We start from the raw sequence: 1,090,244 nt of genomic DNA on the forward strand, positions 1-1,090,244 counted from the left end.
AGGAGGGTTAGGCGCCATCTTCCCCGCGGTAGGAGACACCTTCGGCTGCGGTTTGTTTTTTATATTATTTCTATGTTGGCGGTGCATACCCGTGGGTGCCTGGCGGTGTCCGCGATCGTGGGCACTGGGATCGGCTTGTCTGAGAGGGAATGATGCTCCGTGAGCTGAGTTATTTGGGTCCGGTGGCGCGGAGCGCAGGGATTATGCTGCCATCACCAGCAACGTTGCGCATGCGCCCCCCAAACTATTTTCTAATGCTTGCAGCAAAAGGATTAAAAATAGTTAATGTTGATTAAGACAGTAAAGATCTATTTTAAGATATCTCAGTTTTCCAATTTGGGTAAACTCCATTTATATCTAAAAAATCTGGGACTTTATATGTAGCACTAGTCTGAGAATAGTGAGACAAGACAACTGTATCAAAAATGCCACATTTTATTTTATATACAACATAAACTTATTAGCCCAAATAGGCTTATTTAAAACCCAATTTGTACGTCTAACCACTGAACTCTGCAAGCTGTGCTGTGCAATTATATAGACCTGACTAGGGATGAGCTTCGTATTCGAGTCAAACTCATGTTCGACTTGAACATCGTATGTTCGATCGTTTGTCGAAATACGAACAAAACGGGTCGTTCGCGCCAAATTCGAGTTACATTTCACAGACCATAATTCACTGCGGCATCGATGGCTGATGATTGGCCAAGCATGCACTATGATCCGCATGCTTGGCCAATCACAGCTTGCAAAAAACGGAGAGCCATAATTGGCCAAAGCCAGGGTGGCTTTGGCCAATTATGGCTCAGGGGGTATAGTACACGACCCGCACTATAAAAGGCCGCCTGCAGGTCGGCCTTGTGTAGTGTGTTTCGGTGGTTAAGAGAGGACAGAGAGAGTATCATTTTTTGCAGGTAGATAGAGCAGACAGGCAGGCAGGCAGGGAGGCTAGTCAGTTAATGTTACAGTGTGTAGAGGATATATATACATCCCAGGTGTTGTACATATATTTATACACTGTATAGTTTAGCTAGATCAGTTCTTCCTAATTTACTGGCAGGCAGGTGAATGTGCTAGCTGCAGTATTCTTACGTGGTTTATTGCCTGTGTCCTCTGTAGTTTGCACCTATAGCTACTTGGTGTGTACTGGCCGTGTGCTCTGTAGTTTGCACCTCAAGCTACTTGGTGTGTACTGGCCGTGTGCTCTGTAGTTTGCGCCTAAAGATTCAGGAGCAGTGATTTTAATGATGCTTAAATGAAAATAAATAAATAAATGAAAAATTCCTTTAAATATTGGATACATGCACAGCTGAGGCTGTCAATCACTTTCTGTCTTCTGGGTTGGGTGGGGTCATCTCCCAAGTTTCTGTGGTGTCAAAATACCCTGTCAGTGGCTATTGCAGATAGCAGAGGGAAGAGAAATGAGACACCAAATTACTTTCCTTGATGTGTACCAGGGGTGGTCTAGGTCTTTCACAACCCTGGAAATGCCCTTGTTGATGTGTGTAAAAGTCCTAAATGAACCTTGGGCATTTTTAACACCTAACAGTAGTAAAAGTTATGCTCATAAATATTCAGTTCCATGATCATTCAGTGTAAACGGTTTACAATCTGGTTTTACGATTACAACATAGTATTTCTATTTCATCCTCCAATTCTGCTTTCCTCAACAAGTTTTATATCAAGACGAGAGATGGGACACTTATTGTAGCTAATTAGTATTCACAGACATGATACTCAAGGGCACCTTCCAATTAAAGGAATACCTTCCTTTGACATAATAATATGTACCTCCTATGGATTAATTAGTAATGCAAACATATGCAACTACAGGACACACATTGCTAATTAACACTTTTTTTCAAAAAACATGTTGTCACTCAATTTCTGATTAATGTAGCAGACCTTTGTTACGTCCATTTTAACACAGTTTCCATAGTAATAACAATTATTCTATAACGGGGCTTATTTGATAAAACAGTGCAAAAAAAGCATTGTATATTCACCTATGGTCATTGATCAGATAGCAGTTTTAGTAGTTTAGAAAGGCCAATCTAATGAAGGTGGCATTCTGACTGGTTGCTATGAGGATGTTCACACCAATGCTCTTAGCAAGGTGTTATTTAAGATCAGATTCATCATGCTGCTAAATCGAAGGTTGTAAGAACAGCAGGAAAATAATCAACATTAAGAATCTGCAGAATAATCAGCATTCTGAAGATAAGAGTAAATAGCCTAGCCAATGATGAGATGCTGAACATTTCCCATTGGACTTTAAGGATATTTCAAGGGCCTTTACAGGTATAAGGAACATATTAGGTAATAAGTAATAATATATTTGCTCTAAATGTTTTATTTAAAACTGAACTCTAGGCAAACAATTAAAGAGTAACTCCACATTTGTTGAGAAAAAATAAATAAATCCCCTCTGGGTGATCAATGTGCATTGCAGGGGTTTTAACATGCTTTGTTGCAGAATTTTACCTGTCTCCGCCCTGAAGAAAAAGCTGTTTGGTGGCTTCAGAGTGAATCTAAATAGAAGTGACTTTTTTATTATTAATCAGCTGATGCACTTGCAGTGACCCAATGAGAAAAGTTTGAGGGTTTGCATTCCTTTTAGAAGTGATCAATCCTTTGGGAGTACTTCACCGAAAACAACATTTTTGTTGCAGAGGATGCCTAAAATGTGACTTGTATTTTAGGATAAGTTCATTCTAGTATGGGTGGTTGCGGGTGTGGAAATCACACCTGTTTCCGCACCTTCATCCCCCCGTAGCTATAACGTTCTGCTTTCACCATTTCACCAGGGGCATTGCTAGGTGGCAAGAAGACCAGGCCTGAGGCTGGCACCGGGGGGGGGGGGGGGGGCGTCGGTGGGGCAGTTTTGGATCCGGGATGGTCATGGCGTGTTTTTTTTTGGCTGGGCGGTGGGGGGTAAGCTCACTTGCTGGTTGCTGCCTGGCATACCATTGCCCATCAATTTTGGACACTAAACTCACCTACCTGACACACTGACCATTACACTGACTACCTGACATATATACACCTACCTGACATACACTAACATACATACACCTACCTGACATACACTGACATACATACACCTACCTGACATACATACACCTACCTGACATACATACACTGACATATATACACCTACCTGATATATATACACTGACTACCTGACATACATACACCTACCTGACCTACATACACCTACCTGACATACACTGACCTCACCTACCTGACCTACATACACTCACCTACCTGACATACATACACCTACCTGACTTTGCATTTTGCATTTACATTTACTTTGCTGCCTGTTGGACCTAGTTGCCTTTTTACCTTGCTATCACCCGATCGCTCCTCCGCTGGCTTGATCTCTCCTCCGCTGGCTTGATCTCTCCCGATCTACACATCCCGCGGTCATGGCATTGGATCAGTGGGACTCCCATCATAGGCATTGCAGGCTCCAGAAGGCGGGACCTGCTATCACACTCCGCAGGACTCGGCCACAATCGGAGCGGCGGCACTCGGTCACATTCGGCAGGACTCGGTCTCGGCCACACTCAGCACTCGGGATCAGAATGGTCCCGATGCTCGATGCTCAGGGCTAACAATGGACAGCTAAATGCCCGTGACTCGGGACTTTACAGGGACCCATTCGGGGCTCCAGCCCCCTAAGCCCGGGCCTAACGATGCCCCTGGCTTTCACCAATGTGTGGGACTCATTCTTAATGGCACCCCCACACATCTAAACAAGCAGTGCGTTTGCGGGTGCAGGAAATCACATGGAGCAAAAGCCCCATGCGATTTCCTAGTGGCTGAAGTTTAAAAAAGGTGCAGGGATCTTTTTCCTGTGTTTCCCACAGGAAGAGCAGCCCATTCAAGTGAATGGGGTGCCGAGCACAAACGTGGGCCGAATATATAGGTAATAAAAGTCAACTCATCAACTGCATTGATTGGCACCTCATCCATTAAATTCGATAAATTATGAAGGTAAAGATGGGATTTTTAGGGTGCAAAAATACACAAAAAATATCAAAAAATATAAATTATAGTATCAAAATACAGAAAGATCAAATATCCATCCAATATACAATACAAATATGTTGAAAGTGCAGACTTTGTACAATTTCTCTCCATTCTATTGGCGAAAACATATGTAGAGAAATTGTTCAAAGTCTGCACTTTCAACATATTTGTATTGTATATTGGATGGATATTTTATCTTTCTGTATTTTGATACTATAATAAATGTATATTTCCTGGCCGGCCTCACGTCAGCACACAATGGGTTAACCCCTTCCTCCGGTCTTCCAGTACCACCATAATTTAGCTGATAAATAGGGGGCCCCTCCTCCCATGCCCTTGTTCCTTTTTTTTGGTCGGACGCCAGGCCACCTGACTCGTTGAAAGAAAGAAGTTGCAGACAAGAAAAAAAAAACTGTCAAACCTACCCACTCAGGTTCAAGCCTCTCCTGGAACTGGAAGGTCCAGAACAATAAAGGTAGTTCCTTTTTTATTACACTGGACGCTCTATGTGCAGGAGCTATGCAGGCAGATTAAGGCTTAAAGAGCTTACCATTTCCTGGGCTGTGGTGCTGCTGTATTATCATGCTCTCTAAATATCTGTGCCTTAGAAGCACGCTGGCTGCCTTCCCTGTGTTGTTCTGTTATGCGGGCGTCAGGTATAGCCTGACTATAAAACTTAGAGAGCTAGAGGATTCAGTGCTGTTTGCCACAGCTAGTGAGAAGAGTTTTTCTGATGAGTCTCCTTCACAGAGAGGGAGGGGTGGCTGGGCTGTGTCAGTGTGCACTAGGCTGTCTCCACCTAATGATTAACCTCATTTGTTCACACCTGCTCAGACATTCTCACAAATCCACTGCCACCCCGAGAGATTCCTTTACCAATGCAAGGTAAAATTACCAAAAAAAATAAATAAAAAAGAAGCTTATTGGCTATATCCTGTCTTTCATCAATAGAGCATGAGCTCACCACAGCCCCAAAATGCACGAAGATCATCGGAAAGGTAGGAGGGGTCTACAGGGGCCACAAAACAAAAGAGTGCAACACCAGGAGGTGTTTTGTCTTTTTAGGAGCAGAAGCCCTAAAACAAGACATTTGCGGAAGAAAAAGTCCCACCACCGTTCGAAATCTCTGCATGTGTCTGGATCACGCACAGGACATAGATCCCAATCAATGACCAGTCTAGGTCGCAAAGCTGATCAGACTGCGATGGCGGCAGAACCTAACACGACAAGAGGCCGTCCTCACGAGGGCCTCTGCTGGGCATGATTGGCGCCATCTGCCCCTGGAAAACTCTGATGCGCAGATCCACAGATGACTCTATGTTTCTGGCATCACTGTCATGATGGCCTTGTAGCAGTATGAAAATCTTGCAAAGATTTGGTGAACATAAAGTGGATGAATTAAGTGGTCAACTTTGGAATTCTCCACTGTGATCTGTTAAATCTGCAGCCTGCACCTTCTGAAGTTCGGTGGGCTTGAAGGACGGCGGCTTCCTCTTACTAGTCTGGGGCCACCGCCTGGACTTCCTCCTGTCCTTCGCTTAATTGCTTTGTTCAGTGTTTGGCCAAACAATACCTTCCCATTATAGGAAATGTCGAAGGCTTGTGTAGAGGTTCAGCCTGCCCTCCAGTGGCATAACCATAATGCTCTCATAGCAGTGACTGAGTGCGCCAGCACTTGTAACGGGTCTACCAAAAGTATCAGCCAAAAGTAAGTTGCTAGATTCTACTCTTTCTGGAAACTATGCCAAATCTTGTAGTTTCCTGTGTTGAATGCAATACCACTCCTGAAGTTTATATATAGTCTTTTGCTGATTGGTAGGCAAAACCTGTCACTGCATGGGTTCTGTGCAAGTCTGATGGCCAGATCACCACAATTACTGTGTGTTTCTGCATGAGTGTTTTTGATGCATTCTCAATGCGTTTTTGCCACTTTCCAGATGTGTTCCATACAGAAACAATGCAGCATTCTACTTTTGTTGACTAGAATGTGCTGTACTGGTGTGAATTAAGTAATTGGAATCAAAGTTTGCCACTGTCTATGCGTTTCTTGATGCAGAATAAAAAACACACTTGACTGCATCTGGTGTGAACAAGTACATTTTTTCACTTGCTGTCCCAGATACTATAGGGCAGCATCCACTCTGGAAGTGCAATGCATAAACATACATCAGCCATCCTATTTGGATAAAGTTCAGAGAACTTGTTGCTGTAAATTGGTCTTCTGACGAGGTCTCGTCATCCTTCATCCACAAGCGATTTACGCTCTGCCATAGTGGGAAAAGACCACCCTTCATGAATGAGAGATTTACGCTCTGCCATTATGGGAAAGGACCATCCTTCATGAACGAGCGATTTACACTCTGCCAGTGTGGGAAAAAAACATCCTTCATGAACGAGCGATTCACGTTCTGCCATTATGGGAAAAGACCGTCCTTCATGAACGAGCGATTTGCGCTCGATCGTTAGGGGTGTTGCTTGTTGCATGGATATTTTGCAGCATACTTTCTGCTATAGCGGCCTTAATAGGCCTTAGAATTTTGCACAACCACATACTTGTGAGGCAACCTGTGCGATTTCATTTCTCTGCCACTGCAGACTGCATGCAGGCCCAAAATGCACCCTGAGCTTGACAAGGCATCTTCTATCATGCTGGTAAAAACACATGTGCCAATCTCCTTGACCTGGCAGGACTTCAGAGGGAGAGAAGCCTTCCCAACTGCATACCTCCAAGATCATTTACTCCATTGCATGGTATCTGGCGATTCATAGTACGGAAAGACCATTTCCAATTCAAATGTCTACCCTTCGGGATCAGCACAGCACCTTAAGTCTTCTCCAAGATCTTGCTAGCTATCATTGACATTATGCGTTTGCGGGGCATACAGATCTTCCACTAGCTAGACGACGTCTTGGTAGTGGCCCATGCAAGCAAGGAGTGGACGGCACAACGCGAGGTGGTGCTGAACATTCTATCTGAGTTCAGCTGGATTTTCAACAAGCAGAAGAGCCAGTTGATTCTCTCCCAGGAGATGGAATACCTAGGGCCTGTTTTTGATACAAGCAAAAGGCCATGTGTCGCTACTAAGATGCAAAACAGCTGAGCTGGTAGCCTGTGTAAACAGCTTGAGGGACTCCTCATTGCTGTCGGCAAGGGACTGTATGACGCTTCTGGGAATGTTCACCGCAGCGATCCCAGCAAGATTCCATACAAGGGCATTCCAGACATTCTTTCTGAACCAGTGGGATGGCGTATCACTCCACTAAAAGATCCTCATACCAAGACGGATCCTTCGGGGCTTGGCGTAGTGGATTGCACCAGGAAATCTGTCACGGGGCGTGCCTTTCACCCCTGGAGATTGGATCCAGATAACCTTGGATGCCAGTCTCTGGGGCTGGGGCACTCACTGCCTCGGCAGATGGGTTCAAGACGAATGGAGCAGGATGGACCAGACACTCCAACCTTCTGGAGTTACAAGCAGCATACCTAGCCCTGCAGGCATTCGAGAACCGGGTTCATGGAGCTCGGGTCAAGCGATCTTTGTCAACCGAACGTCGGTTGCTTATATAACCAAACAGGGTCGAACCAAGAGCTTGCCGCTGCTGTTGGCAACCAAGATATTCGTCTGGGATGAAGCGCATGTGGAAGCCTTGTTGGCAGCCTACATTCCGGGCAGTCAAAATTACATAGCAGACCGTCTAACTCGGGATTTCCCCAACAAGAATGAGTGGGCACTAAACACAGAAGTCCTGGAGACAATCTTTTACAGGTGGGGGACACCCTCGGTGGATCTAATGGCGACCCCATGGAATGCGAAAATACCCCGGTTCGTATCAAGGTTCCGCTGCAACGAAGCACTAGTGCAAGACGCCATCTCAATTCCGTGGGATTTTCCCCTAGTCTACCTTTTTCCACCGGTACCTCTGGTAATGAAAACCCTGTTGAAAACTGCGAGGGAAAACGTCCATACAATTATAATCCTGCCCTTCTGGCCACAGAGAGCCATGGTTCCCTCTGCTCCTGCAGATGGTGGCAGTTCCCCCAATACAACTGCCGCTGAAGAGACCTTCCAGAGCAGGGCCAGTGGTATCATCCCAACCCAGGCAAGTTGCAACTGATGGCTTGGCTGCTGAATCAGCCAGACTGCAGTCGCAAGGCATCTCAGAAGAAGTAATTTCGACACTTATAAAGTCTACAAACAAATAGGAGTATAGCCTCATGTAGGAATTAGTGATGAATAATAACATACCATACACCTCTTCTCCACTTCTAAAATCTAGAAATGCCACAACCAATGTCATTTGCAACAGAATTTGGAAGAGGTTTACAGCGTTTGCTTTGCTACAAAACTTTGCCATGTTGTCCTCAAACATTGCACAAGTGCTGGACTTTTTAAAGCCAGCCCTAAAAGTGGGCTTAGCCTATGATACCATAAAGGTCCAAGTGTCAGCCTTAGCGTGCTTCACAGGTCACAAGTGGGCAGACGAACCACTAATAAGGCAATTTCTCAGAGCAGCCATAAAGTTGAAACCACCAAGGAAATCCCTGTTTCCAGCCTGAGACCTAGGAAGAGTATTAAAAGCTTTCCTCCTACACCCTACATCTCGTGCCTGCGGAGACATGTCCGCTTTGGTTCTTGACAGTCAAGCTTGTCTTCCTTACAGCCATAACGTCAGCAAGGAGAGTTGCAGAACTGGCAGCCCTATCTTGCAAAGATTCATATTGCATCATCCTCCCGGACAGAGTGATCCTGAGGCCCCCACCGACCATAACCTCTAAAGTGGTCTCCAAGTTCCATGTGAATTGGGAGGCGGTTCGACCTAGCTTCACACAACCGGCGTCAGCAAGAATCATAGCTACCTGGATCACCAAGGTGATAAGCCTTACGTATGAGAAACAGGGGCTGACGCCTCCACAAGTTATTGGGGCTCATTTTACAAGAGGGGTGACAGCCTCGTGGGAAGCTTCGGCTAACATACCGATCGAAGACATATGCAGGACCGCTAGTTGGAGCTCATGCGAAACCTTCGCTAAACACTACAGTTTAGATGTCACAGCGGCTAGTGCATCGAATTTTGGGAACACAGTGGTTTTGGCACCTTTCCACGCAAAATAAAATATTCCCTAAAGCAGCATTCTCAGTTGTTATTCGAGTCTTATGTTTTTTTCCCACCCTATATCAGCTAAATTAGATCCCATTGTGTGCTGACGTGAGGCCGGCCAGGAAAACGGAAAATTGTTATCAATTCCTCCTGTAATTTTCCTTTTTCTGGCCTGTCCTCACGTCAGCACAGCTCTTTTCCCTCCCTATAAGCCTGTCGTCCGCCAGTTAAGTGGAACAAGGGCAAGGGAGGAGGGGCCCCCTATTTATCAACTAAATTAATGTTGTACCGGAAGACCGGAGGAAGGGGTTAACCCATTGTGTGCTGACGTGAGGACAGGCCAGGAAAGGAAAATTACAGTAAGTATTGATAAAACATTTCTGTTTTTCTGAACGTATAGGTGTCAACCAAGCCTCGGTGCAGAATTAGTGAACCAATCACACATGCAGAAAATTACATTCCTGGGGGTTTTCTGTGCATTAATGGTGTACATACCACCTCCGGGTTGCCATATTGCATTGAATTTTACAGAAAATTTATAAAGTGTGCATCTAAAGGTGTAATTCAGGTTTATTTATTTTTTTTATAAGATGTCCAGTAACCCCAAAATAGCATTTGTGCTATTAGACAAACATAATTTAGATCTAGTGGCTACCTAATTGTCTTGTGGTGAATTTTTGAACTTTCTAAAAAAAAAAAGGCAATGAGTTAACATTTGAAAAACTGATCAAAATGTAATTTAGGATATACAGCAATCTTTTCTTAAAAAAAAAAACAGTTTGTGTGGTATATTTCATCCATGTTAGGATGAGCAAAACTGATGTTTATTTGCTTCACTGATTTGTGACAAAAAATTTGGAGACCTTTTGGAAAATCTTGCCAATGAAAGACAAACTTATTATTTTAGGGGTGAGCTTTAAATGGTGCAGGAGTCACTGTTTATGGCACAGTTCTGAAAGAACAGCACGGGTGCCCGTTTAGGAGATATTTACTATACCTTTAGGTCAACCTTATTAAAGGGTTACCTATAGGAAAAAATTATAAAAGGGAGTTCACTTCCACTTTCAGTGTTATAGAATCTATGTTCTATTATAATATAGACCACTTATTGATAAAACATGGCCCTTGATTTTTTCAGATCCTTAGATACTGTAGTTCTTTGCCATAAGGTGCCATGTTGAACTTCCAGTGACCAGTATGAGAGAGTGAGAGCCATAACACCAAATGTAACACTCCCGCTCCCTATTCACACCTGAGACCTTGTAAAATGAACAAATCACATGACACTGGGGAGGAAAAATGGCTAATTGGGCCCAATTTGGACATTTTCACCTAGGGGTGTACTCACCCAGCGGTTTTGACATTAATGGCTGTGTGTTGAGTTATTTTAAGGGGACAGAAAATTTACACTATTATACAAGCTGTACACTCACTACTTTACTACTTTACATTGTAGCAAAGTGTAATTTCTTCAGTGTTTCTTCAGTGTTGTCACATGAAAATATATAATAAAATATTTACAAAAATTTGAAGGGTGTACTCACTTTTGTGTGTATATATATATATATATATATATATATATATATATATATATATATTAGGGTTGTCCAGATACCGATACCAGTATCGGTATCGGGACCGATACCGAGTATTTGCGGGAGTACTCGTACTCGCGCAAATACCCCCGATACCTAAATAGAATACTTCCCCCCCCTTTCCCCCCCCCAGCCGCTGCCGCCGCATCGCGGGACATGGCTAGAGGGACATTGCTGCATATGTGAGGGACATGGCTAGAGGGACATGGCTGCATATGTGAGGGACATGGCTAGAGGGACATGGCTGCATATGTGAGGGACATGGCTAGAGGGACATGGCTGCATATGTGAGGGACATGGCTAGAGGGACATGGCTGCATATGTGAGGGACATGGCTAGAGGGACATGGCTGCATATGTGAGGGACATGGCTGCATATGTGAGGGACATGGCTAGAGGGACATGGCTGCATATGTGAGGGACATGGCTAGAGGGACATGGCTGCACATGGGGGGGACATGGCTGCATTTGGGGACACATTTAAAAAAAGTATCGGTATTCGGTATCAGCGACTACTTGAAAAAAAGTATCGGTACTTGTACTCGGTCCTAAAAAAGTGGTATCGGGACAACCCTAATATATATATATATATATTGAAACAATTGAACAAACACAGTAGAGAAGACAACAATGCAAGGTGCACAATTTTTTGATTTGGAGCTGTTTGGATTTGGAAATAATACACACATCAGGAACGTGTTCATTACTTTGAACACTGAACATTAGCCTAGATAGTTAACAAACATTCCTGGAGATGAAAAAGAATGTGTATGTGAGAAGAAATTGTACTAATACTAATGATTAAAAACCCAGTCAGATGTGTTAAAAATTAAGTTGGTGAAAAAGTGATATGATAAAAATGAGAGGTGTAATATTTAGAAAAAAGGGGAAAGTGGGGACAAGGGAATAGTAGCTGAGGCTAGACCCAACGTGACCCACTCAATTGGTTTGAGGGGACTATCTCGGTACTGATAAAATACAATAGACATAATAGTATAAAAGATTTATTTAAATATGATATTGCGGAACAAACCATTGTACAGATTGAAGATTGGTCGAGGTCGACTAGTTTCGCGGGATTGCCGCTTCATACAGAGTCATAGAGCAGTGATGGTTTGGAAAAAAAAAATAGAAACTCCCAGTACTGTGGTCATCAGGAAACAGACAACCAGGAAGTGTCCAGAACAGAGAAGAATTACAGCAACATCAGAGCAAAAACGAACAATGAGGACATGAAACCAGGACTGCAGTAAGGTAAAGGAAGCTATTTAGCTAAAAAAAAAAAAAATTCCTTTAGTGACCCTTTAATGCAAAGAATGCATTAGGGTAAAAATAAAATTAGTTTTCAAATCCACTTTAAGCATCAGTTTTGTAGACAGCATCCTAAGTTAAAAAATATTCTTTATGAACACTAAAAAGTTTTTAAAAAATGATTGTTAGAATAGCACCTAATCATAAAGATAAAATAGCTATTTTCTATGCCTGTAATATTTTTGGGTGTCCAAAGGACTGTAACAAATACCAACGTTATGTAAGTGAGTTTACTTTGGCTGATTAAAGTGGAGTTTCCATCCCTTTTTTTTTTTCATTATTGTGCTCATTAGACCTAAAAAAGTAAAAACAATTAAAACATTTTTTTTTTTTACTCATCTGGAAATGCCTGTTGCTATGCGGTCCCACGAAATCTGCCTTTGAAATAACCTAGGATTCTGACATCATCTCCCTCTAATGCTCCTGGGAAATGTGTGTCATCATTTCCCAGGGTGCAGTGCGCTGTCCAATTATCACTCCCCATCCAAGACTTCCAGGAAGTAAGTGCTTGTAGGCTTCACAATGCCCACAAGAAAAATGACAACGGTGTAGACATAGTTTATAAAACTATCTTTTCTGAATATCTATGCGGATCAGCGGCGGATTGTAAAATAGTAAGTGACCGGATTTATCTTATAAAAACGCAGGATGAAAGGACATACATTTAAAAAATGCTAATTGTGGTTTGAACTCCGCTTTAATTTTTCAGTGAACTATTAGCATGAAGAATTTATTTTATATATCTGTTTGATAGCTTCTCTGACATGAACTCTACTTTTTTAAGCTTTTTTTATTTGTACTTTAATAAAATGTTTTGCAAAAAAGGATCTCTTTTTTATTTGTTTACCTTGGTGGGGTGCTTTGATATGCTGGGACTTACTGCTCCTCTTCAAAAGAGTGGATCGGAAACGATTCCAGGATTGCTGTGACTGTGGTTGATCTGGAGAGATGCACTGCAGAGAAAACACTATTGCTTTAGTATCCAGGCTCGGAGGGGCTCCTCCATTAGCACATACTGACCTTACCTTGTGCTTGTTCACATCATTCCATTGAGTGTACTCCCTGTAGAGAGAGGAAAAGAAGGTGTGTGGCACAGCTTATTTGTGTGTTATATCTTTGATCTTGGGCTTGGAAGTGAGCTACAAAGCTGCTGCCGAAGCTACTATTTGTGTCAGAGAAAGTGCGGTCAATTACTCATGTGCCTGTGAAAATAATACAAAAGCAAGCAAAAAATCTATTCCATAAAATAATCATATTCGATTATGATATTTAGAAGACAACTCGCTATTTTTAGCAATAATATTAATACTAAGTATTATGTGTATTGCAGACCGCCCACAGTAAATATACGTCATTACTTTGACATTGAATAAAAGGTATTATGGCAGCAGCTAGCTGCCTTAACCTCAGTATCAGTATTTACTGTGGGCGATTTTCTACAAGATAAAAGTGGTCCTGCAGGTGCATTCACCACAGGATCACTTTTATAGGCGGCAGGAAAGGTGCACTCCCTCCCGCCGCTTCCTGGTAATTTATGAGCTTACTAGAGCTGATGCGGTCATTTGCTGGACAGGAAGTCATGTGAGGGCAAGACGGCCCCTACTAAGCTCTATGCTCTTGGAGGACCGAAGCGACCTCTGATGTCACTTCTGGTTCTCGGGCATTAACAAACGTTTTTTTTATTCTTAAAGCGGGGGTTCACCCTTAGAGGGCACTTTTTCCCCTTAGATTCCTGCTCGTTTTCTCTAGGGGAATCGGCTATTTGTTTTAAAATATGTGCAGTACTTACCCGTTTACGAGATGCATCCTCTCCGTCGCTTCCGGGTATGGGCTGCGGGAATGGGCGTTCCTTCTTGATTGACAGTCTTCTGAGAGGCTTCCGACGGTCTCATCCATCGCGTCACGATTTTCCGAAAGAAGCCAAACGTCGGTGCGCAGGCGCAGTATAGAGCCGCACCGACGTTCGGCTTCTTTCGGCTACGAGTGACGCGATGGATGCGACCGTCGGAAGCCTCTCGGAAGACTGTCAATCAAGAAGGAACGCCCGCTCCCGAAGACCCATACCCGGAAGCGACGGAAGAAGATGCAGCTCGAAAACGGGTAAGTACTGCTCATATTTTAATACAAATAGCCGATTCCCCTAGACCGAACGAGCAGGAATCTAAGGGGAGAAAAAAAAAATTTAATAAATGGGTGAACTCCCGCTTTAAGTCATAATGTAAAAAAAAAATGTTTTCTTTCATTTGCTTTGAGGCTAGGTTCACACCGTCCCCGCATGCAGCTCACAGCAGGGCTCCAGTGCGTGCTGGTTCACCGGTTCACGTCTGATTTCAGCCCGAATTTTGGGCTGAAATAGAACCTGAAATGCACCAAAAAGCACACATTTTTCTGACACACTGCACAGGACCCGCTGCGGAGATATGAGAGCCAGTCACATTCTCCTGCTATGCGAATTTAATGCGGGGAAACACATCATAGGTGTGAACCCAGCCTAAATGAAGATCTCTCAATAATGAGGACCTGTCATGCTAATTTCTATTGCAAGAAATGTTTACATTACTTTTAGAGCAGACGCTCTCACCTTAGTCTGCTCACCCCAGGGACAGTGAGAGCAGGACGCTCTCAAACGAGTCGGCTCTCCCCAGGGATAGTGCAGCCAGGCAGGGTCCTCCCAGCTCTCGGCTGCTGCAGACACAGCACAAACAACCAGGACTCCCATAGTTTAACACAGGAGTACATATCCCCCCACACGACCCCTAGGCAATTGATCCAGGGTTGCACTGATCGCCCGTTGAGGGGGTCAGGAAGGAATTTTTTTCCCCGGTCGCTGCAGATTGGCACAGCACGCCTGGGGTTTTTCGCCTTCCTCTGGACCAATCGGGGAGAGAAGACTCAACGAGTGACGGCTCACTTGGACAGTCTTCCGCCCATCACCATATAAGACCCCCCCAATCAACATTACTTCCCTGCGTTTTTTTCTGCGACCATGGGTTACCAAAAATACTCTGCAGAAACCATCCGGGAACTAAAACCATTTGCCTCTATACTCCCAGTTGTCACCAAAAAAGCTCTAAGGAATGAGCGACTGTTGAGAATCAATCGATGATCAACAGCCAAAAACTACGCGCAGGTACCCTAGCCCTAGCGCATAATATGTGCTTTGGTCAACACAAGATCGGCAGTAAAACACAGACAAGAAATCTATGATTTCATCCTTCAACACGATCTAGACTGCCTCTTCATCACAGAAAGCTGGCTCACAGCTGACTGCAACACCATTCTAACAGAATTGGTGCCAGCAAATTATCGCATTCAAATGCAAAACAGAGTGGGGCAAAGAGGGGGGGCCTGGCGGTGATCCACAATTGTCACCTCTCGATCACCAAACCAGTCCTTCAAAACTCGCTTCCATTCATGGAAACCCTTACTCTGCAGCTGCAAACAAATCCCCAAGCTACGGTCCATATGCTTCTTTGCTATAGACCACCAGGCCCAAAAACGCACCTTCTCACGTCGTTGACGGAATTCATTTCCACATATACCCTAAACATCAAACACCTTTTGGTGCTTGGGGATTTCAACCTCTGGGCCAACTCCTCGCTGGACCCCGTAGCCGACGCCTGCATCGACCATCTGGAAGGATTAGGTCTGCAGCAACTAATACAAGGCCCCACTAATGCCTCAGGCCATACGCTCGATCTCATTTTCAAACAAGATTTGGAAAATGACGTCCTGGAAAATGAACCGCAACCATGGACCGATCACCATGCCATCAAATTCACAATCACCAAAAACGCCAGCCCAAAAAAAACGACAAAACCGGTGACAACTCACTGGACTAGATCTCAGAAGAAGCTCGACTCGGAACTCTTCAAAACAACACTAGGGAACAAAATAAAAACAACCCAACAAAAACAAACAGCCACAGAACACTTGACGCCATCAACAAGGCGCTACTACAGTCAGCTGACTTAGTAGCACCAAAATGCAAAACTTGCATCCGGAAAAACAACTCCAGCTGGTTTAATGACCAGCTGACGTTGCTAAAGCAAGAGCGTAGAAGAGCAGAAGCTGCGTGGAAAAGGTGCTCTTCAGATAAAAACCACACCATTTACAAGATAATAACAAAGAAATATCACAAAGAAATCTTCACGGCCAAAAAAAAATAATTTCTCCAACATCGTCGCAAATGCCCTTAACCGCCCCCGAGAACTCTTCAAGCTGGTCACTCAGACTATGAATCCTGCTTGTTTAGAGGCCCCCACTTCTGATTCACAAGAATTTTGCAACGAATTATCGGATTATTTCATTAATAAGATTGAAAAAATCTGTGAAAGTATTCAGCAAAATGGAACCGTCACCAACTCCCCCCCAAATCACAAGCCTAATACCCACATAAATCAGCCGCAATCACCAAAATTCACTCTAAAACCCATTTCCATCGATGCCACTAAAAATATCATCGGGACTCTGCGTAACAGCACAGCACCCAATGATATCATCCCCACTAAACTGCTGAAAGAAAGTGTCGATATACTGGCACCAGCTATCACGCAGCTCATAAACCAATCATTCAAGGAGGGCATGGTGCCCACCTTGCTGAAACAAGGTACAATAAAACCAATTCTAAAAAAAACTACCCTCGACCCCAAAGACCCAAACAACCGGAGGCCCATAACAGGTCTAAATGTTTTCTCCAAGGTAATGGAGAAAGTAGTTGTACAACAGCTGCAACTGCATTTAGACACCCATAAATTACTCGACCCGTTTCAATCAGGATTCCGACCGGGTCGCGGAACAGAATCGGCGCTGCTCAAAATATGGGATGACGCTCTAGAGGCCGCAGACGAAGGAGAATCTTGTCTCCTGATACTGCTGGACCTAAGCGCGGCTTTTGACACTGTAGACCACGGACTACTACTGGCTAGGCTAGCTGAAGTAGCCGGAGTCGCTGAAGGTGTTTTACCCTGGTTCTCCTCCTTCTTGGAAAACCGATCACAAATAGTGAAACAGGGGTCTTTCACTTCTGAAAAACGTACGGTATCATGCGGAGTCCCTCAGGGATCTCCCTTATCGCCCGTATTGTTTAATATATATCTTCGCCCTCTCTTTGAAATCATCAGTAACCAGAAGTTACTTTACCACTCCTATGCAGACGACACACAACTGTATTTCCGCATCTGCAACAAAAAGGATCATTCTCTTGGACTAGAGAAATGCCTTACTCTAATAGATAACTGGATGACAAACAGTTATCTTAAACTCAACGGTTCAAAATCAGAACTTCTCCTGTTTCACGCTAACCGGAAAAATCACCCCGCGTCAACATGGACTCTCCCGCCCATTCTGGGTAAAACTATCACCCCTAGCACCAAAGTCAAAAGTCTCGGAGTCATTTTCGATACCGACATGACAATGGATGCACACATTTTTTTTTTTTTTAAAACCTATGGCGTGGGAACACACCCAAAAACTCCACCCGGTGCAGAAAAAATGTGCACACACATAAAGAGTGTTCACAAAAATGTGCAGACGGGTGCAACGTCAAGTGGTCCTCCTGTGAAGAGGGACCCAAACCCTGATCCCCCGGGGCGTTAGGCTCCAGACGGGGACTGAGGTACTGTGGTCCGAGCAACCGAAGCCGACACGGACCCAACTTTCTCGGAGGGACTGCCGAAACAGAACCCTCCCAGTACTAGGTGGGGCTCCCCCGAAGGGAGACCCCATGAGAGCAAGTGAACTAAGCCAGAAGGCCATGTCCACCTACTCCCAAGACGTTCAGGGCTGGCCCGAGGACCGGCACCCTAATAATCTCACAGTGAACAAAACGTGCACAAACAAAAATAAGACAAAAACGTGACAAACATAGGCTTAAAGTAAATAAAGTGGGGGAAAGGGATAGTGAAGAGGAGAGTGAAAGAAGTGGTCATTGTGATGAACAATGACCAGGCCCTCCGGCCAGGAATAAAAAATTCCTCCGGTCCTAGCCAAAAGGCCCGGCCCAGGATGCAGGTGCTAAAAAAAAAGCGTGTATCTGGTGCAGTGACCGTGGTATCTTAAATCAATGTGTCCCTCACACACAGTGATCTTCAGATACCCCTGGACTGCCACTCCAGGGGCACATGCACCATAGGCTTTTCGTTCCATATCCGACCCCCCGACCAGCCAGTGCAGCCCTCCACCCCTGCCAGCTAGAGAGCCCTTCAAGGTTTTCTTGGGGAGAGCTGCCACGCCAGTTAGCAGCCTCCACCAATACTAACCCCTCCAGACCCTCCGTCAACCCAGCGGATTTGCATGGTCCTACCCCGTTCCACCACACAGGGCATTACCAGCTCCTCCTACCGGATCACTGACAGAGATAGCACTTACACCAGCCAGCCAGAAGGCCAGACTAGAACTCGGCAAAAAGACCAAGACCAAGCGCAGCACCCATCCTCACCAGGAGCACCCTTCCAGATGGCTCAGACTCAACCATGGGCCGGCCCCCAGTATCTGTCGGGCAGCACAGCTTAGTCCCTGCTGAAACCATCCTTCCAGGTGCAATGACGTCATTGTATTGCATCCACCCTCCCCATGTAGGAGGTGCTTCAGCGCTCCGCTGACAACTGATAAGGACAGATACCACACCTAGTCCTAGCCAAAAGGCCGAGAAGCGACAGGGAAGACACCACAATCAGCATGGCCAGAGTGCAATAGCCAAGACTCGCCCTGGGAGAACCACCTTCATGATCATGGTGTCTCCCCTGCCAGGTAATGGATGCACAAATAGGGTCAGTAGTCAGCAGATCCCACCATCTGCTGCGCCTACTAGGCAGACTCACGCCCTTTATCCCGAAAGAGGACATTGCAGTCGTGGTGGGAACAATCATCAATTCCAGACTCGACTACGCAAATGTCCTCTATCTAGGACTCCCCAAATACCAAATCACTCGTCTGCAAGTCGTTCAAAATACGGCCGCTCGACTAGTGACTGGAAAAAAAACATGGGAATCAATCTCACCTTCACTGAGATCCCTTCATTGGTTGCCAGTAAAAGACAGAATCACTTTCAAGGCACTCTGTCTAATACATAAGTGTATTCAAGGCAACGCCCCCCAATATCTATGTGAAAAAATAAAAGCCCATAACCCCAATCGCATTCTGCGATCCACCAATCAAAACCTGCTCCAGATACCCAAAGCCAGATACAAGTCCAAAGGAGATCGAAGATTTGCAGTCCAGGGACCTCGCCTGTGGAATGCACTACCAACCACCATCCGACTGGAGTCGGACCACTTGGCCTTCAGGAGAAAGATTAAAACCCATCTCTTCTGAGGTCAAGGGGTTCCTTACCCATGAAATGGATACAGCGCCCAGAGGCGATTCAGTTTGCATGTGCTGCGCTTTACAAGTCTCTCACTCACTCACTTTTAATAGGAATAAAAGTATATAAATAAACAAGAGAAAAAAAATTAAAGCACCCCATACGCAACCGCATATGTAAACGGTATTCAAACCACACACAGGTATTGTTGCGATTGTTAGAGCGGGAGCAATAATTCTAGTGCAAGACCTCCTCTGTAACTTTAAACAAATAACCTGTAAATATTTTTAAAGTGTCGCCTATGGAGATTTTTAGGTACTGTACCGTAGTTTGTCATTATTCAATGAGCGTGTGCAGTTTTAAAGCATGACATGTTAGGTATATATTTACTCGGCGTAACATCATCTTTCACATTATACAAACAGAAATGGGGTAACTATTGTATTTTATTTTTTTTAATTCGTACATGTATCCAAATGTAACATCAGATGTAAACATCGGCATGTCTTGTGTTGCTATTTCTATCAGCCAGTATCTTTTTTCAGAAAGTACTGTATTACTTCTACATAACATTCTTTTAAGCTAGGGGTCCCCAAACTACAGCCTGAGTGTGGCCATTTTCTTACATAGAACCATCTCTGGGGAATCTACAGTATTCCTTCCACTGGCAACAATATGGGAGTACAGCTCTGTCCTCAACAATGTGGCTTAATTTCTCCCACTAGCTCCATTAATAGGGCACTATTCCACTCACTGAAACCAATGATGGGGCATTATTTTTCTCACTGACACCAACAGTAGGGGCAATTACTCCACCATTACTCCACATGTGGTCATTTTTTACTCCCATTAAACACCAAGCCTGGGGCATTGATCACACCCACTGACTAGGGAAATTTCTACTCCCAATGAGCACAGTCTGGCAGTCCTCATAAAGTCTACAATGATAGAGAATTGGCCCATTGTATAGAAAGTCTGAGGACCTCTGATTTAACCTAATCTTACCAGTTCACTCCTGTGTCTGTACACCTAGAGACAGTAAATCAAATAACCTTTATGAAAAGTCTTAAACACACTTATGCAAAACTGGGAGACCCCTACACAATACTCAGTCACAGTAGCGGCTGGTGCTAAAAAAAAACATCAATTGCAGCCTCACTGTTCCCATCAATTGCCACCACTGTGCTCATCAATTGCCACCAGTGTGCCCATCAAACACAGCCACTGTGCCCATCAAACGCAGCCACTGTGCCATAAAATTGTTGCCACTGTGCCATAAAATGTGCCATAAAATTGTCACCACTGTGCCATAAAATTGTCGCCACTGGGCCATGCTATCAAACGCAGTTACTGTGCCATGCCATCAAACGCAGCCACTGTGCCCATCAATTGTCGCCACTGTGCCATGCCATCAAACGCAGCCACTGTGCCATCAATTGTTGCCACTGTGCCCATCAATTGTTGCCACTGTGCCATGCCATCAATTGTCACCACTGTGCCATGCCATTGTCGCCACTCTGCTCATCAATTGTTGCCACTGTGCCATGCTAAACGCAGCCACTGTGCCATCAATTGTCGCCACTGTGCCATGCCAAACGCAGCCACTGTGCCATGCCATTGTCGCCACTGTGCCCATCATATGTCGCCACTGTGCCATGCCATTGTCGCCACTGTGCCCATCAATTGTCGCCACTGTGCCATTCCAAACGCAGCCACTGTGCCCATCAATTGTTGCCACGGTGCCATGCCATTGACGCCACTGTGTCCATCAATTATCGCCACTGTGCTATGCCAAACGCAGCCACTGTGCCATGCCAAATGCAGCCACTGTGCCCATCAATTGTCGCCACTGTGCCATGCCATTGTCACCACTTTGCCCATCAATTGCTGCCAGTTTGCCCCTAAAATGCCCCCCCCGGCCTAGCACTTACCTTTCTTGGTCAGCCATCCTCGGATCCTCCTTCACGATCCCTCAAAGTAGTCCCGCCTTCGATGTCGCTTCAGCCAATCAGGTTACCGGTAAACCTGATTGGCTGAGACACCTGTCAGTGTTAACCAGGGAACGCACACCCCCTGCGTCCCCTGGTTAACTATTTGGAAGCCGATTACAGCCCTCAGGCTGTAATCGGAAAGCCTATCAGAGCCGCTGGCTCTGATAGACACTTCCAAAGCCAACCAGCTGCTGTTATTCAGATGGCTGGCGCTCACCAGGGGGCCGACCATCTGAATAGTGGGCAGCGGCAACAATACATAGATTCATGCAATGCATGAATCTATGTATTGTTTTTCAGTGGCAGTGCAGGAGCGAGAGGGGGCGGCACTCCTACGCCCTCTATGGATGCACCGCCACTGCTCAATCATGAATGCTAAAGTGAACCTTCCACCTTCTGTTCTATTTCCTGGACAAAGGGCTACCTTTTTTGCTCTGCTGCAGACTCATAAAATGAATTCTCCTGTGGAGTGGTATATTTAATATTATTATTATTATTATTATATTATTATTTTGGAGACTGGGCCGCAGGGCAGTATTCCAATATGATAACGAGCCCAAACAGACCTCCAAGTCGACCACTGCCTTGCTAAAGAAGCTGAGGGTAAAAGGTGATGGACTGGCCAAGCATGTCCCCAGACATAAACCCTATTGAGCATTTGTGGGGCATCCTCTAACGGAGGGTGAAGGACCGCAAGGTCTTTAACATCCACCTCCATTATGTCATCATGGAGGAGTGGAAGAGGACTCCAGTGGCAACCTGTAAATGTGCTGGTGAACTCCATGCCTAAGAGGGTTAAGGTAGTGCTGTAACATAATGGTGGCCACACAAAATATTGACACTTTGGGTCCAATTTGGACATTTTCACTTAGGGGTGTACTCACTTTTGTTGCCAGCAGTTTAGACATTAATAGCGTAATAGCGTAATAATGTATTGAGTTATTTTAAGGGGACGGCAAATTTACACTGTTACACAAGCTGTACACACAGGCCCAGATTCTCATAGAACTTATGACGGCGCAGCGCCATGTACGCCGTCGTAAGTCCTAATCTGAGCCGTCGTATCTATGCGACTGATTCTTAGAATCAGTTACGCATAGATATCCATTAGATCCGACAGGTCTAAGTCTCTTACGCCGTCGGATCTAAACAGCAATTTTTTTTTACCGCTAGGTGGCGCTTCCGTCGGATTCCCCGTCGACTATGCAAATTAGCTAGATACGCGAATTCCCGTACGTGCGACCGACGCAGTAAAATTACGACGTTTACATAAGGCTTTTCCCCGCGTAAAGTCGCCCCTGCTATATGCGGCGCAGCCAATGTTAAGTATGGCCGTCGTTCCCGTGTCGAAATTTTAAAAAGTTACGTCGTTTGCGTAAGTTGTCCGTGAATGGGGCTGGACGTCATTTACGTTCACGTCGAAACCAATGACGTCCTTGCAACGTCATTTGGAGCAATGCACACTGGGATATTTTACGGCCGGCGCATGCGCAGTTCGTTCGGCGCGGGGATGCGCTTCATTTAAATGATACATGCCCCCTACCCGCCGAATTTGAATTCCGCCGGGTGATTTAAACTACGCCGCCGCAACTTTACAGGCAAGTGCTTTGTGAATAAAGCACTTGCCTGAAAAACTTGCAGCGGCGTAATGTAAATCGGATACGTTATGCCGCCGCAGAGGTACGCCCAATGTACCTGAATCTGGCCCTCAGTACTTTACATTGTAACAAAGTGTAATTTCTTCAGTGTTGTCACATGAAAAGATATGAAATGTTTACAAAAATGGGAGGGGTGTACTCACTTTTGTGAGATACTGTATATAGATATGTATGCATCAAGCAAAAATGTTTTTGTTAAGTTTAGATACAGTAGAGTGAGGAAGGATTATAACTCTTGACAGTTGTTACTGCTGTCCATAGCGATGTAAGATAGATTTTTCCTTGGTGGTAGCCAAGATCCTGGTTGAGAAGCATCGGCAACCTGGAAAAGAGCTTTGAAATTACCCAGCAGGTGCTGATGGGGGCCAGTGAAGAGGAGGTTGGAGACATGGATGCACAGGAGCCAGAGGTAGGTAGCTTGGTGACAGTTAGGAGGAGGGGTAGAGGAAAGAGCGCCAGGGAGGCCAGTCCTGACTTGGTACACCCCAACAAATATGCCAAGTTACATGATGTTGGGAATATCAGCTCAGGGATGGCATTGCTGTAGCAGGTGCCCTCCCCTAGATGCAAGGGGATTGACGGCTCCAAAAAGGAGGGGGCAGAGATACAGGAAAGGTTAGACAAGTGCTGGTAGTTGGGGTCACAATTATTAGGAGGACAGCGAGGGCAATCTGTCACCGTGGTCGCTAAACAGTATGTTGTTTACTGGGTGCTCGGGTTTGGCGCATCGTGGATCGGGTAGACAGATTATTGGGGAGGGGCTGGGGAGGACTCAGCAGTCATGGTACACGTTGGTGCCAATGACAAAGTGAAAGGAAGGTGGAGTGTCCTAAAAAAATATTTCAGGGACTTAGGGAGTAGATTGGGGAGAAGGACCTACAAGGTAGTTTTCTCAGAAATACTTCCTGTGGCTGGAGCCAAACCAGAGAGGCAGCATGAGATTAGGGAACTAAACAAGTGGCTGAGGAACTGGTGTAGAAAAGAGGGGTTCAGGTTACTGGAGAACTGGGCTGACTTTTCAGTCGGTTACCAGCTCTTTAGTAAGGACGGTTGCACCTTAACCTACCTAGAGGTATTCCCGAGTCTGGCTCAGGGTGGAATTTCAGCACCAATAGCGGTAACCCTGAGCCAGACTCGGGATCGCATCGCAGGATACAGGCAGGGAGTTACTTACCTTGTCCCTGGATCCTGCGATGCCTCCCCGCTGTGTGATCGAGCTGTCTCCTTGCTCGATTCACACAGTGCCGAGTGCCGCCGAGCTCCGTTCCCTGCAACGTTACGACGCACAGGGGCAGAGATCGGCGCCAAATTCAAAAAAGTTAAAACACAATACACATTCAGTATACTGTAATCTTACATATCACAGTACTGTATAAAATAAATACACAGACCCGGATTCTTAAAGCACTTACGCCGACGTATCTTTATATACGCTGCGTAAGTGCACTGATGCGGCATCGTATCTATGCGCCTTATTCTTGAAGGTAGATACGCCTGAATTGTGGCTTCATCCGTGCATATTTACGCTGGCCGCAAGGGGCGCTTCCATTGATTTACGTGTCGAATATGCAAATGACCGAGATACGCTGATTCACGAACGTACTTGCGCCCGTCGCTGTAATCTACGCCGTTTACGTAAGACGTACGTTCGGCATAAAGTTATTCCACATAAAGCAGGTGTAAGTCATGTTAGGGTATGGACCAGGGAACAGCCGTCGTATTTTACGTTGTTTACGTAAGTCGTACGTGAATGGGGCTGGGCGTAGGTTACGTTCACATCGTAGGCATTGAGCCGTCGTATCTTAGGGAGTATATGTGACGTGATTCTGAGCATGCGCGTGCATGCGCCGTTCGTTCGGCCCTTAATTTGCATGGGGTCACGCTTCATTTTAATAGATCACGCCCACTTACTTCCTACTTTGAATTAGGCGGGCTTACACCGGCCAATTTACGTTACGCCGGCGCAACAAAGGGAGCAAGTGCTTTGTGAATACTGTTCTTGCCTCTCTATGTTACGTCGGCGTAGCGCATATGAGATGCGCTACACCGCTCTAAAGATGCGCCGATCTACGTGAATCTAGCCCACACCCTCTTTGTCCCTAGTGGTCTGTCCAGTGTCCTGCATGCACTTTTATATAATAAAAACTGTTCTTTCTGCCTGGAAACTGTAGATTGTCCATAGCAACCAAAAAGTGTCCCATTATGTCAAAAGTGCTTTTAGACCAGCTAGAAAACAGCGATGATAAATTAGAATCACTTTCAGAATTGAGTGATAGCGATTTGTGGGGAAATTCTTCATCAAACACTAAATCTAATGACAGCGACAATTCTGCAACTGAGCAAATTTCAGTGTTTTTGATTTGATTACATTATTGAATAATTTGTATTATTATTATTTGTTATAATAATTTATAGTTATTTATTATATTATAATTTATGATTTTGTGTTTCAAACTTTACCATACCCGGGATGTCTACTAGACTCTTGTTTGGACAAAAAAAAGTGAGTTATTCCTAGGAATTACAGGCCTTCAATATAAAACGCCAAATTTCCATGCAAAATAATGGTACCACTTTCAGCACCTAAAATCTGACATAATCATACCTCCAGGGAGGTTAATGGGGATGGTGCAGCTCTATTGGGAAGACAGATGGCCACAAAGTTGGAGGGGCTTTAAAACTAGGCATTGGGGGGGTTGGGGGGTGGTCAGAGGAAGCAATAGCTGGCAGCGAGCAAAGAACAAACGGTAATAGTGGAGTCAGCAGTGATAATACAGCTGTAAAATCTAACCTTGGAGTGAATGCGTGGACAATTGGAAAACAAAGCCCGAAGAAACATAAGGAGGAAGCAATATGCAATCATACAACACTGAGAGGCATATACATAAATGCTAGGAGCCTAGCTAACAAAATAGAGGAACTGGAACTGGTATTAACAGGAGGAGGACTTAGGCCCCATACACACGATAGAATCCATCCGCAGATAAATCCCAGCAAATGGGTTTCTGCGGATAGATCCTATGGTGTGTACACGCCAGCGGATCTGTTTCCGCGGAGAAATCTCCTCTGGGATGGATTCCAGCAGATCGGATATTTGCTGACATGCACAACAAATCCATCTGCTGGAATCCATTCCAACGGATGGATCCGCTCGTCTGTACAGACTCACCGGATCCATCCGTCCAAAGGGATTCCCCGCACGCGTCGTAATGATTTGACGCATGCGTGGAATTCCTTATATGACAGCGTCGCGCCCGTCGCCGCGTCATAATCGCGGCGACGGCGCGACACGTCATCGCCAGAGGATTTCCGCGCGGATTTCAATGCGAAGGTGTGTACACTCCATCGCATAGAAATCTGCGGAAATCTTTGAGAGGATTTATCCGTGGAAACGGTCCGCTGGACCGTATCCGCGGATAAATTCTCTCGTGTGTATGGGGCCTTAGACTTTGTGGGAATAACCAAAACTTGGTTTGACAGCTCACACGATTGGCTGGCAAATATCCAGGGGAACTCCTTGTGTCAGAAGGACAAGGAAGGTAGAAGAGTGGGGGGGGGGGTGTCTATATGTTAAAAATTAGGTATGGGGTACACACCTCACAGGTTGCACCAGATGTCGCGGGCACACTCTCCGGAGTGCTGGCGTTGTTCCTGCCGACAGGGTGACTTTTTCCAAATTTTTTGGGTCTGCCCGGCAATCGAACATTATTGGAAAGAAGTTCTCCAGGTGATCAATAGGGTCACTGGGACTTGTGTTCCTTATAATCCTAAATATTGTCTGTTGGGGCTGGTGGAACAAATGTCAGTGATTAAAGCCAGGAAGATACTCATATCCCTGTTACTATATTATACTCGTAAGGCCATTACGATGACCTGGAAACAATCGTCTCCCCCTTCTGTCAGATTCTGGAAAAGCCTAGTAAATGCTAGTTTGCCCTTGTATAGGGCCACCTACTCGGGCAGGGGATGCCCACAGAAATTTGAGAAAGTATGGAACTAGATCAGCCCTCAAAATTTCCACTCGCCTACTAGCATTTGGCGAGTGGATTTAAGCTGGGGGCGAGTGATGACAGGGCTGCATGACCAATCTCCCTCCAATCTGTGCCTACACTTAGAGTCCAGATGAGATTGGCGGAAGAAGAGGAAAGGTGCATGCTCGGGAAAAGTAGTCTGGTGAGCCGCGCACAGGCAGAGCAGTACACAGGTGCTCTCCTTACAATTCTCATTAAGCCATGGGACCTAACAGTATGACCTCTCGGAGCCTGTCCCCCTCCCCTGGGCCCCAACCAATGTAGCTGGAGAGCAGAAAGTAATGAGTGAGGTGGAGGATTGCAAAAATTACCACTCCGGTGCAGCGCTCACTGAAAGTTGCCCTGACATGAGAGCGGCAGCCTTCTAGTTTGTGCAGTTTTCTTCTCCTTGTGCTCTATGTAAGTGTCCAACAGTTTAGCCTGAGCACTGTGAACAGACTGGTCTCAATGTGTGCTGTGCGCTGTCAGTGTGCGCTGTGCTATGGTGTCAATGGCTGTGCAGTTGTGTGGATCTCAGCGCTGGATTGTACTTCCTCCCGCTGTGCTGCAGCTCCTCTCCTCTCTGTCAGCCTGAATAAAAGGGGGAAGTGGGGACATGCAAGCGTGGAGCCGCACACACAGGCTCCTGATGATGAGATGAATGGGAGAGAGAGAGAGGATGGATGGGAGTTGCAGAGGAGACAGCAAGAGAATGGGGAAGAGACCCAGTTCTAGTGCCCTGTCCCTCTGGTCTGCCCCCAGTGCCCTGTCCCTCTGGTCTGCCCCCAGTCCCCTGTCCCTCTGGTCTGCCCCCAGTGCCCTGTCCCTCTGGTCTGCCCCCAGTGCCCTGTCCCATTTTGTTAAAGTTGTTGTTGGTAATATTTAATTTTGTAACTTGATTCTGCATAAAACATTGTCATTCCATGAGATAATCTATGAGGAGGTGTTTACGGGTGCAATTAGGCGCAGGGAAGTGTATGAATTACAGTAGGTGGGGCAACTGGTGGCGAGTAACTCTTGAGGCCTGGCTAGTAGCTCAGGACTTGAAATTTTGAGCCCTGGGCTAGATGACAACGCCACGGTAAATGATCCAATGCCTAGATAGATAATGTGTCTGCAGTTTGTTAGCTATTGACCCAACTATTTTCATGCTGCACTCTTTTGTCAATACCGATTTGAGCACAGATTATCCTGAAGTTACCCTCTCCCCACATAACTAGGGGATATAGTATAAGTTACATTAGGATGTTTAAGATGTGTGTTGTGCCCTGTTGCGGCATGTTGTCGCAACCGGGGTACTGCCCCTGCGTGGGCAACTGTTCGGCCCCTGCGTGGGCTAGTTTTGTATGTCAATATAAATCTCAATAAAAAAGATTTTGCAAAAAAAAAAAATTAGGTATGGGGGGCACAGAGGAGCGAAATTGTGAATGGGACGTGGGGGGAGGTGGGATGAGTGTGGGTAGAACTTCAAAAAGAAGAAATACGTAGGAAATTAATAGTGAGGGTATGTTATAGGCCCCCCAACCTGAAGGAGGAGGAGAAGCTGGACCTACTATCACAGCAAGACAGCAAAATGTCATCATAACGGGGGACTTCAATTATCCTGATATTGACTGGGAAGTGGGGACCGCTCACCCATTAAAGGCCCATCATTTCATTAATGTCTTACAGGACAACTTCATGTCCCAATTGTTGGCTTCCCCAACTAGAAAAAATGCCCTGCTAGATCTATTAATTATGAATGATACAAGTCTGATCTCAGATTGACAATACGGGACAACTTGGGATCTAGCGATCATAGGATGATCACATTTAGCGTAAAACATAGAAAAAGGAGGCACGAGGGGAGCACAAGAACACAAAATTTCAAACGAGACAATTTTTCTGAACTGCGGCCTTTACTACATGACATCAATTGGGACCAAATCCTAGAATCATTGAACACAGAAGAATAAGAGGAATGCTTTAGGAGCATATTAAACAAAGTGCATTCCAATGGGCAATAAATATAGAAGAGCAAAGATTAAATCTGGGTGGCTAAACCGTAATGTTAAAATCCTCATTAAAGAGAAAAAAATGACCTTTAAAAAATATAAAGGGGATGCATCACTAGCAGCATTCCAACCCTACAAGGAATGCAATAAGAGGTGTAAGACCGCAATCAGGGTGGCTAAAAAAAATGACGAGCGACACATATCGGAGGAGAGTAAAAAAAATCCAAATATATTTTTTACATAATAAAAAGGCAAGATCAGAGCACATTGCCCACATAAAAGACAATTTTGGGAGGATGGTTAAGGATGACACAGAGAAGGAAACTGTACTAAATGCTTTCTTCTCTTAAATGTTTATGCAGAAAAAGGAGGGGTATATTGACCGCAACAGCACTGTTAGTGACACATCACAGGGCATACCCTCGTGGCTAACAGAGGCTGGAGTGAAGGAAAGACTTATTAAACCTAATACAAATAAATAACCAGGACCAGATGGCTTACACTAGAGAGTCATCAGAGAACTCAGTCAGGTTATAACCAGACCATTAATCTTTGCGGACAGCATACTGACAGAAATTGAACCAGCTGATTGGAGAAAAGCCATGTGGTACCAATATTCAAAAAAGGACAGAGACAAATCCATGGAAACTACAGGCCAGTCAGCCTAACATCAATATTAAGTAAATTATTGGAGGGGATGATAAGGGACTATATCCAAAAATGTACTGAATAAACAAATATCATTGGTAGTTATCAGTGTAGCAGGAATCTGGTTATCATATCTGCAATATTAGAAGACATTCTGCAACATTGTTGCAGTGAAACTATTTCTCTCTAGTGCCAGCTAACATTCTGTGTCATCACATCTTGCCAGAAAACTTTTTACCAGCAGGGAGAAAAGCATACAGGGAATTGTGAACCACACTGCGGTTAGCAAGGATTTCAATGCACTTCTTTATGTGAGAATTCAGTATTGGACCCCAGGCGTCACTCCACACAAACAGGAGTTTGGGGGTTCTCTACATCATCTCTCTCTCACATAAAGAAAGGCGTTGAGCTACTAAGGATGGACGCATTACAACATGCGACCAGAGCTTAGTGTTTAAAATTATAATATATACACTTTGAAGATTCCAATGCACCTCAATATGCACGTGATTATCAGTACGGGACTTGAGGGTTCTCTACATCATGTCACTTAAACATATAGAGATGTATTAGGCCACTAAGGGAGTTGGTATGAAATACCATCAACCCTTAGCATAGAAAAGTTAGAGCGAACATGTTCAACAAGTTAGGGCAAGGCCCATAAGCAATTAGCATTTATGTCAGTTATGTAGTAAATAGGAGTTGTAGAGACAACTAATAGTTGCGTAAGAGAGGCAATATAGCGCAGGTAATAATAGTTGCATATAAGAGGCAAATATTGCTCAGGTAATAATAGTTGCATATGAGAGGCAAATATAGCTCAGGTAATTTGAGAGTAGATGTCCCTTTAAGATATTCCTTAGCAAGCAGTCATAAGCATAACAGTTTATCCCAAATAGTATGTTAATAGCCACAAGCCATAATATTTATCAGCAATTGTTTTAGATGGAAAATATGCAGCAGATGTTTCTATAGAACTGACACAATTGCTACTTATCCGTTTGCAGGGCTTCAGTGTAGCAACAAGGAATTCCACAGTGTAGGATGTCAGCAAGGAAGGTCTCAAAGGTTGTCCCCGGCAATGACATTCTGTTGCAGCAATTGTAGTAGCATTGATGCAGGAGTTGCAGGCTGGTCAAAGTTTCAGCAAGGGGAACGATGGCACCATTTGTTGTAGCATGGCCGAGCTATGGCTGATAATAATAGAACGGTGTGCAGTCAGCACACCGCTCTGTTTAAAGGATAGGGGCCAGGTGCAGTGCATTAGCACTGATTTAAAAAGTAAAACTTCCGCATTCCACAGTGAAACACATGCGGCGCCCCATGCGCTCCACGCTGGAACGCACCAGCGCAGCGCATGAAGCGCCTGTTACACTTAGATCTCTCTCTTGGGAAGCCAGCCTGGATCTGCAAGCAGGGGCTCTGTGTTGGAGAGTGCTGAGGCTGAGTTGCAGTCTGCACAAGAAGAGTTAACAGTGGGAACAATTGTTAACTCCAGGCTGGACTATGCAAATGCCCTCTATCTCGGACTCCCAAAGTACCAAATCATGCGCCTGCAGGTCGTTCAGAACACGGCCGTGCGTCTGGTGACTGGAAAAAAACCATGGGAATCAATCTCCCCATCACTGAGAAGCCTTCACTGGCTACCAGTGAAAGACAGAATCACTTTCAAAGCACTCTGTCTAACGCATAAATAAATTTGGGGTAATGCCCCCCAATACCTATGCGTCAAAATAAAAGCCTACAACCCCAATCGTGCTCTGCGATCCTCCAACCAAAATTTACTCCAAATCCCCAAAACCAGATACAAGTCCAAAGGAGAAAGAAGATTTGCTGCCCAAGGCCCTCGACTTTGGAACCCTTTGCCAACCTCCATTCGGTTGGAGGAGAACCACTTGGCCTTTAGGAGAAAGATCAAAACCCACCTCTTCTGAGTTCAAGGGAGAAGTGGTCAAACAAGCGCCCAGAGGCGATTCAGTTCGCATGTGTAGCGCTATATAAATTTTTCACTCACTCACTCACTCAACACGAGGCAGGAGAAGAAAGTGGACTTAGGGGAGAGGTGTTGCCTCCCAGGTCCATCCACTGCATTGGTCCAGGTATCCACAGCTGGTCGGGGACCTCCAGCCTGAGGCATCCAGCCTGGAGGGATCCCAGGTGCATATCCAGACGCACCTGCAACGACGGTGTACATTTTTCTGGTGTGAGGTGACCAGTCGGGTCACTAGAAGAGCCTGCCTTTTCTAGGATGTTCCTTTGGGTCTTGATCGTAGGATTGGGTGAGGGGGAATTTCCAGGAAACAAGGACACTGCACACAGATTTGTATGTTTTATGGACATGGTATACAGATATCATTGCTCTTAGTCACCTTGCTGACACCTGTAGTTCTACAGGACATAAGGCCATTTAGATACAGAGACACTGTATACAAAAACCATTGTCCTTTTACCCTGCTGAGGAAGATCTTGCATTGTTTACTTGATAATCCAGGCCAGTTGTGGTGTTTGGTCCTGCTATTCAGGAGTTTGAGGCCCCATGTACACGGGACGCTGGTGCAAACTTGCTATTTGCAACATATGTCTCAAGCGTATCTCGCGTGGCCAATACATCACCCGCTTGGGCACCACATACTTGACCAGACATATGTCGACCTGCCATGCAGTTCATTGGCAAGCGTACCTCAAAGACCCACACCAAAGAACAAAGCGGACCTCCCCTTGCCCCTCATCAGCTGGGATCTCCAACCCCACTATACCCTCAGTCCTCTCTGAAGCCTACACTGATAGGACTTAAGGTGTAGAATTAGGTGTGTCACAGCCTAGTACATGCAGGCAATCTACTATCGGTACACCGATGGCAGATTGTACCAGGCACATTTCCCTGCCCCAGCTGATGCAGCGCCAAAAGAAGTCCTCTCCCAGCCATCCACATGCCCAGCGGTTGAATGCTAGCTTAGCTAAATTGCTAGCACTTCAACTGCTGCCTTTTCAGTTGGTAGATTCTGCCCCCTTCCGTGAGTTTGTGGAGTGTGTGGTACCTCAGTGGCAAGTTCCCAAACGCCACTTTTTCTCACGGAAGGCGATTCCGGCTCTCTACCGGCATGTGGAAGGCAATGTCCATACCTCGCTGGACAGGGCGGTCAGTGGTAAGGTGCATATTACCGCTGACTCATGGTCCAGCAGGCATGGACAGGGACGTTACCTATCCAAAATGCTAATACTGGTTGTGACACACCTCTCTCCTCCACCCCCTCCTCTTCTTCTTCTTCTGTGGCCTCTTCCTGTGCTGATGTGTCCTCGGAACCAGCGGTGCTCCGTAGGCGTTCAAGGGGCTACGCAGGTACGCAGGCAAAGAGATGCCATGCAGTGCTTGAGATGGTGTGCTTGGGGGACAGGAGCCACACTGGGCCAGAGGTTCTGTCAGCTCTGCAGGGGCAGGCTCAGAGGTGGTTGACGCCACGCCAGCTTAAGCCAGGAATGCTGGTTTGCGACAATGGCACCGACCTCCTCTCCGCCCTGTGACAGGGACAACTGACCCATGTGCCCTGTTTTGCTCATGTCCTTAATTTGGTGGTGCAGCAGTTCTTGGGCAGGTACCCGGGCTTACAGGATGTCCTGAAGCAGGCCAGGAAAGTCTGTGTGCATTTCCGACAGTCATATAATGCCAGTGCTCGGCTGGCAGACCTCCAAAGGGAATACAACCAGCCCAAGAACCGCCTAATCTATGACATGCCCACCAGGTGGAACTCTACGTTGGCCATGCTGCAGCGGCTGCACACACAGCAGAGGGCCATCAATGAGTATTTGTGCCAATATGGCAGCAGAACTGGGTCAGGGGAGCTTGGTTTTTTTCCCCACGCCAGTGGGCCATGATCAGGGAATCATGCACTATCCTGTCACCATTTGAGGAGGCCACGAGGATGGTGAGCAGTGACAGTGCATGCATCAGTGAGACTGTCCCTCTTATTCACATGTTGGAGCACACGCTGTGTGAAATAATGGACAGGGCCCTTGAGGCAGAACAGAGGGAGGAAGAGGAGGACTTCCTTACCTCTCAAGGCCCCCTTTATCCAGACACTGTTCCTGCTTGCCCGCCTATCACACAGGAAGAGGAGGAGGATTGTGTTAGCATGGAGGTGGAGCCTAGCACTCAGCATCAGCAGCAGTCTTAAAGGGATCAATTACAGTCCCAAGGAACCTATGAACTTGTATGTGGCTGGGATGAGGTGGCTGCGGATTCTGTCGTCCTCAGTGATCCAGAGGACTCTGCACCGAATTCCTCAGCAAACCTACGTTGTATGGCCTCCCTGATCCTGCAAAGCCTGCGGAAGGATCTTCGTATTCGTGCTATCAAGGAGAGGGATCATTACTGGCTGGCAACTCTCCTTGATCCACGTTACAAGAATAAGGTTGCAGACCTTATCTTGCCGGCGCAGAGGGAGCAGAAGATGAAACATCTTTGGGAGGCCTTGCAGAAAGGTCTGTGCAGCGCGTTCCCAGAGACTGGGGGATTACAAAATCCAGGTCCTGGACAACATGTTGCTGAGGCTTCGGTCATTCACAGAAGGAGCGGTGGAGAAGGTGGCTGTCTGACCGATGCGTTCAGACAATTTTTTAGTCCGCAGCCCCAAGGTATGACCGGTTCCAGCAACCCTCGCCAGCGTCTGTTTTACATGGTGCGGGAATACCTAGGGGCAAGATCAGATTTGGACACCTTTCCCACATAAAATCCTCTGGCTTACTGGGTCTTGAGGATGGATCACTGGCCAGAGCTTGCATAGTACGCAATTGAGCTACTGGCTTGTCCTGCATCCAGCGTTCTTTCAGAACTTTGCAGCGGGCTCATTCCTGTGCTCCAACTAGAGTATTTGTAAGGGGTTGCAGTGTTGTGGCACCAGCACCAGTGCCTAAGGCCCAATTTTTCTGCCCCTGTTTAACAGGGCCGTGTAATTACAATTTTTGATGCAATCCTTTGCAGCGGGCTCATTCCTGCGCTCCAACCAGAGTAACTGTGAGGGGTTGCAGTGTTGTGGCACCATCACCAGTGCCTAAGGCCCAATTTTTCTGCCCCTGTTTAACAGGGGCATGTAATTACAATTTTTGATGCAATACTTTGCAGTGGGCTCATTCCTGCGCTCCAACTAGAGTATCTGTGAGGGGTTGCATTGTTGTGGCACCAGCACCAGTGTCTAAGGCCCAATCTACCCCTAGGAGGGAAATTCTCCTCTGTAAGAGGTGTCTCCTGTCCACTGATGCTTTATCACCAATCCTTGTTTCACTAAAAAACACAAATTTTCAAAACATCATTTGTCATTGTGACAGAAAGTGAATTGCAATCTTCTGAACAGATGCACACAGACAGCAAAACAAATGTTTACAGGGGTGATAACATTTCTCTATGTTTTTAGAAATGCTTAAAAATAGACTTTTTTTTCCACTTTAAGCATCATTAAAATCACTGTTCCAGAAAAAAAGACAGTTTTCAAAACTTTTTTACATGTTCCCTGGGGCAAGACCCGGGTTCTCAAACCCGTTTTCCGACAATAACTTGCATATTAGGCTTTAAAATGAGCACTTTTGAATTCAAACATTCGAGTCCCTTTGACGTCAATGGGGTTCTAAATGTTCGCGCGAACGTTCGGTCCGTTCGAAGGTTCTGGTGCGAACCGAACGGGGGGGGGGGCGGTTGTTCGGCTCATCCCTACCCAGCGCTCTTCAGCCACCTGGTTCCTACCAAGGCACAGCCAGCACTATCCACAGCATCGGCCCTCGTGCCACTCTGTGTCCTTCACTCCCTGTCATCACTATTAGGGGTGTTGGACAGGAGGTGCAAGAGAAGCCCTCTCTCCAGCTCGATATCCACCAGGTACGTGACACGTGCACCTACACAGGTTGACCTGGATGGACTATTGTCTTTTTTTTCAACCTTACCTACTATGTAACTATATATGATGCATTCTGAACTTGGATCTGTTTCCTAGGTCAGAATATTGACAGCATATCACTGGAGTTAATGAAATGGTGACTCATTACTGTTTTACTCCTTCATGGTCTCTTTTCCAGATGTTAGTGAGTTAACCACTTCGATATGGGGCACTTTCACCCCCTTCCTGCCCAGGCCTTTTTCAGCTTTCAGCACTATTGCACTTTAAATGACAAATTGCGCGGTCATGCAACACTGTACCCAAATTACATTTTTAATAATTTTCTTCACACAAATAGAGCATTGTTTTGATGGTATTTAATCCTTGCAGGGTTTTTAATAAAAAAAAAAAAGAAAAAGAAAAAAGACAGAAAAATGTCAGTAAACTTTGTAAATAAGTATTTTTTCTCCTTCACTGATGTTCACTGATGAGGCGGCACTGATGAGCACTGATAGGCTGCACTGATGGGCACTAATGAGGTGGCACTTATGGGCATTGATGAGGTGGCACTGAAGGGCACTGATTATGTGGCACTGATGAGGAGGCACTATTATGAAGCACTGATGGGCACTGATAGGCAGCACTGGTGAGCACTGATAGGTAGCACAGATAGGCAGCACTGATGGGCACTAATAGGCAGCAATTATTAGCAGGCACTGATGGGCACTAAAAGGCAGCACTGACTGGCACCAATAATGGACACTTATTCGTGTCACTAATGGGCACTCATGGGCACTGATTGGTGGCACTCATGGGCACTGATTGGTGGCACTGCTGCAGCTTTCCTGTAATCAGGGCACTGAAGATCAGTGCCCCGATTACCTCCCCTGTTCTCCCCTGCGAGGAGCTGCCGCCAATCGGCCCCTTCTTTGTCACACACTCTGTCAGTGTGAGGAGAGGAGAGACAATTTAGGGCACTTCCACAATTACATGTGACTGCCTGTGATTGGACACAGGCGATCACATGGTTAAAGAGCTGCGCCAGCCACAATAGCGGCCGTTCTGTTGTGCCATCATAAGATGTCCACCCAGAACGAGAGCCGCACATTTGAGAGTCGGCAGACGGCAAGTGATTAGAGGGTTGCTAAACCCAGGACCATGCATTCACTATATCTGGTCTCCCACAGTACACAGAACATGGAAATGCAATTATTTCAGTGAATATAAACTGCTAAACACCCTTTTTCATCAGCAGTTTGAAAAGTCTTGTGACTTCTATCAGTGTCTGGTAGAGCATGTACTATGAGGCTGCAGAACCCCTCACCCTCTGTATGGACAGTGCTGATTGGCCCGGTGCTGATCACATGCACCATCCCAAGAAAAAAAAGAAAAAACTTTCTAGTAATGCACACCAAACTCAGCATGTGAAGAGAGCCCCCACGGCTCTGTTCTATCAGGAGAACGAATGGGGACTGTGGAAGGAAGGGAGGTTTTAGAGAAGACAAGATCAAACAGCATTTTTACACAATGTGCAGGATTAAACCCTTAGGTTCCACAGTGAGTAAAACAAGCATGCTTTACTGTATATGCAGACTTATTTTACTGTTTTGGGTTTAGTAACACTTTAATGGACCTACAGTGAACCATTTATTACAATTATAACTTGGTGCATGGCATTATGGGTAACTTTTTAAAGTCTAAATAAGGGCATATAGGACAGTGTGACCGCACAATACTTCGGCCCTATGCTACACCATCATTCTTAAATGCAAACGACTATTGGACTATTTGCTTGCTGACCTCTGTTCATTGACCTGGGTTCCAATGGACCTCTCTACGAGTTCACTGAGAAGATTGGATCATCTGCTGAAAAAAATGAACAAGATTTGATGCAAAGGGCTGTGTTTAGCATACTGATTTATCCGTCAATAATTATCTATTTGAATTGCCAAAGTTTTGTCCAAGGCTTATGTTACAGTATAGCTACAGTGTAAAGGAGAAAGTACTTTACTTTTTTCAGCTGTTGACGTTCTTATTCCCTCCGGCCAAACAGACTCTGGCGATGGCTTGGTGGTCCTCTATACCAACCTCCAACCAAGTCAAAAATAAGATGACGTGGTATACTGTATGTCTAATGCAAAACTTGCTTCCATCTTTCACGATAAATCCCATACATTTGATCAAATTTGGTCTTAGATCGAATCCTATCTTCCAAAAGACTTTGATAGGTCTTTGTTATGCATATAAAACAAAAGATTGCTTATATTATCGTCCACATGTTCATTCCTTGTGTGTATTTGCCTCCCCAGACCCTCCTTCATTAATATTCTCTTTCTTTTCCTTTCTTTCTCTTCAATTGATCTCGCATCAACATTTATACATTTATGTATGCTAAAATAGTGCTACAATATGTATAACTACAGTATATGATTTCTATTCACTTCTAAAACCTTATTGCCATTTATACTATAATTTAACGTATGATTGATAGCAGGATAAGCATATAATATATCTTCATAGCTACTATTGTATAAATGTCTCTATATACATCATTTTTTCCTGTATTATTGTTTAATATTTTAATAAAAATGTATTGAACCAGACACTATAGCTATGTTTATTTGTCACAGTTATGTAATATAATACGTGTCATAAGTCAGGTAAGAGATCAGGTTTCGGCAGGCATCTGTCAGCATTTTCTGTGTCCTCTTCTCTTCTGAGATTACGACTGTTTCCGCTGTGCGTCTCCTCCCCTTCTCCTAGGCATCCAATAAGATTTCCTGACCTTTCAGCCAATCGGGAAATGGTATGAGACCCACGCTTCCTGATTGGTGGAGAGATGGTTCAGTGTTAGAAAAGCGAATATTCATTTGCTTTTCTAACACACCTGGGTGGGCTCCGAGCGCAATGCTCTGCACTCCGAGTCCACCCTAATTTGAAGCCTATTAGAGCCTATGGCTCTAATCAGGTGTTTCAAAAAAACACCCTTGCCACTGTAATTTATGAGCCCGATGTCCTGAAAGGGGCCAGATGCATAAATAGGGAGAGGCCACATAAGCTATACATGAATCTATCCATTAACCATATAGGGGGTGATGTTGATAGAGGGGGCGGCCCCCGTGCGCCCTTAATAGACAGATCGCTTTAGAATCTACCTTTTAGGCCTCCTTTTGAAAAATGCCAGCAGTTTGTAATACTTCTACAAAATGCAGTAACATTTGCTAAATCCTTGCAGTACAAATAAACTGTAAACATTCCAGTGTTATAATCAACTTTATGTCATCTGAACAATATGCATGTTCACATTTTATCGACAGAAAAAAGCAAGTAAAAAACGTCATGTTGAGACCAGGGGTCACCTGTTACACAATGAAATATCACAATCACAGCACAAATAGTTTACACCTCTTTTCAAACAGCAGCAGAGGTCAATGGGTGTAATAATGCCGGCAGACAGGTGAACTCAGATGTATGTGAACACAGTATTCAGCTGTCTGCATTTTTCTCAATACTAGAAAAGTCAAGGACAATGCTCTTATCAACTGAATAGATATCAGCAACAATAGATTATTAGTGCAGGGGAATAAAAAAGATGGATATGGTCACTGTACATTAAAGCAGAAAAAAATCAATAAACTTTATGGAGTTAACATTTGTGACTTGAATGTTCTTTCCAAAATGGATCTCAGAACAGATTTGGTGTCTAAAGCAAACCCTATACTAGAAATAATGGGTGAATATTACATAATTTATAGGGTCAAATACTACTGAATAAAGCAATGTTTTCATTAATATACGGTAAGTAATGTTGTATTTAAATAATATCTGAAGGTGATCAGCTTTACTGAGGAAAGTATAATGTTTTTTGGGTCAGTTTTATTCTAATTGTTTTCTAAGAATGTATGTTTTAAACTGATTTTCGCATCAATTTTTTTCAACTATAGTATACAGTTTATGTGAGGTGCGAGTAGATAGGTGCAGGCATCAGAATATTCAACCACCCTTAACTGCAATATTAAGAAAGAAAGGGCTGCAGCACTACTGGTTTGCAAATCCAAAGATGAATTTTCTTCTGTAGTGCAAACTATGGAACACTATCTACTTTCAGGTGCCCCCCCCCCCATCCACCAGGTTCAAAGGTACTGAATTCTTACTTTACGCTTGGCACCTTAGAGGGAAGTCAAAAAGTTTGAAGATTCCCTGAGAATTCTGTTGGGGCACAACACTAAAAGTCTTGGTGCTTGTGCATGTACCTGTCAGAGACAGACAAGTTCCCCAAAGCAGCGATTCTTAACCTCAGTCCTCAAGTACCCCCAATGGGCCATGTTTTCAGGTTTTCCTTTACTTTGCATAGCTGCTTTATATAAATATCAATGACATGGTTATTTCATTTAAGGAAAGTTCCCAAAAGATGGCACTTTGGGGGTACTTGAGGACTGAGGTTGAACTTGAGAACCACTACCCCAAGGGGTCTGCTTTACTTTTGATTGGCATAGCACTGTAGTCAGCAGATCTACAAACAATATTCATTCCAAAAGCTGACTTTTTAAATCCAGCAACTGCCATGTGCTGTCAGTTAAAAGTAAAGAAGATACGATGGCAGGGGCGGACTGACCATTGAGGCACTCAGGCACTGCCCGAGGGCCCCATGCCACTAGGGGGCCCCATCAGGGTTGCCAGGCTCATTAAAACCAGGGACAGTATGTAAAAATCTGTGTTTTTTTTACATCTGTCTCTGATATGTCCAAAACCGACATGCTTTTGATGTGAAAATCCTGAGATTTTAGCTGCCCCGCCTCTGTAATGCCTCCTGGCTTGGTGGCCATCTGTAAGCCCGGGGGCCCCATAATCTTCTATTGCCCGGGGGCCCCATGAGTTGTTAGTCCACCCCTGTATAATGGGGAACTAGTCTGTCAGTTCCCCATTGAAGGACAAGTCATTTCCACATTTTAAGTATTTCTATATTTGGGTAATGACATCACCACTATCCCCAGCACCTTTATTTACATTCAGCTTTTGGCCAGGGAATGTCACACATGGCAGCTGAATGCGGCTTGGGATAGAACACTGTGGAAGCTGTCACATTTCCAAAAGCATCTCAGCACAGACATGGCCCACTCAGAATACTGGCTTACCTCTGTTCCCCAGCTCAGAGCTGGTCTTAACTATTTCCAGTTTTCCAATCTGCAAACTGGTGGTATTTATTTAAGAATCTCCCATAGTGACAACTGCTTAAAGTGGCAGTACTAAGAACTACCTAAATCTGTCATCTGTGTCGGTAATAATACCAACACTGGCCCAAATGCTTACCTGAATTAGGTGCAGGTAATTCAACTACTACAATTAAATTGTCATTATAGTTTTATTGAATTCCACAGTATATGTCCACAGATATATGCTATAAAAGAATAAGTATTTGGCATTTTTCAGAGTGGAGTAGGGACTGGCCAGAGAGGGATTACTTTGGCACACTTGGCCAGATTGATCATGTATTGTAATATACCGTATGTAAACCAAGAATATACATTTTTATGCACAAGTTTGTGTAGGTGTATAGAGTGGGCACACCCCCCTTCACACGCCATGGCCCAGATTCTCAAAGGCGTTACGACGGCGCAACACCATTTGCGCCAGTCGTAACACCTCATCTGGCCCCGGGTATCTATGCAACTGATTCTCAGAATCAGTTGCGCATAGGTACCCATTAGATCTGACAAGCGTAAGGCTATTACGCTGTCAGATCTTAAAAGTAATTTTTTTTCCCGCCGCTAGGTGTCGCATCGTCGCTTTTCCCCGTCGTCTATGCAAATTAGGTAAGTACGGCGATTCCCGAACATACGCGAGGTCGACGCAGCGAATTAACGTCGTTTGCGTAGCGTACCCGACGCGTAAGGTTGCCCCTGCTAATTAGCAGGCGCAACCAATGTTAACGATGGCCGTCGTTCCCGCGTCGAATTCAATAAAAATTACGTCGTTTGCGTAAGACGTCCGTGAATGGCGCTGGACGCCATTTACGTATACATCTAGGCAAATGACGTCGGGGCGACGTCATTTAGCGCAATGCACGTCAGGTAATTTACCCGACGGAGCATGCGCAGTACGCTCGGCGCGGGAGCGCGCCTAATTTAAATGGTGCCCTCCCCATTTGAATTGGGCGGGCTTGCGACGAGCAATCTAACGCTACACCGCCGCAAGTTTACAGGTAAGTGTTCTGAGAATCAGGATGTAAACCTGTAGACCTGCGGCGGTGTAACGTAGATCTCATATATTACGCTGCCCAGGAGCAGCGCGAATGTATGAGAATCTGGGCCAAAATGTAATATATGTATAAACAATTTTTATTTAAGCACAGACTTTTTTCAGTTCTATTTCAAAGGCAGTAATGAGCTGAACATACCTAGGTACGTTTTGAGGTATGTTTTGGGAGAATCAACGAGAACTAAATCTTAGAAATCACTAAGGCTGCTTTCACACTGAGGCGTGCAGCCGCGGTGACGGTATAGCCGCGCTATTTGTAGCGCGGCTATACCGTCGTATTTACCGCGATATTCGGGCGCTAGCGGTGAGGTTTTAACCCCCGCTAGCGGCCGAAAAAGGGTTAATACCGCCCGCATTGATTTCAATGGGAAGGCGCGGTATAGGAGCGGTGAACACACCGCTCCTATACCGCGGTAAAGATGCGGCTAGCAGGACTTTTGGTGCGCTCCTGCTAGCGCACGCTTCAATGTGAAAGCCTTCGGGCTTTCACATTGAACACTACAGGGCATGATTTTTCATGCGGTATAGCAGCGCTATTTTTAGTGTGCAATGGGCCTAATTGCCATACTCTAGGTCAGGGGTAGGAAAGTGGAGATCTACCTGAACAACATGAAAGAGATCAAAGATCCTCAGTGTTTAGTGTAATTTTATTTAAAGAAATTAACTAGCAGTGCCTAAAAAATTTCTAAAACTTAGAAAAATATTATCAAACAATTGTCATGTAAAAATACAAACTTAGCCTACCTTAAAAGAGCGTGGTGTCAGTCAGAAGAGCAGTGGACGGTGTCAGAAGAGCAGTGGACAGTGTCAGTAGAGCAGTGAATGGTGTCAATAGGGCAGTGGACCATGCCAGTAGGGCAGTGGATGGTGTCAGTAGGGCAGAGGTTACATAGTTGCATACAGGCATACCACGCTATTAAGGACACAATGGGGTTTATTTACTAAAGCTGGAAAGCGCAAAATCAGGCTCACTTCCGCATAAAAACCAATGAGCTTCCAGGTTTTATTACCAGGCTTAATTGAACAAGCTGGGGTTAGAAGCTCATTGGTTTCTATGCAGAAGTGAACTTGATTTTGCGCTTTCTAGCTTTAGTAAATAAACCCCATTGTGTACTTAAAAGTGGGGTATGCCTGGGGTATGCCTGTAGTTAGTCAGGTTGAAAAAAGACACAAGTCTATCTAGTTCAACAAAAGAAAAATGCAGTCCCATAAGTTGATCCAGAGGAAGGGGAAAAACTCCAGCAAAGCATGCTCCAATTTGCTAAAGCAGGGGAAAAAATCCTTCCTGATACCCCGAGAGGCAATCGGATTTTCCCTGGATATACTTTATCTATAAATGTCAGTACCCAGTTATATTATATACATTTAGGAAATAATCCAGGTTTATTTTTAAAGCAATCTACTGAGCTGGCCAGAACCACCTCTGGAGGGAGTCTATTCAACATTTTCACAGCTCTTAATGTGAAGAAACCTTTCCGTATTTGGAGATTAAATATTTTTTCCTCTAGACGTAAAGAGTGCCCCCTTTTCCTCTGTGATGACCTTAAAGTGAATAACTCAACATCAAGTAAACTATATGGGCCACTTATGTATTTGTACATGTTGATCATATCCCACCCTAATCCACTCTTCTCAAGAGAGAACAGATTCAGTTTCTCTAATCTTTCCTCATAGCTGAGTACCTCCATGCCTCTTATCAGTTTGGTTGCCCTTCTCTGCACTTTCTCCAGTCCCCCAAAATCATATTTGAGAACTGGTGCCCAAAACTGAACTGCATATTCCAGATGATGTCTTACTAATGGTTTGAACAGAGGCAAAATGATATCCCGCTCTCTGGAGTTAATACAAGAAAGGACTTTGGGGGTTATTTACTAAAGGCAAATCTACTTTGCACTCCAAGTGCAAATTACAAGTGCAAAGTGAACTTGAAAGTGCAGTCGCTGTAGATTTGAGGGGGACATGCAAGGAAAATAAAAAACAGCATTTTAGCTTGCACATGCTTGTATGATAAAATTAGCAGAGCTTCCCCTTATTTCAGATCTACCCCTCAGATTTACGAAGACTGCACTTCCAAGTGCACTTTCAAGTGCAAAGTGGATTTGCCTTTCGTAAATAGCCCCCTTTGCTCGCTTTGGAAACCACAGCTTTGCATTGCATGCTATTATTGAGCTTATGATCTACCAAAACCCCTGGGTCCTTCTCCACTATGGATTCTCCCAGTTGTACTCCTCCTAGTATGTATGATGCATGACTATTCTTAGCCCTCAAGTGCATAACTTTACATTTATCAACATTAAACCTCATTTGCCACTTAGTTGCTCAATTAGACAGTGCATTGAGGTCAGCTTGTAAATTGGAGACATCCCGTAAGGATATTATTCCACTGCATAGCTTGGTGTCATGTGTTAAGACAGAAATGGTACTTTTAATCCCAGACCCGATATCATTTATAAGTGTATTAAAAAGTAAGGGTCCCAACACTGAACCTTGGGGTACACCACTGATAACCTTAAACCATTCAGAGTAAGAATCATTAACCACTACTCCCTGAATTTTTTTTTTTTTTTAGCTAGTTTTCTATCCATTTACAAATTGATCTTTCCAAGCCTGTAGATTCTACCTTACACATTAGTTGTGTGTGGAGAACTGTGCCAAACGCCTTTGAAAAATCCAAGTATCCCACATCCACAGTCACTGCTCTGTCCAAGGTTTTACTTACATCCTCATAAAAATAAATCTGTTTTGTTTGACAACTTCTGTCTTTTTAATGAATATATGCTGTCTGTTGCTTGAAATATTTTTTTCCAGCAAGAACTCATCTATGTGGTCTTTTTTAAACTCTTCAGTATCTTTCTGGCCTCGTACACACGACCGAGAAACTCGTCAGGCGAGACACATCTTTTTTCTCGACGAGTTGCTTGTTAGGCTTGTCGAGGAACTCGACAAGCTTGCTTTGCGTACACACTGTCAAGACAAAATCTCCTCCTTCTTAAACACGGTGACGTACAACACATACAATGGCAGGGGAAGTTCGATTCCACTGGCACAACCCTTGGGGCTACTTTTGCTAATCTCATGTTACTGTGTGTTAAGTAAAAGTTTGGTCGGAGACGATTTGCACTTTTCAGTCTGTTACAGCGTGAAAAATGTGTTATCTCCATTACAAATGCTACTTTTACTCCCGTCTCATACTTTATTCTGAGCTTGCAAGGGTTTCTTAGCATACACACGCTCGAGTTTCTCGTCGAAAACCAGCCCGACGAGGAACATGACGAGTAAATTGAGACTCCCGTCAAGGAAAAAGAGAACATGTTCTCTTTTTTCTTCTTCGAGTTCCTCGACTGTTTCATCGATGAAAAACATACACACGACCGGTTTCCTCGGCAAAAAAGCTCTCCCACCAAGTTTCTTGATGGATTCTGTCGAGTTTCTCGGTCGTGTGTACGAGGCCTCTGACTATAAAAGTTAAACTAACCGGTCTATAGTTACTTGGTAAAGGCTTTTTAAATATGGGCATCACATTGGTCCTACACCAATCCAGTGGTACGATTCCAGTCATTAATGAGTCCCTAAAAATTAGAAACAATGGCTTTGAAATGACAGAATTCATGTCAGTAGGGCAGTGAATGGCGTAAGTAGTTTTTATTTTTTACAATTTTATGTTTCGTCATATTTTGAAAAACGGCAGCGAGGTCATGGCTTGTCGGAGTTCTGTCGGCGTAAAGGATATATTAAGCACTTTCGATTTGGTTGGGTTAATGACTAGGCTGGAGATGTGGGCAAAGCTTCCCAGTATATAGAGTAGTTTAGGGGATGAAATGTGTGGGCAGGATAAGAAGATTAGTATATCGTCTGCAAAGAGACATATTTTATGTTGGTGTCCTCCCAGTTCTATCCCCTTGACATCGGGGTCCGATCTGATTAGCTGTGCCAGAGGTTCGATTAGAAAGGCGTATAACAGTAGGGATAGAGGACAGACATCTCTGGTCCCCCGTCTGATGTCAAACTTTGCAGATTTGTAGCCTGCATATTTGATGTATGCCTGTGTGTTGTTGTATAAGGAGGATATCCAGGAAATGTGTCCCAAATCCCCACTGCCGAAGGGTGGCCAGGTGACTGAATCAAATGCCTTCCTGATGTCAAGGGAAAGAAAGCTTGTTGGAAAGCTGTTGGAAAGAAAGCCTGGGAGAGGGCGCGCCTGATATTGTCCACTGCTTGGAAAATTGGAACAAAGCCGGGTTTGGTCACAGTGTATTAATTTACCTATGATAGTATTTAAACAAGTCTACATCCAAATTTCATACAGTACAGACCAAAAGTTTGGACACACCTTCTCATTCAAAGAGTTTTCTTTATTTTCATGACTATGAAAATTGTAGATTTACACTGAAGGCATCAAAACTATGAATGGGTGAAACAACTGAAAATATATTTCATATTCTAGGTTCTTCAAAGTAGCCACCTTTTGCTTTGATTACTGCTTGGCACACTCTTGGCATTCTCTTGATGAGCTTCAAGAGGTAGTCACCTGGCACAGCACCCCATCACTCTCCTTCTTGGTCAAATAGCCCTTACACAGCCTGGAGGTGTGTTTGGGGTCATTGTCCTGTTGAAAAATAAATGATGGTCCAACTAAACGCAAACCGGATGGAATAGCATGCCGCTGCAAGATGCTGTGGTAGCCATGCTGGTCCAGTATGCCTTCAATTTTGATTAAATCCCCAACAGTGTCACCAGCAAAGCACCCCCACACCATCACACCTCCTCCTCCATGCTTCACGGTGGGAACCAGGCATGTAGAGTCCATCCGTTCACCTTTTCTGAGTCGCACAAAGACACGGGGGTTGGAACCAAAGATCTCAAGTTTGGATTCATCAGACCAAAGCACAGATTTCCACTGGTCTAATGTCCATTCCTTGTGTTCTTTAGCCCAAACAAGTCTCTTCTGCTTGTTGCCTTTCTTTAGCAGTGGTTTCCTAGCAGATATTCTACCATGAAGGCCTGATTCACACCGTCTCCTCTTAACACTTCTAGAGATGTGTCTGCTGCAAAGGGTGGCTACTTTGAAGAACCTAGAATATGAAATATATTTTCAGTTGTTTCACACTTATTTGGTATGTATAATTCCACATGTGTTAATTCATAGTTTTGATGCCTTCAGTGTGAATCTACAATTTTCATAGTCATGAAAATAAAGGAAACTCTTTGAATGAGAAGGTGTGTCCAAACTTTTGGTCTGTACTGTATGTCAAAAAAAAAATGTGCGCATAGAATTAAAAAAACAACATAAAATAAATATAGTGACTGAAATAATCAAATAACGTACACAACTGGATACATTAGTAATCCTATGTGCAAACAGAAAAAGTGTCCATCAAAACATTTCTAAAGTACAAAGTGTTATCCACCAGACAAATGGACACTGTGAAATCCAAGTCTTGGATCTGAAGTAATCAGGGGTAGAAGGCCCAACACCTGGAGGAAAGTGTTCAGCTTACCAGAACATCTACCTCATGGATAGAGGCAGACATCATGGGCTAGATTCAGATACATTTGCCCTGGCGCAGCGTATCAGTGATACACTACGCCGCCGTATCTTACCTGGCGGAATTTCGAATCCACAGCGATTTTGCGCCATAAGATACGGCGGCGTAGTGTTTTTCTGGCGGCGTATTTGAAATTGGGCGGGTAGGGGGCGTGATTAATTTAAATGAAGCGTGTCCCCGCGCCGCTTGAACTGCGCATGCTCCGTTTTGAAATTTCCCGCCGTGCTTTGCGCGAAATGACGTCGCACCGACGTGATTATTTGAACGTCGACGTGAGTTACGTCCTTTCCTATTCACGGACGCAAAAAAAAAAAATTAAAATTCGATTCGGGAACGACGGCCATACTTTAACATGGCAAGTCTAAAGATAGGCCAAGAAATAGCAGCTTTAACCATACGCCGGGAAAAGCCGACTAGTGACGACGTAAGAGAATGTGACAGCCGCGCGTACCTTTGTGGATCGCCGTAAAAAACTAATTAGCATACCTGACGCGGAAAATGACGCGAACTCCACCCAGCGGGCGCCGAAGTATTACAACTTCGGCGCGGCAAATTTGAAAGTAGATACTCTGGCGTATTTCTTCTGTAAAACTGGCCCCATGTGTGTAACAAGCCCAGTGATGGATGGATCGCTCCCTCTGTTTTTCATTCACACTGCAGCTTAGATCACAACAGCTTTTGTCCAACAGTACTTGACTGGTGTCCTTGTCTTGCCAGCTATGTGCCACTCAGAAATGCGATAACCAAACAGGACAAAAAGAGGGCTCACCTAATGCAGTACTAAAAAGCTTTATTAAAAAGTATATACACACAGCAGCAAATCAAAAGGCTAAAACGACTTACAGCAGCATGTCTTGTCTGTAAGCTAAAAATTCTACCCATGTATGTTTCGTCCAATGGGACATCATCAGGGGCTGAAGGACTTATTAGTATTGGTCTGGGGGGTCCTTGTCCCCCCCTGCATTTGGATGGCTTACTTGATTTTTTGATCTGCTATATCCATTCAAGGTAACTTTTTAGTTCCCTAATCTGGAATGTTTTGTGTGACTTAGTTATCCAAATAATGAAGAAAGAGTTGGACCGCCCACCATGGATTTACATTGTTACTTTGATGTTAAATACTGTTGTTATGGCAGCAGATAGCTCCCATGACCCCAGGTTTTTCTTTAAAGCGGGCAGTCTGCTTTAAGATAAAAGTGGTCTCTGCAAAGGATTCGCTGCACTTTTATCAGCAGCGGGAGAGGTGCACACCCTCCTCCCACCGCATCCCGGGCATCTCCGTCGCTTACCGGATCTGTCTGTAGCGGAGACAATCCGATGCTGTCCCTTGAGAGGAAGGAAGTCAAGTGGGGGAATGATGGCCCCCACTCTACTCAATTCCATTGGATAAAGGAAGCAACGTCAAACGTCACTTCCGCCCAATGGCCTTAAAGGGACAATTTTTTTTTTTTTATTGAATTTTATTGCATTTAGGTGTAAATGTGAGAAGTCTTTTTGACCCCAGATCTCACATTAAAGAGGTCTTGCCATGATTTTTTTCTATTACAAGTGATGTTTACATTCCTTCTAATAGAATTAAAAGGACAGTGTAAAAAAATTAAATAAAAAGTAAAATAAATGAGAAAAAAATAAAACGTTAAGCACCCTCGCGCCTGCATATGTAAATGGTGTTCAAACCACACATGTGAGGTGTCGCCACAATCGTTAGAGCGAGAGCAATAATTCTAGCAAAATAGCTCCTCTGTAACTCAAAACTAGTAACATGTAAAACAAATTTAACCGCATCTGGAGATTTTAAAGAGTCAAAGCTTGTCACCATTCCACGAGTGGGCGCAATTTCCGTTCTGCTCTCCCCCTCCATGCTCTGTGTCCCCCCTCCATGCCGCTGCTGTTCCCCTCTGTCAGGATAGAGCCGCTAAACCCGGCTCCTACCTTTTCCGAATGAACAGAGTCAGCGATCACTGACTCTGTTCATTCATATAACTGAAACATTGTAACCTGTGTTTACGATGCTTCAGTTTATGAATGGATAGGAGCCTCTGTCTCCTGTCCATTCATTTTCAGTGCAGCTGAGAAAGGGACTGGGGAATCTGTGTCCTTAGTCCCTTTCTCTGTCTAAAAGGGGAGAGAAAAAAAAAACGTTGACATCCATGTGTCCGGTGCCCTGCATGTAGCTTAGGGGCCGGGCACATGGATTGGGGGGGCGGCACCCCTGCGCCCCTAATGGACGGGCTGCCACTGGAGTCACCCCTTGCTCCACCCCCTACCCACCTCTGAGCACCATCCCTTGTCTCCACCCCTCCAGCAGCCAGCAACAATAGACCCGACCCTTTAAAGTAGATCCCTCCCAGCAACTTAGACCCACAGCAACAATAGATCACTGCCAGGAACAATAGATCGCTCAGCAGCCAGCAGAAATAGACCCTCCAGCACAACCCAACACCCCCTGACATTACATACATTCAGTGCCAGAGGTGCTGAAACTGCTTTACCCTGCGTTCCTGCTGAAAAAAAAAACTTGCTTATATCTGTTATTACTCATATACTTACTTATTGTATACCGATGGCTAATAGGTTATTTTCAACCATTTACAGTGGCTTCCAATAAATGATACCTCATTAGAAATTGTAAGTAGGTGTGTGTATTTTATTTAGAGGAGACATCTTCCATCCATGCAACAGGAGCCCGCCACTAGGACATTAGTGAACTTAAGGGACCCCAAAATGAGCATGTTAATGATCTGCTAAGTGATGTGCTTTATTAGCTTATTTATTCTAAAATGTTTGCTTCTGGGATTTTGTAACTTGTAATTTACACTATGGGGCCCATTTATAAAGGCCCCAGCAAATTAACGAATGTTAACATACTCTAATTAATGCTTGTAGCTATAGGCAGCTTTCTATTACAAGCACGTAAAATAATAATAATTTGCTCTGCAGAATACAAATCATTTTATGAGCCAGGCATTACTTCTGTAACCTTTCCTTTAGGTGAAATTCCAGATTAGTTTAATGCACACTTGGTTTAAAAAAAAGTATGTTCTTTTTGGGGTAAAAAACGTCCATATAGAGCATTTTTTGTACAAAGTTTAGATGATTTTAGGAGAGTTTTATGTTTTTTCTGCCAGTGAGCTCCAATCAGAAACGCGAATGAGAAGGTTTTTTTTTCCTGCCTCTAAACGTTGTTCTCAAAAATATGCCTGTAAACGTCCTAATGTGTATGGAGACAAAGGGTAACATGAGTTGCTTCTACAGGCAGAACACAAAACTCCTGTAGAAGCAACATTTTTTATTCCAGTGTGCATGAAGCCTAAGAAAGTATTTCCACTCAACTGTTTCTGTTCTGGAAACATACATTTTCTTAGGCGGTATATATACCGTATTTATCGGGGGTATACCGCGCACTTTTTTCCCCTTAAAATCAGGGGGAAATCGTGAGTGCGCGATATACGCCGATCCCCGCTTCCCGTGCTGTGTTTTAACGCCGCCGCCGACATATATTCGCGAACGACTTACGCAAACGACGTAACATTTTCAAAAATCGGCGCGGGAACGATGGCCATACTTAACATTAGCTACGCCTCATATAGCAGGGGTAACTATACGCCGAAAAAAGCCTAAAGTAAACAACGTAAAAAAATGCGCCGGCGGGACGTACGTTTCTGAATCGGCGTAAATACCAAATTAGCATATTTCTCGCGTAACTATACGGAAGCGCCACCTAGCGGCCAGCGTGATTATGCAGCCTAAGATACGACGGTGTAAGACACCAGTCGGATCTTAGGGATATCTATGCCTAACTGATTCTCTGAATCTGGCGCATACATACGACCGACCGCACTCAGAGATACGACGGCGTATCAGGAGATACGCCGTCGTATCTCTTTTCTGAATCCGGCCCTGTGTGTCTAAAACTCCTCAGAACCAATCAGATTAATTTTAAAAACAAACACTGCCCTGTATTTGTTTGTTTTTGTTCTGCGTGTCTCTGTACTTCACAGAAACATGAAACTAGTTTAAAAACTAAACTAAACTGCAGGTACATTATATGATTGTTTTTTTATCTATTTTTAATCATTTTTAAAAGGAATCAGTTAACTATTATGTCTCTATACCCTGTAAACCAGTGGTCTCAAAGTACCGGCCCGCGGGCCATTTGCGGCCCGCGGACCAGTTATAAATGGCCCTCAGGCAGGGTGGAAGTGAGGGGAGCTGGTGCCATCTGGTGGTGAGCCGTTGGTATTACAAGTTATTACCACCAGATGTGAGCTGGCGCCATCTGGTGGTGGCCGTTGGTATTACAAGTTAAGCATTACAAGTTAAACAGCAATTCTAATGTCATTTTACACTATTTTCACTGCCATATTCTTCCCTCTAATTAGAACCCCCAAACATTATATATATTTTTTATCCTAACACCCTAGAGAATAAAATAGCGATCATTGCAATACTTTCTGTTACGCCGTATTTGCGCAGCGGTCTTACAAGCGCACTTTTTTGGGAAAAAATTACACTTTTTTTAATTACAAAATAAGACAACAGTAAAGTTATCCCCATTTTTTTTAATATTATGAAAGATAATGTTACGCCGAGTAAATTCATACCCAACATGTCACGCTTCAAAATTGTGTCCGCTTGTGGAATGCCGACAAACTTTTTTACCCTTTAAAATCTCCATAGGCGACGTTTAAAAAAATCTACATGTTGCATGTTTTAAGTTACAGAGGAGCTAGAATTATTGCTCTCACTCTACCAATCGCGGCGATACCTCACATGTGTGGTTTGAACACTGTTTACATATGCGGGCGCTGCTCACGTATGTGTTCGCTTCTGCGCGCAAGCTCGTCGGGACGGGGTGCGTTTTCTGGCTTACACCAGTGCTGGTGGTAATAATGCGCTCGCTGACACCAGTGCTGGGGGTAATAATGCGCTCGCTGACACCCGTGCTGTTGTTTTTGAAGTTTGAAAGTTTGCATGCGGCCCCCCATGGCATATGAAAACTTGTCTTGTGGCCCTCAGGTAATTTGAGTTTGAGACCCCTGCTGTAAACAGTCATTTCAGCAAACAAAATGTTTTCCTTTACTGCTCCTTTAAGTTCTCCTGCAAAAGGTCTTGATAAACTTGGGAATTAATTTTTCCTTTGATGATAACAATCCGTCCAGGCCCTGACTCAGCAAAGCAGCCCCAAACCATGATGCCCCCACCCAGGGCCGGTGCAAGGATTTTTGCCAACTCAAGCGAATGTGCATTTTGACGCCCCCCCCCCCCCAGCACGCACACACACGTGCACACGCGCACTGTACACATGCCAGCAATAGTACACTATACTATAATGTATTACTGCTGGGTTCTGATGTCTTCCTATATAGATGGCGTTATTCTGCATTGCGCTGTATAATGTACTATTGCTGGGATTTGTAGTCCTCTGTAACTGCTGGTGTTCTGCATTGTGTTGTATATAATGTACTATTGCTGGGATTTGTAGTCCTCTATAGCTGGTGGTATTCAAAATATTGTGTTATATTTGTAGGGGAAAAGGGACATACATTTTTTTGAGGTACAAGGTTGCATGACCGCGCAATTGTCAGTTAAAGTGACTCAAAAATGGCCTGGTCAGGAAAGGGGCAAAACCTTCTGGGGCTGAAGTGGTTAAAGTGGTGTTTAAGGATAAGTTCACAATTTTCAGGGTGGAACATGTAACAATGTTCCCACTGCTGCAGCAGCTCCCTGCTGCCCCCCCCCCCCCCCGTGACAGCAGTATGGGGAGAAGTTCCCAGTAATAGCTGTCACTTTCTGAAAGCAGTGATGCTGTGCGGTGCTCCATCCACATCACGTCATTCATTCACAGAGCTCTGTGTATGAATAAACTACAAGTCCCAACATCCTTTGCGGCTGTCAGCGCTGTTGATCATTGTGGTAGTTCATTGTGTATTCCTTTCAGTGTGAAACTGCCTGCCTGTACGATATATGGGCCCGACAGCTCACACTGACAGTCTGCAGGAGACCTGCATGGGATCAGCGATATGCTGATCGGGGAGCAATGCTTTTACAGGCTCTTAGAAAAAAAAAAAAGTAAATGCACATTTTGTGTGTGCAAAACTTATCTTTTTAACCCAAAACCAGAAATGTATTATCTTGCAGCTTACCAATTGATAGATGTGGTGGCTACATTTGGTTTCCCTTTTCAGTTTTTACCTGGTGATCAAGCCAGTAACACTCCTCCTGTATTAACATGCCCCCACTCTGGATGAAGGCGCACAGGAGCACCTTTGGACAGCAGCATTGTCAATTTGGGGGGAGGGGAGTGTTAGATGTATTAGCAGATTTAGATACACTATACAAATTGAAGAAAAGTTTTACATAAATAAATAAAAGCGAACCATTCCAAGCACCCCTGTCAGTAGTCAGTGTTCTTTCTCAAAAAAAGTAACAACTACGTCTACAGGACAGCTTGTGCTTCCCGTCGAGGAAATAGAGAACTTGCTCTCTTTTTGGCTCGTCGAGTTTCTCGACAGTTTGCTTGACGAAAATGTACACACTAAGGGCCAGATTCACGTAGAAGTGCGGCGGCGTAACGTATCGTAGATACGTTACACCGCCGCAAGTTTTCATCGCAAGTGCCTGATTCACAAAGCACTTGCAATGAAAACCTACGCTGGCGGCCTCCGGCGTAAGCCCGCGTAATTCAAAGGGGCGTGTGCCATTTAAATTAGGCGCGCTCACGCGCCGGACCTACTGCGCATGCTCCGTTTCGAAATTCCCGCTGTGCTTTGCGCGAAGTGACATCTTTTTTTTGAACGGCGACGTGTGTAGCGTACTTCTGTATTCCCGGACGTCTTACGCAAGAAATTATTTTTTTGAATTTCAACGCGGGAACGACGGCCATACTTTAACATGGGCTGTGTAAAGTTAGGGCAGCTAAAACGACGACTAACTTTGCGACGGGAAACTAGACTAGCAGCGACGTAGCGAATGCGAAAAACCGTCGTGGATCGACCTAAGTACTAATTTGCATACCCGACGCTGGTTTACGACGCAAACTCCCCCCAGCGGCGGCCGAGGTATTGCATCCTAAGATCCGACAGTGTAATTCAATTACACCTGTCGGATTCTAGGGCAAACTATGCGTAACTGATTCTATGAATCAGTCGCATAGTTAAGAAGCCCCTAAAACAGAGATACGCCGGCGTATCAGGAGATACGCCATCGTATCTCTTTTGTGAATCTGGCCCTAAAGGTTTCTTCTGCAAAAAAATATCTCCCAGCAAGTTTCTTGCTGGTTTTTGCCGAGAAACTCGGTCGTGTGTACGAGGCTTGACACAAGAAAACGAATGCGGCCATCACATCTAATAATTGGTAAGCTGCAATATAATTTAATAAATGTTTGCTTTTCGCTTTAATATCACATTAAGTTACAAGACTACGCATTCTGGCTTCCACAGAACTGCGGTTTGCTACACTTACAAATGTACTTCATAGCAAACATAACAAATACATTTTGATTATAAAACAGCGCAGGGAATAGCACATGCTCAGCTCAGACATGGAAGGCACTATCTGTAAATAACAAGAACTACATAAATAACATTTGAAGAGCATTATCTCATTATTGCTGATCAATCTTATGACCCTTTTTCATAGGCATGAAGATTGATCTTCCATTACTACGAGGCTTACACAGTCATCCAGCAAGATTGTATCTCCTGCTAATAATAATTAGTGATAGGAACTGAATGAGAGGGGCAGTCCTTCATATGTAAATGTCACTTAGGCCTTGAGAAATGTGACATTTTATTCCACTCAATTATCTCAAACAGCAGTTGGAAGTTCACTGGATGATAAAATCAAACCTATGAACAATAGCAAGTATCATGAGCTTAGATACCCATGAATGCAATCACGTTTTGTTTTACTTATTGTTAAAGCTGATTTGTCTCAAGTTAAGCAGTGTTGTGAGACAGAAAAATAATAATAATGTAGAAATCAGCTTTTACTTTTTAAATTTATCCTGCCATGGCAAAGTAATCAGCAGTGTAAATAATTGATTTTGGATCTTTTTATTTACATAATTCAACTCTACGGCAAGAAGCTGACAGAAGAGTAAGGAGCTCTTGACACTGCTATGTTATTTAAAAAATACCTTTCACTTTACCCTTTCATTACAAAGTGTCTCATGATAACTAGGGTTGTCCCGATACCATATTTTTAAGACCGAGTACAAGTACCGATACTTTTTTTCAAGTACTCGCCGATACCGATTACCAATACTTTTTTTTTTATGTCATGTGTCAGTGTTTTTATTTATTTTACAATTTAATTTTTTTACCTTTTTTTGTTGTTTTTTACAATGCTTTCTTAGGGGGGAGTGGATGGTGTCAGTGTGTTTTTTATTTTAATTTGTATTATTTTTTACAATTAATTATTTTTATTATTTATTGCAATTTTTTTTTCTTAGCCCTGTTGGGGGGCTTTGGTGAGATGTCAGGGGTCTTAACAGACCTCTGACATCTCCCCTTTGAGACAGAGAAAGGGACTAAGGACACAGATTCCCCAGTCCCTTTCTCAGCTGCACTGAAAACGAATGGACAGGAAACAGAGGCTCCTATCCATTCATAAACTGAAGCATCGTAATCACAGGTTATGATGTTTCAGTTATATGAATGAACAGAGTCAGAGATCACTGACTCTGTTCATTCGGAAAAGGTAGGAGCCGGGTTTAGCGGCTCCTACCGCCGCTCTCCATCCTGACAGAGGGGGACATGGAGGGTGACCCCAAGCACGGAGGTGGACAGTAGCGACACGGAGCATGGAGGGGGAGAGCAGAACGGAGGAGGACAGCAGCGGCACGAAGGGGAAGAGCAGCACGGAAGGGGGAACTAGAGGAGGATACAGGGACAGTCAGGTATCGGGTGAAGCATCGGATACTAGTATTGGTATAGGGACAACCCTAATGATAACCCAACATACTTAACCGATTCGGACCATTTTTTTGCGATTCGGCACTGCGCCGCTTTAACTGACAATTGCGCGGTCGTGCAATGCTGAACCCACACAAAATGTATGTCCTTTTCCCCCACAAATAGTGCTTTCTTTTGGTGGTATTTTTTTGTTTACTAGTAATGGCGGTGATCTGCGATTTTTTTGTGGTATTGCGACGTTGCGGCGGACAGGTCAGACACTTTTGACACATTTTTGGGACCATTGATATTTACAGAGCGATCAGTGCTATAAATATGCACTGATTACTATGTAAATGTCACTGGCAGGGAAGGGGTTAACACTAGGGGGCGATCAAGGGGTTAACTGTGTTCCGTATTTTGTGTTCTTCTAACTGTGGGGGGGGGGTGGGGTGGGGACTGACTATAGGAGATGACATATCGTGTTTTCTACAGGGATTTGTGTGTTTACACACACAAACCCCCTTGCTCCAGCTTGCCACGCGATCACGCTTGGCCGGCACAGTGTGCAGGGACCGCCCTGTCATCCGACGGCTCAGCGGGGATCAACGGAGCGATCTCCGCTCAGCATACGGAGCATACGGAGCATACAGAGGCGGATCATTACTGATCCGGCCCGTGTGAAACTTTAACCACTTGGAAGGATTTGACCCCTTAATGACCAGCCATTTTTTGCGATATGGCACCGCAGTGCTTTAAATGACAAATGTGCGTTTGTGCCCAAACAAAATTGACCTTCCTTTTTTCTCCACAAATGGAGCTTTCTTTTGGTGATATTTGATCACCTCTGCGTTTTTTTTGCGCTATAAACAAAAAAATATTGACAATTTTGAAAAAATATATGTTTTTCTTTCTGCTATAATACATATCCCCCCAAAAAATCTAAAAAAAAACAAATGTATTCATCAGTTTAGGCCGATATGTATTCATCTACATATTTTTGGTAAAAAAAATCACAATGGTTGGTTTGCACAAAAGTTATCACGTCTACAAACTATGGGATAGATTTAGGGATGTTTTTTATTGTTTTTACTTTTAATGGCGGCGATCTGCAATTTTTAACTGACCCCAAATTTTGGGGACCAGTGACATTATTACATTGATCAGTGATATAAAAATGCACTGATCAATGTATAAATTACACTGGCAGGGAAGGGGTTAACACTAGGGGGCAATCAAGGGGTTAAGTGTGTTCACTAGGTGTGTTCTAACTGTAGGGGGGATGGGCTACCAGGGACATGAGATAGCTGTTTCTGATCAATGGGAACAGAAGATCACATGGCAAAACAGGAATTGCCTCGTTTACATAGGCAGATCCCCGTTCTGCCTCTGTATGCCATGATCGTGGGTCGCCCGTGGACCTCGAGTCCGACGGACCCGTGGGCACGCTCCCACGGCAGGTGCGTGCCCGTTATCTCCTGTGCAAAGATCAACGTACACCTGCGGTGGTTTGAGCAGGAGAGCCATCCTGCTGCAGTGTAATGACGGTGGCTGGTCGGCAAGCTGTGAACTTCTGAAGATAGATTCCTCACATCTAGCTCTAAAAAGATCTTCTGATAACCTTCAAAGGTATATATATTAGGTTTTCAGGGTAGCTCAGGCTATAAGCACAAATTAGTCCAATAGTCATTCTCTCTGATACAAAATGAGAGTGCTATATGAAAATAAATACACTATACCGATATGTATGTTTTTCCGGCCAATGCAGCATAAATATGGTCTATTTGTTTTTGAAATGTAATAACATGGTGCAAAGTGGGAGGGGCTTTAGGTTACATAATCTAACATTGAATGTCCAATATCTCAAAAAGCGAACAAACAAATTTTGTATTTTTGGTATATCAGCACAAATGCAGCACAAACAAATTGTATAATTGTTTTTAAAATGTAATAACATGGGGTGCAAAGTGGGAGAGGTTTCATCAACTATAGTGCGCAATTTCTCTGAAACCAAACCAGCACATACATTCGTTTTTGCAGCACACATGCAGTGCAAACGAATGCTATATTTGTTTTTAAATTTGAATAACATCGGGTGCAAAGTGGGCGGGGATTGATGACACATAATCTGAATTTTTATTCCAATATCTCAAAAACCGAACTGGCTGAAACATTCATTTTTGTGGCACAAAATAGTTTTTAAGCTTAACAGCTGGCAGTCCCTCACCCTGCATCTTGGTTGCGTTCTGCAGAATGCAGTAAGCACAAACTTTGCGTGCGCACAAGTGAGTTGTGTCAATAGGTGTATACAACGGATGTATGTCCATTTATTATAAAATATTAATCTGAAAATAAAATAAACATTTTGGATGGTATGTTAAGTAACATTTAAAGCACGTGAACGATAATTTGTTCATTCTTACCTTTCAATGGCATTGCATGGCTTTGTAGTGACTTGGAAAAATTCTTGTCACTGGTGGCGCTCTTTTATCCTGATGGGCCTCAAATGTATGGGAACTGCCTTGTGCAGGTTTTCAAAGTTCCAAAAGACGTCAAACTCTTTAAAATATACAGCATCAAAATGCGTGCAATTGCACGTTTGGCAAATATGCATCCCGCAATTTCAGTCAAATTAATTTTTAAAGCGGAGCTCCACCCAAAAATGAAGCTTCCGCTTTTCGGAACCCTCCCCCTTCCGGTGTCACATTTGGCACCTTTCAGGGGGGAGGGGGTGCAGATACCTGTCTAAGACAGGTATCTTCACCCACTTCCGGCAATATGGAACTGCGGCAGCCACGCCCCTACCCGCAGCCCCCATTGTCTTCTGGGAAACACACTGGGCCGGATTCAGAAAGAGATATGACGGCGTATCTCCTGATACGCCATCGTATCTCTAAGTTCCGACGGTCGTATCTATGCGCCTGATTCATAGAATCAGGTTACGCATAGATATCCCTAAGATCCGACAGGTGTAAGTGACTGATCCTAGGCTGTAATCTCACGCTGGCCGCTAGGTGGCGCTTCCGTTTGTTTACGCAAGGAATATGCAAATGAGGAGTTACGCCGATTCAGAAATGATCGACCGCCCGGCACTTTTTTTTTACGTCGTTTGCGTTCGGCTTTTTCCGGCGTATAGTTACCCCTGCTATATATGGGGTAGCTAATGTTAAGTATGGCCGTCGTTCCCACGCCGAGTCTTGAAATTTTACGTAGTTTGCGTAAGTCGTTCGCGAATACGGATGGACGTAATTTACATTCACGTCGAAAGCAATGACGTCCTTGCGACGTCATTTAGAGCAATGCACTCTGGGATTTTTTTGGGACGGCGCATGCACAGTTTGGTCGGCGCGGGGGCGCGCTTCATTTAAATTATACACGCCCCCTACCCGCCGAATTTGAATTCTGCCGGGGGATTTACGATACGCCGCCGCAACTTTACAGGCAAGTGCTTTGTGAATAAAGTACTTGTCTGAAAAACTTGCGGCGGCGTAACGTAAATGAGATAGGTTACGCGGATCTAAAGATCCGCTCACCTATCTGAATCTAGCCCACTGTTCCCAGGAGAGAGCGGGACCAGTGACGCAGTAGGGAACTGGGCAGTGAAGCCGCAACGCTTCACTTCCCGATTCCCTAACTGAGGATGGCGGTGGGTGCAGCTGAGGGACGAGCGATTGCTCGTCCTCGGCTGACGACATCGTGGGCACGCTGGATATGTAAGTGTCCATTTTTTAAAAGTCAGCAGCTGCAGTATTTGTAGCTGCTGGCTTTTAAAAAAAAAAAAAAAAAAATGGCGGAACCTCCGCTTTAAGTAAACGTAACTCAATTAGAATATGGAAATGCAAATACCTTAAAAGTTTTGTCTAGATTACTCAATATTATACATTATTTTTGTAAATGTAAAAGGTGTGTTTTAAGAACTAATGAAAATTAAGTAAGGTACTTAAAATATCAAAGTAAATTAATTAACATTAATTTTTATATTGAAAATTATAACATTTTTATGTTGAAATTAAGCCAACAGAATAATTTTTATCAGTGTACTACAGCACAGGAAGATGTTGTGCCACACAAAGTAATATGGTGTGTTGTGTTATCTGCAATGAGTTGTGTGCTAACACTGCCATATTACTGAATCTTTTATGCTGCTGTTCAAATGACCGTATTAAATGATTTAGACATGCGCAATCAGCTTTTGTATTTGTGAAATGTATTCAGTGACATAGCCCACTTACTAACCCTGGCACAGCCATAGCATTATACTGTCACTCCCCATATACCCTTATTATAAAACTGTTTACACTAATGCCGCGCACACATGATCGGAAATTCCAACAACAAAACCGTGGATTTTTTTCAGACGGAATGTTGGCTCAAACTTGACGTGCATACACACGGTCTCACAAATGTTGTCGGAAATTCCGAACGTCAAGAACGCAGTGACGTAAAACACTACAACGAGCCAAGAAAATTTAAGTTCAATGAGTCGAACCATGTGTCAAATTGATTAAGAGCATGTGAGTCGGAATTGCATACAGACAATCGGAATTTTCCGACCTTTTCCGAACTTTGTTGTCGGAAAATTTGAGAATCAGATCTCAAATTTTTATGGTCAGAAATTCCGACAGCAAATGTCTGATGGAGCCTACACACGGTCGGAATTTCCGTCCAAAAGCTTAAATCGAAAATTTGTTGTTGGAATTTCCGATCGTGTGTACACGGCATAAGACATGAGAGAATCTGTTGCATGCATTACTTCACACATTAATAGGCATTGCAGTAAGGCAGCTTATTCATTATTAATGGTCTGCCAACACACCACACGCACATGGCCCATTTTTAGCAGAGCATCACACTTTAACACACAGTATGTACCGTATTTTTCGGCATATAAGACGACCTTTTGGATGCAAAAAAATGCCTCAAAAGTCGGGGGTCGTCTTATACGCCGGTACCTGTCTCAGTCAGGCTGCGGGCATCCATGATTCAAAAGCCGCGCCTCCTCCTCAGACTGTTCCGTGTTAGGCGGAACACTCATTTTCCCAGCAGGGCCTCTGTTCAGTGTTCCGCCTTCCATGGATGCCTTCTCATCCTCGGATGAGAGGACATCCGTGATAGGTGGAACACTGAACAGAGGCTATGCTGGGAAAATGAGTGTTCCGCCTATCACGGAACAGTCTGAGGAGGAAGCGCGGCTTTTGAATCATGGATGCATTCAGCCTGAAACACAAAATCTGAAAACAAAATAAGGTAGGAAGATCGTCTTGGCCAGCACAGTGAGGTCGGCAATGGCACAGTGGAGGCATGTGATGGCACAGTGGAGGAATGTAATGGCACAGTGGAGGCATGTAATGGCACAGTGGAGGCATGTGATGGCACAGTGGAGGCATGTGATGGCACAGTGGAGGCATGTAATGGCACAGTGGAGGCATGTGATGGCACAGTGGAGGCATGTGATGGCACAGTGGAGGCATGTAATGGCACAGTGGAGGCATGTGATGGCACAGTGGAGGCATGTGATGGCACAGTGGAGGCATGTGATGGCACAGTGGAGGCATGTAATGGCACAGTGGAGGCATGTGATGTAATGTAATGGCACAGTGAGATTTGAAAAAAAGCTGAAAAAAGCCTGTTTCTGTCAGCGGTTGTTCTGGCTACCCCTCAGCTTCCAGACAGACTAATAGGAAGGGGGTCATCTTATACGGCGAGTATATCCCAAAACCAACATTTTTCCTGGAAAAATAGGGGGTCGTCTTATACGCCCAGTCGTCTTATACGCCGGCAAATACGGTACATTGTGGTGTGTTGTGGTACATTGTTTGCTGCACTCTTTGTTCAATGAATGACACCGCAATTCTACACACATAGAGCAGGTGCGCTGCCATGCATAGCAGGAATGCATAGTAATATGCGAGTTTAACCGCAAATTGCCTCAGCGCAAACCTGTGAATAGGCCCTCAGGTTTTATAACATCTAAACCACAAATTAATGATGCTTTACATTAAAATTAAACACAATACTTTAAAAAAGTTGTTTAAAGAATGGAAAGCCTTTGCTAGTGTTTGTTAACTAACTGCATTTGAGAAAGTTTTGGCAATGCCTGGATACGTTTTATAAAGACTGGTCATAAATACTCATTGACAATAAAATTATTCATTACCATTCCATAGATATATGCACATTTTTACTTTACATTATTGTGTGAAGAGCACAAATTCCTGTCTGACATTTATAAATTCAAATGAAATGAAGGTAGATTATATTATTGTGTGATCTTGTGCCGTCAGCTAACGACCAACAAAGTAGTAATCTGTTTACTGTCACTAGGCTTGTGATTTATAGTATATATCGGGGGGTACTGAATTCAAAATCACGGAGGTCCAGTCAGTACAATGTTCTTCCAGCAGAGGTCTGAATGGAATGTTTGTGCAGTGATGCAGATCCTTCACATCACAGCCTCACTCTCCTCTTAGGTTAGGCTCACATCTCTGTTGCTGGAGAACATTTGCAGTATTGAACGTGTTCCTGACCTGCAGAGAAATGTGCTGCACTTTAGCAGATGGGGGGCAATAATTATTAAAGACACTTCCACCCTTCCTACCTATGACACATTTTTGCACGTACCACCGCATGATGCTGAAGCACCATGCAGCTTGGCACAGCGTAATTTAAAAAAAAGGGCTTCTTTCCTTGCCTTTCTCATGGGTAGAGCAGCCCTTTAAAACAAATGGGCTGCCACACCTGGGATATGCGCACACAAATGTGCCTGCACAGATCTGAACTGAGCCTCATATCACAGTCCCTCTCTTGTCATCAAAATCTCCCTTTCACATCACTGTCTTCAATCCCCCCATTACTGTCCCCAGGACCTCCTCACATTACTGTCCTTATCATATCATGCCTCCATTACTGTCCTTAGCCCCCCCCCCCCCACAATACTGTCCTTAGCACCCTCCATTACTATCCTCACCCCCCATTACTGCCCTCATCACCCCTTCCTTGACTGTCCCCAGCCCCCTTTGCATTACTATCTTCAGCCCCCACATGATTGTCCTCACCCCCCATTACTGTCCTCAGCCCCCCCGCTCCTTGACTGTCCTCAGCCCCCTTTACATTGCTGTCTTCAGCCCCCACATGATTGTCCTCAGCCCCCTATTACTGTCTTCAGTTCCCCTTTACTGTCCTAAACCCCTCTAACTGTCGTCAACCCCCACATAATTGTCCTCATCCCCCCATTACTATCCTCAGCTTCCCCTTTACTGTCATGGGCCCCTTATTATTTACTGCCCTCAGTCCACCATAATTGTTCTATCATGAGTGGAAAGAAAGAAAACTGATTGATTTTCCCATCAATACAGTCAGTGTTGATGGGGGAAGCTCTGCTGCAGAGCTATTTGGTGTGCAGGGAGCCTTTCCTGCTGATAGAACAAAATTATTAGTATTGCTGGTTAAAGCTGGTTGCAATAGATTATCTTGTGTATAACCATGATGCCCGTTCATGGATCGAAATTCTGCCCGTCCCTGTTGAACCTTGATCCATGTTTACGTATGTATATATGTATATGTATCCATGAAGGCTAGTTCGAAGACTGTAAATGGCTAAATATATTTGGTGAATGGGTGTAACTGCATTGGATATAATGGCTAGCTTGATGTTCAGTGTCCACAGAAGTAATGACTTGTCTTATGCCTCGTACACACGACCAAGTTTCTTGGCAAAAACCAGCAAGAAACTTGCTGGGAGATATTATTTTGCCGAGGAAACCGGTCGTGTGTACATTTTCGTAGAGGAAACTGTCGAGAAACTCGACGAGCCAAAAATAGAGCATGTTCTCTATTTCCTCGACGGGAATGGAGAAACTTGCCTTGTCGAGTTCCTCGACAGCTTAACAAGGAACTCGACGAGGAAAACGATGTGTTTCGCCCGTCGAGTTCCTCGGTCGTGTGTACGAGGCTTAAGACTTTAATTTCCTAATACTGTAATACATAATTAAAAATAAAAGGAACATTATTTTACTTCCAAATACAGTTTTTTTCCTTGAATATTGGATATTTATGATGATAGTTTTTAAAAGGAGCACTGCTTTGGCTACAGGGGTTGGCACAAAGAGGTTTGTGGCTGGTTGGTGATGTTTAGCATGGCATAAGCTATTCTTGTCCTTGTGTTACTGAACAAGCTTTATTAATTAATAAAATGAAGTCTTACAATATGAGTAGTTCTAATAAAGGTGTAGGTGGACAGAGATGACTCCTCGTTCCTGCTGAATCCACATGTAGGTGGTTCCTGTGCAATATGCTATAAAAGAAAGCAGTCATATACCTATATTATTATCATATTCATTTTAAAAAATACTTTTTATGTTAAGTTTGATAAAAGAAAAACATATAAAATCCCTTGCAAGAGAGATTGTGACATTTGCAGTGATGGCTAGTGTGTACCCATCCCACAGATTCCAATCACCTGTCGGTCACTGACTCATTGGTGTTAGGCCCCTCGGGTGCACCCTCTGGGTTGATCTGTGTATGAACCTTCGGCTAGCCAGACAATCAAAGAAAACCAATGACGCTGTGATGGGTTCAAAAAGATTGTAATCCTTTAAAAAAGACATCTTAACAATTTATAACTTTAAACCACAAAGTTTCCCTTATACCGCCCAAAAAACCTCCCCAAGGCTTAATACCCTCCCAGCATCCCTTTTAACCAATAAAAGTTTCCCAGTTATAAATGTCATATAAAGTGTTACAAGAACATGACGCATGTATCATCACACATCTCACACATCTACCACAGTATTAGCTATATTGGATATTGTGTGTCATGTGTGGCCTAATATCGACAGACTAGTTCCGCAATTCTCACGGTATAGATGGACCTGTGGTCACATATGTCTGCAAAGAGTCTTATCCCTATCTCTGAAAACCTACCAATAATTGTCCTACTTAAATCTACTTAAAGCTATATCAATGTATAAACTATAGCTGATATATTAGATTACATATGTATCAATGCGTATTGATACCTACCTACTTAAAGCTACATATTGGCAATATCCTCACAATTGGGATTGATTTTCTAAAACTGGAGTGATTGGCGTCTATGCAGAGCTGCACCAGATTTTGCAATCAATACGTATAGGACTATTTACTAAAACTGGAGAGTGCAAAATCTGGTGCAGCTATGCATAGAAGCCAATCAGCTCCTGAAGCATGTTTGAACAACCTGAAGTTAGAAGCTGACTGGTTTCTATGCAGAGCTGCACCAAATTTTTCACTAGTTTTAGTAAATCAACCCCATTAACCGCTCATATTTATCATCGACTGGGCTTTTACTGTTCACTATGTATGAAGCCTCGTACACACGACCGAGTTTCTCGGCAAAAACCAGCACGAAACTTGCTGGGAGATATTTTTTTGCAGAGGAAACCGGTCATGTGTACATTTTCGTCTAGGAAACTGTCGAGAAACTTGACGAGCCAAAAAGAGAGCAAGTTCTCTATTTCCTTGACGGGAATGGAGAAACTTGCCTTGTCGAGTTCCTCGACAGCCTAACAAGGAACTCGACGAGGAAAACGATGTGTTTCGCCCGTCGAGTTCCTCTGTCGTGTGTACGAGGCTTCACAGTTTTCAATAAAAATGAGATTCAATTAACCATACTCACCTCTTTTAAAGTCCCTTGGACGATTTCCTTGTTTTTTTTTACATATTATTGGGATGGAGGTGATCTATCGGTGAAACTGACCTTTTTAATATTGTTTTTTTTTTTTTTTTTTGCTCATAATTATTATTTAGCCTCCCTGGCGGTATGATTATTTCAGATTTTAGGTGCTGAAAGCGGTACCATTATTTTGCATGGAAATTTGGCGTTTTAAACTGTAGGCCTGCAATTCTTAGGAATAACTCACTTAAATTTGTCCAAACAAGAGTCTAGTAGACATCTCGGGTATGAAAAAGTTTGAAAAACAAAATCATAAATTATAATATAATAAATAATTATAAATAATTATAACAAATAATAATATAATTATAATAAAAATTATTAAATAATGTAATCCACTTTAAAATCACTGAAATTTGCTCAGTTGCAGAATTGTCGCTGTCATGACTTTTATACTTTGACTTATGACTTTTTACTTTATTTTTTTATGACAAATTTCCCCACAAATCGCTATCGCTCAATTCTGCAAGTGATTATAATTTATTATCGCTGTTTTCTAGCTGGTCTAAAATAACTTTTGACATAAAGGGACACTTTTGGTTGCTATGGACAATCTCCAGTTTCCAGGCAGAAAGAACAGTTTTTATTATATAAAACAACATGCAGGACACTGGGCAGATCACTAGGGACAAGGGGTGTGTGTATTTTTTACATACAGTATTGTAATCTGTAAGATTACAGTATACTGTATGTATTGTGATTATTTACTTTTTTGAATTTGGCGCCGTTCTCTGCCCCCGTGCGTCGTAACGTCGCAGGGAATGGAACTCAGCGGCACACAGGGACACTGTGAATCGAGCGAGGAGACACCGCTCGATCACACAGCGTGGCGGCATCGCAGGTTCCAGGGACAAGGTAAGTAAACCCTGCCTGTGGCTGCTGCGAGGCAATCCTGAGTCTGGCTCGGGGTTACCGCTTTTGGTAATGAAATTTAACCCTGAGCCAAACTCGGGAATACCGCCAGGGGGGTTAAAACACTTCAGTCTAAGGTAGAGTCATGGGGACTCCAGTGGAAGGTGTTTTCATTTCTCACTTTGTTGGCCACCGACTCATTAAAGGGGTTGTAAAGGTTTGTTTTTTTCACCTTAAGGCCCCTTTTACAAGGGGCGGATCAGTAATGATCCGCCTCCGTGTGCTCCGTAAGCTCAGCGGGGATCGCTCCGTAGATCCCGGCTGAGCCGGCGGATGACAGGGCGGTCCCTCGACACTGTGTCCATGTTCATCTGATCCGCTCTGCAGATGGAAGAAAAAATAGGGTTTTCTTCCGTCTGCAAAATCGGATGTTTGCGGAGGCGGACGATTACAGGTGTCAATCTCATTGGGACCAATGTATGTCCCTTTTTCATTCGCAAACGGATGGATGAAAAGGCGGACATACGGTCCACACGTGTGAAAGGGGCCTAATGCATTAAGGTGAAAAAAATAAAACTGGCAACGACAGCCCCCCCAGCCCCCCCGTTTTACTTACCTGAGCCCGTTCACCTGCTGCGCTCGCCCCCGACGTCCTCTTCTCCACTCAGTATGGCTAGATTGGATGGATTGATAGACAGGTATCTGCACCCCCCTCCCCCCTGAAAGGTGTCAAATGTGACACCGGAGGGGGGGGGGGGGTTCCGATCAGCGGGAGTTCCACTTTAGGGTGGAGCTCAGCTTTAAGTGTCCATAACTATTATTTGAGAAATGTTGGTCTTACAATAGGTGGAGTAGGTTGTTAAGTTATATGCCATGGGGACTCCCGTGGCAATATATTTTTATTCCGGACTAAACCACCCACCTTGAAATCTCAGTTACCCTACTACAGGTGCAGTATACTGTATACCTTATTACGGTTGCATTTTCTATAGTACAATGATTTATAATACCGCAGGCAGAGTGGTACCCCTTCATTATTCCTATAGCACGTGTGCAAACCTTGGAACGCATATGCTGAAATTAAAAACTTCAGACAATAGTATGTATTCACTTGAAAAAACAATTATATATAGAAAGTATTCTGTATCTGATCACCAGTAATCTTCCTATATATTACATTCCCATCATCCTGACATGAAATTGTATACCAGACAGCAAGAGTGTGTACAATGGCTGCTGAAATGACAAAGGAGTAAAGATTCACATCTTCCTTTCTCCAGCAAAAACTGGAGTCACATTTCATGCACAGAGAATGGGTCAGGAGGTTTAGGCATCCTCATACACAGGTCAACATTTTTCAAAAGGCAGAATTGAGAGTCTCTAGAGAAATAATTGTAGCTTCAGAGTGGGGAGTGTCAAGCTTCAGGGTAAGCAGCCCTATTACATCGGGGGCATTGAAAGAATCTGGGACTGGCTGTACACAAAAAATAATGGCCCGGATTCAGAAAGAATTGCGCTCTATTTGCGGAGGCGCAGGGCAACGATTTTGCCCTGCGCCCCCGCAAATATTTTGCGCTGCCCTCGATTCAAAGAGCAGTAGCTCCGTAAATTGCGAGGGCGCGCCGGCAAAATTGCCCGGCGTAAGCGCGCGCAATGTAAATGATCCCGCCGGGGGCGGGAATCATTTAAATTAGGCACGCTCCCGCGCCGAGCGTAGAGCGCATGCTCCGTCGAGAAACTTTCCCGACGTGCATTGCGGCAAATGACGTCGCAAGGACGTCATTTGCTTCAAAGTGAACGTGAATGCCGTCCAGCGCCATTCACGATTCACTTACGCAAACGACGTAAAATTCGAACGTCGCGACGCGGGAACGCCGGGTATAGTTTAGCATTGGCTGCCCCTGCTATTAGAAGGGGCAGCCTTACGCTAAACACGCCGTACGGAAACGACGTAACTTGCGTACGCAGGGGGCGCGCAACATTGTGAATCGGCGTAAGTATGCAATTTGCATACTATACGCTGACCACAATGGGAACGCCCCCTAGCGGTCATCGCAAGAATGCAGCCTAAAATCTGCGTGGCATAAGAGCCTTATGCCACGCAGATTTTAGGCTGCAGTCGGCGTAACGAGTTCTCTGAATCAGGAGAACTTGTTACGCCGGCGCAAGTCAGCAATTGCGCTGCGTAACTATGGTTACGCAGGTGCAATTGCTTACTGAATCTGGGCCACTATTTTTAAGATATTCGGTGACCATTGTAATTCTTTGAAACAAGGTTTTGCTTTTGAATAGAGTATTTCTTGTACTAAAGGCACACCTTAGATATTACAGGGCTTCAGGTAACCACATTTATTGTTTTTTTTTCTTTTTTATAAAAGGCAAATCCACTTTGCACTACAAGTACACTGAAAGTTCATATGGAAGTGCAGTCACTGTAGATCTGACGGGAAAATCTGAAATGAGGGGAAGCTCTGTTAATTTTATCATCCAATCATGCACAAGCTAAAATTTTGTTTTTTATTTTCCTTGCATGTCCCCTTCAGATATACAGCGACTGCACTTCCAAGTTCACTTGTAGTGCAAAGTGGATTTAGTAAATAATCCTAGGGTTGCCACCTTTTCTTCAAGTCAAACCCGAACACTTCAGCGTCACGCAGCAATTTTTTTTCATATTATGCATAGATGTTGCTATTAAATAACATTTCTAATCATATGAAGTTAATCACAAGAGTCACCTCTTTAGATCAGAGTCCACAGAGTCCCCCCTTTAGATCAGAGTCCACAGAGTCCCCCCTTTAAATCAGAGTCCACAGAGTTCCCCCTTTAGATCAGAGTCCACAGAGTTCCCCCTTTAGATCAGAGTCCACAGAGTTCCCCCTTTAGATCAGAGTCCACAGAGTCCCCCCTTTAGATCAGAGTTCACAGAGTTCCCCCTTTAGATCAGAGTCCACAGAGTTCCCCTTTAGATCAGAGTCCATGGAGTTCCCCCTTTAGATCAGAGTCCATGGAGTTTCCCCTTTAGATCAGAGTCCACAGAGTTCCCCCCTTTAGATCAGAGTCCACAGAGTTCCCCCCTTTAGATCAGAGTCCACAGAGTTCCCCCTTTAGATCAGAGTCCACAAAGTTCCTCCTTTAGATCAGAGTCCACAGAGTTCCCCCTTTAGAACAGAGTCCACCCAGTTCCCCCTTTACATCAGAGTCCACAGAGTTCCCATTTTACTTTTGAAACCATAGAGTTCCCTTTTACTGTAAGGGGTGACTTTGCAGACTCTGATGTAAGGTATAACTCTGGGGACTCTAACATAAGGGATGCTCTGGTGTACGGCAAGGACTCTGATGTAAGGGGGAGTACTGTGGCCTCTGGTGTAAAGGGGAGCTTTGATGTAATGAGTGCTCTGAGAACCCTGATTTACCTTAGCATACTTAGCAGGAGAGAGAAGGTGGGAAACTTAGTCTGGTCTAAATAATGTGTCCGGTCTCAGACAGTCTAAAACCCGGACGCATTATTCCAAACCCGAACTGTCCGGGTGAATCCCGAACAGGTGGCAACCCTAAATAATCCCCATTGAGAGTCCTGGAGTGGTTCCCGCATCCATTTTTGAAAGCCTCTGTTGCCATAGAGCAAGATTTGGCTCACGTGGATCTTAGGGCTCTATTGTGGGGATATAGGTCCGAGTTGACGCGCATGCCCCCTCCCTCCCCCCTAACGTTGGCCTCTCTCAGGATCTGGCATAATAGGGGTTATGCTCCCTTCTATCTTCAGATCCTTCCTCATTGACCTCCCTATTTGATAATCCTTCCTTCCCTCAGGGTATCGGAGTATCGTCGTTGGGTCCCTTCAGAGGGACCGAATGGCCACAGGCGCGCTCGTTTGTACACCCGATACTGGGGTCATCAGTGATACCGACGGGCTCACACGATTGGCTAACTGCTATACATCTCTCTACACTCACTAAGCACCTCTTCCCAAATACATCGCCCTAGTACTGAATTTGAACGGCTGTGCTCCCTTTCGGAGACCCCTAGACACCTTCTATCGGCCATATATAGCCTCCTTCAGACACTCACGCACACCGAACTACCCTCTTACACCAGGATGTGGTCCGCAGACTTGGGTGAAGACATATCAAATCCTGAATGGCAGACTTTGTTTCATTTTACTCATAAGTCCACGATTTCCTGCTATTCACAAGAAAAGAATTACAAGATTCTCTCGAGATGGTACAGGGCCCCCTCCTCGTTGCACAAAATATTTCCGTCCACCCCGGCATCTTGTTGGTGATGTGCTGCAGCTACTGGGACCTATCTGCATGTCTGGTGGGAATGTGAGAGGATCCGCCCCTTCTGGACCCAGGTATTTGAATGTTATAATAAGACTTATGGTGATTCGTTGGTTCCCTCCCCCAAGATTGCCCTCCTTTCTATACTCCCGGGATCACTTACGTCCCAGAAGCGGAGTCTCCTCCGCTTTTTCATGTCCTCAGCAAGGCAGCTTATACCTTCCTACTGGAAGTCGACCACCATTCCTCCCCTATCACATTGGGTCTCCATTATGAATGACACTATGAGAATGGAGGAGATGTTGGCTCTCGACAACGATACCTACGATAACTATAAGCAGCTATGGCTCACCTGGCTCCACCACTCTCCCTCTGATACCTTAGCTAGCATGTTGTCACCTTTGACGTGATCGTCCCCACATTTCCTTCTACCCTGGGTCGGGTTAGATTCCCGTTACTGGGTCTCTCCCCTTGCGCATACCCTATTTTACCTTTCCCGTCTGTCTAGTCAGCAGCCCACGCTCCCCTTCTATGTTCCCCTTCTAATCCCCTCTAACCTGTTTCTCTTTCTCCTCCCTTTTTCTCCACTTTTTCTCTATTCCTCCTCCCCCTCTTTTCTCGCCTTTCACTATTCTTGTCTCCTGTTCCCTTGTCTTTTACTCTAATTTTTTTTTTACTTTTTGCTCTGTTTATCATTTTTTCTACTTTGCTTTGCCCTTCTTTTGATTTTATTATTTCACTGTCATAGATTACAGTTGCAGTCCTGCCACACGGAAGAGCCCCTATTGTTTGCACATGCTTATTGTTATCAGTTACGGTTGTAGTGGCTCATACTGTCATGTTTCATGGTAAGAGTTCCGCTGTGGGCGATAGCCATTTGGCTGACTCAGATTTGGTGCAGATTGTAACATCTTATGTTGATTTCTCTTTTTTCTGTTTGTATTGTTAAAATACTAATAAATATATTTTCAACTCTAAATAATCCCCATTGCATGCTTGCTATTTTACCTGCCACATGATTTGTAATTTACTACATACCAAAATTCTGATTTAGCCCTGTTTCACATTGGTATGTTTTGACGTGCGATTTGACATGTCAAATCGCATGTCAAAACGGCGGCATTTGCCGGCAATTGCTGGCAATGGCACCGTCCTAATCGGTGCAACGCCGCATCTGTACTACTTTTGGCGATTTCGGCCCACGACAAATGTCCCTATAATCGCGGCCGAAATCAGGACTGCCAGCGGGAGAGAAATCGTGCGAGTTCAGCTGAACTCATACGGCTTCACTCCCGCAGCCCAGTGTGGCAGTAAGTCAGTAAGGATCAATTAACTACAGGCACAAATGTAGAAAAAAATACAGTTCCTATTTACAGGAGGGAGAGGGAGAGGGGGGAGGGGGGGAAAGGGAGGAAGGGATTGGATTTAGATAGAAAGAAAGAAGAAAAGATAGAAAATCAGCCAGTTGGCTTAAAGAGGATTACTTTTAGCAACACTATTATGATCAGTGGGAGGAGACAATGATACGTTTACATTATTTATTAGTATCAAAATTGTTTAAGGCATTAAAGATTACAAGTTTTATAAAAGTACTGTATATCAGTGGTGGCCAAAAAAATTGTTGTTCATGGCTACCTTTAAAAAAAGAATACAAGAAACATGCGCAATAAATAAGGACAGGACATAGACAAACATTTAACAATTAACGTGATCCGGACACGTTCTGTTCAGACCGATCATGTATCGACACTCAGAAGAAATATATTATAATAGATTGGATGCAAAAGTATAATAACAAAAAAGTACATACGGACAAGTATAGTCCCTAGACTGTTTGCATCTAGCCAATGGGGTGTCGATATAAGATGAAGGGGCTGAACATGGGCTAGGAGGGGGAGGGGAGAGGTGGGGATGGTTATTCCTAGATTGTTAGTAATGGGACTATAAATTAATAGTAGGTAGGCTTGAGCACCTATTAGTAGTTAGTCCTGAGGTTATTCAAGAGTCACAATAAAGTCCCAGCGTTTTAGGGGAAAAGGGCCTATTAATGTTGATCTCTGATCATTTAATAGTTCAAAATGGTACGGATGGCTTACTTTATATAAGCAAGTGTTTCGCTGTTGCTTTAAAGCAAAGTATGGCTGTACAGCATATGATAACAGACTGTGTCAGGGTATACCAGCAGCAAGTGTAAACATATTTCAGACAATGCATGTACTGAAACTAAACACCGAGTCCAGTATAAGAAGCCAGCATGAATTGAAGTGTATGGCAAGTTATCCCGGTTAAGGGAAGGTCAATACTTTACCAGACCATGGTGGGTAGAGTGTATGGAACGAGTCCGTCTTAGTGCTGCTGTTTGTGGTATGAACCGCACAGCTGAGATGGCTCTTTACAGCTTCCCCTGCTATGGTCGGTACTTGTTGGTCAGCTGAGACGTATTTGTCATCGTATCCCTTATTGTGATATTTCCTCTTTGCTGCCGGCTCATATGTACAGGTGCTGCCTGCGTTGTAGTCCGTGGCCTGTGCTGTGATCAGCGCAATCGGCGTGATCCATCCGTATCAGGGCAGTAGACGCCTCCTTTCCTCCGATCCTCCGTCCTCCGACTCCTAGCTTCCGGGGTCAGGCGATCACGCTACTAGGTGACGTCAACGCGTTTCGCCAGGCGCATTGGCGTAGCTTCGTCTTGGACGTGTCCAAGACGAAGCTACGCCAATGCGCCTGGCGAAACGCGTTGACGTCACCTAGTAGCGTGATCGCCTGACCCCGGAAGCTAGGAGTCGGAGGACGGAGGATCGGAGGAAAGGAGGCGTCTACTGCCCTGATACGGATGGATCACGCTGATTGCGCTGATCACAGCACAGGCCACGGACTACAACGCAGGCAGCACCTGTACATATGAGCCGGCAGCAAAGAGGAAATATCACAATAAGGGATACGATGACAAATACGTCTCAGCTGACCAACAAGTACCGACCATAGCAGGGGAAGCTGTAAAGAGCCATCTCAGCTGTGCGGTTCATACCACAAACAGCAGCACTAAGACGGACTCGTTCCATACACTCTACCCACCATGGTCTGGTAAAGTATTGACCTTCCCTTAACCGGGATAACTTGCCATACACTTCAATTCATGCTGGCTTCTTATACTGACTCGGTGTTTAGTTTCAGTACATGCATTGTCTGAAATATGTTTACACTTGCTGCTGGTATACCCTGACACAGTCTGTTATCATATGCTGTACAGCCATACTTTGCTTTAAAGCAACAGCGAAACACTTGCTTATATAAAGTAAGCCATCCGTACCATTTTGAACTATTAAATGATCAGAGATCAACATTAATAGGTCCTTTTCCCCTAAAACGCTGGGACTTTATTGTGACTCTTGAATAACCTCAGGACTAACTACTAATAGGTGCTCAAGCCTACCTACTATTAATTTATAGTCCCATTACTAACAATCTAGGAATAACCATCCCCACCTCTCCCCTCCCCCTCCTAGCCCATGTTCAGCCCCTTCATCTTATATCGACACCCCATTGGCTAGATGCAAACAGTCTAGGGACTATACTTGTCCGTATGTACTTTTTTGTTATTATACTTTTGCATCCAATCTATTATAATATATTTCTTCTGAGTGTCGATACATGATCGGTCTGAACAGAACGTGTCCGGATCACGTTAATTGTTAAATGTTTGTCTATGTCCTGTCCTTATTTATTGCGCATGTTTCTTGTATTCTTTTTTTAAAGGTAGCCATGAACAACAATTTTTTTGGCCACCACTGATATACAGTACTTTTATAAAACTTGTAATCTTTAATGCCTTAAACAATTTTGATACTAATAAATAATGTAAACGTATCATTGTCTCCTCCCACTGATCATAATAGTGTTGCTAAAAGTAATCCTCTTTAAGCCAACTGGCTGATTTTCTATCTTTTCTTCTTTCTTTCTATCTAAATCCAATCCCTTCCTCCCTTTTCCCCCCCCTCCCCCCTCTCCCTCTCCCTCCTTCTCTTCTTTTTTCCGTTTCCCACCTAACATTTTTTTGTGATAATAATATAGATTACAGCAACACAACCCACTTGGGTACACGATCAATATAGGCAATAAATACTATCGCCTATTTATAATAGTGGATCATTTGCGCCCATTCCCTTCCCTGACCGTTCCCCTTCTTTTTTTTCATCCTATTTACAGGAGACTACATAAAGCCTGACTTCCTTAAAGTGAGTGTGAACTTTCATATTTTTTTGTCAAAAATAACAAACATGTTACACTTTCCTGCTCTGTGCAGTGGATTTGCACAGAGCAGCCCAGATCCTCCTCTTTTTGGGTCCCTCTTAGCTACTCCTGGCCCCTCCCTCCTGTTGATTGCCCCTACAGCAAGCAGCTTGCTATGGGGGCACCTGAGCCAAGCCACAGCTCCCTGTGTCCATTCAGACACAAAGTCAAGGCCGGGCCTTGTCCCCTTTCTCTCTTCATTGGCTGACAGACTTTGATTGACAGCAGTGGGAGCCAAGGGCACTGCGCTGCTGTCTCAGTCAGTAAGGAGGGGAGTCCTGGGCAGATAACACAATCCTACAACATCGGTGAATTTAGATGGGCTCATGTAAGTATTAGGGGGGCGGGGGGCTGCTGCACACAGAAGGTTTTTTATCTTAATGCGCAGAATGCATTAAGATAAAAAAAAATACTTCTGCCTTTACGATCACTTTAAGCTTCTGAACCAATGGGTACTTGTCCCTATCTCCATGTACTTCCAACTACAGGGCCCCCTGTGTGATGCAAAATGTGCTATATATATATATATATATATATATATATATATATATATATACACACACACATACATATTACACACACACACATATATATATATATATATATATATATATATATATATATGTATGTATGTGTGTATGTGTAATATGTATGTGTGTGTGTATATATATATATATGTGTGTGTGTGTGTGTGTGTGTATATATATATATATATATATATATATACACACATATATCATATCTGCATCAAGGATGGCAACTGGAATCCTGAACAAGATCTTTGTCAAACTAGACACAGGCTCTCCCAAGATGGCACTAAGGCCGCGTACACACGGTCGGTCCAAACCGACGAGAATGGTCCGACGGACCATTTTCCTAGGTCCACCGCTGAAGTGGCCTGATGGTCTGTGTACACACCATCAGTTCAAAATCCGATTGGGTCAGAACGCGGTGATGTAAAACACAACAACGTGCTGAAAAAAACAAAGTTCAATGCTTCCAAGCATGCGTCGACTTGATTCTGAGCATGCGCGGGTTTAGAACCGATGCTTTTGTGTACTAACCATCGGTTTGGACCGATCGGTCAGCGGTCCATCGGTTCGTTTTTAAAGCAAGTTTTAACATTTTGGTCCGAAGGACAACAGTCCGATGGGCCGTACACACGGACGGTTTGGACCGATGAAACTGAACTTCGGTCCATTCTCATCGGTTTGGACCGACCGTGTGTACGCGGCCTTAGAATTCATGGCAGTTCATGGTCCTTTGCTAGGCTCCTCCTAATGCCAGTAGTAAACATCATCTGACTGTTTTGTTTACTACTGAAAAGAGGAAGTGATTTATCTGTCATATGATTGTAATATTTCTTAGCACCACAAACCTGACAGAACAGTAGCAACATTCCCTAGATTAGCAGCAGCTGCCACTGACCACTTATTGTTGCAGATTAACATTGCTAAATGACTGCCTCTCAATTAGCAGCAGCATTGTCAGTTTACTATGTACAGTATGCTTCCTCGGAAAGCCATTGAACTACCTTTTTGATAGACCTTGACCTTTGTCCCTTGTTCGACACAACCACTAACCCTGGCACTGACCCAGTATTTTTTCTTTATTTTATTTTTTATTATTTATTTGTTTATTTATTTATTACACACAGTTTTTTTTCTCTCTGCAAGGAGAGAGATACAATGTATTTCTCTCCTCCATTCACAGAGAGACAAACAATGGGCGGGCTTCACAGTGACTGATTACTGTGGTAGCCAATCAGAGGCTACCACAGTGATCAGGTGACCCGGAATCGGGAGTTCCAGATCCTGATCGTTAGTACGGGACACTGGGCTCTCTTTAAGACCCTGGTTTCTGTGCTGGAAGTGTGATGTGTGGCGTTCTCCGAGCCCAAAGGGAGATAAGCATATATGCGGACCCATGGAAAAAAACACGTCGCGTGAAGAGGTCAAATAAACTTCATACAATGAGACAGGATATCAAGCATACTGAGAAAAAAAAAAGGATTTTGGGTTTACGTACACTTTAAGCTTTCCATGTTGTCTCTCCCCCCTTAAAATCCATAGCAGCCTGGTATGCTCCTGTAGGGGGAACCCATGCCGGTTTTTTATTTGAAATTTGGCGTGGAGTTCCCCCTCAAGATTTATACCAAACGCAGCTGACACAGTGCACTGCGATTACCTGCGGTTATGTGCCGATAGCTGCGGGATTTCGCTGCTGGACGCATTGAGATCTATTTTTTCTATCCGCACAAAACCGTGGGTAACAAAACCACAGGTAACCGTAGTGTGTGAATGATGTCATAGGAAAGCATTGTGTGCTTCTAGCTGCGGTAAAATCCGCAGCTAAAAGCACCATTCTATCTGGCCGTGTGAAAGAAGCCTTAGCCTCTTCCTTGAATAATGAATCAGCATGATCACCCCTAGTAAGTGATCTGCCCAAGAAAGAAACTAACAGAATATTAAACCAGAAAATGCTAGTAATGTAATGCCCCTGAATAGCAAAGTAATGTCCCTGAATAATGTCAGTGAATAGCAGATGGAGTTTATCATTAATGCTGCTGCCAAACTCATCCACCTTACCAACTGTTCAATATTTTCTGCCACTCTCTGCCAATGCCTCTACTAGCTTCTGATCACCCACCAAAAAAAATTCAAATAACTAACAACAACATACAAAACCATCCACAACTTTTCCCCAAGCAACATAACCAACCTCATCTTGAAATATCACTCAAACCATCCTCTCAGCTCCTCCCAAGATCTCCTCCTCTTTAGCTTCCTCGTCACTTCATCCCATGCTCGCCATGAGGACTTCTTCAGAGTTTTTACCAACCTCTGGATGTCCCTACCATAAACTCTTTAACTATCTCCTACTCTGTCTTCCTTTAGGCGATCCCTGAAAACTCATCTCTTCAGGGAACCTTATCCATTCTCTATCATCTAATAAATTAAAGTTTACTTCTATACTTGAACCATTTGCCCCTCCCTTTCATAAGCAGGGCCCTCCTAACCCTCTTTTCTTGAATAATTTTGTAACTAACTATGCTGTCTCCCTTTCTGTTGTACTGCACTGTGAAAACTGGTGGTGCTATAAATACCCTAAATAATAATATATCAAAAGGATGGTTGGCCAAAAACACTACAACATCTATTGGTAGATAAGACTTGTTAACATACATGTATTTCATCTGTGTGAAATGAAAATACAGCATACGCAAAAGCTGGCCATACATCCATGCTAGGGATGGGCCTGATGTTCGAGTTAAACGTAAGTTCGACTTGAACATCGGGTGTTCGCCTGTTCGCCGAATAGTTAACCCTTTTGGGGCGTTCATGGCAAATTCGAGCGACGTTGAATGCCCCATAATGCACTGCGAGATCGCAGTGTGTTGATGTCTGATGATTGGCCAAAGCATGCACCTGACCTGCATGCTTTGGCCAATCACAGTGCGCTGCTGTGAGAGCCATGATTGGCCAAAGACAGGATGCCCCACACTATATAAGGCATTCTTACCCGGCTGCTGTATATAGTGTTATGATTAAGAGAACGTTAGCTAGAGGCAGGTTAGTAGGTGGCATGCAAGCAGTTTAGTACTGTATGTGCATTCAGTGTAGACTATATATACAATGCAGGTAGTCTAATATATATAAATAAATATATAAATATATATACATGAATACAGTGTAGTCAGTGTACAGTATATAATTCAGTGTATTGAAGTGGTTAAGGGGAACCCTATGACAGAATTAAGAAAAAAAACAGCATGCCCCCCCCCCCCCAGTCTATACCAGGTCTTTCGGTTCTGGTATGGATATTAAGGAGCATGGTTCTGGTATGGATATTAAGGAGAACTCCATGCCAACATTTTAAAAAAAATAGCGTGGGGTCCCCCCATAATCCATACTAGGCCCTCCAGGTCTGGTATCGATTTTAAGGGGAACTCCGTGCCAAAATTGTAAAAAAAAATGTGTGGGCCCCCCTTCCAAAATCCACACCAAACCCTTATCCGAACATGCAGCCTGGAGGATAGTATAGGGTAAGGACAAGCGAGCACCCCCCTCCTCCAGACCCATACTAGGCAACATGCCCTCAACAAGGGCCTCATCCCCACAACCCTGTCCCAGTTGTTGTGGGGATCTGTGGGCAGGGGGCTTATCAGAATCTGGAAGCCCCTTTAACAAGGGGGCCCCCAGATCCCGCACACCCCCCAATGTGAATTGGTATGGGGTACATTGTATAGAAAAAAACACACAAAGACAGTTTTTGACAATTCCTTTATTAAATAAATAAAAAAAAAAGTGTCCTGCGATGTCCATCCATCTTCAATCACGCTGACCAATGGACCCGAAAATTCTCTGCCTCCATGTGAGGCATCCACCGACTGCTTTGTTTTTGCTGTGACAGCTGTTATATAGGCAAGGGCAGGGCCACCCAGTGACATAACCCAATGACCCCGTCCCTTCTGACATCATATTTTTTAATAGAGGAATTGTTAAAAACTGTCTTTTGTGGTTTTTACTTTTTGCCACTTTTTTTGGTGAATTGGTAGGGGTACAATGTGTAACAGGCGCTCTTTCATCGCCGTATCGACTTCCGCGATGGAACGCTGGGAACGCAGGCGACAAAGTAAGGCATCACACGTGCGGACCAGGACATACTTGTACATTTGTATACTCCTATTTACGGCTGGATTAGCTCATTTCCGGCTCCCAGGCACTTTTATATGTGAGTGGAATAACTATATATGTTTTAATCATAATGAATTCTTTGATATACTACACCATGATAGTCTTTTATATGTTAAATGAGTGGATATAGAACAAGACTACAGCCAAAGCATTGGGAGTGATTGCTGATAAACCTGAGAGAGGGAGTGGTTATCCATATGAATCAAAGGCAGATTTCTGGGTCCATCTGGTGAGTGGCCATTTTATCCGGTGATGGTCTAGGCACTATTTGCGGTGAAGGTGGAAACATAGCTGGGCATCACTGCAAGAAATTATCTATTAAGAACTTTCTTAGCACATATACCGTATTTATCGGCGTATAACGCGCACCGGCGTATAACGCGCACCCTAATTTTAGGAGGGAAGTTTTAGGAAAAAAACTTTCAACAGCCCCTTTTATATTCCAAAGCCCCCTGCACATTACATACAGATCCCAGCACATTACACATAGATCACATCCCAGCACATTACATATAGATCACATCCCAGCACATTACATATAGATCACATCCCAGCACTTAGATCACATCCCAGCACATTACATATAGATCACATCCCAGAACTTAGATCACATCCCAGCACATTACATATAGATCACATCCCAGCACTTAGATCACATCCCAGCACATTACATATAGCCCCCAATCCTGTGGGAAAAAAAGATTTTTTGTTGTTTTGTACTTACAGTTTTGATGTCTTGCGCGGCGTCCATCTGCGGCCTCGTCGGGTCCGGCGTCCTTCTGCGGCCTCGTCGGGTGTCCTCTTCGGCGGGTCTGGCGTCCGTCTTCGGCGGGTCGGGCGTCCATCTTCGGCGGGTCCGGTGTCCATCTTCGGCGGGTCCGGCGTCCATCTTTGGCGGGTCCGGCGTCCTTCGGCGGCGTCCTCCCGCTCGTTTCCCGCCACGACTTTGAATACTGCGCCCGCATATAGCGAGCGCAGTACACTCGTGAATCTTCGGGCAGGCTCGGGCGCCTCTCGCACTGACGTCCTGTACGCTCAGGACGTCAGTACGAGAGGCGCCGAGACTGGCCGAAGATTCACGAGTGTACTGCGCTCGCTATATGCGGGCGCAGTATTCAAACTCATGGCGGGAAAGCGGGTATCGGCGTATACTGCGCACCCACGATTTTGCCCTGATTTTCAGGGCAAAATAGTGCGCGGTATACGCCGATAAATACGGTACATATATATATTTTTTTCCGTATACAATACATTTTTCTTGCTTTCTTGGGGCACATTCAATCTGTGGATTGTAACAGTAGCATATTTGAAATCTTTTTGGATTTATTTCACATTTTTTGATGGATTGAGAAATTCATATGTTATAGTTTGGCACAGGGCACTGTATTGGTATTTATTGAACACTATTTGTTGATTGTTTGCACATTAATTAATAACCATAGACACATGTACATACTTTTTGTTTTTTGAGTAACAAGTTCACGGGATCAGTCGTGGTAAACTGTTTATATAAATATAAGTTAGTGCAATTTACTTCACAAATACACAAATCTAAATCCAACCTTTGAGGTTGCACTTTTATTGCAGCAAGACTTAATAAGAATATTGATAATATCTTGGCGCCGGTAACACACAAAACTTTTTCATTGCTGGGAATACCCTAAAGATATCTTCCTTCACGAGACCCTGCACTACAGAATCCCTTGCTGCTAAGACACTACAACACTCATCCTCTGCAAACGGATAAGTAGCAATCATGTCACTTATACTGCTGTAGAATTACCTGCTTTTAATATTGCTTTAACCAAGTACTGTATTTAAATCTAGCTTACTTAATACTAACCTACTGCTTGGGATTACTTATGCCCAGGGCCTTTTTTTTTCTCAGAAAATAGGTGCAGGAACTCAACCACGACCCCGTTCAGATTTCAAAAACAGTAGAAGGGTCTTAAAGGGGCATTAAATACCAGGATTGCATTACATACAGAGTGCAGAGTTCAGGAGGGTTACACACAGAGTGCAGAGCTGTCACTTTTAAACACAGAAACCAGACTTCTGTGTTTACAAGTGATTGTGGTGAGCAGGCACCAAAGGGTCTGAGCCAGAGGTGGTAGAACTGAGTTCCCCCAAGTTCCCCCTGAAAAAAAGCCCTGCCCTGTACACACGATCGGTTTGTCTGAAAAAAACGAACCGATGGATTTTTTCATCAGGTATCCGATGAAGCTGACTTTCATCAGTCTTGCCTACACACCATCGGTCAAAATCCGATCGTGTCCAATGCGGTGACGTAAAACACAACGACGTGCTGGGAAAAATGAAATGCTTCCGAGCATGCGTCAACTTGATTCTGAGCATGCGTGGATTTTTTACCGATGGATTTCCCCACAGACGATCGTTTTTTTTCTATCGTTTTTTTAACCATACAAAAATTTTAAAACAGGTTCTATTTTTTTTCACAGATGGGAAAAAAACTGATGGGGCACACACACAAAATTCGGGGGATTCCGGCTGAACTGCTTCAATTCGTGTATGGCCAGCTTAATCACTTGCTGACTGCGCTATAGCCGAATGACGGCTACAGCGCAACTGGCTAGTTCTGAGACACCTTCATATGATGACATCTCGTGATCACGCCCGCCACGTGCTCGCTGTCCTTGACATTTTTGCTCACTGATTGAGGTAAAAAAACAGTCAGCGGTTCTTTACCACGTGATCAGCTGTGTCCAATCACAGCTGATCATGGATGTAAACAGAAGGCGATTATCGTCACTCCTTTCCTCATGCTGACAGCACGAGGAGAGGAGAAGAGAGCCGATAACTGGCTTTTCTAAAAGGGACATGTACACTGATAATCAGGGCACTGATCATCAGTGTCCTGATTATAAGTGCAGTCCCAACAGTGCCCACCAGTGCTGCCAATTTGTGCCCGCCAGTGCTGCCAATCAGAGCCCATCAGTGCCTCCTTGTCAGTGTCATCTATCAGTGCCACCTATCAGTGCCCATCAGTGCCTCTTTTCAGTGCAGCCTCATCAGTGCTCACCAGTGTCGCCTCATCAGTGCCCATCAGTGCAGACTGTCAGTGCCCATCATTACCTATCGATGCAGCCTCATCAGCACACATCATTGAAGGAAAACAATTACAAGGGTTTTTTTCTCCAAATTTTCTATCTTTATTTGTTTATTTAGGACCGTTTTCATCGGACAGATCCGCTGGTGTGTACGAGGCCAAAGTGCGACAGTGCTGAAAGCTGAAAATTGGCCTGGGCAGGAAGGGGGTGAAAATGCCCAGTAGGCAAGTGGTTAGTTCTATTCTTCTTGCATTTTTGGCTGACCTTCCTGACACTAATTTATCTGCTATAGACCCCCAACACCCACTATGCAGACCCCTCCTGCACTTCCAGACCTATAAACTTCCTAAGCCTTTTATTTACAACAGTTTTGTGTTCTGCATGCAAAATCCCTTTAAGCCAACACACACTGTTACTTATTTCTAATGTGTTTTGATTTATCCTCATATTACACATGGATAGAACCTAGAGTATAGGAGAATTTACCGTAGCACACAGCAAAACGCACATTTTGCCTTCCTTTTAAACATCTTAATGATGTGTTATCAGAATGGGTTGTGCATCATATTATGGAATTAGTAGGTATGGGATCTGGAGAGGCCAATTTGAGGTATTGCTCATTTATTTTTCATCCATTCATTAGACTGTATTTTCTTTTTCTCTACAGACAGACTGGGGATTGCAGTCTTCATTGTAAGAGACACGCATGAGCTCAGTGGAAAGAATATAAATGCTTCACTGGAGCCAGACTAATACTTAGGCACTTAATGTCAAGACACTGAGGTTGAGATACCTTGACAGAACTGTGTTGGAATGCTATCCTGTATTGTTGTCTGCGGATATTACTGCCCATGCTTCAACCCAGTAAATAGGAAGAAAGCTAAATGGACTGTAACTCCTTATTTACCAATAAGGAATAAGATTCAGTTGCAGACCTTCTGGTTAAAACTGCGTTGACTTTAATATTGTCTCTGCCTTAAAGTTGACCTAAACCATAAATGGGTGAAATTTAGCTTGCTAAAGCATTATGCCTCATAAACCATTGCCATTTTTTTTTTGCATAAACCACATTTTTTTGTAAAAACACTGCTGATCTTCTCCAGCCTCATCCAACCACTTTCTGTTTGTATGCACTAGCTTCAGCGTCAGCTACACACATAGGGTAGGGCAGGTTTGTAGGTCATCTGGCTAGCCACTAGATGTCCCCATAGCTAGAGATTGGGATTCAGTTTAGGAGCCACATGGATTAAGCCTCTGCCCTATCTCTGATGGGAAAGGGGCACCCTGGGTAAAGTTGGAGAGCTGGCTAGTTAGTTAGATGCCAGAGGGAGAATGATTGCTGGTTTTCCCTGTGGGTCCTATAATATGGACCAGCATATAGACAGAGAGCCAATATTGTTAGCTTTCCCTTGGGGGGGGGGGGGGTAAAGGAAGCTGGAAGGCTTGTGAACTCTGGGACACCCCTCATTAAGGTTCGGGCCTCTCATTTTCTTTCTGCATTATGGTTTCTATACCTTATGTAGCGCCCCCTTACTTTTAGTATGGGCACTACGCTAAAGTTAGTGGGGAATGGGAGAGTTACCTTGCTCTCATTCACTATTTGTTTACATTTTGGGACTTCTGTCATTCTAGAAATGTCCACTGGGTCAGTCTGTGGTCCAGGGATGCAATGTCATCCCTGGCCAGCAGTTGGCGCCAGAGGGGTTCTGGCAGAGTAAGTTTCTCCAGCAGCCAATCAGAGGAGTTTTTCCCTCACGGGGCGTGATGGAGAGGAGTATATCTGTGACAGGTGTCATGTGTTCTAAAATCTTTGCGGGTCCCCGTTCCAGGTGCGGCATCCACCTTCAGGGTGCGCGCATCCATGGACCCCGCCGGCGTGGCCCACCTGGCCATAATTGCAGACTACTTGGGACCTCATCCGGAGGTACAAGGGGACCCCAGTGACTGGCTGGGTTCCCGGTTCTATTGAAAGGATCTCAGGCTGGGTGCCGTTCGATTGGGGAGTCGGTTTGAGGAGGACCCGGAGGCAGGTCGTCCAACAGAGCCTGAACAAACCAATTGGGGATCCGATGACCGGAGTACAGACAGGTATGTTTGCTGTCATCTGGTGACCAATGCAGAAATCTACTGGGAGGATTCCATCTATCTATCTAACTCAGTTGTTGTAATTGGCCTGTGGCAGAGGCCCGAGCCGGGTCTGTGAGAGAGGCCCGTTCCTCCCAGAGATCCTGGGTGACATCTCGGCTGACAGGCCTGTAAAAAAAGGGTCTGTCCGGGGGCACTTTACCCACTCAGTTGGAGTGGCGACGAGTTACAAATTGGTACTACGCAGAGCAGTACTGACTGCTCTATTTAATATCCAGGCCTGATACTGCAAGGTTCTTCCTCTCTCTCTATTTATCAACTTTGCCCTTCCCAATTGATGTTGATGTTGGCCGTGTTAGCCTGGAAAATAAAGCATTGGAAAAAACCTTTATTCACTGTCTGGATCTTCTCTCACTGTTTGTCTCTACAATTGCACCCCTAGACAACGCCAGGGTAACTTAATAGGCCGATCCCAAATCAACCAGTGGCTCTTTCGGGGGTAGCGCTACACTTACGTAGTGTATTGCCCTCTCTGATCACTGCCATGAAACAGTTTTAAACTATAAGCAGGGCTTGGCAGGAATGGGTTAAAGAATGGATCATGTGCCGCTCTCCCCATAAACTGGTGGAGATCACCATAGTAGGGATGTCTAGTACTGTGATTTCCAGCTTCCTGAGCATTGTTTCTCAACCTTTTTCCAGTCAAGGCATCCTTTAAAAATATGGATGATCCTGAACCACACCCATTTAAAATGTAAAAGATTACAGTAGCACCCACACACACACCTTTGCACACTGATATTATTGACTTGTATTCCAGTATTTCACATGTTCTCCCCCCCTTGCAGCTAATGTGACCCCAGTGCTGACAGGTGGGGTCAAATAAAGATGTTGTGCAAAGGTGTCCAATGTCCTCTGTATAAACCAATGATGTCAGTGGTTGCTAGGACGCTGTGGCTTTGTGTTACAAAAAAGCAGGCTTAATCCATCCACTGGTTTGAACATAGTTTTTGGTCTATTTGGAGCATTTTTAGGCATTCTGCCAAGGCAATCCCGAGGAACCCAGGTACCTACCTGGTTGAAAAAGGCTGTTCTACAGGAATCCCTCGGGTATGGCATATACTGTACATAGTTACTGTACATTGGTCCAAGCTGTAAAAATATCCATACATAGGGTACAGAATTTTTCTTTAACCACTTGCCGACAGCCCGCCGTTTTAACGTTGGCAGTATAGGGGGCCGCATGACATAGGAGCCAATGCACGTGATGGCTGCCGGCTATATGCGATTGCTCCTGAGAAGGGCAGAACGAAGATCTGCCAATGCAAACAGACAGATCTCCAATCTATTAGGGGAGTAGAGACAGATTGTGTGTTGCCAGTACTTAGGAGCAGTGATCGTCTCCCCCCCCCCCCCAGTCAGTCCCATCCCCCTGCCAGTGACATTCATACAGTAACCAGTGGCTATTTTTAGATCTGATCGCTGTATAAATGTCAGTAGTCCCAAAATAGTGTCAAAAGTGTCCGATCTGTCCGCCGCAATGTCGCAGTCCTGATAAAAATTGTAAATCGTTGCCATTACTAGTAAAAAAAAATTGTAATAAAAATGACATAAAACTATTCCCTATTTTGCAGATGCTATAACTTTTGCACAAACCAATCAATATACACTTATTACGATTTTTTTTACCAAAAATATATAGAAGAATACATATCGGCCTTAACTAAGAAAGAATTTTTTATATATATATATTTTTGCAAAAAAATTCGAACTTTTTTGTTTATAGCGCAAAAAATAATAACTGCAGAGGTAATCAAATACGACCAAAAGAAAGCTCTATTTGTGGCAAAAAAAAATATTTGTCAGTTAAAGCGACTCAGTGCTGTATCGCAAAAAATGGCCTGGTCAGTAAGTGGGTAAATCCTTCCGGGGCCGAAGTGGTTAATGAAAGCTGCATATTTAATTAAACCTCAGAAGGTTTAAATAACAACTATTTGGCTTATCCAGTAATGAAAATTAACAAAACTGAAATACAAAGTATAGTAATCCCCCCACAAATTAAACTCATGAACTTGTAAATTGCTTTAGGGCTTGCAGAAGTATCTGTAAGGCCTCATTCACACTTGGCCGTTCGGGTCCGTCTGTCGGCGGACCTGAACGGCCGCTCCATGCATCGCTATGGAGCGTCGGATGTCAGCGGAGACATGTCCGCTGACATCCGACCCGATCCGACCCGCTAAAAACAGACGTATGGGGGCCACGTCCCCATCCGTCCATGCGGATCAGATCGGGTAAGATCTGATGAAAACGGACATGCTGTCCGTTTTCATCAGATCGCTCCATAGGGACACAGCGGTGCCCGACAAGCCCCTCCCCGCTCAGTGAGCAGAGAGGAGCTTGTCATCGTCAGCTCAGCGTAGATCTGCGGACTGATCTCCCGCTGAGCCGACGGGAGCAGGCGGACTCCGTAGCGACGGAGTCCGCCAAGTGTGAATGAAGCCTAAGGCCTCGTACACACGACCGAGTTTCTCGCCAAAAACCAGCAAGAAACTTGCTGGGAGATATTTTTTTGCAGAGGAAACCGGTTGTGTGTACATTTTCGTCGATGAAACTGTCGAGAAACTCGATGAGCCAAAAAGAGAGCAAGTTCTCTATTTCCTCAACGGGAATTGAGAAACTTGCCTTGTCGAGTTTCTCGACAGCCTAACAAGGGACTCGGCGAGGAAAACGATGTGTTTCGCCCGTCGAGTTCCTCGATCGAGTGTAAGAGGCTTAAGACCGTTGCTCTGCATAGATGGAACAATCTCCTTTCTCCTATGAAAGACTTGCCAATGGATTCACTGCATACAGGTGCACAAGCACAGTAGTCTATACCTTTCAAGCAATGTTTCATCATGTTATTTCTAAGCAGAGTGTTATCTAAATTTACTGTCAATAGCTGACTATTATTTGCACTGAAAATGTCAGTTGTTCTCTGGAACAATACAAAATTGACTGCTTTTATCATGTTTTTTCATTTATATATTTTTTCATGAAAGATAAACTTAAAGTGGTTGTAAAGTCAGAAGGTTTTTTATCTCAATGCATTTCAATGCATTAAGATAAAAAATCTCCTGTGTGCAGCAACCCACTAACACTTACCTGAGCCCCATCTCTGTCCAAGAGTTCCTCGGACTTTTGGGACTCACCTCCTGATTGGATGAGACACAACAGTGGTGCTATTGGCTCCTGCTGCTGTCAATCAAACTCAGTTAGCCAATTAAGAGTAGTTATCTTGGTCAATTGATAGGGAACTATTGATTTCTCCCTCAGCTTGGTCTTGTTGCACTTTTCTCTTTTACCACTAGGTGGCCGGCTACTTGGTGGTACTAGATACGAGAATGGGAACCTGAGGTCAGGTTTTGGGTATGTGGGTGTCCCAGCCAATGGGCAGGGGTTTTCTTTAATCCCTTAGCCTTTTGGGAGAGCCTATTTTCGGGCGAGGTCAGGTGATCTGTGTTCTGTGCCACCTGGACAGCTGTCTGGGAGGACGTGTGTCATACGCCCTGGGCTGCTAACTTGGAGATTGGGCCTATCCCGGAGGCATCTGGCTGCTAGGCTGTATGAGGGCCTATATAGAAGTGAGAGAGCAGAGCAGATTTCAGGGTTGCGGCTTGCAGAAGTGATGGTTCTCCCGACCGGAGAATCTGTCAATGGTCAGAGGTAGAAGGGACCAATTGCCTTTACCAGGGACCACAGTAAGTAACTGAAGCAAGTACCGGAACCATATTCTCACTGAACGTGGAGAATTGGGAAACTTCAGGCGGTGATCAAGTCAGGGACCCAACTAGCGGAGAAGACGCTTGCAGAATAGCCTTGTATGTCAAGCCAGGGACTGAGCCAATTAGCAGAGATGAAGCTTTAGGAGTATCTGGAGTGTCAAGCTAGGGACCCAGCAGAGAAGCATGGGTGATGCTTGAGGGGATACCACCTCAAACCTTGGGGGAGCTCATGGGATTCATAGTCAATGAATCAGTGGGTCTAGTGAGAGACCAGGAGCTCAGTATTGAAGAACTACAAGGAGCAGTTGTAGTGGAGCTGAAAGAACTGATACGTTTGAGTTAGGAACTGTTAAAGGACTGTTACCATAGGAGACAGCAATTCTGCATGTAATTGTAAAAAACTTGTATTGTTTTTATTCCCTTTTTGGAGAATGGGAAGGGTTACATTATACTCATTCACATGGGGGGCGGGATCTGGGGTCCCCCTTCTTTAAGGGGCTTCCAGATTCTGATAAGCCCCCCACCCGCAGACCTCCACAACCACAGTCCAGGATTTTGGGCAAGAGGCCCTTGTCCCCATCAAGAGGCCCTTGGCCTCCCTGCCCCAAAGCACCCCCCCCAAGTTGAGAACATGTGGCCTGGTATGGTTTAGGAGGGAAGGAATCACTTGCTTGCCCTTCCCCTTTCCTGGCCTGCTGGGCTGCATGCTCAGACAAGGGTCTGGTATGGATTTTGGGGGGACCCCATGCCGGTTTTCTTTTTAATTTTGATGTGGGGTTCTGGTTAGAATTCATACCAGACCTCACATTTTGTTCTGGCATTTTCTATTGCTGGCATTGTTTTTTTACATTTCAACTGTCAGTGGGAAAGCCTAACTGATTCGAATTCAAATCGTTTTGAAAATTTGGAATTTGTTAAAAATAAGAATAAACAAAATTAATTGTAACCAGTTTCAATGGAAAATTATCGACCAATTCAAATTTTGTCTGAAGAATAGCTGGTTGTTAATAAGCGAGTCATTAGCTGTCAGTGGGCTTCCCACTGACAGCTTAAATGTAAACAAAACAAGAAAATTTAGAACAAAAACCAGTGTGGTCTCCCCTCCAATCTATACCAAGCCCTTCGGGTCTGGTATGGATTTTAAGGGGAACCCCATGCCAAAATTGAAAACAAATGGCTTGGACCCCCCCACCCAAAATTCACACCAGACCCTTATCCAAACATGCAGCCTGGAAGGCCAGGAAAGGAGGGTCTCTTCCCCACAACCCTGGGCTGTGGTTGTAAGGGTCTGCAGCTGGGAGACTTATCTGAATTTAGAAGCCCCCTTTAAAAAGGGGGTCCACAGACCACGCCCCCTATGTGAATGAGTATGAGGTACATAGTAGCCCTAGCCATTCACCAAAAAAGTGTAAAAACTGAATAAAAACAGTACATGGGTTTTTGACAACTTCTATAATAAAACATAAAAAACTATTTACCCCAATGTAGATCCATCTCATGCTGCCCGCCACATTGCCACACCCAAAAACAAAACAAAAAAAACCCCTGTGGCCCCATTGAACGCTCCCTGCCGAATGCCTTCTCTTCCAGCTGACATTTCTTAAATAGCTAAGGGGCGGAGTCATATGATGACATCAGTAGGTGACCCCACCCCTTGTGACATCACCAACAGGGGGCATGCTGGGTCGATAATGTCACAATGGGCAGGGTGGTTAGCTGACATTTTGTAAATAAGTACGTTTTCTTCTTCAATGATGGGCACTGATATGGCTACACTGACGGGCACTGATAAGGCGGCACCGATAAGGTGGCACTAATGATGTGGCACTGATGAGATGGCACTGATAGGCGGCACTGATAGGTGCCACTGGTATACGGCACTGATGGTCACTCATAGGCGGCACTGATGGGCACTCATAGGCAGCACTGATGGGTACATATGGGTGGCACTGATAGGTGGCACGGATAGGCACTGATAGGCGGGCACTGATGGGCATGGATGGGCACTGATAGGTGGCACAGATGACACTGATGGGTGGCATTGCTGGGCATCACTTGTCTGATCTGATCCATAATGGTGCCAGTCAGTGCCCATTTGTGATCACTGATTGGCATATATTGGGCATATTTTTGCATTTTGGCCATGGGGTATGTACCTGGCCGTCCACACGTTGGGGGCTTCCCTGGTGATCCAGTGTGGGCATCTGTGGGGGGCTGTGCTGATAAACAGACCCCCCTGTCAGGAGAGCCACCGATTGGCTCTCCTCTACTCGCGGCTGTCAAACGCGAGTGAGGAAAAGCTCAACTGCTCTTCCTGTTTACATTGTGATCATCGTGACTGGACACGGCTATTTATGTGGTAGAGAGCCTCTGTCAGAGATCGGTGCCTCTTTACCGTGATCGGAGTCATACTGACACCGCACCACCGATCGCCGCAATGCGCGCCCCCACGGGCACGCGGTGGCTGTTATCCTGCTGGACATCATATGACGTCCAGTCAGGATAACTGAACCACCGCCCGGCTGTCATTTTGCTATAGGCCGGCATGAAGTGGTTAATAAAGGAGTTGTCAAAAACTCATGTACTGTCTTTATTCACATTTTACATATTTTTGCTGAATGGGTAGGATACTACCTCATACTCATTCTCATAGGGGGGATCTGGGAGCCCCCCACCTGTAGACCCCACGACCACAGGCCACGGTGCCCTTGTCCCCATAAACATAGGAACAAGGTGCTTTGGGGTTGGGAGTCAGAACGCCCCTGGCCCAAAGCACCCCCCAATCTTGAGGGCATGTGGCCTGTTATGGTTCAGAAGGGGGGCGCTCCCTCATTCACCCTACTTTCCTGGCTTATCAGGCTGCATGGGTCTGATAAGGGTCTGGTATGGATTTTGGGAGGGAAATTCATACCAGACCTGAAGGACCTGGTATGGATTGGGGACCCCGCACTGTTTTTTTTTCTATTGCCGGCATTGTTTTGTTTACATTTCAGCTGTCAGCAGGGAAGCCCACTGACAGCTGATGAGTCATCGGTTGTTAAGGATGCGGCCTTGCTGCTTAAGAAACAGCTAATCTTCACACAGAATTAGAATTGGTTGATTATTTTTCGACCAATCCGAATTAGAAAATTAATAAACATTGTCTGTGATTCTTGAGTGATTGTGACACCTATTTTACTATTTTAGATACATAATTTGTCCAGACTCTGTTTTGGATTTAACAATAACAATGTTGTTATTTTTAGTGACAGGTGAAGCTGTTGATTGCATTTTAGTGTGTTGCTTTTTGTATTGATTATAGTCCACAATAAAGTATTTTTGATATTACCTTTTGAGGATGCACTTTAAGGCTAAGTTCACCTTTGTTCACTTTTTTTATTTCTAAGTTCCATCCTCCCCTATGTACCAATATAGCATTAATGTACTAACTCTATTCATAGCTGTTTAAACACACTGCTCCATTACTTCTGCCTTACTTCCTGGACAGACTTTAGGTCATGACACAGTTGTTGACCAGCTGACCTATTTAGCACACACCCTGCACCATCTACCCTCAGCTGGTCAACTCCTTCCTACAGTCTGACCAAGAAGTAAGGCAGAAATATTTGAGCAATATGTTTAAACAGCTATGAAGAAAGTCAGGTAAGACGGAGTAGAATTAATCGAAAGCTGTTTTATTTTTGCAAAATAAGTACAGTAATGGTACATAGGGGAGCTGGAATTTAGAAAAAAAAGTACACAGGACATGGAAATGCAATTATTTTAGTAAATATAAAGTGCTAAATACCTTTTCTCATCAGCGGTTAGAGCAGTCTTGGGACTTCTATCAGTGTTCAGCCAAGCATTGGCAAAGCTTGTAGGAGGAGTTTTCTGACTGACCTATGAGACTGAAAGACCCCCTGACCCTCTGTCTGCACAGTGCTGATTGGCCCTGTGCTGATCACATGCATCCTCCCAAGAAAATCCTCTAGCAATATGCACAAAACTGAGCATGTGCAGCCTGACTCTATAGTGTCTGTTTTATCAGGAAATTATCAGGGGACAGTGGAAGAAGGGGAAACTCAGAGAAACCAGGATCAAACAGCCTTTTTACACAATTCGGAGGATTAACCTCTTAGGTTCCACAGTGAGTATAACAAGCATGTTTTACCGCATATACAGACTGATTTTACTGTTGTGAGTTTAGTAACATTTTAATATCTGCTTTTGTAGAAATCCTTCCCCCTTACATTTCTTTTGCTAGTATGCTGATCCGCACCTGACACGTAATATTGGAATCTAACTGGTGTCAGCTTTCTTGATGATACCACAATTTGTGTACCTAGAATCCTGCGCTAGGAGGGTGCTACATCTATTGTAGGTATCATTATATGACTATATGTAATGCTGATTGCTGTATTGTACATGTACTGTGTATGTTGATTAGCCTACTTGCTTTATGTTAAATATTAGTAACCTGTGGCGATTATTGTTGTATGATGTGCCTACTCAGGTAACTTACACTGCTTATATTTTAAAAATACATTCAATGATGTATTAATACAGAACTACATTAATTTGTCTTTTACATCTGCCTAAAATCCAGATTTAACATGAGCAATATATATGATGCTAGATTCAATTTAAAGTGGAACTAAACTGTATCTAAGCAGCACAAACTGAAAAAGCAATTTAGTTCATGTTTAATATTCAAAGCAATCATAAATGAGGTCAGATGATCCATGTAGTGTTTACTTCCTGTAATCCATCTACTCTTAGCTCAGGCATTCATGCAGGAATGTGTGTTTAGAAAGCACCTCCTCCAGATGAAAAAAAGGCTCATGAAGACTCCTGGGATGTGTGACATCATTTTAGCCTAGACAGAAACCAGGAAGCAACTGAGAGAATGTAAAAAAAAAAAAATAGGTTAAAACCAGTAAATATAATATACCTTCCTGTCTATTTACTAATGCTAGCAGCATAAAGATTAAAACTAGATAATGTTGTCTGAGAGAGTTTACTTTGGCTTTAACCACTTAAGGACCGGAAGGATTTGCCCCCTTAATGACCAGGCCATTTTTTGCGATATGGCACTGCGTTGCTTTACCTGACAATTCCGCGATTGTGTGATGCTGCACAGCCAAACAAAATTGATGTCCTTTTTTTTTACCCCAAATAGAGCTTTCTTTTGGTGGTATTTGATGACATCTGCAGTTTTTATTTTTTGCGCTATAAACAAAAACAATTTTGAAAAAAAAAGCAATAAACAAAAACAATATTTTTTACTTTTTGCTATAATAAATATCCCAATAAAAAAAAAAAAATCTTCATCAGGGCCAATGATTTAGGCAATATGTATCCTTCTACATATTTTTGGTAAAAAAAATTGATTGCAATAAGCTTATATTGATTGGTTTGCGCAAACATTACAGTGTCTATAAAATAGGGGATAGATTTATGGCATTTTTATTATTATTTTTTTTTTTTTACTAGTAATGGCAGTGATCAGTGCTTTTTAACCGGACTATGACATTGCGGCGCACAGATCAGACACTTTTGACACTTTTTTTGGGACCATTGACAATTTTAAAGCGATCAGAGCTAAAAAATAGCCATTAATTACTGTATAAATGTCACTGGCAGGGAAGGGGTTAATACTAGGGAGCCATCAAGGGGTTACGTGTTCCCTGGGAGGTGTTTCTAACTGTGGGGGCAGTGTACTGATTGGAGGAGGAGAGAGATCACTGTTTCTGATCCCTAGGGACAGCAGATCTCTCTCTACTCCCCTGTCAGAACAGCTGTGCTGCTGCCCGATCGCTTCTACACACCCCCAGGAATGGCACCCCCCCCCCACGAATGCTCGCTCCCGACACCTATCCCGTGCTCTGCTTGCCCATCAGTGGGGTCCCAAAGTGGGTGCCGCCAAGAAGAGGAGAGGGAGCAGAATGGAGCATACGTTCGCCCTTCTTGTTGCTGGTCCGGAAATCGACCTGTTTGATATCACTTCTGGGTTGCCTCTCGGTGTCCTTGGCCAGCATGACCCGGGGAAGAATATAATGCAGTGTGATCTGCATTGCATTACATTCAGTGGAGCACCAAGGAGACATGCAGGGTCTTTTAGGCCTCATACAGACGACCAGACATGTCCGATGAAAACGTTCCGCGGACCGTTTTCATCGGACATGTCCGCTGGGATCATTTGGTCTGATGTGTGTACACACCATCAGACCAAATTCCCCGCGGACAGAATACGCGGTGACGTGGCGGCGACGATGACGCCGCGACGTTCGCGCACCAGGAAGTTCAATGCTTCCACGCATGTGTCGAATCACTTCGACGCATGCGTGGGATTTCGGGTCAGCGGACATGTCCGATGAGTCGTACTGACCATCGGACATGTCCGATGGACAGGCTTCCAGCAAACAAGTTTCTTAGCATGCTAAGAAACTTTTTCCTGCTGGAAATCTGTTCGCTAGGCCGGGAAACTGTCCGGTCGGCCCTACACACGACCGAACATGTCCGCGGAAACTGGTCCGACGGACCAGTTTCAGCGGACATGTTCGGTCGTGTTTACAAGGCCTTAGACTCTGCATGTCTCAATAAAGAGAACCGGTCACCCAAAAATGATCACATAGGGGACTTTTTGTCCTAAAACTAAAGTATTTTCTTTTTTAAATAGCAAAAAAATGTAATTACACCCAAGCACATAACCCCCCCCCCCCAAAAAAAAATGTCGGAGGCCTCATTACTTCCACATACAGTATATGCATGTATTAATGTAATTGCTTGCTTTGAGGAAGCCTACTTGTGAAAACACATTTCGACACACATTACACAAATCTTATATATCACTGCGCACGTTAAAGTGAGAGCAATATTTCTAGCACCAGACCTCCTCCTTAACGCTAAACTGATGATCTATATGGGGCTGTCGCCAATTGGAAAACATATGGGCACACCCAAATTTCAGGTTTGACATGTTGGGTATTTATTTACGCAGTGCAACCTCGTATTTTATATTTTACCAAGAAATTGGGTAATTTATTGCGTTTGTGTGCCCTAAAATTAACATAGTGTTTTTTTACAGAAATGTTGCAGTAATAACGCGTAACATAAAAGAAAAAAAATCAAAACTACCTCTATTTTAATTCTCTAGGGTGTCTGCTTTTAGAAAATAAATAATGTTTGGGGGGTTTTATGTCATCTTTAGTGCTAAAATTATTTTTTAATTGATTCGTGTGTGCAAAAAATTCAAGAATGGGTGTGGCAGAAAAAGGGTTAAAGTACATGCAATTTAAATACAATGTAATCCTATGGAAAGATTGTTGTTGAAATTGGAGATCTGGTAACAAAATTTTACAATTAGCCTGCCTCATACGCACAACCGTTTTCCTCGACAGAATCCATCAAGAAACTTGGTGGCAGAGCTTTTTTGACGAGGAAAATGGTTGTGTGTATGTTTTTCATCGAGAAAACTGTCGAGGAACTCGATGAGAAAAAAAGAGAACACGTTCTCTTTTTCCTCGTCGGGAGTCTCAATCTTCTTGTCGTGTTCCGCGTCGAGCTGGTTTTCGAAGAGAAACATGTTCGTGTGTATGCTTACAAACCTGCACATGCTCAGAAGGGTGTCGCCAGTGGAATTAAACTTCCCCTTTATAGTGCCGTTGTACGTGTTGTACGTCACTGCGTTTGAGAACGGCGAGAATTTGTCTTGACAGTGTGTACGCAAAGAAAGCTTGTCAAGATTCTCGACAAGCCTAACAAGGAACTCGTCAAGGAAAACGATGTTTCATTTACGACGAGTTCCTCGGTCGTGTGTACGAGGCCGCAGATAGATTCTTTCCTAGGGACACTGACAGGAGCACCTGGAAATGATGTTTTTATACGTCAATTCTAGGGCAGCAACAAGAGGGGAAGGAGAGAAGACATGTGTCCGCTCAGCTTCCTCCCCCCCTACCAGGCGCCACCCACTATACTGATTCCGGCAGATGGCCAAGCAGAGCCTGAGATACATGGCAGAGGGGCACATGCAGTTTTCATGCATGTATGATGTGAATGATCCCTAAAAAATCTGTCATATGACACTAAAAATAGGTATCGGTAATTGGTATTGGTGAGTACTTGAGAAAAAGTATATTATTAAGTGGTCTTGCATAGCAAGAGCACTTACTATTCTCTCACATATATATTATTATTCTTATTATAGCCAAATTTGCCACCCTAACTCCTCCCACAGTTTTTATACTACATAGACAAGTAATATATTGAATCGTGCGGATTGTTTCCGATCGGTGGGCTATTACTTTGTGGAACGTTTCGCCGAATCATTCGCAAAATATTGTCATTTTTGCGGCGAAATTTTCCCATAGGAATGAATGGTGAGCGGTAGAGTGTGGGATTTCTAAAAATGAAAAATCATTACATGATTTGTAAACTGCGACTACTCCCTCATTTTCAAGCCGACCTACACAAATCTTATATAAAAACGTTCAGCTATCCCTGCTGCCACTACACGTGTTCACGGCTAAGCGATTGACCAAACCGTTTTCACAATACGACCATTTGTTTGCAACCTATGCCATCCATTATTTCAATGGAAGTCAATGGAGGTCAAAGTTTAGAAAACTAAGACTTGCTGGGCTTTCTATAGCTACTCCCACACAGCTGTGAGGGCTTTCTATAGCTACTCCCACACAGCTGTGAGGGCTTTCTATAGCTACTCCCACACAGCTATGAGGGCTTTCTATAGCTACTCCCACACAGCTGTGAGGGCTTCCTATAGCTCCTCCCACACAGATGTGAGGTGATATGGCTCTGTTTTTTTGGCTCTGCGTAACTTCTGCATGATCTGCATATAGCAACGATCCATAGCAACCAGTCCATAGAAACCATCCATAGCAACCAGACAATAGCAACCGTCCATAGCAACCAGTCCATAGCAACCAGTCCATAGCAACCAGTCCAGAGCAACCGTCCATAGCTACCACTCCATAGCAACCACTCCATAGCAACCAGTCCATAGCAACCGTCCATAGCAACCAGTCCATAACAACCAGTCCATAGCAACCACTCCATAGCAACCACTCCATAGCAACCAGTCCATAGCAACTGTCCATAGCAACCATTCCATAGCAACCCTCCATAGCAACCCTCCATAGCAACCACTCCATAGCAACCATCTATAGCAACCAGTCCATAGCAACCCTCCAAAGCAACCAGTCCATAGCAACCAGTCCATAGCAACCATCCATAGCAACCACTCCATAGCAACCGTCTATAGCAACCAGTCCATAGCAACCCTCCATAGCAACCAGTCCATAGCAACCAGTCCATAGCAACCAGTCCATAGCAACCATCCATAGCAACCCGTCCATAGCCATCAGTCCATAGAAACCAGTCCATAGCAACCCTCCATAGCAACCAGTCCATAGCAACCCTCCATAGCAACCAGTCCATAGCAACCATTCCATAGAAACCAGTCCATAGAAACCCTCCATAGCAACCAGTTTTTGATGAGGCAAATAGGATGGTGCAGTTTTGATGGTGCAGTTTTGATGGGGTAGTTTTTGATGGAGCAGTTTTTGATGGGGCAATGGACGGAACTGAATCGACACACTGTTGGATCACATTTATCTCCAGGGGCACCGTCTCCAGTCAGGAGTATTGGTGGAGGCAAAACCACACGGCACAATTTCCCCAGAAATTGTATCTTTTCTAGTTATTATTATTATTATTTTTGTTGCTATTTTTTTCCCATGAACAATGAGTTGCCCTTTCAAATGTTGTTTAGGCCTGTTACCTAAATGGAATCTCAGACATATTAACCACTTTCTGACCTTATAACTTACATTTATGGCAGCAAGGTGGATCTTCTCTCCCTTATCACGTACCTATTATGTGATCGGACACTTCTGGGTAAGGGGTGCATAAGCTATACATAGCAGGAGCTGATCTACAGGTATCACAGGTTTGAGCCAGATTGGCAATCTGCTTATGTAAACAAGGCAGATTGTCATTCTGAGAGAAGGAAAGGCATGGATCCTGTGTCTCTGCAAAACAGGGATTTGATTCTATATGTCTTCCCTTTAGTAAAAGCACAACATACAGTACACTAAAACACTATCTAGGCACACAGTTAACTCTTTGATCACCCCTAATGTTTTAACCCCTTCCCAGCCAGTCTCATTAGTAAAGTAACAGTGCATATTTTTAGCACTGATCACTGTATAAGTGTCACTGGTCCCCAAAATGTGTCAAAAGTGTCAGTTAGGCCCCTTTCACACATTATTGTCCATTTTCACGGACTCAGCTTGCTCTGCAAGGATCGATCCATTGATCCGCACTAAGACGGCGGATGACAGGTCCGTCTCTTCTCACTGTGCAGAGACGGACCTGTCAGAGCCCTGCTCTCCTCTAAGGGGGATTGGATGAAAATTAACTGCCTGTCTGTTTTCAACTGATCCGATCTGCCAGACGGATGGAAAATAGGGTTTCCATCTGTCTGAATTTAGCGGAGCGGATCCGATGTTAGCCGACATGTCACCGATGACATCACTCCATAGAGATGCATGGAGCGTCCATTCAGGTCCGCCTAAAAAAACTGACAGGTGGACCTGAACGGTCCGCAATGCGTAAAAGGGGCCTAAGTGTCTGACTGCCCGCTGCAATATCGCAGTACCGCTATAAGACACTGATTGTCACCATTACTAGTAAAAAAAAAAAAATATCCAATAGTTTGTAGACACTATGGGGATTTGCCTTTAGCAAATAACCCCCACAACATTTGCGCAGACCATTCAATATATATTTTTAACTAAAAACATATAGCAGAAAACATATTAGCCCAAATTGATGAAGAACTTAAATTTCTTTAAAAAAAAAATTTATTGGATATGTTTTATAGCAGGAAGTAAAAAATATATTTATTTTTCTCAAAATTGTCGGTCTTTTCTTGTTTATAGCGCAAAAAATAAAAACTGCAGATGTGATCAAATACCACCAATTGTGAATTCAGTTTGGTGGTCTCAGCCCGGCTCCCGGTGGGTGTGCTATGTGAGGTAAGCCTGCGCTTAGTACGCCCACCCCCCTCCCACAAAAACCACCACACTTCCACGCACTCGAAATTGGGTTAACATGCACGCACTTTGACCACACGGTCTCTAAAAAAGAGAGGCGAAGGACTAACGGGGCTGGTTGAGCGGGCAAATCCTCTCACTCCCTTATAGGGAGTCCCTCTTCCCCGTTGGGCTTCAAAGCGGAGCAGGTAGGGCGGGCTGTGTGGGAGGACCCCCTCACACACCCGCCATTGCCACTCGGGTGTGTGAGGTGGCAGATTGCCTCTGGGGGAGGCCTGCCTACTCCCAACTCCTGCAGTCCGGCTCCTCTCTCGAGTATACGCACAAAATACACTTAAAAAAAAAAATACCACCAAAAGAAAGCTCTATTTGTGGGGAAAAAAAGGACATACATTTTGTTTGTGTACAGCATCGCATGAGACTGCGCAATTGTCAGTTAAAATAACGCAGTGCCTGGCCTGGTTATGAAGGGGGGTAAATCCTTCGGAGGGCAAGTGGATAAATGGAATCGCAGACAGGCTTCTTTTGTGTCTGAAAGATGCGCTTTACAATATGTGACATTTTTCCAAAACCAAAACCACATTCTCAGTTAAAATTGACCATCCTGCTCCTTTGTAGTATCGCATCTCTACGGTCACCGATTAGACCCCACTACCAATGTTCTGAAGATGCAAATTTTTGAATAAATTCTACTAGTGTATGGCCAGCTTAAATGCATGGGGCAGCATGATAGTTTTCTGAAACCAGAGGTTCCAATGCTTGGAGGCGATCTTTCATTTAAAGCCAATCTTTTGTTAAGCCAATGACTTTGTATAGGGGTCCCTTTAGCACTCGTGTACCCACCTAGTGTATGAATGGAAGCAAAGGGTTATTGTACGCCATCAAGGCTTTATGCCCCATCCCTATCATACTTGGCTGAATGTTTACTGATGCAGGCTTTCACAACAATAAAAAAAAAGGCAAGCCTAACCTGTGCCTGGAACGCTGTGTCTGCCTTGTGATCAGCCTCCTCCCCCGGCCCCCTTGTTGTGGGTGCATTGGACGCATGCTTCCTGTGGCTTTGATTTTTGATGCCGCACTTACATAACAAGCAATGGGTGTCATTTTTCAAATTATAGTGACCACTCACACACCCAGGAGACTTGTCCTCAGATGCTACTGTATGGTTGGCTGCGAGGAAAAACCTATCCTCTGTCTCCTGGAGATGGGGGGGATGTATGCATCCTATCATCTCAACCCCCACCTTTCCAGACAGCACAAGCGATTGCTATTCTCTGCTCGGCAGAACATTCGATGCAGCGCCCAATCAGTAGCTACGGACGTCAGGACCTCGTTTTCTTTTTTTCTTTTTTTTCCTTCGCCTTCTACTGTCTTCCTGCATAGCCGACTGCAGTTGCTTACAGAGTGCAGCCTCCATTAGAAGAGCTCTATTGATTTCTGAATCGCACTGCAGCAGCATCAGACAGGCAGGGAGACAGCAGGACCTGACAGCAGTAAGGAGCAGAGGGGCGACATATTTAATCCGTGCCTCTCCAGCCTCCCTGACCATTAGAAAAGATATATACATTCTATATAGGGGGGTGATAGGAAGACACACTAATTGCGGAGGGAGGATAAAACACAGGAAAGCCAGCCAAGAGCTCAGACACTATATGGTGACACAGGGGACTGTCCTGCTGCTCTGCTCAACAGCCCTGTGTCTGCCGCTGCTACTGCTTCTTCTATTTTCCTAAACAAAGAAGAATAGGAAGTCATCTAGAAGGACACGTTTTATTTTGCTACCCTAGAATGGATTGCTGTCCACAGTGTTCTTTGTTGGGATAGCAGTTGAGTCTTGCTGGTGTAATGCATTGCTGCTGAAGCAGATAATATTGCATAGATACAGTAGATATTAAATAGGGAGATGTGAGATAGACAGATAGATAGATAGATAGATAGATAGATAGATAGATAGATAGATAGATAGATAGATAGATAGATAGATAGATAGATAGATAGATAGATAGATGGATAGATGGACGGATAGATGGATAGATGGACGGATAGATGGACGGATAGATAGACAGACAGACAGACAGACAGACAGACAGATAGATAGATAGATAGATAGATAGATAGATAGATAGATAGTAGGCAGATGGGTGGATATGCAAATGTGAATAAATGCAAACTAGAGAGATAATAAATAGGTAGGTTTAGGACCTTACTAGATACTGTATATAGATAGATAGATATACAGATGGATAGCAAGATAGACAGACAGATGGATAGATAGGCAAATGTGAACTAGATGGATATTAAATAGGTAGGTTGGTAGATAGATAAAGGTCGGTACATAGGTAATTTGGACATTGATAGATAGATACTGTAAAAAGATATATTACATAGGTAGGTTTGGGACTTAGATAGATACTGTAAATGGATAGATAGATAGATAGATAGATAGATAGATAGATAGATAGATAGATAGATAGATAGATAGGCTAATGTGAACTAGATGGATATTAAATAGGTCGGTAGATAGGTAATTGGGACCTTGATAGATATATACTGTAAAAAGATAGATAGATAGATAGAGAGATAGCTCTATTTGTGGGACATCAATTTTGTTTGGGTAGATAGATAGATAGATAGATAGATAGATAGATAGATAGATAAATAGATAGATAGATAGAAAGTAGGCAGACGGGTAGATAGGCAAATGTGAACTATTGTAGATAGATATTACATAGGTAGGTTTGGGACTTAGATAGATACTGTAAATAGGTAAATAGGTAGATAGATAGATAGATAGATAAATAGATAGATAGATAGATAGATAGATAGTAGGCAGATGGGTGGATAGGCAAATGTGAATACATGCAGACTAGAGATATAATAAATAGGTAGGTTTAGGACCTTACCTTGATAGATACTGTAAATAGATAGATAGATAGATAGATAGATAGATAGATAGATAGATAGACAGATGGATAGATAGGCAAATGTGAACTAGATGGATATTAAATAGGCAGGTCGGTAGACAGGTAATTGGGACCTTGATAGATAAATACTGTAAAAAGATAGATAGTAGGTAGACGGGTAGATAGGCAAATGTGAACTAGATAGATATTACATAGGAAGGTTTGGGACTTATATAGATACTGTAAAATAAATAGATAGATAGATAGATAGTAGGCAGATGGGTAGATAAACAGGTAGGTGGGTATATAGGCAAATGTGAACTAGATAGATAGATATTGTGGGGCAGATCCACAGAGTGAGTACGCCCGGCGTATCTACTGATACGCCGGCGTACTTTCAAATTACCCGCGTTGTATCGCTGTTTTGAATCCTCAAAACAAGATACGACAGCATCTGGGTTAGATCCGACAGGCTTACGTCTTCGTACGCCTTCGGATCTAAGATGCAATTCTTCGGCGTCCGCTGGGTGGCGTTCACGTCGTTTTCCGTGTCGAGTATGCAAATGAGCTATTTCCGACGATCCACGAACGTACGAGCGGCCGGCGCATTCCTTTACGTCGTCTCTAGTCGGCTTTTTCCGGCGTATAGTTAAAGCTGGTATTTCGTGGCGTATAGTTAGACCTGCCATGTTAAGAATGGCCGTCGTTCCCGCGTTTATTATGAATTTTTTTTTTGTTTGCGTAAGTCGTCCGTGAATTGGGATGGATGTAATTCACGTCTATGTAAAAAAAAAATGACGTCCTTGCAACGTCATTAAGCGCAATGCACGGCGGGAAATTTAGCCTAGCTATGACTAAGCACTAGTTTCAGTGCGAAACGCGTCAGCAGTCAGGTTTTATTTTAATTTGCTGTGACTTGTAGTGCTGTCCTTCTTTTAATAAAAGGCTACAATTTGTTTATAGTGCGGCTGTCCAGAGACAATCTTTGTTCCTGCTTTGCTAAGTGCATTGCCTGCACCTGAGTTGTCTGCAACGGAGGATATTCACCTGGAGCGGCTATTCCCTTTTCCCCTTCATTTAGAACCACATACTATTATTCGGTTTAAATTCAAGGTGCGCACATTACTTGGTTACATTTTGGGAGCATGCATTGTTGTTGTTAGGGCTACTGTAGGGGCATAGGCTTACATACTCCTGTGCATATAGTATACACACATAGAGACTTCAACCAAGACATAAACAATGATAGTCTATCTATTTACCTATTTTTCTATCTATCTATCTATCTATCTATCTATCTATCTATCTATCTATCTATCTATCTATCTATCTATTTACCTATTTTTCTATCTATCTATCTATCTATCTATCTATCTATCTATCTATCTATCTATCTATCTCAATCTCTATCAATCTTTGCATTTACAATAAATATTTATATATATATATATATATATATATATATATATATATATATATATATATACATTTACAGTAATATATATATATATATATATATATATATATTAGCATACATACAGCAAGATAGAGTGGATAAGTGCCCATGCATATATGCCATAATATAAAATGGCATAATATAACTTGTGCCTACAAATATCACACACACCTACATGCATGCGGTGCTTTTTCTGCTGCGATCTCTCAGTGTTTTTTTTCCCACAATCCTGGGGAAACAGCTTTGGGGACTGCAGCTTAGAGCAGAAAATGTCTAGGCATAAAGCCATTATTAGCAAAAGCTATATTGAGCATGCTTGCCAGACAGGCAGAAAGGCTGAACCCGAGGTCCGCCCAGACATGTGCCCTGCCATTTTCATTTTAATCAGTCTGCTCAGGATGGCTGCTGATTCATTTTGCAGGACAGCCCCCTGGGAGCCTAGGTGGGAGCTGCTCCTGCCTCACTGCAGTATTCCACATCACAGAGACTGGAAGCAGGTTGACACGGGAAGGATAGGCAGCCTAGTCAATGAGCACATCAGACTGCAGACCCAGAGCTTCACAATATCATTACATGGGATAACCCTTTCATTACCACGAGGCAACCAGACGCAGAGGATTCCGCTGTCTGCTGCATCCCTCTTGTGATATCCAGGCTTGCAAATCAAATTAGATCTCACGTAGAGACATGATAACCACATTGAACACAGAGTAATGCTAATTGTGTTTTTTTTTTTTTTTTGGGGGGGGGGGGGATTACGATATTTTGTTCAGCTGGACCATTATGTATCCCAGCATGTACAGCATCCATACATTCTAAACTCCCTTCCTTTTAAAATACAAATGAGCACATAGGCTTATTCCATAAGTCAGTGCAATGACCATGACAATTCCAGCTCCTCTTACGTCAGATCAGCGGTTGCTATGGGTTGCCACACTCCACATTTTGCGCATTGCTTGTCTCCTCATTGAACCAGCTTGATCTATTTGCCAGTATTTCCTCATCTACCTTGAAACACAGAGAGTTAAAAATAATCCCAGCAGCGCCTTCCTCTTGTAGCCCCCAAGGTGAAAATATATCACGTCTAAGTGTAGACTTAACAAATAACGGGGTTGTGGTGGTATACCTGATTTAGCAGGAGACTTTGATTCGTGGGATTGACAACCTTATTATGCAGCCAGCTTATTATTGATATTATTCTGCACTCGGTTGCTATGGCCACCTTGCGAGAGACATTCAATTTTCTCTCTTCCATCATCATTATCTATGAGGCCATCTGTTGTGGAAAATGAATTCAGGCTCATTTGCATGACTGATAAGCAATTTTTTTTTTATCTATTTAACAGAAGGTCATATGCCGGGGATTTAGAGCTGGTGAAAAAAAATGTGAAAAAAGCCTATAGAGAGCATGAGTGGGAGTGCGTGCATTAGAGGATGTGTGTGCAACTGAAGCAGATCCCTGAGGCCTGCTAGCCTATCGTACTGCATTTGTCATTCCTGCCAGGGCGACATTTTTTCCCCTAAGCTTCTACACACTAAAGAGAGAGTGAGTGAGAGAGAGAGAGAGCAAGAGAGACACACACACTAAAAGAGGACGAGACAGAGATTTCCCCTGTTGGCTTCTGGATGGTCTTTTCCCTCTTCTTACATGGAATATGGGCTCCTAATACAGATATTGGTGGAGGAAGGACACTAGTTTTCTTATGGTATGCTCATTCTTACTATTGTTTATCTACTTTAGCTTAGCAAACGTGTTAGATGACGTTTAAGTAGAGTTCTCGTGACATGGCTAACTTTGATATCATAATTCACTCTTGTTGATCCATGCTGTTGTGTATTTGTGTATCATGGTGGCTTTGTGATTTTGTGCATTTAAACAAACCCTATAGCAGCGAAGTTTAACATATATTAAAGTCTTATTGCAGTTTTTTTTTTTGTTTTGTTTTTTTGCATTTAATTGTTCTCAGAAAGTAGCTTGAAAAAGTGGCAACTACATAATGGTATGATAGCAGTAGTTGTATAATAATAGTATTATATATATCGTTTTCAGAAAGTAGCTTGAAAACATACTAGCTGCATAATTATATTATACTGTAGCAGTAGTTGAGCAGTAGTATAATTATTAATTAATTTTTATATATATATATATATATATATATATATATATATATATATGTATGTATATATATATATATATATATATATATATATATATATATATGTATATATATATATATATATATATATATATATATATATATATATATATATATATATATATATATATATATATATATATATATATATATATAATTTATATATATATATATATTTATATAATTATATATATATTTATATAATTATATAATTTTATATATATATATATATATATATATATATATATATATATATATATATATATATATATATATATATATATATATATATATATATATATATATAATTTATATATATTTATATAATTATATATATATATATATATATATATATATATATATATATATATTATATTATATATATATATATATATAGAGAGAGAGAGAGAGAGAGAGAGATAGATCTATCTCTCTCTCTCTCTCTCTCTCTCTCTCTCTCTCTCTCTCTCTCTCTATATATATATATATATATATATATATATATATATTCATATATATGCACACCAGCTATTTTATTTTATATAACTTAGACTCTGCTAACCCATATGAAACCGTCAAACTTTTAATTGTTTTTTAGCAAATGAGAGTTTTTATAAACTGTTTCAAACTAACTTAACGACTTTAGTTTATTTTTAAATGTTACCGTTTCAGTTTACTTTTATTTGCTCTGTTATATTATTTTATTTTCTATACACTAATACAGAGCGAAGTTCAAGTGATGAATGATACTTGTATGGTATCTCTTTGTATTGACCAATAGCAGCTAGGGAAAACATGTCATCTAAGTTATAATGAAGACTGATGGATTCACTGACACAATCAATCTCAAAGTAGACAGGGGTTAGTTTTTTTTCCCCCCTTAAATCTTTGTTGCTCTATACCAATTCAGGAACCTCAAGTCCGGAGGAAATGGCATATTATTATGTCATTGTCTTTCAGGCTGCACAGTTTTAAAGAGCCAATTATCTGGTTTATTGGATGCTTTGCCAAATAATAGAGAATGACTGATGCTTTTATTTTATTGCTCTTTATACACTGCAGTTATGAGTTAACTTTACAGTATTTTCATTTAATAAATAGACATGATATTTATTGCTTGATATATTACTATATGTTGTTCTACAATACTGATATAGCACAATTTCACGTGTGTATGTGTGTGTTTATCATAAGTTTTAGATTCTGAGGTGGTATGTTAAACTATTCCTGAGTGATAAGACATTGAATCTATAACCCCATCCTACAAAAAAAAAAAAAAGAAAGAAAAAGTTAATTACCAAGCTTAGATTCTGCCTTGCCACCCTGACATTTGACTGCTGCTAATTCACTGATTAATCTCATTAATGTGATTATAGTAGGATTTGGAGTTGGCTGCCATTGTTCTGTAGACAGTGCCATTCAGACGGAGACACTGCCACCTCTTTCTATTTTGCTGGTATTTTTTTCTCTCTCCTGTCTACTTTGTTAGTCTCTGCTGTGGTTGACTTTTCCCTGTTTCAGCACCAGGAGCTGTCCAGTGCTGAATGCATAGACAGCTTCAACAGTGTATAGCAGGGCTTTAGCTTGTTTATGGGGTGACTGACTATAAACAATTGCTACATGAATGTCATTATTGTATATCATTTAGGCTCACTGAATAAAATAGCAAAAAAAAAAAAAAATCAATTGTGTGCAACGTGTGTTAACCCATGACAACCAATCAGATTTCACTTTACACTTGACACATCAGTGAAAGATGAATTCTGATTGGCTGGTATGGCTAATATGTATTACTAGTAGCACACTGCTTTTTGACTTACTTATGTCTTATTGAAGTCTTCTCTGATAACATTTAAAGTTGACATTATGACTGCTTTGGGAAGTATTAATTGTATCAATTGTAAGAGATCTTTAGCCTTGTATCTACTCAAGAAAAAAAAAGAAGCTCCCAGGACATGCAGGACTTGTAGTTTGCCAGTAGCTGGACATATACTTGTTTACTACGCCTAATTTATATGTTTAGCCCAATGTTCTTTCGCTGACAATTTTTTATTTTTTTTGCTTAGAATACTATATGTTTGTTTATTTCCAAGGATCATGTCTTAGGGACTTCCACCAGATCCAGATCTCTATATTTTATTAAGTGTACAACAACATGCAAGTTTACACCTTATGCTATAACATTTTTGAAACTTTTAGTAGCCCTTCATTTAAATAGCGATTCTCCACCGTTAAAAAGCATGCATAGTCTATGTAACATTTATACAACATGTCATTCTGGAAAAAGATTTACTCTTGTGTAATGCAATAGCCAACTGAAGTTGGGTTGTTGTATTATTATATTTATAGTTTGTTCAAAACCCACAACGTAGCACTTGTAAAATGCAGTTTTATTTTACGTATATTTTTATAGTTCTTTCTTTATTTTACTTTGCTCTTCTTATGCCACAGTTTCCCCTCAAACTTACCATTGTTTATATGTCCTTTATGCAGTCCTACCTTTAATACACACACATGTATTTGCGGATATTTTTAGAAGTAAGTCCCCTTGCAGTCACATTATTGTCAAGTAGTGTTTTGCTAGGGCTTATTGTTAAAAAATCATGTGCCAAATGGAATTTATTTGACGTATGGTAAACCTTAGTGTCTTGGAATAACCCTTTTTGAAATGACAGATATTTGAATATCCACAGTGACTATGTACTGACCTATTACAAAAGAGTGAAAAGCCACTTCCAAACCTTTATATAAGACTTGGGGTGCCTGGTGTGCCCACCGCTCGAGCATGCTGGGCTCTGTAGTTCCTCAACAACTGGCAGACTGTGACTAATTACAGATCTTTATTTCTGGATCATCATCAGTTGCCTGTTTACAATGTATAGAGCTGAGTTGAGACTTATAGTTTGTGCAGTCCTAAATCTATAGAAAATGTGCTATAGAAGATTATAAATAAGCACTTTCTTTTTTTTAGTCAGTTCATTTAATAATATAGTTGTCATTTCTTTTAGGATTACTGGCATATTTGTTTGCCATTTGTTGGTTTGCTATAATCTATAAACACATTTGAGGGTTGATCCTGCAGAATTGTTCTTTTTTTTTTGCTAATGTATTTTAACACTTCAGGGAACTTTTTCAAAAGTTGATGATTGCCCTTACGCCTGCCCTAAAAGTGACACTGGCTTGCTCAGGGCAGGGATAATGTAGAAAGCAGATGTGTTGCAGAGAAATGAAATTTGATATCTGTTTTTTATTGCATTATTCTTTGAAAATAGGCACCAGTTATCCTAATCATGAATGTGAAACCGGAATTGCACCTTAGTTATGGTAATATACTGTCCTGTAGCATTACTAGAGATGATCAGCCACTGGCTGGCTGCAGTTGGTGGTAGCTGGAGGTCTGCAACAGCTGCAGTGCCCTATGTTGTCTAGCCACCGTATAGACTATAGAATAGTCGGCCTTGTGTTCTTAGCAGCAGCAGCAGAGCGGCAAAGGTAAATATGTCTCACAGGCAGTCCTGGAAGAAGATCCCGAGCTGTTTACAATTTTGTAATTTGACGGAATGTATGCGATTGGCTAAGGAAACACAATGTGACTTAATGGCAGTCACGTTTTCTGCTTCTAGACAGATTACATAAGTTATATTAGACATCCCCCTATGCTCTTATGCCAGGAAGCCCTGATCAGCTCCCAGCTGTGCCCCTTATCATACTGTATTGAAATAAGGCTGATAGATTAATCATACCATTTTTATTTTTGAAAAAAAAAAAAAAAAAAAACCCTTGCCTCTGATTAATCATGCATTGTATATATCTGAAATTATTTGAGATAATATAATGTATGGCATATGGAATTATTTCTCATGCAAGCTCTTAAGCACTTCTTTCCATTAGCCTTAATGCCTTCATTACATAAACCCAATCATATGTAAGAATCATGGAAAAGAGAAATAAAATAACAGCTCACAGCTTCAGCAGGCTATGGTGCTGAGTTCCCATCTATTACAATATATACAGTACTGCACACGCTACCCAGTCTGCTCTGGAGATTTAGGGGCCTGTGGGTACAATGTTAAAGCATACAGTACATCCCTATACTTGTCTGACTGTGCTCAGCAGCCCAATAAGCAAGAAGAGTTGGAGATCATTTGTTTAATCCAGAGGCAGAGCTGGCAAATTCTACAGCTCGGCACTGAAGTGCACCCACATGATAGGATTTGGGGAATGGACATGTCTTGCTCTTCTCTGAGGATGTCAGTGTGAGACCGGGTAAGTCAGCAATATACTACTGAATGATGCTGTTCTGCAGCAGTAATGTGGTCTCTGAGGGAGTTGGTGCTTCATGCATACTACACAGCTAAGCTTCCAAGCCCATTGCCTCGCAGACTGTCTACCGCTCTCATCACAGAGGATACAGTCAATGCTTCAGCTTCAGCCCTGCACGCACTTTGCCCGTTCATTCTCAGCCTTTAGCGGCGAGTCAGCCTCCTCCTAGCTAGCCTTGACTTCAGGTCGCTTACTTCCTTGTCTGAAAACATCATTACTATTGTCCATGTGGCACAATAATTAGCATACAGATGAGAGGTGCTCTTGTCTCGTCTCATCAGCTGAAGGAAGAGGTGCGGAGGAAAGTTGATTGGATGAATGAAGAGGAACGGAGGGCGTTCAAACACATTACAAGAGTTTAGTTGTCATGGAACAGGTCTGTCAATTTTCCTTGGTGCATCTCTTAAGTGGGGAGTCGGGATGTCTGCTTCTAAAATGATTGCTTATCCCATCACGGCCTACTAAAAAAAAAAGTGTCCGATTTTGGACTTTGTTACCTAAATGATTGACCTTCCTTTTCCTTTCAGCATCAGGTAAATATAGCAAATTGAGGGAAGTGACTTTTAATTGCAGGCTATGTTAAAAGGTTTGCATGTTGCTCTGCTACTGTAAGTTGCATGTATCTTAACTTCCAGCTTATTGATATATTGCAGTTGTTCCTTCAAGCTTGTACGGAGAGAAACTAATGTACCTAGTAGTAGTAGCAAAGTCTACCAGAGCTAAAATTAGCTAGCAATGGCTGCTTTTTTTTTTGTCTAGACAATAGAACTTGCCTGGCATTTTTTTTGCCATTGTAAATAGCTGAAAATTGACAGTCATTTAATCATTGCAGGCTAATTAAGGTAGATTTTACACAGTCTTCTGTTCTGCAGTGATAAAAGAACAAACAAAAAAGTGGATTTTGTTTCTGTTGTATGCTTGGTGTTGTCTGCATGTTGTTTGTGTATAGGCTTGCTAATTATAGAGCTAGCTATGAACTATTTCATAGTCTGGTGCTGTATAGGCTTGCATTTTATGTTGGAGTAAGGGTAGCCTGTTTTGTATCATACAGTAGTCTTCCCATGCAGACGTCTTCACACTGATTGACCTAATTTAAAAGTCCTGCATGTTTCAGAGAAGGAAGTGCCTGACAGCTAACTTGCTTCATACAGTTCTAGAAAGATGCATATATATATATATATATATATATATATATATATATATATATATATATATATAGACAAGAAGACATACCTATATCTGTGTGTACAGAGAGATACTGCTTATATTTGACTTTTATGATTTTTAACTAAAAGAAAAATTGGACACTTTATATGGTTTTTAATGACATTACCCATATCCAGACAGCATGCAACATCAAGAAAAATAATACGAAGTGCCCTTTTCCAGGTTTACTTGTATTACTCCCTTTTGTCTTTCAATCCAAACCACATATAAGTAAAGCTGGCACTTGTAGACGCTTGATAATCTATAGTAAAAAACTACAGTTTATTTTCTTACGTTCACTAAGAATATATGGTTATGGCTGTTACTTTATAACTAGTTCCTGAATTTGTTTTTGTATGCATAGTATCCTAGTACTATAATAATGTATATTAGTTAAATGCATTGTTTTATTTCACATATTGGTGCAAAGTGCAGTGAAGTGCAATAGCCCATGGCAACCAATCACAGGTGATCTTTTATTAGTTTAAACACACTACACTAGATAAAACTGGTATCTTGTTGCTCTGGGTTAAAGTTGGGGCTGCTCTATGTATTGTAGTACCAAATAATCCCCATTGACTGTTGTAGATGATGGACATTACAGTATGCAAGGAAGTTCTACATTAAAATAATAGAAGAGACATCATTACACTAGCAACAAAGAACAGAAACAAAGGCAGCCATTTCAATTAAGTACAGTTCCAGTACATCTAAGGTATAAGGCAGCGTCGCTAGAACTTGTTGGTTTGTATTCCATTTGGGATACATTTGCCTCTGTTGACTGTTTACTGTATACAAAACAGACTCCGTTCATCTCTGCATGTTGGAACCTCAACTTTCGTCCAGATGTAGGTGATATGTGCCATGATGGTGCCATGGACTAGCTGGCTCTTTGTACGGTGTTCAATGTCCATGTGTTTTTGTAGCAGGCTATTTATCAATAAACTTTGGGGAGGCTGCTGGTTCTTTTTGGCATTGCAGCATCCATAGATTAAAATTCCACACAGACTTCTGAACACTGCAGATCCTCTCCAGCTCATGCTGTCTGCTCACTGCTTGCCTATGGTCATTTCTAAAGGAAAACCCATGGCACCTATATACCTAGGAGCCCCCTATGTTGGCATTCTAAAGAACATAGGATGGTGCCATTGTGAAATTTGGTCATAGTTTGGTGTTTTCTGCATTCCAACACCCTTCTCTGGTGTTAAAGGACTTTCTTTTCATTGTGCTGTGTACAAATTCAGTTTAAATTAATTCAGATACTGAATTCTAAAGTATTACAAAGAGGCTGCATATAGGTTGAATATTCCAGTTCTATCATTCAGCAGATCTTATCTTTTTGTGTCTTTTTTTTTATATTATTCTGTTGAATAGAATCTATTCCCAGCTTCTACAATGATGCCAGCTAACCTGGTTTTAGAAATAATCAGGGCTGCAGGCAACCCATGGAGAGCTATTTAAATCAAGAGTCTGCCATGGCAGACTGTGAACAGGGACTGAAATCAATGCTGTGTCTTCCAGTAGAGCCTTTGCTGCGTTGAAATTCCCACCTGCTTTATGCATCTGGGCAATTGGCTACTGCTGAAGACGCGCAGTAATTCTCCTGGATGCAGCTTTGTCTGCAGTACATTGCAAAGGGGGTTTGTTGACTAGTAACCCTCTAAAACACAGATAAAGTTCATGCTCTGTTAAGAATAATATATCAAGTTTTGATTTTGAAGCGCCACATTTTTAATTTTGCAGCGATTTTCAGACAGCGCTAAAACTGCAACAATCTGTTCTTAGAATTCTGGGCTGCTAATATTTGTTAACCCATTGGCGGCTGTATTTGTTAAATTCGACAGTCTGTTTTGCCTCCTAGTAAAAAAGCACCCCGGAGAAGCTAGCAGTATGCTTATAGTTTGGTTTCAGTTGGAGGAGAGAAGAGAAAACAGCTTGCTCAGCGTCTGACTGTGTTATTGAGCTCTCTGGCTTATGCTTTAGAATTTATGTCACTCATATCTGAACAATGGGAAGTGGACTTCTCATGTGCTCTGGAATAACTAAGAAACTGCTGGGTTTAAATATATGGACTTTAACTTGTAAAAGCATGAAATTAAATGACCATAAGTACTGAAAAATGAAGACAAAAGTGATAAGCAAATGAATGCCTGAAGTAGTAAATATAAACTAATACACAGCATCTGCAGGTGAATATATGCGCAAATACCTTTGGACAATTACATTTTTTATTTTTATTTTTATTTTGGCTTGTCTAGCTACCTGTAGACATTTACTGAAAAAATATACTGAAATAATGGAGTATAGAGGTGCAGAGGAGAGTCACAAGCCTCTCTGTTGCTCAAATACACAGGCATCTAATTTCTTCTTGTGCTTGGTGGACTGTAGAGGGTAGTGAGAAAGCAGACTCATTTTGATTGCACTTCTTGGTTATAACATTTGTGAAAATGTATACAGTCAAATGACAGTGAAGTTTACACATGCAATTTGTCTTTATCTATCCTATCAAATTAGTCTTAATGGTGAGAGAAATCCCCCCTCCAAAAAAAAAAAAAAAAAGCTTTGGACTTTGGCTCCTGTTATAGAATAAGAACACTCTGTCCCTGTCTCCCTAATGGATGTTGGTGCTGTCATCCTGTCAACTGCAGAATTTAAGGCTCCTTTCACACTGGGGCGTTGAGGGCATCGGCGGTAAAGCGCTGCTATATTTAGCGGCGCTTTAACATAGTTTTTCGAGTCATTATTCGGCCACCAGCAGTGCGCATTTAACCCCCGCTAGCGGCGCTTTGCCAGTGGTTCAGCAGCTCCTTTCACTACAGTGTGAAAGCCAGACGGCTTTCACACTGGAAAGGTGCGCTGGCAGGATGGTAAAAAAAGTCCTGCTAGCAGCATCTTTGAGGCGCTGTAGGAGCGGTGAATACACCGCTCCTACAGTGCCCCTGCCAATTGAAATCAATGGGAAGGGGATGCTGTAGGAGCAGTGTATTCACCGCTCCTACAGCACCTCACACTGGAGTGAAAGGAGCTGCTTTATCAGGGCACTTTGCAGGTGTTATTTTTAGCGTTATAGCACCTCAGTGTGAAAGGGGTCTAAGGCCCCATACACACGAGAGAATTTATCCGCGGATACGGTCCAGTGGACCGTTTCCACGGATAAATCCTCTCAAAGATTTCCGCAGATTTCTATGCGATGGAGTGTACACACCATCGCATTGAAATCCGCGCGGAAATCCTCTGGCGATGACGTGTCGCGCCGTCGCCGCGATTATGACGCGGCAACGGCGCGACGCTGTCATATAAGGAATTCCACGCATGCGTCAAATCATTACGACGCGTGCGGGGAATCCCTTTGGACGGATGGATCCGGTGAGTCTGTACAGACGAGCGGATCCATCCGTTGGGATGGATTCCAGCAGATGGATTTGTTGTGCATGTCAGCAAATATCCGATCTGCTGGAATCCATCCCAGAGGAGATTTCTCCGCGGAAACAGATCCGCTGGCGTGTACACACCATAGAATCTATCCGCAGAAACCCATTTGCTGGGATTTATCTGCGGATGGATTCTATCGTGTGTATGGGGCCTAAGTGTTCATTTCAACACACATTAGACTGGAATGGACCAACAATTGTTTATGATACACAGTGTACATAGCAAATTAATGTTATTCAGTTAAGGCAGTCTTCCTCAACCTTTTTACCCCAGAGGACCCCTATAATCATTTTAGGCTCTTTGGGAACCCTTACTAAAACCATTGGGAGTCTTGAGGAATCCTAGGCTTCCACAGAACCCTGGTTGAGAAATTACTGAGTCAGGGTTTACAACTACTTTAAAGTGGTTGTAAACCCTTGCATATCCCCAGTGAAGTGAACACCCTTAGGCCTCGTACACACGACCGAGTTTCTCGGCAAAAACAAGCAAGAAACTTGCTGGGATTTTTTTTTGCAGAGGAAACCGGTCGTGTGTACATTTTTTGACGAGGAAACTGTCGAGGATCCCGTCGAGCCAAAAAGAGAGCATGTCTTCTTTTTCCTCGACGGGAATGGAGAAACTTGCCTTTTCGAGTTCCTCGACAGCCTAACAAGGAACTCGACAAGGAAAATTATGTGTTTCGCCCGTCAAGTTCCTTGGTCGTGTGTACGAGGCTTCAGATGATACACAGAAATGAAACAAATCTCTCTACATAAGTTTTACTTGTTTATCTTCAGTCTTCTCTCCTCTACACCCCTTCAAAAGTGCAGATTGGGTTAAAAAAAATGTCTTCCTCTGTCAGCAGCACAGAAGAGGAGGAGTGGAGGTTGCAGTTACAGTGTGTGAGAGCTGATTGGAGGAAAGGAGCACACCCCCTCCACACAGCAATAGAACTGTGTTGATAATAGACAAGCTCCGTTCTAAATTTCCCCCCTCCCGGCAAACACAAATTTATCTCACCTGTCGGGAAAACTTCTCAGGCCTTGTACACACGACCGAGTTTCTTGGCAAAAACCAGCAAGAAACTTGCTGGGATTTTTTTTTGGCCGAGGAAACCGGTCGTGTGTACATTTTTCGACGAGGAAACTGTCGAGGATCCCATCAAGCCAAAAAGAGAGCATGTCTTCTTTTTCCTCGACGTGAATGGAGAAACTTGCCTTGTCGAGTTCCTCGACAGCCTAACAAGGAACTTGACGAGGAAAATGATGTGGTTCGCCCGTCGAGTTCCTCGGTCGTGTGTACGAGGCTTCAGAAGTGACTCATACTGATAAGAGAGGAACAAAGCACCAGAGAGAAACAACACTTATGCCATGTACAGATGATCGGACATTCCGGCAACAAAACAATGGATTTTTTTCCGACAGATGCTGGCTCAAACTTGTCTTGCATACACACGGTCGCACAAATGTTGTCGGAAATTCCAAACACCAAGAACGCGTTCACGGACAACATGTACAACGGCAATATTAAAGGGAAGTTCAATACCTGTCGTGTTAGTAGAAGTTTGGTGACAGACAATTCGCGCTTTTCAGCCTCGTGCTTTTCAGTCCGTTACATCGTGACGAATGTTCTATCTCCATTACGAACGCTAGTTTTACCAGACCGAGCGCTTCTGTCTTGTACTTTATTCAGAGCATGCGTGGAATTTTGTGCGTCGTAATTGTCTACACACAATCGGAATTTAAGAGAATGGACATTGCTGATAACTGGGTTTCGCCAATCTTTTAGAAAACATTTATTACATTCTTACATCTTGCATAGCATTTTGGCTTAGTAATGAGCAATTGATCCTTGCACATGTGTGTGGTCTGTCCACGATTGTGCGGGTTTCCGTGTGACGTTTTTCCCACCATACAAAACTCTATTAGTTGGTCAACAAGATTCCAACTAAACTGATACTAAATGTGTATCAATCAGTGCAACCATAGTGGAGATCTATTGCATTAGATACATTGCGTATGTAAGGACATTTCAATAAAAAAAAATGTATCTTTCAGAATTAATTTACACAAATTGGCTGTTGCGATCGATATGTGATCGTTTTGTTAGTAGAGTATGATCAGCACTGGGAATAAAGCCAATCAAGTTTGACAAATTGATCTTTACTTTGTTGTTTCCCAAATGATCATTTTCAGGCGAAACATCATTTGAGATGATCAATTTATTGTTGATCATTATATATTCTCTGCAAGGCATTTAGAATAAGTCAGTTCTATAAAATAAATATTAGTTGATAAACACAATGGAGTAGGTGTTTTACTGATATTAGGTCTTTCTCATATTTTGCCACATATAAAATAATTCATCTTAAAAAACAAAGGCTGTTAGACCCCTTTCACACTGGGGCGTTTTTCGGGCATTTTTCAGGCGCTTTGGCGTAAAAAAAAAAAGCCTGTAAAGCGCCTGAAAGAAGCCTCATCTGCTATCTTAAAGTGAAAGCCTGAGTGCTTTCAGAGCCCTTTCACACTGCCAGTGCCCAAAAAACGATGGTAAAGCGCCGCTAAGACCCCTTTCACACTGGGGCGTTTTTCAGGCGCTTTGGCGTTAAAAAAGCTCCCTCAACGGGAAGGGGGCTTTAGGAGCGGTGTATTTAAAGCTCCTAAAGCGCTGCAAAGAAGCTGCTTGCAGGACTTTTTTTGATGCCCTGCAGCGTCTCAGTGTGAAAGCATACAGGCTTTCACATTGGTATTGCAGATGAGGCTTCTTTCAGGTGATTTACAGGCACTTTTTTTTAATGCTTAGACCCCATTCACACTGGGGCGTTTTTCAGGCGCTTTAGTGTGAAAGCACTCAGGCTTTCACATTGGGATTGCAGATGCAACTTCTTTCTGGTGCTTTACAGGCGCTTTTTTTTTAACGCTAAAGCACCTGAAAAACGCCCCAGTGTGAAAGGGGTCTTAATGTTCCCATCTTGGGAGCCCCTTCAGTTACAACAGTACTTTGCTGCATTCATGTCTGCTTTGTCTTCCCTTCTGCTCACACAATGTCCAATATATGAGCATCGAATCCTAAATCAGTCTCCTCTTGGGACATGCAGCTAGGTATGCTGTACTTTACAATGCTAAAGAAAAGTTTGTTGCCAGTATTTCGGATTTTTGCATGAGGCTGGATTTACATCCTTGGAGACTATAAGCACACAGGCTTTGAAATTTAAAGCTTAAGTACATTTTCTTGTTGTAATAAATGTTCTGCCACTGAAGAAAGAAATTTTTCATATTTTTACAGACCTTTTTTTTATATAAAGCAGTAGTAAAGTCTAGTACAAGAAAAAAAAATGCGGCCTTTCTGCAAGTTAGGATCATAATGCACTAGTATGCATCGCATACTCATTCCGGATTCACTGGCTCTGGCCAATTGAATGGCCGAGCTGCAATGACATCACTTCTATGCATGCACACAGGAGTCACGACTGTGGCACAGAACTCTGGATTTATGGCACATTCATTGTGCCCTCAATTCAGAGCGCAGTGCGCATGCACCAGTGATGTCACCAGATGCAAAACATGGGAATGCCAGTTCAAACCAGATGCAGTTCCATACAGTTTCGTATGCATTTTTTCTGCACTAAAAATGCATGCACAGTGTTTTCCATGTATTCCAATGGCTCTAGTTTGCTCTAGTTCACACCATGCAGTCAGTTTCCGGTGCAGAAACTGACCGGAAACTGACTGCATGGTGTAAACTAGAGCCAACTAGAACCATTGGAATACATGGAAAACACTGTGCATGCATTTCGTGCAGAAAAAAAGCACACGGAACTGAATGGAACTGCCTCTGGTGTGAACTGGCCCTTAATGTTGCACATCTCGAAGATATTAATTTTACTTACAGGTAGGCTTTATTATGAACTTACTTATAGGTAAAAGTGAACAAGCGGAGTTTACTACCACTTTAAAAGAGAACAATGTCGAAATCTCCACTCTTTTTATTATAGTGCAGACTAATGAATAGGCGTTTGTGCTGTACATTTGTACATTTTCTCTAAGAACAGAAGTGTCACCCCAATGTCAAAGGCTTTCATGGAGGTTGGGTTCCCACCTAAATTTAGTACAGATAACTGACACTATCTGGGCTGCTGGGCACGTCAATTAACATGGCTTTTTGTTTACTTGTATACCTTGTGATTGTGCTTTACTGCACCTTCTCATATGCAAGTCTTTGAATCAGTCAAACAACGTGGCTGACAATCGAACGCCAGTATCTGAATAGCAGAAAGGCACTAATTGCACTGAGCCACTGAGAGCTCTATGTAGTGGCTGATACATATTTAATTCAATAATATAATTATGAAAGGGCGAGCAGTAAACATCTAAAAGTCAAACATGGGTGTGCACTGCATATACATATATATATATATATATATATATATATATATATATATATACACACTATAATTTCCCTTTAACGAGAACACCAAGAGCACCACCTTTCAGCCAGTCATTTGTTGGTGAGGTGCCCAAAGTGTTCCTTAAATTATGGTTCAGGACCCAAATTGGGTAGGAGAAGTGTTTGTGACATGAATGTATAGTAAATATAGCCTAGTTCATCCAAGTGTGAAAACACTAGGGCATGCTATTGCACACTGTATCTATATTTCAAATCCCTCTTTGCCTTAATCTAAGATGTTGCTTACAAAGAGAGTGTTCATTTCTATTGGATTACAATATAATCCTTTATCCCACCCATGACACCATTATCCCTCCAAAACCTGTGAAATAATTAAACTAATATGACTGACAGCACAGAAATGTATGGGAAACTAGAGCGAATTACACAGACACAGCAGTTTGGAGAAGAGACCCTGATGCTAATTGTCAAAAAGATGCTTAAAAATAAGTTTAAGGAAGATTTTCTACCAAAGCTTACAAAATTCATGAAAAGTATCCACAAGATGGTATATGGCCCATTGGTATTACTCTTTGTTTGGATTTGCTGTAATCTTGCCAATAATTATTTTGGGTTCCACTATGGTAACAATAACAATTTCCTTATTTGTGTCCCCTGAATAAAACCACCTGGCAGGGGTGCTTAAAGCGGTGGTTCACCCTAAAAAACAAGTTCCTACCATGAAATTCAGCATACTAGCGCGAGCTACAGTATGACCTTATTTTTATTTTTTGGGCTGTACTCACAGTTTAATCCCGTAGTTAAGTTTCAGACTCCCCGCGGGGAATGGGCGTTCTTATGCAGAGGGAACATGATTGACGGCCGACTATGGCACGTCACGCTTCCCGAAAATAGCCGGAGTAGGACTCGGCTCTTCACGGCGCTATACGGCGCCTGCGCACAGACTAGGAGCTGACTGCGCAGGCGCTGTGAAGAGCCAAGTCCTATTTCGGCTATTTTCGGGAAGCGTGACGCGCCATAGCCGGCCGTCAATCATGTTCCCCTCTGCCTAGAAACACCTACTTCTGAAACTTAACTAAGGGATTAAACTGTGAGTACGGCTCAAAAAAAAAGGCATACTGTAGCTCGCGCTAGAATGCTGGATGGCATGGAATTTTTTTATTTTTTTTAGGGTGAACCCCCGCTTTAAATGATCAGCTTTTATTTATTCATGTAAAACCTTTATCCAAAAAGAAAAACTGTAACTAGTTTGGATACAGAAAGAACAAACCCAAAGGTGGATATGGACTTTAAATTGGTAGCCACCAGTAGGCCCAAATGAAAGAGAGCACTCAATAGAATACAAATTCAAATTTATTTAACATTAGACATGTGCACAATAAAATATTTAGTTTCGGAATTTCGTTTTCGTCTGAAAAATGTATTTATTTAGTTACTCCCGAAATTCGTTTTTATTTATTTTGTTTCGTTAAAAAATGAATTCGTCCGAAAATCTGAATTAATTAAGGTCAAATCTGTCATTGAAGGCTTATGGTGTCTGTCGAATGTTCTAAGAAGATTCGACGGAGCAGCTAAACTGTACAATGCCGCAATCATACATTTCCGGTCGAATGTTCCGCCTACAAGATATAGAAGAATTCTAATGTTGTATGACTAGTAATAATTATATTTATAAATTATTATTACTAGTCAACCAACATTTAAATTCTTCTATAGCCTATGGGCAGAGCATTTGACCGGAAATGTACGATTGCAGTGTCGTACAGTTTAGCTGCTTGTCGAATCTTCTTAGAACTTTCGACAGACACCATAAACCTTCAATGAAAGATTTGACGTTTCTATGTCTTTCGCAGCTTCGTTGAATCTTTGTCATTCATGTTGAATGGTCTACCCAACACTGTCTCTATAATGTCGAATCTTTTCTCTATAATGTCGAATCTTTCCTCTCTATGTAGAATAATCTTGGACTAATAGAGTTAAGGCTAGGCACATTTGACCGCTATTGTCAGTGTCATGTTGAATCTCCTATCTATATTGAACTGTTGAAAACTAAAATAAAGCATTTTTTTTTATGTTGGATCTTTCGGATTTTAGATTCTGCGTGAAAATACCCAAAGTTCGGACCAAAATGCATTCTGACGAAAACTAATGCACATGTCTAACATCATGTTAAAACCATTATAAAAAACAAACATAGAAAATTAGTATTTCAATGTATGGTATGGTGCCAAAAAAGATGTGTCCTAAATGAACACAAAAGAACCTGTGGGTATGCCCACGGATATGATGGACTCTGTGGTTGGTCTATAGAGAAGGTCATACATATCGGTGCCCTGCAGGAAATCAGGGTACCAAGGGATTGCTACGCATTTCGCTTTACAGCTTCCTCATGTGATCGTATTGGTACTAAAAAATACAATATACATTACAGTATGCAAATACATATATACATATTCAAAAGTAATTTATACACCAACATCAAAAATGAAGTATATTGTATATATTGCTCATGGGAGAATAGACAAAAGAAACATAATTTGTACTTATACTGTATATTGAATACTCAAAAACCTACCCAGATTGCAATTAGGAAACAATTGAATTTTTATTCTATTGAGTACTCTTTCATTTGGGTCTACTGGTGGATACCAATTTAAAGTCCATATCCACCTTTGTTTTTTTTTTCAATCTGTATTGATATCTCAATAGTCATGTCTCAACAATTTTTCATTATGTAACTAGTATGGAATGAGTGCTACACAAATATAATAGATAATTGTACCTACGCCCTATAAATTCAAGTACAGCGAAGAAAACATTGGATTGAGGCCCTTTCATGGTACGGTACGAACTACACAATACTTTTGTTTAAAATTACAAATATTTATTACATGAATTACAAATTACAAATTAATTGATGTAATAAATATTTGTCATTTTAAACAAAAGTATTGTGTAGTTCATACCATGCCATGAAAGTCCTACGTGCCTCAATCCAATGTTTTTCTCTCTGTTTGCTGTAACTTAACGTGTGAGCTGAAGTTTGGCTTTAATCTGTTAGTGTATTTAAATTTACTAGTCCATCTAACACCCCGCCCCCCCAGACTAAGACAATGTTGCTGTCTGCTGTACCCCTTTGCCCATTCATCCAGAGTTCTGTCTCACTAATACAGAAGGTGTGTCACTGGGTAGATCACCAGGTGAAAACAGAGGGGGAAAAAAAACAAGAGAAATAAAAAAAACTGATGCAGCCACCACATCTAATGATTGGCAAACTGCAATATATTACATTTTTGATTTTGGGCTTAATGCAGCTTTAACAAACCCTGCTCTAGACATCTGGGAGGCTGATGATTAATTAGGGCTATCAACAAGAGCAAAATTATTCTATATATATATATATATATATATATATATATATATATATATATATATATTTTACTGTTAGTCAGGGCATATGTATACATCACCAACTGTTTGTACAATGCTTTACATTTACAGTTAAAGTACGATTCGAGACAAAAGGGTTAGTAACACCCTGTTCATGAGAACTTAAAATCTAAAAAAATATGGGCAAGTGGTGCAAAAGGTAATAACTGTGTGGGGATGAGCTGATGAAGGAAGAATTGTTAGGTAGCGGAAGGATAAGATTCCTTGAAAAGATCAGTTTCCAGGGCTTTCCTAAAGGGCCTGCCCTAAAGAGATGAGTTTCCAGGGGATTCCTAAAGGGCTTCCCCTAAAGAGATGAGTTTCCAGGGATTTCCTAAAGGGCCTGCCCTAAAGAGATGAGTTTCCAGGGATTTCCTAAAGGGCTTCCCCTAAAGAGATGAGTTTCCAGGGATTTCCTAAAGGGTTTCCCCTAAAGAGATGAGTTTCCAGGGATTTCCTAAAGTGCTTCCCCTAAAGAGATGCGTTTCCAGGGATTTCCTAAAGGGCCTGCCCTAAAGAGATGAGTTTCCAGGGATTTCCTAAAGGGCTTCCCCTAAAGAGATGAGTTTCCAGGGATTTCCTAAAGTGCTTCCCCTAAAGAGATGAGTTTCCAGGGATTTCCTAAAGGGCCTGCTCTAAAGAGAGGAGTTTCCAGGGATTTCCTAAAGGGCTTCCCCTAAAGAGATGAGTTTCCAGGGATTTCCTAAAAGGCTTCCCCTAAAGAGATGAGTTTCCAGGGATTTCCTAAAGGTATACAGAGTAGGAGATAGTCAGATAGACTGGGATAAGGAGTTCAAGAGGATGGGAAAGGCTCTGGAGAAGTATTGGAGGGAAGTGATGAGGGGGCTACAGAGCTTGAGGTCTTGATAGAAGCAGAGAGGATGGTTTGGGTGATATTTTGAAACAAGGTTGTTGATGTAGCTCAGGGGAGAGTTGCAGATGGCTTTGTATGTTGTTGTTAGTATTTTTAATTGTATTTGTTACAAGTATTTGTTACAAGGAGAAGAAAGTGGAGGGATTGATAAAGATGTATGATGGACACTGAGCAGTCAGTAAGGTGGATAAAAATAACACCAGCTTCTGATCTGTAAAGTTGAATATGTCTGGATTGGAGACAAAGTAATGCATTTTTTCTTTAATGGGTCACTAAAGGAATTTTGTTTAGCTAAATAGCTTCCTTTACCTTACTGCAGTCCTGGTTTCATGTCCTCATTGTTGGTGTTTGCTTTGATGTTTCTGTAATTCCTCTTTGTTCTGGACACTTCCTGGTTGTCTGTTTCCTGATCACCACAGTACTGGGAGATTTCTCACTGTGGTGACTAATCCAGGAGGTGTGTCTAAAACCCCTCAGCACCAATCCAGTTTAGTTTTGCAAAACCTTCACTGCCCTCTATTGGCTCTCTGGCTCTGTACATCAGAGAACCAGGAAACAACAGCAAAAACGAAACTAAACTGCAGGTACATTATATGATTGATTTTTATCTATTTTTAATCATTTTTAAAAGAAATCAGTTAACTATTATGTCTCTATACCCTGTAAACAGTCATTTCAGCAACAAAAAAAATGTTTCCTTTAGTGACCCTTTAAGCATGGTTTGTCTGTGGATGGTCCAGTGGATGGATGGTGTGTCTAACCTCTAAATGCATGATACGTTTCAAGGTTGATATAGTTTATTTAAGAGATATGTACAGGTATAATATAGATAGATAGATAGATAGATAGATAGATAGATAGATAGATAGATAGATAGATAGATAGATAGATAGATAGATAGATAGATAGAATGTTTTTTATTGATTTCATTGATTCTTCATTAATTGTGGGAAGCAGCTGTCTTCTGTATATTGGTGGGTCCAGCCCACTCTGCTGAGGTGAGAAAGGCACACTATTTTAGGTATATATGTAATGCATAAATAAAACTATGACCAATCTGTTGAGCGATATCATTGCCATGGAGACTGCTGAGGATCTTCTTATATGCTAGCAGCTAATATAAAGCTGTAATGGTGTAGGAGGGTCACATAGAACGTTTAGGTACTGAATTAAGTCATTGCAGTATACAGTAGTAAGTTCAGGAACAGAAAAGTTTGTTCATACATTGAGTGGAGTCAGGTTGGACTTACGTTATTTTTATTACTAGCATACATGGGTCTTATACAATCTTCTTAAATTTATCTACACCCCCTACCTGCTCTCTACGGCTTTCAGGTTCCTTTGTTAGTTGTAAGTTGAGGAGCGTACCCCTTAAACGTTTATCATTATTTAGCCACACCTATATTTTGACTATGTCCTGCTTCTCAATTTGCCACTACATGACAAACCACCCCTTTCCCATAGGAAGAATATCATGCCGTGTACACACGACTGTTTTAATGTCATGGAAAAAACAACGTTTTTCTCGACGTGATTCTTGTCAAGCTTGCCTTGCCTACACACAATCGTGAAAAAAAATGCTCCAACAAAGCGTGGTGACGTACAACACGTACGACGGCACTATAGAGGGGAATTTCCATTCGATTGGCGACACCCTTTGGGCTGATTATGCAAATGTCCCTTCTCATAACCTGCTTCTGAGCATGTGCGTTTTTTTCCCCCGTTGTTAAAGCCCACACACAACCGTTTTTCACAACGTGAAAAATGCACTGGAGCCTACACATGGTCGTTTTTAATGACCAATTAAAAAAAATGCATTTTTCTCGTCATGAAAAACGGTCGTGTGTACGTGGCATCAGACTTGGGGTTTGACAGTCCCCAGGTATGCTTATCACTAAGTCAATGGTGGACAAATTATTATGGAATTCAGGAGCCAATCTGTCTACTCCAGGAGCACACAGAACTTTTTTAGGAGCCAGCTCCATTGACACCAACTAGCATAAACCTCAAAACTTAGGCACCAGTTATCAAGGAGCATTGGCTACCATTGGCTACCTGACTTTTGTAATTTGTCAAGCTCTACACTAAAGCCGCGTACACACGATCAGTCCATCCGATGAGAACGGTCTGATGGTCCGTTCTCATCGGCTAACCGATGAAGCTGACTGATGTTCCGTCGCGCCTACACACCAACGGTTAAAAAACGATCGTGTCAGAATGCAGTGACGTAAAACACAACAATGTGCTGAAAAAATGCTCAATGCTTCCAAGCATGCGTCGACTTGATTCTGAGCATGCATGGATTTTTAACCGATGGTTGTGCCTACTAACGATCGTTTTTTAAATTTAAAGCAATTTGGCTTTTTTTTAACCGATGGTTAAATAACCTATGGGGCCCACAAACGATCGGTTTTGACCGATGAAAATGGTCCATCAGACCGTTGTCCTCTGTTTAACCTATCGTGTGTACGAGGCCTAAGTTGTCACCAAGCATACAATGCCGCATACACACTATCGGAATTTTCAACAACAAATGTTCAATGTGAGCTTTTGGTCAGATATTCCGACCGTGTGTAGGCTCCATCAGACATTTGCTGTTGGTTTTTCCGACAACAAATGTTTGAGAGCTGGTTCTCAATTTTTCCGACAACAAAAGTGCTTGTCGGAAATTCCGATCGTCTTTATGCAATACTGACACACAAAAATACTACGCATGCTCGGAATCAATTTGACGCATGCTCGGAATCACTGAACTTAATTTTTCTCGGCTCGTTGTAGTGTTGTACGTTCTTGACGTTCGGAATTTCCGACAACATTTGTGTGACCGTGTGTATGCAAGACAAGTTTGAGCCAACATTCCGTCGGAAACAAAATCCAAGGTTTTGTTGTCGGAATGTCCGATCGTGTGTATGTGGCATAAGAATCTGACCGCCAAAAAAAGCAATATATTATTTTTAATTTTAGACTTAAAAATCTTATGAACAGTAGACAGAGCATGTTCTGGAGTGTTGGAGCAGATGCAGGCCTTTAATATACATATTTGTTCATCATTATGGTAGGCCCCTCTTATATTTCTCTCAGTTAACAATTTTCTAGTGTTAAGAAAAGAAAATAGGCTTTATTTATTATTTTGCATGATGCATCTTTAGATTCACATTGCAGGATTTGTTCAGGATCTCTGAGAATGAAACACCCACAATGTAAGACAAGAAGTTTACTTGAACATCTTTACGGGACAGGACTAAAGCACTTGTTTACAAAAATGATATGCCATCTGTTCTGACACTGCACCACCTAATAATGAAGACAAAGGCACATTTCTGTCTGCACAAAATACTGAAAGAATAGCTCTTAGGCCCCGTACTCACGACCAAACATGTCTGCTGAAACTGGTCCGCAGGCCAGTTTCAGCAGACATGTTTGGTCGTGTGTGCGCGCGAGCGGGCCGAATTCCAGCAAACATTTGCCCGCCGGGCCTTTTCCCAGCGGACAAATATTCCTGGACTTGTTTTAAAACAGTCCGCTGGAATCCTGCCTGCTCGGACATGTACGGTCGTCAGTACAGACCTACCGTACATGTCCAGGCGCCCGCCGTCCCTCGCATGCGTCGAATGACTTCGACGCATGCGTGGAAGCATTTTAAAGGCGGGCCGCCCACGTCGCTGCGTCATTGTCGCGGCGACACCGCGTCATCGACGCGCCGACACCGCGGACACGCCCCGCGTATTGTTTACGCGCGGACTTCTGTACGATGGTGTGTACAACCATCGTACAGAAGCCCTCTGGCAGACATGTATGGTGAAAACGGTCCGACGGACCGCTTTCACCATACATGTTTGTTCGTGTGTACCCGGCCTTAGACACAATTTTTTTTTGCTATTACTCATTAGGGCATTCTTTACATATTCATCTATTTGACATTAAACATATTTGATGAATGTTCATTTTCTTGAGCATTTTATGTATTTAAGAATTCCAGGGATACATATTTTATACACCTATATACCATACTTGTCCAATCCCTTGGAAGCTGCAAATCACTTAAGTAGGCACCGCTTCTCCAATGATATCGACTTGCCTCTGGGTCCTGTGCCAATCTGCTGTGCTGAATATAGGGGGTCACCACCCTTCCTCTCCAACCCATCCAGAGAACGCTTTGCATTGATTCTAAATTGCACACAATTGAGCAGCTAACCTCCTATGTTCAGAATGCAGCGGGGCAGCTACCCAGCATGGAACCTGGAAGCAAGACAAGATCACTGGAGTAGCTTTGTCTACTTCAGTAATTTCCAGCTTCCAGGGATTTGGACCAAGTAGGGTATATGCATAGTTACTGTGACAGAATCCACTGTCACTGTGTGTTTCGGAGGGGGCTGTGGGCTGGCCTTCTACCCATAGACTATGGACCAGCAGAGAAAGAGAGACTTGGGGACAAAATGGCGTTGGGATAATGTAATGGTGTCTCCATATACGTTGCATTCCTTTTCCCCCACCCCCCTCTTGTTATTGGGTTTTATTATGTTAGGTCATGGCATGTAGACAAAAGGTGTGGAGACACATCCCAGTGGGTTTTGTGTAAGGAGGGGCTGTCTGATTATCATAATCCCTTTGTGTGGTTCAACTGTAGTTGTTTGAATATACAAGTGTTAAGTTTCCATTGGCTGTTCCTTGTCCCCTACCCCCTCTATGACAAGGCTAAGGGGAGTGTCCCTAACTGTGTTTAAAAGTGTATGATTTGTAATTAATAAACAGTTTTATGCTCTGCATGTTCAACCCTCAACACCTGTGTGATTTGCCGTGTGATTGGGGGGGGGGGGTTAAGGGCTGGTTATGGCGAGTCTGCAGGCTGCGGGTGCATTTGGAGAACAGGATACACAGGTCTAGCGGAGGTGCCCAACCGGGGTATCCGAGATGCGTCACAGTTACATTGGTCCAAACTGGACCAATGTAACTATGTATAAAATATCCATTCCTGGATTTCTTCTATAAATTTAGCTGGCTGATCTTTTGCAATTGAGGACTCTATACAAGAATGACTGGGGGTAAACACACCATGCCAGCCATTGCTCTATTCCCCATGGACTCAAACAGTATTGACAGGGGAATCCCTTCCACTGAGCCATTGTGTTCTCCTGGCAGGGGAAGTCCTCCTAGCTAGGAGAACACAGTGATTATTCCTAGAGGCTATAACAGCCAGTAGCAATGTTAAATCTGGCAGGCTTGGTTGTATCCAAGTTGATTGATCCATCAACTTGGATTGAATCAGTCTGCCGATACATGGTTTGAACCGACCAAGATAAGAACTGTCTATGGCCATCTTAACTGGAGCCAGGTGTAAAAACTTCATGAGTATCTTTGCTATTAGGTTTCAGAAGAAGATTTAGACTTTGGCAGCCCTTGCATTGTTGACCCTGTATTTCACAATACACAATAGTGTCACAAGTAATGGAGCCTTGGTCTAATTCATTGTCGATGTTAAATATAGTTTTCTATTATTTTTTTTATTTAAACAGCACAATTAATGTAAATATCCATATTACCACAATTTGGCATATTCGAAAATCTGAATATTTTGCCTTTACTTATTCTAACTGTGCAGTCTTGCTTATGAAAGATTTTTTTTTGTTTACCCCCTTTATTTAGGTTTACTTGAAATACTAGCATTGAGTTTTATGGGATCACTTGTTACCTGAAGTCTGACAATCTGCTGCCTGATGCATACCACACTCCACAAAGCAGTGATGAGGTCAGGCAGTTGACAGCCAAAAAATGTCAGGCTTCTGGTGACCTTTGACCCTTTGATTGCCTTTGCAGTACCAACTACCGTAGTCTATTCCATATAGTGCCATTTGTGTTAATACTGATTCATCTGAAGACTTCTATTTTTTATTTTGAAAAAAGGGTCTCTTGTCATCAAACAGCCCTAAAACACCTCTTCTTTCTATGGGCCTTTATTTGTGTTTTATTTGTGCACCGTCTGGTGGGCCTCCTCCTGGGATAAGTGTCCCTGGATTATATTGTCCCGGATAGTAGCATGCTTTACACTTCAGGTCATGCACACTATTGTGTTAAAGCCAAATCTGGACACTTTTAAAGTTTTGGATAGGTATGGAAGGTTTTTAATTGCATCTGTACCCCCATTAGGGAAATTTCTCCTGACTTTTTTTGTCTGTTTGATTAGTGAGAGACAGGACAGGAAGTGATGCGCTATGAGTTATCATCCCAATGGGGACATAGGCAGCAATAAAAAATATATATTTCTAGTAGAATGACAAAGGTTTAGAACTGTTTTCTGGATTTTATTGCTGTCTGTGTCCCCGTGTGGGAAATTTCATGTCGCCTCTTGTCCAGGTGATGGGTGTCAAAAAGAACAGGAAGGAAAGAAAAATCTTCTTTGTTGGGACAAAGAAAGCATTTAAAATCTGACAGAAGAAGATCTTCAGTGTGGATGCAGACAGCATTTAAAATCTGATAAATGATCTATCCATTCCCTGCTTTGTCCAGCACTAAAATAAAAGTTGGGTTGTAAGCTTCAGACACTTGACAGATCCCAGTTATTATGAGGAATTAAAATGACAAAATTCTGAAGAAGTATTAAAAGAACATATGTTGTTGTATATCTGAATCCAGTGTATGAGATGATGAAGAACATCCATGGTTTTATCTTTATTTTTTCATGTGGGAAGTGTGATTTTCAGTTTAAAATAAGCAATATCCTTATTGTGAAAAATAATCCATACATCGACTACTTAATGACCCTTTAGACTATGTTTCACTACCAATCCCTAAGGCCATAATCCGTAGTCCATCTCAGAAGCAAACAAGAGAGGGTGGTTACATTTCTATATACAGTGGGGCCATGGGGTACAAACGTAGCCACCCTCTAACAGGAAGTCAGATAACAGAGGCAAAAACAAAAAAAAAAGAAGGAATTAAGCATACATACTTGAATATAATTTATTTTTAAAATCAGAGTTTAGTGTCCTTTTGCACTCTATAAATACATTAATTAATCCATCTGTACAGGTATCATAGGAAACAGGTAATAATGTGACAGAAAAGGAAATCATTTTAGTTTTGATTTTGTATCTTTTTTATTTTTGATTGATTTTTTTTTTTTTAAGGAGAAGTAGGGCTAAAGCTCTTTAGGCCCTACTTCTCATGGGGATCACTGGAGTCCACTTAGTTTTGCACTCCTGTGACTAGTATTCAGCCTACAGCGGACTAAAGCCCACTGTCAGCTGACGTCACCTCACTTTAATGTCGGGATGCACCCAGATGCATGGACTGGTAGCTCGCTCAACCTCTCAGCACCCCACTGAGAGTCTGAGCCAGCTGCTCCTTGCCCTCTCCACTGCCCAGCGCTACCGTGAGTGCTGGAGAGGCAAAGCACAGAGTCAGTGATTGACAGAGAGCTGGAGGGGGGTGTGTCCCTTTCCTCCAATCAGCTCCCAGGCATTATAACTGCAGCTCTTCACCCCCTCCTCTCTGCTTTTCACAGATGCAGAAGGTTTTTTTATCACAAATCTGTGCCTTTGAAGAGGTGTAGAGAAGAGAAGACTGCAGATAAACAAGAAAAGCGTATGTTGGCGGATTTGTTTCATCTCTGTGTATCATCTGAAGCTATTCATTTCACTAGGTATATGAGAGGGTTTACAACCATTTTAAAGTCTGGCTATGTGACATCTGCCAACAGCAGGTTTTAGCCTGCTGTCAGCTGATCGTGGGTCACAGGAGAGCACAAGTAAATGCACTCCCGTGACTCACATGAGAAGTATGACCAAAAAAGCTTTGACAATACTTTTTTTCTAACACACTTCCTGTCATATGGTGAAAACACTCGCTCATCGTAGATATGAAGGAGTAGGCTTGACAGCCTAGAATAGAAAGTTTTTTAGAATTTCATTACATCTCCCCTTCTCTTCTCCCTCATAACATAGGGTTGTGTCCTGTAGTCCACAAAGAGAGCTGCAAACAATGCTAACTGATAACAGCAGAGGCATGGAACACAGGAAGTTCTAAACTCACAAGATTTTAGACAGGATACTTTTTTGCACTTATTGAAAAGATATAGAAAATTGCTTTCAATTATATTTTTAACGGGTTGAAAAAAAGACACATTAGAGGAATTAAAGTTATGGCATTTTTATGGCATTTTTTACATAGTTACATGGGTCCAACTTGAACCAATGTAACTATGAACATACCATACCTGTGGGATCTTTTTAGCATATGGAAATCACTGTAATAGACACCACTACTCCAGTGATCTCCACTAGCTTCTAAGTTACATTCTGAGTGGCTGCCTTGCTGGATTGTGAACGCAGGAGGTCAGCCACTCTGAACAGGTGCCATTCAGAGAATGCTTTGCAGGTGTGGTATAGGCATAGTTGCATTGTTCCAAGCTGTACCAATATAACGTAATGTAAAAAATGCCATACCTAGAATTCTTCCTTAAAAGAGAAGCAAGGGAATTTTTTTTTGGAGATTCATACATCTGTGCCCCGACCCTCTGCACTAAGAGCCGAGCGATCGAACCCCGCCGAGCGCTCGATTTTCACAGCTCCATGAGCAGAGAGATGTAGACTGTCAGTCACAGCTCTCTGCTCTTCTCCATCCTTGCTCACTGGAGCGCTGAGCTGTGGAGGGGGCTCTCAGCGGCTTGCTGAGAGGCTGAGCCAGTTGTCAGTTCAGGCACCTGACGCTTCTAGATACCGTGGTAGGGATGACACGGTGCCTGGACTGACATTGGTGACGTCAGCAAAGAGCAGATTTTAGTCCGCTCTCTGCTGAAATTGGGTCACAGTAGTGCAAAACTAATTACACTCCTGTGATCCATAAGAGAAGTACAGCCAAATGAGCTTTGGTTATACTTCTCCTTTAAGGGATGTCTGTACAGAAATATATATGTAGTCTCCTACTGTTGACTTCGGAAAATGCTAGTTGAGTGACTATGTCTAGCGTCTCTATGTTAAGCCATTGACATAGAAAAAAACACACAGCACTTTGAGCCAAAAATAGCAAATAACTACTGGCAAGCCTTCTTGTTCCTGGGTCTGTGGCTCAAAAGGTATTAAATCTAGGGAATCAGCATGTAAGGCAGACCGTTATGAAAGGTAAACTAGGTTTTTTAGGAAGCAAGATCAGAAATGGTGAATTTTAAAAGGTCTATCCACCCACAAGTGACATTTTAGTTGAGGTATATGCTGGGCTTGATGGCAGATTGAATTGATCACAAACTTTATATGTTTATCTTGGTCTCCTGTGAGGTGAAAGCTGTTCCTGAGTATGACCACTTAAACGATGGACTTTCTATTATTTTACATTAAAGAGTTCATTAGTAGGACTGAAACTCCCCAGATTGTATTTGAAATATTGTTTAAGCTGAATCTGTGCTGCTGCTGGTTTCCAAGGACTCTCCTAGTGTACCCTTCTGCCGCAATGTGAGGTCCGTAATACACGTCCTCCTAACTCTGTCCCCATTGCTGCCATTTTTTTTACTGGTGTTCTTCCCAGTTAGGAGTCTTCTAACTTCAGACAATCTTTTCCATAAGTCGGCCAAAGATGATATGCACATAGAAGGATTCATCATTCAGGCATCCTGCTCTTAATACTATCATTTATACACTGAACTGTGCATGCACAATGTACAGGTAATAACAAACTGTAGCAGGAAAGAGAGTAGGTTTTATGGCAGAAAATACATCTGCCATAGTCCCTTGCCCCATAAATCTATATCTGCTAACATTTTTTTTTTCTCATAATTTGACTTTAATTCTCTTGTAAGTATAACTTTTGAAGGCCTCAATTCAGTCAGGTCCACAACATTATGGCTAGCATTTGTATACTAAGCAAAATATGTCTGGTTTGCACCTTAGAGCTCACACATTTTATTATCACGCCCACAGTTTTCCAGGCTGGAAGTTACTGTAACTTTATATGGGATATCTTGTTTTTCTGCTAGCAAAATGTCCAGGAAATCATTGGATGCTTTCAGAGTACTAATGTGCCTTCATCAGGACGATTAGCAGGACCTGAATAAGGAGCTTTAGTGGTCTGAAACTATTTCCCATGCAGTTAAATATTAAACAAATCACCATTAGAGACCTTTCCTAAAGCCTTTGACATTGGCTGTACTGGAGAACAAATGTATCAAAAGTTACTGTATAATCTTATAGTGTTGTCTATTGACTCATTGTTCTAGTACAGGGAAGCATTTAGAATAATAGGATATTGACAGTGGATAAAGATTTTAAGTGCACAGGCAATTAAGCTTATTCTGTATGGCATGGAGTAAAGTACAAGTGGTAGTCACATAAAGGACTACCACCTTTTGTTTATCTGACTATAGTAATGACAAAGCTGGTTGGTTATAGTGTTGCAGCAATGTATATTTTAGTTTAGGTCTGTGTAAGGTGTGATAATTCATAGAACCCAAACAGAAGTCATCTTAGATATCACAATTTATGCATCTTTACTGATGTCTGTATGCCATCTTTCATAAGCCTACACATTTTCTTTTTTAGGCCTCATGCAAGCAGGGCGTTAGAAAACACAAGCTGCAAAAGCCAATACCAACGCTAGGAAAAAGCGTCTGTAAAAACTTGCTTTTAGTAGCTTTTTGCATTGACGCTAATGCACGTTTAGCTGCGCTAGCTTTTAGCAGGGTTTCCTGCTAAATAGAAATCACATCCAAGTTAAATCATGATGGTGCAACTTGTGTGCTAAGAAACGCCAACATGAAAAAAGAAACCCTTCGGTCTGGTATGGATTTTAGGGGGAACCCTACACTAAAACAAAAAGGCGTGGGGTTCCCCCAAAAATCCATACCAGACCCTTATCCAAGCATGCAGCCTGGCAGGTCAGGAAAGGGGGGGAAACAAACGAGCGCCCCCCTCCTAGACCATACCAGGCCACATGCCCTCAGCATGGGTGGGTGGGTGCTTTGGGACAGGGGAGACTCTATGCCCCCCTCACCCCAAATGGTGACAAGGGCCTCTTCCCCACAACCCTGGTCGGTGGTTGTGGAGGTCTGCAGGGGGGCAGCTTATCATAATCTGGAAGCCCCCTTTAGGAAGAGGGCCCATCTATCCCACCCCCTATGTCAATGAGTAAGGGGTACATTGTACCCTACCCATTCACCCAAAAAGGTATCAAAAATAAATACAAACAGTACACAGATTTAAAAAAAAAACAGCACACAGGTTTTCCCTCCGGTCTTCTCCCCTCTCCAATGAAGTCTTCTCCCCTCTCCGGCTCTTCTCCCTCCTCCAGTGATGTCTTCTCCCCTTTCCGGTTCTTCTCCCTCCGCTGTCTTCTTCCGCTGTCTTCTTAGAGGTCACACACCGGACCTAACACAACAGTGGGAGCTTGCGTCGGGAGAAGACATCAGAGTAAGAAGAATCGGAGGCAGCAGAAGACCCCAAGGAAGAAGACAGTGAAAGAAGAAAGCAAAAGAAAACAGCAGAGGGAGAAGAACCGGAAAGGGGAGAAGACATCACCGGAGGAGGGAGAAGAACTGGAGAGGGGAGAAGATATTAGTGGAAAAGGGAGAAGAGCCGGAGAGGGGAGAAGACTTACTCATTCACATAGGGTGGCCTGGTATGGTTCAGGAAAGGGGGGGCTTGCTCGTCCCTCCCTTTACTGACCTGCCGGGCTGCATGCTTGGATAAGGGTTTGGTATGGATTTTGGGGGGACCCCACGCCATATTTTTTTCATGTTAGCGTGGCGCTCCCCTTCAAGATCCTCAGAACACAAGTCACACCACAAGTCGAATCATCATGATCCGACTTGGATGCGATTTTTATTCAAATCAATGGGCCCTCATAGAAAACCATTGATTTTGACATTTATAAATAAAAAAACTGGCGCGGCTTAATGCTATTTCCAGCGATAAGCCGCTTTTAGCAGCGCCAGACGTTTTTACAGCGGTAACGCTGGTCCTCAGAACACACTGTTTTTTTTTGCAGCATAAAAACGCCTATGGTTAGGTTTAGGGGTAGGGGAGCCTAAAGCTCCGAAAAGCCTGTGTGTGCTTAATGCCATAGAATAACATGGAGAGGCATTTTTAAGCTGCAAAAATAAAGTCTGACGCTGCTAAAAGCAGCTGTAAAAACGTCCTGTGTGCATGAGGCCTTATCTATATATTTTTCTTTATTTATGCTTGATTCAAAGTACTTTTTGTTTTATAAAAGACAGATTTTTGCCTTAATTTGAATACTTTGGAGATAGAGCTTACATGTGTCGGGAAACAGGTTTGGAGATTCAGCAAAGAAGCCAGCTACAGAGTAAAACCGTTATAGCGCATTGGAGGGGGACACCAGCAACACCATGTTCTAACCATTATATAGGCTTGTTAGGCCCCGTACACACGACCGGATCTGTCCGCTGGATCAGTTCCAGCAGACAAATCCGGTCATGTGTACGGCCTAGCGGACATTTTTCGGCGGACATTTGTCCAGCCGATAAAAATGTCTTAGCATGCAAGAAATCTATCCGCTGTAAACCTGTCCATCGGACTTATCCGGTCGTCTGTACAGACTCACCGGATAAGTCCGACCGATCCCCATCCCTCGCATGCATCGAAGTGATTCGACGCATGCGTGGAAGTATTTACCTTCCAGGGTCGCGCACGTCGCTGCGTCATCGTCGCGGCGACGGAGCGGCCACGTTGCGACACGTCACCACGGATGGTTTCCGCGGGGATTTTGGTCTGATGGTGTGTACAGCGGAGCGGACATATCCGATGGAAACGGTCCGGCGGACCGTTTCCATCGGATGATCCGGTCGTGTGTACGGGGCCTAAGAGTATCTTTTTAAATGTGAGCCGCAGCAGAGCTATGCACCCTGCTAAATAATAACCAAAGAAGAAAGAATACCCAATAGGGACAGAAATCTTTGGGATGTCCCTAGTGATTGACTTCTGTCTTTAGACAGATGGTGAGTCTGATTTGTGAGCATTTCTCAGCAGCTGAGTAATTTGAAAAATGCAGAAATCTGGATCCTTGAGTGGGTGTCAGGATAAAATTTATGGTGTGAGATCATTCTAAGAAACTGTGTTCCCTCTACAATTTAGACTTGTAAATAGTTTTTTCTTATCAGAGCACACTTAAGTATAGCTGCTATCTTGCAGCATAAAAGTATGACTTAAGCTTAAATTAAACTCATGACTGAGGCACTGCAGAATACCGAGGCACTAAATTACCTCCAACCCTGTAACCCATAACTGCTACACCTACCCCTATCCCCAATGACCATATAACAACTATCCATTTTTGGAGTCGAATGGCCATAGTAGTCCTTTATTTAATGCAAGAAACAGAGTTGAATACAACATTGAGAAAAAAACACATTAATTGCATAATGAATCAACAAAAAAAATGTGTATAATTGATTCTACTGTACCAGGTTTAAGGTCTATGAAGACACATTTATTATCAGAACAACCCGGCTGTATCTGCCACCCAGTGAAAAAGGCCCCCAGCTGCTACTCCACCACCTCTGGGACACTTAACCACCCTTTTATTCCCAGACACAACCTAATAATTACCCAATGCTACATGTTATTTATTGCTGGGAAGGAACACCCATACCCAAGAAGACAAAAACACTCCCAAAAAGACACAAAAAATTGGGCAAATTAAGAAGACTTAGCGCTAAGCATAATAGGTGTCATGGGGTAAAAAAGTTGATGGAACATGTCTGATGCTGGTAATGCTCCAGCTGATCCTTCAACCTGGTACATGGTCCCTCCTCTTCTCACATTTACACCCCTGGGGCCCCCCAACCCTCCAATCAGGTAAGTGTCATTTTATATTCACAAATGAACCCATGAAAACCCTGTACAACTCCTCCTCTCTCCACGCCCCAGTCATGCTGGCCCCACTCTTCGTTTCACTCAGCTCCAGGATAAATAGTTTACGTTAAACTTTTACTAACACAACTATAAAGCAGACACATATAGGACATTGAACTTGGAATTCTCAACTCTAATCGTAAATGTATATTTCCTGCACATCACTATTAGTCCATGATACCAGCAATTAAACTGAAGGATCAATAGTAAGTAGTTGGAGTGAGCAGACTACAGCTTAAATTTGTATGTGTATATCTTTTGGGCATACATTTCAACTTTGTATTGGTCCTTTATTAGATAAATCTGGTTGTTCTAGACCTTATCTGTCTAAAATGATCCAAGTATAATGTGAAAACACCTTAGCATTGCACAGAGTGGCCCCCGATCCTCCTCTTCTGGGGTCCTCAGTGGTGATCTTGGCTCCTCCTCTTCTTCTTAGGGACTACCCTAGCCAGTTTCTGGCTATGGGGAGGGCGTATTCTACACGCTCCCGACCTGTGTGTCTATGGAGCTCTCCATAAACTTACACAGTGGTACTTAGTCCCGAACCCCTCCCCACCCCCACTGCCTCTTCACTGCATCTGATTGACAGCAGCAAGAGCCGAAGGAAAACATTGACATGGGTTCGCTTGAATGAGCAGATGTTTTGTTTGCTTTATGCCATGGATTAATGTACAAAGCCATCCTACATTGAACTGTGTATTTTGTTGCCTTGATGAATAAAAATGCAGGAGAAACCTGCTTGAACTGTTTCTGGGTGTCTGTCTTGTGCATGGTTTATCGCTGCCAATACCAGCTAGCCCTGTTCTCTTTACATTGCTTACCTACAGTATTGACCACTGGGATTTTGAAGGACTGAACGCTCAGGTAAAAGACACATCTGTGCATGATATGATAAATTGTCAGAAAATTCCCCTGTATTTTGTGTGGCAGTTAGTGTGGGGCTGTGAGTGTGAACAAGTAAGTCCAGGACTAGATCTACTCTTATGTCTGTCCTTAAATGATCTACAAGGGGCCTGAGGTTTTGATATTTCTCAGATGTAAAGAACAATTAGTATTATTTAAATGGTAATGATGATCAGCTACTACTTAATGAGACTATTAAGCACATCAAAGGCATAAGGCTAAGTGTGGGGATAGTGACAACAGGGAAAGACTGCAATGGACCTCCTGAGGGTGGTTAGCTAGCCAGGGAGCAATTTATTGTTCTACTTATGAAATCAATCTAGGAAATGCCGATGTGAAATAAATGTTCACACTTACCTTTTACTGATGGACAAAGGCAGCTATGAAAATTAAGCAATTGACAAAGTAAGACTGGGGCTTTTGGCTTGTAGCAGACATTAAGATGATGTAGATCTTTTAGCAGAAAAGTGTTTACCCTTTTATGTTGTGGTGTCAAGCAGACTTCTTTTTTTTTTTTTTCTGGATTCCCAACTGTGCCATAATTAGATAATTAGATGAAGTGGTTCCCAACAGATTCCAGTGCAATAAATGTGATGCCTTATAATGCCATATTTAATGCAACACATTTGAAGGATATCAACAATGATTATTGTCCCTCAAAATTTTTGTTAGTGTTAAATTTTTTTGAGAAAAAACAAAACAACCTATGGCTGTCCATAGATCTTAAACGGTGGTTGAATGTATAAGCATGCAAGACTACCCTCAGGGCAACAGATTTACAGCACTGCAAGGCTTCTCAGCAGAACCAACCTTACAAATATACAAGTATTTCAGGGCTGGGGGAAATGGAAATATTTGGGCACAATAATTATTTGCCATCGCTGCTTATCTCAGATGTGAATAATTCCTCGCATGACCATAGACAGAAGATGACATCCCAATCCCAAGGACGGGATCACACAAAGTAACTGCTTGTACAGGCGGTCCTCTACTAAAGCCTCGTACACACGGCCGGACTTTCCGAGAAAAAAAGTCAGACAGGCTTTTTTTCTAAGAATGTCCGGCCGTGTGTAGCCTCCATTGGACTTTTTTTCTCTGAAGTTCGACAGACCTTAGATAGAGAACCTGTTCTCTATCTTTCCGTCGGACTTCTGATGGACTCACGGCGGACTTTTGCATGGTCAAAAGGCATTACAAACACCTGACTTACAAATAACTCCTACTTACAAACCGAGGGAGACAACAGGAAGTGAGAGGGTATCTACCCCTAGGAAGGGAAATTCTCTTCTGTCAGAGTTAATATGAGAAAAAGGTGTCTCCACTGATGCTGTATCACCAATCCTTGTGTCCCTAATAACCCCAAATATTCAAAATCCAATTGTCATTGGCACAGAAAATTAAGTCAAATCTTATGAACGGCGGCACAGACAGCAAAAAATATGTTACAGGGGTGATAACCCTTCCCTATGCTATGCAAAAAGCTTAAAAATAGATTTTTTGGCTGAAGCTACACTTAAAAAATGTACCTGTTCCAACAAACAGATTCAACTTAAGAACAAACCTACAGTCTATATCTTGTTTGTAAACTGGGGACCGCCTGTAAAGACCGCCTGTACATAATTGGAATATTCTGTGATCAAGCTAGATATTTCCCTGCTACATGCTATTTTGTAGCCTACTTCATTTAGAGCCTTTTGTTCCATCTATTTAGTGAACAATTGCTACTTCTAGCAATTCATTACTAGAAATTTTAATAGCTACTAAAAACATCTATGTGTAGCTTTAGTCTAATGAGGTGACTCCCACAACATTGGTTAAAGATGAAGTAAACCCTGATGGGTTTTTCTTCCTCTTTATTTCCCTGAAAGGGTAAAGCATCGCATAGTAGCCCATTATGTGTCACTTACCTGAAACCGAAGCCTGCAATGTCACTGCAGTCCCCACTAGCAGCGAGCATCCATCTTCACCCCTCATCCTTCTGGGGCCGTGAACTCCGGCCTGCAAACACCAATGGCGCAAGAGCCACCAATCACAGCATGACCTCATTTAGAAACGGCACGGTCGCCGTTTCTAAAGTGCGCCTGCATCGATGTCTATGGCGCATGCGCCGTAGACATCGACTCACGTCTCTATTGTTAATATCTCCTAAACCGTGAAGGTTTAGGAGATATTTCCAGCACCTGCAGGTAAGCCATAATCTAGGCTTACCTGTAGGTAAAAGTGGTTGTACAGGGTGTACAGCCACTTTAAATCTCTGTATCAAGACTAAAATTGCCCATGTAGCTTAAAGTTGACCATACAGTGAGCACATTTTGGTTGGTTTCTAATGAACCAATCGAACTTTGCTCAGTGGGTTGCCCTACTGGCTCAGTTTAATAAGGGTCAACATTTTTGTTGAAGAAGCCTGCTGGAAAGCTATAATTTGAACCGGAAGTGGGTGCAAATATCTGTCTTTAGACAGGTATCTGCACCCCCCTCCCCCCTGAAAGGTGTCAAATGTGACACCGGAGGGGGGGAGGGTTCCGATCAGCGGGAGTTCCACTTTAGGGATTCAATCAGATGCAGCCACTTCTTTCAAAATGCTTCCTTTAAGTAACTGAGAGCCTTGGCTAGGTTTACACAGTCTCTGTCTGTATGAAAGACTATGAGTGTTTCATATTATTAGATTTTGCATAGAATTGGGGTTGATTTATAGTACTAAGGGCTTTTTTAGACATGCATTGAAAATAGGCAGTTGGGTCTGCACCTCTCTTCTCTTTTATTCTCAGTTGTGACATGACGCTACTCTTATATCAAGACATTGCTTGTATATCAAGTCAAAATATATTCAAAAATGTAGCTTGTCTTGCAAACGCTCTCAAACCAAGTTACTCTCAAACCAAGGTTTTACTGTATATAATTAAACTATGCAAAAATAGGTTTCTTAAATTGAACTTTAGACACTAAAATACCATTTATATCAGTAAAACCTTCATTAGAAAAACCATTGAATGTGTTTGTGCATACAACTGCCATGTATACCTGAATCTGTATTGATATTATGCCCTGTGTGCTGTATTTCCCTGCACAGCAGTACTGAGGCTGAGAGACAAAGTACCTGCACATAAGGCTCTATTACTCTGTATAGTGTTGTCTGTGAACATGCAGAGGAAAGGAGGAAATTTGATTTTATTGGGGTACTGCTGTTGTTTTTTTACTGGGTGGACCAGAAAGTATTACCGTATTTATCGGGGTATTGCACGCTCCGGCGTATAGCACGCACCCCTAATGTTGACCCTAAATTCCTGTAAAAAAACATTTTATTACATTTTACTACTTACAGTTTTGGTGTCTTGCCCGGCGGCCTCGTCCGGTCCGGCGTCCGTCTGCGGCCTCGGTGGTATCCTCCCGCGCTGTCTCTTTGTCAAATCCCTGCTTCCCGTGCTCAGTTTGAACGCCTCCGCCAACATATACCGAGCGCAGTACACTCAGGTATATTCGGCCGCGCTCGGCTTCTCATGCATAACCGTCACAGAGTGTGACTACGAGTGAAGCCGAGCCTGGCCGAATGTACCCGAGTGTACTGCGCTCGGTATATGTCGGCGCAGGCATTCAAACTAAGCGCGGGAAGCGGGTATCGGCGTATATCGCACACACGATTTTCACCTTATTTTAAGGGGAAAAAGTGCGCGGTATACGCCGATAAATACGGTACTTAGCTGCAGGGTAGTCTGCAGAGAGAGAGTGAGATAGTATCTGGCTACGCTATTTGGAAGATGTCTGAATCACAAGACTGACCGAACAGAACTTCAAATACTTTGACAAGTATAGCTTTGCCACTCAAGCACTCATTTATAGATTATTGTTCTTTAAACATTGAGGAGGCCATAGTTCCTCTTTAAAGTGACCCTGTTATAGATCTTGAGCAAGCTGTAAAAGAAGATCAATACTTACCTGCCTGGGTGGTGGCTATACAATCTTATATTTCCTCAAGAGATACCAGAAGCTTCCTGATGCTCTAGCATGCTCTAGTTTTTTTGTTGTTGTTATGCTTACCTCTACGTACTATGTACTGTGCTTTGCAGTCGGAGGAACCACAACATGCGGTGAGGGACACGCTATCCAACGCTATAGCAGCAATGCCAGTATCTCACAAAAGTGGGACGTTTTGACTCTGCATCTGCAGAACCGTGTGCCCATGGTTGATATAAGGCTTCTTATGACAAATGCTGTGATATTATTATCACTTTATTTCATGTCTACTGAAAAAAAAATAGAAATGCATTCATGATTTTTAACAAAGTTGTGGAAAATGAATTGGTAACAATGCTGCAAAGTAAACAGTCCATCCGATGTGAACCTTGAGTATTTTATGAACACAATACAGGTAGTCACAATGTAAATGTGTTATGTGACAAAAGATTACTCGAATGCCCCGTACACACCATCACTTTATGTGATGAAAAAAAACGACACTTTCTGTGAAGTAAAAAATGACGTTTTTGAAACTTCAATTTTCTAAGACGAAGTTGCCTACACACCATCGTTTTCTCACAATGATCTTGCAAAGTGAGGTTACGTTCCACCACGTTTTACCATTGAAGCTTGCTTCTGGGCATGCGTGGATGAAAAAACGTCTTAGAAAACGACGTTTTTTGCTACACACGGTCAATTTCTGTGAAGTAAAAAGTGCACTTTTGAAAAACGACACATAAAATTGAAGCATGCTTCAATTTTTTTCTGTCGTTTTTTACAAGCCATAAAACGACGTTTTCCCCCACACACGGTCAATTAAAGTGACGTTTTTAAAAACGTCATTTTTTTTCATCACATAAAGTGATGGTGTGTACGCGGCATTATAGTGTGCTTGAATAGAACTCTTTTAGATTGGTTGCCACAATATGCTTTTTGGTCATCCCGGGAAACAATTTGATTCTAGCTAGATGCTCAAAGCGTATGTAAAGCATAACAATGTCTTTCTCTTATTTGCTCCTTTTTGGCATGTTAAAACACAATTTGTTATCTCTGTTTGATATGTAAAAAAAAAAAATAAAGTAAAAAGGATCTATACCAACTCTCCTAAGGCATCCTCGGGACTACAGAACAGTCATCTACCTTCTGTTATGGGGATGAGGAGGAAGGTGGGGTGTTCTGTACGTCTAAAAAATTCCTTTTGACATTGTTGCTCACCCTAGGACAAGAAACATAATACTGTCAGAATTACCGAGTTATAATAAAGTAAAAAAAGAAAGAAAAAAAAAAATGAAAGGTAATCCAGCCACAATATTTTACCACTTGCACACGACTAACTCCGATATACGTCGGCAGAATGGCACGGCTGCGCAAAGCAACGTACCTGTACGTTGCCATGAATTTGCCGCAGGATACAAAAAATGGAGATAAATGGACAGCCGCACTCCAGGGAAACTTAAAAAAGCAGTCTTTTATTCATAAAAACGGAACATGCAAATCCAAAAGTCCCTTCTTGTGACTGTATTTTTTGGATTTGCATGTTCCGTTTTTTTTTTATAAAAGACTACTTTTTTAAGTTTCCCTGGAGTGCGGCTGTCCATTTATCTCCATTTTTTGTATCCTGCCTTGTGCATTGCCAGCACCTTGGACTCCTGAGAGGCTCCTCTAATTGTCTGCAGAGATCCACCTGGAGCGGTGATCCCTCTTTCCCATGAATTTGCCGCAGCCGCAAGCTTTGTGACCGCGCCTGCGGGACCAGCGGACTTGATGTCCGCCGGTGTCCCGCGATCGTGTCACGGAGCTGCAGAACAAGGAGATGTAAACAAGGCATTTCCCTTTTCTGCCTAGTGACAGGACAGTGATCTACTGCTCCCTATTATCTGGAGCAGTGATCAATGTCGTGTCACTTGTAGCCCAGCCCCCCCACAGTTAGAATAACTCCCTAGGACACACTTAACACTGTTATCGCCCCCTAGTGTTTAACACCTTCCCTGCCAGTGTCATTTACACAGTAATCAGTGCACTGATCGCTGTATAAATGACGATGGTCCCAAAATAGTGTCAAAAGTGTCTGATGTGTCTGCCATAATGTCGCTGTCCCCTATTTTGTAGACGCTATAACTTTGCGCAAACTAATCAATATACGCTTTTTACCAAAAATATGTAGAAGAATACATATCTGCCTAAACTGAGAAAGAATTTTTTTATATATATTTTTTGGGGATATTTATTATAGCAAAAAGTAAAAAATATTGCTTTTTTTCCCAAATTTTCGCTTTTTTTTGTTTATAGCGCAAAAAATAAAAACCACAGAGGTGATCAAATACCACCAAAAGAAATCTCTATTTGTGGGAAAAAAAGGACGCCAATTTTGTTTTGGGAGCAACATCGCACGACCGCGCAATTGTCAGTTAAAGCGACACAGTGCCAAATCGCAAAAGGTTCTCTGGTCAGGAAGGGGGTAAATTCTTCCGGGGCTGAAATAGTTATCGGCTGGAAAACTGCAATAAATAAGTATTTTTTCTTGATCTTACATACAGTTTTAGACCTATATTCCATTGTTAGAGCCACTAATGTAGGGATGATAAAAATTAATCATTTTGATTTTGAAGTCAATACTTTGAGTCAATGGGGAAGGTATTTGGTGGTTAGGGTGCTGTGGTCTTTAAAAGAGAAGCATGGGATTTCAAAATAACAAACTTGCATACTTACCTACAGGTAGGTGGATGCAGCATCTGTGTGATGCTGCAGCTGTCCTCCACCGCCTCTAAGATCTGAGTGATGAAAGACCACTGATTGCTCAGTTCTTGGTTTAGTAACACTTTAACTCTCCTTTGGTATTTGCTTTGGTATTTTGAGTCAATGACCCAGAACAAGCATATAGTTAAAGATATCTCACTTAAAAGCCTCGTACACACGGCCGAGGAACTCGACGTGCCAAACACATCGAGTTCCTCGGCCAGTTCAGCCCTGAAGCCGCCGAGGAGCTCGGCGGGCCGAGAGCTCCCGTAGAACAACGAGGAAATAGAGAACATGTTCTCTATTTCCTCGCCGAGGTCCTCGTCGGCTTCCTCGGCCGAAAGTGTACACACGGCCGGGTTTCTCGGCAGAATTCGGCCAGAAACTCGGTCGGAAGCTGAATTCTGCCGAGGAAACTGGTCGTATGTACGGGGCCAAAGGCTAAGTTCACTTTTCTTTTTCTAAATTCTAGCTCTCCTATGTACCAATATACCATTAATGTACTTGTTTTGCAAATATAAAAAAGCGTTCCATTTATTATACACACGCTTACCTCACTGTCCTTAAGGCTGTTTAAAAACACGTCTCTATTACTTCTGCCTTACTTCCTGGACAGACTATAGGTCATGACACAGGAAGGAGCTGACCAGCTGAGCTCATTAGCACACCCTGCATCATACCCTCCTACCTAGCCAATCACTCCTGGAAGTGGGTGGTAGTAATAAAACGCTATGTCTGGCTCAAACCCAAAACATCACATCAACCAAAGAAGACCACCCCAATGAAACGTTGTAGTGGCAACATCATGTTGTGGGGATGTTTTTGAGCAGTCATGACTGGGAAACTGGTCAGAGTTGAGGGAAAGATGGACGGTGCTAAATACAGGGATATTCTTGAGCAAAACCTGTACCACTCTGTGTGTGATTCGAGGCTAGGACTGAGGTTCACCTTCCAGCAGGACAATGACCCCAAACACACTGCTAAAGCAACACTTGAGTGATTTAAGGGGAAACATGTAAATGTGTTGAAATGGTCTAGTCAAAGCCCAGACCTCAATCCAATTGAAAATCAGTGGTCAGACTTAGGCCCCGTACACACGACCGAACATGTCTGCTGAAACTGGTCCGCTGACAAGTTTCAGCAGACATGTTCGGTCGTGTGTACGGCCAGCCGGACAAATGTCCGGCGGATCGGACAGGTTTCCCAGCGGACAAATGTTTCTTAGCATGCTAAGAAACATGTCCGCTGGAAGCCTGTCCGTCGGACATGTTTGGTCGTCTGTACAGACTCACCGGATATGTCCGATCGGCCACCATCCCTCGCATGCGCCGAAGTGATTCGACGCATGCTTGGAAGCATTGACCTTCCAGGGTCGCGCGACAGCGCGGCCACATCACCGCGCTGTCTGTCCGCGCGGATTTCGGTTTGATGATGTGTACAACCATCAGACCGAAATCACCGGACCGTTTTCAGCGGACAGTCCGCTCGTCTGTACGGGGCCTTAAAGATTGCTGTTCACAAGCGCTAACCACTTAACTTGAAGGAGCTGGAGCAGTTTTGCAAGGAGGAATGGGCAAAAATCCCAGTGGTAAGATGTGGCAAGCTCATAGAGACTTATCCAAAGATACTTGGAGCTGTGATAGCCACAAAAGGTGCCTCTACAAAGTATTGACTTTAAGGGGGTGACTAGTTATGCGCATTAACTTTTTCTGTTATGTTGTCCTATTTGTTGCTTGCTTCACAAAAAAAAAAAACACCTTCAAAGTTGTGGGCATGTTCTGTAAATTAAATGATGCAAATCCTCAAACAATCCATGTTAATTCCAGGTTCTGAGGCAACAAAACACAAAAAATGCCAAGGGGGGTTAATACTTTTGCAAGGCACTGTACCTGCCTCGATCCTCCTCTTCTGAGGTCTTCAGCGGAGCTCTGGGCTCCTCCTCCATGTACCACCATAGGAGGCTGTTTTCTATAGTGGCACATGTGTGGTCTCGATCCCAAGCCATGTTCTGTGTGTCCATTGACAAACACAGTGCATCTTGGCCACTCCCTAGTCACTGGATATGATTGACAGTAGCAGGAGCCGATGGCTCCTGCTGCTCTCATTGAGTCCAGCGATAAAGAGTCCAGGAAAGAGAGAGCAGGTAAGTATTGGGGGGGGGGGGGGGGCTGGGTTGAGCTGACAATAGAAGTTTTTTTTACTTTAATAAAGAGAATGCATTAGGGTAAAAAGACCTTTGAATTTTACAACCACTATAACTCTAGTTTAACTGGCTGTTTGATTTTTCTGATTCACTGAGTTACTGCTAGACATGTGCACACTGAAATATTTTGTTTCGGAATTTCGGTTTAGTCCGAAAATGTAATTAATTTAGTTACTCCCGAAATTTGTTTTTATTTATTTTGTTTCGTTAAAAAATGCATTTGTCCAAAAATCTGAATTAATTAAGGTCAAATCTGTCATTGAAGGCTTTTAGTGTCTGTCTAAAGTTCTGAGAAGATTCGACGGAGCAGCTAAACTGTACGACGCCGCAATCATACATTTCCGGACCAATGTTCCGCCTACAAGCTATAGTAGAATTCTAATGTTGTATTATTATTATTAATATTATTATTATTACTAGTCAACCAACATTAGAATTCTTCTACAGTATAGCCTATGGGCGGAACATTTGACCATAAATGTCCGCTTGTGGCGATGGTATGTTTTTAGCTGCTTCGTCGAATCTTCAAGTCTCTATAATGTTGAATCTTTTCTCTCTATGTCAAATAATCTTGGACTGATAGAGTTAGGTTGGGCACATTTGACCGCAGATTCGATAGACACAGATCGCTATTGTCACCATCATGTCGAATTTTCTATCTATATCGAACTGCTGTGGCAAGAAACGAAAATAAAGCATTTTTTTTTATGTCGGATCTTTCGGATTTCGGATTCCGTGTGCAATCTGTTATCATTTGTTAAAGCGATCAAGAAAATCCACAAAAATTCGGACGAAAATGCATTCGGACGAAAACGAATGCACTTGTCTAGTTACTGCAATGCCGGAAAGGTTAGCAGGATGGACAAGTAGTTAACATTTCCTAAAGAGGGACAGTTATGAGACCTGGCATATATTTTTCAGAACACATTTTTTGATTGTTCTTAGTTAGGTGGACATTCACTGTCTTTTAGCAATCTCCTAGCATTGTATTTCTATAAAATGCTGAAGGGCTTGTACATATAAACAGTAAATGCCAGAAGTCTGCCATGCCTGCCTACAATACATATACAACTATATTGGAAGCATGGGAGAGCTTTACCAAGTAAATTGTTGTTAGCACTCACCATATTTTGACCCTTGCAATCAGCTTTCATTATAGCATGCAACAACGTAAAGGCTTTGAGCTGGGCCCATGAGTAATACAAAATGTGAATCAGAGAGAGAATTTTTATTTATTTATTTCCCCCAATGATAAAACATGAGCGTGTAGAACCATTAACACGAGTCATTGCTACAGTTTGATGTCTTACAACAGTATTACAAGCACTCACACATGCAAACACTGGGCATAGTTTGGTCAGAAGCCAATTAACCCATAGTTTTAGGGAATCTGAAACACCCATAGGAAACCTGCACAAATGTAGAGAGAATATAGATACTGAAAATCTCCTGCGTGGAGCCAGCTCTTCATGGTTACTGTGTTACCTACTAAGCTATTGTGTTATGAAAGAAAATTGGGAGGGGTCATTAAGAGGTTTCTAAGATAATAAATAAGATTTCTCTGCACAAAATCATTCTAGTCTGAGAGCCAGCTGGGGTGGCTTGGACAACTTACAATGGTGCCCTCTGGAGGCTTCTGCTGGAGCTACTCCAGGCTCGTCTAATTGGAAAGAGCCCCAGAAGCCAACATAGAATATTCCGGTGTAATTATATTCTGTTGTCTTTAGAATATCTTGAAATCCCTCCAAGAAAGGCTTAGGTCCCTTGCCAGACCTAGGGTAAGTGGAATAAAAACAAAAACAATGTCGACCAGTCGGCATCGAATGTTGATGTGGTTGTGTACATGCCATGACAGGGTGTCAGGTCACCTGTAGCCAGGTAACAAGTGCATCCCCCGTTGGGGTCAGGGATGCACCTCAGGGTGGTGAACCCTGTAGCCGACTGCTGCTATCAGTGACGAAGCGTGAACCTAAGATCACCCAGGGCACGGAGTCTAAGACCCAGTTTTGTATTCACCAGAGCCCCTGATGGTGGGGATGGCCTTGGCTGCAACTGGATCCAGGTCGCGACCCCGAGATTCCCCAGGTTACACTCCACAGGGAGAGAGCAGAAGCAGCCAGCAGGAAAAACGGTGGTGAACGGTGGTGATGGGTAGGCCGAGGTCAGGGCAACAGGCAGACAAGGATAACCGTGGGACAGGCAAATGGTCAGGGGCACAGGCAAACAGCAGAAGTCAGGAACAAGCCAAAACAGTACACGGAAAGATGATCGTAGCACACTGCAAACAGGAACTAGCAAACTACACTGCAGACAGGAACTAAGCAAAGGAACACTGTTGAACAGCCCTGCAGACCTGTAGAGCAATGGTTAATATAGACTTCCTGGAATGGCCTGGGTGGGGCCATACAGGAAGAGGAAGTGATAAAGAGGGGAACCAGAACAGGGTCAGGCCTTTAACCACTTGCCACCCGCCAATGACAGATTGACGTCGGCAAAGTGGTTGTAGAATCCTGACTGGACGCCCCGGGGGCGCGCATCGCGGCGATCGTTGTTGCGGGGTGTCAGTCTGACACCCCGCAACACCGATCTCGGTAAAGAGTCTCTCACGGAGACTCTTTACCACAAGATCAGCCGTGTCCAACCACGGCTGATCACGATGTAAACAGGAAGAGCCGTTGATGGCTCTTCCTCACTCGCGTCTGACAGACGCGAGTAGAGGAGAGCCGATCGGCGGCTCTCCTGACAGGGGGGGTTCGCGCTGATTGTTTATCAGCGCAGCCCCCCCTCGGATCGCCATATGGACCACCAGGGATGCCCACCAGGGAAGGGTAGGGTCGCAATTAGTTACGCCGTTTATGGAAGACATAAGCCGGCTTAAAGATAAAGCTGGTCTCTAGGTGGCGCAGCCCATGCAAAGTATGGACGTCGGAAAAAGCGTATCTTTTTACGTAGTTTGCGTAAGTCGTATAGGGCTGTGCGTAAGTTACGTTCACGTAGTAGGCAGTGTTCGACGTATCTTAGGCATTCTATCCGACGCATGCGCACTGGGATACGTCCACGGACGGCGCATGCGCCGTTCATTCAAAACGTCATTTACGTGGGGTCATGATTTATTTACATAAAACACGCCCACCTCAACACAATTTGAATTAGGCGGGCTTACGCCGGCCCATTTACGATACGCCGCCGTAACTTAGGACGCAAGTGCTTTGTGAATACAGCACTTGCCTCTCTAACTTATGGCGGCGTAGCGTATATGAGATACGATGCGCCTGCCTAACGTTAGGCAGGTCTTACTGAATCTGGCTAACATTGACTGCCCATCTTTTTGCCCCAATGTAATGTACTGCACTGCAGACAAATTTAAAAGCTTGCTAGAAGCTTGAGAAATGTGGAGTCTGAGTAGTCAGGGCAATAGGAGACAATAGACTGTTGTCTGGAGATAAGTGCATTACTAAAGACTTTGCAGCCAGGAAAGTGTAGAAAACTTTATTAGCCCACAGCGCACCATTCACAGACCACCCTGACAGGTCTAGATTCCATATTATCATGAGGATGGATGGATGTACAAATTCCACATGGTGACGTTAGAAAGTGCTGGTTTTACAGGTGTTATTTACAGACATGAATAACAGAAATAGTTCTTTTTTGTGACCAATTTAACAGTCATTGTACGTCTATAGACATTTTAGTGATTTTAGGTGAATGTGATGTTTTCAGTCACAGAATTGCTTTCTATTACAATGAGAATAACAGTGACAAGGCATTTTTATTTCCAACTGTCTAGTCTATGATAAGCCAAAAGCTAGCATCCATCTATTCATTCCATTCAAACTCGTAAACTGTATAACTCACACCTATTTTTCATACATTAGCCAGGTTATAGGTTAATGCATTTCAGCTTTTCATAGTACTTCCCGATACACGTCTGCTCCAATATAAAAATTGCAGAACGTCTGAATGCGTTGTACAATAGTCAGTACATCTTTCATCCAGACACCTACTGTGAATCAGCGCTGTACAATATGGCTAGATAGAGAACCCTTGACATCGGTTACTTTTGTTTGAAAATAAATCTTTTATGTGGTGTCGTTTTTTTAAACACACGTTTTAGCCAAAAAATCCATATTGAGAGTAATAATAAGACTGGATCCTGGTGGCTGGTCTCTGTTAATTGAAAGGAGAGGCATTGTACTCCAGTTGTAATATGTAAATGCCAATTTGTGTTAACAAAACGGGAAACGTGAGCCAAAATATTCAATGGTGGCACAATGGTTTCAAAAGCTAAAACTCAACCCCAGGTGGGGAAATAAAAGATCACCATTTCATTTGGCTATGTATTCATTAAAATAAAAAATCAATAAATATATTTTTAAATCAGAGCTAAAATCTCTTCTTATTGGCCCCCTGCCACCCCCTGTACAGTGCTGTCAATCTAATGCCAAATGCTTGCTGGCAGGAGGAGTGAGCACAGTGATACCCTCCTTGTTGTGGGAATGAATCTCAATTATCTGATCAGTACTCAGTGGGTAGTTGGTTGACCATCTGTGTTACATACAGTAGCTGCAGGAGAGAAGTGTGTGGTCACCAGCCTGGTCTTGTTGTCTGGCAATATATTTTGCATCACATAAAAGGCTAAACAGAATTACAACTCTTTTGGCAGTAAAAGAGTTCAAAAATATATACATGTCTTCTGTGTATTTAGCTGTTTTCTGGAGTCTGGCTTTAAAGCCTGGGAAAATAAAAAAAATGAGGGCTGTGCCTATAACAGCCAAACAGCCCCCCCCCCCCCCCCCCCCCCGTTGCTCAATCACCCGTCCGTCGCCCACCAGGCAACCTGCCAGCCCTACACTTACCCCATCCATGTTGCGGCTTCGGCAGCTTCCCCCCTGCGTCTCCCTCTGACTCAAGGGAGGACTTAGGGCTCGTGGACAAAAAGGTCTTATTAATTCACTTATGTCACACAACTGGGTGGGCTCCAGGCTCAGTTCTCTGCACCTGGAGTCCACCCTTTTTGAAGCCAATTATAGCCTTGTACACACGATCGGTTTTCTCAAGGTAATCGGTAAAATTCTGATTGTGTGTTAAAAAAAATAAGCCTGAAAAAGAATGCATCCACACACATAAGAGCGAATTGGCTGTAATATTTAAAAATGTTGCTCTTGAATTTAAATTATTATGTATTATTATTGAATTGTGAATTATTATTGCATTATGAATTATTATTGAATTGTTCATGAATAATTAAGGCTGTGCACATTGCCTGCTTATGTGCAGAAGAGTTGGCCTGAAACTTGGCTGGTGCATGTGCATTGCTTTTGTGATGAGCTGAGGGTTTTGTTCTGAGCCTGACACAGACCATAACGTCATAAAAATTAATGACCTGTGCCGAACCCGTGATAAACTATGCTATTTTGTTGAAAGAGAAAATATATATGGAGCTTGCACAAATAGGACTGACAGAGTAGCCAATAGCATTACCGTCCCTGGTAGAGAAATGAATATGTGTTCCCAATTAAGGGATAGGGCATGGGACTATACGAATGCAAATTGGGTGTGTCCAAGAAATTAACAATAGGTAAGAAGTAATTGCTCTGGAACCACAGAAACCATACAACTGAGACCAAATGTATATAAAAATATATTATTTTAATAGTACACATTACTAAATACAAACAAAGCTAAAAAGCATGTTCATATGAAAGATTGGATTTTACCATTGGTTGATTTATATGGTGTTATATACAGTAGGTCTGACATGTTTCACCCATTCGGGCTTCCTCAGGGACACATATGTATATAAGGTTCTCCAGAAAATGCCCCAGCATCAGTAAACAATGCTTCAGGCGTGGTGGACAGTGGCCATAGAAAAATACATAGTAGCTGTGGTCAATAAGAGGGGTAATAAAGCCCCATAATTGGGGCCCTATTACTGGTGTCAGCGAGAGGAATACTGCCCCATCCTTAGTGTTAGTAGAAGGAATCTATCCCCATTTTTGGAGTCAGTGGGAGGAATAATGCCTCATTGTTGGTGTCAGTGGGAAGAATTGTGCCCCGTCATTGGTGTCAGTGGGTAGATTTATGTCCCAATGTTGGTGACAGTGGAAAAAGTGGAAAAAATGGTTCCTCATTGTTGGTGTCAGCATGAGGAACTTAGCTCAATAGCTTAGCTGTATAACTTACACTTCTCTTTACATTGCTGCAGTCCCAATTGGCAGGCAGAACAACCAGCAAAAGCACCCAATTCAAGTTGTTAGGGCTACACCACAACCTCAGTGCACCCACGTCTAATGCACACGGTGCAGTGACATTTCCCCCTGAAAAAACATGCATTCAGGAAACTTGCATATTGCCTCCCAGCCACATGAGAACCAGCTCTACAAAATGTTATAGCTTGAAACCCCTGCTTGCCATAGCCGATCCTACTATGGATGTATATACAGTATGTGAAAGCCTCAGACAACGCTGCTCCTCAGGCAATGCCCCCTAACATATTTCATCCCACCTACAGGGGCTTAATCATAGGGTCGGGAGCTCTAAAAAATGATTAACTATGGATCTGTCTGTCAGAACTGTCAATGAATACAACTGGAAATGTGAAAAATGCCTTAAAAGGATGAGTTGGATGAGTGCTACATGTATCTCTCCCTGGAATGGTACAGTAAACTGGATTATCCCTAAACATGTAACACTTGTAGACATCCAGTTGAGTCAATTGGATAACCCATGAGAAAAATATTAAATGAAAAGAATCCTAAATAATTCATAAAGGAGTCACAAATTGTCTGCTCTAAGGGGATGGCTCTATTACTAATCAATTACTGTATATACTCGAGTATAGGCCAAGTTTTCCAGCCTTTTTTTGGGCTGCAAATGACCCCCTCGGCTTATACTTGAGTCAGCGTACCCGAGTCCATTGTTGCCTGACCTCACCGTGCCCATTGCAGAATCTGATCTGTGTACCCAAGTCCGCGCAGTGTTAAAAACGCAGGCTCCTCCTTGTGCTGTTCCATGATAGGCAGAACACTAGGTTTCCCAGCAAACACTGTGTTCAGTGTTCCACCTATCATGGACGCCCTCTCGTCCGTTATAGACAGAACACTGAACACAGTGTTTGCTGGGAAACCAAGTTTTCCGCCTATAACGGAACAGCACAAGGAGGAGCCTGAGTTTTTAACACTGCACGGACTCGGGTACACAGATCGGATTCTGCAATGGGCACAGTGAGGTCAGACTGCAAATTACCATGGGTGCTATGGTATTGGGACCTGCCGGGGGAACCAACTGGATCCTGCCATACTACAAGTACACCAAGGGAGACTCACATCCCCACAGTGATGGCACAACATTACAAACAGTAGAGAGAATGTAGGTGAGAGGATGGTCGAGTTTAAGAGCTGCAATGGGCACAGTGAGGTCAGGCTGCAAATTTGGCACAGTGAGGCTGCAAATAGGCACAGTGAGGCTGCAAATGGGCATTGTTGACCCTCTTTTCCGCTTACAGTAGCTGCTGCATTCTCACCCTAGGCTTATACTCGAGTCAATACGTTTTCCTATTTTTTTGTGGTAAAGTTAGGTGCCTCGGCTTATACTCGGGTCGGTTTATACTCGAGTATATACAGTATTTTCATTGAAAAGGAATAATCCAGTTTACATAAAATCCACTTGGGTTTGACCACATTGGTCTTTCTCTGTTTTGTCTTAAAAAAACTAACCTGAAAAGATCTCATCTTTGACCAAGTATTTTTTCATTGTTACGTGTGTATGAATGGCCAGAGTGACCAGAAGCACATTTCATATTATAGTTTCCAAAGAAATGAAACAAAGAAAATGATTTGCTACTATTGGAAATGTGTGCTCCATTTTTCTCCCATTTTTGCATCAGCGTGCATGTATCGTAAAATAAATCAAATCCTAATCACTGCCTATATACTTGCTATGTGATTATGTTTTTGTAATTCCTTTATTGTTCATCTTATATCTCTGGTAGCATGTTGGCTTCACTCCTTTTGAGGCTTTGTGTACTGTCAGATCAAATGTATACATTTAGCAACACATTTTCCCACTCAGTTGCTATGGTGCGTAGCACAGAATCCAGACTAGACTATATTTGCATAGAATCAGACAGTCATGTGGCAACCATAAAGACATAAATATACACTTGTATGATATGGCTGAGATGTATGCCCCTTATGCGCCCTTTTGTAAATGACACACTTTAAAAAAGATGGCTATACTGATTTGTCCAACCCCCACAGCTCCAATTACCATTATGCAGTAATAAGTCTGTGTCTAGCACAGCAGGATAAGCATTGGCAGAAGCTACCGTAACTGCAACCTTTGCATGTTATTTCCTTGACTGGCCATCTTGGGCACCTGTAGAATCCAACTGAAAAACTGAAAGGTTGAGGATTTTCCAGGGATATCTGGGAGGAGATTCAAGGCTCTCTGATGTTCAAGTACTGTGGAACTGCCTTTTTCTTAAAGCCCTGTCAGGTTAACAAAAAAACAAAAAAATAAAAAACAAAAAAACAAAAAAAAATCACTACAATAAAAGAGGAATTAGATGCATTTTTCTGGTGACCCATGTCTCCTATCATCTCTCTGTTTCAGCACTTTCAGCAGTATAAGATGTCGGTGTCCCTGTTGAAATCCCTGATTTCATCCTTCAACCCCCTACGTTACTGTTGAGTTCTGTGTCCTGACTCTCGGTAGTGTCAAATACTGAGCACAGTGGGCCTGATCCACAAAAGGGATACGGCGGCATATCTACTGATACGCCGTCGTATCCCTGTTTCTATCTATGGAACTGATCCACAGAATCAGTTTCTCATAGATAGGCAGAAGATCCGACATGTGTAAGGGACTTACAGTGTCGGATCTTAAGATGCAGTACCGCAGCCGCCGCTGGGGGCATTTCTTAGGGCTGCTTTTACAAAGTGTAAAGTTAGTACACCATGTAAAAGTAGACCCTTCTTTCCCGCGACGCTGTCAAATTTTTTTAAAAAAATGTTTTTTTCCCGCCGCATCTCTTTTTTTTCCCGATGCAACTTTTTTTTACCCGGCGCGATTCACAAAACTCGGCGTAACGTAATTTTGCGCAATGCACGTCGGGAAAATCGCGTAGGGAGCATGCGCAGTACGTCCGGCGCGGGAGCGCGCCTAATTTAAATGGGACTTGCCCCATTAGATTGGGCACGCCTTGCGCCGGCCGGATTTAAGTTACACCACAGAAAATTTCTAGGTAAGTGCTTTGTGGATCGGGTAGAAATTTTCCGGCGGTGTAACTTAAATCCGAATATTTAAGTTACACCCGCTGGCTGTGGATCTGGCCCAGTGATGGGTGCTGCAGGGACAGGAATGGAGGGAGAGAGGGGTCACTGTAGAAGTGCGTATAATACGGCATCACAGTGGGAGGGTTTTGGTAACAGGGACAGTGCTGTCAATCTAAAAAGCAGTGGGGCCACTGTAGAAGTGCGTATAATACATCTTCTTTTGTAGAGACTATTCAACCTTGTTTTTCGTAAGCCTGAACGGGACACCTTAACATTTTTTGAGAGTTATCACTGCGTAAGCATATTGGTTGGGCACAGCAAATTGAGCAATGTTACACAGATAATGCAACTCATGCCCCCTACACACAATCGGAAATTCCAAAAGCAAAAGTCTGATGTGAGCTTTTGAACGGAAATTCCAACAGTGTGTATGCTCCATCAGACTTTTGCCGTTGGAATTTCGTCCAACAAAAGATTGAGAGCTGGTTCTCCAATTTTTTTGTCTGAAAAAAAAACTAAAATCCAATCGTCTGTAGCAATTCCGACACGCAAAATTGAGACGTATGCATGGAAACATACTAAAGGATAGAAGATTGACAGTGTGTGTATGCTCGGAAGCATTGAACTTAATTTTCACGGCTTGTCGTAGTGTTGTACGTCACCGCGTTCTTGATGGTCGAAAGTTCAGAGAACTTTTGTGTGGCCGTGTGTACGCAAGCTAAGCTTGAGCAGAATTCCGTCGGAAAAACCATCCAAGGTTTTTCCGATGGAAAATCTGATCGTCTGTACGCGGCATCACAGTGGGATGGTTTTGGTAACAGAGACAGTGCTGTCAATCCAAAAAGCAGTGGGAAGAACTAGGTGCGACTAGGTGCTGATTGACAATCTACAGGCACAGTAGTGACAATGCTGACAGCCATGCACACTACAACATTTTTTCATCTCATCCTATTGTAGTGCATGTTTTTATCCCATCCCATTGTAGTGCATGTTTTCATCCCATCCCATTGTAGTGCATGTTTTCATCCCATCCCATTGTAGTGCATGTTTTCATCCCATCCCATCCCATTGTAGTGCATATTTTCATCCCATCCCATTGTAGTGCAGGCAGAGTGGACAACTGCTTTGACTTTAAGAGCAGAGCAGCATCCTTGCCACCTGGCAGGATCAACAGGTATGTGTGGGACTTTGCAGGGACACTAAGAGAAAACTGTAATGCCCCATTCACACGATCGAAATTTCCGTCGGGATAAACTCAGACTTTTCTGACGGAATTCTGTTCAAGCTCTCTTGCATACACACTGTCACACCAAATTCCGACTGTGCAAAACGCGGTAATGTACGACACTATGGCGAGCCGAGAAAAATTAAGTCCAATGCTTCCGAGCATACGTCGACTTGATTCTGAGCATGCATGTTTTTTCTCCGTCGGAGTTCCATACAGACGATCGGAATTTGCGATGGAACATGTTCTCTTTCTAAGTCTGTCGGAATTTCCGATGGAAAAAATACGATGGGGCATACACACGGTCAAAATATCCAATGAAAAAATTAATTTTTTGTCACCATCTGTGGTGATTTCCCTTCACTGCCTGTCTCCTAACTAGACAAGAAGTGAGAGGAAATCCCTGCAAATTAAGGGAATTCCTTGGGGACCCCCAGGTCACCAGAACTAGGGTTTCCATTGGAAGATTTCCTCTCTATTACTTTTCTGGGTACAACACAAAATTTGGGATTTTCCTTAACTTTCAATGATAATGGTAAACAGAATAAATTAATTATTCTCTTTAGTTTTACTGTAAGCCCTGCAGCACTGGTACACGTCAGAATCTGACAAAGATAGTGGAGCTATAATCAGTATTAAAACTCAAGGTTCCACTCCCTTCAAATCTGCAATGACCACTTCCATTAAGTGCTCTCATAGGTTTAGCCATTCATTTCAGCTCTTCTTCCAATCTCTCAGCAACTAAAGCTGCTGGTGCATAGGGTATGGTCAAAATTGTCTACAAAGATGGATTAATGATTACTTAAAGTAAAATTAGGGGCCCAGATTCAGAAAGGATTTACGACGGCGTATCTCCAGATACGCCGTCGTAAGTCTAAATGTGAGGCCTCGTATCTCGGCGCCTGATTCAAAGAATCACATACGCCAGAATTTGTCTAAGATACGACTGACGTAAGTCTCTTACGCTGTCGTATCTTAGGTGCATACTTACGCTGGCCGCTAGTTGCGCTTCCGTATATTTCCGCTTTGAATATGCAAATGAGGTAGATACGCCGATTCAGAAACTTACTTGTGCCCGTTGGATTTAGCTACGCCGTTTACGTAAGGCGTCGGTCTGGCGTAACTTTACCCCTCATAAAGCAGGGGTAAGTCATGTTAAGGTATAGACGTCAGGAAACGTCGGAACAGCGTCGTATTTTACGTCGTTTGCGTAAGTCGTTCGTGAATGGGGATGGGCGTAGGTTATGTTCACGTCGACTAAACATTGAGCCGGCGTAACTTTGGGAGAAAATTCGACGTGATACTGAGCATGCGTGCGCATGCGCCATTCGTTAAGCGTGTCATTTACGTGGGGTAACGATTAATTTCCATACAACACGCCCATTGCCTAGATCATTTGAATTAGGCGGGCTTACGCCGGCCCATATACGCTATGCTGCCGTAACTTCGGGCACAAGTTCTTTCTGAATAGGCTACTCGCCTGACTAAGTTACGGCGGCGTAGCACATATGAGATGCGCTACGCCCGCCTAAAGATACGCGATTCTTTCTGAATCCAGGCCAAGATTTTTACAATAACTTGTATATGGATGTTATGGGTATATGTCTTACTTGAAATTCTGCTTTAATAAGTACTAAAGTTTATATACGCTAACATATACAGTATAACATAGCAAATCAATTTTTTTTTTTTTTTTTTTACTTTTGTTTATAAATGTAAACATATGGCAGAGATTCAAAGTGTTACCTGCGTTAGGCTGGGTTCACACTACGGTTTTCCCGTCCGTCAGCCGCATACGATTTCAGTATTGAAAACGTACGGGCCCGGACGGGAAAACGTATAGATAGAGAATGCATTGCAAATCGTATGCACTCAGATGCATCCGGGTGCGTACGATTTGCTGGCAAAACGTTTTTTAAACGTCCGCAAAACCGTGTTCAACCACGGTTTTGCGGTCGTTTTTAAAACAGTATGGCAAACGCATACGTTTTCCTTTAACATTAATGTTAATGGAAAACGCACATGTGTGCGGTTCCATACGTTCCCGTCCGTTTCAGCCGCATACGGTTTTCCATATAAATCGTATGCGGCTGACGGACGGGAAAACCGTAGTGTGAACCCAGCCTTACTGATATATTTTCTGTTCACATCATTTTAGCAGCAAATCTACCAATAATGTTCCTCTGTTCCCTGATCATCTTGTCCCTCTATGCCCAGGTCTCTCTCTGTATGACTGTTCACAACACAACACTCTCCTTCCCTCATCATAGAAACACAAGTAAACATAGGAAACCATGGGGATAATTGTTTCCCTAAGGTGCATCTGCGGGAAGTGAGCGGCAGCGGCACATCATCTACTGGGAATGATCGTTGACGTCAGAGGCAGCGCTGTACATTTGGCCTAGTATTTAAAAACCCACAGGTTTCAGCTAAGAATCATATACCTACGGCATGCACCCTGCACAGTCTCTTCATAGCACTCTGCTAAGAAACTTTTAGATCACTTCTAATCAAGAATCAAAGTCATTTAAAAGAAAACTTTATTTCTACTCATATTGTTCATACTCACGCTCTGTAGTTAGCTGTAGACATTCCATGGTGGTCAGGCATGCAAGTGTGATTTGACTGTGGAAAGACCTTTTCATTTTCTTTCTGGGGTCAACCAAACATGCATGTTTATGCCTATGGAAAAGGTGGAAAGCCTCTCTATACACCTCCCAAGTCAGCTTATCCCAGGGGAAAAAAATAAAGGCCCAGATTCTCAAAGGGCTTACGACGGCGCAGCGCCATGTACGCTGTCGTAAGTCCTAATCTGGGCCATCGTATCTATGCGACTGATTCTTAGAATCAGTTACACATAGATATCCATTAGATCCGACAGGCGTAAGTCTCTTACGCCGTCGGATCTTAAATGCAATTTTTTTTTGTCCGCTAGGTGGCGCTTCCATCGTTTTCCCCGTCGAGTATGCAAATTAGCTAGATACGCGAATTCCCGAACGTACGCGCGGCCGACGCAGTAAAGTTACGACGTTTACGTTAGGCTTGTCCCGGCGTAAAGTTGCCCCTGGGTAAATGAGGCGCAACCAATGTTAAGTATGGCCATCGTTCCCGCGTCGAAATTTGAAAAGTTACGTTGTTTGCGTAAGTCATCCGTGAATGGGGCTGGACGCCATTTACGTTCACGTCGAAACCAATAACGTCCTTGCGACGTCATTTGGAGCAATGCACCCTGGGATATTTTACGGACGGCGCATGCGCAGTTCGTTCGGCGTGGGAACGTGCTTCATTTAAATGCTACCCGCCGAATTTGAATTCCGCCGGGTGATTTACGTTACGCCGCCGCAACTTTACACGCAAGTGCTTTGTGAATAAAGCACTTGCCTAAAAAACTTGCGGCGGCGTAACGTAAATCAGATACGTTACGCCCGCCCAGTTTTACGCCGATCTAAGAGGATCTGGGCCCAAGGATCTAACACAGCTGGTCAAGTTGAAGATTGCCTATACACAGCAGGTCATTTACTGATTAAACCACGATAGGCAGCATTTGGCAAAGGTCATATTATGATTGTGAACACTTTTTAACTTCAAGAACTATCTGAAACAATTCTAAGCTTGTCTCACCTTTTCTCATACAGTGAATCACAGCCTCATGCTGACAGGCTACACTATGGAAATCCTCAATATGCATCAAGTTTTTAAAATGTCAAATGTTATTATGGCCAGTCAAAGTGTAACTGAAGTTTTCTTTCCTTCCTAGAGGTCTCCACGTGACACTGACCATCTACCCCTGGGAGCCAAAAAACCCAAACTACCCAATTATGCACATACTTGCTTAGAAGATCAACCATGAGCTGGTCTCTAGTGTTTGGTTAAAAGCTGACGTGGTAAAAAAAGAAAAAAAAAAAAAAAGATCAAGCTTTGCCTTATCACCTCCCACCTCTCCATATTTTTCTTGGTTACTAAATGTGTGGTGTGGCTTTGATGGCCAATGTTGCAAAATACCAAAAAAGCCATTAGATTTTAAATCTTTTTATTTTTTTTAAGGTTTGCATTAAAAAGAAGCTATTCCCAACAATATACAGTATGAGATGAATGAACTTCTAAGAGGAAAGTGGAGTATTCCAAAAACATTTGTTCATTCAACAATGTAATAACACCCATCCAATCCATGTGGCTCTAACAATTGGTCACTCTATTATACTTATCATCTCAGTGTCCTATCCAATGGCTTATGAAGCACAAACAGGGGAATCACATATACTGTGTAATCTAGATATGGGAATTTTTCTCTATTGGCAGGGTACAGCGAGTATCTTTAAGGATTAACTGCTCCCTAAAGCCAAAAACTCTACTGACCCACCCACTTGCCTAGTATGCACTAGTGATTACTTCTCTATGTGACCAAGTAGAGACTTAGGCCCTGTACACACGACCGAACATGTCTGCTGAAACTGGTCCGCAGTTTCAGCGGACAGATCTGACCGTGTGTACAGCCTAGCAGACAGGTTTCCAGCAGACAAAAGTTTTAAAGCATGCTTTAAAACTTGTCGGCTGGAAACCCGTCTGTCCGACATGTCCGCTGGTTAGTACACCTAACCAGCGGACAGAAATCTCCCGCAAGCGTCGAATGGATTCGACGCATGCGTGGAAGTATTTTACTTCCTGGTTTGCGGACGTGGCGGCGTCAACGTCACCGCCACGTCACCACGCTGTCTGTCTGCGGGGATTTCGGTTTGATGGTGTGTACAACCATCAGACCGAAATCTCCGAGCGGACATGTCCGATGAAAACGGTCCGCGGACTGTTTTCATCGGACATGTTCTGTGGTGTGTACGAGGCCTGACAGGTAAGGGAAATGAGTGTGTCCAAATCTCCACTCAAAAAAGTCCTACGCGCTAACACCAGAAAAAAACATACCTAAGTGTTCAAAAATTAAACAAAAGATAGCCCAATATTTTTCACTCCTTAAAGCAGAGCTTAATCAGTGGTGCACTAAATGTGTAAAAAAAAAATATAAAGTGGCATCAGCTTCCTATAATGGTGTCCAATACGATGTGGCTGCTATCACGACATGGTCGAAATAACCAACAAAAAGGCTGTCCTTCCCTATTGACTCCTATATATAGCAACGATGGCCGCCAAGCCCTGCCCCTTCCTGGTTGGTCACAGATGCTTTGTTTGATGGCCAATGTTGTATAAGGGGCAATAGAAAGCAGGGAAGATGGTACTTTATAAAGATGTATGCTATTGTACTTAGCTGGCTATTTAGTCAAATACAGCCAATAGAATATACTTAAACAAAGCAAGGTTATTTGCATTTTTTTTTATTTAATAAGTCCACAAAATACAAAATAGTTTAAATCTTATTTCAAGTCATATAATGCTTCTAGCACTTCTGGCAAATCACTTGAGACATGGTTTACTCTCTAGGAACTGCTTGAGCTCCCATTGACTAAGCTTATACAAAGTACTATATCACACCCTCTGAATATTCCAACTACATCTCCAGGTCAGAACATAGTGCAAAGGTGAAAATCATGAATCGCTACACTCTATTTGGCCTCTTTAACACAGACAGCTCGGGCGGTGATAAAAAAAGGCCACAGTGTTACTGCCCCTGACTTCCAAACCTAAAATCCACCATACAGCCAAAGTGGGCTGTTCACACTGCACGTGCACAATACTTTGCATTATGGAAAATTGAATACAGCATGTTGAGTTAACAGACAGAACTGTCTGTCATCCCTGACTATTGAAGTCAATGGGGCCAAATGATTGGCCTACAGTTGTGGTGAATTAGTCCCATTATAAATTGCAGTTTGGCAAAAAAAAAAAAGCAATAGGGATAAAGAGGCTGCAGGATCACCTCCTGAATGCCTGACAGTGGAAAAGCAACCCAACACTAATTACTTTTTATAGAATGGGTCAGTGTAAACCTAACATTACTGAAGCAAGTGGTTGATTGTAGCCAGGTGATCTGGTGAGATTATTCTCCCCTTATTAGTGATACCTCTACTGACATGCTTATATGACCTCATAATAAGAAAGAACATGGCGGAGCCATATTCCAGTACATTAGAGGGGATAGACTTTTGGGATTGTATGGGCACACAGTACTTGATCCTGCTTTGTTGCACAACTTCCTCAAAGAAGAAAATGTTTCATTAGAAAGTGCGTAATAGTCTAATTATTTGAAAACGGAGATCAGGTGCTGGCTTCCTTACTTTTGATTTTTCTGAAGGGATCACATCCCAATGAGGATACCTACATACCCCCTTTATGTACAGAGATGAGGAGGGAAAGGTGTTCTGTACTTTAACGGGGGAGAGCTCAGGCACGCCTGACAATGCTGCTTTGGATTTTAGTGCAGCAGAGGCAGCATTGCCAGTTCACTATAGGAAGCTACTGTAGAATCTCACTGGATTTTTATCAGGATCAACAGGTGTTTTCTGTGTTTGCTGCTTAAAAAGACAGAACATATAGAAATGTGCATGCATGGTAGAGCTGTACTAAATAGGTTTTGTTAAATTTTGCCCAGACACACATTTGAAGGTGCAAATCTAGGGGATGTATGTTGTATTTCCACAATAATACTATTGGCTCTGTGCCTATAGCTTTGCACTGTCATGAATACTGTTGAACCCATAACTTGGCCAAACTTGTTCTGGCTTTGTATATACTGCACTTGCACTTTATCTAAGTGAATGAAATATTTGCTAATAATGATGACATTCACAGAAGAAGAAGATTTCCTGTCATAGATAATTTATATTTCTTTGTCTATGGTCCTGTTCCAAGTCATTCCTCGTTAGAGAAGAACAGATGGTGAGCGATCTGTATTGTGTGATGATTCAACAAATCGATCCAACTGCACGCCATCTGTTTTTTTTTTCTTTATAATTTTATCATCACTAATGTCTTCATGAGAAGTCCCTCCCTTTGCGATGTTCAAACCACAACATGACACTGTTTTATTGGCATCATGAACATGCAAGCTTGGTCCAAGCTATGTATCCTGAACCAGGCGTATCTAGTCTTAAGTAATTATTCATTCATACCACAGCTTGTCGATATGCAGAAATTCAATATATAGGTTTTGTGTCACCTACATTTCCTAGGCAACTGAATATAGTTCAATTGTAATTCAATACAAGCATGTAAATATATTAATATAGTAATACCAAAAAGTGTAAGTGGCTGTGAACCTCTGAAATTAAAAATGAACAAAGCATATGCCTCTCTATAGTAGTGTGTACTAGCCCCTGACTGTCTATACTCACAACAAGCAATCCTGGGAGACAGCCCCCCCTAGCACACAGCAGGTATTCGACAGCCTATGAGACTGTGCAGAGGGGTGTGTGTGTGTCAATTCACTCCACTCAGGTCTCAGAATACACTCAGCTCACTGCTCTATGCTGTGCAGTGTGTGACATCACATCCCCACACCTTGCTTCCTGAAGATCAGAAATTCTGTGTAAACTGTGCACTTTGAACAGCTGTAGAGAAGAGAGGGTTGCAAATACGCAGTTTCAACTTCTTGTATGTAGAAGTATTTATTTCTCCTCTGGTTTATAACTAGCTTAAGCTGGTCATACACAAAGCAAATTTCATTTAGTTCCTGATAAACCAGCCAAAATTCAATCCATGGGTGGCCCTATCGACACCCTCCCACCTGACATCCTATGATCTGAAAATTGCAGTTGCCGGATAGAAAACTGTTGACTGAACTTCTGCTGTATCCAATCAGGTGGAGCCACTTTTAGGATATTGTGACAACAAGAGATTCCAGCTTTCAGACTATAATAGCTAGCACTGTAGATTCCCCCACTTAATGCTGTTAAGTGAGGATGGGGAAATTATAGATTTTGGCTTGGTTCACACCTAAAACAGCCGCGAATCACACAGCAACGCTGTCCGTCCCTGTTCTCTGCTTCAGGGACCAATCAGGGCAGAATCTTTGCCTGAATTTGGCCCTGAAATGGAGGAAAAGCCACACAGTGTTTCTGTGCAGTGCGCTCCACAGCCGCCCCGGAGATATGTGAACCGGCTCCATAGAGAGCGGGTCACACTCTCCTGCTATGCAAATTGGATGCAGGAAAAGCTATATCCAATTCGCATAGGTGTGAACTCAGCCTTAAAGTAATATTAAACCCTAATTTTTGTATTAAAATAATAAACATGTCATACTTACCTGCTCTGCACACTGATATTGCACTAAGCAGTCACGATTTAATAGCCAGCCAGTGTATGGCCAGGTTTACACTTATTTTGTTCCAATTTTACACTAATTTACACTAATGCCCCGTACACAATCGGAATTTCCATTGGAATAAACTCTGACGGACTTTTCCAACGGAATTCCGTTCAAGCTGTCTTGCATACACACTGTCACACCAAATTCCGGCCGTCCAAAACGCGGTGACGTACAACACTACGACGAGCCGCGACAAAATGAAGTTCAATGCTTCCGAGCATGCGTCGACTTGATTCTGAGCATGCATGTTTTTTCCCTCCGTCGGAGTTCCACACAGACAATCGGAATTTGCGATAGAAATTGTTGTGTGTACAAGGCATAAGAGAGAAAATTATAGAGTTTGGATTAGAAGGCTGTAAAGGAGCTCACATTCCAGCCTCCAGTTGATCTAAGACACCTAGGGGACACAGTGCTGTAAGTGAATGACTTATTTCAGCTAATGAGATAAATGTGATCCTACATATACATGTATACATAAAGAAAATTATATGTGAAAGCATTTCTGTCCATCCAGTCCTTAAGGGCTAATAATGGATGGCATCTGTCAAAATAGACAATTCTTCAAAATCTCCAATCACGTCACTACCGGTTACTGTAAAGCATCTGTAATTGGAGATTTAGACGAGTTGCTGTTTCGACAATTCCGGTACACAAAGATTTTGCTGTTTTGACAGAACATTGGCTAAGGAGGAAAAAGTTGTCGCCGCCCTGGAGGCGGCCATGTTGTTGGTTAGTATCGGGTGGACTAACAATTTCCTCTTATAATATCATGTACCGGAGTGTATGCGCTTTGCCGTGTTGTGTCAAAACAATCAGGCCCTGTACACACGATAGAACATGTCCGATGAAAACGGTCCGCGGACCGTTTTTATCGGACATGTCCGCTGGGAGATTTTGGTCTGATGGCTGTACACACCATCAAACTGAAATCCCCACGGACAGACAGCGCGGTGACGTGGCGGTGACGTTGACGCCGCCACGTCACCAAACCAGGAAGTAAAATACTTCCACGCATGCGTCGAATCCATTCGACGCATGCGGGAGATTTCTGTCCGCTGGTTAGGTGTACTAACCAGCGGACATGTCGGACGGACAGGTTTCCAGCAGACAAGTTTTAAAGCATGCTTTAAAACTTTTGTCTGCTGGAAACCTGTCTGCTAGGCTGTACACACGGTCGGATCTGTCCTCTGAAACTGGTCTGCGGACCAGTTTCAGCAGACATGTTCGGTCGTGTGTACAGGGCCTCACTCGTCTAAATCTCCAATTACTGATGCTTTACAGTAACCAGAGGTGACTCGATTGGAGATCTCAAATTGGCTATTTTGACGGAACACCGATTCAATAGAAACTGCCCTGAATTCAGCCCTGTGTGCAGAAGGCCGTCCGACAGAAAAATGTCTGCTGATCTGCACTCGATCAGCATTCTCAGCCAATGGCTGAGAGACCTGAACGGTGTCTTCTCCCTGTCAGAACACAAACGCTCAGTGAGGGGTGATCGCTGTGCTAATATCGCATATCGAGTACAGCAGCTCCACCCGAGCTCCTCAGTTTCTTTGTTTTTTTGTTCAGCCCGCTGGATTTAATGAAAAAAAAAAAAAAAAAAAAGTGTGTACTAGGCTTTAGATTTACACAGCCCTATAAAGCCTCGTACACACGATAGGATAGCCAGAGGACAACGGTCTGAAGGACCGGTGTCCTAGGTTAACCGGTGAAGCTGACTGATGGTCCGCCACGCCTACACACCATAGGTTAAATAACCGATCGTGTCAGAACGCGGTGACGTAAAACACGTGCTGAAAAAAAGTTCAATGCTTCCAAGCATGCGTTGACTTGATTCTGAGCATGCATGGATTTTTAACCGATGGTCGTGCCTACTAACGATCGTTTTTTTCCCAACGGTTAGGAATCCATCGTTAATTTTAAAGCAAGTTGGCTTTTTTAACCTATGGTTAAATAACCTATGGGGCCCACACACGATCGGTTTTGACCGATGAAAGCGGTCCTTCAGACCATTGTCCTCTGGTTAACCTATCGTGTGTACGAGGCCTCACATAGCACTTGAGCACAGAGATCTAATTTCTCCTTTCTGCAAAAAGGTAACAATTACATCTGATGTCTCTCAATCAGCCTGTGACTGGACAGTAAAGGAGAAGCAGTAGACTGATTAGCTCAAATCTCTGTCACTTGATCTCTCTTCCTGTCAGCGTGTCCCTTACACTTGTTGGCATCTTGTGCTGCTTCAATCTCCCCCACTCCGAGCTCTACTGTATAGGGATCGCTAGAAGCTTATATTATGTTCAGTTCACGTATTTACAATGTTTGCATTTAAAATAAATACATTTAATGATGTATTATTGAATACAGAACTGCAGCCATTTGTGTCTTTTCTATCTGCCTGGAGTTTAGCTTTAAATGTAAGTCTTTGACTGTAAAACCTTAACGGTTTTATATCATTACATAGAACTGACAAGTACAGAATATCATACTAGAAAATTCAGCTTGATGTCGTTTTGGTGTTTTTCTCAGTCTTCCTCTGGCTTTTTGGCCAAACGAATGTCTGTGGAGACCCTCTGGATGATTAGCTACCTGTAACTCTGTATCTCCTCCGCAATTATGTTGAAATGTACGGGAAAAACATTTGCCACGGATGAAAGGGAAGTTTAGTTTTAGTTCAGGCTGCACCTTAAAAAAGAAGAGTCTCAGTGACTTTCCTCTGTGAAGTTTATGCTGTACACAATGTCACTATGACAAATGTCCCTGCAATGCTAAGGATTCATCTCTAACTATACCAAGTGCAGGAATGGAGCAATCATTTGTAGCTACAGCTAAGGCACACACCAAACGTATCACAACTTTCCATAGTAAATGTTAAGGTGTGCTTAAAGTGGATGTAAACCCACTCTCATCCTTTCTAAACTACTGCCATAGTGCTGATCTACAAGGATATAGATGCCTCCTGCATGTATCCTTACTGATCAAATGTCTCCCCTCTGTCTGTTATAAGAACTGAAAAACTGCAGATTCTGTGGGTGGGTCTGTTGTCTGGAGCTCTGTGGGTGGAGTCGTGATGTCAGTAGTCTCCCCGACCTCCTCTACACTTCCCTTGTTAACATGCATTTTTTCCTGGGTATTCCTTACACTAAATTCTGCTATGATCACTAACATCCAGTCAAAATCCAGAAAAGTATCCACATGACTTCAGAAAAGGAGTGGGGGTGGGAATTAAAAAATAATGCCTGTCTCCAGGCTAGTGCATGAGATATGTAAAAACCTGTCACTCACAGCAAGGGGGTGGAACAGACTAAGTTTTTTCTCTAAGTCCATTTTTTTCCCTCTGAACAATAAAAGAGGATTGCTCGGAGCTGGATTAACTCTGTGTGGCAAGACTGGGCACAGATGATAGGAAATATTATACTGTACATTGTGACATAAAAAAAAAATCAAGTTTGCATCCACTTTAAATATGGCAATTTTCAGTAAATTTTCAACCACGTTTCATTCTTTAGGTACGACACGTACCATTGTTATTGACATAAACAAAGCAATCTACTGCCTACCAGTTCAATCGACCCCCAGAATTCAATATGTTTTCTGCTTCAATACAATTTATTGAAAGATATAATCAAAAATGGCATAAAACTACAACATCATCAGCCATCAGATTTTTTTTTTCTCTGCCTGGTCCGATTGGGGCATTTTCAACCCTATGTCCTTGATGCTACTAAAAAACACCTTTTAATGGCTTTGATTGCTTTGGGATTTTGACAAAAAAAAAAAGAACCGCTCTACCAAATTGCCACATCTGCAGCCAGCTTTAGGCCCCTCTTAAAAAAGTTGTGTTGGACATACGGCACTGCATTACTTTAACTGACAATTGCGGTCATGCGACACTGTACCCAAATAAAATTTAATGTGATTGTAAAGGCTCTTTAAAAAAATAAAAAAAATAACAAACATGTTCTAATTAACTCCTATGTGCAGTTAGTTTTGCACAGAGCAGCCTGGATCCTCCTCTTCTCGGGTCCCTCTTCGCTGCTCCTAGCCCCTCCCTCCTTTGAGTTCCCCTTAGGCCCCTTTCACATGTACGGATCCTGTGAGGATCCATACAGTTAATATCCGCTTGCTCAGCGGGGATCGCTCTGTTGATCCCCGCTGAGCCAGCAATTGACAGGGCGATCCCTGCACACTGTCCGGACCGCCCTGTCAGATCTACGCTCTCCCCTATGGGGAGATTGGATGAACATGGACCATCTGTTCGTGTTCACCCGGTCCGCTCTGCAGACGGATGGAAAAATAGTATTTTCCTCTGTCTGCAGAATCGGAGCATTGCGGACACCGATGAGATAGGGTGTCAGCGGATATTCATCCGCTGACACCCGCTATTTCATAGGGATTAATGTATGTCCCTTTTTCATCCGTGAACGGATGGATGAAAAAGCGGACATACGGTCTGCATGTGTGAAAGGGGCCTTAGCCAGCAGCTTGCTACAGAGCACACCCAAGCCAAGTCAGAGCTCCGTATATCCATTCAGACAAGGAGCCCCGACCTGGCCCTGCCCCTTCTCTCCCGTTATTGGCTGACTGACTTTAATTGACGTCTCAGAGAGCCAATGGCGCCTCTGCTCTGTCTCAGCCAATCAGGAGGAGTGTCCTGGATGGCTGAGGGGATCGTGGACATCGCTGGAGAGAGATGGGACTCAGGTGGGTAATTAGGGGGGTGCTGGGGAGGCTGCTACAGACACAGAATGTTTTTTTTATCTTAATGCATAGAATGCATTAAGATAAAAAACTTCTGCCTTTAAACTCATTTAAGTGATTTTTTCCCCCACAAATGGAGCTTTGATTTGGTGGTATTTGATCACCTCTGGAAAAAAATTCTTACTATCTGCTATAAAACATATCCAATAAAAAAATGTAAAAAATCAAATGTCTTCATCAATTTAGGACAATATGTATTCCTCTACATGTTTTTGGTAAAACAAATCCCAATACGTGTATATTTATTGGTTTGCGCAAAAGTTATCGCGTCTACAAACTATGGGATATTTTTATGGACTTTTAATTTATTTATTTATTTATTACTAGTAATGGCGATGATCAGTGACTTATAGCAGGATTGCGATATTGTAGCGGACAAATCAGACACTAAGACCCGGTTGCAAATCACATGCAATGTCTGTGCGATGTCTTACAGATGATATGGCTGAATTCACATCGCATTCAGACCAAGCTCACACAGGACCCTTTTTTGGTCTGCACCAGAATCGGATTGCATGGGTGTTCACACCCATGCGATTTGATTCATGTCCGAACTGACAGTTCGCACTGCGATATGCAAACAGATTTGTGGGTGTCTTTAACTTTCTATTGACACTCCCAGTAGTTTGCATAGTGCAGTGCGAACTGCCTTGCGAGTCAGGTGTAATGCGGGAACCCACAGTGGATTTGCAGGGTTCCCTCATCGCATTAGTGTGAAACATTTTTTTGGAACCAGTGACACTAATACAGCAATCAGTGCTAAAAATATGCACTGTCACTTTACTAATGACACTCACTGGCTGGTAAGGGGTTAACGTCAGGGGTGATCAAGGGGTTAACTGTGTACCTAGCCAGTGTTTGTGTACTGTGTAGGAGGTGTTTTTACTAGGGGAAGGCATGGATTCATGTCCCTGCTTTGCAGTAACACAGGATCAATGCCTTCCCTACTGACAGAATGGCAATCTGCCTTGTTTACATAGCCGTTCTGCCTCTGTAACAAATTATTGGCAGGTGCATCGAGTCTGCGGTACCCACTGATCGGCTTCCACTGTATATAATCACAGCGGGAGCGAGCTGCCAGTGGCGCACATTCACGGCCGCTACCTGAAAGTGCAGATCATTTATATTTATACGTGATCCTGCGCACAGCGGCCACCCTGTAGCAGTAAAACTTCTATAGGGTGGTCATGGAAGTATTTTTAACAATTGACTTTTTTATTCTGTGTCATTCAAACACATAAAAGGTGCATTGATTTGTACTAGGAATTTTACTTATAACATGTTTTAAAAGGCAGAGGTGGGAAAATGGCCCTAATATACGCCTGTCAAACACTGGGCAATTTAAACAGAACATACAATGGAACACGGCCTGAAAAAGTAGTTTTTCTCAGGGAAATGATCAGGAGATCCTGAAATAACGGCAGCTGAACATTTATGCAAGTTTCAACTTTTCCTGTAAAAGCTGAGCTCAGTTCTACTACTCCTACCTAGTACCTCCTGTGTCTTCCTATTAGTCCTTGATTTATTTCTCACTTTTATATAGTGCAGACCTTTATAAAGTACATAGGTTCCCCCACAGTGGCGGAACACCACAGTACGCTTGCTATGGGGGCACTTGTGGGTTTCTCGCTACTGAGCTTCGCTCTACGTGTCCAGATGACACACAGAATGGGGCTCAGACCCTCCCCTCGCTCTCAACTCTCAATTCAGGGGCACAATAGGGAAACAGGGATACCGTGTTTTCACTCTATAACAGTGCTTGAACAAGGGCCTTTATTAGTGAATCACCAGATATTATTTTAAAGCGGAGTTCCACCCAAAATTGGAACTTCCGCTTAACCCACTCCTCGCCCCCCTTACATGCCACATTTGGCATGTAATTTTTTTGGGGGGTTAGTGGGGGCTTCAGGAGGAGTGGGACTTCCTGTCCCACTTCCTCCTTCCGCCGAGGGGCATCATAGGCGAATAGCTTAATCGCCTACAGAGAGGGGCTGCAGTAGGCGATCGCCTGGGACACATGACAGGTCCCATGCGATCGCCTGTCCAATGAGAGAGCACAGCGCCGCTCGCGCATTTGCAGTGGGTGCCCGGCCGTGAAGCCGAAAGCTGTCACGGCGGGGTGCCCACACTTAGGATGAAGACGCCGGCCGGGGAGGGGGGGAGAGGAGCAGAGCCCCGGTCGGCGCGTCGCTGGAACGTGGAGCAGGTGAGTGTGTGTTTATTAAAAGCCAGCAGCTACACTTTTTGTAGCTGCTGACTTTTAATAAACACAAAAAATGCCTGGAACACCCCTTTAAAGTCTAAGTGCAGTCAAAATAAAATCACAAAAATCAGCACAAGACAAATAACATACAGTCAGTAGCATATGTGCCTTGTGCTGATGCCTCCCCTGTTAGTTGAAATTCTCAGCTGTCCATGCCCCCCTTCTCCCTGCTACCTAGGGAGCGCATCTAATTTAAATGGTACACACCCCATTTGAATTGGGCGGGCTTGCGCCGGATGTGTTTACGATACACCGCCGCAAGTTTACAGGTAAGTGCTTTGTGGATCAGGCACTTACACTGAAAACTTGCGGCGGTGTAACCTAAACGGGTTACGTTGCGCCGCCGCAATTGTACCAGAATCTGGCCCCAAGTTCTTTTCTTGTTAGCATACTCTTCATACACTAACTTCCTATGTAAGCAGGGCCGGATTAACATAGGGGCTGCAGCGCCAGGCCCCTACGTCAGTAAAGGCCCAGCAGGGTTGGACTGACCATTTGCCCTACTGATGCCGTCCACTGCCAAACCCAGCCACAAATGCATAAAAAAAATAATGAAATTGTAAAAAATAATAAAAAAATTAAATAAAATTTAAAAAACTGCTGACACCCCACCCCCCCCCCCCCCCAAAAGCATTGCGAAAAAAAATAATTAAAAGTTAAACTGTAAAAAAAAATGTAAACAATAAAAGATTGCAACAAATAATTAACAAGATGTAAAGATGTAAAAAAAGTACCGTATTTGCCGGCGTATAAGGAGACTGGGCGTATAAGACGACCCCCTAATTTTACAGCTAAAATGTTGGTTTTGAGATAAACTCGCCGTATAAGATGACCCCCTTCCCCCCTCACTGTGCCATCGCATACCTCACTGTGCCACTGCGTACCTCACTGTGCCATTGCCTGCCTCACTGTGCCATTGCATGCCTCACTGTGCCATTGCATGCCTCACAGTGCCATTGCATGCCTCACTTTGACGATCTCCATACCTTATCCCTGGCCTCGAGAGGATGTTCGTGATAGGCGGAACACTGTACACAGGCTCTGCTGGGAAACTGAGTGTTCCGCCTATCATGGAACAGCACGAGGAGGAGGCGTGGCTTTTGAACAATGGTCATCCGCAGTCTGAGTGACTCTCCATCCGGCGTATAAGACGACCCCCGATTTTTGAGGCATATTTTTAAGTATAAAAGGTCGTCTTATACGCCGGAAAATACGGTATACACATGGTTTCTCTTGCACATACAGTGTGAATGAGCAGTTTGTTTAAAATACTTACCGTATTTATCGGTGTATAACACGTACAGGCGTATAACACGCACCCTAACTTTAAGAGGGAAGTTTCAGAAAAAAAACTTCCCACAGCCCCCTGTGTATAACACGCAGGCATTTTGCCCTCTTTTTTCAGGGTAAAAAAAGTGAGTGTTATACGCCAATAAATACAGTAATTTGTTTTAATAAAAAATTTTTTGCATTTCAATTTAAGTTATTAACCATAAAAACGTCCCTCCAAAATCCTCAGCACCAGGCACACGATGCTCTTAATCCGGTTTACCTTGTTGGTCTGTATCCTAACCACAAAATTCCACCTGCAAATGTTTTACAAGCAGCAAAAAAAATGGTCAAAGACTACGGATTCTTCAATAAAAGTGTGCAAACTGGTAGAAGATATATCAGTTATACATCAGACTTGCATTTCCTCAACTACATACTGTTCAGCTGAAGATAGTAAGAAATTGCAAATGTTTACAGAACTCTGTTAACAACAAATTAACTGTGAGAGACACAACCCTAATGTGATTATAACCATTTCTGTTAAAAAAAAAAAAAACAACAGGTTTATGGGACCCCCGTGCATTTAACAGTCAAACCTATGTGGGAAAATTACAAAAAGGAGCATCTGATTGTGGCCACTCCTCCAACCCGGCATGTCTTTAAGAATTGTTTAGCACGCCATCTATCCTGCGTATTGGCAACCCTCCCACCAAAAAAATGAAATATTTGCAATTAGCTTTGCTTTTGAGAAATAAATAGGTCTGCTCTTAAAGCTTTACAAAAGTTATGGTTTAGACTAGGGTTTTAATGGTTGCATGTTCTGTTTGTAGTGTATTCTTTTTTAAGCTTAGGTTTCTGCCTCAAAGAAGGACTGAACATTAGAACCTGTGTAGAGTGTAAGGAGCGAGTCTCCAGTATTGCCTGTGGGCTCCGTGAAGCTGATTTCCCCCCATGACTGATTTACCATGCCTTGTTCTGCATTGTGTCTTTGTGGGGGGTGGCAATCTTGGAGAAGGCAAGGTTTTGTTTCCTCATGTCAGAGCCGCTCGTGAAGCTGCAGCATGGGAGTTTGAGTATGCTCATATCCACAGAAAAATAAAGCAGAAGTTAGGGTCCTTTCACACGGAGCGGACCGTTTTTGTGTCCGCTCCGTGTGTCCGCAAAAGCTCAGCAGGGATCCTCCGTAATCCCCGCCGAGCTGTCGCCGGATAGGGCGGTCCCCGCACACAGTGCAGAGACCGCCCTGTCTCTCCTCCGCTCTCCCCTATGGGGAATCGGATGAAGACGGACCGTCTGTCCGTCTTCATCCGAACCGTTCCGCCGGATGGAAGAAAAATAGGGTTTTCTTCCGTCCGAAAAACCGGATCCTGACGGACGCGGACGTTAGCGGATGCTCCATAAAACAGACTTGTAATAAACGGACGAACGGTCCGCTAATGTGAAAGGGGCCTAAGGAGAACTTTACAATTCAGGTCCTCAGATACAGCTTCCTTATTTCTTTGCAGCAAGGAGAACAATAAAAAGCAAAACATTACCAAAACCCCCTCCAAATCTGGTAAGATTAGCAGTCAGAGGCAGCAGTGCCTTAGGTGATCTCACACTGCTGATATACAGCTATAAGGACAAAGCATACTCACTCAAGCACGGAAAGTGCAGTATTATATTTTTAGAAGTAATTCAAGACAGGGCAGATTTTCCAGGGCCCTGCTTAGGCGCATTTCACACTTTTAGTTGTTTCCTATGACGTACTAAACCTTAATTTTTGAGTTTTGGTCCACCTTAAATCTTTCTAATTTCTGCTTTTAAATTAGCTGCACTAAGAGGAGTAGGCACATTTGTTAGCCACATGATGACATTTCTGGACCTTTATGCTGGACTGTCATTGCTATACAGAGGTACCCATGCTGAACTGCCAAGTTCGGAGGAATCAGATGCTGCCTCTAAAACTTCTCTTATTTAGGTTAGCAGCTGATTATTTACTACCTCCCCCTCCATGCCGTAATGTAGTGATTGTGTTAATAGGCTGATGTCTATTCTCTTGGTTTCCTTATCTCTCTTCTCCAGCTGCCTCTTGGAACTAGAGAAGCAGAGCAATGGAACACAGCTGGGGAGAGCTTGGGCAAGATACCGTGGTCCAGCAGACCGAGACCGAAGGCTAAGGCCCCATTTCATTCCACCTTACCCAGCATGGGCTGCAGCCCTGCGTCACTGCTGGCAATGTGTTTTCTATTGTAATACACAATATTCCTTTTTTCAGCTCTGGCAGTCTAATTAGTTTTCAAAATGTATTACACGTAGCCTTAAGGTGAAGGGAGAGGTTTTTTTTTTCTAAAGATGTCATGCAGTTCTCCTGTTTTAAAATACATTTTTCAAAACTGTTACTTTACAAAATGTGATTTACAACAACTGTAGTAAAATCATGTTAAGCCAAAAAAAGCCTAAAAAAACTGAGAAGGGTTATATCTACTGGCAGTTTTTTGTATTACTTTTTTTGTCTCCTTTGATAAGATGTCCTTTAACTTCCTGTTCCAATGACAGAAGGTCACAGACAACAATAAAAACCTAACAAAGATGTTAACCTTTTTTCTATGTTAAAGAATAATGACTGAAGTCACTGGGGCAGATTCAGGTACCTGCGCTCCTAGTTACGGCGGCGCAGCGTATTGTATTTACACTACGCCGACGCAACTTACTGGAGCAAGTGCAGTATTCACAAAGCACTTGCTCCGTAAGTTGCGGCGGCGTAGCGTAAATGGGGCTGGCATAAGCCCGCGTAATTCAAATGTGGAAGGGGGGCGTGTTTTATGCTAATATGTGATGACCTGACGTGATTGACATGATTTACGAACGACGCATGCGCCGTCCGTGTACATATCCCAGTGTGCATTGCTTCAAATGACTTCGCAAGGACGTCATTGGTTTCGAAGTGAACGTAAATTACGTCCAGCCCTATTCGCGAACGACTTATGCAAACGACGCAAAAATATGAAATTTCGAAGCGTCCATACTGAACATTGGCTGCGCCACCTAATAGCAGAAGCAACGTTACGCCGAAAAAGCCTTACGCAAACGACGTAAAAAACTACCGCCGGGCGCATGTACGTTTGTGAATCTGCGTAACTAGGTAATTTGCATACTCTACGCCGAAAACGACGGGAGTGCCACATAACGGCCAGCGTGAGAATGCACCCTAAGATACTAGGGCGTAAGAGACTTATGCCAGTCGTATCTTAGGCTAATGTCGGCGTATCTTGCTTTCTGAATACAGAAAGAAGATACGCCGGCGCAGATTTGAATTTACGCGGCGTATCTATAGATACACCGGCGTAAATTCTCTCTGAATCTAGCCCAGTGACTTTAAACAGCAGCCCTACTTCTGTCTATTTAAAAAAAATACTAAAATCTAAGCGTAGGGACCGGTGGATGTTCAGATGAGTCAGAAGACTCTTTATAGTTCAGTAAAAAAATGAAGTAATATTTTCTTTCTCCTAATTTGTGTACTGTATATTTGCAAAGCAGTCCTTGATATAAAGTGGATAGCATACTGCCCCCAATAACATGCTCTAGTATATGCTTTTAGTAAAATAATGACATTACACATATAGTTACATAGTTAGTCTGGTTGGAAAAATACACAAGTCCACCTAGTTCAACCAATAAAAGGGAAATAATTAGTATCCAGTTATATTATGTACATTTAGGAAAGAATCCAGGCCTATCTTTCCCGCTGCCTATAAGAACGATCAAGCGGCGGAAGTGCCACTTTGATTGTTCTTATCATGCACAGAATCGGCGGCTGAAGACGGCAATATCTGAATGATGCCTGTAGCTGCAGGCATCATTCAGATATCACCGCACAAAGCCATCCTCGGTCGTCAAGAGGTTAAACATATTAATAGCTCCCCAATCGATCAGGATATCATTGTAATCACTTGCCTTATATGCTCCAGCTCATGTTGTGGCCGTTTCCATCATATGTGTGGGCATCTGAAGCCCAGTTCCTGTTTCTTCCTTGTTTTCATGGAGCGGTGCATGCTGGGTGATTTTTAGGCACAGTAATGCCCAGAGACTGCTGGGAAATGAGTGTCATAATTTCCCAGAAGTCAATGGGGTCTTAGGACAAGAAGTTGAACCGCCTAGGACTAGAAACTTGGCAGATTACGAAATCTGCCTAGTAACAGCCAGATAGAAGTGAGTAAAAATAAATGTTTTGACATTTATTTATTTTTTACATTAAAGGCAAGCTGTTCATAGAAAGTTCATTTTTAGGGTGGAACGCCGCTTTAAAGGGGTTGTAAAGGATTTTTTTTTTTCATAATAAGCATCCTTTACCTGCAGACATTCCTCTTTTCACTTCCTCATTGTTCGTTTTTGCTCAGAAGTTGCTCTATTTCTTCTCTGTTCTGTTCACTTCCTGTTTGTCTGATTGTTACTCACCACCGTGATGGGAGGCTTTACTGCGGTGGTCAGTAACGTGCTCACCCCCTCCTGGGAACTACATCTGTGCGGCAGGACGCTCTCTACGTGTTAGAGACTTCAAGGAGGTGTGAATAACTGGGCGTGCCGCAATGCATACTGGGAAATGTAGTTATTACATGAACGAGCGCCGCAAACCAGGAAGTGAATGAGAGAACAGAAACTAGAACGCTGGAGGTGATATAGATGAAGTAATTTAATAGGTATTTACTTGTTTTTTAACAGAATCATTACACTATTCTGTCTGTCTAACTTGCAGACATTGGCCCAGATTCAGGTAGATCCGTGCAATATTTGCGTGGGCAAAGGGCAACGATGTTTGCTCTGCGCCCACGCAAATATTTCGATTTGCCCGCGATTCACGGAGCAGTAGCTCCGTAAATTGCGCGGGCGATATGCTAAATAGCCCGGCGTAAGGGCGCCTAATGTAAATGATCCCGCCGGGGGCGGGAATCATTTAAATTAGGCGCGCTCCCGCGCCGAGCGAACAGCGCATGCTCCGTCGGGAAACTTTCCCGACGTGCATTGCGGCAAATGACGTCGCAAGGACGTCATTTGCTTCTAAGTGAACGTGAATGGCGTCCAGCGCCATTCACGAATCACTTACGTAAACGACGTGAAATTTAAATTTCACGAGCGGGAAGGGCGGCTATACTTTAGCATTGGCTGCCCCTGCTATAGCAGGAGCAACCTTGCGCTAAAGTCGCCGTACGGAAACTCCGTACCTTGCGTGCGCAGGGCCCACGCAACTTTTGTGAATCGGTGGTAGTATGCAATTTGCATACTATACGCCGATCACAATGGCCGCGCCCCCTAGCGGCCAACGCAAGAATGCAGCCTGGGATGTGAAGGCATAAGGAGGCTTATGCCTGTCATATCCTAGGCTGCAGTCCGCGTAACGATGTTCCTGAATCAGGGGCATTCGCTACGCGGGAGCAAAACAGCTATTGCGCCGCGCAACCTATGGTTGCGCGGGCGCAATAGCTTCTTGAATCTGGGCCATTAATTTTAGGCAAAAAAAATGTTTTCCTTTACAACTCCTTTAATGCTTGGAACTGTTTCAGGAGGGCAGCTTAAGCCAATGTTGGTGACTGCAACAAAATAACATAATGCAATAATAGGCTGCATTTCTTTTAGTTGCTCTGGGGCAATTTGCATTGTCTCCTCAATTACCACTGTCGTATTTTTCTTTTTACCTGAAGCTGTCCGTTACAATAAATTTGCACTTTGAGGCAGTTTGGATATCAAACCTGGGTACCTTAAGCTTGTGCATTAGACTGCAAGGAAGCTGTAGATATTACACATCTCACCTAGGAATACTTTGAAATCCAAAGAGCTTGAGTTTGCAGGCAAAAGGGAATTCTAAGTTGGCCTGCCTAATACCTGAAATAAGCACAATGCAAATGGCCAGTAGGATGATTGCATGGTTGGTAGGATAATGTTAGCTACCACAGTAATCACACAGATGTTTAATACATACTTATTGGATGAATGTTGGAAGTGTAATACATACTTATGCAGGGCCGTCATTAATATGGTTTGGGCCCTGGGCAAAACATTTTTTTGGGCCCCCCTCCAGCTTATTTTGGGCCTGGCTGGTTCACATGTATGTGTTTTGGCGGCCCTCATTTGTGCAGGCACAGCAGCCCATTGATTTGAATGGGCTGCCATGCCTTCGTATATATAAAAAATAAAAGAAATAAAGAAATATATAAAAAAAGTTTTTTTTATATAAAAAAATGGGGGTTGTCATCCGGGGCCCTGGGGAACTATGGGCCCCTGGGGACCTCTAGACCTCTAAAAAAAAAATTGTCCCTTTAATAAAAAATAAAATAAAAATATATTAAAAATATATATTTTTTTTAGTTAAAAATAAATAAAAAATAAATAAAAAAAGGGGGGCCTCCGGGCCCCTAAAAAAAATTGTCCCTTAAATAAAAAAAATATATATATTAAAAAAAAATATATATTATTTTTATTTAAAAATAAATAAAAAAAAGGGGGGTTGCCATTTTTTTTCAAAGGGGGTTGCTTTGGGCCCCCAACAGTGTCAGGGCCCTGGGCAGCTTCCCCTGTTTGTCCTATGGTAAAGACGGCCCTGTACTTATGATGAGTACAGGAGTTTTATTCAACTTTTTTTTATAAATACAGTCTATTGTCACATCCTAAAAAAGCGCGTCTAACGTAGTTGAACAAATGAGGAATAAAAGCACACCCTGTCTTTCTTTAACAGCCTTGTCAGGAGATTGATGTGGCATATATGGATGGTGGTGGTAACTGCCAGCACAGACAGGTTTTCACATGGCAGCTGAAATCACCTGACTTTGGTAATGGTGTGCCAGGAGGAAGTAATTGTCACAGGAAAAGAGTCTCGCTACTCTTGACAGTCATCAAGGAGTTGGGAGATGGTTTAGATTGCCACAAGTAGCTGTCAGTACACAGAGCTCGATAAGAAAGTGGCACTCTTAGCAGATTCAGCCGCAATAATTGTATATTAGGGTACGGAAGAATTCGATTAAAATTTGTCTTTAATGAAAGGATATTAAAGGATCATTGATAATGGTTAATGCGGAAAATGCATTACCCATAAAAACGCAAATCAGACATAATTTAACCACTTCAGCTCCAGAAGGTTTACCCCCCTTTATGACTAGGCCATTTTTTTGCGATACGGCACTGCGTTACTTTAACTGACAATTGTGCGGTCGTGCAACGCTGTACCTAAATAAAATTGAAGTCCTTTTTTTCCACAAATAGAGCTTTCTTTTGGTGGTTTTGATCACCTCTGTGTGTTTTTTTTTTTGCGCTATAAACAAAAAAAAGACTGACAATTTTGAAAAAAAACAATATTAATTACAATTTTCTAAAAAAAAAACATACCCAATAATTTTTTTATTTTTTTATTAACTACTTGCCGTCGCCGCACCGTCATAATACGTCCACAAGGTGGCTCTCCTAGGCGAGATCACGTATTATGACGTCCTACCCTTTAGCCGCCACTAGGGGCGCACGCGCGCCGCCGGAGGCGCGCGCACGCGCCCCCCGCTCGCCCCCGACTCCCGTGCGTGTGCCCGGCGGGCGCGATCGCCGCCGGGCACACGCGATCGCTCGGTACAGAGCGGGGAACGGGAGCTGTGTGTGTAAACACACAGCTCTCGTTCCTGTCAGCAGGGGAAATGCTTTTCTTCGGTTCATACACTGTATGAACCGAGGATCAGTGTTTCCCCTAGTGAGGCCACCCCCCCCCCCCACAGTAAGAACACACCCAGGCATACTTAACCCCTTCCCCGCCCCCTAGTGTTAACCCCTTCACTGCCAGTGGCATTTTTATAGTAATCTAATGCATTTTTATAGCACTGATCGCTATAAAAATGCCAATGGTCCCAAAAATGTGTCAAAAAGGTCCGAAGTGTCCGCCATAATGTCGCAATACCAAAAAAAAAATCGCTGATCGCCGCCATTACTAGTAAAAAAATATTAATAAAAATGCCATAAAAATACCCCCTATTTTGTAAACGCTATAACTTTTGCGCAAACCAATCAATAAACGCTTATTGCGATTTTTTTTTACGAAAAATATGTAGAAGAATACGTATCGGCCTAAACTGAGGAAAAAAAATGTTTTTTTATATATTTTTGGGGGATATTTATTACAGCAAAAAGTAAAAAATATTCATTTTTTTCAAAATTGTCGTTCTATTTTTGTTTATAGCGCAAAAAATAAAAACCGCAGAGGTGATCAAATACCACCAAAAGAAAGCTCTATTTGTGGGAAAAAAAGGACGCCAATTTTGTTTGGGAGCCACGTCGCACGACCGCGCAATTGTCTGTTAAAGCGACGCAGTCCCGAATCGCAAAAAGTACTCTGGTCTTTGGGCAGCAATATGGTCCGGGGGGTAAGTGGTTAAATTGCTTCATTAGTTTAGGCCAATATGTATTCTGCTACATATTTTTGGCAAAAAAAAATTGGTTGGTTTGTGCAAAATGTTATAGCCTCTACAAACTATGGGATATTTTCATGGAATTTTTATTTATTATATTTTTTACTAGTAATGCCAGCGATCAGTGACTTATAGCAGGACTGCGACATTGCAGCGACAAATCGGACACTAAATTACACATATTTGGAGACCAGTGACAACAATACAGTGATCAGCGCTAAAAACAATGCACTGTCACTGTACTAATGACACTGTCAGGGAAGGGGTTAACATTAGAGGCAATCAAAGGGTTAAATGTGTCCCTAGGGAGTGCTTTCTAACTATGGGGGGGTACTTTAACTGTGAGAAGACAGAGATCCATGTTCCTGCTTAGCAAAAACACAGGAACTTTGCCTTCCCTACTAGCAGAACGGCAATCTGCCTTGTTTACATAGGCAGCTGACCATTCTGCCTCTCTCTGTAACAATCAGTGGGTCCCGGTGGACATCGGGTCCACCAGACCTGCTGATTAGCTCCCGCTGTGTCCAGCTCGAGCTGGTCACCAGTGGCATGCATGCACGCCCAGGGCCCGTGCAAGGATTTTTGCAAACTCAGGCGAAGGTGGATTTTGACGCTGCCCCCCCCCCCCCGGCACGCACGCACACGTGCACACGCACACTGTACACATGCCAGAAATAGTACACTATACTATAATGTATTACTGCTGGGTTCTGATGTCTTCCTCTATAGATGATGTTATTCTGCATTGCGCTGTATAATGTACTATTGCTGGGATTTGTAGTCCTCTGTAACTGCTGGTATTCTGCATTGTGTTGTATATAATGTACTATTACTGTGATTTGTAGTCCTCTATAGCTGGTGGTATTCTCCATTGCGCTATATAATGATTATACTGCGCAATGCAGATTACCACTGACAAGTTATAGAGGAACTACATTTCCCAGCAATAGTACATTATATACAACACAATGCAGAATACCAGCAGTTACAGAGGACTACAAATCCGTGCGCGGCCAGGGGAACCAGGGGCGGGGCGTAGTAGGCACCGCCGCCCCATAGCCAAGGACACACACACTGAGACTAAGTAACAGTCAGAGTGACCGCACAGGTCAGCGTTGCTGCCGCGACTGGGGGGACAGGACTCGTCCTGCAGATGCTGCCCGCAGCGGCAGCCCAGCCACAGACACACACTCTACTATCTCGATGATTGGTCGGGCAACCGGTCAATTTTCCGCCCTGTTCCCTATCGCCGTAAGGCAAGTGCTCATGTTGCCTTGGGCTAGCGCCGGCTCTGTGCACGCCCCAGACCCAGATGAGGCAAATACGTAAAGGTACATGATTTTGCCTGTAGGAACTGCCTCCTCGCAGGATACATATGCGGGGTGGTTGGCAAGAGGTTAAATGTGATCAGATTACTTTTTTGTTTCAATAATTTTTAATTGGTATTTCAAACAGTACAGAGGAAGTTCATAGTCATATAATGAGGAGCATAGGCTTCTAAAACATAGAAGCGATGTACAACAAACAGATAACAATAGGGGAAGAAAATAGAACTGATTCATGCTACACAACACAGCGGATTATCATGAGTACAGAATAAAGCATAACTATCATAATACCAGTGATCATCAAAGAAAAATGTAGGTATCAAAATCTGTCACCCGAACCCCCACTCCAAGGCTGCCAGGTTCTTAGGAAAGAAGAGTAGAAGTTATTGCTAATGGCTAAAGCCATTATATAAAATAAACTAGTTTGGACCAAGGAGAGTGCCTCCTGAGGGGTTTGGGGACATCTTGGTAAAGTTTTCTTTCTTTTTGATCACCTGCTATTTTTGGGTTCTGAGGATGATCTAAGGTTTCTTTATTTTTGTTCTGTTTTATGTTTAGTTGAACGTGAATTAAATATGTATTTTTTCAATGTACATATATAACGGTGGTTGTTATGGGTTGGAAAGGCATGTGAAGGGCTAAATACATAACTTGTATTTTTATGACACAAGGAATGTATATAGGTATCCCAGTGGAAGCAAAAAACGTGATCTGTCAGTGATTAAAAGGATGCTGCAGAGATGTTGTCCCTGTATTGTTGTCTAATGTCTAGTGCCCCTACATATAGAAGTGAAAGGAGACACCACCCAACAGCAAATGAAAGGAAGGAAGGGAGCAGCGTCGTTACACTTTTCGCCATGTACAATTATTGCAAGTATGTACTACAATCACCAAGACAAGTGTAAGGCCGCGTACACACGGCCGAGTTACTCGTCGGGCGAAACACATCGTTTTCCTCGCCGAGTTCCTTGTTAGGCTTGTCGAGGAACTCGACAAGCTTGCTTTGCGTACACACGGTCAAGACAAAATCTCCTCATTCTCAAACGCGGTGACGTACAACACATACAATGGCAGGGGAAGTTCGATTCCACTGGCACAACTCTTGGGGCTGGTTTTGCTAATCTCATGTGTTTGCGTGTTAAGTAAAAGTTTGTTAAGAGACGATTTGCACTTTTCAGTCTGTTACAGCTTGAAAAATGTGTTATCTCCATTACAAATGCTACTTTCACTCCCGTCTCATACTTTATTCTGAGCAAGCGCGGGTTTCTTAGCATACACACGCTCGAGTTTCACGTCGGAAACCAGCCCGACCAGGAACTCGACGAGCCAATTTGAGACTCCCGTCGAGGAAATAGAGAACTTGCTCACTTTTTTGCTCGTCGAGTTCCTCGACAGTTTCCTCGATGAAAAATGTACACACGACCGTTTTCCTCAGCAAAAAATCTCTCCCACCAAGTTTCTTGATGGATTCTGTCGAGGAAACCGGTCGTGTGTATGCGGCCTAACACGTATGCAAGTGTAGATTATGCCATTGGTCTTGCTGAATTTGTTCAATGTATCTTGTTTATTCACACAGGTGGTGGATAAAAACAGCCGAGCTGAGAGACGTTTTCCATCTTTCTACTTGAGTTGTTCCTATTCTTTAGGATCCCCCAAAGATATTGTCATCATTGTCTAGTGCAGCCAAAATCAGGAGCTCATTCGTAGTGGGTTCATATTGTGGGGCATTAGCGCATCCAGTGACACATTACATAAACACACACTACCTATGAAGCTGTTATTTCTCACACAGAGCTTCTGCAATGTCTCACTTTCAGTTCACCTTATGCTTCAGTCAGCAACACCTGGAAAGAAGATTTGCATGTAACAAATATGTGTATCAATGTTCCTTTCTGTCTGTTGCAGCTCGTCAATGTATTTGGACAAATGAACTTCTACAGTGTCTTGAAGAAGTACCCCTTTTTCACATTTTGTCACGTTACAACCAAAAATGTAAATGTATTTTATTGGGATTTTATGTGATAGACCAACACAAAATGGCACATAATTGTGTAGTGGAAAGAAAAATGAAAAATGGTTTTCATTTTTTTTTACATATAGATATTTGAAAAGTGTGGCGTGTTTTTGTCTTCAGCCCCCCTGAGTCAATACTTTGTAGAACCATTTTTTGGTGCAATTCCAGATGCAAGTCTTTTTGGATATGTCTCTACCAGCTTTACACATGTAGAGAGTAACATTTTTGCCCATTCTTCTTTGCAAAATAGCTCAAGCTCTGTCAGATGAGCAGCAATTTTTAAGTCTTGCCATAGTTTCTTAGTTGTATTTAGGTCTAGACTTTGACGGAGCCATTCTAACACATGAATATGAATGAAATATAAACCATTCCATTGTAGCTCTGGCTGTATGTTTAGGGTATTTGTCCTGCTGGAAGGTGAACCTCTGCCCCTGTCTCAAGTCTTTTGCAGACTCTGAGGCCTCGTACACACGACCGAACATGTCTGCTGAAACTGGTCCGCGGACCAGTTTCAGCAGACATGTTCGGTCGTGTGTAGGGCCGACCAGACAATTTTCCGGCCGACCGGACAGGTTTCCAGCGGACAAATGTTTCTTAGCATGCTAAGAAACATGTCCGCTGGTAGCCTGTCCGTCGGACATGTCCGATGGTCAGTACGACTCATCGGACATGTCCGCTGGCCCGAGAACCCGCGCATGGCGTCGAAGTGATTCGACACATGCGTGGAAGCATTGAACTTCAGGGTTCGCGCACGTCGCCACATCATCGTCGCCGCCACGTCACCGCGTCGTCACCGCCTCATCTGTCCACGGGGAATTTGGTCTGATGGTGTGTACAGCCATCAGACCAAATGATCCCAGCGGACATGTCCCATGAAAACGGTCCGCGGACTGTTTTCATCTGACATGTCCGCTCGTCTGTACGAGGCCTAAGACCCCTTTCACACCTGTAGATCCCATCAGGATCCGTTTTTAACATCCACTTGCTCCACGGGGATCTCTCTGTTGATCCCCGTTGAGCCGGCAGATGACAGGTCTGTCTCTGCACACTGTGCAGGGACCGCCCTGACAGATCCCCTCTCTTCTCTATGAGGGAACAGATGAAAATGAACCGTCTGTTCATTTTCATCCGATCCGGTCCGGTACGCCACATTTTAGTATAGGGGATCGGATCGGGCTGATCAGGTGTCAGAGGACATGTCACCGCTGACATCCGACGCTCCATAGAGATACATAAAGTGCCCGTTCAGATCCACCTGAAAAAACTGACAGGTGGATCTGTACGGTCCGCAGGTGTGAAAGGGATGTTCTCTTTTCTTGTAAGATTGCCCTGTATTTGGCTCTATTCATCTTCCTATCAACTCTGACCAGCTTCCCTGTCCCTGCTGAAGAAAAGCATCCCCACAACATGATGCTGCCACCACCATTTTTCACAGTGGGGATGGTGTGTTCAGGGTGATGTGCAGTGTTAGTTTTCTACCACACATAGCGTTTTGCTTTTAGGCAAAAAGGTTACATTTTGGTCTCATCTGACCAGAGCACCTTCTTACACATTTGCTGTATCCCCCACATGTCTTCTCACAAACTGCAAAAGGGACTTCTTATGACTTTATTTCAACAATTTCTTCTTTCCACTTTTCCATGAAGGCTAGATTTGCTGTCCACAAGTTGTCTTGTGGACAGATTCTCCCTCCTGAGCTGTGGATCTCTGCAGCTCCTCCAGAGTTAATGTGGGCCTCTTGGCTGCTTCTCTGATTAATGCTCTCCTTGCTCGGCTTTTCAGTTTAGGAGGACGGCCATGTCTTGGTAGGTTTGCAGTTGTGCAATACTCTTTCCATTTTCAGATGAGGGATTTACCAGTGCTCTGTGAGATGTTCAAAGCTTGGGATTTTTTTTATAACCTAACCCTGCATTAAACTTCTCCACAACTTTATCCCTGACCTGTCTAGAGTGTTGCTTGGCCTTCATGGTGCTGTTTGTTTACTATGGTTCTCTAACAAACCTCAGAGGGCTTCACAGAACAGCTGTATTTATACTGAGATTAAATTACACACAGGTGGACTCAATTTACTAACTAGGTGACTTCTGAAGGCAATTGGTTCCACTAGATTTTAGTGAGGGTTACCAGTGTAAAGGGGACTGAATACAAATGCACACCACACTTTTCACATACCATATTTATCAGGGTTTTGCGCGCTCCGGCATATAGCAAGCACCCCTAATGTGGACCCCTAATTCCTGTAAAAAAAAACATTTTAGTACTTACAGTTTTGGTGTCTTGCGCGGCGTCCATCGGCGGCCTCGTCGGGTCCGGCGTCCGTCTGCGGCTTCGGTGGTGTCCTCCCAGCTTCTCCCGCGCTGTCTCCCCGTCAAATCGCCGCTTCCCGCGCTCAGTTTGAATGCCTGTGCCGACATATACCGAGTGCAGTACACTCGTCTACATTCGGCCAGGCTCGGCTTCGCTCGTGCTCACGCTCTGTGGCGTTTATGCGTGAGCACGAGCGAAGCCAAGCCTGGCCGAATGTAGACGAGTGTACTGCACATGGTATATGTCGGCGCAGGCATTCAAACTGAGCGCGTGAAGCCGGTATTGGCGTATATCGCCCCACGATTTTCCCCTTATTTTAAGGGGAAAAAAGTGCGCGGTGTACGCCGATAAATACGGTATTTATTTGTAAAAAAAAAACTAAACCATTTATCACTTTCCTTCCACTTCACAATTGTGTTAGTCTATATCACATAAAATCCCAATATATTTTTTTAGTTTTTAGTTGTAACATGACAAAATATGGAACATTTCAAGGGTTATGAATACTTTTTCAAGGCACTGTATGTCTCATCAGTTAATGGTTGGAACTCACAGATGCAAAAAGTGACTAGAAAATTGCTTTATGGTTTGACAAACCCAAGCAAGGTTCCTAACAGCACTGTTTTGGACTGGTGCCTATGCAATTATCTTAGTAGAGGAAGATCAATACAAAAGGGCTTTTCATGGTCGGCATATGCCGTGGTGATGTATTTCATTAACCTCTCTTGTACTTGAGGGTCCTGAAATGCCCTTTCTTGTAGATTTTTATGGCTTCCAGATTGATGGTGAAAGTATGATTGCTGAATATACAGGAGAGGAATAATTATAGAGTGGAAACAATATGTAGGAAAACACAAACGTGATTATTAACTTAGACCTATTTATCTCAATTACCTGCTTCTTCCTAATGCAATACACTATGCAAAAATCCTTTGCAAGCCTAGGGATCGCATTCATTGACATTTCACTTGGAGATAGAATTTACACAATGTCTATAGCATGATTTTAAGTGTGCAATATCATGTATTTTTCCACACATATTTTCCATGTCAGTTGTTATTGCAGAGTGACCTGTCTATAATCACACAATGAGGATAGAGATCTGACTTGTGTGTTAACATGTAGCATTATTCATGATAATTTTCCTTTAATTCTGTAGGCTTGGGTAATTTAGCATTATCTTCAAAGGTCCACAATTTATCAACAGCATGTTAGGAGAAATGGAAAAAAAAATCTATGGAACCTTTTCCTCAAATTCCAAGAACATCCCAAGGACATAGCTAAAACATAGCATTAATTCATTCAAATAAAGGTTTATGTACACTAAAACTGAAAAGATCTATTTAAATCACAGAGAGGAGAAAAAACAATGATGCAAAGCCGATAATGGGGGCTTTGATGCACATAAAGAGTACAGTGTACATCTACCAGCAAAATATGGCTAATACTGGCGGCTAATAACTGGTACATAGTAGGCATCATAGGATTCCAGAGCTTTCCTGCTGTGATAATATTGTTGACAACATCACCAAGTCCCAACAATGTCCCAGTGCTTATAATTTTCTAAAGGCTGGTGATGGATCATTGATCATTCAGTAAATTATTTATCTTTTGAATCACAAATTTTAGTGGTTAACTTTCCTACTTATAACTACTGTTATCACTATACACAGCCATGTTTAACTATCTGTTATATTACACAGCAGAGCGTATAACGACGTCGGCTGGTCGGCAAGTGCTTAAGTTAATGGAAGTAAACAAAATTGAACAAAAGCTTAATGTGTGTGGGGTAATCTTATAATATTTAGACGTAATCACCACCAAAACTGCTTATTTGTAATTATGTGTGTAAAAATAGAATACAATCTAGGCATAACAAATAACATAATCATGAAAAAGATGTTTAGTCAGCTTTAAACTGTATGTTAAAGTAGTTGTAAACCCTTACATATACCCAGTGAATAGACAAGCCTCAGGTGATATACAGAGATAAAACAAATCTTCCTACATAAACTATGTGTAATCTGGGACTTGAGTGGAGGGAAAGGACACACCCCCTTCTACACAGTCTTATAGGGAAACATGCACCACTGACACTGTCAATCGCAGGCTGTGGGCTGGAGCTTTTCTCCTGCCCCCCTCATCTCTTGTCAGAAATGACATGCAGATAGCAGAGGAACAAGACTGCAAACAGAAATCACACTAGGTGCTTTGGATTGCTTTGAATTGGATTGAATACACACTGTAGAAGGATATGTTTTCTACATTTTTCATGTCAGAGATTTACAACCACTTAAAGTTAAGTAATAACATTGGTCTTTGTGTGGCACCATTTAACTTGTACCTATTTGTAATTAGGTCCGACCTATCAGTTATAATAAATGCAAATCTAGTTTTGGATTGTTCTATTACAATATTAATATTACATTCTAGCATATTAGACTATATTCAATTTTTTTTTATTTGTGTTATCATATGTACAAACTTACTAAGTAAGACAGCCCTAAAGGTAGGCATAGGCCCAGATTCTCAAAGGAGATACGCCGGCGTATCTCCAGATACGCCGTCGTATCTCTGAGTCTGGGCTGTCGTATCAATGCGCCTGATTCTTAGAATCAGTTACGCATAGATTTCTATTAGATCCAACCGGCGTAAGTCTGTTACGCCGTCGGATCTTAACTGCATATTTACGCTGGCCGCTAGGGGCGTGTACGCTGATTTACGCCTAGAAATATGTAAATCAGCTAGATACACGAATTCACGAATGTACGCCCGGCCGATGCAGTACAGATACGCCGTTTATGTTAGGCTTTTCCCGGCGTAAAGTTACCCCTGCTATATGAGGCGTACATGCGGCGTAGCAATGTTAAGTATGGACATCGTTCCCGCGTCAAATTTTGAATATTTTACGTTGTTTGCGTAAGTCGTCCGTGAATGGGGCTGGACGTCATTTACGTTCACGTCGAAACCAATATGTCCTTGCGGCGTACTTTGGAGCAATGCACACTGGGATATTGAAAGTGTGAAAGAGGGCGCTAGGGAAATGTGGACTCACTGGTAAAGATACCCTCACACGGAAGGGACCTCTCAGTAGGTCTAATGAATTAGATATAATAAACACTCCTGTGACGATTAGCAAAAAAGAAACAAAAATAACACAATAATGTAGATAACTATATACAGACAATATGGTAGACTAGATACTGTGAATATAATGCTGAAAAAATGTATATTTCACGATCCCGTGAACATGCACAAAAAATGCTGTGAAAAGAAAATATTAAAGTGTCTCTCTTTGGCACTCTAATTATTGCAGTCCATTAAGTGTGATTTTCCCGATAGGATGAGTGATCATACGATACAAGGTGAATATTCATGCAGCCATCACCATCTATTACAGCTTCACCCGATGTGTTCTGATCTGTTAATGCTCTTACCGGAAGGTGTGGACCCCTTTAATTAAAAAGAATGGTCTGCTGAGCTGAACAGGTTAAAGTGCCTGCACACTTGAACACCATCTATTCAGACTGCTGTGATTGGCTCAATCGTATCTCAGGAATCCAACAACCAAAAAACAAAGGAGAGCTAATAGTGCATTATTGTTTATTAAAAAATGTATAAAAACAAATTGGCTGAATGGCCCCTTACTTTGTGGGTGCCTGCCTGGCACTAGGATGGCATGCGCTGGATAAGACTCTGGCTCAAGAGTACAGAGATCGTCCGCTGTGCGGGGAGTCCTATTGGCAGCTGTAGCGTCTATGTGTGGGATCAGCTGGGGAGCAGAGAAGTCAGACTGCCTCCGACATATGTTTCGTGGTCTTCCACGTCATCAGGGATATTCCACGTCGGGTCACAAGTTATTTACATAAAACACGCCCCCCTGTTCCAAATTTGAATTAGGCAGGCTTACGCCGGCCTATTTACTCTATGCCGCTGCAACTTACGGAGCAAGTGCTTTGAGAATACAGCACTTGCCCGTCTAAGTTGCAGAGGCGTAACGTAAATAGGATACGTTACGCCCGCACAAAAATACGCCGATCTACGAGAATCTGGCCCATAATGTTTCAGTTGCTTTAGTCTATTCCAGTTAATCAATAAACATATATTTTATCTAATCTATTTACAGCTAACTAAAATATGATTGGCTGTTGCTTTGCATTAATTTACTGATTAAGCCAATATTCTAAAATACAATAATAACAGCTTATAAATACATTGTCTGAATGATCCTGTAATAATTATAAATCTTTGAAATTATCTACCTATTAACAGAATTAATGAGCCACGTAAATGATGGTGCAATATGTGCCACTTATAACATATGTGCCTAGCTATTTTGGGCCTAATAGAAGAAGCTGCAGCCTACGCAAAAGATGAGAATAAACCTTCCATGTCACTTGTATTAGAGCGGAATCTAGTGTATGACTTTTACTTAATGATTTAATTGAGATAACAAAGGAGAAGCAGTGGAGCTCAGTGCAGAGTAAGCTAATAAAGGACTCTTTCTGTGTATGTATACCAAAGTTGGTGGAACCTGATTACAACAATTGGACATAATACAGTCTGGGATTTTGAGTTAATCTGGACAAACCCTAAATATAATAAAAACATTTCTTTCATTTTGTTGCCGTCATAAAGGAAAAGGGCTCGGCCAAGCAGTATAAGTCAATGTCATTGAAGGTTTGGATGCCCTTTTTAATGGAGTTGGCTTCTCCAGCTATAGAGAATGAATGTGATGTGACTGCTGTTCAGAAAAGATTTTTTGTATTAGGTAATGACAAATTGTCAGCTACATCGTTGGGGTTTCTCTTTTTTTTCTGCTTCTCTGAATCAATGTAATTAAAACAAAGTATAATGCCGCGTACAGACGGTCATTTTTTGTGATGAAAAAAAAATTAGTTTTAAGTGATGAAAAAAAACGACATTTTTGAAACTTCATTTTCAAAAACGATGTAGCATACACACCATCGTTTTTCAAAATGCTCTAGCAAAGCGATGTTACGTTCAGCACGTATGACGGCACTCTGTTCCATTGAAGCTCGCTTCATAACTTGCTTCTGAGCATGTGCGGGTTTAAAAACGTTGTTTTCAACGTCGTTTTGCCCACACACTATCATTTTAATTGACACAAAAAACGACATTTTGAAAAATGACACAAAAAATTCAAGCATGTTCGAATTTTTTTTTGGTCGTTTTTCTGAAGACATAAAACGATGTTTTCCCCACACACTATCATTTTAAATGACGTTTTCAAAAACGTCATTTTTTTTCATCCCAAAAAATGACCGTCTGTATGCGGCATTAGAATTAGAATTTTGAATGTAATGTAATGTGGCCATTTTTAACCTTACCTTCAGACATATCTATAAGACACAGATTGATGCATCACTGTATTCATTAAAAAAATCATCAGATTACTTTTTAAATGTAAATCTGAGGCCTGGATGGACAGAAATGCAAATATGTTGTCAGGTAAAAAAGCTCCTACATATGTACAATATTCCATATGTGTAGTTAAATGTTTGGAGCTTATCCTAAAGTGGAGTTTCCATCCCAATTTTTTTTTTTTTCATTTTTGTGCTCATTAGACCTAAAAAAGTAAAAAAAAAAAAAAGTTTTTTTTTACTCATCTGGAAATGCCTGTTGCTATACGGTCCCACGAAATCTGCATTTGAAATCACCTAGGATTCTGACATCATCTCCCTCTAATGCTCCTGGGAAATGTGTGTCATCATTTCCCAGGATGCAGTGCGCTGTTCAATTATCACTTCCCATCCAAGACTTCCAGGAAGTAAATGCTTGTAGGCTTCACAATGCCCACAAGCAAAATGACAACGGTGTAGACATAGTTTTATAAACTATCTTTTTTGAATATCTATGCGGATCGGTGGCGGATTGTAAAATAGTAAGTGACCGGATTTATATTATAAAAACGCAGGATGAAAGGACATACATTTAAAAAATGCTAATTGTGGTTGGAACTCCGCTTTAAATAGATCTCAGACCTTCTATTACTTGCCTGCCTCCCCATGCACTTTTGGATAGTAAATTGTGTTTTGGAGGGAGCTAAGTGTTTTTTCGACCTACTACCTACACACTACTTACTTTTTTGACTAGGTAAGAATGATGTCAAGCCTTTACAACCACCCCAACACCTGAAGCCTTATTGGTTACCCTTGAACTACACATTCTAAGAGGCTTTGTGCATCTTATGTTGCACTGAGCATGCTCTGCAAACTATTCAACACCAGGGATGTCTGGTGGTAGATTTTTTTGGGGGGGGCAAACAATCCATCCCCCAGTCAGTACGTTGGGTCACAGGCACCCCCCCCCCCAGTTGGTCAGTCATCAGCCCTGCACAGGACAAGGGCAGCGCTTCCTCTGGGCAGTGGGCGGCGTCTCCTCCTCCTGGTGCTTCACGACAGCTTTCCCTGCATCTCCTTTCTCCTCTTACTTGGCTGCCAATAGGATCGCTTCTCCTCTCGGCCAATCGGGTGATGGGTCTCACCAGATCAAAACACTGTCTAACATATAGAACAGCAAATTATGACATGTTACTTTATGGTTCTCTTCACGGGAAGTACATGCAATATCCACTTTAGATCCACTAAGTAACAACTCTCTCCAAAACACTTCTCATGGACATCAGAGGGAATGCTTGCTTGGATCCATTGAAACGAACCACCAATGTCAGAGATAAATCTTATAGTGTAGTATTTATTGGTGATGCTAAATGATAAAATCTTATAAAACTTATAAAAGCAATCCAATGCATATACATTTAATGCAAAACATGTGTGGCTGGTATCCACAAACTTACATCTGATGCCACCAAACTGTATCAGCTGGACCTCAGGCATGTAAATTTTTTGGCCATTTTGCGCCATGTGCATCATCAGGACAATATTGCTGCACATCCTCCGAGACACCAGGCCAGTAAACATGGCATTCCTGGGGGTAGTCATGTACCAGTAGGCTGGACTTACTTGGATTATAGGAACTGGGACTGCTAAACCACACTATATTCCACGACCACTGGTATAGTGGTGACCATTACAGTACATTGTTTTTGAGACAATTGGTTGCTTTATGTGATACACAAGATACAATGTCTGCTACATAATCAGTCCAAACAATGAAAAAGTTTCACGCATGCGGAATCACCACACTCGGGATGAGTAGCAGAATGTGCTTTGGGGTGTAATTCTAAGTATGCCCATGCTATGTGCGAGAAATATCTCACACTGTACACAGTATATCTGTATGCTGATTGCGGGACTTTTTCTAACGTCCCACAAGCGCACCGCCCAAGTGTGAAAGCACTCAGGCTTTCACATTTGGGCAGCATGGGAGGCAGATTTCAGTCGCTAGTTCTAGCGCTAAAATGCCTGAAAACTGCCTCAGTGTGAAAGGGGTCTAATAATAAGAAGAATCTAGTTCTACTTCTTGTGGCTTTATTTTTATTATGTGCTTTCTTATGTGAAGGGTATAAGTTCCTCTGTAGTGATGCACATGCTAATAGTAGTGTAGTTATTAATTTAATCCCCCCATCTATCTGCTACATTGTTTGTCTGCTGTCTTTTCCATGTTCTATATGCCAGTAATGGTAGACATGATTAGTATAAAATCTTTCCTTTTTTAATATCACTGTGTCTGTTTTACATTTTTCTTACTATAAACTCTTTTCTTTCCTCCTGTCGTGTATGAATTCTTTGTAACTTATGTTTGCCACTATTCATAAGCGCCAAACTCTTTCACATTCTAATCGTAACCACCGCCCACCCATCACACCGCCCTTCTCTTTCTTATTTGTTCATATTTTTCTCTCCCACGTTCCTCCCACCTGTATCTGTCTGTCTCTAGTTCTGTCATTTTCCCTTGCTAATGCACTGGGACTACGCTCTCTCACTCCCTCACTTATCGATCACAATTATCACATTATCATATGAGCTCAGTGCAGTGTTGTAATATATTTCACTGCTCTACTGTGCCATGAAACAAATCAAATCATCTATCTATCTATCTATCTATCTATCGATCTATCTATCTATCTATCTATCTATCTATCTATCTATCTATCTATCTATCTATCTATCTATCTATACATTTTTCTATCTATCTATCTAAATTTAAAGGGCAACTCCACTTTCATTGAAAAAAAATAGCAAATAATAATTAAAAAAATAGATATAGCGTATACAATTGCTACAAAAGTCATGTTGTGCTTGAATGTATGTCCTTTTCAATCTGCAGCACAGTAATATTCTGTAAAATACAATGCAATATGTCAACCTGAAGGCGGTCTGTACACAAATGGTGTACAGAACGTCCCTCCAGAAATGTCATTTCCTGCATGTGTGATTGGTTTATTGATTTTTCCAGAAGGCTGCACTAAGATACAAGTCAGATGTTTAGGCATCCCCTGCAACAAAAATGTAATTTTTGGTGGGGTACGACAAAATGGAAAGTCAGACCCAGACACTTTCCTCGTTAGAACCCTTTAAGTGCAGCAGCTGCTTGATATTGATAAAATCACTCCTATTCACATTCACCTTGCACATGGACAAAAAACAGCTATGTATATCTTCAGAACAACAAATGGTAGGAATCCACAACTTAGTTTGTTAAAATCCTTGTATAATGATGACTAGGAGGAGAATGTTTTTTTGTCAGCAAAAGTGTTACTCTTTAAGGTTCATATCATATCTAACTTTCTGTCCATCCTGACATTAATAATGATACATAGCCAACATATGCATAAAATACTTTAGTTTATATACAATCCTAATGATGCTTCTCTATAAATAAAGAAAACAAAACCGGTATTCAGGCTTGGCCCACTAAGCTTGTAGTTGTTGCTTTATCTACACCACTTGTATAAATATTCAGAGCTATTTTCCATAAATTAACATGTAATGTAGGTTTCAATTGCTTTTAATTAACACAAAGTTGTCTTCTATCTATCTATCTATCTATCTATCTATCTATCTATCTATCTATCTATCTATCTATCTATCTATCTATCTATCTATCTATCTATCTATCTATCTATCTATCACTTTGTTACCTTAATCTTCTTAAACTACCTTTTACAGAAATTACAACTAATGGTCAAAATAATCATGGGACATTCAATCTGATCACACAGTATTTACATTGTAATTAAGCTACAGAAACTGGCCACACAATGCACACAGGACCCAGGCAATGCCTGGCATGGCTTTCAAATTATTTTCAATAAAAATGTTCTTACACTTAAAAAAAATGTTTTTATCCTGTTCCCTTAAAGCATGAATGACAGCACAGTGTTTGTGCTGTGTAATTTAGCCCCTTGCATCATATAAAATACCTGGCTGATCCTGTCTGGTTCTGCCCCCTCCCCCGTAAACTGACCACCGTTTATCTTGGCTGCTGAGCCCTGACACCATGGTCAATTTGACGTGCCTCCATCATCCGCAGCTCTCCTCTGTCCTCCTCTGTTCTCCTCTACCCCTCCCCCTGCCTGTCAGCTCATACAAATGCCGCTCTTTCCATTCCTACTGCTATAAAAATATATTATGATCATACGATCCCCTGTGTTAAATAAGGACATGTGCCACACTTCATGTGTTTTAAAACAAATACGTTGATTTCTACCTGATTTCAGAGCGCCTCCTGGCGCTCACGTGACTGCTTGTTGCTCTCCACCTCTGGCTGACATCAGAGGGAGTTCTCGGCCCATCCTGCTGTAACGATCAGCCCAGCAGAGGAGAGTGGCAAGCAGTCATGGGATGTGCTCTGAAATAAGGTAGATATCAGCATATTTTTTTATAAAACACATGCAGTTCGGCACATGTTCTTATTTAACACAGGGGATTGTATGATCATATGATAGTGGCTTTCCAACCATTTAAAGTCTTGTTTTTTTTATTTTTATATATTAGCAAGGGTTGGAACTGCTTGTGTGCACACTCTTAGCTACTTCACGTGGCTGAGCCTCCCAGCTGGGCCCCTAGAGTCCAGTTACTTTGGGAGAACCGACTGCTAGGCAGAGCATCAACCCCCTTTTTACTGAAAGACCTATCACTTTTGCCAGGCACCACTCTTAATGATCAGCTGCTATACACTTCCCACAGTTTTTGGTTACCCATGGCAGTTGCTCTCCAACTCCAAGGCTCCTGTCGATTTAACCTTTCATAGTGGCCTTGCTTCATACTTCCTGTGTGCTTTACATTCCTTGTTCTATTGACCCCTTGAATAATTTCAGACCAGGCTCAAGAACTTTACTGAGAACACTTCAGGAACATTATAGCATTAAAGTGCATATCAGTCAATCTCCTAACTATTTTATGGCTGCCCAGGCATACCTGAAAAGGGTGAGATTTCGAAACTAGTAGTGTCCATACCGGGAGATTCCCTTGGGGTGGCAGACAAAGGCTACATCCTTACAGGTGACACGGACCCTCTGACTCCCATGCGGTTCTGCTCAACAGCCTCATCGAGCCCTGCCTTCCCCCTATATTTATCTATCAACTGGGAGAGAAGGCAGGACCCCAAAAACCCTGGGAAAACTGCAGAAGGAACTTAACTCTTCCCTTGCCTGGGCAGCCTAAGCTCAGTTACTGTAGCAGAACATTCCCCTTGTAGGCAGCTTCCTGGCACATTATACATCGAGAGGGAGTTACTTTTGCACCTACAAGAAGGTGACCACTTTGCCTAACAACCACAGCTCCAAGGTCAATCATATTACATAATAATATATTTATTCAGTGCTGCACTTTGCTCGCCTTTCCCTTGGATGTGTATTTAGATTATTTTTAAGCACATTACTTGGCATCTCTTACATGTGTGGACAATAATGAGTGATTGCAGAGGATTTTCATAAATTTTACAGAACATTCTGAAACAGTATACAGGGATCCAATTGCATAGTATACTTGAGAGAACCTTGTGATTGGCATATAGTCCCACAGCATGTGGCAGTAACAGTTCCAGATACTGGAAGCATACAGTTCAAACTTCATGGTAGCACTAATTTATGCCTAGGATTAGGCAACTTTAAACCCAAAATCTTTAGGTAACTGCATATATTATTTTTTACATACATAAATTACTGTAGATAGTTTATAGTCACTTTAACTTTGGTGAAATATTTTCCAAAAGACAAAAGTCTTCCTGCCTAGTAATGCCATGCAAAATTATGGCTGACACCAAACGCATTTAAATACTTTGTTCTTGTTAATTAATAGAAGGAGCTCTTTCATTGAATGTCAGAGGATGTCACAATCTATGATTTGTCCAATCAGAGAACACCTTGTATTCACTGAAAAAATTACAAGATGTTCTCTGAATGGTGGAGGTGCCGATTGAGAAATCCCCTTTGTGCAGTAAATAAATGGCAAGCCATTCAAACAGCACCCCAAAGAGTCCAGCACTGACTGTATGTAGCACAGGATTAATACAGTCAATTTCTGCATTATCAGCAGCTCTCTGGATGCAAAACGTGCTGGATTAGATGTAACCAAGCTGGTCGAAGGCTAAACAAAGATAATTCATGGAGTTCAACTTTAAGTTCTGTAGCATAAAATATATTTTTGGTGTTGATCCTTTAATGCAATTCAAAATGTAGAATGTACAAACATCAGACAAGGTCCTTCGTAATGTGACACTTTAATGTATGCTGTAAGAATCTATTGAGTTCTGCTCATAGTTGGGTCACCGAGCAGCGTACTCAGCCTTGTTTTAACCACTCAACCATATCCTTGTATACAGATGTTATTGATGTGCAAAATAAAGCCCCATGTTAATGGGTGTTTTAGCAAAATGTTTGTCCTTTCTACCATAGCAGTGGACTTAGTGAAAAAGTAATGTTTAAAGCTGAAGTTTAATCTGCTTATATATTGCATTTTATTTTTCCTCCTTTCCCCCCTCATTAAATGTGAATAGACTTTTTCAAAAACATCTTTCAGTTTTTATTGCACACTTTATTTTAAATCCAGTGATGTCATTACTAAGTTCCTATGCACAACATGCAGAGTATGGCTGGTGGGAAAGGCCAGTAGGCTGCTGTATATCCCTTCCTGAATACATCACAGAACCTTCCCTGAGTATTCCTCTCAAGAGCCCTCATCCCCTGTGCAAGTATTGGCAGGGGTCAAGTCCTGGGGAAAAAAGTGTGGGAACTCCCACCCAAGATCCACTCCCCCACCAAAAAATAAATAAAAATGATACACTCATATGCATAATTACTAAACCGCATTTGTTTTTTGTTTTTTTCGATCCACTGTACCTTAGTAATCCTTTATGTTACTAGCCGCTTCCTGTATATGGATTCATCGGGTAGTGTGCGGGTATTCCGTCACTTCCTCGATGCCGCAATGTCTCCTGGGAGCTTTTGTCATTGTTCCCAGGAGACATTGTGGAGGTCTGCCGCGAGTTATCGCGGGATTTAGAAAGTACTTGCTTGACATTGCGGCATCAAGGAAGTGACGGAATACCTCGCCGCTTAGTGATGGATTGGCTCGGGCGGCTCGGCTGCTCTCGTCCTGCAAAGGGAACTGAGTTCCTGCTGTGAAAAAAGTGGCTCCCGCTGTGGTCAATCAACACGCGATCACGGCTCCGGCGGCATGCGCACGCCGCCTCAGTGACTATTGTCAAAATCACGTACAGGTACGTGATTTTGCGCAATAGAACCACCTTGCCGCAGTATATGTATGGCAGGCAGTCTGGAATTGATTAAATATAAAGAAGCCACTGATTGGTTGCTGTGGGTAGGCACTTTTATTACTCCAATTTAGACATGTGGTCTATTGTAATTTAATAATGCATATTCATAACTTATGCCTTACACTGCATATACACACACTGTGCAATATTAGTATGCACAAAACCTGTCAGTCTGATGAATGATCCCTCTAAGCTACAATCATTTATAAGTGCTGATGACAAATGTGACCTAGCAATAAAGACCACAGATACATACAATCTTATTATCTGTATTGAATTCCTTTACTTAGGGCCACATTGTGTACAGAAACATAATCATTATAAATGGAATTTGTAAACAATAAAAATATTATTGGGAAGTGCTAGGCTAAAAAAATATACCTTATGATACTTTAAAACATAAAAACATGAAATGACAAAAATCAAGCAGATTTAATACTGTAAAAAAGGATAATTTAACATTAATTTTCCAAACCATGCAGCAATATAAAGCTTTCAGTAAGATACCAATGCTATCCAGGAAACACAGAAGCTGTGCTAAACTTGTATATTTAATTTCTTGCAGAATACAATTCTAGAAGCTCCATAGAGGGTCAGAGTAGCAGGTCCCGAGAGAGATAGGGTAGCAGGCATATTTGTAGGGGTTCAGGGTACCAGGTCTATATGTCAGAGTAGCAGGTCCATAGAGGGTCAGAGTAGCAGGTCCCTAGAGAGATAGGGTAGCAGGCATATTTGTAGGGGTTCAGGGTACCAGGTCTATATGTCAGAGTAGCAGGTCCATAGAGGGTCAGAGTAGCAGGTCCTTAGAGAGATAGGGTAGCAGTCATATTTGTAGGGGTTCAGGGTACCAGGTCTATATGTCAGAGTAGCAGGTCCATAGAGGATCAGAGTAGCAGCTTCAAAAAGCACCAAAGTAGAAAGTACATAGATGTTTAGAGTAGCAGGTCTGCAGAGGGTTAGAGTTCCAGGCAATGGCAGCCGCTCCATGAGGGGCGCAGAGACACAGCCTCCCTAATCCCTGTGTCCAGCCCCTAATCCACATGCAGGGTGCCAGATGCATGGATTTAAATTTTTTTTAAAGCACGGGATTAGAGCCCGAGGCTCTAATTGGCTTCAAAAATGGTGCACTCGGGGTGCAGAGCACTGCACCCAGAGCCCACCAAGTTTTATGACAATAGCTAATCTCCTAATAGCTTTTAGCTTATAGCTTTTCCTCTGGCCAATCAGGTAGTGGGACTTAAGACACGATTGACTGAGAGGAGAAACGGCCGTATTGGCCGGGAGCAGAAGCAGAGGGAAAGCTGCCAAGGAGGAGACACGGGGGAAGCTCTCTAAGCTGCCCAGGACCTGGATGGGGTAAGTGCGGAACTGGTGGGCGGATGTACAAACGACTGGGGGGGGCATGCTATCCACTGACACCAATGATGGGACACCATTCTTCCCACACACACCAATGATGAGGCACCATTCATCCCACTGACATCAATTATGGGGCATCATTCCTCCCAATGACACCAATGAGGGGGCACCATTCTTCCCACAGACATTAATGATAGAGCAGCATTTCTCCCACGCATACCAATGGTAGGGAACCATTCCTCTCACAGATACCAATGATAGGGAACCATTCCTTCCACAGACACCAATGATGGGGAACCCTTCCTCCCACAGATACCAATGATGGGGCGCTATTCCTCCCATAGACACCAGTGACGGGGCCAAATTCCTACCTTAAATACCAATTATGGGGCACCATTCCTTCCACAGACACCAATGATGGGGCACTATTCCTCCCATAGACACCAGTGACTGGGCCAAATTCCTACCTTAAATACCAATTATGGGGCACCATTTCTTCCACTGATACCAACAATAGAGCATTATTTCTTCCACTAAAACCAATGATGTGGCACTGTTTGCTCTCACAGACACCACAACAATTTCTAATCCAACTGGCTGCAGTCTGGCCTCTCTAAAGCCTCAAGGACAGTAAACTGGCCCTTTGTTAAGAAAGTTTGGAGACCCCTGCTCTAGAAGATCAGAGTAGAAGGGCAGGAGTATACTTCTCTCTGCACTTCCTGCATCATCAAACATATTCAAGATTCCAAGGCAGATTTCAATGATTGGTAGCATTTGTATGCAAGAGATGGCATAGAGAGTGTTCCTGCACTACCAGCAGGTATGTTCCAGGTTTACCAGGTTACAAAATAAAAAAAGTGGGGTAGACTAGTGAAATACAGCAATTTCAAATAAAAGAGAAAAAAAATCTATGAATCCTAAAGCTGAACTCAAGGCAGGTAGAAAATATGCCAATTAATGCAGCTCTGTATTCATGAACAAATTCCTAAATGCATTTTTTAAATGCAAGCTGTGTACCTACCTGACTTTGAATTGGTATTGGAGACTTGCACGCCTCCACATCAGTAAAAGAAGCCTGTTGGGTGCGTTAAAGTGAAAGGAGCAGGCTGATAGTAGGAGAGAGTAAAGTGACTGAGAGGTGACCTCATCAATGTGCTGCTAGTGTTACTGAACTGCAGCAAACACCTCTATAACTAAGCCTCGGTGGGTGGGGCGAAACATGTCTAAAGGGGGGGGGGCATATGTATGAGAGTGTTCTGAGGCAATTTCACATTGATATTCACACTTCAGTTGTGCTGGGAGTGTTGCTTTTTTCTTACATAAGGATCTATGGCTACATGATGGGTAAATGCCCAAGCCGGCACCCCTATCTCTGGCTCCAGTTCACAGTGCAGCAGAAACAAATCAGGTCTCCTATGTTGTCAGACAAAGCTGAGCTGTGTGGCAGAGATGATTAAATCTCAAGACCGGATGTAAATAATATCGTCCCAGAAGGAAGTCCCTTCTAAAGATGATGCACAAGAAATCCGCAAACAGTTTGCTTAAGACAAGCTGACTAAGGACATGAATTACTGGAACCATTTCTTGTGATGAGACCAAGATAAACTTATTTGGTTCAGATTGTGTCAAGCGTGTGTGGTGGCAACCAGGTGAGGAGTACAAAGACAAGTAAGTGTGTGTTGCCTACAGTCAAGCATGCTGGTGGGAGTGTCATGGTCTGGGGCTGCATGAGTGCTGCCGGCACTGGGGAGCTACAGTTCATTGAGGGAACCATGAATGCCAACATGTACTGTGACATACTGAAGCAGAGCATGATCCCCTCCCTTAGGAGACTGGGCTGCAGGGCAGTATTCCAACATGATAACAACCCCAAACACACCTCCAAGATGACCACTGCCTTGCTAAAGAAGCTGAGGGTAAAGGTGATGGACTGACCAAGCATGTCTCCAGACCTAAACCCTATTGAGCATCTGTGGGGCATTCTCAAACGGAAGGTGGAGGAGTGCAAGGTCTCTAGCATCCACCAGCTCTGTGATGTCGTCATGGAGGAGGGGAAGAGGACTCCAGTGGCAACCTGTGAAGCTCTGGTGAACTCCATGCCCAAGAGGGTTAAGGCAGTGCTGGAAAATAATGGTGGCCACACAAAATATTGACACTTTGGGCCCAATTTGGACATTTTCACTTAGGGGTGTAATCACTTGTATTGCCAGCGGTTTAGACATTAAAGCGGGAGTTCACCCATAAAAATTTTTTTACCCTTAGATTGATGCTCATTTTGTCTAGTTGTTTTAAAATCGAAGCTGTACTTACCGTTGTAGAGAGCGATCTTCTCCCCCGCTTCCGGGTATGGTCTTCGTGACTGGGCATTCCTATTTTGATTGACATTCTTCCGACAGGCTTCCGACGGTCGCATCCATCGCGTCGGTGCGGCTCTATACTGCGGCTGCGCACCGACGTTCGGCTACTTTCGGAAAATCCTGACACGATGGATGCGACCGTTGGAAGCCTGTCGGAAGACTGTCAATCAAAATAGGAACGCCCAGTCCCGCAGCCCATACCCGGAAGCGGCGGAGAAGATCGCTCTTTACAACGGTAAGTACAGCTTCGATTTTAAAACAACTAGCCGATTCCCCTAGACAAAATGAGCATGAATCTAAGGTTAAAAATTTTTATTTCCAGGTGAACCTCCACTTTAATGGCTGTGTGTTGAGTTATTTTGAAGGGACAGCAAATTTACACTGTTATACAAGCCGTACACTCACTACTTTATATTGTAGCAAAGTGTCATTTCTTCAGTGTTGTCACATGAAAAGATATAATAAAATATTTACAGAAATGTGAGGGGTACAATCACTTTTGTGAGATACTGTATGTCACGTTGGGAGAAGACCAGTGCAGTTGGGGTCATGGGAGCCGGATACCCAATCAGCATACAGAAGTAGTCAGCTAATGAAGAGGGCCCTGGCAGGGCTGCAGAACCAGATGAGATAGCTCTGCACCCAGAAGAGCAAGCTGTAGTCTTCCTGTCTCTTATGGTTTGTGGAAGCTAAAGCATTTTGCAAAAGGCCTTTCAGGCCAGGCCAGGCCAAGTGTTCTTTGCAGTGAGCAGTGAGTTCTATTCCCCCAGACGTGAACTGAAGCTAGATGTACAGCTGCAGAGATCCTCTCTTTTAATTGACAAGCAGGGAGTCATGAGCTGGATACATAGGCCCAGATTCACAAAGCACTTACGCCGACGTATAACACGTTACGCCGACATAAGTGCAAATGTGCGCTGGCATATGTGTGCCCCAGACCCACAAACTAAGATGCGCCTAAAAACAGGCTACACCCCGCCGACGTAGCTTGCACACGCTGGCGTAGGGTGGGCGCACATTTAGGCTGGACGCATGGGGCTGCTTCCATTGATTAGCCATTCAAACATGCAAATGAGGGAAATACAGCGATTCACGAACGCATGCTACACGAGATGCTCGTAAGTTGTACGTCCGGTGTAAAGTTATTCCCCATAAAGGAGGTGCAACCCAGCAACAGACATGCACAGGTCTGCACCAGGGAACACAAGCCGGCGTATTGTGCGTTGGACGTGTGTCTGGCTGGGCATACGTTATGTTCACAGCGTACGCAGTGATCTGGCGTAGCTTAGGCAGTTGTGCCGGCGTGGTTGTGAGCAGGCGCATGGGGGTGATGTGCTTGCGTCCACGTCGCGGCGCATGCACAGTTCGTGATACGTACCTGTCTGGTGCTCGTCCCATCATTTGCATGGGGTCACGCCTCATTTGCTACGGTTTACGCCCACTTCAACTTAAGCCGGCGTGCGACATTCGAAACCCACGGCACACTGGCACAGCGTTGGGAGCACTGGCTTGCTGAATGCAATGCTTGCCTCTCTGCACTGCATTGGCGTAGCGTACAGTGCTTGCTTTACGGCGGAGTATTGTGCGTCTTGCTCTCTGTGAATCTGGGCCATAGAGCCTATGACAAGTCAGAACCCCATGAGTTAGTACTAATGGCCCTGAGAAGAAGAGAGAGACTGTGCTAAAAAGGGGGACATGGCCTAAAGTGGATGTAAACCCAATTCATGAAGTTTGAGCTGGGCACAAATATCTGCAGTATTTTGTTATCTCATTTCAAAGAGCTAAGTCTCGTAGCTCTCTCCTGACCCGTTCCTCTGTTATCAGCATGAGAACTTCTGTCAAATTCTCGGACACAGATAAAACCAGCCTGACTCTTCTGTCAGTTGAGGTCGCTATAAATAGATTAGCAGGGAGCTGGCCCTGTTACAAAACACCTCTGAGAGTCTCTGCCTATGATGAGAGGGGGTGTGTGCCTTTCCTCCAATCAGCAGTGTTAGCTATCTTGGCTGTATGCCCAGACATCACACTCTGTGTTAAACAGGAAGAAAACATTTCCTAACACGATCTGAACTTTCTAAACAGTATATAAATGTGAAGACAGCAGATATGGATGTAAAACCTATATAGGGATATTTGGTTCATCTCTATGTATTATCTGAGGCTGTTCACTTCACTGGGTGTGTGGAGGGTTTACATCCACTTTAAGGGTGATGTGCTAGATGCTGCTTTCACATAATGACTGCTAAGATTTGTCCACTATATGTGAATGACAAAATAATGTCAAGTGACCATAGATAGATATGTCTATGTGAAGTGACTTGTCACTGCCATCTTCTGAAGAAACATCAGTTAAGTGCGGAAACTGTACTATTTGTGTGGACATTCCTGTAAAGGCTAATAGCAAGGGATGTTGTGGGAGGCCTATAAAATGGAGTTTGTGTCTCACTCTATGCCCTTGTTACCTATACACTTCCTTTTGGGTTTGCCTCTTATAGATATACCTAAATCATCACAGAAACTTATGTCCTTCGTTCTTCTAGCTGCCAGGAGGGCCATCCCTAGGTTATGGCTCTCCACTTCACCCCCCACCCTCCATCAAGTCCTCTCGATTATAGCTGACACACGTAGGATGGAACACCTAACTGCTAAGATTGAAGACACTTTACCTCTTTTTGATAAGATATGGTCCTTATGGGATGATTCTGATTTCTCATCAGACTCTCTATCTGAATCTCTTCACGGTACTTGATCCCCATGGTGCTTTTATTTGCTTATTTGTTTATTTGTTCATCTACTCATTTGTTTCTGTTTTTATCCTATCCATGCCTTTACTTTACTATTCCATATGCGGATTTGGCTAATCTTTACAGGTAATGTTTGTACTGAATCACGGTTAGTTTATGAAACTTTGATGTTTGCCGTTAGTTTATGAAACTTTGATGTTTGCCGGTCTTACATGATTTAGTTTAAACCTGCCTGTATATGCTGTTTTGTCTAAGATATGATTAGCTATGTTTGACTGATCGTTGAATTTATCTGTCTTACTATTGGACGCTGTATTTTGTTTTTGAAAATCTTTCATAAATAAACAATAAAAAAAAAAATGGAGTTTGGCACAATATGGCAGAGATAAAGGGTTACAAGCAGGTTGGTTATTGTTCTATCTAAATAGAAGTGGGGCAGAGATTTATACTCTTTGACATCAACACACACCCCCTTACATACCTCTGTGGGTGATTAGCTGTTAGTGGCCAGAGAGCTTGTTTAGCAACCCAGGGAATTAAAAAACCCACTCTTCTACCCCTTCTTTCTGCAGGGCTTCTGGAAGGGATCAGAGCAATTCTGATTGGTCTGTGCTGGCAAGTAGGGATGAGCCGAACCCCCCCCCCCTGTTCGGTTCGCACCAGAACCTTCGAACGGACCGACCGTTCGCGCAAACATTTAGAACCCCATTGACGTCTATGAGACTCGAACGTTCGAACTCAAAAGTGCTAATTTTAAAGCCTAATATGCATGTTATTGTAGTAATACAATAGTTATTTGAGAACCCAGGTCTTGCCCCAGGGAACATGTATCAATGGAAAAAAAGTTTTAAAAACGGTTGTTTTTTTCTGAAGCAGCGATTTTAATGATGCTTAAAGTGAAAAAAAATATGAAAAATTCCTTTAAATATCGTACCTTCTGGGTGTCTATAGTATGCCTGTGAAGTGGCACGTGTTTAGAACTGTCCCTGCACAAAATTAGATTACTACAGTATAAGAAAAAAGTAATTTAAAACTGCTTGCGGCTTTACTGTAATGTCTGGTCACATCCCGTAGCTTTAGGTGCACACTGCAGAGGACACGGGCAGTACACACACCACATAGCTTTAGGTGCACACTGCAGAGGACACAGGCAGTACACACCACGTAGCTTTAGGTGCACACTGCAGAGGACACAGGCAGTACACACCACGTAGCTTTAGGTGCACACTGCAGAGGACACAGGCAGTACACACCACGTAGATTTAGGTGCACACTGCAGAGGACACAGGCAGTACACACTACGTAGCTTTAGGTGCACACTGCAGAGGACACTGGCAGTACACACCACGTAGCTTTAGGTGCACACTGCAGAGGACACAGGCAGTACACACCACATAGCTTTAGGTGCACACTGCAGAGGACACAGGCAGTACACACCACATAGCTTTAGGTGCACACTGCTGAGGACACAGGCAGTACACACCACATAGCTTTAGGTGCACACTGCAGAGGACACAGGCAGTACACACCATGTAGCTTTAGGTGTACACGGCAGAGGACACAGGCAGTACACACCACGTAGCTTTAAGTGCACACTGCAGAGGACACGGACAGTACACACACCACGTAGCTTTAGCTGCACACTGCAGAGGACACAGGCAGTACACCACGTGAGAATACTGCAGCTAGCACAATCACCTGCCTGCCTGTCAGTAAATTAGTAAATTAGGAAGAGCGGATCTAGCTAAACTATACAGTGTATAAATATATATATGTGAGTTCGACTCAAAAACAAAGCTCATCCCTTCTGGCAAGCAGCATTACTCTGATCAGACCCGGAAGCCCTGTAGAAAAGAACAGGGAGAACAGCAGGGATTTCATAGACCTGGAGCCACTACATCAGCTGTGGTCACTGACAGTTTATCGCCTACAGAGGTAAGTATAGTGGAGATTGGGTGGGGAGTGTGTAGGATAATAGTTCACTTTTTCCTTTTTTTGAATAGGTGAACAAACCATTAAAAGTGCAATTTTCAGTTTTGTCTAGAGTGTATATATAGTCATTGTCACTTTTGTAAGTTTGATATTCACCGAACTGTTTACATTTTCAGTTTTGTAAATATACATTTTTTGTGAAAATGATTTACAATGATACCTCTTCCCACAGAAGCATCACGACTGTCATCTTAGGCCTCGTACAGACGACCAGACATGTCCGATGAAAACGGTCCGCGGACCGTTTTCATCGGACATGTCTGCTGGCAGAATTTAGTCTGATGTGTGTACACACCATCAGACCAAATTCCCCGCGGACAGAAAACGCGGTGACGTGGCGGCGATGTAGCGGCGACGTGCGCAAACCCGGAAGTTTAATGCTTCCACGCATGCGCCGAATCACTTCGACGCATGCACGGGATTTCGGGCCAGCGGACATGTCCGATGAGTCGTACTGACCATCGGACATGTCCGACGGACAGCTTTCCAGCAGACATGTTTCTTAGCATGCTAAGAAACTTTTGTCCGCTGGAAACCTGTCCGCTCGGCCAGGAATCCGGTCCGCTAGGCCCTACACACGGTCGGACATGTCCGCGGAAACTGGTCCGTGGACCAGTTTCAGCAGACATGTTCGGTCGTGTGTACGAGGCCTGAGTCATGACTTTTATGTTTAAAGCGGTAAGACATAAAATGGGAACTATTGATATATATATGATAGGGAAAAAAATAAATCCTCTGCAAGGCAATGTGATAACGTGCTAGTATGCATCACACACTAGCACATTATGAGAAACGTACCCTACAAAGAAACCCCCCAGTGCCATACTGTCACCGCTGAGAGGGCTGACATCTTCCCCTGGTCTTCCTTCCGGTTGCACTTTTGAAAGTGGGACTTTAGTTCTGCTTTAGCACATTTTCAAAATCTGCTATGCCAGTCTAGGCCTAATAAATGAAGAAAACGCTTTGTAGGTAGAACAGAGGTAAGCAGAAGGGATGTCTCATAATAGACTCCACAGCCCAAGCACTCAGCCAAGGTTCCGGACAAATATGTCTATGGAAAATGGTAGCTCTAAATTCTACAATTTTAAACAAATAATGTATAACAGTAAAATTCATAGCCTGCATAAAAGTGATTGATGAATAATAGATTTCAAAAGATATACATCTTCTTGAAATGTTTGCCAGATAAGGTTGCTAATGGCATGTTTCTACCGCTCACCTCTCGTTCACCCCTTTAATAACTTTGCTTGTGAATTCATGAAGTATCACGGCATACAGTCACGGAAAAACAACAGATCTGGTAATTATGAAAATTCGAAATGTGTAAATGCTTTTTTCATTGCTTTTATAAAGCAGGGAGGAAAACACATGCCAAATTTAAACCCACTACACATTCTTGGCAAATAAAACACCAGGTAAATATAATTCCATTAAAAATGAAAATCCGAAAAGGATAAGTTCACCCATATTAAAGCCCTGTACACACTATCGGATATCTGATGGGATCTAATCGTCGAGTATCCAATGAAGCTGACTTTCATCAGTCTTGCCTACACACCATCAGTCAAAAATCAGACAGTGTCCAAACGCGGTGATGTAAAACACAACGACGTGTTGAGAAAAATAAAGTTCAATGCTTCCGAGCATGCGTCGACTTGATTCTGAGCATGCGCGGATTTTTGACCGATGGACTTCCTCCACACAGACGATCTATTTTTTTTCACTGATGGAAAACAAACCGATGGGGCCCACACACGATCGGTTTGACCGATGAAAACGGTCCATCGGTTTGTTTTCATCGGACAAACCGATCGTGTGTACAGGGCTTTTGGGGTGTAACCAGGGCTTTTGTTTCTCAGAGAAAAGGTGCAGGAGCTTCCCCTCCTTCCCCTAGGTCATGCCTTTTTCTGCCCCCTACCCACCCCTAGGACCACCACTAGGACCACCCCTAGAACCACCTTGTGTCTCCACCCCTACACACCTAGCACTGCCCATTTTAGAGAATATGGAACCAAGTATGTTGTGGGGGAATATATAAGGTAATTTGTATTGAATTTGTTAATAAAAAGCAATGCAGTAAAATGTACAAAACATTAGAAATTTCCAGCGCTTGCCAAAGTAATCTCAGAGGCACTTCCAGATATCTCTAATATCCAGCAAGAGACACCCCCAACATCCAGCAATAGACAACACCAAAATCCAGCAACAGACAACCCCAATATCCAGCAAGTGACAGACTCATATTCAATAGGAGACATCCCCAATGACCAGCAAGAGACAGCCCCAATATCCAGCAAGAGACAGCCTCATATTCAATGGGAGATATCCCCAATAACCAGCAAGAGACAGCCCCAATATCCAGCAAGAGACAGCCTCATATTCAATAGGAGATATGCCCAATAACCAGCAAGAGACAGCCCCAATATCCAGCAAGAGACAGCCTCATATTCAATAGGAGATATCCCCAATAACCAGCAAGAGACAGGCCCAACATCCAGCAACAGGCAGCCCCTTATCCAGCAACAGAAAGCCCCAATATTCAGGTAGCATTAGTAGATATCCCCATATCCTGGCAGCATCCTCATACTGTATCCTAGCAGCCCCTACATCCATCCAGCAGCAACAATAACAATCAAACAATTACCAAAAGCAATGTAGTCTTGGTCAGGCAGTGAGCATTCAGGAGTCTATGTCTATGTCACATTATCCACTCTAATTCATCCCAAAGGGGTTATATCAGGTTGAGGTCGGGACTCTGTGCAGGCCAGTTTAGTTCCTCCACCCCAAACTCACTTATCCATGTCTTTATGGACCTTGCTTTGTGCACTGGTCCAAATCATTTGGTGGAGGGGGGTTATGATGTGGGGTTGTTTTTCAGGGGTTGAGCTTGTCCCCTTAGTTCCAGTGAAGGGAACTCTTAAGGCGTTAGAATACCAAGACATTTTGGATAATTTCATGCTCCCAACTTTGTAAGAGCAGTTTGTGGATGACCCTTTTCTGTTCCAACATGACTGCGCATCAGTGCACAAAGCAAGGTCCATACAAACATGGATGAACTAGTTTCAGGTGGAGAAACTTGACTGGCCTGCACATATACCTGACCTCAACCCAATAGAGGTAGCCTTCTCATCCAACATCAGTGCCTGAACTGACAAATGCGCTTCTGAAAGAATGGTCAAACATTCCCATAGACACACTCCTAAACCTTGTGGACAGCCTTCCCAGAAGAGTTGGAGCTGTTAAAGCTGCAAAGGGTGGGCCAACTTAATATTGAACCCTACGGACTAAAGGTCAGTTGTCACAAAAACAGGTCTCCACCTTAAAGGATATTCATAATAAAATGTTAGTAACATTTTAGAAGTCTACTGTACCTACTTTATGTCCCAGTGACCATAACGCAGTGGAAAATAGGACAAATGTCTCCAACCGGAAAACACAGACAGCAATACAAATCTGACGAAAATACTGTTTTATATTTCTTTGCTACTGAGAGATGTAACTGCTTGCTGGTTGTCATTCTATTTTCAGCACATTGAAATAATCGTGCTGTTAATGATATAACAGCCAACAAGCAGTTAAATCTCTCAGCAGCAAAAAAGCTTTAATTGTCGGTGTAGCCCCAGGCTCATAGAACGGGAAGAAGGACCACTTATAACACCAGTGATGTCATTTGCATTGATTCCTTTGATTAATCTACCACTGATAGCTTCAGTAGCTTTGAACAGCTTTCACTGTGAAGCGACCAACAAATTTTAATGAAAGGGAAAAAGCACAGTGGCAAAATAATAAAGAATTATCTGGATTATGTAAGGACCATGGTAAGGAAAGAACTGCAACTCTGACCACCCTGAGGGATTAAAGGAGAACTCCAGGCAAACAGAAAATACTTTACTTCCAATACATACCGATATATGTTAAAACCCTTCTCCGAGCGCAAACTAATCCCTGTCCCATACCACCCTACCCCCTTTTTAATACCACATGAAATGTTTAATACTCACTTAAAGAGGAACTCCAGCCATTTGCAGAAAAAATAAAAGTCAGCAGCTACAAATACTATAGAGACTTTTAATAAATAGGTACTCACCAGCCCATGGACCCAGCATTGTCATAACCCATCACTATCTTAGCCAGTCATCGGGTACCTGGCGCCACCATCTGAAGTGTGGAAAGACAGCTGTGACCTCCTAGGAGATCTGAGTGGAAGTGGGAGCAGGCGCCTGAGAAAAAAAAATACAAATATGGTAGAAGAGAAGGGGAGGAGGAGGAACTTTATTTTATTAGGTGAGTTTCTACTTTAAGGCTTCATTTCCATGGACGTTTTTACAGCCACTTTCTTTAGCCTTTTTTACAGCTTAAAAACACCTGTCCATGTTTATTTATTTATTTGAATTTTTTTTTTTGAGCTGGAGCTCAAAAACGCAACGGTAGCGTTTTTGAGCGTTTTCGCGCGTTTTTGAGCGTTTTTGAGCGTTTTTTAACGTCTGGAGTTTTTATAGATCTACTCTGGAGCTTCAGAACGCCCTGGTCCTGCGGGTTTTTTTACAGCTCAAAAACGCCTATGTGGGCGTGATGCCATAGAATAACATGGACAGGCGTTTTTAAACTGTAAAAAAACACTCAGAAAGGTGGCTGTAAAAACGTCAGTGGAAATGAAGCCTACAGATGAAGTCAAGGCAAAACCTTGCAAGACAAAGGCATAATGAGCTGGTATGCATTAAAACTCACCTCCGTTCGAAGCATCCGTCCTCTTACACCGCTTGGGCGGCCAACATCTTTCCCGGGGGTTACTTCCAGGTATCGCGGCTCCAGCGCTGTGATTGCGTGCGGGACCCGCCAATCACGGCACGGCCTACTTTAGGAACGGCACGATGTGACCTGCACTGATGTCTACGGCGCATGCACCGTAGACATCGGCGCCTGTGATTTTAGTACATATCTTCTAAACTGTGGAGGTTTAGGAGATATTTCAGGCACCTACAGGTAAGCCTTAATCTAGGCTTAACTATAGGTTAAAGTGGTTGTAAAGGGTTTACAACCACGTTAAGTTCATTGTCCAGATCCCTCGCTGGAGCTGGTCCTGTAAGGGAGGGACCAGTAATGCAGCTCTGAATCAGTTCCCTTGTGCAGACTTTCTTGTCAACCCTAAGAAGACCCCGACACTAGATAGCCAATAGACCCTAGAATGAACCCCACCTACTAAAAGAGAAGACATGTGATCTAAATGTCAAAGCACTGCAGATTTAAATTAGTAAAAGGGGCATTTTTTTTTAATGTTAGTGATTCATTTAAAGGGGGTGGAGGGAGGAGGTGTGGTGGCCGGGAGCAAAAGCCTGGAGATCAGTTTTAACATTTCGCTGCAAATGAGATCAGTTTTAACATTTTGCTGCATATATGCATCCATAGGAGCCCAAGGTTGTGTGCTCAAAGTGTGTTCACTGCTCACTCCCAGCACGCTGACTGAGCATTCACCATCAGCTTACACTCTCTGTTGGTGATTGAGAGCCAGCCGGATGAGCCCCCAATCATAGGGGCAATCACAGCAATCACTTGATTGGGACACTGCCTCCACCTCTCTGCATTAAAGTGGGACTAAACCCTTTTATTCTTTGCAGCCAAGGAAGTAATGTTTTAGCCTCTGTTTGATCTTCAGTTGCCATGGTGCTGCAGATGCGATCAGTTATGACACCAGCCATTTGATGACTTGATAGCTCATCTGAGAGCAGAAGCAACTGTGATTGTTATCATTCATGGCATGTCTTGACTATACCTGTTTTGGGAAACCATTAGAGAGCTTACAGGAGGTGGAGGGAAGGGGTCAACTGTTTACCATTATACCTGCCAAACAATTTGCTATTACCAGCCAATATTGTGATACATACAGCTCAGCCAATCACACTGTTTCCCAGTTTAGCATTACCACTTCATATGTCAGCATGTGCTTATTGGACACATGTGATGTTTATTTATTGTCTCATGATTCCAACGTACTCTTCTCAATGTACACAATCCTGAAAATGTGTAAATGGGTGCTGCAACAACTACCGGCTGGAAATGAATGTCACCAGCACACCATGGATCTCCAGAACGGGTCCAAAGCTTTATTCAGCGATCACATCATTATAGCAGAAACAATGTTTCGAAGCCTTGCAGGACCCCTTTATCAGACCGGTGACACAGGCCTGATGAAGGGGTCATGTGAGACTCTAAATCATTGTTTCTGCTATAATTATGTGATTGCTGAATAAAGCTTTGGGCCCGTTCTGGAGATCTATAATGTGATGTTGACATTCTCTCACTTTTATTGTCTAATGAGCATGAAAAGGCAGATAAGTAACACAAAATGCTGCATGCAAACCAGGGAATGTGTATCAATTATACCTGCCTGGCTGTGTAATTTGGCAAATTTTTCAAAATCACAAAACCGATAGGTAGAACAGTGTTTCAACTACTGTATGTACTTAGCCATAGCTCCCAACTGTCCCTAATTTCCGACAACAAATGTTTGAGAGCTGGTTCTTAATTTTTCCGACAACAAAAGTTCTTGTCGGAAATTCCGACCAATTCAACGCACAAAAATTCTACGCATGCTCGGAATCAATTTGACGCATGCTCGGAATGATTGAACTTAATTTTTCTCGACTCGTCGTAGTGTTATACGTCACCGCGTTCTTGACGTTCGCAATTTCTGACAACATTTGTGTGACTGTGTGTATGCAAGACATGTTTGAGCGAACATCCGTCGGAAAAAAAATCCACGGTTTTGATGTGGGAATGTCCAATCGTGTGTACGCGGCATAAGGTCCCTTTCACACGGGGCGGATCAGTAATGATGATCCGCCTCCGTGTGTCCGTAAGTTCAGCGGGGATCGCTCCGTATATCCCCGCTGAGCCGGCAGCTGACAGGGCGGTCCCCGCACACTGTGCAGGAACCGCCCTGTCTTTTCTCCGCTCTCCCCTATGGGGGGATCGGATGAACACGTACCGTGTGTCCGTGTTCATCCGATCCGATCCACAGATGGAAGAAAAAATAGGGTTTTCTTCCGTCCGCAAAATCGGATCTTTGCGTAGGCGGGTGATTACGGGTGTCAGCGGATGTTTATCCGCTGACACCCGCAATCACATAGGGACCAATATATGTCCCTTTTTCATCCGCAAACGGATGGATGAAAAAGCGGACATACGGTCCGCGCACATCTGAAAGGGGTCTAAGTCTCCAAAAATAATCTATACACATCCACTATTTTATGGCCCTGTAATTTATGTTTCATGAAACTGTTGTTGTATTTTTCTGCCTTCTTGTAACATCCTCTTAGGCCTCGTACACACGGCCGAGGAACTCGACGTGCCAAACACATCGAGTTCCTCGGCCAGTTCAGCCCTGAAGCCGCCGAGGAGCTCGGCGGGACGAGAGCTCCCATAGAACAACGAGGAAATAGAGAACATGTTCTCTATTTCCTCGTCGAGCTCCTCGTCGGCTTCCTCGGCCGAAAGTGTACACACGACCAGTTTCCTTGGCAGAATTCAGCCAGAAACTCGGTCGGAAGCTGAATTCTGCCGAGGAAACTGGTCTCAAACCTCTCCTTTTCCCCACTAACTTCCATTTGTTTGGAACGAGCAGTGCACATTAGTTGTTGTCATGTGCATTGAACAAATGTAGCCACAAAACAAATGTAGGAAGTCGGAATTTGCAGGAGGCTGAGAGTACTAGAAGGGTCTTTCTTGAGTTATAGCAGAGTTCTGGCCACAGTATTTTTATTTTATTTTTTACAGGCATCCCATCATAATTCATTAAAAATTCAAATACAGTATATATATGTTTGCTAGTGTATATGAATTATATCTTTTTTTAATACTTACGATTTAGAAAATCCTCTTCTGGCCGTTGCCATGATGATTGTGAGCATGTGAAGTCCAATCGCAACCTCTTCCTGGATTAGTGATGGAAATGTGCATGCTGGGCAACCAGCATGCACCTTTCGGTCTCGCGCATGTGCGATGTTCCGGCGGCGTATCGCTGATTGTTTACCAAGATGCCATAACAACGGGCGGCGACTGAGGAAGGTCCCCGCCCCATTGTAATGGAATCTAGATAGATCCGTTTTTAAATTGCATCATTTCCTGATGGGTAATAATGCCATTTTTTTACACACCCCCGCCCACTGATTCCTGGGAAATTATGACTCACATTTCCCAGGAGCACAGGCGAGGCAGGAAGTGATGCAGAGTGCAGCGGACACGGACGTGGCAGATTAGGAGCCACCACATAGCATAGGCATTTCTGGTGAGTAAAAAATATTTTTTTAATCCAAATGTTTGTTAATACAGACTATATATAGACTGTGATAATGTAAACATTTTTTTAGGGTAGAACTCTGCTTTAAAGAGAAGATCCAGTCTGTAAGAAAAATTTTAAAGTCAGCAGCTACAAATACTGTAGTTACTGACTTTTAATATAATGACATTTACCTGTCCAGGGATCCTGAGATGTTGAAATCCCAAGCCGATTCATCAATCGGCTTCAGGTGCAGGTGGCGGCATTGTAAGTAAGGGAAACTGGAAGTGAAGTATTCAGGGTTTACAGCCGGTTTCCTCCTGCGCATGTGCGAGTCGCGCTGTGCTGCGCTTTCTGAATGGTTCTGTCGTTTTCTGGGACCTGTGTGTGTCCCAGAAGGCAGTGGGGGAAGAAGGAGGGTCTGGAAATGTTGTAGATCACAATCGTATCCAAAAGTGAGAGCAGGTACCTGTCAAAACCAGGTACCCACTTCCCCTTTTGGGTGGAGCTCCGCTTTAAGAAAATATACTTGAATAAAATTGTATTTTTTTAATATCACTTTAAGGGGAGGATAGGCAAGCATTTGCCTTTCTTATAAGCATTTTCCCATTTTAACAACATTTTCTTTCTACAATAGATTAGCAGCAGGTACAGTAGACTTCTATTATATCATGCATGTGTAGTGAAAGTGCACCAAGCCCTCAGGTAATAACAGAAGTATATGGCTCAGTGCAGGTAACCTGCAGGTGCACTGCGCTACACCTGCGGATCAGTTTGAAAGCAAGCCCAGTAACCACAGCAGAACAGATATGCCCATATATACACTGTTTTAGTAATAAACTTACCTTTAATAACAGTCTTCCATTTGAGTATTGCCTGATGTTGCTTTCCCAGGCAGAGTGCATTTGGTATCAGTCTGCCTGTGACAGGAGCCGGCGCTATACAGAAAACATCTATTTATGTGGCTCTTCTCCACAACCAATTGCTCCCTCTACCAACAGCTTCATTCACAACACTGATGCTCTGGGATGGCGCATTTCGGTGACCTGCGATCTGGGCTTGACAACCAGCCATTCCAGAACAGGAGGTCATGGGCCACATCAGAGGGCTCTGCAGGCCACGTCTGGCTCCTAGGCCACTGGTTGGGCACCCCTGTACTAGAAACGTGCATACTATGTTCTTGCCTTTTATCAAGCATGTTTTATATTCACTAGTAGAGGAAAACCTATTGGCTATAATGCAGTGAAAGCTATGGCTTGTTGTGTTGCACTCTGAAATAACTGGGCTCTCCTAAAACTCATCCTGAAAAAAAAAACATGCTTGCTGTTGGTAAAACAGTGGAACCACACAGATCAGTGAACCTACATACTGTAGCTGTGGAGATCTAAGAATTCTACTATAACTACTTGCAGATCGCCCCATGCACATACATGTGTTGTGATTCAGCACTGTGACAGACTCACCCTGGACATCCCTGGACCCTCTTATGTCTAAAATCATCCTATGTCCACTAGGGGCATAGAATGACTGAGAAATGATATCTTGGACTACCTGAGATGGGATTATTATGTATTTATTATCCACAATTTATTCCAGGATATCTGTAAAGAATTTTTTCCGTTTGTTGATTCTGAACTCAACGGGTTAATTGTAAGAGTGACTCACTCATAATGTTGGGACAAAATTACCATCTTTTTTTTGTTATATAATAAAAAATTAAAAAAAAAAAAACAGTGGTGATAAAATAGCAACAAAGGTAACTCTATTTGTGTGAAAAAAATGACATAAACTTCATTCGGTTACAGTGTTGCATGACCGTGCAATCAAATAGCAAAAAATTTCCTGGTCATGAAGGGGATAAAATCTTCCAGATGTCAAGTGGATAATAGCAATTTTTCTCATTTTCAAATCCATCACTTAACCTTTCCCAATCATAGCCTCTGTAAATAAGGTCAATAAATCTGGGGTAATCGCAAACTGTGGCACCGTACAGTAAACATTCTGTGACCGTATACAACAAGCAACCCTAGTGATCAATGGTTGCAAAGACCACAGTCAATCATGGGGCAATCATGAGGCACTTCATGTCATGCTAAAGCATAAATGAGAAATTGTCTTTGTAGTAGTGTCTTAGGTGCATAATAGTTCAAGCAATGTGATGTAAAAATTCTCTCTTTTGGTGTCATGTATCAAAACAATTTTTATGAATAACTATGTTACCACTCAAAGCCAATTTTGTATGAGGCACCATAAACATCATGTGTCTTGACACAGTCACAAATATCATAAAATATAGCTTTAAATAATATATGGTAAAAATGGCCAAAAAGCAAAAGTAATTTTTCATGAATAATGGTCTTTTTTAAGTTCTGACGCAAATCACTTCTACAACCAGGTGTAAAGTGGCCTCAGCTTAAGCTCCACCTATACATACAGGGTTGCAGGGTGCCGTGAAAGTGTTCAGCCCATCACACATACTGTCATGTGAGTGGATGTTGATCCTTCCCCCATCCTCCTGGTCACTTTACCTTTAAATATCTTCCTGCCTTTAGTACTCATACACATAGGCCTATGCGTCACATGGTCCAGACAGCAGCTCCAGAAAGAGGTCATGGAAGCCCAGGTCACCTGGCGCATGGTACATAAGAGGGTTTTCTTTCTCAGGTGGAGGAATCCCTTCCCTCCATCTCCACCTACTCCGGAGCCAACCAGACTTGCACCAGTAAAGCATTAAACTCTCTTTATCCCAGGCATTGACTGCACGTTACACTTCTCTCCAAAAGTTCATCACTCAGAGGCTCTTTGTTGCTTTAAATGTCTTTACCTGGTTCCAATAAAGCAGCAAAAAACAGGACAGTCTAAATTCTGGAGACAATTTTCCCAAATCATGGCTTGCAACTGTTGTTTAACTATGTGTAGCAGCAGAGTTCAGGGAGCATAATTGAAGCATTGGGGTACTCAGATCCCATAATATTCCCCCCTCTAAGCCTTTACAGGTTTGTTGTTCTGCAGCCTGCCCACTGCCCCTCCCTCTGAGGGGAGGGCACATGAAACACCCAATATGGGACCTTTCCTTAGCTGCCTGACGATCCAGAAGACCCTGGAGCAATACTTAAGAGCAACTTTACCTGCCTACATGTGTCCTCTGAAGACGCCTCTCCAGGGTGATGTTAGGGCATTTGGCATCTTGTCTGTGTACCTAGCTGTCTTAATATACTTTCTTCTTGTGTCTCTTACAAGACCACAATCTGCTACCAAGCTCTCTTAGGCCTCGTACACACGACCGAGTTTCACTGCAAAAACCAGCAAGAAACTTGCTGTTTTTTTTGCCGAGGAAACCGGTCGTGTGTACATTTTTCGACGAGGAAACTATCGAGGAACTCGACGAGCCAAAAAGAGAGCATGTTCTCTTTTTCCTCTACGGGAATGGAGAAAATTGGCACGTCGAGTTCCTCGACAGCCTAACAAGGAACTCAACGAGCAAAACAATGTGTTTCGCCCATCGAGTTCCTTGGTCGTGTGTACAAGGCCTCACACATATTAGAGACTATCTGAACAATTCCATTATGGACTGTGGTGGGACCAACTCATTTATTTGTGTAGGGAACTGTCTGTTTTTTTTTTTTTGCAAAGACCCACACAGGGATACAGAAGCACGTATGTACATGCCTGTAGACTTACCTTTTTGGATTATTTAATTACCTCTGGATTTGCTTTATATACACCGGTATCAGTATAACTGGCCTCATTACAAGCTTCAACTACAAAGCAGAATGTTGCTGCAGTGCTTAGTGAAATCACCCAGAGTTTATTTTACCTTTATGTCATGAACTTAGGTACCTTGCTGTGGCAATTAAATGAAGTTTGTAGATGTACAATATGTGCATTCAACTGGAACTGATTGACCTATCGTGAATGATTTTTGTATGCACATAATACAGAATGACCACTCGTGCAATGCGATTTTTCAAAATGAGATTTATTTACCTATAAGATGAGAGCGTAGGATGCAGCAAATCTTGTGGTCAATTGGGGCTAAACCCACTTTTGCACTTATAATTGCGAGTTTGATCATTTACTGTATTTACTATTTGAATACAGACATTACATGTTTTTCCAGCTATATCAGGAGACTACACTTTACTGCAAGTACTGTATTTATCGGCGTATAACACCCACAGGCGTATAACACGCACCATAATTATAAGAGGGACGTTTCAGGAAAAAAACGTTCCACAGCCCCCTGCGTATAACACGCAGGCACAGTTTACCCTCTATTTTCAGGGTAAAAAAGTGAGTGTTATACGCCAATAAATACAGTATTTAGGATATACAGTACACCTGTTTTTGCAGTGGGGTTAGGTTGAAGACATTACACTGCAACTTTTTTTCAGAAAAGAGCGTAGATCTGATTTTTTGGACTATTTTTACACACTAAGATCTCATTGTCTATAGTACATAAGGCGATATTTTGTATACTCTATGTAGTATTTTATGACATATTGTAGTGCAATAAAAGGATTTTTTTTTTTTTTTTTTGCTCTCATTGATTTATATACTTTCTAGTGCATCACAGGGGCCTCGGAGTATTTTATATGTACAGTATGTTTTTGACCTTTTCTCCATTTTTACTATTTGTATTAAAAGCTATATTTTTGTGTTTCTAGATCTCGTGTTTATAGTACTACATAGGGATGTAAGGTGCTAGCATACAAAATCTATAGTATACCAATGAACAGCAAGGATTTTTGTAAGGGTGAACAGATTAGCAGGAACCTGTAATGATCTGAGTATGATTTTGGGTATGAAGTAATCATAACTAGGACTTATAAAAACAAATTTGATTGCCACATTTTCTTTAAGGTGAAAAGAGTATTTGTAAGAATACACTTGTATGCAATAGAAATGTCAAAGTAATATATGAGAAAACATCTTTTAGTTTTACTGTTAGTTAAAGTTTGAATTCCTGAAGAATGAACAGTAATTTTGGTCAAAATTCCATGTATAGTCCCCGCCAGTATACCATTTACATGTACACCTCTTATAACATTTCCACTATTTATGTTCTACACAGACTTAAATTTAAGTCACGTCAATCAAACCAATGCAGATCGGCATGTTCTTTTACCTTCTGTAAAGGGCAATGCTCTGTATGCTGTTGACCTCTTGATGTAATGCATTTTTATGTAGCCGCTGACTTCTGTAGTCCGGGGTGTAAGTGTCTAGGGATCAGCATGATTGACTTATTTGTGATTGACCTTTCTATTGGTGTCACTCTCTGCAATGAGCTTGCCATCAAGCAGAACCCAGAAAGAAAGCTAATACTTGTTATCCGTGAATGACATTGTACCGGTGTTTAAGGAATTCCATTTTTAAATGAATGCGGCGCTTGGAAATGTGTGCTTTTTTCGTGAGATGTTTGCAGTGCATTTAATTTACAGTGTAAACAATTTGGATGTAGCTAAAATTGTAAGAGCTATTTTCTCGCTTGACCTGTTGGCATATTTTTCTTTTCTTTTTTTCCGCACCCACTGTTCTATAAAAAATGCAAACATAAAGTATTTACTATTCCTCTTATTATGAGATTGTACCTACAAGGTATTCTCAAACAAAAGGATGTAATTATTTATTATTTTGTCATACCTCCAAGCATGGAGCAAAATATTTTTGTCCTTTTATTTTATTTCTAATTGTGGAAGTATGGATGCTGCCACTGCTGACCTGTCTTTTCTTTAAATGCTAGTTCCCTGGTTGTCCTGCTGACCCTATGATTTTTATACAAATTACTGACTTAGTGCATATTGGGAGTTCTTAAATGTATGCTATCACTTAAGAACATTACATACAACAAATTTAGGCAGAACTTTAGTTTAAGTAAATAAATAAAAAATAAGATGTTTAGCAGTAATAAAAATAAAATATTGCTGCACTACTAACCTTCAATTTGGCACTGCTCCTGCATAAACTCTTCTTCGCTACTAGATGTCATCAATTTTCCAGGTTAAATGACAGTCACTGTTATTTAACCCACTTATTTTGAGCCCAGGCTGTCAAGGACCCACTCTCTGGGGCAGTCTTATCACACTGGCCAGGGCTCAGAATTCTGTTGCACCTGACAGTGCTCACACATCATTGCATAAGTGCCAACTGCTGGAGTTAAAGAGGAAGAATATGTGATGTCAATGGCATAAGTTTTTTGAATTAAAGGGTATGTATGCATTTATGGTAAAACTGCAGGTGAGGACTTCAAGGAGGGATAAAAGCGACTGGCTTGGTTTTAACTGGTCTCTTATAGTGATGAGTGAGCTAGTTTTCCTAAAACTAAATTTGCTTTCAGTATGATTGATCTACTGCAAAGTTTGATGTAGATTGCTGTCTTTCTATGATGGATGAACTTACCCACATGGTCAACTGTAATGCCTTGTACACACGGTCAGACTTTTGATCGTGCAAAAGTCCTCTGTGACCCTGTCGGAAGTCCGACGGACAAAAAGAGAACAGGTTCTCTATCTAAGGTCCGTCGGACTTCCGACAAAAAAAGTCTGATGGAGGCTACACACGGCCAGACTTTCCGAGGAAAAAAGCCTGTTGGACTTTTTTTCTCTGAAAGTCCGGCCATGTGTACGAGACATACTAGGTATCCCTTGGATCTCTCCCAAGTTCACTTCCTATTTGCAATGGGCACAACAAGGTTCCTTCTTGTTTGCTCACCCTTTTCAAGCCTTGGTCTACTATCCTAAAGCCTTGTACACACGCACGGTTTTATCCAACAGAAACAGCAAGAAAACTGCTGGCAGAGCTTTCTTGTCGAGTAAACCACGCGTGTGTACAAGGCTTTGAGGTTTCTCGTTGAGAAAACTGCCCAGAATCTAGACAAGAAAAATAGAGAACCTGCTCTCTATTTTCTCGTCGTAATTCTCTGCAGTGTTTTCCTGCCGAGAAACCCGAGCGTGTGCAACTTTGACGCTTGCCCGTAGCTTCCAAGGCATAGGTAGCGTGAAGCAAGATGGCGGTGACAGCATCTAATGTGACGAGCGCATGCTCGTCGTAGTCAATGATGTCACCACGTTCGTGCCATTCAAAAGAACGGCGGCTCTTTTGAATCGTACGTGTGTACACTCGGCCGGCAAGAAAAAAAAATCCTGATGAGAATCCTGGCCGTGTGTACAGGGCTTAAGCCCTAATGATGGATTAGTAAAATTCAAATACAAGATCATCATCATGGCAGAGTTCCCCCAAAAGACTATTCATCTTGTTATCAATAAAATATGCACTAATGTGCAACTCAGTCAAGGGAACCAGGCACATTTAAAGTGATACAAAACAGAGTACACATAAATGAATTGGAATGGGGCTTAACGGAACATTCACTAATTAATTTAATGTAAGTAATTAATAGGTAAATCTCTGACTTACAAAAGAGATTGAAGATTCGGAGAAGTTGTTTACAATGAACCCCATCTTTAAGCAGTAATACTAGTTGGTCCCCCTGTATGAGCCGTCGTAGGTCGGCTCTTTAAGACGCTGTAGCAGCGTGTCCCCGGAGCTGATGCACATGCCGGGCAAGCGTGATTACCGCCGGGCACCCACAATCGCTTGTGACAGAGCGAGAACCGGGATCTGTGTGTGTAACACAAATACAAAGTAGGAGGAACAACGGTCTGTCTCCTCCTCTAGTCACCCCACAGTTAGAACATGTCTAGGGAACACATTTAACCCCTTGATCGCCCCCTAGTATTAACCCCTTTCCTGCCAGTGAGTATCAGTGGCTATTTTTAGCTCTGATCGCTGTATAAATGTTAATGGTCCCAAAAAAGAGTCAAAAGTGTCCGATCTGTCTGCCACAATGTCACAGTCCTGATAAAAATCGCCAATCACTGCAATTACTAGTAATAAAAAAAATAATAATACAAATGCCATAAATATATCCCCTAATTTGTAAACGCTATAACTTTTGTGCAAACCAATCTACGCTTATTGTGTTTTTTTTTACCAAAAATATGTAGAAGAATACATATTGGCCTGAAGGAAAATATATATATATATTTTTTAATTTGAGGGATATTTATTGTAGCAAAAGGTAAAAAAAAATTTTTTTAAAAATTGTCGCTGTTTTTTTGTTTATAGGCGCAAAACAGAAAAATTGCAGAGGTGATCAAATACCACCAAAGGAAAGCTCTATTTGTGGGGAAAAAAGGAACGCAATTTTGTTTTTGTACAATGTCACGCGACCACGCAGTTGTCAGTTAACACTACGCAGTGCTGTATCGCAAAAGTGGTTAAAGGGGTAATTCGCCCAAATTGACAAAGCTTTATGTTGACAAAGTAAACCTGTTGACTCACAGATTGCCTATATAATTTGTGAACTGTGTAGTCTACTGATGTCCTTAGTCAACAGAAACCCAAGAGGGGGTTTCTAACATCAAGTCTTCATTCTCTGTTGTGTAATGTGAATGAAGAATATGTTGGTAGTGGGGTAATACAACTCTAAAGTCTGGGGTGACCAAAGCTAGGATCGCAGGTATAAAACATTTTAAGCATTTTAGTGAATGATACAAATTTTGGACAGCTAGACAAAATAAAATACAATATAAAAAAAAAAGTTATTTTACCAGGATTTGCCATTTAATATATACTAATGTGAGATTAATGTTTCCTTACAACTTTTCACATTTTGTTCACCACAGATTTGCAAGATAAATAGATATGCACATTTTTCTTGTACCATTAAACATCACGTACCTAACTGTATAATAATATGCATGCAGCACTGAATGTTTGATTCATTCAGTCTATAGCTTCAGTAGCACACATGGTTTCTTCTATACTGCCTATGGGAGAAGAAAATAGAATGGATCATTTATCAACTGTATCAATGATCCCCAGGGTCAGCTCTGTGTAATGAGGTGACTAAATGTACATGGCATAAATTAAGAGTGTAAACCAAACTGTATGTACACACGCATTCAGTTCATGCAAATTATTTCTAAAATAGAGGCTATCCACATGCTATATGAATATGGAAGGAAATATCTCACTTCCTTATGTACTCAAACAATTATTATGCCTTAAATTAAACCTGCGGCCAGGATATGAACATGTCAGTATGTACATATTCTGGAAGAAGCAGTACCTGAGATTTAAAACAAGACCTTGACTACCTATGTAGCTGCAGACACTGTGGAGAAATTCATATTCAACATTCACAATGTAACTCTGAAATCATCCTTTTTTTCCTCCACTGTAGGGAGTGAAATTGAGTGTTTTAATGTTCCCTAGATTTTGGTTAAAAACTAAAAGGTTTTGGTGAAATGCATTTCTGTAAATGGGAAATGCAAAATCAAGAAGGCTTTCAAAGGTTCAATGAGCTTTAAATGGTTTCTCACACTTGTTCTGAACAACAGCAAGTCATTAACTTCATTCCCTTACAACAATGAAAAAGCAGCTCAGTGGGTGAAATTGAGAGTTTCTGCTTCTCTATATTCTCACCAAGATCACTTGACTCACCCCTACTCTGCTCCCTTTTGCTAGAACACCTGCTATTTGTTTACATATAAATATTATAGGGTTGTGCAGCCATTGCTGGTCATACACGGTTAGAATCCCGGCCAGTTCAGCAGGAACCAGACAAGATTTAAACCATTAACGGGCAGACTCAGCGCATCAAGGCACGTGTGTAAGACTGCGCTGTTGTTTTACAAGCATTTTAATAAATACCAAATTGATTGATCAATCAACTTGGGTACAACCAACCTGCTGGATTCGCTTTACGATTAATTCAAGCGGCTGCTATAGCAGCTATCAATAATCACTGCCTTCTCCTGGTGGGGACAGCTTCCCCCACCCACCCCCACCTGGAGAAAAAAAAGGTCTGGCAGGAGGTATTTTCACATCAGCACTGTTTGAATTGATGGCGGAATCAAGCAAAATTTGCTGCGTGTATGGCCCACATAAGGAGCATTAATAGGGTGGAAACCCTCTGCCCTTTATTGGACATTGGTAGAAAGTTCAGTGGCATAGTAAGGTGGGAATGTAGGTGTTACAAGAGTTCTGTTTCAGAATGAGCAGCGTGGGAAAAAAACTAGATGTAGAGGGCTGCTCCAGAGGCAGGGCTGGAGCCCTCTAACGAGTCCACATGCAGTGGTGAAAATACTGTCACAAACTCATCAATTTGCACTTAACTATATCCTTATCCAAAAATAAGTCATACACATACATTACATGATGGCCCTATAATCTATTTTTCTATGAAATAATTTATTACTGTGTTTTTCTCACTTCCTTGTAACTTCCTCTGTGAGCTCCCAAAACCTCTCCTTTTCTCCCTCACCTCTGGCTGTTTTTGGCACAAGCAATGCACATTAGTTCTGGTCAAGTGCACTGCTCTGTGCACACTACAAATCTAATCGTTCATAGTTTCTAATCCAGTTCCAGAAGTGAGCAGTGGGGGGGCTACATTCCTACATACAGTGTGCCCATAGAGTTTAGTGTCACTTTAAGTAGTGTCTTTTATTATAATTCATAAGAAATATTCTAAGAGTGCACGTGCAATGTAGAAGTAAGAATTCACCTGCAGTTAAAAATAACAAGTAGCCTCAGAAAGTTGCCTGCTCAATCCACTTTTGAATCTAAATCCAAATGTGATGCAAAGTCTCGTTCTGTGTAGGCAGCCCCCTGTTGTCATTTGAAGGTGATAGGCATGTTATGAGTACCGTAAGGCATCAACAATTTTTGGGCCAGCCGGTAGAGCTAGATTTCAATCATATGACTCCACAGGGCATTTTGCTTTGGTTGCCGCCATACTCCAGCAAATCCATGACGCTATAGATTAAATGTAGGTAAATTTTATGTGATAAAACATTCATTATTTGTTGGCTGACAGGAAATTGTGCTAAAAGAAGAACATATTATGAAATAAGGAGGCCTACTAAAATGTTAATGTTCCAGGTCTGGACCCGTTTGCATTTTCTATAATACTGGAATAGCTATTAGGTTGTTTCATCCCCATTATACATTTATTTATTTAGTAAGCTTGCAAGGAATCAAATAAGAATACTTTCAATTTAATACTGAATGTTGGTATGCATTTTAAAAGAAACATATTCTGTTGGCTATCGTTGTTAACTTCTCTTTCTGAAAGTTGCCTGGATGTCATGTTGATACACTGGCTTCAATACTATAAGTATACAGTTCATGTGTTTTCTTCTAAAGGTTCGTACACATGATAAAACTTTATGGCCATAATTGTCTGACGGATGTGTTGTGTCGGATAATCAGACTGTGTGTATGCTCCATCAGACAATTGTTGGCTGAATTAACAACAACAAAAGTTCACCAATTGTTGGGCAATAAATCTATTACGTCGATTTATCCGATCAAGGGTACTCAAGTCCGTCCAACTAAAATCCAAAGTACAAACACGCATGCTCAGAACCAATGCTAAACATCAGACAACAATAGCAGAAGTTGCCCAGGGGTGGCAGTAAAGAGCTGAAAAAACACGTGATTTGGTGATTGTTGGCTGAAAACGTTGGGCTGTGTGTATGCAAAAGAAGTTCAGGGGCAACGTCCTTCAGAGCAAAATCCACGGAAAAGTCCACTGGAAGTCCGATCTTGTGTATGAGGCTTTAAAGAGACAGAAAAGGGAAATATTGAGCTAATTTTTGAGATACCCAAGAATTACAACTACAGTATATTCATACAAACATACAAAGGTTTATTTCCCTGTATATTTCTATCTCTGTCCACTGTGCCTCAGAATTACATACATTAATTTCCTAAAGGCAATCCACACAAGTTAAGTTCATAAGTATATTTTTGGGGGGGATTTATGATTCAGTGTTTATACGTTGCTCTGTCTTGTAGTTTTCTAATTGCTGAGTTTATTATTTATATTTGGAAGGAGGTAAATAATTGTACAACTTTAATTTAATAAAGAAGGTTTATTGGAAATATGCGGCCAAAATATGTTGACCCAAGAACAGCACAGTAATCTGGAGCAATAACGCGTGTTTTGATCAGGTTGTAAATCCTATTTTGAATGTAGAAATGTGACAAAAATGTCAGTTATCAGTTTTACAGGAGAACAGATTGTAGCAATTGCCATTCGACTTAGACTAGATGAATAGGAATAAAGCTAACACCAGCAAATCCACTTAGTATTGCTAGCAATTTGAACTATAATATTTCCTCATCCTCTCTTCAGAAATTTCAATCAAAAGATGTGAGGCTAGACAAAACTTCTTTAGTTTTGGGTAGAATGTAAAAAGGGTTAGAACCTCACCGAATACAGACCCACAGGTCTCCTATCTCTCTTGGGCTCTCTGCACAGTTTCTACAAGGGTGCCTTTGCTATTAGGAGCAGGTATTGCATCGTCTTCTGTAAGGAAGAATCCACTGCCTGGGATGATGCAAAGAGAGATGCTCTGACAGACCACATCATTGGGGTACACAAGAGATATAGCATGCTGATGAGATTGTGCCCCACAGCAACTACTAATAATTAAAATATGCATTTTGCATAGATATAGTCATTATTTAGAATGGGGGGCCATGGCTCAGCTAATACATTGGTAATGGGCTAGAAAAAGGCATGAGACATATATGCAATATCTTGCTGTTTACTGTAGTGTTCGTAACAGCTTATTTCTGTATCAGTTTAGCATGTTTATGAATTTGCTCACGTTGTGCTCCCTGGCTGCCTAGAGTGGTAATGGTGTGCAAATGATGTTATGAATCTATTATTTCCACCTAAGATAACAGATGGAATAAAAACATGTTATAAGAGTGTGCATTACCTGCTTTCCACTGATAAGATGAGGATATATATCCAGATGTCTGCAATCACTAGACTGGTGTCTGGTTCACTGTATGTCGTCCTTATTTGACCTTGGTTATGCTATTGTATAGTATATTCTGGTGCTTACTCATACAAACCAGCACCCTGGGTAAATCCTATGCGGTATGGTCAACTGAGTTGTGTTAGTAAAGTTAGGTGACACTATGTTAGTACTGTACTGATTAAAAATCTGTATTTATGAAACATATATATATATATATATATATATATATATATATATATTAAAATATTTCAAACAATTTACCTACTTCCCCTATGTTTTTAAACAGTTTCTTAACAAAATGTTATTAAAGAATGTTGATGTTCCTCATGCACTAAAATATATCACTCTGGTCGTGTTAAGAATGCGGTTGGCTTTTATAATAAGAGGGTAGGTGTGTGGGCCCTTGTCCTGCTAATATCGGTTCAAATGCCTTTTAGCTTTGGGCAAGTGTTTTACTGGTATGTGTGGATACATATCCAAAACATAATCTCCCTCCTTAGAACACCAGCTGTGCATTGATGGGCACCAGATTTCTCCACAACGCTGATGTCCCCAAAGAATGTAACTTGGAAAATTAACTATACCAGCCCAATAAGATTGGTCATATTGTTGGAGGGTGGATGTGTGGGTTCTTGCAATGCCTATATCAGCTTGTATGGGAAATTGCTTCACGAGTTTGTTTGGAGAGAGGGGCCTCTTTCTTGTTCAATATTTTTAGCATTTTATCAAAGATCATGACTTTCGAAGTACAATTAAAGTCATATGTCATACAGTAAAAGTGCATAGAGTGCATAGAGTTGTTACCATTAACAGTAGCAAGTGGTGAATTAGCATACACATGTGCAATTAAAGCTCTAGGATTTAGGGTCTAGGGGGGATGCGTGGGGGTGCCTGGACAATCCAGCAGGAGAAGAAGAGTAAGGAATAAGTTGAAGAAGCAAGAGCAGAGGTGTTTAGAGAGTAGGATCGAGTCTTTAAAGTAGGGGGGACGGGGGTGTAGAAATGGTGGATCCATGGCTACCATAATTTTGTATAGTGGTTGATCCTATCTTGAAGGACTGCATCGCTATCTATTTTATCTTGTGTCATAGCTTTGGTAATCCTGTGTTAATTTTCCACTCTATTATAAGTCTTCCAGGCCTTTGCCATAGTTTATTTAGCAGACGTCTCCCTTCATTAAACACAAGCTGGGCACTGATGGTCACCAGGCACTTCCCCACCACTGGTGCCTCCAAAGAATGTGATCGTGGAAATTAAAGTGGAAGTTCAGGCTAAACCTATCTAGTCCTAAATTTGCTTCCACTCCCATTCTAAGTCCTTTACTAACTAGCCTGTGGAGGAACAATGTCAATATTTACCTATTCTCAGGGCACTTCGGAGAGCGACTTTATAACTTACAGTATACACAGCGAGAGGGTCATTTAAATATTTTAAAAGCAGAACTGACCTGCTTTAAAATGGCTCAGTGGAAAAAAATAACAAAAAACAAGAAAAGGAAGAGGTATAATAGCTACCGTATATATTCGAGTATAAGCCAAGTTTTTCAGCACATTTTTTGGTGCTGAAAATGCCCCCTTCGACTTATACTCAAGTATACTTTTTGCGCCTAAACTCCTGGACTTTGGGGACCCGGTATCGGCCAAACTTGGCACACATATAGCCCAACTCTTCCTCTACAAGTGTACAAGTGTGCAAAGTTTGTTGTCCAGGGGACCTAAGGCCCGGGGAGCACAGATTTTTCAAAGTCGGGCACTCCTTCCATAGACTCCCATGTTAAACAGTAATTTCTCCAGTAACTTTGGGGACCCGGTACTGCCTGGCTGTAGGTCCCCTGGCACACATGTAGCCCCAGTTCTCTTCTTCTATATACTCCCATGTTTAACGGAAGTCTAGTCATGGACACAGTGAGGCATGGGCACAGTGAGGCACAGTGAGGCATGGACACAGTGAGGCATCGGCACAGTGAGGCATGGACACAGTGAGGCATGGACACAGTGAGGCATGGACACAGTGAGGTATGGGCACAGTGAGGCATGGGCACAGTGAGGCATGGTCACAGTGAGGCATGGACACAGTGAGGCATGCACATGGACACAGTGAGGCAAAGTGAGGCACAGTGAGGCATGCACCCTAGGCTTATACTCGAGTCAATACGTTTTCCCAGTTTTTTGTGGTAAAATTAGATGTCTCAGCTTATATTCGGGTCGGCTTATACTCGAGTATATACAGTAACTGTCCCATCAACCATGTCTCAGATCTTTTAAAGCAATGTACCACCTTGGTGGGAATGTTTGTGAATACCTTTTTTTTTTACGTTTTTTTAGAAACATATTTGTTCTAATAAGAGGTCAAAAACTATTTTAACAAGAATAAAACCATAGCACAAGGTTTGTCAGCATTTTAGAAGCTCAGAGGAAATTCAGCAGTCGGCTATGTTTATTATCTGACTTCTGTTAACTTGTAAATGGGTCCTAACTCCTTCCCTACTCTACAATAAACAATAAAAAAAGAAACAAATATTCAATTCAGTTTGCTCATGTCTTTATCTGACAGTTGCTCATTTATATTGTCAGTAATTGTGATTGATAACAATAACCATATATGTATGCTAGTGGTTAGGAGTTCTGTTACAGACTTTCAGGCAGTTTAATTATGTTTTTATTTTAGGGCCAAAAACAGACATGTTATAATTTGTGCTGTTCAATTTGACACTATTTAGTTTAAAATAAGTTGCACAAACATGTCAAAAAGATTTAAGATTACAGTTTAACTCACATCTGTCAGATAAGAAAAAGACTGAACTATGTGGAAGCATAAAAACATAAACAAAATGAAAATTGACTACATTAAAATGGTACCGGGTTGTTTCTCTTTGTAATTATTTAGCCACTACCTAAAATGAGAGTACAGGTCTCTAATTTACCATTAGTTGGATCATGAGACTAAACAACAACATATATTTTTAAATTTGATTGATTATAAAACAGTTTGGAATTATAAGGATTCCCAGTACAGAGAAATTAGCTTGATTTGAGAAAGCTATTTTCATATACAGATATTTAGGTATTTACATATTGGACTTTCCCTCAAGAAACAATTTAAGGTCCCTAACTTCAAGAAATACAGGGTCCCCAGCCTTTCTGCTCTGAAATCTTTGCCTAGGACAGACCTTGCTGATGCAGTATAATTACCTTGTGTCTTGTTGCCGTGCTCAGTCTTACCGTGGTGTATGACCTGTGATATGAGGCCGTCTTCCACCATCTCACCTTAGTGGCAGAGTTTGACTGTTCCTTGCCCAGTTTTAGGCTTCCTACATAGCTGTCTTTTTTTCCATTAATGACTGTGTTTCAACCTACATATGAAATAGATGATCATTAGCACTTGCTTGGAATAATTGGTTAATCATACACCTGACTCCAATCCTACAAAATCCCTGAGATTGTGCAAGTGTACAAAGGTGTCCGTTTATGAAGCAGTGAAATAATATTCACTGCTTCATTCGCCGGAATTCACAGGGATCTATCTCCTCTGGATGCCTGTTTATGAAGCAGAGTAAAGTGAAGTGATCTACCAACACTTCCAACACTCGAGAACGGCCCCTGATACTGGAATCTCGTGAGACTTTACGAGATTACAGTACCAGAAATTCACAGAAACACAGAGATGTCAGTTTATTAAGCAGTGATAAATAATCACCGCTAAGTACACTGACAGACGGCGTGGTTAATGTTAATAAAATAACGAGTCCCCCTGCATAATATATATATGTATACACACACACACATTATATATACATGTATATACACACACATACACACACATTATATAAACATACATGTACACATTATATATATACAGTGTATATATATATATATATATATATATATATGTATGTATATATGTGTATACACATAATTATCACAGGGGAACGTGGTTACAGTGTTGGGGGGCCTGAACGAGGTAGAAGGAAGTTAAAAATCTCCTCAGATCCCTGGGATTCCCTCTTCACTCCGCGATTCTCCACCTCTGAGCTGGTGAATCAGGGAGTGTGAATTCTGACACGGATCGCCAGTGAAGCGCTGAGATCGCAGCTTCATAAACTGGCTGTTTCTGTGTCAGTCAATGTGACTTCTCAGGCCCCGTACACACGGCCGAGGAACTCGACGTGCCAAACACATCGAGTTCCTCAGCCAGTTCAGCCCTGAAGCCGCCGAGGAGCTCGGCGGACCGAGAGCTCCCATAGAACAACGAGGAAATAGAGACATGTTCTCTATTTCCTCGTCGAGCTCCTCGTCGGCTTCCTCGGCGAAATTGTACACACGGCCGGGTTTCTCGGCAGAATTCAGCCAGAAACTCGGTCGGAAGCTGAATTCTGCCGAGGAAACTGGTCGTGTGTACGGGGCTTCACTGTGCAGAGATAATTGGCAGGAGAACAAGTTCAAACACTTCTCCCCCGATTATCTCTGTTTCATAAACTGTTTATGAGCTGTGATCAGTGGCGATCCTTGGGATCACTGCTTCATAAATGGACACAAAAATGTGCAGGTATAATGCCGCGTACACACGACCGTTATTTATGTCATGGAAAAAAACAATGTTTTTCTCGACGTGATTCCTCTCAAGCCTGCCTTGCATACACACGATTGTGATACAAAATGCTCGAACAAAGCATGGTGACGTACAACACGTACGAAAGCACTATAAAGGGGAAGTTCCATTAGAATGGCGCCACCCTTTGGGCTGATTATGCTAATTTCCCGTCTCATAATTTCTAAGCATGCACGTTTTTTTCCCCGTCATTAAAGCATACTCACAACCATTTTTCACGAAGAGAAAAACGACGATGTGAAAAACGGCCAGAAAAAACAGAGCAGGTTCTAAATTTTTAATGCCCATTTTTCTCGTCGAGAAAAATGCTCTGGAGCCTACACACGACTGTTTTTTCACGACCAATATAAAAAATTGAATTTTTCTCGTCATGAAAACGGTCGTGTGTACGCAACATAAGAATTGATGCTGGTTTAAAGCCGAAGGGTAGTCACACCAATTAGTGATTTGCTTTAGATTTTTCTTCTGTTTGCTCACTTTGCATGTTGTAAAATTGATAAGAATAAACCATTAAAATATAAAAACATGTAAAAAGTCAAAAACACACAGATGGGGCAGTTTCTTTGAAATGTACAGATACAATTAAGTGCTACAAATGTGTTAAAGGTCCATTTTAATGATCTCTGCTCTGGACCTTCTTCTGTGTTAAAATATTTTCACAGCATAGAGCATTCACACTCCAGATAGACTCTCTAAACATGCTTTACATCTAATGTAGATGTAAACCCCGACTGCTTAACTTTTTACTTTGCTAAACCACTGTGTATCATCATCAATTGCCATAAACCCCCCCAAAAAATACCTGTTTTCAAGTATTCTTGCATTCTTTGTTTCAACTTGGTGCTGTTGATCTCCTGCATCCACTTCCTGTCCATGCATGCACTACAGCAATGGCTCAATGGCCTTATCTATGGGAGTTTTCCTGATACTGACAGCAGTGGACCTTGCTTGCACAATATTTTTGGAAAAAGATAAATGTATTCTCTGTTGGAAGCCCATGTGATGAGTTGACATTGCAGGATTACATTTGGGAGCCTGGGACAAAGCACTGTCATCCTATAATATCCTCAACAAAAAGGACAGGATCGCATAGTATTATTTTAGTGAAAGCGGCAACTTTAAAAATATTAAAAATTACTTTTTTAGTTAAATTTACATATTAAGGATTATATGAAGTTTTAATGAATGGGTTTATATTTACGTTATATATCCTGCATCAAAACGTTATTTTGTGCCATTTAAAACAAACTGTGCATTTAAAAAATAAACATTTCCGTGAAGCAGACTATGCTTTAGAAAATGCACTGTGGTCTGCAAAGGTATACGTATCTAGAAACATAATGATGTCTAGCACAGTTCAATTTTTCATTCTAAAGGAATACATGTATAACAGGTCATTAAACCAGACATAAGCTTTGTAAATTCCAAATTGGCCTTGTACTGACTAAAAAAAAAAAATGGAGTATTCACAATGTAAATTGGATAAAAGATCTATAAATCAGCTTGTGAGTGCTGGAAATGAAAGTGTTGGTTATGAACACGTTTTTATTAGTGATAATGGTATTGTAAACATGAAAAGATATCAGAAGTTCTTCAACTAAATCTATTTCCAAGTCGTGTAGGATGCAGCATTTCATTGCTTATGTACCTTCCTGTAACTGAGCATCTCTAATTGTTGTCCATATATTGGTGGTAGATATCTTACACAGAGCAATGTATCCTCTACCTTTATTTCAAGGTGCTTGGTAACAGAAACACTAACTGATCGAGCATTATCTCTCGAAAACTCAAAGATCTAAATGAACTGATTCAAGACTCATTTCCTGGAATTTGTAAAGACTGGCGCAGACAGATTTTACAAAAGTGTCTCTCGTGCATTCTAAAAGTGGTTCATCATGCCCAAAATTGATGCCCCTATCTAGAACTTGCACTTGAATTTGGCGCATGCTGCACCACTTTTAGAATGCATGTGAGACACTTTTGCAAAATTTGTCTGCACCAATTTTGCTGGTCGTAATTAGCTCCACGTTTCCATTTTCGTAAATTACGAACTGTCTGTATTTTATTTTGAATTTGGTGCATTCATTGCGCTAAAATTTTTTATAACAACCAGAATTCGGTGCACAAGTCGCTGTCAGAACCAGAAGTGTTGCAGAAGCTTCATGAATTTGGTGCAATACTTTAACAAGAGGGATAAATGCCAGAAAAGTAGGGGCAGCAGCTTTATTGAATTCTCCCCATTGGGGTTGAGTTACTAAAGAGTGAAGCCTCGTACACACGACCGAGGAACTCGATGGGTAAAATACATCGTTTTCCTCGTTGAGTTACTTGTTAGGCTGTCGAGGAACTCGACAAGCCAAGTTTTGCATTCCCATCGAGGAAATAGAGAACTTGCTCTCTTTTTGGCTCGTCGAGTTTCTCGACAGATTCCTCGACGAAAATATACACACGACCGGTTTCCTCGGCAAAAAAATATCTCCCAGCAAGTTTCTTGCTGTTTTTTGCCAAGAAACTCGGTCGTGTGTACGAGGCTTAAAGCATGTTCACTTTGCTAAGTGCTTCATCTCACTCTTCACCTCACTCTCTGAGCTAAGTAACAACTTATTTTGCAAAGTAACCATACTCTACTCTTTTAGTAAATCAACCACATTGATTCCCATGGTTGGTGTCAATTTAATGGATATCTGCAAACTGTGGTAGTTCTTACATGTTACTCCATGCTGCTCTGCAAGCCCTCCCAATCTTTCCTTTGACCACAGCCAATCAGAAATATTTACATTTAAAGGAAAACAAATGCTTGTGAGAGCCCAGCAGTCACCATTTTCTGAGTGCACAAGTGTAGGCCACTTTCTCAGTGCCATCATCTGTTTTAGTTAGTGACAGCACACAAAATAGTGCATTCGCTAATTCTCGGTGGGGTTGATTTACTGAAACTGGAGAGTTCAAAATCTGGTGCAGCTGTACATGGTTGCCAATCAGCTTCTTACTTTAACTTGTTTAATGAAGCTTTGACAAATAAACCTGGAAGCTGATTGGTTTCTATGCACAGTTGCTCCAGACCTTGCACTCTCCAGGTTTAGTAAATCAACTCCATGGCTCCTAGCCAATAATTCTCACTTCCCAGTAAGTGTGCTGTAAGTACACACAGTAGTAGTAGTTGATAATCATCTGTGCATTAAATCATGTGATTTCGAGTGAAGTTGCACAATTTCAAACACGCATTCAGTCTGAACCAGGGCTAACTGTTTTGTAAAGATGCCACTAATCTAATGATCATCCTGCCAAATAAAATAAAAAGTGTATTTATGAACGCTATCAGTTTGCCATTACAAAATTAAACAAAAAAAAGCACATGGAGTTGGTTTTCTAAAGGCAATAGAATGTTTACTTTTGCAAAGGAAGGTGCAATTTGCAAGTACATCTTCTTCCGAGATTTGTAAATGAGGTGACGGTATGCTGACTTCTATCAGTCAATAATCTGCACGAAAAAACTTCTGTTTTTTTTTTTTTGTACCATTTTCCTTGAACATGATTGATTATTCTTTGTAAAGTAAAATTTCACTCTATTTCCTATGCTCTGGGGAAAATGTTCTTGCAAACTGCAGCTTCCTTTCCAAACTCAACAGCCTAATTCCCTTTAGTAAATCCAACCCCACAGTGTGTTCTGTTTTATTTTTAAAAAGTTTTAACATGAAAATAAAGTTTCCTGTCCTATACATATCTCTTAGATTTTATTGTGAAATCGAAAAAAGAAATTATATATATATATATATATATATATATATATATATATATATATATATATATATATTTCTCTTGCAAACATACCTCTGCTGTCATTCGTTGTGGTGCATCCAACCATGTCGAAAATATTATCCTTATCTTGAAAGATGGGTGTCAGTGGAAGTGGGGTAACAACTTGTCATTGTCACCCCCATCCACTATTAGAATATTGGGATTGGTAGTAAAAGTAGCTTCAGTGCCAATAAGCAAATCAGCCAAAGCAAGAAAGTACGGCCTTTTCCAAACTTATCACAAAGTGTCAGCAGGCCAGTTCATCCCTGCCAAGTGCTTGACATTGTCTACCGCATAGCTTGTTCATCTTCACAGTCACAGCAGGATATTAATCTGATAATTTGACTTTGCGCCAGGGCACCACTTAATCCTTAACTGGTCCAAACACTTTTCTTCTACGTTCAAATATATTTTCTTCTCAGTCTCCTCAGTTCACTAATAGGTGTAGTAGCAGTGCATTAGTAATAGGATTTTTTGAAAATGAAAGCAGCAATCTGTTGGCAGCCGAAAGCATTTGTCCATATCTAAGAAACGTAGAAGCTGTATAAAAGCTTCTGATATGATGAGGGCATACATTTAGAAGACTTGTGCTATGCAGAAAGCACAAGGGTCAAACAGTTGCCTTCGGTGGTGATGGGGGCATTGTCCATCAAGGAGCACTTGATGCTATGTTTTTAATTTTTTTTTTATTTACTCTTGCATTACTACTGATGTAGTGGTAGATAGGATTTTTGAATCCATTCAGGAAGAAGACATCTCAGATGAAGGTAGTTTAGAAGGCATGAACTTATGTGAAGTAGTACCAAAAAGCAAAACTCTTCCGATTTAAAGTAGATGTAAAATATAAACTAAATGCCAAACGTTCAAACTTTTTTTCTGTGTCTGATTGGGGAGCTTTGATTGGGGAGCTCTCCTTTCACTCTCTGTCCCATCACCAAAACAGGAGATGAAAGGAAATCCCTCCAAAGTTAGGAAACCCTTGGTTGTCACCAGGGCCACCAGTACTAGTGTCCCTATTGGGTGATTCCCCCTATTCCTGTTCTGCTGACATTTAAAAATTTAGGATTTGCTTTCATGCTCAGTAATAATGGTAAACAGGACAAATAAAAAAAGTAAAACCCTGTACACACAGACAGGATTCCGGGCGGTATAAAGTCCCCTGGGAATCCCAATGGGAAAACTGCGGGCAGAGCTTTGGCCAGGAATCCCGGTGTGTACAGGGCTTATTCTACCTGGGCACTGCCTCGCAGCTTGCAGTGTTTTTCATTGGCAAGTGTAGTAAATCTGGCGAAAAAATAAATTACCGGGAATCCCGATGGAAAAATAGAGAGCGGGTTCTCTATTTTTCCCTTCGGGATTCCCGGCGAAGGAGCATACACACGCCCGCTTTTCATGGCAAAAAGCTCCCCCAGCAGTTTTCTTGCTGGGAAAACTGGTGGTGTATTCAAGGCTTTAATCTCTATAATGGGGTCACAGACAACAATAAAAACATGACAGGTGCTTTTAATTATACTTTAATGGCTAAGGAGGCACTTCACTGATGCATTCTAGCTCATTTTGCCGTTTTCTTGCAGGTTGTTTTATTTTTTTATTTTTATGGGTTTATAATCACTTTAATGTAAAACCTTTATCCCCCCCCCCCCCCCCCCAAAAAAAAATGATTGGTGTAACTGCAGTGTAAGTTGGAGTTTGACTTCAATTTGTTTAGAGTATCTAAATCTGTTAGTACATCGAACACTCCCCTCCCCCATACTGACAATGCTGCTGTCCAGAGGTGTCCCCTGTTTTCCTTCATCCAGAGTGGGGGCACTCTAATACAAGAAGTGTGTCACTGACCAGATCACCAGGTGAAAACAGAAGGAAAAAAAAGAAAACAAATGCAGCCACCACATCTAATGATAAGCTTCAATATATGACATTTTTGGTTTTGGGATTCATTGCACCTTAAAAGTAAACAATAAAAATTCACATGGCTTTGTTGATAAACAAAAGATTTAGGATATCATTAAGGCAGGCCATACATGGGTCATATTTCGAAAGAATTTTCTTTAAAAAAACTTAACTAAGAATTTAAGTTCGAGTTAAGCAACATTAGCGGGCTGCAGCAACAGCCGATTTTCATGCGGCCATCGATTTTGATTAATAGGGGATGTTTTTGAAAAACAAATGATTTTCTAATCAATGATGGGCGAAACGTGCAACAAATGTAATCAAAAAATAAATGCGCATGTGCAAGAAAAGAAAATTTCTGGAAAGAAAAGAAGATTCCCCACCACAAAAATTATTTTCTGTAACAACAGAAGGTGAAATCGAAGGCTTTGCTTGGTCGAATTTTTAAATCAATGGTGGCATCATCAGATCACAAAACGCACAAAATTTCTGATTTTCAAAAGAAAATAATTTCGAAATTCAACCATGTATGGCCAGCCTGAAGCCTCGTACACACGACCGGGTTTCTCGGCAAAAACCAGCAAGAAACTTGCTGGGAGATATTTTTTTTGCAGAGGAAACCGGTCGTGTGTACATTCTCGTCGAGGAAACTGTCGAGAAACTCGACGAGCCAAAAAGAGAGCAAGTTCTCTATTTCCTCAATGGGACACGGGAGTCTCAAATTGGCTCGTCGAGTTCCTGGTCGGGCTGGTTTCCGACGAGAAACTCGAGCGTGTGTATGCTAAGAAATCCGCACTTGCTCAGAATAAAGTATGAGACGGGAGTAAAAGTAGCATTTGTAATGGAGATAACATATTTTTCAAGCTGTAACAGACTGAAAAGTGCAAATCGTCTCTTACCAAACTTTTACTTAACACGCAAACACATGAGATTAGCAAAACCAGCCCCAAGAGTTTAGCCAGTGGAATCGAACTTCCCCTGCCGTTGTATGTGTTGTATGTCACCGCGTTTGAGAACGAGGAGATTTTGGCTTGACTGTGTGTACGCAAAGCAAGCTTGTCGAGTTCCTCGACAAGCCTAACAAGGAACTCGCCGAGGAAAACGATGTGTTTCGCCCGTCGAGTTTCTTGGTTGTGGTTCCGGTTGCAGGTGTGGGATTGCCATTGTTTCCAGCACCAGCAACCACCCGCAGCCGATGCGAGGCTGACATTCATTCTAAATTGAGCTCCATGCATCTCCCCCCGCAGCGTGATCCCAAAATTCCTTGCAGCCGCATTTTTAAAAAGATGTATGCACCTTTTTTGTTTTTTTTCCATGGGCTGGTGTACTGAGAAAATACAAGACGCATGGCCCGCGCCAGTGTGAGCCAAGCCTAAGATTAAAAATAGTTAAAAAGTAGCTTCCCCAACCCTCAAGAGCCATTCAAATGCCATTGCACTCTTAACCGCTTGCCGACTACGTAATGTATGTCCGTAGAGGCAAGGATGGAGAGGGAGTGTGCTAACACCCACACACTTGTACATATGCACCTATGGCAACTGATGTTTCTGTGCTGAGTGTGCTCTCACTGCATGGTCGCAGAAAAGTGACCAAACTGTCACTGGTAGCTCCTGGCCTCTAGTTATGATTGGGAGCCAGCAGGCTGGGCTCACAATCCTGTGACCACTGTGACAGCCAACCACTGTGGTCGCTTGACTGGGAAGTCTGTTCTACCCCCCTTTCCCCCTACCACCTTACAACCCAGTTTAAGGGCCATGGCAGAAGGACAGAAGGGATTAAGCAAACACCTTCAGTAAGGTTTCCTTATTAAGTCCAGTGCATTATGCAAGAATTGTTTAATTTGGCAAAAATGCCCAAACTTATTTTGCCAAAATTTTGGAAAAGGTTAAAACTCGCAATTTCATATATTTCTGTCTTGAAATGCAAGAAGCCAATGATTGGACCATGGCAACAAAACTGATCCATGCCTGAAACGTTTTGAGTCGACTTATTCTTTAAATCATTTTAACAGCAGGGTCTTTACTGAAACAAGTTATGAATGAAAATAAAATGTATTTGTTTTTTTCACGCTGAAAAGTGATTTGAAAATATGTTGGACTGTGTTTTACCAGAAAACTGTTAAATGCATTCTGAAACTCAACTTCAGGTGTCTTCTCTCTTTCCCTTAGTTGTGCTATCAAGCTGTGGAATCTCTGAGAAAATAAAGACACATCACAGGAAGATCAAATGAAGAGCCAGATACATTGTCCATTCATTTTCACCGCATGAAATCCCCAGCACGGAATTTCTTCATGAAACATTGAGATGTCACCAGCGCAGGAACTCTGCATGAAAACTTAAGGTAATGCCACCCAGAAGGGTGTTAGCTTGGGGTGGGGGTAGTGAGTGGGGGCGGATTAGTTGGTACCTCTAGAACAGAACTAATTGTATCTATTAATAATTATTAGTAGAAGATTAATACAACACTTTTGCGTACGAAATTTCATTCTCAATTCGTAAATATTATTTTCCTTATACTGGTACAAAATACACCCATTAGTATTGTTTTCAACTGTGGTCACAGTTGAGACTGGACTCCTAAATCCCAACTAAAGTTTAAAAGCCCAACTGAAGTTTTAAAAAAAGATTTGCAGTCACATAGACAATTCCATTTTTATAGTTTTACCTCCACTTATTTTTTACAGCAGTTTCTAAGGGTTTCCAAATATGAACGTGCAGTCCAATAGTCATGCGAGTTTGATCCATTGCTCTCAGTAATCAGCACTCAGTAACATAACTGGTCTGACTCCCCTCCTTGCTTTTCTGCTGCAATACAAGTATGTGGGAGGGCATTTGTGCAGTGTCAGCAAAGAGCATTGGACTGGAAGGCCAGGAAGTAGCATTGTCAATTGGGCTTTAAAGTAATTTCAAAGCTAAAACTGAATGGTTTAAACCTCTGTCAGATATCATTTAGCAATCTGTGAGGCCCCGTACACACGACCAGTTTCCTCGGCAGAATTCAGCTTCCGACCGAGTTTCTGGCTGAATTCTGCCGAGAAACCCGGCCGTGTGTACACTTTCGGCCGAGGAAGCCGACGAGGACCTCGGCGAGGAAATAGAGAACATGTTCTCTATTTCCTCGTTGTTCAATGGGAGCTCTCGGCCCGCCGAGATCCTCGGCGGCTTCAGGGCTGAACTGACCGAGGAACTCGATGTGTTTGGCACGTCGAGTTCCTCGGCCGTGTGTACGCGGCCTCACTCATTGGGATATTTGTCTGCACTTTGTGTCCTGTAGGCCCAAAAAGAAATAAGAGAAATTCTCTAGAGAAATTCCCTTGTATGCCCCGTACACATGTCAAGAACGCGTTGATGTACAACACTACGACGACCCGAGAAAATTAAGTTCAATGCTTCCGAGCATGCGTCGAACTGTTTCAGAGCATTCGTTGGAATTTTGCGCACCTGAATTGCTACAGACAAACGGTTTTCCGAAAATTTGAGAACCAGCTCTCAATCTTTTTTTGGCGGAAATTCCGAATAGCCAAAGTCCGATGGAGCATACACACAGTCGGAATTTCCTTTCAAAAGCTCACATCGGACTTTTGCTGTCGGAATTTCCGATGATCGTGTGTACAGGGCATAAGTCGGTTATCACAGAAACAAGTGTCCTCAAATTGACAAAGTATAAACAAATAGGGAGGATAGATCTCCCCAGGAGGCATACAGGAGGCATAGAGACAGCAATAAATACCTGTGATTTTGGAAGTTGGTGAGGAGCACTGTGTGTAAACAGAAAGTCTAGAAAACTTCAGTCAAATGAGGAATGATGATGACTTTATTAGTATTTGATATAAAACATAGACAATTCCTTAAGGTTGGATTGTAGCTCCCCCTTTTTAAGGGCTTTGGTAGCATTAGATCTGTCATTCCTGGACACTGCAGTCTGTATCCTACTATGATAATGATGTGATAACACTGTTATTATATATATTAGCACACACTGCATTGCCTGACACAGAAACAGATCTAATGCTACCAAAGCCCTGAAGAATGCAGAGTTGCAGTTCCCCAAAACTCATTGGTTGTGTTTATGTCATAGATTATTAAAGTTATCATTATTCAGCCAGCAGGAGCTTTCAGAACTTTCTACTTATGCATGATGGTCCACACCCACCTCCACAATCTTTACATTTTTGAAGGGACCCACATTTCGAAGGATCCTCCATCAGTTGAGCCATCACAGACTAACTCACGATCAACAAGGTCCAATCCTGCTTCAACCCGTTGTCAGAAATTCAGAGCTGTCCTGTGACCTCTGCATACTTCTTGTGTTAGCCCAAACCCCTCCTAGGTCCTTTTGTTGATTGCAGAATAATTACTCTTTATGCGGTAGAGATTTGTGAGTGGGAATGGTTAAGTAGTTTAGTAGAAGGCACTGGGAGGGCTGACTACACTCAGTCCACAAAGAAACTGTGGGGGTTATTTACGAAAGGCAAATCCACTTTACAAAGTGGATTTTTCTTTAGTAAATAACCCCCTGTGTGTAGTCAGCCCACAACAGGAGCTGAGTGTACTTCTAGGACTTTGGCAGGTATTTTTCCGTACTTGTGCTTTAAATGTTTAAAACATGGAGAAATGTGCATGTATTGCAGAGATATACTGTAGATCACACTGTATGTTTTTTGTTTTTTCTTTATTTTGTAGGCTTTAGGGGCCTGAACCTTTTCCCTTTCTTGTTACTTTTTTTTCGCCCCTTGATTACCTTCTTATCCTAGAGAAATGTTATCCTATATCTTATATATATATATATATATATATATATATATATATATATATATATATATATATATATATATATATTATTTTCTTTATTATTTATTATTATTATGATTATTGTAATATATTATTATTATCTTTATTTTTTATTATAATTATTTTTAGATATATTATTCTATAGAAATGCCACAATTGGTAATATATTTAGCGAAATGTGATCCACTCTGATGTGCCGCAACCCATAGGGGGCTCAAAATGTAAGACACTTAAAAAAATAAAAATAGACTGAAGCAATGCCTATGGAGGAGCGTACAGTAACACTATACTTCAAAACAAGACTCAAGAAGATTTATGCTTCTTGTGATCTATTCTATAGTTTTAGGCATTAGGTCAATCTACTTATTGCTGTCTAGGAAACATTGCAGCTGATCTGCAGTTATCACCAGTCTTCCTTTAGGGTTTTTCTTAGCACTTGTACTGTATAGGGCAGTCTTGCCCAGTGCAGTCCAAACACAAAAACAAAGCAATATGCCTTGTTTTCTATTAAGTAAGCTCATGCATGTGTTGTGGTGTTGTGCGCTTAAAAAATAGCGCTTGCAGTCCTTTTTTTCAGTGCAGTATGTTGCAATGTGACTGACTCAATTGCAATGCTGCTGCAGTGAATAGAACTAAATGCAATGTAAAAAAGTCTAACAAAAAAAGTGAAAAAAATAAATAAATAAACAACGCACTGCATCAGAATCAGTGCAGCAACACCCCTCCACCCATCACACGCCAGCACAGCTTGATGGTGTTAAAGAGCCCTTAATCTGTTGTCGCCCACATAAAATATGTGTACGATGGCGGGGGGGGGGGCTTTAACCACTTGCCGACCTCCTCATGTACATATACGTCAGCAGAATGGCACGGACAGGCACATGTACGTATCTGTACGTGCTCTGCTTAACGTGGGTCGGGGGTCCGATCGGGACCCCCCCCGGTACATGCGGCGGTCGGGTTCCCTCGGGGAGCGATCCGGGACGACGGCGCGGCTATTCGTTTATAGCCGCCCCGTCGCGATCGCTCCCCGGAGCTGAAGAACGGGGAGAGCCGTATGTAAACACGGCTTCCCCGTGCTTCACTGTGGCGGCGCATCGATCGAGTGATCCCTTTTATTAGGGAGACTCGATCGATGATGTCAGTCCTACAGCCACACACCCCCTACAGTTGTAAACACACACTAGGTGAACCCTAAATGGTACAGCGCCCCCTGTGTTTAACTCCCAAACTGCAACTGTCATTTTCACAATAAAGAATGCAATTTAAATGCATTTTTTGCTGTGAAAATGACAATGGTCCCAAAAATGTGTCAAAATTGTCCGAAGTGTCCGCCATAATGTAGCAGTTACGAAAAAAATCGCTGATCGCCGCCATTAGTAGTAAAAAAAAAAAATGCAATAAAACTATTCCCTATTTTGTAAACGCTATAAATTTTGCGCAAACCAACCGATAAACGATGATTGCGATTTTTTTTACCAAAAATAGGTAGAAGAATACGTATCGGCCTAAACTGAGGAAAAAAAAAATTATATATGTTTTTGGGGGATATTTATTATAGCAAAAAGTAAAAAAATATTGAATTTTTTTCAAAATTGTCGCTCTATTTTTGTTTATAGCGCAAAAAAATAAAAACCGCAGATGTGATCAAATACCACCAAAAGAAAGCTCTATTTGTGGGGAAAAAAGGACGCCAATTTTGTTTGGGAGCCACGTTGCACGACTGCGCAATTGTCTGTTAAAGCGACGCAGTCCCGAACTGTAAAAACACCTTGGGTCTTTAGGCAGCATATTGGTCCGGTCTTTAAGTGGTTAATGCAAACGCTGTACTTATGCATTGCTGGACAGCCATTTTTTCTATGTTGAGAGCGCACTTACTGCATGCTTCCAGCACAGAGAAGGAGACATCTTTTGTTGCACTCTGACAAGGATCGATCCTTCCTGCCCCTGGATGTTCAGAGCTTTTTAAATGGATGCCGGGGAGGTGGGAAGGGGTTAAATAGGAACTTTACTTGTTTTTTTTATTAAGTCAGCAACTGCAAATACTGTAGATGATGACTTTTATGAAGTAGAGACTCACAAGCCCATGGAGCCCAAGGCTCTCTCCTTCGGAACTGGGCTTTGGCTCATTGGTGACGCCATTTTGGATATGGGAGCCAGCTGTGACTTCCTGAAGTCCCACAGCCATGTCTCCACTGCACATGTGCGAAACACGACAGTGCTGTGGGACTGGTCCTGCAGCCTTCCGGAACCTGAAGGCTGCAGGACCCGAAAGTTGCAAGAGGAAGTTGGACTGAGCCCAGGTAAGAATTGTGGAAGTGGGAGCTGGTACCTGTCATAAAAATGTGATACCCATTCCCAGGAATAAAAACAAACAGATTTGTTTGGCGAAGGAGGGGAATGAGAGAATGAGTGGTACTTTAATTTTTAAGTCAAGGTCTGCTTAAATCTGCATTTTCAGCCATATTAGCAGATTGTTCACATTGTTGACCCAGGGTATAAAATCAGAACCGTCTGGGTACCAAGGAACACACTGACTTTTAATTTTACAGGTTCATGGCAATTCATTACATGGGGATGCCATTAAATAAAAGGATAACAAGAAAATGAGAACTAGAATACAAATTAGCAGGTAGGCATTTTACAAGCCATTCTGAATGCTTGACTAGAGTATACTTTTAAAGGTGGGAAGCTTCTAGTAGGAACATAAGAACTGTAGAATAGTTTTGCTCACAGATATGAACAAACATTTCCATTTCCAGTACTTTTCTACCAGATTGCAGAAGAAAAAACAAGAAATGGGCTGTTAGGATTTTTGGCATGTTGCCTGCGTATGTCCTTCATTCTAGATGATTGAAGCCACTCCCCATGGCTTCTTATGGTAATGAGTTCATAAGGTAAAGTCACTTCTGACGCGGGGTGACTCATTCACCATGTCATTATACGGACACACGCACTATCTTCTTATAGAAGTGGTCTTGCTTTCAGTTGCCAGGCAACCGCAGCTGTTTCCTCCTGGGGAACTCAGAGTATACACTGCAGTATACTGCAGAAGTTTCAGTAGGGAAGACAATGGAATTAATAGGATTACTTAAATAAAACTGTCCAGGCATGTGCGAAACAGCAGGTGTGGAGTTTATGTAATAAAACTTTATCTTTATACACACTGATTAAAGCTCATAGCAGTGTTAACTTGCATGAACATCAATTGGACAATAGACGATTCCAATCCTTCTATAGGTAAAAGCATATGTTTGTAGATTTACATTTGGGTTAGTATTTCCTTGATACATTTAATGAACAGAGGAATTTGTTATAGAAAAGGTTATAGTAATCTTATGCTCATTAGACATGTGCACACTGAAATATTTTGTTTCGGATTTTAATTTTCGTCGAAATCAATTTATTCAGTTACTCCCGAAATTCTTTTTAATTATTTCGTTTTTCGTTGGAAATTGCATTCGTCCGAAAATCCGAACAAATTAAGGTTGAATCTGTCATTGAAGGCTTATGGTGTCTGTCTGTCTGTCGAATGTTCAAAGAAGATTCGACAGAGCAGCGAAATTGTGCGACACTGCAATGATACTTTTCCGGTCGAATGTATCGCCTACAAGCTATAGTAGAATTCTAATGTTGTATGACACTAGTAATAATTATATTTATTAATTATTATTACTAGTCAACCAACAATAAAAAATTTCTATAGCCTATGGGCCGAGCATTTGACCAGAAATGTATGATTGCAGCGTCATGCAGTTTAGCTGCTCCGTCGAATCTTCTTAGAACTATCAACTGACACCATAAGCCTTTAATGACAGATTCAACGTTTTTCGATGCTTTGTCGAATCTTCGTCATTCATGTTGAAATGTAAAGTTAGGTATAGCTATTTTACTGCTCCTCCTCTTTGGTTACAATCAGCCAATAACATTCATCATCATCATTATTTTTATTTTACTTCCCCCACCCTATTCCAGCAGCGATCTTTTCTCTCTATAATGTCAAATCTTTTCTCTCTATAATGTTGAATCTTTCCTCTCTATAATGTCAAATCTTTTCTCTCTATAATGTCAAATCTTTCCTCTCTATAATGTCGAATCTTTTCTCTCTATAATGTCGAATCTTTTCTCTCTATAATGTCAAATCTTTTCTCTCTATAATGTCGAATCTTTCCTCTCTATAATGTCAAATCTTTTCTCTCTATAATGTTGAATCTTTTCTCTCTATAATGTCGAATCTTTCCTCTCTATAATGTCGAATCTTTTCTCTCTATGTAGAATAATCTTGGACTAATAGAATTAAGGTTAGACAAATTTGACCGACGAAAACAAAAATAAAGCATTTGTTTATGTCGCATCTTTCGGTTTTCGTATTCTGTGCGTTCATTTTTGTTTGTTAAAACGATAACGAAAATACCTGAAATTCGGATGAAAATGCATTCAGACGAAAACAAATGCACATGTCTAATGATCATCAATGTAAACTGTAGAATAGGATGTGAGGTTGATTTACTAAAACTGAAGAGTTCAAAATCTGGTGCAGCACTGCACAGAAACCAATCAGCTTCCAGGTTTTATTTGTCAAAGTTGATTTAAAGAAACTGAAGTTAGAAGCTGATTGGCTACCATGCACAGCTGCTATAGATTTTGCCCTCTTCAGCTTTAGTAAATGAACCCTATTATACCTTTTATTAAAACTAATCTCCAGACAATTAAAAAAAATTGGTAATGTATTGTAATGCAGCTGTGTTTAACCACTTACGCCCGGAAGGTGTTACCCACTTCCTAATCAGGCCATTTTTTGTGATACGGCACTGTGTTGCTTTAACTGACAATTGGGCGGTTGTACCCAAATAAAATTGATGTCCTTTTTTCCCACAAATAGAGCTTTCTTTTGGTGGTATTTGATCACCTCTGCGCTTTTTATTTTTTGCGCTATAAGCAATTTTGAATAAAAAAACTATATTTTTTACTTTCTGCTATAAAACATTCCAAATAGAAAAATTAAAAAAATATATAGAATTTCTTCATCAATTTAGGCCTATGTCTATTCTGCTACATATTTTTGGTAAATAAAATCCCAATAAGCATATATTGATTGGTTAGCGCAAAAGTTATCGTGTCTATAATTCATGGAGTATTTTTATGGCATTTAAATTTTTTATTTTTACTAGTAATGGCAGCGATCAGCAGTTTTTTAGTGGGACTGTGACACTGTGGTGGACAAACTGGACACTTTTTAGCGACCACTGATCACAGTATAAATGACACTGGCAGGGCAGGGGTTAACACCAGGGGCGATCAAGGGGTTAAGTGTGTGCCTTGGAGGTGCTTTCTAACTGGTGGGAGTGGATACACTGCAGGTTAGGTAAAACACAAGATCTCTCCTTTGCTCCCTGACAGATCAGTTGTTTGCCTTCTTTACATAGCCACACCGCTGCTCCGCCTCTTCACAGAATGATTGGTGGGTTTCGGCGGCCATCGCGGCTGCTGGACCCACTCATTGGCTCAGAGTGGGACCCCTTTTCCGCATTCACAAAATCACGTACAAGTAAGTGAATTTGTGCAGCCTGGCTGCCCTGCTGCAGTATATATGCGGTGGGCGGTCCGGAAGCGGTTGAAGGATTAAAAAAAAAAAAAAAAAAATGAAAAGTATTTTAGATGCAGCCAGCATAAGTACCTAATTGTGTTTTAACTGCTTGACGACCAGCCACCACCGTTTTATGGCGGCAGGTCGGCTCTGCTGGGCGAGAGCATGTAGCTATACGTCACCTTGCCCAGCAGCCCCCCGCTCGTCCCTGACTCCCGTGCGCGTGCCCAGGCATCGCGATCGCCGCCGGGCACCCGCGATTGCTCGTTACAGAGCGAGGACCGGGAGCTGTGTGTGTAAACACACAGCTCCCGGACCTGTCATGGGAGAAATGCCTGACCGTCTGTTCATACAATGTATGAACAGCGATCAGTCATTTCCCCTAGTGAAGCCACCCCCCCTACAGTTAGAACACACCCAGGGAACATACTTAACCCCTTCCCCGCCCCTAGTGTTAACCCCTTCCCTGCCAGTGGCATTTTTATAGTAATCAATGCATTTTTATAGCACTGATCGCTATAAAAATGCCAATGGTCCCAAAAATGTGTCAAAAGTGTCCGAAGCGTCTGCCATAATGTCGCAGTACCGAAAAAAAATTGCTGGGTGGGTGATTGGTGGGTTTCGGCGGCCATCGCGGCTGCTGGACCCACTCATTGGCTCAGAGTGGGACCCCTTTTCCGCATTCACAAAATCACGTACAAGTAAGTGAATTTGTGCAGCCTGGCTGCCCTGCTGCAGTATATATGCGGTGGGCGGTCCGGAAGCGGTTGAAGGATTAAAAAAAAAAAAAAAAATGAAAAGTATTTTAGATGCAGCCAGCATAAGTACCTAATTGTGTTTTAACTGCTTGACGACCAGCCACCACCGTTTTATGGCGGCAGGTCGGCTCTGCTGGGCGAGAGCATGTAGCTATACGTCACCTTGCCCAGCAGCCCCCCGCTCGTCCCTGACTCCCGTGCGCGTGCCCAGGCGTCGCGATCGCCGCCGGGCACCCGCGATTGCTCGTTACAGAGCGAGGACCGGGAGCTGTGTGTGTAAACACACAGCTCCCGGACCTGTCATGGGAGAAATGCCTGACCGTCTGTTCATACAATGTATGAACAGCGATCAGTCATTTCCCCTAGTGAAGCCACCCCCCCTACAGTTAGAACACACCCAGGGAACATACTTAACCCCTTCCCCGCCCCTAGTGTTAACCCCTTCCCTGCCAGTGGCATTTTTATAGTAATCAATGCATTTTTATAGCACTGATCGCTATAAAAATGCCAATGGTCCCAAAAATGTGTCAAAAGTGTCCGAAGTGTCTGCCATAATGTCGCAGTACCGAAAAAAAATTGCTGATCGCTGCCATTACTAGCAAAAAAAATATATTAATAAAAATGCCATAAAACTACCTCCTATTTTGTAAACGCTATAACTTTTGCGCAAACCAATCAATAAACGTTTATTGCGATTTTTGTTTATGAAAAATATGTAGAAGAATACGTATTGGCCTAAACTGAGGACATTTTTTTTTTTATATATATATATATATTTTTGGGGGATATTTATTAAGGCAATAAGTAAAAAATATTATTTTTTTTCAAAATGTTTTTTTGTTTATAGCGCAAAAACTAAAAACCGCAGAGGTGATCAAATACCACCAAAATAAAGCTTTATTTGTGGGGAAAAAAGGAACTTTGTTTGGGAGCCACTATACATGACCGCAGCAATATGGTCCGGGGCTTAAGTGATTAAAATTAACTTCCAGTAATTACCAATATGGGCACATGCACACAGATGCAAAAAGGCAGCATTTTTATCAGGAAATTCTTATGGATCTGAACACTGCTATATAATTATCTATGGGCCCATGCCATGCCACAAGCTCTGTAATGGTCTGTAATTTGTGCATTTATGTATGTAAAGGGTGTGATAACATTTACATGCCTACAGCATACAGCAAAAATGTACTTTGTCAGAGCCTTCTGTGTCCTAGCAACAGAAGGATAGCCAAATTCATTGAGAACCTACCGGCATACTAGCAATGAAAGAACGCTAGGCAGCTTAAAGCGGAGCTCTACCCAAAAGTGGAAGCTCGCCTTATCTGCCTCCTCCCCCCTTCCGGTGCCACATTTGGCACCTTTTGGGGGGATACCTGATTTTGTGATCTGGGTGATCTGGCTGTGGCGAGATGCAGCGAGATCACTCAAAAGTTTGGCCCCCCTCCTCCTTTGCCTGCCACTGGGCCATTCACAAAGTGCAGCGCACTTCACACATGCACAGTAGGGAACAGGCTGTGAAGCCGCAATTACAGGCAACGACTGGAGTGCTGACATCGCTGGATTCCAGGACAGGTAAGTGTAATATTAAAAATCAGCAGTTACAGTACTGTATTTGACTTTTAATTTGTTTGTTGGGGGAAATGGAATTAACCCTAGGCAGCTTTAATGATTAGCCACCTGCAACCTAGCAACAGAACAACACTACTGTAGATGGCTTCACTGAGAAGCCATTGGCATCCTAGCAATGGAAGTATGCTAAACAACTTCACTGAGAAGCTGCTTGCATCATAGTAACATGTATGTTGCCTGTATATGCATGCAAACACTCAAATGTCACATGGATACAGTGTACAAAACAATTTTTAGGCTGGAGCTTACGGCTAGCTCCTACCAGCAAGATCTTGTACATTAGTTGCCATATTTTCATAAAATTGTGTGCATGATCCATTAACAGAACTTTGGATATGCTATGTATTTTGCAGTTTTCCCAGAAACTGCGTGGGTTTTCTCCGGGTACACCAGTTTCCTCCCACACTCCAAAGACATGCTGATAGGTTAATTTGTCCCTAGTATATGAATGTGAGTTAGGGACCTTAGATTGTAAGCTCCTTGAGGGTAGGGTCGGATGTGAATGTACAATGTATATATAAAGCGCTGTGTAGTACCTAAATAATAATAAGTTGCCTGTTTGTGTCTAGTGTTGCTCACGAATATTCGCATTGCGAATATTCGACTCGAATATAGCATATTCGAGAAATCGCGCTATATTTCGAATTTCGCGGTGAATATTCGCAATTCCGAATATTCGCATTTTTTCAATTTGATTTTTAAAACAGATCACATCCTATCGACGTCTAAAAGCATTGCTGGTATGATTAGAGACCCTGGGCCGAGTAGCTAAGCTGAGGCTATCCTTTTATGTTGCCAAATTGAAAAAAAAAAAATTGCGATTTTTCGCTATTGCGAATGCGAAAATTATTGCGAATTTTCGATAACTGTGGTAGGAGAACTCTGATTGTCTCTGATGCAAAAGGGGGGGGCTTTGTGTATGTTTCTGTTATGAATATTTGTATGTTTGATATTATTTTTTTTTGTAAGAAGGAAAAAATTGCGCATACCTTAAAAAAAGGGGAGAATACAGCAGCAACTCAAAAATGTTATACAACATAATTTAATACAAGACAGAAAATGGAGTCGCTCTACAAGAATAAAAAATAGTGACAAGACATGTGGGCAAATTATAAAATAAGCAAGCGCAAATAACTTGTGAAATACACAGTGAAACAAATATATAAAGAAATATAGTCCCAATAATAGAAAAATAATCTTTCATAAAAATGTCTGATATGTGAAGTGAAAAAAAGTCCAAAGCATGCAGCATGAACGTGTTCAATCTTCAAGGTGTTTGATTGACAAACGGCTGTGACAGATGGATAGAGTAAAGAATCACCACCAATGCAAAACACTTTTTATTTTCTATTGTAAAATATCAAGAATATTCTGAGCCAATCAGAGTGCTCCTTCTGCATTTGCCGAATATTCGCAATTATTTTGTATTGTAAAATATCAAGAATATTCTGAGCCAATCAGAGTGCTCCTTCTGCATTTGCCGAATATTCGCAATTATTTTGTATTGTAAAATATCAAGAATATTCTGAGCCAATCAGAGTGCTCCTTCCGCATTTGCCGAATATTCGCAATTATTTTGTATTGTAAAATATCAAGAATATTCTGAGCCAATCAGAGTGCTCCTTCCGCATTTGCCGAATATTCGCAATTATTTTGTATTGTAAAATATCACGAATATTCTGAGCCAATCAGAGTGCTCCTACAGCATTTCTCGAAATTGCGCAATAAATATCGCATTCGCATGTTGCGATATTTCGATAAAATATCACGAATATTCTGAGCCAATCAGAGCGCTCCTCCAGCATTTCTCGAAATTGCGCAATAAATATCGCATTCGCATGTTGCGATATTTCGATAAAATATCACGAATATTCTGAGCCAATCAGAGCGCTCCTACCGCAGTTATCAAAAAATCGCAATTATTTTCGCATTCGCAATAGCGAAAAATCGCAATCATTTAATTTCGATAAAATATCACGAATATTCGAATTTAGCGAATATATCTCGAATATTCGAATATATATTCGAGATATATCGCGAAATCGAATATGGCATATTCTGCTCAACACTATTTGTGTCTGACTTCAAACTAATCAAAGTCATGGTTTTGAAGAAGCACAAACATCATCACCCCTTGGTCCGTTGTTTTAGTCCTGGTGGCTGTCTTTTAATAAACCTGTTAGACGGATGTTGGTGTGCAGCTAATTTTACTCACTTGGTCTACATGTTCATGGATGCCACCCGGAGGTAGCACCCAGCCATTCCTTTCTGGTGGATTATTATACTCACCTGGAACAGCAAACTGTCTCATTTTTCTAGTCAAAGTCAATGGCCCGGATTCACAGACAGCGGCGCACATTTATGCCGCCGTATTGTATCTCCTGTACGCTACGCCAATGCAGCGCAGAGAGGCAAGCACTGAATTCACAAAGCCAGTGCTCCCAAAACTGCGCTGGGTTTCCTAGGCATAAGCCGGCGTAGGTGGAAGTGGGCATGAGCTATGCAAATGAGGCGTGACCCCATGCAAATGATGGGCCGAGCGCCAGACAGATAAGTATAAAGAACGGCGTATGTGCCGTCCCGTAGGCGCATCCCAGTGCACATGCTCAGGATCACGTCGGAACTACTCCCTAAGATACGTCGGATCACTGCCTATGGCGTGAACGTAACCTACGCTCAGCCATATTCACGTCCAACATAAACTACGTAAAATACGCCGGCTTGTGTTCCCTGGTGCAGCCCTTTGCATGGATGCTGCTGAGTTACACCTCCTTTATGGGGCATAACTTTACGACATACGTATAACTTACACGCATTTGCGTCGGGCGCACATACATTTGCATATTTGAATAGAAAATCAATGGGAGCGCCACATGCGTCCAGCGTAAATATGCGCCCACTCTACGCCGGCGTAGGCAAGTTACATCGGTGGGATGAAGCCTGTTTTTAGGCGTATCTTAGTATGTGGGTCCGGCGCACAGATACAACGGCGCTAATTTGCACTTACGCGATGTATCTGGACATACGTTGGCGCAAGTGCTTTGTGTATCCAGGCTATAGTTTTTATTTTTAGATTTCAATAGTGTTGAGTGTTTAGACCATCTGTTAGGTGTTTATTGCAATAACAATTAGGATAAAACCAAAATGTCAAGTTGAACTGTTTAAGAGGGGATATTCTTCACATTGGAAAGATATCTTCTCACTTCTGTGAAGTCTACAGGACAAGAAGTGGAGAGAAATATCACTGACAATTGACTCTGTTCTCTGTGACATCAGCGGGCTTTGGCCATACATTAGGGTTAGCTTTAAAAAAAAAAAAAAAAGTATTAGAGCTGGTACTTTATATGGTACATTAAATGAGAAGTGTTCCTTGTGCTGGTGGATGCTCTCTTCAGTGAACTTGATACCCAGTGGCGGTGATCTTGCAGTCCTTCATGGGTTAATATAAGCCACTGGAATTGTAACAGGTCTACAAGTGAAGGAGGTAGACCTTTCATTCATTCTCCTGTCCTCCAATGTTAGAGCCCTTTTCACTGTGTGAATAAATAGCATGGCTTTTTATCAATGGAGCAGGGGGCAGAAAGAGCAGGCATAGTCTGAACTTTTGCAGAGTGCCTGTGACAGGTATAGTGGCTTGTATTAAACCCCACACTATGGAAGATCACAGAGGTTGAGGTATCGGAAAGGGGAACGGGGTCAGAGGAATAAGGAGAAATGAGAGCAGCCAGCAGCACGAAAAGTACTTGTCATTTAATATAAGTTCCATCCCTTGTGCTGATTTACCCACTTTACTACCAGGCCAATTCAGATATTCCTAACATGCATGTAAAATCTGCATTTTTTTTGCTAAACAATTACTTAGAACCTCCAAACATAAACTTTTTTTTAAGCAGAGGCCCTGGAGAACAAAATGGTGGGTGTTTCAATTTATCATGTCACATAATATCTGTGCAACGATTTATCAAATGCAAATTTTCAGGAAATAATACACTTTAATGAATTTTATGATGATTTAATGAACCCAAACACATTGTACTACCCAACTTTTTTGTAAAATAAAAAATATGATGTTATACCAAGTAAATAATTACTTAACATGTCATGCTTTATAATTGTGCATGTCCGTGAAATGGCAACAAATTACGGTACATTATATTATCCACAGACAACACTTTAAAAGCCTTTACAGGTTACCAGTTTAGTGTTACACAGGAGGTCCATGGCGATACCTCACACAAGATCGTTGTGATCAACTGTTTTTCAATGACTTGGTAATGGTAACGGCTGGTAAACACAAACAAATGGAAATGATGAAATCCTTGCTGCTTCTGGTTTCTGACATCACATAAGAAGGGAAGGAACTTGAGTTCCTTCCAACCTTCACGGTGCATCTGATGCGATTGGTCACATTGGTCCTGGGCTCTCCGTCCACCGGGGCGGCAGGAGGTGGTGGTAGGGGGATTACCCCCTTCCACCGCCAGTAAAAGTGATCGAGCGACTGCATAGTCACTCAGATTATGTTTACTTCAAAGAGAATCGCTGACTGAAAAGAGAGGTAGCTACAACCATGATCCTGGTATAACCACCTCAATTCGAGTCTGTACACATATGGCAGTATTGAGGTCTTTAAGAATGAAAAATTAACTATACTTAAAGTAATTGTAAAGGCAGACGTTTTTTGTATCTTAATGTATTCTATGCATTAAGATAAAAATCCTTCTGTGTGTAGCAGCCCCCCTCAGCTCCCCTAATACTTACCTGAGCTCCATCTAGATCCAGCAATGTTGTGGGAGTGTCTCGGCTGCCCAGGACTCCCCTTCTGATTGGCTGAGACAGCAGCGCAGTGCCATTGGCTCCCGCTGCTGTCAAACAAAGTCAGTGAGTCAATGAGGAGAGAGAGGGGAGGGGCTGGGTGGTGGCTATGTGTCTAAATAGACACAGGGAGCTGTGGAGTGGCTCGGATGCCCCATAGCAAGCTGCTTGCTGTGGGGGCACTCAACAGGGGGGAGGGGCCAGGAGCACTGAATCGGGACCTGAGAAGAGGAGGATCCAGGCTGCTCTGTGCAAATCCACTGCAACAGAGCAGGTAAGTATAACATGTTTGTTATTTTAAGCTGAAATTAAACACAACTTTAGTATTACTTTAAGCTTGAGGGGCATAAGACGTTAGAAAAATGTCTGAATTTCTTCTCTCTATATGTGCTCTAGGTTAGCAACTCATAAACTATAAAGACAAAGCTTTAACAAAGTCATAGAACAAACATTTTCAAAAGGGAAGTCAACAATGGCAGCCTGCTGATTTATCTCATGCCAAGTGTGCTTTAAATTTCCATTGTTGTATAGAATTTTAGAAAGCCTTTGAGAAAGGAGTTTCTTTTTGGATGATAAGTATAATTTTTGTGGGACTGCTTTGGTTGGAGGACTTTATGAGTCATGCGTTTGTTTGTTTTTTATTTTTTTTATCAATAATTTTTTTTCTAATTAAAACAGGAATGATGCACAATATACAACTTGTTTATGAAAAATAAGCATATTGTATCAAGGTTATACTAAGAACATTTAGAAAGAAAAGTAAAATAAACTTCTCAGTCAGAGTGAGAAGTGTTCAATGAACGTTTTGCTCTGGTTTTCAAGAGTATACAAAATAAGAACCAGCCCATAAAAAAAAAAAAAAATGAAATAAATGCACTTTTTGTAAGTTAAAAAAAATAAATGTGCATTTACAATTTTTTATAGGAGCTTGCAGTGGTGCAATGTTAGGCTCTGGCAGACTCTCAGTACAGATGTCTGCCTGTACCTCTCATACAGGCAGACAGTTACTGAAGTCCAGGAAGAATGAATGAACTACAAGAGCATTCACCAGCACAGTTAATTGAGAACTACAAGCCATCTGCCATGGTGGAAGACGGTACTCCCAGAGCTCTGTAAATGAATGATGCGGTTCTGTGGGTGGAGCCCTGCATGGTGCACTATTTTTGAATTGTGACATCAGATGTGGGGAGAGGATCCCCCTCCAGCTATCACAAGGAAGAGGGGGGATCAGAGGTGTGGGGGGAGGTAGCTGAACATGTTACACCCTAAATACAGGTGTACCATCTAACTTGTTCAGAAAGGTGAACTTATCCTTTAATTCCTTCTGACCTTAAAAGGTATACTTTCTTACTCCCCAAGCTTTATTCCATAGAAGTCTTGTTTTCCATGCCCTGAACTGATGGTGCCCAACAGGCCTGAAACAGTTTGAAACAAGTGGATGATATTAGGCTATATCTGCACTACAAGCAGCAATTCTGGATGTGTGGTTAGCCATGGAGCCTTATGCCCTGTACACACGATCGGTCAATCCGATGAGAACGGTCTGATGGATTTTTCCATCAGTTAACCGATGAAGCTGACTGATGGTCAGTCGTGCCTACACACCATCAGTTAAAAAACCGACCGTGTCAAAACGCGGTGACGTAAAACACAACGACGTGCTGAAAAAAACTAAGTTCAATGCTTCCAAGTGTCAACTTGATTCTGAGCATGCATGGATTTTTAATCGATGGACGTGCCTACAAACGATCGTTTTTTTTCTATCGGTTAGGTATCCATCGGTTAATTTTAAAACAAGTTTCACATTTTTTAACCGATAGATAAATAACCGATGGGGCCATAAGGCTCCATGGCTAACCACACACGATTGATTTGGTCTGATGAAAACGGTCCATCAGACCGTTCTCACCGGATTGACCGATCGTGTGTAGGCGGCATAAAGGAATCATTTGCATGGCTCTGCCCACTATCCTGAAATAAGGAACACATATCTTGTTTTTGTGATATGTGATGGATCAAGGCATTTGAATACCCTTTTATATAGAAAGGCTCCCCAGTTATATGTAGATTCAGTGGGTTTTTTAAGCACTTCGGTACCAGCCTATATTACCCCATCATTACCAGGCAATTTTTTAGTTTTCATTACTGTAATAGTTTGACTGATAATCACTCAGTCATGCAGTACTGTCCCCTAATACATTTTATATAATTTGTTTAAACAGATAAAGCTTTCTTTTTGTGTTAATTAATAGCTTTTTGTATTGGTATTTAATATTTAAACTGGGTTTATAATTTGTTATTATATAAATAATAATACAAAAATATTAAAATGCAAACATGTAAATAAAAAATGCCAGGACTGTAGGAACACCCCAAAAATTACACCAATGTAATATCATTTTTTGCCACAATTTTTAGAGATGAAGAAAAATACTAGTATTGAGGGGGTTAAAACACGAAGCTTGGTAATGGTGCACTAGATACCTTAAATATCCAGGTGATAAACAAAGGGAGTAGGAGGTAAAGAGGTTAATATACAGGTCCCATACAGTGAGAGTAAGAAGATAAAGGGGTTAATGTAAAGATGCACAGAATAAGAGAAGTGAAGGAGTTAATATAGAGTTCACCTAGGAAACTGTATGGAGCTGTAATCTACTGGTGGTGTGGGGGGAAGGGGGGTGAAGGTGAAAAAAAAAATCCACGACCATGGGATCCACTGATTCGCTGATCTGTAATCTTCATCCTGTTATCTGGAGAGCCCGAGATCACTAGCCAGCCACCTTTAAAAGTAAACAATGCTCTTTCAAAACATGTAGACAAAAACAGCTTTCTTCAGTAAAAATAAAGCCAACAATCCATAACCCAGGTGCCCTCAAAACAAGAGAATGGCTCACTGCCTATATCCCAGCCCCACATAAGATTTTAGGGTTCCTGTCTGCTTCATGGGTACTGCAATGGCCACAGGAGCTCAGCAAACCAGTGTCACAGTCTCCAGACTTCCTCACATCTTTGAACCCCTCCACGGTCCCTCACAGATAGGTGCTGACTCATTCTTGCCCCTTTGCAAGCTTTCCTTGCAGGTGGGTTAACCCTTCATGGACCAAACCCCCTATAATCATTATTTGGAGGCTTTTTCCCACCCAAAGCTCTTCACACATCCAAATCCTGGGTCCCAAATGAGAACTTACATTTCTTGAGTGCACTGTAAATCAGTCCCCTCCTCTCCAAGTGGACTACCCTGGAACCCCACCCTGCATGGATGAAAACTCCTGACTACTCAAACTGCACACACGTTGTCCCCTGTAACCTGGACCACAACTAAAATAAGGGGAAACATACCTGCCAACCAGGACACATTCCTGGTGTCCTGTACACTCCCTTGCATGTGGCAGGGACAGGCTCTCCAATGTAAACTCTACACTGTTTCTGTTAGTGATCATTGTGATTGGTCATCACAGCGATCGCAGGCCACTTGAGGGTGAATTGGCTGCCTGAATATGATATTTTCAGTACTGTTCATACACAGCCTTGCATAATAAGGCATCCACCACTTTGTCATTATAGCTGTGTGTGATACCAAACTAAACAAAAGATATATTATAATGCCCTTTCTGGGAAAAGATGGAAGGTAGGCAAGGTAAAGTTGAGAAATGTCAGTTTAAAAGTACAAGTACATCACAGAAAAGATAACGTATGTATTTTGTGTGGAATAGGAGAAGGGAAACAATTAGTTTCCCATCAATATGGGAAGGAGACGGAATGACAATTTAGTTAGTAAAAATAATATAAATAAAAAAAAAAAATGTAGAGAATTAGGATTGGTTACCTACCGAGGCACGAACAAGTTGACAGTTGGTGATGAGAAGCTATAAATAAGAGTGACCGACAGCAATTCTTCAGTGAGCGGCAGTGACAGATTGAAGACACGCCCTCCCTCCTTTGTCGTGGCTCTGATTGTGTGGTGGTTAAGTCCCCTCTTATGAGGGGGATGTTCTTGTAAGGTGTTTAGAGGTTAGTTCGAGCTTTTATGGCTGGACTAAAGTATCATAGTGATTGTTATGTAAGTACTGGAAAGTAGTGTTTGATAGTAAAGTAATTAAAAATGTATACCAACAATTTTGAGCTACGGCCACCAATATATAAATGTATTTAATAAAACATTTTATTAACCTTTAAAACCGGTCTCTTTGTTATTTCAGTATTCATTCCCATAGATTGAGGCCTCTTTAGACAAAGAAACCAGGGTTCAAAAATTCTTCGATATTTGCAAGTCATTTATCCCAAATTTTCCTTTATCCAAGTTTTAACTATTGGTCAACAACAACCAATAGGACAGTGTTTCATATATACACAATAGTATTTAACTATTTTACTCTCAAATGACCCCCCAATTGACGTCACATTTTCCCACCAATCCATATCGGGACCTCCCCCTTATTGGTTGTACGACATCCATTCACTGTTCTTCAACTGTAAGGCTGGCTAGCGAATTTGTTTTTTAACGGCTGACTCTTCTAACAGCTACTGAGCTGCATGCTGCTAGCTGGACCTTGTTATGTGTCTATTTCACTGTGTTATTTTACTGGCCAAATGTTGTGGATATTCTTCTCAATTGCATTCTTTCTTAACATATAAAAAAAAAGTTACTTTCACGTGATTGGCTCATAGAAGTAATCAGAGCTTCTCCTCATTTTCTAAGCCCTGGAGCAACTGAGCTTGCAAAGTGCACACTCTATTTGCCTTGAGTAAATCAACCCCTTTGTCTGCAGGAACCACCCTCTATTTAAGCCTACTGCAGCTTTACCCATACACAATGAACTATGAGAGGGAGGTTTCATTTTGCTAAAATGTGTAATAACAGGCTCCAGAAGCACATATGAAAAATTTGCTGAAAATTGCCATTTAAAGATAATTAGCTGGACTATCTGACTTCAACACATTTCCAATTGTACCTGGATATCCCTGGCAGTTCATATAAGAACTTTACAAGGGTCTGATTTCTTGTTTTAAATAGTTCATTCTTCTCTGTATAAGACTTAAATTAGAATTTTTTATTTTGGTATTTTGATCGTTTTACTATGGCTAATATTCAAGGCTGTCATTTCTTCGTGCTCTGCTTTGACGAGAGAATAATGAAGAGAAAAATACTCTCCTGGATATGACTGATCTTGGTGAAGAGACGGCGATGCGGTTTGCGCAGCCGTCTTACCAAAGCAAGTGATGGAACAGGGACAGGAGAAAATAGGACATGCTCTGCTTCCCACATCCATGTTCCGTCACCCACTTTGATAAGACAGCCTTGAGCTCCGCACCAGCATCTCTTAAATGTAATTCTCAGTGCCGTGGTGAACGCATGGTTTTCTCTGGAGTTAAAAAATTGTAGAGCATTGCCAAAAAAGAAAAAAATATATTCATGAAAATGTTCAGAAGTGTTATGTTAAATGTTTAAAAGTATTTTTGGATGGAATGATATGTTAACTGTTTTTTTGTAGCAGTTATTTCATGGTATTAAAGCTGAACTCCAGCATTTATACAGGATTCATATTCTTTACACTTACATTGGGCCAGCTTGTAAATATCAATATCTGATATCTGGAGGGAACTGTGTTTCCTACCAAAGAATTTATTTCTGTAGCCAGTTTTGTTACATAGTTACGGTAGTCAGGTTAAAAAAGTCAGGTTCGCACCACACGTAAATTATTACCGTTAATATTAGAGTGACAGCAATAATTCTAGCACTAAACCTCCTCTGTAATTCTGAACAGGTAACCTATAAAATAATTTAACGTGTCTTCAAAATTACCAGGATATTGCTTTCCCAGGATCTTGGGATTGCCCTTCTCTACCAACGTATACCTAAGGTTCCCAAATCCACTCAGGCCTTGATCTTCTTCATTTTACTCGGAACTAAAATCACGATTGCCCATGCGTGGAAGAGCCCTTTAGTCTCCCTCATCCTGGCCAAGCACAAAATATCTTGGATTATGTCCCAAGAAAAGATTGTTAGCATACTTCAGAACACTAGTGAGAAATTCAAACTGATTTGTGAACCCTGGACTTGTTAAATGAAGGTACCTCTTAAGTCTTAATTGTTTATAACTCTCTGTTAGCCTAGCATATCACGCTTGGAACTCCTGCATAGGTGTTTTCCCTTTTCCCCATCTTTCTATTTTTCCTTCCCTTTTCCTCCCTGTTCTATTCCTTTATCCCTTCCCAGATCCCCTTACCCTTTTTTCTCTCACCTCAGTATTTATAAACTCAGTTTTTATTATATTCACTTCAGATATCTAATGTATTCATCCTTATATAGATATAAGTGGGGGTAAAGACTCTTCATTGTCATAGTAGTCCCCCACCAGTGGGCATATCATCTGTGCCACTTGGGACAGGATACTTTATCACCAAAGCTCAGAGGGACAGATTAATTCGATAGAAACTTAGCATTTTTTATTTCTGTATATTATGTCTAATGTCAGGTTTCTCTGTGGGGTACTTTAAAGGTAGCTCCCTCCCAAGTCTTTTGGTCAGCGCCCCTGATATAGTTTCTCCAGTCCTGAGCCCCTTTGTGAAGATGTCTTGGTCGGGCTGTAAATATATTTTGGTTTAATTAGGGGTTTGGTATCTTTTAAATCTAGACATATCGATACTTGTACCCTACGGAGTAATGTTGCTGGCTCAGTAGTCCTATCATCGCCTCACCCACAGAGAGTGGAACATCAATTCCATTAGACTTTTCTTCCTTAAGATGTTTCCTCCTACATATTTTGATACTTACTTGGCTTATCTTTTCAATTTGAATTGTATTTTGATACCATTGTGTTTGTATTGTTTGTCTACAGTACCTATTTTTTTGCAATACAAGAGGTTGAAGCATTAAAAAATATTTAAAGTGTTGCCTATGGAGGTTTCTAAGTATTGTATTCCATGACGTGTGCAATTTTAAAGCGTGACATGTTAGGTATCTATTTACTTATCATCATCTTTCGTATTCTCCCCAAAAAATTAGGGTATATATTACATTTTGTTTTGTTTTATATTCATTAAAGTGTATTATTTTTAAAAAAATTGTGTTTGAAAAACCACTTTGCAAATACCGTGTAACATAAAATATTGCAACAATCACCATTTTATTCTCCAGAGTCTCAGCTAAAGAAAATATAGATAATGTTTGGGAGTTATAAGTAATTTTCTAAACGAAAGTGCCAGAAAGGGCTTGTTTGGCAAGTGGATATACAGAACTCTATACACAGAGTTGATCTAGGCACCCCTGTCCAACATCAATGATCGATCCATGCCCCCCACCCCACCATTGTCCCAGCAGGACAACTTTGTCACAAATCCCAGATAGCAAGGATAAAGTGCCACAGATATGTGGCAGTGTTGACTTGTAAGTCTGTTAACTTGCTGCATGTTTTCAATGGCAGGTTGTACACTTGCAGAGCACATGAAACACAAGTTATAGTTAACACTTTTCCAATTTGTAGCAAATTTGCATGGCAAGTCCCTAGCAAGAGCAAAGATACAGTGATGAGTCTACAGCAAGAAAATTCAGCCACAATGATTCCTGTGGTGGGATGACTATTGCACAACATAACTGAACCAGAACTTGCAGCAAACTTGCAGAATGTTTGCAAATAAAGTTGATCTGGAGTCATGCAATATGGATTTGCAAGTCTAGCAATTGCTTAGCAAGTCATTTGCTGCTGATTGGACAATAATAGGGGTAGTAGAACCCACTCCCATATTTCTTTCCTCAAATGTGCAAATTCTGATTGGTTTCTAGGGCTGGCTGTCCCTCAGCCTGTATGAGGCTGAAATCAAAACAGATCCCGGTAATGAATAACATTTCTTAGACTGAGGGAGAGGAAAATAAAGTAGGTAACTTCAGGTCAAGATCCACTTTGTGACGGCTGGCTGCTTTATTGGTGATCCACATTAACCCTGTGTGCAGCTTGCAAGATACCTGTAATTGTAGGTGTATCTGAATAATGTGTTACTTGTTTTTACTATCACACTGACCCAGGCCCCCTCTTTATGCTGTTTTTGTATGTGTCTGAGGGAATTCCCATTCCTGCTGAGGAGCTTCCAGTGACTATGTGTGCTATCCCTATCCACCTGTGGATCCATCCATCCTGTGGACTTCTCCTTGATATTCCTTACTATTATGGGCTCATGGAATAACTCTTATCTAATTTGGTTTGAGTATACCTGGTTGTTCCCCCCCCCCCCCTCTGTTATTGATCCCTTACGGTCCACATTTTAGTTGTCAGTATGCAATGACTCACACACTACCTGCCAGTTCTGTGTGATATATTGCTTGTATGGCTTACATGGACGCCTTTCCTTCTACCCCACTACTAGTACCTGGCCCATCATTTGGGTGTACTGTGCTGCTGGTACTTGCCTCTTTACCAAGATGTACAGTGCTGCTGGTGGTTGACTGCTCATCCTCTAACCACCTGAATATTTTTGTGGGGGATCCATTACTCCCCTTAATTAGTTACAGATGTTGATGTTGCACTGGGACACTATTGCAGATGATGTTGGTACATTGGGACACGACAGGTGTTAATGTTCCACTGGGACACGGCAGATGTTGATGTGCAGCGGGGATACCAACAGATGTTGATGTGCACTGGAATACTATGCAAGATGTTGTGCATTGGGGCACTGTGACAGATGTTGATGTGCACTGGGACACCGATGTTGATTCACTAGGACACAATTGCAGATGTTCTTATGCACTTGGACACTGTGAAAGATGGTAATGTGCACTGAAATACTATTGAATATGTTCTGCATTGGGACACTGACATATGTTGATGGTCCACTGGGACACCAACAGATATTGATGTGCACTGGGACACTATTGAAGATGTTGTTGTGCACTGAGACAATGACAGATGTTGATGTGCACTGGGACACTATTGGCAATGTTGTGTACTGGGGCACTGTAACAGATGTTGATGTGCACTGGTACACTGTGACAGATGTTGATGTGCGCTAGGACACTATTGAATATGTTCATATGGGACACTGACAGATGTTGATGTGCACTGGGGCACTATTGCAGATAATGTTGGTGCACTGGGACACAATTGGTGATGTTGTGCACTGGGACACTGGAACAGATGTGTCCCCAGATGACACAGATAAATGTTGACAGTCCACTAGGGACATCGGCAGATGCTGATGGTCCACTAGGGACACTGATAGATGTTGACGGTCCAGTAGGGACTCTGACAGATGTTGACAGTCCACTTGAGACACTGGGAGATGTTACTGTTTTACTGTGACAGTGACAGATGTTGATGTTGCGATGGGAATCTATTGCAGAGGTGCACTGGGACAGATGTTGATGTGCACTGGTACACTGTGACAGATGTTGATGGGCACTGGCACAGATGTTTATATTCACTTGGACACTGTAACAGATGATGTTTTGTGCACTAGTGACGAATGGCTGCACTGTGTGTGATATTTTGTAACTGCATAGTAAATCAGCTGTTACACACCCATCCCTGACAGGCTGCACAGATCTTCCCTCTGTGTGAGGAGAAGTAGAGCCGATCAACAGCCATGTGCTGTTTGTTTACATTGTGTGATGGCTGTGGCTGTAATTGGACACAGCCATCACATAATCACAAGGGTCAATCAGAGAGTGTATCTCCCAATCAGGGATGTCCTGTGTCAGAGGACACATCGATCATAAGGCCATGCTGCTGCATGGCCCCCAGGAGTGGGAGGTTGTAGGGGCATGTCCTCCCAGATCGACACTTGTCCACCCAGCAGTGGCTGTGTGGGAAGTGGTTATTTTTTTAAATAATCACAGGGGCAATACTTACATGAACTTGAACTTATAGTGAAGTATCCCTTGTGCTGGTGCCTGCTTCATGTTGAAATTTTCAGTCCTATGCACCCCCCCCCCATACCCCCATGGTGGTAAACTTTGTTGCTGCTGGGTTACCATGAGCCGCTCAACAGTGCCTACTATACCCACCCTTTCTTCACCATTCATAGAGTAGAAGCTGTACTATGGCTTCCAGCAATGAAAAGCACTCTGTGAATGGAGAATGTGCATATACATGAAAGGTCTTCCTCCCCTATTCATAGAGCACTTTTCACATACTGTCTTTTTTGGAAACACTGACTTTTGAGCTCTAACTATTTACCAGGGGTAATCTATGCTCACATATTACTATAGACCTCACAATTTTCTGTATCTACCGGTTATACACAGTGCAGCCCACAACAACCTGATGAGAAAAAGGGTGTTGTGATTTTTTTACATTATAGCCTGCAAACTAAATAAAAGAACATTGTAAGCACCCAAACATAGACAGCAACTCATTTGAAAATATAGAAGGGTATGAAAATATCAAGCAATGGTTTCATTTCAAGGTGCAAATGTAAATTGTGTAAATTGTACACTTTAACTGCATTTTAATATTTTCATAAATGAGTGATAAATTAGTCAGCTGCACCTACAAGCCTTCCTTTTATTTTGTCACTGTGGTGTCTTTATTGTATGGCAATACAGGTCGTAGTAATGACATGCTTTCCTAACACTGCCTTGCATTAGCAGGCTGTCAGTTGTATCATTTGTCTCTAAATTATTTATGATGAGTTTTTTTATAGACCAATTTCTCCGGTCTGGCATACCTATACGTGTTTTCCAAAATACTCCACTGCTAAGTAGCAGACAGTGTATCTTCCTGTGGAAGCGGATAAGTTAATGGACTCTGTCTTGTTATAAAAATAGATGCAGACAGTTATGTTATGACACAGCTGGTCAGTTTGTCATTTATTTATTTGGGTTATCTCGCTGATAAATTTAGTAGAATGGCTGAGCAAATACAGTTAACTTCCCTGCACTGATGTTTGGGTAGTATTTTAGGATGATGGTTCTCAGGTCCTTTTTACATAGGATGTCTGAAAACCCTTGTACTGTGTAAAACAACCAGCACTTCCTAATGCAAGGAAGAAAAATAAAAAGAGAAGATGAATGATGGGAGCAAAACTGAGGCCTACCATTGCTTTTACAGAGCATTAATTCTAAATGATGAGCACTATTGTAATGATGCATGATCTTTATTTAGAATGTATGTTCTCCCCATGTCTACGTGGGTTTCTGATATTCTGGGTTAAGCCTCGTACACACGATAGGTTAACCAGAGGACAACGGTCTGATGGAACGTTGTCCTAGGTTAACCGATGAAGCTGACGGATGGTCCGTTGTGCCTACACACCATCAGTTAAAAAAACGATCGTGTCAGAACGCGGTGACGTAAAACACAGCGACGTGCTGAAAAAAACGAAGTTCAATGCTTCAAAGCATGCGTCGACTTGATTCTGAGCATGTGTGGATTTTTAACCAATGGTTTTGCATACTAACGATCGGTTTTGACCTATCGGTTAGCAATCCATCGGTTACATTTTAAAGCAAGCTGTCTTTTTATTAACCGAAGGTTAAATAACCTATGGGGCCCACACACGATCGGTGTTGACCGATGAAAACGGTCCTTCATACCGTTGTCTTCTGGTTAACCTATCGTGTGTATGAGGGTTTAGTTGTGCTCTTAAAAAAAAAAACATACAGGCTGGGTAATCACCTTCCACTCGAATTGGCCTTTGTTGGCTGATCACTAAAGATGAGCTTGAGATTTGAACAACATTGTGTATAATAGCTGTCAAAGATTGTTAAGGGCGCAAGCTGGTGTAGGCACTGCCAAGTCCTGAAAGCAGAACTATACTTAACTCCACTCCATCAATGCGGTGTCCAGGAGCTCCCCCCGCCAACGCAGACAGCCAGTCTTCTTCTGGGTTCAGATCTTCAGCCATTTTAATTGGCTGGGCTGAGATGACCTATCTTCAATGCATGCACAGGAGTTCATTCATCTCAGCAGATGTGGAAATTGTACATTAAGCTACCAGTACTTTAATTCGGAAGAGACATACCTGTCCCTGTCTGCAGTTAAAAAAATGAAAAACCATCTGTCCTGTTAAGTTATTTACTAACATTTTCTTGTGTAATTACACACAATAAGTAACATTTTTTACAGGCAGCACATTTATCATAGCTTTCATATTTATCATCTTGACATCTGAGCGCTATTCAGTGAGCTTTATTACTTTGCACCTTGCGATGGGTTTTTACTTTCAGTGATCAGCGGTCGACAATTGGAGGGCATTGTTTATTAGGACTGATGCTGAATTTACAGTGCTGGATTTATTTATTTAGTTTTTGGTGAGGGTTATTTTTTTTCATAAATAAAAAACTTGTGTGTTTATTTACATACTCCTTGTTCATTTACAACCCTTCATTCATGAAATGGGGGCCATATATCTGGGGCCACCCTGTCTTAAAGGGGACTTGCAGAATCCCATAAGCCCCTCACTCCCCAACACAGACCAGGCAGCGTTTTGGGCAAGAGGCCATTGTTCTCGTGCCCCCCAATTTTTCAGGGTATGTGGCCGATATGGTTTAGAAGGAGGGAGGGCAGTCCCCTTGCGTGCTACCCCCCCCACCCCCAAAAAAAATCTATGCCATGCATAACAGAAGAGACATAAAAAAATACATTTATTCACTTTTTTCTTCACGCTGTCATTTTGTAAATTAGGCAATGGGTACCTCCTTAAAATACACACCCAACCCTCTTCCTCCTTGAACAGGGTCTGGTAAGTATTTAGAGGGATGCCCATTGCATTATCTATGAAATAAAGGAGGTTTACAGAGAAAGGTCAATTTGCAGCGTTTTAGTTTGTCTTCCTTTGTAAATGTCATTTATCTATACCACTTTGTTTATATGGTTGAGACATTGCACTTCACATGCAGGTTTAGGGGACCCACCCCCCCCCCCTCCCAAGCTGTTTTTTTTATGGAATAGTGCATTTTTTAATGTTGTTAATTTTTTAATTCACTTCACTTTTACAATTTTTTGTTTTTACATGTGTACACGCATCCCGCCCCACATGCATTTTTCTTCCAATCCCTTGGCTATGAGGCCTCGTACACACGACCGAGAATCTCGTCGTAAATGAAATGTTGTTTTCCTCAACGAGTTTCTTGTCAGGCTTGTCGAGAACCATGTCAAGCTTTTTTTGCATACACACTGTCAAGACAAAATCTTGTCGTTCTCAAACGCGGTGGCGTACAACACGTACAACAGCACTATAAAGGGGAAGTTTGATTCCACTGGCGCCACCCTTGGGGCTGCTTTTACTGATCTCATGTTACTGCGTGTTAATTAAAAGTTTGGTGAGAGACGATTCGCGCTTTTCAGTCTGTTACAGAGTGACACATGTGCTATCTCCATTACGAACGCTACTTTTACCGAAGGTGCGCTCCTGTCTCATATTTTATTCTGAGCATGCGCGCGTTTCTAAGCATACACACGAACGTGTTTCTCGTCGTAAACCAGCCCAACGAGAAACACGACAAGGAAATTGAGACTCCCGACGAGAAAAAAGAGAACATGTTCTCTTTTTTTTTCGTCGAGATCCACGACAGTTTTCTCAACGAAAAACATACACACGACCGTTTTCCTCGGCAAAAAAGCTCTACCAGCATTTTTCCTGATGGTTTTTTTCAAGGAAAACAGTCGTGTGTATGAGGCCTTAGCCTAAAAAAAATTGACATTTTTTTTGACAGATCCAGCTTCCATTGATTCAGCGGGGTACAGATTCAGTATCCAAACTTTTGATATGTTCGCCCGAACTTCCGCAAACCAAACCCATGTTTTTGTCTCATCCTTATTGATTACCATAGTAGAGCTATTATGCTCAGGTTCTGTGGAATTTGCTGAGTTTTATCTAAATTAAACTAATGACTGCTTTCATTTTTACAGCTGTAACTCACACTTATACTGTCAGTATCTGTCCCTGAAGAAAATTACATTCTAATGTTTCTCATAGTTTACTTCTAGTAGGACCAAATTAGGCATTAGCCATAACATTCAAATTCCATGACAAGTGTGTCTTCAGTGGAACTTAAACCAAATGTTTCAAGTAGATTTGGATTTCCCATTATACATGGAAGGCAGAATTGACAAAGATTTTTTTTTTTTCATCCTATTATGGGCCACCCATATTATTTTCAATCATAAAAAGGGAACAGTCATCCCATATAAGGTGCAACTTTAAGAAAAAAATAAAAAAATACACATATTTTTACAGGAAAAAAATTGCATTTATTATTTTTTCCACAGAAGCCTGCAAAGCATTATACCCGGGCCGTGATCAATGGATTGCAGGTGCAATGTAAGTCTCCTACAAACACTTCCTTCAGCCTTCTGCCCGTACCTCTGTACAGCCTTTCAGTTAGAAAGCTGGAGGAGTTATCAATGGACTACAAAAGTTCTGTTTACAGCACACATAGTCCATTGAGTACTACAAATCTGTCTGTCAAAATGCAGATTACTGTAAATGATTGAGCCCTGCACAGCCACACCAGTTTTAAATGTTAGATTTTTAGACAGCTGCAGGGGAGAGGAACCCACACATGCTGTGATGGGGGGAGGTCTGGGGTGGGAAGCAGGTGATAATCAACATGTTACATATTACACCCTAAAAAATATAGTGTAACATGAAACATATTGCTAAAGGTGAACCTAACTTTTAAGTGTTATCACAGTCTTCTAAAACAGGTAGGGACAAGAAAAACTTCAGGGCTTCATGGCTTGAAAATGCTGTTCAATACATAAAGAATAATTGCTGCGAACACACCTCCAACTTTAATAATATTAATCTTGTAATTAACTGATTCTAAAAAAAATGGGCAGTAGTAGTAATAAATTGAACTCTGAGTTAGTAGTAATAAACTAAACCCAGAGGTAGAATAAGTCATTTTCAACTGATGGAAGAGAATTGTGGGCCAAATCCTCAGCCAGGCGGCGTAACTTAACTTTCAGCAGTTAAGTTACACTGACTTAAAGTTTTTACCTAAGTGCCTGATCCACAAAGCACTTACGTAAAAATTTCAAGCCGTGTAAGTTAAGTGCCGCCGTCGTAAGGCGTTCCTCCTCTCCGGGGGGCGTTTACAATTTAAATGAGGCGCGCTCCCGCGTCGGCCGTACTGCGCATGCGTGTGACGTCATTTTCCCGACGTGCATCGCGCGAACGTAATTGACGCCGGGCGGCTTTGTGGATTGCGACGGGACGCTAAAGTTGCGACGGGTGAAAACAAAGACGCGCCGGGAAAACAAATAATTAAAAAAAAAAATGACAGCGTCGCTCAGCATGCATTCCTGAGAGGGAGAACTCCATGCCAATTTTCAAAGAAAAAACCGGCATGGGTTCCCCCCCCAGGAGCATACCAGGCCCTTAGGTCTGTTATGGGTTGTAAGGAGACCCCCCTCCGCCGAAAAATCGATGTAGGGGGTCCCCCTACAATCCATACCAGACCCGTATCCAAAGCACGCTACCCGGCCGGTCAGGAAGGGAGTGGGGATGAGCGAGCGTCCCCCCCCTCCTGAGCCGTGCCAGGCCGCATGCCCTCAACATGGGGGGGTTGGGTGCTCTGGGGCAGGGGGGCGCACTGCGGGCCCCCCCACCCCAGAGCACCCTGTCCCCATGTTGATGAGGACAGGACCTCTTCCCGACAACCCTTGCCGTTGGTTGTCGGGGTATGCGGGCGGGGGCTTATCGGAATCTGGGAGTCCCCTTTAATAAGGGGGCCCCCAGATACCGGCCCCCCACCCTAAGTGAATGGATATGGGGTACATCGTACCCCTATCCATTCACCTGTAGGCAAAAAGTAAAATGTAGTAAACACACAACACAAGGGTTTTTAAAATAATTTATTATTCTGCTCCGGATGCCCCCCCTGTCTTCGTTATTAGCTCAATTACCAGGGGGGGCTTCTTCTTCCACTCTCCGGGGGTCTTCTTCCACTCTCCGGGGGTCTTCTCCGCTCTCTGGGGGGGATTTCTTCTTCCGCTCTCCGGGGGGGGGGCTTCTCCGGACTCCGGGGGGCTTCTTCCATCTTCTCCCCTCTTCCGCTGTTGACTCGGCGAACCCCGGTTCTTCTGCAGATGTCCGTTGCCTTCTTCTTCAGCGCTGGCTGCCTGCTATCTTTGTGTGTTAGCTCAATTTCTAACAGGCAGCCGGCGCGGTCTTCTGTGACGTCAGGGTCTCCTCTTCTGTTCTTCTCCCCTCTTCCGATGTTGCCTCGTCGCCTCTTGTCGCTGCAATGATGGAAGCGCGCCTTGCATCCCATTTATATAGGCATCACCGTCCCATCATGCTCCGGTAGGTACCCACATGGTGGGTGCACGTGGGTAGGCACCCACCACGTGGGTACCTGCCGGAGCATGATGGGACGGTGATGCCTATATAAATGGGATGCAAGGCGCGCTTCCATCATTGCAGCGACAAGAGGCGACGAGGCAACATCGGAAGAGGGGAGAAGAAGAACCTGACGTCACAGAATACCGCGCCGGTTGCCTGTTTGAAATCGAGCTAACACACAAACATAGCAGGCAGCCAGCGCTGAAGAAGAAGGCAACGGACATCTGCAGAAGAACCGGGGTTCGCCGAGTCAACAGCGGAAGAGGGGAGAAGATGGAAGAAGCCCCCGGAGTCCGGAGAAGCCCCCCCCCGGAGAGCGGAAGAAGAAACCCCCCCCGGAGAGCGGAGAAGACCCCCGGAGAGTGGAAGAAGACCCCTGGAGAGTGGAAGAAGAAGCCCCCCCTGGTAATTGAGCTAATAACGAAGACAGGGGGGGCATCCGGAGCAGAATAATAAATTATTTTAAAAACCCTTGTGTTGTGTGTTTACTACATTTTACTTTTTGCCTACAGGTGAATGGATAGGGGTACGATGTACCCCATATCCATTCACTTAGGGTGGGGGGCCGGTATCTGGGGGCCCCCTTATTAAAGGGGACTCCCAGATTCCGATAAGCCCCCGCCCGCATACCCCGACAACCAACGGCAAGGGTTGTCGGGAAGAGGTCCTGTCCTCATCAACATGGGGACAGGGTGCTCTGGGGTGGGGGGGCCCACAGTGCGCCCCCCTGCCCCAGAGCACCCAACCCCCCCATGTTGAGGGCATGCGGCCTGGCACGGCTCAGGAGGGGGGGGACGCTCGCTCGTCCCCACTCCCATTCCTGACCGGCCGGGTAGCGTGCTTTGGATACGGGTCTGGTATGGATTGTAGGGGGACCCCCTACGTCAATTTTTCGGCGTAGGGGGGTCTCCTTACAACCCATAACAGACCTACGGGCCTGGTATGCTCCTGGGGGGGAACCCATGCCGGTTTGGATTTTACAAATTGCCGTGGAGTTCTCCCTCGGGAATGCATACCAAATGCCGTCGCTTGAATGGGCCTTTACAAGGTGTGACTAACTTTACACTTTGTAAAAGCAGCCCTAGTTTTACACCAGGCAAACTAACACTTACGGCGAAAAAACTAAGCACAAAAGCTTTGAGGATCGCCCTAAGTGCTAATTTGCATACTAGAAGAGGCATTTCGACTCGAAATGCCCCCAGTGGCGGATGCGGTACTGCATCCTAAGATCCGGCAGTGTAAGTCCCTTACAGATGTCGGATCTTCTGCCTAACTTAGGAAAACTGCTTCTGAGGATCAGTTCCAAAGTTAGAACCAGAGATACGACGGCTTACGCCGGAGTATCTCTTTTGTGGATATGGCCCTTTATGTTTAATTTAGGTATTTTTTTAAAATATTTTTATTCCAATTTTTCATTGTTTTTTTTTATCATTTTTATAATGTGCATTTTAGTTAATCTTTAATGTAGTACATTAATATATTGTCCAGTGAGCATATATACATACAACAAAGTTTCAGTAAATACATACTTAGATAAAAGCACAATATATGTTTTCATTATAAATACCCAGATGGCATATTATGATGTTAAAGGTCAGCTTCATTTGCTATGCATCAAGTTATGACATAACTTAAGTTATTTTATCCATTACTATTTTTGAATAGTACCTCTTGCTTCCTCTAAATTCTAGCATTGTCATGCACCTAAATGAAATGAACTATCTCATCTTTGTGGAGGGGGTAAGATCCATGGTGGGTTTAGGTACTGTAGAGGAGAATGGGGAAGTAGCAAAGGAGGTATAGGGTAGGAAGTTAAAAGGGTATGGGGAGTAGAGAAAGAGGGTACCAAACCAAGGGTTTGGATCTCATTCCAGAATCCCCTGAGTAGAGCACTCCCAAATTATATAAAGGATTGTGCCGAGTTTATTTTGGCATTGCCAGCACAACCTACATAGAAACAAATAGAATCTATATTGTCTTAATAAGATCTTGATTACCGACTCTTGTTTTTAATGGCTATTGACAATTTGTTTCCAAAATAGAGAATAGTGTCCCGTTGATCATTAGAAAATGAGAGCCTAATGTGTCATACCCACTTGGACAAATGGCTACTATTTGTATGACTTGTTTGTTTATTTATATAACTTAATAATAAATGCTTGTTTTTAATTAGTAAGCAGATTTTCCATTAATATGCAGGAAGGCTGCACTGATTAAAAAATAGATCATTAGGAACATTTACCTGGACCACAAAACATTCACTATGATGACCACAAGGGTCATGAATATTTACCAGAACCACTAAGGGTTTTGATTAGAGTATGGATAATAATAGAAGACTGGAACTCTTCCATGCTTCATTCTCACAAAGGAAATTATTTTATCTCTCTCAAAACGCATTGACTGATAGCTGCAAGGAACAGGTACTGATGCTTACATGCATGTGTAAGTGCGGATTTTCTCTTTGACTCATAAACTCACTGGCCATAAGTAAGAGGTGTCTTATCAGCCTACACATCCAGCTATCCTACTGTTTTAAAAAGGCAAGCAATACTTGGATTAATATGCAGCAACTAAAAAGGATTAGATAGTTTCTTCCACTGGATTCAACAGACAAAGTACAAAGGAGTCTTTTTTTTACTTATTATTCTTACTTGTAAAATTGAAATACTTTTTTTACTTTTTGCTTTTTTGGCTACACCAGCTGTTGTTTTAATTCAAAATAACTTACTGTAAGCTCCACATTTCATTTCTTGTTTCTAAAATTACCTATATACTGCATTGTTTAACTGTATTAGTTACTTACCATCATTCACAATAAGCCTGCATTTACCAGCCAAGAATTCTTCCTCTGTGGTTTAGTTACACTAGTGAGTTCTAAGTTCTGCATCTCCTGTTTACTAGTTAGTTTGACAAATCCCCAAACTGATGCTTGCCAATAAAATCTCAGGGGATGTATGTCAGGGATTGCATGTTGCACTAAACAAAAAACAGGCACTAATCACTGCTGGGGCTTTGTTAGTAAGAATGTACATAAAAATAACTTTACTAAATAAGCTGGCACTCACTTGACTTATTTAAAATGATTTAGCTAGATTGTTTTTAGATCTAGTAAAAGGTTGTAGGTTTTTCCATTCTTAGCGAAAAGTTTTCTTTGGAAGAAATACGGTCCCACTTGGGACCCTTGGAGGTAACCCTAGGGGAACTTGTGACCTTCTCCCCTACCAGGCTAAAGCACTTTCACTTGGGCTTAGGGGATAGGTCCTTAGCCTTATATAACCTCACACACAGATACACACAAGCTTTTTAACTCATGGTGCCGGAAGCCAAACTAGGTCACAGAAGAAACACAGTAACTCTAAGCCTAAGCAAGTAGGGTGTGGGTTGTCAAGAGAGCCTGTCACTTTGCCCCAAAAGGGGCAAAGTCATGTGTTTACCCTAAGGAAAAATTGGTCATGTAACATGTTCCATATTTGACTTTCCAGTTTTGTTAAAATTGTAGTTTCATTACTGATATCTCAGTAAAGTGTGTGTGTGTGTGTGTTTTTGCCACATTGAATTATATATTCAATCTGTAGACAAAAAGAGAGTGTCACCCCCCTAAGTGGGACTTTAAAGGCCAAACAAAGTTTAGAAGTAAAAAATCTTTTTAATAGAAATTGGTACACATAATGGCACTTGATGATGGTACACGCAGCAAGCACCCAAGGTTGTAGACCGTCATCAGGGGCCACGGATGAAGAGTAGTACAATCGTGGTTCTTTTTACACGAACCACGTCCCTTTCTGGATACAGACCCTTCCTGGCTGATGGAGTTTTATAGAGATAGGGTAGCGTCTGAGTGTTCCTCAAGCCCAGAGGGATAGGGAATAGATGGACCCAGGGCCTTCCGGTATAGTAATAACCAGGTCACGTCCTGCCCAAATACAAATCCAGCAAACCTGAGTACCTATTGGAGTCTTAATAGATCCACTGGCTCTCTAAGTCCAGAGTTCAAGGGTAAAGAATGGTGTTTCCCCCAAGTGTCCAGGTGCCTCTTTTTGTCTATTGATTGAGGGATGTGGCCAATACAAGTGTTTGACATGAGTCAGTGAGTACCTCCTCTTTTAACTATATTCAGTCTGGCTTATAGTATCTTTCACAAAAACTGGATTTGAAATACCTCCACAGGAATCACCAGTCCATCCCAACTATCACAACTATCACACCCATTACCAAGCCAAATATTGGTGTTTTTTTTGTTTCCTCTTTACATTTTGATGCTATTTTTCCCCATTGAGTCCTCCATAATAAAGGACATTACTGGGATCAAACTAAGTGATTAAAATAAAAGGGTAAATAGCGCACTCATTCTATCCAACTGAAATGTAAAAATTTTACCATAACAATCAAAGTAATAACAAAAAAAATGTAAAAATACCAGTAAAAAAAAGTTGAAAATAAGTGAATGTGTCCAATAAATATCCACCAATGGGTACACCATGCTAAGAAAATTCTTTCAAAGTAAAGCAAGAAACGTAACAATCTTCAGCGGTTTCAAAAGGCTGGATAGACAATATATATGCTGTAATCAGATGAATAATCCTTCCAGATAAAAGGTATAGATACTAGCAATAGAGTTGTTCACAGTTCAAATAAATGGAAAATGGGATAAATCCACACTTTAAGGTGAAATGGCTGCTCCACCTCAAGTTTTTGACCATGATGGTCAAACAGCACTTGCACATTGACACATGTTAGCCATTGATGGATCTTCTCCAATATATGTGACATTGCTCCCCAGCATAGTCCGGATCAGATATCTTCCTATGGGGGTTTTAATCTGCAACGCTTATCTCCCAAGAGAGTGTTTTCCTGATTGGGACTGGATGTCTGTGATGCCTTTGTCATGTCTTGACTTGTGGGAAAGACTGTGAAGGCAGAAGCTACTTTGGCAGAATATTGCTACGGTCCTCCAAACAAAACTAAAAAAAAATAGAATTTAGAATGTGTGTGGTCGATATTGCAATGCATAGCCTTATAGTCTGAATCTGATTTCTGCTGTGCAGGGAAGCAAGGGACATGACATAACATGCCTGTTTGACTGATGGTTGTGCATTACAAGAAACGGGGGGCAGAACTTTGGAGCGGAAAAGTCAATATTGGTATATTGAATGCCTCAGGTTCAGGGTACTCAGGTAGGTGTACATATATACACCCTTCCATGCCTTCTATTAAGTCCTCAGGCCAGCTTTTAGTATTTTACGCTCACTACAGGTTTATTTTCCTGGTCCTTTAATACTTTTAATACAAACAAGAATCCTCCAGAATCCTTAAAATAAATTATAGAAGAATTAGACATTGGTTTTTGGAAAGTGAATATTCTTCAGACTGTAAATTATTTTTGCTCTAGTTACTATTAAATTAAGATTTTCCAGAAGCTAGACTAACATCCTGAAGTATTAATCAGATAATGTTTGTAGCTGAACTGCAAAAATATTTACTGTGGAGGAAAAGAAATCTATTGCTTGAGTATATTTTAATGGTTGGTTAAACTTTCTTTTCTGGTTATGTAGGCAGTAGATTTGGATAATAACATATATTTTGACTGTAACTAAACAAATTAGTATTTCAAGTTAACGAATTTTCAGTTTTTTCTTGTTATGTTCCTAAACTCCATAGAAGGCCTCTACAGAGGTTTCTTAAAGTAACAATAAACCTTAAATGCAAGTTGGCTACTGTAAAAGAGCTAATAATAATCGTAAAATAGATGTTTGTACATTATTATTATTATTATTATTATTATACAGGATTTATATAGCGCCAACAGTTTGCGCAGCGCTTTACATCATGGTAGACAGTACAGTCACAATACAATTCAATACAGGAGGGATCAGAGGGCCCTGCTCATTAGAGCTTACAATCTAGAAATACACTATATTATCAAAAGTATTGGGACGCCTGCCTTTAAACGCACATGAACTTTAATGGCATCCCAGTCTTAGTCATTAGGGTTCACTATTGAGTTTGCCCACCCTTTGCAGCTATAACAGCTTCAACTCTTCTGGGAAGGCTGTCGACAAGGTTTAGGAGTGTGTCTATGGGAATGTTTGACCATTCTTCCAGAAGCGCATTTGTGAGGTCAGGCACTGATATTGGACGAGAAGGCCTGGCTCACAGTCTCCCCTCGAATTCATCCCAAGGGTGTTCTATCGGGTTACTCTGTGCAAGCCAGTCAAGTTCCTCCACCCCATGTCCATGTCCATGTCTTTATGGACCTTGCTTTGTACAGTGGTGCGCAGTCACGTTGGAACAGGAAGGCGTCATCCCAAACTGTCCCCACAAAGTTGGGAGCATAAAATTGTCCAAAATGTCTTGGTATGCTGACACCTTAAGAGTGCCCTTCACTGGAATTAAGGGGGCCAACCCCAACCTCTGAAAAACAACCCCACACCATAATCCCTCCTCCACCAATTGACTACCTCTTTAAGAAGAAAAAAAAATACACCCACCCTAACCTCTAGCTAGTTTACCTAGATACATGTGACATTGCTTCTGAGATCCTGGGGAATCTGCCCAATGCCTTGTTAAAAGTTGTGATCCCCAACTTTTCCAGGGTAACAAGAAAAGTCTGAATGACATCAGTGCATACAAGTAACAAACAGCAGCTAGGATAGAAGATCCATAACTAACTTTTTCCTTCCATTTTTATTTTTAATTTATGTAGCTATGTTTTTATTTTTTTACATGGGAAAGTGAAGTTCACAAGATAAGCAGACTTTGTATTTTGATACAAGACAAACTTTAAGTGCTGGAAATTTTTCTGTTGTTTCTATATGAGAGGGACAGCACAGATTCACCAGCAGATGTGTTTAGGAACAACTATCCTAAGCTAAACAGGGGTCAAAAACCATCAAACTGCTGGAAAAATGATGTTGAATAAATTGCTACATCACATGTTAAGACAAAGTGAAGATCAGTGGAGAAGATCGGTGCAGACATGTATTTTAGGGGGGACAATACAGGACAGGTTCTTCCATGGGAGAGTTAGGTGGTCATTAGGGATGAGCCAAACATACCCGGGTTCGATTCGCACCAGAACGTTCAAACAGACCGATCGTTTGCGCGAACATTTAGAACCCCATTGAAGTCTATGGGACTCGAACGTTCGAATTCAAAAGTGCTAATTTTAAAGCCCAATATGCAAGTTATTGTTGAAAAACATCTTTGAGAACCCGGGTCTTGCCCCAGGGAACATGTATCAATGGAAAAAAAAAGTTGTAAAAACTGTAGTTTTTTCTTGAGCAGCGATTTTAATGATGCTTAAAGTGAAAAAAAAAATTCCTTTAAATATGGTACCTGCTGGGTGTCTATAGTAGTGGCACGTGTTTAGAAATGTCCCTGCACAACATGAGATTGCTCTCAGAAAAAAACTAATTTAATACTGCTTGTGGCTTTAATTTAATGTTTGGTCCCTGCAATATGGATAAAAATCATTGAAAAAAATAGCATGAGTTTCCCCGCCACCACTCCCCCCAAGTCATTACAAGACCCAGTGCCGATCCTGACCTCCCTGGGGCCCTAAGCAAAATGACATGGCACATTAAAAATGAGAATCGGGGGGGGGCACTGACGACAGTGACATGTCACATTAAAGAAAGTTGAGAAGCGGGGTGAGGGGGTGTCCTGCTGTCGGAAATGACTCAGCCAGCGAGTTTAGAAGCGGGGTGAGGGTGTGGAAATGACTTCTCACCAGGCGGGGCCTCTAGTAATTTGGGGGCCCTTTGCAGCTTTGCGGGGCCCTAAACGGCTTGCATAGTGAGCCTATAGTGAGGATCGGCCCTGACAAGACCGTTTGGCCCTATATATTTTGAACAGCAGTATACAGGCAGTGCAAACAAGATAAGGACTGTAGGTTTCTTAAGTAGAATCAGAACCATGTAATACTTTGCTCCTGCATATTGCACAATTTCCTAAAGAGACCCTCAACAAACTACATGACACTTGTGCCTGATGAGGCAACTGATGTTCCAGTGGTGGTGGCCCGTGAGACTGTCCATACAGGCTTGGCCCCCCAAAGTGCACGTGCTGTGTGGCAACAATATGTCGATTATCTTAGGGGTGGGGGGGTGGGGGACCATTACAATGCCAGATCTTGGCTCAATAAATTATTTTTTTGGGAAAGAAAAATTCTAGAAAAAAGGGGGGTTGCCATCCGGGGCCCCCTTTGAACAAATTCTGTGAAGAACTCCTGTTCTCTGAAGGCCTCCATTATTTCTGCAAGTCAAAATGTATCCAAAAAAAACTAATGTCAGTCAAGCCTTAGCTTTCTCCCCATATCTAACCCACAAACTCATCCACTGATCATAAAGTCCAAAAATCAAGTTTCGTATCGTCGTACTGCATGATCGTTTTCACAACGTTTTCTACCGACTGCGAATGACGTTCTCACTCACGCAATATCCCTTTTTACACTATTAAATAGCCCACGTGCAGTAATAGCTAATGCGTTTATGGGCAATTAAATAGCACACGTCCACTAACACTGAGTACTATGTTTAGGTGTAAACTAAACACTATGCAGGCAATACAACACGTTAGAGCACTGAATCTAGCACAATCTACTGCCTAACAATAGGAATAGCTGATCTAGCTAAGCTATACAGTGTATAAATATATGTACAACGCTAGGATGTATATATATCCTCTACACACTGTAAATTTAACTAAACTGACTAGCCTTCCTGCTCTATATATATCTATCTATCTATCTATCTATCTATCTAGTAGAAAAGACACTGTGTCTCTATCTATCTCTCTCTCTAACTGTCTGACTGTTCTTTTCTTTAACAAAGCTGGAACACACTACACGCGGCCGCCTTACAGGCGGCCTTATATAGTGTGGGGCGTGTACTAAACCCCCTGAGCCATAATTGGCCAAAGCCACCCTGGCTTTGGCCAATTGTGGTTCTTCGTTTTTTGCGCCTTGTGATTGGCCAAGCATGCAGGGTCATGGTGCATGCTTGGCCAATCATCAGCGCGCAATGCCGCAGTGAATTATGGGCCGACGCGCGTCACTCGAATTTGGCACGAATGACCCGTTTTGTTTGAAATTCGTCGAACGTACGAACAGACGATGTTCGAGTCGAACATACGTTTGAGTCGAACACAAAGCTCATCCCTAGTGGTCATCTTTCCTATCCAAAGACATGATATATTTTTTAGATCTAGGCATACTTCCACTGTGGGAAAGGATAGACTGTGATGTAAAAAATGACTATTTGTTGTAAAAAAGTTGTAAAGCATCTTTTATAAAGACGTCCTTCATAGTCGGTATTTCCGCAGTTTAAGCCATGCCTCTGACAAACTATTTTATGTGTGTAGGTATCTTAAAGTAAAATGTTTTGCAAATTTAACAATACATATATTGCAAATATTTGCAATGTTGTACATGGGTTTCTACTTATTCCTATGCAGTAGGTGAAAAATCTAAGAATATTTCCAATTCACTGCAAATTAAGTCAGAGTCAAATTTGCACCAACTAAATGTCTGATTTGTTTCCATCTGTCTTGTTAATTCCACCATAGTCTCAAAGGGAAACTTCGCTATTGCTAAAAAAAGAAGAAAATTGATATATAATCACTACATTATTTGGCAATGTATTGTTAATAAAATATCTATCCATTCCAATCTACAAACTGCTATGATTTCCCTAAAAACAAACAAACAAAAAACAGACATTCGATTACAGTCATCCTGAGAAATATGAGTTCTATTTTTGCTGATTTGCTCCCTAAGTGTCGTGCATACCTAATGAAAAGTCAGGTGTGTAGCAATTCTTATTGCAACATTGAGACTGATTAGATGGTGGGGTTATAAAGCATAGCCTACCACTTGGTATTCTGATTATGTTATTAGAATCACCATCTTTATGTAAAGCCACATAAAAGAAGAACGCGTACGATATGCTTAACTGTCTAGTAAACCGTGTGTTAAAACTGCTAATCTTTAGCTAAGTGACCTTCTTATGTTTACTTTTAGGACCCATACTTTAATGATAATAAATGAAACAAACTTTATTTTATATAGCATCTTTAAAGATTACTTCTCTGTGTGCTTTACAAGGAAACATAAGGAATACGTGGGGTAAAATAGAAGAAAAAGGGTAATTAAATGAAAGTTTAGAGAAGATGATTCTCTGATGTTCTTAGGAAGTGAATTCCAGAGTTTTGTAGCATAGCAGGAGAAGGCTCTGCTCCTATTAGGTGTAGGTGAGTAGGGGGGACACACAGCAAACCAGAATTTGAGGATTAGAGGTTACGAGGGGGGGGGGAGTACGTTGATAAAAGTTCAGAGAAACAGTTGGGTGCCAAGCCATGGAGAGCCTTCAAGAATTTAAGATAGGGCTACATAAGCTGGATAAGAGATGATGTATCATTCAGCAGTTGGAACATTCTGCCTTTGCAGAAGAGCCATTAATAATGTATAAATAGGACCCTCAATGATATTGGCACTTGGAAAAATCTCAGCTATTTTTTAAGTTTCAAAGTGTACACGGTACTGTGGAAGATGATGAAAATGGTTTAGGTTCGTTTCCCCATGCTCATAGAAATTTAATGCAACATGTGAGCACTGCACAAATATATTCTATTCTTAGTATCTACATTCCTGGCAATGCAACTGCCTTTTGTTCTAGTTTTTTATATACAAAAACAATTGTTCATACCTTTAATAAGAAGAACTCTGGCTGATTACATTCCGTGTCCAGGGCAGCATTAATAACATGATCTGAATTATGCTTACCTATCTCCCCCCAGTTCAGTGATCTTAATTTTTCTAGCTGCCTAGCCAGTACAGTTTTTCTTCTGTTCTGTGTTGTAGCTGATTGGTTGTTGGGGGAAACTTAATAAACATCTATAAGACAGCTAATTCTGGCCAGCTGAACAGTGAGTGTAATGCCTTGTACACATGATCGGTTTTCCCGGCGGTCAAAGGTGCGCCAGGAAAACCGAGGGGTAAACTGAGAACATGCTTGTTTGCTTTTCCCCCTAGTAAACACGGGCGGTTTTCCCGACAGGAAAACTGCCATGACAGCTTTGGTCAGGAAAACCGGCCGTGTTCCCATAGGAAAACTGCTGAGCAAAAAAAAAGCAGAGAATCACGGCGGGAAAAAAGACAACAAGTTCAAATTTCTTTGCTCGCAGTTTTCCTGTCGGGAAAACTGCTATGGAGCATACACACGGCCGGTTTTCCCGACTAAAAGCAAACATGGCAATTTTCCCGTCGGGAAAACTGGTCGTGTGTACGAGGCATAAGGAGCAACAGGATATCTGCTAGACAACATGAAGAACAAAGTTCTCTGCATTTGGTAACATAAAGGTGAATGTATTGTCGATTTTTAGGGCCCCTAGTTTTTATGACAACCAGGGATTCCCTCACTTTGGATGGATTTCTTCTCACTTCCCATTTTGTCTATTGGATGAAGAAAGAAAAGAATGTCGGGCACAAAAGGCAGAGCAAAATTTACATGAATTATAATCTCCTACAATAAACATTCCTGGTCCAACACAACACTCAATACTTTCCTCTTTTGACCCTGTTACTACTGAGAAAGTTGCCAAACTCCTTCTAAGGCCCATCTCACCACCTCCCTCCTGGACCCTGTCCCCTCACAACTACTACAGCCCCCTTCCTGCTCTATCCTACACTCTCTAACCCACATCTTCCAACCCTTCTCCACCTGCACCTTTTCCTCCTCTCTCTGTTTGAACAACTTACGACCCATCTCTCTGCTCCTGTTTGCCTCCAAGCTTTTTTAATGTCCTGTTTATAACTGTATGAGTTTCTACCTCACTGATAACAGCCTTCTTGACCCGCTACAGTCTGGCCATAACTCCATACTCATACTCCTAGACCTTTCTACTGCCTTTGACACAGTTGACCACACACACCTCCTCAATAAATTCCACTCCCTTGGCCTCCACAACTCTGCTCTGTCCTGGGTTCTTCTTCTACCTATCGCATTGGTGTCACATATGTCTCTTTGGTGTCACCTAAAACTCTATCTTCTCCGCTCCTCTTCCCCTTCTGTACACCTCTTCTCCGGACCAGTTGATAATCTTCCATGGCTTCCAATACCATTTCTATGCTGACAACACCCAGATCTATATCTCTATTGACCAGATCGCCCCCTTGATCTCCTCGTGTATCACAATTTTACTAAGCGACATATCAGTATGGATGTCACACCATATACTCAAACTTAGTCTGTCTAAAACTGAGCTTATAATCGTTCCTCCTCCTGAGTTCAATAGCATATTTATTGGTTTCTCCACACATGCCAGGGTGCTAGGTGTAATGCTAGAATCTGACCTCTGCTTCTTTTTTTTTTCTTTTAAAGTGTATTTTGTGTGTGTACTCGAGAGAGGAGCCAGACTGCAGGAGTTGGGAGTAGGCAGGCCTCCCCCAGAGGCAATCTGCCACCTTTCTCCATGCCCCGGGTCAGCCATAAAGTAACTAGTTTAATCTAGATTAGGACATACTGTAAACCATTTGACGAACCTACAGCATAAAAATAATGCATAAATATACTTTTTTTTTATAAATCTTGTTTTAACAGAATTATTTCCCCCTTCTCCATAGAGTTTTACATGTACATGTGTAACATAGGTGAGAGTTTCTGTCTGATTCTGCCATCTCCTGTTCTAACTTTGCTGGTGCAGCACTTCCCTTTGACTAGAAAATAATATAATGATTAACTAAAAAGGCTTTTCCACTTAGATCAGCAAAGCTCTATTCACTTCAATCATGTGCAAAAGGAAATTCCTCTTTTTTAATTACAGTTTATTGTTGGGTGTTCAAAGTGAATACAGGTGCACCTGGCTAAGATGCATTGCTTTATTTAATTTCAAAAGTGTCAATGATTTTTAAAAACTGAAAGAAAAGTAAGAGTGTTTGCTGTTAAAACCAGACAGGGTCAGGTTGCCATTTTTTTAGAACATGGTAAAAAATAGAAAAGATGACTACAGGTCTTCTCTAGTTTGCATACATGAAACACAGCTGCGTTTATTTACCAAAGGGTCTAAGAAGGGTCTAAGAAGTATCTTGCCCCAAAGCAACCACTGAAATTCAAGCATTTTATAAATCACACAAACCGGAATCAGGAAGAATGTGTGCAGGAGTCATTGCCCAATTTTTTTTTAACAATCTGCTTACACCATTGATTCATTGACCGGCCCTATATGTCCACACATTAGCTTTTCAAGTACTTGTGCCTCTCAGTGCCTCTTCAAGGCACTGTATACAGTTGCAGCATCAGTATGATGCTTCAGCGGTACACCACTGGCTCTAACACCGAGAACTGAGCACTCATTTTTCCGTCCACTCGGAGGAGAGAGTGGTGACTGTCAGTCACTGCTCTCTGCTCTGCCCCTCCAGTTTTCACTGGAGTTCCAGGCTGGGGAAGGGGCGGGAGTAACTGGCTCAGGCTCTCAGTGGCCTGCTGAGAGGCTGAGCCAACTGCTGTTCAGACATCTGGGTGAAATCCTTCCAGAGGCTGGAGCAGCTCTGTGACATCAGCTGTCAGCATGTTTTAGCTTGCTGTTAGCTGATTCTGGGTCACAGGACAGCACAAGTACGTGCACTCCTGTGATCCAAAAAAGAAGCATGGCCAAAAAAGCTTTAGCCATGTTTCTCTTTTTAAAAATGTACTTTAACAAACAGTCCGTGGAGTCTAGCTCCTATAGTTTACTTCAGAGTCAATTCTTTGCTGGGCCTCAGATCCCTGGTGGTGTTTTCTTGGATGTGAGAGTCTGATGTGACTTCCTGTTGTCTCCTGTTGTCTCACAGCTGACTTCGCACTGCACATGTGCATGAGCATGTGGTTCTATGAGACTAGCTTTCTAGTGACCTGTCCCAGGAGGCTGTGGGTGGGGAGAAGTTACTGTCTTTTTAGTTGCAACTAGTAACACTGATGATATATACTATGAGCATGGATGTGATTGTAGTGATTTTGATGCAAAGTACCATTTCTGTATTTTGCCAAAAGACACAAAGAGCTACAGTATGTAGTGGAATGTTGTCCATACATGATGTTGCATGATGTTGCCAACTTCCAAGCAGACCTGAATGGACAGTGTGATTGGGAAGCTAGAAAGCAAATGAGGTTTAATGTTGATAAATGTAAACATACACGCTTGGGAGCTAAAAACAAAGTGTTCTGTAGAACTGTGAAGGGCAAAAATATTAATAAGGTGTATAAAGGATTTCAGCTTTGAGGAAAGATAAATTTACCTGAATTTATTCTCCCCTGAGAGGAGGGAATTAATAGGGGGAGGTTTGATTACCTCATAACAATACACATATGGCCCCATGTATGGGAATCCAATTAAAGTAGTGCCATCAGATAGTAGCATTGGTAACCCACCTCATCAATTGCTAACAATAGAAGATGATTGACACTCACTGGCACTCATTTTAAAAGATTTCAGCAAGAGTATTAGAATGGTCTATTAGATACTTGAATTGTTGTCTAAAATGCTTGCAATTTATATATTTGACTAAATTATTTAAAATTATTTTAAAGAATAGTTATAACACCCACAAAATCAGATAAAAAAATAAAATAAATTGTTCTCTCATGAAAACAAATACTTATGATCCTTAAATATAACCCAAAACCTAATGCCTAATCTCAGTCTAATTCCTAACGTTAAGGCCTCGTACACACGATAGGTTAACCAGAGGACAACGGCCTGAAGCACCGCTGTCATAGGTTAACCTATGAAGCTGACTGATGGTCCGTCGTGCCTACACACCATCAGTTAAAAAAACGATCATGTCAGAACACGGTGACGTAAAACACAAGGACGTGCTGAAAAAAACAAAGTTCAATGCTTCCAAGCATGCGTCGACTTGATTCTGAGCATGCGTGGATTTTTAACCGATGGAAGTGCCTACTTAAAATTAGTTTATTTTCCTATCGGTTAGGAATCCATAGGTTAATTTTAAAGCAAGTTGGCTTTTTTTTAACCTATTGTTAAATAACCTATGGGGCCTACACACGATCGGTTTTGACCAATGAAAACGGTCCATCAGACCGTTGTCCGTTGGTTAACCTATCGTGTGTACGAGGCCTAACTCTAAATCTTAGAAGAAACTTATAGTATCAGAGCAGTAAAAACTTCACTATCATGAAAGGACTCCAGAATTAGAGAAAATAACCCAAAGATATGCATTAACTTACACCTGGGGGGTTGTTTCAAAGCTCTCAGTAACCATGAATATGGCTTGTGTAGAATACAATATATCTATTTCTATGCAAAAGTTTGGTCCTTGTTTGGCCATTCTCGAGATGTGCATGGGGATGTCCAGAAACATATAGAAGCATTCAGTGTGGAGATAATGTATTAGACATGTAGAGAAAAATGACCCCAAACTTGGTCGAACCACTCCCATTAAAAAGGAGCCCCATGGAATGCAGTGTGACTAGATTCTAACTTTTAAAATAAATAAATAAATAATTGGTGTATTTTTTATTTAGAAGAGTAATTTAAATGACCACATATTCAAATATTTTAAATTTCTTTGCATCTATCTACATTCCATTTCATGGGGGTCATATTTTTATGGTATCCTTTACACCATTTTCTGGGTCATGTTTCTTTATTTTTTGCCACAATTCCAGAACCAAAATGTATGTGTCCTTATCAAATGATCTAACTGAGCACTGAAACTGAAGTTCAAAATAATTCTAAAGGTCCATGAGATTCACTTGCCCCAAAGAACTCACTGCGCTGACTTATAATGAGCATATATGGATGTAGAAATATTTATATATTAATAAAGTTCTTGATTTTTAAAGATACTCCATGAACTCTGTCTGTGCTATTTCTTTATTCTAGTAAAACCGAAATCCCTGTTCATTTGTATTGTGTGCACAGAGCTAAAAAATCATTGAATACATTTGCCTTGTCACTGACCTTTAGTAACAACTCCTCGTTGTCATTTTTTAGCACTTTCAGACTTTAACTTTCCTTTACTATAAATGTAGCATATTTAGAAGTAGTTTTTCTTTATTTAGCAACTTACTGTCAATTATGTATTTTGGTCAATTGGATTGTAGTTTTGCAATTTCTGTTGTATTCTACGTAGCTTTCAACGATGATTGCATCTGAAGTAGCTTTGTAGGTTTTCTTTTTTACTCTTGCATGTTTGCCCATGTGCTTATATTTCCTTGTTGGAATAAAACTGTGCAATATATTTGCCTAAAACTGATTGGAAAATCTTCTATTTCTGAATCAGTGGATTGCCTATATCATTTGGTGTTGAAAGGGCTGATTTTAGGCACATATGATCACACACTTAAGTTGAGTTGAGAATACAAACATAGAGTTAGGCCTCCATGAAGAAAGGGGGGGGGGACGTTAGGTTTACATGGAGGATTATTCTTAAAGTGGATGTAACCCCTCGCATATATCCAGTGAAGTGAACAGCCTCAGGTGATACACAGGGATTTTACATGTATATCTGTTGTCTCCAGCTTGCTATATTCTTTAGAAAGTGAACATTGTGTTAGAGATTTTTTTCTTCCTGTTCAGCAATGAATTCTTGGCATACCCTGTGTGACAGTTGATTGGAGGAAAGGCACAAGCCCCTCTCCACATAGGCAAAGAAAGGAAGGAATGTGCTGTGAATAGAACTGCTAATCTATTTATAGCACCCACCCTGACAAATTTCAGGCTGGTTTTATCTGGGTTGTTGGACAACTTGTCAGAGGTTATCATGCTGATAACAGAGGAATGGAGCAGCAGAAAGTAGACATGTGCAGACTGGAATATTTTGTTTCGTTTTTTCGTTTTCGTTTGGAAAATAAATTTATTTAGTTACTCCCGAAAATCATTTTGATTTATTTCGTTTTTCGTTGGGGAATAGCTTTCGTCCGAAAATCCAATAATACTTGGTTTCTGTCGAATGGTCAAAAGAATATTCACCGGAACGTCGAATCTTTGTTGGTTTCGGTCTAATGGTCAAAAATATTCGACGGAACGTCGAATCTTTACTTCGAATCGTACATTTCCGTTTGAATATTCCGCCTACAAGAATTCTAATGTTGTATGACTAGTAATAATGTCGAATCTATTCTCTATAATGTCGAATCTATTTTCTCATAAATCGAAATCTATTCTCTGTAATGTCGAATCTATTATTTCTATAGTGTCGAATCTTTTCTCTATAATGTCGAATCTTTTCTCTATGATGTCGAATCTTTTCCCTATAATGTCGAATCTCTCTATATCGAATTTTTACCGCAACGAAAACGAAAATAAAGCATTTTTTATGTCGGATCTTTCGGTTTTTGTTTCTTGCTCTTCCGTTATCGTTTGTCAAAACGATAACGAAAAAAACAGATTTTCGGACGAAAATGCATTCTAACGAAAACGAATGCACATGTCTAGCAGAAAGACACAAGACTTAGGGCTTTGGAGAGAGATACGAAAACAGTACAGATATATGTGCTTAGGTCAAATTTCATGAATCAGGTTTACATCCACTTTAAGTTTAGGGTAAAAAAAAAAGCATTAGTGTGATGGTTACTGGGAAAGTTAGTTTAAATGTTAGCCATACTGGGGTTACAGGTAGAGTTAGTAAGAAGGTTATTGTTAGGTTATAATAAGAACTATTGTGTATGTGTATGTTAAGGTTACAAGGAGCATTAGTGTCATGCCTAGTACACACGTACAGGATTCCCGGTGGTAAAAAGTGAAGGTTATGATTAAAGTGAGAGTTAGTATGTGGATTAGGGTTACATGATTACAGGTAATTTTAGTTATACAAAGAGGGTTAATTTGAAACTATAAGTGATAGAGTGAGGGTTAGGATTATGGTTACAGTGTTAGTGTTCAGATTGCAGGGAAGGTTTTGAGGATTAATGTTATGTTAGGCCCCTTTCACACGGGGCAGGCGGTGCGGTGACGGTATAGCGGCGCCGCTATATCATCGTATTTACCGCGATATTCGGATGCTAGCGGTGCAGTTTTAACCCCCACTAGCGGCCAAAAAAGGGTTAATACCTCTGGCAATGCGCCTCTGTAGAGGCGCATTGTCAGCAGTATTACCACGGTTCCCCATTGATTTCAATAGGAAGGAGCGGTATATGAGCGGTAAACACTCCACTCCTATACCGCTCCAAAGATGCGGCTAGCAGGACTTTTAGCGGTCCTGCTAGCGCACCGCTTCAGCGTGAAAGTCTTCGGGCTTTCACATTGAAGCCTGCAGAGCACGATTTTTAAGGGGTATAGCAGGGCAATTTTTAGAGCTGAACCTCCTGAAAAATGTATCAGTGTGAAAGGGGCCTTAAGGTTTCAGGTGCAGCAACTGTCTTTGCTCAAGTGATTAATGCCAAAAGCTACCAAAACTGCCTGCTTCTGTTGCTGAAAGCTAATTTATTCCTTATTTGAATTCTAGGGCTGTTAACAAAACTTGTGGCCATGTGCTGGGAGGGTTTATAAAAACTAGAGGACAGAAAACCAGAGCAAAGTTGACTATATAGTCTAATGCCGCGTACACAGGATCAAATTTTCCATCGAAAAAACCTTGGATGGTTTTTCCGACGGAATTCCACTCAAGCTTGGCTTGCATACACTCAGTCACACAAAAGTTCTCTGAACTTTCGACCGTCAAGAACGCGGTGACATACAACACTACGACGAGCCAAGAAAATTAAGTTCAATGCTTCCGAGCATGCGTCAAATTGTTTCTGAGCATCCGTCTGAATTTTGCGCGTCGGAATTGCTACAGACGATCGGATTTTCCGATATTTGAGAACCAGCTCTCAATCTTTTGTTGGTGGAAATTCTGACAGCAAAAGTCCGATGGAGCATATACACGGTTGTAATTTCTGTTCAAAAGCTAACATCGGACTTTTGCTGTCAGAATTTCCGATCGTGTGTACGGGTCATCAACAGCTGCTGCATTCTAGCTCCAGATTTTGTAAATAAAGCCAATTGTGTGTTAAAGCACTGCGATTAAAGTGAAATTGTGCCCAAAAGGGTAAGTTCCACTCTTCCTCCTCCTCCCCCCTCCTCTGCTATATTTGGAACATAATTTTTTTTTGGGGGGGGGGGAGCAAGTACTTAGTTCTGTCAGTTACCCACTCCCACAGGGATCGCCTAGGTCAGGGGTATCCAAATTTTCCAAACAAAGGGCCAGTGTACTGTTCTACAGACTTTAGGGGGCTGAAGTGTGGCCAGTCAAATAAGAAAATGCCCCAGTGTCAGCGGAAGTAAACAGCGTCTAAGTCTTAGTGGTTAGAGGGAATAAACAAATTACATAGCACCCCATCATTGACATCAGTAGGAGGAATAGTGCTCTATCATTGGTATCAGTGAAAAGAATAGAGCCCCATCATTGGTGTCAATAGGAGGAATAGGTCCCCATTGTTGGCCTCAGTGGAAGGAATAGTGCCCCATTGTTGGTATCAGTGTTTTTGTAGCTGTTGACTTTTAATTTTGTAAATCTGACTAATAAACCATGTTAACAAAGATAAGTTAACCTTTTAATATTTTCACCTTTATATATAGTCCCTGTCCTTTTCCATCTAGAAGGTATTATTATTTATTCTTTATTTTTATTTTTTATTTTTTATTTTCAGTAAACCACCCTAAAACACTCCTGATGAATGGCTGCAATGCCAGGAAACGCGTAGAGTGCCCCTAAATGCCAACAATCATCTGTTCACATTTCATATATTCTCCAATTTATCAATTTTATTATGTATATCTGCCATGTCTGTTTTTGTTTCTGTATTGCATGCTATGTAGCAGCATATCTGGAGTAAGCCTTGTGACTGCCTACCTATTTGATACAAAATATTTGACATGTATTTAAGATTGTAAAAAATAAATCATGTACTGTAACTTAATTTTTATGGTATTATTCCTTGTGACATGGCGCTCCCTCATTTAACCACTTAAGGACCGCCGCCTGTAGATATACGTCCACAGAATGGCACGGCTGGGCAGATGGACGTACCGGCACGTCCTGTACATCTACCCAGCCGTGGGCCGCGGGCGCGCGCCCGAGGCACGCGCCTGCGACCCGGTCTGAAGCTCCGGGACCGCGGGACCCGTGGACCCGATCGCCGCTGGGGTCCCGCGATCGGTCCCCGGAGCTGAACAACGGGGAGAGCCGCGTGTAAACACGGCTTCCCCGTGCTTCACTGTGGCGGCTGCATCGATCGTGTCATCCCCTTTATAGGGAGACACAATCGATGACATCACTCCTGCAGACACACCCCCCTACAGTTGTAAACACACACTAGGTGAAGCCTAACTCCTACAGCGCCCCCTGTGGTTAACTCCCAAACTGCAACTGTCATTTTCACAATAAAGAATGCAATTTAAATGCATTTTTTGCTGTGAAAATGACAATGGTCCCAAAAATGTGTCAAAATTGTCCGAAGTGTCCACCATAATGTCGCAGTCACGAAAAAAAAACGCTGATCGCCGCCATTAGTAGTAAAAAAAAAAAAATTATAAAAATGCAATAAAAATATCCCCTATTTTGTAAATGCTATAAATTTTGCGCAAACAAATCGATAAACGCTTATTGTGATTTTTTTTACCAAAAATATGTAGAAGAATACGTATCGGCCTAAAGTGAGGGAAATTTTTTTTATATATGTTTTTGGGGAATATTTATTACAGCAAAAAGTAAAAAATATTGTGTTTTTTTCAAAATTCTCGCTCTATTTTTGTTTATAGCGCAAAAAATAAAAAACGCAGAGGTGATCAAATACCACCAAAAGAAAGCTCTATTTGTGGGGAAAAAAGGATGCCAATTTTGTTTGGGAGCCACGTCGCACGACCACGCAATTGTCTGTTAAAGCGACGCAGTGCCGAATCACAAAACCTGGCATTTAGCTGCCTAAAGGTCCGGGGATTAACCGGTTAAAGTCCCACAAACTCCTCTCTTCTATATATCAAATTAGGGATGGAGGCCGCCATGTGTCTTACTTTTATCATAGTGTGTGTCAGGTCACATCCATTTACTGTATATATATATATATATATATATATATATATATATATATATATATATTTTTTTATCTTTAATGCATTTGTTTTTAAGACAAGTCATAAAAACAATATTATGAACACTGTTACCCAGCTGTTTCTCAATTTCTAACATTTACAGTTACCTCTGTGTCATCTGAGATTAGATATTCAACAGAAACATCTTTTCTAGTTGGGGCTTTAATGAATTGTCCCATAGAATGGTCTCCTGGGACAGTTCTAAGCATAAATTGTTCTGCTCCCCTGGGAGAGTGTTTCTCCATCCTCTTTACATAGCTTTACTGATACAGGGTTGTGGTGGTTAAACAGTTAAAGAATTTGCTAGAGCTTTCCCATCTTACCACTAATGTGACCTATTTAGTCTTTCAGTCCCTATGTCTTTGTCGTGAATCCTGACCCGATCTTCTTATTTCCGCAGTTCATCAATATTAGGCTGATTTAAGGCCACGATGTATAATAATACACCTTACAGCAGCTGGTCCTGACACTTGCCATGTAATTAAGGCCATGATAGTTTTTGTTGATGGCAAGTGAAAGAAAATGGCTTTGTTCTCAATTCCAGAGGCTTGATTGCTGGTTCTCATTCTCACCTGAATTCGACCTATTCTGCATTGTGCACATGATTGGTAGAGTGTGAGTAATTGGCGTCCTGGAAGATGACATTTTCATGAAGCACACTTCGTGCTGCTCCAGACTAGAGGGAATTTACTGAATTTATAGCGGAGGAATCTCATCAAACATGGATTTAGGAAATGCCTGTGTGAAAAGTAGAAGCCCACAACCAAATATCAGAGATTTTCTTTTGACATTTGCTTAAAATAGCCTCATTGCCCTCAGCCCTTGTTATCTCATGAGTGTAAAACTGTTTTAGACTGTTTTTTTCTAAGTAACCCATATTTTAATAGGCAATTTTCACGTTGACAAATTGTTTTCACAGCCCTTCCAATAATGGTGCAAAGTGAAGTAACCTAAGGATGTAGTGCTGATTTATTAGTAAAAAAACTGCTCAAATGTATTTGTTTTTGTGGACAAGCAGCTGCCCTGTGACAGTAAAATATATAGAAAGCATCACAAGTTTATTCCTAGCAAAAATGTGTGTGATGTGTCTTACCTGAACACAAAAGAATATTTCATTGTATAGCCAGTATCGTAAATGAGGCATCTCTGCATCCATGAACTTTTCCCAACTGCAGTTAAAGCTGAATTTTGAGCTATATTTTTGGCCAGTCAATAAATTCTGGCAGAGGCGGCTCTAGGCTTTGTGAGGCCTTAGGCAAAACTTGACATGGGGCCCCACTCACGCACATGATAAGAACATTTTTTTTCCCACAACCCTGGCCAGTGGTTGTGGGGGTCTGCGGGCAGGGGGCTTATCGGAATCTAAAAGCCCCCTTTTAACAAGGTAGCCTCCAGATCCTGCTCTTTAATAGCTAAGGGGTGGGGGCCATCCGGTGATGTCACCTGGTGAACCCGCTCCCTTGTGACATCATTGACTGAGGGCATGCTGAGTCATTGATGTCACAAGGAGTGGGGTCACCGATATTCACTGTTTGTTAGGGTGGCTCCCCTCCTGAGTCGGTGCTCTTAACACTGCCTGAGCACAGCAGCGTTAAGGTACCCTGTCCCTCAAAACTGGGGTAAAGCATTGGGTAAGTTAGGCAGCCGTGAGGCCCCTGTGAGTGCGAGGCCTTAGGCGATCGCCTAATTTGCCTAATTAAAGAGCCGCCTCTGAATCCTGGACAAGGTCTGTCTCAGACTCTGATTGGATAGAAATGAGCAGCAGATCACAGGTGAGATCATCCTTGAGATCTCTTCCTCTGCCAGCGAGCTCTCATTGTTAGACCCAAGCCACTGTGCAATGCAGTAGAGTCTTCCTGTCCAGCTGTACATGAGATAACAGGACACTAATAATATAACAAGAAATTGAGGGATTATTAAAAAATGACATCCCACTTCACCTCTAGACAGTAACGCACGCAGGTTAACACTTGATACTGTACATCATGTTAATATGTATTGTGTTAAGGCAACCTATCCCTTTTGAATAGCACTCCAGCACACAAGAAACTGCACTTGACCCACAGGTGCATTGGTTTAGTGTGTACGATATGGTACTGTGCGTAACAACACAAATGTGTGATGTCACCCTAACGCTAATTATTAAACACATACTAGTAACAAATGAGTATCTTTTACTTTTGCCTACAGTTCTGTTTTAAATACACTTGTAAACTTAAAATGTTATTGTTCTCAATATAATAACAATAATATATTATTTACATAGCAAAAATGTATACATGTATGCATACATAATACACACTAGGGGGAGTACAACTGCGGGAATCAATAATGGAGAATGATCAGTTTTTTGTAGAGCATAAGCTTAATGACAGCATGCAATGCCAAGCTGCGGTTTCCAAAGTGAGCAAAGTCCTTACTTGTATTAAGAGAGGTATGGGCTCCAGAGAGAGATATCATTTTGCCCCTGTACAAATCATTAGTAAGTCCTCATCTGGAATATGCAGTTAAGTTTTGGGCACCAGTTCTCAAAAAGGATATCAGGGAACTGGAGAAAGTGCAGAGAAGAGAAACCAAACTGATAAGAGACATATAGGAGCTCAGCTATGAGTAAAGATTAGAGGAACTAAATTTATTCACTCTTGAGAAGAGGAGATTAAGGGGGGATATGATCAACATGTACATGTACAAATACATAAGGGGTCCATATAGTGAACTATAATAAATATCCCCCAAAAATATATAAAAAAAAGTTTTTTTCCTCAGTTTAGGCCGATACGTATTCTTCTACCTATTTTTGGTTAAAAAAATCGCAATAAGTGTATATCGATTGGTGTGCGCAAAATTTACAGCGTTTACAAAATAGGGGATAGTTTTATTGCATTTTTATTAATAATCTTTTTTTTACTACTAAAGGCGGCGATCAGCGATTTTTTTCGTGACTGCGACTTTATGGCGGACAATTTTGACACATTTTTGGGACCATTGTCATTTTCACAGCAAAAAGTGCTATAAAAATGCATTGTTTACTGTGAAAATGACAACTGCAGTTTGGGAGTTAACCCCTAGGGGGTGCTGTAGGGGTTAAGTGTGACCTCATATGTGTTTCTAACTGTAGGGAGGCGGGGCTGGACGTGTGACATCATTGATCGTCTTTCCCTATACCAGGGAACAGACGATCAATGACACTGCCACACACCTCTTCCCGTTCTTCAGCTCCGGTGACCGATCGTGAGACCCCGGTGGATTCCGCGGGCGCGGTCACAGAGCTTCGGACCGGGTCACTCGCGACACCACGACTGGGCTTAAAGAGACACGTACAGGTACGTGATTGTGCCCAGCCATGCCATTCAGCCGACGTATATCGGCGTGAAGGGGTCTTTAACCACTAGTCAACCGCGCACCGCCGTTCTACATCGGCAGGTTGGCTCGGCTGGGCGAGAACACGTAGTATAACGTCCTCTCTCTCAGCCGCCACTAGGGGCGCTCGCGCGCCCCCCGCTCGCCCCCGACTCCCGTGCGTGTGCCCGGCGGGCGCGATCGCCGCCGGGCACACGCGATCGCTCGGTACAGAGCGGGGACCGGGAGCTGTGTGTGTAAACACACAGCTCTCGGTCCTGTCAGCAGGGGAAATGCTGATCTTCTGTTCATACAATGTATGAACAGAGGATCAGTGTTTCCCCTAGTGAGGCCACCCCCCCCCCACAGTAAGAACACGCCCAGGCATACTTAACCCCTTCCCCGCCCCCTAGTGTTAACCCCTTCACTGCCAGTGGCATTTTTATAGTAATTCAATGCATTTTTATAGCACTGATCGCTATAAAAATGCCAATGGTCCCAAAAATGTGTCAAAAGTGTCCGAAGTGTCCGCCATAATGTCGCAATACCGAAAAAAAAAACGCTGATCGCCGCCATTACTAGTACAAAATATATATTAATAAAAATGCCATAAAAATACCCCCTATTTTGTAAACGCTATAACTTTTGCGCAAACCAATCAATAAACGCTTATTGCGATTTTTTTTTACGAAAAATATGTAGAAGAATACGTATCGGCCTAAACTGAGGAAAAAAAATGTTTTTTTATATATTTTTGGGGGATATTTATTACAGCAAAAAGTAAAAAATATTATTTTTTTTCAAAATTGTCGCAATATTTTTGTTTATAGCGCAAAAAATAAAAAACGCAGAGGTGATCAAATACCACCAAAAGAAAGCTCTATCTGTGGGAAAAAAAGGACGCCAATTTTGTTTGGGAGCCACGTCGCAGGACCGCGCAATTGTCTGTTAAAGCGACGCAGTCCCGAATCGCAAAAAGTACTCTGGTCTTTGGGCAGCAATATGGTCCGGGGGGTAAGTGGTTAAAGGGTCACTAAAGGAAAAAATTGTTTTTGCTGAAATGACTGTTTACAGGGTATAGAGACATAATAGTTAACTGATTCCTTTTAAAAAAGATTAAAAATAGATAAAAAAACAATCATATAATGTGCCTGCAGTTTAGTTTCGTTTTTGCTGTTGTTTCCTGGTTCTCTGATGTACAGAGCCAGAGAGCCAATAGATGGCAGTGAAGGTTTTGCAAAATGAAACTGGATTGGTGCTGAGGGGTTTTAATCACACCTCCTTGATTAGTCACCACAGTGATAAATCTCCCAGTACTGTGGTGATCAGGAAACAGACAACCAGGAAGTGTCCAGAACAGAGAGGAATTACAGCAACATTAAAGCAAAAACGAACAATGAGGACATGAAACCAGGACTGCAGTAAGGTAAAGAAAGCTATTTAGCAAAACAAAAAATTTCCTTTAGTGACCCTTTAAGTGGTTAAGGTCATTACTGAGGGCAAGGGGACACTCTTTACGTCTAGAAGAAAAGAGATTTCTTCTCCAAATACGGAAAGGTCTCTTCATAGTAAGAGCTGTGAAAATGTGGAATAGACTCCCTGCAGAGGTGGCTCTGACCAGTTCAGTAGATTCTTTCCTAGATCCACATAATATTACTGGGTACTAACATTTATAGGTAAAGTTGATCCAGGGAAAATCCGGTTGCCTCTCCAGGGATCAGGAAGGAATTTTTTGCCCTGATGTAGCAAATTGGATCATGCTTTGCTGGGGTTTTTCGCCTTCCTCTGGATCAACTGTAGGTGAGTATAGGATTGTGTATATGGGATTGTATGTTTTTAATTTTGGTTTGGTTAAACTAGATATCTTTTTTCCAGTTGTCTTTTTTCAATCTGACTAACTATGTAACATTTGTAGTAATTTTATAATACAGTGCTGTAAAAAATTACCCTTGCACTGCAAGGTGTAAATGCTCATAATGGCTTGTGCGTAGAGGAACAAACAGGATTACTTCCACTTTCTCTGGCTCCAACCAGTTCCAGTGCTGCCTTCTCTTCCCCAGAGCTCCGGTCTGTGGGTGGTTCCTTGGTGACTGCGGCTTAGAGAGTAAGCTGTGGTGGACCGGTCATACTGCTGAAGAGACCCTGCTGGAGTATCTCTTATTCTGGTACTCCTAAACATAACAAGCATTTAACCCTTGCAGTAGTTTTTCATTCTTATTCCTGGAGTCTGGCTTTTAAAAAATGTAACATTATTGTAATTGCTTATTCAATTCACAATTTTTCATAAATGCACATATATTATTTTATTTAATATTTAAAATGGTTAAACTGATGAGTTTAGAAATACTGTGAATCGTGATAATTAATAATGTATTATGAAAGTCATTCAAGCCAGGGTACTTGTTTTCAGTCAAATTGGATTTTATACATCACAATGTATGAAGAAGGAGCACCCAACAAGTTTCCCCTTATAATGCAGTGCAAATGACAGTGAATTTGACAATGGTTGCAATATGCGGTAATAACTTTTCTTCGTGCGATGTCATATAGAACCATCACATTATTTACCACTATCAAATCCAATTCAAGATAATCACTGTGCCATTGACTTGTGAAATGTTTTCAGTTATGCCTGGAGAATATTCTAACTAGTAAATGCAATAAGTCTCAGTATAGTTAAACTATACATGTGGTCAGGTTTATGCATATTCATAACAAGCAGTAAAGAAGTCTTAAGCAGACTTCACGTCTCTATGCTTACCTGTCCAACAGTCCTGCACTGGCATTTTCTTCTAAATGCAAGTCTTCAGACCTCTTAATTGGCCAGTGGTGGTGGGTGGGGGGGGGGGGGACATCGCTCCTGAGCATGTGCAGGAGGCCATCATCCCAGCACTCGAAAACTGTCCGGCACTGTAAGCTAAGCTGCGCATGCAAAGCACAGTTTACAGTGTTGGAGGAGACAGCAAGCATTCAGGTGGGGACATTTTATTGCAGAAAAGACAGTGCATGTGTCTTCTGCAATAAAAGCCTACCTGCTTGCATTTTTTTAAAGCAGGGCTTTAGTTCCGCTTTAAAACAAGCTAAGTGACCTATGTAGCTCTAGCCAATGTGGAGCAATTCATCCTCAAAGTTCACATTCTCAAATGTTCTGAGCTTGTTCAAGTCATTCTCTCAGAAGCTCAACTCTACCCCTCTGAAAACAAAGCATCCATTCAGCCCTATGTTTGTGTGACAGTGTAGACAGGACCTAGGACTGCAGTAACCAGTCTGAGAGAGATTACACACACAATCCTTAATGTTGTATTTTATCATGTGTATTGTATTTGGTTTAGCAATGATGTATACAGACAGATTTTTCTGGCCCAGATATTCAAGCACTTGAGCTGTGGATAGTTATACAGTATTGCAATGTTGTAGTTGGTAGTTTTACAGTATTGCCAGGCCAAAGTCTGCTATACCAGAAGATGGCTTTTGTTGGTTTGAATGGATTTCTGTTATTAGAGCCAAATAAGGATTCAACATTAGTTTAATTGCTAGTCAAGAATATTCTGTTTCAGAGAAAGTCAGCATAGAACGTTGGGGTTTTATGGAGAGGAGCCTTGTTTATTCAAATTGTAGCAAAGGATTGTATAGATCTTTAGTGAGACCTTTAAGTGATTGTCAAGGCATAAGGTTTTTATCTTGATGCAGCAGCCCCCCTAAAGCCTCATACACACGATCAGTCCATCCAATGAGAACGGTCCGAAGGTTAACCGATGAAGCTGACTGATGGTCCGTCGTGCCTACACACCATCGGTCAGAACGCGGTGACATAAAACACAATGACGTGCTGAAAAAAACGAAGTTCAATGCTTCCAAGCATGCGTCGACTTGATTCTGAGCATGCACAGGTTTTTAACCGATGCTTTTGCATACTAACGATCAGTTTTGACCTATCGGTTAGGCGTCCATCGGTTCAATTTGAAAGCAAGTTCTAATTTTTTTGACCGAAGGTTAAATAACCTATGGGGCCTACACACGATCGGTATGGATTGATGAAAACGGTCCTTCAGACCGTTCTCCTCTGGCGATCCTATCGTGTGTACAAGGCTTATTACTTGCCTGAGTCACTCTCTATTCAGCAATGTTGTAGGAATGTCTTGGCTGCCTGGGACTCCCCTCCTCATTGGTGCCATTGGCTCCTGCTGCTGTCAATCAAAGACAGTCAGATAATGGGGAGAGTGCTTTGTGTCTGAATGGATACACAGAGCTGCGGCTCGGCTCAGGTGCTACCATAGCATGCTGCTTGATGTGGGGGCACTTGTCAGGAGCAAGGGGCAAGGAGAGCCGACATTAATGTTTCATTAGATGGACTGCACACTTTATTTTGTACAGAAACTGTGTGGATACAATCATGTATGGGTGTTGTAATTGGTGCAGCATATAGTAATCACATCTGTGAGCATGTAAGTCAAATACAGTCTTGATGTAATGTAACCTACTGATTCAATAACAGTTGTGCAACAATATGTACAAATCAACTAACTGTTCATATAGAAACACACAGGAAAACAGGATAGGGTGCATGGAGGGTAGGATGCATGGAGAGTTCAGTTTGCCAATATGCACCAATGAGCTGTTAGAACTGTAAAACAAACATAATTTCCCTTTAAGGCATCACAGATATAACTGCCTTGTAAAAAGTGATATATGTATAAAAGCTACAGTGACCCAACAGCATAACATAATTTTTACTGCCACTAGACTAAACATAGAAGCAATATGTTTTAGCCAATAGAGTGTGCATCAATACCTGTCAGACCAGAGAAGTACAGCCATACAGTGATGCAGGCTCCATGATCACATTTTATCACTACTAAAAGTCTGCTTTAAAAAAAAATATATATATTATATATTCTTTGACCTATATTTAATAGGATAGCAAAAGGAGAAATAACGTACACCAGTATAGGGCATCTTCTTCAGGATTCTTTCTTACAACCTTATCTCATGGTTAAGATGGTTAAGATGTTGGTTTCCTAAATTCCCTTCTGTATCCAGATGTTTAGAATTGTTTTATAATTCTTTATTTGCACTCATGTTCTTTATTTTGAAATGTTCCTCCTTTAATCCTCCACTTACTTATTCAGCTTAAGATTTTACATTATCCTCATCCCCACTTCCAAACATAGTTGACTGCCTTTTAGAAAACTCCATGTGGAGTTTGCTGTCAAATTGAAAGTTTTCTCTGAAATGCCCTTTGCTTTGCTTCTTTAGGTTATATCTTTGGTGAGTTAACTTGCACAGGGTGATGCACATCTGGAAGGATGCTGGAAGTGCTGTGGTCTGTGGCTAATTGTGTGATTATAGTGAAAGTACAATTCCACTTCAGCAAAGTGGCTTTGTGGTTAGCACTTCTGCCTTCCGGGACACTACCCACATGGAATTTGCATGTTCCTCCTATGCTTGCATGGGTTTCCTCCAGCACTCAAAATACATGCTGGTAGGTTAAGTGATTCCTATATAAATTGGCTCTAGTATGAGTATGTATGTCAGATAGAGACCTTCCATTTCAAGCTCCTTGAGGGCAAGGAATTATGTAAATGTACAGTATGCAAAGAGCTGCATTAATTGACGGCGCTATATACTGTACATACCTGTAATAAAGAACTGCAAGGAAATGGCTTACCTCAAAATCTGTCCTTGGTTACATGCATAACCTGCCAGTTACTCTTCTTGTGGTCAGTGGTATCTGGCAAGTAGACTCCATGGATCCTTAAAAACAAGCTAGTCTTCTGACAGGCATTCAAAGACTGATAGAGCCAGTAATGAGGTTCTCCACAAGATGAAAAAAGCAAATAATGCTATCAGGGTAGTGTTCTGACCATTTATTTCTCAAAGCTAAATTGCCTAAATGTGTATGTAAGGCCAAACCCTGTTTTATAGTTCTAGAGTAGTGGAAGAATAAAACCCCAATCTGGTTATTTTTTGAAGCCTATGTACTGCTGGGAAGATGTTCCTTTCTATCCTGGAAACACAAAAGGAAACTAGAGGAAATCAATATAAAGTGAAAGGAATTTCCATCTAAATCCCCGTAAACACGGTCGGACCTTTGTCCGACCAAAATCAAATCAGAAATCCGACAGAATTCGATAAAAGAGTAAAAGAGAACATGTTCTCTATCTAAACTCTGACGGAATTCCTCGGAATTTACATTGGAAATAATCCGATGGGGCATACACACGGTTGGAATTTACGATGGAAAAAGTCCGTCTGACTTTTTCCATCGGAAATTCCGATCGTGTGTACGGGGCATTAGAGAGTAGTCATAAGGATACATATTCCAATAGGAGAATGTTCCCTACCTTGCTGTGGTGACAGCTTATACCATTCAACCCTAACTTCCCCATTTTATTCAATGTTTATATACATCTTAATTAATTTTCTGAAATGATCGATCATTTTGGAAAAGTATTGCCTATTTCCTGCAGTCATTCATGGATTTTACCGTATTGGACCCGCTACTCTTTCTCCAACTTAACTGCAAGCTTCAGTAATTTTATTTTGTTACAACTGATATCTGCTGTCTAGTTCTGCTACCGGTCAACTTATTACAGTAATTTATTAATACTAGCATAGACAGGTGACACCGCAACTCAACAAAGCATGCATACAGTAGTTCTATCATAGAACCAAATGGACTTATAGCAAGCATATAGGTGATGAAGCAAGTAACAGCTCATATTTAAATGATAAATAGTCTTGGGTGGACTTACCATGATTTCAGTTTTGTAATATATATCATATACAGTTGCCGTACTAGTCACTTTAACACAATTGGGGTTATTTATGAATGGCAATTGCACTCTGCACTACAAGGGCACTGCAAGGGCACAGGGTAAGGGCAAAGGGGTATGTGGCAAGCACAGTGATAAAAATGAATACCCTGCTTGTACATAATATAGTTTTATTGAATGCTTTTTAATAATATGCTTTTTATATGAAATGTTTACATAAGTGAAGATCTGAGGATAGAACGTTACATATGTCTATGCATAACTCAGGGATGTAAGTAAGGGGTCTGTAATGATCCTAAGGCCTCGTACACACGATCGGTTAACCAGAGGATATCGGTCTGATGGACCGTTTTTATCGGTCCAAACCGATCGTGTGTAGGCCCCATAGGTTATTTAACCTTCGGTTAAAAAAATGGCAACTTGCTTTAAAATTTAACCGATGGATTGCTAACCGATAGGTCAAAACCGATCGTTAGTACGCACAACCATCGGTTAAAAATCCACGCATGCTCAAAATCAAGTCGACGCATGCTTGGAAGCATTGAACTTCGTTTTTTTTCAGCACGTTGTTGTGTTTTACGTCACCGCGTTCTGACATGATCGTTTTTTTAACCAATGGTGTGTAGGCGCGACGGACCATCAGTCAGCTTCATCAGTTAACCTATGACAACGGTCCGTCTGTCCGTTCTCATCGGATGGACTGATCGTGTGTATGCGGCATTAGAGTCTTGAAGCCTACAGTGCTAAAATGAAACCTCTGCAAGTCTCTACAAATGTCTGATGGGAAAATCTAGAACTGATCATTCTTATCATTCAGATTCATTAATAATGACCCACTGAGTTCCAACTGATTGTACCGATTCTAAGGCCAGGAACTAAATAGTGAAGCTGGAAGATAAGCACGATGGCCAAGCAACTTCCAAAAGAGACCAGCAATCTATCATAGAACCTTTATTTTAATGTCATGACAAGTTAATTTTAATGTACCATAGTTAGTTACATTTCTGAATGCTTACTCATAATAGTTATACAATTCTGAACTGGGCATTTACTGTATTTATAGTAAATCTCCATCTTGGCACTCATATTTCATTGCAATTCCATGTTTCCTAGCTTTTTGTTACCTGCGTATCAAGTTGCCCATAAATGACTGAGTGGTAAGGATTTCCATGCCTTGCATTTATCTTGCTACCTTAAAGTGAAACTATAGGCACAACTTTTTCTTCACTTTAGATCAGTGTTTCTCAACCAGGGTGCTGCACCACCCTGAGGTGCCAAGAGGTGTCCTCAGGGGTGCCGTGACAACAGCCTGATCTGAATATTTATTTTATTTTCTGTGCTACAGGAAGTTAAAGATTACTGTTAACTCCTGTGCACAGAGGAGACAGAGAGCTCAGCCTCCCCACTCATCTTTGTATTCTTGCTGGCAAATCTAAAAACTGCTGAGCTGGCCACCCGACCACATCCTACCAACCACTGATGTCATCAGTTGCTAAGGACTTGCTGGCAATAGTACAAGGAGCAGCAGAGAGTGGGGGAGGTGCAGACTGAGCTGTGAGCTGAGCTCTCTGCCTCCTCTGTACACAGGAGTTAACAGTGTTACTCCCTCCTGCAGTACAGGAGCTAACAGGTTCACTCAGATCCAAATGTACAGACAGAAAAGGACTTGGGGGGGGGGTTATAGAGAGCACAACCCACACCTCCTCCTGGCTCTCCCCACCTCTCTGCTGCTGTCATTCTTGTAGGGACAACATTTGTGCTAGGGGGGTCGGATTTTGGAGGGTTGTTCTGGGAGAGTGATTTTGGTGGGGGTTATGCTAGGTGGGGGGATCTGGGGGGTTTCTGTCAGGAGGGGGGATTTGGGGGGGTTGTGCTGGAAGGGTGTTTTGAGGTGGGGAGTGTTGTGTCAGGAAGGGGGATTTGGGGACGTTATGCTATGAGAGGGGATTGGGGGGGGTTGTCCTAGGGCAGAGGATTTTGGAGGGTTTCTGCTAGGAAGAGAGAATGGGGAGGAGGGGAGTTTACAACCTACAGACCACTGAGCTCTGCCTCACAGAGTACATTTTAGGGCTTGTTCACACCAGGTGCAGTATGGTAACAGATGTAAAATTGCATGTTTTCCCATACCGCACAAAAATGTGGTGCCTTTTACAGACGTGTGTGGGTGCCATTAATTCCTAATAACATTTCCATGCATCTAGCAAATGCACACACATTTGTACTTGCTAAAACACATGGTACCATAGTACCATGTGTTTCAGTGCTGCACAATTAAAAAAATCATGGTGGCACCCTTGTGCATTTTCTAATGCTGGAAGTGCCAGGGAAGCAAAGGAACAATGCTCCACATATTTTGGGATTGCCCTATGTTAAGGAGCTTTTGGTTAGAGATCAAAATAGTTCTTCAGTTCTGCTCAGAACATGAAATTAACCTTTTACACGTAAATCAAATATCAGAAAAAGCCTACAGGGAGACAATCATAAGCCACCTCCTAGACGCGGCAAAGGCCTGTATAACGAAGAAGTGGAAGTCACCACTCCCACCAACAGTGGAGATGTGGATATGTAAAGTTAAGGAAATTAGTAAATTGGAAGAGTTAGTACTGACAGCACAACATGAAAAGGAAAGATATCTAAGAACGTGGACCACCTGGAAGTCCTATTTGGATGTCTGAATGTCTTAGAAGATGCTTGGGAATCTTAAAGGGTCACTAAAGGAATTTTTTTTTTAGCTAAATAGCTTCCTTTACCTTGCTGCAGTCCTGGTTTCATGTGCTCTTTGTTCGTTTTTGCTTTCATGTTGCTGTAAATCCTCTCTGTTCTGGACACTTCCTGGTTGCCTGTTTCCTGATGACCACAGTACTGGGAGATTTCTCACGGTGGTCACTAATCAAGGAGGTGTGAGTAAAACAAAACTGGATTGGTGCTGAGGAGTTTTAGACAAAGTATCACTGCTCTCTATTGGCTGACTGCCCTCTAGTGGCTCTCTGTACATCAGAGAACCAGCAAACAGCAGCAAAAACAAAACTACACTGCAGGCACATTATATGATTGTTTTTTATCTGTTTTTAATCATTTTTAAAAGGAATCAGTTAACTATTATGTCTCTATGCCCTGTAAACAGTCATTTCAGCAAAAAAAAAATTTCCTTTAGTGACCCTTTAAAGGGATATGTGTATGATTATCTGAAGAACTACAGAACCATAGAGAGGGGTCGGGGGGAGAGAAAACCTCTGACTTGTTTTCTTCTTTTTTTATTATTATTTTTCTTGTCTTGTTTTCCCCTGGATGCTCTTCCCAGGATATCGGGGGGGGGGGGGGGAGAGATATGTATGAAAGAGATATATGCTTGATTTTAACCATAAGTTAACAGGGAATGTCTAACAATAGGTAGGACTGTTATTGTTATGTTGTATTATTGTATTCGTATGATGTGTTGTATTATTTTGTTTTATAATAAAAAAGGAAGTATAATAAAAAAAAATAAAAAAAAGCGTTGGGTGTGAGAACTTGCAAAAAAGCATGTGCGCTCGGATAAACCTCCTGGTGGGAATGAGCCCTCAGACTGGCGTGCCTTGGGATTGTGTGCAATTCTAAAGGGTGTCTTGTCTGAAAATTCATTGAAAAACACTGCTTTAGATAGAGTAAGGGTGGGTTATAACCCCTGTCAGGTTATTTTTTGTTGCCTTCTGGTTTCCATTGGGTGGATTTACTTCCACTTCCTGTCCCATTGCCAGAACAGGAAGGGAGAGGAAATCCTTGCAATTTAAGGAAATACTTTGGGCCCCCCTCAAGTCACCAGGTTCCCCTTAGAAAATGTCCCTGCTAATACTGTTCTGAGGACAACCTCAAATGTGGGATTTTCTTATACTTAAACAGGAAAAATAGAGAGGGTAAAACCATCATGTGTTGTAATCAATCTCTACCGTGTTTCCCCGAAAATAAGACGTACTCCGAAAATAAGCCGTAGCGGGATTTCGACGCAAGATCGAAATATAAGACATCCCCCCGAAAATAAGACGTAGCGATGGCGTGTCGAATCCCCGAAAATAAGACGTAGCGATGGCGTGTCGTATGCGTAGCGGTGCGGGCGGGAAAACAAGACGTGATAGGCGTACTGTACTGGTGCGGAGCTCAGGAGCTGTAAAGAAGTTGTGCAGCCCTTCTCATCTGCTCCACGGTATCTCTAAGTGACTGGAGAGGTGTCGGCAGCCCCATTAATACGGTAAGGTCGGCTCCATACTGTTGTACCATACTTGCCGGTAAAAAAAATAAGACGTCCCCCGAAAATAAGCCATAGTGTGATTTCTGGAGGAAAAATAAATATAAGACGGTGTCTTATTTTCGGGGAAACACGGTATTATGTCCAAAACAAAACAAAAAATGTTTTTCTCGCAATAACATGTTTTCTCTATAAGCTAAACCAGGTATGGGTTACAAACATATTTTTTACAATATTAAAAACATATTTCCCAACCCAAGCTTAATGTAAGATGCATCTTTTGCTCATTAAATGTAAATTGACATCTGAAAAGAACTAACTCATTGAATTATTGATTATGTTCGAGCTAAACTTGTCATCAGGAGTGAGATGTCTACCCGTGTTTTTATCTTTAGTGCCAGGTTTATCATACTTCAGTGCACTACTAGGTCTTTGACACCAGACAAGTTCTCAGATTGTTGCACCTAGCACTCATACGTCAGATTCAGCATGCATACATTTTCCATATGCAGGATACAAATTAGGAATTTGTTTATGTTTACAGTTTTCACAGTGGAGCCTATGGCAAACCATTGAGGGTGAGTTTGATGCATGTTAGGGCCTGCAAAGACCCCCCCCCTAATATTTTGTTTTGCATGGAAGTAATATTAACCACTTGAGCGCTGGAAGGTTTTATGAACCAGCAGAATACACGTTGGCCAACACTTATAAAAAAAAAATACATAAAATTAGGTGGCTAGGTTTTCTCGGGTGCATTGAATGCTGGGTCTTGTAGATCACAGGATAGTACTTACTGTGTACCAGTTTGTGAGTGATCATATAAGACACAATTTTTTCATTTTAGTAGCAGAGCTCGGCGCTACCCCCAGAGTAACCACTGGACAGATGGGTCCTTCTATAATCCCCAACATACCTGTAGACTAAAGTGGGCTTTATTAACAAGCCAGGGAAAAAGTCAGCAGTCTCACCCTTGGAAGCCCTGGATACTGCTATGCAGTTCTGGTCATTGTTCTTTGTGGATCTACCCTTTATAGCTCTGCCTCAGCAGTTCCATGAAACTAGTCTTTCTCTCTCTCTTCTCTCTTTGCATCTCTGCTCATAAGAGTCTGACAGGCCAGTCTCTCTGCTTTCCTCCTTGTGGTCCTCAGCTGCACTGCAGTACAGTTTCGCTTGGCAGCACAAGACAGGACTCCTGTACAGCAGCAAGTGGGCATGTCATGTATGGGCTAAGAGTAGGTATGACAGCATCACAGGGACTGTCACTAGTGTGTTGGTAAGCAGTTAGTGTGTGAGAATTCTTGTCACATACCTGACTGTAGAACCCAAGTTGACAAGGGTGGCCTCTTGCACAATTCCCATCCAAACATCCCTGTCAGTGGAGATAGGGACTGCTAGAGCAGAGGAAGGGCACTGGTGCCAGGAAGCTGCAGCCATGAACTTGAGCTTAGAAACAGAGGGATCCACCCAGTGGCAGTACAAAGTCAGGTCAAAAGCTGTGTTCAGTAGCAACCAGGCAAATGGGTACAGGATCACATTCAGGTTCAAGATTGGGGATAGGCAGAAGTCGGAACAGTTAGGAGGCAGAGTCAAGGTCCAAAGTTTAGACCAGGATCAATAAGAAAGATGAGCAGCAGACATAACCGGCAAGGCAAATCCTAAGAGAAGTGTCAGATATAGCCATGTCATTAGCAAGATCAGCGGGTTTTTAGGAACAGACAACTCAGGGTTCAGAGCTAAAGGCAATCCATCAATGAGGCTAGACAGACCTCAGTTTAAATCAGCTACTGAACACAGGGCCTGTGGGCAAGCCTGTGCGTAAACATGTGCGCCTTGCCATGTACATGTTAATGTGCATGCATGTTCTTGCGCTTGCACATCTTGTTAAGCTCCTGTGCTCAGTTCCCTGCACATGCACAGAGTTTGTTTAAACCATGAGAAATATATTTAGGTACTTTTTTTTGTGCCCAGAGTTAAGCGTTAAAGGACGTACTTCTTATTTTATGTGGTTTTTAGAGATCCAACTAGGTCTCACATTAGAGAGTACTAAAATGTTTTTGCTCAGACCAGAGTTCAATCGGTGTGGATGGGCTTTGGGCTTGTGTAGATTGAGAAGCTTATGAGATCATTTAGAATTCATTGACAGAAGCCTTTGACCTGCAGTTAGCCTCCTTCTGACTTGCATTTGTCCTGCTTTAACTTGGTTTTGCATCTACATAGACTTGTATGGAAATTAAGCAAACAAAAGCCCATTGACACAGGTGCTAAGTGTGCGCCAATTTTGAGGTGACAATGAGATACAGTAAATACACCTGCTCATTTTTCTATATTTCAGTATGATATATTTCGGTCACAGTTTTATATTGCAGAAACCTACTGTATATTGTTTGTTTATGTTCCCACATATTTCCCAGCGGGAGGTCTTAATCATCATTCACCCTATCCATCTTTCCTGTAATATCATGGTAACCCGATTGCCTTTGCTTTGACCCACGTAAAGGACAAATAACATTAACCTACTATATTCTTTTGAGCCTTTGACATAGATAGATAAGGTTCTGAATACATCTAATATATGCAGCTGGTGATACTTCGGATTACCTAGGGATTACTTGGCCAAAAGGATGCAGCAATAATAACCTCATTAATGTCATACACATAAATAACCTTTGGCTTGGAAGGATGTAATGTACTTAAAATGACCTTGCCCAGGTGGAGATGACAAAGACAGATCATGAAATAGTAGGGGAAAGACACAGTGTCACAGTTCTAACCACATCAAAGGAAATATAGGGTTATTTCCTTTAGAATTAGGCAAGTGTCATTGGTGAAACCCTGAATCTTAGTGGTTACAGTACCACCTCTCTTTAAATACTAATTCCAGGAAAGGAAATAAATGTACAGATGAATTACATAAAAATATGGGAGCTCTTTTGCCTGAATTTTCTGCATGAAGATATAAACCATCAATGATCATCTCCCCCCAGCCCTCCAAATACCCACCTGAGCCAGATCTCAATCCAGTGCTGTGTTTGAGAAAACCAGCACTACTCTTTCTCTCTTTCCTCACAGGCTTCAGAGGCAGCAGTGGCATTCATTGGCTCCTGCTGTTGTAAATCAAATTCTGTGAGCAGAAAATGGGGGGGTGGGCCCGAGTTGGATGAGCCTGTGTCGTGCTGTGTGTGTGTCAACGCACACAGCCCAACTCAGGACTAAGCCTGCACGAGTGCCCCCGTAGCAAGCTGCCAAGAGCATGGGTGGGGACCCCAGAAGAGAAGGAAAGTGACAGTTAGTTTTCATCCAGAGTGGGGGCAGGCTAATGCAAGAGTTGTGTTACTAGCCAGATGACCATATGAAAACATAGAAAAAAAAGCTCAAGAAAAAAAATGCCCTTTTGGCATTGGGTTTAATGCCTCTTTCAGAAATACATGATGTAGAGGAGACAATAAGCTAGTTTGAGACTCTGTATCAGCGTTCACAGTCCTTGTAACAACCTCTGGTGTCTACTGGCACACCTGGAGTACTAGGCAAACAGTCCTACTCACAGTGTCCAAAGACTGCACCCAACCAATTTCTCTTTAGTGCAAGGGTTCCCTACTACAGCCGAGCTTTCACGGGCAGTGCTATCCATTAAGTTTCTTTAACTCCAAGTTCCTCCAAGTCCCTCAGCCAAGCACACTCTGAGGCCTAGCAGCAACAGTTCTTCTGTAACATACAGCCTGCCTCCCATGGGTATGAGAGAGAGTGGTTTACCATCCTACTGGAGTTCGGGAAGCTTCATTTTTGGAAGCAGGCAGGTGCAATTAACCACCGGGCTCAGGGAGATATGACAAGACCTGAAAAATAGTTGCTGCTCAACTAGGTATAGCAGAGCCAAAAAAAAACATTTAACCAGCCTAGGGGAGGGCGCTACGGTAGCATTATGTTTTTCTTAGGGGCTAGACCTGAAATAAGATAAACTATATTTTGTATGCTGCTGAAATTTGTTGTTAAATCTTTAATCAATGGATTTGATTTTCTAGTATAAACAGTTATTCATTTTAACTTTTCTTCTTAAAGAAACCATTAATGGTACGCCGTTCTGTTAATGTCGTATGCTATTGATATAGATGCATTTTATTAGCATCTTCAAATTTTAAGGTCCTTGGGAGAAAGAATCATTGAAGCAGCTAATCAGACTACCTTTATATTCCTCAGTGCTCATTTTTTTACAAGGCAAGTGTAAAATTGTCTGTGAATGATCTATGCTCAATAGACAGAACTAAAACATTTATTTCAAAAGTGTTGAAGTTTTTACTAGTAAGATGTATGAAGGCCAGATTGGGATTTATAAGATTTACCAGGCATACAAAGTACACAACAGATTTGGCCAATTCAGGGTATAATGTTGCAATGATATATAGAGTCCACTAGAAAAAACTCATGTGTTTGTTCAACTTCCCCTTGGATCAGAATATTCAGACTGCTAAAATGTATGTCACATATGCAGTATGTCTCTACAATACGTGCACATTTTCCTATGTTTGATCCTTTAGGGCCCGTTCACACCAGCCAGGTCCACTGCGGTGACAGGCATTGAGTTAGGGCAGCTCATTTGCTTGAATGGGCCACCCAATGCAATGCAAAAGACCAAATCATGTATGCAGCATTGTTGGTGCTGCAATGTAAGTGCATTGAGTAGGTGCATTGGGGTTACCATATCGCAAAGGTGTGAACAGGTTCGTGAAAACCCTCCAAGTACAGAAAAATACCCATTGATGTGGCAGAAATGCACTCATAAATTTGTCCTCCAAAGACATTGAAGTCCACCACAAAGTTTGCAAACTCTAATGCCGCATAATAATTTTTCAGGTTGTAAAAAACAAAGTTTTTTAAAAATGTCATTTAAAAATTTCGTATGTGGGCTTCAGAGCTTTTTTTCTGAAAACGGGCAAATTTTTCTTCGAACATGCTCTATTTTTTAACGACGTTTTAAAAGTTTTCGTTTTTCAGGTTGTAAAAAATGGTCGCGTGTGGGATTTAACGACGTGAAAAATCTGCGCATGCTCAGAAGCAAGTTATGAGATGGGAGCGCTCGTTCTGGTAAAACTACCGTTTGTAATGGAGTAAGCACATTCATCATGCTGTAACAGACAGAAAAGCGCGAACCGTCTTTTACTAACACAAAATCAGTTAAAGCAGCCCCAAGGGTGGCACCATCCGCATGGAACTTCCCCTTTATAGTGCCGTTGTGTTGTACGTCACCGCGCTTTGCTAGAGCATTTTTTTTAACGATCATGTGTAGGCAACGCCGTTTTAATGATGAAGTTTAAAAAAACATTGTTTTTTCTAGAGCCTGAAAAACTTTGTTTTTTAGATCCCGCAAAATGATTGTGTGTACGCGGCATAAAATTCAAGCAAGATCAGTGACCCAAATTTGGTCTATCTATCTATCTATCTATCTATCTATCTATCTATCTATCTATCTATCTATCTATCTATCTATCTATCTATCTATCTATCTGTATATCTATCTATCTATCTCTGTTTCCATACCATTCCTTTTATGACGGTCTAAATTTATTTTGCCTAGAGCTCTACACTATGAGGTATAAAATATATACATATGGAAGTATACTTTTGAGATACAGAAATGAATACCACTTCTACTGTATGCCTGGGCCAATTAATGTTATCATTGCAATGAGTAACATTTAAAATATAGTCCCGAATACAATACATGTCCTTCTGTCTTTGATTCTGGCCTTGTCGCATTAATAGCTTTTTTTTTTCTTACGGTATACTGTTGTATTTCTGTTACATTTAATGATTATTAATATTTTTAGAAAATGAATGAGAATTGCAGAAGATGAGGACCTTTTGATTCACCCCTCCCCCTAACAACTCAAAGCTTGAGGTCTGGAAGAAAAGAGCAATTATACCGCCAGGACACACCAGGTATGTTTAGAGTCTCGCAGTACTGTTCTTGGTTTTATTGTGTCTGTGCACTTGGCTTTTCATTTATGTGTGCCATTATAGGATGTAAGCTTTGGTGATGCCATGTGGGGGTGGCTGATGATACTGATTAATCACGTGTCCATGAAAAACAAAGCTAGTATGAGCACTCTTGTCATCTATTTTGTAAATTGATCTGATATTTAAGAAAACACAGTTCTTTAGGAATCAGTGAAATGCATCAATTACAGTTTGAAGTATATCATTTAGGTCACTAATAATGTTTCTAGAAACCTGACTCTTCCATATATACTGCTTGAAACCACAAATGTCATTTTGGGATAGCGAGTGGTAAGATCTATTTCCCAGCATGAAATTTCTCCAGGTCAATATTCCATTGTTTTGTTTTTTGCCTTTTAGTACAGTTTAAATCTCGGTGTAGGAAAATGAAGCTTGTTCACATCTATTATGGACTTAGGGGGTGGGGTATAGAGAACTCAAGGGAATTTTAAATCCTAAAGCTGGCCATATATGAAGCAAAATTTGTCCAGAATGGCTGAATTTCGAGCTATGTATGGGCACCCTGGTTGTACACAAGTTGATCTATTAGGTTAGGATTTTTCTTTTTTTTTTTACTTACAACATTTTATTGTTGTTTGAATGTATAAATTACATGAATTAATACACCAGCGTGCAAACACTTAACATATTACATACACAAACAAACAGGCCTTTTCACCCCACACCCTCCCCCTACCCCTGAATCATTGTCGTTAAATAGAAAAAAGCCTACTAAATTCCAAATTTACTTCCCTAGTGTCTCCCCTCCCCACCCCTCCACCCCTCACCCACCCCTCCACCCTCCCGCCGCACCCTAGATCAGTTTTTAAAGGTTGTCCCCTCTCCCCCCTTCTGTTTGCGCTGGCGATGGAACCATTGGCCATCAAGATCAGAGAATCAGAAGTTATACAGGGGTTCCGCAGACCAACCATAGAGGATAAGATCGCATTGTATGCGGATGATGTCCTGTTTTTCTTGGGAGACACCGGAGCATCATTAAAGAACGTGATTAAAACGGTGGGCGAGTTCGGGTTATGCTCCGGGTTGGTTATTAACTGGGAAAAGTCATCATTACTGCCAATTGATTCCCCTGGCATCCAGATACCCCACGATATTCCTCAGTTAAAAGTAGAAACAAAGATGAAATATCTTGGAATATGGATCACGCGGGACATCAATAGCTTTGTTCCAAATAACTTAGCCCCTCTTCTGGATAAATGGGAACACAAAAGAGACATCTGGTGTAAACTACCACTTTCTATAGCGGGGCGATGCAATCTAATAAAGATGTTGTGGCTGCCCCAGCTACTTTACATACTCCACAACTCCCCAGTTTGGATAGACCCAAAATGGTTTAAAAGGATAGAATCCATTTTTAGAGACTTAATCTGGAAGAAGGGACAAGCCCGGATTTGTCTCCAGACCATGCAGCTACCAGTTAAAGAGGGTGGAATGGCAGTTCCACACCCGAAAACATACTTCCTAGCTTCGCAGCTACAACATGTTGCGAACTGCGGATTGGAGGGAGATGGGAATCTTGGGACATTGATGCTAATAGGGGCACCACATAGGACAATACTGGAGGCACTTGAGGCTGGTTCGTTTTTTCATAAATGTCCAACCATAAAACTCATCCTTAAAGTATGGCAAATAACAAAAACACTGCTGGGCTATGAGGGAATAACAACGTTTGCCCCTCTTTGGTGTAACAAAAATCTAAAGGAATTAAAAGACATTGAGAGATGTAAGGAATGGGAGAGACAAGGGATAAACCGTTTAAGCCAATTATATGAGGGAGAACATATGAAATCATTCGCAGACCTGCGACAGGAATTTAATATAGCAAATAAAACATTTTATAGATACCTCCAGATCCGGCATGGCATTCAAGCCCAGTTTGGGTCACAGCCCATTGTATGGTCCTCGGCTCCTACTCTTCTGAAAATAATTTCTTCAAAAACAACTAAAGGCCTGATCTCCGAACTATATTCCAGAATAGGAGCTAGAACAATAAGCAGGGCAGGCCCTATTAAGAGCAGGACAGGATGGGAGAGAGATTTAGGGCAAATGTCTACGGAACAGTGGAATGCGATTCTAAGGAGGGGGGTACTGGTTTCGATCTCTCCATCACAGAAAGTGTCACACCTGTTCCTCTTGCACAGAGTATACTACACCCCCAGGAGAATGTTTAATCTTGGGTGGAGAAGAACTGATGAATGCCCCAGGTGCAGAGCGACAGGCAACCTTATCCACATGATGTGGAAATGCCCTAAACTATTTAGATATTGGGAGGAGGTGATAGATACAATAAATAAAGCCTTTAAAACTAATTTGGAAACCGAGTCAAAGACATGCCTATTGGGCAGTATTGACGAGGATAGAGTGCCTGCTGGGACCCTTGAGGTGGTGCTGAGATGCCTTTTCCAGGCAAGGAAGTTAATTGCGTTGAGGTGGCAGGCCCAGATTCCACCCACTGCTAAATCATGGGTTGAGACCATTAATACAATGATCTGGAGCGAGAGAGTGACACTCATTAGACAGGGCAATTATAGAAAGTTTGCCAGGATGTGGAAACCTTGGCTAGACATAACAGGATGCTCTATATAAGAAAAGGACTTTTTTCAAACTTAATTTAAATCAACACATGTTTTAATCCGTTAATGGACGCCCCTCTATGGGGAGGATCTATCCAATAAAGTAAATTAAATCTATTTAGGATTTTTCTTAATCAATAGTACCTCTGGTTATATCCATCAACACTAATCACTGCCTCTCAGGGGATCAGGAAGGAACTTTTACCCCTGCTGGAGCAAATTAAATCGTGCTTTGCTGTTGTTTTGTTTGTTTTGCCTTCCTCTTGATCAACTGTGGGTATAGGATTGTGTATATGGGATTAAATGATTTTTTATTTTTTCCTTTTCCTTTTATTGGTTGAACTTGATGGACTTGTGTCTTTTTTCAACCAGACTAACTATGTAACTGTGTTTTGCCTACAGGGAAAGTTCCCCGCCAGGAAAACACAATAGCACTGGGGGAGGGATTTACCTATCAACACAGACTGTGTTGATGGGGGAATCGAGCAATCATGGTGGAAATAAACAAAATTGCCCACCTTAAGCCCCGTACATACAATCAGAAAATCATATGAAAAATACAGATTTCGTAGCGATCGTACGATAATTGTATTGTTAGTACAGAGCTTTCAAGAGCCGATCAGGACAGTTTAGCCGATATTATTCGATAGGACATGCACAAAAACATTTTTCATGCAATGCCAGATTTCAGTATAATCAATACAGTTGTCGTTCGAAAATGCAATACAAATACACTACAACATTACTTCCAAATTTTTATTCTGTCGTACGAGAATTTTTGTGACTTTAGTAAACTCTTTAACTCATGGAGGGGGACGGGTTAGAGCCTCTACAGTTGGCTATATACAAGTAAAATATTGTTAGAAAAGATTGATTTGAGAATTATCATTCTATTTTCTAATAGTTAATGGGGTCAAATTAATGACCATTTCCAAACATAATGGCCAAAAAAAAAAGGAGCAGGATGGATTTTTTTTTTCCGAATGAACAAAGTTTTATCAGTGAATGTTGTTTGGGAAATTCTATTGTTCTAAAATCATAGGGTAAAATCTAACTTAATTTTGAAGTGTTTTCAAATTACATTTGTTAAGTCTTTGATGGCATTATCAAATGTGGAGATGATGGCCCGGATTCACGTAGAGCGGCGCATCTTTAGACCGGTGTAGCGCATCTCATATGCAATACGCCGACGTAAATCAGTGAGGCAAGAACAGTATTCACAAAGCACTCGCTCCCAAACTTGCGCCGGTGTAACGTAAATTGGCTGGCGTAAGCCCGCCTAATTCAAAGTAGGAAGGAAGTGGGCGTAATGTATTAAAATGAAGCGTGACCCCATGTAAATGAAGGGGTGAACGAACGGCGCATGCACGCGCATGCTCAGAATCACGTCGCATATACTCCCTAAGATACGACGGCTCAATGCCTATGATGTGAACGTAACCTACGCCCAGCCCCATTCACGTACGACTTACGTAAACAAAGTAAAATATGACGGCTGTTCCGACGTCCATACGTTTGCTTGTGAGGCGCCTCCTATATGGTGGAATAACTTTATGATGGACGTACGCCTTTACGTAAACGGCGTAGATTTACGTCGGATTTACGTCGGGTATGCAATTTAGGAGTTACGGCGATTCCCGACGGTTTTTCGCGTTCGCTACATCGTCGCTAGTCTAGTTTCCCGTCGCAAAGTTTTTTTTGGTGCCTTAACTTTACACAGCAATCGTATTGCTGTATAAAGTATGGCCGTCGTTCCCGCGTTGAAATTTAAAAAATAGCGTTGTTTGCGTAAGCCGTCCGGGAATACGGAATTACGCTACGCACGTCGCGGTTCGAAAAAATGACGTCACTTCACGCAAAGCACGGCGGGAGTTCGGAAACGGAGCATGCGCGGTAGGTCCGGCGCAGGGGCGCGCCTAATTTAAATGGCACACGCCCATTTAAATTGGACCACCTTGCGCCGGAGGCCGCCGGCGTAGGTTTTCATCGCAAGTGCTTGGTGAATCAGGCACTTGCGATGAAAAATTGCGGCGGTGTAACGTATCTACGATACGTTACGCCGCCGCTCATCTACGGGAATCTGGCCCATGGTCTCTATGTAAACTCCGATGGAATTACTCCGATGGGGCATACACATGGTCGGAATTTCCGATGGAATTTTTCCATCAGAAATTCTAATCGTGTGTGCGAGGCACAACACACCTCCTCTATTAAGTTGTCCCCACTCTGGAGGAAGGATAATAGGGTCACCTTTGGACAGCAGCATTGTCAGTCTGAGGAGAGAGGAGTGCTAGATCGACTAGCTTTAGAATTAAACCCAAAATTTCAGCTCACACTTTATAAGCAGTTACAGCAGCAATTTTTTTCCCTTCTAGGATAAAGGTCTTACATAAATATATAAAAGCTGAACCTTGTAAGCATAGTAAATCCTTGTCCATAGTAAATGGTTTGTCTTAACACTAACTGATACATTTGCTTGTTCGGTTAAAAAACAACAGACCTATTGCCCAGATCACCTGGTGAAAATAAAGGACAAATCCACAAAAGGGATACGACGGCGTAATTGCTGTAACGCTGTCGTATCCCTGTTCCTAACTATGGGACTGATACACAGAATCAGTTTTCCATAGTTAGGCAGAAGGACCGGCATGTGTAAGGGACTTACACTGCCGGATCTTAGGATGCAGTACCGCATCCGCCGCTGGGGGCATTTCGTGTCGAAATGCCGCCTCGGGTATGCAAATTAGCACTTACGGAGATCCACAAAGCTTTCAGCTTCGTTTTTTCTTTCTTTCTTTAGTTTGCATACGCAAAATTAGGGCTGCTTTTACATGGTGTAAAGTTAGTACACCATGTAAAAGCAGACCTTTCTGTCCAGCGACGCGATTTTTTTTTAATTTTTAATTTTTTTTTTTCCCGCTGTATCTTTTTTTTTTTCCGACGCAACTTTATTGACCCGTCGCAATCCACAAAGCTCGGCGTAACGTAATTTCGCGCTATGCATGTCGGGAAAATGACGTCACAAGCATGCGCAGTACGGCCGGCACGGGAGCGCGCCTAATTTAAATGGGAATCGCCCCCATTTGAATAGGAACGCCTTGTGACGGCGGAATTTAAGTTACACAGCCCAAAATTTCTAGGTAAGTGCTTTGTGGATCGGGCACTTAGGTAGAAATTTTAAGGCAGTGTAACTTAAATGGAAAAAATTAAGTTAGGCACGATCTTTGTGGATTTGGCCCATAAATCCTAAAAAAAGAAAAGTAATGCTGCCATTACATCTATTGGTAAGCTGCAATGTAATAAATGTTTGCTTTTGGGTTTCATACCACTTTAATAGAAGAAAAAAAAGACTGTGAATTCCAATCAGTTTTCAATGATATAAAGATAGAAGACATGTCAAATAAGAGGGGTGGTGTTTGCTTCAGAAAAATTCTAGGTAACCCAGAGAACCTTTCAACTTCTCAGTAAGATACATTTGGGAGTATTTAAACAATGAAATTGTTTCTATAATTTGAGTGGGTGTCAAGGTATAGAGCAAATAAAAGGTCCAAGAATTGATGAACCTTTAAGTGAGGGCATCCTGTGTTTGAGGCTTCCTAAGTGTCAAGAAGCATTTGTTTGTTTAATTTTTGTGGTAGATCTGCTTCTGAGGAAAGATGTGGTTTAATGCTATTCATTTGGATTATTGTTTTTGTTGTTGTGAAAATAGTTCAAAGCTATTTAGGAAGGAGGTTGCCCTGTCTGAATGAAAAATAGTTTGGAATTGGAATGATGGAGCAGCAAGGGGGCATCATGGGGTCCCATCAATTGGGTCCAATAGTTTGTGGTTTGAGTCCATACAAGTTGGATATGGGGACATGACCACAGCAAATGGCCCAAGTCAGATGAATTGGAGTTGCATATTAGGCACTTAAGGCCAGATCCACAGCCAGCCGCCGTAACTTATCTTTTCCCATTTAAGTTACACTGCCGGAAAATTTCTACCTAAGTGCCCGATCCACAAAGCACTTACCTAGAAATTTTCGGGTGTGTAACATAAAATTCCGCCGGCGCAAGGCGTTCCTATTCAAATGGGGGCGAGTCCCATTTAAATTAGGCGCGCTCCCGCGCCGGACGTACTGCGCATGCTCGTGACGTCATTTTCCCGACGTGCATAGCGCAAAATTACGTTACGCCGAGCTTCGTGAATCGCGCCGGGTCAAAAAAATTTCGTCGGGAAAAAAAAAAGATACGGCGGGAAAAAAAATAATAATAAAAAACAAAATAACAGCGTCGCGGGTAAGAAGGGTCTACTTTTACAAGGTGTAAACAGTTTACACTTTGTAAAAGCAGCCCTAATTTTACACATGCAACTTAATACTTACGGAGAAAAAACGAAGCGTAAAAGCTTCGTGGATCTCCGTAAGTGCTAATTTGCATACCCGAAGCGGCATTTCGACACAAAATGCCCCCAGCGGCGGATGCGGTATTGCATCCTAAGATCCGGCAGTGTAAGTCCCTTACACATGTCGGATCTTCTGCCTATCTTTTGGAAACTGATTCTGTGGATCAGTTCCAAAGATAGAAACAGGGATACGACAGTGTATCAGTAGATACGCCGGCGTATCCCTTTTGAGGATCTGGCCCTTAGTGTGATAAATAATATTAAGGGAAGCTGAATGGCTATAGTAAAGGTTTAACATGCTTTATGTATAAGTTTGCATTTCGCTCCAAGTTTCATTTGGGGTCACATTATGCTACGCTTTATGGTCCAACTCTTTTGCATTAGGTGTTCTATCTCCTCCTCTGGAAACTTTAGTTCTCAGAGGTAGGATTCTTAGATAGTTAGTGTTGTCTTAAAAAGTTGCACAAGCCAGATATACATTTTTGGTGGTAAAGGGGATTATTTATGCTTTCAGCAGGGACGGGAATGCAATTGGCTCCCAAGCTTTGGCCTTACTACGGATGAAGTACGAAGTGCATTTATCAGAAGAAATGACGAGATGGGATAATGTGATGAGATACAAACGTTTGTACAAAAATCTACCAGTGTATGGCCAGATTAAGGTTTAGTTTACATGGTTGGTGGTTGAGATGGGGGTTGTAAAAATGGGCTCATTCTTATACCACAACCACCCCCTAAGCTGCAAAGGCAGCCATATGGGGTATACTTATGCTATGACCCGGTGCCCGGTGCATTAAGGTGCAGCTAAATTTATGTCAGGTGAATGGGAACTCATGCAGTTGCAGTGGTGTGGGCTTTTAGGGGTTAACACAGGTAGTAAGGAAGTGACACATTGCCTCCTCATTGCCACGATCACTCTTCAGTTGGCAATGCTTGTGTAAACAAGCCCTAAAAGATTTTTGATGCTGCCTCTAACCCCTTTTAGACGATTTAATTTTCTTTCCTATGCCCTTTCATAAACCACACTATATATACCTGTCCAGGAGAATGATTTTTATTGTTAATACACAGCATATACATTTGTATATATATATATATATATATATATATATATATATATATATACAGTATATACAAGGTTTAGGAGTGTGTCTATGGAAATGTTTGACTATTCTTCCAGAAGCTCATTTGTGAGGTTAGGCACTGATGTGGACAAAAAGGCCTGGCTCGCAATCTCTGCTCTACTTCATCCCAAAGATGTTCTATCGGCTTGATCTCAGGACTGTGTGCAGGCCAGTCAAGTTTCTCCACCTCAAACTTGCTCATCCATGTCTTTATGGCAGAACAGTGGTGTAGTGGTTCGCACTTTCACATAGCAGCAAAAAGGGTCGCTGGTTCGAATCCAGACCAAGACACCATCTGCCTGGAGTTTGTATGTTCTCCTTGTTTCTGCGTGGGTTTCCTCCGGGGTACTCCGGTTTCCTCCCACACTCCAAAGACATGCTGGTAGGTTAATTGGATCCGGTCCAAATTGGCCCAGTATATATATATGTGTACAATTGTGTGTCCCAAGCGTGTCGAGATCCTACGGGGTAAATGACCACACCAGCCAGGAAGACACTGGCTGCAAAAATCACCTGGAGGCGATTCAGTTCGCCTGTGTAGTGCTATACAAGTCATTCATAAATTCTTGTTTGTGCACTGGTGCGCAGTCATGTTGGAACTGGAAGGGGCCATCCCCAAACTGTTCCCACAAAGTTGGGAGCATGAAATTGTCCAAAATGTCTTGGTATGCTGACGCCTTAAGAGTTCCCTTCACTGAAAATAAGGGACCATGCCCAACCCCACACCATAATCCCCCCTCCAAATGATTTATACCAGAGCACAAAGCAAGGTCCATAAAGACATGGATGAGCGAGTTTGGGGTGGAGGAACTTGACTGGCCATCACAGAGTTCTGACCTCAACCTGATAAAAAATCTTTGCCAGGCCTTCTCGTCCACATTCGTGCCTAACCTCACAAATATGTTTCTGGATGAATGGTCAAACATTTCCATAGACACTCCTAAACCTTGTGGACAGCTTTCCCAGAAGAGTTGAAGCTGTTATAGCTGTAAAAAGTGGGCCAACTCAATATTGAACCGTACGGACTAAGACTGGGATGCTATTAAAGTTCATGTGCGTGTAAATGCATGCATCCCAATACTTTTGGTAATATAGTGTGTGTGTATATGTGTGTATATATAATAGTATAAAAGTACGGAAACTTTTTGAAGACCCCTTATATACCGTATATATATATTTGGGAATTATTTATATCATTTAATTTTGCATCACTCCCCTTAGCACAGACTTGGTATAAGTTCTGAGGTTTTTATTGATGTCTGCGCCCATGTTCCTTACATGTCTCTGTGACACATTAATCAGGGTATGACAGGGTGTCACTGAGGCAGATAATTTATAGTACTGATCAAACTGATGATGCATTCCTGCTGTAAATACATTCATATTTGCTAATTGTACTGCAGAACCTTGGAGGACGTAGCTCCTCATTTGGAAAGGTGGGGAGGATTTTGTTTCAGCATCGGAGAGGAATGCCACCTGCAGCAGGGTTTTATGGTACTGTGAAGTACACGTCCAGCTTTAAGTGGTAAACCCTTTTTAAATGTGTGTCACGGCGAACTTATCCTGAGAACAGTAACACTCGCAGACGCCGATATTCATAAATATTCACAGTGCTCAGAAATGTAATTCTGTGTTTTCATACAAATATATTATATGTTTACCTATACTCCAACACTTGGAACTTGGAATCTACAGAAAGCAGCCCACTCATTTACATGCATATGCCAGCTTTATGGACTCAATTAATCTTCTTAAGTCTGATTTAGTGATTCCCAAGTGTGCCTGGAATGTAAGCACTGGTTACCACATAGTCAAGGGCAGACAGAGGTAGAGATTTTAAAAGCAGTGCTGATATACTTAGAAAAAAAATCAGTTTAATAAATAAGGGACTATTCACAAACTAAGGCAAGAAATCTGAGGCATTTACTGATATAGTCATAAAAGTCATAATAGTCATTTAAATATACCTTTCCGATACAAACCAAAGCCACAAACACTGGGATGCATTTGTGTTTTTTTCTTCCTACTTCCTGCTTCCTGCTGGCAATTCTCCACCAAGGAAGGGGATTACAAAAAAATCATATAAGACCCTTTAGGTCTGCCATGAATTTTAAATGGGACCACACACAAAAACATTTAAAAAAAACATTTTGAAAAATTGTGTTAGGCCCCGCCCCCAAAAAATGTATCACAGACAAAAGAAATGTGCGAGGTCCCACTAAAAATCCATACCCTACCCGTAATCTGAAAATGGCCAGGAAAGGAGAGGATGAGCATGCAACCCTTTCCCACCTTTTGGACCAAAACAGACCACATGCCCTCAACATTGCATTATACTGGTACATGTTTCCCAGGGCAGTGCCCCCCCCCCCCCATAAGCTATTTTTGAAAACCATTTGCCTATTAGCCCAACAAATGGCCATTTTTGATTTGATAGATTTAGCTTTTAGTGGGGTTTGGCATCTGAACTTCTTTGAAGTTTGTCAAACCTTACTCAAACCAAACCCAGGGCAGTTCGGCTCATCACTACTCCATAGACAGGAAGATATAATACAAGAGAGCTCTAAACCCTGTATCTCTTTCCCAACGGTCATAGATCTGCACACATGGTATCTGCCTTCTTCACACTTCTACAATGTACATACAAAATAAGAAATGAGACTTCAAGGGAGGTCCACCAACAATTTGGAAAAACAAGCACCTGATTGCTGAAGATGCTCATTAATGTCCTTTGGGAGGTCAGAAATAGCACAGTTGTGGTATGTAATTCTTGAAATCAAGAATCCAGGTCTGCTGGTATTGGGACATGACAAGCACTGTATGTATGTATCTACAGTAAAAGTCAGTATGTGAAAACCTTACAGTGATAGTACAACATTGGAAGCCCCAGAGGGGGAAAATTTGGCCAGAAATTTGAAACGTCTTCTCCTCATTGGGTGATGCAGTTTTCTAGAAAGACAACATATGGTGCGGCTAGGTTGGCAAGAATTATATCTGGGGAAGGGGTTACTGCTTTTTTTCCAACCCTTTTTTCCACATATTTCTTAAAGGGGCTGTAAAGGTTTATTTTTGATTTTTTTTTTAAAACAAACACAGAGTGGCCCGATCCTCATTCCTGGGGTCCCACGGCGACTGTCTCGGCTCCTCCGCGCAAGAGCTAACCCCCTCTGGGAAGCGTTTCTCCCAAGAGGGTTAGCTTGCGGGTGCGCTCTTATGTGATACAGCTGGTGGCCATAGCCGCCGAGTGTATCACTCTGCCCCACCCCCGGTGCGCCACGTCATTGATTTGATTGACAGCAGCGGGAGCTAATGGCTGCGCTGCTATCAATAATCCGATGAAGAGCCGCCACAAGCTGGGGGAAAGCATCGCGGTATAGGGATCAAAATTGGAGAGTTCATCTGTAATAAAAATGTAAATATTCAATAGCAAACATTAAAGCTGAACTCCAGGTAAACAGATAAATACAAAGATGAAATACATATATGACCACTTTTACCTGCTAAAGTATTTGTGTTTCCGTGCATCTGCCACTGCCCTATCTAGCAAGGCAGAAGACATGAAGCAGCAGACTGATGAGCTAATCTCTATGTTATTTGGCTCTCTCCTCCTATCAGCATGCTTCTTATTAGCATAGGAATGCTGCATAATACCTCAATGAGTCCTTGTCCTGCTTCTCTCTCTGCTGTACAGAGAGTGTATGAGTCTGAGATCAAGTCAAATTCTGGTACTTGCTATGCTTACATTTAAATAAATATATTTAATGATGTATTAATGGTTACTAGGTTTTATTAATTTATGTTTTTTATTGAGTTCATCTTTAAGAAAATACAAAGTTGCAGTAAGGGGAAAAAGTTGAGGTTTAGCGGTTCTTCTTGCACCTCAACAGATGCTACATATACAATACAAATAAAATACACACATTTACATATTTAAAGCTAAATTCCAGACTACACCTAGCCACTGCACTCTGTATGCTGGGCTGTATATGACATACTGCTGACCATTAAACTCTATACACTGGGCTGTTTATGACATACTTCTGACCACCTGTATGTTGGGCTGCATATGACATACTCCTGACAACGGCACTCTTTATGCTGGACTGCATTTCACATATTCCTGACCAATGCACTTTGTACATTGGGCTTTATATGACATACTTCTGACCACTGCACTCTGTACACTGGACTGTATATGACATACTCCTGACCACTGAACTCTGTACGCTGGGCTTTATATGACATACTTCTGTCCACTGCACTCTGTAAATTGGGCTTTATATGACATATTCCTGACCACTGCACTTTGTACATTGCGCTTCATATGACATACTCCTGTCCACTGTACTCTGTATGCTGGACTATATATGACATAATGCTTACAATGCACTCTGTACACTGGGCTGTATATGACATACTTATGACCACTGCACTCTGCACCCTGGGCTGTATACGACATACTCCTGACCACTGTACTCTGTACATTGGGCTTTTTGTGACATGCTTATGTCCACTGCAATTTGTATGCTGGTCTGTATATGACATACTTTTGTCCACTGCACTTGGCATGCTGGACTGTATATGAAGTATACATGCTCAGTGTGGTCAATGCTAATATAATCAACAAGAGAATGCCAGCAGGTCCTGCTGCTTTTCTTGCACTTTAGCAATGGCTAATAGAATCATAATTTAATACATTGATAAAATTGCATTTTTGAGCTTTTTTTTTGTCTCATTGTCCATGCTGTCTCTTTAATACATTATCATTCCTTAGCATCAAAATGTGACTGGAACATCAGAAGACCTCCAGGCAATGCATACATTTGATGGAAGCTGTAGTCCCACGCAGTGTCACACAATGAGGAAGATTACAAAGTAGCAATATTTGTGCAGACTCAAAGAGGAGACGCTCGCCATGCAAATGTAAGATAAACCAAACCTTCAGAGCCAGGTAGCAGGCTAGACCGTTTTTCTATAAGTTTCACTGGGGGTGTCAGTTTCCAGCAGAGCCATTTTACCTCTCCGCTGGGAGCAGAAAATGGCATGTAAGATGAGATGCTTCAAAACAAAATAGTGCATCTTGGCTTATGGCAGCCTGCCTGCTAATTAGACCACTCATAGTACTGCTACCATGAATTTCTGCTGCTTCTTTGTTTCACTCTTCTCAACACCTCTCAGTAAGTCTAGTCTCTCGTTCATAGACGCCCCCCCATACCAATTCACAACTATGTATGTAGAAGATCTTGCCGCTGTTATGGGCCCAGAAGTCTAGGGGGCTTATTTTGTGTTTAGTAACATAATGATTTTTCTTGGTAGCAATTTTACATAGAAAAAAAATCTGTGATTAAATTAATTGATATTAAAATGTATAGGCATTAAATCCAAAACCCCCCAAAAATATATAATATATTGCAGCTTACAAATCATTAGATGTGGTGGCTGCATTCATTTCCTTTTTTAAGATTTTTCACCTGGAAATCTGGCCAGTTACAGATCTCCTTTATTAGGGTGCCTACACTCTGGATAAATGAGAACAGGGAGGCACATCTGGACAGAAACATTCTCAGTCTGGGCGGAGGGGTGTGTTAAAATGTACTAAGAGATTTAAATACATTAGCAAATTAAAGTCAAACGCCATTTTTTTTTTACTTTTGAGATAAAGGTTTTACATAAATAAACAAAACTGATGGTTTTAAGCACCCCTGCCAGTGTTGAATGGTTTGTCTAATCACAGTAACATTTACATATTCAGGAGAGCTTGATCTTTTGAAAAACAACAGACTTACTGGACAGATTACCAGATAAAATAGAAGATGGAAAGCCTAAAATAAAACGACCACAGGCATCGCATTTAAGGATTGGTAAACTGCAATACAATAAATGATTACCGCTTTAATTCAGCGAATATCCAATCCTTGCCTTCAAGAGATCAGAAGGATTTTTTTCCCCCATTTGAGTAAATTGGACCATGCTTCATATGTTTTAGTTTTTTTGTCTTCCTCTGGATCATCTTTGGTTATATGGTTCTGTATATGGAGGATTTTATTGTATTTATTTAATTTATTTATTCTTTCTATTAACTGAACTATATGGACTTGTGTCTTTTTTCAGCTCGGCAAACTATGTAATTATAAATCTATACATTTCAATGTAAAAAGAACATCGCACCGATCAAGTGCTGCTGCACTCCTCTCCTGCTGGCTTGAACACTGCTACCAGGTGCTGGTTTCCTAAAGCACATTTTACTTTATAACAAATCTCCAGGTTCAAGGATAAGGTTACACTTTGTTACTGTTAGCCACCATTACAGAAATCCAAGACTGGCTTTAACTATAGGTACAACTTTTTTTTTTTCATTTGGCTAGAGTAAAAGAGGGGTATAACCCCTGATGGTTTATTTTCTACCATCTGTGTCCTGGTGGAGAGATTTCCCTTTACTTCCCGTCCCACAGCCCAAATAGGAAGTGGAGAAAAAACATGTAAAGTTGTAAAGGAAAAAAATTTTTTGCCTAAAATTAATGTCTGCAAGGTAGACAGACAGAATAGTGTAATGATTCTGTTAAAAAACAAGTAAATACCTATTAAATTCCTTCATCTATATCACCTCCGGCATTCTAGTTTCTGTTCTCTCATTCACTTCCTGGTTTGCATCGTTCGTTCATGTAAGAACTACATTTCCCAGTATGAATTGCGGCACGCCCAGTAATTCACACCTCCTTGAGGTCTCTAACATGTAGAGAGCGTCCTGCCGCACAGATATAGTTCCCAGGAGGGGGTAAGCACATCACTGACCACCGCAGTAAAGCCTCCCTTCATGGTGGTCAGTAATATCAGACAAGCAGGAAGTGAACAGAACAGAGAAGAAATAGAGCAACTTCTGAGCAAAAACGAACAATGAGGAAGTGAAAAGAGGAATGTCTGCAGGTAAAGGATGCTTATTATGATTTTTTTTTTCCTTTACAACCCCTTTAAGGGAATCCTGTGAGGACCCCCAGGCCATCAGAACTAGTGTCCCCATTGGAAGAATTCCCCTCTCTAACTTTTCTGACGACAACCCAAAATGTGGGATTTTCTTTTATTTTCACTTTCAAAGCTAATGGTAAACAGGTCAAATAGAGAAGGTCAATCGCCCTAATGGGGGCATAGACAACAATACCAGCTGAAAGAGTTCTGATCCGTCTCCACTCTGTCCAAAACCAAAGAAAACGTTTTACCTTTAATTATACTTTATTAGAGCCCAGGTTGGGTGAAGCGTGTTAGAGGGTCATGTCCCATAGAAGGAGATTGAGTTAAAACCAGACTTGAATTTCTGTAATGGTAGTTAACAGTAATATAGTGTGGCCTAATCCTTATACCTCAGAGATATGAATCTATGCATAATTCAGAATCGTTTTTCCGAATGCTATAAAACCAATCACAGTGCAGCAGTGGTAGTGAAGTTGTACAATAAAATAGGCCCCTAGTGGAATTGCTTTTCAAGTATAACTAAGACAATTTTATTTTAGATTTGTATAGTAGAGTAATGAAAGGTTAGAAGCACAGTCATGATTTTATTTGCTGTCTGTGCCCGTTAGAGAAATTCACTTTATCTAAATGTCTAGACCACTAGTGTCACAGAGGGGACTGAAAGTATGGGCAAACCTAACATTTTGAGTTGCCATCAGAACAGGAATAGAGGGGAAATGATCCAAGGACAACTCTCAAAGAAGGGATTTCCCTCACTTCCTGATGAGTTCCAGAGACTGGACATGAAGGGAAAGCTCCATAATGAGACACAGATGACAAGAATTAAAGTTAACCGCAGAAAAAATGGTTTACTCTTTCTAATTAGGAATGAGCCCGATGCTCGAGTCGAACTTAAATTCGACTCAAACATCGAGTGTTCACCTGTTCGCCGAATAGCAAACAATTTGGGGTGTTCGCTGCAAATTCGAAAGCCACGGAACACCCTTTAAAAGTCTATAGGAGAAATCAAAATTTTAAACGTTAATATGCGAGTTATTGTCATAAAAAGTGTTTGGGTACCTGGGTCCTGCCCCAGGGGACACGTATCAATGCAAACATGTTTTTAAAAACAACAGTTTTTTCGGGAGCAGTGATTTTATAATGCTTAAAGTGAAACAATAAAAGTAAAATATTCCTTTAAATTTCTATAGTATGCCTGTAAAGTAGCAAATTGTTCCTGTGTTTAGAACTGTCCCTGCACAAAATGACATTTCTAAAGGAAAAATAGTAATTTAAAAATACTCGCGGCTATAATGAATGTCAGGTCCCAGCAATACAGATAAAACTCATTGAAAACAATTGAAAAAAAAAATGGCATGGGTTCCCCCTAGTCCAATGCCGAGCCCTTTGGGGCTGGTATGAATTTTGTTTTAAAAATGGCGAAGGGGTCCCCCTTAAAATGACAAAATTAAATTTCTAAAGGAAAAAAAGTATTTTTTTTGTTTTAAAAATGGTGAAGGGGTCCCCCTTAAAATTACAAAATTTTATTTCTAAAGGAAAAAAAGTCATTTAAAACTACTCGTGGCTATAATGAATTGTCGGGTCCCGGCAATACAGATAAAAGTAATTGAAAAAAAACGGCATGGGTTCCCCCCCAGTACATTAGCAGGCCCTTTGTCATTTTTTCAATGACCTTTATCTGTATTGCTGGGACCTGACAATTCATTATAACCGCGAGTAGCTTTAAATGACTTTTTTTCCTTTAGAAATGTAATTTTGTGCAGGGACAGACCCTTCAGGTCTGGTATGGATTTTTAAGAGGAACCCCATGCCAAAATAAAAAAATTACCCATCAAAAATCTATACCAGACCCTTATCTGAGCACACAACCAGGCAGGCCACAGGGAAAGAGGGGGGACGAGAGAGCGCCCCCCTCCTGAATCATACCAGGCCACATGCCCTCAATATGGGGAGGATGTCCCCATGTTGATGGGGACAAAGGCCTTATCCCCACAACCCTTGCCCAGTGGTTTTGGGGGTCTGTGGGCAGGGGGCTTATCAGAATATGGAAGCCCCCTTTAAAAAGGGGACCCCCAGATCCCAGCCCCCCCTGTGTGAATTGGGGGGTGGGGTCACCCATACATGTCACTGGGTAACCCCGGCCTTTCCCCGTTGCGTAAGAGGGGGGCAGGGTCACCCCCAGATCCAGACTCCCCTACCATTTCATAAAAAAATGTGTCAAAAATGTAAAAAACCACAGCAGACTTTCTCCGTAGTCCCAGTCTAGCACTGGTTCCTGGATGTACCACTCCATGTCACAGAGTCTTTTTCTTCCATTTGCCTCTATGTAAAATAACAAAAAATTCCAGCAGGTAAAGATCAACATAGTGGTTTTTGTAGAGCTCATGAGAGCCCACATTCAGACATGCTGACCTAGGAATCGCAGAGATACAAGAAGCTAATAGGTGGTTTATCTAAAATATGGACTGACCCTTTAACCTCCCTAGCGGTGTGATTATTTACGATTTTAGGTGCTGAAAGCGGTACCATTATTTGCAAGGAAATTTGGCATTTTATATTGTAGGCCTGTAATTTTTAAGAATAACTCACTTAAATCTGACCAAACAGGAGTCTAGTAGGCATCCCGGGTATGACATTTTTTTAAAAACAAAATTATAAATTATAATATAATAAATAATTAGAAATAATTTTAACAAATAATAATATAATTATAATAAAAATTATTCAATAATGTAATCAACTCAAAATCACTGAAATTTGCTCAGTTGCAGAATTGTCGCTGTCATTACTTTTATTTTTTTATGATGAATTTCCACACAAATCGCTATCACACAATTCTGCAAGTGATTATAATTTATTATCGCTGTTTTCTAGCTGCTCTAAAACCATTTTTGACATAAAGGGACACTTTTGGTTGCTATGGACAATCTACAGTTTGCAGGCAGAAAGAACAGTTTTTGTTATATAAAAGAACATGTAGGGAACTGGGCAGACCACTAGGGACAAGGGGGGTGTGTATTTCTTACATACAGTACTGTAATCTATAAGACTCGGGAATACCGCCAGGGGGTTAATACAGCCATTCTCAACCAGGGTTCTGTAGAACTCTAGAGTTCTCCCAAAGCTTTCTAGGGGTTCCTTTAGCTCTGGTTGATTGACCTCCCATTTGATGGTGCCTAAATAGTTCCAGTGCCAACACCACTTGGCAGAGCCAGCGGTGTGATCTTTTTAGCTGTCTGTAAGGGTGGCTTTCTGACCACCAGTGTAAGGTCTACAGTCTTCCTACTCACCACCAATGCAAGGGACATTTTTCCAAATGACCCCCAATGATTTTGTTTCAGTAATGAATTTGCAATATCTTTAATTCTTTTAGGGGTTCCTCTTGGGTAAAAAGGTTGAGAAAGGCTGCTTTAAAATGACTACATGTGAAAGGCCTGGATAGAAGAAAAGCTATAGTCTTATATGGTCTTCATTTTGTTAGGCATACTTATATGTGAATGGGATCAACATAAAGCGAATTACATTATCAGTGTGTGTTGGTTCAATGCTTACATTTAACAACATAATCATTTTTACAATGCATGAAATTGGGATTAGCCATACTTTCTTGATTGAGTGGTGCCTTCAAATATCTGTTGCTCTCTTCCCTAGAGCCATGTTAACCTCAAAATCTGGCTGTTCATGTAAACAAATGTTGTATTGAGGAGTTTTGACCCACCAACTCCCACACCTCTCTATTGCACCATCAACATGCTGCTCTTTTTCATGGATCAAACTAAGAAAAATAATAATAATGGACTATCCAAAACATTTTAATGTTAAAATCAAATTCTTTTTATTTATATGATAAAATACCAGTAGTTTTAACCCTCTACTATATTTAAAAACTCTCAATAGAGAAGCCTATCGAAGTAGAACTATATGTAATTATATATTAATATATATATATATATATGTAATTCATTTTGGATGGATTTTTTTTGCCAACTGTGTCCCATTGGATCTACCTTCACTTCCTGTCCTATAGCCAAAACAGGAAGTGAGAGGAAATCCCTGCAAATTAAGCAATGCTTTGCCCCCCCCCCCCCAGATCACCAGCACAAGTGTGTCTATTGGAAGATTTCCCCTCTGTTACTTTTCAGGGGAAAATCTAAAGTTAGGGGGGACACCTACAGTAAAGTTATCTTCAACACCCCCTCGCCTAAGGGATCCAGTCAGTAAGGACTGCAAGGCATCTGGATGAATTGATATGGGCACAGCTGCACCCTGGTCTAATGAGTATTGACTGTTTTACAAGATATCCTTGACTGAGTACTACTGAAATATTGGAGCGTAGTTCTTCTTGTATATGGTCCCTACTTCTGGCCTTAGTCTCTTGAGGGGAACTGTATTCTGAAGAGTAGCAGAAGGTTTGTATCTAGTAGTATGGCACAGGGAAGAGTGTCCTTCTATAAAACTTTACAGATTGGAGTATGTCATACCCTCCACCCTCTTCCATTGTTCAAGATTAGCAATATATTATAAAAAAGACATTCCCTAGACTGTTCTCTTGTGTCATTGTGCTTTGAACTGTACTTTGGTGTGCTGGCAGCCTCTGTACATTATCTGTGCTGCTCTCATCATTACCATCTACTAGGGTTCGGCAGATGGAACCATAGAGAGCATAGGGGGGCCAGAAATCGAACACATCCACAAGTGTTGAATGCAGAAAGTTCTTCAGTAAGCTTAGCTTTTCAACAGAGTGAGGATCAGTGGCAGGCAGGAGTTTTTATATTATTTTATATTTTCATAGAGTGTCAAAAAAATGATATCATCAGCCTGCTAAAGGCAGGAGGAAGCATTTCCGCTATCTTATCTTCGTAGTGATTAAATCGCCAAACTGTAAACTTGGCTATGCACCTGACTGAGAATTATCTTCCCTACAACTTCAGTTTTGAGATTAAAGGGGGTATGGTGGTAAGGTGCCAACAGGGCCAGCCACTGCTCAAATTGCATTTTGGCTCATCAGAAACCAGGCAAAATTTGAGTAGTGTATGGCAAGCTTAGTTCTGTAGCAAGTCACAAAGTGTCAGACATTTGTAAACAGACACAAGAGCTGCATAGGGTATACGTGGTCATATCATCTCTGAGCCAGCATCCCAGGCCACAAAGTAGATGATAACCCTGGATGATGTCTGATTAGAAATGTTTCTAATCTTTTGGACATAAGACCAATATCATTGTCATCTGTAATCTCTGTGAGAGGTAATTTGTATTATATTATTATTGTACAGGATTTATAAAGTAACAAACAGTTTGGGCAGAGCTTTACAATATAAATGGAGACCAGACAGCAATGGTACTATTCTATATAGGATTAGGAGGGCCCTGCTCTTGGGGCTTACAATCTAAACTAATGGGGTAATACCTGTGGAGGGTGAGCTAATAGAGGTGGAGGCGGAATAAATTTGTTTTCAGGAAACGCCTAAAGGCAGACAGGGTAGGAGTTAACCAGACAGATTGGGGTGGGGGGTTTTAGAGAATGCGAGAGGTGCTGGAGAAGTCCTGGAGGCCAGCATGGGAGGAGGTGATGAGGGAGCTAGACAGAAGGAGGCATTGGGAGGAGTGGATGATTTGGGCGATATTTTGAGATGAGGTGGTAAGTATTTAGAATGTTAAATGTTGGGCTAGTCAAAGCTACAGATTGGTTACTAAGGTGGATGAGTCTATCAGCAGTATTCATGATGGACTGGAGGGGGATAGCCTGTGTAGGTTCGTGAGAGAAGTTACAGTAGTCAAGGCTGGAGATAATCAAGGAGTGGATAATTTACCAAAGGGATTACCATAATATACAATCTCCTTCAAAATAAAGCCTCATTTGTCAAAACAGCAGCACTAAAAAGGTGGGAAAGAGATCTACAAACTTCCTTCTCTGATTCTCAATGGTGAAAAGCTATACAACACAATTACATAACATCCAAATGCGCTAACTATTGGAAAATGTAAAAAAAAAAATCATCCATCCTTACCCCCGTTCAAATGTGCAAATTTGCGAATCTGGATGATGATCTCTGTTGGAGGGGATGTTCACAATCAGGTTCACTATTACATATTCTTTGGGAGTGCCCCCACATATATCCCTTCTGGAAAAAGGTATTCTCCTTAATCTCCGAAACTACAGGTATCCTAACCAAACCTTACCCTTCATTAGCTATTCTCAGCATAGGAATAGAATCCTTTCCACATAACCTTAGAACCCTGGTCATGCAAATACTATTTGCCACCAGATTACTCATCATGTGTAAATGGAGAAAGTCATTAATCCCGAATATCTCTGATGTTAAGCTCCAACTAAACTCAGTCAAAGATTTTGAACTTTTTTCTGCTCTGAAGAACAACACGTATGTCAAATACATCAATGCGTGGAAACCCTGGCTACAAATCCAGAATGTATGACAGTATGACAAGTGTATGTCTGTAACAAATTAACTAATATCTGATGTTGTGTTTTTTCCTTTGTCCTCTCTGATCGATGTAACCCTCAGGCCTCATACACACTACCGTTTTCCTCGACAGAATCCATCAAGAAACTTGGTGGCAGAGCTTTTTTGCAGAGGAAAATGGTCATGTGTATGTTTTTCATCGAGAAAACTGTCGAGGAACTCGACGAGAAAAAAAGAGAACAAGTTCTCTTTTTCCTCGTCGGGAGTCTCAATTTCCTCGCCGTGTTCCTCGTCGGGCTGGTTTTTGACGAGAAACACGTTTGTGTGTATGCTTAGAAACCCACGCATGCTCAGAATAAAGTATGAGACGGGAGCGCACCTTCGGTAAAAGTAGCATTTGTAATGGAGATAGCACATTTGTCACGCTGTAACAGACTGAAAAGTGCAAATCGTCTCTTACCAAACTTTTACTTAACACGCAGTAACATGAGATTAGCAAAAGCAACCCCAAGGGTTGTGCCAGTGGAATCGAACTTCCCCTGCCGTCGTATGTGTTGTACGTCACCGCGTTTGAGAACGACGAGATTTGGTCTTGACAGTGTGTATGTAAAGAAAGTCTGTCAAGTTTCTCGACAAGCCTAACAAGGAACTCGTCAGGGAAAACGATGTTTAATTTACGAAGAGTTCCTCGGCCGTGTGTACGAGGCCTCAGAATGGAATCTTAGACTGTAACCATTGATATTACTTCCTACATATATGTTACTGTGTTAATGCACTGTGTTTCTATTTCTTGTTCTTGCTCTTGAAATACACAATACACATTATAAAAAAAAAGAAGGGAATTTTTTGGGGGGGATTTTATAGAAGTTAAGGTGGCAAGATTTAGCTAGTGGTTGGATGTGGGGACCAAACAAAAAGCTCAAAATCTAGGATTACACCTAGAACCCTGGCATGCATAGAGGGGCCAATAATTGTGCTGGTTATCTCAATGGTAAAATCAAGAGGCTGGGATCGGAAAGAGGAAATATTACAAGCTCCCTTTCAGACAGAAATAAATTGAGTGGTGTGGCATCCATACTGATATCTCGCTCAGTAAAATCGTGATACGTGAAGAGATCGAGGGGGTGATCTGAGGAATAGAGAGATAGATCTGTCGGCATAGAGGTGGTATTGGAAGCTGTAGGAGGTTATCAACTGGCCCAGGGAAGAAGTGTAGCGTTAGAATAGGAGGGACCCAAGAAGCAGAAAGAGGAAGAGGAGCAGAGGAGATAGAGTTGTAGGTGATACATACCTGTAAGTATTGTACTTAAACATTATTTGGCATGCATGCACTTAACATAAAAAAATATCTGATGCAAGGTCCACTTTAAAAAAAAAACACCATGACCAATTTGCAGAGCAAAATATGCAATAGTAAATGAAGAGTGTGTATTGACTGCAATTCCCTTTTATCAATTTCAAGTGATATAAGATGAATGATATTTCAACATATATTGAGCTTGTTTAGTAACTAACAAAATCAGCTGCTGAACAACCCCATGAGGAGATGTGCAAACTATGCCGCCGGGCCTAAAATGTCGACCATAAAAACATGGCAAAAAGGAGAGTTGGTGTGTTGTGCAGGTATTTATATGTCCATAAATTGCAGTGTTAGACTTACATTTAGAGATCTCCCTGGGTTTTTTTTTGTTGTCTTTGTTTATGTGAGCTATTTATCAATGAAACACTTTACAGCAGAGGAGCCTGCTTGCACCATTCAGAGATAATTGAGCCAGGAAGGCATTGTGGAAGAAGGAGCCACTGACACATTCAGTACCAAGGAGATTTACAAGGTTATGTGCTATTTAACCAACATCCAGGACGTGTGATCTGTCAATGACCTTGGCAGTGTAGTCATGCTGGCATCTTAGTGTTATTTACCTGGCAGGACAGCAATAGCTCCACATAAGAATCTTCTTTATTTCTCTAAATCGTGCTGACCTGCAGCTGTCAAGGTACTGCTAGAATGCCGTGGCTGGCCAAGAACACTCAGCAGTGGGGCATGCTGTTGTTTGTAGTGCCTTTCCTGATGTAGAAAAAGTGGATGCTTAAGCAAAGTGGCCACCTGTCTCTAAGTTTCAAATGCATTCCTGGATTTTGATGAACTGTTTATATTCCTGGTTTGAAGCAAGTTAGCATAAAATCTGCTGTGTTCTATGTTATATGCATTTTGTATCAGCGGTATATTTCTTTTGAGCTTTTAAAAATATTTGTACATGTTTTTTTCAAAGCCTATATAGTCTAAAGGCATCATTGCGTTTATTAAACATAGTTCTCTGCTGCAATATGTTAGGGTTCATTTACTAAAGGTAAAAAGGCTTGACTTTTTCACTTTGCAAGTGAAGTTGCATTTTGTAAGGGAATATTCCCCAGAACTTAATGAATGAGGTGAAATTTCACTTTGCATAGAATAACCCATCCCATGCACCCATGTGCAAGGAAAATTAAAAAGAAAAAAAAGCTTTTTGTTTAAGCATGACTGGATGAAGGAAGTCAGCCGTTTGGCTGGAAAACCAGCAGCCGACCGGCTCCCAATCAGTACTCTCAACCAGCGGCGGAGGGTGCTGATCGAAGTTTTCTGGCGGGGGGCTTGTCCCCCTGTTAGAACACAACAGGTTAGCAGGGGAGATTGTTGTATAGAGGCTCCAACCGAAGTTCACAGTTTTTCATTCGTTTAACCTTCTGGGGGAAAAAAACTCATAGGGCCAGATTCACAAAGGACTTACGACGGCGTATCTCCACGTACGCCGTCGTAAGTCCGAATGTGACCCGTCGTATGTCTGCACCTGATTCTTAGAATCAGTTACGCATAAATTTGGCCAAGATACGAGCGGCGTAAGTCTCCTACGCTGTCGTATCTTGGGTGCATATTCACGCTGGCCGCAAGGGGCGCTTCCGTAGATTTACGTGTCGAATATGTAAATTAGGTAGATACGCCGATTCACAAACGTACTTGCGCCCGCTACGCCGTTTACGTTAGGCTTACGTCCGGCGTAAAGTACACCTGCTATATGAGGCGCAGCCAATGCAAAGTATGAACGTCGGAACAAGCGTATCTTTTTACGTCATTTACGTAAGTCATACGTGAATGGGAATGTGCGTAGGTTACGTTCACGTCACAGGCATTGAGCCAGCGTATCTTAAGGAGTAAATTTGACGTAATACTGAGCATGCGCGCCGATCGGCGCTTCATTTGCATGGGGTCACGGCTCATTTTAATAAAACACGTCCACCTCTTCCACATTTGAATTGCGCGGGCTTACGCCGGACGATTTACGCTACGCCGCCGCAACTTACGGAGCAAGTGCTTTGTGAATACTGCACTTGCCTGTCTAAGTTGCGGAGGCGTAGTGTAAATAGGATACGCTACGCCCGCACAAAGATACACTCTCCTACGTGAATCTGGCCCATAGTGTGTACCAGACTTAAAGCAGAGGTCCGCTCAAAATAAATAAATAAATAAATAAAACCAGCAGCTACACATACTGCAGCTGCTGGCTTTTAATAATAGGACACTTACCTGTCCTGGAGTCCAGCGATGTCGGCACCGCAGCTGATGTTTCCATCAGCTGTCGGGTGCTGCCGCCGCCATTGCGGGTAAGGGAACCCGGCAGTGTAGCCTTTCGGGTTCACGCCGGCAACCATACTGCGCATGCACGAGGCCCCGCTCCTCTCTCCTACTGGTCCGGCGACAGGGGATGAAGGAGGAGGGAGCCCCACTCAATACCCACGGCTGAGGCTCCCAGAAGTGGGAAAGGATACTGTCACCCCCACCCTGAAAGGTGCCAATTGTGACACCGGAGGGGGGGAGGAATCAGATGAGCGAAAGTTCCACTGTTGGGTAAAACTCTGCTTTAAGTTCTCTCGCAAGTACAATGGGGTTGATTTACTAAAGGCAAAAAAATAGCTGTTCACTTTGCAAGGGTAAGTGCCCCAGAGCCTAGTGAATGAGGGGAAGCATTGATGACTTCTGCTCTTCTGCTGACTTCCATCATCCAATCATGCGCAAGCAAAACTACTGTTTTTTTTTTCCTTGCGCATAATTGGGTATTTTTTTGCAAAGCAGAGCTACACAACATTTATTGAGCTCTGGGGCACATTCATTTGCAAAGTGTAACAAGTGAATAGCCTATTTGTCTTTAGTAAATCAGCCTCATGCCCTGTACACACAAGCAGAATTTCCATCAGAAAAAGTTGGATTCCACTCAAGCTTGGCTTGCATACACACGATCACACAAAAGTTCTCTGAACTTCCGAGTGTTAAGAATGTGGTGACATACAACACTATGATGAGGTGAGAAAAGGAAGTTCAATGCTTCCGAGCATGCGTCAAATTGTTTCCGAGCATTCATGTTTTTTTCCCGTTGGAATTCCATACAGATGAATGGATTTTCCGATAGGAATTTTTTCTGTCCGAAAAATTGAGAACCTGCTCTCAAACTATTGCTGGCGGAAATTCCGACAGCAAAAGTCTGATGGAGCATACACACGGTCGAATGTAAGATGAAAAGCTCACATCAGACTTTTGCTGGCGGAAATTCCACTTGAGTGTATGGGGCATTAATGTCACACTGTTGGCAACAATAGAAAGGACATATTTTTTTTAAATGAAAGAGTAGATTTCAGCTCTGGTGCTGGTATTTTTGCAGACAGGATGGGTTGATATTTGGCACAGAGGATCCCAGCACTCAAGAGGCAAGTGTGCCCACACTAGGTAATCAAATTCACCTCCATGATACATGTGAGACTGGTTATAAATTAATGGATGTCCTGATCTCGTCTCACACCCTGTTGTGTTATAAGTATATGAAAGAAAAATGTCTTTGTTGGCATAAGCAACCAGACAATGTTGTTTCTTATTTAGAGATTTCCCCCAAATTTCCACAAATAATGAGATTTTGGCTAAGTGTCACTATTTTTGCAAAATGCATTGAAGTCAATGGGGAATGAGAAAATAAGGTGTCTTTTCATTTTTAATGGTGTGTTGGCTCCTGATTGTTAAGGAAGCTTCTTTCGGCTATTCTGTACTTGTTATTGTGCCAATATATAACTCTCAGTTAAACTCAACATTTTCAATTTTTCACACAAAGAAAAATCTGAAAAAATAATTAGATAAAAAATACAAATAAAGTGTCACTACACAAATAATAATCAAATACAAAAAAAAAAATACAAAAAAAAAATATATATATATATATATATATATATATATATATATATATATATATATATATATATATATATATATATAAAATTTTGCCTAAGCCGGTTAAAAAGTAATGCTCAGAGGTCATACTTCAGCAACATTTTACGGACAGCAAAATTGTTAAAGTGATTGTAAATACTTTTTTTTAACCACTTTATACACCTTACTGCCCAGACCAATGTTCAGCTTTCAGCACTATCACATTTTGAATAACAATTGCTTGGCCATGTGACGCTGTACCCAAACAACATTTTTATAATTTTTTTCCCCACAAATAGAGATTTCTTTTGGTGGTATTTAATCACTACTGGGGTTTTTTATTTTTTGCGCAACAAATAAAAAAAAGACAGAAAAAATACTTTTTTTGTTTCTGTTATAAAACTTTGTAAATAAGTACCTTTTCTCCTTCACTGATGGGCACTGATGAGGCTGCACTGATGGGTTCTGATGAGGCAGTACTGATTGGCACTGATGAGGTGACACTGATTATGAGGCACTTATATGCAGCACTGATAGGCACTGATAGGTGGCACTGATGGGCACTCATAGGCAGCACTGATGGGCACTCATAGGTGGCACTGATAGGTGGCACTGGAGGACAATTATAGGCAGCACAGATGGGCATTGATGGTCACTGGTGGGCTGATAGATTGCACTGATAGGCAGCACTGATCAGGAGGCCCTGGCAGGTATCACTGATAGGCAAAGAGTGCCATCCCTAATGGGCACTGATTGGCATCCCTGGTGGGCTCTACAGGGATTACCTGGTGGTCATGGGTGGGCATCCCAGGTGGTCATGGGTAGGCATCCCTGGTGACCATGGGTGGGCATCCCTGGTGACCATGGGTGGGCATCCCTGGTGGTCCTGGATGGGCATCCACAATGGATATGCACTGATAATCAATGCACTCATTATCAGCACAGACCCCCCCCCCACCCCCCTGTCAGGAGAGCAGCCAAACGGCTCTCCTCTACTCTGGCCTGTCAGTGTGAGTAGAGAAAAAGCCGATACGTGGCTTTTCTTGTGTACACTGTGATCAGCTGTGATTGGACACAGCTGATCATGTGTTAAAGAGCCTACGTCATAGGCTCTTTACCTCGATCAGAGATGCAGTGTGTCAGATTGACACACCACTCCATAGCCATGCTGTGCGCCCATGTGGGCGCGATATTGCGGCTTATCCTGCTGGACATCATATGACGCCCAGTCAGGATAAATTAACCACTTTTGGCCGTCATTTTGCTGGTTAAATAACAAACATGTTATACTTATCTGCTCTGTACAATGATTTTTCACAGAGCAGCTCAATCCTCCTCTTCTCTGGCTCCTCACCCTCGCCGAGTGCCCACCATAACAAGCTGCTTGCTGTGGGGGTACTGGTGTGGGATAGCTCCCGAGCCGGCTCTGTGCTTCCATAGACACACAGAGCGCGGCTCAGTCCCCGCTCTCTGCTCCCTACTCACTGGCTGTGATTGACAACAGTGGGAGCCAATGGTTCCCACTGCTGTGTCTGAGCCTTTGAGATGGGACAGAGCCAAGAGAGCCGCTGCTCTTGTGAACCTTGCTGAATGGAGATCGGGCTCTGGTAAGTATAAGGGGGGATGGGGGGACCGTATTCAGAAGGGTTTTTTTTTGTTTACCTTAATGCAGAGAATGCATTAAAGGGGTTGTAAACCCTCGTCTTTTTTAAATGAAATTAACAAACATATCTATACTTACCTGTTCTGTGCAATCACTTTGCACACAGCAGCACCGATTCTCTTCTTCTGGGGTGCCCTGCCGGTGCTCCAGGCCTCTCGACTTCATCGGTGTGCCCCCACAGAAAGCCGATTTCCATGAGGGCACCCACGCAGTCCTGCTGCTGCGTCCATTGAAACAGACATTGGGAGTCTGCCCTGCCCCCAGGTCCGGTGTCACTGCATTTGATTGACAGCAGTGGAAGCCAATGGCTCCTGCTGCTATTAATCTGTCCAATAAGGAGAGAGACAGAAGCTGAAACTGCTGCGCTTGTGCAGATCGCTGGATCGTATTGGGCTCAGGTAAGAAAAGGGTGGGGGGAGCTGCAGTACAGAAGGTTTTTCACCTTATTGCATATAATGTATTAAGGTGAAAAACCTTAAAGCTTTACAACCAATTTAAGGTAAAAAAAACTCCAGCCTTTTGAACCACTTACATTTTTTACCAAAATAATCCTCCTCCCGCTGAGCGTACGCATATATGCGTCCTCGGCTTTAGGGGGTTATACCGAGATGATGCCAGCAGCTGCAGGCATCATCTCAGTATTGTTTTTTAGAGCGGGCGATCGGCTTTCCAGGGATAACAACCGATGTGGCTAAATACCGCTAGTTTGTTATCCTGGTGGAGCGGGAGGGGACACCCCCCCCCCCCACTGCCTCCCGCCGCTCTGACCGGGCCTCCCGTCCCATTGGGAGACCCTATCCGCGATCTGGTACTTCTGGTGCCTAGAGACAGTAAACGGCTTCATTCCAGTCTCCTGAATGTAAACACGGAAAGCGACATCACAACTACATTTCTGGTTTACTCGGCTGCCAATGCCACTGGATTTAAAAAAATATACAGTAGTCAGAATCACTGTTTTCAGCGGTCTGAATACTTTGAAGTGCAAAAGAAGAATTGGAGGTCTTTTAGACCCCCGGTCCCTTCATAAAGAGTACCTGTCACCACCTATTACTGTCGCAAGGGATGTGACAGTAATAAAAGTGATTAAATTATTTATTTATTTTTAAACACAAATTAGTAATATAAAAATAAATAAAATAAATAAGAAAAATAGAAAAAAGATTAAAGCGCCCCTGTCCCTGCGAGCTCACGCAGCAAAGAAAATGCATACAGAAGTCGCGCCCGCATAAGTAAACAGTGTTCAAATCACACATGTGAGGTTTTGTCGCAATCGTCAGAGCGAGAGCAATAATTCTAGCACTGGATCTCCTCTGTAACTCTAACCCGGTAACTGTAAAAAAAAAAAAAAATCGTCGCCTATGGAGATTTATAGGTACTATAGTTTGTTGCCATTGCACCAGTGCGTGCAATTATAAAGCGTCTTAGTCAATATTCCAATCGCACACCTTCCTGGAAAAACAGACAATAAATGCAAAAATGGGTGCTGAAGCGATCACCAGCTGGGAACTGGAACAGCAATCATACAAACATATTCGCCAGCACACCCCGGATTGTACAAAACGCCCAAAAGTTTAATGCAGTGAAAACAGCAATTCTTTTGGACGTTTTGGACGATCCGCGGTGTGCTGGCGAATATGTTCGTACAATTATAAAGCGTGACATGTTTGGTATCTATTTACTCTGCGTAACATCATCTTTCACATTATACAAAAAAATTGGGCAAACTTTACTGTTTCATTTTTTAATTTCATGAAAGTGTCCCTTTTCCCCAAAAATGTGTGTTTAAAACATCGCTGCACAAATACTGTGTGACATAAAATATTGCAACAATTGCCATTTTATTCTCTAGATTCTCTGCTAAAAATATATATATATATAATGTTTGGGGATTCTAAGTAATTTTCTAGCAAAAAATATGTATTTTAACTTGTAAACACCAAATGTCAGAAATAGGCTTAGCAATGAAAGGGGTATAGACTGGTAATAAGTATTGATATACATTTGTGTTTCTCTAAAATATGATACCTTTCTATTTAGTTTTGTTAACTTCTGAATTGAATGGATCTCAAGAGATAAAAATATGCAACCTCACTAAACTATATTTGGTATGCACCCTGCAATACAGGTTAAGACACAGCAATACAAATACCAGACACATGTTCTAAGCTTCCATTTGGATTCTTGTCTACTCTACTAAATAGGGTTCAGTGTGGCCGTGAACATACAACACCTACAAATCTGTGAAGGTGTAACGCTGAGGGCAGAGAAAATCTTGGTATGAAAAGAAGACCTGCAAATAGCGCTGATAAATCACACTGTTCGGATGATCATACTACAGCACTTAGATGCAGATAAATGCTTTATCTGAGCTCTGTGTTATGGGATATCATTTTGATAAAGAGGGAAGCAATTGGCTACATAGATGTTCAAAAGTTTACTCATCTTTAAAAATTCTGTTGCTTGCCTCCAAATCCCTCTGAAAAGCACAACATTACCATTAGTGGGAATTGAATGTCAAAGAAAGAGCCCTGCCAGTGTTTTCTGGGTCTGAAAAGACATCGGTGTCATTTTCACAGAAGTCACAGGCAACGTGTCACAGGTGTGCACAGCGAGAAGAAAAGAATTCTCAAATATTATATAATCATTGGAAGTGTGAAAACAGATCTAGAGAAACTACAGACTCTCAGGAAAATATATTAAAGCATTATCATGACTTTTCTGGAGGAATTGTCCCTTTGACATGGCCTGTGCCTAATTCATAAAAGCCTTGTGCCAGTTTTGGTACAAGTACTAACACCGCACCATATTCAGGTAGTTCTTACTACCGCCACTTTTAGAATCTGTCACAATGGCTGCAACAGATTCTAAAAGAATTACTCCCAGTTCACAGTAATTAAAGAAAAATCAATAAATGCAAATATTTTTGCAGTAAATTTCCTATAGGTGCCTGGAAAGCATTGCACTCCTGATCAGTGGATTAGAGGTGCAATGTCAGGCCTCTGCAGACAGGACCTGCAGCTTTCTGCCTGTACCTTCATAGATCTGTCTGTTTGAAAGCTGCAGGGCTTGTAAATGAGCAACCAGAGTGCTCATCAATTTAGAACTACAAGCTGTCAGCCTTGGTGGATGAAGATACTTGTAGTTCATTTATTCACAGGAAATTGTGAATGAATGACATGGCTGTATGGGCAGAGCCCCACACAGCTATGTGGGCAGAGCCCCACACAGCTGTGCTCTTTTCAAAAAGTGACAGCGGGTGCGGGGAGAAGATTTCCTGCCCTCTATCATGCTGAGGGGGGATCGGAGAAACTGGCAGTAAGGGTTGGAACATGTTATGTATTCCACCCTAAATATGGGTCAAACATGTAACATGTTCCAAAAGGTGAACTGAGGCCCCGTACACACGACCGAGTTTCTCGGCAGAATTCAGCCAGAAACTCGATTGGAGCCGTATTCTGCCGAGAAACCCGGTCGTCTGTACACTTTCGGCCGAGGAAACCGACGAGGATCTCGTCGGGCCAAATAGAGAACATGTTCTCTATTTCCTCGTTAGTCAATGAGGAAACTTGGCTCGCCAAGATCCTCGGCGGCATCACAAGGAATTCGACGAGCAAAACGATGTGTTTCTCGGACGTGTTTATGGGGCCTGAGCCTTTAAGGCTAGGTTCACACTGCTGCAATACAATTTTGATCCAACATTCTGTGCGACTATGTGATGCAGCTTGGATGCTACTTTGATGCGGCTTGCATTTCATATGGGGCCAAAATCAATCTGAAATCACGCCAAAGTAATACAGGAACCTTTTCCAAAATCATGTCATGCTGAGTTGTGTTGATTTGCATAGGCACCATAAAAAACACAGCTGAAATTTACTAGTTTATGCCCTGATAGCAGTTAAAAAAACAATCGCTAAAGCCTGAAAGGTACCCACTCTCGCTATTCAGCTAAAACTAGGTCTAGTCATGCTTTATGAGAAAATAGAAGCCAGGCTGACTGATACAATTTATAAATATATGACTATCTGGTACCCATAGGCCTTGCATTATCTTAGAATTTAAACGGTGGGGTTCACTTTTCCCCATTCCTCTCTTCCTCTTACATTCTCTTTTCATTTTTTCTCTTATCTTATTTCTTATTTTACTATTTGCCTTTATATTCCCTCTATAATACTTTTGCTTATTGTTCTTAGCTTGCTACATTGGTAAACCTAGGTTCCCAGTAGGTTACTACAAATTAGACCTCTCATCAAACCACTCCTTTGCTCTTATGCATGCTATTGTGATATAATACCTGTAATTATACTTACAGATGTTACCATACTTACAGATGGTAACCACTATATATACTGTATAAATAGGTATATAATCTCTTTCTTTCTTTCTCTCTCTCTCTCTCTCTCTCTCTCTCTCTCTCTCTCTCTCTCTCTCCCTCTCTCTCTCTCTCTCTATATATATATATATATATATATATATATATATATATATATATATATATATAATCTTTTATTTCATGTACGTCACAGTTGACCCTCTTTTTCACGCATTGTGTGTTCCTGTGTGTTCCACGCATTGCTGTGCAGTTAAAGTCAATAAACGAATTGAACAAAAAATTATAATAATTTAGTGATGTATGAACAAATACAGAGCTGCCTTAGCGTGTGTATCTTATGTAGCACTACCACCGAAGGAGCTGCTGGTTTAGATTTGGGCCTGCACGTTACCTCACCATTCATTGTCTAGGGCAGGGGTCTTCAAACTACGGCCCTCCAGTTGTTCAGGAACTACAATTCCCATCATGCCTAGTCATGTCTGTGAATGTCAGTGTGTTACAATGCCTCATGGGATGTGTAGTTCTACAACAGCTGGAGGGGCGTAGTTTGAGGATCCCTGGTCTAGGGGAATGAGAGTCTGTCCACACAAGTTGCAAATCCTTTTTGTTAATCTTTATTTACACAAACTTGCACAGGTAGAGGGATGGAGGATCAGGGGAAGGTTAATACAATGTTAATGATAAGCTGATTTATGGTTGTCACAATCACTATTTTATTGTAAATGTTTAGAAACTTTTTTTACTTTGTAATAAAAATATGTTTACATTATAATTTTGACTGTCCATCAGTTGCTCATACAATGCCATTATAGTCCAATACAGCCTCCCTTTTCTTTACAATACTAAATTTAACATAGCACCTGGTCATCAGGAGCAGGGTGCTACACTTATAGCTGAATTCAACTTCAGGGAATACTCTAGTCAAAATAAAAACTTTGCATTGAGACACATTAAAGTGGAGGTTCACCCGAAAAGTTAATTTTTAACATTAGATTGATGCTCATTTTGTCAAGGGGAATCTGGTAGTTTTTTTTAAAATCAAAGCAGTACTTACCGTTTTAGAGAGCGATCTTCTCCGCCGCTTCTGGGTATGGGCTGCGGGACTGGGCGTTCCTATTTGATTGACAGGCTTCCGACAGGCTTCCAACGGTCGCATACATCGCGTCACGATTTTCCGAAAGTAGCCGAACGTCGTTGCGCAGGCGCCGTATAGAGCCGCACCGACGTTTGGCTCCTTTCGGCTACTCGTGACGCGATGTATGCGACCGTCGGAAGCCTGTCGGAAGCCTGTCAATCAAATAGAAATGCCCAGTCTCGAAGACCATACCCGAAAGCGGCGGAGAAGATCGCTCTCTAAAACGGTAAGTACTGCTTCGATTTTAAAAAACTACCCGATTCCCCTAGACAAAATGAGCATCAATCTAATGTTAAAAAAAAAATTCGGGTGAACTCCCGCTTTAAGGACTTGCTACTCAGTGTCTCTAATTTTCACCCAGACATTCTTTGTATTATTAGTTTCTGCCTTCATCTTCTATATTTACCTGAATTTGAGCCTTTGAAATGTGGATCATTATGTTCCCTGATTCTAGCACCACCCTCTCTCTAAGTACACTTATACTGCAAAGAAACAACGCCTAGCAATGCGTTCATTCATACTCATATATAAACCCCACCCATTCACATAAAGATACTAAACATATTAGTGGAAAAGAATAGCTGAATCAGTAATGGCCTAGATACCAAAAGAAGATCACCTCATCTAGCCTCTGTGCTCCATTGTGCTTTAATACTTAATAACTAACATTAACATGCACAGGTTATTAGCAGCCTGGGTACAGTAGCGTCTAACAATATGGGACGTACTTATGATCAGAATAACCCCTTTCACTCCTATTAGACACCAAGGATCCTTTACTGATTTAAATGAGTCCAGAGGGGACCAAGGAAACAGATTCAGGTTTCCGAGGCTCTCTTGGTTATTGTAAAGTAGGATATGTTGGCTGCTGTTAAAAAGCTAAAGAAAGAAATTATTCCCTAACTACAAACCTACAGTTAAATAATGCTAGCTGTGCATTCCGTAGGAATTTAACATTCAGCCTCTTCGCTTAGGAAAATAGAAGCCAACAGTTACAGGTGTCAAGAGAGGTCAGGCTAGCATGCTGGATTTTACGAAACAAAAGAAAAATATGCAACTGTCACCTATTCATAAGAGAGACTTGCTTATATGAAGCACACCTGTCACCACACACTCCATATTTAATTAAGCTTATATTGTGTATAATATAATTCCAGCTTACCGCAGCTGCCAAAATTACAATGTGTTTTTTGATTAATGTTACATAAATTCTCACACTGTTCCTCCAGAATACCTCACTTCCCTTTCTGCCACACCACTCAGGCCCATTCTACATAGCATCCCGGAGGAAAATAAACTTTCATCAAGTCCTAGGCAAACATAGGAGAGCCCATGGACGTTGAAAGTGCATGGGATTCCAACACTGGAGTGACAGCCTGAGCAATTCTCCAAGCACTGCTGGTACTGTATGTTCAACCAGGGCTCTATTATTAGAACTGGGAAAGGCTTTCATACGTTACATGTGTGCCTTGGTAAACGTATTCACACAATAAGCAAATATTGCTTCTGCTGCTTTGGATTGTAAGCATAGGTTATGCATAGGGTCTCGTCTTGTTTATGAGTAAGCATTAAAGCAGAACTAAAGTCTGCAATACTTACCTTAGCTCCAAAGAATGAACACCCAAGAGGTCCCTCACTGGCACGGGCACCTCCCAGCCTTTTTCTGGATGCAGGTCTGATGTCATCTTGATTGGTGGGCGCGGTATGATGCATGTGCAGGAGTTCAGTCATCCCCTCAACACAGGGACAGTACCGGAATGTATACTGAGCTTCTCATGCACATATCAGTGTACATTTTAAAGAAGACTATGAGCAAGCATTGCATGTCTCTTTCACAATAAACAGTCTGCTTGGCCACAATAAAAAAAAAAAAGACTTTAGTTCCACTTTAGGTCCACTTCTCTTGGAGCCAGGCCATGTCCCCATCATCCAGGCAAATTCCAGAAATGTAGTAGTAAATAGAGGTTCCTGAAATTGACAGTTTGTTTGCAGTAGGGTGGGCTTTTGTCAACAGTGGAGTCACTTTATTCCAATGTGTAGAGATGTGGAGGCCTCATGTATAGGCTGGGCCTAGGATCCAAGGGGTCTGCACAAACAAATAAGGATAAGGTTGAAGACTTAGGCTGCGTACACTCGATAGGATCGCCAGGGGAGAACGGTCTGAAGGGCCGTTTTCATCAGTCCAAACCGATGGTGTGTAGGCCCCATAGGTTATTTAACCTTCAGTCAAAAAAATGAGATCTTGCTTTAAAATTGAACCGATGTACGCCTAACCGATAGATCAAAACCGATCGTTAGTATGCAAAAGCATCGGTTAAAAATCCACGCATGCTCAGAATCAAGTCGACGCATGCTTGGAAGCATTGAACTTCATTTTTTTCAGCACATTGTTGTGTTTTACGTCACCGCATTCTGACACGATCGGTTATTTAACCTATGGTGTGTAGGCACATCAGACCATCAGTCAGCTTCATCGATTAACCGATGAGAACGGTCCTTCGGACCGTTCTCATCGGATGGACTGATCGTGTTTACGAGGCCTAACTCAAGCACTTGCAGGAACTACGAGGAGACTATATTTCTTGCTGTTGTTACCTTATAAACGTTTTACATTAGATAATTTTCAGTCATATAATATTGAGATCGGCCATTTGTACATCGGCAATGTCATTATAGATTATCTGTTCAATTGAGAATAATGCAAGATTTATTTGCCATATAGTTTACTTTCCCCCACATATTTATGTTATGCTTCCTGTGTCACATCCCTGATCATCGAGCAAAGGTTATTATGCTGATTCACTGGCAGCTTTGAGGTGGAGAGGTGATAACAGAAGCTACAAAGCTAAACCAGGAAATATGTAGGTGGATATATTGTCTGGCAGGGGTGTCGGGATCTCTAGAATGACATAGGACAAGTAAAACTGCTTTGACAGGTAAGACAGCACAGATTAATTGCATTTGATTGTAATTGTATTTAGTGGCTTGCCTGTAGTTCCACTTTACATTAATGCATAAGCAATTTATTTTCAGGAGAGAAACGCTATTAAAAAAAAAAAAAAGCAGTATCACTTGTGCCATTTTATCGTGCTAGTTCCATGAGATAATCTTTATTGGCGATGCTAACACTTGAAATTACAGTTCACTAGTTCCCTGCTGGATTTCAAGTGGTGGAGCAGGTTATGAAAAAATATGACAAAGTGTGGTTTTAGCAGAATAATAATTGCTCTGCCTGGCTGTGCTCTCAGAAAGGAAGTGATAATAAGGGCTTTTAGCCACCTAAAATTGTGATTTTTATGCATGATGGAGCCTTTCCTCCTGTCGCCTGCTTGAAAGGTTTAATCCAGGCTACGGATGTCTCCTATTTGTAATAATATTCAGAGTTTTGAATGCAGAAGTGAAATAATAGCGTTGATAATGTACTGATGCGTTTGATGTTTACAGGGGACCAGATTGTGCGTGTATGTCAAGCGTGCTTACGCTATGATGACTGAGTAGTATTACATGCGTCGTTACAGTGTCCTGTTGTAAATCACTCAACGCTACAGGCAGTTATTCCAGCATACCAAAGCTTGATAATGATACATGAACAATATCCATAGCCCCGGGTCAATTATTATGGATACTGATTGCTCATGTACTATGAATTGTTATTTTGCATTAATTATAGATATGGATGTGTCTGTCACTAACATCTGATAGCACACTGTATGGAGCTGCAGTCTTCCATAAAAATACGATGTCTAAAGCAACTCTTGCCCTAGGCATTTGTGAGTGGCAGCTCTTAAAGGGGGCTTCTACTTGCCCTTGGATACAATCCCACCTAATTCTTCTAAATTGTAAATAAAATACTTTTTTTTTAGTTCCAACCTGGGTGACAATCATTGCTCCCCCTATGAATACAATGCAGTGTGTGCGCATAGCCACCATAAGGACAGGAAGCGTGTTATTTGTGGGATCCCCAGGTGATAATAAAGTCTGAAAAAAACGAATGCAGCCACTGCATCTAAGGCCTGGTAAGCTGCAATAAATTTTTTTTTGTATTTTCAGGTTAAATACGCTTTAAGCTGGTTGCATTTCTTGTTATGATCAGGTTGTGTATGGCAAATACTAAAGATCACACCTGAGTTACAAAATAATGTGTCCCAGCTGGTTGTTTTTAACTGCAAGTGATAACATGAAAACCTGAAATCTCAAGCTGTGGATAACTTTATATTCTCTCTTCATCTCTGTTAGTCTGGCCATACATTATACAAATTTCTTGTACAACTCACGTTTAGATTAACCAAAACCATATAATCTGAAGTCAAACCTAAACACTTTGAATGTGCATGCAGGCAGGCAAGCCCTTACACTACATAGTTGAAGGTAAAACTAAAGGAAATTGAATAAGAAAATTGTATAATGTATGGCCAACCTTACACTAGGGGAAATGGGGGGGATTAGTAAGTTACATAAGGAAGATAACAGTGTTTGTGCTTTTAGTTCAGCTCCCAGGAAGTGACAAGGGCAATGCATTCCTGGAAAGGTCAATGTGTTTCTGTACTTTTACGTTTAAAATGTTCTTAACCTGAAAAAACGAATGCAAATGCATGTAAGACTGGTAAACTGCAATGGATTATATTGTGTTCTTGGGTTTATATATCCTTTAAGAATCTCATGTGACTGTAAGGCCTCGTACACACAACCGTTTTCCTCGACAGAATGCATCAAGAAACTTGGTGGCAGAGCTTATTTGCCGAGGAAAACGGTTGTGTATATGTTTTTCATTGAGAAAACTGTTGAGGAACTCGACGAGAAAAAAAGAGAACAAGTTCTCTTTTTCTTCGACGGGAGTCTCAATTTCCTCGTCATGTTCCTCGTCGGGGTGGTTTTCGACGAGAAACGCGTTCGTGTGTATGCTTAGAAACCCGCGCATGCTCAGAATAAAGTATGAGACGGGAGCGCACCTTCAGTAAATATAGCGTTTGTAATGGAGATAGCACATTTGTCACGCTGTAACAGTCTGAAAAGTAGAAATCGTCTCTCACCAAACTTTTACTTAAAGCGGGGGTTCACCCTATATAAAAAAAATTTTTATTTTTTTTTCCTCTAGCATTAAATTCGGCATAGTAGCGCGAGCTACAGTATGTCTGTCTGTATTTTTTTATCCCTGTACTCACTGTGCAATTGTATATTGAAGATTCCGGGGAATGGGCGTTCCTATGGAGAGGGAAGGTGATTGACGGCCGGCCCTGGCACGTCACGCTTCTCCGGAAATAGCCGAAATAGGCTTGGCTCTTCATGGCGCCTGCACATAGCCTGTGCGCAGGCGCCGTGAAGAGCCGAGACCTACTCCGGCTGTCTTCGGGGAGCGTGACGTGCCAGAGCCGGCCGTCAATCATCCTCCCTCTCCATAGGCACGCCCATTCCCCGCGGGAATCTTCAATATACAATTGCACAGTGAGTACGGGGATAAAAAAATACAGACAGGCATACTGTAGCTCGCGCTACTATGCCGAATTTAATGCTAGACTGTTGTTAAGGAGGGTGAACCACCGCTTTAACACGCATTAACATGAGATAAGCAAAAGCAGCCCCAAGGGTTGTGCCAGTGGAATCGAACTTCCCCTGCCGTTGTATGTGTTCTATGTCACCGCGTTTGAGAACGAGGAGATTTTGTCTTGACCGTGTGTACGCAAAGAAAGCTTGTCGAGTTTCTCGACAAGCCTAACAAGGAACTCGTCGAGGAAAACGATGTGTCTTTTCCGAGTGTGTACGAGGCCTTAGGCTTTGTAGTGATAACGGTCACAAAAATCAGCAGTACTTGTTCTGAAAAGGTATCTTCGAATAAGCTGGAAAATCTCTCCCTAGCCAATGACATCCTTTTCTAAGGGAGAGACGTATTCTAATCCATGGATGCGGCATCCATCGGTTGAATTGGGAAAATTGCTGCAAGTCCCAGCAGAAAGTGAGTCATTTGAGGACAGGAAGATAACTCACCTCCTGTCACTCTCAGTGTGACATCTGGCTGCCTAACAGGCTGGTAATCAATCACTGTGCTGGCTTGGTATGACTTTTATAGCTTCAGAATGTCTTATCCTTTCAGAAGGAGAAGGTCACATGGGGCAGCACTGACCAGAATCAAGCAGGGTTGGCCCTAAGGCTATTGAAAACAATAACAAACCGGTTTCTGGTTGTGCTATAATTTTAAAACCTTCAAATAGCTTAATTCAGTTAACCAGATATACTGAATAATAATACCAATACAAATAAAATGATTGCTATTATGGTATGGTTATTCTTTTAAAAACAACAGGGTAAAACAGAGGGTGGCATTTGAAAGAAGAATTATTATGAGCTCAGTTTTGAAAAGATTGAGTTTGAGGAAGTGGTGTGACATTTAGACTGATATGTCAGTTAAAAAAAAAAGATGCACAAGCTAATGAGGGAGAGCAGAGAGTTGTCGCCAGAATTGAGATAGTAGACGTGAGAGACCCAGGGAGAAGGTGTAGACAGAGAATAGACGCTGTCTAAGGACAGCACCTTGATAGACCCCTATAGATAGAGGAAGAGAAGTGGAAGCGATAGAGTTGTAGATGACACTGAAGGTTGTCAATGAGCCCTCAAAATGTGAGTATGGAGTAGTGGCCATTGGATTTAGTAGTTAGTAAGTTTTGAAAGGGCATTTTTTGTGGAGTGTCGCTGGCAAAAGTCAGACTGAAAGGGGCGAAGAGGGTTTTTTATGTATGGGGTTGATCAGTGAGAAAATGACAACATGAGATAGAGAGCATAGAATTGAGCAAGAGGGTAAGTGGAGTAGTCACGAACAGTCATTTCTCCCCCTGACATGACCGGGAGCTGTGTGTTTAAACACACAGCTCCTGGTTCTCGCTCTGTAATGAGCGATCGCGAGTGCCCGGCGGTGATCAAGCCTGCCGGGCACGCGCGTCGGCAGCAGGGGCGAGCAGGGGGCGCGTGCGCCTCCTTCTGCGTGCACGCGCCCCTAATGGCTGTAATGCAAAATGACGTATACCTATGTGATTTCGCGCAGCGGAGCCGACCTGCTGCCGTATAACTGCGGCGGCAGGTCGGCTAGTGGTTCTATAGAAAAATTAAATGGCTGACATGAGTGCCCCTTTAAGTTTCTCCCTAGAATTGTATATGTTACATAGTTACATAGTAGGTGAGGTTGAAAAAAGTCTATCAAGTCCAACCTATGTTGCGGTCGTTCAGGTGCTTATCTAATAGTTTCTTGAAACTATCAATGCTCCCCGCTGATACCAACTCCTCTGGAAGGGAATTCCACATCTTTGCCGCTCTTACAGTAAATAACCCTTTACATAGTTTAAGGTTAAACCTCTTTTCTTCTAATTTTAATGAGTGGTCACGTGTCTTGTTAAACTCCCTTCCGCGAAAAAGTTTTATTCCTATTGTGGGGTTACAAGTATGGTATTTGTAAATTGAAATCATATCCCCCTCTCAAGTGTCTCTTCTCCAAAAAGAAGAAGTTCAGTGCCCGCAACCTTTCTTTATAATATGTCTTTATTACTGATAATAACAACATGTTTTTTGTGCTGGGTAGAGCATAGAAAGGTTCCCATTTGGGAGAGATCCAAAACCAGACAGAGATTCTATTCCCTTCCCACTGCATCGAAAGCTAAAAAGAAAAGGTGTGACTGCAGTTCAGATTTAATTACCTTAAAATACAGTTGTCTGTCGTACATTATTACATTTAATATATGTAATTATTTAGAAAATATATTACATTATATTAGTAGAATATTGTGGGGAATAGGGAGTCTATAAAAATAAATAATTCCCAATGATAAACACACTGAGGACTCCTATTGTTTGCTTTTCTATGCTCAGCAGGGGACAGCTCCACTGAAAATTCTTGAATATCTCCCAAAATTCACTCCTCTCTTTCTGTTTGCTCTGAAAAAACCAACAAGAACATGAAAATTCAGATAAGGAAGGAGAAAGGTTATAAAATGCATATAACATATTAGAATTCCCACACTATACACATGACAGAAAACATAAATATGTTAGATGTTATTGGGGGGGAGGCTTTCACTTTTACAGAAAATTGCTTTTTATTTAATTATGTCCCAGATTAAGCTGTTAATTTGTTTAACCAAACAACATGATAGTAATTACAGCAATAAAGTCCAAATCGACAATAGACAGAAACACTAAATATGCATACGGTCATTAGAGACCATTAGTATAACCAGCAACAAGGGAATTTATAAGAGTGATAGGCATAACTAACCACAGTCCCAAGGCTGCAACACTTGTCCATCTTTAAATGTCAGCAGAAAGCTTCTCTTTTGCATAGCTGCCCTAATTATGGACCATGTCACCATGATGGCTCTTCCTTGTCAAACTGTACTTTGTTCATCTGTATCTAGTCTCCAGAAATCTCCTGATATTAGATAAAGATCAAGGACTGCAGTCATATAGCAGCTCACAGGATGGCTTTAGGACCTGTAGAGCTTAGTGCATTCTATCTATATTGCTGGCCCCCAGAAAAGTTTACTTCATAGTCAGGTGCAGGAAAGACCTGTGTTGCTGTGTATTCTGAAGTTCACTAAGAGCCCCACCAGCTGTTTTTACTATGCTGTGACCAGAGGTATACAGTCAGATGATACCCTCCATTACAGTATATTGTCACACCAAGCGCACGTCTACATTGCCTTTCCGGAGATTCAGTGGCTGGTAACACCTAGGGGTCCACGTACAAAGAAGCAGTATGGTCTTACTGCAGTCATTGCTTTATGCCTATGCCTTACCAAGAGTTTTAGTAAATACCAAAATTAGCGCTTGGCTAAAAAAAACTTTTTTGAGAGTGAAAAATAAATTGTCCTTGCAACAATGTTGTTTCTTTCTCATCTATTTTGTTTTCTAGAAAGCTATATTGTGGAATGTTTTCATGTTTTGGTAAATATATAATATTTATCTTTCTCTGTATTTCAAAATCCCTACCAGACCCTTATCCGGGCATGCAGCCTGGAATATGGCCAACTTTCAAGACACAGGTCACTGTGTATTCCTCTTATTGACCCCATAGTGACAGGGTTGCTTTAAAATAAATATAGTTTATGTTTTTAATGATCAAAGCACTGGGCAAGATTGATTTTTTACTACACCCTCCTGAGAGGGACTAAGCAGACGTTTTTACATAATTTCCCTAAGTTCTTTCAGATGTAGGTGGACCTAGGCATGGTTATTGTTGATCTCCCTTCTAGATTGTAAGCTCTAACGAGCAGGGCCCTCTGATCCTTCTGTATCGATTTGCATTGTAAGTGTACTGTCTGCCCCTATGTTGTAAAGCGCTGCACAAACTGTTGGCACTATATAAACCCTGTATAATAATAACAATATGGTCTTTAATGCTGCCAATGACTAAACAGCTACAGCAGCAATAAGGGTGACAACAAAAAGCAAAACAAAAGCAAAGAAATTCCTGGCTCAACTTAACAACCAACAAAATTATCCTGTCTATTAGCATGTGTTACAAACAGGGGTTTAGTAAGTAGGGTGTTGTAAGGGTGACAAGACTGTAGTAATTATGTTGCAGACAAAGAGTGTTGTCACCAGGGCTTTTTCTCAGAGAATAGGTGTTATGCTGCAGAGGAGAGGGCTGCCTGAGGTGACGGAACTGCATTTATCCCCCACACCTTTCACCATTTTTGTTACCCATCTCTGAACTCGTTCTAGCTTATCAATATATTTTTATAAGCAAGGTCTCCAGAACTGGACACAGTATTCTAAATTAGGTCTCACTAAAGATCTATATAGGTGATCAGATCCCCCTTCCTCCAGCTGGTGATCCCTCTACTGATGCATCCTAGAATTCTATTTGCTTTTCCCACTGTTCCATGTGATACTTAGCTCACTCTCACAGACATGGGCAGCCTACATCACATATAGTATTTAGACCATAGTTCTACTTTAAATGAGGAAAGGCCGATTTTCATCAGATAGTTTTTGGAGAATCTCTTAATAACACCTGCCACTCTTCCCCAACTGGCCTATTTTAATCTAGGTTGTGTACTTTACATAATTTCCAAAAGGGTGACGGGAACCTACTTTTTAGTTCTTCTGCGATCTCATGTCATATCTCACTCTGGGCACTTTTGTTTTCAGTTATAGTAACAACATTATTGGTGAAGTTACCATGGCATCTATTTGTATCTTCTTGACCAACTCTTCTTTTTAGTTGTGTTTGTTTTGTTCAAGTTTTAATAATCCGACAATTATTAGCTTTTTTGTACTTTGTGCGTGTGCCAAAATTTGCCTTGTATGATTTTTAATTTATAGCATTTGCAGAAACAGTTTTAATATATTATAGTGGGGAGAAAATAACAGATTCACTGTGTGTCTGTTGGAATAACAATAGTAATGTTTTCCTAGGCATTAATGTTATAATGGAGAAATTGTCAACCCTACTACAAACATTAGAATTGGTTTACTGCTGCTAAAGGAAATACATTGTAATAAAAATAATGAAATAATAGATTTCTCTTTTTACTTTTGGTACCACTCACACAACTGCCTATAAATTTACTGTCTAACCAAATATATTGGATTCTACCTTCCCTAATGTGAACACAGCTTCTGTTTAATTGATGCAAAGCAAAATAGCACATATTTTCCTGCAACACCTATATTTCTTCATCCCAGTGTAAACCCAGGTGGGACCAAAGGGAGAATATCATCACTGATGAACTGACAAAGGTGCCAACTGACAGGGTTCTCACTTTGCCACACGCCAGACATGCACATCACTGCTTGCTATTCCACCATTTTCATCAGAGGTTTAGTCTTTGAGCTTTAAATGAACTATGCCAACAGATGGCGTCTTTTAAACTGCATATAACTCTACCTATTTGATTTCATTGTCCCACCTTCAGATTTACCATGCTTTATTTATATATTTTGGGATACATGAGGTTTTAGATAGATGGATAGATAGATAGATAGATAGATAGATAGATAGATAGATAGATAGATAGATAGATAGATAGATACACTAGATAGATACACTAGATAGATAGATAGATAGATAGATAGATAGATAGATAGATAGATAGATAGATAGATAGATGAGTATGACCTGACCTAATTCTATATTACAAACTAGAAGAGTATGCTTCCTAGCTGTGTTAAATGTGAGCTGTGTTTATGTGCTAGCAGAAGGGGGTCCCAGCATCCAACTGACCCACATATAGAATGAATGGATCACTAAGTCTCAGGTTGCCCATGTGCAGTTGCAGAGCCTGCGTATATGGTATGTTCCCCTTGGATGTCAATCTCTCCTTCATTCATTTCAGTTCAATTCTGTGGATGCATAAGTATAGGTGCAACTCTTGCGGATAAAGTACTGCAAAGTCATGACATATATTCAAAGCCTGGCACCAACCCAAAACCAAAGGCTAGAGCTTTAAGATCTAATCAGACAATGCAAATATAAGTTTCAGCAGCTAATTAGTACAGTAATATCAGGCAACAATAGCATTAGGAAATACTGTTAGATACATAAATACATACAGCATACAGTTAAGGCACCTTTAACAGATTGTAATATGTTTACTGAAGTACAAGCTATTGTTTTTAAACTGATAAAGATCTTAGTAGTTTACCTTTCAGAAAATGGCTGAGAATGAGGGGACCCTAATGTCCTGTGACCTGTACATATGCAATCAGTTGAAAAAAAGTTTAAAGTTGAACGCCATTCAAAAAGACTTCCATTTAAATATATTGCTTAAAGCGGGGGTTCACCCTATTAATAAAAAAAATAAATATTTTCTTCTAGCATAAAATGAGGCATAGTAGCGCGAGCTACAGTATGCCTGTCGTTATTTTTTTAGTCCCGTACTCACAGTGTAATCGTAGAGACAATATTCCGACTCCCCGCGGGGAATGGGCGTTCCTATGGAGAGGGAAGGTGATTGACGGCCGGCTCTGGCACGTCACGCTCCCCGAAGACAGCCGGAACAGGTCTCGGCTCTTCACGGCGCTATACGGCGCCTGAGCACAGACTATGCGCAGGCGCCGTGAAGCGCCAAGTCCTATTTCGGGTATTTCCGGAGAAGCGTGACGTGCCATAGCCGGCTGTCAATCATCCTCATACTGTAGCTCGCGCTACTATGCCTCATTTTATGCTAAAATGATGTTAATAAGGGTGAATCACCGCTTTAAAAGCAACAATGAAAATAATTCCCCAAATGCCTTATATAACAAGATATTACCCTGTGAAGGTGGTGGTGATCAGGTTTGCATACATCTCAGAAGGGATTTCGGTTCACTCTTTTTTACAGATCTTCTCTAAATTCGTAAGGAACTCTAAGGCCTCGTACACACGACCGAGTTTCTCGGCAAAAACCAGCGAGAAACTTGCTGGGAGATATTTTTTTGCCGAGGAAACCGGTCGTGTGTACATTTTCGTCGAGGAAACTGCCGAGAAACTCGACGAGCCAAAAATACAGCAAGTTCTCTATTTCCTCGACGGGAATGGAGAAACTTGCCTTGTCGAGTTCCTCGACAGCCTAACAAGGAACTTGACGAGGAAAACGATGTGTTTCGCCCATCGAGTTCCTCGGTCGTGTGTACGAGGCTTAAGATCTCATACACACGATCGAGTTTCTCGGAAAAAAACAGCAAGAAACTTGCTGTGATTTTTTTTTTGCCAAGGAAAACGGTCGTGTGTACATTTTTCGACGAGGAAACTGTTGAGGATCCCGTCGAGCCAAAAAGAGAGCATGTCTTCTTTTTCCTCGACGGGAATGGAGAAACTTGCCTTGTCGAGTTCCTCGACAGCCTAACAAGGAACTCGACGAGGAAAACGATGTGTTTCGCCCGTCGAGTTCCTCGGTCATGTGTACAAGGCTTAACTTTCAGCTTCCTCCATACATTTTCTATAGGATTAAGGTCTGGAGGCCTGCTAGGCCACTCCAAAGCCTTAATGTGCTTGAGCCACTCATTTGTTGCCTTGGTGGTATGTTTTGTGTCATTGTCATGCTGAAAGACCCATTCATGCCCCATCTCCATTGTTCTGGCTGAGGGAAGAAGGTTCTCATCCAATATTTTCCAATACATAACATTACACGCACAGGAATTTTAAAGGCATACCAGTCTTAGTCCATAGAGTTCAATATTGAGTTGGCACACCCTTTGCAGCTACAGCAGCTTCAACTCTTCTGTGAAAGCTGTCCACAAGGTTTAGGAGTGTGTCTATGGGAATGTTTGTCCGTTCTTCCAGAAGTGCTTTTGTGAGGTCAGGCACTGATGTTGAACAAGAAGGCCTGGCTCACAGTCTGTGCTCTAATTCATCTCAAAGGTGTTCTGTCGGGTTGAGGTTAGGACTCTGTGCAGACCAGTCAAGTTCCTCAACCCCAAATTCACTCATCCATGTCTTTTTGGGCCTTGCTTTGTACACTGGTGCTCAGTCATGTTGGAACAGGATGGGGCTATCCCCAAACTGTTTCCTCAAAGTTGGGAGCATGAAATTATCCAAAATGTCTTGGTATACTGACACCTTGAGTTCCCTTCACTGGAACTCAGGGGCCAAGCCATACCCCTGAAAAACAAACCCACACCATAATTCCCCCTCCACTAAATGGTTTGGACCAGTGCACAAGCAAGGTCCATAAAGACATGGATGAGCGAGTTTGGGGTGGAGGAACTTTCACAGAGTCCTGACCTCAACTCGATATATATATATTTAGTATCTAACAAATTGAAATTTCACCCTGATAAGTTCTATGCTGGTTCTTGTAATGTGAAACCTTGTCACATGGAAATATACTCAGGGTAGTTGATATTATGCTCAGTTCATAGGGCATAATAAAATGTTCCAGCACACCTTCAACACACCCCTCAGACCCTTTTATTGAGTTGAATTATGCCTTGTACACACGATCGGAATTTCCGATGGAAAAAGTCAGACGAAATTTTTTCATCCGATATTCCGACCATGTGTGTGCCCCATCGGACTTTTTTCCGTCGGAATTTAGAAAGAGAACATGTTCTCTTTTTTTCCTATGGAAAAAAATTCTAGTGGAAATTCCGATCGTCTGTAGGGAACTCCGACGGAGAAAAAACCATGCATGCTCAGAATCAAGTCGACGCATGCTTTGAAGCATTGAACTTAAGTTTTTCTCAGCTCGTCGTAGTGTTGTACGTCACCGCGTTCTTGACGGTCAGAATTTGGTGTGACAGTGTGTATGCAAGACAGCTTGAACGGAACTCCGTCGGAAAGATCAGTCGGAGTTTATCCCAGCGGAAAATCTGATCGTGTGTACAAAGGCATTAGTTCTGCAGCAACCTCTCTGAGGAAGAAAATACTACTGTACTAATTTTTAGATACATTTTAGCATCATAACATTTCATAGTTCTCATTTATGGGAACCAGTGACTTTTACAACATCAGAGTGGGCTTGGCCTTCATGTGATTTGAACTTTGCACTGTACCAAAGTGTTCCACTTTCCAGGTGTTGCTCCCATCATTAGCATTTAGGATAGCAAAAAAAAGACAGTTCATTGCATCTAGCTACAGAGAGGGAGTGGGTTGATTTACTAAAACTGGAAAGTGCAAAACCTGGCACAGCTGTACATGATAGCCAGTCAACGTCTAACTTCAGCTTGTGAGTCCATAGGGAAAGATTGCTAGCTTTTTTAATGCCAATGATTCGTCTCTAGTGGCAGAATTACCTGTCTAACATCAGCTTTATCCTTCATCAGTCTCTGTGTTGAATTAGTCTACAGCTCATTAAATGAACTGGGCAATACATTGTATACCTTTGTGGTGTGACAAAATCTCCTCATTATGACTCTTCACACAAATAATTACACAACACACAACTCATTTGTAGACTCTTCGTCTGAGAGTAAAACAAGGGAATGAAGCCTCCTTCTGTGCTGAAGTCTAGTTAGCAAGGATCAATATGACATATACCTCTCCATGTAGGAGTTTTAGGTGGTTGCTGGTTCTCTGTGCAACTTAGGGTATAGGTGTCCCCTTACCTTACCGCTGTAAGGTAATAGCGTATGAGTGTGTCTTTCAATCTCCTGGTGGCTCCTGGCGTCTCAGGCTCCGCTGGTATGTATTTTTACTTTGGCAGCAAAGTCCCCTTTAAGTGTCCCTGGTGTATCTGTATCAGATAGCCTCACATTGGGGCATGGGGGAATGTAAAGAGGGATGCTCGATAGTGTAGTAATTAAAACATTTATTGGAATCAGCAGCCATAATAAAAACAGATACTCACAATGTGAAGTATCAGACAGACATATAAAAACAAGTCGCGAACTTGTCCAATTTCACTTCTGGGGGCCCTGCGTTCCCGCACGTGTTCGTTACAGTCACGTAACTTCATGATGACTTCCTCTGTACTGGGAACACACATCGGTCTCCTCTCCTCTGACATGTTTACACACACAGATCCACGGTCCTGCTGTAATAACTGGCAATCGTGGGTGCCCGGTGGACATAGCCGCCACCGGGTACGTGCACCAGGTCCCGAGCGATGCCGCGGGCGCGCGCGTGCACCGCCGGCGGCACGTCCCCTAACATATAAGGAATTTTAAATGTTGGGGTAACTTTTGCAACAAAATTTGGGTGACACCCACTTTATATTAAAGATTACTGTTTACAATTTTTAGATATGTTTTTCTGATAACTCCACCAGTGAAAAAATCATATTTAATTTTCTTTGTATATTGGGGGGGCTGGGAAAAATGTGTTTGCCCTAATTGACTGTGTCTATACTGTGTTGGCACGTCTTGTTTTCAGTAGAAAACGATTCGAACACCATCCTAACAAATTGTTAAAGATTAGAAGATGGGCTTCTCCATCGTATGTTTATGAGAGGAAACCGTCTATCCCTAGTCTTTTGGCATAGACTCATGTTGAACATGTTCAGACATTTTTGCAGTCTGCTATGACACCTTCTCTTAACAAACATCTAGCGATAAGATTTTTGGTTTAGGTGTGCTGTGTGAATAGGAACACATAACAGCCATATGTACTGCCAAAGTGGAAGTAAACTTTAAGGCTTGTTTATATCCTACCTCTACAGAACTTTCATATTTTTCCCAAAATCAAAAATACTGCTTTTTAAGGCTAACTTTGTTTATAATAACTTTAATATTGTAAGGCAGGACAGTGAACTCCCCATGCATGTATTGTCTTTCTTTATATTCATTAAAACTATGTAGCACCTGGATGTTCTGCGGTCTTTTATGAAGGAGGTTGAACGCGGTTGAATCCCAGCCGTTGAGTATAGGACAATCTAAGGTCCCAACCACTGCTGTGCATGTTCTAATGACAGTTGGGTTTATACCACATAACCACAGTGACATACAGTTCCATACAGATATTTTCCCTGCTCTGAGCTGACCCCCAGTGATGCAAAGCCACATTGCTAACTACTATGTAACCATATTGTCCATTCTTGTTGTTAGCCTTAATTGAAGTCTGGTTTGTGAAATGATTTCCTTGTTGCCATGGAGTATCTGACACATTAGCTGTATCAATCACTATTTCATTCTCAGGTGTATATATATATAATTAAATAATATATCCCCACTCTGCTCTAGCAGATTTCTACTGTTAAATTACAGAGCAGTTAACTCCCTTGATGAATCACACAACTGTACCTCAAATGTTAATAATAATAATAATAATAATAATAATAATAATAATAGTGCAGCACTACTTATCAAAATATATATAATGCAAATAACTAATTGTATACATTCTTATATAAAAATAAATAAAAATATACTTTCTCTTAAATATAATAATGTGAAATAAATATAAAAAATATATACCTCCTTATACGTAAAAAATAACAATATCACAATCACCACATCTGTTAATAATTAGGCCTCGATCACAAAAAACTATATACAGTACATATATACTGTATTTATTGGCGTATAATACTCACTTTTTCACCCTGAAAACAGAGGGTAAACTGTACCTGTGTGTTATCCGTAGGGGGCTGTGGAAATTTTATTTCCTGAAACGTCCCTCTTAAAGTTAGGGTGCGTGTTATATGCCTGTGTGTGTTATACACCAATAAATACAGGTAATCAATATACTGAATATACTGAATATACTCAATATACTTAATACATAAACAATACAAGATCGTGAGTTTAAATTGTGCAAATACACGTAACAATAACACTCCCCAAATGACAGTCAAGAAAATTTGTACATGTGCTAAACAATCCAATCTTCCTTTAGTGTCAGAAGCTACACATGGCCAGTGCACCACTCTGTTACACCCCGTGCTCTTCAGGTGTGCTCTCACCTACTTAGATGGACCTTAGTATTATTAAGAGATTATAACTAGCATAAGGTCAAGCACTCCTCTTTGGCAGCCAACTCCTTACTCCGGAAATTTCTATCCCCCGTTACGGATGAAATGTTGCTCATAGAGAGATACAAAGAAACTTCATAGTGCTCACTGTGTATATTGCTTTTAAATCAATAAAGTAAAGCACTCACATGATTAAAAGCATCAAAATATGTATGCAATCACTGTATTGTTACCATGTACCAATCTCTGTGTACCCTGCGGTGTTTAGACTTTCATTTGGGGAGTGTTATTGTTAAGTAAGTTTGCACAATTGAAATTCACAATCGGATATTGATAATTTATTCTTATAATACGTTCAATACATATTGATTATATATTTATATTGTCATTGGAGCACTTTTATGTTTTTATGATAGAGGCAGAATTATCAACAGATGAGGGGATTGTAGTATTCAAAATGTTTCTACGTTTAAAGAGGCATATTTATTGTATTGTACATTTATTTCACTTAAGATAAACTATGGGGTTGTTTACAAAAGGCAAATCCACTTTGCACTACAAGTGCAAAGTGCACTTGAAATTGCGCTGAAAGTGCACTTGGAAGTGCAGTCACTGTAAATCTGAGGGGAAGATCTGAAATGAGGGGAAGCTCTGCTGATTTTATTATCCAATCATGTGCGAGCTAAAATGTTGTTTTTTAAGTTCCTTGCATGCCCCCCTCGGATCTACAGAGACTGAACTTCCAAGTGCATTTTCAGTGCAATTTCAAGTGCACTTTGCACTTGTAGTTTGCACTTGTAGTGCAAAGTGGATTTGCCTTTAGTAATATATAGTATATTTTTTAAGAAGCGTTGCACCATTATTATTATTTTCATTCTCAAGTATAGATTGTTAGAGACAGATGAAAAATAAGCATTAGAACACCCAGCTTGTGCCAGCATAGATCACAGGCTGGAATGAATGCTATCCTTGCTACGTAGGATTTTATTTATAGCCAGGTACAGTCCTGTGGAATTGGGGACAGTTAAGTGGTATGCTATACCTGTGGCATTTGTATGCTGCCCACTCTTATAAGTCTTTCTAAACAATTGTCACTGTAGCTCCAAGTGTAACAACATCCCCACAACAATACAGTGCATTGTAAGAGTCAGGCCGCATACACACAATCAGTCAAAACCAATGAAAACGGACTGAAGGACCGTTTCATCGGTTAACCGATGAAGCTGACTGATGGTCTGATGTGCCTACACACCATCGGTTAAAAAAACGATCGTGTCAGAACGCGGTGATGTAAAACACACGACGTGCTAAAAAAAAAACAAAGTTCAATGCTTCCAAGCATGCGTCGACTTGATTATGAGCATGCGCGGCCTTTTGACCGATGCTTTTGCATACTAACGATCGGTTTTGACCCATCGTGTAGGGGTCCATCGGTCAAATTTTAAAGCAAGTTCTCTTTTTTTTGACTGAAGGATAACTGACCGATGGGGCCCACACACGATCAGTTTGGACTGATGAAACGGTCCTTCAGTCCGTTTTCATCGGTTTAGACCGATCGTGTGTATGCAGCCTAAGTGTACATAGGCATCAAAAACAAGTTAAATGCTGCTACAAAATCAACTGCCTTTAAAATATAGTTATATAAAATAAGAGAAAGTAATGATGTACTAGTGATGTTTTTGTTATGTGTTTGTGGTGCATTTGTGATGTATTTTCACTGATTTATATACTAGAAAACAATTAAAACAGAAGAATAGGATACATAACATGATGCATGCCAAATGTAAACAAATGTACAATTTACCGATACTTCGAAACCTCCAGTTTAAACACTGCACTCAAGATCCCTCCAAATCACCTCACATATGTATTTTGGAAACTTCAGGTTTTGATTAGAGTGGAGAAGGATGGGATTATCTGTCATATTTTAATTACTGACTGTGTCCCCGCTAGCGAACTTTCCACTCACTTCCTATCTCCATGTATCCAAGGACATGACTTTAGTACAACAGATGTCCTACTCCACTTAACTTACCACCTTCCCAAAAACCTTAGTATCCCCCCAACCTCTGCCCATTAAATTGAGACCACACCATTGCTTGTTGGGGAAAAATAGGCCGTAGCAGCCTGATTTATTAAACATAATAGATTTTAACACAAACTAAGCAAGAACATCTGCTAACTTAAACTACCTGAAGTTGGTCCCCGCAGGCAAAGCCTCTATCCTTCCGTAAACTATATATATATATATAAACATATATATATATGCCCTTTTTGATGCACTCCGGTCTTCGGATTCCTCTGCAGGCCTCAAGCCGAACAGGCTCAAAGGCGTCTCACGACCGTAGTGCTCCATACTCCATTCTTCCAGCTAACCTCCGTTAACTGGCATCACCCTCATCATCGCCTGTCACCGACAGGTCATTAATTCCATTTTCAAAGTCTATTCCTTACCCGCAGGGACCAACCAACGCTGCCACGACAATCCCATTTCTGAACCTGTAACAGAAATTAAAAAACAAACACAAACACACAAATCACACATACTACAACCCCCCATGATGCTCTACCAATACCATAAGGGGTGGGTGGGCGGGAACTTTCCTCCACGCTGTGTTGCCGGGAGGGCGGGAACCAACCCTTAAATAAACTCCCCTCCCCGCCCCCCGGGGTACTGACCGCCAACCATTGTTTTGCTGTCCCCTGTGACGTCAGTCATGCCAGCCCTCCACCGAGTCCACTGCGTTCCCCTGCTCTGGGCTTTTCTTGACTTTAGTACAACAGATGTCCTACTCCACTTAACTTACCACCTTCCCAAAAACCTTAGTATCCCCCCAACCTCTGCCCATTAAATTGAGACCACACCATTGCTTGTTGGGGAAAAATAGGCCGTAGCAGCCTGATTTATTAAACATAATAGATTTTAACACAAACTAAGCAAGAACATCTGCTAACTTAAACTACCTGAAGTTGGTCCCCGCAGGCAAAGCCTCTATCCTTCCGTAAACTATATATATATATATATATATATATATATATATATATAAACATATATATATATGCCCTTTTTGATGCACTCCGGTCTTCGGATTCCTCTGCAGGCCTCAAGCCGAACAGGCTCAAAGGCGTCTCACGACCGTAGTGCTCCATACTCCATTCTTCCAGCTAACCTCCGTTAACTGGCATCACCCTCATCATCGCCTGTCACCGACAGGTCATTAATTCCATTTTCAAAGTCTATTCCTTACCCGCAGGGACCAACCAACGCCACCAGCACCCAAAGTTAAAACCTTACCCTTGGGTGCCCCTCCACACCCTAATGGCCCTCTGGATCCCATCCTGTAACCCCAACACCCACATGTCGATCCCAACTGGGCTAAGGTGGACCCCGTCTCCTCGCAGATACCTCCAGGTCTCTTCCATGTGGCGTACCACCAATCCTCACCACAAAATTGGCCACGTCCCTATTGATTTTTCTCCGGGCCCTGTTGATTCCCGCTACAGACCTAGCCATACGCCATGCCGTCCGAGCCACGATGTCGGACCACACAACGATCATATCCGGAAAGGCCATCCGAAGTCTCAAGATATCAAACTTGATATCCCGAGTGATGTCCATCATTGCCCTGACCCCTAGGTCGTTGCCCCCCACGTGCAAGAGTAAGACGTCGGGGGGCCTGTCCAGCCGCGCAAAACGATGCACTTCCGGGACCACCCTGCCCCAGAGCATTCCCGGAATCCCTAACCAGTGCACGCTTGCCTCTTCCCTCGGGAAACCCAACTGCCGACCGCTATGTCTAAGCTCAGCCCGTTTTGCCCCCCAAAAGACATAAGAATGTCCCATTATCCATACTAGTGCCGGGGTCCCACCTGAAAGAAAAAAGACAATTGCACCGGGTAATCCACCGCATAACCCAGCAACACTCAAAACAATAACACACGTACCCCAGACTCCCTCCCCACCCCCACTTGACGTGACCGTCCTATACATCCAATAGGTGGGGACGGACATAACTTTGAAACCTCCTCGATTCCCATCTGCCTATACGCTGTATGGCTTCCGTACCCAATCCCCAACGGGCCGCCTCTGAGGCCGCCCCTATCCTAAAGGAGTGGGAAGAAAAACCCTTGCCATCCAACCCCATGGCCAACAAACACTTCCTAAAAACAGCCCCGAACTGATATTTTGACAACGGCAACCCATCCCTATGTACCAGAAACGACCCCGTCGCCTCAGGACGTTCGGCCCCGAAGGCCCGTACCGCCTGAACCGGACATAAAGGAGAACCCGTAATCGGAAATACATGTATGGACTTGCCCCGTCCCCCCTGGTCCGTCTTTGACTTCCGCAGCCAAATAGATACCCTGTCCTGCCCACAAGCCACATCCTGAGAGCCCAAGCCCCCTTGACATTTGGTAGACGGGCTGACCAGCTCACTGATCCTGAAAGCCCCGAAGAAAGCTAACGTGAAGGCCGCCCTGTACAGCAAAAACTCATATTCAGAAGAACAAATGGCCGGCAATTTTTTCAGCATTCCTTCCAGTAGTGCAAACGACACGGGGCGCCTGGAGTCCCTTGTCGTTCCTGCCTTTCTATAACCTCTCAGCGCCTGCCGCACCCAGAAGTCCTTAGTAAAGTCCTGACAACCCCGCAATTTAAAAAGGAACGCAAGACCTGCCATCTTCTTGTTCAGCGTGGCCACCGACGTGCTGTCCTCCATGTTCCTAGCCACGAAGTACAACACCAGCCATCGTGTCTCCGACCCGAACGGGTCCACAGCCACCATTCTCGCCAAAGCCTCCCATTCCAACCACACCTTGCTGTACGCCCCCCAAGTGGCCTCACTCACCGACCTCCTGAGCCATTTTGATATCACGCCAATGCAACCCTCCACAGCCAATCCGGACAAGGCTCTCCGTGTCGTTCCGCCTCCGGGGCCAACTCTCGGAACCTGTCCCACTGAAATCGAGACAGCGCGTCAGCAATGACATTCTCAACCCCGGGCAGATGAACTGCATGGACAAAAATATTCAACTGTAGGCACCGTAGAACCAGATGCTGCAACACCCGAACCACCGGCGGTGACGAAGCCGATACCCTGTTAATGACCTGAACCACTCCCAGGTTATCCCCATGGAACCTGACCTTCCGATCCCTGAACTCCGAGCCCCACAACTCAACCGCCAGTACCACTGGGAATAATTCCAATAGCACCAAATTCTTAGTGAAACCCGCGTCCACCCAGTCTTGCGGCCAAGGACCCGCACACCACTTGCCTTGAAAGAATGCCCCAAAGCCTGTGGCGCCCGCAGCGTCCGTGTACAGCTCCAAGTCAAAGTTACTGACCGGGCCCGCCATCCACAGTGCCCGGCCGTTGAATGACTCCGAAAAGGAGTGCCACACCCTCAGATCCTCCCTAAGAACCCTGCCTAGCGTGACAAAGTGGTTAAGGGGAACTCACGCCCGCGGTCGCCGCCGACAGCCGTCGGCTAAACACCCGCCCCATGGGCAAAATACGGCACGCAAAATTAAGCTTACCGAGCAACGACTGTAGCGCTCTCAGCTTCACTTTCCTGACCCCCAGCATGCCCCTGATTTCTGCTTTCATCGCCTCAAGTTTGTCCTCCGGCAGGTGGCATTCCATTGCCATGGAATCCAATGTTATGCCCAGGAAAGTCATCTCCGTGCTTGGGCCCTCCGTCTTCTCGGGTGACAGGGGGACCCCGAAGCGCTCCGCCATGTGTTCCAGCGTTGCCAGCAGAATCGCCGCGATCCGTGACGCCGCCGGTCCAATGCACAGGAAGTCATCCAGATAGTGGATGATGGAACTCACCCCGGACACGTCCCTAACCACCCATTCCAAGAATGAGCTGAACATCTCGAACAGTGCGCAAGAAATGGAACACCCCATGGGCAAGCACTTGTCCACATAAAACTGCCCCCCCCAATGACACCCCAACAGCCGGAAGCTGTCCAGGTGCACTGGCAATAAGCGGAACGCCGCTTCAATGTCCGATTTTGCCATCAAGGACCCCCGCCCATAATGTCGCACCCAATGGACAGCCGCATCGAATGACGTGTAGCTCACCGTGCACGCCTCCTGGTCTATAGCGTCATTAACCGACCCCCCCTTTGGGAAGGAGAGGTGGTGTATCAGCCTAAACTTGTTGAGTTCCTTTTTGGGCACCACCCCCAGCGGAGAAACCACCAGATCCCCCCAGGGTGCCACCGAAAAAGGACCTCCCATGCGCCCCAGAGCTACCTCCTTCCGCAGCTTCTCCGAAACCACTTCTGGATGTAGGAGCGCAGACCGCAAGTTGCGCGGGACCGGGGGTACCACCCCCAGCGCGCACGGTATTTGAAAACCCTCTGAGAACCCCCTTTCCAGTGCCCGAGCCGCCCCCCTGTCCGGATACCTACCGAGAAACGGCCGCATCCTTTCCACCATCACCGGCGTCGTCCCTCTTGCTCGCAAAATCTCCGGAACGTCCCTTACCCTGTTTGAAGCACTTGGACAACGGGTGGGAGCCTCCGCAACCAGAGCACTCGTGTTTGTATCTGCAGGTGCCTCCGAATTTGCAAGTGCCGGAGCTAAACTGCCAACACACCCCTTTTGCCCGACCGGCCGGTTGTCCAAGGGAAGATGGACCCCCGGCCCCCCCTTGAAAGGACTGCCCCGGAACCCTCGCCGCCGTCATCAAACACTGCCAAAGGTTCATATCCTTTTGATTCCAGCGCAGGTCCTGCCGCACCGCCATCCGCTGCCGGAATTGTTCATCGTATCGCAGCCAAGCGGATCCTCCGTAGATCCTGTGTGCCTCCCCTATCGCATTCTGATATATGAAGAGCCCTGAGCAGCATTCCGGCTTTTTCTCCCCTATCACACACGCTAGGATGCTGAAAGCCTGCAGCCAATTGGTAAATGTCCGTGGAATCAAGCGATACCTGCGCCGTTCCTCCTCCTCCTTCTTGGATTCGTCCGGCTTACCCCTGTCCAGGTTGAACTTCTCTAATGGGAGTAACGCGAAAATCTCCACATACTCACCCTTCCATATCTTCTCCCGGACCTCTGCCTTCAAATGTGTCCCCAGTGACGCCTCATAGCATAAGTACACCTCACATTTCGCCGAGTCAGCGAGGCGGATTATTTCCTGTCGCGCCGCCTCACTTGCCACCGCCCCTTTTTCCCCTGTTGCTGCCGCCGGAGCCGCAGCTGCTCCCGAACCCCCGCTCACCGCGGGGGCGGATGCCACCACCGGCCCAGCCGTCACAACCGCCGGCAGAGTGTTAGGCGTAGCGACCACCCCTCCCCCCACCGGAACCGCAGGGGGGACCCAAGCCGCAACCGGGACCGCAGTCGCCCCATCTGAGCCCTCAAATCTACCCACTAACTCTTTTATGCCTGCCAAAAAACCTGCAAAACCACCCCCCCCAGGGACCCCCCCCCGCCCGGTGTCACAGTCTGAGAGCCCCCTGCCCGTGTGAACGCCCCCACCGAGCTGACACCCCCCCCCCCGCTGCCCCCAGTAGCCATCATACCCCTCCCCACAGTATAAGGCAAAGATAAAATTGACTTACCGGGCTGCCTAGGTGATGACCCACCAGCCGATTGTCCCGTCTCCACCGCCGCTGCCACCGTCCTGGATGGTTGGTCGTCCTCAGAATCCGTCAGCTCCCCTTCCGACCGTAGCGTGGCTGGATCCTCTTCCTCTGCTGATTGCACCCCAGGGGAAGGATCCCTGGCTGCCGTGGGCCTGGCGTCCGCCTGGTCACTCCTCCACGCGCCAGACCCGTTCACCGATTTCTGCGCCGCTTTCCGTGGGCCTGGGGGGGTCTCCCCAGCCCTGCTGCCCCCAACTAGGTCGCCGGTGGTCCCCTCCCCCTCCGTCCGCACCGCGGCAAGGCTGTGGGCCGAGGAAATGGAAAGCCCAGCAGCCGGGCCTCTAGGTCTCCCCCGCTGAGGCGCCGCACCCCCCACGGTGGAGCGGGGGGCAGGGCCCGCCGCATCCTGTTCCGTACGCTGCGCGGGCCCAGGTGCTGCTCCAGGGCTGGCCGACCAGCCTGCTGCCGTGCCACGGCCCCGATTGGGATTCCTCCCGTTCCCCCCCTCGTGGGCAATGCTGCGCGCTTGGCGGGGGGGCCCGGAGGGGCCCGCGAACGGGGACTCCCCTGTTTTCTTTGGGCCCTGGGGGATGTGTCCGGGGAAAAGCGTTCCGGCGGGTGAGAACGCCGGGCGCGTCCTGTGTCCCTCCCCCCGCGTCCTCAATAGCTGCCGACCTACCGAAAATAGGCCGCAGCTGGTCCCGAAGCCACTCAGGGCCGTGCGCCGACGCCTCCGCCTGCAGCTGAGCTAACATGAGCTCCACTTCAGACATCCTGCACTGAACTTTCCTCCGCGCTGTGTTGCCGGGAGGGCGGGAACCAACCCTTAAATAAACTCCCCTCCCCGCCCCCCGGGTACTGACAGCCAACCATTGTTTTGCTGTCCCCTGTGACGTCAGTCATGCCAGCCCTCCACCGAGTCCACTGCGTTCCCCTGCTCTGGGCTTTTCTAGAACTCAGACGAAATCCCCTAAAGTGTTATGCAAGTCAAAAATGTGACTATATAAAGTGTTACCTGTAGGTGCCTTAAAAAATGACTTAAACTTCAGGCGTTTAGTAGATAGTGACATTGGCTTAAGCCGATGATGTAATTGGCATATGGAATACAGAGGGTGCAGTGGATACAGAGAGTGCCTTGCTTATATGGCTAATCCCATGTGCTTGTGAAGGAGTGACGTCATTGTGGCCTGGCAATGCAAATGGCTGGAGAGCGTGAACCCAGAAGGAAGACCATGCAAAGATAGATGTGCATGCAATAGTGAATGAACACTGCTAGTAGGTATCGTTTGAAAGATAGGACTGTCGTAATGTACTAGTATGCAATGCTAATGCACTAGATTTTCAAACAAATCATCATTTAACCACTTGAGATCCGCGCTATGGTCGAAAGACGTCCACAGCGCGGCTCTCAAGTGCCGGGTGGACGTCCCTGGACGTCCTGTTGTTGTTGTTCCCTGTGCGCGCCGCTGGGGGCGCGCAGCGGGGAAACAACGTGCCCGGCGCATCGTTCGGGAGCCGATGCGTGTGCCTGGCGGCCGCGATGTCCGCCAGACACACGCGATCATCGGTGACACAGCAGAGACGTGGAGCTCTGTGTGTAAACACAAAGCTCCACGTGCTGTCAGGGAGAGACCGATCTGTGTCCCTTTACATAGGGACACAGCATCGGTCACCTCCCCCAGTCAGTCCCCTCCCCCCCACACAGTAAGAACACAATGAGGGAATACATTTAACCCCTTCCTCACCCCCTAGTGTTAACCCCCTCACTGCCAGTCACATTTATACAGTAATTAGTGCATTTTTATAGCACTGATCGCTGTACAAATGTGAATGGTCCCAAAATTGTGTCAAAAGTGTCCGATACGTCCGCCGCAATATCGCAGCCCTGACAAAAAAAATCGCAAATCGCCGCCATTACAAGTAAAAAAAGAAAAAAAAAAAATCATAATTCTATCCCCCATTTTGTAGGCGCTTTAATTTTTGCGAAAACCAGTCGCTTATTGCGATTTTTTTTACAAAAATACGTCGAAAAATACGTATCGGCCTTAACTGAGAATTTTTTTTTTTTTTTAAATTGGGATATTTATTATAGCAACAAGTAAAAAATATATATATATTTCTTAAAATTGTCGCTCTTTTTTTGTTTATAGCGCAAAAAATAAAAACCGCAGAGGTGATCAAATACCACCAAAATAAAGCTCTATTTGTGGGGAAAAAAGGACGTCAATTTTGTTTGGGAGCCACGTCGCACGACCGCGCAAATGTCAGTTAAAGCGACGCAGTGCCGGAAGCTGAAATTTCGCCTGGGAACGAAGGGGGTTTATGTGCCCAGTAAGCAAGTGGTTAACCACTTAACCCCCGGACCATATTGCTGCCCAAAGACCAGAAGACTTTTTGCGATTCGGGACTGCGCCGCTTTAACTGGTTGTGCGACGTGGCTCCCAAACAAAATTGGCGTCCTTTTTTTCCCACAAATAGAGCTTTCTTTTGGTGGTATTTGATCACCTCTGCGGTTTTTATTTTTTGCGCTATAAACAAAAATAGAGCGACAATTTTGAAAAAAATGAATATTTTTTACTTTTTGCTATAATAAATATCCCCCAAAAATATATAAAAAAACTTTTTTTTTCCTCAGTGTAGGCCGATACGTATTCGTCTACATATTTTTCGTAAAAAAAATCGCAATAAGCGTTTATTGATTGGTTTGCGCAAAAGTTATAGCGTTTACAAAATAGGGGGTATTTTTATGGCATTTTTATTCATATATTTTTTTACTAGTAATGGCGGCGATCAGCGATTTTTTTTTCGGTACTGCGACATTATGGCGGACACTTCGGACACTTTTGACACATTTTTGGGACCATTGGCATTTTTATAGCGATCCGTGCTATAAAAATGCATTGGATTACTATAAAAATGCCACTGGCAGTGAAGGGGTTAACACTAGGGGGCGGGGAAGGGGTTAAGTATGTCCCTGTGTGTTCTTACTGTGGGGGGGGGGTGGCCGTACTAGGGGAAACACTGATCATCTGTTCATACATTGTATGAACAGAAGATCAGCGTTTCCCCCGCTGACAGGACCGAGAGCTGTGTGTTTACACACGCAGCTCCCGGTCCCCGCTCTGTAACGAGCGATCGCGTGTGCCCGGCGGCGATCGCGCCCGCCGGGCACACGCACGGGAGTCGGGGGCGAGCGGGGGCGCGCGCGCGCCTCCGGCGGTGCGCACGCGCCCCCTAGTGGCGGCTCGCCCAGGAGAGCCGACCTGCCGCCGTATAATGACGGTGCGCGGTCGGCTAGTGGTTAAAGGACTTTAAAATGTCATTTACTTTTAACATTTGATTTTGGAATGAATGAACTTTCCCAAATGAAAACCAAATACGCTGTTAGGAATTAGTTTGTTTAAAAACTATTCCCTATCCTGCTCCTTCGAATTTTCTTATCAATGCGGTCTAAAGCAAATGTCGGTTCAACCCCACTAACAATTAGAAAATCAGACAGACATTCTTAAAGCAAAACAATTTTGAATGATATTCTACTGGTGCATGGTTAGCTTTATTCCGAGATACAAGCAGCAATAACATCACCCTTTGTAAACAGAGTACGAAAGGATGAGAAGCTTAGGAGGCTTTTATTGCTGTCTGTACCTCTGTTAGTGAATTTTAACCTCACTTCCTATCTTCCTGTCGTTCGGAGCGAAAATGTTTTTTTTCAGAGACACAAACAGCAATAAAAATACCCTTTGTTAGTAGAGTCAGTAAGGATGAGAAGCTCTATCTGCTTTTTAATGCTGCTGGTGGGAGAATTTCTCCTAAATTCCTGTCCTAATGACATTCAAAATTTAAGGCTATATCAGAGTTTAAAAGCATCCAAAGAAATGGAGGCCACGCAACAGACACCCACTTTGCATAACATTTTAATGTTACAGAGATCACTGAAACAATACAGTATTATGGAAAGTGGGTGTCCGGTGTGTGACATTGTTTTTATTCGGATGTTAGAAAATGAAAGTATAACTTTTCTTTTCTAGCTTTGGACAGAGTGGAGATTGATTAGAACACCTATTATTTCAATGGGTCTTATGAATGCTGCATATTGTTGTTGCTACAGATAAAGAGAACAAACAATCCTTGGATGGATAAAAATGACATACAAAATGTGTCAGATATCAAATACATGTAGATTATATACATTCCATTAGGTCAGCCACCATTTAATACATAACAATAGTCAAACTAGGGAGATGTGCCTACCAGGATGCTCAAGAAAAAAGAAGCGCTGAATTGATTGAATGTGAGATTCCCAACGGAAGACCAAAGTCATAAGGTAATGTGTGACCGTAAGAGGAACATAAAATTGATTACCTAGGATATCAACACATTGCCATATTGTATAGAGGTTATACCCAAGTGTTGGTTCTCATCCAGGGGAAGTCATTATCTATCAATTACCTTAACCACTAAGGACCCCCTACCGACGATATACGTCGGCAGAATGGCACGGCTGGGCACAATCACGTACCTGTATGTGCCTCTTTAAGGCAGGCGGTGCGCTCGCGACCCGGTCCAAAGTTCTGTGGCCACGGCCGCTGGTGTCCCGCAATCGGTCACTGGAGCTGAAGAACGGGGAGAGGTGTGTGTAGACACACCTTCCCCGTGCTTCATTGTGGCAGTGTCAGTGATCGTCTGTTCCCTAATATAGGGAAAGATGATCACTGACGTCACACATCCAGCCCCGCCCCCCTACAGTTAGAAACACATATGAGGTCACACTTAACCCCTACAGTGCCCCCTAGTGGTTAACTCCTAAACGGCAATTGTCATTTTCACAGTAACAAGTGCATTTTTATAGCACTTTTTGCTGTGAAAATGACAATGATCCCAAAAATGTGTCAAAATTGTCCAATGTGTCCGCCATAATGTCGCAGTCACGAAAAAAATCGCTGATCACCACCATTAGTAGTAAAAATTAAAATATTAATAAAAATGCAATAAAACTATCCCCTATTTTGTAAACGCTATAAATTTTGCGCAAACCAATCGATAAACGCTTATTGCGATTTTTTTTACCAAACATATGTAGAAGAATATGTATCGGCCTAAACTGAAAAACATTTTTTATATATTTTTGGGGGATAATTATTATAGCAAAAAGTAAAGAATATATATATTTTTTTAAATTGTCGCTCTATTTTTGTTTATAGCGCAAAAAAATAAAAACCGCAGAGGTGATCAAATACCACCACAAGAAATCTCTATTTGTGGGAAAAAAGGACACCAATTTTGTTTGGGAGCCACGTCGCACGACCGCGCAATTGTCAGTTAAAGCAACACAGTGCCGAATCGCAAAAGGGGCAAGGTCCTTAACCTGCCTTATGGTCCGGGTCTTAAGTGGTTAATTAGGTTATAAAGAGTGTCAACCAATTGTAGTTTCCTAGGAGGATATGTCCAGATCCTCTATAGAAAGAAAACATATAGAGGGTCCTATAAAAACATCCTTATTTCCAATAGTTCTAGTTCATATTGGAATATGCCATCAATTTTAATCTCATCTTACCCAAACAATCAGGGTTGGGACTTCAAAGGAAAACCTCCAGTAGGGAGCTATTAAATGGTCCTGGACCCTGGTTTAAATGAAGCTCCTAGCTTCAAACCCTTACTATAAGCATCAATATTGATATTTGATTGACTCTGGCACCTTAAAACGTCTGTTTTGCTTCACTAATTTGATTATAACACCTATTAGGTTATTCTTGCTGTCTGTGCCCCTATTAGGCAGATTTACCCTGTCTGTTTTATCCTGTTTGCCATTATCATTTAACATTTTGAGTTGTCCCCAAAAACCCCTAATGTCCTCTAATTCAAGTAAGCTGGGAGGCCCCAATGGTTTCCTGTATTTTGCAGGGATTTCTCTTACTTCCTGTTTGGCTATTTGACAGGAAGTGAATTTAAATCTCTCCAATGGAACACAAATAGCAAAAAAAAATAAAAAAATCTGACAGGGGTTATGACCCTTCTTTGCTCTTAAAAAAAAGTTTCCCTGTAGTTCTACTTTAACAACAGCATTGGAAGGGCTGAGAAGTTATCCTGTACCCAATGTCTGGACGAGATATGGAGGGAGCCTGGAGTGAGCCATTTCTAACTGTACACTGTACAGACTCTATACAGTGTTCCACACAGGGTGCCACATAGATATCTGTAACTTAAATGTATTTTTGGGTACCCAACTTAATGTTCCTGCCAGTCTCTGAATTAAGTCTCAAATCTACCATATGGTTCAAACTTACAAATCTGGAAATTAAAAATGTCTTTCTGATTGGTGCTATAAGGATTTATAGTCTCTTCTTAATTTAAACTCTTTAATAAATTAGGCCTTGTATTTGATGAAAAGCATTCCAGGAGATACTAATTAGATCTTTTTTCCATAAGAAACATGTTGTGGTAGGTCCACATTTTCACATCAAAGTCCTAAATGCAGGTGAATGAAAGATTAGGCATAATTTATGCTTGGCCCCTCTAGGCAACTCTTTTCTGGGGAGTAGTTTCATGAAAGGGGGACCTCGCTAACAGATCAGCGTGCGCGCTATAGCAGAACCACAACAAAGGAGCGACTGCATTGTGTTTATGCCTCCAGCTGACTGACACAGTCGCGTTTTGGAAATGAAAAGGCAGGCCGATAAATCCTAGATTGCTTTGTGAAGGAAAAAAATAAATGAAACACGCCAGCTTAATACGGTGTATCCGACTGAACTGCAGCCAATTAGTCACACGGGGAAGTTGGGCATGCACTAATTAGGGAAGGGAAGAAGATGACCGGATTAGGTTAGTGTCTTTGCCTTTTCTGTCCTAATTGCCGGGTGCATCTGATTCAGCTCTGGTGGAATTTTCGCTCAATAAACCTATGGATGAATAATTAAGTGTTGCTATATAGATTCTCTACTGTAGATTCCCCCTATTCTTTCATGGTACAATTTCATATTTTGCAGTCTATCCATCTTGACTATGTATTGGAGCAGAAAAACAGATTGATATAATACAATGAGTACTCCTCCATCTACTATTAAAAGCACCTTTACTTAAGTAGCTCACTGCAATTCAGTGACAAAAAAAGAAAAAAAAAAAACGTACTTATTATTGAAATCCCATATTTCCAATAATTAGGCAAATGTAGAAAAGTTAACCTATTTATTAAAATAACATGTCACAAGTGAGAAAATCTTAACCAGAAAAATGTTTTATCTTCCATGGTGCAATAGGAGCTTCGTCTATTTTAGTTGTAATCAGTACTGTCTTGCAAGGCATGCCATGGGGAAAGGCATAAAAACAGGTCCTGCAAAGCTGCAATTGTGTTTATTGGCTGTACTTAGTTGTTTTAGCAGCTCCTTGTTTTAATATAATATCCTGCTTTTCCATAGACCTGTGTTGCAACATCTAATTGCATTCACTGAAAAGCAGGGACAAGTTGTAGAGAGAGTGCGGACCTGAAGCATTAAGTTAATGGCACTGCTGCTCTCGCTGCACAGTTTTTGAAGAGACATAACTTAGGAACGATAGCATGGAAGCAATTGACACTTCACCACATGTAATTTTTTTTTAGTTATAGATGCTCTCCATTATAGTTGGGTGTTCAGGTAGACATGGAAAACACAATGTAATACAGTTATTTATTTATTAGCTAAATCAAAATGTATTTTAAAGTGCTAGTGAACCTGAATTTGTCTGCTGTACAGCAGACACTAGGCTAACAGAAGGATAAATGAGAGTGAACAGAGGGATAGACTCATTATTCTTCTACTCCTTTATTGTCCAACCCATGGGCTGGGGTTCCATTATTGACTAATCTGTGCTGCTGGAGTAGAGGTTGACATGAAGCAGCAGTGAAGGTTGAGGTGGCTATGCTGTCTGGCAATAATTACAAATGATTTTCAGATTATACACTTTTATTTATGTATTTTAATTGTATATTTAGCTCCCTGCCTGAAATTCAGCTTTATTAAAGGGGTTGTAAAGGTAAACATTTTTTTCTCTAAATAGCTTCCTTTACCTTAGTGCAGACCTCCTTCACTTACCTTATCCTTCTATTTTGCTTTTAAATGTCTTTATTTCTTCTGAGAAATCCTCACTTCCTGTTCTTCTGTCTGTAACTACACACAGTAATGCTAGGCTTTCTCCCTGGTGTGGAGAAAGCCTCTTGAGGGGGGAGGGGACGAGCAGGAGTGTTAGGATGCCCACTAACAGACAGCTCCTTTCTCTATCAGTAAAGTAGAGAGTGTCCTGACTTGCCTGCTGCTTCACCCTTACAACCCCTTTAAGTAACTAGATTGACAGGGTTACTTTAATATTTTTGCTTTCTAGTCCAGGCACTTTTATTATGTCCTTACATACCACCAGGCTACCTAAATTATCCCTGTGTGTCTTGTGGTCCTGAAAAAGTACTAATTTTACTGTCATCCACAGGAATAAGTATTCTACACCCCGTAAAACAGCCGGCTCAGAGCAAATTAGAAGATTCATTAAAATCCAGTATAGCTGAATAGCTTCCTTTTGCTGTGTAGACAAAGATGTAAACAGCAAAATAAGTCTTATTACAAGGCAGTAGAAGGTTAACCAATGAGCCAACAACTCTATTTTCTGGAGCACAATCAGTGTAAGTTCTCACAATGGACAATTACCCTAAGTGTGTGCCTGCGGCACCAACACAGTTGCATAATCAGTCCATTGCTCAGGGTTCAACACCTCCCACTACTTGATTAACTAATTTCCATTATGCTGCATTAGCTCTGATAACCTGAATATCTTCTTTACCAAGTTCTAGGATATCTGAAAATAAAATCAGCACATTTGATTTCTATGTGTCCTATGCTAAAAATGCACATGTGAACTAAGCAGGGATTGCAAAATGCAGTATATTCAGACAATGTTTCCAGACAATTTACACATATTTCTTCTAAAGGCATTAAAAATTAAGGTAAAACACTCTCAGAATGTTTTTAAGAATTAATACAGGATTAAAGATGACAGTACTTTACTCAATGTATCTATAAAACTAGTGTTTACGCAAAGTTAGCCATGGAGAGGCAACCTGAGAATAGCAGGAAGAGAAGCAGGTATTAGGACATCCTCGCAGGTCAGTACAGTACTAGACATGTGCAGTCGTTTTTGTCCAAATGCAGTTTTGTCCGAATTTAGGGTATTTTCGTTATCGTTTTACCAAACGAAAATGAACGCACAGAATCCGAAATCCGAAAGATCCGACATAAAAAATGCTTTATTTTCGTTTTTGTTGCTACAACAGTTCGATAGAGATAGAAGATTCGACGTGAGGCTGACAATAGCAATCTGTGTCTATCGAACCTGTGGTCGAATGTGCCTAACCTTAACTCTATTAGTCCAAGATTATTCTACATAGAGACGAAAGATTCGACATAGAGAGAAGAGATTAGACATTATAGAGACAGTGTTGGGGTAGACCATTCCACATGAACAAAGTTCTAAGAAGATTCGACAAGCAGCTAAACTGTAAGACGCCAAAATCGTATATTTCCGGTCAAATGCTTGGCCCATAGGCTATAGAAGAATTTGAATGTTGGTTGACCAGTAATAATAATTTATAAAAAATAATTATTTCTAGAATTCTTCTATAGCTTGTAGGCGGAACATTCGACCAGAAAATGTACGATTGCGGCATTGTACAATTTAGCTGCTCCATCGAATTTTCTTAGAACATTCAACAGACACCATAAGCCTTCAATGACAGATTCGACCTTAATTAATTCGGATTTTCGGACAAATTAATTTTTGAATGAAACAAAAAAAAAAAAATTCAATTTATTTTTTGGACGAAAACAAAATTACAAAACAAAATACAGTAGGTGCACGCGATATTGTGTCAATCTCGCTCCCTTTCTCGGCGAGATTGACCACCTACGAGCCCCATCGCGGGAGCCAGCGCGATGGAGACAGATGTCATGTTCTTCACTTCTCTTCTTCTCCCGATGTTGACACGTCGCCTTTCCTCGCTGCAATGACGTGTGCGCGGCTTGCATCGGATTTATATAGACCTCACAATCCCATCATGCTCTGGTACCTACCCATGTGATACCTACCCACGTGGGTAGGTATCACATGGGTAGGTACAGAGCATGATGGGACTGTGAGGCCTATATAGGTCCGATGCAAGCCGCGCACACGTCATTGCAGCGAGGAAAGGCGACGTGTCAACATCGGGAGAAGGAGAGAAGTGAAGAACATGACGTCACAGCACGGAAGAAGAACTCACAGCACGGAAGGAGAAGAAGACGTACAGCACGGAAGAAGAAGGCACCGGACAGCGAGAGGAAGAACCGGGGTGCGCCGAGTCAACAGCGGAGAGCGGCGAACATAGAAGGAGACCCCCGGAGAGTTGAGAAGACCCCCCGGATAGCGGAGAAGACCCGTCGGGATAGCGGAAGAAGAAGCCCCCCCGCCGAAGACGCCGGAGGAAACCCGCCGGGGGTGGGGGCTTTTTTAAAAGCGACCCCCCCCCCCGGCGGTGGAAGAGAACCAGACGGCGGCCCCCACCCACCCGAAGACGTCAAAGAAGAAGCTCCCCCTGGTAAAAGAGCTAATAAAGAAGACAGGGGGAGCCTCCGAAGCAGAAAAATAAATTATTTTAAAAACCCTTGTGTGGTGTGTTTATTAACTTTGACATTTTTCCTACAGGTGAATGGTTAGGGGTACGATGTACCCCATATCCATTCACTTAGGGTGGGGGGCCGGTATCTGGGGGCCCCCTTATTAAAGGGGGCTCCCAGATTCCGATAAGCCTCCCGCCTGCATACCCCGACAACCAACGGCCAGGGTTGTCGGGAAGGGGCCCTGTCCTCATCAACATGGGGACAGGGTGCTCTGAGGTGGGGGGGCCGCAGTGCGCCCCCCTGCCCCAGAGCACCCAACCCCCCCATGTTGAGGGCATGCAGCCTGGTACGGCTCAGGAGGGGGGGCGCTCGCTCGTCCCCACTCCCTTCCTGGCCGGCCGGGTAGCGTGCTTTGGATACGGGTCTGGTATGGATTGTAGGGGGACCTCCTACGCCGTTTTTTTCGGCGTAGGGGGGCTCTCCTTACAACCCATAACAGACCTAAGGGCCAGGTATGCTCCTGAGGGGGGAACCCATGCCGGATTTTTATTTAAAATCCGGCGGGGACTTCCCCCTCAGGATTCATAACAAACGCCGCACACGTGTAGAATTGGCGGGAATCCAAGTCGGATCTCCCGTCGCTTCTATGACGCGCTTGCTGGGATGTGCTGTCACTATTCCAGTGAGTGCGAGATGTCGGCGAGATCTCGGCACCATGTCGCCGAGAATCAGCGCGATGCTGTCGTGCTAAAAACACAATATCACAAACACCTACTGTATTTCAGTGTGCACATACAGGTATACAGTACTGGTACCTTGCCGCAATGCTCACCCAGTGCTATGATCCTTTACACCTCTATCTAGAACAGTGGTTCTCAACCTTTCTAGTACCGTGACCCCTTTATAACATTTCCCAAGTTGTGGGGACCCCTAACAGTAGAATTTTCGTAGCGTGGGTTGTCAGCACCCAAGGCAAGAAAAGTAATTTGCGCCCCTAACCCATGGACATTTAGGGCTCCCTGAATGATGTATCAGAAACTGCTTGTAAGGAGGTTATCCAACAGGTTGAAGGCTCTCCACATGTGATAATAAGCATGATTAACTACCTGAAGCTTCTTATATAAGATATTTTTTCACTTTGCCTATTTAGGGCATATTGACAACGTTTCTTTAAAGCCCACTCTCCAAACCAACCTATACTCATTTTTCTTGCACTCCCCATCTATCTCTTCCCCTGCAGTCCTATCCATTTGTAAGCTCAATGTCAGAGTTGATGGTGTCTGCTCAGGCCTGCACTGCATTATGTGAGGAGGCCACATAGTTCCCATTACGAAGTGCTGGGTAATTCTAGTAGATTAAATGGACCACCCAGATGGCAGGGGGTTGCTGGAAATGATAGACTCTGTCATCTTACCTTAAGTTGAAAAAAGGGCTCAGTAATTGCAACAGATATTCAAATTGGTGAGCATTACTTGTATTTATAGAATCATTGATGGGGAGGTTACAGTTTTATGGGTTACTTGGCTCAGTTTCTGCCCACACAAGAAATAAATAGAAAACTACTGAATGGGGGGGAAGAAATGGCAGTAGAATCATGTAAAAATATGTTTTTCTGGAGTAAGGCTTTAAATACCAGAGCTGATTTCTATGAGCAGTCTATTTCAGCTATATATGGACATTACACAGGGCCAACCAACAGAGTGTGAGTAGGAGAAGTATGGTCTACTCTTATGTTACTTGCCGTCTGCTCATCCTTTTTGGCTTTCCTAAAGTTTTTTGGCTTTCCTAAAGTTCACGTTTTTTAAAAATTCACTATATAAGAATTGCTTTCTGTTTCTGTCAAGATGCCTGCATATTCCGTATTCCGTATTCACCTCTACTGAAATTCATGAAATAAAACGTTAAAACCGTGTATTCTTTCAGTCACAAAACATATTGAAAAGGACTCTTATACAAAGAGGTCTAATGCAACTATAAGGAAAAATGAATTTCACAGGCTCATCCAGGTATCAAATGTAGGTCAGAAAGTGGCATACAGGTCTTAGGTTTAGAAAAAAATATAAAGTATGAGTCAGGCAGGGCTGAGCAAGGGAGGCAACATCTCATAAATAACTACACCTAACACTTGTTAATGTTGGAAGAGCAAGGCCACATATTTAAATTATACGTAAAACCTTAAAAAATGTGTATCTTAAATACATTAGTCTTAAATACAATAAAATCCTTTAATATAAATACCATTACAACATATTTAAAACTATACCAGTTTTACAACAGTAAAGCAGGTCCTTGACAGTGCCCCCTTTTTAGTAAACCACATTGAAGATCAATATCAGACACTAATCACACATAACCAGCTCAGTGGGAAGTGGGAATACATATCAATGATATCATCATTCATCATTGATCTATCTATCTATCTATCTATCTATCTATCTATCTATCTATCTATCTATCTATCTATCTATCTATCTATCTATCTATCTATCATATAGATATATAATATCTATATGTCAACAAAGTGTAAAGCTAGCCTCCCCAAACAAATACATTGGGAACCATTGACTAATTAAAAGGACCCATCTGTCCCCCGCTGTAACAAAGATTTCAAACTCTAAAATCACCACTCTCATAACTATGACAATAGATTTGCAGGACAACAATCTATGTGTCAGCAGATTAATTGTGATTAACACTGGGGTTGGTTAACTCTGCAGTTAACTTTTTACACAATATACAATCACTGTTACCACATGTTTTTAAATGAAATATGCGCTGTAGCAACTCTGCTTTTTAAGAAATGTCTGCAATACACACTGTTACACCAGACAGGGATATGCCAGAGGTTAAAATATGTTAACTTATTTAAACAAGCAATAATTGTTTAAACTTTTGTTTAAAGCATTTACAGATAAGACTTAAAAAAGGAGTTTGGAAATTAAAAAAAAAATAATAATACTCACCTAGTTAGATGCAGCATTGGTCCAACGCTGCATCTGTCCCCTGTCACCTCTAAGACTGAAAACTGTAGCACAGGGCTGTGAAGAGATGGGAGTGCTTGGCTCAGGCTCTCAGCAGTTTTAAAATCAGGATTTCTCCAGAGCCTGCACTGGCTAAGTGACGTCAGCCAACAGCAGACTTTAGCCTGCTGTTGGCTGAATACAAGTCACAGGAGTACAGAACTAAGTGGACTTCTGTGACCCATAGAAGTAGTAGGACCAAAAGGGCTTTGGCCCGACTTCTCCTTTAGTAAATTTAAAATATTGTTTAATGCAAGAAAAGGAAAAAAGACTCAGGTAAAATTTATAAAGAAAGGGGTATTACAAAATAGACAATATTATCAACAGTAAATAATTGGAACAAAGATGAAAAGTACTTAGCACTGTGTTGCCTTATCTGTGGTTCCACCAAAGTCAAATTCAATAAAACATACGTTTGGTTCTACTGTATTACAATAATTGGCCTTCTAAATGACTCTCTGCATATGTAAGTAATTTCAATAGAAATGGAGAGCTACTGAGCTTCAGATGCTATGATCTTTTCAGGACACTGAGGAGGATGTTTACAGAGATGACATGACCAATCAGAGAGTCTGAGGAGGGACTGAACGGTGTGTAACTGTATCGTGATACTTCAGCAGACTTTCTTTCAGATACAGTTTTCTAATTGTATGAATATTTCCCCATGATCACATGCTTCAATATAAAAACAATATTATTTTTTCGTATAGCATGAAATTATCCTTTGAACAAGACCGCTCCTGATAAAGGTTTTTAATGTGCTCTCTTATCTCCCTGCAACTTGCAATATAGGAGTATTCTTTTTTAGAATGATTGTAATCCTCTTCTACATTTAGGTGGATGATCATTATTAACATAATTTAATCATGTCAGGAGTTAGGAATAATGTGTAGATTCTGGTTCTGTAGTAAGAGATAAAACACCAGGAATATGTCTGACTGTTCGCTAAAATATTTATGGCGTACCATAAAGCCGCTGCTACTAGGTTGTTGGCTTTGGAGATGTCAGCCAAATGAGTTTAATTACCTGCGTCAGGTTTTAATGACAAATCTCTGGGTTTCAGTGGGATTTTGTAAGTGCTGGTGACTGTGTAGATTACTGCTAAAAGTCTTAATGGTATGAGGCTTTTTGGCGGTCCTTTGAAACTTAATGAACGGTCTCTGTGTATCTTTTTGATTGTATTCCTTTTAGACTGTTGAAATGCATTCTATTACTAATGTACTACTGCTGTGTCCCAGTGAGAGAGGGAGTTAGACAAGGGTGTTTGTTAATATCACTGCCTGGGCACAAGCAACAGATTCAAATCTAAATGTTCTATAGCAGACTTGAAAATCCTAGAGAGTGTGACACTGTTTGCAACCAGACTCCCCCCTTCAGTTTGGGGGTCCTCAGACCTCATTGTTTTCACAGTAACCTAATAGTATTTTTCCTTTCCAGTCCTACAATATCATTCCAGCATTCACTAAAACTATTGAAGGGTCCAAGAGCTTTAAAATAAGTTTGTTTTAACTGTTTATTAAATACAAAAATATGTGTTGATTCTGCAAGTATTTCAGTAGTATTCTGTGTCCTGTGCACACTGCATTTTTATCTCAGGTCTTTCCAGTTCATTTATGCAGACTACAGAACACTTCCTTCACAATACGGATATGAGAAGAGGAACAGGTGTACTGTATTTCTATCAGTATCTGTCCTATGGTGACAATGCTGATTCTCCATAGATACTCTGCAATGAGTTAGCATTGTCGCTCTAGGACAGGAGGTGTGCTAGTGGTAGGATCACTAGGTGAATAAAAAAAACTTAAAAAAACCTGATGCAGGCGCCATATGTAAGAACTGGTAAACTGCAATATATTACATTTGTGTTGTTGGATTATCTTAGCCCCAGTTAGGGTTGAAACATAGCTGCCACTTTAATTCCCTATAGTAAAAATCAGTACTTTGTGCAATATTTTAAGTTCTGCTCTTATTATTTTGTTGGCTACTAGAACAAACATTGGTCTCACAAAAACCTGAGTTTTATGTATGACATCTTTTTAAATGATTGTCTGTTACAAGAAATCAGATTTTACTAATATTTTGAAACCTGAGTTATGCCTTGTACACACGAGCGGAATTTCCGACGGAAAAAGTCAGACGGAAGCTTTTCATCGGATATTCCGTCCGTGTGTATGCCCCAACAGACTTTCCCCATTGAAAATTCCGACGGAATTAGATAGAGAACATGTTCTCAATTTTTCAGATGAAAATATTTTCTATCTGAATTTCCGTTCATCTGGATGCAATTCCGACAGACACGCATGCTCAGAATCAAGTTAACTCATGCTCGGAAGCATTGAACATAATTTTTTTTGGCTCGTCTTAGTGTTGTACTTTACTGCATTCTTGACAGTCGGAATTTGGTGTCACCATGTGTATGCAAGACAGCTTGAGCAGGATTCTGTCGGGAAAACCGGTCGTGTGTACAGGGCATAAGAAGGAAAAAAAAGGAGCGTTTGATTGGTTGCTGGAGGCAAAACTTTTTTTTCTTTACATGTCCTTTTGCAGTGTCTGGCCCAAGGGCAAGATATCCACCTTGCCTCATTTTAGAAATAGCCCAGTAAATGGAAATGTGGAGCAGCCCAGTCTGACTGTTCAATGGCCATCTGATTTCCTATCATATCAAACATCTGAGAATATCTTAATAGCTCTTATGTTGTACAAATATTTGTTGTGTATGTGCTTTATTTGCAACTTTCTTTATGTTTTCACGAAACAGCTGTGGACCAAATACTTTCTGATACCAGTGATTTAAAAACTGTTACTACAATACTGTGGTCTCTTTGCAATTGCATACTGTTCAATATATGCCTCAATTTGCATGTATTGGTTAAAACGGCATTCCCATCCATCAAGACAGCTTTGTTATATTTTTATGAATGAATAATTCATAGAAAACAGTTGCCATGTTTTTTAAGATATGTCAGGAATTGTGCTGATTACTGTATTTGGTGTGACAGGAAATCAGATGACCATTGAACAGTCAGACAACGCCTGAGCTGCTCCAGAATGTGACGCTGACACAAGGAAGCTTTAATCGCATTACAGTTACAGTTAAAAAAATTGATTCCTTTATAACAGAGTATTCAAGGAAAATTAATAAAAAAAATGCATTTATGCATGAATGCATTAATTAAATGCATTAATAAAAAAATGCATAAAAAATACATAGCTTAGTTGGATTGCTGAGTGTTCTGTTTGGTAATTTCCATCCTATATTGTTTTTCAGGTGGACAGGTTTTAAGTTCTACATTGTGGGAAATTCTGTTCAGTAACCCTTGAAGGCTAGCCATTCATGATTCCGCTTTTTATTTTGGTTTAAAAAAAAACTCAGTGTCTTTGTATGATAAGTATGAACTATATCAGGGGTGTCCAACCATTTGACCTTCCTGGTCCACATTTGAAGAAGAGAAGTAGTCTTGGGCCACACATAAAATACACTAATGCCGCGTACACACGATCGGAAGTTCCGACAACAAAACCGTGTTTTTTTTTCCGTCGGAATGCTGGCTCAAACTTGTGTTGCATACACACGGTTACACAAATGTTGTCTGAAATTCCGAACGTCAAGAACACGGTGACGTACTACACTATGACGAGCCGGGAAAAATTAAGTTCAATGATTCCGAGCATGCGTCAAATTGATTCTGAGCATGCGTAGATTTTTGTGCGTCGGAATCGCATACAGACGATCAGAATTTCTGACAAGAACTTTTGTTGTCAGAAAAATTGAGAACCAGCTCTCAAACATTTGCTGTTGGAAATTCCGACAGCAAATTCCAGATGGAGCATACACACAGTTGGAATATCCTATCAAAAGCTCACATCGAACATTTGTTGTCGGAAATTCCGATCGTGTGTACGCGGCATAACAATAAGGTTATCTGATGAGAAAAATCAAGCAGATCACAAGTTAATGATCACTGATATAGATCATGTACCTACAGTATCTGAAAATAAAACATATTATTTGACATGGTTTTTGATAATTTAACACAGGGGTAGGCAACCTTGGCACTCCAGCTGTGGTGAAGCTACAAATCCCATCATGCCTCTGCCTCTAGGAGTCATGCCTGTGATTGTCAGGGTCTTGCAATCTCTCATGGGACTTGTAGTTTCACCACAGCTGGAGGGCCGAGGTTGCCTACCCCTGATCTAACACATCAATATCTGGTTCAATTGATGTAGTACCAATTCTTAATGAATGCTCAGTCTTCAAATGTTTCCCTTCTTGTGCTTCATCCTTGAAAATAGTTACTCACAAATATAGGTGCTGCTGAAAACTGATGACTGATAAAGCGTGATTGTGAAGAGTGGGAATTTTTTTTCGGCAGAAAAAAATAATAAAAACCCAGTAAAGAGACACTGTCAAGTTTTTTTTCTACCGCATGTGTCCGCTAAGTGTAAACACATAAGGACAAAAAATTAAAAAATTTAAATCAACATTTTTAAGTAAGATTACGATTTTGTGTTGGGGGTCATTCAAAGCCGCCTTGTGCCACATGTGGCCTGTGCGCCGCAGGTTTGACACCCCTAATCTATATCATGTAAGATTGGTGTCAAGATCTAAAATTGAATAGCAGAGTGTCCCTGTCTAAGAGGAGTTTGTACTCTCCTTGTTCTTCATCTCATGCTCACCCCATAATCTCAGCTTTGTAAAAGCCATCTAACCATTCACTGCAAAACTGTTACCCAATGGGCACGTCAAAAATGATTTTCTCCTGCTGAATGATTTCCACCACCTTGATTTGCAAATGTCAATTTCATGATAATTTTACAAAGCAACGGGGATGAGTGTATGGAGGAGGTGAGAGAGATAGCAGAAGTTCAAGTTGCATGTAGGCCAGATGTGCTAATGCCTACCAAACCAATAAACAGAGAGTCCTTTTCACAGCCTGCTCTACATCTGCTACTAAGCACCATGCTAAAATTACTTTGCTTTGTCTGGATGGAATACTGTCAGGATGTGTTGGAACCTTTGGCAAAGCTCTTTTTATAATTTCTTGGACTCCCTCTATCTCTCTCTTTTAATCAAGGTAACGATACCTACTGTACCACCCCATCGACTCAGACCTTCTCAGCAATTAGGGTGTTAAAATTGCATTCAAAATTAGGTTAGCTACTTGGATGCCACCAAGAAAAAGCTGGGTCATTAAATATAGATCTGGAGTTGGTAACAGAAAACCCTAATTATTTTAGAAAATGTTCATCCTAATGCTAAAAAAGGTTTTGGTAATGTCAGCTGGCTGTGAATTAAAACATTACGACAGCCTAAGTTCCTTAGCACCTTCTCTTCCTTCACCATTAATAGAGACAAATATATATATTTTTTATAGTGATATAGAAGATCTATATGTTAGATGTACCCTGGCCCAGTCCTTCATTAAATACCTGAACCTGAAAAATGGCTGATCCCTAGGCTCCCTTTATTGACTGAATATTAGCTCCTGAATTAATTGAGAATAATAAAAAAAAACTGCTATACTTTGGACATATTAAAAAAGCATCTCAGAGACATAGGGATCTTATCATTCACTGTCCACTTCGACAATAATATTTCTGGAGAAATTTGGCTAGCGTCTCCTCCAATTTTAATTTAGAAAGATTGGCTAGATACCCTCCAACAAAAATTGATATTTTTTTTTTTTTTTGCAAAACACAGAAACAGTTTATGCTGTACACAGACACTGAAATTGCAACATTCAGGGAACTGTTCAAGTGCTCTACTTGGTATGCCGTGGAACAGCTCTCTGGTACTCTTGGAAGACTTTATTCCATGCATTAGAGTGTCAAAGTGCTTGGATTTCCCCAGATTCTTTCTCCATCAAACAAGAACTGTTTGTTTTGACAGCCCTGTAGTGATTTGAATTGCACTTAAGCAAATATAAAGATATTGGAAAAGGGCCATTTTACATTGTAATTTGTGTTATTTTGTAAAACGTTTTTCTAACAGAGCATGTGTTTGGCACATCAGATCTGCCATAGACTGTCTTCTGGGCTCAGATGAGGATCAGCCTTTATGCAACTTTGATCATTTAAAAGCCGTATTTGAAATATTGATTGCAGCACCCATAGCTGAAACACATATTTTAACTATTAGGCTCAACTTTGATACTGTAAAACAAATATGTATTTAGAGTACAGTTTAGTTATTATTTATTTAACTTATACATCATTATTTACTATTCATTTATACATCAATTTGAAAAAATAATGAAGTACGTTACAAGAGAAAACAACAAAATATAAAAAAAAAACAAAAGGTACCTTTTAGCACCAAATATTTAAAGCTTAAAAATTCCAACCAAGTTTCTTATCAAAGTCTGGTATACTTTATTAGTGTTAATGGACTAATAGGTACAAAAGAGTTAGAAACACCTACTAGGTATTAACCACTTCAGCCCCAGAAGGTTCACCTCCCTTTAACTGACAATTGTGCAGTTGTGCGACGCTGCACCCAATTAAAATGTATGTCCTTTTTTTTTGCCACAAATTGAGCTTTATTTTGGTGGTATTTGATCACCTTGCAGTTTTTTTTTTTGCGCTATAAACAAAAGAAAAGAGCGTCAATTTTGAAAAAATATATATTTTTTACTTTCTGCTATAAAACATACCCAATAAAATATTGTAAAAAATCAAATGTCTTCATCAATTTAGGTCAATATGTATTCTGCTACATATTTTTGGTAAAAAAAAAAATCCCACTAAGCGTATAATGATTGGTATGCACAAAAGTTATAGCGTCTACAAACTATGGGATTATTTTTATAGAATTTGTATTTATTTTTTTACTAGTAACGGTGGCAATTTTTAGTAGGACTACCACATTGTAGCGGACAAATTGAATACCTAACTGACACTTTTTGGGGACCAGTGACATTATTACAGTGATCAATGCTAAAAAAAATGCAATGTCGCTGAACTAATGACACTCTCAGGGAAGGAGTAAACATCAGGGGAGATCAAAAGGTTAAGTGTGTTCCTAGGAGGTGCCTTCTAACTGTGGGGGATGTGCTTTGACCATGAGAAAACAGAGATCCGTGTTTTTGCTTAGCAGAAACACAAAATCTAAATGTTTCCCTCTGGCAGAACGGTGTTCTGCCTGTCCTAAGAATGATCAGCGGGTCCCGATGGACAACGCGTCCACAAGACCCCCTGATTGGCTCCCACTGTGTCCAATCACAGTAGGAACAAGTCACCGGCGGCACGTGCACACTCCTCAGACCCATGCATGAAATTATGTACAGGTACATGATTTTGCGCAGGAGGGCCACCTTGTCGCACTATATCTGCATGGGGCGGTCTTAAATTGGTTAACTGGACATTTTGTATTGATATTTGAACTTAGCACAGAATATTCAGCAGGAAAGCGGAAAGTTGCATACCGATGACATGTGATCACATTCAACTTTATCAAAGTCGAACAAAGCACAATGCAGCCCTGTCTAGGACTTCCTTTCTCTAACAAATTTAGGCTGGCCGCTAGGTGGCGCTTCCGTATATTTATGCGTCAAATATGCAAATTTGGTAGATATGCCGATTCATAAACGTACGTTTGCCCAGCGCATTTTTTTACGTCGTTTACGTTAGGCTTTTTCTGGCGTAAAGTTACCCCTGCTATATGAGGCGTATCCTATGTTAAGAACGGACTTCGTTCCCGCGTCGAATTTTTTTCTCGCCGTTCGCGAATAGGGATTTGCGTAATTTACATTCACGTCAAAAGCATTGGCTTTTTGCGGGTTAATTTGGAGCATGCGCACTGGGTTACATTCATGGACGGCGCATGCGCCGTTAGTCAAAAACGTCATTTATGTGGGGTCATGTTTTACTTACATAAAACACGCCCACCTCTTCACAATTTGAATTAGGCGCGATTACGCCGTCAGATTTACGCTACGCCGCCGTAACTTAGGGCGCAGGTTCTTGGTGAATACAGAACTTGCCTCACTAAGTTACGGCGGCGTAGCATATCTGAGATACGCTACGCCCACACAAAAATAAGCAATTCTACCTGAATCTACCCCTCTGTCTTTTCTCTGTATAATACATTTTCCGTGTCCTGTTTGCAGTTAAAGCTTATTACAAATTATATGAGTAGACTGCAGTTATTCTTTAAGCAGCACATAAAACACATATAGACTATGCACTGTCTGCTCTGTAGGATTATATACAGAATTTCAAACAGGTTATGGTCTCAGGCATAGCCCAGACACCCAGAGAAAAGCTGAGAACCCAGTCTTAGCAAACTACAGCAGATAAGTGCAAGATATAGCAACAGAAAAAGACTGCAATAAAGGAAAATAAAAATAGCCAGTAACACAGCTGCAACAAATTTTTCCTTTGTAAATCTGACAAACTAGAACTAACAGTCTTGGAAATTCAAGATGAAAATACTGATAAAAAGAGAAAGGACATGTATAAATGAAGCCAAAATACCCTTCAGATGAGGGGATAGACAACGTCCAGAAAGCTTAGAGCACAATCTCTCTTAGCACGGAAGATGATCAAATCATACATAAGTGTGGAACTGCTAAAGAAATGTGGGAAGGATTACAAAACGTGCACAAAAGAGCTAATCTCAGCAATAAACTGTATTTGATTATAAAGCTATACCAAACCAAGCTGATGAAAGGCCAGGATATGCAGGATTACATAAGGTACACTGTGGCATGGTTAAACGCCTGAGAGTTATTGGAGAAGAAATAAAAGGTTTTCATGTTGCAGCAATATTACTCAGTGGTTTATCAAAAAGCTATGAAACACTTGTCACAACGCTTGATACACATACAGATGATGGGCTAACATTGGAATATATTAAGAGCAAGCTTGTGGATGAATGTAAGTGTAAAAATAGTGCTTATGTCACAGAGTCTGCTTTAAAGAGGAAATAAAGGAATACAAACAGGAACATGCAACAAGCAACATGTGAATGTTTTGTATGCAAGAAACAATGTCATGTAAAAACACATTGCAGAATCTGGAAACCTAGAATGCAAAAACAAACTAAACTACAAAAGGCCAAAGTGTGAAGGAAAAAAAATGATTTTGCTTCAGATAATGAATATGTTTTTTCAATCCAAAAGTTGCACCCCATCTTTGCAGGCATGGTGTGTTGATTCAGGAGCTTTGAGTCACATGAAATAAAAATGATAGAAATTACTTTATGCACCTTGACCAGAGTAAAACAAAAAAATATCACCAGAATTAATGGGCAAATAATGTAATCAGAAGGAATGTGAGACATTTTCTTTACTGCCCTATTTCCCAGAGTGTCACCAGAAAGATACCTGTGAAAAATGTCTGCTATGTCCCTGCTCTTAATTTTAGTCAGTGAAGAAGCTCCCAAAACTAGGCAATGTAGTGACCTTCCAAGGTGACAGTTGTGCCATCACAAAAGGAGATATTTTACTTGCAAAGGCTAAACTTCATTCACACATGGCACAGAGGAAACATAATAAAGAAATTGATTGAGAATGATCAGTGGAATAAAATATAGTCCATGTGATCAAACAATGAAATGCACCAGATGTATAACAGGAAAAATCACAAGACAAGCTTTTGGCATGCCTGTGCCTCCTGCCCCTCCACTCTGCTGTGTGCCCTTGTGAGGTAGGATAGTGAAGGGGTTAGAACATAGCTGTGAAGGATTAAGAGGGGGTTATGTGAAAGGGGACAGAGAAGAACAGCCTACTGTGGGTAAGTAAGGAAGACAATGCTGGGGGGTGAAGGGGGTCAGAGGAGGACACTGCAGGGTGGATAAAAGGGGCAGAGGAGGATACTGTTGGGATGGAGGGGTTAGGGGGAAGAGGAGGACCTTGCTGGGGGGTGAAGGGATTGCAGATGGATACGCTGCTGGGGAGGAGGGGGGAGCAGAGGAGGACACTGCTGGGGGATGTTGATATGAGGGGGGGGGGGAAGACACTGCTGTGAATGAAGTGGGGATGTGATGTGAAGGGGGGTTCAGAAGATCACTGTAAAGGGATGAGAGGGTAATTTGAATTGGGCATAATGAGAAGGGAGGCTGAGAACACTAGTATGAAGGGGGAACTGTGATGTGAAGTGGGGGACTATGATGTAAAGTGGGGATTGTGATATGCAGGGGGAGCTAAGGACACTGATTTAAGAGCAGGATTGTGATATAAGAGGAGGTGGGCTGTAATGTGAAGGATCTCAGTTCTCGTACAAACATGCGATTCAGACTTCTGCTGTAAGAAAATGTTTCAGACTGGACATCTGTGAATTGTAATTCAATACCCTAATATAGGCCTTAATGGTTTTTACGCTATTAAATATCATGAATTTGACTACATTCATAAGATATTTGTGCTAAATGAAAGACTATGTACAAAGTTTTCCATGTTCAAAAATTCTCAGTGATTGTTTCTTTTCTGTAATAACTCTTTAGACATTCATACATTGTTACTGAATTGTTCCTTTCTCATATTAATGAACTTTAGATAAAAGTTGTGATACTTGACTTGTGTGTTGCTTAGTTGTTTATATGATAACCTTTAGCTGCATATCATATCTTTCATCGAGATCATGGTGTGTTTTTTCATGTTACCCCCTATGTATACCATAGTACTTTTAACACCTGGATTGTTTCTAGATACTATATCAGAGATGTCAACCATACAATGCCCATGTATAGATTCATTACACATTGTCGTGCTGATACAGCCATGTCAATACATTTTCTCACAATCACTTCATGAAAGCCTGGAGATCTTGTGATGCATCTTAAATTGGTGTGACAATAATTTCAGAATTGTGTTAAGAAAGATGTTAAAGCTCATTACACAAAAAAAAGAGCGTATTGGGCAAGTAAATTTTGTTGTGTTAGAATCTCTTCTATGCATTTGTAAAAAAAAAATATAGGAAGTTAAAGTGACACTAAACTCTGATTTTAAAAAATCAAATTAAGTATATATTCTTAACAAGTACCTTCTATTGCGCTCAGACTCCTCCAAATTTTTAAATTCCTTTTATTTTGCTGTGTCCAAACCTCCTTTAACCATTTCATTACCTAGCTACTGTAATATGAGGTCCGCAGGAGGGATCTCCCATCCTGGAAGGGCGTCATATGACGTCCTGACTCCTGGGCTTTTTAGCCGTCTAGGGGGCATGCGCGTGGCGGGCGCGATTTCTGTTGGGCACCTGCGATTGCCCATGAACACAGCAGGACCGTGGATCTGTATGTGTAAACACACAGATCCACGGCCTGTCAGGTGAGACGAGACCAATTGTGTGTTCCCAGTACAGAGGACTCCCCTTGTGAGTCCCCACCCTACAGTTAGAATCACTCCCTAGGATACACATTTAACCCCTTGATCGCCCCCTAGTGTTAACCCCTTCCCTGCCAGTCACATTTATACAGTAATCAATGCATTTTTATAGCACTAATCGCTGTGTAAATGTGAATGGTCCCAAAAATGTGTGAAAAGTGTCCGAGGTGTCCGCCGCTATGTCACAGTCACGATAAAAATCGCAGATTGCCATTACTAGTAAAAGAATAAAAATAAATAAAAATGCCATAAATCTATCCCCTATTTTGTAGATGCTATAACTTTTGCGCAAACCAATCAATATACGCTTATTGAGATTTTTTTTACCAAAAATATGTAGAATAATACATATCAGCCTAAACTGAGGAAAAAACATTTTTTTTTAAATTGTGATATTTATTATAGCAAAAAGTAAAAAAATATTGTTTTTTCTTTCAAAATTGTCGCTCTTTTTTTGTTTATAGCGCAAAAAAATAAAAAACTCAAAGGTGATCAAATACCACCAAAGAAAGCTCTATTTGTGAGGGAAAAAAAACATAAAAATCATTTGGGTACAGTGTTGCATGACCGTGCAATTGTCATTCAAAGTGCGACAGCGCTGAAAACTAAAAATTGGTCTGGACAGGAATGGGGTGAAAATGCCCAGTATTGAAGTGGTTAAGAGGATGGCTATGTTCGTTCTCCATGGTCCCATTGTATGTAGATAATGTAGTCATCTTATCTTTCTCACTGCTGAGTTGGACTTTGGAATGTGTACTGCGCATAGAGCATTGCACATGACTGCAACTAAAATGCACTGCTTGTTCCAAACAAACAGAAACGAGGGGGGGGGGGAGACATTACAAGGAGTCAGAATAACACAGTAAGAAACTATTTCATGAAATATAGATTGCAGGGCCATTATGTACTGAATGTGTATGGATTATTTTTGGAGAATAAGGATATTGTTTAGTGTCACTTCAAAGTCAGCCAAAACATAAAATTCGATTTTAGATATAACATGGATATTCTGTATATTCTGTAGCATTTTACCTTCAATTGCTTTATATAATTATATAGTGTATAATATTTTTTTTCTATTTCTGAATATAGAAAAAAAAAAATTCAACAATGATAATCTGCTTGTGGCATCATCCTCTCAGTGTGTGGGTGACCCCATCTGACCTTTTCAACAATGCCATTTCAAGCACATACAGGAAGTCCACGACTATGCACACCTGCAACAGATTCTATGTGTACAAGTTTTAGGAAATCTCCCTCAAGGTGTCCTCGGCTTACTGGTTTGAATGACACCTGTCACTTAACCTGAAAGACTGAAGACTGGTTGAAAGTGTACGATTTCACCCCTCCCCCCCCTCTTCCTGGATACCACCTCCTATGCTCTCAGTGTATAGAAGCAAAGAGTGACAATGAGAACTTAAAGATAAAAGTAAAAAAAAATAAGCATACTTCTGGGAAGGGGGATGGGTACTTTTTTCTGGATCATATAGTCAGTATATGCAAGCCGAGGGGTCATTGTAACAACCAGGCAACTAGCATTCTCAGAATGTGAGGTCAGCAGTGGCAGCTTCTCGAGACAGGTTTCCAGGACATTTGGACATCTTTCCCAGGTGTCAGCCAATGTGAAATAGGGTTACCTCTGATATTTACAAGAAATGGCAAGTTAGATACACTTACCGCTGATTTTGTTCTGACGGGTGTTGTCCTTTAAGTAATGGGCACACTTTAACATTGGCATGCTTTCACTGTTTGACGATGCTTTGACTATTCCAATTCAGCTGCGGATGTTATAAGCTGCACATCGGCTGCAGATTGATGCCCTGACTGATACTCTGTAGCTTGGCAGGCTTCAGCGACAGACGCCTTGAAGAATTTAATTTGTCGCTTTCTTAATGGACCATAACCTTCCATGACAAGGTCATTTGCTGCATATTCATTTAGGACACAACAATTGTCAGCAGGAAAGCAGTGCAGACTGCAAAATAAAACATGGATTCTTTTTGTCCATCTGAATCGTTCTACCCTACACATTTCTTGAGAAAACATGTTTTACATGTTTTTTAACAAAATACATTTCTGATGCATCTTTGATGTATGGTTGTACACCTCTCTGTCTGGTAGGCACTACCCTAGCTTGAATAGACAAACAGCACCCTTTTTATTGAATTATATGTCTCTAGTTAATTATAGTTTTGGTACAGCAGTATGTATCCATATCATTTTCTTTGTCCCTAACTATACTATAGGCTTGGCAGGCTGTGTTGATCAGGTGTGAACATTATAGGGGGTTATTTACGAAAGACAAATCCACTTTGCTCTACAAGTGCAAACTACAAGTGCAAAGTGCATGTGAAATTGCACTGATAGTGCACTTGGAAGTGCAGTCGCTGAAAATCTGAGGGGTAGATCTGAAATGAGGGGAAGCTCTGCTGATTTTATTATCCAACCATGTTCAAGCTAAAATGCTGTTTTCCCTGCATGTCCCCCTTGGATCTACAGCGACTGCACTTCCAAGTGCACTTTAAGTGCAATTTCAAGTGCACTTTGCACTTGTAGTTTGCACTTGTAGTGCAAAGTGGATTTGCCTTTATTAAATAACCCCCTTAGTTCCATACCTGTCTATATTGGTATAATGTGCCAGATTCACATTCAAGGCAACTCCCCCAGCCCCACCCTCCTCTTTAGGAAAAAAAAATTAAAAACATATATAAATTATGGGTTACTTTATTAAAGTTTATCTTGGAATGCAATTTGTTGCCTGCAGTTATCTCTAAAAATGTTTACCCTTGTATATTATATTGGTTGGGAATGAATATTAGTGGTTCACGCTTACAAAGGTAACCTACGACTGCATGTGAACATGCATGCAGTGACCTCATAATGATGTTATGTCACACATTTGCAAACTGTGTGGCTGACATTGAGAAAGCAAACCAACTCCATAGTTATTAATTAGTTAGTGACAAACGTTGATTACAGAGGAAATATTGTGTAGTAGTAGGTCTAGCCAGCATCATCAGTATAGACCAACCTCTATTATTATTATTATTATTATACAGGATTTATATAGCGCCAACAGTTTGCGCAGCGCTTTACATCAGGGAAGACAGTACAGTCACAATATAATCAATACAGGAGGGATCAGAGGGCCCTGCTCGTTAGAGCTTACAATCTAGAAGGGAGGGTCAAGTGGAACAAAGGGTAGTTAGCTGTGGGGGATGATCAGATGGACTCAAATGAAAAAACAGTTATGTGTGGGAAGGGTAGGCTTCTCTGAAGAGAAGGGTTTTCAGGGATCCTCTAAAAGCTGATAGAGAAGGAGATAGATGGATAGATTGGGGTAAGGAGTTCTATAGGCTTGGAGAGGCTCTAGAAAAGTCCTGGAGACGAGCATGGGAGCAGGTGATGAGAGAGCTAGAGAGTAGGAGGTCTTGAGAAGAACGAAGAGAACGTACAGGTTGGTATTTAGAAACTAGGTCAGTGATGTAGCTGGGGGCAGAGTTGTGGATGGCTTTGTAGGTAATTGTAACTCATTTAATATATACAGTATCTGACAAAAGTGAGTACACCCCTTACATTTTTGTAAATGTTTTATTATATCTTTTCATGTGACAACACTGAAGAAATTGCACTTTGCTACAATGTAAAGTAGTGAGTGTACAGCTTGTATAACAGTGTACATTTTCTGTCCCCTCAAAATAACTCAACACACAGCTATTAATGTCTAAACCGCTGGCAACAAAAGTGAGTACACCCCTCAGTAAAAATGTCCTAATTAGGCCCAAAGTGTCAATATTTTGTGTGGCTACCATTATTTTCTAGCACTCCCTTAATTTAACCCTCTTGGGCATGAATATCACAAGAGTTTCACAGGTTGCCACTGGAGTCCTCTTCTACTCCTCCATGACAACATCATGGAGCTGGTGGTTGTTAGAGACCTTGCGCACCTCCACTATTCATTTGAGGATGCCCCACAGATGCTCAATAGGGTTTAGGTCTAGAGACATGGTTGGCCAGTCCATCACCTTTACCCTCAGCTTCTTTAGCAAGGCAGTGGTCATATTGGAGGTGTGTTTGGGGTCATATTCATGTTGGAATACTGCCCTGCGGCCCAGTCTCTGAAGGGAGGGGATCATGCTCTGTTTCAGTATGTCACAGTACATGTTGGCATTCATGGTTCCCTCAATGAACCGTAGCTCCCCAGTGCTGGCAGCACTCATGCAGCCCCAGACCATGACACTCCCACCACCATGCTTAACTGTAGGCAAGACACAATTGTCTTTGTACTCCTCACCTGATTGCTTCCACACGCGCTTGACACCATCTGAACCAAATACGTTTATCTTGGATCATTAGACCACAGGACATGGTTCCAGTAATCCATGTCCTTAGTCTGCTTGTCTTCAGAAAACTGTGTGTGGGCTTTATTGTGCATCATCTTTAGAAGAGGCTTCCTTCTGGGACGACAGCCATGCAGACCAATTTGATGCAGTGTTCTGAAAGACAACCTCTGGATATTATGCTGAGCATGTGCACTCAACTTCTTTGGTCAACCATGGGGAGGCCTGTTCTGAGTGGAACCTGTCCTGTTAAACCACTGTATGGTCTTGGCCACCGTGCTGCAGCACAGTTTCAGGGTCTTGGCAATCTTCTTATAGCCTAGGCTATATAGTAGATGTAGAGAAACAATTCTTTTTTTGCAGATCCTACACAGGGAAATCCAAACTAGCAAAGCAAGATAGACAGGGAGCTCGATCAGGGACAACACAGGTATCACTCACTATCACAAGCAAGGGACTGAGGACTGAGTGTTCGGCTTGCTTATAACAGGTGACAGACCATATCAATCACCTTGAAGGTGGACACTGACAGGAAGAATGCAATAGCCAAAACCCGGATGCTGGAATTAAGTGATCCTGACAATTACTGTGCTGTACATTGTCTGTGCAGAGACCAGAGCTGTGGAAGGACTCAGCAAACTCACCCACTACAGGCTGTCTCCAGAAAACTACTGGAAAGGCAGATGCAAGACCAGTCACCCTAAACAAGAAGAGAGAGCAGTAGTGAATGTTCTTTATTATAGGAAACTCCTGAAAAAAGGCAGATTTTCATGCTGGACTAATGTACAGATCTGGAAGAATAATACAAAACACACCAAGATTCAAGTAAGAATCACTTGTCATGTCACTTGTATTTGGATAGTATTGACTTATACCCTAATACAACTTTAGACTTCAGTTTCATTTAACATTGCAAAAAATGTTGATGTTTGAAAATCTCAGACTAACTCCCAAATAGATATGAAGTCGCCAACATGTGTTTCATGTGTTTAGTGTGAACACAGCGCTACAAAGAGCATAATAAACTGATGTTTCTGGGTCTTGCAGGTTCCCTTTGTCAAGACAACATCGTGACATAGCCATCTTTGTATCTAGTTCTGGCACGGTACCATCTGTGGCTTTCACGTGGAGCACCCATCATTAGTCAAGGAACTGTGAGGAGCGCAGCTTCTAGTTGGATGTTATAGAGTAGCTCCAAATTAGAACACACTAGGCTTGATCCTTCGAAGTCTTTGTATATATGGATTCTTTAGAGGATAGGAAATTGGAATGTTTGTGTAAACATGGACAATTGTGAGTTTTTTTCATATGTTCAAGAGAAGGCAACATAATCCCTTAATGAAAGACAGGACCATGAGGTAGAACTTATCTTGCTGTACCCACAGATCAATCTGTGATGAGGTTTTATCAGCTTTGAGCATTTATAGTAAAGGTGCTTATAAAATCTTTAGATATCCATTGCCTAATATTTGTGCCTTCCAAAGCAGACAAACACCACTATAGCTAGTTTGGATAGTTTTAGATTGTGGTACTTTTTTTCTAGTGTTGGGAAAAGGGAACCATAGACGTTTGCCATGTACATATTTGAATATGCAGAAAGAACAACAGGAGTTCAGCCTGCAGTTATCAGGGGTGGAACCCCATTTATCAAGTGCATGTTATGCCTCGTACACACGGTCGGACTTTTGACCATGCAAAAGTCTGCCGTGGGTCCGTCAGAAAGATAGAGAACAGGTTCTCTATCTAACGTCCGTCTGACTTCCGACCAAAAAAGTCATATGGAGGCTACACACTGCTGGACTAAAAAAAAACTGACATTTTTTCTCGGAAAGTCCGACCTTGTGTACGAGGCATTAGACAGAAAATGTGCTCAGGTGATATCTTTTGGAAAAGCTTTGTCCTTCATGGCACCTAAGGTGACCTCCAAAAAAAACATTAGCATTTCTGCCAGTCTGTGTTCATTGAAATTGGTTTATACCTTCTTTTTCTTCAAGTGGCACTAGCCCTTCAAACAATGGCTTTCAGTGTTGTAAAGGTCCCTCCTTCTACATTTATGGTTGGAATTAGGCATTCTTCAGTGTGACATAATTGTAGATGCATGGAATACTTCATGCTTGTGGTAGAGGAACCTTCTCTGGGTACCTCAAAGATCATTGGTTTACCCTGATGGATATGCCCAAACAAGAGAACACCTTTAAACATATATACTTTAAAAAAAAATACAGCATGTACACACACATACACCCTGCTTGGATTTTAATATAGAAATTGTTAATACCTAAACAAGATTTTGTTATTTTTATCATAAATTTGTGGTGCTTGTGGTACCCCTTTCTGTTCCAATATGTAACTTGCTCTGTGACCTTTTGTTCCTCCTTTACCTGTCAAATTGTCCTCTGCTCAGAGATATGACTGGGAAAGCTTTGAATGAAGAGCTGTCATTCATTTAGAAGAAGTGCAGCATCAGCTTCTAATGACTGTCAACTCCCCACCCTCTGCATGGCTCCCAGATTTATTTCTCCCAAGCAGATGTAGCTGTAAAGCAGTGGGAGAAGGGAAGGGATCAGCCTAAAATGCTTTAAAAAGAAAGGAAATAAATAGAAAAAAAAATCCCTTTTAAGCTGAAATGATTGAAGTTCTAAATATGTTACAATTAAGTTTCTTGTGAAGGTCTACAAAGCATGTTTTCCCATAATAATTCCCCACTAAAGTCCAACCACACATGGATTTTTGTGATATCAATAATTAAGTCTCTAGGATATTGTTCTTCACACCTTGTGGATTGTTAGATTTCCTTTGCTTGATATTCAGGACAGTGTCCACTGTACTTATTGTTTATTATTCTTTGTAAGGCCACTGGGAGATAGCATGAATATTTCATATATTTTTTTTTTTTTTTTTTGTAACTATACAATACATACCAACTGTGAAAGCATGTTCCTCATCTAAAGAGCACAGTCAGTTTTTTCTTTAAATCTAAAGTATATTCTGCTTATATTTCCCTTCACTGGCTCCTTAATTCCTTCCAACCCCCCACTTCATCAACATGCTATTAAAAAAAAAAAAAAACTTTTAATCCTCATTACATACTATATTTTAGACCCAGTCACATCATCACTGGTTCTCTGTGCTTCTCTGGACAATGCAGACAGATCACGCCTGGTCGGAGTGTCCAGTGGGGTGCTGTACGTCCTGATTAAAACCCAGCATCCTGCCTCAGTACTTTCCTCAAGAGCACTCAGTAAGCAATTAGAAGGCAATTTTGTTACAGGAGAATAACCATTACAACCATACATAACTGAAGCCTAAGTATAGGTTCAAACTAGTGCTGTTGCAATTTTCACATGTCTTTTAGCGTGTTTTTGTAGCATGTTTATGTGCACTTTTCATGGGTTTTAATACTTGCATTTTTAATTGTGTTCCTTTTTGTTTTTGCCAATGACTAATGTGCCGCCCCAATGGGGAATATAATTGCTATATAGATTGTTTCTCTGAACCATATTCTATGGACGTTATGTTTAGTTCACATGCTGTCATCTAGTGACCTTTTGTGGTAATGCACCTATTTTCCATGTTTCTTTGTCTGATTTATGACACCATAGCTCCCAACTGTCGCTGATTTCAAGGGACTGTCCCTGATTTGTAGCAATGTCCCTCTTTACCCCTCAATTGTCCCTCATTTTGATCTGATCTATATAGTTGTATATAAAATGCCATTTTTATCTTTCAAAACGTGTTTCCCAACGCTAAACCTTTCATCCAAATTCTAAATTGCTGCATTTGTACATTTTAAATGCCAATATAAAGGAATAGTAGTGGTAAAAAAAGCCCTTGTGGATTTATTTAACCTTTATTTTGGGTTAATTTTCCTTTAAGGGGTGTGTCAGGGGGCGTGTCCCATGTCTACATATATTTGCTGGTATGTGTCCCTCATTCCCATCTCAAAATGTTGGGAGGTATGTGACACACTTCCTTTCTATGTAATACACAAAGGTATAAGTTGGCAATATTGAGCATTAGAAATGGAAAAAAACAAACTCCCCTTATAGTGGACTTTTAAGGCACATATTTCTTATACATATGTAAAGTAGTAAATTGTTTATTAAATATTTTTTTATAAAAAAAGAGTATGTATAAAACACATATATATGTAAATACATAGCATTCTCAAACATATTTATAATGTTATCAACATCATCACATAAATTTGATTTTAAATATTATATGAATGGTATTGGAATGTTACATTTTATTCTATTAATTTTCTTTAATATTCTATTTTAGAATACATAATATTCTTGCATAACCAAAGCCCTGAGAAAGGAGATACACATACACTCTGAAACGCGTCAGTGCAAGAAGTTAAATATTCAAAATCCAATTTATGTGATGATGTTGATAACATTGTAAATATGTTTAAGCATGCTATGTATTTACATATTTATGTGTTTTATACATACTCTTTTTTTATAAAAAATATTTAGCAAAAAATGTACTACTTTACATACGTTTAGGAAATCTGTGCCTTAAAAGTCCACTATAAGGGGAGTTTGTTTTTCTCCCTTTCTATGTAATGCTCCACCCTTCTTCCTGAGTTTTGTACTTCCTGTGTAATGGAGAAAGCTAACAGGCCACATGTAGCAGGGCACATGTATTCTGCATAGTACGCTGCAGAGAGTATCATCTTTTGACCGCATAAGTACCACAACCTATTTATCTGTTGTAACCCTATGTTCGGAATAAAAGCACTTCTGCGAATAGAATCGGTACTTGGTGAGTTCAAGCTATCTGATGAGGATTGTCCTCAGTGATTATATCTGCTTATACAGGCCAGGCATAGAGGTCTCACAAGGGATAAATTGCTTCACAACAATCGGAGTCAGAATAACTAGCAATATCTACTGTAACATCATTGTTGCAGTCCGATCAGTAGGGTATCCATTAACAGATCCCCTCCTGAACCAGAGCAGAACTGGACAGATGTCAATTTTGTGATAGCCAAGTCAGTTCAGTTTTTTGGTCAGATCAAAATGAACTTACTCCGTTTACCTCTGATCAATCATGCCACAGAAGAGGACCTTTTCCATTTTTTCTTATTTACTTATTTTCTTATTTTCTCCTAATCTAGTCCAATCATAAAGTAGTTGTAAACCTCAGTCATGGAATCTGAGCAAAGAACATATATCTGCAGTGTTTACTTATCTCTCTCCAAAGCTCTAAGGGGTTGATTTACTAAAGGTCATTAGATTGCGCTCTTTGCTAAGTATTTACATATACTGTGTACGCGCAATTATAATGCTGCATACACACGATCATTTTTCGGCATGAAAAAAACTTTGTTTTTCAAAAATGTCATTTAAAATGATCATGTGTGGGCTTCACATAATTTTTCAGGTTCTGAAAAACGAAAAAAAAAATTCGAACATGCTGCATTTTTTAACGTCGTTTTAAACAATGTCGTTTTTCGGGTTGTAAAAAATTATCGTGTGTGGGCTAAAACGAAGTTTTGAACCCGCGCATGCTCAGAAGAAAGTTATGAGACGGGAGCGCTCGCTCTGGTAAAACTACCGTTCATAACGGAGTAAGCACATTCATCACGCTTTAACAGACGAAAAAGCGCGAATCATCTTTTACCAACACGGAATCAGCTAAAGCATTCCAAAGGCGAATGAAACTTCCTCTTTATAGTGCCGTCGTACGTGTTGTACGTCACCGCGCTTTGCTAGAGCATTTTTTAAAAACGATGGTGTGTAGGCAACATTGTTTTAATGATGAAGTTGGGAAAACTTCGTTTTTTCGACATGCTGAAAAACAAAGTTTTTTTTTATGCTGAAAAATGATCGTGTGTATGCGGCATAAGAGTTATATACCTTCTTGATGCTATGTGCTTTTATGCCATGAATGTATCTGTATAAGTACAAATGTATCTCTTACTTTGTGTTAGATGCACTGATATCATATGCTGATACTGTTTTATGAAATTATGTATACAAGTTTCTATTTATGCATTTTTTACAAAATAAATATTTATAGATCTTTTACATTAACTACCTGTACCGCCAAAAGCCCCAATTTATTAGTGCAGGATGGAGCTTGTGTCTCTCTCCATGTGACAATGGGTCAGTCATACAGTGGATTCCATATCCCTGTGTCAGGCGGGGCTTTGAACTTACAACAGTCATTTGCTTTGCTCCTGATACACTATATTACCAAATGTATTGGAATGCCTGCCTTTACACGCCTAAGAACTTTAATGGCATCCCAGTCTTAGTCCGTAGGGTTCAATATTGAGTTGAGTACTATACACTGTATGGACAAGGTATAGGCTTACTTTAAGTTCACAGGGTGCTAAAGGAGGGTTCTAGACATTTGGAAAGAGCACTTATCCCCCATCTGGCAGGTCTGGATGGATTTACTGTAATGAGCTAAACGTCTCAGCACACTTTATCCTGTATGTTGGGAATACCATTGTGCTAAATCCAGTGTTGACTGCGCTAAGCACTCGCTTCACTTGTGCTACTTCATGTGTGATAACACTATAGACCCGCCAAACAAAGAGACACAGGTCAATAAGACAGTTAGATAACGGTATAATATAATACAGTCCAATACACCATGATTTTCGAAAAGCAGTTACCAGCATAATGCCTTGATGTGTTTCTTACTCATAAGTACCTTTGGGGATCAGTGACGTAAAGCAGACAACAAAGGACATCATTGATGTCACACATAGGTTGACAGAAATTAGGAAAGGACAGTTGTAGCATCTGTTAGTGACATAGAGGTTCATTTACTAAAACAGGAGAGTGCAAAATCTGGTTCAGCAGTGCATGGTAGTCAATCAGCTTCTAACTTCAACTTTTTAAATAAAGCTCTGATCAAAAAAACAAAAAACTGAAAGCTGATTGGTTTCTATGCAGAGCTGCCCCAGACTTTGCACGCTCAAGTTTTAATAAATCAACCGCATTGGGTGAGAGTTACAGAGTACAAATGAATATTGTAGTGACAGAGTTAGGAGATTCAGGTGTTGTCCCCATTGATCCATCATCCAAAGAACTTGAAAGGTACCATCAGCAATGCAAATATTTTAATGTATAATGTATTCAGCATAATATTAAATCATTGAGATTTTAAGACTGCAGTGACCATAAATATTTTATTTTATAGTGTTGATCATAAAACAAGCTTCCTTGCCTCAGTCAGTCATGCCCTTGTTTGCCCACACATGCTTGGCTAGGTGACCAGAGATTTTTTTTTATGTAGCAATGTGGGTCATGCTGCAAGTTTAAGCACTTTAGTCAACTAGACAATTTCACCCATACAGGAAACAACTTGACCAAAAAAATATAAACACTTTCACCTAATTTGCTGCTTTTGGTCATACAATACCAACTGTGTAGTTTTTGTTATGAATGGTAGAAATATACAAGTGTGATTTGTTTACTGTTCTTTGTAGCTCTTGGTCCTGTGTCTGTGTTTTTGTTTTCGATCTGATTCCAGTGCGGGAAAAAGAAGATTCCTGCAGCATTTTCGTGCAAATCCAATGCGAGTTCAGCTATACAAACTGTATGGCTGAATTTGCATTGCACAAACATCGCATGTGATCTGCACAGCAATGCAGTGCAAATAACATGCAATGTCTGTGTTCGCAATAGTGTGAACCCAGGCTTATTGCCAAAGCTTAATTGAACAAGCTGAAGTTAGAAGCTGCTTGGCTACCATGCTCAGCTGCACCAGATTCTGACCACTCCAGTTTTAGTAAATAACACCCCCCCCCCCCATTTTGTCAGTTTTAGTAATTTAGTGAAAACTTTACTTTGTCTTTTAATACAAAAAATAAATCTTTTTTAGTATTATGGTCTTGTGCACCCACTGGCTGCTCATGGTTCTTTCCCTATGTATACCCTATTTATCGGCATATAACATGCACAGGCGTATAACACGCTCCCTAACTTTAAGGCTTCATTTCCATGGACGTTTTTACAGCCACTTTTCTGAGCTTTTTTGCAGCTTAAAAACAGCTCTCCATGTTAGTCTTTGGCCTCATGCCCACCATGACGTTTTTGAGCTGTAGATGGCTGAGCCGTTTTTAAGCTGCAAAAAAAAACCCAGGCCAGTGCGTTCTGAAGCTCCAGAGTAGAGCTGTAAAAACGCCAGACGTTAAAAAAACGCTCAAAAACTATACAGCTGTGTTTTTGAGCTCCAGCTCAAAAAAATAAATAAATAAATACATAAATAAATAAATAACATGGACAGGCGTTTTTAAGCTGTAAAAAAGGCTAAAGAAAGTGGCTGTAAAAACGTCCATGGAAATGAAGCCTTAGAGGGAAGTTTCAGGAAAAAAAAACTTTCTACAGCCCCCTGCGTATAACATGCAGGCACAGTTTACTCTCTATTTTCAGGGTAAAAAAAGTGAGTGTTATACGCCAATAAATACAGTATATAAAATATTATATAGGCTCATTTTTATAAGATGTAATATGCATGTTCAGGTTAAAAAAAAAAGTGTGTGGGATCTCAACAGGGAACGTGTTTTTCTCTAACGCAAACTGAATCATCAGCAGAGCTGATTTTTAAACATTTGCTCATATCTGCCCACTACCAGTATCCATAAATAAGGAGTGGTTTCTGAATTTGTGATGGAGTATTATAAGTAAAAAAGTTCTGGTTTAAATGTACATTCGAGGCATATACTACTATATAAAAAAGACACAGTGCAGCTACAGTATATAGTGATAAAAAATGCATGCATTGGTCTAAAAATGCTGTTAGCATTCAGGATTATTATTAGTATGCAGTAAGTTTCAGAATCTGTCTTCAGTTTTTTTAAATGCAAGCAAGGTTGGGATTAGAAGGACCATATCATTGAGTCACTGAGTTTCTCCTGCATTACATTGAATTCCAATCTAACACTGACAATGTTCTGAAAGGGGGAGCAGGCTGACTAAAGTTATGGCCTTATTAGTGTTCTGTTGTTTCTTCAGCAGGCTGGGAGTGGGCCAGTGACAGAGTGGATTGCTTATCGACAGTGGAAAAAAGTGAGACCACTGACCTAGCTTTCCAATTTGATACAACTTTCTGGGTCTGTGTAGAAGTAAAAATGGCAAACTGTGAGTGAGTGAGTGAGTGAGTGAGTGAGTGAGTAACTTGTATAGCGCAACAAATGCGAACTAAATCGCCTCAAGGCGCTTCCCGTCCAGAGTCATTCCGGTCCTTCAGAAGAGGTGGGTCTTTAGTTTTTTCCTAAAGGCCTGATGGTTTTCCTCCAAGCGGATTGTAGAGGGTAGAGCATTCCAGAGCCGTGGTCCTTGGACCGAAAATCTACATTCTCCCTTCGATTTGTAGCAGGATTTAGGAATTTGGAGAAGGTTTTGGTCGGTTGACTGGAGAACGCGCTTGGTGACGTAGGGTTTTATTTTGTGTAGAAGTAAAAATTATTTGGCAGATAAAATGGCTCTCATATATGTATTCCCTTTGTGTAAATAATTTAGCTGTTGGAATTTAGCTTTATGCAGGTAATGTCGCACATCAGTTCTAGTGCTAGCTTTTTCTGTAAGTCACATAGGCAAGGGGCCTAAAGTCACAGGGTGACAGACATGGCACCTAATTGTTTAATTGTTGTCACCTGTATTAATCAATCCAGGTCTTTTAATGCCTGCAGTGTATGCTTAAAAATAAATAAAACATAAAAATGAAACCGTATCAACGACTGAAGACAAACATTTCCATGTGGGCCAGCAAGCTGGGGTAGTTGAGGAACAAGCCAAATAAGTAAGTGGTAATACGTGGTGGTGAAGATACTGATAGCAGCAGGAGATCAAGAAGAGCACAATGATCTGGCAAACAGGAAGTGCAAAAACATGGCTTAAATAGGAAGTTAATGGGAGGAGCAAGGAGTTCAAGGTTCACCAGAAACAAGATACAAAGTAAGGTTGTCCAGAGTGTTAGGCAGAGAGCTGTTCAGCATCTCAGGTGGCTCAGCGAGAAGAGCTTCTGCCAGACACAACAGAGGTCCTGGGCTCAGATTTTGATCCTGACAGGAACCTTAAAACTGGAGACGTGCACCATTTGTGCACTGCACCACATCTTAGGTGAGAGTACTTTCTTATTGGTCCTGAAGCTGGACTGTATTTTATGGCACATGCTGATACCTAAAATAATAATTTGCTTGGCTCTGGCAACAATCCTAAATTAATGTGTATGTAAACCAAGGATTTCATATTCTTGATATGTGCCCGCTGTACAATGTACTTGTATGAAAATGTACCCTGCGTATTGCGTTCTTTGTGTAAAATCCCTGCTGGTCCTGCCAGTCTTCCTGCTTTCCTATTAAAATCTAATTATGCTAAACATGATAGCACAGCATGGTCAGTTCTCTAGCTCTTGGCTGAGAACTCTCCTACAATGATCAAAATGTTTCCCCTGCACAGTGATTCATTGGGAATACCAGTGTAATGCTATTTCTCCTCCCCCAGCTTTCTGAGCTGCTTATGCAGCCTAGAACAAAGGGTATGTAATAATTTATTGAAAAAAAAAGGGTAAAAGGGGTATTTATATTATGGTTTATATGTTTACACAAATGTTTTGCCTTTCATTTCTATTTGAAACTGAATGGGTTGTTTTACAAAGTGACGGTTCACATATACCTTAAAAAAGAAATTATGTTCAATGCCTTCTGTTTAAGAATGGAATACTGCCTTAATTTGGCCAGTTAGGCAAACCAGTGTAGTGCTGGGCCAATAGGAATGTATGGGGAATGGTAGGGAGATGGCAAGCCCCAGCACTACCAGAAAGTTAACCCAATCCACCTCAACATAATCCAACCAGAATAGCTTGACATTCAGGCAGAGCTAGAGGACTGAAAATGTGTTCAGGCACAGTAGCTTTTTTATTTTAATTCCATGCTTTTAATGAATTGTTGTATCACATAATAATCATTATTTTTGGCTCAAAACACATCATTGTTCACTATAATAATGTCATATCAAATAAAAAGCAGAGGAAATACACAAACACAATTTAGATGTATAAAAAAAAAAAAATCTATAGAATAAAATACATGTAGCTCCTGGAAAAGAAGCACATTGGTAATGGGATTTAATTTAACTTCTTTGTGCGTGGCTGAATCAGTCTTTAGTCATATTCACCTGGGTGACTCTAATGTAGCCGACTCAGGCACTGCAGTAACAGCCTGTGTTATTTTTATTGTTTCGTATGGCTTTATTTAAACAGCCATACACTTTAATAGGGTCACATTAAAATCTTGCAAAACAACATTTCTGTTCAGAGTGTAGAAGGGATTTTTTTAAGTTCAGAATTTACCTTTTACTGCTCTGATGTCGGCAGAGCTACGGTAATTCTAATTGGTTGCTTTGTGTGACGGACTTTAAAAATTAGCAATTAAGAATAGCAAACTTTTGAACAAAGTCTCTTCTTTTCTTCAGGACCACAAGTTTAAATTATAATGGATGCTAACAGTAGTATAGTGTGCACAGCAAAGGGTTTTCATACATTTTTGCATGTTTATTGAAATGTTGGTGTCAACAAAATCTCAGATTTTCTGCCTACACATAGCTTGACAGTGAGATTGAAATAGGGCTGTAGGTATATCATACATCCTTAGCTGTATCCTTAAAGTGTTATTAAACCCTCCATATGAAACATACTGTATTTGGCAGTATAACGAAGCTCCTTTGGTGCTTGCTGTGTGCTTTTTGTTTGCTGTCTGTAATTTCTTTATACTCAGCCTTTCTATTTATTCTCTCCTCTGTTATATACTATAGATGGGCTCTTGTCCCTTGTAGGCTACCCTACCCTGGAGCCACCCTGCATTCAGTGGTTTTAATTAATGTGGGTGCTGCTGAAACAGTACTGTGAATGGAAGTTTGTCTGTGACCATGTGAAGTGTACAATACACGATCCCAGACCAGACATTCAGGGAAGTAACATAGCAGTAGTAGCAGAGATATAAGAAGTGAGATTCAGGAAAAAAATCTTAAAAGAGAAAAATAGAGCAGTGTAAAAAAGTAGGTGGGGGGCCGTGTTGGCTGGGCACTGAGTGTGTCTCAGGCTATAAAGCTGCCGTAGAGAATGCACTTACCAGGTAGACTAGTAGAATCAAATGCCAAAACTTTTTCAGGTGCCGGAACTCAACTGCGGGATTCAGCCCAGATTTGCGTGACACCGGGATTTTCTTAAAATCCCCAGACTGTCCCGCGAATCTGGTACGGTTGGGAAGTATGTTTATTACTACTCCTACTAATGCTGCTACTGCCTAATACTACTACCAGGGGTAGGACATGTATGTGGCCTGATGTGGTTCCCTTAGTTGGCCACTAGACGCCCCTACAACCTGAGAGTGTGGTTCAGTATAGCAACCACTTGGGTTAAGTACTAGAACTGCCCCTGTTAGGAGAAGTGCCCTTTTACCCCTGCTCTCTGTACTCTGTGTATTACCACCACCTTGCTGTAAACTGTTCAGAACTGTAAGCTTTGTACTGTCACCTTTTGAGAGGCTGACCTGTATCTTGCACTTATTAATTTGGTAAAACCTGAAAAAAAGCCTTTTTGGGTGGACTGCTGTTTCTTCTAATCTATGTGTGGCTTTTTCCTGGAAATGGCCTTCTGCATTGGGGCCTAGCGGGATCTATTAGTGGCCAACCCTAGCAGTGAGTTGGAATTGGGCACTGGGGTCAAAGTCATGCCAGGCTGGGTTATTCTCAGAGTGTCCCCTGCCAGGTGGAGCCTTGGAAACCCCCTGAAATCCCCAAGCTAGTGGAATCCAGTTGCACATAGACCATCTGTCTGGGGGTGGATGTGCTTCCCCGTTACATAACACAAATTTAAAGAAACTATGTAAAACAGACTGAGCCTTCACACAAATACAAATAAATCCTAAAGGGTATGTTTTTTAACAATATTTCTAATCTTGTCTCTGTGCTAACAAAATGTGTATATTTTAAAAGAAAATTGTGAATAAAAATCATATATACAATTGTTAAAAAGGGGACTTAAAGGAAAAAAACAAATCACAGCTGCTACTGAAATCCCACCTATATCCCATCATGTTTTGTCAGTTCTGACTTTTTAAAGAGAAAAAGTCAGAAAAGACTAAACATATCGTGATGTGTTTTGGCATGAACAGGAAGTGACATAGGCGGAAGTCATGTTACTGGAAGTGACGCCTGACAGGCATCTGAGTGTGGTGGTGAGATCCCAGTGGCTTTCTGAGTGTGGCGTTAAGTGTACACTTGGCGTCATGGTTTAAATGTCATGTATGATGTAAAAATGTGCACACTGAAATATTTTGTTTTGTAATTTCATTTTCGTCCGAAAAATAATTGTATTTAGTTACTCCCAAAATTTGTTTTTATTTATTTTGTTTTTCGTTAAAAAAAATGCATTCGTCCGAAAATCCAAATAAATTAAGGTTGAATCTGTCATTGAAGGCTTATGGTGTCTGTCGAATGTTCTAAGAAGATTCGACAGAATCTTAAAAAAAAAGGAGATTCGACGGAATCTTTACAAAAAAATAAAAAAAGGAGATTCGAAGAAATCTTTAAAACAAAAAGAAGATTCGACAGAATCTTAAAAAAAAAAAACCTAGGGGGGGGGGGTAAAGTATGCGTGTGAAATAGTGCATGTTTCCCGTACTTAGAACTGTCTCTGCACAAAGGAAAAAAAGTAATTTAAAAATCACTTGCGGCTATAATGAATTGTCGGCTCCCGGCAATTCAGAGAGAATTCATTCATATAAAAAAAAAAAGCGTGGGGGTCCACCCAAATTCAATTACCAGGCCCTTAAGGACTGGTATCGATATTAAGGGGAACCCTGCTGTCAATTAAAAAAAAATGATGTGGGGTTCCCCCCAAATATCCATTCCAAACCCTTCAGGTCTGGATTTTAAGGGGAACTTCATTCCCACAACCACCGGGCAAGGGTTGTGGGGATGAGGCCCTTGTCCCCATCAACATGTGGACATCCTCCCCATGTTGAGGGCATCTGGCCTGGTACAGTTCAGGGGGGGCGCTCTCTCGTCCCCCCCTCTTTTCCGCGGCCGGCCAGGTTGCATGCTCGGATAAGGGGTCAGGTGTGTATTTTTGGGGGAACTCCACGTCATTTTGGGGTGGAGTTCCCCTTAAAATCCATACCAGACCTGAAGGGCCTGGTAATTGAATTTGGGGGGACCCCCAAGCTTTTTTTTTTTTTAATGAATGAATTCTCTCTGAATTGCCGTGAGTCATTTTTAAATGACTTTTTTTCCTTCAGAAAAAGTACGGGAAACATGCACTAATCCACAGGCATACTTTACAGTTGTTTTTAGCTACTTAGTCGAATCTTCATGTCTCTCTATGTCAAATATTTTCTCTCTATGTCAAATCTTTTCTCTCTATGTCGACTCTTTATGTAGAATAATATTGGACTAATAGAGTTAAGGTTAGGCACATTTGCCGGCAACGAAAACGAAAATAAAGCATTTTTTATTACGTATCTTTCTTTTTTCGTTTTCTGTGCTTTCGTTATCGTTTGTTAAAACGATAACGAAAATACCTGAAATTCGGATGAAAATGCTTTCGGACAAAAACGAATGCACATGTCTAGTATGTGTTATACTACAAGAATCTGTTTGATGAGCTTTTTTCTTTCAGAATAAAGTTTGTATCCTTGGTTTTACTGGAGCACTTTTTTTTTGGCATTATATATGATATACCTACCTTACATGAGGCGAATTGGAGGTGGAAGGGTGCCTGCCAATTTGGAGTTAAAACGGTTGGATGCAAATCTGAGCCATTATTGCCTATCTGAAATATGAAGACAACTTGAGCTAGTGAGTTTTGCTGGATTGGGGAAAGGAGTGGTGATCACTGCACTGGAGGCACAGCAGTGTTACAGTCTAGTGGAAAAGGATACACTAGAGGACAATTGTAATATTTTTATTCACTCTTTTTGGGGACACTCACGACTTGTTTGATAATTCACTGTTTGATAAGTTGGTACAGTATACTGTAGTTATGAGATTATCACTAAGTAAGCACTTGGACACTTTTTTTCATAGCGCTACTAGTAATTGAGCACTTTGTTGTTTCATTATATAATTATATAAATTCTAAATAAATTATGTGTTAAAATATGTTCTGATATCACAAAAGTAAATTCACACTTCATTAATGACAGCCAAAATATGTTTTTTTTATAATCATTTTCATTTCCGAGCAAAATAAAGAACTAAATGTCACACATTAACCACTTAACCCCCGGACCATATTGCTGGTCAAAGACCAGAGCACTTTTTGCGATTCGGCACTGCGTCGCTTTAACTGACAATTTCGCGGTCGTGCGACGTGTCTCCCAAACAAAATTGGCGTCCTTTTTTCCCCACAAATAGAGCTTTCTTTTGGTGGTATTTGATCACCTCTGCGGTTTTTTGTTTTTGCGCTATAAACAAAAATAGAGCGACAATTTTGAAAAAAATGAATATTTTTCACTTTTTGCTATAATAAATATCCCCCAAAAATATATAAAAAAAATGTTTTTCCTCAGTTTAGGCCAATACGTATTCTTCTACATATTTTTCGTAAAAAAAATCGCAATAAGCGTTTATTGATTGGTTTGCGCAAAATTTATAGTGTTTACAAAATAGGGGGTATTTTTATTAATATTTTTTTTTACTAGTAATGGCAGCGATCAGCAATTTTTTTTCGGTACTGCGACATTATGGAGGACACTTCGGACACTTTTGACACATTTTTGGGACCATTGGCATTTTTATAGCGATCGGTGCTATAAAAATGCCACTGGCAGTGAAGGGGTTAACACTAGGGGCGGGGAAGGGGTTAAGTATGTTCCCTGGGTGTGTTCTCACTGTAGGGGGGGTGGACTGACATGGGGAAATGACTGATCTTCTGTTCATCCATTGTATGAACAGAAGATCAACATTTCTCTCCCTGACAGGACCGGGAGCTGTGTGTTTACACACACAGCTCCTGGTCCCCGCTCTGTAACGAGCGATTGCGTGTGCCCGGTGGCGATCGCACCTGCCGGGTATGCGCACGGGAGTCGGGGGTGAGCAGAGGGCACGCGCGCCTCCGGCGGCGTGCACGCCCCCCTAGTGGCCTGCGCGAGAGCTGACGTATAGCTATGGGCTCTGGCGCAGGGGAGCCGACCTGCCGCCTTATAACTGGTCGGCGGCTGGTCGGCAAGCAGTTAATCATGCTTTTTAAAGAATTTTATAATACTACTTTCCTTAAATCCACAATGAGTAAGAAGAGGAATAAAATCAAAGACAACACTGTATATTACATTTAAAGCGGGAGTTCACCCGAAATTATTTTTTTAACATTAGATTGATGCTCATTTTGGGAAGCAGAATCGGGTAGTTTTTTTTAAATCGAAGCAGTACTTACCGTTTTAGAGAGCGATCTTCTCCACGGCAATTTGATGCATGCTCAGAAGCATTGAACTTCTTTTTTTCGCCCCGTTGTAGTGTTGTACGTCACCGCGTTCTTAACGCTCGAAAGTTCAGAGAACTTTTGTGTGACCGTGTGTATGCAAGCCAAGCTTGAGTGGAATTCTGTCGGAAAAACCATCCAACTTTTTTCCAATGGAAAATCCACTTGTGTGTATAGGGCATACGACTCTGACTTTAATCAAACCACAATTAAAGTGGAAAGTAAATAAACACCCTTAAAAATGTTAATGTTAAGTAAAATGTAAATACCAAAATGTTTTGTCCTCCAGCATTCCACACCATTCCCACTGATTACTGTACAGTCATATAACTCATATAGATCCTTAGCTGGATCTTTTTCAGGATTGATACAAAGTCACATGACCTATTAAATACCATCACCAGGATTCTAAGGAGCACAGCATATGTGCCAAAAACATCACCACAGCAAACACAAATTCCGCCAGAAAAAGTCTGATGGAGCCTACACACGGTCAGAATTTCCGATGAAAAGCTCACATCAGATTTTTCCTGGCGGAAATTCCGCTCGTGTGTATGGGGAATATGCAGGCTATAACAGTAGGGTTGCAGGAAAGAAAATCGCTTGATTCCCTCCCATGGAGTTATTGTGTTCTCCCAGCTGGTGGGCGTGGGGAGCCGTCCCTGCCAGTACAACACAGTGAAAATTGCTAGTGGCTATATCCCCTGTCTGGTTCACACCAGAGATTTCGAAAACCGCAAAAGTTCGGAATGCAGCAGACTTGTTTTGTTATCAGCATGTAACCAATATTGATAAGACACGTTTTTAGCACAACACAGCCAGTAGCCTCAAAAGTGGTAAAAACTAAACACAGTTTATAAGTCCAAATACTTGCATGGCCCAAGAGTAGCCCCCAGCAGATTATAGAGCTTCTCTAGTGCATCCATTAAAAGGGGAGGGCAGGCTTGAGAAAGAGGTGTTACCACCTTGAAACGTGTAGCCATGCCCCCTTCAGTGCCCCCGGCATCTGATGTAATTCTGGAATATTCCCAGGCTGTCCAACTGCTTCTGGTGTCCTTGTAGCACTATATGCTGCAGGTGGTTTCTCTCTACACCTCCCTGCATTACTGCAATTCAGCCTGGGTCCTTGAGATGACTTTCCTTGGTTTTAAGATATGCCTTCTTTGTTCTTATTAAATGTGCATTTTTACTGTTTTTATTAATTAATTATTATTAATAAACATTAACTTGCTACGCTTAGAAGCGTCCTTTGGTGTCCATTACTCATGTAACCAATTTTTTAAATGTTATAGAACATTTACCATTGAATACATACAGGTGGGACTATAGAGAGCCTGGTGTTTAAAATTGCAACCCTGACTGACTGCAAGCTCAGGGATCTATTTAATGTCCAAATACAACATAGTAGACAATATACAGCATTTAAAAGTAAGGGGAATGGATCAGGATTGAACCATTTGAGCTGCTAGAACTGTTCCACCATATAGTTTACGTGGGTTTGACCATGTTACAAATGCAGTAACAGAACTGCTTGGTGATTTAGAGGATAGTTTTATTTATTTTTTCATATTTGCTTTAAATAGTTGTTTAAAATGGATTATTGTTTCTAGAAAATAAATCTCCAAAGCAAATTTGTGTTTCTTTTTATGTTAGGCAAAATCAAACCTAAGTATTGTTCACTGGTATACCCAACTGCAGCTTTTTCAAAGTGCCATTATTGTTTTTTCATCCTTTTTTCTTTAATGGCCTTGACTGCCTGAACCACTTGAGCAATAAAGATATGGTGATGTTATTTCTGTTACGTATTAAAATAAACTGTTAAATAAAGCATATGAAGAGTTATTCATACAAAACATCCAGAAAATTTCTACGGTCCACATGTTTCTCACAACTGCACATGCTTACTGAACTTTTCATTTGAAGACTATAATATGTTGTACCTCCAAGTAGTAATTTGTTCCTGGCCTACTTTATGTAGTACTGAAAGACTATAGGGGAGATTTACTAAAATTGGAACATTTATAATCTGAAGCAGCTGTGATAGGTAGCCAATCAGCTTCTAACTTTAGCTTGTTCAATTAAACTTTGGCAACAAAACATGGAAGCTGGTTTCTATGTAGAGCTGCACCAGATTTTGCACTCTCCAGTTTTCGTAAATAACCCCCTATGTTCACTTTCAATCCATCTTCATATTTGTTGGATGTAGCAAGGTATGCATTACTCCCTGGTACGTTGTGCTTTGACTTGTGTTGGGTTTAATGTAGCCCAGTTATTTTTAATTGAGCTGCCAATGCACAAAAACTGCAGCTAACTTTTTTTGGAAAAGCAGTGCACAGCAACATACTATAGGATTGATTTACTACAACATCTGGTGCAGCTGTGCATGGTAGCCAATCAGCTTCAAACTTTAGATTGTTCAATTAAAGCGGTGGTTCACCCTCAGTAACAACATTGTACCATGTCATTCAGCATAGTAGCGCGAGCTACAGTATGCCTTTATTTTATTTTTTTGCCCCGTACTCACTGTTTAATCCTACAGTGAAGATTCAGACTCCCCACGGGGAATGGGCGTTCCTATCCAGAGGGAAGTTGATTGACGGCCGGCTATGACACGTCACGCTCCCCGAAGATAGCCGGAGTAGGTCTTGGCTCTTCCCGGCGCTATACGGCGCCTGCGCTCAGACATCGGAGCTGACTGTGCAGGCGCCGTGAAGGGCAAACACCTATTTCGGGCTATTTCCGTGAAAGCGTGACGTGCCATAGCCGGCCGTCAATCACGAGCCCTTTGCATAGGAACGCCCATTCCCCGGAAACTTTACAACCCGATTAAACAGTGAGTACGGCGCTAAAAAAATATATAAAGGCATACTGTAGCTCACGCTACTATGCTGAATGACATGCTAGAAACAAATAATAATAATTTAGGGAGAACCCCCGCTTTAACCTTTCCAAAAATAGCTGGAACCTGATTGGTTTCCATGCAGAATGCACCAGATTTTGCAATCTCCAGTTTTAGCAAATCAACCCCCATGGTTTGCAGCGTGCTGCAGTATAGATGCAATTCCTTATTTCATTGACACCCCAGTTTATCTATGCATGTACCATGCATTGCCACCGTGGTAATATGCACATTACTGCAGTACAATAATGTGAATGGCCCTTGTTGGGCTCCAATGCCTTCCCTCAGAACCTATTTACAAGCCAAATACTCACCTGTTAACATACTACCTAGGTGTTGTCTCCATACTTCCTAGGTGTTGTCTCCATACTACCTAGGTGTTGACTGTGCAGCCTGCTTGACACCACATGATCTCTTCTTGAAAATCCTCAGTCCGATCCTGCTCCTCCTGCACTTGCGCAATTCGATCTCTGTTCGATTCAATTGAAAGTTTGTCCTCGGTGGAATAAGTCTTAAATTAAACTCAATTCATCATACCTACAACAGATGCTGACACCTATGGTATGGCTGTTTAAAATTATGTTGATGACCATCACGCCTCGAGGAGCAGTTCTGAATACCTTGGTCTAATTTTAGTTTAATATGGATTTGTAAACTGACAAAGACATCAGCAAGGATTTCCAAGATCCTGGGTTAGCTGGGTTATCTCCAGTTTCAAAAGTTACATTTCACTATGAGCTCACCTAGCACATTAACATTATTCATATCCTTAAATAAAGAGGTTTGGAATAGAGAGAAAGAACACTCTTTAAAAAAAAAAGTCATACCATTTGAATCATAAAAGGACTAAATTGTGAATATGTATTAATCTCTTAAATACTGTAGAGAGGTGTAATCACAAATTGTTCATAATGCAGCATTTTCCTTGTGTCTGTAGAACACTGATATTATGCATTCAGGGAAAATTTTCATATACAGCTCAATCTTCTGGAAGAAAAAAAAATGAAGGCTGCTTCTTTACATCTGTTTATACGGAATGGATTAACTGTGCGGGTCTTCTGCACACAACAGGTGTTGTTCTTCTTGGCATGGAAGGTTAATTACATCATTTTGAAAATGCAGAATTTATCTACCTTGTTTGCATATAAAGTATTCACAGCAGTCCATATATGCATGCATGTTTACTTATTGATTGTCTCTCTGAAAAGTAGAGATACTGGAAGTGATGGTTAAAACCAAGAGAAAGGGGAGGTCTTTCTTACAATGGCCTGTCAAATTTCAGGTATACAGTGGGCAGCAGAGCCCATGGGAATGCAATACCCGCTTAAACAGGGTAAATGCAGGTTAGGTGATCAACTGCAGGTCAAGTACACCAGTCAGTGGATTATGAATGACCCCAGAAGTGTCCCAAACTGATGTCATCAGCATGAGACCAAAGCTTTTTGACACATGCCATTAAGCTGGCTTTACACTCATGTGTTGTGCCAACACACTCTAAAAAACACATTTTACTGCATGTTAACGCAAGACATCTTCTACATTGGATTGCAGCGCCATTCCGACTTTTTAGATCATGCTGGACTTTCTAAAAAGATGTGTAGGATACCTTGGGGTTGATTTACTATAGGCTAATACGGTGTGCACTTTGCAAGTGCAGTTGCACTTCTTTTCCCCCAGAGCGTAGTGAATGTGGTGAAGCTTCACTTTGTAAAGAATACACAATCAGGTGCAATGAAAATAAAATAAACAGCATTTTTGCTTGCACATGATTGAATGACGGAAATCAGAAGAGCTTCGGCATATTCACTAAGCTCTGGTGCAACTGCACTTGCAACTTTGCCTTTAGTAAATCAATCCTGATGTGCAACTCCATTTTCCTGGAAGCTTGTTAGAGCACAGAGGAGGAGCAGTATTGTCCAAGCCGATTACAGTGCATGCCCAATGAGGTGAAGTGTTTGTTTAGAGTATATATGAAGCTGCCAGCTTCCGAGTGTCGACAATCCTGGGGGATCAACCATTTTGTCCCAACACTGCAAATCATGTTTTAATTAAGGGGAAGTGCCAGTAAATTTTTTTGCAACCACTTAAGAAACATTAACATATTATGTATATTTTATTTTATTTTTAATATTTATTTTTTGCTTAAAATTACACTTTAACTTCACAGTAGCAGAAAAAATTTAGATTTTTTTTTACTGTCACAGTAAACAGTATTGCGTGAAATAGGTATCATGCTGTAGGACAGATGTAGGACATTGTCATATAGTTTTCCTGTTTTAAGCCCCAAATATTATCAGATTTTTTTGTACCTTCAACAAAGCACCAAAAACAGACACAGGCATACAGTCTTGCACTTTACATATTTATTCCTAAATTTTCTGTTTTTCTGCTTTGCCATAGAGAGCTAGACCTCAAAACCAATGAAGGGATACCCAGTGACACTTAATAGCAAAGAACATTCTTTCCATATGACAGTGTGTGCTGCTGCTGAAATGCCAACTAGCTGCTCTCCACTGGCATCCCACAATCAAAAAGACAGGCAGATAGCAGCAGATGTGTGCATCCATATCAGAAAGCCATGGCAGAGACAGCAATGGAATACTAATAGATGACAAGAAATAAGCGACGAAAAAGAAAGCAATGAGATGATAATAACATGGTGCTTGTATCTGAATAAAAAAATGAATGAGGGATTAGTGGATTAAATCTGATGAATGACTCAATCAAACCATACCTGACATACCTGTGATAGAAATTAAAATATATATAGCACAGGCCCATGTCTAATGCAGCCTAATAGAGCAGCCTACTCAGAATTAAGCAGCAATCTTATAAACATTCGTTGGACTATTTCAGTGAAATCTTTTTTAATCCAGTACTGTAATTAAAAGACCTGTATAGACCATATTCCGTGCATAAGTGTGCAGGTAGACAAAATGGAGGTGAGGCCTAAGCCAATTGCAGCATACTGTTACCATGGCAGCGGCAGATGCTTACAAGACCATTAGCATTCATTTTACAATGTATAAGACATTAAAAGAGAATGCTTTTAAAGTGAAAGTAAACCCTCTTTTCCTTTACAGCTGAAGCTGGCGCCATTTTAGCCTTTATTTATATCTGCAGTTACCATGATGCTACATATGTGGTCAACTATAGAATAGAATAACACATATATGGGAGCCGATGAGGCTGCACACCCCAAAAATTATACAAATATACATACAAACATATGTGGTCAACTATGACACCAGCCATTTGAGGGGTTAAAAGTTAGGTTTAGCGCCATCATAAGCTTAGCCTGGTAACTGGAAGCAAAGCCATGCAATTGGTGGGTGGTTGGCGAGGCATACCTGAGTCTAAGCAATGGTGAAGTTCTTCTCAATGTAAAACCTTGGGATATGTGCAAAATTATGATTTGTATGCAATTCCATGTCAGTGTTATTACTTGTTTTAATAAAGCTGTACCTAATTAAAAAATGGTGAGCATTATGTAGTCTATTAAAGCAGAACTAAAGCTCCGCTATGATACACTATGAGCAGCAGGCATTTTATTGCATAAGAAATTGGCAATGTCTCTTCTACAATAAAAAATACCTACCTGCCTGTCCACAGCAAACCCCAGACTGTAAACTGAGCTGTGGGAATCCTATGTTTTGGGATGATTAGCTCCAGCGCATGCACAGGAGCATCATACTTCACCAGCCAATTAAGTTGGTTGAAACCAGATGCCAGCACCAGTGAGGTAACATTAGGAAGGTGAGTATCCTCTCTTAAGCTGCACTTTAAAGCAGAAAAAAATCTGCAAATATCTCCCTAACAATGGTCCAAAATTCACAAGGTCCCACCCCAATGCCAACATCTTCTCCCTGGATTCTTTTGGGTGCTAGGTCTTTGACCCTTTTGATGAGCCTTCTGCACAACCAAGGGAGTTTATTCACACACACCATGCCAAGATTGTACACTGAGCTGCACATGCGTAGCTCAGTGTAAATTGTAAAGAAAACTGCGGGCAGCTAAATTTGGTTTATTGAAGACGAGACATTTCATGTCTCTTTTGAGATAAAAAGCCTGTTCACAGTTTGTTGTTTTGTACCTTTAATTCCACTTTAAGATTTTGTGTGGAGGATCGGTGGATGCAACTGCCTGACCAGGAGAGCTTACTAAAAGATCTCTAATAAAGGGATTAAGCTCTCTACTATCTTTTGCACTTATGGCCGATCGTGAGGTCCTGTCTATTTGGGATGTATTGTGTAAGCACTAGTGTATCAGAACTGACACACGCGTGCAAAACCTGGTGCAGCTCTGAATAGAAACCAATCAGCTCCCATTTTTTTGTCAAATCTTAATTGAACAAGCTGAAGGTGGAAGCTGACTGGCTACCATGAACAGCTGCATCAGATTTTGCACTATCCAGTTTTAGTATATCAACCCCATTGTGTACACTTAGAAGGGTATATTTGAGTGTAAAACCTGTTTTATTTATTAATACAGATACAGTCATTTAAGCTGATTTACAAAATAAAAAGGTTGAGAATCTTTACTGAAAAAATGTTTGGCTGTTCACTTCAGTTGTCCAATCACGTGAAATGCAAATTTCTTTAGTCATTCAGCCCATTTTATAATATTTGTTTAATATATTATTCACAACCAGTATTTTTTCTAATGTTTCATAGGTTGACATTATATCGTAATGCTTTGTTTCAATACTTTTTTTTGTTTTTGATAGTGGCGTGGGGTTAGAAGCCTGGATCCCTGCTAGGAGGATTCCTCTTTTCCATTTGTTCTGGTGAACATTGAACCAGGGACACAGAGAATAGAAAGGGAAGAAAACATGTATAAAGGGGACAAGAAAATCTAAAATAGAATGACATTCTCAGTCTGTGTTGGTATCCAAGCTCTGTCACACTATGGCTGTCCTCATTTGTCATTGTCCAAGAAATAGTTACCTTCATCAACCTGTGTTGGATGTTTTATATACCCAAGCAGGCAATCCAGTAGGTTGCATAAGGGGCACACAAGTGACACCACTGTTTGGTTAGGGTGGCAGAAATGTGTTTTCGCGCAAAAGATAACCTGTGTGCTGGCATTCTTATGGTCGTAAACAAGCAATAAATAACTGAGTACTTGTAGAACCAACCCAAAACCGAAACATTCATTTTGAGCAGATTAGGCCTTTTAGGTGCATCTTGTATACTCTCCAAAATGAATATTTTAGGTAAAGTGCCAGCATGTTGTCATAATTACAAATATCTACACTTTTTTTTATATCAGATGCATTGTGCCTGGGGAGTAGCCTGCATCCTAAGCCATGGCTGAATCTACTGTCCTTAAGTTCTCCCCAAGTCAAGGTGAATCTCAAACCCTTCTGTTTATGAGCCCCCTTCCCCTCAATAGTATATAATTAAAATGCTAGGTCTTCTGCAGTCAGAGGATGCTAAAGAACCATCAATATTACTGTATACATGTTGGAGGTCAGGACAGGTTTAGTTTGTAACGTTCTGCTGTGTTTTTCATTTCTTGTGATAGCACTTATGTTATCTTGTAGGGTTGCATCATATTCCCATCCATACACATCCTCTAATTACATAAATGATACTCTATACTGTACATTACATGTGTATGAAGTAACAAACTGGAAAATTGTTAAGTAAAACATTTTCAGTAGCTTTGAGCCAGCGTAACCTATTATTTTATATGGCTAAGTCCTTTGTAGTTAATCCTTCTGTTCTCATTAGAATATTTAGCTAGCTGTTATGTTCTATGAAAGATGAATGCATTAAAAGCAGCTTTTCATTTAATATGCAATCTGTGTCTACATCACTATTTAAGGATGTGCAACCCAAGAATGGCTGCGAACAATGATGAAAACTGGGGAAATAAAAACAACCAAACGCCAAAGAAAAGTTAAAAGATTGTTTTTCCAAATTAATTAGAAATAACTTAATTACTGTATAAATTATTTTAACTTCATATTTTAGAGGAATGTATAGAGTTTTTATAGCCATTGCCTTTATTCATTATGTTCAAGACTAAAAAAAATATATATATATTTTACAATATTTTTTTATTTTTTTACAATATTCTTTATATTTAACATTTTCTGTCTTAAGGTGGAGCTCCAGGCTCCTTTTCACATGTTTACCAAGCTAACATTAAAATAAATTGTTTACTTAAAAAAAATAAAGTTGCTGTGGGTAAAAGGTGTAGGCACCTAGAGGTGCCAGCACAATCTTGCAGTAGCTTTCAGTGCCTATGTTCAGCCTAAAAGGAAGGCCTCTGGTTAGTGAAAGAGCTTCCATCCCTCTTTCACACATTCCTATTGGCCAGCTTTGCCTGTTAAGAGTAATTTATCATTTGAACATCGGTGCAAACAAAAATGTAGGTGCAATGCACATACTCATGCCATGTTTCCCTTCAGTTGGAGAAGAAGATGTGCAGTTAGAATACAATCGCAGTGATGTAACTATTCTTTTACAGCGATGACAGATGTGACTTGTGGTACTGTTAGTCAACATTGAATGACATCATTCTGTCCTCAAGTACCCCCAACGAGCCATGTTTTGGGAACGTTCCTTAGATAAAATAGCTCTTATCAATACCATTGATTTAAAGTGTGGAAGGAAAGATAAATCACGCTGACCCCCTAACCATGTGGTATAAATAATACTGAGTCTGACCTTGGCTGGTCTGGAGGAGTTTGGCTTTGCCTGTCTGTGTTCTGCTCTGAATGGGAACCTGCACAAGACACTAGATCAGGTGTGAAGCGCCTGCTGCTGGCCAGCGATGCTCCCTGGAAATCTCAGGAGAACAGCAGTCCGACTCCACATAACAAGACCCATTACTGTACAGATCGGGTATACCCACTGATGATTTATGTCCGCCATTGGACGAGAGTTACTGCATAAGGATCGGATTTGTTTGGGCTGCTTTCTGAAGTGAGAATCTTGATTGCATGCATATAGTGATCCTCTGTCATAGGGGATCATGGCAAGCTGGTAATAAGTAATTTCTGTTGATTGGTAGAGGATTCATCGCGTTTTTGGACATGATAATTATCATTTTATGGACTTTTTCTGCACTGAGCACTGGTGTTCATTATTTGGCGTTCACTAAAATCAAATATTTATGGACTGCATTTTTTAGAGATTTTCTTTGAATCACATTTACTGGTTACAACCATACTGGTATTGGTTTAATTAACTGTTAGGAGACCATTGTTATAATGGTAATTGATATATGTATGTCAACCGTCACAAGTTATTCATTAATTTGTTACTAGCCTGGTTTGGGGTATATTTATATATTTTTTGGTGATTGGATTTTCAAAAGTATTATTTATACCACATGGTTAGAGGGTCAGCGCGATTTATCTTTCTTTCCATGCTTATTTTGTACCAATTGTTTACATGTTAATCGCAGCTCCCAATTGAATAGCTGCGACTTGGTTTTGCAGCTTTCCTTTTTCTAGTACTTCTAGCACAGTTTTCCAATCTTTTCCATTGATTTATAGTAGCTGTGCAAAATAAAGGAAAACCTGAAATCATTGCTCATTGGGGGTACTTGAGGACTGAGGTTGAGAACCACTGCTGTATGTGACCATGCTTCATGTTTCACCCTAAAAATGTGTGTAACAAGAAACATTGTCTTAAAGGTGGACTGTGTCTTTAAAACTCTCCTCTTTCCTAAAATAATTGTTGCTTGGCCCTTTTTCTGGCCCAGCAGCTTCAATTCATACTGATACTGAATAGCTAACTTAGGAACACATTTTGTAGATCAGGAAATTTGGAGAAAGGCCTGATCTGCAAACTTGTTATGGGTCAGTGACTGAAATTATTAAAGCAAACTGGTCATCATGATAGCAACTAGCATTTTCCAAAGGTGTTGAAAACAACGATAGGATCCATTTTTCTGGTGTGAAACTTTAAAACTTTAGCTTTATGTTATTTAGTGAAGAGAAAAATATTGTTTACATGGGTGATCAACTGATGTTCAAACTATACACACTGCTGAATGAGTCAGAGGAAAGATTCGTCCTCACTCCTCAATGCACTTTACAGCTCTGAAATATTTATTTTTGTGCTCTATCTATGCAAAACCAAAAATGCTTGGGACAAACATTTTCATTGTTGTATCAAATGTTTATTTCTAAAATTAACAGTACCTACTGTACTTTTGGCACAAGTTATTGTATAACAATTACAGCCCCTTCCACTAGTGATCCAATGCATACATTCGTCTGTAGTCCAGCGATCTTCACTGTGCTTCTAAAAACGTTCTCACCTGGTCTCCTCACACTGAGCATGCATACCATGGCCTTCATCATCTCTAATTGGAGAGCCATAGTATGCAGGACCACTGGAGGCTGCCATGGGTAAGTAATTAATGGGGCCACAGTGCTTATGTGAGATTTCACCTCACTTTCTGTCTCACTGATGAGTGTCAGGAAAACCCAGCCCTAACTATCTAAAACTAAAAAAATTATGAATTAATAAACCGACTGCGTGACATGCAGGGTCCTTTCTATTATTATTTTCTCTCTGGCTGGTGAGAATTCCTTGGTGCTGAGCTTTCTGCATCAATTCACTTTGAAAGCAGGGCACCTCCATGACGCCTCCTCAGGGGGCGTGTAAAGAATATCTTGTACACACAACATGTGTGGCATCATTTATACCAAGAGTCTGACATCTTGCGGTGGAGAAAAGGAACTGCAAGTAGCTGAGTACTACAGCTGCCACAGCTGAGGTTTTTTTCTAACCCCACCACCAATCAAGCACATATTGAAATATATATATATATACAGTGGGAATCAAAAGTTTGGGCACCCCATGTAAAAATTTGTATTAATGTGCATAACGAAGCCAAGGAAAGATGGAAAAATCTCCAAAAGGCATCAAATTACAGATTAGACATTCTAATAATATGTCAAAAAAAGTTAGATTTTATTTCCATCATTTACACTTTCAAAATTACAGAAAACAAAAAAATGGCGTCTGCAAAAGTTTGGGCACCCTGCAGAATTTATAGCATGCACTGCCCCCTTTGCAAAGCTGAGACATGCCAGTGTCATGGATTGTTCTCAATCATCGTCTGGGAAGACCAGGTGATGTCAATCTCAAAGGTTTTAAATGCCAGACTCATCTGACCTTGCCCCAACAATCAGCACCATGGGTTCTTCTAAGCAGTTGTCTAGAAAACTGAAACTGATAATAGTTGACGCTCACAAAGCTGGAAAAGGCTATAAGAAGATAGCAAAGCGTTTTCAGATGTCAATATCCTCTGTTTGGAATGTAATTAAGAAATGGCAGTCACCAGGAAAAGTGGAAGTTAAAGCAAGATCTGGAAGACCAAGAAAAATATCAGACAGAACAGCTTGCAGGATTGTGAGAAAAGCAATTCAAAACCCACGTTTGACTGCACGATCCCTCCAGAAAGATCTGGCAGACACTGGAGTTGTGGTACACTATTCCACTATAAAGAGATACTTGTACAAATATGGTCTTCATGGAAGAGTCATCAGAAGAAAACCTCTTCTTCGTCCTCACCACAAAAATCAGCGTTTGAACTTTGCAAATGAACATATAGACAAGCCTGATGCATTTTGGAAACAAGTTCTGTGGACCGATGAGGTTAAAATATAACTTTTTGGCCGGAATGAGCAAAGGTACGTTTGGAGAAGAAAGGGCACAGAATTTAATGAAAAGAACGTCTGTCCAACTGTTAAGCATGGGGGTGGATCAATCATGCTTTGGGGTTGTATTGCAGCCAGTGGCACAGGGAACATTTCACAAGTAGAAGGAAAATTGGATTCAATAAAATTTCAGCAAATTTTGGATGGTAACTTGATGCCATCTGTGAAACAGCTGAAGTTAAAGAGAGGATGGCTTCTACAAATGGATAATGATCCTAAACACACCTCAAAATCCACAGGGGGGTTAAATCAAGAGGCGTAAACTGAAGGTTTTGCCATGGCCTTCACAATCTCCTGACCTCAACACAATTGAAAATCTATGGATAGACCTTAAAAGAGCAGTGCGTGACAGACAGCCCAGAAATCTCAAAGAACTGGAAGAATTTTGTAAGGAAGAATGGGCAAAGATACCTCAAACAAGAATTGAAAGACTATTGGCTGGCTACAAAAAGCGTTTACAAGCTGTGATACTTGCCAAAGGGGTCAGTACAAGATATTAACTCTGCAGGGTGCCCAAACTTTTTCAGACGCCATTTTTTTGTTTTCTGTCATTTTGAAAGTGTAAATGATAGAAATAAAATCTAACTTTTTTTTACATTATATAAGAATGTCTAATCTATAAATTCATTTTTCCATCTTTCCTTGGCTTCGTTATGCACATTAATACAAATTTTTACCTGGGGTGCCCAAACTTTCGATCCCCACTGTATATATATCTATATATATAAACATACACAATCCAAAATGGGTGTACATTTATTTGCTCTAAACATTGCCTAATGAAAAGCACAGAAAATTCAGCAACATTCTGAGAAGACACTTTGTATGTATCTAGGCCAAACTGCCAATGTCACATGATTGACATTATTTAGCAGAATTCCCTCTGTGCAATGAAATGATTCTGCTTTATTCTACATTATGCACCAATATCTTGTACAAAACAGCAGTGCTGTTATAGTTATCTGGAAAGCTTGTTTATAATGAATTTCTGAGTTTTCTTTACAATACCTTAATTGGCTGCACTAGTCCTGAGTAACCATTATTGCGATACAAACACGTGGGATATTTCTAACATGATATTCTCTCCACTGGTATATTCTAATGAGCTCATGAGGATTGTAATTTGCTTTCCCCAGATCAATTAAGTGGCATCCCCACTTATATGAACTGGTAAAGGGCACCCCTTACTTGTTTAGTAAGATTCCATTTGTTTTAAATCCCAATGTGTGTTTCTACTTTCTAGTGAATCAATCAATAAGACGTAATTGTTTTTTTTTTTGTTTTTTTTCCGAAAGATTCTAAGGTAATTCAAACACTCACATTTATAATTAGATCCATTACCCAATAGGAATTTTTAAGACTGCACATTTTAATACATCAACTTGGGTAATTGACCTTATTATAATGAGAGTGTAAGAATTCCTTCTAAAGTTCCCTTAGCTCTCATTCATAAAACTGAACAGTAAATTCCAGCTGGCTGATTTACTATCTGATTGGAGGTCAGAGAGTGGCTCCATATGGCACCATTCTTAAGAAATGTGACCTCTGCCAGTGGCAGGGTTCCTTTACCAGTCCACATTTCCTGTCACTAATTGTGCACAGTTTCTCTTGTCTCTGGATACTCAACTGCATGTCAAATAACTGATGTTCTACATGTAATTATAAAATATTTCATTATAACTTTCTAACAAGGAATCCTTATGCTGCTAGCATTAGTACATAGATAAGAAGGTACCATATATAATTTTTACTTGTTTTAAACTTTTTCATATATTTCTTTAGTTGTTTCATGGTTTCTGGCCTGGACCAAGATGATATCATGAATCCCAGTTGTCTTCATAGGTGTTGTTTTTCCTTTCATATGGAGGAGGAGAGGAAGGACTTTTTCAGCTAACCACATCCTCCTGCCTGCATGTCTAAGCTAAGGGCAGATGATTTCCAGGAAGTAAATGCTACATGAATCATCTATCCTTACTCAACATGGCCATGGCTAGAAATGCTAAGAGAATGTTTTTCAAAGTAATTTCTCAACATAATAATGCTTGGAGGCATGGATGGAAGGATGGGTGATTTTGCTTTGAAAATTAAATGAATTAAATAGTATTTTCAGTTTGTGTTTACAGTTTAGTTACAGTTTAAAGAGCAATTAAAATCATCAGGTCAAATCTGTCAGTTAATTACAGTTTAGAAAACACTGTGCAGGGCTGCTGTTAGAAATCACGGGGCTCTGTACAGCCTACCTGACAGCCCCCCCCCCCCCAAAAAAAGAAATGGCATGCGGCCATAGCAGAAATTATACCCCCCTTTTCACAAGACCCATTCATTTGAATAGCATTTCTATGCAAGTACCCCCAGAACCATGTGAAAAACGGGGTAAAGCAGGCGATGAGGAGGCAATAGGCTTCCTTACTCTGTCAAATGCACTCTAAAGAGCGATCCAAATGCTGACTGCAAAAAAACACATTTGAGTCCCTAAATTTGTTTACAATTCCAATTTTTTTTTTAGAAATGTTTTGTTTACTATAATTGTTTTTCTGACTTCCGTTTTTTTTTTTTTTGGGGGGGGGGGGTTGGTGAAATAACAGGAGTCCCATTGTGTACCCAAGGTTGCTTCCGGAAGGAGAAGGTAGGAGGGGAGCTGGCAGCACAAAGTGGATGGGGATCACAAAGGGGCCCAGACAGCAGGAGGATATGGGCGAGGAAAAGGAGAAGCCAGCAGTTGCTGCAGGGGGAGCTATAAGAGTTGGCAGTAAGGCAGTGGCTGGTGCAAGCGCCAACTCTTTCCTATGTGGGCAGTAAGGCAGTACAGCTAGCCCTCCTGCTGGGTACTAGGGCCCCCTTTTGAACAGGTGAGTCCTAAACCCATACCTCCCAACTTTTTGAGCTGGGAGGGAGGGACACCTACTTGCAAATGTATATAGGCACGCCCCCTGACACACACCCTAAAAGGAGAATTAGCCAACAAAAAGTTAATTTAAATCTATAAGGACTTTTTAACCACTACTATTCCTTTATATTGGCTTTTAAAATTGACAAAAACAGCAATTTAGAATTTGGATGAAAGGTTTAGCACTGGGAAACACTTTTTGAAAGATAAAAAAATGAATTTAATATACAACTATAAAAAACAGACCAAAATGAGAGACAAATGAGGGGGAAAGAAGGACAGAGGGACATTGTTCCCAATCAGGAACAGTCCCTCAAAATCAGGGACAGTTGGGAGCTATGCCTGAACCCAGTACAGGAGGACTGGCTGTACTGCCTTATCAGCAGCCTGTGACTATGCAAAATTCATGTCCAACTTATTTCCCATTATGAACTTTATCCAAAGAATATGTTTCACTCTGTAAAAGTAAAATCGATTGTGCAATACCCGATAGACATTAGCTGCCTGGTCAACTGAAAAGTGTAAAATTTTTTAGAAATAAATCTTGGGGAAAAAAAAGCAACACTGTCCTAAAATAAACCCGTCTTAGGAAAAAACATAGATTGAAACACCTCATTTAGTCACATTAGCAAATTATCACTTTTAGGCAGACAGAAGTGTTTTCAATGTATAATGGAGGATCCAGCATGCAGCAGTTATTAATCATGACATGTCACGCCTATTTGATTCATGGATACGTAATGCCTAATAAACAATTCCTTCAGAGCAAAGCGCTTTGTCATTTAAATACCTTTGCTTTCTCTGACTACCTTGTGGTATATAGCGATTGTATGTTTATAATGCAAAAAAAAATATGCAAAAAAAAAAAGGCCCGATTTGATTTACTAGCATAGAGATTACATGGGTATATTTTATCGTACGCTCCATACATCACTTCATCTTCCAGCATTTTTCACACTATCACATAGAAGCATGTGTGCTATGCTAGCATAGGCTGTCAGATATTAATTTCACTGGCAGGATTCCACCATTCCTGATGCTATTGTTAGTGTGATACATATGCAAATCAGGACTGACTTCTACATACTCGAAAAGATTCCTTTTGAAGATAGTCTGCTGACAAACCATTTTTTTTTTTCTATGTCTTTTTTTATAAAATTATTCTGATTTTGACAAATGTATTAAATGGGTCTTTTTAGTAAAATTTACATTTATTTTTAAATAACTGCTAAAGGGTTAATATCAAGATTTGTGCTTTTAACTCAGTAATGCCCATTATTAAATCGCTTTCACAGCTTTTCCCATCTGTCAATCATGCTCATATCATGTTAGCCTCATCATACCACAAATATGGGGGAAGGCAGAAATCCATTACAGGCTAAGGAGAGTGTGGCATTGAGCTGCTCTAGGAACATAATACAGGCAGCCTGAGTTTCTGTTGCTCAGAAAGATTCAGTTTAACAATGCATATAAAAACAGCCTAAAATTATGTTTCTGTTCGTTTTTCTAGACTCCCTGTTCACTCCTGGCGCTTTACCGACATTGATTGTTACATAGGTGTTTTATTCATTAATGTCTGTGTAGTCATCTTTTGGGGGGTTATGAGAAATGCCCCTTCCCAAACAGCATATTGTGCTAAACCTGTAGGTAAATAGGAGAACCAGAACCTTTGCTGAGTAGAAGAGTGGGTTTGAAAATAAAGTTGACAGTGCCTCCACCCAAAATAGGGCCTCTGTGCGCCATTGGGATTCCCTTCTTGGGAAAGAATCAGTAACCTAAACAAAGTCATTCAGCGCAAAGGGACTACTGCAAACCGCATATACCATTAAACATAAGGATATACTGTAGATATACACCATCATACAAATAATACAAGCTTTATATTAAAAGAGATTAAAAATAGTGTATACATACAATGTATAAACGGTATTATCAGCAAAGGGCCCAACAAGGTAGAATTGTGCACATATACCCGTATATATAAAGTTATTAATAGAGATACCTCCAAATAAATGTTGCCTCAAACTCCAGTTGCAGGGCTCCTGAGGATGATTGTATTGTGTAGTAGACCTGTGAACAAGATCAGCAGTCATTGGGGTATCCTGCAACTGTTGTCCGACTAGCCTGGAATGGAGCTTCTCACCAACAGGAACGATGGCATAGCATTGAAACTGTGGCAAAGGAACTCAAAGTCAGCATGTCCCCTTTGTGCTTTAGTCTGTCCCTAGTAGTTTCTAAAATAATAAAAGAGGTATATAAACTCTATTGCAATTAACAGGATTACTTACTAATATACAGCAAGATGAGTACTACCTGCATATAGTAGCATTGTGCATGTGAAATAATAACAAAGGCAGAGCAGAGATACTCTGTCTGTCACAAGGATTTAGATATACACTCAGCAGCTGAAGTTAAATGATTAGATGATTAGAGCATAGAAAAACTTGCATAATTTTCTATTCTGGTCCAGGATTTAGCAACATGAGTAGGACATGTGACTGGGACTTTTTCTTTTTCTCTCCATTTCCAGAAGAAAGAGAGTATATGGGATTCCCACCTGATTGTAAAGGCTGCAGTGCTCAGCGATATTGTCGGGGGGGTGCAATCTAATATAAAGTATGACCACAAATAAAAAATAAAAAATAAACAGACCGCTGCACACCATAAAGAGTTAACTACAAATTGTATTAAAGCTATAAGCTATATCAAAAAAATATATAGGACATAAAAACTGATCCCCTATGAATAATAGGTGGACCTACCCAGATCATTCATTATCATTATGTCCTATATATGTTTTTGATATAGCTTATAGCTTTAATAAAATGTGTAGTTAACTCTTTAGGGTGTGCAGTGGTCTTTTTCTTTTTTCTTTTTGGTCATCTCTCCATTTCCTCCTTCTGGGGTTTCACAAAGCCAACAACCAGGGGAAGACAGTGCATACATAATATAATCACAGGTATTTACAAATTCAGACAGTAGAGGGCAGCATATCCCTAGAACTGTTTTATTTCACCATTTACAAAGCTTACTTTCAGTAAATTTACGAACAGTATGTAAAATCTGTACTTTTTGCATCTTTCCTTGCATGTCCATTGTGGACATATAGGCTGCATGTCTGTAACTGACATTCATGGACAAATGCAACAATTATGGATTTTACAAACTGTTTGTAAATTTACTGAAAGTTGGCAACCCTGCTTAACCGTCAGTGGGTTCACACCATGTTAGTCTTTCTAATGGCATTATTACTTTGTATCACAATTGATGAGTGGAGGTAGTAGAAGCAGTTAAAATTAATAAATAAATAAAGTGTATTTTAGGTAGAGAACAGAATGTCGGTGTGACTGGATGCTGAACATTGAGAAATGCATATGTATTTTTATCAATTATCCCATTATTGAAAGATGTAACAATAATGCTTCAAAAGTCCAGCTCAAAGGCTTTTAACCTACTTTCAAGAATCCGTCTATATCATGCAGAGTTATTTAGTATAGTCACGCACATTTGGATATACTTGGGTCAATCCATTAACACACTACAAACCCTAACTTGTCAGAAGGTTTGATTATTATATTTGGATTGCTTTTTAATTTTGTTAAAGCCTGTTGTAGGGAGGGCGTTACATTGGCACCACCCAAAGGTTCATCAGAGAATTGTCTAATGTCATGAAGGACCTTCTGAACAAAGGCCCAGATGTCTGTGTTTTGATGTAGTGGAGGAAACACTTGAGATTTCTTTTTATAATTTAGCTTCTGTGTCTGGTTTTAAGTAGGGACATTGGAATCAATTGATAAAGAAACATTAGGTTTCTCCGGGTTACTTTCTTCCCAGAGAAGCATGATGTCTATGAGAGCACAGAAATTATTAATTGAAAAGTCTTTCCATAGCTCAATATCCTTAGCCATGATGTCGATGGTCTTTACGATTTATCATGAATTACATGAAGTGTGAGTTTTCTGGCAAACAATATCATATAATATCCTTAGCCAGTTTGAAGCAGTCAGCATGTTGGTTAGTAATAAAACTATTCAAAACTTGCGCTAAAGTACTAAATCAAAATAAATAATATAATCATCCTACACATCCCCAGATCAATAGATTACTGCTTTTTTGACCCCAGACTGCGAAGCTGAGGGTCCATTGTTTCTGGTGAGTGGGGTCACCGAAAGGGAAGTCACCTCAAATTTTGTAAATTTTGGAGCACCATTGCACTCTTTTCATATAAGCACCAAGCACTTTATAGATTTGTGCATATTATATTATATATAATTTTGTTGTATTTTGATTTTGTACGGCACAAACACATTGATGTATATGGCACTAATCACCATGATGTGTATTGAATACTGGTAATATATGCTGTTTCATATTTTCTATCAGCATGTTGGATATGGCAAAAACTCAATCCTAAGCTAAGGATAGATTATTCATCATTTGTTATCTTATAGGAGGACAGGTTGACAATGTGCATCCTATCATCAGTTAGATCTTTTTCACTAGATATGGATCCAGATTTCCTGCCCTCTTGGTATCACCCAAATGAGATGGTCCAGGAAGAGAGGGAGAAGGATTAATTGATCTATTAGTAAGACTAGAGAGTTGCTTACCCGTATTACCCGTATTGTCAAAACATTACCAACAGGTGACAAAGAGCACGTTTACAACTGCCAGCAATGTTTCAGGGTACAGGTCCCCTGCTGTAGTCATAATAAACTGCATGCCCTTCAATATTGGGCAGATGCTTCAAAAGTGTTGTGGGAGGTTTGGTACTCAGGGCATGAGTCTGGTACTGAAGAGAACAGGATTCTTATACACCAACAGTGTCCAGAAGATTGGCCTTATTGTCATTTGATCCTTCGATAGCTGCAGTGATGCTATCCAAAGGGAGACCACTGCAATAAAATAAAATTATGTAAATAAGCACACACTTAGTGAAGACCCCTTGAATCCCTCTTTAGGAAAAGGGAGCTTTGACTGCTGGTAGCATGGCATCACTGTGGGTGTGAACCTAACACAGGGAGGTTAAGTGGCTCCATTAGGATTGGCTTCAAAGACATGTGGTGACTGAATGGAGCCTGAACTAAAAAAAATGCTCTAGAGAGATTAAGCTGTCACAAGAGTTACAATGGTTTGTCGCCGATTTATTGGCAGTCTTGACCTTGCCAGCAATTGATGTTGCTTTATGGGCTATGCCCTTAATTCTGGGGTCAGTCTAGTGCCTGTCTGCCACTGATGGTAAGGTATGTGCTCACAATATAACTGTGACTGGCATTGTTGTTTTGTACATTTGGAAAGTTCGATAAAGCTGTGGCCTTGCTCTATTTCCAACTTAATAAGCTTTAGATTTTTTTATTTTTTTTTGGGAGTCAAGATATTGGTTTATTTGATGGTCATGAATGAGCCTATGCTTCCCTGCAATTAAGCATATACCACGTTTATAGCCACAGGTTATCCTGTATAATTTCAGATTTACATAGATTTATTGCTAAATGCTGTTTTGTGTTTAAACATAACGCTATTTTAAATGCATTTGTGTTTCACCTGCAAACCCCCAACTCAATTGCAGCTTTTTGCTTTCGATTTAAGAACTTTCCAAGCAACAGAAATGGATCTTAATAGAACCATCTGTGTCCAAAGGAACGCAAATCACAGCAGGTCAATCTCACCCTGGGAACAGTCACTCACACTACCTAATCAAAGGACACTGAAATCTGCAGACTTGCGATTAGAGACGAGCTTCAAACGCAAGTCAGATGCAGGAAACAAAAGCTCATCTACACGAGCCCTTCACGATTTTAGAATAAATATAGGGGGATCATTTTAGTTTACTACTATATAAAGTAGCAAAGATTGGATTGAAATTTAGTGTACACATTCTGTTTATACTTCTGCCTGCCTTTATTATTCCTGAAATTGCAAATGTGATCACAATTTATAACTAGCTGTATTTATTTAGGCACAAATTAATCTTTTACATTAGCAATATATATATATATATATATATATATATATATATATATATATATATATATATATTTATTTATTTAACATTATGTTTTTGCATGTTAATAATAGGTTTTATGTTATTTGTGGTAAAAAATATCAATTATACAAACATTTAAAGGCACATACAACCATTGATTCAATTTTTTTTTCATTTTCTTTCTGTATATATTCATAGAACTCCATACGTATAATTTCTGGCTTCTCATTAGCAGACACAACCCAGCGCAAGCAACATTTGGTTCAGTCTCAAGAGCTTTTACATGGAGTCAGGTTCTGCATACTTATATCTGCTCCCCTGCAGGGAATAGTGTATGTTTAAAGAATGCTATCAAAGGTATTGGAGGTATTCTGTCTATAATTACCATGATGATCCTTATTGTTTAGAAAGTAATAGAACAGGACTCTACCTCCCCATCTGCTTTGTGAAATTAATAGAAAGAGCTGTATTAATTATATATACCCTTTTTAATTTACATATGCAGCATATTTGGAATGGTGTATTACTCATAAACAAGGAGGATAGAAAGTATGTATGCAATGCTTATATAAGCCATCATCTATACTTGGAATTTTTATCCCACAATATTAAACATAATTATTTGTCAGGGAAAACTTTATTGCAGAACAGGGCTGTAATTACTGCAAACACACAATAAAAAGCTTTAGGTATTTCCACATTCACTGACAAACTACTAGATTTATTGTAAATTGTATTATATGGAATGTGTTAACACTGGATGGCCTGAAAACGAAAAAGTTGTTATGTTCTTTAAAATATGTATGACTGTAGCACTACCCCTGTAGGAGTTGCTGAAGTCAGGGTTCCCCACTGCTGCACAGATATTCACACAGCATTCACTCAATGCAGAAAACAGTCATTGGCTTGTTCTTGATGTTTATTAGGGGATGATAACTTGGATGGGGTTGAGAATTATGGGATGCCCAACTTGAGAAAATGTCCACACAGAACACATGACAACTTCCTCCCTATTTACAAAGATCCTCTTCTTTCTTCCTCTTGCACACACTTGGCGCACTATGTGCAGCACTTGTTGATCACTCCTGGTGGAACTAGCAGTCACTTTGTTAATTTAGCAACAGCTTATTACAGGCTAGCAACTTCCTGTCCCTTTCTGGATAGTTTAGCACATTGTAGAGTGAACAGCATATCTCTTGACCATCTGCTTCCTTGTGGACACAGCCCAGTTCTCCTGCTTCAGAAAATGCTAGCCCTCCTAGCTGCCACAAGCCATGCCTGGCTGTTTCTCTTCCTAGTCCACCGGACTGACTTTCTGCACCTGTCCTACCCAATCTACACACACACATAGAGACTCCCCAAGGCAAGGTTAGACAAAGACTTGGCACACCGCTGTCTTCAAGAGAAGACACTGCTTCAGCTGGCAGTCTCTTCCCTTGTCTGTCCCTGCTCTCTTCGCTGCCTCTCTGGCTTGAATCTCTCTAACTGCCTCCTGTGGTGGGATCCTTCCAGGCCAGCCTTCCGAGCTTCAGCCCAACGTAACCCCCCATGGTAAGGGATCACTCAAGGTCACAGACAGCCACACTCAGCACTGCTTCTCCATCTTGCACATAAACTCCCTGCTGGTATGGCCCATATCTATTTATGTGTTTTATCAATCCCCTGCCAGGCCCACTGCTGAGGGCCCATACATATTTGTGGCAGCCCCGCCTAGCCACCACCAACTAGTTCCAGAACATTCTCTAATGTCCTATAACAGGGGGAGGCACCAGAGAGCTGTCAGGGTGAGTCTTCCAGCCCTGGCCACTAGTAACCCTGTGCCAGATTGAATGACTCAGGTCTAATCCAGAGCTAACTATGTTTTTCCTACTCTCACCCCTAGTAGCACACACCTTCAGTTTAAAACCCATCCAAAGTTCTATGGTTTTCAACTGTGCCTGTTCACACCTTAGCATAGTGCTGCTTAAATCTGTTTTTTTTTGCCCCTAATAGGTTTTAATGGTGGGAGCCCAAAAAACATGCAAAAAACGCACATACATTTTTTTCTCCTAGTAATTATTTAATTATTTTTTTAAAATGTTCAAGATTCAGATGCCTGCAAAAGGTTTATACAAATATTTAATTAAAAAAAGTCTAAGCATAAAAGATAAGCAAAGATACTACACTCGAATGTGAATACAGCCCCAAGTCAAACAAAAATTGAGATCTGGGACTGTTCTAACCTCTGTGACCAAGCCCCGGTGAGAGGGACAAAACAGGTCAGGAGAGTGTACCTGAAGCGTCGCTGGCTGAGGCCACATTCCTCTACTTACTAAAGAACTGGGTTGGTGAGCAGCACCTGTTCTTCTCTTTGATAATGCTTGTATACCTCTGAATGGTGCACTGACTTTAGTTCCCTTCACTGCAATTGGTTTGGAGATCTCCGTCTCAGCTTAGAGCGGCACAGCAAGTTTCATTTGGATCACTGGGACTGTTGATGTTAGAAAAATATATAAAGTAACATCTTTTATTAGACCAATACAGCAAATAAAAATATACACAAATTCCCCAAATCACTGTGGAGCCCTTTCTATAAAGAACATTTTATCACAAAGTACATACTGTATATAATATACAAATGTAAATGACACTGTCTATCAAGTAACCAGTAGGATATATAAAGAGCACACCTATCAGTTTCATGCTGTCCTGATAGGAGGGTAAACACAGTATTATACTAAATTTACTATCATAATGAAGGGGTACAGAACCTTTTGCCCTTTGTATAACTAAATAGCACATATACTTTGCCACTCGGCGATCCCCATGGCATTTAAAAAACTTGTGTGGGAAACAATTGTCACCAGCTGGTGGTATATACAATACAAACTGTGTTATGGTGCTTTGAATATAACAATATGTATATGTAACTTATGACTGCGACATTGAGTGACTGTTTACCTTGTGCCACAGGACTAGGGATGAGCTCCGGCGTGTTTGTACACTCCACGCGCAGAGCCCGCTAGGAAGTCAGAACGGCGCTGTGCTAATCCCAGGCAGGGAGACATTGCCGCGATGCATGGCTGCAGCGATTGGGAAATGTCTCACTGCCTGTGATTAGCGCAGCGCCGTGGCATGCCGACTTCCTGGCGGGCTCTGCATGTGGAGTGTGCGAACACGCCGGAGCTCATCCCTACACAGGAATATTTCACCTTGTACTATATCACTGAAACGTATACAGCCAGAGGTCTAACATATGATTTCTAGTATGTTATGCAAAGCTATTGCATGCTGGTTGTGATTCTAACTGTGGGGGGAATGGGCTACCACTGACATGGCAGCAAGCACTGCTCCCTGATGACAGGGAGCAGTAGATCCCTGACATGTCACTAGACAGAACAGGGAAATGCCTTGTTTACATAGGCATCTCCCCGTTCTTCCTCTCCACACCACAATCACGGCCCGCCGGTGAACATTGAGTTTGCGGGACCCGCGAGCACACTCCCGATGCGTGCGACAGGCGCACACCCGCTAGGCAGCAAATTCAAAGGGACGTACAGGTACGCCCATTTTCCTGCCCGTGCCATTCTGCCGACGTATATATCGGTGTCGGGAAGCGGTTAAGGGGATGCTGGATGACTTCCTACACAATGGGTGGGTGGCGGGTGAGCAAACAAGTTATTTATTTTACCTGTGTGCCAAATTGCGAGCAGCTATAATTCGGGATGAACCATGCATCATCCTGAATTCTGACTGCTGTGGACTCACTAGAAAAAATGCATCTATCACTGATCTAACGATCTCCCCAATATATACAAACACTGTGTTGCCAAAAGCATTGGTACGCCTGCCTTTACACACACGTGAACCTTAATGACATCACAGTTTTAGTCCGTAGGGTTCAATATTGAGTTGGCCCACCCTTTGCAGCTAAAACATCTTCAACTCTTCTGGGAGGGTTTAGGAGTGGGTCTATGGGAATGTTTGACCATTCTTCCAGAAGCACATTTGTGAGGTCAGGCACTGATGTTGGAAGAGAAGGCCTGACTCACAGTCTCCACTCTAATTCATCTCAAAGGTGTTCTTTTGGGTTGAGGTCAGTACTCCAATGTCCTAGAAACCTGGTCTTTATGAACCTTGCTTTGTGCACTGTTGAAACAGGAAGGGGCCAAGCCCAAACTGTTTCAAAAGAGTTGGGAGCATGAAATTGTCTAAAATGCCTGGTATGTTGACACCTTAAGATTTCCCTTCACTGGAACTAATGGGCCAAGCCCAACCCCTGAAAAACAACGCCACACCATAATTCCCCCTCCACCAAATGATTTGAACCAGTGCGCAAAGCAAGGTCTATAAATACATGGATAAGCGTGTTTGGGGTGGAGGAACTTGACTGGTCTGCACAGAGTCCTGACCTCAACCTGATAGAACACCTTTGGAATGAATTTGAGTGGAGACTAAGAGCCAGGCATTCTCATCCAACATCAGTGCCTGACCTCACAAATGTGCTTCTGGGAGAATGGTCAAACATTCCCATAGACACACTGTTATACGCTGTTATAGCTTCAAAGGGTGGGCCTACTCAATATTGAACCCTACGGACTAAAAATGGGATGCCATTAAAATTCACATGCGTGTATAAGCAGGAATCCTAAAACTTTTGACAATATAGTGTATATATATATATATATATATATATATATATATATATATATATATATATGAATATATTTGTTGGTGTTGTCTTGAATAGAGAAGTAAGAAGTTACATGTCATGTCAGGTGTTTTTGCTGCTAAAAGGGAGGTGTTGGCTCTTTCTCTTTATCCTGGTGGCCACTGTCATCTGGGCTGAAAGTGAGGGAAATTACAAGATCTTGAGCTGTCCGTTGAACAGGAACAGAAGGAAAATCTTCCAATGGGAACATTGTTCATGTGATAGCTGTCCCAGAGTGCCTATTGCGTCTATAGAACAGGATATAAAGGGAAATCTCCCCAATGTGAGACAGATGGCCAAAAAACAAAACAAAAAAAGAAACAACTGAAATGGGTATTCCTTTTTAAAGTGTTAAACTGCTCTATCCAAAATGAAAAAACAAGTTCTGGCAATAGGTTTCTTTAAAGGGGTTGTAAACCTTTGTGTTTTTTCACCTTAATGCATCCTATGCATTAAGGTGAAAAATAACCTTGCCGTGTCTGGCCCCCCAGCCCCCCGCTTTACTTACCTGAGCCCCGAATTTCCATGGGCGCGATCCCGCGTCGCTTTCTCCACAGCTTCTTGGCTCTTCATTGGATCCCACTGATGTCAATCAAATCCAATGACGTGGCCACCGGGGGGTGGGGCCGAGTCATACACTCAGCGGCTATGGACGCCGAGTGTATGACACGGGAGCGCGCCTACAAGGTAACCCCCTCGGGAGAAAGCTTCCCAGAGGGGGTTATCTAATGCGGGGAGGAGCTGCGAGAGCCGCCTTGGGACCCCAGAACAGGAGGATCGGGGCCACTCTGTGCAAAACGAACTGCACAGTGGAGGTAAATATGACATGTTTGTTATTTAAAAAAAAAATGACCCTTTACCCTGTCTACCAACTGTAATCCTGAGTTGTCATCGTGTCACATGAACTTCTAATGGAAACTACTAGTGGTCATTTCATCCTGAGAAATTCTATGCAGCCATTGCGGGAGTGCATGCATGTAGGTAAGAAGTGTGCAAAACAAGCTGCAGGTGATCAGTGGCATTTAAATGCAAGAAAGGATGAAAATATTTAATGGCAGTTGGTTGTCATGCACAGTGCTTTAGCAAACGTAATGTTACATCTAATTTAATGATAACCACATAGATTAGTGTATTTTTTACCTCTGCGTGGAATACATCTGTAACATATAGACACACTTGTTCTCCAGCCCAGACTCAAGGCCACTCAGACAAAGAGCATAATGGCTACTAGAAAAAAACTAGCAGACAAGGCCAGTCAGGTTCAGAAGATGAATTCCAAGAAGAAAATTAGAGATGCTTAGCAGGCGCATTGTATCTCTTGGGTCAGTCGGAATATGTTTGACTGGATTGTACTTTTAAGAACTAGGGGTAACCATATGCTTCTCTTGTCTATTCTTTTCAGACGTTCCCTGTGGTCTCCCTTTCTTCTTTCCTCTCCATCCTCCAGACAAGCTGACAACGCTTCCAATGCTCAGGTATTTAGAAAAAGAAAATATGTTTGTAGGCACAGTAGGATTGCAATTTCTATACCTATTTATGCTTACAGTACAGGAAATTGTCTATTATTTGTTTGCATGTACAAAAGCCAATTGACTACAGAATGGGTCGGTAAAGGGATGTTTTAATGTATAACTCAGAAAAAATCAATGTTTTATCTAGAAAAAGAAATCATGATATCACTGGAAAAAAAAATGAATCTAAGTTGCCTCTGAGGTGTAAAGCAACAGTTATCTACTTGACCAACTAATGTGCAACCAGAAATGTGTATCCTCTTTATTGAATGGACTGTCACATATTCACAAATCTAAAATAATCTCCAATTTCACTTACAGTCTGCTTTAACCAATTTCATAAATGCACCTAATGTTATTAAGTAGTCATAGTTAGTAAAAGTAAACCATTACGTTATTTAATTTACCCTGTGGTAGTCACATTCAGCCTTACTTCTAAATACTGTAGGTGGCAGAAAATGTGTATTTCCCCCCAACCATCCTATTTGATTCGGATAGTGGAAACCTAAAAGAGTGACTCTGGTCTGTGGCTGTGGGCACAAATTAATAAATGGTAAATTGTTGAAATGTTCTTGTTTTTTTGTGACACATGTTTCCTGCTTGTGTAGTTCCAGAATTGCTTGGATTTTGCCCTACTTGTGAGTTTGCCATATAGACTTCTAGTTCAAACCATCAACAGGGAATATGGAACAGCAGACATTATGGTTAAAAATATGTCTTTCCTTATTACCCAAAATAAAACAAACTTTGCTTTTTCTTTGGCCAGTTAGAGAATAAAGCCTAGCTAGCTGGCTGACTACTATGTGTGACATAGGAGGTCCTCCATTCAGACATATGTTTATCTATGGGGAACAAGGGTTTAAAGTCATCTGCTTTCCGACGTTCTAGATCTTGCAGGGAAAAAGTGTCATGATAGGCTTATGCAATAAGGCAGTGCAGGTGTCTAACATTTAGTAACTCATAGCAGCCAATTACATTTCACTATAGTCACGCAAGTTAAATAGATCAATTGTTATTAGCTGCTTTGGGTCACTGCACTTAATGCATCCTCAAAATTTCTTTACTTCTAACTGAATATTTAAAGGTGAATTCTATCTAAACAAATGTTTCATTTTTGAAAAAAATGGTGCATATCAATAGTGTAGATACTTACATTTGCCCTTTCCTCATCCATAGGGCTGATTTAATAAAGATAGAGAATGTTTGATTAGCTTAGTGAAAAAAGTGAAACTATGATTCCTTAGAAAACCAAATCATGCATCATGGAAAATTCAAAAAATAAAATAAAAACAGGATTTTACCTTGCACATGATCAGGTGACTATAGTGAATGCACTCACTTTTTATTTGTTGAACTAAATGAACATTGCCCTTTCTAATTGAATATTCTCTACCTTTACTGGTGTATGGATGCACCAAGGTCTATTGTTTAGCCTGTCTCTTCTTCTCCTTGAATATCCCTTAATATTCCTTTCTCACCTTAAATTATTTCTTTAACATTTTTATGTGACCACTAGTAAACTCTAGTTACTTTGGCTAGCAGTTCAAAGAACAATGATAAAATGCAAAAGGCAGTAGCACATGACTAGGGTATAAAAAATGATTTGTCCCTACAATTGCTTGGTTAAAGAGGAAGTAAACTCTCCCACTCTGATGCTTCTTTTAATTTATTCTTTTTTTCTTTTACAAACTTTTATTGAAGAAATAGATGGTTGTACAAATCCATACAAGCAATGCAGATACAAAATGAGGGTTAACTCATATGAGAAAACAGAACGAGTAGACAAACCAGCATATCGCACAAAGGTTTCAAATAATATCCATTTTAGCAGACATGTTAAAGGACTGTAAAACCGTGTTAAAGGTTGAAATCAAACCATATCAGAAAAAATATGACAAACGAGGGGGGTCTAGACTGGGTTAAAGAACAGGGGGGAATGCTCAATCCAGGGGGACCATTTATTATTAAAAATGTGCATAGTATTTTGTAGGGTATGGAAGATTTTTTCCATTAAGTTTATACTGTTGATTCTGGGTTTGAGTGGGGCTAGGGGAATTGATGGCGATTTCCACTGGGAAGCTATTAGCCTGTGTATGGAGACACAAATTGTGTGAATTAGCCTCATTTGGCAAGTGGAAAGACCGGTAAATGGGGCAAAAATAATGCAATTATGTAACGTTAAGGTGATTATATTACCAGAGATTTTGGAGGCGAAATTCTCCAGTTGTGACCAAATGCCTCTGACCTTGTCACATTGCCAGAAAATGTGGGGGGACGAGCCTAATGAATTGCAATCTCTGAAGCAAGAGGGGGAAGTTGAAGGGAAAATGGAATGGAGTTTAGTTGGGGTATAATACCATCTTGTAAATAATTTTAGGGCTCCATTTTGATCTTTTAATTTATTCAATTATATTAAGTAATTATAAATCTATAGCCACTGTAATCCAGCCCAAATTGCATATTACTTACTGTTTAACTGGTTGCCGACCAGCCGCCGTCATTTTAAGGCGGCAGGTCGACTCCCCTGCGTGAGAGCCTGTAGCTATATGTCGGCTCTCACGCACAGGCCACTAGGGGCGCGTGTGCGCCGCCGGAGGTGCGTGCCCCCTGCTCACCCCGACTCCCGTGCGCGTTCCCGGAAGGCGCGATTGCTGCCGGGCACACGCGATCGCTCGTTACAGAGCGAGGACCGGGAGCTGTGTGTGTAAACACACAGCTCCCGGTCCTGTCAGGGAGAGAAATGCTGAATGTATGTATTCAATGTATGAACAGAAGATCAGTCATTTCCCCATGTCAGTCCATCCCCCCTACAGTTAGAACACACCCAGGGAACATACTTAACCCCTTCCCTGCCCCCTAGTGTTAACCCATTCACTGCCAGTGGAATTTTTATAGTAATCCAATGCATTTTTATAGCACTGATCGCTATAAAAATGCCAATGGTCCAAAAAATGTGTAAAAAGTGTCCGAAGTGTCAGCTTCAGCTGATAAGACTTCAGTAATGCAGTCCGATGCCCAGGTTTACACTCCATGTGATGTCACATGGTCACATGGGGTGTAGGAGGAAGCTCTAAATGATTATGCAGTCTCGTGGGATTTCACTGTTGTGCCATAGAAATCCTGATAACAGACAGACAAGCAAACATAGTGTGCCGTAAATCAGGGGAGATCTGGGCATGCTCCAGTGACATCATTCTAAAGAACAAAAAGGATTACAACAATACTAAACAAGTAAGGATATTTCTACAAGCAGTGTTCATTATGGTTTTGTATGCTGATTTACATGGGATAAAGTTGTGGGGGAGGGTTTACAACCACTTTAACATTTCACTTTTACCTTACTGAAGTGACACATATGACACAACACTGGAGTTTAAGGGCCATAATAGCCCTTTATTCACATAACTGTATAAATAACATAACCTACAAAACCAGTCATTACAGTATGAAACAGAGCCCCAAGGTTCATGTAGGCATCACTACTTCAAGTACCTTATTAACCAAAAATTAAACCTCCAGGCAAAAAAAAATACTTGGAGACATCACCACTAATAGCAGATACAACGCAAACAGACTAAGGCCTCATTCACACGACGGACCGTTCGGGTCCGCCTGTCAGTTTTGACGGCGGACCTGGACGGCCGCTCCATGCAATCCTATGGAGCATTGGATGTCAGCGGAGACATGTCTGCTGACATTCAACCCTATCCGATCTGCTAAAAACAGACGTACAGTATGGGGGGCACGTCCCCATCCGTCCATGTGGATCGGATCGGGTAAGATCTGATGAAAACAGACATGCTGTCCGTTTTCATCAGATCGCTCCATAGGAGACAGCGGTGCCCGACAAGCCCCTCCCCGCTCAGTGAGCAGAGAGGAGCTTGTCATCCATTGGCTCAGCAGAGATCTGCGGACTGATCTCCCGCTGAGCTGGCGGGAGCAGGCGGACTCCGTAGGAACGGAGTCCGCCTTGTGTGAATGCGGCCTAACGGAAGCTGTTCCCAAGACAGGTCACTACCAATGTACATTTTTACCTATAATATAGTGCATTCCAGGACCTTGTACCCTGACAGCTGCTATGACAAATCACAAAAACGGAACTGTCCCAGGAAATGGCAAACAACCAAACTTAAAGAAGGGAGGTTGTGAAGTTGTCTCTACACAGTCTCTCTTGAAGACCTCTCAATATCCTCTTAATGATCATCCCTTGCAGCTCCACCTGCTCATGTCAACCCTACAAATCCAATAAGAACCCTGGTCCGATTTACTGAACCTATCTGAAAACTCCTTCCAAGCCAACCCCCTTTTAACAAGTTATGTTGGTCTTAGGCCCCGTACACACCAGCGGATCTGTCCGATGAAAACGGTCCGCCGGACCGTTTTCATCAGACATGTCCGCTGCCGGATTTTGGTCTGATGGCTGCACACACCATCAGACCGAAATCCCCGCGGAAAACAAACGCGGTGACATGTCGCAATGTGGCCGCGCCGTCGCCGCGATGATGACGCAGCGACGTGGGCGGCCCTGGAAGTTCAAAGCTTCCACGCATGCGTCGAATCAGTACGACGCATGCGAGGGATGGCGGTCGGTCGGACATGAGTCTGTACAGACGACCGAACACGTCCGACGGACAGGTTTCCAGCGGACAGATTTGTTAGCAGGCTAAGCAATTTTTGTCCGCTGTAAACTGTCCGATCCGCCGGACAATTGTCCGCTCGGGCCTACACACGACCGGATCTGTCCGCTGGAACTGGTCCGTCGGACCAGTTTCAGTGGATAGATCCGGTCGTGTGTACTGGGCCTTAGATGTAGAATTCCTCTTTCTTTTCTCTGGGCTTGACTTCACAGCCAATCAATCATCCGTTTACTTTAGGCAATCACAAAGCAAATTTCAGTTAAGTTTTAATGAAAGCAGCCATTCCTCTTATTAATGTAGCACATACTAGCTTTGGCTCAGTGCCCCAGGACTAAGATTCACAGCCTAATCAAAGAAGAATTTTGCTTCATGAAAGAATAATTTTAATAGAAACCTAGCAAGAATAAAACAGTGACTGCCATTAGTGAGCTCTGTTTCTGTAAATTATAGTTTTCTGATATAATGCTGGCTGGTCTTGCTACTTTAAGCCATTATCCTGAAAACAGGTACATAGCTAAAAACTTCTGACTTTCCTCTGACTTTATTGACTTGCTCCATGTTCATAATTCTGAAGCCATTGAGTATAACAACCAAGAAACAAGCATTTGTAGAATGAGGTCAACAATGGCGGCCCCGTGTTTTTATCACAAGTCAATTCAGCAAAGGAGGAATTATGTGGTTCAGCTGCTGAACTTTGCTCTTGGCCAGATTGAATACACATGATATCCATATAAAGTGATTGAGTTCATACCTGGGGATTAGGGACCTAGTTAAATGGTCAGCAAAGTGTTTTTTTTTTTTTACTTAAAGACAAAGAAAACTCAAATGTATACTTTCATATGAAAAGGAAAACAAAAACATGAACAACTTCATTTCTATCAAAGCACACCTGTAGTGTACAAAAAGCTAAAGCTTCAGATCAGATAGACCCATCTCCTTTAAATAATTAATAATTCAAAGTCATACAGTTAGCTTTACACTTTTGCTCTGAAGATGGTACAAGTAACTTGCACTGTAAGATGAATGGCAAACAGAATAAAACAAATCCAAAAGCTCAGTAAGACATGACAACTCAGTTGTTACTGTTATACATAAATTTAAACATCCCTAATAGGTCAGAGTAGACCTCACATCACTGAAATCATATCTTTACATCATTGTCTTTTTATGATTTTATACGAAGAGATTATGTAAACACATTTTTGAACTCAATGCAAAGAGCACACCATAGTATCCCATCAGAAACCAGCATTGTTCTCCATACTCAAATCTGCTATAAGTAACTTTTATGCCTTGTACACACGGCCGGACTTTCCGAGAAAAAAGTCAGACAAGCTTTTCTTCTCGGAAAGTCCGGCCGTGTGTAGCCTCCATCTGACTTTTTTTGTCGGAAGTCCGACGGACCTTAGATAAAGAACCTGTTCTCTTTTTGTCCGTCGGACTTCCGCGTGGCGGACTTTTGCACGGTCAAAAGTCAGACTGTGTGTACGAGGCATAATATCACGGTGATGAGAAATTGCATTAGTATGTGTTGATAAGTTTAACAAAATAGAAATAATTGCAAGTGAACGTAGTTACTGTTGGGGAGAATAGATGGATTGGCATATTTGATATTTAGAAAGATATAGTAAAATACTTTAAAGAAACTATAGGGAAGCCTATGTGATAAATCCACTAGCCTGGAAAAATGTAGTGGCCACCACCAGTACTGCTTCGTTGATTCTTTCCGTCATTTTGAATCAGTTATAGCATAGACTTTACACATTCTTGTGAACACTGGTACCAGTGTCAGGTTGTTGTTTAAAGGATAAACATATTTACTTAGGAAACACAAGTTCAGCAGCTCAGAGGACAGTTTGGGAATGACTTGTAACCTTCTGTCTTCAGCAGACTTCATGTACTTTTAGTAATCAGTGTTGCCTTCAAGCTGAATAGACATGTACAGGAAGGGAGTGTTTGGTATGAATTCCTGCACCAAAAACTTGCAATCCTAAGAACTATCAGAGTCACATTTGATCATTTAAAGTATGCCTGTCACAAACTTGGACTACTAAAACTGGGCAAATAAAGAAAATACCCATATGGATGATGGATGGATGTGGATGATGTCAAATGTAAATATCAACTCCTACTGTGAAGTCAAGCTTGCCCCCATCCCTTTCACCCCCCCCCCCAAACCATACCCATTATTCAAGTGAGGCAAACAAGCACATAAAAGGACCAACGGGGAGGTTCCAGAAAGGGTGGGATCAAATTTGGCATTCCCAGAAAAAGTTTGCATTTTTTTTAGTTGCCTATATCTGGATGAATTTTCATTGAAAGTAACCTTTGCTTTTGTATTTTGTTTATCGTACACTTATATTTGTCCTTTATTGAGACAGATTTACTTTAGATGCCATTGAACATGTTTGAAAGCATTACATATGCAATTTTTCACAGTGTATCTTTGGAGAGCTCTACAAGCACAATGTGATAAGACCAAGGTGATTTCTATTGACTAATGTACAACAAGAGGAAACATTATTGTTTAATTAAAAGAAGGCCCAGTAACATGATCATCTGGCACATGCTAATAGATACGTCACAATGAGCTGTACTATATATACAATATGTCAGCAATAGATATAGCATATTTCAATGTAAAAGATAATGGACTACCATTTCTTATCTGTTAATGTCCTTTAGTGACAAAAAAGTGAAACGTGTGTGTATCACTAACAATATAAATCCACTAAAGTGAAATAAACCATAAACATAAATATATAAATAGTGATATAAAGAGAACAGAGTCCACATAGAAAAACTTGTATGATAACACTGTCCGTCACAAGTGGGTGAATAAGTAGGTGAAGAATCTCACGGTGAAGTTGTCACTGGAAACATGTAAACCATCACTGGAAATATGCCTTCAAATGAGTGGTGTGTCTAAAACTCTCTTACCGAACTGTTGGACCCGACTGTCAGTGACAACGGATCAATCAGGCAGAGGTATTCCCAATCGGTAGGTGAACCAGATATCCAGAAGAACCCGGAGTACTCCTGGCAGGAAACTGGATTGAAATAACCACGAGACGAACCGATGACACAGTTGTTCACAACCAGTCCTCGGTTAGACGTGGATATTCAAGATGAAAGAAAACCAGAACGATCCAGAAGATCCAAGATACATCCAGCCTGGTACACTGTTGCCCATATTGCTTTTATTTCATAGTGATCACTTTTAATTGTATGCTGGTTTTTATCAATAAAAGCCTTCCTTTTTTTACCTTGACCATCGGAAGCCCTTCCCCTTTTTTTCTCTCTTTCATGTTCTGTGGATGTGAGTTTTTTGGGCCCTTCTATTTGTTTATTGCCACCCTAGTTGGGGCCATTACTACTAGAAATCAATTGAATATTTATGGATGTATCTTGGATCTTCTGGATAGTTCTCGTTTTCTTTCATCTTAAATATCCACGTCCAACAGAGGACTGGTCGTAAACAACTGTGTCATCGGTTCGTCTCGTGGTTATTCTTCACCTACTTATTCACCCACTTGTGACGGACAGTGTTATCATACCAGTTTTTCTATGTGGACTCTGTTCTCTTTATATCACTATTTATATATTTATGTTTATGGTTTATTTCACTTTAGTGGATTTATACTGTTAGCGATATACACACGTTTCCCTTTATGTCACTTTCAGTGCTACATACTCACTCCCATTTACTTTTGAATTTTTGTCACATTCTTTTGTAGCTGCTTTTCCATTCTTTTTGAGGAGCACAATAATCACTTTTATTCACAATGTCCCTTAGTATTCAACCTAAAACCATATTTCGTAGCACAATATTCATTGTTTTAGGATTGAAACCTGACTGCCCATACAACATGTTAAAGTGACACTCATTGCAGGCAACTCCAGGTTTTCATTGATGTGTCCTGTAAAGCACCTTGGGACTTCCAAAAACCCAAGGCTTCTCCCCCATGCTGCCAGCTACTTGATTGCTCTCGTTGGCCTCAGAATATTGCTTGGACAAAAGTAAGGCTCATTAGGTAGGAAGGTGAGGACCAAATCCATGAAGTTATTTTCTATTTGCATGATTGAATGCCCCCAGGTTTTGATAACTGCATTACAGGAGATTTAGACTAACATGCGGTCACCTACACGTGTCTGAAATATGTCAGTTTCACAAGTTTTATGGGCCCATAGATAAATTTTAAGAGGTAAGAAATACATTAGCACTCCAGACTGCATGGAGGCTAAGTGGTTGGCACGCTTAACTTTCAGTAATGAGGTCCAGAGTTTAATCCACACTAAGACACTATCAATAGGAGGTCTTCTTATACAGTGACAGCCCAAAGCATACTGATTAGTTAATTAACTTTCAGCCTATTTGTGTGTGTATCTTCATAACTGTGGTAGACATAAATTGTAAAATTGTGATAACTTATTAAATAATAAATGCTCTTGCAAATCATACAACTATTGCCTTATCCATTATTTAAAGTGTCCACGTGATAAAAGTGCTAAAGTGCAAAAATATATTGGAATGTGCATATTTGTAAACAAAGTCCACAAAAGTGCTTCAATGATATCACAAAAAATGGGTTCCAGTGCACTAAAGTTCTGTGTGTGATTTTCTTCATGCGATACCATGCGTTAATGTACATATAAATTCCATTTCAATTCCATCAAAACTATAAATTCAGGTGATAAAAATCAAACTTGCATATGTGTCCACTCTGGTGCTCCCCCTTCAGTGATGCGCTCACCTTAGAGCGTGCGACCTTGTGGCTAAGCTTGGTCAAAACACGCTTCTGAACCACCTCTGGGTTCAATGTGGATGCTGGGATCCTGGGCTGGTTTATGGTACGTTTTTCCCCATATGGGCATAATAGAGGAAACTCGATAGTGTATTATCATTTAAAAATGTTTAATAATATGCAACAACAATCCCTACAGTATATATGGGTACTCACATTTAATGGGTGCTATAGTGCACCAATATATGCAGGTAATGAAAGCCGCTTGTAGCCGCTGAAGTGGTGTGCCCTCTCCACGCTGAGAATGCTCTGCTTCCTCCTACACCATCCTGTCCCCTCCCCTACATGTGTCGATACCGTGACTTTTGTTGTATCTTCCTCAGGGGGAATGCTATTGGATGGCTATAGTGTCAATCATTATATGCAGCCATGGAGGCCATTTTCTTGAAGACTGCCGGAATACTACTGGACGGTTATATGTATGTGTGTGTGTTCCTCTACCTTGCTCATGCCATGATCATAAATCATGGAAAATTATGTTTTAGTCTTTTTATTATAAATTACTCTATGTTTTCTCATTACTGATTAATCTCATTATGGGTTTAAAATTAAAAAAATAAAGCCTGCTTAGAGTTCAATTAATGAACTCAGGACGGTGCATAGGAGAGGACACATCTTTTACAGCTGTCAAATAAATATTATCCTGTGTCATAGAAACCCAATCTAACCTCGGTACAGGAGACTTCTATCTGCTAATCCATTTAATAAGCTATATCTACTATAGATCATCCGTAGTGTGTCTTAATCTCTGCTTAGCAACTACCTGCTTAGCCGCAAGGTCGCACGCTCTAAGGTGAGCGCATAACTGAAGGGGGAGCACCACAGTGGACACATATGTTTGATTTTTATCACCTGAATTTATAGATTTGATGGAATTGAAATGGACTTTATATGTACATTAGCGCATTGTTTTGCATGAAGAAAATCGCACGGAGCACTTTAGTGCACTGGAACACATTTTTTGTGATATCATTGAAGCACTTTTTATAAGGACTGTGTTTACAAATATACACATTGCAATATATGTTTGCACTTTAGCACTTTTTATCATGTGGACACTTTAAATAATGGATAAGGCAATAGTTGTATGATTTGCAAAAAGAGCATTTATTATTTAATAAGGTATCACAATTTTAAGTTAAAACAGCGTGGCACTCTCCTCTATATTTCAATCTGTTGTGCATGATCATATGAGATGTGATCAGTGCGAGCAGCTGACTTGATTATTAATAGGCATCATATGGTAGCTCGCAAGAATTTCACTGTTTAGACATAAATTGTAGTTTCTGGTTCCGTATTACCTATAAAGCTCTACAAGGTATGTGCACTCCTAAAAATTATTAAAACATTACAATTATTACAGATTTCCAGCCAAGTATTCGCAGTAATTACTGTCAGAATATGTAAGGTTATGTTACACTATTCTGATTTACAACAACCCTGCCAAACAGCACAGCCCGGAAGGAGACGCCAATTTCTCTTTTAGGCTGGCCAAACACTGTTAGCTTCCTGTGTATAGACCTACAGCCTTATGCAATTTTTTAAAGCCAGATTTGTGTATTTTATTGTGTGGCCATATCTCTTATGGCACGTACACGATCAGAAAATCACACAAAAAATACTGCTTTCGAATCGAGCATACGATAATCTGATCGTTAGTTTTTCGAGAGCCAATCATGACAATGTGAAATTATCCAGGGGGACAAGCATGAACATTTTCCTCATATGATACCAGATCATACAATTTTCATTTAATCAGTACAGTTGTTGTTCAAAAATATAATACAAATACACATTACATCACCTTCAATTTTTTATTCTGTTGTACGAGAATTTTCGTAACTTTAGTAACCTCTTCATTTTCGATATGAGACTAGCATGCAAAAAAAATGGACAATCATTGTCTGATAATCTTATTGCGTGTACACCGTACCAGGCATTAGTCTTAGTGCTGCTTTACAGGGGATTACTGGAAGCTGTTGTAAAGATAAATTTAGGAATTTACCATATACTATCTACAGTATAGTTAAATGATATGTTGGCTGATTTATGTAGGATATTCTATATCTGTGGAAAAAACTTGAATTATAATAATAATTGTTGTTTCACTACTATTTCACTACAATATGTAGCACTAACCCCCCGGAGGGGCCGCTGGAAATAAACCAAGTCTTCTTTACCTGTTCCCAGGCCGCTAGCCCTGGTACCAGCACCAGAAAGATACAATGAAAAAATTCAAGCTCAGTCTAGGGGTATGTTTTGAAGATTTATTGCAGATCTTGAACATAGGCAGGAAGGAGGGATTAGGGTGCAGGATACTCAAAAGCATATGCAGGTATTGAAGGACAGTTTAAAAAAAAATCCTATTTCAGCAGTATTGGGCCTTATAGTAGCAGACTCACAATAATCAGGGCCGCCATCAGGAATTATTTGGCACTTTACATAGCTTCAGGCATGAACCGGGGGGGATCTGCCGCCTCAAATTGAGAAGCGGGGGGTGCCACCGCTAATTGAGAAGCGGAGGAGCGTGAATTGAGAAGTGGGGGGTGCCTCAAATTGGGGGGGTTGCCCTGGGGACCTCTGGGCCCCTTACAAAAATAAAAAATAAACATATATATGAAAAAGGGGGGTAGCCATCTGGGGAAAAGACCTCCGGGGCCCTGGGACCTCTGGGCCCTTTAATAAAAAGAAAAACGATAAAAAAAAATAAGAAAAATATATAAAAAAAATAAATAAAAGAATGTATAAACATAAATTACATTTTTTTTTTAAAAAGGGGGGTTGCCATCCGGGGGCCCTGGGGACCTCCGGGCCCCTTACAAAAAAAAAGGGGTGTTGCCATTTGGGCCCCAGGGGACCTCCCTGACAATAATGCTAAAGGTGGACAGGACAGTCTGTGAATCTGAGATCCCATTAGAGCAGTTTCTGTCCTTGCCGTAACCTTAGGCATCTAACCTTGAAAATCCCTCACGCCGGCATCTGTAGGCGAAAGGTCCTACTCACATTGTCCAGGAACAGCTTCTACCCAGCTCCCCTGCAACACTCTTGAGTGATAGGTTTCTATCTCCAGCTTAGCTTCTACAGGTAGTGTCTTCCAGCTATTTTTATTAAGTCCAGCTTATGGTGATGATCTGCGATTTTAAGAAGGATCGTGACATTGCGGCGGAAAAATTTGGACACTTTTGACACTTATTTGAGATCATTGACATTTATACAGCGATCAGAGCTAAAAATAGCCACTGGATTACAAGCATGTTTCTGGAACAAATTATGCTCGCAAGCCAAGGTTTTACTTTACTATGCAGAACCAGCAGTGATCACTAGTCTTTCAATGTTTGCGATTACGGTATTTGGGGGGGGAGGGGGGTTGGGGGTGGCTACGCGAGATCAGGAGCAGCTTCATGGGACATCCATACCAGGCTGGGAGGAAGACTGCAGAACTAAGAATTAAGACATAAAGTATGTGATTTTATATTTTACATGTCCCCTTGACCAAACAAACATCAGACCCTTAATATATGGGATTGGGAGGCTCATGGATGAATGCTGACTTATATCACAGCAGGAGAAAAATCAGGTCCCCTGCAATAGCAGACAGGGTTGTTCTGTGTGCAGAGCTGTGTAAATCTCAGAACTTGATGGGCAGGAATATAAATCCAGGTATAACAGCTCCCCTATATATATTTCATCTGTATTTCTAGCTGCTTGCCTGGAATCTGGAGTCTCAGAATAGCAACATCTGTCTAGACTTCTAGCCATTGTTCACTCTCTATTAAACCTATATAAAACAGAGCTGAGTGAATTATAGGTACAGACACATATATCCTGCAGTGCTGTAAACCTGACAGTAAAAGGAAAGGTCACTGCAAAAGTAGGCCAACACTGACTGCTGCTCATATGAAAGGGAACAATGTAGTATCAATATAAACCTCACAATATGTATTAATAGATCACCGTATAGAAGTCTATTCCCAGTACTGACGATAAAGGCAGCCATTGCATATTCAGAAGGATATGATTTTTCATGTTTAGGGGCCACTATTGCAAAAACATTGTATTCTCTATTCACGATATGAATTCCTATTTTGAATTCACATGCCTTTATTCTTATTTTCTTCCCGTCTATATGCAAAACCATCAGTGGCAGGGATTGGGACAAATTTGGCATGGTTAAGCAGTTGCAATAACAATTTTTTTTTTGTAAAAAAAATAAAAATAAACAGAAATAGGTAAATAAAAAGTAAGCGACGTAACGTAAGCATCTCTGAGACACCTGTTATAGTTTGATCCAGCCACTGTCACATTTTCAGGACAGTGAGATACGCATGTAAAAATGCAGAGGGAGTGTGAAATAAAAAAAGCAATTCATAAACAGAGTTCTATCTTTAAAACATTAATCTCACATAAATATCAGAATACAACATTTTTCATGATAGTGCCCCTTTATCATACCCTGATTTCCCACTGTCCCATTTCGAGAGAGGCTCTGAGGCCAATAAGTCCTGTTTCACTAGATGGGAGGGTTTTAGGGGGTAAAGAAGCTTAGCTCCAGGTTGTTGGCTGATTCCAAATAAAAGATGTTGAGCCTTTGGTAAAAAAAAGTGAAACCATGATAAGAAGAGTACATTGAGGAGGCTTTTCTAGCTTAGAAAGGAAATAATAGCCACCCTGTACTCTTAAATCCTAGTTATTAGCCTTTAAGACATGCTTGCTCCTTTTATATCAGTGCAAGTTTATAGATTGGACTGACCAAAAAAAATATATATATATATGCTGTCTACGTTGCTGAACCTGTTAAATTTAGCTTAGCAACGTAGAAAGCATATATCGTTATTTGGCCAGTCCAATAGGTAGAAAAATTGTAGGACACAGGTAGGAAAAAGATATATATATATATATATACATACACTGTATTGTCAAAAGTGCATTTGTGAGGTCATGCAATGACGTTGAATAAGAAGGCCTGGCTTACAGTCTCTACTCTAGTTCATTCCAAAGGTGTTCTGTGCAGGCCAGTCAAGTTCCTCCACCTCAAACTCGCTCATCCATGTCTTGTAAAGTAGTGAGTGTACAGCTTGTATAACAGTGTAAATTTTCTGTCCAAAACAAATCAACACACAGCCATTAATGTCTAAACCACTGGCAATAAAGGTGAGTACACCCCTAAGTGGAAATATCCAAATTGGGCCCAATTAGCCATTTTCCTTCCCGGGTCATGTGACTCGTTAGTGTTGGAAGGTCTCGGGTGTGAATGGTGAGCAGGAGTGTTAAATTTGGTGTTATAGCTCTCACTCTCTCATACTGGCACCTCATGGCAAAGAACTCTCTGAGGATCTGAAAAAAGAATTGTTGCTCTACAAAAAGATGGCCTAGGCTATAAGAAGATTGCCAAGAACCTGAAACTGAGCTGCAGCTTTGTGGCCAAGACCATACAGCGGTTTAAAAAGACAGGTTCCACTCAGAAAAGGCCTCACCATGGTCGACCAAAGAAGTTGAGTGCACATGCTCAGCGTCACATACAGAGGTTGTCTTTGGGAAATAGACGTATGAGTGATGCCAGCATTGCTGCAGAGGATGAAGAGGTGGGGGTCAGCCTGTCAATGCTCAGACCATACGCTGCAAATTACATCAAATTGGTCTGCATGGCTGCCATCTCAGAAGAAAGCCTCTTCTAAAGATGATGCACAAGAAAGCAGACTGAGGACATGGATTACGAGAACCATGTCCTGTGGTCTGATGAGACCAAGATAAACGTATTTGGTTCAGATGGTGTCAAGCATGTGTGGCGGCAACCAGGTGAAGAGTACAAAGGCAAGTATGTCTAGCCCACATTTAAACATGCTGGTGGGAGTGTCATGGTCTGGGGCTGTATGAGTGCTGCCAGCACTGGGGAGCTACAGTTATTGAGGGAACCATGAATGCCAACATGTACTGTGACATACTGAAGCAGAGCATGATCTCCTACCTATGGAGACTGGGCCTCAGAGCAGTATTCCAACATGATAATGACCCCAAACAAACCTCCAAGATGACCACTGCCTTGCTAAAGAAGCTGGGGTAAAGGTGATGGACTGGCCAAGCATGTATCCAGACCTAAACCCTATTGAGCATCTGTGGGGCATCCTCAAACGGAAGGTGGAGGAGCGCAAGGTCTCTAACATCCACCAGCTCTGTGGTGTCGACATGGAGGAGTGGAAGAGGACTCCAGTGGCAACCTGTGAAGCTCTGGTGAACTCCATGCCCAAGAGGGTTAAGACAGTGCTGGAAAATAATAGCAACCACACAAAATATTGACACTTTGGGTCCAATTTGGACATTTTCACTTAGAGGTGTACTCAATTTTGTTGCCAGTGGTTTAGACATTAATGGCTGTGTGTTGAGTTATTTTGAGGGGACAGCAAATTTATGCTGTTATACAAGCTGTGCACTCACTACTTTACATTGTAGCAAAGTGTAATTTCTTCAGTGTTGTCACATGAAAAGGCATAATAAAATATTTACAAAAATGTGAGGGGTGTACTCACTTTTGTGAGATACTGTATATAAAGTTTATGAAAAATATAATGTTTACGATAATTATCCATCGATCAGCTCAATGAAATGTATTTTTAATGTGTATATCATGGGTCTTCAAACTATGGCCCTCTAGTTGTTCAGGAACTACAATTCCCATCATGGTCTAGTCATGTCTGTGAATGTCAGTGTGTTACAATGTCTCATGAGATGTGTAGTTCTACAACAGCTGGAGGGCCATAGTTTGAGGATCCTTGGTGTATATCATCATGTCTGTAACACTGTTAGCCCTGGTTCACATCGGTGCTACTTTGAAATCGTGCTGCTTCACTTGAAGTAGCGAAATTTCAAAGTAGCAAGGTCAGCCTAATTTCAGGTGCTACTTGATAGACATCTGTGTGGCTTCATACACAGATATCTATTGAAGTCTATTGAAATCAGCAAAAGTAGTGCAGGAACTATTTTTGCAAATCGGTGAGGCGCTGCAAAATCTGCGTCGCACCGATTGGAACAGTGCCATTGCCGCCAATAGGCTGCGACTTGCCATGCAATTTGATCTCTCAAATCGTATGACAAAGTGCTCCAATATGAACCTAGGCTAAAACTGTTACTATGAATTTTGCTACTATGCAATAAATTTATAATCATGTTTATTACAGATTTTTTAAGTGATTGGCCTCATCTAAAGTCCCGTTGACCTATGTTTCTCCTTCTCTGTTTAAAGTGTACAACTAGAGTCAACGCGTTGTGGGGGAATTGCTTCAGGATTGTCTTTCTTGGAGAATGGTTAGACTCTGAGAGGGTTAAATATATTTGATTATCAGTTCATAGGCTGCCAGGAGAGACAGCCTTTGTACAGTAGAAAGACAGGTAGGAGAGAAGCTGGGGGGAGGGGGGGGGACAGTCCACACCTCCTCCAGCTCTATCCTCCTCTTTGCTGCAAACACTACTCCCATAGTGATGAGTGGAATCGGATAGGGTGAGAGGTTTTGTGATAGGAGGGGGATTTGGAGCGGGAGGAGGAAAATATTTGTACTCTGAGGGAATATTTGGGAGGGGGAGGGGGATTTACACCTGACAGACCACTTAGCTCTGCCTTACAAACTATATTTTAGGGCGTGCAGTGCAGTAACACATACAAAATTGGTCCTTTTCCCACACCACACAAAAATGCACTGCCTTGGCACCCTCACCCATCTAGCAAGTATTCGAACATTGACGCCCACTAAAATGCATGGTACAGCAGTACTGTATGTTTTATTGTGGCAAGATTTCATGACAGCACCTTTTTTGTGAAGAGCATAGAACAGCCCATTAAAAATGTGACACGAGGGAACACACAAAAAAGCAAGCATGCTTGCACGCACCTTCTGGTGTGAACAAGCCCTCAGACTGCTGTGCTCCAGGATTGTGAGCAAATCTAAAGGGTGCCTTGACTGAAAAAGGTTGAAAAACATTGCATTATAACATACTATAGTAGAAGAGGTTTAATCTTTAAAAAAAAAAAAAACGCCAAAACCTAGGACCAAAAAAAGTTACAGTAAAAAGAAAACCTTTTTAAAGCCTATGCAAATTTACCTTAATATTAAAATATACTCCTGACTCCAAAAATGTATTTCTGTGCCAGGTGGTTGTGTGGGGCTGTGGGCAAAGGGCTTATCAGAATCTGGAAGCCCCCTTTAACAATAAGGGGCTCCAAAATACCACACATGAATGAGTATGGGTGAGACAAAGTGCACTTATTCTTTTTGCCCCTCTGTTCTGACCCCCCTCTTCCTTCGCTCTCCACAGATCTATGCTTACTGTGATCTCAAGCCTAAGGCCTCTGATGTTTGTTGGAATCCAGCGGTGAAGGGTTCCCTCTCCTGGCCACACCGCATGGTACAGCCCCATAGAGTAAGAGAGGGTTATAACTCCATCTGTGTCCCATTGTGAAGATTTCCCTTCACTTCCTGCCCCATAGACAAACAGGAAGTGAGAGGAATTTCCTGCAAATTAACCGCTTACCGACCAGCCGCCGCTGTTTTTACAGCGGCAAGCCGGCTCGGCTGCGCGAGATCACGTAATATTATGTCATCTCTCGAATTAGCCAATAGGGGCGCGTGCACGCCGCTGGAGGCACGCGCGGGCCCCCCGCTCGCCCCTGGTCCCGACGCGTGTTCCCGGCAGGCGCGATCACCGCCGGGCACCGGCAATCGCTCGTTACAGAGTGAGAACTGGGAGCTGTGTGTGTAAACACACAGCTCCCGGTCCTGTCAGGGGGAGAAATGCCTGATCGCCTGTTCATACAATGTATGAACAGCGATCAGTCATTTCCCCAAGTCAGTCCACCCCCCTTCAGTTAGAACACACCCAGGGAACATACTTAACCCCTTCCTCGCCCCCTAGTGTTAACCATTTCCCTGCCAGTGGTATTTATATAGTAATCAATGCATTTTTATAGCACTGATCGCTATAAAAATGCCAATGGTCCCAAAAATGTGTCAAAAGTGTCTGAAGTGTCCGCCATAATGTCGCAGTACCGATAAAAATTGCTGATCGCCGCCATTACTAGTAAAAAATAAATAGTAATAAAAATGCCATAAAACTATCCCCTATTTTGTAAACGCTATAACTTTTGCGCAAACCAATCAATAAACGCTTATTGCTATTTTAAGAAAAACATGTAGAAGAATGCGTATCGGCCTAAACTGAGGAAAAAAATAGTTTTTTATATATTTTTGTGGGATATTTATTACAGCAAAAAGTAAAAAATATTCATTTTTTCTCCTCATTGGAACATTTCCCCTCTATTACTTTTCTGGGGACAACCCAAAATTTTAGATTTTCTTTTACTTTCACTTTCAATTAAAATGGTAAACAGGACAAAGGCAGTCTGCTTCAAGATAAAAATGCCCTCTGCCGTTTACCAGAGCTGTCGACAGCGGCGGAGGCGATCGGATCCTTCTGTGTCAGTGGCCTGGAGATGAGTGAGGGGCGGAAGCGACGTCAAAACATCACTTCCACCCACTGCTCTTAAAGCAATTTTTTTTTAAATGACATACATTTGTATTTTATTTTTTTTTATTGCATTTTAGTGTAAATATGAGATCTGAGGTCTTTTTGACTCCGGATCTTATATTTAAGAGGACCTGTCATGCCTTTTTTCTATTACAAGGGATGTTTACATTGCTTTTTTTCTATTACAAGGGATGTTTACATTGCTTTTTTTCTATTACAAGGGATGTAGTCTTCACCTTTCCTTAAAGAAATACCTGGTGATCCTGAAAATCAGGTCCTTGTTTAGCTACAGCCTAATATAGGGTGGCAACCATCACTGATTGTGCTCCTATGTTGTCAAGCTGTCACGTCCCCCAGATGGAGGCTAACAGTGACTGAGCTGACACTCATTGTGCAGACATGGTCCACTGTTATTACTATCAGGGTGCCAATCCAAAGCAATGATATGCAATGATGGAACTCCAAGTAGACAGGAAGTGACTTAGGGGATCACCAGTACCAAGATGTAGAAAAGGGTGATATTTTTTTTTTATATTTAAAGACATGACAAATTGTATAATGCAAATTAAATAACAATGAAAACCAATTAGGGTTTATATGTTCTTTAACCCATTTATGCTAGAGAGAGTTGGCTCTTTAAATGGGTTGTGAGGCCTGAGGCCAGCAGAAGAGGTTCCCAATCTAGTTACATAAGTTTATAAGGTTTAAAAAAGACAGGTTCATCCAGTACTGTGTGTGTGATTTGTTTTCTCTAACAATTTCCATAGCCCTGTATATTCTGCTTCCAATGGAGGAAATCTAAAGGTGGTTTAAGTTGTCAATCCTTTTAGCTATTATCATTTCCTGGGGGTGGGAGTTCCAACAGCAGATAACCCTTTTCTCTACAGAAAACCTCTTATTGTCTAACCTCAAATCATGGCCATATGTCCTCTTCAGGGACCTTAGAGTAAACAGTTTATTACAACTACTAAAGTCACCATTGATATATTTTTACAGTGTAATTATACTGTATCACCTCTTGAGCACCTTTTCTGCAGAGTGAATAACTGTAATCTATGTAATCGATCCTCATAGCTAAGGTCCTCCTCCCCCTTATTAATTGTGTTCCTCTTCTCTAAACTCTTTCTAATTCAACATCTTTCCTGAGGATTGGAGACCAAAACTGAACTTCATACTCAAGATGAGGATAAACCAGTGTTTTGCGATGGGATAGAATTATTGGTTTATCTCTGGAATGTATGCTCTTTTTAATGCATGACAGTATTTTGCTAGCTTTGCTAGCTGCAACTTGGCATTGCATGCTATTGCTATATCTGTGATCTACAATCCTTTTCCATCACTGATTCTCCCAGGGGAGCCATTTTGAATGTGTAATTTGCATGTTTATTTTTGGCACCCTATTACATAACTTCTCAGCTCTCAAAATTGAACCTTATGTGCCATGTAGCCCCTTTTTCATCAAAGTTTTCCTGTAATGATGCTACATTCTGTGATTAATTTATTTCCCTGTATAATTCGGTATCATCAGGAAACACTGAAATTGAAGCTTTAGTTCCAACTTCTGTTGAATATTTTATTATGTTTTCATAAAGCATAACAAAGGTCATAATAATGGTTCCATTTATATTAGTACAATACAATGAAACTAATAAAATGCAAAAAAGCATTGATAACTATGCTTCTCTCATGAAGTATATAGAACCAAATGTAAGGAGTATTCCTTATGCCCCGTACACACGATGGAAAAAGTCCGACTGACCGTGTGTGTGCCCCATCGGATTATTTCCATCGGAAATTCCGAGGAATTCCATTGGAGTTTAGATAGAGAACATGTTCTCTTTTACTCCGATGGAATTCCGTTGGAATTCTAGGGGTGATTTTGGTCGGACAAAGGTCCGACCAAAGGTACGGGGCTTAAGTGTAACATTTCAGTTATCCTAGCAATTTAGTGATGTTATTCTAGCTATCATCAATAACCATCATATATAATCAAGATAGGAGAATATAAAGGGTAATATTTAGTTATAGCGAAAATGGAAGATAGTTCCAACTTCTATATCATTGATAAACAAATTGAACAGCATTGGCACTGTAACTGTGCTGATGTCATCAGGAGCCATTCCTGCTGGTTCCTGAAGCTGACTGTGAACTGTCAGTAACAGGCTGCTCAAAGTTGTGGGGGGGGGGGGCAATGGAGCACACCCCAGAACAAGGCAGTGACGCAGCTATGCGGTGGATGAGTGTTAAGGCTCGTCCGCCCTGCCACTGCATATACACTGGTCAGCCATAACTTTATGATCGCCCACCTAATATTGAGTAGGTCCCCCTTTTGCTGTCAAAACAACCCTGACCCATTGAGACATGAATACCACTATACCTCAGAATGTATGCTGTGGTATCTGGCACCAAGCCACCAGTAGCAAATCTTTTAAGTCCTTTAAGTTCCAGGATGGGACCTTCATTGATCAGTCTTGTTTTTCCAGTACATCTCATAGATACTCAATTGGATTGATATCTGTAGAAATTGGAGGCCAATTCATCACCTTGAACTTGTTGTGTTCCTCAAACCATTCTTTCTTGAACCATTTTTGCAATGTGGCAGGGCTCATTATCCTGCTGAAATAGGCCACTGTTATCAGGGAATACTGCTTCCATAAAGGGGTATACTTGGTCAGCAACAATGTTTAGGTGGGTGGCACATGTAAAGTAACATCTACATCAGGGGTAGGAAACCTTGGCCCTCCAGCTGTGGTGAAACTACAAATCCCATCATGCATCTGCCTCTAAGAGTCATGCCTTTAATTGTTAGGGTCTTGCAATGTCTCATGGGACGGACTTGTAATTTCACAGCTGGAGGGCCGAGGTTGCCATCCCTTGATCTACATAGTCCTCCAATGTATTCAGTCTGTCACCACTTTACCCCTTAGCCCCTCTGTAAGGACTTGTCTCTTAGGCTTGGTGGATGGCTTGGCCCCTACTAGGGCCATACATACTCTACTTACCCTATTATTGTACTACCCAAGAAAACGTATTATTCTTTTGTGGAAGAAGGCCACATCCCCAACATTGGCAGCTTGGAGAGCTTTAGTTAACAGGGCCCTTCCCTTATAAAATGCAACTTACTCTAACGGAGGAGTACCTTGTAAGTTTGAATAGGGGGGCCCCCACCCCCTATTCAAACTTACAAGGTACTCCTCCGTTAGAGTAAGTTGCATGTCCCATCACAGTGTCTGACTAATTGCGTTCTTCAAATGTTCCCTGTGACTGATTGTCAGCTTATTTGATTTCTGCAATATGGTATTCTGCCACCCTCGATATGATCTGACTTGTACGGGTTAAAGTGACACTAAAGGTTTGTTTTTTTAAATAACAAACAGAGTGGCCCCAATCCACCTGTTCTGGGGTCCCATGTCGGCTCTCGCGGCTCCTTCCCACATTAGATAATCCACTCTGGGAAACATTCTCCCGAGGGGGTTACCTTGCGGGCGCACTCCTGAGTCATTCACTCGGCCCCGCCCCCAGCGCCCTGCATCATTGGATTTGATTGACAGCAGCGGAAGCCAATGGCTGCGCTGCTATCAATCTATCCAATCAAAAGCCGGGAAGCCACGGAGAGAGCGCGCTCACAGAAATTCGGGGCTCAGGTAAGTAAAACGGGGGGGGGGGGGGGGCTGGGGGGCCAGACACTGCAAAGTGTTTTTTCACCTTAATGCATAGGATGCATTAAGGTGAAAAAACACAAAGGTTTACAAACCCTTCAAGCCTTTTATACCTCATTATTGGTTACCATCTTTGATATGTAGAGAGGTTATGTAACCCTGGATGCTCCCTTGTGAAAGTTTTGTTTTTAAGACTGCTTGTCACTGTTTGGAAGCTTACAAGAGGTCACTGTTTTGTAATTTTCTTGCAAAATTTAAATCAAAATAATTTTCAAAAGAAAAAAAAGTAACATCCACAGGAATTGAAGGACCCAAGCTTTCCCAGCAGAACATTGCCCAAAGCATCACACTGCCTCCGCCAGCTGCCTTCTTCCCATACTTCATGCTGCAGCCATTTCTTCCTCAGGTCAGCGACGCACACACACCCAGACATCCACATGATGTAAAAGAAAACATGATTCATTAGACCAGACCATCTTCTTCAATTGCTCCGGGGTCCAGTTGTAATGCTCACGTGCCCATTGTACATGCTTTTGGCTGTGTACACCGGTCAGCATGGGCACACTGACCAGTCTGTGGCTGCGCAGCCCCATACACCCCAAATTGCAATGCCCATTTTCTGTGATTTCAACTTCATGGACAACATGTTTACTTGCTGCCTAATATATCCCACAATTTTCAGATGTCATTGTAGCAATATACTCACGTATCCCGTCTATAGTCACAAAGTTATGGCTGATTAGTGTATACTGCATGTGTATTGCTGTTGTAATAGGGTTAATATGAACTACTATATACATTTTATAAATAAAACATGAACTATCTTAACATATGACAGAAGCATTCTTTCTGCCGTAGCTTTATGACAGTTCTCAGATCTGCAGTACACATTTGAATGAATCTTCAGTGTTTTGACTTTATCAGTCACCTGTTTTTTCCAGACAAAGGCATTTACTGCAAAGCAAGTGTCTGTGAAGCACATAGTCCGTTATCCCCAGCCTGGAACATCTGGATGTGATAGGATTTTCACTCTAACAATGGATGTGTGCAACAGCTGCAACTAATTGATCTACCCCTGTGAAATCTTCCCCGCTGTCCTATTTCTCAGTCTGTGTCAGACTCAGGGTCATTTGAGGAGGCCCGACAGCCTCGCAAGGGCTCCCCCTTGTGCTTCTAATCTGCAATTATCTGCCAGCTGAGCTGCTCACTCTGTCATTTCTTTTGCTGAATTCAGTAGCGAAAGGTGAAGCACAAGCTGATGAAAAATGCGACAAAGGAGAGAGAACAGAAAGACATCCGAATGAGCGCAAAGGCATTTATCACAGCGCTTTCCGGTATCCATAAATAAAGCATATAAGTGCAGGTTTTCTACTTACAACCTGGCTAACATTAACATTGGATTATTAAAACCTAGCTCCAGGAAACTTAAAGGGCTCGTAAACCCTCCTGGTTTTTCACCTTAATGCATCCTATGTAGTCTTGGTGACTCAATTATGCATGAAAACATAGGAACTGGGGTGCAGAAAAATGGCAGTGGGTGCTGCAACAGACAGAATAAAGGCTGGACAATATGCCCTCTCACCATTCTTGAATGAAGATTTGACTCTGGTACAAGGAGGTGGGAGGAGCAGGCTTTGGGTCAATGGTAGAATAGGTAAATGATGCACAGCAGGCTGTGTTGAGGTTGACAGGAAACCACTGATAATGATCAGTGTCTATGCACAACTGGTTGCTGAAGGAAGAGGTGTCCCTGGGTATCTGGGGTATCTGGCATTGGTATGTGAAATGTCGCTGAACCTCTAGCGCTGGTGCGAAATGGTTACTGGACTGCTGGGCATGGAAGAGCTATGTCGCCCTTGTCTCTATGGAGATGCAGCAGCAGTCAGAATGTCAGCACCTGACCAGACTCTCAGATTTCACCGGGCCAAGGGAACTGGCCTGCCAGTTACAATCAACTTTATAGATTCTCCCAGAATCCTCTGAATGCTCTAGTTTCAGTAGGAGTTGTAGTCTCTGGGCTGGTTCACTCTCAAGCAAGTGTTAGCTGAGGGACCACATATTCCATGGTTCTCTGCTCTAGTGTTAGAAAAGGATAGGACGGCGATACAATCATGTGTCCATGAACATAAGAAGAAAATTAACAGTCTTTTGGTTATTCAACAATGTATCTTCTCCCCCATTACTTAGTAGCCCCCGCACGTGGCTGCACTTGCAACACATTGAAATGGTTGTGCTGAAAATGATTAACAAGTGCTTGTATGGTTTGGTATGGCATTATAATTATCCATGTGGTTTAGCCTTAATGATTTTTTGGATAGCACCTTCTGTGCTCTTGGTCAGAGTTCCAGTGTTCTGCATGCAATGGCATTTCTTATAAAAGCGTTGATGTTTGATGTAATTACTAAAAGTCATTAAAATAAGCCCACTAACCATTTTTAAAGTTAAAATTAGATTAATAAAAAAAATTACCAAAAAAAAAAAAACATTAAATAAACACCAATGAACCTGTGTAGTACAAAATCAGGACCATGGACAGCGCATAACATATTGAAGATATTTATCTATTTTAAGCCAGTTCTTTACATAAAAATTTAAATCTGGACGGGATTTATAAAGGTAAAATACGACTAGGAAGCTTTTTTTTTTTTTTTTTTTTTTACTGTAAAACAAGTAACACAACAAAAATAATGCTTGATCTTACAATAACTAAAAAAATATCTTACCATGCGATTTTAGCTTGTTCAGTTGGTGAAAGAACTGTGTGAATTAGGTGTTACATCCGCAGTGGAAAATCCAGGTGTTAAGAATGCATGGAACTTTTCTTGATTTAATTGAGCAACACTATCAAATGTAATGATATCACTTGTTATGCTACTTTTAGATAGTGATATCACAGCTTGACCCATTTAGACCCAAGTGTCCTAAAATTCAGGGCTGAACAGCAATGCCCATACAAGTCTGAAGTGGGGCCTATTTTTTTCAGGCAGGAGCACATGTTTCTTAGCTTTTTAAAAAGTGGTTATCTTGGACTGGCTCCTGCATTACGATAAGAGGGGTTTACTAGAACTAATAAGCTGGTGTACACAGAATTTGGCACAGCTGTGCATAGAAACCATTCAACTTTTAATTCCAGCTTGTTCAATTATGCGTTGACAATAACACCCAGAATATGTTTGGTTGCTATGCACAGCTGCGCCAGATTTTGTGTGCACCAGTTTTAGTAAATCTCCACCATTGGCTTTTTAATTGAAGTGTAAGTACAGCAAAAAAGTTTTTTTTCGTGTTGGACAGAGTAGGGAAGCGTTGAAAGCCCTGCCATAATTTTTGCCATCTACCATCACAAAGATTTCCCTTCACTTTCTTTCCCAGAGATGAATAAACAGCAAAGTGGAAATTTCCACAAAGTGAGAGGAATTCCTCTCTTAAATCATGGTCCCCATTCCTTCTGTTAAAAAAAAAAAAAAAAAATCACGGTTCCCAATTGCTATTCATGAATTGTTGGGTCCCAGCAATACAGATCAAAGTCATTGAAAAAAATTGCAGGGGTTCCCCCCAGTCTATTACCAGGCCCTTTGGGTCTGGTATGAATTTTAAAGGGAACCCTGAACGCCAAAAAGGAAAGCGTGGGGGTCCCCCCAAATTCCATATCAGGCCCTTCAGGTCTAGTATGGATATTAAGGGGAACCCTGCACCATTTTTTTTTAAAAAATGGCATGGGGTTCCCTGCAAAAATACATACCAGACCCTTATCTGAGCACGCAACCTGGCAGGCCGCAGGAAAAGAGGGGAGACGAGAGAGCGTCCCCCTCCTGAACCGTACCAGGCCACATGCCCTCAACATGGGGAGGATGATCTAATGTCCAGCGATGCTGCAGTCGCCACTCCACACAAAACCCCAATGACGCATATGAAATTTAAAGGAATATTTCACATTTTTATTGTTTCACTTTAAGAATTATTAAAATCACAGCTAAACTGCTAAAAGCTAAAACTTTTTTTGCATTGATACATGTCCCCTGGGGCAGGACCCAGGTCCCCAAACACTTTTTTATGACAATAACTTGCATATTACCTTTAAAATGAGCACTTTTGATTTTGCATGTTCGTGTCCCATAGACTTTAACTGTGTTCACGTGTTCGAACACATTTTTTGCCTGTTCGCATGTTCTGCTGTGAACCAAACGGGGGGTGTTCGGCTCATACCTAGTCCCCAGACTAGACATTTGTGTGAAATTAGGCTCTGATGTGAAGAGTGGTTCTGATGTGATGGGGAGTCTTTTGTTGTGAAGATTAGACTCTTGGTGTGATGGGGGGGGGGAGTCTTCTGATGTCAAGGGAGGACTTTTCATGTGATGGAGGGCTTCTGAGGTGAAGGGAGGATTTCTGTTTCAATGGGGAGCTTGTGATGTGAATGGGGGAACTTCTGGTGTGATGGTGTGGTCTTCTGATCTGAAGGGAGGACTTCTAGTGTGATGGGGACTTCTGATGTGAAGGGAGGACTTCTGATGTAATGAGGAGCTTCTGATGTGCAGGGGGGACTTCTGATGTAATGTGAAGCTTCTGATGTGAAGGGGGGACTTCTGATGTAAAGTGGGGACTTCTGATTTGAAGGGGGATTCGGGTGTGAAGGGGGACTTCTAGTGTGATGGTTGAGCTTCTGATATAAATGGGGGGCTTCTGATGTGAAGGAGGACTTATGATGTAATGGGGAGCTTCTGATGTTAATGGGGGAACTTCTGGTGTGTTGGGATGAGCTTCTGATCTGAAGGGAGGACTTCTGGTGTGGTGGAGGGGCTTCTGATGTGAAGGGAGGACGACTGGTGTGATGGGGGGGGGGGGCTTCTGATGCGAAGGGAGGACTTCTGGTGTGATGGTGGGGGGGGTGGTTCTGATGTAATGGGAGGAAATGTGATGTGGGACTTCTGACGTGACGTTACTTCTTAGGGTGTGTTTATTCATTTATTTAAATTGTATTCTTTCATTCTTTAAATCGTTTTATTTTTTTATTTGGTCTACAAGTATTTGTAAAATATACAATGTAGCCCCCATACTGCAAAGTTTGTAGACCCTTTTGTAGATCCATGTCTAGAAATCCCTGGAAGCCTTGATCGCTGTTTGTATGATGGCACCTGTAGTTCCACTGAAGAGTAATATATTGCTTAGTTTGCTCGTAAACAAATGATGCTATTTTTAATTCCCCCAGACCAAACTTTTGCTTGAGAGGCATAGTGAAAGAGTCCTTGTTTCCACTAGGATTACTGTGTTCTGCCTAAAACAGAATGACATTTCTGTGCCACTTTCCAAGTGCAATTATCCTTGGTTTCCTAGATGAGTCAGTACATGACCTTAAACTCCAGCAGGCACACAGTTCAGAATTACTTACGTTTTTATTTTTATTTTTTTTACTCCTAAATTAATGATTGTTTCCCCCTCTAATGGAAACAGTAGACCGTTTGGATAGGATTTAAAAACTGAACTTACTCTACTGATGGTGTTTTAATTGCCAAGTTGAAGTACAGTGATTAGCTTTTAATAGAATATTCAAGCAATATGTGGTACAAAAGGTTTGAATGACTCTGATACCTATTTGGAGAGGTTATCACTCAACGTACATATATTGCACCCCATCCTCACTTCCTTTAGGGATACAGCATACCACCAGCCACTACTACTGAGAGTCAAAGCCCAGCTTGGATCCTCCTCCCAGTTCTATACCCCCTTCCTCACAGACCACCCCGACTTGGATCTTACCTGTTTTTACCCTCTCTTCCTCATTAACCACTCCTGCACTATATACATACCTATTTTACAGCTGTCTTCAGCCTGGTCTAATGAAATTTCATGTCTTTTTTTTATCTGGGTGGGGACCAGCACCACATAATGTCACCCTGTGTGTCCATGATGTGTGGGTGCCACTTTGAAATCCTGAGATCACAGGAAAACAGTTGAATTAATCTGAGGGTCATTCAGCCTGAATCACAGCATCACAATGCCAAATATTGGGTAAGCAGAGCTGTTTCTCTTCTTTCCATGAGCTGCTAGGCGATCCATTTTGTTTTAAAGCCCAAAATGGAGTTGGGCTTTAAAGGGAAATTCCAGCCAAAACCTTTTCTTTCTGGTGAGGGTGGGAAGGAGTTAGTCTATTTGTCAAGTTTTTTTTTTTTTTTACTGTCTCTATATAAGAGTGTACCCCTACTTTCTGTTGAAATAGCTACACAAGATGTTAAGGCAATCTCCCTAATGAGAGCAGAGACAGCTATTTAAAAATGAGTGCAAGGTCTCTAGCATCCACCAGCTCCGTGATGTCATCATGGAGAAGTGGAAGGGGACTCCAGTGGTAACCTGTGAAGCTCTGATGAACTCCATGCCCAAGAGTGTTAAGACAGTAGTGGAAAATAATGGTAGCCACATAAAATCTTGACACTTTGGCCCCAATTTGGAAATTTTCACTTGGGGTGTACTCACTTTTGTTGCCAGCAGTTTAGACATTAATGGCTGTGTTGAGTTATTTTGAGGGACAGCAAATTTACACTGTTATACAAGCCGTACACTCACTACTTTACATTGTAGCAAAGTGTCATTTCTTCAGTGTTGTCACATGAAAAGATAAAATAAAATATTTACAAAAATGTGAGGGGTGTACTCACTTTTGTGAGATACTGTATATACACACACACAGAAACTAATTAATAAACGCTAAAATCCAATATATATCTGCTATAAAAATTGTGTACTAAGCACCATTGTGTGGGTGTCTGCCTTTTCTATTTGATTTGATTATCAATAATTGAACTGTCACAGGAAATATTACTCTGTATAAAACAATACAGAAGATGCAATAATTCTGTTCAAGATGATATATGCTGGAGGTATTTCATACAATATAATTACGCACACATAATACACGATTAGATAAGATGTCATAGTATGTAGACACCTGCACACCTGAATAGATGGCATTCACATCTATATTTATGTGACCTGTACTGCTCATAAGTACAGTGAGGGAAAAAAAATATTTGATCCCCTGGTTAACTTTACTGTTTTGTTATTTTTCAATTCATGAAACCGTTTTTTTCCCAAAAAAAGGTGTTTGAAAAATTATTGCGCAAATACCGTGCAAGAAAAAAAAAAAGTTGCAATGACTGCCATTTTATTCCCTAGGATGTCTGCTAAAAAAATATATAATGTTTGGGTGTTCTGATTAATTTTCTAGCAGAAAAATTGTGCTTTTTACATGAAGGAGAGAAGTGCCAAAATAGGCCCGGTGGTCAAGTGGTTAAAATTGAACCAATGGACGCCTAACCGATCGGTCAAAACCAACGGTTAGTACGCAAAAGCATCGGTTCAAAACCCGCGCATGCTCAGAATCAAGTCGACGCATGCTTGGAAGCATTGAACTTCATTTTTCTCAGCACATCGTTGTGTTTTACGTCACCGCGTTGGACTTGATCGGTTTTTAAACTGATGGTGTGTAGGCACATCAGACCATCAGTCAGCTTCATCGGTTAACCGATAAGAACGGTCCTTCAGACCGTTCTCATCGGATGGACCGGCCGTATGTACGCGGCCTCAGACTTTAATAGGAGGACAGCCATACAGGAAAAGGCCCCAGCAAGGCGCCACTTCTGCACGTGCAATATCGCTGTCTCCTATTGCAAAAGTACTAAACAGTTCCTAACACAAAGCTTAACAGTACACTCAGCTTCACTACAACTTCTACTTGTAGTTCTTCAGCCCCTTGAGCTCCTAGTCTCTCACTGGACTCTCTGATTCACTGACTCCGAATCCTGTGAGCTCCTCAAGGCTTTTGCGGTGGTATCACTGACTCTGAATCCTGTGAGCTCCTCAAGGCTTTTGCGGTGGTATCTCCCTCAAGCGCTACCCACGCTTCCCTGTTGGCTCCCTAGGCACTCAAGATACCTCTCAAGCCTCACCCCTGATGAATGGCTTGGTTCCTATCTTAACACACAAGGCTGCTCTGCAAGCGTCACCTCCGCTGGTTGGGTCCCTGACTTGATCACCGCATAAAGTTTCCCGATTCTCCACTGTGCCCATTCGGTGAGAATACTGCTCCGGTACTTGCTTCAGTTACTCACTGTGGTCCTCGGTAAAGGTGGTCGGTCCCTTAGTGGCGACAGCTTTCCTCCAGCCGGCAGAACCGTCACTTTCAGTTCGACTGCAAGCCGCAGTCTCAACCCTGCACTGCCCTGTCACTTCTGTATAGGCCCAATCTCTGGCTTAGCAGTACGACACACATCCACCCAGACATTGGTCCAGGTGGCACAGAACATAGATCACCTGACCTCACCCGAATATATAGGTTCTCCCAGCAGGTCAAGGGATTTAAGAAAGCCCCTGCCCATTGGCTGAGATACCCCATATACCCATAACCTGACCATGGGTTGCCCTTCTCATATCTAATACTACCAAGTTTCTGACCACCTAGTGATAGAAGAAGAAAACTGCAACAAGGCCAAACTTAGGGAGAAATCAATAGATCTCTATCAGTTTATTGCAGTAGCTGCTCCTGACAAGGAATTCGGTGAGGACCTCCATGACTAAACCCCAGGGCACTACATATGTTTACATCTGTTAGCCCTTCCCTTCTTCCATTGTAGGAATCATGCATTAGTAATGAGTCATTCACTAGTTCCTGAGTCACTGTACCATACCTCCAAATATTTTGAGAAGGGAGTGAGGAACACCTATTAGCAAAAGTATGTAGGCATAGGACACACAGCCCTGCCATGCATGCCCCATTAAGGGAGAATTATACAAACAAAAAACATAAGTGCTTTTTTTTACCACTACCTACTAAAGTAGCTTTTGAAATTTACCAATGCAGCAATTTAAAAATTGAATAAAAGATTTAGCACTGGGAAACACTTTTTGAAAGATAAAAAGTCAATTTTATATACAACTATATAGATGAGACCAAAATGAGGGACAGATGAGAAGGAAAGAGGGACATAGGGATTTTGTTTCTAATTAGGGACAATCCTTAAAATCAGGGACAGTTGGGAGCTATGCTGTACAGATCAGGGTATGAGTTTTTCAAACCTTTTGATCCCCCTCCTCTCTTAATGTATTAAACTACTGATCTCCATAGTGTCTCTGTATGTGACCTGTATGTTAATCCCTCATCTCCCCTCTCTTATACATCTGCACTACCCTTTCACCCTCATCCTCCTACTTTACTATATGTATATATTTTAACATCCTCCTCCCCGTGTATGACAAATATGCACTGTATCTAGTACACCCATATGAAGCTCCATGTTTATTGCCATGTTTCTTAATTTCTCAAAAATTGTGGCAAAATGTAGATCACCTTGAGGTGTTTATTTTTCAAAAAAGGGTCATTTATATTTGAACAGAAAATACTTTTTTCAAAATCTGTACCCAGATAGCAAGGATAACTTGCCACAAATATGTCAAATATGTGGCAGTGTTGAATTTTAAATCTGTTAACTTAACTTAACTGCACATCTTTCCTGGCAAGTTGTACACTTGCAGTGCACTTGAAACACAAGTCCTACTTGACACTTTTCCAATTTGTAGTGTGAGGGGTTAGCCCGGCAGCGGGTGTGTGTGACCCCCTGGAAGGGTTCAGCACACAAAAAAACATTAGGCACAGCAGACAGGGGTAGGAGGAAAACAAAAAGGTGCGGTTTTATTTGAACTATATACAAATAAAAATATGACAGAAAACAAAAGAAATACAAAAATAAATCGTGGCCAACTTGACCTACTCGCTATAAACGTTGGTGTCCCTAACTAACAACTGGGTACAGCCTTGTGCTGCCCCAGTCTCTGACTCCCTGCTGTTTAAATCTCTTAGCAATAGCCACACAGGCTTTGTCTCACCGCACAGAGATCACACTCCCCAGACTATCCACACAGATCTGGTTCCAGGTTGGAGCATATCTCTCTGCATGCTGGGAGTTTTTGTAGAGGACCTAATGAGCCCACCTAATTCAGCTGGGCTCATCAAGTCTTCCCAGTAGGACTCCCAGCACTCCCCCTAGAGGTATAAACTGGCATAAAGCCTGAACCTAGGGGATATATACACTGCATCCTGGATGCAACCAGGGAATTTAACCTGCCTACTGCCACAGTACCAAATTTCCATGGCAAGTCTCTAGCAAGCACAAAGTTACAATGCTGAGTTTACAGCAAGAGCTCTGCAAGTCTATAGCATTAAAATTCAGTCACAGTGACCCCTGTGGTGGGATGACTATTGCACGCCATAACTGAACGATAACTTACAGCAGACTTGCAGAATGTTTGCAAAGAAAGTTGATCTAGAGCAGGGGTCTCCAAACCATGGCCCTTTAGTTGTTCAGGAACTACAATTCCCATCATGCCTAGTCATGTCTGTGAATTCCAGAGTTTAACAATGTCTCATGGGACGTGTAGTTCCGCAACAGCTGGAGGGCCATAGTTTGGAGATCCCTGATCTAGAGTCATACAATGTGGACTTGCTGCAATTGTGCAACAAACTTGTGAAGCCTGGCAAGTCTAGCAATAGCTTAGCAAGTAATTTTAAAACTAGCAGCACAATTGCTTGCTATGTCGGTAGTCTTTTTCCAATATAGTAAACAATAAAAAAAATCATTGGTTTTCAAAAACCACCAATAGAAAAGTTCTATCTATCTCAAAAATGTAATGAAATTCATTCAGGTACAGTGTTGTAACAGAGTAATTCTCAGTCAAAGTAAATGGCCTGGGAAGGAAAGGGGTATTACAAACTGGTACACAATTGGGTCCAGTGCCCTGAGAGTCCAACAGAGCTGACAATTATCATATTATCCCGATCAGTGCACCTTTCCTCTTAAGCCTCGTACACACGTCCGAGGAACTCGACGGGCGAAACACATCGTTTTGCTCGTCGAGTTCCTTGTGAAGCCGCCGAGGATCTCGGCGAGACAAATTTTCCTATTGCCGTCGGGGAAAAAGAAGACATGCTTTCTTTTTGGCCCGACGAGATCCTAGGCGGTTTTCTCATTGAAAAATGTACACACGACCGGTTTCCTCGGCAAAAAAAAAAACCCAGCAAGCTTCTTGCTGTTTTTTGCTGAGAAACTCGGCCATGTGTACGAGGCCTTACACAGGGCTAAATTAGAAAGCATCAGAGCCTGGAACTGGATTTAGTTACCCTGAGCAGGTGCTACTATCACCATTCAGCGTCAATCACTGTGTCTTGAAGATTATACGAGTATTTCATTTTTTTTGTGGCTAGAGCTGCATTGAAGCTGACTATATAAGGTGTAAATGAGGAGGTTTTTTTATAAAGGAAATCACCAAAGGCAAGCCCTGAGTAGTTTATCCTGCATTATCACTTATCAGAAGCTTTTTTGAAAATGCTGAAAGGTTTGTGAACGTGAACTCTGACTAAATGAAAGCTGCATTTTAACTCCTATTATCTGCAGAATGAGATTCTCACCTTGCTAAAGATTTTTTTTCGGTTTGGCATCTGACAGTCCTATTTTATACCCTGTGCGCCGTGACTGCTTGTGTTCAATAATTCTGTGATATTTGTGTCTTCTTATGTGGCAGTGGTTAGAGTGTTTTCTTACTGTGTAAGAAAAGAAAAGCCATGATTGACATTCATTGTTTGGGAATATTTCATCCACATGGAAGCTGTTTCAACAAAATTTTTGGACAGAGTCAAAATTGCAGCAATACAGTAACATCCACCTATTATATACAGTATACTATGTAGTTAAACTCATATTTCAGCCATTGACTGATGTTATATATACACTAACTATATTGCCAAAAGGACTGGGATGCCTGCCTTTACACGCACATGAACTTTAATAGCATCCCAGTCTTAGGGCCAGATTCACAAAGAATTGTGTTACGCTGTGGCGGCGTAACTTATCCCATTTACGTTACACCGCCGCAAGTTTACAGCGTAAGTGCCTGATTCACAAAGCACTTACCTGTAAACTTGCGGCGGCGTAGCGTAAATCCGCTCGGCGCAAGCCCGCCTAATTCAAATGGGGCGGGCACCATTTAAATTAGGAGCGTTCCCGCGCCGAACGTACTGTGCATGCTCCGTCCGTAAAATTACCCGACGTGCATTGCGCTAAATGATGTTGCAAGGATGTCATTGGTTTCGACGTTAACGTAAATGGCGTCCAGCGCCATTCACGGACGACTTACGCAAACGACGTGAAATTTAAAATTTTGACGCGGGAACGACGGCCATACTTAACATGGGTTACACCACCTAGAGGGCAGCCTTAGTTTTATGCGTTGCATCTCTACGGAAACGACGTAAATTTAGATCGACGGGCAAAGCGGACGTTCGTGAATCGGCGTAACTAGTCATTTGCATATTCTACGCCGACCGCAATGGAATCGCCACCTAGAATTGCAGCCTAAGATCCGACAGTGTAACACAGTTACACCTGTTGGATCTTAGGGCTATCTATGCGTAACTAATTCTATGAATCAGCCGCATAGATACGACAATCGTATCTCAGAGATACGACGGCGTATCAGGAGATACGCCGTCGTATCTCTTTTGTGAATCTGGCCCTTAGTCCGTAGGGTTCAATATAGAGGTGGCCCACTTTTCCAGCTATAACAGCTTCAAATCTTCTGGGAAGGCTGTCCACAAGGTTTTGGAGTATTTCTTTGGAAATGTCTGACCATTATTGCAGAAGTGCATTTTTAAGGTCAGGTCTGATGTTGGACGAGAAAGCCTGGCTCACAGTTTCTGCTCTAATTCATCCCAAATGTGTTCTATCAGGTTGAGGTCAGGACTCTGTTCAGGCCAGCCAATTTCCTCCACCCCAAACTTGCTCATCCATGTCTTTATGGACCTTGCTTTGTGCACTGGTGCACAGTCATGTTGGACAGGAAGGGCCAACCCCAAACTGTTCCCACAAAGTTGGGAGCATGATATTGTCCAAAATGTATTGGTATATTGACACCTTAAGAGTTCCCTTCATTGAATCTAAGGGGACAACTCAACCCCTGAAAAACAACCCCACACCCTAACCCCCTTCCACCAAACAATATGAAGGGGTGGCCCAATACTTTTGGCAATATAATGTGGATGAGTGAGTTTTGGGTGTAAGAACTCCTGACCTCAACCCGATAGAACACCATTTGGGATGAATTAGAGCAGAGACTGCGAGCCAGGATTTCTTGTCCACATCAGTGCCTGATCTCACAAATGTGCTTCTGTAAGAATGGTCAAACATTCCCATAGACACACTCCTAAACCTTGTCGACGGCCTTCCCAGAAGAGTTGAAGCTGTTATAGCTCAATATTGAACTCTACAGACTAAGACTGGGATGCCATTAAAGTTCATGTGCATGTAAAGGCAGGCGTCCCAATACTTTTCAGCGTCATTGTCGGATTTTTTTTTTTTATATATATTTATAGAATTTTCATTAGTTATCATTTTAAAACAACTAGCTTTACTCTATACTGTTAATAGTTGGCAGTAATTCATCCCATAAAATGTGCCAATGTTGTTCAATTTGTTGTTTTTTTAATTAAAGAACGGTTGTTATTTTTCTCACGTGTATTTTAAACATTTATTCTCCAAAACATGGATGGACAAATAATTGTGCAAACGGTATAAAAAGAATTTAGAAAAAAAAAACTAGCCGACTTAATTATTGTAAACATAACTCCCAAGTCCCCCTCCTTAACAATACATAGAAAGGGAAATCTTGGTAGGACCTTTAAGCAAGTAAATGCAAATAAATAGAAAAGTATTTTTTTTTAATTAGTATATATTTTAATTGTTAAATAATAATTAAGTTATTCTATGTGAATGGAAATGAGTAACACATATAAAATAGTTGCTATCCCAAACTGTCTACAAAACTGAAATTATACTTTTTGCAACACCTGCAATATAGATACGCTGCAAATAGCTGCTCCCAATAAATATACTTGGTTGTTTTACTAAAGGCAAATAAGCTTTTCACTTGGCAAGGGAAGTTGCGTTTTGCAAGGTATTTTCCCCCAGAGCTTAGTGAATAGGGTGAAATTTTGATTTTCAAAGAATACCCGATCATGTGAAAGGAGAAAAGGAAAACAGCATTTTTGCTTGCACACGACTGAATGATTGAAGTCAGCGGGAGGTCTCCTCATTCACTAAGTGAAACAAATTCCCTTGCAAAGTAAACAGTCTATTTTCCTTTAGTAAATCAACAACATCACATTAATTTTGGTTGACATTATATAAAGCACTGACACTGAAACACCACTTGTAGAACTGCTCATAGCAGCTCTGTCTCAATGACTGGGTCTCCATGTCCCAACAGCTATTTTATGTTAGCATATGCCCAGTGAGGAAGAACTCTGAGACGTGTTATCTTATGAGGTATGCCTTAGGTCCTCAATTGTATATACAGCATATACAGTATATGCACCAATATACTGTCAGGAACCATGAAACAGAGACAGAAAATGCAGTAAAAATCACACCTTTTAATAAAATGGTACAACTGGTAAACATAGTCAAAACATAACCAGAGCTTGGTAGCCTAATTGGGTAGTCAGGACAAGCCAGGAAATCAGGAAGCCAGAGATCAGCTTAGTCAGAGGGAGCAGACAGGATCAGGAACCATAAGGGACATCAGCCAGGCAAGTCTTTAACATAAACACAGAGCCTCTAGATATGTTGACCAAGACAAAGGCAATTGATGAAATGAACCAGGCATTTTAAATAGCCAGAATGGGTTGGCTGTGGGCTTGAGTAACGGACAGGAGATGATCAACAGGTGAGCCACTGTGGAACGATGATTCTCAGGAACAAAGCAGCAGTCACCAGGTTTCTTGGGAGCAGACTGAATCTGAGCTGCACAAATTCTGTGACCCAAAGGAGAGGTGGGACTGGTGCGTATAGTAGCCAGAATGTGATCGAGAGGTATCACAGGAACAGGCACCGACTCAATATTTGAAGCGGAGAAAAACTGTTGCGACAATGCGTCAGCCCTTACATTCTTAGTACCGGGTAAGAATGAGACTATGTAATTGAAGCTTGACAGAAAAAGAGCCCCCGTACTCTTCTGGAAGATAACCGTTTAGCCTCAGACAAGAATGTAAGATTCTTATGGTCAGTCAAAATGAGGACCGGCACAGTGGTACCATTCGAGGAGATGCCTCCATTCTTTAAGAGCTAAAATTATAGCCAACAATTCTCTGTCCTCAATCTCATAATCACATTCTGCAGGAGACAATTTCTTAGAAACTTAGCCACAAGGATGCATAGCACTCTCAGAGGTAGGACGTTAAAACAGAAAGGCATCCACTCCAGTCTCAGATGCATCAACCTCAAGAATGAAGGGTAGCGTAAGATCAGGATGTGCCAACACAGGACCTGAAACAAAGGTAGCCTTGAGAGACTCAAAGGCTTTAACGGAATCCGGAGACCAATTCTGTGGGTTACCATGCTTTCTGGTTATATCAGTCAGGGGTTTGCCCGGAGAAGAGAAGTTCTGAATAAATTTCCGATAATAAATTGTCAAAGCCAAGAAAACGTTGTAACCAATGTAGACCTACGGGTTGAGGCCATTGTAGAACTGCAGATAATTTCTCTGCGTCCATCATAAAACCGGCAGTAGAAATGTCATAACCCAGAAATGTAACCTGTTTTATCCCCTGAGACAGACAAAGGGTAAACCCAGCCATGGGGAGGCATAGCACCAGCTTGAAGGTCAATTGCGCAATCATACGACCAGTGTGGAGGCAAACTACCGGCTTGACCCTTGTCAAAGACATTGCTAAATTTGCGGTACTCCTCTAGCAAGGAGGAGAGGGAAGAGGTGTACAAGACCTTAGCCACTTTTTTAAATAATTTCTTACTAAATTGTAGAGGCCAGGAAATAACCTCTGCACTAAGCCAACCAGAAGAGGGATTGTGCCTCTGTACCCAGGATAACCAATAACCACTGGATAATGAGGAGAGGAAATTACTTGAAATTGGATTATCTCACAGTGAAGAGCCCCTACGGCCATTGTAAATGGCAAGCGGGTGCAAGCGCTTCCCACCCAGGTAGGACAAGACTTCAAGAAGCGAACTGCCAGGCCACAATAAAGGCACAATCTCTCCCTCCTCCTAAAGGCCCACTCATCCGCAGAGAGACATGTGAAGCCCAACTGCATGGGTTCTACTTTACTGGCAGACTCAGTACCAGGAGGCATGAGAGGTGAGGGAGGCAAGGGTGGGACTGAAAAGCTCAGAGCTAAACGTGCAGGAGCCTTCCGCAAGTGCTCCTCAAAGGAAGGTCTCTCTCGGTGACTGGAGTCTGAAGTCAATGATGATGGCAAACGTGATCAACTTCTCCAGAGATGTAGTAATGTCTCAGGCTGCTATCTCATCTTTGATGTTATCTGAAAGGCCATGAGAAAAAGCAGCCACGAGGGCCTCATTGTTTCAAGTGAGCTCTGCTGCCAAAGTACCGATACCTATGGTGTAATCAGCAAAAGTTCTCGTACTCTGTTTGATAGACATGAGGCTCTTGGCAGAAAAAGTAGAGCATGTGGGAGTGTTAAATACCCTTTTAAAGGAGGTCACAAACTCTGGGTAACTCAGGACAGTGGGTTTTTGTGTCTTCCATATAAGATTTGCCCAGACCAAGGCTCTATCAGAAAGCAAAGAAATTATGAAGCCTACTTTGCTTCTTTCCATGGGGAACGCCTAGGGCAGCATCTCAAAGTATACCTGGTTCAGAAACCCTGTGCATTGAACTGGATCTCCCCAAAATCACTGGGGAAGCAGAGTGGAATCAGACATACCTCTTACAGAGGTAATATTCGAGGCGGGTGCCTGCACAGAGACTGGAACACAGGTTATACTGGAACAGTCACATGGGAGGATCCAGATGAGCAGTGCAAATCAGGAGCGTCTGTAACACTATGGCAAACTGATCCATGCAGTGATCCTGCTCATTCAACCTGAAAAAAATATTACCACTAGGTGGATTGCTTGCATCTTCTGAATTCGTGGCTTTTGCCTACTGTCAGGAACCATGAAACAGACAGAAACAGAAAATTCGGTAAAAATCACACCTTTTAATAAAATGGTGCAACTGCTAAACATAGTCAAAACATAGCCAGGTAGCCAAATCAGGTAGATAGAACAAGCCAGGAAATCAGGAAGCCAGAGATCAGTGTAGTCAGCAGACAGGATCAGAAACCAGAAGGGACGTCAGCCAAGTCTTCAACAGGAACACAGCATAGAGTCTCTAGATATGTTGATCAAGGCAAAGGCAATTGATGAAATTAACCATGCAGTTTAGATAGCCAGAAGGGGCTGGCTGTGGGATTGACTGACGAGCAGGAGATGATCAACAGGTGAGTAACTGTGGAACAATGAGTACTGGCAAATAACCGACAGCTGAGCAACCTGAGCACAGAGAAGGAAGGGCTGAGAGCCCAGCCCTGACACACACACTCACACACACACTTTGTCTGTGTATATAGGATAATGTATGTGGAAAATAATATTCAGTAGGAATACAGGATATAACATATCCATGTGGATAATATGCCAGCTATATGTGTTAAGAAGAATATAAACCAATAAAGTGTTCCATCAACATAAATAAGCTATGGACTGCCGGTGAATGCTTCTCCATGGGCCACAGGTTTCTGAGCTAGCTAAAGGGTGTGTGTTATATATAATACATCCCTTTATTGCTAATGCTCTCTTTTCACCATAATGTCTTTTTTTATGTATTCTTTATTTGCCGGCATCCTTTCTCCATCCCCAGTGCTTATTCATCCCTTCTCTATCACCTGATCCCACCTTTTATTATCTGTACTTTTCATTCGGGATGAGCCGTACACCCCCCGGTTCGGTTTGCACCAGAACTTGCAAACAGGCAAAAAAATCTGTGCAAGCACGTGAACACAGTTAAAGTCTATGGGACATGAACATGAAAAATCAAAAGTGCTAATTTTATAGGCTTATATTATGTTATTCTCAAAAAAAGTGTTTGGGGACCAGGGTCCTGCCCCAGGGGATCTGTATCAATGCAAAAAAAAGTTTAAAAACTGACGTTTTTTTAGGAGCAGTGATACTTATAATGCTTAAAGTTAAACAATAAAAATGAAATATTCCTTTAACCACTTAAGACCCTGACCAAAATGCAGGAAAAGGACCTGGCCAGTTTTTGCGATTCGGCACTGCGCCGCTTTAACTGACAATTGCACGATCGTGCGACATGGCTCCAAAAAAAAATGGCGTCCTTTTTTTCCCCACAAATAGAGCTTTCTTTTGGTGGTATTTGATCACCTCTGCGGTTTTTATGTTTTGTGCTATAAACAAAAATAGAGCGACAATTTTGAAAAAAATTCAATATTTTTTACTTTTTGCTATAATAAATATCCCCCTGATATGTATTCTTCTACCTATTTTTGGTAAAAAAAATTGCAATAAGCGTTTATCGATTGGTTTGAGCAAAATTTATAGCGTTTACAAAATAGGGGATAGTTTTATTGTATTTTTATTATTTATTTTTTTTACTACTAATGGCGGCGATCAGCGATTTTTTTCATGACAGCGACATTATGGCGGACACATCGGACAATTTTGACACATTTTTGGGACCATTGTCATTTCCACAGCAAAAAATGATATAAAAATGCATTGTTTACTGTAAAAAATGACAATTGCAGTTTGTGAGTTAACCACTAGGGGGTGCTGAAGGGGTTAAGTGTGACCTCATATGCGTTTCTAACTGTAGGGGGGCGGGGCGTGATGTGTGACATCATTGATCGTCCTTCCCTATATCAGGGAACAGACGATCAATGACAGTGCCACAGTGAAGAATGGGCGCGTGCGCGTGACCCGGTCCGGAGCTTCGGACCGGGTCACGGGCACGCGCCCGTGACCCATGGCTGGGCACTTAAAGAGGACATACAGGTACGTGCTTGTGCCCAGCCATGCCATTCTGCCGACGTGGTTAAATATTGTGCCTGGGGGTGTAAAACTGCTCGCAGCTGTAATGAATTGTCGGATCAGCATTGACGGCTGCTGATTGGCCAAAGCATGAACCTTACCTGCATGCTTTGGCCAATCACAGCGCGCTCTGCTGTGCGAGCCATAATTGGCCAAAGGCATTTTTTACCAGTGCCTACCCTCTACCACCTGTACCATTCCTTCTTTATTGGTGCATACCCTCTATCATCTGTAACCCGCCTTTTTTTATCAGTGCATACTTTTCACCCCCTGTACCCTCCTTCTTTATCAGTGCCTACACTCTACCTCCTGTACACCTCCCTATTTATCCATCCCTACCCTCTACCACCTGTACCCCTTGTTGTTTATGGGGGCCTACCCTCTACTGTCTGTTACCATCCTTCTTTAGCAGTGCCTATACTCTTTACCACCTGTAGCTCTTCTTCTTTATCAGTGCCTACCCTCTATCAGCTGTAACCCGCCTTTTTTAGTGTCTACCCTTTACCACCTGTGCCCCTTCTTCTTTATCAATGCCTATTTTCTACCATCTGTATGTGTCTTTCTTTATCGGTGCCTACCTCTACTACCTATGCCTCGCCTTATTTATCAGTGCCTACCATCTACCACCCGTACCCTTCTTTATTTATTAGTTCCTACCCTTTACCACCTGTACTATCTTTAACCCTGCTTTGTCATTACCCCCCCCCCCTTCTTTATCTGTGTCTACCCTTTACCACCTGTACTCCTTTTTTTTATAAGGGCCTACTCTTTACTACCTGTAGCCCCTCTTCTTTATTTGTGCATACCATCTACCAGATGTAACCCTCCTTTTTTAGTGTCTACCCTAATGCTACCTGTGTCCCTCCTTCTTTATCAATTCCTATTATTTACTATCTGTAAATCTCTTTCTTTCTCTGTGCCTACCCTATACTATCTGTACTCCTCCTTCTTTATCAATACCTACCCTCTTCCACCTGTACACCTCATTTATTAGTGCCTACCGTTTACCACCTGTAACCCTTCTTCTTTATCAGTGCCTACCCTCTACTCTCTGTAACCCTTCTTCTTTATCAGTGCCTACCTTTACCACCTCTAGGCCTTCTCATGTACAGTATCAGTGCCTACCCTCTGCTATCTGTACCCCTTTCTTCTTTATCAATGCCTACCCTCTGTCACCTGTACACCTCCTTATTTATTAGTGCCTACCCTTTAATCCCTCCTTCTATCACCTGGATCTCTCTCCTCCATGGTCTCTGCCCTCTACATCTGCTTATCTCTCCTAACTTTTTTCCCACATTACTCCTTTGGCTTCAATACTCTTCCACCCACCTGCTAACATGTACAATGATATATATTATTATTATTATTATTATTATTATTATTATTATTATTATTATTATTATTATTATTATTATTATTATACAGGATTTATATAGTGCCAACAATTTGCAGCACTTTCGATATTCTTTAAACTAGAGGTGTCTGCATCACAAGAGATTAATATTGAACATTAGTTACAAACAATGCAGCAGTGAACTTGTTTGTGTTAGCTTGATTACCTATGGGTTAATTGTCCATATGGGTAAAAAAATTATATGAAATATAATCAATACATTTCATAATGTAATAAAATCCATACACATCTAAGACCAACTATTGCATATAAGAAAGAAAAATCTTCACGGTTTGAATCACAGCACTGACAAGTGTGAAAATGTAAAGAATTCATTGGTATTCCATATAATTCATTGTTATTCCATATAATTACTGAGCTTATCGCCTCACGTAAAGAAATCCTTGTTCTAAAATAGAAAAGATTGTGTGACAGTCTGCAGCAGACAGAGCATTGATAGTCTGTGCATGAAGGATAAGAGCATTCACTGCCTGCTAATCTATTCCCAGATGGAGGTGGATACAGACGAGAAACGGCATCGCACGCGCTCCAAAGGTGTTCGAGGTACGTTCCGTGCTTCACTAAATCACTCAGGGCCTCCACTCAGCAATGACCTTCATCCTGTAGAATCTCTTTCCGCAATTCATTCTGACCCTTCCTTTTTGCATAACCTTTTGGGTAATTTTCTATATCAGAGGGATACTTATGATAGATGATAAATTTTTATATTTTCCATTCTCTCTACAGTTCCTGTGGAACCAGCCATACAAGAGCTGTTCAGGTTAGTGCTCACAGTGTAAAATACATCCCATTAGCAATTTAGAAAATTCAGGCCTTTTAATGGGCATAATGCACTTTCAAGTTCACCGGTGCCTTACTCATGCCCTGATGCATTGATTAAATTAATTCTCCCGAGGCTTGCTAATAAAATAGATTTGGCATCACCTCCCTTTTCTTTTTTAATGCCACTTATTTGATTTGTGTCTTTCTCTCTTTTTTGCCCTCCATCTATATAAACTTTTGGGTACCCTACTAATGATGTTCTAAATTTTAAGGCAGATATACAGATATTTGTGAATCACGTATCTGCACTTTAATACAGGTACATGCACCCATCTAACTCACATGTCTATACTTTTAATAGGGATTTAGGCACTCTGCGAATTCACTGTCTGCACTTCAATTAAGTTACAGACACCCATCCAACTCACCCGTTTGCATTTTAATTAAGCTAGGCTACATCCACACCAATGATTAGGGCTTGTGTGAACAGTAGCATCAGGAATCAGAAATTCCTGTTGCGGCTCTCAGCAGCTAGGTGCAGCCCCATTCACTATAATGACAGGTCGCCGGAGGCCACAGCTATTCGATGCTTTCCCCACAGCCAGCGATTAGCTGCTGTAATTGCTGCTGGACGCACTTTGTGTGCATCCAGCAGTGATTACATTGGGTGATCGCTGGCTGTGCAGAGATCCATGAGTAGCTGCAGCCAACGACGACTTGCCAGTATAGTGAACCAGGCCAACGACCCCACCTAACCACTGAAAGCCGCATCAGGAACTGCCGCTACAATTTACACCAGTCTTAATCGACAGTGTAAATGTTGCCTGTAACAGGCACTCATCTAACTCATCAATTGCACTTTAATTTAGGTACGAGCACCAATCTAACTGACCTGTCTGACGCCTATTTAACTCACCTGTCTCTAGTATAGATCAGGTACAGACACCCATCTAAGTCACCTGTCTGACCTTTAATTAGGTTACAGACACCCATCTATCTCACCTGTCTGCACTTTAATTCAGGCACAGACGCCCATCCAACTCACCTATCTGTGCTTTAATTCATGCAGGAACACCCATCTAACTTACTGGTCTGTCCTTTAATTCAGATACAGACACTCATCCAACTCACCTGTCTGCACTTTAATTCAGTTACAGACACAAATCTAATCTCCTGTCTGACCATAAATTCAGATACAGACACCCATCTAACTTACCCATCTGCCCTTTAATTCAGGTACAGACACTCATCTAACTCACCTGTCTGCACTTTAATTCAGGTACAGACACTCATCTAACTCACCTATCTGCTCTTGAATTCAGGCACAGACACCCATCTAACTTACCCGTCTGCCCTTTAATTCAGGTACAGACACCCATCTAACTCACCTGTCTGCACTTTAATTCAGGTACAGACACCCATCTAACTCACATATCTGCACTTTAATTCAGGTACAGACACCCATCTAACTCACCTGTCTGCACTTTAATTCAGGTACAGACACCCATCTATCTCACATATCTGCACTTTAATTCAGGTACAGACACCCATCTATCTCACATATCTGCACTTTAATTCAGGTACAGACACCCATCTAACTCACCTGTCTGCACTTTAATTCAGGTACAGACACCCATCTATCTCACATATCTACACTTTAATTCAGGTACAGACACCCATCTATCTCACATATCTACACTTTAATTCAGGTACAGACACCCATCTATCTTACATATCTGCACTTTAATTCAGGTACAGACACCCATCTATCTCACATATCTGCACTTTAATTCAGGTACAGACACCCATCTAACTCACCTGTCTGCACTTTAATTCAGGTACAGACACTCATATAACTCCCCTATCTGCACTTTAATTCAGGAACAGACACTCATTTAATCTCCTGTCTGATCATTAATTCAGGTACAGACACCCTTCTAACTCACTTGTCTCTAGTATAATTCAGGTACAGACACTCATATAACTCCCCTATCTGCACTTTAATTCAGGTACAGACACCCAACTAACTCACATGTCTGCACTTTAATTCAGGTACAGACACCCATCTAACTCACTTGTCTCTAGTATAATTCAGGTACAGACACCCATATATCTCAGCTGTTTCTGCTTTAATTCAGTCACAGACACCCATCTAACTCACCTGCCTACACTTTACTATGGATTTAGGACACGTCTGATTCGCCTGTCTGTGCTTTAATTCAGGCACATACACCCATCTAACTCACCTGTCTGCCCTTTAATTCAGACACAGACACCCATCTAACTCACCTGCCTACACTTTACTATGGATTTAGGATCCATCTAATTCATCTGTATGTGCTTTCATCCAGATACAGGCACACATCTAAATTACCTGTTTGCACTTTAATATGAATTTGGGCACCCATCTAAGTCACCTGTCTGCCTTTTGGTTTAGATTTGAGCTTCCATCTAATACATCTTTCTGCACTTTGGGTTTAGGCATCTAACTCATTGAGGTACAGTACACATGAATTCAGGTATATAACTCTCACACGCACATCTAACTCACTAGTTTGCAGTTTTATCCAGATTTAAGCACTCATCTGTCTCACTGTCTACACTTTAATCCAGATTTAGGCACCTATCTAGGAAACCTGTCTGCACTTGAATTTAGATAAAGGCAAGCACTTGATTTACTGGCTGAACTTTAAGTCAGGTATAGCATTCACCTCATTCATTTTGATGATTCTACTGGCCCTTGTAAGCAACACTAAGATTGCCCATCTGGCTGTTTTGAGCAGTTTTGGTGTACTGAAGCCTGTGTTTTACCACTGAATTTGGATAGTAATCCATTATATAAGATTCACAAGCAGGCGATGCCGCAGGTGAAATTTAAGTTTCCTCTTATATATCTTACAAACAGGAAGCTGTGGAAACTAGGGTTTTACTGAAAAACTCAAATTGACTTTATTTAATTTCATGTCTGTAATATTAAACAGAATGACTGTAATTCTGCCATCTTTTAAATAAGAGCAGTCATTCTCAGGATGCATGCACAGCACCATTAAAGCATTTTCACTGTGCATGATCATTGTGCTGTAGCTAAGTTAAGGAAGATTGTTCTGTATTCCTTAATAGGTAAAATAATGTGCTTAAATAGAATAATTGTGGAATAATATGAAGGCATATAAAGTATCACCATAGTCATCTGTCTTCAGCTAGAACAGAAGATACATCCCTTTAAAATACCTCTCTGCATCTGCCAGAAAAAGAAACATACCTTAAAATACATTGTCTGCATCTAGTGCAGGAATCTAGAACATCCATCTAACTCACCTGTCTGCAGCTACCACAGAACAATGCTTCTCTTTAAATTATGTGCCTAGGGCGAGTATCTAAAGCATCCACGTAAGTCACCTGTATAGAGTTAACAGTGAAGAATTGCTTGTAATTAACCTGTCTACTACTCACGCAGAGGCAGGTTTGTCTCAAACATACCTCTCAATATCTAGTGTTGAATTAAATATCACCTGTGTGCAGTTAGTGTAGAGATACTGTTTAAGAATACCAGTTTTAGAAGTCTTATCATGCCCTACCAGTGTCTGAGAGATGAAGCCTAGTCTAGTGTTTTATCCAAGATATACACCAACTACATCTTTATCCCTTGTTCCTTCCCTACAGCTGTCCTACTCCTGGCTGCGATGGCAGTGGCCATGTTAGTGGTAAATATGCAAGACATAGAAGGTAATTATAGTCATATTTTTCTCTTTATTTTTCTGTTTTTAAAGGGGAACCAAAAATGTATGGAACTTGTACAGTATGAGTGTATTGTATTAGGTTACTAGGCCAAGTGATTCATCTGAGGATTTTGTGTAAAATGAACCTTGAGCAGTTACATGATTTTTAAACTGCCCGTTTACACCTATGCATTGTGTTACTGCAACAAACTACAACTGGTGTGTTGCAGTGCCCTTAATTTTTAATTGCCACCACAATAAACAAATTCAATATTTAGCCACAAACCCACAACACATCAGACATGCCATAAGTTCTGGTGTGCTGGATCAAAAAATGGTGCATGTCAGTCCATGCCTATTTTTACATTGCATTGATATCCCATTCATTTTGACACATATTCGCTAACACAAATGCAGTGGTGTGAATGGGTCCATGTTAGACTTTTATTCTTGACGTGGTCTTTGCAAAAAGAGCATTAGTAGTTAGAAATCTGGAATCCATGGGATTGTTGTGAATCATGACTTCCACTCAGTTTCTGTTAAGTCTCCAAGACAAGAAAGTGAAGTAAAGAAAAAACAGCAAACTATGAAAACTCTACACGAGTTTTAACAATTCCCTTTTCAATCCAAAACAAAAAAGAAAATAAGTTTAACTTTAGATATAAATTTTCCTTTTTTTTGTACTCATTTCTCAAGCTCTCTCTTGGTTGTAATGAAAACACTGGTATATCCTCCTCTTTCTGTAGCTTTGATTTTTGAAAAAATGACCCAAAACTGGAAGAATTGCTCTCAACCACATCCATAAAAGGGCTAGACTATTTTAAAGCAGAGTAGATATTGATTTACTTTATCATCCTAGATTTCTGGGCCTATGGCAACAAGAAGTAAGATGTAAGTGTCCAACTCTTGAGGTCACTGCCATTCTGAGAGGCTCTCATGATCGCTTTCTAAGTTTCCATTTGTTTTTAGATGAAAGTGAATAATGATTTATGGCAGGACTGGAAAGATCATGGACACCAGAGGGAGATTTGACCAACCAAAGAGATATAAAAAGCCAATCAATTATTTAGCCCAGTAGTGTCTGCTGGTAGATGAAATATCAATTTTAGCCTTGAAGAACTTCTCTGAAGCATATTGAATAAAAAAACAGTCTTTGTTTTAATAGAGTAGTGTGTGAATCTTGTGAAAGGGTGATACGTGTCCTCTTGTATCTGGTAAACCTACGTTAAACCTCCCTAGTTGCAGTTGGTTAGTCATAACTCCATCTGAGTGTTCTACAATGCAGGTATGGTTTTTGCACTGTTAGGCAGATCAGGGCAGGTATGAGCATACTGGCAAAACATACAGGGCCAGATTCAGAAAGACTGGCGTATTTTTAGGCTGGCGTAGCGCATCTCAAATACGCTACGCCGCCGTAACTTAGAGAGGCGAATACCGTATTCATAAAGAACTTGCGCTCTAAGTTACGGCGGCGTAGCATAAATGGGCTGGTGTAAGCCCGCCTAATTCAAATTATCAAGGCAGTGGGCGTATTGTATTACAATGAGCCGTGACCCCATGTAAATGAGTGGCCGATCGAACGGTGCATGCGCTCGCATGCTCAGAGTCACGTCGAAAATACTCCCTAAGATACGTCGGCTCAATGTTTTGTCGACGTGAACGTAACATACGCCCAGCCCCATTCACGTACGACTTACGCAAACTACGTAAAATATGACGCTGTTCAGCGTAACTATGCTCCCACGATACGCCGGCGAAGGCAAGTTACGTCGGACGGCTGAAGCCTTGTTTTTGGATGTATCTCGCTTTGTGAATCGGCGTAAAGATGCGACGGCGCACATTTGAAATTACAGCGGTGTATCTGGAGATACGCCGGCGTACATCGTTTATGAATTTGGCCCAAAGTGTATCTGTATTTATTCTAAAGTGACAGCAGAAATGACAAGCGTCTATGATTTCCTTTCAAAGCTTCTTTGAAGTCCCCAAACAGATACGTTTAATATGTGCATTTTGATTTGGAGTTCAGAGTTTTAGTCCATCCCTTTTAAACTACCACTCCTCGCTAGTCACTCATCACTACTGGCCGGTGAGGCCCACATCACAGTGAGGGGTGCAAAATGTGTGTTCAAAGCAGTTACGACTTGCATTCAAAGACCTTGATAGATTGAGGGCCCTGGGTTGAGTTGGCCCAATGTATTCGGCAGTAAAATTATTAATCTCCTTATATCACTTTACTAGGTTTACTTTTAAGCTGGCTTTGACTTTAAATGAATATGTTGTGAGTCATGTGTACATAAGTACAGGGCTAAGTGAAAATGCCACAACAAGCCTGACTCTGGAGAAAAGAAAACAAGAACAAAGTTGGACCCATTGTCACTAGAAACCAGTGAGGAATCAATTTTCATTTATGAAAAAATTCAACAAAAGGGCAACAATTCCACTCCTACCTAATATATTTCCATCTTAGCACCAATGTTATCAAGCTTAACTAGAGCACTGCAAATGTGATGTAAAAAGTCATAAAAAAATAACAAATTTTACCTTCCAAACCCCCAGTGTTTACATATTGTCAACAATTGACTGTGGAGTTTCCATACATGCATGTGTCAGGTTTTCCAGCTCTCTTTAATATACAAGTGTACATCTTCGCCAGCACACCATGGTTCGACAACTTCCGTCCAAAGGTTTCTTTTAATGAAAGAGATCAGGTCACAGAGATAAGTGCAGCATTTCAGAGCCGTGCAGGGCCTCTTCGTCTTTACATGCCTGACGAAGGGGCCCTGCGTGGCACCAAAACTTTGCACTTATCTCTGTGATGTGAACTCTTTCATTAAAACAAACGTTTGGATGAAAGTTGTCGATCCATGGTGTGCTGGCGAAGATGTTTCCAGAACCCAACTGGTAATCGCTGCAGCACCCACCATTTTATGAGCCATATTTGTCAGGAACGTGTGTGATAGGAATATTGACCAGACTCTTTAATATACAGTCAAGAGCTACGTGGACAGAGCTTCAGAAATCATTATTGCTAGAAAAGGCAGATGGCATTCCATGCATATGCTGAAATCACCTGTGAAACTTTCTCACCTCTAGGCCTACTGTCCAGTGATTGTAAGTACACAGTACACTATTCCACCAACACAAATAAAAGACTTGTAGAGGGGAAATAAGAATGAGGACCCCCGTTAGATGAAACTGGTTGGAAGAACATGCGTCATCTCTGGCAGCACTACCGCTCTTGGCCATGATCTATATTAGGTATTCAAATATAATGCTCAAACTCCCTCTCTTACTGTGAGCGAGAGAATGTCACCAGCACACCTAGGATCTTGAGGACGGGTCAAAGCTTTATTCAGCAATCACATCATTGCAACAGAAGAAACATTTTAGAACCCCTTCATCAGGCCATTTGCCTGCGAGGCTCTGAAACATTGTTTCTTTTACAATAATGTTATTACTGAGTAAAGCTTTGGACCCGCTCTGGAGATCATTGATGTGCAGATGACATTCTCTTGCTCTGATTACGTTTGATTTCAGCTACAGCACCCATTAACACTCATAGCCACTTTTCAGAGACATGTGCATTGGGGATAGTTTGTTGGACCCTTTTACGGTAAGGTCCCAACCCCACTTTTTCCAAAATTAGTTGGAATTTCTTCTGTTGGGATGCAGGAAAACTAGTTAATATTTTTGCATGGCATTGCATTGTGTTCTTAAAGGGGTTGTAAATAAAGCCTTGTGTTTTTTCACCTTAAAGCATCCTATGCATTAGGGTGAAAAAACACCTTGTGCTCTCCGCTGCCCCCCGAGCCCCCGTTTTACTTACCTGAGCCCCGAACTTCCGTGGGCCCGATCCCGCATCATTTTCTTCACGGATTCTCGGCTCTTCATTGGATGGATTGATAACAGCGGAGCCTGCTATGTATGCCGAGTGTACGACATGGGAGCGTGACCGCAAGGAGAGAGCTTCCCAGAGGGGGTTAACTATTGCAGGGAGGTGCCGCAAGAGCCGCCGTGGGACCCCAGAAGAGGACGATCGGGGCCACTCTGTGCAAAACCAACTGCACAGTGGAGGTAAGTATAACATGTTTGTTATTTTTATTTTTTTAAACGTGAACCTTTAATATAACTTTTAGATAAACATCCTTGTACTGTACATTCACACTGCTTAGGGAGTTTAATGCACAACTAGAAACTGTCTGAGCTCTGATGTTGCATCGACTACCATGAGCATACAGTTAAGCGTCTGTGGTCCTTGCTTCGGCAGGACATAAAAAATTGGACCAATACAGAGAATATTAGCATGACCCCTGCGCAAGTATGATGCAAATTCATTAAGCATGCCATCATTTTTCTCATTTTTTTTCTTCTGTACCTTGTACCCAAGTGATGGTCGCTTCCTCTTTCTGTTCATATCGTTCTCTTACTCCTTTTTTTGTCTTTTTTTCTGCATTATGTAATGTCCTGGTATTTTCAGTAGGGCATTTTACTTGACACGCAGTGGATTTTCTTTGACAGACTTGTATTTTCCTGAACATCTCTCTTTGTACTAATTTATGGGTTTAGGCCCCTTTAAGTTGATAATCAGTGCTTGTACTATAAATTGTGCTGCTTTGTGTCCGTTTTAGTGTGTCTTTTTCACCTGGTCACTGTTATGTCCCAGTATCTTTCTTATTGATACTTTTGACTCTTTTTGACTCTGTAATGCAGCTTCTTTTCTTGTCTACATTTGTTATGTATCAATAATAAAAAAAATGTTACCTTTATAACTTTAAAGGTAACATTTTTGTGCATTTAAAAACACTTTTACTTTCTTCCAACTGTCCCTTTTTTTTAAATCAAATATATTTGGCCCCTGTTCTTCTTCATTTGACCCTGTTTTTGTAAAAATTCCATACAAATATTTACCTAATAAAACCCAACTCTAGGTAAAAAATGTAATTTAAACAATACATTGTGATTCAATTACCTTACTTCTGAGTCTTGATTCCAAACACCTCTTTCTAAGAGATCCTGCAGTGTAATGGATCAAAGTCACAGTTTGATCTGCCTTGGGGATCAGGCATTTTTACCTGCTTGTTATCTTTTTGAGCACTGGTCTCCTCAATGCCCCGATGAGTTCTCCTTCCTCTGAAGTCTATGAGAGAGAACCCAGCCACTGCACGTTCCACCTCAATGAATAGGAGATGTCCACATGCAGTGCAGGCAGTGATGTGGACAACCCAAGAAGGAGACAAGGAAGTAAACAGAAGAGAGAAGGATTGCTACATGACCTTAGCTTTAGGCAAGTAAAATGGGCATTGTGATATTTTTTTTTTCATATCAGCAGTTAGTTGGAGGAAGTTACTAATAGTCTGAAGTTATACTATACTAAACTTTTTATTTCACTGCTAAATTCCTTGATTTGTAATTTTGAAAAGCCAGTATAAAATAAGGGGTTAAAAAAGTACTTACTTATCAGTATAAAAGTGCATAATGACAGGGAAGTGTCATTGTATTTGGTAATATCTACATTAGTTGGATAGAACTGTAAATTCTGGCAGGGATAGCTCACCACTGGAGTCTCTGATATGTAAATGAAGATTTGTGAGGATTAAACCATTTCTCTATTTAGACTTCAAACTGCAGATAATTACAAAGTCACTGATGATAAGTGTTACAACATGCAGTATGTGGTCGTTTAATGAAAAGTGCAAGCATGCAGAATCCCCGAAAACTGCCGGCCTGACTAGTGCTGTCCCACGTATAGCAGCAATGCCAGGGGCCTAATGACCACATTAAATTGTGTATTGTGCAACATATATTCAGGAGGAGTATTAGCCTAAAACATTGTAATCTAGAGATTGTTTAATAACCTCATTACCTAGACCTGATTCAGCTTTTTAGGTTTACATCATAAAAACCTTTGGCATTGTTCCTTCCAGACAAAATGTTAAGCTTATATTTTTTAAGGTAGCAAAAGTGTACATGGGCAGTAAGAAAATAAATGTATATATAGAAAAAAAATGCTTAAAAGTAAATTATTCAGCTGTTTTATTTTAAAAGGTGTGTGTGTTTGTGTATATAAAAAAGAAAACAATTGACTATAGGTGTGGGGAAAATGTCTCTTTGAGTCTATGTGATATATAACAGGACTAGGAAACAAAAAATATTAAAGTGTATGTATTCCCAAAATATTTTATTTTTTTGTATGTTTTGCATCATGTCTAAAGTTTTCTTACCTGGAGATCCTGCTATAAACAGCACTTCTCTTCCAGTAACATCATTTCTCGTTTTTTCTAAGCCTCAGCCATGCAATTAGTAACAATGTTGTCATCCTGCAATCAGGGGCGGATCCAGAGTCTAGTCTCGGGAGGGGCACTACCAGAAAATATTTTTTTTGAGGGGCAATTTATCAAATGGCTGGTGTTAGCGCTTCAATGATCACGGCACCATGGTTGTTTTGGTATCAGGATGATTGAAATTCATTATTTCTATTATTACATGTACCGTATTTATTGTGCTATAACGCTCCCCGGCGTATAGCGGGCACCCCCCCGAACTTTAAGGAAAATTCCTGGGAAAAAAAATACTTACAGTTTGGATGCCCCCCGTCGGTGTGTTGCCCGTCGTCCATCGCGTCCTGCCTGTCGTCCATCGCGTCCATCGGCGGCCTCGTCCGGTCTGGCATCCTTCTGCGGCCATCATGATGTCCTCCCCGCTCGATCCCCGCTTCCCGCGCTGTGTTTGAACCACTGCGCCGACATAGACCGAGCGCAGTACACTCGGGTATAGTCGGGCAGGCTCGGCTCCTCTCGCGTAAAGGACGTACAGGACACACAGCATGTGACCGTTGGTATATGCCGGCGCAGTGGTTCAAATACAGCGCGGGAAACGGGTATCAGCGTATATCGCGCACCCACGATTTTGCCCTAATTTGCAGGGCAAAAAAGTGCGCGGTATACGCCGATAAATATGGTAATATAAAATGAAATAGCTCAACTCACCATAATGCAGAATCAGTGGGAGCCCCGAGTGTTTCACATGCCACATCACCTGCCACCCGATGCAGTTTGCCACTTGCCACGTCACCTGCCACATGTTGCGGATTGTCACTTGCCACGTCACCTGCCACACGTTGCGGATTGTCACTTGCCACACATTGCAGATTGTCACTTGCCACATCACCTGCCACACGTTGCAGAATGTCACTTGCCTGCCACCAGATACAGATTGTCACTTGTCATGTCACCTGCCACATGTTGCAGATTGTCGCTTGCCATGCCACCTGCCACCAGATGCAGATTGTCACTTGCCACGTCGCCTGCCACATGTTGCGGATTGTTACTTGCCACGTCACCTGCCACAAGTTGTGGATTGTCACTTGTCACATCACCTGCCACATGTTGCAGATTGTCACTTGCCATGCCACCTGCCACAAGTTGCGGAATGTCACTTGCCTGCCACCAGATGCAGATTGTCACTTGCCACGTCTCCTGCCACAAGTTGCGGATTATCACTTGCCACATCACCTGCCACATGTTGTAGATTGTCACTTGCCATGCCACCTGCCACAAGTTGCGGATTGTCACTTGCCACAAGTTGCGGATTGTCACTTGCCACGCCACCTACCACATGTTGCGGACTTTCACTTTCCACAAGTTGCGGATTGTCACTTGCCACATCACCTGCCACATGTTGCGGATTGTCACTTGTCACGTCACCTGCCACATGTTGCGGAATGTCACTTGCCTGCCACCAGATGCAGATTGTCACTTGTCACGTCACCTGCCACAAGTTGCGGATTGTCACTTGCCACATCACCTGCCAAATGTTGCAGATTTTCACTTGCCATGCCACCTGCCACAAGTTGCGTATTGTCACTTGCCACTTCACCTGCCACATGTTGCGAATTGTCACTTGCCACAAGTTGCGGATTGTCACTTGTCACTTGCTAAGGTGGTGTTTTGCTTGTCAGTGTCAGGCAGCAGAGAGATGATGTAATCTCTCTGCTGCCTGCACAGTGAGTGCGGAAGTTACTGCAGGGATGCAAGGCGGGCGAAGGGCGGTGAGAGATGATCTCATCTCTCTGCTTCCCCCCCCGGCTGCCGGCTTGTTGATTGGCCAGCTGCCCTACCCACAGAGCCGACCAGCTGACCGCCCACTCTCTCCAGCGCCCGCAAATTCCGCAACTACCACCCGCTCAGACTCTCCAGCGCCCGCAATTTCTGCAACTACCGCCCGCTCAGACTCCCCGAAGCCTGCGAATTCCGCAACAAACACAAATTTCTCGGGGGTGGCAATTGCCATGTTGCCCCCCCCCCCCCCCGGATCCGCCCCTGCCTGCAATAGAGCTGACATGGTGGTCAAATGACCACTTTAAATTGTTCCTAAACATTGATTTAGGACATGACTCTCAGAACTAAGAGCTTACATAGATATAGGTTTCCATTTCAAAGCTACAACTTTCTTACAGCCCAATTATGCTGCAGATTTGCAACCTACAGATTGTGGCAAGTTAGTGGTTAATGCAAAAACAAAAATCAAGCAGGTATCATATATTTCAGCTATTTGGTAGATTTTGGGGTTCTTAGGCCCCGTACACACGACCGAACATGTCTGATGAAACTGGTCCGTGGACCAGTTTTTTCTGACATGTTCGGTCGTGTGTATGGCCTATCGGACCGTTTTCCAGCGGACATTTTTCCAGCGGTCCGTTTTCCAGCAGACAACAGTTTCTTAGCATGCTTAGAAACTTGTCCGCTGGAAACCTGTCTGTCGGACATGTCCGCTGGTTAGTACGTCTAACCAGCGGACCGAAATCCCACGCATGCGTCGAATTGATTTGACGCATGCATGGAAGCATTGAACTTCCTGGTTTGCGCACGTCGCCGTGTCACCATCACCACCACGTCACCGCGTTCTCTGTCCGTGGGGATTTTGGTCTGATGGTGTGTACACACATCAGACCAAAATATCCCAGGAGACATGACCGATGAAAACGGTCCACGGACCGATTTCATCGGACATGTCTCCTCGTGTGTACAGGGCCTCAGGTCTGCACACAAGCCAGGGCTATTACAAAGGGTCTCTATGTTGGATGTTTATCTTACATTAAAGTGGTGAAAATGATCATCTTGTAAAACGACCCAATCAGTTTGAAATAGAAAGACAAAACATTTGTGAATAGTGTAAGGGTTAGCTCGGTAGCGGGGGGTGTGACCTCCTGAGTGGGTTCATTACCCACTGAATTATACAGAGAGGAAGCCGTGGGTGGTTGAAAAAACAAGGGTTATGGTTTATTCTTCCATATTGCTGGAAACAAGTGCAAGCATCCAAACAGCATAAACAAAACATAAAATAAACCCTGGCCACTTGGGCCGTCTACCTTCACAACACAGGAACCTACCTATGGAGTCTGGCACAGCCTACTGCTGGGCAGACACTGCTGGTCTTCCAGCAGAAAACAATAGTCTTTTTGATTTTCTTATCACACAGCAAAATATCAACAACCACTTCACCTTCAGAAGTCTTTCTCCGCTCACTGCTCTCCTTAACTCAACAAGCCGCAGGATGCAGCATTCAGTAGTAAGCACGTCTAATTCAAAGTAGCAAGGCAGTGGGCCTGTTGTATTCAAATGAATCGTGACCCCATGTGAATGCATGGCCGAACGAACTGCGCGAATGCGCGCGCATGCTCAGAATCACGTCGCAAATACTCCCTACGATACGACGGCTCAATGCGTACGACGTGAACCTAACTTACGCCCAGCCCCATTCACGTACGACTTACGTAAACAACGTAAAATCCGACGGCACTTCCGATGTCCATACCCTAAACGACTTAGACCAGCTTTTTGGTGGTTTAACTTTACGCCGAAAAAACGTCTTCCGTAAACGACGTAGATTACAGCGACGGGCGCAAGTACGTTCGTGAATCGGCGTATCTAGCTCATTTACATATTCAAAACGTAAATTGATTTTACTGCTCACCACCTTATATGAAGTTTATCAGTTATTTAAAACTGCCATGTTTGACCCACTATAAAAAAAAAAATGGACACGTTTAAAGCATTTATATGTATATTATTGGTTTGTACTGATTGATGAACAGTGAGCTACTTGTGTGACAGTTGTTTTTTTTCCATAGTGATGAATGTGGTCATTCACAGATGCAGCAATGCCTCTGTCGCTGCAAGGGACCATAATCTTGTGAGTGTCTGTAATATGCAGCTCAGCACAGGTCTCAATGAGATTTTATTTACAAGGAAATCTAATTATTATTACGGTAGCTTGTGTCAGCAGAGCAGACATGAAAAGATCACTCTGCTCATTCTCTCTACCCACAGCCCCTGTAAGAACTGGTGCTAGACTGGCTTGGGTTTAGAAACTATGAAACCCACAGTATGTATTGTTTTAGGCTGAGATTCAGAGCTATTCAAAAGATATGTTGAAGTGTTACTAAACCCACAACAGTAAAATCAGTCTGTATATACAGTAAAGCATGCTTGTTAAAGTGGTTGTAAACCCTTACAGACCATTTGGCCCTACAGGTAAGCCTAGATTAAGGCTTACCTGTAGGTGCAAGAAATATCTCTGTAACCAACACGGTTAAGGAGATATTTGCAGAAAAGGCTGCACCGATGTCTGAGCATGCCATTAATGAATGAGACCGTGCCGTCCCTGATGGCTCCCACGCGCATGCGCAGTAGTGACATTATCGCTGCTCCGGCAGTCACATCGCAGGAGCAGTGATACCCGGAAGTCACTCCAGGTATCATGGCGGTGCCGGAGGAGAGGAACGAGGGTCACTGCGGGGGCTTCGTACTCAGGTAAGTAATTCATACTTGCATACTAGCTCATTATGCCTTTCTCTTGCAGGTTTTTTTTAAAGAAAACTTTCAGAGGGTTTACTTACTCTTTAATCCTGAGCATTGTGTCAAAAGGCTGTTTGATCCTGTCTTCTATGATCCTCCCTTTCTTCCACAGTCCCCAATCCATCTCCTGATAATACAGAGTCTTGGGAGCACTCTGTATTTGGGAGCTTGCATGTGATCAGCACTGTCCAGACAGAGGGTCAGGGGTCCTGCAGCCTCATAGGACAGTCAGAGTAGAATGAAAACTCCTCCTATAAGCTTTAACCAGACACTGATAGAAGTCATAAGACTGCTGTATACTGCTGATGAGAAAAGGTATTTAGCAGTTTATATTTACTAAAATAATTGCATGTTCTGTGCACTGTGGGGGACCAAATATATTGAATGCAGGGTCCTAGGTTTAGTAACTCAAAAACAGGATACGAAAGCTATTCCCTCGTCAAACTGAACGATGTGTCCTACGCTTACAACTTTCTGGCAACCAGTGCACATGCTCATACATAAATTCACAGACATTTCTTTACAAGATAACCTAGCTGCGGTCCTACTTAACCTCACCCCTTTGTCAAGGAAACATTATCACAGATCTCTATTTAAACATCTCCTTAAAGTGGAGGTTCACCCAAAAACCTTTTTTTTTAACATTAGATTGAGGCTCGTTTTGTCAAGGGGAATCGGGTGTTTTTTTTTACAATCGAAGCTGTACTTACCGTTTTAGACATGCATCTTCTCCGCCGCTTCCGGGTATGGGCTGCGGGACTGGGCGTTCCTCCTTGATTGACAGGCTTCCGACGGTCGCATACATCGCGTCACGATTTTCCGAAAGTAGCCGAACGTCGGTGCGCAGGCGCCGTATAGAGCCGCACCGACGTTCAGCTTCTTTCGGCTACTCGTGACGCGATGTATGTGACCGTCGGAAGCCTATCGGAAGCCTGTCAATCAAATAGGAACGCCCAGTCCCGAAGACCATACCCGGAAGCGGCGGAGAAGATGGCTCTCTAAAACTGTAAGTACTGCTTCGATTTTAAAAAAACTACCCGATTCCCCTTGACAAAAGGAGCATCAATCTAATGTTAAAAAAAAAATTCGGGTGAACTCCCGCTTTAATGCTGCACGGGCTTGCATTCCACCTCTATGGAAGCAACAGTCCACACCAACAGTGACCCAATGGCTCACAAGAGTGAAAGACATTGAACAAATGGAAGATCTGATCTTTGCTTTATGGGATAAGTCAGAAGGAGTCCAGATGGTTTTATTGTGACCTCTTCCGCTTCTCTGACAAATTCCTCCCATACACTTAATTAAGATTCATTGTCAGTGGTCTCCACAGCTTGACTGATGCAGTTGTCCTCTGTTCCCTGGGGGTGACCCCTCCATCCCCTACCAACCTCCCTAGCTTTCCCCCAACATCTCCTCCTCCCGTTTTTTTCTATTTAAAAAAAAAAAAAAAACATGGCGTGCACAGACATGTGTTATTTACCCCGTTTTAAACTTCCTTCTACGACGTGATAGTCTTTCTGGTAATTTGGGGATATCCTCCCTCAAACAAGCTTGCCTTCAGCACAACCTGAATGAAGGGTTCTAGACATGTAGGTACAATTGTTTTGTTTTTCTTATTGCATTTACTGCTTGCCTCGGTCTTTTGCAATATAGTATGAAGTTTTGGTTGTGGCTTATACACTTAATATTGATTGATTCTTCTGAGAAGTTGTCTTTTCACTGTACCTGTGACACAATAAAAAAAAAAAAAAAAGAACAGGATATGAAAAACAAGGTCACTAATTTAATTTTCAAAAGGCTTATAGTATACTGTATCTAAACCCAAGAGCAAATGAATGTATTGCAGCATACTCATCCTTAGCTGTGGTGTGATGTTTTCTCTTTTTTTTTTTTCTTTTTTCCTGGTGATGTTTTCTCTTTTTGTTTCTTTTTTCCTGGTGATCCAGCCAGTAACACACCCCTGCCCTATAAAGGAGCAGTGTTGGAACCCTAGGCTACACTTCTAATTTGGACCACAAAATCTCCTCCTCTTCTCACCTTGTTTAACAGGAAAGTGTTTTGTTCTTCTGTTTAAAGGGGTTGTAAAGGTACAATTGTTTTTTTCCTAAATAGCTTCCTTTACCTTAGTGCAGTCCTCCTTTACTTACCTCGTCCTTCCATTTTGCTTTTAAAGGAGTTGTAAAGGAAAACATTTTTTTTCCCTAAAATTAAGGTCTGCAAGGTAGACAGACAGAATAGTGTAATGATTCTGTTAAAAAACGAGTAAATACCTATTAAATTCCTTCATCTATATCACCTCCGGCGTTCTAGTTTCTGTTCTCTCATTCACTTCCTGGTTTGCATCGCTCGTTCATGTAAAAACTACATTTCCCAGTATGCATTGCGGCACGCCCAGTAATTCACACCTCCTTGAAGTCTCTAACACGTAGAGAGTGTCCTGCCACACAGATGTAGTTCCCAGGAGGGGGCGAGCAGGTTACTGACCACTGCAGTAAAGCCTCCCTTCACGGTGGTCAGTAAAATCACACAAGCAGGAAGTGAACAGAACAGAGAAGAAATAGAGCAACTTCTGAGCAAAAACGAACAACGAGGAAGTGAAAAGAGGAATGTCTGCGGGTGAAGGATGCTTATTATGAAAACAATTATTTTCCTTTACAACCCCTTTAAATGTCCTTATTGCTTCTGAGAAATCCTCACTTCCTGTTCTTCTGTCTGTAACTACACACAGTAATGCAAGGCTTTCTCCCTGGTGTGGAGTGTCATGCTCACCCCCTCCCTTGGACTACGGAAGAGTCAGGACGCGCTCTACGTTGCAGATGGAGAAAGGAGCTGTGTGTTAGTGGGCGTCCTGACTCTCCTGTAGTCCAAGGGAGGGGGCGAGCACGACACTCCACACCAGGGAGAAAGCCTTGCATTACTGTGTGGAGCTACAGATAGAAGAACAGGAAGTGAGGATTTCTCAGATGAAATAAGGACTTTAAAAGGAAAATCGAATAATGAGGTAAGTGAAGGAGGACTGCACTAAGGTAAAGGAAGCTATTTAGGAAAGAAATTGTACCTTTACAACCCCTTTAACCACTTGCCGACCAGTGCATGACGATATACGTTGACACAGTGGCACAGGCAGGCAAATGGGCGTACCTGTACATCCCTTTAAATTTGCTGCCCAGCAGGAACTCGATGTTCCCGGGTGGCACGTAATTGCGGTCGGCAAAGGCAGAACAGGGGGATGACTTTGTAAACAAGGCATTCCCCTGTTCTCTCTAGTGACAAGTCAGTGATCTACTGTTCCCTGTGATCGGGAACAGTGATCAGTGATGTGTCACTGGTAGCTCCTCCCCCTAAGAGTTAGAACCACTCCCTGGGACACACTTAACCCCTTCAGCGCCACCTAGCGGTTAACTCCATTCACTGCCAATGCTTATTGCATTTTTTTGCCCCAAAAATATGTAGAAGAATATATATCGGCCTAAACTGAGAAAAAAAAAATGTTTTTTTTTAATAGGGATATTTATTATAGCAAAAAGTACAATATGTTGCTTTTTTCAAAATTGTCGCTCTATTTTTGTTTATAGCAGAAAAAATAGAAACCGCAGAGGAGATCAAATACCACCAAAAGAAAGCTCTATTTGTGGGAAAAAAAGGATGTACATTTTGTTTGGGAGCCACATCGCACAACCGCGCAATTGTCAGGTAAAGCGATGCAGTGCCGAATCGCAAAAAGTGCTTTGGTCTTTGGCCAGCCAAATGGTCCGGGGCTTAATCGGTTAAGGAAAACAAATCTATCAGCTTAAAACCTAGACCTATCATATGCACAGTTCCCCCCAAAATACATTAGACAAGGGTGCCTGTTGATGTCCAAGGTTACCCATATCTGTCCTGACTCCTGACATACTAATGAGTATCTCAGAAGCTTCCATTATACAATGGACCACAGGGAAGTAGAGAAACCATGTCGCAAATCTGAATGTTTTCTTTTCCAGAATCAGAAATGAAGTTGCAGCATTAGTGATTCTTCTAGGCAGTAGCTCATAGAATGAAGGCAATTAATGAAGCAATTATATTGTAAAGATGCAGAGACACTAGAAGCTGCCGTATGCTGTGCAATTAATAGCTCCACGGACAAAACATGGTTAAAGTCTTCTGAAGTTCTACATTTAGCCTAGCTGCAAATACTTTATGAGGACAAACTTTATTGTTGAGCAAGGAGATTGAAGCACTGGCTACAAGCACAGTCATAACGAAGACTACCCCCAGTGCTAGCGACCTTTTGTCTGTCAGTGCTCTCATTATCTTCTACCCATTATCCAAGCAGAACAGTTTAAGCTACAATGTCGCAATTTATTTTTGGTCCTGCATAATGTCTAATAATACAAAATATATCTGTTTAATGTGAAGAAGGGCATATGTGAAAAGCAGTCAGACATCTGCTCAGGTCAGAGTAACCTGAACTAGCCAGAGTGCACTAAATACAAATACATTTTCTCTCTTTTTAAAGCTTGGCAAAGAACTATAAAGCCTTTGAATGTAGTCTTTCAGATATACAATATTAGGGTAAAATATGAAATTGAATGCAAGCCATTTAAAAAAGCCAATATCATGCTCAGCTCAACTTAGGCCGCGTACACACGGTCGTTCCAAACCGATGAGACCATTTCCATCGGTTCACCGCTGAAGTGGCCTGATGGTCTGATGTGCGTACACACCATCGTTCCAAAAACCGATCGGGTCAGAACGCGGTGACGTCAAACACACAACGTGCTGAATAAAACGAAGTTCAATGCTTCCAAGCATGCGTCGACTTGATTCTGAGCATGCCCGGGTTTTGAACCGATGCTTTCTGTACTAACCATCGGTTTGGACCGATCAGGCAGCGGGCCATCGGTTTGATTTTGAAGCATGTTTTAAAATTTTGGACCGAAGGACAACAGACCGATGGGCTATACACACCGTCGGTTTGGACCGATGAAACTGAACCTCGTTCCATTCTCATCGGTTTTGTCCGACCGCGTGTACGCGGCCTTACACAGTTGTCACTTGAATGAGTGTTCCCAAAAGAGCATAGCAACGCTGTATCCTGACCAAGGCCAACAAGGCCCAGGCCTAGGGCAGCACTTTGCAGGGGGGCAGCACAGAAGGAGTCCCCACTGGCTTGAGCTACAATGTTAGTGTAGCGCCAGTCTTATGGGGCGGACTGGGCTGAGAGGCAAATTAGTCTAGCGCCACCCATAATGCGGCCGCACTGCTTCTGGTATGCGGGCAGCCTGCATTCCGTGACTGTGGGGGGGGGGGGGGTCACCTACCTCACTGTGCTATATGTTTTCTGCTGCACCATTGGCATGGTTTTATCTTCTTAGTCCTCTCCATTAAATTATCAGAAAATTGTGCTTAAAGTAGAACTATAGGCAACACTTTTTTTTTTTCATTTTGGAGTAAGGGAAGGTTATAGCACCTATCAGTTTATTTTTTACCATCCCTGTCACATTGCAGAGATTTCACTTCCTGCCCCATAGCCAAACAGGAAGTGAGAGGAAATCTATGCAAATTAAGGGAATCCATTGCCCCCCTCGGAAGTAGTGTCCCCATTCAAAAATGTCAGGGCAGGTCTTAAACAGAAAGGAGTGCGGCCTTGACGGGAATGAATGGGTCATACTTAAATTAGGGGGTGCACAAGTTTAGTCGGGCCTAGGGCAGCACAAAACCTAAATACATTACTGAACATAGGGGTTTGTATACTAAAGCTAGAGTGCAAAATCAGTCACATTTCTGCATAGAAACCAATCAGCTTCCAGGTTTTATTGCCAAAGCTTAACTGAACAAGCTAATTTTAGAAGCTGATTGGTTTCTTTGCAGAAGTGTGACTCATTTTGCACTCTCCAGCTTTAGTAAATAAACCACATAGCCCCTATTTTTACTGTTCTGGAAACAACTACATTTTTTTGATTTACCCTTACTTTCAGTCTAAGTAGTTACTAAGTCAAACAAAGTGGTTGAATCTTGCTTATGGGGACACAACAATATGGCCTGAAAGGATTAATAATCCCTCACCACACTGTCCAAAAAAGAAAGAAAGAAAGATTTTGTATATAACTATACTATTAACCTCCCTGGCGGTATGATTCTGTCAGAAAAAACATGCTAAAAGCGGTACCATTATTTGCAAGGAAATTTGGCGTTTTATATTGTAGGTCTGTAATTTTTAGAAATAACTCACTTAAATCTGACCAAACAAGATTCTAATAGGCATCCCAGGTATGACATTTTTTTAAAAACAAAATTATAAATTATAATATAATAAATAATTATAAATAATTATAACAAATAATAATATAATTATAATAAAAATTATTCAATAATGTAATCAAATCAAAATCACTGAAATTTGCTCAGTTGCAGAATTGTTGCTGTCATTATTTTTTTTTTTTTATGACGAATTTCCCCACAAATCGCTATCGCACAATTCTGCAAGTGATTATAATTTATTATCGCTGTTTTTTAGCTGATCTAAAACTATTTTTGACATAAAGGGACACTTTTGGTTGCTATGGACAATCTACAGTTTGCAGGCAGAAAGAAACGTTTTTATTATATAAAATGACATGCATGACACAGGACAGACCACTAGGGACAGGGGGGGTGTGTTTTTTTTACATACAGTACTGTAATCTATAAGATTACAGTATACTGTATGTAATGTGTTTGTTTACTTTTTTGAATTTGGCGCCGTTCTCCGTCCCCGTGCGTCGTAACGTCGCAGGGAACGGAGATCGGCGTCACACGGAGGCACTGTGTGAATCGAGCGAGGTCCTGCTCGCTCACACAGCGCGGTGGCATCGCTGGATCCAGGGACAAGGTAAGTAACTTGTGCCTGTGGATCTAGCGAGGCAAGCCCGAGTCTGACTCGGGGTTTCCGCTCGCAGCAGGAAAATCTAACCCCGAGTCAGACTCGGGAAGACCGCCAGGCAGGTTAATAAACCTCTGGACTGTTTCTTTAGTATACCCCAAAGATAATAGCCACGTCTCTGCCCTCTCTTAGAAAAACCATCACAATGGTGTAACTTCCTGAGAACTGGGCTATTACTGTATGTAAATATGTGAATGTGTTTCTAAAGCTTAAATATTTTAGTTTAGTTTTAAGTTTAGTATAGAGTGGGAAAGGGTTAGAATCTCTGTCAAGTTTGCAATGAGGCTGTTTCTTTCCAGTACACAAGAACAGCACATGCAGCTGACCACCCACCTGCAGACAGAGCTTCAGGGCCACCTATTGATTCTGGTACCCAAACTCATACTTTGTAGATGCAGGCTCAAGGCCATTCTGAGACATCCTCCATGTCACAGCACCCATTCACCCTTTAATGCCCAGCACTCTTGACTTGTAGGCCTACACTCTCATGTGCCAGGTTAGGGTTCAGGCACCAAACACCTGGGGCGAATGCTACATGGGCATCCGGGTCACCTGGTACCTGTGGAGATCCCCTTTCACCACCAGGAAGGTGACTCTTTTCCCCTAACTACCACCCACTCCCGAGCCAATAAGGCTTGCACAATCATTAACACATTAATTATTCTTCTCACTGTAGCTTAACCCCATGACATTCACTTAATACAGTTTCTCTGGCAGTACACAGGGATGAGGGCAAGGAATCGTGTTGCTTACAACTTTACTTGAATGATTTAACTCAACATAACAGTCCAGTTCTTTGCATTTCTTCAGTAAAAATAGTATATACAACTTCCCACATTATTGGCAATAAAGTGAAGGGTACCACTCTCTATTTACTGGTTTGTTTAATAGACTGTGTCACTAACTACAGGAGGGGTGCTGTAGTGCTTACTCACTATTCAGAGCATTTCCCTGCCAGGGAGCCCACAGGTACTGCCACCTATAAAAGTCCATGGCTATAAGTGGCTATATGTTTTCATACAAAAGCACTTGCAAAAACACATGTATGCATACAGGCATACAACCCTGGACACATGTATTTATTTTGTCTATGGAGATTTTCCTTTCCTCCCAGTTTTTAAAACGAAAAAAAAAAAAGTTAGCGGAAATCTCTCTAAAAAAAAATGGCTGTCACTTGAACAATCATTCCCATTGAATGGTTTTGCCTGTATTCTTGTTTGAGGGCAGAGACTGATGTGAATGTATAATATGTATGTAAAATTGATGCCGCTATATAAGTACAGTACCTATAATAAATAAAAAAAGTAAATATTAATGTGTAAAGTATATTAAAACATAGCAGCCATTCTGAAAACAACTCCTATTTATATAAATACAGTTTGATCCAAATCTTTATGGATTTACCCACTTTTATGAAAAAGCTGAGCACAGTCTATGTGAATGGATGACACCATAAAACTAAATTCACCCATTGCTGAAATCTTGGATCTCAGGCTCCAGTGCCCAGCTCTGTGAAACCATTTGTACTGTGTAGACAAAACAACATATATTACTGTTAAAGGGAATTTTATCTTTAACTGTAACTAAGCCACATGTGGTCCCTCTCTCCATCCAAGTGCCTATCATATCATTTTTATGTGGTTCTAAAGACTTTGTACCTTTAAAGCCTCTATATGAGAGAAGAGCCGGCAACGTCAAAGTCCTTGATGCAAACATTTATTGGCTAAATTTGAGCATTAAAAAGCAAACAGCTGACGCATTTCGGCATGAGCCTTAGTCATAGCTAGCCAGCTCTTCCCTCGTATATGTTGCATTTAGGGTGGGAAGACACACTGAGACTTGGTACCTGTGCTGCAGACTGCACACTAGGATTGGATTGCCTCTGTTGAGAGGACTTCATCTTTCATCTTTCCTTACGAACCTTTAAATCCTATCTCAGCAGCAAATAAAAAGCAGATTCTGGAATGGGGGAACATAGAATTTTGGACCTATTACAGTTAGAATTTAGACCTTCTTAAGGGGCGTTGTGTGTAAAAAAATATTGGGGTTTGAAAATATATGTATTTACTCAAGTTGAAGCAAAGGGAATGCCCCAACTTTCACCCTGTATTAATTTCCCACAAACTATAGCCCATATTGTAACAAAAAATGAGTTTAGTTGTTTTGATATTTATTTTTCATCTGTTTCTACAATTTATTACATAATATATATGGAAAGGGAGAAACATTGGGGGAGATTTGCTAAAACTGGTGCACTCAACATTTAGTGCAGCTGTGAATGGTAGCCAATCAGCTTCCAACTTCAGCTTGTTCAGTTAAGCTTTGACAATCAAACCTGGAAGCTGATTGTTTTTTATGCAGAGCGGCACCAGATTTTGCATTCTCCAGTTTTAGTAAATAACCCCCAATGTTTTTTAAAGCTGGCCATTTGCACTGTTAAATGAAAATGAATCAAGTGTAGGACATACAGTATAAGGAAGAATCTGTGATTATAGTGGTAGAATATTGTGGTCAGGTAAAGAAGGGCTGAGCAGCTAATAGACCAAAGCTCCAGATAACAATAACACAAATATATATACCTATAATGCAGGTTTACGTTTTACTGTATGCCATGATAAATGCATCCATTCCTTCAAACCTTATTTTACTATAGAAGACCCAGCACTTTTGAATTTTAAATCACTCTGTTTAAACTGGTATTTATCTTAAAAAAATCTAATTCTATTTAGCAGTTTTGTACTCCCTTACAATATTGCAAATCATTACACATTGAGTAAATTACAATGATTTCATTAACATCAAGAACTTGACAAAAAAAAAAAACATTATATTTTGCAGTAAAATGTAGTGAGTAAAATATTATGTTTTTATTCAACTTTCATGACTGAATAAAACATTATAATTTACTCAGTAAATGTTGTGGTACATGACAAAATTTTACTGTTCTCTGAAAAAAAATGTTTGTACCACAAATAAGAAAAAGAAAATGTTTAGTTGTATCTACTATAATGCATCTCTTGGACAGCGCTGTAAAGAGGGAGGGGCAGCATCAAGCCTAAAAATGTATAAACGGTGATAACATATTTTAGATTTAATTTCCCTCATCTGTCCACATCTTGACATTCGTGTTTAAATGCAGAATATGAAGTCTCACTTGGAATGATGAGAGGAGTCAAAAGACTCATCTTAGGTCAAGAAGCATAAAATAATCTCTCTTTTCTCTTGTTTGTTGGTCTGTGCTGTAAAAGGTAGCAGTTACCTTGTACTTGGTGATAATCGAATAAAGAAATTGGATGGATTCCAGAGTGTGGTTTCTTTCTATATATCCTTATCCTGTGTTGGTGACGAGTGGAAGGTCATCTAAACCTGAGCACCTGGTGTAGAGGTACCAGTAATCAACTACTATAAACAGAGGTTCTCACAGTTAGAGCGGTGCTGCGTGGGGTATATGCTGTAAAAGGTTGTGAATATTATAGACAGTGTGTTACCTGTGCCACCTGTGCCGTAGGTCTATGTCACTTCATGTGTGCTTTCAAGTTTGCCCCTTAAGTCCTGGAGTAGACAACTATGGTCGTAGTAATAGCCCCGATCCAGCCTCTCTGCTTCTTAGTTATGTAATCACTGTGTCAGCCTTGAAAGTCACTGGGGGTCCATACACCAGCCAATTATTAGCAGACACGTAGCAAAAAAACAACTTTCCCATGTACTGGTCCTTAACCTAGTTTTTAAATTTCTAAGGTACTTTATACCAGTGGAAAATAAATGATCCCTTTATATTTTTCATTACTTTGAAACCAATATACCCCATGGTTTTTGTTGGTTTTTGGCCTAATTTTTTCATCCAGCTAAATTATATCTTAAAATATTATATCAGAATAATGCCTTCTCTGTCCTGAAAAGGACACTATCAAGATCAGTTGGGTATAATATAAAAGCAAATGAACCATTGTCAGACAAACTGTCACAGCTTTGGTTCTGCCTTCCAAATCTAAGCTCTAAAAGTGCAATCTCTATAAATGATTCATTTGTGATGAGATAGCTGTAACTTACAGTCACAGTTTAGTTAGCAGACAATAACTCTGTTTCGAAAGTTTTATTGAATTTTGAATAAAAGGTTACAAAGTACAATTAAGTATTGTACGTCGCACAAGGGCGTTGTTGAGCACACATTATGACATTAGCTATATGTATCTACTAACAGCTTTCATATAATTCAAACAGAAGGTGGAGAACGTAAACTAATGATATACAAACAACGCTCAAGCCCCTCCCCTAATGTGGCACCCCAAGTGGGATCTGTTTTGTGCCACAGGAGTGAAAAGGCTTCACTGTGTATTCTCCCCCTAAGAGTATAATAGTTCCCAGCAGCTTGCATGGATAAGCAGACAATAACTCACATGACATCTTGCAGATTATAGAAAGCTTTAATCCAAACTTGTGCATATCATAAAGATGATCATTGGATAGGATCAAAAATCATATGTCCAGCTCCAGAAGTATATACAGTTATGGGCAAAAATATTGGCACCCCTACAGTTCTGTCAACAATGCACCACTTTGCCCAGAAAATTGTTGCAGTTACAAATGTTTAGGCATTCTCATGTTTATTTATTTTATTGGTATAGCACAAAAAAGTGGAGAAACAAAAAGCCAAATTTGACACATTCCATGCAAAACTCCAAAAATGGACTGGACAAAATTATTGTCCCCTTCTCAAAATTGCTAGAATTAAATGCATTCCAAGTTGTAATGCTCCTATAATTTGTAATTAAACTCACCCATATCAATTAACGGGTGCTGACAATATAGAAATCACACCGGCAACCAGTTAAAACAGTGAAACATTGACCCAACCTTTCTGTTGTGTGTCTCTGTGTGCCACACGGAGCATAGAGTAGAGAAAGAGCAGCAAAGAAGTGTCTGAGGATTCGAGAACAAAAATTGTGGAAAAGCAAGTCCATCTCCAGATATCTTGTTCCTGTGTCCACTGTGCGCAACATTGTCAAGAAGGTTATAGCCCATGGCACTGTAGCTAATCTCCCTGGATGTGGTCTAAAGAGAAAAATGTATCAAAGAGTTTGCAAAAACTTACCTGAGGAAGCAAAAATCCTTTTTGGAGAATGTGCTATGGACAGATGAAACAAAATTACAGCTTTTTGGTTAAGCCCAACATTATACTGAAAAGAAATGAGGCCTTTAGAGTCAAGAATATGGTCCCTACAGTCGAAAAAATTGTGGAGGTTCACTGATGTTTTGGGGTTGCTTTGCTGCTTCAGACACTGGATGTCTTGACCATGTGCATGGCATTATGAAATCTGAAGACAATCCAAAAATTCTGGGGTGCAATGCAGGGCACAGGGTCAGAAAGTTGAGTTTCTGTCAGAGGTCATGGGTCCTACAGCAGGACAATGATCCAAAGCACATATCAAAAAGCACTCAGAAATGGTTTAAGACAAAGCGCTGGAGAGTACTGAACTGGCCAGAAATGAGCACATCTAAATCCCATAGAGCACCCGTGGAGAGATCTCAAAATAGCAGTTGGAAAAAGTAACCCTTCCAATCTGAGAGACCTGGAGCAGTTGGTGAAAAAAGAGTGGTTCAAAATTCCAGTAGAGAGGTGTAAGAAACTCATTGATGGTTACAGGAAGCGATTGATTTCAGTTATTTTTTTTCAAGGGGTGTGCTACCAAATAATGGTGTCCGTTTATGAAGCAGTGAAGAGCGGTGATCCCAAGGATCACCAGTGATCACAGCCCATAAACAGTTTATGAAACAGTGATAATCGGGGGGAGAAGTGTTTGAACTTGTTCTCCCGCAGATTATCTCTACACACAGAGAAGTCTCATAGACTGACACAGTAACGGCCAGTTTATGAAGCTGTGATCTGAGCTTTTCACTGGCGATCTGAGTCAGAATTCACACTCCCTGATTCACCATCTCAGAGCTGGTGAAGCGGGGAGTGAAGAGGGAATCCCGGGGGTTCTGCGGAGGAAGGAGAAAGATTTTTAACTTCCTTCTATCTTGTTCAGACCCCCCAACACTGTAACCATGTCCCCCTGTAATATTTATGTGTATACATATATATACATAAATATATATAATGTGTACATGTACATATATATAATGTGTGTGTATATACATGTATATACAATGTGTGTGTGTGTGTGTGTGTGTGTGTATACATATATATATTATGCAGGGGGACTCGTTGTTATTTTAATTACATTAACCACGCCGTCTTTCAGTGCACTGAGCGGTGATAATTTATCACCGCTCAATAAACTGACATCTCCATATTTCTGTGAATTTCTGGTCCGTTCTCCACTGTTTGAAGCGTTGGTAGATCACTTCACTCCTCCAAGGGTGAAGCGATCTTCTCCGCTTCATAAACAGGCAAACAGAGGAGAAAAATCTTCACTGTAAATGCCGGAGAAAGAAGCAGTGAATAGATTTCACTGCTTCATAAACGGACACCAATTAATGGAGGGTGCCAACAAACTTTTTTGAGTAAATTTTTGCAGTTTTACATGAAATGTGTTAGATTTATTTTTTGGTTTCTCCATTTTTTGTGTCATACCAATACAAAAAAAAGAAAAAAAATGACAATACCTAAACATTTACAATTGCAACAATCTGGGTAAAGTGGTGCATTATATAACAGAAATGCAGGGTTGCCAATATTTTTGGTCATGACTGTAGATGTGGAGAATGCAGCCTAAAGCACAAAGAAGAAGGGTGGGACTAACAATGTAGAGCATCCCTGAACTACAGATTGAGATAGGGACAAATGTTTAAAGGCAAAGAAACACACCACACATGTGTAACATGACAGGTCCAAAGCCTTAAAACTGCTCTGGTCATAATGGAAAAATCCTGTTGGACGACTGGTTTTAGTGAACTCATTGATCACACATACTCTATGGTAGGTTAATTTAATACATTATTCTTTTCATGTTTACTGCGGTGTATGTGCCTGCCTGATGCTCTTTTAGTCAATTAATGGTTAATAGCAAAAGTGAGTTACAATTAATATCGATATTTTAAGAATGTTTTAGGAATTTTGAAGATGTTTGGACTGTGCAAAATGTGGTGCAGCTGGGTGGGTTGTTTCTACCGGAGCACAGCGGGAAGAATCTTAAGATGATTCCATCTTCTAGATGGGAAAAACAAGTTGTTTGCAGAGATAAGAAAAAAAGTTTTAGGTGCAGCTGTCATTAGGAATCAGCATGGAACACGGTTAATTGGTCAATGTGTTCATGTGCTTCAAAATATAGCATGAAAAAAATGACAAATTAAAGTCATAACAAGTAGACAAAAGTATTGGATTGAGTTTTTTGTTTGTAGTTATGTGAGTTGAAAATCTTAGAGAAACTGCTGAAATCACCAGGTAAAAATGAAAAGTTCCCATACAAAGACCACTTGCAAAAAAAAGATCATTAAGACCGTTTCTGATAATATTTTATCTTTGCATGCTTTATCTGTCAACTTTTCGAGATTGCAGTTATCCACTTAGGTAGCTAATAATTAGGATGGAATATTGTGTAATTTTTCAAGGGCCACATTGGTAAATGTATGAAGTTCTTGTCACTCATCAGACTCTCCCCGATTCACAGATCATATTGCACAGCCTTTCCCAATAAGGGAAGAAGGGAGGAGGGGGGCTAGACCACAATCTATTGTTTTTGCGGGTGTCTTTATTTTCTTTCTACGTGTTTTGCATGAATTAGTAGTAACAATGAGTACTATGTACCCTATAGTCATTTACCTGCGAAGGGTCCCCCTATTTCCATAGGGTGCTTTCCGATTCTGATAAGCTGCTCCCACAAACCCCACATTCTTTTTATGATATAGGATGTTGGAATGAGGCCCTTTGGAGCCTGAACATTGAGGACAAGATGCATTGCAAGGAGGGAAGGCTTATTATGGTTCAGGGAGAAGGGAAGGCACACATGCTACCCCGCCCCCCCCCTCCTTTCCTGGCCACCCAGGCTTCATGTCTGGATATGGGACATTATTTGAAATTTTAGGGGGACAAACAGCCTTTTTTCTTAAATGGACTGTACACATTTTTGCACACTGTATACACTTCACGTATATGCCACAATTGATGCAAGTGTGATACACAGTGCAAGTTACAGATACAGACAATTTTAAACAAAGGATCACTTAAAAAAATGTAAACCCTTCCACTACATATGGTTTTCTGCATACCTGGAAATGCTTTGACTGCATGAGCCTGAGATTTAGGGTGAGGAAGGTTGATGGCACAAAGAGTATACCAAAATGAATTGGAAGAAGCATAGATCATGCAGTGAATAGGGGATGTGGCCAACATTTCTGAGTATTTAGGAGTGGGGTTTGGTAGAGAAAGTACTACCAAAGATTAAATTACAGTGGCATAGTAATTTAGGCAAGCAGCACTGACTTAACAATGTTAAGGGAATGAAATGGGCAACTCTGAAAAAGTTGGGCTAGAAACAGGTAAGATTGATAATACACAGGTGAGAAATGGGTATTGCACAATAATAGAATGTGTATGTTTGAGTAGGAACACCCATAACATAGGTGTCAGGGGGAGTAGGAATGCCTCTTACAGAGGTGTCAGTGGAAGTAGGAATGGCATTTATGAAAGTGTCAGTGGAATCAGTGGGAGTAAGAATGCCCCTTACACAGGTGTCAATGGGTGCGGGAATGCTCCTTACATACAGAAGGTGTCAATGAGAGTAAGAATGCTGCTTACATCAGTGTTAGTGGAACAAAAAAAAATCTAATATTTTCTAATTGCAATTTGATTTTTAATCATTTTGAAAGAAGTGATTTAAACTTATAATCCATCCACTGCAGTCTCCTAGAAGGATTTCTGCATTAACAAATAGTTCTTCCAAGAGGAAGACTCCAAGTCCAGTCCAGCACCCCAGTCCAGAAGCATCATGAAAGCCTTACTAAACCAGTCCCAATGGGAAAAAAAAGACTGAGGTTGATTGAATGCATTTTCTGATAAAAAAAAAAAATAGAGGATAATGTTTTGCGGATAATATTAGAAGTTCCATACATTTTTGTAATTCTTGCTGGAATTTTGCTTAAAAGGTATCCAACTAGATACACATAACAGCAATATAAAGGCTTGAGGTAGTTTATCGATTTCCTATTGCATCCCATAATGCACCTAGTATTTCATGGCAGGTTTTATGTAGTTTTACGGCTGTCTTCCATGTGCTCAGACAACAGTCTATGTTGGCGAGGCAACAGCATGTCAACCAGCATGAGCTAACTAGAGATTGTCTGGAAGGGATTCATTAACATGCCTGGTGCCACAGAGTGGAAAGTTATATGCTGCTGGTGATGAATCAGAAATGATTGCTACGTGAGAGAAATGCTTATTCTTTCTAACAACAAAAAAAATAATAATTAGATTCCTTTAGTAAGCTTAAAGTGAACCTGTACTTTAGAAAGCCATTTTTGGCTCATAACTATGGTGTGCAGCCTCATTGGCTAACAAGAGGTTTCATGGGGACAAAAGGAGACAAACCAGCCTTCAACAATACCAAGAAGCATTAATGTTTGTAGGTTTGGGCTCCAGAACTTGGGAGTTAGTATAGCATTGCTATTTTCTGAAGTTATAAGCCAGCATCTCCAGGTGTCTACAATTGAATGCATGTGCAAACTTTTTTCATGACAGCTATGACTAAAAGAACTAATGCAGAGAAAAAAAAAATAATCAGTAAACTAATAATGCTATCCAGGAAACTCTGCAGCTATGTTAAGTCAAAAAGATTTACTCAATTCATTTTGAAGTGGAATTTCAGACTTTTTTGTTTTGATTAACATCCCCTTTCTTGTTTTAATTTTGGTCTGTGTATGAGTGAAGATTTCCACATATGTTTGCTCATCAGAAAGAGAATAAAATCCCTAAATTGACTGAAAGTTCACATTAATTCTAATTTCTGGCATTGGAGGGTCTGCTTTGTGACCCGTACTCACATTCCAAATTCCAAGGCAAGTCTGAATCTGACCGAACCATGGTGAAGTCACCATGTAGTAGTAAAGTAATATAACTGTGATAAAAATGAACTTAGCAAATATACTTTCATACTTCTGTATGCAAGAAATAACCTACAGTGGGTGTTGTTAAGATTAACTCTCTTCCATAAGGAAAGGTGAACAAAAGGGATTCCCAGATTACTATTACCAATATTGACAAAAAACTAAAAGGGTGAACTTGTGAACTACAGTAATGACGGCATAAAGCATTTAAAGTGAGTGTGACCCTGTTGCAAAAAAATCTTACTGTAATCTCTATTACCTGTAAAGAAGGCAATACATACTCACCTGGTGCACCACCTTTAGAACACTGTTGGAATACAAACAAGTCTGGTGACATTAATATCCTGCAGATCACAATGGATCCTCCCTCTGACCACACATCAGTGTGGACTACAGTAGTGACATGAGGTCAGGGGGAGGAACCAATGAGAACTGTGGGCAACTAAGGAGATTGACACTCCAGGAAGTATCAGTTGTGTGACAGATTTCAGAGGTCCAGTTTTAATAATCAGAACTAGACATGTGCATTCGTCCGAATTTCGGGTATTTTCATTATTGTTTTAAAAAAACGAAAACAAAGGCGCAGAATCTGAAATCCGAAAGATCCGACATAAAAAAAATGCTTTATTTTCATTTTAATTGCTACAACAGTTCGATATAGATAGGAGATTTGACATGATGCTGACAATAGAAATCTGTATCTATCGAACCTGTGGTCGAATGTGCCCAACCTTAACTCTATTAGTCCAAGATTATTCTACATAGAGAGGAAAAATTCGAAATAGAGAGAAAAGATTTGACATTATAGAGACAGTGTTGGGGTAGACCATTCGACATGAACGACGAAGATTCGACGTAGCAGCGAAAAACATACAAACGTTGAATCTGTCATTGAAGGCTTATGGTGTCAGTCGAAAGAAGATTCGACAAGCAGCTAAACTGTACGATGCCACAATCATACATTTCCAGTCAAATGCTCCGCCCATAGGCTATAGAACAATTCTAATGTTGGTTGACTAGTAATAATAATTTATAAATATAATTATTACTAGTCATACAACATTAGAATTCTACTATAGCTTGTAGGCAGAACATTCGACCGGAAATGTACGATTGCAGCGTTGTACAATATAGCTGCTCCGTTGAATCTTCTTAGAACATTTGACAGAAACCATAAGCCTTCAATGACCGATTTGACCTTAATTAATTTGGATTTTCAGATGAATGCATTTTTTAACGAAACAAGATAAAAAAAGGAATTTCGGGAGTAACAAAATAAATTATTTTTTTCGGACAAAAACAAAATTCCGAAACAAAATATTTTAGTGTGCACATGTCTAATCAGAACATTGTTCAGTGGTGCAGCCACCATGAAGGGTGGATATGTACGTCTTTATTAAGAGCAGAATATGGGAAACATAACCTGGTAATATTAGCACCACATCCTAAAGACAACATGAAAAAAGAAGGGGGATCCCACAGGTGTAGCACATGCATGACTACATTGGTCCAAGCTGGACCAATTTATCTATGTAAACCTCAGCTTTAAGTACTGACCAGGTAGACTGTCCCCCCAGTGATCATTTAGTTCTGACTCAGGTGTGCTAAAACAAAAAGTTAAAGGGGTTGTAAACCCTCGTGTTTTTTCACCACAACGCAGTCTATGCATTGAGGTGAAAAACCTCTTGTAGTATACCAGCCCCCCAGAGCCCCTCTTTTAATTACCTGAGCCCAGTCATTCCTGTGCCGGGGATGAGCACACTCGCTCCAGCTGGTGTCTCAGGTCCTTATTGAATAGATTGATAGCAGCGCAGCCACTGGGGGGAAGAACTGAGTCCCGTTGTCTGTGTCAAAGCACACAGGAGCTCGCCTGCACAGGTGCCCCGAGGGAGAGCGCTTCTCTGACGGGGCACTTGAGAAGAGGAGGAGCCAAGGAGCGCTGCTGAGGGACTCCAGAAGAGGAGGATCGGGGCCACTCTGTGCAAAACTAACTGCACAGAGGAGGTAAGTATAATATGTTTGTTTTAAAAAAGAAAAAAAAAGGTTTACATATCCTTTAAGCCAGCACATATATATTTACTATAATTCAAAGTATCCTGGGTGAATAAGAAGAGTATATGTTTAGGCACCTATAGTTGTTTGTTTCCTACCTCTGTTGTCTTCTTTAAGATAACCTGGCAGCTGTTTTAAACTTATGTGTGCCCTTCTAATTCTGCTTTTACTTTGTTGATAAGTCTATAGCTTCTTTGACATTATAGCTAGCAAATGCCCCAAAATTGAAGCCCCACTACCAGACAACTTGCACATCAATAAAAGTGCCTCAGTGGCAACAATGGGAAGTACCCTGTGTGAACTGTAGGCCGTCATGTGTAAAAATAAAATGCATTTGCCTTTAGGTTATATGTACAGCAAAGGTATTTGTACAAGGGTCTTGAGAACTGTGCAAATCACAAACATTTCAGACCACACGAAATGCTGTGTTTAGAAGAAAACTAGAACCTACATAACTGAAACCCAGACCTGCTGTTCAGTGCCTACCCCTGGAGATGCAATATGTAAAATTGGGCAATTTGATATACATGGATTTATTTCACATCTGGTACTATTTGAGGACATTTTCTTTTTTTTATCAATGTGCCACCTAAAGCTAGCCATAAACATTCCAACCTGACGCATCTGGTATTTTTTTCTGCCTCTAAACACCCCTCCATGTTAGCCTATGTGTCCATACAAACATAGGTGTTTAGAGGCATTCCGAGACAAAAAAAAAGACTGTCAGTGCATCCAGAAGCAGCAGGGTTTTGACATAAAAAAAAAACCTTGATCAGTGTCTAAACATGTATAAACGCACACTAACCTGCCTAGTGCACGTCAAGCGCTGGAGCATTCATTAATTTCAATGGCCAGAGTAAATTATTATTCTGGCCAATTAAATGAATTAACACCCAAGCGCTTGATGCATCTAAATGTGTCTAGATGTGTCTAGCATTTTTTCTGCCACAACGCTGCTGCCAGGGGGAAAGGCATGTAGGAGAGCTGGGCAAATGCCCTTTGTGCATGAGACCTAAATATGCAATATCCAAGTTTGGAAGTGCTAATTTTGGGCCATGGTTTCCCAACTTGGTGAAAAATCTGCATGTGACCTGGCTAGGCATTTTGTTAATTAAAAGAGTTAAGGAGTGCATTCATTAGTCATTCAATTTGTCAGAAGAGATGCACTAGAATAAGCATCAAGTCACGGTGTTCAAGTCAAATGCCCAAACTCTCTGTGACTTTTGATTTCAATTTGATATATGATATTATTTTTTGGAGAAGTTTTTTAAGTATTAGGAAAAACACATTTTAACTTCCCCTGTTCCCATGTTTCTATTTACAAATTACTAACACGCAGTTAAAGGGGATCTATAGTCGCAGCATACACCTTAATTTATATTATCAGCATTGTATTAGCAATACAAACAATAGTTATTTTTTGACAATCCAGAGAGTTCTACCTGTCTGCTGGCCATCTCTTTTATCGACTACCTGGAATCCCTGCATGCTTTGCAGCTTCTCCTCTGCTGTTTACTTTCCATTTCTAAGGACTATATATCCCATGGTACCTAACTGCCTGCAAGCAGTGATTCCTATACTGACTCTACCTCCTAAAACTCCTCCTCCTCTAAGCACCTCTATAGATCAGAAGGTAGACTCACAGTGGCTGGATCACCAGATAAAATTAAGGAAAGAAAATCTAAAAAAGAAAATGAATGCAGCCATCACATCTAAGAATTGGTAAACTGCAATATAATAAATGTTTAAACCCACTTTAAATAGCTTTAAAATAAATCATCACTGACCTCACTAGCAGCTTAGGTGAAGTTATTTATCTTCAAAGATCATAACACAGACTATAATGGTTTTAGTCGTTTCTAAAGGCTTAGAAGCACCTGTTGCTGGTTTTCATTTGAGAAGTGGCAATCTGCCAAGATCTGCTCTCAGATAAAGCTAAAATTTCAATGCCTGTGTTGTGAACTTTGAACATGAATTTTCTCCTCATTGCTTATAGATACAGAGGTGAACAAGGGCTTGTTTCAAAGTGATTTTACAGCTTGTTCAGAATATTTAAATACTTTACTGTGCATGGTGTGGGCACAGGTCACATTTTCCATCAGGGTCTTCTTCATAGGAGAAAAACAAAGTTCTTCAAGTTTTCAGGGTTTCATACAACAAATATACCGTTATTTAAAAAAAGTACAGTACAGTACAAGCAGATGTAAACATGCAGCCTTGAATCCACTTAATGCAGATATAGACAACATAGATTTCCATTACAACTTTGAAGGACTGTGATTTAGTATATAAGTAATTAAAAGAGAAAGCATCATAATACAGTTCTATTTTCAATTGGATAAATATTCTTTAAAGTATGTCTTTAGTCAGCTTTTCTTTTTCTTTTTTTTTCCCGCAGCTTTGAATAGTGTAGAAGGGTTAGAAAGGTTTTTATTACTGCCTGTGCCCCCTCTGGGCAGTTTCAACCTATTTATACATCCTGGTGACTATAACAGAAAGACAGCAAATCCAAGGTTATTATTGGAACTAGTGTAGAGAGGGGGAATCTTCAAATGGGGGCATTTGTTTCTGTATTAACTTTCATAGGGCTGGTTCACACCATGATTCACATGCAATTCAGGTACAGTGAGATTTCAGCCTATTCATTTGAATGGATTTGAAATCTCACCTGACTGCCCCAAAAGTAGTGCATGTACTACTTAATAAAGTGTACAGGCAGGCCCGGATTTACTCCCTTTGCCACCCCAAGGCCAGGTCCTTCAATGCCCCCCGCCAAAAAAAACCTGAAAGTCCCCCAACCCGTGCCCACCATTGCCGCCTCATCGTCATTGCAGCCTTACCATACCCCCATTGCAGCCTTACCATCATTGCTGCCTTACTGTGCCCTCATTGCAGCACCCTTCACCATCATTACAGCCCCCCTCAGCATCATTACAGCCCCCCTCACCATCATTGCAGCCCTCCTCACCATCATTGCAGCCTTACTGTGCCAAACAATGGACCCTCACCAGTCAGTGTGTGCATTACACACATCGGGCATCTCCTGCTCCTGTTGTGTCACAGAGCTCACTGTGAAAAGTTTGGGCGTGCTGTGATAAAAGTCCCGCCCTCCTTCTAGACCAGCTCGTGTGATAGACAGAACACTGCCTCTATCACACGAGCTGGTCTAGGAGGAGGGCGGGACTTTTATCACAGCGCGCCCAAACTTTTCACAGTGAGCTCCGTGACACAGCAGTCTCCCGCTGTGTGATACAACCGGTGCCAACTCTGCACCCACTGCTTCCCTGAGTCCTGGCCTTGGTGGCCTTGTCGGGAATCCGGTCCTGTGCACAGGAGCTGGATCATGTGATACTATTGTGCCATATGACCCAGTGCAGGCAAACGCACTGCATTTGTGGCCTCATTTTGGGAAGTTGAAGTTAACACTGATAGCCACTGTAGATTGCATACGCAGTATGTTTTCATCCAGTGCATGGAACACGCATGGAGGCTCAGGTTTCCCATAACACGTTCTGGTATGAACTGGCCCTTAAAGAAGATTTCCTCTAGGTGTGGAGAGACACAACAAAAAGTGAGAGAAGCTCACTTCCTGTTGTGTCTCTAGGACAGAAAGTTTAAGGAAACTTTTCTTGAGTGTAAACCACCAAGAAACTGATTATAGTTTTAACCCTCTCTACCCAGTTAAAAACATAATAAGGGGTCTTGCACTTTAGTGGAAAAACTCAAAGCCAACTTAGTATTTATTTTCTGGGATAAATATAAAAAAAACTTGCTTTATTTAGCATCTCTACTGTTTACTTTGATTTGATTGTTAGCTTATATGTCAGGGCTATAATTCCTATTTGTGTTAATTTACTTGGTATAGTTCTTGTATATAAATTCCCTGTACAATGCTGCAGAAAATAATAGATATAACAGTGGCAATTCTTTGGCATACACAGGTAATACATATTGCATTGTCTGGTTATTCAGGACTAGTTTCATCCTGGAAGCCAACCAGACATGACATTCAACAAGAATGGGTACTGCTTTGAATACAATAAGGATTTGGGGTGATGTGGTTCTGTTTTGGAGTTAGCTGGAATTATGAAAAAAAATAATGGGGTTGATTTACTAAAACTGGAGAATGCAGAATCTGGTGCAGCTCTGCACAGAAGCCAATCAGCTTCCAGTTTTTCATTTTTTTTTTTTGGCAAAGCTTTATTGAACAAGCTGAAGTTAGAAGATGATTGGCTACCATCCACAGCTGCACCAGATTTTGCACTCTCCAGTCTGGGTAAATCAACCCTAATGTTTTTATGATAAAAATAAATTTCAGTTAAATAAAAGCAGTCTGTCTCATATTCTGTATCCCATGTATGCAGACATAAGTAGAGGTACATTTCACTAAGGATATGTATATAATGTGTATTTGTTCCTCCTTTAAAAAAAATCCTTCTGTAAAATATGCAGAATTTAGGAGCTTGTTATTGTATAAATGAAAGAAGTTGTATTTGCATTGTTTATTCAGCTAATTAGAACAAAGGGCAGATTTCTGAGATGATGTGATGATCCTGAATAATGTAGGTTAAAGGAAAGTGGCCATAACACAGATCAGATAAGACTGTGCAGCAGTAATTAGTACAGAATACAGCACCGCTTTAATCATTTATTGTGTGGAGCCTTGCATTTTCATTAAAACAAAAGCTGGAAAAGTTGCTAATAGTCTGACTAGGGTCTGTGGGGTTCTAGATCATGGCTGTGCAATCTCACACTCGACTACATACATTCAATTTTGCTTCCTGGTATAATGATGCAGTATGGTGATTTGAATACTAATACCCAATGTTCATACCAATGCATTGAGTGCTCAGTGTAAAAGTGTGGGCTCTTTCCTTTAACGTATGTCTAAACCCAGACTTTTTTTTTAGTTTTGAATTTAGTAGAGAATACTTTTGTTATGTTGTCCCTGTCCTATTGGGATAGATTTCCTTTTTTCCCATCCCAAAGACACAACGAGGAGATAATCACTCTAAAGAGAGGTGAAATCCTCTCCCTGAGACATTTGTCATCAGAACACATGTCCCTATTGGAAGATTTCCTCTCTGTTTCTGTTCTAGTGACAACTGTAATGCCTCCTTCTAGACTTGCGGTTGGAGGGTGGCAGAAATGTGCGGTTCAGCTGTGTTTTTGCTGCGTGCCGATGCCCCCCCCCCACTTAAACTGAAATAGGCAGGGAACAGAGGTGCTGAGATTTGCATCCGCTGCAAAGTTGACCCAACTTGTAGTGATTGGCAAGTTGCAAGCCCATCAAACAAACCAAAGTCCCACAGCCAAATGGTGTTAAAACAGACGATGAGTTGTAGCCTCTTAAGCGCGATCCAAACGTGGACCGGGATTCACAGGCAAGGGAGATTTAGACACACTTCTAAATCTACCCAAAAAAATGGAATTGCCTCATCTTTTATCACCATTAGGCAGGGGCTGTGCTTAATTCTTAATTATTCCCCAAATCCTTACCATTCAAAAATAAATAATGACCAATCTAAAAAAAAAAAATGATATGTGTGACACTGCATAAACCCCAACCATCTCAATTTTGACAGTAACATGCCAGAAAATAGGTATGACTTTATAAAAATATGACTACATTATTGGTGGGCCCAAGGAAAGTTTTAGGAGGATATTGTTGATGTCTGAATTTGTCAATTTTTTTTTACATTTTGGACTATTTCTGAATTAAATTTTTTTTACAATAAGCTACGGTACCTAACGTCTGCATGTTAGTTTCAGCAGTGGGTCTGACTGAGTTTTTTTTTTAACTTCAGGGCTTGGCAACTTGTATTAAACCGGGGTTTCGGGCATCATTTTTTTGTTTGACAATATAGAATTAATTACAGTGAACATTCCCTAAAACATATTGATAAATCCCCAATCGTTACAGAAATCAGTGCAAACACTTACCTGATATCCTTTTGGCGATCTTGTGGCCGTTTCCATCATAGCTGTGGGCATGTGAAGCCCAGTTCCTGTGTCTTCCTGGTTTTTCAGTGAGAGGTGCATGCTGGGTAACCAGCATGCACCTCTCGAACTAACGCATGTGCAGTAGAACGGCGGTTGTAGAATTTTCGGCAGAGTAAAGCGCACAGACTCCTGGGAAATGATGACACTTATTTCCCAGGAGGTCACTCGGCTTAGGAAGGGCAGAAGACCCACTGCGGTCCAGGAACTAGGCAGATTAGCAAATCTGCCTAGTAACAGCAATTTACAGGCAAGAATATATATTTATTTTTTACAATTTTTTTTATTTTAGATTACAGGGAAGCTATTAAAATGAAGTTTAATTTTAGGGAGAACCTCCGCTTTAAGTAATAGGAACCATCTTTGTCACTGGGATATTTATTTTCTAAAATTGCCAATTCGTTTTCAATTGATAATGCTTTTTTATTACTTTAATATATGTTCATCCACTGTAGGTGTTTGTGAACCAACATAAATATGTCTGACGTCATCTAGTAGGCTTTGAACTAGGTTTTGTCTTTGCTCCATAGGGCCAGATCCACAAAAGGGATACGCCGGCGTATCCCTGTTTCTATCTATGCGACTGATTCACAGAATCAGTTACGGATAGATATTCCTAAGATCCGGCAGGTGTAATAGTTTTACACTGTCGGATCTTAGGATGCAGTACCGCGGCCGCCGCTGGGGGCATTTCTCGTCGAAATTCCGCTTCGGGTATGCAAATTAGCACTTACGGAGATCCACGAAGCGGTTTCCCTTCGTGAAGTCTCCGTAAGTTGTTAGTTTGCAAACGCAAAGATAGGGTACCTTTTACAAAGTGTAAAGTTAGTACACCTTGTAAAAGTATACCCTTCTTTCCCGCGACGCTGTCAATTTAAAAAAAAAAAAAAAAAATTCCCGCCGCATCTTTTTTTTCCCGACGCAACTTTTTTTACCCGACGCGATTCACAAAACTCGGCGCAACGTAACTTCGCGCAAAGCACGTCGGGAAAATCGTGTCGGGAGCATGCGCAGTACGCCCCCGCGCGGGAGCGCGCCTAATTTAAATGGGACTCGCCCCATTAGATTGGGCCCGCCTTGCGCCGGACAGATTTAAGTTACACCGCTGAACATTTCTAGGTAAGTGCTTTGTGGATCGGGCACTTAGGTAGAGATTTTGCGGCGGTGTAACTTAAATAGGAAAAGTTAAGTTACGGCCGCTCGTTGTGGATCTGGCCCATAGTTCCCATTCCCTTACTAAGATAAATACTGACATATTTTTCCTATGAAATATAAGTGACATTTAAGCCATCATAACCAAAAAAATACTAATTTCCAGACAGAGGCTAATGTCGGGTCATACTTGTGGCATTGTTCTTTTTGTTTGGGCAATAGTCCATTCATGTAAACCTCATCAGTACCAATTGTGGTATATTAGACTCAGCTACTCAACCTTGTGCCATTCTATAGCATCACAATACTATAATACAGCTATGACAGCGTTAAAACCAGTCTATACAAATGATGCAAATCAGGGCTTCCACTTCCTTCATTAGAAAATTACTGAATTCTATCTGGTCTGTTGTGCTGCACTTCTTTTTTTCTCTCTTCAATTCATATACCTTTTCACCCACCAGTTTGATTGCCATGGCTGCAGCCGTGGGTGAATAATTGCCTGTCTTCACAGGAGCATGTTCTGGAGCTAAAGTCGAGTGCTTTTTTCCTGATGTATGCCTCATTTGGATTCAGCCGACAGCCTTGGGGCTGTATTATTCATGCCTTGACAGATAGCACTCAGTAAAAGCATTGGAACAAGGCCAGGTACTGGCAGGGAGATAGTAAAGCATTGCAACTTGCAACCGAGATGACTGTGTATTATACCCAAAAAAATAAAAAAATAGGAGAAATCCTTATATTTTCTGTTCTGCAGGTTTCACCACGATGGGATATTCATTTGCATCAAAATAAAATATTCTAAAAATAAATGCATTTTTCTTCTTAGTCCGGACTTGGAAATAGAAGACAATTTTCCACATTTAATTGCAAAGCTGATTTTAATTAGTATGGCACTGCATGTGAAAAATGAAGATTTACTTGGATGAGTGTAACACATTGCAGTGTCTGCCGAATGCTCTAATTAATGCATGGCTCATCTACAACAGGGAGCACGGTGGGATATTCATAAAATATTCTGTACACACTGTCAGTCTCTCTGTATTTCGGTTCACAGTGTCTCATAGAAAGTACCTTATGTACAGTCTTTTTATTTTATTTTTTAGTGCTTGTATTTTTAAGTCACAAAAATTTAATTTTTAAGTAATTTTAGCTGGTGAAAGCAAAGGTGAAAGCAGGTGAAAGCAAAGAGTCCAAAAGGTGTTTGCACATACCTTTCAGTGTGAAGAAAACAACGTGCTTCTTGCAAGCTCCAACGCATGAGTGCATGCACTCTACATATTTTGAGATACACTAAAATGTGAAGGCAGGCGGTTTTAATTGCTTTGGGCAGGTGGGTTGATATGCTTTGACATGCACTGCCATTCCTATCGAAAGCCCTAATAGTGCACCTTAGAGAATGAAAAAAATGGACCTGAACTTTTTTGGGGCACCAAATGTCAATATGTGAACTAGTGCCATTACGAACAATGGCAAACCTCTGTACTTGTGAACACATATTTTGTTTAACCACTTGCTTACTGGGCACTTAAACCCCCCTCCTGCCCAGACCAATTTTCAGCTTTCAGCACTGACCCAAATGAAATTTTTATAATTTTTTCCCACAAATAGAGCTTTCTTTTGGTGGTATTTGATCACCTCTGCAGTTTTTATTTTTTGTTACTTTTTTTTTATAAAGACTGAATTAAATTTTTAGTTTTTATATATTATATAATATATATATATATATATATATATATATATACATATATATATATATATATATATATATATATATATATATATATTGTACAGGACGCCATGGCTGGGTCCTGGAAGGACGTTATATTTCCCCTCTGTTTGGACTGTGGTGCCTTTAAGGGAACGGAAAGGGTTAATGCACCTGTCTAAGGAAGTAGTTTAAAGCAGACAGGAAGTGCAGGTCAGAGTAAAGGAGTGTAGGAGAGTCCAATGCATGGTGAATGGTGGACAAGGAAAGCTGTGGAAGCTAGGAAAAGCTGTGAAAAGCTGTGAAAGGACTTGGCAGTGTCCTGCCTAAAAACCTGCTACTGAAGGACTTACCTGGAAGGACTATTTAACTGCGATAGCAGTTCTGAGCTGTACAAGTCGGTGAGACTGTTATTTCTTTTGTTTTTGCTGCTGGAAGCCATTTAAGTTTAATAAACCTCAGTTTTGATTTAAGAAGCCTGTGTCCTGCGATCAAGCTGGTCCCCCAAACATTACACTGGTGCTCGAATGCGGGCAGGACTGAATAACAGGCATAAGAAGAGAAAAAAAAAAAAAAAAGTTTTTTTCTTTTTGCATTGGACTTTATGTTGAACTGACATTTATAGGGACAGTACATTGGATTTATGTCCTGGGTTAAAGCTGCACAAACGTTGAAAGCTGAAGCAATGGAGGAGCTAATTAAACAGCTGACCTTGGCTAACATGCAAGCGCAGACTCGCCATGAGGAAGCTAATCAACACCACAAAGAGGCGCTGGCTCTGCAGCAAGAAAATACTCGCCTGTTGGTGGCCCAGTTAGCAGCCCAGCAAGCAGCCCAGCAAGGGGTTATGCAGGCTCAGGTTACTGCCTTAAAGGAAGCGGTGCAGCGGCTGTCTCAGGTTCAGGAGCCAGCGGCTGTTGCCCCTGGCAACCAGGTGACTGTGAGGGCAAGCCATTTTTTACAGAAATTGTCCCTAAGCGATGATGTCGAGGCATTTCTTGCTACGTTTGAGAGGACAGCGGAGAGAGAAGGATGGTCTCAGGACCAGTGGGCCGGCCTCATTGCTCCTTTTCTCACTGGAGATCCTCAAAAAGCCTACTTTGACCTGCCACCAGATGATGCTAAAGACTATCAAAAGCTAAAGGCAGAAATTCTGGCTCGTCTGGGGGTGACTACGGCCGTTCGGGCCCAACGTGTACACCAATGGAAATATCGTCCAGATCGGCCACCCCGGTCTCAAATGCATGACCTGGTGCAACTAGTAAAAAAATGGCTGCAGCCTGAGGTGTTGTCCGGCCCCCAAATCGTGGAGCGGGTCGTGCTGGACCGATACCTGAGGTCCCTTCCAGATGACCTTCAACGGTGGGTCAGCCATGGAGACCCCAAAACCGCAAACCTCCTTGTTGAGATGGTGGAACGATATACAGTGGTGGAGGACCTGCTCGGACCTACCAAGCGCATAGGGCCTAGTCTGTCACGGCCTGTTCGACCAACTGCTGCCCTTCGAAAGGATGTTCCAAGGAGCCCTGAGACAAACACCCTGGAAGGCCAAGAGTCACTCCCGGTACCTCCTCAGCGTTCTGTTCCTGTTCGGAGAGGAGGGGATGTACAATGTTGGCGATGTCATTCCTGGGGTCATACCCGGACACACTGCCCACTGCAAGAGGAGCCCATGGAATGCGGGGTTCTTCGGAGGGGGTCTTTTTGTGCCCATAAAGTGTGCACCACACACCTCGACCTGGATGAGGAAAAGTTTGAGTGTGAAGTCCAAGTGAACCACCTCCCTGCCCGGGCTTTGTTGGACTCTGGAAGCATGGTAACCCTGGTTCATCCTAGAGTGATTGGGAAGATCGGTCCGGTAAGAAAAACTTTACGGGTGGTATGCATTCACGGGGACACTAGAGAGTACCCGCTCATCATGTTGTCTATCTCCTCAGCATGTGGCACTGTTACTCAAGAGGTGGGGGTGGTAAAGAACTTGGTGCATGATGTTATAATAGGACGAGACTGTCCATTGTTTACAAAACTGTGGGAACAAGGAGAACAGTTCAGAGACTGGGGAGAAACTAGCCCCCCTGTTCCTGCTGCTGAGAGGGATAACCCTGAACTGCCAAACGTTAATGTGGACCCAAATGAGGAAAATGCTAATGATTGGGTTAATGGTGATGAAAGTAGTGTTGATACTATTGAGGATGTCAAGATATGTGGTCCACAGACCTACCAAAACACTAAGGGGGAGGAGCCTTTCCCACTTCAGGTAATGCTGGGGGAAGAGGATGAGGAAGTGGCCTCTACCCCTGCGCTGCCGGATTTGGGTGTTCCCCAGGGGGCATTTGGGACTGCTCAGATGCAGGACCCCACTTTGGCCCATGCACGGGAACAAGTTGTAGTAGTAAATGGGGTTCCCCAAGAGCCAGGTGCGAATGAGAGGTGGCCACACTTTGCAATATATAATGAATTGCTGTATCGGGTTACCAAGGAGAGAGAAAATGTGGTAGAGCAATTGTTGGTACCCCAACAATATAGACGAAAGGTTCTGGACCTGGCCCATGACGATGTGTTAGGGGGACACCTGGGAGTTGAAAAAACGGAGGCACGGATCACCGACCGGTTTTACTGGCCAGGTCTGAAAGCAGAGGTAAAGAGATACTGTACCTCTTGTCCCACCTGTCAGTTGACCGCGCCGGTGACTCATTTTCGGAGCCCTTTGGTCCCTCTGCCCATAATTGAGGTCCCATTCGAGAGGATAGCCATGGATATAGTGGGTCCCTTGGTAAAGTCAGCTCGAGGTCACTCCTACATATTGGTGATTCTTGACTATGCCACCCGGTATCCTGAGGCGCTACCCCTGCGGAATACCTCCTCAAAGGCCATTGCCCGGGAATTATTCCAGATGTTTACACGGACTGGTTTTCCCAAGGAAATACTCACAGACCAGGGTACCCCGTTTATGTCAAGGGTTATGGCCGATGTGTGCAAGCTGTTCCGGATTAAACAGCTACGCACATCGGTCTACCATCCCCAAACGGACGGGTTGGTGGAACGCTTTAATAAGACCCTTAAGTCTATGCTCAAGAAAGTGGTACAAAGGGATGGGAAAGATTGGGACTGCCTGTTACCAGCTCTCCTGTTTGCTATCCGGGAAGTGCCCCAGGCCTCCACGGGGTTTTCGCCCTTTGAGTTGGTATATGGGCGGAGACCTCGCGGACTTCTTGACGTGGTTAAAGAGGAGTGGGAAAGTGAACCTGTTCAGCATAAGAGTGTCCTGGAATATGTCTCCCATATGCAGGAAAGGATCCAAACCGTGATGCCGCTAGTCAAAGAGCATTTGCAAAAGGCCCAGGAGGCTCAACGACGGGTCTATAACAGGGCTGCTAAAATAAGGCACTTCCAAGTGGGGGATCGAGTAGCGGTGCTAATTCCCACTGTGGAAAGTAAGTTCTTAGCCAGGTGGCAAGGACCCTTTGAGGTTGTGGAAAAAGTGGGAGAGGTCAATTATAGAGTCCACCAGCCAGGCAAGAGGAAACCGTATCAGAGATATCATGTCAACTTGTTAAAGCCCTGGACAGACAGGGAACCGGTGACCTCCCTGGCTAGTGCAAGACTTGAGCCTCAGGTTGGGGTGGAGAGTGTCCAAGTAGCAAATACCCTATCTAAATACCAAAGTCAGCAGGCAAAGGAGTTCTTGCAGAGAAATAAAGAGAAGTTTTCAGACTTGCCGGGGCTAACTAGTATCATAAAGCATGATATTATCACGGAACCTGGAGTCAAAGTTTTTGTCAGGCCCTACCGCATCCCAGAGGCTCAAAGGAAGGCCGTTTCAGAGGAAGTAAATAAGATGCTAGACCTGGAGATCATTGAGGAGTCGCAGAGTGAGTGGTCGAGCCCGATTGTGTTGGTACCAAAGCCCAACGGGACTCTGCGATTCTGCAATGATTTCCGGAAACTTAATGAGGTTTCACGGTTTGATGCCTACCCCATGCCCCGGGTAGATGAACTTATCGAGAGACTAGGTCCAGCCAGGTATATCACAACATTAGACCTTACCAAGGGGTATTGGCAAATCCCATTAACTAAGGCTGCTAAAGAGAAAACTGCTTTTTCTACCCCAGAGGGGAGTTTTCAGTACAGACGAATGCCTTTTGGACTGCAAACTGCTCCAGCCACGTTCCAGCGAGCAATGGATAGGATTTTACGACCTCATCGGGAGTATGCCTCAGTGTACTTGGACGACATAGTCGTTTTTAGCAGAGACTGGGAGTCACACTTGCCCACAGTACAGGCAGTACTGGACTCTCTCTGGAAGGAGGGGTTTACAATAAACCCTGAAAAATGTGCTTTGGGAATGGAGGAGGTGAAATACCTGGGCTATATCGTGGGTAGAGGGGTGGTAAAACCTCAAGTCAGCAAGGTAGACGTTATAAAGAGTTGGCCCCGCCCCCTCACAAAAAAGCAGGTACGTGCATTCCTGGGCATGGTGGGATACTACAGGAGGTTCGTACCCAACTTTGCCACATTGGCGGCTCCATTGACCGATCTGACTAAGGGCCGGAAATCGGTCATGGTGGAGTGGAATGCAGACGCTGAGAAGGCTTTTTTGGAGCTTAAGTCAGCACTGTGCCAACACCCTGTCTTGATAGCGCCCAATTTTTCTGAAGAGTTCATTGTCCAAACTGATGCTTCCGATGTAGGATTGGGAGCTGTATTATCACAGGTTATTCATGGTGAGGAGCACCCAGTAGTCTTCCTCAGTAGGAAGTTGACACCAGCGGAGAAAAACTACGCTATTATTGAAAGAGAGTGTCTGGCCATTAAGTGGGCTCTGGAGTCCCTCAGATATTACCTCTTGGGGAGGAAATTTAGGTTAATTTCTGATCATGCCCCTTTAACGTGGCTGAGGCAAGGTAAAGGGACTAATGCCAGGATTACCAGGTGGTTCCTGGCGCTCCAAGAGTTTAAGTTTATAGTGGAGCATAGGCCCGGGAGACTGCATCAAAATGCAGATGCCCTCTCCCGAGTCCATTGTTTGAGCTCCACTGTTGCCTCCACCTCCTTGGCGTTGGGGCACAGGGGGGGGGATATGTACAGGACGCCATGGCTGGGTCCTGGAAGGACGTTATATTTCCCCTCTGTTTGGACTGTGGTGCCTTTAAGGGAACGGAAAGGGTTAATGCACCTGTCTAAGGAAGTAGTTTAAAGCAGACAGGAAGTGCAGGTGAGAGTAAAGGAGTGTAGGAGAGTCCAATGCATGGTGAATGGTGGACAAGGAAAGCTGTGGAAGCTAGGAAAAGGTGTGAAAAGCTGTGAAAGGACTTGGCAGTGTCCTGCCTAAAAACCTGCTACTGAAGGACTTACCTGGAAGGACTATTTAACTGCGATAGCAGTTCTGAGCTGTACAAGTCGGTGAGACTGTTATTTCTTTTGTTTTTGCTGCTGGAAGCCATTTAAGTTTAATAAACCTCAGTTTTGATTTAAGAAGCCTGTGTCCTGCGATCAAGCTGGTCCCCCAAACATTACAATATATATATATATATATATATATATATATATATATATATATATATATAGATATATATATATAGATTAAATACTAAATACTATCTAAAAAAATCTTTAATTTAACCTTTATAATTCTTTAACAGGCATTATACTAAAGACCAACAAACGCTCATATGTCACTTTGCCAGGGCCAGTGATACCATTAGGCAGCTTAAGCAGCCTCCTCAGGATGCCAGGATAAGGGGGCAGTAAAATCTAAATCCCCAGCCACTTGCTGGGGGTTCTGATTTTTACAGTGCTGCAGACATGTGTTTTTACACACGTGTGTGTACTTCAATAAAGATGACTGTTGGCTTTCCTGTGGAAGTGATACAAGCCACCTATCACTTTCACCACTGCCGCAATGTGCCCCCTGCCATGTTCACCAGGCTCCGCTGTCCCACCTGCGGGCACAATGCTGTCATGAGTGTCGCTGTTAAGGGTGGCGGGAGCTCAGCGGACCTCTATTCGCTCAGGCTTCCCTTCCCTTGATGGTCTGTGCTCCATCAGCTGCAGTGTATCAGAGAGGAAACATGCAGGGTCCAATAGACCCCCAGGTGTCTCCATTAAGAGAACCTGTTACCTATCACTAACTATTGGTCAGCTGTGCAGTAACAATCAAAATTATGTAAAAAATAATGGCGATTTTCCTACACATGTTATATATTAGCGTGCACGCCAGCGAGTGAGAGCAAAATTTTTAGCAACAGTGCTCCTGCGTAACTCTAAATTGATGATCTGATGAAAAATAGGTAATAAATTGCATTTATGTGTTCAGAAATTAACTTTATTATTATCTTTACTGAAATGTTGCCTTTCATAAACAGTTGCGCTAATGTCACGTAACATATACAATTAGAAATACCAATATTATATTATATTATTCTCTAGGGTGTCTGCTTTCAAAAAATAAAAATAATATTTTGGGGGTTTTACGTAATCTTCAGGCCTAAAATTATTTTTAAACTGTGTAAACAAAAAGTTTCAAAATGTAAAAAATGGCTCCAGGCTGTTGTGGGTGGGAGGGAGTGGTGGGAGGACAATGGGGGATGGAAAGGGGGCGGGCGGTGTGGAGGGGGGCGGCAAAATGCAACTTCGTCCAAGTAGACAAAAATCCTTGGACCAGCCGTACACTTTTCATATGGAGGGCTACTGTAGCTTGACACCAACATTGTGGTAAACATGCTCAGAAATTGTAATGTACCAAGCAGGGGTTTTTAATATTAAGAGACCTAATCTAAACTCGCTCAACATTTTTTTAAATTATGGAGCCTGGACTGTAAAGTTGAGACGTCCTACAATGTAATTAATAGGAAGGAGGTCATAAGGCCTGTATTGTTTCCCAGAAATGGTCATGACATTATTCCTAGCTGACTATTAATATAGACAGCGAGGAATCAACTGTGAGAAGAATCTGAATTGCTGCAATCATTTCTTATGCTGTGCTGTATGGTACGGATGAGTGGATTGATTTTAACAAAATGTATTTTGCTGCAAAATGACTGATTTTTCCATTGGCAAAAATTCACCAAGGCAGGAATTGTTAAATTTACTATTTGAGCTGCTTATGTGAAATAAATTTGCTGGGAAAAAAATCCTCTTTTTGTTTAGAGGGTGTTTTTTATTTCCCTTTTTCATGTTGTAAGGGGTTAGCTCGGTAGCGGGGTGTGTGACCCCTTGGATGGGTTCACCACACACTGAATTTATACAGACAGGCAGTCGAAGACGGGTGAAAACAAAGATTTTGGTTTATTCTTCCATCTTGCTGGAAACAAGTGCAAGCATCCAAACAGCATAAACAAAATCAAACATAAAATAAACCCTGGCCACTTTGGGCGTCTACCTTCCACACAGGAACCTATCTATGGAGTCTAGCACAGCCTACTGCTGGGTAGACAGTGCTGGTCATACAGCAGAAAAACAATAGTCTTTTGATTTTTATCACACAGAAAAATCAATCCTCTCCTCACCTCCTCAGAAGACTTTAAGTACTGCTCTCTTTCACTCAGAAAGCCTCAGCATGCAGCAAATCAGTGGTAATCCTCTGGACTACTTATAGAGGCCTTAATTGCCTCATTCTGAACAGCTGAAGTCTTCCAACGCCCTTAGACCATTTCTGGCTACATTTGCAGCCGACACCTAATAACAATTGGTGCATTGTCTAAACAAGGCAGAAATGTATGTCCCGTCTGTGACAACACCCACAGATTTACCTGACTTCCTGTCACATACCCCCCCCCTCCTGTTTCAACCCTAGGGTTGGGACACAGGTTGCCAGGCAGGCATGCACTCGGGACAACCCATCTGCATTCCCCATTTTAGCACCGGGGCGATGCGTTACCGCAAAACTAAATTCCTGGTGGGGCCAGGAACCACCTATTTATTCTCCTATTGGTCTCTTTGTTCTGTGCCAGCCACTTCAATGGGGCATGATCCGTCACCAGTTCAAACTGTCTACCCACGAGGTAGTACCAGAGAGAATCCAAAGCCCATTTCACCGCCAAACATTCTTTCTCAATGGTGGCATAATTCTCTTCATGGGCCTTCAACTTTCGGCTGAGGTACATACAGAGCCGATCCTCCCTATACGCTCACTACGCAAGCTGCGTAGGGCCCCCGAAAATGACTTGAGGCCCCGCCTTCCACTCGAGTCTAGGTTTGCGACCTGTCAGCTTGAGTGTGGTAAGAGTGTGTGTTCTCCTCCCTCCAGCCTGCAGGGGATGGCAGAGAGCTGACAGCTTAGTGTGTCAGCGTGGGATAGCAGGGAAGTGATGCATGGACAATATATGATTACTGAGGTACCGTGAGTGATCGTGAGTGATCGTAATTCTTCCCTAAGCATTGTTGTAGAAGCCCCTTGTACTTTGCTCCCTGTACGTTGACTCTGACCACCTTCGGATCCTTCTAGTCTGATCGTTCTGCTTGTTTAACTGTCTGCTGTATGACTCTCATCCTCTCCTCTCATTACTGTTCCCCATGGAAGTGCTGAGCTACCTCTTCACCCTGAGCCCTCCCTCCCTGCCTGACTTCTAAAAGCTGTCTCTTTTCATGCAAAGTGAACAGTCAGCCCCACTGCAATCATCTTTTACAAGGCTTGTGTAAACACTGAAGTAACAGAGGTGTCAGATGGCAGGCAGAAAAGGTGCACTCTGTATTGTGTGTGTTTATAGCAGGGCTACATATGGTGATTCTATGGCAGGAATCAGAAAATCTCTTGGTGTATGTACAGTACAATGCACCATCACAAGGGACATAGCGGAGCTGAAATGGCTGAATTGCAGAATTTACTAATGTGAGGCAAATCTGCAAAATGAAATCAGCCTCCACCATGATTGGCAATAGACTAGGGAATAACTAGGTGCTGTGTTCTGCCCACATCCTATCCTCTGGTCTCCCTGCTGGGTTCCGTGTTCTGCCCACATCCTTATCCTCTGGTCTCCCTGCGGAGTTCTGTGTTCTGCCCACATCCTATCCTCCGGTCTCCCTGCAGGGTGCTGTGTTCTGCCCACATCCTATCCTCTGGTCTCCCTGCTGGGTTCCGTGTTCTGCCCACATCCTTATCCTCTGGTCTCCCTGCTGGGTTCCGTGTTCTGCCCACATCCTATTCTCTGGTCTCCCTGCTGGGTGATGTGTTCTGCCCACATCCTTATCCTCTGGTCTCCCTGCTGGGTTCCGTGTTCTGCCCACATCCTTATCCTCTAGTCTCCCTGCTGGGTGCTGTGTTCTGCCCACATCCTAATCCTCTGGTCTCCCTGCTGGGTTCCATGTTCTGCCCACATCCTTATCCTCTGGTCTCCCTGCTGGGTTCCGTGTTCTGCCCACATCCTTATCCTCTGGTCTCCCTGCTGGGTTCCATGTTCTTCCCACATCCTTATCCTCTGGTCTCCCTGCTGGGTTCCGTGTTCTGCCCACATCCTTATCCTCTGGTCTCCCTGCTGGGTTCCATGTTCTTCCCACATCCTTATCCTCTGGTCTCCCTGCTGGGTTCCGTGTTCTGCCCACATCCTTATCCTCTGGTCTCCCTGCTGGTTTCCATGTTCTGCCCACATCCTTATCCTCTGGTCTCCCTGCTGGGTTCTGTGTTCTGCCCACATCCTTATCCTCTGGTCTCCCTGCTGAGTTCTGTGTTCTGCCCACATCCATATCCTCTGGTCTCCCTGCTGGGTGCTGTGTTCTGCCCACATCCTTATCCTCTGGTCTCCCTGCTGGGTTCTGTGTTCTGCCCACATCCTTATCCTCTGGTCTTTCTGCTGGGTGCTGTGTTCTGCCCACATCCTTATCCTCTGGTCTCCCTGCTGAGTTCTGTGTTCTGCCCACATCCTTATCCTCTGGTCTCCCTGCTGGGTGCTGTGTTCTGCCCACATCCTTATCCTCTGGTCTCCCTGCTGGGTTCTGTGTTCTGCCCACATCCTTATCCTCTGGTCTTTCTGCTGGGTGCTGTGTTCTGCCCACATCCTTATCCTCTGGTCTCCCTGCTGAGTTCTGTGTTCTGCCCACATCCTTATCCTCTGGTCTCCCTGATGGGTGCTGTGTTCTGCCCACATCCTTATCCTCTGGTCTCCCTGCTGGGTTCTGTGTTCTGCCCACATCCTTATCCTCTGGTCTCCCTGCTGGGTGCTTTGTTCTGCCCACATCCTTATCCTCTGGTCTCCCTGCTGGGTTCCGTGTTCTGCCCACATCCTTATCCTCTGGTCCCCCTGCTGGGTGCTGTGTTCTGCCCACATCCTTATCCTCTGGTCTCCCTGCTGGGTGTTATTCTGTTCTATATTGTACTTATTGTTTGACTGTTTTGTTTAAAGGAGGGAGGATTGTATTGGGAGCACAGAAATGTCAGGTGTGACTGTGTGGCAATGGCAAATGGTTGACATTGCTCACGGCATTACGGGTCAATAGAGGGCCTCTTAGCAGAATTTTGCCCCAGGGAGGTCAGGATCGGCAGTGAGTATATAACAGGGTGTTCCTCCCCCTTGATAATCTGAGACAGTACAGCTCCTAAGCCCACATTTGACGCATCTGTCTGGACCACGAAGTCCCGTGAAAAATCAGGCGAATTTAAAACTGGCTGACTACATAAGGCCTGTTTTAAAGCCTGAAAAGCTGTTTCTGCTTCGGGAGTCCATCTGGTCATTACAGACTCATTCCCTTTGGTCAAATTGGTCAGGGGAACAGCCTGTGAGGCAAAATGGGGGATAAAGCTGCGATAGTAGCCCGCGATCCCCAAAAATGCACGAACCTGTTTCTTGTTGGTAGGACGTGGCCAATCCTGAATAGCCTCAACTTTATTTATTTAGGGCTTGATTAGACCTCTTCCAATGGTATACCCCAGATACTTCGCCTCTTCTAGCCCAAGGGTACATTTTTTTGGATTGGCTGTAAACCCGGCTTTCCAGATGGAATCCAACACAGCCTGAACTTTTGGCAAGTGTGATTCCCAATCCTCACTGTGGATGACAACGTCATCGAGGTATGCAGCAGCATAGGCTCGATGAGGCTGAAGGGTCTTATCCATGGTACGTTGGAATGTGGCGGGAGCATTTTGTGACCCAAAAGGCATCCTCCGATATTGGAAAGATCTGTCTGGAGTTACAAATGCTGTTTTTTCCCTGGATGACTCCGAGAGAGGAATTTGCCAATAACCCTTGGTCAGGTCTAACGTTGTCATGTACCGGGCAGTGCCTGCCTGGCAACCTGTGTCCCAACCCTAGGGTTGAAACAAGAGGGGGGGTATGTGACAGGAAGTCAGGTAAATCTGTGGGTGTTGTCACAGACGGGACATACATTTCTGCCTTGTTTAGACAATACACCAATTGTTATTAGGCGTTGGATGCAAATGTAGCCAGAAATGGTCTAAGGGCGTTGGAAGACTTCAGCTGTTCAGAATGAGGCAATTAAGGCCTCTATAAGTAGTCCAGAGGATTACCATTGATTTTCTGCATGCTGAGGTATGTGACAGGAAGTCAGGTAAATCTGTGGGTGTTGTCACAGACGGGACATACATTTCTGCCTTGTTTAGACAATACACTAATTGTTATTAGGCGTCGGCTGCAAATGTAGCCAGAAATGGTCTAAGGGCGTTGGAAGACTTCAGCTGTTCAGAATGAGGCAATTAAGGCCTCTATAAGTAGTCCAGAGGATTACCACTGATTTGCTGCATGCTGAGACTTTAAGTCAAATCAGTGAAAATCCTCTGGACTACTTATAGAGGCCTTAATTGCCTCATTCTGAACAGCTGAAGTCTTCAAACGCCCTTAGACCATTTCTGGCTACATTTGCAGCCGACGCCTAATAACAATTGGTGTATTTTCTAAACAAGGCAGAAATGTATGTCCCTTCTGTGACAACACCCACAGATTTACCTGACTTACTGTCACAATGTATTTGAACTTTTTTTATTCTACTGTCGCTTAAATTTTTTACTTTTTTTTTCCTGCTGTCCTTTTTTTTTATTTTTGAAAAAAAAAAATTATGAACTTAATGAGGTGTTTTTTTTTTTCACAAACAGAAAATAAATGTCTGCCCTTAATTTTGGAGACAAAATTGTGCTCATCCCTACTTATAGGAATACTGTCATGTTTTACCAAATGTGTGTCAGTTATGGGTTCAAATAGATTTTTCTTATGTAATGTGTGTAAATTGTAAAAGAAAGCCAGAACAAGTTAAAGAGCAACCAATACAAACTTCATGCCAATAGTGACTTTGGCAGAAACCGGACCCAACACCTCTGCCATGCAAAGTACAGACATGGCATCTGCCAGTATAATTTACATTATACTGCAACATATAAGCGTCTGTCTCTGACCTGAGAAATAATATAATTTAATTACTTCCAGGAACACTCCTTTCTTTTCTAACATAAAATTACTGCGTACGTGCAGCATTTTGCCATGCGCTCCACTGACAGCCCCCTCGGTGACTAGCTAGGTTAATGTATCAGACTAAAATACATGCTTCTATTTAGTGATTGAAGCCTTAATTATCCACCATTTCACGTCTGTTGTCCCTATTTCTTGTCTGTGCTTGCCTGACCTTTATTGTTAATGTACATGAAAAGTGACTTTCTATCAAATTAATGCCATCTGACTAAAAGCAAGTAAACCTGCTGCCTTGATTTCAAATTAATGTGAAAGTATGGCTTATTTTTTGAAGCTAACTAATATTTATATAGTATTATTACCAATTCCAATGTATGTTTGTACATTTCCAACCACAAATTCAGTAAAATCAGGTGAGAGCAATGGTTCACCATGTGCATCTTGCAGTGCTAAGGTCCTGGAATCAGTTCCCACCTTGGGCATTTGCATAGCTTTAAGTTATTGTAGAACAGACCCCAGACTGGTCTGTCAGTTTTGTCCCAGGTTTTATTTCCTATTTGGTACATGACAGCCAGGCACACAGCAGTTCCACAGTCTCACAACTCAAGAAGCAGTATGTCTTCTTGTAGCTTAATGCTGGTTAAACTTGCAAAGTACAGCAGAGGGCACTCTCTGGCTATAACTGGACTCTTCAGGGTGAATCGCTTTTGTGGCCAGTGATAGGTGAACATACAGCTCAGGAAGCCCCAATGCATAAGCAATCCTACACCAGCAACTCTAGAATAAGGACGGTCACTGGGATCTCTCTATCTCAGGCCTTTACTCACTGTGCCCTGTGGTGTCTTCTGCCCAGTACCAGCCAGATGTTGTACTGTGAGCCTCCAGGAGAGATCCACAGTGGATTTTCTCCAAACTGCTCCCAGGTACTTCAGAAATAGGTCCCTGAGCTCTCCCAGAGCTATAACCTCTTTGTCCTCCTATGAATCAGTAGGCCACAGCCCTCCAGGCTGGGTTTTATCTACCTGGACAAGGACCCTGCTATTCCAGGCCCCAGCCTATTTATACACATCTCAGCCCCCATTGGTCATTCTTCCTCCCAGGGATTGGCTGAGGCTGTATGAATATGCATGCCCGGGGTTTGCCTCTTCCAACCCACTAAATTCTAGAACACACTGGAAAGCAGGGAGAAGCAGTTGAGCCTGCAACCAGCAGAACCCAGAACAACCAAAAGCAATCAAACTTTGCTCCAATGGCTACAGAGGATTAGGTGCCTCGGCTTATATTCGGGTCGGCTTATACTCGAGTAACTGTTTTATGTTCAGCCAATTTAATAACATATTTTTAATCTTTAAAATCTTCAAAATCTAAAAAATTCATTTTGATATTCTCTTGTTTTTTGTTACCAAAATATTATAATTTTTTATTTTTTTATACAAAATTGCCAAAACATTCTGAGACAACTACAGATTAATATTTCCAGTGCATGTAATGTCATTGTTAAATTGTCACATAGTTAGGTTAAAGAAAGAAAATAACACTGAAAACCACTATATACAGAAACCTATGCCAGCAGTTGATACAGGGGAATAAAAATAAAAAAAACCCTATGAAACATGGTCCAATTTGACGACGATATGTTAGTCTGATGAAAACGGTTTGATAAAGCGTTTTCATCAGACCAAACCGATCGTGTGTGGGCCCCATAGGTTATTTATCCATAGGTTAAAAAAATAGGAACTTGTTTTAAAATTATCTGATGGATAAAAAACCTATAGAAAAAAACGATTGTCTGTAGGTACGTCCATCGGTTAACAATCCACGCATGCTCAGAATCAAGTCGACGCATGCTTGGAAGCATTGAACTTCAGCAATTCGTTGTGTTTTACATCACCGCGTTCTGACACGATCGGTTTTTTAACTGATGGTGTGTAGGCACGACTGATCATCAATCGGCTTCATCGGATAACTGATGGAAAAATCCATCAGACCGTTTTCATCAGGCCCCATACTCACGACCAAACATGTCTGCTGAAACTGGTCCGCGGGCCAGTTTCAGCAGACATGTTCGGTCGTGTGTGGGCGCGAGCGGGCCGAATTCCAGCAAACATTTGCCCGCCGGGCCTTTTCCCAGCAGACAAATATTCCTGGACTTGTTTTAAAACAGTCCGCTGGAATTCTGCCCGCTCGGACATGTACGGTCGTCAGTACAGACCTACCGTACATGTCCAGGCGCCCGCCGTCCCTCGCATGCGTCGAATGACTTCGACGCATGCGTGGAAGCATTTTAAAGGCGGGCCGCCCACGTCGCTGCGTCATTGTCGCGGCGACACCGCGTCATCGGCGCGGCGACACCGCGGACACGCCCCGCGTATTGTTTACGCGCGGACTTCTGTACGATGGTGTGTACAACCATCGTACAGAAGCCCTCTGGCAGACATGTATGGTGAAAACGGTCCGACGGACCGCTTTCACCATACATGTTTGTTCGTGTGTACCCGGCCTCAGACTAACCTATCGTGTGTACAGGGCATTACTTCTCATAAAGAGATGGACCCAGCCATTGTTTTGTTTCACCCATTGACCATATGTAAAATAAGCACAACCTTTTGTGAAAGAGTTGAGGCAAATATAAGGATCCTGTTCATAAGTATTTACAGGGCGTTTGGGATTTGATTCTAGTTACTCATTGCTTATTAAAACAGGAAGAAGTTCTGGACATTCGCACTCCAAAAAATGTTTTGCCTTTTATTCAAAAAATGAAATCAAAACTACATGCCACAGCAGAACGGACAGAAGGACTGACGCGTTTCACACTAACAAACAGTGCTTAGTCATGAGCTAGCTTTTTTGGAGTGCGGCTGTGCAGAACTTCTTCCTTTTTTATTGCTACATGCATTGCCAGCACCTGGGCTTCTAAACTGGAGGAGAGATTTTCACCTTTGTTTGACCTACCTAGAGTGGTGATATCCCCTTTCCTACTCATTGCTCATGTATGTGTTGGTGAAAGGTCCACATAAGTTCTGAGCGATTTTAATATCTTTAACTTTTCCTCTTTGCGTTTATTGGAGTCAATTTACACTTGCCTTTTAGGCTAGGTTCACTTATGCATCCTTTTTTTGATTCAACTTTCAGTGCGATTATGTAGTGTAACTTGGATGCAACTTGGGTGCAACATGGATGCTTCTTTGATGCTACTTTGAAGTGGTTTTCTAAAAGCATGCTGGAACTTTTTCTAAAGTTGCACCCTGCTGAGTTTCATTGATGAAGTGGAACATCAGCTTCCATTTTTGTCAAGGTTTAATTAAACAAGTTGAAGTTAGAAGCTGATTGGCTACTATGCAGAGCTGCCCCAGATTTTGCACTCTCTAGTTTTAGTAAATCAACCTCAATGGGATTTCCATTGTCATGTGATTCTGTGTGACTCGATTCGCATCTGCCATTGCACTAGTGTGAACAGAGCCTTATGCCGCGTACACACGATAGTTTTTCAGCATGAAAGAAAACTTTGTTCAGCATGTCTAAAAAACAAAGTTTACCCAACTTCATCATTAAAACGACGTTGCCCACACACATAGTTTTTAAAAAATGATCTTGCAAAGCGCGGTGACATACAACACGTACAACGGCACTTTAAAGGGGAAGTTCCATTCGCCTTTGGGCTGCTTTAGCTGATTCCATGTTAGTAAAAGACGATTTGCGCTTTTCTGTCTGTTACAGCGTGATGAATGTGCTTATTCCAATATGAATGGTAGTCTCATAACTTGCCTCTGAGCATGCGCGGGTTTTTAACGTCGTTTTAGCGCACACACGATCATTTTTTACAACCCAAAAAACGACATTGTTTAAAAAACGTTAAAAAATGTAGCATGTTCGGGAAAAAAAATCGTCGTTTTTCAGAACCTGAAAAACGATGTGCAGCCCACACACGATCATTTTAAATTACGTTTTTTAAAAACAACGTTTTTTTCATGCTGCAAAATGATCGGCCCGGATTCACATACAGCAGCGCATATTTATGCCGCCGTAGCGTATCTCCTTTTACGCTACGCCGACGCAGCGCAGAGAGCCAAGCACTGGATTCACAAAGCCAGTGCTGCCAAAATTGCGCTGGGTTTCCTAGGCGTAAGCCGGCATATGTGGAAGTGGGCGTGAGCCATGCAAATGAGGCGTGACCCCATGAAAATGATGGGCCAAGCACCAGACAGATACGTATAACGAACGGCGCATTCGCCGTCCCGTTGACGCATCCCAGTGCGCATGCTCAGAATCACGTCGGAACTACTCCCTAAGAAACGCCGGATCACTGCCTACGGCGTGAACGTAACCTACGCCTAGTCATATTCACTTCCTACTTAAACTACGTAAAATACGTTGGCTTGTGTTCCCTTTGCATGGATGCTGCTGAGTTACACCTCCTTTATGGGGCATAACTTTGCGCCGGACGTATGACTTTACGCGCACTGCTTCGGACGGACGTACGTTTGTGAATCGGCATATCTCCCTCATTTGCATATGTGAATAGAAAATCAATGGGAGCGCCAAATACGGGCAGCGAAAATATGCGCCAACGCCGGCGTAGGCAAGTTACGTCGGTCGGATGAAGCCTATTTTCAGGCGTATCTTAGTTTCTGAGTCAGGCGCACAGATACGACGGCGCATATTTGCACTTACGCGGCGTATCTCCAGATACGTCGGCGCAAGTGCTTTGTGAATCCGGGCCATCGTGTGTACGCGGCATTACATCCACTTGCTTTCCACCATATCTATATATTTTGTGTTTTTTTTAGAAACGACTGTCTCTAAGACTTTCTTCTGTTCTGTTATCTATTTCTATTGAATCTACAAATTGTGCACGTGTGACCATTTCAATTCATAAATCACAAAAATCTAAATTGGGTGCTGCATCAATATTTTATAAAGATCTATGTATTTAAAAAAAAATGTGGGATGTACCTTGACTTAACAGTTCCTTGTGCTGCAAATAATTCCACTACAATGTTTTTGTGCTTAGCATCTGGATCTGGACACAGTAAGGACAAAGAACATGTGCTACCATACCATTTTACATTTAATATCTAACCGAAACAAGGTAGCCTAAAGTAATAACATGTTTGCTTGAACCCCTTTTCTACCTTGGATACATCTTTGAACAGATCGACAGTCCGTTTATAAAAGGCACAGAAAAAATAGCAGTCTGTAATTTCTGTGTTCCACGCTATCATTAGACAGTTAGGTACACAGAGACACTGTCTGAAGTTGATCATAGGGGCTGGGTACCATGTGATCACTGTGATTGGTCATTATGCTTTTGGAAGAGAGATTATAGTACATGTCAATAGGGAAAGAGTAAATGGATCAGCAACTGCAACTTCAGATTCATTCATTCTGTATTAATGACATAGAAATAATTTTTTGTCACACTTACATTCCCCCCTCCTCTTCTACACATATTGGGCCGGATTCACAGACGACTTACACCGACGTATCTATTGATACGCGGCGTAAGTTCAAGGATGCGCCGTCGTATCTATGAGCTGTATTCAGGAAACAAGATACGCCTGAATTTTGCCAAGATACGACCGTCGTAAGTCTCCTACGCCGTCGTTTCTTGGGTGCATATTTACGCTGGCCGCTAGGGGGCGCTTCCCGTAGATTTACGCGTTGAATATGTAAATGAGCTAGATACGCTGATTCACGTACTTGCGCCTGTCGCAGTAAACTACGCCGTTTGCGTAAGGAGTACGTCCAGCGTAACTTTACCCCTCATAAAGCAGGGGTAAGTCATGTTAAGGTATGGGTGCGGGAACAGCGTCGTATTTTACGTCATTTGCGTAAGTTGCACGTGAATGGGGCTGGACGTAGGTTAGGTTCACGTCGAAAGCATTGAGCCGACGTATCTTAGGGAGTATTTGCGACGTGATTCTGAGCATGCGCGCGCATGCGCCGTTCGATCGGCCATTCATTTACATGGGGTCACGGTTAATTGTAAAACAACACGCCCACTGCTTTGCTACTTTGAATTAGGCGGGCTTACGCCGGCCCATTTACGTTACGCCAGCGTACATATGGGAGCAAGTGGTTTGTGAATACTGTACTTGCCTCTCAATGTTACGACGGCGTAGCGCATATGAGATGCGCTACGCCTATCTAAAGATGCGCCGATCTCTCTGAATCTGGCCCATAATCTCCATGCTGTCTAGTGATCTGTATATTAACCCTTTAACTCCCTGAAAATCTATTATTTACAGTATGTTATTAAATACTACCAAAAGAAGCTCTATCTGTCTTAAAAAAATATACAAAATGAAAGCGGACCTTCACCCTAAAGGACATGTTTTGCTGCCCTGCCTCCTCCCTCTCCTTCTCTTACAGATGGAAATTTATATCCTTTTTAAAAACAATTAATGCATTATTTGTTCTGCAAAGCAGCACTTAGTTGAGAGTTTCTTCTTGCCCCTGTTTGTGTGCAGAAGTGCCTCAGTATTCAGGTCCAAGAGAGCCCTTTGGTACATTTGTGCATATGCCAGTATCTCCGGCTATGTGGGTACGTGTGTGGTTTTCTGACATACACGCAAAGACTGCTAACAAGAGAGTCTGAAACCTTCCTGCATGGGCTCTGCCAGGATCCGAAGGCCACAATAATTGTGTCATTGGGAGGGGGGGTCACCCCCTCTAGGCAGATTGAAGTTCTGCTTTATTTAGGTACAGCTTTTCATGAAGGAGTAGTTGTCAGTCAAACTATCACATGATGGAAGGGATATTACAGTCAGGTACTCAAGTTGTTAGTGCCCCCTTCGTAGCAACACGTACTTATCTTCTCCACTGCTCTATTTAGCTATCAGAAATGTAGAAAAACCCAGGACTTGCCCCCTTTTCTCTCAAGTGACATTGGTGGTGCTTGGTCCAGCACCATCACCTGATGGCTGGGAAAGAGTCCTCAGTTCTGTGTAAGTTTCAAGTAATACAACATGGGTATACCATAAGGCATATTTTCTTAAAGCCTGGCAGGTGAACAATAAGGCGGTAGAGCAGGAGAGAAGGGGTAAGTATGTGCTGCACGGAATTATCAAAAACTTCTTGCTGTGACCTACATGTGCAAAGCACCCTAAACCAACAAGAGCCAATGTAATAACTTCATACATGTTACAATGCCAGCTACTGTTCACTACAGTGTGGTACATATAGAACCTATTAATACGTAATGTTCAGTAATTTTTTTTGCTGAATATGTTGTCTTCATATACTAATTCATAGCTTTTTTTTCACATGGAATAAAGATTTGGTCTGGTTTTAATACAGGGTTGATTCAACTTATCATGCCCTATCTATACAACGTTTTATGTTAATTGGAGTGCAGCAACATGGCTAGTTTTCTCCTAAAATAATCTCTCTCTAATTCTTGCTGACATTATGTCCTCTTTTCAAAATCTTCCTATATTGGTAGCAAACATGGTTCTTCACCCTAGGCACATTGTACTAGAAGTCTTTGAGAGACATTTCAGAGGAAAGTGAACAAATACCAATCAAATCGGCTTACATCTGCCTGATATGGTGGAAGGACGCTTTTTGCTGCACCACAAATCACATCAAAATCGCTGGTAATGCAGCTTTGAAGTGTCAAAGCATGAACATACCATTAGTGATCCTTCACAGGTTATTATACATATTTATCAGGAAAAGAGGACTCCAGATTACTTTAATTTTACAAATGAGTTTGCAACATGGCCTGGGTAATACCTCTTCTGTATGTGTATGATCATTGTACACAGTTAAATGTCCTATATAAACATACAATCATATAAGCAAATAATTTAAATCGTGGCTGGTGATATGTAAATATATTGATGTTAGAGGAGGATTATACAGATAAATGGAAATAACTGGATATACCAGAATACCTGATTTGCCATAATCTCTTGCCACTGTCATCACAGCATCAAGCTGTACCATGAAACTAGTTCCATGTAGCTGTTCGGTAGAAAATTATTTAGGTGCAGAAACGTACATCATCACATTCATTTGCTTTAACCTCATCCAAGAGTAATTAAACATGAATGCATTTACTGCCCTAGGGGAGCTGAATGGTGTTCCCTCATTGGTACGTGAGGCGAATGTACAAACAGCAACATTCGTAGATGGATTCTGAAGCTTTGTGGCAGGAGAGCATGAAATCTGTACAGAGCATGGGGGTGGGGGCTTATATAAAAATAATATTTATAGAAAGAGGAAGCAGTGCTGATAAGTACGTTGACAGTCTAAAGAGGCTAATGGATTAAGAGATTGAGCATTACTCTCCTTCAGACAGTAAGCATTTTCAGGGATCATTAAATCTGGAATCATCATTGCCTGCGTTGTAGTATTTCAATAATTATTTCAAGTACAGAAGCCCCAAATTTGTGCATTTCGCTTAATGACAAAATTACATTTTAGTGATGTGATTATCTCCAGCACTGGAGTCTAGAGCATAAACAGCATGAATCATCCTAAAGGAAAAATTTTATATATATATTGTTGGAAAGCTGCTGCAGATATGACTCTTAGCAGGCAAGATGAATGGGGCGAAGGAGCCCCTTGAAAATGTAACTATACGAAATGTACGTCGGCGGCGGAACCTGGTCACCTGTACTATGTCCTACGTCACTTCCCGATCATCTGGATAGTGTCAGCAGCTGGTGGAACGTACGCCGCCATGGAGGTAGGAGATCCAGTGTTTTTTTATCAAAGCTTGCAGCCCCAGTGCCGGGAGAAGGGCACTTTTTATGTGAGTAGCCAATTGGCTGGTGTTTTTATTACATTTTAATAAAATAGGGTTGCACTATGGAAGCTCTCTGTTTGTATTCCATGTTCTAAAATCTCAACATTCCGAGGGTGAGGTATCGTACATGCTCCAGTCGATTTATATGTCTGCAGGCATTATCCTGCTCAAGCGCATCTGACCGTCTTTTTCATTAAAGAGGTCAAACAGGTCTGGTAAGCACAATTTACTACTTGTGCACATTGGGTGTCGTACTAATTATCCAGGTGGTAGAAGATCAATTAAGTTTGCACGACCGGAGACGGTTTTTGTATCACAGCAAAAAATATATCTAGAGGGTATTCGAGCATTGATGTTGTATCGTTGCTTGCACCAATGGAACTTTATTATTTATTGATTGATTTATCACGTACAACAGGACACATTTTTATTAATTTACTTGTTGTTGCATATTATAGGATAAGTTGTGTAATTACATATTACTCCATAGCGCCCCCAGTACACTTTTTAAGATGATGCTGGACACATGGCTGAGCCCTTCTTGTTTATTTGGAAACAACAGGAACACAGAGACAGGAAATGTCATCATTACCATGTAGTAGTTCCACAAGAGAGGATAATACATACATTATGCAGGCATTAAACATTACACTTAGTTGAAGAAGTACTAGTCAACAGTGTGATATACTGTATAGGAATGGTGTATTAACAGAATGCAAATACCCTTACTAAACAATTACATCCTCGTTTGGAATTCCTCAAACTTTGGCTTTGGTAGTGACTTTGTCATAGCATATATTCTTAGTGTTGGAGTATTCAAGCACAGTTACCTTTTGTTCCACAAGATCTCTGAAGAAATGGTACTTGGCGTTAATGTGCTTGGTTTTGGCAATGATCTTTTCACTCTTTGCAAACTTTATATATTTGATAGTACTTTATAGTCTTCTTACAAAATTGTTGCCTGAAATATTGGCTGTCCAAGATCTTCCACAAAGCTGCTGCAACCAAATGAGTTATTGACAAACATAGACTGCCAAAATGTTTTCAGCTTCCGTAGAAAATAATGCCACTGGAATCCAATTTTTCCAGGGAAAGGATATTGGGCTATTACTGACTTGGAGCAAGTAACCACTTGTAAATACTGGGATCACCTGCTCACTCTGAGTTCCCATATCATATAGGTTGTAGATCATTATTTTCAGTTAATGTTAGGTTCATGTCTTGGGTTTGTTCAATGTACTGCATGAATCTTAAATTGCATTCCAGTCTTTTTGCTAGAGTTACCTTACACTTCTACAGAGATTTGATCTGGCAGCGACTATACTGTATCTGGATATGTAGAGGCAGCAGTGTAAAACAGTGCTCCCACTACTTGTCTGTGCTCTCCATTGTTGGGTAGAAGATCTTCCTCTCCTTCCAACTTTAACAAAGCTGTTTTCTATTGGTGTGCCTATGCTTTTTCATTCTGTCTTGGAACTTGTTTAGAGATGTCATCTGTTCATCTGCAGTCTGAAACCATATTTATAGGATGTTAGGGTGGTGATATTCCACAGTGTCAGGATGATGAGATTCTACAAACACAAAGATAGTAGCAGAAAGGTACCATAAATAACTGGTATGCAGACACCTGGAAGCAGGATTAAGGTGAGGAGACTGACAAGTTTCAGGGTGAGCCCCTTTCTCAAGTCAGATCCACCAGGTATGTGCCAGAAGCCCACTGGAGCATACCAGTGAGCTAATCTATTCCTGGTACCTTTCTGCTACAATCATGTTTTGCTTAGAACCCCTACTGTACATATTATAGAGACAGTATGCTCAAAGATATAGTACTTTTTGATATTTCTTTATCTGCTCATCTGTAGGTGGGTTTAATTTCAGCTTTTGTATACATGTCCATGAACCCTCATGAACCCTCTCTTATCAGCAGCATCATAAATTTCCAGGACAACTAGTTTGGGTTTGTCAGGTTAGCAACTGAAGATTTTGAGGAAGCACTGTTAGCTGCCATCATATATGCTTTCTGACCTTTTTAATTTTCAAAGACTGTTGTGCTGGAACTATGAGCTGTATATGTATGTACAGTGTTGTTTTTTTGTTAGTTTTTTTGCTACTTTAGCTGTAGCAGGGCCCATAAACTGGGGAAAAGGGAATAGCCGCTCCAGGTGGGAACCCAGGTGAATATCCTCCGCTGCAGATAACTCAGGTGCAGGCAACGCACTTAGCAAAGCAGGAACAAAGATTGTCTCTGGACAGCCGCACTCTGAACAAATTGTAGCCTTTATTAAAAGAAGGACAACGCTACAAGTCACAGCAAGTCGCTATGACTAAGCACTAGTTTCAGTGTGAAACGCGTCAGTTTCTGGTTTTTATTTCATTTTGCTGTGACTTGTAGTGCTGTCCTTCTTTTAATAAAGGCTACAATTTGTTCAGATTGCGGCTGTCCAGAGACAATTTTTGTCCCTGCAGAGCCCATAAACTGTTGGAAAGCTGACACGATAATGATGGACTCATGGTTGAGTCCTTCTTGTTTTACTGGAAACAAAAGGAAATACAGAGACAGGAAATTACTTCATAGCCATGTAGTTCCACTAGAGAAAACAATTATTTTGTAAGCATTAAACAGCAATAAAATTGCCATCTAATGGGAGAAGTACTAATCAACAGTATTAAAAAGCAAATATCCGCGCTTAGGAAACACTAGTTGGAAATATGTGACAGTACTTAAATACAAACATGAAATGGATATTTCAAGATAACAGTAAGATTGTAGTGAGACTGCAGCCCCCCCAAAGAATGTGATCCCCTAAAGGATACAGAAATAATGGGCAGTGGTGTGGGGGTAGTGGCGCTGTCTAAGTGGAGGCTGATATTACCCAAAGGTAGTATGAACAAACTATATGGACTACAGAAGCAATAAGTGATATATGTGTCCTGAATATAGTGCCTCTTACAATATGTGATGTACCAGTGGTAAAATAAATGACTTAAGTGTGGCTAAGACCACATGCTCTAGTGTGCAAATATCGTTGGACAAAGGTATTAATGCTGAAAAGTGATAGCGTAGATGCCAGATAATGTGTCCAAAAAAGTAAAAAAGTAAAAAATCCAAAAAATCCAAAAAGTGTCTATAAGTTCAAAAAAGAGTATATATAAAAATATATATAAAAGGCAACAATCCGGGTGTGAACCAAATAAGTAAACAGCAGTCCAGAGTGATAATGGTGACAATGTGACTTTCCAAATAGGTAGGTGATCACAGTATGCAGTAGTGCAGTAATGCGAAGTGGATCCGGTGCTCCCCCTCCTGGGTCCCTACTCACCAGAGGCCCTCACCCCTGCAGGGGTAAAGTGCATAGAAGATATCCAACCGACTCGGGTCCTCGCTCTCCTATTGGGTCCTACGGTCCAGCTGGTACCAAACAGATCCTGGGTGGCCGGATTCCTCAGGAAGTCCGCATTGGCCTTTATTAGCATACGGGGACAGACCGGCTGCATAATTCACCGCTTTTATGAATTATGCAGCCGGTCTGTCCCCGTATGCTAATAAAGGCCAATGCGGACTTCCTGAGGAATCCGGCCACCCAGGATCTGTTTGGTACCAGCTGGACCGTAGGACCCAATAGGAGAGCGAGGACCCGAGTCGGTTGGATATCTTCTATGCACTTTACCCCTGCAGGGGTGAGGGCCTCTGGTGAGTAGGGACCCAGGAGGGGGAGCACCGGATCCACTTCGCATTACTGCACTACTGCATACTGTGATCACCTACCTATTTGGAAAGTCACATTGTCACCATTATCACTCTGGACTGCTGTTTACTTATTTGGTTCACACCCGGATTGTTGCCTTTTATATATATTTTTATATATACTCTTTTTTGAACTTATAGACACTTTTTGGATTTTTTGGATTTTTTACTTTTTTACTTTTTTGGACACATTATCTGGCATCTACGCTATCACTTTTCAGCATTAATACCTTTGTCCAACGATATTTGCACACTAGAGCATGTGGTCTTAGCCACACTTAAGTCATTTATTTTACCACTGGTACATCACATATTGTAAGAGGCACTATATTCAGGACACATATATCACTTATTGCTTCTGTAGTCCATATAGTTTGTTCATACTACCTTTGGGTAATATCAGCCTCCACTTAGACAGCGCCACTACCCCCACACCACTGCCCACTAATCAACAGTATATTATATGAGAACGGCTGTTGCACCTATGTCTGTGTAAATGGCATGCTAACATAATGGAAAAAGAAAAAAAGAAAGTGATAGATAGATAGATAGATAGATAGATAGATAGATAGATAGATAGATAGATAGATAGATAGATAGATAGATAGATAGATAGATAGATAGATAGATAGAAAGATAGATAGATAGATAGATAGATAGATAGATAGATAGATAGATAGATAGACATACTCAAAGCTTGTTTTCACACTAAGCACAGCTTGTATAAGCTATTCCAGTTTTTTAATCACAGTAATGCCCTGATTTATAGACTACATCATGTGAGGAAAGATAGATAGATAGATAGATAGATAGATAGATAGATAGATAGATAGATAGATAGATAGATAGATAGATAGATAGATAGATAGATAGACATCAAGAAACAAAGAGATATGATAGAAAGTGAGAGAGAGAAAGAGATGGTGGGGAAAGAGAGAAATAGATGCGTTATATTGATAATTGGCAGAGATAATAGAGGTTTTTTTTTACTACAGTTTTCACACATAGCAGGGATCATATTAGCTCATTTAGTTCTTTTGGTGACAGAAATAGACTAGTATGCAGAGCCAGAGAAGATAGATATATAGATAGATAGATAGATAGATAGATAGATAGATAGATAGATAGATAGATAGATAGATAGATAGATAGATAGATAGATAGAAATATAAACAGCAAGAAACAAAGATATATGAGAGACAGAGAGAGAGAGAGAGAGAGAGAGAGAGAGAGAGAGAGAGAGAGAGAGAGAGAGAGAGAGAGAGAGAGAGATAGAGAGAGAGAGGCAGCTATATTGATAATGGACAGAGATAGGAGAGGTTTTTTTATGTTACTACAGTTTTCACACATAGCAGGGATCATATTAGCTAATTTAGTTCTTTTGGTGATAGAAATAGATTAGTTTGCAGATCAAGTGAAGATAGAGAGAGAGAGAGAGAGAGAGAGAGAGAGAGAGAGAGAGAGAGAGAGAGAGAGAGAGAGAGAGAGAGAGAGAGAGAGAGAGATAGATAGATAGATAGATAGATAGATAGATAGATAGATAGATAGATAGATGGAAAGATAAACAGCAAGAAACAAAGATATATGATAGAGAGAGAGAGACAGAGAGAGAACGAGAGAGAGAGGGCAGCTATATTGATAATGGACAGAGATAGGAGAGGTTTTTTTTTATGTTACTACAGTTTTCACACATATGAGGGATCATATTAGCTAATTTAGTTCTTTTGGTGATAGAAATAGATTAGTTTGCAGATCAAGTGAAGATAGATAGATAGAGAGAGGGAGAGAGATAGATAGATAGATAGATAGATAGATAGATAGATAGATAGATAGATAGATAGATAGATAGATAGATAGATAGATAGATAGGTAGATAGGTAGATAGATAGATAGATAGATAGATAGATAGATACGGCAGATGTTTCAGATTAAGTACAACCATTATTAAAGAAATGAATTCTTCCGCTGATTTGCATTAGTCCGTAAATGATTAGCCAGTGCCTAGGAATGCAGTTCAGGACAATAGGAAGGTTAGTTGAAGAGCACTACAATGCTATGCATGTGGGAGAACCAGGAACAATCGGAGAGATTGCAATCGCCAGCCTTGTCCTCGTCTGAACTTTGCAGAGTCTACACTATACATTTTTAAAGGCATGTCTCTTATAGAGCATATGAAATCCCTTCTGCAGGAGCTCTGTATTTATGTTTCATGTTCTGGTTGTGAAGGGTGGAAAGGAAGGAGGCAGCTGCAAAGGAATGAGCTTGTTTCTTATTTTAGCATCTTGCCTGGGTGCTTGGCTGCAGATGTATTCGGGGGAATATTGTTCAGCCTGTGATAAAATCACTGAATTATGAAACTCATCGTCGTAAATAACATGTAGTTACTGGTGTTGATGTGTAGAGATATATGAGCTTATTTAATGTGGTCAGGAGCCATAATGATGGTATATTATGCTATAGTAAGCAGTGTACAGTCACCTGTCACTGCTCTTGCTACTTGGCTAATAAAAAGTGAAATCTGATTGCCATGGGTTGCAGCATTTCTATCTAGTCTCTGAACTTAATTTAGGTCAACTACACCCAAAACCAATTCTTCAGTTTTGTGTTTGCTGCCAACTGGAATCATATGTTATATCACTTGGGAATTGCAATACCAAGATATACCAATTAAATTCCACCCAGCTGAAATTAGAAATGATGGTGTCCCCAATCCCTCTTTGCTCTCCAACATGTATAGCAAATGTTTCACTGGGATATTCAGCTGTGGCAAAGTGACACATTTGTTATGGCCTTGTGGAGGGGGTAGAAGAAACAAATCACCACAGCGGTATCTCACTGTTTGGGACTCAAAGTAATATAGCAAACATATGAAATCTAACTTACTATTGGCCAACCAAAGTGAAAATACAGACTTGTAGGGAGCTGGCGTTTCATTACATTTAACAGATAATTTTTTTGCGAATGCTGAAAATGTTAAAAGAGAAGTATGTTTTTTTTTATTTTAGATTCATACTTACCTAGGTGGATGCAGCATCAGACCAATGCTGCATCTGTCTCCCGCCGTCTCTGCACTGAGAACCCAGCCACAGAACACCGCCGATGGCTCGGTTCTCACAGGTCCCCAAGAGGAGAGCTGCTGACTGTGAGTCAGCATCTCTCCTCTCTGCTTCTGCACGCTCATTGGAGCGCTGAGCTGTGGAGAGGTGGGGAGTGGTCATCTCACCATCTCAGCGGCTTGTTTAGCTGCTGAGACTGCCAGTAGTCAAAACACCTTTCGGTTCCAGACTTCAAAAGTCAGGATGATGCACTGCCTTGACTGATTGCAGAGGTGTCAGTGGAGAGCAGACTTCAGACCGATCTCCGCTGAAAACGGGTCACAGGATTGCAAAACTAATTGCTCTCCTGTGACCCAGAGGATAAGCCCAGACTAAAAAGCTCAGGCTGGACTTCTCCTTTAAGTATTACAAAGCATATAGTGAATAACCATCCTTTGTTAACCAGTTGTGGACATCAAAGTACACATGGTGTGTGTAGTACGCCTGTCTTACGGCTTCCAACACACCCCTCCCACTTGCCAGCAAATCCCAACTGTCAAAATGACAGCCAAGAGTTGCTCTGTAAATACTGCTGCTGTAATTGCTGCTGCTGCTGTCAAAAAAATGGACAATCTGACACTGTTTAGATGCTGAGATATATACAAAGTAACATTGTTACTTTTGTATCTACTCTGTTTCATTAGGCTTCCTGCACCGGGGGCTTTTATAAATGCATTTAATAGCTTATTTACAGCAATCAAATATGATTTGATTGCTGTACTGTAAGCATTTACTTAAAGTTGTCACTTGGGAGATTTTTCCATCAACTTTATCTATTTGGGAAATAGGAAGTTTGATATGCTTAGGTCCATGTTGGACTGTTGCAAGTGTAACCTAACATTGTTTTTTATGGTTTAACGTGTTGATGAGGATTAGGGGTAATTTAGGTGTGCAGCTGCAGTATAACTTTAAAAATTCTCCTTGTGTGTTGTTTGACTTTATTGTAAAAACAAGAAAACAAATGTGGACACCACACCTAAGAATTGGTAAGCTGCTATGTTATAAATGTTTGCTTTTGGTGTTTTTTGTGTGCATGGAGGAAGTGGCGCGGGACACTTCCTTCATGCACACAAGAACGATTTTAGAGGTCTGGAGGTTCTGGGGATCGAGGCCATCCCCAAAGGGACACTTACAGACAACGAGAGGTTTTCACGCCTGTGTAGGAGAGAAACCTTCTGGATTTACCAGTTTGGTTCACTCTCCCTGGATGGTTTGAATGAAGAACTGGATATCCTCAGTATTATTTGACATCATAGCTCACAATATGTCGTATAAAACAACCGTCTAATTTTCTCTTCTTTTAAAGCATTATCCGTATTTTGTATAATTATACTCCTTTGGTGCACCTAGGGGTTACCACACGTAGTGCACCTGGGTATGTTAAAGTATGACCCATTTACCCCGATACCATGCAATCCCAATGACCACTATAGGTATATGTATGTGTGCGTTTGTGTGTATGGATGCACATGTGTGTATATACATGTATATGTATATACTTAATAATAACTATACACAGTGCTAATATTACCAATTACCAACAATGTTTTTCCTCAATGTATGCACAGCCCCGTCTGCATGTACAATGATTGTGGTTTTCAATGTGAGTGTTTGCAATTTCCTATTCCTTACATTATTCATTTTACTTTTATATTTTATTCTTATTTCTGTTTTTATTTTTGTTCTCATTTTTACACATTTTTTTTCTTTTTTATCATTATCATCATTTTATATTGCAATGTACTATGTATTTATATGTGCTTTGGTCGAGTGAGGGGTTAACATCAGATTCAGCAATTTGGTCCCTCCTCTCTCCTCTGATTGCCAGTAGGCATATATTGACCGGATAGCCATTCTCTCCGTGACTTTGAAAAAACGCAGTGGCGTGAAACATGTCAGTCACAGCTTCCCTTTGAGCTTTCGATCTTCCACTGCTTCAGAGTCCTGACCTTTGCCTTGTTTGTCTCCTTCCTTGTTTGTCTCCATCGCCATGTCAACACTGACGTCATCCAAGAGTGCCCGGCTCCCCATTGGATCGTTTCAATCCTTGCTGTGCCGCCATCACGGAGGCCCCCACACTGTCCTGATACATTCTGTGGCTTCCGCGCTGACCGGATTATCAAGTGGCTTGTTTGTACCACACGGCGCCGTGCGCCGCCTGCAGCAATTATTCCTAGGGCTCCACTATTGTGCCCACATTCGTGTCTATTGGCCGGTCTCAGCACCAAGCCCATATTAGGGTTGTCATACCGCAATTCCCTCAATCCATCTGGGACCATACTATTTTGGAGCCATGGCAGCCCCATCCAAGGGACCCTTGCTATCGTTGGACTGATGTTAACCCCTTTCCTCTTGGACTTCTAATTATTTTACCCATTATTTATTAGCTACAATGACTGTCTGGTTTTAATTGAAATGTAGCTACAGCATTATCTTTATAATTTTTCAGTGCAATATTGTATTATGTCATATTTTTTTTTCAAGGCTATAACGTTTTTATTACTAATTCCATTGTGCGCTGCCCTTGTGTTTGGTATTAAATTTGGTGTTATCGCTCTCACTGTCGCATACTAGTCACTGGAAGTTCAACATGGCACCTCATGGCAAAGAACTCTCTGAGGATCTGAAAAATAGAATTGTTTCTCTACATAAAGATGGCCTAGGCTATAATAATATTGCCAAGACCCTGAAATTGAGCTGCAGCACGATGGCCAAGACCATACAGCTGTTTAACAGGACAGGTTCCACTCAGAACAGGCATCGCCATGGTCAATCAAAGTTGAGTGCACATGCTCAGCCTCAAATCCAGAGGTTGTATTTTTGAAATAGACGTATGAGTGCTGCCAGCATTGTTGCAGAGGTTAAAGGGTGGGGGGTCAGCATGTCAGTGCTCTGACCATACGCCACACGCTGCATCTAATTGGTCTGCATGGCTATCATCCCAGAAGAGGATGATGCACAAGAAAGCCTGCAAACAGTTTGCTGAGGACAAGCAGACTAAAGACATGGATTACTGGAATCATGTCCTGTGGTCTGATGAGACCAAGATAAACTTATTTTGTTTAGTGTGTGGCGGCAACCAGGTCAAGCACGGGGGTTGGAGTCTCATGGTCTGGGGCTGCATGAGTGCTACCGACACTGGGAATCTACAGTTCATTGAGGGAACCATGAATGCCAACATGTACTGTGCCATACTGAAGCAGAGTATGATCCCCTCCCTTCGGGGACTGGGCCACAGGGCAGTATTCCAACGGAAAATCTGATCGTGTGTAGACTACGTGTGGGTGGTGATAGGAGTCTGTACTGCTGGAGAATTGGTACTCCTGTTACAGCTGCTCTCACTAACGCTTGATTTGTTTTCTAAAGAGTTTGTGCCAGCTTCTCTTGGTAGCAATTAATGGCTCCTTTCCTGATTCTAAGCCATTTTTTATCCATGGTTAAGGAATAAAAAACTCTTGTTTGTTCTGATAGCCAGAAAAGTCGAGCTGAGTTTAAAACAGTAGCTGAAAGATTTAGCTGTTCAAGCTGAAGCCCTCATCCTTTTGATGTTCAACCAATTGACTCAATAACAGTAACATTTGGAATAAAGGGCACCCTGCATATGTAGCTACTGACTTGGGTGTCACTAACATGAGATTAACCGTTTGAGGCCCGCGCTATAGCCGAATGACGGCTTCAGCGCGGACCTGAAAATCCAGAAGGACGTCAATTGACGTCCGCCCCTTTACTCGTTCCCCACGCGCGCTCCCGAGCGCGCAGTGGGGATATTCTGTGCTGGCCGTGTCCCTTGGACACAGCCAATCACAGATCGCCGTGAACGGCCAATCAGAGTGGCCGTTTGCTATGCAATCTGTGCAGCCAATGAGAAATGATCTCAAATGTAAACATATCAGATCATCTCTCATTGCTGGCTCACACAGAGACAGCGTCCTGTCAGGTTGAGAGGAGACCGATCTGTGTGCCTTGTACATAGGGACACAGATCGGTCACCTCTACAGTCAGTCCCCCTCCCCCACAGTTAGAACACTATGCAGGGTACACATTTAACTCCTTCCCCACCCCCTAGTGTTAACCCCTTCAATGCCAGTCACATTTATACAGTAATTAGTGCATTTTTATAGCACTGATCGCAGTATAAATGTGAATTGTGCCAAAAATGTGTCAAAAGTGTCCGATGCGTCCGCCATAATGTAGCAGTTCCAATAAAAATCGCAGATCGCCGCCATTTCTAGTAAAAAAATAAAATAAAAAATAATAATTCTGTCCCCTATTTTGTAGGCGCAAACCAGTCGCTTATTGCAAATTTTTTTTTTTTTTACCAAAAATATGTAGAGGAATACGTATCGGCCTAAACTGAGAATTATTTTTTTTTTTTAATTGGGCTATTTATTATAGCAACAAGTAAAAAATATTGTATTTTTTTTCAAAATTGTCGCTCTTTTTTGTTTATAGCGCAAAAAATAAAAACCGCAGAGGTGATCAAATACCACCAAAAGAAAGCTCTACTTGTGGGGAAAAAAGGACATCAATTTTGTTTGGGAGCCACGTCGCACGACAGTGCAATTGTCAGTTAAAGCGACGCAGTGCCGGAAGCTGAAATTTCACCTGGGCAGGAGGGGGGTATTTGTGCCCAATAAGCAAGTGGTTAAGTATCATGATACTGGATGATCTGCTCTATAGCTGAGCACACAGTGGCTGTTATACTATGATCTGAGTACTTCTGTGCTCACAACACATGTGTGTGCTTCTGCCATTCCTAACCCTCTTAGTGTTAGTGATCCTTGATCTTGCCTTTACTGAGTAGGTCTTTGATCTATGTCTATTGCTGAAATTGTTGATCATCTTTGGAATCCAAGGTAGCAAGCTCCTGGCACACTGATATTTTATTTGGTGGACCATCAACAGAATCACAAAAGGCATAACCCTGAAGTATCAGGCCGTTGAATAAGCACAATAAATTGCTTGGGTTATTAGGAAATTCTCATTGGACTCTTGACTGATTTTTTTCTTACCGAAAGTTGACTCCTCAAGTATCTTGTCCTCCTATATGAATTTGACTGTGCTCAGCTATAGAGTGGGGAGGAATAAGGAAGATTATGTTAATGGTGCTGGAAAAAGTCCTCCTGAGAATGAGTGTGTCTTGTGATGTCAAGAAATGTATTAACAAATGTCTAAACAAAGGGTCAGTTTACTGCGTTTTAGGCTTTAATGGCCAGTGCGAGTAAAAGATGCCCCAATGAGTAAACAATACCCCATCATTGGTTTTTGTGGGAGGAATAGTGCCATAGTTGGTATCACAGAGGGCAATATTGCCCGATTGTTGATGTCAGTAGGATTAATGGTACCTCATCATTGTGAATGGAAGGAATAGTGCCCCAAGGGCCACTTAAAGACAGGCAAAGGGCCACAGCAAGCTCCCAGCCTGCAGTTTGGAGACAAAGATGATTGATAGATACAGATTAGTGTCTGACCTAGCCAATACATTTAAGCAAGGTTTATTGGACAAGGGTCAGTCAAAATGTTTGTGTACAGGCATACCCCAATTTTTAGTACACAATGGGGTTTATTTACTAAGGCCCCTTTCAGACTGGGGCGGGAGCCGTGGTGGCGGTATATCGCCGCTAAAAATAGCGGCGCTATACCGCCAGGTTTGCCGCGGGATTCGGACGCTAGCGGTGCGGTATTAACCCCCGCTAGCGGCTGATAAAAGGTTAATACCGCCCGCAATGCGCATTGCGGGCAGTATTGCCGCAGTTCCCATTGTTTTAAATGGGAAGGAGCAGTGAAGGAGCGGTGTACACGCCACTCCTCTCACCGCTCCAAAGATGCTGCTGACAGGAGATTTTTTTGTCTCCCGCCTGCGCATCGCCTTAGTGTGAAAGCCCTCGGGCTTTCACATTGAGGTTGCTGGGCAGGAGTTATAAGGCAGTATAGCAGCGCTATTTTTAGCGCTGTACCACCTGAAAAACTCCTCAGTGTGAAAGGGGTCTAAAGCTGGAGAGTTCAAAATCAGGCTCAATTCTGCATAGAAAGCAATGAACTTCTAACCCCAGCTTGTTCAATTAAGAGTTGGTAATAAAACCTGGAAGCTCATTGGTTTCTATGCAGGAGTGAGCCGGATTTTGCACTTTCCAGCTTTAGTAAATAAACCCCATTGTGTACTTAAAAGTGCCTGTATAGGGGAAAATGCAGTGTGCTTTCAGTTGCATTCGGTTTACACTTCAGTTTTAAATGCTTCCCTCACAGGTGCTTTTGACCTCAATCTTAGGTGCATCAACTACTTCAATCTTTTAAAATCCTATTGAGTTCTATGAGGTGACATGTTCAAATGTCTGTGTACACAAGCTCTACTTGTGATAGTCAATTTGGGCAATGAGGAGGGATTTATATTTCATTAGGCTGGATTGGTTACTCCTTATTTGCTTCTAGATTCCCTTCCCAGTTCAATCCAGTGTTGGTAATTTGGCAGGCATGTCAGCTATCAAAGGGTCTGCTGATTAATTAATGAATAACACTGCACATGTTATAACATTGCAGCCCTTCCATATTAAAATGTGTCTTTCTTTGTCATTCCAAGTCTGCTGTTTTTTCTGTAAATGATGGTCTGGGATTTGGCAGATTTTTGACCCTACATCATTTTTTGTTTTTGTGCGCAGCTATAGTCAATATTTCAGCTGCTGTAGATACATTTTTGAATTGGTGTATTTCTAGCTAAAACTACAAGCTAAAGGGCCAGTGCAGGTAATCTAGAAAATATTTTTTTTTGTCTGAACATATTACTCATGATAAATTATTACTGATGAACTGGTCCTTACCTATTTTATTGTGTACAGAACCGTGGCTGAATTTATGGACCAAATCTGGCATTGTGTATAATATGACAGTGTTGATGATTTCCTTTTTTCTTCTTTTTGGAACAGTTTAGTCAGTTTGCTTGGGAGATAGGCAATAGGATACGGTCTATTTCAGCTTTCACTATAAGTACTTTGATTCAGACGTCTTCTGATGAGGTTGTAATGTTTTTGGGGTGAGAATCAGGGTGGAGTGATCACTTTTTATCTGTTTTTGATATCATATTTCTTAAAGTTTCACGATTTAAATGTCTCAGCCTTAGCTTCATATCTAGTTGTTTAGGAAAAAAAAAAGATTACAGTTGTCCTAGATGGTAGAGGTCTTGTTTCTTTGCTAATTTTTCAACTCTAGCTTCTTTCTATTACAATTATTTCTCCTAGATAAAATAGCATTTTCACATCTGTATTCCTTGTGTTATTTTGTGGCCCTCCTTTTTGTACGTGCTTAAGGGGTATTCAGGTTTATGATGTTCAACTATACATTACTTTTGTTTGAATCTCTCAAAAAAAATCTGAAACTAATTATTAAAGAGTGTCTGGTAAGAGGATTTTTATCAAGACCCATATGCACTGTACAATGGATTTCCATGTATTTGTGGGTATACCCCCCAAATGGATTCCTTTTTATTTAGGCTGACATTTTACCCATTGGTTAATTATAGTTTCAGAAGATATTTAACCTATTAATTTCTCATGTTGGTTAACTCTCTGCTGTGCTCTTTGCCTTATTGGGGGATTTAAAAGCTTCTTAAATAGTTATTAAACCCCCAAACATTTTTGCTTATCAATTCTTTAAAAGCATTATTAAAGGTTCAGATTATTTTTTTAAATAACAAACATATCATACTTACCTACTCTGTACAATGGTTTTGCACAGAACAGCCCCGATTATCCTCTTCTCGGGTCCTCTGTCAGAGCTCCTGGCTGCTTGCTGTGGGAGCACTTGTGCTTGCTCGCTCCCAAGCCACCTCTGCATGTCTCAGCTTTGTTCCTGTTCCCTCCTCAGTGGCTGTGATTGACATGAGCGGAAGCCAATGGCTCCCCGGCTGTGTCTCAGCCAATGGGGAGGGAAAGACCCGGGAGAGCTTCTGCTCTGGTGTACATCACTGGATCAGGCTCAGGTGAGTATAGGGAGGGGGGAGGCTGCATGCTGAAAGTGTTTTACCTTCATGCACATAAAAAAAAATAGCCTTTAAACCACTTTAAGGCTTTTTTTCCCTTCCCCTGGTGATCCTTATGACATGCAGAACCCTGCAAAACCCTGGTTTAGAATAGCTGCTCTATCAGGAATCTATGGATTAACTGAAATTAAGAAATAAACAGAGGGCACACCGGCCTAGTGCCTTATCCTCAATGAATTACTTTATTGTATAAAAACAAAGAATGATACAAACATGCACTTGAATACAGCATAACAGCAACTTTTCGTCCATGGTATCACATTATAAATGAAATGTCCCACAGTAAAACTGGCTGACACGTTTCAAGGTATCGCCTCTTCCTTAGAGTTACAGTTTTACTGTGGGACGTTTCATCAGTAATCTGTTACCAAGGTCAAAAAGCTGTTATTTTTTAGATATGCTGTATTCAAGTGCATGTTTGTAAGTTACATTCTTTGTTTTTATACAATAAAGTAATTCATTGAGGCTAATGCACTAGGCCGGTGCTCCCTCTGTTTATTTCTTAATTTCAGTGCATCTAGACATCCCCAGTCTTATGAGGGCAGCAAAGTGGCATTTATGTGGATTTGCCATGACAAGAGCCTAGAGTAACACCACTGTTGGGCCAACCTTCGAGCACAGGAGAGATGTGTTATTTAGGTTGAGAAATCTATGGATTACCAACTGCATGCTACACAGGCTACAGGCTACAACTAAGGCTCCATGCACACTGGCTTAGAAAATGTTGCTTCGAAAGGAGTTTTGTGTTCTGCCTGTAAAAGCAGCTCAGTGTTATCCTATGTGTCCATGCATGTTAGGACGATTACAGGTGTATTTTGAGCTCAACATTTAGAGGCAGGAAAAACCCTTCTGGTTTGCGTTTCTGAATGGAGCTTACTGGTAGAATTTTTTTTAAAACTCTACTAAACCCATCTAAAATTTTTACAAAAAATTCTCTATATGAGTGTTTTTTTACTGCCAAGAGAACAGATGTTTTTTTAAGACCATCGTTCATGAAGCCTAAGCCCTAGGAAATTGATCCACTCATCACTAGCAGTGCCCTTTGTAACTTGATTTCAGGGGTCTTCAAACAAATTCATTCTGGTGGATTATTGTATTTTACTTTTTTTTTCTTTGCCATGTTAAATAAGACATACAGTCTAGGTTCTGTGTGATCAGATCAATGTAATGTTTATTTGGTCTTGCTGCCGTTCTGAGTGTAATTTTAAAACTTAGTCAATGTGTTGGGCATTGTGCCACTTTAAAACTTATCATTAACATCATACCAGCTATTTTTGTCAAGGAAGTGACAGGCATGGACTTTAGAAGCAGCTGCATGACCCAGACAGAGGATGAAAGATCCATATCAAACATGGTAGACCATAAGTAACTCATTCTGACAAATATGTGTGGGGTGATCTCTACATCAATATCGTGCCAGAGGCAAACATGTACAGAACTGAGTTTTGCTTGGGTTTTCTGCATAGTGAATTACTGACTTATATGTGAATTATATCATTGTATAGCTAAATATATAGAACATTAAAATATTAACCATGTTTAGAATGGTTCTCCATTATTTTCAAACATTTCCAGTTGCATCCAAATTTTCAACAAAAGTAACTCCCAAAATGCAGCATATGGTGAAAATTTTTTATACATTTTCAATAAGGAAAGGCAGTTTTTTCTTCCTTCCCTGTAGATACTTTCTTATTGAACATGTGTAAGATTGTTCTTGTTTATGAAGCACGCTAGAGGGAGCCTACTTCCATTTAAAGAAATCTACTTATCCACAGGCTAGGCAGAAGATCTGTGCAATGTCACAGGTTTTCCCTAAACTTTAAAGCCTATGGATGTGTCTAAGAAATATAAGAAAGATAGGAAATCAATCCTGTTTAAAAAAACTTTACTTGCCTTAAACAAAGGTGAATTACTAGAACAAATATTACTGTTTACAGGGCCTATAAAGAAATACAAAATGCTAAAAATCTGAAAAGTATATATATATATATATATATATATATATATATATATATATATATATATATATATATATATATTTTAATAAAGTTGAAAATAATTTAAAACCTTGTTGGGTTTCTGTTGAAAAGGTTTTGCCTTACTTCCCATCAGGTCAGAAAGTGCTGCAAAATTTCTTCAACAGGAAAACAGCAGCAACAACAGTTACGGTACTTTAAATGGCAGTGAATTCAGATGTGAGTAAACAAAATTGCCCCGAAGTGTTATTTATGACTTGGTCAGTTCTAGACGTAAATAACATTTAAAAAAAAACTGAATTACATTTTCAGCACATAAACCTGTTTTTAGAACATGCCTTGAGGGACAAACCATGTACTGTAGAGTATGGGCACAGACTGATGGCTTGGACTTACACCTCTGCAAGAAAAGGCAATATGGAGTAGCTTTGGGGAAAGGTAACTAGTGGAGCTTGCTACAACCAATTCCCTCAGGCCTCGTACACACGACCGAGTTTCTCGGCAAAAAACAGCAAGAAACTTGCTGGAATTTTTTTTTTCAGAGGAAACCGGTCGTGTGTAAATTTTTCGACGAGGAAACTGTCGAGGATCCCGTCGAGCCAAAAAGAGAGCATGTTCTCTTTTTCCTCGACGGGAATAGAGAAACTTGCCTTGTCGAGTTCCTCGACAGCCTAACAAGGAACTTGACGAGGAAAACGATGTGTTTCGCCCGTCGAGTTCCTCGGTCGTGTGTATGAGGCTTAAGAGTATTAGCTGGCAGTTTGGCCCATCAAATGGAATTTTCCCCAAAACCAAATGAAACACATTTATGGGGGCAATGATTTTATTTGCTGATTTGGTCTGGTAAAATAGTGCATTGACTATCCTGCGGCATGTGGACTTTTTGAAAATGTTGTATTATGGGTGTGAGAAAAAAACAGTTTAGCTAGGATTTTGTAATTACTATGTATTAATATTTCATTCAATAAAATGTAATCTTTCCTTAGTAAATTGAACTCTCTAATAATATGGGCTTATATTATGTCTGTTCTTTGGATCAGCTGAATCCTATCCTCCAGAATTCCTGTATAGCGCACTCTAAAGAACATGTTGTATATCACATTAACCACCATTTTCAGGGGAATCAAATAACCATGCCTAAAAATATTTGTTTTACCTAATCAAAAACATGTTTTGGATTAAATTGCTCATCTGTGATTAAGGGTATTCAGAACTTTATTTCAAATATATTAAAGTATAAGTACAATTTAGGTACAAATCATCCCAGCCTATTCTCCCCGCTTAGCCTATTCAACCTAGAACCACTCCCTTCCAGGGGCATATTAGCCTACCTGTAGTGGCAGCATCTTAGGCTGTGAACATCCTCCTGTGCAGTAATTTCACATAGACATGAACAAAGGAGTTCTTTTACAGAAAAAACTTTGATATATGACTTCATTCAAGTCTATGAAAAGTGACTGCAAAGGTGTAGTTAGTGCTGCAGAAGACTTTTGCACAGAGGGTATAAACACCACAGGAGGCCACTGTCACTACACAGAGGTAACTATGCACCAGGTTAGGGGAGTTCAATGTTACATAAGACACTAAGGTTTTTTTTTACAAAATGTTTACTTGTATATTAAACTCTGGTAATTTTCCACCAGATATTTGTATTTTTCTTCATTTATTTATATAGCATGTTATCATTTAAAGTGTTATATTTGTAATACTTAAAGTGTAACTTTGGCCAACAGTGGAAGAAGGGTTATACAGTATGTCCCCAGGGCATTGTATCATTAACTGTGGTCCTGTTGGGGGACATCCCTTATATCCCTTATATTTGGCTATCCACAAATGAATGGAAATTTCCAACAGGGACACAGACGGCGCTGATTTTTTTTTAGCCTTTTTCCCAGCTATTATAGCTGTTCTGTCCCCGTTTGAGAGAATTCTACTCATCTCCCCAGTAGAGACATAGGTAAACAGAAGAACCCCACAAAGGGTCTAAATCTTCCCTACCCTATGCAAAATGTAAAGTAAAGTGGTTTGGTTGGTGTTTTGATTAAACTTCAAAAAATTTCTTAATCCGATATTTATTGTCCCTATTGTAGTGTTTACGGCTGTCCTCTAGCAAAGAAAAGGAAAACCCAAGATAACAAACCTTTGGAACCCTCACCCAAAAGAAAACCCTACTCCTCCAAAACAGACAACTCCTCTGTCGATGAGTGCTATGAAACAGATGGAACAGAGGAAATGGATGAGAAGGAGGAGGAAGAAGAGTATTCTGATGACAATGAAGACCAAGAAGATGAGGAAGATGAAGAAATAGATCGAGATGATGATGAAATTGAGGAGGATGAAGAGGAAGATGAAGAGGAAGGAGAAGAAATAGAAGATGATGAGGATGATGATGACGATGAGGACGATGAGGATTATGATGAAGGTAAGGGTATTATTGCAAGAATAGTCTGGGGCAAAGGCACATTATTAAGCTTCAGATGTTCAGTGGAAAGTAAATCTGCACTACATGGTCCTGTAGATAGTGATATAACCAAAATAACCAAGATAAGTCATACCTTAGAAGAAAACACTTCAACACATACATTTCCAATGTGGGTAAGGGCTTTCCACAGGTTGGCTTTTTATTTCCCTTGCAAACAATTTAAAAGGTAACTTTAGGCCAATATAAAAGGCACCAGTTATTGAAAATATGTATTCATTAATAAATCATTAAATATATTTTTCTGTAAAGGAAACTAGAGTAAGTATCAGAATTTGACTCAATATCAGCCTCTTGCAATCCCTGTACAGCAGCAGTCTAGGACAGGTAGGGGAAGGACTGAGGGCCAATCAGGTGTACTGCAAGCAAATGCTTGATACGGAACATCTTGTTAGGGAGAAAGCATGAAATGAGCAGGGGGGTGACCTCATCAGTCTGCTGTTGACTTTTTACTGTCAAGTCAAAAGGCTAGGGGTGGAGATAGGACACCAAAGTATTCCTAAGTTGTATATAGTGTCATTCATGTGGATGTTTCCTACCTATAAAGCCTCTTAGGTTCCTTAAAAATGCAACTCTGAGTTCTTTAACTTTCTCCAATGCTTTCCTCCATGTAGTCATGAGCACCCTTGTTAACAGTGGAATGGTCTTATGGCTGTTCACATGAGAGCTGATTTACTAAAGGCAAACAGACTGCTTGCTTTGCAATGGGATTTGCCCAAGAGCTTAGTAAATTTGGTGGAATTTTACTTTGAAAAATTAAATAATGCCTAATCGGATGCAAGGAAAATAATAAAAAAAGCCGTTTTGCTTGCACGTGATTGGATGATGGATTGATGGATGCCTTTAGTAAATCAACCCTGTAAAATCCACATTTTTTTTACCTCACACACCCAATGTTAAACTGGGAAAGTGTGGAAAGAGAGTATGATATGGGTTAATAAATATGAAATCTTTAAAAGAAATACACACAGTGAATGTATGCACTTATCCTTTTTACCCCCTTTAACCCACACTATCCAGGTGCATACTTAGCTTAAACTGGTGGCTGCAGCCTCCTCTATTGGATTACATCCAGTGCCACAATTCTTCTGTGAGGGATGGCAGCATTTGTGCAGCAGGTTACCATAGACTTCTCTGGGACCCTCACCCAAGCACCTTCAGCCTCTGGACACGTCCAAAGAGAGGTTTATGGGAATCTACCAAACAAGTGCAGCCAGTACACAGAAGCTTTGTTGGAAGAATGTAAACAAATAGCTGACGCTACATCCCCAAGGTAAAGGTAAATATGCACCTGGAGAGAGGGAGGGTGAGTTAGTTTAGGTCAGGGAAAGAAAGTAAAAAGGGCTAATGCACTTTAAAATAAATATCCCAATGGATTTGGTGGATCCTAGATACCTACAAAGATAAAACAAAGATGACATTTACAGAATTTTGCTTTTAAACCGAGCATACAACTTCCTTGCTGAATTGTGAAAATTTTACCTTGGTTTCCATGGTGTGCTGTTGCATGCTCTGCTGTTTAAAAGTATAGGGCCACGTGTGTTCACTGGTTCAAAACTGTACTTTCTATGAGGAGACTCCAGACACATGGAAAACCATAAAAAAACTTGCTGAATTTGGCTACAAGTCATTATATAAATCACATATGAATGGTGTTTAGGGCAATGGTAATGGCTTTCTTATTTTAACACAGTGAGGTTGCTAGATAGTATTAGATGTTCAGTGCCCAATTATGCTTGTTGCTTGGAGACACATTTTAAGTTGCCCTCTGACTTTAATGTCTCACTGAAAAAACAGAAGCATGACACAAAAAAATTATGGTTTTGACATCTTTAACTACCCTAATGTTATAAATCGTCAAAGCACTGCAAAGCAAAAATGTTTCAAAATGTTAACTGTAGACTAAAGAAAAGATACCCTCATCTTCAGATCTGCTCAGGAATTCTCCACTCAGGGTAACACCACAATTTCAAAAGAGCTGATAACTAATTGCCCAGTTTCTACACTTCTTACCATGGTGAATAGAAATAGATGTCGCAGTACTCTAGCATGCAGGTTCATTTGGAATGAAATGAAGTGTCAGGAAAAGAGGCACGAAGACTCCAGTTAATAATGTGCTTTATTTGAGGTGCTGCGCTGGCACAAGTTTCGTCTTAATATCTTGTTGTCACAGATTCTTGTATTGATTCTTCTTGCTTGCTACTGGCACATAATAATTAAATGACAGTGTGACGGGTCAAAATCAGATTTTTTTATTGCCACTTTTTCCCAGACAATGCTGAAAGGCTAAATCCACTATTTATTAACTTTACAACAATGTTCTCTGCCCAAGTACTGATCTTGGTAGGACAGTAAGAGATTTTTGGACCTCTGTAAACACAGGGCTTGTCAAAGATGAGTAGATGTGTAGAAACATACCTGGGTTTGAGTGGGATGGAGGTGGTATGTTAAGTGGTCCTGATTTTTAAACGAACATGTTGCTTTCTACTGTGTTCTTTAAAACAACATTGTTATCCGCTCTCTTTTTGTCTTTATGTTTTAAGAATTTAGGAGTCATACATCTATTTGTTGTAGAGATATTACCTGGGAATTTAGCCAAGGAAGCACTCCAGCTTTTGGTTTTCCTATCCTCAGACTCGTTCTTTCCACACTAATCCATTCATTGGCTAGGAAGGATATATTATCTTTACAGTTTATTCCTATGATGCCCCCTTCCAAATGGGCAGTACGAATATTTGCAGGAAAAGCTTGCTAACAAGCTCTTTACAACACTATACACAATATTAACTACTGAAATACTTATAATCTATTTGAAAGGGTATCTGAAAAATATATCCTGCTACTCCATTAGTTAAGATAAAACAATAGTGTGAGTGGAAAATATGCTTTGTAGACTGTGGGAGGCTCATAGTATTAAACAGTGTCTTTGGACACCAGTGTTGTAAGTCCGTCCCTTATATATGGAACTGATAAGTGACATAGCTTCTTAGTGCAGACTGATCACAGAGTAAAATAAATAAAGGATCTAAAGAGCTTTGATGACACAAAGCATTTAGGTACTATAGTAATAGCTTGCATTTTTTTTCTATCTTGGAAATCAAAGTGCATTAGAAGATTCCTCAAGTAGCCAAAAATATTCTATCATTTGAAAGCAAATCAGATGCTGTGTTTTATGCATGCTCCTTGGATAATTCTCAATAAAATAACTAAGGAGCCATAACAACATTAGACTTCTGAAATTAGCAAGGATTCTAAATCAGGAACAGTTTGAAAAAAATGATTCTGATTGGTTAGTATGAGTTACTGCATTTTTCACATTGCATTTTTCTAAATGAGACCTATAGTTACTTAATAAATGAGGCCTACACTTGTGTTAAAATTCCATAAAACTTAAAAAGCAGTGGAAATCATTGTAACCGTTCCCCCAGTTCCAATTCCCCTGGGCTTGTTGATGTTCTGTATATGTCAGTAAGCTCTACCAGTGGGAGCGTGATCAGAGAAGAGCTTTTATATAACCAGACCTGTGAATGCACTCTGATTTTCTGCAAGGCTCAGTGATTAAAATCAGCGCTTCAACATCAGCTGCGTCAGTTCCCAGAGGCACACAAGTCGACATGTCTGCGCTCAGGGCAAGGACTGACTGGGAGGAATTCAGGTGGCTTGTTCCATGAAAGGTTGGACAATGCCAGAGCATCATAGAGCCAGTGACATGAACAGAAGATCAAGTGTTCGTTTGAGGTGAAATGTGAATAATGCATTGTATACCGGATGTTGGCTGTAAAAATATAGTATGGCAATTATCAGACAGAGTTTCCTGCTAGTTTTTCTATAGCTATCAGGACACCTCTAAAATTGAGGGAGAGGGTGGGTACTGATTTATGCATTAATCCTAATAATGTGGATTGATGAATATTGCATATCAGCATTCAACATTAAATGTCTTAAGTGCGAAAATCCATATAAACGGTCATAACAGAATTTGGTACAGATAAAGAGCGTGTTTAAATGAAATGCTACAGTGCCCTCTTCTGACAGTGCTACAATATAGTACGCACTTACATGTACACATTTTGAGTCTTTTCATTCAGTGCATCCGTGCATGTTTCAGTTTCCTAAAATAGGGTTATCTAAATTTATATATTTTTAACCAAATAAGAGCAGGCAGTTGATATCTAGGGCAGGATTAGAAAGGCCTAAATATTACTCTTCAAAAAAATAAGTCCACCAAAAAAGGATTCTCAGTTTTGGATGAAGAGAAGATGAGCTTTACATGAGTCTTCCCTGTTTTGCACTTGTTCCCCCTTCCCATGTGTATCCAGGGAAAAATTATTTCAACTCACAGTTCAGGTGTTGAGTTGACAATGCTGCATGTCACAGTTATGTTGGAGGGGGTGGAAAGGTCCTCAGTGCAGAGAAGACATGGTAGACATTGCTCATCTAAAAACAAAAAACAAAAAAGAAGAAGAAATCATTCCAAGTGAAAATGCTGTTTATGTTGCTGGGAGCATGGGCAGTAATTAAAGCAAAAACCAAGGACTTTGTCCATATAAAAGGCCCAGGCAAGTCAGTCTGGAGTCACTATCACCTAGAAAGCGCCCACAATAACAATGAACTATCGGTAATGAATTGTTGCATTTGTAGTGAAAAAACAGCCAGGCTAGTCAGTCTGCTGGCGCTCCAAATTTTTTAGGGGGGCACAAACAAACTGAAAAGAACATCAAGCGCAGCCACTGTGCCCATCAAGCGCAGTCACTGGGCCAGATTCAGGTAGATCAGCAGATCTTTAGATCCGCGTGATCTATCTGATTTAAGATACGCTGCCGCAAGTTTGAGAGGCAAGTGGGTAATTCACAAGCCACTTACCTCCAAACTTGCGCCGGCGTCTCGCAAATCCCCCGGCGGAATTCAAATTCCGCGGCTAGGGGGAGTGTACTATTTAAATCAGGCGCGTTCCCGCGCCGATTTAAATGAGCATGCGCCGTCTGCGAAATTTCCCGGCGTGCATTGCTCCCACTGACGTCACTAGGACGTCAGTGGTTTCGACGTGAGCGTAACTTGCGACGCGCGGGTTTCTGAATTGGCGTACGCAAACGACGTAAAAAAATTCCAAATCGACGCGGGAACGACGGCTATACTTAACATTGGCTGCGCCTCATAGAAGCAGGGGTAAGTATACGCCGGGAAAACCGCTACGGAAACGTTGTAACAAACTGCGTCGGGTCCGCGTACGTTCGTGAATTCGCGTATCTCGCTGATTTACATATTATTCAGCGTAAATCAGCGGGAACCCCCCCCCCCGCGCCATTTTCAAATTGAAAATAAGATCTGACGGTGTAACACAGTTACACCTGTCGGATCTTAGCCATATCTATGCGTAACTGATTCTATGAATCAGGCGCATAGATACGACCAGTGTAAGTCAGAGATACGATGGTGTATCAGGAGATACACCGTCGTATCTCTTTGTGAATCTGGCCCACTGTGCCTATCAAACGCAGCCACTGTGCCATCAAATGCAGCTACTGTAACCATCAATTACTGCCAGTGTGCCCATCAATTGCTGCCACTGTGCCCATCAATTGCTGCCAGTGTGCCCCATCAATTGCTGTCAGTGTGCCCTATAAATTGCTGCCATTGTGCCCATCAATTGCTGCCAGTGTGCCCAACAATTGCCACCAGTGTGCCCCATCAATTGCCGCTACTGTGCCCCATCAATTGCCGCTACTGTGCCCCATCAAATGCTGCCTCTCCCCACCTGGCACTTACCTGTCTCGTCGCTGTCCTTCCCGCTCTGAGTCCTCCATGTCTTCTCCCATCCTCTTCCCGTCCTCTGCTTTGATTGGACGCCTTATGGGCGTCCAATTACAGCGCCTGGCGCTTCAGCCATTCAGGTGACAGGGTAACCAGACCCGAGCACCTGATTGGCTGAGAGGCGGGTCAGTGTTAGGGAAATAATTTATTTGCTTCCCCCAAAACAACACTGTGTAAACAGCGAACGCATAGCATTGCGCCTGCTCTTTACCAATTTAGAAGCCTAGGACGCTTATTAGAGGCGACGGCTCTAATCAGGCGCTTCCAAAAACACCCCCGCTATAATTCAGATGCCGGCATCCGACAGGGGGCCAGACACCTGAATGGGGGGCGGCAACAATTGATAGATTCATGCAGTGCATGAATTCATCTATTGGTGATATATAGGTGCAGGAGAGATTTGGCGATGCTCCTACGTCCTTTATGGACACACCACCACTGGCTGTGGGCATTTGCTAGTAACAAGTGAATGCTGCAGATTCATCATTGTTGTAACACATGAGATTATGAGAGCCACTGAAAAAGTTCCTGGCACAGTGGTGTAGACTACATAATAGGATTGATTTACTAGAGCACTCAGAATCTGGTGCAGCTGTGCATGGTAGCCAATCAGTTTCTAACTTCAGCTTGTTCAATTAACTACTTAAAGACCGCCTACCGCATAAACTGTATACTGCGGCAGGGCGGCTCATTCATTTCTTTTCTTTCTCACTTTTTAAAAGTGCCAGTTAGGTGCCTGATTTGTCTGCCGCAGTGTCGTAGCCCCGCTAAAAATCATTGATCGCTGCCATTACTAGTAAAAAAAAAAATCCATAAAAATATTCTATAGTTTTCCATAGATGCTATAACTTTTGCGCGAACCAATCAATATATGCTTATTGGGATTTTTTAATCAAAAATATGTAGCAGAATACATATTGGCATAAACTGATTGAAATTCGATTTTTTTATTGGGTGTGTTTTATAGCACAAAGATAAAAAAATATATATATATTTTTTTTTTCAAAACTTTTGCACATTTTTTTGTTTTATGCACAGACCATAAAAACCGCAGAGGTGATCAAATGCCACAAAAACAAAGCTCTATTTGTGGGGAAAAAACGACATACCGGTAAAAATGTTTTGGGTACAGCGTCGCATGACCACGCAATTGTCAGTTAAAGTAACGCAGTGCCGCATTGCAAAAAATGGCCTGCTCATTAAGGGGGTAAAACTTTTTGGGGCCGAAGTGGTTAAGCGTTGACAATTAAACCAGGAAGCTGATTAGTATCTATGAAAGAGATGCATCACATTTTTGCACAATGCAGTTTTATTAAATAACCCCCAAAGACTGAAATTCAAAGGAAGCTTGGCAAGGAGGCATATACCACCTAGGACTTATTCCATTTAACAATTCAGCACACCTGGGTTCAACTGCTTATAAACATATTTGTCCTATCCCAAAGAAGTAATAATGAGATTGATTTCTAAAGGCAAATAGGCTGTTCACTTTGCATAAAGAATTTTACTTGAGTGTGAATGTAGAGAAAATTCACCTTGCAAAACGTACCCAATCACTTGCAAGGGGAAAAAAATGCATACCGTATTTTCCAGCGTATAAGACGACCTTTTACACTGAAATTACACATCCAAAAAGCGGGGGTTGTCTTATACACTGGGTGAAGAGGCCGCCAGATGGATGTCAGCCCGCCGGGTGCTCTGTAAAACTGTATGTATTCAGTATATGCGCCGCTCAGCCAATCCAAGCCAATGCACTCTGTTGATGACTACAGAGCCTGCTAAGCCTGCTCGGATTGGAGTAACAACCTCTGAACATACGGTATTACCGGTAAAAAGGGGGTCGTCTTATACGTTGACTATAGCACAAAACCAATGTTTTAAACTGAAAATGAGGGGGTCGTCTTAGGCCACGTACACACGATCAGTCCATCCGATGAGAATGGTCCGAAGGACCGTTGTCATCGGTTAACCGATGAACCTGACTGATGGTCCGTCGCACCTACACACCATCGGTTAAAAAACCGATCATGTCAGAACGCGGTGATGTAAAACACAACGGCGTGCTGAAAAAAACGAAGTTCAATGCTTCCAAGCATGCATCGACTTGATTCTGAGCATGCGCGGGTTTTTAACCGATGCTTTTGCATACTAACGATCGGTTTTGACCTATCGGTTAGGCGTCTATCGGTTCAATTTTAAAGCCAGTTCTCGTTAACCGAAGGTTAAATAACCTATGGGACCTACACACGATCGGTTTGGACTGATGAAAACGGTCCTTCAGACCGTTCTCCTCTGGCGGTCCTATCGTGTGTACGTGGTCTTATATGTCCAGCCGCCTTATACACCGGCAAATACGGTATTTTTTTCTTGCACATGATTAGATGATGAAAATCAGAAGCGCTTCACCTCATTCACTAAGCTAAGAGGAAACTATTTTGCAAAATAAACAGCCAATTTGCCTTTAGTAAATACATCATCAATATGCATACCCATGAACTTACCAGAATTGACCCCGCAATGCTGGAATTTTTCTCTGTTTGCAAGGTCATTACCGGATCAACTTACCAACCAGCCTGCAACCAACCAAACTATCCAGTCTAAAACAGTTTGCATTAAAAACAGTGGTTTCGTTTGCACACATTTGCCCATAACTTCTCATCTCAGAAGTAAAAATCGTTTATGCCCTGTACACACGATCGGATATCTGATGGAATCTTATCTGATGGATTTCTTTGTCGGATATCCGATGAAGCTGACTTTCATCAGTCTTGCCTACACACTGAAACCAGTGACAACACACTGGACCAGATCTCAGAAGAAGCTCCATTCGGAACTCTTCAAAACAACATTAGGGAACAAAGTAAAAACAATACATTCACATCAATCAGCCACTGAATGCCATTAACACAGCTCTACTACAGTCAGCCGACCTAGTAGCACCCAAACGCAAAACCTGCATCCGGAAAAACAACTCCAGCTGGTTTAACGACCAGCTGGCGTTGTTTAAGCAAGAACGCAGAAGAGTGGAAGCAGCTTGGAAAATAAGCACTACAGACGAAAACCACACCACCTACAAGGATATAACAAAAAAATACCACAAAGAAATTTTCAAGGCCAAAAAAAAATCATTTTTCCAAAATCATCACAAATGCCCTAAATCGTCCCCGTGAACTCTTCAAGCTTGTCACCCAGACCATGAATCCAGTCTGTCTAGAAGCTCCCAATTCAGATACCCAAGAATTTTGCAATGAATTATCGGATCATTTCATTAACAATATCAAAAGGATCCATAAAAGCATTCAGCAAAACAGTACCCCCCAATCCCCCCCTCAATCACCCGCCTAATTCCTACAGGAATCAGCCCCAATCAACAATGTTTACTCTAAAACCCATCTCCATCGAGGCCACAAAAATATCATTAGCGCCCTGTGAAATAGCACAGCGCCAAATGATATTATCTCCACCAAACTGCTAAAGGAATGTGCCGATATTCTGGCACCACCTATTAAGCAGCTGATTAACCAGTCATTCAGGGAAGGCACAGTGCCCACCCTGTTGAAACAAGGTATAATCAAACCCATCCTAAAGAAACCCACCCTTGACCCCAAGGACCCTGAACACCGTCGTCCTATTACAGGCCTGAACATCTTCTCCAAGGTAATGGAGAAAGCGGTGGTACAACAGCTGCAACAGCATTTAGACACCCATAATTTGCTTGATCCTTTTCAATCAGGTTTCCGTCCAGGGCACGGGACGGAAACAGCATTGCTCAAAATATGGGATGATGCTCTCGAGGCTGCAGACGAAGGAGAATCTTGTCTTCTAGTACTGTTGGACCTCAGCGCAGCTTTTGACACGGTAGACCACAAACTATTGCTGACACGGCTAGCTGAAGTAGCCAAAGTCGCAGAATGTGACTTATCCTGGTTCTTCTCCTTTTTGTAAAACCGATCAAGTAGTGAAACTGGGACCGTTCACTTCGGAAAAACGCACGGTGTCATGTGGAGTCCCTCAAGGATCCCCTCTGTCCCCAGTGCTGTTTAATATCTATCTTCGCCCCCTTTTTGAAATCATCAGCAGCCAAAAGCTGCTCTACCACTCTTAAGCGGATGACACACAATTGTACTTTCACATCTGCAACAAAAAGGATCATCATCTCAATCTAGAGAAATGCCTCTCTTTGATAGAGAACTGGATGACTAAGAGTTATCTTAAACTCAACGTGTCGAAAACAGAACTTCTCCTGTTTCACGCCAATCGAAAGAATCAACCGGCAACAACCTGGACACCTCCGCCCATTCTGGGCAAAATCATCACCCCTAGCACCAAAGTCAAAAGTCTCGGCGTCATCTTTGACACCTACATGACAATGGATGCACAAATAGGGTCAGTAGTCAGCGGATCCCACCATCTGCTGCGCCTACTACGCAGACTTATTCCATTCATTCCGAAAAAGAACATAGCAGTCGTGGTGGGAACAATTATTAACTCCAGACTTGACTATGCAAATGCCCTCTATCTCGGACTCCCAAAGTACCAAATCACTCGCCTGCAGGTCGTTCAGAATACTGCCGCGCGACTGGTGAATGGGAAAAAAACGTGGGAATCAATCTCACCCTCACTGAGAAGCCTTCACTGGCTGCCAGTGAAAGACAGAATAATTTTCAAAGCACCCCGACTGACGCATAAATGTATTTTGGGAAACGCCCCCAAATATCTATGCGAAAAACGAAATGCTTACAACCCCAATCGCGTTCTGCGATCCTCCAACCAAACCAAAACCTACTCCAAATCCCCAAAACCAGATACAAGTCCAAAGGAGAAAGAAGATTTGCTGTCCTAGGCCCTCGACTTTGGAACACTTTAACAACCTCCATTCGGTTGGAGGAGAACCACTTGGCCTTTAGGAGAAAGATCAAGACCCATCTCTTCTGAGCTCAAGGAGAAATGGTCAAACAAGCGCCCAGAGGCGATTCAGTTCGCATGTGCAGTGCTATATAAGCTTTTCACTCACTCACACTCACTCACCATCCGTCAAAAATCTGACCGTGTCCAACGCGGTGACGTAAAACACTACGACGTGCTGAGAAAAATGAAGTTCAATGCTTCTGAGCATGCGTTGACTTGATTCTGAGCATGCGTGGATTTTTATTCGATGGAGTTCCACACAGACGATCGTTTTTTTCTATCAGTTTTTTATCCATAGGAACATTTTAAAACAGGTTCTATTTTTTTATACCGATGGAAAACAAACCGATGGGGCCCACACACGATCGGTTTGTCCGATGAAAACAGACAAACGGATCGTGTGTACAGGGCTTTACAGCTCATCTTTTCAAGTGAAGCCCTACATTTTTACTCTTGTCAATAAAATTTTAAATAGGAAAAATAATAATAATAATAATAATAATTTTTCTTTCTTATGCTTATGCGGGTTCTTGAACCTATTTAATCCATTTTACCTGGTAGAAAGAGTTGCATTTTTTACTGCCACCTATGACCTATGGAAAAAAAAAGTTAACTTTGTTCAGATGAATCAAAATTTAGCAAAAAATTCTGTCTTGCTCATCACTATTTATGGAAGCATTCTCAGCTGTTGACAGATTCGCCCTGATGGATACTAAAAGTCTCCAGAGGCATCATGGAACAAAATAGGTTAACTCTATGTACACAGTTTCATATTTACTTCCCTCTCTTCCAAAAGTGTCATTAAAGTGTAGTTACACTCTCATGTGCCTTTGTACTATAAAAATTCCTAGCCCGGAATCACACAGATGTACAACGAAGAGACAATGTCAGGGACACTAGATGTTGGATAATGAATTACTGAAACTATCACTATATTGAGTAGGGCTAAAATGATTATTTATCATATACTGCAAAATGACAAAAAGCAAGTCATTTATCAATAGCTTGAGGGCTGCAAAATGTAAAAACTGAGCAATTTACATATTTTGCAACATAAACTTCTCACTGATTTATGTGACTGTCCTGAATAAGAAAAGAAATGCATATTCATGCTAGAAACACCACAAGAGTTATCAAATCACAAAACAATTTCAATGTTTAAAGAGTAAGCTTGTTGGCCAGAAGAATAAATTCACTAAAGTTGATTGTTATAGTTTTACAGTATTATACCAAGTGCTAAGCAGTTGGAGTATTGTCCTGTAGGCAATCTAACAGTCCATCTTTCATCATCCTAGGCAATCCTAGACCAAATACTTCTTATGAGTGGCCTTACATAGACTGAATTTTTTTATTTATTACATGTACAAATATATCGCCGTCAATTTACGCAGTGCAAATTTGGTTTGAAAATCTATCTATCTATCTATCTATCTATCTATCTATCTATCTATCTATCTATCTATCTATCTATCTATCTATCTATCTATCTATCTATCTATCTATCTATCTAGCTAGCTAGCTAGCTAGCTAGCTAGCTATCCATCTATCTATGATGTGGACAAAAGTTGAAAAGGAACCAAAAAATGTACTCATGTACAGGGACCTATTGTCAGGGCCAGATTAACATAGGGGCTATTGGAGCTGCAGCTCCAGGCCCCTTCCTCAAGATAGGCCCATTTGCCCAAAAAAAAAAAAAAGAATCGAAAAAACAAAACAAAAATAAGATTGACTTTGAGGATTGTAGCTAGGCGACCAGGGGGTATGTAGTCAAAGACCCACCCCACCACTGGTCAAAATATGGGGCTGCTATCATTTATCGTTTCGGAGATACGGGGCTCCTTGCACAGCCTGTCAGAAGCTGCATACAGAGCGGCCAGTTTAAATACAAGCTGACACACTCTGCAGCAGACTGAGAGGATGAGATCACAGGGCTTATAATAATTATTTGTATATTACTTATAGTAATTTACCCCTTGCCACCCAGGCCAATTCTGACACTTCTCTCCTACATGTAAAAATCATCTGTTTTTGCGCAGCAATTTTTGAAATGTGTTTTTTTTTTAAAGAAACTGTTTCATTCATAAAAAAAAAAAACACTAAAGTTAGCACAATTTTTTTTTACAGGTTACATGTTTAGAGTTACAGAGGAGGTCTAGTGCTAGAATTATTGTTCTCAATCCATGTATGGCCCGTTTAACCACTACGCAGTCCCTAAATATCCTTCCACAAACTTTACATTTTTCCTTCCCAGATTCCTTCATCCTCCTCACCTGTACATACTCTGCACACTCCTCTCCTGTACATAGTGCCCACCGTCATACCCTCCACACTCCTCTGCTGTGCATACTGCTCACTGTCATACCCTCCACAATCCTCTCCTGTACATAGTGCCCACCATCATACCCTCCACACTCCTCTTCTGTACATACTTCTCACTGTCATACCCTCCACACTTCTCTCCTATACATAGTGCCCACTGTCATACCCTCCACACGTCTCTCCTGTACATACTGCCCACTGTCATATTCTCCCCACTCTTCTTCTGTACATACTGCTCACTGTCTTACCCTCCACACTCATCTCATGTACATACTGCTCAGTATCATACCTTCCACACTCCTCTCTTGTACATACTGCCCACTTCCATAAACTCCTCTATTGTACATAGTGCCGGCTGTCATACCCTTCACACTCCTCTCCTGTACATACTGCTCGCTCTCATACCCTCCACATTCCTCTCTCCTGTACATACTGATTGCTCTCATACCCTCCACATTCCTTCAAACACAGTGCTGAACACTCTTCGCTCTTTAATAAATAGTCACTCGCTTTTCTTGTTGCCAACGGTAACAGCCGAATCCCGGACGAGCCCCTACGTGTAGCGCAACCCACGAAGGAGCCGCTGATTTGTTGTTGGGATCGGCATATTGAGTTACCTTAATGTGGCGTATGGGTGCAGTTGAAGAACAAAGCAGAGAATGAAGGTCCAGACAGTGAATAAAGGGTTTTCCAATGCTTTATTTCCTGGCCAACTCGGCCAACATCAACTTCAAATGGGAAGAAAAGGTTGATGAGGAGAAAGAGAGAACCTTGCGATATCAGGCCTAGATATGAACCGAGCAGTCCTGTTCTCAGTAGTATCAAATTATCATTCGTCGCTACTCTTTCTGAGTGGGTGAAGTGCCCCCGGACAGACCCCTCTCACAAGCCTGGCAGCCGAGGTGTCACTTTAGATTGCTGGGAGGAACAGATCTCTCTCACAGACCTGGCTCTAGGGCCTCTGCCACAGGCCAATTACTTTATGTGAGCTAAATGGATGAATGGAGCGAATCCTCCCAGTAGATTTTAGCATAGGTCACCGGATGACAGCAAAGCGTACCTGTCAGCATTCCGGTCACAAGATCCCCGATTGGTTCGTTCAAGCCCTGTTGGACAACCTGCCTCCGGGGTTCCCTCAAGCCGACCCCCAATCGAATGGCACCCAGCCTGGGATCCTCACAATAGAACCGTGGACCCAGTAAGTCACTGGAGTCCCCTTTTACCTCCGGATGAGGTTTTGTGTAGCCTGCAATTCTGGCCTGGTGGGCCACGCTGGCGGGGTCCATGGATGCGCGCACCCTGAAGGTGGATGCCGCACCTGGAACCAGGACCCCGCAAAAACCTGCTTAGCACATGACACCTGTCACAGATATACCCTCCCCCAGCATGCCCCGCGAGGGAAAAACTCCTTGAATTGGCTGCTGGGGAAAACTTACTCTGCCAGAACCCCTCTGGCGCCAACTGCTGGCCAGGGATGGTATCGCATCCCTGGAGCACAGACTGACCCAGTGGATTTTTCTGGAATGACAGAAGTCCCAACTTAGCAAATTGTGAATGGGAGCAAAATAACTCTCCCATTCCCCACTAACTTTAGCGTAGTGCCCATACTGAAAGTAAGGGGGCGCTACATGTACTTCACTGGAAGGGTTAACAGGCATACAGTGAAACCTTGGATTACGAGCATAATCCGTTCCAGGAGAGTGCTCGTAATCCAAAGTACTCTCATATCAAAGTGAGTTTCCCCATTGAAGTACATGGAAAGAAAATAATTTGTTCCGCATTGAATTCAATGGCATGCAATACCGTATGTGATCAGTAGAGCTTCGGAATCACTCGGAAAGGGCCGAGGACACCTCGGCTGAACTCGGAAAACCTTGGGAACTGAGTATTTCCGAGATTTTCTGAGCATTTCCGAATGGTGCCGATCGCCTGCGATCGGCTCCCCCCCACCTCAGGCCAAACACGGTATTGTACACCACTTTGGCTTGAATCCTGCTCATTTTGTGAGACAACACTCCGAGTCAGGATTTTTAAAAATACAGCGCCCGTATTGCGAAACGCTCGTTAATCACGTTTCTCGCAATCCGAGGTTCCACTGTATGTGGGACTTGCAGGGTGAATATATGAAAACTGTAAGTGTAGATGCACTTATAATTAAGTGTCTGTTGTGCATACATTTTATTGTGAGGCCATAGTTCTATTTTAATAGCCCATTTCCAATCCATCCCATACTATTAATTTCTATCTTACTTTCAGTTTCTCACACTGCCCCATATCAGGATAGTTAAATATCCCGTTTGCTAACATTGTTCCAATCTGTAAAGTGCATTCCATAGGATTATAGATGTGAGTCTCTACCATCTCATTAGTATAAGAGTTGAACCACTGCACCTGTGGTGTCTCTAACTGAATGTATTCAGTTAATTATATTAGTAACAGTAACACCACACACAGAGATGCAAATTAATATTTTTCCTTTATTAAAATAGCCCAGCAGGAACAAATTCCAGGCTGACACATTTTGCTGTAGGCACATCCCTTTTTTCAAATGTCTTTCCCATCAACCTTATATCATTGTAATGGAGCACATTCTCTGTGCCAGTGAATTGATCATATTGAGTCCATTTCCCCACCAGTTACCCAAGATCTTGATTTACCATTCTCCAGGTGAAAATCCTGGTCTAACTTTCAATATTCATTATTATTTAGAACAGCCAAAGTGTTTAAATTACCTTGTGTATATATCAGGCCGCATACACACGACCAAGTTTCTCTGCAAAAACCAGCAAGAAACTTGCTGGGAGATATTTTTTTGCTGAGGAAACCGGTCGTGTGTACATTTTCGTCTAGGAAACTGTCGAAAAAAAACGACAAGCCAAAAAGAGAGCAAGTTCTCTATTTCCTCGACGGGAGTCTCAAATTGGCTCGTCAAGTTCCTCGACGGGCTGGTTTTCGACGAGAAACTCGAGCGCGTGTATGCTAAGAAACCCGCGCTTGCTCAGAATAAAGTATGAGACGGGAGTAAAAGTAGCATTTGTAATGGAGATAACACATTTTTCAAGCTGTAACAGACTGAAAAGTGCAAATCGTCTCTTAACAAACTTTTACTTAACACACAAACACATGAGATTAGCAAAACCAGCCCCAATAGTTTAGCCAGTGGAATCGAACTTCCCCTGCCGTTGTATGTGTTTTATGTCACCGCGTTTGAGAACGAGGAGATTTTGGCTTGACAGTGTGTACGCAAAGCAAGCTTGTCGAGTTCCTCGACAAGCCTAACAAGGAACTCGACGAGGAAAACTATGTGTTTCGCCCGTTGAGTTCCTCGGTCGTGTGTACGAGGCCTAAGACTGATGCACTATTATTGGATACAAAAAAAAATAATAATAATAAATATATATATATATATATATATATATATATATATATATATATATATATATACAGTCCTGATCAAAAGTTTAAGACCACTTGAAAAATGGCAAAAAATCATATTTTACATTTTTGGATCTTAAAGCGGATGTGCCATGGGAAAACATATTAAAAGCCAGCAGCTACAAATACTGCAGCTGCTGACTTTTAATATTAGGACACTTACCTGTCCTGGAGTCCAGCGCCGATCGCAGCAGAGGACGAGCGATCGCTCGTCTCTCTGCTGCTCCCCCCCGCCATCCACGCTGAGGGAACCAGGAAGTGAAGCGCTGCGGCTTCACTGCCCGGTTCCCTACGGCGCATGCGCGAGTCGCGCCCGCCGATTGGCTCCCGCTGTGTGCTGGGAGCCGAGTGTTCCCAGCACACAACAGGGGGGGGGGGGGGGTGACGGGAAGTGACGGAATGCCCGTCTTTTGCCCGTGAATGCCGGGCCGGAAGTGGGTGCAAGTACCTGTCTTTAGACAGGTATCTGCACCCCCTCCCCCCTGAAAGGTGTCAAATGTGACACCGGAGGGGGGGAGGGTTCCGATCAGCGGGACTCCACTTTAGGGTGGAGAACCGCTTTAACAAGGTTCCAAGTAGAGCTTCAACATGCAACAAGAAGAAATGAGAGTGAGACAAAACATTTTTTGAGCATTCAATTTAATGAAAACAACGAATAAACTGAAACAGGCTGTTTTTCAGCTGATCAAAAGTTTAGGACCACACCTCCAAAAAACCCTAAACCCCCCCAAAACAGAAATCCAACTTCCAAACATGAACTCAGTAATGAGTAGCTCCGGCCGTTATTGTTGATCACTTCAAAAATTTGTTTCGGCATGCTTGATGCAAGCGTTTCCAAGAGGTGAGTGGGATGTCCAGATGTTGCAGAGAGCATTCCTCATGACTGAGGGCCCTCGTCTGTGTGGTAACTGCCATTTGACGCCCCTGCACTTCCTGAAGCTCCATTGTTCCACTGAAGGAAAAAGCACCCCAGACCATTATGGCACCCCCTCCACTGTGGCGCGTAGAAAACATCTCAGGTGGGATCCGCTTATCATGCCAGTAACGTTGGAAACCATCAGGACCATCAAGGTTACATTTTTTCTCATCAGACAATAAAACTTTCTTCCACCTTTAAATGTTTCATGTTTGGTGCTCTATTGCAAAGTCCAAAAGAGCAGTTCTGTGGCGTTCTTTGTTTTTGAAGCCCTTCAGTCTCAGATGCCGTCTGATGGTTATGGGGCTGCAGTCAGCTGGGCCTTCATTTGGGTCGAGGATCGTCCAGTGTCTTGTTGAGAGACCCTGCTTATGCAGTTCAGCAACCCGACCACGTTCAAAAAGGGAGATTTTTTTTGCCTTTGCCATCACAACGTGTGACTACCTGACAGGAAATGACAATGAATCCACATCGTTGCACAGATTTGGCCTTTTAAAGGCATGTGGTCCTAAACTTTTAATCAGCTGAAAAACAGCCTGTTTCAGTTTAATCATTGTTTTCATTAAATTGAATGCTCAAAAAATGTTTTGTCTCACTCTCATTTCTTCTTGTTGCATGTTGTAGCTCTTCTTGGAACCTTGTTAAGATCCAACAATGTAAAATATGATTTTTTGAAATTGTTCAAGTGGTCTTAAACTTTTGATCAGGACTGTATATACAAACTGTGTTGCACTGTCTCTTTAAAAAAACAAAAAAAAATAAAAAAAAAGAATAGTGCAATCATAATACAATATACTGTATATAAACAAACTGTGTTACATCATCTCTTTAAGGCTCGGTTCACACCTAAACCGGCTGTGAATCGCACAGCAACGCTGTCCGTCCCTGTTCTCCGTTTCAGTGATAAATCAGGGTAGAATCTTTGCCTGAATTTGGCCCTGAAAAGGAGGCAAAGATGCAGTGCACTCTGCAGATGTCCCAGAAACATGTGAACCGGCTCCATAGAGAAACGATCACATTCTATTGCTATGCAAACCGGATGCCGAGAAATCCGAATCTAATTCACATAGGCGGAAACCCAGCCTTAATCATAAACTCTAAATTAAGTAATGACCTTAAATTAATATATATCACAAAAACACATCTTATCACCATAATCTACAATGTGAATCACAGTACTACATGTATATAAATGGCAAATTCAATAAAGTACAAAAATGTGTGAATAATCACAGAATTCTAAAAGTACTTAATGGTTTTCATGCAATCCCTGCTGGGTGGCTGGATTAATCATTCCTCCATAGAAACAGCCTTTGCCAGTCTGTCTCCAAATATCAATACTTAGCATGGGAAACACACAGAACAGACCCTATTTGTATACAAAAAACATAAGATAGCAAAAACTTTTTTTTTTTGATAAAAACAAAACAACAACAAAGTCAAAACCTATGCAACAAACTGAGTGGCTTAATTTTTCTCCTATTACCCTTGAAGACGTCCCTTGTGAGGAAACGTGTAGAACGGAGCTTAGTGGTGATGTCATCATGCCTGCCAATGAGAGTGTAGCACTTCTATGACACGCTGGATGATTTTAATGTTTGTAAGTACCAATCTTGCATCAACAAAGTGGCATTTGAAGTACTGCACTAAGGGGTCTGTTCTGTGCCTTTGGTGCGGTTCTTTGCTTTGTAAATAATTAAAATATATAATAAAACCTATTGTTTTTTTTGCCAGTGTAAAAGATTAAAAGGGCACAACCTCACATTCTATCCACTCTTCTCAGGTCTGCTGGACCTAACGCATTTTGATTGGTAACATTCTTTAATGAATCCACCTTTTGTTGTCTTATTTCAAGTCCTCTAAACAATATATGTAACACTTAACCCCAGAGGAGCTTCTTTTGTATGGAATCAATGGTTCCTAGTGATAATGACCCTTTGGGTAGTGCCACACCCTCTGACGCACCAAGGTTGAGAGAAATTCGTTTTTTTTTTCTGGGAGTAATATGCCCAGCAGAGCAAATAATGGCAAACAAAGTCAAACAACAGCTGCACTGTTGCAATGCTTGCAAACAAGATAGTATTAAGCCTGGCTATACGGGGTGCCCAAAACCTGACTCAGGGCGAAAGTCCAAACCTCCTAGACCCTGACTTATGGGGAAGCCATGGGAATAGGATTTACACACACATGGGGCTATCATTTTCAGTTCCTCCTTATCACTCTTCCACTGGCCAGTGGTATTCCTCTCGGGGGCTTGCACTGGGGCCCATGTTGAAGCACTCTTAAACAGAGTTTTTTAATTCCAATGAGAAAAGGAGGATTATCCTTAAAACAAATCCCTGGGGAATAAAAAAAAAACAGTAATGATGTCTATTTAAACAGTAGTAAAACAAAGATGGTGGCCAGAAGCCTATCACCACTCAGAGGTCCGTTGTGAGGTTTCCCCTTGCCCTTCTCTTGACGTATGTCACTGTTCTATGTAAGTAATTATTTATCATATTCCAGTCTAGTTAAAGACACCATAAAACTGTGGAACCATCATAATTAGTTATGTTTCACTTTATTAGCTTTATAGACTTCTCAGTTGACTGTCAACCCAAAATAAAGCCTGGTACACACTATTATTATTTTTTTCTACCCAGCAGGGCTGAATGAAAAAAAACACTGACAGCTCAGGAGGAGGCACTGTTCTAACTTTGCAATGGGTTTGATTTACTAAAGGCAAATAAACTGTGCACTCTGCAAGTGCACTTGCTCCAGAGCTTAGTAAATGAGCATAAAGTCTGCTGACTTTCATCATCCAATCATGTGCAAGCAAAAATGCATTGTTTTTTATTTTCCTTGCACGTGATTGGGTATTCTTTGCAAAGTGAAGCCTTAACTAATTTACTAAGCTCTGGAGCAGGGATCCTCAAACTACGGCCCTCCAGCTGTAGTAGAACTACACATCCCATGAGGCATTGTAACACACTGACATTCACAGACACGACTAGGCATGATGGGAATTGTAGTTCCTAAACAACTGGAGGGCCATAGTTTGAAGACCCATGCTCTGGAGCAACTGCACTTGCACTTTGCATAGTGTACTGGTAGTGTAGTGTCTTTTTGCCCCAACCCCAATGTTAGTACAGCGATCGCCCCTGTTGTGCTATTGTATTCTGACAGAGGGACGGCCCCCCTGCCAGAACACTGTGGTCATCGCTCCCAGCCACTGGCCCTTTGTCAGAAGCTGGAAAACCAACTGGCTTCTGTTTAAAACTGTTTCAGTACACATGGGCCGAATGTCGGCAGGTTTTTATTAAACCAGCCAATGCTGCCCAACATTTGGCCCCTGTGTACTACCCTGAAGCTGGTCATCTATATACAGAGCAGTACTGTGAAATAATTATATCTCTTTGCAAATCCTACCTAAATTCTGGCCAAAACTCTATTAAATTTACTAGCCCTCACATCTATAACAGTCCTTATTCAGTCAAAATAAGGACTCTGTACATCTTTGAATATGAAAAGAAGCATTTTTTTATGCACAGTGTTTTTTCTTTAGTGGCAATAGAGGTACATTTACTATATAACAGAATAATGGAAAGAATGACTCTAAAAAATACATAAAATACAGGCAAAGAGTAGAAATTGCCCATTTTCACCCTGTGCTAGTTTTATAAATGTTCCCCAATGAACGTCTGTAATATTCTGATTCATGCCAAGGGACCTGTGAAAATGTGTTTGTAAGACTGACTCATATACAGTAATTGATATGAAATAGAAATAGACTGTCTGAACAATACCAGGTACAAGTTACATAATTCTGTAACTTGATCATCTGTCTGAATCAATTTTCTCTATGATGATGTTAAACTCTCCAATGTAATGTATCGTTTTAAAGTTTCAGGCTTCTGAGATTATGCAGTGTGATAAACTCACTTCACTGGAAGACCGCCATATCACCTTATTTAAGGGGCAATCATGATGTGAATGAAAAGCATGTCAACTTTTCTCAAGAGAATAGTATTTTCCATTAATGTTTCCTCTAGTATTAAGGTTCCTTCATTTGTGTCTATGGCCAGGATGTTAATATCAAGTAAAGAATATTTAAAAATTAACAGTTTCCTTAAGAATTCTTAATTAGAATTCTTAGATTATTTTTCATCCCTTACATGCAACAAAGGCAATATTAAAGGCTAAATCTTAATTTCTAGGAAACAAAACCAAAGTCTAAATATCTTTGTGGGTGATAGTCATAGATTTGTTAATTATTTTCTGATCTGTTTCCTAAATATTTTAATCTTTGCCTATTATAAATATGGTTGCTTCAGAAAGAATCCCAATGTTAAAAGCCTTCTATAAGTTTCACACCCTGTGTAAATATATGGAATATAACAACAACTACCCATTGTTTGGTGATTCTACAACTTCTGAGAGTACAGAAAACTCCTTTAAGCTGAGATGTACATTTAGACTGCTTTGCTAAATCCTCTATTCATCTCTATGGAGGATCCTACAAGGTAGTCTAGTACATTGGTTGGTCTTAAATGGTAAGCCACATGGTGAAAATTCCAGCAGAATTACAACAGGTATGTATGGTGCTTTTTGTTGATGGTGGGTAAGAGCATTTGGAGTGGACCCACTAAAAGAGTACAGAAGCTTTAAAGCGAGGATAATAATGGCTGCTGAAATTGATAATGAACCAGAAAATGCAAAAAAAGCAAAAAAGCAAGATCACTAAACAGTACAAAACAAGAAAGCATCTCCCTTGGGACTTTGTTGCAGCCAAAAAACACAACAATAGATATAAAAGGCAAACAAGTATAAAACGTGAGTATATAAAATGTGTTCTCTATACAGGCACAATATGATACCCTCACAAAACGGGCAAATGATTTATCTAGACAAAGTACTTGATGAGCCACAAAACTCCCAACGCATTTCAAGTATTGAGAAATCAATCAGGCGATAGTTGTGGGGGTGCCTAAACACACAAACAGAGTAGTAGAATACAGACAACATAAACATATTGCCAATATATGTATCAGGCACTTACAAGTATAAATTACTTACATGAATTACCAAAGTGAAAAAGTGGAATATCTTTAAGTGGAGCTCCACCCCCAAAGGAGAAGCTCCCCTTGTCTGTCTCCTCCCCCCTCTGATGCCACATTTGGCACCTTGTGGCGGGGAGGTAGAGAGAGGTCCCGGTTTAGACGGGTACCCACTCCCACTTCTGCTGAGTTCATTGCGACCGTTCTTTGAGAAAGCGCAAGGCTTCACTGCCGGTTTCCCTTACCGAAGATGGCGGTGCCAGGACCCGAGAGCCGATTTAAAAATCGGCTTGGGTGAGGACACTGTGTGATCCCTGGACAGTAGAGGTGCAATGGATCGAAAAACTCACGGATCAGATCGATCCTCGGATCAGGAGTCACGGATCGGATCATTTTTCAGGTCAGCAAAAAAGAAAAAAAAAAGACTAATCTTGTTACACCCAACAGTTTTAGATTCAGTTATTTTCAACACAAAATGTAGCTTATGTGCTTAAATACAGTATATGTAAATCTGACAGACTGTTTACATGTTAAATTTTAAAAGCCGCAGCAAACCTTACATGTTTGAAAATCAGAGGTGTTCTGTCACATTAGCAAACATGTAAGGTTTGCTGCGGCTTTTAAAATTTAACATGTAAACAGTATATAAGTATATGAGATTTTATATAAATATACAGTTTTTTATTTTTTTTGCAAATTTGTAAGCTTTTAATTTTTTTTATAAATTGCCCAAAACCTTTTATGGCTTCATTTCAAGCTCTATAACTGCTGGTACCCTCCTGGGCTACATCACTGACCTGTGCCATCCTTCCTATCCACCTGGTCTGTTTGCAGGAGAAGTTTAATCAGTGTGCAGGCAGATTGCATGGAGTGTGCGTCATCCCAGAAATTGGAGTGTATTTTACAGTGGAAGCCAAGGCACCGGAATGAAGACACAGGTCAGCAGAGATGATTCCCAGAGCACCGCCAAGTAAGCCAGCCAATCCGGGCAGCCTTCCAATCAGAGAGGGCGCTCATCACGCGGGCCAATCAGGTGCAGAGACGGGACATCCCATCCAACCAATCACAGCCGATCTGTGATTGGTTGGGGTGGAGAAAGATGGCCGCCGCTCCGGAGCTAGGCCAAAGCCGGGGACTTTCCTACGGCCGAGGCTCCAGAGCGCTCCGCGGATCGCGTGGTGTGCCGATCCAAACGGGGTGATCCGTTGCACCCCTACTGGACAGGTAAGTGCCCTAATAGTAAAAGTTAGCAGCTACATTATTTGTAGCTGCTGACTTTTAATTCTTTTGGTGGGGGGCTGGGGCTCCATTTTAACATTTGTCCTGGAAGGACCCCAAATCACTCACAGGGGGTTATTTACAAAAGGCAAATCCACTTTGCACTACAAGTGCACTGCAAGTGCACTTGGAAGTGCAGTCGCTGTAAATCTGAAGGGTAGATCTGAAGGGACGGAGCAGCTATGAACTCATGAATAATTCACCACACATTTTGAACCATAAACAGTAAACATCCAAAACTGATGCCGCATACGCATGATCTGAATTTCCGTCAAGAAAAGTTTGATGTGAGCTTTTGGTCGGAAGTTCCGACCGTGTGTAGGCCCCATCTGACTTTTTCTGTCGGAATTTCCGACAGCAAAAATTCTCAAATTTTCCAAAAGGAAAAGTTCTTGTCGGAAATTCCGATAGTCTGTATGCAATTCTGCCGCACAAAAAACACACATGCTCGGAATCAAGTCAACGCATGCTCAGAATCATTGAACTTCATTTTTCTCGGCGTGTCATAGTGTTGGACGTCACCACATTCTTGATGGTCGGAATTTTGTGTGATCCCTTCACTGGTTGTCAGTAAAAGACAGAATTAAGGCACTTTGCCTGATGCATAAGTGTGTTCAAGGAAGTGTCCCCCAATATCTATGTGAAAAATTAAAATGTCACAACCCCAATTGCCCTCCGTTCTACTAACCGAAATGTACTCCAGATACCCAAGGCCAGATACAAGTCCAAAGGAGAACGTAGATTTGCAGTCCAAGGACCTAGACTATGGAACGCTTTACCAACCAGCATCCGAACGGAAGTGAATCACCAGGCCTTCAGAAAAAAAATTAAAACCCATCTATTCTGAAGGCAAAAGATAGTAGGGAATGGATACCAAGCACCCTGAGGCGATTCAGTTCGCATGTGTTGCGCTATACAAGTTTTTCACTCACTCACTCAACTCAACTCAACACAAGTTTGAGCCAAAATTCCGTCGGGAAAAAAACCCACGGTTTTCTTATCGGAACTTCCGATTGTGTGTACGCGGCATTATAGGTGTTTTTTTTTAAATAATCAGAAATATTTGTGTTATAGGTAGCATTTAGCAGGCTGTCATCTGAAGGTTTCGCATATGTCTTGAGGCCTACAGCAACAAGATCGCCAAATTTCTACCTAGAACCCAGTTCTACCCAGTCAACACCCTACCCACATTGGAGCCTTAATTCTTCATCTACAACTTTGCTGTTCTTACCTACTCACACTTCTTCGCACTCATTATAATATTGAGTAGATACAAACTCTAGCAGGAAGAGAGGAACCCCTTTTATTTTCTGTTGCAGGTACTGTCTGGTCAGCGCTGTAACAGGCATAAGAGCCTTGATTCAAGTTTTATCCTCTCTTGGTGCTAAGCTCAAACCCTTTATTCAAATGGCAGATATTCAGTGGGAAGTAGTGGTTAAGGCATGTGACCATTGAACGACAGGGGGTAGGACTTAGTGCCCGGAGAGTAGGGCTTAATCTAGATGTGGAGAAAAGTTATGGGGCTGTGCACAGTCTGACTGTAGGATCAAACAACTGATTTGAACTCTATCATAGGAACTTGCAGACATCACATGGTGTTTTTGCTTAAGCACTGTTGTGACACTTTACAGGTAAAAATAAAAAGACCAATAAGGTAAGATCTGGCTCTCCTCAGCTCACTGTTGTTTAGATTGAACATTAGGCTAGAAACTGAATGTTCAGCAAAGTACTGTTTTGACTATTATAGAACATCACTGTATTTAACCACCTAATGACCAAGACTATTTTTCAAACGTGGTGTTTACAAGCAAAAATCTTTTTTTTTTTTGCTAGAAAATTACTTAGAACCTCCAAACATTATATTTTTTCTTCAGACGCTCTAGAGAATAAAATGGCGGTCATTGCAATACTTTGTCACACCGTATTTGCGCAAAAATTTATGGGAAAAAATACACATTTCTGAATTAAAAAATAGGACAACAGTAAAGTTAGCCCAATTTGGAATTGTGGAATGGCGACAAACTTTGACCCTTAAAAACCTCCATAGGCAATGTTTAAAAATTTCTACAGGTTACTAGTTTTGAGTTACAGAGTAGATCTTTTCTAAAGTATTGATCTCTCTCTAACAATCGTGGAGATACCTCACATACGTGGTTTGAACACTGTTTTCATATGCGGGGGCACGACTTACATATGCGCGAGCCCGGCAGGACGGGCCTTTTTATTTTTTTTTATTTCTTATTTATTCTACTTTTAAATTTTTATTTTTTTACACTGTCCTTTAAAAAAATAATAATAAATTACAAGGCATATAAACATCCCTTGTAGTAGAAAAAAAACATGACATGACCTCTTTAAATGTGAGATCTGGGGTCGCAAGTAGTTAACATAAAATAATTCAATAATATCTTAAACTCAAATATGGAATACAGGTTAAAATATTGCTTTCAGATGCCTTCAGTTTGCATTTGTGATCAGTTTGAGATACTTATGAGATCATTCACTGTCCCATGACAGGTGCATTTGACCTGCAGGTTACCTCCTTTTGCATTCTCATTGACTTGCTTGAAGAGCAAAGCTGCTCAGACTCAAGCAAAAGGCCCTAAGACTAATGCCGCGTACACACAATCATTTTTCGGCATGAAAAAAACGTTATTTTTCAAAAACGTCATTTAAAAAAAGGTGTGTGGGCTTCACATCATTTTTCAGGCTCTGAAAAACGACAAATAAATTATTCGAACGTGCTGCATTTTTTAGCGTCGTTTTAAACTATGTCGTTTTTCGGGTTGTAAAAAATGATCGTGTGTGGGCTAAAACGACGTAAAAAACCCGCCCATGCTCAGAAGCAAGTTATGACATGGGAGTGCTCGTTCTGGTAAAACTACCATTCATAATGGAGTAAGCACATTTAATCACGATGTAACAGACAAAAAAGCGTGAATCGTCTTTTACTAACACGGAATCAGCTAAAGCAGCCCAAAGGCAAATGGAACTTCCCTTTTAAAGTGCTGTCGTACGTGTTGTACGTCACTACGCTTTGCTAGATCATTTTGTAAAAACGATGGTGTGTAGGCAACATCGTTTTAATGATGAAGTTGGGAAAACGTTGTTTTTTAGACATGCTGAAAAACAACGTTTTCTTTCATGCTGAAAAATTATCGTGTGTACGCGGCATAAGACTAAGGCCCTAAGTGAGCAATGAAATCTTTCATGTTAGTATATAGGGAGGTCAGAAACTAATGAGGGATTTCTGCATTAATTGGAAGTCCCTTTTATTTTTAACACAGGCTGCGTTACAGGAAATTTTAATTTTAGAAAACATTACCACAAGAGTGAGTCTTTTTAATTGTCTTCTAAATAAATTATCATGACTCAGATCAGGTAAAATGGTAGCTCCCTACAGCCTCATTTTGGTTATTTTGCTAATAAATAAAAGAATATTACACACACATCAAAGAGAATGGTAGCACCAACTGGAACTCTTTTCCTGTGAAGATAATTATGTCTACCTTATTTTCATGGGTATACTTTCCTTTTAATAAGGCAAATTCATTATTGTGCAGTTCTGCTAATTGGGTGCATGGAAATTCCCCTTATAATTATCAGGGATTAATTGTAAGGTACTGTCTGGTCAGCGCGGTAACATTTTAACAAATTGCTCCTTAAATGTGTTGAGAAATGCTAATCTGTTTTTGTAATCACATGTAGAAATTGTTACAAAGTATCTGCATTAGCGCACCAGCAACTTATAATTAGATATATTATAACCCCTTAACTTGCTACATGCTTTGTAACTTAAGTGACTTAAAATATGATGTTCCTTTTTTTGTACAAATTTTTAAATTGCCATCTGGATTATCCAGGGAAATATCTATCCTCTAACCAATTTTCAATTTATTATTGTCCACTAGAGGATTATTCTGTAATAAGTCTAAAACTGGACCTTTAGCCTTTTTTTGAGGGGGGGGGGGCGCACATGACCCATCCCTCTTATGGCTTTCCGTGGGCCAAATAAATTGTGCTATGCAAAGTGTACCATGGTGCCCTCGTTGACTGGTGGGCATAGTGAAAGATGAGTTTCCTAAAGGCAATATCAAGTATCATTTATCATGACACACCTTTTCTGATCTTCCAGCATCTTCTTTGCATCTTCTGTCATATGACATCTTTGAAGCACATAGGAACTACTGTAGGTGCTGGAAGTCTTCCTTCTGCCAGAATATGTGATTTCATGCAGCTATATAAGGCCCAGCACTGACTGCTGATCCTGCTTTGATCAATTCCAATTCAGGTCCACCTGCCCAACATATCGTATTAATACTTGTCCAGGGGGGGGGGGGCAAATACCCCCAAGCCAATTTCTCCCCTGGTCTAAATGTATTCTTCTCTCTTTGTGTCATACAAAGCTGAAGAAATTATAAGAATACCTATAAGCAGTTTAAGCAGTACAGAAGTATATACAGTATAAAGGAAGTCACAAGACTGTAATTTGCATAATAGTAAGCCAGTGACATAAAACAAATATGTCTGTATGGTTACTATTGATTGTTGACCTGCATGCTTTAATTAGTTCTGCACTGCAGTAAGTAGTAAACCAAGGATAACTATATCAGATCTAAAGCTTGCACCTTTAAAAAACAGGTTAGCAAAATCCCCTATAGATCAGAGCCGATAGACTATTTTTAAAGAGAACTTGTTACATACATGCACATTTGCAATACATTCATCCTCCACTTATACAACTGTAGCCTTACCTCTCAGAGCTGTTTGTTCTGTTATTTAGTTGCGTTCTCCCCTCTCAAGCAGAAGTCCCTTGCTGACCCTGTCTCATTACCTGCCTTAGCTTATTGCCGAAAAAACTGTAATAAAGTAGCAGGCATTAAATGGAAGAAAAATAAAGGGAGATAGGAAGAGAATACAAGTAAATAATAGGGATCCTATCAATCCTCAAAAGGTAAGGCTATGATATTATAACAATTGAAGAATGAAGAGCCTAATTAGCAATGACCAGCCACTTTAAGCTGAGTTGATAAAGCTATCTTAAGAAGATAGGGCAAGCAAGTGTCTTTCAGTTAATAAATTAAATTGAGTTAATGCACTTTGTTGACAGGGCTCTTTATTTTTAGTGATAAAAATATTTTAATTGTATGCATTTGCACTATGTATATCTTTATCTAAATCAAATTAAAATTGGACCACCAAATCTTTAAAACATATGGATAGAGTGTGGGGGGAGTGTAGGACCTCTGTCAGGCTATATCTGTTGCAATCTCTGATTCCCCTAGGGAGATTTTCCATCACATACCACTCTACAAAATACATCAGGAAGTATAGAATTATCAACGGTGACACAGACAACAATAAAAACCTAAAAGAGGATCTAATTTTCAAATTCTCACTTATCCAATGAACAAAAGAGTGGGCTACAGTTTTACTTTGTAGTTGTATTTTCCTACCCCTTTTTTTTTGTAAAGGTATAACTGCATAGTTATTGTTGAACATTAACCTTTACGGTCCCTAAATACTACTTGGCATTCTATATATCTGGTGTAATCTTTATGCTAGGGCAAGGGAGCTGATAAACAACCTTCATACTTGTTCAAGAGTTTAGAAACCCTAAATTGCTTTGGGCCAGTGCTATTCTCTATGGTCTTTCCATTTAGCGGAACTGCAGACAGTGCACTGTCCACAATGACTGTGTAGAAATCGATTAACTTTATACTTTATTTAGGGAACATCATTTTATACTTATAGAAGTATATAGTATGAATTATTGCAAGGTAACTCTTGTCCATTCTCTGCATGCATTCATTTTGTATAGTTGTAATATTTACATTAAGTATGTATGGGACATGTTTGCTGTGTCATATTTTATATACAGAATATCAGTTGGGCCATCTATTGGTTATCAGTGTTTCAGAGAGCATATCATTTTACACAGTTTATACATAAACAACCCCGGGAACAAAGGTGTAATATATTAAAGCTCATCAATACACTTGCATGGTATACAGTAGCCACATTTGATTTCACTTTTCAGGATAAGTACGTTTTTTGTTAGTACAGAAAAATACCCGTTGATCCCAATATCTTAATCAATGTTCTTAGCTTTCCCTTTTATCTTTTGTGAACTACAAAAAAAACTTTTTTCTATGCAATGCAAATGAAAAGGGAGAAGGGTGTAAGTTCAAATCAGGAGTTCATGGTAACAATAGTAACAATGTTGCTGCTCCATACAGTAGCTACAATACAGCAAGTAAGCATTGTCACCCTAGGACAGGAAGTGGGTTAGGGGCAGAATCCCTAGGGCAAATGAAAGCAAAACAAACGCTGAAAAAAATATGACTAATACCACCACCACATCTAAAAAAAATTGAAATGTTTGTTTTTTTAGATTTAGATATAATTTAAAAACTATGCAAATCATTTGCTCTAACATGCAAAAGATACAAAGGTAACCCGTGGTAGAAAATAACCAGAACTGTGCAATAAGAAATATAAGTGTAATAACGCATACTTAAAAATTGTATATCTAAATGAATTGAGTTGTGCTGTCACATTAATTAAAAAGTTCACAAAGAGTGCATAAACCATAATATAATCAAACTAGAAAAGATACAATTTCTGGGGAAATTGTGCGGCGTGGTCTTGCCTCCACCAATACTCCTGACTGGAGACGGTGCCCCTGGAGATGTAAATGTGATCCAACCGTGTGTCGATCCAATTCGGTCCATTGCCCCATCAAAAACTGCTCCATCAAAAACTAGCCCATCAAAACTGCACCATCAAAACTGCACCATCCTACTTGCCCCATCAAAAACTGGCTGCTATGGAGGGTTGCTATGGACTGGTTGCTATGGACTGGTTGCTATAGACTGATGGCTATGGACGGTTGCTATGGACTGGTTGCTATGGACTGGTTGCTATGGAGTGGTTGGTATGGACGGTTGCTCTGGATTGGTTCCTATGGACTGGTTGCTATGGACGGTTGCTATGGACTGGTTGCTATAGACTGGTTGCTATAGACGGTTGCTATGGAGTGGTTGCTATGGAGGGTTGCTATGGAGGGTTGCTATGGAGTGGTTGCTATGGAGGGTTGCTATGGAGGGTTGCTATGGAGGGTTGCTATGGACTGGTTGCTATGGACTGGTTGCTATGGAGGGTTGCTATGGACTGGTTGCTATGGACTGGTTGCTATGGAGGGTTGCTATGGACTGATGGCTATGGATGGGTTGCTATAGACGGTTGCTATGGACTGGTTGCTATGGACTGGTTGCTATGGAGGGTTGCTATGGAATGGTTGCTATGGACAGTTGCTATGGACAGTTGCTATGGACAGTTGCTATGGACTGGTTGCTATGGAGTGGTTGGTATGGACGGTTGCTTTGGACTGGTTGCTATAGACGTTTGCTATGGAGTGGTTGCTATGGAGGGTTGCTATAGACTGGTTGCTAGGGACTGGTTGCTATGGACTGGTTGCTATGGACGGTTGCATGGACTGGTTGCTATGGACTGGTTGCTAGGGACTGGTTGCTATGGACTGGTTGCTATGGACGGTTGCTAGGGAGTGGTTGCTAGGGAGTGGTTGCTAGGGACTGGTTGCTAGGGACTGGTTGCTAGGGACTGGTTGCTATGGACTGGTTGCTATGGACGGTTGCTATGGACTGGTTGCTATGGACGGTTGCTATGGACGGTTGCTAGGGACTGGTTGCTATGGACTGGTTGCTATGGACTGGTTGCTATGGACGGTTGCTATGGACTGGTTGCTATGGACTGGTTGCTATAGATTGGTTGCTAGGGACTGGTTGCTAGGGACTGGTTGCTATGGAGTGGTTGCTAGGGAGTGGTTGCTAGGGACTGGTTGCTATGGACTGGTTGCTATGGACTGGTTGCTAGGGACTGGTTGCTATGGACGGTTGCTAGGGACTGGTTGCTAGGGATTGGTTGCTAGGGACTGGTTGCTAGGGACTGGTTGCTATGGAGTGGTTGCGGTTGCTAGGGAGTGGTTGCTAGGGACTGGTTGCTATGGACTGGTTGCTATGGACTGGTTGCTATGGACGGTTGCTAGGGACTGGTTGCTAGGGACTGGTTGCTATGGAGTGGTTGCTATGGAGTGGTTGCTATGGAGTGGTTGCTAGGGACTGGTTGCTATGGACTGGTTGCTATGGACTGGTTGCTATGGACTGGTTGCTAGGGACTGGTTTCTAGGAACTGGTTGCTATGGAGTGGTTGCTATGGAGTGGTTGCTAGGGACTGGTTGCTATGGACTGGTTGCTAGGGACTGGTTGCTATGGACGGTTGCTAGGGACTGGTTGCTAGGGACTGGTTGCTATGGACTGGTTGCTATGGACTGGTTGCTATGGACTGGTTGCTATGCATGGTTGCTATATGCAGAGCATGCAGAAGTTACGCAGAGCCAAAAAAAACTGAGCCATATCACCTCACAGTGTGTGGGAGGAGCCAGATGTGTGTATGAAGGATTTTACCTCAGCGTCTCCTAGGAAACCAATGTAAACATATGCAAGCAGCCTCTAACCAGGCGTCTCAAACTGGCGGCCCTCCAGCTGTTGCAAAACTACAAGTCCAATGAGGCATTGCAAGAATGACAGTTACCAGAATGACTCCCACAGGCAGAGGCATGATGGGACTTGTAGTTTTACAACAGCTGGAGGGCCACCAGTTTGAGACCCTTGCTAGCAGAGGAAAGTTCCCTCAGCCTTGTGTGGGAGGAGCCAACTCACCTCACAACTGTTTGTGAGGTGTTATTAAACTCCTCAGCGTTTCCTAGGAAACCAATTGTTTGGTTTGCAGGCTCTCTGTAAACACAGCAGAAATTGAGGAATGTTTTTTGAATACTTGTCCTTCAAATTAAGGTATTTACCTCACAGAAAACACCTCACAACTACCTCACAACTGTGTGTATGAAGGTATTTACCTCACAGAAAACACCTCACAACTACCTCACAACTGTGTGTATGAAGGTATTTACCTCACAGAACTCACCTCACAAAAAAACACCTCACAGAAAACAACTCACAACTACCTCACAACTGTGTGTATGAAGGTATTTACCTCACAGAAAACACCTCACAACTACCTCACAACTGTGTGTATGAAGGTATTTACCTCACAGAAAACGCCTCACAACTACCTCGCAACTGTGTGTATGAAGGTATTTACCTCACAGAAAACGCCTCACAGCTACCTCACAACTGTGTGTATGAAGGTATTTACCTCACAGAAAACGCCTCACAGCTACCTCACAGCTGTGTGTATGAAGGTATTTACCTCACAGAAAACGCCTCACAACTACCTCACAACTGTGTGTATGAAGGTATTTACCTCACAGAAAACACCTCACAACTACCTCACAACTGTGTGTATGAAAGTATTTACCTCACAGAACTCACCTCACAGAAAACACCTCACAACTGTGTGGGAGGAGCTATATAATCCCCTTACAGCTGTGAGGACTTTTAATTACCTCAGCGTCTCCTAGGAAACCAAATGTAAACATATGCAAACACACTCTAGGCAGATTCTCAGATCCTGGATTTATTTTTTAATATTTGTCCTTCAAATTGTTGTATTTTAAAAACTATAAATCGCACAGCGAATATCTTTATATTTTACGAATCACAAGACCCAGACCTACATTTTGATGTATAGTATGTCTCTGAAATAATAAAATTAAAGGCACAGTCGCAGTTTACAAATTCCAAAGATGATTTTAGTTTTCTAAACCTTGACCTCCATTGACTTCCATTGAAATAATGGATGGCGTAGGTTGCAAACAAATTATCATATTGTGAAAACGGTTTGATCAATCACTTAGCCGTGAACACATCTGGTGGCAGCAGGGATAGTTGAACGTTTTGATATAAGATTTGTGTAGGTCGGCTTGAAAATGAGGGTGTGGTCGCAGTTTGCAAATCATGTAATGATTTTTCATTTTTAGAAATCCCACACTCTACCGCTCCCCATTCATTCCTATGGGAAAATTTTGCCGCAAAAATTACAATATTTCGCGAACGATTCGGCGAAATTTTCCACACAGTAATAGCCCACCGATCGGGAACAATCCGCACGATTCGATATATTACTCGTCTATGTAGTGTAAAAACTGTGGGAGGAGTTAGGGGGGCAAATTTGGCTATAAGAATAATAATAATATATATGTGAGATAACAATAAGTGCTCTTGCTATGCAAGACCACTTAATAAGAGTCCAGTGAAAAATTCAAACTCAACCTCAGGAAGTCCACCGTAAATACAAACTCTTCTTCCCAAAATGTGCACCAGCCACCTTATACAAATAAACCAGCGGGCTGAATGGAAAAAAAACTGAAGAGCTCGAGAGGAGCCGCTGTACCAACAATACAATGTTAGGACCACAATATCCCCTGCTGAGTTATTGTGTTCTCACAGGGGGACGGTCCCCCCGTCAAGAACACACCTTTTTCAGTCATGTCTCTTCAACAGAAACCAGCTGGCTTCAGTTGGCCCGACTGCCATACACACAACGGAATGTTGGCCGGTTTCTATTGAACTGGCTGATGCTGTCCGACATTCAGTCTGTGTGAATTGCCCACATCTCAAGAGCTCTAACAGTGCTTTAGAATGATAGTTCCTGCCTGGATAGATCCTGCCAATAAGTAAAAGCGCCCTCTGGTGTTGGTTTGGTTGTTTACCTATATGTCACTGTGGTAAATCACCGCTACTCTGTTACCCTTGGAAGACGACGTCCTGTCAGACAAAATGTACGTAGAGCAGAGCTCAGCGGTGATGTCAGCATGATGCCTGAAAAGTCAGTAGCTGTGGAATATGCTCTTTGATATTGTTTTGTTAATGAGTACCCATCAATTTTATTAATAAATCAGTTTTAACTGTAATTCACTATGGAATTTCCTTGCTTCTTTCTGTGTTAATGCCGCTGAGACAAGTTTATGTGAAGCAATCCAGGTGCTGTGTGTGGCATGCCGTTCTGAAGTGTGACAGGCTTGAGGCACATCCAACTGTGAGAGAGGGATCTGGAGCAATCCATCCGGATATAAATAATGAACCACGAGAAGGAAAGGACAAAAAGTTGTCTTCCTTAAAATATTGCCACCATTCCAAAATCATAGGAAAAAACCCTAAAAGGGCATAAGTACCCCCTGGTACAGCGGGATTTTAAGGGTGAAAATCCCGCTGTACTTATGCCCTTTTAGGGTTTTTTCCTGGAGCAATCCATCCAGGCAGAGTCTATCATTCTAAAGCATTGTTAGACCTGAGATATGGAGTCTAAATGTTTGGTAAGCTACTTTATTTGTATAAGGTGGCTGGTGCGCATTTGGTGTGAAGAGTTTGTATTCACTGTGGACTACCTGAGTTTGAGTGTAAAATTTTCACTAGGCCCTAATTTGATGATATTATGACTTACACACTCTTTATGAAATTATGCATATCATTAGCTGTAAACACATTGGCTGTAAGGTAAGTGATCCTGGGAAGTGTTTTGTTTACTAGATTGTGTGGAACATGATATGTGATTCTTTTGTTCAATGACACAACCACTCTAATGCCTTGTACACACGATCGGTTTTCCCAGTGGTAAAAAGTCCACTGGGAAAACCGAGAACCTGACAGAAAAACTGCGATTAGAGCTTTGGTCGGGAAACCCGGCCGTGTTTATGCTCCACCACAGGCCTTCCCCATAGAAAAGCTTCGGGAAAAAGACTGCCGGGAACATGTTCTCATTTTTCCTGCCGGGATTCCAAGTGGTTTTCCTGTCTGGAAAACTGCCATGAAGCATACACACGGCCAGTTTTCCCTGCCAAAAGCTGTCATGGCAGTTTTCCCAATGGGAAAACTGGTTGTGTGTACGAGGCATTAGAGTGTAATGACACAATGAATATAATTGTTCCCCACTAACCTACGCTCAGATTGTGCCGGGCCTGAGCATGCCTATGTCATCCAACTAAACCGTGCCCAAACCCACCTCTTTAAGCAGGCCAGGGCATGATAGAGAATGATCAGACTAGTGGAAGAGGACTTTGGGGGTCACACATGCTTGGGCATGGTACAGATCACCTAGTGTGAGTAAGCTCTTAGTGAATCACTATAGATTTAAGAAACTTTATAGCGTGTGAGGACCACATCAATTTATAAGGTGTAGGCACCCTCTGCTGCTTAAAATGACCTATGGTAGTTGTTGAATGAATTTATTTGTATCCAATGAACCCTTAAATTATAAACCTAGGTTATCCTCTTAAGGACCGGGCCTTTTCTGGCACTTAGGGCCAGATTCAGAAAGACTTACGCTGGCGTATCTACAGATACGCAGCATAAGTGTAGAGATGCGCCGTCGTATCTATGTGCCTTATTCTCAATACTAGATACGCCTGAATTCTGGCTTAATATGACCGACGTAAGTCTCCTACGCCGTTGTATCTTGGGTGCATATTTACACTGGCCGCTAGGGGCGCTTCTGTTGATTTACGCATCGAATATGTAAATGACCTAGATACGCCGATTCACGAACGTACTTATGCCTGTCGCTGTAATCTACGCCGTTTACGTAAGGCGTTTTTCCGGCGTAAAGATAAACCACCAAATAGCTGGTCTAAGTCATGTTAGGGTATGGACGTCGGAACTGCCGTCGCATTTTACGTCGTTAACGTAAGTCGTACCTGAATGGGGCTGGGCGTAGGTTACGTTCACGTCGTTGCCATTGAGCCGTCGTATCTTAGGGCGTAAATTCGACGTGATTCTGAGCATGCACGCGCATGCGCCGTTCGTTCGGGAAGTCATTTACATGGGGTCACGGCTAATTTTAATTCAACACGCCCACTACCTTTCTAATTTGAATTAGGCGGGCTTACGCCGGCCCATTTACACTACGCCGATGTAACTTAGGGAGCAAGTGCTTTGTGAATACTGGCCTTGCCTCTCTATTTTACATTGGCGTAACGCAAATGAGCTGCGCTACGCCCACTCAAATGTACGTTGTATGTTGCACGATATTTGGGCTGCGCTATTTCAAAGACAATTTTTGTGAAAAAAATACACTTTTAATTTGCAAAAAAACACAATACATAACCCAATCTTTTGTAAAATATAATGGATGATGTTATGCAACGGTGACAAATGACATACATTTTTACTATACATGGGCAGTGCTTTTCAAAGCCTTTACAAGTTACCTCTTTATATTTACAGAGGAGGTATAGTGCTGGAACTACTGACCCTGATCTCTCGTCTGTGGTCATACCTCACATGCATGGGACGATCACTGTTTGCATGCATGCGGGACCAACAATCGTATTTGTCTTTGCAAATTTGAGGGGGGACTTTTTTTTGTTATTATAATTTTATAATTTTTTTTACATTGTTGCTTTAATTTTTTTTATCACTTTTATTGCTGTCACAAGGAATGTAAACATCTCTTGGGACAGCAATAGGCATGTGGCAGGTATTTCTTTATGGAGGGATCTGGGGTCAATAAGACCCCAAATCCCACCTCTGTACTTAAAAGCATTAAAAAACACAAAAGTTGGTAGTTTAGAATGCATTTCATTATTTAAAAATGACACAGAAAAAAAACGGGTAAACCAGAAGTGATGTCATGTCATTGCTTATGGGTTACCATTACGGACAACCCATCAAAGCCTATCCCAGCTTTGTTAGGCTGTCCAGCCAGCCAGTGTTAGGCTGCCCAGCCAGCCAGTGTTGAAGAAAGATGATCCACAGACCAGTGGTTTCTCTTAAAAAATCTTCATGTTTATTAAAAAAAAACACAGTATACAACCGCATATATAATTAGTTGATGCGTTTCAGCTTATAAGGCCTTAGTCATGGCCAGTAGACATGCCTGCTGGTTGCTCGGGTCTCCCCGTGGGATGGGAGGGCTTGAGAGACCACGGAAGGTGGCGGGAAGGGGAGGCGTTCCCTCCTGCTGCTTTTGATAGCAGTCGAGCAGCTAGTTAGCCGGTTCGATTGATATTACAAAAGAGCCAACCGTTGGCTCGAAAAAGCGAGCATCACTCCAGTACAAACACTTGAAGTCAAATGACATACTAGGTACATGATTTGGTGGCAAGTGGTTAAACAGAAAACATTGACTTCTGTCTTATAGCGGTAAGCTAATTTCTTCAGCTATAACTCATCCTTAGCATTTAACAAAGATGAGCTCATCTGTCTGCTGCTTCTCCTTTCACTGTCTAGACTCTGGCTGGGAAGGAACAAGACCTATAATTGTTACTTAACTGGGCTAATCCCCTACTAAACATGGTTAGTTTGTGTTGCAGAGTTGTGTAATTTTCAGAACTGGTTGGACAGAAATACCAATTCTTTGGCTGGTAAAACAGCTCCAATATATCTCTTTCATTAAATAAATTAGTTGTTTGCCTGGAATTTAGCTTTAACTGTTAGAGTGCTATTATCTCAACAAATTGTTAAATATCCATTAGCATTTATTTGCATGTAGTCCATACATTTCCAACGAATAACAGGTGTTTGCAGTCACCTTCCCAGCATACCCGGTAAAATTATGGAGTCACTAATGCCATTATTCAGTTTAATAAGAGCCTAGGGACAGGTGCAGAGGAGAGATTTTCAGCACTAGTATTGCAGATTTTTTCCCCCCCTAGCAGATAGAAAGAGTTGGCAAGTTCTATTATTCATAAGTCTGCGTTCGTGTCTGCAGAGAGTGACAGCATTTGGAGTAACAAAGATGTATCCACTAAAACAGCTGCTGTTATTTTTTTGGTCCATACTTCTTGCAATAACCAAATCTGTAACATTGAAAGATTATTTCGCTTGTTATGATAATTGCATACAGTTATGGTAATATTTTAAAACAGTGTTTGCAATAACACGCTGAAAAAATATTAATGTCTTTAAGCCCAAATTTATATTTCAGCACTGGAGAGTTACTGGTAAATTGAATAACCCACCATCTTCTTTTATCTCTCAAGAACTCGAGCGAGCTGTTGATTTACAGGGAAGGAGATTTTAGCACAAAGCTTTCTACCACGATACTAAGAGAAACTGTTTTAGAGTCATAAAAAAAGAAGGGGGAAAGGCTGGTGCCATTGAAGTCGGCTAAAACATCTGATGGCCGAAACGTGTTGGCTTTTTTGACTGTTGTTCACATGCAATAATAAAACTATGTTTTAGCCGACTTCCGTGGTACTAGCCTTTCTCCCTGTTTTGCATGGATTATATGGAGGTTTGCAGAGACTTCCCAGGCTGAGTGTTCTTGAGGCTCACCAGACATTACACAAGAGGTACTAGCTCGGATGCAACTATTCCTGTTTTAGATTAATAACAAATCTGTTGCATTTAGTGCACTTTGACCCAGGCTAAATGCACTTCTGTTGATGTGCGTTGACATAACTTTTTGGAGTGATTTGCGGGGGTTTTTCACAGCAGGAGCCACACGTGACACATTGGTGTGAACTCTCCCTACTGGAAACAATTGCATAGGGTCTGTATTGTGCTGTGTTGCTCAACATAGCCCCTATGCAATAACAAGCTAAAGATGCTTTGTCTTCAGTACTGTGTCACTAGCCATAAATAACACCATACACAATTTGTTTTTACTGTTCTCCATTTTTATTTTGCTGTTTGCTTGGTCAATGTCAATATTTGAAACATGTTGAAGCCAAGCAACTAGCATTCTCCAAACCAAGTCAGTGACAGCCTACTTTTTTAACCACATACATTTTTTCACATAACTTTATCCCATAACCTTACCCTAAGAAGGCCCTTAGTGACCAGAGGCAATTGAAGCTTAGATGCCCAGACCACATCGAGCAGTGTCAATATGTGCCAGTTAACCTTACAATAGATCTATAAGTAATTTGTTTAGGCTGACAGCAGAGTTTGGGAACCTTAGCAATACACACAGATGTGCAATCCTAGGGGGACCACAATATAATTAACATTGTAGTGCAATGGGGTCTTGAGCTTGAGTCCTTAGTCTACAGTCACACACTCCCACCACACAAATTATATTGTATATTGAACAATGCTCATGTTCTCCACTAGACGTTTCAAGGACCAGTGGCTGGAGGTTCAGTACTCAGAATGAAGAAAACATCTCTCATTATTTTCCATTGTGTAGTGCATGATTGTATTTGTATCTGTGTTAGGACACAGATTAGTCTCTCACCTGTACCCGAGCATATACACCTCACTCACCAGTATCCATACCACCAGTAAAATGCCACTCTAGTATACAGAGCTCTCTAGCCAGTTTGACACCAGTAGGAATATGTGCATTAACCCAACAATGATCATTCTGAAGTATTTATGTATTAACCTCTCATTGATCATCAGCCACAGAAGAAACATTAATCACTCAGTCCGCCAGTTTATAAGCATTAACCCCTCAGTGATCTGTCTGCAGTATATGTGACCTGCCTCAAAAGCATGTGCATTAATTGCTTAGTACTAAATATTAATTGTGTGTGTACTACCTCTCAGAGACCTATCCAGTGTATAAGCAATAGCCCCCTTAGCACCCAGCCCCAGCTCAGGTGTGTTAACCCCTCAGAACCCATTTCTCTGCGTGAATGAAAAAATCCTAAGGCCTCATGCACATTGAACGTTTTTATAGCTGCCTTTTTTGGCTTCAGGCATTTTTTTTTGCAGCCAATAGACTCCCCAGTATGTTATCCTGTTAACATAGGGTTTTATAAAAAAAAATTTAGCAGGGGTGTTTTATGGCTGGGGAGAAAACCCCAGAACTAGGGGGTTTGGAGAAGAGTTTTTCAGCTGTAAAAACACTCTAACTCTGAAAAAAAGCTACAAAAACAAAAAATAAAAAGCCATTCAGAATTTATGAGCAGTTTTTGAGCCATAAGCTCGCTGAGAGGCTGAGGCGGCAATCAGTCCAGGCACCTGGCAAATCCAGCCTCCCAGAGTCGGGATGATGCGGTGCCTGGACTGACATTGGTGGCGTCAGCATAGAGCGAACTTTAGACCGCTCTCTGCTGAAAACTGGTCACAGGAGTGCACAATGAACTGCACTCCTGTGACCCAGAAGATAAGTCCAGCCAAATGAGCTTGGGCTGGACTCCCCATTTAAGATAGGTCTCAGCTGCACTGACAATGTCTTCAGAGCTCTTGAACACATTTTTACCTCACTTCCCAAACAAGCCCTTTTTAATTTGTCACAGAGGCAGTGGAATTGTGGGGCACAGTAAGGCATTATTCTGACATCACTAATACTACCACTTTTCACGCACTGTAAGGAGCATCTGCTTTGCATCTTGTTATTAATGAAGGACGCCTAAACACTCCAGTACAAGCACCATGGCACATTAAGTACTGGGCATACAAGCTGCTACATGCAGCAGTTTGAGCATGTTTTTCATTAACTACAGTAAAAAAAGAACATGTTTAGCAAAACCAAAATAGCACTGAAAAACTTTGCTTTTAGATGATCAAGAGGTATGTATAGACCCTAATATGAACAGATGACATATCTTCTGAGAGATTGTATTGCGCATATATTATATTTTACACTTATATAAAACAAACCTGAAACAATATGGCATGAAATGCAGCATAACTATGTTTGTTACAACATATAAGCTAAATTTTTACTAGCACAATCAGAAATGTTGCTCAGTGTTCTAGCTACCCCTCTCTCTCTCTCTCTCTCTGTTTGCTTTTTAGACAATCACTCAATGGATTGTCACAGCTCTCGAATAATGCACGACACAGAGAAGGATGATAACAATAACGATGAATACGATAATTATGATGAACTGGTAGCCAAGTCGTTGTTGAATCTTGGCAAAATAGCAGAGGATGCAGCATACAGAGCCAGGACTGAATCTGAAATGAACAGCAATACATCTAATAGCATGGAGGACGACAGTGACAAGAATGAGAATATGGGACGAAAGACAGAGCTTAGTTTAGACTTGGACAGTGATGTTGTTAGGGAAACTGTGGATTCCCTCAAACTGCTGGCACAAGGACACGGTGTAGTGCTTTCCGATAACCTCAATGATAGGAATTATGTTGACAATACTTCCCAGGAAGACTCAAGGAATATGAACTATTTAACGTTAGGAAAACCTATGAATAATGGACACGCAGAGAAAATGGTGGAGGAGAGTGATGAGGAGGTGTGCCTGAGCAGTTTAGAATGCTTACGGAACCAATGTTTTGACCTTGCACGGAAACTTAGCGAAACTAATTCCCATGATAGAAGCCAACAGCAAACTATGGGCATGAGATTGCCCAGAGCAGATGAAGACTATTGTGACCGAATACCAGAGAGGAATTATTCTGATATGATGAACTTAATGAGACTCGAAGAACAGTTGAGCCCTAGATCAAGAACTTTTTCTAGCTGTGCAAAAGAGGATGAATATAATGAAAGAGATGATGACACTACCTCCATCACCTCAGACAGGTCAGAAGAAGTTTTTGATATGACAAAGGGTAATCTGTCTCTGCTAGAAAAAGCCATAGCCCTGGAAAGTGAGAGAGCAAAGGCAATGAGGGAAAGAATGGCCATGGAAGCTGGGAGGAGAGACAGCATGAGACCTTGCGATGATCCAATGAGGCACCTCTCAGGGGAGGACAGACGGCCAAGGTCCACTGATGGCCATGTCAAAAAGCCATGTTATACTAAAGGTAACATTTTTTGCGTACATTTCTTAAGTATTGTAGTGGTGTTGTTTTCACATCCCCAAAACAGCTGAACGCTCATGAATATTGTTCACTTCACAAAAGAGCTGCTTCAAGGAAGGACACAATTTAGTGCTGGTCCCTGGATTGCTTTAAAATTTTAGAGAAAGCAAAGCAATAGTTACAGATGTCAATTGTTTTCAAGGGAAAAAGAACAGTGAAATTAGGATGATTTTGGTGTTTTTTTTAAGGGGCAATGGACTTTATATGGCTCTGGAGCATTACTGAAACTCCTTTCAACTGGAAAAGTTCTTGTGCCAAAGACAGCACCTTACTACTTTTTAAATGTTTATGTTTTTTTCTTTTCAAAGAAAAAAATACTGCAAGAACAAAAGCTAAATAAAACACACAAATACAAAGAACATTACATTAACTAAGCTAAATTACCATAAACCACTAAGCCCCCATGAAAAAAATCCCCTAAATGAATTTAAAAATTAGTATATTGTTTCTTTTTGTTCAAACAAATTTCACTTAAACAGCTGAATGAGTGAAATTGAAAGTGCAAGCCTCTGTTAAATTGTGTCAATGGACATTAATTTTGCAACAAATTTCTTTTTTTCTAAATTGGCAGGATCTGACAGATATTCAGACATTTGCTATTATTCCAGATTCAGCACTATGGGCAATATGTTTTGGTGAGTTCAGAGCAAATTGATCTGTTTGCCTCTTAACTAAAACAACCCTGGATATGAAAGTCAAAGTTACAAAAGGTAAACATTGCTTTGCATATTTTATTACTTAAAAATTTAAATTTGGTGGACATCTTCCAGAACACACAAACAAGTAGAAGCCATTTTGTGAAGTGGTAGGCCTCATTGAGAATATGATTGAGTTCTCAAATGGCTCCACCATTTGTAAGTCATGAAACAAGTTTAAAGATAGTTTTGATAAAAATAAGGTTGTTCATTACATTCATATGTAGTCATGCTAGCTAATGATAGATAATTGATGAATTACAATAATCAGCTTTTTATATTTATTGCTGAGAGTTTATAATGAGCCTTGATGTAGTATGCAGCTAAGAAGGAATGCTGGTCCAATTCAAGTGTCTTGCTGTGTGTGAGGTAAATGAATCTAGTGTCTCTAAATCACTTGCAACAATATGCAATTAATTCCTCTTAGATTAATTGACGATCCCATTAGCCCCTTTGAATGAGATATTTTCAGAGTCTGGAAGAACAATTGATACAGTCAGCAATTTAATTATAGAAAAACTTATTTTTTTTCTTCCTGGTGATGATCAGAAGAAATACATAGTTTAATCTCTTTTTTCAATAAAACTGTAAATCAGCTAAGTTGACTTGGTAAGCACAAAATGTGTGAACCAGCAGCTCCTTTCACCAATGGGCACAATGAAATAAGAGTGCATTTGCCTCCCTGAGAACAAAACAAAATTTGGGATGTTCCACCATTCGTCTTGGACAGAACCATTAGCTTCCCCAAGATTTTAAACATCTAAAAATGGGACAGTTTTACATCCTACCCTTTATTTCCCTATATATTGGCTTTACTACCCTTATTGGGATCACAGTTGAGGAAAGGGGAAAAAAAGTGCTGGACCTGTAGGGTTTTCTCATTGGTATTGCTATGTTAAAGCATTGATGTTGATGTAAATTATTTTTTTCCCGGGCAATCAGCTTATACACCCCAGAGGATTGTCACAGTCTCCTTGGCTCATAGTGTAATGTACCAAAAATTGAAATTGAAGCATCTAACCGCTGCTAAAAGGTTCAGATACATCTTTATTCCAATAAAAGGCCGAGTGGCAATCTAGAAAGTAGCCAACAAATTGGCTACTCTTCGGGTTGTCCCCCTGACATTTATTGGAATAAAGTTTTATCTGGACCTCTTAGCACAGTTTCATTTACAATTTTTGTTAAACTTATTCAGACGACAACACCTCTTTTGGCTAGCTCCATTATTTCATGGACTAAACTGTTTCAATATGGACATTTAGATAAGAACTATGTTCAAGAATATAGTTTTGCACACTGCCCCTGTATTCTTGGTAAGTTGGCTATGAGCTGCATATGTATATATCAAAATAAAACAAGTATTTACAGAAAGTGCTGGACACAAGCCAACATGGTATCACCTCAATTGAATTTAATTGAGTATTATATATATATTTATATGACTGTTCTTCTAGGGCTTTCTTTCCTAGTAATCACAAACAAAAGGGATTCAGGTGTCTAATGGGCTCTAAGTTGGATTATGAAACCAGCAGCTCAGTGCTTGTTTTTTGAAAAGTTTTAAAAAATGTCTTCCACATTCCCTGACTTCCTAAGTTTAACCTGGTCCTTAGACTAACTCTTGAGCTAACCCTGAAATAAAACCCTTAAACGAAAACTAAAGCATTTTTATATACTCTCTATTAATTGTGTTCAGAACTAAAAACATTATTTATTTGATAATTACTTTTATTTCTTTTTTAATATGGTAAATATGAAGCACAGAGTATGAATATTTCATACTTACACTTACAGCCAGTATACAAGCTCCAGGCAAATTTTAGGGAGCAGCTGTTGTGATAAACATACAGTAGATATGATTCAGAGGAGGGACTCCTGCCCCTCCTATTCTGCAAGCAAGAATGAAAACCATCAAAAGGCATATCTGATAATTGTACTGGCAGTTTCCAGTATTTAGTTGCTTTTCCTTTTGACAAGTTCTTATTTATATATTTTTAACAATCTTACATGTAGGCCATTAAAAAATTATAAAGGTAAAGTCAAACTATAACACTGCAACAGTTGTAGCAGCATTAAAAAAAATAAGTAAGCATACTGGCCATGTAGTAGCTTGTCCCAACCCCTACCATTGTCACTTGAGTTAGACTTTTGTTTTAAAATAAAAAGCATGTTATACGGTACTTACCTTCTCTGTGCAGTGGTTTTGCACAAAGCAGACCCAATCCTCCTCTTCTTTGGTCCTCCACCAGCACTCCTGGCTCCACCACCTCCCCGCCCCCACCGTAAGTGCCCACATAGCAATCCACATGCTATGTGAGTACTCGTGTATGCTTGCTTCCGAGCCCCGCTCTGGGCATCCATAAGATACCCAGAGTGGGACTTGGCCTGCCCTCTGCTCCCTCCCCACTGGCTATAGTTCACTGCATCAAGATTAAAAATATCCTCGGCTCTCGGGCACATCACTGGATCGAGATCGGCTCCTGTATGTGTTTGGGGGGGCTGCAGGGGAAGCTGCATTCGGAAAGGTAAAATGTTTTCTGCCTTTCCAACAACTGTATCAAGTGAATTAAGATAGAGGGCATAAAGGCACTGTTTCGTGATTACAAAGCCCAGCATGATTGAGAACAGTGTTATGTAAGCTTTCATATAGAACATGTATTTGTATGCAATCCAAAAAAATTAAAACAAAACATCTGTTTTTATACTTTCACAAAAAATTAAATAGGCCAAAACAATAATCATTTATTTTTAAACCTGAGGACATTATCTAACCCTTAACCTCACCCTAACCTTATTCCTTAACCCTTTACCTTAACCTTACCTAACCTACCGTATCTTTAACCTTACCCTTTAAAACCTAAATCTAAACTTAATTTATCACTTAGTTTAACATTCACCCCAATACACTAATCCTAACCTTAACCTAATCCCTTACACTAAGGTAATTGTATAAAATCCATACTTATATTGTAAAATTAACTTATCGGAAGCCAGTATTGACATTCAAGGTTTATTGGTTTAGAACGTGTTAGAAGGAAGCAGTGTCAAAATACTTTTGCCAAATACATACATAAAGTACCGTATATACTCGAGTATAAATCGAGTTTTTCAGACCTTTTTTTAGGGCTGAAAATACCCCCCTCGGCTTATACTCGAGTCAGTGTACCTGCATTCTTGACAGGCGTCCATCTTTTTTAAAGTCGCAGCTTCCTCCTGGGGTTCTGTTCCGTGATATGCATTTGACACTGTGTTCCGCCTATCATGGAGGTCCTCTCATCCTCGGATCATTTCCCAGCAGACACTGTGTTCAGTGTTCTGCCAATCATGGACGTCCTCTTGTCCGAGGATGAAAGCATGTCCGTGATTGGTGGAACACTGAACACAGTGTCTGCTGGGAAACTGAGTCCAAGGATGGGAGGACCTTCGTGATAGGTGGAACACAGTGTCAAATGCCTATCATGGAACGCCAGGAGGAAGCCGCGACTTTTAAAAAATGGATGCCTGTCAAGAATTTAGGTACTCGGGCACTGTGATATTGCAATGGGCACAGTGAGGTATGGCACAGTGAGACTGCAATGGGCACAGTGAGGCATGGCACAGTGAGACTGCAATGGGCACAGTGAGACTGCAATGGGCACAGGGAGGTATGGCACAGTTAGACTGCAATGGGTACAGTGAGGTATGGCACAGTGAGACTGCAATGGGCACAGTGAGCCTGCAATGGGTACAGTGAGGTATGGCACAGTGAGACTGCAATGGGCACAGTGAGGTATGGCACAGTGAGGTATAGCACAGTGAGGCTGCAATGGGCACAGTGAGGTATGGCACAGTGAGGCTGCAATAGGCACAGTGATGTTGCAATGGGCACAGTGAGGTATGGCACAGTGAGTCTGCAATGGGCACAGTGAGGTATGGCACAGTGAGGTTGCAATGGGCACAGTGAGGTGTGCAAATGGGCATTGTTGACCCTCGTTTCCGCTTACAGTAGCTGATGCGTTCTCACCCTAGTCTTATACTCGAGTTAACTTTTCCCATTTTTTTTTGTGGTAAAATTAGGTCCTTGGCTTATATTCGGGTCGGCTTATACTTGAGTATATACGGTAACTAATATTTTACATGCCAAAAGTTTTGTAATGCACACTTACTTGTCATTCACTCAACTATATTGTGCTTTATGGCACTGTGCCTTAAAAAGAAACAGAACTCTGGAAGAGGGGCCCAAAAAAGCAGACAGAGGGCAAAGGAATAGTCACAAATATTGCCTGTGGTCTCCTTGCAGCTGATCTTTTCCCATAACTGACTTCAAAGGGTTGATTTACTAAAGGCAAATAGACTTTGCACCGTGCAAAGTGCAGTTGCACTCTACAATTGCAGTTGCTCCAGAGCTTAGTAAATGAGGTAATACCCAATCTTGTGCAAGGAAAATAAAAAAAAATGCATTTTTGCCTGCACATGTTTGGCTGATAGAAGTCAGCAGAGATACTAAGCTCTGGGGCAACTGCTCTTGCAGAGTGCAACAACACTTTGCAAAGTGCACAGTCTATTTATCTTTTGTAAATCAACCCCAATATGCCATATTCTGCATTTTGTCTCTGTGTGGGATCGGCCACTTTAAAAGAAGCAGACTTTTGATTCTTCAAATCAGAGCTTCCACCAAGGAGAATAGTTAGCAGCACAATAGTAATCAGTGGCAGCTGGTGTTTTTTTAGGGGGGCGGCAAACAAGTACCCCCCACCCCAGGGTGGCCTCTGGCTTTAATCACATGCTTCAAAAAAACACATCCCCTATTGGAAGCCATAGTGCGGTGCCCTGTATGTAGATCAGGGGGCTGGACGCATGGATGGAGGGGTGGCACCCATATGCCCCTAATGGACAGGCCGCCACTCCAAATCTCTAACAGTGTGAGGCAGCAGTGCCCCAGATCTCACACTGTAGATATTCAGCTGTAGAAACAGGAGTGCCTAGGCACAATTACATACCAGGAAGTGCATTGCTATTTTACAGGAGGAAATCAATACAGAGGGTACATTTTTCAGAATACTACTTAGACTCAATTACTTTTGTGGATGTTCCAAATAACAGAGCAGTTCTTTACCTTTTTACATTCAGGTCCATTTTAATGATTTTGAAAATGTATTCAAGAAACAATCTTTACAGATTCTGAACCACTGCCCAGCCTCCTTTGGACTGGTTGTAAAGAACTCAACAACATTAAGAATGACTCACATAGGCTATTCTATTTAAATACATTCATAAATATGTTGGGGCTGTTTTAAGGGGTATTTCTTGTGCAAAATGAATTTTCATCTTGCAAGGGAATTTACCTTTAGCTTAATATAGGAGGTGAAACTCTGCTGACTTCAGTTATGCAATTGCGTGCATGGAAAAAAAAACAGTTTTTTTAATTTACTTGCGTGTAATTGGATATTGCTTGCAAGGGAGATGTTTACCATATTCACTAAGGTAAGTGAAAATTCCATTGAAAAATGAAAATTCACTTTGTAAAGTGTACATGCTGTGCTCTTTAGGTAAATAAACATCATAAAAAAAAATTGCACTTGTCACTTCTGAAATATTTCTAAAGAGACCTTCTCCGGCATCCTGCGTGTCCTGAATCGTGGGGTGCTAATACACAAAGAGCAATGCTTCCAATAGATGCCAAGAGCTGTCTTACTTCCTCCTGCCTCCTACACGTATCTACTGGCCAGCAAGGCCAAACATCATAAGAATACATACATGGTAGAGGAGGAAAACTAAGTGGGTATGCCTCTAACAGAGCTATTAAAACAGTAGTAAACCCAAAAGCAACCATTTTTTATAATGCAGCTTACCAATTCTTAGATGTGATGGCTGCATTCATTGTATTTTTTAGGCTCCATGTACACAGGCTTAAAAAAATTCCAGTTCCCTAGGCAGAAAGAGAACACTCATATAGAGGGTTTTTGTACATGCATTTGGGCACGCTTAGCATTTTTTTTCTGCCAGAAAACACCTCTCAAAAACGCAAAACAGAAGGGGTTTTTTTCTGTCGCTAAACACTGAGCTTAAAATATGCCTCTAAATGTCCTAATATGCGTGGACACATAGGATAGCATTGAGCTGCCTCTACAGACAAAACCCCTGTAGAAGCAGGGAATGTTAAGACCAGTGTGCATGGACCCTTTCTTTCCTTTATTTCAACCTGGTTATCATGACAGCCGTTTTTCAACAGAACAAACTCTTCTGCAAACATAGCAGTTATGCCGCATACACATGGTCGGAATTTCCAATGGAAAAAGTCAGACGGGATTTTTTCATCAGATATTCCGGCCGTGTGTATGCCCCATTGGACTTTTTTCATCAGAAATTCTGACGGACTTAGAAAGAGAACATGTCTATTCCTATAGGAAATTCCGTTCGTCTGTATGGAATTCCAACGGAGAAAAAAACACGCATGCTCGGAAACAATTCGACGCATGCTCAGAAGCATTGAACTTCATTATTCTAGACTCGTCGTAGTGATGTACGTCAACTCGTTTTTGACTGTCGGAATTTGGTGTGTCCGTGTGTATGTAAGACAGCTTGAGCGGAATTCCGTCAGAAAAACCCGTCGGAGTTTATTAAACTCCGACGGGAAATCTGATCGTGTGTATAGGGCATTAGAGCATTGAGACAAACCATTTACAATTGACAAGGGTGCTTACAATGGTCATCCTTTATATCTTTATGTGAAACCTTTATTCCAAATGTAAAAACACTGTTGCTGCAACTGCTTAAAAAGTTTGAGCTGGAACTTGGCTTCCATGTGTTAGTGTATCTATATCTACTAGTACATCTAACACTCCACTCCCCCTAGGCAATTTTGCTGTCCAAAGGTGCGCCTGTGCTCCTTCCTCCAGAGTATAGGCATTCTAATACAAAAGGTGTGTTACTGGCCAGATCACCATGTAAAAACAGAGGGACATAGGAAAACGAATTCAGCCAATACATCTGATGATTGTTAAGTTGCAATATATTACATTGTGGTTTTTGGTTTGATATTGCTTTAAGGGTCAAAACTAGCAAGTTGGAGCACCTTGGGGCTTAGGCACATGAAGAAAATAATTTAAAGCCATTTGAAAAGCATTACAGAATGCACTTTATTCACTAAATCCTCTTTTATTTATTAGCCAAAGTTCTTCTAACTGCTTGCTGACTCACTCACAGTAATTATACTGCAAGTGGGCAGCATCTGCAGGTACCGCAATGTACTGGTACACACATGCAGTGGATAGAGCGGATCATGACGCTCGGTACTCAGCCACTGTTAGCAGCCGGGTATCATGTGATTGCCATAATTGGTCATAGCGATCTCATGATTACAATGTAAACAAAACAGCCAAAAATGGCTTCCATTCATGACTGTTTTGCCTAATATTGTGATGCTGTGTTTGGCCCATATGGTACATGGGTCAATCACAGCACCGTGTACCATGTGATTAGCTGTAGCCAATCACAACACTAATATTTTCAGTATTATTTCACTTATATAGCAAAATAATAAAAAAAAATTATGGTGATTAAAAAACACCAAAATAAAGCTCTATTTGTGTGAAAATAAATAAATAAAACATTTAGGAAACAGGGTTGCATGGCCATGCAATTTCCAGTTAAACTAGCACAGTGCTGAATGGAAAATATGCCCAGGTCTTGAAGGGAGTAAAATCTTCTGGTGGTCAAGTGGTTAAAGTGGTTGTAAAGTTCAGACATGAAATATGAACAAAGCATATCCCTCTATAGTGTGTACTTACACTATATACTCAATTAAGAGCGCTAAGTGTCATTTCTGTCTGCTGCTTCATTCCTCTGCTATGAGATTGAATCACTTCTGACAAGGTTTCCTGAGGGACCTCCAGCTGATTGACAGCCTCAGCTCTGTTCCTGTGTGCTGTGTGAAGAGGTGTGTTCCCTCCAATCAGATTTTAGAGCTCCTCTCATTGAGCTCTGCAGGGTGTACCTTCAGCTCTCTGTCCATTTTTTCTGACAGGTTAGGCAAGCTTTATAAATTTTGGACTTTCAACGGATGTAGACAAAAGAAGACTGCAGACAAACAGGTCTAACTTATGTAGGTGTATTTGTTTCATCTTTGTGTATTACGGGAGGCCAGTCACTTTACTGGGTATATATAAGGGTTTACAACCACTTTAAGGCTGACTTGCCCTTTGACTCTTTATACTACTTGAAGGTTGGTAAGACTTTAGAAGAGCTAAACTCACCCGGCAATTGTTCAGGGTCTCAAACCTAACCTCATTCGATCTGTCATGGCAACCGGCACATGCAAACATAGGCTGTACTTTCTACTATAAACTAAGATCCTAATAACTTCAGTTATAAACAAGGTTGCTGCCTGATACCTTCACTACGTTCTCTCTCTCTCTGCAGAATATAATTTTCTGAAAAGGTCTTCAATGATATTTCTGCCTTTTCACACTGCTACAGCCATGGTAATCATTAGTCATCAATTCTAGACATGTTTACAAAAGCTCTAACAGCATCATGATTTATCAGATTTGCATCAATAGAAAGGTAACGATGGAGGAAATGTGCCCCGATAGAGCTGTAGACGGATGGATAATGATGTAAGATAGGGACAGTGACTACACATTAATTATCCTTTGATGGCAAGGTAGTGGCAGTGATTTGAGATGCAAGTCATGATGTGTCTTAGGTAAGGATCGATAGCAATTTCTTCCTTAAATGCAATTCACTTGTTCCCTTCCTTGCTGGGCAGCGCACACTGAGTGTAATTCAATAGTGTCAAGAGTGGTAAAGGCAAAAGTATCATAAAAAGAATATCTTGTATTCTGTTCTATAGTTTGTCTGATAGTAGAAGTAGTATAGTATAGTATCTCTTACTGTAATTTTGTGTAAGCAACGGATGAGGTTAAGAGCGTTATACATTTTGCTATGTTTAATTTTCTCATCAGGCTCTGATATTGTTTTTACAAATTTTATATATTCAAAAGGAACATTAATTTTTAGCACTTGAGATCTTGCACATCATATCTTAAAAGCCATACATGTTTACTCACTTTGGGGTTGATTTACTAAAACTGGAGCGTGCGAAATCTGGTGCAGCTGTGCATGGTAGCTAATCAGCTGCTAACATCAGCTTGTTCTATTAAAGCGGGGGTTCACCCCAAAAAAATGTTTTAACATTACATTCAGCCGAGTTGTCAGAATGCTGTTTTTTGTTTTTTTTTTTATTGCCGTACATACCGTATTTTCACCGCAGCTTCCGGGTATGTAATCTGCGGGACTGGGCATTCCTAATTGATTGACATCCTTCCGACCGGCACATACAGCGCATCATGAGTTGCCGAAAGAAGCTGGACTGCGAGTCGGCTCTATACGGCGCCTGCGCACCAACGTTCGGCTTCTTTCAGCAACTCGTGACGCGCTGTATGCGCCGGTCGGAAGGAAGTCAATCAATTAGGAATGCCCAGTCCCGCCGATTACATACCCGGAAGCGGCGGTGAAAATACGGTATGTACGGCAATAAAAAAAACAGCTGATTGTCATTCTGACAACTCGGCTGAATGTAATGTTAAAACATTTTTTTTGGGGTGAACCCCCTCTTTAAGCTTTGACAAAAAACCTGGAAGATGGTTTTCTATGCAGAGTTGCACCAGACTTTGAACTCTCCAGATTTAGTAAATCAACCCCAGTGTTATTTATAAAAGACATATTGACAACATGTATACACAATAAAACAAAAATAGGAGTTTCTGTACATCAACATACAATATACAATCACTGACATTGTGAGCTAGCATATTAGATTTTAATAAACAATTCCAAGATTTTCACAAGACAATTGTGATAAGCTTCACAGACAGGATTCACTTCTTCAGGACCAAAGTAATCAGCAATTCCCATATAATTGTAGTCAGTTGTCATTGTGCCAAAAACATATATTAAGCATATACATATTTGTGTACAAAAAAACACAAAAGTGTCTTCTCAAATATGCAAAAGTGCCATACAAAATGGAGATATTCTCTTTCCCAAGGCCGCATATTTGACTATAGACAAATGTTGAGTACCAAAACAAAAAACAAAATAAAAAATTAAAGGGTGTAAAAATTCGATAATGTGTAAGATGTTTTTTTTTTCTCTAAATGGATAGATATATCACAAAAATATAGATATATATTTATATAAATATATCACAAAAATATAGATATATCTAATTAGATATATATCTATATAGATATATCACAAAAATAACCATTTAGAGAAAAAAATCCTACCAACCAGCCACATTATCAAAGAATCACCCCCTAGAATGTCACCAGTGGGTTCTATTAATAGCAGGGAAATGATCCTTGACAGCCATCCTGCTTCCTCTCAGAATTTTTAACCACTCCCTCAATATTCAGTAGGTAGAACCAGCATTTGTGCGCCAGCATATGCTGCATTCCAAGCTGGAAAACATGTATTGCACCTTCACATTATTGACATCACTGGCAACCCCCATCTACCAAGAGATGCAGCCAAAAAAGAAAAAAGGGCTCCCTGGACTAAAGTTTTCAGTTCAACTACAGAAACAAACCTGCAAAGAAAAAGCACAAACACCCACAAAACCAAAAGGGCAAAAAAGAAAAATGTAAAAAAATAATATTAAACAGAAAAAGGGGAAACGCTGAAATTTAAACAAGACAAACACATAATAAGAAAAAAAACAAAAAACAACCAAACACAAGGTGGACAGTAAAGAATAACAATAAGAGATTTACATATAGGGGGCCCACATTGTAATAAAACATTAATAAGGAGGTGCATATACATAGCATTGTTCAACAATATTCATAAAGAGATAGATTGAGAAAGGCTACTGCATTATGTATTAGTTGAATACTGTTCTTTTGTGTTCTTTCAGTATGACACAAAACTGATATGTTAATTTAAACCTGGGTTCACGGTTGATTTGAACTGGTAAATCCACTTTGTTTCAACTTAAAGAGTTTTTTTCTAATCAAAATCCCTTCCCCTGGGACCTGGGTAAATTCCTTCCAAAGCTACAAAAAACACCCACTCTTGATAATTATACAGTCGTGCAAAATGCCTCAGTGTTTGGAGGTTTCTATTCACAACAGTCTGTATGTGGTCATACTTTGTTTCCAAAATGGTCTCTTTAGTTTTCCAATAAAAAAAAGCTCTACATTTACAGTAGATAAATCACTCCAATAGTGTTTCAGTGTTTACATATAGGGGGCTCACATTGTAATAAAACATTAATAAGGAGGTGCATATACATGGCATTGTTCAACAATATTCATAAAGAGATTGAGAAAGGCTACTGCATTATGTATTAGTTGAATACTGTTCTTTCATAAGAATGACACAAAACTGATATGTTAACTTAAACCTGGGTTCACGGTTGATTTGAACTGGTAAATCCACTTTGTTCCAACTTAAAGAGTTTTTTTTTTATCAAAATCTCTTCCCCTGGGACCTGGTTAAATTATTTCCAAAGCTGGAAAAAACATCCACTCTTGATAATTATACAGTCGTGCAAAATGCCTCAGTGTTTGGAGGTTTCTATTCACAACAGTCTGTATGTGGTCATACTTTGTTTCCAAAATGGTCTCTTTAGTTTACCAATATAAAAAGCTCTACATTTACAGTAGATAAATCACTCCAATAGTTTGGCAGTATTTCATACCACTGGGCAAAATCAATGTTTGTTGATTATTAATATATTTGCAGTAAGGTTATAGACCAGATTTTAAGGTGCTCTTGGGGTAATGTCTACATGGGTCATCGTTATTGTTTCAGTATAATGATATGGAATAAGCTCATCATGCATTAAAGTATTTATTTTACAGTACATGTTATACTGATGTAATATAGTTACATGGTTTCATAATAGATAAGGTTGGATAAGGCCATGGGCACAGGACTATCTAGTTGAACATGTGTATCTATGTCTGTGTGTGTGTTCTTGTGTATGCCAGTTTGAGTCTTCTTAGAATATACAAAGCCCTGCGCATATATAGTGCTAATTGAGGTGGACCTCAAGAATTCTTTTGAATCTGTTAAGACATCTAGATAATGCAACTATCTGGGGTTGCACATTGTGCTGCTCTAACCTGTTTTTGAACATAGTTATTTTTGTACAATCTTTGACAAGTGCTGGACTCAATATGATAAAGAGGCTATTATAACTGAATTACAGGATTGACCCAGAACGAAGACATTATATGGCCAAAAGTTTGTGGACACCTGACCAACACACCACTACAATTTTGCTCGACACCAAATTCCAAAACAAGAAGCACTAATGTATGAGCCCCCCCCCCCCCAGTCTTTTGGAAGCTGTTATAGCTGCAAAGTGGGTTGGGGACTTGATTTTGGAGGGTGACTGTAGTCATTTGTGTTCATTCAGCTGGAAGACACTATGTGATGCCAGGTACTGAAGCTGGACAAAAATATGTTTCATCAGCTTATTTAAATCAGCTTTTCAATTCACCCCAAAGGCCTCTATCACACTGATGTGGTACGGTTTGACCACACCTCGGATGAAGCGCATGGGTTTGTTGCAGGTTAGCTGCACTTTTCCAATGACTTCAATTATTTCCTGTCATTACACTGTGCTGCACCTGCAGTGTGTTAGAGGTCTTAAGGTCAGTACTCTGTGCAAGCCACTCAACTTCTTCCATGCCAACCTGATCAAAAACATGCCTTTATGGACCTTGCTTTGTGCACAGATACATAGGCTTGCTGGAACAGAAAAAGACCTTCATCAAAGGTGTCCACAAATTTGGCTATATAGTGTAATTCAATCATATTTAACCACTTAAGGACCGCCTCCTGCAGATATACGTCGGCAGAATGGCACGGCTGGGCACAAGCACGTACCTGTACGTCCTCTTTAAGTGGCAAGCCGTGGGTCGCGGGCGCGTGCGCGGCACATGCCCACGACCCGCTCCCAAGCTCCAGTCCCAAGCTCCATGACCGTGGCCACGGGACCCGCGGACCCGATCGCCGCCTTCATTGATCGTGTGTTCCCTAAAATAGGGAAACACGATCAATGACATCACACATCCAATCCCGCCCCCCTACAGTTAGAAAAACATATGAGGTCACACTTAACCCCTTCAGCGCCCCCTAGTGGTTAACTCCCAAACTGCAATTGTCATTTTCACAGTAAACAATGCATTTTTACAGCATTTTTTGCTGTGAAAATGACAATGGTCCCAAAAATGTGTCAAAATTGTCCGATGTGTCCGCTATAATGTCGCAGTCATGAAAAAAATTGCTGATCGCCGCCATTAGTAGTAAAAAAAAAAATAATAAAAATGCAATAAAACTATCTCCTATTTTGTAAACGCTATAAATTTTGCGCAAACCAATCGATAAACGCTTATTGCGATTTTTTTTACGTCTTTTTTATGTCTTAAGTGGTTAGGCAGTAAGTGAATCACTCATGGGCTTTAGGACTTCAGGGAAGAGTATTCTTTGTTCCATTATACTCTCACCACAACATCCCAATCACTAACTTACTGCTGCTGTTTCTATGACATAAGTATGCATAAGTTTCATAAAGAAACACTGTGACCCATTCATAATATGAGTGGAACTAATTCTGCCACTGATGTTTCTGAAAAATATTGCTGGATGATCGTATCTTCTTAAAATTTGTTTATTCCCAATATGAAAATCTCTTGTTCACAACGGAACAGGGGTTGTAGTTGCGAACAGACAGGAAAGACCAGAAAAGATTATTTACAACACAAGCTGACAGTTTTCCCACTCTCTGTGACCCTACTAGCTAGTGGCACATGCCAGGTATGGACTAAACAGGAGAGATGAGAAGATTACTGCACAGCAGAGTAATGTTCCATCAGGCAGCTTAGGAGTAGGGGGTGGGGCACAGCCTGTCATGCTCCCTTTTCCTCCTGAATTGGTAGATTGCAGGAATTGCCTTCTGTGCAGAATAACGGTGCTGACCAAAGATCTTCTGATCAAAATAATAGTGGCTGGGTACCTTCCACTGTGCTATAGCATAGGCCACAAAAGGCCAATTGGCAGTACAATAAAAAAAATGGCTGCTATGGACCCTTGAGCAGGAGGCAAAAAAGGCTATATTAGGAGTCCAGACAAATATCTGGTTTGTGCCCATGAAGTGGATGAGGAAAAAAGGGAGCATCGGCAGGTCCAAAAACACGGCCAATATTTGCCCAAGAAGGAGGAAAAGGCTGCATTAGTAGTCCAAACAATTGGCTGATATGCAGCCTTGAGGTGTTGGAAGAGGAGTAAATGGGTGCAATAGCAGCAGTTCCACCTTTGGCTGCTATTCACCTTTTAAGATAAAGGAGTGCATGCATTTTGCTGCATACTTCACTTATTGAGGTGCTGCCCCTGTGGTGCATTGGCCATGTGTTTCCTTGGAATGGCTAGTACTTTTACCGCAGCTGCTACACTGAAGGCAGACTACATTGATGCTGTTGGCAACAGATACATAAAGAAAGTCTCACACTGCAGAGCTCTTTCAATTTGCTGCTTATGCAAGTACACTCATACCATCCTACAGCTAGCCAGTTGCTATCAAACATATATTTTAGAGATACATGGATGGGGGGTTCGACAAATGTGGGTCTGTGTTTTTGAAGTGTTTTTGTTAACTCTAGTTTGACATTTTATTAAACGTTTAAGACAATGCAGTGTGGTACTGTGAAAAAAAAGTTCACAAACTATATTATAAAAACTGGCTAATCTGTATGATGATGAGGGCTTCAACTTTATATATATTTTTTTTTACTGTGAATAGCTTTTAGGTCTGTTCAATTCAGACCTATTACCACTGAATGAAAAATCAGGTACCACAACCAAAACTACTTAAAATTCCTTTAAATTGGAATGAATCAGCTTAGTGTGCTGCTGCTGTATTTACATAAAGCTAAAGGTAAAATATGGATTACACATGTAAAATATGTGATAAGAGAATGTGACGTCACTGGCGCTGTCCGTGTAAATTGGACTGTTCCATAGCACCACATACTGTGTAAAGGAATCTCCCATGTTAAAGGATTTGTGTTTTTCCCATGTTGCCCTTGAAGTCACATTAAAGGAGAACCCCCCTCTCCGCTGTATGATATTTTTAACTTTTTTTGTCTTTGTAGATGTCCTTTTTGACATTCCCTTCCATATCAGCCTTGAAAATGGCCAGAATTTTGTTTGAAGATCTCCCCTGTAGACTTCAAATAGAGTTTAGGTTTAAGTTTGAAATGTTTGGATTGCATAATGGGTTCAGTGAACACCCCATGAACTGAACCCAGACACATTTGATCATCTCTAAGTAAAAAGCAGATCTTTTATTGGTAAAGATCAAATATGGCTGCCCCCACGCACATATACTGTATATTTGGAAGCCATGCACTGAAACGATAAAGACATTCATAAGTTAAAAGGACTCAACGTATGCTGAAAATGTATTGCTTGGTCTCTGCCTGATCCATCCCTTGAGCCTGTTACTTGGTCAGTGGCTGTGCACATCACTTTAAAAAGTAATTTCTTAATAAATATTCAATTTTTTTAACCTAATACGCCTTCAAAGTCCATCATATGTCTTATACATATATGTATTTCCATATATATGTGTATATTCTTCTGCAACTTTAAAAAACAGTTTTAGAGGAGGGAGAGAACTTGACCAATTGCTATTTTTATAGGAAAAGTAGACATTGCATATCACTTCTTGCCTGTATCAAATAAAAGGTTGTTAGGAGTTAAGGGGGTTCATTGCAGAGAAACAGTTATATGTGATTTGTTTTTTATACAGGAGTTAATGTGTTGGGTATGTTAGTTGTAGGACATATATGGAGGTTAGAGATGTGAAGTCTGGAGCAGTGGGTATTGGATCAAATCTCGGGAACCCTGGCTTTACCTTGTACTTGGGCCCAGGTATGTAAGACTATGCCTTTAGTAATGAGAATACAGTACCTTGCCTTTGTAATTATACTTTTCAGCAATCTTTTGGTCATTGTCTATTACACATAATTTTCCATGGAAATAAACACCCATTTGAACAAAATCCACAATAGAAATTACATAAACATTCAGCCCTAGTAGAGGTCTAAATAAAGTAGGATGTTTTTTTTTTTTTTAATGCACCATCACAAAATGTGTTTTTCCTAACAGGTCGATAAGAAGATGCTGTAGAGAAAAAGGAAAGTGTTTTTAATGAGCCCACTCTCGGTGCAGGTGGCCTTGTGCTTTTATGCAGTATGTGCAGAACGCCAAGTCTTTGTACCTGCACAGAATGAAGAGAGTGAAGCCTGAAAGGAACTGTGAAATTTAACACTTCTGTTTTTTTTTTATTATCCACAAGACTGATGAGACTAGGCTCTGAGTCGGCAGGGGAGCCATGCATTGTAATGAACCACTTCCCACTCACATGTCTGAATTACTGTGCCCTGTCTGAGATGAATACAAATTGCTCCAAATTCTCGTTGGTCAGTGATTTTATATGAACTCATGGATATAAGATATTAATTATAATAATATCCCCCTCCCCCTCAAATAGATTGACTTTCCATCATCTTTTTTAAACCCAAATCTTTATTAAGAAAACAGGAACAGAATAGTTTGCTGCAATCACATTTGAAAGTAGAGATGAGCAAATCAATTCTCCAGTTTTAGGTTTTGACTGTTTCATGTCTGAGGACTACTTGCTTATATCAACCATTTCCTGTGTGCTATAGTCTTCTTCCACCAGCCATGTGCTGGGCATAGAAGTAGGTGTTCTTGGGTATTAGGCTTCTTCTTAGGTTTCTTTACTATGCTTTTTCAATTGGTGATGCCCTCATCAGGACATTTTGAGCTTTGTATTTGCCCCTCGTGTACAGTATCTCACAAAAGTGAGTACACCCCTCACATTTTTGTAAATATTTTATTATAACTTTTCATGTGACAACACTGAACAAATTAGACTTGCGAGGGTTCAGCTTGTATAACTCAACACAAAAGTGAGTACACCCCTAAGTAAAAATGCCCAAATTGGGCCCAAATAGCCATTTCCCTACCCAATGTCATGCGACTCGTTAGTGTTACAAGGTCTTAGGTGAGCAGGTGTGTTAAATATGTGTTATAGCTCTCACTCTCTCCTACTGAACCTCATGGCAAAGAACGCTCTGAGGATCTGAAAAAAATAATTGCTGCTCTATATAAAGATGGCCTAGGTTATAAGAAGATTGCCAAGACCCTAAAACTAAGCTGCAGCATGGTGGCCAAGACCATACAGCAGTTAAACAGGACAGGTTCCACTCAAAACAGGCCTCGCCATAGTCGACCAAAAAAGTTAAGTGGAAAAAAAAAAAGTTAAGTGCACGTGCTTAGCGTCATATGCGGAGATTGTCTTTGGGAAATAAGTGTATGAGTGCTGCCAGCATTGCTGCAGTGGTTGAAGGGGCGGGGGCGTCAGCCTGTCAGTGCTCAGACCATACGCCGGGGACTGCATCAAATTGGTCTACATGGCTGTTGTCCCAGAAGGAAACCTCTTCTAAAGATGATGCACAAGAAAGCCCAAAAAAAGTTTGCTGAAGACAAGCAGATTAAGAACATGGATTACTGAAACCATGTCCTGTGGTCTGATGAGACCAAGATAAACGTATTTGGTTCAGATGGTGTCAAGCGTGTGTGGTGGCAACGAGGTAAGGAGTACAAAGACAAGTGTGTCTTGTCTACAGTCAAGCATGGTGGTGGGAGTGTCATGGTCTGGGGCTGCATGAGTGCTGCCGCCACTGGGGAGCTACGGTTCATTGAGGGAACCATGAATGCCACATGTACTGTGACATACTGAAGCAGAGCATGATCCTCTCCCTTCAGAGACTGGGCCGCAGGGCAGTATTCCAACATGATAATGACCCCAAACACACCTCCAAGACGACCACTGCCTTGCTAAAGAAGCTGAGGATAAACATTATGGACTGGCCAAGCATGTCTCCAGACCTAAACCCTATTGAGCATCTGTGGGGCATCCTCAAATGGAAGGTGGAGGAGCACAAGGTGTCTAACATTCACCAGCTCTGTGATGTCATCACGGAGGAGTGGAAGAGGACTCCAGCATTCAGTGGCAACCTTTGAAACTCTGGTGACCTCCATGCCCAAGAGGGTTAAGGCAGTGCTGGAAAATAATGGTGGCCACACAAAATATTGACACTTTAGACTCAATTTGGACATTTTCATTTAGGAGTGTACTCACTTTTGTTGCCAGCGGTTTAGACAATAATGGCTGCGTGTTGAGTTATTTTGATTGGACAACAAATTTACACTCTTATACAAGCTGTACACTCACTAATTTACATTGTTGCAAAGTGCAATTTCTTCAGTGTTGCCACATGAAAAGATATAATAAAATATTTACAAAAATGTGAGGGGTGTACTCACTTTTTTGAGATACTGTAAATTGTTGTGCTTTCCTGAATGGAATAGCACCAGTATGACTAAATCTCATTGAGATTCATAATAGGAAGAGGTATGGTTCAGAAATGGGTTGCCCCCCCTTTCCTGGCCTGCCTGGGTCTAGTATGGATTTTGGGGGGAACCCTTGCCAATTATTTTTTATATGTTCCGTGGTATGGATTGGGGGGGGACCCACGCTGTTTTTTATTTTTTTATTTTTTTATTGCCAGCATTTCTTTTTCTTTACCTTCAGCTGTTAGTGGGGCAGCCAATTGGCAGCTAATGACTTATCGGTTTATAAGGATGCGCCGGCTGCCTTCCCGGCCAGCTGCTTAACAACCAGCTATTCTTCATACAGAATTCAAATTGGTGGATCATTTTTTGACCGATCTGAATTGTACATGTCTACCCCAATTTCCTCTCCCTCTCTCTGAAGCTTTAAATTGCTTATAAAAATGCTTAAAAAAAAATGTACAAAAAAAACACCACTAAATCCTTATGCTCAAGTGTGAATGGAGCCTTAAGACTTGTACACACGATCGGATATCTGATGGAATCTAATCCGATGGATTTTTCCATCAGATATCCAATGAAACTGACTTTCATCAGTCTTGCCTACACACCATCGGTCAAAAATCCGACCGCGTCCAAACGCAGTGACGTAAAACACTACGATGTGCTGAGAAAAATGAAGTTCAGTGCTTCCAAGAATGCGTCAACTTATTTCTGAGCATGCATGGATTTTTGATATTTTCGTTTTCTTCTATCGTTTTTTTATCCATAGGAAAGTTTTAAAACATGTTCTATTTTTTTCACCGATGGAAAACAAACACATGATCGGTTTGTCAGATGAAAACGGTCCATCGGTCCCTTTTCATCAGACAAACCGATTGTGTGTACAGGGCTTTAGAGTTACAATGTATGAATCTTTAAAGCAATGCTTCATGTTGCATACTCAAGCATTGTAGTTGCATAAACCATGTTGTCACAGGCAGTAGGAAACAGGCCTAGCATCCTGATTTATCAACATTCCTACCTGTAAAATAGTGACACAGAACACAATCTTTTCCTGAAATATCTGTTAATCATATCTATACATGGAAGCTATACATTTTTATGTTTTCCCTTAATGTGATTTATATGAAAAGTAAGCTTCTACACAGAACTGAGATAGAGGGTTATCTAAAAGAAGCTAATCTGGTCCATGAAAATGTTTAATGATACTGAATTATCATATTGCTATACTGCAAAACACATTAGACCCGCACACTTATTGATCTATGGATGAAATGTATTAACATAATGGGCATGAGAGTTTTGCTACTACTTTTTTTGCTACTGAAGAAAATGTAACTCAGCAAAGGTAAATTGAGAAACAACATTTGTCCACAGTGTTCATAAGGATGAAACAAATGTCATGCATTAAAACATTTTGTAAAAGTTTCTCACTATATTACAAGCTTAATAACAGCTTAGTAGGATTTAGAGTACTGCTATGAATTTTAATATTTTACATATGTTTTTTCTCTATGTAGATCCTTCACGAACAGACAAGAAGGAAAGCAAATGTCCTACCCCCGGCTGCGATGGAACAGGTCATGTGACTGGATTATATCCTCACCACCGGAGTTTATCAGGTTGCCCGCATAAAGACAGGGTTCCCCCAGAAAGTAAGTTGTAGAGGCAATTAGATGGACAAGATTTAGACCAGTGGCAGATCTACAGAGCAACTGGCTGTCATCGGGTTTTACAGGGCCTGGTGTAGGGTTGCTAACTGATCCATTATTATCATTGGCATTCCTATTATGTTTAAAGTTGTTGTCTGGGTCACTTTGTATTACTGACAGCACAAAATGTACTGACAGCCCTGTTATCCTGAGCCTATAGATGTATATTTATTTATAAAATGTTAGCCTCGGTGTAGAGACTCTTGGTGTAGAGACTGCAGGGACAGATGCCACATTGGAGTATGAGCACCATCAGGATTTACTGGAACAGTAAGGCCTCGTACACACGACAGAGTTTCTCGGCAGAATTCGGCGAGAAACTCGGTCAGAGCCTGATTCTGCCGAGAAACTCTGTCGTCTGTACACTTTCGGCCCGTTGGAGCCGCCGAGGAACTCGTCGAGAAAATAGAGAACATGTTCTCTATTTTCTCGTTGTTCTATGGGAGCTCTCGGCCCGCCGAGCTCCTCGGCGGCTTCAGGGCTGAACTCGACGAGGAACTCAACGTGTTTGGCACGTCGAGTTCCTCGGCCGTGTGTACGAGGCCTTAGGCATTCATTAAAGAAAAATTACAGGGATTTTAAGCTAAGGGGATGCAAACTGTACCCATATTCCACAATTCATGCTGTAATGGAGTTACCCTTATAACAAGTAATTACATGAATGTATAAAACATTAACAATCGGTTAGACACCAAATATGCTTATACTATATGGTCCAGCAGGCTATAAAACACATTAGACCTCATAAATGAGGCATAAGATCCATGAAAAATGTGGTCTTTAATAAAACACAGTTTCAATTTGCACAATGATATGTTGGTTGTCGAATTATAATACCTTCACAGCTGAAAAGGCATTTAAAATACTTGACATTTAGGGTTTGTCTGCTGAGTATAATAAAAATACTCCAACAGGCCAACTCAACTCATTTGATTGGGTGTAATTTGGATCTTTGACACCCTCTTCATAGTCATGACAACTGGAGTTCTAATTCACCATCAAAATTGTGAAGGAATGGTAAGAGTCAATAAACTCTGAATGGACCCAAAAAAACAGAAGAATTTTACATCTGTACTATTCACTTTTATTCCTAATTATTTTCCTGTTGTTTATTGTCTGTTTTGTAATATTTTTTCTGTAAATCTTTACTTGCACCAGATTTTCTTTTCTTTCTTTAGAACAATAATTCAAAACTGTTAAGCTGAATCTGCGATTGCTCAAATTAGAAATCCAAAATGTTGCTTCAGTATTGTAAACTCTGTTACATTCCTTTCTGGATGTGGCAGTGAGTGAGACAGATATTCAGTCCGATTTGCATTTGTGTTTCTGTTAAAACACATGGTTGCGGCTACAGTGTGTGTTTGTAAAGGGTTAACTGTGCAATTAAAGTGGTTTTAAAGCCTAAATATGTTTTACCTTAATGCATTGCTTGCATTAAGGTAAGAAAAATTGTAAGGCCTCGTACACACGGCCGAGGAACTTGACGTGCCAAACACATCGAGTTCCTCGGCCAGTTCAGCCCTGAAGCCGCCGAGGAGCTCGGCGGGACGAGAGCTCCCATAGAACAACGAGGAAATAGAGAACATGTTCTCTATTTCCTCGTCGAGCTCCTCGTCGGCTTCCTCGGCCGAAAGTGTACACACGACCAGTTTCCTCGGCAGAATTCAGCCAGAAACTCGGTCGGAAGCTGAATTCTGCCGAGGAAACTGGTCGTGTGTACGGGGCCTAAGTGTCAGCATCCCCCCTCAAAAAAATGAGTGGTGTGTATTAGGCTTTAGGCTTCAATTATATTCTAGAAATAACTATACTTTTGCAACATTAATATATTTTAGGATTCTACAGAGATAGTAGCAACATTTTTTTTAAGGTTCTTGAATAGGACTGTTCTCATGGTGCCTTTATGCACTGACAATGGTTTGCATTTTTAAAAATGAAATTATTGCTATAGTGTGAATGTAGTGGCACACAGGGAAACACATAAACACTCACATCTTCAGTACGTAAGTTCCTAAACATGCCTTTTTATACACTTTTCAATAAGGATAAAGTTAGTTGACTGTTTTGTAGACACTGCAATTTGATAATTGAATAATGCATTGTCTATTCTCCATGCTGAGCTGAGAAACCATAGATTAGCTCAGCATGGGCTTCAGTATGAATTTCTCTCTTAAAAAACATCAACAACACATTGGAGAGTATTTCTTGCCAACAAATGCTGCATGTGGCTTTTCTGGAGTCGATCATGCCACCATGCTTGTGCATTGGGGGAAGTGGTTCACACTGAAGCCTCGTACACACGCTCGGTTTTCTCGGCAAGAACCAGCAAGAAAACTGCTGGCAGAGCTTTCTTGCTGAGTAAACTGTGCGTGTGTACGAGGCTTTCAGGTTTCTTGTCGGGAAATCTGGCCAGAATCTCGACAAGAAAAATAGAGATCCTGCTCTCTATTTTCTCGTCGGGATTCTTGTCGGCCTGTTTCCCGATGAGAAACCCGAGCGTCTGTATACTTACCTATCGCCATGGAAACCAGCGCATGCTCGAAATGACTTTGACGCATGCGTGGTAGCTTCCACAGCATAGGTAGGGTGAAGCAAGATGGCAGCAACGGCATTGAATGTGACGAGCGCATGCTCGTCGTACGTGATGATGTCACTGCGTTTTTGCCTTTCAAAAGAACTGCGGTTCTTTTGAAAGGAGTGTGTGTACACTCGGACGGCAAGAGATTCTTGCCAAGAATCTCATCAGGAAAAAATAGTTTTTTTTCCTGACGAGATTCTGGCCCCTGTGTACGAGGCTTTAAACTTTGTTCACAGTGAAACAGATGTTGTCCCATTGAAAGATTTTCCCTCTATTCTAATGGTCACTGAGACAAATACAGACAGTGTATGTCCTAGCAGGGGCACAAACAGCAATGAAAATATGAACAGTTCTAACCCTCTTTCCAAAGTAATAAAAAAAAACCTTGGCTTTACAATTATTTTCAAAAAGATTTACAAAAGATTTCAGAGCGTAAAAGTGGTCTTAACAAACAGCTAACACTTTTTGAATGTTGATAAAGAGGGACATAAATGTGTTTTTGCTCTAAATGTGCCTTTTTTATTGGTGTCTCCATTAGTCATTGTATCACTGCTATTTATAACATATGCTTTTAGCACTATGCCTCTCTAAGGACTAAATATGTTTGTGACATTTGATTGAATTTCACTGTAAAAGTCCAATGAATAAATTAATGATTCATATACCGTAGTTATTTTATTGAATTTAAAGTGTTACTAAACCCAAGACCCTGCATTTACTATATCTGATCTCCCACAGTACACATAACATGAAAATGCAATTATTTTAGTAAATATAAACTGCTAAATACCCTTTCTCATCAGCGGTATATAGTGTCTATCAGTGTCTGGTTAAAGACTGTAAGAGGAGTTTTCATTCTGCTCTGAATGTCCTAAAGGGCTGCAGAACCCCCGACCCTCTGTCTGGACAGTGCTGATTGGCCCTGTGCTGATCACATGCACCCTCCCAAGAAAAATAAAACTATCTAGCAATACACACTTAACTGAGCATGTGCAGAGTGCTTCCAAGGCTCTGTACTATCAGCAGAAGGATTGGGACCTTGGAAGAAGGGGAGGATCAGAGTAGAAATGGCCAAACAACCTTTTCACACAATTCAGGGGATTAACCCCTTAGGTTCCACAGTGAGTATAACAAGCATGCTTTACTGCATATACAGACTGATTTTACTGTTGTGGGTTTAGTAACACTTTAAGTATAAATTATGATTTATATTTTAATATTTGCAGTTGAGTCTTTCACTCTCTCTCTCTCTCTCTCTCTCTCTCTCTCTCTCTCTCTCTCTCTCTCTCTCTCTCTCTCTCTCTCTCTCTCTTACCTTTTCTGGCTCTACATATGTTCAACAATTATTTTTATACTTGTTTATGGGAAATATTAAGTGATCAGTAGTGAAAAAATCTCCTTTAAAGATGAATTGTTGGAAGTTTTAATGTATTCCTTTTAGTGATCTCCCTGTTTTTTTGTTTGCTTTCTTTCTCCGCCAAGTTCTCGCCATGCATGAAAATGTTCTAAAGTGCCCTACACCAGGTTGCACCGGGAGAGGCCATGTAAACAGTAACAGGAACTCTCACAGAAGGTAGGCACAGCATCTCTGGAACTGCTACAGACGGCCACTTCTACTACTGCAGCACTTTCTGCCTGTCCCCCCAGAATTACGCAGATGACAGCTGCTGCTTACTAGGCTTTCTTCAACTACTGAAAACTTTCACTTTGTCATATAACAAGATCAAAAAATGTGTGATCTAGGGATTTTTCTGGCACTAAACGAAAACTTTTTCCTGACTGTTGCCCTTCACGCAGGCTGTAATATATGTATAATTTTCCTATCGAGAAAATATATTTGGAATTTTGCAAAGTCAAACATTTTTTTAAGACATACTATGTTTTGCAGAATCCTTGTCTCTATTTTGTAGCATTTAAAAGTCTAAAATCCTGTTTTTTTTTGTGTTATAATTTTTACAACTTTAAATATACATAAAGTATATCAAATATGTATATGTATATATATATATTGTATATATATATATATTTTTTTTTTCTCTCTTAGGGCCTTTTCTACATCACTAATCCACTTATCTCTTCTTTGGTCTTTTTTATCCAATTGGTACCATGCAGTTGGATGTTTATGGCTGTGGTATACAGTAATTGTTATTTGTCCTCATGTCCCATTCTCTACCTATTGACTTCTCTCCAAAATATTAATTAACTATTAATTAAAACTTTCCTTTTCCACCTATGTGGCCTTTTGATCTCTTCTCCTGTTAGTGCATAGGTGTCAATGCATATGTAACAATACTTTTGAAAATAGCTTTATTAATTTGAACTTTAGACTTCTGAGACCAAATCAATGATCTTGCAAATGTCTTTACTAAATAGTACCTCTCTTCAGCAGATTACATATCAGAATTTGCAAGGGTTAGGACGAAGGTACTGTCATCAATTGACTGTCATTGCAAATAAAACGCATGGGATTTTATTTACTGGAGACTGCAAAATCTAGTGCAGCTGTGAATGGTAGTCAAACAGCTTTTAAGTTCAGCTTGTTGAATTAAAGGAGTTGTAAAGTCTTGAGGTTTTTCACCTTAAAGTGGTTGTAAACCCATTACAACCACTTTAACCTACAGGTAAGCCTAGATTAAGGCTTACCTGTAGGTGCAAGAAATATCTCCCAAACCTTAGAAGCTATTTGCAGAATCTACAGGCACCGTAGACAATGGCGCAGGCGCACTGAGCGTGCCATTTCCAACAGCGGTTGTGCAGTGACTAGCGGCTCCTGCGCGCATGCGCAGGAGTGACGTCATCGCTGTTCCAGCCAGTCACAGCGCCGGAGCCGATATACCCGGAAGTCACTCCAGGAGAGATGGCGGCGACAGAGGAGGGGTACGAGGACCGTTGCAGGGGCTTCGATCTCAGGTAAGTAATTCATAATGAGCTAGTATGCTATGCATACTAGCTCATAATGCCTTTGGCTTCCAGGGTGTTTTTTTTTTTTTAGAGAGGGTTTACTTCTTCTTTAATGAATTCTATGCATTAAGGGGAAAAGCCTTCTGTGCTGCAGCACCCCAGAGCCCCCCTTTTTCTTTTCCTGAGCCCGATCGTTCCAGCGTCGAGCACGAGCCCAGCAGCTCCAGCCACTGTCTCGGGTCCTCAATGGCTCCTGCGGCTGTCAATCAAATCCAGTGACACAGGAGCCGGTGGCGGGGCCAAGTCCTGCTGTCTGTGTCAATGGAGCACAGGTGCCCCCATGAAAAGCGGCTCTCCAAGGGGGCACCCGATGAAGAGGAGCCAGGAGTGCCAGGGGACCCCAGAAAAGAAGGATCAGGGCCGATCTGTGCGAAATCCTTTCACAGAACAGCTAAGTATGATGACGAACCTTTACAATCACTTTAAGCTTTAACCAAAAACTTGGAAGCCGATTGGTTTCTATGCTGAGCTGCACCAGATTTTTCACTCTCCAATTTTAGTAAACAATCCTCATGGTCCTACAGTGTAAAAAATCTAAATGGCGGACCCTGGTGTACAGCAGAGAGTGATTAACTGTCTTCAATGACATACATAATGACACAGTGCCATATACCCCCTGGGTATGTTGGGAAAAGTAAAGAAAGTTGCCAGGACTTCCTGCGTACACTGGAAACAGGAAGTGACAAAAGAAGTCAATAGTCTTTTGTATTTAATTCAGTGGGAGGAGGAATATTTTTTTCTTTCTCTGATAGCTTTCAGTACTATGATGGTATAGATAAGTGCATACAAACTTGATTTTAATACAAATGTAAAATGTGTTCTCATGAAAAATAAGAATATTTTGCATTTAATTTGAATAAACTACCCAGGGAGTCTTTTTTACTGTAAGAAGCAATATCCAAGAAATATGGCGAGTAAAGGTCTATTAGACTTCTATATAACTATGTGCCTTGGGATAAGTGGAAATTGATATGCATGTACAAGGAGCAAATAATACCTATATTGATGTACAATAATTTATGGTCTGAGATGATGCAGCATTGTCAGAAATGTGGCATCCAGGTGGGTGAGTTTGATTACTGCACTTTTCTGTTTGCCTTTGTAAAAATTCATGTAATCTTTTTTTATTGCAGTCTTTCAGGATGTCCTATAGCTGCAGCCGAGAAACTAGCAAAAGCTCAAGAGAAACATCAAGGTTGTGATGCATCAAAATCCAACCAAGCATCAGATCGTGTTTTAAGGTGGGGGAAAAATATGTATGTATATTCTTTTTTCATATTCCTACTGTCTATTATTTATTGTATCTGCAATACATTGCTTGTTTAGTAGGTTACAAACACAATCTGGCAACATTTTGACAGATTCAAGGGGTTTCCAAACTTTGTAAACAAAGGGCCAGTTTATTGACCTTCAGACCCGGGGGGCCAGACTGTGGCCAGCGGGAATGGAAATGTTTCTGGCATCAGTGGAGGTAAACATCGCCACATTTGGTATCAATGAGAGGAACAGTGCCCCATTGGTATCATTAGGAAGAATAGTGCATCATTATTGGTGTCAGTGGGAGAAATGGTGTCCCATTGTTGGTGTCAGTTGGCAGAATAGTACCCTGCATCAGTGGGAGGAATAGTACCCCAAGGGTCGGATAAAGGCAAAGGGCCGCAGTTTGGAGACAACTGCCCTAGAGCATCGGTGTGAGCCTAACATCCAGTCCCTACAAAACAGAGCTTGGAGCTCTATAGATTCATTTGCCTCCTGTTTAATCTTTGGATTATCAGGGAACATAACTAATCTTTCCAATAGGCATACATAAGTGCTTTTTCCACCAATTTATCAGACATGGCTCTTCCACTGCAATCCTAATTTCAACTGTTAGCTGATGCATGGCAATACAGTGTGATTAAAGATATTAGCTGGAAAAAAGATAAGTACCACAAAGTCCATACACACACGCTACTGTGCAAAAGTTTTTGGCAGGTGTGCAAAAATGCTTTAAAATAAGAATGCTTTCAGAAATAGAAGTGTTAATAGTTTATTTTTATCAATTAGCAAAATGGAAAGTAAATGAACAGAAGAGAAACCCAAATCAAATCAATATTTGGTGTGACCACCCTTTGCCTTCAAAACAGCATCAATTCTTCTAGGTACACTTGCACACAGTTTTTGAATGAACTCGGCAGGTAGGTTGTTCCAAACATCTTGGAGAACTAACCACAGATCTTCTGTGGATGTATGCTGCCTCAAATCCTTCTGTCTCTTCATGTAATCCTATACAGACTCAATGATGTTGAGATCAGGGCTCTGTGGGGGCCAAACCATCATTTCCAGGACTTCTTATTCTTCTTTACACTGAAGATACTGTAGTTCCTAATGACATTGGCTTTATGTTTGGGGTCGTTGTCCTGCTGTCACATGCCTCCCTGATGGTATGGCATGATGGATGAGTATCTGCCGGACCCTGGACTGGCTCTGTGATGTCAGCCAACAGCTGAACTAACTGCTCTCCTGTGATCCATAGGAGAAGTCTATCCCTAAAATCTTTGGCTATACGTCTCCTTTGATTGCTATATATTTAATTGCTTTTTCCGGATAGCATGATGACTGAACGCTAGGACAATTAAAATATCGACTAATCGTCTTAAGTAACAAAATAATAATTTGCTCTTTAAATATAAAATGTATAATTATGTTTTTCTTTTAGGCCCATGTGTTTTGTAAAACAATTAGAAATTCCTCAGTATGGTTACAGGAACAATGTATCAACAACCACACCTCGCTCCAACTTGGCCAAGGAACTAGAGAAATATTCAAAGACTACGTTTGAATACAACAGTTTTGACAACCATGCATACGGGAAGAGGGCTATTGCACCGAAGGTACAGTCCAGGGATATCTCTCCAAAGGGATATGATGGTAAGTCTTCTGCTTACTTTATAATATTCGTATTGCCTCCGGATTTATAATTGAAGAGTCTGTATATTTTGTGAGGTTGCCATTTTATGCACATATCTATGTAACTAAATAAAGGAGAAGTAGTGGACTTATCTTGGGGAAAAAAAGGTGATCAGATAAGGTTTGCTGTCTGAGATAAGGTGGTCGGTGGTGCCTGATGGTGCCCAAAGATATTAGCCAGTTGTCGAGTTTGGCTGACAACTGTCAGATCAAGGGGCTGTCATCCCCTGTCCAATGCCCTGTACACACGATCGGAAAATTCTGACAGCAAAAGTCCGATGTGAGCGTTTGAACGGAAATTCCAACCGTGTGTATGCTCCATCAGACTTTTGTTGTCTGAATTTCCGCCAACAAAAGATTGAGAGCTAGTTCCCTAAATTTTCAGACAGAAAAAATTCCTATCGGAAAATCTGATCGTCTGTAGCAATTCCGACGCGCAAAAATTCTGATGCATGTTTGGAAACAATTCGACGCATGTCCGGAAACATTGCACTTAATTTTCTCAGCTCGTCGTAGTGTTGTACGTCACCGCGTTCTTGACGCACGAAAGTTCAGAGAACTTTTGTGTGACCGTGTGTATGCAAACCAAGCTTGAGTGGAGATTCGGCGGAAAAAACATCCAAGGTTTTTCTGACGGAAAATCCGATTGTGTGTACGCGGCAAAAGAGTTCTTTTAGACAATGTTGCATTTACATGACCAGAGCCTGTAAGAATAAATCTTTGATTTACATCTCTCCCATCCATCTAGGTACACCACTTTTACAAATATCGTTATCTAGACTGGTAGATTCTGATACAGAACAGAATATAATGACATGTCCTGTATAAACTCCAACATTCTGGGGCTGCTGTTATGGTTACCATACAGTGAAGCACATCTGGTGGGGAGGCACTAGGCTGTAATTTGTAGAGGCAGATATCCATTATTATTATAATACAGGATTTGTATAGCACCAACAGTTGGCGCAGCTCTTTACAACAAGAGGGCAGACAGTACAGTTACAATACAATTACATACAGGAGGGATCAGAGGGCCCTTTTTGTTGGAGCTTACATTCTAATGAAGTGTCTCTGAGGCCCTGTACACACGATAGAACATGTCCGATGAAAACGGTCCCCGGACCATTTTCATCGGACATGTCCGCTGGGAGATTTTGGTCTAATGGCTGTACACACCATCAAACCGAAATCCCCGCGGACAGACAGCGCGGTGACGTGGTGGTGACGTTGACGCCGCCACGTCACCAAACCAGGAAGTAAAATACTTCCACGCATGCGTCGAATCCATTCGACGCATGCAGGAGATGTCTGTCCGCTGGTTAGGTGTACTAACCAGCGGACATGTCGGACGGACGGGTTTCCAGCCGACATGTTTTAAAGCATGCCTGCTAGGCTGTACACACGGTCGGATCTGTCCACTGAAAGCAGACATGTTCGGTCGTGTGTACAAGGCCTCAGAGTTTTCAAAAGTGATTCCACAAAAAAAACTTGCTGTCTGTTTAGGACCACTCTATGTAATAACTAGAGTTAAGCGAGTGGTTATTTGATCAACTTGATTTTGCAGCCTCAGTAAAGTAAGTAAGTAAACTAAGAAAAGTTCCCCTTTACTACAGCAGGGAGGGTGCAGAGCTTCTACTTGTAAAACCAATGTTGTATGTCCCTTCCCAATGCAATGACAAGTGCAGAGTTCAGAATTATACTATAAAGCCAAAAGGTTGTGGACACTTGACCATCACACCCTTTTTGAGCTTGCTTGCTGAGTTGTCTTGTCAAAGAGAAAGATAGGATCATATTATGTTTTAGAGACATCAGTCGTTATTTTTTTGGAACTTGCAACATGTCTAAAGGGATAACTTTGGTGAAATGTGCGTGTAGTCCAGAAATGTACTCAATGCGTTTTTATGTTACGCCTTGACATATGCTTTAATGATTGTCCGTATAAATCTTTAGTTTGCATAACACAAGGGGTTGTGTGCAGGATTTAAAGCGCAGTTGCTTTAACCATCTGTGTTTTTACCATCTCCTAGCACTTTGGTACTAGGGATATCAAGAATAAATCAAGAGAAAAAAAAGAAATTTTTGTCTGTATGAAAGCAATGTAGAGAATCCCTGTTGTCTTGAAGTTATTTATTAATGCCCTCTTCTCTCTGCAGCTAAACGTTACTGTAAGAACTCAAGCCCGACAAGCAGCACAACAAGCAGTTATGCCCCCAGCAGCAGCAGTAGCAATATGAGCTGTGGTGGAGGCAGTAGCGCCAGCAGTACGTGTAGCAAAAGCAGCTTTGACTATTCCCATGACATGGAGGCTGCACACATGGCTGCAACCGCAATCCTGAATCTATCGACCCGCTGCAGGGAGATGCCACAGAACCTCTCTACCAAACCTCAAGATCTCTGCAACAGGGTAATTGCATAAGACCTAAAATGCAGAATAATAGTATATTTTGAAACCAATATAATTTTCATATTTCTTGAGTTAAAATGAACCTATTGTTAAAAAAAAGAACTACCACACTTTTGCTTTTGAAAAATAATGCAAATAGTTACTGTATTGCCATGAAAGTAGGCCATCAGTCAACCCAGATCCATCCAGAATCTGGGGAGTGTTCAAGGTCATGGGGTATTTGTATGATTGGAGGTATGCAAAATATATTTAGGTGATATATATATATATATATATATATATATATATATATATATATATATATATATATATATATATATATATATACACACACTATTATACCAAAAGTATTGGGACTCCTGCCTTTACACGAACATGAACTTTAATGGCATCCCAGTCTTACTCCGTAGGGTTCAATATTCAGTTGGACCACCTTTTGCAGCTATAACAGCTTCAACTCTTCTGGGAAGGCTGTCCACAAGGTTTAGGAGTATGTCTATGTGAATGTTTGACTATTCTTCCGTTTGTGACCATTCGTTCATTCTACCATTTGTGAGGTCAGGCATTGATGTGGATGAGAAGGCCTCTAATTTATACCAAAGGTGTTCTATCGGGTTGAGGTAAGGCCTTACTTTGTGCACTGGTCCAAATCATATGGTGTGGGGTTGTTTTTCAGGGGTTGGGCTTGGCACCTTATTTCCAGTGAAGGCATTAGCCTAACAAGACATTTTGGACAATTCCATGCTTCCCACATTGTTGGAACAGTTTGGGGATGGCCCTTCCTGTTCCAACATGACTGTGCACCAGTGCACAAAGCAAGGTCTGCAAAGACATTGATGAGTGAGTTTGGGGTGGAGGAACTTGACTGGCCTGACCTAAACCCAATGGAACACCTTTGGGACGAATTAGAGTGGTGACTGCAAGCCCGGCCTTCTTGTTCAACATCAGTGCCTGACCTCACAAATGCACTTCTGGAAGAATGGTCAAACATTTCCATAGACACACTCCTAAACCTTGTGGACAGCCTTCCCAGAAGAGTTGAAGCGGTTATAGCTGCAAAGGCTGGGCCAACTTAACCACTTAAGACCCGGACCAAAATGCAGCTAAAGGACCTTGCCCCTTTTTGCGATTCGGCACTGCGTCGCTTTAACTGACAATTGCGCGGTCGTGCAAAGTGGCTCCCAAACAAAATTTGTGTCCTCATTTCCCACAAAATAGAGCTTTCTTTTGGTGGTATTTGATCACCTCTGTGGTTTTTATTTTTTGCGCTATAAACAAAAATAGAGCGACAATTTAAAAAAAAAAACAATATTTTTTACTTTTTGCTATAATAAATATCCCCCAAAAATATATAAAAACATTTATTTTTCCTCAGTTTAGGCCAATACGTATTATTCTACCTATTTTTGGTAAAAAAAATCGCAATAAGCGTTTATCGGTTGGTTTGCGCAAAATTTATAGCGTTTACAAAATAGGGTATAGCTTTATTGCATTTTTATAAAAAAAATGTTTTTTACTACTAATGGCGGCGATCAGCGATTTTTTCGTGACTGCGACATTATGGCAGACACTTCGGACAATTTTGACACATTTTTGGGATCATTGTCATTTTCACAGCAAAAATGCATTAAAAATGCATTGTTTATTGTGAAAATTACAATTGCAGTTTGGGAGTTAACCACAGGGGGCGCTGATGGGGTTATGTGTGACCTGAAGTGTGTTTACAACTGTAGGGGGGTGTGGCTGTAGGTGTGACGTCATCGATTGTGTCCCCCTATAAAAGGGATGATACGATCGATGCTGCCGCCACAGTGAAGAACGGGGAAGCCGTGTTTACACACAGCTCTCCCCGTTCTTCAGCTCCAGGGACCGATCGCGGGACTCCAGCGGTGATCGAGTCCCCGCATCCCGCGGTCCCGGAGCTTCGGACCGGGTGGCGGGAGCGCGCCGCGGGCGCACGCCTGTGACCCACGGCTGGGTACTAGTACAGGACCTACCTGTACATACATGTGCCCAGTCGTGCCATTCTGCCGACGTATATGTGCAGGAGGCGGTCCTTAAGTGGTTAATATTGAACCCTACGTACTAAGACTGGGATGCCATTAAAGCTCATGTGCGTGTAAAGACAGGCATCCAAAAACTTTCGGTAATATAGTGTGTGTGTGTATATATGTAAATACACACAACTTAACCTTCATTTACACATAAAAAGAAATTCTGTAGGACTGACAGAATATAATTAGCAGATGGGTAATTGTTTGCTGTCATAGGATACAAGGGTTGTAAATACAAAATTTGGCACCCATTGCTGTAATCAGTAATTTTAGAAAGGGTCTTTTGGCCTCATCCACAGTAGCATTTTGGTCCGTGTGTAGAAAATCCCAGGGTTTCAGGTGACGGGAGGCACCGACACAGCGTCCACTATCAGCTTGTCAAAATCTATGACAGGCTGAAATACACGACTGATGGAGGCAGCTGGATGTTTTACCGAGAGGTATTCACATTTAGAGCCATATATGTTCAAGGACTTTCTCCAAGAATACCAAAGATGGAGTTTAACTTAAGATGCCTGCCTTTTAAAAGTTGTTTCTCTGATTTTATATTCATTGCTTTGGTAATGCTGACTATCCATCTTAGTCTCTGAAATACACATCTCTTTTTCTTTTTTTTTCTTCTTGCACCACTGTCTTTTTTTCACATTTGCAGTGTATAATGATCAACACTTGGGCAGTGACACCTTGTAGTTTTTTAAACTGTTAAGCTGAAATTTCATTCCTCTGGCAGCACTTTTAAGCAGGGTTTATTTAACTTCACTTACTTAGATATCCAACTTTAGATCACTGAATATCAATTTTATTATATTACTGTTGATTTTAAGTAAAGCTTCCTTTCTAATGCAAGAAATGTGTTTGAATTACTATTAAATGACAGTCATCCATGGACACATCTGTGCATTTTGCTGTGAAATAATGCATATTTTGGTACATGAAAATTGAATTATATCAACCCCAAAACGAAAATGTATTATATTACAGCTTACCAATTCTTAGATGTGGTAGCTACATTAGTTCTTTTTCTTTCCACCTGGTGATACGGGCATGAAAATTAAAGGAAAAAGTCCCTGATGGGATTTTCACACTGTATTTGTATTTTGCTGCAATCTGTGTCGCCACTGGAGAGATTTCCTATTAGTCCCTGTCCCGACAGGAAGTAAGAGAGTGACCTTCCCACTTGATATGCAGGCCAACACAAATGAATTAAATAAATAACCATGCAGCAATTGTATCTCTCTCCTGAACTCTGAACTCTGTTCTACTTCTAACCTCTACCCTGTGCATTACATACCACTGACCTGTACACATCGCATCACTGAGCTCTGCATTATTTACTACTGACATCTGAACTCTGTCTTACTTAGGCCTAGTTCACACAGTCTTCAGCTTGCATAAGAGCAAGTATATTTATAACATCAAGTACATGTATTACACCAAGTTTTCGGCAAGCTTCCGACGTCCTTCTTGAAGTATTTAACCCCTTCCGACCAGCCGCCCCAGTTATACTGCAGCAGGTTGGCTCCCCTGGGCGAGCCATTGTAGCTGTATGTAGGCCCTTTAAGATGCTGTAGCAGGTGCGTGCCGCCCACAGCGTAAGTATAAGGGGGAACTAACAATATAAAACAGAAAAAAAATTGCGCATACTATATGTGTAAAAAGTAAATATGAAAAAAGCTGCGATTCAAAAATGTTATACAACATCAATATACATAAGAAAAAGGAAGGAGTCGCGCTATATAAACCAGGACAAAAGATGATTATTATCCAATATAGTGAAATGGACACAGTAAAAGGTAAATATCCAAAGAGCATACAGTGAGTGTCCAGGATATATACAAAAAAATGAAAAGTGAAACAATAATAATATAGCAAAGTCCAATAGAAGACAAAGGTAAGAATAGTCTGCCCAAAGTGCAAAGGGTCTACACACGGTGCAGTAGACAACGAAACAAGAGCCTCCACCACCATCAAACACTGACCCTTACCAGAGCCAAAGATCTCAGAGAGATCAAACACAGCAGAGATGTAGAAATAACAGCCATCCTCCACATTAAGGGTGTGATTGTAGCATCCGTCTGGTTAAATAAGTCAAGTCTTCACCCGTATCTCAATCAATCACAGGGTAACAGCACTCTCGGGGTGAAGGGAGCTCACTGGGCCCCTCGCCTGACCCGTCCGGAGAACACGAGTTCGGGAACACCGACCTGATGAACACAACTTTGGGACGGCTGGATCGTGTCTATTTCGGCTGCACCAATCACAGCGCACAGGTAAGACACGGCCTTCCTCCTCAGCCAATAAAGAGGCGCGTTAGAGAGGAGGAAGGCCGTGTCTTACCTGTGCGCTGTGATTGGTGCAGCCGAAATAGACACGATCCAGCCGTCCCAAAGTTGTGTTCATCAGGTCGGTATTCCCGAACTCGTGTTCTCCGGATGGGTCAGGCGAGGGGCGCAGTGAGCTCCCTTCATCCCGAGAGTGCTGTTACCCTGTGATTGATTGAGATACGGGTGAAGACTTGACTTATTTAACCAGACGGATGCTACAATCACATCCTTAATGTGGAGGATGGCTGTTATTTCTACATCTCTGCTGTGTTTGATCTCTCTGAGATCTTTGGCTCTGGTAAAGGGTCAGTGTTTGATGGTGGTGGAGGCTCTTGTTTCGTTATCGACTGCACCGTGTGTGGACCCTTTGCACTTTGGGCAGACTATCCTTACCTTTGTCTTCTATTGGACTTTGCTATATTATTATTTTTTCACTTTTCAGCTTTTTGTATATATCCTGGACACTCACTGTATGCTCTTTGAATATTTACCTTTTACTGTGTCCATTTCACTATATTATATAATAAGCATTTTTTGTCCTGGTTTATATAGCGCGACTCCTTCCTTTTTCTTAAGTATAAGGGGGGGTTGGGGAGGGGATTTTGCAGCACAGAAGGTTTTTCATCTAAATGCATAGAATGCATAGAATGCATTAAGGTAAAAAACCTTAAGGCTTTAGAAGAACCAATTTAAGTAACACTGTCAATATCTTTGAAGGGGTATGGGATCCTTGGGACTGCCTTCATGCTTCTCTTTAGCATATATCCTAACGCAGACCATAGATTTTTGCAATTTTTCTTTCCTGCAACCATGCGTTCACTTGATTTCCCCCATCAACATAGTCAGTGTTGACGGGGGAAAAGCTTTTACGGAGCTACAGTGTTCTCCTGGCAGGAAGGGTGTGGGGAACCATCGATGCTGGGAGTGATTACTGCTAGCAGCTATGTTCACTGGAAATATAAATGCTAAAAACCTGACATTCTGTTTGTACCCAAGTCAATTGATAAATCGACTTGGGTACAATCTGTCAGTCCATGGATGGATTGAATCTCAGCTGGTCCCTGCAGAATTGGCTGAGGCTGATTCATCTATGGTCAGCTTAAGATTTCACTTTGAAAGTTGATCTAGGCTGTCAGTCAAGTTCCCTCCCATTCTTTCCCTTTATAACCCACCTCCAACCCTGCTCTAATGTTCCTATTTATATATATATATATATAGTGACGTGAGGACAATGTTTGTTCTTCTCATTGTTTGTGTTTCCTGGTGTCTATTGCAGACACTTATCTCCAGGGCTTGCAGCCAGGAAGATAATGCTACATTTTCTTTCATAGTTGCTATATTCTTTGATGGAATGATTTCTTTAAATAAGAAGCCTTGACTTTGTATACTTTACAATATGTGTCTGTATCATCTGCCACATGCTTACTCACTCAAGACAAGTCCTTCTTAAGGTCGAATTCGAACATTCTTGTTCTATTTTTATATGCTACTGAGCCATATTTGACTTTTGTAAATGTTCAAATAATAATACATCTAAAACCCAACAGTGGTTCTAACCCCTCTCCACTGTATCAAAATCTAAAAAATGCTTTGCCAATAGTTGTACCTTAAGAACAACTCTAAATTGTATTCAGTATGCAGACTGCAATGGAGTAAAATGCTCCAGATATACCGTATTTGCTGGTGTATAAGGCGACCGGGCAAATAAGACGACCCCCTAATTTTATTATAATAATATTAATGAATACAAAGCCTGCTTGGATTGGCAGAGGCTGTAACATCATCAGCCCACGCCTCTCTGACTCTAAAAGCCAATACGAGCAGGCTACTGTATGTAGCCTGCTCAGATTGGCAGAGGTTGTTTCTCCAATCCGAGCAGGCACTGTATTCATTTGAATACATCGCTCACCGGGATTGGCTAAGCATTATTTACTGTATGTAGCCGAAGCTACATACAGTATTACCGAACATCCAGCAGGCATACAAGCAGCTGACCCGGCGTATAAGACGACCCCTGCTTTTTGGCCATTTTTTTAAAAGGTAGTCTTATACGCCAGAAAATACAGTATTTGTGCAGCACTTCTTTTAATTTTGTATGGCATCGACAGTTCTCTGCCTTCCTAAAGTGCTGACAGATTTAGTGTATGTTCCATGTTGTTCATGCATAATGATAACAGACAGACATTTAAAAATTTGGCATTACCAGTATCCTTTTTACATTTAACACATCTGCTAAGGGTAAATCTAGTTTTAGATTTTAGAATTTGTAATGGACAATCAATTATTAAATATAAATAAAATACAAAACACTTCTGCGCTCATCTATCAAATAAAGTATAAGGCCCCGTACTCACGACCAAACATGTCTGCTGAAACTGGTCCGCGGACCAGTTTCAGCAGACATGTTTGGCCGTGTGTAGGCACGAGCGGACCATTTTCGGGCGGATCGGACCTGTCCCCCCGACATGTACGGTCGTCTGTACAGACCTACCGTACATGTCCGGCCGCCCGCCATCCCTCGCATGCGTCGAATGACTTCGACGCATGCGTGGAAGCATTTAAAAGGCAGGCCCGCCCACGTCGCCGCGTCATTGTCGCGGCGACACCGCGTCATCGACGCGGCGACACCGCGGACACGCCCCACGTATTGTTTACGCGCGGAGTTCTGTTCGATGGTGTGTACAGCCATCGAACAGAAGTCCCCGGGCAGACATGTCCGATGAAAACGGTCCGCGGACCGGTTTCATCGGACATGTCTGCTCGTGAGTACAAGGCCTAACAATCACAAACACCAAAAACCGTGGCTGCAGCATAAAACGGTTCCAACTTTACAACATAAAAAATACTGTGCAACGCTCAAAATCGTGAAAAAAAATACATAAAATTGCATGGCGATACAAATCACTTGTGAACCGTGTATGAAGTTTATAAAATATATAAGTGATAATAAACGTGTTTGTATCCCAAACAAATATCCTCGGTTGTGCTCTTAATTATACAGTATATGAAAAAGAACCACCAACATGCGAGTATATGTAAGTTCCACCACCTTGAAACATAAGAGGGGGATTGGGGACTTGGGACTTTAAATGAAGCCATGACTGGGTAAAGTCATGTGCCTCCATCCCTGTCATTTGATGATAAAAGCACCATTTGCAGCAGGGGGCAACAGTGATGCAAACAAGAAAATGGGACTTTAAATGAAGCTCAAGATGACAAAATGAATGGAATGGTGGAAAATGAACAATTCAATAAAACATAAAAACATGTTTACATACATTGAAATGTATGTACAAATAAATGCACCCATAGCAAGGTGCCAATTTCTAACCTTGCAATCGTTAGTAATAACATGTTTATAAACATTTAATATTCACAGTAAATTAGAGTGGGCCACCATATTCATAGTTGGATAACATGTTAAAATAATAACGTCTGCACGGTCAATATTCTTGGGATCCCTATCAAATTAAAAATGTAGACACATATTCAGGTAGGTGTGTAACTAGTACACCATATTTAGTATCTTGATGCGTTTCGCAGCTTGAAACCGCTCTTCAGGAGCAGACATGTTAGGTATCTGCAATGGGAAGATAAATTAACCATGTCAGTTAACTATAACCCCCCAATAACTGTATAAGACAAGGTAACTTACGATATGTGTGCATTGGAAGGCATGGCGTCAAGGACCGTAGGCCACCCAAGAGCATCATTGTCGGGAACTTAGAGGGTATCTACAAGGCGGCAACCATAACAGAAGGCCGTCTAGGCGGCTCTGAGCCCCCGAGCACCCCTGGTGTCAGTGTAGGGGATGATGAAAGATGGTGACTATAGTGTAATAGAAAACAAAAACAAAACCAAAATAAGGAAAAGAAATGTTAGGATTGGTGTGCATGGGATGTGGGTCAAGTAATATGAAAGCATGGACAAGATGGGGAAAGTGGTTAGTGTATAAATGACAGAATGGAGGCCAACCGGGAGTGAAGGTGAAGGACCATGGTGAAGAATCATCACCAAGACACCCAGTGAGGAAGGAAATTAAATGAACGGGTGAGGGTGTAAAGTCCCATTTTCTTGTTTGCTTCACTGCTGCCCCCTGCTGCAAATGGTGCTTTTATCGTCACCTTGATACATACATGGTCACTATATCCTATATCCTATATCCTCACAAATTCTTATGCCCCGTACACACCATCACTTTATGTGATGAAAAAAAATGACGTTTTTAAAAACGTCACTTTAATTGACCGTGTGTGGGGGAAAACGTTGTTTTATGTCTTCTAAAAAACGACCAAAAAAAATTGAAGCATGCTTCAATTTTATGTGTCGTTTTTCAAAACGTCAACTTTTACTTCACAGAAATTGACCGTGTGTAGCAAAAAACGTTGTTTAAAACGACGTTTTTTCACCCGCGCATGCCCAGAAGCTACTTATGAAGCGAGCTTCAATGGAAAAACGTGGTGAACGTAACCTCGCTTTGCTAGAACATTGTGAGAAAAACGATGGTGTGTAGGCAACTTCGTCTTTAAAAATTGAAGTTTCAAAAACGTCATTTTTTACTTCACAGAAAATGTCGTTTTTTTTCATCACATAAAGTGATGGTGTGTACGGGGCATTAGTAATGTGGATTTAAAACATCTTGGAATTCAAATAGGATCTATTACCTCCAAAACTTGCTGGGAAAGGGGCCACCATTTCACAGATAAGCAACTCACCTTAAACATAGATATTTCATTTTTAAAGGTCAAGACATTTGATTGAAATACAAACACGTTTATTATCCCTTATATAATGTATAAAGTTCATACTCTGTTTACAAGTGATTTCAAATGTATGTCACATTATAAAATGAATAAAAATAATTTTTCACTCATTTGTGCGTGGCACATGTGATGATATTTTTTATATTGCATATAGATGAATTAACATCAATAGGTATATTTTACATTAAATATTTACAGCACCTTCAGCTGAATGCACATCTAAAGGATGGATGCCATATTTCAGAAAACAATAAGTGCCTACCACTATGATCCTTACCGTTAGAGACTGCATAAACTGTATGCTTATATATTATAAACAAACTGTATGTACAGTACTTATCAAAGGCTGTAGACTAAAATGTGTGCAGTGACCTGATATCCTGACACCTGTTAATTGAAAATCATGCTAGTGGATTTCACCTTTACTTTGAGATGTAAAGTTCCAGGTAGGAATGGTCTATAATACTTGGGTCTAACCTTGCTTTATCCTGTAAGAAGCCAGCTATTTAAGATAATGTTCCTATAATGATAGGTCATCATCCAGGAGCAGGGAGTGCTTTATTAGAGGCTAGAATGATTAATTGTACACTCCTACCCTCCCTCCTCTCTACACACACTCACTTCTTGCAATTGACCGTATATTTCAGCTTGGTGATTTGTTTCAATCAATGCTAAGTGATAGGTCAGGGCTATTACATTGATAACTTGTAACTGTAACGTGGAAGTCTAACCATTACTTCTAATTCAGCTTTATAGATACCTATTGATTACAACAATAATTGGGCATATATACTCTAGAATTACACCTTGGGTTATAGAAGACAGTAAGAAGAATCTTCACTGGTGTAAATGAGAAAGTATGGTTGCTGCCATTGTTGTCCTCTACTAATGTAAATACTAAATGCCTGACTTTCATATTCATCCAATGGCTTCAGTAGTTTTCGAGTCACTAACTTAGAACAAGTATGCTGACCAGGAGCTCTGTACATTCAAGGAGGTTACAATCAAAGGTCCCTATCATACATTCACACACATATAAAGAGGCCCAATGTAGGAACCATTTAACCTAGCAGTAGGTCTTTGGCACATGGGAGGAAACTGGAGTATCTGAATGAAACCTACACAAGCACATGCAAACTGTCCAAAACTGAAATGAAAATGTAATGCTTGCTTTTTTGATAATTTGTATACAATATGTTAGAGGTGGATGAAAGGTTGTGACATTTCCAAGTGAGTTTGCTATTGTGTGACCACCAGCTTGATTCTATTTTATCTGGTACACATATTATTTAATGATGTTTATTTTTCATATAATTAATTAAATTACCTCAAAGAGGGCCTGTCTTGTGTTCTAAAGGGTTTACTTTATGAATAGTGCAATGCTGAGTTAGAGAGTTCATTGAAATCATTTGCATTCAGTTGCAATGCAGTATCTCCTTTCCAGATCATTCTACCAAGCTCATTGGATGCGTGAATCATTTCTTTCCCATTCACTCTCAGCAAGTGTCTTATTCATTTCAGCCACCACTGTCATACATGTTCAAAAAAATATAACTTATTTATTTACTAACTTAGGCAGGGGCTGTAACAGTCATTAACCATACTTCCTAAAATCATAGGAACCAACAACCAATAAGAAAAGCATGTCTTCATCACCTTCTTATTGACTCAGTCATATAGAATTTGAACAGGACATCAGTGTCTCAAATCCGTTATCATTAATCAGACAACACAGCAACATCAGCCCCCAAAACATGTCCAATGATTACTAATATCTAAGCATCTGCAATTACAAACTTAGACTAACTAAAGGCACAGTCACCCAAACAATATAAAAATGCATGACAAATATGAGAATAGTGTTAGGAATGTAGCTCTACCTTTAATATAGTTGCTAATAAAAAGTACAAGTAAAACTACAACAATGATACCCGCCAGTACCAGTGTTGTTGTGTCCAGCCTTTGTTCCGTTCCCTGGCAAAGCTTTTTGAGCATCCAGTACTCCCAAGTGTGTTGGATGTCCCAAAGTGTTGTGACCAGCTGCCATGTTACCAATGTGTCCTTGCAGCTCAGAAGGGACACACTAGTGATAAAGCTGTTGGTGGGTAACACCAACATGCAGCAATAAGAGGCAGGCATCCAACAACCCTAGAAGTACTGGGTGATAATAATTCCAGCAATGGGTGTCTGCTCACTTATCCTTAATATATCCAACTATATTACTCAAAGTGCATTCTCAGTGATGATAACAAATAACATTCTCCCAGATATGTTGGAGGCATCAGAATCACTTTTTTGCTTATGAAGACTATAAATGGGCCACTGTGAAAGTAAAAGCTCAAATCTTAGAGCTATGAGCATGGGACTATTGCCAATATTTTACTATTTGGAGTCTATTTGGAGTCTGTTACTGGTCTTCAAAAACATATGAGCCTCCTGTGCCTCGTGTAGGCATGGGGCCTTACACAAGCAAGTGTAGAAGGAGGCTCTTGCCTGATCCTGAGAGCCAAGATGGTTTCTTAGATGCTGTCCCATAGTTGAAAATCTGGGTTGTGTATTAAGCAGCTTTGAGGGTAAAGATTGATACCATCCTTGCCCTTTGCTGGCAGTAAAACCCATCTTTTATTTGGGCCAGGCTAGCAGAGGTATGCTCTGCAATGCAAAATGTATTATTGTATTCCCCTAATTTAACCTCCCTTGTCTGTCATCTAATGTTCCTCCTCTTAAAATCCCAGGGTGGGGTTATTTTATAATAGTTAACCATTACAATTATCATGTAATATAAGTAACATTTCAATGTTAAGAAGTTATCAGCTTCTAAACATAATATTAAAAAATAAAGAGACAATACCCTCACTTTTCTTTTATATTTTCATTGAAGATGCAACAGTGAAAAGAATTTCATTTTTCTATTTCACATTATTTGCCTGCATGAGAGAATCAAGCCTTACATAAGACAAGGCTGCTGTGTGTGGGCACATTATCACGACTCATTGCGGGTAACCTACAGGAAGCACATAATCCAATACTAAAGAAAAAAAAAAAAAGAAACAAAGAAAATAAATAGTGAAAAGCTAATTTCACAATATCCATCCATTCCTTTCAGAATCCTGACATTGATGTGGATGAAAATGGAACACTGGACCTTAGCATGAACAAACAAAGACAACGAGATGGTTGCTGCTCCATCCTAACTCCACTGGAATCCATGTCCCCACAGCGGCAGGCAATGCTGAATAGCCAGTGTTACCAAATGACTGACAGTGACTGCTGGGACTTACCAGTAGACTACACTAAAATGAAACCCAGGCGGATAGATGAAGATGATTCCAAAGACATTAATGTATGTTCCATCCATATAAAGAAAATAGAAAGTTCTGATGTTTAAAAGAGAGAAGAGTGGCTGCATTGTCTATAGCAATCAATCATATGTAAATGTCAAAGGTTAAAAGAAAATTAAAAATATTATCTGATAGCTTGCTATGGGCAACACAGGCTTTTTTTCTGGTCTACAAAACAGACCCAATTATTGTATTTAAAATTAGATGTTATTTCAGATACATAAATGCCCATAATTGTCATGTTTTATTACAAATGTTTTTATCATCATCATTTTCATCATCATTACACATTTCTTGAAAGTCATACGTTTTTTATTTTTGGGCAGAGGCGTGAACTGTTCCATATGGTCACACAGAGAAATACTGCTGCTCATCTCTCACTGTTTTTTCATAATTATTTCATAATTCTATGAACTCAGAAGTATTATTCGCAGTTTGTAAGCTTTGCTACTTGCTGGAAGAGTGCTGGTGATGGTGTAGGTCTTTGCCAGCTGATAGGCTTTACACAGCCCTATAGATAGAGATAGAAATATAGATATAGATGTCTATGTAGAGTCACAGAAGTCTAGATACAACCATAATATTAGCTTAGGCTCTGTCCATCCACTGGGCCCAGAAACAATTGGACCATGAGTAAATTTGTCACTGGATATATCAGATATATCAACCTTATGTAAATGATGCACACAACTTTGGATTCAAACTTTCAGACTCAGCTGTCACAATAGAGAGGTCTGAATGGTGGCATAGGGCGTCAGAAACTTTTCTTAAATAGCACAATTATAAGCATATCCTTTGAACCCTTCCTGACCACATACAAAACCCTCATTGGTAATGCAATGCTTGAGTTGACTTTGACACTACAGATGCATTTATTTGTGGTTAAAAGTCACCACTAAAATGTCATATGGCTCAACTCAAATTTCCTGTCATTTCCTGTTACATTACCAGTCCAGGACAGTAAGTGAGTGAAAATCTACCTAATTGGACATAGACCACAAAAAGAGTTTTAAAGTAACTATGTTGCATAAATAAACAAGAAAAATACAACAGCGCAACACCCCAATTCATTTAATTAAAGCTCATTAAAGTACACTTATAAACCAATTAAATCCATGAGTCCATAAAAATATATATAGTAAAAAATAATGTTCAACTCATGTAGAAATTCAAAAAACATCAAAGTGTCTTCTAATGCATCAAACTTCGGTGCTCTCCCATCACCAAGTGAATTGCAAGCCCCCCAACAATAGATATCCCACTTGTCTCCTTATTCAGTGCCACTATGTGTCATCCAGAACCTGCTCCAAGGTCCCTCCGATCAATAGAGAGGCTGCCTCCTTACTCTTAATATCAGGCTCCCGCTCTCATGCAGAGTCACATAAAATGAAAACTGCAGACAGTTTACTCTGCAATGTAATGTATTAACCACCAAACATGGGACTAACACTTACAAAATTAAAAAAACAAACACAACATGGAATATAAAGCTCGTCCACCACCAACTAACCACTTTGGCCCTCTGGAATATAAAACTCACCACCACCAGTAGGCCTACTGAAGATGCCCAGTCACAGGGCACAACGCATATACCGGTAGGAGGAGTAGTCGAGCCTGTGACATAACACCATTCGCTGGCCGAGGTGGTGAGTTGGAGGTGGTCAAGTTTTTATTCCATGCTGTGTTCATTTTTGAATTTTGTAAGTGTTATTACCATGCTTGGGGGCTAATAAAGTACATGGCAGAGCACACTATGTCTGTGTTTTTTTTTATGTGACTCTGCGGAGAGCGGAAGCCTGATAGGAAGACTAAGCTTGCAATTCACCTGGGGATAGGAGTGCACTGAAGTTTGATGCATTAGAAGACTATTGGTGTTTTTTTTTTATTTCTACAGGAGTTGGACACTATTTTTTACTATATATATTTATGAACTCAAGTATATATTCATGGATTTAATTAATCATATGTGTATATTAGTGCACTATTAAGTTTGAATTATATTGTAGATGTTTGTGTATAATCACATACTTAAAGTGGTTGTAACCCCACTTGGTAATTTTCAGGTACTCACCTGTCTTCCTTAATGCTAAGTATGTATGTGCTTTATAAAACATGTTGTTCTATACCTTATATCCTAGCATCGCTCAGTGCTTACGTGATCGCCCGCTGCTCCCTCTCCTGATCTGACAGCTACAGCAGGTGAGACTGAGAATAACCTGCTGACGTCAGTCAGGAGGAGGAGAGTGGTTGGTGGTCACATGAGTGCCAAGAGGCATTCTGAAATATAGTATAGAACTGCATTTTTTTAAAATAAAACACATACACTGGGTACTTAGCATTAATGAAGACAGGTGATTGCCTGAAAATCACTGAAAAGTTATTTCAGCAGGAGGGGAGGGGAGGGGCAGGCACTGACACAGCTGGCAGGCAGAGAGGGGGATGAGAGAGGACAGAGGATAGCTGCAGATGACAGAGGCTCATAAACTGACCACAGTGTCAGGGCTCAGCAGCCAGGATAAACTGTGGTCAGCTTACAGGGGGGAGGGCAGAACAAGGCAAGATCAGGCAGGCATTTTATACTGTATGATACAAATGGACAAATTGCACAGCACACTGTGCTGTTATTCATGCTTTACAGTGATTGTAAAGCCACTTTTTTTCTTACTATAGTTCCCAGTGTTAGATAACATGATGCTCCCCAGTGAATGTGATTTGTGTATGTGATTTATAAAAAATACGCTGCCTAATACCTTATCTCCAAACTCTGCTCGGAGCTCATGTGACTGCCTGCCGGTCTCCTCTACCGATTTGACAGCTGCAGGGGAGGGGCTGAGAATCCCCTGCTGACATCAGTCGGGAAGAAGGGAGGAGACCGGCGGGCAGCCTAATAGGCTCAATTCACTAAGCTAGAACTTTTCAATAACATTTATCACTGAAAATATTAAAAATATATATATATATATATTATATAATATAATATATATATATATATATATATATATATATATATATATATATATATATATATATATATATATATACATACATATATGAAATAATAGTAATTAAGGCAAATTACAATTGCCATAGCTTTCTAAATTGAGCATAATGCATAGAATTACTTGTATCAGTTCTCAAGTAAAAAGCCATCTGACATCACCAAAAATGTAAATATACAATTAAACAACCATCCAGGGAATTACAGTCCAAAAGTAGATCTGAAGGAGAGCAGTCTATGTGCTATCCCAGACCAGCCAATCTGTTTCTATTCTACTAGTGGGCCTGTAAAATTTCTAGTGGGCCTGTAACATTCACCAAAAAGAGATGCGCAACACACATATAAGTGGAATGAACAACTAAACTTGACAATGCACCACTACATACAGCTAAGATTCTGCAAAGACCCTGTCACTCTACTAGGTTGGCTGATTGTAAGTGTCGGTTCACACAGGGGCGACTCGTCAGGCGTTGGACACTATTTTTTACTATATATATTTATGAACTCAAGTATATATTCATGGATTTAATTAATCATATGTGTATATTAGTGCACTATTAAGTTTGAATTATATTGTAGATGTTTGTGTATAATCACATACTTAAAGTGGTTGTAACCCCACTTGGTAATTTTCAGGTACTCACCTGTCTTCCTTAATGCTAAGTATGTATGTGCTTTATAAAACATGTTGTTCTATACCTTATATCCTAGCATCGCTCAGTGCTTACGTGATCGCCCGCTGCTCCCTCTCCTGATCTGACAGCTACAGCAGGTGAGACTGAGAATAACCTGCTGACGTCAGTCAGGAGGAGGAGAGTGGTTGGTGGTCACATGAGTGCCAAGAGGCATTCTGAAATATAGTATAGAACTGTATTTTTTTTAAATAAAACACATACACTGGGTACTTAGCATTAATGAAGACAGGTGATTGCCTGAAAATCACTGAAAAGTTATTTCAGCAGGAGGGGAGGGGAGGGGCAGGCACTGACACAGCTGGCAGGCAGAGAGGGGGATGAGAGAGGACAGAGGATAGCTGCAGATGACAGAGGCTCATAAACTGACCACAGTGTCAGGGCTCAGCAGCCAGGATAAACTGTGGTCAGCTTACAGGGGGGAGGGCAGAACAAGGCAAGATCAGGCAGGCATTTTATACTGTATGATACAAATGGACAAATTGCACAGCACACTGTGCTGTTATTCATGCTTTACAGTGATTGTAAAGCCACTTTTTTTCTTACTATAGTTCCCAGTGTTAGATAACATGATGCTCCCCAGTGAATGTGATTTGTGTATGTGATTTATAAAAAATACGCTGCCTAATACCTTATCTCCAAACTCTGCTCGGAGCTCATGTGACTGCCTGCCGGTCTCCTCTACCGATTTGACAGCTGCAGGGGAGGGGCTGAGAATCCCCTGCTGACATCAGTCGGGAAGAAGGGAGGAGACCGGCGGGCAGCCTAATAGGCTCAATTCACTAAGCTAGAACTTTTCAATAACATTTATCACTGAAAATATTAAAAATATATATATATATATATTATATAATATAATATATATATATATATATATATATATATATATATATATATATATATATATATATATACATACATATATGAAATAATAGTAATTAAGGCAAATTACAATTGCCATAGCTTTCTAAATTGAGCATAATGCATAGAATTACTTGTATCAGTTCTCAAGTAAAAAGCCATCTGACATCACCAAAAATGTAAATATACAATTAAACAACCATCCAGGGAATTACAGTCCAAAAGTAGATCTGAAGGAGAGCAGTCTATGTGCTATCCCAGACCAGCCAATCTGTTTCTATTCTACTAGTGGGCCTGTAAAATTTCTAGTGGGCCTGTAACATTCACCAAAAAGAGATGCGCAACACACATATAAGTGGAATGAACAACTAAACTTGACAATGCACCACTACATACAGCTAAGATTCTGCAAAGACCCTGTCACTCTACTAGGTTGGCTGATTGTAAGTGTCGGTTCACACAGGGGCGACTCGTCAGGCGGCTGACAAGTCGCGCTCTGCTCTATTCAATAGAACTGTTCTAATAGGAGCGACGCAAAACGCTCCGACTTAGACAAAGGTTCTTGTACGACTTTGGAGGCGACTCGGGGCGAATTGCATTGACTTCAATACAGAAGTCATTTTGCAAGTCACCTCTCAAGTCGTCTTGAGATCGCCTTGCCGAGTCGCCCCCAATGTCGTGCCACCCCTGTGTGAACCGGCTCTAAGGGTAGCCTCAGGCCTAAAATTATTTCCTAACTACAAGGTAATAATAAACAATATACCTGATTTAAAAGACCATCCCCAGATTAGTGAATTAATTGCTTGAGGCCGGGTTCACACTATTGCGATTTGGATAAGGGATCCCCGTATCCAATTCGCAATAGCAGGAGAATGTGAATGGCTCCCCAATGAGCCGTTTCACATATCTCCGATGCGGGAGTCGCATCGGCATTAGTTGTGAACGGAGCCTAAAGCTGAACTCCAGAGAAAACAGCTAAACACACAAATGAAGTTAATATAAGGGTGCTTTTTTTGCCTGCCAAAGGGTTTGTATTTCTGTCCATCCAGTCCTGTGATTTAAACAGCTTTACTGCACAGCCTGGATTCCTGTCTGGGAGGGCATGAGACCTTTAATTTGCTGTAGTTAAATAACACTTACAAATGATGCTTTAAAAAATTATTAATTATTGAATACAAAATATCATTAATCATTTTTATCTGCTTGGAAATCAGCTTTAAATAAGCTCTTTTGGCCCTACTTCCCCTGGGGATCACAGGAGTACCCATTCAACTGGTCCGGACTCTGGAGAGATCCTGACTTTAATGTTGGGGATCCACCCAGATTCCTGACCGGCAGCTGGCTCAGCCTCTAAGTGCGATACTGAGAGCCTAAACCAGATGCTCCCACCCCCTCTATAACCCAGGACTCCAGTGAGCACTGGAGGGGCAGAGCAGAGAGTCGGTGACTGATGGTCACTGGCTCTCTACCCATTGAAGGTAAAGAACTGAGCAATGTGTGGTCTTTGATTGCTCGGTCCTTGATGTAGAGGCAGAGGGGGACAGATGCAGCATGGAATTGATGCTGCGCCCACCTAGGGGAGTAGAAATGTTTTTGTTTTGTTTTTAAATCCTGAACTTTTTTTTTAAAGTGGTAGTAAACAACACTTGGTGACTTGTACCTACAGGTAAGCCTATAATAAAGTTACCTGTAGATACAGGGAATATCTACTAAACATGCACCGTTTAGGAGATATTCACAATTTCTACATGCACTCTGAAGGGATGGCATACTGAACATGCCATCCCTTCAGCGCTGTCCCACTACTGTGGCTCCCATGCGGCTTGGCCATTCAAAGGACTTGAGCCCACGAACCCAAAAGGAAGACCGGGTAATGATGGAAGTCCTTTCAGCTGTGACAGCGTGCCGCTGGAGGGATTCATTTTAAGGTAAGTCTTTCATAATGTGCTAGTATACGATGCATTATAGCACATTATGTCCTTACCTTGCAGGGAGAAGTTTTTTTTTCTACCCAGACTTTACTATTGCTCTAACAATGAAAAATAATGTATACATTAGATATAATTTATTACTATTACTGTTTGCATTCTCTGCACAGATTCACAAGCAGTAGAAATCATTCCAGAACATAGGGCCTTGACAGAGAAACATTTGAGAGAAAGTACCACATGTGCATCATAATCACAAACATTGAGTATTACAGTAAGCTCCCGAAATTAACTCACCTAAAGATTGGCAGATCTCTTCCAAAACATCATTCTTAATGTTCGTTCGACGGTTTACGGTTGAGCGGTTGACGTTGAGCCGTGGTGTTATGTTTTGCTAGTCGCCCACATGAACACTCAAGGCTGAATCCATGCCATGGCCACGATGCTGTGCTTTGCAGCCGTGGGAAAAATGAAGCCGTCGCTGAACATGACCCATGCAAGTCTATGAGGGCCGTGTCGCTACCCCCTGCAACCAAGTGAAATTCATGCATTTGCGGCACAGTATTGCAGCATTTACAGTGTTAAATCATTTCGCAACATATGACATATCAACATATAACAAGCCACATATCGCCTCCTCACCACCTGTCAAACACCTCTGAAAAGCAATCCATTGTGAAATGCTTTTCAGAGGAGCAGCCAGAGCTGCTGCACATGTGAACAAAACCAAAGAAAATTCCCAGCTCAACTCACCAACCAAATTAACTTATCTAACAGCTGGCATTAAAAACAGGGGTTTAGTTAGCACACATATGCAAATACATGTATAAGCTGCAAAGCCACTTTACTGCACTACAGTATTATCTGCAGTCCTAACTCTTGTAAATATTATGAGAGTCTCCACAATGGAAGTACATGCATTCTGATGAATAGATAGAGGGCAGATGAGCCAGAGGTAGCCCACCCCTCCTTAAAGGCATAGGGGCACACGGAACACCCAGCACAATGGCAGCAACGGTGTCCAGTGTGTCCCCTCACCAATATTACATCAGTAACAAAGAGATGACCCCTGCCCCACCCATAACTGGCCTTCACGGCAAGGAACACATGGAAGGGCAATGCATGCAAAACAAAACTAAATTAAATTCCCAACTCAACTCACCAACCAGTCTCGGTCACCAATCAGTCTTGGTCATAGCTGCCATTGTGCTATGTGCTGGGTGTCCAGTGCGCTACTGTGCCTTTAAGGAGGTATAGGCTACCTCCAGGCTCACATGCCCTCTACCTATCCAATAGAATGCATGTGCTTCTACAAAGGAGACTCTCATAAATTTACAAGAGTTAGGACTGCACAAAATACTGGAGTGCAGTGAAGTGGCTCTGCAGCTTACGCATGTATTTGCAAATGTGTGCAAACTAAACCCCTGTTTTTAATGAAAACCGTTAGACAGGTTAATTTGGTTTTGTCTTGCATGCATTGCCCTTCCATGTGCTTCTTCCTGTGAAGGGCATATATAGGTGGGGGCAGGAGCCATTTGTTACATGTGAACAGGCCTTTAAGGCAAGGTTCACACTGAATGGGCTGCCGTGCCTCCTAAAAAGCATGGAAAAGGTCCCTGCAGCATTTTAGAAATTGCAGCCCGCACGGGAACTGCAAGTGCAGTGTGTGATTTCCAGTGCATGCAGTGTGCCATAAGGACTAATGGCACCTGCATGCATCCAGCGTGTTTTTCTGTGCGGGTGGGTGCAGCTGTGGGAATGGGTGTGGACCCAAAGCGGCAACCACTCGCACAGATGTGAACCTAGGCTAAGGGACATCTGATTGTCTATGGGTTTCCTTACTGTGCTTCCTTTTCAGAAATCTAATGTTGCAGAGGATGATGTTTTTATTTGCATAGAAGCACTAAATGTAGGTTGCCATCAGTGTTGAAAAACGTCCTAAAACAAAAGTTTACGGTATCATTTATTCTCTTAGCTTGTAGTTTCAGGTTCCCAACTACAATACAACAGTACATATCTCTCTCCTGTAGAAAGTAGGTTGTCTACAACTAACTCTATTTGGAATATCATGCCTTGTAAATAAAACCCAAAACCAAAAATGTAAAATATTGCAATTTATCAATCATTAGATTTGGGGGCTGCATTAGTTTTCTTTTGTATAGGTTTTTTCCCCTTTGTTTTTACCTAGTGATCTGGGCAGTAACACACCTTCTGTATTAGCGTGCCCCCACTCTGGATGATTGAGCACAGGAGGCACCTTTAGACAAAAGCATTGTCAGTCTGAGGGGGATGGGAGTGTTAGATGTACTAGCAGATTTAAGTACAGTAACAAACTGAAGCCAAACTCCAGCTCACACTTTATAATCAGTTAAAGCAAACAGTTTTTTTTTCCGTTTGGGATAAAGTTTTTTTATATACTGTAAATTATTGAAAGCTGATCATTGTAAGCACACCTGCTAGTGTTAAATGGTTTGCCTCATCTCTGTAACTTATACATTCTGCTGGAGAGCTTGTGCTTTTGAAAAACAACAGACTTGCTGACTGGATCACCAGATGAAACTAGAAGAAAGAAAGCCTAAACAAAGTACATGAATGCAGAATTGATAAACTGCAATATAATAAATTATACTTTTGGTTTAATACCACTTTGAGCTTGACAGTAATATCTAGTAGCTTTAGGACATTTGGATATTTGAAAAAAAAAAAAAAAAAAAACAGTCCTGTAAGCAGGCTGAAAACCGCTGTCTGCTAATGTCACAGAGCCAGTCCAGGCTCGGAAAAGATCTCGACTATATGGTCAGGAATCAGGATCTGCCCAAAAGCCTGGACCGGCACCCTGCTCTGCCTCTAAGCAAGCCACTGAGAGCCTGAGCCGGCCGCTCCCACCCCCTCCACAGCACAGCGCTTCAGTAAGTGCAGAGGGGCAGATCAGAGAGCCGGGGAATGTCACCAGTTCTATGCTCAGGGAGCACTGAGAACCGAGCGAGCGATCGGCGGTGTTGTATCCATCTAGATAAATATGATTCTAAAAGAAAACCCCATACCTCTATTTAACAAAGTTTTTTTTTTTTTTGTCGTGAGTTTATTTCTTATCATCTTTTGCCTGACGAAGAGGTCCTGCGTGGCCTCGAAACGTTGCTCTTTTGGATCAATAGATATGCATTAAATCTTTGGACATTTTTTTTAAGATGATCCCTGGTGTGCTGGCGAATATATATATATATTTATTTCTTAACAGACTTTCACATTTCCACCATTTGTTGGGTTTGGAGGGTACTATTTGTTAAAGTAAATTTTGAATAATAATTTTATTAAAAAGCAGATCATCTGTGCTGTATATCCAAGTCAATGAAAATAAAGTGGACACATAATAAAGCAATACAGAATTTTATAAAAAAAAAAAATCTGCTACCTTTTAATTCTACTAAATGCATATTGTCAAACTTTTATTACAAAATATATATTTTAATCTGTTTGTTTTTGTATTTATTTTGCAGCATGATGATTTGGATCCATTTCATGATGCCATGGATGATAGAAGGTACCCTGGTGAAGTCACAATTCCAAGCCCTAAACCCAAATATCCTCAGTGTAAAGAGAGCAAGAAGGACCTAATAACGTAAGCACTCTGAAACATTTCATTTTTGTTAGAATGTTTTGGCAGCTTAGGAATTAGAAAATTAAAGTAGATCTGGCCCTGGCATTAGCTAAATCAACGTGTCTCATAAACAATTGGCATGTTTTTTTGTTTTTGTTTTCAAAAAATACTTTTACCCAATTTTGCACCTTAGTGCTGCATATGTCCTCAAGCCTTTTCCTACTACTTCCCATTAAAAGCGCTCACATCTAACATTGGTCCCACATCACTACTCTGAACCAGGTTTCTGATGGTGACAAGGGTGAACCATGTCTGTGCCACTTGTGTTGGCATGGTCAATAGTGGTTTCCACCAGGGGCTCATGTGAGAGTACAGGAGCATTATTTGGAGACAATTGTCACTCTATCACAAGAAGTGCCTGAACAAGAACCAGGATCAACAGATATTATTTCAATGAAAGTTGCAGGTTTAAAAGAATTGAAGGCATTTTTTAAATTATTTTAACATATATGTGTGAATTAATGGATTTTTAGTCACTAAAATTATCTCTAATTCAAACATTGTAAGTTAGTGTTTTATTGCTATCAGTGGTGGAAAGCTCACATGTAGAAAAACATGTTAACCTGAACTTGCAATTTACCTACGTCTTCACAAGAAAAACATGTATTTCCTTGCAGGTTGTCGGGTTGTCCATTGGCTGATAAAAGTATTCGTAGCATGATGGCCACCAGTTCACAGGAGCTCAAGTAAGGAACTGTGTTGTTTTTTTCTCTTGGTACTCTATTACCAGCAAACCTGCCTTCCAGCATTAAAAAATTAACAATGAAAAGGAAGTAGTTTACAGATCTGGTCATATATACTTTGTAAGAGAAAATAATATTTTACCTTTGCTGTTCCAGAAATGCCTTCTGCAGTATGAAAAATAGCTGATTTGCAGAGCCCAGTTGCTATTGCCTAAGAGCCGGTTCACACTGGGGCGACTCGTCAGGTGGCTCAGCCGCCTGACGAGTCGCGTCCCATTCTATGCAATAGAACCATTCTATTAGGAGCGACGCAAGTCACTCCGACTTAGAAAAAGGTTCTTGTACGACTTCGGGGGTGGCTCGGGGCGATTTGCATTGACTTCTATACAGAAGTAATTTTGCTAATCGCCTCTGAAGTCGTCTTCAGGACGACTTGCAGAGTCGCCCCCGAAGTCGTGCCGCCGCAGTGTGAACCGGTTCTAAAGTAGAACTGTGGGCAAAACTTTTTTCAGCTTGACTAAAATAAGAGAGGGTTGTTACCCCTGTCAGTTTTTTTTGTTTTTTTTTTGGGAGGGGGGGGGCCATTTGTGTCTCACTGAGGGGATTTCTCTTTAGTTCCTGTCTTATAACAGGAAGTGAGATAAAATCCTTCAAAAGTGAGGCAATCACTGATTGTCAACATGGTCAACAGAACTTATGTCTCCACTGGAAGATTCCCTTCAATTTCTGTTCTAGTGACAGCCAAAAATTTGGGATTTTCTTTCACTTTCACTTTGAATCTCCCTTACATGGAAACAAACTAGTTATATGTGACTATAAGTGAAAATAAATAGGAATAGAAAAATTAAAAATAAAAGGGAGAAAACCACCAGTCCCGATTTGCTCAGCCAGCAGCACCCCTGTGATATAACAAATATAAATATATATATATATAAAAAAAATATATATATATATATATATATATATATATATATATATATATATATATATATATATATATATATATACCTTTAGTTATACTTTTTTTGTTCAAAAGCTTCATTTGAAATACACAATTAAAACCAAATGCACATATGATGGTAATACATGTATAGTGATAAAAATTATAACACAGGGTTTCCATATGGAGGCAAAAGGTTGAACAAAAGTGATATAACCCAAAAGAGGTATTATGTGACATAAAGTATATACCATTAGTAGTAATGACTGTGTATGTGTTAGAAATAACAACTTGACCCAGACATGGTGAAGATCTGGGATATGGAGTGTGGGGTCCAGAGTAGGGTTTAGTAAGAGTGATGGTCAACATAATGACAGAGTTTACCTGACCAACTTTATCGAGAAATCACCGGTATGGTAGAGGTCAACAGACCTGAAATGAACAGGTGTGGGGTATAAACCATCTTAACCAAAAAAATAATCAGTCTGATGCCAGGTGTTATTTGTGGGTGTATGTAATTAGCATGTAGGTTGGTGAGTTGAGACTGTTAGAAAGCAAAGTTGCATTAGAAAGTTAGGAAGTAAAAATTATATGGGGTGGGACAAAAGGAATACAAATTCGGAGGACTGAAATAAAAGGGGGTTTAAAGAAGGGAGGGTGAGAAATAAGAAACAGAAGGCAGTGGAAATGGAACGGGGATGATAGAGGTGTCCACTAGAAGGGAAAGGGAGTGAAGGCAGGGGACTGGGGTTCCATCCTCCTCCCCTGTAAGGATATTAGATGTCCATAGATAAGGTTAAGTCAGGTGCTTGGAGTATTCATCTGCCGTAGCGAAATGCTGCCAACAGGACCAGGTTTTTCTAAACTTGGCAGGTGTTTTCCTTGTTTGGTGTACACGCTCCTCCATTTCTGTGGTTTTCTGTATGCGTCAATACCAGTGTTCTATAGTCGGGGGGGGGGGGGTGTTTATTGCCAACGTGCTGGTATGCACATCTTGGCCTAGTTATACTTTGTATGTATTTCACCCAAATTAGATGCATTACTATATAATAAAAACTGTGTAAAAGTTTGATAGCAATGTTTAAGGATATATTGACCTATCATTATTTTATCAATACACAATCAAACAAGGAAGAGAAAATACAAACATCCGGTAAGACAAGCTGTAAAAAACATACAAAGCTGAGCTGGATCAATACCTCATAGAAACATAGAAGATTGAGTAGTCCACTGAGTCTGCCCATTTTTTTTTTGCGTTCTCTTTGTTTGTTTTTTTGTGTTTTTTTTTTCACTAACTCCATTGTCTGACTATAGATTTATGTTTATGCCAAGCATTTTTGAAGTCGTTTACTGTTGACTGTCTCACTACTTCTGTTAGTAGGTTATTCCAATCATCAACCACCCTTTCAGTAAAATAATACTTTCTAAGATTAGTTTTGAACATTCCTCCAGTTAGTTTGAGGTCATTTTCCCCTGTTCTTGATTTTGGTTTTATATTTAAAACCTCCTGGAATCTTAACCTCCTCCTAAATGCTGCAGCAACCAATAGGCACAGTGGGCCTTGTGGAATGTTTGTCCAATACTGGCCAATTCATAGTGATGTCTAAACAAAAAAAAAAAAAATATATATATATATATATATAATATATATATATATATATATATATAAATATATATATATATATATAATATAATATATATATATATATATATATATATATAATATATATATAAATATATATAGTGCTTTTGTATATATTCTCTTTTAATTTACTAATTATGATCAGGACTAAAAATAAAAAATAAATTAAAACCCATTTTTTAATTGAAAAAATATGAAAAATTGCATATTAATAATTTGTACAAAAATCTTGGTAACCTTAAGGACCTGGCATAACTATTTGCATGGTCTCTGAAGATATGTGGTATTACAATATTATTAATACACATAATATATCTGTATATATATATATATATATAAATATATCTATATATATAAATATATATATAATAAATATAATATATATATATATTTATATATATATAGTTTGCGCAACGCTTTACAACGTCAGGGCAGACAGTAAAGTTACAATACAATTCAATACAGGAGGAATCAGAGGGCCCTGCTCGTTAGAACTTACAATCCAAAATATTGTACCAACATTCATCAAAACACAAAACCTGCTCAATGAACTGCTACAGCTCACACATGACTTTTTTTGAACACAAGACATCTAAAGCTGTTAAAAATATAACACTTGGTTTCTATATCTGTATTTTGTAAAATATGATCTTATGTGATTCATAACTGTCCATAGAGTAGGTTTGTGCTGATGAATACTAATTATTTTGTTTTCTCATAAGATGCCAGTAGGTGAGGCTCTTAACTTTTTTTTAAGATTTTAATTTTTTATTCCATGTTTTCTGAATTATCAATGCCATAGATCACAAAGTGGTACTGTCCCAACTAATCATTACATCATCCATAATTAAAGTTTGGCCCCTTTCACATGTGCGGACCGTATGTCCGCATTTTCATCTATCCGTTTGCGGATGAAAACGAGACATACATTGGTCCCTATGTGATTGCGGGTGTCAGCGGATGAACATCCGCTGACACCCGTAATCACCCGCCTCCGCAAAGCTCCGATCTTGCGGACGGAAGAAAATCCTATTTTTTCTTCCGTCTGCGGATCGGATCGGATGAACACGGACACACGGTCCGTGTTCATCCGATCCCCCCATAGGGGAGAGCGGAGAAAAGACAGGGCGGTCCCTGCACAGTGTTCGGGGACCACCCTGTCAGCCGACGGCTCAGCGAGGATTTACGAAGGATCCCCGCTGAGCTGACGGACACACGGAGGCGGATCATTACTGATCCGCCCCGTGTGAAAGGGCCCTTAGGGGTGCATATTTAGAAGTCAGAGTAGTGACCCATCTCCTTCTCCCCCCCTCCCTATCCCCATAAGAAGTTTGGGAGTGTAAAAACATAAGTCAATAACCTATGACTATATAAACATTTAAAAAAATGGACCCAAAGCTATTATAGATTATTTTTTGAAAATTTAATGAAAAGCATCCAATTGACTTTGATGGCCACCATAATTACTTGTTGGCCTAACTAAAGTATAAGAAGATTTCTCTGCCAACATCATAGCAGCAGAACATGTGCCAGCAACTTAACTTTCATGTTAAAAGTGGCATATTAATGCACTCATTGGTCACTTGGAATTCCTAGAGATATTTTCAATCACCTTGCTGAAGTCACATTGTGTAGCATTCAACAACTGGAACTTTTGTAACCTAAAATTGGTATTTTAACATTAAATAAAATCCAACACCCCAGTACTGCATGGCTACCATGCTATCTACTCAGATACTATATTCTTGCCTTTCTTCTATGTTGGACTAAGCTGTCTGATATTTGAATGTGTAGCGGTAATGGCACTTGAAGCAATAGTGTGAAATTGAATCTTTGCAATATCCAGGGCATCATAAAGCTTTGTGCCTGCTCTTGGCCGCTTCACTCTTCATTTCCATCCGTTTTACAACTCTCCATAAAACGTGGCCATTTTTCCATCTGGATTTTACTTTTCTTTAAAGCAACGAGTTTAATGCCCCTTATATCAAGTAAATAAAATGCCCCAGTGTCATACATAAGGCCTACCATGGCATAACACCTTAGTGAGTGTATTTTATCCTGCAATAAAAGTAATTTGCTGAGCACCGCTGTGAAAATGATCATTATTTATAAGGAAAACATATCCTGTAATATACAGGATGTTCAGATTTGTTTCATTGTGTTTCATGTCACCCTGTGGTCACATAAATGAAATGCCTTGTATTATATTTGTTTTTTTGTTTTGTTTTTGCTGTTTTTTTTTTTAAACTAAACTACAGCATATAGTTCATTATTTAAAGAGGGACATTAGTCAGAAAATTAAGTCCTGCTAACTCACTTCAGGCTGGCCCCTTTTGTAGCTATGTAAAACATTACAAATAAGTGCCTGTACTGTTTAACCTCCCTGGCGGTCTTCCCGAGACTGACACGGGGTTAGATTTTCTTGCTACTATCGGTAACCCCGTGTCAGTCACGGGCTTGCCTCGCTAGATCCACAGGCACTTTTTACTTACCTTGTCCCTGGATCCAGCGATGCCACCGCGCTGTGTGAGCGAGCGGGACCTCGCTCGATTCACATAGTGCCTCCGTGTGCCGCCGATCTCCGTTCCCTGCGACGTTATGACGCACGGGAGCGGAGAACGGCGCCAAATTCAAAAACGTAAACAAACACTATACACACAGTATACTGTAATCTTATAGATTACAGTACTGTATGTAAAAAAAACACACCCCCCCTGTCCCTAGTGGTCTGCCCAGTGTCCTGCATGTCATTTTATATAATAAAAACCTTTTTTTCTCCCTGCAAACTGTAGATTGTCCATAGCAACCAAAAGTGTCCCTTTATGTCAAAAATAGTTTTAGATCAGCTAAAAAACAGCGATAATAAATTATAATCACTTGCAGAATTGTGCGATAGCGATTTGTGGGGAAATTCGTCATAAAAAAATAAAGTAATGACAGCGACAATTCTGCAACTGAGCAAATTTCAGTGATTTTGATTTGATTACATTATTGAATAATTTTTATTATAATTATATTATTATTTGTTATAATTATTTATAATTATTTATTATATTATAATTTATAATTTTGTTTTTAAAAAAATGTAATACACGGGATGCCTATTAGAATCTTGTTTGGTCAGATTTAAGTGAGTTTTTTCTAAAAATTACAGACCTACAATATAAAACGCCAAATTTCCTTGCAAATAATGGTACCGCTTTTAGCATGTTTTTTCTGAAAGAATCATACCGCCAGGGAGGTTAATACACTGGCTCACCCTGTTCTGCACATGCTCTCTATTTTTTGTCACTGCTCTGAAAATGTAGAGGCCGATCTACTGACAGCCTAAAGATTTACTGCTGTTCACGGACTCTTGGTTTTAGCAGAATGGCAGCCTCCGGCAGGAAGTACCTGGAACAATGTTGGAGGCAATTTACAGCAGAGTCTAAATTTGGCAGCACAATTTATAATGTGCAATGTATGTTACTTGCTAAAGAACATTATTTTGAACAAGTTGTTATGGGTAAAGTTCCACTTTAAATCTTTTCAGGGAAAATTATTTGGGGGGGGGGGGGGAGAATAAATGGCAGTTTGTACAAGGACTTTGTGATATTTGAAGCAGCATGGGGAGGCAACAGAGACTCTACCTGGATTCCTGACCCTCCAACTCTTTAGCCTTCATTCTCGGTGCAGCTTAATATCTCCTTTTTCACACACTGGTCTAAGCATCGTGAGAAATATGCTGTTCGTGAAAGGTCAGGTAAAAGAGAGCAACAAGTGATTGTAAAGCTAAAAAGATTTTTTTTAACATAACATTTAAAAATGTATAAAAGTAAAAATGTCACCTCAGAACAGCTAAAATGTTTATCAAAAAGGCCTTTTGTAAAGGATGTGTATGGAGTTACTGCTCTACATCGTTATATAACAGCCAAGAATTACAAGACCCTATTACAAAACCAAATGCATTCTTTGGCACGAATACTATTCTATCACCATATTCCACTCTCTTTTTACTGTATGTTGCTAAGCAAACCCAACAGTAGTTCATAAACATCAGGATGAAGCCAAATGCTCTCCTTGGTCTTTCCAATCACCAGATCTAGACATTAAAAAACCCTACAGGAAAATCTACAGTGCAGAGATTGAATTGTATCACTGTACATCTTTGACAGATTGGGGAATTTTTCTTCTCAAAGAATGAAGCAAAATCCCACTGCACAAAGCATTCCTAAAATCAGTGTGGTTGAAGGAAGATTGGTGTGACTCCTTACTGAGTCTACAAATATATTGTTGGCAGCAATAGCAGCTGGTGCTCCATTTCGGCTGATCAGTCAGTCAGTCTGTCCATCAGTCTAACCATTCTGTCCATTTCCGCGGTAAATTTAACACCACCCCCGTGGCATGCCCGTCTGCCCACCAGCCCGACACTTACCTCATCTAGGTCATGGGCAGCTTCAGTTTCCTTCTGCATTTCCTCCTCAGCGGCTTCCTCCTCTGTCTCCTCCTCGGCGGCTTTCTCCTCGGTGGCCAATACAGTTGCTTCTCCTCTTGGCCAAATGGGTCTTAAGACCCACTTCCTGATTGGTTGGGAGGAGAAGCAGGAAGACAATAGCGAATACTAATTTGATATTGTCACACAACTGGGTAGGCTCAGGGCGGAGTGCTCTGTGCCCTGAGACCACCCTTTTTTTTTTAAGGCAATTAATCATGTGCTTAAAAAAAATTGAAATCCTTGCATCTGGCAACCTGCATGTAGATCAGGGGCCGCCTCTAATAGAGCGGGATTAGGGGGGCGCCTCTAATGGAGCGGCAACCACTGGTTATCAGTTTCAATTATTATGTCCATCTCATGGATAGTTACTGTAGGTATTGATTCTTTTGAAAAAAGGTGCATGCTAAAGAAAAAGTAAATTAAATGGCTCTGTAATACCTTCCTTTCTTCTCCAATATTATTTATGAAGGTTTTAAGTTTCTGTCAGACAAGAGTTTCACAGCTTCATTTGAGTGATTTGTAGCTCCACACAGACAGCGGCAACAAGGGAAAAGGCAGATTACAATTAGCTTGGAAATGCTGCCATTTTTAAGCCCTGCATGACACTACTCTGAGAGTGCTGAGCATGATAATGTAACAGTGGGTCTGTATTTTAACATATGCAGCACACACAATAAAACAGACACTGAGAACAGCGTTCAGAACACAAAGGAAGAAATTTAGGACCAAGCAGGATATCAAAATTAAAAACAGAGACATTGTGAGCAAGCAGAGGGAAACACTGAGTCTGTCCCCCAAAATTAGGAACACTTAGCAATTATCTTTCCCCCAACATGAAAGAAAAGAATCTCTTCTTAAAAATTATTGGTTGGAAAATTACTTGATTGTCGTTTTAGAAGGCTATGCATAATTATTTAGCAGTTAACATTCAGCAACAATGCAAAAGCAAGCCAAGCAGCCTGACCATTAAGTATTGACAAATTCCGCCATCCCCCTACTTATTATAGAGCGGGGCAATGTCGTATGTGTGTCAGACACTAGTTCCTAATTGCACTGTGGTGATTATAGGCTCTGCGTGTGAAATGGTGATATAATGAGACCCGTGCTGTTTTATGACGATAATGGCAACAATGCTAATCAATACATGAATTTAGAAGGCATGGCGGATATCATATTGAGCACATGTTGTGATTATGAGAGTAGTTCACATGCGACAGGAGTTAAATGCAGGATTTACATAAGGAGAGGTACAGTACATCCCTGTTGTAACTATGGGCCTTATGTATTGACAAAGAGATTCTTTAATTAAAGTCAGTTACATGGCTGTGACAGACTGAATACGTTACCAATATCAACATCATTTTTGTATTAATGTTTTATTTTGATTCAGTCTTCATTTTTGATTTGTATTTGAGAGTTAACAAATAAAATTACCATAGTCTTTTGTTTCACAATGTTTTTGTACAGAAGAAAATAAAGCAAACGCATTTTTTCACAAATTATACATTTTTACTTCCTCTTACAAAAAATGAGTTGATGCCCGCTATGCCTCTTCAGCTAATATCGGGCGAACATCTGGCATGAAGAATTCCAGCACTGAATTTAAATTCAAGATTCCTGGAAATATGTGCTCCTGGTCCCTTGCTCCCCAGGCATAAAGAGAAGGCTTTGACATGTAAAGGTACAAGCTAGAGCCTTGTGCTGCCTGCTCTTCTGAACTGGCCTTAAAGCAGTTATAAAGGCTTTTTTTATTTTTAATAAAATAAAAAACATATTATACTGGTATATTATTGCATTGAGCGGTGCTGAACAGCCTTTTCTGGGGTCTCCCGCTGGCACTCATGTCTCCTTCTCTTCTGTGCGTGCCACCATAACAAGTGACTTGCTATGGTGTCCCACCTGTGAGCTTGCTCCGAAGCCGGGTTGTGTGTATTCATAGACACACACAGTGCTGCTCAGCATTGGCCCCACTCCCTCTTTTGATTGACAGCAGCAGGAGCCAATGGTTCCCACTGCTGAATCTGTGTCCTAGTTTAAGTCTATGCAATGGCTCCCACTGCTGAATCTGTGTCCTAATTTAAGTCTATGCAATGGCTCCCACTGCTGCATGTGTGTCCTAGTTTGAGTCTATGCAGTCGCTCCTACTGCTGAATCTGTGTCCTAATTTGAGTTTATTCATGGTATTGACTTTAAAAGAAGCCATGATGAAGGTGGGGCATTTTCTGGCCCCCAAAACTTGTTGAATGCCTTTTTAGAGCAAACCAATACATGCATTAGGGCTTTTCTATTATTTGGTGTGTCTCTCCTTCCATTGGTATATGTCTTTTTTTTCTGGTGACCTGCTGGGTACCCACTGGAGGGTATCACTGTCTGTTGAAAGCAGCCTAACCATAGTCATTGAGCTCTCTGAATGTTTTTATTACTCTAACTATCCTTATATGATCTAACATTAAAGTCATGCCTTTTTGTTCATTGATGTACAGACAATACAGGCAGCTTCAGTGTGCCTATTTACAATCAGGTAGGATGTGGGGCAACCTTGTTAATGGACGGCTATAGATACAATTCAATGTTGGCGCTATTATAACATTTATAGCACAAATGTATGTGGATTTAGTCCAGATGCAGTGTGGTATTGGATACAGTGTATGTCTTCAAGCATTCCCTTGGGGGATAATGAGTTGCGCCAGAACAAAAAATCTGAAAAAGGATGTAAATATGTTTTAGGATTTCTTTATACACACCAATTGCTGCATCTACCTTAAAAACCCCAGCAAGCCCATCTGGTCATTTACAATGGGATACTTCATCTAAGGGTTGTGGTGCTTTTTAATTTCTTTGACAGCATTAGAAAATGGGACATGCTCTATTTGCAATCACTATTAAGGTGGTTGTAAAGCCTCAGTGCTGCAGCTCCCCATCAGATCCCCCCCCCCCATTTTTCTTACCTTAACCCGATCCGATCCAGCAATGTGCACCATTGGCTCCCGCTGCTGTCAATCAACAGCAGTGAGATGGGAGCGGGGCCGAGTCCCGCTGTCTGTGTCAATAGATGCAGCAGCGGTCCCGCTGTCTGTGTCAATGGAAACGAGCCTGCACAGGTGCCTCCATGGAAATCTGCTTTCCGTAGGGGCACCCAATGAAGAGAAGGGGCTTGGAGGGCTGAGGGGACCCCAGAGGAAGAGAATTGGGGCTGCTCTGTGCAAAACCACAGAGCAGGTAAGTATAGCTTATAAAAAAAACAATTGAATGTTTACAAATTCTTTAAGCAAAGAAATGGGGGGCAGGGTCTGCTAACTTACCTAGGGCCCCAGTGTACATACAAAAAAGAGCAAAAGTCTGCCATTGCTCATCATCTTCTAGAATACAAATGTAAAGACATGCAAATCTAAAACTAACTTACTACAAAGAGCACTAAAGTGTAGAGTTTCATTTTACCATCCTTGCAAGCCCCTCATGGATTCTGGGGCCATTGTATACCAACCCATTCTGCCCTTATTGTAATCCGCCACTGTTTGCACCCCCAGATCACATCATATCAAGGCAAGCCAAAGCTGAGAGCAGAGACCAAAACAGACCATGATATTGATTTACTAAAACTGGAGTGTGCAAAATCTGGTCCAGATCTTCATAGAAACCAATCAGCTTCCAGGCTTTAGACCCCTTTCACATTGAGGAGTTTTTCAGGCTGTACAGCGCTAAAAATAGCGCTGCTATACCGCCTGAAAAACTCCTGCCCAGCTACCTCAATGTGAAAGCCGGAGGGCTTTCACACTGAGGCGATGCGCTGGCGGGAGACAAAAAAATCTCCTGTCAGCAGCATCTTTGGAGCGGTGAGAAGAGCGGTGTGTATACCGCTCCTTCCCATTGAAAACAATGGGAAACCGCGGCAATACCTCCCGCAATGCGCCTCTATAGAGGCGCATTGTGGGCGGTATTAACCCTTTATCGGCCGCTAGCGGGGGTTAATACCGCACTGCTACCGGCCGATTCCATCTGCAATTCCCGGGGGTATAGCGCCGCTAATTTTTAGCCGCTATATACCGCCACCGCGGCTACAGGTCCAATGTGAAAGGGGCCTTATTATCAAAGTTTAATTGAACAAGACACAGTTAGAACCTGATTGGCTACCATGCACAGCTGCACCAGATTCTGAGTGCTCCAGTTTTAGTAAACAAACCTCACTCTGCATGTTACATCTGGAATTGACACCTAGAGTAGGGGAAGCTGTCGCTCTACTCTGCTAGCAGTTTGGTTCTAGGTGTACAGATCTCGAGTGAGTGACCTATAAATTACACAGTATAATATTCCACCAACATAATCTGACAGCCAGCATCATGACATGTGGATTAAATGTATACTGCCCCTTGCACCCTTGCTTTCCTAGGTCAAAGACAAAGGGATGTTGTGAATCATTCAAAGCTCAAAAGGTTGGGAGCCATTCCAGTGTCTATAAATGGTCACACATGTCTGCTTTCATATCACTTTACTAACGCATTATGTGTTCACATAGGTTTCCATTGGTTTTTGCTTGGTTTCCATTGAGGGTAGTTATGCATGACCTCACCTGCAGCTTGTCCTTGGAAAACCACATTGCTGCATCAAACACAATGAAATGACTGTGATGCCTTGCATTACGTGATGGTGGCTGGGAACATATTGTAACCTACAAAATAGGTGCTATACTTAGAACATTCACACCAACAATTAGCACATTCAGGTTTGAGAAATACAAACTTCTCTACAGATCGGGTTCATATTCATCTGCAAGACATGTAACACTTTTCATCCAGGAAAATGTGCAATCTTGCACTGGGAGCAAACCAAAGCACGCATGTCCCCCTTGCTTATGTCATCCATATTTCAGCTAATTATCACTTCAGATTATTTGCATAAGAAAACTTGTGAAATGAATATCTCGGAGGGAATACTTAGCCAGTGTTGTTACATATGATCTGGTGTTTAGCGATAACACCTCCCCAGCCCCCAAATGTGACGTGCCACAATTATTTTCTGCTTATTTATGTATCTGATAAATTGACAGCTGGGTTTTCTGCAATTATGGATTATATAACAAATAGCATGTTGGTGGACCAATGCTGCCATCGTGTGGCAAAGATTAGTATTGCCCATCATGACAATTGACATATACTGTATGTATTTACACGCGATAAATTCAAAATGTATGGAGATATATTGTGTATATATATATATATATATATATATATATATATATATATATATATACATATATAGTAAAAGAAGCTGTGTACAGCATGTGCAATTATTTACTAATGCCAAGTAACAGTGATTGTAAATTGATTTACTAGTATGGCACATCTAAGAAAAGCAGTTTATCTATTCTAGTATATTGGTCATATACAGCAAATCATTTCCTGTGTTCAAAAGTGCACCCATAACTACTGGTTTATAGCACAGAAAGATCAGAAAGATGGAGAGAATTATCTTGCTTGTATACAACAATCTTTTGTCTATTAGCTATTATCAGTGTTTTTAGATCCCAAGGAATGGTGTTGTTAGATTGTGGTATATCTCAAAAAGTTACAGGTATCATATATGGTAAGTATGGTGCGGCAGGGGTTAATTCAACATTAGGGATTTTTGTTTATGAGTCGGATTTAGTTAATGATAAATCCTATCTGATGTGTGGCATAGCCTTTGCGAGATGTCAAGATTATCGGGTGTAAGCACAAACATCCATAATAGCAAAACGGAACAAAAACAATTAATAATTGAAAATGCATATAAATAATGCTAGTACTAATTGCATTAATAACACATTGACATTAAGTAGGCACACACGCAGTCAATATTGTGCCTTGGTCCAGCTAGTTACTGCATTTTTGCAATGTCAGAGCATGAAATGCATCTTCTTCATGTGAAATATATACAGTAAAACCTTGGTTTGCAAGCACAATTTGTTCCAGAAACATGCTTGTACTCCAAAGCACTTGTATATCAAAGCATTTTTTTACAGGGTATAAAAGAGAAGAGAGGCACCTCTAAGTGTAGCAAAAGGTTGCTAAATGTTGTACCTTCATTAAATGCAACCATATTGCTACACTTAGAGGTGCCTCTCTTCTTTTTTTAGCCCCCATTCACATCTAGGCGTTTTTACGCCTGTAGCGCTACGCCGCTGCCGCCAGAGGGCTGGAAACACATTTCCCTCTATGGAGATGGTTCACATCTCCACGCCGAACGCCGGACGCCTGACGCCTGCCGCCTGAAAAAAGGTCCCGGACCTTTTTTTCAGGCGTCTTTCGGCGTTCGGCTAGGAGATGGGAAGCATCTCCATAGAGGGGGTCAATCTGGGGCACATCTAGGCGGACAATACCGGCGTTTTGTCGCCGCAAATCGCGGTTGTACCGCGATTTGCGGCGACAAAACGCCGCGATTTCGTCTGCCTAGATGTGAGTGCAGCCTTATACTCAGTTGTGACATGACGCTACTCTTATATCAAGACATCGTTTGTATATCAAGGCAAAATGTATTAAAACATTTTGCTTGTCTTGCAAAACGCTCTCAAACCAAGTTACTCTCAAACCAAGGTTTTACTGTATACTTTTTTATGTTATCATCTATAATAGTGGCATTACATGACAGCAAGTGTACAGTGGAGAAGGTGTTTCAAGACATCATCCCTTTTTCCAGCTCAGCTGTAGTGTCAAAGACCCCAGCAGAAGAGATCCCTCAAAAATCTCTTAGAACCCATTTTCCAAGGATCACAGCACTTTACATCCATATGACTTTGCAGTTTAGTCAATTGTTTTAATAAGGCTTAAAGCGTTTGTTACTAAAAAAAAAAGCAGTGCTTGTGCTGTGTAATTTGGCCCCCTGTAACACCTGAAATACCCAGCTGACCCTGCCTGGTTCTGCCTTCCCCCCTGTAAACTGACCACGGTCTATCATGGCTGCTGAGCCCTGACACAGTGGTCAGTTTACATTTCTCTATCATCCGCAACCCTGCTCTGTCCTCATCTATGACGTCCTGGGTTTTGAGTGGAGATGTCTGAATGATGCCTGCAGCTGAAAGTATCATTCTGATAGCTTTATTTTCTGCAGGCGATTCCCTGCAAAGTAAAAGCCCTCATAGCAGCTAAACAGGGATGTCCCACCGCTTTTCTCTGCTTCTCTCGACTCACCCATTCGATTGGCTAGCTGGAGAATAAACCGGCCAGCAGCGGAAGTTTACCATAGAGCTGGCTGTGGAGCATGATATCACTTCCGGTGTAGCCAGATGTAAACACTGACTTTTTGTTTTTTTTTGCTGGGAGGTTAAGATTGTTTTTTTTTTTTTTTTTATCTAAGGCTTTCCAGCCTAAAGGAGAGATATGGGGACTTATAGATGCCAGGTCTCTCCATAAAGAGGACCTGTCATGTCCTATTCCTATTACAAGAGATGTTTACAATAAGCAATGAAAAAATGTAAGCGCACCATCCACTTTTGCTTGCACGCAGAAGCGAATGCATACTTAGGTCACGCTTGCATATGTAAATGACATTCAAACCACACATGTGATGTATTTAAATGAAAGTTAAAATGTGAGAAATAATTCTAGTGCAAGACCTCCTCTGTAACTCTAAACAGGTAACCTGTAAACATTGTAGCCTATAGAGATTTTTAAGTACCAAAGTTTTGTGCCATTCCACAAGTGTGTGCAATTTTAAAGCATGACACTTTGGTATCTATTTACTCTGCGTAACGTTATCTTTCACATTATACAAAAAATTGGACTTGCTTTGTGTTTTTTTTATTCATGAAAGTGTTTTTTCCCCCAAAAATATCGTGTTTGAAAAATTGCGGTGCAAAATTTTGTGTGATATAAAAAATTGCAACGACCACCATTTTATTCCCTAGAGTCTATAATGCTTGAGGGTTCTGAGTAATTATCTAGCAAAAAAATTATGAATTTTACATGGAGGAGAGGAATGACAAAATTGGTAGGTTAATTTGAACAAGCTGAAGTTAGAAGCTGATTGGCTACCATGCAGAGCTGCACCAGATTTTGCACTCTCCAGTTTTGGTAAATCTACCCTACAGTGTCCTTGTGACTTCCTATGTACTGAACTGAAGTTTAAAACCATGTTATCAGCCTTCTCCCCCTCCTATGTGTGGAGATGAGGAGAGGGGAATGTGCCTGTTGTTAAGAGAGACAACGCTTTCTTTTTTCCTCAATAAATACTTTTCCCCCTCAATCAGAGAACGCTTTGCATCCATTGAGAAAATGCAAAGTGTTTTCTAAATGGCACCCAATAGAAGTAAGCAGCCTTCACCGTGCAGCAGGGCAACCCATTGGCAAGGGACCTGGAAGCTAGTGGAGATCACCATAGTAGTGGTGTCCAATAGGGATGAGCTGAACACTCCACCAGAACCTTCAGATGGACCGATAGTTCGCACAAACTTTAGAACCCCATTGAAGTCTATGGGACTCAAACGTTCGAAATCAAAAGTGCTAATTTTAAAGGCTAATATGCAAGTTATTGTCGTAAAACGGGGTTGGGGACCCAGGTCTTGCCCCAGGGAACATGTATCAATGGAAAAAAACGTTTTAAAAACTGAAGTTTTTTTGGGAGAAGTGATTTTAATGATGCTTAAAGTGAAAAAAAAATTGAAAAAAAAATATTGTACCTGCTGAGTGTTTATAGTATGCCTGTGAAGTGGAACGTGTTTAGAACTGTCCCTGCACAAAATGACATTACTATAAGGAAAACGTCATTTAAAACTGCTTGCGGCTTTAATGTAATGTCTGGTCCCTGCAATATGGATGAAAATCAATGAGAAAAATAGCATGGGTTTCCCTGCCCCCCTCCCCCCAGATCTTTACCAGACCCTTTGGCCCTATATACTTTGAACAGCAGAATACAGACGGTGCAAACAAGACAGGGACTGTAGGTTTGTTGTTAAGTAGAATCTGTTTGTAATTTTGAACTGGTACTTTTTTAAAGTGTAGCTCCAGCCAAAAAATCGATTTTTTTTACTTTTTGGAAAACATAGAGAAGGATTATTACGCCTGTAACATTTGTTTTGCTGTCTGTGCGCATCTGTTCAGAAGATTGCACCTCACTTTCTGTCCCAATGACAAATGTTTTTTTGAAAATTTGTGTTTTTTAGTGATAAAGCATCAGTGGACAGGGGACACCTCTTAGGCCCTGTACACACGATCAGTCCATCCGATAAAAACAGACTAAAGGCTGAAGTCTGATGGTCTGATGGTCTGATGTGCCTACACACCATCAGTTCAAAATCCGATCGAGTCCAACGCGGTGACGTAAAACACAACGACGTGCTGAAAAAAACGAAGTTCAATGCTTCCAAGCATGCGTCGACTTGATTCTGAGCATGCGCTGGTTTTGAACCGATGCTTTTGCGTACTAACCATTGGTTTTGACCGATCGGTCATCAGTCCATCAGTCCGATTTTAAAGCAAGTTCTAAAACTTTGGACTGAAGGACAAAAGTCTGATGGGCCATACACACGGTAGGTTTGGACTGATGAAACTGAACTTCAGTCCGTTTTCATCAGTTTGGACTGATCGTGTGTACAAGGCCTTACAGAAGAGAATTTCTCTTCCTAGGGGTAGATTTCCTCTCACTTCCTGTTGTCTCCTTCCGTTCGCAAGTAGGAGTCGTTTGCAAGTTGGATGTTTAAAAGTAGGGGCCTGCCGTATATACTCTGCAGAAACTTGGGCCCTAGGTGTTTGTGTTGCCACAACACTGTAAGCCCTCACAGTTAGTCTTGGTGGGCGCTGGAACGCTCTGCTGTAAACTATTATATCAAGAATTGTAATTACATGCCATTGTTGAACAGTAGTAGAAAAATTGGGCCTTTGGTGCTGGCGCTGGTGCCACAACACTGTAAGTCCTCACAGTTACTTTTGGTGGGCGCAGGAATGGGCCCTGCTGTTAAATATTAGATCAAGAATCGTAATTACATGCCCCTGTTAAACAGGGGCAGGAAAATTGGGCCTTTGTTGGTGGTGGTGGTGGTGCTGGTGCCACAACACTGTAACCCCTCACAGTTACTCTTGGTGGGCGCAGTGAAAATACTTGCTGATCAGCCACTGCCTGTGGTATTAATATGACAACAGCAATTGTATTCACGTAGCTTTAGGTGCACAATGTGCAGAGGACACAGTATACCACGTAAACATACGTGCAGATCCCATGCCTGTGGTATTAATATGAGCAGATCCCTGCTCGTAGGAATTAATATGAGAACACCAGCAAATCGATTGACGTAGCTTTAGGTGCACACTGTGCAGAGGACACAGTACACCACGTGAAAATACGTGCAGATCCCCTGCCTGTGGTATTATTATTAAAAGATCCCTGCCTGTAAGAATTAATATGAGAACACCAGCAAATCTATTGACATAGCTTTAGGTGCACACTGTGCAGAGGACACAGTACACCACGTGAAAAAAACTTGTAGATCCCCTGCCTGTGATATTAATATGAGCAGATCCCTACCTGTAGGAATTATTATGAGAACACCAGCAAATCTATTGACATAGGTGCACAGTGTGCAGAGGACACAGACAGTACACCAAGTGAAAATACTGCAGCTAGCACAATCACCTGCCTGCCTGTCAGTAGATTAGGAAGAGCGGATCTAGCTAAACTTAATACAGTGTATAAATATATATATACAACATCTGGGATGCATATATATCCTCTACACATTGTAACTCTAACTGACTAGCCTGCCTGTTCTATCTAACTCCAAAAAATTACACTCTCTCTCTCTCTGTCTCTCTGTAAACCACCACAACACACTACACAAGGCCGATTTCCAGGCGGCCTTATATGGTGTGGGGCGTGTACTAAACCCCCTGAGCGAAAAATTGGTGAAAGCTTTGGCTTTGGCCAATTATGGCTCTCCGTTTTTTGCAAGCTGTGATTGGCCAAGCAAGCGGGTCATAGTGCATGCTTGGCCAATCATCAGCCAGCAATGCACTGCAATGCCGCAGTGAATTATGGGCCGTGACACGCCACTCGAATTTGGCACGAACGGCTCATAAAGTTCGTAATTCGACAAACGATCGAATATACGATGTTCGAGTCGAACGTGAGTTCGCCTCGAACACGAAGCTCATCCCTATTGTCCAACTTCCAGGAAAATCCCACAGGTATGGTACAAGCATACTTGCATTAGTCCAAGCTGCATCAACGTAACTATGTAAAAACTGCCATTCCTGGAATTTATTGTTAAGGAAAGGGGGGAAGCTTAGATTGAAAGATCATTGTACAGACAACCATCAGTACATGTAATTGAGCATGAAACTGTTGCACAGCTGACATCAAAAATTTAGATAAAACAAGAGAAATGGGTGCCTCTTAGGTAAGACTGTTTGTATTTAATAGACAAGTGTATTAAAAGACTCACATAGTTGTGTCTTTAGACAGGCACAGTAGAGTCTTTCAGCGTTCGGGCGGGATCAAGAGCTTGAAAAAAGAGCGCGCACTATAGGCATCTCCCTAGTGCGCACGCTTTGAAACGCGCCGCTTTTACATCCGTGACGTCATCCTGACGTACGCTGCATTACAGCCCTCTCCTGTGATCCATCAGCTGTGTTTCAGGCCTCGCTCTGGATCCTGTCCGAATGCCGAAAGATCCCTGCTGGACAGGATGCTGGCCGCACATGGAGTAAGAGAAAGAGATCAATACTGACAGCTGAGACGGAGATCGGGTTCACTGGACTCTACTGTATCTAAAGATAGAAAAAATTGTGTGTGTTACCGGCGCCAAGATAATATCAATGGGCCAGATCCTCAAAAGAGATACTCCGACTTAAGTGCTGTTCAGTCTGTGTGTAACTTTGGAAACGATCCTCAAAAGGCTTTTTCCAAAGTTACACAGAAGATCCGGCATGTGTAATTGATTTACACTGCCTAATTTTAGGATGCAGTACCGCATCCGCCGCTGGGGGCATTTCGAGTCGAAATGCCGTTGCTAGTATGCAAATTAGCACTTAAGGCGATCCACAAAGCTTTCTAGCTTCTTTTTTGCGCCGTAAGTGTTATTTTGCAAGTGTAAAATTAGGGCTCGTTTTACAAAGTGTAAAGTTAGTCACACCTTGTAAAGGCCCATTGCAGCGACGGCATTTGGTATGCTTTCCCGAGGGAGAACTCCACGTCAATTTGTAAAAAACAAAACCGGCATGGGTTCCCCCCCAGGAGCATACCAGGCCCTTAGGTCTGGTATGGGTTGTAAGGGGACCCCCCTACGCCGAAAAATTGACGTAGGGGGTCCCCCTACAATCCATACCAGACCCGTATCCAAAGCACGGTACCCGGCCGGCCAGGAAGGGAGTGGGGACGAGCGAGCGTCCCCCCCCCCTGAGCCGTGCCAGGCCGCGTGCCCTCAACATGGGGGGGTTGGGTGCTCTGGGGCAGGGGGGCGCACTGCGGGCCCCCCCACCCCAGAGCACCCTGTCCCCATGTTGATGAGGACAGGACCTCTTCCCGACAACCCTTGCCATTGGTTGTCGGGGTCTGCGGGCGGGAGGCTTATCGGAATCTGGGAGTCCCCTTTAATAAGGGGGCCCCCAGATACCGGCCCCCCACCCTAAGTGAATGGATATGGGGTACATCGTACCCCTATCCATTCACCTGGAGGCAAAAAGTAAAAGTTAATAAACACACAACACAAGGCTTTTTAAAATAGTTTATTATTCTGCTCCGGACGCCCCCCCTGTCTTCGTTATTAGCTCAATTACCAGGGGGGGCTTCTTCTTCCGCTCTCCGGGGGTCTTCTTCCACTCTCCGGGGGTCTTCCGCTCTCCGGGGGGGCTTCTCCGGACTCCGGGGGGGCTTCTCCGGACTCCGGGGGGCTTCTTCCATCTTCTCCCCTCTTCCGCTCTTGACTCGGCGAACCCCGGTTCTTCTTCAGCTCTCCGGTGCCTTCTTCTTCAGCGCTGGCTGCCTGCTATGTTTGTGTGTTAGCTCGATTTCAAACAGGCAGCCGGCGCGGTCTTCTGTGGCGTCATCTTCTCTTCTGGTCTTCTGTTCTTCCGATGTTGCCTCGTCGCCGGTTGTCGCTGTAATGATGGAAGCGCGCCTTGCATCACATTTATATAGGCATCACCGTCCCATCATGCTCCGGTAGGTACCCACGTGGTGGGTGCACGTGGGTAGGCACCCACCACGTGGGTACCTACCGGAGCATGATGGGACGGCGATGCCTATATAAATGGGATGCAAGGCGCGCTTCCATCATTACAGCGACAACAGGCGACGAGGCAACATCGGAAGAACAGAAGACCAGAAGACCCTGACGCCACAGAAGACCGCGCCGGCTGCCTGTTTGAAATCGAGCTAACACACAAACATAGCAGGCAGCCAGCGCTGAAGAAGAAGGCACCGGAGAGCTGAAGAAGAACCGGGGTTCGCCGAGTCAAGAGCGGAAGAGGGGAGAAGATGGAAGAAGCCCCCCGGAGTCCGGAGAAGCCCCCCCGGAGAGCGGAAGACCCCCGGAGAGTGGAAGAAGACCCCCGGAGAGCGGAAGAAGAAGCCCCCCCTGGTAAAAGAGCTAATAACGAAGACAGGGGGGCGTCCGGAGCAGAATAATAAACTATTTTAAAAAGCCTTGTGTTGTGTGTTTATTAACTTTTACTTTTTGCCTCCAGGTGAATGGATAGGGGTACGATGTACCCCATATCCATTCACTTAGGGTGGGGGGCCGGTATCTGGGGGCCCCCTTATTAAAGGGGACTCCCAGATTCCGATAAGCCTCCGCCCGCAGACCCCGACAACCAATGGCAAGGGTTGTCGGGAAGAGGTCCTGTCCTCATCAACATGGGGACAGGGTGCTCTGGGGTGGGGGGGCCCGCAGTGCGCCCCCCTGCCCCAGAGCACCCAACCCCCCCATGTTGAGGGCACGCGGCCTGGCACGGCTCAGGAGGGGGGGGGGACGCTCGCTCGTCCCCACTCCCTTCCTGGCCGGCCGGGTACCGTGCTTTGGATACGGGTCTGGTATGGATTGTAGGGGGACCCCCTACGTCAATTTTTCGGCGTGGGGGGGTCTCCTTACAACCCATACCAGACCTAAGGACCTGGTATGCTCCTGGGGGGGGAACCCATGCCGATTTTTTCTTTGAAAATTGGCATGGAGTTCTCCCTCAGGAATGCATGCCGCTGTCATTTTTTTTTTCCCCGACGCAACTTTTTGGGGGGGGGGGGGGGGGGGGGGGGGGGGGGGGGGGGGGGGGGGGGGGTTTAAGCCGTCGCGATCCTCAAAACTCGGCGTAACGTAACTTCGCGCATGCGCAGTACGGCCGACGCGCATGCGCAGTACGGCCGGCGCGGGAGCGCGCCTCATTTAAATGGGACTCGCCCCATTTGAATAGGAACGCCTTGCGCCGGCGGAATTTTAGTTACACAGCCTGAATTTTCTAGATAAGTGCTTTGTGGATCAGGCACTTAGGTAGAAACTTTAAGCCAGTGTAACTTAAATTGGATTTTTTAAGTTACGTCAGGTTTTTGTGGATCTGGCCCTATATTCTTATTAAGTCTTGCTGCAATAAAAAGTGCAACCTCAAAGGTTGGATTTAGATTTTTGTATTTGTGAAGTGTATTGCGCTAACTTATATAAACATTTTACTACGACTGATCCTGTGAACTTGTTACTCAAAAAACAAAAAGTATGTACATGTGTCTATGATTATTAATTAATGTGCAATCAACAAATAGTGTGCAATAAATATGAATACAGTGCCCTGTGCCAAACTATAACATATGAATTTCTCAATCCATCAAAAAAAATGTGAAATAAATCCCCAAAAAATTCAAATATGCTACTGTTACGATCCACAGCTTGAATGTGCCCCAAGAAAGCAAGAAAAATGTATTTTATACAAAAAAATATATAATAAAAAAAAAAATATATATATATATGTATATGTGCTAAGAAAGTCCTTAATAGATAATTTCTTGCAGTGATGCCCAGCTATGTTTCCACCTTCACTGCAAATAGTGCCTACACCGTCACCTGATAAAATGGCCACTCACCAGATGGACCCAGAAATCTGCCTTTGATTCATATGGATAACCACTCCCTCTCTCAGGTTTATCAGCAATCACTCCCAATGCTTTGGCTGTAGTCTCGTTCTATATCCACTCATGTAACATATAAAAGACTATCATGGTGTAGTATATCAAAGAATTTATTATGATTAAAACATATATAGTTATTCCACTCACATGTAAAAGTGCCTGGGAGCCAGCACTGAGCTAATCCAGCCGTAAATAGGAGTATACAAATGTACGAGTATGTCCTGGTCCGCACGTGTGATGCCTCACTTTGTCGCCTGTGTTCCCAGCCTCGTTATACTCAGACTGGACATGACGAGCTGGCAATGGTCCTGCAGCCTCTATGCATTTCGCAACTTAATGCGTCGTAATGCCCGCTCCCAGGCACTTTTACATGTGAGTGGAATAACTATATATGTTTTAATCATAATAAATTCTTTGATATACTACACCATGATAGTGTTTTATATGTTACATGAGTGGATATAGAACGAGACTACAGCCAAAGCATTGGGAGTGATTGCTGATAAACCTGAGAAAGGGAGTGGTTATCCATATGAACCAAAGGCAGATTTCTGGGTCGTTCTGGTGACGGTGTAGGCACTATTTGCGGTGAAGGTGGAAACATAGCTGGGCATCACTGCAAGAAATTATCTATTAAAGGGGAGTTCCACCCACAATTTCACTTTTTAAATATAAATACCCCTGTAATACACAAGCTTAATGTAGTCTAGTAAAGTTAGTCTGTAAACTAAGGTCCGTTTTGTTAGGTTGTTAGAGCATTTAGTTAGTTTATAATCTAGAAATAGACCGTGGCCATCTTAAGTGTGGGCATCATGAAGCCAGACTGTATGACTTCCTGGATTTCAGCCTTGCAGATCTTGCACATGCTCAGTGCTGCACAAGTGATGTAATAGGTTTCAGTCAGGTTTCCATAGCAACGGGAGTGTCAGAGGAAGTTGCCGCCCCTTCTCTATGAAAATAGGCTATTTGCAAGGACTACTGAGATACATGATGCCTATGCCAGAAACCCTTGCGAATAGCCTTGTGACTTAATAGCCTAGGCTAATAAGGAGGAGGAAGTAATGAAGGACTACAAAATAAAGGTATTTACAAGCAACAAAATAAATAAAAATTGTCCATTCTGAACACTATGAGATTAGGGCATGCAGCACAGACAAACATAAAAAATGGGTGGAACTCCACTTTAAGGACTTTCTAAGCACATATACATATATATTTTTTTATTTATTTTTTTATTATATATTTTTTTGTATAAAATACATTTTTCTTGCTTTCTTGGGGCACATTCAAGATTGTGGATTGTAACAGTAGCATATTTGAAATGTTTTTGCATTTATTTCACATTTTTTTTTATATATTGAGAAATTCATATGTTATAGTTTGGCACAGGGCACTGTATTGGTATTTAAGGCACACCATTTGTTGATTGTTTGCACATTAATTAATAACCATAGACACATGTACATACTTTTTGTTTTTTGAGTAACAAGTTCACAGTATCAGTCGTGGTAAAATGTTTATATAAGTTAGCGCAATACACTTCACAAATACATGTATCTAAAGATACCACTATGTGAGTCTTTTAATATGCTTGTCTATTAAAGCGGAGGTTCTGCCGTTTTTTTTTTTAAAAGTCAGCAGCTACAAATACGGCAGCTGCTGACTTTTTAAAAATGGACACTTACCTGTCCAGCGCGCCCGCGATGTCAGCAGCCGAGACTGAGCAATCGCTCGGTCCTCGGCTGCTTCCGCCGCCATCCTCAGTGAGGGAATCAGGAAGTGAAGCCTGACGGTTTCACTGCCCGATTCCCTACTGCGCATGCGCGACGATCGCGGCGTGCCATCACTGGTCCCCACTCTCTCCTGGGAACAGTGTTTCCAAGAAGATAGCGGGGGGAGTGACGTCACAGGCTGGATTCCCCGCGGGGATCAGACCCGGAAGTGGTGCAAATACCTGTCTCAGGCAGGTATCTGCACCCCCCTCCCCCTGAAAGGTGCCAAATGTGTCACCGGAGGGGGGGAGGGATCCAAAAAGCAGAGGTTCACTTTTTGTGTGAACCTCTGCTTTAAATACAAACAGTTTTACCTAAGAGGCGCCCGTTTCTCTTGTTTTCTCTTTACATGTTTGGAGTGTGCTTCTACTCCCTCTCCAAGGCTGCCCTGCTATTACAGACTATTGTTTCTCACACAGAGCTAGAAAGCTCAAAGGACTCTTGCATGGACTCTCATTGCATTCTCATATACTATAACCTGCACCACTATCCACTGTATGTTTTTTTTTTACATCATAAGTTGACACCAGAGGTGACAATAAGGGGCAATAAATGGTATGGTAGAAATATGTGTAAATAAAAGTTATGGTCTATGCCTAGTGGGTTGGATATGCAAGAATGAAATACATGAATGTCCACATTTTTTATAACTAGAGATTTCCACAAGAGATTGAGAAAAATAAAATAAAAAGAACCCTTTATATATACTATTATTACTCTTTCTTGTTTCATTGATAGACAAAAGGAGAAAGCAAGTTTACTTGTCAGCTTTTTGTAGGAAAATATCATTCCTCATTACGCCAACCCCCTTTTAAAATATCCTGTGTTCTGATCATTTCCTGTTTGCATTTTAAACCTACCTTTTGATAATGTTATACATTCTAAAACATCAACTTCTTGTCATTTCTGTAAAGCCATTCTGTACTGCAATGGCTAAAATACATGTAATTCATTTTAGGTGTCCAACTCCTGGGTGTGATGGCTCTGGGCATATAACAGGAAACTATGCTTCCCATAGAAGGTAGGTAGACATTGGCTTTCATCAGTTCTAGAAACAAAAAGGTCTAGTTAAATTAAAGTCTAGACTTTGGCATTTTTTCATGTTGAAAATAGACTTTCAAGATATAAGAAATGCATTATATTGTCAAAAGCATTGGGATGCTTACATAAAGAGGAACTTTAATGACATCCCGGTCTCAGTCCATAGGGTTTAATAGTGAGTTGGCCCACCCTTTGCAGCTATAACAGCTTCAACTCTTCTGGCAAGGCTGTCCACAAAGTTTAGGAGTGTCTTTGGAAATGTTTGACCATTCATCCAAAAGCTCATTTGTGAGGTCAGGCACTGATGTTGGACAAGAAGGCCTGACTAGCAGTCTCCCTTCTAATTCATCTCAAATGTGTTCTATCGGGTTGAGGTCAGGACTTTACAGGCCAGTCAAGTTCCTCCACCCCAAACTCGCTCATCCATGTCTTTATGGACCTTGCTTTGTGCACTGGTGTGCAGTCGTGTTGGAACAGGAAGGGGCTGTCCCCAAACTGTTCCCACAAAGTTGTCCAAAATGTCTTGTCATGCTGACGCCTTAAAAGTTCCCTTCACTTGAATAAATGGGCCAAGCCCAACCCCTGAAAAACAACCCCACACCATAATCCCCCTACCACCAAATGATTTGGACCGGTGCACAAAGCAATGTCCATAAAGACATGGATGAGTGAGTTTTGGATGTAGGAACTTGACTGGTCTGCACAGAGTCCTGACCTTTGGGATGAATAGGAGTGGAAACTGCGAGCCAGGCCTGGCCCCTTCCTGTTCCAACACTACTGCACACCAGTGCACAAAACAAGGTCCATAAAGACATGGATGAGCGAGTTTGGGGTGGAGGAACTTGACTGGCCTGCACAGTCCTGACCTCAACCCGATAGAACACATTTGAGATGAATTAGAAGGCCTTCTAGTCCAACATCAGTGTCTGACCTCACAAATGTGCTTCTGGAAGAATCTTCAAACATTCCCATAGATACTCTCCTAAACCTTGCTGCAGACGGTGAGCCAAATCAAATTGAACTCTACAGACCAAGACACCATTAAAGTTTACGTGCAAACATGTAAATGTCCCAATACTTTTGACAATATAGTGTATATAAACATTTATGTGTAGTGTACTTATTACAGCATTAAAAAGGCATATTATTACAGTATATCATCATTCCCTTATAGAACTAAAGAATATGGAGTTTACTCCTACTTTAGGGTTCATGGGTAAACGTTGGGCGATAAGTCCATTTTGCTCGTGACCAACTGTGCTTTCCAATAACAGTCCAAACTGTTTGGAGCAAAGATATAATATATGATAAACCATTTGTATAGTCTGTATACAAATCTTCTGAGCTTGTTAGCTCTTGACTGTGTAAGATTATCACAACAATAGGTGCTTTTTACATGATAGGAGAGGTAAGCTTAGAATTGTATTTCTGTCTAATCTCCAAACAGCCTGCAATATTTTATTAAAGAGCTGCTTGGAGTAGACCCGTGTGGAAGCACTGCTGAGAGTATGGTTGTTGTTATAGTATTGAGAATACTGCATATAAAAGTCGTCAATGTCTAGATCATTAGACAATGTAATAATGACCACACAGTGATCAATAAATAAAGACCTGTCCCGACAACCACGATCTATAGGCTATACTGCAATAACCAACCACCACCTGCTAGGAATGTAAATACATTAAAAGAAATAAAGCTGGATTAGAAGCTAAACTTCAGGAAGATATAAAACTCATAAATTATCTGTCCACTTAAATCATTTTTAATTTTTTAAGGGCATTGCTTTAATAAAGAACCCTTCCATGTTTTGTTTTTTAACCACTTAAGACCCGGACCAAAATGCAGCTAAAGGACCTTGCCCCTTTTTGCGATTCGGCACTGCGTCGCTTTACCTGACAATTGCGAGGTCGTGCGACGTGGCTCCCAAACAAAATTGGCGTCCTTTTTTCCCCACAAATAGAGCTTTCTTTTGGTGGTATTTGATCACCTCTGCGGTTTTAATTTTTTGCGCTATAAACGAAAATAGAGCGACAATTTTGAAAAAAATGCAATATTTTTCACTTTTTGCTATAATAAATATCCCCCAAAAATATATAAAAAAAAATGTCCTCAGTTTAGGCCGATACGTATCCTTCTACCTATTTTTGGTAAAAAAAATCTCAATAAGCGTTTATCGGTTGGTTTGCGCAAAATTTATAGCGTTTACAATATAGGGGGTAGTTTTATTGCATTTTTATAAAAAATAATTTTTACTACTAATGGCGGCGATCAGCGATTTTTTTCGTGACTGCGACATTATGGCGGACACTTCGGACAATTTTGACACATTTTTGGGACCATTGTAATTTTCACAGCAAAAAATGCATTTAAAATTTACACACGGCTCTCCTCGTTCTTCAGCTCCGGGGACCGATCATGGGACTCCAGCGGCGATCGGGTCCGCGAGTCCCGCGGTCACGGTTACGGAGCTTCGGACACACACTTTAATTTGGTAGTTCTTTTTTGTTCTTAATACTGTAATTGTAGCTGACAATTACAGTATTAAATAAATGTACCCAGCCACGTTCAGTGCCTTTGGCAGGCTGGAGGCTTAGCTCGTCAATGAAGCTTTAATCCTGCATGAAGTCATTATGTCAATCCTGACATAGGGCTTGCATAATCAAGTACCACTCTGATTGGTACCTGTTTGTTGTTAGTGGGGACCTGAGAGGTCGGTGACAGCCAGCTTTGAGTGCCAAACACTGTACAATGATGGCTAGCTCTCAAGGTAAGAACATTTATTATGTACTGAATATTTAGTACAGGGCAACAGTAATATAGGGATAGTGGGCTTAAAGGGCTTAATGCAGTTTGGTAATTATTAATAAATCATTAAAAATTTACATTGACAGGGGGGGGGGCAGGGTGAATAGCAGGATGATGTTTTTATTTATTCCATGGAAAAATAAAATAGCAGTAACAAGACTTTTGCACTAATATTTTATATTTATTTAGTCTCATAAATTACCCCAAAATTGTTCCAGGCATTGGGCTATTTGTATGAAAAATGCAACAGTACAGAAAAGCAATGGTGTCTGTAGAAGCCAATTAGGTTTTGCCTACCATTCCCAAATGTGTAATGGAAATAAAACAAAGATTCTGATTGGTTACATAGAGGTAACAGCAATTTCTTCTTTGTTCTAATTTCCTTATGATGATCCCATTGCAGAAATCCAATTGGTATGAAGCTAACCTGTTAATTTAATAACATATTGAGTACTAGGTCTTCAAGTAAAGTGCATTGCTTCTTTGGCCCTCCCAGGGCCAGATTTCCTTCATTCACCCCCATAGATACAAGGCTGCTGTGCCCAATAGTAGAAACATAGGGCCTGATCCACAAAAGGGATACGCCGGCGTATCTACTGATACGCCGTCGTATCCCTGTTTCTATCTATGGAACTGATCCACAGAATCAGTTTCACATAGATAGGCAGAAGATCCGACATGTGTAAGGGACTTACACTGTCGGATCTTAGGATGCAGTACCGCAGCCGCCGCTGGGGGCATTTCTCGTCGAAATCCAGCGTCGGGTATGCAAATTAGCACTTACGGAGATCCACAAAGCTTTTACGCTTCGTTTTTTCTTCGTAAGTATTAGTTTGCCGTCGCAAAATTAGGGCTGCTTTTACAAAGTGTAAACTGTTTATACCTTGTAAAAGTATACCCTTCTATCCCGCGTCGCTGTCATTTTTTTTTTTTAATTTTTTTTTTCCCGCCGCAACTCTTTTTTTTTTTTTTTTTACGCCCGTCGCGATTCTCAAAACCCAGCGCAACGTAAATCCACGCAAAGCACGTCGGGGAAAAAATTTCGGGAGCATGCGCAGTACGTCCGGCGCGGGAGCGCGCCTAATTTAAATGGGACTCGCCCCATTAGATTAGGAACGCAAAGAAGGGGAAAAAACTGCGCCAATCTAGAAATGTAAATATAAAGTGAGCAGCTACATAAGCAATGTGACAAAAATTGAATAAAAATGGTGAAGAAATGTGTAGCGCTAGTAACAAACACTTATAAAAAATGCATAAGTGAAAAACCATGGATCAATGTAATTAAACCACAGTGGCCTGTGAATGAGTGTCCATTAAAGATTAAATAAACACAGAAAAAACAAAAGTCCATCAGTAGGAAGCATATGGCCACATCATCGTCACGGAAGGGACATTCTGCACGATAAAACAGGAGTAGATGGAATACTCTTACCGAATAGCGTGGATCTGCTTGTCAGCGACAACAGATCGTAAACGCATGGAAGGACTCCACTCGAATCTGCTCAGCTGGACGGGGCCCAATGGTAGACTCCACACAGGATATCCAGATGAATGGCTGTAGTCCTGGACTGGAACCTCACCGTGGGTGTATTCGCTCAGACTCAGATTCGCAGGCAGAAACAGAAGGTCAGCTTATTCCAAAGCGACAATCGGTGGTGTAAAAAGTGGTATCCACTAAAGGAAGGTGGGCACAATCATGGAGTATGAAAAAACTTTTTCTACATATTATACCAAACTGCATGTGGCATATACTGCAACCTTAAACCAAACAATTGTATCCAAGTTCAGGGATAAGTGGCCATGCTAGTAGTTGTCTCCTCACATGGAGAGGCACACACTCTCGGGATTGTTTGTTACTAGCGCTACACATTTCTTCACCATTAGATTAGGAACGTCTTGCGCCGGACGGATTTAAGTTACACCGCTGAAAATTTCTAGGTAAGTGCTTTGTGGATCAGGCACTTAGGTAGAGATTTTGCGGCGGTGTAACTTAAATGGCAAAAGTTAAGTTACGGCCGTTTTTTGTGGATCAGGCCCATATAGACATAGATGAGTTATGACAGAAAGAGAACAAGTAGTCTATAAAGTCAGCCCTTTTTTTTTTTTTTTTTACCTTTTTTCCCAAACATGTTTAAATTAACATACTGTTGACTGACTTACTACCCCTGCTAAAAGTCTAGTATCAACTATTGTTTTGGTAAAATAACATTTTCTAAGACCCCTTTCACACTGAGGCAGCTTTCAGGCATTTTAGTGCTAAAAATAGCGCCTGTAAAGTGACTGAAAACTGCCTCTCATGCGGTGCGCTTACAGGATGGGAAAAAAAGTCCTGCAAGCTGTATACAGCACTCCTACACCGTCCATGCCCATGGGATGAATGGGCAGTGCCGCAAAACATTTTTTAACATGTTTTAACCCTTTCTTCATCCGCTAGCGGGGGGCAAAAAGCACAGCTAAAACAATGATAAGGCACCACTTATACTAGCCAATGGACCTGCTTTCCCAGTGTGAAAGCAGCCTTAAGGATAGATTTTAACTTTACACCTGCTATTTTTAGATACATAGCCCTGGTATCTACTATCTAGTATCTGGCCCTGATATAGTGCCTTGAAAAAGTATTCATGCCCCTTTAAATGTTCCACATTTTGTCATGTTACAGCCAAAAAGGTAAATGTATTTTATTGGGATTTTATGTTATAGACTAACACAAAGTGGAAGGAAAATAATAAATGGTTTTCAATTTTTTTACAAATAAATATCTAAAAAGTGTGGTGTGCATTTGTATTCAGCCCCTTTTACTCTGATACCCCTAACTAAAATAGAGTGGAACTAATAGCCTACAGAAGTCATCCAATTAGTAAATAGAATCCACCTGTGTGTAAATTAATCTCAGTATAAATACAGCTGTTTTGTGAAGCCCTCAGAGGTTTGTTAGAGAGCCTTAGTGAACAAACAGCACCGTGAATGCCAAGGAACACTCTTGACAAGTCAGGGATAACATTTTTGAGAAGCTTTGAACATCTCACGGAGCACTGCTCAATCCATCATTCAAAAAATGGAAAGAGTATGGTACAATTGCAAACCTACCAAGACATGGCTGTTCATCTAAACTGACAGACCGGCCAAGGAGAGTATTAATCAGAGAAGCAGCCAAGAGGCCCATGGTAACTCTGGAGGAGCTGCAGAGATCCACAGCTCAGGTGGGAGAATCTCTCCACAGGACAACTATTAGTTGTGCACTCCACAAATCTGGCCTTTATGGAAGAGTGGCAAGAAGAAAGCCATTGTTGAAAGAAAGCCAAAAGAAGTCCTGTTTGCAGCTTGTGAAAAGTCATGTGGGGGGACACAGCAAACATGTGGAAGAAGGTGCTCTGGTCAGATGAGACCAAAACTGAACTTTCTGGCTTAAAAGCAAAACGCTATGTGTGGCAGAAAACTAACACTGCACATCACCCTAAACACATGATCCCCACCGTGAAACATGGTGGTGGCAGCATCATGCTGTGGGGATGCTTTTCTTCAGCAGGGACAGGGAAGCTGGTCAGAGTTGATGGGAAGATTGATGGAGCCAAATACAGGGCAATATTACAAGAAAACCTATTAGGCCTCGTATACACGACCGAGGAACTCGACGGGCGAAACACATCATTTTCCTCGTCGAGTTCCTTGTTCGGCTTGTCGAGGAACTTGACAAGCTTGCTTTGCGTACACACTGTCAAGACAAAATCCCCTCGTTCTCAAACGCGGTGACATACAACACATACAATGGCAGGGGAAGTTCGATTCCACTGGCTAAACTCTTGGGGCTGGTTTTGCTAATCTCATGTGTTTGCGTGTTAAGTAAAAGTTTAGTAAGAGACGATTTGCACTTTTCAGTCTGTTACAGCTTGAAAAATGTGTTATCTCCATTACAAATGCTACTTTTACTCCCGTCTCATACTTTATTCTGAGCAAGCACGGGTTTCTTAGCATACACACGCTCGAGTTTCTCGTCGGAAACCAGCCCGACCAGGAACTCGACGAGCCAATTTGAGACTCCCGTCGAGGAAATAGAGAACCTGCTCTCTTTTTGGCTCGTCGAGTTTCTCGACAGTTTCCTCAACGAAAATGTACACACGAATTCCATCGGAGGAAAAGAGAACACGTTCTCTATGTAAACTCTGATGGAATTCCTCGGAATTTCCGATAGAAAAACTCAGATGGGCTCACACACGGTCGGAATTTCCAATGGAAAAAGTCTGTCTGACTTTTTTCATTGGAAATTTCAATCGTGTGTACAAGGCATTAGAATGGCCCAGACAAAGTCCAGACGTAAAGCCCAATTGAAAATCTGTGGCAAGACATGACAATTGCTCTTCACAGACGCTCTCCATCCAACCTGACAGAGCTTGAGTTATTTTGCAAAGAAGAATGGGCAAACATTTCACTCTTTAGATGTGCAAAGCTGGTAGAGACATCCCCAAAAAGACTTGCAGCTGTAATTGCAGCGAAAGGGGGTTCTACAAAGTTCAGGGGCTGAATACAAATGCACGCCACACTATTCACATATTTATTTGTTAAAATGTTGAAAACCGTTTCTCATTTTCCTTCCACTTCACAATTATGTGCCACTTTGTGATGATCTATCACATAAAATCCTAATAAAATACATTTAGGTTTTCGATTGTAACATGACAAAATGTTGAAAATTTCAAGGGGTATGAATTTTCAAAGCACTGCACCAGATTCAGAACAAAACATGGCTATCTTCAGCAAGGTTTCACCACAGGCTGCCCTTTTTGGTAGTGAAAATGAATGGGGGAGTGTGGTTGAGGATATTGCATTGAGTAGGAAAGAGGAAGGAGACGATGTGCTGTGTATGCCACAGGTTACTTTCATACTGACTGGTCCTCTTTATTTATTTTTTAAACATAATCACTGCATATCAATTTGAAATTAGGCTGCTTACTTTGTATAAAAGTAAATGCCTAACGTTGAACTCCAGGGAAAATAATATTTAACCTTACATGCCCCCCCCCCCCCCTTCAACACTACAAGGGTTACCTGACTGTTCTGCCAAGGAGATAATGAATAAGGTGATATGCTTACCTTATTTCTTAATCCCTCTGAAGCTAACATTCTCTTCCGATGTCTAGTGCTCTGGAATATGGATGGGCCCATCGTATCCCCCCGTATAATATATAGAACTGCTGATTCTGCAATGTACGCAAAGACATTACAGCTATTGGGCAAGGAAAAAGGCTTAGGCCCCCTCTCACATGAAAAAGAAAAGGCCTAAGTGAATGAGGAATCTGGTAAATACAATATATCGCCTTATTCACCATTTGTTAGGCAGAAGGTGCGCCCTTGCAGTAACCTGGGAGGGGGACCCACATTAAGGGTAAATGATTTTTTCCCTGAGGGTCCAGCTTTAAAAGTAGGAATCCAGACTGCTTAGATATGCACTTCGTTGAACTCATAATAAATTTGGGGTCCATTTATAAAAAAAAAAATGGGTAGTCATTCATATTTTTATCAATAAACCAAAAAAGTTTTAAACATTGATGGAAAACACAGTAAAAAAGTAACTATATACAGTATTAGAAACTACAGTGTTTTTTTGTAACAAATAATGAATCATATACACTATATTGTCAAAAGTATTAGGACACCCTCCTTTACACGCACACAAACTTAATGGCATCCCAGTCTTAGTCCTTAGGGTTCAATATTGAGTTTGAGGCTTGCAGCTATAAGATCTTGAAATCTTCTAGGGAAGGCTGTCCAGAAGGTTAGGAGTGTGTCTATGGGAATGTTTTTGACCAGTTCCAGGAAGCGCGTTTGTAAGGTCAGGCACGGATGTTTGTCCAATATGTCTTGGTATGCTGACGGCCTTTAGAGTTCCCTTCAATGAAACTAAAGGTCCAAGCCCCAACCCCTGAAAAACAACCCCACACCATAATCTCCACCTCCACCAAATAACTTGACTAATGTACAAAGCAAGGTCCAGTAAAGACATGAATGAGGGAGTTAGGGTGGAGGAACTTGACTGACGCTGCACATAGTCCCTGACCTCAACCTGATAGAACACATTTGAGATGAATCAGAGTGGAGACTGCGAGCCAGGCCTTCACTCCAACAATCAGTGCCTGACCTCACAAATGCACTTCTGGGATGAATGGTCAGACATTCCCATAGGACACACTCCTAAACCTTGTGCACAGCCTTCCCAGAAGAGTTGAAGCTGTTATAGATGCAAAGGGTGGGCCAACTCCATATTGAGCCCTACGGACTAAGACTGGGATGCCATTAAAGCTCATATGCATGTAAAGGCAGGCATCCTAATACCTTTGACAATATACTTTATATTAAATATGGTTTTCCTTCAAAATAACATTTTTAAAGTTCAGTTTAGTTAAAAAAAACATTTTTTTTTCGCTACAACTTTAAGTATATTACTTTCCTGTAATGTCCTGGATTCTGTTGAAATCTTCATGACAGACTGTTCTGTCCTCTTCCTTCTTCTGAACTTCTGTTGCTGTGGGGGTTTACCAGCTTTCAGTCTGAGGATAATCTGATGGGGACACACCCCCTCCTGTCTTCTCCTCAATTGAGAAAAGTTCTTACACTGCTTATACTGCCTGCAACATGATCTGTGAATGGAGGAGTGAATTCTGTGACTGATCAGACTTGCCCCCATTCACATATCATTTTACAGGCAGTGCAAACAGTGAAAAAACTTTTCTCAATGAGGAGGGACATGTATATGTCAGATCATCTTTTGTACAGCTAAGTCTAGAGACATGTAGCTGGTACATCCCACAGCATCGGAATTTCAGCAGCAGGAAGAGGACAGAGCAGCTTGCTGTAAAATGTCTTCAGAATCCAACAGCCTGCCACATCAACCTTACCTTACTTATTACAGGTAAGTAATATATATATATATATAAAGCTGTAGAGTAAAAAAAAAATGTAGCGAACTTCAGGTTTTAAAAGATTATGGGATTGATTTACTAAAGGCAAATAGACTGTTAGCTTTGCAAAGTGCAGTTGCTCCAGAACTTAGTAAAATGAAGTAAAGCTTCACGTTGCAAAGGAATACCCAATTATGTGCAAGGAAAAATTTTATTTAAAAAGCAGGCATTTTACTTGCACATGATTGGGATTGGTAAAAGTCAGCAGAGCTTCTGCGCATTTACTAAGCTCAGAGCAACTGCAGGAGTCTATTGATTTTACTAAATCAACCCCAATTGAAAACACAGAAGAGAAACAATTCAGTTGATGAAGGTAAAAAAATTGAGTAACCACAAACTAATAAGAACCTTGCTACAAATGCATATCTGTGTTTTCAATAACTAAAAAAAAGCAAGGACGCACACATGCAGCAGATAAACGTGTGACCACATGACTAAGAGACCACAGACATGTGTTGGGCGGGCATATCTGCACTTACAGTAGTTCAGAAATTTTCAGACAATATCCCATTTGACAACAAGCATTTTTTTCAGACTGGAGAGAGCTGAGTGGAGAATTCAGCGATACAGGTAAAGTACACAAATAAGGTAACAATTACATAGAGGAAATAATAATTTAATGCTGCTACATTTTATTCTTACAAATATTATTGAAAGGTGGAATTTCCTTTTAATGACTCTTTAGTGGAATTATTTGTACCCTACCCCAGCCTTTCAGGTTGCCCAAGAGCAAAGAAAAGTGGAATTAAGATAGCACAAAGCAAAGAAGATAAAGGAAGACCAAGAGCCAATCAGGTCAGGTTTGGGGTAAAAAGGTCACTGTACAGTGATCATTGGAAGATGTTACATTGGAAATGTACAAGATATTTGTGAAACTTGGATTTGACCTAAATGGAAAGGTGTAGGCAGGCAACACTGGTAGAAAAGATAATATATAGCATAATTAAATGACTGTGCTATAAAACAGTACTTAGGGATCAATGGATCGCAATATGTGAATGCTGTATGTAAACACTGGAATTGATTTACTTAAAGGGGTTGTATGGCTTTGTTTTTTTTTAAATAACAAACATGTTATACTTACCTCCACTGTGCAGTTCGTTTTGCATAGAGTGGCCACCGATCCGCATCTTCTGGGGGTCCCTTGGCAGCTGTGTCGGCTCCTCCCTGGCAAGAGCTAACCCCCTTCTGGGAAGCTCCAGTGTGTATGACTCGGGCCAGCCCCCCGGTGGCCGCATCATTGAATGTGATTGACAGCAGCACGAGCCAATGCTATCAATCTATCCAATCTAGCCAATCAATGGGCCAGACTCCATGTAGAAGTAGCACGCCGGGGGATGAGCACAGCAGGTGAACAGGCTTAGCTAAGTAAAACGGGGGGCTGGGGGGGGCCGTCAATGCAAGGTGTGTTTTTTCACCTTAATGCATACACTGGGGGGACACGCACAGCAGGTAAATGGGCTCAGGTAAGTAAAACACGGGGGCTGAGGGGGGGCCGTCATTGCCAGGGTGTTTTTTCACCTTAATGCCATATGCCGGGAGACAGGCAGAGCAGTTGAACGGGCTCAGGTAAGTAAAACGGGGGGCAGGGGGGGCCGTCATTGCCAGGTGTTTTTTCACTTAATGCATAGGATGCATTAAGGTGGAAAAAAAAAAAAAACCTTTACAACCCCTGGGAGCCCAAATGATGCCCATATAGTTTAGTAATTTTGTTAATTGATAGGAGGATCCCTTGAGAATGTGCACGAAACGCATGGGGGAGGGCCTACCTGCTGATTTCATTGCTGCCACATACTCATGGTAGGAGCGGCGGCCATCATTGTAGGTTCTGTTTGGCCATGTTTGTTTGTATGCTGGCAGCATTTTATGATCTGTTAACAAAAGTACTACACTATATGAGCATCATATACATATATTAGCGCACAGCACATTCAACATACCCAGAAGCATTTGGGATCCTAAAGAGTTTTCCGTGTTCGTTGATTTTAGTAAAAGTGATCGTCCAAACCAATGCCAGCTGGAAAGGTAAGTATGAACAGTCCTCTTTTGCAGGTGTCCTTTTTTAGAAAACTTTTTTTTATATCAGCGACAGTACTTGCTGTCCCGGGCAATTTACATTTTTCAACACATGTTAAAATCTAAATCTTGTGCTGAAAATTACATAGAACCGGCATATGTGTGGTACCATCACTATTTACATATGCATTCAGGATCTATGTGTGCATTTGCATGTATGTGCGGGGAGGGTGGGGCAATGTTTAACTTTTTTTTTACCTTTATTGTGATAACAAAGGGGGGATATCCCCCAATGTGGATAGTTATGGGCAGTAGCAGCTACTTTTTATGGAGACATGAAGGGTCTATTAAACTCCCAATTTCTCCCCTGCCCTCCAAAGCAGATTGTGGCTTGATCAGCTGTTTGGCCTGGCTTTCCTGCCAGGGAAGGACAGTTCTAAACTTGGAAGTGATAACTTCATTGTCTCATGGGGTGCAATGTATCATATTTGCTGGGAGTGTCCCAGGATTAGGGTATATTGAAATAGGGTATTTTCCTTGCTCCGTCGAGTATTGGGCAAAGTAGTAAGTCAACAGCCCCAATACGCCCTATTGAATGAAGCTATCCCTTGTAGCCCCCGGCAGCGCACAAAGACTGGCTTCTTTTATTTTCCTAGGCAACCACTTGCATGATTGCTGGAGCCTGGATAAAGACATCTGTTTCCTTTACCCGTACCAGTCATAAAATCTCTTGGACTGTGATCCTGGACAAACTGGTGAGAGTACTGCTTAATAGGCTAAAGGAATACCAAACCCTCTGTTTTTTCTTTCATTTTAAAATAACAGACATGTTATACTCACCTCCTCTGTGCAGTGGTTTTGCACAGAGCAGTATAGATCCTCCCTGTGTCAGGTCCCTCTTTGGCTCTTATGTCCCCTCTCCCCTGCCGAGTGCCCCCACAGCAAGCAGCTTGCTATGGGGGAACCCGAGCCTAGCCACAGCTCCGTGTGGTCCATTCTGGCATGGAGCCGCAGCCTGTCCCTGCCCCCTCTCTCGCCTCATTGGCTCACTGACATTGACTGACAGCAGTGGGAGCCAATGGTGCGCCACTGCTGTCTCAGCCAATCAGGAGGGAGAGCCCCAGCCAGCCAAATCTCTGAAATAAATATTAGGCAGGCTGCTGCACCCTTATTTTTTTTTTTCTGTTTATAGATTGCATTAAGATATAAAAACTTCTGACTTTACAACCACTTTAAACAATTTCAAAAGACATGGCCCCCCTGGGCCAAGTATATACATATCCAACTTGAGGAATGAATGTGGGTCTCCACTCTTTGGCCTCATGGAACCCTAGGTCTACTGTCTCTCTCTCCTTTCTTCATTACTCTTTTTTTCCTTTTCTCTCTCTGGCTCCTTCGGTAAATCCTGACACCTGTTTCTCAAGGTGTTTTTATTTTAACCACATGATTTGTATGAAACGTTTCTCTGGAAAGGGGCAGACAAAGCTGTTTGCTTGGTTCTCTTATTGGGCAAAATTGCTATAATAAAATAATAATATTTCTAAATATATTACGAGTATGACTATCTCACAAATTTCTAGCCATGTTATCATGCATAATGTTTTCTTTCTCTTTATGTGCCATTATTTTACTGTGCTGTCAGTGATCTGTATGCAAACCTTCTTGGGGCTAGGACTATGACTTTTGCTCTAACTACCCTATGTTGCTGTATTACCTAATAATAATATTGAATTCTAAAATCATTGTTACTTCCGGCGTCACTCATCACAGAGGAGAGTGGGAATGAATGTTTTTCCATTTCTTTTATGTGAAAGGATCCTGGCTGTTTATCTTGGGCTCCCCAGAAGAACAGGAGAGTCCGGGCACCACCAAGGGTGACAGCGGGGGTGGGTTGGGTGGCCCTTCTCTGTACTGTAAAAGTGATCAGGTAGCTGTAAGACACCCAGATCACTTTCACAAGACAGTGGAACACCAGCTGTAAAAAAAACTCTACCAAGACCATGGCTGCAACTGAAGTCATGATCTTGGAATGACCACTTGACAGCAGGACATTGTTATATGTACGCCGATTAATGTATAAAACCTTTTTTTTTCCGTTTCGGGAAGAGTAGAAAATGGTCCAAATCTTTGACACTGGGAAGAATTACCATTTACATGCATACCCCACGTTTAAGTACACAATGGGGTTTATTTACTAAAGCTGGAAAGCGCAAAATCAGGTTAACTTCTGCATAAAAACCAATGAGCTTCCAGGTTTTATTACCAGGCTTAATTGAACAAGCTGGGGTTAGAAGCTCATTGGTTTCTATGCAGAAGTAAGCCTGAGTTTGCGCTTTCCAGCTTTAGTAAAACCCCATTGTGTACTTAAAGTGGGGTATGCTTGTACTTTATGCTCCATAGACACAATAGGAAGTAAGGGGGAACCTCTCCAAAATAAAGGAATCTCCATCTTTAGACAGCTGTCACTGGTTTGTTAACAACTCAAAATCTCCCTCACTTTAAATACCAGAGATATTGATTATAAGGACAAATATAGTGGTAAATCCCTCTAGAAGATACAGAGACAACAATGTAAAGCCAACATAGGTTCTAACCCCTCATCAAAGCTTTGGCTTTAGATCATTTTTGACTAATGTGATAACAGTGGAATATTTAAAATAAACACAGGTTCAATATATTTTCTATCATATACCTTGCAATGTGAACAGCCTCAGCTGCTTTAAAAAAAAATAGCCAATCAGCTTTGGCCTGTTGCAGGTCCTGCTGGCTTTATGCCCAGTCTTGGCCCTTTTAGAACACAATGGGATTAATTTACTAAAGGAGTGAAGAATTTTTACATGTTAATTTAGCTTAATAAATAAGGTGAAGTTGTGCTCACTTTAAATGCCCAATCACATGTAAGGCCAATTTAAAACAAAATTGATTGTGCTTTGCACATATTTGGTGCAGTCATCCTAGTAACTAACTTAAGTAAACATTCACTTTGGAAAGTGTCAATTTTTTACTTCTTTAATAAACCATCCCCAATAATTCTGTAAAGTTTCCTGAAGCAACTGAAGATGTTGAAACTAAGTGCTATAGTGCTAATGACTGAGCCGTTATTCCATATACAACATCAAGAGCTTTCTACGTTTAGTTGTTGTAGGCAGTGCTTCACTTCTGTCACCTAAAACCTAATAGCTCACCAATGGCTGCATTCAGTTTATATTTTTCACCTCTGCACTTGCTTGATTCTTAAAATAAAAGGCAACTTTATCTATGATTTCAGATCAATTAGGAACATTTCTCTAGCATTTAAATAGCTTTTAGCCCTCTAGAAAACAGACATCATGCTGCGATCCCAGCTGTCTTTGATAATTGCTAATATTGTCAGCTAACCGTTCCTCCTACCTTTCATGTGTTTGAAATCTTACCTATCTTAATATCACCTGACAGATATATGATACTAGAGCAAAACTTTTTCAGAATATAATTCAAAATGAGCTGCTGTAAAGTAATTAGGAGAATTTACTAATTTCAATGTTATCCAAGAAGAGATCTTTTTCTTAAAGTACTGTATAACTAAAGGCAAAATGTATTTTTACTTTTTGATAGTCTTGAAGAATTAGTACACCTGTTTCTTTCTTTTTTTTTCGCTAGCAGTTTTGCAGTAGCACGTTGAAGCAGAAGCTGTGGTCACATCTCACACTGATTATTGCTGATTTATTTATGAATTTATTTATTTACTTGATTTGAGCCGTCTATCACATATAGGCGCTGGGAGCTTTAGATCTCAATTTCCATTTTTTTTATTTCTTTTTTTGCTGTCTGTATCGTCATTAGGGGAGATTCATCCTCTTTTTTGTATTGTTTTACCATTATCACCAAAAGTGAAAGTAAAAGAAAATCCTGAATTTGGGTTTGTTCCTAGAATAGGAATAGCAGGATAATCTTCCAATGGGGACACTAGTTCTGCTGACCTTGGTGACCACCAGGGATTCATAGCTTAGGAGTGACTTCTATTCTCTACCTCTTTTGCTATGGGGCAGGAAGTGAAACGAAATCACCACAATGGGAGATGGCAGGAAAAAAAAACTGACAGGGTTATAACCTTTCCTTACTCTATCAAAAATGTTGTTCGTTCTACTTTAAAGCTGAGGCTCTAGGCCAGTGGTTCTTACTCCATGTCCTCAGGACCCACTAGCAGGCCAGATTTTAGGTATTACCTTGGGGAGATGCACACTAGAATACTGCAATCACTGACCAACAAATGATATCACATGTGATGTATTTCAGTTATCTTGCAAACCTGGCCTGTGAGTGGATCCTGAGGACAGGAGTTGAGAACCACTGCTCTAGGCTGATATAAAATACACAAATTTGCATCTCTGTAATCTCTAACACATCAATAAATGTATTTTTTAATCCAAACAGACCAATTACCTAAATTCTCTATATGGCATAGTGGAGTGGGAGAGAAAAAAGTGGCACAAGGAGGCAATCAGTTAATTTACCATTCTGCCCCCCCTCCCCCCCCCGCCATCGCCTTGTAGAGAGTAATATGAATGAAAAAAGCATGTGGTGGGAAGCACCACATCTCTACAAACATCTCTTACAATCTCTACAACTTGTAACAGATGTTAGGAGGATGGAATTTCTTACAGCCACGGTTCATGATATGGTCTCTCAGTTTAATAACATTTGGAGCCCTGGACCAATCGATATACAGTATGGGGGACCATACAAAACTAAATATACTTAAAAAACTGAATATGATTTTTTCTTCTATGTAGCTATATTGTAGTTCCCTTCATTGTGGGCTGACATCCACATATTTTTACACCCTGTAATTATTATTTTGCCCTTTGTGAATTGTTAATGTTGGCTGTGCATAGTATAACTTGAAAAGTTTGTTACAGTTTTACTGATCAATGTTTCTGAGCTATGATTGTTTTTTTATACTCTGTGGCCCCGTACACACGACCAGTTTTTCTCTGCAGAATTCAGCTTCCGACCGAGTTTCTGGCTGAATTCTGCCGAGAAACCCGGCTGTGTGTACACTTTCGGCCGAGGAAGCCGACGAGGACCTCGGCGAGGAAATAGAGAACATGTTCTCTATTTCCTCGTTGTTCTATGGGGAGAACTCGGCCCCGCCGAGTTCCTCGGCGGCTCCAGGACTGAACTTGGCCGAGGAACTCGATGTGTTTGGCACGTCGAGTTCCTCGGCCGTGTGTACGGGGCCTGTTACTGTTTACTTGGTGTACATTTTATTATGTACCTGATGTACCATTTCTGTTTGTCTTTATCTTTAAACTAATAAAAATTACAATAAAAAAAAAAGGAATTTAGAAAGAATGAATAGAAATGTAATCATTTAATCACTTTCCCTTCAAAGGGAAGATCACTAACCCCCAAAGATAGCTACAGCTATTGTGGAGGTGTATTACAATTAGCCAAGAATTCTGGGGATTTTAGACTCTTATATCTAATCCTAATCCTTTCCAAACTTGGAGCTTGCCTGAAAGTATGAAAAAGTATATGTCAATGAAAGAAAATTAGAAAATGAATTTATCTATTGTGATAACTAGATGCCCAGTTCCTGGCTGTGATGGGCAAGGTCATGTGACGGGGAAATATGCATCACATCGCAGTGCATCTGGATGTCCACTAGCGGCCAAGAGGCAGAAAGATGGCTATATGAATGGCTCACAGTTCTCTTGGAAATCTGGAAAAACTGAAGGAATGTCCTGTCCAACTCTGGATGTGATGGTTCCGGGACACATTAGTGGGAGTTTTCTTACACATCGGAGGTAAGTTGCTTGTTTCATGGAAACCAGCTCTAGAGTACACAGCCTTGTGTTGTGACATCAATTTGTTATTGGTAAAATACTCAGACATTGAGTGCTCCTATCTATGCATTTGCTAAAAAAGGATGATCTATAAGAAGTGTTAGATTCTAGATACTAATGCTAAATATAAATGTCATCCATTTTGCCTTTATCCAGTTTGGTTCCCTGCATGAGAATTGATATTTCCAGTCCCCAAATATCAACTACAAATATAATCAACATTAAAAAATGATGTATTTGTTATGGTGGATTTAAAAATAAGGTACTGCATTTGTATAAAAAAAATCTTACAGACTCATTTATTATGTTTCCTCTTCCAAACAAAATAGTTTTTACGTAAAATCTGATTTAAGCCTTCAAATTCTTCACCTTGAATCTACAAGAAAATGTAGGGATCAAATATACTAGGAGTCTTCAAAAAGTTTTCACACTTTTTTATATTTAATAGAGTTAAAAAAAGCACAAAAACTTTTTGAAGAACCCTTGTATATTAGAAATGTACCACAGAAATTATATATATTTATAAAATATGAAATACATCTAAAATATGAAATATTTTTAATGAAAAAAAAAATTAAGATCTTTAAAATTTTATTTTAGTTTATCGGGATGTCCAAGAGCCACATCAGCAATGAAGAAGGCCAGATTATCAGGGGAAGAAATGATGACTATAAAGCAAAGAGCAACCAATGGTAATTTCTATTGTTAAGATAATGTCAAAAAGCTAGTGTCTCATAATCAATGTATTCTCCACTGTATTTACATTTTTTTTTTCACAATCATACTTACCTGGGTGGATGCAGCATCGGCCCCTTGCTGACTCTAAACACCGAGAACCAAGCAATCTAACATCGCAGATCACTCTGTTCTCAGGACTCTGTGACCAGAGAGCTGGTGATAGTCACTGGAGTGCTGGGCTGTGGTGTGGTGGGAGTGGCCGGCTCAGGCTCTCAGCAACTCACTAAGAGGCTAAGCTGAGTGCCGGTCCAGGCATGTGGGAGGATTCCGACTCTATTGTTGTGATCTTGCCCGAGCCTGCACCAGTCCAGAGATGTTACAGAAGTGCAATACGAACTGCATTGCTGCATTCCTGTGATCCATAAGAGGAGTACAGTTAAACAAGCTTTAGCTGTACTTCTCCTTTAAATGTTTAACTTTCTGGGTAGTGTGGGCTATGATGTAGACAGGAGAATGTGTTTTTGTATGTTTTTTTAGTGCACAATGCATGTTCCTGTCTGATTTTTTAACAAAGCGAATGTGTTGTTTTTACTTCCTTTTTTTTTTTTAAATAAAATATTTTTTTCCAAGCAACTACTGAATAATACTGAAGTATTAACCACTTAAGGACCGCCCAACGCCGATATATACGTCGGCAGAATGGCATGGCTGGGCACAATCACGTAAGGGTATGTCCCCTTTAAGTGCCCAGCCGTGTGTTGCGCGTGCTGCGGGCGCACGCCCGCGACACGGTCCGTAGCTCCGTGACCGCAGCCACGGGACCTGTGGAACCGATCACCACCGGTGTCCCACGATCGGTCACAGAAGCTGAAGAACGGGGAGAGGTGTGTGTAAACACACCTTCCCCGTTCTTCACAGTGGCAGTGTCACTGATCGTCTGTTCCCTGATATAGGGAAAGACGATCTATGACATCACAAGTCCAGCCCTGCCCCCTACAGTTAGAAACACATATGAGGTCATACATAACCCCTACAGCGCCCCCTAGTGGTTAACTCCTAAACTGCTATTGTAATTTTTACAGTAAACAGTGCATTTGTATAGCACTTTTTGCTGTGAAAATGACAATGGTCCCAAAAATGTGTTAAAATTGTCCGATGTGTCCGCCATAATGTCATGAAAAAAATCGCTGATCGCCGCCATTAGTAGTAAAAAAAAAATATAAAAAAAAATGCCATAAAACTATCCCCTATTTTGTAAACGCTATAAATTTTGCGCAAACCAATCGTTAAACGCTTATTGCGATTTTTTTTTTACCAAAAATAGGTAGAAGAATACGTACCGGCCTAAACTGAGGGGAAAAAAACGTTTTTTAAAATCTTTTTTGGGGATATTTATTATAGCAAAAAGTAAAAAATTTGGCATTTGTCGCTCTATTTTTGTTTATAGCACAAAAAATAAAAACCGCAGAGGTGATAAAATACCACCAAAAGAAAGCTCTATTTGTGGGGAAAAAAAGAATGGCAATTTTGTTTGGGAGCCACGTTGCACGACCTTGCAATCGTCAGTTAAAGCGAGGCAGTGCCGAATTGCAAAAAGGGGAAAGGTCCTTTAGCTGCATAATGGTCCAGGTCTTAAGTGGTTAAAGAGAGAACAGCTGTATTAAAGAGAGAACATAACTATTTTTAGCAAGGAAGATGAAAAAGCTTATAGGCATTAGGTAGTAATAAGTATAAAAGTAAAAAACAATACAATACATTCACCTCTGCACTCAGACATCGTGAAATTTTATGACAGCATTTTTTTTTATTGTTATTGGTTTTGTTTTGTACCATACTGTTTTAATCCTTAAAATTCTTCACCTTGAATCTACAAGAAAATGTAAGGATCAAATACACGAGGGGTCTTCAAAAAGTTTCCACACTTTTTTATATATTTATTAGAGTTTAAAAAAAGTGTTGGAAAAGGCACTAGCCCATCTAGTTTAAACAATAAAAAAAAAACACTCACACAAACACACAAATAGAAAAAATCAATATACCCACAGTTGATCCAGAGAAAGGCAACCCCCCCCCCCCCCCACAATAAACCATAATCCAATTACGGTAGCTCCAGTGGGGAAAAATCCTGAGGCAATCTGATATATTTTGTGCATTTAGGAATGTATCCAGCTCTTTTTTAAAACAATCTACTAAGCTAATCAGAACTAGTTCTTGAGGAAGCCTATTTCACATTTTCACATCTCTTACTGTAAATAAGCCTTTCCTTATGTGAAGGTTAAATCTCTTTTTCTTGAGATGTAAAGAGATGTAAAGGGTGCTACCTTGTCCCCTATAATGACCTGAAAGTGAGTAGCTCTACATCATGTTCACTGTATGCTATCTGTGTCCCTGTTGTTGATTTTTCCTTACTTCCATTGTTATTGTAGAAAGAAGTGGAGGAAAACCTCTTTAACAGAAACACGATAACCATTAAAGTCCAACAGGGGTTATAACCTTTCTTCCCTATGTCAAACCTTGTTTCAGCCAGTTACAATAAATCACAAAGAGGCATCAATAGTTGCTCAAAATAGGGGATATATAAAACTATCCCCTATTTTGTAAACGCTATACATTTTTACCAAAAATAGGTAGAAGAATACGTATCGGCCTAAACTGAGGAAAAATAAAAATTATATATTTTTTGAGGATATTTATTCTATCAAAAAGTAAAAAATATTGAATTTTTTTCAAAATTGGCGCTTTATTTTTGTTTATAGCGCAAAAAATTAAAACCGCAGAGGTGATCAAATACCACCAAAAGAGAGCTCTATTTGTGGGGAAAAAAGGACGCCAATTTTGTTTGGGAGCCACATCGCACGACCGCGAAATTGTCAGTTAAAGTGACACAGTGCCGAATCGCTAAAAGGGGCCAGGTCTTTTACCTGCATAATGGTCCGGGTCTTAAGTGGTTAACAAATCTGCTATTAGAAACTGCAGAAATAGTTTTGTTTAGACCTTCCTTCTCTCTAAATGCTAACATTTTTTATTCAGTCCTAATGTTAATTTTCATGGTTATGGCAATAGGGGAAATGTTCTAAGTCGATTAGACTCTTTTCTTTTTATCCTCCAGGTATAGAAAATGATGAAGAGATCAAACAATTGGATGAAGAAATAAAAGAACTAAATGAATCCAACTCCCAGATGGAATCTGATATGATTAAGCTGAGAACTCAGGTAACAGTTTTCTATAAACAGTATTGCAAATGTCTTATTTAGCTAATTTTAAATAGAATATTATTACAACTAGCACTGCCAAGAAAGCTAACAGCTCTGCTATGTATGAATTTCCTATATGAGATGCCACTAACTTATTAATCTTAAAAAATAATAATAAAAATACTAAAATAAGACAGTAAAGCTTTTATTCTCATACTCACCCATACTTCATGCATGCAAAGTTCATTTTCTTGAAGTGAAGTTCACCTTTGCTACCAAGGGTCGAAGTTCACTTGTGGTTAACATAACATGGGTAGGCCAGGTGATCAACACAATAGCATACGCCATGTAAACATTGTGATGCTAAAACTCGATTATCATTTGTCATTTAACATTTTTCTTTCTTAAAGCCTGCACTGTTTCTTTGTGACGTGCATGTGCATGAATTGTCCGGATTACATCTCTATGTGACATATACGTGAGTGCATCTGTACTTTTGTAAATACCGTTTTCTGTGGCCACATGTTCATGCTGGCTGCATGGTATTCATCAACCGAAACATCAAAGGTAGACAAAGACAGATTGGGGGAAAAATAAAATTACATTGAGGGTAAGGGTGAGGATGAGAACCTTCTTAATGTTAAGTGTTGCATTCAAGCGTGTGGCACTGATTAACAAAAAAAAAGTTATTTAATTTGAACTCACAACAACTGCAATTTGGCACAAGAAAAAAATGAGTTCAGTTAAATAAAAATATATATATATATATATTGAATAATATTGTCTATAGACTTTGGATTATTGACGATAAATGTAGAATGACAGTTTTGCTTGTGTAATAAAATTTAGTGATTATGATTTAATCATATAAAGAGGTGGAACTTAACTGCACACATGATGAATTAGAAAAAAAAAGTCTATCTCTCTCAAGCATTACACAATCCTTATCTAGTGAGTCTGTTAGCCTAGTCTGATGGCTAGTCTAACATTTATATATATATAGATATATATATCTATATATATATATATATAAACATTTCTATTTGGTTTCCAAGATTAATCCCTATTGGACGTTCACGTACAGTTCCACCTCTTTTGCTTCATTCTCTGCCCCCTTTTCAGCTTCTGCTCCCTCCCACTAGGTACTGGACGAGCGTCCTGTTGCTTGCCAAGATCCCTGTGTTGATGAATACCAATTTCATGTAAGTTACACGGGAGGGGAGGTTTTGTGGTTTTTCCATGTAACTTACACGAAATTCAGCCTTTGAAGAATAAAAGTTGTCCATAAGTAGATATTTTTTATTTTTTTTATCAATTAGCAGAACACAGCTTACATTATAAACAGAGCTTTGAAACTTCACTTTGCAGAGTAGATTTTAGGTTTTAAAACTGTTATCAGTTTTGGGTGTACATAAAGAAGGAAGGGCACTACAGCCTGCCAGTGGTTAACAATCACAGCACAGTATTTTTCGACTGAGGTGCACAACAATATAATAATTACAGCTATATTTCTTGGAATATATGACAGTATTAATATAATAAAATTAAGATGCTGAATATTGGGCAATCATTTGAATCATTCACCTTGGATTACTAAAGGAGTGTAATTTATATGTATTGCAAAAAAAAATAATTAATTTAGCTTAGTAATTGAGAGCGAAGTTGTGCTGACTTCAATCATAAAATTGTGCAAGCAATTATTATTATTTATTTATTATTAGTGTTATTTATTTAAAATTTCTTGCACAATTGGGTAGTCTTTGCATTGTGAATTGTCACTTTGACCTCTAATACTAAAATAATGAAAATGCACTTTGCAAAGTGAAATAAAGTGAATATGCTCTATTCCTTTAGTAAATCAACCCTTTAGTGTGTATAGAGCACGTCTTTAGGAGATAGTAGATACACTGCAGACTTGATCGATAGCTGATCACATATATGTGGGGAGTTTCTATACATCCACATCCACTGTTATCCTAACACTCAAATGTGTGCCTCTGTACAACTCAGTTGACAGGTTTGTCCAATTGCATGTATAGACAAATTTGTTAAAAACCCATTTAAATAATATCATTGGGCTTAATTGATGGATTAGGCAGAAAGTAATATGCATAGAGCAGTGCCTTTTATCAGTCAATAAGAACTCATCATTCACAAATCTTAGAATATTAAACAAAGCTCTGATTAGCTGTTCTTTACTAAATAGGTACATCTGCACACATTTGGGGCATGTTTATAACTAAACTCAGTAGATAAAATTGCAGCAGGTTACCTAGCTCAAATAAACTCTATAATACAACAATCTGATGACATGAAGATACAGTATACAACATCCAGACTCAAAGAATAAAGGTATTCCAGGCACCTTTAATAGTAAAGGCAGACATTTTTGTACTCTAAGCAATTAAAAGCTAATTTAGCCATTTGTGATTAAAAAACACCTGACTCCTGCTTCACCCATAGACATGACGACCTCCTCAGCCTACTACACCACCTGACAGGTTAAAGTATACCTAAAGGCAAAACTTTTTTTAGTTTTGGATAGAGGGGAGAAGAATTAGGACATCTGTCAATTTTTATTACTGTCTGTGTGGAGATTCCCCCCTCTCTATTTGACCTCTTTACCATTATCATTGAAAGTGAAAGCAAAAGAAAATTCAAAATTTTGGGTTGTCCCCCAAAAAAAAGCAATAGAAAGAAATGTTTCCAATGGGGGCATTAGTTCTGGTGACCTGGGGGTCCCTATGAAATTTGCAGGGATTTCCTCTCACTTTATGTTTGGCTATTGGACTGGAAGTGAAAGGAAATCTCCTGATTGCAAAAATAAACATTACAAAGGTTGTAACTCCAAAATGAAAAGTTGTACCTATAGTTCTACTTTAAGGCATAAGTATGACAGAATATGGTTGATATAAATATACATTAATAACGAAGAAAAAAGGAGGTGATAGAACCAGTGTCTGGATAAACTAGGATACCCAACAAGAGGCCAGTGCAGTCATAAAGACACATGGCACAATTATGCAGCACTCACATAAAATCAACAAGTGTTTTGTTAAAACGTATTTTCTTAATTTTTATTTAGACCCAATTTGATTTGTACTAGTATAGATAACCTTGGGCCTTGTACACACAGTCAGTCAAAACCGATGGAAATGGACTGAAGGTCCGTTTCATCGGTCCAAACCAATGGTGTGTGGGCCCCATCGGTCCGTTATCCTTCGGTCTAAAAAATTAGAACTTGCTTTAAAATTCAACCTATGGACGCCTAACCGATCGGTCAAAACCGACGGTTAGTATGCAAAAGCATCGGTTAAAAGACAGCGCATGCTCAGAATAAAGTTGACGCATGCTTGGAAGCATTGAACTTCATTTTTCTCAGCACGTCATTGTGTTTTACGTCACCGCGTTGGACTCGATCGTTGTTTTAACTGATGGTGTGTAGGCACATCAGACCATGAGTCAGCTTCATTGGTTAACCGATGAAACGGTCCTTCAGTCCGTTTTCATTGGATGGACTGATCGTGTGTACAGGGCTTAAGTCAAATTTCTCAGGACAATCTAATACAAGTTATTTTTATTGTGCTTGAAAAAAAAATATGTAAAAAATGAAAGTTAGCATTTTTATAATGTAAGCGTGACATTTGCCAGAACATATACAGTAATCTTACAGAGCTCAGCTTTATGACCAGCAGAAAGGAGAAAAAATAACTTGAAAAATGACATGTGCAATTTAATAGGCTGCTGTGAACAATGCCTCCATTTTCTTTGCTCTAACATTTCTAATAACAAGTGAGTCAGGCTGTCTGCGAATGAACCCCAAGCATGCTTTTGCAATATATTTTAGTCACCCTGGATGTTAAAGCCGGTACGTTTAATACATTTATAACATAGAATATAAAAAGGTAAAAATTAAACACTATGAACTATTTGGGTAATTTTAAAACACAAACTGTAGTCAGATGAAGAATGTCAATATAGAAATGGTTAGAAACAATTGAAATTTAAAAATCCGACACATGATTGTAGCTAAATATTTAATATTTAAATGGTCATGTAAATAGTAAGATTGAGCCATAACACACATTTTTTCTAATCATAGAATTAACTCCATTAGGTAGACTTCGCACTAATAGCTGTCTTGGTAAAGTTACACCTGATGCTAATGGTTTGTAATGGTCTATGTTGTGTTTTGTGCCTGGTTGTGCTTTTTAGATTACAACAATGGAGAGTAACCTGAAGTCAATAGAAGACGAGAATAAAGTCATTGAGCAGCAAAATGAGTCTCTTCTTCATGAACTGGCCAATCTTAGTCAGTCTCTTATTCACAGTCTAGCTAACATCCAGCTGCCCCATATGGTAAGTGAATTATCATATATGTGTATACTTACATTCATAATTTACTGCTCTGGAATGTTTCTAGTATTCCAGAGACCCCTCCAGAATTTGATTTACTCAGCATTATCACTGCATTGAGACATTTCTTTTAACAGCTAATGTGACCTAATTTAAAGAAACAAATAATGCTATTTAAAAAATAATCAGTGTTAGCTTATGGTACGTAAATGACCCCCACAGCAGAACTATATTATCAGCTATGACTCAATAGAAGATAGTGGTGGTGATGGAAGGTGAAGGTGTAGTCGATTGATGATCGTCTTTACCAATTTATGCAGCAATCACACAACCAGGCTTAAATTCTAAAATGAGGGGATCAGTGTATTTAGTAAAAAAAAACTTTGTAAGCAGAGTTTTTGCAAAAAAAAAAGCGTACAAATGTCTGACAGTTAATCTGAGAAGTTGAATCTTTTTAGGGTTTTAATGTGTCATGGTGATAGTAGTACGATTCTATGGCACAGCACTGGAAAAAGGGGAGTTTGGAAGACCAATAATGGACCTGTACACAAGAGGTAACATGAGACTCCATTCAGGTTTTGTGTTAGATTGGGCCATGTTTAGAGAGCTTTGAGTTTGTTGGAGCTCATACTTCCATATATGACAGCCTATGCTTCTTTATTAACCTCCACCTATTCTTAATAAGTTTTCACATATTTTGTTCTAAGACGTGCAATCAAGATGCCTAAGCTTGTGTTAATTTCTATTGAGCTATATTCACCCACCTTGCACTTGCAGGATGAGTAGTTTGTCAGTTGAATACTACTTCATTTTCTTTTGAATACTGTACTCTAAAAGTATCACAGACCTAACTAATTTGCTAACAATCCCGTGTAAAGTTCAGATGAGCCCGTGGTACATCAGTCAGTCTGTGAATCCTGCAGTGATACAGATCAAGTCGAAATGTCCTGGGAAACTGAATTCATCTCTCACAGTTGGCTAGAATTACACACTATTCATGTCTATCTTTAAAGTGAACCTCTAAGGATAGAAATGTTGGAGTTGCCATTGTCGACTTATTTTGAAAAGGTGGAAGCTTTATGATCATCATCATCTGATGACTTTATTGCTTAATTAGTCACTGACCTGAAAGAAGCATTCAGGACAGGAATTTGAACTACACCATCTGCATGCTTGCTCTAGGGCAGGTTTTCTATGAAGGGTCAGTCCACCCTTTATAAAATTATATTGTAAAGTAATATTGAGTGGTGGGTTTTAAAATGGTTGATTGTATGGTTTTAAATTTTGATACTCCAATTGTTGGCATAATTCCTGATTCCCCTTCCCGATTCACCTGGAAGTTTTGGGTTTCAGTACCTCATTCTACATTCTACTTACTATATAAATATAAAATATGCCTACAGCTATAAAAGACTCCCTTCTCAATGGCCATAGCAGTGTGCAAACTCAAGCACTGATATCCACCATATTTATTCATTAATATAGTCAGGTAATATGATTCTTCGATATGTGTCAAAAACTGATGTTTTACTTTGTGCTCTGACCCTTTAATAAACTTTTTTAATCCCATCCAAAATTAACTATGTTGACTGAATCTAATAGTAATAATATTGGGGGGGGGGTTATAACATCCTCTGTCCACATTATTGCTGACAAGGTAGATCTGGGAAAAAACAAACATCACTGTGCTAGTTAATATTCAACAACAAGTATAAGGGCTGTGTAGACGACATCCACTGGAGGTGCCACCATAAACACTTCTTAGTTTTCCTCTTATTTGGCTGTTCCTGATTTTACCTTCCAGAGTAAAATAATAATGATTCCTTAAAGGAAAGTGTACTTAGAGAAATATTGAAGCTGCCAAAGCTTGCCTTCTGAATATGCTAGTTGCTTAAAGTGGACCTTCAGTCATTTTTTCAACTTTCCATCTATTATGATGCTCAGGGTACTGGAACATTCAAAAGGAGTGGTAGGCTAGGCAATGGCAGCATCCTCAGTTCCTCACTATAGGTTTCCATTAACAGACCAGTATAGAGCTAGTGGTGCATGTGCCCATGTATAGAAAGTGCTGCTGGACTGAATGTAACATGCACAGGTGAGTATAATGAAATGGAGTGGACATAAAAAGTTGGGTTTGAGCTTTTGAAATTCAAAGCATACGCTGAAGAATCTGTATATCAGTTTCTGATAATCTGTTGAAACATTCACATGTTTTTCAGGAATACTATTATAACTTATGTAAACTCACTTGTATTTTATATATAGTGTCCCTTCAGATACTCACCATGAACTACATCTGTGGTCTGCCACTCTTCTCTCTCTTCATTTTCTCATCCCATGCACATCTTCAGGATTTCTCTAGGGCTGAACCTCTACTTTGGAAATCATGATAATGCTTGTTTGCTGCATCCATCCTTGTTGCTGCACTTGTCAATCAATCCGTCCTTTCTCCTTTCTTCAGAGACTGGTACAACCCTTAGTGCTGTTAATGTGAAGCTACCTGGTTCACCTTCCCTTCACCTAAACCCTAATTTACTCCTCACTGGCACTTAGAATCTGGAGGTGTATGGTTGTTTTGATTTCTCAAAAACACGCATTTCATGTTCAATGTCTTGTTTAGGTTGTGAGCTCCTGAGAGCAGAGTCACCTCATCATCTCAGGCCCCGTACACACGACCAGTTTCCTCGGCAGAATTCAGCTTCCGACCGAGTTTCTGGCTGAATTCTGCCGAGGAAACTGGTCGTGTGTACACTTTCAGCCGAGGAAGCCGACGAGGAGCTCGACGAGGAAATAGAGAACATGTTCTCTATTTCCTCGTTGTTCTATGGGAGCTCTCGTCCCGCCGAGCTCCTCGGCGGCTTCAGTGCTGAACTGGCCGAGGAACTCGATGTGTTTGGCACGTCGAGTTCCTCGGCCGTGTGTACGAGGCTTCAGTCTATCCGTAATTGTCTGTAAAATATTGTATTTTATTTTTTGTCAGAAGTGTGATATGATAATAAAAATACAGCAATGGAAAGAAAAAGTATAATTTCTGAGATTTTACTTTTAAAGCTTTCCACTTGTATATGTAATACACAGCCTACAACTACAAATGGCTCAGTTACTGTACTGTCCCCAGTAAACAAAACTCGCAAACTGTCAAAATGCATAAATGCTCCATCTCTCAAACTACAAGCAACTAAAACCCCATTTCAAAACTATTCAAATGGTCCCTTTATTGACCACCACTAAAATAGATAAATAAATAAACAAACAAAAACACCCATTTTAGGTATGTCAGTTTGGGGGAATGAGCATTCATAGGGAGTCTACAGTACTGCCCTGCCTAACACAATGGCAAGGATGTGTATACTCCAATGCAGCTGCCTTTGCAGCTTAGGGAGGGAAGTTGACGAAGAGTTAGGCCCCGTACAAACGGTCGGACAAAACCGATGAGAATAGTCCGACGGACCGTTTTCATCGGTTCACCGCTGAAGTGGCCTGATGTGTGTACATACCATCGTTCCAAAAACCGATCGGGTCAGAACGCGGTGACGTCAAACACACGATGTGCTGAATAAAACGAATTTCAATGCTTCCAAGCATGTGTCGACTTGATTCTGAGCATGCACGGGTTTTTAACCAATGCTTTTCTGTACTAACCATCGGTTTGGACCGATCGGGCAGCTGTCCATCGGTTGGGTTTTGAAGCATGTTTTAAAATTTTGGACCGAAGGAAAACAGACCGATAGGCTATACACACCGCCAGATTGGACCGATGAAACTTAACCTTGGTCCATTCTTATCGGTTTTGTCCGACCGTGTATACGGGGCCTTACCAAGCAGCTCAACCTCTTGTTTTTTTGCCCCCCAACTGCAAGTGTAGACTACACTTTAATATATCAACTTGTCTGAAGAAAACAAGGGAAGAGGCGCATCTGGGTGTAGAAGTAAGAACAATGGGCCAAATTCTCAAAAAGTCTGCGTAACTTAAATTTCAGCAGTTAAGTTACACTGACTTAAAATTTCTACCTAAGTGCCCGATCGTCAAAGCACTTAGGTAGAAATTTCAGGCCGTGTAACTTAAGTGCCGCCGTCGTAAGGCGGTCCTCCTCTCCTGGGGGCGTTTAAAATTTAAATGAGGCGCGCTCCCGCGCCGGCCGTACTGCGCATGCGTGTGACGTCATTTTCCCGACGTGCAGCGCGCGAACGTAATTAACGCCGGGCGGCTTTGAGAATTTCGACGGGACACTAAAGTTGCGACGGGTGAAAAAAAAAGACGCGCCGGGAAAACAAATGATTATAAAAAAAAATGACAGCGTCGCTCAGCATGCATTCCTGAGAGGGAGAACTCCATGCCAATTTTCAAAGAAAAAAACGGCATGGGTTCCCCCCCCAGGAGCATACCAGGCCCTTAGGTCTGGTATGGGTTGTAAGGAGACCCCCTCACGCCGAAAAATTGACGTAGGGGGAGCCCCCTACAATCCATACCAGACCCGTATCCAAAGCACGCTACCCGGCCGCTCAGGAATGGGAGTGGGGACGAGCGAGCGTCCCCCCCCCTCCTGAGCCGTGCCAGGCCGCATGCCCTCAACATGGGGGGGTTGGGTGCTCTGGGGCAGGGGGGCGCACTGCGGGCCCCCCCACCCCAGAGCACCCTGTCCCCATGTCGATGAGGACAGGACCTCTTCCCGACAACCCTTTCCATTGGTTGTCGGGGTCTGCGGGCGGGGGCTTATCGGAATCTGGGAGTCCCCTTTAATAAGGGGGCCCCCAGATACCGGCCCCCCACCCTAAGTGAATGGATATGGGGTACATCGTACCCCTATCCATTCACCTGGAGGCAAAAAAGTAAGTTAGTAAACACACAACACCAGGCTTTTTAAAATAATTTATTATTCTGCTCCGGATGCCCCCCCTGTCTTCGTTATTAGCTCAATTACCAGGGGGGGCTTCTTCTTCCACTCTCCGGGGGTCTTCTTCCACTCTCCGGGGGTCTTCTCCGCTCTCCGGGGGGGGGGTTTCTTCTTCCGCTCTCCGGGGGGGGCTTCTCCGGACTCCGGGGGGCTTCTTCCATCTTCTCCCCTCTTCCGCTGTTGACTCGGCGAACCCCGGTTCTTCTGCAGCTCTCCGGTGCCTTCTTCTTCAGCGCTGGCTGCCTGCTATGTTTGGCCTCGTACACACGGCCGAGGAACTCGACGTGCCAAACACATCGAGTTCCTCGGCCAGTTCAGCCCTGAAGCCGACGAGGACCTCGGCGGGACGAGAGCTCCCATAGAACAACGAGGAAATAGAGAACATGTTCTCTATTTCCTCGCCGAGCTCCTCGTCGGCTTCCTCGGCCGAAAGTGTACACACGACCAGTTTCCTCGGCAGAATTCAGCCAGAAACTCGGTCGGAAGCTGAATTCTGCCGAGGAAACTGGTCGTGTGTACGGGGCCTGTGTGTTAGCTCGATTTCAAACAGGCAGCCGGCGCGGTCTTCTGTGACGTCAGGGTCTTGTCTTCTGTTCTTCCGATGTTGACTCGTCGCCTGTTGTCGCTGTAATGATGGAAGCGCGCCTTGCATCACATTTATATAGGCATCACCGTCCCATCATGCTCCGGTAGGTACCCACGTGGTGGGTGCACGTGGGTAGGCACCCACCACGTGGGTACCTGCCGGAGCATGATGGGACGGTGAAGAAGAAGGCACCGGAGAGCTGCAGAAGAACCGGGGTTCGCCGAGTCAACAGCGGAAGAGGGGAGAAGATGGAAGAAGCCCCCCGGAGTCCGGAGAAGCCCCCCCCGGAGAGCGGAAGAAGAAACCCCCCCCGGAGAGCGGAGAAGACCCCCGGAGAGTGGAAGAAGACCCCCGGAGAGTGGAAGAAGAAGCCCCCCCTGGTAATTGAGCTAATAACGAAAACAGGGGGGGCATCCGGAGCAGAATAATAAATTATTTTAAAAAGCCTGGTGTTGTGTGTTTACTAACTTACTTTTTGCCTACAGGTGAATGGATAGGGGTACGATGTACCCCATATCCATTCACTTAGGGTGGGGGGCCGGTATCTGGGGGCCCCCTTATTAAAGGGGACTCCCAGATTCCGATAAGCCCCCGCCCGCAGACCCCGACAACCAATGGCAAGGGTTGTCGGGAAGAGGTCCTGTCCTCATCGACATGGGGACAGGGTGCTCTGGGGTGGGGGGGCCCGCAGTGCGCCCCCCTGCCCCAGAGCACCCAACCCCCCCATGTTGAGGGCATGCGGCCTGGCACGGCTCAGGAGGGGGGGGGGGCGCTCGCTCGTCCCCACTCCCATTCCTGACCGGCCGGGTAGTGTGCTTTGGATACGGGTCTGGTATGGATTGTAGGGGGACCCCCTACGTCGAATTTTCGGCGGAGGGGGGTCTCCTTACAACCCATACCAGACCTAAGGGCCTGGTATGCTCCTGGGGGGGAACCCATGGCGGTTTTGAATTTAAAAATTGCCGTGGAGTTCTCCCTCAGGAATGCATACCAAATGCCGTCGCTGGAATGGGCCTTTACAATGTGTGACTAACTTTCCACATTATAAAACCAGCCCTAGTTTTGCGCAGGCAAATTCGGAACTTACGCAGAAATCAAAGTGCTGAAATGCTTTGAAAATCTGCTTAAGTCCTCATTTGCATACGCAAAGCTGCATTTCAATGAGAAATGCCCCCAGTGGCGGATGCGGTACTGCATCCTAAAATCTGACCGTGTAAGTGTCTTACACCTGTCAGATTTTCTGCCCTACTTTGGAAAAAGCCTTTTGAGAATCGTTTCCAAAGTTAGGCACAGAGATACGCAGGCTGAACAGCAGTTAAGTCTGCGTATCTCTTTTGAGAATCAGGCCCTCTGTAATCACAAGATATGTGTACAAGCAGCTCACATTTTGAAAGTGATCAGTAAGTCTTGAATAAGAGTAGTCCCAAACATGGGGGGTGGTCATCAGATTCGCCAAACCTTCTTGCTTGCTGGGGCGCTGATGCTGCTCGGTCCAGGAGACTTTAAGAGCCCTTTCACACTGGTGCGTTTTTGCTGCGTTTTTGCAAAATTTTTGCGGTAAAAATAGCGCTATTAAAACGCTCCAAAAACGCCCCTCTCCATTGAAATGAATTGAAAACGCTGTAAAACGTGGTAAAATAGCGGTGCTTTACCGCTATTTTATCGCTCTGCTATAGGCGTTTCCAGTGTGAAAGGGGTCTTAGGTGGAAAATGCCAGCCGCAGTGAAGCTGGATGCAGAGCGAGGCCTGGAGCGCAGATGTCATGCAGGCGAGGGGGGATGACGTCACTGGTAAGCGACGCATTTCACGAGCGTACAGGCTGAGATGATGTGACCGCCGCGCTACTTCTTCAAGCTTGTCATCCCCCATCGCCTGCACAACATCTGCGCTCCAGGCCTTGCTCTGCATCCAGCTTTACTGCAGCCGGCATTTTCCACCTTAAAGCAGTCTCCTGGACTGAGCAGCATCAGCGCCCCAGCAAGCAAGAAGGTTTTGGCGAATTTGATGACCACCCCCATGTTTGGGACTACTCTTATTCAAGGCTTACTGATCACTTTCAAAATGTGAGTTGCTTGTACACATATCTTGTGATTAAATTGTTCTTACATCTACACCCAGAGGCGCCTCTTCCCTTGTTTTCTTCTGCAGATCTTGGAACATGGTTTTTGTTCCCCCTTGATGACAGCCCTGTGTGTGAGATTCCCTTGTTATCATTCTCCCTTGGCCCTTGGACTTTTTTATATAGACTTTTAATAGACTACATATTGTATGGATTCCTTGTTTTATTAATCTTGTTGTGCTCAAACCCATATGCATCCAAATCCATGTTACTAAACACTGTGGGATAGCTACTGATCCATTTTTTTTTGCACGTTTACTTGCATATTCTATCAACTTGTCTAACTGTGTTAGTCATCACAGACAGATAGAAACAGAATTAAACACATCTTGTGATAGATTGACATGAATCCTATATAAAAACTGGATAAATAATTTTTTCACCAAAAAAGAGAATTTGCATAGGAGCAACTTACATTCAAATCTTGCCTTCTGTTCTCTTCAGTAAGGATACAAGCTATCTCATATGGATAATGGTTTTCATTTTTATAAATAAATGGGGAAATCTGAGTTTTATAATTCAGGCCATATAAATTGTGCATTCTGACATCAAGGACTCTCCTCTAGCTCATACAAATCATAAAATAGGGTATTTTAATTCTTTGCATTGCCATATGGGTGACATAGTAGTTTGCCATTTCAGCTCAGTTTACATTCTAAAGGTATTATGACAACTATGACAACTATGAGTAGCATATTGGAAATGGAATTGTTAAAATGTGCTATGTCATAAAAACCTTCCGAGGGATTAACTAAATTCTCACTAAATCAAATCAAAAGATTTAGGTTGGTGTGTCCTGGAATACAATGACACTCAGCATTGTTAATGAATCCCAAACTAACTTAGTGAATATATAAATGTTATGTTCACTGTGCTAACTTACAGCTGAAAGGCAAACTCCAACTATCCTTTTTTGTTTTGTAGTGTGGTGAAATGTGTCTTCTGTCAAGTTTTTCTTTCACTCCATCCCCACTGGCATTTTTCCTTACTTCCTGTCCCAGTGACGACACAGGAAATGAGAAAAATCTCCCAACTCGAAGTTTTATCACTTTCTCAGTCTACTAGAAAGTGCATTTACTGTCTTATTTCCCATCAAGAAGAAGATAATTTCTCATGTATATGCAGACCAAGCTTTCCAGAAAATGTGACAGGGGTTGGGGGCCAATCAAAATTTCCAGGGTTGTTTAAACAGTTGCAGTAATTTGTTTATTATTATTTTAAAAGAATACTAAAATTGAGTGAAGTAAATGTTACTTGTGCAAGTACCTTTGGAAATATTATGATTTCTGACAACCCTGGTCACTTTTACGAGACAACTTGATCAGTATATATATATATATATATATATATATATATATATATATATATATATATAAAAAAAAATCTAAATAACGGAATTAAAACATAAAAAAAATTCTGCATAATGAATAGATTTATTACCTTTATTAACTACATAGTTATTAGAATTACGTTTTTTATGATAGTAGTACTGCCAATTCTCAAACATCAGATCTCAGCTGGAGATTCTCAGGCAATCAGCAGCACAGTTTGAATTGAAATCTTCACATTTATTGGAGATCACATGACCAGTGGCCTAAAGGCAACTGTACTGAGACTTATTTTTCAATAAACCATTTGTAAATAAAGGCACTCTACAACATTTGTCACATATAGCACATACACTGAGGCCTCGTACACACGACCGAGGAACTCGTCGGAAAAGACACATCGTTTTCCTCAACGAGTTCCTTGTTAGACTTGTCGGGGAACTCGACAAGCTTGCTTTGCGTACACACGGTCAACACAAAATCTCCTCGTTCTCAAACGCGGTGACGTACAACACATACAATGGCAGGGGAAGTTCGATTCCACTGGCACAACCCTTGGGGCTACTTTTGCTAATCTCATGTTACTGCGTGTTAAGTAAAAGTTTGGTAAGAGACGATTTGCACTTTTCAGTCTGTTACAGCGTGACAAATGTGTTATCTCCATTACAAATGCTCCTTTTACCGAAGGTGCGCTCCCGTCTCATACTTTATTCTGAGCATGCGTGGGTTTCTTAGCATACACACGCTCGCGTTTCTCGTTGAAAACCAGCCCGACGAGGAACACGACAAGGAAATTGAGACTCCCGTCGAGGAAAAAGAGAACTTGTTCTCTTTTTTCCTTGTTGAGTTCCTCGACAGTTTCTTAGATGAAAAACATACACATGACCGTTTTCCTCGGCAAAAAAGCTCTGCCACCATGTTTCTTGATGGATTCTATTGAGGAAAACGGTCGTGTGTACGAGGCCTCAGGTTCAATCCCTGATAAAGTCACACAAAGTGGGGAAATATGTAGGGATAGGAATGTGATTTTTAGAGCACTAGGGCATTTAAATTTGAATTCAAATTTCCCAGTCAGTCAGATATTAGAGAGTTTGCAAAAACAGAAATAGAGAAGGACATATTGAAAACAAATAAGAGAAATATCAGTCAAGAGAAAGTACAGCAGAGAGTGATATAGCAAGTAGATACATTTTGGGAATGGTTGGTTGATGCTAGTTTGGATAAGGCAACAAGAGAACTACTTGAATTGAAGTCTGATGGAGCAATGTGTCCAGTTGGGCAGGATGCGAGGGATTGGTGAAGTGCATCATACACCAACCAAATCTATGAATCTGTAGTGTACAATTACTGGCTTTGGAGGAGGCATGGAACACCAGTTTCTATAAAACAGGTATGTATTTAAAGAGGAACTCTGGCCAACCTTCACATTTTTTTTGCCCCGCTTACCTAATGGAGGTATCTTCACTTTATAGATACTCACCCATCCGATTGAACCAGCATTGACCCACTGAAATCATCTCATGCCTGGCCACTGCTCCGTCCCGCGCTGCCATGTTTTATCTGACATCATCAAGAGGCTTGCCAGCTCTTCCAGGTTCAGCAGGCAGGCCTCTTGATGATGCGCCAAAAGGCCCACCGCCTCCTCCTGTTTTTCAATGAAAGCCTATGCCTCCTAGGATATGTGACGTACATATCTTGGGAGGCACAGCGAGCAGTGTGCGCATCATGCATGGGGAGGACTTTCAGTAGAAATAATATACTTAAAGCGGTTGTAAACCGCATATATAATTTTTTTTTTTTTTTTACCTGCAAGGCAAAATGCATAATCGGCTAGTATGCACCGCATAATAGCTGATTATGAAATACTTACCTCAAAACGAGGTGAACAACACTTACCTGGTTCACGCCGAGCGAGATGTCATCTTGCTCCGGCGTGTCTTCCGGGTATCGCCGCTCCAGCGCTGTGATTGGCTGGAGCGGCGCCGCTCCAGCGCTGTGATTGGCTGGAGCGGCGATGACGTCACTCCCGCGCATGCGCGCGGGAGATTTAAAATCGGCCGGGTCCGGCGGCTGCCGGATCTTCCGCCGTGGATCCCCCCTGCGCATGCGCCGCCCGCATTGCGAGGGGAATATCTCCTAAACCGTACAGGTTTAGGAGATATTCTTTTTACCTACAGGTAAGCCTTGTTATAGGCTTACCTGTAGGTAAAAGTGCAAATTTAGGGTTTACAACCGCTTTAAACAAAAGAAAACAAAACTTGTAGTCAGGGTGGTAGGGTGTGAATTTACTATAGGTGTGCATTAAAACACTGGAGCTATTTTAGTATAACTTGGCAAATCATACAAATAAATAGTTTTTACTTTATTCTTGTCTCCTACCTTTCAGGTTATATTCCCTGTTTAATGGCAAATAGAGGGTCTGCATGCTTATGAGTTAAAGAAAGTATCCTCTTTAGAAAAGCATGGAGACATCAGCAATCAGCAAATGCATCCAAAGGGTTTATGGGGAAAGCAGAAACGTAGGCTAGTTTTATCTCTTCTTCTTGCCTTCAGGTTTTCTTTCTAATGAACTATACTCCTGCCAACCCCAGCTGCTTCTAGGAATTGCTGGATTATGAAAATGGTTGGTTATTTTGTATGTTTATGATAAAAATGCCCTTATATAAATCAAACCGGTCAGGTAAAAAAATTTAAAATTAAATAACATCCTACCTACCCATTAGAGCCTTGCCTTAATGTTGCAAGCCCTTACCTGATAGTTCTGGGGAGGGGGAAACATGTGACACTTTCCTTGTCCTTCCATAATCAACTGTTCAGTGCCCAAATAGCCAATGGCAATGATCAAGCCCTGCTACATGGGGAGAAGGGAAAGTTACTAGCAATGTGAAATCTAACAGTAACGGGTTTGATTGTTGTTTGCCACCATTTCTGTAGACAGCACCAAGGAATGGGGCACCTAGCAGCAGTAATAATGGTATGATCAGGCAGCACCATTGATTGTTGTTTTCCACCATTTCTGTAGACAGCACCAAAGAATGGGGCACCAAGTAGCAGCAATAATGGTATGATCAGGCAGCAGAGGTTATCTAGCACACAGTGGAAAATGATTTTATATTATTTTATTTGGCAGGAAAACTCTTTTGTGTCTGCCCCCACCCTCTGTTGTCTTAACACTGCACTACAGAAATTAGAAAATACTATGGGAAAAACGTATTAAAAAAAAGTCTTCCCTCATGTTTAGGCTTAGCAGCAGACTCAAATTTGTAATTAAAAAGGAGAAATTATATAACCTGTCTGCCTATTCACATAATACACTATATTACCAAAAGTATTGAGACTCCTGCCTTTACACGCACATGAACTTTAATGTCATCCCAGTCTTAGTCCGTAGGGTTCAATATTGAATTGGCCCACACTTTGCAGCTATAACAGCTTCAACTCTTCTGGGATGGCTGTCCACAAGGTTTAGGAGTGTGTCTATGGGAATGTTTGACCATCCTTCCAGAAGCGCATTTGTGAGGTCAGGCACTGATGTTGAACGAGAAGGTCTGGCTCGCAGTCTCCGCTCCAATTTATCCCAGAGGTGTTCTATTGGGTTAAGGGTCAGGACTCTGTGCAGACCAGTTAAGTTCCTCCGACCCAAAACTCACTCATCCATGTCTTTTTGGACCTTGCTTTGTGCACTGGTCCAAATCATTTGGTGGAGGGGGGGTTATGGTGTGGAGCTGTTTTTCAGGAGTTGGGCTTGGCCCCTTAGTTTCAGTGAAGGGAACTCATAAGCAGGGCCATCTTTAATATGGTTTGGGCCCTGGGCAAACATTTTTTTTGGGCCCCCCTCCAGCTTATTTTGGGGCTGGCTGGTTCACATGTATGTGTTTTGGCGGCCCTCATTTGTGCAGGCACAGCAGCCCATTGATTTGAATGGGCTGCCATGCCTTCGTTTCCTGCAGAAAAAAGGTACATTCAGCATTTTAAAAATACAGTTGCCTTGAAATCCATTCTGCTTTTGCACCATGCTACTTACCTGCAGTTCTTGCACACACAAACGCACTGTGTTTTTAAAAGTGTGACCTAAACGTCTAAAAATGCAGCAAGTTTGACAGTGCTGGAACTGCAGATAAGTCACAGTAGACAGCAGAATGGACAGACAGTGCTGTATTTCAGTGCTTGATGGGCATAGGTGTGCCGTGTGTAGAGCCTATTACATGAGGCATGCACTTTTATTTGCAGGAAACGCATGCCAAAACACATACATGTGAACCAGCCAAGCCCAAAATAAGCCCATCAAGCAGTTAAATACAGACAGTAATGCCGTGTGCTCTCAGGCCTTACTCAGCCTGGACTACAGGCCTGGTCTGTGATTTAAAGAGTTCCTCTATTTTACACATGGCATGGCATGGGGTCCCATGGTGCTAAAGCAGAATGGACAGACGGTGCTGTGACCCCCATGCCATGCCATGTGTAAAATAGAGGAACTTTTTAAAACACTGACCAGACCTGCAGTGAAACATCAAATATTATAACTTTGGGCACACTCTACAGAAAACTTCTATTTGCATAATATATTAGCAAACAGTGACATACCTTGAGGAGCAGGACATGAAGAAGAAGTCAGCCTTTTGTAGATCAAACTGGGGATGCTCTAAAATCACATTCTAATTCACTTTTATATACAAGCAGCACCCAGTGGCAGGAAGGGAGAAGTGCACATCTAAAGGGAAGCCAGGGGTGCTGTACATTTTAAAACACTGGGAAGGGACACTGGCTGCGTGCCGCTGATGATTTTCAGCGCTGATTTGTGGGCAGCACAGGGGCTTAACGGGCGGCTCTGCTTTGGGCCCCCAACAGTGACAGGGCCCTGGGCACCTGCCCCCGTTTGCCCTATGGTAAAGACGGCCTTGCTCATAAGGGATCAGCATTCTGAGACATTTTGGACAATTTCATGCTCCTAACTTTGTGGGAACAGTTTGGAGATGTCCTTTTCCTGTTCCAACATGACTGCACCCCAGTGCACAAAGCATGGTCCATAAAGACATGGATGAACGAGTCTGGGGTGGAAGAACTTGACTGGCCTGCACAGAGTCCTGACCTCAACCTGATAGAACACCTTTGGAATGAATTAGAGTGGAGACTGTGAGCCAGGCCTTCTTGTTCTCATGAGTGCCTTACCTCACAAATGTGCTTCTGGAAGAACGGTCAATTATTCCCATAGACACACTCCTAAACCTTGTGGACAGCCTTCCCAGAATAGTTGAAGCTGTTACAGCTGCAAAGGGTGAGCCAACTCAATATTGAACCCTATGGACTAAGACTGGGATGCCATTAAAGTTCATGTGCGTGTAAGGGCAGGTGTTTCGATACTTTTGTTAATATAGTGTATGTGTATCTCTGTAACCATATAATGACCATATTTAACAAAAGACCTCCTTACAGGTAGGGATCAAAACTAGAGGTAACTCTTGAAAACTAAGTGGCATTAACACAGGTATGTACAAAAAATTCCAACCAAAAATATAGAAATGTTGAAAATCCTTTAAAATTAGGACAAATTTTTCTCAAACTACGTTAGCAGATGTGCATATTCCAGCAGGCTCACCTAGGTAACCCATGTAATAATGAATCCTATACAGTTGGAGATGCCATACTTACATAATATTTTCAAATGTTTGAAGAGTACTTATAAAAGGTAATAAGTATTTATTACATAACCAAAAAATGTATATGCAGCAATGTATAAATCAGAATAAATTGTATAAATTATTCGGTAAGGTGGCTGCACACAGTTGGTTTCTCCATGATGTATCATATGCATGCCCCTTTCTTATTAGAGTGAACTTCTGTTGGCAATTGAAACGCAAGAGACAAAACAGGCAGCAGGACAGGGAATCTGAAAGAATAAGCTATCAACAGATATCATGTACTTACTATATTCTGGGTCTGCTGATAGATGGCTTGGGCCCAAGTATAGCATTGTGGGATGGCGGCAAAAGGCATGCCAATTGTCAGTCATCAGACGGTGGAGAAATTTCGCTGCTGCTCTCGTCATTCTATTTCTTTATTTTCACCATATCAGAAGTTTGCTCTAAACTAATAAAACAAAGGAAGGTGGTCAGAATTGTTTACAACATTTTTTTTAGAAGTCATACAAAAACCATGAACTCAGTGAGCAGTTATTGGCTGAGTTTTTTTAAGTGCTTTTAGCTTCTTTTTTGCCTTTAGCTTTTTGCAATTGCATTCATAAAGAACAACGGAAAAGCCGCGAGTGCCGTGGATTTCTCTTTACAAAGTGAAAATATACTCTGCATATTGAACAATCTTTATTCATTTAGTAAATCAACCCTTAGGGGTCATAGAAGAAGGAAAATAAATATATCTTGTTTGCTATTTTTTATTCCTGGTAATGATAGGATATTTTATTTTCCTTAAAGTTAAATAGCTAGATTCAGGTAGGCAGGCGTATCGGTGCGGCGGCGTAGTGTATCGTGTTTACACTACGCCGCCGTAAGTTAGCGAGGCAAGTACATGATTCACAAAGTACTTGCCTGCTAAGTTAAGGCGGCGTAGCGTAAATCGGGCGGGCGTAATGTCGCCTAATTCAAATTTAGCTGAGGGGGTGTGTTTTATGGGGGGTGACCTTACGTGATTGACGTATTTTACGAACGGTGCATGCGCCGTCCGTGTACATATCCCAGTGTGCATTGCGGCAGAGTACGCCGCACGGTCCTATTGGTTTGGACGTGGACGTAAATGACGTAAATCCCTATTCGCGGATGACTTACGCAAACGACGTAACATTTTCGAATTTCGACGCGGAAACGACGGCCATACTTAACATTACTATTCCAGCTATTTGATGGAATAACTTTAGGCCTGATAATGCGTTCCGTAAATGGCGTATCTGTACTGCGTCGGCCGGGCATACGTTCGTGAATAGGCGTATCTAGTGATTTACATATTCGACGCCGACCGCAATCGAAGTCTAAAAATTACACTTTAGGATACGACGGTGTAAGACACTTACGCCGCTCGTATCTGAGCCTAATTTAAGTGTATCTGGTTTCCAGAATACGCTTAAATTAGCGCCGGCGCAAATTCAGACTTAGGCCGGTGTATCTACTGATACGCCGGCCTAAGTCATTCTGAATCTACCTAAAAGTGTACATATGTAAGGCAAGACCATGGTGTTACTGTGTAAACTGAGACATTTGGGTTGATTTACTAAAACTGGAGAGTGCACAATCTAGTGCAGCTGTGCGTGGTAGCCAATCAGCTTCAATCAGCTTCTAACTTCAACTTGTTCATTTAAGCTTTGACAAAAACCTGGAAGATGATTGGTTTCTATACAGAGCTGCACCAGATTTTGCACTCTCAAGTTTTAGTAAATCAACCCCATCCTGGCAAGCTCCTTTAAAATGTTTGCTACCATTGCTAAATGATCAACAGTGAAAAGCCTTAGGTTATTATTATATTACTAGACAGGATTTATATAGTATCACAGTGATATGGGTTTCCATATCATTTATTAAAATCTTTGCCACTTGAGTCATTGAGTCATTAGCTTAAAACAAATCTTCACCCTCAAAGCAGTCTTCACTCCAATCCAACCCTTCTTCTTCCTTTTCTGAAATAGCACTGTTTTTTATTAATTTACCATTTTTTTTTGTGTTTGGGCCACCCCTAGGTGCACATCATTCATTTACTCGAATGACATACACTGTGCTCCCTTTGCCTCCTGGGATATGTATGTCTCATATCCTAGGAGGCATTGTTCTTCATTCAGTAAAGGAAGAGAGTGAAACGTCTGATAATGATGGCAAAAACAAAAGCAGATCTCAGAGGGACAATGCTGGATCCGCTTTGTGGGTGAGTATCTGAACTGTGCAGAAGACAACACCTGGTAAGCAGGGGTTAAGATCCACTGAAGATCTTTAATCAACACTGCTACCCATAGGGTGAAGTTAATACAGTATTACACCACAACATTACTGCAACTCCTGCGGACCTAAACACAATCTGTCAGTGTTTGTAGTATAGGTTATGGATTACACTTATGAGAAATTTTGGTTGATTGATCCAATCATATCAGTCACAAGACCTGTCAAAGTCACAAGACTGTCTCTTCCCCAATCTTATTTCTGACAACAAATGTTCCGTGTGAGCTTGTTGTCCGAAAATCCGACTGTGTGTATACTCCATCTGACATTTGCTGTCGGAATTTCCCGACAACAAAAATTTGAGAGCTGGTTCTCAAATTTTCCGACAACATAAGTTGTTGTCAGAAATTCCGACTGTGTGTACACAATTCAACGCACAAAAATTCTATGCATGCTCGGAATCTATTTGACGCATGCTCGAAATCATCGAACTTCATTTCTCTCGGCTCGTTGTAGTGTTGTACATCACCGCGTTCTTGTCGTTCGGAATTTCCAACAACAATTGTGTGACCGTGTGTATGCAAGACAAGTTTGAGCCAACATCAGTCCGAAATGTATCCACGGTTTTGTTGTCGGAATGTCCGATCGTCTAGAAGATAGAACTCCATGAAGTACCACAGGCTCAATACTATGGCCTACATTTTATGAAGGAGCTGAAAATATAAGTAACGTTATAAAGTAACATTGTGTAATGTAACAGAGAGTGGATAGTGATATCTGATCTCGTTTATAACTTGGCCCCTCAGGGTCCTATTTCTTTTTGTACACAAAGGGCCCCTGAACACTTGCAATCACTTCTTTGGCCATAGTTACTCCTATGTTTTCTGCAGTGCACCATAAAGCACTAATCATTGTTCAGCTTATATAATATGGAAGAAGCAAAATGTTTGTGAAGAAAAATATAGGTCATTAATAATTTGTTAGATGAAAACACGTAAAAAATATTCATTGTCTTGTAGGATCCCATCAACGAACAAAATTTTGATGCCTACGTGACCACGTTGACGGACATGTACACAAATCAAGACCGCTATCAGAGTCCAGAAAATAAGGCACTCTTAGAAAACATAAAGCAAGCCGTAAGAGGGATCCAAGTGTAAGCAGCTGCTGTTTTGGTGAACTCATGCTCGAACAAAACAAAAAATCTCTATAAAATAAGGATGCCTCTTGTTTTCTGCTGCTGTAAGCTACCAGAAAAGTGTTATATATTTATTCATTTTGAGACAGTGTTATGCTTACAAGACTTCATGATGATTTTATTGTCTTGCTTTAAAAAAAACACAAAAAAAAGAAATAGTAACTGCTGAATAGATTTTGAATACATTCACATTTTGTACGTTTTCATATAAGCTAACATTGTGTGATATGCCATGTAATGTTTATAGCTGCTAACGTATGCACATTTTTAAGGTAAATATATTTCTCAAAAGGGAAGCTGATGAAGAAAATCAGAGTGTAGATTTTTTTATGCATTGGTGAATCAGTGTTTTAGTATATCAGAGTGGATAAGACGAAATCCATTGGGAAATGTCTTGCTGTTCAGAGACATTTTCTTTAGGCCTCCAGTTGCAGGAATATTTTTGAGGACAGAAAAATCCATCATGGTGCACATATTGTTTCACAGCAAGAAGCGATGAGGAATTGACTTTTTTTAATAAAGTGGAAGTTGGGTTTTTGTTTCTTTTAAGGTTGCCCGAAGAACTTTGGAAACAATATTTTTTTTTTCAACTCTGTGGATAGGACATTGGAGAAATGTAAGATATACAAAAATATTTTCTTGCTGTAAGACAAAATCAAGCTATGAAAACCTGCGTGGAAAGTCAAAGCAGCTTAAAAGCACTTTTCATTCATAAATAAGCATCTACTGATCTCAATACGGGAACATCCATTGCTGAACTGTATCAAAAGTGGACAATGAGATAAATCCTACTGATCTTTTTCAAACAGACTTTGGAGAAATAGCCACTACTCACTCTTTCACTCCAGGATTGATTCATTTCCCTTTGAACTGCCTGTTAAGTATAAATATACTCGTATTGGATTCCTGCATTTTTGAAAGACACTATTTTTACTACTTTTTTTTTTATTTGCTTTTTTTCATTGTCCTTTCGTTTCATTGGGGGTTTTACAATTAATGCAAAAAAAGAAAAAAGAAAATCTGTTTTTTTGGTCCCTGGATAAAATCCAACAATAGATTTAGAAGAAAAAGTACACCATCTACCTTTGAACATTTATGTCATTTTCAATCATTTTCCACTTTTTTATTTTATTTTTGTCTGTTGTGAAAAAAAAGAAAAAAATGGGATTGTTGCTTGACTGTCCATTTAAAAAAAATGTGACTTGAGTTAAATTACCAAACTTCAGACAGCACTTATCTGTTCTAAATTGTAATTGTTACAATGCAGATTTTTTTAAACATTATTTATTTTCTTCTAAACAACTGCACTAACTGTATGCATAAGACCACTTTTTAAATCATGTCAAATATGTGTTGTGTTTATAAAAGATGTCAAGAGGATTATTATTTTTTATTTAAACTGCATATCTTTTTTCCTTCCATGTGTTGTTATGCAGAAAGTACAATGTACTTAGAATTTTGCTATGAAAAAGATGGCTTTTTTTAAAAAATAAAAAAAAAATATTTTTAGCAAAATAGGACTTACAGGGTCATTGTCCCCACAATGTGCCAGTTGATAATTTGCACTTACCTTGTCCTATATATCCATAATATACGGAGGTGTGCAATTTTTTTTTCTCTGTGTCTATAGCCTTTGTGACACTAAACTCGGAACAAAAAAAGAAATAAATAAAAAATACAAAAAAAGATATACTGGAAGCCATGATGGCTATTTCAATAATATCGCTAAGGGAGGTTACAGGGATCTCACAACAAATATTCTAATACAATACTCAACCTCGGTATATATATATGTATAAATATATGTATATCCCAGCGGCACTTTATACTCTACACTGTACAAAAGCTTACAGTTTTCCAGGAGGACTTTAATAACTAGCTGGGAATAGCTTATGTAGTTACTTATGGGGGCTTTGCAGTATGTTCTCTGTAAAGGCCTGTCTTTCTGTTGTGCTATTAGTTGTAGCGGTCATGCTCAGAACTGCCTTTTCAAATGCCGAAGAAAGGTGCTCGACCTTCTGCCATATCCATGTCATACTTTGCCTTGAAGTTCTTCTTTCAAGGTGGCCATTGTTAATACTGGCATCTGCCTTTTATCACTGCATTGTGTCTGCAGCTTCTTTGCCAATATAGTAATGCTTTCAGTAGATAAATAGATAGTATCAGTTGGGATTATTATTGTTATCACCTATGTACAATGGAAAGGGATTTTAAGCACAAACCTGCTGCTCATTTAATGGTGGTACATAAAACTGTATCAAATCAAAAACCTATCTGTGACTATTATTATATAGGGATCACAAAAAAAGTGTCACATATTAGAATGCTGACCTTTCATATGGAATTATTGTGAGTCATCGAAGTTTATTTATTATAACTTATTGTTCATATTCATTTCTAAGTTTAATTTAAGTAATCATTTATTAAGACAGAATTTTGTATAAACTATTTATTGTGCTCTCTGTGGAACTGAAGTTTGATTTATTTTTGTACTACACGGCATGGATTTGTTGATGACATTTTAATTTTGCGATAAATGTGTGGAATCACAAGTTGGTGTGATACTTCATTTTTAAATTGTGAACTTTGTACAAATTTTGTCATGCTGGATGTCAACACATCTTACTCTAAATAAAAAAAAAAAGAGGAAAAAAAAGCAATGTGTTGCCACATTTGTAGCATAGTGTTTCTTGATTTACATGCATAACCCTATTTATTAACAATGCAGCCATAAAAAAATAAATGCTTTGATAAGATTTAAACACTTTAGTTTTGAATTTCAATTTGTTTTTGCAATTCTTTCATTTTGAACTTAGTTCAAAACTTGGTGATATTCATGCCTAATAATTTGCATGTTTTAATAAAATGTTTCATTTGTAAGAAAATTACATTTCTAAGTATTTGTGCATTATCCTCTTCCAAACTGTAGAAAACAGACATGGAGACAACTGGCTTTTGCAACCTGATATCATCAGATTATGCATTTTAAATAATATCTAATGAAATTTATTGGTGAGAGGTCCAATGGATAAAACATATCAGAAGAGACTGTAAGGACTTAATGGGCCAGATTCAGAGAGATCGGCGCATCTTTTAGATAGGCGTAGCGCATCTCATATGCGCTACGCCGTCGTAACATTGAGAGGCAAGTACAGTATTTACAAAGCACTTGCTCCCATATGTACGCCGGTTGTAACGTAAATGGGCCGGCGTAAGCCCGCCTAATTCAAAGTAGCAAGGCAGTGGGTGTATTATAATGAAGCGTGACCCCATGTGAATGCATGGCCGAACGAACGGCGCATGCGCGCGCATGCTCAGAATCACGTCGCAAATACTCCCTAAGATCCGACGGCTCAATGCGTACGACGTGAACCTAACTTACACCCAGCCCCATTCACGTACGACTTACGTAAACAACGTAAAATCCGACGGCACTTCCGACGTCCATACCCTAAACGACTTAGACCAGCTTTTTGGTGGTTTAACTTTATGCTGGAAAAACGCCTTGCGTAAACGACGTAGATTACAGCAATGGGCGCAAGTACGTTCGTGAATCGGCGTATCTAGCACATTTACATATTCAACGCGTAAATCAACGGAAGCACCCCTTGCGGCCAGCGTAAATATGCACCCAAGATACGACGGCGTAGGAGACTTATGTCGGTCGTATCTTGGCAAAATTCAGGCGTATCTCATTTAAAGAATCAGCGCATAGATACGACGGCGCACATTTGAACTTACGACGGCATATCAGTAGATACGTCGGCGTAAGTCTTTGTGAATCCGGGCCAATATGTATAGGAAAAGGGAGGGGGGGGGTGTCATGAATTCATTTTTAAATACATAAATATTAGTACTTTAAAGTGATACTAAATCTAGGACCCTGCATCACTACATCTTTTGTCTCACAGTACACAGAACATGGAAATGCAATTATTTTAGTACCGGTAAATATAAACTGCTAAATACCTTTACTCATGAGCAGCATATGGAAATCTTGGGACTCCTATCAGTGTTTTGCTGAGCATTGGTTAAAGCTTTTAGGAGGAGTTTTCATTCTCTTCTCTGTCTATGAGGCTGCATGACTCCTGACCCTTTGTCTAGACCAGTGGTTCTCAACCTGGGGGTTGGGACCCCCTCAGGGGTCGAATGATGATTTGCCAGGGGTCACCAAATCCTGGGCTGTTTCAGTTCATGGCATGGGTGGTGGGCAGAGACTAGAGGTCAACTGACTGGTGAGGAATGTGAAGTGGGAGGGGTTGGAGGAGACCCTATCTCCAGATTTCGGCATAGGTGTCACTGCTGCGAGACAACCCAAATCAGAGACACAGTGAGTAACACTACCTGTGATTATAGTTACCAATAAAAGTCCCCACTACAGTTCTCAGATTAGCAGATGACCTTGATCAATACATGGGAGGGAGAGGAAAAGAGGGGAAAGAACAGGGAGAGAAAGCATGAGAAAGAACAAGAAACCCAGCTAGAGAGAGGGATGGGGAAAAAACAAGAAATTAGGATAGAGAGAGATAAAAGGGACAGAAAAGAGAACAAAGAGAAAGAGTTAGTACATCCTAAAATGTACCATAAGGGTTTTTAATACTGTTCAAGTGGAAGGGGCTCAGGGAGGGCTAAATGTCCATGGGTTAGGGGCGCAAATTACTGTCTTGCCCTGGGTACTGACAAACCACACTACGAAAATAATTTTTACTGTTAGTGGTTTCCCACTACTTTGGAATTTTTTTTTAAGGGGTCACGGCACTAAAAAGGTTGAGAACTACTGGTCTAGACAATGCTGGTTGGCCCTGTGCTGATCACATGCACCCTCCCAGAAAAAAACGAGAAAAAACTCTCACCAAACTGAGCATGTGCAAATTGCCCCCCAAGGCTCTGTACTATCAGAAGATGGATTGGGGTCAATAAAAGAAGTGGAGGCTCAGAGAAGACAGGATCAACCAGCCGTTTTACACAATGCAGAGGATTAACCCCTTAGGTTCCACATTGAGTGTAACAAGCATGCTTTACTGCATATACAGACTGATTTTACTTTCGTGGTTTCAGTAACACTTTAAAGTGGTTGTATGCTACAGGTAAGCCTATAATAAGGCTTACCTGTAGCTACCCATGATATCTCCTAAACCTAGGAGATATCCCCTGTCCCCTGCATGTCATCGGCACATGCGCACTGAGACAAACTGAAGCAATCTCACGTATGTGCCGTTGCTTCAGTGACCGTGTGCGGCAGTGACGTCATCACTGCTCCGGCCAATCACAGTGCCGGAAGCCGCGATAATCGGAGGTAACCCCCGGGAGAGATGTTGCTGCCGGAGGGGGGGGACGAGGACCGCTGCAGGGGCTTCGATGTAAGGTTAGTAATTTATAATGAGCTAGTATGCTATGGATACAAGCTCATTATGCATTTGTCTTGCTGTTTTTTTTTTCAAAGGGTTTACAACCACTTTAAGCTGTGAATAAGGTTCAGGAGGGCAGTATTTACAGTATGAGGCCAAGAACACAGGAACACAACCTCAAATGTCTGGGAGGAAAGTTTAAACTAACCTTAAAAGTATAGTTGTAAGAGTAGTTTGATGCTTGGAAAATACTTCCAGCAGAGGTAGTGAGTCAGTCAACAGTAAGTGAATTTATGCATGCTTGGATAAACTTAGATCTATAGTAAGTAAAAAAGGGTGGGCAGACTCAGTGGATCACGTGGCCTTTCTTGCTATCACTCGTCTATGTTTGTTTTTTAATTTCCACAAATCAATGCAATATTCTAAGTTGCGGTTCACATACTAACATGCACATTTTGTAATAAAAAAGGAAAAATGTGGAGTTATAACTGGCAAATTGTCAATAGAATGGTACAGGGGAATAGTATCTAAAATGACAGGTGTTTTCAGAGGGGGGTTGGCATCATTTGTCCCGGTACAGAGTGTTTTTGTGGGCAATTACAGGCTACAGTTTTCTGATAGATCTAAATAACTAGTTTGTTTCAGAAAATTTCTGTGCTGCAAAATAGCAGAATTGAAGGTATGTTTTCTCAGGCTCTGGCTGACACTACAATTTATGAAAAAATGAATCTCGTTCCTTTTATTACTGCTACCAGTAATAAATACCTCTAAACCACTTACCAAATGTCTGAAATCCAGCAGAGGATCTTTTTCTTCTTTCTCAATAAAGAGCTTCAGCAGTCATTAAAGACATACACATGTGCCCAGAATATGGATATTAACCACTCCGCCCCGGAAGGATTTACCCCTTAATGACCAAGCCATTTTAGTGATTACAGCACTGCGTCAATTTAACTGACAATTGCATTGTGGTGCAACTTTGTAACCAAACAAAATTTATGTCCTTTCTTTCCCTCAATAGAGCTTTATTCGGTGGTATTTGATCAACCTCTGAGGTTTTTATTTTTTTTGCTATAAACAATTTTGAAAAAAATACAATATTTTTTACTTTCTGCTATAATACACCCCCCCCCCCATAAATATATATATATATATATATATATATATATTATATATATATATATATATATATATATATATATATAAAAACATATTTATTCATTCGTTTAGGCCAATATGTATTCTGCTACATGTTTTTGGTGAAAGAAATCGCAATAAACGTATATTGATTTGTTTGCGCAAAAGTTATAAGGTATACGAAATAGGGGTTAGATTTAGGGACTTTTATTTATTTTTATTGTTTTTTTTTCTAGCAATGCAGAGATCAGCGATTTTTAGCAGGACTGCGACATTGCGGTGGATAAATCTGACCCTAAGTGACACTCTTGTTGACCAGGTGACACCAATATAGTGATCAGTGCTAATAAAAATGCACTGATCTCTGTATAAATGGCATTGGCAGGAACTAACACTTGGGGCGATCAAAGGTTTATGTGTGCCATAGGGAGGTGCTTTCTAACTGTCAGGGGGACGACCTGACTGGGAGTAGAGAGAGATCAGTGTTCCTGATCACTTGGAACAGCTTGATCTTTCTTCCCTCCCCTTGTCAGAACTGGGGGTCTGCCTTGTTTACATAGGCACTCTGAAATAGGGTAGAATTTTTTCTATACAGCACATACAGTGGGATAGAATAGTGTTATTAACAGATGGATGGTATGATCATAACATAGTGGCTTTACAACCACTTTAAAGTGTTTGTTACCCTAAAAAAAAAAGAAAAAATTAATCCTGTTCTTTAAAATCATGTTATACAGCACAGTGTTTGTGCTGTGTAATTTGGCCCTTTTTATCACCTGAAATACCTTGTTGATCCTGCTTAGTTCTGTCCTCCCACCTGTAAACTGACCACAGTTTATCATGACTGATGAGCTCTGACACTGTGGTCAGTTTACGTGCCTCCGTCATCCGTAACCCTCCTGTCTCTCCTCTCCCCCCTCCCCTGCCTGTCAGCTCTGTATCAGTGCCCAACCCCTCCCCTCCTGCTGCTGAAATAAAATGTATTGTTTAATCCTCTGTGTCTCGTTATACTAGGTGCTCCTGTCTGTGTCTGTGTTTTATAAAAAAAATGCTGTCTATACCTGATTTCAGAGCACCGCTTGGCACTCACGTGACCGGCCTCCTCTCTCCTCCTCTCTTCCTCTCATCCCAACTGACATCAGTGGGGGGAATCTCAGCCCCTCCTGTTCTAGTTGTCAGATCTAGAGGGTAGAGAAGTGGCCGGTCATGTGAGTGCCCGAGTGGCGCTTTGAAATCAGGTATAGACAGCATTGTTTTATAAAACAACAGACAGGAACACCTAGCATTACAAGACACAGAGGCTTATATAAAATGTCACAGTGAGTTAACATCCACTAAATTAAATGTTATTATGAAAAGATTGCATATAAGTGCCTCCCTCCCCTCTGACCACATTATCCTCTATGATTAAGCCTACTGGCTGAAACGCATTAGAGGGGTGGACCTGGGTAGGGACAATGTGCTAAAACTGATTAAAGTTGAGAAGACATCATGATGTGCATTTTTTCTTTCGAATGATTGAACCATTGAATTTTACTTATTCTTAACAAACAGCAAAAGAGCTTCAAAACAAGCTATCACTCACCTTACTAGCTGCTTGTAATGTAAAGGCATTCATTCTCAAAGATCAGCTCAGCATCTGCTGTTTACATTAGAGGTCAGGCAGATTGCCAAGATCAGCTCTCAGAAAAAAATAAAATAAGACTTTAATGCCTCAGTAGTGAACCTTGAATTTCTCTACAATGCTTATACAGTATAACAGTGAGTTTGATGATTATTTTAGCATATAGAATATGTGAATATTTTAAATGATCTGGGCATAGGTTCACTCTCAATAAACGTATCTATTCTGAGAGATTGACAGGCAGCTGTATACAGCAAAGTTGTCTCTTCTGCCAGTAATACTGACTTGCCTCTACAGTGACATACAGACGGATGGAAGAACTAAAAAAGAACCCAGAAAAGTAAGTGTTTCCTGCATTGATCTTGTTTTTGTTTGTTGAATGGTGCATCCCTCCTATCTGTCCTTCTTTTGATAGTGTATCAGGTGTTTGGCAAAGAAAGTTGGTGGTAGGGGGGAGGAACTCAATAATACAATAATGGAAGCAGGGTATATCCACAAGTTGACAGATGATAGGGAAAATGTGGGTAAGAGTCGGAGAGGAGCATAAGGCATAGATTGCTGGAGATAAGCAGAAAGACCTGGATAGGATTGAAGGTGTATTACAGAGGAATACTATGTTTTGGACTTGGGAGAAATGTTCAACTGATCAACCACCTCTGAAAAAACATTATTACCCAGGAATATCTCATTTAGAAATGCTCATCTCAGGAAGAGTTTTTATCTGACTGCAATGTACAGATGACTTGACATCATTATAGCCTAGGCAAAGTCAATGGCACTTGACCGGACCTTATGGGTCTACTTTGTAATGAAAGACACAGCTTTTCTAAAAAAATTACATGATTGTGTAAAATTGTGACATATCAGGAATGTTTTTCAATTAATGTTTAGTTCTTTTTTATCACTAGGGAATGAGCTCGATGTTCAGGTCGAACATAAGTTCGACTCGAACATAAGTTCGACTCGAACATCGGGTGTTAAGCCTGTTCGCCAAAGAGCGAACATTATGACGTGTCCGCGGAAAATTTGAGCGCTGCTGAATGCCCAATAATGCACTGCGAGATCGCAGTGAATTGCTGTATGATGTTTTGGCCAAAGCATGTACCTGCATGCTTTGGCCAATCACAGCGCGGTCTTATAAGATAGACATAATTGGCCCAAGGCAGGGCTGCCCTTTGGCCAATCATGGTCAGGGGGACTAAGTCCATGCCCCACACTATATAAGGCTGCTTACACGGTGGCTGTGTGTACTGCTGTTGGCGTGGGACAGAGAGATAGCTTGATTTAGATTGAGTGGGCAGGTTATTCAGTTAGTGGCAATGTATTTGATATATATATATATATATATATACTATATATTTATTATATATATATATATTATATATATATATATAGTCTCGTATATACAGTTGTGCTCATAGGTTTACAATACCCTGGCAGAATTTATGATTTCTTGGCCATTTTTTCTGAGAATATGAATGTAACACAAAAACTTTTTTGGTTACTGTTTGGCTGAAGCCATTTATTATCAATCAACTGGGTTTACTCTTTTTAAAATCATAATGAGAACAGAAAAACTACCCAAATGACTCTGATCAAAAGTTCACATACCCCAGTCCTTAATACCAGCAAAAAGCCTCCAGTTCCTGTATATTCTTGGGCTGTCTTGCATGAACTGCATGTTTGAGATCTCGCCAGAGTGGCTCAATTATATTGTGGTCAGGAGACTGAGATGACCACTCCAGAACCTTCACTTTTTCTGCTGTAGCCAATGACAGGTCGACTTGGCCTTGTGTTTTTTATCATTGTCATGTTGGAATGTCCAAGTGCGTCCCATGCGCAGCTTCCTGGCTGATGAATGCAAATATTCCTCCGGTATTTTTTGATAACATACTGCATTGATCTTGCCAACAATTTTGACCAAATTTCCTGTGCCTTTGTAGCTCACACATTCCTAAAACATTAGCGATACACCTCCGTGTTTCACAGTAGGAATGCTGTACATTTAATCATAGACCTTGTTGACTCTTCTCTAAATAAAGTGTTTATGGTTGTGGCCAAAAAGCTCAATTTTGGTCTCATCACACCAAATGACTTTGTGCCAGCAGGTTTAAGGCTTGTCGCTGTGCTGTTTGGCATATTGTAAGTTGGATACTTTGTGGCTTTTGAGTAGTAATGGCTTTCTTCTCGACAATGCAGCCCATCTTTCTTCTAGTGCCTCCTTATTATGCATCTTGAAACTGCCACACCTCATGTTTTCAGAGAGTCCTGTATTTTACCAAGTTATTTGTGGGTTTTTATTTGCATCCCGAACAATTTTCCTGGCAGTTGTGGCTGAAATTTTAGTTGGTCTACCTGACCGTGGTCTGGTTTTAACAGAACCCCTCGTTTTCCACTTCTTGATTAGAGTTTGAACACTTCTGATTGTCATTCTCAGTTCCTTGGATATCTTTTTTATATTCCTTTCCTGTTTTATACAGTTCAACTACCTTTTCCCGCAGATCCTTTGACAATTATTTTGCTTTCCCCATGATTCAGAATCCCGAAATGTCAGTGCAGCACTGGATGAAAGATGCAAGGGTCTGTCAGGAGTCCAGAAACTCAATGACCTTTTATATATACACACTAATTACAAGCAACAGATCACACGTGAGTAGGGATGAGCTTCGTATTCGAATCGAACTCACGTTCGACTCGAACATCGTATGTTCGATTGTTCATCGAATTACGAACGTTTTGGGCTGTTCGCGCCAAATTCAAGTGGCGTGTCTCAGCCCATAATGCACTGCGGCATTGCTGGCTGATGATTGGCCAAGCATGCACTATGACCCACATGCTTGACCAATCACAGCGCACAAAAAACGGTGAGCCATAATTGGCCAAAGCCAGGGTGGCCTTTGGGCAATTATGGCTCAGGGGGTTTAGTACACGCTCCACACTAATAATGCTGCCTGGAAGTCGGCCTTGTGTAGTGTGTTTGTGGTTTACAGAGAGAGAGAGAGTGTCATTTTTTGCAGGTAGATAGAGCAGGCATGCTAGTCAGTTAGAGTTACAGTGTGTAGAGGATATATATTTGCATCCCAGGTGTTGTATATATATTTATACACTGAGTTTAGGTAGATCCGCTCTTCCTAATATACTGGCAGGCAGGTGATTGTGCTAGCTGCAGTATTTTCACGTGGTGTACTGTCTGTGTCCTCTGTACAGTGTGCACCTACTGTAGGTGACCACGATATTGTGTCAATCTCGCTCCCTTTCTTGGCGAGATTGACCAGCTAGGAGCCCCTTTGCGGGAGCCAGCACCGAGCCGGCTCGCCGCGATGGGGAAAAAGCCGTCATAGAAGCGACGGGGATCCGACTTGGATTCCCGCCAATTCTAGCTGCGGCGTTTGGTATGAATCATGAGGGGGAACTCCACGCCAAATTTGAAATAAAAAAAATAGCATGGGTTTTCCCCCAAGGACATACTAGGCCCTTAGGTCTGGTATGGGTTGTAACGAGAACCCCCCTACACCGAAAAAAGGCGTGGGGGTCCCCCTACAATCCATAAGAGACCCGTATCCATAGCACGCCGCATGGTCAGGAAGGAGTGGGGACAAGCGAGCTCCCCCCCAACCTCCTGAGCTGTACCAGCCGCCATGCCCTCAACATGGGGGGTTGGGTGCTCTGGGGCAGGGGGGCGCCCCTGCGGCCCCCCCCACCCCACCCCAAAGCACCCCTGTTCCCATGTTGATAAGGACAGGGCCTCTTCCCGACAACCCCTGGCCGTTGGTTGTTGGGGTCTGCAGGGAGGGGGGCTATCGGAAATCTGGGAGCCCCCTTTAATAAGGGGGCCCCAGATACTGGCCCCCCCACCCTAGGTGAATGAATATGGGGTACATCGTACCCTACCCATTCACCTGGAAGAAAAATGTCAATAAAAATAAACACACAACAAAGGGTTTTAAAATAAATTTAATAGTCAGCTCCGGGGTCTTTTCCGCTCTCTGGGGGTCTTCTCCACTCTCCAGGGGGTCTTCTTCCATCTTCTCCGCCTCTCCGCTGTCGTCTCGGCGCTCCCGGTTCTTCTCCCGCTCGCTCTCCGGTGCCTTCTTCGGGGCTGGCTGCCACTATCTTGTTTTTAGCTTAATTAATAGCGGCGATGCAAGCCCGCTCTTCTTTGCCGTCTTCCGCCTTCTTCTTTTCTTCAGATGTTGACGCGTCGCTTCCTCCCGCTGTAATGCCGGGTGTCCGGTGCGTGATGATTTATATAGGCCTCTTATGACGTCACAGACCCATCATGCTCCGGGACCGTGATCGGAGCATGATGGGACTGTGACGTCATAAGAGGCCTATATAAATCGGTGCGAGCCGCGTACCCGGCATTACAGCGGGAGGAAGCGACGCGTCAACATCTGAAGAAAAGAAGAAGGCGGAAGACGGCAAAGAAGAGCGGGCTTGCGCCGCCAATAGTAATTGAGCTAAAAAGAAGATAGCGTCGGCCAGCCCGAGCCGACCTGCCGACGTAGAACGGCGTGTGCGCGGTCGGCTAGTGGTTAACCACCCAAAAATGAGTAGAAACTGCACTACGGCTGAATTGTATTGTGTACTGTGTACACCACCAGAAGTGTAGTAGGAAACTGTACACACTGTATTAAATGCTGTTTACACTGCCTGCACTGTATTAGAAACTGTACTTCAGCTGCACTGTATTTTGTACTGTATACACCACCAGAAGATTAGTCGAAACTGTACACACTGTATTAGATACTGTGTACACGGTTCGCACCAGAACCGTCGAACAGACCGAAACTTTTAGAACCCCATTGAAGTCTATGGGATGTTTTTTGTAACGTCCTCTCTCTCAGCCGCCACTAGGGGCGCGCGCGCCCCCCGCTCGCCCCCGACTCCCGTGCGTGTGCCCGGCGGGCGCGATCGCCGCCGGGCACACGCGATCGCTCGGTACAGAGCGGGGACCGGAGCTGTGTGTGTAAACACACAGCTCCCGGTCCTGTCAGCGGGGGAAACGCTGATCTTCTGTTCATACAATGTATGAACAGAAGATCAGTGTTTCCCCTAGTGAGGCCACCCCCCCCCCACAGTAGGAACACACAAGGGACATACTTTACCCCTTCCCCGCCCCCTAGTGTTAACCCCTTCACTGCCAGTGGCATTTTTATAGTAATCCAATGCATTTTTATAGCGATCAGCGCTATAAAAATGCCAATGGTCCCAAAAATGTGTCAAAAGTGTCCGAAGTGTGCGCCATAATGTCGCAATACCGAAAAAAAATCGCTGATCGCCACCATTACTAGTAAAAAAAATATATTAATAAAAATGACATAAAAATACCCCCTATTTTGTAAACGCTTTAACTTTTGCGCAAACCAATCAATAAACGCTTATTGCGATTTTTTTTTACGAAAAATATGTAGAAGAATACGTATCGGCCTAAACTGAGGAAAAAAAATGTTTTTTTATATATTTTTGGGGGATATTTATTACAGCAAAAAGTAAAAAATATTCATTTTTTTCAAAATTGTCGCTCTATTTTTGTTTATAGTGCAAAAAAAAAAAAAAACGCAGAGGTGATCAAATACCACCAAAAGAAAGCTCTATTTGTGGGAAAAAAAGGACGCCAATTTTGTTTGGGAGCCACGTCGCACGACCGCGCAATTGTCTGTTTAAAGCGACGCAGTCCCGAATCGCAAAAAGTACTCTGGTCTTTGGGCAGCAATATGGTCCGGGTGGTTAAGTAGTTAATACAGTATCTAATACAGTGTATTCAAGTGCCTCCTTAATTGTACAATACAGTTTCTAATACACTGCAGGCGGTGTACAAAGAAGGGGCAGATCATGGACGGGGTGCACGGGGTGCACTGCACCCAGGCGCAACAGGGGAGGGGGCGCCAAAGTGCCAGAGCACCGTTGGTTCCGAGTGTGCTGCCATCGAGTCAGCATTTTGCCGCGCGACCCGCAGGAGCTTGCCCTGGTTGTAATCAGGGCTAGGCGCTGGTCAGCTAGAGCGCATAACAGCAAGGGCTCCGCCTCCGTGATCTCGTCATTGCCCGCCACTGACCAGCCCTCCGGCACGCCAGCTGCAGTTTCCAGATGCCCGCCCGGTACCCGCTGTTTCCAGTACGAGGGAAGAGAAAGTAAGTTATGTCCACCCCACCTCCTCCCCATATCCCCCCCTGTGCCCGCCCACAACACCTTCGTGCAGCCAATCTGTGCCTGGAAGGGAGTGTGGGCGGGAGATTTCAAAGCAGCCAGACCAGTGACACTGTCCAGATGTCGCTGCTGCTGCCTGTGCTTCCAAATACAATGCAGCCTGGGTGAGTGATCTCTCCCCTCTCTCTCTCTTCCCTAAATGCTCCATAGTCTACCTGCCTTCCACATGCCATAATCTTCCACATGCCATAATCTTCCAGCCTTCCACACGCCATAATCTTCCAGCCTTCCACACGCCATAATCTTCCAGCCATAATCCTCCAGCCTTCCACACGCCATAATCTTCCAGCCTTCCACACGCCATAATCTTCCAGCCTTCTACACGCCATAATCTTCCATCCTTCCACATGCCATAATCTTCCAGCCTTCCACACGCCATAATCCTCCAGCCTTCCACACACCATATCCTTCCAGCCTTCCACACGCCATATCCTTCCAGCCTTCCACACGCCATAATCCTCCAGCCTTCCACACGCCATAATCTTCCAGCCTTCCACACACCATATCCTTCCAGCCATCCACGCGCCATAATCCTCCAGCCTTCCACGCGCCATAATTCTCCATCCTTCCATGCACCATAATCCTCCAGCCTTAAACGCGCCATAGTCTTCCATGCGGCATAGTTTTCCTGCCTTCCATGCGCCATAGTCTTCCATGCACCATAGTCTTCCAGTCTTCCATGCGCCATAGTCTTCCATGCGCCATAGTCTTCTTGCCTTCCACGCGCCATAGTCTTCCTGCCTTCCACATGCCATAATCTTCCAGCCATAATCCTCCAGCCTTCCACACGACATAATCTTCCAGCCATAATCTTCCAGCCTTCCACACGCCATAATCTTCCAGCCTTCCACACGCCATAATCTTCCAGCCATAATCTTCCAGCCTTCTACACGCCATAATCTTCCATCCTTCCACACGCCATAATCTTCCAGCCTTCCACACGCCATAATCCTCCAGCCTTCCACACACCATATCCTTCCAGCCTTCCACACGCCATATCCTTCCAGCCTTCCACACGCCATAATCCTCCAACCTTCCACACGCCATAATCTTCCAGCCTTCCACACACCATATCCTTCCAGCCATCCACGCGCCATATTCCTCCAGCCTTCCACGCGCCATAATTCTCCATCCTTCCACGCACCATAATCCTCCAGCCTTCCACGCGCCATAGTCTTCCATGCGGCATAGTTTTCCTGCCTTCCATGCGCCATAGTCTTCCAGTCTTCCATGCGCCATAGTCTTCCAGTCTTCCATGCGCCATAGTCTTCCATGCGCCATAGTCTTCTTGCCTTCCACACGCCATAGTCTCCCTGCCTTTCATGTACCATAGTGATCCTATATTCCTGCCATGTCCAATAGTGGCAAAATAAGGTTTTGCCTAGGGTGTAAAAAATACTTGCACCATCCCTGTTGTAATGTCAGATGGGAGCGTGACGCGGTAGCATCCTCGGGGTGCAGGCATCTCCACATGCAGGTAGCCACGCAGAATGAGGCTGCATCCACGTGAAAGGTGAACACTGAGGGCAGCTGGGAGCCCAGGAGAGAGAAGAGCTTCACAGCCTCCTTGACCCCCGAGGTGGTGCACAGAAGCATCCCTGGAGTCTCAAAGCCTGGACTCTGTCCCCTCCAACGTCCTCTCTGCATCAGCAGTGAGTCCAGGAAGACAAGATCGAGCAAGCTGCCAGGGAGCTGCTGGAAGAAGCAGCAGAGCAACTCCCGGATCAAGAAGGTACTGGGCATCATGCACAGACAGAGACTTTCCTACAGATACAGACTGGGATGAGGACAGGGCTAGCGGTCTCTTTGTCAGTCCCCCCTCTCTCAGCCGCCCTCTCTGTCCACTACCCTCTCTTTCTCCCTCTCAGCCCCTCCCCTTCTCCTAGCTCCACCTCTCTTTCTCAGGCCCCTCTATGTCCACCACCCTCTTTCTGAGCCCCTCTCCCTCAGCCCCGCATTTCTCTCTCAGCCCCACCTCTCTCACTCAGCCCCCGTTTCTGTCCACTACCCTCTCTCTCATCCCCTCTGTCTCTCAACCCCACATCTCTCTCAGCCCCACCTCTTTCACTCAGCCCCACCTCTCACTCAGCCCCCTCTCTGTCCACTACCCTCTCACTGAGCCCCTCTCTTTCTCTCTTTCAGCCTGTCTCTGTCCAATACCCTCTCTCAGTCCCACATCTCTCTCTCAGCCCCACATCTCTCTGACTCAGCCCCTCTCTCTCTCTCAGCCCCCCTCTCTGTCCACTACCCTCTCGCTGAGCCCCTCTCTTTCTCTCTTTCAGCCCATCTCTGTCCAATACCCTCTCTCAGCCCCACATCTCTCTGACTCAGCCCCACATCTCTCTGAGCCCCTCTCTCTGTCCACTACTCTCTCTGAGCCTCTCTCTCTCAGCCCCCCTCTCTGTTCACTACCCTCTCTCTGAGCCCCTCTCTCTCTTTCAGCCCCCCTCTCAGTCCACTACCCTCTTTCCGAGCCCCTCTTTCTCAGCCTCACCTCTCTCAGTCCCTCCATCTCTCTCAGCCCCTCCATCTCTCTCAGCCCCACATCTCTCTCACTCAGCCCCACATCTCTCTCACTCAGCCCCACATCTCTGTCCACTACCCTCTCTGAGCCCCTCTCTCTCTGTCTCTCTCTCAGCCCCCCTCTCTGTCCACTACCCTCTCTCTGAGCCCTCTCTCTCTCAGCCCCCCTCTCTGTTTGGTTGGCACTGGTAGGCTACATTTGATGGGCACTGATAAGGCTGCATTTGGTGGGCACTGATAAGGCTGCATTTGGTGGGCACTGGTAGGCTACATTTGGTTGGCACTGGTAGGCTGCATTTGATGGGCACTGGTAGGCTGCAATTGGTGGACACTGATAAGCTGCATTTGATGGGCACTAAGTAAGGCTGCATTTGGTGGGCACTGGTAGGCTGCATTTGGTGGGCACTGGTAGGCTGCATTTGGTGGGCACTGGTAGGCTGCATTTGATGGGCACTGGTAAGCTGCAATTGGTGGGCACTGATGAGGCTGTATTTGATGGACACTGATAAGGCTGCAATCGGTGGGCACTGGTAAGCTGCATTTGATGGGCACTGGTAAGCTGTAATTGGTGGGCACTAATAGGCTGCATTTGATGGGTACTGATGAGGCTGCATTTGATGGGCACTGTTAGGTTGTATTTGATGGGCACTGATAAGGCTGCAATTAGTGGGCACTGGTAAGCTGCATTTCATGGGCACTGGTAAGCTGCAATTGGTGGGCACCGGTATGCTGCATTTTATGGGCACTGGTAGGCTGCATTTGATGGGCACTGGTGAGGCTGCATTAATCTCTTGTATCATTTCCGCAGTCTATGACCATCTCCTATATTATGTCTGGGCGCACTTTTTAAACAGACTTTCTAACAGAGGGCCTCTTTGTGTCCATTAGAGAGACCCCCCTCCAGGTCCAATTAGAGTACTCTGCTTCTCTTCCTGTATTTTGTTTATTGTTAAGAGATTGTGGGAGGATCCCAGGGTAAAGATGACTCCTTAGCGGAGCATCTCTGTGTTTGAGTCGATGACATAGAAACATTTGTAAAGGGGGAGGAGTTAGTAAGGTGACCACACCCTTGTAGGGGCTCCAGAAATATTTCTGCACTCAGGCGCATGTGACCCTAGGATCAGCCCTAGTACTAAGTATCTAATGCAGTGTAGTGTGGTGTTGCAAAACAAAAAATACATCATGTCCGGAAGGCCACCAAGGAGATTCAGGCGCTCACAGGCCACTAAAAAAGGGCAAGCAGCCTCTGTGTCTACAGTCAACAGTGCAGTCAACAGTGCTGGTTGTGGACATGGTGCATCCTCTGCAGATGACTGTGGGAAACGCTTGTCCTTTTTTAATGCTGCTGGCCGTGTTATTAAGCCAGAACATGCAGAAGAGTTGGTGGAGTGGATAACAAAAAGCCTTCAACGCAGCTGCCAAAGTGGCCTATTCCACCGGCTCCTTGTCCACAGTCACTCCTTCCATATCCCCACCATCATGCATGGAGGAGTCCCCAAAATTATTCGACCACAGTGTTGGGTTAATGCTGCTAGAGGATGCGCAGCGATTTGAAGGCTATGATGTTGGTTCCCAAGTTGAGGAAGAGAAAAACGTGAGACTAGAAAGAGGGGGTGCCCCGAAACTGTCACTCATGTTCCCGCAGCTGCAGCATACTGCCAAGTTTGCTCCAGTGACAAGGAGGGAGGGGATGATGAGGTCACTGACTGTACTTGGGTCCCTGAGAGAAGAGAGGAGGAGGCACAACTCCAACGAGGCAGGATTTCCTCTAGAGGGCAGCTTAAGGGCAGCCACCCTATTGTATCACACCACAGAGCTCCGCAGGTGCAGGGCACTGCTGACTCCCTGCTGACTTTCAAAAGTTACTTGATGTGGGCCTTTTTTGACACATGTGCAGCAGATCACACCGTTACTGTTTGCAACCTATGTCTGAAGCGGATCAAGCGTGGCCAGAACAGCAGCCGCTTGGGCACCACATGCTTGACCAGACATATGACAACCTGCCATGCAGTCCATTGGCAACAGCACTTGAAATACCCACATCAAAGAAATAGGTGGACTTCTCCTTGCTCCTTAACTGGGATCTCCAACCCCACTATACCTCCAGTTCTCTCAAAAACCTGCACTGAGAGAAATGAAGGTATAGCAATAGGTGTCCCAAATACTTGCAGCCAATCTTCTAGCAGTACACTACCATCTGATTTTAGCAGGCAAATTTCCTACCCCAGTTGCTGAACCGTAGAAAAGAACTTTGGTCCCAGCCATCCACATGCTCAGCGTCTAAATGCAACTGCTGCCTTTTCAGCTGGTAGACTCTGCCCCCTTTCGTGAATTTGTGAAATGTGCTGTACCTCAGTGGCAGGTTCCAAAACGCCATTTCTTTTCACTGAAGGCTATTTCGGCTCTCTACCGACATGTGGAAGGCAATGTTTGGCCTCGTTGGACTGGACGATTAGCATGGGCAGGGATGTTACCTTTCCTTCACAGCGCATTGGGTAACTCTGCTGGCAGCTGGGAAGGATGCAGAACAGGGTTCAGTGTTGTTGGAGCTTGTTGGAGCTGACACCTAAATAACAAGGAGGGTACTGGGATTGGATAATAATGTTCTCTCACTGGTTTGTGCATTGTAAACTAAGGCAGGGGCAAGGGTAGAGCTCCAAGTAGCAAAAATCAAATCCATAATCAGGGATTTTTCAAGAAAAACACTTTACTTTATCCAATTTCTTGATCCTTAACTTTAAAGCGAAATTCCACCCAAAAGTGGAACTCTTGCTTATACACTTTCTTTCCCCCCTCCCGTGCCACATTTGGCATCTTTCAGGGGCGAACCTGTTTTTGACAGGTCCCCTTCACTACTTCAGGAAACGGGTCGTGGCCCGATCTCCCGGAAGTTCACCCCCCTCCTCCTTCCCCCGCCATCGGGCCAATTAGAAAGCACAGCGTGCTTCACGCATGCACAGTAGTAGGGAACCCGCTGTGAAGCCGAAAGGCTTCACTACCGGGTTCCCTTACCAGGAATGGCAGCGGCAACAACCAGGAGTCAATCTGAAGATCGGCTGGGGTGCCGACATTGCGGGCTCCTGGACATGTAAGTGCCCTAATATTAAAAGTTAGCAGTTACAGTATTTGTAGCTGCTGACTTTTTTATCCAGGCTGGACCTCCTCTTTAAGTAGACCTTTCATCAAAAATCATGTTCCCTCTGCGTTTCTTCCGGGTTTGCGGGCTCCGTTGCTGTGAGTGGCTGTAGCCACGATCTTTTCCGGCAAGTTCCAGCACGAGCCGCCTGACCTCCAGTGCACATGAAGTCAGTGGCTGCATGAAGGGTGAATATTTCCTAAACCGTACAGGTTTAGGAGATATTCATTTTACCCAAAGGTAAGCCTTATTATAGGCTTACCTGTAGGTAAAAATGACCAAGCGGGCAATACAACTGCTTTAAGTAAAAGCAGCACACATTATACATTGTTAGGCAAATAGTTAACCCTTTGATTGCCACTGGATGTTATCTCCTTCCCAGCCAGTGTCATTAGTACAGTGACAGTGTATGGTATTAGCACTGATCACGGTATTAGTGTCCCTATTGATGTTAGTGTCAGTTAGTCAAGTTAGTATACCTCCCAGCCAGCATCATCTAGCACCAGAATACTGGCCGTACTATCACTGTCACACTATAAGTCGCTGATCACTGGCAAAACAGTATACAGTGGAACCTTGGAATACGAGCATAATCCGTTCTAGGAGAATGTTTGTAATCAAAAGCACTTTCATATCAAAGGGAATTTTCCTATAGAAGCTAAGATAAACTAAGATAAATTGTTCCACATTGACTTCTATTGCATGCAATACCGCATGTGGTCAGAGGTGGGGGGGGGGCATGGGGGAGAGACTCAGAAATACTCAGAGAGACCCTATCGAATGTACTCGGAAACCCTCGCAAAAGCTTGTAAACGGAACAGAGTATTTCCAAGTGTTTCCGAGTATTTCTTAGTGTTTTCGAGTGCATCCGATCAGCCGCACCTCTGGCCAAATGCGGTACTGCACACCACAGAGGCTTGAATCCTGCTCGTTTTGCGAGACAACACTCGCAAACCAAGTCAGGATTTAAAAAAAAAATAATAGCCTGTATTGCGAAAAGCTGCGTTACTCGCAATCCGAGGTATTACCGTAGTGTTATAGCTGTGTAAATTCCAGTATATACAGGTATACCATTGTAGACGCTGTAACTTTCACACAAACCAAATTATATTAATATATAATACACTTATTGGGATTTTTTTATTTTTATTTTTTTACCAGAGACAGGTAGCAGAATACATTTTGACCTAAATTTATAAAATATATATATATATTTTTTTATTGAATGTAAGACGCCCGCCTGTAGGAGAGCCGCCCGCCCGGAACCTAGATGGGGTAAGTGCGGGACTGGATGACCGACCGAGTGGGAGTGGCGGAGTTATGGTGTGGATGAGGCTGGTGGGGGGCTTGCCACTGGCCGACCAGGGGGTGGTCGTTTGCAGCCTCCCCCCCCAAAAAAAAACACCAGCCGCCACTGGCCATGACTGTTTTTCAGTGTGGGATCCTCCTGTGCTGAATTGGTTCATATTCTTCTAACCTGAAAGCCTTTTTTTGCAAGAAGTTAACCGTTGTGAGATAGTGTCCTCAACCAAGTTTGTTCTAGTTCTGGGTATCCCAAGGCTCAGCCTAATCCCTATCCCAGGTCTTCAGAAAAAAAAAACCTCATCCAGTGCACTTCTAGGTATGTCCAGTGTCTGGTTCCCAGCTTGGTTTTGTGATTCCATCCTCTAGCCATTAATATGTCCTCTAATGCCATAGTAGCTAGTGAGCATAGGCGTGCGCACGGGGTGTGCCAGGTGTGCCCAGGCACACCCTAATCACCCCCTGCAGCACAAATTCCCCCTACTGTCCTAGCTCCTCCCCTTCCCCCATCACAGTGCTTCCAGCTTCCCTCCTCTCCCGCTGGCTGTTGCTGTGGGGATGTTTAAGAATGAGTGGGGGAAGAGGGCGGTAAATATGTAATTTACTGTCTCCTTACGTTTATGAATGAAGATGAGTGATCAGTAGTGTGTGTTTGAGCTTTGGAGTGCACACCCTAATGCAATAGGCTGCGCACACCTATGCTAGTGAGCAAAACTAACTTGCTGCTCGCTGCAGAGCAAAGTAGGAAGAGAGTTCTTTTGCAAGGAGCTTCATAGTTGATAAGTAACTGAATACGACATCTTAACTGCTTGCCGACCAGCCGCCTCAGTTATATGGCAGCAGGTCGGCTCTGCTGGGCGAGAGCACGTAGCTATACGTCACCTCGCCCAGCAGCCAATAGGGGCGTGCGCGCCCCAGGCTCGCCCCCGATTCCCGTGCGCGTGCCCGGCGGGCACTTTCCCGCCCCCTAGTGTTAACCCCTTCACTGCCAGTGGCATTTTTATAGTAATCCAATGCATTTTTATAGCACTGATCGCTATAAAAATGCCAATGCTCCCAAAAATGTGTCAAAAGTGTCCGAAGTGTCCGCCATAATGTCGCAGTACCGAAAAAAAATCGCTGATCGCCGTCATTACTAGTAAAAAAAAAAATATTAATAAAAATGCCATAAAACTACCCCCTATTTTGTAAACGCTATAACTTTTGCGCAAACCAATCAATAAACGCTTATTACGATTTTTTTTAAGAAAAATATGTAGAAGAATACGTATCGGCCTAAACTGAGGAAAAAATATGTTTTTTTTGTATATTTTTGGGGGATATTTATTATAGCAAAAAGTAAAAAATATAATTTTTTTTCAAAATTGTCGCTCTATTTCTGTTTATAGCGTAAAACTAAAAACCGCAGAGGTGATCAAATACCACCAAAAGAAAGCTCTATTTGTGGGGAAAAAAGGACATCAATTTTGTTTGGCAGCCACGTCGCACGACCGCGCAATTGTCAGTTAAAGCGACGCAGTGCCGAATCGCAAAAAGTTCTCTGGTCTTTGACCAGGAATATGGTTTGGGGTTTAAAGGGGTTGTAAAGGTTCGTTTTTTATTTTCTAAATAGGTTCCTTTAAGCTAGTGCATTGTTGGTTCACTTACCTTTTCCTTCAATTTCCCTTCTAAATGTTTTTTTTCTTTGTATTCTTTGTCTGAATTTCTCACTTCCTGTTCCTCCTCAGTAAGGTGTTCAGTAAGCTGTTCTAAATGACTTTCCACCGCTCGGATGATGGGGGAAAGCTTACTGAGGACAAACAGGAAGTGAGAAATTCAAACAAAGAAAAAAAACATTTAGAAGGGAAATCGAAGGAAAGGGTAAGTGAACCAACAATGCACTAGCTTAAAGGAACCTATTTAGAAAATAAAAGACAAACCTTTACAACCCCTTTAAGTGGTTAAAGTTTTCTTTAAAAATTAGTGACAGCCTGAGTAGAAAAGCCTGTCCCTTGCCAGCACGCTGCAAAATGGGTACCGTCGCTCTTTGTGAGGAAACAGTGGTCTCAATGCAGAGGTCTGACGTGCTCCTTCCTGGGGTATACCTATAGATTTGCAATCAGCAAAGCTCATACTTCCTGCCTATTGGAGAGCTCTGGCTCTGACTTATCAGGGGGTGCCACTCTGCAGCATGCTGGCAGGGGACAGATGTTTCTACTCTAATTAGAAAGAGAACAAACGTTCAGATGTTGCACACCTTTTGTTTTGATAACCCTGGAATGCACAGTATTTTGCTAATTTAAACTAGGTTTCATTTTAAAATGTTTAATTGGAGTTTAATCCCCATTCAAACTAATAACATTTGTGAGCCTCATAAAGGTGGGGACTACTGCATAGAAAAAAAGACAGGTGAGAGCCCACAGCAACTAATCAGAGTGAGATCAGTACTGAGGTGCATTCTGATTGCTTGCTTTAGGGCAGGGATCTGCAATTGGCGGACCTCCAGCTGTTGCAGAACTACAAGTCCCATGAGGCAAAGCAAGACTCTGACAGCCACAAGCATGACATCCAGAGGCAGAGGCATGATGGGACTTGTAGTTTTGCAACAGCTGGAGGTCCGCTAATTGCATATCCCTGCTTTAGGGGGTATTTGTAATTATAAATGTGCATTGCTTTTAACTCTTTGAAACTACATGTAAAATTGCTCTGTGCAAATGGGGAAAAAAACAAATGTTCTCGGGCTATATTATCTGCGAATGTGGAAAATACTGCATTTTGGCCACTAGTTGGTGCTGACTAACCTATAAATAACGATGCTCCTTGGTGCCATCTAGTGGCCTTAATTCTAATTGCAGTGATTTTAGCAGGAGAGCAATTACATTTTTTAACCCCATTAGCAAAGAATTAGAGCGGCATTTTTGTTTTGTTTTTTAGTTTTTTTCCCCCTCTGTTTCAGCACCTCCTGTATTACAGTACCTACCTGGATGAAGGAGTACCTTTGGACAGCAGAATTGCAGAATTGTCAGTCGGGAAGGGGGGGGGGGGGGGGTGTTAGATGTTTTAGCAGATTTAAATAAATTGATTTTTATTTTTGTTATGTACTAATTGTTCTTAGTCACAAAACGGTATGATACGTTTAACACTGTATAACTTATTGACAGGTATTGTGCTCTGTTTCATTCTAATAAAAAAAAAAGAAACATATTTTTTCCTACTCTTTAATGCAATCCAATACAAATAGATTGTAAAACAGATTTAAATGAATGAATCAAATTGAAGCACTTTATGATCCATTACAGCAAACATCTTTTTTTTCCTTTTGGGATAAACCTTTTACAGAAATAAATAACAGTGGTACGGTAAATGTTTTGTCTCACCCTTGTAACTGTTACATCTGCAGGAGAAATTGTTCTTCTGAAAAACAACAGACTTACTAGCAGGATCCTCTGGTGAAAATAAGGCAAAGAAAGCTTACAAAAGAAAACGAATGCAGCCGCCACATCTTGAAATTGGTATGCAGCAAAATATATGTATAATAAATGTTTGCTTTTTTAATTGGCAGGCAGCCAATATAAATACATTCCCATGTGTTATCTTACTTGTTCCCAAGACTATTATCTGTATTGCTTTACTTTTGCATACTAATAATAATAATAATAATTTAGTGGCACCGTCTTGCTGATTCCCCTAGACTGTGGAAATGCAGCTCTTATGAGGATAATGGGTCCCAGCCAGAACATGGTGAAATGCACTCAGACAAAGCTATGTGAAGACTGAAATCCTATATGGTAATGGTCAGTGCCAACTGCCACTGCTGCCAGCTCTCTGCAGTGCCAGTGCTACAGAATAGCGCTCATACCTCGCACGGCCACGAGATGGCGCCTGAGGCCGTGCCTATAGAGCACAAAGCGTCACATCCTTTGGAGAGCTCCGAAGAGGAGAGAGCGGAGGAATGTGTGCAGACCGGAGCCTGTGTGGGTGAGGGGAGGTTGTGCGGCAGTTGCCTCCCTGGATCCTGTGTCCCCTTCTCCTGTATATATGTCCGCTTCCCATTAGTGTGTCCCCCCTTATCAGCATGGATCCGTACAGAGCCGGAGCTCCCTCCTGTGTGTGGCTTGTCCTTACAGCGGGGTTATTGCTCGGACTTCCCCGGGAGAGCAGCTCCTGTCCCAGCCGCTGCCTGTGTTTCCGGAGCACGGTGCGCTGCATGCATCTGATGCTGGAGAGCATTCCCTCCGTCTCCCCGCAGACCACCATCCTGTAAGTGCACCCTTCATTCATTCATTCCTTCCTTCATTCATTCCCTGCTTCAATCCTGAACTGCATGCCACTCACTGAGCAGATTGGGGGATGGGAGACACTAAAGGGTTAATCTGGGCTAGCCTAGCCAGGGGCTAATCTCCTTATCTAGGGGCTGATCTCTTCTCCTAACTTCTTGCCCTCCACCCAGGGGCTGATCTCTTCTCCTAACTTCTTGCCCTCCACCCAGGGGCTGATCTCTTCTCCTAACTTCTTGCCCTCCACCCAGGGGCTGATCTCTTCTCCTAACTTCTTGCCCTCCACCCAGGGGCTGATCTCTTCTCCTAACTTCTTGCCCTCCATCCAGGGGCTGATCTCTTCTCCTAACTTCTTGCCCTCCACCCAGGGGCTGATCTCTTCTCCTAACTTCTTGCCCTCCATCCAGGGGCTGATCTCTTCTCCTAACTTCTTGCCCTCCATCCAGGGGCTGATCTCTTCTCCTAACTTCTTGCCCTCCATCCAGGGGCTGATCTCTTCTCCTAACTTCTTGCCCTCCATCCAGGGGCTGATCTCTTCTCCTAACTTCTTGTCCTCTGGGGACTAATCTTCTAACTTTGTATCCTCATCCAACTTCATGCCCTCATCCAGGGGCTGATCTCTTCTCCAACTTCTTGTCCTCTGGGGGCTAATCTTCTAACTTCATGTCCTCATCTAGGGGCTGATCTCTTCTCCTAACTTCTTGCCCTCATCCAGGGGCTGATCTCTTCTCCAACTTCTTGTCCACTGGGGGCTAATCTTCTAACTTTGTGTCCTCATCCAGGGGCTGATCTCTTCTCCGAACTTCTTGTCTTCTAGGGGCTAATGTCCTAACTCCATGTCCTTTTCCAACTTCATATCCTCATACAGGGGCTGATCTCTTCTCCAATTTCTTGTCCTCTGGGGACTAATCTTCTAACTTCATGTCCTCATCTAGGGGCTGATCTCTTCTAACTTCTTGTCCTCTGGGGGCTAATCTTCTAACTTCATGTCCTCATCCAACTTTATATCCTCATCCAGGGTCTGTTCTCTTCTCCTAACTTCTTATCCTCATTCAGCATCTGATCTCCTAACTTCTTATCCTCTGGTGGCTAATCTTCTAACTTTGTATCCTCATCCAGGTGCTGATCTCGTCTCCTAACTTGTCCTCATTCAGGGTCTGATCTCCTAACTTCTTGTCCTCCAGGGGCTAATCTTATAACTTATTATCCTCTTCCAGGGGCCGATCTCTTCTCTGAGCGTTTCTCCTGACATTTTGTCCTCATCCAGGCTTTATTCTCCTCTTACTTACACTTTCAGGGCTAAACCTCTTCCTTTTCCTTTTGTTTTCTCTCTCTTATTTGGACCTCTTGCCTCTAGTGCAGGGTCTGATCTCAAATTCCAGCTTCTTGCCCTTATCCAGAGTCTGATCTTGTCTCATATCTTTTTGTTCCCTTCTCCTGACCCCAGTCCAGGGTCAGATCTCTAATCCCAGCTTCTTGACCTCATCCAGAATCTGATCTCTTTTGACTTATTGCCCCCAATCCAGGGTCTGATCTCTTCAGCAGAAATCTAGCCTTCAAGAAGTCTGATCTCTTCTCCTAGCTTCTTACTCTTCTTTAGGCCCCTTTCAAACTTGTGTGACCTGAAAGTCGTGCGATTTTGCAGTGACTTTGAAGCCTCTTGAAGCAATGCCTGTGTAATCTTGAGGTCTATGGACCTCAAGACGCATTAAAGTTGGACCAAAGTAGTTCAGGGATTACTTTGAAGTCACACAGATCTAAATGGTACCTATTGGAAACCATAGGGTACAACTTGTCATGTGACTTTGCAGTCCCAAGTGTGAAAGGAGCCTTAAGGAGTGAAATCTTCTCCTTACTTCCTGCTCTTCTTCAGAGCCTGATCTCTTCCCCCGGCTTCCTGCTCTTCTTCAGGGCCTGATCTCTTCCCCCGGCTTCCTGCTCTTCTTCAGGGCCTGATCTCTTCCCCCGGCTTCCTGCTCTTCTTCAGGGCCTGATCTCTTCCCCCGGCTTCCTGCTCTTCTTCAGGGCCTGATCTCTTCCCCCGGCTTCCTGCTCTTCTTCAGGGCCTGATCTCTTCCCCCGGCTTCCTGCTCTTCTTCAGGGCCTGATCTCTTCCCCCGGCTTCCTGCTCTTCTTCAGGGCCTGATTTCTTCCCCCGGCTTCCTGCTCTTCTTCAGGGCCTGATCTCTTCCCCCGGCTTCCTGCTCTTCTTCAGGGCCTGATCTCTTCCCCCGGCTTTCTGCTCTTCTTCAGGGCCTGATCTCTTCCCCCGGCTTTCTGCTCTTCTTCAGGGCCTGATCTCTTCCCCCGGCTTTCTGCTCTTCTTCAGGGCCTGATCTCTTCCCCCGGCTTCCTGCACTTCTTCAGGGCCTGATCTCTTCCCCCGGCTTCCTGCACTTCTTCAGGGCCTGATCTCTTCCCCCGGCTTCCTGCTCTTCTTCAGGGCCTGATCTCTTCCCCCGGCTTCCTGCTCTTCTTCAGGGCCTGATCTCTTCCCCCGGCTTCCTGCTCTTCTTCAGGGCCTGATCTCTTCCCCCGGCTTCCTGCTCTTCTTCAGGGCCTGATCTCTTCCCCCGGCTTCCTGCTCTTCTTCAGGGCCTGATCTCTTCCCCCGGCTTCCTGCTCTTCTTCAGGGCCTGATCTCTTCCCCCGGCTTCCTGCTCTTCTTCAGGGCCTGATCTCTTCCCCCGGCTTCCTGCTCTTTTTCAGGGCCTGATCTCTTCCCCCGGCTTCCTGCTCTTCTTCAGGGCCTGATCTCTTCCCCCGGCTTCCTGCTCTTCTTCAGGGCCTGATCTCTTCCCCCGGCTTCCTGCTCTTCTTCAGGGCCTGATCTCTTCCCCCGGCTTCCTGCTCTTCTTCAGGGCCTGATCTCTTCCCCCGGCTTCCTGCTCTTCTTCAGGGCCTGATCTTATTCCCCGGCTTCCTGCTCTTCTTCAGGGCCTGAGCCCACGTCCAGGGTCTGTTCTCTGATTGTGCAGGGGTGTATAGGTTCTTCTTTTCAGGGTTAAAATAAGTATTTCAAAAGTATTTACAGGCTACAGTTGTTTCATAGAACTTACATTTTAATATTGAAGTATCTCTGGTTTTCTCTGACTTTTATTTTTATTACATTTGTACATTTTATTGTTTTTCTGTTGATCTTTGATTATGGTTTTAAAATGAATCCCTGTGTTCACCTTACCTTGGTAAATCTCCAGCCAAAGCTTTATTTTATTTTATGTATCTGGATACAGCGGATAAGGGTTAGAAACTCAGGCGGGTCTGATGGAGTGGGCTCTTAGGTGGGTTTTTAATGGTGTCTGTCCACCCACCCCACCCCCCTTTTTTTTTTTTTTTTTTTTGTAACACCCTGGGCAAGGGCAGGACATTTTTTCAAGTTGGATGCAGAGATAGCAGTAAAACCATAAAGCTGGCCATACATGGATTGGCCAGTTCAGCAGATACTTTTGTACAACCAGCCTGTTGGAAAGTTTCTTCTTAATCCGTCCTGCTGGTTATGGCCAGCATTGATGATCATTGCATTCTGACAATTGGGAAGCATCCCTGCTGTCAGAATACAATAGCTCAGTGGGAATGATTTCCCCCATCCACATCTAATGTGTGGATGGGGAATCAAGTCCTTCCCCTTTTTTTTTCCAACTCGCTGGTTGCCTTAGCAATCATTTGGTCCTTGCTCTGTCTGATAGCTGTTTAAATACGATGTGAGAAGAAATGTCCCATAAAGGGTCACCGAGAGCAAAAAAAAAGCTTTTTCTTCCTCTACATGAAATTAGGCTTTGAAGATGCCAAGCATGGAAAACAACCAAAACCAACATTGGCCAATGTGCTTAACAAGTGGGATGAACGTGGGCACCATTGTAATTGTTATTTAGCTTGAGTAAAAGAAGTGTGTTTTCTGGGGTTTAAATTATTGTAATTAATTGATCTTTTCATATTCACAAACATAAAGACCCTTTGTATGAGATACTTGTCTCCAGATGCCATCAATAACTTTTATCTTGGTTATGAGATTGTGCCAGGAATTTGTGGGGTGAGTGGCTGTAAAGCATTAACATTGTACAGTCTGCACCTCTGGATTGTTTTATGCCATCACCCCTGGATATGATCTTTTCCTGACCCGTTATTGGTCTGTATTGTGCTACAGAAAGAACTTTTCTCATTCTTTGTGCTCTAGTGTGGTCTCCTGGGGGCTCCATGTAAGTGAAACTTGCCGAGTCTTCAGAGGTCTCATTAATTTTTAACTTTTTTCGGTTGCTTTCTGTACTTCTCAGTGGGGTGGACGCTTTAATAAGTCACTGAGCAGAGGGTTGTAAAGGTATCCTAATTGTATGAATATGTTACAGTGCTGGAGTTATTTCATACAACTTGTGTTGGGAAGATCAAATGTTTCTTGTTTTTTTTTCTGTATTTGTTTTAGAAATGTTTGATTTTGGATTCAAATTTTAGGCTGCATGCACACGGGATAAAATAATCACATTTATGCTGATCTTTCTGCCAGGAGCTGGCAGAAAAATGTAAGATTATTTATTAGGGATACACAGATACCAGTTTTTTAAGATGGAGTTTGAGCACCCATACGTTTTCTCAAGTACCAATTACCAACGCCTATTTTTAGTGTCATGTGAGTCATTATTAAATGAGCTAATATGTTAATCTAATACTAAATAAATGTATGTGGTTCTGTTTTTTTTATTATTAAATTATTAGATTCTATATTGTGTTTTGAACTGCGTCTGAGTTGACATGTGAATTAAACAAGTTTTCAATGGAGCTGGTTCACATATGTGCATGCCAGACAGTGTGATACCGTTTTCAGTCTGGTTCAGTTGCGATTTCCAGTGTCATACACTTTAAAAATTCACACCTGAACTGCTGAACGAAATCGCACTGGACACTCTTTGGATATCGCACATACGTAAACCTGTTTTTTAAAGGCGGCGGTTACAGTCTGCTGACTTGAAGGTATCAGTTGTGCTATCAAACCATTTGTGCGAGCAACGCTATTATTTGTCTTAAGTTTCTTAGTTTTTTGAGTTTTATGTTTATATTGATTTCAATATTTAATTCTATTGAAATTTATATATCACTTTTCACAGCTATTTTCAGAGAATGTTGAATCATCCTCATGAATCCTGGCCCATTTGGGCTGAACCCCCAGCAGACCTAAACCACCATTCAACCTAGTTTTACATTTATTTATATATATATATATATATATATATATATATATATATATTCTCTACCTAACCAGAGGGTTAGCTTGTCTGATATGCGCATTCAGAGTTCATGTAACTTAAAGGGGTTGTAAAGGCAGTTTTTTTTTTTTTTTTTTTTAATCTTAATGCATTCTATGGATGAAGATAAACTGCCTTCTTTGTGTAGCGGCCCCCTATTACTTACAGGAGCCCCATCTCTGTCCAGCGATGTCCACGAGGGTCTCGGTCTTTTTGGAATCTCCCTCCTGATTGGTTGAGACACAGCAGTGGTGCCATTTGCTCCCACTGCTGTCAGTCAAAGTCAGCTAGCCAGTCAGGAGAGAGAGGGACAGGGTCGAACTGCAGCTCCATGTCTGAATGGATACGGGGAGCTGCAGATCGGCTCGGGTTCTACCCATGGTAAGCTGCTTGCTGTGGGTGGCATTCAACAGAAGAGAGGGGCTGGGAGCACTGAAGAGGGACACGAGAAGAAAAGGATCCAGGCTGCTCTGTGCAAATCCACTACACAGAGCAGGTAAGTTATTATTTTTATAGAAAAACAAATGAGACTTTTTACAATCTCTTTAAGTTGTTGGAGAAGCAGTGGCGGATGTGTTTCAACCATTTTTTACCTAACTACTCTTTATTATTGTCCTATTTACATAGCTTTAAGTTGCCTTTTAAGCATAGCTGCACCTTAAACAGCACTTATAGACAATAAGCAAAAACAAATCAGTGGATCGCCAATGATATTTGAAAAACCATGCAGAACTCCAGCTTCCCCACCATAGAAAGATGCCAGCTAACTGTTTTTACTAGTTTGTAATCCAGACACTGTTGTAGTGTATCAGGTCGGTCTACTCCACACATTATCCGGTAATCTAATAACACCCACTAGGGATGCAGAGAGGAAATCCCCAGCACACCCTCTGCAGCACTTATTTTCCTATTTCCCATACAAAACATTTGTTGGAAAAAGCTAAATGCCTGAAGTTAGTCCCAACCATCAATCAGATTGATATCCTATTTGGAAGATTGAATATGATTTGTATTAGGGGAAGTGGAACCACAAGTTATTAAGGACAGTCTTCAGGACATACAAACTGTATTATTGCTGAATGCACCCCATTACAGAAAATGTAGATTAAAGCAAACCTTTACTTTGCCCAGAGCAGGCAGAGTAAAGTCACACTACATAGAACACTCCAAAAGGTGCCTACTGGTTCCTTCTCTTCGCAACCCATGCTTACGGCAACACATGACTTCACGCCAAGATCTTCCAGTATCTGTGACTCAAGGAAGAAGAGTCTGCAGGATTACATCACAGACTTCTGGGGCAATTCTAACAGAGGTGCTGCTTTTGGTTTTTTGTGTCTACCTCCTCCAGTGCTGGAAGACTTGCTGTGGTAGGATGCACATATGAGGGCATGGTACTGCTGATTATATTGTGCTCTACCCAATCTAGACACTAGGCACCTGCTTTAATGTCCATTACCATGGATGGTCAAATTTTTCATTGCCCTCAACCGTCCCTTTTGGCACCATTCCTCCCACTGACGGCAAGGATTGGGCACCATTCCTCCCACTGACGGCAAGGATTGGGCACCATTCCTCCCACTGACGGCAAGGATTGGGCACCATTCCTCCCACTGACGGCAAGGATTGGGCACCATTCCTCCCACTGACGGCAAGGATTGGGCACCATTCCTCCCACTGACGGCAAGGATTGGGCACCATTCCTCCCACTGACGGCAAGGATTGGGCACCATTCCTCCCACTGACGGCAACTATGGGGTGCTGTCTGAAGGACCAAGAACTGGTTTGTTTAGAAAATCTGAAGTGCCTGGTTCAACACCTAGATCTCGCACAACTGGTGTTTTCCATTTCATTCTGATATATGAAACTAGGAATGTGATTGTCGTGGGAAGATATTTCCTGGGCCCAGATGTGTAGATAGGCAGCATATGCCAGGCCTCAAGATTATAAGAGCTGGCAGACTGCATCTTACTTCACCAATGTTTCTTTTGAAAAGAGTGGTGGGGTCTTAGGACCCCTGTCAGTTTTTTCTTTTTCTATCCACATCAGTTTTTATGAGTATTAAAATGGGCATAAAGTAAGAACATGAATGTTGACAAGGACATGCACCTACCGTGTTTCCCCAAAAATAAGCCCAGGTCTTATATTTAATTTTGGCAACAAAAGACACAGTAGGGCTTATTTTCAGGGTAGGTCTTACCATATAATGTGATGTCTTCCCTGCCTGTCAGGAATCCCCAGTGTGAGTCAAGTTAAAATGCTTGTAAAATCATATGATCTACTCTATTACAGTATTATATAATGTACAATGTGTGTGTTTCTATAATATAAACGTGCCAAATACCTTCATTATAGCGCCACTCTGTACTTCCGTGACGCGCCGGAGCTCTTTTCCCCACTCCGAGCACTGCAGAGGGGGAGCCGTACCGAAGGTATTTGCCAAAATTATATTACAGAAACACACACATTGTACATTATATACTCCAGAAATAGAGTGGATTATAGGATTTTACAAGCATTTTAAACTAGGGCTTATTTTCGGGGTAGGGCTTATATTGCAGCTCTCCTGGAAAATAATTCTAGGTCTTATTTTCGGGGTAGGTCTTATTTTCGGGGAAACACGGTATGTTGTACATATTCAGTGAAAGAAAAAGTCTCTGCAATAAAGCATGCACAGAAGGAATGTATTACACAGTTGGCACTGTTGACCTATTGGTGGTACTTGGGGACTGATGTTGGGAACCACTGCCTTAGACAGAACAGATTACAAATGAATTAATGACACTTCAGTCTGAGTACGTCAGACCTAAACTCACAAGGGCTCCTATTCAAAATCAAGTAGTTGCTGAGTGTAATAGACATCATTAGACGATTCTGCCTGCCACATACCCTGAAAGTTCTGAAATCTTCTTGGGAAACCTCTGTGGTTCTACCCCGGTCAGGGTTTAAATTCAGTCCTTGTATCTACTATGATTATTCACCTTCTCTATGTATAGTGTTTACCACCAGGACTGAGCGTAAGGAAAGAGCCACAATTTAGGCTCCATGCACACTGGAATAAAAAACGTTGCTTCTACAGGAGTTTTGTGTTCTGCCTGTAGAAGCAACTCCATGCTATCCTATGTGTCCATGCACATTAGGACATTTACAGGCATATTTTTGAGAACAACGTTTAGAGGCAGGAAAAAAAAACCCTCTCATTCGTGTTTCTGATTGGAGCTCACTGGCAGAAAAAACGTAAAACTCTCCTAAACTCGTCTAAACTTTGTACAAAAAATGCTCTATATGGACGTTTTTTACTCCAAAAAGAACAGACTTTTTTTAAGCCCAGTGTGCATGGAGCCTGAGGCCCTCGTACACAGTCGATCATGTCCGCTGAAACTGGTCCGCGGACCAGTTTCCGCGGACATGTCCGACTGTGTGTACGGCCTAGTGGACAGGTTTCCATTGGACAAAAGTTTCTTAGCAAGCTAAGAAACTTGTCCGCTGGAAACATGTCCGTCAGTCATGTCCGATGGTTAGTACACCTAATCGGACATGTCCGCTGGTTATGACGTGTAACCAGCGTCCCGAAATCCCGCGCATGCGTCGAATTGATTCGACGGATGCGTGGAAGCATTGCACTTCCGTGTTTGAGAATGTCGGTGTCTTCTACGTCACCGCGTTCTCTGTCCGTGGGGATTTTGGTCTGATGGTGTGTACACACATCAGACCAAAAGCTCCCAGGAGACATGTCCGATGAAAACGGTCCGCGGACCGTTTTCATCGGACATGTCTCCTCGTGTGTACGGGGCCTGACAGTTGTCAAAACAGAATAGAGCTTTATACATACCTGTCCATCAGCCTGTAGCAGAGCTCCTGGCACTGATCCACTCGTCGAATAAGATTACCCCTTGCTGGCCACTGCGGTTCCTGCAGAACATAATCGTGATGTAGGGGTCTCCAAGAGAAACCACAAGAGCCAGTGGGGGGCACATACTACTTACCCCCATTTATGCAATCCAGCCAGCCCTGGGAGCTCTGCTACAGAGTGAAGCAGGGCACACAGGACTTTAGTGTGAACACTAAAGGTTAGTTTTTTGCCTAAAAACATGCCCAAAATGCCCAAAATGCCCAAAATGCTGTCTACTCCACCATGATACAATCCATATCAAAATGCAGACATGTTAAATACATTTTTCACTTTCATAGCCATGTCTGTAAGTGATTTTGATGTTTTCGCAGGAGTTTCCTTTCGTAGGACAATCCCCAATGCCCTATCATTTTCAGCAGTACTTCACACAAGACAAACATGGCCCCTGTGGTGACTCGGCACAGCAGTGTTCCTGTACAGCTCAACCCTGTATCTGAACAAGCAATAAAGTGACAATCCAACTTTCCAGAACAATTTTTAAGATAACACGTCTAGCATGTTCCTCATCCATGAAAATCTGTCCCATTTTACAACTAAGGCTAAACACAACTGTTATTGTTTCATATCCTGAGGCCAAGGCATATTCTTCTTCCATAACAAAATGGAAGGAAATGGCCTGCAACGATTTGCAGTTAATTAAACAATGCCAGGAGCCATCCTGAACACTGAAAATGCTGGCTGCCAGCGGCGCTTACCAGGGAATGTTTATTCCATTACCCCCTATTACAGCATTTCAACATAATGTATGTACACAGTGCAAGAATGCAGCCACACTACGAGCAAACAAGGACTTTTCCACACCCTGTAAACCTTCTAGAAATTAATTTCAGTTCTGGATAATTGTGCATGGTTACATTGGTCCACTTTGCATATACCATATCTGTGAGATCCCTCTAGAAGCTGCACTGAAGTAGACATCGCTACTCCAGTATTCTCCACTAGATTCCATGTCCTGTGCCCAATGCATTGAACACACAACCTGGCTGCCGGATTCATGTGCGATAATCGTTAGCGACTGCTATAACCGCTAGCCATAATCTCTCTCTTCTCCTGGCAGACAGCAGGGGAGATTCAACTGTGGGCACTGTCTGTGTTAATGGGGAAATTGTGCAAATTTATTTTCTGGCTCAGAACGCACATTGTCTGCAACTGTGACCGCTCCATTAGACCCTGTACCATTTTTCTAAGCAATATTAAAGCCCATTTTTGTTTTTTTAGCAGCATTGTAGATCATAAATTAGCATTTTTGGCTTCATAGACTTTAAATATGAGAGCGATTATAAAAGCGAACAATGCTTTTTTTTATTTATTTTATTTAGGATCTTCCAGTAGGGCCAAAATGCACAGTTCTGCCTGGAAAAAAGGTCATGTAGCTTCTCAAGAAACTAACATCAAGCTACAAACGACGTAAGGCTCAAATGTGAACACGGACCATTGAAAACAATGGGATTCTTCTAGTTGAGCTTTGTCATGCATCAGAATCCCTTTCACACTGGGGCCACCCGTGCATTTTCGTGGTAAAGTGCTGCTCGTTTTAGTGGCGCTTTACCAATGTTTAAGCGGCTTTTTTCCCCGCCCGCTAGCGGTGCATTTTTAACCCTAAAAAATAGTTAAAAACTGCCGTGTTGCGGCGCTTCCAAAACAAACTGTAAACAAGCCAAAGATGCTGCTTGCAGGTCTTTTTCTAATGTCTTGCAAGCACACTGCCTGGGTGTGAAGGCACCCATTGCAATGAATGGGCGGCAGTTTTCAGGTACTATTTCTAGCGCTAAAATGCCTGAAAATTATCTGTGTGAAAGTGGTATTAGATGTGAATGGGCCCTTAGAAGCAAACCACTTGGTTAAAAGGTTCTGTCTCTGCCATGAAGTTGACATACACAATAATGCCACCCTGAAGATTGCCATAATGCTGTCATGCTGATTATAACTGTGGACTATAGTAATTGTTCCAAAGAGTAGCAATCTCGGAGCAGCGGACCCCAAGTTTGCGACATATAGCTGTGAAGGTAGTATGTCATGTCTCAGACATATAGCACCAACATAGGCGGCAGGGGTGTTTAGTGCTCCAGGGGGATCACCACTTCATCTATATCACATTGGAGGTTTAGGAACAGGAACTTGCCAAATAAGTCGTTAGACACCTTTTGATGTCTAATGAATGACCTCCAGCCTATTCTAAATCTTTATTGTCTCTTTAATCTCTGAACGTTTCAGAATCTATGATCTTTATCTGAGAGAGCACAGCGTACAATTGGGGTGTGTGTCAGCCTGCTCACTCTATTTATCATTCTATTGACTTGTCATCTCAGCGTATCATTACAAGACGGGACCCTTTTATGTTCCCTTCATTTCATCTTTTGACAATTTTGGTGAACAATCAGGGGATTTCGTCTGTTCTAAGGACCCAGATCTCAGCAAATCCAAGCAAGCACAAACCAGGACAAAAATGGGACCCCCCATTGAGAAGTATTTATTTAAAATGTTTATATTGCATTGACACATTTGTAGTGCTCAGAGTATGTGGAACCATTCCAGAAAGAGTTTACATGGGCTGCCCCGAAAGGCAGGACTTTTCAATGTCTTTTCAAGACTTGTTTTTTTGTTTGCTACAAGTTTTTAGAAAATTTGGAAAGAAAATGAAAATGTATTTTTTTGCACACATTTATTAGTTTTGTAAGATATTTTTCACACACAGCATAGGCATACGTAGATTTTCACCTCAAAACACACACTCCTACTTCTCCTGATGTGGAAGTCCGACCAGTCTGTCTGGAACTTATGGTGACGGCAGGCCTCTTAGACTAGGTCGAGTTAAAGGGGTTGTAAAGGTACAATTTTTATTTTTTCCTAAATAGCTTCCTTTACCTTAGTGCAGTCCTCCTTCACTTACCCTTTTGCTTTTAAATGTCCTTATTTCTTCTGAGAAATCCTCACTTCATGTTCTTCTGTCTGTAACTCCACACAGTAATGCGAGGCTTTCTCCCTGGTGTGGAGTGTCGTGCTCGCCCCCTCCCTTGGACTACAGGAGAGTCAGGACGCCCACTAACACACAGCTCCTTTCTCTATCTGCATCGTAGAGAGCGTCCTGACTCTCCTGTAGTCCAAAGGAGGGGGCGAGCAGGACACTCCACACCAGGGAGAAAGCCTTGTATTACTGTGTGGAGTTACAGACAGAAGAACAGGAAGTGAGGATTTCTCAGAAGAAATAAGGACATTAGCAAAATCGAAGGATGAGGTAAGTGAAGCTAAAGGAAGCTATTTAGAAAAAAATAATTAGTTTTATGTAAAAAAAATTAATAAAGCTGTGGCCTTGCCCTCTGAGTGTAGTTTATTGGGCAAGGTTATATGTAGTTATGGTTAGTATGGTTTTGGGCCTATGCCCCCAGTGTGCATGAGGACTAAGGGTCACCTCTCCATGAGTTTTCAGGAAATATATCTTAGTGTAAGGTCACCCATAGCAGCCCCCGTTCCAACAGTGGCTGCGCTGGTACAGTGACATTGTCAGAAATGCTGAAACTGGCTGTAGTATTAGGTCTCATTCACAGGGGATGTATCAATATGTACCCCATGCAAGGGCTGTGCTTACCAACACGGGAATGCGCAGATCTTTTGTGCATCCCCATGAAGGCAAGCCCATTCTGATTTTAGGATGCAGCAGCTGCACAGACACAACCGCTGCCCCCAGTATGTCTGTGTTTGGGCCTTGCACCCGCATGAATGTTAGATTGGGAGCAGGGGCTGTGTCCATGTCTGTGCAGCCACTGTGTCTTAATAGACATGAATAGAGCTGTGCATCTCATTCCGGGTAAATATGGCCCTTGCAGGGGGTACGCATTGATACGCCCTGTGTGAATCGGGTCTACTGGTGTAGAGGTGTTTAGGGACACACTGACTGGCTGCACAGGAGTGGAAAGTGTGTAAGGGCCTTGTTAAACTTGTAGTTGGGAGTGGTAAAATCCTGCAGTTGAGCTGCATTTTTATCGTCCCTCAACTCTTTCCCATTTTCGTTAGGAAGGTAGCAACCTGGAGGTGTACATATGCCATGGAAAGAATTGTGCCCCCTGTGCACTTGGCGGACAAAACTATCTGCTGTGCGCAACCCTTTCAAGTGAATGGGGCTTTGCTGTAACGCATCATAACCACACGCAATACATGAAGTTGCGGTGCAGTAATGTAGCACCTAGGGGTAAAAATGTTTAATGCATCACAAGAAAAAAAAAAAAAAAAAGTGATCAGTGTCACTATAGTGAATTTTTTTATACGGCTCATATCAGTGATCAGAGACCCTGTATGCTGCAATGACATACAGGGGGTTATTTAAGAAAGGCAAATCCACTTTGCACTACAAGTTCAAAGTGCACTTGAAATTGCACTGAAAGTGCACTTGGAAGTGCAGTCGCTGAAGATCTGAAAGGAGGGGAAGGTCTGCTGATTTTATCATCCAATCGTGTGCAAGCTAAAATGCTGTTTTTTATATTCCTTGCATGTCCCCCTCTGATCTACAGCGACTGCACTTCCAAGTGCACTTTCAGTGCAATTTCAAGTGCACTTTGCACTTGTAGTTTGCACTTGTAGTGGTCAGTGTCAGATCTCTGGTATTTTTTTATTTTAGTAAGGAGCCCAAATATATATTTTATATTTAGCAGAGACCCTAGCCTATTGAATAAAATAATGGTTGTTGCAGTTAGATGTTCCATCCTACAAATGTCAGCTGTATTAGAAGCTAGATAGAAGGGGACAGCTAGTAGGGGGAGAGGTGGACAGCCAACAACAAAGTATTGCTCCTTTTAGCTGCTAAAAGTATAAATGCCATCAGTTTCCGTGCTGATTGAGGAATACCCAGGAGAGGAAGCCCCAACAGGTAGTGTAAAGTGTTTAAGGGTATAGACACGTGCAAAAGGTCTTGTAAAAGGGACCAGAAAGGTTTTATGAGGGGACATTCCCCAAAAATATGATGGTGGGAGCCTCAACACATCTCCAGTACATTCAGGAGGTCTCTGGAATACCAGCATGTAAGATGTCAGGAGTCCTGTACCAGAACATAATGATTTTGTAGTCCGTCTCCTTCTGCACCACGCAGCGAGATACCTTTTGAGGAAGATTCCCAAATTTTATCCCAGTCTGATAGGGAGATGGTTAGTTGAATACAAGCCCATTTACTCATATAAGAATGACTGGATTCAGTCAAAGTGGCGGCCTCTTGAAGAATTGTGTATAAAGCTGATATTAAGTGGGGTTCGTAAGGGTCTTGAGTGCATAGGAGTTCAAAGCAAGTGGGTTTGTCCAATGAGAGGCCAGGGGATTTAACGGATCAGAAATATCTAATTTGCAAATGAGAGTAAAAAAAAAAAAAAAAGATTTCGGAAACCTGGAGTTTAGACTGTAAATCTGTAAAAGATAAAAGTACACGAGCAGCAGGGTGCACCAAGTGGCGTTATTGAAAAATTACAGCTTGCGTCCAAGGGAGCATACAGGTGTAGGATAGGCTATCCGGGATATCCGGGTTAAATGGCACGTTCAACAGTGGAGGGCTTGTAGAGAAAAGTAAATATTTCCCAGTGTAAAGAGCATAAGGGACAGACAGACTTCTCAGCTGAGACATATCTCTGTCCGAGGGAGCCCATAACATAAATCATGGGTGTACAGGGGACGTAATTCCCATTTCAATCTCGGACTATCTTATTGGGGCATAGCCAGATGTCCAAGGAATGACAACCCGTAGGTGAGTGGCGTAATAATATTTCAATAAGTCTGGGGAGCTCAACCCTCCTTTAGATCTCTGGACCACCAGCTCTGCTATCTTGTGGGAATTATTGTTCCATATAAAGTTGAGAAAAGATCTTTGAAGCAATTTCAATTGAGATAGCGGGAGAGGTACTGGAAGTGTCTAAAACATGTACAGCAATTTGGGAAGTATGGACATCTTTAGCACATTAATTCTTCCAAAGAGGGAGAGAGGAAGGATGGCTCAGTGTTTCAGTAGACGATTAATTTTGATAAATAGGGGAGGGAAATTGGGATTGTTTTTATTACAAGTTTGATATGCTACATGAGGACAAGGTGCGCTCTATCTATTCACATATGCTATAAAGCTTCCCTGGCTTTGATGTGAGCTGCCATACCTCAGTATAATATGGAAAATTGAGACTTGGAGATTGCCGGTGATCTGCTGTGCTGGTTCCAGCTATCTTGGAAGTTCCAGCGCATGCGCAATCTGATATGCTGAGACGGTTCCAGCTAACGGGGAAGTTCCTTGGAAGTCTGCGCAGGCGCAAACTTGCTGACGGAAATCTCCGAACCTCGGCCGGCATTCAGGGCGACGTGGATTTCGAGGTAAGTGGCCAGTTCGGCCTCACGTCCTCGCTTCGCTCAGACGGCTCGCTCCGCTCGCTCGGCCTCCTGGCTCTTTTTTTAACATCCTCCAATCCACGGGGATGTTAAAGAATGAGCCTGGATGCCGGGCGAGGTTCGGAGATTTCCGTCGGGAAGTTTGCGCCTGCGCAGACTTCCAAGGAACTTCCCGTTAGGGGAACATAGAGGACAAGTCACCGGCACCCAAATGACTTAATGACATCCCTTGTAGTAGAGCTGCTACATATGCAATAGCTGACATTAAAACTACTGTATATACCGTGCCCCTCCAATGTATCATTTGTAATCTGAGTATTCTGTAATAATTTCCATTTTTGTTTCCATATTTTTTTTTTCCATATTTTCACTCATTGTTTTCCAAAATGATGTTTAGCAACAGCTCTTTGTGGTTTGCTTTAGCCTGGCTTCTTGCGGTTTATTGGTAGTAGAATAAAGACATAAACTGGACACAATTCTGGTTTCTAGCTGAGCATATTACCTTCGTGTGGTTCTGTGTTCTCATCCAGCACAAGACGTCTTTGTGGCGCTCTGTCCTACAACTATACATCTGGAATGACGTTTTTCTGTCTTCACGGCACCTGGATTAAGTTGGATTGAATTTGTTCTCAGTGCCTGTTTGATTTTTTTCTCTGGGTTTATGTTTGCTGCTGATTGTTTTTATTTCTTAGCAAAAAATGGCAGTTAATGAACTCTACTTTTTATTACAGATGGGTTTTGTTTGTAATTGTATTCTTTGGAATGTGACGTTTACAGTATGGGATGCACGCTATTCTCTCGTTACAAATACAGGGATCTTGAGGGAATATCCAGTAATGGTTACGATTTAACAATAAGAGCACCAATAGAAGGGCCCTACTTGAATGTTCCCATGTGTGCTTATTGCTGAGGACAGTACATGGGTTTTGGAGGACATTCATTTGACCACTATCTTTCCTGATTGTGCAGTCTCATAGGCACCAGTTTGAGTGTGCCAACCAATGCACTTTGTAATCTAACGAACCAGGTCAGACAAGCCCACCTCTCGGAGTGTATGGTCAAAGCTTTTTTGGCCATATTTCTCTTGTGGGTCACAGGAGTGCACGTTTGCTGTCCTGTGACCCAGAATCAACTGACAGTGGGTTATGATCTGCTGTCATATAGACAGAGCAGTGCGAATCTAAGTGCATTGTTAAGGGTTATACTAGAGCTGCACAATTAATCGTTAAAAAAATCGTGATCTTGATTCAACCCTCCCTCACGATCTCTAGCATCAGAGTTTTCCTGATTCATTCACGTAACAAGTGTAGAGAGTTCTATGCTCATTCAGCTGTCAAAAGAAAAACAAAAAGGGGGTCTGCCAAGTTTTTCACAACATTGTCTGAGCTGGTAGAGAACTATAAACATAATGTAACTTTTCGTTCTTGGATCAAAGGAATGAACTTCGATCTGACATGAGGGAAGTTTAACCACTTAAAGTCTAAATCTTTTGCTGGCACTTGTTTCTTGCAAAGTTAAAATCAGTATTTTTTTTTGCTCGAAAATTACTTGGAACCCCCAAATAAAAAAATATATAAAATAATGGTTGTTGCAATATTTTATGTCGCATGGTATTAGCGTAGCGGTCTTTCAAGTGCAATTTTTTGGGGGGAAAAATTACATATTTTATTTTTTTTTACCAAAAAATTGGGTTTGAAAAAACACTACGCTAATACCATATGACATAAAATATTGCAACAATCATTATTTTATTCTTCAAGCTAGGGTCTCTGCTATATAATACATAACATAATATATCACATTTTGGGTGTACTGTAAAAGATGTTACGTCGTGAGAGTCGTGATCGATCTTTATTCAAAGCAAAACAATTGTGATTCTCATTTGAGCCAGAATTGTGCAGCTCTAGGTTATACCATATTTATTATAGGTAATGCACTCATAGAAGATAACGGGCATGTAAAAGCGGGTAGCCATCGCCACGCCTCCCAGTGATGTCTAGAGCTGTAACTGCCACTCCCATCTCGGAGTTCAGGACACCACTGGTGCGGCCGGGAAGATTGGATGCCCTGGACTATTGCTCTCCACTGGGATGCACTAGGCTGAAGCGTGACCTGCTTTTACATGTCTGTTCTCTATCTTTGTGATTGCATTGGTGCTGTTCTTTCCTTTTTGATCTACTTTAACAGAGCTGTTTTCTAACTCTGCTATGGGCTGCCTATCTCTCAAGTGCCTTCCCTTTTGGGTCTCGAGTACCTACTGTCTTACCTGATCCTAGGAAAACTCTACAGACTTTTAGGCAATTAAACTGTTTATTAGTAAGTAGCTAGCCAAATGCTGCCCATATATATGACCATTTCAATCAGTTTAAACCAACTTTGATCCACCAGGCATTGTAAATGCTATTTGAAGTAATACCATGATTAGTTTGGTGTATTGTGAGGCTGAATCGGGGCTTTCTATCTATACAAGTAGAGTAATGGCTCTAGTATAGTTTATTAAAAGAAGGGTCGAAATGGAATTGAAACGGAGAAAACCTATGGAAATCTTGGAAGAAAAAGGACAGATTTTTCCACCATGTTCGATCAGACTGTTTTTGTGGTCAATCAAAACCTTATTTTTGTGTCACACTGGTGGTTTTTTTTGTGTGTGCATTTTTAGGTGTATAGCACCGTCCAAGAGTTTCTTTGGGGCAGGATTCCATATTGTATGTCCACATTTGCTTTTTATTACGGGAGTATCTGAAAAACATATTCATATTTATTTTTGTTTTCTCGCACAGTCCAGTTGAGTGAGTAATTTGTATAGCGCAACAAATGCGAACTTAATCGCCTCAAGGCGCTTGGCATCCAGAGTCCGGTACGGTCTTTCAGAAGAGGTGGGTCTTTAGTTTTTTCCTAAAAGCCCAATGGTTTTCCTCCAAGCGGATGGTAGTGGGTAGAGCATTCCAGAGCCGAAGTCAATGGGGTCAAAAACACCCCATTCTGCTTCAAAAGTAGATCATGTACATTGTGTAGGTGTGTGTGTGTGAATCTGAGCTAAGGATTTTAAATGCAAAATGTGAAATAAATTTTATAGAACTTCAGCCTCTACTTGTTACTATCACCATAGGTGAAGTAAAATGAATGGAGAAGAAGCAGCGCCATACCTACTATATCTTCTTCTTCATGTACATTTTGTAAGCTACAGGCGCCTGAATGCCAAAATATGAACAGGAACCATTGAAAAGCATGGGATTAGGCTCGTTTAGCATTTTGGGTCTTGAAGCGCCAAAACGCTCAGGTGTGAATGGGGACTTGGTACAGCTTTATTCTCCCTGCTGTGCCTACAACCTATTCCTTTTGTATTCGATAAACGCACATCACTCTATAAGCACAGAATATGTAGGAACCCACAATGGCTTTGATTGTCTGGTAGTGCAGACAATGGCAGTCAGGTGAACCCCTGGGGATTAATACCTGCCATATGGAAGGAGTACAGCGTGGAGAACAAGGTGCAGGACTGGCTGACTGCAAAGACTTTGTGAGGAGCTGGGAAATGGAATTGCCAGCTGTCCAGTGGAATGTCTGCTGCTCACATTTTCCAGAATGTTTCACGTTTCTCTTCCAAACTATAGGGATGTTATTGTCAGAGTATTCTGCAAAGGAAATGTAAAATCAAGGTTTGTTTTTTTTTTTTTTTTTTTTTTTCGGAATTAAAAGAGCAGAATGTATCGTTTACATTAACGGATGATGGGGAAATGTGTTCTGTAAAACAAAAACAGGTTGCACAAAGACACCTTATTCATAAGTGCAAAACTTTTTAATCTTTTAAATTTTTGCAACAAAAAAAATAAGAAGAATCCTGGAGCGTAAATCAAACTTGCATTTCAGGAATCCCAGCTAAAGTTTTACACAATTGTTTGGGTCTTCCGAAAGCCAAGCAAAAATGTGTCCCCTGCTGCATCCATCCCACAATGCAATTCAGGGGCCGTTCAATTGGCCCTTGAGACATCTGCATTGCATCATGGGATGTGGACTCCAGGGACACAGGGGGTCAGAAATCTTGGTTACCAGGTGCCTGCCATCAGTACGTAGGGTTAGTTTCAATGGGTTCTTAACCAACTCTCCTCTCATGCCTGTACACCCCCTATGAACCAGATACATTTGTACATTTCTGCTATAGCCCTGTTTATTTGGGGATAACTTTGTAAAATTAAAGTGACACTAAAGGTTCACTTTGTTATTTAAAAAAACAAAAAACAAAAAAAAAAACATGTCATATTTTCCTCCACTGTGCAGTTAGTTTTGCACAGAGTGGCCCCGATCCTCCTGTTCTGGGGTCCCATGGCAGCTCTTGTCGCTCCTCCCCGCAATAGCTAACCCTCTCTGGGAAGCTTTCTCCCGAGGGGGTTACCTTGCGGGCTCTCCCGCGTCATACACTCTGCCTACATAGCCGCCGAGTGTATGACTCGGCGCCCGCGTCATTGGATTTGATTGACAGCAGCGAGAGCCAATGGCTGTGCTGCTATCTATCCAGTGAAGAGCCGAGAAGCAGTGGAGAGAGCGATGTGGGATCGTGCCCACTGAAATTCGGGGCTCAGGTAAGTAAAACGGGGGGGGGGGCTGGACAGTACAAGGTGTTTTTTCACATTAATGCATAGAATGCATTAAAGGGGTTATAAAGGTAAAAAAATATTCCCTAAATAGCTTCCTTTACCTTAGTGCAGTCCTCCTTCACTTACCTAATCCTTCGATTTTTCTTTTAAATGTTCTTATTTCTTCTGAGAAATCCTCACTTCCTGTTCTTCTGTCTGTAACTCCACACAGTAATGCTGGGCTTTTCTCCCATGATTGACGTGCGGCTATGGCGCATCACGCATTCCGAAAATAGCCAAAATAGGACTCGGCTGTATACGGCGCCTGCGCAGTCAGCTCCTAGTCTGTGCGCAGGCGCCGTGAAGAGCCGAGTCTTAGTCCGGCTATTTTCGGACAGATGGTACATAGATGTTTTTTAGGGTGAACCTCCGCTTTAATGTTGGTGACTCCATAAGGTGGAGGATTTGGTTGGACACAAGTACTTCAGATCATGTCTATTTACAGTATTTTAATTTCTTTTGTTGCTATTCAGCCTGTGTTCCTGTATTGGACTTTATTAACACATTTGGACTTTCATGGTCTACTCCTATTGAGCGCAACTTTATTTATTTTCACTTACTTGGATGTGTAATATCTCACAATTTTTGTTTCCTACACAAGCTCAGTATTTTGTTTTTCATACACACAGGGATGTGTAAGCATGCATTCCTAGATCACTCAAGCGTACATATTTATGCCTATGTGTGTGGGGGAGGGGCGTGGAGGAAAGCAGGCAGACAATCTAAACATGAACAAATCCTGGACTAAGCAACCCTGAATGTCCAAAAAGTTGTACAGTATAGGCTGATCACGGTTTCCCTCTGAGGGTGGCTAGCTTGGGAAGTATCTTTTGCCACCCCCAGGCACCCACATACGTGAATTTTGCTCAGTCCAGCAGAGAATTGTTCAGGTCAGGAAGAACTCCTATCCTATGTATTTAGCATGTTCAGTTCAAGGCTTTGGGGTTTTCTAATCTTGGCTTATGAATTATAGTCTGAAGGGTAGAGAGGATTTCACAAGGATCAAACCACTTTCCCTATGCAGATATAAAAGATGCAAATTTAATACTTCTCATCATCAAGGGTCTGCGGCTGCGCTAAGACATGGCTGCTGGTTTGCAGTAGGATGACAGCGATATAGATGCACTGATTGCGGCGCATTGCACTGTTTGTTTTTTTATAGAAATCTTTATTGAAAGGTCACAACATAGGACATGCTGATAGGAAAGAGCAGCGTAACAAAAAATAAGCTTATCATTCTTATAAAAGGTTTGATAAATGTCTGCTGGGGCTGACGCGCCTTATACTAGTTTAAGCTCTTTGCCGGCTGCATAACTTGGTTATACGGCAGCAGAGTGGCTCTCCTGCGCTGGATCACGAACCTGGTACATGATCCACCACTTCCAGGTAGGGAGCACGCGCGTGCACTGTGGCTGTGCTGTGTTTAGACACAGCACAAGCCGATCAGCGTGTGCCGGCCAATGGATGTCCGCCACCATCTGCTGATCAGCGAAGAGAGACACAGAACAGATTTCTGCCTATGTAAACCAGGCAGAGCTCTGTTCTGTCAGCAGCAATGTGGTGGATTTATTGTATCTTTGCAGGGAATAACATCCATCAGAGCCCTTTAGTAAAAAAAAAAAAAAAAACATGCACACAGTACACAAACACTGGTTAGGCACACATTTAACCCTTTGATCGCCCTAGATGTGTAAACCCCTTCCCAGTGTCATTAGTACAGTGACAGTGCATATTTTTAACAATGATCACTGTATTGGGGTCACTGGTTTCCACAGTAGTGACAGACCGTCCACTGCAATATCGCCATCCCTCTGTAAGTCGCTGATTAGTAGCATAAAAAAAAGTATGTATGTGTGTGTGTGTGTGTGTGTGTGTGTGTGTATATGTATATATATATATATATATGTATATATATATATATATATATATATATTGCACCATAATTTTGTAGATGCAGTAACTTTTACTTTTGCACAAACCAATCAATATACGCTTTTTGGGATATTTTTTTTTTACCAAAAATATGTAGCAGAAATTATTGGCCTACATTTATGGAGACATTTTATGTGTTTATAGCAGAAAGTAAATATATAGATTTTGTTTTGTTTGTTTGTTTTGTTTTTTAAATTGTCAGTCTTTTTTTTTTTTTTTGTTTATAGCACAACAAATAAAAAAGCCAGTTATGATCAAATACCAGCAAAAGAAAAAGATTTATTTGTGGGCAAAATAATTTCATTTGGGTACAGCATTGCATTCCTGCACAATTGTCAGTTAAAGTAAAGAAGTATCACAAAAAATGGCCTGGTCATGTATGGTGGGTAAATCTTCCAGAGGTCAAGTGGTTAAGCTAAGATGGGGAAAAAAAAATAATATACTGTATATTACCCGTGTATCCTTGGCCTGAATTAGAGAGTGGAAATGGATAGGAATAGATGGTGGTAGACAGAATGGCATCTATAATGAAATCTGCCAAGTTTAAACAATTCGATAAAACAAACAAAAACAAGGAAACTATTGTGTGGTAATTTGCAAATGTTGTATACAGTGAGTTTGACCAATTTAATTGTTTAAATGTTTTTTTTTCTTTTGTCTGAATTTCTCACTTTCTCCTCAATAAGCTTGCCTCCATCATCCATGGGAGTTAGTCAGCCAGAACAGCTTACTGAGGAGGAACAGGAAGTGAGAAATTCAGAAAGAAGACAAAGAAAACGAGCTTAAAGGAACCTATTTAGAAAATAAAAAACAAACCTTTACAACCCCTTTAAGGGCTTCTTGCACACCAGCAAGCCACACTGACTGTATCTCAATACCCTGCTCTGAGGGGAAAAAAAGCTGCACTTCCTCAGCGCAAACCACCACAGCGCTGACTTTCTATGATATGGGTGGTGTGAACTGACTTCAGAGAAAACCAGGCAAATTACATTGTCTTTGCGTTGAGACTTCCCCAGGCAACGTTGGTGGGAACATGCACTTAAAAAAAAAAAAATCTGTTTTGAGAATTCCACACCCAGCATTTATCAACCCCCCCCCCCTCCCCCCTGTATTGTTTTGTTCTTAGATAAACCTTCAATTTTTCCTTGATAATCATTTTATGTGGCTTCTAGCCATGGAAAAGATCCAAGAGAAGATTGAGATGAACATGAGACGTTTAAGAGTCAGAACCGCGCAGTGTCAGCGGCGTCCAGGAAAGATCAGGATACCACATGATAATCCTTTAATCCATTTTATACTCCTGACTGTAGAAGACATCTTTCAGTGCTGTATTCATCATAGGTTAATAGTATTGTTCTTCATATAAATGAAACTGCAGGTTTATATTACCTTGAATTAGAAGTAAAAATCCGCCTTTATTTCTTTCATTTAATACTGGAGTTATTATTACCAATTCATGCAGTGCACAAGGATGCACAGGTAGCCCATGCAGGCAGTCCCCTCCATATCAGTTGGGGTGAAGTGGCTACATGGACACAGCGGCTGCTTCCAGGTAGACATCCATGCGGGTAGGTTTTCCCCCAAATCACAATGTTTGCACCTGGGACATGCATGCACCCGCACCAACAGGGATGTCCAATAGGAAGCAGCTGCTCCTGTCCCAGTAGACATCAATGGGGATGCAGGAAAACGCAGCTTGCACAGGTGTACATAAGTGTGCCCATGTGAACAAGGCCTTGGAATCCCTGTCGGGTCTTTATTGCTGTCCGTATCCCCTCTCTGTTGTCCTGGTCATGTGTGAGGTAAATGCACAGATGAATTTCTTGGAGCCATTTTACTATTTAGTACAGTCCTTTCTGGCAGGGGGAGGGGACCTGATCTTTCCCAGTTTAATATTCCCCTATAGGCCCTCCCTACTTCCACCATGTTACTGGGCAGCAAAAGAAGAAGCAATACACTGGTAATCTCCTCTGTCATTCTGCTTTCTCTTCCTATTAGCATGTTCCTTGCATTGCAACACACCCTATTAACTAATTGTGCTGCTTCTCCCCACCCTCTCTGAGCTCTGTTGTATTGTAAATTGCAAGAGACTTATACCAGGTCAAATTCAGCTACTTACACTACTTAAAAAATAAATAAATAATAATTTAAAGAAGTATGGCCAAAGCTCTTTCCCTTCTATTTTTCCTCTGGCCACAGGAGTGCACTTAGTTCTGCACCCCTGTACCCTGTATTCACCTGACAGCGAGCTAAAACTCACTGTCGTCTGATGTCACTCAGCTGGTCCAGACTCCTGCCCCCTCCACAGCCTGACGCTCCAGTGAGTGCTGGAGGGGCAGAGAAGAGACTGACAGTCTCCACTCTCTGAAGACTGAGAACTGTCTTTGATCGCTCAGTTCTTAGTTTAAGGCGCCATTCACATGAGGCGGACTCCGTTGCTACAGAGTCTGCCTGCTCCCGCCAGCTCAGCGGGAGATCAGTCCGCAGATATCCGCTGAGCCGACGGATGACAAGCTCCTCTCTGCTCACTTAGCGGGGAGGGGCTTGTCGGGCACCGCTGTCTCCTATGGAGCGATCTGATGAAAACGGACAGCATGTCCGTTTTCATCAGATCTTATCCAATCCGCATGGACGGATGGGGACGTGCCCCCCATACGTCTATTTTTAGGGGATCGGATGTCAGCGGGCATGTCTCCGCTGACATCCGACGCTCCATAGGGATGCATGGAGCGGCCGTTCAGGTCCGCCGTCAAAACTGACAGGCGGACCCAAGCTGTCCGTCGTGTGAATGAGGCCTTAGAGGCAGCAGGGGGACAGATGCTGCATCCACCTAGGTTAGTCTGTATGCTTTGCGATTTTGAAATCTCAAACTTCTCTTTTTGAAGCTCAACTTCAGGAAACTTGAAAATGATCCCTTAGGCCTCTTTCAGACGAGGCGGACTACAGAGTCCTCCAGCTCAGCGGGATATCTCTCTGCTGATCTCCTCTGAGCCGATGGATGACAAGTCCCTCTCTGCTCACTGAGCGGGGAGGAGCTTGTGCAGCGTCAGATCTCACCTGATTCGCCATGAACCGATGGTGACGTATTGCTATACATCTGATTTTGGCGGATCGGGTTGGATGTCAGCGGACGCTCCATAGGATTGCATGGATCGGCCGTTCAGGTCCGCCGACACAAAACTGACAGGTGCACCTGAACGATCCAACTGTGTGAAAGGGGCCTACATGTTACTAAACTCAGAACCCTGCATTCAATATATCTGGTCTCCCACAGAAAATTCTATTTTTATTTTTATTTTTTTTACCACAAATATGAAGCAGAATATATATTGGCCCAAACTGTGGAAGAATTTTTTTTTTGGGGGGGGGGGGGGGTTGTATTAATTTGTGTGCATTTAGCTCTGCCTTGAACTCTGCATTGCAGACGTGGTGACCATTATCACCGAGACAGAAGACGAGGAGTAATAGAGCTTTAAGGTTGTTGCTGGAAGAGGAGTAGGGGGAAATCTTACACGGGGGGACACCTGCTGTGGTAACAATGGCCAAAGGTGGGATTTCCTCTTACATACAGGAAAGCAAGTGGAAATCTCCTGTTACATCCCTGGGATAGAAAGTGAAAGCAGACATGGCAATAAATACCTGACAGATCTTCAACCTTCTGTTCTCTATTAAAAAAATTGTTTAGCTAGAGTTCCATTTTCAGTTTTTCATCCAGACATTGATTTAATGTAAGTTGGAGGGTTTAGTAGTTCTTTATTTTTCATACTTTGTTAAATATGCACATATGTTACATGTGTTTTTTTTTTCATTTGGCTTCTTTACAGTGAGGGGAAAAAACGTATTTAATCCCCTGCTGATTTTGTACATTTGCCTACTGACAAAGAAATAATCAATTTATAATTTTAATGGTACAGTAGGTTTATTTTAACAGTGCGAAACAGAATAAAAACAAAAATATCCAGAAAAGTTTTACATTGATTTGCATTGTAATGCATGAAATAAGTATTTGACCCCTTTGTAAAACATGACTCGGTACTTGGTGGCAAAACTCTTGTTGGCAATCAGATGTCAGACGTTTCTTGTAGTTGGCCACCAGGTTTGCACACATCTCAGAAGGGATTTTGTCCCACTCCGCTTTGCAGATCCTCTCCAAGTCATTAAGGTTTTGAGGCTGACATTTGGTAACTCCCTCCATGTTAATACTGGGCACACTGAAACAGACAGGTGTGAATCCAGCCTTGCATGTTAAATCGTATGAGCCTTTAAGCCTTGTTAACAAGGGGTGTGTCAATGCGTACTTGTGTGCGAGGGCCATGCTTACCTGCACAAGTATGCACAGATGTTCCATGCATCCTCATGCAGGCACTTCCATTGATGTTTATTGATGTGTGCGGGCACGTGACCCTGGACGCAGACAGTGGGCCATGCACCCACACGGATGGCAAATTTGGAGCAGTGACTGTGTCCCTGCAGCTGTTGCGTACTGATAGACCTAAGTGTGAATGCCTGCACAGGGATTCGTGCAACCCCTGTGAAAAGAGCAGGGTAAACCGGACCCTCACGCAGGGTAGGCAATGATATGCCCCATGTGAAAAGTTTTATTGGTGGTGTTTACTAGGGTTGCACCGATACCGAGCATTTGCACGAGTACTTGTACAAGTGCTCTGATGCTTGACCCGATACCTGGGCAGTCACGGGTGATCAGTACGGTGGTGGGGGGAGTTATAAGCACCGATCTCCCTGTATAGGTTTCAATAAAGCAGCTGACAGCTGCTGCTTCACCACCCTCTCCCCCCCCCCCCCACTTTGCCCCGTGGCCTTTAGCTGTTGAAATCTATACAGGGAGATTGATGCTTGTAACTCCCCCCTACCGCTGTACCGATCACCCTGGACTGTCCCACTGTGTCCTCCTCTGTGTGCTCCTCTGGCCCTCCTCCAGTACCCCTTCATGTCCTCTGTGCTCCTCTGGTCCCCCTCTGTCGTCCTCCAGTCCCCCCTGCCCCAGATCTGTTAGGATGGAGAGCGGAGGGAGGAGACAGTAAATCTGTTATTTTCCGGCTCCTTCCTTTTCTGAATGCATAGTCAGTGATCATTGACTGTCCATTCATAACTGAGCATAGTAAACTGCTTACGATGTCTCAGTTTATGAATGAACAGAAGCCGTGGTCTCTTGTCCATTCATCTTCAGTGCAGCTGAGGCTGCAGAGAAAGGGACTGGGGAATCTCTGTCCCTTTCCATGTCTCAAAGTGGAGATGTCAGGGGTCCTGATATCTCACCAAAGTAAATCAAAAAAGGATGGGGGAGAAGGGGGAGGGAGGAACACAAACACAAAGAAGGGGAAGGGCAGAGGGCAAGGAAAGGGAAGGGTAGGACACAATACACAAGGAAGAGCACTCACATTGGACACATCCGTATATGGTAAAAATAAGGAAAGAACACAATCACTGGAGTGAATAAAGATCGGACTTTGAGGCAAGGCGGAAGTATATATAAAAATAATTATTTATTACAAAAATAGAAAAGTACAGAAATACAAAAATATAGCATTGAAAAAATAAATAAAATAGAACCATCTAGATTAATAATTCATTAGTAATAGACAAATCCTTTGAAGTCGCCTACGCGTTTCGCCATTGGGCTTCTTCAGGACGAGACAAGCAGGATTTTTTGACAATATATAGACATTGTTTTATTATCTAGTACATCGTGGCCAGTGTATTCATCCAGACTACTCCGAGCATTCCACAATAAATGCTGAGATATCGGAGAGTCGATTTAATGTCACTTCCAATGGTATCAGAAAAATTGATTATCAATAGTCCAGGTTAATTACATCTATGGTGATAATCCCATGATGTCAAGGATTGAGTAATCAAATGGAAAACCGAAACAGGGTTGCAGGGGTTTTGCCAAGAAATCACCAAAAGAAAGAAAGCCCCATTCTAAGCAGTCTTGTAGTAACCTGTGCTGTGTACTAGCACAAGCTGTTACCCTGGAGCACACGCGGACTTTCTCTACTAACAGAGCGTTTGGCTATCTGGACTCTACTGTCCTTTTGTGTTGAGTGCTCAAACTATGTTTGGATCTCCACTGCATTTGTGCCTTTATCTGACTTTGTGAGAACCTGCCCCAGCTTTAATTCTACTACAGGACTGCTTAGAATGGGGTTTTCTTTCTTTTGCTGATTTCTCGGCAAAACCCCTGCAACCCTGTTTTGTTTTTCCATTTGATTACTCAATCCTTGACATCATGGGATTATCACCATAGATGTAATTAATCTGGACTATTGATGATCAATTTTTCTGATACCATTGGAAGTGACATATATCGACTCTCTGATATCTCAGCATTTATTGTGGAATGCCCGGAGTAGTCTGGATGAATACACTGGCCACGATGTACTAGATAATGAAACAATGTCTATATATTGTCAAAAAATCCTGCTTGTCTCGTCCTGAAGAAGCCCAATGGCGAAATGCGTAGGCGACTTCAAAGGATTTGTCTATTACTAATGAATTATTAATCTAGATGGTTCTATTTTATTTATTTTTTTCAATGCTATATTTTTGTATTGCTGTACTTTTTCTATTTTTGTAATAATTATTTTCATATATACTTCCGCCTTGCCTCAAAGTCCGACCTTTATTCACTCCAGTGATTGGGTTCTTTTCTTATTTTTATCTCACCAAAGTAATAATAATAAAATATTAAAAGGTAAAAAACACTGACAACCCCCCCCCCCCCCATTAAAAAAAAAAAATGTGAAAATAAAATAAAAATAAACTACTGACAGTCCATTGCCACATGACATTAAAACACGTATCGGTATCGGCGAGAATGGGGGAAGGGAGGGAGAATCGGTACTTGTACTCTGTCTTCAAAAAGTGGTATCTAGTGTTTACAATCATTTTAAATCTGCACAAAAGAGAAGCACCCCCAGAGCTGAGTTTGGAGTGATGGAATCCTTGAGTTGAAGCTTGTATGTACGGTAATTATAGTGATTGGGTTTAGAATACATCATAGGCCTCATGTTGCTGAATGAGGAAATCCATTTAATCTGAGGAAAACGCGTGTGTGTCATTTACAGAAAATGCACACATCTGAGTGGATTGTGTTTATTTAGTACATGGTATGATGTCAGCCTACGCTGAGCTCCTTTTTCACCTTTTTTATTGAAATGCATTGAGCCAAATCTGGAGGAAACATTCGATCCTCCATTCGTCTCCTTGTCACACTGCCAGCTGTACAAACAAATCTTCATTTCCAAATATTCCAGGACTGTTTTGCCAGTTAGGAATGATGAAAGTTCCCCCACCTTCCTTTATTGTAAAAAGCAGTCAGTCAGGATGATAAATCTCACACTTTATTGTGTGCTTTCAGATGTGTCTTAAAGAAGACGGTTTTATTCAGTGTGAATGGAAAGTGAGTGACGTTGTTCAGGGTTAGCAAAATAACGGTTGTGTCATGTGTACATTTCATCTGTACACGCTGTATTGTAAGCTGACAAGAGGCACAATGTGTCCGTCTGCTGTAATGGTAGGGTACCTTTTTTATAGGCTTACCCCCAAAAAACGAAGGCCCGGATTCACATAGGAGTTACGACGGCGTATCTCCAGATACGCCGTCGTAACTCTGAGTGCGGGCCGTCGCAACTCGGCGCCTGATTCATAGAATCAGATACGCCTCACAGTTGCCTAGATACGAGCGGCGTAAGTTTCCTACGCCGTCGTATCTTAGGGTGCATATTTACGATGGCCGCTAGGTGGCGCTTCCGTATATTTCCGCGTTGAATATGCTAATTGGCTAGATACGCTTATTCACTAACGTACGTGCGCCCGGCGTATCAAGATACGTCATTTACGTAAGACGTACGCCGGCGTAAAGTTACCCCTCATAAAGCAGGGGTAAGTCAAGTTGGGTATGGACGTCGGAAACTTACGAACAGCGTCGTCTTTTGCGTAAGTCGTCCGTGAATGGGGCTGGACGTAAGTTACGTTCACGTCGAAAGCATTGACTATTTGCGGCGTAATTTAGAGCATGCGCACTGGGATACGTTCATGGACGGCGCATGCGCCGTTCGTTAAATGCGTCAATTACGTCGGGTCACGATTCATTATCATAAAACACGCCCACACCAGCCGACTTTGAATTACGCGGGCTTACGCCGGCACAGTTACACTACGCTGCCGTAACTTAGGGCGCAAGTTTTGTGAATACGGGACCTGCCTCACTAAGTTACGGCGGCGTAGTGTATCTGAGCTATGCTACGCCCGCCTAAAGTTAGGCGCATCTACATGAATCTGGGCCTAAAGGTTTACCACCTGCAATAGACAACTGTGAATACTTAACCTCTCTGGAGGTAGATGAGTCCGAACTCCTTTGTCTTTAAAGGGGGTTGTAAAGGTTTGTTTTTTATTTTCTAAATGGGTTCCTTTAAAGTGGATGTAGACCCAATTCATGGAATTTGAGCTGGACACATATATCTGCAGTATTTTGGTCTCTCTCTCCAAAGAGCCAAGTCCCATAGCGCTCTCCTGACCCGTTCCTCAGCCTGATACCTCTTGACAAGTTCTCGGACACATCAGATAAAAGCAGCCTGACATTTCTGTCAGGGGAGGTTGCTATAAATAAATTTGCAGGGAGCTGGTCCAGTTACAAAAGACCTCTGAAAGTCTCTGCCTATGATGAGAGGGGGTGTGTGACTTTTCTCCAGTCAGCAATTTTAGCTATCTTGGCTGTATGCCCAGACATCACACTCTGTGTTAAACAGGAACAGAAAATTTCCTAACACGATCTGAACGTTCTAAACAGTATATAAATGTGAAGACAGCAGATATGGATGTAAAACTTATGTAGGGAGATTTGGTTTATCTCTGTGTATCATCTGAGGCTGTTCACTTCACTGGGTGTATGGGGGGTTTACATCCACTTTAAGCTACTGCATTGTTGGTTCACTTACCTTTTCCTTCAATTTCCCTTCTAAGGCCTCATTTCCACTGGCGTTTTTACAGCCACGTTTCTGAGCGTTTTTTACAGCTTAAAAACGCCTGTCCATGTTATTCTATGGCTTCATTCCCACATAGGCGTTTTTGAGCTGCAAGTGGCATAGACGTTTTTGAGCTGTAAAAAAAACGCGGGACCAGGGCGTTCTGAAGCTCCAGAGTAGAGCTGTAAAAACGCCAGACGTTAAACGCAAAAACGCTCAAAAACGCGACCGCGGCATTTTTAAAGCTGCAGCTCACAAAAAAAATTTTTTTTTTTTTTTTTTTTTTTTTTTTTTTTTTTTTACAAAATAAACATGGACAGGCGTTTTTAAGCTGTAAAAAAGCCTAACAACAGTGGCTGTAAAAACGCTAGTGGAAATGAAGCCTAAATGTTTTTTTTCTTTGTCTGAATTTACTTCCTGTTTCTCCTCAGTAAGCTTGTCCCCATCACCCGAGCCGTTCTGGCTGGGGGGTTAGTCAGCCAGAACAGCTTACTGAGGAGGAACATGAAGAGAGAAATTCAGACAAAAAAAAATCAGAAGGGAAAGGTTAGTTAACCAACAATGCACTAGCTTAAAGGAACCCATTTAGAAAAAAAACATTTACAACCCCTTTAAGGCTGCAGTCTCCCACACATACTTAATATTCGGTACTTCCAGGAGTGTCAAATGCTTGAGTTCCTCACCGTGTGCTGCAGTTCCTTCCACTGACTCCTGAGGACAAGAGCAATGTAAGAAATGAATGAATGAACCATCACCACCACAAATAACAGTTACAAAGATTAAAATTTCCTGTGTAGGTTACTTTTTATAGCAGTTTGCTCCAAACTGTGGCTGGATGCAACCCCTTACCTGCCCTTGTGTGGCCCCTGGGGCACTCATACATCCACTGACACCAATAATAGGACTATATTCCTGCTACTAAAACCAATGATTGCGCATTGTTTACTCCCACTGATGTCAGGGCATTTTCTACTCCCACTGGGCCCCCTAAAGTCTGTGGGACAGTAAACTGGCCCTTTGCCCTGGTTTATAGAATGTTACTTGTAGTATGTGTAGCGCTACCCCCTCAGGAGCCGCTGGTTGTTTTGGGATCGGCGTATTAAGTTACCTCTAATCGTTGTCTAGGGGTGATTGTACTGAGTAGAGCAGTAAAAGAATGTCCAATCAGCGAGTAAGGTTTTCTGAATGCTTTATTTCTCGGCCCAACACGACCAACATCAACATGAGGTAGACAGAAAAGGTTGATGAAGCAAGAGAACTTTGCGGTATCAGGCTTGGATTAGAGGAAACCAATCCTGCTCTCAGTAGTAGTAGATACAGTTCGTCGCCACTCTAGTCAGAGTGGGTGAAGTGCCTCCGGACAGACACCTGCCACAAGCCTGGCAGCCGAAGTGTCACTCCAAAGTTGCTGGGAAGAACAAGTCACTGCCACTGACTTGGCTCTGGTTTTAAATAAGATGTCAGATGAGGCCTCTGCCACAGGCTCAATGCTGACAATGGTGAACAGCAGAGCGAATCCTCCCCAGTCTTTCTCCTTGGGGTCACCGACTGACAGTGCTAAGGTTATCTGTCAGTGTTCGGTCACCCAGATCCCCGATGGTTCGCTCAAGCCTCTCAGACAACCCGCCTCCGGGTTCTGCCCAATCCGATCCCCCACCGCACAACACATAGCTTGGGATCTCTTCAGTAGAGCTGGGGACCCATTAAGTCACTGGGGCCCCCAGTAGCATCAGCCGCTCCAGGCCGTGAGGGCCCAGAGTCGGAAACTCCGCGTTGCGCGCAACCCCAGGCCAGGTAGGCCATAGTGGTGGGGCCCGCGATGTGCGCACACCCGGAACCCGCGAAAAGCCAAGAACAACGGCTTCCGCCACAGAAATACTCCTCCCCAGCATGCCCTGCGAGGGAAAACTCCTCTAATTGGCTGCTAAGAAGAAGCGGCTCCGCCTGGATCCCTCCGGCGCCACCTGCCTCCCAGGGGTGGCACCTCATCCCTAGAACGCAGTCTGGCACACAGAACAAACCAGATTTGGCGACAGCCAAATTTTACATAATTCGGAATGAGAGCAAATTATCTCTCTCATTCCCCCACTAACTTTAGCGTAGCGCCTTTACTGAAAGTAAGGGGGCACTACATAGGGTTAAGACTTTAATTTCTGTTCCCTTCACTTAAATAATGAGGGTTGCATCTGCCTTAGAGACTAAGGGACTTGGATTTTCAACATTGCAAAACATATATATCCATGCTGCATTACCGAAACTGCCCATAAACACATACTAGTTCAATCGCGCATTAACATCACTTCTCTACAGATAGTTCCCTTTAATGCTGGGTTCATACTGCCGCACAGAAGGGGTCTGGTGTGTCCCTGTTCACCGTTTCAGGTCCGTTTTCAGTCACAATTTTTGGCTGAATTCGGACCTGAAATGAACCAGAAGATGCACACGACTCCAGTGTATTTTGCATCGGAGCCGCTCCGGAGATGTGTAATCGGCTCCATAGAGAGCCGGTCACAATCTCCTGACATAGAGATTGGATGCAGGGAAACCCATATTCCAATTTGCAGTAGTGTGAACCCAGCACTAAACCACCTGACCCTAATTCAGGCAAACATTTGTGCCAGTTTTTGTTAACATTACTGACATGCAACACACTTGCATGTGTGGTAGTTAAGACCAGATGTGAATTATATTTTCTAGGCAACGCATAGAGGTGGGGGTAGTTAAAGGATATGTAAAGGTTTGTTTAAAAAATAAACAACAAACATATAATACTTACCTCTTCTGTGCAGTTGGACAGAGTGGCCCCAATCATCGTCTTCTGGGTTCCCTCAGCGGTGCTCCTGGCTCCTCCTCTTCTCGAGTGCCCCCTCGGAGACCCGCATTCCAAGGGGACACCCGTGCAGACGTGCTCCCAAGTCCTGCTGCTGTGGCGTCCATTGACGCAGACAGCAAGACTCAGCCCCGCCCCATCATCATTGGATTTTATTGACAGCAGTGGAAGCCAATGGCTGTGCTGCTATCAATCTATCCAATCAGGACCCGAGACATCGGTTGGAGCTGTTGTTCTCGTCCCCATCGCTGGAAAGACCAGGTTCAGGTAAGTAAAAGGGGGGGGGGGGGGTCTGCTGCATAGAATGCATGAAAGTGAAAAACCACAAGGGTTTACATCTCCTTTAAGATCAGCTCTGTTCTGAGAGACGTCGGTGCTAGGAGTGGACAATGGTTGTGCTGGGAAGCTATCATGAAAGCACAGGGCTCTATCCCTTGTCCCAGTCAGCTGTTGACCAGGAGATTCCCAAGCTCAAAGCTAAATGTAATCAAGGGATACTGGGGATGTCCTTACCCAAAAATAGCAATCCTCATATTTGGGAGATGACAAGCTTGGAGGGAAGGTGGACCTGATGGGGAACTAGACTCCACTCCTGCAATGCCTATGGGGTGTGCAGAGCCTGATGGGAATTGTGAAATGAGTTCCCCATCAGGTCCACCTTGCTTTTGGTTGATGGCAGTTGGCAAATTTGAAAGCCGGTATTGGACTGAAATATAAATAAATATATATATATATATATATATATATATATATAGATAGATAGATAGATAGATAGATAGATAGATAGATAGATAGATAGATCCACCCACTGTCATGCACTATCAATTAAAAGGAAGGCAGGCCTTATCTGTCTGTGGGACGGTTGCAGTGGATGGAGCACACTGAGGAAACCCGGATATTCTGACTAAATTATTAAAGGGTCACTAAAGGAAAAACATTTTTTTGCTGAAATGACTGTTTACAGGGTATAGAGACATAAAAGTTAACTGATTCCTTTTAAAAATGATTACAAATTGAATTTAATCTATCATATAATGTGCCTTTAGTTTCACTTTCGGTTTTAAAGGTACATACATGAAGTTCCGGGTGAGAGGTGAGTCGGGAAGACTCACAGAACAAAAACAAACAAATCCAGGGCAGTGTTTTGTTTTTAAAATGAATGATTGGTTCTGAGGAGTTTTAGACACACAGTAATGACAGCTTAGACCACCGTGAGAAAGCTCCCAGTATGATGGTTATAAGGAAACGGGCAACTAGGAAGTGTGGAGATCACAGCAGAATTACAGCAACTTCAAAGCAAAAACGAACAATGAGGACATGAAACCAGTACTGCAGTACGGTAAAGGAAGCTATTTAGCTAAAAATTTTTTTCCTTTAGTGACCCTTTTAGCATGTCTTAGGACACCCTTCTTCCATATACTTCAATCTAACACTGTCCATGCTAAAAGGCTGCTTAGCTGCCTGTCAGAATGCGAGAATAGTGGCTGTATCTGATTGGATGCAGGAGTTGTTTATCCAACAGTTTTCTACCCAGGTCCTTCAGTTTTTCAATCGAAGGATGCCTGCTGGTAGGATTCTGTCAGGGCCACCAACGATTCAAATTTACATCTGGGACCAGCCAAAATTTGTTCCGTATATGGGCAGCTTTATGTAGTCTTTAGGTGAAATTTCCAAGCCCTGCTGTATCAAGTATCAATGGCTGGGAAACCGTACTGATCTAAGGTGGTCATTTCTGGCTGTAATGTAGCGTCTTATATTGAGTGTTGGATACTAAAACTGGTGCACACAGTCTGGTGTAGCTGTGCATAGTCACCAATCAGCTTCTAGGTTTTGTGTCAACACTTAAAGCGGGGTTCCACACAAAAAGTGAACCTCTGCTTTTCGAAACCCTCCCCCCTCACATTTGGCACCAGGGGAAGGGGGTGCAGATACCTGTATAATACAGGTATTTGCACCCACTTCCGAGAATAGACTCCCTCGGGAGTCACACCCCTCCCCTCACTGCCTTCTGGGAAACACACTGGTCCCAGGAAACAGCGGGGACCAGTGAGGATGCGCTGCGCCACTCGCGCATGTGCAGTAGGGAACCAGGCAGTGAAGCTGCAACGCTTCACTTCCTGATTCCCTCACCGAGGATGGCGGCGGGGGCAGCCGAGAAATGAGTGATAGCTTGGCTTCGGCTGCCGACAACGCGGACACCCTGGACAGGTAAGTGTCCATTTATTAAAAGTCAGCAGCTGCAGTATTTGTAGCTGCTGGCTTTTAATATATCATTTTTATTTTTTTAGGTGGACCTCCGCTTTAATTGAACAAGCTGAAGTTAGAAGCTGATTACTGTTACTATGCGCAGCTACACCAGTTTCTGCATGCACCAGTTTTAATAAATCTCCTCCGTTACATTTAGTAAGGCTGCTTTCACATTGCAGCATTGAGCCGCGGTGACGGTATAGCCGCGCTACTTGTAGCGCGGCTATACCATCGTGTTTACCGCGATATTCAGGCGCTAGCGGTGAGGTTTTAACCCCTGCTAGCGGCCGAAAAAGGGTTAATACCGCGGTATTACCGCGCTTTCCCATTGATTTCAATGGGAAGGCGCGGTATAGGAGCGGTGAACACATCGCTCCTATACCGCGGTAAAGATGCGGCTAGCAGGACTTTTGGAGCATTCCTGCTAGCGCACCGCTTCAGTGTGAAAGCCTTCGGGCTTTCACATTGAAGACTACAGGGCATGATTTTTCATGCGGTATAGCAGCGCTATTTTTAGCGCTGTACCGCATGAAAAACGCCCCAATGTGAAAGGGGCCTTAGATACAACGCTACAATACAATGTACTGCCCAGTGTAATGTTTTAGATCGGTGGTCATCAACCCTGTCCGCAGGACCCACTATAACAGGCCAGATTTTAAATATTAATATAAAAAATATATACTGCGCTCATCCAATATAGTGTCAAAAGTGGCAGCCAACACAACAAAGGAATAAATTGTGTAAACAAACAAAAAATAAAAGTGCAGCACCAAGCATAAAGGTAAGGTTATGAGGATAAAACGCCACTGAGAGAAGCTGTTCCCCATCCACTGGGTTGATTAAGCGCGTTTGACCCACCATCGTACGGTGTTCCTGGGTCCACCACATCTGGTAAGGGTATTTAATCTCTTCTCTTCTTACCCTGTTGATTGAAAACCTCTCTGAATGGGATACGGTTACATTGGGAAATTAACAGACATTATTTCTCTCATAAGCTCTGATGGCTGGATTCATTTGGATGGACACTATATACACAATTTGATCGTGTTTCACAAATTTCATTATTCACTAAGAACTTTAGTATTTCTTGTTGCTATTTTCACATGTCAGATGTGTACTTGGATACATCGCATTAGCGTTTTATCCTCATAACCTTACCTTTATATGGTTAGGCTTCATGCTTGGCGCTGCACTTTTATTTTTTATAGATTTTAAATATTACCTTGGGGAGATGCAGACTAGAATACTGCAATCACTGAGCAGCAAATGATATCACCTGTCATGTATTTCAGTTATCTTGCAAACCTGGCCTGTTAGTGGGCCCTAAGGATGGGGTTGATGACCACTGTTTTAGAGCCCTTTCACACGGAGCGGATCCGTATTGATCCGCCCCATGTGTGTCCGTCGGGTCAGCGGGGATCATCCGTAAATCCCCGCTGAGCTGTCGGCGGACAGGGTGGTCCCCGCACACTGTGCAGAGACCGACCTGTCTTTCCTCCGCTCTCCCCTATGGGGAATCGGATGACTACGGACCATGTGTCCGTATTCATCCGATCCGATCCGCCAGACGGAAGAAAAATAGGGTTTTCTTCCGCCCGGAAAAACGGATCTTGACGGAGGCGGATCTTTGCGGACGTTAGCGGATGCTCAATCCGCTAACGTCTGCAATCCCATAGGGAATCATTACAAGTCCGTAAACGGACCGTTTGTCCGTATGTGTGAAAGGGCCCTTAGAGTCACACATGAATATAAATATGACATCTAAGGCTATAGTTGAGTCACCAGTGATATTTGTGTGAATTGTGGTCTGTAACAAACATAAAGGGAGTTGCATTACAATAAAAATGCCCCTGTCATGTGTCTAGCATGTTGTGAATCATGGTCGCCTGTGTCCTATGTCTGGCATATGCTGAGTCACGGTCTGTCCTGTAGTACAAGATACACTCCTAAAAATATATGCCCCTTTTTTATCAAGCCAGCTGGTTGAGATTAGAGTAGATTTTCCCACTACAAGCCTGATTTCAGATTACAGCTGGTATGTGATTAATGTGTGATATGAAGGTAGTTTAAACTAGTTTCATGGCTTTCAAGAAATATAAAAAAGAAAGTTTAGAGTTGTGAAAGGGCCTAAGGGGGGGTTTATGTCTGTGCCTGGAAGATTTATGCATGTCCTGATACCGTGCCTCTAAACTATCTGGTAATTGCCCTTTCTACTTTTGTGTGTGTAAGAGGTGTGATGGATTAGGGTGGTGAGAAGTAGTGAGTGGAGGAATCCTGTATGAATGCACTCACTGCCTGCACAATGCAGATGTCTGTTTTATTACTTTCAGGTACAATGAGGACCCAATGTGGGAAATGGACACCCAGCTGTGCGTAGGACACGTGTCTCTTTTACGTCCTGGTTTATTGTTTGCTAAATGAACCTTTTTTTTAAAGAGAAACATTGGATATCAGTTGCAGTCTGTCAGGGGAATTTATTTATGTGTTCAAATCTGCTATAATATTGCTTTAGGCCCCCAAAGAATTATGTATTTTCTAAAAGCAGTAGAATAAAAATGTTTGCTGCTACAGTTTCTTTTTATATTGCATGATATTTGCACAATTGTTTATCAAAAGCATATTAAATAAAATACACACAATATAATCTATTTTAGGTAGAATAAAAAAAAGATGCGGTTGCATCAAGTAAATCAAAAAACAAACATGTCGAGACTCAAAATTGCGTGCACAAAACTTTGGTACCCAGCAATTTTTTTTATATGTGAGGCCCCATGCACACGGGAGGATTTATCCGCGGATACGGTCCAGCGGACCGTTTCCGCGGATAAATCCTCTCGAGGATTTCAGCAGATTTTAATGCGATGGAGTGTACTCACCATCGCATCGAAATCCGCCCCGAAATCCTCTGGCGATGACGTGTCGCGCCGTCGCCGCGATTATGACGCGGCGACGCTGTCATATAAGGAGTTCCACGCATGCGTTGAATCATTGCGACGCATGCGGGGGATCCCTTCGGACGGATGGATTCGGTGAGTCTGTACAGACCAACGGATCCATCCGTTGGGATGGACTTAAGCAGATGGATATGTTGTGCATGTCAGCAAATATCCATCTGCTGGAATCCATCCCAGGGGAGATTTATCCGCGGAAAAAGATCCGCTGGCGTGTACACACCATAGGATCTATCCGCAGAAACCCATTTGCTGGGATTTATCTGCGGATGGATTCTATGGTGTGTATGGGGCCTGACACTTTAAAAGTCCTTACAAGTTTATCAGTTTAGAGGTTTTTTTTTAATTATAGATCTAGAATTATTGCTCTCGCTCTGGCATTTGCGGTAATACCTCACATGTGGCACAATCATTGTTCACATACACATGCAGGCCCCACATGCATTTGCGTATTTGTGGGAAGGAGGGGCTTTTTTTAATTTTTTTTTTTTTTTTTTTATGTATTACAATTTTATTTTTGTAATGCTTTTTTAAATTGAAATATGTTGCTCTCACAAGGGACCTAACAACCCCCCTGTGTGATAGCATGGTGAGTGACGGGCTGCAGTGGAGGGCAGAGGAGACATCTCCATAAAGAACTATAAAGCACAGATCATACTGAATTAGCTGCTTACCCCGCTACAGCAGTCAGGAAATGAGAGCTCTGAACCTGGAAGTAATAAAATGCTTGTCGCTTCCGGGCCCATTCATCACAGTGGGGATTGGGAACAGATGTTCCTCTTGCTCAGTATGCTAGAGTGGCTTACCGCTGTCCCGGGCTCCCTGGAGGAACAGATTCCCATGGACTGGCAGAGACCTGCACTAGTCTGCTCATGCATGGGGGGTGTCGGCTGAAATACTGCTTTCTGGGATGTGGGTTAGACATCCCAGTTAGGAGTCTGTCATTCTCATGTAGCATGTCCATAGTCTCTGACCATCTCTTCCCATAGCATGTCCATAGTCTCTGACCATCTCTTCCCATAGCATGTCCATAGTCTCTGACCATCTCTTCCCATAGCATGTCCATAGTCTCTGACCATCTCTTCCCATAGCATGTCCATAGTCTCTGACCATCTCTTCCCATAGCATGTCCATAGTCTCTGACCATCTCCTGTAGCATGTCCATGATCTCTGACCACCTCCCATAGCATGTCCATAGTCTCTGACCATCTCTTGTAGCATATCCATAATCTGACTATCTCTCGTAGCATGTCTATAGTTTCTGCAGTCTCTGATAGTTTTCTGTAACATTATGTTTACTATTCTGTGCAGCTTTTTGGTAATGTCAGGGGCTGCTCTGGAGGCCAACTACATCAAATAAGTTGACCACTACTGCTATAGAGATCCAGATGGGCAGACTTTGGAATCCCTGGCATGCAGATATCCATTTAGACTGGAATTTATCAGGATACCAGATTACCAGCTACCAGGAATTTTACACAGTGGTATTCCCTGGTGCAGGGGTGCCCAACCAGTGGCCCGCGGAGCCGTGGCCCGCAACCTCCTGTTCTGGGATAGCGGGTTGGTGAGCACAGATCACATCAGAGTTGTGCCAATAGTAGATAAAGCAGGCGGTGGAGGAAGCAAGCGGCTGCGGAGAAGAGTCACATAAGCCAATTCTTCATGTAAAGCATGGCCTCCTGTCACAGGTGGAGTAAGGCCAAATGCACTCTGCCTGGGACAGCAATAGCTGGTCATACCTGAAATGAAGACTGTTTGGTGCACTTTCAGAAAGTGCACCAAACCTGCAGGATATAATAGAAGTCTATGGCAAAGTGCAGGAAAGCCACAGGCACACAGCGCTGCATTCACGGTGTGGGTAAAACGCAGTGCATCAGTGTGAAAGCAGCCTTAGGCCCCTTTTACTCAACTCAATCAGACCCTCCACTTTACACTTGAATAATAAACCATGACTTGACCGGTTTGAAGGTTGGAGCTGTATTTGTGGCTTTGGTTGGTAGCATTCACATTCTGCACTTTCCTGCAATGTGAGTGAGGCCCCGTACACACGACCGAGTTTCTCGGCAGAATTCAGCCAGAAACTCGATCGGAGCTGTATTCTGCCGAGGAAACCGGTCGTGTGTACACTTTCGGCCGAGGAAACCGACGAGGAACTCGTCGAGCCAAATAGAGAACATGTTCTCTATTTTCTCGTTAGTCAATGGGGAAACTTGGCTCGCTGAGATCCTCGGCGGCTTCACAAGGAACTCGACTAGCAAAACGATGTGTTTTGCCCGTCGAGTTTCTCGGACGTGTGTATGGGGCCTAAGCCTGGTGATGGTGCCTGCAGTGAGTAGAAGGGCCTGTCCTTGATATTCCAGAAAGGGAACGGGTGACCAGGTGTGATTACCTAGACTGTTCCTAAATGAAGTGAAAGATTTCCTTGTGACTGGTGCATTTTAATAGTAGCTAATTTTTAACTCTACATGAACCCCCCCCCCCCCCCCCCCAGGCCTGCTGCTGCCTGAGTGGTCTGCAGTCAGCTGTGAAAACACTTAACCTTGCTGCTTTCAGACCTGCCTCTGTCTATACTCAGCACTACCTCTGCATACACCTATGTCGTCATGCCTGCTTATGCCCAGTCACACCACCGTCTTTGAATTCCTGCCCTGTCTGCCATGAAACCTTAGATGTCGCAATCTACATATAAATCATAACGACATCTGCTTATGTTATAATTATAAGTTCTGTTTTTAGATATACTGTACATGCGGATGTGATTGCTTTTTAAATATTTTACGGTTTGGACACCGTATTTTGCCATAATTGAACTATTTACTGTTTAACCACTTAAGACCCTGACCATTATGCAGGTTAAAGGGTTTGTAAAGGGAATTTTTTTTTTAATCTTAATAGCTTCCTTTACCTTAATGCAGTGCTGTTTTCATGTCCTCATTGTTCGTTTTTGCTCTCAAGTTGCTGTAATTGTTCTCTGATCTCCACACTTCCTGGTTGTCTGTTTCCTGATGACCACAGTACTGGGAGCTTTCTATCTGTGGTCACTAACGTGCTCGCCCCCGTCCTCGGGACTACAGCAGTGCGTCATGCTCGCTCTGCACAGCATACAGACTTCAAGAAGGTGTGATTACTGTGTGTCTAAAACCCCACAGCACCTCCCCCCCATTGGATAAGTTTAGTTTTCCAAACCATCACTGCCCTGTATGGCTCTATGGCTCTGTGGCTCTGTATGCTCTGTACAGCAGAGAGGCAGGGAACAACATGCAAAAACAAAACTAGAAACTACAGGTACATTATATGATTGATTTGTATGCATTTTTAATCGTTTTTAAAAGGAACTATTATGTCTCTATACCCTGTAAACAGTCATTTCAGCATAACATTTTTTTTTTTTTTACAACTCCTTTAAGGACCTTGCCACTTTTTGCGATTCGGCACTGCGTCGCTTTAACTGACAATTGCGCGGTCGTGCGACGTGGCTCCCAAACAAAATTGGAGTCCTTTTTTTCCCACAAATAGAGCTTTCTTTTGGTGGTAATTGATCACCTCTGTCTCACCTCTTTCTTTTGAAAAAAATGCAATATTTTTTACTTTTTGCTATAATAAATATCCCCAAAAAATATATAAAAAACTTGGTTTTTCCTCAGTTTAGGCCGATATCTATTCTTCTACCTATTTTTGGTAAAAAAATCGCAATAGGCGTTTATCGATTTGGTTTTCGCAAAATGTATAGCATTTACAAAATAGGGGATAGTTTTATTGCATTTTTATTATTAATAGTTTTTTTACTACTAATGGCGGTGATCAGCGATTTTTTTTTTTTCGTGACTGCGACATTATGGCGGACACATTGGACAATTTTGACACATTTTTGGGACCATTGTCATTTTCACAGCAAAAATTCCTATAAAAATGCACTTATTACTGTGAAAATGACAATTGCAGTCTGGGAGTTAACCACTAGGGGGCGCTGTAGGGGTTAAGTGTGACCTCATATGTGTTTCTAACTGTAGGGGGCGGGGCTGGACGTGTGACATCACTGATCGTCTTTCCCTATATCAGGGAACAGACGATCACCGACACTGCCACAGAGAAGAACGGGGGGCAACGGCGGCCATCATGCCATTCTGCCAACGTATATCGGCGTGAAGGGGTCCTTAAGTGGTTAAACAGCCACACTCGCTTATTAAACGTGATACACAGATGAGATGCATAAAGGGGGAACCGTTTTATCCGCCAAAGGAATTGTATTTCTGTTCATCCAGTCCTGAGATTTCCGCACCTTTGCCACACAAGCCCTATCTGGCAAGGGAGGAGATCTGCTGCAGTTAGAGGTGTTTGAAAGCTCGTTGTTTGGAGTCTGAGGATTTGACTGCATGAATAAGGCAGACAGACATTCTTCATCTTAACTCTTAACGAGTTCCTTTGAATCCTAAGGTTCCTCCAGAAGTTTCTAGAGGTTTCTTGAGCTTTGGCTGATTGACCTTCCATTTGATGAGCCTGAATAGTTCCAGGCTCAGTGCCACTTGGGAGAACCAGTTCCATGACACTGTGATCTTTTAGCCACCTGGGTGCCATTCTGACTACCGATACCACTGTAGGGGTGGAATTCTTCCCACATAGCCACCAATAAAAGGGTACATTTTTCCCCTGACCCCAATAAATCAGTTTTAGAAGTTTCCAGAGACCTGAAAATGATTTTAAAGTTTCCCCAGGGGCTAAAAAGATTGAGAAAGGCTTATGGGAAGAATTCTTACACATGGCTTTTTTTTCTTACTAGAGGATGCCTACACATTTTTTTATTTATTTTTTTCACCTTCCTCAATCCTGTATGTGATTTTCATCATTATGGTTTTTCAACAAGATGGGAAAGAATTAGTAGTTAACCCAGTTCACACTGAACATATGGTGACGGAATTCACACGGAGATGGTTACCTTCAGGGAAAACTGTGCTCCAAACAATCGCCTGATCACAGGTAAAGACAGCTAATGTTGCATGTAAATCTCAGCCATTCCAGGACTCCAACTATATCTGCTTTCTCAGTATCCATCATGTTAGAAGACCAATGGGAAATCTTGGGAGACAGATAAGGGCAACCCATTTTTAGTTGGAAAATTTAACGTGCACATAAAAATCGATTGCCTATATCCTTGGATCTATACCTCATTATTTGCTCAATTTGCGTTGACATATTGGCAAACCTCTTCAGTTAGGAACATCTAACAATGAGGCTACTCCATATCTACATACCTCTGGCACCACTGAGGCGCTTGAAGTTTATTGACTTCCTATGACTAAGAGAAAATGTGACAACAGATCCTGACTTGTGAACGCTTTAAAATTAAAGAGACACCAGCTACACAGAATTGGTTGTGATCAGAGCATGGAAATGGAAAGAGATATAGAAGCCAAAAGCAACTGTTTGGAACTATTCCATAAGACTACAGTAAAAAGTAGGGTTGTCCCGATACCGCTTTTTTGAGACCGAGTACAAGTACCGATACTTTTTTTTCCTAGTACTCGCCGATACTGATACTTTTTTTTAATGTCATGTGACCGTTTTTTTTATTTTATTTTTTACAATTTTGTTGTGTTTTTTAGGGGGGGGGGTGGATTGTCTGTTTTTGTTTTATTTTTTTTATTTACATTTTATTTTAATTTTTTTTTTTTTTATATTTATTGCAATTTTTTTTTTTTTAATCAGCCCTGTTGGGGGTCTTTGAAGAGATATCAGGGGTCTTAACAGACCTCTGACATCTCCCCTTTAAGACAGAGAAAGGGACTAAGGACACAGATTCCCCAGTCCCTTTCTCTGCAGCCGCAGCTGAAATGAATGGAAGGAAGCTCCTCTCCATTCATAAACTGAAGCATCGTAAACACAGGTTACGATGCTCAGTTATATGAATGGACAGAGTCAGTGATCACTGACTCTGTTCATTCTGAAAAGGTAAGAGCCGGCTTTAGCGGCTCCTACCTCCGCTCTCCATCCTGACAAATTGAGGGAGGAGAGAGGACAGTACGGAACACGGGGGAAAGAGATCACAGCACGGAACACGGGGGAAAGAGATCACAGCACGGAACACGGGGGAAAGAGATCACAGCACGGAACACGGGGGAAAGAGATCACAGCACGGAAAACGGGGGAAAGAGATCACAGCACGGAACACGGGGGAAAGAGATCACAGCACGGAACACGGGGGAAAGAGATCACAGCACGGAACACGGGGGAAAGAGATCACAGCACGGAGCAGGGGGGAAAGAGAGCACGGAGCAGGGGGGAAAGAGAGCACGGAGCAGGGGGAAAGAGCACGGAGCAGGGGGGAAAGAGAGCACAGGGAAAAGAGAGCACAGCACGGGGGAAAGACCGCACAGAGCACCGGGGAAAGACCGCACAGGGGGAGAAGACTTGCAACTCCCCTGCCTGCCCAGGAATCGGCTGAGGCATCAGAGCATTTCCCCCCGAGTACAAGTACTCAGGGAAATGGTTGGTATTGGTACCGATACCGATACTAGTATCGGTAACGGGACATCCCTAGTAAAAAGTGTTTTGCAAAGGCTGCTTATCTCTCACACCCGATATCCAACCCGAGGGCCACATGCAGTCTTTTTGGCATGCCCAGTAGTAAGTAATGGGAACGTTGAATGGCAATGAGCTTTAGTAGTAACGTGTCCTCTGCCCCCAATTGTCTTCTGCAACTTGTCTCCAATCACACCTGTAGTAGGTTTTCAGCCTCTCAAAATGTGATAATTGTATGTGGTCTTCTTAATAATGGGGGATCTGCTTAAAGTACAAGTTAAAGCGGGGGTTCGCCCTGTTAAAAAAAAAAAAAAAGTTTTTTTTTATTAGACCATTAAATTCGGCATCGTAGCGCGAGCTACGGTATGCCGGTCTTACATTTTTTATGCCCGTACTCACTGCGGTATCGCTGATTGAAGAATCCGGGGAATGGGCGTTCCTATGGTGAGAGAAGGTGATTGACGGCCGGCCCTGGCACGTCACGCTTCTCCGGAAATAGCCGAAATAGGCTTGGCTATTCACGGCGCCTGCGCATAGCCTGTGCGCAGGCGTCGTGAATAGCCGAGACCTACTCCGGCTGTCTTCGGGGAGCGTGACGTGCCAGAGCCGGCCGTCAATCATCCTCCCTCTCCATAGGCACGCCCATTCCCCGCGGGAGTCGATTTCTTCAATCAGCGATACCACAGTGAGTACGGGGATTAAAAATTTAAGACCGGCATACCGTAGCTCGCGCTACGATGCCGAATTTAATGGTCTAATGATGGAAAGGAGGGTGAACTACCGCTTTAACCTTTTTAAACATACTAGATGAACCAACACCCTGTACATCTCCCTGCCCCACTATACTTAACTCCATGGGTGATGAGTTATCAGTGCCCATTCTGCCGCTGCAGAGTTCCGGGGATGTGAAATTGCTGTTTTTCTCTCTTCTTTCTGCGGGGCTCCAGCACAGATAATTGCTCAGTTTGTCCTGGAAGCACTGCAGAATGAAGGAGAGTGGGAATGTCAGATTTTCTAGAATGCAGTACTGGGTGCGTGGGCAATGACAGCTCCCCACCCACAGAGGCAAGTACAGCAAGGACCAGGGGGGGTTGGGGTAAGGTATAGGTTGATGGTTAGTTCACCTTTTTTATATTTTTTGGGAAAAGGTGAACTGACCCTTTAAAAGGGTTAGTTCACCATGTCTAGTAAATTGTCCTCCACTGCTTTTAGATAGTGGTTGAATATATGAGCATAATCTCATTGCCTTTAGGGCACCAATTCCTCTGTCTCACTGCCCTGGTGATTAGGGATGAGCTTCGTGTTTGAGTCGAACTCACGTTCGACTCGAACATCTTATGTTCGACCGTTCGTCGAATTACGAACTTTATGGGCTGTTTGCGCCAAATTCGAGTGGCGTGTTACGGCCCAAAATTCAATGCGGCATCGCAGTGCATTTCTGGCTGATGATTGGCCAAGCATGCACTATGACCTGCATGCTTGGCCAATCACAGCTTGCAAAAAACGGAGAGCCATAATTGGCCAAAGCCAGGGTGGCTTTCGCCAATTATGGCTCAGGGGGTTTAGTACACGCCCCACACTATAAAAGGCCACCTGCAAGTCGGCCTTTTGTAGTGTTGCGGTGGTTAAGACAGAGAGAGAGTGTCATTTATTGCAGTTAGATAGAGCAGGCAGGCAGACTAGTCAGTTACAGTGTGTAGAGGATATATATGCACCCCAGGTGTTGTGTATATATATATTTATACACTGTATTGAGTTTAGCTAGATCAGCTCTTCCTAATTTACTGACAGGCAGGCAGGTGATTGTGCTAGCTGCAGTATTCTCACGTGGTGTACTGTCTGTGTCCTCTGCAGTGTACACCCAAAGCTACGTGGTGTGTGTGTACTGTCTGTGTCCTCTGCACATTGTGTACCTAACGTAAAGCTGGTGTTTCTCATATTTATTCCTAGAGTCAGGGATCTGCTCATATTAATACTACAGGCAGAGGATATTTCTTCAAGTACTTTCACGTGGTGTACTGTCTGTGTCCTCTGCAGTGTGCACCTAAAGCTATGTGGTGTGTGTACCATCTGTGTCTGTGCTATTTTTCTTAATGTTTTTCATCCATATTGCAGAGACTAGACATTACATTAAAGCCGCAAGCAGTTTTAAATGACTTTTTTTTTTTTCTTACAGTAATCTCATTTTGTGCAGGGACAGTTCTAAACACGCGCCACTACAGTTTTTAAAACTTTTATTTCCATTGATACATGTCCCCTGGGACTGAACCCGTTTTACGACAATAACTTGCATATTAGACTTTAAAATGAGCACTTTTGAATTCGAACTTTCTAGCCCTATAGACTTCAATGGGGTTCTAAATGTTCGCGCAAGCGTTCGGTCCTTTCGAAGGTTCTTGTGCGAACCGAACGGGTGGGTGTTTGGCTCATCCCTACTGGTGATCAGCATTACCAGCACTGAAATAAAAAACATGTTTTGAGATTGTACAAGAACTTCACTAAAGGGAAAGTTTATTTTTTTAAAGTAATTCCCTCTCACTTCCTGTTGTGTCTACGGACATGAAGAAATGGGAAATCTCTCCAGTTGGACCCGGGTGACAAATTCCAGACAAGGTTTTAACTTCAATATTGAGACAATCCACACCCAGGACATAACGCATATTTGGGAGGAGCCTGACATTTCTCAGGAAATTTTTCTCCCAATACTGCAGCAAAAATACAATAAGCTTAAAGTCAATTGTTAAAAGATCTAGGCGCAACACGCCGTCTATCCTCTTCCTCAAGCTTCTTATCACTCTTAGCATTGGGGAGTAATGACATCAAATCGATGAAATCATTATTCCAAATTTTCTCTTTCACATTCATTGCCAGGTGAAATCCTAAAGGTGAAATTTCACAAGGTAAGACTTCTTTAAAACAATTGTCAGGTATAGGATTCTGAATCTTATCTCTAACCTCGCAAGTGTTTGTAGTCAAATCACTCCAAACACTTGCAGTTGCATTTGTATGTACTGTAGCAGGCTTTAAGGAATCAGTTAACCTGTCAATTTTCATCAGTAATTTAGCAATTAGGCTGCTTTCTGATAACTCACCAGCAGGGGCTGCGGGAGCACATGAAGCAGCTGCTGCTTGACTTGACCTCTCATCCTGTCTGCTGTCAGCCCTCGCCGTACCCAGCTGATCCAGCCTGGAGACATGCGAAGCTGCTGGACCCGCTGCACTTCCTCCTGGGACCTGTGGAGACAAAGGAATATTTCCTCCCCTAGTCGGGGAAACTTTTGCCGAGTTCCTACCACCTCTCCCCCGCCCAGGGGATGGCGAAGCGTTCTTGCGCTTTTTCGATACCTTCCGGGCACCACTTTCGATGGCTCTGACGTCACTCCCGACCTCCTCCTCCGAGCGGAATACCGGCATCTCGCGAGACACCTCCGACGTTGACGGTCGCTCCGGCGGACGGTTGCGCTGGGACCTGCGGGATGGAAGAGAGAGCACATCGAGCGGGGGCGGCTCGCGAGGTGACGATACCTCACCTTCTTCCCGGCCGTCCGTATTCACGTCCCGGACGCCTTCGCTTTGCTCCACCGCATCCGACTCTTCAATGCCCGACAGGCATTTCTTCAGCCACTCTTCCCCGCCTTCGGTCTCCGCTCTCTCCAGTATCTTCTGCACCAACGACCTCATCGCCTCAGACGCCAGCAGACTCATCACGACAGGAGCTCTTCAATTCCTCAGGTAAAGTGCCTGACTGGCTTGTGAGGAGGGGGTTTTTATACCCCCTGCTGCACGTGTATGAGTCATACAGTACACGTGACTTTCCCGCCCAGAAACACCTGTCTCTGACGTTCAAAACGTGACCTTCCCGCCCAAACTTCCTCACAATCCCTAAGCCTCCTATTAACCCTTAAAAACCCCTGTAGTAAAAATGGGATAGCCACAATCCCATGCTGTGGGCACTAAACATGCCCCCTTGCTCAGGTGTGTTGTATGGCAGCAAGACTTGATTTAAGATTTTAACTTCACTTCACCATCCAAAATGGGGAACAAAAAGTTTAAGCAATCTCTGAACTGACAAGGTGGAGATCAGGGCGATACTGCCCCTCTTCTCCACCTCATCCAATCAATAAATACAAGGCGTCCTATGATTAGTGACGATGTCAAGCATACAATACTCTAGGGATCAGTGTGCAGAAGGGAAGACCCTTGCAGAGAACCTGAGGAGGATCCAGAAGATTGAAAATATTACTGTAGTTATGCTGACTACTACAGGTTTCGAAGTTCCCCAGCACTCAATATGCATACTTTGTCAAGTTGGACCAATGTACACATAATGCTTTGGGGGTGTTTTTCTGCTAGGGGGGCAGGACAACTTCTCCATATCAAAGAGAGGATGGACTGGGCCATGTACTGTCAATTTCTGGATGAGAACCTCCTTTCCTCATCCAAGGTGCATTGAAAAGGAGTCGTGGATGGGTATTCCAGCATGACAATGACCCAAAACACAACGGCCAAGGCAACAAAGGAGTGGCGCAAGAAGAAGCACATTAAGGTCCTGAAATGGCCTAGCCAGTCTCCAGACCTTACTCCCATAGAAAATATGTGGCTGGAGCTGAAGGTTTGAGTTGCCAAATGTCCGCTTCGAAACCTTAAAGTGGAGTTCCACCCATAAATATAACATTACATCAGTAGTTTTAAAAAAATGTCATTAGTCCTTTAAGAACATTTTTTTTTTTTAGATGCCTTTAAAGTGTTGTTGCTAGGCAGAATAGTTCATCTTCCCTCTTCCTGCACCTAGGTGCTTAAGCTTCCTAACCTACACAGCACAGACTCCTGGGAATGTAGTGGGTGTAACTTTCCAGGAGTCTGTGCACTCCCCAGTCTCGAAGAATCATGTGACTTGGACAGTACAGGTGCTGAAACCTGATCTGAAACCTATTACACTGCTTGTGCAGCACTGAGCATGTGCGAGATCTACAAGGCTGAAATCCAGGAAGTTATACAGTCTGGCTTCATGATGCCCACACTTAAGATGGCCCCAGTCAATTTCTATTTTATAAAGTGTCTAAATGCTGTAACAACCTAACAAAACGGACCTTAGTTTACAGACTAACTTTACTAGAATACATTAAGCTTGTGTATTACAGGGCTATTTATATTTAAAAAGTGAAATTGTGGCCGGAACTCAGCTTTAATGACTTGGAGAGGATCTGCAAAGCGGCATGGTACAAAATCCCTCCCGAGGTGTGCAAACCTGGTGGCCAACTACAAGAAACCTCTGACCTCTGTAATTGCCAACAAGGGTTTTGCCACCAAGTACCAAGTCATGTTTTACAAAGGGGTCAAATACTTATTTCACTCATTACAATGCAAATCAATAAAAACAATTTTTTTTAAATGCATTTTTCTGGATATTTTTGTTGTTCTGTCTTTCGCTGTTTGAAAATAATCCTACCTTTTTTAAAAAATTTCAGTCACTGCAACTATGAAATACAAGTAATTCCTGGATTGTAGTCTGGTACTGATGTTGGGTACATTTTATGCCACCCGTTGTTTGGTGTACTTGTATACCCATGCCATGCCATTTTGGGGACCGGGTACCGGCCGTATGTCCCCTGGACCCAAACTTGGCACACATATAGCCCTCTCTACAAGTGTGCAAAGTTTGGTGTCTAGGGGACCTACGGCCGGGGAGCACCGATTTTTCAAAGTCGGGCACCCCTTCTATATACTCCCATATTAAACATAAGTCTAGGCATGGGCACAGTGAGGTATGCACATGGGCACAGTGAGGCATGCACATGGACACAGTGAGGCATGCAGATAGACACCCTAGGCTTATACTTGAGTCAATAAGTTTTGCCAGCTTTTATTTGGTATATACGGTAATTTGTAATTCTATCACACACAATATCCCTGTTGGAGAGGTGCCCATGTTCCTAATGGCATGGATTTCATTTTTTTATGTATAAATAGCTATAAATGAGCCCAGGTGCCCCACAAGAACAAATCTAATAAAGCTTTCATTGTGATGCAGAAACCTGCAAGTGGTGGCAGGCAGTTTTTATCCCATGATTCAGAGTTTTATTTGCCTCCGATAGCCTTCCCTCTCTTATAATATGAATAGCGGCAGTGTTGATCATGCCTATTCTCGGGGGTCTTTTCACGATCTTCGCAGAGATGTAACATTTCATTTGAGGCGAGGAGGTTTCCATTTCCTCTGATAACTGACAGATTTTTGAAGCTGCAGTTAAAACAGCATTGACATGCCAGTGACATCATCCAGTTAGTGCGCTAAGTTGATTATCCCGAGTCCCTTTGTGTGAATTTCATGCTCTGTTCTCTCTCAATGTGTTTGCTAGGCTGTTGGCTGTTATGCATTTCCTGCTATGCTGACCTTGAATGGGAATAAAGTAGACATGGTTACTGCAGTCTTGCTGGCATATGCAGAACTTTTGTTCGGCGGTGAGAGGAGAGCAGAGGCTGGGCTCTGGCACTCCTGGACATCAAGTTTTTTTTCATGCTTGCAGTTTGTAGCGTTTTCGTTTTTTCACTGTCGGCTCTGAATTCCTCTCTGCATATTATGGTGTACAAACTTCAGGAAACAAAAATCCAGACTTGTAGTAGAGATGTCTCACATTGCAAGGATTAATTACTGATTTAGTCTGGGGCAGAGGTCTCCGAACTTTCTAAAGAAAGGGTCAGTTTACTGTCCTCCAGTGTTTAGCTTGGCCAGACTGTGACCAATGGATGTAGAAAATGTCCTGACATTCAGTGGGAGTGAACAATGCCCTATCTTCGGTGTGAGTGGGAGGAATATTACTCCATCATCCATCAGGAATAGTGCACCATCGTTTGTGTCAGTGGAAGGAATTTTACCCCAATGCCCCATCCCCTTTGTCCATGGAAGGAATTGTTGCCCCATCCTTGGTGTCAATGGAAAGAATTGTGATCCATCCTTGGTGTCAATGGAAAGAATTGTGATCCATCCTTGGTGTCCATGGAAGGAATTGTTGCCCCATCCTTGGTGTCCATGGAAGGAATTGTTGCCCCATCCTTGGTGTCAATGGAAGGAATTGTGCCCCATCATTGGTGCAAGTAGGAGGTCTAGTTCAGTATCGTTGGTGCCAGTGAGCAGAATAGTGCCACATTTCTGATGTCAATGGAGAGAATAGCGCACCATCATTGGTGCTAGTAGGAGGAATAGCGCCACATCTTTGGTATCGGTGGAAGGAATTCTGACCCAGAGCTGCTGCCAGACTTTGGAGACTGTGGTCTAAGGGCAGAGGATCAAGGAGTAAATACCTCCCTTAGTTTGTGCTGCGACCGCTCCCCCACAACTGTTCGCCAAGCTGCGACAGTCTGCGGTCACACTTGGCCTTCTTGGCATATCACATTCCCTGTATTGTAGGTGATGGTGTTCAGGTTCCACCCACAGATCAGAACTTCAGGTGGAGGAGGAGAGAACGGGAGCTAGCCAGAGCAAGTGAAAGAAGCCTCTTCAAGTCTCTCCTAGTCAATAAGCACATTCACACTGAAAGCAGTCGGATGATTTTTTGTTCAAATTCCCACTGCAAAGGCAGTCCAAAATCCTAATTATTTTATTTACCTATTTTACACCATTACAGTGCAGTGAAAAAACTTTTTTTTTTTCACGTCACAGATGTGCATGAATGCGTGTAAACGCATGTACCCGTGTTAAAACTGATTCCAAAGAAAAAGAAAATGGAAGACAGATTATACCAAACGCATGTAAATACTCAATGCCGTTTTTGGTGTTTATGGGCCCTAAACAAGCAAGGCTTGGTGATTTCTGCACTTGAATATTGAGGTTGGTTAAGATCTATAACTCTATTGGCCACTTTTTAGCTTTTCACTGACTATATAGTGTGGTGGTGATACCTGGCCTTTTGTGTGGTTAACTGCCGCCTTTATTCCCACACCTGCCCCCGAGGTGCATTTGGCAAGCACGTCTAGCCAGACCTTTGTGCCCTCCCTTGTTTGGTGCTGGACCTTCCTGACTTGCCCCCCCTCACCACCTGAGGAAGTGGGTTATTCCTGTGAAACACGTTGAGGAATTGAGCAACTGCCGACCCATGGCGGACATTTGCCTATCAATATTTAATAAAGAATTGTGTATATACAGTATATGTATGATTTAGTGTCCTTCATTTTATGGATTTTGTTACAATACAATACAAGTAAAAATGTTTGTTGTGTTGGTAAAAAAAGATGAGGTTGCACCGAGTAATCAGGAACCAAACCTTTATGTTACTTTTAATAAATTGAACTTTTTTACCTCCTACTATATTCCTCTGTATAACTGATTTACCTAGTACCGATATAGTCCACCAGCCCCTATCTCCCCCCCCCCCCCCTCTGGGCTCCCCACTGAACCCTATCTCTCTATTTACAGGAACCAAACCTGTCAAGTCTTAAAATGACAAGCATCGGTGAAACAGCGACAAACTTCAGTATTCAAAATGTTCTGTAGGGGACATTTTAAAAGCCCTTACAGGCCGTGTGTGTGTGTGTGTGTGTGTGTGTGTGTGTGTGTGTGTGTGTGTGTATATTTATATTTAATTTTTAGTTTTTTTAGAAAAAAAAAGCATTGTTTAATAAATGCATAGCACAGTGCTGAGGTCATTCTAGTTTCTTCCCCTATGATTGCATGTCTGTGTATTCAGCATTTTTCAGTTAATTTAATTATTTTCCCCCCACAGAGAGAATTAACATTTCAGGATGGAACGGCATGCATAAACCACATGTGGCTGCACTCCAGGCAGATATAAAAGACACAAAATTCAGTTTTTATATTCATTAAAGCATCAGTATTTTTTTTAATGTAGGCAGTGTAAAGCACCTGACTATTCGCCTCTTGCTATCTGTACAGTGAGGATTCAGAGGAGAAGAGAAAAGGAGCACAATAAGGTGTTTTGTAGTTCATGGGGCATGCTGATAGAAGGAGGGTGCAGAATGACAGAGGAAGATGCTTCACCTTTCTGTGGCCAGTCATTGGATGGGGAGAAAATATGTAAATTGTAAGCAGAGTGTATTCCTTGTGATTTTGAAGCATTTCTTTTCAGGCGTTTTTCAAGCCTTTTGCTAGATTTACTTGGAATTTCATTCATGGGACTGACAAAGGGAGGAGAACCATTCTAGGGGAGGAGTTTTGCAGGTGCAGAAATGTGTCCACCTGTGTGTTGTGCATTTTACAAATGCACCCATTGAAGTCCGTGGGGCAAAAATTGCCTGAATACACTGTTTAACACGTAGGCTGATCAAGTGTACTAGTGTGAACAGAAACAATAAGAACGAATAGGATTCTGCATGTTGAGTGTAGTCGGGTGTAAAGAAATCGGCTGAAAAATGTAAGAATTGGGGGCCAAGTGAAAGTGAAATTGCAGAAAAGAATGTTTAAAGTGGTTGTAAAGGCTCTAGTTTTTTTTACCTTCCTGCATTTTTTGCAGGAAGGTAAAAAAAAACTTCTGTGTGCAGCAGCCCCCCTTATACTTACCTGAGCCCCATCACAATCCAGCACTGTGATTGGGGAGCCGCTGCTGTCAATCACAGCTAGTGAACCAATGAGAAGAGAGGGGGCAGGCCGAGATGTGGCTTTGTGTCTGAATGGACACGCAGAGAAGCGTCTCAGTAGTGAGCCAGCTTGGGTGCCCCCATTGCAAGCTGTGTACTCAGAGTGCACTTGGTAGGAGGGAGGGACCGGGAGTGGCGGCTGGGGATCCGAGAAGAGGAGGATCAGGGCTGCTCTGTGTAATACCACTGCACAGAGAAGGTAAGTATAACATGTTTGTGTGTGTGTGTGTGTGTGTGTGTTTTTTTTTTTTTTTTTAATCGCTTTAGGTCCAATTGTCTGCTAGACAGGGCTGTGCTTTGGGGCAGAACTGTATAAATCCTTAAGACTGGATGGACAGAAATAGGCACTCTTTTGGCTGTCTTGGGATGTATCATCCAGTAACATTAGCAGTGATATTTGTAGATGTAAATCTTGGAATGTGTGTTGTGACCCTGGCAAAGTGTGCTGGGATTCATCAGAACCAGACAAGCTGTTAGCTGTTAGTTTCTTCCTCTCCATATTTTAGTTCTGTAGCATGTAGACAGTTCTGTCCGTGAAGAAAACATTAGGTACGGTATATATATGCTGGAAAATATGTATGTGTGTGTGTGTATATGTATGTGTGTGTGTGTGTGTGTGTGTGTGTGTATATATGTGTATATACATACATACATACATACATACATACATACATACATACATCTGAATCTGGTCAATGAGCTCAAGGCAGCTGGGACCATAGTCACTAAGAAAATATTGGCGACACCCTACGGCGTGAAGGACGTAAATCATGCAGTGCCCACAAGGCCCCCCTGCTCAAGTCAAGCACATGTACAGGACGGTAGGAAGTTTGCTAATGAACATCTAAATGATTGATTTAGAGGAGAAATGGGTGAAAGTGTTGTGGTCAGATGAGACCAAAATCAAGCTCTGTGGCATCAACTCAACTCGCCATGTTTGGAGGAGGAGGAGTGCTGTCTGACCCCAAGAACACCATCAATTATGGAGGTGGAAACATTATGCTTTGGGAGTGTTTTACTGCTAAGGTGACAGGACAACTTCACTGCATCAAAGGGACGATGGACGAGGGGTCATGTACCATCAAATCTTGGTTGAGAACCTCCTTCCCTCAGCAGGGCATTGACAATGGGTCATGGATTGTATTCCAGCTTGACAATGAAGTTGTACAATGCATATTGTATAGTGTATGGTCACCTTTTATACATGTACATAGGAGGGAGTGAACGGGGACACTCGGCTGTTGTCCCTATTCACCTCTCTGTACATGTTGTTTTTTTGTGGGGCGTTTTAGGAATTTTTCTGCGTATCACACAATGGGCAGCCAAGCCAGTCCATTTAAGTGGACTGTCCTACACATGACGCATGCTCCTAAGAAGCTCCAGACCTCTTTTTTTTTTTTTTTGAGTGGAGCATGGTGCATTTCCGTATCAGGGTTTTTTTTTTTTTGCTGAAAATTTGTCGTGACAAAATGCATGGCAAACATACGCCTGTTACCCATGCTTGGGGTACCATTAACCTTTAATGGTAATGCAAGCACCATATGCATTTGCAGCACAGCGTGCATTTTGTTCAGAAACACGCAGATGTGTTGTCAAGAGTTTATCATGTGACCCAGGCCCATCTTGAGGGACACTGCGGATGCCAGTCAAACATAGCAGCTGTGGCAGCCTACATTGGCAAGCCAGGCAAACACACATCTGGAGGGATGCCATGCAAACACAGTTGATGGGTGCAGGGTGTGTGGTCAGCTAGTGAATTGCTTCCTTCCTGTGTCTTACAGTTTTTTACATCCCAAATCTACATACAGTACCAGCATAGGTGTGCGCAGACTATTACATTAGGGTGTGCACCTCAAAGCTCAAACACATGTGTGTGTATATTGTGGTGGAAATTTGAAGATGTATTTAATATGTATTGTCATAATGGCACCCAGTCTTAGTACTGCCACAACCCGCTCTAAATAGAACTGACTGGGGCAGTCTGAGGCTGGTTGAATCTCGTCTGGTAGTAGAAAATGTCTTGAGATCGGAGTGTGATGTTTGCGGCGTGGGTGTATGTCCGCTAACGAGGGGCCCTCTGTGCATTTAGCACAGACGATCGTTGAGGAGGGGATGCGCTCACTCCGTGGGCACACTAGTGGTTATGGACAGATGTGCGCTCTTATCTGGGTCTTGTCTGATCAGCAGGGCTTGCGATTCGTGGCGTACGCCTGTAGATAGCTTCCTTTCCACCTTAATAAGGGTATAATCTGGATATGCATTATTCTATGGAATGGCGCAGATTAGGATTCTATCAGGCGATTAATATGAGAGCTTATGATCGGTTAGAGGCAGGGGGGGCACTCCCTGCCACGCCCATAAGCCTTTAGCAGCATTGTATGTATTTCTATGCGTTGTATTGTATCCATTGTATTATATTCTATTCATGTATTCTATGGGACTTCCTGTTAGAAGGAACGTCCTTATATGGTGTTAGCTGTGTCAGTGGAACATCATGTGTTAACCACTCCCATGAGGGAGGTGTTTAATGGGTGCAGTGAGCACTTCCTGTTTTGGGTAAATAAAGGGGGCTTGGCTGAGCCTTTGGGGCAGTGATGCTGGCAGAATGATATGAGAACAGGCTGGTGATGGTGTCTCTTTGTATGAATGGCAGAGAATGATGGTGAGTGAATCTATTTAGCTTATATAAGCATTATTTCATTAAGACTGGATTCTGTGCTTTATAGCACAGGGCAAAATGGCGCTGTGCTCTGCGTACAGCCTATTTTGCCTCCACAATATGTGTATATATGTATGTGTGTGTGTGTGTATGTGTGTGTGTGTATATATGTATATATGTGTATATATATATATATGTGTGTATGTGTGTATATATATATATATATATATATATATATATATATATATATATATATATATATATATATATATATATATATATATATATATATATATAGCTGTAGGGCAATGGCCAGTGTCAGTAGAACAGTGGATGGTGTCAGTGGGCAGAAACTGTTGTCAGTAGTTTATTTTTATTATTTTTTTATTACTACTTTTTACAATTTTTTTTATTATTTTTTAGAATATTTTTTTTAATATTTTTTTCTTTTCTTTTACAATTTTTTAGGAGCACTTTTGGGAGACTTTGGTAAGATATCAGGGGCCTAAACAGACCCCTGATATCTAACTTTTGAGACAAGGAAAGGGGCTGAGAACAGAGATTCTTGAGCCCCTTTCTCTGCATCCAAGCAGCAGGGGGAATCTGTGCAGCAGGGGGAATCTGTGCAGCTTAGGGTGTGCCTGGGCACACCTGGCACACCCTGTGCGCACGCCTATGAGTACCAGGAAGCCATGATCTTTCTATGGAACACACCAGGGACCAAGGTAAGGCCTCGTTCTAAAAATCAAAGAAAGCTTTTGGTTTTCTGGAACAGAGGTACATTAATGGTATATTGCTACATAGGGGAACTTGAGAAAAAAAAAATGTGAACTAAGCCTTTAAGCTTATTAAAGCGGTGGTTCCCCTAAAAATAAACTTTTGACATTGCATTTGCTACAATAATTACAATTAGAATCGGCTGGTTTTATTGAAAAAATACCTCCGTACGTAGCGTTTGCTATAATCGTTCCCACCGCCACTTCCGGGTACGATGCTGGCGGTGGGCGTTCCTAATTGATGGACAGGCATCCGACCGAAGCATCCATCGCGTCACGAGATGCCGAACGTCGGTGCGCATGCGCCGTATAGAGCCGCACCGACGTTCGGCTTCTTTCGGCATTTTTTCAATAAAACCAGCCGATTCTAATTGTAATTATTGTAGCAAATGCAATGTCAAAAGTTTATTTTTAGGGGAACCGCCGCTTTAACTGTGTAGATGCATTTTTTTTTGTAATTGATTACATTTGCAATTTACCTTTCCACTTATAAATGTGGACTTTTTTTTAGTAAAGTATTTAATGGTGTGCTTTTTGAAGCTGTAGTACCATAAAAATCCATTACATTGTGAGAATGTTTATTCTGTGTGGACGTCCTTTTGTAGCAAACCTCCCGCAGATGAAAGCATGTATTTAATTTCTCTGTTTGTTCCAGTTAGTTTTTGTGCTATTATGTTGCCATGGCTCCTTGTTGAGTGTTTAATTTGCTTATCGTGGCATTAGTTGCTGTTTATTCCACTTACTGGTGCAAAGCAGATGGAGAGACGCCTAAGTTAAATGAGCATCTCTATAAACACAGACACAAGTGCTCGACTCTTATGTTTCTGCATACAAAGGAACAAATTTAATGTGCATGCTCCAAGTAATGATAAATGTACCTCCATGATTGGAAGTGCTGGCAAGATTGTGTTCACCCAGGCAATGTGGGCATTCTTGACCTTCACCTGTGTCGAGTGCTTTTTTTATTATACTGTATATATAATAAATGCAGCATGTCTTTAAAGAGCAATTTTTGACATGCTTTGTTCTGTTTTTGGTTTTGACATTTCACATTACTACACAATGTACAAAAATTTGCGGCACACCTGTTAAATTGCTTGGTAACACAAATTGCTAATCGGCCAATCCCATGGCAGCAACTCAATGCATTTAGGAATCTAGACATGGTGAAGACAACTTGCTGAAGTTGAAACCAAGCATCAGACAGGGGAAGAGAGGGGATTTAAAGAGTTCCAACACAAAAAAAAAAATACAAATACTACAGCTGCTGACTTTTAATATTGGAACACTTACCTGCCCAGCGCGCCCGCGATATCCTCACCCAAAGCCGATCCCTCGGCTCCCATGTGGAGGCACCGGCATCATGGGTAAGGGAATCGGGAAGTGAAGCCTTGCGGCTTCACAGCCTGGTTCCCTACTGCGCATGCGCGAATCCATGCTGGAAGTGGGAGCAAAAACCTGCATTAGACAAGTATCTGCTCCCACTCCCCTGAAAGCCTCGCAAAGTCGTGTTGCCCCTGCGTGAATCGGCTCTTAATGGTATGATTTTTAAACAAATAAAAAAGGTAGGTTGCAATTTTTAAAGCCCAGCCTTGAGAGACCTAAAAAATGTATTCCCTGCAATGTGTCCACATTGCAAAGGTTAAGTGCTTATTTGGGCCAGGAGAACTTGTTAACCACTTCAGCTTGGAAGGATTTACCCCCTTAATGACCATGCCATTGTTTGCGATACAGCACTGCGTTACTTTAACTGACAATTGCGTGGTCAAGCAACGTTTTACCCAAACAAAATTTTTATGTTTTGCACTGTAAACAAAAAAAGACCAAGGGTCGGATTCGCAAAGACTTACGCCGACTTATCTACTGATACGCCGTCGTAAGTCCAAATGTGCGCCGTCGTATCTATGCGCTGATTCTCTAAATCAGATACGCCTGAATTGTGGCAAGATACGACGGCGTAGGAGACTTACGTCGGTCGTATCTTGAGTGCATATTTACGCTGGCCGCTAGGGGCGCTTCCGTTGATTTACGTGTCGAATATGTAAATGAACTAGGTATGCCGATTCACGAGCGTACTTGCGCGCGTCGCAGTAAGCTACGCCGTTTACGTAAGGTGTACGTTCGGCGTAAAGATAAACCACCAAATAGCTGGTCTAAGTTGTGTAGGGTATGGACGTCGGAACTGCCGTCGGATTTTACGTCGTTTGCGTAAGTCGTACGTGAATGGGGCTGGGCGTAGGTTACGTTCACGTCGTTGCCATTGAGCCATCGTATCTTAGGGCGTAAATTCGACGTGATTCTGAACATGCATGCGCCGTTCGTTCGGGAAGTCATTTACATGGGGTCACGGCTAATTTTAATACAACACGCCCACTACCTTCCTAATTTTAATTAGGCGGACTTACGCCGGCCCATTTACGCTACTTGGGGAGAAAGTGCTTTGTGAATACTGGCCTTGCCTCTCTATTTTACGTCGGCGTATCGCAAATGAGCTGCTCTACGCCCGCTCAAATGTACCTGAATCCGGCTACAACTGTTTAAAAAAAAAAAAAACGTTTATTTTTTTACTTTCTGCTATAATACATATCCCCAAAAAAATAATAATAAAAAAAAAAATCTTCATCAGTTTAGGGCAATATGTATTCTTCTACATATTTTTGGTAAGAAAAACCCCAATAATTGTATATTGATTGGTTATATTGATTGGTATGCACATAAGTTATAGCGTCTACAAAATAGGGGATAGATTTATGGGTTTTTTATTATTATTTTTTTTACTACTAATGGTGGTAATTAGCTGGATTGCGACAGATTGGACACCTAACTGACACTTTTTTGGGAACCAGTGACATTACTACAGTAATCGGTGCTAAAAAATATGCACTAACATTTGTACTAATGACACTCGTAGGGAAGGGGTTAACATCCTGGGGAACGATCACGGGGTTAAATGTGTTCCCTGTTTGTGATTACCAACTGTATGGGGACTGTGCGACTCAGGAAACATACAAATCCGTCTTCCTGCTTAGCAGGAAGACAGATCTCTGTGTCACCCCCCGACAGAACAGAGATCTGCCTTGTTTACATTGGCAGATCCCCGTTCTCTCTGCGGGGGAACAGTCGCAGGTGGCCTGCAGACATCGAGCCCACCGGACCTGCTGATTGGCCCCCCCTGCTGGCTAATCGTTGAAGAATCCCAACAATATTGTCCGGATCAACCCATCTGCCTGATTTGACAACTGGTTGCGCCTCTCAGTGTGCAGCTGAGAGCACCTCTCCAGCCTGGTGCATCAGTGAGTGCCAAGAGGGGCAGAGCAGTAGAGAGCGATGACTGGCAGTCACTGCTCCCCGTTTTGAGCAGACCAAGAACTGAGTGATCAGTGGTCATATGATTGCTTAGTTCTCAGGTTTAGAGCTGATGTGGGATAGCTGCAGACTAGAGATGAGTATGGAGATATTATATATATATATATATATATATATATATATATATATATATATATACCCATATTTAAGGGATTAATTTTGGGCTTTTTTTTTTTATTACGCTATGTGACTGACATGTAACAATTTGACTGCAAAATTTGAAAGGTGTGTGTGTTTTTATTTTTATTTTTATTCAGTACGCCACAATGCACAAAAAGTGGGTTCCTTACCGGGGATTACAATAGTGCGTTGGGGTGCTGTTCTAATTAATAGCACTGCCCCACAGTTCCTGTGTTAACATGTTGCAGTTTGTATGTTACTCCATGGACTGAGTGTGAAGAAATGTAGTGCGCTTAAAAAAAAATTTTTTGATAACTGGAAGTGCAATAACACCCAATTCTAGTACAGATGAGGAATTTGTGGAATTGCTGAGTTTTACAGAAGTCTTTCTGAAGACTGATTGCACCGCTCAGACTAAACGCTGATAATAGATGGAAAAAATATGAACACCTTGCAAAATACTGGCATATTTTCTGCAGTATGTAACAATCTATTAACAGTGTGATAATATCTTTACAATCAAAGTAAAATAAACACTTAAATGAGAAGGTGACGTGACTGGTAATGATGGCATCTGTCAACCTAGTCTACGTTCTATAATATAAACATGTGGGTTTATTTAGTGATACGGAATAAGGAGAAAATAGCTGAGCGCAAAGAACACTGTTCGTAGTAACTAGTCCAAAACTATCTTCTACTAATCAGATTTCGGATTGATTAAATACAGAATGCATTGTTTAAAAGAAAAAAATTATAAAAATTTAAATTGTGGTAGTAAAGTCCTACAATTAAAAAAAAAAAAAAAAAAGTAAAATGAAGAGCGGGAGCATGCTGAGAATTTGATGAAGTATAAGAAGAACAAACGTGGAGGTCGATGTCAAGAAACCAGAGTGTGATGAGTTGGATAACACCCTGTAAGCCATGCAGGCTGCTCTGCAGCTGGAAAAGATTATGAATCGGGCTCTTCTGGACCTGCACAAAGTGGCATCTGACAAGGTCGACCCCTATCTGTGTGACTTATTGGAGTCTGAATACCTGAACTAACAGGTGAAACCTGAAACCTGAATTGCCTTGGGGTGCCAAAGAACGGCATGGGCAAGTACCTGTTTGACAAGCACACCATATGAGCAGCTAAACTGTGTCCCACCCATGAGGATCCAACCAATCTTTTATACATTCCTTTATTCATGTGGAATAACTGACATCATATATCCTTGTTATCTGAAATGGGGGGGAATTTTTTTTTCTTTTCGATATTTAAATGCGACCTGCGCTTTTGTCAAGTTTCCAATAAAGTCGTTCTGCATAACAATAAAAAATTCAGCGGTTCAAGGCATAATGTGCTGATTTACACCACATGCCAGACTTGCTTTCAAACAAAGCTCTCCAGCTGTACATGGTCACCGCGCTCTATGCTTCCATCTTCTTTCCGTTTTCGTGCTCTTCAGGCACTTTGAATGGCTGGGCCTCGATGACATTATTGATGGAGTCAAGTGATGGAGTAATCCTGCAGTTGTGCACGGGAGTTGTGGCACAGCGTTCTCAATGTACAACATACTCCAGTGTGCCGTCCATTCAGAGCACAGTGCACATGCACCAGTGACATCACCGGCTGCTACAAATGTAATTATCTTCTAAACTATACACCTTTAGGAGATTATAGGTTTACTTGTAGGTACAAGTCATAAAGTGGAGTTTACTACTGCTTTAACTACTTTGTACTGCCGGCAAGCGGCCGGTGTAGGCAAAATAACATACCCATATGTCGCTGCCTACTTCTGAGTGTTCCCGGGTGATTGTACACAGCAGGATCCCGTCAGTAAGTCCCGGACAATGATTCGTGGCCGGGACCTGCTGATCGGCTGTGTACAATCGCAGCCCAGAGCTCTGTGTTGCTAAAGAACACAGAGCTCTGTACAGAGGGAGCGATCTGTTCAGTTTGCAAAGCAGGGATGAGAATCTGAGAGATCTATTCGTAAATTCGGCACACTTTACATACATTACACATAGGCGCACAGTGAACCCTTTGGTTGCCCTAGATGTTAACCCCTTCCCAGTCAGTGTCAGAACAGTGACAGTGTTATAGTATTATCACTGATTACTGTATTAATGTCACTAGTGATGTCAGTGGCAGTTAGTCTGTTCCTCCCCAGCGTCACTATCAATCCCATTAGAAGTCACTGATCACCAACATTAGTAGTATAAAAAATGTAATTAAATTCCAGTTTACATATGCCATAATTTGTAGCTGCTATAACTTTGACGCTAACCAATCAATATACACTTATTAGTATTTTTTTTTTCTATTGGATATATTTTAAAAAGAAAGTAATACATAATGTGTGTTGTTTTTGTTTATTTTTTTTGTTGAATGTTTATCACAAAAAATAATAAAAAAAAGACTCAGTAGTGATCAAAAACTACCAAAAGAAGGCTCTATTTGTGTGAAAAAAATATATACATTTTGTTTGGATACAGCGTTGTATAACGGTGCAATTACAAGTTTAAAGTACAATGATGCACAGTGGAGGATTAGGTTCACTGATGGGCCAGTTTGGACCCATTTTTGGCCCTCTGTTTGGTTATATAGATTTAATTTGATGTAAACCCGTAATTATGTTGGAATGCACCAACGCCGTACACAGCATTAATGTTCCTGCCATACAGATCGCACATGGTTTAAATATACTATAACTGATAAAAGACATATGGCCCCTTTTTCGCATTTTCAAGGAATTTCATTGCATCACTTATTTGTGTAACATCACTTTTCACATTTTGAAAATCCATTTGGTATTTTTTGCTTTTGGATCAAGACTAATTGGATGTTATAAGGCAGGAATTTTTTTTTTTTTTTTACTGTATCTTTATCCCTTTACTGGAATCATTCACAAACTGTGTATGTGTCAAGGACTTAATTATAAAAAGAGATGTGTTCATATTTAATCCACATATATAACAGAGGTTCGGGGTCCCCACTGTAAGGTAGGCTGGAGCTCCATGTTCCGTCCAAACATAAGGGCCTTCGGGGTGAATGAATGAGACGGTTTTTGTTGGTTGGAGTGTTACACATTTCTTATTCCACTGAGTTACAATGTTTTGACATTACACTGTTACAAAATGATTGCTAATGTTACAAATGTGTCATGTTGTTACTACATGCTGATGGAGCTGCTTTGTATGTTCAGTCCGTTACTCTGCCTCTCAACCCTAATAAAAGCCTCAGCCCCCTCTGGCACACCTGACAATAGTGTAAGTGCAATGACCAATGAGAAACGCACACGTTATAATAAAACACAGAAATTGTCTTTGCTGCAATATTTCTGTGGAAAGATACAGACAGTAACAGTATATAGTCAATTAATCAACTAGAGAGCAATAACTGAGATTTAAGAGCAATCCTCAATCCTTTTAAATTGGATTGGTTCCCTTAACTTAGGTTAGTTCTATGAATCCAGACAGGAGGATAGCGGAGGAATGACTCCCTCTTACTCTCTCCTGTCCCCTGACACTACAGGCCCAACTTTAAACACTCCATACAAGTCAACAGGTAATGGTTTAACTTTATCGATAAACTGTCCCACACACCCAATACATATACAGAGCCCTTTATATGTGTGTGCGGATCCATATGTCATTAGTAGCTTCAGTCTTTTTGACGAAAAGATAAGATTTGATGTCTTCAGCTAGCCACTCAGTGCACTTAAACTCCTGTATAGTGGGCCCAAACAACACAACTGGCCCAGCTCATCAGGTGAAATGGGCAGGATGCTTCTCAGCAAGGTGAGAGGACAATGATGTACAGTGTCCCAGAAATGGATAACTTTATCTTTTATCCCTGTGGTACTACAAGTGTCAGCACGATGACTATCAGCAACGGTGTCTGTATACAGTGTTCATACTCCTCCTATGGTGTAGTGTCTCTGTTCCCTGCAGATGGGCAATATGCCCTCTCACCAAATCCTGTGGTCAATGCCCAAACAAACAGCAGGCTTTCCTGGTGACCCGACTGGTCATCTCACACTGGAACGCTTCACAGTCGGTGCAGGGGCTTCTTAATATGCACCCGGAATCCCCCTCTTTCAGGCTGGATGTCCCGACTGGTGATGGAGGCCTGAATTGTGCGGGGCGATCATCTGAGAGACAACATCTCTCCTACAGGTCTGGACTGCCTCATCATGACTCACTTTCCCTCAGGACACAACTGAGCCCTCGGCTCCTTTTTGTGAAGAGCATCCTGGACTTTGTAGTCTCTCCCTGTATACCAGTCTATGGGACCATTTTGGGAGGGAACTGCATGTCCCAGAATCCATTGCAGCTCTTCCTGCTGTTCAGTACAGTGTCTCTGATTGGCTGCTGTAACTGTGCCTTTAATTGCCTTTCTTCTTCCTGCCCATAAGGGCACACGAGAGGCTACAGAATGAACAGCTCTGTGTTTGTCAGCTCATGTTGCATTAGACTCAGTCAGTGAAACAGGGAGAAGTGGGGGGGGGGGGGGCTGGGGGCTGAAAAAGCCCACGCAGGCACTGCCAGGTGCTTTCTCCCTAACTCTAGCTGGAAAATCTGTGTACATTTCTACAGCCAGCTTGGTGGGAATTGTGGGCATTCACTACACAAAATTATTGCATTCACAACATTGTTGGTATTTTCAGTGTTGGGATTTTTTTTTTTGTTTAAACATTTTGTATCTCTTTTTTTGGTTGACGTTCTTGCGATGTTGTTTTTTATAACGTAGTTTTCCTGTTCTGCTTTATTTTAAGCTGCAAACTTCTATGTTGTATATTAGCTGTGTACATGGTGAAGGGTGGGGGCACCTGGAACTTTATAGTGCTGTATTTTTCACAGAACCTGATAAAGCAACATTGGAGGTTGAGCAAAATATGTGAGTGTGACGTTTTGGACATTATATATGTAGCCACTCAGATGTTTTAATGGGAATATTGTATTTGTTCATATGGTGTGCTAGTGTGCATTGCATACTAGCACATTATGGCATTGCCTTGCAGGATTAACAAAAAAAACAGCGTTTTACTACGTTTTAAAGCAACGAGAGATGAGAGATTGTTGCAATCTGCCACAGCGCAATACATTTATTTGCATTTACAATACATAGGCTGCCATTGCTAATCTTGATATCTTGCTTTTGAGTACCAATACTTTTTACACCTGTGGTTCTCCATCTATTTGTAAATGTAGGCTTAGCATTTTATGTTTTTATATTTTGATATGTTTCTCCCTTAAGGCCTCATGTACACTGAGCATCAAAAATGCCACTTTTAAGAGCATTTGATGTGTTTTTTTTTTTATTTATTTGCCTCTAAATGCCCCCTATGTTTAGCCTCTGTGTCCATGCACACATAGGCATTTAGAGGCAGAAAATATGTAAACAGATCACCTGTCTGTTTACACCCGACGGCTATCTGATCCGATCTACCATATGGATGGGGAATGGATCCATCTGTTTTAGGTGGATAGTATCGGATTGGATGTTGGTCCATAGAGTGCAATGGATGATCATATCAGGTCCACCTAAAAAAACTGACAGGCAGACCCGATTGTCCACGATGTGAAAGGGGCCGAACTGTATTTGAAAAGCTTCACTTTGGGTACTGGGAGGCTGTCCTTTGTCGTCTCCTTGTTTTTTGTTTTTAAATGTCTGTTTTTTTATGTATTTACACTACCTTTTTATATCAGGCTTGGCTTTATATTGGTAGAAAGATCAAAATGTATATGTATCCACTGGTGGTGTTGCTGTTTCTATTGGGACCCATCTGTTTTTTTTTTTTTTTTACGTTCAGAAATAAGCAATCTAACTTGAGTAAACTGACACCTGATTGGTCGTCTGTTACGGTAATCCGTCTTTACACTTGGCAGAGCTTTATTGAATAGTCATGATACATCTACTAAACTGTTGTAATTTCTCCTAGAAGCCAGAGTCCCCCATACTGCCCTTATGTAAAGGTGGAAATTGATTGCTATAGACAATGAGATCTTTCCTCAGACCTTTTGATAAATGTGGCTGATGGGGGGAAGAGTAGGCCCTGTGAATGGTGTGTGATGTGTTGGTGTGGGTTGAGGGTTATTTCTTAGATGACCTTTGTTGTGTCAGTTTACACGTGTGAATGAGTAGAAGCAGCTGCCAGACTCCTTGTCATCTGCCATTCACGGTTAGGTAGAGATCTGTCCGTTTTCCTGCAGGTGCTTGCAGGTCTGGTATCCTCAAACTAATGATAAGGCAGACGAAGTGTTTGGAGGACACTTGCATGATTTAGGAATGTTAGAGTGGGTATTAGGACGGGTAGTATTAGGACGAGTTTACCGCTGACACTAATCCCATTATTTTTTAGGATGATTATTTTTTAGGATGATTATATTCCTTCTGCTGCTACTTTTCCAATTCTTTTATCAAAAGAATAAAGCAGCTGGAAACTAAAATACACAGATCAGACTACTATTTCCTAAGATATATGATCCCTTTAGTTATGGTTTTACACCTGTGTAAATTCATAGACCAACAGAGAATAGGACAACTTTTAACCAATATATAATTAAAGGCAGAGCCCAGATAAAATTCCTGCACACAGCCACCCTGATGAAATCAACTTCACATCAGAAGCCCCCTTCACATCAAATGTCCCCCCATCACATCCGAATCCTCCTATTGAACAGTCCTCTAATCACACTTGGCTAACCCATCACAGAGCCCCCCAATCTCGCAACTTCCACCATCACAGAACCTCTACAATCACATAGCCCCCATCCCATAGTTTCCCTCATCACAGAATCCCCCAATCACATAGTCCCTCATCACACAGCATCCCCATAACAGAATGTCCCCATCAAAGTCCCCCTCATCAGTCACACAGCCCCCACGTCACATAGTCCCCCCCCCCCCCCCAATCACACTGTCCCCTCCCCACATCAGTTCCCCCTACCTTTTGGCTGCAGTGCCAATGCAGAAGATGGGGAGTGGAACAGGTCTGGAAGAGGCAGGCTTTCATCCTCTCCTAATTCCTGGGGCAGCCACTAACACCATAGCAATGGCATGCATCATGCCTTAGTGCATCTTTGGTGGTTTTGGTGCTGGCAGCCGCACATCTGCACTATGGCAACTCATGATGCTGATTCAGGGAAACTGAGTTCTGCACTTGCGGCACCCTAGGGGAGCCCAAATGGCACCCTGTTAGCAAGCACTGGTCTAGGGGAACAAATTGCACTATGCTGCAAAAAAAAAAGTGCCCACACCTTTTTTGAAGTCTCAAGGAAGCTTGTTGCAGAGGTGTGAACAAACCCCATAGACAGTAATGAAATTCCTGTTGTCGGATGAAGGCCAAAATACAACAAATCACATCGGTGTGAACGCAACGGAGACTTTACAATGGGTCACCTAAGGTCTCTTGCATTCCATTTCTCAATCGCATAAGAAGAATCCTGGTGTGACCGTTATGTACAGCACATAAATTATTTGTCCATCCTTTTTAATTCCAACATAGGCCTGAATTCAGTGTTCTCTTATAAACAGTCTATTTATTGTTATATGATTTAGAAATGGTGCTAAAGGACTGTGTACCTGTTTATTTTAAAAGCTTATTAACCAAGCCCATGCAATAACCGAGGATGGCGGCGGGCATGGTTTGCAGTACAGTATCCTATCTTCTTTGGAACAGCTGTTTGTCAAGAGGTGGTTTGCATTGCTTGAAAATAGATCTGTTAGACAACACTGCAGAAAGAAAGATAGATAAAAACAATATGGATTTAAGTGCCAAAACTTTTTTTTTTTTTTTTTTTTTGGATAGATTGGGGACCTTTTTTAATCCCTGTCTGTTTTTTTACTAGTGTGCAGAAAGATTCCCCCTCATTTTCTATCCCGCTGACATTGTTACCAGACGGGAAGTGAGGGGATCTCTCCAACAGAAACACAGGGCAGTTGTACAGAAGTCAGTTAGTAGACATGGATCGAAATTCGACTTGTCCTTGCTGAATCGCCTGAATTTCGGGCCATGTATGGGCAGATTTGGGGATGGCTAAAACCTTGTCGGAATATATTTTCTATACGTGTCCTTGTTTCAGATTCTCCTACACTTCTGTATAGTTATATACATCAGCAGAACACAAAATTAGACTTTCTAGAGAAATACAAGATGGCAGTTAAAAGCAGACAGATTTTAATACTTCCACACTCTGTCCAACACTAAAAAAAGATTTGTGCTTGACATAATGCTGCCTATATTTTACCTGTATTGGTAATTCCTTTCCACCTCAATTACATAATGACATATTTAAATAAAACTTTCTGCTGTCAATACATGCCTTATTTGAAACCCACTGATGTCATCACCATGCCTCTGTGCTTCTTTATGCAATACAGGTAGATCATGGCTGGCGGGAGGGGCCAGTGGGGTGCTGTACATAGCTTCCTGAAAACATTGCAGCACCCTGCCTTAGTACTTGCCGCGAGAGTCCTCAGCCCTGATGTAAGCAGTGGGCTAACTTTTGGAAGAAATTGGTCAAATATCAAAGTTGATGGTTAGTTGTCAGTCTGGAAATGTGAACATTACTAGGCAGACTGTATTTGCATGCAGACCTCCCTAGGCAATGCCCTGGTATGATGCTGAGTCTCCATGATTGAAAGAACTGAAATCCAGTGACTAAAAGTTTAGGAGTGTGTTACGTACCGAGTGCAGAGTTTAGGAATGCGCTACGCTCATAGTTCAGGGGTGCTCTACAAGTTTAGGAGTTTCTGGCTGCAAAACTGGGTGCGAGGGCCACAAAGCGAGGCCTGGTGGACCTTGTGTTTGACATATGTGGAATAGGTCGCATACAGTGCCTTGAAAAAGTATTCACACCACTTGAAATTTTCCAAATTATTTTATCTTGCTGTAAAAAACATAAATGTATTTTATGTGATAGACCAACACAGTGGAAAGAAAATGATAAATTGTTTTAAATGTTTTTTTTTTTTTTTTACAAATATCTGAAAAGTGATGCGTGTATTTGTATTCAGCCCCCTTTACTCAGATACCCCTAACTAAATTCTTGTGAAATCAATTTTCTTTTGAAGTCACCTAATTAGTATAAATACAGCTGTTCTGTGAAGCCCTCAGAGGTTTGTTCGAGAACCTTGGTGAACAAACAGCATCATGAAGGCCAAGGAACACACCAGACAGGTCAGGTATAAAGTTGTGGAGAAGTTTAAAGCAGGGTTAGGTTATCAAAAAATATCCCAAGCTTTGAACATCTCACGGAGCACTGTTCAATCCATCATCCGAAAATGGAAAGAGTATGGCACAACTGCAAACCTACCAAGACATGACCGGCCACCTAAACTGACAGGCCGGGCAAGGGGAGTGTTAATCAGAGAAGCAGCCAAGAGGCCCATGGTAACTCTGGAGGAGCTGCAGAGATCCACAGCTCAGGTGGGAGAATCTGTCCACAGGACAACTATCAGTCGTGCACTCCACAAATCTGGCCTTTATGGAAGAGTGACAAGAAGAAAGCCATCGTTGAACAAGAAAGCCATAAGAAATCTTAAAAGAAAACCTGTTATGCCGCGTACACACGATCATTTTTCAGCATGTCCAAAAAACGAAGTTTTCCCAACTTTATCATTAAAACGACGTTGCCTACCCACCATCTTTTTTAAAAAAACGATCTAGCAAAGCGCGGTGACGTACAACACGTACGACGGCACTATAAAGGGGAAGTTCCATTCGCCTTTGGGCTGCTTTAGCTGATTCCGTATTGGTAAAAGACGGTCGCGCTTTTCTGTCTGTTACAGCGTGATGAATGTGCTTACTCCATTATGAACGGTAGTTTTACCAGAACGAGCGCTCCCGTCTCATAACTTGCTTCTGAGCATGCTCGGGTTTAAAACGTTGTCTTAGCCCACACACGATCATTTTTTACAACCCGAAAAACATTGTTTAAAACGACGTTAAAAAATGCAGCATGTTCGAATTTTTTTTTTTTTTTCGTTTTTTCAGAACCTGAAAAATGATGTGTAGACCACACACGATCATTTTAAATTACGTTTTTGAAAAACAACGTTTTTTTCAATGCCAAAAAATTATCGTGTGTACGCGGCATTAGTCTGCAAAAGACTTGAGATTGTGGTGGACGTTCACATTCCAGCAGGGCAACAACCCTAAACCTACAGTCAAAGCTACAACGTAATGATTTAGATCAAAGAATATTTATGTGTTAGAATGATCCAGTCAAAGTCCAGACCTAAATCCAATTGGGAATCTGTGGCAAGACTTGAAAATTGCTGTTCACAGACATTCTCCATCCAATCTGACAGAGCTTGAGCTATTTTGCACAGAAGAATGGACACAAACTTCACTCTAGATCAGGGGTGGGCAATTATTTTTTCGATGGGGCCACATGAGAAACTAAAAATATTTTGGAGGGCCGGGCCAAAAGGCTAAACTCAATACTGCATAAAATCAATTGTATTTCTTTATAAAAAGCAGTAAATATCATTGTTGGACAACTGGTACGAGTACTTGTTATAGACATGGCACAGGAGGGGGACAGAGGCTGGGGACATGGCACAGGAGGGGGACAGAGGCTGGGGACATGGCACAGGAGGGGGACAGAGGCTGGGGACATGGCACAGGAGGGGGACAGAGGCTGGGGACATGAAACAGGAGGGGGACAGAGGCTGGGGAGATGACACCGGAGGGGGACAGAGGCTGGGGACATGACACAGGAGGGGGACAGACGCTGGGGACATGGCACAGGAGGGGGACAGACGCTGGGGACATGGCACAGGAGGGGGACAGACGCTGGGGACATGGCACAGGAGGGGGACAGACGCTGGGGACATGACACAGGAGGGGGACAGAGGCTGGGGACATGGCACAGAGGCTGCAAATCAATTATCATATTACTTCTTCACATCATCAGTATGCTGTGTCTTGCTCCTGTGCCCCTTTCACCTCTCCACAGATCTGACCTGTGGAGAGGTGAAAGGGGCACAGGAGGAGGACACAGCATACTGATGATGTCTAGGTAGGATAGCACTTCACACTCTGCTGCTGGACTGAGGAGGACTCACCAGACAAGGCCAGGGCAGTGGCACTGAGGGCAGGCAGCAGGTGTCGCGAGGAGTCCTACTCCAACGAAGAGAGTGGAGACCAGGGTCCACTCCAGGTCCGGGCACCAGCATGGCGGCTGACCGACTGCTACAGTCAGTCGGGCGGGCAGAGCAGGCAGGCAGGCGCACTGGTCGGTCTCCGTCTGCCTTCACTCAGTCCACTCCGTCACAGTGGGGGTGCGTCTGCAGTGTGTCCACTACATCTGCTGCTGTGTGCTATCCCGCCGGTGCCGCTCTCCACAGAGTCCACACATTCTACGATGTTCCTCAGTTTCCCCGCGCTGCTCTTTTGAATAGGCTGGCAGCAGTGTTGTTAGCGCGAAAATGCGCTTTGATAATTGGCTGCGCGGCGGGTGGTGGTGGGCTGGGCGGTCAGAGAGAGCTAGGCTATGCATAATGTAGGAGGACTAGACGCTGCCTGCACTGCGGCTCACATTCGGATCTTTTTACGGGCACATTTCCCTTATTACAGACTTTTACGAACAGGGAAAAAGTGCCTTTTATTTACGTACTGTCCGTAATTCTACGGACGGTTGGCAACTAGGGTTGTCCCGATACCACTTTTTTAGGACGGAGTACAAGTACCGATACTTTTTTTTTTATGTACTTGCCGATACCGAATACCGATACTTTTTTTTAAATGTGTCCCCAAATGCAGCCATGTCCCCCGTATAACAGCCCCGTACAGCAGCCATTGTCCCCCGTACCTACTGTTATCACCGCGGCGGGGAACATTACAGACAGCATTCGTTTGAACAGCTGTTTTCCCCGCTGCGCATAGACACTCCCCCTTGGACGGATCTGTCCAATCGCGAGCAAGGGGGAGTGTCTATGTGACTCCCCCTTGCTCGCGATTGGACAGATCCGTCCAAGGGGGAGTGTCTATGCGCGGCGGGGAAAACAGCTGTTCAAACGAACGCTGTCTGTAATGTTCCCCGCGGCGGTTTCGGCGGGGGGAGGGGGGGAAGTATTCTATTTTAGTATCGGGGGTATTGGCGGGAGTACGAGTACTCCCGCTAATACTCGGTATCGGGACAACCCTATTGGCAACACTGCCCGGGGGCCGGATTAAAAGGTCCGCCGGGCCGTAGTTTGCCCAGGTCTGCTCTAGATGTACAAATCTGGTAGAGACATCCCCCAAAAAGACTTGCAGCTGTAATTGCAGTGAAAGGGGGTTCTACAAAGTATTGACTGAATACAAATGCATGCCACACTTTTCACATATTTATTTGTAAAAAAAAATAGGAAAACCATTTATCCTTCTACTTCACAATTATGTGCCACTTTGTGTTGGTCTATAACTTAAAATCCCAATAAAATACATTTTATGTTTTTGATTGCAACATGACAAACTGTGGAAAATTTCAAGGGGTATAAATACTTTTTGGAGATTTTCCACAAAGTACCACAGATTGTTGATTTATCAATGGAATATTTGTGGCTTTCATGATGAAACAATGTTTTCTGTCTTCATGCTTTGTACGTATGATGCTGTGAAGGTATAGTAATGACTGTGCAGTAATTGATGCTGTCCTGTTCTGGACAGAGAAAATGTAACACTATAAAGGATGAGACCCTGCTTCCTGCAAGATAACACAATTAGCATGCTTCACCTGAAATGTCCTATCATTATGTGCTCGGGCGGCCTTTGTGGTAAGCCTGGAGGTGCACTTTGTGAGAACTATGCATTCAAATCAAAGAGCTGCTTAGGAATCTGAATGACTCAACCTAAATGCACAAGTTTCTCTCACAAGGCGACTGCTATCCAGGTTTAGCATACAATTGAATTGAGCCTCCTGGCGCTCACTGGCAAATGGAGTTGGCAAGTGAGGGATGAAGGCGTGGTGCCAGCAAAGAATTCTGGAAGTACCCCAACATTTTCTGAACATTTTTTTTAAACCTATTTTTTATACTTGTGCATTTAAAATAGACATTTTTCAGCATAAGTACCACAATACTATGGGAGGGGGCAACCATGTACAGGAGATGGTTTGATGAGAATGATGAGTGATGACGCTGCATTGTGAACTCTTTTATTATTGCAGCCAGTGTTGCAAAAGGGTTGGATTCACCATTATGTAATGACACTGTATTTCGAATATTTATTAGAATCCTAACAGAACTGAGTTAAACTTTTGTATATTTCCAGAAATGCACATTGTAATGGTATTTTATGTCTTTGCAGAGATCTACGCTTTAATCGAATCAAGGATATTCAGCCTGGTGCATTTAAGCATCTGAAGAATCTGAACACTCTGTAAGTTGATTTTCATTTTCTACAACCAGTTTTAATTACCTGTTTGATTTTCTTTATTTATTAACCACTTGCTTACTGGGCACATAAACCCCCTTCGTGCCCAGGCGAAATTTCAGCTTCCGGCACTGCGTCGCTTTAACTGACAATTGCGCGGTCGTGCGACGTGGCTCCCAAACGAAATTGACGTCCTTTTTTCCCCACAAATAGAGATTTATTTTGGTGGTATTTGATCACCTCTGCGGTTTTTATTTTTTGCGCTATAAACAAAAAAAGAGCGACAATTTAAAAAAATATATATATATTTTTTACTTGTTGCTATAATAAATATCCCATTTTTTTTTAAAAAAAAATATTTTTTTTTTCTCAGTTAAGGCCGATACGTATTTTTCGACATATTTTTGTAAAAAAAAAATCGCAATAAGCGACTGGTTTGCGCAAAAGTTATAGTGCCTACAAAATGGGGGATAGATTTATGTTTTTTTTTTTTTTACTTGTAATGGCGGCGATTTGCGTTTTTTTTTTTGTCAGGGCTGCGATATTGCGGCGGACGTATCGGACACTTTTGACACAATTTTGGGACCATTCACATTTATACAGCGATCAGTGCTATAAAAATGCACTAATTACTGTATAAATGTGACTGGCAGTGAAGGGGTTAACACTAGGAGGTGAGGAAGGGGTTAAATGTATTCCCTCATTGTGTTCTTACGGTGTGGGGGGAGGGGACTGACTGGGGGAGGTGACCGATGCTTTGTCCCTGTGTAAAGGGACACAGATCGGTCTCCTCTCTCCCTCACAGCACGTGGAGCTCTGTGTTTACACACAGAGCTCCACGTCCTGCTGTGTTACCGACGATCGCGAGTGTCTGGCGGACATCGCTGCCGACAGGCACTCGCATCGGCTCCCGAGCGATGCGCCGGGCACGTTGTTTCCCCGCTGCGCGCCCCCAGCGGCGCGCACAGGGAACAACAACAGGACGTCCAGGGACGTCCACCCGGCACTTGAGAGCCGCGCTGTGGACGTCTTTCGACCATAGCGCGGATCATAAGTGGTTAAAAAATGTTTCCTGACTTATTTTATACTGCTTATTCAGCAGTGTCTTGGAAAGTGATTAAAGAGTGACCCCACTGTTTGGCAAGTCGTCTTCATTTTTGCTGGTGAAGAAATGCGTTAGTTCCTCCCACTGGCTTGTTTTGAAGGGTATTATTATTATACACAATTTATATAGTGCCAACAGTTTACGCAACGCTTTACAATGTAGAGGGGGACAGCACAATTATAGTACAGTTCAATACAGGAGGGCCTGCTCCTAGAGCTTACATTCTAAAGGGAGAGGGTGGTAGTTCAAAAGGTAATAGCAGGAATAACAGTGTGCAGCAGAGGAGCAGGTATTGGATACACCTGGAAGTGTCAGATACCTTCAGTATTGGATACACCTGGAAGTGTCAGATACCTGCAGTATTTGATACACCTGGAAGTGTCAGATACCTGCAGTATTGGATACACCTGGAAGTGTCAGATACCTGCAGTATTGGATACACCTGGAAGTGTCAGATACCTGCAGTATTGGATACACCTGGAAGTGTCAGATACCTGCAGTATTGGATACACCTGGAAGTGTCAGATACCTGCAGTATTGGATACACCTGGAAGTGTCAGATACCTGCAGTATTGGATACACCTGGAAGTGTCAGATACCTGCAGTATTGGATACACCTGGACGTGTCAGATACCTGCAGTATTGGATACACCTGGAAGTGTCAGATACCTGGAAGTGTCAGATACCTTCAGTATTGGATACACCTGGAAGTGTCAGATATCTGCAGTATTTGATACACCTGGAAGTGTCAGATACCTGCAGTATTGGATACACCTGGAAGTGTCAGATACCTGCAGTATTGGATACACCTGGAAGTGTCAGATACCTGCAGTATTGGATACACCTGGAAGTGTCAGATACCTGCAGTATTGGATACACCTGGAAGTGTCAGATACCTGCAGTATTGGATACACCTGGAAGTGTCAGATACCTGCAGTATTGGATACACCTGGAAGTGTCAGATACCTGCAGTATTGGATACACCTGGACGTGTCAGATACCTGCAGTATTGGATACACCTGGAAGTGTCAGATACCTGGAAGTGTCAGATACCTGCAGTATTGGATACACCTGGAAGTGTCAGATACCTGCAGTATTGGATACACCTGGAAGTGTCAGATACCTGCAGTATTGGATACACCTGGAAGTGTCAGATACCTGCAGTATTTGATACACCTGGAAGTGTCAGATACCTGCAGTATTGGATACACCTGGAAGTGTCAGATACCTGCAGTATTGGATACACCTGGAAGTGTCAGATACCTGAAGTATTGGATACACCTGGAAGTGTCAGATACCTGAAGTATTGGATACACCTGGAAGTGTCAGATACCTGAAGTATTGGATACACCTGGAAGTGTCAGATACCTGAAGTATTGGATACACCTGGAAGTGTCAGATACCTGAAGTATTGGATACACCTGGAAGTGTCAGATACCTGGAAGTGTCAGATATCTGCAGTATTGGATACACCTGGAAGTGTCAGATACCTGCAGTATTTGATACACCTGGAAGTGTCAGATACCTGCAGTATTTGATACACCTGGAAGTGTCAGATACCTGCAGTATTGGATACACCTGGAAGTGTCAGATACCTGCAGTATTGGATACACCTGGAAGTGTCAGATACCTGAAGTATTGGATACACCTGGAAGTGTCAGATACCTGGAAGTGTCAGATATCTGCAGTATTGGATACACCTGGAAGTGTCAGATACCTGCAGTATTTGATACACCTGGAAGTGTCAGATACCTGCAGTATTTGATACACCTGGAAGTGTCAGATACCTGCAGTATTGGATACACCTGGAAGTGTCAGATACCTGCAGTATTGGATACACCTGGAAGTGTCAGATACCTGCAGTATTGGATACACCTGGAAGTGTCAGATACCTGCAGTATTGGATACATCTGGAAGTGTCAGATACCTGCAGTATTGAATACACCTGGAAGTGTCAGATACCTGCAGTATTGGATACATCTGGAAGTGTCAGATACCTGCAGTATTGGATACACCTGGAAGTGGCAGATACCTGCAGTATTGGATACACCTGGAAGTGTCAGATACCTGCAGTATTGGATACACCTGGAAGTGTCAGATACCTGTAGTATTAGATACACCTGGAAGTGTCAGATACCTGTAGTATTAGATACACCTGGAAGTGTCAGATACCTGCAGTATTGGATACACCTGGAAGTGTCAGATACCTGCAGTATTGGATACACCTGGAAGTGTCAGATACCTGCAGTATTGGATACACCTGGAAGTGTCAGATACCTGCAGTATTGGATACACCTGGAAGTGTCAGATACCTGCAGTGGCTGAAGATCATTAACACGGCAAGGCTTAACTCCATGTTTACCTTCACATTAAATTGTTTGGTAACTGTATACTTTGTTAATTGCCAGCTCGGTCTAAACTAACTATTTAAAGTGAAAGCAAACATGGAGTTAGGCTTACAAGCCACCAAAGAACATAAGTATAGCACCCTTTTTTACAGAGTGGTCTTCATTTAATTTTGACCCTAGATTAACCTTTCCAAATCTTTTTAACAAGGTGGAACCCTTGTTATACATTTTCAGGTCTTTAGGAACTTCTGTAGAAACCAATTTTTTGGGGGACAGGGGTAAAATGCCCCTTACATAGGTGGTCGGTGAGAAGAATGCCTCACTTACAGATGGCAATTGGTCTTATGCCGCTACCTTTGCCAAGTGGCGTTGGACCCAAAACTATCCAGGCGCTATCAAATGGAAGGTCAATTAGCCATAGCTTAAAGAACCCCTAGCTACCTCTGGGGGAATTGAAGGGTATCCCTGCTTAAAAATGACTGCCCTAAAGTGACAGGGTTACTTTGAAATAATGGGAATGTGTATGTATTTGTGTATACCGTATATACTCGAGTATAAGCCGACCCGAATATAAGCTGAGGCACCTAATTTTACCACAAAAAAATGGAAAAGTGTATTTACTCGAGTATAAGCCTAGGGTGTCCATTTGCATGCCTCACTGTGCCTCAGTTTGCCTCACTGTGCCCATGCCACACTGTGCCCATGACTAGACTGACGTTTAACATGGGAGTCTATGGAAGGGGTACCCGGCTTTGAAAAATCGGTGCTCCCCGGTCATAGGTCCTCCAGACAACAACCTTTGCACACTTATAGATGAGAAATAGGGCTACATGTGTGCTAAGTCTAGGGGGCCTACAACCAGCCATTACCGGGTCCCCAAATCACCGGAGAAATGACCGTTTAACATGGGAGTCTATGGAAGGGGTGCCCGGCTTTGAAAAATCGGTGCTCCCTGGCCGTAGGTCTCCCAGACAACAAACTTTGCCCACTTGTAGAGGAAGAGTGGGGCTAAATGTGTGCTAAGTTTGGTTTGCGGCTGGCCAGTACTGGGTCTCCAAAGTCCAGGAGATTGGGCACAAAAAGGTGACTCGAGTATAAGCCAATGGGGGCATTTTCAGCACAAAAAAAATGTGCTGAAAAACTCGGTTTAAACTCGAGTATATACGGTATATAAAAAAAGTGTGTTAACTGTACATTTTGTCCAACTCCTAGTTGAATGTGAATACTACAGGGAGAAAATATGTACCACCTAAAGGTATTTTCAAAAGTAAGGCTGTTTAACAAATCAAAGCTGAATGTAAGAAGTTGATAAACTCATGTCACGAATCCTCTAACTTAAAAACCCTGTGGGGGGAAACATGAAACCGAACACGTTCATTCTGTGCATTCACATCATGAGACGGCGTGTGACAAAATAGCCGTTTATGAAACCTGTCTATTTTTTTTTCCATTAGATGTGCTTAGTAAGCAGATCTCCACATGAAAGGTTCTTTTTCTAAGGGAAGAATGGGTTTTGCCAAAAGATATTACTCTTTTTTTATACTCGTGCAAAAAAAAATCTCACTCATACCTAAGATATGTAAACATTGCTTATCAGAGATGGGCAAGCCAGCTTTATTTCTGGATCTGTTCCTGGAATGGGGGTTACAGGCCGCGTGAGATCTTCTTTGAGTGTGTATATTAAACTTGATAAGGACTTGAGTTGTATACCTGTTTTCTGAAGAATGTGTGGAAAATTAAACATTTTTTTGTTTCGAGTCAGGATTTCAACTTAAGTTGTGCAGCAGTCAGGTTGTTTTCCATTTTTAGCAAGAAAGTAAAAGAACCCCTTTAGCACGTAAAGAGGGATGTTTTGTCTTTGGACTTTTGCAGATCTTCTGTCTGGAAGGAAAGCTCAGGGATGCCAGGGTACTCTCTGAGCTACTGGGCATTTCTTCACTCATTGCAGATCTAGCTTAAGAGGCCATCTTTCGTGGTGAAAAAGACAAATGGTCATCGGTGGGTCACCATCTGTGAGCAGGTCATTGTCTAAGAGCAAGCTCCACCAGTGCCATCATTTTGTCAATGTAGGGAATTCCATGTACACTGAAATTGAATTTATAGGGTTAAAGTGTTTAGTTTCCCATTTCAGAAAAAGATGAACTAACACCCTACCCCCACTTCAGTCCCTGTTGTACTTACCTGTGTAGGTGATGAGCTGCCAGAACCCATGTAGCCAGTGTAGCAGCCCAGGGATTTTAAATCCCCGCTGTTCTCTCCTTTTCTGCAGGGCTTCCGGGACAGATCAGAGTGATCTTTGTGTAGAATCACTCTGGTCCGTCCTGGAAGCCCTGTAGAAAGAAGGGAGAAGAGCGAGGATATCAAATCCCCAGACCGTTACACCTGCTGCATGGGCACTGGCTGCTCATCACCCATGGAGGTAAGTACAGCAGGGACCAAGGGGGTGGGCAGGGTGTAACCCTTTAAGCTTTTTAGAAGTGGGTGAAAGGAGTAGGCTGAAAAACAAAGCAATATGATAGATATACATTTTTTTAAAGGTAATCTCCAGGTGTATAAACTTTAATTGAAATATATTAAATTATATTCCAAAATCGTCACAAAGCCAAACTCGATTTTGTGTGCAACAAATGCCTTTGCAAACCCAGTCATTACCCTGTACCAGTACCTGTGACAACATTACTGTGCTGCACAGCAGGTCCCACCCACATTTGACTGCCTGTAGAAAAGTACAGGAGAAAGGTATAGACAAGACCAGACGCCCTTTACAGGGAGAGAGAGTGGCAGTGAACAGTATTACAGGAAGATTTTGTGTGAAAAATGTTCACGCTGGATTACTGCACAGATCTGAAAGAATCAAAGTACATCAAGTTTTAAGCTGTTTAAAGCCGAACTGAAGGCATTTAACAAAAGACTGCGAGCAGGCAGGCTATTGCAGAAAAGATATGTAATGTTTCTTCTACCTTCCTGCTCGTAGTCTTATGCGGAGTGTAAACTGAGCTGCACATGCACTGCTCAGCTTATATCGCTGTCACGGTCCTGGTGTGCTAAATGACTGACTCTTGCACATGCGCAGGAGTTGGGACATCCTGCGCCAGCCAGTGTAGATGCCCAAAAACCTGCACCCGGGGAGAAGATTACGGCGTAGGTAAGACCCGGGTCAGTAATATCGTTTTTCTTCAGCTTTAGAGGATCATTGAACTTACCGTAATGTTTATTGGACTCCATCCATGGACTTTTGGTTTTATATTATTTTTATAGCACTGGGTTGTATGTATATTTTGAGCGCTGCACTACAGAGTCCCTTAGTTGGTTATCACATGAATTCTGATTGGGTAGTTTGATAGCAGAGCTAAGCTGACCTTGTACATTTCACATGGCTTGGCACTGACCTGTTGGATATGGTGCTAAATTCCTTCTGTTGTTTTTGCAGGCTTCTTAACAACAACCAAATCAAAAAGATACCCAGTGCAGCATTTCAAGACTTAGAAAACCTCAAGTATCTGTAAGTGGCTATTCTTCATTTGTTCCTTCAACTGCTCTAGGTGGTGCTTTCTGTTATTTTTGCATCAAAAACATGAGTTTAATATATATATATATATATATATAGTCATCTTAAATAATACCAATGTATTTAACAGTTTTTAATACTTTTTTTTGTATGGTATATATGCTTTGTAAATATAGTGTATATGTACAGAAGAGCAGCCTATACATGCTTTTGTTTTATATAAGACTCTCTCCTTGGAGTTCATAAAGATGGTCAAAGACACTCGTTAAAAATCGGTCTCCTCTCCATGCAACAAATGGCACAACTTCATGTAACACTCGGTATGGTGTATTTCAATTTGTTGTAGAACTGGATCAGACAGAATTTTGTCTCAGACATAGTACTTGCACTAGGGTTGACACCTTTTTCATTAGGCCGAACACTTTAGCGGCGCACATCCACCCTATAGGATTGGAAAAGACTTGGGACACCTTTTGGGTGCCCCAAGAAGAGCAGTAATGTGGTGCAATGATGAAAAGTGGGTATGGCCAAGACGTTAGTCTGTTCCCTAGTATAATTCCCCATCGCCCCCGGTCAATCTGTCGTCCAGTACATCCTCTCAAGTCAGTCTGTTTCCCAGTATTATCCCCCCAGATCACGCAGAAGGGTGATCAAATGGGATCCTCATCCAGAAATACAGGAATCCCCCCCAGATAAAGAAAACCCTCAACTAGGTGGACTGTAGGGGGTGATAAGAGGGGACTCGCATCCAGTAACTCCCTTCCCTACCCCCTCCAGTTAAAGACCCCCAGGAGGGAGCACTGCAGGGGGGCAATGAGGGGGACCCCCATCCAGGAACATAGGAACTCCCCTTCCTCCCCCACCAGTTAAAAAAGACCCCCAGCTGGGAGCACTGAAGGTTGAAAAGAGGGCACATCTACTTTTCTTAACCCCTTGGTACTAAGGGGCTGCATATTTGCGTGAATTGCTGTCCATGCGGCTGTGCCGAGAACATGCTTCCGATTTGCTGCTTGCGGTCAGAAATTTGTTAGATCGTGTGACAGCCAATTACGGTGGTCATGTGCCAAGTCCCAGCATCATAAACCTCTTAAAGCTTTAGTATGGCTTCACTAAATTAAGGAGGGGCAAGGGGGCATGCACTTGATGAGTGTCAGAGGACTTCAGATTTCAACTAAAACAGCAGCACAAGGGACACTTCTCATTTATTTTATTTATTTCAGGACTTTGTATAGCGCTGTCAATTTACGCATCGCTTTATATATAGTGTACATTCACATCAGTCTCTACTCTCAAGGAGCTCACAACCTAAGGTCCCTAGCACACATTCATACATACTAGGGCCAATTTTTAGACAGGATCCAATTCACCTACCAGCATGTTTTTAGAGTGTGGTAGGAAACAGGAGTACCTGGAGGAAACCCACTCAGGCACAGGGAGAACATGCAAACTCCAGGCAGATGGTGTCATGGTGGGGATTCAAACCAGTTAACTTTTTTGCTGCTAGGTTTTATAGTATCTACTGTGCCTTTTGCTGGATATTTTCTTTTTAATGTTTGACAAAACTTAGGCTTTACAGTGACTCTGTTACAAAAAGTCAAACACTAGGAATTAAAAAAAAAAAAAAAAAAAACACCATTGCAAAAACAGTTCTTTTCACTGACAAAGACACATCTTCTATGTTCATGTCATAGAAAATAAGGTTGTATTTATGGTTTCAGGAAAAAGCTTTGATTTTTTTTCCCTAGCATACCATCCAGCCCACAGGATATAGTCGTAATCCCCAGACTGTAGGTCACTGCGCAGGGTCAGGGACATTGGCTGTAGCCCCCATATTGTTTATGGGTTACCAGGTGGTGGCAATAAACTATTAAATGGTCATTCTGATTGTATATGCTATGGCTTTGTACATGCTACACTGGGTACTGTATTTACAGTTTGTAATCTCGTGTTTGTAACTTCAAGACTATCTTCCCACTTTTCTGTCGGTTCTTTCAAAACTTTTGCTTTTGTTGGTTTTCCTTCTTTTTTTTTTTGCACTTGTTTTGTCTAAGTTGAAGACCAGCGGCTAGTAAAACGCAGGCCTGGCTGTGATTACTGGGGAGTGATGGAGGAAGGGGAGGGACGGTTGGTGCATTGTGTTCTTCTAGATTTTGTGACATCCAGATGTCCTGTCTCTTGTGTTCCCAGATTGTAGAGGAAGTTGTCACAATGCTGTTCATAAGGAATTGCATAGTTTTGTGTCACAAGGCAAAACAAACTCGCTTCTAGTTTGTATCTTGATTGATGCCTTTCTCCTGAAATACCCAACACAGCTGTAATTAGACAGAAGCCTTTGTCTATTTATAGTTTTGCCTCTGGTATAAACTCCCCTGTCATATATAATGAAAATGGCCACATGATAGTTTATTAAAACGTAAAGGAGAAGTACAGCCAAAGCTCGTTTGGCTGTACTTGTGTGGATCACAGGAGTGCAATTCGTTTTGAACTCCTGTAACTTATTTTCAGAAGACAGCGGGTTGAAGTCCGCTGTCAGCCGACATCACAGAGCCGGTCCAGGCTCAGAAAGGATCGCGACCAAATGGTCGGGATCTGCCCACATGCCTGGACCAGCACCCGGCTCAGCCTCTCAGCGAGTATTTGGATGATGGCACTGTAATTATTTTAATTAAAAAAGTAATACCAAATGTACGAAGTACCTTTTTCCTATGTGATATACCGCTGTCACAGCAAAGGGTAATTTCTTCAATGTTGTCACAAAGATATAATAAAATATTTACAAAAATGTGAGGGGTGTACTCACTTGTGGGATACTGTATATCAGAATTGTTCACCCACAAACTGGTTCCCCCACAGCTACCATCCTAAGCCGGCATCCTACCTCTGCCGCTCCCACCGGCTTCAGCTGCTGCATGGGGCTTGGGGGGGATCCAGATGTGTCCCCCCTCATCCGTTAGATCACCCCCTGTACTACCCCCGCACTCCTGGAGCCATCGCTGCTCAGAGTGGCATCCCTTCTTCCCCTCCTGCCGTTTGCAGCTGCTGGCCGCACTGAGCTCCAGAGATCTATCAGGCTGAGAGCGTGGGGGTGAAGTTGGGGCTTGGGGGGGGCTAGGTAAACATTTGTTTACCAGTCCTTCCTGTAGTACAATGGGCGAATTCAGCGATCACTATAGATCACTTCTATATGTCCACTGACAGCTGATCATAGTAAACCGCAAATGTTACTATGTGTCAGACTATCAGTTTATGAATGAATGAGGAATCTCTATACAGATTCCTTATTTCATTCATGTAAAGTGGTGCAGAGGAAAGGACCATCTTCAGTCCCTCTCTGTCTAAAAAAAAAAGAGATACAGGGGTCTGTTTAGACCACTGATATCTCACCAAAGCCCCCCCCCCCCAAAAAAAAAAAAACTGTAGGGGGGGGGGGGGGGGACACACACTCGGCACTCTACACAATGATGGCAACCCCTTCGCACTGACTTCTCCATGGTGATACCCCCCCCCCCCCCACAGCTTCCTCTGCTTCTCCTTCCAGCTTACCCGATGCACCTCCTGTCCTGATTGGCCGGGAGGAGAGACTGGAAGACAATAGCAAATATTCGCTATTGTCACAGGTGGGTGGGTTGGGTTGCAATGCTCTGCGCCCCAAGCCCAGCCTTTTTTAAGCCAATTAGAGCCTCATGCTCTAATCATGTGGCTTGGGGGAAATAAAGGCAGGGGGCGGCACCTCTAATTGACCAGCCGATCCTTGTAAGACCCCTTTCACGTGGAGTGGACTCTGTCAAGCAGATCCACCTGCTCAGCGGGGATCTGTCTGCTGATCCCCGCTGAGCAGGCAGATGACAGGTCCGTGTCCGCTCCACTGATGCAGAGTGGACACAGCCTGCTGTTCTCTATGAGGCAGTCGGATGGAAACAGACCGCCTGTCCATTTCCATTGGATACCATCCAATCCGATCTGCTGGATGCTAAAAATCTGTAGCACCTTATTTGTATTCTAATAGTCATGTGCCTTCAGAAAATATATGGTTTGGGGGGTCTTTAACAAACTATGAAAGCTATAAGGGAAAAATAAAAAAGCAATGGAAAAATTGCAAAAATGGCTTTGCCATTTGAGTGTAAAAATGGAGCACAGGGCCTGGCAGCAAAATGGTTAAAGCAAGAAATCTGCAGTGCACATGATACCAATCCTTCACATCATAATATCTCTCTTGTGAAAACCCTGTTAGGTAGATTCAGGTACATTGGAATAACTTTAGGGCGGCGTAGCCTAGCCTGTTTAGGCTACACCGCCGTAAATTAGCTAGGCTAGTAGTGATTTTCAATCTACTTACCTGCTAATCTACGGTGGCGTAGCCTCAAACGAGCGGGCGTAAGGGCGCCTAATTCAAATGACTTGGAGGGGGGCGTGTATCATAGTAATGAGGCTTGACCTCACGTTTTTTTACGTTTTTTTACACTGCGCATGCGCCGGGCGCCTACATTCCCCAGGGCGCATTGCGGCCAAGTATGCCGTACGAGCCTATTGATTTCGACGTGGACGTAAACGACGTAACTCCCGATTCTCAGACGACTTACACAAACGACGTAAAAAATTTGAACCTCGCGGCGGGAACGGCGGCCATACTTTAACATTGTTATTCCACCTCATAGGTGGAATAACTTTAGGCCGCCTAAGGCCTTACGGAAACGACATAATTCGACTGCGGCGGGCTGGCGTACGTTCGGGAATCGGCATAAAAGCTCATTTACATCTACGCCAGCCGCAATGGAAGCGCCACCTAGCGGCCATCCGAAAAATTGCAAGATAAGATAGAACGGCGCAAGCCGTCCTATCTTAGCTTTGTTTAAGCGTATCTCTGTTTGAGCATGCGCTTAAACATACGGCGGCGTAGATTCGGAGTTAGGCCGGCTTATCAGTAGATAAGCCGACCTAACTCTTTGTGAATCTACCTATGTGTGTTTTAGTTTTTTTTAGTAATTATTGCAGTTTGACTAATAAAACTGCTCTGTTCCTTTTTGGAAATGTAACAGATTTGGGTTTATCTGCTCTCTAATTCGATGTTCTTTTTTCCTAGTAAGGGAAGTAGTAGAATTAGAATGCTTGCCATGTTTAGGGGAGATGTGTTCAAGCCTCTTTAGTTGCAGCTGCTGTCCCCATGGCTTTGGATGGAGCAGATCCAGCGCTGGAATTAATCACAGAGCTGATGTAGACTGTGTGGAGCTTTCTATGGAAGCGAGGGATGGCGGGCAGGAAGCGCCTTCTGTTCCCACTCTATTAAAGTACAATCAGGCTGTTAAATTCTGACAATAACTGCATTTATAAAACAAGGGTCCTAATCATTAAAGGATAAAGGGGACTGCGAATGATCTGTTTTTATCGAAGCTTGCCCTTTTTTTTTTTTCTTGTAACATCGTTACTGTTTGTTACTTTTATATTATTTTTTATTTATTAGTGTTATTCACATTATTTTACAGCCCTTTACTGTGCTGGGTCTTTTGGATCCCATCCACTTTTTTGTTCCATTCCATGTTTCTGGTTATGGGTCTGTGCATGTGCAGTGGAATGGCTGCTGTGCATTGATCACCCTATTGTGATCAATGCAACCTACCACCATCCCTGCCATATCGAAATAGATAAACTTAAAGTGGTTATAAACTTCAGTCATGAAATCTGAATAAAGCACAGATATCTGTAGTGCTTTCTCCAAAGGTCTAAATGATGTTTATCTCTGGTGTTTCGTTCCTATGTTATCAGCAGACAAAGTTCCATTTTTGATGGGGGAGGAGAGCTCAGCACACAGCTTGTCTATTCACAGCACAGCTCTGTATCCTTCCTTCAGTCTTGTGCTGTGTGTAGAGGTGGGTGTGTGCCTTTCCTCCAATCAGCTCTCACACACTAGCTGCAGCTCTCCGCCTTCTCATTTGTGATACTGACAGATGCAGAAGGATTTTATCAGAACTCTGCACTTTTGAATGGCTGCAGATAAACAAGTAAAACCTTATGTAGGGGGCTTTAATCTCTGTGTATCATTTGAGGCTATTTACCTCACTGGGTATATGAGAAGGTTTACAACCACTTTAATGGACATGGGAGCCTGTGGGTGACGCCACAACTTCTGGAATTCACAGCTATTGTTGAGCACTTCCTTGAGCCCCTTTCACACCAGCGGATCAATCGGATCTGCCTGTCCATTTTTTAGTGGACTCGATCGGATATTCTCTATGCGGCAGCAGATATAAGCAAACATATGTCCGCTGACACCCAAGGGCATTTGTTCTGGTCCACTTAAAACAGACGGACGGGGATATGTTCGCCATCGATCCGGCAGATGGAAATGAACATCCAGTCTGTTTCCATCTGACCGTCCCATAGAGAGCACAGAGCAGGTGGATCCGCTTGGACAGATTCCGCCCTGCGTGAAAGGGGCCTTAGGCTGCATCATTGCATAAGTACACAGATCTTTTTAATACAGGTTAAGTAGGAGAGGGAGGGAACATTTTTTTAGGAATAGTTTATAGTTGGGGTTCATTTACACTTGAGGTTGGGATGGGCGGTAAAACCCCACATTTCAGCCATATTTTTACTGCCCCATGTTGCTGCTGAAGCAGTGGTTAGGGGTGTACACATAGGCGTGCGCACAGGGTGTGCCAGGTGTGCCCAGGCACACCCCAATCACCCCATGCGCATTAGTGTGATAACAGGAACATGGGAAAGATCTCCCTTTTACTGGCTCTGCCATAAGAAAAGTGTTAATGCTCTTCTCTTTCACTGTGCCAGCAGGGAATTTCAAAGTGTAGGGGTCATATATATGTAGATACACACACACACACACACACACACACACACACACACACACACACACACACACACACACACGCGCATGTGTGTTTGAGCTTAAGGATGAATGAATGAGAAACTTATATAGCGCGACACATGCGAACTTAATCGCCTCTGGGCTTGATGTACCTGTCTCTTTTGATATCAAAAGAGATGAGTTTTGATCTTTTTCCTGAAGGCGAAGTGGTTCTCCTCCAACCGAACGCTGGTTGGTAAAGCGTTCCATAGTCTGGGACCTTGGACCGCGAATCTTCTATCTCCTTTGGACTTGTAGTTGGCTTTCGGTATCTGAAGACGATTTTGATTGGTGGATCGCAGAACGCGATTGGGATTATGGGCTTTTATTTTTTCGCATAGATAATGGGGAGCATTCCCATGGATACATCTATGGGTTAGACAGAGTGCTTTAAAAGTGATTCTGTCTTTTACTGGCAACCAGTGAAGGGTTCTTAGTGAAGGTGAGATTGATTCCCAGGGCTTTTTCCCAGTCACAAGTCTGGCGGCCGTATTTTGAACGACTTGCAGACGAGCGATTTGGTACTTTGGGAGTCCGAGGTAAAGGGCATTCGCATAGTCCAGTCTGGAGTTAACAATTGATCCCACTACGACCGCTATGCATTAGGGCTGCGCACACCTATGGGTGTACATGTGCCACAACCATAATTATACCCCCTCTATTACCTGTCAAGTGCCACCCATATAAGTGAATGGGCAGCGTTTCAACCACCCCGCAACTACGCACAACATGCGTGCTTGTCCAGTAATTAGGAGGTTAAAACAGGCGGTGGAGTGGTGATACAAAGCCTCCTCACCGCCTGTCTATTACTGTCTGAGAAGCAATCCGAACGCAAATCACGTTTCGGCACAAGTCAAAATGATCGATCGTGAAAAAAAAGGAGAAAAAATAGAGCAGGTTCTAAATTTTTTATGCACATTTTTCTCGTCGAGAAAAATGCTCTGGAGCCTACACACGATCATTTTTATTGACAAATTAAAAAAATTGAATTTTTCTCGTCATGAAAAACGGTCGTGTGTACGCGGCATTAGTTTTCTCCCACTTGTTTGTTTTTTGCAATTCCAAGCTGGTTGAAAGTACTTGAAATTGCCTAAGGGTTGGTCCACACTGGAACGCATCGTTTTTGACAGGCCCTTAACTTCAGTGGGCTGCCAAACACAAACGCGTGAAAAAATTACGGTAGGCATGATATTTAAAATCAAGCCGCACCAAACTGTATACGACGCAGTTTGGTGGCTGCAACCATGCTGCATTTGTTACAGTGCCTGCCACGAGAATGTGTTTTTAGCACGACAGCATCGCGCTGATTCTCGGCGACAGGGTGCCGACATCTCGCACTCGCTGGAATAGTAAAAGCACATTCCAGCGAGCGCGTCATAGAAGTGACGGGGATCCGACTTGGATTCCCGCCAATTCTACACGTGTGCGGCGTTTGGTATGAATCCTGAGGGGGAACTCCCCGCCGGATTTTAAATAAAAATCCGGCACGGGTTCCCCCCCCCCCCCAGGGGCATACCAGGCCCTTAGGTCTGGTATGGGTTGTAAGGAGACCCCCCATGCCGAAAAAACGGTGTAGGGGTCCCCCTACAATCCATACCAGACCCGTATCCAAAGCACGCTACCCGGCCGGCCAGGAAAGGAGTGGGGACGAGCGAGTGCCCCCCCCCTCCTGAGCCTTACCAGGCCGCATGCCCTCAACATGGGGAGGTCAGGTGCTCTGGGGCAGGGGGGCGCACTGCGGGGCCCCCCCACCCCAGAGCACCTTGTCCCCATGTTGATAAGGACAAGGCCTCTTCCCGACAACCCTGGCCGTTGGTTGTCGGGGTCTGCGGGCGGGGGGCTTATCGGAATCTGGGAGCCCCCTCAAATAAGGGGGCGCCCCAGATAACGGCCCCCCACCCTAAGTGAATGGAGGCAAAGTGTTAAAGTTAATATACACGACACAGGGTTTTTAAAATAATTTATTTGTCTGCTCCGGAGGCCCCCCTGTCTTTTTTAGCTCTTTTACCAGGGGGGCTTCTTCTTCCGCTATCCGGGGGGGGGTCTTCTCCACTATCCGGGGGGGCTTCTCCGCTCTCCGGGGGTCTTCTCCACTCTCCGGGGGTCTTCTTCTATGTTCGCCGCTCTCCGCTGTTGACTCGGCGCACCCCAGTTCTTCGCAGCCCGCTGTTCTGTGAGGTCGTCTTCTTCTTCTTCACTTCTCTTCTTCTGCCTTCTCCCGATGTTGACACGTCGCCTCCTCTCGCTGCAATGACGGGTGCGCGGCTTGCATCCGACTTATATAGGCCTCACAGTCCCACCATGCTCCGGTACCTACCCACGTGGGTAGGTACCGGAGCATGATGGGACTGTGAGGCCTATATAAGTCGGATGCAAGCCGCGCACCTGTCATTGCAGCGAGAGGAGGCGACGTGTCAACATCGGGAGAAGGCAGGAGAAGAGAAGAAGAGAAGAAGAAGACGACGTCACAGAACAGCGGGCTGGCCGCCGCTACAGTGGGAGAAGGCACCGGACAGCGGGAGGAAGAACCGGGGTGCGCCGTGTCAACAGCGGAGACCCCCGGAGAGTGGAGAAGACCCTCGGAGAGTGGAGAAGACCCTCGGAGAGTGGAGAAGACCCTCGGAGAGTGGAGAAGACCCCCCGGATAGCGGAGAAGACCCCCCCGGATAGTGGAAGAAAAAGCCCCCCTGGTAAAAGAGCTAAAGAAGACAGGGGGGCCTCCGGAGCAGACAAATAAATTATTTTAAAAGCCCTTGTGTTGTGTGTTTATTTACTTTAACACTTTGCCTCCAGGTGAATGGGTAGGGGTACGATGTACCCCATATCCATTCACTTAGGGTGGGTGGCCGTTATCTGGGGGCCCCCTTATTTGAGGGGGCTCCCAGATTCCGATAAGCCCCCCGCCCGCAGACCCCGACAACCAACGGCCAGGGTTGTCGGGAAGAGGCCCTGTCCTTATCAACATGGGGACAGGGTGCTCTGGGGTGGGGGGCCCCACAGTGCGCCCCCCTGCCCCAGAGCACCTGACCCCCCCATGTTGAGGGCATGCGGCCTGGTACGGCTCAGGAGGGGGGGGGGGGCACTCGCTCGTCCCCACTCCTTTCCTGGCCGGCCGGGTAGCGTGCTTTGGATACGGGTCTGGTATGGATTGTAGGGGGACCCCTACACCGTTTTTTCGGCGTAGGGGGGTCTCCTTACAACCCATACCAGACCTAAGGGCCTGGTATGCCCCTGGGGGGGGGGGGGGGAACGCATGCCGTTTTTTTTATTAAAAAATTGGCGTGGAGTTCTCCCTCTCAGAATGCATACCAAACGCTGGCTAGAATTGGCGGGAATCCAAGTCGGATCTCCCGTCGCTTCTATGACAGCTTTGTCTCCATCGCGGCAAGCCAGCTCGGCGCTGGCTCCCGCGATGGGGCTTGTAGGTGGTCCATCTCCCCGAGAAAGGGAGCGAGATTGACACAATATCGCGGTCACCCACTGTAGATGTGTGTGTGTGAGGTCCCCATTAATAATTAATGGCACCCCCGAACGTCTAACAAGGGTATTCCCATGCAGTTCTAGAATGGCTCCTTTCTCACACTGCGTTCTAGTGTGAACGGGCTCTTAAAACTGTTAATGTATAACTAAAGGCTTTTATTTTGTTTAGTTTTGAATAGGGTAAAGAAGGATTAGAACAGTTTTCAGTTATTGCTGTCTGTGTTCCTGTTAGGCTGGGTTCACACTACGGTTTTCCCGTCCGTCAGCCGCATAAGATTTATATGAAAAACCGTATGCGGCTGAAACGGACGGGAACGTATGGAACCGCACATATGTGCGTTTTCCATTGACGTTAATGTTAAAGAAAAAAGTATGCGTTTGCCATACTGTTTTAAAAACGGCCGCAAAACCGTGGTTGAACACGGTTTTGCGTACGTTTAAAAAACGTTTTGCCAGCAAATCGTACGCAACCGGATGCATCTGAGTGCATACGATTTGCAATGCATTGTCTATCTATACGTTTTCCTGTCCGGGCCCGTACGTTTTCAATACTGAAATCGTATGCGGCTGACGGACGGGAAAACCGTAGTGTGAACCCAGCCTTAGAAAGTTTCACACTCTCTATAGGTCATGTTTACCATTTTCACCAAAAGTGGAAAAAAATGCCAAAATTTGTGTTGTCACCAGAACATTGCTAGAGGGGAAATCTTCCAATGGGGACACTAGTTTTGGTAATACCGTGGGATTCCCTCATTTTGGAATTATTTCCTCTTATGTCCCCTTTTGGCTATAGGACAGGAAATGAAGGGAAATCTCCCCAATGGGACATATTTTTGTTCCATCTGACAGGGGTTCTAACTCTCCCGTACTCTATGAAAGATGGAACAAAGCTTTTGCCTTTTAGTTGTACTTTTAATGAAACTTCTCTTTGCATTTAAAAATATATATAAATATTAATCCTTCAGAGGAGTTGTTCCCTCTCAACCCCTTTCTGACTGATCTATTTAACCACTAGAGTACCGGGCCATCGTCAAATGACGGCTCCACGGTTACTCTGAAAATTCAACAGGACGTCATTTGGCGTCCTGTATTCTTGCGGCCACTGGGGGGCGCGCGAGCGCGCCGGCGGCCGCGCGCGCGCGCCCGGCGCGTCCCCGAGATGCCGATGCGCGTGCCTGGCGGTCGCGATGTCCGCCAGGCACTCGGAATCGGCGGCTACAGGGACAAGACGTGGAGCTCTGTGTGTAAACACAGAGCTCCACGTCCTGTCAGGGGAGAGAGGAGACCGATCTGTGTCCCTTGTACATAGGGACACAGCATCGGTCACCTCCCCCAGTCACCCCCCTTTCCCCACAGTTAGAACACAATTTAGGGATACATATTAACCCCTCCCTCACCCCCTAGTGTTAACCCCTTGAATGCCAGTCACATTTATACAGTAATTAGTGCATATTTATCGCATTAATCGCTGTATAAATGTGAATGGCGCCAAAAACGTGTCAAAAGTGTCCGATGTGTTCGCCGCAATGACACGGTGACAGTAAAAAAATCGCAAATCGCCGCCAATACTAGTAAAAAAATTAATAAAATAAAAATGCCATAAATCTATCAGCTATTTTGTAAACGCTATAACTTTTGCGCAAACCAATCAATATATGATCATTGCGATTTTTTTTTACCAAAAATATGTAGAAGAATACATATCGGCCTAAACTGAGGAAAAAAAACGTTTTTTTTTTTTTAAATTGTGATATTTATTAAATAAAAAAGTAAAAAATAGTGTTTTTTTTTTAAATTGTCACTCTTCTTTTGTTTATAGCGCAAAAAATAAAAACCGCAGAGGTGATCAAATACCACCAAAAGAAAGCTCTATTTGTGGGAACAAAATGATAAAAAAATTGTTTGGGTACAGTGTAGCACGACCGCGCAATTGTCATTCAAAGTGCGACAGTGCTGAAAGCTGAAAATTGGCTTGGGCAGGAAGGGGCGTAAGTGCCCAGTATGGAAGTGGTTAATGGAGATGTCTTCGGCTGAGAGCTGCTGATGTCAGGCTACTATGGCAAAGAATAAACAGTAGCTAATGGAAGACTTGTGCATGCATGTTTTGTAGGCTTTTCATCTCTTTGTTTACCTTTTACAACTGAACTGTGAACTGTCTCCGCAGTTCTGATCTGTATCTGAAACAGATTTACCTGCCTAAAGATTTGATTCTGTTTTAACTTGTGATCTAGGGTCTCCTGCTGGACAGCACAGCCAGGTCCCTGGCCTCATTTTTCCCACTGCATTTAAAGCAGTACAGCTTGGTGAAGACCCGCAGCCTGCAGTTGGATAGTGATGGGAGCAGATCATGCTATACATACATTGTTGTTTGTTTGCCTAATTTTGTAGCTATGAATGGAGCTAGAAGATGATCTGTATAGCTAGTCCAACCCTATGTTCAGTGTGTCTTTAGTTTCTGTTCTAAGCACATATAATTGCCGGAGCTAGACTTGCTATGATTTTTTGATCTACCTGATGTTCATCTGTGAAGATCTGCAGAAGTTTTGGATTAAAGCTTTCCAAAGTCATTTGGATCAAGTCACTGTCTGAGTTAGCGGGAGATTTTTTAATCTGATTGATGTACTTGGATGTGTTTTTAACTACAGTTTTGCCTTAAAGTGGAACTTCACCCTCCAGGGCATGTTGCGTCCCTTTACCTCCTCCTCTCCACTACTGCAAAAATCTGGCATATTTTTCTTTCTTTATCCTTTTTTGTAGTGTGTTTTTTTTTTTGTTGTAAAAAAACACCTGGCCCGCTTTCCCCCCACCCTGCATGCACCTCATTTGTATAGGTGCACTTTGCCTAAATTGTTTACAGGGTATAGAGACATATAGAGACATAATAGTTAACTGATTCCTTTTAAAAATGATTAAAAATAGATAAAAACCAATCATATAATGTGCCTGCAGTTTAGTATCGTTGTTGCTGTTGTTTGCTGGTTCTCTGATGTACAGAGAGCCAATAGAGGGCAGTCAGCCAATAGAGAGCAGTGATACTTTGTCTAAAACTCCTCAGCACCAATCCAGTTTAGTTTTGCACACAGTAATCACACCTCCTTGATTAGTCACCACCGTGAGAAATCTCCCAGTACTGTGGTGATCAGGAAACAGACAACCAGGAAGTGTCCAGAACAGAGAGGATTTACTGCAACATCAAACCAAAAACGAACAATGAGGACATGAAACCAGGACGGCAGTAAGGTAAAGGAAGCCATTTAGCTAAAAAAAAAAATCCCTTTAGTGACCCTTTAAGTGTGACTGAGGACTTGGTTTAAACTAGCTACTTTAATTTACCTAATTACTAAATTTATATTGCCTAAAAAAATTACTTACATTTTTCTAATATCTTTGACATGAACCACCTTTAACCACTTGAGCCCCGGGCCATCGTCAAATGACGGCCTCACGGTGGCTCTGAATATCCAACAGGACGTCAATTGACGTCCTGGATTCCGATGTGTCCGCCATAATGTCGCAGTCCCAATAAAAAAAATCGCAGATCGCCGCCATTACTAGTAAAATAATAAATAAAAAAAAATAATAATAATAATACTGTCCCATATTTTGTAAGCGCTTATTGCGATTTTTTTTTTTTTTTTTTACCAAAAATATGTAGAAGAATACGTATCGACCTAAACTGAGAAAAAAAAATTTTTGGAAAAAAAATTAGGCTATTTATTATAGCAACAAGTAAAAAAATATTGATTTTTTTTTTCAAAATTGTTGCTTTTTTTGTTTATAGCGCAAAAAATAAAAACCACAGAGGTGATCAAATACCACCAAACGAAAGCTCTATTTGTGGGAAAAAAAGGACGTCAATTTTGTTTGGGAGCCACGTCGCACGACCTCGCAATTGTCAGTTAAAGCGACGCAGTGCCGGAAGCTGAAATTTCACCTGGGCAGGAGGGGGGTATATGTGCCCGGTAAGCAAGTGGTTAAGAAAGAAGCAGTGTGAGGATTTCAGTCACGACTACACATCAGCCTTGATTTAAGCTAGTGATTTTGAGAGTGGAATCTGCACCTTAAGGAACTGACACTTTTTTTTTTTTAAGCAGAAAATGTTCATGTCAGCAAGAAATACATGATAAATAGTTTGACATGAACTGACTCTCACACGTTGGGCTCTGTGGTTCGTTCCAGGTTGGTGGGCCCTCCGGCACTCGTCCTGTTACAACATGCCATGTATTTAACAGTACACCGTACAGGAACTGCTGTGGTCTTTTTGTAGATATTCTGTTGGAAATCATGCCTACGCATGGACTTTTCTTTTGTTCTAGCTGATTTGTCAAGTGTACATCATATGATATTACCTGTGTGGTTTTGTTTAAAAAAAAAAAAAAAGTGCAGAGAGATGGAAGTTAAATTCGTTTTTTAAAAGGATAAGTTCACCTTTTGTTCACTTTATTTTTCTCTCTCTAAATTCCAGCTCCTCTATGTACGAATATAGTATTCATGTACTTTTTTTGCAAAAATATCAAAACTTTCCAATAAATCTACAGACACTTACTTCACGTGTCCTCATCAATGTTTCCAAACGTACTGTATTTATTGGCGTATAACACTCACTTTTTTACCCTGAAAATGGAGGGTAAACTGTGCCTGCGTGTTATACGCAGGGGGCTGTGGAACGTTTTTTTTCCTAAAACTTCCCTCTTAAAGTTAGGGTGCGTGTTATACGCCTCTATTTCTTCTGCCTTACTTCCTGGTCAGACTAAAGGTCATGACACAGGAAGGAGTTGACCAGCTGACCTCGATAGCACACACCCTGCATCATCCACCCTCCTACCTACCTACTCATTCTTAGCTGCACATTGCTTAAATAAAATGCAACCGATCAGTGATGGCGTCACCCTTCTCACTAAATACACAATATATAATCAGATTGCATAGTGTATGGCCATCTTTATACAAGTACATAGAAGGGAGTGGATAGAGACACTAAGGTGTGGAACCACGTTCACATCTCTGCATAGCAGGAACTCGCATTTCCACATGCAGTTTTTTTTCCTCCTTTTTTTTTTTTTTTTTTTTCTTGTGTTTTGGACCATTTTCACTCATTGCGCATTGGGGAAGCCCATCCACCTGAATAGGCTGCCCCGCACACAGCAATCATCCCAAAGAAGCTTCAGAACTTTTTTTTTTTTACTTTTTTTTTACTTTTACTGCGATTTTTGGTGCAGCGCATTTCTGAAATGCAAGGAAATACACATGTGAATGGATCATCATTGTTTTTGTGTAAACGCACCAATTTCACTACCTGGCCCCATTCACATTTAGCATAGTGGGAGTGAACGTTTTTGTGGCTCATTTTTCCTGTGACATGCTTAGGCAGCCTGTTGATTTCAATGGGATGCACTACATGTGGCTTATGGGACATTTTGGCGTTTTGTGTGGAAAAATCCCTACTAATGACCCCAACGATGGGGCACAATTCCTCCCAATGACAACAACAATTGGGACACAGTTCCACTCACTGACACCAAAGATGGCATCTTTTTTTGTTCCCACTGACATCAGGACCTTTTCTATGCCCAATGTCCACAGTCCGGTCCCCCAAAGGTCTGAAGGACAGGAAACTGGCCGTTGTTTACACAGTTTGAAGATGGAGACCCCTGTCCTATAGAGTCACCCTTGCGTGCAGGAACTACCGTCACTGTGTGCGTTAAAAGAAACACTCAGCCTCATAGCCTAGGATGGCAAGGCACTCTCTTGCTCCTCCCTCCCTTCTCCAAGGTAACAGACTGGCTGCAGACTGCACTGTCCACTATTAACCATTTTTCCTGGGAAGACTGGAAGCCCAGGGATGCAGCAGTGAAAGAGTAGGAGGCAGCAGCATTAAAAATTGTAAACTTCAAGTGCTGGGTAAGAAATGTAGCAAATGGTTTACTGGCAAATGTTTATTTTATTATGCATGTTATGTTAAACTGAAAACTTTGAGGATTTTGTTTTTCACCCTAATGCTTTCCCTGCATTAAAGAAGTAGTAAAGTCCCTTTTTGAGATTTTTACCTACAGGTAAGCTTATAATGAGGCTTACCTGTAGGTAAAATTAATATCTCCTAATCTTGCACCGTCTAGGAGATATTCACACTGGATGCAGCCAGTGACGTCACCAGAACATGCGTTTTGAGGGTCCGGCATACTGTGCCAGACCTTGAGTGCCCCGTAAGGGGTCCTACGCAGGCACGTGCAGCCGGAGTATGCAAACCCGGAAAGGATGAGCGGGGAAGATGGAAGCCCATTACTGAGGCACCAGTGGTGGGTGCACAGTGCATCCAAGGTGTTCATGTTCTCTGACTGCAATGTCTTGACTTAAAACACCTGGCAACATATCTAACAATTGGTAAGCTTCAAAGCGTAACGTTCTTTTACTTCTTTAGGATTACAGCAAAGTGGACATCAAGCTATAGGCTGAAAGTGCTACACACAGTTTGGGCCACACATGTTAATTATTTCCAATGGCCACTTGCTGAATCACACTTCTATCAGGTTTCTAAATGCCAGGAACCCAACTTCTTTTTTACTGCAGTCTAGTCGGTTGCTACAGTCATGGAAAGCAGCCCTCCACAGCAGTACCTATGGCCTATATATGTGAGGTAAAATTTAAAAATATTACAATCTGATCTTCCCTTGGTTGTAATGTAGGTTGCCCTGCAGATATTATTCTCTCAATACAGATTTGTTTTGTTTGATACAAAGGACAGCCTTCCTCAATCTCGTTGGCATTGGGGAACCCCTAAAATAACTTTCCGGTGTCAAGGAACCCCTGCTAATGGATATTGTATCTACAGCTCATTGTACATTAGTGTTCCCTACATTTGTGGTCAGTGGGAAGAATCCCCTTCACTTACAGATCATTTAAGTCAGTGGTTACTTGTCTAAGAGGCAGATATTGCCCAAGGAGACCCTAGCAATCTCTGGAGGAACCCTGGTGAGAGAGGCTGCTTTAGGATGTGGCATGTTGGGTGTGCTTAGCTCCAGCTGTGCTTGTGACAGTCTTGCCATGTAGTTTGAGTAAATGAATTTACTTCCAGGTATTGGAAGTGCTCGTTGCAACATGCAAACATTTTTTGACTTTGATCAGTGAAATTTCATCCCCCGTCAATCATCCTGTTCATGTGCAGAATTCTATTTTTTTATTTCCATGCCTCTCATTGTTGGAACTGATTCATTGTTGTTTTTGTGTATGATCACTATTGCTTCTCCTTCTCCTCTGTCATGTCTGGAAGTCTGGACCATTTAAAGTTAGTGATGATGGAGCTCACATTTTATGGGGTTCATTTTAGGACCCTAGGCTCGTTTAAATGATTTACTGTGCTGGGATCCTGACCTCTTCATATCAATGGGATGACTGGGATGTCACGCTGGCTCCCATCTCCTGGCTTGCAGCATTCGGTCTGACTGTGAGCTGATGACATTCGTATTCCTGGATCTCTGAGTACAGAAAAGCCAGAAATACATGCCCTGTGGCTATATTTACATCTCATGTAAGATTTTTGTTATTGATGGCCCTTTTTTATTATTATTATTATTATTATTTTACACTTTTATCTTTAAGTTTCCCATTGTATGATTCCAAACAGCAGTCATTTCAAAGCTTTGATTCATGATGTATATCTTGGCTAGCACTTATTTTAGTCCCTTTTTGTGTGGTATTGCTTTTAAATGTGATAAAAGACGTGCATGAAAATGCTGTCTCCAAAAAAGTACATGGAAAGGCAGGTGATCACTAATGAGTAACGTATTTTATAGACAACCTATCTTGTGTATGTTTATAAAAGGATGCAACTCGTTTAGTCTTAATTTAGTATAAAGGTAAAGATTTCCTTTGGCTTTTATCTGAGGTTGGCTTTCACCTTATGCTGTGTACCCACGATCGGAATTTCCGACAAGAAAAGTTTGATGTGAGCGTTTGATCGGAAATTCCGACCATGTAGGCTCCATCTGACTTTTTCTGTCAGAATTTCCGACAGCAAAAATTTGAGAGCTGGTTCACAATTTTTCTGACAAGAAGAGTTATTGTCGGAAATTCTTATCGTCTGTATGTAATTACGACGCGTACTTGGAATCGTTGAACTTTATTTTTCTCGGCTCGTCGTAGTGTATGTCACCGCGTTCTTGGGGGTCGGAATTTTGTATGGCTGTGTGTATGCAACACAAGTTTGAGCCAACATTCCGTTGGGAAAAAAAAATCTATGGTTTTCTTGTCGGAATTTCTGATCGTGTGTATGCGGCATTTGAGATGAGTGGCCCCTTGTGGTCTGAAATAACTGCCCTTTCACAAGCCTGACTTCATGCTTATAACATATGTTGTTTCCCAGCTCTATAGTGTGCATAGCGGTATGAAACGGTATGTGGGTTAATTATGGAAGAGTGGTTAGTTATAATCTACCCAACTGTCATTTGATACCATTCAAGCTGTGCATTTACCTGCAAAGTTTCCCTGCATTTCGAGAAAACCGAATTCTGTGCATCTGGAATCTGATTGGAAATTATACTAAACCCGTAAACACATGTAAATAGAGCTAAACTTGCTTTAAAGCTGGAACATCTAACACAGGAAAAAAGGTCTGGGGGGCATAAAATCTGTTTTTAATTTTCAGATAACTTTTACTGGGTTTAGAAATGCTAAAGGCATGATTTTCCATGTGAATGAGTCCTAAAATACACTTAAAATCATAATAAAAATAAAGGAAAAGCTCCTGCTTTGCCCTTTCCCTTTGCAGTATGAGGTGTTTTTCTCCTGTTCTACAGTTGTTGTTTAAATTCTACTTATGTAAGATTTTGGCAAATTTGAGTTGATTGTCGCTGGCCACATACAGCTGAATTTATTCTGTCATTTTGAAGACATTCTATGACTCATCTAATTGGCTTTCACAGTTTTAACAAGTGTCGGAAACATACTCGGTCACTCTGATGTCATGTAATATTCCACGTGAATGTGACCAACTACTACCGGCTGTACCATGACCTGGATAAATAAGACACTTTACAGATACACTAGATTACCAAAAGTACTGGGACACCTGCCTTTACATGAACTTTAATGGCATCCCAGTCTTAGTCCGTAGGGCTCAATATTGAGTTGTCACACCCTTTGCAGCTTCAACTCTTCTGGGAATGCTGTCCACAAGGTTTGGAGTGTGTATATAGGAATGTTTTACCATTCTTCCAGAAGTGCATTTGTGAGGTCAGACACTGATGTTGGACAAGAAGACCTGGCTTGCAGTCTCTGCTCTAATTCATCTCAAAGGTGTTCTACTGGGTTGAGGTCAGTACTCTGTGCAGGCCAGTCAAGTTCCTCCACTCCAAATTTCCTCATCCATGTCTTTATGGACCTTCATTTGTGCACTGGTGCGCAGTCATGTTAGAACAGGAAGGGGCCATCCCCAAACTGTTCCCACAAAGTTGGGAGCATGAAATTGTCCAAAATGTCTTGGTATGCTGATGCCATAAGAGTTCCCTTCACTGGAACTAAGGGACCAATCCCTGAAAAACAACCCCACACCATTATCCCCTTCCACCAAATGATGTGGACCTGTTGAAGCTGTTCTAGGTGCAAAGGGTGGGCCAGCTCAATATTGAAGCCTAAGGATGAAGACTGGGATACCATTAAAGTTCATGTGCGTGTAAAGGCAGGCGTCCCAATAATTTTGGTAATATAGTGTAAATTTGGCCACTTTATATTGTATTCTACGAATCCCGTACAGAAAATGTTATCTTGCACCATAAATAAAACGTATTCTGTATGTTTCAGTTAATGTTTTGTGTTGTATTTTGCAGTGGTATTGTTATGTTTCTGCAAAGCATCTTTATGTCTATTTAAATTGTACCTGTTTTCTTTATAAGTTGTGATCCCAGAGATGCATTTCACTCATAAAGTGATCCACCTGAAAAATGTTTATAGAGGGTTTGTAGGGAACAGGTACACTTTAACACTGAACGTCATGCTTGCTGCTACTCATCCATGCTCATTGCCATTCGTGTCTGTTGCTTTTAATGTGTGTATGCTAATCCTTCCTGATTGTTTCTTGTTTCAGCTATTTGTACAAGAATGAAATCCAATCCATTGACAGGCAAGCTTTTAAAGGACTTGCCTCTCTAGAACAACTGTAAGTGTCACATTGCATTATTTTGCATGACTACTATTTTCTCTCAGTCATCAAGAGAAAAGAAAAACATATATGTGCCCTTCCTACTACATGTGTCTTTTTGTTCCTGCTAAGGGGGCGTAGCAAGGAAGGCAGCAATACCTTTCATTCTAACCTCTGCGCTCCCATTTCCTCAACCTTCTCATGTCTCCGTTCCTTTGGGTTGTGCTGCTCTGTGAAAGTTCAAGGCCACACTTGATCTGTAGCTAGTACACATTGTTGATTATTTTTTTCCCATTATTTTATTGGATGATTCATTAAAAGGGGTTGTAAAGATTTGTTTATTATTTTCTAAATGGGTTCCTTTAAGCGAGTGCATTGTTGGTTCACTTACCTTTTCCTTCGATTTCCCTTCTAAAATGTTTTTTTATCTTTGTCTGAATTTCTCACTTTCTGTTCCTCCTCAGTAAGCTTGCCCCCATCATCGGAGCCGTTCTGGCTGGGGGTTAGTTGGCATGCTCGCCCCCTCTTTTGGGACTACATCCCCGCAGGGATGTAGTCCCAATGGAGGGGTCGAGCACACTGACTAAACAATAGACACGTGCACACTGAAATATTTTGTTTCGGAATTTTGTTTTCGTTCGAAAAATGTATTTATGTACTTACTCCCAAAATTCGTTTTTATTTATTTAGTTTCGTTAAAAAATGCATTAGTCCGAAAATCCAAATTAATTAAGGTCGAATCTGTCATTGAAGGCTTATGGTATCTGTCTAATGTTCTAAGAAGATTCGACGGAGCAGCTAAACTGTACGATGCCACAATTGTACATTTCCGGTTGAATGTTCCGCCTACAAGCTATAGAAGAATTCTAATGTTGTATGACACTAGAATTCTTCTATAACCTATGGGCCGAGCATTTGACCGGAAATGTATGATTGCGGCGTCGTACAGTTTAGCTGCTTGTCGAATCTTAGAATATTCGACAGACGCCATAAACCTTCAATGACAGATTCTACGTTTGTATGTTTTTCGCTGCTTCGTCGAATCTTTGACAGTCATGTCAAATGGTCTACCCTGACATTTTCTCTCTAATGTCTAATCTTTCCTCTCTATGTAGAATAATCTTGGACTAATAGAGTTAAGGTAAGGCACATTCGACCACAGGTTCGATAGACAGATTGCTATTGTCAGCGTCATGTCGAATCTTCTATCTATATCGAACTGTTGTAGCAACAAAAACTAAAATACAGAATGTCGGATCTTTCGGATTCTGCATGTTCGTTTTCGTTTGTTGAAAATACCCGAAATTCAGATGAAAATTCATTCGGGCGAAAACGAATGCACATGTCTACTAAACAGGAACAGGAAGTGAGAAATTCTGACAAAGAAAAAAAAAACATTTAGAAGGGAAATCGAAGGAAAAGGTAACCAACAATGCACTAGCTTAAAAGAACCTATTTAGAAAAAAAAAAAACAAGCCTTTACAACCCCTTTTAAGAAAGAAATATGGGGAAAAGTGGTTTTCCGCCATTACAATTGGCCTTTCCACAAATATGTGCCCAATAGACAATAGATCTGTCAGACAAATCCCCAATGGAACTTTTTAGGACAACACCTGAGAAGATGTAAGCATGAAGCATTCACAGAGGAAATGTTGGACACCTAGGTGGGGCTAAGCGTTTCCATCCATGCCTTCCACACCCCCTTAAAGTGAACTGGTTCATTTGGTGTTCTCCTTTACATCAAAAGTGCATAGCTGCCTAAGATTTCTTTGTCAATAACATATATGGATCCTCCCACATTATCAACCATAGTAAACTCACCATACTGTTGTTCAATGTGCCTTGGCGCTAAATCCATCCATTAAGCTATAATGACACTTGTATAGCATTGTTATAGAGGAATGGAGTAACCTTACCAAAAGAGGGCTAAAAAAGCTGTGGGACCCAACATGGAGGTATCTTAAACACTCAGAGGTTAATATGTTGTATCAATTGAACATCCTCTGTACAACTTTGGATCTGTTAGTCTTGTGTCTGTGTATTAAGGTCATGTTATCTTTGTGTGTATTGTATAGGAAGTATTGTGTACATACAGTGCATTGCATTTGGTGCTAATGTTCATAGCCCATTCACACTTTGTGAGTTGTCATACGACTTTGGACGTAACAAGTCGCGACCCATTGTTTGCAAAATGGCATCTATTCAGATTGGAGCAACTTATAGTCACAGCCATTTTAAAAAGGTTGCACGCATTACTTTAGTGCAACTTTTGAGGCCAATTTTGTCCAGAGCATGTAAATACAAGTCGCATCATAATCTTGCCCCAAAGTTGCACTGGAAATTGTGCGACATTGGAGACACGCTAATGTGAAAGGAGCCTCTAACAGATTTAGCATTTTCATTTAAAATGATACAAGGGACAGAATATCTGTGATTTTCATTCAAAATGGTTGAAGTTCATTTTTTTTTATGTCGCACAATATTTATCTGTCTAGCTGTTTATCACATGCATATTTTCAGTAAAAAATACACAAAAATGAATGTGCACAAATGCAATATTATATCGAACTTTTGATAAAATCTATAAAAGATGGGGTTGTGTTGAGTAAATGGTGACCTGAAACTTTTGATCCTGCAGACTTTGGAGTTTTTCTGTTGAGTAAATAGATACCATACATGTAAAAACTCAAAATGTGTGTGCACCTGTGAAATAGCGAAAAATTGTGGTACCTGAAGTTTTCATGGGCGACACTTTAAAAGCATTTTGGATTATCGATTTTGAGTTGACCAGGACTTATGGCTCCAGCTCTCACTTGGACTTTTGCAGCAATACCTGTGTTTACATACATGTGAGGGACCTACTAGTACATTTGCTTGTATGAGCCGGGGGGTGGGAGTGCTTTTATGTATTTATTTTTACTTTTTTCATTGTGACACTGGGCAGTGACGGATACTCCTTTATAAAGACATCAGGAATCAATTAGACCCCTAATGTATCCCCTGCCCTCCACTGCATCTAATCAAGCACAGATTGTACTTGCTTTGCTGTCCCCCAGCTACAGTAGCCAAAAATGACAGCTCTGAATTCAGAAGTGACAAAATCCTCATTGCCTCTGGGTGCATTAGTCACCCCCCCCCACCTCTGGTCACATACGGTATTGCATGCCATAGAAGTCAATGCGAAACAAATTATCTTAATTTTCATTTACTTCTATGGGGAAACTCGCTTTGATATGTGAGTGCTTTGGATTACAAGCATTCTCCTGGAACGAATTATGCTCGTAATCCAAGGATTCACTGTACTTATCTTATCTTCCTCCTGCCTCTCCCCCCCCCCCCCAATGGTCTAGCAGTCTTGTGTGGTTGACTGTTCCTAATATCATGCCCATAGCCCTGCTCTGGACATGAGGACATCAGGGACAGTCCACCGCTGGGTCGTAGGGAAGCATTGTTTGCTGGTGGAACAGATTATCAGGTAAGTATGAGCTTTCTACTTGCCCCTAGAGAAAACGAGCAGTTGACACTTGCAGTGCAGACACAGCCCCACTGCAAGGGGAAACTATCTTTTGCCCGGTATTGGGCTTTAAGTATGTTGAGGTGGGGAAGGAGGCATTAAAGCGGAGGTCCATACAAAAAGTGAACTTCCGCTTTTCGGACCCCCCCCCCCCCCCTCCGGTGTCATATTTGGCATCTTTCAAAGGGGAGGGGGGTGCAGATATACCTGTATAATACAGGTATTTGCACCCACTTCCGGGCATAGACTCCCGCGGGAGTCATGCCCCTCCCCCCACTTTCTTCTGGGAAACACACTGGTCCCAGAAGACAGCAGGACCAGTGAGGATGCGCAGTGTGACTGCGCAACGCTTCACTTCCTGATTCCCTCACCGAGGATGGCGTCAGGGGCAGCCGAGAGCTGAGCGATTGCTCAGCTTTGGCTGCCGACATCGTGGGCACCCTGGACAGGTAAGTGTCCATTTAATAAAAGTCAGCAGCTGTTGTATTTGCAGCTGCTGGCTTTTAATACTTTTTTTTTTTTTTTTCTTTTTACTTTAAAGCGGAGGTCCACCGAAAAAAAATCTGTGGGCAAAGGTCATGTTTCCATGGAATACCTATAGCGTGCTTTGTTTTCTAAACACTTTGGTATTCAAAATGGTCTTTCTTTTTAATAACAGAAAGTTTGCTGTGTTGACTGAAAATGTTTCCTCCCACCATCATTTTACTGTGGGCTGATCAAATAAATTCTCAGAAACTTCACATTTTTGGGGGGATTACAGCTATAAGCCCTTTCCATATAAAAGGGAGTGTAATTTTTATTATGAATGTATGGAATCTACATCTAAGTCAATGTTTTGGCATTTGGATGAACTTTAAACCTCATAAGAAATAATTCTGCTGATCTCCAAACTGCGTGGAGCAGAGCAGAAACGGTAATATGGTAACGTATAGCCCTGTTATTATTTTTGACCTTCATTTTAGCTCTGGTTAGTTCTAAATTTTGTATTTGCAGGGAAGTCTTATCCAGATTACCGTTGGCCCAATCCCAACCAAAAGTCTGTCTGCTACTTGTACAAGTTACAATGTAGAACATGAAATATGGTGTTTGCAATGAGGACACAAAGAGCAATATCTCAACAAAGGTCGTTGTCCTGCTCCTCCCTATCCTAAACTTAGTTTAAAAAAAAAAATCTGAAATTGGGCTTCAAAATCTTACGTACTTCCCTGTGGTTTTTCCTACAATATCTATCTGGATTTGCATGGAACCCTTTTCTTAAATAACTAAATCTTGCCAGTAATGCCACCAAGGCAAATTGGCACATAAAAAAAAAACAGGCCATTTATTGGCAAGCAAATGGCTCAGCCAGTAATGTGTTTAAGACGTATATCCATCCTAAACTTTTTTTTTTTTTTTTTTTCTGTTCTGGATGGATTGGAAAGGGATTTGAATTCCCAGTGCGTTTTCACTGCCATTCGGGTCTCAGGCTGGCCATAGACTGTTCGAGATTCAAACCGTGTGTGGGCAGGCTGACTGTGCCAAGTTGATCGATTTGATCAACTTGGGTACATCCAGCCTGCCAGATTCACTTGTGATTATTGCTAGCAGCTGCTATAGCCGTTGGCAATACTCACTGTCTTCTAGTCAAGGCTATAGAGAAGTTTTGGCTGACTTTTCCAATAAGAATGACCAAAAATTATTAAAATAAGGTATATATGATACATTTAGCTGATTTATATTGCATTAGTGAATTGGAAAATTTAAACTCAAAATAGTTGTTAAGGGGCAAGATAATGAAAACGACCCATGTGATGCTTTTACATTTGAGTGTATAATCATATAAAATTACACATAGGAACATGTGTTCTTCTTTCCACCAGTCCCTTTCATGATGAGAATCCTGTAGGATTTAAAGCTGAACTGCAGTCAGTCATTAAAGTGTTACTAAACCCACAACAGTAAAATCAGTCTTTATATGCAGCATAGCATGCTCGTTATACTCTCCATTGTGTAAAACGGCTGTTTGATCCTGTATGCACAGATCCTCCCCCTCCTGCACTGTCTATCTGGGGAAGGCCAGCTAACACAGGGAGAGTAGCCAACTTGCACATGCTCAGTTGTGTCTTTTATGCTGGAGAGAACAGTTTCTTGTTCTCAGAGCTAGCCAGGTCTCATGATATTGACAGCACACATATGCGCGTGTATACAGGCAGTAGTGAAAATCTCCTCCTTCCTTCTCAGCACTGGAAAAACTGTGCAGTTTATCATGTAATTGTGGTATACAGATTATCCAAAAAGGTATACAGTGGCAACATTTTAATGTAGAAAGATGATTTAATAGGTGTGGGTACTGTGGGGGGGGGGGGGGGGTACCAGGTAAGCTATTTTCATGTTGCTGGGTTTAGTAACACTTTAAACTTTAGTCATTTCTGCCCCCATCCTGGTTAGCAAGGTTTAATGCTTGTTTATTTTAGCATAGGTTTACATTTGAGAATTACTGTATATACTCGAGTATAAGCCAATTTTTTTTATGCTGAAATGGCCCCCCTCGGTTTATACTTGAGTGAGGGTCTCCCGCTGTGTCATGCAGTCTTAAAGCGGATGTACCACAAAAAAAAATGAAAAGCCAGCAGCTGCTGACTTTTAATATTAGGACACTTGCCTGTCCTGGAGTCCAGCGCCGTCCGCAGCAGAGGACGAGCGATCGCTCGTCACTGTGCTGCTCCCCCCCGCCATCCTCAGTGAGGGAACCAGGAAGTGAAGCGCTCCGGCTTCACTACCCGGTTCCCTAGTTGCGCTGCGCCGCTGATTGGCTCCCGCTGTGCTCTGGGAGCCGAGTGTTCCCAGAGCACAACGGGGGGTGGACGGGAGATGACGTTCTGCCCGCAGTAAACCCAAAACTGTGTGGCCGGAAGTGGGTGCAAATACCTGTCTTTAGACAGGTATCTGCACCCCCCTCCCCCTGAAAGGTGTCAAATGTGACATCGGAGGGGGGGAGGTTTCCGATCAGCGTGAGTTCCACTTTAGGGTGGAGCTCCACTTTAGCTGTTCTGCGCTGTCCACTGCAACAAAGCCCCACCTCCTCCTCGTCCGTGATAGGCTGAATACTGATACCAATGTTGGGAAACTGAATCCGTGTTCTGTCTATCACAAACGAGGAGGCAACAAGGCTTTGTTAGGGAATGGCCGCCGACTGCAGTTGCATTATACAGCGGGAGATCAAAGGTACATGAGCCTGCAGATGGGCACTGTTGACCCTCTTTTCTACTTACAGTAGGTGCTGCATTTCCCACCCTAGGCTTATACTCGAGTCAATGCGTTTTCTTATTTTTTTTTGTGGTAAAATTAGGAAGAAAAAACAATAATGTAACTCTGGTGGTAGAAGCAGGTATTTTGGTGTTCTCTACTGCCATATGCTGTAGCATATACGGTACTAATTTTAACATGACTAATGCAAAGGAAATGCTCTATAGGTACATATTTGCAATTAACCATCACTGCATGTCGATGTGTTATCAGTGCTTTCATTTGGCTCTTTTGTGTATTAAGCTGTAGAAACAGGATTACAAGGAGTCTGCAGTTACATGTATTGTCAACGGTCTCTTAAAGTACTAAGTCTGTCTCCAAGAACCATCGTCTGGGTTATTTGTTGTAAAAATGTCATTAACACAATACGTGTCTTGTAATGTCTCTCTTTTCTTTTCACTTTAGCGCTCACACTGCAGCTTACTGACACCATCTGGTAGGGCTTTCCTTCTTGTTAGTATTTTAGTCCACTTTTCACTTCACAAAAATAGTAACATTATTAAATGAAAATGCTGCATGTCTGTCTTTCATAGTTAAGAACTGTCTAGATCGGAAGCGCTCAACCTGAAATGTACTTACAGTTAATACTTTTTGATCAATGGGAACCTAGCATTGGCCACTGGTAGTATTTTGTCAAATAAACACTTCCTTACCCTGATGCCAAAGCTGGCCATATATGGTTTGAATCTTGGCCGGTTTAGCTGGCCATTCAAGCCATCTGTGGGCAGGCTGACTTTACCCTATTCGTACCCACTTTGATACAACCAACATTTTTGCATGCAATTATTACCAGCGGTGGTAACTGTTCTTTTGACAGGGACAGTCTCTGTCAATAGATTCAAATGATTGACTGCAATGATGGTTTCAGAGAAGAAAATCGCATCATCTATGGTTTGCCGTAGGATGATTCAAATACCAAGGGCGTACAATAAGATGATCTTGTATTGAATTGGATTGTTGCTGTATCGTCTCCCTTTATATTATAAATTGCTGCACAAACTGTTGGGGATATATATATATATATTACAGCTGGGGTAAAAAAAGTATTGAACACGCCACCATTTCTTTAGGTATATATATTTCTAAAGGTGACATGAAATTTTCACCACCTGTCCGTAACAACCCATGAAATCCATACATGCAAAACAAATAAGTTCAGAAATGAAGTTATGTGTAATAAAATGTAATGTCACAGGGAAAAAGTATTGAACACAAAGGAAGGTGCAAAAGGGTGTGGAAAGCCAAGACGCCAGCTGAAATGTATCAGTAATTAGAAAGCAATCCTACCCCTTTTGTCAGTGCAAATTAATATCAGTTGATCCAGTCTCAACTGATAGGCTATAAAACGGTGTCTCATTACCAAGGTGTCACACAAGAAACCTCTCATGATGGGTAAAAGCAAAGAGCTCAAGACGTTTGCAACCTTATTGTTGCAAAACATGCTGATGGCATTGGTTACAGAAGTATTTCTAAACTTCTGAATGTTCCAGTGAGCACTGTTTAGACCATAATCCCCATAATGTTAGAGTGGGAGTAAACTCACATGATTGACTTTGACTTTTACTTATAATAAGGCTTACCTATAGGTACAGTAAATATCTCCTAAACATGAACCGTTTAGGAGATATTTACTTTAGCAGCAGCTGGCTTATGCACATTGGTCTCTGAATGGACTGTGCCATCTATTTAGAACTTGCATGCATGGGAAAGATGTCATCGTGTCTCGGTCATTCATAGAGCCGAAGCCCGCAAATCTAGAAGATCAGGTAAAGATGGAAGCACCTACAGCAGTGACAGCACTCTGTTTTCAGGTAAGTCTGTCGTAGCATGCTGTCTAGTAAGCTAAAGACAGCCAAAAAGAGATCATTTTCAGTGGTGTATTAGCAGTAGCAGCCGTCTGTATTTCTCCCCATGTCAGGTTTTCTTTAATGCATGCTGCTTATGACTACTAGTCCATCTTAGTTTGTGTAGATGTGTGTGTAATAAATAGAGAAATGCATAATCCTGGTTTGTTTCAGATATCTTCATTTTAACCACATTGAGACATTGGAACCAGAATCTTTTCATCATCTTCCCAAGCTTGAAAGACTGTGAGTAACGTATTGCAAAGTTGCATTATAGATGAATCCTAATGGTGGTGATAGTAATTTTTTCCTCGCATTGTGTCCGGTATAGATTTCTGCACAACAATCGAATTACTCACCTGGTACCCGGCACGTTTAGCCAGCTGCAGTCTATGAAACGGCTGTAAGTATTTGTTATATACTATTGTTGTTGGCTAACGTTCAGTACTTATTCTATGAATATGCTGACAGTGCTTTCAGGGTTTTTGTTTTTTATGTCAGGAGCTGTTGGATGGCTTTCTTGAAAGTGTACAATTGCATATTTTTATTTCCTTTTTTTGGTTTATTAAAGCGGATTTCCACCCCAAAGTGGACTACACAAAAACGTATCAGTTTTAGTAAATCCTCCCCTTTTGAGTCTATAACCTAAAACATGCATGCTGATCCTGAATGTAAGAGACGTTTCTAGAAGTCCTTATCTGCAAGATTGTTTCGAGTTGTTAATTCAAAGTATTGACTCAAGAAGGTCAGCATAGCAGCCAGGCAATGGGCATTTTCAAGAGAGGTCCTCAATGGCGGCCTCCACACCTCTGTGACCAGTCTACTTTGAAAAGAAAAGGCCCAAAGACTGGGTCAGTTAGAAGCATAGCGATCAGTCCAAAGACTGTACATGTGAAGGTAGATGATCCTGGTGTCCATTTTAAGGCTTGTGCTTTTGTCTGCATCAGAACTGATTCCAACACAAGTCCAAAGAACTAAAATAGCATTTTAAAGTGAATCAGGACAAGGTCAAATGCACATTTTTAAGGAGTATAGCCAATGCTTTTTGGGCTGTACGTCTCCTGGGGATCATATGAGTGCAGTTCAGTTCGGCTCGTTTTCAGCTGTGCCAGTCCAGGCTCTAAAAGATCCCCACTATATGGTCGTGACCCACCCAGATGCCTTGATCGTCAGCTGGCTCAGCCTCTCAGCGAGCCACTGAAATACTGACATAGCCACTCCCGCCCCCTCCACAGTGCTGGAGGGACAGAGCAGAGAGCCTGTGACTGACAGTCACTGTCTCTGCAGCCTGAACAGAGAACTGAGCAATCAGCAGTGTTTGATAGCTACAGTCTTATGCCGCGTGCACAAGATCGGAGATTTCGACAACAAAACCGTGTTTTTTTTTTTTCGACGGATGTTGGCTCAAACTTGTCTTGCATACACACGGTCGCACAAATGTTGTCGGAAAATCCAATCACCAAGAATGCGAACACGTACATCGGCACTATAAAAGGGAAGTTCAATACCAAGTGCGCCACCCTTTGGACTCCTGCTAATCTTGTGTTAGTAGAAGTTTGGTGAGAGACGATTCATGCTTTTTAGCCTTGTGCTTTTCAGTCCGTTACAGCGTGACAAATGTGCTATCTCAATTACGAATGCTAGTTTTATCAGACCGAGCACTTCCGTCTCGTACTTGATTCAGAGCATACGTGGAATTTTGTGCGTCGGCATTGTCTACACGCGATCAGAATTTATGAGAACGGATTTTGTTGTTGGACCAGCTCTCAAATTTTTGTTGTCGGAAATTCCGAGAGCAAATGTCCGATGAAGCCTACACATGGTCGGAATTTCCAACAACAAGCTCCCATCGAACATTTGTTGTCGGAAATTCCATGTGTACAAACCCCAAGCTCATTGATGCAAGCCCTTTTGGGCACTTTCCAATGCAGTGGTCTGTATGTGCACTGGGCACGTGCCTGTATACAGGTGATGCTCATGTGTTCAGATGGGAGTCCACGTGCATGTGTGCTTGTGGTGACTGCTGGTTTCAGAGCAATAAGACTACTTTCTACCTTAAAGTCCCAGTATATTGTGTCTCATTGACGATATGGAATTAATATGAGCTTTTGATGTGCAAGGTCACATTTTTTTTAAACTGATGTAAAAATGATTTATTTTTTTGCTAATAATTTCCTAGCTAAATCTAATTAAAGGTGTTTTCATGATTTGTATTTGATATGCACATTTAGCAAAGCAATTATAAGTGTTGATTGTGCCTATAATTGCATTCAGGCGACTGGATTCCAATGCTCTTCACTGTGATTGTGAGATTCTGTGGTTGGCCGATCTGTTGAAGATTTATTCCGAATCCGGTAATGCTCAGGCTGCTGCAACTTGTGAATACCCACGCAGGCTCCAGGGGAGATCTCTGTCCACCATTACACCAGCTGAGCTGAACTGCGGTGAGTCGCATGTAAAATTTTCACTCTGCATTTGGTATTTCTCAAGTCTCGGGTACAAACATACTGGTAGGTTAATTGGCTTTCTCTTATATTGATGCTATTGTTCCTAGATGTGGCTGACTGATCGGGACTTTAGATGGTAAGCTTCTTCATAGGCAGGAAATACTTATGTGAAGGTTTTTTTTGCTGACTCTGTCTTTGTTGGGGAGATTTCATCTCACTTCTTCCCCTAATTTCACATACTACTGTTAGAGGGAAATGGTCGTCATCAGAGTTATAATAACCTGACAAAAGTTCCTGCTATTCTCTGCTATGCTGAAGAAAAAAATATTTTGTTACGGTAGTTTTTGTCCCCCTGAAGAGATTTTCCAGCACATCTTGTTCCAACAGTTTAGTTGACCACAACAGTAAAGAAGATTTGCCTATATGTGTGGAGTGCATTAAGAAGCAAGCAAGGAAGGACAAAGGCAGAGCACTGTTTGACCACAGAAGACATAGCAACTGGAAAGCATAAAAAATCAGAAAATAGTTGTAGCCACCCTGACTTTGGCAGGAATGTCTATTCAAATTGGTGTTTGCTAGCCTGTATTCAGTCTAAGCATAAATAATACTTCAGCTTTCTTGGGTCTTTTCTGAACCTTGGTTATGGTTTGCTACTGGCAATAGTGTCCCTGGCAATAGTGTGGGAAGCTGCACAAATCAGAGTTATGAATATTTATATCTCCCTGGCAATCCAGTTGATTGCCAGTAGTGCAGGCTGGCAGAGGGTATAGACAGTCAGGAGTGACTTGGCAAGTCAGCCTTTCCCTGGGTCACTTGTCTGGGGGAGTTGTATGTCTGTCTGACTAAAAATGGCAACCATGTGTCTGGATATAGGTCTCGGCTCAAGGCCTGCTATGCTGAGCAAGGGATCGAAGCACCATGGGTAAAATTCTGCCTAATTGGGTAACCTGAGAAGCTAGGCGTAAGCTTAGTCCTCAACTCAAGTGTAGTGGTCCTCCCCAAGAAGTATGTAACTGAGCCAACAAGTACCAGTATATTGCAGCCAATTGTTCAGACTGCCAGGGTGGCTTAGGTCCCCTATCTGTGGAGATTGTATGTACTTTTTGTCCCACGTCTAGAGTCTGCCAAGTGCATGGATGTCTTGTGCCATTTAACAGGCGTGTTGAGTAATGCCGCGTGCACACTATCGAACATTCCGACAACAAAGCCAGGGATTTTTTTCCGACGGATGTTGGCTCAAACTTGTCTTGAAATTCCAAACATCAAGAACCCGGTCATGTACAACGCTATGACGAGCCGAGAAAAAGGAAGTTCAATGATTTCCGAGCATGCGTCTAATTGATTGCGAGCATACGTAGGATTTTTGTGCGTTGGAATTGCATACAGACGATCAAAATTTCCGGCAAGCACTTTTGTTATCGGGAAAATTGAGAACCAGCTCTCAAACATTTGTTGTCGGAAATTCCAACGGCAAATGTCCGAGAGAGCATACGCATGGTCGGAATATCCAACCAAAAGCTCACATCGACCATTTGTTGTCGGAAATTCCGATGGTGTGTACGCGGCATAAGAGTCGATAAACTCCTTACTTGCTCTGGAAAGTAGGGTGGATTTGCTTTAAATCAAGTTGATTTAAATCTTGATTTAAATCACTAGTAAAAAAGCTTGATTGAAATCATAATTTTTAAGGAGCAATTGTCATCTCTGTCCCACAGAGTGGCTCCTCCTCTGACCCACTATTGGCTCACCGACAGTCCCATTTGCTTTAATGGGGTGACTGGTGATGCAGCAGTGACGACACAAGGTGAGGGATGTGGTGGCAGCAGGTGAGTGGATGCCTGCTAACAGGCGCTGCCATGATGGATCTGAAATGACAGGTGCTCTTTTAATGTAAGGACTCATTCTTGCTAGTAGTTAGAATCTTTGATATTTGCAAACAAAATGAATGTTTCCTATTTAGAATAAAAAGCTGTCAGGTTAGTAAAGCAGCGATATCAGAACCAATTTTAGGTTATTCACACACAGTTGGAGAACTACTCATTCTTTTATATAATTAATACAATAACATATTCTTGTATTTCCTTAAACGTCAATGTTTAGTAACTGAAGTGCATAAACCAAATATCTTTGAAAAACAAACAAAAGAACCTAAACTAAATATATCAGCTGGGTCCACATAAAAAAAAAAAAAAATTCAAACAGTCTTTTCATCACCGCACGTCTTTTCTTCTCAAACCTTCTCACCAGGCCATGCATCTCTTTGTTGCATTGCTTGTGAATTTTACATGCATACTTGCTTTACCCATAGGTAGAGGAACTTCATTAAAATATTCCAAAACTGGGTCTCTTTTACGGCCTGCTGCCATTTTGTGACTCCAGGGAGGAATAAAGCACTTCAAGGTATATGCAGAAAGATCACAGGGTTTATAAGCTGCTAAGAAGGTTTCACTTTTAATTTTTACTGCTTGCCCTTTCTCACACGCCTGGTACAGATGCATTTCTCTTCAAACAATCATTCAGTTTGTAGTGTACACAGATTTGCAAAACAATGGAATAAAGGAATATTCCTGAACTTAGTTCATGGTTACTGTGAAATTGTGTGAATGCAGTGCATGCATTGAATGAGTTTACTAAAAATGTTAATGTTGTAGAATATACAGCTTCATACTACATAACCAAGCTCAATTTCATGCTGAATAAACAAAATGATTAATGTATCTTAAATGGAAAACTATCTTTTAGATTGATAGGTTTTTACTCCAAAAGCATTTTATTAAAATACATTTGAGAAAAAATATTTTTTTTTTTTTGGTTTTACTTATTTTTTAAAAGTCATTGATTTTTATCCACCCTGCTAGAAAGTAACGGACACCTATTTGTTTGCTTTAGTCTATTGGTGAGGACTAGACCCTGAGGTCCTGCCTCCCTCATGTGCTTTGGGGGTCAGGGGGTGCTACATAGTAAATACCTTTTTCTGTTTTTATATTTTCTCAGTGATAAAATAAGATAACATTGGTAGAGAGGGCAGACAGACCCGATTGCATTTTTAGGGGGGGCTTTAAGTGTTCTGAACTGGACACTTGTCTTTTAACTTTGGCACTACACTGAAGGTTTTCTAACTACTGTATATACTCGAGTATAAGCCGTGTTTTTCAGCACATTTTTTGTGTGCTGAAAATGCCCCCCTCGGCTTATACTCGAGTCACCTTTTTGCGCCTGATCTCCTGGACTTTGGGGACCCGGTACCGGCCGGCCGTAGGTTCCCTGGACCCCAAACTTGGCACACATATAGCCCCAAGTTTGTTGTCCGGGGGACCTATGGCCGGGGAGCACCGATTTTTTTCAAAGTCGGGAACCCCTTCCATAGATTTCCATGTTAAACGGTAATTTCTCTGTTAACTTTGGGGACCCGGTACCGGCTGGCCGTAGGTTCCCTGGACCCCAAACTTGGCACACATATAGCCCCAAGTTTGTTGTTGTCCGGGGGAGCAACAATTTTTTTCAAATAGATTTCCATGTTAAACGGTCATTTCTCTGGTAAATTTGGGGACCCCGTACCGGCCGGACCCAAAACTCTCCACTATAAGTGTGCAAAGTTTGCTGTCTAGGGGACCTACGGCCGGGGAGCACTGATTTTTCAAAGTTGGGCACCCCTTCTATATACTCCCATGTTAAACGTAAGTCTAGTCATGGGCACCGTGAGGCATGGGCACAGTGAGGCATGCACATGGACACAGTGAGGCATGCAGATGGACACCCTAGGCTTATACTCGAGTCAATACGTTTTCCAAGTTTTTTTTGTGGTAAAATTGGGTGCCTCGGCTTATGTTCGGGGTCGGCTTATACTTGAGTATATACGGTATGTGCCCCGCAGTCACTTCATCCTCGACGTCTTCAGTTCTCTGGCTGTTTGTTATCATAGTGGAAGGATATTCCCTTGATAATAGTATGTCTGTCAACTATTTTGCTTGATTCTGAATATCTGTCAGCTCATGTTAGGCTCTGTTCCTATTCGTCAGCTGCAGATGTTTTGTCTAGGGCAGATGTGTTATCTATAGACACACAAATACATGTACATGAAGAATTTTTACCTGGAGTCTATGTTGCCTTAAACTTTCTTTAAAGCTCATGGGCACTGTGTCTAGAAAATACGCTATGTAAGGCATTGTTCCTTCCTAATTGTCAATAACACATGTTGATGGACCTATCAAAATCAATGATCGCGTGTGAAAGTGCACATAATCTTGTGCATTACAGCTGAGCTCCAGATAGATATCTGTTCCACTGTCTTGGTTCTGCCTAACGCTAGAACCACTTTACGAGTACGACCACTATGTGCCATGAAGAATGAGAAGAGGAGCTAGTATTCTGTCTGCCAAGCATGTACATTTCTGTTAAATCCTTTTCTTAGAAATTGCTTCTCATTATTAAATTAGACCTAAAATGACTTCCATTTACAGAGCGGCCAAGGATTACATCAGAGCCTCAAGATGTGGATGTCACCTTTGGGAACACTGTGTACTTCACTTGTCGAGCTGAAGGCAACCCCAAGCCGGAGATCATCTGGCTCCGAAACAAGTATGTTAACGGAAAAAAAAATGTCAGTGTTGTTGCCAAGTCATATGTCTCTTTGGAAACATCCCCTGTGTGTTGTCACTCCTTGTCTTAATAGTATCTGCTGCTTTATACAAAACTTCCCGTCTTTAAACAATCCCTGGACACTTATATATGCAGTGATAAAACTTTGGTAGAAGGCAATCACATTAAAGGGGTTAGTTGCTAACCTTGTAAAGGCTAATTCTAAAATTCAATTAACTTGGTAATATCTTGAATTGAAGTCCATGCCACAGGTTTTCCCCACTGCCAAAAAGCGGCTTACAACACTTAAATCGTGTTGGAAATACCATGCTCTTTAGTTACGGCAGCTACACATCACTTGACTGCGCAGGCCTCAGTATCTGAGTAAGCAGAGAAAACATTGATTGCCATTTCAGTGGTACGGTGTCCTTTATTTCCCGTAAAAGGACGTGATATCCTGGCACCATTTCTAGCAGGATCAATGTTTTCTTCCTCAGAGTTCATGATAGCGCGTGAGTGCGCTGTGACATAATATATTAAACTCCAACTCTAGGATGAAAAAAAAAAACACGGAGAGCTCTTATGTTTTTTTCGTACGAAAACCATACTGATGAAACGAAAATCGGATGTTGAGTTCACATCCGACAAAAAAAGTAGTCTGCACACCCAGATTTGTCTGACGAAAAAACAAAATCGGCTGTCGAAAGCTAACAAACGATCCGAAAATTGTCAGACAGCTCGTCGTACTAATTTTTACATCCAATTTTCATATTGTGTGTACGGGTCTTTAGACTTATTTAACATTTAATCCTTGCTCAGAGTAGAGCTTTAAAGCTTATATGAAATTGTGATGATTACAATTATGTTTACATTTCTTCATGCATACTTTTAAATTAGTTGTAAAGTAAAAAAATGTTTTTTACCGTAAAGCGGAGTGCCACCCAAAAATGGAACTTCTGCTTTTTGGCATCATCCCCCCCCTCCGGTGTCACATTTGGCTGGCACCTTTCAGGGAGGAGGGGGGAGCAGATACCTGTGTAATCCAGGTATTTGCTCCCACTTCCGGGCATAGATTGCCGCAGTATCCGCCCCTCCTCTGCCCCCCCCCCTGCCATCTTCTGGGAGACGCACAGGTCCCAGAAGACGGCAGGGACCAGTGGGTTGGGCAGTGCGACTCGCGCATTCGCAGTAGGGAACCAGGAAGTGAAGCTGAAGATGCCGGCACCTCCTTCTGAAAGCCGAGGGACAGATCGGCTTCGGGTGCCAACATCGCGGGAGCCCTGGACAGGTAAGTGTCCATAAAAGTCAGCAGCTGCAGTATTTGTAGCTGCTGACTTTTAAAAAAAATAAAAAAATTCAGTGGAACTCCGCTTTAATGTATTCATTGCTCCTGTTGCTGTCCGTCAAATCCTGTGGGGAGGGAGCTTGGGGCAGGGCCGAGCCACGCTGTGCGTGTCAATGAACGCACACAGCCCGGCTTGGGAGCGCTCCCATCATGTGCTCTCATATCACACATCTTGCTATGGAGGCACACACCGAATAGGAGGAGCGCCAGTGGGGGACCCCATTAAGGGACCACTCTGTGCAAAATTATTGCACAGATCAGGTAAGTATAACATGTTTATTTCAATTAAAAAAAAGATTATTTACAACCTCCTTTAAGGAGTATTTTCCCCTAATCGTCTTTCAGGACAGCCACCTGAGAGACCTTGGCTCCTCCCCTCTGTTGGAAACACCGCGCCAGCCCATACATTTCCTCCTCCCCTGCTGGTCCTCAGTTATTTGTGTTTCCTCCAGAGGGGAGACACCATAGGAACAAGCCAGGAGAGCCAAGGGAGGCTCAGGCAAGACGATCCTGAAAGGGAGCAGGGGCTCTCTGGACAAAAGAGACAGGTACTAACCTGAAAGACAGCCACCCTCACATCCCTGAGCGCAGGTGTAAGTCGGGGGGGCTCCGGTTTTTGTATGCACCGAGTGCGGTGTGAGGAGGTACAGCCAGCGTCCTAGACCAGCGTATGTGGCTGCCGGAGGAATGGGGATTCCAGACGCGCAAGCCACGCTGTGTACTAGGACCGCTCGGAGCCGATGGCGGGTGACGTCATTCAGGCACGGGGGCGGGTACTTCCGGGTTCGCGGCTTCCGGTTCCGGGCGCGAAACTCAAAAACGGAGCCAGGCAATGGCTGGAGGGAGCTGCATAGACGCTGTAGAGACAGCACACGCGGCGCTGGTGACACAGACATGTCGGAAGCAGAGGGGAAAGATGTTGCTCCAGCAGAGACCAGCTCCAGCCACAGCAAGGTAAGGGGAACCTAGGGTGGATTTCCCCTCTCCTAAAAAATAGCCTACCATCCCTCTACACCCCCCAGGGTAATAGGGAGGGGGAGGTGGGTTAACCCCTCAGTGTCAGAGGGTGATTCATGGGGCCCCTAGTGTGGTAAGCCCATATGAAGACACTGCGCACCTGCCGTGAGCAGGGGGAAGGCTACGGTACTAATCATGGGGTATATATTTTCGCTTGTGTCTTTCAGAAAACTGACAAAGACAAGAATACCCACAGTACAAAGAAAAGATGTCCATCCTGTAAAGTCACACTTAGGGAGTCATGGAAAAAGGCTATTTGTAGCGACTGTATTGATAAGTTAGTACAGGAGCGCACTGCGGAACAAAGTGATTTGGCATCATCAGTTAAAGAACTTTCTAATACCTTTGGGTCATTCAAAACATTTTTTGAAAACTTCCAGATCCCGCAGCTTCAGTCAGCTCCTCCTGTACAGGCAACAACATTAGTCCCGGGAGTAAGACCTTCCACTAGTGCAGGCCCTTCAAAAGTTCCTAGTGAGGAGCTAGAAGAGGAACCTGACAGCGCAGTGTCCGGTTCACAGGAATCAGAGGAGGAGGCTCGGGAAGGTGATTCCAGGAAGCCCTCCCGCTACAAGCTCTCCTTGGAGGATGTAGACCACTTATTGGAAGCTATTTATGCCACTCTGGGTATTCAAGCAGAGAAAAAACCATTATCATTGCATGACCAAATGTATGAGGGTTTAGGCGACCAGGAAAGTAAAAATTTCCCAGTCCATGATGTCTTGATCGAAGCAATTAAAAAAGAATGGCAGGAACCAGAAAGGAAACCATTCTTTTCCAAAGCTTTGAAAAGACGATTTCCATTTTCGGATGACCCATCCTCAATTTGGAATAAAACGCCAAAGCTGGATGCTGCCTTTTCTCAAGTTTCAAGGCACACAGACCTAGCTTTTGAGGACATGGGCATTCTATCCGAACCAATGGATAAGAAAATGGATTCATTACTAAAAAAGTCCTGGGACTCCACGCTGGGTAGTTTAAAACCAGCAATGGCAGTCACCGTGGTAGCCAGGAACATGGAATTTTGGCTGAACCAGATTCAGGAGCACATTGAGGAGGAGACGGCAAAAGACCAAATCCTAGCCTCATTTCCCACATTGTTGAGAGGCATAGCTTATATTGCAGACGCCTCAGCTGAACTGGTACGGATGGCAGCTAGATCGTCTGCATTAGCTAACTCAACCAGGAGGGCCTTATGGTTAAAGACGTGGCAGGGGGACTGCGCGTCTAAAACCAAATTATGCGGCATCCCATTCACAGGGGACCTGCTCTTTGGGCCGGGATTAGAAAAAGTGCTGGACCGTACAGCGGACAAGAAAAAAGCGTTTCCGCTGAAACGCAAAGCACCCTGGAGTCAGCCACAGCAGACCAAAAAGAGACAGAACAAATTTAATTGGGTACCTAAGGGCCCCCGCTTCACACCCAAGGTAGACAATCAGAAAAGACCCTGGGCCCAGAGAGGGAAAGGCAAAGCAGGAGCTATTTTTCGTGCTCCTGAACAAGCCTATGATAAAAAATGACAGATTGCTCACAGTGGGAGGAAGACTGGGGGACTTCCTCCCTCAGTGGGAAAAGGTGACTTCCAATCGATTCATATTGAGGATCATAAAGGAAGGTTATCATCTAGAATTCTCCAGAACACCCCCAAAAAAGTTTTATTTAACAAAACTTCCGAAGGACAGAAGAAAGGCCGAAGGGTTAATGAGAGCCCTAGAGGATCTCAAGAAACAAGAGGTCGTAGTGGAGGTCCCCAAAAAAGAAAGGGGACTTGGGTTCTACTCCCACATTTTTGGAGTACTAAAACCCACGGGGAAGGTCAGACCAATCTTAAACCTAAAACCCCTCAACCTATCCATAACCTACAAGAGGTTCAGAATGGACTCAATTTACTCAGTGAAAGCCCTACTACCGCCAAACTGTTTCCTGGTCTCCTTAGATCTAAAGGACGCCTACTTACACGTTCCAATACACAGGGACCACCAACAGTTCCTGAGATTGGCGATAGAGACGGGAAACAGAACCTTACATTTACAATTCCAGGCCTTACCCTTCGGCCTCTCTTCCTCACCCAGAGTCTTCACCAAGATTCTGGCGGAAGCCCTGGCACCCTTGCGAGTCCAAGGCATTTCCATCATTGCATATCTGGACGATCTGCTGCTGTTCGCAGAAACCCCAGAGAGGTTGCAAAAGAACCTCGAGACCACACAGATCTTTTTGAAAGATCTAGGGTGGTTAATAAATGTGGAAAAATCAAATCTAAAGCCCACACAACAGATAACATACTTGGGGTACGTGATAGACTCTGTACAGCAAAGGATTTTTCTACCCAAAGAGAAGTTAGAAAAGATCCAAAAAGAAACAAAGGCAATTCAGGTGAATTCACCATGTACCATCAGACAGATCATGTCAACACTGGGGCTGCTAACATCGGCAATCCCAGCTGTTCAATGGGCAGCCTTACATTTCCGACCACTGCAAATGTTCCTTCTAGAGGTTTGGGACCACAGGCAGGAGTCCTTAGACACCCAGGTTCGAATACCGACACAGGTAAAAAGAACCCTTTGGTGGTGGAGGACGGTGGAAAACTTGACCATAGGTCGGCTGTGGACACTTCCCATTTCCCAAATCCTTACCACGGACGCAAGTGGGATAGGATGGGGAGCACATCTAGGCTCCCAAGTAACCCAAGGGATTTGGAAAAGGGAAGAGAGGAGGAGATCCTCCAATTGGAAAGAGTTGAAGGCAGTGGGGCTTGCACTTCAATTCTTCCAGGGACAACTGAAGGGACATCATGTTCAAATAAGATCCGACAACGCTTCAGTTATTGCCTATGTAAACAAGCAGGGTGGAACAAGGAGCGGAACCCTGTGGGCATTAGCGAAAGAAATCCTGACATGGGGAGAAAGGAATATTCTCTCGCTATCAGCAATCCACCTAAAAGGGGATTTAAACACAGTAGCGGATTTCCTCAGCAGAATTCAGCTGAAGGAAAGCGACTGGGAACTAAATCAGGAGGTGTTCAGGCAGATCACACTAAAATGGGGAACACCTCAAGTGGATTTATTTGCATCCAAGAAGAACAAAAAGGTCAAGACCTTCTTCTCACTAAACAGAGAGGACGGAGCAATAGGAGTGGATGCTTTAGCACAAAGGTGGACTTTCAGGACATGTTATGCCTTTCCTCCACCCGTATTAATTCCACAAGTGTTACGGAAACTGCGTGCAGAGAACACCAACCTGATTCTCATAGCACCTCACTGGCCCAGGAGACCATGGTTCTCTTTACTGAAAGAGCTAGCTATAGAACCCCCCTGGTTGTTGCCAGTCCAGGAGGATCTACTCTCCCAAGGCCCAGTATACTGCCCCCAAGTGGAAAAGTGGAACTTGGCCGCGTGGTTTCTGAGGAGCAACTGCTGAAAGCAAAGGGTTTCTCAAACCACTTAATTGCGACTCTACTGAAAAGCAGAAAGTTAGAGACACGCAAAATTTATGAAAAGGTATGGAAGTGCTTTGGCAAATGGTGCACAGAAAACTCCTTTAATACACAGAGTTCAGTGGCCGTCCTAGAGTTTTTACAAAAGGGAGTAGAAAAAGGACTAAGCCTTAGTACGCTAAAAGGTCAAGTATCCGCACTGTCAGTGTTCCTAGAGGAAAGGCTAGCATCTGACCCATGGATAGTCAGATTCTTCAGATCCTTAAGCTGACAGAGACCTATTCAAACCTCGGTCTTCCCGAAATGGGACCTGTCCTTGGTACTACAAGCTTTGACAGCCAAACCTTTTGAGCCTTTAGAAGATTGCAATCTAAAGACGCTGACACTAAAAGCAGTCTTTTTGGTGGCAATCACCACTGCAAGACGGGTCTGTGAGTTGGAGGCCCTATCGATCAGACCCCCCTTTTTTCAGATCTTTGCAGATCGTATAATTTTTAAATTGGATCCGGGATTCCTGCCTAAAGTAATCTCAAGGTTCCATAGAGAACAAGAAATTATATTACCTTCATTTTGTCCGAACCCTTCCAGAGAACAGGAAGTGAAATTCCATAGCTTAGACGTCAGGAAATGCGTCTTGCATTATTTAGAAGTGACTAAAACTTTAAGGAAAACGGACTCTTTATTTATTTTGCATTCTGGAGCTAGACAAGGACATAGAGCTACCAGACGCACTATAGCTAGATGGTTAAAAGAAGCCATTGAAAAAGCTTACAGTTTAGGAGGCATACCGATCCCAGAGGGTATCAAAGCGCACTCCACAAGGTCTATGGCAGCCTCACAGGCAGAGAGAGCTGGAGCAACGCCGGAGCAGATCTGTAAAGCGGCGACATGGTCCAGTTTTGCCACCTTCGTAAGACACTATAGGGTGGATCTTTGGTCAGCTAAGGATCAGACCTTTGGACGTAAGGTCTTACAAGCTGTGGTCCCGCCCTAGGGTAAGTGCTCGGTTATCCTCTCAGGTGGCTGTCCTGAAAGACGATTAGGGGAAAAACGAAGTTACTTACTGGTAACGTTCTTTCCCGTAGTCTTTCAGGACAGCCGGGTAACCCACCCAAAGGTATGTATAAGATTTCCTTACAGGAATTGTGATATGGTTAACGATGTGTATCATGTTTTCTTGTGTCTCCCCAGCAACTGGAGGTGCTCTAAAAGAACTGAGGACCAGCAGGGGAGGAGGAAATTTATGGGCTGGCGCGGTGTTTCCAACAGAGGGGAGGAGCCAAGGTCTCTCGTGGCTGTCCTGAAAGACTACGGGAAAGAACGTTACCAGTAAGTAACTTCGTTTTTTTTCCCCACCTACGGTAATTTATGCCTTGTAAGTTGCAAAAAAGGGGGAAATCCACTTCTTTCAGCCCTCTTTTGTGTTCTATTATGGAGTATTCCATCCTCTCTTGTAGCTTCCAGGTATTCCTGAACCAGGCGCTGCCCTCACAGATTGCTTCTTCAGCTGCAGCTGAATTCTGTTATTACAGTGCAACAGTAGAGTTTAATTTGAGTTCTGTGATCACCGCTGTTGGTCCAGCAAACTGTGGAAAAAGTAGGACAGTGGTGCCTTGGTTGTATATAGGGTAGTGTTCGAGGGGCAGACCTCTTTGCTATTTGATGAAATCCCCAATCGGTTTTCAGTTCTTTCATAACAATGTTAGACGTGACTATGGCATTGTGGGAGTTTTTTGTTTGCCCATATAGCATTTCCAAAATTCTTATTCTCCTGAAGTATACAATTGGTCACCAGTATACATTAAATAATTTGCAAAGGTATCATATACTTGCCTGCTCTTCTGGGGTCCCCCTGGCAGCTCCTCTGTGCTCCCCTGTAGCATGCTTCTTGCTATAGGGGCACACCTGTGGGCACCAGGCTGTGTGTGCCAATTGACACACACAGTATGGCTCAGCCCCCCCCCCCAATCTATTCTCACAGGATTTGATTGACAGCAACAGCAACCAATGGGTCTGGCTGCTGCCTCTGTGGGCAGGGAGAGAGGACAGAACCACTCATAATTGGCTTGAAATTGGTAAGTATATGGGGTGAGTGATGGGGTAATGCAAACACTGGGACATTTTTACCTTCGTGCAGGGAATGCATTAAGGTAAAAATGTCCAGACTTCAGAACCACTTTAATATTTATTCAATGTATTATTCTTGACGCATAATGAAAGGCAGGACCCCTCCATCAAAGCAAGGTTATGTTGCATTGCCTAAATAAAGAGGTTTGGTATGGCTCAGTTTCCTGCATACTCAGTTGACTGAATTTTTGACATTGCTTCTTTATTTGCGTGTTGAGCAAGTCTCCTAAGGAGATGGCGTTGCTTTGTGTAAAAGTTATTTTTTGATCATGGATAGCTGGACAAATGAGCTCACAAAAAAGAATTTACATATAGATAACTCTAAACAGATGTATAAAAATGTCAAGATAATTAAAAGAGAAAGGAAGGGCTTCCAACACTAAAGAGCCTTATTATACTAATACTGGGCAGGACCTTTCAAAAATTCTTTCAGTTCTTCATGGCATGGACTCCACATCCCACAAACATTCCTTTGAGATTCTGGTCCATGTTAACAAGATTGCATCAAGCAGATTTATCAGCTGCAAATCTCCCATTCTGCTACATCCCTAAGGTGTTCTTTTGGAATCAGATCATAGCATCTATGTGTGTGTGCCACAGCGTAAATCGAGACCCGTCAGACCAGCCTCCGCTTTCTGTTCTTGGCAGCAGTGGACTCCATTGTGTTCTTCTCTTGTTCTAGCCCATCCTCCTCAAGATTCAATTGGATGTGCACTCTGAGATTAATTTCTGCTCATCATAATTATCAGAAAAAGCTTTCAGACTATTTAGCTTCTTGAGACTTTTGATCTGTCATAATACCTGAAGGAGCGTTAAAACTCCTAAACCTTGTATTTTTTTATATTTATAGTTAGCCACAAAAAGGTATCAGTTTGAAAATGTGTGTTTGCCTTCTACCTCTGTATTAAATTCTGGCTAACACGGTACATAATCTTTGTTGCTTGCTACGGAGAATGTTTAAAGTGATTCTAAAGGTACATTTTTTTATTTTATTATTGCTCTGAGCAATGGTTTTGCACAAAGCAGCCCCGATCCTCTTGTTGGGTCCCCCACCGGCGCTGCTTGCTTCTCCCACTACCCAAATGCCCCCAAAGTAAGCTGCTTGCACTGGGGCACTCATGCATGCTCACTCCCGAGCTGCCTATTTGTGTCTATGGGGTGCACAGAGCATGGCTCAGTCTGCCCCCCTCTCCCTCCTCACTGGCTGCGATTGACGGCAGCGGGAGCCATTGGCTGTATCTCAGGAGAGACCTGGGAGAGCCGAGGCTCCTGTAGCTAGCGCTGAATCACGATTTGGCTCAGGTAAGTATTAGAAGAGCTGAGGGAGGAGCTGCACTTTGAAGGTTTTTTACCTTCATTCATAAAATGCAGGAAGGAAAAAACCTTCGGCCTATAGAACCACTTTAGGTGAGTTACCACAGCTATTCTCTTCAGACCTCTCTCATCAACAAGGTGTTTCGTTTTTTTTTTTTTTTTTTGCTCCATTCTGAGTGATCTCTAGAGACTGTTGTGCATGAAAGTCCTAGAAGATCAGCAGTTACAAGAATACTCAAACCAGCTTGTTTGGCAATAACAATCATACCAAAAATCGCTGAGATCAGTTTCCCTATTCTGGTGTCTGGTGCGAAAAATTACTGTATCTGCATGATTTTTTTTGCACTCATTGCTGCAACAAAATCAGCTGATTAGATACTTGTCTATACTTATGCATGCATGTAGACAAAAATAAAAGTCCTCTTTAAATGCCCAATGGATCCAGACTGGTCAGGCCTGCACCAGGACCAAAGGAGTCTCAGAACATGTCCAGTACCTTTCATACCCTGTACCCTTTGGACTGGACCCCACCGTAGTCTTTTGTTGTGTATCAAGGTTCATGCTCCTCTACCCATAGTAAACATGTTTTGGCCTCATCTATGTAGAAATGAACTGAGCATGAAAGATGATAACCGACTGAATCTCCTGGAAGATGGCACGTTGATGATCCAAAATACCCAAGAGGCTGATCAAGGCATCTATCAGTGTATGGCAAAAAATGTGGCTGGAGAGGTGAAGACTCATGAGGTTACTCTTCGATATTATGGAACACCAAGTAAGTTCTTTTTTATTTACCATATAACTTCATAATAATAATCTGGTTACTTGTTTTAGGCCCCTTTCACACGGCCGGACAGAATAGTGCTTTTAGCTGCGGATTTTACCGCAGCTAGAAGCACACAATGCTTTCCTATGACATCATTCACACACTACGGTTACCTGCGGTTTTCTTACCCACGGTTTTGTGCGGATAGAAAGAATAGATCTCAATGCGTCCAGCTGCGAAATCCCGCAGCTATCGGCACATAACCGCAGGTAATCGCAGTGCACTGTCAGCTGCGTTTGGTATGAATCTCGAGGGGGAACTCCACGCCAAATTTCAAATAAGAAACCGGCATGGATTCCCCCTACAGAAGCATACAGGCCCTTGAGTCTGCTATGGATTTTAAGGGGAACACCGTACGCCGAAAAAACGGCGTGGGGTTCCCCCAAATTCCATACCAGACCCGTATCCGAGCAGCAGCCAGGTGAGGAAAGGGGGTGGGAACGAGCGAGCGCCCCCCCCTCCTTAACCATGCCAGGCCGCATGCCCTCAACATGGGGGGGGTAGGTGCTTTGGAGCAGGGGGGATGCCCTGTGTCCCCCCCCACCCCAAAGCACCTGTCCCCATGGTGATGAGGACAGGGCCTATTCCTGACAACCCTGGCCGTTGGTTGTCGGGGTATGCGGGAGGGGAGCTTATCGGAATCTGGGAGCCCCCTTTAATAAGGGGGCCCCCAGATCCCGGCCCCCCCACCCTAGGTGAATCAGTATGGGGTACATCGAAGACGTCGAAGAAGCCCGGGAGGAGGGCGCTGTAAAAGAACTAATGAAGAAAGCGCCCCTCCCCGACGGAAGAGAACCAGATGGCGGTGTAGGTCTTTTGTGGTGCATTGAGGATATGCACAAAATTAATGGAACTACAGAGTGCCACACTGTGCTTTGTGCATTGCAATTTTTTTATAAAAACGATACCACATGGTGAACCAAAAAAGTGCATGCAAACACATCCACAAAAGTGCATTAGGGTGTGTAGTATGATTATTTCCTAAAGAGTAGTGACCTATACCTGACCCTCCAAGAGGCTCCTGTCAGGGCCAAGGCACTCTTAAATAGACTCCTAAGGCAAGGGAGGAAGAAACCTAAGGGATACACTTCTACCTCCTAGACTAGGCCAGAAGACCTATATCCTAACATCCTGTGAGTGAAAGACACTAACAAATGAGTGCATTGACAAATGTGAAGAAAAAAATAAAGCGCCAATGTGCAAAACAATAGCTAGACCTTGTGGCCTAGTAACAGAAATTGCCCTGGTCTTGGTCAAAAGGCTTAGCCCATGAGGCGTGGTATTATAGAAACCTAGAAAAGTGACAGCAGGAAAAGAACCAAGTGGTACATTGAGTCCTAGTGCTCATTCTCACAATGGGGACCCACAATCCATAGTGAAACTAGGAGCATGGGGCATTGATACATTGGTATCTCTGCCATCCCAGCCCCTGGCCAGACAAGAGCAGCTCCATTCTTACCAGAAAGGCATTTGCACTTAGGGAAAAGCTGCATACAACCAGGAACAAGCCTGGTGCACCAGACCAGATAAAACCTGGGAGAATAGGATCCCGCACACCATACCCACTTTATTACACCAGAAATGACTAAATGACACCCTCATGCTCAAAGGTACAACAGCATTATTTTTACCAAAATTTGACAAGAACAGATACTACACTTAATTTTCTATAAAATTAAAACCGCACTTCTCTCTTCAATAATACTCAAAGTAGTCCTGAACTTCAATTAACACCTTCCCGCCCAGCCTATAGCACAATGACGGATGGGCGGCGGCTCTCCCAATCTGACTGGACGTCATATGACATCCAGCAGAACAAGCCACTTGTGCATGCCTCCGGGGGCGCAGTGCCGCAATCGGTAGTGCGGTGTGTTGCTCTGACACACCGCATCTCCAGTCACTGTAAAGAGCCTATGACATAGGCTCTTTATCATGTGAATAGCTGTGTTCATCACAGCTTATCACAACATTACTAGGCTGTGCAGGTAATCTGCACTCCTCTATTTACTGCTGACAGGGCGTGAGTAGAGGGGAGCTGATAAGTGTCTCTCCTGATGGGGGGGGGGGTCTGCACTGATGATCAATGCAGTGATTATGATTTCAGCCCCATTAGCGATACCCACCAGTCCCCACCTGAGATGCCTGTCGGTGCTATCTCATCGGTGCCATCCATCAGTGCCCGCCTATTGGTGCCCATAAAGGTTGCCCATCAGAGCCATCTATCGATGCCCATCAGTGCTGAATATCGGTGCCACCTATCAGTGCCCATCAGTGCTGCATATTGGTGCCTTATCTGTGCCTATCAGTAAAGGAGAAAACTTATTTACAAAATGTTATAACCAAAACGAAGCAAAGCTTTTTTTTTTTTTAAGTCTTTTTTCATATGTTTAGCAAAAAAGAAAAGAAAAACAGTGGTGAATAAATGCCACCAAAATATAAGCTCTATTGTATTGTAAGTGTTGTCTTGGTACAGTGTTGCATGACCGTGCAAGTGTCATTTAAAGTGTGACATCGCGGAAAGCTGAAAATTGGCCTGGGCAAGAAGGGGGTGAAAGTGCTCAGTATTGAAGTGGTTAAATAAATAAAATAAAATTTCCACACGGACTGTGTCGACAGTGAAAAGTGCTCATACAATATAAAGACGAAAAACAGATGTTCCACTTGCAGGTGTTTCTGGTGTCCCCACATAGACTGACGCGCCACATCAGATACTGATCCTTTATTCCTAGACAGGTCAATTATCGCTTTTGCTCTATGTATACTTTGGTCTTCTATGCCTTGATTCTGTGGGTCCTCTGTCTGAGGTACTCCAATACTCGTGCAATAAAATACCAGGAGGAAGATCTCATAGTGTAAAACCATTAATTTAATAAAAAGTGCAGATAAAAGTGTACATCAAACTCACAGTATATAGGCGCCTCTGAAGCTGCCACCAGGTATATACAACTTGTATGGTGAAAGATTACCACCACAGCCATCTTTCCCCATTCAAGTTGCATATGGGACTTTGATTCTGTTTAATTGATGTTCTGGACTCATGTACCTTTTCACTGTTGTAATTTAAAGCGGGGGTTCACCCTATATATAAAAAAATAAATAAAATGTTTCCCTCTAGCATTAAATTCGGCATAGTAGCGCGAGCTACAGTATGCCTGTCTGTATTTTTTTTTCCCTGTACTCACTGTTATATCGTACATAGAAGATTCCGGGGAATGGGCGTTCCTATGGACAGGGAAGGTGATTGACGGCCGGCCGTGGCACGTCACGCTTCTCCGGAAATAGCCGAAATAGGCTTGGCTCTTCACGGCGCCTGCGCATAGCCTGTGCGCAGGCGCCGTGAAGAGCCGAGACCTACTCCGGCTGTCTTCGGGGAGCGTGACGTGCCAGAGCCGGCCGTCAATCACCCTCCCTCTTGCTAGGAACGCCCATTCCCCGCGGCAGACGGAATCGTCTATGTACGATATAACCGTGAGTACGGGGATAAAAAAATTAAGACCGGCATAGTGTAGCTCGCGCTACTATGCCGGATTTTATGCTGAAATGTTGTTCAGCAGGGTGAACCACCGCTTTAACCTTTTATGATTAGAGAAATACAAAAATATAGGGGGTGTACCATCGTCCTAATATTCTAGAATAAATTGAGGGGTTTCAGGGATTCCCCACAAACCCTGAAGCACCGACAGGAAAAAGTGGGCGGGGAGGACTATACCGGTACTACATATGTTGGTTGAGGTCAACCAAGTAAAAATTACATTGGATAAGTTTAGAAAATTTTATTCACATAGAAAACATCAAAAACAGAATAAAAAATACATGATATTAAAATACAATGAAAAAACACTTGACCACAATCAGGTCACCGGTCGTGCAATCCCTTCAATTGAAAGAGGGGGGTATCGGTGAAAGAATTGAAGCCATGAGACAGGCAGTCTCTAGTCTCAACTAGATTCGCGAATTTTGTTTTCGCTTCGTCAGGAGACAGTCTAAAATATAATACAAGACATAAATAAAACATTAAAAGCAGCACATCATTTTTTACCAGGGGGTATGTGGGAAACGGCCCCTGAAAGCCGATATGAAACGTAATGGGGGAATTTGAAAATCATGTCTCCTACCTAAAGGCACAGCGTCCTCTGACCCCAAAAGGGTCCAAAACAAACGGTGGGTGGATAGCTCACACGTAGGCCAAGAAAAGCAATTCTTGGAACGGACCTAGTGATAAGGATATGCATCAGTGGTGAAAATATATTAATTAAATGTGAAAAAAGTGGATGGAGGACCGTGCAGGTGAGGTATTATATAGAGTGTGCAGGAATGTAGAAAGCAAAAGAAAAGCTAGGACAAAGGGGGAGAGAAGAGGAGGGAAAAAAAGAGGGGAGGGGGTGGAAAAAAGGGGAGGGGGAGGGGAAAAAGAAAGGGAGAGAGTAGGAAGGGGGAGGGGGAAGAAAGGGGGGAGTGAAGGCAGAGGGGGAGGAAAGGGAGGGAGGGAAAAGGAAGGAAAAGGGGGAGAAATTGGGAAAGAGGGAAGGGTATGGGGGAAGGGGGAGGGAAAGGTAAATGGCTAGAAGGAAAGAAAGGAGAGGGAAAGAGAAAAAGGGAAAGGAAAGTTGTAGATGTGGGAAGGGAGAGGAAAAGTGGGGGGGGGAGGGGAGGGAAGAAGAGGTGAAAAATGAAAAGAGGATGTGGGAAAAAGAACGTGTTGATGGTATATATATTTTGAGTATTTTTGAAGAGGGCAGCGCGGTTTTAATTTTATATAAGTTTGTTTTTTTTGTGTTTAGTAAAGCACTCCTTTTGATCTCCTATAGGTTTACACAGTGTGTTAAGTTTATATATATATATATTTTTGCACATTCCCTGACACAGGGTACAATATACACTTAATCTTATAGCTGCATGATTAATCGTTAACGAATCGAGATTATGATTCTACCCCCCCTCACAATCTTAACACAGCGTTTCCTCGATTCAGTGCAAGGTTCTCTGCTGACTGCCAAAAGTGCCAAAAGTTGCAAAAAAAATAAGACAGGTATCCTGCCAAGTTTATCACAACATCGCTTAGGCCCCTTCCACACGAGGTGGATCTGCTCAGCAGACTCCGCCAGCTCAGCGGGGGCTTGCTCTGTTGATCTCTCGTCTCTGCTCACCGAGCGGGGAGGAAGCTGTCAGAGCCTCGCTGATCTCTATGGGGAGATCGGACGAAAACGGACAGCATGTCCATTTTCAGCAGATCTCGTTCGATCCGCCAAGACCGATCAAGACAGACGTATGGCGTTATGTTCAGATGGCAGACGGGTGTCAGCGGACACATCTCCGCTGACATCTGCCTGCCCATAAAAGTCCCGCTTGGATCCACCTGAAAAACAGACAGGCGGATCCAAGTCATGTGAAAGGGGCCTTAGGTGGCAATAAAGAGAATTTTTAACATGTAGTTCTTTTTAAATCAAGAACTTCTGTCTGTAGATGAGGGCAGTTTAACCACTTAAAGATCAAACTTTTTTCTGACACTTGTTGCACTTTTTCTTGACACTAAGTTAAAATACGTATTTTTTGCTAGAAAATTTCTTAGAACCCCCAAACATATATATATAATATTATAAAAGCAGAGACCCTAGAGAATAAAAATAGCATTTGTTGCAATATGTTATGTCACACTGTGTCACACATCTTTCAAACGTAATATTTTTGGAAAAAATACACTTTAATGAATTAAAAAAAAAGAAAAAAAAAACCTGTAAAGTTAGCCCAATTTTTTTGTATCATATGAAAGATGATGTTACGCCGCAAGAATCGTGAGAGAATTGTGATCTTTATTCTAAGCAAAAAAAATTGATTCTCATTTTGGCCAGAATCGTGCAGCAATTCAAAGATGTAAATCTGGCCTTATATGCAGTGGTGATTGTTTATGTTGGCCTTTGGGACCATGTCCATATTGTCATACATATTAGGACTCCTGGAGAGTGGAAGAAGACAAGCAACCACATTTACAATTAACCTGCAGTCAATCTGAGTTTAGAATGAGATTGAAAGGAGAAAAATTGGTGGGAGTGAGATTTTTCTGAGCAGTCCATAAATTCCCCAATGAAATGCCAGGTCATTAATATGAATAGGAGAGTGAATTCTGAACAATCTGTGATTTTTTTGTAAAACTTTGGTCTTTTCACTTTTTTTTTTTTCCTGAAACAGCCAAGCCCAGTTTTGTGATTCAGCCCCAAAACACAGAAGTTCTGATTGGTGAAAGCATTACTTTGGAATGTAGCGCAGCAGGCCAGCCACAACCAAGGATCACATGGACCAGAGGAGACAGGACCCCGCTGCCAAGTGACCCTCGTATTACCATCACCCCCTCTGGAGGACTGTATATCCAGGATGTGAACCAGGAGGATGCTGGAGAGTACGCATGTTTTGCATCAAACACTGTAGACACCATTCACTCCACGGCTTACATTATAGTCCAAGGTATGTGCAGACAGATGCAGTGTTTTCTGCTCTTTTCTAATTATTATTGCTACAATGGGGTTCAGATCAATAAATCATTTGTAACACTTTTCTGGCATTATGGGCATATTAGAAAGTCCTGCATCTAAGTCATGAAAGCCATGCAAATGTTTTCTTGCTATTTCTTACATGTGCAACAAATTAAAGAAACAATTCTGCGACAGATTTATTTATAACTTACTGACAGTTACATGAGTCTGCCGCACGTTGCATAGATGAGATCAATTTCTAATGAGTGTCTTTTCATTAGGAATGAAATTTGGGGCATTTTTCCCTGAATCCATAGTACCCTGAATGTGAGTTCCACTCAGTACAGCATTCAGCCCCATCCATAGACTTTGACAGGCAGCATGGCGGTACGTTACACCTGTCCCTCCCGCATTCATTAAAACACCATGAGGGATTCGCGGCAGCTAGATGCCCCCATGCACAAGGGGCCTTTAAAGAGAAATTTTCTTTCAACTTTCTTGCATCAATACTGCGTCACTGACCAGAATAACGGTTGCAGATAAGGACTGCAGACTTTTCCCTGAATTTCTTAATCTGCATACCGTATTTGCCGGCGTATAAGGTAACCGGGCGTATAAGACGACCCCCTAATTTTACGTTTTTTTAAGATTTTTTGCCTGTACTCACTGTATAAGACGACCCCCATTTCGATGCTTCATATTTCTTTCTTCTGGAGCCATAATCTTCATTCTTGCTGGAGATGGAGCCAATCACGGTGAGCGATGTCTTCTATTAATGATTACAAAGCCTGCTTGGATTGGAAAAGGCTGTAACATCATCAGCCCACGCCTCTGACTCTCAAAGCCAATCCGAGCAGCCTACTGTATGTAGGCACTCGGATTGGCAGTGGTTGTTACCCCAATCCGAGAAGGCTCTATATTCATTTGAATACATCGCTCACCGGGATTGGCTAATCGGTATATACTGTATGTAGCCAAAGCTACATACAGTATTACAGCACATCCAGCAGGCATCCGAACAGCTGACCCGGCGTATAAGACGACCCCTGCTTTTTGGCCAGTTTTTTTAAGTGTAAAAGGTATACGCCAGCAAATACAGTATATCTTCTGCTTCAAGTAATCAAATTGTGGCCAATGGATCAGCATGACAGCCAAGCAGCCAACCTTTTTTAGAATAAGATTAGCATTAGCAGCTGTTATCTTTGTCTGAAAAGATTTACTTTAAGAAAGAGTGGGAAAAGCATGGGCTGTGTGATTTGCAACATTGCATTTTTTTTTAATCACTTTGCTGTCTGTTTTGGTCAGTTTTTTTTTTTTTTCATTTTTTTGCTGCTATTTACATATGTTTTTTTTTTTTATTTGTTTGCTTTTAGCATCTGCCAAAAAAATTTGATGGAAAATGAAGTAGTAAAACTAGCTTTATTTTAATTCTAGTTTAGCTACTTGGAGGAACAATGCACATTTTTGCAGGTGTAGGCGATTATGAAATTTAATTTCTAAAATCCATGCAAGGAATTTATTTACGGATGTTGTAATGGAGTCAGTTGTGATCCTGTGTTAGGGGATCCTTGAATCCTCATACATTTCACAGAACTGTGCAACTCTTGGTGTTTAGCAGCTGCAAAGTCCTGAGTCCCTGGTCATCTGGCTGACCCAGCTGCAGTCTTGTTTCCATCAATATCCCTCCATAAGTATTTCTGCTTAATCAGGTCTCTCACGTCAGCCAGCTGGATCCTATCCACTATAGAAGATCAACAATCTCTTTGCTGGGGGCTCTTCTAAGTACTATGCCTAAACTGACCATAATAATTATCTTCATTGCCAAGTCAGGATATTCTAACCCTGGAGATTTGCATTTAAAATTAAAATAAGACCTATTTATTTATTTGGGGAGATGGAGGTTTTATATTAACCTTATAAAGCAGAGTTTCTACTAAGATAAAAATTATTAAAAGTCAGAAGCTACAAATTCTGCAGCTGCTGACTTTTAATAATCGGACACTTGCCTGTCCCAGGATCCAGCGATGCAGGGGAATGAAGCCCCACTTGTCTCCCCTTCCTCCCCACGGTGCCAGCATCACTACTGTGGGCGCTTAAGTGTGGCTTCACAGCCGGGCACGCACTGCACATGCGCGAGCTGCGCTCTGTGATTGGTCGAGCAATCATATGGGACCTGTGACGTGTCCCTGATGATTGCAGAGAGGGAGGGGGGAGAGGTGACCTTCTTTCCGGGTGCCATGGTGCCCAGGGAGGAAGTGGGAGCGGAAACCCTCCCCAAAAAAAATGACATGCCAAATGTGGCATATCAGGGGGTCACCTTCCCTAAAGCGGAAGTTCCATTTCTGGGTGGCACTCTGCTTTAACACCACTGCCAAGCGGCCCTTTTTAACAGGCTTGAATGCTCAGGAGGCAACATGGCTTCTGCTTTAATTGGCTCTCACAGAGGCCATGTGATTGGGAGCCCACCTTGCTGACCTTATCAGAAGCCTTGACCAAGAGCTGTCAGTGAATGCTTGGTCGATGTGCCGTGTGTGCGCTCTCGGCACACAAATCTCCTACCGCAATAAACGCATATGTATGATGGCTGGACTTTAACCCTTTTGCTGCCAGAGATGTTTGCAATGAACGCATATGTATGATGGCTGGACTTTAACCCTTTTGCTGCCAAAAAAGTTTTTGCTTTTTTTTTTCAAAGAAGATTGCATAAAACCCAGGAACAATTATATATTTTCTAAAAGCAGACACCCTAGAAAATAAAATGGTGGTAATTTCCATTTTTCATGATGCAATGATTTTGGCAAAAAGATCTAAGAAACAAGTTAAAGCGGGGGTTCACCCGAATTTTTTTTTTAACATTAGATTGAGGCTAATTGTGGGAAGCAATCGGGTGTTTTTTTTTTAAATCAATGCAGTACTTACCGTTTTAGAGATAGATGTTCTCCGCCGCTTCTGGGTATGGTCTTCGGGACTGGGCGTTCCTATTTGATTGACAGCCTTCCGACCGTTGCATACAGCGTGTCACGAGTTGCAGAAAGAAGCCGAACGTCGGTGCGGCTCTATACTGCGCCTTCGCACCGACGTTCAGCTTCTTTCGGCAACTCGTGACGCGCTGTATGCGACGGTCGGAAGCCTGTCAATCAAATAGGAATGCCCAGTCCCGCAGCCCATACCCGGAAGCGGCGGGAGAACATCTATCTCTAAAACGGTAAGTACTGCATTGATTTAAAAAAAACACCCGATTCTGCTTCCCACAATTAGCCTCAATCTAATGTTAAAAATTAGTTTTTTGGGTGAACCCCCACTTTAAAAATACACTAAAGTTAATTTTAGGGCACACACACGCAATAAATTACCCATTTTTTTTTTGGTAACACATAAAAGATGAAGCTGTGAAAAAAAATATATATACCCAACATGTCAAACCTCAAAATTGTGTACACCCGTGAAATGGCAGCAAACTTCAGTGCCCTATATTTTCCATAAGTGTTGCTTGAAAAGCTGCTACAGTCAACTGTTTAGCATTATGCAGGACCTCTGGCGCTAGAATTATTGCTCTGACCACCGCCATGTGCAGCAATTTGTAACATGTATCAAGGTTTTCATATATAGGCTCCCCCCGGCGAGTGTGTTTACATTTATACGTGCGTGTATGTGAGGGTGGGGGGCCTCAAATTTTTTTTTATTTCGGCTTCTATGCTCGGATGTAACTTTTTTTTATTTTTTTTACAGTTTATTTTTTTTTCATCACATGAAGGGGTCTAAAAGACCCCTGATGTCTTCTCTGTTTTCCAATTAATCTAATGCAGCGCAGATCATATCAGATGTTCCATTATTGAGCCTCAGCCACAACATGTTTTCTTAGGCTGACTTTTTTGTAAATAACAAGCAATACAGCAGGCTCATGTGACCTGATTTTAGCGGTCCTTTTTGTAGTTCTTTACAGATTATTTTAATTTTAAAAAAAGATTCTAATGCATATATTTAGCATTTCTCCACAGAACGGGGTCTTTATTCTGGTGCCTCAACTTTCACTTTATATTAACCATATAGTTGAAATAGGGCTGAACAATAATAAAGGCCTGCACATTACATTATGTACGTTTTTGTCTTTTCAGCTGTTCCTCAGTTCACCGTTGTTCCACAAGACCGGAATGTGTTTGAAGGCCATAATGTGGATTTCCATTGTGAAGCTCAAGGAAATCCACAGCCAGTAATTGCTTGGACCAAAGGAGGTAACAGGCTTCATGCAGTATTTTCAAATGCAACTCAATAGCACATCATCCAAGAAGTATTTTTTTTTTTCTGCTCGCCCTCATCAGGAAGCCACAAACAGCGTAACAGTGAAACCCTTTGCTTAGGCCAAGACATTACACTGCTATTTAGATTAATGGTGTTATGACTGCTTTGAGGCTTTTCCTGTCTTTTTTTTAAACACACCAGTAAGTTATCAAAAAGAGATTAAGAAGCGGATTACACATGTGTGCTAAATCCCAGACACCACAAACTTATTGGGCCTTATTTAACCTTGGTGAAAAAAAGTCTTAACCCCACAGAAGGGAAAGATCAGCTTGCCCAATAGACAGACATGCACACAAGCTGCTACAGTATGTGACTACTTGGTGTCGAATGATGCATGTGATGGGTCCTTACATTGTGTCTTAAATAATTTTTCATTCATTTCTAATTGATTGCTATTGATTTATCCATTGTAACTTGCACATGCAGCCTTATAGTGCGTCCCACATGCTAGCTTTCTGAAGCTGAGATAAAGGTGACTGAGATACCATTATTAGGGCTCCTTAAAACGGGCATTAAATTCTACAGCAGCATTAATGCACCTATAGTGTTAATAGCATTTTGGTTGCATTGCACAGGCGTTCATTTTGCATCCGGCAACGCACCTCAAACACCCTGAGATGTGTTTTTTTTTTTTTTTATTTGTACAAGTCACTAATTGACTCTTATGGACCCGTACACACGATTGGAACGTTCGACAAGAAAACCGTGGATTTTTTCAGACGGAATTTTGGCTCAAACTTGTGTTGCATACACACGGTCACACAAATTTCCGACCATCAAGAACGCGGTGACGTACAACACTACAACGAGCTGAGAGAAATGAAGTTCAGTGATTCCCAGCATGCATCTAATTGATTCCGATGGGGCCTACACACGGTCGTAATTTTCGACCAAAAGCTCACATCAAACTTTTCTTGTTGGAAATTCCATTGTGTGTACGCGGCATTAGGTGTGTTTACAGTGCAATTGTGGTGCATTTCAATAGAAGTGAATGGAGGTGGCAGCAAAGCATCGACGCCTGCCGAACTTTGCAGGCAGTGTTCATTTTATTTCAATGTGATACAAGGCAATGCTAACTTTGCATCCCCTCCCTATTTTAACTATATTGAATGGCGTTGATAGTCTGTCAGGAAGCTGTAAAAACACGACCCAACCGCCAATTTTCAATGCCTTGTGAAAGAGCCCTTAGTTAGATTTCAGAGCATCTTATTTGGTCACCTACTCCCACACTGGCATTGTTGTGCCAATAAAGTGGTTCTGTTATGATGGGGCTTATCTATGGGAGACCTGAAATACAAATCCATTAACCACACATACTCTTTTATGCCACTGAGCATCCAGGTGCACAGCCCACTGTAGTACTGTGATAAACAAATCCTCTCCAAAGTGAGGACATTTTTACATTTTAGATTTTTCCCTCACTTTCAATGGTCAACCGAATAAATAGCGAGGGTGAGTCGCCCCAGAAGGAAAAAACAGTGAAGAAAAAAAATGTGATAGAGTTGATTACCCCTATCCTACACTATCCAAAACTAAAAATAAATTGGCCGTAGATACAATGCTAAAGACTTAAAGTGGATGTAAACCCGACATTTTTTAATGTCACAATGCAGAGTATAAGATTTCCTATCATCTGTGCCCAGTCTTGCCACGCAGAGTTAATCCAGCTCTGAGCAATCCTCTTTTATTGTTCAGTGAAATAAAACACTTGCCGAGAAAAAACGTTCCGCCCCCTTGCTGTGAGTGACAGGTTATTTACATATCTCATGCACTAGCCTGGAGACGGGTATTACTTTTTAATTCCCACCCCCACTCCTTTTCTGAAGTCATGTGGTTACTTTTCTAGATTTTGACTGGATGTTAGTGATCATAGCAGAATTCAGTGTAAGGAATACACAGGAAAAAATTCATGTTGACAAGGGGAGTGTAGAGGAGGGTGCAGAGTCTACTGACATCACGACTCCACCCACCGAGCTCCAGACAACAGATCCACCCACAGAATCTGCAGTTTTTCAGTTCTTATAACAAACAGAGGGGAGACATTTGACAGGTAAGGATACATGCAGGAGGCATCTATATCCTTATAGATCAGCAGTAATTTAGAAAGGATGAGAGTGGATTTACATCCACTTTAATATTCACATGCCCACAATTTGAGGTTAGAAGAAAGGAGGTTTCTTGGGTTACTGAAAGCCTTCTTTAGGCTGTTTTCACATTGCAGCGTGGAGCCGCGGTGACGGTATAGCCGCGCTATTTGTAGCGCGGCTATACCGTCGTGTTTAACGCGATATTCGGGCGCTAGCGGTGAGGTTTTAACCCCCGCTAGCGGCCGAAAAAGGGTTAATACCACGGTATTACTGCGCTTTCCCATTGATTTCAATGGGAAGGCGCGGTATAGGAGCGGTGAACACACCGCTCCTATACCGCGGTAAAGATGCGGCTAGCAGGACTTTTGGTGCGCTCCTGCTAGCGCACCGCTTCAATGTGAAAGCCTTCGGGCTTTCACATTGAACACTGCAGGGCATGATTTTTCATGCGGTATAGCAGCGCTATTTTTAGCGCTGTACCGCATGAAAAACGCCCCAGTGTGCAAGGGGCCTTAGGCTGGGTTCACACTACTACACTACTTTGATCCTACTTTGCTCTGCTACATTGGTCCTACACTGATCCTACATTGGTCCTACATTGGTCCTACATCCATCCTACTTTCATGAACAGGATACTACTTTGATCCGACTTTGTGATAGTCTGACTTGTTCTTTGACCAATCAAAACAATCCCAGAGTGAGATAAATTCCTTTTACTGCTGCTGTAATCACAAGTCGGATGTCAAAAGTCGGATGGTTAGGACAAGGCTCCTACTTTGATCCTACTTTAATGATATTCAATGGGCTGATGTAGGATCAAAGTAGGACCAAAGTAGTACAGGGAGTAGTTTCAAAGTCGGACCGACTTGTGTAGGACCAGTTAAGACAGCTCTCATAGGGAAACATTGATTTTCACACGTCATGCTACATGAGCTCCCAATGTAGGACCGTTGTAGGACAAGTGTGAACCCAGCCTTACTGTTGGAGCAGTAATAATGTGGATATTAACAGGAAGTGGTAACAGCTGAGAGTGTTAAAAGCTTAAAAAAAAAGTAAATGCCTTCCTCAGGAAATGGAATATACAGGGCTATGGGAATTGTTGGAGGATAAAAATCACGCACACATACACATAACAGTTGATATAAATGGACTTTTTTATTTTTTTTTACTTTATGTATACAAGAAAAGCATACTAGTGCATCAATAGGTACAGAAGGCTCAACTATACTGTCAGCATCCAAAAAATAGATTATCAAAAACTGCCTCAATCTCAATGTCAATGTCACCTAGACAGTCGGATGTATGAACATGTTTAGTACTAGCTAGATGCATGGACACTGTAGACTTTAAAAGAACTTAACATAAATTGCAGGGTCTTGCAATCAGCAGAGTTAGCAAATTGGTTTCAGAGCAGCTGGAGGAGGGCTGCTCTGTACCAGTCTCCAGCTTTCACCCGCCCAGAACTAAAGATATTTCCAAGCACCAGGACATTGGGTTAAACCTGTTTATATAAGCACATTAAGTGCAATATTTAAATATTTATAGTCATCAGAGGAACCAATTTGTCTCCCAGTCCAATAGACGTCTTTGCTGCTAAAGTTAAATGCACAGATATTGGGCAAGGAGCTGGGGGAGCAATGTAAATAATGCCATGGTTCCCGGCACAGGATCTATCCAAGTATAGAGCTTTGAGAGGGGAGTGTGGGCTACACATGCTTAGGGAGGTAGGAGTAAAAAGACGGGGAAACTTAGTGAGAAGTTTACCCTTTTGTTGCCAATGTTAACGATTGACTGCACTGTGCAATACTATGGTCTGTTTGGCCATCCCCAGTTCTGCAGTGCAGAGAAATACTGTCCGCTAAAATAAGGATAGCTTCAGGTAGTTATGCTAGATGTATTTCAAAACACATTGGGGTAGATTCAGGTACCTTTTGCGGCGGCGTATCCTCCAGATACGCCGCCGTAATTTGAATTCCGCGCCCGCGTAGCGTTACGCCGATTCACAAAGGCAGTTGCGCTGAAAAAATAGGCTTCCTCCACCGACTTAACTTGATTGCGGCGGCGTAGAATTGTGTGCAATATAACTTTGGCCGCTAGGGGGCGCTTCCGTTGTTGTCGGCGTAGAATATGCTAATTTCCTAGATACGCCGATTCACAAACGTACGTTTGCCCGGCGTTGGTTTTTTACGTCGTTTGTGTTGAGGCTTTTTCGGCGTAAGGCTGCTCCTGCTATTAGGAGGCGCAGCAATTGTTCAGTATGGACGTCGTTCCCGCTTCGAAATTTGAATTATTTACGTTCGCGAATAGGGCTGGACATAATTTACGTTCACGTCGAAACCAATACGTCGTTACGCCGTACTTGGAAGCAATGCACACTGGGATATGTACACGGACGGCGCATGGGCCGTTCGTAAATCACGTCAATCACGTCAGGTCATCACATATTAACATAAAACACCCCCCCCCTTCCCCATTTGAATTACGCGCGCTTACGCCGGCCCCATTTACGCTACGCCGCCGCGACTTACGGAGCAAGTGTTTCCTGAATACTGCACTTGCTCCTGTAAGTTGCGGAGGCATAGCGTAAATACACTACGCTGCGCCGCTGTAAATTATAGCGTAGGCTACCTGAATCTACCCCACTGTATGTTATAATAAATATATACCCAGATGATATGTCTGTATAATATGTTACATATTCTGAACAGTTTAAAAAACGTAAACTACTTGCACTGCTGGGCCGCTCTTTATTTTATTTTTTTGTCTTATCTTAGCTGTCAATAACAGTTGTCCTTCTGTTTGCTGAGAATTAACCTGAGATTTTTACAGAATGTTCTCGGGATTATTGCTGTATCATGTTCTTTCTCTTATTTCTCATTCAAGTCTAATCCCTCTGAAATTAATCTCAAATAAATGACTCGGAACTGTTTATTTGATTATGTGCTCTGTGTTTATTGGGTAATAAATTTGTGCTCTTTTAGGAAACCCCCTGTCCGTTGACAGAAGGCATCAAGTCTTGTCTTCTGGGACATTGAGGATTCTTCGTGTGGCGTTGCATGACCAGGGCCAGTATGAGTGTCAAGCTGTAAACATTGTTGGGTCCAAGAGCTCCTCAGCACATATGACTGTACAAGCCAGAGGTAAGAGTCCTGACGGATCCCTGTGTCCTGCTCCAGCTTCTCTGTACTGTTGAATAGGAATGAGATCCCAGACTGTGTTCTGGTGGCATACAGCCAGCTATCTGTAATTCTAACTAGTCGTTTTTATATATTTTGAATAAAACATTCATGCCTCAAAATAATAACACAAAGCTATGAGATTTTCTATGTTCATACGCCTTTCACTGGGATAAATAATATATTCTAATATTGAGCCACTTAAAGTGGTTGTAAACCCTTACATATACCCAAATGACATGACTGGCCTCAGGTGATACACAGATATAAAACAAATCCTCCTACATATTGTAAGATTGGGGGATGATCAGCGGTAGGTGCGTTTTGTAGTGAGTCTGCCAGTCCAGAACTGAGTTTTTAAGGGCCTGGTAGCCCACTTTTATTTAAAAGCACAAAAATTCACAAATGCATCAGCAGCCCTCGCATGGGGGGTTCCACCATTACTGTATCTTGCATACTCAACACTTTAGCCTCCTGACTTTCATTCTTGCCATCTGGCTGTTTCAGGCCTTTAGCCTAGTTCCTCAGAACAAACCGTTTCCTAGAGAAGAGCTCACTCCTCGCTTACTCCTGATCAGCGTCTTGCTGCTCAATCACCAATGACATCTGTCTCCTGCAGACATGCATACTCTAGCTGCACCCATGCATAGTCTCTGACTCCTTTTAGAGAGATGGGAGTTCACCTGTCTCCCAGGAAGAGACTTCCTGTCTGTGGGGTGGGGCTCTGAGCCATGTCAGGTCAGAACTAAAAAGCCCATGACACAGCTGTGCAATTAATGTCTTTCTCTCCAAAATATGGTGTAAATCAGGAACCTTTCACGTAGCACAGAGCAGGGCTGGACTGGGACAGAAATTTGTCCCTGGACTTCATCCAGACTGGCCCACTTTAACAGGTCTCTCCCATGGCAGCCGGGCAATTCCCGCACCCCAGCCCACCCAAGCCCCCTCTCCCCCTTCACTAGCTACTAGCCGTTCTACTTTTATTAGAGTAGAACGGCTGGTACTGGTTCTCTTACAGGCAGTACCAGTGGGAAAGCTAGACATTATTTCACCCGGGGCAAAGAATCAGTTCTGTGCCCCCCTTATGGGACAAGATTAGGCAGAAATGAGAAACTCCCAGGCCATAGCTGTTGAGTCAGCTGTCTGTCCCCTCCCCCATGCTCCTCTGTCGTCCCCTCTGGTCCCCCCCCCTGCTTCTCTGTTCCCCCCAGGTGAATGCTACGGGGAGGGAGAGAAGGTGAGCGCTGTGGGAAGGGAGAGACAGAGGAGCGGAGGGGGGCGGCGGTCCGCTGTCACTGAAGCCGGCCCACTGAGCCATCGGCCCACCGGGAAACTCCCTGTAGTCCCAATGGCCAGTCCATCCCTGGCACAGAGTCCCACCATCACAATATGTTGTACCTGTTTATCTGCAGTCTTTTCCTCTCTACATATGTTCAAAGTCCAAAGTTTGTAAAGCTTGTCTGAGAGTTCATTAAAAAAGGAGTGGAAAGCTGAATTTACACACTGCAGAGTGAAGTTAGGAGAGCTCTAATAGCTGATTGGGGGGAGAAGACACCACCCCTTCCCCCGGGCGCACTTCACACACCACACAGGAACAGAGCTGAGGCTGATAATCAGCTGGGGATCCCTCCCTGTCACCATTTTTCGATTTGATGTCAGGAAAACTTGTCAGAGGTGATTCATGCTGATAGCAGCACAAAAAAGCAGCAGACAGTAATGACTTAGTGCTCTGGATAGAGACAAGGATACGCTATAGAGCAGGGGTGGGCAAACTTTTTGACTCGAGGGCCGCAATGGGTTCATATATTGGACCCGGGGGGCGGACCAAGAGTAGATGGAAGAGTATGTGTAAATTAATATAAATTAAATTTAAATTTGTAACATTAAATGTTTAGATTAATTTAAGGTAGAAAAGCATAAAAATAGTTATTTTACAAAACCCTCACACGGACAGGATACAGGAGATATCAGAGAAAGCAGACAGAGATTGCATACAATGATTTTGTACAATCTCACCACTGCCATTTTTGTCTGGAAACTGCTGCCTGTGCCTGTCTGACAGCAGAAACCCTTTAATGGTTAACAGCACCATTATACCTAAAATCACTGATAATCCACAAGCTAATTGCTCATCAGAATAAGGGGTTTTCTTTTAATTAGCACATCAAGTTGAGGTAACTGAAAACATCATGCATGCTGTTAAAAAATTAGCTAAACTAGAGCATTTTTAATAGCAACCACGCACAGTGCTGTCAGACAGGCACAGGCAGCAGTTAACAGACAAAAATGGCAGTGGTGAGATTGTACAAAATCATTGTATGCAATCTGTCTGTTGTCTCTGATATCTCCTGTATCCTGTCCATGTGTGGGTGAGCAGGGAGGCAGCCAGGCTGGAATGATTTATTGATGGTGGAGGTTGATGTGGTAGGTCCACCTGAGCCCCCTCCTCCCTCCACCATCAATTAATCATTCCAGCCTGGCTGTCTCCCTGCTTACCCTCACACACAGTCAACGGCAGGCAGCAGTCTCCACACACTTTACTCAGTCGGGCAGGCACTGGCAGGGGTCCGTCCGTTGCTCTGATGGGAGTGTGTGTGCTCTGTTATCCAGTCCACCAGTCCCGACTGGTCAGGCTCCCTCCGCAGCCGCTCAGGTCACAGACCGTGACTCTCAGATCTCTCTAAGAGGCTCCTCCGTCCTGTATGCCTGTTCATAGGCTGGCGGTAAAATGCGCTCACTGCATTGGCTGCACGGGCAGGTGGGCTGGGCAGGAGGTAGGCTCGGCGGCTCAGCATCGGATCTTCTCTGGTATTTCTGGGAATTGCGCATGCGCAGTTCTGACCCTGAGCCGATCGCCGCCATTTTTACTGGCACCTTTCCCTTACATTTACGTACAGGGGAAAAGTGCCTTGTTTTAACAAACTGTCCAAGGGCCGGATTAAAAGGTCCGCCGGGCCGTATACGGCCCGCGGGCCGTAGTTTGCCTACCACTGCTATAGAGGGATATACTTTGTTCTGGTTTCATGTCTGAGGTTTACAACCACTTTAAAATAGATTTTTGTATTCTACCTCATAAGAATCTACATTTGCAGAGGCACCTGATTCTGGTCTTCTGTAACGTTTCCCATGTATGCTGAGGTTGCTGTACTCTGCAATGTCTAGCAGGTACAGGTTAAAGAGTGTTCATTTCATTGTTCCAGAAGGGCACAGAAAGGTGGAGAATCATGAAATGAGAGAAAGTGACATAAATATTACGGAGTTAAATGGCATTTAGGTTGCAAGTAAAAAAGTTTCAGTGTCAGGTCCTGTGCTGCTTTTCAATCATAGAGACCAACGCCAGGCTCCCTAATTTCTCTAATCTCTATACCTAACATTTTTTCCAGTGATGCCCAGCGAAGTCACAGTTCCTTTTTGCCCTCTTCCTTCTCCAGTGGTGGGTAGATCCTAAATACTGCAGAGAGCAGCATCCTGTATCGACATGAGATCGCCCTCTGCAGCATTCGCTTGCCCTGAGTCTAAGACCAGGGTGGAGATATGACGCCCAGGGCTCATAGGAAATGGGTTATATGACCCTGGGTATCATTCAACCTAATAGGCAAACATCATTCGATCAGTTAGTGGGCTAATCTGCAGGGGACGGCACCAGAAATTGGGAAGCTGTTTTTTTGGTAGGCTGCTCTGAACGATCCATTTTTTCTGTTTATACCCAAACTGGACTTCAACACCGGAATGAAGCTCCAAGAAAACACCTTTTTTAATGTAGTAAGCCTTTCCACCCTTCAAGCTAGATAAAGTGAGATACATCAGTATGTATCTTTCAACCGCTTTAGGTCACATTGGAACTACTGTACCAGAACCCTTAAGCTCACATAATTTCATACCTCTTCTTTGCAGAAGGAACCCCCCACAGTGTGCACATACTTGGTGTGGAAGCACAGCTCCCTATAAACTTAAAGAATACCTCCAGGAAAAAAAAAACATTTTCCTCATGCAAGTGGGGCTGTGCCTGCACTGCTTTGGTTTGTTTGTTTTTGTCGAGGGGTGAGGAGAGCGGAAGTATACTTATCTAATCCGACAATACTCCAAGAGCAAGACCAAGTGCTGCTCCTGTTTCCCCGAACACTAGAGGTTTTAAGCATTGATTGTTCCTGATGTCATCACACCCATAGACCGCCTCCGGGTGCGAGGACTGCAGGAACAGTGCTGGACATGGGGGAGCGCTGTTTTCCGGAGGATCGAAGGATCAGGTACGTATAGCCTTTCTGTGTGCCCCTGGACAAATCCATGCAGTGCTGGCTCAGCCCCACTGCATGGGGAAAATGTTTCCCCCCAAGTTCTGCTTTAAATTGAGCTGGGGGGGGGGGGGGGTCCTAGGTTAGAACATTTTAAGGGGGCTTGGGAGGGAGCTATTTTTTATTTATTTGTTTGTAGCCAAAGTATAGTTGGTAATCTATTTCAGTTTGTCTATTGTGTGAGATGGAAAAACAATACTTAAAATGTGAAACTTCTAGAACATAAGCGTGTGAATGTCTGCATGTATGTTCACATTGCTTGGTATGCACTTCAATAGGTCACTTCATCTGAAAGTGATTTCTATGTTTTGAGTAGATTCTCATTGGTTGGATGATGTGTGGGTTTTGTCCCGTTGGGTTCTCCAACAATATAATGACTGTCCTGGATTCCTAGCTCCAGCCGCTTCCCCTCTTTAGTAAGGAGGGCAGAGCTGGGGACATGTCTGATCTCTATAAAATCCCAGACTGATCCATATAAGTGCAGATTACACATTGGCTGAACTGACCGTATATTAGTTTTCATTATCACTTATGCTGTATCTTGTGTTTTTATGAATTCAAGGCATTTTGTAAATGGCAGTGATATATTGTGAGCCTGAATTTCCTACTCTTGATTTTGGCAGGGTCTCTCTCAGAAGCTGGCTAGCCAGCCAAGGTTTTTGTTTTGTGGAATACGTGCAGATTTTCTAAAAGACATAAATAATTTGTATTACTATTTACAACATGCTGAACATTGTATTAAAAAGCAGACCCTGATTGACTGTTTGAAAGAATGTCCATTTAATAAGCTTTAGTTTTAATTGCATTTCAGCATTGGATGAGGGGATACAATGAGATATTTGAGTCTTTCAGTTACTTCTGTCCCAGGATCAGGTTTCCCTGCCTACGTTTTTCTATGGATGAGCATAATGTGGATTTTTCAGGATATTTATCAACTTCAACGTATAGCAATTGATGGTGCTTTAAATGTTCTTTTGCCTAATGCCATGTACACACAGTCGGAAATTCCACTAGCAAAAGTCTGACCTTGTGTATGCTTCATCAGACTTTTGCTGTCAGAATTTCTGCCAGCAAAAGATTGAGAGCAGGTTCTCAATTTTTCTGACGGGAAAAATTCCGATTGGAAATTCTGATTGTAGCAATTCAGACGCGCAAAATTCCGACGCATTCTCAGAAACAATTCGACGCATGCTTGGAAGCATTGAACTTAATTTTCTCGGCTCGTCCATAGTGTTGTCGAAAGTTCAGAGAATGTTTGTGTGACCAAGCTTGAGCAGGATTCCGTCGGAAAAACCATCCAAAGTTTTTCCGACAGAAAATCGAAATGTGTGTACGGGGCATCAGAGTTCTCAAAAAGTAACAGGGCAACAGGATCACATACAGAGAATCCAGTGAATTTTTAACATCAGCCGAGCTAGTGGTGCCGTAACTGAAAGTAATTAAATGTACGCTATATGGTTAAAGTTTGTGAACCCCCTGACATCACACCCTCCAAATTATTGCGTTTAGGTACTTCCAGTTAAGGGGACTGTTAATGTGACAGCATACAAAGACATTTTAAATAATTGTGCACTTCCAGCGTTGTGGCAACTGTTTGGGCAAGGCCCTTTCCTGTTCCACCATAAATGTCTCAGGGTTGCCAACTTTCAGTAAATTTAAGAATAGTTTGTAAAATCTGTACTTTTTGCATCTGTCCTTGAATGTCCATTACGGACATGTAGGCTGCATGTCTGTAACTGACATTCATGGACAGATGCAACAATTATGGATTTTACAAACTGTTTGCAAATTTACTGAAAGTTGGCAATCCTGCAGTGTCTCTGCGGACAAAGCCAGCCCCATAAGGAGTTTGGTGTAGAGAAATTAAAGTAGCCTGGTCACAACCCTGTTAAGCACCTTTTACATAAATTCGATTGCAAGCCTGACCTTCTTGTCCTCCCTCAGTACCTAAAGTCACAAATTTTGGTTTGGCCAAATGGGCACACTGTAGAATCTTGTGGAACGTCTTCACAGAGGTTAGAGGCAAAAAGACAAAGTCAACTTCATATGCCCATTAGATTAGAAAGGGATGTCCATCAAGCTTGTGTATGTGCGATGGTCAGGTGTCTAGAAGCTTTTGGATATATGAATGGGTTGATTTACTAAAATTGGAGAGTGCAAAATCTGGTAGCCAATTGGCTTCTAACTTCAGCTTGTTCAATTAAACTTTGACCAAAAAAAAGTAAGTTGATTTCTGTGCAGAGCTGCACCAGAGTTTGCACTCAGTTTTAGAAATCATCCCCTGTGTGTACTTACACTGCACCAATACAAAAGTTAGCTAACAGTAATAGAGCACATCAGCCTTTTATGAATCCCTAAATGCTGTTTTGTGTTTATTCTCTTGACTTTTTCAGTTACACCAGTTTTTGCTACTGTGCCCAGTGACATGACAGCAGAAGTTGGCACCGAAGTTCAGATTCCTTGTAGTTCCCAAGGGGACCCTCTGCCAGCGATAACATGGAATAAGGTAACTTCTGGCAAATGTGCTGCTAATGTTTTTACCCCACTGCATTGCTGTCAGGTTAATAACACCAATGTATCTACGATTTCTTGAACACTGAAAACCTGTATATATTTTTTTTACAGACAGATGCTATGTAAAATAAATTAAAGCTGACATGAAGTACAGGGCAGTCACTAAAGGAAAACTAATAATAATAATAATAAATAATAGCCATATTGCAGGTTCCCTATTGAATTTCTTGAAAAAGAAGTGTAAGCTTTTTAACTCCACAACAATTGCTTTATATTTGGGATTCACATCTAGGATACTTGTCTTGTGCAGAACATGAAAGTAAAAGCGAAACTTCACTGCATCTGAGCACCACAAACCAAAAACGCTGTTCAATTTATTTTTAATATTCAAAGCAAACTCCCCCATCCATCTATGCCACCATGCTTTATTTTGCTGAGAGATCACGTGAGGAGTTACGTCGAGAAAAACTTTGTTTGTTTCCATGACATGAAAAATCGTTGTGTACGTGGCTTTAAAAGCTTAAAAACGCACACAAAATAAGCAGAAAAGCGCAGCTATTGGGTGTTTTTGAGCCATAAGCTTTTGTAGGAATATAGTTTTGTGAAAAAAACGCTGAAAAAACGCTACTGCGAAAACACTGAATAGCTCATTCTATAGCTACAGCTAATTCCACTGGGGATTTTTTTTTTTTAACATCCAGTGTGCATGAGGCCTAAGGATTAAAAATGGTCAATGTTGACTATAACTGTGTGCAGCTTTAATATCCAGCTGTAGTAACATAGGTGATTTTTATCAAATCCCATTTGTATCACTTGTCTCTGATGACTTTGCTAAATTTTCCCTGCTGAAAAATATGTAACTTATTTAATTCAAAAGTGCAGTCCAGTTTAAAAAAAAAAAAAAAAAAAGCAAGAACCCCATCCACCTTCCTTCTCATCTTGTGAACTATCGGCAACATGGTAGTGGGACTTGTGAGGCCAGGCCACATATATAGAAGCAGAGAGCCACAAGTATGGGGTGCAGATGTGCAAAAAAAATTAAAAGAAAAAAAGTAAAAACATCAACATCCATTTAATTTCTGTAGGCGAAAGTGACTTTGCTCTGCCTACTGTGAAAGCAGAGTGTTCCAGAATGTGCAGAAATGTACTCTATGGGAATATGGAGTAGTCTGCTTTCCCAGTGAGGCACAATGACATAACAGCACCTACTCTATTTTTTTTACATTCTAATACTTTAGGGATTTTTTGCTTTTAAAGTGGATCTTCGCTGCATCTGACAAACCAGAAACACTATTTATAACGTCCACTTTGCTAACCATTCCGTGGGTCCAAAACCTTGTATGGTCCTGCTGCAACACCACTACATCCTATAGACAGGTCTATGATGCTTGACTGCATGATCCATAGGTTTGTTGAAACAAGCCAGAGGCATTTACATATAGACATCAAAAGCAATCCTCACCTCCTTGATTACAATTTCTTCTGTGTATGACCCATTTCCATAAACCTGTCAATCATGAAATCAAGCAATGTAGACCCATCTATGTGGTGTGCTTAGACTGTCATGATTGCTTTTGCCATTAATAGTGTACATACACTATATTACCAAAAACATTGGGACGCCTGCCTACATGCACATAAACTTTAATGGCATCCCAGTCTTAGTCTGTAGGGTTCAATATTGAGTTGGCCCACCCATTGCAGCTATAACCGCTTACATTTTTCTGGGAAGGCTGTCCACAAGGTTTAGGAGCTTGGGGTGGAGAAACTTGACTGGCCTGCGCAGTTTCCTGACCTAAACCCGATGGCACACCTTGGGGATAAATTCGAGCAGAGACTGTGAGCCAGGCCTTCTCATCCAACATCAGTGCCTGACCTCACAAATGCGCTTCTGGAAGAATGGTCAAACATTCCCATAGACACATTCCTAAACCTTGTGGGCAGCTTTCCCAGAAGAGTTGAAGCTGTTATAGCTGCAAATGATGGGCCAACTCAATATTGAACCCTATGGACTAGGACTGGGATGCCATTAAAGTTCATGTGTGTGTAAAGGCAGCAGTCCCAATACCTTTGGTAATTTAGCGTATGGATTGATGACTGAAATGGGATTGTTTATAGTAATTGGATAAATAACTGTTGCAGGATGGAATACAGATTACTGAGAGTGGAAAGTTTCACGTCAGTCTTCAAGGATTGACTATTCAAGATGCTGGCCCAGCAGACCAAGGTCGATATGAATGTGTAGCAAGAAATAACATTGGATATTCTTCAGTGAGCATGGTGCTGACTGTAACAGGTGAGAATATAAAAAGATTTATTCAGGAAATGTTATAATCTTTCAAAGATAACTTGGCAGCAGATTGGCATGACCATCTTGCTTGATCCCAAACAAATATCCAGCATAATAAACTTGGTGGATGAAGCCAATGCAGAGAATGCCAGAGCCAAACAATGAATGGTTGGTACATGTCTGAAACTAATTCCACCAAGTTCAACTGATTTGTTAATAAAAAAGCTGGAAGGATTCCTATATGCACAGACCTAAATATAAGACCTAGACCTATAAGTTTTTTTTTATTTTTGCTCTGGATCAACTGTTAGTATAAGGTTCTTTTATATAGAAGTTTTTAATGTATTATTTTTTTTTCTGTTGGTTGAACTAGATGGATTTGTTTTTATTAACCCAACTATGTAACTGTAATCCACTGAAATGTTAACCGGGTGTGGGGCTTGGGCTACATTAATGGTGTAATGGAGGCAGTAAATATTTAACAAAATGAATAGTGACATATTTGCATTCTTAAAATAAAAAAATAATCTAACAAGTAGAACAGGACCCCTCACAATGGCCACAGCGGGTGTTCAGACCTAGGAACTCAAGCAAAGGCATTTCAACAATAGAGTCCCAAAGAGAGATTGTCAGCCGATTAAACTACACAATCCTAAATATTAGTTGCGGATAGGAGGACACTATAATGTCCCATATGGAATTTTCATTTGTAACTGTATATTTCATGCTCTTTCAGAACAGAAATCTACTGAGTGGAGATTACGCAGCCCAGATGGTTCACATGTGTTTCGGCTTAATTGTTTGTATGCAATTAATGCCAACAGGAGCATCATCTTTTATAAAGATTGGATCATTGGAAATGTTCTCACTTTGATCGAAAAAAAAAAAATGTTTCTTAACTAAGGAAAACCTTTAAAAGATATTTCACTAGCATTCTTCCCTTTAATTATGCTGCTCAAATGTGTGTGTTTATTTATAATGACCATGATGTAAGCTATTCTCTGCTGGTGCCACTTTCATTCTGGAGGCTTTGACTGCTTTAGGCTGTTGGTTAAATGAAGAGCTCTGTTCTGCAGTAATCAAAGCATATGCAAAGCCAAGACATACATACACTTCAAAATTGTGTAGATTTGCTGCAGTGCCATTTAAACTTTGGGCCCTATTCACACTTGCGCATGGGGCCATTTCTGATGGGATGCAGGAGACCCAGTGGGAGTTCTCTGCACTTAGCTGCATGTGGGGAGCCTTACTGAAAACAAGAGGAGACTGACAGATATTTATGGCCAATCGCATGTAATCACTAATAGAGCGATTACAAGCGGCTGAACGGGTTTGGACATTGTGCAGAGTGAAATTGTAGATTTTTTGGTGTGGCCTTCATTTTTTTTAACTAATCATTGTGTTATTTCCTCCTTTTGTAGTGCCGGAAGTCAGCCGTACCGGAGACCCCTTTGTTACTGCATCAATTAATGAAGCTATTGCAACCGTTGATAGGGCCATTAACTCAACAAGGTCACATTTGTTTGATGGGTAATGGAAATTTGATTTAAAAGACTGCTAAAAAATATTTCATATCTGCTTAGTCAAAATGTGTGTTTGTTTTTTTTTTGTTTTTTTACATACACTGTTGAGTTGTTATGCACATTTATTAGGCAACTGACCCTTGATTATATTTTTGGACATTGCCGGATTTAAAGCAGATTGCCCCTCTTCAGTCGTGCTTTTAGTTATCTATAATTGTAGTTTCCAGCTGTTTCTGTTGGTGTTTCTTATCCATGATCACTTTCTGCATTTTATATCTCTCATAACCATAAAGACCAAAAGTTGCCTAATTTACCATTTCATTATTAAACTTGGTATGGCTTTTTTGATAAATGTTTTTGTTTAGGTCTGTTTAAGGTGATTAATTTGGCACTCTGAGCGTTGATATTTAAACGTGGCTTTCTATCTTCAGGTGTTTAAAGTATAACCTAAAGGCAAAAGTTATTTTGTTTTTGTTTTGTATAGAGTGGAGAGGGAGTGGAGTCTGTGCTGCCATCAAGAAGATTTGTCCTCTCTATCTGTCCTGTTTACCACTATTATTAAAAGTAACAGAAAATTCCCCATTTTTCTTCAGAAAAGTAATGGAGGGGACATCTTCCAATGAGGACTCTAGTTATAGTGAGTTGGGGGGTCCCCAAGATATTCCTTTAATTTGCAGGGATTTCTTCTCACTTCTTGTTTGACTATGGCACAGGAAGTGATGGAAAATCTCCACAATGGGACACAGATGGAGAAAAAACAATGGACAGTGGTAAAAGCCCTTACTCTATCCAAAATGGGGGGGGGGGAAATGTGCCTATAGTTCCACTTTAAGCTTTGCAGTTTTTCATTCCAGTGTCTTTTTTGGACACTGAAAGAACAAGTGACGGAAATGTTAGGCTGTCGTGGCCCTGTCGGGAGCTCCCTTTCTGGGGGGGGGGGGGGGGCTTTGGGTCTGGAGCTTGGGAGCTGGGAAGATACCCCTTCATACAAAATCAATCTCGGGGTGTCCTGAACAGGCGCAGGAAGAAGACAGAGGGTAGCATTTCCGGGCAAGTCACTATGAGGGATCCATTCTGGGGTCGGTGAGTGACAGCACAGTGTGGAGATCTGGGAGAGACTTTCCAGGATTGGATGTGAAGCCAAAGGGAGAGTCTGATGTTGCTGGTCTTTGAGTCAAGTTGCTGCAGCCAGGAGGGTTGGCAGGACTTGCACAGGACTTACTGAGACTAGTAGTCCACCAAGGTTCAGTTGGCACAAAAGTACTTATTTTCATCACTGTTGGTTGCCACACCAAATGGGCTGGCAGACCCCTGCCAGCAAATGGTGGCTATTGAACCGTTAGGGCTTATTCAGAGTGAGGCCTAACTATGTGCTAACTGTGACAGGATACTAGGATTGTGCAGTAGAGAAAGTAGTGTTGACTCAAGTGATGTGCTGGAGGAGTAAGGAGCTTTAGAGATTGCCAATATAGATCTAAAATCGTTTGTTCAATTCAACAAGATCAATTATTTGGGCATCCCATGTCTCTTTTCTCAGTACAAGTTAAATCCCCTAATAAAATGCAAGCTGACTGTTTATTGTCTGGCAACATGTGTCTGAAAGTGAATGTCTGGCAACATGTGTCTGAAAGTGAATGTCTGGCCAAGCAGGGTGACGTGTGGAACTACTACACTCAGCGACCCCACGGGGGCACCGCTATATGTGTATAAGACCGAAATAGCCAAGCTAGGTTAATCACAGATGCAGTGGAAAATAAAGATATGGTAGAGTAGTAGAGATCTGTCAGGAAATGAAAGTCTGCTCTTACTCAGCCCAAACTTTATACAAGAAGTGGGGTTTTTTGTATTTTGGATCAGCCCTGATCGTTTGCTGCCATAGACACACTTCTAAAATATTTTTATGGTAATCCAGTCCTTCTTGACTCTGCACATCTCAAAAGATGATTATTAAGATAAGAAACATTTTGTTAATGTTGGATGTCTGATATGTGCAGATTAATGCCAGCTACTTTTGAAAGAGAAATAAAGAAATGTTTTAATAAGATATGCAGCAACAAAGATCTGTTGACATTAGGGTGTAGTTTTTGATAAGAAATTATTTTATTGGCTTTGTGTAGTTTTCAGGTGGGGCAGAATGTTTTCGGTGAACATTTCTAAATGACCTGACCAGGTATTGCAGAATGTCCTTATTTAAACTCTGGGGCTAACAAAAAAAACACAGTAGGTTAACTCCGGTTTAGCATTAGCGTGGATGAATAATGAGATACATATGAGAAATGTTATGTTATTTCTGAGGCTGTGCAGCACATGCTTTTAGTTTCTACTACTAGTTCAGCAATTTGCTAGAATGCATGAAAGATGCTCAACATTCGTAAACATGTTACTCTTTGATGTAATGCACTGATGTTAAATATTTATTTTTTTTTTTGCTTCTTTTATACAAGTCGCCCACGTTCTCCGAATGATCTTCTGGCCCTATTCAGATATCCCCGCGATCCCTACACAGTGGAACAAGCCAGAGCAGGGGAGATATTTGAACGGACTCTTCAGCTCATACAAGACCATGTACATAATGGCTTGATGGTTGATTTAAATGGGACAAGTAAGTATTTATGTATTCTGCTACTCCAAGTAGTGTGCCCTACCTAGAACTTCATATTGAAATGTGCCACCAAGTGCATCATAACTGTTGTTTTCAGTGTTTTCCTTTCTGTTTTTTTTCTGTGTGTATACACTGTATGTAGGGTGTTTAATAATAATAATAGCAATCGTCAATTATTTTCACTAAAATGACTTGAAAGGCCTCTTTCACACTGACTGACTGATTGGGTCTGCCTGTCAGTTTTCCAGGCGGACCCGAACAGACCATCCATTTCTCTCAATGAAGCGGCAAATCCTCTGATCCAGTGCGATCAGCTAAAAACAGACAGATTGGGTATCTAATGACAGTCATATGGAAATGACCAGACAGTCTGGGCCAGATTCCCAGAAGAAGTACGCCGGAGTATCTGCTGATACCCCGGCGTACTTTCAAATTTGCCGCGTTGTATCTTTAGTTTGAATCCTCAAACCAAGATATGACGGCTTCTGGCTTCGATCCGACAGGCGTATGGCTTCGTATGCCTTCGGATTGTAGGTGTAATACTTCGGCGCGGTGTAACGTGAATGCAATACGTTACGCCGCCGAAATTCTACGAGAATCTGGCCCTCTGTTTCCATCCGACCGCCCCATAGAGAACAGCAGGCTCTATCTGCTCTGCATAGTGGAGCAGACACAGACCTGTCATTCCTCCCTGCAAAGTGTTAGAGATTTTGAGTATATTATTATTTTAAGTGATAACAGTTTCTGAAATATACCGTATTTATCGGCGTATAACACGCACCCTAACTTTAAGAGGGAAGTTTCAGGAAAAAACATGCCACAGCCCCCTGCCTATAACACGCAGAAACAGTTTAACCTCTATTTTCAGGGTAAAAAGTGAGTGTTATACGCCAATAAATACAGTATATACAATACATATTAATGTTATAATGTAATGATGTTAGTTTTGAAGGTTACTTCAATATGTCTTTGACAGAGGACATATTGTATTGTATTGTAGTGTATTTATTTCTATTCTGAGTTACTAGGTCAGTACGTTGGGTGGAGTTATGTTACTTAACTATAGCCTCAAACCATATATGCAGAATTGGTGTTACTCTCGTGAAGTGCTGACATAACTTTACTAAATAGTATAAGAATACAAGGTTTTGAATGGTTTGTTAGGAAGAGAGGGAAGGAACCCTACACTGTGGAAGACTTAACATCTGTCATCTCTTTCCCCTCCTATTGTCTGAAGTCATACCATATGTTGCCAAATGTCACTACGCAAGTCTTGTCTTGCTTATCTTTCTGAAGAATAAAACATTTTTCTTAAGTATCCTATGAGCTAAGGATTCTTCAATTCTACTATGAAACAAATATCTAACACAAGGGGCCTTATTTGTATCTCCTCTTTGCATAACCCAAACTTTCTGTGGTTTCAAACATTTATCATTTATGGTAAACAAATCTTTGAATGAGGTACATTTATAATAGCCTGTATAATTGTTTGCAGTTTAACTAAAATCAATTTTTTTTTTTTTTTTTTTAGGCTACCATTACAATGATCTGGTTTCTCCTCATTATCTTCACATGATTGCCAATCTCTCAGGTTGTAGAGCCCATCGAAAGATAAATAATTGTTCCAACATGTGTTTTCACCAAAAATACAGAACACATGATGGTACCTGCAATAACCTTCAGCACCCAATGTGGGGAGCATCATTGACAGCCTTTGAGCGTCTGCTGAAATCTGTATATGAGAACGGCTTCAATTTGCCAAGAGGTGTATACAATAGATTATATAATGGATTTCCCCTTCCTATGCCTCGTACAGTTTCAACCACTTTGATTGGAACTCATACTATAACTCCGGATGAGCAGTTTACTCACATGTTGATGCAATGGGGACAGTTCCTTGACCATGACCTGGACTCTACAGTAGTTGCCTTGAGTCAAGCTAGGTTTTCTGATGGCCAGGAATGCAGTGCAGTCTGCACAAATGATGCACCTTGCTTTCCTCTTTCGATTCCACCAAACGACCCACGAGTGAGGAATGGTGCTCGTTGTATGTTCTTTGTCCGATCTAGTCCGGTTTGTGGAAGTGGAATGACCTCCTTGTTAATGAATTCTGTTTATCCTCGAGAACAGATGAACCAGTTGACTTCTTACATTGATGCCTCCAATGTATATGGAAGCTCTGACCATGAAGCTCAGGAAGTCCGAGATTCAGCAAGCCATCGGGGCCTCTTAAAACAAGGCATTGTTCAAAGATCTGGAAAACCACTACTTCCTTTCGCCACTGGGCCTCCCACTGAATGCATGAGGGATGAAAATGAAAGTCCCATTCCATGCTTTTTAGCTGGTGACTTTAGAGCTAATGAGCAACTCGGTCTAACCAGCATGCATACACTGTGGTTTAGAGAACATAATAGAATTGCTGCAGAATTGTTGAGACTGAACCCACACTGGGATGGAGATACAATTTACCATGAAACTCGTAAAATAGTGGGAGCTGAAATGCAGCACATAACCTATGCTCATTGGCTGCCAAAGATATTTGGAGACTTTGGCATGAAAATGCTTGGTGATTACAAGGGATATGACCCGAATATCAATGCCGGCGTTCTGAATGAGTTTGCTACAGCTGCTTTTAGATTTGGTCACACCCTCATTAATCCTATTCTTTACAGACTGGATGAAAACTTTGAGCCAATTCCGCAAGGACATTTACCCCTACACAGGGCTTTCTTTTCCCCCTATAGGATTGTAAATGAGGGGGGAATAGATCCACTTCTCCGAGGTCTTTTTGGGGTTGCTGGGAAAATGCGGGTTCCATCCCAGCTGTTAAATACAGAGCTGACAGAGAAGCTTTTCTCAATGGCACACACTGTAGCCTTAGACTTGGCAGCCATCAACATCCAGAGGGGACGTGACCATGGAATTCCACCTTACCATGACTTTAGAGTATACTGCAATCTTTCTTCAGCAAATACCTTTGAAGATCTAAGGAATGAAATCAAAAATCCAGACATAATTGAAACATTAAGAAGGTAAATTTTAACTACCGTATATTAGTTCTGTTCTGGTGTCAAAGATGGTATCAAACATACTGTAAAAGTATTTTGCTTTTTTGTTCGCATTGGTGGTGGCTGAACAAATTTAATTGTAGGCAGGATGTCTGTAGAATGGAAAGACTTGGGTCTCCATCAATTCCATATTTCAAGAACCCTTTCATGACCAGGTTTTTTAGAAGCTTAGATAATCACACTAAGTTTACCAGTGCCAGCACGTGTCAGTTAACTAGTTCACTCAATACTAGTTCTCTGCGGTACGGTAAATTAGTGTTATCATGATAAGTAGCATTTTTCATGTAGATTTAAAATGGCATAAAAAGGGGCAAGGCCATGGTCAAAAAGGGGCAAGGCCATGGACATTTAAGTTTTAACATATTCTTAATAAGCAGCAAATGGGCGTTAAATCACGTCCATACTGAGTTGCATAGGAGTAAATACTGTGGAAGAAGTTATCCTCAAAGTATACAAAAAAAGGAATGAAGTGAAGTCTGTTAAAGGGGTTGTAAAGGTACAATTTGTTTTTCCTAAATAGCCTTTTACCTTAGTGCATTCCTCCTCCACTTACCTCATCCTTCGATTTTGCTTTTAAATGTCCTTATTTCTTCTGAGAAATCCTCACTTCCTGTTCTTCTGTCTGTAACTCTACACAGTAATGCAAGGCTTTCTCCCTGGTGTGGAGTGTCGTGCTCGCCCCCTCCCTTGGACTAGAGGAGAGTCAGGATGCCCACTAACACACAGCTTCTTTCTCTATCTGCAAGGTAGAGAGCGTCCTGACTGTCCTGTAGTCCAAGGGAGGGGCGAGCACGACACTCCACGCCAGGGAGAAAGCCTTGCATTAATGTGTGAGGTTACAGACAGAAGAACAGGAAGTGAGGATTTCTCAGAAGAAATAAGGACACTTAAAAGCAAAATCGAAGGATGAGTTAAGTGAAGGAGGACTGCACTAAGGTAAAGGAAACTATTTAGGTAAAAAAATTATACCTTTACAACCCCATTAAGTCTTGAGCTCTGCTCTCCCAGCGCTTTTGGTAAATGTTTACGTTAGCGATTAGAATGCTGAAAGGCTGTCGAGTAACTATTGTAAGCAGAGAGCAGAATAGGCTGAGCTGCTCAAACGGGTTCTGCTGTGAATTTTGAGGATGTCTCTACAGCGGTGGCAGCTACAGTGGTCTGGACTTGTTTTAAAGCTCATTTACTGCCTGTTAGTAAAACATAAATAAATGTAAATTGGAAAGGGAAATACCAGAGGGTCAAAATGCATGTCTTATTGAATCAAAAGTAAAAATTTTACTTGCTATTGTACCTAGAAAATGTGCGGGCACAAGGGAGGTTGTTATTTTCAGCGTTCTGTATTCACACATCAGACTTGCAGAGCCATGAACATCTGTGGAGTTTAGCTTGCCTTGTGTGGGATACCAGTACTGCAGTTGCTGAGGGCTCAGGTTTCCTGAGTGAGTCAGCAAGATATTTGGTTTGGTTCTGAGATTACCAGTGATTGGCAGAGCTGTTTTGTGGGTTTTAAACCGCTGGAGGCAGTACTGATGAATCTGCAGGGTACAGCACAGAAGAGAATGGTGAGTATTTATTTTTATTTTTTAACACCTGCTGGCCAAAGGATTTTTCATTTTTGTATTTTAATGTTTTAAGGTTTTGGGATATTTTTGTATGGGAAATTTAATTTTCACAAGGATCAAGTTTCATGTGTTTATATACGATTTATGGCTCCTATATGATTCTAAAAATGTACCAAATGCATCAAGTGATGCACAAGCCTCATTTAAGTGTAATAAAACATCCTTTATTTTCCCTAGATGAGCCAAAGCCTCTATTTGTGCTTCATGCACCCCCCATTTAAGGCACTGAAGCTCAAAAAGGGAGGGTTTCAGCAACAGAGGCAGTGTTGTCACTCCAGTAAGGAGCTGGCTTAACCAGCTGCTAAGATTCCAGCACGCTATTCCCAACATACACCTTCCTGCCGAGATGGCTGTAAGTATAAGTGGGTGCTGAAGCGACCGAGCGAGAAATATTACCAGCACACCATGAATCTCCAGAATGGGTCCAAAGCCTTGATGATCGCTCAGTAAAGCTTTGGACCCATTCTGGAGATCCATGGTGTGCTGGTGACATCTATCGCTCTAGCCAGGAGCTGAGTTACAAGCTTGTGAATCAGCAGTGACAATGCTGATAGCCACATCCCCTTCAACTTTTTTTTATGCCACTATAGTGCAAGCAGGCACAGCCTATGTGGGAGTGGCAACTCTGCTGTGATTGCAGGAGCACTACAGCATCATTGCCACCCCGTCACAGGAAGCTGTTTTGGGTTCGCTTCGCTGGCAGGATAAACCTCTGTTAGTGGGGTTTTGCAGGGGGACTAAAAGAGAACTGTAAGTGCAGATGTACATATCTTAACTATGTGATAGTTTTGAGGTGAAGTGATTCATAAGAAACAAAGACTTTTAGTGAGTAACTAACTATTGAAAATTGTAAAAAATATCTTTGCATGCAGCATTTTCATATGATGACATCAGCAATGACCGCCTCCATGTTTCACTAAAAATAACTCCAAACAACTTAAAAATGTAATAACAGTTTATTAAAAAAAAAAAACAGCCACTGCATAGTGTTTTAGTCTTCTGGTTCTGTCTTCAGGTTATATGGATCACCGTTAAATATAGATCTCTTCCCTGCACTGATGGTGGAGGACATCATTCCTGGGAGTCGGTTGGGACCAACACTGATGTGTCTACTTACTACTCAGTTTAGAAACGTAAGAGATGGAGACAGGTAAGAATTGGTAAACCTGGGTACGGTTTATTATTGTACAATAATATTTATGGCAGCATAAAAACACAAATGAATTAACAAAAAAGTGAAAAAACCTCAGTCACAACAAATCTGAACAAATCTGAACAATGTGAAAGTATGTGTGCAACAACTACAAAAATGCAAAAAGTTCATGAAATGATAAAGTTCTTCTCCACCATCACCAATGGTGTTTGGGACCAAATCTTCTGGTGTATGGCCACACACCACCCACAGGTGAATTGCACACGTATCAGACATATAAAAAAAAAAGCAAATAGATCAAAACACAAAGATTTCTCAAGGCAACTCTCCCTTCTGTAGCTGGTCACAATGCAGCATGTAACTGACTGAAAGGACTTCCACTTCTCTCTTGCCTGATATAGTCATGTATCAGCAAGCTTTGCTCCAGGACTCACAAACTAGGAGAACAGAAAAGGACTATAGTGCAGAATATTTTGTTGTAATTAATCAAATCTCTATTAAAACATTAAAATTATCCAAAGGACAGAAACTCACAATAAAATCAGCTGCTTGAAAATGCCATCCCAGCGTTAAACCTTCACCATTGGCTAACCTCCTCTAAAACCCAGGGCTTTCTCCTATCGCTTGATGCAGAGAAGACGTTCAACAGGGTGGCCTGGGATTACATGCGGCGCGCGCCCCTGAGTCGAAGAAAACTCCACCCCCCCCCTGCACATGTACGTGACTTTGCGATTTTGCTGCAGTATATGTACACTGATGTGTACACACTGTATATGGATGATGACACTGTAATTTAAATAAAAAAAATCGAAGTACCTTTCTCCTAATCGATAGACAGCTGTCACATGACCCAGATCTTTCCCAGCCTGTCTGCAGGGAAACAGTGGTAGAAGGAGCTTCTAGTCATCTGCTACTGGTCTCAAGTTCAACATAAAAAACAACCTTTAGAATATAGAGTAAAATAAGTATCAAACTGTTTTAAATCATCATAAAAATATATATTTGAAATCCAAATCCTTTTTATTTTTTGGCAATGACATGATGTTGGCGGATTTCTGCCAATCACACGCTGTGTCACACCCCTCCAGCCTGTGTCTTAGAATAAGAGGGAGAAGAAGCCTCCACCAATCTACATGTAATATCCCATCCCAATTGTATTTAACTAACTTAGTAGGCATGGAGGAGGAAGGAGGGAGTAGATGCTCTTTTACCACAAAATTTAAAGGATTTTACCATTGTATACGCCCACGTGTGACTCTATAGTCACATGGGCTGCTCAGGTGCGATAGGGAGGAAATGCTCAATATAGAAACTCAATAAAAACTGAGCATGTGCAGAGCTACCAACACTGCTTTGCAAAATTCCTAGATGATTTGGGGACATGGACAGAAGGCTGCAGATAGAGAAAAGCAGTTTCTGTATCAGTTCATGGCTGTGCCCATCTGCAGTTCTTCTATCCCCTATCCCCACTCTCAGCTGCTTGGTTGAAAGCAGCAGGAGTTGGTGGCTCCTGCTGCTGTTACTCAAAACTTTTGAGAAGATAGCAGGCGGTTAGGCCATGCTATGCTGTGTCTGTCTATGGATGCACACATCCCAGCGTGAACACTGGCATGCAACCCCAGAAAAGGTGGTTTGGGGCCGTTCTGTATAATACCATTGCACAGAGAAGGTAAGTATAACATGTTTATTAGAAAGAAAGAAATGTAAAGCTGCGCTAAAATGTCAGGTACCAATAATGAAAAAAATATATCCTTTACCAAAAATTACATATAAACATGAATTAATGTGCTAGTGGTAAGAATATGGATTAAGTACTAGAAAAATTAATATGAGAAGTCCATGTGAAACCAGTGAGAGGTATAATGGATAGAAAATAAACCATTCAAATGATGATAAAAAGTCCAAATTCTTAAATCAAGGCCATGATGCACCCACTGAGGTGACGATGGAATCGAAAAGAGGATGGCACCCAAAAGTTAACACCACAAACGCTAGTGCTCCACAATCGACAGAAATGGCTGCTTACCAAAGGCGAGTAATTACAGAGCCTATCAGATATCACTCTGTAGCAATCCGATCGTTATGGATGGATGTATCCTGGATCCCATAGAGGTATGCACGGTCAACCACTTCTCAGAGGAACCACCAGTCATGCCCCAAATTGTAAACGTGTGGTTTATTAAAAATAGAATCTCACTTACAGAAAGAACGATAAAAACATGTCCATATGTAAAAGCCAGCCAGCCTGCAGACGCCCGTCCACTGGTGATGATGTCAGCGCGTCAACCTCCTTTATTTATAACATGTTTATTATTTCGTTAAAAATTTCCTAATATGTACAAGGCCTTAAAGAAGCCAGCAAATGATGTTCCATGTTGTCAAGGACACATGTATAGGTAGAGAAGGCACAGCATATTGCTAAAGTGTAATATCTATTAGTGGCTGTTTAAAATATAAGAATTTATTGTTTTGGGAACACTAGGTTCCTTCCTTATGTTCATTGTCAGCAAAGTTATAGGAAGCAAGTTAAGGATTTTCAGGGTAATGCATTAAGAACAACAGATCTTTATTTGTTACTTTTGTACATGGTTAGCTTACAGCTAATTGTGCTTAGGGTTTCATTGAGGCTTTGGTGGAGCTTTGGTGAGGCTTCTCCTGGGTTTTTTTGGTGAGGCTTCACCTGGGGTTCTTTGGTGAGGCTTCTCCTAGAGTTCTTTGGTGAGGCTTCTGTGGGGCTTTGGTGAGGCTTTTGTGGGGCTTTTGTGGGGCTTTGGTGAGGCTTTTGTGGGGCTTCTGTGGGGCTTTGGTGAGGCTTCTGTGGGGCTTTGGTGAGGCTTCTGTGGGGCTTTGGTGAGGCTTCTGTGGGGCTTTGGTGAGGCTTCTGTGGGGCTTTGGTGAGGCTTCTGTGGGGCTTTGGTGAGGCTTCTGTGGGGCTTTGGTGAGGCTTCTGTGGGGCTTTGGTGAGGCTTCTGTGGGGCTTTGGTGAGGCTTCTGTGGGGCTTTGGTGAGGCTTCTGTGGGGCTTTGGTGAGGCTTTGGTGAGGCTTCTGTGGGGCTTTGGTGAGGCTTCTGTGAGGCTTTGGTGGGGCTTTGGTGAGGCTTTGGTGGGGCTTCTGTGGGGCTTCAAGCAAGCTTTGCCATAGACTTCTATGAAGACTTGGAAGACACTTTGAAGCTATATGGGGTATCATTTTTTAAGCAAAAGCAAAGCTTACACAGGACTGTAAGCTAATAATGTTATTCAGTGACAGGGGCTTTGATTGGCATTCAGAGAGCTTTAACAAAGCCTTGATGAAGCCGAAGCAAATGTAAATGAGCCCTTAGAAATGTTCGTAGTGGGCTTTGATTCCCGTCTCTCTACTTCAGCTCTAGCCCTCAAATTAAAGCAGAATTTCAGTTTTTTTTTCTCAAACTCCACAAATGTAATAAGTAAGATTTAATAAAGTGTATCCACAGTTTACAGTGAAATCATGGCGGGATACTCTATATACCAGTTTTTTTTCTGTACTGCAGCTGAGAAATTCCAGTGCTCATACAGTAAAGGATCCTGTTGTTCACCCAGCCCCTGCTCTCCACTCATCTACTCACCAAAAGACTTGTAGTATTTTCATGGAATGCAAGGCATTTTGTGAACGAATGAGTGGAGATCTTGTTGTCTACCCACCCCTCCCTTCATTCACAAAACTTCTAGCATTGACTGAAAAGAATGTAGGGCTTTTGGTGAATGGACAAGGGGCAATTGACCATCAGGATTCTTTACTGTATAAGCTCTGAAATTCTTTGTTGCAGTGCTAGAAGAGCAGTGTGTGTGTTATATCCAGTGTCAATGAAACTAATGTCTATGGTAAACTGCAGCAAAGCTCTTCTTTATTAGAAAAAAATGAAGTATTCCCACGCCTGCCAAGTCTATGGATCGGGGTACTGCAGCAAACACTGAAGGTGATATCAGAACCCAAGTGGAGTAAAAATAGTGTCCTGCGCTGTACATCAATATGAAATAAAGTGCAAAGGTGATGCGTGACAGGTACACTTATAAGAGGCAATAATACTAAGATCAATAACTAGCGGTAGTAAAATATCAAAAAGAATAACCAACATGCAGTATCGGCTGCAATGCCAGAGTGGACTAATAATACCAATATAGTGTCCAAGTAAAGTGAAAAAATACTGGTGAAGGGTGCACTTGGAGGATCAAAATAAGAATAAATAATCAAAAAACTGTTAGTGTGAAGCTTGCTCATCTGGTACACTTAAAAGCACAATAAATAATGCATGAACAAATTGTGAGGAAAACGTCCAGGCTGAATAAGTGACTGTGTATTCACCGTGATCAAGGTGAAAGTAATGGTGCTGGTAGTCACTCTCTGGCTTGGAGTGCTACTGATATGTAGTTACTGTGTATCCGTGCAACGTAATCTTTCTCCTGGTAGGTCCCCAGTCCCCCGTCTCCGCTGGTCTGTGTCACCTATCTGGAATCAGAGTCCCCTTTTGTGTCCCTGGTATGTCTGCATCAAGTAAGCCTCGCATTGGGGCATGGGGAAATGTAGAGAGGGATGCACGATAGTGTAGTATTTCCAAACATTTATTGGGTATATGACAATGGTAAAAACAAGGTACTCACAATAGGAAGTATCAAACGGGCATAACAAAAACGAGCAGCGAGCTCGTCTAGCGTCACTTCCGGTGCCTTGTGCTACCGCACGTGTTCGTCATAGTCACATGACTTCATCAGGGGAGCTCCTCTTTATTGTTGTCTATTAAACGTGTGATGATCTCAAAAACGAAATAAAATAAATAAATGTACTTTTACTTTAACCATATGTGGTTCAGGAGGGAGAACTCTCCAATTTAGTATAAACTACTCTGCATAAGGAATTGTTGTAAAACTTAAAAGTAAAGTAATGGATGACATTTTGGTACAGGCTCTGGTATGAAAATCCTGGTGTGTTCGCCCCTGCACAGCTGACCCAGATCAAGCAGACCTCTCTCGCCAGAATTATGTGTGACAATGGGGACAACATCACCCATGTCCAAACTGATGTGTTTAGAGTTGTCGAATTTCCTCATGGCTATATTGACTGCAAGAAGATTCCCAAAATGGACCTACGAATGTGGAAGGACTGCTGTGAAGGTGAAATTTCTTATCGTCCTTATACCAATATTGTTGTAAATCATAATTGTTTTAAGATATCGAAAATGATGTTTCCTATAAAAAACAGTTACATGCTTAGTTATTTGTAAAAAAAAAAATCAAAAGCTAGAAGTCAAGCAGTCTTGTGCCCATGCAGGGTCACTTTAAAGCATCTTCCCCTAGCAATGCATATTTTATCCTTTGTTTCTCTGCTACTCTGTTCAGCCAGGAGTTAAGAAAAGCCCAGGTCACTGAAGTAGTCATAGCTTACACAGGGCTACGGACGCCACATTTGACAAAGCTAATTGGCACTTCACTGTACCTTGTTCCTCTACACCTTGGTGTTTCTGCTCCCGGTGCTGAGTGGTGTAGCTGCGGAGCAAGTAAACAAAGCACAGGTTTTATGTTTGCATTAGGTAAAAATTCCACTTTCTATTCATTTTGTAAATTTTGTTTTATATTTTGCTGGTTGGTTTAGCTTGGTTGGACTTTTGTGTCTTTTCAACCAGGCTAATACGTACACATGATTGGTTCGTCTGAAAACAGTCTGATGGACCGTTTCCATCAGACAAACCGATCGTGTGTGGGCCCCATCGTTTTTTTATCCATCGGTGAAAAAAATAGAAACTTGTTTTAAAATTATCTTAAGGTTAAAAAAACGATTGAAAAAAACGATTGTCTGTGGGCACGTCCATCATTTAAAAATCCACGCATGCTCGGAATCAAGTCGACGCATGCTCTGAAGCATTGAACTTAATTTTTCTCAGCACGTCGTGTTTTACGTCACTGCTGTCTGACACGATCGTTTTTTTAACTGATGGTGTGTAGGCAAGACTGATTAAAGTCAGCTTCATCGGATATCTGATAAAAATCCATCAGACCATTTTCATCGAATGAACCGATCGTGTGTACAGGGCATAACTCTTTAACTGGCTTGTGAATTTAAAGTAGAGTTTTGTCCATCTTTGTTTAGTGTATTAGGAGGTGATAACTGCTGTCAGTGTCTATGTTGGGGAGATTCCCATGTCCTAGTGACACCAGCCCATCAGGGCAGGAAGTAAATGGAACTGTGCCCTGACTGTTTTGTTTTCTACTTTTCTTGAGATCCTTGTTAAATAACCCCAGTGGTGTGGTGTATGCATTTCATTGTTTTCTTGTATGTATTCAGATTGTAGATCAAGAGGACAGTTTAGTTCCTTCTCGGGTCACTTCAGAGGTAAACGGTCTACAGAACACAGCTATAAAGAGGAAAAACCTCAGGACCTTCCTGATACTGAAGAAGAGTCCAGGTAATGTAAATGTTTTTGAGAAAAGAGAGGTTTTGAGAAATATGTCAGAGTATCTTCAAACCCTACACTTGATTTTAGTCAAAACTTAGGCCGAGAAGCGAAGAGTAGAGCCAATACTTAGTTTAACCACTTGAGACCGGGAGGACGTCCTGGGACGTCCTCGGCTTTGTGCGGTGATATCTGAATGATGCCTGCAGCTGCAGGCATCATTCAGATATCGCCGTCTTCAGCCGGCGATTCTGTGCACCAGAAGAATGATCAAAGCGGCGGTTCCGCCGTTCGATCGTTCTTCTAGGCAGCGGGAGGGGACCTCCCCCACCTCCCGCCGCCATCCGGTGCTTCTCCGGGCTCTCCCGTGCCATCGGGGGCCCGGAGAGCGAATCGGCCGGCGCTCGTTGGTGAACCATAGAGTTGACTGGTGACCAGATGGTCACAGTCATCTCTATGACCGTCGGAGGACCGGGCGCGACGTTATGACGTCACGTCCGGTACCCGAAAGTGAACAAAGCCGCTATCGTGGCTGTCGGCATGTAATCGGTGATTTTTTTTTCACCGATTTTCATGCTTGTAAGCCTGTAAAAATAAAAAAATGAAGTAAAAAAAAAAAATGTAAAACGCCCCTGTCCCGGTCGCTCGCGTACAGAAGCGAACGCGCATGCAAGTCCCGCCCACATATGTAAACACCATTCAAATCCCACATGTGAGGTATCATCGCGTGCGTTAGAGCGTGTGCAACAATTCTAGACCTCCTCTCTAACTCAAAAATAGTAACCTGTAAAAAAAATTAAAGCGTCGCCTATGGAGATTTTTAAGTACTGAAGTTTGGCGCCATTCCATGAGTGTGCGCAATTTTAAAGCGTGACATGTTAGGTATCCATTTACTCGGTGTAACATAATCTTTCACATTATCCAAAAAAATTGGGCTAACTTTTACTTATTTTTTAACTCGTGAAACAGTTTTTTCCCTAAAAAAAAGGCGTTTGAAAAATTATTGCACAAATACCGTGCGAGAAAAAAAGTTGCAATGACTGCCATTTTATTCCCTAGGGTGTCTGCTAAAAAAAAATATATAATGTTTGGGGGTTCTGATTAATTTTCTAGCAAAAAAATTGTGATTTTTACATAAAGGAGAGAAGTGCCAAAATAGGCCCGGTAACGAAGTGGTTAACAAAATCCTTAAAGGGCAATCTTTATTACATACCTTACTAAAAATATATATTTTTTTAAACATTTTAATTTTAATGCTGAGCATAAATTGTGTATAGACATTGCCATTTTGAGCAAGGGCACAATTTTAGAATTTATTTTGGTGGATCAGGTGCATGAAGGTGAGGGTTTGTTTCTTGTTCCTGCTCTCCACAGGGTTCAAGGATATTTGGGGTGAATTTGGAAAATAATGTTGGCTCTTTTTTTTTTGTTTGTTTTTGCATTTCTTTACAAAGTGCTTAGTTTAACTGTTCTATGTGCCCTTTTCCAGCTTGCCAGAGATTATTGTGAACACAACTGTAACCACCAAGCAAACAGCCAATCTGCCACTAGTGAATGACTTCAAAGAGTTTGTGCTTGATTTGCAAAAGACAATAACAAGTCTAAGGAAACAGGTACTCTCATATAAAGACTATGTATATGATGCCAAATGTGAAAAAATGTGTAGGCTTAACCACTTCAGCCCCGGAAGGATTTGCCTCAGTATATCTGTTGAAGGCAGTCGGATAGTGGTAAAGTATATAAAAAGCCAAAATGTTTTCATTTTGGTTGGGGGGGGGGGGGGGGGGTTAAAACCGTTGTTTGTTTTTTTTAACATTCATACCTCAACTGCATGAGAAGTGAACTCCCACCTATGTGTGTGGTAGTTGCATCATACCAGCCAAGCCATACAAGATGGCTAAAAAAATGTAGATGTCACCATTGGAGGTGAATATAGTGCAGCTTTAAAAATAACATGTAAATGCAAGCAGTGCAAGTACTTAAAGGGATTGTAAAGGATTTTTTTTCATAATAAGCATCTTTTACCTGCAGACATTCTTCTTTTCACTTGCTCATTGTTAGTTTTTGCTCAGAAATGCTCTATTTCTTCTCTGTTCTGTTCACTTCCTGCTCGTCTGTTACTCACCACCGTGAAGGGAGGCTTTACTGCAGTGGTCAGTAACGTGCTCACCCCCTCCTGGGAACTACATCTGTGCTGCAGGATGCTCTCTACATGTTAGAGACTTCAAGGAGGTGTGAATTACTGGGCGTGCCGCAATTCATACTGGGAAATGTAGTTCTTACATGAACGAGCGATGCATACCAGGAAGTGAATGAGAGAACAGAAACTACAACGCCGGAGCTCATGTGTCTTCTACTGCTTCTTGAAGTTAAATAAAACAGTGTTTCTCAACTCCAGTCCTCAAGGGGCCCCAACAGGTCATGTTTTTAGACTGTCCATTATTTTACACAGGTGATTTGATCAGTTTCACTGCCTAAAGCGGGCCATACACGGTCGAATTTCGAACAAATTTTCTTTTCAAAATCAGAAAGTTCGTTTTTTTTGTGATCCGATGATGCCACCATTGATTTTCGAAATTCGGCCTACCAAACCTTCATGTTCCCTTAAATATTATTTTCTCTCCGGGAATATTTGTTTCTCTCCGGGAATATTTGTTTCTCTCCGGGAATATTTGTTTCTCTCCGGGAATATTTGTTTCTCTCCGGGAATATTTGTTTCTCTCCGGGAATATTTGTTTCTCTCCGGGAATATTCGTTTCTCTCCGGGAATATTTGTTTCTCTCCGGGAATATTTGTTTCTCTCCGGGAATATTTGTTTCTCTCCGGGAATATTTGTTTCTCTCCGGGAATATTTGTTTCTCTCCGGGAATATTTGTTTCTCTCCGGGAATATTTGTTTTTCTCCGGGAATATTTGTTTCTCTCTGGGAATATTCGTTTCTCTCTGGGAATATTTGTTTCTCTCTGGGAATATTTGTTTCTCTCCGGGAATATTTGTTTCTCTCCGGGAATATTTGTTTCTCTCCGGGAATATTTGTTTCTCTCCGGGAATATTTGTTTCTCTCCGGGAATATTTGTTTCTCTCCGGGAATATTTGTTTCTCTCCGGGAATATTTGTTTCTCTCCGGGAATATTTGTTTCTCTCCGGGAATATTTGTTTCTCTCCGGGAATATTTGTTTCTCTCCGGGAATATTTGTTTCTCTCCGGGAATATTTGTTTCTCTCCGGGAATATTTGTTTCTCTCCGGGAATATTTGTTTCTCTCTGGGAATATTTGTTTCTCTCTGGGAATATTTGTTTCTCTCCGGGAATATTTGTTTCTCTCCGGGAATATTTGTTTCTCTCCGGGAATATTTGTTTCTCTCTGGGAATATTCGTTTCTCTCCGGGAATATTCGTTTCTCTCCGGGAATATTCTTTTCTTTCAAATGCGCATTTTTTTTTCTTTTTTTTTTTTTTTTTTTTATTTCATAAATTCTTTATTGGGTGAATAACAGTGTACCATACAAAGTACATAATACAATAAGCAGGCAATTTGACAATAAAATAATTTTTGCATAGATAGAATACAACTGTTTAGTTATTACAAGGATTATCTTCGGAAATCAAGCATAAATAGCAGAACTATCACCTTAAGTTGTGTTTTCTCATTTTCTACTGTTTTCTGACTAAAGCAAAAAAAGAGAAGAAATATATGTATGCACATGTAAGTGCATATTGTGCCGGTGTGTGGGAGGGGGTATGAGGGAGGGGAAAGGGAGAGACAAAAAAAAAAAAAAAAAAAAAAATTCTCCATGACATTTTAACCGTAGTGACATAAGTAGATAGAGGAAAGATTGTATATATACTGAAATCTAAGGTGTTTTCCTGTCTTTAGACCACTTTCATGAAATAACCTGCTGGTAATTTTGAGATACCTTAAATGTAGTCCAGTTGGACCAAATCGCTGAGAAATGGACAATTCTCTCTTGGGAGATGCTGATAATTTCTTCAACTCTTTCTATGTTATTAATTCTCCGAAACCATTCCACTTTTGTTGGCACATGGGGGGATCGCCAGTGACATGGAATGCACTGTCGCGCCGCATTGATCATGATCATGGAGAGGGATTTCAGGTATTGTTTCCTAGGGATAGAGTTATAGTGTAGTAGGTATTGAAGCGGCGTAAAGCTCAGGTTCTCTGAGGTAACCTGTTTAACAGTTTCGTGTACCGATATCCAGAAAGATTGAATTAAGGGGCATGACCACCAAATATGTAGCATCGAGCCCTCCTCGCGTTTACATCTCCAGCATCTGTCAGATACCTGAGGTGAAATTTTGTGTAGGGTAGAAGGGGTTCTGTACCATCTGGTTATGATCTTGTAACAACTTTCTTGTGTGGCCACATTGAGTGATCCTTTTTGGGCATACAAATATATTTTTTCCCAGTCTTCGATTGACAAAGTTGCGTCTAAATCTCTCTCCCACGCCTTACATGATGAACTGGAGAAGTCGTTGGAGTCCTCAAATAGTGAGTTGTAAAGGGATGAGATAATGTGTCTTTGAGGAGTATTTTTGGTGCATAATTTCTCTAACATTGTCAAGGGTCTTGTCCAATGGTGAATATTATCTCTCTTGGTTAAAAAGTGCTTGATTTGGATATAGTTCCAATGTGATAAGATACAGGGCTTGATGTTCTTGAGTAGGTCCTCTCTAGATAAGAACCTGTCATTTTTAAAGAAGTGTTTAGATAGGACATTGCTGTGAGGCCACTTATGCGTCGGGAACGATTTTTCCAGACCAGGAGGAAAGTCTGGGTTGCTTAAAAGTGGTGTTAGAGGACCTAGCCAAGGGGAAGGATTTATGCTCTTGAAGGTGTAGCGAAAGATCTCTAGGGTGGGGCCTATAATGGGATGTGTTTTGATTGACTTTGAGTGATATTTGGGGTTAATCCAAGGTAAATATTTTAAATCGTGAGGGGATTGGGATTGTTCAAGGTTCACCCAATCTTTCACCCTATGATGTAGGTTCCAGTCCACGATTCTTGTTAGTAGGGCCGCCTGATGGTATTTTCTTAGATCAGGTAAAGCTATGCCTCCACCATTTCTGGGCAGATTTAGTCTGGTAAATCTAATTCTTGGGGGCCTGCCTCTCCAGATAAAGGAGGAACAAGCTTTACGGAAGGTATTGAAGAATGAAAGGGGAATTTTGATAGGCAATGTTTGCATGATGTAGAGGAACCGCGGTAGGATAGTCATTTTGATTAATGAAGCTCGTCCGAACCAAGAAATATTAAGTGAATTCCATCTCTTTAGATCCTCTTGTGTTTCCTTCATTGCTGGTATGTAATTGAGATGGAAAAGGTCTTTCAGATCAGAAGAGATTTCAATTCCCAAATACTTGATGCTTCGTTTTGCCCAGTTGAATGAAAAGTTTTTTTTACATAGGTCTATTACACTGGAAGGTATTGAGATGTTGAGGGCATTAGATTTGGAATGGTTTATTTTTAGATTAGACAATAAATGGAAATGTTCCAGGTCTTTAAGAAGGTTAGGTAGGGTTATGTGAGGTTCTGAAAGGAAGAGGAGCAGGTCGTCTGCAAAGGCTGCCAATTTGTATGTAGTATTCTGGATCTCAATTCCTTTGATATCTTCGTTTGATCTAATTTTATTTAAAAGGGGTTCGAGTGTTAGTACAAATAATAGGGGGGAAAGAGGGCATCCCTGTCTGGTTCCATTACGCAAATTGAAGGCGCCCGACAGATGTCCATTGACCCGAACTCTGGCGGTAGGATTAGAATACAGGACTTTGATATAGGCTCTCATTTGAGGTAAAAAGCCAATGTGTGTTAACACTGCGTCCATGAAGTCCCAGGCCACTCTGTCGAACGCCTTCTCGGCGTCTAGGGATAAGAAAAAGCCCTGTTTCTGATTCGACATTAGCCAGTGATTAATGTTGAGGGCCTTTATTGTGTTATCCCGACCCTCCCTCCCCGGGATGAATCCCACTTGGTCCAGGGCTACAAGAGAGGTTAGCAGGGGGAGGACTCTATTTGCCAATATTTTGGCATATATCTTTACATCAACATTTATTAGTGAAATTGGTCTGTAATTGCTGACCTGTGTCACGTCTTTTCCTTCTTTGGGTATTACCGCGATGTGGGCCTCTAGCAATTGTTTGGGGGGGTTTTGTTCCGAATGTAGTGTCTGAAATGTTTTCAGAAACCTTGGCTTCAATATATCAGTAAAAGTTTTGTAATATTGTAGGGGTAGTCCATCTGGGCCCGGGGCTTTGCCTATTTTCATCTCTTTTAGGGCTCTGTCAAATTCTGGACTGGAGATGGGGTTTTCAAGTTCCTTGGCAACATTCTCGGATATTTGGGGTGGACTATATTTTCCAAGAAATTCCTGGATGAGCTTATTTCGTTTGTCTGATCCCTGTGGGCATTTTGGATTAGATGGAATATTGTATAGATCGTGATAGTATGATTCGAACTGTTTGGCAATTTCCTCATTCGAAGACCGCAACTCGCCTTGTTTGTCTCTTATGTGGTGAACAGTATTAGCAGTTCTCTTAGCTTGAACAGCTTTTGCCAGTAATTTACCACACTTATTTCCCTGTTCATAGTATATTTTGTGTCTCAGGATATATTGCCTTTTGATTTTCAAATTTAGTTCTTCTGCCAACAGCGTTCTTGTCTTAGTTAGTTCCTCGAATGTCGAACCCGCCACAGTTCTTTTATGAGTTCGTTCTAATTGGTGTATGCGTTCAAGTAGAGATTTTATTTTGGATTGTTGTTCTTTTTTTATGCTTGTCAGTTTCCTAATAAATTCTCCTCTAATGACACATTTGTGTGCTTCCCATTGTGTTATGAATGAAGTGTCTCCATTTTCATTCCGTAGAAAATAATCATTCAATGTGTCCTTGAACTTTGAAATATGCACTGGATCTTTCAGTACTGTGGTGTTCAGTCTCCACGTTTTAGTTATGTTATTTCTATCTGGGAATGTAAGCGTCATGGTGATTGGGTGATGGTCAGATATGGTCATTGACTCAATATTTGATTTAGTCAATAGAGGTAGGTCTGGTTGTGAGAGAAGAAAATAGTCAATTCTAGAATACTTTTGGTGGACATTAGAAAAGTAGGTATAATCTTTGGTCTGAGGGTTTAGAATTCTCCAGACATCATGCAATGCCAGCTCCTGGAATTGGTTTTTAATTTGTTTCAAGGCTCTATACGTTAAACTTGAAGTTCCATTCGAGGTATCTATGAGAGGGTTTAAGGGAGTGTTGAAGTCTCCTCCAAGAATGAGGGTGCCAGAGGCGAAAGTTGTCAGTAGCTCTTTAATTTTGCGGAAGAAGGCTACCTGTCTAACATTTGGGGCATAGATGTTTGCGATAGTGATGGGGTGTTGACTCAGTTTCCCTTTGAGGAAAATGTATCTCCCTTCAGGGTCTATTAGGGTGTCTATTGTCTGGAAAGGGGTCTGACTGGATATCAGTACCGAAACTCCTTTTGTCTTACCTAAAGAATTAGTAGAATGTAGGATTAACTGGAATCGTCCTTTTTTTTCTATTACATTTCTCGCATGATTCTCCCATCATTGATCAGAAATCGTTAGTTTTTCAAAAAAATTGTCTGTTGCTGCAGCCCACTAACGGTGAGGAATTCGTACAAAAATTCTTTGATGCGATTTTCGAAAGAAAATTCTTTTGAAATTTGAACCGTGTATTAGTGCCTTTAGTAATTACCACAGCAGTTTCATCTAAGGGAAATCCTAAAAAGGTGACCTGTTGGGGCACCTTGAGGACTGGAGTTGAGAAACGGTGCCCTAAAGAACATTGGGCAGACAGATGGAGCCTGTGCACCCTTTCAACGGTCCTTGTCCAGCTTCATGCACTGCTCTTCAATTTGTCATCTTTTTTTATATTTAGATCAAGAACCTCGAATCTCGCGTAAGCAGCACAGACTGCACTGATGAAACTGGAAAACCATATGCCACTAATGAAAGATGGAGAAAAGATCCTTGTACAAAATGTGAATGTAAAGTAAGTAGCAATAAGCAATATTCCTACTCTATCATTTATAAATATATACACATAAAAAAAAAAATCCTTCAGTGCTGTCTTTTCCCTCCACATGTACGCAAAAAATGCAGATGCAGTGTTAAAATATAGGCTGTTGTACCATTTGGATAACTAAACGACATGTAAATATTTTTACTCCACTATACCTTACCCTCCAGTGTGTTTCCATACTGTGGGTAAATTGTAATACCTTTAAGAGATTTGAGGTGAACATAAATACTCCATGTGGTCAGTGTCTTGGTGGAGCAAAGGGTTAGTCCACCAAAAAGTAGATACTTGAAGTTTGGGCAGCTTCTATTGGGGAAGATCTGTCCACTGCTATCAACCGTTAGAGCAAAATGTTACTGTTCTTGTTTTTTTTTAACAATTACTTTAACCAGTGGTGGCTGGTGCTAAAACATTTTTTTTTTTGGGGGGGGGGAGCCCAAACAAACCCCTCCAGGTCGGCACTCACCAGAAGATGCCATAAGGCTTACTTACAAATGGAGCCCTCCAGCGGTCATGGCTCCCCTGATACCCGGCAGCTTCCTTGTTGTTAGGATAACCTAAAATAAGCCAATTAGAGCCTTGGACTCACATGCTTGTAAAAAATTGACAGACCTAATAGAAACCCATTAGCCTAGCACCCAGCACAGTGCACACACAGAACAATTTTTGTTTTTAAATAAATGATAATATGATTTATTTTTAAATAGCTATTAATATGACATTTAACATAAAAAATGTTAGTCATATTAATGGTTATTTAAAAGTAAATTGTTCTATGATTAGCTTTGTTATTTGTAAACTAACTTTGGAAACATTTGGGGGGAAGGGGGGGCGACGGCGACATCCCTTATGGACCGGCTGCCACTGCCTGTAACAGTCTTTAACTCTTCTGGAAAGGCTTTTCACAATGTTTACAGAGTGAATTTGTGCCTATTTAAGCCAAGGACCTGATGTTGGCCGAGAAGACCTGGTTTGCTTTTGACATTCCAATTAATCCCAAAGGTGTTCAGTAGGGTTGAGGTCAGGGCTCTATGCAGCCCACTTACCCTTTTTTAAATATTATTAATGAGACCCCTGCCTTAAACTTTCTAAACAAAATGGCCAGTTGACTGTCCTTCAGACTTTACAAAGTAGAAAATGTCCTGACATCAGTGGGAATAAATGATGCTTCATCGTTGGTGTTTGTGGGAGGAATTGTGCCCCATCATAGGTGTCATTGGGAAGAATTGTGCCCCTTCATTGGTGTCAGTGCAGGGAATTATGACCCAATGTTGGTGTCAGTGGATGAAATGGCGCCCCAAGGGCCAGATAAAAGCAAGCAAAGGGCCACAGTTTGGTGACTACTGCTTTAAATTCTAAGGTCACCTTTTTGTTTATCTTTTATTTATTTATTTTTTATTCAAGCTCTCCTATGCACAAATATAGCATTAATGTACTTCTTTTGCAAAATTAAAAATGTTTTCCATTTATTCTACACACGCTTACCTCACTGCCTTAATGGCTGTTTGTAAACACTGCTCCATTACTTCAGCCTTAATTCCTGGAAAGACTTTAGGTCATGAAGCAGGAAGGAGTTGACCAGCTGAGGGTGGATAATGCAGGGTGTGTGCTAATGAGGTCAGCTGGTCAACTCCTTCCTGTGTCATGACACAAAGTCTGTCCAGGAAGTAATTATAAACAATTGGCTTTGTATTGCTGTCTGTGTCCCCGCTGCAAATCTCCCCAATGATGCAGACGTACTGGGTTTCTTAATCATCCTTACTCTATCCATACCTAGTTTATCCTAGATTGTAAACCAGGACGGTATTGAAAGACTTTGTACACTTTTGGTGGACCTTACAATGATCTTAATGGTTCTTTCCTAAACTATACCAGCTGTTTTATATCTAATTAAAACTGATAATTTATTTTCCAGGATGGCTCAATTACATGTTTTGTGGAATCCTGCCCTCCAACTCATTGCTTGGTGCCAGTATTCAAGGAAGGATCTTGCTGTCCGGTCTGCACAGATAACAGCAAGAACACATAATACCCAGGTTTCCATGCATCGCAGCAGCTGAAGTCAGTAAAACCAGGGTCACAGCAAGAGTTTCATACACTTCCTACAGATTCACAATCTTCACCTCTACAATATCAGAACACGACTTGCTTTGGTTGTTATTATATGTTTTCTTTTCTTTTGTACGTACACAATCTCTTTTAAAGGGAAATATATAAAGCGATGACAGGATATTGGACTATATGTCGGCCATATTTTATTGGTTCAAATGCTTCTCAGGTTAGGAAACTAAAGTGGTGCTAAACACACATAATATTCTTTTCATACTAAAATCAACACAAACCCCTCAAACTTAGGAGATTTTAGAAATGATGTTCAATATGTATAAAGTTTTTTTTTTTTAAGATATCCTTTTATTCTGTAGTGACAGAAAACATTTATTCAAATGTGAATAATAATTTTTTGTCATAAGGACATACTGTAATAAAAATACCAATGGGCATCCTTAATAACACAGTGCAAAGGCGCAGTGGTGGTCAGTGACAAATAACCATTTAAATCAGCTTTCAGCAGCCTAGCTTAGCCTCTAGTATGTTGCAAGCAGGTACTGGCTCCCCAGTGCCCTCTGAGCAGTGTTATTAATTGAGATTATTTTGTGCCTATGGAAGACTATTTACATTTTTATAATAACTCAGGCCCAACGTGAACAAGAATGTTGAGTATATATTTTTGTTTTTATATATAGATTCTATACTGTGCCTTTCACAATAAAACTTTCATAGCATTACTGTTTAAAGGCACTGTGCAAAAGGACTTAACGTTTGTGACTCGACTACTTGTTTGTGGGTTTTTTTTTCCTTGTTTTTTGTATTATGTGCCTTCTTATTACTAGACCTCATCACATCACCAAGTATTATAGTGAGAACAATTGTTATTAGGTATTAAACAGCTCTATGCACTTCTGCCGACATTTTGTTTTCTACACATTGCCCTTGAAGGCTATGCCTTGAACACAAGTTTATGTGAAAGACCTGTTTACATATTGCTCTGGAATATTGAAGGTTATTGGAACTGAAAATATCTTAGTCACAGATATTGGGCAAGTAGGGTGGGGACAGTATTTAGCTACATACACTTTTAGGATAATACTCTGAACTGCAATGGCACTGCAGACCAGCTGTCTTTAGCAAGTTGGAATGTTTCACAAGTGTTTAAAGTTGCATTCCAGAAATGACTCATACTAATATCTTACAGCTTGGCATCGCCCGTCTCTAGGTTGTTTTAAGATGCTCAAATATTTGAAGGCTTTAGACTCAGTCTTCTAATGACCATCTTGCATGTGAAGTGAATGTGACCTTAGGAGCCATGTTCTGAAGGGGGTGACTACATGTTTTGTATGTAGTCATTATGCAGTTTCCTCTGCTATCCCCCATCTACCCCCAAACTGTGGCTTAAGTGCTGCTTACACAAGACCAGAATTGTTGAAGATGGTGCCACCTGAACCCATTGCACAGTTAGAATCCCAACATTAAAGGGATTTACAACATTTTAAAGTTTCCTCATTGCTTACAATATTTGCATTTTGCTTATAGGTTAATGGCTTTGTATGCAATTTGTTTTTTTTTTGTTTTTTTTTTTATATCAAAGCTCTTTACTGACTATGTAGCTTCCTGTCCACTTCATAATTAAAAACGATTCATGGTAAATGTTTCCCTAGGTATAGCAAATGCTTATTGCAAACTGAAGTCCTTTCCTCTAATGGTCAGGCTTGACAAAGGAATTGGTTTCCTTAATTCAATTGTCATGTACATATTAAAATTCCAAGCACTGCTGTTATGAAAAGGCAATAGATGTTATAGCTTGCAGCGGGGGAGCATTATAGTTTGTTGCTGCTTGTTTGCTGCTGTGTTTACCATATTCATTTTTCAATGGTATGGACAACTCCTTTAAAATTGAAGGTAGCCATTTTGAGGTTTGAGCCAATATCATTGTGATGCAGTCAGCCAATCACCTACATTAAATGGGATACACATTCCTTGTGAACAGATGACCTGCATTCCCATTCTCTATGATTTGCTGCAGAAAAATGGTTGACCCTTTGATTCTCTACAGAACATATGCATTTGAATACTTTGAGGTTTGCTTTAGGATTTCAGTTGCATCAAGCTTGCCTTGGTTTAGTTTTTAAGGTAGAAAGCTTTAAGAAGTCCAGCTTTCTAGCTTTTTTGAAGGACAATAGCCATACCTCATAAACTGCTCACTATGTGGTGCTCCAGTGTGGTATGTAAGAAAGAAAATTAACCAGCATATATGAATGCATAGGGAAATAAAGTAAAAAACAAAGTTTAGCCATGTCTTCTTTAAGAATGAAGGAAACAATTTAAATTTTCCATGTGCTCGGGATCAGGACTGGTTCAGTGAGTTACAGCCCTCAATTCAGTAACTATCTTAGAACTGCAGAGACTTTTGTGAAGTCTAACCTTAACGTTTCTAAAGATTCCACAGATTTAAAGGAGACCTGTGATGAGAGGAATATGGAGGCTGGCATTGCTGATCATCACTTCCTTAAGATGCTAGTTGTCCCTGAGCTTACCAATTTCTAAGTCACTGACCAGAAAAGATGTCCAGATCAGTCAGAACTTTGGGTCTGCATATGTGTGTGGGATAACGACTTAAAAATTACCTAAGCCAAGTTTTGGCATGATTTTGACTGTTTTTAATGGTTAGGTAAGCAGTGGCAATCTTCATACTCCATACAGCTTCTTTATAAGATTACCTGTCTGCCAACAGTTGGATCAGGAAAATGGTTGTATATATGAGGGCACCTTTGCACCTGTGATCAGTGACTGTTCTACCAAACTAATTTAGTGCTTGGATCCTCTGAATACCATTATGTCTGTTGCCAGTCTAAGACTAACTGTGCTGATACTACTAGTTGTTAAGACGTGATTCTGCCATTAATACCTACTGAGCTCTAAAGATTTTCTACAGCAGAACTTCATCTTACCATCAGACAACCTCACATCTAGCTTTAGGTAAGGGCCCTGGTTGCTCAAGGTCCTCCACTCTTCCATTGGAAGTGTACTTATATTCCTTTTAAATCTCCTAAAATGCCTACGTTCATTGAAAAGCATGTACTTCCAGTTGCCCACAGGTAGGTTTAGCTTTCTCCAAAAGCATCTCAGGAGCCTCAATGTTCGGGTGCTCTATTATTCAAGTTTCAACTTCACTTTTGCCTTCATGGTATATCTAAGGAAGTGGAAAGTGTTTTTGCCAACCAGGTTACAGCTATTTCATAGCACTGGGTCAAACATAAATAAAGATTGTATCTGATTAATTACTGGGCGATTATGCAGATTTCAACTATTGGTCTCATCATTCAGAACAAAGATCCATTGGAGTGGAAAAAAGGCAGGGCCAAACACTGACGTCCCAATTCAAGATTTGCTTAATAGAGCACCTGGGATTCAGGGTTCCCAGGGAAATGTATGCATTTGGATAATAGTGGATGTTTAAGGGGTTTTAGAAGAGTACAAGTTTGTGACTCGGTAAACAGTCTACGCCCTGAGAGATTGTATTGTTTACTTTTTTCTGGACAGTCTCTGTAAGGGCTACTGTCCATGGATGTTTGATGTGTAGTCTTGATATTTACATTAAATTATATAGAATTAAAAAGCAAAGTCCAAAGCTATCTGGATTTATAATTACATGTACAGTGGCTCTTGAAGTACAGTGTACATCTTAATAGTGTCATAAAACCATAGCATTGTGTCCGATTTATTTTGATATGGTTGGTTGGGGTGGCTATGATTTGGCCATTGCACTATTGTTAACCTAATAGCTGCAGGAGATACTATACAGTACAGAGCAGGCAAATTCATTACAGCTGTTATTTTCTGTGTACCATATTTAAAACACATTCATTGATATGGGTTTCAAGGGCAAAACAGTCTTCTTTGAACAGCAGCCAAATATATAGCATTTTAAAATATCATTATGTCCTGTTAAGTGCATGTAATTTAATCATACCTGATCTATATCATAAAAACTTGACTGATAACAGTGAACATGTCACACATGTCCTCATTTTAGGTTATGCTGTCTTCACAATATAACTGATGTATAAAATCAAAGTGGCTAAAGGTCCCAGCTATCATTATTGTGTTTTAAGTCTGGTGTGTGTAGGCTTTATTTGATTTAACCTTTTAAGATGTATTTGAATTTGTGGGCCAATTGTTTCTCCAGAGTAAGAAAGCCGTTTTTTTTTTTTTAAATGGCCCTCCAATACCATGAAAACAACAAGAAAAGGCCCAAAAGGCATGTATATGAGTGAACTCCAAGTTCACCATCCACTCTATGTCCTATGACTTAATTCAAGAACAAGTTTTTATTTTTTAGAGAACATGGTTATATCCAGTCATTATCCAATACAGCATGTCTCTGATTTATAAAATAAAGTGCTGTTCATAATTAATAGTGTCACTGTCATGAAGAAATATAGTTCTTGAAAGATGGTAAGATCCATCTGTTATTAAGTGAGAAGTCCTCATGTGCATTTTTTGGCAAACTTGTAGAGATTTGCACGTTTCTGTTTACTCCTGCCTTGCTGATGTGTGCCAGGACTTTTAACTTTGAGTGTAGTGTTTTTGATGTTTTGTGTTTGGCAGGTTTTATGCTTAGTACACAGGGTCTACATAAAATTTTTAGTATTCTGGGTAACACCAGTGGCACTCTTGCAGCTACCCACCTGGGTGAACCATAGCAGGTAACTGAAGACAGCAGTGCCAAAGCAAAAAGAAAAGAAAAAAAAAGCTTAATTTGTCTGTCTTTTTAATATGGTGCACTGTGAAAAAAATACATTACGGTGCATTCATCTGTTTAATTATGGAAGGACACAATCTGTGTTGGAGTCCTTGTAGACCCACCTGGAGTTAGATTAGAAGTGAGCAATCTGCATTCCTCTAACTATGCTACCAGTTTCAGGTTGTAAAATGCCTAGTGACCTTAGCGACCTCCAAAGTATTGTTATGCCCTCAATTTATTTGACACGCCTAACTAAAACTACAGATTTGGCTTCAGCAGTGTGGATTAGCAATGTACTGAAATGTTAGAGCCGGTTCACACAGGGGCGACTCGTTAGGCGGCTCAGCCGCCTGACAAGTCATGTCCTGTTCTGTACAATGGAACCGTTCTAATAGGAGTGACTCAAGTCGCTCCGACTTAAAAAAAGGCTCCTGTACTACTTTGGGGGTGACTTCCATTGACTTCAATACAGAAGTCATTTTGCAAGTCGCCTCTTACTGTGGCATTTTGGTGTATGTTAGGTTTTTGCATATTTTTGATCTTCACACTCATTGACTGGAACCTCCCTTTCCATGTAATTTGAAAGAATTACCGTATATACTCGAGTATTAGCTGACCCGAATATTACCCGAAGCACCTAATTTTACCACAAAAAAATGGGAAAACGTATTGACTCACGTATAAGCCTTAGGTGTCCATCTGCATGCCTCACTATGCCTCACTGTGTCCATGTGCATGCCTCACTGTGTCCATGCCTCCCTGTGCCCATGACTAGACTGACATTTAACATGGGAGTCTATGGAAGGGGTGCCTGGCTTTGAAAAATCGGTGCTCCCCAGCCGTAGGTCCCCCAGACAACAAACTTGAGGAGATCAGGCGCAAAAAGATGACTCGAGTATAAGCCGAGGGGGGCATTTTCAGCAGACAAAAAATGTGCTGAAAAACTTGGCTTATACTCTAGTATATAGTATATACGGTACTTACCAGCTGCATAGGACAGCAGAATAAATACTGTATTTATCAGACCAGGCAACTTATTGCAGTCTTTTGTCAACCAGTTTGATAAGTTGTTTACTGGCTGATAAAAGAGGGAACTGGTGTAGCCCATCCTATTTAGGAGTCAACGTCAACCCATCTGCTCACCGTTATTGTAAAGCACAGATATGTGACCAGCTGTGGACTTCCTGCTTGCTTGAACAGTTCTGGCCCTTCTCCTATGACGGATGTTCAGTCAAACAAAGGCACCTCTTCACCATGTCTTCTTTTTTATGTATAGGGATGCAGCCATGTGATTTACTTATTAACAAACAGGTGAACTAAACAAGGTGGGAAATTAGTGTCCTCATCTTCATAGTGCCCTACTGATACATTTGAATTAGTTGCTATTAATGGTAATTTTGCAAGTATAACATTTCTTTTAGTACAATACCCGTAAAGACTTAATGGGGTTGATTTACTTAATAAAAATAGATATGGTAGTTCACTTTGCAAGTGCAGTTGCACTCTGCAGGGCAATTGTCTCCAGAGCTTATTGAATAAGGCAAAGCTCTTCTGACTTCCTTCTTTCAATCATGTACAAGTAAAAATGTTGTTTGCTTTGAATGTGATTGGGTATTCTTTGCAAAATAAAGCTTCACCACGTCCACTAATCTCTGGGGAACATTCCTTCTCAGAGTTAATTTTCATTTGCAAAGTGAACAGCATATTTGCCTTTAATAAATCATCCACATTTTGTTTTTTAATACCAAAGAGGACCACTTTGCTTATTTTCTGTTATTTACGTAAGGACAGTATTTTATGATTTTGTTCCGCTGTTTCACTTAGGATTTTAACTTTACATATCTTGCAAATCTGCTTCCAGAGAAGGTAGAACATTTCTGCTGTCTCTGTTTTAGGTTTATATGAAGTTACACCGTACAGTGAAGCAATCTCATTTACCATGTTTAGATTAGCTGGCTTTGTAGTCATCATAGTTAATGATCTGTGAGGATAGGAAATGGGGATCTGCCGTTGCTGATTTGTTTGCAAAGGTGTGAATTCCAGGGCTGTCATCCTGACTGCGCCTTTACTACCAAGCATGCAGGAAAGGAATTAAACCTATCAGTGGCTGTGATGCTTGTTCCAGGTCAGAGATTGACAAACCCAATACCAGATTTTATTAACTAGTCAACTTTAGCAGCTTCCACCAAAATATCCTGGCACTGTGATCCTTTAGTGCAGGGATATGCAATTAGCGGACCTCCAGCTGTTGCAAAACTACAAGTCCCATCATGTCTCTGCCTCTGGGTGTCATGCTTGTGGCTCATGGGACTTGTAGTTCTGCAACAGCTGGCGGTCCTCTAATTGCATAATTAAATATCCCTGCTTTAGTGGGTGATCATATGGTTTGATGCATTTTTTTGTTTTCTTGTTCATGCATTCTCCACTCAAGCGAAGGATCCCAGAGTAGTAGTTTATCCAGCTAAGGTTATTCATTTCTACTCTCCTCTACTGGCTATGAGTTTATTGGAGGAGGATAGGTTTGTCTATTCTAAACGGTTCCATAGGCAAATTAGTAAAACAGGAGATTGAAGCCTTTTTCTTTTTGGACAGTGGGGGAGGAATAGAACAGTATGTGTCCCCATTGGAAAAATTTCCCTTCACATCTTGTTAGAACCTCAAGTAATATAAAATATATGCAAATATACTTAGAAAAGCAAGATGTCATCAAAAATTACAAGATTAAGTGGAGTTACCAGGCTGTGTACAATGCTTTGTACAATGCTACAATTGAATCAATTTTTCCTTTTCCACTGGAAAATTCCCTGATATTTTGGAAACCAGAGTGTATCTAACAAATACTGTAAATAGAAACCTGTTCAGCTTCAATTTTTATTTATATATATATATATATTACACTCTTTTTTGGAGCATAGCCTCCTGCAAAGTGGTTTTACAAGCAGTAAGGATCCGGAAAACTCGCTGTTCATGTTCCTTCAAGTCCATAGTCTTAAATGTAATGCGATATGGTGGTGTGGGCACTCTTCTGTCTCACAAGGGCTTAAGCTACAGACATTCCCAGCTGGATGGGCTGTCATTAGAGAAGTCATTAGCAAGTAGTTTCAAAATCCATAGATTTGAATTTCACAGCTACAAAATACATTTTAGAGCATAATAATTATAAATATAACTTTAGTGAGGTGGCCACGGATTAGCTTTAAAGGGTAAGGCCTTGTACACACGACCGAACATGTCTGCTGAAACTGGTCCGCGGACCAATTATCCGGCGGATCGGACAGGTTTCCAGCGGACAAATGTTTCTTAGCATGCTAAGAAACATGTCCGCTGGAAGGCTGTCCGTCGGACATGTTCGGTCGTCTGTACGACTTACCTGACGTCCGCTCGGCCGAAAAGCCCTCGCATGCGTCAAAGTGATTCAACGCATGCGTGGAAGCATTGACCTTCCAGGGTCGCGCACGTCGCCGTGTCATAGTCGCGGCGACAGCGCGGCCACGTCACCGCGTATCCTGTCCGCGGGGATTTCGGTTTGATGGTGTGTACAACCATCAGACCGAAATCTCCGAGCGGACATGTCCCCTCGTGTGTACGAGGCCTAAGAGGTAACAGTACAGTGACTGTTGTATGCATTATGTGGGACATTGGTAAAATAAACCATTCCTATGGTGGAGGCAGCTTTCTTGTAAACTGAACCTGAATTTCAGCATTTGAACCTTGGTGTTCTCATTAAACTCATATAATGGATGCTATTTTGTAAGGGCATTGGGCACTAAACTGCCAGCTTTCCCTATGCGAGACTACACTTAGGCCCCGTTCACACTGGGGCAGAAGGTGCGGTGGAGGTAAAGCGCTGCTATTTTTAGCGGCGCTTTACCGCTAATTTCGTGGCATGGTTTTACCCCCGCGGTTTTACCCCCTGAGAAAGGGTTAAAACCGCCCGCAATGCGCCTATGCAGAGGCGCATTGCCGTCGGATAGCCGCGCTGTCCCATTGATTTCAATGGGCAGGAGCGGTGAAGGAGCGATATACACACCGCTCCAAAGATGTGGCTAGCAGGACTTTTTTTTACCGTCCTGCTAGCGCACCGCTCCAGTGTGAAAGCCCCTCAGGATTTCACACTGGAGAAACAGCAGCAGCTGTTTAGGGTTGATGTGCACTGATGAAGCAACATTTCAGTAGTAACCACCTGAATGAAATATATTTGGTTAGGGGTTAGATTAGCTTGCTGTGCTAATATAATCCATCTAAATTCCTAGCTGTTTAAAGTCCCTGACCAAACCTTCCTTGTCCTGACAATATTACTAGTAAACATTACCACTTCAGGCCAGTCCACTCTTGCCCACAAAAGATTTCCTAGGTGCACATCCATCTTGTCACTGAGACCTATAGCCCAGACAAATACCAGGTTGACGGCACTACAAGTTCTCAATGCAAATAAAGATATTTGTATTAGAACTTGGGGCACTGCCAGACTTGTATTTCTCTAGTCCATGTCCAGACTGTCAGTTCCATCATGTTAGGATATCCCATCTGTTTATACTGGACATCAGTTGAACATAAGGAAGACGGGTGCATATACTGGATTTCTGTAGCTTACTCTGACACTTCATTGTTAGCTGTATATAGGTAGTTTTGCAAACTTGATGTGGGCATTATGTGGATTTTTTTTTTCATTTATTGTATAATAAATACAGGAGACGTTTTTGCATGTCTTCGTAGCTGTAGCAGAGAGGAAAAGATGAAAACTGCAATAGGAAAATCTTGCCATAGAATGGATTCAAGTAGTATTTTTTATCATGGACTTTATCCACCAGATTAAAACTTAGTGTTGATGACTTTTAATGCATTTAATGACCAACTGAACCACCAATTTAAATCAGTTAAGGACATTTAATGTGTTATGGTTCATTTTATATTTCAAAGCAGCCACAGTTTAAGGGAAAAAAGCCTGTCCCCTGCCAGCAGCTTCAGAGTGAGACCCATTCTGTTTGTGTGGGAGCAGTGGTTTTATTGCCCTCACAGGCTTTTTTGTTCAGGCTGTGGTTGATTTTTATAGAGAAATAAAAGATTTTAAATGTTTTGATGCATCTGTAATGTGCTTGGTCAATTTTTAAATTGAAAATTCATTTAGGCTTTAAATATGTCTCCTCTTTTAAAGGTGTTGCCACTGAAAAATTATTTTCTCAGTGTTTTTATAAACTACAGTCCTCAGAGCACTTCACATTGTATCTTCACTGCCACAATTGTACAGCTGTGTTTCATACATTAGGACTGTTTTATTGTCATTTGTTTTTCTTGCATTACTGAGTGTTGTACTTTGTCTGTTATGTGGCTATACCTCTGGATGCTACAAACTGTGCATATTTATTTTCAGGTCTTGATGTTACCAAAAGTACCGAGTGCCTTGCTATTTTTTTTTTTTTTTTTATTGTAAACAGTGATTTTACCAAAGAAATGATTGCACTGTGTAATGAATGCTTCTTAAATAAATAGGCCATATTTCCAATTGTCTGTCTCATGTTATTTTTACAATTATTATTTTTGATAGTGTTACTTTGAAAACCTACAGAAAGGGTGCACAGAATTGCACGAAACCTGAAAGCACAGTTGTCTCAAATTTTGTCCTCTTTATATTTAGGCTGGACATACACGGTTCAAATCTTGGCCAGTTCCTGCTGAACCGTTAATTGGCAGGCTGAATATACCAACTTGGATACAACCAGCCTTCCGGATTCCCTTGCGATTATCACTAGTGGCTGCAGCAATCGCGGTCTTCTCCCGGCAGGGACGGCTAACCCCGACTACCCCCACCAGAAGGATAATTGCTGATTCCCCTGTCATGGGGGAATTTCTTTCCTGCTACTTGTGGTTGCAGGAAATAATTTTGCACCTTGTATGGCCGGCCTTATACACAGAAGATTAAACAGAACTATATTCTATAGGCTTCTGGTGGGCACTTCCCATAATGTGTAAAAATGCACAGCTCAATATCTCACACAATTCCCATCTCCAGCAGTGACTGACCTCTGTGACTGGCCATCGGTGATGTAACATTTGCACAGAAATTACATTTCCTCCACCATATGTTCGGCATGTGCTGTGCATTGTACACAGCAACTGAAAAAATGCTGGTAGAGTATGGCAAATATTTTTGGGAAAAAGAGACTTTGCATGTCTTATTTGACAAAAAAAAAAAGAACTCCTAGCAATTTTTCACAGCTGAACTTTGGTTTCAACTAGACAAGGTTCATAAATACATGGATGAGTGAGTTTGGGTTGGAGGAACTTGACTGGCATGCACAGTCCTGACCTCAACACGATTAGAACACCTTTGGGATGAATTGGAGCAGAGATTGCGACCCGGTCCTTATCTAACATCTGTGCCTAACCTCAAACATTCCGATAGACACACTCCTAAACCTTGTGGACAGCCTTCCCAGAAGAGTTGAAGCTGTTATAGCTGCAAAGGGTGGACCAACTCAATATTGAACCCTAAGGACTAAGACTGGGATGCAATTAAAGTTCATGTGTGTGTAAAGGCAGGTGTCACAATATTTTTGACAATATAGTGTATGTGGGATTCCATCTCTGGCTTTGTAATTCTGAAACGGTGCAGTCTGTTCAGTTTGCTTTTCCAGGCCCTTGCTAAATAGACTGCACATGTTTGAAATGAATCCAAGATGAGATCCAAGGAATGCGGTCTTCTGAAAAACTTTAGGTCTTTCTGTGAAAGAAAAACTTGGCCAAAAGAAGACTAACAAGCCAATCCCACATTCAAAAACCTGAGGAAAAGGCAGCATTAACCCCTTTCACAATACCAGTCAGGTTACTACTACATTCATTTGAACACTGAAGCGTGTACAGGCATCACGGTTTAGTCCTTGCTCAAATATATTAATACAACATTGTATGTAGAGCTTTAGGAGAAATTTCCTACAAACCATGGTTTGACAATGCATATAGTATATTTGAAACACAAAGGTCCTACCTAAAGTGACCCTGTGGCCAGGCAATGATGTATTTTATATTTTTAAGCAGCAAATGAACTTTAAAACACACCTTCAGGCCTGGTTCACACCTATGCATTTTTTTTAGTGCGTTTATCAGTTTTGAAACCATTTAACATGGTTTCCTTTGGGTCATGTTCACATCTATGCATTTTATGGAAAGGGCCAGGGGCTTTTTTAATGGTTTTTGGTTCCACAAACCTTAATGGATCTAAACGTGTATTGAAAAATGCAAAATGCACCTGGAATACGGTATACAAACTGAAATCTGCATAGGTGTGGACCAGACCTCAGTGATCAATGTACCTGCAGGCATTGTGAAGCAATTTATCCTAAAAAGTTCAAGCAGAAGCAAGTTTTTCGCCAGGTCTTTCTACACCCTGCCCCCCTTCCAGCAGGTGCTCAGAAGATTTCCAGCCTTCAATTCACCAATGTATACACCGAGCAGTTGACTTTAGAGGGTGAACAGAGATGAGATTGTTCCCTTAATCTGGTCATACACTAGTAGATTTTAAATTGAATATTCATATGAAGCTTCTTCGCACATTTGATGACTTGACAAATGTTTTTCGAAGGTGCTTCAAAATTTCATTGGCTTTTGAAACAAATGAACTTGACTGAACAAAAATCACATTCACTGTTAGAAATGTGTTTGCATTTTTTTTTCCATCCTACTTATTCAAATTTTCCTGTCACTTTGGTAGAAAATGAATGTCAATTTGACATCTAACCACCTACTAACCATTAGAAAATCGAATGAATGCTCCTAAAAAGAAAAGCATCTTAACAAAATCGCACTAATAGTATGGCCAGCTTTACTCTATGTCCAAGTGGGTACATGAGACATACAGTGGAACCTCGGATTACGAGCATAATCAGTTCCAGGAGAATGCTCGTAATCCAAAGTACTCGCATATCAAAGCAAGTTTCCCCATTCAAGTCAATGGAAACGGACATAATTTTGTTCCACATTGACTTCAATGGCATGCAATTTTGCATGCGGCCCGAGGTGGTGGGGCGCCAGAGAGCCTAGGAAACGGCCAGAAAGGCCCGAGGACACCTCGACTGACCTCGGCAAACCTCAGAAAGACTCCGTTCCCAGAGGCTTGCCGAGGTCAACTGAGCTGTCCTCGGGCTTTCCATGCATTTCCGAATGGCACCGATTGGCTGTGATTGGCGCCATTCAGCTCTGGCGCCCCCCCACCTCAGGCCAAACGTGGTACTGCACACCGCTTTGGCCTGAGTCCTGCTCGTTTTGCAAGACAACACTTGCAAACCGAGTTAAGATTTTTTAAAATACAGTGCTTGTATTGCGAAGCGCTCGTTAACCGCGTTACTCACAATCCGAGGTTCCACTGTATCTACCTGATTGGTGCAAATACAACATTACAACCATTGTGGAAGCTCCCACACTTCACCACTAAACTAAAAAAATAACAACGTCTGGCATTCCACAAATTGATTAAGAAAAATATTTGTCCAGTAGTTTAACAGTACTCGTGCATAAAGGCTGTTTATTTCTTTTTCTCTCTCTCCTATTACAGCTTTGACCATTTCTGGACCATTTGCCTTTTGAGCCATTGTGGATCTTTTGGGGCTGTGTCATTACCATCCACATTATGCACATGAGCTCCTCTGTATACACAGAGCTGAAAAACGTATTTAATAAATTGGCCTTCTCTTTGTCCCCAATTACCCACTCTAGATTATTTTGTAAAGAGCCTACATGTTCAGACCTGACCCGTTTTTGGGGTTTGTCCTACTATCTGATTGCAATCTGTTGTTCATTTTGAATCTTTGCGTCCTTGATTTCCTTTTTACATATTCTGTTATATTCTTTATAACATTTAAACGATGGTGGCGTTCCTTCATTTTTATATATTTTTTTATTATTTATAGCCATTTTAACTTTGGCCGTGAGGTTTTATTTTTAGCCTTTTTTAAACTTGTTGCCCATGGTAATATGCTTTGCAGTGAGTTTACATACAGTCACTTTGAAGAATTCCCATTTGTGTTCTGTGTTCATTGATGGCAATATTCCCTCCCAGTCTAAGTCCTGGAGAGCAGCTCTCATCCTTGGAAAAATTTCTCTCTTGAGGCTGGGTTCACACCTATGCGAATAGGATGTGGTTTCACTGCATCCAATTCGCATAGCAGGAGAAAAAGTGTACCAGCGCTCTATGGAGCCGGTTCACATATCTCACATATCTCAGGGGCAGCTGCGGAGCGCACTGCACAGAAACGTGCATCTTTGGCTCTGTTTTAGGGCCAAATGCAGGCAAAGATTCAGCACTGATTTGTCCCTGAAACGGAGAACAGGGACGCACAGCATTCCTGTGCAATTCGCGACCGGTTTAGATGTGAACTGAGCCTAAAGTTAAGTGTTTTTATCTTACCTGTATGTGTTTGTTGCTTACAGCTAATATTAAATAAAATCATGTTATGGTCATTGCTAGATGTTGTTTTACATGAATACTGGTAATAGACTCTGCATGGTTTGAGGTTACCAGGTCCAGCAGAGCTTCATTCCTAGTCGGGGCCTCAATAAACTGGACCATAAAATTGTCTTGTAATAGTTTATACGTTTTTGCCCTTAAACTGTCCCAGCAGTGCCATTTCTACAGTAAATTTCCGGGTAGTTAAAATCCCCTATTATTATCACTGTCCCAGCCCTTGCAGCTCTTTCTATCTGTGCAAGAAACTAAGTCTACACCTCCTCACTAATATTGGGAGGTCTATATCAAACTCCAATGACAACCTTTGTAGTATGCACACCCATATACAGTTCCACCCATAATGCTTCATCACACTCTCCATCAACTAGGTCCTCTTACACCTTTGCTCTGAGATCACTTCTCACATAGAGACAGACAACACAACCCCACCGTTTTACCCTGTCTCGGGATTACTAGAAAGCTTAATATGAGAGGGAGAGCAATAAAGGGCTTACAACTAGTGTTGCTCACGAATATTCGTATTGCGAATATTCGGCTCGAATATGGCATATTCGAGTATTCGCTAATATATAGAATTTCGCGGCCAATATTCGATATTCCGAATATTCACATTTTTTCAATTTTATTTTTAAAACAGATTACATCCTAGTGATCTCCTTCGACGTCTAAAAGCATTGCTGGTATGATTAGAGACACTGGGCCGAGTAGCTGAAGCGATCATTTTATATTGCCGAATATTCGCAATGCGAATATTCGGCAATAGGAATATTGCGCGATTATTTTCTCCGCCCTTCTTTTGCATCAGAGCCAATCAGAGTTCTCCTACCACAGTTGTCAAAATTCCGCAATCATTTTCGCATTCGCATTTGCGAAAATTCGATAATATATCACGAATATTCGATTTCAGCATGAGCCAATCGGAGTTCTCCTACCGCACTTGTCGAAATTTCGCAATTATTTTTGCATTCGCAATAGCGAAATTTCGCAAAAATTTCATTTGGATAAAATATCACGAATATTCGATTTTAGCGAATATTTCTCGAATATTCGGCTATATAATCGTGATATATCGCGAAATCGAATATGGCGTATTCCGCTTAACACTACTTACAACATCCTTAATTAGGGTTGTCCCGATACCACTTTTTTAGGACCGAGTACAAGTACCGATACTTTTTTTTCAAGTAGTCACCGATACCGAATACCGATACTTTTTTTTAAATGTCCCCCCCATATGCAGCCATGTCCCCCCCATATGCAGCCATGTCCCCCACATATGCAGCCATGTCCCTCTAGCCATGTCACCCACATATGCAGCCATGTCCCTCTAGCCATGTCCCTCACATATGCAGCCATGTCCCTCACATATGCAGCAATGTCCCTCTAGCCATGTCCCTCACATATGCAGCAATGTCCCTCTAGCCATGTCCCTCACATATGCAGCAATGTCCCTCTAGCCATGTCCCTCACATATGCAGCCATGTCCCTCACATATGCAGCAATGTCCCTCTAGCCATGTCCCTCACATATGCAGCAATGTCCCTCTAGCCATGTCCCTCGATGCGGCGGCGCGATGCGGCGGGGGGGGAAGGGGGGGGAGTATTCTATTTAGGTATCGGGGGTATTTGCGCGAGTACGAGTACTCCCGCAAATACTCGGTATCGGTCCCGATACCGATACTGGTATCGGTATCTGGACAACCCTATCCTTAATGCATGTGTATGATAGAGGAATGGTAGGGTTTAATTTAACAATGTAGTTTAGTACAATGTAAGGACCAATGATGAGCCTGCTCAACAGACTGGGCATGGGATGAGGGAGAACATCTTCGAAACATACAAAATATAACTAATAGTACATGTGAATAAGCTTACAGGCAGTGATGTATTATGGCCTAGGCCGACAAGGCCCAGGCCTAGGGCGGCACTTTGCGGGGGGTGGCAAAAAAGCTCATCCCATCCTGTCCCCATGTGCTCATCCCATCCTGTCCCCCTGTGCTCATCCCATCCTGTCCCTCTGTCCTCATCCCATCCTGTACTCATCCCATCCTGTCCCCCTGTCCTCATCCCATCCTGTCCCTCTGTCCCCCTTCCATGAAAATGACAGGGCGGGTCTTAAAAAGGAAGGGGTGTGTCATATATAATGTAGGGGGTGCTCGAGTTTCACCAGGCCTAAGGCGGCACACAACCTAAATACACCCCTGCTTACAGGTGGTTACACTTTTCATTTGTTCAGCAAAGGAATGTTTCAGTGCATGAATTTACAATAGCGTTTTGTGATATATGGTGTGTGTAACCTAGTAACCAATCAGTTTACTGTATCTACTGTAGATGAGTAAGGGATGAATCCTGATTGTAGACAAGTAAAAAAAAGAGGATGGCGGTATTCTTATACAATGCAATGTGATTTATTCAGGACATGATAAAAACAAGCACACATGACATGTGGCATATAGATAGAGATTAAAGGTGAAGCGTTTCACATGACTACCGTGCTTCATCAAAACCATACAGCAGGGGAAGGCAACCAGGGGCCCTCCAGCAGTTGCAGAACTACAAGTCCCATCATGCTTCTGGGAACAATTGTAACTGCCAGCCTCATGGGAAATGTAAATTCACAACAGCTGGAGGGCCCCATGTTGCCTACCTCTGCCATACAGGGTACAACAACCAGCACATTGATATACAGAAGATCACTTGAATGCAATTAGTACAGAAACAGGTATAATCACTTCAGTGATTGAACCCACATAGTCTGTTCCTTGTTCCCATTATAAAACACACCAATGATCCTAGTGTAATTCTCAAATGTAAATAAAATGGTATCTATAGAAGAAAAAATATACAATTATATAAATACATGTCTAAACCAAAACGAAAAAAAAAAGAAGAGAAAGAAAATATCTTGGAAACAAAAAAAAAAAAAACAATAAAAAGATACAGCACACCTTCCTATCACAGGAATATGTACACCATAGAAATGATGACCCTGTTCCAATGCTCATGCCGCATCACCGGACCAAGTGCATAATAACTAATAAATACAAACAATATTAAATGGTAATGCAAAGCAAGGCAATGGATCAGTCATAAAAATGTGTCAAATCCCATTCAAAATGTAAGCCCACTGGTATCCTCGTTTGTAAGGAAAATATCCAGAATACCTCTCGCTTGCATAATATCTTGAAACTATCTCCACCTCTCCTAGGGGGGCTGATTCTCCCTATACCTTGTATCGGCAACAAAGAAGTATCTCCCCCATTAAAATGTCTTGCCATGTTAGTACCATGTTGCTTCTCAATGTCATAGACATAATCGTGTTAAAGATCCCGAAGTCTCCTTGTGCAACCAAAATACTAGATTGCACATGCCCTCCAAGTAATCAAATAAATATTTTTAGTGTGGCAGTTAACAAAATTTTGATCTTTTAGGCTTCATTTCCATGGACGTTTTTACAGCCACTTTTCTGAGCTTTTTTTGCAGCTTAAAAACGGCTCTCCATGTTAGTCTATGGTCTCATGCCCACCATGACGTTTTTGAGCTGTAGATGGCTGAGCCGTTTTTAAGCTGCAAAAAAAAAACCCAGGACCAGTGCGTTCTGAAGCTCTAGCCTTAGAGCTGTAAAGACGCCAGACGTTAGAAAACGTTCAAAAACGCTCAAAAAACGCGCAAAAACGCTACCGCAGCGTTTTTGAGCTCCAGCTCAAAAACAAAAAAATAAAATAATGGACAGGCATTTTTAAGCTGTAAAAAAGGCTAAAGAAAGTGGCTGTAAAAACGTGCATGGAAATGAAGCCTAAAGGTTCTGCAATTCACAGTAGAATTAAACCGGTCACCTTTAATTAACCGAGAGCAACAAGGACAATAATTTGTCCTACATTTAAACATCCCTGTGAAATCCAACCATGTTCTACTGCAAATACGAGAACCAAAGTCACTAGGAGACAATGTATTGGCTAGAGAGGGAACTCATCATGACACCGCTTTAAACCCTTTAGTTAGAATTTTTTGGTAGCATTTATCTTCATACAGGATAGAAATATGACGTTCCAACATTCTCCGAAAGCCCTATCCGCAGAAGATAGACAAGCCCTAGACTCAGCGCTGTCCTTAGAGGAATGGGTTGATGCTTTAAAAGCTATGAAACCTGGCAAGTGTCCAGGGCCTGATGGCCTTACGGCACAATATTACAAGTATTTCTCAGACCTTTTAGCACCGGGTTTTCTCAGAGCCTTCAACTCTCTCTCAACATCTCCTTGTACATCTAATACTCTGTTAGAGGCATATATTTCAGTCATACCCAAGGAAAACAAAGACCCCTCTGACGTAGCGAATTACAGACCAATTTCACTCTTGAATGTGGATGTCAAGATTTTCTCAAAAATCCTGGCAACCCGTTTAGCTCACCATGTCCCGGCTTGGGTGGGGCTAGATCAGGTCGGTTTTGTCCCTGGCAGGGAGGCCAGGGACAATACCATTAAGGCCCTCAATCTTCATCACTGGCTCACGTCCTCCAAGCTCGAAGGCTTTTTTTTGTCCATGGATGCGGAGAAGGCCTTCGACCGAGTGGCATGGGACTACATGTACTCGGTCCTGGACGCCTTAGGCCTAGGGGTCAAGATGAAGGCTTATATTGAGGCCCTATATATGAGACCGAGGGCCAGGGTCAGGGTCAACGGCCACTTGTCGGAGGCCTTCTCCATCCATAATGGTACCAGACAGGGATGCCCCCTTTCCCCCATCTTGTATATCCTCACATTGGAACCTCTTCTACGGTGCATAAGGGCACACCCAGACATAACAGGTATTAGAGTACACCAGAAAGAATATAAGATAGCGGCTTTTGCCGATGATGTTTTGCTATTCCTCTCTTCTCCGTTGATTTCCTTGCCCAACCTGATGCATACGCTTGAGCAATTCCGGATTATTTCTCATTTAAAAATTAATTACTCTAAATCATTCGCTCTGAACGTGTCGCTGCCACCCTCGATGGTCAGTTTATGTCAGGAGAACTTCCCCTTCCGATGGAAGCCAGATGACATTACCTATCTGGGCATTAGGCTACCGACCAACTTATCAGATCTCTACGATAAGAACTTCCTGTGTGAGTTGAAGGCCGTACAACAAGACTAGCTTAGATGGGATGTTCCCACAATTTCATGGTTCGGACGAGCCTCTATCTTAAAAATGACGGTGCTCCCCCGAATGTTGTATAAGATGCAGACACTGCCGATCTCCCTGCCGCCCCCCTTTTTTGCGACTTACAAGAAGATATGTAGCAAGTTTTTGTGGGGGTCTAAACGACCAAGGATCAGCTGGTCGAAACTGGTGCTCCCGAAATTAGATGGGGGCATCGGCCTCCCGGACATACAGAGATACTACTGGGCCACGCACCTGACGAGAGTAGTGGACTGGAGGATACACGCCCGACACAAAAGTTGGGTACTTTTGGAGAGCATGGTCACTGGGTCAGATCTGAGCAAGGTGCCTTGGATGTCCAGGAAGCATTGGAAGCCCGATGCTCAATCCCACCCTCTGGTTGGGGCAACCTTGACGGCTTTTGTGAAAGCCTGTGGAGCACATTCAATCTCGGCGACGGAATGTGGCATTACTCCCCTTAGAGGGAATCCCGACTTTCAGCCGGGAATGGATGGATCTTACTTGATGAGCACATGGCCCCACTCGGAAATGTTGGCCAAGCACTTCTTTAGGGGTAAATTTTGCTCCATAAGAGAGCTGTCCTTGATGTCTCGAACTGGAGACTTTCCCCTTATGCCCTACCTTCAAATACAGCATTTTTTAGACAACCCAAAGATCAGAGAAAACTTTATGAGGCCGATCACGGCATTTGAGTCTTTATGCGTGGGCACGGCTCCTCAAAGACATGTGATCTCGGTATTATATGCATCCATGTTCGCAAACCCTTCTGCGGCTATGCAGAAGGAGCATTCATTTTGGGAAAATAAGCTGGGCAAACAAATTGAAGCAAAGAACTGGGAACAAGTTCACTGGTACATACATAAAGGCTCGCTTAATGTGAACACCCAAGAGAACGGGTACAAGATTAGGACTAGATGGTATAGGACCCCAGATCTTATCCACAAATTCTTTCCGTCTGTGTCGGATCAGTGCTGGAGATGTGGACAGGACACAGGCTCTTTCCTCCACATCTGGTGGGAGTGCCCGATTATCCAACTTTACTGGAGGGAGGTTCACAGAGTGACGACTGAAGTATCCTTGCTACCCCTGGAGTTTTCCCCAGAACAATATCTTCTCCATCTCTCAAAAATCTCCAAGAAACGATACAGTGGATCAGTAGCGATACACATGATTAATGCAGCTAGGCTCTGCATACCTGTCCACTGGAGAGCTGTGAGGTCACCATCTATTAAGGAGTGGGTGACACGCATTGACCACATTTCAGTGATGGAGGAGCTGATATACAACGCACAAGATAGAATTTCCAGATTTACATATATCTGGGATGATTGGCTTAAGTTTCGAGATTCTTCGGCTTACCGTGATCTTACACAGACTGTGAGCTAAAAGCGACTTTGATGCCCAGTCCGGGGAAAAAAATAACGGTTTGGTGGATCTGCACTGATGCCTAGATATAGAAGCCGGAGAGGGTAGTTGGTGGTTTTCCCACCCCCTCTCCCGAATACGTGCATTAAGAATTCCTGTAAATGATTCCCCCCCCCCCTTTTTTTTTTTTTTTTTCTTTTCTCTTCTCTCCCCTCTATTTCCTTCTCCCACTTCCCCTCTTTACTGATCATCCATTTTATTTTCTCCCTTTTTTTTTTTTTTTTTAAGTTGTACGGGATCTACTGGTAAGGTTTAGTGAGGAGATAGACCTGCCTTAGGGGTTACTTCTTTCCACTCCTGTAGGGGTTTGGGTCCTTTCCGGGAAAGAAGCGATAATATAAAGATTTAAAATGGATATGGTAGACCCATTGGTCTACATTACCGGGACGCAATTTATGGGAGCTAGTATAGACCCACATAAGCCTTATTGCCGGGTAGGTTATCTAACTTGTATGTTACATATGTTGCTGTTCATGTTATTTACTGCAGTTCTGATTGGATATTCTAGGAATGCACTATATGTATCTGTGTCCTACATGCAAATGAAGCCCCTTGGACTGTATGTTTTGACTTATTTATGATGATGATGTTGAAGATGCCTGTAAAAACTCTTCTTTTTCAATAAAATCTTTATGACAAAAAAAAAAAAAGAAAAAAAAAAAAAAAGAAATATGACGTTCCATAATCTTCCTAATTTTACAAAATTCTAAACTATAAGCAGTAGAGAAAATGGGGATATTCGCCAGATTTGGTTTTGATCTTCTTTTTTGTAATGAGTGCTCTCTAGGTGTATCTTCAGAAATATTTATCACTATTTGCAGTGCGTTTGAACCATAACCTCAAGCACAAAACCTACCATACATCTCCTTTTCCTGCTGGAAATCCCTCTCCTCACTGCAGATCCTGCACAACCTCAAAAACTGGCCCACTGGAATTCTGCAGCTGACATGTCTAGGGTGCCCAGAATCCACACGGAGAAGGGTATTCCCTAACAATGGGTTCCTATAAAGGCTAGATGTAATAGGGCCCCCTCTGTGTGATAGAACAACATCTAAAAATTTAACCAATTTACTGTCCAAATGTCCTGTAAACTGAACGTTTAAATTATTATTATTCAAAAACTTTCCAAAGTACCCACAGAACTGGAACAGGTGAACAGCAGATCGTCAATAATGTGACAGTAAAATCGAATGGCTGAGGGGAATGGGTGTATAGGTTGGCGAGACAGGGGGAAAACTGAGTACCCATGGACGCTCTGCATCTCTTGAAGTAAAAAGAGTTGTCAAAACAGAAAAAATGATGTGTGAGGAGATAACCAAGGCACTCTAGGATACACTCCTTCAGTATAGATGAATACCCATTGTGCTTGTCCAGAAAGTACTCAACCGTCCGCAAACCCAATGTGTGCGGAATCGATGAGTACAGACTGGACACATCACTAGTTTATGGGATAAAAGTCTGACCTAAGTCTGACGGAAGCCTCTACCGGGGGGTATGTGCTCCTTCCTGACTCATAGCAGACTCACCTTACAACTGCTCAAGATTATGTACAATACACAAATTCTGGAACCCCATATACATGGACGATTCTGATGTAATAGAGTCATCCATAACTTGTAAAATATCATCATGAGAATCGTTATAATATTGTATATGGACTGTCAGGTTCCGAGCAAATTTGTTAACATCAAGAATGGTTTCACATAAGTTGAAATGTCTACTAGGACACAAATTCAAACCTTTAGCCAATAATGTCATCTCCAATGTGGTTGGTTCTCTTTTTAACAAATTTAAAACACTTGAACTGTTTTTGGTTGCTTGCCCTTCAAGTTGTAAGAGCTTGAGATGAATCTGATTGCTTAGTCAATTCTTTGCATATTCCTTTTTGATTTAAAATGTGAATAGAACTGCACTCTTCAGTAAACATGAGGGTCAATGTTTAGTGACATTTGGTCTCCTCTGAACATCTCAGGTTAGGGTTGCCTTTACCATAATGGCGTGAGAGTTACTGAGGGCAGCATCAAGCCGCAAAACATACAAATTGTGACTTTTTTCTTTTATTTCCTTCTTCCTATCACCTCTTAACATTTGTGGATACTTAGATTAGGGCATGTTGAGAGACTTTTTTTTACTCAGGAAACCTAAAATTCTCCTTTGTCTTTTTTGGTCTGTAGCATTGAAATCTTCCAATTTCACAGGGAAGCAGATACATATCCAAACCGACTAAAGGCTGTAATTAAAGGGGTTGTAAAGCTTTGTGTTTTTTCACCTTAATGCATTATATGCACCCTCGCCCCCCCCCCCCGTTTTACTTACCTGAGCCACGAAACTCCATGGGCACGATCCCGCAATGCTTTCCCCCAGCTTGAGGAGGCTCTTCATTGGAGATTGATAGCAGCGCAGCCATTGGCTCCCACTGCTGTCAATCAAATCAATGGCGTGGCAAGCCAGGGGCGGGGCTGAGTGATAAACGGCGGCTATGGCCACAAATGTATCACACAGGAGCACGCCCGCAAGCTAACCCCCTTGGGAGAGCGATTTCCAGAAGGGGGTTAGCTCTTGCAGGGAGGAGATGAGACAGCCGCTGAGGGACCCCAGAAGATGAGGATCGGGCCAATCTGTGCAAAACTAACTGCACAGTGGAGGTAAGTATAACATGTTTGTTATTTAAAAAAAAAAAAATGTGGTTCAACAAAATACTGACACAAGGGGTGATCTTTTTCCAACTCCGTAGTTCTGTTTTTGAATTTTGTTTTATTTTTTTCTGACATGTTGGTTTTTATCTTTCACGTGGATGTTATAAGTTCAGTAAATACAGCTGGATAAAACAAAATCTGTGTATGTCTTCATTTCAGGCTGCAAAGCAACAAAATGAGAATATTTTAAAGGGGGGGGGGGGAATTCTTTTCATTACCCACTGCATGAAGTCATTCCTTTGCTCAAACTGGTCTCTCATCCTATCAGCGGCCAGTGGCTGTGCAATACAGCAAAGTTGCAAGTTGTACAGGGATCACAGAAAAGGTAGGTATCCATCTTTTACATTGTGGCTTTAGTTTTCTATAAATCTCATAGTCTCAGGGTTACTTTAAACTAAACATGTTGTTTGTCTCTCCATGGGCATTGTACTGTTTTGCTTTAAGACATTTTTAAGACATTTTCCTTCTTGTTTTGTACATGTGGCTTTGGTAATGCATCTTATTTTCTGAGTGTTGTTTAGATTGTTCTTTCCTTATATATGAATGTTGGCACCCAGAGGGATTCCGGGTGTTTGAGGTGCTGTGGAAAAATGTAGTGTGTCTGGGAACAATATCTCACTCGTGTCATTTCTGAAATCCATTTCTATCCTTGTTTACTTGACCGGAGCTCAGATTTCACCATAAGGCATTTGTGGTCAGTGCAGTGCATGAAGACCGTCCTACACACTTGCTGATGTGCATTACTATGGGGAATTAGAAGACTCGGATTGTAAACAGGATGTTCACTCCATGGCTTTAGAGATCAGTTAGATAGAACATATGTATTTTGCCATGTTTGCGCTCTTAAATCAGGTTTAACTTCAAAACTTGTTTTTAATAACGGTACCCAAAGGAATGTAGATGTTCATGTATAAACCTACACAAAAAGTATGACCAATTGAAACCCATAATCTGAACTTCCCTTTAAAAAAACAACTCCAGCCGGGACACAAATCACCAGTAACCTAATATAATATCAGAGTACGTGCGAATACTGCATTCCTTTCTCTTTGCAAGCTGCAGAAGACATTGCATTGAATGTTAGAAATCTATATCCAGCAGATAATGGCAAGTTTCATAACAGTGGAAGGATTAGGGCTTAAAGTGGTCCATGCTGGATGGAGTTATGTCATTATGAGCTGCTATTGTGCTCTTGTTGTTCTTCTAATGTGTCCCTGTGCCTTTAAAAGGGTTGTAAACCCTCAAGGTTTTTCACCTTAAAGTGGAGGTTCCATCAAAAATATAACTTTGCTTTATATTGTAGCTTAGACCTGAAAAAGAAAAAAAAATGTTTTACTTACCTCGAAATGCCTGTTGCTATGCGGTCCCACGAAATCTGCCTTCCTATTCACCTCGGATCCTGACGTCAGCTCCCTCGGCTCCCAGGATGCCGTGCGCTTCCCCTGTGTCTCCCGGCTTGTTGATGTTTATGGGTTGCAATCACAACGGCATGCACTTTCGCCGCCGCCGCCGATCGTTGTGATGGCAACCCAAGTTTTTGACGGCGCGGCGCTGCAGGTCTATTGCAGACGCACGAGAATGGGGCGGGACGCACGGCCTTTTCAACTAGTCATCCCCAGTATTCCCGGAAGTAATTGCTTGTGGGCTTCACAATGCGCATAAGCAAAATGAGAATGCTCAGCAGAGAGGAATATAAACTATTTGTTTTAAATAACTCGGCGGAATGGCGGGCCTTTTGCAAATAGTAAGTGAGACTAGAGAGATGTATAACGCGAAATGAAAGGTGATATTTTTAAAAATTGAAAAATGTAATGGGAACCCCGCTTTAATGCATCCTATTGCATTAGGTGAAAAACCTTCTGTCATGCAGCAGCCCCCAGACCCCCCGTTTTACTTACCCGAACCCGTTCTTTCTCGCCCCGGGGATGAGCACGCCAGCTCTAGCCTGTGTCTTGTGTCCTAATTGGATAGACTGATAGCAGCGCAGCCATTGGCTCCCGCGGCTGTGAATCAAATCCAATGATGCGAATCCTGGGGGGCGGGGCCAAGTCCTGCATTCTGTGTCAATAGATGCAGCAGCAGGACATGGGAGCGCACCCGCACGGGTGTCCCGAAGGAGAGCGCTTCTCTGACAAGGCACTCGAAAAGAGAAGGAGCCAGGAACGCTGCGGTGAGACCCCAGAAGTGCAGGATCCAGGCTACTCTGTGCAAAACCGACTGCACATTTTTTGTGACACGAGACTGCATTACTTTAACTGACAATTGTGCAGTTGTGTTTCCCACAAAGAGAGCTTTCTTTTGATGGTATTTGATCACCTTTTTTATTTTTTATGCTATAAAAAAGACCAACAATTTTGAAACAAACAATATATATTTCTATATATTTTTTTCTTCAGTTATTAAACCTATCCAATAAAAATAAAAAAATAAAAAATGATGTCTTCATAGATTTTAGCCAATGCTACATATTTTTAGTAAAAAAAAAAAAAAAATCAATAAGCGCATATTGATGGCTTTGTGCACAAGTTATAGTGTCTACAACTGATGGGATATTTTTATTTCTTTTTACTAGAAATGGTGGTAATTAGCAACATATAGTGGGACTGCAATATTGCAGTGGGCATTCTGACACTAACTGACACTTTTAACACTTTTTGGGGACCAGTGACACTAATACAGTGATCAGTTCTAAAAATATGCACTGTCACTGTACTAATGACAAAGCTGACAAAGTTCCTGTGAACGTAACAGGTACGGAGAAGGAGCCACATGCTGACGTCACCCGGTGCTGACCTGCGTCTCATACACTACAGAGCCTGCTCTGGAAATGCGCTTTTACCTAAGCCCTTTGTGAGTAGCCATTTTTTACCTAAATAAAGCCTATTACAACTCGTTATCAGTGAGCACTTAGATTTGTTTTTGTCTCCCCATTTCTACTCCTGGGGAAATCGTTTGGAGGTCCTGAACCCAGCCTGGATGATTTACCCATATGGGACATGTGTGTTTGACCATCTGTTAGCTCAGTGGTCTACATCTTGAGGTGAGCGAAGTGATAGGCACATGACAATCTACATCATGTCCAGCCCCTCCTCCTTCCCCCCACTGCCTTCTGGGACCTGTGTGTCACCCCAGAAGATGATGGGACCATTCAGAAAGTGCAATGTTGAAGCCTGCACCTGAGCCGATCGGCTTGGGGTTCTGACATTGCAGGATCCCTGGACAGGTAAGTGTCTTTATAATAAAAGTTAGAATCTGCAGAATTTGTAGCTGCTGACTTTTAATATTTTTTTTTTTATAGGCTGGAATTCCACTTTAAGACCGCAGCAAACAGAGGAGCCTTGGCAAAGCAGTGCAGCTTCACATACATTTTCAAATGCGTACAACCAAACCCTCTATTTTTAATGCGAATTGTCAGACAGGGTCAATCTGTTTTTTGCAGGATAGCTTGTAATTGTGCCTGGATTATTATTATTTTTTTTGTTATTTTGTAATGGTTTGCTGAAAGATCCCGCAGAAAACCTTATAGAATATAATTTGTATATCCAAACCGCACATCTGGAAAGAACACACATATGTTTAGATTGGTCTTTAGCTTGTTTATTTCCTGAAATCTCCTACAATCCCTCACAAATGTTTTTAATATTGGAGGACAGGATGTTGTGTCAGTTTTAGATATCGTTGCAGCCCAAGAGACATATTTATAAAGCAGTGGTATGGCCATACAACTGATTAAACCAAAATCCCTCAGCATGATATGGCAGCACAGATGTGAGCTTTTCATATGTGCTCTCTGCTTCACTTGCAGTGGGGCTCATTAGGGTTAGGCACTTTCCTTGCTTGTTATACTCACCCCTAGCCAGTCAGGAAACACAACTCACATGATAACTATAATAACGGTGATGTGGTCACATCACAAAATTTATGATGGACAGTGTATCCTTGTTATCCTACCTACCGTCTCCTGGAGCCAAACAGGGCTGATCTGATAACTATAATTCATTCCTATGACACCGGAGTGTGGGGACCTCTTTAAAGTGCTTGTAAAGTCTATAGAATAAATTCCCATGGTACATGGGCTAGCACAAAGGTATTCCAAATAAAGAGACAATACAATATCATAATACAACACATATTTATTTAACTTGGAATTTATATGGCCACTGTGTTATCTGTAAGGGGTTAACATGAATCTTTTAAATACAAATAAATAAGCCATCTTGGCTAAAATATATTTAACAAAAAATTAAATGGTGTCCATCCAGCCAAAGCTGGATGACTACTCCCCTATTTGGGCAGCAGCATGAGTCCGAAGATAGGGAGGGAAGGTGGGCGTCGTTGTCTGGTCAGGAACGGTCAGAGGGACCGGCGCTCCCGGTCCTTTTATTAGCTTCTTTCGCGCAGGCTAACGAAACCGCCCAATCCGACCAATCAGCCTGCTTTGCTGCCTCCACCAATCCCACGGCTGTTGCTGCCCAGGGATACCGCAGCTACCACTAGCAACCTGTGGAATAAAACACAGCAGGAACAACTGCAAGCTCTCCCTGTGAGCTAACTCATGTTGGTCCAGCTTATTGCTGTGACCTTTCATTCTCCTATAGAACAATAGTAATAGCATTGTGTTTTTTTGCCAATATAAACTCTAATGCCCCGTACACACGACTGGTTTTCCCGACGGGAAAACTTTGAGGAGAGCTTTTGGCCGGGAATCCCGGCTGTGTGTATGCTCCTCGCAGTTTTCAGACGGGAAGACTGCCTAAAAACCACCAGACAAAAAAAGAGAACCTGCTCTCTTTTTTCCTGCCAGGATTCCCGGCAGACTTTTTCCCGTCGGAAAAACTCCAATGGAGCATACACACGACCGGGATTCCTGGCCAAAAGCTCTTTTCTGAGTTTCCCCATCGGAAAACCCGCTCGTGTGTTTGGGAGAGCAGGTTCTTGATTTTCCCATCTGGATTTCCGACAGACCTTTACCCGTCAGGAATCCTGACAGTGTGTACCGGGCATCAGTACCTTTTCAAAAGGAGTGGTTCTGTGCGGTCACGTGGTATTCTCGGGTCTCACTCCCGAGCAGATGGGCTCCATTGGGGGGGGCTGATAAGCCTCTGCAGTGGGATGTACTTACGTCAGCAGAGGAAGAGGAATCTTTACACTTTGACCTTGTGCCCACACAGCGCTGATTGGTGCTGTGCCGTCCACATGGTTATAATTAAAAAATATATATTAACGCAAATAAAAAAATAAATCCCCAGTGTATGTTATCAATCATATATATAAATGTGTAATTCAAACTGTATAATTTGTTTTTATTAAAAAGTTGTGGGTTGGTTTAAGTATGATTTATAAGTATAAAACAAACAGTAATATTAAAAACTCTCTAAAATGTCCCACAGTCCATTATACTACTGTAGCAGCACTACTATCAAACCACAGTTTTAAAGACCTCTATGTGTGATACTGATACACACAGGAAACAATCATGGTGCAGAGGAAAATGGATGTAGTTGATCAAAGGGCAAGGCATATTCACCACGTGGGGGGATGTTCTCCCCTTTTAGGGATGCACTCACCAAAGTGTGAAATCAGATCAGCATGGAATCATCATATACATCTGCCATAAATATTGCACTCTCCACCACTTGCTCTTGCTTGTTGAATTAGGTCCGAGATCCCATGTGAGGAAATAAAATTCATATAGAGCAGTATCGTTTTTTTAAAGTTTATTAAAAACCCACCAGTACCCCTTATATAAATGTGCGTACCCCAAGAAAAAAGATCTCAAGCAAACAATAAATGATACTGTGAGCGTTCCAAGGACCAGGAACAAGGAAGTCTGTAGACTCACCTGTAATCAGAGCGGCTTCAGTGTCATGGTGATCAGAGTGACCACAGTCACAAGTATCAATTATTATTTGCTTGAGATCTTTTTTCTTGGGGTACGCACATTTATATGTAGCACTACCCACGAAGGAGCTGCTGGTTTGTTTTGTTTGTTTGTTTATGTCCACAACATGTTCTGTGCTCTTTATTACCCAGCCGGGTAAAAACAATAAAACTTGTGGTGAAGAGTAGAGATTCAGCAGAAGGAAAAAACGCAGATTCAGGCGTAGCAATAGGGAAACAGTCCTGCTCCCAACAACATTTTCTGGTTCGCCACTCCGGCCTGAGTGGGCTTAGTGTACCTGGACAGGCCTCTCTCACTGACCGGGCAGCCAGAGTATCACTCGGAACATAGGAAAAAGTCTCTGCCACAGACCCTCCTTAGAATTGAGATAGCAGAGACAATCCTCCTTAATAGACTTTACACCTGGATCTCCTTCAGGTAGTTTGCAGTTAGGTTACCGACTGATAGGTGACCAACGTCCAGCCTCTCAGTACCCGGTTACCTTGATCCCCGGTGGATGGTCGAGACCCTATTGGATTGGCAGCCTCTCTTGGCTTTCCTCAAGCCGGACTCCCCACCGAACAGCTTCCTCTCAAAGGAACAACGCTTGGGATCTTCTCATGATTGGGGACCCAGTCGATCACTGGGGCCTGGCCACAGCTCAAACGTTCCGGACCAATGTGGTCCCGGAACCAGGAACACCGCGTGGCATGCGCACCCTGGCCTGGAAGGCCATTTCACTGGGGCGCCGTGGTGTGGTCACCCTTAAGGTGGGTGCCACACTGGAAGAAGACCCAGACCAATTGCGTCTGTCTCATAAATACCCTCCCCCAGCATGCACAGCGAGGAAAACTCCCCGAGATTGGCTGCTGGAGAAAAGCACCCAAACCTCGACTCCACTGCTGCCACCTGACGTCCTAGGGTGAGATCAGCACCCCAGAAGCGACAGAATGAGCCCACAGCACAGCTAAGCTGAAACAGAGACCCAAATTTGAACAAATTAGCCTGGTCAGAGGTAACTTACTCTCTGACCCCCTCTAAATTTAGATTAGCACCGGTTCTTAGAAGTAACCAGGCGCTACATATATAAGGGGTACTGGTGGGTTTTTAATAAACTTTTACAAAACGGTACTGCTTTATATGAATTTTATTTCCTCACATGGGATTGTGGACCTAATTCAACAAGCAAGAGCAAGTGGTGGAGAGTGCAATATTTATGGCAGATGTATATGATGATTCCATGCTGATCTGATTTTACACTTTGGTGAGTGCATCCCCAAAAGGGCAGAACATCCATTTTCCTCTGCACCATGATTTTTTCCTGTGTGTATCACACATAGAGGTCTTTCAAACAGCAGTTTGATAGTAGCGCTGCTACAGTAGTATATTGGACTCTGGGACATTTTAGAGAGTTTTTAATATTACTGTTTGTTTTATGTGTTTTAAGCAGTTGCTTTTATACATTTACACTATACTTGGTTGCTAATGATCTTAATTGTTTATTGTTGAGCGCTGAGCAGTGCTAATTTTAGGTAGGGCATCACTAGCACTTTTTTTTGTTATGATTTTTTAGGTAGTTTTAGTTTCTTCTCATCGGCATCCTTAAAGGATAAGTCCACCTATTGTAGGCCAAACATGAGTCAAATTTAGAAAGAATTTTCTTTCGAAAATCTTATATAAGAATTTTTGTTCTAATTTGTCACCATTAGTGGGCTGCAGAAACAGATGATTTTCGCGTGGCCATCGAATTTGTGTAATCGGGCTTGTTGGAAATTTTTGAAAAATAAATGATTTTCTAATCAATGATGGGAGAATCACTGGGAAATGTAATCGAAAAAGAAATGCCCATGTGCAAGAAAAGGAAAAAATCCCAGAAAGAAAAGAAGATTCCCAAAGATTGAAAATTATTTTCTGTAGCAAGAGGAGGTGAAATTGAAGGCTTGGTTGGTCGAATTTTGAGATCAATGATGGCACCATCGGATCACAAAACGCACAAAATTTCTGATTTTTAAAGAAAAATTCAATGATGTATGGCCAGCCTTAAAGTGATTGGAAAGGTTTTTGTTTTTTTGAATAACAAACATGTCCTACTTTCCTGGTCTGTGTAAGAGTTTAGTACAGAGCGGCCCCGATCCTCCTTTTCTTGTGTCTCCCGGAGACGTTCCTAGTTCTTCCTTTTCGCGAGTTCCCCCATGGAGAGCCTTTTTCCGTGCGGGCACGCTCCCAAGTCCGGCTGCTGCATCTATTGACACAGACAGCAGGACTTAGCCCTGCCATCGGCTTCCATGTCACTCGATTTGATTGGCTATCCTATAATTGTATCCAATGAGGACCTGAGACAGCAGCTGGAGCTCCTGGGCTCATTTTCATCACTAGAACGATCGGGCTCAGGTAAGAAAAAGGGGGGGATCTGGGAAACAGCTGCAGCACTGAAGGTTTTTCACCGTAATGCATAGAATGTATTAAGGTGAAAAACTCTGAGACTATACAAGTCTTTTAACACTAAAATCTCTACATCTACAGACATCTATGATCTAACACTAATCTATTTAACCCTGTAAAAAATAAATCAGTATACTCAACTGTTTTAAGATGTGCTGACCCGATCCCACGCTGAGATGTCCGCTGCGGCTTCACTGTGGAGGAGGGTGCAGAGGACAAAGCCGGCAAGGGAAGACCCATAGTAAGTCTATGGGGGACGTCACTTCCCATTCATTTCACAGCCGTTGGCTGTATCCTCTGCAGAGCTTCCACTGCTGGAAACTGGATCAGTTCCAAAAAAGGTATGTATACTGATTTCTTCTTAACAGGGTTAGATAGGTTAGTGTTAGATAGTGTATGTCTGTAGATTTAGAGATTTTATTGTTATTGTGGTCTTATCCACATATTAGGAGGGGAGGGGAGAGGAGATCAGCTTCACACAGACCATGGAAATGTCAGGGAGATACAGTCAGGTTATAGAGAGAGCCCTGTGATGTAAGATGTAAACTGACCACTCTATCATGGATCGGCAGCCATGGTTATCACAGTTAGTTTACACATGGGAACACAAGAACAGGCAGGATCAACCAGGTATTATACGACATGAAAAGGGATAAATAACATTGCAAAAGCACCATGCAGTTTATCGTGCCTTAAAGAAAAAGGACCATGATTTTTTTAAGGTTTGCTAACATTTTAATTCACATTTAGTAAAGTTGTCCTTTACTGTTTCCCCCCTCTTTCATCAGTGAAGTCTAGGTAGTAAAAAAAAAAAAAAAAATTACCTTTAGCGCCACACTGTAAAAATGTTAGAAGCAGGGATGAAGGTAAGTATTTTACTCCCTGGGCTTCACTCTTACGTAAGGGTGGACCATTAATGGACAACTTCACTAAAAGGGGCAGAACAGTAGTGTAGTGGTTAGCACTTTCACCTAGCAGCAAGAAGGGTCGCTGGCTTGAATCCCAACCATGACACTATCTGCCTGGAGTTTGAATGTTCTCCCTGTGCCTGCATGGGTTTCCTCCGGTTTCTTCCCACACTCTAAAGACATGCTGGTCGGTTAATCGGATCCTGTCTAAAATTGGCCCTAGTATATGTATGAATGTGAGTTAGAGACCTTAGGTTATAAGCTCCTTGAGAGTAGGGACTGATGTGAATTTACAATGTATATGTAAAGCAATGTGTAAATTGACATGGCTATATAAGCAGTACCTGAAATAAATAAAAAAGTAGAGGTAATGGAAGGCAAAGCTAACACTTGTACCTTGCATTGCAAGCTATCCAGGGGTTTTCCTTTTCTTTAAATTACATTAACTGGATCATCCATACAATCATTTTGGAGGCTTAAAAATGTGTTGCAATCTTCTGGAACATCCCCTGTAACTGTTTTCATGTAGGTTTTCTTGGTTCTTTACCACTTAGGCCCCGTACACACGAGGAGACATTTCCGATGATAACGGTCCACGGACCGTTTTCATCGCACATGTCTCCTGGGAGCTTTTGGTCTGATGTGTGTACACACCATCAGACCAAAATCCCTGCGGACAGAGAATGCGGTGACGTAGAAGACACCGACGTTCTCAAACACGGAAGTGCAATGCTTCCACGCATGCGTCGAATCAATTCGACGCATGCGCGGGATTTCGGGGCGCTGGTTACACGTCATAACCAGCGGACATGTCCGATTAGGTGTACTAACCATCGGACATGTCCGACGGACATGTTTCCAGCAGATAAGTTTCTTAGCTTGCTAAGAAACTTTTGTCCGCTGGAAACCTGTCCGCTAGGCCGTACACAGGGTCGGACATGTCCGCGGAAACTGGTCCGCGGACCAGTTTCAGCGGACATGTTCGACCGTGTGTACTCGGCCTTACGGTTTATTTATTCATTCTTTGCAACAATTTTTATGTTTTTTTTTTCTGGAAAGCATTACCAACAACCTCACGTTGAAGAGATTTTGGACTCACTTTGTAACATTTCCAGGTGTCAATAAAGGGGTTGGGAAGGCCTGGAGACATACTATCTGCCCAGAGATGGGCTTTAAGTCAGCAATAACATCTTTCTCTCAAAAAAGGTTTCCTGAAACTCCTTATTATGTGCCAGCTCTTGGAAGCAGCATACATCCCCATCTTTTTAAAACTGTGAAAATAAAGAACAAGTTTGAACACAATTGACAATGAATACCTGTACCTGCAATGATCCAATCAAGCTAAAGGAAATGACATGTACTTTCTTAGTGTGTGTAATTTCCTTTTAAGTCTGTGTATTGTTTAGTGTTGGCTTAGTGACCCGTTGAATGCTCCCAGTGTATCTTCAGCTAGTAAGAAACACTGGGCCTCAGACACAGAGCAGATCCAGAGCTGGCTCATGAAGTATGTTTTATGTTATGTGATAATGGGAATAGCAGAGCTCGCTGACTTCCTGCTTGACTCATGTTCTGTGACTAGTTAGCTCTGCCTGTCTATATTGCCAATTCCGTCTTGCCGGCTTGTTTACATGAGATTGGGCTGCACACTCAGCTTGGTGTAAATTATACCAGATATTATTATTTTTTTTTTTTTATCCTGACCTCAAGCTGAAGTGTCATAAATAAAACAAAGCTACATTACTAAAATGATAAAAAGCTGCACAGAAGAACACTCTGCTACTCGACAAAATATATCCTATACACAGTGCAAATTGTTCCCACATGGGAGAGAAAACAAAAAGAGAATTTCGAGGAAGGTTCCCTAGATTGAAAATCTAACTTTGAATGGTTGCTTTTTTCTTGTTTAAGCAAAGTTTAAAGCTTACAAAAGTCATTCATATCTGGGCTGATAATTTGAAAGATTTGGATCATTTAAACTGGCCATAGATTAAAGCGGAACACCGGCCAGATATTTAAATGTGTAGTTGCTATACAGACAAAGTTTTATTAGTCTAATGTTTGTCTTTTCAACTAGTCTACTGATTCATACAATCCTGCCCCACTATTCATATAACCAAGGGATGTCACCAATTTTCACAGTCTACAGCTTTGCAATTTACCATATTATCCCCCTGCTTTATTGAATTGTAAATAAGCCACACAGTCTGGCAAGTTTTTCCTTTTTCATCCTATAAGCCTACCTGAAACATGTAAAACTGACAGCGTTGCCCAAAGCAAAAAATAAATAAATAATGAATTGCCCCCAAAAAATTGTGTGAAGGGTCCCCCGAAAAATCCATACCAGACCCTTATCCAAGCACACAACCTGGCAGGCCCCTAGAAGAAGAGGGGGGATGAGAGAGCACCCCCTCTCCTGAACATACCAGGCCACATGCCCTCAACATGGGGAGGATGTCCCCATGTTGATGGGGACAAGGACCCCGACCCTCTAACGCAATGTGGAAACGCTGCTGGATTACCCAGTGACATGTATGGGTGACCCCGCCCCCCTCTGATGCAACAGGGGTTTCCGGCGGTTTCCCTGTGGCGTCAAGGGTGATCCTACCCCCTCTGATGCCACGGGGGTTTCCCGTGGCATCAGAGGGGGGTGGGATCACCCGTACAAGTCACTGGGTAACCCTGAGGTGTTTTCCCATTGCATTGGGGGGCAGGATCACCCGCGCATGTCATGGGTGGCCCCGCCCTCAGCTATTTAAGAGCTGTCATGGAGGGTCTAGCGTCATTCGGTGGGCACCTCCCATGGAGGCGGAATCGGATCGGCTGTGTGTTTTTCCTTATCCCGGGTCGAGGATTTTTTTTTTCATTTTTAATAAAGGACTTGTCCCAAGCTGTGTGTGTGTTTTTTACAATTTTTGACACTTTTTTTTGTGAAATGGTAGGGGTACCAGTTACCAATTCACATGGGGGGCGGGATCTGGGCCCCTGCCCGCAGACCCCCACAACCACCGGGCAAGGGTTGTGTGGATTAGGCCTTTGTCCCCATCAACATGGGGACATCCTCCCAATGTTGAGGGCATGTGGCCTGGTACGGTTCAGGACGGGGGTGCTCTCTCATCCCCCCTCTTTTCCTGCGGCTTAGGGTCTTGTATGGATTTTTGGGGGGACCCCCACGCCATTTTGATATTTTGGCATTAAGTTCCCCTTAAAATCCATACCAGACCTGTAGGGTGTGGTGTGGATTTTGAGGGGGGCCCTACACATTTTTTTTTAAATTAGCGCAGGGTTCCCTTAATATCCATACCAGACCTAAAGAGCCTGGTATGGAATTTGGGGGGCCCCCTACGCAATTTTTTTTTAAATTTTGGTTCAGGGTTCCCCTTAATATTCATACCAGACACACAGGGCCTGGTAATAGACTGGGGGGGGGGGGGACCCATGCCATTTTTTTCAATGACTTTTATCTGTATTGCCGGGACCTGACAATTCATTATAAGGTACGAAATTTAAAGAAATATTAATATTATTATTAATAATACTTTTATTGTTTCACTTTAAGCATTTTTAAAATCACTGCTCCTGAAAAATGTCAGTTTTTAAAACTTTTTGTTGCATTGATACATGTCCCCTGGGGCAGGACTCAGGTCCCCAAACACTTTTTATGACAATGACTTGCATATTAACCTTTAAAATTAGCACTGTTGATTTTTCACGTTAGTGTGCCAAAGGCTTTAACGGTGTTTGCGTGTACAAACATATTTTTTGCCTGTTCGCATGTTCTGCTGGGAACCGAACCAGGGGTGTTCTGCTCATCCCTATTAAACACCATAGTTGGTGTTTGGTTTAGTTACAGTATAGCGTTGCTGTAACTACGATCCCCTATATTGAGTACACATCATTGCAGTGATTTATCACACTTCAAGAGTAACTGAAGAGAGAACATCATAATTATCATTTGACTTTTAACACAGGGACAAGAAGTGGCTTCTTTAGTGAGTTATAGCTTTAGAAATACTTGTAATGGACAACACTAAGCATCTTAAAATGCACATCTTTCTATTTACATTTTGTAAACAATCGGTAGAAGAGCTTTGGCTACCCCTTACCTCACAAGCTGTTTATAATGTGAAGTTATATCTTCTCAAAGATCCTTAAAAACCACAACAAAGAATTTTCAGTCGTCACTCGGTTTTTAACATCTTAGAAACATCTGCTGTGTATTTACATTAAAACAGGGGTCGGAGTTTTCAAACTTTTCAGTACGAGGGTCACATTGTATATTTCCAAATATTCATGGGCAGAAAAAATATTTTTAATCTTTAAATAAATGTTTTACTTGGATCTTATTTTAAATCAGCATGATATGGTTCAAAACAAAAGAGAAAGAACTTCAGTAAAACAAATCTCCTCATACATCTCCTCCTACAGTCCCCATTAGAGCCCCCCTTTTATCTCCTCCTAGAGTCCCATTCAAAGCCCCCCTTATGTCAGGCTCCTCATCCAATGCACCTTTAGATCAGGGTCTCCATCATTACTCCTTTTACATTAGCATCCCCATCAGAGCCCCCTTACATCAGAATCCATCTGAGGAGTCCCCCTATACATCAAGGTCCCCTTCAAAGCCCCTTTACATCAAATTCCCTATTAGCTGTCTGCCTTACCTTACTTAAACAGTGGCTGTAGTCAGTGTATCAACAGAACAGGAGACAGGAGGCAGAGAAGGTATGGATGGAGGAAGTTCTGTTCTTTGGCTGGGGCAAGAACATCACTGGTTGGTGGGACATGGTTCTAGTAACCAACTGACTTGGAATAAGACGGGGGATCCTAAAGGCTGCTGGGGCAATTATGTCATTGGTTGCTAACCGTTGGCCAGATATAATCTTGTAGTGGTCTGCAGTTTGGAGACCCCTACATTAGAGGGCTGTCACCTGTCAACATTCGTTCTCTTAGAGAATTCTCTGCCTTTGTTATACATTTTGAAAAGGCATTTCTTCACAATGCTCGTAGATAAAGAGATGAATGAGAATTTGTTTTAATGTGCTTTTACTGCTTGTTCAGAATATTATGCATGAATCATATAAAGTAATTTTGCCATTGTGCTGCTTTAAAGCTTGAACTGAACTCCAGTCAGTTTTTTAAATTCCCCTTTTTCTTGCACCTTCCCCTGATAGTAAGCATCTAAAACTCATTTAGTCTAGAGCAGAGGTGAGCAATTTTTGAGAGGTGGAGATCTACCTGAACAACATCAAAGATGACTGAGGTTCGGTGCCCTTTTTTTCCACTAAATAAACTAGCAAGGCCTAACTAAATAGTAAGGAAAACGTAAAAAATATAATAAACAAATGTTGCTGTAATTTTAATGACAATTGCACGGTCATGCAACACTGTACCCAAACATTTTTTTTGCATTTTGTTCCCACAAATAGAGCTTTCTTTGGGGAGTATTTGATCACCACTGGGGTGGCACAGATGGGCACTGATGGGTGGCACTGATGGACACTGATAGATGGCACTGATAGGCATTACTGATGAGGAAGCACTGGAAGGCATTGATTGGCATCATTTATGGGCACTGATTGGCATCCCTGGTGGTCATGGGTGGGCATACCTGGTGGTCATGGGTGTGCATTATTGGTGGCCATCCCTGGTGGTCCTGCATGGGCATACTGGGGGGGGGCTGCACTTATAATCAGTCAGGAGAGCAGCCAACGGTGACAGTGGCGCAATAGACAGTGTCAGTCAATAGAGCAGTAGATGGTGTCAGTAGGGCAGTGGACTTGGTCAGTAGGGCAGAGAATGGCATCAGTAGGGCATATGTTGCTGTCAGTAGGGCAGTGGATGTTTTTTTTTTTTTATATAATTTTTTAAAATAATTTTTACATTTAGTTTTTTCATTATTTGTTTAACAGCCCTGTTGAGCTCACTGTGTTTGTTCAGAAAAGGAAGGCTCAAGTAAATTACATATTTACCGGCCCCTACACGCTTTGCATCCTGAAACAATCCCCAACAACAGATGGCTGGAGAACAGAGGAGGGGAAGCTAGCAACACTGTGAGAATTGTGGGGAGGAGGGAGCACACTGGGGGCTCAGGGAGCAGAAGGAATGAAAACCTGAATTGGAGGGGGAGCGGGGCAACATTTACAGAAACCAATCCTTTGTATTTTCTCCCTGCAGCAACTGAATGCTTATAAGAGGGTGAGGAGGAGTTGCTGCAGGAGGAAAATACTGGGGATTGGTTCCTGTGAATGCTGCACCGGCTCTTGTCCAGATTCTGGGGTTCGGCAAGGAAGGGATGCAATCTACCCAGCACCTGCTCGTAATCGACTTGTTGTTGACCCCCGGTCTAGGGAGATACAACAGAGAGATGTACCTAACTTATCCTCAATTACCCTGGCAGTTGTCACTCTCCTCCACTCCCATGATGTGATCAATAAGGTACGTATTTCTGCCTATTCTTTGTCTTCTGGAATAAACAAGCATTACGGCTGGGGGAGGCTAAAAGAACAAGACTTTTAGCTGACTGGAGTTTAGCTGGCAAAATAAGACACATGCACTGCAAGGAACCAGACTGTCAATCTATATCTACTGTTGCTTGATAATACATTCATTTTTTAATGCATGTTTTACATTTTAACTTGTTTATGCTATCTAAGGGATTTAGAGCTTGCTCCCTTGGTCATATTGTTCCGGAAAAACGCATTCTAGTTTATGGTTGGTCTTTTGTTTTGGACTTAAAATACATTAAAAGAAATGAGTAACAAGGGAACTTAGATGTTGCTGAGTTCTCAGTGTCTCGCAGTGTTTAACTGGCAGTGTCAGTTTTTCCATACACATTACAGCTGGCTGACCTGTCTCATAAGAATTGACTATGCATGTCTGGCATTTACCACAACAGTTGTCTACTAAGGGTTTTAAATGAACATTCCTTTGCAAAAAAAGCTTTAAAGTGTATTTTTATCTTAAAGTGATTTCCCAGGGGACACATCTAACCCCACCTTTCTTAAAAGTTTGATATTCTAGTGCATGGTAGTGAAATAATAAACATTCCAATAGTGCTCATTACATATCCTGTATAATTAGGCCCATACAAACCCAGATAAAATCCACTTGGGCTGGTGGCAAAGACGTTTTTTTTTAATACCACTGTCACAGCACCTTTGGGAATTAAAATTGCGTAAGTTGTAGGTCAGAATGGTCAAGGAGACACTGTAACCAGTTTAAAAAAGTAATTAATTAAAAATTAAAAGGTAAACGCACACAAAAAAAGTATATTAAATGCTTACTTGAAGTGATTTTCTTTTCCATAAACAGTTTGGGCCAGATCCTCGTGGCGCGGCGCATTGTTGCGGCCGGCGTAGCGTACCTTTGATACACTACGCCGCTGTAACTTACAGCGTATTTTCCTTATCCTCAAAGAAGTTGCACCGCAAGTTACGGCGGCGTAGTGTAATTTTGGCGGCGTAAGGGCGCGCAATTCAAATCGATGTGATGGGGGCGTTTTTTATGTAAATACGTTGTGACCCGACGTAAATGACGTTTTTTTTGAACGGCGCACGCGCCGTCCGTAAGGGTATCCCAGTGCGCATGCTAGAAATTAAACCAGAACAAGCCAATGCTTACGACAGTGACGTCATTCTACGCAAATCCCTATTCGCGAACGACTTACGCAAACGACGTAAAAAATTCAAAATTCGACGCGGGAATGACGGGCATACTTAACATAGGATACGCCTCATATAGCAGTGGTAACTATACGCCGGAGAAAGACGAACGCAAACGGCGTACAAAAATGCGCCGGCCGGACGTACGTTCGTGGATCGCCGTATCTAGCTAATTTGCATACTCAACGCGGAATTCGACGGAAACGCCACCTAGCGGCCAGCGGAAAAATGCACCTAAGATCCGACGGCGTACTAAGACGTACGCCTGTCGGATCGAGCCCAGATGCAGTCGTATCTTGTTTTGTAGATACAAAACAAAGATACGACGCGGGAACTTTGAAATTACGTGGCGTATCAATAGATACGCAGGCGTAATTCTTCTGTGGATCTGGCCCTTTGTATTTATTTTCAACGTGCCTTCAAATTTCCAAGCAAATTTGACTTTTTCAGGAAGAGTCAATTCCCTTGCACAGCCCCCTCCTTCCTTGCATATTAGAGCCCTCTCCCCTTCTAGGAATGCCTACTTACTGTTTGTGCTGGCCAAGCTCGTCCCTAAAAAACACTGCTGGAGGAGGAGTAAAGGTAGGATGACCAGACTTCCCAGTTTCCGGGAACAGTATTTTTTATTCACTGATTGTTATTGTTTTATTGTCACTTGTTTGGTCGATGTAGTTTTTGCCCCTTTTCTGTTCTGTTTTTATCCCGCCAGCGCATCGAGGCACGTGTGTAAGGCCCCATACACACCATAGAATCCATCCGCAGATAAATCCCAGCAAATGGGTTTCAGCGGATAGATCCTATGGTGTGTACACGCCAGCGGATCTTTTTCCGCGGATAAATCTCCCCTGGGATGGATTCCAGCAGATCGAATATTTGCTGACATGCAGAACATATCCATCTGCTGAAGTCCATCCCAACGGATGGATCCGCTGGTCTGTACAGACTCACCGAATCCATCCGTCCGAAGGGATCCCCCGCATGCGTCGCAATGATTCAACGCATGCGTGGAATTACTTATATGACAGCGTCGCGCACGTCGCCGCGTCATAATCGCGGCGACGGCGCGACACGTCATCGCCAGAGGATTTCGGCGCGGATTTCAATGCGATGGTGAGTACACTCCATCGCATTAAAATCTGCTGAAATCCTCGAGAGGATTTATCCGCGGAAACGGTCCGCTGGACCGTATCCGCGGATAAATCCTCCCGTGTGTATGGGGCCTAAGACTGCGCTGTGTTTTATAAGCATTTTAATAAATAATTTACACCGCCGCAAAATTTCTACCTAAGTGCCCGATCCACAAAGCACTTACCTTGAATTTTGCGGCGGTGTAACTTAAATGTGTCCGGCGCAAGGCGTGCCGAATCTAATGGGGCGAGTCCCATTTAAATTAGGCGCGCTCCCGCGCCGGACGTACTGCGCATGCTCCATTGGGTAACTTACCCGACGTGCATTGCGCTAACAGACGTCGCTCCTACATCATTTGCTTAGACGTTAACGTAAATGGCGTCCAGCGCCATTCACGGACGTCTTACGCAAAACGACGTAGAGTTTAAAATTTCGACGCGGGAACGACGGCCATACTTAATAGGGCTTAGTCAAATAGGACTTAGCCCTATTTTTACGCGGCGTAACTCGACATAAACTACGTAGATTCAGCGCGACGGGCCCGTCGGAACGTTCGTGGATCGCTGTAAGTGTTCATTTGCATATTCTAGGCCGGTCGCAATGGCCTCGCCACCTAGCGGCCGGCCTAGAATTGCATCCTTAAGATCCGACAGTGTAATTCAATTACACATGTCGGATCTTCTGCCTATCTATGGTAAACTGATTCTGTGGATCAGTTCCATTGATAGAAACAGGGATACGACGGCGTATCAGTAGATACGCCGGATTATCCCTTTTGAGGATAACCCCCTATCAGTGCAGAATAAAAAAAAAAACAATATTACCCCCCTTTCCCGCTCCACGGCACCTTCTTGCTTAGTGGGGTGTATTTTTTTCCATTATCTGCCTCTTTCTGTAAAACATGTGCTGGTCGGAGCGGAGGGAATATTTCTTCAGTTTCAGGCAAATGCCCTTTCAGCTCCGCTCGCATGTTCTTCTGCCTTGGCTCAATTCCCAGCCAGACACCTGCCTGCTTATCTCATTGCCTTCCCTGGTGGAATAATATTCCTCCATTCCCCACCTAGTAGTAGCCGGGACCCGGAGAGTGAGACTTGACAGGCTGTGAGGCGGGGGGCAGAGAGTCGCTGATTTCCGCCATTACTAGTAAAAAAATAATAATATGTCCCCTGATATCATTTTATAAATCTGGTCACCTTAAGTAAAGGGAAATGCTATAGTGCATTGATGGCGAACCTTGGCGCCCCAGATGTTATGTAACTACATTTGCCATGATGCTCGTGCACTCTGAAGTGTAGTTGAGAACCAAGGGAAATGTAGTTCCAAAACATCTGGGGTGCCAAGGTTTGCTATCACTGCTATAGTGTATGACTTGAGTTACAGCTCTGTGCCTATCGGGCTGCTTATTACACATCCAAAATAGGAGTTCCCAGCAGTACGCTAAGGGCTTCTTGTCTAAACAAGAGTTTTTTTATTTTTTTACAGTAAAATATCCTGCAGTAAATATGTTAAATACACATATAATCTTATCCAAAGTTTGTTTTTGAACTGAATGGTCTGACCACGGTCTTTTTACACAAAGCCAAACTTTTTTTTAGTTTAGTTTGAGTTGCCTTTGGGTGAATCCTTTTGGGGAGATTTCCCTTCACTTCCTATCCTGGAGACAAAACAGTAATTTAAGAATTACTCCAAAGGCTGGATTCACACCTATGCATTTTTCGTGTTTTTTGTATTTTGCAGATTTGCACTACAGAATGTGTTCCATAGGAAATCATGTTAAATGGACTGTAGTAAAAATAAAAAAATAAAAAAAAAGCACTAAAAATGCACAGGTGTCAATCCATCATAAGTGTGTGTGTGTGTGTGTGTGGGGGGGGGGGGTCCCCTCTTAGACAGTAGTCATTTATTGGAAAATGTACCCTGTTCCAGTGACAAATGTACCATTTTGGATTTCTCCACTGTATTCTGCCCAAGTCACAACAGTCTCCAGGACAAGTAGAAAGGGTGAACTTCTGTAGCGAAGCCACAATCAGCAATGAAAACCTGGAAAGAAAAAAAAAAGTTTTGGCTTTAGACACATTTTAAGGGAGATCACAAGTCCTAAACAATGTGATCAGGGAGCTGCAGTGGCTCAACGCGATTGGCACTGCGCTGACAAGCCATTCACCTCTGCAGCTAGGGGTTCGGATCACGGTCTCGGCTACATGTGAATTGAGTTTGGTGGTCTCAGCCCGGCTCCCGGTGGGTGTGCTATGCGAGGTAAGCCTGCGCTTAGCACGCCCACCCCCTCCCACAAAAACCACCACACTTACACGCACTCGAAATTGGGTTAACATGCACACACTTTGACCACGCGGTCTCTAAAAAGAGAGGCCAAGGACTAACGGGGCTGGTTGAGCGGGCTAGATCCTCTCACTCCCTTATAGGGAGTCCCTCTGCCCCGTTGGGCTTCAAAGCGGAGCAGGTAGGGCGGGCTGTGTGGGAGGACCCCCTTACACACCCACCATTGCCACCCGGGGCATGGAGAAAGGTGGCAGATTGCCTCTGGGGGAGGCCTGCCTTCTCCCAACTCCTGCAGTCCGAATCCTCTCTCGAGTACACGCACAAAATACACTAAAAAAAAAAAAAAAAAAAAAAAAAAAACAATGTGATCACACACACACAGTTCTTTTTTTTTTAAAGATGCTGCTTATTGAGCATATTATAACACACATAATATAGTGAGCACAATTCACAAATGTATGTCCTTTAGAGAAATGGTGATAGGATCAAAAGCTATACAGCAGGACATATTACATAGACGCCCATGTGGATAATAATGTGTTTTCCTGGGACAGCCATAATAATCTAAGTGATAAACATAGTGTGTACCCATGGACCCAATTTATTTTAACCATTTCAGCCCCGGAAAGCATTTGCCCCCTTAATAACCAGGCCATTTTTTGCGATACACTGCGTAATTTTAACTGACAATTACGTGGTCGTGCGACGCTGTACCCAAACAAAATTGACGTCCTTTTTTACCCACAAATAGAGCTTTCTTTTGGTGGTGTTTGATCACCTGTGCAGTTTTTATTTTTTGCGCTATAAACAAAAAAAGTCCAGCAATTAAACATTTTTTTTTTTTTTATACTTTCTGCTATAATACATATCTAAAAAATGATATAAAAAGACAAATGTATTCATCAGTTTAGGCCGATATATATTATTCTACATATTTTTGGTAAATAAAATTGGCCTATATTGTTTGGTTTGCGCAAAAGTTATCGCATCAACAAACCATTGGATAGATTTAGGGACTTTTTTTTTAAAGTTTTTTTCTGGTAATGGCTGCGATCTGCATTCTTTAGCAGGACTGCGACATTACGGCGGACAAATCTGACCACAAATGACACTTTTTGGGGGCCAGTGACAGTATTACATTGATCAGTGCTGTAAACATGCACTGATCTATGTAAAAATTACACTGGCAGGGAAGGGGTTAACACTAGGGGTCAATTAAGGATTAAATGTGTTCCCTGGTTCGAAATACATTGTCCATATAATGAACCTTTTTATTTCCATCAGATTTTACGCTTGACTATGCCTCCTTTATCATTTCATTCATTATTGTTTGTATGTTGGCATGTTAAAGTATATTACAGCACTGGTAGTGCCAGGAAATTGTGTAAATCCTGTAGCATATAAAGTTTCCCTAAATTGCCAGCTAACACTTAAAGTATAGCAGTACTTTCAATCCATATTGCTATCTACAGACCTTAGATGAGCTGATGACCACAGGCCCCAGGCCTATGCTAGCTTGGGAGGCTAATCTGTCCTCTTCATGAACCTACATACTATTAGATGGTGTCTCCATTAATATCTGCTGAGAAAAGGCCATACATGCACTGTATGTTGCTGCCTTCTGCTTCAATATGGCGGGTAGAAGTGCCACCTGAGGGATTTGCAATGCAAAACTAGAGAGGGCTCTCAAGAAACTCTGCCCTTAAAGTGTATGTAAACCCTACCAATGAACTTCACTTATAGTATTTGTTCTCTTTTGGTCTGTTAAATATACCATTGAGAGTGGTTTGTTATACCTGTTCAACAAATGCAAAACCGTTAACCCTGCCAGAAATCTTATAAGCCAGGCTTCCTGTACTGTACTCTTATCAGATAGCATCGTTTGTAGTTCTCTCTCTCTCTCTGTGGTCTACAGAACATATTCACCTATGTTATGTTAAAATGGAAAGAGGGAGGTATAGTGTACTGCTTCACTATACTGTAGATGCAGTACAGTGAGTAAGTAACCTCCAGTGAGTAAGGTCACCTAGGACAGAAGGTAGGTTTCTTGCAGGATACAGTATATATATATATATATATATATATATATATATATATATATATATATAAAAAAAAAGTAAACCACAATATACAGAATGTAATTTTTAGTCTTGGATTTAAATATTGTTTTAGGAACATTGCAACAGAACAACCCAGTAGGTAAATTACAATGACAGAAAAGCCTAATATGCCAGAAGATACATTGCCTTCAAATACCCAATATGTGACCACACTGATGCCAACAGAATGCTCACCTAGACACAGCATTTCATGTGTGTAAAGTTCTTGAGCGTCAAAGTAATATTAGACCATACCTGGATTTTTCGGAAGGGAACATAAACCACAACATAAGGGGCAAAGTTCCTGCCCCTGTTTTATTATTTTATCACCTTTCACTCCAATGTAGGCATGTAAGCATAAAGTACATTTTAATTAATTTATATACTCTCAAAAAGTTTTGGTGGAACCACAGTGCCAAAAACACATGGTCATAAAATGTTACTGATCTGATTTGCAAACATATTTAAAGTCTTTTCTTGATTAGTGTATTTTTTTTCCCTGTGGACTTCTAAATCCATTAAGGGAATATGATACCAAATACATTCTATTTACAAAGATGATTATTTTGCTTCACTGCCCTACAAGCTGGATTACTCTTCAAAGGTTTTTACTATTATGCAGAAAGTGAAAACTTCATCTGTGCATTGCTGTTCAGCATTGTCTATTTCTTGCCTGCAGCCTATTTATTTGCTCATGGGCTTAAATCATATTAGTTCCAACCTTTACATTTTATGTTCATCTAATGCAGCTCAACAAAAGCAAAGTGTTGGGATTATTTATTTTGCTTTAGAGTTAAATTAGAATTTGTCTCGTTGCTTCTCCACATGTCAGTGACGGAATAAACTTTCCTGGAACAAGTTAAAAAGAAAAAGCGAAAACGTATAAATACAGAAAACAAACAGGATTATAAGATTATTTATTTTATGGTTGCATAAAGGCAACATAGTAAAGCACAGGAATTTCATCAAAAATAAATTATTTTTACATAACTAAGACTATGAAGATGAGCATGAACATGGAGACAAAATAAAGAAAAATAAACATGAAACCTTTAAAAAAAGATTTATGATATTGTGTAGTGCAGTGGGTTTTGGGGCTTATTTCCCTTAGTTTTTATGTCTGAGGTTTTACGTCATCCTTATGTTTGCATAGATTCATTGCAATTTACCCACAATTCTAAATATTCTTGGAGTTAATTGGCATTTTCTTAAATTGGTGCCAGAGAATGCTTGTTCTTGCACCACTGTGTTAGGGACATTAAACTTGGGGGACATAAAATTTAGGGACATAAATTATTCTGACCATTTTGTAAAGTGCCATGGATCCGTTTGCAATTATAAAGTAATACAATAAATAAGACTTATCCTTTTGATGTACAATGGTAGTGATGTCATCAACTAATAAAGATGATAGAATAATGAAAAACATGAATCTAATTGCAGGAAGTTGAATTGCATGCACACATATGAATAAGTCATCAGAATAACTCACAATAGGGACACCCTCCTCCGTCTCTGTCTATAAATCTTTAATCTGTAGGAGCAGGCCAACATCCACAGAGCTAGTGCTAGTCTTTTTTTTTGTTAGACATCCCAGCATGCACGTAGGCCTCATGCACGTGGGCAGAAAGAAAATGCCTCTGCTAGAGGCGTTTGGCATTTTTTTATGCCTCTAGAAGCAACTCTAATGCCACATACACACGACCATTTACACTCATACGTAAAATCATCTAAACACACAAGAACACATGTATGAAAATGTATTTTATTGCCTAGAATAAATGAATATGCTTGTCAACAAAATTAGTTTACACTCATTTTCATCTTAATGCAATACGCATGTAAACGCTCAAGAAATGCAGCATTAGAGGCATTTTTTCTGGCAGCATATTTTAAGCACTTTTTGCTACATCCATGTGCACAAGGCCTAACACATTTATTACATTATTATATAATAAAATTAATGTATTATTCATTTATATTGTGTTTGTGAAATAAAGGTTATACAGGTAATAATAAAACTGGACAACTTTTTTTTTTGTTTAAGTTTTGCTTCCTGACAAACTTTTCGTTGTTGTGATTGACCCCTAGAGACTGAACCTAAATATAATTTCAGAATGACTATACTCACGGAGAAATCTTGAGAAATATGACATTAACTTTTGATGACTATAATGTGTTTATTTGCATAATGTTACGGAAATGCTGCATATATTAATCAGAGCTAAAAGTGTTTTGCTAGTGATTTACATTTGGACTCACTGTCTGGTACATATTGTTGCAGTGTCTAACAATTGTCAGCCAGCATTGATGGATTCCAATTGCCCTGATACCGTTTTCCATTGTGACAATGTCCTAGGCGCAGTGGTGCTCAACCCGTGGCACACGGAGCCCTCTGGTGTGGCCCGCGACCTTCTGCTCTGGAATGGAATAAAATAGAATAGAATACTGTTATTAAAGGTAAGTTTATTACTAAAATCACAATGTATATGTAGCACTACCCTCGAAGGAGCTGCTGGTTTGTTTTGGGTGGCATGTTACTTCTATTCCTTCGCCGTCTAGGGTACACGATGGGAGCTGTGAAGAACTGCAATGTCCACACTTTAGGTGTCTTTTTCTGTGCTTTATTACCCAATGGGGTAAAATGATAAAAGTAGTAGTAATTGAAGAGGTAGAAAGGATAGCAAATAGTAGGTTCAGGTGTATAACTTTGTTTGGAAACAATCCTGCTTCCAGCGATAAAACTTTCGTTGCCACTCTAGCCAGAGTGGGTGTTTTGCACCCGGATAGGCCTCTCTCACCAGCCTAGCAGCCAGGGTGTCACACAGAAACTTTAGCAAAAGTCTCTGCCACAGACCTTCCCAAAGGTGGAGATGTATACGGTCGAGAATCCTTCTTAACACAGGATTAAGCACCCGGATCTCTCTCTCTCTCTAGTAAACTCTAGTGAATTCAGAACTGACAGGCGACCATCATTCAGCCTCTCAGAAAGCGTGCGTCCTTCGATGAAATTCAAGGCCTCTCCTGAGGTACCAGCCTTGTGCTGGGTACTCCCCCAGACAGGTTCTTCATAGGGCGGCTTCCTCCTTCAGGACGGACAGCACAGGACCACTCTGCAACTGTAGACCCAGTCTGACTACCAGGCCTACACGGTAGATCACAACCCCGGACCAACATGGTCCCAGGGCCAGGAACACTTGAACACGCACCCCCGGCCATGAGGGCCACACACGGGGGGTGGTGGGACAACAGACCAGCGATCGAAGACCGCGAACCAATGATGTCTGTCCCTTCAGTACTCTCCCCCAGCATGCACAGCAAGGCGATCAACGCCCACTGATTGGCTGCCGAGGAAAAACACCCAATATACCCTGACTCGACTGCTGCCACCCTTGGCCTGGGGTGGAACCAACACCCCAGATAACAATAGTGGTCAATCACAGTACAGCCTCGGCTGGAACAGAGGCCCAAATTTGGCAAAAATAACATGGTCAGAGGCAACTAAAATCTCTGACCACCCTCAAAATTTAAGGCAGCACCAGCTATGAAAGTAGCAGGGCACTACATATATATGGGCATATCTGTTATGCAGTGGTTACTGGGCTGCTTTCAAACTGATCCGCTGGTGCAGAGAAGTGCACCTGTGGGTTATCTGCACTGAGCCATAGACTTCTATTATTACCTGCGAGTTTGGTGTGCTGAGAGTAGACTGGGCTCTATAGAGCCAACTGGGCTGCCATTCACCTGCTCCGCTCATTGTGGCCCGTGACAAGTTACCAAATTGCCCCTGCTCTTCAAAAGGTTGGGCACCCCTGTCCTAGGGAACTCCTTCACCATGTCCATCACTGGCTGTACCTAGATTTTCTTATATTCAGCAGAGAAACTAGCAACATTCATCAGGCAGATGTAAAACTGGCCATAGATGTTTTTTTTTTTTTAATCAGCCAGCAGACTAAATGAAAAAATCCAACAGATTCCTCCTTGCACCTAAAATAGATGAAGAAATCCCCCCAGGTGGGACATTAACAAAACAGTAAGAAAATAAAAACACTTTTTGACATGTTCTTTAATAAAAAATGAAAAAAAAAGCCCCAAAAATTTCCCATTATGTACATCCATCATCAATTACGTAGTTCAGTAGTGAAAATTGTTGTCAGTCCCGCTGTTGACAGCACAGGTATGATTCAGAGGGATGCATGCTTGCCCCCTCCATTTCATGGCCTGCTAGGCTGCATGCTCAGATTGTGGTCTGGTGTAGATTTTTTGACAGGGACCCCTTTGCTTTTTATCTCTTGAATTTTGCAAGGAGGCAGAAGGGTCTAGTATAGGATTTGGGGGAACCCATGCTTTTTTTGTTTTTGCTTGAGGTCCACCTAAAATTCACACCAGACCTGAAGAGCCTGGTATGAATTATGGGGGGAACCCCAACACCATTTTTTTAATTATCCATGGCCACTTTGTTTACACTGCCAGGGTTTCCCAGCCAGCAAGTGAATGGAGCCAGATGATGTCACTGGTTCCTAAGGACATGGAAAGTGCCTTCATCCACTGTTTGACAGCATTGACAGCAGAGGAAGGGAGCTGCCATATAGAGTAGCTGGGGGAAAAACCCACTACTATATATGAAATTCCCCTACAAATGGGCTAAATGTCTAAAGTGCTGTACCTCCCCAGTCTGTGACTGGACAGTGAGGTAAAAGCAGCACAGTAATTTTCTCAGCTCTCTATCACACTGCTTTCATTAAATAAAATACATTAAATTGTACATTAATGAATACAGAACTGCATTATGTTGTGTCTTTTACATCTGCCTGGACTTCAGGCAGCTTAAAGTTGGCAACTTGTCTACTACATGTAAAAAAATCTAAAGACAAAAGAGTATTACAAGAACAAAAAATGCCTGCATTATCCAAATGTATAGTTACTATTGACTGATAGGTCAAGACTCGGAATAAACTATGAGTGAGGTAATTTTTTTTTTTATCCTCTGCTGATTGTGTACGTTTGCCCACTGACAAAGAAATAATCAGTCTATAATTTTAATGGTAGGTTTATGTTAACAGTGAGAGACAGAATAGCAACAAAAATATATATAAAAAAAAACGCATTTCAAAAAAGTTATAATTTGATTTGCATTTTAATGCGTGAAATAAGTATTTGATTCCCTATCAATCAGCAAGATTTCTGGCACCCAGATGTCTTCTATACAGGTAACAAGCTGAGATTAGGAGCACTCTATTAAAGGAAGTGCTCCTAATCTTAGCGTGTTTCCTGTATAAAAGACACCTGTCCAAAGAAGAAATCAATCAGATTCCAATCTCTCCACCATGGACAAGACCAAAGAGCTGTCCAAGGATGTCAGGGACAAGATTGTAGACCCACACAAGGGGGAAATGGGCTACAAGACCATCACCAAGCAGCTTGGTGAGCTAGTGATGACAGTTGGTGCGATTATTAGCAAATGGAAGAAACACAAAATAACTGTCAATCTCCCTGGGCTTCGTGCAAGAACTCACCTTGTGGAGTTTCAATGATCATGAGAAAGGTGAAGAATCAGCTCCCAGAACTACACGGGAGAATCGTGTCAATGATCTCAAGGCAGCTAGGACCATAGTCACCAAGAAAACAATTGGTAACGCAATACTCTCTGAAGGACTAAAATCCTGCAGTGCCCGCAAGGTCCCCCTGCTCAAAAAAGCACATGTACAGGCCCGTCTGAAGCTTGCTTATGACGTTTGAATGATTCAGAGGGGAAATGGGTGAAAGTGTTGTGGGCAGATGAGACCAAAATCAAGCTCTGTGGCATCAACTCAACTCACCGTGTTTGGAGGAGGAGGAATGCTGCTTATAACCCCAAGAACACCATACCCACCATCAAACATGGAGGTGGGAACATTATTCTTTTGGGTGTTTTTCTGCTAAGGGGACAGGACAACTTCACTGCATCAAAGAGACGGTGGACAGGGCCATGTACCGTCAAATCTTGGGTGAAAACCTCCTTCCCTCAGCTAGGACATTGAAAATGGGTCATAGATGGGTAATCCAGCATAACAATGACCCAAAAACACATAGCCAAAGCAACAAAGAAGTGCCTCATGAAAAAGCACATCAAGGTCCTGGAGTGGCCTAGCCAGTCTCCAGACCTAAATCCCATAGAAAATATGTGTAGGTAGCTGAAAGTTTGAGTTACCAAATGTCAGCCTCGAAACCTTAATGACTTGGAGAGGATCTGCAAAGAGGAGTGGGACAAAATCCCTCCTGAGATGTGTGTAAACATCTGACCTCTGTGAGAGCAACAAGGGTTTTTCTAAGTCATGTTTTGCGAAGGAGTTAAATACTTATTTCCCTCATTAAAATGCAAATCAATTGATAACGTTTTTTTAAGTCATGTTTTGCGAAGGAGTTAAATACTTATTTGCCTCATTAAAATGCAAATCAATTGATAACTTTTTTAAATGCATTGTTCTGCATTGTTATTCTGTCTCTCACTGTTAAAATAAACCTAAAATTAAAAACTGATAATTTCCTTGTCAGTGGGCAAACGTACAAAATCAGCAGAGGATTTTCCCCCTACTGTAGCAGTAGAAATAAATACCTTGGGTAGTATTTTTGCTTATAGTCAAGGGACACGTTACAGTAACTCCATTGTGAAGACGACATCCTTTCCCCAGTCTCATTAGGACTGGAGGGAATGATACAGGTGTATCCTTTTCCTAAGCATTGTGAATGAAGTAATTACAGTACAGTATATGCTGTATGTATTATTTGGTTTGTATTCATCTTATTTATTTTCAAGTAGCATACTGCATGGTAATAAAATCCAACTGTGTTAATCTATACCGTGTGCTATAAAACATTAAGTGGAAGGATTAACAGTGGATTGCTAGTAGCAGAGTCCTTTGCAAAGACACTGTCACCTTTCCCTAGAAGGTGACAGTGTCTCTTCAAATAAAAGCCACAATCTAATTTTTCATCAGAAAAAAATACAAGTATGCACTGCTATTAAAGAGCTTTCAGTTACTCATACAACAAATGAACTTGGAAAATATTTCTTTCACTGGTCAAGCTCAAAGCGGGTAGATTTATATTTAAACACGTGTTCCTTTATTAAAGCAAGGGCTGAGCATTAAAATAAATAAGGAATGCTGCATAGTGTGGATAAATGTCTCCCACGTGTAAACAACAGTTATTTTGTGGCTTTATTTTCCAGACACGTTAGCGGTCTAATTTACTTTGTAAATATTGCTGAGCCAGCTGTGCAGATCTGACAGTCCATGATTGTTCTTTCTGTAATTACATTTGAGGCATGACTTGTACATTGTGATAACATTCCATGGGAAAACTCAAATGCCTACTCCTCCTCTCCCACAGGCCTTGTCCATAATGGGTTTCAAATGGAGAAAACTGGCTTCTTGTGCAGATATTTTAAACTCTCATAGCTATCTGTCAGCTATCTGTGTTGTTAGATACAGGCATACCCCACTTTTAAGTACACAATGGGACCAGAGCATGTATGTAAAATGAAGATGTACTTAAAGTGAAACAATAGCCTTTTTCACTTATATGGTATAGTGGGGGGTCAGGGGGTGTAGGGGGGGTTTTAGGAGCTGTAGTTAAGGTCTCAGGGGCTGTAGTGGGGGTGTCAGGGGCACACTGGAACAGGGCAGGCTATGCTCTCTGAGCTTCAGCTCCTTCTACTGCGGCTGCAAAATGTCTGTACAGTGCTTGTGAGGCACTTTACATACACTCATGGGTATGTCCTTACTCGCAAATGTATGTAAAGTGAGTGTACTTGAAAGCGGGGTATGCCTGTACTATTTGATTTAGGCATGGAACTCTTCAGTTATCCTAGTAAAGGCTGACTTTGTATCGGGGAAGCCCTGCCCATAGTGTAGATGGAGCTCCGAGGTGCATACAGATGCGCAGGCCTGCGGTTGCCCAGACAGTTGTGCGCAGGTGTGTGCATATGTGCACGTGCTTGCCCACTGGTGCCAATTGGACTATTTAAGTTGAGCTGTTGAACTGGGCAGTTGCTGTCTGTTCCTATATATCCTGTGCCAGTTCTTGTGCTTGATTCCTGTTACTGACCTGGCTTGCTTTTCATCATGCATGAATGCTATATCTGCCCTGACCTTGACTTGTCTCTGGACCCTGCCTTTGCCTCTTGCCTTGTCTTCCTGCGCCACCCTTGCTGAACTTGGCCTGTGTCCTGACTATTCTTCTGCCTGCCATTAATGCGTGATCTGACCTCTGTTACAGACCCGGCTTGTCTGACCTTGCATCCTGCCTCACCCTGCCTTTCCAGTGCCTCCTGACCAGCATGGCGGCACCATCAACCAGTCATCTACCAGTCTGCTGTGTGCCAGTACAGGGTCATGCTGCATCTGTCTGCATCCCACTACCTCTGCCATCTGGTCCAAACCTGGCGAAGCATCAGTTACTTACCTGCGCAGTCTGCTGGACATCTTACAGGCACTCGTACCTCAACATGCTCTTGCAGCCACTGTCTCGCTAGCAGTGGTCCCTAATCTGGAGCTGTAAGAGAGGCCTCCCTCTTCACATTAGGCTCAACAACCAGGTACCTTACAGTATCAGACAGACATGTCCAAGCCTTTGAAAGGGACCTCTCTTCTGGATGAGATCTGTCAGCCCCTTGTGGCCATCCTGCAGTCAAGAGACTGCAGGAATGAAATGTCCAGCTGGAAGAACATGTGCAATCACTTGTTTTATCAAGTTAAAACAGTGACTTCTGCCACTCTTGCAGTGGTGATGTTACCCCTGAACCCAGAGTGCCTACCCCTGGGAGGTTTCCTGGTGACCATAGTAAATTCAGAGCGTTCTGTAATGCATGTCAGCTCTACTTCGTTCTGCAACCACTTTTTCTCTGGAATCAACTAAAGTGGGGTTCATTACACAAAGTTCTCTTGAGATCTGGACAACCATCTTTGATATAGACACTGTTGTGTTGTGCCGTTTTGTGGGGCCCAGCAGCAGCATGTGGAAAGTATGTAGGGGAAGAGACCTGCTTGTGAGGGAGAGATAAGCAGGGCCTAGGGACAGTTTGCTGTGTAGAAGTGAAGTCTAGGGTCATTCCTGCTGTTTGCACCCGGTGTTGGAAAGAAAAAACGTCTCTGCATGTAATTAACATACTGTTCTGACGCGAAACTGCACTTTGGTGGGACAGTGCTGCATCCACACAGTTATCAGTCACAAGCAAATCTGCTTAAGGAAGCACTGCCAAACAGGAAAATTCAGCTAAGACATGATTGTTCTAGGCTTTATAAAAGCCTAGAAAGCATATATACAAAACCCACATTTAAAAATGCCCCAACAACCCTACAATGGCCTGCAATGCATGGAAAAACATATAATAATGTAGTTATAAATCTAAAAGCTCAATTACATTCCGTAGTATTGGGAGGGTTTCGCTGAAGGCACTTTTAGATAAGCAGAGTCCCAGCTCTCCTATACAATTACATGGGAGTGTAGGCTGCCAAGACACAGCAAGGGACTTCAGGAGAAGAGCAGGAAATCCCCCAGCTGTAAGGTATTTCCCATTGTTTACCTAGAAAGAGTCACCATCCGTTTGCAATTAGAAGCGATGTTTGTATGTGGAGTGTGCAACTTCCATGAAATAAAGTGCCATGTCCCCAATGTTTCTGATTGGGATAAAAAACATCCGCAAATAAATGTGTTCTGTACTGTACTTCTCTCCACCCAGGGATCCTCAATATTCCGAAAAGCAATCCTGTTTTTAAAGAAACAAATGCCAAAAGTCTGTTTTAAAAATGTATCAAGTATTGTATACCGTTATAGGATTGTTTACCCATATTAGTCACATATGGAGTTTTTCTCTGTCAGCAAAAGAGCTGAAACAAACAAAATTGTATATATACATATAAAGCATAAAAATAGGTTTATATGCAGCTTTGATCCCCTGGGTTAGACCCTAGATTTTTTTTATTTCTTTTTTTGTTTGGACCTATTAACACGTGTTACATTAATAAAATGCCATGCTGTGTACATTTTTTAATTTGGCAGGTAAAACAGCTTTCATTTATGTATTTCATCTATTGTGTATTTAGCAGTTTGCTTCAGTTTGGCAAGCACAATTAAAAGGAATGAGCTGCCTTAAAACAAACCTTTCTACCCCTTGTCTTCAAAAAACTTCCAGCGCCATATTAATGTATTTATGGAAACAAGATACCGTAATTTATATTTACACTCTAATTTATAACCTTATTTTTATTCTCCACTTATCCATCCTGCCTACCTCTAGAATCCCACGTTACCATTTTAACCAAAGATATTATTTTTTGCTCTCTTTGTCAGCTCATGGGATGATGTCTGCACCAAATTTCACTTCTCCTGGACATATGGAGATATCCATTCATGTGAGCCTCCCTCCCCCCAGTTTACTCCCAAGATCACCCAGGAAGGTGCTGGTGACCATAGGCGTGTGCAAGGGGTGTGCAAGGGGTGTGCCAGGTGTGCCTGGACACACCCTAATCCTGGGGTTGGCAACCTGTCACCTGCTCGCCATTGAACCACAATCCTTCCTTGCCGACGCTCAGAACCTGGACAGGAAAAGCGGCGGGGGTGGAATTTAGTGGAATCGATCTGTATTTTCCTCATGCAGCAGCTGAAAGCAGGCTTTTCCTCTGCTCCCTCTCGTCCACATAAAGCTTCCACAGGAGGATACAGGGGATCAGTTGGTACCCCTCCTGTCCCTGTTCCTCTTCTTTCTGCTTCCCGGGTCCCCTGGTGTGCTCCCTGGCTCCCCCTTCCTCCCATTATTTCAGGATGGAGAGTGGGGAAGAGTCCGGTTAATATGTCAAACGCATATGTGTTGGAACTTTGGGGTGCACACCCTAATACAATAGGCTGCGCATATGTCAAACGCATATGTGTTGGAACTTAGGACCTAACCTTTGGGTGGTTCAGTGGATATGCAGTTAGCTAAAGGATAGCTACCACTGCCAGAGTGTGGATTTTAAATGGGGTTCATTCAGAATGAAGACCTCACTATTGGTGTACCACAAGGCTCTGTATTAGGTTCTCTATTTACAGCAGAACTTCACTTGAAAAGGGAGGTTCCACTATAGTTCCTGCTTCCCCCCACCTCTGTCTGTATTGCAAATGTTTTATTTTTTTCTTGAAACAGGTACCTATTTCTGGAGCAGCTACCTAGGCGAGCCAAGCAAAAGTTGGGCCCCCCCTCGTCACTCAGAACCTCTTGGGACATGTAACATGGCAGCATGCCCAGTGGGCAGTGGGCTGTGAGCAACAAGGAAATAACAGCCGGCTTACCACAGGCAAGATGGGGGTGCCAGGGACCTGAGGACTGGCGTAGAACCAGCCTGGGTGATAATAGTGCTGGATTCCTGGACAGACAAGTGTCTGTATATTAAAATTCAGCAGCTACAGTATTTGTAGCTGCAGATTTTTTCACTGGGACCAGAGCTCATCTTTAATCTATATGTAATGCCCCGTACACACGATCCGAATATCATACAAACAGATCGTATGACTTTTTTCGCTTAATAGTCGCAAGTAGAAATTGAATAGGTTAATAAAGTCACGAAAATTCTTGTACGACATGTCATGTGTTGTAATGTATTTGTATTGTATTTTCGGACGACAACTGTACTGACTTAACGAAAATTGTACGATCTGGCATTGTACGAGGAAACATTTTCGTGCTTATCCGATCGAATAATATCGGATGAACTGTCGTGATCGGCTCTCGAAAGTAGTGTACTCACGATCCAAAAATCATACGATTCTTCCACGGACAATCGTTTTCGTCCGATATTCGCATCGTGTGTACGGGCCATAAGTGATATAACCAGAGGTTTGTTGGGTAAGATATGTATTTTTGCTAATAACACAAAGGTGTGTAATATGGTTAATATCCCTGCAGGTGTCTGTAATTAGGAGCGTGATTGGAAGATTGGTCAAAGCAATGGAGACTGCAGTTTAATGTTTCTAAATGTAAAATAATGCACCTAGGGAAAATTATTTTCTTGATAGAGTACCATATTGGGGGTACAGTGTTGGCCAGAACAACAGAGCAAAAGGATTTGGGGGTACTTATTGAAGATGATCACAAAATGAGCAGTGTGACCGTGCAGTTTAGTTATCACTAGAAGGATCGCTAGCAGGAAGAAGGAGGTCCTGATTCCCCTATTTAGATCTTTAGTTATCACTAGAATGATCACCAGCATAAAGGAAAGAGATCCTGATTCCCCTACATACAGTACATCTTTAGTTAGACCTCATTTAGAATACTGTGGTTCTAATCTGGAGACCAAATATACATAACGATATCGATAAGATAGAACCAGTCCAGAGATGGGCAACAAAAATTATTTGATTTGATTTTATTTTTTGTAAAGCGCCAAATACAGTTCAAGAACTGCGCCTAAGTGCTAGACAGACCAAATACATATACTGACATTTAAAATAGATATAACAAACATCACATACAGGATAAATTAGTAATAAATAACAACTGAGAACGCATAAGAATCATCTAAACAAAGGCAGAAGAGATGAATAGTTAAAGAAACAGAATAACAGACCACATTTAAATAAGCAGCAACACGTCAGGGCGGGCTAATCAGATGGTTAGTAGTAGATAGCACACGCCCCTTATCCATATACATTTAACAGTAAGTGAGTCTTCAATACCTTGCGAAAGTGTATTAGCGAATACATTTTCCGCATACTCGCAGGAAGATTATTCCATAGAAATACACCAAAGACTTGGAGAGTTTTTCCATCAGCTGCTGCAAAATTATATGGTTTAGGCATAAGACGATTTTAATTCGCCGAACGTAAAGATCTTGTGGGAGTATAGTGGGATACTATACTGGATAGATAGATTGGACCTTGACTCCAGTATGCCTTAAAAACAAGGCAGAGGGCCTTAAATTCGGCTCTTTTGGCAATAGGTAGCCAGTGAAGCTCTCGAAGGGAGCTTGTAACGTGTTCTCTGTAATTAAGTCCTTTGATAAGGCGGGCGGCATGATTTTGAACTAACTGCAGCTTAGTAATCCATTTCTTTGGGAGATTTAATAAAAAAAACATTCGAGTAATCCGACCTGGAAAGTATGAATGCTTGTACTAGTTTTTTCCGATTCACTTCGGTAAACAGATTTTTTAGCTTCCCGAAGAAAATATAGATAGTAGCTTTGGTGATATTGGTGATATAGAAATTGGTGATATAGATGTAGTTTTACCGATTAAAAGAACTTCAGTCTTAGCAGTGTTAATACCGAGCCTACTAGTAAGCATCCATTGATGTATTTCAGCTAAACAAAGTTGGAGTTTCAATTGCATGCCTGTGCCGCTAGCCATATCTACCAGTATTTGTGTGTCATCCGCGTAAATTTGAGCATCCAAGCCATATTTCGTTATAATGTCTGGCAATGGCCGCATGCAACAGTTAAAGGCCAGTGGTGAGATGGCACTGCCTTGAGGAACTCCACAATGTAGATGGCGAGGGAGAGATCTACAATCCCCTAAATGAACTGCATGTGTGCGATTTGAAAGAAAGGACTTTAGCCAATTCAGCACTTTGCCTTTTATTCCGAAGTCTGTCAGTTTTCACAGGCTGTTTCTGACTTTTGTGTTGCCGTTCTGACCTGTGAAATTCTCCAGTCAGAACGGCAGTGTAGTTGCAGTAGGCAGGTACACCTTGTGCAGATCATGGCTAACTGGCTGTCTTGTAAAGGGATGTGATTTCAGCCCTCCAGATGAGGAACAGTATAGAGTGCTGTAATTGAAAGGTGCTCAGCAGCCAGGCATAGTATGCAGGGCAGAGGGAGTGGTCAGGGGGCTTTGGGGGGGTGCAACTTAGATCTGGGAGGACAAAAACAGGTGACACAAACTCTGGAGCCTACAGCCCTTCAGGGGCCCCCCTGAGGAGGTGTTAAGGAATTTGTTTTAGCAATTTCTGAAGGTTTCTCTGTCAGTGATGGCAGGTGTTGGGGGAAGGTCACCTCCCGGAGGTGTGTGCCTTTTCCCCAGTTGTCAGGGAAGTGAGGTAAGCGGACATCCCTGGGTGGGGGGTACAGAGAATCCCAGCTGGTTACTAGGAGACACTTAGTGTCTTGCCTCACTAGTGACATCGGTCCCATCATGGCTATAGGACGGCACTCTCCTCCTCTTGCCTCACTAAGCACGGTCACCATTCCATGTTGCCAGCACAGACACTTCCCCATCCTGGGCTGATCTCACCTTGTGCTCATCTCCATTCAGGAAATGCCTCACAGCTTCTCCCCAGCCAATGAGATTGGAGGGATGTGGACTGTGGAAGGCAAAGTAGAAGCCCAGTACTGGAACGTGGCTGTGGGGCCCTAGGGCAAATCGGAGCCGGACTTTGTGGAGGATATGAAAATATGACAGGGAGGCTGCTGGGACCCCCTGAAGCTAGTGGCTGGGTTGCAATTGTGACCCCTACAACTCCTTAAGCTATGTCCAGGGATACACTACTTGGAGCCCAGAATGTCCTGGATCTGTCCCTGCCTGTGACTGGACAGTGAATAAAGAAGCAGTATAGTGATGAACTCATCTCTCGTGTCACTCTGTTACTCCTCCTATCAAAAGAGGAGGAATCTGCTGCTCCAGGTGTGTGCAATACCTTGATTGGAATCAAGTAGGAGTGTTAGTCCTGGCCTGCCTCTGTAAAAACTTGAGAAAAATAAGAAATTACTGCACATCCAAAGTTTCCAAAAGTGCCTTTTATTGCAGATGGTCAAAATACACCAGGGACACCAGGTGTTAGTCAGGTAGATGCGTTTCACACATCTGATATATGCTTAATCATTACTCCTCCTATCAGCAGGGTTCTTCTCAGCACATGAACTAATTGGCTCATTGTGTGACTTCTTCCTCTCACAGGAAGTCCCCGTTATACAGGAGGCTGATACAAGGTCATCCTAAGGTACATACGCTGATTACATTTACAGTGGGGATCGAAAGTTTGGGCACCCCAGGTACATTTTTTTAGTAATGTGCATAACGAAGCCAAGGAAAGATGGAAAAATCTCCAAAAGGCATCAAATTACAGATTAGACCTTATAATATGTCAAAAAAAGTTAGAGTTTATTTCCATCATTTACACTTTCAAAATTACAGAAAACAAAAAAATGGCATCTGCAAAAGTTTGGCACCCTGCAGAATTTATAGCATGCACTGCCCCCTTTGCAAAGCTGAGACCTGCCAGTGTCATGGATTGTTCTCAATCATTGTCTGGGAAGACCAGGTGATGTCAATCTCAAAGGTTTTAAATGCCCAGACTCATCTGACCTTGCCCCAACAATCAGCACCATGGGTTCTTCTAAGCAGTTGTCTAGAAAACTGAAACTGAAAATAGTTGACGCTCACAAAGCTGGAGAAGGCTATAAGAAGATAGCAAAGCGTTTTCAGATGTCAATATCCTCTGTTTGGAATGTAATTAAGAAATGGCAGTCATTAGGAACAGTGGAAGTTAAAGCAAGATCTGGAAGACCAAGAAAAATATCAGACAGAACAGCTCGCAGGATTGTGAGAAAAGCAATTCAAAACCCACGGTTGACTGCACGATCCCTCCAGAAAGATCTGGCAGACACTGGAGTTGTGGTACACTATTCCACTATAAAGAGATACTTGTACAAATATGGTCTTCATGGAAGAGTCATCAGAAGAAAACCTCTTCTACGTCCTCACCACAAAAATCAGCGTTTGAACTTTGCAAATGAACATATAGACAAGCCTAATGCATTTTGGAAACAAGTTCTGTGGACCGATGAGGTTAAAATAGAACTTTTTGGCCGGAATGAGCAAAGGTACGTTTGGAGAAGAAAGGACACAGAATTTAATGAAAAGAACCTCTGTCCAACTGTTAAAGCGGAGCTCCACCCACTTTTTCAAGTCCTCTTCATGTCCTGCTCCTCTGTCCCCTTAAACCAGTGTTTCTCAATTCCAGTCCTCAGGCCCCCCCAACAGGTCAGGTTTTCAGGATTTCCATAATTTTGCACAGGTGATTTGATCAGTTTCACTGCCTTAGTAATCACCACAGCCTTTTCATCTGAGGGAAATCCTGAAAACCTGACCTGTTGGGGGGGCCTGAGGACTGGAATTGAGAAACACTGCCTTAAACACATTTGGCATATTATTATTATTTTTTTTTAAAACTCACAGTTTTATTTAGTTATATGGATCTCCTCCCGCCGCTATGCACAGATTTGCCTAAGCCACCCCTCCCGTTTTCTTATTGGTCAGTCGTGTCTAGAGGGGCGGCTGATTTCCTCCCGACACCATAGAGCAGGACGCTAGTGAAGTGGGAGAAAGAAGTAGCAACAAACCAACAGCTTCTCCACATCTGTACTTCTCCATTTATGTACAACTGTCATGGGCGATCAGCGGCACCCCCCCTGCTTCTCAATGTCCCGCGATCCGCGGCAAATCGCCCCCCTTCTCAATGTCCCGTGATTCGCGGCAAATCGCGCCCCCCCGCTTCTCAAAATGTCCCGCAATCTGCGACAAATCGCCCCCCCTTCTCAATGTCCCGCGAATTGTGGCAAATCGCCTCCCCTTCTCAATGTCCCGCGATCTGTGGAAAATCGCCCCCCCTTCTCAATCTCCCGCGATCCGCGGCAAACCCCCCCGCTTCTCAAAGTCCCGCTATCCGCGGCTATTGATCCCCCCCGCTTCTCAGCGATCCGCGGCTAATGGGCCCCCCTGCTTCTCAATGTCCCGCGTTCCGCGGCAAATCGCGCCCCCCTTCGCAATGTTTTTTTATGTACCGCGATTGTCGGCAAACCCCCCCTTGTCAATGTTTTTTGATGACCCGCGATCGGCGGCAAACCCAACCCCCCCACCCCGCTTCTCAATGTTTTTGTATGTTTTTGTATGTTCGGCGATCGGCAGCAACCGCAACGCACCCACCCCCCCTCAATGTTTTTTTTATGTCCAGCGATTGCGGCTTGCGCCCCCCCCTTCTCAATGTTTTTTTATGTTCTGCGATCGGCGGCAGCCGGCCCCCTGCTTCACAATATTTTTTTATGTCTGGCGATCGGCGGCAAAAGGCCACCCATCTCCCCTCACTTCTCAGTGTTTTTTTTATGTCCGGCGATCGGCAGCACCCCCGCTTCTCAGTGTCTTCTATGATGGGCGATCGGTGGCACCCCCCGCCCCCACTTCTCAGTGTCTTCTATGATGTGCGATCGGCGGCCCCTCCCACTTCTCAAGTTATTATGTGCTTCTCATTGTCTTTTATGTTGGGCGATCGGCGTCCCCCCGCTTTTATGTTGGGCGATCGGCGGCGCCCCCCCCCCCTTTTCATTGTCTATTGTCTTTTATATTGGGCGATCGGCGCCCCCCACCCCACTTCTCAAGTTATAGTGTGCGATGGCAGTGTCTTTTTATATTCGGTGATCGGTGTCACCCCCCGCTTGTATATTTTTAATGAGCGCTGTCATATTGATGTCGTTGTCATATATATGCGATCGACAGGACCCGCTACCCCGCTTATGAACCTTTTGCTGTGTAATGGGCGATATCATTGATTGTCATTTACTTTCAGCGATCGGCGGCAGAACCCCCCCCCCCCCTGCTTATCAACTTTTAATGTGCGATGTCAGTGTCATTTATATTCGCCGATCGGCAGTTGATTGTCATTTCTCTCCATTTACTTTCAGCGATCGGCAACCCCCCCCTCCCCCCGGGTTATCAGCTTCTAATGGCAATGTCATTGACATTTATATTCAGCGATTGGCACCCCCCCAACTTTTAGTGGGCGATGTCATTGTCTTTTATTATCAACTTTTAATGTCATTTACTTTCAGCGATCGGCAATCCCTATCCCCCCGCATATCAACTTTTAATGGGTTATTTCAGGAGAGGTTTGCATAAGGGGCGGCAACTTCATCTGACACTGCCGTTGCTGTGGAAACCTGGCCTGAAACCTATTACACTGCTTGTGCAGCACTGAGCATGTGCGAGATCTGCAAATCTTAAATCCAGGAAGTAATACAGTCTGGCTTCATATGCCCACACTTAAGATGGCCACGGTCTAATGCTAGTTTATAAAGTTTCAAAATGCTGTAATAACGTAACAAAACGGACCTTAGTTTACAGACTAACTTTACTAGGATACATTAAGCTTGTGTATTATAGGGGTATTTTTATTTAAAAAGTGTAATTTCTGCCGGAGCTCCACTTTAAGCATGGGGGTGAATCAATCATGCTTTGGGGTTGTATTGCAGCCAGTGGCACAGGGAACATTTCACGAGTAGAAGGAAAAATGGATTCAATAAAATTTCAGCAAATTTTGGATGGTAACTTGATGCCATCTGTGAAAAAGCTGAAGTTAAAGAGAGGATGGCTTCTACAAATGGATAATGATCCTAAACACACCTCAAAATCCACGGGGGATTACATCAAGAGGCATAAACTGAAGGTTTTGCCATGGCCTTCACAATCTCCTGACCTCAACATAATTGAAAATCTATGGATAGACCTTAAAAGAGCAGTGCGTGACAGACAGCCCAGAAATCTCAAAGAACTGGAAGACTTTTGTAAGGAAGAATGGGCAAAGATACCTCAAACAAGAATTTAAAGACTGTTGGCTGGCTACAAAAAGCATTTACAAGCTGTGATACTTGCCAAAGGGGGCAGTACAAGATATTAACTCTGCAGGGTGCCCAAACTTTTGCAGACGCCATTTTTTTGTTTTCTATAATTTTGAAAGTGTAAATTATGGAAATAAAATCTAACTTTTTTTGACATATTATAAGAATGTCTAATCTGTAATTTGATGCCTTTTGGGGATGTTTCCATCTTTCCTTGGCTTTGTTATGCACATTAATACAAATTTAAAAAGGGACATTGTTTTCGGCACAAGAGGAGGCTCTGGAGTCTGGACAGGAGGTAGGAAGGGAGTGGGAGACTGCCATCTGTTTTGCACTGTTTTGCTATTAGGATAATTTCGGCACAAAGAGAGGGGGAGCAATGCCAGGTTCAAGGGTGCAGATGTTCCTGAAACCTTAGGAATAAACTTGTTTAAACTACCATTAGGGCCACTGTTCATCATTGCTGTCTTATTTCTCCCCTATGTGTCTTGTATTTACACATAAGTTTAATCAGAACAGAAATTGTTTAGAATGCATGGAGGTCAGAAATGTGTGTCCTTCAGGGGCTGCATACAGTATACTGCATACAAAATTAATATAAGCTGTTGCCTGGGTACTGTGCCACATGGCACAGTACCGTGATCAAGTCCAATTGCGACGAAACGTTGGGAGGCGGCGTGCTGACGTCACCGCGTACCTTTCACCCGATACGGGCTGTGATTCCAAAGCTGGCCGGCTTTTATGTGCTCGTTTTTAACTACTACATGTAAGTGTGTTTGCATTTATCTTCTCCATTAAAACATAAGGATTTTACACTATGTGAGCCTTTGTTTTCTTGCATACCTGTGGATGATCTACTGGGAAGTTTCTGGCTAATGAGGACTTGCTGTGATAAGGATTCATATGCTGTGGTTGCCTATGTGATTATTCCAGTACCTCTTATCATGCTGTGTGAGATCTCTTATAACATGGAGATCAATTCCATCCGGTAAGAGGCTCTTCTTAACCTTGGTGGAGGATCTTTCCTTTAAGCACTCTTCTTGTGGATTTCGTTGGTGCACCTGAGAGATTACTTTACTAATTTGCCCGTGTGGCGGGACTATTCACATTGATTTGAACTTTGTTCACCACTCACTGTTATTTTATAGCGCAATCTTTTTTCCTTTATAAACTGTGCCACATGGGTGTGGTAATCTGTTGATCAATGGGGGGGCATACAACATTTTGCTATGGTGCCTGTGAATTCTAGTTACACCCCGGCCTAAAGCATTTCTATACAGTACATAATCATTGTCAGGAATATCTAACTCTCTGCATGATTTTAATTCTGCCTTATCTAAAGGGCATCAAGGGAAAAACATAGCCTCGTGTTTAAAAATACTGATGTTTAACATTGATGGAATTTCCTGTGTTTTAACAGAAATACTTCAACTGACCCTTCTATTTAAATAGTCTGAACTCTGGGATATTTGCGTCATATGGTAATGAGAAAAAAAAATTGTATATGAAGACAAATGAAAGGTGCCACGAAACAAGTTAATAGTATACAACTTCCCACATTGTTAACTAATTCATCAAATTTTTCTAGAAATTAAGTGCAAGTGCCTAAGGTAATGGAGGATTGAAAATAATTCCTTCTATTTACTCTACAGGTCAAATGTTATTCTTTCAAAAGTAGAGTGGTTAGGAAAAATACAGCCTAATGGCCACTAGATAAAGCTGAGGATTACAACATAGTTAAAGTGTTACTAAACCCACAACAGTAAAATCTGTCTGTATTTGCAGCATAGGATGCTTGTTATACTCACCGTGGAACTTAAGGGGTTAAGCCTCTGCATTGTGTAAATGGCTGTTTTATCCCTTATGCACAGATCCTCCCCCTCCTACACGGGCTATCTGGGGAAAGCCAGCTAACACAGGCAGAGTAGCCAACTGTGCAGTTTATCACTGACCATGGTATACAGATCAGCCTAAAAGGTATATAGTGGCAATATTTTAATGTAAAAGGAAGATTTATAAGCTGTGGGCACTTTGGGAGGGTGGGGTGTATTTTTTAATAAATACACCTCTATGGGTGCAATAGCAAATTTGTGTTCACATAAGATGTTGGGTGGATTGGGTCTTCAGTTACTGCTGCAGGTCCAAACTCATTTGGAACATAATGTGTTCCAAACACATCCAAAAAATTTCACTTTTAAACTCTAAAAGTGAAAATGTGTTTTCTTATAGGGAACTCCTATAAATAATTATTATGCCTAAGTATAACATTACCTATTGTCTGCAATACTTCCCCAAAAAATAGCAGTACAAGTTCCTGTGCCTAGGTTACGGTACTCTAGTGTGTTGAGCCTCATATCTACAGTCCTCTGACTACTAGTTTCATAAGATCTGGAGTGTGCTTTGGTGATGACACTAGTGAACTACTGGTTTAATCTCCATGCTGGAGGAAAAGCTGTACCCAAGGACCTGCTGTGAAAGGATCTCCCTGCTTCAGCTTTATCCATGCTGTGGATCTTTACCTCTTACACTGCTCCCCCTGCATATTGGTTATTAAACACCCAGTTAACAAAATACTAGTCATCAGGTGTTAGCTCTGAAATGAGAAACCAGGGTTTTCTTCTACCAAGATGGCTGCCTCTGCACAGAGACAAAGTAAAGAACAAGACAGAGTAAGTCAGTAATCAGGGAAAGATCAGTTCCAGGGATCCTACGGATAACATTGGTTACTAGTCCTTTACACTTCTGGGTTGGGAGTGACTCAGGTCAGAGCTGGGTGACTCACAGGCAGCATCACCAAAACCTCCCACTTTTTTCCAGAATGTTCAGGAATCTTCTGGAAAGAAAGGAGGAGAGGAAAGGTGGAGCTGCCTGGGGTATTCTGAGGAGCCCTGACCAATCCTAACTTAAATTGGCAGGGGGCAGGCCTCCTTAAATACCCAGGGTCAGACCATCTGGGGAGGAGTTGTATTAAGTGGAAGCTGGAGATGGAGTTCTAGGCTGTCATGGCCTTTGAGGGAGCTCCTCAGTCTGACCTTGGGCTCGGGTGTGGACGGGGCCCTCTGAGAACACATGGAGGTGTCTTGGCAAGGAGGCACAGGGGGAGCAAGAGAGGAAAGCGGGAGAAGCACTGCCAGGCAAGTCTCCAGGGAAGAACCACAAGGGCTAGTGAGTGAAACACACAGTCAGGAGGACAGGGGAGGCACACCTGCGATGACTTGGAGATTGCAGTCTGAGATGGGTGCAGAGCCAGTGGGATGGACTGTGGTGTTACGGGCAGTGGATAGAGGGACATCTGCAGCTAGGAGGGCTGGCAGGCCCTGAAGATGTGTTACTGGGCTCAGTGCCACGTGGACAGCTAGCACCAAGAACTACCATATTTTCTGCTACACTTTAGGGGCACACGGTCCCTGCCTGCAAAGGGCATTTTGCTAAGGCTTGGCTAAGCCAGTGTCAGGCCTATCTATCTGTGGTAGCTGGTCCGGAGAGTGCAAGCTAGTGTTGTGCCAGAGAAATAGATGAGATTGTATATACCAGGAGTGTATATAGTTCTGTCCGACATTGAGTTTTAATCATCAGTTAGTCTCATAATTTTCCCTATCCCCATCCAAGTTTATTCCCCTCTATAAAAACAAGTGCAAGGACTGCTTTCTGTCTAAAGTGACTGAAAAATGTGTGCCTGGCCTGGGCAGGGTGACAGATGGACTACAACACTCAGCAGTTCCTACAGGAGTAGCGCTACAAATGTATTGCTTAGTTTGCCATCTTTTATAATGATCTCTGTTAGCCTCTTTGGGGTGTATGGTAAAGTTTAATAAACAGCTGGACAGAACAGACATAAAACAGGGGGGAAAAAAATGCATTTCTAACAGAATTAGAGCATTTCCCAGTGACTCACACACTAAGCTGACTAAGCGATTATGAGTTCTTGGAGGACCTTTCAACTGGAAACAGACAGTAAAATGCTCTCATGAGACCTGGCCCTAGTTTAGAATACAGAATAGTGCTAGTTCCCTCACATGATGTTGAAGAGTAAGCAATTGTACATTATAAATAATATGTACTGAGAAAACCTATGGAGCCAGCATGAGGTTTATAAATATCCCACACAGAATGTCAGTTGATAGTCCGTCTGGGAAAAAACCCTGTTTGATGAATCCTGGAACTATTGAGGTGTTGTTGGAAGTCTGTTGGCCTGGTTTTATTATTTTGACCAATATATTTTTTTTATCTCTCTCTGAGATAAAAGCAGATAGTGATTTCTGCTTATACAAAGATAGCTGCCCAATATGGACATACTAAAGCTGGCCATACATGGATGAAAATTCTTCTTGTTTAGCAGGGACCGCCCAAATTTTCATCCATGTATGGGCACTGTGATTGTACAGAAGTCAATATACCGAACGACTTCTGTACAACTGCCCTGTTGTATTTTCCCCGTTCGATCAGCATTGCAGGCCAGAGGCTGCAGCACTAATTCCGATATAGGTGAATAGTGATCAGCGCAACTTTCTGAATCTAAATAAAGAAATAACTTCAACTAATAATAACAAATAAACAAGATACACAATATCAAAATAGTGTGAACAACTAATTATTGTGCTTTGTGGAAAAAGTCCCTCCAAATAATGTGCTTAAAAACTGTATATCAAACGATTCTTCTGTGTTCAATCTTCGTAATTCTTGTAAACGTAATGCTTCCAGAGCTTTTACCTCAATGAGGAATACAGTCAGCCTTAACGATCTCCTAGGGTCAGGGCAATTCTCCAACTCCTAATCCCTCAAGGAAAATTTGATTCCTGATAGTACTGGATCCAGTTGTGGGTTTCCAATGGTGATGGCTACTTTCAAGCTCAAAATCACATGGTGGTTTTGAGGTTTCCAATATTATGTAAGGATAAAGAAAAAAAACTCCCATAGCGTAAAAACGTATACACAAACACGATTTATTAAAGGCCAAATAGGCTCTTACATTAAAAATGGTAATAAATGCATATGTAGCATTACCCTGTAAGGAGCTGCTGGATTTTTGGGCGGCACATTACCTCACGGCTCCTCCGAATTCCTAGGGGTGAATGATGCGTATTGCATATAGTAGAAGTAAAGGAATGTCCGCGACAGGTGCTCTTTGCTGTGCTCTTTATTATCCAGCCGTGAAAAAAACAGTAAACTTGCGGTGAGGAAAGTAAAGTTGAAGAAGAAGGTAGAATAGCAGATTCAGGCGTGATGATAGGGAAACAGTCCTGCTCCCAAGCGTAAAACTTCTCTGCGCCACTCCTGCCAGAGTGGGTTTAGTGTACCCGGACAGGCCTCTCTCACTGACCTGGTAGCCGGAGTATCACTCGGACAACTTGTAGGATAAAGTCCCTGCCACAGACCCTCCTTGGTGAACTTGAACTTGGGGAAAAGTCTCTGTCACAGACCCTCCTCAGTGAGCCTCAGAAAGATACCTCTGCCACAGGCCCTCTCTCGATTGAATTCTTAGAGATATACCCCCTTGGATACGTTACGCCTGGATCTCCTTTAACTTGTCGCCCAGGTACCGACTGACAGGTGATCAATCCCTCAGTGTCCAGCTACCTCGATCCCCGGTGGTTTGTCCAGGCCCTTTTGGACCACCAGCCTCTCAATGGCGCTCCTCAGACTGACTCCCCACCGAACAGCAGTACAGTTTGGGAGCCTCAAAGATGGGAACCCAGTCACTCACTGGGTCCCCGTCACTGTTCAGATGCTCCGGGCCAGCATGGTCCCGGTACCAGGTACACCACGTGGCAGGCACGCCCCGGCCAGGTAGACCATAATGCGGGGGTGCCGTAATGTGGTCACCCTAAAAGTGAGAGCCACACTGGACGAAAAAGATCCAGAACCAATGGCGTCTGTCTCATAAATACCCCTCCCCAGCATGCACAGCGAGGTCAAACCCTCCCGATTGGCTGCTGGAAAGAGCACCCAAACCTTGACTCTACTGCTGCCACCTGCAGCACCGGGGCTGGAAGAACACCCCAACGCAACAGAATAGCCTACAGCCAAGCTGAGACAGAGACCCTGTTTTGCACTTAACAATCTGGATCAGAGTCTAACTACACTCTGATCTACCCTTAAATCTAACTTGCACCGGTACCATAAATTACACAGGTGCTACACATATAAGTGCAAGCAGTGCATTGCAGACAGCATTTGGATGCCTCTTACATCACTTCCGATTTGTTCAGTATATCCGACCACACCCTATGCGTTACGTTACAACGCGTGACTTCATCAGGGAAGTTCACTTGGTAGTCCGAGGGATTTCAACTTAAATTTTAACTTAATTTTAAGTGTATTCTGATGTTGTGAAAGTCTCCTCACTGTCAGAATACAATAGCTCAGCGGGAGGATTACCCCATCCACCTTGAATAGGGTCTGTTCTTTTGTTCAACCTATCGATTGAATGAATAAAACTGACTAATATATGGGCTGCCTTACCCATTAAAACATATATAGTAAAACTCTGAAGTCTACAACCAGTTAAAAAATTGCAAACATGACTAGGTGTATACTAGAATTGTTAGGCTTAAATTGTTGTAATTCTACAGGTGACTGTTAACCCCTTTCTACCCAGCCTTGGCATCCCTTTAAGCCAGGCGTCTTAAACTGGCGGCCCTCCAGCTGTTGCGAAACTACAACTCCCATGAGCCATTGCAAGGCTTAGAGTTACAATCATGACTCTCAAAGACAGAGGCGTGATGGGATTCGTAGATTCGTAACAGTTGGAGCGCCGTCAGTTTGAGACCACTGCTTTAAGCCCAGAGGTTGGAGGTACTTCCCAATCATATGGTCACTGTTATTGACTGTCACAGTGATCGCATAAGTTTGTCTCCTGACTTTAAGTCCGAGAAAGCGCACTCTCAGCACAGAAACCTTGGCTTGGCCGTCCATAGACATATACTGTGTGTGTGGCATATGGGACTTAAAGCTTACCCTTTTTGCCTGTGCAAACATGCTATACCTGGGCAATAAGAGGTTAATAATTAGAGGTCAGCTGAAGTATGACAGTTGCTGTACCGTTAATTGCCTGACCTCACACACTTAGGGCTGTGCCATACTTGTAATATAGCAGCTACAGATCTTTCTGCAAATTTTCTCTAGAAATTTGTAGTTTGTTACAAAGTTGCTTCTTTAGATGACTACAGTGTTCATAGTGTGCCATAGTTTTCAGCAGTAGAGATGAGCTTAAAGGGGTTGTAAAGGAAAAAAACTTTTTTCATAATAAGCATCCTTTACCTGCAGACATTCCTCTTTTCAATTCCTCATTGTTCGTTTTTGCTCAGAAGTTGCTCTATTTCTTCTCTGTTCTGTTCACTTCCTGCTTGTCTGATAGTTACTCACCACCGTGAAGGGAGGCTTTACTGCGGTGGTCAGTGACGTGCTCGCCCCCTCCTGGGAACTACATCTGTGCGGCAGGACGCTCTCTACGTGTTAGAGACTTCAAGGAGGTGTGAATTACTGGGCGTGCCGCAATGCATACTGGGAAATGTAGTTCTTACATGAACGAGCCCCGCAGGAAGTGAATGAGAGAACAGAAACCAGAACGCTGATATAGATGAAGGAATTTAATAGGTATTTACTCGTTTTTTAACAGAATCATTACACTATTCTGTCTGTCTACCTTGCAGACATTAAATTTAGGCAAAAACATTTTTTCCTTTACAACTCCTCTAAGCATCCTCTGAACTCATCTCTCATTCAAACCCTGAACCCATTCTTTTTTTTTGTACCCCAATGAAGTACAGTTTATTCCCCCCATTGGGCTACAAAACAATACCATACAAAACAGTGGAAATTCAGAGTTTGAATTACAGATGAGTTCAGAGAACACTCAAATCTTGTCTCCAATCAGCAACTGCAATGGATAACCTGAGTAGATTCAAATGCTGCAAAAAGCAAGCTGCTCAACTAAGGAACTGAGCTACAAATTGCTTGAAATTTAAGCAAAGTAGGCTTTTCATCACTGCAACTGTTATCTCATAACAACAAAAATAGAAAAGCAATTCTGTAGTTGCTACTAAGTGGCATTATCCTTGGGCCTGTGTCGATGGTCTTTGGGCCTGTGTCGATGGTCTTTGGGCCTGTGTCGCTGGTCTTTGGGCCTGTGTCGATGGTCTCTGGGTTTCTGTTGACAGTCTTTGGGCTTGTGGTCGTTGGGTTTGTGCCTACAGTCTACGGGTTTGAGTTGATGGTCTTTTTGCGTTTGTTCTTGACATTCTTTGGGTTTGTGTTGACAGTTGTTGGGTTTGTGTCGATTATCTTTGGGTTTGTGTCAATGGTCTATGGGTTTGTGTCGATGGTCTATGGGTTTGTATCGATGGTCTATGGGTTTCTTTTGATGGTCTTTAGGTTTGTATCGATGGTCTATGGCAGGGATCTCAAACTGGCGGCCCTCCAGCTGTTGTAGAACTACAAGTCCCATGAGGCATTGCAAGGCTGACAGTTACAAGCATGACTCCCACAGGCAGAGGCATGATAGGACGTGTAGTTTTGGAACAGCTGGAGGGCCACCAATTTGAGACCCCTGGTCTATGGGTTTGTGCCGATGGCCTTTGGGCTTGTGGTTATGGCTCTTGGGCTTGTGTCGATGATCTATGGGCTTGTGTCGATTGACATCAGTTTGATATGCTTCTAAGATCACTCAATTCATTAACGGGTGCACTTGACCTGCAGATGACCTCCATCTGACCTGTATTTGATCTGCTTCCAGCACATTTTGCATTGCCATAGACTGGTATTGTACTTGAGTTGAGGCTATCATAGAATCAAATGGATGGATCTGTGTCCCTTTTCAATTTTGAAAAACTGTATAAGTAAACTAAACCCCTTAAGAAACACGTCACCTATCCATCCAGGGCTAAGTGGGGGGTCTCCTGTTAGCCCACCCCACCAGAAAGGTATGTGTAAAGATCTGCATTCTGTTGACACCTCCCAATGGCATAATTTCACCCTGAATAAGCTCCAGTATCGGATAGTGTGGTAGCGTACCCAGATACAGTAGATGGTCTCACCGCCCCTCCTTCAGACATTGTTTGGTTCTGGCAATGGCTGCTCAGGCCTGAACATAGTCAAAGGGGCAATGTCCCATACTATACCTTACTTAAAGTGTAATTGCAGTCAGAAAATTAAGTCCTGCCACATCACTTCAGGATGGCCCCTTGTAGGTATAGCTATCTAAAACATTAAAAATAAGTTCCTATATTTAAAACCTAGTAAAACACTGTCCTATCCTGATCTGCACATGCTCAAGTGTTCTCTATTTTTAGGCACTGTGCCAAATTTGTAGAAGTCCAACTGCTGACAACCTAAAGATTTACTGCACTATCACGTTGCTCTAAATTGGCAGATGACAATGTCCTTTTACTTATAAAGAAATAGGGCTCTGTGGTTAATAGAACTCTGTGAGTTAATGTCTTAAATCTGGCAGTTGAAAGGACATAGGCTAACTCAGTCTGTTGAACTCTTCTTGATTAGCAACTCCATTCGCCTTCTGATATGGCTATTAACCAGTTCAACACTGAAGTGCAGCAACCAAGGCTAGTGTTAGAAATCATGGGGCCCCGTACAGCCTACCTGACAGGGCGCGCCCGCCGCCATGCCCTGCCAATCATTAGTGGTTGAGACATTCCCTGCTCCACAGCCACATGTGTACATTTATCCATATATATGTGTTGCTGTGAGTAATGCCTCCACTTATGATTGGCAGTGCACAGTGAGATGCTAACTGTTAAGTCTTGATTACTTTTGTTTTTGGGTGGGGGGGTGGGGAGGCAGTAAAATGCAGCTGAGACAGTATAGTATAAACTCTGTGTAACTTTCCCCTGACCCCTGTGCTCCATGTTACATACTACTGACCTCTGAACCCTGCGTTACATACAACTACTCTCTGCATTACTTACTCCTGACCCTAAAACACAAAAACTTAGGATATTTTTTATATTTCTTTCAGACCATCCTTATTTTTTTTATCACCTTACAAAGTGTGCTGCTCCCTGGTGATCTTTAACCACATATAACGTCCTGGGATCCTTGGCGGGCGTCATATGATGTCCTGGGCTTAACCGGCCATCTAGGGGGTGCGTGCCCGGCGGGTACCCGCGATTGCCAGTGAACACAGCAGGACCGTGGATCTGTGTGTATAAACACACAGATCCACATCCTGTCAGGTGAGAGGAGACTGATGGTGTGTTCTTAGAATCACTCCCTAGGACACAATTAACCACTTGATCGCCCCCTAGTGTTAACACCTTCCCTGCCAGTCACATTTACACAGTAATAAGTGCATTTTTATAGCACTGTTCACTGTATAAATGTGAATAATCCCAAAAATGTGTCTAAAGTGTCCGATATGTCCGCCGCAATATCGCAGCCACGCTAAAAATCGCAGATCGCCGCTATTACTAGTAAAAAAAAAAAATGCCATAAATCTATCCCCTATTTTGTAGACGCTATAACTTTTGCGCAAACCAATCAATATACGCTTATTGCGATTTTTTATCAAAAATATGTTGAAGAATACATTTCGGCCTAAACTGAGGAAAATTTTTTTTTTTTAAATTGTGATATTTATTATAGCATATTTATTTTTATTTTTTTCAAAATTGTCGCTCTTTTGTTTATAGTGCAAAAGTGTGGGACAGACTTCAGGCTGCCAGGAGTAGGTAAGCTGGGCTGAGCACAATGTACACACATACACACGCATGCATGTGTGTTCGAGCTTTGGGGTGCACACCCCAATGCAATAGGCTGCTCATACCTACAGTATGTATCTGGGTCTCCATTAATGAGATTTCCACTCACTTTCTGTTCTTGGGACAACCTTTTAGGCTGCCTGCACACTTGTGTATTGAAATGCTTCCATCCCAGCTGGATCCTTCTTCCAGAAGCAAGGAGAAAAAATGTAGCATAAAAAAAAAAAAGCTTATTTTAGCATGTCATGGCATTTAGAAGTGCATACACGTAAATTCATTGTGGGGAATTGACTAATACTGGAGCAAGTAGAATGTGGGGCAGATATGCATGACAACCAATCAGCTTCTATCTTTAATTTTCAAAGCTTAACTGAACAAGCTAAAGCTAGAAGCTGATTGTCTACTATGCACAGCTGCTCCAGCTGCTCAGCTGCTCCAGCCTCCAGATGCTATCTGCTCCAGTTTTAGTAAATCCTCCTGATTCTATTGGCTAGAATTATAATTTATTCTAGCGACTAGAATAAACTGTTACTTCTGCTGTGTTGCTATTATATAGTTTTCCCCACCTCCAAACCTGGAACTGAAGGAATCTTTCCAATGGAGCCTTGACTATCGATACACTTTAACAGACCAAATAAAAGCAAAAATGAGAAATACATTTTTATGTCACGTACACACGACCGTTTTCCATGACGAGAAAAATGCTATTTTTTTAATTGGTCATTAACCACTAGCCGACCAGCCGCCAAAGTTTTACGGCGGCAGGTAGGCTCGGCTGCGCGAAATCATGTATTACATAATTTCGCATTTCAGCCCCCTGCTCGCCCCTGGTGCCGCGCGCGTGCCCGGCGGACGCGATCATCGTCGGGCACCCGCGATCGCTCGTTACAGAGTGTGAACCCGGAGCTGTGTGTGTAAACACACAGCTCCCGGTCCTGTGAGGGGGAGAAATGACTGATCGCATTTTCATACAATGTATGAACAGCGATCTGTCATTTCCCCATGTCAGTCCCACCCCCCCTTCAGTTAGAACACACCTAGGGAACAAAATTAACCCCTTCCTCGCCCACTAGTGTTAACCCCTTCCCTACCAGTGACATTTTTACAGTAATCAATGCATTTTTATAGCACTGATCGCTATAAAAATGCCAATGGTCCCAAAAATGTGTCAAAAGCTTCCGAAGTGTCCGCCATAAGGTCGCAGTACCGATAAAAATCGCAGATTGCTGCCATTACTAGTAAAAAAATATATATATTAATAAAAATGCCGTAAAACTACCCCCAATTTTGTAGACGCTATAACTTTTGCGCAAACCAATCATACGCTTATTGGGATTTTTTAATGAAAAATATGTACTGTAGAAGAATACGTATCGGTCTAAACTGAAGAAAAATATATTTTTTTTATACATTTTTGGGGAATATTTATTATAGCAAAAAGTAAAACATATTCATAATTTTTTTCACAATTATAGCTCTATTTTTGTTTATAGCGCAAAAAATAAAAACCACAGAGGTGATCAAATACCACCAAAAGAAAGCTCTATTTGTGTGAAAAAAAGGACGCCAATTTTGTTTGGGAGCCACGTCGCACGACCACGCAATTGTCAGTTAAAACAACGCAGTGCCAAATCACAAAAAGTGGCCTGGTCATTGACCAGCAAAATGGTCCGGGGCTGAAGTGGTTAAAAACGATCGTGTGTAGGCTCCAGAGCATTTTCCTCGATGAGAAAAATGGCCATCTCGTTGTTTTTCTCGTCGTGAAAAACGGTTGTGTGTAGGCTTTAACGACGGGGAAAAAAACAAGCATGCTCAGAAGCAAGTTATGAGAAGTTAAATCTGCATAATCAGCCAAAAGGGTGGCGTCATTCGAATGGAACTTCCCCTTTATAGTGCCGTTGTATGTGTTGTACGTCACCGCGCTTTGATCGAGCATTTTTTTTCCTCAGGATCGTATGTATTCAAGGCAGGCTTGACAAGAATCACGTAGAGAAAAACTTTGTTTTTTTCCATGACATGAAAAATGGTCGTGTGTACGTGGCATTAGAGATTACATACACTTTCACTGTATGAACTTTACTGTTTATCTTCATTCTTTCAGCATGTACTTGCCCTTCACATTCTTTTTCCTGTAGAACATTTGTGATTGTACAGTGCTTTTTTTTGTGATGTTTGACAAGACCATCTAACCTGCTTATACCTTGACTTTGTTTTTACATTCTTTCTGATCTTTCATGACATCTCAGCTCTATTCATTTTGATCTTAACATGAGAAGAGCTGCCACTTTGAATTCCTGACATATGGGGGCATGACACCACAGAACAGCTGCGTCAAGTGAACGTTGTAGTTATGTCGTGACCGCTGCCTTTTCTGGTTGGTGTCACAGGAACGCAACTGCTCCAACTAGAGAATGTTAAACACCTCTGAAATCTGCCATTCACCTTCCCATATAAATTCAGGTAGAGGCATAATCCTAAAAATTCACAAGAGGCTAAAAAAAAAAAACGCTTCATAATAAAAAAGGGACACCGCGTCAAGGGTCACAGTGCCCCTTTATTTGTTGTCCTGGGCAATAAATCAGGTCTCAGTCACTGAAAATGGAACAAGAAGCAGCACTGTATATTAAGTTCTACTTACAGTACAAAGTGGTGTCAGGCTAACATTAGAAACTTGTTTACAAGAGGAGAAAGCACAGGGATGACCTCATCAATGAGATGCATATCCTTAACTGCTCAAGCACAGGATGGGGTAGGGCATTGATTCAGCTGTACCAGTAACTGAAAGTCTTAACACCAACTATAAACTTTCCAGTGAGTACCACCACCAATCATATGGACATTTTCTCACCCGAAAGAAATTAACTTTTAAAAACAAGGTCTTGCATGCATATCCCTTTTCAAGCCAGGCTATCAATCCTCCTATGGTGGTACAGATTTCAAGGCTTCCAGGACCAGTCCTCATGTGCAGACTCAGGAAAACATAAAACAAACAACATAGTGTGCACTGTAATGATAAATATTTATTAACCAGACAGGATTGTACTTTTACGTAAAGAAAAAAAACACTTTTCGCTTTGAAATGATGTCACTTCCAAATGCAACATGCAGGAAACTGCTCACGGAAGCCAGTCTGTGTGTCTGTCAGCACTGCATGGATAACAGCCAGTCTTATAAGTCAGTTTTTCTAACAACAAAATACTACTTTTGATCCACCCTACATGTTTCGTTGTAATGATGTCATCAGGAGCACGCTTATAGAATTACTTTTGACAGTTTAACCATGAACTGATATAGACAAAAGACACTCTGCTCGCCATGACACCATTGCATGGAATATGAAGAATTAGTACTCAAAAAAGACTGGTTAAACTAACAAGTGCTTTCTTACCATTTCTTTAAAGTATAACTAAATGCAAAACTTTTTTTATGGATAAAGTGGAGAGGGATTAGAGCACCTGTCAGGGTTTTTATTGCTGTCTGGGTGCCCTTTAGGAAGTTTCACCCTCTCTATTTGTCTTGTTTACCATCATCACTTAAAAGAAAGGAAATTAACACATTTTGAGGAAATCTTCCAATGGGGACACTAGTTCAGGTGACCTGGGGGTACCCTAAGGAATTCCCTTAATTTGAAGGGATTTCCTTTTACTTCCTGTTTGGCTATGGGACAGAAAGTGAAGGAAAATCTCTGCAATAGGGGGAAAAAAATAAAAAATATGACAGGGTTATAACCTTCCCTTACTCCCTTCCCTATCAAAAATGAAAAAAAGGTTTTGCCTATAGTTCTACTTTAAATTGACTTTTCAAATAGCAAATTCAATTTAAAGGCTGGATGAAACATTTTGTTTTACTATATAACACTTTTGATATTTAAAAAGGGACAGTTCAAAGTTGTAATGTCTGCCTACCATCTAATACAGTATTTAGGACTAGCTCTAATAATATTTTTCATATATCTGCTCTTATAATGTTTTACATATATCTTTATCTTTCACCCATGCAACTATATACTTTTTATCATCCCCTAGGTCTAATCTATCACTCTCTCTAACATATGGCAATCTTCACAATGTAACATGTCACAAATCAAAGTTTAGTAGCAAATTAGAAATACAGGAGGAGGACTTGGCTGGGAGGCCAGTACAATGAAGTCATGTTTTGCTGGTGGCCAAGAGTCGAGATACCATCCAGATATCTGCTTGGATGGGACTTGCAGTAGTTGTCACATGCTGGAAGTGTTATGTTTACTTACTCCCCATTCAAACCTTTGATTAAAGCATCTAGCAGAGTGAAGTCTTCTAGCTCCATCCTCTGTTGGTGCTCTGAGATGGCATGTGACTTAATACCAAAGGCTCAAAAGAAGCAGATAAGAGAAGATGTAAAAAGGTATGTCACAACAAACCACATTAGTTATAATAAGAGTACTAGAGCATAGAGGAAGCACTGCATAGTTTAGTTTAGAGCTATTTTGATTGTTCTTGCTGTGTTATGGATTCTGTGATGTAGAATATTGATGAGGCTAGGCTACTGATTCTATTAAGGATGGTGCACAGACAGAGACAGCTGGAGGAGAGAAGTAGCCGCCGCCGACAATTCTGAACCCATCCTTTGAAATCCCGTTGTGTATCCTCTGGGTATTTTGAAAATATGTACACAGGGCTGCGTAGTTATCCAGATAAATTCTTTAACTTTATGTGCATGTCTGTTACATAATTTGATCAACTTCTGGAGAGGTTACCATCAAGATTGAGAAGAATGGACACCCAGATGAGGACAAGTATTTCACCAGAGGAACCTATCCTTGTGACCATTAGGTATGTACTTCTCATTCTCTAATTGCAAATGTATTTCTATCATGTGCATACTGGGCACTTACAGTATACCCCCTTCCTGACTTGGCCAACTTTCAGCCCTTTTTTTCTCCTTCACTGATGTGTGCTGATGAGGCTGCACTGATGGGCACAAACAAGGCTGCACTGATATGCACTGATATGCACTGATATGCGGCACTGATGGCACAGATGAGCAGCTCTGTGCTTACTGATAGGGCTGAACTGATAATCAGTGCCCTGATTATCTGTGTGCATTACCCCGTCAGGATTGCTGGTTACGATCTGTGCTTGGCTATGTCCAAAGGATACAGCTATCACGTAGCGTGTAGAATGGGCACCCCAGGGGAACTAGAGCAGAATTATATTTTTCTAAATGTAATGTTTAAATATTTTATACATGTTTTTATATCACATTGCATTCAATTTTTTGGAGTATTTTTTATGTTGTAATAGTATAACGTTTTGTTTTATTATATACAGGGTGGGCCATTTATATGGATACACCAAAAACAAAAATTGGATTCAGAATGGCCGACTTCAAAATGGCCGCCATGGTCACCACCCATCTTGAAAATTTTCCCCCCTTACATATACTAATGTGCCACAAACAGGAAGTCCCTTACATATACTAATGTGCCACAAACAGGAAGTTAATATCACCAACCATTCCCATTTTATTAAGGTGTATCCATATAAATGGCCCACCCGGGTGGATCCATATAAATGGCCCACCCTGTATATTATTTTAGGTTTCTGGCAACAGGAAAAACATTGTTTCATTGCACCATTATGTTCTCATGGGTGTCTCCACGGTGTCCCAAGTTATCGGGGAAACCTGTTTGGCACTGTGGGAGGAGCTGCATGAAGCCATGATGCCTGTGCCAATTGAAGACGCGGGAGGAGATTGCGGATGAATTCTGGGAAAAGACAAACTTCCCCAATTGCGTCGGAGCCCTTGATGGGAAGAATGTGAGGGTAAAAAAGTCTCTGCATTCTGGCTCTTTGTATTTTAATTATAAGAAATATTTTTTGGTTCTCCTTGCATTGGCCGATGCAAATTTACGGTTTGTGTGTGTGGATGTTGGTGCATACAGGACCCAAGGAGATGCATGCATCTTCAGACAATCTTCCTTGGGACATCGCCTGAATGAAGGACTCCTAAACATTTCTCCAAGTAGGCCTCTACCCTGCACAAAGGAGCCTAGTGTGCCATTGGTCTTTGTGGCAAATGAAGCGTTTGGACTTGGGGAGAATTTAATGCGGCCATACAGTGGTTTTGGACTGAGCCACACACAGAGAATCTTGTAGAGTGTGCCTGTGGCATCCTCAAAGAAGAGTTGAGAGTACTGCTGTGGTGTATGCAGGTGGACGTTCAGAACATTATTAAAGTCTTACTTGCCTGCTTTGTCCTCCATAATTTGTTTGAACGGATGGTGAATTGCCATGGCAGGACCAGTATGTGTGATGTTATCTTATTGGTTTGCATCATAATAAAAAAAAAAAAATTCCGAGAGAGAGAAGGAGAGACCCATTTCTACCTGAGGGTTTGGAAGGTATCGAGCGGAGCAGGCGGATTTCCATCTGCCTGATGACATTGTCTGAATTTGATCAGGGTCTCGTACCTGAGAGAGGAAGACCAAGAGCCATGAAATGAAAGACCACCCCAGAGGGATAATCTTCCTAACAAGGATTGTAGCTGTTTTTTAGTACAGCCTTGCGAAAGGGTAAAATTGTGAATAACTGACCTGATCTGGGCTAGTTTGTCAGGAGGTAGGCTGGCCTGCATGGCATGTGTGTCCAAGGTGATGCCTAGGAAGATGATGGAATGTGCCGGGCCTTCCACTTTATGTTCGACTGGGTGCATTGAGGTTGCTAAACACTATTCTTAATCTGTCCAGGTCTACCGTGGGTAAGCCTGGCTGTTTGATGAGCAGAAAGTCATCAAGGTAATGAATGACCATCTGACACTGGGCCTGGTGCAATAAGATCTATGTAAGAGACTGGGCGAAGATGTTAAACAGCCATGGGCTGCTTTTGGACCTGAAGGTCAGCTTAGTGGCAACGTAATAAGAATCCCTCCATCTGATGCCGTGCCACCACCAGAGGGATGGTTTGTTAAGCAGAATTTTAAATGTGTCTGAAATGTCTGCTTTAGACAGCCACGCACCGGTAGCTATTTTAATGATGGCCTGGATAGCCAAGTCAACCGACGCGTATTTCAGGGAGAATTCCTCAGAAGGAATCAGGGAATTCAGAATCAGGATATGAGAAGAATGACAAATTGTACACTGAGCGAAGTTTATTAGAGAACTTACACTTGACAAGCCCAATAGGGCTGACTCTCCAAGTCTGAAAAGGTGACTGTGCGAAGGGGTCTATGATGAAACCTCAGTTTAGTTCAGCCTGTAATAGAGTGTCTATAGCTTGTTCATCGATAGCTGCTGACAGGAGTTTTTGCACTCATGAGTGGAGTAGCTAAGGTGATGAGGCCAGTGTGGAACCCTAATGTGAAGCCATTTATCAGGACATTTATCAGGTCAGTGAGGGGATGCGGTTTGTGGAGAGGTAGAACTCCAACCAATCAACATCTACTTGGCCTAGTCAGGATCAACTAACAAGTAACCTTCTCCTGTGCCCTACATCTGAACAGATGTGAAGTAGCCAGCACTGGCTAAAGGTGCATGTGCCATAATTAAAGTTATTACATATAGCTGCCCCCCTACTGACAAGATAAGCCATCCCAATTTGTCCACCTGTCGCGGTTGTGCGGGGGGGCTGGCGAGCATTGACCAAAACCGGAGGTGGAGGGGAAATTGGTGGGGGCACCTTGTGACTGCATCAAAGCACCAGTTCGCTGTGTGAGTAGAGGACTAACAGATAGCACAGAGAGGGGAGCGTAGACCGGCAAAGTGGCGACAGTTCTGTGTCAATGACACTCCAGTTTGTACTTACCTGGAACTGGTCAAGCCTGGCTGCTGCTTTGGCCCGAAAACGGCAGGTGGTAGTCGTAGAATGAATATCTCCCGTATTTGTATCCTAGGTCCGCCACTGTATGTAGGTATAAGTCCAGCTCTTCCCTCCTGCTGGGGGTGGCTTGAGCAAAGGACGTCTCTCAACAACCTGAAAGCCAAGACAAACTCAGTGATTGTTAGCTTCCGGCTGAGCCAGGGGTCCTTGGATTTTACAACCACTGACACGTCCCCCCAGGCTTAAGTTTTTTTTTCCTTCAGACAGGTCATGTACTGATATGTGGAGGGAAGCCAGATTGAAGTTCTTGCCCTCCAATATGTCCTTCCTGATGCTGGCTGGGACCAGATGAGCAGGGAGTATGGTAAGACTTAAGTCAGGCTGGAGCCGCCATGACGCATGCGCTCAGGATCCGGCAGTCACGGCACAATTTCCTTTAGAAACGGCGCGCACGCCGTTTCTAAAGGTTTCTAAAGAGTGCCTGTGCCGTTGTCTACAGCACATGCGCCGATGTCTACAGTGCATGCGCCGTAGACATCGCGCCTGTCTCATTTGTAAATATCTCCTAAACCGTGGAGGTTTTGGAGATATTTCGAGCACCTACAGATAAGCCTTAATCTAGGCTTACTTGTAGGTAAAAGTGGTTGTAACGGGTTTACAACCACTTTAAGTCCTAACATGAAATATGACATATACAGAGTATATACTAGATATTTAAAAAAATATTAAAAACAACAAAGACAAATCATCAAAAATAGTAACAAAGACGTAAGTACAGTATATTTTTATGTCAAAAACAAGTTCAACAACAAATATTTTTTCCCTTACAACTGCTGATAATGGAGAGAGGAAGAACTCTTCCTTTATGATGCCTGGAGAGACTGAGTTTGCTGGAGCAATGGTTCTCCATGTATACGCATGCCTGGAGGAGGCACATACACAGAGGATTGGGGCACAGTTAATGAGGGAGAAGATAACTTCTGATAATAATGTGTGGGTGGATGAACATAAGATGGCTCCCCATATAAATATGCTTTTGGGGCTGGCCTAGTTGGGGGTTTATCATGGGGAGGTTGTGGGTGGTAGTACATAGATTCCTGTACATGGGTATGTGGAAGCAGATGATGAGGAGGAGAGGGATGGTTATAGGGTACAGTATGCGTCACTCCTGAGGTCCCTGTGGACATGGGTTGACCTGGAAAAACAATGCTTGGTATTGCAGGTCTGCCACTTTGTTTGGCTGCACGATACATCATCGCCACAGCATAAATGCTGTCATGCATTGCTTTTCCAGGTCCCCTCCAATGTCCTTCAGAATATGATGAAGGTTACTTAGATAGCTGGAACGTGAATTTTTTGGATCTAAAAGCGGATCCAAGCTCTGCCGCCTCTCACGTACTTCCTGCAGCAGTGCCAAAATGTCATGCTCGGATTGCATGTTGAGCTTTCCACCCCTCTGACGCTGGTTATGACCCCATCCACGACCTCTGGAAGACATGCTGCTGCTCTCTGTCTCTACCTCTAATTCCTGCAAAAAAAAAAAAAATACAATTAACATGTACATATAGATCGATTTGAAATATAGATTTAGAGATAGATAGAATGATCGATCAATAGAAAGATTGGTAAATACATAGATATAAAATGTAGATAGATAGTTGGATTGATAAGTACCTGAGCTCCTGGAACATCTCTGTATTTAGGGTTAGGTAGGGTTAGCTGGTGGGCAGCTGCACTGGTGTATGGTGTTGACACTAGTTCTGATGGTGATCGATCATATGGAGCAATATCTTCCTCCACCTCCTCTAGCGCCTGCGCCTGCACCTGCACCTGTGGCTTCCTCTCTCGCACAGGTAAATTAAATGTTGTTCTGAAAATCCACCACAAAAAAAGTAAAATTATAGTTAGTAAAATGTATTTATAAACAAAAAAATATATATTAAAGGGAGAACTTTACCTTAAAAAAAATGTATTTACATGTTTGCATTTGAAAGAATTTTTTTTTTTTTTTTTACAAATGTCAAAAACATTTTAACCAGTTCCCGACCCCCGCATGTACATATACATCCACAATATGGCACGTACAGGCACATGGGCGTACATGTACGTCCTTGCCTATTAGCGGGTGGGGGGTCCGATCGGGGCCCCCCCCGCTAAATGCTGAGGTCCGGTCCGTTCGGGGAGCGATCCGGGACCACGGCGCGGCTATTTGTTTATAGCCGCTCCGTCGCGATCGCTCCCCGGAGCTGAAGAACGGGGAGAGCCGTGTGTAAACACGGCTTCCTCGTGCTTCACTATGGCGGCGCATCGATCGCGTCATTCCCTTTATAGGGAAGACACGATCGATGACGTCATTCCTACAGCCACACCCCCCTACAGTTGTAAACACATACTAGGTGCACCCTAACTCCTACAGCGCCACCTGTGGTTAACTCCCAAACTGCAACTGTCATTTTCACAATAAAGAATGCAATTTAAATGCATTTTTTGCTGTGAAAATGACAATGGTCCCAAAAATGTGTCAAAATTGTCCGAAGTGTCCGCCATAATGTCGCAGTCACGAAAAAAATTGCTGATCGCCGCCATTAGTAGTAAAAAAAAAAAAAAATAATAAAAATGCAATAAAACTATCCCCTATTTTGTAAACGCTATAAATTTTGCGCAAACCAATCGATAAACGCTTATTGCGATTTTTTTTTACTAAAAATAGGTAGAAGAATACGTATCGGCCTAAACTGAGGAAAAAAAATGTTTTTATATATGTTTTTGGGGGATATTTATTACAGCAAAAAGTAAAAAATATTGAATTTTTTTCAAAATTGTCGCTCTATTTTTGTTTATAGCGCAAAAACTAAAAACCGCAGATGTGATCAAATACCACCAAAAGAAAGCTCTATTTGTGGGGGGAAAAAGGACGCCAATTTTGTTTGGGAGCCACGTCGCACGACCGCGCAATTGTCTGTTAAAGCGACGCAGTCCCGAACTGTAAAAACACCTTGGGTCTTTAGGCTGCATATTGGTCCGGGGCTTAACTGGTTAAATGAAATAAAAAAATTACATAACAACAATCACAAACCAAAAAATGTAAAACTATAAAAAATAAATTCTTACTGTTGTTAATCATTGATTGTCTCAAAAACGACATATGGTTTTGGCGCTAGTGCGCTGCTGTGAGAAACCTTTTCCTCTTCTGTTAAATCCCTGTGCACTCTGTCACGCAGGGACTTCCAATGCTTGCTTAACAATCTTACTAAAAAAGAAAAAAGAAATTAACATCAATGGTTCTATAACCCTAATATAATATATAAATCCTCAAGATTTTATCGTTTTTGTTTTAATTATTATAATTATTAAATTATTCACGTACCCCTATCTTTTTTCTTGGGATTGCTCAGCTGGTCCAGTTGGATGTAAAATCCGTTGCAATCTGCCTCCAAATGTTATCCTTGTGCACAGTATGTATTGTTCCTGCCGCTCACTATTCAGATGGCCAGCCCCCTGGTGAGAGCCGGCCATCTGAATAAAGGCAGCTGGTTGGCTTAGGAAGTGTTCTGGTTCTGGTTACCGGTAACCTGATTGGCTGAAGCGTCATCAAGGGCGGGAGAAGACATCGAGGGACGGTGGAAGCAGGATGGTTGACCCCTGAAAGGTAAGTCCCAGGCAGGGGGGAGGGGGCATTTTACAGGGCACAGTGGCAGCATTTTACAGGGCACAGTGGCGAAAATTGATGGGCACAGTGGCAGAATTTTACAGGGCACATTGGCGAAAATTGATGGGAACAGTAGTGACAATTGATGGCATGGCACAGTGGCAACAATTGATGGCACAGTGGCGACAATTGATGGCATGGCACAGTGGTGACAATTGATGGCACAGTGGCGACAATTGATAGCACAGTGGCGACAATTGATGGCACAGTGGCTGCATTTGATTGGCACAGTGGCTGCGTTTGATGGGCACAGTGGCTGCATTTGATGGGCACAGTAGCTGCAGTTGATGGGCACAGTGGCAGCGATTGAAGGGCACAGTGGTGACAATTGATGGCACAGTGGCGACAATTGAAGGCACAGTGGCTGCATTTGATGGACACAGTGGCTGCATTTGATGGACACAGTGGCTGCATTTGATGGCACAGTGGCTGCATTTGATGGGCACAGTGGCTGCATTTGATGGCACAGTGGCTGCATTTTATGGGCACAGTGGCTGCATTTGATGGGCACAGTGGCTGCGATTGATGGGCACAGTGGCGACAATTGATGGACACAGTGGTGACAATTGAGGCACAGTGGTGACAAATGATGGCACAGTGGCTGCATTTGATGGGCACAGTGGCTGCACAGATCACACTGGTGTGATGTCTGATTGATGCAAATTCAGCCATACAGTTCACACCAAAATGGTGCAGGACCCTTCTTTTGGTCCGCACTGGAATCGGATTGCACTGGTTCTCACATCACATGTATGTAAACCCAGCCTAAGATAACGTGCACAGGAATGCGGTACGTTTTTGGTTGAAAATCACATGCTCTGTTCATCCAGCACCAGTGTGAACCTAGGCTACTGTTTGAGACATCTCCAAAACTGAATGTAAAATGCAGTGCGATTGCAAGAATTGCATGGGATTAAAATGTATGGCTCAAATCACATTGCACAGACATCGCATGTGAATGCGGTGCGTTTTTCCCATGTTCTCTCTGGCACCAGTGTGAACCCAGGCTACTGTTCAATGAAAGACACCTCCAAACAGAACTCGGGCTTAAGAAATCAATGGGATCAAAAACGTCAAAAAACACAGGTGAGCTGTGTTTTTGAGCATTTATCAGCGTTTATTGATTCTCGGAACCCACTAGTTTTGGGGGGCGGTTTACAACCCAAAAACACCACAGCCCAAAACCCAAAACAGTTGATAACAGCATGGACACATAGGATAACATGCTGGGGAGTTTATTGACTGTAAAAGCCAAAAACAGCAGCTGAAAAAACTTCCAGTGTGCATGGCTCCTTAGAACAGCGGTGCTCAACCTGTGGCCCTCCAGCTGTTTCAGAACTACAACTCCCATAGTGCCTGTGCCTTTGGGAGTCATACTTGTAGCTGTCAGCAGCTTGCAATGCCTCATGGGACTTGTACTTCCGCAACAGCTGGTGGGCCACAGATTGAGCACCCATGCCTCAGGCCCCATACACACGAGAGGATTTATCCGCAGATACGGTCCAGCGGACCGTATCCGCGGATAAATCCTCTTGAGGATTTCAGCAGATTTCTATGCGATGGCGTGTACACACCATCGCATTGAAATCCGTGCTGAAATCCTCTGGCGATGACGTGTCGCGCCGTCGCCGCTATTATGACGCGGAATATAAGGAATTCCACGCATGCGTCAAATCATTACGACGCGTGCGGGGAATCCCTTTGGACAGATGGATCCGGTGAGTCTGTACAGACGAGCGGATCCATCCGTTGGGAGGAACTTCAGCAGATGGATTTGTTGAGCATGTCAGCAAATATTCATCTGCTGAAAATCCATCCCAGGGGAGATTTATCCGCGGATAAATATCCGCCGGAGTGTACACACCATAGAATCTATCCGCTGAAACCCATTTGATGGGATTTATCTGCGGATAGATTCTATGGTGTGTACGGGGCCTTAGAATCACTCATCTTTCACAATGACCAAAGTGAACTATGACACACTTATAGTACACTTCTTTAGCCCACAAAAATCTGTCCCTATCATGAAAGGGCCTGTTGGTTGTATTTTACACCCAAGCCAAAGGTCCCGTGTCCTCCCCTGAAGACATATGACAATGGAGGGAAGTGTATAGTCATTGGAATGTAGCCTAAAGTCTTGTACACATAATGCGAAAGGCGGAAGGGGATTGTCGTTTGACAGGCTGTTGTCCGAATTTCTTACCATTAATACGCTCCTTTCGACAATTGTTTTCCAATTTTCGGACAACAAATGTTGGATGACAGGCTAGTAAATTTTTTGCAAAAATTATATAAAGTATATTGCGCTGAATATTAACTAAGATAATGTGAAAACCAAGATATAAGTGATTCAAATCCAATAACACAGATCCACAAATAAAACAATTAGTCCAATTGCATGGATACACCAGTGCTTCTTCCGTGAACAACACCCTGTGAAATGATTGAGAGATGTGGGATCTAATCACACTATGTAGACGTCTGTTTCATATATGCAGCGCTTCCTCCACACTGATACAGCTCATAGAAAACAAGAGAAGAGATCTCATAGCGCAAATAACATGAACAAATTGGGGTAAATGATTTCTGACAAGGTCTCACTCACGAATCCGCCGAGTTTAAACAGCATTTAGGACAACCAAGCACCAATCCTTCAATTAAAGCCGCTCAGCGTATCTGATGCACTCTCCTCATTCAGGATCTGCGATCCGTCCCGCTCGTAACTCCTCCCCCACGCGTTACGTCACTAGACACGTGACTTAGTCATGGGTAACTGCTTGCCAGGTCTCAGCTGATGTTATTTATAGTCAGCGAGATGTGCGTATATGATGTGCGTATATGATGACCATCGGAGGCTGTCGTGCGTATATGCATACCCACAGTTGTCCATTATAAAATGATGATGTGTTGGAGGTTTTAGTGTTGTACCACTTGCGACCACTGGAGGCTGCTATGTATATATACATATCCCCAGTTGTCGAATTTGAATGTTTTTAACAAATTTTAAAATTGTACTTGTATTAAAATTATAAATCGTACATATGAATATGTTACCAATCCTTATTAGCCTGAGATGATGTAAGATGAAATACTCCCTTACTGCACATCCCGTTGGTGCCTAAGGATCTCGCTGACTATAAATAACATCAGCTGAGACCTGGCAAGCAGTTACCCATGACTAAGTCACGTGTCTAGTGACGTAACGCGTGGGGGAGGAGTTACGAGCGGGACAGATCGCAGATCCTGAATGAGGAGAGTGCATCAGATACGCTGAGCGGCTTTAATTGAAGGATTGGTGCTTGGTTGTCCTAAATGCTGTTTAAACTCGGCGGATTCGTGAGTGAGACCTTGTCAGAAATCATTTACCCCAATTTGTTCATGTTATTTGCGCTATGAGATCTCTTCTCTTGTTTTCTATGAGCTGTATCAGTGTGGAGGAAGCGCTGCATATATGAAACAGACGTCTACATAGTGTGATTAGATCCCACATCTCTCAATCATTTCACAGGGTGTTGTTCACGGAAGAAGCACTGGTGTATCCATGCAATTGGACTAATTGTTTTATTTGTGGATCTGTGTTATTGGATTTGAATCACTTATATCTTGGTTTTCACATTATCTTAGTTAATATTCAGCGCAATATACTTTATATAATTTTTACACTACTTTGTTTGACATACATCACCTATTGCTGCGTTTATTATTTGGTAATTTTGTTAATGTCATCTTTTTAAATATTTAATTAGCGCTGTAGTACCATTTTTTACACTAGTAAATTTTTTGCGACCGACGGCTCCACCTTTGATTTTCGGATGGTCAGTACACAAATTCGTCACACAAAAGTCAAAAATACAAACACGCATGCACGGAATCAAGGAACGACCTGGAAGAGTTTGGTCTTGTAAACTACCGTACGTAATCTAGAATTAATATTTGTGACGCAACCATTGATGAAATGTCAAAATTCTCATCTTCTTTCATGGCATAATAATGAAGCTGCTTTGCATGTAGTTATGCCAAACGTATTTTAAAAGGCATTTGTTTTGTAGGATCTGAAAATTGCAAATCAATGTTCACCAAATTTCTACTAACACAAAATTAATAGAAGGGACCTAAAGGGTGGTGCTTGAGAAATGAACTTCCTCTTTATACACTCATAGTACGTCAATACGTTCGTGTTTGTCAAACGACAATTTGCGGATAGGTAGTATGCAAGACAAGATCCTGGCACACAAACATGCTTCAAAACCGAACCGATGGACCGCTGCCCAATCGGTCCAAACCGATGGTTAGTACAGAAAGCATTGGTTCAAAACCCGCGCATGCTCAGAATCAAGTCGACGCATGCTTGGAAGCTCTGAACTTTGTTTTATTCAGCACGTCGTGTGTTTGACGCCACCGCGTTCTGACCCGATCGGTTTTTGGAACGATGGTGTGTACGCACATCAGACCATCAGGCCACTTCAGTAGGGAACCGATGGAAATGGCCTGTTGGACCATTCTCATCGGTTTTATCCGACCGTGTGTACAAGGCCTAAGTGTTAGTATTAAAGGGAAGTTTATTGTTTATTTCACAAAGGTATTGCACCTACAGTAGTGAAGATAGTTTGAGCATGTCTGTTAAGGTAGTCCTCGAGGGGTGCCTGCTGTGCCAGATGTCTGTAGGATGTAAGGCTGGGACACTGGAGGCATCCAGGAAGTCCAGGGATTCCAAGCTTTCTGGTCATGGTGTGGACTGCACAGGAGGAAATTAGGTCACCATATGGGCGGACCTCGATCATGGAGAGAACTGAGAGTCTAGGCTAGGCGCTCGGAGCACACAGCTCCTTCTACTGGCTTCCTTCTACTGGCAAGTAGAAGGAGCTGTGTGCTCTGAGCGCCTAGCCTAGAATCTCAGTTCTCTCCACGATCAATGTCCACCCATCTGGTGACGTAATTTCCTCTTGTGCAGTCCACACCAGACAGCTTGGAGTCCCTGGACTTCCTGGATGCCTCCAGTGTCTCCAGCATCCCCAGCCTCCCAGCCTTGCATCCTACAGACATGCCGGACAGAAGGCACCCCTCGAGGACTTCCTTAATGACAACAGACATGCTCAAACTATCTTCATTCCTGTAAGTCCAATACCTTTGTGCAATAAACGTGTCTTTAATACTACACTTAGGTGCGCCTCCCCCTTCTTCTCATTTGTTCACACAGAGTTTCAGAAAAAACCCTCTGGGTATGGCTGCCACCTGAACTATTACCTATTGACCCTTTGTTGTTGTCAGGGCCGATCCGCCCTACAGGCTCACTATGCAAGCCGCTTAGGGCCCCGCAAAGCTGTGGAGGGCCCCCCAAATTACTAGAGGCCTGGTGAAAAGTCATTTTTGGCACCTCACCCTGCTTCTCAACTCGCTGGCTGCATGGGAGAAGAGGTAAGAAGTCAGCACCCCCCGCTTCTCACTTTAATGTAAGATGTCATTTCCAACAGCAGAACACCCCCTCCCCCCGCTTCATGTGACATGTCATTTTTGACAGCAGCCCCCCCGCTCCTCAACTTTAATGTGACATGTCATTTTGCTTAGGGCCCCAAGGAGGTCAGGATCGGCACTGGTTGTCGTGGACAACATATACCTTATATAAAAGGACTACCATTTTCACCCACTGCAAATCTATCATTGTTATGCACTGGTTTGTTTTTACTTATTTTTTCTATCGAAGGTTCATGACCAAGAAAGGTCGGCCAACCGACTTCCGTTCCAGCACTGACCAGAGTGTTCTGGTGGGGGGTGGGGGCTGTCTCCCTGTCAGAACACAATAGCTCAGCAGGGGAGATCGCTGTACTAACATCCAATTGTTAGTGCAGCGGCTCCTCCTGAGCTGTCAGGTTTTTTTTTCGTTCAACCCGCCGGATTGAGTGAAAAAAACCTTCTAGTGCGTACCAAGCTAATCTGCAGGAGACCAAGGGCCATATTCCCGTAGATTTCGGGCGGGCGTCGCGTAAGCCATTTACACTCCGCCGCCCCAACCTACAGGAGCAAGTGCTGTATTCCCCAAACACTTGCTCCGTAGTTTGGGGTGGCGTAGTGTAATTGGCCCGGCGTATCCCCGCGTAACTCCACGGGGAGGGGCTTGTATTTAAATTAAGCGCGCCCCCGTTTCGAGCGAACTGCACATGCGCCGGGCTAAAAATAGCCCAGTGCGCATGCTCCAGTTCTCGGCGTATTCAAGAACGACTTAGTAAAACGACGTACCCGACGGGAAAAGACGACGCGGACCCGACGCCATACTTAACATGGCGTACGTGGGACTGGCGTAAGGTTACCCCTCATATAGCAGGGGTAACCTTACACTTACGCAAATTACGTTAGAGACGGTTACGCGACGCGATTTCGTTCGGGAATCGGCGTATCAGGCTCATTTGCATAAACAAATGAGACCTGAACGTAAACGCCACCTAGCGGCCGGCGGCGAATTACATTTAGGATCCGACAGTGGCCCAGATTCAGGTAGATTTGCCCTTTAGTTACACCTGTGAAGAGCAGCTGATTTGCTCTGCGCTGGGGCAAATTGGAAAAATTGCCACCTGATTCAGGATTCCTTTTGTCTGCTAACTTGCTCCTTTGTAAGGCAAAAATCAGGGCCTAAGGCAGCGCAAGTGAAAGTGGGTGTGCCCTATGCAAATGATATTTTTTCCACTCAGCAGTGGTTTGCGCCTATTTTCAGGGCAAATTCTGCCCAGCTGCTTGCACTGAGCAAATAATTAGGGGCAGACCTGCGCAGGTCCTGTGCAAAATTACATCCTGCTTTTCCCACCCCCCCCCCCTGAGCAAGGTAATTTTGCCCTTTGCTGCAAGATGGCACCTCCCGGGCAAAAAAAAAAAGAGGAAGGCTAATTTTTTGGCAGCGGAGATGGAGATCATGCTGGAGGCACTGACGCGCCATACTGCTGTTCTGTATGGCGCTGAATGCCAAAATACTACCGTAGCCCAAAGGAGGGCAATATTTGAGGCGATAACCTTAGACATCAATGCCCTGGGCTTTGAGGACCGGACTTGGATGGACATCCAGAAAAAGTTCACGGACATGCGGCGTCGCGTCCGGGACAAAATTGTCCTCATTAAAAAGCCATCCCCAGAACATCATGGGGTGCAGTCAGGCCCTCTGCAGATCCTGGGCATGTTGGTGGAGGAGGATATCGGCCAGAGTCCATCTAGGGAGGAGGAAGTGGTGGAGGAGGCCGTTATCCTCAATCTGGAGGAAGCAGTGTCCCTCCAGGAGGATGGATCCCACCATCCCTGACCGACCCACCACCCCCCCGACCATAACATCATCCCCCTCCAGTGTCCCTCCCTCCAGTGTCCCCCCCTCCAGTGTCCCCCCTCCAGTGTCACTCCCTCCAGTGTCCCCCCTCCAGTGTCACTCCCTCCTGTGTGACCCCCTCCCCTTCTGCTCCCTCAGTTCGTGCCCCAGCCTCTCCTCCAAGGAAGGCTCTTTCTAAAACTAGGGGTGTACCCTCCAGCCTCCGTGAGGGTCTGCAGGAGGAGCAGGCCCGGCAGACCCACCATATAGGGGAGATGGTGGGAGACCTGAGGCGGGTGGCGGACAGCCTGGCATCCTCCTCCTCCTCTGTCCAGCAGGCCCTCACCCACCATGCTGAGCGGGGGGACCGACAGAATGAGACCCTGGAGGATGTTAGTGGCAACTGTGCAGCCATTGTGACCTGTCTGGTTGAACAGCAGGATGCCACTGCATTATTAACTTCGGAGGTGAGCAGGTTGGCAGGTGCGGTGGAGGCCAACACTGCTGCTGTGCGGGAGGAGGGGAGACTTACCCGACGGCAGTTGAGGATAACCACCACATGGCAGATGAGGATGTTGGGACAGACCAACACCGTCCTCAACCGCCTGGCCAACGCCACCACCTGCCAGGAGAGATGAAGTAGGGGTTGATGCCCCCACCCCATGCTCCACCACGGCGTCTGAGGAGCCAGAGCCGGGGCACCCTTGGGCCAAGGATGTCCAAAAGAAAAAAATAATTTATGACCATTTTTTTTTTTTTGGTGGCTCAGATTATGAGCTTGTTTTTTGGTTATGCTCAGATTTTTTTAATTTTTTTTTATTGATGCTCAGATTATGAGCTTTTTTTTATTTTGTAGCTGCCCCTGGCATGTTGGCACACAGATGTGAGATCCAGAAAGTGTGGGTGCTCTGCTTGTTCAGCTCGTCTGTCTTGGTGATGCTGTAGTTGCTCTCCAGCTGACCTGTGGACATCTGTTGCTAACTTGCCGCTGCTTTTATAAAGTGCAAATTTGCCCCGGCCAAACAGCTTGCGCACTTTGGGAGCAAAATGCTCCTCACACGCGCAAGTTTATGAATCAGTGGCAGTTCCTCATTTGCATATTTGCTGAGGGAAAACCATGAGAGCGCAAGTTGCTCCCTGAGCAAAATTGCCCCTTAATTGCGCCGGGGCAGAGAAACTGCCTCCGTGCAAAAATGGCACATTTCAGGCTTAGCTTGCTTTCTGGGTCACCCGCAAATTTGCCTGGGAGCAAATCCGTACTTGCGCGGCGCAAATCACACTTGCTCCCGCGCAAGTCGTACCTGAATCTGGGCCAGTGTAAGTGACTTACACTAGTCGAATCCTAGTCTAAATCCGGCGTATCTTGTTTTGTGAATACAAAATAATGATACGCCGGCGGGAAATTCGATTTACGCCGGTGTATCAGTAGATACACCGGCGTAACTTGTTTGAGAATATGGCCCCAAGAGAATAACACTTGTTCCTGAACTTATTTATTAACTGAGAATTATAATAAATGGTATCCTGTAATTGAACTCTGTCAGAGACATGGTCAACGGAAAAAAGTTTTTGATTCTTTGCTTGATTTTCACCTATTTGACATATTTGCAGTGATCATGTTGGTACATACAATGAAGGAACAAAGCCCACTCAGCATCACAAATATCGCTATGTGCTCTGTAGCCCTTTGTCCTACCCTTTGACAGAGAGAGCCCCTACAAAATGCCCAGTACTGGTTCTCACAGCCTTCTTAGCTATGTGCTGCAAACAGGACTGTGTATTATTTGCTGTTGACATTCTTCATTACAGCCGATTAAAGAGAAAGCCTTGTTAGGCCATCATAAGAATCTGCAATTCAGCTTTGCATGCCATGCTTGATACATAGAGAGCCATATGACTGGGACTTTTTGGCTGACCCTTTTCCACTTACTGTAAAAGGTATTTGGATTTCATAAATAATGGAGGATGGAAAAAGTTATAGGGTCGTATATCCAAGTTTCCATAAAATGTTGAAACAAACATTTTGCTCATTAAAGTGGAATATCGTGTTGCTTTTATAAAGAATCCTTGCCCAGATGTTTGCTGTACGCTTATGAAATAGCCATGACATATTAATTTTCCAACCAATCGTATTAAGCATATCCGAAAGGCATACAGTACTAGTTCAAAGCTTAGTAAAACACTAGCATGCATATATATGAATAACACTATCAACAAATAAAAAAATCTCTAGTTAATGTACAAAAACTTTACATTTATTTCCCTAAACTAACATCTTTTATTTAAGGGCTCATTCACATATGCAGCCAGGGGGCAGTAAAAGTAGGCAGCTTTACCAGCCCCAACCACCCATCTAAACAAAGACACGCAGCCACTGAGCTTTTGGTGCTTTTTGTCTCTGTTGACTGTTATAAGTTATCATTGTTCCCAGTTCTCTATGTGGACTCAATATCAATATTCATATATATTCATATACATAGCAACCCTCAATGTTACAGAGGCGAGAAGAGGGGGGAGCTTTTTGTGATATGTGTTGGAATGTGACATGTGAATACCTTCTGTTTTAAGAATGTTTTACTGTGCAAAAAAGAGAAAGTAGCCCATGGGATTTTAAATGAGGCAATCATGGGGGCCAACGGAGTAGAGTAAAACATAGTAACATGGGGCCAGATTCACAAAAGAGATACGACGGCGTATCTCCTGATACGCTATCGTATCTCTGAGATACGATTGTCGTATCTATGCACCTGATTCATAGAATCAGTTACGCATAGATAGCCCTAAGATCCGACAGGTGTAATTGACTTACACCGTCGGATCTTAGGCTGCAATTCTAGGTCGGCCGCTAGGTGGCGATTCCATTGCGGTCAGCGTAGAATATGCAAATGACTAGTTACGCCGATTCACGAACGTCCGATTTGCCCGTCGCTCTAAATTTACGTAGTTTCCGTAGAGATACGCGGTGTAAAACTAAGGGTGCCCTCTAGGTGGCCTAGCCAATGTTAAGTATGGCCGTCGTTCCCGCGTTGAAATTTGCAATTTCACGTGCGTAAGTCATCCGTGAATGGCGCTGGACGCCATTTACGTTAACGTCGAAACCAATGACGTCCTTGCGACGTCATTTAGCGCAATGCACGTCGGTAAATTTTAGGGAAGGAGCATGCACAGTACGTTCGGCGCGGGAACGCGCCTAATTTAAATGGTCCCTGCCCCATTTGAATTAGGCGGGCTTGCGCCGAGCGGATTTACGCTACGCCGCCGCAAGTTTACAGGTAAGTGCTTTGTGAATCAGGCACTTACGCTGTAAACTTGCTGCAGTGTAATGTAAATGGGATACGTTACGCCGCCGCAGCGTAACGCATTTGTATGTGAATCTGGCCCATGGTTTATTGTAACCTGAGTAAATGCATAAACATATAAGCCAAGATGTTAGCTTGACAAATTGGTTGACAATATTTACATAGGTTGTTATATAGAATGGTAGAGTATACATGAATTTCAAAAACCAACACGAGTATATATTTGTATGCAGTATCTCTAGAACAACAAAGTATCAATTGGAAAGATGTATCACATAAAATATATTTTTGCAAATAGAGGCCCGAGTGGAGCCATATACATACAAATCGGCGAGGCCGAGGTTCCAAAAAGTGACCCCTCAGGGGGCGGCCACATAATGCATCCGGCTCTGGAGCACAAGACGATTTGCAATGTCCACATGCTTGAGTTAATAAGTACTCACCTTTGCTGTCTGAGAACAAATCATCTCCTTCATATGGAGAAGACAGTTTGCTCTGAGCATTCCAGGCGCAACATGCAAATGGCCACATGGGGCTGCTCCTGTGCACAGGAGCGATGACAGCCAAAACTCTTGATTTATACCCTCCCAAGAGGAAACTGTTTGTCTGCTCCATATGAAGGAGATGACGTGCTCCCAGACAGCACAGATGAGTACTTATTAACTCAAGCATGTAGAGATTGCAAATTGGAGAAGCCTGTGATTAGGCGCCTTTCAGTACTTATAAGTGGTGTAGGTTGGGAGAGGAGTGATGCTGGAGGCTGTGTGGGTCTGGCTGTGCACTGGAGAGGTGAGCAATGAAATATTTCCTACATCAAGTGAGTAGCATAGGAATGTCTCTATTGTTACAGATGGTTTGCTATACTAAGGAGGTTTAACACATGGAAAATAAAGCTGACATTATTTTAGGTGAGTGATTGTTTGGCCATTAAGTATGATGGATCAAAGTCCCTCAATATGGGAATTTAACAGCTAAGCTTGGTATGTCATTATAAGGATTTGATGGGGTTTTGTGTGCCTTAAATATGCATAAGCTGAAGCTCACTTGATTCCATTGTGTGATACGGCTTAGTGAGTGAGTGAGTGAGTAACTTGTATAGCGCAACAAATGCGAACTTAATCGCCCCAAGGCGCTTGGCATCCAGAGTCGTACCGATCTTTCAGAAGAGGTGGGTCTTTAGTTTTTTCCTAAAGGCCCGATGGTTTTCCTCCAAGCGGATGGTAGTGGGTAGAGCATTCCAGAGCCGTGGTCCTTGGACCGAAAATCTTAGAGAAGTACCGCAATAATATATTTTTTCTGACCCAGTTGGTTGTGGAATACTGCTATCAGATTGTAGGTAAGGAAAATGGAGATCTCTCAGCTAGCTGTTGGGTGCATATATAAAGTAGGTAGAGCTATGGTGATTGGTTTATTATATGTGTCTTGATGGGTGTTACAGGTTCCTCAGTATAATTACCATACCGATTTTTGGGGATACTAATCTTCAGGACCACCATTTTCTTGCTTTTTCAGGAAAATAATATCTTAAATTGGTAAGTTGAGACTTAATGCATCCTATATATGTAGCCGTCCCTCCCTTTTGTTCTAGTGTACATTACCTGTAGCTCAAACAGAACACCTCCAGTAACTGATCACTCCTCCAATATTAGATACAACTCTAGTGTACCCCTACAAACAAACCATTGTTTTAAGGCATATTTTGCTGCATGATGTGCTACCGACTCTGCTCCGGGAGATGCATGTAAGTGACCCCCCCTGTTCCACCTTGGGAGATAGGGTATAATTGATATATACTGTGTTGCATGATGTATATTTTTGTAGATTATATAATTAATTACTGTGAATTTTGTTTCATAGATAGGTCTAGTTTATTTGAGGTCCTGAGGAAGCTGCTTGTGAAACGCGTCAACATCCTGGCCAGCTTTACAAAGAAACAATATGCGAAGTATATATGTACTAGCCTGAGCTTTATATTCTCATGTATATGTAATTGTTTTTGTAATAAAATACCTTTTATGTGAACTTAATGTGGTTTAGTCCTTCTCTGGTACCGTTAAAGTCCGTAAGCTCTGGCTGTTTGTTTTTTTACAAAAAAAAAAGTTTGGAATAAATGGCTGTATAATATTAGGCCATATTTGCATATACACCAACGGTTCTGGATGTGCATCTGGCCAATGGGGTTAAAGAAATTATTTCCATGGCTTTTCCCACTGTCCTGAAATGAGGAATAATCCATTTATTTTTGTGATATGTGAATACCTTATGTTAAGAAGGGTTTACTATGATTTGCTCTAACTAAGCAGTCAGTGACATCAACATTCATAAAATATACAATTTGCTGGAGTTCTTCTTTAAAGGTTTTCTATATGTACATATGGCAGCCATATTTGATTGTTACATATGCAGTCTGTCCTTACTGCCGTGCTTGAACTTACCTTATTGCAAAACAATCCAATTTTTTGTGTGGCTTATCTTTTAATTGATTTTTGCGTCATCAGTCATTCAGCAGGGATATGAATTGCACTGATGTCATTAAAATTAATAGCAGAGAGGGGAAAAACATGATCAGCTTTAACCAAGGCATTCTTCAAACCTCATTTGTTTGACACATTTATTCCTTTGATCTTACATTATCAGTGTTCATCAACTATTCTCTCATCAAAATAACTTTCTACAATTGTTAAACAATTTAAAGCCTTTTGATGTATGTGTTTGTTGCCTAAAAAGAAGACAAGAAATGTCAAGATATTTGTGGTATCATTTAGTCAGACTTGGATATTCTTCCATCTGTGTTCAAAACATTACTTACTGAATGTTTAATGAAATTCCTATAACATGATCAAATGTGTAGATTGGCTTACCTGTACATATACTCATCCTTCGGTAATATATGCAACTATACTTAGGCTCCATGCACACTGGAAGCTAAAAAAAAGCTATAAAAAAATGGATAAAAAATGCAAAAAAACACTGGCGAGCTGCGTTTTTGAGTGTTTTTGAGCGTTTATTAGCGTTTTGCGTTTTTTTTACCACCGAAAAACGGCACTTTGAACACGATTTTCGGGCGTTAAGAAAAAAGCCAAAAAACTCCACTGCTCATTAACGCTAAAAAACACCCATGTGTGCATGGGCACATAGGCTAACATTGAGTTCAGTTTATGGGCTTTTTTAAAAAAAAAACGCCAAAACGCCAATAAACAGTTTATCAGCTTTGGTGTGCATGGAGCCTTAAAGTGATTGTAAACAATCACATTGTAAAACAACCCATTCAGTTTAAAATAGAAATGAAAGGCAAAACATCTATGTATGGAGATAAAAAAATATACCATATTTATCGGGGTATTGCGCGCTCCGGCGTATAGCGCGCACCCATAAAGTGGACCCGAAATTCCTGTAAAAAAAAGATTTCAGTACTTACAGTTTTGGTGTCCTGCACGGCTACCATCGGCGGTCTCGTCGGGTCCGGCGTCCGTCTGCGGCTTCAGTGTTGTCCTCCTCGTCGGGTCCGGCGTCGTTCTGCGGTGTCCTCCCCGCTCGATCCCCGCTTCCCGCACTGAGTTTTAACTACTGCGTCGGCATATACCGAGCGCAGTACACTCGTGTATAGGCAGGCTCGGCTCCTCTCGCGGTCACGTCCTGTGCGTCCTGTACGTCCAGGATGTGACTGCGAGAGAAACCGAGCCTGCCCGACTATACACAAGTGTACTGCGCTCGGTATATGCCAACGCAGTAATTCAAACTCGGCGCAGGAAGCGGGTATCGGCGTATATCGCGCACCCACGATTTTGCCCTGAATTTCAGGGCAAAAAAGTGCACGGTATACGCCAATAAATACGGTATATATCAATTCCTTTTTTCCCCTTTTTTATAAGCAATCATGTTCTCTCTGTTCTCAGCTGAATAAGAGCTGGGGGAGGAGAAATAGCAGCACACTAAGTTTCACAGTGAAAGGATGTGCAGGTGGGGCGTGTCAGGGCAAGTCTGATCATTGTGGTCAGTTTTTAATAGGAAAGCCGAGGGACTTACAGGAACACCATGGATTTCACATAAAGGAAACAATATAAAGAGAACAGGTTTGGGTAACAAACGCTTTAAAGGGTACTATATGTGATGGAGCTGGATGTATGTGTAGAACTACATCCCCCAAATGTACATGCAAAAAAAAAAAGAGGTGGGATTTTTTAGGTGCTCATACTCTTAGGCCTTGTACACACGAGCGGACATGTCCGCTCAGAGATTTCTGTATGATGGTTGTACACACCATCATACAGAAATCCGGCCGGACACGATACGCGATGACGTGCGCGGCCCTGGAAGGTAAATGCTTCTACGCATGCGTCGAATCACTTCTACGCATGCGAGGGCTTGGGGCCGAGTCTGTACAGACGACCGAACATGTCCGACGGACAGGCTTCCAGCGGACATGTTTCTTAGCATGCTAAGAAACATTTGTCCGCTGGAAACTGTCCGATCCGCCGTAAAATTGTCCGGTCGGCCGTACACACGACCGAACATGTCTGCTGAAACTGATCCGTCGGACCAGTTTCAGCAGACATGTTCGGTCGTGTGTACGGGGCCTTAGGGAAAGAAAAAAATTCAGTATATAGATAAAAATTCTATTTATTGCGTTTTGACATTAAAACCTAAATTATAAAAAAAAACATGTCTCATGTATGAGCATTGTCGCCACATGATGAAAGCAGTCGGATAAAATGCCAAAAACACCTTATTTATGACCCCACCCCATGTGCCGCATAAATGCTACAAGGACTGTCAACATATAACCAGAGTTATACAAAAAAGGTGGAGAACTCCTGCGCTGTCTAGTCAGCCTAATGGGGAAACTGCTGCAGTAACCTGTGGATCTGATCCTAACAGACAATATGATAAATATATAAAAATAATGGTGACTGCGCTGTTGGGAAGGGGGAAGTGGGGAAAGGGGATAAGAAAAAGAGGAGTGTAATAGGTGAACAAATGAGGAATAAGAAAATGATTAAGATACTGCTAAATATAACAGTAAATCCCTGGTGCAATCCCTGGGGTACAGTAAATTGTTTTCATTTACTGTGCTACACTGCTGCTGACTTTGTCACCAGTAGTTATTCTAGTCATTCCTAGACTCTGTACGGTCTTTATTATTTATTTTTTTATTATATAGCCAGCATGATGGTTTGCACTTTATAGTTATAGCCCCGATATAGGATGCAGACTATGGTTATGTGGGTGTATATGCATCATTACGATGTTTGTTATACACTCCAAACAGTGGGCTTCTGGAAAATGGCTGCGAACATCACGAAAAAGCTATTATATATGTCTATAATGGGCCTTTAGAAAATGGCAGACCCATTAATTTTAAAAGCGGGCTTCTAGAAAATGGCCGACCCATTTATCTCAATAGCAGGCTTCTAGAAAATGGCAGACAGGCGTTCTATTTAGAAGACTATATAAACTTATGCGCTTTACCCTGTGTTATCCCCTGATGAAGTCACGTGACGTGACAACATGCGTCGGGAATGGAGCATCGGGTACAGACACAGCCTGACGCCAGGAGACGAGCTCGGTGCTGTGGATGTTTACATTGCCTTTAGTTTTTTATTTATTTTAGTAAACTTTTTTTATCATTCGGAGTTCCACTGCTGCATAACAGGTCTCATATGGCTATTTTTGCCACCTTTCAATCGTTTTTATTGAGATAAAAAACATTTATTTTTAACAGTTTATTTGTTTTTTTTCATGGCTACTTTTATGTTACACCACAAACGTTCAAGTGGTTAAAAGATGAGGCTTTAATAGAGAAGTCCTGGGAGCCCCAATGCTTCGATGGTCCTTGTTTGAGCAACATGCTGTTTTTGGCATTTATGCTGCAGTAACGGCAGCTACTCGCTTTGGTGAGTTTGCATTTCGTATATTGGTGGTGGGAGATCACTGAGGCACTCCTGAGAAGAATTGCGTTATTAACACTGGTGTTATCACCTTGCATTTACCATCACCTGGGACATTCTACCAGGATTTCAGTTTTGTTACCTGGACTATTATGTATCATTCACTTATGTGTTTTTGTTTCATATGCTTTTAAGGCACTGCACTTTTATGCTACACATTTCCACAATACCGCTTGCAGGTGCCAACAGCCTGCACAGGAATTTTTTTTCACAACATGGATATCACCTTTTTAATTAGTTAAATGTTGGACTCTGCAACAAAGTTTTTTTTTTTTTTTTCAATGTTTTTAATTGGCATAGATCACTCAAAGAGGGGTTTTTTTTTCCCCTCAACAAAAGCGGAATTACACTTTGAGCCCAGAGCACACAGGCTTATCAAAAGTGCAGATTGCCTATTTCAGCTGTACTTATGTTCAGAACAAACAAGCCCTTAGCGTTATCAAAACTGCAGATTGGGCACCCATACTTATGTTTAGAGCAAACCAGCTTATATCTCATGAGTTCTGACTCACATGAACTTGTTTCAGTGGTGTCCCTACAGGGGGATGGGGGATGGGGCATTTTCCACCCCTAGGTTATTCCTTGCCCCCCCATGTGCCCCCCACTAAAACAGGTTGCCAAGCAGTGGTGGAACTACCAGGGTCACAGTGAGCGGGCCCTCACATTCCACTGGCTGCTCTCCCGAGTCCTGGCTATGCCTAATCCACTCCTCCTCTTTGCCAGATGCAGGGTAGAGGGAGCAACTTTCAGAGACACCCCCTCTCCTTTCAGCCCTCGAGGAACACTTTGCCTGGGTGGTAGCAGAGAGAGGAACACAAACAGCTCCAGTCCAGCATCACACAGAGACATTCACTGCTGAAATTGAGGGCATGTGACATGAGGAGGGAGCCTGGGGAGAAGCAGAGGGACTCCAGGGGGAGGGTCAAGGGCCAGCATAAGGCACAGGAGGAGCAGAGTGGCACTGGCACAGCACGGATTAAGATTATCACTGTGGAAGGTAGAGCAAGCAAGATCAAAGCTGCTTTAAGCTATATGATGCCTGAGTCTGACTGGCTGCATATATTATTGTGCCGGCCCATCATCTGTCTGCAGCCTCTGATCGTTTCTTGTGCAGTGTCCGCAGTCTCTGACCATCTCTTGTGCCATGTTCGCAGTCTCTGACCGTCTATTGTGCCTTGTTTGCAGTCTCTGACCATCTCTTGTGCCGTGTTCGCAGTCTCTGACCGTCTCTTGTGCGGTGTTTGCAGTCTCGGACTGTTTTCTGTGCCGTGTCTGCAGTCTCTGACCGTCTCCTCTGCTGTGTCCACAGTCTCTGACTGTCCCTTGTGCCATTTCCTCAATCTCTGATCATCTTGTGTGCCATGTCAACAGCCTATGATCATCTCTTGTGCCATGTCCGCAGTCTATGATTGTCTCTTGTGCCATGTCCGCAGTCTATGACCGTCTCTTGTGCCATGTCCGCAGTCTATGATCATCTATTGTGCCATGTCCGCAGTCTATGATCGTCTCTTGTGCCATGTCCGCAGTCTATGATCGTCTCTTGTGCCATGTCCGCAGTCTATGATCATCTATTGTGCCATGTCCGCAGTCTATGATCGTCTCTTGTGCCATGACTGCAGTCTATGATCATCTCTTGTGCCATGTGCGCAGTCTCTGACTGTCTCTTGTGTTAACTATTGAAAGCTTGTGTTTTAAGTGTTAGGTTAGAACAATAAAAAGGTTGTTTACTTATTTATTTTTTCAGTGGTATGATTTAGTGGTAAAAATGATTAGTTATTGGTAATTATCAGTTTTGACTGTGGTATCTCATGTGACCCTCTACAGGGCCGGATTAACAATGGGGCTGATGGAGCTGCAGCTCCAGGCCCCTTTCTCAAGATAGGCCCATTTGCCCAAAAAAAAAAAAAAAAAAAAATTTTTTTTTTTAATTTTTTTTTTAAGAATTTTTTTTTTTTTTAAGATCGAATTTGGGGGGTTGTAGCTCGATGACCAGAGGTCACAGAAACCCCACATTTGGGGGTAGGCATGGGAAGAGCTACCCCACAACTGGTTAAAATATGGGACGGCTATCATTTATGGTTCCGGAGATACGGGCCTGCTTGCACAGCCTGTCAGAAGCTACATTCAGAGCGGCCAATATACTGTATTTATTGGCGTATAACACTCACTTTTTTACCCTGAAAATAGAGGGTAAACTGTGCCTGCGTGTTATACCCAGGGGGCAGTGGAACGTTTTTTTCCTGAAACTTCCCTCTTGAAGTTAGGGTGCGTGTTATATGCCTGTGCGTGTTATACGCCGATAAATACGGTAAATACAAGCTGACACACTACAGCAGACTGATAGGATCACAGGGCTTATAATAATTATTTGTATATTACTCATGGTAATTAACCCCTTGCCACCCAGGCCAATTCTGACACTTCTCTACTACATGTAAAAATCATCATTTGTTTTTTGCTAGAAAATGACTCTATGGTGGTCTTTGCACTTTTTATGTTGCAGGGTACAGAGCTGCACGATTCTGGCTAAAATGAGAATTGCAATTTTTTTGCTTAGAAGATAGATCACGATTCTCTCACGATTGTTGCGGCGTAACATCATCTTTCACATTAAAACAAAAAAAATGGGCTTACTTCACTGTTTTGTTTTTATGGTTTTTATTATTCATTGAAGTGGGAAAATGCAGTGTGACATAACATATTGCAGCAATAGCCATTGTATTCCCTAGAGTCTCTGCTAAAATATATATAATGTTTGGCAGTTCCAAGTAATTTTCTAGCAAATAATATTGCTTTCTAACTTAAGAAACAAGTGTTGGACTTTAAGTGGTTAAATTTTGTTACAATGTTAGTTAGTTACAATGTTTCATTTTGTTTACAAACTTGGCAGATTTGTTCTTTACACACAGAGAAGTTTATCCCTTTGATCTAAGAAGGAAGTGTCAGTTACAATGTTTCCTGTTAAAAACTTGGCAGACTGCCCAGATATTTTCTTTTGATAGCTGAAAGTCTCTCCACTTGTTATATGAAAGAATCAGCAAACTCTGCATTGGAGATCGTCAGGGGGGTTGAATCGAGATCACGATTTTGTTAACGATTAATTGTGCAGCTCTAGCGCGGTATTTGCGCAGCAATTTTTCAAACATGTTTTTTTGGAAAATAATGTTTCATTCATTAAAAAAACACTAGTTAGTTAAGTTAGCACAATTTTTTTTGGTATCCTAAGCGATGCTTTACATTTTTTTAGGTTACATGTTTAGAGTTACAGAGGAGGTCTAGTACTAGAATTATTGTTCTCGCTCTAACGATCGTGGCGTATGTAACCTGTGTGTATCTTGCTCTGATACTACCGGTGCCTACCCAGCCACTGACTAGTATCTCTCCCCAGCCTGTCCCCGAACACCCTCTCACCTGTCCCCACACACCCCCTCACCTGTCCCCCACACACCCCTCACCTGTCCCCACACACCCTCTCACCTGTCCCCACACACCCCCTCACCTGTCCCCACACACCCTCTCATCTGTCCCCACACACCCCCTCACCTGTCCCCACACACCCCCTCACCTGTCCCCACACACCCCCTCACCTGTCCCCACACACCCTCTCACCTGTCCCCCACACACCCTCTCACCTGTCCCCCACACACCCTCTCACCTGTCCCCACACACCCTCTCACCTGCTGACCTGTGAATGGGGGAATCACTCCTGCAGTGTTATTGTGTTCTGCCAGTGCATACAATGATCAGTGTTGCTAACTTTAGCTGGCAGCACTGATTGTTTTAAGAAAAAAAAACAGGCTGGTTGTACTCGAGTTGATTAATAGATTGACTTGTGTAAAACCAGCTAGCCCATACATAGATTGACTATGGCTGGTCTCTGCATAATTGGCGTAATTTCAATCCATGTATGACCCGCTTAACCACTACTCAGTCCCTAAATATCCTTCCATTCCTGTACATAGTGCTCACTGTCATACTCTCCACACTCCTCTCCTGTACATAGTGCTCACTGTCATACTCTCCACACTTCTCTCCTATACATAGTACCCACTGTCATACTCTCCACACTCCTCTCCTGTACATAGTGCCCACTGTCATACTCTCCACACTTCTCTCCTATACATAGTACCCACTGTCATACCCTACACACTCCTCTCCTGTACATAGTGCCCACTGTCATACCCTCCACACTCCTCTCCTATACATAGCGCCCACTGTCATACCCTTCACACTCCTCTCCTGTACATAGTGCCTGCTGTCATACACTTCTCTCCTGTACTTAGTGCCCACTGTCGCACCCTCCACACTCCTCTCCTGTACATACTGCTCACTGTCATACCCTCCACACTCCTCTCCTATACATAGTGCCCACTGTCATACCCTCCACACTCCTCTCCTATACATAGTGTTCACTGTCATACCCTCCACACTCCTCTCCTATACATAGAGCCCACTATCATACCATCTACATTCCTCTCCTGTACATACTGCCCACTGTCATACCCTCCACACTCCTCTCCTGTACATACTGCCCCATCATACCCTCCACACTTCTCTCTGGTACGTACTACCCTCTGTCATACCCCCTCACTCTTCCTGTACATACTGCCCATTGTCATACCCTTCACACTCCTCTCCTGTACATAGTGCTTTTTTCCGTACCCTTTGCACTCCTCTCCTGTACATAGTGCCCACTGTTAGACCCTCCACATTCCTCTCCCTCACCTGCACATACTTCCCACTTATATACCGTCCATACTCCTCCCCTATGTCGCTTACCCACAAAAACAGTTCTTTAAAATTATACTGAATATCCTCAATGTTACCAGCTCTAGAATGGACACACTTTTGTTAGTTCAACTAAAGGAAATCTCAGTTCTCATATTTGTTCTGCCCCATTATTAGTACTCCTTTAATTTTGTGATTACTACTATGATGTATAGAGGAACATCGGGGATCTCAGCTACTCTAAATATAGCACTTATATAAAAAAGTGGCCCTGAAAATACTTTTTAAATGTTGGCAACTGTGCACTTAGGCACTGCCCAAGGGCCACCGTCCACCGGGTCAGTAGGGGGCCCCATGAGAGGCTCCTGGGATCCTGTGATAATAAAGCGGTAGTAAACTTTCCTGACATTACTACTTTTTAGAGGCCCTGGGGTAGGTTATGCCACAATGTACAAGTATGCACAGCATATTAGCACATTAGGGTACACTTACCTGTCAGACTGAGCCCTCCAGTGCTGCGATGAATCAGGCGGGGCCCGGGCGCTTCCATCTTCACCCGGTCTTCCTTCTGGGTTCTGTGCCTTTGGTCACTTGCCTTGGCTGGGCTGCGTTCATGTCATTCCCACGCATATATTTATTATTTATTACACCCCATTCACACCTCCGCGACAAAACGCCCGATGCCGGCCGCTCGTGCCGCTGGAGGGGAGAATTCCCATTGCTGTCTATGAGATGGTTCACATCTCATAGACGCCGTACACCTGCGGCATGAAAAAAAGTCCCGGATCCTTTTTTTCAGGCGGCATTGGCGTTCGGCCATACAAAGCAATAGGAAGGATTTGTAAAAAAAAAGTTACACTATTCGCGGCAAAATACGCCGCGTACGCGGCGTTACTTGTCGCGGAGGTGTGAATGCAGCCTAAAAGGCCCCACCAAAATCCTCAGCACCAGGCCCATGATGTTCTTAATCTGGCCCTGACCCTCTATATATTGTTCCTAGAGTTGCCACTGACTAGTTTGCTTGAGCAAGAAGGGCTACATTTCCACTACTGCGACCCCAAATTTTAGAGTGCGGCTTTGGAGTGCGACTTTGATGTGACTAAGTGCAGCTTTGATCCAACTTTACACTCTCTGGATCAAAGTGTCATCAAAAGTTGCATCAAAGTAGTGCAGGAACCTTTTCAATGTTGTTGATTTTCAAAGCCGCATAGATGGGAATGAGTGCCATTGAAATCAATGGGTTGTGACTTGTCGTGCAACTTTATGTGTCCAAAGATGCATGACAAGTCTCACTCGTGGAAACGTAGCCTCAAACGTCTGCTTCTTAATAAAGAACTAGAGGACTACCTTATTCCCGATTTATCTAGAAAGTCTGTTCCTTTTGAGTGATATGCTGTATAGACTAAAGCCTCGCATCACACGATCGGATATCTGATGGAATCTAAACCGATGGATTTTTTCGTTGGATATACGATGAAGCTGACTTTCATCAGTCTTGCCTACACACTATCGGTCAAAAATCCGACTGTGTCCAAACGCGGTGACATAAAACACTACGACATGCTGAGAAAAATGAAGTTCAATGCTTCCGAGAATGCGTCGACTTGATTCTGAGCATGCATGGATTTTTAACTGATGGACTTCCACACAGACAATCGTTTTTTTCTATCGTTTTTTTATCCATAGGAAAAATTTAAAACATGTTCTGTTTTTTTTCACCGATGGGAAAACAAACCAATGGGGCCCACACACGATCGGTTTGTCTGATGAAAACAGTCCATCGATCTGTTTTCATCGGACAAACCGATCGTGTGTTCAGGACTTAACAGTTATTACTAGTGCAAGTGTTTGAAGCAGCAAATTGAGTTTCTTCATCAGACATTATGAAGATTGTATATTGTCTGATGAAGAACCTAACATGTTGTCACTAAAATTCCAAATGTTCTATATAAATGGACCCCCTAGCGATAAACCCAATGTAAATGAAATTTGCAAAACAAAAGGTTTTTGTTTTTTTGTTGTTTTCCTAAATGAGGGAGCAAGATTTTTCATTAGTCACTGTAACCTATAAAATAAAATGTATCCTCTCTTAAATTTCACATTAGTTTTACTCTTTGTTTAATTACTGTATTTTAACTTTTAAAGAAGGAGAATGTCGCCATCTAATGGAGAATTTAAAGAACACATGTCAAAATTTGCTTCCATGATTATGGTAGTAACAGTCTTGATATACCACAAAAGATACTTTGTTGTTCATACATTGTAAGCTTCATAAGCTAAAAAAAAAGTACTTTCTCATTGAACAGAAATTACAAAGAAGTGCTGGCTGCTATATATAGTTAAAGAGCACAACATTGATATTCCCCATTCACAGATCAGATAGGGCAGCAAGTTTAGAGATGGTAGCACCAAGTATAATGTATACATTGTTTTATTTTTTTCCTTATTTGTTTTTTCATTTTCCATTTACTTTCTTTCAGTCTTCTGGCGACAGATGGACATTTCTGTCAGAATTTAACAAGAGAAATATAGAAGGGAGTGCAGGGGAACTGGTAGGATTCAGAAGGCTCTTTATAGTTTAGGGAACATAAAACATTGCCCTTTGCTCTTGTTTGGTACTCTGTACAGTTAAAAAATAACTTCTTGAAAACAACTGTATATGGCAAGTATCAGACAAAATAACAACAGCATGGATAAAATAAATAAATAAAACAATATATTAATAAAACACTATATAGATATATATAAAAAAACACAACATTTGTTGCAATTCATATAAATCTTGATTGTAATAGATGTAATAGATGAAGCCATGTACACAAATAAATAAATAAATAAATAAATAAATAAAGCAATATATTAATACAACACCATATAATAATATAAAAAAAATACAACATTTGTTGCAATTCATATAAATCATGATTATAATAGATGAAGCCATGTACACACATATGCACTGTAATATATTGTTCATACAGAAAACAGTGATCTAATAGACATAAAAAAAAGAAAAAGAAACAATATATCAATCATGGTTTAGTGCAGGCATATACTAAAGGACAACCCAACGTTCTTCTCTAGAAGACGGTTATATAAGGGAACTGACCTTTTTGTCCACTAGATGGGAAGTAATTTTCTGGCTTTTGAGTAACTAGCAGTAACGTGACCTTGGATATTCACTTTATTTGCATAATATCATTCCGCTTGTATGTCATTGTACTGAATCTTAAAAATGATAAAGTTCTGCTAAAGCACTGTTGTTGCTCTGATAATAAGGCAGTAATTCTGCCTTAAAGTGGTGTGCCATTACACTTGTTGTATGAAAATATTATACAATGCATAGTCATGGTTAATGTTCATATTACTGTGAACTGAGAATTGATATAGTTAAAGTGATTGTAAATCTCATTTTTTTTCTATAAAAATAACAAACATGTTATACTTACCTGCTCTGTGCAGTTGGTTTTGCACAGAGAAGCCCGGATCCTCCTCTTCTAGGGTCCCTTTTTGGTGCTCCTGGTCCCTCCCTTCTGTTGAGTGCTCCCACAGTAAGCAGCCACTGCTCACTGACACAGGGGATCAAGTGAACTTGATCCCCTGTGTTAGGCAGCATAAGTAGTAGGATAGGGAGGGAACAATTTTTAAACAATTTTTTTGATGACCACCCTATAGCAGTTTTACTGCTACAAAACGGCAGCTGTGTGCCAGATCACATGTATTAAGAGAGGTATGGAATCCAGAGAGAGAGAGATATAATTCTGCCCCTGTACAAATCATTAGTAAGACCTCATCTGGAATATGCAGTTCAGTTTTGGGCACCAGTTCTCAAAAAGGATATTGGGGAACTGGAGAAAGTGCAGAGAAGGGCAACCAAACTGATGCATTGAGGAGCTCAGCTCAGATACGGTGAGACTGCACGACGAGTCGGCTCTCACTCCCAGGGCTAGAACTGGTGCCAGTAGTAATCGGCGTGCGCTCCTAGGAGTAGGACGTGTGGCTCCTGGCTCCAGATAGGCAGGATTTTCCCAGCTTCCCTGCTACAGCACCCAGGACCAGCACTCTCCCTTCCCCTTTGGCCTCCCTCTTTCTCCCGCAGGCATCATCTCCCTTGGAGCCTCTCAAGGTAAGGCCCTGGTTCCCAGGGGTATTCCACCTCCCATGCTGACAGTTTGCGGCCGTCCTTTTCAGGACGAGCTGTGGCTGCGCAGTAAATGGCCAGATCTTTATCCCCCCACACCCCCAGCCGAAACCGGAGCATCTCCCCGCCATCCCCCCGCCTCAGCTCCCGCTGTTAAAAACCCCACCTCGCCCCCACAAGTTTGCGGCGGCCGTGTTTAGGAAAGTCCGCTGCTTCAGCCGCAGGCTAGCGGCGAGCTGCACTTGCACTGAATCAATCCCTCTGCTGATTGGCATAGCACGGCCAGGGTTTTTTCGCCTTCCTCTAGATAAAACGGGGAGGGATGGTTTAGCACGTTAGGGACCCACTTGAAATCTTCCTTCCTATCGTCATTAAATTCCTCCCCGATCAACATCACCTTCCCCGGCGTTTCTGCGATCATGGGTAATCTGAAATACTCTGCAGAAACCATTTTGAGTCTAAAGCCAGCCGCCTCAATATTACCAGCCCTCACCAAAAAAGCTCTAAGGAGGGAGCAACTGTTAAGAATCGATCGACGATTAACAGTCAAAAATGACCCGCATTCACCCCAGCCAAAGCACATATCATGCGCTTTGGTCAACACAAGATCGGCAGTAAAACACCGACAAGAAATCCATGATTTCATTCTACAACACAACTTAGACTGCCTCTTTATCACAGAAAGCTGGCTAACAGCCGACTGTAACACCATTCTAGGAGAACTGGTGCCAGAGAATTATCGCATTCTAACAGAAAACAGAGTGGGGCAAAGAGGGGGAGGCCTGGCATTGATCCACAAGACTTATCTCTCGATCACATAACCAGTCCTTCAGAACTCACTTCCATTCATGGAAACCCTCACTCTGCAACTGCAAACAAATCCCCAGGACACCGTTCACATACTACTGTGTTATAGACCACCTGGTCCAAAAACGCACCTTCTCATTGATGGAATTCATCTCCACCTATACCCTTAACATCAAACACCTCCTGCTGCTCAGGGATTTCAACCTCTGGGCCAACTCCTCACAGGACCCCTTCGCCGACGCCTGCATTGACCATTTGGAAGGATTAGATCTGCAGCAACTAGTATGTGGGCCCACACATGCTTCAGGTCACACGCTCAATCTCATTTTCAGACAACATTTGGAAATCAACATTCTGGAAAATGAGCCACAACCATAGACAGACTACCATGCAATTAAATTCATAATTACTAAAAATGTCCCCTCAAAAAAAAACCCGATAAAACCGGTGACAACACACTGGACTAGATCTCTGAAGAAGCTCCACTCGGAACTCTTCAAAGCTATATTAGGGAACAAAATATAAACAATCCAACAACATCAAACAGCCACAGAAACACTTTATGCCACCAACAAGGCTCTACTACAGTCAGCTGACGTAGTAGCGCCAAAACGCAAAGCGTGCATCCGCAAAAACAACTCCAGCTGGTTTAACGACCAGCTGCCGTTGCTAAAGCAAGAGCGCAGAAGAGCGGAAGCAGCTTGGAAAAGAAGCTCTTCAGAGGAAAACCACACCATTTATAAGATAATAACTAAGAAATACCATAAAGAAATCTTTATAGCCAAAAAATAATAATTTTTCCAATATCATCTAATGCCCTTAACCACTTGGATCATTACTGTGAATGCATTTTTCTTATATATTTATATTATATTGATTTTTCAATATTCTCACACAGGTACATAATTTGATTGTATGTGCACATATTTTCATACCATTTTCACGACCCAGTGTGGTCATTTTGGGAGAGGCTCTTATGCTCTCTGGTGTTTATTTGTCTCATTTTGGTTTGTCACTATAGGTGACACTTATTTGTTTTCCTTCCCACTGTATAACATATGAAGGTTCAGGGGACTGGATCCCCCTTTTAAGCATATAGTTGCACACAGCTGCTAATCATGAGGTTTTCACTGGCTCTACAAACCAGCATTTTCTACTTACCCCCTGGTTTCACTTACAGGGAGCGTAGGGACAGCGCCACCACCCCCACAATCTATTATATACATGATCCGAATGGCAGGTAATAAGAGGCTTAATTTTAAATTGCTCACCAGTGACTGAGGATCTAAAATGAGTGACCTTTTTTTAAGAACCTGATTTTCTGGTGGTCTTACATGCTTTACATCTCGTGCAATAATGGAATCCCGACCCATCCAGAAACGTATAAGGTCTCTTTGGAGGGTCAGGGACATTGCGGGTTATTCTATTTCTCAAACCTGGTGCTCTTCTATAAATAAACCTTGGAGTGGGAGAGATAACAGTTTGTAAATCCTTATCTTTCATAAGGATAGGCCAATATTTTTAAAAAATGGTTTCAATTTGCTTATACTGTTTGTGAAAACCAGTGATAAACACCACCTCTCCTTTGAATTCCTTTTTAGGTTTGGGGACCAACAGAGATTGCCTATCCATTCGAGATACCTGTGTTTGTACCCGCTCTAGTGTATCCGAAGGGTAGCCTTTCTCAAGGAACTTGGATGTCATGATTTTTGATTGGGAAACAAAGTCTGCAGTTGTGGCACAATTGCGCCTGAGTCTCATATATTGTCCCTTAGGGACTGCCCCAAGCCACTGTGGATGGTGACAACTCCGTATAGGTACAAAACCATTTTGGTCAGTGGCCTTGAAGTATGTGAGGGTCTCAAAGGTAGTGCTATTTTTTCTAATGGTGAGATCTAAGTAATGAACAGTATTCAAATTGCTTTCTCCTGTGAATTTTAGCCCATACTTGTTAGTATTCATTTTTTCTATCATTTGTAGAGCACTCTCTGGTCCCTCCCAAAACAGAATAATATCATCTATGTACCGTCTGTAAAACATGAGTGACTCATGTCTCCCAGAAAAAATGGTTTCTTGCTCCCATTTATTTAACACTATATTAGCCACGCTTGAGGCATAACGAGCCCCCATAGCCACGTCCCCAATCTGGTTATAGTATTGGTTGTTGGCCCAAAAGTAGTTGTTTCCCATAGCTAGATGTAAGCCTTTGATAAGATAGTTAATTTGAAGTTTTTTGAGTTTAGCATCTTTAGACAGAGCCCACCTGAGTGCCTCCAAGGCATCACGGTGGGGTATATTAGTATATAATGACTCGATGTCTATAGTGGCCATGATGGTGAATTCCGTGGCTTTAAGATGTTGCATGGCTATTATGATAGGAGAGGTAACTGTCAGCGCAGATACAAAGTACATGTATGGGTAGGAGTATGGTGATTAGTCCATTGGAAATAGTAGTAACAGCCAGTTCAATGGTTAAAAATGCAGGTGATGTGGCTGTTCAATGGCGGCTGCTGTCCTCAGAGAGCTGACTCTGTGGTACCAATTTTTTGTTTACCACATGGCTATTATGAGATCTTTACTATCTTTCAGATAGGATGGGCTACATGAGACCAATGGTTTAAAAAACCCATCTACTGTAGGTATTCTTCTAATCTGGAGAATAGGGAATTAATCCCACTTATTATGGGCCGGCCTGGAGGTTTTTCTTTGTTTTTGTGAATCTTTGGTACTGTGTACATAACTGGCAGCTTGGGTGCGTGCATTTCCAAATATTCAGCTTCTTTTGGGTTTAAAATTTGTCTTTCTACACCTTCGTTTACCCAATCTTGTAATAAAACTTTAAGTCGTAATGTAGGGTCCCCTTTCAATTGTTGATCTGTACTGTTATCATTAAGATGTCTCTGCATCTCAGCATAGTAGTAGTACTCACGAGTGAGCATCACAAGACCCCCCCCCCATTTGTCCGCCAGTCTCACAAGCTGTGATACTTGCCGAAGGGGGCAGTACAAGATATTAACTCTGCAGGGTGCCCAAACTTTTGCAGACACCATTTTTTTGTTTTCTGTAATTTTGAAAGTGTAAATGATGGAAATAAAATCTAACTTTTTTTGACATATTATAAGAATGTCTAATCTGTAATTTGATGACTTTTGGAGATTTTAACATCTTTCCTTGGCTTTGTTATGCACATTAATACAAATTTTTACCGGGGGTGCCCAAACTTTTGATCCCCACTGTATATATATATATATATATATATATATATATATATATATATATAGGCATGGTAATTTCATTAGAAAGTCCTTACAATGGTTCCTTTGAAGCCCCTTGATATAAATATGAAGCTCAATAGTTCCACATCAGTGTCTCCTGACACCCGCCGATCGTCAGGCAGAGACACAGAACTGCTATCTGTAAACAAGTAAGATCACCATTCTGACAAGGGGAAGGGATGGAGTTTGTGTCCCTGCAAAGCAGACAATAAATTCCATCTCTTCCCCTAGTAAAAGCACCTGACACAATTCACATAAACACTAGTTAGGCACACAGTTAACCCTTTGATCACCCTTAATGTTAACCCCCTCCCAGCCAGTATCATTAGTACAGTGATGGTGCATATTTTTAGCACTGATCACTGTATTAGTGTCACTGGTTCCCAAAAAGTGTCAAAAGTATCAGTGTCAAAAGGTCCACCGCAATATTACAGTCCCACTATAGGTCACTGATCGCTGTCATTACTAGTAAAAAATAAATACAAATATCCCATAGTTTGAAGACACTATAAGTTTGCACAAACCAATTAATATACAGGGAGTGCAGAATTATTAGGCAAGTTGTATTTTTGAGGATTCATTTTATTATTGAACAACAACCATGTTCTCAATGAACCCAAAAAACTCATTAATATCAAAGCTGAATATTTTTGGAAGTAGTTTTTAGTTTGTTTTTAGTTTTAGCTATTTTAGGGGAATATCTGTGTGTGCAGGTGACTATTACTGTGCAGAATTATTAGGCAACTTAACAAAAAAAAATATATACCCATTTCAATTATTTATTTTTACCAGTGAAACCAATATAACATCTGAACATTCACAAATATACATTTCTGACATTCAAAAACAAACAAAAACAAATCAGTGACCAATATAGCCACCTTTCTTTGCATGGACACTCAAACGCCTGCCATCCATGGATTCTGTCAGTGTTTTGATCTGTTCACCATCAACATTGCGTGCAGCAGCAACCACAGCCTCCCAGACACTGTTCAGAGAGGTGTACTGTTTTCCCTCCTTGTAAATCTCACATTTGATGATGGACCACAGGTTCTCAATGGGGTTCAGATCAGGTGAACAAGGAGGCCATGTCATTAGTTTTTCTTATTTTATACCCTTTCTTGCCAGCCACGCTGTGGAGTACTTGGACACGTGATTGTCCTGCATGAAAATCATGTTTTTCTTGAAGGATGCAGACTTCTTCCTGTACCACTGCTTGAAGAAGGTGTCTTCCAGAAACTGGCAGTAGGACTGGGAGTTGAGCTTGACTCCATCCTCAACCCAAAAAGGCCCCACAAGCTCATCTTTGATGATACCAGCCCAAACCAGTACTCCACCCCCACCTTGCTGGCGTCTGAGTCGGACTGGAGCTCTCTGCCCGTTACCAATCCAGCCACGGGCCCATCCATCTGGCCCATCAAGACTCACTCTCATTTCATCAGTCCATAAAACCTTAGAAAAATCAGTCTTGAGATATTTCTTGGCCCAGTCTTGACGTTTCAGCTTGTGTGTCTTGTTCAGTGGTCGTCGTCTTTCAGCCTTTCTTACCTTGGCCATGTCTCTGAGTATTGCACACCTTGTGCTTTTGGGCACTCCAGTGATGTTGCAGCTCTGAAATATGGCCAAACTGGTGGCAAGTGGCATCTTGGCAACTGCACGCTTGACTTTTCTCAGTTCATGGGCAGTTATTTTGCGCCTTGGTTTTTCCACACGCTTCTTGCGACCCTGTTGACTATTTTGAATGAAACGCTTGATTGTTCGATGATCACGCTTCAGAAGCTTTGCAATTTTAAGAGTGCTGTATCCCTCTGCAAGATATCTCACTATTTTTGACTTTTCTGAGCCTGTCAAGTCCTTCTTTTGACCCATTTTGCCAAAGAAAAGGAAGTTGCCTAATAATTATGCACACCTGATATACGGTGTTGATGTCATTAGACCACACCCCTTCTCATTACAGAGATGTACATCACCTAATATGCTTAATTGGTAGTAGGCTTTCGAGCCTATACAGCTTGGAGTAAGACAACATGCATAAAGAGGATGATGTGGTCAAAATACTAATTTGCCTAATAATTCTGCACTCCCTGTATGCTTATTGGGATTTTTTTTACCAAAAACACATAGCACAATACATATTGGCCTAAATTTATGAATAAATTCGATTTTTTTCAACTTTTGTATTGGATATGTTTTATAGTAGAAAGATTTTTTTTTTTTTTTTTTTTAATTGTCAGTCTTTTTTTGTTTATAGTGCAAAAAAAAAAAAAAACGCAGTGGTGATCAAACACCACCAAAAGAAAGCTCTATTTGTTGGAAAAAAAGCACTTAAACTTTATTTGAATATAATATTGCATGACCACGCAATTGTCAGTTAAAGTAACATACTGTAGTGCCGTATCGCAAAAAGTGGCCTGGTCATGAAGGGGGTAAATCTTCTAGAGGTCAAGTGGTTAAACCTAATTAGTGTTAGGCAAGAATTCTAATTTAACTTGTTCTAAGCAGGTTGTAGGGTTGTCTACACATGTTACAACTTTTTTAATCAAGTAAGGAATTAGTATACATACACTGCACCCTGGTCACTGGTAGATCAATGCACATATTTTGTAGACTGGTCCATGAGGGTATGATGCACTTCTACTAGAGACCAGATAAGGAAGGGTAAATGTAGATAGTGACTGCTCACAGAAGTATTGGAGCACATAACTGGTCACTGAGGGGTTAGTGCACATACACTGGACACAGATGTTTGAGGAATTGCCACACATACTTCAGAGCATGGGCGTCTGCTCCATAGGGCAAGGAAGGGCGCTTGCCCCCCCCCCCTAGAAATCAGTGCCATGATTCTTGGGGAGGAAAACAGTGGGCAGGAAGCAAGGTGGTGGCACGACTAATTCAATTAGAGACGCTCTCTCTCTCTTTCTTCTAGCTCCAGCTGACAGAGAGAGGGAGGGGGGCGATCGGGGGAGATATACAGTACAGACAGCCCGCGGCTCTCCTCTCCCTGTCACAGCGCCATTGCTCCATTTACCAGAGAACTCGGCAGTGGTGCTGTGACAGGCAGAGGAGAGCCGCGGGCTGTCTGTACTGTATATCTCCCCCAATCGCCCCCCTCCCCCTCTCTGTCAGCTGGAGCTAGAAGAAAGAGAGAGAGAGAGCGGCTCTAATTGGATTCGCTGTGCCGCTGCCTTGCTTCCTGCTTTCCTCGCCATGATTGGCCACAGCAGAAGGGTGGGGGGGGGACTCAATTTTTTATGATATTGTTATTCAAAGTTCCTAGTTGCATCAGGTTTCTCAAACCTTTGCATGCCTGCGCTTTATGTGATAATGACTAAGCCCCACCTCTTCATGACATTGTCAAAAAGGGACTGAGCATGGATGACCTTAAAATGATGTCCCCCCTGAAAAAAGTTCAGCGGACGCCCATGCTTCAGAGACTGTTCATTGAGGGATTGAAGAGTGGTCACTAAGGAGGTTAATACACAGGTACAGGTACTTATATGTATGCAGTGCTTTACATATATATTATACATTCACATCAGTCCTTGCCCGAGAGCCCCAATGGTCAGTCTGCCCCTGGACTGGAGTGTATATGTCACTGGTGTCATGGATTCAAGACATGCTATAAATGATAACTGTCACCACTCTATCTGTTCTCAACCAAACTGTCAAGCCATCCAATGACTGGTTTCATAGCTGATTACATGTGCAGTGCCATAGGTACTACTAATCAAAGATGGCAACTTCCTTGGATGTAGAGGATGAGCAGGTTTAGTTCCCATCTAAGCTGTGTTTACTGGAGTGCAGAAGCTCACTGGTGTCATGGAAACTGTGGCGTGAGCTCAGTGTACTGTAGTTCAGATTTCAGTGGTGGCATGTAGGGTTCATGTGGGAAGCCCCACATGCCTCAATGATTCATTTTTTTTGGCAATCTCTGGTTAACACAATTGCCTAGTTACATTTTCCCTGTATTTGAAACTGAACAATTTTGTATATAACTTTATATACTTATACTGTATATAACTGTCCACTCGCAGTCATGTGCACTGCTTTACGCAAACTAATTATCCCATTAGTCCATAGTCTAAAAAAGCTAAAAACTATTTTGAAGATTTGGAGGATGCTTAGAGTAAAATACGGTTCCCTTTTGGAGTTAAGGAAAGTTAATTGAATATAATTAGTTTTTTTTTTTTATCTAGATTTTAGTGTCACTTCAATGATGACATTTGCTAAATTGGAATACATTTTTAAAAATCTGTTAACATTTATGTAACTTTGTTACATTCACTAAGCAAATATCAGTGCTTGAACATTGACATTAAGGTCATTACAATTTTAAGATATAAGTTAAGGCTCTGTCAGAGTCAAGAAAGATATCTGATGTTGCCCTGTTAACCCACACAATTTATTTTTTCAGCTTTACGGGGCCACCTACAAAGTTTAGCCCCAAGCCTAAATAGTTCTTTCCTGCATGAAACACATAAATGAAAAAAAATGACTCCATGTGTTATTATCTCTCATTATCTTGAGCCAAAGACATATACAATGTATAAGTTATTTTTCCTTTCCATATAATATATTCAGAAATCTAATTCTGTAAAGTTTTTGTAATTTGTACATTATCACTAACTTTTCCATAGAGTTTTCATTTCTATAAATGTTCTGTTCTCAGGAGACTTTTGCTAAATAATTAATAAAGTAGACCATCTGCCCCAGAATATACAGCTATTGTTTATGCACATCCAAATTCACTCATTCCAAACATCTACCTCTTTTAACTTAAAAAAGTGATATTTAAAGTATATATTAACTTACTTGGTTTTATACTCAAGCCTTTTGGGCTACATGCTGGTGGCATTTTCCTTACTTTCCTAAAGACTTATGAAATGGCTTTATCACCAGATACTGAAGGCAAAACTCATGCACCTTGCTCTAATCTAAATGCAAAACTTGCTCCGATTGAAATGTAAAACTTGCTGGTACAGCACTCCCCATGACCACTGGTGGTAGGTGGGTACCCCCCGAAACAGGGTTTGCTTGCATTTTTCCAGGGCTAAATCCATGGCTGAAATGTGGGAAATGTAATAAATGGGCACCAGTCACTTTAAGGACTTTTTAAAGATTTGTTTACATCACATGGGAAAGAGGGGTAGGGAACTCAGAACACCCTTACTGACTTTCAAATTCACAGACTCCATCTATTGACCTCAGTACAGCTAAAATCTTTAACTTTTGGCCTTTAACCAGAAACCAGAAATCTGTACCTTTTCCAGAAGAAGGCTCCAGTAGCAGCACCAGCCTTGGTGATCCTCCTAATGTTTTCCCAGGCTCTCTGAGAGTTCCTCCTCCAGAGTAGCAGAGTCACTTCTGGTACTTCATTTCTAGGCATCACACCTCCTTCCAGATCCCTGTCCTCTGCGATGCTCCCCGAGCCCAGGGCCCAATTAGCCATTTTCCCTCCCAGTGTCATGTGACTCGTTAGTGTTACAAGGTCTCTGGTGTGAATGGGGAGCAGGTGCATTAAATATGTTTTTTTTCTCTTTAGGAAATAGATGTATGAATGCTACCTGCATTGCTGCAGAGGTTGAAGGCATGGGGGGGGGGGGGGGGGGGGTCAGCCTGTCAGTGCTCAGACCATATGCCGCACACTGCAATCAAATTGGTCTGCATGGCTGTTGTCCCAGAAGGAAGCCTTTCTAAAAATGATGCACAAGAAAGCCTGCAAACAGTTTGCTATAGACAAGCAGACTAAGGACATGGATTACTGGAACCATGTCCTGTGGTCTGATGAGACCAAGAAAAAAATAATTTTGTTCAGATGGTGTCAAGCGTGTGTGGCGGCAACCAGGTGAGTACAAAGGCAAGTGTGTCTTGCCTAAAGTCAAGCATGGTGGTGGGAGTGTCATGGTTTGTGGCTGCACAAGTGCTGCCGACACTTGGAAGCTACAGATCATTGAGGGAACCATGAATGCCAACATGTACTGTGATATACTGAAGCAGAGCATGATCCCCTCCCTTCAGGGCCACAGGGCAGTATTTCAACATGACCCCAAACACACATCCAAGATGACCACTGCCTTGCTAAAGAAGTTGAGAGTAAAAGTGATGGACTGGCCAAGGATGTGTCCAGACCTAAACCCTATTAAGCATCTGTGGGGCATCCTCAAACGAAAGGTGGAGGAGTGCAAGGTCTTTAACATCCACCAGCTCCGTGATGTCATCATGGAGGAGTGGAAGAGTGGAAGAGGACTCCAGTGGAAAACTGTAAAGCTCTGGTGAACTCCGTGCCCAAGAGGGTTAAAGTGGTGCTGGAAAATAATGGTGACATTTTCAATTAGGGGTGTACTCACTTTTGTTTCCAGCAGTTTAGACATTAATGGCTGTGTGTTGAGTTATTTTGAGGGGACAGCAAATTTACACTGTTATTCAAGCCGTACACTCACTACTTTACATTGTAGCAAAGTGTCGATTCTTCAGTGTTGTCACATGAAAAGATATAATAAAATATTTACAAAAATGTGAGGGGTGTACTTACTTTTGTGAGATATTGTAGGTCTAGATGACTGGGGAAAACAATTTTATTGATCCTCCACTCCCTTTGCAGTCAGCAATCTCCTCCCCTATGCTCTTGCAGTGGACTGTTCCTCGCCAGTCCAATGAAAGGCATTCTAATTGATGACATCACAAGGCATCTGACCACCATAGTGTAGAGGCTAGACTAGCTGTACAGAATTGCTTGTGGGAGTGAAGGATCAGGTAAGTAAACATGCTTTTCCTGGTCCCCTAACCCTAAGTGATTATTTATTCCTTACAGTGTGGGGGCAGCCCAGTGCAGGGGAGGATTTTTACTTCCCTAAGAATTCAACCTACATTTTTTTACGCCCAGTGCAATTGGGGGCAGGTCCATTGCCTAAACACTTTTATTAAGGGGTTTTCTTTTATGTGATATTACTCTTCATCTAACATAAGGCTAGGTTCACACTATATGCAGGGGTGGCACTGTGTGTGAATTGCACCTGCATCAAAAAACCTTGGGCTGTTGGCAGATGTGTGGGTGAGCCTTTGATTTGTAATGGCACCATCACACACTGGAAACTGAAGGGTGTATTCCCCATGCTGGAAACAACATGGCACTATGTGATTTTACCTGGAGCCGTGACATTAAAAATGGTGCAGGGATGTTTTTCCTGCATTTTCTGTGCACACAACAACCCATTGAAATGGATGCCTATGCAAACATGACCACAGCGAAACCACAATAGTGTGACCCTAGCTTTGAACAATAGGGTTGAAACTTTTCACTGAGCAACATAGGTATTGGCTTAGTTAACCACTTCAGCCCTTGAAGGTTTTACCCCCTTCATGACCAGGCCATTTTTTGGGATACGGCATTGCATTATTTTAACTGACAATTGCACGTGCCACGCTGTACCCAAATAAAATGTATGTCCCTTTTCCCCCCACAAATAGAGCTTTGTTTCAGTGGTACTTTTACAATGCCTCATGGGATGTGTAGTTCCACAACAGCCGGAGGGCCGTAGTTTGAGGATCCCTGACCTAAAGCATAACAACATTTTTAACCACTTGAGCACCACCCCTGACGATATACGTCGAAAAAAATGGCACAGCTGGGCACAAGGGCGTACATGTGGGTCGCGCAGCGCACCGCCGGCGGCACGCTCACAACCCGGTCCTCTTCTCTGTGACCGTCCCGGCGGGAACAGCAGGCCTGATCGCCGCCGGTGTCCCACGATCGGGTCACAGAGAGGAATAATGGGGAGAGGTAAGTGTAAACAAACCTATCCTTGTGCTTCCTAGTGTGGCTGTCACTGATCGTCTGTTCCCTGTGTTAGGGAACGACGATCAGTGATGTCACACGCACAACCACGCCCCCTCACAGTAAGAACACTCCCTTAGGGCACAGTTAACCCCTACAGCGCCCCCTCCTGGTTAACCCATTCACTGCCATTGTCATTTTTACAGTAACCAGTGCATCTTTATAGCACTGTTTGCTGTAAAAATGACAATGGTCCCAAAATAGTGTCAAAAGTGTCTGATGTGTCCGCCATAATGTCGCAGTCATGATAAAAATTGCTGATCGCCGCCATTACTAGAAAACAATTATTAATAAAAATGCAATAAAACTATCCCCTATTTGGTAGACGCTATACATTTTGCGCAAACCAATCAATAAATGCTTATTGCATTTTTTTTTACCAAAAATATGTAGAAGAATACGTATCGGCCTATTTTTTGGGGATATTTATTATGGCAAAAAGTAAAAAGCAAAAAGTAAAAATATATATATATATTTTTTTGTTTATAGCGCAAAAAATAAGAACTGCAGAGGTGATCACATACCACCAAAAGAAAGCTCTATTTGTGGGGAAAAGGGATGTAAATTTTGTTTGGAAGCCACGTCGCACGACTGCGCAATTGTCAATTATAGCGACGCAGTGCCGAAGTATTTTTTCTCGCATCTGATTGGATAATTGAAGTGAACACCACGTCACTACATTTGCTAAACTCGGTTTGCCAAAACGTTGCCCAGGAATATTCACTTTAATAAGTGAACTGTCTCAACCTTTTTAGTACACTTTCTATAGTTCTCCTCGAAATCGGTACATACTGATTTTTATGTACTCCACCAACAGATGGCACTGCACGCTCACATAAAGCGATCTCCCTCTCCGCATGAGGCTAGAGATAAAACGCTGTATGTTTAATGCGAAAGATGTCGAAGACTTTTATTAAAGATGATGAGCCAACGCTTATACATGCCAAGTACGAACCAGTGTGCATTTATGTGAATGGAAGTGATCGCTTTTAATAGTATAATTAATTGTAGAGCAAGATGCTCAGCCTTCTGTTTCATATTAAGGCAATGCCATTTTGTTACACTTTAATATCAGAACTGTCACTGTGATTTCCAGGAGATGTCATAGCGCCAAAGGTTTAAAAGTTAAAAGCTAATTATATTCAATGTGATCTCAGATAAGTCCGTTAAGCAGCTATTTACAACTATTAGAATTTTTGTGAATAAAATATATGGTAATTAATAATACACTGATTCAAAATTGTAAACCACCCAGGGGACAGAACATTGCATTATTTATCAAGGTGTCTGAGGAAAGACCTGCTCTTGTTGGTCAGATTCATTACTTAGAGCTCCCCCTACTGCCCTAGGAGAACAAAGGAAACCTGTCATGAGAGAAATAGGAATTACTGACCTTCTGAAAATGCTAGTTGCCTGGATTTCATGGTGATGCTTTGACTTCAAAAGTTTCTCAGCCATTAGTCTGGTGAAGTAAAGAGCTAAAAATGTTTGACTTTACATTTCTGATTTCCAGAAGTATCCCAGCCAGAGACAGCCTTGCAATTGTGCTTTTTTTTTAAAAGGATGCTTACAATGGCAGCCCTTATACAAGTGTATTTCAAGGCCCCTTGCACATTGGGGCCATCCAGGTGCATTGAATCCCACCTGGCATTAAGTGTGCCCGGGAGGGATGGGTGTAGTATCCAGCCCAGCTTCAGTCAGCCTGGAAATATCTATGGCAGGCTGAAACAGGACAGGTAAAATGCTGTACTGAGTAGTACATAGGGTTGCCACTTGTCCAGTATTCACCCGGACAGTTCGAGTTTGGAATCATGTGTCCGGGTTTCAGACTGCCTGAAACCCGGACACATTATTTAGACTGGACTATGGCTTCCCAGCAGGGTTGCTGGCTGTAAATGTCTAAGCTCAGAGTGGCTGTGCACTAACAACCCCCCCAAACACACAGACAGGAGAGGAGAGAGGGAGTGATCTGTGCCTCTTTCTCCCCACTCCTACCCCTCTGTGTCTGTCCACACTCCAATCCCTGGTGCTGTGCCTCAGAATAAGAAGGGGTGAGTGAGCTCCCCACCCATCCCTGTCTGTGACTGAAGTCTCCCCCCTTCTCTCTCCTGCCTCTGAGTAAGTACACTAAGACAAATCATGGTTCTCAGAGAACCCCTTACATCAGAGTTCCCCTTTACACCAGAGTCCACAGTGTCATCCTTCGATTTTGCTTTTAAATGTCCTTATTTGTTCTGAGAAATACTCACTTCCTGTTCTTCTGTCTGTAACTCACCACCGTAATGCAAGGCTTTCTCCCTGGTGTAGAGAAAGCCTCTTGAGGGGAGAGGGGGTGAGCAGGAGGGTCAGGACACTCTCTACTTTGCAGATAGAGAAAGGAGCTGTGTGTTAGTGGGCGTCCTGACACTCCTGCTCGCCCCCTCCCCCCTCAAGAGGCTTTTTCCACACCAGGGAGAAAGCCTTGCATTACTGTGCATTACTGTGTGTAGTTACAGACAGAAGAACAGGAAGTCAGGATTTCTCAGAACAAATAAGGACATTTAAAAGCAAAATTGAAGGATGAGGTAAGTGAAGGAGGACTGCACTAAGGTAAAGGAAGCAATTTAGGGGATTTTTTTTTACCTTTACAAGTACCCCTTTAATATTACACCTGGCAACTTTAACCCTTTCTCACTCACATCTCACACCCGGTTCTCCCTGCTGGCCAGGCTCCACAATATTTAAGGGCTGATCCAACCACCCTGCCAGGGCCTCCAGCCTGGAGATTGGCCAGATTCTCTCAAGTATGCAGATCAGTACCTCCTGGCCTCCACCCACTAGTTTCCAGAAACATCTCCAAGCTTCAAGAACCGAGGGGGGGGGGGGGGCTAACAGAGGCCTGCCCCGTAGACATGGGAGATTATTGCATTCGTGGATGGAGTTATCTGCTTAACTTCTTGTTCACCATGTAACATAAACAAAAAATGTGTTTATGGCTAGACAAAGTGGCTCTTAGAAGCAGATGATTTTTTTTATGCTATGGCCTTGCTGTACAAAGCCCTCTTGTATTGAACAATTTGTCTGCTGCCTTACTGTTGGTCAAGATTTCTTCAACCTATTTTACTATGGTGGTTGATTACTTATTATTAATAGAAAATGCGCTGGCATGTGCAAAAAAAAAAGCCGTTGGCAAAAACAGTCGGACACACTGTGCAATCAACAAAATAAACTGAAAATCACTGCACTAAAAATGATGTGATCAAAATCACATCATTGAAGTAAAAAATAAGTTTGTAACAAAAAGTATATTAAAAGTCCATATAAAATGTGAAAATATGGTAACAACAGTCCCAATTAGAAGATGCATGCACCAATGTGTAATGAAAGGTATCAGAAAACGTCTCTGTTCACCACGTGGGCCATCACCAGTAGTTAGATGGACTATTACCAGAACATATGGACTCTATGAGAGAGTCAGATTAGCCTACAAACAGTAGCATAATGTTCAATGCCAAGACCCAGTTGGTTACATAAAATCCTCATGATAGCTCACAATCCAGAGTAGTATATTGGATATATATGGCAATGATGATAATTCAGGTTTCCTCATAAAATCAAAATAAATATGCCCACACAGTGTGAATCCGTAAAACACATATATTAAAGATAAAAAGCAAGGGCCAGATTCACGTATCTGGCCGTATCTTTGTGCGGGCGTAGCGTATACTATTTACGCTATGCCTCCGCAACTTGGACAGGCAAGTGCAGTATTCACAAAGCACTTGCTCCGTAAGTTGCGGCAGCGTAGCGTAAATTGGCCGGCGTAAGCCCGCCTAATTCAAAATAGGCTGGTAGGGGGCGTGTTGTATGTAAATTAATCGTGACCCCACGTAAATGACGTGCCTAACGAACGGCGCATGCTCAGTATCACGTCGAATTTACTCCATAAGATACGCCAGGCCAAATGCCTGTGACGTGAACGTAACCTACGCACAGCCCCATTCACGTACGACTTACGTAAACGACGTAAAAAGATACGCTTGCCGACGTCCATACTCATATAGCAGGGGTAACTTTACGCCGGATGTAAGCCTAACGTAAGCGGTGTAGCGGGCGCAAGTACGTTTGTGAATCGGCGTATCTACCTAATTTACATATTTGACGTGTAAATCTATGGAAGCGCCCCTTACGGCTATCGTAAATATGCACCCAAGATACGACGGCGTAGGAGACTTACGCCGCTCGTATCTTGGCCAAATCTATGCGTAACTGATTCTAAGAATCAGGCGCATAGATACGACGGCTCACATTCGGACTTACGACGGCGTACGTGGAGATACGCCGTCGTAAGTCGACTGTGAATCTGGCCCCTTGTCTACTCACATGTTAGTAAAAAAAAAAAAAAATGAAAACAATAACGAATAGATATAAGGGCACCAAATAACTAAATTAGTGTCCAAACCTACTCCAGGATGCAGTTCACAACACGTGTTACTTTTCTCAAGGGAATGAGTTTCTAGGCTGTAAGGGGCTGTTGCTAAACTAACAAGACTATTAGGGCCAGATCCACATAGAATTGCACTTGCGGCACGTATCAGAGATACGCTACGCCGCCGTACCTTACTGTACCTGGTGTACTTTCAAATCCACAAAGATTTTGCGCCGTAAGTTACGGCGGCGTAGTGTATTTCTGGCGGCGGAATTCAAATCGGCGGGTAGGGGCGGGTTTCATTTAAATGAAGCGCGTCCCCGCGCCGATTGAACTGCGCATGCTCCGTTTCGAATTTTCCCGCCGTGCTTTGCGCGAAATGACGTCGCAACGACGTCATTTTTTGAACGTCGACGTGAGTTGCGTCCATCCCTATTCACGGACGACTTATGCAAAAATTTTTTTTTCAAATTTCGACGCGGGAACGACGGCCATACTTAACATGGCAAGTCTATGTATACGCCGCAAAATACCAGCTTTAACTATACGCCGGAAAAAGCCGACTACAGACGACGTTAGAAAATGCGACGGCTGCGCGTACGTTCGTGGATCGTCGTAAATCCCTAATTTGCATACCCGACGCGGAAAACGCCGCAAACTCCACCCAGCGGGTGCCGAAGTATTGCACCTACGATCCGAAGGCATACAAATCCGTACGCCTGTCGGATCGAACCCAGAAGCCGTCGTATCTTGGTTTGAGGATTCAAACTAAAGATACGTTGCGGGAAATTTGAAAGTACGCCAGCGTATCAGTAGATACGCCGGCGTACTCTAACTGTGGATCTGGCCCTTAGTTTCTAAAAAATAGTAAATCAAGCAGAGCTGTACAGAGGATCATGTTATTGTGCAGAAGGATAAAGTAGGGATGAAGTGGTTTTGTTACTGTCAAGTTGGACATCCCATAATTCCCATCTTTCAAACATTATTCCCATGTGCATGACTGAAAGTGACATCTGCCTTACTAATAGTATTGTAAACCGGTCCACTATACTGAGTTAGATTTTAATTTTCCCAGTGCCATACCCAAAGACCAATCTTCTTTCCTCTATCTTGCTTTGCAGAGTGTTAAGAGTGGAACGCCTCCACTCTCACCCATGAGTCTTTTGATCAGCACTGTTTGATTAATTGACCAAACTTCCCCCACCCCACCTGAGTATAAACCTAGTACAACTCCTTGGGGTGGCATTGGCGAGCAACAGGCATGGGCACCTTTAACTAAAACACAACAATGAAGGTAAGTACAAACAACCGTGTTGCCATCCAAACAGTCAGCACGTGTACATATATGTTTCCATTTACTCCCTCTCTGTCTTTTCCAATCCTTCATGCCTCCCCTACACCCAGTGATGTATTTAGGTTTAGTGCTGCCCTAGGCCTGACTGAATTAGTGCACCCCCTACTTTAAATATGACCCACCCCTTCCTGTCAAGGCCACATCCTTTTATATTTAAGACCCACCCCTAGGGACACTAGTTCTGAGGGCCTGGGGGGCATTGAATTCCCTTAATTTGCATAGATTTCCTCTCACTTCCTCTTTGGCTATGGGGCAGGAAGTGAAGGGAAATCTCTGCAATGGGACAGGGATAGTAAACAATAAACTGTCAGGGGCTATAACCTTCCCTTACTCCAAAATGAAAAATAAATTGTTGCCTATAGTTCTACTTTAAGCACAATTTTCGGATAATTTTATGGAGAGGACTAAGAAGATATAACAATACCAATGGTGCAGCAGAAAACATATAGCACAGTGAGGAAGGTTTGTGGTCCAGGATGATAGGACAGTCAAAATTAGAAGAAGCTTGCGTTACACTAACAGCCGGCGGGGAGTCTTTCCGTGCTGCCCCCCTGCAAAGTGCTGCCCTAGGCCTGGGCCTTGTTGGCCTAGGCCAGGATACAGTATTGCCTACTCCCCAAAGCCTGTGCATATCACCCTCACTCTTACCCTCTCCCTATTTTTTCCACTCATCACCTCCTCCTCTTTCTGAGCACACACAATATATGCTAACCTCCAACACACTGGGGTAAGTAATATATTGTTTTGTTGCTTGTGTGCTCTTTGACATGCTAGTTGTCTTTTGTCAGCTTGTTGCTTTATCAAATAAATTGTTAAAATGCCCAAGTTGTGTCAGTAAGTGCTGGGTGAGCCAGGTGTGTCATCTCCAATAACACAGAGACCTAATATCCAGCAGCTCCTCGGGGGATGGCACTAGACAGACACACGGTAGCTTAATTTTCATGAGAATGAAATAAGAGAATGGCAAGACAGCTAAGGGGAACCAACATTCTCAAAGGAGTTCTGCATTGACAGCCACCATGATTCTCTCAGGTTCAAGCTCCTTCAAAACATGACCACCCCTAATGTTTTGTAGTGTTGGGACTTGTTTGCAGTTGGTAGGTCCGTGCTGGACTTAAAGTCTAAGGCCCTTTTTGAACTTGGCAATTTGAAATCGCTGGTAGAATCACTGCAATTTTTTCCACAGGTGAACTCTACAAGGAGACTTTTAGGATCTTCTGTTGTAATAGTTTTCTCTGTACCTTCTTAACTGCCAGTTTCTTGTCAGTGGCAGGATGGGATGCCAGGGTGACCCAAAAGCACATTGTTATGACACCAATAATTACAGGTAATTCAGCACCAGCTTCTGAAAAGGTGACCTATAGTTCCCCAGCAGCAAGCCCAGACTGGCTACAATTGTAATGCCGCGTAAACACCATCACTTTATGTGATAAAAAAAAACAAAATTTTTTGTGAAGTAAAAAAACGACGTTTTTGAAACTTCAATTTTCAAAAACGACGTTGCCTACACACCAAATGCTCTAGCAAAGCGCGGTTACGTTCAGCACTTTTTTCCATTGAAGCTCGCTTCATAACTAGCTTCTGTCAGGCAGTTTTTTTTCATCACATAAAGTGATGGTGTGTACGCGGCATTCGTTTTAGTATGAAAACCCCAGTCTATTGAGCATGAACTCTGCAAGTTTCAAGTGATTTTGAAGTTGCTAAAATCTTTTTGAAAACATGTTGACAGCTAATGCCAGCACTTTCACAGAGATCTCTAATCACCTCTCCCAGATTGTAGCTGAATGGCAATAGTGGCCCTTTTATTTTGGGATTGCTGACATAACTGTAAATTACATTTTAGCAAGCTTCAAGAGGCACTGGAACTGCTCAAAGCTTTTTAAAGCTTGTTCAAATGTGCAACTGTTGCTTCTGCTTAGATCCACCAAGGCTGGGATTCCACTAATGCAATGCCAGACATTGCATGTGATTTGCACCGCATTTCTGTGCACATTACATGCGTTGTAAGTGCGATGAAAATTCAGCCATACAGTTTGTATGGCTGAAATCGCATTTGCACCAAAATGGCGCAGGACCCTCTTTTTGGTCCGCACTGGAATCCACAGCTTACCATAGGTGAATGGGAATATAAACAGACTTTTAGCAGGCTTCGGTAGGCTTTTTGCAAACTCAGAGAAACTACAGTCGGCACTCCCTTTTAAAGTGGAGTTCCACCCAAAAGTGGAAGCTCCACTTACCCGCTTCCTCCCTCCCTCTGGTGCCACGTTTGCCACCTTTCGGGGGGGGGGGGCAAATACCTCTCAAAAACCGGTACTCGTTTCCACTTCCGTGTAAGGTTGCCGCAGTGACCTACGTCATTTACCGTCCCTCCTCCCCCCGCTGCCTTCTGGGAGACACACACAGGTCCCACAAGTGGGACCATTCAGAAAGCGCAGCAAGACTTGCGCATGCGCAGTAGGAAACAGGCTGTGAAGCTGCAAGACTTCACTTTCTGTTTACTTTAGTAAGGATGCCGATGCCTTCACGTGAAGCCGATGTACGTCTTTGGGTGAGGACTTTGCAGGCTCCCTGGACAGTAAGCACCCCTCCCTCTCTTCATTACCGCATATTAGTGGCCACCAGTGCATAGGAGGAATCCCTTCAGTTCTCCCACATAGAGGAGTTTATCTCCCATGGTTGAGACACTAGGTACTTTCATTCTATTAACAGGTTAGGACCCACTAATTTGGGGTACTTTGTTGCAGTAAGTGGGCTTAGCACTATATGACCATATAGTGTGACCAAACCCCCGTATTTTTGAATATGTTCAGGTGTTTTTAACTAGCCTTGCAGGATAAATGTCATTTTTGTATGTGTGTGCTTTAATCTGTTTTGTACTGTTTTTGGTCTTATAGCAGCACCATCTTAGATGTATAGCTACAGTATTTGTAGCTGCCAACTTTTATTATTTGGAGCTAAAGGGCTCTAAAGTTCAAAGTTGTGCAATTGGCTAAATACAGTTTAAATACACATGTGTGTCTTGTCTTATTTGCTGCTTTTTGTTTAACCGATTGCTGAGCAGCAGCCGCAGTTATACTGCGGCAGGTTGGCTCGGCTGCACGAATCGCCGTAGCTGTATGTCGGTCCCTTTAGCAGCTATAGCAGACGCATCGCAAGAGCTGATGCGCTGCCGTGATGTCCGCTGGCCACCCACCATCGCTCCTCAGACAGCCAGAATGGGTATCTGTCAATGTAAACAAACAGATCCCTGTTCTGACAGGGGAGTAGAGAGAGATCGTCTGTTCCTAGTGATCAGGCACAGTGATCTCTCTGTACCCCCAGTCAGTACACTTAAAGTGGGGGTTCACCCTAAAAAAAATTCTAACATTGCATGGAGCCGACCTATGAGACCGACAGTATGCTGTTGTTTTTTTTTTTTTTTCCGTACATACCATTTTAGGGCTATTTTCACCCCCGGCTTCCCCGCGGGAGTGGGCGTTCCTAATCACAGGCTGTGATTGACGTGCTTCCGACCGGCGCATACTGCGCGTCACGAGTTGCCGAAAAAGCACTGATTACTGTGAAAATCACAATGGCAGTGAAGGAGTTAACCACTAGGGGGCGCTGTTGGGGTTAAGTGTGACCTCATGTGTGTTTCTAACTGTAGGGGGGCGGGGCTGGACGTGTGATGTCAGTGATCGTCGTTCCCTATATCAGGGAACAGACGATCACTGACATTGCCACAGAGAAGAACGGGGAAGGTGTGTTTACACACACCTCTCCCCGTTCTTCCTGTGACCGATCGCGGGACACCGGCAGCGATCAGGTCCACGGGTCCCGCGGTCACGGAGCTTCGGACCGGGTCGCGTGCATACGCCGGCGTCGCGTGCGACCCACGGCTGGGCTCTTAAAGGGGATGTATATATACATCCCTGTGCCCAGCCATGCCATTCTGCCGACGTATTTCGGTGTGCAGCGGTCCTTAAGTGGTTAATGTGCATTGCTTTTAAATGCAGTATGATTTAACAGAGTGAACGTCAATGCAGAACGTTGGGGTAAACTGGTATGATCAGAAGCAATGGATTTCAGCTTGCTATTGTGTTGGGTCTTCATCGAGCAACACAGTTCAGCTTACATGGTGTGAATGGGAAGTGTTAATGAATATAGTGGTGTGACCTCCACCTACAGCTTTCTGTCAATTTACTTTCAATAATAATCATCATTATCTCACAGTAAAGTAGTCTTGCTTTTCATAAATTGCTGATTACTTACTATCCTGTAACTTTATTGGCCAACTATCTTGTGAGAGATGAAGCTATCAAGGTTAAAATCGGCTGGTAGACTTTACCCTATGTTGGTGAAAGGTACCTCGCTACCTATTTTTACTTATCGCACCAAACCCCATGTAACAAAACCGTTGCTAAATGCAGTGTGTGAATGGGGCAATAGGAAAACATTGTCTGAGTTTAGCGGCAGTAGATAACTTGATCTATCCGCAGCTAAAAGCTGAATTCTATGCGCCTTATGTCGCGTACACACATCAGGCTTTTGACCGGCTATATCACATCGGAATTCCATTGGAAAAATATAGAACATGTTCTATATCTAAAGTCCAATGGAATTCATCGGCATTTCCGACGAAAAAACTCTGATGGGGCTACTTACGATCGGAAAATCCAATGGAAAAAGTCCATATGACTTTTTCCATTGGAAGTTCCGATTGTGTGTACCGGGCATTACACTCTGCTCCCAGGTACTAAGCACGACTTTCCCATGGTTTTGCAGTTATAATTTTATGGTGGTAGGATCATTGTTTTGGGGTTCCAATGAAGTAATTATTGACATATTGAAGTTTTAACTGTTAACTGCTAGATTTTGATTAATCATTGCCATTGTCATTGCCATTGCCATTTTTCAAAGTGAAGAAGTGCACATTACATTTTGTGAGTAACCATTATACTGCCTCTCAATAAAAGTTATCACATAAAGGAGTTGAGAATTATAATATAATGCAGTGGGTGAATATCAGTTCAATTACCCATTTATGTAAAAAAAGCTAATTCATGTTTACTTGAATGTGCACATGATTGGATTTTCCAAGCGAGCTGGAATTTTTCACACAATTGCAAAATTGAAGTGAATTATCACACCGTTTATTGTATGAAGATCATCAACTCCCTTAGTAAATCAGCCCAGTAATCTTGCATGACTTGAATCCACAATTGCACCTTGTTTTTAACCACTTGACAACCGATGACATCATATGACGTCCTCGACTTTGTGTGGTGATCACTGCTTGATCGTTCTTATAGGCAGCGGGAGGCGACATCCCCCCCTCCCGCAGCCATCCGGTGCTTCTCTGGGCACTCCCGTGCCATCGGGGGCCCGGAGAGCGAAACGGCCTCCCGGCTCACGCCGATATAGATGACTGGTGACCAGATGGTCACCAGTCATCTCTATGACCGTCAGAGGCCCGGGCGCGACGTTGTGACGTCACGCCCGGGTACCCGGAAGTAAACAAAGCCGCAAACGCGGCTGTCGGCATGAGATCGGTGAAATTTTTTTCACGATCTCATGCTTATAAACATTACAAACATAGAAAGTGTAATGCATATATGAAAATAAGGATCATCCAGTTAAATTAATGATTTAATAAGGTGCATCAATGAAAATAATCAAAATAGTGCAAATTAAAGTCAATCATAAGATGATCAAAATTCTAAATGATGTGTATAAAGTCCTCAGTGAAATAATATAAATCCAAAAATTCAAAATGAGTGGTATAACTCCCAATATTCACAGGTAAAGTGCAAAAAAAGTGTCCACCACCGATCATTGAAGAGGAAGCTGAACAAAATTACTGTACCCTAATGAACATACGTCCAGAGGGTCAGTAAGGCAGAATTGAAACCACTGTTAGGCCTGGATTGTCAGCTGCAATCACCACTGAGACAACTCGTACGTCAATCCAAAAGGGAACCAGGAAGTGATTCAAATGAGGTAGGTGCTTCCAGGAGGTACCCAGTTAGAGCCAAAAGTATACCAATGGATGGAGAAATTTGAAGAGAAAGGAAGAGCACATCATGTAATACTGAATAGGTAGGTACCAGTGTTTAATGCAGGTAAGAACACTTACATTCCAAAAAGTTGAACAGCGCTTTTTTCAAATATACAACATGGCAGCGGTGGAGTCTACCAACGCGTTTCACATACAATAGTGCATCGTAAGCCTGGAGGAGAAATATGGGGTCTTATTGACCCCACATCTCTCCATAAAGAGGACCTGTCACAGTGATTCCTATTACAATGGATGTTTACATTCCTTGTAATAGGAATAAAAGCGATCAAACAAAATGTAAAAAAAGTGTAAAAAGTAAAATAAAAAAAAATATATATTTTTTTAAACGCCCCTTTAGCTCGCGATCAGAAGCGAACATGCATGTAAGTCCTGCCCACATATGTAAACGCTGTTCAAACCCCACATGTGAGGTATCGTCACGTGCGTTAGAGCATGTGCAACAATTCTAGCACTAGACCTCCTCTGTAACTTGAAAATAGTAACCTGTAAAAAAAAATTCAAGCGTCGTCTATGGAGATTTTTAAGTACCGAAGTTTGGCGCCATTCCATGAGTGTGCGCAATTTTAAAGCGTGACATGTTAGGTATCTATTTACTCTGCGTAACATCATCTTTCACATTATAAAAAAAAAATGGGCTAACTTTACTGTTTTGTTATTTTTTAATTCATTAATACCCTGCGAGAAAAAAAGTTGCAATGACTGCCATTTTATTCCCTAGGGTGTCTGCTAAAAAAATATATAATGTTTGGGGGTGCTGATTAATTTCCGAGCAAAAAAAAATAGATTTTTACATGAATGAGAGAAGTGCCAAAATAGGCCCGGTGGACAAGTGGTTAACAATCATGCATTAATGATGTATCTTATATTTTAAAGGGGTTCATTTACTAAATTCGTGGTAAATAAATGTTCACATCCAATTATGTGAAAAGCAAAATCATGATTTTGATTTCCCTGCACATGACTTGGTATTCAAGCGGGTCCAACAAACCTAAAATATATAGGTACCCATTCAAATAAAATATGCCACTGGCAAAATACTGTAAAAAAAAAAATGGTTTGTTTTGTAAATAATAAGATATACAAGTACAAAATTCTATGTAAATACAATAAATATTCTATAAAAGCATTGCTGGGTCCTTTTTCACATTAGATTGCATATATAGATGTTCAAATATATCTGATACTTAAAGGAGTTGTATAGGAATTTTTTTTTGCTGAAATGACTGTTTACAGGGTATAGAGACATAATAGTTAACTGATTCCTTTTAAAAATGATTAAAAATAGATAAAAATCAATCATATAAGTTTCAGTTTAGTTTATGCATCTAGTTTCATGCTTCTGTGAAGTACAGAGACACAGAGCCAATAGAGGGCAGTGGTGGTTTGTAAAACAAAAGTGATTGGTTCTGAGGGGTTTAAGACACACAGTAATCACACCTCCTTGATTAGTGCCACAGAGAGAAAGCTCCCATGACTTTTTTCATCAGGAAACAGACTGTTCAGAACAGAGAAGGATTACAGCAACATCATAGCAACAACGAACAATGAGGACATGAAAACAGGACTGCAGTAAGGTAAAGGAAGCTATTAAGCTAAAAAAAAAATTCCTTTAGTGACCCTTTAAGCTCTAATGTCCTCATCACATTTAATCACATGTTGTTTAATAGAACATCTTTGAAGTCTCCAAACTCAAAGATATGTTTCTGTAGTAATATCTGCAATCATACTCTTAGACCAGCCTGGAATATGTCAAAACCAAGTGATTGTTATTTGTAATTCTCTCTGGTATTGGCAAAATGACAAACAGTGAACTGTATGTTGTAAAGCCCGCAAATGTTCCAAATCTTGGCACATATAAGACGATCAGATGGTATTTCATCAACACAATGAATCTTCAAAGACATGGGTTCCTTGAATACTCACTCAGTGCAACAAACAAGCAAAACAAAAGCTTCCAAAATAATGATCCAGAGGTAATGAGCACAGCAGGCCTCCCAACTGGGGAGCTGCTAACTTGTGTCCTCCAATATTGTGAAGCCATGGGAAAAAAAAAAAAAAAAAGAATCCCTGTTTTTCCCCAGAAAAAATGGGGAAAAAATTCAACATGAAGTAGTTTTGCAAATTGAAAGTCATGTTGTTACACAGGGAAGGTGAAATGCAATGCATATTAAATTATTATGCTTTAAATAAATGTATATCCTTTTTAATTTTTTTTTTTTATTACAAATGGAACCAGGACTGTATATGTTAAGAACATTTCAACTATACATAAAAACAGGTAACCACCACTTTTCTCTCATGATAATGTAAAAGCTTTCTACCAATACGCATTTTCAGTTATTGACAGCACTGATCCAGAAGCATATATTGCTCTTGCACGTGCTTGTTTAATTTTCTCCTGATTTTCAGGTGTAATTTTCTCTATAAATGAAGGGGTTGTGTTTTTTTGGGAGACTGTGGTTTGCAACATTTATTTACTTGAAGATGCTGCTGGTGAAGAAACACTTTAAAATGATCCAGAAGCAGCAGAAATAGTGTTACTGGAATGAGAACTCTGGAGGCAAAAGCAGTTTACACATTCATTAAGCATTTTTTGTGTCTTTGGGGCACCTTTGACATGCCAGGATGTGTTTTGTCATCCTTGTAGCATTTGCAAAATAATATTTCTTCTCACAATATTTGCAAATTGCAGTTTTGCTCTCAGCAGAAATTGCACTGTGGAAATGTTTACAAACTCTTATGCCCCGTACACACGGTCAGAATTTCCGACAAGAAAAGTCCGATGTGAGGTTTTGGTCGGAAATTTCGACCATGTGTATGCTCCATCTGACTTTTCCTGTCGGAATTTCCACCAACAAAAATTTGAGAGCTGGTTCTCAAATTTTCCAACGGAAAAAATTCTAATCGGAAATTTTGATCATCTGTAGCAATTCCGATGTGCAAAATTCCGGCTCATGCTCAGAAACAATTTGACACATACTCGGAAGCACTGAACTTAATTTTCTCGGCTTGTCATAGTGTTGTACGTCACCGCATTCATGGCGGTTGAAAGTTCAGAGAACTTTTGTGTGACCATGTGTATGTAAGCCAAGCTTGAGCGGAATTCCGACGGAAAAACCATCGAAGATTTTTCCGACAGAAAATCTTACCGTGTGTATGCGGCATAAATGTTGGTCTTACCATTTTCCCAAGAGTAGGAAAAGAGAAAACAATTTACTGACCAGACTATCAGTAAACATTATGCTGTGATGGTTAAGAATCATTTAGAGGTTATAAAGATAAACAAATTTGTCAGACAAATTCACCCTCTAACCTATCAATTAAGGCCTAAGAAGACAGAAACTCTAATCTCTACTCTATCATCTACTATATCCCAACAATCACCCAACAGTAGGAGTTACAAGATGGAGCACACACACAAACTAAATTAGAGGCTTTCCCCTGCAGTGCCCCCTAGTGAAAGATATGCATATTTATCTTGTTTGAGAACTGCTTTCAAAAGTACAGTCTTACTTAAATTGTATTACAGGATTTGCTTCTCCTTAGCTGGAAGAACTTGCAATAATTTAAGACTTTACATAAAGACTCCAAAATGTTTCATTAAGGTCTTCGTGTTATATAGTTTGAATACCATGTTGCGTATATATTATTTATCATGGTAAACAAGCATATTCCACACTTCTTTCATTTTTTTCCCAATTATTCTGGCAAAACCAAAAAACGGCTTTGAAAAAAACAGTTTTTCCCCAATTTTATTTTTCCAAGTCTTCCAATCTGAATATAATGTTTACAGTATAGACCATCAAAGGACATCTGGTCCAGGGCCTAATAGCCCATTCACAAGTCAGAAATCATGTGTCATTTCCCACACAGTGCAAGTCTGCAGATAGACCAGATGGTAAAGACCATATTGATGCATTTATGACCTTGGTAAATTGTATCCTTGTAAATACAGTGCATGCATGAGGGAAAGACAGCCTGTGTAATATACAACAATACACTATAATGATGGATAAACAAATCCCCTCCAAGGAATGCAAAAATGTGGAAAAACTTCAGCCTATATGTCCATATGTGGCGACAAAGGAAAAGGCTTAATCTCACCAGTCCACCCAAGTTGGACCATATTCACTAACAATAGTGTCCCCAAGGATGCTGGTAGGGCTTCCATGCTTATGCCCAATAAGTCTGCATGAAGGCACCCAATGGGGGTGGAGGAGAACCCAGTAAGAGAGAGAAGCGCTACACATTCTAATGTGTTTCACTAATCTTTATCAGAGGGGTGTGGCTCATCTCCGTACACATTATAAGCCTTTTCACTGTGGCTTCCTCAGAGGGGTGTGGGGTTTTCCCTTTGCTAAATAAACATAATTTATTTATTTGGTAAATACTCCATGGTATTGCAATGGATTGGTACAGTTGAACCTCGGATTACGAGCATAATCCGTTCCAGGAGTATGCTCGTAATCCAATGTACTCGCATATCAAAGCAAGTTTTCCCATTGAAGTCAATGGAAACGAAAATAATTTGTTCCGCATTGACTTCAATGGGATGCAATACCGAATGCGGCCAGAGGTGGGGGGCGCCAGAGAGCGCCGAAAACGTCTGAAAAGGCCCGAAGACACTTCGGCTTGTTTCCTGCGCCCCCGTACCTCAGGTCAAATGAGGTACTACAGGCCAATGTTTGGCTTTTCTCGACTCCTGCGCCCCCGTACCTCAGGCCAAATGAGGTACTGCAGGCCTATTTTTGGCTCTGCTCGTCTTCTGCGCCCTCGTACCTCAGGCCAAATAAGGTACTTGCGAGTCAACACTCACAAACTGAGTCAGAATTTAAAAAAAAAAGTTGCTCTCAAATCAAAACGCTCTCAAACCAAGTTACTCTTAAACTGAGGTTCCACTGTATTACAAATCATTCTATTTACAGTAAATCTATAACTAAACATTTTTTTTGAAAAGGGAAACAATCTTTTGGATATAAATTCAAAAGTTTACAATTTAAGTATGTCTATCAAAAAAGAAGAGAATAGTTAAATTTTGAAGTAACCAGTTTTCTATGGAGTTTTTTATGACACTAAAATAAATATTGTGTTTACCCGATATATAATTTATATAAAATGTACTTCTGGCAAAAAAAGTCAGGCAATACTTTACAGACTGTGCTGTGTGAGAAATTATTTGTAGTGCTGTGCTGACATATTTTTTAGATCATTACATGTAAATTGGATGCTTGACTTTGAAGATGCGAAGAAGTAGGATTGATTCTGGAAGTCTGTATACAGCTAATTTAACAGAAAACTATGTGAAAACGGTAAAAGTTTTTGGAGACTGCGTTAGCAGTGTCATACAAAAAAATACAAATTTGCAAAAGTATATTCATGTATAAGAATTATAGGATAATGTTAAAAACAATATTAAGTTAAAAATGTGAGAAATACAGGAGCATTACTATTTGAACTTAATCAAAAAAATAACACTAACCATAAAAATTATAATAAAAAGGTCTGTGCAAATTTGAAAGAATTGAAACAAAATTCATCTCTACTTTTATCACCATATTCTCATTATTTTTGACGATATCATACTGTTTTGTTATATTGCAATGGTTTATTTGTTTTTCTCAATGATAAAGCAAATCCACATTCTGTAGCACTGTGCATAGCTCAGAGCATACAACCCTTACATCAGTCCAACACTATGACTTTTACAGGTGTGTCTTTATTGTGTAAAAAAAAAGAAGAAGAAGAAAAATGGAGTAAGGCATAAATCATAGCACTATATATCCTGTCTGCGCATACCAATATGGTTCAGTCATATAGCCTCAAAGCATACTAGAAGGAAAATATATCTTCTCCCCAGGGAGGAGAAAACAGAAAGAAAGGCTGTGAATGACTGGGAGTACAGATCGCTCAATGAGAATTCATAAATGTATTAATCAAAAAATGATATTAAAAGTCATGTTGCTACCTAGCAGCTACAGATGTGGAAACCATATCAAATCTCCAAACAGGGTACAGTACATATAACAAAAAACTGAAAACAAAAAACACACACAAGACGTTCTGGATGCCAAGTAAATTGGCACAGAGAGACACCTCCATGGCAGCTGCCATGTGTCTTGTGCACTAAGGCCCGGATTCACAGAGAGCGGCGCACATTTATGCCGCCGTAGCGTATCTCCTGTAAACTACGCCGACGCAGCACAGAGAGGCAAGCACTGAATTCACAAGGCCAGTGCTGCCAAAACCGCGCTGGGTTTCCTAGGCGTAAGCCGGGGTAGGTGGAAGTGGGCGTGAGCCATGCAAATGAGGCGTGACCCCATGCAAATGATGGGCTGAGTCTCAGACAGATACGTATAACGAACGGTGCATGCGCCATCCCGTGGACGCATCCCAGAATCACGTTGGAACTACTCCCTAAGATACGCCGGATCACTGCCTACGGCTAGTCATATTCACATCCTACATAAACTACGTAAAATACGTTGGCTTGTGTTCCCTGGTGCAGCCCTTTGCATGGATGCTGCTGAGTTACACCTCCTTTATGGGGCATAACTTTACACCGGACGTATGACTTTACGCGCACTGCGTCGGGCGCACGTACGTTCGTGAATCGGCGTATCTCCCTCATTTGCATATGTGAATAGAAAATCAATGGGAGCGCTAAATGTGTCCAGCGTAAATATGCGCCCACTCTACGCCGGCGTAGGCAAGTTACGTTGGTCGGATGAAGCCTGTTTTTAGGCGTATCTAAGTTTGTGGGCCGGCGCATAGATACGACGGCGCATATTTGCACTTACGCAGCATATCTGGAGATACGTTGGCGTAAGTGCTTTGTGAATCTGGGCCTAAGTGTCTAATAACTGTGTCAATGTGTCA

General features: G+C 42.0%; 2 protein-coding genes, 1 non-coding gene and 1 pseudogene across 3 annotated transcripts; 3 read left to right on the plus strand and 1 right to left on the minus strand.

Annotated features, from left to right (window-relative positions):
- Nucleotides 1-18,652: 18,652 nt before the first annotated feature.
- LOC120938510 lies at nt 18,653-18,801 on the minus strand (annotated as a pseudogene).
- An 86,481-nt stretch (nt 18,802-105,282) lies between these two features.
- Nucleotides 105,283-744,521, plus strand: MYT1L (myelin transcription factor 1 like). The gene is given in 26 exon segments (XM_040348666.1): nt 105,283-106,076; nt 243,680-243,852; nt 316,613-316,724; nt 448,840-448,912; nt 492,409-492,463; nt 492,647-492,680; nt 496,346-496,408; nt 575,161-575,492; nt 616,919-617,890; nt 638,601-638,735; nt 642,850-642,940; nt 645,462-645,569; nt 647,027-647,238; nt 649,431-649,681; nt 661,929-662,165; nt 672,140-672,261; nt 672,918-672,986; nt 697,845-697,907; nt 708,397-708,457; nt 708,459-708,481; nt 715,270-715,491; nt 716,131-716,222; nt 719,318-719,421; nt 720,546-720,605; nt 723,619-723,762; nt 741,581-744,521. Coding segments are annotated over 22 exon segments (3,591 nt in total). The 5' UTR covers nt 105,283-106,076; nt 243,680-243,852; nt 316,613-316,724; nt 448,840-448,912; the 3' UTR covers nt 741,722-744,521.
- LOC120938390 lies at nt 500,653-500,757 on the plus strand. The gene has a single exon (XR_005749014.1). It is a non-coding gene; the product is annotated as a U6 spliceosomal RNA (small nuclear RNA).
- Nucleotides 744,522-766,953: 22,432 nt separating the features above from the next.
- Nucleotides 766,954-952,199, plus strand: PXDN (peroxidasin). Its single transcript, XM_040348667.1, has 23 exons — nt 766,954-767,278; nt 842,677-842,748; nt 849,626-849,697; nt 870,121-870,192; nt 878,992-879,063; nt 879,149-879,220; nt 881,092-881,261; nt 885,725-885,842; nt 895,684-895,853; nt 902,091-902,363; nt 906,487-906,603; nt 911,739-911,897; nt 918,619-918,731; nt 920,882-921,035; nt 922,451-922,559; nt 924,997-925,154; nt 926,686-928,186; nt 930,860-930,994; nt 935,919-936,127; nt 937,296-937,416; nt 938,894-939,017; nt 945,316-945,429; nt 947,372-952,199. Exons 1-23 carry the CDS (start codon nt 767,094-767,096, stop codon nt 947,483-947,485), a joined length of 4,404 nt encoding a protein of 1,467 aa, XP_040204601.1. The 5' UTR covers nt 766,954-767,093; the 3' UTR covers nt 947,486-952,199.
- Nucleotides 952,200-1,090,244: the final 138,045 nt, after the last annotated feature.

The sequence above is a fragment of the Rana temporaria genome, chromosome 4 (genome assembly GCF_905171775.1).
Source record: "Rana temporaria chromosome 4, aRanTem1.1, whole genome shotgun sequence".
Classification (NCBI taxonomy): domain Eukaryota; kingdom Metazoa; phylum Chordata; class Amphibia; order Anura; family Ranidae; genus Rana; species Rana temporaria.

Coding starts and splice junctions, on each gene's coding strand:
- PXDN (XM_040348667.1), top strand. CDS start 767,094: ATGGATCCGTACAGAGCCGGAGCTCCCTCCTGTGTGTGGCTTGTCCTT. Junction 879,064..879,148: donor CTTCCCAAGCTTGAAAGACT/GTGAGTAACGTA, acceptor TGTCCGGTATAG/ATTTCTGCACAACAATCGAA. Junction 930,995..935,918: donor AACGTAAGAGATGGAGACAG/GTAAGAATTGGT, acceptor ATTTTGGTACAG/GCTCTGGTATGAAAATCCTG.